This window comes from Nomia melanderi, chromosome 3, assembly GCF_051020985.1.
Source record: "Nomia melanderi isolate GNS246 chromosome 3, iyNomMela1, whole genome shotgun sequence".
Classification (NCBI taxonomy): domain Eukaryota; kingdom Metazoa; phylum Arthropoda; class Insecta; order Hymenoptera; family Halictidae; genus Nomia; species Nomia melanderi.
The window spans coordinates 2,377,571-3,531,003 of record NC_135001.1 but is presented as its reverse complement, the minus strand read 5'-3'; the positions used below and the strand labels follow the sequence as shown (position 1 = coordinate 3,531,003).

General features: G+C 42.1%; 36 protein-coding genes, 1 long non-coding RNA gene and 1 pseudogene across 151 annotated transcripts; 13 read left to right on the top strand and 25 right to left on the bottom strand.

Annotated features, from left to right (window-relative positions):
* Positions 1-131,605: 131,605 nt before the first annotated feature.
* LOC116432475 (uncharacterized) lies at positions 131,606-309,213 on the top strand. The gene is made up of 6 exons (XM_031989469.2): positions 131,606-132,604; positions 211,706-211,914; positions 217,300-217,435; positions 236,257-236,390; positions 290,598-290,850; positions 302,948-309,213. The coding sequence occupies exons 1-6, from the start codon at positions 132,553-132,555 to the stop codon at positions 303,031-303,033; spliced, it is 870 nt and encodes a 289-aa protein (XP_031845329.1). The 5' UTR covers positions 131,606-132,552; the 3' UTR covers positions 303,034-309,213.
* On the bottom strand, positions 144,536-149,113 carry LOC143174370 (uncharacterized). 3 transcript variants are annotated; one of them, XM_076365913.1, is made up of 4 exons: positions 148,987-149,113; positions 147,400-147,695; positions 147,156-147,319; positions 144,536-144,635 (listed from the first exon to the last, which is right to left on the bottom strand). In XM_076365913.1, exons 1-3 carry the CDS (start codon positions 149,008-149,010, stop codon positions 147,301-147,303), a joined length of 339 nt encoding a protein of 112 aa, XP_076222028.1. In that variant the 5' UTR covers positions 149,011-149,113; the 3' UTR covers positions 144,536-144,635; positions 147,156-147,300. The 3 variants fall into 3 exon arrangements, with proteins under 3 accessions (XP_076222028.1, XP_076222026.1, XP_076222027.1); XM_076365911.1 differs by having other exon boundaries at positions 147,404-147,695; XM_076365912.1 differs by lacking the exon at positions 144,536-144,635 and adding an exon at positions 146,805-146,938 and having other exon boundaries at positions 147,404-147,695.
* Positions 309,214-334,225: 25,012 nt separating the features above from the next.
* Positions 334,226-338,474, top strand: Cnb (centriole duplication and spindle assembly protein centrobin). Its single transcript, XM_031988345.2, has 8 exons — positions 334,226-336,106; positions 336,185-336,293; positions 336,373-337,065; positions 337,133-337,359; positions 337,450-337,652; positions 337,736-337,989; positions 338,059-338,217; positions 338,289-338,474. Exons 1-8 carry the CDS (start codon positions 334,578-334,580, stop codon positions 338,376-338,378), a joined length of 3,264 nt encoding a protein of 1,087 aa, XP_031844205.2. The 5' UTR covers positions 334,226-334,577; the 3' UTR covers positions 338,379-338,474.
* Positions 338,475-340,387: 1,913 nt separating this feature from the next.
* Karl (lipocalin/cytosolic fatty acid-binding protein Karl) lies at positions 340,388-346,695 on the top strand. Its single transcript, XM_031987991.2, has 4 exons — positions 340,388-340,662; positions 344,601-344,829; positions 345,398-345,569; positions 345,647-346,695. The coding sequence occupies exons 1-4, from the start codon at positions 340,504-340,506 to the stop codon at positions 345,804-345,806; spliced, it is 720 nt and encodes a 239-aa protein (XP_031843851.1). The 5' UTR covers positions 340,388-340,503; the 3' UTR covers positions 345,807-346,695.
* A 6,206-nt stretch (positions 346,696-352,901) lies between these two features.
* On the bottom strand, positions 352,902-355,552 carry LOC143174339 (uncharacterized). Its single transcript, XM_076365668.1, has 2 exons — positions 355,513-355,552; positions 352,902-354,618 (listed from the first exon to the last, which is right to left on the bottom strand). The coding sequence occupies exons 1-2, from the start codon at positions 355,550-355,552 to the stop codon at positions 354,230-354,232; spliced, it is 429 nt and encodes a 142-aa protein (XP_076221783.1). The 3' UTR covers positions 352,902-354,229.
* On the bottom strand, positions 355,310-357,903 carry LOC143174361 (longitudinals lacking protein). The gene is made up of 2 exons (XM_076365838.1): positions 357,810-357,903; positions 355,310-356,911 (listed from the first exon to the last, which is right to left on the bottom strand). Exon 2 carries the CDS (start codon positions 356,898-356,900, stop codon positions 356,604-356,606), a length of 297 nt encoding a protein of 98 aa, XP_076221953.1. The 5' UTR covers positions 356,901-356,911; positions 357,810-357,903; the 3' UTR covers positions 355,310-356,603.
* Positions 357,904-357,907: 4 nt separating this feature from the next.
* Positions 357,908-359,745, bottom strand: LOC116432021 (longitudinals lacking protein, isoforms F/I/K/T-like). 2 transcript variants are annotated; one of them, XR_012998206.1, is made up of 3 exons: positions 359,621-359,745; positions 358,587-358,977; positions 357,908-358,011 (listed from the first exon to the last, which is right to left on the bottom strand). XR_012998206.1 is itself a non-coding variant. In XM_076365837.1 (2 exons), exon 2 carries the CDS (start codon positions 358,940-358,942, stop codon positions 358,640-358,642), a length of 303 nt encoding a protein of 100 aa, XP_076221952.1. In that variant the 5' UTR covers positions 358,943-358,977; positions 359,621-359,745; the 3' UTR covers positions 358,018-358,639. The 2 variants fall into 2 exon arrangements, 1 of the variants encoding a protein (XP_076221952.1); XM_076365837.1 differs by lacking the exon at positions 357,908-358,011 and having other exon boundaries at positions 358,018-358,977.
* Positions 359,746-361,140: 1,395 nt separating this feature from the next.
* Positions 361,141-362,964, bottom strand: LOC116432028 (uncharacterized). The gene is made up of 2 exons (XM_031988298.2): positions 362,940-362,964; positions 361,141-361,526 (listed from the first exon to the last, which is right to left on the bottom strand). Exons 1-2 carry the CDS (start codon positions 362,962-362,964, stop codon positions 361,141-361,143), a joined length of 411 nt encoding a protein of 136 aa, XP_031844158.1.
* A 543-nt stretch (positions 362,965-363,507) lies between these two features.
* Positions 363,508-365,301, bottom strand: LOC116432033 (longitudinals lacking protein, isoforms F/I/K/T-like). The gene has a single exon (XM_076365491.1). The coding sequence runs from the start codon at positions 365,291-365,293 to the stop codon at positions 364,961-364,963; it is 333 nt and encodes a 110-aa protein (XP_076221606.1). The 5' UTR covers positions 365,294-365,301; the 3' UTR covers positions 363,508-364,960.
* A 17-nt stretch (positions 365,302-365,318) lies between these two features.
* Positions 365,319-367,787, bottom strand: LOC116432243 (uncharacterized). Its single transcript, XM_031988829.2, has 2 exons — positions 367,655-367,787; positions 365,319-367,165 (listed from the first exon to the last, which is right to left on the bottom strand). The coding sequence occupies exons 1-2, from the start codon at positions 367,785-367,787 to the stop codon at positions 366,855-366,857; spliced, it is 444 nt and encodes a 147-aa protein (XP_031844689.1). The 3' UTR covers positions 365,319-366,854.
* Positions 367,788-368,786: 999 nt separating this feature from the next.
* On the bottom strand, positions 368,787-369,160 carry LOC143174312 (zinc finger E-box-binding homeobox 1). The gene has a single exon (XM_076365490.1). It carries the CDS (start codon positions 369,144-369,146, stop codon positions 368,787-368,789), a length of 360 nt encoding a protein of 119 aa, XP_076221605.1. The 5' UTR covers positions 369,147-369,160.
* Positions 369,161-372,694: 3,534 nt separating this feature from the next.
* LOC143174311 (uncharacterized) lies at positions 372,695-374,515 on the bottom strand. Its single transcript, XM_076365489.1, has 2 exons — positions 374,447-374,515; positions 372,695-373,695 (listed from the first exon to the last, which is right to left on the bottom strand). The coding sequence occupies exons 1-2, from the start codon at positions 374,469-374,471 to the stop codon at positions 373,418-373,420; spliced, it is 303 nt and encodes a 100-aa protein (XP_076221604.1). The 5' UTR covers positions 374,472-374,515; the 3' UTR covers positions 372,695-373,417.
* A 5-nt stretch (positions 374,516-374,520) lies between these two features.
* Positions 374,521-376,957, bottom strand: LOC143174310 (uncharacterized). The gene is made up of 3 exons (XM_076365488.1): positions 376,854-376,957; positions 375,465-375,578; positions 374,521-374,723 (listed from the first exon to the last, which is right to left on the bottom strand). Exons 1-3 carry the CDS (start codon positions 376,858-376,860, stop codon positions 374,521-374,523), a joined length of 324 nt encoding a protein of 107 aa, XP_076221603.1. The 5' UTR covers positions 376,861-376,957.
* Positions 376,958-387,189: 10,232 nt separating this feature from the next.
* Positions 387,190-397,367, bottom strand: LOC143174338 (uncharacterized). Its single transcript, XM_076365667.1, has 3 exons — positions 397,312-397,367; positions 396,474-396,535; positions 387,190-395,997 (listed from the first exon to the last, which is right to left on the bottom strand). The coding sequence occupies exons 1-3, from the start codon at positions 397,365-397,367 to the stop codon at positions 395,540-395,542; spliced, it is 576 nt and encodes a 191-aa protein (XP_076221782.1). The 3' UTR covers positions 387,190-395,539.
* Positions 397,368-398,116: 749 nt separating this feature from the next.
* On the bottom strand, positions 398,117-418,019 carry LOC116434054 (uncharacterized). The gene is made up of 3 exons (XM_076365666.1): positions 417,621-418,019; positions 417,149-417,207; positions 398,117-412,269 (listed from the first exon to the last, which is right to left on the bottom strand). The coding sequence occupies exons 1-3, from the start codon at positions 417,935-417,937 to the stop codon at positions 411,947-411,949; spliced, it is 699 nt and encodes a 232-aa protein (XP_076221781.1). The 5' UTR covers positions 417,938-418,019; the 3' UTR covers positions 398,117-411,946.
* LOC143174384 (longitudinals lacking protein-like) lies at positions 412,276-417,617 on the bottom strand. The gene has a single exon (XM_076366117.1). The coding sequence runs from the start codon at positions 416,251-416,253 to the stop codon at positions 415,903-415,905; it is 351 nt and encodes a 116-aa protein (XP_076222232.1). The 5' UTR covers positions 416,254-417,617; the 3' UTR covers positions 412,276-415,902.
* Positions 418,020-418,462: 443 nt separating the features above from the next.
* On the bottom strand, positions 418,463-437,340 carry LOC116434053 (uncharacterized). Its single transcript, XM_076366112.1, has one exon. The coding sequence runs from the start codon at positions 424,861-424,863 to the stop codon at positions 424,381-424,383; it is 483 nt and encodes a 160-aa protein (XP_076222227.1). The 5' UTR covers positions 424,864-437,340; the 3' UTR covers positions 418,463-424,380.
* A 180-nt stretch (positions 437,341-437,520) lies between these two features.
* LOC116434041 (uncharacterized) lies at positions 437,521-440,326 on the bottom strand. 2 transcript variants are annotated; one of them, XR_012998258.1, is made up of 3 exons: positions 440,019-440,326; positions 437,819-439,932; positions 437,521-437,665 (listed from the first exon to the last, which is right to left on the bottom strand). XR_012998258.1 is itself a non-coding variant. In XM_076366111.1 (2 exons), exons 1-2 carry the CDS (start codon positions 440,080-440,082, stop codon positions 439,499-439,501), a joined length of 498 nt encoding a protein of 165 aa, XP_076222226.1. In that variant the 5' UTR covers positions 440,083-440,326; the 3' UTR covers positions 437,585-439,498. The 2 variants fall into 2 exon arrangements, 1 of the variants encoding a protein (XP_076222226.1); XM_076366111.1 differs by having other exon boundaries at positions 437,585-439,932.
* Positions 440,327-440,521: 195 nt separating this feature from the next.
* On the bottom strand, positions 440,522-451,262 carry LOC116434050 (zinc finger protein lsy-27-like). The gene is made up of 4 exons (XM_076366114.1): positions 447,021-451,262; positions 441,624-446,106; positions 440,663-441,537; positions 440,522-440,575 (listed from the first exon to the last, which is right to left on the bottom strand). The coding sequence occupies exon 1, from the start codon at positions 447,494-447,496 to the stop codon at positions 447,077-447,079; it is 420 nt and encodes a 139-aa protein (XP_076222229.1). The 5' UTR covers positions 447,497-451,262; the 3' UTR covers positions 440,522-440,575; positions 440,663-441,537; positions 441,624-446,106; positions 447,021-447,076.
* Positions 451,263-451,336: 74 nt separating this feature from the next.
* Positions 451,337-458,477, bottom strand: LOC116434048 (zinc finger protein 711-like). The gene is made up of 3 exons (XM_076366115.1): positions 457,381-458,477; positions 451,836-457,280; positions 451,337-451,485 (listed from the first exon to the last, which is right to left on the bottom strand). Exons 1-2 carry the CDS (start codon positions 457,448-457,450, stop codon positions 456,976-456,978), a joined length of 375 nt encoding a protein of 124 aa, XP_076222230.1. The 5' UTR covers positions 457,451-458,477; the 3' UTR covers positions 451,337-451,485; positions 451,836-456,975.
* Positions 452,130-454,949, bottom strand: LOC116434049 (zinc finger X-chromosomal protein-like). Its single transcript, XM_031992780.2, has 4 exons — positions 454,733-454,949; positions 453,710-453,930; positions 452,525-452,558; positions 452,130-452,452 (listed from the first exon to the last, which is right to left on the bottom strand). The coding sequence occupies exons 1-4, from the start codon at positions 454,947-454,949 to the stop codon at positions 452,130-452,132; spliced, it is 795 nt and encodes a 264-aa protein (XP_031848640.2).
* A 5,444-nt stretch (positions 458,478-463,921) lies between the features above and the next one.
* Positions 463,922-581,140, bottom strand: LOC116434039 (uncharacterized). 50 transcript variants are annotated; one of them, XM_031992766.1, is made up of 9 exons: positions 580,973-581,140; positions 578,133-578,331; positions 576,970-577,355; positions 576,646-576,883; positions 576,013-576,190; positions 573,568-573,708; positions 516,696-516,801; positions 515,743-515,929; positions 515,050-515,364 (listed from the first exon to the last, which is right to left on the bottom strand). In XM_031992766.1, exons 2-9 carry the CDS (start codon positions 578,304-578,306, stop codon positions 515,065-515,067), a joined length of 1,710 nt encoding a protein of 569 aa, XP_031848626.1. In that variant the 5' UTR covers positions 578,307-578,331; positions 580,973-581,140; the 3' UTR covers positions 515,050-515,064. The 50 variants fall into 50 exon arrangements, 47 of the variants coding, with proteins under 47 accessions (XP_076222189.1, XP_076222224.1, XP_076222206.1 ...); XR_012998255.1 differs by lacking the exons at positions 515,050-515,364; positions 515,743-515,929; positions 516,696-516,801 and adding exons at positions 484,684-484,827; positions 485,135-486,264; XR_012998256.1 differs by lacking the exons at positions 515,050-515,364; positions 515,743-515,929; positions 516,696-516,801 and adding exons at positions 484,701-484,821; positions 485,135-486,264.
* LOC116434046 (zinc finger X-chromosomal protein-like) lies at positions 471,670-474,302 on the bottom strand. Its single transcript, XM_076366118.1, has 2 exons — positions 473,505-474,302; positions 471,670-473,333 (listed from the first exon to the last, which is right to left on the bottom strand). The coding sequence occupies exon 2, from the start codon at positions 473,311-473,313 to the stop codon at positions 473,020-473,022; it is 294 nt and encodes a 97-aa protein (XP_076222233.1). The 5' UTR covers positions 473,314-473,333; positions 473,505-474,302; the 3' UTR covers positions 471,670-473,019.
* LOC143174383 (zinc finger X-chromosomal protein-like) lies at positions 477,169-480,111 on the bottom strand. The gene is made up of 2 exons (XM_076366116.1): positions 480,009-480,111; positions 477,169-479,006 (listed from the first exon to the last, which is right to left on the bottom strand). Exons 1-2 carry the CDS (start codon positions 480,061-480,063, stop codon positions 478,696-478,698), a joined length of 366 nt encoding a protein of 121 aa, XP_076222231.1. The 5' UTR covers positions 480,064-480,111; the 3' UTR covers positions 477,169-478,695.
* Positions 581,141-582,186: 1,046 nt separating the features above from the next.
* Psq (pipsqueak) lies at positions 582,187-614,216 on the top strand. 10 transcript variants are annotated; one of them, XM_076366065.1, is made up of 10 exons: positions 582,187-582,367; positions 582,733-582,836; positions 595,690-595,834; positions 595,933-596,097; positions 609,598-609,861; positions 610,050-610,212; positions 610,573-610,728; positions 611,271-611,609; positions 611,863-612,313; positions 612,744-614,216. In XM_076366065.1, exons 2-10 carry the CDS (start codon positions 582,829-582,831, stop codon positions 612,946-612,948), a joined length of 1,896 nt encoding a protein of 631 aa, XP_076222180.1. In that variant the 5' UTR covers positions 582,187-582,367; positions 582,733-582,828; the 3' UTR covers positions 612,949-614,216. The 10 variants fall into 10 exon arrangements, with proteins under 10 accessions (XP_076222180.1, XP_076222179.1, XP_076222178.1 ...); XM_076366064.1 differs by having other exon boundaries at positions 582,699-582,836; XM_076366063.1 differs by having other exon boundaries at positions 582,187-582,836.
* Positions 583,993-590,059, bottom strand: LOC116434045 (uncharacterized). Its single transcript, XM_076366235.1, is given in 8 exon segments — positions 583,993-584,019; positions 584,371-584,391; positions 584,393-584,428; positions 584,430-584,571; positions 585,882-585,940; positions 586,540-586,712; positions 587,698-587,860; positions 590,030-590,059. Coding segments are annotated over 8 exon segments (651 nt in total).
* Positions 614,217-614,784: 568 nt separating the features above from the next.
* On the top strand, positions 614,785-615,933 carry LOC116430298 (adenosine 5'-monophosphoramidase HINT3). The gene is made up of 5 exons (XM_076366113.1): positions 614,785-614,982; positions 615,044-615,161; positions 615,247-615,440; positions 615,507-615,665; positions 615,792-615,933. The coding sequence occupies exons 1-4, from the start codon at positions 614,908-614,910 to the stop codon at positions 615,543-615,545; spliced, it is 426 nt and encodes a 141-aa protein (XP_076222228.1). The 5' UTR covers positions 614,785-614,907; the 3' UTR covers positions 615,546-615,665; positions 615,792-615,933.
* LOC116430297 (mitochondrial enolase superfamily member 1) lies at positions 615,824-617,802 on the bottom strand. 2 transcript variants are annotated; one of them, XM_031984220.2, is made up of 6 exons: positions 617,523-617,800; positions 617,245-617,347; positions 617,052-617,167; positions 616,829-616,983; positions 616,183-616,766; positions 615,824-616,119 (listed from the first exon to the last, which is right to left on the bottom strand). In XM_031984220.2, exons 1-6 carry the CDS (start codon positions 617,601-617,603, stop codon positions 615,824-615,826), a joined length of 1,335 nt encoding a protein of 444 aa, XP_031840080.2. In that variant the 5' UTR covers positions 617,604-617,800. The 2 variants fall into 2 exon arrangements, with proteins under 2 accessions (XP_031840080.2, XP_076222225.1); XM_076366110.1 differs by having other exon boundaries at positions 615,824-616,766; positions 617,523-617,802.
* Positions 617,803-618,316: 514 nt separating this feature from the next.
* Positions 618,317-621,703, top strand: CstF64 (cleavage stimulation factor subunit 2 CstF64). 3 transcript variants are annotated; one of them, XM_031984205.2, is made up of 9 exons: positions 618,317-618,981; positions 619,064-619,142; positions 619,361-619,932; positions 620,027-620,195; positions 620,268-620,294; positions 620,367-620,464; positions 620,585-620,781; positions 620,917-621,022; positions 621,554-621,703. In XM_031984205.2, exons 1-9 carry the CDS (start codon positions 618,921-618,923, stop codon positions 621,559-621,561), a joined length of 1,317 nt encoding a protein of 438 aa, XP_031840065.1. In that variant the 5' UTR covers positions 618,317-618,920; the 3' UTR covers positions 621,562-621,703. The 3 variants fall into 3 exon arrangements, with proteins under 3 accessions (XP_031840065.1, XP_031840064.1, XP_031840066.1); XM_031984204.2 differs by lacking the exon at positions 621,554-621,703 and having other exon boundaries at positions 618,318-618,981; positions 620,917-621,294; XM_031984206.2 differs by lacking the exons at positions 620,268-620,294; positions 621,554-621,703 and having other exon boundaries at positions 618,323-618,981; positions 620,917-621,294.
* On the bottom strand, positions 621,266-938,132 carry qin (tudor domain-containing protein qin). 16 transcript variants are annotated; one of them, XM_076365496.1, is made up of 28 exons: positions 938,048-938,132; positions 936,911-937,029; positions 933,383-933,652; positions 933,233-933,315; positions 932,816-933,019; positions 932,646-932,726; positions 636,229-636,450; positions 634,943-635,070; positions 629,746-629,894; positions 629,532-629,618; positions 627,568-627,720; positions 627,164-627,443; positions 626,498-626,654; positions 626,305-626,418; positions 626,009-626,111; positions 625,707-625,876; positions 625,181-625,410; positions 624,394-625,027; positions 624,091-624,239; positions 623,647-623,993; positions 623,325-623,500; positions 623,125-623,244; positions 622,916-623,026; positions 622,233-622,745; positions 622,062-622,155; positions 621,770-621,920; positions 621,503-621,662; positions 621,266-621,417 (listed from the first exon to the last, which is right to left on the bottom strand). In XM_076365496.1, the coding sequence occupies exons 3-28, from the start codon at positions 933,543-933,545 to the stop codon at positions 621,271-621,273; spliced, it is 4,926 nt and encodes a 1,641-aa protein (XP_076221611.1). In that variant the 5' UTR covers positions 933,546-933,652; positions 936,911-937,029; positions 938,048-938,132; the 3' UTR covers positions 621,266-621,270. The 16 variants fall into 16 exon arrangements, with proteins under 16 accessions (XP_076221611.1, XP_076221612.1, XP_076221608.1 ...); XM_076365497.1 differs by lacking the exons at positions 936,911-937,029; positions 938,048-938,132 and adding an exon at positions 936,379-936,894; XM_076365493.1 differs by lacking the exons at positions 936,911-937,029; positions 938,048-938,132 and adding an exon at positions 936,336-936,479.
* Positions 638,543-764,229, top strand: LOC116430291 (uncharacterized). The gene is made up of 3 exons (XM_031984207.2): positions 638,543-638,890; positions 744,654-744,875; positions 760,982-764,229. The coding sequence occupies exons 1-3, from the start codon at positions 638,833-638,835 to the stop codon at positions 761,326-761,328; spliced, it is 627 nt and encodes a 208-aa protein (XP_031840067.1). The 5' UTR covers positions 638,543-638,832; the 3' UTR covers positions 761,329-764,229.
* LOC143174313 (uncharacterized) lies at positions 645,366-645,901 on the top strand (annotated as a pseudogene).
* LOC116430289 (facilitated trehalose transporter Tret1-2 homolog) lies at positions 853,733-855,672 on the top strand. Its single transcript, XM_031984203.2, has 2 exons — positions 853,733-853,830; positions 854,141-855,672. The coding sequence occupies exon 2, from the start codon at positions 854,168-854,170 to the stop codon at positions 855,560-855,562; it is 1,395 nt and encodes a 464-aa protein (XP_031840063.1). The 5' UTR covers positions 853,733-853,830; positions 854,141-854,167; the 3' UTR covers positions 855,563-855,672.
* On the top strand, positions 877,870-932,593 carry LOC116430288 (uncharacterized). The gene is made up of 3 exons (XM_031984202.2): positions 877,870-878,150; positions 929,736-931,390; positions 931,534-932,593. The coding sequence occupies exons 1-3, from the start codon at positions 878,096-878,098 to the stop codon at positions 931,858-931,860; spliced, it is 2,037 nt and encodes a 678-aa protein (XP_031840062.1). The 5' UTR covers positions 877,870-878,095; the 3' UTR covers positions 931,861-932,593.
* A 12,564-nt stretch (positions 938,133-950,696) lies between the features above and the next one.
* On the top strand, positions 950,697-1,038,317 carry LOC116430295 (zinc finger and BTB domain-containing protein 8A). 14 transcript variants are annotated; one of them, XM_031984216.2, is made up of 5 exons: positions 953,213-953,326; positions 953,967-954,520; positions 955,878-956,057; positions 959,225-959,348; positions 1,037,976-1,038,317. In XM_031984216.2, the coding sequence occupies exons 1-5, from the start codon at positions 953,215-953,217 to the stop codon at positions 1,038,254-1,038,256; spliced, it is 1,251 nt and encodes a 416-aa protein (XP_031840076.1). In that variant the 5' UTR covers positions 953,213-953,214; the 3' UTR covers positions 1,038,257-1,038,317. The 14 variants fall into 14 exon arrangements, with proteins under 14 accessions (XP_076222506.1, XP_031840076.1, XP_031840078.1 ...); XM_031984218.2 differs by lacking the exon at positions 1,037,976-1,038,317 and adding an exon at positions 1,024,925-1,034,625; XM_076366393.1 differs by lacking the exon at positions 1,037,976-1,038,317 and adding an exon at positions 1,013,994-1,020,468.
* LOC116430296 (uncharacterized) lies at positions 1,034,722-1,036,457 on the bottom strand. The gene is made up of 3 exons (XR_004235683.2): positions 1,035,331-1,036,457; positions 1,034,910-1,035,263; positions 1,034,722-1,034,840 (listed from the first exon to the last, which is right to left on the bottom strand). It is a non-coding gene; the product is annotated as an uncharacterized LOC116430296 (long non-coding RNA).
* A 1,690-nt stretch (positions 1,038,318-1,040,007) lies between the features above and the next one.
* LOC116430300 (methylthioribose-1-phosphate isomerase) lies at positions 1,040,008-1,042,242 on the top strand. 3 transcript variants are annotated; one of them, XM_031984239.2, is made up of 5 exons: positions 1,040,008-1,040,481; positions 1,040,821-1,041,056; positions 1,041,127-1,041,281; positions 1,041,408-1,041,616; positions 1,041,699-1,042,242. In XM_031984239.2, exons 1-5 carry the CDS (start codon positions 1,040,350-1,040,352, stop codon positions 1,041,978-1,041,980), a joined length of 1,014 nt encoding a protein of 337 aa, XP_031840099.1. In that variant the 5' UTR covers positions 1,040,008-1,040,349; the 3' UTR covers positions 1,041,981-1,042,242. The 3 variants fall into 3 exon arrangements, with proteins under 3 accessions (XP_031840099.1, XP_031840098.1, XP_031840100.1); XM_031984238.2 differs by having other exon boundaries at positions 1,040,119-1,040,481; positions 1,041,127-1,041,335; XM_031984240.2 differs by having other exon boundaries at positions 1,040,343-1,040,481; positions 1,040,777-1,041,056; positions 1,041,127-1,041,335.
* A 544-nt stretch (positions 1,042,243-1,042,786) lies between these two features.
* Positions 1,042,787-1,151,809, top strand: tmod (tropomodulin). 20 transcript variants are annotated; one of them, XR_012998303.1, is made up of 12 exons: positions 1,042,788-1,043,502; positions 1,109,882-1,110,034; positions 1,110,145-1,110,312; positions 1,110,401-1,110,527; positions 1,110,614-1,110,834; positions 1,110,915-1,111,069; positions 1,111,150-1,111,246; positions 1,111,329-1,111,476; positions 1,114,198-1,114,277; positions 1,114,371-1,114,456; positions 1,121,340-1,121,395; positions 1,139,901-1,151,809. XR_012998303.1 is itself a non-coding variant. In XM_076366405.1 (11 exons), the coding sequence occupies exons 2-10, from the start codon at positions 1,078,321-1,078,323 to the stop codon at positions 1,112,973-1,112,975; spliced, it is 1,263 nt and encodes a 420-aa protein (XP_076222520.1). In that variant the 5' UTR covers positions 1,077,241-1,077,488; positions 1,078,169-1,078,320; the 3' UTR covers positions 1,112,976-1,112,988; positions 1,121,340-1,122,180. The 20 variants fall into 20 exon arrangements, 15 of the variants coding, with proteins under 15 accessions (XP_076222513.1, XP_076222514.1, XP_076222518.1 ...); XR_012998299.1 differs by lacking the exons at positions 1,114,198-1,114,277; positions 1,114,371-1,114,456 and adding an exon at positions 1,112,887-1,112,988 and having other exon boundaries at positions 1,042,787-1,043,502; XR_012998301.1 differs by lacking the exon at positions 1,139,901-1,151,809 and having other exon boundaries at positions 1,121,340-1,122,180.
* The last annotated feature ends 1,624 nt before the right edge of the window (positions 1,151,810-1,153,433 follow it).

Below are 1,153,433 nucleotides of genomic sequence, written 5' to 3'. Positions count from 1 at the left end.
TCAATAAGGTATACCATGGACACTAGAAATGTGTCAATGTGATCGTTAATTAATCTACGGTATAGCATATCACTTTAATTTTAACCGTAGATTAATGCTTGATTTGATGTGAAGTAACTTATCCTGCAATTAATGTAACCAACTGATGGCGACTAATAATCTATATAATTAAACGTGTCCATCGCACTGATTGAACACCACAGTTTCATTAATCATTAACATTAACACGAATGTTTCTAAAGCATTTATTATAATAATTACCATACTTCGAATACCAGTACATTTACTTTGAAATTGTTGAGCAGTCTATAGAGTTGTTTGTAACTACGAAGTGTACACAAATTTGTTTTCGACGTCGAAGTTTATAAACACACTTGACTGTGCCGCTAACCCGACCTAGTTCGCTGTTCCATTAGAAAATGATGCAAATATAGCTTTCCATAATTCATTTTGATAAATCAAAATGCAGGATTCCCCGTGCTAACTTCGCGCAAACATAATAACATTCTCGTTATCTATTAATTTTTACTAGCCAATTATACCGGGTCCGAATGTTTTTCGTTTAATTATCTCGTCGGTGATGACCTTGCGATACACAATTCTAAAACATCATAAGTAACTGTAAAATTCACACGCCGATGATCTGCGAATGCATACAAATCAGAAGTCAATTGATGAATAATGAATTACCGTTCCTGTTTTCTGTCCAACGTTCCGCGTATTTATTAAAATCCACCGTGGAGCAAAGCACGCCCGCGTAAAGGACGCGAATGCAATAACCACTGTCAATTTAATTTCGAAATGTATTTCTAATTATGACTACATGGCTGACAAGACGGCGAATTTAAGAGGACTTTGTCAAGTAGCCATGCTAATTGGCACGACGGGAGAGTCAGTAGACAACCTACAGCCACAGTGTTAACTCGCACTGTTTAAACTTCCGCTCGCCAGTGGACAACATAGCTTTGTAATCGTTCTCTTGATAGCAGCCATCGATACTTGAATCGGACAAAGCATTCAAATAATTCGTATCGACAATGCAATCACCTTTACCTTATCGTTTGACAGTAAATATGTTCTCAATGCACAACACATAATGATTAAAAAATATAGTAATATTTCTAATGTTGGCGATATATTCGTGATGTCTATAACTAAAAGTACAGACACGTCTTGTAAACCTTACATTTGACCATCCAACCACTTCAGTCAACAATGTCCTATTTAAACTAACCATTAAATTACAATTACAAATATTCACCAAAAACATCATTTGAGAAACATCGTTGGAAACCTTATCGTCAGAATCTTATCAAACACATTCTCCCCACAATTGCCGAGCCAAGAGCATCCATCAACGCAAATTATCCCCATATTCTCCGAAACCAGCGCATTCATCGATCAGACCTACCTCGGACGAATCTCTAAATCAAATGAAATCAAATGAAATCGAAAGACCGACCAGCGAGATCAGGCGAGGAAGCATCGTTTGCCATAGAACAATTATATCCGCTTAATGGCGGCCGACGGCGCCAGGTCTCCATTGACCCCCATCACAATATCCTTTCACGGAACGAGATGTCACGGTGGCTCTCCAGTCACAGCAGGATAGGATGACACACCATACACCGGGAGTTAAAGCTTATGCCAGGTAGTTTCCAGCAGCGATCCGGGCAAATGGACCAGCTTCCATAAACATGAATAGGTCGGGGGTGCTTCTCTCTCTCTCTCTCTCTCTCTCACTTTCTCTCTCTCACTCCCCCCCCCCCCCCTCTCTCCCTCCCTTTCTCTCTCGCTCTCCGAGCTGGAGTACGCCGCTTGCTTTCCGCCGACATTGGAACGGATGTACGGGCCGGCGATGTTGAATTCCGCCGATGGACTCGCCAATACCGGCGACCCGCCCGCTACTCGCCGACCCTCTGGGGTCAAGCCCGTGTCCCACGGACACACATGTAAAAAAGATGATCGTCCACGTCCGCCGAATCGAAACCCGCCACTCTTCGTCTGGATCTATGAATAGGATATTAAGGATTTCTTCCCGCGGCTGATCCGTAAACGGTCGATCGTCGACGTTCATACGTGCGGCTCCGAGGTCTATGCATCCCGTTTTTGTCCCCGGCAGCTACCTGTCCCCCGGGACGCTCCGCCAGCCCTGTCCCCGCCATAATGGTTGGCTCGTTTGTCTCCTGCCCCTCCCGGGCCGCTGTCGCAGCGATGATATCGCCGATCCGCCGTTTCATCAGCGCGATTTAAACGCGGGCCGACGTTGCTCGCAGCATCCAATCGGATGCGCAATAATCGGGCCCGACCGATCGCACTCATGAGATGTTCCAGGCACGTAGGCTACGTCGCACGCGTGATTTCGACCTCTCGAATCCCCGTATCCACCGGCTGATCCGTTCGACCACGCGCGACACATGTTTCACGAAATTTTATTTTGTTATTCGTCCCGGGACCGTCTTGCCATGTGATTTATCACGGGTTGCTTTATTCTGTCGAGAATTTTCTGCAGCATACTCTGCGAGCTGTGCTTTCTCTTTTTTCACGACGCGAGAAGACTTTACGAGGATTCGGTACGCTTCACGTGCATTCGTTTGTGATTTTAATAAGTTGAATGGAGATTCTGAATTGTTGGAATACGATTACGAGAAAAGATTTCATGTTAAACGCGTGGAACTTATTAATTCATTCCAACGCTGTTCATGTTTGATATGGGAAAATAATGTAGGAAACGTACGAAATTCTAATAACAATCAACATGTTAACGATGGGTTGAGTACGGTGTTTGGCATTTGTTTTTAATTGCACCAGCTTCGTAATTCTGCCTTTTTCGTTGATTCCTGGAATTATCGCGGGAAACGATGCAGATAATCTACAATGGGATCAAGTGCGTTTGCATTGTTTATTTGTAATCATAATGCGATCTGGAATCAAACTGCCGATTAAACGCGGAACCCTTTATTTATGCTGGGTAAAAGCCTCCGGTTCTAATTGTTTCCCACCGGTTTAATGAAACTCTCGTTTGCTTGTCACCACCGTGTCGCTTTTATTTTCCGATCCTTTTGTTTTCTTGTAGCGTTGACCCATTGTGCCGGCGAGTTTTGACGAACTGCTATAGTCGCGTTGAATGCCGACATTTTCTCGTCAGCGTAATCCGCTGTATCGTAGTCCCTTTGAGAATTATTTGCCCCCCGACCCGGAAAGAAAAGGTTCTATCGACGCCATTCTCCGCGCGCCGCTCGGACGCAGGCCGCCGAGCCACGTATCCGTGCAGTTTCGTACCTTTAATGTTGAACCGCTTGTTCCCTCGCTGTACAGTTCAATCGGAATCTGACTTGTACAAGCAAATCCGTGACGGCTATTGTTTCATTTTGATGAAACATAATCTCCAGACTGCATTGCGCCCCATCGTTTGCTCGCGAAGTGTTTCCTCCGCCTTTTTAATGACTTCTCGCAGAGCGTTCTATTATACGAGGATATCCTTGTTTACACAATCGAATCAATAACCCTTTTATTGCACGTGATTTCTACGTATCGTACCGTACAATACGTTGAACATCGATCTCGGACGCTAAACAATAGTTATTAATTGCCATTATTTTTATATTATCACTTTAGTGATCGATATAAAATGAGAAAATACGAATGTTACTTTAATCATTACTATAGTGTAAATACGTGGGTATAATTAAGACGAGAATATAGAAACCTAACGAAATAACTAAGTTTATTTACAATAAAACAAGAAATTATATAACGACGCTTAACTCAAAACACGTCTTGTTGCTACAAAGGCCGATACGACACTTTCAACGCAGACACTACAGACATTCGCACTCCAAAATCATTCTCACCCCCTCAATTATTCTTCTCACTCTCAACAATCTCTCAAACACACCCCGTCGAAGTCTAATGGAAAACCTTGGGCCTGCGACACTGCACACGTTTTTCCTCGACCGTTAGTCTTCTAGCATGCTTGGCCCTCAGCTAACACTCATTCTCGTATTCACACTTCTTACAAAATACCTTAAAACTACGCTGAACATTCCAGATAATACACTACTTCTATAATCACGCATTTTCAAATAATGTTTAACAGGTATCGAGGATCGATAATGAGTTAATGTTTAATCATGAAGCGTTCAGAGCCAATATACACACACGTGCGCGCGTTAAAGATAGATTAACGGAAGTCACTCGCGACGCGAACTTGATGAACTAAAATTCCCTAAACGCGTCGCTGGCTCGTTGTCGAAAATTCGGACACACTAACAATTAATTAGTCATTCGGAGGATCGCGCCGCATCCGACGAGCTAATTACTCGCACCTCTTTGCCAGCCACCCTGTCGCGTTGCGGTTCGACATTGATACAGTGCGATAGCTGCCGGAATCTCGTCAGGTGGGCCCGTTTGCGACGGGTCTCTTGGCCGAAAGGCCTATCGATCATACAGCCGCAACGAGTTCCAAGACAACAGGTCCACCCCGTGTCGAATAATTTCGCATTAATTAAGCCCCTCTTGTCTCACAAGCTGCCACGCTGCTGCGCGCTGACAAATAAATCACTCGCCCGGCTGTGCGAATATTTTTGCTGCGGTCATTACACGACGCTGGGCGGCGCGGAATAAATTTCGAGGTAACAAAGAACGAAACGATATTCTCCGCTTAACTACAAAAGCTTCTCCCGTTACGATGTACCGCGTATTTAACGTCTTTTTCATCGTACATTAATTACAACCGATGTATCTCGCACAGTGAAATAACTTGATGGCGAAAAAGTTCAAACGGGAGATTTATTCGGCTCTCGCGTGTCCTGTTAAGGAAAGCCGACGAGATTATTTGAGATTAAATAATGCTTGTTAGAGCGAGATTTAAATGGCCCCGGATGCGACCAATTAATTATAAGAGAATTCGTTTGGACGTACGATTGGTTACGTTCCCTGGAAACATCGCCTACCGAACGCCAGTTCAGCGAACGCGCGTTACGCTATGATTATATTATAAATATTATATCCTTGTCTGATCGTTTGCATTCGCTAAAGGAGAGTTCGTGGTTCTCCAACGCTGACGTTCCTTTTTCACTGCGAAAGCGAGTCGAAACCATATTTTTCAATTCTTTTTCAAATTATACCTACTATCGGCGTATACGGACTCGCTTAAATGATTGAACACTGATCGAATATGTTTACCGTCAGGACGTTAAACAATCTAGTTTCGCAATCATGCCAACACTGTACGTGTATTCCCTACTTGGAAACAAAGTTGGAGACTTCGCGCAGCTTGTATTGGACACCTGTGTATAATAGTCGGTCATGCACTGTCAAGCAGCATGAGAGACTTTAATAACAACTATAATTTACTAACGTACGCTTGAAGTATTACCGATATTATAATAATTAGTTTATACGTCAACATCGAGTGAACCACTGCTTTCAGTGTCAATAATAAATGAAAATGACTAGAAACTTCTGATAACCACGAACACATGACAATTCATTTATCGATATTCTCGTTAACAACTGGGAAACGTTATTCCTCTAATTACTTGAAATTAAAAGTATTCCCTCGTATTGTACGCGGCGAAACCCGCGGATTGTTTACGAGCGCCGGATTTCTCCCAACGTAAAATAACCTAAGCCCCGAGATAATTGATTGCGCCAGACAGTCGCTACTCGAAAAAACATCTGAACAGTTGAAATATTATTCTATGTGGCGCGGTATAAGATAGCCGCATTAACCCCGAAATTAAGAAAATTACCGACCGGTACGGGACAAACTGGCCGGTGTAAATTCCTCAGTGTCCCGGCCGGCCATTTTTTCGCCCCGGGGGACACAAGAGCGAGACAGTAATACGTCCGGCGGAAAATACGTCGGAATAAAAATTACGACTGGCAGCGCTGTTAATATCTTACGATGCGCGGGCCCGCTGCAGAAGATCCGTAATTGCAGCCGCTCGGTGAACTTCTGGTCGATTTATGGCAGCGCGATATTCATGATGCCCGCCAAGTAAATGGAATTCAGTCCTTTCGTGAAATGAAAAATTTTACTTTCAAACGATTCTTTCTGTTCCGCGCTCCGCAAACAGGTTCCCGGCTGCGTCCTATTGCGTTCCGGTTCCGCTTATTAAATTAACATGTACCGCGCGCGCGCCTGGCTGCCGAGCGATCGAACGGTTCCTCGAGATCGACGGGAACAAACGGCGAGACCACGGGAAAGAATGCGACGGCACTTATCGGTGATAGGAGAGATTAAAATCTCACTTTCAGATTTCACTGCGATAAGTTTATTGCTGGGATAAACGAACACTAAAGGGGCTGATAATGTCAAAGGATTCTTACGTGTATAGACACTTTGTTACTTGGATTAAGTGTAGACGATCATTCGTGTGCGATTGATATTAATAGTATTCTTTCCGGAAGACTTATTGCTAATTTATTATTGCCTATGTACGAGTAACGGTGAATTTGATATTTGTGATTATTTAAGAAATTATTATACCATATTGATAATATTTAAATAAATTTTTCTTACTAGTAATGGATTCTTCTAACTTGAGAAACTTAAATCTGACTTCTGGGAATCAAATCGTTAATGTTTGTATAAGAGTATCTCAGTCTATTTACAGCACCTTTTATGCAAAGTAAATCAATCTTAGGAATGATTCGCAAAAATTGTTTCCACTGTGATTGAGGGCAATTGTTAAGGTTTCTCGAAGAGCAGTGAACAGCTTTGTATCTTTGAGAAACCGTGAAAATGGCCGGCAAGCGGTTGTAAATCTTCGATAACTATCGTCGTAACCCGATAACTTACTTCCAAGACTTTTTATTGCTGCCTTTTTTACTGTTCACCCAGGAAGCTTCTCGATTGCTCGTTTTTTTACGGGATCACGGTCATTACAAAGTTAAAATGCACCGTTGACACAACTTATTGCAGACAGGAATATCTGTTACGTCTGATTCAATACGGACCGCCACTACTTGCGGAATACGTGTAAATACACACGTAATGCCACGTTCTTCCCTTGAATATTGTTACGCGATCGTAGTACATTTTACACAAAATTTACATACACGTGCCTTGTCCATAGAAACGGCGAGAAATCTCGGGAAATTTCTTTCCAAGAGCAATGCATCGTACAAATATCAACAGTTCAATGTAATTAATGAATAAATTTTCCAATTCCTCTAGATTTCTGACACTCAGAATCCGTCTCTTATAAATTCTCATACATTGCATATGAATATCTGAATCCTTTCAAGGAATCCGCCCAAAGAGTGCAAATCTTCAATTTCAGACACGTAGAAATATTTCCTTCACAAATTATTCTATACTCGAGCGCAAAATTACACAAATCTCGCTAAACAAAATCGTAAACCATTCAATCCAAGTTTATAGAAAAATCTCATTCTACAATTTCATATAAACTACATCGAAACAACACTAAAAAATTCTATTAATCCACGTGTTACTTAACCCCTTGGCCTATGATTTCCTTCTCAACTCTGATCGATACGGCTACTTTGCCATTAATAATTTATTGGAAAAAGAGAAAAATTCTAGGCACATGTTATGCCTATATTTCCTTTGAAGTATAACATTTGATTACAGATAAATAATATTTACTTTGAATTCGAACGAACTGAGTAATATATATATATATATATATATATATATATTTGTTGAATCATGTTGAAAATTTTCACCACTCGTTGTTGTAGCACAACGGGTTGAATCTCCAACAAAAATCGTAACTGAAGCGAAGAACACTTACCAAATATTCTTCCGCGCCATTCTGCCGAATCTACGCATTGTCAGCTAATCCCGCCATTAAAAATTGCTCCAGAATTCACCGAAGTAAGTGCACCTTGGAGACTACAATTACGCGAATCCAGGCCCTCTTCCAACCGAAACATCGCTCCGCGTATTTCCGCTCCGCGAGGCGGTGGCCTGTGACGGTGCGCGATCCGTTCGCGTGGCGAAGATAAACCGTAATAGTAGACGAAACTACACGGTCCAGCGGGATTTTGCGCTGGCCATAGAAAATCTGTCGATCTTCCCTCCGCGTGGGCAGCATCGGCAGCGGCCGGCCAGAATGAAATATTGATTTTCAATCGGGCATAGTTTAACACTCGGACGATTTCGAATAAAATTGCCAGGCCGGCCTTATTCGCTGCCTCTCCCTATCCCCTATTTCTTCGGCTATCGATGATTCCACGATACGGGGGGCCAAACCGAGCGCTGATAGAAATCGAAACGTTCACCGGCCATCTAGGCTGGGGTGAAGCTTGTTGTCATTCCAGCTGAGACTTTATGGCCGCGGCCAAGAAAAATAGTCGCCGGATTCCGGCGTGTCGTTCAGCCATCCACCTCCCCGGCCTCGCCACGGCTTTCAATCGGCTCTGTATCCACTTTGGAAAAGCGTTAATGAGACCAGGCGCATCGGCGTTGTACCCCTGCCGATCGTCCTCCCGGATAACGACTACTTTAATTGGAAAACTTTCGAGCTGTCCTTGTGCTCTGTACCTTTTTCCCTTCCTCTTACCCTTTCCTCGCCTCTGCCCTTCCCGCCCGCGCCCGTTTACCGTGTTTCTTTCGTCGCGAAATCAAGGGATTTATTTCCGATGATATACGGCACGCTAAACGATTTACCGCCGCCACGGCCCCGCTTGCCCGTCCGTGTACCCTGTCCGGCGGATTGACGTTCTGTAATTAAATTCTATGAATTCTCGCTATCTATCACGGTAACGCTGCGTTTACCATATTTAGATACGTGTTACGTGGAATTGAAAATATGTTTTGAGCGAATTGCGGTTGGTTGCTTGTGTGGCGCAGGCTATTTTGATGGTTCATTAGTGTTGTTGTATTAGGCGGTTCATCTATTGGGCTTCAGTTCGTGATTCTGTGTACGAGGCATTTAAGAATTGACGCGTTTGGTTGCTTTCGTTTTTTAATCTCGCGCAGAAAATCGGTTTTACCGTTCGGGTTGCTGTTTTATTTGATTATGAATCGTGAAATATAGAGGATGCCAAATAATAATGAGTAATCTTCGTTGTAGCAAAAATCTGTATTAAACGTTGACTGCCACGGCGATCACCGGTGACTTGAGTTTCCAAATTGCTTGAAAACTATTGCAATAAAAAAATTGATATTGAATCAAAATATCCAGTAACTCAAGAAGCTAGATAATAGTGTAATATGAGTATTGTAATACCAAAACATGAATAACTGTTCCTAATATTTCCCTCTATTATAAAGGAATAAATCTTACTATAACAAAATGCTCGAAATTCTCGTGTCAACGTGTTAATAGAAGCACGTTGAAGTTTGAAAAAGGTAAAGCGAAAGAGGCTAACATTATTTTTATAATTCAACGAGCTAATAGCTTATTGCCAAAGGTAAAAGTTTCGTTCGCCACTTTCATTAATTAGATGCCGATCGTAAGTGCCCCAGAAATTGTACGTCCTCTGACGTCCGGGGTTGCAACCCTTAAATACAACCCTTTGCGTTGGAGTCACGTCTGTGGGATGTTCAACCATTTACGAGCGAAAATCGCCCGACACGTCTCAAGCACGCGGTCGAGCGGTCATATATTTTACATAGACATTTATGTCTCGCGGCGGCGTAAATGAAATTTCTACGCAAGGAGTTAAACAATTTCCAGAGCGCCCCTGGCCATTGTGTTTACAGACAAAATACAGCTGTCGCGAGAAATAACGTTCGCAATATCCGACGGCTAATATTGTTCCGCGACATCCATCCGATTCTCATTTCTTAAGACACTCTAATCCGAATCGTTTCTTCGAATCTCCTTGTACAATGGGAGACTCCCGTCATGGTACTCCATCGCAGCGCCCCAGTGACGGTTCATCAATCATTCATCTTTGTTTTCGCCGTCTCTATCGAATTTAATTAATCGTCCCAACGACATACGCATTATTCCCGACAGCCGCCGCGTTACAACGTTTTCCAATTTAATGAATCGCTTCTTGAAAATACGGTAAATCAATGGTTTACGAACGCGACACGGTGCCGTTATCGATGCTGGGTCAAATTATATCATAGCGGATACATACCTAAATCTTGTCTCTTGCTTCATTGCACTTTTTTCGTTTTCAACACGATAATCATCCGTGATGCAATTTTTAAGCTGAGAATTGTACTGGCTCATCGTATTGCTCGACGTTAGTTTCTTCAACTTGCTTTTTACTAGAATACGAATTGAATTTCACTATAGTCGTTTAATTATATATCCACGTGTGCCCCGTTGCAAGTCATTGTTTGCCTCTTCTTTACCAATCCCTACACAAAATTATTGACATTGTCAATCAACGATACAAGGTTCATCGATTTCAAACGACTACTGTCAGTTTTCCTAACGCCTGCACACTTGACACGCTTCTGAAACATTCGATTCTAATTTACTGCATTCCCCATTATTATTGTACCGATGATCCACTTCTTACAGTCAAGTGATTCCGCACAGGATGATACGCGACGCTCGTTCGTGCAACGGAAAAGTGTCTCGCGATCATCCAGTCAGATGAACGCGAAGAACGATCGAGCGCGCCCCGCTTTTATCGTTAACAGGTAAAACCGAGTACAAGATCGATATCGATTCTCGGGCGGTCTCGTTGAGTTTCTTTTCATCGGCGAATCAAAGACACGTTCGAGAGCGGAACCTACGGGGCGGAGAGGGTTGGAAAGGAGGGGGGGTGCGAGAGTTCCGACGAGCCTGTGTCGGCGCGGCGCGTGCAGACGCGCGTGCAATTCGTATTTATCACGAAACACGGCAAATATCCGGGGCCTAGGCGTGTAACATTTGCATCTCAAAAAGCCTGGGGCAGCGGGTCTCCCGCGTCGCTGCACATTCGATAGACGGCCTGATGACAGCGCGGTCCGCTTTGTGTCACGGCCCCGCACATACATTAACGCGAAAAGGAGCGGGAAGGTTGTAATTAAAATTACAATCCTTTGTGGCCATTCCCCGCGGTTTTCCGTGGTATCGTTAGCCTGACAAGCCCGGTGTTATTTTCAGAATATAATTCAGTCGGCGTCGCGTACACCGGCCCTTCCCTGAATTATGTATTAGTCTCCATTTGAAGCGTGCAACTTGCCACCGACGACGACGCGGCTCCCGACTGTTAAGCGTCGCGTTTGAATTAACGAGACAAGTAGTAAATGTCGCGCGGATGAACGTCTCAATCGTGCCGACGACGGGTACACGCCTCTTATTGCGGGTTGCCGCGATACGCGCGACTGTGCAACCGCTGAAAGAACATTCGAAGCTATGGGATTCTGGTAGGCTTATAATGGAAAGAATGGGAACGGTATAGGTAAGTGAATAAATGTGTGTTGTTGTTGGGTGAATAATGGAAATATGAGATAATTGGTAGGTAATAGAATTTAAGTTAGTAGGTAAATAATGGAAATATAAAATAATAAGTAAATAACAGAATTGAAGTTAGTAGGTAAATCATAGAATTATAAGTTGGTAGGTAAATAATGGAAATATAAGATAATAGGTAAATAATAGAATTTAAGTTTGGTAAACCATAGAAGTATAAGTTAATAGGCAAACAATAGAAATATAAGTCACTAGACACATACTAGGAATATAAGTTAATAGGTATATAATAAAAAGAAAGCAAACAACAGAAAGCAAGGTACTTCTGCGATGAAGTAAACACTTTCGTAGACTCGAGCAAGGTATTCTCGAAATCGCAGTGAAACCCGAAGGTAAATCATATGAAATAAAATTATTTTTACAACTGCTTATTTTATTTCATAATAAGATATTCAATTACCGCGACAGTGAATCTCTGTCGACAGATCGGCACTCCAGTACTTATACATAATAACGCACAACCGCTATACGAATGCTATTAACCCCTTCAGTCACCATCTGAGTTAACTCAAGAAAATGATAAAATTTATAGTTCAATATTAAATTTGCATACAATGCATCACACCACATGAAACATCGAAATAAAATACTTCCGTCACAAAATCCGGAACGACGTGTCGACACGTCCAGTATTAGGAAAACAGGAATATGATACGCCCTGGCGCAGCAGCTCGACGAAAATGGTCCGTGCAACAACCACGGGCATCGATCGCTATCCTTCTGGAGTATAAACAAGGCAGCGTGATGTATTCGACCATTTATTGATACGTTAGGTGTAATAACGACCGATATGCGTGTGCGTGTGCGTGCGCGTAAATGAGAGAAGCAGCCAGAGCGTATCGGATGCGCGCGCAACGCGCATCACTTTATCGATTTGATATTTGTCCGTGTTTCTCGCCGAAGAGTCAGGCATTTTTCTATTCTTTTTTTTTTTTTTACAAATTGTTGCTTGCGCACATATCGCTGAGACGACGAACAATGCACGAGAAACACGTAACCCGTAATTAGCGGCTCCGATGCGTACTTGAACAGGGGCGGAAAGGAGGCGCACACGCGGGTCTTCGAGTCGAGCGATCGACTCGCGAGGGATTACGAGAGCATCGGCTGGAGGAGGCTGTGGAGACTTCCGACGCATTCCAGAATGTGGTTCTAACTGTTGAGGCGGAATAAAAACTTCGCTTTCGTCGGATATGTTACGTTAGTACTATTTTTACTCTAGGCGTGAAAAGACTTGGTTTAGAAGTTTCATTTAAAATTATTTTCTAGGTTTCATCGTGTTTCCTCTATGGTCTTTTCAATTTTTCTTAGAATGATTGTAGGTTCAATTCAGCGGTATGTGTTTTTATTAGATTATATGAAATTGTTTGATTATACGTATGAAGGAATTTTACACAATGAACCTTTTCAATTTCACTATTTTTATATTAAACTTAAGAACAAAATTTGTAATGAAGTTCTTTTATGCAGGGTACTTTTTATTTCGGAAGTTTAACACGCTGAATGCTATGGGGGTCACCGGTGACCCCTAATAAAATCGAATTACTAAAATTTACTGAATTAAACGATGATTATTTGAAAACATTTCTATATCATAAAAAATGCTAGTGTGGTGACATTCAGCTAGATGAACTTGCAATATTAACAATACAATTCGATCAAACGATTAAATATATTTTTTCCATGGCGAGTTTGCTCTATGAAATCATGCGACGTTCAACGTGTTAAACTTTGAGAAGTGATATGATGTACGCAGTAAGTAGAAATAGAGGGCATTGGTCAGACTCGGGAATCAGTGGTACGTGTATGCTTTAAATGTTCAGATGTGTAGACGTATCAACGTGTATTATGTTTAGTACTACGTGAAACACTTTATTATCTTAGACTTCGGTTTGCTAAGTAACAGAGTAAAGTATTCCATGTCTGACTTTGCAAGTATTTCTCCACTATATTTCGTATAATAATGAGTTTGCGGAGATACCATTGGTGGGAGAATAATGATGTTCCCCTTTCCACGCTAAGTATCCTTCCAGGCTTCTTTAAAACTTTAGTCATTAATACCATGAACATTGTTCCAGTTGAAGATTGATATTCCGCAGATAGCATTTTTTTTAACATCACCGTAGGGTGGAGGTATTGTTAAGAAATGAGGAAGCTATTGAACGTAATCGGAAGCATAATACTTCACGAAGGAACTACGTCATACTTGAATCAAAGTAGAATGCTTTATGAATGAAATCGAAGTACCAATAAAAAATCGTACCAATATATAAAATGGAGATTTAACTAAATAATCTATCATTACAGGTCTTAATTATTCCATTAGCTGCCTCTCTATTTCCATACTCATTCTCTATATCGTCTAAAAAATGAGAGCATCGCATGCAACAGCAACAATTTACGTAAAAAACAGAAGGACAAATAAATTGTCTGACAGAAAGAAAAAAGGATAAAGCGTCTGAATAAATTCGAAGTAAACAAAGCGTGCCTCTGACGTGGCTTTAACCAGGAAAAAAACTACTTCTATTACGCAGCGAGCGTGTATACATATAAATATTGTCAAAAACGTAGCCTTGAATGGAAAAAGTTCATTCCATATTTCTTATTTATTGTCACATACAGAACTCCTGTGCCACATTTTCAACCTCACTCTATAGTTACGACCAATTTAATCCAAGCGGCGCTATACTCATTCGTAATTAAAAGTAAAGCAACCTTTCATACCTGTCTACGGTTATCCTCTCATTTTACGAATGATAATATTCTTATCTCAATGAAAAACGGTTGCCAGAAGTCCACTAGAAATGACCGGTCGCGTATGAAACGAGCATCCACGCGTGATGCTCACTTCAAAGCCATCCACTATTTCCCAAACAAATGAAACACAACACGCCCCAGCATTCTCGGTATCGGTTGTTTACAGAATACTTTATGCGTGTAAATAAATACCAGACGATGGTTAATCGGTGACCGCAAACAACGCTGCTTGACAGGGGGGATCCCGCGCGGTTTCATTGGTTCGTTGTTCCCAATGGTCACGCCATACCAATACGACCGGACGAGAGGAACGCGACAAGATGGCCCGGGCTTTTGTATTTTATTCACGTACCAGAGACGATTTGCTTGGATTCAAACGTGAACGGTGAAAAGACACCGAGAACCGGCACCGGAACACAGTGAATATTTGTAACTTAAACTCTCCATGGCAGAACGGAATCCGATACTTTTACGATTTCGTATCGCGTTATTGGACTAGAGCAACGGTAGAGCTTGCGCGCGCGCGCGCACACGCTCGCGAACATACGTTTCCAGCAGGTTTCAGAAGTGAGTGCTAGGGAAATTTGTATACCATCCCGACGATAGCGGCGAAGCGTTATTTTATTTAGCGGAAAGAAGAAACGGACCGCGGTATCGGGCGGCAGGTGCTCTAGATAAATTTCTCCCACATGCTTGTGAAACTCCCGCGAGCTGCAGGGACTCCGCGCTATTGTTCTTTCGATGCACGGTAACGCTCATAATTATTCGAACGAGCTCACGGGTTCGGAAAATATTGGGCTTGAGGAACAAAACCGTTTCCGTAATACGCTTATACCGTAACCTACGATATAATAGGAGCCTGTAAAAAAGTCATTAACTTATTCTGGATTTGGAAATTGAATTGCAACGCCGAATTATATTCGCTGTTCATGGAAAAGATATAAATGATTACGATCAACCTGTATAATTTTAGGGTATGAGTTTCTAGGAAGAAATTTTTTCATGGTAATTTCAAATGTTTCAAATAATGTTTTCTTTCGCAATTATAGATATCTTAACCTTTTGCACTCGGAAGCTTTTCACTAGAGACATACGGCACTTTCCGATGAAACATTATTTGGAAGGAACTAATGAGAAAACATACGTGAATTAAGAAACAAAGCTATTTTATAGAAATATTTCTCATATCAATGCATTATACAAAACTTAAGATTATATACAACACTTTGTAATTTTGTTATATCAAATCAAATGGCTGAGAGTCGCCTCCCGAGTACAAAGGGTTAAAAGCATTGAATATTCGAATTGATATTGAAAATAAATAGTTTCTTTTGAATATTATAATGAATGTCTGAAGAAATTGTAAATAATGTATTGTTATAATTTTTATAAGAACTACATACTAATCCTGTTCAATGCTTAGTAGTTCTAGTGTTAATGTTTAACAAAGAACACGTTTCTATTCTTATCTCTCTGAAATCACAGTCGTACTTAGAGGAGAAAGTTTATTCGTAGAACAGTAAGGATTCAGAAAAAAGCTTTCAGTTTTTTCCTCTACAAGTTGTTTTCCATTTGCGACAGAACTCGAGATACAACATCGTCCGGTTGCTTGATTCACCCTTTATACCCTATACAAGCACGAGATCGACGAAGGGTAGAGAGGGAAGGGACAAAAGTGCGTCAATCTAGATACTGAGTGGCCAGATATCGAACGCAGAAAATGCTAGGGATGAAAAGTTTTGAGAAAACCGGCAACCGGGTTCTGTTTGCGTTCCAGCTGCTCGCCGGCGCCGCTTTCACGAATATCGCTGAACTTCAGGGGCGATCGGGGCCGAATGCTTGTACGCGTTCCTATCTCGCGAAAAGTAAGCTGCTCGTGTAGTCGACGAATGATTTACGGCGGAACGATAAATTTATTTATTTACGTGTTTATTCACAGGATGATTTATTGAATAAGTGACATCCGCGCAGCGTCGGTTCTGATTTACTCGCGTGGCTAGTAGCGCGAGTTTAGGACGCAAATCGAACAGATGAACTTCGAAGAAATATTTATGAACTGAACATACCTGGGGCATCTGGTATTTGAACTCGGGATACGAGTTTTTTCGAATTTCTGGATGGGAATTCAATCTGTTGGATGGTATTGAAAACTGTTTATGGAATTATATTATAAAACGTTTTCATATTTGTATGATAAAACTGATTAACACTAAAACTACTGAGCAGTTAAATTGACTTTTTGAAATTTCTCTATGGAAACTTCAAAAGTTCATCTATCCAGACTTTAATTAACTTATAATTCAGTTCGTGTATTGCTAAATCTATGTCTTCAATAATTTCTCAGAGAACTATCTGTCATCTTTTTAATAATTGCACGATGAAGAAGTCAGGAATGGGTCATTTTGACGGGTCTGGTAGTTTTAATGTTAAGAAACATTTGACGCGAGTCGGAGGTCAGCACTTTTAATTTTAAAATGATGCTCTCATTGGATTTAGTACTGCGAAGTGAAGAACAATTTTTTTAAACGATTTGGCGACTCATTTTTGTCTACAAAATTAATCAACGATATTTTCGCGGCAGTGCAATCAGAAATTTTTGTGAAAAGCTTGAAACGAACAGCCCCGTTTTTCATTATGTATGCAACAGCGACAAATTAAGTCCGGCAGAAAATATATAACCAATCACTGTGTACGTTAATCACAAACTCTACTTGCAGTTTAAATTTTGAAATCCAGTAAAGTAATTTAACTTTGATCAAGCTTTGCGGCCGTTAAACATTATTTCAACTTTTTACATTAAAAATCCCGATATTGCTATAATTACGTGTATATAAAATAATATCGCGCCGGAAGATGTAATTGCGCGTTGATTTTCCGATAGCACGTTTTTTAATAACAACTGGCGTGTTGAAATTTACATTATAATTGAATGCGTTTGCGCGGTATAACAGTTCCGGCGATGTTTAGAAACAAATTGACAACATTTCTGACCATTAAGCCAACGGCGAGGGTAAAAGTGAAAAAAAAGAACGGGAGGAAATAAAATTTAAAAGCGACGGAGTCGGTTGTTGGTAAAGCATATGACTTAATATTTAATCCATCCAAGACACCTGTCTACCGTAACGAGGACACTTCCCGTCACTTCTGGCATCAGAAAATGAGGTTTCAAGAGGAGAGTGTAATCTTCCGCGACCACAAAGGATATAACCGCAGGATGAGCAGTCAAAACTGAAATCTGTTTCAGAAATATTCACGGCACTTAATTTGCGGTCTCTTTATATTTCATATCCTCAATTTACCTACTTAACTTTCAAATTCTAAAGAAATGAAATATTACAAAGTAATATTATACAAGCGTCACAAATCCCTTCTGCATCATCCTTGAACAAACACATTTCAAATATTAAAATACTCTATTTCTTCCGAAAAATCACACATACAAGAATCAGACTCTTCGAAAAATGATAAAAATCCGCAGATATTATCTTAACCCGTTGTAAAATTACGAATACAGCTTCTCATTGGTTTGTCGTGACGTTACGTTTCGTGAAGTTATAGGTAACATGTTTCTACATGTTCAAAATTTGTGCAGTTCCTATTTGAGAATAAATTGGCATGATAGTAGTACCTTGCCAGATTACTTTTAATGAATATTCTTTTAATCAACCAATTCTGTGAACCATAAGATGTAACATGTCGTTTACTTTAATAAAAATAGAATGCTTCTATCATGCATAATATTTCATGATTGAATTGTATCGGAAAGGTTAAGAGTACATAATTTCAACATATCTGTGCTTCATCCTTTGCAGACATTACAGAGTAAAAGTAAACCTCACAATATCAATAAACATTCATTGCAATAATTACATTAAGGTATCTGATCCTTCTATTCGTTGCAAGCCTCCCCCTACTCTTTATGATTAGAAAACGAGTTAAAGACCACGCCCTCCGCGAAATAGATCGTTCCCATTCGGGATTTTAAAGTACTCTCCGCATTACTCCATATAGAAAGTTAACGTCCTGCCTGTAAAAGGATCAAAACTTAAATGAAGTTAGCGGCGGTATAGAGAATTCTTAGAGTGTGCTGCGGAGAGCAATGGCCAGGGGGTTGGCGCGAGTAGAGTTCCGCCGAAGAGAACCGGTGGTATACTTGTCACCTGCAATTCCTCTTTCCCGGCGTCCTCGGCACTGGGCTGGGCACCCTTTATTTCATCCACCATCCGCCATTGGTGCACTTTAAATAATATTTTGCGAAACAGTCGATCCCGTGGCGCTGGTTCGCGGAGCGTTCCACTCGAACCCGGGCATCCAGTAATTTCATTTCTCCTCCGAGAGAGACCATTAAGATTGTTCCATCTTTCCATACAATTTGTTTTCCTCTTTGCTTTCCGAATGCCGCGATTCTAACGGGAACGAACGAATGGACCGACGGACGGATGGAAACGCAGCGGGATAAAGTAATTCGCGTAACCTCCCAAGGAACTTCAACCACGACGATATGGAAACAATACGAGAAAGGGTTGACAGGGGACGCAAGAGTGGTGAAATTTGCTCGAAGAGGAATCAAAGGGAGCGTGTTCTAATCGGGAAAGTGCTCCAAGGAGATTATCCAGACTTGTTTTCTTTTTCTTCATCGGCGGTTATTAAATTCGCTTATACTATACTTTTTTTATGAAAGAAGATCTCTTGGAGGTAGGGTGTTTCTGACGTTGTCATACAGTCACATAGGCTAGGTAGGTTCTTATCCAATTAGCTACCTTACTACCTAGGTCCTTAGCGAGTTAGCTACCTTGCTACTTAGTAATTTAGCTACCTTGATACCTAGGTCCTTAGAAATTTAGCTATCCTGCTATCTACGCCCTTAGCAATTTAGCTACCTTGCTACCTAGACCCTTAGCAATTTAGCTACCCAGGTCGTTACCAATTTGGGTACCTTGCTACTATTTTGACTGTTTCATCAAATTCACATTTTGTAACTTACACAGGACTATAGAAAAAGGAGAAAGATCCTAATAGATGTGTCGATTTAAATTATGAAAAATTTCATTTTACTTAGTCATAATCTCACTGGAGACGAATTTTTTATAATTAAAACTGCGATTTTTAGGGGGAGGATTACGGAATACTTATTAATTAACCTCTTTATAGTGATTGCTCACACGAGTAATCTTAATTTGTATTGTAGATGATTATCTGAAGAGAACTTCTGCGCCAGAAGAGCAAGAAAGTGACAAAGGAAGTTCAGAAAAGCGAAGAAACGGGGAGAAGGCGCAAGGTGGAACGTGGATCGAGATTTAGAGGTAGGAGAGAGAAAAAGGACAAAGGTATTTTCTTTCAAAGTAACGGTTTGCCAGTGAATTTGAAACAGAAGTGAAAAGACTCACAGTACACCATTATTTTTCCATTATCAGTCGCAAAGCTTCCGACTAAACGTACCCATAGAATTCCTTTCTTTTTCCACTCAACTATAAGCAATAAACTACTTCAATCGAGCGCAGGGAATGGGGTCACAGAGCAGTAAACGTAAAAACGTAATTACATCCAAGAGACATCCTCGAAATTTCGGGCAAAAAAGATCGACGATATTTTAACGAACACAATGTCACGATCCCAGGCAATCAGCCGCAAGTGCTCCATTCCATCGGCTCAAAGATCCCAGCCAGTCCGTTGGTCGGTCGAGCTTGCGCGAAGAATGCTCCCCGATCGAATTTCAATTTACGTTCCGCAGCTTGGTCGAAGGAAGGCCGCGGCGATGCCAAGCGAGCCCGGCCGGAACTTAATAAAAGAACAACCGCAGAAAGATTTCCGTAAAGCACTCGTGACTTTCATAGCACGGTGCACGGTCACCGTGGGAACGATAAGCCAGCCCTCCTTCTTCTTCTTCGCCGATACGGGCCGACGCCGCGCTTCCAGGTCGCCGCTTTACACTGAAACACTTTCTCGTATCCGAGTGTATGACTGCAGACGAGAATCCGATAAAAGTTTCGAGGATTATCCGAACCGAGGATCGCTCTCGCTCGCGCGGCCGCTCGGCTTCAATGGAGAGAGGTTACAGGCGGGTCAGAGTTCCCCGTAATGCGAGCATATTGGCCACGACGCCGGGGAATAATGACGGCACGGGTGAGGACCCCGGGAAAATCTATCGCGGCGTTTTCCCAGAGTTATCGCTATCGGTTACTTCCCAAACCGCGGGTCATCACGGTCCCGGCCACGTCCGGGCCGAGGGAGAAAGTCGCCGCGCGGAAGGTTAAAGCTTGGCTGCTTTGACTGCCGCGCCGGATTCGGCAGATACGATCTTTTTGCGTGGATCTGGAAATTGAGTTTCTCGGTGACGCATCGGACGAAACAGATTTTATTGGATCTATGAACTGTAAGAAGGTCGAGAGACCTTCGATGAGGGATCTTTTCAGTTTCTATTTTAGTCAGAAAATTGTCTCAATTATATAGGATTTCGATGGTTACTAATTCAGCAATGATGAATCAATTCTTCAACTGTTTATCAACCGTTCACTGAGTACAGTAATTAACCCCGTTTTTCGAATATTCTTCAAATTTCATTACTGAAACGTTCAAATGATTGTCACGCGTGTTCTGCTGTGTTTTTCATTCCAATTTCGGCTTGATTACAATTGGAAAAATGACTATGAGCTTTATAGTATTGAAGTTCAAGCGGTCTTTAAAGATCCCGAAAACAGACCGCTTCTGTACAACAGGTATGCGATGACATTCAAAACACCGTGATCAGATTGCGTTTCGTTTCGAATGATACGAGGATACTCGGTGATGCGCCGACGTTGTGTATCGGTTTTAAGAGGTAACGACGAGCGTGTATAATGAGCGCCAGGCAAATTTGCAACATAGGAAATGGGGGGGTTGAAGTGGGTGACGGAGGGGTGTAGGGGCACGGTTATTAGCTGTATAAGTATAGCGACGCGAACACAGTGCCGAATCCTGCGGTAATTACCGTGCACGCGCGGTAATTTAGATCGTTCCCAGAGGGATTTGTGCTGGGAGGGAATACGGACGAAGAAACGAACGACCCGGTAATGCAGTAACTTTGAAAAAACGATTAAGCTCATTGATTTTAACTGAAATTCGATGAACACTTTACGGTCGCTAATGGCGGCGCTCCTGAAATTTCTTATGCGGCTGAGGGGAAATCCGGAGTACGTGGCTTCATCGTTAGGGATGGGAACGCTTACGGACACGTTTCCTTTATTTTTAACGCTAAAGACTTCATTGACTTGTATTTTTCGATTCGCGATTCTTCGCTGTTAGGATCATGTAATAGGCGTGATTTCCGACAGAATAACCGCTGTTATTTTACCTGAATTTCGGGTAAAGCCGAGTCGTGTTCTCGGCTATGTATAATCGCGTCGATAGTTCCAGTGGAAGCGACTATGAAGATGGGATACTGTATATTTCAGTTTATGTGTGAGGCATCAATGGGAAATCCACTGTTACGTGTTTATCGTGTGCATACGTATACACGTCCATTGGTTGGAACCTCCCTGTGGCCGGCGAGAAATAGGAAGCAAGTGACTGAAAATGATTGTATTGCAATTAAAATTGTACTACATATTTATTATCATTACAATTATAAACCATCGAATCGAATAATGTAATCGAAAACAAAAATTATTGCTGGTACTTCTAAACGTATTCAAGAGATCTAAATCTAAACTTAGAATTTAATTTTAAAAACTATTACAATACCACTGTAGTTTAATTTAAAACACTATTTTTAATATTCAAAAATTACATTATTCAACAATGCATTGCGAGATTACAATAAGGTGAAGACTAAGTGTTGGCTGAAGTGAATCGTGTTTATGTTCAAGCGTACTTCACATGTAACGCGCGTTAAAGCGAAACTATAGTATGATACGCGAGTCAGGTTAACACTATGAATGCCATGCGGGTCACCGGTGACCCCTGACTAAATCAAACTATTATAATTCACTCAATTAAACGATGATTTCTTGCAGAAACGTTTATATTATAAATAACGCTATCTCAAGCGATGCCATTCGGCAAGATAAACGCAATAATAATAAAACGATTCAATGAAACGATCTAACATTATATTTCTTCCGTTTTGCGTATTTTCCTACGTGAACTCGCGCAGCATTCAACGTGTTCAACAGTGTACGAAATAATTATTGTAAAAATAATTATTGTAATAAATAACACTTGATTTCCTACAGTAAAACTATAAAGTTGGATATTTAATATTATACTTCGTATAATACATCGATTTGAGAAACATTGACATAAAATAGCTTTATCCGTCAATGTACTTAAATTTCTCGTCGAGTTAGTTTCACAAAATATCGTCTTAATCTCATCAGAAAATGTTGAAACATTTCTGGTGAAAAACTTTCGAGTTCAAAGGATTAACAGCGGCAAGGTCGCGAAAACTGTCGAACGATCGAGCCGAACGCGACGAGAAGACCCGAATGCCGTTGAAATTTACTGCACAGTCCACCGGCAGACTCTGTCAAAGTTACTTTCGTCGTCGGCGCAGAATTGTCCGCGTCCTTCCTGTCGCCCGAATTTCCGCGTTTCAGCTAATCGAATATTTATCAGTAAACGATAGGCGCCACTGCGCGATACGCCCATTAATCCTGTGTATGCGCGTGCCATCGATCTGCGTTCCGCTGACAGTATCCGGACAAAATTTGTTTCAAATGATGTTTAGGGAGGAACACGTGTGGATGATCGGGCTGGATGCCGGATGAACGATGTCCTCTTATTCTCCGGAGGCGCGTCGATCGATTTTCGCCGGGACTATTTTCGAACGCCGCACGAAGAAACAGGCAATAGAAGTCGAAGAAGCAACTTGATAGCTTTTGATCCCCGTCGTCAAAGGGGCAACTTTCCGCGAGAGCAATTCGACGTATTTACAGTGGGAAAGTAGCGCCACGTGGATGCCGTCTCGCTACTTCTCGGCAGCTGCGTCAGGAAATTAAAGGCTTCCGCGGATCGTCGCGAGTCTCGCGCGAAAACGCATAATGCAATACACCTTAAGGCGGTGCGTTATTCCAAACACCGAGTTTAACAAAAGTGTCGCTGTTCAGTTAGATAGTTACAAGGCAATCTTCACTCCGATGGAATTTCGCGGGAATATGAGGCGCGTCGAAGCGGGGTTCTCGTTAAAAATCTATATCGACGAGGACTGTTGAGTCAGTTGAAGTGACTTAAAATATTGAATGATTTCTATTTTTTCGTTTCTTGTCGATAAATTGCATAATCTGCGATACGCCGATACGCATACGGGCACACTGCAATCCGAAGGTCTATCGTGAAATTTTCGCAAATTTCTCTGCTGTTTATCGGAAGGAAAGTAATAGCTTTAGTTTTACGAGCACGCGCGCGTATCGGTGATTTGATTCTTGTTATTTTATTAAATCCTTCGGTAAATTTTCATGGTATCATATTACATAAATTTCACGTTTTCATTGATATTCCTTTGTCATAATAATTGCCGCGTCCGTTGTAATTTGTTCGCGGAACTCGTTACGAAATCTGACAGGATAACCAACGTTAACGCGACAACTTTCCGATAGCACGCGCGTGTCGCTGTTTCAGGGCGCGATTAATTCACTGGTCTGTCGAGAGAGCAATAAACAATCGGGATTAAGGAGAAAGCGTAACGGGGGAGAGGATCGTTTCGACGAAAGAAACGGCAGTAAAGGTCCATCGCGCCGATGAATCGTAGAATCACGGGACAGTAAATCTCTCGCCGCGTTACGATGCGTTTCACGATGCGGAGGAATGCGTGGGCGTTTAGGGCCGCTGTTGTCTGCTTCTTCCCCTAGACGTGGACATCTTTATGTAACATCCGCACTGCTTTCTGTAAATCGCGGCGAACCGAAATACGGTCGACCTCCGAAGAACATCATGCTATCCACAAAACTTGATGCCTAATGAACGAGAGATCGGGACCGTGAAAATGCACTACTTTTTATAATCATGCTGCTCATTGGTGAAATCAGTCAACTCCAACATTGGAACTTTGAAAAGTCCTATTGCTGAAGCGTTTGATCAACTTCTAACGTTTTATATTTAATATACATTTCATTATTATTGGCTGTAGTAACGTGAAATAAGAAACATGTGTTCAGCAATCTTTCGATCTGTATTTTAATCCATATTTTAATTCGCAGATCTATTCATTTCTATAAGTCTCCTGAACCTGCGTTTTCTTCGATCCCCGTCCAGTTTCTTTAAATAGTGATCTGATTCTCGTCGGTTTTATAAAAACTTTATAACCATTCTCGCGTCGCAATTACGGCGCCGGTTGTGTTCGTAAAATTCTAGCAACTTTCTCTTAACGAACGCGTAATTTCCCCTTCCGAAACGGAAACCATCTATTAATGTTTGCAAGGAGATTCTTGTTAAACTTAATTCCTTCATTTCCTTTGAGTTATCAGCTTCCTAGGTGGGAAGTCTGGGAGTGAGGAGGGGAGAGAAAGGAAAGGTGAGGAATCATTACAATCTTCCTTCTGTTGCGAGGCAAACTGTTGGCGCGAATAATTCTGATGTTCTTTCACTTTCCGTTAAGCAATGGACCAGAATTAATTAGTAACAGGCGGTAAGTTGATATAATAAAGATAACCGTACTTTCCTTGCTCGAATTAAATAGCCCGTTAGACTAATAATAATTTACCTTCCAACTCTCAGTCCTGATTCTCCGACGAAAAACTATGATTAAAACCGTATACTATTTCTCTTATAGAATAAACGTAGCTTTTCGCGTAGCTTCAACGCCAACGCCGCTTAAGGAAAAACATGCACAGGGATGCGACTGTTTTTAAGTATAAGAGATAATCAGCGTGAATGTAAAGGACAAATCTAATCGAAAAGACAGAGTAGTTGTCAATGGTTGCCAGTGTCAAGTTGGTGTTAGTATCGAGCGTTGTCATTTCTATCTATCGATTAGCAGTACTAATATTTGTTATAATCTTTCATTGTAAATGCGTCCTTAACGTGTTGACGTAAATGTTGCCACCTAATGCTCGTGAATGTAGGTGCAAGAGACGACAATGGCCATCCTATATTCTTAGTATCACAAATAAAAAACTATAATAATTTTATTCTGAAAGTATAAAATCTTGATCGAACTCCCCAAGAACCAACTAATTAACCCTTTGTACTCGAAATGTGACTCTCGTTTACCGTTTTATTCGACATAACAAAACTACGAAGTGTTATATATAATATTAAGTTTCGTATAATGCATCAATACGTGAAATGTTTCTCTGAAATGTTTCTGTAAAATTTGTTTCTTAATTTACGTATGTTTTCTGATTAGTTCGTTTGAAATAATGTCTACGTCTCATTGAAAAATCTCCAATGTTTCTAGTGAAATACTTCCGAGTGCAAAGGGTTAACAAAAGAATAAAAGAATTACTTTTATTATCCATCGATTCCAAAGTGAGCGTCAACGTGTTAAAACTTCACGAATAGTTGCCCCGTAACACGTTACATTTTCATTTATACCTAATTCGACTAAATCTCTACGACGTTGTTGTCGATCGATGGAAACGTTTAATCGCGGGTTTACGCGACAAAAAGGGGGATGGTTTAAGTGGGCCGGGCCGAGGTGTCAAGGGGAACGTCGCGCTCAAGGAAGCACATACGCAGGAGGAAGCCGAGCCGAGAAGTTCAGTTGTAAGCAGAGCCATTTTTCAAGTTTCCCCGTGGAGAAAGGGACGCGCACACGGGCATGGGCATTTTCGAGTCGCGATCGTGTAGACGTGGCAGTGGATGCGGGGTAGAACGATTGGTAACATCCCCGAGCGAAGAAGACGCATCGAGGCGTGAATGTCGAAATCGATGCGATGTGAATGCTACTGGGCCAGAGGAAAGTTTAAAGAACGCTCTCGACGGAAGAGGCGGCATCGGGGGGTGGTACCGTTCCGCTGAAAGGACGGCCACGAAGACAGACGGTCCTGGAAAACGCGGCGGTAAGAGGAAAGGGATGGAGAGACAAAGTAAATCTTGAGAAGTAAAGAATTCGTATACATCGACAGGGATCCAATAATCGATACCGGAACAAGGCCGAATAAAGGAATCGAATGTAACGAGTCGGACGTAATACAGACCTAACCTGCCGCTTTACTTAACCCTCGAAAAGAAATATTCCATACACTGTCGCACCCTTGTAATCCGAAAACCTTTGTCACTCGACAATCTCCGTGTATTGTGAAATTTCTTTATTCTCTTCCGTTCCGTGACGAAGCCCTCTCTACCAGGAAGATTTCTATCCCTCGGGAACCTCGAGAACTCGTAAAATTTCTTCGTTAGTTTCTGCTGCGCTATAAAAACCTGATGCAAACTTGAAATACAACAATCCTACAACTTATATATAAAAATAAATTTCAACTTGCAGAGACTGTGCTGCTTCTAAATACAAGCTGTAGGATTGTTGTATTTCAAGGTGTATATAAAAGTAAATTTCTAAATACAAGTCGATGTTTTATTACTGGCTATGCGATTATCTTATAAAACCTCTATAAGTCGAATTTTCGTTTGACCTTTTTTTATCGGAGAACTCGGTAAGATGAAAGCACTGAGACTCCAATATCTTTTGTCTGGATTAGTTACGTAATACTTATGTAGAGATGTGTATAATCTACCTAGAAAATTCTCTAGAAATACTTGAAAAAGTTAATGTCACGTTTTTCAATCTTCTCATTTGAAGGTTAATATTGTCCTTAATGTCACTAGTTAAATAACTTTTGTAAATGTAATAGGGAACTTTTGTTCAGAGTATTCGAGAGATTGCGGAGCCCGTTTTTGTAGTGGCACTTCCCTTGAGCAAAATATGTGATATATGTGTAATCACCCTCTCCCCCCGCAGTCGGTGTTCATTTTTATAGCAGCACCGTCGCACCCTTCTCATAAAACGATTGCTGCTTTTTGCCAGAAAAGTTTTGTGTGTGCGAGTAAAGGTTTTCCGTACTCCGAAGAGTTTTTACAAAGTCGAGTATAGGGGGAAGCGGTGTAACTTCCGAGTCGAAGTCGGGTGATTTTTTCTGGATCAGACGCTGTGAGATGGCGTTCCAAAGATATTGCCCTTTTGATCTATCGCCTTCCTTGGTTATTAAATCTTCTCGCCGTTGTGAAATCGTTTTTACCATCAGGATGTGAATTATAATTTTAATAACGTGCTACAACGACTAATTGCACCGACGCACAGTACGCCATTCGCCCGAATGGCCAAAAGTCTGTTTTAAAAATTTTACTTGAACCTAAAAATTGTTGTTTGACATAGCTGAATATACGAAGAACAATGCCCTACAATTTTTTTATCTTTGGAACAATCGAAAATACTGAGCTATCTCGAAAGTGACATTTTTCGACTACGCATTTTACTCTTCAACCCTCTGCACTCGAGAGGTGACCGTCACCATTTGATTTGATATAACAAAATTATAAAGTATTATATATAATATTAAGTTTCGTATAATACATCAATACGTGAAATATTTCTATAAAATAGCTTTGTTTCTTAATTTACGTATGTTTTCTCATTTCGTTTCAAATAGTGTCGTCTATATCTCATCGGAAAGTGTCGAATGTTTCTAGTGAAAAGTTTCCGAGTGCAAAAGGTTAAATTTCTCGCGACACTTTCTATGTTTTGAAAAAGCTGTACAAAGTTTGATGACGCCCAATATATTCAGTGCACATCGAAAACTTTATACGGCATTCGAAATGATTCGGCATCGCGGAGCATCCCGCTATCTTCGATCCAGATTAGTTTTCAGCTTGCCGCGAATATCGCCGTTGATCCACGTCGCGGGCTCGCATTGTGGTGTGCGTGGTGGCTCGTGAGAAGAGCCAGGGAAACGAGGGTGCACCTGCTGGAACCAATGAATTATGGCCATTGCTGATGCATCGTCTGCAGCTTCAAGTGCATCCAACGTGACGAGCGCCGATCATCAAAACGAGTCCTGTCACTGTTTCGTCGATACTCCATTAAGCGTGATATCGTCCAAGTGATATCAGATAATTTCTTGCTGCGCGGAGTAGAGAAATCCGATAATATATGGTGGAGTCCGGTGAACAGCGCATCACAATAGATTAATGCATCAATGTCAACGCGTCGGGTGTCGGTTAACGCAGACGCAGCGCATCTGAAATGGATTCAAGGATTTGACGGGATCTTCTGACAAGAACGCGCCTTTTTTTCCAGTAATACTTGAACTTTTTGCTTCCGCCAATCGAACAAACGATATTTCTACGTGCATCCTTATACAGGTTTTAAGTTACAACAATAGTTTCCTGATGATATATGTTTTTTGCTGTAACGGACACAGGGATGTGCTTCACAATTTGCGACCGTTCCATTCGTTAGGGACCAATGAATAATGTTCACGTGTCAATGCCAATGTTCCATATGGATGAAGAAGAATATGTCACACTTCGTACATCCAGTTTCAGCTTTGCCGTCGAAAGTTGTTGCTCATATACAAGTCAAACGCGAGGTCAATGAGAATCAATTTTTTATTGACTTTCTAATAGATCGCAGTTAGCATTAATATACGAACGCGTTTCCCTTCATAATTTTATTAGTTCATCGTGCTTCGTCGTAATTGCTAAATGTTCCAGGAGCTCGATCGAATAATTCTATCTCACTTCTATCTTCTTTCCACTCTGCGAGTATAAACATTCTCAGAATACAGGGAAAAACTGAATGACACGATCCGATAGAAATGACTATGATCGATTACCTCCTTTACTTCCGATTGTTTGATTCGAGCTCTACGATACCCGCATTCCTCGTTGAATATTAATGAACCACTCGATTGCGAGTCACTTACCAGACAATTAGTCGATCGACGAGAATTTTGAAATGCGCGATTCTCGCAGGACCCGTCGAATGAATAGAAAAGAACAGAAGGAAACGTTACAAACGTCGCGCTCGGGCGGTGACGAGTGATTAAGCAAGTCGTTGACAGGGTATCAATTTTAAAAATATATTAGCGTGCTCGCCGGTGTTTTATTACAAAATATATCGTGGAAAATCGCAGCTGTGTAAATAATTACAATGCACGTATCGAGCAAACAAAAACGTTCCAAAGGGCAATGCTGACGTCGTGTAATACAACGCAGCTGTCAGCCATAGATTTGTTTATAGTTAAAGCGGGGCTCTCGCTTTTGTACACCGGGATATGCATGGGCATGCCAATTTCATACGGCACCAATTTATTTTTACTGCTCAGACACGTATATCCATTAAACGGGCAACGATGTTAAAAGAAAAATGAAAATGAACGGATCGCCGCGACTGTCTACCGTCCACTGTCTCCGCGTTCGCGGATTCCTCGCTAAAATACGGTTGTTTGTTCTGCTTTCGGAAATGTTGCAGTTAGTTACACGCGCATCAATCAAATCTGACCGACTCGTTTATAAAATCCATCGTTCGCGCATAGAACATTTTGCTCGATACAATAATCCTGTGTTCGGGAACGCGGAGCTGCCTTATCTTTGGTTGACAATCGGTGAAAGGAAAATATATTGGACACGATTAGTAAAATTTTTCGAAAATTCACGGTAAGACCAACTTGCCTCAAGTTGATGTTTCATCGAAAATAAACAACTCTGACTTTAAATGTCTTACGGTTTGACTGTCCAGCTGAATTAATAAGTACCCAGCGGCATAAAGTCCAGCTTTAAGCTGTTTATCTTCGAGCGGAACCGCGTGCAAGATAGTATTCAATGATTCGTAACTTCACGCGAATTCAAATGACAAAAGTCTTCGCGGAATCAGATTACCAAGAGTCACGTTCGCGGGAACCATTAAAAATCGTATCGCGTACGTTGATTTATTTATTCGCAGTTTTAATCCGTTACTTAACGCAGCACGGAATATCAGTTCTCGAAAAGTAACATTCATTTTCGGTTGAAAATAATAAATTCGACATCGACGTTCAAGATAATCCACGGACAATACGAGCGTGAATATTTTATTAAATAATAAACGTATATTGCTCTACTCGCCAGAGGATTTCGCGTAAAAAAAAGAACGAGGAGATGTGTGAAATTCGGATGAAATGAAACGCGATACAATTTCTTGATTAAAAAAGTCAAAATTGTTTACAACGTTTCGTCGAACAGGCGGATGAATATTTTATTCCTCGAGGAGGGCGTATCAATCTTCCCCGGTGCGCGTGTAGCATCATTCAGATCAATATTTCAATACTCGAGCTCTTTAATACCGGAGGCTGCAGTCCGAAATCCCGCTGGACCAATTACAAAATCTTCGTGTCATAACAGAACGTTTCGTCATATTCAGTTGAAAACAGCCAACAAAGCAATCATTCTGTTGGCCGAAAAATTCGATTGTCCGCGCCGGCAGTTCCCCAATTAGCGGTGGCTCGGTTTCACCGTAACCGGAATAAAATGATTTGATTAACACACGGCCGCGCGCGGCCGTCCTGAATTCTCGTCGAATACAAGCTCCAATTACGCGTGCATGTATTGCAAAAATATTGGGTCACTCGCCAAGTGCTGTTATCCCCTACGTTGCATTCAAAGAAAACAAATATTAACTGTAGACGTGATCGTACACTAACTAACCAATTTTTCTTCTCGTGAAATAGTAGAATGAATGAAGTATGACCAAAGGAAATGTCTGTCTGCTCTGTTTTTACTTCTCCTTACTTACAATGGTTTTTGCATCTCGTGAAAACTTGTATCAAACAACATTTGACCTTTTCCTATTAAATAGCATTCGTACAAAATCATCGATTAACATTGGAAGAAGTACTTATTACTATTTACCATTCACAAAGATGACAAGAACGCAATGTTTCTATCAAACAATAGAAGAAACTCCAGTCTTTACGAAAGACTTGGATCAATAGAAGCAATTTAAGGAACGCGTCTAGTATTTACGAATGATCTTGCAAAACACTTGTCACGTAGATACACCGAATTAATAGGAATCGATTTGTTGAGATAGAAAGAAACTTTCGTGAAATTAGTCGAGGTAACGTTATATTTTAACGAATTCACGACCCGTTAGTGAAAAGAAGGATCGTAAATTTCGGGTGAGCTTGTGGAAGGTGTTGCTAATCGGCAGCTCAGATCATTGAGTTCCTTGCGTACAATTAGCGAGTTCACTGTGGTTTTGGTTATATCCAGTAGGGAGTTTCTATATTGAGTCATAAAAGACCCTGACGTAAACTGAGATAATGGGTCGACTTGGTCCACTTAAGACAAGGGGGAACTTACGACGCATGTTCATGGGCAAGTACTACGGTGACTCGTAACACTTGCAGCCGAAGGGTTCAAGTACGGTCCAATTTATGTCGGTGCCATATTACCGGCGACGTGTTACTGCCCGGAAGGCCACAATACAAGACGACAAGTCTATAAGCTGTGTCCGAAGTTGCCCGTAACACTTTAAATTACATATGACTCGCCCGCCGTCCCCTAAAGTGTTAAATACCCGGCCGAATGTTACTGCGACAACTTTCCCGCTGGAATATGGCGCGAGTTAATTACTTTATCGATTACACCAGCACACTGGAATCGGTTTGTTTGTTCCGTTTATATTCGTTATAAATCGAATTTGGTTACAATCAGCGCGACGGACAACACCGCGGACCTAAAAACTAGTTCAATATCGGTAACTCTTCCGCTGCGCGGGCATTCGGTTGAATTGCATTGCCGCCATAATATAGTGTAACAAATTTGAGTGCGGAAAATGAAAAATCAAATACGAAACAATATTGCGATGAAATAAAAACGGGCGCTCTTTGGTTCACTCTGCGTTTCCAGTGAAAACTTGAAACCGATACGAACGTGCGAAGTTTGTAATTAAATAATGATAATTTGTGGTAAATGAGATCGCCGGGTTTGTTATTTAATTCAAAACAATATTTACATCGGAACCATTCAACTGCATTTAATGATTAAATTAACAAACTATTTTGTATAAACGTTTGATTGATACATGGTTATTGCATGTATTAATCAAACCTTTATGCAAATTACAATGTTAATTTAATCAGTGTAATTGATAAGGAATTTGTAAATATGTAAGGAACAGGATTTTTTGCAGTGAATTCTTCTTTATGAAAGAATATTCATATCATAATTAAATGTATTTAATTAATTACTTCCCCATATCAATTGCAAACAATTGTAAAAATCTTCTGTGACATGCTGTGCTTTGGCAAGGCAAAATTAGATCCGTTTGGACAGTCAGTGAGTATTATTAAACGCGATCTGTGAAACAATCGAGTCGATCCATGCCAGGGAATAGGTTGTTCTCCTTTTGGCCCGTATCCATTTTACGTCGGTACTCGAAAGAGCACGAGGTTCGATCTCTTAACGTCGCGACTCAAAAGCGGAAACGGATGATTGCTTCCGAAACATTGCACTGTTTTTCAAGTTTCTTTGCTCAAAGCCGAAGATAAAGAAACGCGACAGCTATGACCTATTTTATACAATAATTTCTACCAATAACGTTTCACGAAAGAACTTTCTCTTCGAAAACGAAAAATTGTTGTTTCAAATCACTTACAATGTACGTTTCATTTGTCAGTTAACTTAATAAAATTCATCAGTTAAAGTAATTGGAAGAATTCTTTAAATTCATTCTATAGTATCACCAGGGCCATTGTTATCGAGGATGCAAGAGAATTATATTTTCTTTTCTAAATAAAGAATTCACGGTGGTTGTAAAACCTCTGAAATGCGGCAACATTTTAGCCTCAAATGGTGTCGCCTAGCTTGAATACTCGTACTATGTTCCAGATTTAGCACTCTACAACTATTTTCTCCTCCTTCAGTTCCTTCCTTCTTCGCTGGAGTACCAGGAAGTTTGAAGTTTACAATCTCTCGGGGCAAACCGCGCGTGTATTCAAAACACTTCTATGTGTACAATTTACTTATCAATAAAAAAGCAAACTGCTTAAATAATCCCGCTTTAACACGACGCGTGCGCTGTTCCCACATTTTAATTTAACATCGATCTGTTTCCAGATAATTACCTGAATAACGAAATGTAATGTGAAGTTTGTTTGCGTTATAAACTTTCCGTTATTAAATAATGATTATTATCTTTTTTATTGTCTATTATTCATTCGTACATCGGAACGCTATCGTATCACATAAATCTTCGTGTTTCCAACGATTCGATTTATAAATTTCGAAAGTTTGAAACGCGAGAACGCGAAGTAAACTAAACTCGAGCAAATTATTAGATATATCGTAAAAGGAAGATTTTTGTATAATTGCGGCCCGTTGAAATTATTCTACATTGGAATGAAGTACTTCCCTCAAAGGTTGTGATTGAATAATCTAAATTAATTAGAGGATATTTAATTTTTGCAATATATTGATATCATTGAAACACTGTAGGTCAAAGGTTAATGTATAATCGAGTACATAATTATTATAGAATTAACGCAGTCAATCAAAAGTCGTCGAAATCCATACATTTCGAACATGATATACCAACTTTCGGATTATACATTACATGATCATACTTCGATAAAGTTAATGACACATGCTGTCAATTATTATTGATTGCTATCTATCTCGAAATTTCAGATGATTTCGAAGCGGATGAGTCGCCACGTTTCGACGGGTTTATGCTATTAATTCTCGATATACCGACTTCACCCTCCGGGCGTGGTTTACCATCTAGTAATTTTTCCTTTGTCATCATTTATGCTTGATAGATTTCATTTTCTTTATGGCTAACGTGTTATCGTATCAGTTGCGTGCGAGGAGGAAGACAAATTAGACGTGGAAAATGAAATGGGTTTAACGGTGAAAAAATCATCCAGACAAGATCTTATAAAGCTCTTACAAAAATTACTACAATTTTCACTTGATTAATACACTCTAATAATTCTATTCTCCTAAAATCTTCCAAGGACAATGAAATTTTCATATGAATCCTAAATTCTGACACCTTCGACAATTTTACGCATTAGTTTCATTTTAAAGTCCTAACAAAAAGAAACAGAGAAACCATACTTAACGAAAGTGTACGTTGTTCACCGAAAACGAATAGCTACGTAAACATTCACAATCTTCAATCTGCACTAAAATAAGATAACAAGAACCACTAACCAATTCATATGCATCCACTGCAATTCCGCGGATGAAACTCGAAAATCTACCAAACAGCGGTAAATAAATCAAAGAACACCGAATTAAATTTCCTCTAAACGCAGTTAGCAACGTTACCCCGAAAACCGCGAGATTTTTTTCAACGGAAACAGTCATCCGCGCTCGTAACCGTTTCCGGGGGTAGGAAAAAATGGTCGGTCGAACAGAAACAACAAAGAACGTATCGTCGAACGTTGCCGCGGAGGACTCGCGGGGATAGTTGGTACAAAGCGAGTGTGCCCGCTCTTCCGTTCGGGAGAGCCTCGCGACCGAAAAATTCGCAATACCTTTTGTTCCTAAGTTCCGCGGTCTTGGAAGTTGCCCGGTGTATAGTCGACTCTGCCAAATCTAAAGTAGTTCGAAAACGCAAAGCCGCGCAAAACATACCCGAGCGATTCACTCGGCGGCGGGTTGAAAACTCGGCGTCTACCCTTACGAAAAAGAAGCTGCGGAATGCAGTCGGTCACGGGAGCTTCCAGTTCGCGGCCAGGGCGCAGGAAGCCGACGGTACCGCGGTTTTTGCCCGCGAAACTTCCCTCCGCGAGTCCTCGTTCGCTCGACGGATACGAAGCGTCGCGTCGTCGAATGACAGCTTTCTGTTGTGTCCTTCCAACGTTGATGGTCCCATCCCATCCCCCGGAATCGCTGGAAAATGAATCCGCGTCGCGAAGAATCATCCGGTACCCGGAACGATCGAGTCCACGCCGATGAAAAGTTTCACTCGTCGACTAACATGAGAACTCGCAGAAACGGAACTTCGCTGGGAATTGACAGCGGAACTACCGAGCAGTCACCGTGACCGGGAGTCTTCTTTTGCCGAAAGTTAGGTTATTGAAATTTCTGACTTCCTTAGTTCGCGAATTCATTCGTTTAATAATTGCACCGGAAACCGCTTGTACTTGTAACCAATCGCGAAACGAGGATTTCGATTCATTGGGGAGGTATCATTTGGAACGAGAAAAGATGATTTTAGAATATTTAGGGATTGATTTAATTTAATGTTAGCTCTTCAGCGATTCCAAGCAATTTCAATAGAAAAAACATGTTCACCTATGAACACATGACACCTGCATATGAAAAATGTTATAGATATATTTTATTGCTTTTTCATTGGTTATAGATACAAATATTGTAATATGTTTAATAACGAAACTTCACTGTCTATGCTGACAAATTTTAAACGGCTCCAGAGTGCAAAGGATTAATAGAATGCGTCTCAGCGCTACGTTTTCCGTCCGCAATTCGAAATGCAATATATGACAATCGCATAGATGCAAACATCTTATCCTCATTAAACGAAGAAACAAATATTTCCGTCGTTTCGACGTGCTGACGTAAAATGAACGGTAGTGTCGCGTCGTCGAGGACCCTGTAAACGTCCGGTGCGGTACTAGAGTAATTATACTCGCAAAATTCTCAAACCCGGCGGTCTCGGTACGTTGGGCTTGCTAATTATCCATGTAACGGGAGCATAAATTTCGACATCGTGCCCGATGCAATTCGAAATCCGCGGAACCGCTGGCATGTCCGCCTTCGAAAAATTATTGGACGAAGTAATTGTCGGGCAACGGGGGCTGCGGGTAGTAATTGCTCGGCGCGGAATGGACTGTGGTGCCGCCTTATATCGTGAAAAAACTCGCCCGTTATCCTGTCTACGCCGTGGGGGCGAAAGGGAGCCATTAACCGACAATATTTCGTTGCGACTATTTTCAACGGAGCAGCGACGTGACGTCGCGTCGAGAGTAACGGACGAAGACGCAGGTATTTATGCTCGAGATCGTGCCGTCTGGGAGGTCGTTGAACATTCACCCGGAACAATTACTTCGGGTCGAGTCATCGAGTTAACTGGAATGGCCACTGTCCTCTCCACTTCTCTCTTTCTGCATGGCAGCTTTGATAATTCGCATAACGAGGCACCGGAAAATTTGTCTTTGTCCTTTTAGCCGGCAGACAGGAGACGCTTAAAGGAAGGAACTCGGTGGCCCTTCGACTCGATATCGTGGTTTCAACCCTGTCGAAAGTCGAATCCCTGTCGATTCCGACGCAATATTCTCCTAAGGTTGTCCCAGTCTCATTAGAAACAGATCATGTTTCTCTATACCGTATTTGTCTTGTAAAGATTCATAGCGACTTCTCTTGTTAGCGTTGCTTTTTCGGCGATACTTTTAACACGTTGAATGTCGCACGATTTCATGGAGCAAAGTACACAAAATGAAGAAATATAATATTAAATCATCTTAATCAATTACATCGTGATTATTAGTAGTATTATTTATAATATAGGAATATTTTGAAATAATCATCGTTTAATTGTGTGAACTGTAGTAATTCGATTTGATTGGGGGCCACCGGTGACCCCATGGTACTCAACGTGTTAAACGTGTCCCTTTTACTCTCAATATCCGTTTATTCTAAGAGACGGACTGTAGTTATTCAGTTATCGATACGATCAGAATTTCCGATTATTGATGAAACTCGATTGATTTTGTGTTGAACGCAATATATGATTCGTATTTCAAGAGAGAAAATCTAACGGGAACGTTTCCATGCGCATGCCTCGGAAGTAAATCTAACCATTAAACCGTATGTACTGGAAATAGAAACTTGAGTTTCACCAGTTCCTCGGCGTTGTTATACGTCGTACAGTTGTTTATGCCATACAAACTGAAAATCCGCAGTCCAATAATTATTAAACCCCGGCGCAGAGTTAACCTACTTCGTACACGGCGAATACTTCATGGAACGAGAACTCATTTTCCCCATTTTACGGCTTAGCGATGGCGCAAGGACGCGTATTTGGCGGAAATGTCTCCAGAAGAAGCCTGACCCGCCTCCCGTCTCCCACCCCTAATCATAATAATAATGATAACATTAACGGGACGGACGAAGTGTCGGTGGAAACGGCGTCCACTGATGTTCAGCCATTACTTACACTCGGCATTTTGCCAGTAACAATGAAAAGCGTCTCAGAATAATGTAACTCCCATCCGCGGGAAATGAGGATCCACGGATGTACTACACGCGTATTAATATCGCTGCCGAACGACATCCGAACATCCCTGTGCATAAATAGTCGCCGCGATGAATCCGAATGCACGAACAATGCTGACTTACCATTTGCCACAGAGTCATCAGTCAAACTTTCCACTCGTAAGGACGGAAACTCCATCCTCTCGTGCTAGATATATTCGCCTTCTCTCTTTCTTTTTTGTTTCCACTTCCCGCCGGGGTAAAATGAAAATTTCCATTCGATGAATGCGAATTACTCCCGTATATCACGACTCGCCGGTATACGTTAGCTAAATTGCGAACCGATCGACAGCGGAATCAGAGTTTGTCGATGGACGTTGTAACAGAACGGTCCGAGAAATTTTCTTGGACTTACGACCGCCCAGAAAGTTCCAGTTCGAAATCTTGGTGTTTTATATTAATCGCGGAGCACCGTGTTTTTAATGCGCGAAATTTAATGTGAAACTTAATGGACATTCCGCGATTATGCAATTTCGTTTATGTAAATTGGAAGCTGTCATAGATTGTATTTTATGAGGAAATTGGAAATTTGATTGGAAATATTCTCTATTGATGTTTTCAGCGAGGTAAAATCAAGGTGCGATCGCACGAAAGTTTGTTAAAATTTCTGTACTGTAAAATACATAAATATTCATAGGTTAATCGCTAGATATTCCGTGAAATGTTGCATTATTACGAAAAATCTTGTAAATGTCAACGGAACGTTGCTGGTCTCCGCTTAATTCTCGAACGTTTAACATATCAGCACTTTCCCCGCGCCGACGGGACTTCTGAATTCAAATATTCTAAAAACAATTTCTCACGTGCGATGAATCTAAACTTGAACGACGTGGGAACACTTCGGATAACTTAAAATTCCGTCGTGTTTCCGAAGTTCCAGACCATCTGAATTCATTCCCCTTTTTCGAAGCTTCCGTGCTTCCGCGGCTCTTTTTTAAAGCTCGCGCACGTGCAGTTGATGAAAGTAAAATATTGTTGTTTCGGAAACGATCCCTCTTTACGGTAGTCGGAACAATTGGGTCGCCCGGTTGGCTTTTACGAATCAACGAAACAAGCCAGGATACACGTGCTCTTCTTAGCAAAGTAAATGTCGAGTTCATGCGAGTCAGGGCTTATCGGATTTTAATCTTGACTCATCGAGTTGATAAATTATAAACAAAAATGAATCGTTTAATAATTTTGCCGCGTTCGGTTACTTCGTTCGTTACAGAATTTCGGTTCTATTCGACAACACGGATTCCGGGCTTTCGTAATGTTAGCGATACATCGCGAGTTTGTTAAAGCTAACAACACAATCGCGACTGCAGTGAATAATTTCTACCTATGTTTGCTTCGAATTAAAAGTTTAAAAGGAGAATCATTTGCGCGCGTTCATCAATTGGACGCTTTTGTGTTGCGATAATATACGTTTCAAAGTTCTTGCCATTCATTATGTAGCATTTCTCAATACCCGGCAGGCCGTGCCACTTCATATTTTTTACCGGATTTAATCGTTAATTGCATGCCGCACTCTTTCATCGGCTCCCTTATATAACGCCGGGAATACTGTTCACGCGCGGGGCTATTTGTTATACATTTCTCTCGCCGTTGAACAATACTCGATGTAAAACAGGTTCAACGTTCGTTGCCGTTGTTCTACATTTGTGAAAGCTATTTGAAGGAAATTTCAATTTTATTCGCACGTTATGTATAAGTAACATCTGCAATTATCTTTATAACAAATTAATAACCTTTCTAATAACTTTTGTAACGAATTAACAGCCTTCCTATTAATCTGTATAACATACGAATAATCATTTTATGAATATAATCTACGAATAGTGTCTAATAATATTTAGAATAAATTAATAGTCCTCCTACCAACCGTCATAATTAATGAAGTTTTCTTAATCTCTAAAATGTATGTACAATCATTGTATTAACCCTTTGCACTCGAGAGGCATCTTTCAGTCGCCATTGAATTACACCCAGCGAGACGCTAAACTTAAAAATTCAATATTAAATTTTATACAACCTATCAATCATGTAAAATAGAAATATAATAATCCTACTCCTCAATTTACGCAACATACATCTTTGTATTAGTTGCAAAAACTACCACTGATACTTCCTCAAAAAATTATGAATATTCGAGAGTGCAAACGGTTAATATCTATGTACAAATGGTCCTACCAATAATCTTTAAAATTAATCAACAATTTCCCCGCTGATCTCTAACATACGGGTAACCATTTTATTAATGTTTACATCCTGCAATCTTATTACACAATAGCGCTTATAACTCATATAGCGTTGGCAGCCCTTATTATCTGTACTCCGAGTTGAACCAGCCTAGGCACATCTACTTTAAGTGTTTTCTGAAGACGCGAGCATCGCCGCCGGTGTAATTGGATCTCGGCCGACTTCATAAATGTCGTGAATAATTGGCCGGGCCGTTAGGTTCCTCGCCTTTTCGAAAATCTCGTTAGATGGGTGCCGCAATTTCGTGTTCGGTTGGCAGCGGCGCGTTTCCGGTAAACAGAAAATCCGGGACGCGAGAAATGGGGAATGCGGCGTTCGCTCCTCTTTAAAGATTATCGCGCGCGGATCCGATCGCGGGAGAGAAATTTTATGAGACGGAATAATTTTGCTTATTGCGCCGAAACCGTTCCAGAATCGATTCCGCGGCAGCTCTGAATGGAACAACAAACGCGGGAACGTGTCTATCAATATTAAAACCAGCACGCCGCTGTAACACGTAATTCCTCGCTGATGCTGATTCCAGCATCCCACCGATTTTTTTCAAATTTACCGACAGGGGATTTCGTTCGATTATGGGGAAAAATTGGAAACGATTTCGCGAATAACCGGCAGTAATTTATGCGCTTTTAACAATTTCCCTGTCGCCGGTTATTTCCCCGTTTTTCACAGTGTAATGATTCACGGCCGTGAAGTCGTTTCTTTTTTCAATGTTTCAATGGGAATAGCAATTACGATCGCTAAGTAACTTGATCGGGCAACACCGGCTTAGTCGTTCCTTCTCAGACTCATAGATATTTAAAAGTAAATTAACCTGCTGCGCGATATGAAAGGAACTTTTGAGGAACGATAATGATTTTACGGAATACTGAAATAATTTTAACATTTCTTCCAATGGTATATTCACTTTCTTTTATACCAATTCTCGCGTACAAACAGTTTCAAAGCGTTAATAAGGAAAGAGGAGAAGGTTCATTAAAAAATTCCCAATTTTTGTCACTCGGTTTGTAACATTCAGGAATATCACAAATCGTTACCAAAGGTATTTCCGCAACATTCAAGGCACACAAAAGTATGTGCGAACAGTTTGAATAGCACAAATTTATTCGAGTCGTTAAAAGACAATTCCAAAGGTTATTCTCGAAATGTCATCTTTGAAGCAAAAGACCGACGCGCTAGTGATGCGAAGATACTTTCTTCTGGCGGTGTATAATTACTGGTACAGTATGATGCAGCACCAGCAGCGGCAACTTGAACGAGGACACGCGCTGCGACAGAACTTCCCTGTCTCTTTCACCCCTAAACCGAGGCCGAGGTCGAGACTGTGTCCGCTGAAATTTTGTGTTACGCGAGCGACGTCCATTAATGAAAATCGATTACCCATCAGGGCTGCTGCTTACACCGATGCGCGTCAAAAGCCTGTGTGTACGTATGTATATATCCTAGCCCCATCGGATAGAGCCACCGTGTCGACGACGAATATATGTGCCTGAGCTTATACGCGCTAATCCCCGAGATTCCAAGAGACACATTAGCTTAACGAAAAATAAGTCGGCTACTCGTTCAACGGGGATAGGGGTCTCTTAGGAGGCATTAATCGATTGAAGTGCATAAACTCGTTCAGCAACGCGAGAACGGTAACTAACAAGGGTGCGTACCGAAATCACATCCGCTGGTTTTTATTCAATCTCAGAGAGAAGTGACTCTTATCAAACTATCGGACACCTATCATTTTTTGCCGATTATTATTCATGTTGAAGTGTATGTTCCAAAAAATCTATTCCCTTTCCAAGCTTCAACATCGTGGAAGACAAACGATCACGGATCACCTTGTTTGTTGTTTGTTGACAATTTGAAATCGCTTCAAGCTATATACGTTGCAGTACTAGGAAGGCTTAGATGTTAATTGGTGCAGAAGCATTCACCCGCAATCGATGCATTGCACGTCTAAATAAAGAGCCACCGAGTATGGCCCTCTTCAAACGGTTCAGGAGACGAGTAACATGATTCATGGAACTGTGAGCTTCCATTAGGTGAGAGTGGTGACGGCAACGATGACGAACAGACACGTTCTGGTGCAGTTCCGAAGCATTCTTCCCAGAAGAAGCTATAATTTCATTTCAGGGATTATTTATCGATTGAATCGATCAGGTCGTTAGAAAATTCTGTAACATTACGGGAACCATTAGGATTTATTCATTTTTGAAGCAAGGGACAAGACACGCATTCGAATCTCTGTGATAATATCGATAACACGTAAATCAGTGGAAATTAATAAAAATTTTCTTTCTGCCACTGCCTCGCAGTACAACGAAGGAATGAAATAAAATCCGTTTTAATTAATACACACACGATGCCCGCGATTCGTTGAAGATGTCTCGCCTTTTGTCATCGTTAGGAGCTCATTACTCCTTTATACGCTCGATGGAGGGGGCAGGAAAAAAATGAGGAACAAAGACAGGGTTGAAGAGGCGGCGCGAGATACTCAAGGTTTGAGCCAGGGTGCTGATGTCGGTGCGCGGCCAGATTTATCGGTTTCCTGAATCATGGCGACGTGGCTGTCGGAGGCAGTCTAATTGATTTTTCTGTCGTCCGCTCTCGCTCCGGTTCAGAATTTTATAGCTCGGCGTGAAGGTTTTCGTTCGGCACGCCTTCCCGAAATACTCTGTAACCCTTCCTGGGGCCATCCTCCTCGTTGCCAAAGAAATTTAACCAACCGGCTGCAGACACTCGCTCCGGGTGAAATATCGAAAGTTGCAGTAACGAATCGTTACTTCTCGAGCCTTCAAACGGAATTCCTCTTTCCAGCCGATGAAACGGAGAACAAATGCTTCCTTGGCTGCGGATCGATACCAAACTACGTGCGATTTGTTATTTCGTAGGCGCCTCTTAAACGAGGACTCCGCACGATCCCGTTGTTAGCGCAAAAAGATTTTTGGCGATGATAAACTGTACGGTAAATAACTCTGATATCGATGCGCGTTTCAATGTTTGCGCAAAAATTATCGATCTGTCGAATGTCGGGCGCAATACGTAATACTTTGTTTGAAGAGAGTTAAAGGAATCGTTTTCTAGTGTTCGTAAAATGTTAAAGGCAGTGTGTATTGTTTTAATTGCTCTAATATTCAGGTTATTTCTTGGAGATTGGAGATGGAAACTGAAAAATAATTCTGAAGAGTTTGTGTGCGTAAAAAAGTGAATTGGCAATGTGTGTGACCTACGTTATTAATAAAAGAAAATGTAACAGTGGTAATGGTTTGAACAGATGTAATATCGGTCTGTTCTAACTGGGAATTTTTTCAAAATGAAAATTCCAGTGAGAATTTGGAGAAAATTCTAATGGAAAAAACGTTTTTTCAGTGGAAGTTTCAGTACAAAACGAATGTTTGAAATATACACGACGAGATGAAAAATAAAAAAGACTTGTCGGTTAGAAATTCCAATTTTCAGCAGAGAAATCTCTTTCTCTGTTTTAACAAAGTTAATAACTATATGCAAAGGTACGCAATATTTTTAATAAAACAAATCCTTTTGAATATATTAGAAAATATTTATTTTTAAATGTCAATTTACTGATTCTTTTGTACTATCGTTATTTTCCGAGGAAATACCGTTTCCAGAAAAAATATTGGGTAAGCAGAAGTCATTATGAACGATAATTTTGCACGGTTTCACATTGCTCGGATACATTCGAGAGAACGTGCTCGGATCGCGTGCTATTACACCGAAATTACATATGACAATTCCTGGAATAAAACCTCAACGAGAGCCGTGGGCACACGTGAAACAGAATCCTCGAAACTTTCTGTGATCGCTGTTCGAGCCATGGTTTTATTGAATTGTGAGGGTACATTGCTTTAGCGATTAAAAGATGTAACAATGGTTAAAAATGAAACTGGGTCTTTGAAGTCGGAATCAAAGCTACTCAATATTCTATGAGTACACCCCTTCAATTCAACCTACTTAGACACCTAGTACACGTTGATTGTAGAATTTAGGGTAAAATAATTTATTTAAAAATTTAACCATCAACTTCAATGAATACCGTGTTACAAACAATTAAAATTAAAATTGAGGAAACCACAATGAATTTGTCTATTTTCGTGTAACTTTTTACTATTATGAAAACAAAAACAGACACCTAACTCCATTATCATAGAAAACACGATGTTAGATGATGTAAAATTCTCCACCCATACATTTTTATTTTACTTTAAGAATCAATAAATTAAACAAAAAGTGTAAATAAACCCTTTTATCCCGAAAATTGTGATTTACGTGATATTCTATAATAAATAAAAATCAATATAAATGAATAAAAAATGTCCAAAGTAGATCAGTAAACATTTCAATCCACGTTGAAATCAAATATGGTACATATTTTCTGAAAAGACATTTCATTCTTACCTTTAAATCTTGCCCACAATGTTTTTTACATCAACATGTGATCAATTAAAGAAGTAACGTGTTTTTCGACAAATCCACGTAATCAATGTTTCCATGATTTTCTCCGGAAGGGTATCACTAAATACGTCGAACTCCGAACTTCATTTTGTAAGACTTTGTTTCGAGAGTTTCTTGAGAAAGGGACTAACGTAAACAGAAGGGTGATTAAGCCGATATAACAGAAGTTCGGAAGTTCGGCTCTTAGTTTGGTACGTTCCCTATTTTCTTTCCTTCTATCCGCCAGCTCGTATAAGTTTAAAGAGTCAAGACTATTTGGCGATTAGTAGAACATGTGCTCATTCACTGGAACGTAAGTACCCCTTTGTGAGCATAATGCGCAATAATTGTTTAGTAGAATTTTAAGCATTCATGGCATACCAGACTCGTTAAAACTCTATATTGTAAACAATTACAGAAAGTTTGATGAAATTTTCACTTTATTACGAACACAATAGGATCTCTAACTCTGCGAACGAATTTCTGTTTAATTTCCCTTTAACCCTTTGCGCTCCTATATCGAGCGTGGCTCGACATCAGTTTTATTCAAAGGTGTGCTTCTTTGCCAAGATAATTTTCAAATAGAACTGTCTTTTACAATGCATTTCAAATAAAATATTGCAATAATACAGAGTTATCGAGGAAAGAATGTAAAAAAAATTCTGAGTTCAAAGGGTTAAAGCAGCGGACAAAAACATTTTACAATGTGTTGTAGTTTAACATTTATAAAGAGAATAGGGATGAAACTAAGAATTTTTTATTGGATTCATGTTTATTATTCACTGAAGCTTTTATCTGGGATATAAATTGTTTTCGTATGTCTGGCATCATTTTCTACCTTCATTGATTTTTAAAACATTTAACGATATAAGATTTCCATTCTCATTTTTGTAGTATCCTCATTCCTACATACGAACATTAACCGATTAAATCAATACATGTATATCTTACGACTCAGCCTCTGTGGAATATCATTAAAATTGAAAATTATTAATTAATTTTCAAATCTCATTATTTGAGAGCTTTCTATGAAATTATAATACTGGAACAATGACCGTAGAATGCTTAAAATATCCAATAGCCTACATTCTTCTTAATTAATTACTTTCTAATTAATCTTTCTTAATTAATCTTTCTCTTTATTTTGAATACATTTAAGGTCCAGCAGAATACAATACATTTACTAATTCTCAATTCTTTGTAAGCACCTTTTTTTAATTAAATATTTTCCATTCGAATTAAAATCTACTTAGAAAAATATCCGGACATCTTTCAAACATTTCACGAATGTGCAAATTAAATGCATTTCAATTTGTACTTTGCCTCACTTCAGATGATGAGGCGGAGACTATTTAGTTCTCTGATCAATAGATAGGAAAGACCGTTCGCCCCTCCAATCCATTTGATTAGTATTTGGAAAGGTAACTGAAGTCTTTCTTCCTTACACGCGTTCAAATGTTTCAGTAATAGAACGTTATGTTGAAATTCGAAGAACAACCGAAAGAGCTTACTTTTGCAAGTAGGATAAGAAAATTTTTAAAAACTATTCTAACGCTGGACATTTGAAGCAGCACTTTTCAATTAAAAAAAAGCAATTATTTAATAGATTACATTATTCCTACGTATAATTTAAAATATTCATGTCTTTTTTTCTTAGAATTAACATAAAAGCGTAACAAACATTTAGAATATAGCCATGAAAATATTTTTCAAAGGGGACGAATAAATGAAATTCGAGATTGGAAAATTCATCCTCGCGTTTGGAGTATGAAACATTATATTTCGCAAACGAAGAATTTTAAACACTCGCTTTAACGCGTTCGAATCCACGCTCGTCACGATGACGACATTGTCTCAGATAAAAATCGCTGGTTATTGTGTGCACGATAAAATAATCAAATTTTTAAACGCTCCCGCCGCCGCTTCTGACACAATTTAAACTATCGGATCGGAATTAAGCCTAGGGCACACTATCCATTTTCCGATCATCAATTTCCATATTGCGTAACATGAATATTCAAACAACCGGTATGTGCATTACGTCAAATCTGTGTATACATTTTTGATGTATACAGATACTTCAGCCCCTCGTGACAAAGCGGGGGGCAGCGCCGGCGTGTGTGCTTACAACACTTGCCCCTCTATATTATTCTAAACTGACTGCAGTAGAATCTAAATTAAACAAAGCTCAAAATCATGATTTACTAATTACTGTATACATTTATCCTATAGTGGAGGAACGTGCGTGCTCATTATTATACATATATAATAATGCAATCACTTATTGTGAATATTACTATATATAATTGCATATAGTTAATCAATTACACATAACAATATTAATAATAAGTAATTACATTATTATTATAATTTATAAGAAGAAATGAAAATTTTATATCTCATGCTTCGGGTTTTATTATATTATAATATATTATAAAGTATATTATGAAATAAAATTTTCATTTCTTTTTCTTATAAATTATCATAATAATGTAATTACTTATTATCAATAATATTATATTAAATTTTCTTTTTCGTGTTTGAGGTTTTATTATACTATAATAATGTATTATAAAGTACATTATAAAATGAAATTTTCATTTCTTTCTCTTATAAACTGTAATTGACAGTAATAATAGGGAAATAAATGATGCAACGAAAAGATATTAAAGTTTTTTATAATCAAAACAATAATAACTTCACAAGTTTCGTATCTTCGCACTATTTCCTGAAAAACTAAAGCTACCTTAACATATTGAATGCCATGGGGGTCACTGGTGACCCCCAACTAAATTGAATTACTATAGTTCACCCAATTAAATGACGATCACTTGAAAACATTTCTATATTATAAATAATACTGCCTAATGTGGTGACATTCAGCTAGACGAACCTGCAATAATAACAATGCATTTCAATCAAATGATTTAATATTACATTTTTTGAATTTCGAGTATATTGTACTATGAAATCGTGCGGCATTCAGCGTGTTAAGGTTTGAACAAATGCTGATGTCAAGATGATATCAGTACAATCTGTTTTTATAATTATGAAATTAACTGTTAAGTATGAAACGACGAATAATAACAATGAAATCACGCGTGAACATAAAAATCACGGATGACGCCATTGCTCCCACCATTGTTCCCGATGACGAAACATCTTCCTCTTTCATTTCTTTCCACTTATTCGTCGTCCTTAAAGAGAAACGCGAGCTGTTAACTCTCCCCGCGAACAACCTCTATAAGCCTCAATGTGTACAAATGATCCAGCGTTGTATGTAACTCACAATTCAATTTGTAAGCGGTTCTACGTAATTCACGAAAATTGCGCCGCGTGTTCGACTTTATTCGGCCGGCTGTGTACACCGATACTCGACACGAATGTCCCCGTTATCAGAAACCGCCAGGAATCTATACAGCGAGGATTTTATAATCGTTCGGCATAATCTCATTCATTATGGAACACATTCGCCGCGGATGTTCTTTCGTAACGCGACGCGGCCGGGCCGGGTCGGGCGGAATTCGCGCGGCACGGCGGCACATTTAAATTTAAAATCCGAATTTAAAACCGCAAACAGATAAATATCTATAAACGACTGAATAATAAAAAATACCCTGGAAACCCGGCAGAGCCCGGCCAGCTTTGCGGGTAACGTGAAAAATAAGCAACGCCCCGGCTCCTGAATGCGAAGCGAAGGAAACGTGGGAAGGAGGTGAGGTGTCTCCGACCTCGTTTCGAAATTACTTATTCACTCTAACCAGTCGCGATCCGCGTGGCGGCATAAAAAACACGCATGGAAAAGGACAAGCAGCTTACGGAGAATCTTCGAGCGACGTTAATACTGCACGACTAGCCTTCGGTGCATCCCCACTCGCTCAGATTTCCTCGAACTTGGTGCATACATTGTTGAATCTATAAACTTCGACGAAATGAAACGTAACATTCGTACGGGTGTTTGGAATTTTATAATTGGGCTACGGATATTTATGCGAATTCGAATTCGAGAACATGTTTAGGAATAGGGAATTACGATAGAAAATATTCCTTTGAGCGAATATTACGGAAAGCACTGTGTGGATGTTTTACATGTTTCTTTTCTATCGCGACCATTCAGTTGGATTCCTTAATTTTAAATTTTCAATGAGTGCATGAGGTTTGTTGTGTAGTTTGTTTGTCATAATAATATTGTCATGTATTATTGACATTTCCGTACATTAATGGGAAGTTGAAGAATATTTAATCGCTTACTTGATCAATGAACTTGGTGTATTTGAAAGGTATAGAATGAAATTGGACGAATAAGGTTGTTAGGTTGAAATTTCTATTATACGCACCGTTGCATTTCCAACTTTTCGTGTAAAATATGATTTTGGCATCGTTTACGTGGACTGGTATCAAATAAACGTTCGATTTCTCTGTGAATAATTTCGATATATTAATATTAGAATAAAACGTATACAAAATGTAGCTGAATCAGTTATTATTCAGTTCGTTTGACGCATTCACGTTTAAAATAAATACACGAACATCAGTAGTCTATGTAAAAGCTGTGTCGGAACAATTGATTCGTCCAGGCGGAAAGTAATTTCACGTATAGGTTGTAAATCGAGGAAAAAGATTAAAATTCGTCCGTTTGAAGCTTCGTTTACGAGTAAATTGAGTTCGAATATTCGTTGGGCATCGGTATTTAAAAACAGTATTTTTTGGGGAAACTATTACATGAAAAAATTTGATTTCGTTCTTTTTCCTCGACTTACTTTTGTGTATAGAATATGGGACTGCTCAGTATAACCAATAGAAAGCGGTAACGCAGTGATCCAGTATTTCAGATTTTCCACGCCATACACTACGAAAGTTCTAAAAGCCACATCCGAAGTAATAGATACAGAATTATAAATTAAAACTCTCCTAAATCATAGAGAGCAGTTTAACGCGTTCGCTAGCAGCGCTCATTTCGGTGACGATCTCCTCAATTATATTTTCTTCAAAACACTAAATCGTCTAAACAAAATAGTAGAAAAATGAAACTGAAACGAGCCATTGAGTTCCTGAATATAATATCGTAGTTCATAATTTCTAATAACAATATTTATAGGATCAATGTCATTTCCATTATGTATAATATAGGTTTCCGACCGTCACAAATATGTGACGCTGCTAGCGAACGTGTTAAACAATAATAACAGCAACGACGACGGCGACAACAATAACAGCGATTATTTACCATCAATAACGTTCCTATAAAGAAGCCACTCAAAAGGGAACAAGAACTAAAGGAGTTACTAACTTAAAAAAACAACGTATCAAGAGATATTGAAAAATCTCCATTACTTGATAACGCATTAACAGATTGCACCGATACTGATCAATGGAAGCCATTAGACGCCGATTTCACATTCTAAGACTGTAGGTAACCTAGCTGATCGCGTACCAAGACAATAATACCCACCGAACAAGGAACGGATCTCGATCATTGTCCGATTCAAAGGAAACCACGATGGTTTCGCAGCGTGATTCGGCCGATTCGAGAGAACGCGAGCGATATCCGCGCCGTGTAGAAGCCGCGCGCATGTAGGATGTAAACGTCGCCGTTGAACCGGAAATAACCGATACGGTCGCCGGCGTAAAAGTCATAATTTACGGATCTGCGCGGCGCACCGCTTCGCGAAATGGTGTGTACGCAACGAAAGACGCGCGTTTACCTAGGTAGCCGAGTACCTCGGCCGAACACAACGAGGCTCGATGTTCCCCCGTGCTCCACAACAACAGGCCTGGGAAGTGGCTCCATTTATCGAGGACCGATGGCGGTTGCACTCGTCGCGGGATGATGTCTCTCCAAAGAAAATTGGACGGGGTTGAACGAGCACATTTTCGTCCCGAGTTCCTTCTGTTTTTCATCCTTCCCTCCGTCCGTCCCTTTCAATACACAACCCGGGCGGCCTCGGATCTTCAGCGACGCGCGATTCCTCGTTTCCAAGCTTCCGGCTGTTCACGCTTTCGTTGCCGACTTATCTGGCTGGATGCGTACACGGCGCCGGAGTCTTTCTAGCTGAACAATAAACTGTCGGGGATTAGTGGAGTGAATTGGTATGATAAAAACAGTATGCGGCGAATTGATACCATTATCGTTGAGTATTTACTTGGTTTCCTTGTCACTGTCGATGGAATTATTGGCAACTGGTTACGTTGGCAATGGACGTATTAACACGTTGACTGCCACGAGAATTTCGAACGTTGTAACAATACATATTCTTTCATAACAAATGGTATTAGAAATAATTATTAGTGACTTGGTGTCATAGTACACGCGTTACAATTTTCTAGCTGTTACTAAGTATTTTTATTCGACGTCAGTTTTCATATTGTAATCGTATTTAAGCAATTCTGAAGCTCCGGTCACCGTGGTAGTCAACGTGTTAATGATAAACTTACGAAACCCAAGAATTTGACGAATATCTTAATTTTCGGCTTTCGGAGCTCTAGTTTTCGAGGTCTTTATGGAGGAGCTTGTTTTTAGAAACAATAGAGTGTAGAATGTATATGTCTAGGATAGGTGTAGGTTATATTTAGACGCAGATCATGTAAACCGATTCGTGTTTGTGAACGTAATTTATTTTCCTAGAAACAATGGAACAACGATCGGTCCACTCGGCGCATAGCTATCGTCGTCCACGTGCTCGACCGGTTGTATTGGCAATGAACGTGCCAAAGTTCGTTGTGCGGCCGAAAGACCGTGCCCAATTCCCCGGGACAAATCCGAGCCGGTCGCGAGCGCCACCAGCCAACCGATCGCCGAGTAATGGTTTAATGCTTTCTCGATTTCTCGCGGTCGCCCGCTGGCCCCACCGATCGAGAAAGGTCACGTAACTATCAGCATCGCCGGGCTTGAACTTCTCGGTACAGGTAAATGTAACGGAAAACGCTTTAGCGCCGGAATTGAGCTACCGATATCATAATTCTCAGACAGCCGAGTGGACCGGCTCGCCTTGGGTCGCAGGCGATCGTAACTGATGCTCGTTCCGCTGGAAAAACGGCTTCTAACGGAACAGTTGTACCGACGGCCACTTGTAGCTAGGTAATGTCGTCGAGATTATCGCGTGAAATCCGGAACGAGGCCGCTCGTTGTGCAGAAATTTGTTAACTCCTCGCACTCGACAGCGTTTCGCTAGAAACAATCATTTTCCAATGAGATACGGACTATAATAGAATTATTATTTATTAGTTGCTCAAAAAGAAATGATTATTTCGCGTGGCAATGAGTTATACAAAGTTTAATATTAAGTATATACTGTATAACTTTACTGTGACGAATCAAGTATTCACTGAGAGCAATCTCTCGTGCGCCAAGGGATAACCGTAATCGCGTTGCTAATGAATTGAAATGAGCTCGAAGCTTTCAGGCGATTTCGGAGAAGTAAACGGGCGATTTTCTTCAGTAATAAAGGCTCGCAGTAAAAGGTGGATTTAAGGGAAACGAGAACGCAGGACGAAACTCGGAGTATCATAAATCGTCCACGTTCCATCCTCTCGAAGGTCAGAATGCGACTGCAAAACGTCCTTTTCGTTCTTCGCTTTAGCGAATCATCAGATCCCTCATCCACTTCCGCCTCCATCCCGTCGAGTTATAAAAATACACAAGATACTCCTCCTGAAAGCACGAAGTCGCTGAATATTCACGTAAATATTTCAGGAATGAAAGTGAACCTCTTAACGCTCTTTTTCTCCAAACATACTTCCTTAATGGACTTAAATCGGAAAGGTACATCTCAATCGTGATCCATGGCAATGAATCTCTTCCGTCAGCTCGCTTTCACGCTGCGCGAGCGTAGCTTTATCTTCCGCGGGAAAACAAGGGAATCGCGCGCGATCGAAAGGAGCATTTTTGCTCGTGACACGTGTCATTCCGTTGAAATATGATAAACAGCAAGAGCGTGTAATCGGTGGGACGCCGGGAAACGTTTCTGTCCGATTGATGATTTTTAGAGCGACACCGACGCGCGCGCGCGAGATCCCGTCAGCGAAAAACGCGGAAAAACCAACGGGGAAAAAAATAGAAGGAACAAACAGAAAAACGATTTAATTAACCGGCACGGTAAACGGTCGATCGCATGTGGAAGATAAATAACTGGTATGTAAAATGGAAAGGATCGCGGAGCGATACCGATCCTCCGAAGCGGAAGCGACATGACAAACCCGTTACTGGTAGGTACACTCGTCATGCCGCTTTTGCGGTTCGATTATCCTATCGCTGGTTAACGGAAAGTGATACGTACCAGCGGCTGCTGGATCCTCTAATCCCTCCGAATTTCAAGCGGCCCCCGCGGTTGTCTCGATTTTTTCCGTAACCGCAATTCCCGTGTAACCATTTGATAGTTCTTTCAATGAACGTTTTCAGAGATTTTAACTGGTTAGGTGGACTAACGGAACATCCGCGGTTTCCCGGGATTTTCTCCGTGGGATACAGGATTTCATGTATTCCGCTGGAATAAAGGAATACGTTTCGTCAGAATCGATCGTGAACTGTTCATAGCGTCCGGCGTGAAACGGTGTCAAGTACACAAATGAGACTCACGACTAATGTTTGCAGAGTGGTATTCAACCTTTCGGTTCCTTTTTTTTCACCCGGGCGTTTGTATTATCATTCATGAGTAACGAAGGGACTAATGAAACTGGAAAAGATGGCGGAGTTTAATGAAGCTTAATGTCACGCGGTAAAATTTATTTTTAAACCGCTGTAATTAATGCGAGGAGATATTTCTCCGGGTCTAATACTTGACAATTTTCCGCCGGTGAAACAAAATAAACTGGGAGACCATTGTCAAGGATATTAAACGAGAAATCTGTCAATATGGAAGTAACGTTTGTATTATTACAGGAAAAAATACACGCGAAATGAAATTTGGTAATTAAATTTACAGAGCGGAACATTGTCCAACGCAAATAACGTTGCGCGAATATTTGAACTGCTTTTTTGAAAAATGATATAACGTATCGACATTCATCGTACGTTTCCGATTTCTGTTTTTCCAAAGAATTATTTCCCTGCCATTTATATTGACACCCGAAGATTAATTAGGAACGTAAAATTGCACCAAATCCTCTATTATTAGCGAGCGGCTCGCGCGCGAATATTAATGCAGCATCACGAAACTTTCATTTTTGTCGTTATAAAAATATTCTATGAAAAATTTCGAAAACACCGTTCACGTCTACTTTTGCCCTGGAAAAAATGGAAGATAAATTTTCCAGTTATAAATACATTTGAAATGCTTCAACCATATGAAGGATACCGTATTTCGGATTCAATTGGAGTAAATTCAATCCTGTTAATCCAATGCACAATAGGGAGAACTGGAGAGGTTCGCTAGCAGACTCGCGCTGATCCATAAAACACCCTCTGACAAAATTCATTGTGAATTGTTAACAAGTATCAAAATAAAAATCCACTGAACCCGTTTCATGCTTGTTAACAAATGATGCCACTCGAAGATGTTTCAAACACAATATCACTTGAAATTATTTGACCGCTCGTTACATGGAAATTAACCATTCCGTGGAAAAGGATACGTATATAGGCACAAATTCTCACGCAATTAATCACATTCGACCTCTAGGAAATGAAGAGGCGCGTTGAATTCGCCGTGAAAATTTAATTCCTCCAACAAAACTTTCCAAACGCAATTGATCTATCCGCATTAACGCTTCGCACACTCTATATTCGTTACTTTCCACATCCTTACTTCGAAACATACTTAATTCCTCGTAACAACTGCATAAATATCAATGAAACCATCGTTAAAACCTCCATTTCCCATGAAAAACTTGTTCCAAACACCTCCGAAAAACTGGCAAAGATACCGAAGCAAACCGCATCATTAACGGTAGAAGACGACACTCGGTTCTCATCCCCGGTGCCCTAATTACCGTAATCGACGAAATACCATAAAACAACGATCGACGTTCCAGCGTGGTCGACTCGCAGAGATCCGAAGTTCGCGGAACAACTTGCCAACCGATTCCCTCGGACCCTTCCCGATTATCGTTTCCACCCGCCTCGATAAAGCACAAAAGGGGAAAGGGGAATGGTGGAAGGCTGTCAGGGAAGGGGTTGAACTGTGAGAGAAAGAGGGAGAAACAGAGGGTGAAAAAAAGCCGGTAAGCGGAGTTCCGAGGGGAGACGATGCCGGAACACATCGATAGGTAGTGTGTATATATATATATATATAGAAGGCGGACTTGGGATAATTAGTCGATGTCCGTGCCAGAGGAGGCTCAAGTATGGTAACCCAATAGGTTTTCCCCGGATCCGTGAGTAACCATCGGAGTTGCGAAACAACCATAACAAAAGATGGAATTAATTAGGATGGGAGGATCGTCGGCTTCGATGAAATCCCGCTGGCAATGGTCCAGTAAACAAGTAGGTATTGATTCAGATGGCAAAGGTGGCGGCTCCCAGGGCGGTGAGGGGGGGGGGGGGGGGGTCGACCGAAATGAGGGTAGGGGATGCCTAGTTCGCATTAACCGGCTGTCGTACGTATTTATCCGCTAATTTATATCTTCGGTACATATGTGCCGGTGTTTAAACAACGGTCGCCGCGACGAAAGTTGAACGGGTGAAATACAACGAGGGCCCGATCGCATGTGTCAATTAGTATTCAATTTATGACTGCACGGCAAAAACATTGGACGGTTTCGGCTCTGTTGCCCGCAACGAGCACCCGGGTTTCCGCGTGTGTCCGGCCGTATCTGGTCCTTTTGGTTTGCGTTGCTGCTATCGCGCTCGTTTCATTCGAATGGACCTGGTGCACGGTACACATAGTGTGATTGAATGAAAGGGTTGGCAATTAAAGGTAGAAATTTTTGGTGAGCTACTTAGTCTCTGCCAGTGTTACTTATTTGTAACCGATGTTGCATGGATTGAGGATTCGATTTTTCTTTGGTATATAGGGCAGAGGATGATAGACGAAGTAACAGTTCTGTTAATGGTATGAGCATAAAAAATTGTATCTTTATTGTTGTTATTAATAGGTTTACGGAACCCGTCAATTTGACGGATATCGAATTTTTTAAACATTATTTAGTAATAGTTTAAGTCGATCTTGATTCGTGCAATTATGCGAATACGCATTGCAATACTCTGGTCTTGAAGCTACAATTTTCGCGATTTATATTGTGGAGGTGGAGTGTAGGTGATGCCGAATTAATGAAACACAATCTACACACACACGTTTATGTTCGCGGAAGTATTGAACTGTTATTTATTATTGTTTTACAAAGCGCGGTTGCATGATAGAGTTGTTCGGTGTAGAGCGTCAACGGTTCAGTGTTAGAGCGTTAGAGTTGAATGTTGAATGTTGAATGTCGAATGTCGAATGTCGAATGTCGTTTACCGAATGTTGAATGTCTACTGTCGTATGCCGAATGCTGTTTGTCTACTGTGTCGTTCCTCTGTCTTACCGGAGTTATATACCTTGTCCAAGACAGAGGACTGCGGATGGACAAAGCAATCGGAAAATTCGGCAGGACAAAGTGTTTTCAGCGCGTGGGCTACACTGGAAATACCCGGGCTTGTACGGACGGTTGCTATGTGCGCTGAACGTGTTCGTACAGGCCCTTACAATACAATTGTCCTGTAACGGTAGATATTCTATCGAAGACGTGGTAGCGACGAAATCACTACAATATAAACGAACACGTAGTTCTCTAGGAACAACAGAATAAAGTATAGAATAAATGTCCGTAAATCTAGAGTGAAAATTGTTATTTTTATCGAGCTGTGGGTCTGGTAGATTCATGAGCTATCGCCGTGAAGTGGTAACATGATAATTTGATAAAAATATTGATATCGGGAGATGAATTAGTGTGAAATAGCTGCAGTTAGGAAGTTTTTTACCACGTCAAGGGCCACGAAAATCTTAACCATTTTTCTGTACAGTTATCCTTTTTGGCAAAGAAAAGTAGCAACAATTATTCACTATTTGGTGTTACAATCTTTGAATTACACTATCATCAACTTAATTAAGTTATTAAACATTTTGATTCGACATCGATTATTTTGCATGGTACGATTGTTTTCAAGTAATTCAGAAGCGTCAGTCAGCGGTGACTGACATGGAATTTAACGTGTTAATGTAACATTAAAACTAAAGTATGTACTTGTTTAATTATAAACATTACATAGAGTACACTGTTGACACGTTGAAAGAGGAAAGTTTCTGTTCTTCGAGCGTTACTTCCTCGCGAACAGTTCTTTGCACTTACATCCTTATTACACATAACGACTCGATTCATAGCTTTAATTTAAACCGCGTTAGAGGTGGCTAGACATTGACCCAAAGATCGTCAACGAGCGTCGCGGAAGTCTTCACCGCGCGGCGGAAGAAATTTTCCAGAAAATTTCACCGTAAGCGGCGGGATTATTTAACCGGAGCCGGAACATTTGCCTAAGCTCTGGGACGAGGGTTTCGACTTTCAGTTCCAAAGTCGATTCCCTAAAGATGAATCCGTACACAGGGATAATTCTGCAATTTCAAAGTTCTCCTCCGTAGTACGTGTAAAGGCGCGAGAAGAGGCCGTGATCCGATAAAGTTAAGGAACCGCTTCCCTGTCCCGTTATCGTAAAAAAGTAGAAGTCCCCGCGAATTTTCAACAGAAAACTGCTCACGGATCTCCTTTATTATTCGAAGTTACGAACGCCAAATGAGCGCGGTAAAAAAAAAAGGATTAGAAAGTTTCGATCGACAGATTAACTCACGTAGATGTGAAGAAAAAAAGATAGAAAACCGAATAAGAGAAAATAGTACTACTGTGCGCAGCTGGATGCATTGTACGTAGAATATCGATGGAATTCATTGCATCCCCTATTATCAATTGCTTGTATTGTCGGTGACCTGGCATTGATCGAGTTAGGACGTCGCTACATACCGAAAACAATTAAATTATTCATAAAAATAATTCTGGTACTGCATTCCTAGTTACAATCAAACGAATCGAGAGATCGAATATTTTTGCCTTTCAGTAATATTACTATTGTTACACTCCTGTTTGAGCTTTCAAAACGTCACTCGATCAAATCTATTCAATGAAAAAACGAATCAAAAGAAACTTGACGTCCTTCATATAACAGTTAAAATATCTTTAAGACGATCCTCTCTATCATCGTCACCTGTATTTACGCGAGAAATTCACCTGCGTAAACACCGTTTAAACGCCTCAGCCGTTCACACTCAGCTTCAACGGAAACTGAAGTAATTTACACGTTCCACTTAATTGGGATAGCCTGCACGGAACAAAGCCGGCGAACGCCGCCGATCGAATGTCCCCTCGTTTATTACGCGCGGACACGCTTCAGACGGAACAGATGACCAGCCGGGCCGGCGTCTTTGTAACATGTCGTCCCAGTCGTCGAAAAAGCATACCTACCCGCGACGGCGCCCGGCACTACGGCGGGAGTCCATCTTGCCCGTGGACCAGAACCAACGCCGCTGTCTCTCATAGAGGCGTCTTCTTCCTGCGGACGTTCCAGGGCAGCAGACGCGGACCGTTAGTTAGTTTAAAAGTGTTTCGCGAGTTGGCGGATTCGCTCGCGCCACGCAGTGTTCCCGTTAAATTTCTTCAATGGCTCGAGCCGGGTACACGCAAGCGCCGCGGCCTCCTTCCCGTATTTTCCGAAATTTTCTTCCTTTTAGCGACTTGGACTCCGACCAAACTTTGTCTCCGAACCGGCCTAACTTCCGTCTCGCGGAGACGAATGATCCCGACCTCTTCCCCCTACCACCAAACATCTCCAACAGTCTCTCCTCATCCTCTCATTCCATACCGACTTCCGTCGCCCTTCTGCTTTTTCACCCTTATTCCACTGACCCAACCCCTGTATCCCGATGACTCTCTCCCTCTCTCCCTCTCTCTCTCTCTCTCTCTCTTTCTCAGCCCCCTCCGCGTCGCTCAACGTTTCCTACCAAACCGAGCCGAACTTACTTATAAGTTATGTTTTCGAGTGAACTTTCCTGGCAACGCGGAATTTCGAAACTTCTGATATTCGATAACTCCGCCTTCGCGCGAAGGCCGATCCTCATTTTTCCGTCTTTCAGCGGCCGGCAGCCAGCCGGGGCCAATCTCAGGACCGAGCCACGGTAATTCCGCGGCAGTCGAACGAACCCCGACCGCCAGAGTTCCATCCCGGTCCGCAACACGTTTCCGGTCTTGATTCCTTGGACAAGGAAGTTCGGCCGCTGAATTAGATTTCCGCGAAGCAAAATCCGATCCGCCCGGGATCTCGCGCGCAATTCGACCGCGTCTGCGTTCCACCTCGCGGACAATAGTTCGTCAGAGCTCGATCGCGTAGCCCGCGGATCAACGATACCCGCGCCATCGCGAGCGCGATTTCGACGATTGAGCAATGTTAGTCCGGGGGAACGCCTCCGCTTATTTCGCGAAGAATTTTCCATCAAACCGGCGAACGGGGGGAGGGAGATCGCTGTGGGACGAGGTTCCGCGCCGGTATTTACGATCGGTCGTAAAGTCGAATGGGTATAGGCGTCGTTTGCATACCGACCTATAATACTTGATCCTCGCCACCCTTCTGCCGTGGCCGTTGTACTTCATCGACCTTCCATTTTCGCGGAGTCCCTTCGACTTCCGCTTCCCCCCGCCCGCTATTAGCTATATAACCGTTTCGAAGGCATCCATCGGCGAATTAACTTCCGACTCTTTCGTCGCTGGCAGACAGAGGATTCTGCGAGGGGAGCAGGCTCGATCAACTTTCTTAATCCTTGACGAATCAATGGGGAAAGAAGTCCCGCTGTTACGGCGCGCGGTAAAGCAGCCGGAGTCCCTCTGAATACGATGAATTTCGGACGCTTTACTTGCGGGACTTCCGAAGAGCGTCGCCCGGCAACAGAGAAGATTTCTGGTTGTCTTTGTCCGAATGGGGTAATCGTCTTTGTCCCGGCCGCTCCTCAGCGCCGGGAAGTTGTAATGAAGGACCGTGAATTTTCACCCGACTCGCAAGCGATCCGTCCCTTTGCCTTTCGATTGTTTGCTCGATATTAAGTCCATTGCTGGTCGCTTTGAGTCGCTGGTTAATTATTTATAGATCGGGGGTGTTCGAGGGATGAGAATGAGAAAAACGAAAGTTGCTGTCGAGACATTCTAATGGTATAGGAAAATGCACGTGTCGAATTCAATTGATATTGTGTTATTCATATAGTTTCAACATTACAAATAAGTTTCATTCGCGTATGTTTTACTATTCCGTCAACAAGATCTGAAATAATATTGTCTTTCACACCACGCGAAGAATAAATCTCTGTAATGCGGTATAATCAAGCGAAATATAATAAATCAGGTCGAAGTACCATAGGACAGATTAATTCCAATATATTCACCCGGCGAAACCAAAAATCGGCGCATCTCAATACGTAACGGATTACCGAGTGCCGCCGGAATTAACACTTCGGAATTTATTGCATAACTATAACTCGTAAACCACGATCAACCGGCACTAGATTATTTGTAACGTCAAACACGTTTGGCGTTACAAAACAAAGCTTCGTACACCGTGTAACCGGTCGTCGGGCGCGCGAGTTTGATGTATCGGCCGGTGTGTACTTTGCCTGCCGATTTTATTGGCGGCGCTAATGTGAATAACACTCGAACGGACGCGATACCCCGGGGCACACTCGATACCTTCCCGTTAAAAAGTTTCGGGACACTTGACCTTTGCCGGGGGAAGACCGTATCCACTTGACCGTCCTCCATTCTTTCAGCGTTTCCGCGCTCCTGGGCCGGGGAGCCGCGGCGGAGAGACAGATGAATTACCTTCCCAACTTAACCCGGGTCAAAGGGGCTGGCGACGAGTTCACCAACACTCCGCCGCGAAGCGAAAAATCCACAGTTAGCGCTGTCGAGTCGAAAGGGCGAGACTTCAGGGAAGAATGGCTTGATGGAGACCCCAATTATCCATGTAATCCCAAGCAACGAAACGGTGCGGCAGCCTCAACGGTACCAGCGGCTCCTCTTTTGCAGCACGATAAGACCAAATTAAATATAAGACGTCTGTAGGCTTTCCTTGAGGAACGTCGCTGCGGATTCTTGTCGAATCACCGCCTCTGGTATTCCAGTTTATAGATCTGCTGATCCGCGTATTTACTCTGATTATGTTATTTCCGAGACGAATGGAGATTCATGCACGCCACCCCTTTGGGAAGAGAGTAATTATGATTAGTATGATCAGTAGGCTGCGGATCTTTATGCGAATTCGAATTTTTCAGAATGTATTTGGGAATAAAAATAAGATTACAGGAAACAGTTACTTTCTTTAGAAGATGCTTTACTATACTTTGGGTATTTTATATATTCTCTTGTATTGTGCGCATTCTGTAGAGATTCGCATTTTCCAATTTCCTATAAATTTTATTTTTAATTTTAATCTTTCCCTGCGAAATTCTTTTTCAGGGTTTTTGAAGTTGATTACTAGAGAAACTGGGAACATGTTTTTATTCTAATTTAAGGTAACTTTGAATTTAAATTCATTCCTTTAATTTATTTTATAGGAAAGGTATATCCTCGGTATTGTCTACGATATAGGATTTGTACTTTCAAGTTTGAAGATGCACGCGATAAAACGTCGTGTCGACAGGAATTACGGACTCCCCACCATGGGATTCAATTAAAGAACAGGAATTCTATTGAAACGTTGAAATCACTTTGATGTCTTTCCTCAAAAGAATAGTACCTACGTATTCTAGTACCCCTTCAATCTTTTTCAACCTGCTCAAACGGTTCCAGAGGTACAAACAATTTTAATTATAAAAATATTCAAACAACGTTCATTGAAGTTTTACCTTCCACTGAGATTGATTATCGAGTGACGAAGAAAAATTCTACTCTACGCGATATTTACTTCTGCAACTCTTTATTCTTTGATTCTCCTTCCAATTGTGCTAGTACCACTTTGTCCTTAATGATATATCACAAATAGAAAAGAAAGAAATATCAATTAACTTCTTACAGTAAAATGACAAGTATAGCTCGTCATTAGTTTTTCGTGACATTACGTTTTGTGAAATTACAGGTAACATGATTTTACGTGTTCAAAATTTGTACAGTTCCTAATTGAGAATATATCGGCTTAATAGTTAGTAGTACCTTGCCAGATTACTTTTAATTAATATCCTTTTAATTAAAAAAATGTGTGAATCATAAAATGAAACACATTGTTTTCTCTAATGTAATGCTTCCATCATGCGCAATTTTTCATGATTAAATCGTACTGGAAAGGATTAATAACAAGGCGAAATTAATATTTAATTTGTACTGAAATAAAATTGAATACTTGGAATCTTCACCACAAGTTTGACAAGACATACGACGAGGAATGAAAATAGATATTATATCCATGAAGAGAATACTGCGGGATACAATCTTAAGCGACTCACTTTGTATACAGACGATCATGTTTGTTTGCACGTGCGGAATATTCGGAACAGACGCGGAATCGATTCCCGGGATTTATTGACTGTATGTAACGAAAAGCAACGCGTGCGGTGGTTGCGTGCAGCCGGCCGCGGCGCTCCTTATAATTTTTGTCACGAATCCGAGCCGGTGGATCTGGGTCACCGAACGGATCATTGAAAAAGTTCGGCGGGTACGCTGATGTCGCGTCAGAAAAGCTGGATATTCCCGTTTATATAAAAACGGGTCCGTATCTGTAGAGGTGAGTCAACATCGGGTCGCACAGGGAACGACGCGCCACCGAAATACTCTGTAACTATCGAACGGTTTACGTAATTTTATAAACAGCCCCCATTAAAATTTTCATTTCGCCCCGGCAACTCGGAAGTGGAGCGAGCAAACGTTTTAAAATCCACCAAACGATATTGCGTGGAATTCATGAGGAATTTAAAACGAAAGTTTGCCGGCTTGCATTTGAAAGCCGTATAATAACGGCGAAAAGCGTCTCGAGGAAGAAGCTGTTTACTTTGACAAGACAGAAACATAGTAAAAATAACGCGACACGATCGAAAATTGCCGCTTAAGTAGTCCGCTTCGAGATTCTTTTTAGTCGCTTCGAGATCATTTTGTTTCTATGAAAATTACGAGGGAAAATACTTCGTTTTCCCTTATCCATTTATGTGTATCACGATGAATCGGTGCTTGTACAGGTACAAAGAATTTTTTAAACAATTTTTTAACGAGGATACATTGTGTTATTTTGTAGGGAAAATCGTATGATTTTCATATGTCTAATTGGGAGAGTGTAAACAGCTTTGATGTTAGTCGTGATTATAAAAATTTCTCCCCATTTTTCCGTGAATTCTGTTTCGTTCGGCAGGGTTTGAAAATACACTTAATTACTCATACCGTTTGATCGTCAAAGGAATACATTTAATATTCATTTAAGCATTCGTAAATTTGCACAGATTTCATTAGCAATTTCGACAAAATGAAAGGTTTTGATAGCCTTCCTATTGCAGAAACGATTTTACGACTTCCAATTCGTCGCCGCGTTTCACAAAGTTTAATGGAGAATGTAACTGCGGCGCGAGGAAAATGAAAAGCCGAGCAATTTTCAACGTTTTTAGTACTAACAAAGTTTTAATCTTTAGTTTGTCAGCTTGTAATATAGGACGGAAATGTAAAAACGGTTCGAGCCTGCATTAAAAATGTTCCCGTCCTCGATATAAATTTTCTGAGGGCATTTGCTTATATTTTGCAGTTATCAAAAATTTATTATTAACAATATTAAATACGAATTTCTGGAACTGTGTATCGTATACATTTTCATGTTTAAAAATCTACCATTATGATATTTCAACGACTCACTTTACTTCAATCCATTTGATTAATTTATATAAATATGCTTAACACAAATTTGCTGATTAGATAGCAGCTTAATTATTATATCGATCCACCGAATTCACCGTAACAAATCTGGATACTTATGGGATATCAGCTGAAATGGAGAATTATTGTTGTATACTGTTCTCGTGTTTCAATCCTCAACAACTCGAAACACTATCCAGGTGTGCCACGGAAATCCGGCTGATACTACTGATTACTGATGAAATCAAACATATCAGAGATATTACAGAAATCAGAAAACTCTGATATCCATACAATAATATAATAATATTCGAATACAAAATTAAAAGCTTCATTAGATACTTTTTAGATTTTTACTCTTAACGAAATAATAGAATAAAAGATACTCTGTTTAATTGAAAAATTCAGGGCTTGAAAAGATTAATGTATCAGTTAATTATTCCTGCATCATACCCTGTTTCACACAAAATCCATTACGTTAAAACTTTACCTACTATATATCTATTAACAAGCTCTTAAACCACTTACAATTTCATGTTTAAAAAAGTCCCAATAATTTTCTTTCCTCGACTAACATTTGTTACTGAATACAATCTGCTCAATCAAAATCTCAGTTACCATTGCTATCAATAGTATCCTTAAAAAATCCTTAGCTGATCATCAATTTCCAATAAACACTTTAATAACAACCTTCAGAAGATGCGTTAACACCATCAGTAATTTATGATCAAACAAAATATCTATTTCCCACATTCCATTCCAAAATTCCTCGCGAAACCTCATCGGTGAAAACGCGCTGGTCCAAACCGTGCCATAAATAATTACCACCGTGAAAACAAAAAATTAAACCACGAAAGGGTTGAATGGCGTCGAAAGAAGTCACTAGGAAGCGAGACAAATTTCCCCGTGTGCGCGATACGAAATTACTTTCGTTGTGAACAGGATGGAAGCTGAGGAGGAGGGCATGGTGGGGTTTCGACGTTTGTCTAGTCACAAGTAGGTTTTCCCCGTTGGTCTGTCATCCGGTCCACCGAGAGGATCGTTGCAATTAGAGCGCCGGTCGGCACCGATGGAAATCCGGGTCGCCCTTTTCGAGGTTAGAGAACGGGCAACGTTTCGGTGCCACGGGCGGATAACGATAAAAGAAGGGGGGATGGGGGGGGAACCAACTTGTAGACAATGCGAAACGATTTCCAGCCCCGTGCTGCGGGCTGCTAACCCCGCCACGTGGCTCCAGGAATTCGGTCGTACTGAATTCATTCGGTAAGGAAGGTGGGGCTCGGATGAAAAAGAGGGGAAGAGGTGAACCTCGTGCCGGGACACATGTAGGAGCCATTCTTTTTAACTCCTCGCCGGCCGGAATATAGATATTTTCATCATCGGACGAATTTCAGCGAACTGAAAATGCAGTTCGGGTGGAATAAGGTTAACTCTTCGCGTTCGAAATTTTGTCCCCTATGTTCATTATTTTCAAATCAAATACTGTTTAATTCATTCGTTCCTGGTAGATAGAAATCATATACGGATCAATAGGCAGAACCAGTTTATTTGAATATTCCGTGCGTAATTACCTTATACGAAATACGATATTGAATACTGAATATAATGATTTCGCTGTATCGAAACATTGATCGCCTCCCGAGAGCAACCTGTTAATAACAAAGTTTCCCTCTAATTAAACATTCAAAGAAAAGCTAATTGAATCTGTCTCGATCCCTCAGAAGTATTTTCGAAATAAAAGCGTAAGAGTTCCAATCAACCACCATGATTCCATACCCACGGTGCGAAATCAGAAACAACCACATATCCACGGAAACGAAAATCAGCCACAGAAACTCCGGCATTCCGCGGGAACCGAGCAAACTTCCGTATTTTAATTCCTCGCCACTCCGGCCGCATGAATCCTATTTTATCGATTTCTCGCGACACCCCGGCGTTATGCCTCCTCCCCATCGTGATTTTTATTCACGGCGCCGGTGCTATTTACTTTATTGGTAAATGCGGGTATGTTTCGGCGTCGGTGTTGAAAATTATTCCATATACCACCCGTGGAAACCGTCCATCCATCCGTCCGTCGCGCCGAGTCGCGTCGGTTCGCCCGGCACCGGCGAATTCGGTGTATCCGTATTTGCGGAGCCGCGGAAGGAAAAGGAGAGGGACAGACGTTACGTTCGATGCGAACTCGTCAAAGTGCCAAATCCCCGCGGGTATGACGGCCGAAGGGAAGAGAGGAAGACGGAGGAGCCAGCCGTGTGTGCGCGCCACGGTCCCGTAAATTCGATCAATGGGAACAACGCGACGTCGGTTCGCCGCTTCATCGGCGACGTGATCGAGCCCCGTTTCTCGTTCCCTCTGAACCCGGCATCCCATTTTCTGTCCCGTTTCTTCCCCGCCCGCGGATTGTCTTTCCAACAGCTACCCCTCGCGCGTCGCTGCTACGGTGCCATCAATCTCCCTAGCAGTCGACCTGGGAAACGCTTCCTTTCGCGAGACCGTACCCCGGGCTCATAGAAGCAGTTGAAAACGATGTACCGAGCCATTACCCGTCTATACCAGAGCGACGCCAAGTTCCTAATGTATTCGAAGTCGAAAGTGACCGAACGGAGCGGAGCGGAAGGCACCGAGCAGGAGTTGAAGTCGTATTTAATCACGACGACCGTCATAAACCTTCCAGCCAGCGCTCCGCGCCCCCGTCGCGCCCTCGGAACTCCCGGCGGAAGGCAGACGTTGAACAAATATATGTATATGAAGAGATTAATTCGCGTTAAACGGTGTTAAATTGGCATCGGAATTGCTTTCAACCGGCGAACGTTTCTCGAGTAATATTATGTAATTATCTGGGAAGAATCGGCACGGTTTCAGCGCGGCGAAAGTGAATTCCGGATGAATGTGCCCGTGATCAGCGGAACGGGCCTCGCGGTCGGAATCCGCGCGGTTCGGTTCGATTCGAGTTAGAAGCGGCTTGTGGGTTCGATTGGTTTTTGTTTGGCCTGCACGCGCAGCGAAATCTGAAATATCGGTAATTGCAGTTACGCGGGATATTATGGTTCATGACTGGGATGAACGTTCAGCTTTAACTGATTTCCAAACCAGGTTTATTGGATATATCGAAAAATGAAAGGACCGTGATTACATTATGAAATGTTCGAAACGATTGTTTCTATATCCACTCGGTCGCCACTTGATTCGATACAGAATTCGAAAGTTTCATTGTTTAATACGGAACCTCGTATAACGCGGAATACTGAAATGAAATAGTTCTCTCTTAACTTACACGTGAAGCATTGTTAAAGTAGTTTTAATACATGGCGTATAGAAAATGTTGAATATTTCTAATGGAAAGCTTTCCAGTGCAAAGAATTGGGAAAGTTATCTTTAATATATGAACGGAAGAGTAGCACATAGGTCGATTAAAAGAATCCACGAAAACTCTACTCGTCCGTCCCCTACGTCCAAGTGTTTCGCTGTAAAAGGAAAGGGCAGGGACCGGTTTATAATTCGAGGCGGTCGATTTAGCGAATCGTCCTCCAAATATATTTGGACAACTGGCAACGAGAGACGTATCATCGTTGCTGGCGCGTCGAGAAGACAAAGGAGCCTGCGATGTGGGAGGACAGAAGGTAGAAGAAAGAAGGACGAAATTCGGGACGATCTTCGAATTCTGCTCTCGATTCAGCTCGCAAAGGAAGAGGAGTAGGAACGCTGAAAGTCTGTCGCAGCGAGTCGTGTATCATCAAGTCCAACTCGGTCGATTCACGGTCCTATCACCGAGCTTTTCGTAGCTACGGAAAACACAGGTAGGGAACCCTTTGACCAGTCTTCCTTCTTCGAAAATTACGGACTGCTATTTCCTCGTTCCGAGCTCTGTCTCTCTCCATCGCTCTCATTCTCTTTCTTATTCTTCTCTTTCTTCTTTTCCGTCTCCTTTCACCGCGGTCCAGCTCCACCCTTTTATTATCATTCGTCTTTCTCCCTCGCGGTACGGCACACCGTTGCTCCGTTTCTTTCTGGTGGATTGGCCCCGTTGTTCTTCCAACCAACTCCGATACCTACGCACGAAATGTAATTCTTGAAGGGGAATGGAGAGAAGTGGAGGGAAAAGTGAGTTACGAGCAGCACGGCGTTTATGTGCCTCACTATTGTGTCTGTTCCGCAATTTAAAAATTGAGACCCGCCTTACGACGGGAGTTGACGCTCGCGGACGTTTCATGCGATGTCTGTATGGAATAATCATCGTTTACGATGCTCCTTTGTGCCCGAAATGAGACTCGGCGTGTTTTCGAAAGTCTACGACTCGCATCGAGCGTGAGAAAAGGATTAATTATAATGACGAACTGTTACCTGAATAAAACACTGCTCGTTTCTCAGGTACATCTCGATAAACGTGCATAATACGATATTGAACGTCGAATAATCGTTTCACGTAAAGAATCCTGAAAATTTACTTTCTACGCTTCCCTATACATTTATAAGAATTAGAAAAGTACAATTTCCATTCGCACGGTTCCTTCAAACCTCAAATGCCGTACTGTCTAAAGAAAATCGCCTGCATCGACGAAAGGAGAGCCCGATCATCTCGGAAACGGCTCGCCAATCGCATTTTCGCATTCCGAATGTCGATACCTCGTTAACGGCTGTAGTTGCGCAATGACGATCGTTGCACATGTTAACCATGGCGGAACAAAAGGGGGAAAGAGTCACGGCTTGTCACGTCACGTCCCGTGCCGTGTAATATCTGTTTCGCAGCGCAACAATGGCCGCCGCTTCCGATAAAAAGGTCTCGTCCGCTCGGGTCCTGGCCGAAACGTATTCATTTCTGCTATCGAGCCGGAAGTTTTTAACCGAGCCGAAGGTTTCGGTTTTATTTAAAAGAAGGGACGCGCGTTCGATACGCGGTCGGATAGGCGAAAACTGCAGTTATCGGCATTACGGATGCGACGCGGTCACAAAGCGTCCCGCCTTGCCGCGATTCTTACGCCCGTTTGCGGCCGCCCGTCGCCGGTTCCCGTTTTTTCCCGTTACACCGCAAATGAATTTTCGTTATCAGCCTTCCAGCCAGAGAGGAGCGTGTCTCCCGTTCAAACGGAAAAACGGACGCGTGTGCACGCGAAGGCAGCTCGCCAATATTGGATTTTGATATTTAGAGAGGAACAATGCCCGCGGACGTCTCGAGACGGGAATTTATTAGCTTGGACGTCGGCGCATCAGCCGTCCCCGTGGTGAACGGTTCACAATGCTCCTCGGAAACAATCGACGATTTTAATTACCCCCAAGTGGCTACTCGTACGGTTATAATCGAACGGATGCTATCGATATTTAAATTAAGTCTATCCGCTGCTTTGATGTCGCGCTCTTATTGGTCGAACGACGTATTTATTATTCGAGGCCGCTCGAGCACCAAATATCGAATGGCTACATCGATCATGGAAATCAGCTTGATTGAAGTATCGCATTGATTAGCAATCGCGCGGTTTCTGATGCTCGAGGGCTCCACTTCGCGGGATGTTTATGTATGCCGCCGTGCAAAATGTGTTTTCATTTTATCGAGAGATGTAAGTGTTCGCCGAGTGTATTCATTGGAATGCCGAGTTAAGGTCGCTGGAACAATTGACTCGACGGAGTCTGGCTTGAAAAATGTGACAATTTTTACTGGTTCCCTTGGTACAAGAGAAGAGCAGAACGGTGAGGTCTATGGACTAGAAAGATGGCGGCCAAGAATAGAACGAGCAGGGCACGCGCCGACGCCATTACTTTATCTTGGAAGTATAATGCATTCCATCGTCAGATGAAATGATCCCAACCATCTGCAAGTAAACTTCACGCCTTCAGACATCTGTTTAACAGATTTGTTCGCTTTTACCTGCAGACTGTGGCTCAGAGACTGAACTGCCGATGATTTAGGTTTATGGGGTGGGTAGTCTATCACGGTGAACTCTCAACTGTTTTATATTCGCTTGTCCCTCTGTTCAATTTTTGCTAACCCCTTTGAAGAGATAATCTAGTACACATTATTTATTTTTACAATGTAAGGTGTAAGATACAGTGAGTTTAAAGTGTTGCATACTCTTTAAAATAATGTAATTCTAACAAATGTTTTATTAAATTGTACTGAATAGCAGATGAAATTGTGACATTTCCTCTGTAATAATTAGCAGGTTATTCGTGTTCCGTATACTCGCGGAATCAATTATTTTCGTAAGTCCTCTTAATACAGTGTTTCAAGAAGAAATTTGGTACCGTGCAGGAGTGTCGCTTACCATGAAACTTTCCTAATCGACCAGTTGGATTAGATTAGCCTGAAGATGAAGAAAACTCTCGGGACTTCATAAAAATTTATGTACGGATTAAAAGTAGATGCGACAAACGAACCAACAGATGTTGCCCCAGTATCAAAATTTTGTAAACTTCATATTTCCAAAACTCCAAGGAAATCAACTTGAAATCTTAAATCTTAACTCGTAAACTCTACTCTTCAAAATTATTATTTATCTACTATTACCGATTTTTTTTTTAATAAAAATGTGGTACGTACAGTAATACAATTACATATATCACGATTTCAGTATGTTAATCCACTATTCCTTTACTTCTAAGTAAACCGTGGGTTATACAGAACCTCCAAAGTTCAAACAATATGCCAGAGTCTGTTCGTTTCGCAAACATTTGAATGAAACATGAACTTAATTATCGAAACACCGTGTATATACTTGCAACAAACAAAACTGGCAGCAATAAACATCGTAGAAAAAATAAACCTTACCATGGCATGTTCTTATTTAATTCAATCATCTCGTAGAAACCTTTTGTTGCTCACCTAAATGTTGAGAAGTTGAAACGGTACACCGCGCGAAGTTTGTTTATCTCTACGCACGGTTGAATAAAACATGAACCGACAAATCCGTAAAATCAGCTGGGATTGTACGCACCCCGGAGCGTGCGCGATGCGCTGTTAGAAAGATTGTACGCCGAGGTGAATACATAACTATGAGGATCTCGCCGGTGTATATACGGTTTACCTCACAAGAACATAATACTGGCGTTATCTGCAATACTTGCCACCTAATAAGGTAGAGATTGTGACAACGTGAACGTGTACAATTCTCCAGATCCCCTCAAACCTCGTACTGATCATGGTAAAGACCAGTGATCAAAGCAAACAAACATAACAAAGAAGATTCCAAGTGCGTCGATAAAGAAAATGTTTTGAAATGCAATTGACTAGATGGTGACGATAATAACGATGCACCGCAACGGTTCAAAGAAGCAACGCGATGACGTAACGAAACGATGCGATAACTTAACGAAAGGCTCAAGGGAATAACGCGATGACACAGAACAACGCAATGATTCAACGAAACAACGAGCTGATACGCAAACAACGCAACGATTCAACGAAACAACGCGATGACTCAACGAAAAAACGTGATTTTTCAAGTAGATCAATTTATTCCATTCACGGTTATAACACAATTTCAGAAACACCGTGTACGGAGCAGGTAGCTATACCATCTTCGAGAGGGGTGAAAGTTCACTGTTCAGGCTCGCGGAGCTCACCGGGGCTATTGTCGGAGCAACGAACCGACCAACCGACGGTAAAGACGCCAGGCGCCTACTCGCTGCCTCGATCTCACCAATCATTTGCGCATTCGAGCAGCCACCACGGGAACCCCAGTGGTTCTCCGGCGTTTCGCATGACCGATCTAATTCACCCACTAGCGGGATCCGGCGATATTATTATTTCGAGGCCGTCACCGGAACATCGGATAGACGCTTCGGGGAATGTATTCACGGGCACGGTTTCCTTTCGCGTTGTAACGTCCTCCCGCGCTCAAGGCGAATTTCCAACGTCGCAATTTGCGGTCGGCGGTACATCGAGTTCAGTCTTGTTTAGTGCCACTTCGTTTCGATCGTCTTTCGCAGGTCACTGGTCGCTCGGTGGTCTAAATTTGATTTTATATTTGTACGGATGGTTTCCCGGAAAACGTAGCCAACCGGAGGAACGGTAGGTACGTAATCATCGCATAACTCATGGAAGATGATTTTAGGTGTCGTAAATCTGTATTCTTAGGTAATCTCGGATTATAGGTGATTATACATGTTGAATGAATGTTTTACAATTCAGTTTAATACAAGCTTAAGTGTTTTATATGTGAACAGATTACAGTTAACGTTAAATTAGATGAATTACTGTGATAGGTATTTATCAATCAGTATGTTTTATTCCTGAAGAGTAATGGATATGTTGGTTACTTCGTGAGAATATTTAATGTTACGCATTTCTCATACAAATTAGCGAGATTATCTGTAAATCAATCCTATGGAACTAATATACAAACAATATATCATTACTAATAACGCAGGTTCAATATTGAATACACGCGAATATTATAAAATAATGCGTTTAGTTGTCGGCGTTGCTGGAACAGAATTCTCAAAATTTCAAATTATATTGACACTTTTATAGATAATTAATAATATTACTTACTCGGTATGAGCTAATGAAAATTCAACTAGTCTACATCGCTTTCGGATTCATTTAATTATGCACCGTTAACATATTCAACGTTATTAATAACATTTATTTCAAATATGCCGCTATCAACGAACGAATTTTACAACAAGTATTCTGCGCGAAAGGATTATGAAATTAATGATACGGGTACATTGAAAAACGAATAATACTGTAATAAAGTAATTGGGAACGTGGATTAAAAGCAAATTCAATTATATACAAAAAGAAATACAAGAAATAATTCATGGGCTTTCCGAGTTTTTTGGGAAAATTTATAACGTTAATGGATGCTTTACGTATAGAAAGAATTCGAAATTCTTTGATCACCTGAACACGACAGGCAATCCATTATAATCATTTAGTACCAGGACAAAAATTTCAGTCAACAGCCGAACCTCTTCATGTGAAACTGAAACATCGATTTTACAGCATCAGAGAGGATCTCGAAAAACAGTTTCCGTGTTTAATGAATACCGTTCGCGCATACATGCAAAACGATCAAAATGAATAAATGCACTACCATTCTGTAATAACACACGCAACATGATATGAATTCTTGATTAATTGATACGCACGCAATGGCGGAATTTGCAGATTTGTTCGATAATTCGCAATTCCTTCTTTAAAAATGTTAAAAAGGAAAATTCAATTCTGTGAACAGGAAATTGAAAAAACGAATAGAAATAGGAACAGCAAATGAAGAAAATGAATAGAAACAGGAACAGAAAATTGAGATTCAATTGTTAAGACTGATTGGATTAAGTTATTAATGCTGCGAAGTAAACGTATTAACCGAAGAAAGTCAACGCCGTTTACTCGCGTGAGCCTTTTTCCCGCTGACCGCGCGAACGTTAATGAGAACGCTTGATATTTCCGGGAGAGAAGACGCGCGATTCTTTCCGAGATAGATCTCTTATCAGATTGTTTGAAGATTCTCCGTTTCGAAAGGGGTTGAATAAGCAGGAAAAGTCCCGGCAAATACGTCTTAATACCGCTGCGTGTTCTCATCAGACACCTTAACTCCAGTTTAAACGTTTCCTCGCGGAACGAGGGACGCCGCGAGAGTTCTGGTAGCTCAGCGAGAAATACCGGGACCGTTGTAAAACATAAAAACGTTGAATACGAGGGAAAAGCGAGGCGGAGTGTGAATAATGATCTCCGTTTCTCGCGATCGTTCTCGCTTGAAATTTGAGAGAAAAAACTGCCCCCTCTACTCGCGCGCAGGATGTAAATTCACGGCACGATGACTTTCTTAATTCTTTTAGCAAGCATATGAAACCACGGTCCCTTTTCCTCCTTGTTCAAATTTCTCGTAACTTTAGGTCTTGTCCAGATACAAGAAAATTGTGGAACCACTCGCGAACAACTTACTTGAACTCGGGAACTGTTCGCTGGGGAAATAGTATCGCATTCGCAATAAAGATCATCAGTTGGTCACAAGTAGTTGGTGACTTGCTCGTTCAGTGTTCAATATTATGCCTACTTCAGATTGAAGAGAATTGTTCAAAAGCTACGTACAAGCAGCTACGTGAACTGCTCGGAAACTCGCTGAGGGAGATAGTATCATTCAAAATGAAGATCGTTACTTGGCCACAAGTAGTTGGTGATTCGTTCGTATTGCTCGCAAGGGAACATTTTCAACGCTTACACGCCGATTTTGATGAAACTTGTGTGAGACATAGTTCTCAAGAAAATTGATACGTATTTCTTATCAGCCAACATCGACTTTGAAGAGGTGAAAACCCCTCTTAAAGTTGAGGGTTGAAAATATATTTTTATATCTCTAATACCAGGATAGAAATGAAATTTAAATTGTTCATTTCGAGGCAATTTAAAAAAAGTTTCTTTTCTACTGTATCCTCTAGCTGCAGACATATTGTAAAGAGTATACTTTCTAAGTTCAACTTTAAGGGGTGTTTTCAACCGTTCAAAGTGGATGTTAACCGATAAGAAAAAATACGTGACAAATATTTTCTCGAGAACTGTGTCTCACATAAGTTTCATTAAAATCGATGTGCAGGTTGAAAAGGTTCCCTACATGAACTCCTGAGGAACAGCTCGGCGAGAGAAATAATTTCGGATTCACGCTTAGAGCTCGCTAGTTGGTCACAAGCAGTTATTGGCTTGATCGTTCTATATTCAATATTATAGACACGTCGGGGCGCGTTTCGAGCCCGCGAACAGATCCACTGATGCGCCGCCTCCCGAGCGAACACTGTTTGCTGTTCGCTGATGAATTGTCTGCTCGCTGTTCACAAAACTGTCCGCACTCGCGGCGAACACGTGTAGCGAACTGCTCGCGAGTAGCTACGTGGGACCGGTTTTACAATCCATGCGCGACCGTGAAGTAAATCCATCGCGTCGCGCATAGCAAACGCGGCAAATGAAAACTGGGGCAAGATGACGAATCGCAATCCTTTCATGTCGGGCGTCGGATAACCGGCCAGCGATTTGTCAAAATGATACCTATAAAAGACCGAACGGGATTCCCGGCATTTCCAGAAAACGTGAAACAAGAATCGCCGGAGAATCTCTCGATATCCGCATTCGTCGTTATTTTTCAGCGAATCGCAGGATCCTTGTTCCTTTCGCTGGTATGTAATGGTTTTGGTCATGGTACCACCGAAACGAGGGTCTCTACATATGGAACAGGAACTTTGGAATTTCGAACATTCGTTTTTGATCGCTTGCCTTTTACCCTACCAATACTTCGCGAGCACACAACGAAATTTTCTATATGCGAGCTCAAACTTCGAGAGTAAACACACTGAGAACAGGAAAATATCTTTTCTCCCTGTGTATATGCCAGAAATGTCATTGATTTTCATTAAACTGATCTAAATATTCTCACCACGGGTCACACTCGTTATATTATAACGAGGAGTTAACAAGAATATATATTTGATATATATTTATATAAAGTGTAACACCCTTCGTTATATTCGCAACGAAACTAAACAAACTGCCACTCGTGTCATTGCAACGACCTCTCTTCTCCAGCTTCCCTCGCGTCAATTACCGAACGTCTGTTAAATTATGCTGCAGAATGGAAACCATCCGCTCTTTTTTTCGCCGTAGGAAATGCCGCTTACCGCGCTCCGAGCTCGGGAACTTTTTTAACAGGATCGAGCAATTCGCCCCTCGGCTTCGCTTGAATGACATTCTCGCAAATATCAAGCCCCGTTTTCGCCGGCGTCGTCGCCGGGGATTCCTGAAGGAGCGGGAACGGACTTTATTTTAATAATTGAACGGAATATCCGTCAGCGGGTGGCTAAGTTTCTTAAACTCGGCGGACGTCCTCTCCGTCGCGTCGAAAACGGAATGGGACAATGACAGCCGGCGTCGCGACGCGGCCGTTGATCGATCGTTCATCGATCGTTCATCGATCGGCCCGCCCGTGTAAACGCGGAACCATTTTACGGTGAATAGCGATAAATCTAACGCGAGCGCGATACTCGAAAGGTTGGGCTTCATTGCGGAAGATCAAACATTAAAACTCTGCGCGATTGACTTTAGCAGCGCGATGATCACCGGTTTCTTCCTTCTCGCGCTTGTTTAATAAATCCATTGCGGCAATCGGATCGCGACGCGTTTTGGCTACCACGGAGGATTTTGAGTCGTTACGGAACGAAGTCCACGAGTGCTTCTTCTGTGGACTTAACGTGATCGATGGTATGAGAATGAGATCTTACTCGTGAACGGTGTTTCTCGACCGAAATGACGTGTATGGGTTTAACTGGCGCGATTGGTAGAGGGAAATTATTGGTTTGAATTGATTCTTACAAAATCGTGTAAGTTAAATAATGTTTTTCTTGTGATAATTGAAATGTATAAAGTAAGGTTTTGAATGATTTGTGTACCTAAACGTTGTTACGTTTATAAAGTTTGTAATGTATGGAGCATGATAGTTCGTTGATAGGTTTGAAAATATCAGAATTTTGTAACTGGAAAATGTTTTTAGATGGAAATATTAATTTCATTGATTCGGGAATGTGTTCGAATAAATAATGAGGCGTCATTTTATAGTCACTTTGGTATGCATGATCCGGAAATGAATACTACCTGCAAATACTTACCGTTCGTTTGTATCGTTCGCGTTTGTACGCGCTATAAATTATACAAATGCAACAAAACGTTATCACATTAATGCCCTTTTTAATCCTACGCTCGCTAATTAGCTTATGGGCAAAATGTTAATATATATCTGTGTATACCTTCGCAAATTATTCGTAAATTATTACTTATCGGTCGCAGTAAATTTGCTAAATACGACTATCCGAGATGTAATATGCAGCGCGCGAAAAGAGGCGAGGAAAATTTATACCGAGGAAAATAGAAATTCAGTAAACGTACAAATCGAAATTTGGTTTCACTGAGCATCGGACTATATATTTTAAACGATAGAAACTCTATAATGAATTCCTCTTAAACACAAATCATACGTGAATTATTTGTACGAAAAGTATGATATTCGTAGAATAAAACTACACGTGCTCAATCATTTCTGTAACCAAACGAAACTTTATACATGGCATAGTAATTAAAGTAATATCCACATAATTGGCGCCACAGAATAATTATCTAATTCTCATCAACCACTTAAAACTAGGTCTCAGATCTTCAGTATTAAGAACCAGCTATCTAGTGCAGAATTAATCATCTTGTACCTACCACCTACTAGAAACTACCTCCCTAATGTTTAATGAACTTCCCCACTATGAATATAATGTACACTCACATACACACAAAGGTAGCTGTTAGCAACTAATCTCAATGGTACGCGCAGGTAAGTCTGCGTTTCAATGTACGAGTCCCAAATGAAATCACCATATCTCAGCTCAAAATTTCCATCCCATAAACGCTCTACCGTTCGTCGAGCTGTCGTCGTTTTTTTCCCCCTGGTAACCGACGTTTTAATAATTGCTAGAGGCACGGCTAAGATTACAAGCACTCCGTACCCAGGGAAAATATTTGACCAAAAAATGTTACCTCGGCCGTGGACGGACTCGACAGTTTCGCGAGCCAGGTTGATATATGCATTGCAACTGTAATCATTCGCGACGCTTTCATTCCGCATTTTTAAACAAACGCGACCCCTTGCATCACGTTCCGTGATACTTTGCAAATAAAGTGGATATTTCAAACGCGAATAGTAATGACTGAACAATCGCAATTTTCGGTTGGCAGAATTCGATTCCATTTTAAATGAATTACATTTAAAACTCGGACAGATAAAATTACATACACTTTCGCGCCACGGAATTCGACGGGATTGTTGTCGAACCCGGCCCATTCGTCCTTTGTAATTTCCAACCGGATATCAGGATTTATTGCGATGCCGTATCCCCTCGACAATCCGTTTCAAGTAATCATTTCACGCAAATTGAAACGGTCAATGGAACCGGCGCATCTTTCGCGTTCATTTCCGCTGCCCCTAGCCTCCGCCACTAATTCTGCGCGAAAGCGATTGACACAGGATCAACGGAAACAACACGTAACGAGTGTACCACTTTTCACGAATTCAACGTCCGTCCGCGGAAAAATCACGAATCGTGTGAAACGAGAGGAGTAAACAATATAATTCGAAGCTTCCCCGACTTCTCGTCCACGAAATTGAAACTGGAAGTCTACGCTTTAATATCCAAATGGTCCGAACTCGAAAAAAAACCACTGCAACCTATTGAAAACCGTATCCGTATGTTACGAGTGACCGCGGCTAAAACCGAGGTCCCGGATTTGGGAAAATTTTTTATTTAATCTACTTGAAGTTTCCCCAACTTTCGGTACGTGAAATCGAAGTTGGAACTTTGAACTTTGATATGTAAGTGGGGCAGATTCGAAATAGTCACGAGAACCCGCGAGATTTCTGTTATTTCTCAGATTTCTTTGTTATGACCAGGAATATACGAAAATACTTTATTCAATATAATTGTACTCTGCCAACAGATCTTCGATATTCCAGTACCAACTTACTCGAACCATCAAGAATTTCAAATCACCTCTATCTTCCGCATACCACGTTACGCTTTTCATCTCTACTGAAACATCTCACGGAGGATTTAATCCCGAAAAATACCGGTGCCGAAAACAAAAACCAAGCGAAATTTTTCAATAAAAGCCAAAAATCCGACCGCCGAATTGCGAGTTCAATTTCGATGATCGATCCGCTCCGGATGCCTAAGGATCGGTCGAAAATCATAATTACACCGGGGCCGCTCATATCCGTGCGGTCGCTGGGAAGCTGCATGCAAGCATATCCGTGAACGTGGAGAGCAGGAGGTGGGGGAGGGGCAGGGGTGCAACATATAGGAGTGTGCAAACAATCGTTCGCGCGATGTGCTGCGGGCGAGCAGGTTCGCGACTAACGGTAAATATCGGCATCCGGATCAGCTGCGCCCGAAATTTCCGGGACTTTTAAAACCCTTTCGAAGGGCCGGTTAGCCGCAATGTTTACAATAAACTATCCATGAATAGGGTTGAGCGCTAAGCGGGCGCGCCGCCCGTAATGCCGGTGATCCGCGAAAAACTCTGGTGGGAAGAGCGCGAGCTTTCGAAAATCGTACGCTCGTGCGTGCATCGACGCCAGTCAATGGTCAATGTATGTTCCCCGCATCTGGGGTTGGGGGAGGGGGATAACCGATTCACGGTATAACGTATAATTAACATCCGGCGACGTCATTAAACGAGGTGTGTGTGTGTGTTTTAAACACCGGCCCGGGTGGGTCGCTAACGCGGCACAACCGCTTAATACCTCGTTGTCCCGGCTGGTCTCGTTTTGTCCTCATTGTCCCTTCGCTATCTAAGCCGGCAATTTATGTCCTCGAGCTTTTATTTCTGCCTCCGGAAGCAATTGCGATCCGGTATCCGCTTCCTTTCCACCTTCGCTACGTTTTTGCGCGCTGTGCTCTAACTTCTCGTTAGCGGGCGGACTTCACGTTCAGTAGCTAGATAGAGGGTGGATAGCCGACGGTGGCTGACGGAGCGGGGGACTGGTCGTTTACGGATGTTCTATTTTGAATGTTACTCTTCTTTAGTGCAGGTTATTCGTTTCGAAGGTACGCGAGAATAAAGTTTGTAAACTTTCGTTTGGGACACGCTACGCGAAAGAAAGACGCTTTAGGAGTAGCAAAGTTGTACAGAGTTTTTTATTAAAACAAAGTTACGTGATCCTTCACGTTTGTGCTATAGATTCTAGAGTCTAGACAGAACGCTGAAAGATTCTTCGTCGTTAGACTTCGAATGTCTACACAAATTAAAAGATTAGAAAATATATTTTGACGAATGTAATTACGATAGGAAATGGTTCTTGTTGATAAATGTTATAAGAAACTCTTTTAACGTTATATATCTCTTCGTATGGTATGCATTCTATCTAATACTAAACTTTCAAATGCATACGAATCTATCTATTCATCGTTACAGGTTTGAGCTCTTCCAGCTTATCATATTGTAGAAAAATACGAATAGGTACTAGAAGCGTTATCGTTGTTACAAGGATCGACGCGAAACGACGATGAATCACGGACGAATTTATCGGACGTCGGGCTGCGTTTTCCAAGATTACCGGAAGCTACAGATGGATTGATAAAGCGGGGGTGATCCTCACCAACAGGTCCTGAGCTCGGTCGAACGGCTCACTTCGCGCGGCCGACAGAGAAGCATTATGGCTGCGGATCTGGTTGGCGGCGGTGGATCGCAGCCCGTAATTTCACCCCCTCACGTGCCGGAATTCTGCAGCTTCGATTTGTCATTCCGCGCGACTCGCGGCCCATTTGTCAACCGACGATTCGAGCGACGAGTAGTCGCGCGCCCGTTTTATGCGCCGCGATAACAGCGCGCCGCGGACGCGCTGCCACTGGCCCGACATTACGGGCCCGACTATACGAGTCCGGCCGGTATAATCGGTCTGCGTCCATGTAAAATCGATAAGCTTTCAATTTTGAGACTGGTCAAACGAATTTATAGTCCCGACACCCCTTCTCTCCCTCCCTGCCATCCCAAACAGGGTCGCGCGCTTTGTTACTGATAACGAATTACGCCATCCGCGCGATCAGCATCCACGGACCTCCTTGCGATTCAGTTTCCACCGAGCGATTTCGAAAGGATAATTGCTATTACGATTGACGAATGAAATATGACCTGGGATATTAACCCTTTGCACTCGGGGAATTTTTTTCAGTTACCAACAACTCGAACGCATTTGTTCGGGGAAGAAACGAGTGGCATTTATCTTTAAATGAGATGGTGTATCGTTGGGCATAATTCTGTTTAAATGATACGTAGAGCGAAACTTTAATCTATTGTTAGAATATATTGAATTGTTCGTTTGGGTTCATTGGCTATAGGATGTGCGTAGGGATAATACAAAGGAGTATTTCTAAGTGTAGTAAATACAAATTGAAACAATATATCCCTCAAAATTTAATGCCTTATTGTTGTATCTGTACAAATACACAAATTTATTTTACAATTTTTCCCAAAAGCCTTGTCATAATTGAAACGTCTGCGAACTAAAAGTTCTAAAATCGGTCAATTTGACCCGTTTGATAATTTCAATGTTAATCTTTCAACGTACGCTTACTATAGACCTCTCAAAACTAGCAAACAACTAGTTTCTTTCCTATTACCATTATAATTAACATAATAAAAAATATTAATGCTACAAACCATGCTATTACCGATTAAAAATTATTATACACCCAATAAAATATTGCGCGTTAACATCGATTCAATCTATTATTTCCAAATCACTAACGCCACTCGTGAACCCACCGTCTAACACACTCGGTCTTTAAATACTGAAACGATTTCGCAACAAGTTACCTAACCAGACCACAAATAACTATGCCATGGGCCAGCGGTGTACGGGGTAAAAATATTACAAAGCAGATCGTCTACGTGTGTCCATAAAGAACATTCATACTACGTGAACGTGCAATAAACGTTTAAGATCCATTCACCATCCCCTAAAATACGACACGGCCGGGCCACTCGTAGCTATACCAGCGACTACAGTCTTATAAAGATAGAAGGTGTCTCGCGCGTATCTCTTATAGACCGCGCACCCTCTATATTTAGCCCGCGCGCCGGTGCGCCCGTGTCTCCAGCCAGGAATTCCGGAAAGGGTCGAGCGTATCGGACGCGAACCGTCCCGGACCGTTAACGATACGGTAAAAATAAGACGCGAGACGTCACCCCTTCCAAACCGGTGACGAACAACCCCGACGCGTCCGCCCCCGAGGTTCACGTCGCCGGTAAATTACGGGCCACCTAATTCGCCCTGACGCCGGTGAATCTCTTTCCCCTCGGTCGTCGTCGGGTTAAAGAGTGTGATCCCGAGGAATCAGGGCTGGGCGTCATTGCGGTGAGCCGCGTCTCTTCAAAAGGTGTACGGGGACGGAATAGGAGGCTGCCAGATAGAGCACGGGGGAGAAAGGCGGCGCGGTAGATCCTGGAAGGAGGAACAGCCTGAAAATGTGACCCCCTCGGCTTCCGCTCGGATAGAGTCCCAGAACTCAGCGAGTAAGGCAGGTAGCCGCGAGTAACTTATCGCCTAATAAATTCCAGCCATTAGACTGCGGGAAGTAATGGATGTACCATTTGCACCCTCCAGTACGCTTCGTGGTAGGTAACCCAGGCGAGAAAGGGACACAGCTATGGGGCTGTGGAAGGGGGCAAGGGAGGAGGACCGTTGGTACCAGCTTCCTCTCTCGCCTAGACGAATTCCAGATATCGATTTAAAGTTTGGCGTTACTCGGTTACCGCATACATTTAGGCAAAGACTCGATTAGAGGTAGCAGTAGCTATTCCCCCCTCCCCGCCGTCGCTCGGTCCCACCCTCTGCGCCAGGCGATGGCGGCCCGGCTCGACGCGGCGCGGCGCGGCGCGGCGCGGCGCGTTTATCGCGGCTGCCAGGAGAGAAGGCTGCCGTGCGCTGCTGGAAACGCGGTTACCTGTTATCGCTTTCGCGGTAACACGATTTTCGAATTGAATCGGGAATCGATACGACCACTAAATCAGAAAAGGAATCCGCGAACAATTTTCACGACTATTTTATGTCGCCTTCGAGCGTCCACCATGATAAGGGGATGACGGATAGCCGGGCGGAAGGCGCGCGTCGCTTCGATACACGAGATTCGCCGAATTGGGAATCGGTTCTCGTTTTATGGGGAATTGTGTTGTTCATGAGAGATGTAAGTAGGATATTCGTGTTAATGTGTGGTGTATCGTTTCTGTTGGGTGGGTGAATTGCCTTTGCTGATATTGGAAGCGAGGGTCAAGAGTCTAGATGGATTTAGGATATGTTAACTTATGGTATGAGAAGTCTTGTTGCCATTTTTAGTTGTTCTCGTTCCTTTTGAATGAGATCTTCTATTTTCCAATGGAAAATATTAATTGGAAAGTGCAAGGATTCATCAGTCAAGAAATATGTTGTATAGAAAAGAATTGTATGTCATTGGAAAAATATCCTTAGAAATTCATTGTTGGCTGCAACTGATTTCGCGTCTATGTTTAATAATAATTTCTATGTTTTAAACAGCTAGACCGAAACACCATAACAGGTATCCCGTAGATTGACCCGCGGACGATCCCGATGCTTGTTTACTCGGAGTTCCGTGCGAGAAAGAGGCCTCCTCGGCCTTACGTCGCGAACTTTCGAGAGGGCACTCGAGTGTGTCTTTGCAGTTACACATAACGATCGGGTCGCCATCATCTCTTGGCCACCGTTACTGCATAAGACTCTTCACGGGAAAGTTGTGCAACGTCGAGGAACAGAGGGGAACGGACTGAGATCATTTTAAAGACTGATAAAAGGGAAAACTTTTTGGCTAATGACGCGACCTCTTTCGATGCGAAACGAAGAACCGAAAGTAGACAAGTATATTTCGAGTGGCCGTAGGATTGGCTGATAGTGGGAACCCTTCAAAATATAGAGAACCACTCACCGATTAATTTATTGCGATCCATAGGATTCTTGATATTCTACTTAGATACTTGCACCAATGTTATACAAGCATATTTTGACATGACGCTTTAATAATTTATTTAAGGACATTTTGGAATCACTAGAATTGTACTTGCAATATAATTCTGACGTTATGAATAATTGTAGTAGAAATGTAGAAATGTAGAAATTAATTAATCCATTAAAAATAGGAAAAATGAGAAATTATCTCAAAGGATTAAATGTCTGACGCGATACTGTTGTTACCACTGCCGCTACCAGTTCTATGTACTATCGTTGCTTTCACAGCGATGAAGTCGCAAGAGTAGAAACAATTGATGATTTTTGCCGGAAACAGTTTTATGTACGCACCTCATTATTGCGTAAATATGTACACGACCCAGTATATACATGGATCGATTCAGCCGGAATTAGAGAAAAGAAATGTGTCAAGAGCTGATTATTGGGAAACGTTACGCGGTGAACAACTGACAAATTTTTATTAAGATTGAATCAGTGGAGAAGCTACGAAATGAAATATTTTTACAGAATTGTGTGCGTTTCTTATCTGTTAGCCACCGGCAGAGGTATGCGTAAAATAAAACGCTGCATTTTAAGCTTTTATAAAATATAAATATGCAGCGCAATCGTGCGCTCGTATTATACAGGTAAAAAAAAGAGAATAAAATGACGGAGTTAGCGACACGAAAACAAAATATTGAAATGTTTTTGTCTATTTGCAAAATGCACTCACTGCGCGATTGTTATTCTACGCGGGGCATGCATGTATGTAAATTTATCAAAATAATCGAAAGCTTTCGGTTTCTTTGTTTTGAACATTCGAGCAATATTTTTCGAATATTAATTAACCTTTATGAACAAGTGGGAGTGAATATTTAAGCCTGCATTGTGATGTTATTTTAAGTATACGGTTTGCATTCGAAAAATAAAACTCTGATATTATTGCAAATCTTGGAAGTTGTACGGTAAACACTTTGCATTCACTGCAATGCATACAGCAACCTGTGAAGAATTATTCAAATTGTTCTTTGAAATGAAGTGTTAATGCATTAAATAAATAAATCACTTAAAATTACTCTATATAGAGAGTCAGATACTTTACATACAAAACGTTTTAAACTCCTAAATTCTCTTTCCACTAACCCACCCATCGAAGTCTTAAATACTAGAAAAGAAAAATCTCGTATAAACTCGTTATTGGTATAATTAAATTATGTCTTAGCAGCTTCCAGTTTTAAATACCAATACTCGAAGTCGCCATTACAACGGTACTCAATTGAAAAGTTAACACTACAACTACCGAGAATATATAGTAACTTACTTCCAACTTTTCATAAAAATTAGAATAATACGTTTCTTAAGATTCAATGGATCCCCCAGTCTTGTACCGGTGCAAATACATAAATTGAAAATCTTTCGCCAAAACGTCTTCATAAATTAAATACCTGCAAAATAAAAATTCTGAAGTAGTTCAATTTAACCTGAAATTAAAATAGGAATGACACGGTGGCCCCCAATTATTTAACCAGATAAACGGGCAATGAAGGAGTACGATGAACGAGTATCTGACGAACGGTCTTTCCACGATTACGGGGTGTGCTTCTTTCCGCTCGAATTGTCGCCCCCCTCTAAGGTGCACATAGCGAAACGGTCGAGCAATGGGCCGTTAGAACAATGGTAAGACCGAAAGAGAAGGAAATTTCAAACGATAAGCGTTTCCACGCACAGCGAACCGTTTTACGTTCGTTTCTATGAACTCTGGAGGTTTCACAGTTGCGGACTAACTCTTTGAGAATGATCGCGCCGCCAGCGAAATTTCTTTTAATATTTAAGCGTGCACCGCACCGTGTCGGTCCGATACGTGCTGCTTAATAAACCGAATAGCAGCCACGTCTTTGCCGACAAACAAATTCCTTCATTCCGCCCATAATGATACTCTCTCAACCGGTACTCTCTATTTGGACCCGCTTAACCGAGAAGAAACTTCGGCCATAACTTCGAGTGCGTCGATAATACACAGGGTGGTCTCGCAGCGTCTAGAATATCCTCGTCTTAACGACAGAAAGATGTATCAAATAAAAGTATGATCCAGTTCCGACAGCACTGATCAAAAACTAATCCCAACTTCAATCATTCCTTTAGTCGTTATCCTAAAATATTAAAACTCTAATAAACGTATCATCAATCATTTGCAAACACTGGAGATTATATGAAACTAATATTCACTACTCAAAACATTCTACTACTTTAAACTGTAATCTAGAAAAAACACTTGCAAAGTCCGCCTCCTGCGGTGTCCTGGCAAGAACAACTAGAAATCCGGAAGCACCAAAAACAGTCCAATCAAAGAGCATTATTTATCGAACACAAACACGGAGGCTACCACCGCGGCCCATGTCCGCGCTCCCCCGATGGCTCTTCCGATACGTCACAAATATTAAATTGCCAAAAGTTTCGTCCAAAGGGTGGAATACCCCTAGCCACGGGACACACCCCGTACACACGTGTCCACACGCGTGCACAGATGCTCCTGAACGTGGTGCAGAACTGTTTGCACAGATCAGTGATTCGCGATACGGGATCGAAAATAGTTGGCGATGCTCTAAAAGCCATCCGCTACACACGTAGAGACGTTCAGGTTAGGCTGTCCTCACCATTCGCGCTATATCTTCTCATCGTACGTGCCAATAGGTTACTCTGCCCACCCCTCCATCTCGTCGCGTCCCCTCTCCGCTGGTCTGCTCGCCGTTAACCCGGTCTTTCGGCGCGTTCCACCCGGTATACACGTATATATACACATATATATATATACGGTCATAGGGTACACCACCCCGGTGGATTTTACGATCCGGGTTTTATGGTTATATTTATTGCGTCGGGGTTCTACGGGCTCGTAGAACGTTTTCCCTGGGAGCGATTGCGACGTAAGTAGTCGATAAACCAATTCTCAATGAGCGAGGGAAACTCTTGTACACCACGGTTATGCTTGTACCTTCGCCAGCCTCCGGGTAAACCGTTGCGCATTGTGTGGGTGTATCTTCGCCGCCGTGGCACGGTCGAGCGGCGCTCGCACGGAGGAACCGCAGCGTCGTAGTGGTTGCCGTTGTCGTCGTTGGTCGGTCGGCTGGTCGTTGCAGTGTCGTGCGCGGAGAATAATTGTATCGGGGCATCGGTGACGACAGGTCTCTTAATATCGATCCCGTATGATGCATCACGGCGCGGCCAGAGCCTCGAGCCGCCCTAGCTGAAATCCTGCGTGCGCCCGATCGATTCTCGTCAAGCTGCCGCGCGCTGTGCCCTACCGGTCATTTGTGCTTCCACGAGCGCCCGGCGGCCGAGTTTACACGACCCCCGGGAGTCTTTCAAAAGCACGGCACTGCGCATTCGATTCGCGCCACGGATCTTTCACCGGATACCGGTGTGCGCGTCTCCGTGTTACTCGTGTTTGCGCGCAACTGGGTCATTTGTATGCACGCGTCGCCGTTTGCTTCGTTACGCGGAAACCTCGGCTGTCCTCCGAATACGTCTTCGCCTGGCGTCCCGCGGATATCCGAGTTCGCCGCGAGAACTTCGGCTTCTGCCGCAACCGCCTTCACCGACGCTTTTCGATGGTGTTCGGTGCTTAAACTGTGCGGTCTGCGCGCAGCAAAATGATGCAGGTTGACGGAATCAAGGGAAGATTGGAAAGTTGGTTTCTTGATTACGAGGTTACTTTCTATGCATTCGTTCGGTAAATCAAATGAAATGAAATAGTGAGGATTACTAGAGTCTGAATTTTAGTATTTAGGTTTCGTTGGATTACTTATAGACTGAAAGCAATTTTCTGAATGAAATAGATGGTGAGAATTTGAGATTTTAGACGTAGATGTTTCTTCGTTTCGTTGTATATGTTGGATTCAATATAATTCGGTTTGTTCGATGTGTTGCCGAGGAAGTGAATTTTTAAATCATTCAACAAAAATTTTTTCACTTGAGTTGAGCGACGAATATTTTCAGTTGTAATTAAATGTTGGGGTGGAAGCATGCAGTAGGGCCTTAAGGGATGCACGCCACTCCTATTTGTGCTACCAATGCGTACCTGAGGGAGATGTAACCTTGCAGTTAACACAGCTACTCAGCTAAGCTAGCTTAACGTTGATGGACTAATGGATTAGAATGGTAGTCGCCGAATTTGGTGCGGAAATTGTGAAAATAATTAGCGTTATATACACTTTTATTTGCTCGAGGTAATTTCACTCTGCACAAAGGTAAGTCCCTATTCAGTTGCGCGAGAGTTAATTAAAGCAGACTTCACGCTTTCCGAACGCATTATTATTTTATGCAGCTTTATGCACCCTTTAATAACCTATGTTCAAGAATACTTTAGGTAATTAGTTGTTTATTAAAAGTCTGAAGAATTTCTTGAAGGAATAATTCAGCATGTTCGAAATAGTTCCACGACTACCATCCTTGTATCTTTTACGCTTCAACCGTTCGATATACTACGGATTTGCTGCTTACAACCGCTTGACATCTATTATTACGACATCACGGATAATCAGTAAGGAAATATTTCCTTTGTCGATAATAAATTTATCACACGGTATAGAAAAAATATAAAAAATTGAGGCAAAGACTGTGTTTTTAACGGCCAATCTAAAAAGTCGTATTTATCACTCATTGTTACAAATGTTGTCGTTAATACCAAAATTGAAATTTCAACTAAATAAGTTAGTGATTCTAATATCTTGATTATATTACAATAATGACAGATTGTTTAAAAGATTCGCAGAAATAATAAATACATAAAAATCTGCCGTCGAAGCACGAGCATCCACAAAGTTGAAAATAAACGGGACACGTAAAGCAATCCTGATTTTTTCTTCCTTTCTCTTCATGGACAACGAAGCCCCAGCATTTTTCCTCTCATTCGTTGTCAATTTGTTGTGCTTCCTATAATTTATACTCACAATTATACCGTATTGCGGCATCAACAATACCAGAGATTTCCATAAGTCCCAAACACATTGTTCCATGCACAGTCCAACAATTTCACTATCCCTGCCTATCAAAGGGAAATCCGTTAATACTATCATTGTTACACTCATAATGCTACATACCAAAGAACCAATCACTGTAATGATAACATTGCATTCCTAAAAGTCAGAAAATAAACACCTAAACAATGCACATCACCGATCGTCTTATTTTTTAATGAAATTCTAATCAAATTAGCGACCAGTCAAATGTAATCCAATTACATGGAAACGTATTGAATAATCTGAATGCTCATCCATAATATAATTTCAACAAATCGTTCGGCGCCGTTTATCGAGGACGTTGCATCGAACTCAACCTTAAAGCGGCCGCGATTCCGATCGAGAAATAAGAAAATTGGAGAAAAAAGTGGCGCGGGAAGTTTGAGCACGGGTCTTTGTGGCGAGATCTCGTCGAGACTGTTCCGCTGATACGGTAGTAATTTCGTAGTATCTACGTCCTCCTGTGAACTAGACGCGTGTTCCCGTTGAAAATCAGGGGAAACCACCGGGGATCACCTGTGTGTCCCAGTTTCTATTCTCTCGATGCGGTAAGCTCTCTCCCGAGCTTCGCCGTTGAGAGTTTCTGAAAGCGAAGGCACCTCGGAAGACTCGCCCCTTCGAGCTGGATAAGTGGGTATTAGGAGAGTCGAGGGGTGAACAATAACGCGGATCGGTTAACTTAATAATGGACATTAGAGCGTTATACCGGCTGGGGAGAGGAGTAGTTACAGTTCAGTCTGAAACTTGCTTCTCTTGATGTGGGTGATTTGTTTCCAAGATTTTCTCCAAGCACTTTGAGAAGTCGACTTTGCGCGAGCAACGAAGACGTGCTCCCTCTATCCTCTGTTCTGTCTATCTCCTCCACCTTTCCGCTTTCACGCTACACGGATACTCCCGGCGTGCTGTGGAAATGATCCCGAGTCTCTTTGAATTTAGCTATACCCGATGAAGACTCGAAGACGCGAGTGGCTCTCGATGCTTCATCCGTCACTGGACCAGTCTTCGTAGAATCTACATCAGTATCCCGTCGAATATTTGAATGTTTAAATACTCATTGATCAAATTTATACATTCTGCACGCGTGGATAGAGCGAGTTTAATTTATTCGATTTATCTTTGACTGGATTGATATTAGGAAACACGTGATGTTTGACGTGATTGTAGAATCGAAGTTCGCTCATTATTTCGAACGAATATAATTCTTTATTGGTTACTTTACTCTCGTTTGTTTCTTTTCCAGGTTTCAAAGTTGAATACTTAACATGACAGTTTAGCTAGATTTTATGTTCCGCGTTTCCGGCGAAATGTAAATTTCGCAAAAAAATATTTTTAACGTAGAGCTGCGCTGCGTTCACGATAACGTGTTCACGATAGCAAGCTTCAGAGTCCACTTCTGACAGCCGCGGAGCATTTTTTAAAATACGTTCCATTAGATGCACGCGATGTATTCGAACATGGGTTGTAGATTAAGCCGCTTTGTTCAACAGAAAGAAAATAATTGGTGGTGTCGATACGCCCGCGATAAGGGGAATGTAATTAACGGGACGAAACTATGCCATGATAACAGAATTATTATAGTCACGGGAGAAAATAGTAGGGGTGGTCGGCGAAGAGCTCGGAGACGCAATTAGCTTAATTCAACTTTAATTAATGTAATGCGTGTAGGCTGGGATCGGGTGTCTTAATGAGGCAAGTACGCCTTAAACTCGCCCCCGCGACACGCACGCAACTAACTTCGCTGTACATTTTGTCGCGTGACAGACGGACGTCGTCTTCAGACACCAGCCTGTTTTGCATGACTCTGATAACACTTTTTGCCCATTAACTAGATTAAACATCGGGCGAGATTGCATATACGTTTGTTTCCAAATGTGATCCCCTAGGGCGTGTACCGGTCTACGTGTGCGTAAAAACGTGTTATCTGACACGCCGAGCAGTGTTTATACACTGTGTATTAAACAATGGTGAGGGGTACGAAATCACTAGTCATCTAAAAAGAAGTGCACGTAATAATCGTTATTATGTATAGCAATTATTACTGGAGTGTTTGTTTCACTTGATTGATTTCTACGGCCAGAATAGCAATTAACAATTGCCCCATTGTAATTATTAAATTATTACTATATCGAGTGGAATGATAATAAAATACTCTGTAATTATTACGAAAGAAATAAATGTACCAATATATGCATTTCGTGAAAATAATTGTGAATTACTAATAAGGTAAGCAATCAATGATTATTTGTACTTGACGATAACATCATAGAAAATAATAATACTTTCGCAAATACCGAAGAATTAAAAGGACTGCATTTAGAATAAACGATCCCTCGAGGTAGTGCAACGTCGTGTACCACTTCTTGCAACTTTCATCGAGTTTGCTCCTTTTTATCCTCATAGTTTCACGACTACTTAAAGTGGTAATTGTTATTGGGCCAACCTGTATTTCTCGTCAGAAAGCAATTATAAAAAAACGGGTGCAGGGAAGTATGTCTGCGAGTGCTACGGAAAATAACAGAACGCATTACAACCCGAGTTCAATCACGCGAGTCGTCATTTATCCAGCTATTAGTGTCCAATTGTACATGAAATCTACATCGGTCTTTGGCGGCCTCTATTCTCAGAGTAATCGTTCGTGTTGCACAATGCGCGGTTTCTGCTGTTTATAAACAAATATTTTCCAAATTGCATAAACAAATATTCTTTACAAATAAACGAACAAATAAACTGAATATGATAATCCATGCTTTACCTACATCACGTTTACTCGGTCAAAATATTTTCAGTCTTTGTAACAAACAATTTAGTATAAATTAATATATTAGTTATCGGTGAGTCCGACACAAACCTCCCTATCGTAACAAACTTTCTAAGATGCTGCGATAACGGGAACATCTCTCAAGCTCGAAATTTATTGCCTCGGTTGCGTGTTCCAAATAACGTCTCGTCTTAATCTAGTAAATACATATTACAATACCGGATTAATAATATTGACGCGACTAATCTACCATCTTAATCAGAATTGTGCCCGCGGCAAGAACACGATAAAGCAGCTCATGGCAGAATTTCCACCCGATGCGTTAAGGAGTTAATTAGCCGCAGCACTGCAAACGTGTGCGCCAGCCTTTATCCCTGACTTCAATAACGGTTTTCGGCGTGCATCTTTGTCTTGTAAGAACATAATCTTCGTTAGGCTTGTTATCTACGGGTGTAATCGAGACCCGCTACTATTCCGCTTAATGTAACACTATAATTAACCTAATGAACATGGACGACGCAGCGCGTCCGGATTCGCTTATTGAAATTGTCTTTGAAATCCCTGCATTATACGGAATCACACAGATTCGATGGCATTGTTATGGTGCGCAATCTATACGGCGCGATCTCTTCCAGCAAACTGTGACGTGCACGGAAGCTATCGGAGATCGCGACTAGTACAGCTTGTAATACAAGGGTTACGTGACGGAGGGCGGTATATTATTTACAACATACTTCGCTGCCTGTGTTGTAATAAAATTAACATCAATTCATGGTTTACGCACTTCGCAATTTTCTGCTGAAATAACGGTTTCAAAGTAATTAACGATGCGCCACGGTTTATTATTACATTAGTTCGTAAGTATCAGCTTTGACGGGAGGGATGAACTTTCATTAAAGAAAATGCGATGCTACACGAAACTTCTATACCTTTATAAAATTGATATCTCGCCGATGATTTACATTCAGTGTACTAGAAAGTTGACGTTACTTTTCGATGGAAACGCATCAAATTCTTTCCACCGAATAACAGTTTAAACGACGATGTATGAAACATAAATTGCTACAAAACACAAATCTTCTTTATCCATGTAAGAATGCGAAATACGAAAACCCAGTTTCTATTCCAAAAATGTCCTTATGTATGAAAACCTGATATTACCAGCACTACAGCAACAAGAATTAAAAAGACGCTCGTAACAAACGTGAACCGCAGCGAGCAGTCCCAAAAAGATAACCCAAAAAGAAGTTAAAATATTTTAAGATTAAGCTACACATACCCCGAGAGTGGAAAGCACAAATACAGTAAAACAAACGTGAAACACGTCACAACCAGCTGCACGAGCAATTTGCTCGGAAGAACTTCACGGTTTGAAGCTCGAAGTCAGAAATTTGATTCGTCGCGCGGATCCCGTGAGACGAGTCGATTGTTCGCGGATCCTAGCGCGAGTAACGGCAAGAAAGATTCACTTAGACGCGCCGATCGTTCATTCCTTGCCGTGCAACCGACTAGATACCATAGTATCCCGCGATCGCCCCCTCCCGGGCGCGTGTTGTTGCTCTCGCAAGAAGCGCCAGCAAAAAGACGGCGGCGACGCTTGCCCTCGCGTAGCAGCAATTCCACCGAAACGAAATTCGCGTAAGTCGCCGGTTTCATCCGTTGCTCTCCCGTTGCCCAGTTGGCCGGGGAGGAGGGTGGGATCTCCCAAGAGTATCCCTTCCAGGCGAGTGGCGTTCCGTCCCTCCCGACGCTAGATGTTTGCGGTTTGTTAGAAGGACGTAACAAATAAGGTAATCTTCCGCACATATAGCCGGGGCTTGTTGAGGCCAGGCGCCGCGCTGACTCTAAAACAGCGCCGTTCGTGGGTGGAGAAACTCTTTTTCCTTGTCTCCTTTTCCTTAAACCAGCCCCGCCGCTGCCGCCGCCACCGCCGTCGGGAAACCGTCGGCGAACCGACTCGTCGAGGAGCGCCCGCTGGAAAGGGGGTGGCAAACTCTCGAGGCTGTGTTTACGAGCAGGTACCGCCTGTTCCGCGAACACACGCGCGCTGAATCATCCCCGTAGGTGTCATGAGCGGAGGCAAGAAAACTCCCGCGAGCAAGTGAAGCTCGGTTGCCAGGTAAGGCAGGGACGTGGCTGTGAGGAACGGTCGGGGAGAATCATCAGGTTCACGCACGCAGGCGAACAAGCCGCGCGCTACGTGGTTGGAAAACTGGAAACACGGTTAACGTTTATGTAATATATATATATGTACATATATAATACATATATATGCATGTATGTATGTATGTACACATATATGTTCTCAGTGCATTTCTTCATTAAGGGATTACACGCGGAACCGAGTGTGGACGTGAACGTTCGCGCGAGCAGACGCGGAACGTGCGCGTCGTTAGAGTCGCCCCGAAGAATTTTCAGCCATAGCGCCGCGCGCCCGCCGCGGCTCACCGGTCAAAGCTTAACGCCGTTTTCCTAGCCGGCTGTTCCCAGAACCATCCGCGATTCCTCCGTAGGAGTTTTTGCCGTTCGTTATGTCAGCGGCCTGTATGCGCGCGCGTGTGTGTGTGCGTGCGAGCGCGTGTGTGTGTGCGTGCGTGCGTGTGTGTGTGCAAAGGAATGAACGCGTTAGAATTGCGCCCCGCACAATCACTGTCGCTCTTTGAAAACCCTCGCCCGGAACTCAGGAACACGCTTTGAGCAAGAAGTTCATGGGATTCGCTTCTGATGGAGGCTCTGCTAATGGGGCTGACCCGATCGCTCGAGATCCTACGTGACGGCTGCGCGAAGTTCACAGAACCGATGGAATCGTTTGCCTTTCGATGATACCCAGACGGAAGGATCAAAGGAAGAATTGACTCGGTTTGTTGGGCGCAGTCGTTAAATTTAAAGCTTTCGCGATTCGTTTGTACGATGTCAGACAAAGATGTTCGTTCCAGTAGTGAATTCTCTTCGGTGTGTACCGAAGTGTTGTCTATGTAACGCAGGGAAATATAATTGACGTGTGGAAATTAATTAATCGGAACGGAAATTTGTAACGATGGATTAAACGAATGGTTTGTTTCAGGTTTGTCGAAGGAAGATTATATCATTCGTGCAACGACGAATAAGAGAGTTCATTATTTGTGGACTTGCTTGTTGTGTTCACCAACTAATCAGCGGATTATAAACTTTTACTCATATTAACGTAGAACATTATGGAACGTATGCTAGAGTGAAATGATGATTAAAGCTACTTATACTTGTATTAAATATGATTTCTGGGTGTGTACGATTTCTAAAATGTATACCGGCAGTACAAATAGTGAATTTTGCCGGGCGAATGTTACTAAAGTCAATGCGGCAAATTGTACACGAAGGCACCGGAAATTTTCCATTAATAACGTGAGATCGGTTTATGGCAGATGATTTCATAGACGTTAATTATCCAGAATGTTTCAGTTCTGAATTGGCCAGAAAAGTCTCCCGGCCTAAATGTTCCAGAAAACGCGGGTTGAAACTCGGCAGGGCTTCATACGAAGGCGGAAAACAGTATAATAGAGTTAATGAAATAAACGCAGCAATTTCACGCTAATGGGTACACCTGGAGGAAGATTACATAAGAAAATTCTATAAAAGTCTACCTAACAGAATAATTGAAATTGTCCGGGCGAAAATATCGTTCGTTGCTAACGCAGTTAAAAACTTTCAATACTATCACGTCTCGATATTCCCCATAGAACAAACGTCGACTGAAAATTTTGTAGAAGCTAACCATTGTTTCATTAATTATTGTCATTCGAAGATGTGTATACAGTTGAATATTTCGTAGTCATTTTGTTCAATTAATTATTATTAAATACGCTAAAAACTAGACACTTAGTTAAAGTGCGTTGCTTACTCAAGAGAATAGTCAAATGCTTTCTCTGAATTTCGTGGCAAGTATTTTATAAGGTTACGGACTTAATGTAATTCATTTATACTCAAGATATGACTGAGAATCGACTGAAATGCAGGGAACCATGCTCTCGTTGAGCAAAAAGGGACAATTGCCATCGAGAAGCCAATCTTTCATGGTATCCAATTTTTATGCTATGATCGAGAACACCCTCGCCCCAGTTACATTCGAGTACATACGCTATAAGTTGAATACCGAATGCGCATCACCAAAACGAGTTTAAGAGGACAACTATGCAGTCACAGACCAGCATGCAAAAATATCTCTGCCGTGTTTCAGTTCATCCACTTCTGTCACTGTATCTGAAAAATCAATCCTGAAAAAAATAGAATAATTTGTTCCACTTCACTTCGAAACAAACCATTTACAGCACCTCCACGCTCCATTGTGTCTAGCGCAGCTTTCAGTTGGTCAGGAAGCGCTTGTTGGAAACTACAGATGTGTATAAAAATAATGCCTGTTGCTACATTGAACATTTCCATCAAATATAGAAATATTAGGCTCACGTTAAATACAATTGTAAAGATACGCACAGAGGTATCTTCAATATTACGTAGGTTTCCAACAATAAATATAATGACATTTATATCTAACCACAAAATACTCAGAAGACCTCTTATATCTCATACAATTTGCTCCAGATCTTTTAATATCACTTTCGCGTTTTCTTCCAAACAGAAAATCACCGTCATTCAATTCTTAATAATAAAGCCTTTCCGTTTTATAGAACAACCAAACCATACACCTAAATTTAAAGAAATTAATCATGTCTAATACTCCGTTTCGTGAACTCATAGTCCGTTTATATCCATACATGCCACACAGACGACAGTACCAAACACAGAAAGCCGATTGCATATAATACATTATAAAATATTCCACTAATAAACAGTGCATACGTATGCAGTGGTTAAAATGTATAATATTTATTAATTGTGAAAATCGATCTAAATAAATGACAAGACAAAAAAGGAACTGAATTCAACAGAGATGTTACAGAACATTGAAACTGGGTTTAATACATTTTATGTTTAAAATGAGGAATGTATAAGAAATAGTGCGTTGCATATTTACAATTAATTTAAACGTAATACTGTGATTAGAGAAATTGGCACAGTCCTAACGTGAGGATCATGATGCTGCTTACAGTCAGTAGAAGTCAAAGATATCTACCTGTGATTGGTATTCTGAAAAGTCTAGCACACATCTTTAACGACTATGTGGGCAAATGGTCTATCTAAACACAGAAAGCCGAAAAAATTCGTCGAACGAGGGCGACGGGTTATCTATGCAGGGATTTGCAAGAGATAATCGTGGATCGGAATGCGAACGGGCCAACAATTACCGTGTCACGGTGTCGCGCGTCGCGCAAACGACCGTGGCTCGTTAGGAATCCGCAGTTGGCTTCATCCGTACGTGCGAATTTCCTCGATAAAGTGCGAACCTACTTTATAGCGGAGACACCCCCGAGCTCCCCGGCGTTTCCACGCGACGCCTAACGTGACCCTGCGTGGACCAGGCGCTAAACGAGCTTCAGTTATCATCGTTTACGGCGATGGGACGGCCGAACAGCCGGGGCTGTTGCGGATTTACGCGCGGCCCTCAATCTCGTGCCGCGCGTTCCCGTCAAAATGGCACCCGAGAACGAACCCGGGGCCGAAAAACTACGACAGGATGTGCAAACGTATCGATCAACGCCGTCGGAGGGGGACGGGGGAAAAAATTTTGGAAGGCGAGCGAGAAAGTTAGGGGTAACTAGCGAGCTGGGGCGAGTTTACGGTCCGCCCGGAAAAAAGCCGGGCGTCTTGATCGATTTTCTTCGTATGCAGGCGTCGAACCGAATTCCCGGCTTGTACACCGCGTGTTTAGAAAAACCGAGCGGGAACGGCGAAGCGATACGAAGAAATTTTACTAGAAACCGGGGCGTGCTCGGACATGGTTTATTAGTAGTTCGCGGAACACCCCGCCGAGGTTTGTTACTTTATTATCGGATCGTTTATTAAAATACACTTTTACTTGACTCACCGTTCCTTTTAATATTAACGCGCGAGCTGCATCTTAGCGATGATGGTTCGAGCCCACGGGATGGGCGGTCGGGAAATATAACGGGGAAACTTGATTAAAAATTTTTGTTGTGTATCTGCGTGGAAAAGGTGTTTTGTACCTGTACAGACTACTGTTGGGCAGTGTAGTGCTTTTATTTTAGTTTGAATATTGCACTAGATTCAGTAAGGTAAATTTGTAAGTGCATTTCCAAACGGAACGAACGTTTTTCGTTAACCGAAAGGCCATGATGAAAGAGGTTTTTATATATAAAGAAAAGAGAGCTTGTAGCGCGTGATCTTTCGCTAGGAAAGCGAGATAAATTTTAAACATGCCGGATTCCGATAGGAATACTAAAAAAGAGATTTCGGTTGGGGTTTCGTAAAAGTTTACAGCCTTTTTAAGCCAGCCACGTGAAAGTTAATGATTCCTTAAACTAATTGCCAGTGTAAAAACTTCTTTCCCTCAAAAGTGTCCTGACTACAAAAAATTTCATTGGTCTATCAAAAAGAATAAATCGAAGCTATGTGATTCTTGATGGAATTATAAACTTCGTGTCACATCATCGTCGTAAATCTATGCTATAATCCCTGGCGAGCCAGCCTTTTGTTTAAATTTTTCTAGGTATTCATACGGCCAATAAGAAATTTAAATAGCCATTTTCTTCCCTCGCATTGGAGCTCGTAACGTCATGCCTGGAAAACCTGCGTAAATATTTAAATTCTAATTCAAGGGAAACTATGTTACTTCAAATCGGAGCACACAATCCAATGAACTTTCAAAGAAACCGCATGGAGTATGAACCTAATAATAATAACACAGGTTTCCGGAAGCGATCTCCCGGGAATTTTTGAGAATTCGTTTCTTCTATCCCTCCGACAATGAAAAGTTATGATTGGGCATTCATGCGGCCGCTGACGCGATTTGAAACAACGCGGCGTGGGTTAGGGATTCAATAAATCGGTCTGATTGAACGGTAATCCAACGACACGTCTGTAGGTGTTACTTGGAAGGGAGGCAGGCGCGGATTGATGAAAATTTTTATTGAAATTTCATGTAAGGCTGCATTCGACCCTTCGATCGCGCCCATTGGGAATCTTAATCCAGCTCGTACGAGAAAATTGTATTTCTGGCCACTATACGCGGTGGTTTTGGCTGAATTTCTAAATCCTCATTTCCATGGATGAACACGAGAAAATAAACCTTGAGTTATTCAAGCATTCGCATTTCTAGATGCCCCTTTCGATGTGAGAGTAAATTTAATATCAGTTGATTTATTTACAATACCTCATAAATCAGAGACATTTCCAAACCTCATTTTGTCGCATCTCTTATTAGAATGATAGACCGCAATTTATCTGTACCTGAGATTGGAAGTTATTGGAAAGTATTGGAAATATACAAGTATATTTGATCGTATCGTTACATTACTACTCCTACTATTCCTTCTGATATTTGTTTATAAAAATCTTTCGCGTGGTATAATTCCTTTGCATGGAACGTTTACTATAACATCTAAATTACTTTTAATTAAAAATAGTACGTAACAAACATCCGGTCCGACGCGAAATGAAAGCCGTCATAATCCGACAGGAGAAAACAAGTCAAATGAAAATATTCCTGCTGAAAAGAATTATGATGTGAGAGAAATATTCTATTAAATAGCACGTAGCGTAAATATGAAGTAAGAATGAAAAAATTTCTCAAGTCATTCCCCTGCTTTTCGTGCTTTAATTAAGAACGGTTATGCGTTACAAAGGAAATTTTAATAATCTAGGAACTTCACTATCGTTTCAAGATCGTTCGCGTTACACGATGAATGGCGCATAATGAGGTATTCGCCCAATCAGGCCGGCCAAAAGCCTATTTTAAAGATTTTACCTAAAGTCACAAGTTTTTGCTTGTTTGAGAGAGCTGAATATGTGAGGAACAACGTGCTACAAATTTTTGTATCCTTGGAGCACTCGAAAAGTGCTGAGCTATGCCGAAAGTTAGACAGTTTTCGACTACCATAATCTGCAGTGTCTTAAACGACCTCTTTCTACGGTCATTAAATTAAATACTGCGAAACAAATTTATTTCCTTGGAAATTTATATCACTTTTAACTTCAGCTATTTTTCAATGGAAATAATATGATTCTTTAATTTAGCTGAATAGAAAATTTGCAAAAAGTCAAAAAATTAAACAATTATATTATTTAAGATGTATTATTTGGTATTATACATTATATTATAGTATATCACGTGATATAATATATGACATATAGATATATATTTTTTTATATATTTATATGAAGCTTTATATATAATTTATATTAATAGATTTATTATTATATATCATATGATTACGTATCATTGTATATTATTATACTACATTCTCATATTTTCTTTAAAAAAGTCGATATAAATCTGTAATTTTGGCAGATGATTCCATACGGTGACGACGATGACGAGTGATCGATGCAGTGTCATGAAGAGAAATGTTGGGTAAAATTTGTGAGAAGTCAACGTAAACGAGAGAATACAAGGGATAGGGAAAATAGTGGGTGAACAACACGCGGAAATTTAGAAGATACATTGATAAATACCAAAAATAACTGGAGTCAGGCATCCAGCAACTAAAACTAAGTTGGGGCTATCTGGAAGATCGATCGTAGCTCCCAGTTCTTGAGGAAACTCTTCTGAGGAATCACTGCTATTAATATAAGTTCTAACTGCCCTCTATCAAATTAGCGAGATATTGTTTCTGATAGGGAACGATTTCCGAAATCGACGATCACGCGTTACATTTAATCAAAAAGGTTAACTTTTCTCGTCCGGGTGGTAACGTTTCTTCGAGTTGTGTTCGTGTTCCCTGCAGTTCAATCGAGAAAAATCCAAGTCGCAACTAATCCTTTTCATTTGTTTCAACCTCCAATAAATCAATGTAAATTTCCCTCATCTGAACATGAAAACGGTTTTTATCGATGATCCTCGTTTGTCGGGGGGAGGGGGCGTAGTTTCGAATGAAATGAAATTTTAAACGCTCCCTGCACAAAACGCATCGACATATTATATAATCGAAATAAATCTTTAATGCAAACATGTAATAACAATCAATACAATTTCCCTCTCTGTGTCATTTCCCTTGGCGCAACAATAACACATTTCGTAATCTGATAAACAATTCGTATGAAATATTCAAACTGCACGAGAAATGTGTTCAGCCATAAAGCTGAGCGAGAAATTCTTATACGCATAAAATTATTGCCACGTTTTACATTTAATTATGGGCTGATTGAAGAGGGATCAGAACTAATTAAACCTCGTCCTGATTTACTTTGCACGCCTTCATTAATTTCCTACATATTACCGTTCGCAAGAAGACTGTAGAAAATTGGTTGTTTTCAGCCGTTTCAAGTTACCGTGCGCGTAATTAGTATCTGATAATCGAACCTATCCTGTTTAATATTACAAGTAGAATGAAGCAAAACTTCGTAAAATCATAATTATACAACTTAATTATACTTCCTTATACTATTAAATTCGAGATTCCTTCATGGAACCTAACATTATTCAAAATTTTCGACGGTAAAAATTTTCCTTGCACACTGATCGTCCAATCCAATGCCAATCTACATCCGCTCTCTGTTTATTTTTCGCTCGGCAAGCTGGTAGTTTTCCAAAGGTTCCATTAGACGAGATTTATTATGCCTCTGGTTGCTGTTTTTATTTACCCTCAGTGTGCAATTCCTTCACGCACAAAACGTGTCCGCGCGAGACGCTTAAAGCGCGTCGTTCCGGTCGAAGCGGACTTCCAAAAAGGAGAGTGCCATTTCTTAGTCGCGCGGGAAACGCCGGGGGGGGGGGGGTTAAATTATTTTCCCTCCGGGGTCGACCGCCGCGTTCCGAGGCGACACCCCTCGCAATCCCACCCCTGTCATCCCTTAATGGAAGTAATTAAATTTAACAGGACTTAAAAACGGCGCACTCGACCGCATAGACTTTCCGTGCCCCGGATATTGATTATTCAAAAACAGTTTCGTGGGGAACGTACACAGACTTTAGATTATGTTTCAAATTTCACGCCAGCTACCGTAGAATCCCTGCAGAATATGTATCTACCGAATCAGTGATCCCGATAGCTGTACGTACTTACACACAGCTGGCAAAGACACTTTATCATTACGTAGGTTACACAACTATAAATTCTGTCTATGGGACGTTTCGTTACTGCAAAAATTACTGATACCGTTGTTACAGGGAAAGTAATAAATCAAGATAAAATTGAAATGTTTTTTTCATTTTACATGGGCTTCGTATAAATATTAGTTCCGTTGTGGTATTTGTTGAAACAATTACCTGGGCAGAGTCCAGATTTCGCAGGTGTCAAGATAATAAATGGTCCCTCCTCCTCGAGCCGGGATTCAACGATTGGAACACACTGAGCTGTCTTTACTTTCTTTGGGGGCGCGTTATAATAAAACGAGTCTCGTTAAACCTTTGTTCTTCATCGCTCTCTGTTCAGCAGAAAATTAAGTATTACCATTTTTCTCTTACAACTATACGTTACCTATTTCTTAATCGCATAAAACACGATAAAGTTTAATACCGAATTTATCCCGTTATCGACGCGTACAACGAAAAACTGGTAAACCAAGAGACCGTTGCAGCCCAATAATGAAAATAACGTCATCGCCAAGCCAAGTGAAATTTAATAGAAAATCGGTTTTTTTTCCAGTGGACCAAGTCGAATTTAATTAAAAATCAGTTTTTCCCTGGGATCCACGTGAAAATTTCACTCGCGATACGAACTAAATTCAGAATATTCCGGCTCCCGTGAGAATGTTCACGAAAATGTTCACCGTGGTAGTTACATTTCCGTTGCGCTGGCTGGCCCCCATCATTTTCATACCGGTCGGGATATTTCACGTTTTCACGGTAAGTTCGTAGGAATAGGTTCAAACTCGAGCCAGCCAAAATTTCGTGTCGCTTCAAGTGGAATGATTAATGGATTATCATTGTGTCTAGAAAGACGTTCAACAGGGGGCGAACGTTCTAACGTCGCCGTGAGTATGTTTCAGTTCTAACGCCCCCTTCTGTCTCCCGGAATCGCCGTGAATTACGAGTACCAGGGATTCTTAAAGCTTCTCACGTAATGAGAGTCTCCAGGATATAAGGAACGGAGCGCTTCCAGGTTCGAAATTCATTAACGGTACTACTCCTTGCTTTGCGCTCCCAATCCTACTCTTTCTCTCTTCTGCTCCCGACCTCTGTTTCTCGCTTCCCCTCTCACCTTCAGGACGTTCTTGCCCGAACCTCTCCCACCCACGTCCGCCATCCTTCTCGACGATGATTGTGTGCGAACCGCTACACTTGCGCCGGCCGGGTAATGGTATTTTTATAGGTTTACTTGTTTCTCGCCCGGTAAGTGGACGCAATGATCGACCCCGCTAATTATTTTCAGGGATAATCCGAACGATAGACGTTTTCTTTGCGCCCTCTCGTCGGGAAAATAACCGGGTTGCCGTTTCATGGGCCCATCGATTAATGTTAATCGATGCGGCTGTATCGCCGCCCTCGAATGCCTCCGCCTTATTGTACCTCGAAAAACTGATTTATTTATATTGGAGAACTACTTAGCGCGGAATTGGTTACAGATCTACAAGGGGTTGAAACGAAAATTCATTTGCGAACGCGTTCACCATTTCCGCGGAAATTCATCGAAAATGTGCCGTTTTTATGGAAAATCCTAGTTCTCATTTTTCCGTTTCCTTTTCTCAGTGTTTCATTTATATTTATATCGATTGTTGTTTCGTCAATGAAATCGAATTTTTCGAATTGTCGAAATGTTTAGGTATGGTACCATTGAAGAGAAGGAAGTTAATAGGGAATAGAAAGTAATTAGATCACTTTTTGTAGCCTTTCAGTGCAATGGGTGTCACGGCCGTAGGCTACACGTGACATTAAATAAGGGTAGACACACGGAGAACTTGAGCAATATCGAACAACGGATTCCAACGATTTCGAATATTGCGGTTCTGTTCATTGTACACAGAAGCAAAATGAATCCCGCAGTTTAAGGAGCGTCTGTCCAGAGTTCCGGAAAGAGGGAAAAAATACGCGATATTCGGTTTACATCTCTGTTTTCGTAATTTCGTTTCTGTTTTTCGCTGTAATAAAAGTGGCGAAATAAGGTTGAGGCGAATAATTCGTTGAATGAAAGTTCTACAAGTAATAAAAAGTTTGCAGAACTAGTGTGGAGGTAATTATGAAAAAGTAATTCGGAACGTTGCGTGAAATGATTCTTTTCTATAACAATGTTCTTACTAATGCAGCGGATTCGCCGCGGCAAGTCATTCACTGTGATTAATGACCGGCAATATACGTGCGTTACAGTTTAAAACGCAACACCAAACGCAGGATTACAAAGAGCAGGGAGGTCTGGGTACGCCCGACTCGACTTCATTCCTGGTAACGTAGCAATTCACCGTTCCCGCTTTCATAAAATTTCAAAATTAACACGTTGACTGCTCCGCTGCTGCCATGGGATCTGCGCGAATTTTCGTTAATCCGATGTACCAATCCCGCAGGGCCGGCAGAATATATTAAACTTTTCAAGACCGCTATAACCTCCGTTTGCTATAATTAAAGAAGAAATAGATGTCGTTATTATAAACGATTTAGCGCTCCAACGAAAGAAATATAAAAATGGACTTCCGCTTGTATAACCAATGGTACAAGTAACTCGAACAAAACGTTTATCTGTTTTACGATTACATATCATTAAGTAGCTTACAATTCGAATATTTATACTTCTCTTTTATTATTTTCAAACGTAGAGTTCATTCCCAAGAGATGTCTCCGATAAACAGGGACACTGTATAATCGAACAAAATTGAAAAATTTTCTTCTGCCCCATTAACTTCTAGAAATCGATACGATTATCAGAAGCAATAAAGGTATTCTTCTACTAGATGAAACGAAGCCAAAATAGAATTCTCAGGATTTAATTTAAAAATCCAGCACCTCTCAATAATGAATATAATAATTACCTAAGGTTCTCATCATACTTTTCAAGATAGTGAATGGAGAAACCAACGATTCGCACTTTCATTATTGCTGAAACCTTCCGATTCATCATTCAGGTAGTTATCTATTATGTATTTGCCTGGTAGGCCACCGAGCAAGGGGATACGCAAAATTATCTTCGCGTCGCTCTCAATCTTGGTGATTGCTATATACGAACGCCATGCGAATCCGGTTTATAGGAAATCACGACGTTACTGTATCACGTAATCTAGTGATATTCCGATTCGAATCTCCACCTGTTTCTCTTCACCTCTGACACCTTGCTGCGGAGATCGCTGTATCTTCCGATCGATTGGGAACGCCAGCGATAGTAAATTCTCTATTTAGTAAGTTCTCAACCAATGAATATTCTGTCATGTCAACGTATAATGAAATATACGGGGGTACGTGCCACCCGGCCATCCCCACTTCGACGCCATTATTGTCGGGTGCCGTTCTGTTTCTATCGTGGCTGTCGCTGAATCTCTCCTAATACCAACACGAGATTCCGTAGCCGTTCCATGGGTCTCAATTCACGCAATTATTTGCGGGACAAGGCTTTCGCGCGTACACGGGGCGCGACACGGGAGTCCGTAAAGTACCTATTTACCTCGGCCACGGATTACATTACAACTATTATACCCGATAACGTTCTATTCGGGTCCTTCGACTGTCAGCGCGGATACATTGATTTGCGGACAGAAATATTGGACTGCGACTTGAATACGTTCGAACACGTTTAATATCTTATGTTTTCTATTAATAGTTTCGTGAAGCAGCAAAATAGCAGCGCTGGATTTACGCTGCGGCCCTCAGATTGTATACAGATTCGAGATGTTGTCAGAAGAAATAGGAATGTATAGATTTCTTTAATGTTCTCAAATTCGAATTTTCTTCGAGGAAATGAGGACGGGATTAACTCGGAAAAGAATAGACAGATGGAACGGTGGTAAAAAGTGAGAAATTGATTGGGTGTAAATGACTCGAAGAATATATTAGTTACTATGGTTAGTGAAGGAACCTTTTCCTAGTTGAAATGAATTTGGTATTAAAACGTATTTGCATTTACACCGAAACCTATTTATATCATTATACAATTATTAGGTTGTCTCTGGTACATTAATAGTGTATACGGAACTGTAACGTGGAAGGAAATCTTTTGATATATTTCACTCGAAAAAAGTGGCGGTGTTCGAAGAAGAAAGGAACGAGCGATTCGCGAAACCATAAAGAAAAGTAGATATTACGGTATAAAGGATTCCTATTTTCCTTGCGGTGGTAATAATGGTACTAATAATATCTCTGGTGATGCATTGCAGGGAGAGGATATATGGGAAGACTGGAATCTAAGAAATATGACTCGAACGAATGTAGGTAAGAGATTGAAGAAAGCAAAGATGGACATTATTCCTATGCTTCCCAATTAGCTTTCCGAACACTGAACCTCATCGAAATGAAAATAAATACAAAATTTACAAGTAAAACTAAAACCAAAACATTCAATTCAAAGCATTCAAGTGACATTGACACGAACCTCTAAGTTAAACAAGTACAATAAACTTAACCACCAAAACGGATCGTCGTCCACGAAAAATTTGCCAATCTCCTAAACCTTCCTTAATTACTAAAATTACAACAAAGCCGTGTCCATCGTCGGATACAGGAAGCCCTGATGCCAGTAATTCGACGTAACAAGCGATTTTTATTATATGTGCAACAAAGTGGCGTGAAAACAGCAATTTCAACCTCAATTTCCGCTGCAGTGAGTACCCAAGCCATGCTGAGCCACTCGGTGGCTTCGGTCTCTCCAAAGAGCAGCTTCCAGCTCGGAAACAACAAATTGCTACGTCTAACATAACAAACAGGTTGCGGAGTGGATGTGTCGGCCGCGCAATGCTCCAGGGTGTCGCTCCGGCTGGCACTGGGAAAAAAATTATCACTTGAAAGTAGCGCGACCCTTCGAACGCACACCGTCGCGTTGTCATGCCACGTGATGCCGCGAACGTCCCCGCGCGCAATATGAAACAGGGCATGGCTCGTAGGCAAATCGCGGACTCGTCCATCGTCGCGCTGGTGCCCTCGTTCCACGTCACCGACGGCCATTTGTCGTTCGAGAGGACTTTGAACGAGCGATTCGTTTAACATCGAGTCAACAGCAGATACAACCGGAATCGATCGACCTATAATGGTCGATTGGAATCCAATGCCGCCTATCCCCCGCATTAGTTTTTCTATTTCCCCCCTTTTTTTTCTCTCTTCTTTCTGACGAAGGTTGCACAATCCTATTCCCGCGGGAGGGGGGGTCGTCGCCGTTTTTTTCCGATTTCTACGGGGAAACGCATCAACCCGCGCGAACAATGGGTGTCGTTACACGGATTCCAGCGAAAATCGCAGCGATACTGGCAAGTGGAATCTTGAAGGGAAAGCGTAAGATGTTGTCGAAGTGACCGTGTGATTCCAATTGGCCATTTTGCAGTCGTGCGTCCGCTGATGTGTTCTTGGATTTAGACATTCGAGGGTAGTTTCTTTGCTTTGGTAACATTTTGTTTTTCGAAGAAAGTAATTGGGAATTATAGCGTAGAATGTAATAAATTGGATTGTTTAATTAAATTTAAGTAATTTAAGTAGAGAAATATCCCTTTGAAAATTAGTGGGCATTTCGTTATATCCGACACTATAAGTTTTGATTATCTTTTGTCGAAAGATAAAATGTTATTGACACGAAGAAACCGATCGAAGAATGGCCAGTTTAAATCACACAGTGATTCTGTTCGCATTTTACGCTTTTCCCTTATGATTTCACTTCCCCGCGATGTTCATCCTTCATTTGAATTACTTAACGTATAAGTCCTCTTGGTTTCCTCCTGTGTTATCGTTAGCCTTTATTGTACTCTAAACGAGTCACTTTAATTCGAAGAGATTACCGGGAAAACTTCCGATTTACATATAACTCGAGTAAATCTTATCATCGGCGGAATGGACGGCGATGAAATGGCGCCTCCTTCTTCTCCCGGGGTTCGAGAAGAGGGCGATGAAACTGAGACCCTTTGGCTGAACTTATGAATAACGAGGCAGTCGCTCGTTTCAATAAACGCTTACCTCGTCGCCGGCAGTTTTTTAGTCTCCAAAAAGGCGGGAAACTTTGTTCTCACTGTAAACGCAATAGACCCCGGAAGCAGCCGGCTCCACTTCGCAGTTTCTCGTCAATTGTGCAAGCCATTTTCGACATTAAAAAGACATTACGCGCCTTTTACCTCCTAATTGCGTTTGACGCGAGCGATTCGTCGACTCGCAATTTCGTCTACATCCTCGTTAACATGCAAATTATCGTTCTGTCATCAATTATGTATGTTCGTGCCTGTGTCCGTTCACTCAAAGGGTCTGTCCGGTATAACGGTATTTGCAAGATCCCTGATTACGATCAAATTTCATCCCCACTTCAATTTTATTATAAACCACAGTATAAATTAATTTCTTAAAACTTCAATTTAAGTATCAATATTCAATTCTAAAATACTTACATACCAATTCTTACATACCAATCCAAAGTTCGATAACCACAGATGCATGGAACAACAGTCTTCTCCACGAACGATATATTGAAATGGTTGCACCCAGCGGAGCATCATGACGTTAATCATCCGCCACTTCATGACCCTTAGATTCGCATCGTCGAAGATTAATCGTCGTAACGTTCATCAACCACATCGACGCATCGAATCAACGTTCATCAACCGCATCGCGTCTCGGTATTGCAACACCCGACGGATGATCCGTAAGTTGACAGAAGTCAATAAAAAAGATACCAGCCGAAATGATCCAGTTTCAAGATCCGTCCGCGCTGAATGAATCTACGCTGGAATGCCACGGAACCGACACCCGCTCTTTGTTTCCCGCATGGCAGTGGATACGTAGGTGCTTCCTGCGGAGCAGTTTCCTTTCAGGCAGATACGCGTATCGCGTTTACGCGGCCAGGAACTACGGAGCACAGAAAGGGCTGCTTGAAATAACAACCGGCTACCGGAAGGATATTCGAAACAGTCCCGACTCCAATCACAAACGCGAACGAAGAGAAAACTGGAGGGAAAAATACGCGGACGCGCGTTGCAACCGTAACTGTAAAGTTTCGTGGTAGGCAAATCGCTGGGATGGGCATCGAGTTCCGCGGCAGAAGTGGCCCTTTTTGCGATGCGGGTAATATTTTAGCATGCTATTCCTTCCCCCTTCATAGTTCCCACTAGAAACTTTCTGTCATAGCTCCGCTGCGCTGTGAGGACTTCAACCGTGCTCGAGGTCGCGATCCTCGCTGATAACTGATCCCAGAAAAATGTTAGAATCACTTCTGGTTTAGTTTCTACTATGGAGATCAACTCCTCGTTATGCCGATGCTTCCGGCGCATTCACCGTGGCTGGATACGCGATACTTTCGAGCGGTATTCGGAGAAATGTTGTTTGAGTGACGAGATAAGAATGAGAAATAAAATTGTGGTAATGAAGTCGAGGATAGAATGAGAATTCGCTTGAAGAATTTTTCGTATTACCGAATGAAAATGTTATTCGAGGAAGCGAAGAGGAGTTGTGCGAACAAGTTGTTTGGGTAAATGGATAGGATGATTCGCCGTGAATGCCAAATAATAAAGGCAAATAGTAAATGCAACGGAGTTGGGTAATAATGTTATCTCCGTTGGAAATTCTTCTGGGGCTAATTTCATTTGCTAGTTTACTTACATCAACTACCATTGTTCAGCGTTTGTGGCAAACATTGAGGCAACAGATGCGAGTTTCATGAGAGACGAGGTTTATATCAAAACTGACAAGCAGGCAAATGTATGTTTAAGCGCTGAAGTTCAACACTCGCGTTAACGCGGTTCTAATCTAATGCGAGATGGTTTTCATCAATATCGGATAGTGGAGTGTTATGAATTCGTTCCGTCCAAGAATATTAGGTTTAATGATTGAAGAAAATTATCTAATAGAAATTTTTACTTTAGACGTTTCGGTAACTGGTTTATTGCACGATCAAGTTATTGTTCTGGTATCGTGGATCGTTCTGGTATCCTAAAAGTTGTATAGATTTCGTAGAATTTTAACGTGAAATAACCATTTCATTGAAACGGTATTTTATCCGAAAAACTTTTATTCTCCGTTATAAACTTTTTATGGCAGTTGAAACGAACAACGAAAACATTTTATGGTAGTCCTTATTATAAACTTTACCAAAAATATACAAACTTTTGCGAAACTTTCTTTTGTTTTTAAACTCGGTGTCATCTTATTTTCTTCCATTTTGGTCTCAGTTTTGAAACACATTCATACACACACACACACACATACACACACACGTGTGGCATTACTTCGCTCAAGAACTGCGAGGGAGAGAGAAGACAGAGGCGAGTGACAACAGAGTGCAAAAAAATGAAGATTAAAGTTGATAGCCAGCTATTGTGGTTGAAATACCGGAACTGTGCCAAAAATGTTAGGACATAGAACTTCTGCTCCATTCTTTTTCGTGAAGTGTATTTTTTGTACGTTGCAAGCTTCAGCAGAACAGAATATCCTTTTCAAAATTCAAGATTTGTAGTTGTAACATCGACCAGCACGATCAACTTTACAGAACTTTCATGTAATTCAGAGGTGTCTGTTATATTTTACACCTGGTTGCAATTACTAATTTCATTAAAATTCCTTTGTACTAAGGTTGTAATTATCAGGTATTCCGAAATAATGTATTTCTGTAATATATTTTCGTGTATATTACATTGTTATACAGGAGAGCATAAATTAATTATGCATAGACGTATATAATCCATAAAAATCATTTTAACATGCTATTTATCAAGCTTAAATCTTAAATAATGCAAACACGATTTGTTGGTTTTGATATTTTTCAGGTACAAAACACTGTATGATAGTGTGAACAAATCATTCTACCTTCATCATCTTTGTCTAATAATGAGTAAATACAAGCTTCATATTCAAAAACAAATGTAATGATAGCATTTTTTCATTGCTGGAACGCTTGTCGACGTACATCTCGACATCGTCGATTATTTCAAAATTATTACCAACTTGAAAAACTGATCTACTCGGAAATTCCAAAATCATCTCTCGAATCGCTCCACTGCTATTTACAAATAACTGTCAAACCACATCTTGTCGCAAGCGCAACAAATACGAATTACAAACTACAGACACTATAAATCTAATGACATGAGAAATTTATTCTACACCCGATCGAACAACCGCAATAATCGAAGACGAAGAGAGAACGGTTCGATACACCCGCAAGTGTAACGAAACAATTTGTTATAGACGTGAACGCAGCGCGAGATAAATCGGCGAATCTAAAGTTTACGTTCGATTTGGATCCGCGGCTTTAACGAAAACTTCGATTTCCAGTTTCCCCGGGAAAGCGATCCACGCGATCTGCCGGAAACGTCATCGTCGGACACGGACTTTGCATTGCTTATCCGCGAATTCCTCCGCCGCTGTAGTTCCTAACAAATCGTCGCGCCGATTATACGTTCCGTTCTGGCCTCGTATACTCCCGAAGTTTCGCGCGTGGTTAAATATTTCAACTGGAACCGCTCGAACCGAAAAAAAGAAACGAGGAGGGAACACGCGCACGAAGAAGTTCAAGTAACGTCGGAGTAGAAGGTAACCGAGACGAAGAGGAAAACAAGTGGAAAAAGTTTCAGTGCCGGTCTGATGAACGGGAAATATGTCACGGTCGGAACTTGTCGCGGGTAGTGGAAAATCAATCAACAACGACCGGTGACCCTTGTGTGTGATTTTCTGCCCGGGAATGTGTTCGGCGTACACGGCGTTCCGCTGACTTCCCAATACATTGAAATACGCCATCGATATATCGTCCGTGAGCTCTCTTCCAATATGTGCAGAGTGCCTCGGAACTTACGTTTCAAGCTTGAGCAACTCACACTGCGTACTGGGACGAAGTAAACAATTTTCGAAGTGAATATTTTTCGATTTAGTAATTGTAGTTTTTAATATTAATATATTATATATTAACACTAAAATTATCGAGCAATTTAATTGACCTTTTGAAATTCCTCTATAGAAACTTCAAGAGTGCAGATATTGAAGCTTTAGTTGATTTACAGTTCGTATATTGCTAAATCAATTTCTGTAATAATTTCTCAGAAAAACGTCTGTTATATTTTTAATCATTGCGAGAAGGAATCAGGAATGGCTTATTTTGATCTGTTCTGTAGTTCTAGTGTTAATATATTGTTTAAGTATGTGAATATTTTTCTCTACTAACGTTATCTTGCGTGGCAAGAAATTTTGATTTCACGTTTCTTAATGTATAAAGGTAAAAGAATATTTTAGAAAATATTTCCATTAAAGATGAAATCGTAATTTTCGATTCACCTTATGTATTCGGTGATTCATGAACTTATGAAGGCAGTGCAATCAAGTTCGCTTGTTTAAAATCAATCAGCTTAGAAACTACTCACTCCGTTACTGTGCTTTAATAGATTCATTAATGTTAATCTTAATTTTCTTTAGATTGAGGATCTCCGCCGAGTTCCTTTGTCAGAGGAATAGTAATTCAATGACACTGCTAAACCCGTCGCAGAAGGATGAATTGCGCAGAACTCATTTACTGCAACTCAGGCCGTGGAATAAAAAAAACGTGAATGTTTAACGAATATTTCAAAGGAAAGTAATATTTCCCTCGGCAATTCCCTTCGTGACGCTGGACAATGAAGGCCTCCTACCGCGTCACCCATTTAATTACGAAACCACGCACGAAGTTTAAAAGAACTTCATTTCAAAACGCCGCTCTATGTAATGTTTTCTGCTTAGCAGGGATGAATATTCGCGAATATTCGTGTTCGTGTATCGTTGTTACATTAATACAGATCGCATAGTAAAAATACTGACCGATAATTTTCTCCGTTTACGGGGTTAGATGCATTAATTATTTACGCGCCACTATTACTTTTGTCAACTACTTTTAACTCTGAGATCGAATGATATCGCCTTGGAGCTTTCTCATTCAAAATCGAAAGCTGTAAATGAATAATTTTTTTACTGAACACTGAACGTACCAATTTCTATAATAAAATAAAAGTAATCAAATTAAACGATAAATGTTTCGTAGTGGAGACAGAAACGAAAGGAAAGACGAAAATTGAAAAAATTGATTAACCCGATAATATAGGAATTAATATAAAGTTAGATGAATGAAAGAGAATGCAGAATTTTAAATCATATTTTGACACCTGTCATTCGACTGGTTTTAGTGTTAAATTACTGATTGATCTTTCAATCAAACGAGTGACTTTCCTGTTCTATTAAGCAACAGTTTCAGAAATGAAACTTATTATAGTACTTGCGAGACGTTAACAAATATGTACAGTATCGACGGTCAAAAACCAATTACGTATAAGTTCCGGTAAAGCGAATGTTGTAATAATCACATTTATTCACAATCACGGAACGAAGAAAGCCACGGTCCTCGTGGTCGAAGAACACGCAGCTACAGGACGTACTGCGTGTGTTCTACGGATTCGACAATAAACCAAGTGGGTATTATCTCTTCGTTCCCGTCGCCAACGATAATTATTTGTAACGGGCTTAAACACAAACACGGAGCACACCGCGAAAATAGCATTGCACGGAACAGAACACGTAAATCCGGCCTCGTTCAGAGTTTCCATTACGTTATATTAGTCTGCCGGGCGAAAATAACTTCGGTTAACGCGCCAGTATGGTGCGTTGCGACACAAACAGGGTCTTTATTCCAGCAAAAATCGCGGGAACCTTCACTCGTTTTTGCCAGCAAGTCGGAACGGATTCGCGAAACACGCGTAACCGTGTCCACGGAACTCGGTGAACGCTGTTACGTATGGGTGGACAATTAACTAAATTTGGAACGGTTGCCAATAACGTTCGATTCCGTTCCACGGTGTTCCACAAAGTCGATTTATATTTCAACGCGGAATCCTGAAAGATAGTACTTGGCAGCCAGTGATTCTATTATGTTAAACTTCTATTGATTCATACGCGTGCAACGGAAGAAATTGCGGGGAATATTTGACCAAATATTGAATTTGCTTCTCCAATGGATTCAGAATATGAAGATGAAATGCGGAGTTCCTCGGCCACTTGTCTGCGTTCAACCGAAAACGCCGAATACGAGTTCTTTACGCGAGTTATATTCAATGTCTCGGACGCCGTATTATTCACGAGGTAAATAGTATTTAATTAAAACAGATCACGATCGTACTTGTCGAAAGCGTGCTTTGTTGGCGCATTTGTCGTAATTTATACATGATTTATAGCGGTCTGTTCAAGTTATCAGTTGATCCTTAAAACGACAAACGAATTTACTTCATGATACCGGATAATTGAGGAGGAAGGAAGTGTCTACCTTTGAGAATTCTATCCTGATAGGGACGGCGTTATTCCAATCGATAAAACTTACACAATAAAATTTATACGATCATAACGCGTGACCTTAAATTGCACGCGAAGCTTCATAAAAACGGAATGCGTCCTGGAAGAAAGGAGATTAAGTATTTACCTGGGGAACTGGTTCGCCCTGGAGATTTTAAAGCTCTGCGGGCTATATCGAGCATCCCCAATCTCACCTTGCATAGAGTTTTATGAGGGTAATCGATTTGTGCACGGTTTCCCGCCAAGATCCTTCGTGTACTTTTACGGTGGACGGTTTAACGATGCTGTCTGCTGCACCGCTCATAAACAAGTGACAGTATTATTTATTACATTCTGATCGATGCCGCAAATTTTTCTTACGAATCGCAATTGAGAAGTACACAATAGAACCTCGAGTTTAATTCAATTAGGTAACTAACACTGTAAATAGAGAAACCAGAAAAAAATTTTCGAACATTTTTCATAAAATTCGATCGTGTATATTCAGAGGTGCAGTCTAAGAATTCTAATTATTGAGTTGTAAGTTAATTGAGATTCAGAACAATTTGGATTGCAGAAAATAGTGATTCGGTTGATTGAACACTTATTGTATTATCTATCTTAGTTCGCTATTAATATATTACTCTATTGTTTGAAAGAAATGTAACGAAAAATCGAGTATCATCAGTAGTATATATTATAGATTATATAGTATATTATATTATTTCGGATTAATTTGCAGGAAAATGAAGTAAAACGAAAATCGATATTCGAAGTGTATTCGTAGTAATGAATTCCCAGAGAAAACCGAAAACAGCAGGGTGGATGGAATTCGATTGCGACACAGCACAATATTAGCGTGAATGTGAAAATTCGGTTAGCATTTCTTCCATTGAATTCCCGAGAAGCACGAGCGTCACCAAAGAACGTACTGAAAGCGGCTGGCATTCGAAATTCGATCATTCGGTTGGGCCTTTGCTAAAGTGACTCCCTTTAAACATCGGCAAGCGTCAAATATCATTCGCCAAAGGCCATTTGTGCTATTAAAGGCTGTAAACCACGAATGGGAGAACGCGTCAGTCGTTCCTGACGAACGTAGTCCTACTGCTTGAAAAATGGTCGTCAGTTCTCCTTAAGCGTGCTTGATTAGTTCATACACGTGCTCGCTGAGCATCCACGCTTAAAAACAGATTTAATCAGGACAGATCGCACGTTGCTCATTCGAAAATCAGATAAGACTCTTCGTCAGTAAGAAAGTCGAAAACTATTCAGCACGAATAAAATTAGTAATTATTTAATAAAACGTGTATTTTTCAATATTATTTAATTTCCCTCTTTGACTAGATAGTTTGCCATCCGTTCGTTCGCATTTCAGAAAATAACAATAAAAACAGTTATGATCGTTCTAAATTTAGTGATTAAATGAATAAAGGCGATAGCGGATCATATGAAAATCAATCAAACCGGTTTGTAAATGAATAAACCTATTATTCGAAATCAATGATTAAGGGTTAACACAATGATTGGAAATATGCTGACATTTTGAAGGAATTACGATGGATTCGGAATTTAATAATTAATACGGCAGTTAAATCGAACTGAGTTTAATAAGCTTGGCTAAAAAGTGGTCGCATTTCTAAATGAAGTTTAAAGAAAATCTTCATCAAACTATTGTACATTTTATTCGAAAATTAGTAGACAATAATATAAACGACACAGTGAAAACTAAAAAACCATTTTGGCCAGCCTAATACTTTACACGTTAAGGTATACATCCGTAAATGCATGTAGCATGTAATCAAATTTTCTCTCTGCGCGTGTTCGGGTTCCGCTAAACTGCAGTTCAGTGTAAACTCCCTTGCATTTGAGCATAATACACAAGATTCTATAGCTTCAAAGAAAACGAGAAACAGATACCGTTTCCGTTAAGCGTATGTTAGCAGTTTGTACCAAAGGCACGATAAAATGGAGGGTTCCAGTTCGCCGAGCACCTTTGTATGCCAATTGATTCGATAATCCCAGGCCAGAAAACGGGGAATGATTCCCCGAAGGACTCCGGCGCGCCGACCGTCGCGGCACTGATTTTTCGATCATTTTTTAAACGGCAGCGTTAAACGGGATTTATTGTCCTTCCGTCACTGTCCATTTAGAGGTCCGGCAAAACGGTTCGATCGCGATTTATTACACGGCCGCGCGTTCCGTGATCGCCACTTATCAATTACTCTCAATTGAATCGCAATTGAGACGCAAACGAACGCTTTGTCTCACAGGAATGATAATATTAATCATTTTACAGCGTTGTGAAATTAGTGCATGGAAACTGCATGTACGAATAATGAGGCGCGCGCTACCGGTCGGTACAGCTGTGCCCCATTCTTACATTAACCCGCGTATTATTTCGCAACCATTGCGACCGAATGAATTATTTATTTATTTTAATGACAGCGTAATTTATTTTCATGACGAGTTAATTTGACAGTAATCGCGTTACGCTTCAACATTGTCCCGTTGTCCTCTCTGCATATTAAACAATCCCATGCTTCGCTGTATTCTGTACTCCTCATTTTCAGCTGTATAATACGCTTGCAAATTTAGTAATATCCTCAATGAAACAACGTAATTAAGCTTGAATGGCGTATTATATATTCTTGCATTAATTCCTAGGTAATTGTCCGAGTAACATTTAAGAGACGCGTCGACAGAATTTAAGAGATACATTGATAACGCGTGAACTTGAGTTTCTCTCGAATACGATGTTCATTGAAATTGATTCGTTCCTTAAATTCCGTCGGCGTGTGTAATTACCACGGTCCCAGGCTAACGCGGGAAAGTTATTAAGCATCAGGAGGTTAATTGCATTCAAACTCGGCGGGTCGGTTTTTCCTGACAATGGAAAATCGGCGAGAGTCGTGAGCAAGTTCGGAAGCCCCAGAGCCTTAAAGTCTCCGACTGTTCCGCAAACTTCATTCCGCGTCGCGTGGGACGGAGTATGTGAAATCGTAGAATGCGAGTCACGATATTCCTTCCGGATTCGACGACAGTTCCGTTTGGCATGTCCACTGTTCGATGAACGGGAAGTGAAAGAACTTTCCTGTATGTCTTATCGCATCGCACCTGTCCTGTAAAAGCTTATGAAACTTTAACTCGAAATAAGGACTGCCACACCTGCAGCACTTTCGCACATATTTCAGTAACCAACCCTTAATTACTCTTACGAATCATTTGCTTTAACCAAGCATTAACAACAGTAATTGATAATAGCAAAATAGTTTGCTTTGGTTCGTGGGTAATGAACCACATTGATTTTTAAATTGGTCTAGAAATCTTCATCACGAGTCTCACTTGTCATTGTAAAAGAGGTTAATTCCCAATAACATTCCCTCAAATCATTCGCTTGTACTCTCATTACACATATTATTCTAAATATTACATCACCTTACGTCAATTACAAGTTCAACATATCGAATCTAATCTCTCTTAAACCGATGTACCGCGTAAAACGCGTCGCTTACTCCCTCTGGCGACGCAAACAACTTGAGATCAGAAAATCAGAAACGGTTAGAGCAGCACCTTTGACGTCCGCGCAGGTATCGCGGAATTAACGTTCGTACATGAGCGAATTATTCCACCACTCGGCGTGATCGCATTCACTTAAGTGTCACGTAATTCCTCCGACACCGTACACAGGAATTTTCCGTCTGTATCACTATGTGTACACGTTCCCGCGTGCGCCGGGAACGTTTCCCTTGGAAAACGGAAAATCCGCGTAGTCCCATGAGTTGGCGGGAGAAGCCCGTAAGAGCCCCCGAAGTCGGAGAAACCGTTCCGCAAACTTCGTTCCGCGCCGCGGAGGGGTAGAGAATGCCGCGAAAAGTGTGCAAGATCGGCGAATCCGAGTCACGATATTCCCAACGGAGTCACGCCGGGTCCGGGTTAGGTATGCCTGCCCTTCCGCGATGAGGGAAATGAGGTTTAGGTTGATTCTTTTCGCATTCGGATTCCGACCAGACGCGCGGAGTCGCCACGCCGGATCGCGCGAGCGCGACCGTTACCGTGCAACTTCTGTTTGCCATCGGCTGTGTTATTCGTCTGGCAATGAAAGCCGAAACCGCCGTTGCTTCGAGAAGAATCGCGTTTGCTTGGAGATTCGTGAAACGTTCTTCGGACAAACACTATTTCACTTTTCGAGAGGTTCCGAGCGTTTTGCTGGGGATGAAAGTGTTCCAAGAGAAATGGTAAAAGTACACCTGACCCTCGGTTTACTTGGACTTCTCTTATTTGGTAAATTAGAACATTATTGTTGAAAATAGTTTTTATGAATTTATGAATTTGGTAACATTTGATGAACTGTATTTTTGTCTTCTAAAATGTTACTGTAATTTCTTTTGTTTACCTATGTGACACAAGTATGTACTTCTAAGACTTGTACCAGCTGTTCTCTTCAATTTTTCGTTTTCCGTTCTGCGGGCAGACTCCATTTGCGCGATTTTCATTTGCGTAAAACGAAACCACTTGGAACGGATTCTCGCGTAAATCGAGGCTCAGGTGTATTGTGAAAGGTAAAGGGCATTGGTAAAATAGGAGCCTTACCTGTTGAGTTATTGAAGTTGTTAAATAATTACGAGCTGAATCGGAGGGTATTCGGAACGAGATGAGATGACTCGCTTAGAATATCGTGGAACAGAAGGTTCTTCGGGGTCACATTGAACGTTGCTCTTCAAAACGTTGAGTATTAAAGCCACCGACAGCGGGCAGCTGTAATAAAAGAGGCAACAGCTTTCAGCGCACGATATTTTCTTGATAATTGCGAAAGCTGGCTGATCCGTATTTGATACATTCATTAAAAATTTCAGTAGCATTGTTGAAACTGAAAAATCGGCCGAACAGTTGTTTGATTGGCTCCCCGTGCAACGTGTAGTAATACATCCAATCAGGAATGGATATTTTAAAGAATAGTTCTAGAGGCGAAAATAAAACCGAATCGACGCGCTGACCTACCCCAGGCACGACCATTGGCGGGTCATCATAATTCAGAGAGATTTTTAATCATTAATAACGCGATAACGAGGTCGTAACCGCAATTCCATCACTTTCGATTCTCAGCTTGTTCTAACTAGCACAATCAACCTTTAAAATATCTTCAACCGATATTTTCAGCTAGCTGATCTAAAAGAATTACTACAATGGAATGAACGATAAATAAGAATTGATCATTTTTTATAATAATAGACAACGATACCCTGAAGTTTCATGCGTGAAATGAATATTTCAAGCAATAAATGTTTAAAACTCTCTCTCTCCTTCGTATCTCTTTACCCCGCTATTTATCATCCCGTTTTATAATCCTGTGGAGATTGTCCATGAAAATAAATGCGTGCTTATAAAACACGGTCGCATTTTAATTATACCGAGTAGAACTTTTTCGTCGTGTAATAAATGCGCGGAACGTTCCTTTTGATACAGTCTCGCTCGCAGAACTCTGCCGCCCTATCCTTTCCATACGTACGGCATAAACATTAACGTCGCCGCACGTATTTTGTTTAGGTCAAGCCACGCATGTTACGCAAACACGGCCGCGTAACAGATAAAGGATATTCCATTTAATTTTCTACTTCGCCATTGTATAAACGAAAACCGAAACCGGCCGCTGCGCCATTCTATTGTTCATTGTGCCGATCCGCTTTTTTAATATTTCACTCACGCGTATGTGAAAGAAAGTTCACTCAGCGTATTCACGACCAATTTCCGCTAAATATCCTGAAATCATAGGGAAATAGAATTCAACGGAATTGAAAGCTATTTTCCTCGCAACTATAACCATTGGATAATAAAGCAACGAAACGCATTGAAACGTGAATTTCTCTCCGGCAGGTACTGTTCTCGCTTATATACAGACTGAAACGTCTAATATTATTCTTATGGAAAGCTCTCTGTTGAATTACATTTCGCGTGCAGTTTGAAAAAAGTATTTCGCCTTGAAAATAATCATTCTTTTGTGCTTTTTTTCTGCTATGTTGCACTAGAAAACATACTAAAGTATGAAACGGTTTTATTAACAATTGTTTGTGTATGAAATAGTAAATAGGATTCGCGTTACTGTTCATTCCAGCGAGAAACAATCAACGTTGAAAGTAAAACAAAGCTGAATAATAACAAAAACGGTTTGTTTGCTAAACTGTCCGTGGTAAATATTTTACACTCTGTTGGTCGTTCTTGTTGACCTTAAACTCGTATCCCTACAACAGACCGAAAATATTGACACCGTCCAAATGTTTGCTCATTGAAACACACGTTTACCCTAGCATTTCTTTATACAGTCCTTTTATGATCTTATCTCGCATCATTTTTGTCAGATAATCGCGTAACCAATCATAGTAGTCGCCTATGAGATACGCTCGTCACTAGCGTATTTGGTTTGAACCGGATTCCCGACGAAATTAGCTCGTCTGCGTAACGTGAAGTAACTTTGGATCATATGTAGCATTAATATTAACTCGTACTCGGATATCACAGATTTTGGTTAAGAATGTGTACTCAACATCGTGGATATAACAGAACAAGTTAGATCAACTAACACAGGTGACATAAAAACTGAGAGAGCAACATCTTATTACGCATTAATTTAAATGTACAAGACAAATCGTATGTAAACATAATCATTAACACTAAACGTACTGGCGCTCTGGCTACCGATCATATTTTTGTGAAAGGAATATAGATGACTGTTGATTTAACACGGAAACAATGCACAAAATAACTTTCGGATAATAAGAAAAAGATTATATAGTTTCATTTGTTTTCAATGAGGATGTAAAACTATGGATGCATTATCTAATTCGGAAGTCTGAACATTTGACCGGGCGTGGTACGTTTAGTGTTAATGTATTCAAAGCTACTATTGCATTTCTCCTTACATGAATTTTCAAAGTAGACAACAATTTCCCTTTATCCCTTTCGTTCACAGTTTCGCAAACATTTCCCCTAAAGAAGAATACCGAGTACTCACAATGTTCAGGTTGATCAATCGAAATTCAAAATTTACCTGGTCAACGCTTATGCACAAAAGACAATCCTGAAAATCGCCTTTTTTCTTCACCGTCGTAGCAGTCGTGCCCCTCAACAGAATTCAAAGCCGTACGACGAGAACGCGGACCGGTAAACCATCGGCGTGATCGACAATGGCGACAGAAACTTGTAACCGGGATCGTTTCATCCTCCTTTCGAACGGCTCTAATTGAAAGTCAATTTCTACGGTAACGAGCAGGTCGTGGCGGGGCTCTTTCCGCTTTTTCCTCCCTTCTCCGACTCTCTTTTTCTCCTCTCCCTCTCGTTTTTTTTTTCATTTCGCCTTTTTCATGCCATTGGCCTGCGCCGCGAACTGTTTTCACCGTCGAAAAGAGCACACGGTTTTTTTCACCGCGCGCCTCCTCTTTATCTCCATCGTCGAGTAACCGTTTTTGCAAAAGCGCCGGCGGAGCATCGCGATAACTGGAGAAATTATCCGGGCCCGTGCGAGAGCAAAGCTATCCGAACGGCGTGTTTCAGATTCAACGGTGGATAAAGTGTCCATTCATTCTCGCGAAACCTGCTCCCGGAAAATACACAGAGCCGCGGAACTTGAGGATAGCGGCAGCGGCAGCGGGGGGGGGGGGGGGGGGGGGACGTGGAGCAAAAGGAAAAAAAAGGAAAGGGAGAAAAAGGAGCTGGGAGAAGAGGTACGACAAACATAGCCGCGATCGTCGAATAGCGATCCGTAGTTCCTTATCGGGGTGCGTTTCCTTTCGATATCTCGGGGTGAGGATCTAGCCAGTTCGCGCCACGCTACGCCGTGCCGTGCCAAACGGAACAGGGGAGGCGAAACTGCGACGAATCCGTACCGCGTTTCCTGATTTTTATCGTCGGGCGCAATTTACGAGACAGAAAGAGAAAATGAGAAGGGGAAACGGGTAATTTCTATGGACGTACCTTTCGGACGTCTATACGTAAACGTTGGATAATCAAACCTCCCCTGGCTGCTGTCGGGGCTGAATGTACTTTCGGGACACCTTTCACTGTGCTACAAAAATAGATTTGTCTTTCTGATAGATTCCCTGCGAAAGGAATTTCCTTGGAAATTCGTTGGGTTTCATGGTGTATTTAGCATCGGAGGACTGTGTTTAATTAACGCTAAATTTACCAGACGAGCCTAATTGACCGATTTTAGAATTTTTAATTTGCAAGTATTTTAATTGTAATAAGGCTTTCGCGAAAAATTGTAAAATAAATTTGTGTCTGTACAGATATAATAAGGGACTCATTAAATCTTGAGAAATATATTGTTTTAATTTTTATAAAAAGGAAGTGACTCCTATCGTTCGGTAGCTTAATATTACAGGTGTTCGTTATGGTTTGGAGATTAGAGATTGAATAGGAAAGATTGAAAGAGGATGATGGGAATATTTGTAACCTGTGTATTAAATAATGTAAGTAGTATATGAATTTGGAGTTCTGTTTGGATTTTAGAGCTTCAGTGAAAGTACCATTAACGTTTCAACATTATTAATTATACGGCTATTGAAGATGTCGTGTCATAAAGTAATGGAAAGCATTCGTGGTTTTCCGAACGAGCACTTTAATGAATTAAGGAGCTTCTTCTAGGTCTATAAATATTCGTTTGCATCTGGCAAACCGGAAATAGAATGTCGACGGGGAGGGGTTCAGGCCGTTCGGTATCGTCCACTGAATGAACAGTTGAACCGCTCACTCGGTATAAATCGTTTATACCCTTTTCTCAATTCGATTTCTCATTCCGTCGCCTATGGCATAAGCTGTTCCTTTGAAATATTATCGGCAAACACATATGTATATTCGCTCCGCGATTAGAAGAAAGATATTCCTCAGTAGAGCCTTTATGCGCTGCGCAACGATCAATTGGGCGCATAGTTAATGAGAATGGAAATTCGCGGTGTTTCATCAACTGAATAACTAGCAGTGAGGCGGTAACGCGTGTATATAATATAAACTGCATTGCCCATGCTGACACGCTTGATTGTTATATAGAAAGTATTGTTATAGTTAAATAACTGGTGACGATAATAGCGCTCTTGAAATCGTGAACAGCGATCCTATTAATTTGAGAAGCGAATCAGTGTACGGAATGGAATACTAGTAGCTAATTAATTATTTCTTTAATTCGTTCACGCTCTTTTATTTTCGTGAATGTCATTCGCGAAACATTTAACACTTTCGTACCTAAAAGAACGTTCGGTATTACAGTCGTGACGATACATACTCGATACATTTACACGGATTTGTTTATTATGTTCCCGGATTAATTAAATCACGCAACGCTCGAAAGTTGACCGGGATTGTTCATTAGAATAAGTAATTCCCGTAGTTACGGAATACAACAATTTGCTACAGCAACATTAACTACCTACGTAGAAGTTTCGCAGCTCAACCAAGTTCGTTATCACATTATTTTGGATGCTTGAACAATTAAACGCGTATGTAATTGGATACAGACTAGTTGGTCCAATAGGCACCGTGCCCATCGGGTTTTAACTGCGTTGCCTGAAAAACAGTGTGCACGGATTAAACTGCCACAAAATCCGACGGATAATGCAACGCTGATGGTATGGGTATCTTCACACTTTATTCTCACTATATTTGCGCGTTGAACATCAAGCGAGATGGTCGAAGTAAACTTTTACCAGGCATTATATTATTAATATTTTTATTATGGTATTATTAAAGTTCTGATGATACGCGATACGTCAAAGTTTTAAAGCTAGCCAACGAATACATAACCGGCAGATATGTGCAGGCATATACTGGTTAACGCGCTGCATAGAATGTGCATCTTTGAACGAGTTTATCGGTTCCGCGCCGCGGTAGCTGACGCTGCACAGTGGTCTGGATTGAAGAACGGTGTGACATTGTTATATAACCTTTAAATTATAAGAAATATTCATCTGGAACTCGGAATAAACACAAATTATATTAAATTTGTTATTGTTGCTATTATTATTATTATTATTTTTTTATCTATATGTTATTCTTGTTATTAGGAAGTGTAACCTTTAAGACGTTTAATTTTAAATATTCATTGCAGCTACAATTCTGATTAAATTGTAACAACTTCTTCATTATCGAGATTGATGGACATTTAAAAAGCAATACGTATTTAGTAAACATCAGTGTGAGAAAATCGACTCTTAAGCAAAATGCCACACCTTATTTCAGTTCAGAACACTGTACGCCGTGCTGCCGCCACAGAGTGTCTAGAAAGAGTAAGAGGGCCAACCCCTTGATGCTACCTCGAAACACTCGTTAATCTCTGGCCTAGAAGCAGGGGCGAAGAACGGGAAAGAGAAGCCGTAAGCTCTCGCAAGAAATCCTCGAAGAGACCCTTGTTCCTCCCTTTATATAGAAAAGCAAATAGGTATATCCGTAGTAGTAGACGTACGTGACCAGATAATTTGCCCTTAATCTAACGACCTTCCAAAAACATAACACGCACGCGTAGCATGCACTTAATTTTTAATTCAATTTACGGAAAGGACCCTTTAGCCCCTGGCGGTTTTATGTCGAGGCAGACCTGACGTTTAATTTTATTTCAATGGTCGAGTATTTGACCGGGTTCTATTAGAATTATTCACGACGCAGCATTATTGTGTCGCATACAATATGCAATTCGCAACTGAAAATTGAATGAAATAACGTGGACAGTGTAAAGTATCTGCGAAAAGAGGAAGCGAGATTGACCGGTTCGATTACCTATGATCATATTCGTATTAACATTAACATTGAGAGCACTGTTAATGTTATTCATTTGATAACGTCGAAAATAATATTAACAGTCGAATGTATTTTCATTCGCTGAATTCCGCTCAAGATTTACCTCTGAAATAGAATACACGGAATTGTTTGATGAATTATGTACGGTACAGAAAACAACTCCCAAGGAACAGTTTTGAACGCAGCAGACCATTTATTTCATTCTCAAGACCAGCCTCGCCGACGAGTTCAACGTCGAAACTTGGACCATTTGTTAAAAAATAGCGATACGTAATGTGCTTCCATGATCAGCTAACTATACTCCTCTTCCGTCTCATTATGTTATGTTCCACGCGCATAATCGCGAAGATCGTAATACCAGAAAATATGAAATCAAACTTATCACGTAAAAGGTAAGAAAACCTCATTCCTCCGAATCGCAAGAAAGCATGATTTCTCTTCTGTCTTTTTCCTGACAGATCATACTGCCTTTTTTAATTTTCTTATCAGACAAATCCCTGCTGATCTTCCCTATAAAAAATAATAATATCGATCGTTAAATTGATCGAAGAACGGAAGATCGCAGACCGTTGTAACGGCTGCACACACGAACGCCCGCAAACCTGCGTTCTAATTTGCTCCCAGGTAAACGATGAGGAATAACCGCGGACCGTGGCGCGGGAACTGGGTGAAATATCACTACGCGGCGTAGCGGAAAGTACATATTCACCGGGGACCCACCAATTGTCATCTTCGTAGGCCGCTGGTAACAAGCGAAAGGCTCGTTACAAAAATCGACCGGTGGCTACACGACGCGCGCAGTAAAACAGGGGGGGGGGGGGAGGGGGAACTAGCCCGGGTAGAGGATAATTAGTGCCTTCGCGAAAACAGCCGGGAGGGTGATACTCGGCCAGGAGGTGTTCAACGTCCACAAAACCCTCCACTTTACCTAATTGCGTCCTTAAATCATCAAGCCATTACGCAATTGCCATCTCTCACGGTCTCGAAGATCAATGCTCCCATCTATATAGTGCGGCACGTAAGAAGCGGCAGCAGCTCATAACCGGGATAACGAATCCCATCGTTCTGTAAGTTTACTCGAAATTGTCTCCCGTCTGCCGCCGGTAAACTCATTGTTAGGCGCCTATTGTAAGCGACCAAGTACCCACGTCCATCCCCACCTCTGCTCCACGCCCACCGACGCCCTCCCCGCAACCCCTCTCGTTCGAACGAACTGTGCAAACTTTCGCGTTTCCTTAGAGGAGGTAGACGTAGGGGACACACAATCTTCTCGGACTGTAAACACAGCCACAAGCTGCTGGTTCCGCTCTTGGTAAATAGGTTCTTCAAGCGCATAATATCACCTGGCACGCCGATCGAATTACGCCGCTCTGAAGTGATACCGCCGGAGATCGAGAAGTTCGGTAAATTTCGAAGGTATTGTGTGTATCGGACTAAATAGGAACTTGGAAAATTCTATTGAACCGACGGCAAACATCGTTGGATTGCCGAGGGCAAGAGAATCGAGGATTGTTGACGCCGGCGCGTGACGAGTTGTAATGATAGGGCACTCGTAGCTTTGTAGGGTTTCTTACAATCAACTTGGCGAATTCTTACACGTGATGTAATCGTTTCTTTGCCAGTCTTCGATGGTTTGAAATCTGAGAGAATGAAGATCGTAAATATTTCTGTTCTCTGTTCAAATGTCCAGAAATGAACGAAAAATGAATAATATTCATACTGGTATGTATGGATCTTACCTGGGCGCTGCATTGGTTTCGGGAATCCCGAAGAAGTAAATAATACTTTCATGTTGAAAAGCAAGCATAGATTTCTCGGGGAGTCGTGGAAACGCATTCCAGGCCTTCCATATTTGATAACGTTTCTGTGTCGGAGAATCCGAATGCTTGTATTCCTTTCTTTTCGGGCAACAAATTTTAACGCCGCAACGATAATTTCCCAATCGTATCGTGGCATTGTCCCGTTGACCAGTGCGGTGATCGTATTCGTTTCTGGTTTAATAGATTACTCGCGTTCCGCAGTGGAATAGGGTGAATAGGTGAAACGGGAAGATAGGTGGACGATCCTGGAACTGAGCAGGGCAGAAAGCAAACAAAAAAAAAGGAAATCAGAAGAGGAAATAATGAGATAGAGAGGGAGACAAACGGAGCGAAGAAGGGAGAGAGGTTGGAATAAAGCCGAACGGAGGAAAGAGAAGAGAGGGTCGTTTGAAGCGGTTTTTTCCCGCGTGTACGTAGGTACAGAGCAACACGTCGCTCGTTGTGTGCTGGGAATACCGACCCTTACACGATTAATCACTGCCACGTAGCCCTGCTCCCCTCTCCGCAGAAAGAAACGAGAAAAGCTCGCGAGAAGAGAGAAGGAGCGAAGGAAAAGAGGGAGGAAAGCGGGTGGACTGTATATATTTCGACTCGTACACCACTGACACTTTGGACAGGAGATGCTTTATTGCCAAGCGAGTGCGGTTCAGTCGCATTTTCGTACTGGACTGGCTGGATAAAGCGCAAAGCGTTTACTAAGAAACATGAATTGATGTTGAAGGAAGGACGCGAAGCGATCGAGCCATGCAAAATTTCATGAAAACTGTCGGCATTTTATGGTCTGTTGGAATTCAACGATCTCATGCCGATTTCATTTAGTTCCGTGGACGTTTTTATGTTTTTTTTCCGAGTGTGTTTAATGTTTAACTGCGGCGTAAAATGTTCTTGAATAAATTGTGAACAGAGTGTGTTGAAATAGGAGATACATATCTATTTTAATGCGGGGAATTGAATGCTCTATTGTTCGAAATATTTTTAAAGCGAGCTCTCGCTTAACAGCGTACCAGGATGGGTCATCTATATACGGTAAATATTCGAGCTAATAAAAATAGAATATTCTTTTTATATTAATAAAATTAGATTTATGACTCGCGCTTTTAAATCTGGAAGTTATATCTGCAGTATAAAATGTGCGCGACCCTTGCTGCATTTTGAATAAAAGATGGTGACTAAATCCACGTGGAAATGTGACAGCAGTATGTGTCCTTGTTTTAATCAACAGTCTGTTTTGAAAAATATGAAGCGAAAATAGTAGGACGTGCTTCTACGATATACAGAGATAATCAACGCTGAAATTTTAGCAAACTGGAATCCAGTTTTGGTTAATGTAAATCAGGATTATGCTATTTCGGTTGTATATACTTTATCGTCGCTGTTTTCATATTTTTTATTACTATTTCAACAAGTACTATTTCTGCTTATGACTATTACGGTAAGTTCTTAATGTTTGTCAATCACCACTTGGTAAGAAAAAACATTTTCATTAATATTACAATACATATGTAAAATTCTATTAATTTTTTAATCGTTCCCTTTAATTCAATTGCCAATCTTTGAATTATATGATCGAAATATAAGCAAAGAATATAGAATTGGCAATTTACTTGGAAAGTGTAAGCAGATAAGACGGTAGAGCTACTCCATTCAGTGATTTTAAGCTGCCACTTAACTTTAATAAGGCTTGAGTATCTCCCAATAAATGCTCTTGATTGTATTATGTCAGACGAGTGTAATTAGACGTTGAAGCTCCTGCTAAACCTGTTTTCTTTCTCATGTCTCATTGCTAATGGTAAGAGCATTATAATCGTTTTCGCCACTGACTTCTTACGAACGAGCTGAACAACGCAGCACCTCTATCATGAAATATTTTCGAAAAAACGAAAGTCATTAAGATAGAATTAACTTCAAAGAAGATAAATTACAAATCGTTAACATCTATAATTTACACATAACACAAAATATTTTCATCGTAAACAGAAATCATATTAAAATTATCATTTTGCAAAATATCGAAAAGATATTTTGAAAACATTTAATTTCGCATTCAACTTTTCCCAAGCAGCAGCTTCTTTGCTGTTTCCCTTGCATTCTTTATATTTTCGGATAGTTTTTGTCAAACGACAATTTCGGACGATCGAGCATTCGCGTTTAGAGCACAAAGAATCCGACTGCCGCGTAGTCTAAAATTTTTCTAGCCATTCTTTGATCGGCTGCTTGTTCGGAAAACATCACGACGCTCGCCACGCGAAATTCTTGTCGTTACGAAACGGAAATGAAGTCTCCTCTTTGACGTGGCGTAACGGTGAGAAACAAGACAGGCTTTAAAAGCTTGCCGAAACAATTTTCGGGATGAGGCAGACGACGATAAATCGTAAGCGCTGCACGGCGGAACACCGTAGAAAGAAAACAGTCTTCCGAGCATTTGTTATTCCAGCATCGTACGCCCGGTATATCTATAAAACTGCGTACACATCGAGGGAGAATGCCACTTTGAAAACTGTTGTCGTGTTTTCCGTGGTACCCTGACGTTACAAAGTAATTCGCGTGTGTTCGACGCACACCCGTCGTTTTCTTAGAGCTGTCTAGCAGCGGAATACGCTTTAGTTTTTATATTGTACGCATGACAACGGTATATATATCGAAACTACTAAAATATAACCTGACAAGGTCGTCTAACTTGTTGCCAATTCTCATTTGTACTTTTATTGCACTTCAATTTTCATAATGCATTAAGAAAGTCGAATAATGTAATGAATTTTTCTATCTATGTAGATAGATATTTATCTGTTCTATGTAGAAAATAATTGTTATTAAATTGATTTTTTGCATTAATGAATATAGTCGATGAAATGTTTGTTGCGTTCGTTTGTTTTGCACTGGCATTTCATTTACTGTGAAATACGCGGATTTCTTTGTATTTCATGATCTTTTAAATATAAAATGCGTAACCTTACTTTTCAATTAATTTTCTTTTGTTTTTATATTTTTTTATCCCAGCGTTACTAGCAGTTTTATACCTCTTTCCCCTATGTCACAATATAGGCGGCAGAGCTTCAAAAGACATAACTGAGCAAGCATTCGGTAACGAAATAACAGTAGATATTTTTATTGTAACCGTACAGATGTTGCTGACAGCTCCAATTTGTTGCAATATACGAATTCCGGTTAAAATTCGTTTCAAATGAACGTGTAGAACTATTGATAACCGTGTTATTGTATCCCGGTATGCAACACGGGCATAGAAAAGAAAGAAGAATCCGCTGTTCTCGGTAGTTAGAATTTGGCGTTAACAACGAGATACAGTTTAACGATACTGTTCCAACGGAGGAACGAATCCTACAGCGAGAAAGGCATGGTAAAAGGACGAATGAACATTCGCGTAATGATATTCGCGATAATATTCAGCAAACAGACATTGTACACCGGCGCCTTTTCACAATGAGTGCACTCTTATAAACAGAACAGCGGTTGAGTACGCACGCGAAATGGAAACACGGTTGAAAATTCGATAAAGCGGCGTTAACCCGGTGTATCAAATATTACAACAAATGCGTTAATTAGATACATTTCATTAATACAAATACTTCTCGATAAGTATATAGTTTACGATTTCAGCGTATTTAACATGCAATATTCCCTTTCTCTCACTTCACATGCTACTGGAATTGAAATTATTGATAATATTCTAAAATTTACGAAAAAAAATGTTCCACAATGCAAAGTATTACAAACACAATATTTTTACCAAACAAAAAATCAACAAACATCGTTCTCGATAAATGATTATCATCGAACTTCTTTCGCTGTTCTCACTTTTAATTCATCGCTCGAATAGAACTCCGGCGGACGTTGCTTACACGATATCCAGTATAAAGACTGGACTTATTCCCCTTGTAGTAGGCGAAAAAACGAAACTGAAAAATATGAAGAGAGGACGAAGACGCGAGACAGGAAGGGAGGAAAAAAGGGGGAGCGCGAGACGATAGAAAGAGAAAAATCGGTCCAGTCGGTGAAGTGCGTAACGGTGCGTCGCCCAATATTTCTGCCGAGACGATCTTCCGTAGGTTTTTACGTATCCTCCCTCTTTTTGCTCGGGTCCATTGCTGCTTCCCGATATCCCCCGATACGGGGGCCGCGAGTTTGCGGGCGGGCGCACATAAGTTACGTTTCCGACCGCGTTACGCGGTGTTGGTGACGCATACATTTTTCCTGGCGCCCACGTACGCCGTCGACGGACACGGGTTTCTAGCATCTGGTGCAAAGTGTGCAGCGGGAACGGTACAGTCGGTAACAGCGTAACGTATAGCGGCGTCTGTGATAAAACCGTGAAAGGCAGGGAAGACGGGTAGCCTGCGATAATTCGAACTGCTTTATTTCCTGGCTCTGGTGAAAAGGCGACATCGCTGAAGACTCTATCCGCCGACCGAAACGAGTAACTTTGTTTTCGTCCACTCGGCCCGAGCTGTCCTGTTAAAGCGCAATCACGCGGAATTCCGACAACACTCGGGACACCCCTCAGCGCCATCAGCACCGGAGTCACCGTAAATGAGGATGGAAGGCAGTTTTATATGTACATTCGAGGGGCCACTGCGATACGGATAAACGATACAGCGGTAACGAATGATGTTCCCGTAATATTTCAACGGGTTCTCGCTGCCTTTTGCTCGGCCGGTCGCCGTTCCCTCTTTTTCTTCTAGACACTTCCGGGGTCAAGATTCACGAGACACGAAAAAGGAAGAGGCGAAAAACGAAATAAAGAAAGGCGACAAAGGCTGGGCAAAAGAATGGGTCAGGAAAAGATAAATTGGGATCACGGATGCGTTTTCGTAAAGGCAGTCGCTGCTGACTTGTTCGTGATGTTCTTAACGAACACGTGCATTACGTACGTGTGTAAGTAAATTGTACGCCGGAAGCTCGAGAAACGTGGGAGCACGGAAGAATTTGTAGCCTTGTGAAAGAAATAATGGCTTCCCGGATTAAAAACGTTTTCTTGATTGTTGGAGTTTCCGAGTGACGAACTTCAAACGGTTAGATGAACATTATTTGAACTGTTATAGCGGTGGACAGAATTCATGTAAAATTGCGCGAGGTTCTGGGATGATACTTCGTGAAAATCATGTCAGAGACAAAAAACTGTAGCTGTGCTTTAAAGAAAATCAAATTTTCAAGTAGATTCTATGTGCGAGTTTGTGTTATGTAGAAATTGTGAATTACAATCCAATTCTAATTCGACTACCATTCAAAAGTTTTCTCGTCTAAGCATAGTTGCATCGTCATTGCGTACACATTTGATGTGCAAAGTAATTAGTTCACGTATACTACTCAAGTTAATTTACTTCCTTTGCTGGGTACAATTACGAAATGTGTTCCTTTAACGCATTAATCATGAGAATCGCCATCTTTTTTTCACTCGTGAAAAGTGTTTCACTACTCCCATCTAAACATTCCCATTTTACAGTCTACTGTCACACGACAACTTCATAAATGCAGAAATTCCAAAATTCCAAAATTCCAGAAATGTAGCAGAAAATCGTTATCAAAGTACGTATCGCCACACTCCTAATAATATCCCCACAGCACAGCCAATCCGAAGTGCGCGCCAGTCGGAGAATCGAAGTCACCGTATCCATTTGTTCATTTACTAACACAGAAAACGCCAGCATGCCGATTGCAATTCAGCCGGCGGCCACGATAATCGATATACCGCATATTCCACGGCGAAGGTGGAACTGGCCGGTATCATTACTCATTAGCGGAGGCCATGCAGAGCTCATTATCCCCGAAAAAGATTATCCGCACGACAGTTGGAATCGGGTCGCCGAAAAATCTCGCGGAATGGCATTCAATCGCGGTGTCCGCGGGCGTCGCGCGATGGTTAGTTTATTCGTCGATAAATTTCACGGGCCGTAAATCCCGCGTAAATGTAATCGTCGAGCGGGCGACGACGAGATACAGGTCCCCGTTACTCATCGGTGCTCTTAGATTTCCCGACTGCCGGCGGGGATGCCACCCAGCAACGACCGCCCGCCGCCATCGCGCCGGAACTCCCTGGGAATCGTTGTTGTCCGAGCGCCTTCAAGCGAGAGGTCAGCATATGTTGTTACGCGGTTCGACACCCCGGCGGACAGGTCCCGGGGATGCCGGCTCCGAACAGGAGGATCCGTTGGCCCTGTGACGGGAGATACCGTCGGGCTGCGTGCACAGTATGTTTGCGGTGTACCGCGTACAAACTGGCTGCGCGACAGAGGCCGCGAAGTTCCGGGTGCAAACGCTGGAGAAATATAAGGTCCGCGGTCCTTTGCCACCGGCGGAGGAAGGGACCAGAGACCGAGGCCCGTCAATGGCTCTAATGCGGCTGAATGATGATACGTAACAAACCTTATTCAACAAAAAGTTTCGGTCGGCAAATTGAATCTAGGGGGTCTCGGACTGTGCTTTCCTTCTCCGTTCGTTCCCTCGCGCGTTCTTCGTTCCGCCGCTGAGAAAGGAGGTGTGGAATAAGATCGCGGCTCGGCCCGGTTGATCGTGTGCGTGTTGCGGGGGCGAGTGGCGATGGTCGAGTAACGAGCGCGACGCCAGAACCTCTTCGCCCCTGGAGAGACCGAGACGGACGATCTTTCGGATGGTTCGGGCGAACGGCCGAGTGGAGGGGATGAAAGGGCGGTCTGCGCACGCGCGACTCGCGGCGGAACAGCTTCGCGCGGCGACGCTCAGTCTCGTCTGTCGCAATCCAGTGCAGATATACGTGCAATTATCCTGTCAACAGTGCTTAAAATCTCTTCTGGTGCTCGCTCGTGGCGTTCGCTCCGCACAGCCCGGTGATCGATACAACGGTCCCGGTAAACCGATCGTCGATCGTCACTTTTCAATGAGAGCCGGTCGTACCGAGTCCTCGCGAGTCGAAGGAATTCCGCGCGACGTCCGGGCCACGTGAAACGAAAAATTGAAAGCTGAGTTCCGCGCTCGGCCGTGCTCGCGTGTTCACGGGCAAATTCGAATCGGCGCCCGCGGTCGCTCGACTTGTACGCCGGCAAGAACGATCCAGTCGGCACCGTGCGCTCCGCGGGGAGAGTTTGACGTTTCGTTCCCGGTGCCTGACCCTCTTCCCCTCCAACTCGTCCTTCGGCCCGTCGGTGTGTTGTGACATTTTCATTCGTTCCTGAAAGAAGGATAGTGTCGCGCATCTACGTTTATACCCGATACATACGGCCGCGTGTTTTACGATGATCGTGTCGCGAGATCGATGAGCATCGTTGCTCGGCCGCGCGCCCATCGATGTGCCGCCGAAGATTCCCAACCTGTTCACGCGACTAGCGAGAGGAAGACGCGACGTTCCAGTGCTGTGATATATTGTGTTCCACGGGAGGAAGCACTGTGACCGCGAAAATAATACGGAACAATCGAACACGACATTTCTTTTGTCCGAGATGACTCGCCACCTGTGGCTAAGAGCTGCGTTCACCTTGCTCGCGGTGTCAGGTAAGCTCTGTCGCCTGGAATCGTTGACTCGAGTGTCAGCGACTGCCGCGGAACGATACGCGTGGGCATGTAATTCGCTTCGACGCGTGTGTCAGTGCGAACGCGTGGGAAGAGGTTAATCGACGCCGATAAGTGACAGGATCATTGGACCCCGTCGCGTGCCGGACGAAATATCCGCGAATGTTTCACACTCCATTTTGTTTTCTCTTCCACCACCCTTCTCCGGCCACTTTGTTTTCCTTTAGACGGTTGTCCGGCAGCTGGCCAACAAATCGCGACGCGTGCACACGGATTGCTACGCCGGAATCGGTCAGCTGGTTAAAAAAAAAAGAGAACGCTGGGAAAAAGGAGGACCAGTAGCGAGTAACACGGGGATAAAGTGGCGGAAAAGTGTGTCCCGCGACCGGTCCCCGTCCCCCGCTGTTTGCTCGCGCGACAGCGCGAATCCTTCTTTCATCGTTGCGCCTCGAGCGTGAAACGGAGACAAAGGGACGCGAGCGCGAGGCTCTCTCGCGAGAGCCCCGGCTAAGCAAAGAAATATTCTTCTCCTTCGCAAACCGAGCGTGGAAAAGAGTTACGGCGCGGTACAATGTTGAAAAGCGGCAGGCCGGCTTTGTGCATTTGTTGTGTCGCTCCTTGTCCCAGCTGCTGACTACCCAGCGCGGCCCTAGCGCACCGGAAACCGATGCCAGTTGATTCCGATTGACGGGCTACGTTCGTGGTTAAGTGGATGGAGATGCTACTGGGAGGGTGTTCTCTTCGAGGAATCGAACGTTTCTGAGGAATTTTTTTGTGGTGTGCATTACGCCTCTGGGAATGCATTGGACTCTGCTTTGGGATGTCTTGCGTAGCTACCATTGATAGGGGTAGTTTGTCCTTGGTAGTTTGGGGGAACGGAGTTATTGTATTTCTTGGGAGTTTATGTTCATTAGTATTACAGTATAATGAGTGGAAAAATGATATTTCATTTGTTCTTTAATCTTCTCGGTGAACTTGGGGGTGAGGCAAAATGATATCGCAGGAGATAAGCTTCTGTTGTGAAAATTACAGGTTAATTGAACATCATATCGCAGTGTTTAGAAGGTTGATGGAATTTTGGAAGTATTTCATAAAAAGGACAGTTGCGTTTAATAATGTACAGCAGGCACGAAGATTTTAGTGGATACCAGTTAGTGAAATAGGTGTGCGAGGCAAGCCCACGTACCCTAAGTGTAAAACTCGAGACGCTTCGTAACAATACCTGCTTCCGCTTTGAAACTATCCAGTGTCCCGTAATCAGTTCAACTTACCAATCTGTGATTATTCATCTGCAATAAGAAAAATTATATTGAAACAACTCGTACATTAGTAAATTCTATGGACAGTTCTTTCTACGAAGTTGATACACGTCTTTCATCCTTCTGAAACTTCACCGAAATTGTTTAGCATTACCCCAACACGCGACCGCGTCTACCATTTTCACAATCCGAATCGTTTCGCACACCGCCGGTGTCGAATCTGTACAGATTCCCGATACGCGCGTATCCGCGCATGATCCCAGAAAGTATATTACTTTCGCGCAGGTAACGAGGTTACTCTTTCCTACTCGGCTCCGTGGTACTTCCTCTAATTTAGTGTTCGCCCCGCAAGATCAAATCGTTTGATGTTACCGTGCAAGCAATTCCAACGATGCAGGTAATAATCTTGAAATTGGCAAAGGAAATTGCTGCGTGGCGATGGTTCGGCGAGCAATCAGAATTCTTCGTAAATGCAAATCGATTTCATTTCTCTTTGGAACGGTGTACGCGTAACCGGGTGCTCTTTGTCGTGGCGCGGGTATTGGCTCGGCTGGAAGCCTCCGCCCGTCCTCGCAGCAGTGAAATATCTCACCGACCAGACAGATTCTAACGAGTTTTCCGGTAATTAAGAAGCTATTGCGTCGCACTTATCCCATCACTGGCCCCCGTCGTTCGACGAACGATCCTCTCGCTCGTTTGCTCGCCTCGCTCCGCTATTCCCAGCCTTCGGGCGGAAATTTAAATCGCTGAGGGGACAGAACTCGTCGCTCCTTGCGGCTTGGGTGCCCGAATTCCCTTCTCCAAGCGGCGCCGATCCACGGCTGCTTGATTACGTTCACGAAACTCTCTCCGTTGTTTCGCCTAAGCAAACTCATTTGATTTCAAGCCCGGTTTTTCGACGATTTCCCTGGGTCCGTGTCCCTTGCCTGGAACTCCGAGACTGACGTCACTGAACGACCGAAAGCTGGGCCGAAGCTTTTCACGGTACGGATACCACTGGAGCCGCCGGGATTCCGCGCTCTCTAGAGTTCTCTCTCCTTCTCTCGCTGTAACTCTCTCTCTCTACTACATTGTAAAGACCGGATACTTGACTAAGCTGCAGAGAGTCACTTTTGACTACCCCCGCCGGTCGAGTGTAATCTCCGCGGTTGACTTGCGCGCTGAGCGAGAGAAACGATTTACGACGCATTAACGGGTCTCGGCTTTCCTCTCTCTCTACCCCTGTAAACTTCATGGAGCGGACTTAGCCGAACCGTACGCGTAATGCGCAGCGAGGAACGCCTATCCCTCTTTATCGCCGACGTTGCTCGAAACTTCGCGTCACGCGTGCAACTATCGGGAGCGAACCAGCTACCGGGATCTCAATGATGATCGGAACCGTCGGGCTTCGGGCTTGTGAGAAAACGCCAGCTGGTGGTCTTTAAATCAGAAAAGGGTACGTGATCGTTTATTTCTGTGGTGCATGTGGAGATGGAATTGTAGGATACCCATAGATTTCCGGAGACTTGAAATTATTACCGTCCAAAAGAAACTTTGTTGAGTATGATCGTTGTTATTCTTCTGGTTAGTTGATTGCGTTCGATCTCATCGTGTGATGTTACGGGAGATCGATATCATTATGGAAGTTTGTTAGCTTTAGTCTCTGCAAGGTTTTCATATCGACGAAATGAATGATTTTTTATTGAAACTTCCTTAAGAAACGATTCTTGGGAAGTTGGCGACAGAAATATTCGCGGACATTTTCGATAGCGTCCCCGATCGTAGAAAATATTCCTGAATTATTCGATAAACGGCGTCGACCGTGTTCTATCGTTGGCGTTAATGAAAAGGTGTTGTACGGACGCGAAGTAACCAGAGCTTCTTAAGCTATTATTGATCGAAAGTTGGGTAGTATAACTTTGTTGAACTTCGCCCAGTCATTCGAGTCAACTTTTCAATACTTTGTCGGTGGCGCAGTTTTATAACTGGCAGCAAAAAGCTGTGGCCCCTTTGTTCCACGCGGTGAGCGAAGTTTAAACGAATTCGCGTTGAAAGAGCGTGATCATTGTTATCAGAAAAAAAGGTAACTCTATTACCGTGATACATTATGCGTTTGTTTTAACTGTCAGAACCCGGGACCGTAATTAGAGGTGAACCCCGCCTTTGCGAGTTGCTCTTTGGTAGTGCGCGTCGCGACGACGCGCGTTCTTTTCTTCCGCGGGCATTGTTTACGCATAAATGCGTGCAAAAAACGTGTCGCGCTCTTTTGATGTTTGTTATTCATTCTGCCGTTATTGTTACCAACGAGCGTATTTCCGTGGCTGGTTTATCCTGGCTACCCCGCCGGCGACGAAGTCATTTAGCCTCATAATTATATCACCGCGGATCATACATATTTTATTGTGCCCATACGCGAAATCTCATAGACGAGGAGAACTTTTTCTGAACGCGGCAACATGTAAATGACGTCGAGAAATAACCTGGCTTTTTTCATTTCGATGAGTATAAAGCTGCGCGGCGGTGGCTATAAATCCACGTTCTTCATGTCTTTAATAATATGCCTATTTTTTTTAGAGCCTCGAGGCCCCTTTGATTTTCCTAACACGCTTGAAAATTGCCGGGAACATTCTGGGGACTGGCGAATCAGGAAAAGTCTCGTTGGAAGTTTCGTTATTCGAGAGTTTAATACGAATTAAACGGTTGATGGAGAACTCTTTAGAAATCTGTTATATTATATAGGTATGATTGATACACGAACGCCGCGCAATGCATTAATTGTATTATTCGTTTTTAATTTCTGTGGTAAAAGGCTTCTATAACGCAGAATTGGGATATCACATTTCATTTAGATACAATAGAACGCAATGAATCATGATGCCGCAGAAGCAGAATAGTGATGGCGTGCAAATTGTAACATCAATCGGTCAAACGCGAGTTTAATTTATAAAAACGATCAAATAGGTCATGCCGACCGCTCGATCGAATAAAATATAACGGATCGTCCTTTCACGAGTCAAATCAAATTGACCCACAATCACTGACTTTGGCAGCGGCGTCGTCCAATACCACAAACTGTGAAACAAAACGTACAACGGCGAAGATCAATACCGAAACTGATATTTCGCGAATACCTGCACGAAGGTAATAAAACGCCATCAAAATCAAGCTAACCTGGCATTCCCTGACATCCTACAATAATCTCGAATCAGAAATTTCTAACAGAGACAAATCCTGCTATCATCGGCATTACACACAGCCGACTATGTACATTCTTCAGAGCAAAAGAAGAAGGCTCGTGGAAGAGGAACGGTATCGATGACTGTCAATCCTTGATTGTAAAGGTACAAGTTATCTCGTTAAAGCCGGCAGAATATTCTTCTTCAATAACTAGAAAAGTCTCCTTTGAAAACGCCGGTGGGAAGGGGCGGTCGGGTTCTGTTGAAGATTAAGGGCAGCTTTTTGTAAGGGTAAACGTTCGTTCTAGCCAGCGACTAAACGAGTTGAAACGAATGCCCTCCTCGTGTGTACGAGCATTCGAAAGGATAGAGAGGGCTACGGTGGTGGAGGGGACTCGAAGGACGAAGAAACCAAAGGCAAGAGAACCTGAAAGAGAAGCTGCCGGAGGTGGAGGCCACCGCTAGTGTCTTTCGAGTAGACGGCGTGACTGTCGACCGGAACCCCGGGGGGCTGTAATTTCATCTCGCATTAGCTAGGGAAAGTCCCCGCGGGATACGATGAATGCGTCTCACGGTTCGCGGACTTCTCTCCGGGGCAAGGAAAGAGGAAAAAACAGCCGGGGCTTTTGAATGAACCTCACGGCTTTCTCGGATTTCCATTGCGGCGAAAATGCGCGTCTCTCCGACGAAAAGATACGACGACGACGACGACGACGACGACGACGAGAGGAGAAGCCACTGTACCCAGCTCGCGCTCACGCGCCTCCACCGCCGCCGCGGGGCTTTTGTCAATTTTCGTCGTTATTCCCGCGGGGGTGGCATCCGCCGCGGCGAAGGACGCGCGGGCGGAAGCGGGACAGACGCGGCGACGGTGGTGGGCGGCCGGGGAAGAGAACGAAATAAGATAGACAGGAAAGAAACGTGGAATTGTACCGCAATGAGCCTTCGGAGACTCGTGCCAGTAAACGTCTTGGATCTGTCGAAGATTCGCCGAGGAGACACTTCGTGCTCGCGATCGAATCTTTTTACGGCTGCTCGTCGAGCCGGTAGACGCTGCCGGAACAATTAGATCGACTCGAGATTCTGGACCGTGAGTTACGACGTTTCTGGTTATCGATGGACCGCGACTCGCGTAATTGTTTGGTCAACGTCGCAGCTCGGAATTGGTCAGATTTAGAGGAAATTTAGAGTGTTCAGAGGTAACGGCCGAAGCGTTGGGATTTCGGTAAGATTGGAATTTGGATAAGTGAACTTCCGGGGAGGATGGCAGTTTCGGTTGAATTTCATTTGGGGAACGAAGGGTTTTAATCTTGGAAGCGTACGAATCGTTAATTAGTTGTATCTTTAAACTTGCCGGGTAACTGCACTTCAGTTTTTACAAGCGGAACCGGAGACCTCGGGGCTAATATCCCGTGGAAGTAGTTCCTTTCGCAGGCGGCTTAATAAAATGTATTTCAGAGGTACAATTGCTCTCGATATATTCTACGGGCGTTATATACTTCGGACTTACCCGAAGTCGGTCGATATACTATAATTTTTCGTCTTAGCGGAGTTTAAATGGAAAGGAAAGTCTGGCGAAGTTTTGACAGCGTTGTCAATTTAAAGGACAAGCCTTTTTTAATCATGGAATTCAACTTTCGCGGACGAGTACTACTTTTATCTACAGTCCGCAAGAGTTTGTAAGTCTGCTTCGAGCTCGTGGGACATGAGTGAATTTCTCACTTGCACGTAAAAATTAATAACGACGCAAGGGATCGTGTTCGTGATCACTTATCGTATTAGATTTAATTTACCTACAATGTCGGTAAATTGGAATCAGAGTGCACGCAAAGTTTCGTGGAAGTTTCATTGAAGTTTCATTGAAGTTTCATTGAAGTTTTCGGTTTCCCGCCAATAAATTCAGCGTTTAACGTTAGATCTACGAATACTTATTGTGCACTCTATTGTATTGTCCCTAGAACATTATTGCATAGATCTCGAGAATGACAGTTTCTAATACAAAGATTGACAATAAATATTCGTTTAATTGCATGAATCGAAATCGACGTAAATTGTCACCAAATAGTGTTTACGGAATTTACTATCCATCAAAGCGACGGGTTTCGCGAGTCTAGTGTTGATATGTTTGTTGAATGGAACTCTTTCATTTTGCAGCACATTACGAATTAACAGGAACGCGCTAGAATCTGGAGAAAAAAACGCGTGAAAGTGTTCCGCTTTTGATCCCCGTTCAGAAGCGCACGTGTCAAAGTGTCAGACTGTTCGCGGCTGTTCCGAACGGGAATGCGTGTGCGAACACGCGGCGCGAGCGCAAGTGGCCGCGAGAGGGCCCTAAAGAGAGGGCTGTGAAAACGAAGCGAAAAGGGAGGATCGGCGCCGTAATTTTAGAAACGACCGCGAATGCAAGGAGACGGCGTACGCGGAGGCCGAGGATGGTTTAATAATATACACGCACGTCCAACTGGAGCGAATGCGATAATAAACGATTTGACGTGTATGAGCGCACACGCTGATACGATATGACATTCCTAAGCAACGCTCAGAGGTTATTATCGCTGGAAATTTCTAACAGGAAATCGTATGGACGGTTTCACTGTAACACCTGGATCACTGATTCACTGTTTTCTCGCTCATCTTATTCACGGGATGAATAACGGTCCTGTTTTGAGTATTATAATTCCACCAATCAAGAACCATGCTACTTTCTTTAATCATTTGCATTGAAAAGACGCGCTATGTCGTGACGTTTTTGTTCCAAAATTAACGACATGTGATGCACGTCGATAATCTTATTGGATTACATATTCCAGATTGTTTTGAAATCTACCACTTCGTATAAGATTATTAATAAACAAAATTAATGTACATATCTGTATATAATAACTGAAAACAGTATTCTTCAATGAGTCCCCGAACTCGTCGCCACCGCAAGTGGTTAAGCATTCAACGGTATTCGAACTTGTTGAACGAAAACTTCAACTTGTCAGCAATTTTCCCGACAACCTAGTGCCATGTTCTAAAAATTCCATTTAACGAATTCAACGAGTTACGCTTCTGTTCTTCACCACCAGTTTCATAAAAGAATTCATTCTCTCTTTGAAACAATTCGTCTCGACGCGAGTGAAACATCGACGTTACATACCGCCGATCTAATAACAAACGATCAAATACATTGACTAACCGGTCGAATATATTCGCCGCGGTTGCGGTACGTTCCGCGTGCTCGATACGGCAGCAGTTTTCGGAACTGCAAACGCGAGAATATATTTTGCCCGCGTCAAGACCAGAAGTCCACATTCACCGGCGGTCGGTTATTACCTCGGAATCCGCATTCTCATAGCATTTTACCGCATTACGGGCTCGCCTACGTGTGTAATGTGTGTCCCGGTCGTAAGAACGTACCATACACGAAACTTTAAGTCCACGGTTTATTGCCCCGGCCACGGTCTCGTTCTAAGAACCGGCAGCGACCGCCAGTCCCTCCGCACGTCAGAATAGTTCTGAACTTGGAATCGCAGTTGCCGCAGAAGTATAGCGCGATATTTTTGCGATGTAGCCCGCCGCCGGGCTCGCCTTTTTATTGGGATACTTTACCGAATGCCGGGCCGAACGCGCGTTTCGCGGGCCCCGTCGTCGCGCACGTGCGTTTCCTCGTTAGAACGAGCCGTCGCGACGTCGCTCGTCTCGTGTGTTTGCGCTCTGAAATTTTCCACCGGAGAGACCGCTGACCGGCCACTCGGCGTTTTTTTGTAAGGACTCACGGCGGATGATGGATGAACAAATTTACTGCTGGTATACCGCCGCGTCGTTTCGTGAGCGTACAGCTGAAAGTAATTGGAATCTCATAAATGAATCACGCTTTAATCGAGTGCCGCGTGGTTCGAAGGTTGTACAAGGTTAAGCGAATTTTCTGTCGTTTCGAACATCCGTAGGGCACGTTTATAGCAAATTAAACAATCTTATCATAAACGCATCGAGAACACGTTAAAAATAGAAACATATAAAATTTCAAGTTTTCTAATCATTGGTATATCTAAGGGATGTTTAACTTAGAAATGTGAGGAATCAAATTTTCATAGTTTGTTTATAACAGAATTGTCTGTATGTTACTCTTAGAGAGAAAACACTACGTTTTCCAATCTGACGGAAATCACCAAAGTTTCCTATGTGTAACGAGGGATTATCCATAAAGAGGGTCCGTAAAGAAAAACGTTATCCGAGATCCTTAATAATGTAGTTATCGAAGCACCTACACGTGAAAATCCGTTCTACGGGAACGGCTCGCACGGGTCGTTCACGCTGGATTTACGTCGTCAGTAATGCTCAGTTATCACGCATGCCACGTGAGAGCTCCTTATCGCGTTAGATCCGCGCGATTAAAAATTAGGTTCGTACTCGGAGATCGGTTTTTCGCGGCTCGAAATTTCGTCGAGGGTGGTAAGGGCGTGGCGCCTAATGGAAAGGGGATTAATTAACGCGAGCAGACGGCAAGAAAGGCTTCGGGTGTTCGAACGTCACGGGCGGTTTTCTCCGCGGCGCGCGGCCTTTCTTGCCGAATTATGCGCAGAGTTTCCCATCTAGCGCCGTATCCGGCCTCGAAGAAGCCGTGGGAACGCGATTCCTTCGCGTTGCGGCCCCGACCGCGAAAAGAGAACCAAAGAGACCCCAAACCACAGGTCGGGAAGAGAGGAAGATGAACGGAATTTTGATAACGCCGGTACAGGGCATATGCTTCACCGCAATAACCACGATATTTCCTCTCGTAGTTATCCCCACGGCGAACAAAGAAGAGTTGCGCTTCTTTCGGTTGACGGTGCGTCCATTGTTGCGGAGCGATGTGAAACTATCCGTGAAACGTATGGGAAATTAGCTGGAAGTCTTTTTTCAATTGCTTGTTCCTTTGCGGTGATGTTATCTAATAATTGGCTGCCGTGAATTTATAGCAAGAAATTACAATTTGAACATTCGTTTAATTATTATTCAGTTAAAGTAGTCTAAATGTTCTGTGGCGGTGTATGGATTTACTGTGACATTTTGTAGCTGTGTTTAAGGGATGAGATCGCCTTTGAAAGTTCGGAGTGAATAGGTAAATTAACTCTGGAATTGTTAGGAATTGAAAAAAATTGTTTGTATAAAAATTGAATGGTTCTGGAAGTAGCAAAATGTTGTATAAATGAATTTTAGAAGTTCCAGAATTCCGTAGGTATGACAGTGACAATAGAATTTGTTATGTAATTAAATAATATTTCTTCGTTAGATTTGTGTAGTAATCGCAATGATGTATTAATAGGAGTAAAGTTTTCAAGTGTTATATCGGGAGTCTCGCTCCATAATGAACAGAATTTTCTGTTAAAGTTTGATCTTATCAAGTTCTGTACTCGAACTCGTAACCAATACGCAATCGAAATACACTTCTCGGAGCTCTAACTTGTCTAATTAATTACATCAATTACCTGTAAATGGGAGCATGCAAATTCGAGTCGGAAGAAGGATGGTTAGCGTAGACGTGGTTGTTTGGAGGCACGAGTCCTCGAACACTGTTAAAACTTTGCCAAACGAGCTTTCGAAATATTCGAAGTGCCTTATTTATAAAGTTGTTTCAACAGTGAGAAGAACACTGATTTATCTTTTATTTGGCCGAATAAATAATAAGATTCTACATTCATATTTATTCAGAAACTCGTAGTCTTTAATGATTCAAAACGTTTAGAAAATTCTGTACAAATTTCAATGGTTGACTGAAGTTGCGTCAGTGCTTCCAGAAAATTTTTTTTATTCCAGGAGTATTAACATTGAATTCAAATTCAGACACATTTGAATGAAAAAGTTTCGCCGGCTAAAAACGTTTTCCATAGATAATGAAGTTCGTATGCTCGGATTATACGAAGCACATGAAATTTCCTTGGAACCACAAATAATTCTCTTCGCAGAGGATATTCAAGTCCCGAACTGCGATTAACACGATAATGACAAACTAACTTTCCCCTTAAAAACTCGAAGTCTAGTAACTTTGTCAGGATAACGAAGCGTTCGTCATCAGTTAGAGATCCCTGTTGCTTTATGGTAACGAGAGTCCAATGATAGGAAGATTCCGTGTAATTCCATTTAGGTGTACCAGTGTAACTCTCCACCGTTTTGGTCTTGTCTCTAATTTCGAACGCCACATAAAGGGTTAACCGAACACTAAACGTGTTTATAGGGTCGGAATAGTTATTGTTACGCCAGAAAGTTGTGCCGGGAACTTGTTTAACTGCGTGCAAGTGTTACGGGGGTTTCCGGTTCGAACAAAGAACTGGGGGAAACGTGTCTCCGGGGTACTTCCCGGACAGGCAAATTTCGAGTGAACATTTAAGTTCGAGTTACGCATCTGGTAATGTTCAACGGTATCCGCCGAACAATTATCTGGACCTCGCATAAAGGAACTTGCCTGTTAACGCGTTTTCTTTAACCCTTAGCGCGCGGGCGCGCGAGTTTATGTCGGTTAGCGGTGCTCCGCGGGCCACTGTTTGTTCTCTTAACGTGAAGCGTGTTCTGCTCTTTTATCGCTCAGTAACAAACGAGCCCAAACTTGTACAGCTGGCTGAGAAAGGGGCAGACTCACCAGGAGCACTGGGGTGCCTCGAGGGTTCTTATGAGAATTAGTATCACGAGAGATTTGTGAATGTTCAGACGCTCAAGCGGAAATAAGATGTTTGCGGGATATCTGTTCGTTGGATTCGCTGGGTTGAACATTGGAATTGACATTCAATGCGTAATGAATTAAGTGATCTGATGAGCACACAATTTTATACTACAAACGAAGATATGAATTTTTATTACGCGTGATCTGAATCATGCTTCCTGTTACAAAATATTGTTTGATAATACTTGTAATAATGACAATAATAATAAAATAAGGACGTTTTGCAGCTGTACTACGATCTCGCAAAACTTCATCAAAATCAAAGGAATAAAGTTACTTAATATTGCTAGTTAGAGCGAGCTAGGGTTAGGGATACAGAAATCCTTGTCACGTTGACGGTCATTGTAGTCAAGGATAATGGACATTACCAAATTGCTCACAAACTTTCATAATACGAATAGAACTATCACTCGGAACTTCTTGTTAACACCAGCAAGCATTGATAATGGGAACTGACACAAAGGGTACTCGAAAGAATTACTGAAAACGGACGTGGGGTTCGACGCGTTAAGCTCGATCTTCGACCTATCACCGTGTACTAATCGTAAAAATCGAGAGCCAATTAGAAAGTTCGAATCTGCTCCGCGAACGAGATAAAACTTCTAACAGACGAGAGTTTGTTTCGCGGTAAATCGGTATTTAAATATTCTCGCAGTTAGCGAATCGTACGCCGGGCCAAGCGGAACGCGTTCCCAGCCTGATCCAAGCGGCTAATCCAGATTGCAACAGCTCACCCTCGAACGGGTAATTGATTTTCCGTGCTGGCTCAACACCTGCGATCCATTGAAGTTTTTGCAAGGACCGACCGACCGGCTGGCTGGCTGGCTGGCTGTCTCCGCATCGACCGCGCGCCGGTCCGCGCGAGGCGGCAAGAATTTCTTACCGCGAGCGGGCACCGATTTTCGTCGAAACGCTCCCTGGAAAGCAAAACGGAGGGTTGGCGAGTAATGGGCCGATGAATGGCACGGTCGGAACGACGAGGGCCGGAAAAAAAAGGAAATAATTAAAAAAGAGAGAATACGCGGGAGAGGGGGGAGGGGAAAAAAGAGAACGGCGGAAAGGTATACACGCGAAAGAGTCAACCTCGTTCGCTCGTAAATCGTACCACTCTTCGAGATAGGCTTGCCCCGGAGTGGAATTTGCAGAATTCGCCCTGTGCGCCATGGCGGCGTACATTATATAGTATGCAAATATGCGCGAGATGGGACGGAACGGTTGAATGGAACGGTGGCGGGGCGGGAGGGAAAAAGATGGAAAGAGAGACAGAGGGAACGGTGAGATTACAAGTATGACAACGGACGGCGGAAGGGGTTCGTCGGGAGCCGGAGGTAGGGGTGAAAGTGGAGGAATAGCAAGTGGTGTAAATCCAATTTGCGCAACATCGGGGGTTACAGCATTTCATTCATTAGCCCTTATTAGGCTGCATTATGCAAAAATAAGTCAAGCTGCATAGCCGGCCGAAAATTGGCGAGCAACCCCTTTTCCCGTCCGGAACGCGATCCCGTCGCGTCGCAACGCTTTCCGTGCGCGGATCGACGACAACGTTACCTTCGCACGAACTACTTCGCGAGCCCTATATGGAACTTTTCGCGTGTCTATTATTAACGCGTGGATGATGTTACGATAAGTTTCGCCGGGTCTTTCTTATTTAATCATTGCGAGTGGAAATTCGGAGGAAGGGAAGTTTGTAACAAGATCCGTTCGAAAAATGTACACGGAATGGAAAGAAAATTGATTGACGAGGATCTGCTTAGGAATTGTTTGATTTTGAAATAAGTTTTATTCCTTTGTGGAGATCTCGGAGCAAGTGGTGAATTCTTTTTCAATTTTAGGAAAGTGGAAGTTAAATGTTTTTGATTGGCGAACATTGCTTCGAGCAATGCGTTAGGGTATTTGAAATTTCTGAATTGAGTTAAACATTCAGTATAATTAGTGAGTACAAACAGTTTGGCACGCGGAATATTCGCCTCGGAAACGCGAGGAAATAAAATTGACTTCGCGCGGAATTTGTTGAACAGTTCGTTCGCTTGAGTAGCTGAGTAACGTTTAAGTACGTATAATAGTCACGTTCCGTGTATGTTCGTTAAAATTCATGCGTTCATAAACCAGCTCGCTGATACGGGTATACCGATTGCAAGTTTATTTCTTCCATTACGGGTATTATTAGCTTGAATCCGAATCGAGAGTTCTATTATACATTATTTAACGTTCGCTCCTCTTTGATGAATGTGTAATACGACTTTGCGAAGTCTTTCTTCATTTTATGTCAGTCAGAAATTTATATTACTTCGGGATTCGCGAAGGAGAAGTTTTAAATTTAATGTCGAACGTGACTCACCGAGATTTGAAACTTACTTTCTTCTTTTTCTCGTGTCCCCAGAACGTGTGGGCGCGTTTCAAAGAATATCAGATATTTTTTGCAGATTACGGCGCACGTATATAAAAACGGGGCGGGTTTGTGTGCACGTGGGAAAATTATATGCAATCAGAGGACCGATCGTTCCCCAAGTGGTTAAGAGCGCGACGACGTTGACCTCATTCCACACATACCTAAAATCGCGCTTTGTTTTTCGAGTAGTCGATCCTCGTCGCTGTGAATTGGTCAATTCGGGGAAAGCTGAGCCGACCGTAATTATAGGTGCCAGCGTTTCAGGTAATGCATGTCACGCGCGAATGTCGGAAGAATAAGACTCGCGATTCCTGACTTGATCCCTTAGTAATGTACAGGATATACTCCGAACCGAATTGGCTCAGATGAAAACTGTATTCTTCGGGAAGACACTTGAACTTAGAACTAATTCATCTACAAAACCGTCTTCCCCCGGAGGTATGTTTAGAAGCTGCAGTTTTACGAGTGATGAATATTTAACTCTTCGCACTTGGAAGTCTTCCACTAAAAATATTCGACATTTCCCGGTGAGACGTAGACGACGTTAAAATGAACTAATGAGGAAACATAATAAATTAGGAAACAAAGCTATTTTATATAAATATCTCATATATCAATGCATTATACAAAACTTAGTGTTATATGTAACACTTTGTAATTTTGTTATATCGAATCTAATGGCGATGAAGAGTCACGTGTCGAGTACAAAGGGTTAAGGTTTTTACATCCATTTTTGCCGATTCTTAACTTCAGCTTTAGTAAGGCATTATCGATGCTGTTTGTAAGTTCGAAGAAACTCTTCGCAGTTGACGGAACTTCTTCAAATTTTCGCTGTAAAATATATCTGAGATTTATTTTAATTTTATTCTAAATGCAAATTATAAATCGAGGTGAATTGCTCAGTCTTGAGATTCAGCGTTCCTAGGGTTAAGTCCTCTAAATCTTTCGCGGCGCGCTTTTCTCCGATCAAGTAGAAAACTCGTTCAGAATTACGCCCGGGTAGCTCATTAAAGTTAAGGGTTTAACCCTCCCGCGAGTTGTTATTTACCTGGCCAATGAGTAATGTCATCGACTGTATACTTCCATCACCGGTCTTCGCTGAACTTCATTAACATTTCTTTTTTTTTCTTCTTATCTGTACCTTCCGTGTTTGAACGGTTGCCTGTAAATGCACGCTTTTTGCGGCAAACTCATTACCCGGCAGCCCATAAACTGTAAGAAGTAATTAACGTAAACGTTGCGAAGGAATTCACTCAGTGAACGTGGCTCACTTCGATGAAATCGATGCTTACCTACCTCGCGAGCCTGAAAGTGGACCGCGTTTCAAGCCTTGACGCAGTCGTTCCGCGAATTCGTCCGCGGGAGAAGATGCTGCCTCTATTTCATCAGGCATACGTCGTTTCGCGATATCCAATATGTCGAGGAACAATGCATCTACCGTGTAAACGAATTCGATTTCCACGTAACACGATTTATTTGATTTCAAACGGAAACGATTGAGACGTTTTTCGTTCAACTTTGAAAGAAAATCCCCTCCGTTCTCACCCTCGTTGTTCTTAATAAAGGAATTTATAGATAACAGCAACACCTGAAAGATGAAAATATTGCGCGAAAAAGAATTCTCCCTTGAAGATCGTGCTTCCTAAAACTTTCCCCTCGTTGGTATTTCTCCAAACGCAATAAACTGTCAACAGTAATGTTCCCGATAAACAGATCTCCAACGTAGAAATTTCTCTTGAACTTTCCACTTACTTATTCTTACAGGATCATCTTCCTCCTAGTTGCATTAATTACAATACGCTTCGTATAATTTCCAGCCCTTTCGGTAAATTGTCAGCAATGAAGTACGCGGAGGGAACTTGGGCTTCCGAGCCCAATCAAGTGGAAAATCATTAGACAAGCGGGTTAATGAACTTTCCCGTAATATCGCAAAGCTCGGTACACATTGAAATGAGACACAAAATTGTTGACCAAATTGGAGTCTAGTATCGCCATTATCGGTCACTGGAAGCAGAGCCGTGTTGCGCAAGTATGTCCCGGTGTATTTATAGAAGGGAAACGTGCATCGTTGGAAATAAATTTCTTGGTTCGTTAGACGATGAAACCGAATTTCGGACGGCAAGAAAGCACGAGGCGATTTTTAACCTTTCCAGATGTGGCAGTATGTTCTTCCCCACTCCGCCCTCTTCTCCGCCGCTACCGTCATCCCCCGACACGCCCTGATTACTTATGCTCTTCCGGGCAAACAGCAAGGCGGCAAGTCCAATCGGGAATGATTTAACGTCCCGCGCATAAAAACAGACGGTTTACATAAGTACGTCATTGTCATTCGCGCCGCGGTAGTGGAATCTTTTTAGTGCCCTTCGAACTGCCTCGGATACGAGTGGTCCCTCATTAAGGTTTCTTGTTAATACCGAATGAGATAGTCTTACTGGAATGCTCGTGCATAAGAGAGATGGGCATTTTTGACACGGATCTCTTCAATAGCCGTTGCTTTGGTATATACTCGTTCCGTGAATTTTTATATTTCGATTTGTAGAAGGAAAGAAAAAGGTGCCAGATGAGAGTAATTTATAATGTATGCGTATTAGTGTTTTTAGTGAAGATGGTAGCAAGAATACGCATTGATCGACGAATAAGAAATTTATGGTGGTTTCTTGCGACATAAACGTGAAAATTATTATGCTCGTGAAGTTTTTATTGAAGTGTTACCGATTGCGATATATATAAACGAATTAATCATTCGAAATCGATTGTTTTGTTAGTATAATCCGCGGGAAATGCGAATTATTTGATTCGTGGTATAAACATAAATATGCTTAGTATTTTTATACTATCAACAGTGATTGAAACCTCGCAAATTTGCATTAAATACATACCCGAATTGCAGTAGGAATACACATCCTGGAATGCGCCGATTACTGAATAAATAATCTGTATTTGTTGGGCCCCGACGTGACTTCGGCGCGCAACGCGAGCGACATCTTTGTGGCGCTTTATTTTCTGTTTCAATAACGTTAATACGTGCGACGCAAGCGAATCGGGGATATTGTATCGTTGCGCTTTAACAAATGTTAATACTAAGGCGACGGCATGGCGTGCAACTCGCATTCAAATTGTTACGAAACGAAATACATACGTCTCCCTCGGACGGCGATAGAATTCTCGTCGTGGAAATAACGCAACGATTTTTCACGTGCACCAGGTGACACACGTATTTATTAATTAGCCGCGCTGAAGATTTGACGTACACAACTGATTCGAAAATTTCATTACGGAGATATTATTATAAATCTCCGGACGCGAACGAACGTGTTTGGTGAAACGGTCGAGATGCATATCTTTTAAATTATCTCGTCACTTTTCAATTAACTGGAAATCACGTTCATTTGTTAAAGGTTTCTCGACTTCGCAAAGTTATAAAGAATACCTTCGTTTATTAAAATTGATTAATCAGAAATATCTAACAGTAGTCATCAACTGAAAATTCTATTCTGAAACGAACAATGATAAACAACATACATCAGTATCGTGTAAAACTTCAACCTATAAATTTAGAGTGAAGCGAGAGAAGCAAAGCGTTAGAAGTTGACGTGAAAGAGGATAGATTTTCGTTCAAATTGAAAATGAAAGAAAAGAATATGTTATTCGAGTAATAACGGACGTTCTCTTTCTAAACGAAGAACTTGGTATGAACAACGATCGGTGAACTGTTAAAGGGACGTGTGGCGCAGCTCTAAAACGCTTTTGTACACTCGTGCCTTTTGTTCCCGAGGCCGTGACATATGTTTCGAGCCCTTAAGGCCCTTTTCGAATCACGGCCGTGTAGTGCTAACGGTGGTTGAAGAGAATGCTCACGGCACCGAGTCACAGTCGACGCGGTATTCAAATGCTGAATCTCGAGTAGAGTTTGCTTTATTGTTAGCCCGGCTGAATATTTTATCGGTTTTTGGAGCGGCAGAAACTTTTGCGGTGACGCCGCGCCGCGCCGCTCCCGCCACGAAACGCTTCGACTTGCTTCGTATCCGTTCACAAATCTTTTCGAGTATGCTTAACTAGATAAGCCACAGATTTTTTGCCCACCTCTCCGTGTAAAACTCGAATTACTCATTGTCTGTTTGCTCGGAGAGATCATCCGTCACGATCGCCTTGAACTCGGGCACTCCCGTAGCTTCCCTGTTCTTTCTATTAAGTGTCTCAGGTGAACTGTACATTGAAGCATTTATTCCGTAGCAAGTGTGCGTTTCACTTTGAAGTTATTTCAACTGATTCCCATTGAATTCATTTCAATCGACAATTTCTGCGTTTAATGATGATTAAACTTTACATTTCTGCGTGCAGGTGATTATTGAATGATACGGATTGGAATTTAAATATATTGTACCGTACGTATATACTGCGAATAGATTATTGTGCGCAGTATTTAATCGTTATATTTCACTGGAACGAAATCTTACAGAGCTTCGTCGTTGAGTATAATCAAATTCGAGCAGAGTGCCTTCGAACGTGCACTACGGAGTATATTCGGAACTTTTTTACGATTACTCCGATATGTTTCTATTTCTCAGCTATATGCTCCCGCATTGTATATACATGTGCTGTACATATCCAGACGCCATTTATGCGCATAAACCGTACATAAACGTACGAACTCGATAAGGCTCGAATATTACTGGAGAAGTTTCGAGGTACGTATAAAAATACTTCCGAACTTAGTATTCAGTTGCTATAAGCCTCGATAACAATGAGTCGTTTAGCTTTCAGTGAACATTAAACGAACACATTGGTTTAAATGTAAAACGTTCAGTTGATTAAAATTCACGATTACGTATTAAACCATTGATGAGGGAAATCCATTATGCAACTAAACACAGTGGAATAACGTGAAGAATATAAAAAGGTTTCTCACGTTGGTTCCCTTGAAATGGTTTTGAAACATTCCACTGTAAAGCGGACATAATATTACCCTTCATTGAGGAAACAAACAACATAGGAACCGCGCAATGGAACTAATCATGAAATTCTTATACTGTATTTTTATTTTCTTTTACAGTGACATTTTCTCTGTCGACATTTTTCATCGGGAAAATCAGTTTTTATTAGATGTCAATTTTTGGAAGTTGCCTATGAAATCTGGAAATTATGTAAACATCCAGTCAACTCGTACGATCGGTATTTTCTCTTCATAAAACAAGAAGAGAAATTTGTCGTCGCTCGAGAGATTACTATAAATCAGCTGCCGACCTTGTCTATGGCTTCTAAAAATACCATGAGCACCCTAAGGCCGTTAGGGTGAAGTGCTTAGGCGTACAAGCAGGCCGACATTCTGCCGTGTTTACTCACACCCATAAATACGTCGTCAAGATTTGTGAAAGCAGTGTCGCTTCCTGAAAATTCCGAATTTCATTCCACCCGCTGCTTGTTGACAAAATGGCGGGTGGCTAAGTCTCACTGCTGTACTTCTACGCTGTTAGTTTACGTATCGGATATTCGTCTTGAAATTGATAGGAGAGCAGGTGCTCGCATATCTGCTGTAAATGTTTTATTAGATTGCGCGGGGGATGAAGTTCGTGAGAGAATATCAGATTAACCCTTTACGGTTCACATGTATGCATCATGTAACGGAAGCATCGGAAGATCTCGGTTCAGTCTGGGTAATTCGAAGCATCCTTTATTTTCAATTTCTATATTAAAATATAATTTTCTCTGGAAAATATACAGGAATCGGATTATCTGTAATTTATCAAGTGAATAATGAATTCAGGACAATGGCCAGTTTATCTTGAACAAATGTCCGCCTCTTGACTTTTTTTACATCTGTATTTATGCATAAGAGTTTATTAAAATGATTTGTATTTTATTTGGAGAGTGGATGTGATAATTATGCGTAACATTGTAATTCAATAATTATTCGGTGGAAAGCGTTATTTACAAGTAAACTGTCAGAATTGCGAAATCACCGTGTCGTTCGCGTGTCAGGAAACAGAGCCACGATTAAACATGCAATTTATACGACTTCGCGCGATCCTCTTCCGCATAAAAATGTAACTGATAGAATTGCTGCAGCGCATTTCAATCCTACAGCTAAAGCGGGACGCGCGAGCGTGTGATGTCCGTGAATATTACAATACGACTCGTATTTAATTCTTTTTTCCCATCTTGCCTCGTTCCGTTTGTGATCTCGGGGGCGAGAAACCCGGCCACGAGAATTGCAATTACGGTCCCAACGCTTTGGACCCGACGTATGTACTTCATGTTTGATACGCGTGCACCAGTCACGTACATGTGCGAATGTGCCACAAAGTGGAGTGTTTGCCCTGTCTTTGCTAATGCAATAGGGTAACGTAGTGAACTCTTAGCTGGATAAAACAAACAGTGTCCAAATGAGAACTCCTCGAACATCTTGGTGATACGAAGCCACCGTGGAATGATGCAAAATAACCAGATGTGTACACGTTATTTTGACTGTTGTTATCCAATTTCCCTTGAATAACAGAACCGACTCGCAGTTGTTTCCATTGTACCCAAGTTGCTCGTGACCGGCGAGAATTATTTCGTCTGGCCCCTTTGTGAATATATAACAGCCCTCTGTGCATCCTACTGTGTACGTATTTTCATTTCACATTTTATTTAAAGGAAATTCATTCCTCTATAGGGTAATTAAAGAAACAAGTATACCAGAACTAGATAAAGTATTCTGCATACATATCTACTGTTTACGAACGATATAAAATGTACCATGAACATTTTTATCTCACTTCCAATATATTATCAACCCTTCAAACAATCTCCAACAATTCTTGTCACCTAAACATAGGATCTTAAAATTTCAATCTTCAAGTTACAAATGTAATATTTCCAACTACGAATTCCAATGACCTGTTAATTCCTTGTATAATGACGAGTGAGACTCGTAATGAAGATTTCTAGACTAATTTGGTAACAATCAATGTTGTTCATTACCCACGGATCAAACAACTACTTCACTATTATCAATATTATCTTCAAATGAAATTTCCACTTGAAGTAGAATAGAAAATTTTCTAGCATTTCTACCAAATTGTCGATAGTAAAATATTACAGGAGCTTAGTAGCGAAAATGAATAGTACTTCAAGGAGTTAATAACAAGAATTGACAATGTGGAAGATGAAATGAAATCAAAATTTATATTTCCGTAGAAACGATCGTTGCGCAAACTTCCCACGGAAGAAAGGGAAGAAGCTGCCAAGGCCGATACTCAGATTTCCAGTAATATAGACAGCGTTCGGGTCGGAAGTGATTCCCCCGGACCGTATCCAGGGGCTTTTTGTTGAATCAGACATAACAGCGGTGTCTCCCTTGAGGGTTTCGTCAAGTAACAGTTTTTGCCGCCCGCCGGCATAGAAATCGGGTGGCGGGGGTGGGCCGAGCGGATAGAAGGACGCGACAAATCAAGCACTAATTGCATCTGCATTATACTGCATCCGCCGCTCTGGCTCGAGCAAGCACAACAATTACGGACTTATCGCGGACCGGCGGCTCGGCGCAAGATCGATCAGTGGCAAATACCAAGGCGAAGCTGGGATAGAAGCGGGACGATGCTTTGGGAAGAGGGTGGAATGGTGGCGAGAAGGGGTATCCCCGATGGATTAGCCCGGGTCTCGTAAGGCGTTAGTATGCTTTCAAGCGTAGACAGGCCGTGTTCGAAATTTCGATCGTTCATTAACGAGCCTTTTGCGACCGTTAACGGCTGTCTGCTCATACTAATTACTCTTTCATATTCCGCTGGATACGCTGCGCCGCTTGCTGACGCGAATTTCCAAGTGGCGCGGCGCAGCGCCGGGGCCCGTTCGGAAACCGGACGTGGAAACGCGGGACGTCAACAGACCGACGGCACAGAGCGTCGCGAAACGGATGAATTCACACGAAAAATAGATTGGAAATGTGGAATAACATTTTTCGATACGGCGCGTCGCTTCTGATAGAATCAATTTTAATGATCCGCCCGGACACGTATCGCCGCCCCGACCAGCCTGATCATCTGTTTCTCATCGATCTCGCGAGTGTCGGTTTGTATATTAAATTATCGCGGTAGGCTAATCGCATTGTGTATTGTCGACGCTCGTGAAAGCCAGCGAAATTTTGTCTTGCTTTTTTCCCCCCCTCCCGGGTTTCGTTGTCGATTCCGTGACAACTTCTATACAGCCGAAATTGAATGCTCTGCGCGGGCTCCGTGAATGTGTAGTTGATATAGAGCTTTTCTTTTTAATACCGTTTATACTATAAATGATAGTCGACGAGAGTTTCTTTTTGCGAGATGTTTCAATCTTTTTTGATTCGAAATTTGACTGGCGGGATTTTTTAGCTGGACTTTGGATTTAATTTTAATATCGATAACCGAACCGAATGTTGGGATCTGTGAAATTTGCGAAGATTAAAATTGCAGTTAGTGAGACAAATTATAATTTCAAGGTTTTCTTGGTTTTCGAATTCTCGAATTGTGGAATTTCAATTTCTTTTTCTGTAGTATTATACTTTAAAAGTGAACATGGAAGGAGAACATAGTAGTTTCCACGTGTCTCGAAGGCGGAGAAAATGTTACTCATTGGATCACTTTGATGCCCCTCAGGCTTTCGATAATAACTGTGCCATTGAAATTCGTTCTATAATTGAAAAGTCCCCTATGGTGTTATTATTAGTGAATGCATTCTTTGTCGAGCAACATAAAAGAACGCACAGTCATGGTATTAATTAAACCCGGAGTCCTCTGCTTCATTCTGCACTCTAGATCCAGCAGATAGGGTAATTATACTCTCGCACAAGCGCCTCCAAGTAAAATCTGAACATTTAGTATACAGCTTAAGCGTTGCGCAAAAATGGCTAAAAGAATAGAGATGCATGAAATGAAAAGCACAACAGAATCGCCTGGATAACGTTTCTTATGCTCGTACACGAATCAATTTTACTTATTTCCACGAGCAAAAGAACATTTTCCATGTAAATATCGATTACACAAGTCGCACTGTGCAATTCATATAAATCCAAACGAGACACATTCAAACATGATTCGTTCTCAAAGCTTCCAACTTTGATACATGGACCTGTAGAATACAATGTTCTCAAATCCTTTGGAATTTCGTTATTACAATAATACCAATTGTCGTTTAACATATTGACAATTTCGACAGCTTCCTGAAATACCACGTGTTCCCCCGCAACAAAGGCAGATGGTATTACAATTTTCATCAATGATTTAGTATCACAGCTTCTAAACCGTACTATTATTTCACTGCAAATAAATACATCGATTTCGCATTAGTTTCCCTTTTCTAATCGTATTCAAGCCATTTGAGAGCTCCCGTCATCATCGACCACTGTGGTAGCTTTCAACATGTTAATTGCTAAAACAAATCGCCCCACATAAATTCATTAAACAATTACCATATGAAGTTAGTTTACAAGTTCTCGAATGCATAGGAGCTAACTCCTTCAAGGCGCATCGCAAGAAACTCAAATTTGAACAAATACGGGAGGGAGTTCTATGGTACACTGGGAATTCCACAAGCTGGTCCGGTTAATTAATTGTTTACTCGACCCTTTATTGTTCCCGTAAGCGTATCTCGACGCAGACCGGTCTAGCCGGGTCAGGCGGATACGTTTGGCCTATGAATGCAGATGACTGGCTCTGTGAGTTGTGTACTAGTTCGGCTGAATAATGCTTGAGGGAGCGTAAAAGAGCGTGCGTACGTAACGTACACAAGGGGCCAGCTTACAAAGTGCCCACATGACGGCTATCAAATGACCAACATTTTCACCCACGCCGGCCTGTCCCTCGCCAGGCCGAGTGCCTTGACAATGGACCTGATAAAACGGAGAACCTTGCCGCGCACTTGTATCTCTTCTGCGTCAACACCACGCCCCTTTCATCGGGCTTAATTCGTCCTTACCCGACAGGTTTACCGTCGCCTACTTGACGAGGACGGTTTTATGCGTGCCGCTGATTAAATACTTTGACACCCCCGCCCGTGTACTGCGCGCTATGAAATTCTTAATGTCCTCTTAGCGCGTCGCAAGACTCAGCATTTGAATATCCGCGTAAACACGCGTCGCTGTACGGGGATAATGACTGAGACTATTCCAGCATGTTGAATCTTCGAGCTGGCGTTGCAACGACATATAAAAGTAACTGCCGAAATAAATGTCACTCGTGTATTGAGTACTCAATTTTTTAGGTAAGCGTGTATTAAGCCTTTGCACTCCATAGGCGCCTGTCACTCGTCAATTGATTTGACACAGCAAAATTATGAAGTTTGATATTTAACACGTTGAATGCCGCAGTATTTCATGGAGCAATATATGCAAACTGGAAAGAGTAAAGTATTAATTCGATTGAATTGCATTGTTAGTATTGCACGTTAATCTAGCTGAGTGTCACCGCGTTAGAGAGTATTATGTATAATATAGGAATGTTGAGAGTATTATAAATGAGAGTATTATGTATAATATGAAATTCAAATAATCATCGTTTAATTGAGTAAACTATAGTAATTCGATTTGATTGGAGGTCATCGATGACCCCCATGCCATTCAACTCTGTTAATATTAAACTCTGTACAGTACATAAATATGTGAAATATTGGAAGAAAATAGTCCCTCAATTTATGTGCGATTTCTCAAGTCAGTTTGAACCTCGTTGTCATATCATTAGAAATTGTCGAGTATTTGCAATGAAAAGCTTCTGGAGTGCAGAGGGTTGCTATTACTCGATTTCGTGTCAATAGTTTGATATTTTCAATAGGCACGATTTTCGATGTTCCCCGTTGTTCTACACTTTCATCGATGCAGATGTCAGTTTGAATTGTTCTCAATCCGACCCTCAATACCGCGATTCGGAAACCTTTCAATTATCCTTCCCATATTTTCATTCGGTTCGAAATGTTTTGATTCACGCTGCAACGTTATGCAGTCGCGGCCGCGACATTAAAGGATGCGTTTTGTTTGCCGACTGCAACTGTTTTTTCCCCCGTTTCTCTAACATTTTCGTGTTCGAGGTTCAGCCGACGTGTTTTTGGTTACGCCGCAGCCCAAATTATACCCTCACTTTGCTGGTCACGACTCCTTTGTGCTTCTGTAACTCAAACACGCGCACGGCTTTGATATTATCCTATTCCGCGCGCGGGAGGAAGCCGCCGCAGCGCAAACGCGCGGTAGAAGGTGTCCACGGGAAACCTTTAATCGTTCTACACAAAGCGATGCATATTGGAGTAAACAAGAGAAGACAAATGTACGGGAGATACGTGACCAAAGTTGAATGGCCGACTCATTCCCGTCCATGTATTACTTTGGAGGGAACGTTGGTCGTCGCATGAAACTCGATACTTCAAACAATACGCTGATCAGGCCTTTCGTTACGAAACTCTGATTAGCTACCGAAACTGTGTATTGTTGCGCGTGTCTTCTCCCTCTTTTTTTTCTACAGTCGGAGTTTGATACGTGATTAACCCTTTCGCTACCGTCATTTACGGGAAAAGTCACTATCCACAGTTTGAACCTAAATTTGTTGAAATCTTACGTAACACGACGAATACTTTTCTACGCATCGTGTTAAAATATGGTATAAATGATGTAAATGGTTTACAGTTTGTCATTGTTTTAGGAGAGTCTGTTCTGAATATATAGTATTTGTTAATGAAAAACTTGGTTGCTTTTAACTTTACGTATATTGTTCGTGAAGGTTGCAAATAGTAATTTCTTTATTTTTCTTTTCGTTTAACTAGAAACGAATGATAGTGTTAACGGTATCATGGAATAATGTGTAGAAATGCATTTTTAAATGATAATAATGCCGTTCGGTCAGTGGTAAGAATGAAACGTACTATAGTGAAAACTATCGTCTCGATGTCACGTATTGTCGCGACTTGATACGTTAACTGAACAAAGAAATATCGAAAAATGTGACAAAAGCATAGCGTACGTCGTCTTTCCCGACGAAGGCAGTGGAAGAAATGAACAACAATGGAATAGAACACTGGTGACCAGAACGACGGAATCACCTGATGATTTATTGTACCCTTTTGTGCCAGTAATACCACTTGTATTCTCATTCGAAGTTCCATGACTGGGATTAGGTATTTCATTAGTTTTTCTTACAACGCTGTGACAACAAAACACCATCGTATAATAAATAATAGTAAAATAATTTCCAATTTTTCGTATCCAATATTTTCAGCTTCTTCTGGAAAATAAATGAATATTATGTTTTATCAAATATTGCATTCCTCCATGGAATAGTTTTCATGCAAATAAAAATAGTAATATATTTGAAAGTAAATAACAGTAATTGCATTGAAAAATTCATTAAAAGTTCCTTGTTTATTTCAGTAGTAAATAATACTATCTGAAAGGAGAGAGATACACGTACACGATAAAATATTTTTGTTTAGCACTGTACCTTCACAACACGATACTCCGTGCGTTTGCTTTGCTTTGCTTGCCGTGTATCGTTATGTTTGTTCTCTCGGCGCTCATTAACGTGCCTCGGTCGTTTACAGTATTTCGATGTGTCTGTTATCCATTTCAAGGCGCTGAACGATGCTTTATGTATGGCCATTGTGTTTCAGCTATTGGTTCTGCTATCATAGTATTTACTTGCTAATACATATCTCCCTAGTAAACATGTCGCGTTTCAATAATGGTGTTGTTTGTTCTATGGGCATACTTGTTTACATGTTTTCCAGCGTAATATGTATATTCCAACATGTGTAAAATTTCTAGTTAGTGAAACAACTACGAAACAAAATAATTCAACTTTTTCAATTAAATACAGAAGTGTAGGAAGTAATAAATAGTAACGTTTATTCCATATGTAAAATCGTAATATGTATTATTTATACTAAAATGATATACATTATATTTGTACAATAAAATAAAGTTTTTATGTTAGATACACTGTTCCACGGATAGACGAGCTAGTAACGTTTATTCCATGTGTAAAGTCGTAATATGTATTATTTATACTAAAATGATGTACACTATATTTGTACAATAAAATAAAGTTTTTATGTTAGATACACTGTTCCATGGATAGACGAGCTAGTTCTAAAACCGAGACAGAGACTGATTAACGTGAACGATATAACAGAATATACTGAATTATTGTCAATATACTCGCGATTAGAATTTCGTTTGGCATTTCCGCGTAAATGCGAGCGCGCAAATTACCGGCTAGTCGAAGCAAGGTTTGTTCTTTCGATCCCATTAAGGGCTATTTACGATTACGCAAATGCGGCGTGGTTAATCAGGGAGCAACGATTCGCGCCGGGCTCATTCGAGCAGTTCACGAGCTATGGTATTTTATTGCGTTCCGTTGAGCGTAAAAATTATGAACTTCCGAGTTCCCGTAATTAAACTGTTCCGACAATTTATATAACAAGTTTACAACCGTTACTTCGGTAATTAGATCCCATTCGAATTGCCACTGGTGCAGTTGTATTATTACCCTCGTTATAAAATACGTTTCATATTTCTAGTAGTCATTATCCTGGCTAATTGAATTTTAGAAATCGTTCGACATCAACCCTAATTATATTAATACGCCACCGAGCGCTTCAACCATTAATAATAATACCGCGCGAACATAAATAAAATCATTTTCTTTTCGATCAATAATTCTATTTTATCGGAAGATCGAACGGATTCTTCGATATCGGCGTTCTTTTGTTTAACGAAGTTCTTCATTCGACAGGGGGTAAGATGGTTCCTTACTCACCGCTGGGAACAGAAATTAAAATCGGCCTTAATTGATCACGGTGAAACCAAGCTGAATATACTTCGCGCGGCGAGGGTATAACTACGATAATCGACTCAGTATAAGCCGATTAGTTCGCACACGCAAACCTTGGATGTTCTGGCAGATTATGCGCGCCCGGCAGAAAAAGTTCGGTCCAACACGCCGTAAGAGTATTACGATGTTCTTAGCTATAATAACGGCGGCGTATCAAGAATGGTACACAGATAACGACGATTTCTTTCTCGAGCCCCGTCACTTCCGTTAATTAGCCCGCGCTAAACGACGCTCGTCGCGAACGGAACGAGTATCAAGAACTATCCGCGGCTACCCCGCGATTTAATTTCCTTTCGGATATGAAGCCGGGCCATCCGGTGATGACGGGAACCTAAACAGGCTTGACGCGGGTATCGAGACGATTGCGAAAATGTGTCGCGCTCGGAATTCTTGAAAAATTCGCGGCGACGCTCGGCGTCGCTTGAATATTTCAGTACGGCTGAAAGTTCCATGAAAATCTAAACATTCCGCGGGATTGGAAACCCTTAAGGTGTTCGAGTTTTTCCCGGATGCCTCGGGGTCACGGTTATTATGTACTGAATCGTGTTGCTTTCTGTTCACGATTAAATTTGGCTCTCGGGCATGAACGATGCAGGTTCGCTCTGAGGAAGCGACTTTGTCGATCGTGAAACGTGAATGTCGACCGAATCCCGTGTTATATTAGAAGTAAGAAAGGGAGTTCCTAAGAATTTGGTTTTTCGAGGTAAGGAACAAGTAGATTTCGAATGGGATAATTAAATTCTGATGCGTCAGTATTTGCGTTGACATCGGATATCCAAGTTCGATTTAAGCTCGGAAAGAATTGAGAATGAATGGCTGCTTTCGAGAAACGTTTCGACAAATTGAAGGATTCTGATGTTTTCATGGACGATGAAACGTAACTGTTTTACGAGCTAAGTGGTTAATTCTTCGATCGACTTGAATCAGATAGAGAGGAAGAATTCATGGTGTGATAAGAGAAGTCGTTTCAGGATTTACTCTTTCCATTCGTCGGTACGCGTAGAATCGTTACGAAGAAAGGAGTTCGACTTTTGTAGGAGGAGTAAGTCCTGGTCAACGCACGGGAAATATTCAAACGACAGAAAGTTGATAGAACAGCGATTCTTTTGAAAGATTTCTCGGAGCATTGACCATTTATATGGAAATGGAAATCCCGGGTAGAATGTATAAGATATGTATATCCATCGATATCGTTAGGGAAGAAACGATAAGAGTTTAATCATTGTTCCACGGGGATGCATAGAATACAAAAGAATTTCGTTGTTTGAATTGCTTTGTCCATCCAGGAATGATAATTTTCAGATTGGTTGTACGCGTGTAACGAACCGTGTAAATTATTTAATGGAACGTTTAAATAAGAATAATAATATCTTGTATTTATTAATATTGTGGTTGAGAAGGATTTACATTGAAATGAATAAATATTATTACAACTAATTTACTACGAGCCGCAGTTGATATTACAAGGCAATAGGATAATTCTATTTTATAATATTGTTCGCGTTATAAAGGCAACCAATTATCCGAGCGAGAGATATTAACTGAAAGCTATTTGTCGAAGGGTCGCACATCTGTTAGGGCTGCTGACGCGTGCCAGAGCGTGGTTTCATCACGTGTCAACCGACGAGGGGAAACCAGGCAGTAAAAGTACATGTGGCGAACAGGCACGTCAAACTTCCGTGACAATCTAATAAATGTTACGGATTGCAGATTTCGCTTAACCACTTGATTCATTCATTTGGATTTCTTCCAGATGTCCCTGAAAAATGTTTGTCTCGGACGATCATAAATCAAGTGTAATTCTCAGAAATATGATGTTGCCACTTCAATGATCTCAATGCATCGAATCGTCTCGTTATCCTTGTACACCTTGTGATTAACATTAACACTAACACTACCGAGTAATTAAATTGACTTTTTGAAATTTCTTTATAGAAACTCTAAGAGTGCATCTATCGATACTTAAATTGATATACAATTCAGTTAACGAATTGATAAATCAATATCTTTAATAATTTCTCAGAGGAATATCTGTTATCTTTTTAATAATTATGGAAAGAAGACACCTGGAATGGGTTATTTCGACCTGTCTGGTAGTTTTAATGTTAAAGCATTGCAAAATATTAACGTGTTGTCGACGTTTATGTAGAAACCGATGCCACAAGCAAAGGATAAAGAAATAAATAACAAAATTGCCTGCAGGCATCAGAGAGGCGTCGCATATTCCCAGGTGTTCTGTGAGCGTCGCAAATGGTATCGAATATGTATGACACAACCGTCGGCTGGGAAAGCGGCCTAATCTCATCACGGACACGTTCTTCTTCGACTTATTCCTCCGAGCGTCTGAAATGGAGTTCCCTTTAAGGCCGACTTCCGTCGTCCGTTTAACAAAAACTTCATGCCCCAAGAGGACTCCCAAAATTTTATATAAGACCTGACACTATTCCAGTGTTACGTAAAAGCACTGCTCTCATGAACAGTCGAGAACCAGCCGACACTAAGCTACGCGAAGCAAGATTTTTATTAGAATTGTACTCTTAAAAATACCAATCTACTTAAAATAATCTACTTAAAAATATTTTCTCACAGAAATTGGCGTGTACCATATACGGTACACGTGGCACTAAGCGTGTTATTATATTTATACAACTGCGGTGAGTGTAATGCACAGAAACAAATCCAGAATTTCCCAGTTTTGCAGTCAGCGGTACCCTTTGACTACTAATATATTTATAGACAATTAACAAAGAAACGCCGGTGTCGCGCGGGGACGAAGGCAATCAGTCTCGATCCGAGAGCACACCGGTCCCCATGAAAAGCCTTTTTCATTGGGCTTAGCGGGACGAGCATCCCCCGGGGATCGTCCTGTTACAAGAATACGAGTGAATCCGAACGTCGACGGACAACAACTCCGCCGGCTGTAAGAATATGGCTCTCTGGAAAGGATTCGTCGATCGGCGCGGATACGCCTGGCTTTCCTCGCTTTGTGAAAATACCAGGGGAAAATTCGGGAAACGCTTCCCGCCCCGTTGTCCGACAAATTGCAACCGGCGCGGGAAGCAAATCTAGATACGGGGATTTCCCTTATTGATCCCTTCACGTACGCTAACACGCGATTCCACGGGAATACGCTGTCGGTTTTAATTAATTAAGCGAAAGGAAACTGATTCCGAATTCTCTTCTTCATTTTCTTTTTCTCCTTTTTTCATCTCTTCCTCTTTTCCTCTCCTTCTCTCTGTTTCTCTTTCTCTCTCTTTTTTCTCTCTCTCTCCCTTCTCTCTTCATCTCTTCATCTCTTCCTCCCTTTCTCTCCCCCCCCCCCCTCTCGTCGGTTCCATTACATTTATGTTTGTGCAATCATTATCAGACTACTCGGACCTCGTTCCATCCACGCTCCATTTCCCCCGCTATACATCAGAAACCCGGACTCCGAACCGTCCGGGGAAATGTAAGGAGGTGAATTGAAAGACGGGTGAAAAAGAATTTCACCGCGCTGAAGGATCCACCTTATTGATCACCTTTCACGGTGCAGCGTGCGTTGAAATGGATTACGGGGGAAATAATTATTAGTCGTGATGTTGGAGATGAAATATATTCGGCGCGCGGCTCGCGCGAGCGGAGGAAACGGTGATTTATCGCGAGAAGTAGTAACGGTGAAATCGAACGTGCCGGGTGTTCTTTCACCGGCTCAATTGGGAAGGGTGTGATTCTATATACAGATATATACATACATATATATGTATATATATGTGTAATATAAAAAGAAATAAGTCGAAAGCGCCGAATAAAATATATTGATTCGAGACCTCGTTTTTGGGAAAATCGAGTTTGAACATATTCCGTCGGCAGTTAGTCAAATACCAGCGTTCCCGGTGAATTTTTGGATTGGACACCCGCTGTAAACGAGATTTCAAACGAACAAATTTTATTCTACGTTCGCCACCGAGTTTTTCGTGTAGAATTGCTTCCTCTGCTCGGCCCATATTCAATCCTGCCCACCAAGAACGCGCGTGCCCCGTAAATTGGAGATCATAATTTTATCAAAAACGAGACCTCGCGACTGGAAACATTTCATTCTACATTTTTGGTCTATTATTTCATACGATCTTAACTTCAGTTCGTCGAACTGCAGTGTCACTAAAGTTTCTTCTTATCGTCCTGTTTCCAATATCTTTATGTCGATTTAAATGTAATGACAAAATCCTGAACAGAAGAATTTTCCTTTTCGACGAGTACGCGTCTCGTCTATTTTAGTTTCTTATCTCCTGTTCGAACAAATATAAATTCCGATCGTCCTTTTAATCGGCGGACTATACCTTCGCAAGATGTCGAGCCACTTTCGAACGTGACAAGGAAAAAGCAGCATAAATCACGTCGTAGACATATAAATGGCACACAGGTCCCCTGTTTCTCGATTTTCTGTTTTGTACGCTGAGAGATCGATTTATGTCACTACGTTTCCACGTATGCGTCTCGGGCCTTGCAATTTTTAATAGAACTTTTCAATTTCCTCTCGGACGTGTTACTCAACCCACTCGCTCCCAGCCAGCTATCTTTCAGGGATTCGGTGTTACGTTTCTCGTGCGCAGATTTCGGGAAGCTGGACGATGTAAGAGGCGTACACCGAACTCGTAATATATTCATAAAACCGGCTTGCTTTCTTCCCCATTCGGTATGATTTCCAAGGCAGAGCGGACTTTCGTCCCTGGATAGCAACTTAGCCTTTTTGCTACCCGCCACGTGACAAGTGGTACATGTCTTATTCTAAAAGCTGTCTATACTGCATGATTTATGTCGCGGATTCGTGTTCTACCTTACGCCAACGTAATGTGCGAGACGTTCCCGAGACGCGGAGTGGTTAAAATTAATCCTTTGGCGTACGACTTTTCCTTGTGATTATGGTCGTTAGATTTCTTTTGCTATTAATAATCTGCGAGAACACAAAGAAATCTTTGATAATCTTGTATATATTGTAAGAAATATACGTTTGCTTTGACTATAACATATTGGTAACAGCAAGATGCTCTTTCCTTTCGACTTATATGCAGTATGTAACATTGACTTTTGTTAATCTGAAACGTCGATGAAAGTTAAGAAACTTTTGTTTCACGTGATTTTAAAAAAAATTGTGTTGATAATAATTTCATGGCGTTTGCGATAATGCTTTTAATTAAATTACATTTAGCTTTGAGAAATTATCTGTGCAGGAAGTATCTCTGAATCTTCAAGGCTCCGTCCATCTTAGGTTTCATATTAACAGTGTTCTGTAAACTACAAGTGCATCATAAGTTTCAGCCACCAGGGTATGAAATTAATATTCTATTTGAGCATGCTCTAGAAGTTTACTGAGTCTCTACTGTTAAGTATATAATGGTTGGCTTGTTAGAGATCTATAGTAAGTGATTCATTAAAACAAGTACAGTGCACTTGTTGGATAACTCTGTACATTTCTGATCGAATCTATTCTTCTTTTATCTGACAGAAATGAAGTTTCTGGCGAATGAGAATGTCAACGTTCTAGGTTTAATTTGTTCACTGTTTACTTCTGTGTACACAGAAAGATCTGATAATTAAGAAAAAAGGTAATGTTCTGTCGCTTCGTTGGATAAGAACGTTTCAGTCTTGATAATTCTTTGGTTCCCAAGAAACAGTTACTTCGAAACAATTGCAAACAATTATAGAAAGAATATTTAACATTCTTCTTTTGTAATTTAAACGTTTTGAGGTTTAAACACGGAGTAAAAATGTCATGGAAAACTGTTAATAAGGTAATTCTTTTAGTATAACACACTAATTTCAATTTCATTAAAAAAAACATAGGTATTTATTGAGAGTTCCTTATATTTTTATTATTTATTGATAATATATTGCGTAATAATTTAAGTTTATTTTAATAGAAACAGTAACGCCAGTTAATTATCCCTTGAATTCCGAAAATTTATTAAATAAACGACCGTAGTATGAATTATTAAAGGGAATTGCCAACAAATTCCTTTCGCTGTTACTGCAACGTTTAACCCGTTATTTCGTTGAATTATTGGAATACTTTAAATTGATTTTAAACTCATTTCGCAGCTATTTAGCATACTGCTGTAACCGACGGGCTACATGACGCACCAATTAAACCGCTCCTACCTGAACAGTCGTTTCAATTCACTTCAAAATTGCCTTACATTCAATAACATTCCTCATAGCCAACACTATTTCAAAAATAAATATTTTCTAATAAAAACATAACTATTAAAACCATTAAAACCAATTATTCACGTCTCAAATACCACATTAACCAACATACACTGACAAATAAACTAACACAACAAACCAAAAACACCATCGAAATAATTGTTTAACCCTTTGCACTTAAAAGTTTCTCACTAGAAATAGTTAACATTTTTTAACGAGGCGAAGGCGATATTCTTTGAAACTATCTCGAAGGGAATCACAAGTACATTGAGGAATAAAGATGTCTTATTCCAATATTTCACGTATCGAGGCATTATACAAAGTTCAACATTAAATATCATTTTATAGTTTCACTGCGTCAAATCAACTGAGAGTCACCTCCCGAATGTAAAGGGTTAAATAAAATCTTTCAGTAATGCCCATACCTTGTGTCCGAATGCGCGTGTCCGCACGTTTCCAACGGAACATTTTATTCCTAAATCGAAGATGAAAGTGGTCGTGGACAGGTGCATTTGAATAAATCGACTGGACCCGATGGGGGTGGATCGGTGGGGCTGAGAATATCGTCGAAGTTACTACCGGGAAACCGTTTCGAAAACGGTCGGGTCCGGCGCGGGGACGTAATGTAAAATCGAATGACAGGCACGTATGTCTGTCACAATCTCGGTTGAATTATTTCCGTGTCCGAGTGGAGAGCCACCGCGCATTAAACTCCACCCTTAGCGCATCGGAAATCCGGACGGGCAGAAACGGGTCGTGTCCTCGTCTCCCGCATTTGTCGCGTGGCCCCCAAAGTCGGGCACTGGAATATTTTCAATGGCGATAAACAACCATTCGTCTACCCCCGTCCGCGAGCTCGGTCATCGTTTCTTTCCCTCCCCACGTTTCCCGTTGCGGAGAGATTCCGCTCCCCGTACATCTCCGTCCCCCTTACATCCGGCCGCGGCGCATGCAACGCGAAACGATCTGATGAATATCCGTACCCCGTAAAAACGACTCAACTGCCACAGAGATACATCGCGGTTTCCCCTGAAAGAATATTAAGCGCATCCCGCGGCTTTGGGGCGGTTTTCTGAAATTTTCGATCGATCCGAGCTACGAAGAACCGGCGACCGCGCGGAAAAAACGAACTACGGGCGAACAGATAAATCTTTGGCACCGCGGCGGATGATCCATCGGATCGTCTAGCAGGATAGATACGGAATGACACGCTGCGACGCAGCTTACGGTGTGATTTTGTTGACGACGGATGCCTGAATTGGTACGGTGTCACGCGTACCGTATCGGGTAGAGGAAAATGGCGGACGCTAGGTCGGGCGTCGCGTAGATTAAAACTGCGCGAGCGTCGATTGTATCGGTACCGGAATTCACGGTGACTAATGGCACAATATGCAGTAATGATTCGTTATCGGAGATTTAAATGATCGGTGTTACGCAGTGGCGAGTCAAACCTATGACTAATTTGGGGTAATCGATCGTGTACTTCGTATTTGGCTGCGCGTATTTTGAAGTTGCGAAGTTTTATGGCTGCGTTTCTGTTTATTTTTGCTTTAGATTCTATCAGGTTATTGAATTTGGTCGGTGGTTGATATATTTTCTCTGACTTCCGTACTGAATCTTGAATAATATATGATCTTACAGTCTGGTTACGAACAGATTCGGGTATATATATATACAATTCCTCTGAATTGAGGGTTTCTTCGTTGGAACACCAACGCCACGGCATTCGCTTAAACCTACTTAAACCCGCGTTTCAATTTCGATCTCAAGAACTTACCCTTTCTCCCTTGGACGCATCGGAACGAAGTCACATAACTCGTCTAGCAATCCCAGGGCGCGCAAGCCCTATAGTCGACAGAAACACAATAAACGAGCAGCACCGAGATAGGACTGGATTACGCACGGGTTAAACGATCTGTGAAAAACGGAAACGCAATTCCTCCCGTGGATCTACTTCCGTGAAACGTTTCTGATTACCGGAGGAACAGCGCAGACGTTCGAGCGACGAACTCCTCCAAACGTAGCGCTTCTTGGTTTGATAGGGAGCCATCGTATATTAGCCGAATTCGATTTAACGGATCGTCTCCTCTTCCGTTTTCGGTCGCGGACAAAATCCCCGAAAATCCCCGACGGAAAGTTGAGTTCAACCGAACGTAGGCGACCGGGCGGAAGCAGAGGTAAGGAGGAAGGAAGATGGAGAAAAAAGGGGATTGAAAACATCAACGTTGTGAAAGGAAGAGTACGCGTACTCCTCGGTAAATGGGCAGGTGTATCTTCTTTCCTCTTCTCGCATAATTGCCCTTTCTTTTATTTGTGTGACTGTTGCAGTGTTCAACACTTTTTGGTCATTGATTTCTTTGGAAGGAAGTTTGATTTATTTGTAATGAAAATATGCATCTGAATTGAGTTTTTATATAATTGTTAATTGATGGTTGTTTAACATTGTCGCTTTTATTTCATGTCCTCTTCGACGTGACTACTAAGCTGCGTAAAGGGATATTTACGATTCAATGAAAATTTCTCTATAAATATACATTAACGATGTTCCGTAATCCATTGCACTGTCCAGTCTGCAAAATACACAAAATGGAATCATAAAAACGGTACTGTTTCCATAAATAAGGCACAAGCACATATTCGCAAGAGTTAGTATCAACGCGTGCAGACCCAATCGTCAAAATGTTCGTTTTCCAAGCTTCCTAGGGAATATTTTCTCCAACATGGAAACAGACCGTGTGCATGGGCGTGGCGGTGCGCGACACGTCGCGCGACAAGAGAAATCACCCTTTAACCTTGAGAAGACGTTCTCGACGATTTCACGAATAGAATATTCAAATCTTCGATTATCAATTTTCGTAGATATCTTCTCAAGCATATTTCTATCATGTACGTTAATTGTATTAACACTTCGCGGTGTAATGTCACCGTAACGGTGAATTCAAGCTTCGATATTTAAAATCGAAAGTTCCGAATGAATAATTCAATTATTCAAACATCAAGAGATTGATACGTACTTTTCCTCTTTCCTACAACCGAAGACTTCGACATGCAATTCAATTTTTCACCCAACGAATTTTTAAAAAATCAAGAAAATACTCATCGACAAAGCATCGAATCAAACACGATCAACTGGCAACTTCAGTTAGAAATACACAGTTACAAAGTTAAACGGAGCATTTGAAAATCGGGGTCAAGAAAGACCCATCGCCTTCGGGGAATTAACGGAGCTTACTCGAATGTTCTTTCCCGGCGAAGGATCGAATGCAACACAATCAACTCGCAACTAGAGTTGGAAATACAGTTTAAAAACTGAACGAAGTATTTGAAAATCCGGGTCAAGGAAGACCCAGGCATCGCCTCCGGGGAATTAACGGAGCTGACTCGAAAGTTTTTGCCCGGGGGCTGGAAATTTCCTTGTTTTCCCTTCCCCGATTCCGGGAAATAAACATTGAACCCGTGGTATTTGTTGTCCGTGCTCCGGAGTCGATCGCGAGCCTCGACTGGCGGCGCACCCCTGCCAGTCCTTGCGGATCCAGGAGAAAGGGGCGGCACAGCGACGCAGTTGCACGGCCAACGGCCCGCCTCGCACCGCGATATCTATACCCGGCAATTTAACCGGGACTCCAGGTTTTTTCGCCCTCCGAGACACGGTAGCTCGTGACTCTGTGTATCCGAGTCGAGATAATGGTAGGTCGTCGTAAATAAAGCACTCGTTCGCCGAGAACCCTGCCACTTGGTCACACTTTTAAAGCGGAGGAAGAAGGCTCAGCGTTTGTCTTCTCTGGTTACGTCTTTCTCTCTCCCATCTGACTCGCTCGCCCGTTCTTTCTCCGTGCCGGTATCTCCGGTTGGTTCTCCTTGCCTCCATCTCTGTGGATTTAACCCATTAGACGGAATTATGTTTATTCGGCCGGGTATTTAGGAGACAGATAGCGAAACGGGTGAATTAGCTACAGGCGGAATAAGTTGCTGCATTATTAAGACGACTTAAACGTAACGCGGGTATCCGAGACATTGATAATGCTGGCCAGGAGAATTTTACGCTTACGGTGCTGTCGTTTAGCTTGGCCGGATTGATGGTGATACGTTGACGTGGGGAATGATTTTTTAATGCAGCCGCGTTGAATAAGAAACTGTTTCGTTCAGTGTTTCAGGAGACTCCTTTAGGTAACTTCGAATGTTTTTTTTTAAGTTACCTGGCTGTGGAATTTGTGTGATAGTCGTTTTTTAATAAATACTTTGAAATTTAGCATTAAAATGCAGAATTCGCTGCGTTGTAAATTCGTGGTGTTGTATGAACAGAACCCACTCGCAACGAATTATTAAAGTATTTCTCTACATTTCACGATTTCGGATTAGTTGTATTCATAATCGCATTACTCGCGGGAAAGAATTGTGCGGGTTAATCTGTATGGCATGTTTTCCATCATTCGTCAGTACAAAATAATTTATGCTTGGATAACTGTACACATGAAATGAAAATGAAAAGATATCTCGTAGCATTTACACGTAATAACCCAAAATATTAAAGGCTTGCGAAAGCAGCTTATCACTGCTATTGGAATAGGAAAAGGGGCTTAGGATGAACTCGAATTTCGAAGTTAGCTCGTGTTTCTAGACTTTCAAATTTTCTTTTTTTATACGAGAAAGGAAATACTTTTTGGACAAGTCTTTTGCCTTGTAGCTCGTGTTTAAAAGGAAAAACGGCACGACAGCTTAAAGTAAACTCTTTAGCTCCTTGACTACCATGCTCTGGATTTCTTGGATAACTCGTGCACCAGCCTTGTTCCCATGGGTAGCTTTTAAGTTCCCTCGCCTTTTATACGTCCGTGGCTTCTGTACGAAATCCAGAGGAATCAGCATTTTTTTTAAAACGACGAGGAAGCGGTGTAAGTCTCGAGTATATTGTCCGATCATCCGTTTCCTCGGGCACATCGTGATACTGCGAAATTTCCAACCCTCGCGAATAATATCCATGAAATTCTTTACGACGGACAATCCACCGAAGATTCAACTCCGCGCCATAAATCCTAGATTAATTCCTGGAATCGATATATTTTTCAGTCTCACTTCGCTTAAATGTTAACAGTCACGTAGAACACAATGAAGAAATCGAGAAATTCAGTTCTCAGTTAGCTAAACGCGCATGGAACGTTGAAAATCTTACACGGTCACTGACAAATGACAAAAAACCATTATCCGAATAACGTTTAATTCAATAATGTGCTTATACTCCTCCCCCACGTGTCCTAAAAATTTTTAGAAACAATAGTTTCGTCAGTACAAACGAATTCTAAATTCTCCACAATCACCAAACAATGCCATTCGACATTTGAACAACCGGAACTAGCCACGCCTGTGAATCATTTTCCACGCAGCTGTCTCTATCCGTCGAGTAGTATGCCGATGCAACGCGATCTCGCCAAATTTTTTGTTCCCTCATTAACGCGATCACAATGGAGAGTTCCAACACACGCCGGCGACAGTTGTGACTGTCGGACAAAGGGTCAGGGACGTGGCGCCTCTGTCACAACTTAAACGGCTGTCATCCCTCGGAAAAGAAGGAAAAAAAGAGTCGAAGGGTCCGTGACAATATTGTGGCTGGGGTTCATAGGTCGCCGGGTCCCCAGGTCCTCCCTCACTCTCTCTCTCTCTCTCTCTCTCTCTTTCTCCCGAGTATTTGTTTGACGTGTCTGAGGTTTGTATCTCGAAAGGGTCAAGCACGCGCCCTCGCTCCTTCCCTTTTATCTCCTTGTTCGTTTTCGGCCCCGGTGTGGGTCCATATGGTGCGGGGAATGTATAAATAACGTGGTTCCTTCTATTGTGGGATAAGTAAACCTCGGTGAATGCACGGTGACGGTTAAGAGCGACAAAGAGACGAAAAAGAGAGCGCTTGGAAAAGGAGAAGCGGAGGAGCGAAGAGGGAACGGTGAAAACCGGCTGGAAAGGGGAACCGGCGTGCGGGGAGGGACACAGATGAAAAAGGGGGTGGTCGGGCGAAGAAAAGCACACTTCACGTCGGTATGCTTGACACGCCGGCTGAAATGAGAATGAAAACGTGATACTGCGTGCGGAGAAAATTGGTACGGGCCGCGTGGCGGCAAGCGGGCGACGACGAAGGGCGGATGGGGCGGCAAGTGTTGGCGGAAAAGGGACGATAGCTGGCGGAATGATGATATATCGACTGGATGGAAAAGAAACGGCGCGCGGACGGAAACAGCGGAATGATCACGGGGTGGAAATAGTTTTCAATCGATACCAGCGACAGATGAAACTCTGTCGGGCTGGAACTCGGACGAAAAAAGGTCAATGGAAAAGGGCGCAGGCAAAAACCGGGCGAACTCTTTCATTCCTGAATGTCTTTTCCGATAGTTGTGTAGAGCTTGTTTCCCGCTTTGAGATAGGGAACGGCGGCTGGCACTCGGCCTGCCTGCGCCACGGTCCCGTCTATACTGTGTCTCCCGAAAGAGCTGCGAAGTGCGAGCAGCAGCTGGTCGCGCGTCACTGGTGGGGAGCCAGTGAGCGTCGCGCGTTCATTGCGGCGTTGTCGCGTTGCGAACTGTGGCGAGTGTCTATCCTTTAGATCGTTCATGGCAGTCCTAGCAAGTAGATCTTCTGTTTATCCAAGATATCTTGTGCCTTGTCGTTTCAATGTCTATAGTCTTTATTTATTAACTTCACATAGTTCGTTTTTATTTCATTTCACTTAGGAGGCATCGACATTTTCATAGTTCCCATTTAAATACGAATACACTGATACGCGAAGCATTTTAAATGAGATTTCAACGTAGCAGGATCGTATAAATTCGATTAAACCTTATCCATAACCGTTTCCAATGCCCATACATTTACTTTCATCCCCGGCTGTATAGGAGACAAAGCAAGTTCAGTCGCAGTGATACAAGGGTAAAGACGTCGATCAAGAGGCGGGCAAAGCGGTGTAGATTAGCCGGGCACGCGGCAACACCGCAAACAATGCTGCACTCCTCTGAGGGCTCTTCTGTCGGGGTACAGAGTATAACAAGAAGAAATTTCCGGCATCTCAAAGGGCGGTTTAATTTCTTTACGCTGCGAATGCATTATTACCGACATTGATTGTTTTCAATAACCTCTTTGTCCGGTCGGGTCCCTTCTCCGCCGATGAATATCGATGACAAACGGTGCCTTCCTTTTTCTCTATTCCTGTTTCATTTTGTTTCGCCTTTTTTGCGTCCATCGGGCAGGGTACCGTCTGTGCGCGGCAGATATTTGCATTCTTACAGGAGGAGGACCGGATTCAAAGAGAACGTATGGATATTAGCGGCTGGAAAGGTTATATGAATATGCTGGCCATACCGGGCACAGTAAATCACTGGCAAAACCGTGCCGTAGGGTCGTCTCCGCGGGAGCGCGCGCGCGCGTACGCCTCGCACTTTATCACGGAGCATAACGAAGACACAAACGATCTGCCCGCCAGGAAGAATTAACGTTGACAGGCCCCTCTTCCCGGGCCGAGCACGATTATCTCTGCCAACTCCTTGAGAATCTGGATTATGAATTAATTATCGCCGGGGAATGGTGCGGGCCCCGGTTGGCAAGCCGGACGGTTTTTCGATGACAAACAGGGAATAATCGCAGTAGTTAGCGAGAAGACCAGCGGACGTTCATGTTGGATAAATTGATCGTTCCGGTGTTCGGGCTCGCGGTGCTTCATTAAAAATTTTCGACGCTGCTACGTTCATTAAACAGTAATTTCCAGGCTCTCGTGTTTTAATTGGACGGCCCCGGTATTGTCGTCCTGTTTCGGGTCCAACGTGCGTATCGATTCAACGGTGATTCTCTAGGAACTTTGGAATTACTTCGATTTCCGTTGAGCTGCGGTAACTTGATGGTGTTCTGCACTGCGGATTGTTGAAGACTGTTGATTCTTGCGATCTTTTTATTAATTCGAACTGGTTTTTGTAGCTGCTGCGAGAGGTAACGATTACGTTTGCGCCGGAAACGCGTTCGTACGAATAAAGATAGGTCTGTAGGTATGTTGAATTGAATACTGATGTTATGACATGGAGATATTGTTGGATACGTTTTATATTTGTATATATTTTACTTGTTGATGAGGTATAATCGTAGGTTGGTTATGTGTGTTGTAAAATGTAAGCTACAGTTTTTGATACGGGTGAATTTTATACAGGTTTTAATTATTAATCAGTAATATACAGATATATCGATTTTATCGTGTACGACATACCTCAGTTAATTATTGTTTGACTAATACGTTAATGAAGACGAAATTTTCGTGCATTACCGTAATTAATTATGCAGACTGGGTATAAATAAGATCAACGGAATAACCGGCTGGAAAATTAATATCGGTTGGAGGCAATTAAAATTTGTATACTTCATACAAGAACGTTAAATAATGTCTCTTTCATTCGTATGTTAGTATGTTTTATCGAAAATTTATCGGATTTATTTGATATGTTCCTGTCAGCCTGCCTTTTGCGGAATTCTGAGTATTTTTGATACGATATGATGATTCAGTATTGAGTTAGGATAATTACTAGAGTAGCCGTACCATTTTCAGGATTAAATGGAGTCCACGCCGAGCCGTATAGATTTATACATGACAAGTTTTCATATTTTAATCTGTTATGGAAGTGTTCCAAAACATCTGAAAATTTATACCTCCAACGAAACAAACGCGAATGCTGGTGTCTGTACCGAATCTTCTGAAATATTGAAAATCCCGTTTAATATATTTTATTAAATTCGTTGCAGAACATAAATCCACTCGTTAATACAATGGCTACTGAGCGATTCGTATTCCGAAAATAAAACATCTATAAAATGATTATATCTCGCGGCAAGATCAGCGGCATAAAATCACGATTTAACAGAGAATAAATCTATTTCCTATAGACCAGCTTTTATCTTATAATATCGTATCTCTTCTTTGCTACGATGGGCAATATCATCAAATACCTTTCTATAAGACATTTATTTCTCAAATGCAATTTCCTTAGACTTTAGATTACTCAGTTTCTCTTTACTTCTCTCTGTTCCCAGTAAGAAAAATAGATTGTCTACTTGTTTACTTTTACTTTGCATTTAGTTACTCGACTCGTTATTTCGAAAATAGGTCTGTGGCAAGTGCCGGTGCGTTTAGTGTTAGGCCAGCCTCGTCCTCTCGAAATTATAATGACTGGTGTGCCTCGGTAATGCGATCAGCTGTGCCGTATGACAGAAGCATTTTTCTTGTCGACCAATTGCAGGTCACGTAGATGCTGCAAGGCGAGCCTCTCTCATCCATGTACCTACGTACGTATCGCACGTACATTTTTGGCACGGCGAGAACACCGCCACGGCCTGCTTACGAAGAGACACGTACGCGCCCTACACGTGGGCTACATCTTCTCCGCGACTCAGGCTTGCCTCTTTCAAAAGGGACACTCCGTCTTCCCGGACAAATTTCAGCGTGATTCACGGTGATACCAGAATTAGGGGCATTTTTCATTTCGGGCGTCGACGTTTCACGGAGCCGAGTGCCGGCCGTACGTGTAACTAGAACTTCCTGTTCCGAACTTCTCGGACAATAAAGCTACAACATCCTTTTCCGCCAGATTTCTCCTTCGCGCGTCACGCGTCGCTTATTTGTTCTACCAAGATACACGGATCTATACGTAGTTTCGTACATTCCGCGAGAGTCTTATCAAAATCGAGTTTTTCGAGCAGACCTATTCTACAAACTGACGCAAATGTATAAAGTTACAAGCTGCAAACTTGTACTTCGTGCATTTTTCGGCTAAGTATAACCGTTAAGGGAGCAAAGGTTACTCGAAAATGATTACTTTATTCCCTTTTTTTAAGTGGTAGCGTTTACCGTTCCCTTTCATCCCGCAAGCAGCGGAAATAGTCCGGGATTCGTGCTTCTTTTTCTTTTCTCCCATTTACGCGTGCGCACTGGGTACTCTCAAGTTGGTGTACTGGAATTGTGCATTAGGAGGCTAGGAAAAGCATTAGCAGACAAGAAAAAGTTGGGAGGATACCGTGTTTGCTGCGGCTGATCCTCGACTCGTCAGTTAGGGTATTCTAGATGCTACGAAACTTTTTAAACAAACGGTAATTTGAATATGTTCAACGCAAACGAAATTCTAGTAATTTCATTTCTAACCAATGCTTAATCGAAGCTAAAGAATAATGCCAGAAACCAAGGTAGAACTAAAAACAAACGACCGTGGACGAGAAATAAAAAAAACCAATAAAATGAATGCAAAACCGAGACAATTATTTCCGTAAATTCCAAAGACCGCTCCTATAATCCACGTCGTCAGTTATTATCCCCCCCCCCCATACAACTCCGCAAAACGCCACACGAGCAAGTTCGAAAGACAGGGCTGTATTACTTTTATCTCTCTCTCTCTCTCTCTGCGCACTATATTACATTTAATCTCCACCTCTTCACAGAGAGTGCAGGATCCCCCTGTTCTCTAGGATCTCGCGCAATTGTAATACGTATAATGCAACTACAGGACAAAAATGGTAAAAAAAACCGTGCAGAAAGACCCGACCAGCGTTCTGCTTTATTTCCCTTCGTACCTTGTATTGCATTTTGCCTGCGCTTCTTCGTGAAAGAGGAGAGAAAGAGGGCGCACGCGTGCGGAGATGAACGATTTGAAACGGACAGGACGGGTTGTCGGTGATGACTGTCGAGAGGTGATAAAGTCACGATTCCATCTCGATTTGACGTTCGACAGCGTTGATATTTTTGAGCCGGCGCGAAGGATGCCGAGAGGTTAAATGAATCGCGGCCTGTGTAAATAGGTCGTCAAATGCGCGCGCGCAACCGCGGGGGTCGGGTAACAACCGATTCACGCAATGCAAATGAAAATCTTATGCAGTGGTTGGCGCGCCGGTGAAGTGTGTGCGCACGAAGTCCGGTTTCGAGCGCGCTCGACGCGCTGCCAGGGTATCCTCGATGAAAACGAAGCGGTTGCTTCTGTCCCAACACAGTCCTGTTGACATTGCATTAGCCTCGGAATAATTATTCCCGTATCGATCATCGTGTCGGTTGTAATTGGTTTCGGCGTGACCGGGCCGGCCGGCCGGCCGAACGGACTGTCGGCTACTTAAATTGCCGGGAATCGCTCGTACCCGACGCGACATCCTGCAAATGAACGATTCCGCATTCAGAAGTTCCCCGCCTCGCCTCCGGGAACTTTTTGCGCTTGTCGACAAAACCCTAAAATTCGATTATTCGTATCACGAGAATTGAAGGTTATCAATGTGTTGTTGAATGGTTATGCTATACAGATGGATTTTTATTTCGAAAATAACAGTTTTGTGTAAATTAATTCTGTTTCTCTATTTATATAACGTTGTGATCGAAACGCGAAATATTCATTGTCATTGGAAAAACTTTATAATATCGTCGTAATGTAAAAAAAATACAACCACTATATGTTTAGGTCTATATTTTACAACTTTGTTTGTATCACTCGTTCTTTTAAAGTTGATACTTCAAGTTTAAATTCAAGCTGATAAGTTAATAAAGTACAGATTGCGATGGTGTCTACCGTGGAAATTCACTGGTGACCCCCGAAAACGGAAAATATAAATATAAACGGCGTGACTAAAATTTTAATAAGAAACTTTCATTTTTCGTCGAATCCCTCTGACTTCCAGCTTTCACGTGAAGTTGCGTTTTTAATCGGGAAAGACTGTTTAGCGTGTGTCTGGATAGCTGCGCTGGGTTCTATATGTATTTTTTGTCGAATTTTTTACTACGATTGAATGGGAAATGTAACAACACTCGATAATCCGATTTATCTGTGTAACTATTCTCCTGGCGATGGTAGACGGTTTATGTTTTATAGGAAACGTTTTTTTTGCTATTTTTTAATAAACCATCGGAGGCTCGATTTTATTTAGTTCAAGGTTATTTTTCAATATAATCCGTGTTTGTTCGAAAACGCGTGTACGAGAATGTAAATGAAATGTAGGATTCGATTGGGATTAGATATATTCCGTGTCGGATTCATTTGTTTCGTTTAATTAATAATGCGTCAATATTTATGTAATGTACTAATAGAGGATTCGCAGGTTTCGAAACTGAATGATACATTCGCCTCTATGGGATTAAGATATTTGAATCTGCGAACGGTTTCTACATTGTAATTCTCCGTAACGCTCATATGATCTGTCTCACGAAATTACGTGCTAATTGCCCCGCCTATGCGCGTAACGTTCCAAATCTCTTCAGCAATGCATTACATCAAATCCTGTGTTCAGCGTGTTATCTGTAAACACCGATCATTTCTCATAGTTATCGAAAACGACAGTTTAATTAATACTGTCTGCGCGTTTATGGGGTAATGCGCATCGATTAGTCCCAGCCATTTACCGTCACGTTTTGCCAAAAACAATTGAGTGATCTCGAACTCGTAATACTTTGCAGAGTCCTATTTTTCTATGCTTCTGTAACGTAAAACAGAACATTTACTTTAATATGTCCTTTTTCAATTTCGCCTAAAGAAATGATCCCAAATTCGAAAGTATCAAAGTTACGTTTTAGCAGAGATTTTCTTATAGTAGAAAGATCCTAAATACGAACGTTAACAAAGCAGAAATTTATTTTTAATAATCTACAACCGTATTGGCAAGTATAATAGCAGACGACATGAGAATTTATATAAAAATTCATTTCGCAGACGTATCGGGATTACTTTCGAGGGGAATAACTTCTACCACGTACTACAATGAAGATAATGACGGAGCGGGATGAGTGACAGAAAATCGGATATCCTCCGACGGCACGTCACGTCGGCAGACTGGAAATTCTTCCGTGGAATTCCGAACCCGGATTATTACATCAGCGTCATGACAGTACGCTAGATTCTTTCTCCGGATTTTCAATCTACCCTTCGGTAGACTCAGATTGTGTATCCTCGATCTGGAATTATAATTCAATCTTCCCGCGGGGTTAGCGATCTTCGATTCCACCTCGGAAGTAATTTCAGCTCTCGGCTACGTATGAATTACTATTTTCTAAGTAGATATTCCTTGGAAAAATATATTTGATTACGGTCGCGTTTTTTATCGTTCAATCGCGGGGATTTATTAGATTCCGGTAGTCTGCAATCTATCGTCTAGATACGTTACATCTAGACGTGGGATTCGTTAAATGCACGCAATCAAGACTAGATTTCAATAGAGAACTTTCATTTACGTGAATATTCGACATCACTTGTCTTTATATCATAGTTCTGCAATTAAATATTTCACCATTCAATTTTGAGCGTGTCACTTGTAAAATCAAGTGAAGATCATAATATCATAGATCGTTGGATCGATATCTTGATCTTGGTTCAATCAAAGTTTATATTCGCTTGATAGTTTCTCTCGCAATTGTAAGGGCGGTTTAAATAATGATACAGAATTTCGGTCAGGATGAATACTTTATTTTATAAGACCGACGCGTACATGACTGTCGGAAGTTTCCGTGTTTTGACTCTCTCAATGCTTTTACTCGCCAAAAAAGATGTCTTTTCCCGCTTTTCCGCTCCTTAAGAAGGAAGATCCGCGCCCCACTCCTTTTTAGGGAAAACCAGCGTTGCCGGTTTTCCATGGCCTGATCGTAGTCGCCCCAAGCGCGAGGGGGTGAGCGCGATCGGATCCTTTCCGCTTCTTACCGTCATAAGGGCTCCAAATGCTTGGGCCCCGGTTAATGGCGGTACCTAACCGAACACGGTTCTCGCAGGCTCTTGCACAATCATTAAAAAGTTGAACATTTCGAGATGCTTGCGATGCTCAAGATGGAACAGCCTGTATATTTTCATTGATAAATTAAATCAAAGGTCTCAGAATCGGTATACATCGTTGAAGAATATTAATCGTTTCGAACAGAATAATTAAGATGACACGAATGTATCTGTAACTCGTGACGAACGTTTCTCCTCGTTTTAACGAGGAATCCTCGGGAATCCACGGGAGCCTCATTAAAACCAGGCGAGGCTCAGTCGTCTCCGGTTGGTATTCCGTCTGAGCGTTAAGAATATTTCGATACACAAGATAATGAACTAATAAATTGGGAGTCCCCGCCGTGAAATGGGCAAGTCTGGCAAAGTGTACCTCGGAAACGTGATGTGTTTGCTGTGTACCTTGTAGAGTAGGCCGTTTACCAACGAAGCTGCGTCGTTGCTCTCGCCCCGAGCTGCGCAGCTATATTGCGATTTCGCGTTGTTGGAAATCAACGGTCGAGATGTCGATGACGAATCGGTGATGTCAACGCACCGACATTTTAACGAATCTATGTGATCTGCCACCTTTTCACGGGGTACAATAGGTCCCTCTATAACGCGAGAATGCGTTTCAAAATCAACGCTAAAAAGTCAGAATCAAATAAATATTTTATCAAATATACTAGAAAATAGTATGTGCCTTATTCTAAACTACCAGCAACGTAAAATCTATCCACTCTGTATAGAAAACAACTCACAGTGAAAGGCTAGGTGAAACTACAACCTAACCATGCATCTTCTCAACTTCAGAATTCTCGTGTTCCCCATTCGACGATGCGTTTGCATTCATCCCCAAGCATCTCACTATCACACTTATTTTTCTCGTTGCACAAGATCCCACTACATTTAAACAAAAGTTAAAGTTCACCCAACAACGCGTTTCCTCATTATCCCATCCATCCGTCGCACAATCCTCCCGAAATTCACATCACCAATTATACCCAGCAACGAAACGCGGAACAACCGACAACGATATCCCGGTTCAACAAAATTATACCCGCATCGAGAAAAATCAGGGGAGCTAGGTGATCCTCGAGAAAGCTCGTGACTCGGTAACAGGGACAAATATCAAGAAGTCAGGAGAGAGACCCGGGCGAAAGAAAAGAGGAAACCGGGGAAGAGAAGAAAAAAAAAGGAGGATAACGAGCGCCGAGTGAATGGCCGAATTTCTGCCTAGCCGAAAGAACAACGTCGTCGAAATGGCGTAATTAGGAGGGCGTGGGGGTAGGGGGTTGGCATCGGTGTACCGGAAGCGAGGTCGATTTCGCGGGCGATCCTGAAGCGTCTCCGTTCAAAGTTTCCGAGGTCTCTCAGGCGCTCGCTTGGTAACTACCGATGGGAAGCGGAAGGGAGTGGAACGATCTCCTTCCGTCCTGGTGAATTTATCAGCCGCGGAGACTTCGTTACTCTTGTTATATTGCCCCGCCGGTATAGTTCTCTCTCCGCGCGGAAGAGATACATCGCCCTAATACAAGTTGCCGCGCCCCGTCGCGTCGCGTCGGGTCGCTGAAACTCCGAAAAGAAGCGCGTACGCGCGCGCTACCTCTTGCACCTACGGCGGGAGTGGTTGCTCGGGGGTGAGTTATGAAACGAGAGGCTTTGTTCCGTGGGACCGGCCCCGTCCGCGAAACTTGTACCGCGATTTCTTTCGGGCGGGAACAAAGGGACGTCATCGGTCATACGCAAGCCTTGAAAAATTTCATTCATTTAATTAGCGGCGCTTCGTAATTAAGCGGCGCCCGTTTTTAATCGTCTTGGGGGAGCGTCAGGCGGGCGGCTGAAGAGGATTCCCCGCGGATGGGCTTTATATTAAAACGTCCCTCGCGCCGCGACGTAGCTCCTGTCACGATTTTGAGGGTTCAAGCGGGGCCGCGGCTTTTTCCTCGTTTCTTGCCGGTGTTTAAATCCTTTGCCGTCCGAACGCGCGGATTGCACGTTTCATTTCGCTCCGGTTGATCCTCGCGTTTAATCGCGTCCGCGTTTTACGCTTAATGAAATCGGCCGGGAATTGCTCGCGCGCTGCTTCTTTTAATGTGTGTTTTATGCTTGCGTTGTCGTTCCGGGTATTCGTGTTTCGTTTGAGCAGTCGTACTTTTTGGGAGGTTTCCATTTGCGGAAGTAAGGTGGGATGTTAACGTTTCGAATCGTACCGCGTTTGTTGTGGTTTCTAATTTGAATATTCTGATTAAGTGCAGTTGATGGGTCTTGGAATAACCTGTACAGTCTTTGTTTTGTATATATTTGGAAATATTTCTGTTTTATTTCTTCGTTTGAACTGTATCATTCACTTGCAATGATTTCGTATTTTCCAGTTATTCGCGTATCTGTATTTCTCTCGTTTTACCTGGTAATTTTATGTTTCTTCTGTTGTCGGGTTTGAAACTGCCGTTGCTTTGCACAGTTTTTATATAGACAGGGCGTAAGAAAAAAGCGCGACGCGGGTCCTCGGGATTATCCGAACTCGCGCGGTTTAAACTTTATATTGTATCCATTTATCGGCCGTTTGCGAAGCTGTCACGTCTGTAAACTGTCGTATCCTCGTACACTCTTCGCGATGAACGGTTTAATTGTTCGGCAGCTACGTAAACTCGGGGGTCCATCATTCCCGCGATGCTCTTGGATAAAGCCACTCGGTGTAATCGCCCAGCGAAACTTGGCCTGTAAGGTCGTGAAAGCATCTCGAGGAGGCGGAAACAAAGTTAACAGATTTACATGACGAGCGGCGCGGCGCGGACGGGGGCGCGGCGCGCTAAAACTGAGTCGGCCGCTTACTCGCGGCTCTTACGAATAGAAGGTACTTTGTTTCAGCCCTCGCACTACCACAGAGGCGCACTGAATGTCATACTTTATTTCTTTCACTGATCAATCTGGGAAAAGTTCCGACGAAATTATTCTTAGCATCATGTTCTTCGACGTGTACTTCGTTTCAATGTAATTTCCATGCAATGATTTCTAAACGAGTGCACATTTTATTTCATAGTCGACTAAGTTAGTTCTTGCCGGTAACTTTTCGCTAATTATGGCCCAAGGTGTTCTATGTTTTTCACGTTGAAACTTGCATCGACTTTCCTTAAGTTTTATTGTAATTATTACCGCATTCGATAAGCTCTAAAATTATTATTGATAATTTAGGGATAACTGGCTTGTGGCCAGCTCTTCCTATCATTGCGAAGCAGAATTAGTGATAATTTATTACTGATTATTGCCGCATTTGATAAGCGATAGAATTATTGGCGATAAGTTATTAGCGATACAAAGAGAATTGGTAAAATGCTTGACGATTCGAACGAAATTGAGTGTCGACAGTGCCTCGACACAGGATTGAAAAATACTTTGCGGCACAAGGATAAAACGCAACTGCGAGCCGTTCTGCTCTGGAGCTGTTCCGCCCCCGTATATTATGCCTGACAATATTTGTGAAAGGGGCGACGGTGGAAAAAAGTGTCGCCGCGAAACCGGCGTTACCGGAAGAGTACAAAACGCGGCGCCGGAGAAGCCAGGAAATTCCATTGCTGCAATAGGTCTGAGTCTCTCCTCGCGAACCGGTCTATTGTTCCCTTTTAATCGCGGTATTCAGGCACGCTCGAGGTCCCGGCCGCGGACCACGGCCGGTGTTAAAGATAAAGTTGTCGTGCGGTGATTCATGCACCCGGTCTGATGACTTTTAAAAATAATTCGGACTTTTTTCAACGGAACGGTATAATAGTTTTTGACGTGTCCATTGTTCGCTGGATTATCCATTATTTTGTGAATTGTGTTCCTAAGATAATTAACTTTATACGTCCTTAATGCTCGAGTAGTTTGATAACAATTATTCGAACAATTTCCCTCTATTCTTCCCTATTCATTCAACCAAACAATTCGCGTCCATTTATTCCATCTGTTCATTGAAAAGATTTATTTAAATTTCATATTTCTTCCTTAAAATTCCTATATCAATCTGTAAATTGATGACATTCTGCGATTTAAATTAGCCGCGTGCATCACAAAGAAATGCGCGAGCCTATAAAATGATACCGTCCAGCATGAACGATCGAAACTTTAATAAAGTCTGATCGTTGCCCAGAGCAATTAAACTCCCATTAAACGCAGCAGCTACGAGCCATTCAGTAATCCGTACCAAAGGACAAAGCGAGTGCAGACAATAATAAATAAGATTCCACATCGACAACTGCATCGTTCTTTCGAAGGAATCGATCCTCGAGCAACAGCGACCTGAGCTGAACAGACGAATTCCGTGATTCGTATCGCCGCAGCATTTTTACGTTTTTCTACTAACGTTCTTCCTCTTTTTCTTGCTCTCAATTAGCGGACTACGTTTTTCTCCGACATCTTGCACGTCTTTGCCTAACTGAATTTACTATGATACCGGTCCCCGATCTTTCGTGTCTGCGCGCCATCGAAAATCTGCTTTTCCACCTACCTCCTCCAACCGGTGTTCCGAACAGTGTCGCGTGCTTGCACACCACGTTTACATAACGCGAAGAGTGCACTCTCCCTCTCTCCTCTCCCCCTCCTTCTCTCTCTGCTGTGTGCATGTAGGTACGCAAACGCGTGCACTCCAGTCGGACACGAAGTGGCTGCATCGCGTGCAACGTTCGTCCTCCTTCCATTGGATCGTTATAACCTCCTCACCCCCGGGGAACACGCGAGCTCGTTAATTGCTACATTTTCCCCGCGAAATTACATTATTGCGACAGCTGTCGTGTAACGCTCTCGTGTTTCCCTACACATAATTTTCGGTTCCTGAGGCGTGCCGCGATCCACTGTACCCCGGTCGACCATCCGCGACGAGAATAGACGGCTCTTCCGCTACTTTACCGCCCGATGCGTAATCCCTAATTGCATCAAGCGGCCGCGACGGGTTCTGTCTCCCTTGGTCGAAAGAAACGCATCTCTTTCAGATGATTTCATTTCACTGTTGAAGTACCGCAAAGGAAAGTGACGCGAAAGACTGGGAATGTCGAGCGAACCCAGATATGAGAGATGGTTAGAATATATGTTTGTACATCTTCCTTTTTTCGTATTTAATTCACTGATTGAGTTTTTACAGTGAATTCGTGGTATTGTTCTTTTTATGATGATCTGTGTATATCGATAAAAGGCTTTTGATTTTTTTAATGTTTCGAACGCTATGATAAATAAAATGATTAGTGGGTATTTTTGTGAAAGAGATGTATATATTGTTGTAGGTGATATACTGAACTGCGATAATGTGATTGTATTTTAGATAAAATTTATGGAATAATTGTAACACGTTTATTGATGAAAATATTCGGTTTATCATTAATGTTATATAATATACCTTTAACTTATGTTATTGCGGGAAAATATTTTCACGGATTATTATCTGGAAACCAGGACAGAAAACGTTGCCGTGAAATACTACAAACTTGTATGCTAACGAGTATAATGTGCGTGCAAAGAGAGTGTATAATACATGATAACTAGACTATAGTTCTTTATGTGTTTACGGCATGCGTTAATTTGCGACGTCAAAAGTATTTTTAATAGAGAACGCCGCAAAGAAAGAATGAATTGGATTTTTATACCATTCCAGGGAATCTCCTAGCAGGCAAAGAAAATTTATCCCTTATTCTGATTTTTATAGGATAATTTATGAAAGAACGAATTTGCATGTAGATTCGCAATCTAGTCGCAACGTTGAAAAAACACGAGGTATGAACTTCCAGATGGAACATTGGTGCTTAAAGCACTTTAAAACTTAAAAGGCGCTTTTTTAACACTATTTTTAGCGAACGCAACAAAAGACACTTTTTAAAGTTGTAACTTATAATTATTTTCTGAGTTTAATCATTTATGCTCAATCGACTTTCCGACTTTTCCCATAATGATTATAAAATTAATTACAAGAAAAGTCGAGAAGTCAATCGAGAAAAATGGTGAAACTTGGAAAATAATTATAAGTTAAGATTTGTTAAAAAATGTCTTTTCATGTCTACATGAAAATGTGAATAAACATTCAACTTGAAAAAATTCCTTTTTCCTAATGAAACTCTCTTCCGTACATACCTTTTTATTCGTCGAGAAGTTACTGGAAGACAATAGAACAGAAAAGTTACTAAAAATAACGTTAATTTTCAAACGAAGAATTTCTCTTTTGTCCCACATTCAGATCTCATAGGGTCTGTCAAGTTACGTATTCTCGTGTTCTATGGACGGCTTACTAGACCCGATCACTTCAGCGAGCATAAAAAAGGGAAAAAGGGGAACATTCGGGAGATACATGTGTCGCCACTCCGGACGCGGTTTTATTGTGTCTTCGGTTCAAAAATCGATATAATTGGCCAACTGAGACGACTCGAGGACCTCCCATGAATGTCCTCGTTCCTTATTGATTCCCCTTGGCTCCTCCAGCAAATCTCAAGTTCCCTCGGTAGAACTGTACCTCTGGTACAGCGACACCCTATATGAAGCTATAAATATTTTATTCTTCGGTAAACAACTTAAGAAAAATAACAGGCGTAAAAGAACACTTTGCATGTAGCTCGTCGCTGGTAAATGATGGTTATAAAGGAACTGTAAAATGTGAATAAATAGTCAACTTGAAAAGAATTCCTTTTTCCTAATAAAACTCTCTCTCTCTTTTTATTCGTCGAGAAGTTACTGGAACAGAGCAGTTATCAAAGGGCAATTTCAGTTTATTTACCTCTTTATTAGTTACCAATTAAGAGGAGAACGAGGACAATTTGTTATTGAAGAGACCAACGGTTGGCGTAATTTCACCGTGCAATTGGTAACGTCGCGCGGCGTGATTCTTAGGGGAGCAAAACGCTGGAAAATGTCTTTGGGCAGCGCACTAATGGACAAGTAATTTAACAGTGCATCGTTCGTAATAATATTGTGCATCGGAGCGTTTAGCCGCGCAGCGAGCGGCGCGCGCTAAAACAATGTCATTGGGAATAGTTAATTGCGTAGTAGGTGCACATTATTCGAACGAGTATCCAGCTAAGCGTCACTGCAAAATTACCCAAGACGGGGGATTATTGACTTTGGCGTTGTTGATTACAGTACCGGCGAACTCATTTTATTAAACGTGACACGTGCTGGCGCTCTGTGTCGGTTTGACGGAACTTCACGGATGCATTATAGAATACACTTGTTGCGGACGCTATTCATTGTAATCAGTATATTTTTGTCCGAATATAATCCACTCGATCTCGCAGGATGTACGAATTTCGCTCGTAGTAATTTCACTCTAAAGTCGGGAAGATTAGCGAAAGCAAAAGTGAACCTTTTAACAAGCCCCTTATCAAATTTAATGATCGTTTGCGGTCTTCCGCGCAGTACAAGATGTAACAATTCTCTTGTACTGAAGATTTGCATAGTTTCCATACTTCTGTTAAAGTAATGGAAGAGACTTTAATGGAATTGGGCGTGACCAAATGAAAGAGTTATCGGTAGTAGACTTATTGGAAGAATTTAAATTTTAACACGTTCGTTGTAGGAACGAAGAACTTTTTTTGAAATATATTTAATACTTTTTTAAATTTATTTTTGTTCGTTGACGAGTAACGTCGGATTGCACGTCGGGTTTGTGATGTTCTTTACATTCACTTCGTTCGTTTTTCCCCTCACTTTTCCAGCGAAATCGAGTTACCGTTGTAAAAATAATTTCTTCGCAAATGCTATGCAAGGGTACCAAAGCAAGTTACGTTCAAAGAGACCAAAGGACGTTTCGTTTCATGGTCGTTCTCGTAAAAGTAAACATTCCAATTGTAATGTAATTGTAATTTAAGTTAGAATATTTGAATCCGACATTCTACATTCGCGCGAAGTGTTTATACTCACGACCACGCAAATAAATTAAATTTCGGGATTAATCAATCAGATGGTAAACAGTATAACAGATTCATTAACGCAATTTATCAATGAATCGTAAAATTGCTTACACGGTACATCGAGCAAAGAGACAGAATTTCCTGTTATCTTCGCTTCGTGCTTGAATTTTTACAAAACAAACAAACAAAACAATTTCACTCGAATCCAGAACTCATCCCTGCAACGAATCAAGAAACAGACGCAAGTTACTGATGCATCGAGGAGAACTCAAACAATAGTCCCCCTAAAAAAAAAACGCAAAGAAACAAAATACACCAATATCACACGGTGTACTCTCAATCGAACCGAACCGAGTCGTCGCGCAATGATTGAACACCGTTTTGGGAAATGCAAACAAACGGCCTTGGGGCCGGGGTACAAGGAAGAATCGTCGATTCCGGTGGTTGTTGGAAGTGACTGTCGTCGACCGTCGATCACGGCGCGTGAAAAGAGACAATATCGGTCGAGCGTGTACGGTAACCCGGTTGAATGGTGCAGTTTGATCGAGGAAATTGAAAACAGTTGGAAAAACGTTGGAGAAAGGAGTCATGGAACGACGCGAGAGGGTGCTCTCCTCTCGTTGTCTCCTCAACGGCAATTTATTCGCGGGAGCCATGCCCTACTATTGCATTCACGAGACAGCCAGTTAGGGGATGCATCTTCGAGTGGCATGTACCGATGACAAGTTGGATAACTATCTAGAAACTATAAGGGTGCAGGGATATAAAGGCAAAGGAGGATCGTTCGATCGCTTCAACTCATCCCTTCCAAGTATCATAATACAGTAGAACTACGACTATCCGAACTAATTATGTTTAACACGTCGAACGTCGCACAATTTCATAGAGCAAAATACACAAAATGGAAAAAATATAATATTAAATTATTTGATTGAATTGCGTTACTATTATTGCACCATTCACCTGGCTGAATATCACCACATTAGGTAGCATTATTTATAAGAATATTTTTAAATAACCGTCGTTCAGTTGTGTGAATTACAATAATTTGATTTGGTTGGGGATCACCGGTGACCCCCGGTCAAATTCGATTGCTGCAATTTCTTCAATTAAACGATGATTATTTGAAAACATTTCTATATTGTAAATAATGCTAGTTAATGCGGTGACATTCAGCAAAACAAACCTGGGATAATAACAATGCAATTCAATGAAATAATTTAATATCGTATCTTTCTCATTTCACATATTCTGCACCTTAAAATCGTGCGTCATTCAACATGTTAATCCTTATTCTCCCAAACTTCTATTACCGAACTACATACTTTTCAATAACATATTGACTACGAATAAACATAACTGATCCAAATATTAGTGATACCCAATATTTCCACGTATCAAACATATTCGAATAATCAAGGTATACACCACTAGAGTTTCCACATCCACAGAATCCCCCGAACACGAAATCGTCCTCCACTATTCACTCTCCATCGCCACATTTCGCTTCACCGCATTCTGTTTCGTTTGCGTTCCCCGTTAGCCCGGTCAATAAGAACAATATGTCGAAACCGAGGCGTCACTGTTGCCATAGCTACTGAGCCAAGCATCGCCACTGAAAGATTCCCCTTTCTGCTGTCTAGCTCGCGGGTAGTCGTCCAACTTCTCATCGGTGCATGATAAAAGTCTCCTCCCTCCGGCGTGCGGGCGGTTCGAGCGAGAAACGGAACTCGAGCCGAGTCGAGTCGAGTCGAGTCGAATCGAGTCGAGGGTGAATTGCGCGACTCCGAGCATTATTTTGTTTAACCCGGTCGCCCCATCGTCGCGTCGGCAGCTTCCATCCCCGACGTTTTAATTCGCGAGCGCGCGGCCTTTTAAAGTTTCGAAACCGCGGAAATTGTACTGTCGCACTTCGCGGGGGTAGCGAGGACTTGGGCGCCGGGGCCCGGGATGCTCGGGTAATAAGGGAAATTCGAAACGCGACCGCTCGCTGCGAGTTAACAGGGAGAGCTCGGCCCGGCAATTCCGGCGCGCCGTGTCAGTTTTTCCAACTGCGCGTCCCCCTAGCTCCGGTGAAATAGACCGACAAGGGGGAGCTAATTCTCGTTCCACCGGCCGGCGACTATTCGAGACAAGTCCCCGAGTTGTGTGTAACTGCTCGTAAAGTCTGCCTACGGATCCGTTCCCTAGCTGTCTTCCTTTTTTCACCCTGTAGCCCCGGCGGCTCTTCTTTCTCGGTTGCGTCGAGTACACTCCGCTTTATCGAGTTTCGCGAGCGTACGATGCGCTGGTACATGAATAAATATGCTCCGTTGTTCTTTTCTCCACGGATTCGCTTCGGGATGATGCAGTTTGGGGTACAGTCGCCGACAAGATACGCCGGAGTCGTGTAATCGATCGAGTAAATACGCTTTAACCCCTTGCCTTATAGTTCCTTTCTCCACTGAGATCGATCTGACTACTTTAAATTATTAATAACAAATTTATCGAAAATAAGAGAATATTCCAGTTTCATTCCACGCCAACGTGTGCTTGATGGTGTGATAAACGATAATAGGGGAATGATATGTAATTTGCACTTAAACAGTTACAATAATTTAGCGTTCTCTGTAAAATATGATACAGTGGTCATCATTTAGTACGAAGTCGAACGAGATAAAATTGTATAATTATGATAATTTCGAATGAACCCCTTGCTCTATGATTTTTTTCTGAACTGTGATCGATCTAACTGCCTTGGTATTAATGATTTATTGAAGCTAAGAGAAAATTCCAGTTTTATTCTATGTCAACGTATGCTCTGATGTATATTCATTGATAACAGAGGAATAATATGCAATTTTCCTTCGAACAAATTGAATAATATTTATGTTTGTTAAATTCTATTTGATATCTTCGCCACGAGTCTGACACGATATTGTAAGGCAAGGGGTTAAGAGAAGGAATAAGGGGATCGATGGAAGTGTGATCTCGTTGGAACCGTGATCGAGACTTTTGATGTGGCAGGTCCTGCATTATCTATTGACATCGATTCCGAAGAGTTTAAGTTCCACTTTGAAAGTTTAATTTACGACCTATATCACGCTGACGATTGCACGTGGTTGGTGGGTTAGCGAACCTTGGTCGAGGTTTCTTCGAGCAGCTTTGTAATTCATTGATAGAGTCGAGTGAGATTGAATATTTAGGTGTAACTCTGGCATAGTATTATTTCCGGCGGTATAACAGAGCTGGAGGTTGTAGTGAGGAATTTTATATGGCATACATGAGTCGTTGATTAATAAAGGTAACGTTGGAGAGCTGGTTTTAATTGAGCTTGATATCAGCGATGTTAATTTTGATTATACAAACTTTCACTTCGTAGCTGCTAACGTCGTGCGTGTAAATATTGCGCTTTCTGAATTTACGCTACCTTTATTTTCAGTTTATTCGTTCCGGGGTTATGATGTTTTATTGTCGTCGGTAGATTCTGTGTTTTTCCATTTCTAAATTGGAACTGCAATGTTTCAGTGAGAATGGAAGACATCGCGTGATGAGATTTAAGACAAATTATGCGCCCGTACAACGCGCCAGGTTTTCCAATTAGCTTCTAATTTAAATAATGACGAATTACGGTTAATTAGACAACCTAATATGTATTAATCATCTGGTACGCGTTTCACGTTACTGTACCGCATTGTGTCAATAGTCGGATTGTTTGAAGTGAACACACGCAGAATTCGATAACGCGATAGTGGGGGAGGGTGTAGAATCATCGATAGAAATTGAATAAAACAGGAAAATACCTCATTCCCGACACTGTCACGTTACAATGTATTAAATTTATCATCATAAATTTAATAAAATTATCATCATTCTAAATGATCGTACATCATAACGAATTTATAGGAAGATTGTTAACGTTTTGTTAATGCCATGTGAAATATTATCATTACGTAGTTAACCAACACACGGTGTGCGAATATCATTTCCCGTAAATTAAATTCATAATTCCATGAATTCCATAAATTCTTAATTTCTAGATTACATGAAATAATTCTTGTTTCTTTATATATCAAGTATACCTTCACAATCAACATCGTTGTCGTATAATTGAAAATTTCAAGCAGATTCGAAGTTACGTAACTCGAAGAAATGTAACTGAAAGGACAAACGAACGTTGATTTCATTGGAAATATAAACACTGACGTATTTAAACAATTGATTCTTAATCAATAAATTGACATTCGCTCCTCCGGAGTTGAATCGGACATCGTCGGTCCATTGAAAACGTTGTCCTTAAATTTTAACATACATACCGGTGTCGCATTATTTCATTAATTCGGTCTTGATATCAATTGATCCGAGGAACACAATGAAAGGGGAGTAATCAAACGAACCGTTGCGCATTCTGCCGCGGTGTACGCGGAACGGGAGCTAGAAATGAGTTACGGGGCGATATTATTAATATTCATTTCTTCAGAATATATAGTTCCATCGAAAACATTTATGCGTTCCCTTTCCGGCGCGGACGTTATTTCTGGTAAACGCGTTACGTATCGCGTCATCCAGTGTAACATCGTAACGGCAAATCGTTTTATTGGAAAATGTTGCTGCACCGGCACGGCGCCCCAGCACTCCCGGCTAACCGTGGCATTTTTCGATGGAATTTTACCCGAAATCGGGGAAACAGCGTGCGGGCGAAATTTCACCGGGAAAATTTGATCTCGCGATCCCCTTTATAATTCGGGACGGTAGACCGTAATAAAGAAACACGAACGCCCAGCCGCTCGGAGGCAAGTCAACGATTACAACTCCGAAGTGGAATAAAAGGAAGAACGTCGTCCGCCTACGAGTTCACTCAACCGGTTTCCACTTTAAAACTACGCGAAACTATTGTATTTTCTTATGATCAGCGAACTGGAAGCGTTCGCTTCACCGGTTTTCACCTTTACCATCCACGGCCGCCTATATTGTCTCCTCTGCATAGCAACTGTCTGTCTGCGCGACTGTATATGTTGATCTTTGCGGAAATGTGCTCGCCTTAAACCTATGTAATTCCATTCTAATGCTGAGATGACCCGTTAATAACCTCGCTCTCCTCTCTAGGCGTGTAATGCTGGTGGAAAAAAGGATTTAGAAATTTGAAAGCGGTGTTTGGTAAATGATAAGAAGAAAGTGTTGATAAACGTATAATAGAAAACTAACATAAAATATATAATACTTAATAAAACACGTACAAAAAGGATACGTAAACTCTGTTAATTAGAAGTGAATGATTCATTTGATAGAATGAACTGTGGAAGTAGTAACCTTTAGTTATCGATGATTTTTTAATGATATTTACTTGTGCAATAATAGAGTATATAGAATAATAAAACGTTAACAATCTTCCTATAATTTCGATTATAATGATCATTTATAATGATCATTTTACATAAATGTGATACATTGTAACATGACAGTCTCGGGAGTGAGATGTTTTCCTATTGTATCCAACTTCATTGGATGACTCTACATATCTCTCTATTACTAAATGTAGAAGTAACATTGATTGACCTTTTAACCCTTTGCATTCGACAACTTTTTCATTGGAGATACTCAACATTTTCTAATGAGATGAGATTCAAACTGACTCGACGATAAATTAAGGAGCGACACTATTTTCTTTCAATATTTCACATATTATTGCGTTCCACAAGGTTTAATTCATTAACACTAGGTTTACGGAACACGTCAAATTAACGCATATTGGATTTTAGAAATATTATTTTGTAAATGTTTACGTCGATTTTGATTGATGCGATCACACTGACATGTACCCCAATTACCTAATATCAAAACTCCAGTTTCCACAATCTAAATAAACGAGCATCAATTCTTTTAGAAATAATAGAATGAAGTGTACAATAAATGCCCGTAAACCTAGTGTTAACACTAGAACTACCGAGCACTGAAACTGACTTTTTCAGATTCTTTTATAGAGACTCTAAGGATGCAGCTATTGGGATTTCAATTGACTTACGTTTCAATTTGCGTATCACTAAATCAATTTCTTTAGTAATTTCGCAGAGAAGCATCTGTTACCTCTGTAATCATTGGCAGAATTTAGGAGTCTGTCAATTTGACTCATTTGATAGTTCTAGTGTTAAATATGAAACTTAACAATTTTGCTGCGTCAAATCAATTGGCGACCGAGAAGCGTCTACGGAGTGCAAAGGGTTGATATATCCCAGACCGCAACAAGTATAACAAATGCAAACGAATGCAAACTGTCTTGACATTTTCAGATAACGTAGCGTTTTAAGTATTCATTTTCCAGCCCCTGTGTATTTATCACGAGTTCTTCCCTTCTTTTAGTAAACATTATGCCCGCCCTCGAACCTGCGCCCCTTCCACCGTTACCCGGTATTACGCAAAACAATTTCCGTCAAATTCATTGTTTACAAAATCGCGGAAGCGCGTGCATCAGCCCCCTGCACGAGATAGACGCGTTCCGTGTAGTGGGTCAATCTATACGGGCACATGCACGTGCATCGTGTGTGTTACGCTTTATGGCTAACTCATGAAACAGCGTAACTCAGCAAAACGCGCGACAGCTAGGCAGAATGCATTTCGAGGGGTAGTTGCGCTTGGCAGCGCGGCGGAGGCTCCTGCGACCGCGACCCCCACATTCTTCCTCCTGTGTTCTCGACCATTTATTTCTGTGTTTCTATCTATTTTATTAATCCGCTGTTGCACCTGTTGGTTTTGGACAACTTACCAATCTGTAGCATGTGGAGAAGAAGGTGTCAGTTATCTTAAAGTGGGAATCAATTGCTAACACTAAGTTAGGGAAGCAAAAAAATAACGGTATAGTGCCTGGAGGGTTGGCGGAGTAATATCATAGTCTTGGAGTATCACTGTCATAGTATTATAGTATTATTATCATAGTATCATAATATCACATCATAATGTCATAGTATCGTAATATCATATCATAATATCATATCATAATATCATATGGTATCATAGTGTCATAGTATCATAGTATCTTAGTATCACAGTATCATATAATATCATAGTGTCATAGTGTCATAATATCATAGCATTATAGTATCATTTTGTCAAGTTATTGCTTCTCAATCATCAAAGAATGCTACATCAACCAAACAACAGAACAATGCAAAAATTGTAAGAACAATAATATCCAGTCATCAGCTCATAGTTCGAACGGATATAAGGAAAACTTGTAAAGATTAATTTCAATATGACTTCATAGTTCAAACATTTTTTCAAGGCGAGGGATGTGTAAACTGAAAGCTGAGTTCTGGTGATACTGTCCTCAGGAGTATTTTCCTCTGCTCTTCCCGAGCTTTCTCGTTTGCCCTTTCAACCGAGTTTTTTTCAAAGACGTCTGTATCGAAGGGTCGGCCAGGTATCCGAGCGCGAGCGGTAACTAGAGAGTAACGGGAGCGCCGCAAAGGAACCGGGTAAATTATCGCGCTTCTAATCCCTGGGTACATTTCGCCGCGGAGGTGCCGACCGTGCCACGTGGCGGAATGTTTTTCAAGTTCACCGGAATAAGAACAACTCGCGCCGACGCCGAGGCGTGTACCTCGTGAATTTTCGTGGCCTTCTCGTTGCCACTTAACAAACTAAACGAGCGTAACTACACTGGCAGGACTCCGGTCCCCCCTCCCGTCCCTCTTTCTCGTCCCGTCTCTTTTCTCGTTTTTAAAACGCGAAGAATGGCTTTTCGCCTGTTTGTTGAAACAAAAAACTGACGCTGTTCATGCCGCAGAAATGTACAAACACCCGTAAACTTCGCTAATTATGATATAGTTTCCGCGAGTTGTTTCCCCGCGATTGCGGCCCGTGCAGCGTTACGTTGTCCGTCAACTTAATCGCTGGTTCGTCGAGAATTTCATTGCGCGAGATCTCTTTTCGCGTTCGTTTCTGCAACGGACGCTCGATATGAGGCATAAGGTAGCTCAGTTGTGGTTTTGAGATTGCTATACTTTTCGGAGAAATTGAAAAATAGTTTCATGTCATCGGAATATAATTCTTTGTATGGAGTATTCTTCATTGGGATTACGAACTTTCAGCGTTTTGTTTATTCATTCGTGTAACACTGTACGAGCAAACGATAAGAAAATGTTTCCTAGAGTTTCTAATGGTCGATACTTGTTTAAAATCTTTTTAGTCGTAGAATAAAAGGTTTTGTGCGTATATAAATGTTTGTTAAATTCTATCGCATCACGTTTTGCCCTTTGAAAGACAAATTTATCGTGTCTGACGATCATTGGAAGTTTCTTTTATGATAACTCGAATTATCTAATGAATGATCCTTCGATTCGATATTAAACATTATAAACAAGCACGAAAAAAACATCGTTGAACACTCTTTGGGTATAATCTAAATAACATATGAATTTTAACGGTGATCCGTAGCGGAGCGTAAAATCGTTTATCGGATTTGCTCGGTGCGCGATTAAACTCGTTTCGGGCCTTATACACGGTGAAAGAATTAGCTTAAAAGGGAATGCGTTTAAACGGTTACTAATTGTATCACGGAACGTCATTACTCGTATAATTTACGGCGAGCCGTGTCGCATCCCCGAAAAGGTCCCGTGTGATATGCGCTAATTCCGCTTGTAACGTACAGCGCGAAAAGGTTGCAATTTTGACGTGTGCAATAACATTTCATTGATCAGAATTACGTTGCAGTGCAATGCTTCTTTGTAACGACAAATGCAGTTCTTTTTGTCTCTTTTGTTACCAAATTACATCTATTTAACGTGGACAATTATACGCTTTCATGTACGAATTATTTAAAATCAATAATTTCTGCTTTATGAATAAATAAATAAATGAATAAATAAATGAATAAATAAATAAATAAATAACTACAGCTAAGTTTTAGGCATTTTCCTCTACACTGCACCCAAGTTTTTACAATTCACTATTCTCGTACTAATTTCATTGAATTTCTACATAAAATCTTAAATCCTTTTTTACATCGATTCTTCTTTAAAAAGGTAGAGACTTTATTAATTTGTTCTAATCGGAAGTTTTTTTCGTAGAATGTTTCTTTAAAACGATAACGATGCGAGCGAACGAATCTTTGATAACAAAAAGCACGTGTGTCGTAACTTCCCCGAAATCTTCGAACTTTTGCCCGTAAAACCCTTGATAGGTCTGAAATTCTAGCTCGACTGATGTAATAAGGTTGATTAAGTATCAGCAGGATTCCCGTCGTTCATCAATAATGAAATTGTCCCCGGTTGATGGGTCTCTCGATGTCAAATGTAACCGATGACCCTTTATTAACGTTAACGCAGAGTTTGTCAACGTCGACCTAAGTGGTTTCTTGCTTAATCCCGAAGTTTTCGGGGATAATGCCAAGGGGTGGACACGGTTTCTTTGAGTATCCTTGAAAAGTACCGTAACGGAGTATCGAACGCCAGAGAAAATTGGATACGTGTTGAAGGAGAAGAAATTTTATCCTGCGAACGAATCAAATTATATTTTTTGTCAGCCCTCTCTTCTATGCGATCATTATTTTAATACATCACATCGCGCGTATCTGCGCTAATTTCTCTTTTCTCTAAAAAGGGATATATCAAGAATGTTAATGTTGAAATTAATTTCAAATATTCACACTTTTTTAAATATTAAAATTAATTTAATACCAGTATTAAATTAATATCTTCTTCAATTATCTTTTTTTTTTAAATTAATATCCTCTTCAGTTATCTTTTCTTCTTAAATTAACATCTTTTTCAAATATCTTCTAAATTATCTTTACTGAATTAATGTTTTTTCAACTGAGTTTGTAATTCGCTTGAACGAAGAAACATCGAATCAATTACTGAACGATAAGTCTCAATGTACGAGACTGTTGTGGCTAAACAAGAAGAATTAGGAAAGAAAAGGGAAAAAGGCGAGAAGCTTGTGAAAGTTTAAAATATATATATATATCGGAGAACCTGTTTTGAGCTTCCAATTATCGGAATTGTGTCGATGTGCCGAGGGAAGTTTCAACCGGGGAACTCCTTTTCTCCGCGGTTCAATAAAATTTCTACTTCTTGAAAGGAACACTTCTCTTTGCATTATTGGAGTTTTCGAGAAGTGTCCTTGGATAAAACGAATTTCTGGTCGATCTTCGACAATAATGCTTTCGACCGCCTTTGACAGGTACGAAAATAGAAGTTCCGCCGGAAACAGAGAGAACACGGATTGAAATGAAAGAAAAGCAGATACGGACAACGAAAAAGATACGTGGCCTACACGTAATGCGTCCCCGATTCTTCAACACAATTTTCGGAAGCTGTAACCGGGATTCTGAATTTATGTTTTATCGATGAAATATATCTATTCCCAGCAAAATATAATTACTTGGCAATCTGCCTGAACCCTCGCACCTCATAGTCACACTCGGTAATATCTTCCTTAGGCATCTTCTTTCATATTCATTACTCTCCAGTTTTACAATTCTCATCTCATTCTCATCTTACAATTAACACCAAAATTGAATAAAAACCAATATCACTTCGAACACCTCCCATTCCTCAAATACAATTCACCTTCACTATCTCTAGATTCGCATAAAAAGGAATTCAAAATGTATAACACAAAGTTGCTAAAATCATCGCATACAAATAAAATCCAATGAATTTCAGCAATTCCTCTGCTGAACAGCAAAATGTGTCACAAGAAGAATATTTTTCACGGAGAATCATTCCTCCATCGATTGTCCCCAAAGTTACTCGACCTATAAATCTCGAGCGTCGTAATGCTTAAAAAAGTGAACCATCGAGCTTCTCCTTTGAAATTCCGCTGGAGGAAAAAACGTCGTACGTTCTCCGGGTTACGTACGAGATCACTTGCGCGCCAGATTACCGGGAATGGAAAATTACAATTTTACTTCTCGTTCTCGTTTCACTTCTTCGCACGTCCGCGATTTGCATGTGGACGCTCGCTCTCCGTGGCTCCTTCGAAAGTGGGAAAGAGAAAGGCTCCGAGGAAAGTTCCCCGCGTGGACCAGGCTATCCGAAAGTCGGCAAGGAGGCGTCCATTGTCGACGAAAACATTCGGCGACAACGTTTTCATTAGTCTCGTGTGCCCGATAAAAAGTCACTTCACGCTCTCGCCCTTGCGTCCTCGAGGCGGCTAATTAACGATCGAAACGAGCGCTGTATGGGGTCGTCGACAATGCTCGGCTGCTCTTCGACCAGTTCCAGTACATAGAGAAACCTGCTCGACGAGCACGGTTTACTTTAACACTAAAAGTACCGAGCTACTAGAGTGATTTATTTTCAATTTTCTAGAAAATTAGATCAATACGTTCCTTGAGATTTGAAGGATCTCCTAATCTTATACACTGCCGCTCAAAAGTATCCGGGCACTTGCGAAATATGTATTAACGTTGCATAAATTTTATGTTAGTGCCTAAAATAGTGACTAAAACCGATTTTTTATAAAATTTCTAATTTCTTATTAAATATCTAACGTTTTAAATTAAAAATTACGTCTGTGGAACTTACCAATACTACACTAAAATTAAATACGAGATTCATCGACGTATCCACCGCGGTTAGATATTACCGCTTGCACTAATCTTGGCAATCTTTCTACCAGTTTTCTTCATTGTTTCTGTGGAAATCTCTTTCCACGTTTCTTGCAAACACTTCCATAAGTCCTTTTGCGATGTTGGGCACTTTTCACGCACGTTTCTGTCCAATTCATCCCATAATTTTTGAATGGGATTGAGGTCCGGGGATTGTGGTGGCCATTGCATAATTTTTACTAGTTTTTCTTTCTCTAATGTCTCTAAATAGTTTTTACACAATTTAGCTGTGTGTTTAGGATCATTGTCCTGCATAAATATAAAATTTGATCCTATTAACCTACTACCGGAGGGCACAGCGTGTTCAATTAAAATGTTTAAATATTGTTCCTTGCGTAATATACCGTCTATTTTGACTATATCACCCGCCATATTTTTGCCAAGACAACCCCACACATTAACCGAACTACCCCCATGCTTCACCGTTGGCACTACACAATCGTCTAAGAGTTTTTCGTTGGGTTTTCTGCGAACGAACTGACGTATTTTACTGCCAAAAACTTCGAACTTGGACTCATCCGTCCATAACACGTTTTCCCAATTTGAGATTGTGCAATCTTTGTGTTCTTTTGCCCAATTGTATCGTTTTCTCTTATTTATTGGTCTTAAAAGTGGTGTTTTAACAGCCACACATCCACGGAGACCAACATTCACTAGCCGCCGTTTGACCGTCGCCACGCTGATGGGATCTTGCCTTGTCCTATTAACTTCCGCAGTGATTTCTGATGCAGTAAGACGTCTGTTACGTTTACTTATGGTTTCGATAAATCGGTCTTCGGATTTTGTAGTTTTTTCTGGGCGTCCTGTTCTTTTTTTTGATGAGCAATCTTTACTTGTTGCATACTTTTTAATAGTGTCATGTACTGTTGACTTCGCAATTTTCTGACGCAGTGCAATTTCTCTAACTGTATATCCTTCTTCTGCAAGTGTAAGGATACTGGCACGTTTCAGTATCGATAATTCTCGTTTCGAATTCATATCTTCATGGAAAAGAAGCTACAGACGAACTAAAGCGAAGCTGGCGAGTGCATAGCGTTACTTCCATTCTTATCTCTATCGAAAGAACATAAACATATCATCAACAGTTTACAGACATTTAATACGTATTGAAGAACTCTATGAACTCGTTCTGCGCCATAGAGATGAAACAAAGTGGAACTTGAGACTCTTTTAAGCGTCGAGATCGTTCCATTAGATTTTGTATTTCTGTGCAGGAATTTTATTTTTGCATACTCATTATATAATTTGTACATAAAAATTAATTCTACTATGCTATGATACCTCAAAAAGGTTACAATAATAATTACAATTGATATAACCATTCTAAATACCTTTCGTACAAAGTTAAACTATGTTTTATAGAACAAAAGCAAGTGTCCGGATACTTTTGAGCGGTAGTGTACCTGTAGAAATACACTTTAATTTAAAATCTTTCGCAGAAACGCCTTTAGAATTTACATACTTGTGAAACAGAAATTCTGAAATGGGTCAATTTGATGCGTTCGGTAGTGTTGGTGTTAAAGTCCACTTCGTTTGTGTATAGGGTTGTCTGTGACTCGCACTATCTTTAAATGCACTTGGTAATGTCGTTCGTGAGTTTCTTGGAAATTAAGAAATAAAAGTTAGTACAGATGCTAAAATGAAAGATTTCATGAGCTTCTATCAATTGATTAATATTTTAGTAATTTCTGGATCTCTTAATATTTGAATATTTTAATTTGTTAATGTACATTCAATTAACGGCGTATAGAAATTTCACAGAGAACCCAGGGTAAATTGGAAATTTCAGAGATTCTTGAAGCGCGTATTATTTCTCAAGGATTGCTTTTATTCTGCTTAACCAACGAATAACGAATAAAGTCTGCGATACTTTTAATCGAGGTATTTTGCGTGCTTGCGATGTTTACAGAAGATCGTAATTTGCGGATAACTGAAGTACCCTTGTCGGCAAAATTCAAAATTAAATGAAATAATTGACTTGTTTCGTGGCCGCGACGACCCTATTAACGTGAATAAGGGTTAAACACATTGGCCTCCGTTTAAACGTGTTATCCTTATTGCTTGGGCTCGTGCTATATGCGATAACTAGGGAGAGCGCCTACCGTAGAATTATCTGTTTGAGCTCGGCAAGCGCGGCCATTAAAAAATTCATAGTGTACAGGGCTGCGCAGTTCGTTCGGCGTCTCAATTACTGACTCAGCGTGAAAATTTCCAATATTTCTTCCTGAATTTTCGTTCAATAAACCTCTCACGTCTCTCTTATCATAGTAAACGCAACTGCTTACGAGTAGATATATACCTTACTTAATAAATCCGCAACGACGAGCATAATACAGCGTTATCGTCACGTATTATAATCACGTGTAACAATTAATTGACGTTCAAAAAATCTCGTATTAATGAAAGCTCTCGAATTTACCAACCGCTGTTAGCAATCGGTTTTCTGCAACGTTCCAAATTATTCAGTAAGCACTTATGGAACGAAAATAAAAGGTTTCATGCGTCGGGTAACGTTCACCCGTTAGCCATCAGTTTATAAAGGATCATTATGGAATCGTTCGTACGCGGAGTGTCGATTTTTAATGACCAAAGGTTACAATGCGTCAGGCGTTACAATTTGCAGACTGCGACGCGAACAAAAGTTGGACCCCCCTTTTCAAGAGCGAATCACACGGCGGAAGAACGAATTGTATTTCGTTCCCGTTACAGTTCGGTAATGAAGTCCCTGGGAATGTTTCAAGCGCCGCGGCGCGGGTAATGAAGGGTCCCGCAATTTTTCACGCAGCCAGTTTTAATCGGTCGCCTTGGCCCGTTTAATAGCCGTAAATTGCGACATCGGCGTTAATGGGCCGCGGAGGAGGAGAAAACAGCTCGCTATCGCCACTTATCAGCAGTTCAGATTCAATTGGCACTCGTTCCGCTGGAGAGAATGATATTATTCCCCGATGTAGCGTGTTTCACGTTCCGCGGACGCGATAAAGGGGAATTGCGCTGTATTCGAAGAGAAAAGGAAAAACCGAACGGAACAGAGGACCCGAGCGTGTTTTTTCGCGACGCGAGGCGTCATTAGTGTTCGTTAAAACTTAAACTTCATACGGCCGCCTGCCGCACGCGCGCGCCGTCGCCATCGCTCGCGCCATATTTACGCAGCTTTGTTCAGTATTCGCGCGTTCAACTGATTTTCAGCTGGTGGCTGAGTCGAATTGTATCGCTGCGCGCCGATTTCCGATTTGACAATGAATCCTCCGACGTGGCCGTTCATTTTCAATTGTGGAATGTAAACGAAATGATAGTAAACAACGAGTGGTTGCTTCATTGACAATTTTATTCTGGCTTCCCGTCATTGGTCGGAGATTTGTATAAATTTACAATACTGCATGAAGTTTTTAAGTAACATTTCAGTGTTCTTTAATATGAATATTAGTATTGTTATGTTTGATTCCATGGCTGTCCTTTAGGTAACTGATATAACTACAACTTTTTCCTATAATTTAAATGAAATGCAGAGAGGAGACGGTTGAATGTCCAAAAAAGTGAAAAATTATAAAAATATTCAATCCTTTCCTCTCGAACATTTTGACAAATTCAGTTTTGCACGCGAGCTTCTCTAACCATATCAGCTATATTTACTTTCATACCTTTCCCGTGCTGTACAGTCAGGGAGTAGCTTATCAGACATTTATCGCACGACGGTGCGGACACGAGTATTTTATTATACAAATTTCTTAGGGATTTTCCAACGAGCTCGCTGTTTAATTAAACACTCTTAAAAAGAATGGCAGAAGCTTAACGATCGGAATGGCTGAAGCGCTCTCGCATGTCTGATCCATTCATCAAATGCTATACGTCACGGCCGGAGAGTCACTTTATTTCGTTGAAACCGTAACGTCGAAAACTATTCCTTCTTTCGTTTTAATGACACGCGAAGAATTTAAATAAAATACCACGCCGCGCGCACTGGTTGAAACCGCGAAGGAATTTTCTCAGTGGAAATTCGTTATTCCCGCTGCCTGCGAAAGCTGTAATTGAATTTATTAAACGAGGCAGAAATCATTGTTATCTTTCAAAGTAAAGTTTCACTTTTTCAGAGTTCCCTACGGTTTTTTTCGAGTTTCAGAACACGAATATCGCAAGAAAAAGTGAAATTTTCGCTGTTGAAATTTTCGCCGTTAATTTATGGAATTATTCGATTATATGTGTAATAGCGTGTATAAATATTCATGTATTTATGTACGTACAGCAGCTGAATAATCTCACTTTATAATCCTATCATAAATATATTAAAATTACCCTACACTGTTATACAGTATACAGCACGATTAAATTATACGATGTAACCGCAGTATCGTTGTTAAGCACGTAAACGCATAATAACGAACCGTCGAGGAACAACTGAGAACTAAGAATGGAACAAAAGGGAACATAATGCGCATCAGCCGACAGCAGCGGGAACATATCAACACGCCACGTATAAACGATCCGGCGGTGTGCGTGTATGTTTGTTGCAGCTTCAGGGAAAGCATTAATACAGGGTACATAAACGGCGAAGTAATGGTTGGCCACATTTGGGCAGCGAAAGTCCTGGAAAATACTGTAATTTCGCGGATGCGCGTGTAAAAATGCGCCAGTTCGCTGCCGGCCGAGAATAACGAAAAAAGAGCACTTCCAAATAAAACGAGGAATTTGATAAAATAAAAATTTTTTTACGGACCCGTAGTTGGAAGTTTATCGGCCAGCGCGCTCCCAAATATCCGCGTCCGGACGTCTGACCGTGCCTCGCTGTTTCTACTTTTTCTGCATTGGCGACAGACGCTCATGCAGCGTTACTCCTTTTTCGTCACTTTCATTACCCTTCGACCGACAGTTTTTATCGAACTGCGTGGAAGAATAATGATGATGTACCAGCGTTGAGGTTTATAAACATCCCGACGACTAATAATACTCAGTTGTAGCTAGAAATAGTGGTAAAATAGAATTTCAGTCAGCAGAAATATTCTTCGTGCTAACCTCGCTAATATTTATCACCATTTCTCTATAACTTTATCTATATGTATCATCAAAAGCGGAACACGGTAAAATATTCCGAATACGCATTGCCTACAGCGATATCGTGTAACAGGTTACAAAAACCCCATAGATCATTCTTCATATATTCAGTTGTGAAATTGAAACAATCGATATTGAGAACCGAAACCGATTTCTTTAGAATACAGTATTTCACACGATTTGTTTAGCACAATTTCTAACAAGCCTCGCAAGTGTTCGAACTTTTCTCGTTATCTCTGCTCGTAGGAACTATACAAGGAAGCGCGCCATATGTTTCTAAATACGCCATTGATGCGCGTGGAGGATCATGCAATTTCAGAGGGAATCAGGGATCCGGGTCCTCGGGCCGTTCCGCGTGAAAAATTCGCCCTTCCCGATGCCGCGTGAGCTCGGACCGGAAGTATAAGCGGAGAATTCGGTCGTTCCCAAGGGGACGCGACGCTGTACGGTCGGCTTACTGTCGTTTCACGGGTCTGAACTTTCGACTTTCGGCCGGGCGCGACGCAGTGAATCAACCGGACATAACAAACAGATTCCGCGTCCTCCAGTGACCGTGCGCGCGCCCGAAAAACTCGAAAGTTTTTTGCAGCCGTTGAGAACGCTAGTCGGACAGTACAAGTTAACGAATCCTCCAAGTTATTACGCGAAGTTCGATGATAGGTCCGATACGGAATGGGCGTCAGCGAGGCACGGCGAAACTCTGCAGTGATTTTTCATGGTCCCGTGTGTTTATGTCACACGAAAGAATGCATTAATCAAAGGTATCGCAGTTTCAACTCTGCCGCACTCTTTGGGTTCTTTCTCTTCGAATAATACTTTCATCTTTTTGCGCCGTTTTACTCGTTTACGCTTTGAATCGATACTAAAACTACCGAGCAGTTAAATTGACATGTTGAAATACGTCTATAAAAACTCCAACAGTGCATCTACCGAGACTTCAATTGATTTACCATTCAGTTTGTGCATTGCTAAACCAATTTCTTGAATAATTTCTCAGAGAAATATCTGTTTTTAATAATCGCGAAAAGAAGGAATCAGGAATGGGTCATTTTAATCTGTCTGGTAATTTTAGGGTTAAGTACATGTTTGAGTTCGTGAAAAATAGAGAATCATTGTATACGCATTCTTGTCTTGTCAATAATATGCCGAGTACTTTAAACTTTCGTCCAACTTGTCCTATTATTCCTTCATTTGCGGTGATTCTGTTGGAATATCCACGTGTACCGTTAATTACAAGATTCTTAGACTAGATGGGATAAATACAGTAATAAAATCTACGTCGGAAAGACGTACCTCAAATATATCTCCCGTATTTTCGATAAAGGTGGTCAAATGATTCTGAAGTAGCTAGCGAGCGAGCGAGCGCGCGCGTTTATTTACGACGCCCGGTGCATTTAAACTCGTAAAATATATCGCGGCACCGGAGAACCCGGGAAATATTCTTCTCTGTCGGTTTCCGCGGGGAGAATTTTGCAATTCTGATTATCGTTTGCGGCTCGGCCGCATACCTACCGTTCAATTTACGTAAGCTCCGCTCGCGGCCCCGCCGCGAACTGGAGCGCGCTGTCGTTTTCCCGAAAGAAAAATGAAAATTATAATTGATCGACTTGTTTCGCGGCGGAGCTTCTTGTATTAGACGAAACCTGCAGAAATTGGCGAGTCGGGTCGCATAAATTCGTCATTAGTGCTGAAATAGATTCGGACGATCGTTAATTCGCTGATAATTCAATATTCCGCTAAGCAACTCGCAGCTCACCACCTGAAATCTAAAAACCGCCGACACACAGGGACATCTCTTTTCCTTGTGTCATCCTTCTCAGCTTGTATCGCATTCGCTGAAAGATAATTGTACACCGAATCCTCTTAAGTTTCTAATATCCCGTCCGCCGAGGTTCACAAAGAATATTAGATTTTCGATCGTAGCCCGCAAAGAGTATTAAGTCCGTGCTTTTGACCCGCGAGGAATATTAGGTTTTCTATTCTGGTCCGCGAAGAATGCTAGGTTTCCGGTTCTGGCCCCGAAATAACAAGCTTTCGATTTTGACATCGAAATATCGGGTTTTCGGTTTTACCGCCGGAACGGTAAATTCTCGATTCTGGCCCCGGAATATTAGATTTTCGATTTGAACCGTGAAATATCAAGTTTTCCATTCCGGCCCTGAAATATTAGGTTTTCGATTTCAGTTCCCGACGAGTTCCCATTCCGGCGAATAAAAAACGTTAGGCTTTCAATTCCAGCCTGCGAGAAGACAAAGGTTGTTCGCCGTTAATTTAGCAAATTAAAACTCGAGAACGAAAGGCAGAAGTCAGGGAAACTTATCGAGCGCGCGGGTTTATAAAGGAGACGCGGCTGTTCCGGATTTATGAATCTGTAGCGCGTGAGATGGAAAATGTACCGGACGAGTTTCCAAGGAAAGAATTCATGTTTCTTGTAACGGTGCTCGCGTGACGCACGGATAATACCGACAAGAATCATTTCGGCTGTCTGTATAATTCAAAGTGTGTTAACGCGTTCGCTGTCGGATTCACGTCGACGTTTCTCTTGCTGTCGCGTCGAACGACTTTACATACATCTCTTGGGAAACTTGTTATACCTTCCTTCGTCTTCTATTCTTCGCTCTCTTTTTCCTTATTGCACAATGCGTTCAACGTATGCTGATTAGAGTGCAAAGTGGTCGCAAGTTCAACGAGGAACGCGCGCCGTGCCGGTGTCCCAAAGTAAATCGACATAATGAAATTAATTTCTTTTTACGACGTCCCGTCCCGTCGAGAGATAATTGGGAAAATCAATATTTAAAGAAGGATCGAAAATTTAAGGCGAGAGCGCACGTCGGTTGTCCGCGCGCGTCGAAAACCATTCACGACATAGGGAATTTGAAACACTGCTTCCGAGATGATCGATACAGAGCTCCGGGTTTTAGAGGAATGGAGTATTCATGAGCAGCCTTCGTTGCTAAAGGGAATGACAAAGATGTTTTAAAGTAGAGAAGGCTTCGCGAAACCGTATAAAGAATTCTTAATAGGTGAGATTTTTAAACACGATACCGTCGGTTCATCCAGATTTCCTACGATTATGTAATGAATTTTGATGTCTCGCATAGACGGGTCGAAGGTTAATGTTGCTCAATGGTGTCGTAAAATGCTGATATATTTTATTAATGAATCAGCAATCTAATTCTCCATTGTATATTCTTGTTTCGTGTGAATGAAAATTATGAATTTACATACTACGAGGATGATGACGAAGGATGGGAGCTGCGAATGAATTGAATATTTTATTTGTTACTCAAGTAGACGCTGGACTTACTGAATATTCCTACTATATGCATACATATTTACTTTTACGCGTTGTATTCGATAATATTGACTCTCCACACAGAAGCTGCTTGCGAGCTGGCAGAATGGAAAAACAGTTACGCAGGAAAGAGCCACGAGAGCTTTGCAATTCTGATTGCGGCCTTTCGCCGCTGCGAGCACGGCTTAATTTCCCAGGGAAACGTTTGTAAATGCGCTGTTCACGGAAAGATTTGGCCCGTGTAATTATAGGAAAGCTTGGCCATCAATATCCGTAACCAGCAAAGAATTAAGGCACGCCTTTGATTCTTCAAAACAAGAAGCGTAGGGAACGAATAACTTAATTCGAGATTTAATTAGGAAATCCTGGCGAGAAAACATTTTTCTTCGGCGATGTTTACTTATTTTCCTCTCCGTGGTTTGTTCTCTTTGTTTTACTGGCCACAAAAGTGAAGTTGCACTTTCCTTGAATGTTGAAAGTGTCATCTCAGTGAAAAAAGGAATTAATCGCGAATGCTTTAAGTGACTGTAGATGCATACAGAACTGTCATTAAAGTTTAATTCTGTTTTTATTTATTTATATTTGGCTTAAATTTTCCCGAAACCTGTGCAATGCGTGGCGAGTACGTATCAAGCGTTTCCAGAGACCCAAATAAAATGATTTCATTAATGCAACGTCATGGGGTTTGGTTGTTTCTCTGACGTTAAGAATATTCATCGTAGAGTACAATTAATTTTTTATTTCAGAAATAGAAGATAATGTTCGATTCATTTGCATCGATTTCGCAATAATTACACCATTTCTTGTACGATAGATTTACATCAATCTTTTGCAAAAGAAGACGATAAGCATTACTCCAAAGCACGATACGTTTTCATCGATTACCTACAAAACAAGCGAACCAACAATAATAATTCAAAGAAATATTTCATCAACGATTAGAATTTCATATTTCCTATGTAAAACAGAATCTTTGAGTGTACGATACATCATTGTCGATTCACTGTGAAACGAGGAAATCAAAAATAATGACGCGAACGAACTTATTGACCGAATGAAATCGAATAATATTAAGAAATTCGAATGAATGGAAGTGGCAGCAATATTCTCCGGCCGATTCCGTATTATTTGTGAAAGCATGCTATATTAAGGAATCAAGCGGCGTGTTGGGAAGAAAGTAATTAACTACAAGGCGCCATCGAGCCAGTGCTTTCAGTCATGCTCGTGCTTCAACGGGTAAAACGGGTCGCCTGCGTTAAATGTAGGTATATCGAATAATGCAGCGAGAAACTAGTGGAAGGCGAACGGGAAGATTGAGAACATTGCAATCCTCAAAAGCAGTCCTCAGAAACTTTCAGCATACAGCATGTACCTGCCTACATTTTCCAGAATTCCTTTCAGTTCGAAATGAAAGGGGGGAAAAAGCTCTTCCAACTTCTCGGATCTTGGCCTTTGCGGGGCTAAGAATTTTCGTTTATTTTTTCTCCGCCCCTCTATGACAAACGTCGCTAGACGCTCCCTGCCTTGGGATCGATGAACGTATGAGACTCTGCCGTTAAATTTCTTACAAAGCTGTCAGATACTTACTCCACCCCTTTATACCTCGAATTATCTCATCTTCGTTTTTCCTTGCCTTCGGTTTAGATAGTTCGGGATTTTTTAACCTATGCTTAGGCAAATTTTAAATGCTTTTGATTAATGTTGTAATGTAAAGGAATATAATGGCACCTCGAATTATCTCATCTTCGCTTTTCCTTACTTCGATTTAGACAGTTTGAGATTTTTCAACCTATACTTGAGCAAACTGTAAATATTTTTTATTAATGTTGTAGTATGAAGGAGTATAATGGTACCTCGAATTATCTCAACTTCGTTTTTCTTTGCCTTCGGTTTAGATACTTTGAGATTTTTCAATCTATACTTAGAGAATATGACAAATGTCTTTTAATAATGTTGTAGTGTAAAGAAGTATAATGGTACCTCAAATTAACATATCTTTGTTTTTCCTTGCCTTTGGTTAAAATACTTCAGAATTTTTCAATCTATACTTAGGCAGATTGTAAATGTTTTTCATTAATGTTGCAGTATGAAGCAGAATAATGATACCCCGAATTATATTGGACTGATTATTTTTTTGAAATGTATATATTATTCGAAACTTATGTTGACTTTATTTAATCTTTTATTTAATCTACAATTTTTGAGGCTTCAACGCGCAAAGTTTTATTGTAATACACTACAGAAGTAGAAAATAAACTCTCTAAACATAGGTTCCATAGAAGGTTTAAGAAAATGGATAATATCACAGACATCTTCTGTCTCCCAAGGAAAAGAGCTATAGTTTTATTCAGCTTCTGCAGTCTCCGTACGTAGCACGCGTCTTGGTTTTAGAAAATTTCCATTACTGGAGAAAATCGGGAAAGAGAATCCCCAAGGGTCCTGAGACACAAGGACGTTCAAAAATAATTTCTATACCATCAGCTTTATATTCTGAAGACCTATACTTTTATACTGTTCGCAATTTCCATACCAAACATTTCAAAAAACGTTCCAAAACTGTTTGAATCATTTGAACATATTCTATATAAATAAATGTACACTGAAATTGAAACGAATAATTTGGGGTTAAGTTACAGAAACTTCATACCTTATAAATATGATCGTCCAAGCGTCCACAACATAATTTTAAGAAACACGACATAGTTGAAAAGTATCTCGCCAACCAAATGGCCCAAGCCTACACAAAGAAAAGTGTGCACAAGAAAAGAACTATTTTAACATAAAACAGAGACTATTGACGTAGTCAATAATATCAATAATTGTCAGTGTTCATCAATGGAGTCGCGCATTGTTATTCGCAACAGTCACCCAACAGTAACACTATTTTTGTTATTACTCATTAGCTAAAGTCGCGTATAATTTCCCATGCATCGCACACGTTTACTCTACAACGCATTACATTTACTTTCCCACTCAATCGCATCACTATAGTTACATACTACGTAACTCAGCGAAGTGAAATACTTCTGAAAACTTTCCAGAAATGCGGCTGGTCGTTCTTGAGCAACTTAATATTAATATAAACTCAAGCAGCGTCCAGTGTTTCGAACAGACCGTGCAGTCGCGAGAGTCGTCCCGCTGGAAAATTCACGTACCCCGTGTCCCGGTCAAATAATACGTGCCGGCGGGACATCAGTCCGGTGTTTTACGCGCGCGCCGCGCCGCGGCGGGGTCGGTCGGTCCGTCGGTCCGTCTGTCGGTGGGTCGGCTATCGCCCCACGGAGTTTCGTCCCCATTCGGTGGCTCGGTGACATCCACCTACTTCCGTGTAGCCGGAAGCTAGCACGTAATAAGAGGTCTCATCCTGCAGCGACATCAAGGAGCGGCAAAGCTCGCCCCTGTTTTAATATGAATGGCATATATACTGTTCAATTCCTCCGGGCTTTAATAGTTCGAATCGTCGATAATCCGAGCGAACGGGACGTCAGCAGGAAGTACAAAAAAAAGAGGAAAGAAAGAAAGAAAAGAGGGGGAGAGCGAAAGAAAGAGAGCAGTGGGGTCGAAGGGGTCGAAGGGGTCGAAGGGGTCGAAGGGGTCGAGGGGGAGGAAGGGGGATAAGGTGGGTTATATACATACAAACGTTGATTCGTCGTAGGAGGGACGAACGGTGGGGGTTGAAGAGCGGATTCTAGGAGGGTGGGGGTGGGGATTGGGTGGAGAGATAGAGGACGAGCACGTTGATCGAGGTTATGGCAAAAGGGGCGGGAGAAGAGAGGGCGAGAGGAAAGCGAGAAGAAAAATGTACGTTTGTATAAAGGTGCATGCGCACGTATGTGTGTGTCTGTGTGTATGTGTGTGTTTGCGTGGTCGGTGCTCTCGTGTATGGTTAACTGTGCGAGGGAGAGGGTGAGAGGGAGTGGAAGAGACATAGAGCGGGTTAGGTGGCGGAAGCGAGAGGAATTGTCATTCGGTGGAATTGCAATTTCTCGCTGACGCGTGCTGTGCAACCTCCGGCGCGAGGAGTAAAAGCGGACTAATGATGCACACTAGACTTAATGCTCCGTTCCTGTTCTCATTTCCCACAAAGGTGCGAGCTGCCTGCGGAATGTCAGCCTGGAAATAGTTCCGGAGGCAGTGCAACGTGGTCAGAAGGCGATTCTACGCTGCCATTACGATCTCGAGGAGGCTCCCCTTTACACGCTGAAGTGGTACCGTGGCAAGCACGAGTTCTACCGTTTCACGCCCAGCGAGGTCCCAGCCACCAAAACCTTCGACATCCACGGGGTTAATGTGGACGTGAGTCATCATCCGTTATCTTTTTATTCCACGCCTGGCCGCGGGCTTCGCCGCGGTCGGCTGCGGGTTCACGTTTCGCCGCGAACTCCTTGGGAATATATTCGAATCGACTATATTTTTCTGTTTCCTTTGTGTACTCGTTATTAGTAGCATTGATATCCGTTATCAAAATGCAATCCTTAACGTTCGATACAGAAATATTCCCATGGTAAGTACCGTGAACTAATACTAGTGTTTAAGTAACCCTAATTCCTATAGAGACCCATGCAAACATGTCAATTCATTGTTATCAAGAATCCATCTTCAATATCAGCAAAACTCGTTACGAACGGTACACCATATATCTACACTATTTGCTAATTCCATATATCAGAAACTGAACCGATTAACGTAATTGCAGTACAGTCTGCGTATTAAAACCATTCGCAATCAAAGATCCACAATCAGAATTTCTCAAACAAGAATGTCACCGATAAGTTCACAATTTCAAGCCAAGCATAAATATCACGAGTGAAATGCAATGTCGCTATAATTACAGCTCAGAGTTCAGCTAAATGATAGCGCGACGGATTAAGGAAACTGAATATAGTTCCACCACATAGAAGCAATAAAAACGAAGAACGCAAGAACCGGATAACGGAGAACGCTCCCGCTTGAAAGGGATCCGATCCGCGAATAATCGGGACGCAAGTAGCGGTGGATGTTACACGGCGTTCCTTCCTGGCGCGGCAGATACACGAATTTATCACGTTGCGCGCCGGTGGGATGCTCGTTAACAGCGGCACGGCCCGCCTGTAATCGGCGTAAAACAGTCCGGCTTTTATCATCGCCGGTACACTTCCGTACGCAGTTCCGCGGTACGGTTTCACGCAGTTCCGTGGCGCGGCGGTTTTCCCGGAGATCGATACAACCGCCTCCGTAAACACGCGTTTACGCGACTGAAAACAAATTCGGGCCGGCCTGTTGTTTCGGGGTCCGAGCCGAATGATCCGGGGCAGAACGACGTTGCACACGGCTTTCACGTACAACCGGCACGGTTCGCATACGGGGCCGTTACTCTCGACCCCCCGTTTTCCACTGTTCCCCTCGCCAAGCCACCGGAAAACCGTGCGACGGCAACGCTCCGTGTACCGTGAACGTGACGAATGAAAAAATATTGTTCGCGGGAACCGAAAGAGACACCGAAATTGTTTCGTTTGATACAGCTACCGTGAAATAGAGTTGATTCGGCCACGGCAGAGGCTTTTAAGTCTTCTCGCATTGTTATCTCCATTTGTTTGCGACGCTGACCGAACGCGACGCCGGGCCATTCGAACGGAAACAACTAAATATTTTCGGTGTCCATAGACTCGTGAATTAATATTGTCGATGTGAAGATAACGCGTTCGGGCATAAACGGGATGACAGGTGGAGACACTAAGCGCACGGTAATCGGAACGGTTTGTTGTTAGTCTTTTTTTTTCACGTGGCCGATGATCGATGGTTCTTAACTGAGCGGTTGAATGTTTTTCGAGATTTAGGGGTTGAGGGGAATTGAGCTTTTTAGGAGTGTTTGCGGGGGTGTGCTTAATCTGACTGTGATTGCGGGAGGTGTTTGGAATCGATGATTCTTAGTTGTCGGAGGGTTTAGGAGTTTATTTTTAGCGTGACGCGATTTGGTAATTTGATGATAGTACAGTGAATAAGGTGATGTATAGTTGATAGTATTATGTATATTGATTACGGAAGTATTAACTAGTGCATACACAAATTGGTCAACCACGTGGGAAAGCGTTGTACAGAGACGTTTCATTAGATACTTCATAAACCGAAGCATAATTCAGAGAAAATGGTATTCCTGGGCCACGGTACACGATAACTATACCGACAATAAATTACAGGAACATTTTCTATTCGCATAGTCATCTTATTCGCTTCCATTATTCTTGTACACGCGGACGGGAAGTCCTGCGCCGTTTCATACACCGAACATCCGCGCGACAAACAGGCCATTATTATAAATCACACTTCTTGCACGCAGATTATGCCAGTTTTTGCAATCGCCGCCGTAGTTTGAATGCCCCCCTCCCCTGGCCGTGCGACGCTGACGGAAGGCCGAATGAGATTCGATAGCTAATAGCGACTTAATAAGAACAGGGAAAAAACGGGTGTTCTGTTAATATCCGGTTTTACCGCGGTTCCGGCGAGATTTTTACTCGCTCGGCGACACATAAATTAACGAGGAAAAACTTCGCGGGTCTTCTCGTCCGTCTCGACCTCGTTGAAGGTATCGCCCCGCTCCTCTGCGTCGTCGTTCATCCCTTGCGTTCGCGCAGTATCTTCGCGCACGGTTATTTAACTCTTCCTATCCGATTGTTGGCTAATGAATATAGAAAACTTTGCTGTATAAAATTACGAAGTTTCTACGCTGCACCGTTTTTAAAAGAATTTTCAAATAAAACAATCGAATAATAATTACTTTGCTCAGTTTCGAAACCTTTCGAAAAGGTTAACGCATTAAATGCGGAAGTAAGGAAACACCGCTGGTCTCCAGGGTCGAGTATATTTATTTTCGTTTCTATTCGAGAATGAAAAAATCTTCAACAAACTTAATAAACCATGAAATGCATGCAATTGACAAAACGTAAAGTGGTACTTAATTCGCGCAATCTCTCGGCGAAACGGAGAGTAGGTTAAACATACTAAATAACATAATAAATAATTCACGCGGTGCTCGGTGCGTTAAATCCCGCTAATTACCCGCATTTTGTTTCGCTTGTTCCCGATGAAACAATTCCCGGCGACCTGCCTGTCCCTCGAGGCGCCGCGTTCCAATGGCGGCCATCTTGGTCCCGGTGCGTCGCGTCGTCTAGGTTCTCGCGCTCGCTTCATCGAGCCAATTTACCCGAGTGCCGGGTAATTTCTGATAAGATGACGATTTCCCCGGACGGTGTTCGCCCGACGTTGCCCGGCCGAAAGAAACATTTAGCGAAAAGGGTGTTCTTTTGTTGCGACGTGCCCTGCGTCGATATTAACATTTCCCCGGGCGAGCCCGCGTCCCTGGAAAAACGAACGCAATCATTCTTTTTTCGGGGCGAGCAGCTGCGACCTGGATGTATTTAACGAAAAGAACCACGGTAGAAATTATTCGGCAACAGACATGATCCCGGATAGTCAAAAATATGATACGGGACTGAAATAAATAACTTTCTTGTTGCCACAGTGGACGAGGCTCTTAAATTGACAAGCCTTGTAAGTTAGTTGGAATCGTGGAAGCAAAAAGTATGGATGAAGAAAATTATATTATTTCTAGATCATATCGTATAACATTGTTAGTCTGCGGATTTGTCTGCAAATTCGTATTATTAGAAATATAATTAGAAACACAAGATTATTAGAAAATGGCTTCTCTTAGGAAAAGTTAGGAGATGTACTGCACTTTAGATATTTTGTATACTTCTTTGTGCCGCATTCTGTGCAAATTTGGAACTTCCAAATTTCCTATAAATGAATAATAGGAAAATGCCTTTTCGAGGAATCTCGAATAAGGTTTCAGGATTATTATCAGGTATCAGTATCCAGGATAATCTTGTTTGTGTTTCATTTGTTGTTCGAGTAGAAATTCGCATTTGTAAGTAAGACAAAATTTTCTAGGTTTCTTCGGATCAACTGGAAGAGTTTAAATAAACGACGCGAGCAACCGAACGGGCCGTGTAAAATGCGAGCATGTTTCGTTGTTTGCGAAGACAATGGGAACAAGGCGATTTGTGGGAACCGGTGATATTATGAAAATGGATATCTCGACGCGCAAATTGCGACGGGCGAACTGAATTGTCGGTCAATTCGCGATTCGTTTTGTATAATAAGCTTTTATGCGGCCGCTTCAATTATTCAATACCGAATATGATTCCGGGACACAATAGTTAATAATGATTTGCGCATTAACTGCGAACGAGTATACAATACGTCCGCGTGTCCATTTAATTTCACTATTCATCGGGATATTGCACAAAGAAACATTACAACTAAATTAACATAATCGTGTGAATCTTCTTGTCCCATTTTACAGGCATAGTTTCTATACTAATTACACGCGCAGAGATATTCGACTCGATATCGCTGTTTTGTATTTCGACAGCGGCGGAAGGTAATAGCGCGCGACAAATGTCCCACGGAAATTATTCGGAAACTAGAGGGTCGATGGTGGACTACTTTTTAGAAAGTTCGAGGACATCTGTCAGTACGAGTTTAGAAAAAATTGCTCAAAATTCGAGGTTTGCGCAGACCGGGCGTGATATATAATACGGCATGACCCGCATACTCGACGGAGATATGGAAGATTTCTTACACTGATATGTGCATTTTGAAATTCAGATTGCACATCTGCAGCAATAAAATGTACTCAAGATATTTAAAGTCGTTCCTTTACAGTTCCCCCTATATTTCACTCGTGTCGCGTCTAAGGATTTTCCGTAAAGTTTTCAGCGAAACTCGACTTCCATTAAAAATCCCCTACAATAATCTTCATACCGCAGTCGCATGTTTCATTTCTTTTCTAACAAAACCTCCTCGATAAGATTACGCATACTCCTCCAGAAAACCAATGCCTTTAACTCTTTGCGGGCAAAGATTCTTTGAAATATACAAAACTTTCAACGGGAGAAGCTAAATTATATACTGATTGCTTCAATAATAAAAAAAAAGGAAACTACGTACTGATCTATTGCTGTTCGAGTAATTAAATCATTTATTCGCTATTTAGTCTTCCAAATATGAAAATCTGATCTCGCCGAAATGTCGACATTCATCTGAAAAGGGTTAATTCGAAAACTCCCTATCTAATTCTTACTCAAAACATTTCTCTTTCCAACACTACAATCGACAATTCACAAATCCTTCCGCACGTTTCTCTGTCGCAAACGCATGCACCCGAAAAAAATTCTGTAACCCTAATCTGAGACCTCGAACAGCATTCGGATCAACTGGAAAACACGTTTCCACTTTAAACTCGGTGTCGCACACTTCTAATTCGGAGCATCGAAATCCGCATAACCCGTGACTCCCCCCAAAGCGAACGCAGAAGAGCGAAAGGGTATACGGTGGTAATTCGGACGAAAGAGGAAAAAAAGAAGAAATTGGAACGCGATGAACCGCGGGCGCGCTTAATTTCTCGCAAACAGCCACGAGACTCGTGGATGTATCCGCTGGTTAGCCGCAGCCGTGCGGAATTTAATTCGAATTATAACCGCGCCAGGTAAATCGAGTTATCGTTAATCGACGAGCAGAATTCCTGCGCGGAGTCTACCGGTGCGCGTGGGTTACGGGATATAACCCGGTCCCCGGCGCAGTTGATATCCATTTGCATTCGCTTTACACACCTATCTCGTCAATCCCTGTGTGTTTCAGGTTGCCAACTCGAACAAGAGCCAGGTTACGCTGCTCAACGTCGACTTCGGCCTCTCGGGTACGTTCAGCTGCGAAGTTACGGCGGACGCGCCGACCTTCTCTACGGCCTCCGTCTCGAAAAACCTCACGGTAGTGTGTAAGTACATACTCTGATCTCTCTCTTTGACATTACTGGAGTATCGCGGTGAACCAGCCAATGTACCCAGCATACACGTCCCGTGTCTACCTGTCGTCGTAACTGGTGCTAGGTACACGGGCGATCAAAAGCATGGGGCATCTTGCGGAACCTCGCAATTCGCCGGAAGAAAAATACAAGATATTTTATTAACACTGAAACTACTAGACTTTTTGCAATTATTAAAGAAGAAACAGATGTTTCTGTGAAAGGTTGTTAATAAAATTGGTTTACCAATACGCTAACTGAATTGTGAGTCAATTGCAGTTTCTATAGGGACATTTCGAAGTTTATTTGAGTGCTCGGTAGTTTTAGTGTTAATTTCATGAAATTTCGCGCATTTTATTTTGTATTCTATCGGAAATGGAATTGACGATGGCAGCTATCTATAGATTCGACTGGATAAAAATACAATCGATTAAAAAGAGACGAACGTTAACACTAACCGTACAGAGAACTGTCAAATGACCGAATTTAAAAATTCTGCGTCTTCTTTCGTTCATTTCACTGTATATCAATTCTTACATTCTCCGATTAAACAGTCTTCCAGTTTTTGCCTTTCCTTTTGTTTCTATTTCCAGTAAAACATTGATTATCTAACGTGTTTACCTTCATTTTGTAGCAAGTTATTCGACTGGTTGCACTGGAAAAAACGCTTTTCCGCTTGAGAGATGACTCTCAGTCACCACTAGATTGGATATATCAAAACTATCGTCTTGTATACAATATTATACTATGTATAATGCATCAATATGTGAAATATTCAAATAAAATAGCTCAGTTTCTTAATTTTCTAAGTTTCCTCATTTGTTAGTTTGAAAGAATGTCATTTACCATATCTCATTCGCCATTCAGCATATCTCGCTGAAAAATGTTGTATATTTCTAGGAGAAAACTGCCGAGTGCAAAGGGTTAATAAGAATATTAATAAGAATAATATATACCTCATACATAAAAGATCCCAAGAAAATAGTAAGTGTTCGCCTACTTTTGAGCAGCGGTGTACATAAGTGTACTTGCCAAGCTCCTCTCTCTTTTCCCTTTCCGGTGCACGCAACCGGGTGGCGCGCGTGTGCCGCATCGTAACTCCTCCGCCGTTTCAGCGGGAGTCTTCGGCGAGCTGTAACCAAGTCACACGATGCACTTGAACGGGACGTATTTCCTATCACGTTTGTTGCCATTGTGCGGCTCGAAATCTTTTCGTCGTATTTTGGGTTACATTTTTATTGGACCACCGAGTCCGACGCGCCATCGATTCACGTGCAAAAAATTTCTGTTCTGTCCGTGTTCTCGCCGGTCCTCACGTGCCGCGGAGTACGATACGCTTCGAGGGGTGTTTCATAAGTTTTCTTATCGCGACATTTCGACAGTTCGTTGATGGACGCGCAGCAAATTCGACGACGACCACTGTTTACGTTTAACCCCTTGCCCTGCAATATCATGTCAGACTCATGGTGAAGATTTTAAACAGAATTTAACAAATATCAATATTATTTAATGTGTTTGAAGGAAAATTGCATATTATTCCTCTGTTATCAATGAATATACCTCAGAGCACACGTTGACATAGAATAAAACTGGAATTTTCTCTTAGTTTCAGTAAATCATTAATGCCAAGTTAGATCGATCACAGTTTAGAAAGAAAAATCTTAGGGCAAGGGATTCATTCGAAATTATCGTGATTATACATTCTTATCTCGTTCGATTTCGTACCGAATGATGACCACTGTATCATATTTTACAGAGAACGCTAAATTATTGTAACGTCACACTTTTATTCTGTCTTATTTGTACTCAACGATGACTACTACATTATGTACATCGAGAAAGCGGAACGACCATAATCTCACGGTTTCCCTTCGATTTTGTTTTATTTAGGATCTTATCACTGGAACGTGGAAATCTTTAATCTATTTGCATCACAGCTCGAAATACTACTAACTTTATACATTCGAGACGTTTAACTGACAGTCAGCTGGTATCACCGCGCGTCAATAGCGTTTTTATTTTCAATTTTACTTAGAAATTACGTGTAACAATTAAAACAAAAGATAGTAGTATACATTCATACAGTAAATAAACTTAGTAGTAGACTTTATTATTATGATAATCTTTAAAATGATCAATACGTAGCGAAAAGCGAACTGCGCCGGAATATTCCGCGTCCAGTGATAGGCGACGATCGTCACATGCGAAATTTTCCGCCTACGGATGCAAAAGGGTTAATCGCCAACAGTAAGATACGAGAAGATAAACTAATAAATACACTGTTTATACGTAGAATGACCCAGTACGTAACAGTTGGAGCGTCGAGCGATCAAACGTCGGCAAGCGCCCGGAAAAAGATACGTCTGCGCGCGTACTCGTGCTTCTCGTCGTGATTTGTACAGCCCTCGTCGGCCTTCAATCCACGTGAATTTCAACGGCACAAGTTGCAGCTCGGCGGTGAAAGTTTCTCCTTGTCGACGTCGTTAACTGTCTCGCGTTTGATCCGAGCACGCTGCTCGCTCGAGCCCCCGTGCATCAGCTTCGTTGTCACGAAACGTTTCCATACAGACTGCCAAGCAGACGCGAGCGCGCACACACACGCACACACACGCACACACACACACATGTACATACACGTGCACGTGTACACAACATACATACTGGTACGTTACAGTCATGGAACAGACTTTCGCGTAAATTCGTCGAGTGTTTCTAATTTCCTCGAGTACGTGCCGCAGACATCAAAGGATCGAGTCTAGGGTTAATCAATGCCCGCGGCGCGATCACGGTTATACGTTTACGTGTTTCCCGAATTTATAACGGTGCACGGGTCCGTACAACTTCTACTTTCCTTTTCAGTGGCCACCTGCCATTCGAACGTCTTGCTGCTCGTATTGAAGGGAATTGAACTGTTTGGTGTAATAGCTACTACAACTCGGTTGGTTTGGAAAGAGCACTGTTAACAGTAGAACTACCAAGCAGTCAAACTGACTTCCTTTTATTCTTCTCGAAATTTCATTGGCTTATATTTTAGTTCGTAGATTATCAAAACAGGTTGTTTAGTCATTTCTCTGAGAAAAGCTTGTATCTTCTGCATGATTGTCAAAAGGAAAATTAGAAATAGTTCAGTTTGACCAGTCCGGCAGCTTTAATGTTCAATAATCCACGAAACAAAATTGGTATTTTAATTTTGTGACTATTTTCTAGTCTATCGTCCACAGGCAAAACAGACTCGTGAATTATAACTGTTGAGAAAGGAAATTTTTGGGGGATTAAACTTCTTATTTGATTACTTCATAATGTCTGATCAATAAAAAGAAGATAATTGTAATACTCTCCAAACCAAGCTATTTTATATTTGGAATAAAATGTACGAGGACGAATGAATTCTTTATTTCTTATTAGGTATACAATTCCACTCTACACACTTTCTGTGCTTAAGTAGTGTACCAGAAATATAGACTGGCCGACGTTCTAGCCATTAAAACCGGTGGCCTTTTTAAAGTTTCCCGGGATTAATGAAAGATTCACGGCACAGAGTACCTCGAAACGTTAATTAAACTTTTACATTCGACTGGTTCGTTTAAATGTTGGAATTTTTATGAAGAAAACACTGGAAAGGGAACAGCGAACCGCGTATCGGGCCTCCGTGATTTTGTAAATGGAAGGTAACCTCGTGCAAATTTATTCATTGTAAGGGTTTAGTCGGAATTTCAAATCTGAGAAGTTGATAGACGTGAAAGTTCTCCGAGAATGTTGCATACGTAAATATTTGATCAATGTTTCCTACAAACGAGTACCCGCGGCCGTCGAAAAGCTGAAATTTTAAGGCCGAAAGACGAACGTAGATAGTTTATTTACGACCCCTTCAACAAGTACAGCGTAGATAGCTCTTTCAAGTAAATTTCAATCCGTCAAAGAAATATCAACAGCCAGCTGATCAATATGTATGAAATCGCAGACCGGAATCTACATTTCCCAATGGTTTCTACGGTACCCACGACGCATGGACTTTCATAATGGATGATTAATCTCATTAATGGGTTAACGTAAATTATGTCTATAATAGTCCCATGCATACGAATGTTATTTGTGATATAAAACAAAATAACCCCTCCTATATTTCATGTTTAATTTATGTTCCACCGGTGTACACCGCATTACAGGCTCAGAATTAATTTTTAATCAAAAGTAACAAAATTTTAAATTAAACGTACCACTGCTTCAAAGTTTGATGTTACTCCCGCTGCGTCTTTTTTTTATGGAGAAACAGAGAACTTTTCCTTTGGCGGAGTCGACGTAAGTTCCCGTGGAATCTGCAATTTACTGTGCAGAGTTCCAAGATTGGAACGTGGTCTCCTGTTTACGCGTTTTCCTTTACGCACTCGAAACTCGGTCTTCCAAAGAATTCTTTGTATTCATGCAATTGTCCGCGCCAGTTTGTTTGATAGTTTTCTACCGCGGTTTGCTTGCGGATTGTAGACAACGTATACTGTGAACGAATTCGTTTACATAACGAAATTTGCATCAGTCAGCGGCAAGAATGGAATTTGAAATTGAAGAGAAATTGTGAAATATTGAGTCTTGAAAGTTGATTTTCTTGAATGCCGATTATTATGTAAAAATATTTGACCCTGTATTTTCTACGTCTTTCCATCGTATACCACTGTTATCTAGTTTCTATCGTTAGACTCTGATCGTGTAGAATATTCGATAGTTCGCGAACGTGTATTCTCTTTTCTATCGCGAAAGAAAATTTCAATTAATGAAAAATAACTTTCGCTCGTTCGTTCAGGAGGTTTAATTGGAGGTGCGTACGGAAAATAAATTTTCTATCTTTTTCAATTATCACGGTGTGGTTAAAATAAGAAGCAAATGATAAAGAAAGGAGAAAATATGAAACTAGATATGCGAACGGATAAACAACCCCATGGGAAGCCATTACGACACCACCTAGTAATTACTGGTGTGCAGTATTTACTGGAATTAACTGAAACGTATCTCCATTTATAAATTTTGCAAAAAAAATGTTTCCATAAACTCGGAAAATATACGGGAACACTTACTAATGTTTCACGTCCACTGCTACTGAATTTTATATTTAATCTGAACTGGTTATTTCATTATAAAATTATTCCGTGTTATTATTCGATCATTGTGTTCGTATAAAATATGCTTTCGCGCATTCTATAATATTATTTAGTAGTAAATTTGAGAATAATTGAAACTGTAAAATTTGAAAAATTTATATGAACATTTTTAGATCGATTGTTGCAACAGGAGTTATATATAGCAAAGTATATTCAATAATTTTTCTATTAATCCATTATACGATTCGAATAAATTTCATTTGACGAATTCTCTTTGACAGATGTTTAGTCTAACTTATTCGTATAACGGCTGAGCGGTAGGTACTTCACTGCTACAACCTATCCTTCATAATTGGTCTGTCATTATCTTATTATTCTCATTTATATTCAAGTTTCATGCCAAACTTTCTACCTTTGACAATTTCAGAAACCACGGGGATGATTAATGTGACATCCGGTAAATTGAATGATCCTATTCCGCTGGGTAAAATTGCAGTAAAATGCCTGGTAATTCGTTTAGCGTCTACGAGTCTGGTATTCTCCTTTTTATCATCAAATAGAAGTATGACTACTGTATAAACTAAGCGATAAAAATAGTTATTACATGCAACTGTCATTCACAATGGGAAAATACAATCGCATTTTTATTCCTTTATACAATCGCATTTTAAATCCTTTCGAGCGAATCATTTTCTCAGAGTTTCGTAATCTCAATTTGAGAATATCGTTGCTAGTTACTAGTTTAAACGTTTTTCATTTTCGAAAATAATATTTCTAATCTATAGACAAATCAAGGAAGCGCAGCAGGATTCAAAAAATCTGAGACAATAAATTTTTCGAACTGGAGAACACTGGTATTACAATGCCAGCGAGACGTTGGATTTTTCGAAGGGTACTGTAAGAAGTGCTGCAACAGGTATTAGCGGTGACTGCGAACGCTGTTCTTGGAAATACTTGTTCCTCAAAATAAGGAATGCGCGGTACGGTAATAGAATGTGTAGAAACAGCCAGCGGCTACCCTAGAATTTCCGTAATCTTGCAATTCGTTGGGTCCCAAGAACAGTGGTTCCGTGCAATGCGAGGCTGAAGTAAATTCCGATGACAAGATAACTTTGTGGAAATACAAAAACGGGACGGAATAACAAGGGGTTTCCTCGATACGATTTGTAACGGTTGCGAAATAATTAAAGCGACAGAACAACACGAATCTGTACTGATTTAAATACATGGGAATCAGATCTGATTCAATTTTATAATATCACTGGTAAAAGTATACATTTCATTGCAATATTTTTCAATAACTTCAGATTGAAAACTTTTACGCATTCACACGTACATTGTTCCATTATATGATATTTTATTTAATTATACAAAAACCTCGAAACCAGTATTTATAGAAATTCAGATCTATATACAGATCCATTCATGAAATAGGACAGATGAAAACCGTTCCTCGTTAATGGACGTATTAATGAAATCCCAAAAAGAAGCTTGCATTTATCTGTATGAAACTCTTCGTTGAGCCATATGGCCTTTATTCAACTTCGCTCTAGTATGAAAGCGTGTGGTCCACCTATTAACATTTAACTTCTACCATTTAATTATTTTTAAGCATTAGTTAGTTGGAGCAAAAACATGATTTTTCAATAGAATATATAGAGAAGCATACTGCAGAAGCTTTAGTCGGTCCACCTCTTTCATTCTTTTCTCGTTGTTCCAAATAAAAAAATGTTTTCACGGTAGATTAAGTAAAAAAGCGAACACGTAGAAGCTTCACTCGGTTCACTTCTTCGATGATTTTCAATTATTCCAAATAAAAACACAATTTTACTACAGGCTTAGTATAAAAGCATGCATGTGGAAGCTTTAGTCGGTCCAGCAGTTCAAACACTTTTACAGTTATTTTGAATAAAAGAAATAACTTTGCAATAGATTAAGGAAGAAACTATACACGTAGAAGTTTGAATCACTTTCACGGTTATTTTGAATAGAAGAAATAAGTTTGCAATGAATTAAGTGGAAACAGAATACACGTAGAAGTTTGAATCATTTTTACGATTATTTCGAATAAAAGAAATAAGTTTGCAATAGATTAAGTAAGAAACTATACACGTAGAAGTTTGAATCACTTTCACGATTATTTCGAATAAAAGAAATAACTTTGCAATGGATTAACTGAGAAAATATACACAAAGAAACTTCACTTGGTTCACTTTATTTAGAAATTCGTCGCAGGGTTAGTTCGAGGTACGTTTATGCGACGCGACCGTCACCATTCATCCCCGAGAGCTCGCCTTAAAGAAATAAGAACTCCGGAATTTATGATAATTCTAATGCTACTTCTTGGTCGCTTCCGCGAATAGCCCATGAATTCCAAGTGTATTCCCGGAGAATACGAACGTTACCGCGGAAAATATCTGGCTACACACGCTCGGAATCCTTATTCGCCGCGTTCAACCCCTCCGACACGTGGGACGGCATTTTTATCTCGGATTTCCGGATATTCCGCAAACAATTATGGAAAATTGATTTCACCGGAATCATTCGCCTTCGCGCGGCGCAACCACCGCGTCCAATTCAATCGCTAACGGTTTCCACTTTTTAAAAAATTATTCGCGGTTTACATCGGCACGTTCGCGGAACGGAAAGGGGAAAGTGATATTCAGAGTCCTACTCGAAAGCTGTTTGAACAAAAAATCGGTATGAAACGCATGCGATATGCACTTCCCATAAAATCTTGCTACGTTAACTGTACCCCAACATTTCTCAGACACTATAAAAATTCGTATTTTCGAAAAATTAATTTATAGTTGATTATTCGGTAAACAACCGAAACATCGAAACATCTTGTGTGTTTATACAAAATCGTATACCGGCAGTTTTCTAAAGCAAACTCACTCGGTTCTCGAGGTACCCAAACAATTCCTCTGTAACCTGAACTGCAAAATATTCCGTTGCTTCTGAAAAGTTGCCCTCGGGTTTTAAATTCTTCTAATATCGTGACACCAGCGCATGTACTTGCCTAGATGCATGCGCTGTTGTAAACATCCCTCCCTTAATTTCCGACGTCACCGATATTGCATGCGGCGCGATGAAATATTCCACAGCCGAGATGCAATTTTCGGAACAGCTCGATGTGCTCGAAAAACAAAAATTCCATGGCGAACCGGTTCATATTCGAATACCGGCGATCGAAGTGGGAAGATGGAGATCGATCGGCGCTCGATCGCGAATAATGCGGCGCTCCGTCATGGAAGCATTACAAGTAGCCGAGCGATCCCAGGAATCGGCAAGCAAGCCGGCGAGAAAAAGGGGGAGGGCGACCATCACTTGCGTGCACGCTAAACTTTAATCAATTCTCATAGTTCGAGTTCCGAAGTTTCCACACTTTTCGGGATGGGTTTTCGGGGCACGAAGGGAAGAATGAGGGTTTCCATTAGAATACTTCGGGTCCCGTGTTTTTTCGCCATCGACGAAAACATTCGGCCCCGTGATAAAGCATCGCTGGCTTGTTTAAAATTCTTCTCGCGTTTCGTTCCTTTGTTTACACTCGCCTGTTTCCGCGCGGCTCTTTCATTCGAACGTTCGTCGTTCCTTTCAAACGCGGCGTCGACCGCGAATATCATTCGAAACGATAAATGCGGGATATTCGGGTTACGGAATTAATAGCCTTCCTCGGCGAAATGAACTGGTTATCAGCGGAGTTTCTAATTAGTCTGTTTCAACTAATTCCCCAGACTTTTTCAACGTCACTCTCTCGAACTGCCGTGCGCGAGTTCCCGAGTGTGACGCATTCATAAGCTTGTTCAAACGTTGTATCAACTTATATTTATCATTGAACGCGAGACCCTTGTATGTACGGTTCGGAAAGTTTCGGGCTTTAAATCAGCTTGAAATATGGGTGTTCCTGGTTCAATGTTGTATACGAACCTTCGTTGCTGTTTCTTTTCTCCGTTTTTCGTGTGTGACCGGTAAATCACGCAGGTACGCGGTAATTATGAAATTCATTTCGTTCCTTCGGAAACGCGGCGATGAAAGAATACGCTGAATTGAATGCCCCGTTAAAACCTCTCCCCGCGTAATAACCATTCGAGGCGGACGGGAACGCGATGGTCGTGGCAATTTCGAACGCGGCCTTTCTGTTATTAAAAAATTGCAATATTATTCGATACTGTTTTTGAGGCAGGGTCAATTTGAAACTTTCCATCGGCGACTGTATAATTGATAATTACAACAATGCGACACACCCTCGCCGCAATCGCGCTTTGTCGAGCTCTTTATAATCACATTGTCGAGCCAAGTATATCACGGGACTAATTGGCAGTGGGTAGGCTTTTGTCTGAATCTAGCCGATGGCGCTAGAGGAGGACGGCGGTGTATAAAGCCCGAAGCAAACTGCTAACCAATGAAACGATCGCGGAATTGTGATCGTTACCCTCTATGTAGCTATAGTCACATTTAATGGTACCATGTATTGCAACTGTGAGAAGGCGTAGCTGAACGTAATAAAACCTTCAGCCATCCAGATACAATACCGTGTAACTACGTGTGCTGTAATTGGCGTCTGGGAATAGAAAAGAGTTCTGTACGAAAGAATTGTTTGAAAATACGCGGGCACGATAAAATGTTATTTCCGCGTTAGGTCTGGTTGCTGATGAAATTAACCCATTGTAGTCGAAAATTTTTCACTAGGTGCGTTCAATATCTTTTTATGAGAATATAGACGACATTCTTCGAAACTAAGTAATGAGAAAAGATACGTAAGTTAACCCTTTTTGGAAGCTTTTCGCTAGAAACATTCGACACTTTCCGATGAAACATAGACGACACTATTTAAAACGAACTAATGAGTAAACATACGTAAATTAAGGAACAAAGCTATTTTATAGAAATATTTCACATACTGATGCATTATACAAAACTTAATGTTGGGCGTTCACAGCAGCGTCCTTACTTGGAGCTGATTAAATGAGACCACTTGCTTCTTCGTTAGTGGACTGTATTTTTCGTGTGTACAATTATGTCTGAACACTAAGACGCGCTTGTATGATGTCCATCGTTCGAAACTTTTGAGTTGTCTTTCTCGCTGACGATCTGCGAGTCAGATTGTCAGCTCCGAAATTTAAGAAAACACCCTGATTGGTTATCGCCAAAATTGACAAGTTCCAATCAGGGGCTTTCGAAACGAATTGTCTCCACCGTCGCTGCGCCCTTGGCGCGCCTAGTCTAACGAGGGTGGGGTGCTACCTAAGACATGCAGAGACTATGTTTTTAGCTTGGATACAAATTTCCTCGAGGCAACCCCCAGGTACCGAGTGTCCTTAGGATACCATTTGGTCGCCCTTCAGAAATATGCATTTACAAACCGTCTCTGGCTGCCACATGCGGGTGAAAGGAAAGTTTTGGAATTTGATTTCAAAAGGCCAATGAGTATTGCCGCGTTGTGCCGTTAAAATACTAAACAATAAGAGCCGTTTTTTGCCCCGTGCTGTAAAGAGCTTAAGACTCTGCATGTGTCGACTCTATTAAGCCGTGACGGCTCAACACTTAATATTATATATAACACTTTGTAATTTTGTTATATCAAATTAGATGATAACTGAGAGTCACCTTTCGAATGCAAAAGGCTAATAAAAAAATTATTTTGTTCCTATATTTCACGTATCGATTATATAACATTTCATATTACATATTAGATTGTATAATTCTGTTACATCAAATCAAGTGTCGAGAGTCATCATTCGAAAATGGTCAAAATGTACAATTTATAAGAAACAAATCGTTATGTAGAATTTACTTTTTCCTACGCGGAGGAGAGCTAAAGTATTGTATTTAAAATGTAGTAACGAAAGTGATTGAATTCTCCGTCGGAAAATTCGCACAATGGGTTGATACAGAATAACATTGTCAAGATAATTGCCCACTTCGCGTTTTATCCGGTTGTCGGGTAGCCCGGCGAGGTTTACTTTCGAAAAAGGAGAAAAAGGGAAGCCAATCAATCGAGTTCGAAATCCTCTTCCGCCGCAACGGCCGCGCAATTACAACTTCACATTTCGACGAGATAAAAACAAGCTGATCACGAGTCGACGACCTCGTAATGGATAAACTATACAGTATAATTGCTGGCGGAGGGTTGTTCCGGTGAAGGGACACGTTTCATCCCTCTCTTTACCTCTCTCGGTCTATTTTTCTCGCTTCGCCGGTGTCAATAAAAACGCGCTGTAATTAAACAGCCACCGTAATTAATGCCCCGATAGCTTATCAGCAACGAACGCTACGAGCGAAGTTGAGCGACCGATCGATATCGCTCGAATTCAGTCCGTGCTATCGTATATTTATGCAAATACACTAATCGACAACTGTTTAATCAGATTCAGCCAGGGATTAAAAAAAACTCGTTAATGAGCTAGTTTTTCACGTGATTTCATTATCCGATCAGCGCGCGGCGCGTTCGCCGTCGCTGAAGCAACAAGATCGGAATTGGCTTGAAAGCGCGCAGTGTTTTCAGGGTGGAACAGAGGCGACGCTTGTTCGCGATCCTATTTAATTACATCGATCCTTTCCTAATAATCGTACCCTGATTAATTTGCTCCAGCGTTCCGCGGCCTCTTTTGCTCCTCGATCATTTTATACATAAACAACTTTTACAACCTAATTTCACTGATAAACTTTTACATTCGTTTCTATACGATCATTATCTTCAGTGTATTATACGTAGATCGGTTTCAAACGTTACATAACGTGTCACGAGAAATTGATAGTGCTTCTAATGTTGACTGATTTCTTCTTTTTGCAAATATTAAAAAGATAACAGATGTTTCTCTGAGATATTATTGGAGAAATTGATGTTGCAGCACGCAAACTGAATTGCGAATCAATTAAAGTCTCAACTGCTGCACTCTTTGAGTTTCTATAGAAGAATTTCAAAAAGTCGATGTAACTGCTCGATAGTTTTAGTGTTAAAATATTTCTTCATTCTGCAAGTATTAGAAAGATAACAGATATTTCTCTGAGAAACTATTGTAGTATCGAGAATATTTATTGTAGGATGAATGGTTTGTTGTGCGTGCGTAAGGGCAACCAGGTCGTATTGCGACGGACCGGCGCCGGGATGTTTGGGAAATAGTGTGACTGCGTTTAGACAATTTCGAGTGGCTGAAAGAATGCGAGGAAGAGTGTCTGGAACTGAGCGACTGAACCGTGAGAAAAGCGTGTACGTGACTGCGTGAATTTTGACCATGGACGAAAGATGCGAGTGAGAAGGGTGCAAGGGTGAGAAAGACAGAGCGAATGGGGGTGTGTGATAAAAGCGAGTGGAAATGCGTGCATGGGAACTTTTTGGTGAGCGACAGCGGAGTAGAACATTTTTGGTGCGAGAGTCGTGTGTTGTATTTTTACGTATTGTCCGTATTGTTTCCTTTATCTTATTAAATATGTTGTTGTTTTTCTAATTCTCTTTTTACTAAAGATCCACATTTTCAAATATCATCTAATAGTATAACCACCATATACTATACTATTAGAGAAATTGGTTTATCGATACGCAAACTGAATTGTACATCAATTAAAGCTTCAATAGCTGCACTCTTGGAGTTTCTGTAAAGGAATTTCGAAAAGTCAATTGAATTGCTCGGTCGTTTCAGTGTTAAATGAATATTATTCGAACTGGAAACTCTATGTGTCAAAAACTATAAGTGTCTCTGATACATTTCCAAAATTTCATAGGGACGCGGGGAAAGTATCTCTCGCAACAGCCAGCCATTATCTAAGCAAAAACCGCAACGCGATAGAAATTCGCCGACTGCGAGCACGGAAATTCGGAATTGCTCGTATTTGGATTTGTACGGTTGCATTTCAGGTTTCCCGGATTGCAGCTGGTCCTTGGGTACGCGGGGAGCCCGAGCAATTTTGAAATCGACCTCCGATAAACGGGCTGCAAGATTGATGATCGAATGATACGGGACGCCTGTCGAAATCCCTGTCAGCCATAGGCCATTTAAAACCGCTGGATTCATGGGTCGTTTGTATCGAACAATATTCCGCGCGGCGCAGACGTATCCGTTCGTATAAAACAGTTCGAAAATGACGCAAATTAGCTGAAATGTAACGTGCGCCGCCCCATGACAAAGCGATAATGTCGCGGCGCGCACGAGCCTGCATAAATCGACGCTGGTTCGGCTTCGTCGACGGTGGCCGCACGTGTGGATTTCGACGGAAGAAACGGACACCGGTGCGCCGTTCGAAAGCCATTCTGTAAAATTTATCGGAATGTTTAGCCGATCCGAACGGATTTGTTCAGATTTTTACCGACGGAAATTAATCGTTCGATACTGCCGCTACCTGCGGAGATGCGTCGACAGAATGATATGTAGCGGTCACCGCGTTGATCGATGCATTATCAGCTGAAAAAACTTGGAAATCGCGAGTTTACGTGATAATAATTACAGATTTTCTTTTATCTCTATTTCGAGTTGTATATTTGTCACTGAACAGGATATTTGGAAGGCTATGATTTTTCGAGAAGGAGGTTGGACGCTTTGTGGTATCTTTTGGTATTCTTTTTTCATCTCTGTTTCGAGTATTGTACAATTCTTAGTGAAACAGTAGTGTAATTTAAAGTTGTAATCTTCTGATAATCGGGCTTAAATTGTTTATTGTAATGTGACGAGTTACATCGAAGAACGTTAATCGTTAATAATAGTGATATAATAGACTAATTCATTCATGCTGAAAGAATAGATTTTGATGAAATTGAACGCGTTTTTTTCTGTATCTAGTAGGTATAGTCGTGTAATCAAATGTACACGATTTCCGCGAAAGTCATCATTGGACTCAGAAATAATAACTTTGACACGAGTACTTTAATAGCGGTTCTTGGAGACGAAGATAAAAATTTTTCGTGACACGACGGAAAAGAGCCGTGCCCCATGGTCGACCGGATATGAATTTCATATTTTACGATAACACCCCGGGATGTTCTTGAAGTAAACGAATCTTGGTCTTCCGCAGGTTTCGCATAATTCAAAAATTCCCACTTACTCGCAGATTCTGGGACGCCGTCGTAATGTCAATTTTGATCTCACTGGAAATTTTAACAGCTAAAAATGAATCTTACGTCTTGACCTTTCTGGCTCGAACTTTCATTTCATTCAACTGAAAACGTTCGTAGTCCCTGTCTCAAGATTGAAATTTACATTCTAGACAACGAAAATAAACGCTTCGAATTAATAAATATTCCACTGATATTTTAAAATTGCAATATTTTCAAGCAATCGTGAAAATTTGGCGTATCGTACAGCAATATGAACGACGTAGATGTAATTGATTTCAAATCGACTAAATACATACCGTTTGTAAATTACTTATGAGTTCCGAAAATTCATGAAAATCCTGATATTCTTGTGCCTGTTAAATTCGCCGAATCCGTCTGCTTAGGTGCATTTTGAAATATTAATAAATTCGCGGTATCGCCGAAGCATCAAATTTTCCGGAGAGCGACTCCCCGTACACGAATAGATGCTCTGCAAATTCCTGTTAAGATAAGCGTTCCCGTAACAGCATATATTCTTACTTCACATTATTCTGTCATACACTATTACGCGCCTTAAAAATTTTGGTCGAAATTCTCCCTCGCCGGCGTCTATAAAACACACACGTGTCGAATTGCTCGCGTGTTTTTTACGTCGCCGTTATTTTCGGAGGTTGGAAAAACGCGTTACCGTGGAACCCCGGCTGTCATTCGCTCTTAATGACGGGAATTTGAATTCGAAAGTATCCGCTCGCACTTTTATCGGGACACTTTTCATCTCTGTTCTAGAATTTCAATCAATGCGATGCGTTTCCCCTCCACCGAGGTATTGCCCTGGCGAGCGTTAACATTCGTATATTTTCATAAACGGGCGGGGGAATATAAATAAATCAATCGCGCGACGAGCAAGAGATACACGTCATCGGAAGTAAATGGGAAACGTCAGAAATTTAATCGGTTTTGTAAAACGAGCACGCGTATGACCGCGTCGGACCTTTGTTTGTTTCAGCGAGAGTTGGTCAACATCACGATCCCCGGTTCCATTAGCTTGAATAGAGTAATTGGACACTGTCAATTCGAGAACGTAATTCCCACCGTAAATAGGGACTAACGATTTTGCTTAGAACTCATGGAAATGGACCATTTACAGCATCCGCGTTTTCCTGCGGACATCTAATTGGGATTAAAGGACTCACGGAATAACCGAACGACGGTTACGAAAGAGACTTTCAAAAGAATTCAAACATTCAAACTGGACATCCATTTCTGAACCGCAACTATTCAGTATTAACCGTTCTATTCAAAGAGACAAATTGGAAATCTCGATCTTTGAAAATTAACATTAAAGTCAAAATAACGTTTTCTACATACTCAAATCTTTGAAATTCAAGCATAACCTTCTACAGTATTTCTCACTTTACCTACTCATCGCGCATATACAATAATCAGTTAAAAATTGAACATACCTATCTCCAAACACGTTATCAACACTAGAATCACCCAACTTGACTTCCCTCAGTCTCCTACTTCAGTTCTTTTATTATAACATCAACTGACTTAGTAACTCCTAAGAAACCAGCAAAAGATATCAAGAACCAGTCATTGTAACCCATTCCACTCTAGCTTCAGGTAATTTCACTTTAAAAATAGTTGGCAACAATGGCAAACAATAAATACCATATCCACCCGCTCCATCGCGAAACTATAGGCTAATTATGCGCAAGTACTTCATTTACCAACGTCCACTGTCGGAACACCTCGAAGAACAACCTTCCAGTCATTCCGCAGGTACACATGTACGTGACACGTTCATTTCGCGGGTGGTTGTAACGTCACTTGACCCAAATAAATGGGAATGTTCGATCTTTCAACGCGGGGCCATTGAAATTCTCCGTCCACCCCCACGCAGCCCAGCGCGCCCTCCGCTGGAAAATCGTTCCGCGCGCGAAAATGCGAAAGCTTGTCGACCATTTCCTATAGAAAACGCCACGGGGTAGATAGCAACGTTGGGCGCAATCAAGCCGGGGCGCCATTCATAAACGGAAGACGATAACATAACTGAAATTCGATTAGTCGTTCCACCGTTTCGGCGATCGCCGGTTTATCACCGCCGCGATGCTCCGTTGAGGGGAAAGGGTAAACGGTTATTTCCACCGGTATGTTCCGCGGTAATCGGTTCTAGTTTCGGCGGTGCCTCGTCGAGTAAGTGCGAGAGCCGCGAGGATCTTCGTGTGTCGTGGATATCGGTCGATTGTGAGATTGAACGTTATAATGGCCGTTCTGTTTCTACCGTAACGCGTGAACGCTAGAGGTGCACTACAACCTGATGATCGAGCTCAGCTCGAGTCGGGTTTTCGAAAGAATAGGATTTAACACTGAAACTACCAAGCAGATGAATTGCCTTTTTAAAATTGTTCTGTAGAAACCTCAACAGTGCAATTATTGAGATTGCAGTTGGTTTGCAATTCAGTTTGTGTATTGCTAAATCAGTTTCTTTAGTACTTTTTCGGAGAAGCATCTGTTATCTGTTGAATAATTGGGAAAAATGAAATTAGGAATGGGTCATTTTGACCCATGCGGTCATTTTAGTGTTAATATTGAAACTACCAAACAGATGAATTGCCTTTTTGTAAATCCTCTATAGAAACTCTAAGACTGCAGCTATTGAAGTTTTAACTGTTCTAACCTCTTGCCTTATGATTTATTTCTCAACTGTGATCAATAGAATAACTTTAATAATGTGTTGGAAAAAGAGGAAAATTTTATGCACACTCTATGTCCACCTTTACTCTGAAATATAATAATTGATAATGGAAATATGATGTTTGATTTGCGTTCATAAGGCTCGAGTAATATTCATTTTTGTCAAATTCTGTTTAAAATCTTCATCACGAGTCTTACGCGTTATTGTAAGCCAAAGGGTTAATTCAGTTTGCGTATTGCGAAATCAATTTCTGTTTAAGAATTGTAATTTCTTTAATAAGATATATGATTTTAGAAATGTACAGTCTCGGTAATATTGGTAAAATGTTTCTCGTACAATGATGTTTCACATTTGATATTAGATGTAAAGATTGATTCGGTGCCTTTCGCTTTAACCAATTGCAAATTCACTTCAGATTTTCAGATAAACGTTAATAATACGATATTTGATGTTCGTGAATTAACCGTGACTACGTAAATTGCTACTCGTTATCACTGTGCGAAAGCAGCGTGACGAGGAATATAATTACGTGAACACCTGTCGTGCCTGTTGTGACTCTTTGAGCGATTTCATCCCCTCTTTAAGGAAAATCGGAATGATGGTTGGGAGGATATTATTTTTGAAGTATTTTCTATGGAGACGAAATGGAAAATTTTAAATTAGAAGAGGGAAGGAAAAGTATTCTTTTGAAATGGTAATTTTAATTGCACTTAGGGGTTTCAAATTAAAATTAATTGAAGTTATGAGTCTAGTTGGAAATACCAATACCAAATCTCTTTCCGGTTAGTTTCAAATGATACACGACTATAAAATATCCGTGTTTCCCCAATTTTATCGAATTTACCAAATTGTAAACGCCAATGAAATTATTTCGAAAGGGGTAATCATTTCGTTTTGATTGCAAGAGATCCGATACGGTGGAAGTGGCAACAGGAATCGATGCCGCCATTTACGTTACTCCTCTAATGCGTGCATGGCTTTGGCCGTTAATATTTTGTAACAAATACTTTGACCCAGTTTAGACCATTATTCCAATTGTCCCGAAAGATTTGTCGGCAGCGGCCGAAAGTCCAATATACGTAATGGAAAGTCGAATCGTTGAATGCACGCGGTTGAGCTAAGAACGGCCTCGTTTGTTTTCGATCAATCGGTTTAATATTTCCTCGGCCTTCGATTCCACTCGGAAAACGTTACCAACGGTAACGAATCGTAAATATAGTTTCACTTATTTTTAGCTGAACCCAGCTTTATCATAATATATTAATTAGAAATGCATGACGTGTGCGTTTTAACACGCAAGTCGTCCAAATGAAAAAGAATCATGAAACCCTATGAAAAATCGCATCCGAACAATTTCAACTCGAGTCTTCTCCACTTTCCAGTACACGAAATTAAAGTTCAAAGTCTGCGTTTCAACATGCAAGTAGTCTTGTTTAAAAATAATCACGAATTCTATTGAAAATCACGACCAAACGTCAAGATTGACCGAGGCTGAAAATGAACTACCAAGAATGGAACGATTTTCAACTTGACCAACCGACAGCTTTTCCAACTTTCGACACATGAAATTGTAGCTGGAAGTCTGCGCTTTATCATCCAAATAGCCCTGTTCGAGCAGAATCACGAGAATCTATTGAAAATCGCGACCAATCGGTCGGGACTGTTCTGGTTCCCAAAAACGTCAGGATTCCCGGGTAACTCGACGTGCCCGAGAATTTCAGAATTTTTAAAGTAGTTAGCGGTATTGTAATATTATTAATAATATAATTGATACTGTGGACAACAGTGTAAATTGAACAAGTAGTGTTTTAGTCTTGTTCTCGATGAGGTGTTCGATAAGTTGAGCGAGAATCCTGCGAAATAGGAGAATCTCTATATCGTTTATGTCAGCGGGGTCGTTTCGGGTTGTAACGAGCAGCTGATTCGCTGGTGATCGGTATGGAGAGACATTCACGGAATTATTATGTTGCAGATCTACCCATGGGCGCGCCCACTATCAAATCGGAACGTGAGCGTTACGACCCGGGAGACACTTTGAAAGCAAATTGTAGCCTGCCACCCTCGAAGCCGCCGGCACATCTCTCATTCACCCTGAACAACGTGGCGGTAAGTGAAACCTGTAATCCACGTGTCATTATCGAATCCCTAGTTACACGGAGCCGCAAAATTAATAGCGTAAAAGTGTTAGTATACAATGCTGCGCGCCCCGACGTTGCTCGCTTCGCCTCCACCTCTGTCATTTTCGATAATTTCGAGGAACGTCTGAGCGAGGGGTTGTTTTGCCTCGTAAGGGAAACAGATACGGGAACCCTGTAATTGACAGCGATGCACACGGACGATCTGATAGCGAAGTTTAGAACGTGACTAGTAGCTGTTACGAATAATTAATTATTCCTCGGAATAATCTGTGAAATGTATGTATATCTCCGAGTTTTGTCGTCTGTTAAAAGTATCTTTTATCACGTATGAAAATACAGTGCATCCAATATTGTCAATAGTTTTTACTCTACAATATTCGGAACGAAACAACGCATCCCGTCTGCAGGAAACTCGAAAATTTCGATACTTCAAACGGTGAACGGTTCACTAAAGACGTATAAAGACCGTATTCACGTAACACTAGAACTACTAGATGTATCAAGTTGACCCATTCCTACTTTCTTTCCCAATGATTAAAAACATAAGGAACTGATAACTAAAGAAATTGATTTAGTAATCCTTAAACTGAATGATAAGTCGATTGAAATCTCAGTAGCTATCCTTAGAGTTCTTATAGACAAATAACGAAATGTCGGTTTGACTGCTCGGTAGTTAGTGTTAATCCCGAATTAAAAGATCGTATCGTTCGAAAGCGATTTATCATCGATCGAATAATAATCGCACAGTTCAACTGCCATTCTCGGCCGAATGGCGTTAAACTTTTACAGCTCGCCGAGTCCCATATCTCGCGCAGCGTAAAGTATTCACGCGAACCGCGTTGAACGGGGACGATCCGTAGGAATCCGGACATTCCCGGCATAAAGTGAATTCGAAAAAAGAGTTTCCGCCGTTCACAATATTTACCTCCCTACAAGTGAACGAACTTTCCCCCGCTTTTTGCCAGGATCCGAATCAATTTTCACTGATAACATCGGCTGCTCGCTCTCCCCGTCCGCGTCTATGTACACGCGCATACACGCGCTCGTCTATACATCGGCGAAGTAATTGCACGATATACGAGGGGAACGTGGAAGTTATCGCAGTATGAAAGTTTGAGGAGCCGCTCTATAAAAGTTAAGGAGGTTAAGCAAAGAAGAGAACTTTTCCTCTTGAAAAATCTTTCCGGGCGCGCTGTTCTATGACTCTGTGTATATTAGTCCCGGTGTCTCCTTTCACCAAGGATTTGTTTCTCATAATTTTTGAAGTCCGTTCCATTTGAATAATTATCCGCTCAGAGGATTTCCATCCAACATTTCCGCTCGCCCCGTTCCTCTCTCGTTTGCTCTCATTCTACCGATCCTTTTTCTTCCCGTTCCGCAAGAGAACAGTGATACGCAGAATTTAAATTAAATTAGAGACCCCTGAAAAATGTTCGCCGATTCATTCGCCGGAGCGAAGGCGTAGGCCGGCGACGATGCATTACCTATAATCCCGCGGGATGACGAGCCGGGATCTCATTACCCGATACGGCTAAATACGCGTATTCGCGGAATGAAACGCTCCTCGCACTTGGCGGAATTTTGTTTAACTAACTTCGACCCGTTTAATATTTTCGGCGAGTTCGCCGCCGGCGCACGGATTCTTGCTGAAAATATTTGTCAATCCTGCAAGTTAGAGTACACACGGAACTATCGGGAAACAGATGCCGAACAGAAAAGAGCTACCGCTGAATATGCGCGCGGCGCTCGGAGCGCAGAACGGTGCAGATGATTTCCATGCGGAAAAATCGAAATACGGAGCGACCCTTGTTTCGTTGAATTCTTCGTTTCCGAGGGAATCGTGTTTGTTAGGTAAGCATTATTCGAGGCATATTCTCTCTTCTGTTCGTAAAACGAGGATTGTCTCAGAAACAAATTTTTATTCATACTTCGGATGTATCTCGTTACATAGATTCGCGTGTAGACTCTCGACAATGACAAACTGGTCCTAAGATAACCTAGAACGAGCTGAAATTTCTAAGTTTTCCTCATTTTCCCTTAGAAAATATGGTCACCGTATATACGCTGCGGCATTATATTCTTCGCGCTGAGACACTAACTACTAGAAATATATATCTTCAAGAGAAACTGGTTACTTGAATTTTGGCTTGTGAATGGGTTTGCTATATTTGTATTTTATTCTGGATATACGAGAGTGTAACAATTTTAGAACACAGGAATATACTGTATTCAAAGGTGTCAGAATACTTTTCGTACTGTAAAGAATTTTGTTCCGGAGCAACTCTCATTCGGATATTTTAGAAAGTTAATCCCGTTTTAATCCAGCAACAGAGTCTGAACGTCAGAGAAATGGAAGAGGGCGCGTGGAACGCGTATGGGGTCCGATCTATACGTGTCCCGGAGTGGCGTCTTACTTTTATCATATTGCATTACTTGCTCATAAGCGAGAGTGCAAAAGAAAAACGTGTGCCGGCGTGGTTTGCCATTTCCTCTAACCCGCGCCACGATGAAAAAGCTCTTGGAATGTACGGTTATGGGGGAAAGCCGGCGCTCGGTTCTTTACCAGACGAGCCGGAGAAAATTAGTAGTACGCGTACATGCGGGCAAAGAAGCGCTGTCTTATAGGGACTTACGAAGATGCGGGGGTGGGTGCTTCGGTTTGTTAGTTTCTTACATTTAACGCCGTCTCGGGGATATCCGCCGAATTTCTAGCTAGCATTCCCGCGGCAACAAGAAATAAGTAATTTCGCAAACGACACCTTATCGCGATGAAGCCGCTGCGAGCGAAATACACTCGCTCCTAAAGTGATAATAATTCACGCGTTTCACATTGCACTAACTCGGGAAGTTGTACGAATATTATTTGAAACGACTTTTCTGTGTCAACGTAATTTCCACTTGGCAGGTGTTTTAACCCCTCGTGATAAAATGACGACGACTGCTCGTCGTTGGTTTTTCGTGACGGACTGTACAGTGACGGGCTACGCTCGTTAAATAACTACAGTTACAAGTGTTATGTTTTCATATTTACAACATTTGTGCAGTTTCTGATTGAAAATTAATTAGCATAATAGATAGAGTATCTTGTCAGGTTAGTTTTAATTAACAAAATGTGTGAATCATAAAATGGAACGCGTTGTTTTCTTTATAATGCTTCTATCATAAAAAATTTTTCATGATTATATCGTGCCGGAAAGGATTAATGAAGACGGTGCTACGTCGAGTTCTCAAATTTCGTGCATTCTATGAAATTATACTTTCGAAGATTCTATGCATGCATGAAAATTCGCTGTCTAATGCTCACCTTAAAGTAACATTAATTTGTTACACATTCTGTATTGGATTCTGTCGTAAAAATGTGTCGACGATTTTGAAACAACTTTCTGAATATAAATATAGAGTATCCACTTGGTGGGTACTCGGTCGTAATGAAGTCACTGCGAGCCGAACACACCCCACACGAAAGTGATAATAACTCGCACGTTCACGTTGAATTCACTTGGAAAATCGTGCGAGTGATTTTCGAGTAATTTTTACGTTTAACGTAATTTCCACTGGGTGGTCAGTCGATTGTAATGAACTCGCTGCGAATCAAACGCAATCATTTCGGGATAAAGTTAATTTGCTGCAGATTTTGCATTCGACTGTTTTGTAGAATTGTGTAAATAATTTCGAAATCATTTTTTGCGCGTTAATATGAATAATTTTCACTCAGTGGAAATTCCATCGCAATAAAGTCGCTATCAATACTCGCCTTTGAAGTGATACTATCTTGCTGCAGGGTTTTTGCATTGAATTTACCCGCAAAATCGTGTAGATAATTGTCAGAAAATTTTTTGGAGTATTCACATTATTTTCACTCGGTTTTATACGATACTTAAGTGCAAGCTACCATTTGCAGCAATTACTTTTCCTTCGACCTGTATTCCTTTTTACACGATTACCATCGCGATCTTAATTTTTGAAATTAACAACGCACAACGAAATGTAAATCCTCTCAATATTTCGTCGCGAAAGTATTTACCTGTACATTACGTGAAATTATCATTAGCTCTGGAAACGTAACTTTTAATGACGAAACTTCCAGCCCGTGTAACAAATTAGTACTTCCAGACGTGCCTTCTGTTTTCAGGATTTTACAGTTGTTAACTAGTCTTGCGCGTCGTAAATTGCTAACAATTTGTACGGTATCGGCTACGTTGAAACTGCAGGAAAAATGCCAACGTTAAGAATATAATTTCGAGGGTACATGGGCGTGTCTTCATTAAGTCGTTGGCAACATGAGAATAATTTCATATCTCTTTCTCGCGGGAAAACCGAAGTGTCTAAAATTAGAATTCAGTATCTAGTATAGCAATTAAAGTCTAAATAGATACATTCTCGGAGTTTCTACAGAGAATTTTAAAAAGTGAATCTAATTGCTCGGTACTTCTAGTATTAACCCTTTGAAGAACAGTATCCATGCAATTCAACACGATTTGTAGCATAAATTTTTGCATCAAGAATTGGAAGAAATAATTTAATGAATCGAGCAGTAAAAGAACACATAAACTTCAATTTAATTACTCAGTAGTTTTAGTGTTTACCCTCTGAGGAATAGTATCCAAGCAATTCGAGACGATTTAGAGCACAAATTTTTCCATCAAAAATCGGAAGGAATGATTTAATGATTCGAGCAAAAGAACAGATGAACCTCAATTATACTGGACAGTAGTTTTAGTGTTAAAGTAAGTGTAAAATTCCTAACGAACGAGAGGAACGAAATAACCCGAGTAGCAGCGTTCTACGTGTGTGTTTACGGTTTAATAAAGGTTGCACGTGAGTGATTCAGTGGAGCCATGTTAAATGGCAGCCATCGGCTGCCTTTGATAGACCCTTATCGCCAGGCCGCTGTACAAAATGACAAAATGACGTATTCCTCCTGCGACGGTAAACGCGCGTTTTTACAGAATCGTAAAACGGGATCGGAGTAGGTTCGGTCAGGCCGACGGTAAGAGAAGCAGCCGTCCATAACGTTCCCTATATCAAGATGTTACGAGAGGCCATCCGTGTATGTTTATCAGAAATGAGGAAAGCCATAAGGCAAACACGGCTACCCGTCTCCACGTCAAACATTGACAATAGACGGCAGGTCTTCTCGATTTTTATTCCTCGTTCTCCTTTCGTCCCGGTTCCTCAGCGTTTTCTATATAATACGCTCTTCCTCTGTATACACGGTGTCCCACCGAGTTCAGATATTTTAACACTGAAACTAGAAGACAGGTCAAAATTACCCATTCCCGAATTTTTCTTTTTGCAATGATTAATTCCTTTGCGAACGAATTTCGATATTTTGTCGAGATCAAAATTTCATGGTTGTAATACTACACCTGATCCTCGATTTATGCGAACGAAAATCGAGTAAATAGAGCCTATCGGTACGAGAGAAAACAAAATATTGAAGAGAAATCTGGTATAAGCTTTAGAAACACATATTTATTTCACATAGCTTAACAAAAGAAATATTGATAAATGACATTTTCGAAAACAAAAGTATATTTCATTCGCTGTTACTAAATTCAGATAGCGCGTAAAAACTACCGCGTAAAAAAGAGCCTCGCGTGAAAAGAGTCCGCGTAAATCGAGGGTCAAGTATAAGTTGCAGACAGATGATTTAACTAGTCAAACCGCAAGAAATCGGTACATAGTTTCCTTATTTTCTATTATTTAAGCATTCGACATGTAATTGGACAAAATCTGCAGAAGGTTTTGTATATTTTAAGCAATCTTCGTTCTGAGAGGGTTAAAAAGGTAACAGATGTTTCTCTATGAAATTATTAAAGAAATTGGTTTAGCAATGCGCAAACTGAATTGTAAATCAAGTAAAGTCTCAATAGATGTACTTTTCGAGTTTCTATAGACGAATTTCAGAAAGTTAATTTAATTGCTCTGTAGTTTTATTGTTAACCACTTGAGGAAGAGTATTCAGGCAATTTGACATGATTTGTGGCGTAAGCTTTTGTATCAGAAATTGAAAGGAATTATTTAATTATTTAAGCAAGGGAAGAACAGATGAACTTTTTCTTTCGTAGTATTTCAGACTTACAGATATTAGATAAACGAAGATAATATGAATATCGAGAGTAGTCGAAAAGGAAGAGTAGAATATAAAATATAAACAGTAATTTCGTTTTGATTTGTAATGGATCGATAAAGAAATGGCTTGATTGTGCCATAAATGTCATTCTTACTGTGATCTCCTTAATGAGTGGAGAACAGAGAATAGAATGGTTCAGGAAGTTCCTATTATTTAGTTAAAATTTAATTAAGTTTGCATTGGTATTTTACCCCCCCCCCCCCAGCATTTCTAATTAGACGCGGCAGCTACATGGAGCCTTCTCGTTTCACCGGGACACGTATATTTCTCAATAACGTGAACGAGGATCTGTGTATTGTTCGGGCGAGATTTATTTCGTATTCATACGAAATATTTTGTATTCATACGTGTCATATGGCGCTGTCGAACCGCGACGAACGACATTCCAACGGGCTTTCTCCTTAAGTAGATTATTCCTGACGCATTGTGAACTGCAACACTGAACGGAAATCACGAATATTTTCTAGGACTTCACGTTACAAAGCTTGGTGCGACTATGATTTATCGGTGGCTTGATCCAGCCTGGATTAAACCATAACTTCATCATCGCGATTTAACATCAGAAACTAGTACTCATGAAATTCTAACAACGTTATTCATTGTATCTCACTTCCATACAGATTTATCCCTAACTAAGTACCTATGTTACAATATTCACTATTATACTAATTACTATTTCAACATTATACCCACATATAATATTAATACTACAATAAACCCCAATAACGTGATCTCATAATATACCCATCACTCTTCACATGTCCATAATGAATCGATCACAGTGTTAAAGGATAACCGTAAAGCATTAGCAAAATATTAAATCTAAAACCTCTATCATCAAATGAATAAATATTATCATTATTCCCGTTGTATCATCAATTAAATGAGCAATCAGGAATGCGATAACGATTCCCGATACCAGTAGAATCTAATTGACTTAAGCGTCGAGGTAATCTTTCACGAATCAGTGGCAGAACTCTCGAGAAGAAGGATCGAGGTCGCAGCTGCACCGAAGGGAGGGTAGGTGAAAAGTTTATTGGATTCTAAGTTGCCACCTGAAGATACCGGGGGCCGATGTCCGTGCGCTCTTACGTGTTCTAAGTGCAGCCACCGGCTCTCGCCGTATTTTCTTTCTCTTATTCGCAGGTGAACCCTTTGTTGTTCTTACAGCCTCGTGAGGTATGGCGGGCATTACAAAGTACAAAGGCGACAGCCCCGGGAATTCGCGAGGAAACGACCGCGCCGGTTTTTCCGACCGGGAAATGTTCCCCAGTCCGAGGCATTGAAGAAATTACGAAATTTTAACGGCGCCGCCGAGGGCCGCCCGGCTTGATAAGTAATACCCCGTACGTTATTTTCTTTTGTCGAGCAAATTCACTCGGAGGAGATGAAATCGACTCCTCGGTGGCGCGCCATTTTTCGTTCCCGTTTCATTATTGCCCGGCGATAAGAAACATGAAAGAACGTTAAGGTGAAACATTGCTCCCTTTGTCTGGCCTCGCGTTTCGTGAACTTAGTCGCGCGTTTCGTAATTGGATTCATCTACAGATTCTCCCTAGAGTACGTTGTCAAGGTATTCCGGACAATTTGTATCGAATATTTTAGAATAGAACGAGGGCAGCCGATTGTTCGCGTATGCCGGTGCATTGGAAAATCGGTTTAGAGGATCGAATGAGTTTAGCTAACATGTTCGCTACGTTGTATTTTACATAAAGGAAATTAAACTATTCCTATAAATATTGTTATTTAAAGTTAGAAGCTACGGCATTATATTTAGGAACATAATGTGAAACGTTTCAGTTTCATTTTTTAAAAATTTTGTTTACAAGATTTATTGAGTCCGAATGGAACATTACAATTGCGGAGATCATCACCGAAACGAATGCTGGTAATGAACGTGATAAGCGTACGAATGAAAATTGAAGATATTGTATGAATATTATTGAATTTTGTTATATAATATTTTAGATGATATAGCTTTTCTATTTCTTAGAACGTGGAAATAATGTTTCTTTAGTGATTAATTCGTTATTAAAGAATAAGACATTAGAATCTTTGCGTGTGGATAGTAAAAGGAATGCGACTAATACGATTATTAATGTCGTATGCTTGTAGAACAATAAAAATACCACGAAGGAAGTCGTGTAACACTCGAACAAAGATGGCAATTGCTGGAAGTATGACTCTGAATCGAATTTGACAGGCGGAATTCGTTTTCGCGTTCCACAGACGACTCAGCGACCCACAAACGACACTCGTATTCAGATGAATCGTTCAATCGTATTGTTCTTACGAACCAGTGAAATGGGCCAAGTACTCGGTGGCCAAAACGGTAATATCCTCGAGAACGCGTAATAGAAAGTGATATTAACCCAGATCGCAGTTTGTACTTAGACTTTTCTACTTCTTTCACGGTATATCGATGAAAGCGACAAGATCGACTCGTTTTCTGCTCTCGGGCAGAATGGCGGAATGGAACGGAAACTTTTTTTAGTAACCTATTCACTGTCGAATAAGAAAATTCATTTGACGTTTTTATATTGTCTCGTGTTAGTCTTAAATAACAATATCACACGTTTTTAATCGTAATTTCATTTGGTTTTAATATCATCGTAATATTTTTACCGTCAGAAATATTATTCATAGATAATAACACTTTATATCTCTAACTCTTTGCAAGTTTAAACAGTCCACATATTAATATTAACTTAATATCCATATTATCAAATATTTTATCTTAATACTAAAACTACTGACCAGTCATTTCGACTATTCTCTATTTCATGTATAAATTAGATCGATGCATTTATTGAGTTTTCGATCCATTTATAGTTTAACTTGCTATTAAATCTATTTAATATGATTATTCATTAAACTTATTTAATAACGTCCGAGTAAAGCGTCTATATCTTTTGAACAGATACAAAACAGGAAATACGAAATAAGTCGTTTTCACTCATTAGGCAGTTCCATTGTTACTACCAAAAATAATGTCAACTTTCACAACGCCGTTGCTTTATATCTAGCACGATCGAAGTAACTGCGAAATGCTCGCAGATAAAATATTAATTTACCCTACATCTAGATAGTGTGAACCGTAACTACGTTCCGTAAGTATAACCTCGAAGCACAATAGCTAATGTAGTAATAAGTATAGTAATAGTAGTAATAAGACGAACGTAGCACGTCGTATATAGTACAATAATCACTTTTACGAGGCCCAACCACTGACGCGAGTGGGCCGAGGATATAAAGGCTCCCGTCACTCGTAAAAAGCCTGAGAAGTGTTAACAATAGGCACTTCTGATAATATAATCGCGTATAATTGGCGACGAGCCTCGCATAATTCGAAACACAATTCATTTCGTCGAAATGTTCCACTATTCGTTGTTTCACTCGCTTACCAAATTCAGAACGAAACATGTCACGTAAAATATTAAGTTAGTAAATATTAGGGGCATTAAAAGACGGTTGACCGACTTTCAATTTACCAGAGATACCATGGAGATCGCCAGCGAAGGCAGCAGCGAAGCTAATTAAAAAAATTTCCACCGAGTGTATAGCCACCACTCGTGAACTCCTCAAGATTATTAATTAACGATAATCAGAAGCCGCAGATATAAGAAATAATTTAAACATCAGCACCACAATCCATTCAAAGAAATTATCAACGTTATTTTAGGCGAGCACCGTTTTCCATAAAAGAAACTCCCACGATCCGCTTGTCCCCGCGAAGCAAAACTTCCGCGTGAAGGCGACCTAAATTTTCCAAAAAATTCAACGAACCCTATGTGCACAGAATTCAACGCACGCAGGGATCAGGAAGAACAATGAAATGATCCCTGAATTTTTCACTGGAATGGATTGCTCCGAATATATTTTTCATGTTTGTTTCGAAACAACCGGTTTATTTTTTTTTCTGTTTCGTTATGCCCCCGATTCTTGTTCATTTCGAAATCGGTCAGCGGTATCCGTGATCTGTGCTTTTTTTCCCGTCTCAAATAGACGGGGCGGTGAGAATAAATCATTGATCGGCCCGCAGCGATTCAATTTTTCGCGTCCGACCGCGGTTTGTCATTCCGCGCGGTACACCGGCAAAGCGCAAAATTCGTGACGGACGACGATGCCCGGCGCGTACGTATACAGGTAATTGTACAAAACTATGGGGATAACGAGGAAAATGAACATCCGACGGTGCGCGGGCAACTGCCCGTGTAGAATAATGATTCGATTCGGTCCCCGTCGAATTGGATGAACCCGCAAACACGTGTTTATCACCTGCAGGCACTGTAGCGACGCACGGGCGACGCTAGCAATCGATTGCTGCATCATCACTTCGCTTCTTGGGTTAATTCGATTCGATTTAAATTAATCACGCAATTCCAGTGCAGCGCGCGCGGCGCCTCTCAGATCCACAAATGATCGAGAAACTTCCGTTGATCTTAGGCGATACACCGCTTTAGGGGAAAATAATTATCGAAATGATTCGATTAACACATTCTTCTGTGATTTCCTTCGTAATTACGTACGATGACATGACTACTTACTTCATTGAGAATAATTTTTCAGGGAAAGGAATGGATTTGACACTCGTTCTATGTCTACGTTTACTTTAAAAATTAACGATCCATTAGGGGAAAGTAATATTTAATCCCTTGTTCTATGATTTCTTTCTTAACTCTCATCGATACTACTTTGTCATTAATCATTTATTAGAGAAAAATTCTAGACATATTCTACGCCTATGGTTTTTTCTAAGTATTGATTATAGAAGAATAATATTTACTTTGAATTTGAATGAACTCAAATATTACTGAATTCGTTAAATCGCTAATTTTGTTAAATCGCGTTGAAAATCTTTACCAAGACTCTGACACGTTGTTACAAGACAAGAGGTTAATTTATATTGAGAAAAAGTGAATGACGATCGGATTTGTCAAATTCGGTGTGAACTTTTCATTGCAATATCATTGCTGTCGTTGACGTAATATTTGAGAAATTGGTGTTACAAAGTAGGTTTCGATGAAATCTAGGTTCAGTCTCAGTAGCAGTTTGATTAACTTCATTCATCCGGAGCAACTCTGCGTAATTCAGAATCCTCGGATACAATGTACAAAATATCACTTGCCTACCTTAGAGTGCCAGCGTCGCTATCAGCGACTCTTCATTTTTGATAATGATAAATATCTCTTGAATTTTTCATATTTCCTGTTGTATTTGTCGCTATAAAAAATAAAAAGTCGCTGACAGCTACGCTGGCACTTTCTGAACAAATTTCCAGCGTTGCTCACAGTTGCCACCCAAAGGATTAAGCAATCGCTAAATAAATGGTTGGCAATTGATTTCGAAAAATAACGAATCACGAACAATGAAACAAAAGGGCCGGTTGTATGGAAAATATAGTTTATTCAATCGCCAAGAGTTATGTTACAAAAATCCATTACGGAATCAATAAATGTAAATCGGCAATATCGAAATACCTTGTTTTCGTCGAGCACGCGTCAATCAACGGTACCAAAAATGAAACCTGATCGGATGACTTTTCTGCTGTTTGAATTATAGGATATCCGGCCGGGAAACATTCTGTATGGGAACGATTCGGTGCATTCTTCGAATTGTAACCGCTCTCATTCGACCGCGTCTACGCAACAATTTCATCTGCGGTACGTCAGCGAAATTTGCGCAAAACCGTTCCCCGCGCGGCAACGGCGGCCAGGAGGTTTGCCTTTCAATTGTTTATCGATCAGAACGGATTCACTAGCGGACAGTGTAACCGATCGGCTGCCGGGCCCGTTCGCCGGCAAAAACGGCTGGGAAGAAAGAAGACGCGTCGCGAACGTCGAAATGAATCCCGGTGATTTACGACGCAACCGCGCGCAGGTGAATAGCCGAGATTATAGCCCTCCCGCTCCACTTTCATTCCCCATGGTAAATAGACGGGGTGCCCGAAAAGTGATAACGCAACGGGATTCTCCTCGGATCGTTGGATATTCCTTTATCCCTCGTGTTTCGGACGGTCCGATGATCGCAGGCTCAATCGCGTTCTACGATTCGTTTCACGGAGACGTGTGACTTTTCGAGGACGTCGTGATTGGATGCAGCCGAATTGTCATCTTTATGTTAACACATTGTGTGCCGGCTCAGCAATAATGATAGTCCTACATTAATGTAACATTTTAAATATGTATGACACAAATCCAAAATAAAATTACAAAATCGAATTACTTATTTGCTTTCGTAAATTACAAATTTCGGTTTGATTGATGTTTAAAAATTTGTCCATATAATCACCGACACTGGCGTTCTTAGTAGCTGAAATTTAGCCGGCGTACAATGTGTTAACACGTTGGATGCCGTAGGGTTACTACGTTGGTGTCTCGCGAAAACAATCGGACAAATGCCGGTGACACCACGTTGGTGTCGTATGCAAAGCTATCAAACAAATGCCGGTGACGCCACATTGGTGTCGCGTGCGAAGCTACCAAAATTTTGCGAAAATGGAGAGATAGGATTGAGAACTATTGAAATTAGTAAAACTTTACGTTCGATGATCTCCCAAAAACCTTGAGGAAACATCGGTGATAGGCATCCAAACGAGCCCTACCGGCGCCAAACAAAAGATTCCTGATCACGCACGCGAACGGCATAGTGTTAACACGTTGGATGCCGTGGGGTCACCGGTGATATCCAACCGAAGCGGATTACTATAGTTTACTCAGTTCGACTATGATTATTTGAAAAGATTTATATACTATTAATAATGCTGCCCAATGCAGTGACGTTCAGCTTGAACATGCAATAATAATAATGCAATTCAATGAAATTGATTTAATATTATATTTTTTCGATTTGGGTATTTTGCTCTATGAAATCGTGTGGTAACGTGTTAAGGTGTAGCATACTTTTCGAACGATACTGTTTCAACAGAATAATTTAGAAATTACGATCTATTTTGTAGTCTATAAAATAATTGTCTTATTGCAGTTGTATCGTGATGAAAGCCTTTGGCAATGATTACGAAGAATATGGAAAATCTCTGTGAAAATTAAGTACTCGTAAAGTTTACTTTTTGGTTTATGCGAGTTCGTATAATAAGAATATTATCCAGTTTTAGAACACGTTGCGTAGGGAGAAGTATAATTTAAAGTTACTCATTTCATTAATGAAACCGAAGTAATGAAGTTTCAGTGGACGTCTTCATTGTTGAACGAAGAATGTGAAAAATATCTTATCAGATGGACTTTCACTATAAAACTAATTACTCCCTTAATATCCTTGTACCTCATGAATTCCAGTAAGATTTGAGTTAGTCAACATATCACCTCTAAAATTAATCGTTCAAGCTAGATTATGTCGCTGTAATACTGTTATATTATACGACTATACAATGCTATCGTATCATACCGCTATATCGCTAAATCCCAAGCTCGCAAGGAGGAAACTCAAGCCGATCGCCGTCGTGTCGCAAAAACCCACAAGCTCTGTTAACGAATTAGAGCTCGTTCCGGCAATAAGTACGGGACAATGGGCAGAACAGGCAACAAAAGGGCCGCGTGACGGGTATCGAAATCTTAATCTCGGAAATAGCAAAAAGTCACGTCCGTACCGTAAACCCTTCCGACTCACGGATCCCCAGCACGGAACAATGTTAGCCACGGGCGAGATACAATACGCTGATACACATTTGTATGAGCGGTGACGGTCTGCTGGATGTCGGCTAGGCTTGTGGGTGGGGTGTGTTATCCGAGGAGGACATCTCAAGTTTCAGAGGAGAACAAACGGCACGCCGTGTACGCGTCTACTGACGACCCTACAGAGATTGCGAGACCGTTCTTGAGACTTAATGAATGAGACTCTAGGAAGAAGGAGACGCGAAGTGGAAACACTAGAGCGCCAGAGAAAGAGGGAGAGAAAGATAGAGAAACCTAGAAGAGAAACTGGAAGAGGAAGCGAAACAGGTTAGAGTGGCGGGGGTACGGCGAACAGAGGAACGAGAGAGAAACATGGAGAAAGGGTGAGAGTTGATGAGTTAGTTTGGGTAGGTGGTTAAGGCCAGGTCGTTACCCGATTTCTCCCTTCTTCGTCCGCGCAGCATGGTACAAAGTTCCTCGTGGATTCGATGACACCGCAAAGAGGCGTACGTAACTGGTTGCATTCTGTGCTCCCTGGGAACTCGGAAACAAGGAGACGAAGAAGAAGAAGACGTAAGGGGAGAGGAAACCGAGAGGAAGGGAAAAAATACAAAAGACGAGGAAAGGGAGAAATGGGGGAAAGAAGACGAAGAAACTGCTCCGTCGACCCCGATTTTTCCTGTTAAGGATGCCTCTCCACTCCGTCAGCTTCGCCCATAAAGTCATGACGAGCTCAACGTCGGATTAGCCCCGACACCCTTTTCTCTTCAGCCGGCGTTGCTCTGCAATTTGTATCGCGGAGGCGAAGGAACGAACGGCGGTAGAAGGGTGGCACGCGGTCGCGCACTGTCGGGGTTTTAATCTGCATCGGATTATACCCTCAAAAGACGATGCATTTCATTATGTCGAAGCCACGCGGGAAAGTGGGCCGTTTGTTTGCGCGCAGCTGTTGGGATCGTCTAGACGCGTGTCCCTGTTCACGCTACCCTCTCCAGCCACGCCACCGTTTTTCTCATATTTGCGCAAGGTGAAATGGTTCAGGGGTGCTGCCAAGCAATTAATAGGGTTTCAGCTTCTAGCGGGATGATTTTATAATGTCGCTCGTGGGGGTCCATTTGTACTGTTTCGTGAAATATCGAGGCGAATGAGATTGAGAACGCGTGGGTTTGTTTATTAACGACGCAACGTAGAAAACGGGTTAATTATATTACATTCAATTCCTCGACGAGGATTTTTGGGACATCCGTAACCTCTTTCCGTGGAGAGATTAATTGTGCATGGAAGTCTTAAATACTAGACGAGTAGAAAACCAGTAGAAGTCTCTCGTTACTCGAGTAATGAAATTATTCAGTCGGTGATCTCGATTTTAGATACCGACTATAAAAGGTTGATTACATTGCAGTTCAATTCAGACATCACTACTAGCTAATTCAGCTGTGACCCGACTGTTCTCTTCATTAGCGTTCGCTTCTTAAACGCCTATTGGATGTACTGTCTCAATCGTGAAGGTTGTTTTATATTATATACCCAAAAACAGGACATACATTGAATCGAAATTGTCTTTCACAGTGTAATCGTGATACATTCATCGATAGATACGTAATACACCTACATTGCGTGCTAATAAGTTGAAGCGAAGTTAGCAATCAAGTGTACGGTTAGCTCAACTGGGCAAACTTAGGAATCAAATGAAGTTAGTTTGAGCAAACTTGTTAATCAGGTGAAGTTTGCTTGCGCAAACTTGGCATTTTTCGGGTTCAACGTCGGTCCGTTCAGGGGAGCAATGACTGGATCGTTCCTCGAGATAATAAAGGTTTACACTAGTGACTCCGAGTACACGACAGTGGATCACGACCCTTAACCTATCGAACGGACATCTTGATCGCTCCGGTTTTGCACGGGAGACAACGATCGATCATCCCGGATACACGAGACTGATTCTCTCTGTCTATTCTCTGTTCACTGTCTGCGTGTGTGCGTGTATGTATGTGTATGTATGCGTGCCTCTCTCCCTCTCTGTCTCTCTTTCTCTCTCTGTTCGGGCCGCGTGTATGCGTACACACGTCGGGACACCGAATTTCGACCTGCCTGGGCACAGACAATGTAATCACGTTGTTTGCTAGCCGGTTCTGTCATTCGGACACTGAAGGTGGGCGGACTCCAATCAAGAACCGGCGACCCCTTTGATTCTGTTCTTCAATCCGCTGCTGATGAACTTTCTTCGAATGATAAAAGTTTAGTGTTTTAAACGCGACACAAGCCGGCTGTGGACAAAACACTAAAATTCGACTATTCAGATAACGAGAATTGGAGGTTGCCAATGTGTGGCTAAGTAGTCCCTGCTATACGAAATGCTTTTCATTTAAAAAGTCAACATTTTGCGCGAATAAATTCCGTTTCTCTGTTTACATAACGCCTGAATCGATACGCGAAATGCACGTTGTCATTGAAGAAACTTCATAATATCCGTATAATGTAAACGTTGTTTGTAATATGGACACGCTACCAAATGATCATCGTTTCATTGAGTGAATTACAGTAATTCGATTTGGTTGGGGGTTACCGGTGACCCAGACGGCATTCATCGTATTAATATTTAGTTTAATCAGATAAAATGTTGGTTAATGCCGATGCTGTCGATAGATTCTACGAATACAATCGTGCATGCGTCTACAATCTAATTATCATGCTACACCTTGGTGACAGTTCTGGCAACGAAGATCGGAAATTGTCAGGATTCGCGATAAGATCTATCTGATAAGCGCTGACTATGTGTAGCCAACAACTTGATAGGAAATATAATACGATGCAATCGCGTGACTGATTTATGATTAGGGTATTAATAAACTGTGCTTGTGAATTCTGACTAGTCAACTGTTACAGCTGCCACCCTATAATAGAAATTTCAGATTTCCTTCAAATTTTGCACTTGAAGCAATAAGACAACCAAATCTAACCTTCTTACGAGCGATTATTTAAAAATAACAAAGAAAACAAAGTGCAATCGCTTTTCTGCTGAATATAATGCATGAAACTCGAGTCGTAAAATAGTTACCCATATTTCTAAACTCAAATATAAATATAATTTATTAGCTATTTGTTTCATTGAAAAAAAGAACAGATTAACGCTAGGATTACCAGGTGGGTCATTTTGAGCCATTCCTGATTTCTTCTGTTACAATTACTGAAAAGGTACAAATGCACTTTTGAAAAATCGTTAAAGAAGTTGATTGAAATCTTAATAAATACACAGTTAGAAGTTTTATAAAGAAATTTAGAAAAATTAGTTTAAGTGTTTAGTAGTCCTAGTGTTAATAAAATTTTGGTTGGTGTCTTCATTTTCGAAGGAATGAACACAGCAAGATTAGTTCAACAATGTAAACTAGGAAGTTAGAAAGAGTTAAAGAAACGTTCGTGAAACTGTCAGTGTCAGCGATAGAACGTCAAAGTGAAGCGCATAAGGGGATGTTACAGTTGACGGTACGTTTATCGCGACCTGTCATAATTACATTTCTGCCTCAATAATTTTCGCAACGTAGCTCCGAACTAGCGATCAGTTAACAAGCTACATATTACGGTACAAAGCATTATACTTGCAAATACATTGTCCCCACATTGTTGCGCGCAACTGAATAGCGTCAAAGCGATCTCTGAAATCCCAGCCGCGTGTTTCCGGATTCAGGAGACATCGATAAAAGTCCGAATAAAAAGTGTAACCAGAGAAAGTTGCCCCGAGTACTTTGTTCTTACTTGCATAATATCGTAATCTAACGGTAACGACGCACATACGCGGTGCTCTGACCACATTCTGTTAAAGCTACAAGCTTTTATGTGCATTACGTTTACGAGGAGAAGTCCGCAAGTGTAACACGTAGTTCTCAAGCAGGTGTTACACACCGTTACAATTCTCTGCGCAAACTACAGCGAAATAATTAAAATGCATCCCAGCAGGGTTCGCATTGTTTCCTTATTAAACGACGAATCTTTACTAGGACAGCTAAAAATAATTAACACGTTGACAATGGTCACCCAAAAATACGAGAACGAAATGGGTACGTTTTGCTCTATATACTTCAATTAAAACATGCCCTACTATGTGAAAAAGGAATATTTAAATCTGAAAGAAATGATTTCTTCAAGCAGCTATGCATATTCCACATCTTTCCCTCTACATGATTCAAGACACGATATCTTCCATATACATAGAACCAGTGTCTGTAACACAGAAAATTTCCGATGCTGCGGAACAATAAAAGCGAGGGGCACTCGACACTGTCAAGGAAGCGACTAAAATCGCACCTGAAGATGAGCCGCGCGCAGGGATTGTACAGTAACATAAATTTCATTCCGTACCGATGGCCGACGCACATAATGCTTCAGTATTTAATGATGAATGTAGACAATCAACATCGCATATTTACGTGTATCCTGCACAGAGGCTGGAATATCCCGGCAGCGGCGTGCAACCGTTGTTTTGCAAATCTCTGCAAACCACTGGACGTTTCGCGTAACACAGATATTTGGTGAAAATTATTGCCGTTGGCTGTGAATGTAGAACGGAAATTAGATACCCCGAGCTGCACTGAGCTTGGGATCTACGCAATACGTAACGTTGACATCGTTTACCGTGAAAAGTGGTTGAAAATTGAAATGTCGTAGGGTCCGTTATTAATGGTCGAACGCGTGCAGTTTTGTCAGCTCATCGTTTGGCCCTTCGAACTATGCGCTTTCAATTAAATCGAATGCAACCCGACGCTCTAATGCGTGTTCACTAGTAGGGACTTCCGATTACGCCGAATTGTATGGGACAATTCACTAAGTGAGGTGGACTATACTGTTATTAAAAACATGTGCTTTATTGGCACATTTCATTCTTATTACTTTCTAACCGGTGATCGTTAGAGTCTTCCTTTCTGTCCACTTTGAACCTTTGTTTTACTTTTTACCGGAAATATTTCTCTTCGATGCTAGCTGAATATTCACGCTCATCGATCGATCGATCAGTTCATCATCAATTCAAGACCAATTTCGAATCAATTCTCGTTATCCCGACTGAACATTGTAAATGAAGCAGTTGAAATTCTGAGAAATTGATACCTGTGCGAATACGAGTGCACCCGTACATCATTCAATGACGTCTCTACGCGAGAACATAATTGTTCTCTTCATAAATATGCGGAAGAACATTTCACCGTCATCTTTCTCGAAAAAGAATGATGGACTGTTCGTACGGGGCACCTAATAAAAAAGATTAATAGATGTTTCCGATTCTTTGAGCAGCCGGCACGTGCCAACTTTTAGTCCCCCTACAAAGACCTATAAATTTGGCCTCGCAGTGAACCGGTCCAGTTTCCTCTCTAATACGATACACTATTATTCCCGGAACGGTAGCACGCGGCTCTCAGTCCAATCAATCAATGTGGCAAAGGAAAAACGAAATCCGGGGGAAACGAATGGGCTCAATAAATATCAGTCAAGCGTCGTTCCATGAACCAATATTTACCATCGAACCGTTTAAGGGATAATTTCATCAAACCCGGTGAATACGTGGACCGCCGGCTCTGTCAAAACGCTTCATCGCCTTTCTTTTTAGTCACGGTAATCGATACCGGGCCGCGTTCAAAATACCCATGAAAAATACAAAATCCGCCGGACGGTAATCGATTTCTTCGCGCCGTTGATTAATTCCGGGGACAATTTCATAAAGGCGATTTCAACTCTTGAGCCCGTAATTTCCAGCTGTCGTGTAAACTTGCATAATTACTTATCACAAAGTTACAGCGAATTTCGGAATACGGGAATCCGCGACTGTTCCGTGACAAACACGCTAACTCGGTTAAATGTTACGTCAATCATTATGAATTCATCGCCACGGTAGGATTGTTATTCGATGGAAAATTAGTTGGGGTTCGTATCGTTGGAAAAACGTCGACAGAATAATTACTGCGACAAATCCTCTTCCTCCCCCAGCTTCCAACACGGAAGTTTCTGTTTTTTTTCCCATAAAAGGATCCCATAATGACCCAGCGGAGATTTAGTTATCCGCGGGGTCAAAGTGTGAAAAAACTTTGCTCTCCACATACTTAATCTCGCTGACTTACCTAACTCGGAAACAATGTTTGCGCGTGTGCGCGCTGCATCCGAATTAACTTGGATTGCGTACTGTGTGTGTTTTGGACCGTAACCGAGTTTTCTTGGGCTAAGACGACGCGCTCACTCGGAGCATTCAAATGAGGCTTGCTTCGATTTACATCTCGCTTGAAATAGTTCCGTCAGCTTCATTTTTGACCGCGTTCGTGTATCACAGTAGGACGGTAATTACTTTAACTATTTCAATAAAGGTGAACGGCAATCGCTTCGAGAATAGATACATCGCAAACACCGGATTGCTCAAAATTTTTTAACGGATATTTATAACTATTTAATACATATTTCTGCCTTTCAAATGAAACGATATTTTTACGCGGTTTATTCGTTTAGCCTGTAAAACATCGTACAATACTTTCTTTCTAGACTTCACTTTCTCAACTGTTATATATTCTTTCAAATGACCATTGACCTTCCATATGATACAACACAATCGAACTTCGATAAATTGAATCACAATGAAGGGCAAAGTACCTTCGACACTAAACCTACCGAGCAGTTAAATTGACTTTTTCAAATTCCTCTATAGAAACTTCAAGAGTGCATGTGTCGAGACTTTAATGACGTATGCTTCAATTCGTGTATTGCTAAATCAACTTCTTCAATAATTTCTCAGGCCCGTCTATTAGTTTTAATCAATTAAATATTAAATATTAAGGTCAAAATATTAGCCCACCTAGTTTCCAAGTACAAGACGTCCAATAACCGAAAACTCGATTTCCAGAAGTTCCGTTAGTGCTTCTGCCACTGATCCTGCAAAATTCATCGTATCTATATCCCAAAAATGCGCGTGGAAGTAGCAACCCTCATCCTCAACCTACATACAAGTAACTTCCGACCTGTGAAGTTTCAGCTCCTAAATCCAGATAACATAAATAAACCACGCATTAAACACGAGGCGAATCATTCACAAGTTCTACAGCCTTTTTCCGAATTGCGGCGAATCGCAAGGAACTTCACGAGTTATAGACTTCAGTTCCGTAGAAGCTCAAGTTGTCGACTGTAGCTCAAAGAATATTCAAACTTCGGTTTCCATTCCTTAACGCTAAACCTACGGAGCAGTTAATTTGTCTTTTTGAAATTCATTAGCAACTTCAAGGACGCATCTATCGAGACTTCAATTGATTTACAATTCAATTTGCGTATTGCTAAATCAGTTTCTTGAATAATTTCTCAGAGAAATATGCGTTATATTTTTAATAATTGCAAAAAGAAGAAATCAGGAATGGGTCATTTTGACCCATCTGGTAGGTTTAGTGTTAAATGCAACAAGCTTGCGTTTTATTATTCCAGTTGTCCCATCAAAGCTGGTAATCCTTCTTACCGCGCTATTCGTATGTCGATCGGGGGACATGTCTCCGACGAGGAATTCTTTCCGCGAGCGTAAACAGCCGGTGACAGGGTAACGGCGAGTCTCGGTCACATGGAAAACCTGCTTAGGGCGCGCGTAATCCGACTGATCGAACCCTTTGCGTCACTGTACGCTCTGGCTTCGTAGCTCGGCTTTCTCCCGTGATTAAGCTCCAGTAACCGGGCGGATCGATGGAATCGCAATCACCTGATCTCGTATTCAACATTTGCGATCGGACACACGATCTCGTGCGTCAGCCCACGACCCGTGGCCCCCATCGTTCCCTGTGTGCGAACACCTATCCGTGCCTCTATCCTCTGCCTAGCGCCGCGCGCGAGCGAGCGAGCGCGACGCTGCTAGGTTTAAGCGTGTTGGTAGGTCGGCGTCGGATAGCTATTACAATTTACACGCGGTTATATGTAGCTAAACGAAGCAACGGGCCTGCTAATTGTGGTTAAGTTTAATTCGCGTCGACGTGCGGCCTCGGTTACCGCTACAGAGACAGAATAGAGAAACGGGAAAGAGCGTTTCATTTGACATGTACTTCTACCACCGCCGTCCCTTTCAGCGTAGTTACCTGTATCCTGACGCCCTTCGTGCATCCGGCACTCGTATCCCAACCTGTATACCGGGCGTACCGCCGTTTCACGGGAATTCGCGGCGTTTGTCGCGAATAAGTTTAGACAGATTTCAATCTTCGTATTGTAGTATAACAGTCGACCAATAGTACATCGTTGAATTGATTACCGACGTCGACAGGCGACATATCACGGAATAAAGGGGAAATTATTTAACCCTCTACGGGCCGAATTTTTGTGCATAATTATAACAAAACCTATGCAGTACAAAATTAATAAATATCCACATATGAATACGAATTAACAATATATTCAATAGTTTCGATACTTTCATCAAACGAATATATCTTCCGACTTTCAAATTACAACGACATTAAACTTTCACGCCTGAGCGTATAGAAGCTTAAGTTAACTGATTACTCAGTTTTATTCACCACTTTGAGTGCACAACGAAATAAATCAACAAGATGCCAATATACTGATACGTGACTTCAAAGTTACATAGGCCTTCAAAGGGTTAACCATTTGCGATCGGTGCCGCCATATTGGCGGCATGTTCTTTTTTTAGTAATGTTATTTTATGATCGAGAGATATTGTATTTATTATTCTTCAATCAACGCACATTTTATGTCTTATTATGTAACTCCGATCTATTCTACCGATCATGCCGATCCTATTTTCTTTCCTTTCCTTTCCTTTCATCATCTTTCCACCATTTCTGCCAAACGAAACATTACAATTAAACCAGGAAAGAAACTTATAGGACAGCCTAATAGTATAACTTTTTAGCTACTGTACGCCACTGTAGTGGCTTTCGTGTATATTTTTATCGGTACGCCATTATAGCGGCACAATGCTTTCTATGTCGTCGATAGTTGTGCATATTATAGTCTAATCTAACGTAGTTGCACAGTGGAGAATTCTATCAGTCTCAGGTCGCAGTGATATTACACTTATGGCATGTAAACTACGCCAAACCTTGCCGTACAAAGGTATAGCTTCGCGACTAGTCGCGTCGTATCTAAAAGGTTAATCGAGTTATCATTATTGCGCGTTTGTCTTGTTAAATACTGCACTAGTAGCGTTACATGTAATATAGAAATGTTTCCAAGTAATCATCTTTAAACCGAGAGATTTCTAGCACTCAACGCATCGAGGTAATTCTTTTATTATCAAGCTTCACCGAGAACAATTGATGTCTCCTATGCGTCAACTGTCGTTGTTTAGTTTCAAATATGTTCTAATAAAACATGTAGCTCTAAACAAGAGTAATTTCGTTGATCTCTGCGATTAGTCTCGCTTTAACTATCCGTTTTCTGTTCTATTATCATTCTATTCTATTATCTAACTTCGTCAAACTCTAAGTGAAAACTAACATTTACTCGAAACAAAGTATAAAACACCTCAAACTTACAAACAAGAAAATTAATATTCCAAGCTACTTCACGCATCTTTCGAATCGAAACAATTATAATACTTCAATCCGCGGAGATTCGGCGACCGGACACCCAGTATAAACCACGCAGAGGCGCGCGCGGCTATACATCCGCGCGTTTACCGATACCGCGAGGTTATTGGCCAATAATGTGGAGGAAAATCGGCGCGCGCCCGCAATCACCGTCCCGCTTTTGCTCGCTGGGCTTTACAGTGGCGGCCGACGACGACGACGACGACGACGACTGCTATTATAGACAGCTCGATCGACAGAAATACGAGCGAACGGAACGCGGACGGCCGCTAGACGAAAGGAGAAGAAAGACTCCAGGGACAGTGCCGAGCGCGGTGGCGGACGGGGGATAGCCCACTTACCAAATTGTCGATGGACAAGCACGATCACTCAGCGTCAAATTACCGCAGACTCATAGCACGTGATGGAATGGACGCCCATAGATGCAGATGGATCCCATTGTTTCTCCGGCAAGGTCCTCTAAAACCGGGTGAGACAAGCATTCGGACCTCTCCCTCATCTCGGACATTATCCGCTTCGCTCCCGAAGCAACCGCTCGTCGCAGTCTCCGCGACGATTTTCCCGTGTCCCGCTTCTCCGCTTACAACGTTTCTTTCGCGTGAGATCTTGTACCTTTGTTCGGTCGCTTAAGCTGGTTTCAATCTTTCTTTTCTATCTGTTCTTCTTCTTTTTCTTCGTTGGCGTAGTCTTCTGGGTTGTTACGATTGTGTCTGCCCATTTTTGCTCGAATTCTCGCGTTCTTTCGTTAGAGGATTCTGTTGTTCGGAAACAGGGATTCTACCGCGAGGATCGTGCAATTTGGATGGAGCTGTTATCATGGGATTGTTTTTCAACACTAAAACTAACAGACGGGTCGGAATCGCCTACTCCTGGTTTCTTTCTTTCGCAGTTATTAAAAAGATAACAAATATTTCTCTGAGAAATGGCTAAAGACATTCATTTAGCAATACGCAGACTGTATTGTATCAATTAAAGTCTCGATAGATGCACCCTTAGAGTTTCTATAGGGGAATTTCGGAAAGTCAATTCAACTGCTCGATAGTTTTAATATTGTGTTAATATGCTGGTATTTCTCTCGGAAACATTAATTTATACATTTCCATGAGCTCAGATAATATTTAACCCTTTCCACTCGGAGGGCGACTCAGTCACCATTTGATTTGACACGGTGAAACTATAAAATGTGATATTTAATGTTGAACTTTGTATGATGCCTTGATACGTGAAATGTTGGAATAAAATACCTTTGTTCCTCAACGTACTTGTGATTTCCCTTCGAATTAGTTTCAAGGAATATCGTCTTCGCCTCGTTAAAAAATGTTAAACATTTCTAACGAGAAACTTCCAAGTGCAAAGTGTTAATCCCTCGCTTTACAATATTGTATCATTCTATTACCAAACAAAGGATCCAAAAGATACGCATATCGTTCAATTCATTTCAGTTCAAGTTCAGTATCATCCCTCTATGCAAAATGTCAGTCGTAGAGGAAGTTATACGGTAAGTTATACGGTTAATGTGCTTAATTAATTCGACACAGATGTCGCAGCTCCATCGAGGTAAAACAAATGAAAGAGTTTAAGCCGGCGAAATCACGGGCGGAAAAAGTAAATTCTCCATTCCGTGCGATCTTCGGGAATCGCGCCATGAAAAGTTTTACCTGGTATAAAGGTCCGCCGTCGGGAGCGAAACGCTTTCGCTTTCGTCGACGGAAATAGTGCAGGACGAATTGAAGCCGGGCCCCATACAATCAATTCGAATGGTAAATGAGTTTATCGGGTAGCTTAGTTGTCGGTGGGTACTTCCCGTCCCCGAGCCGAGATGTTGGATCCACAAGGGGTTGCTGGGAGTCAGGGTAATACCGCGTCCGTCGCTCCGGGCGTTACGTCCAATGGAATTGCCTTGCGGCGAAGAAGGGCGGCTCGGGATCCGTGTAACTGCCGAACCTAAAGTAACGTTTCTCTGACGTCATATAAATGATAAATGACGGCCGGTTCGTTAGCGTCGAAGAAACTCTCGCGCACGGCGTCGACATGGGGACTTAAGAATTCCTTGTAGGGCCGGAAAACCAACCCCGCATGATCCTGAGATGCTGCCGAGACGTTAAATAAGAATGTTACGTTACACTCCGCTGGCGCGATTCCTACTAGTGAAGAATGAAAATTGAAGAAGCTACGACGTTGCTGGAGGAATCTTATAGTTAGTGTATATCGAAGGGAAGCTGTAATTTAGCTGTGGAATGATTTAGGCGAAAGGTACTCTGAAGCGTGGTATTGTGTGTTTATATTAATTTATAATTTTTTAACCTTCTTGTATTGTGACTTTTGTCGCAACTCGATAGACTGTTTCAGTGTTCATAGTTGGTTAGAAGGAGAAGAATATTGTACGGTTGTTGTATGTCTGCGGTTACTCTGAAGCACTATGATTGGTAATAGATATGTAATATTAAATTTGAACTGGAAAGGATTAAGTGATATATTTGTTAAATTTTAGTTAAAATATTCGCGACGAGTCTCGCACGATATTTATAGAGCAGGAGATTAATTAGGGCTTCATCTCCTAATAGATATATTTGTGAATATGGTGTACCAAAGAGAAGCAGGATCGTTTTCTTTGAAAGAATAATCACGAGGAAAATGATTATTTCGTCAAATTATTGAATAACTTAACTGCTTATTTGAAAATGATTCTACCAGTTTCATATTAAACGTAGAATTTACTGCAAGTAACGGGTGACACGATAATACCAGTCCCACGTTCCGGCGGAAACGTAATCCGTCAGTCTTTGGCGTCGCCAAGGAACTGCACAGCTGGCGTCCACAGTTTTGAAAATTCTCTGCGACTCAAGCGCTCTTCGTTTCATGCTTTAAGTATCATAATCTGTTAATTCGTCGGCAGGAAAGCGTGAAGGGTGCGTAACTGCAAGCGAAAGAAGCTTCCGGAGGCGACTTGTTTGAGCAGTCAGAGCGCAAATAACGTTCAAATGTACTGGACGCATCGGAACCCGTATAAATAGTGAAATACTGATTAACGTGCGTTCGTATCTATTAAATAATACGACAGAAATAATTGGGATCCACGTAAAAAACACATGCACAGTCAGCTAAATCTCAAATATTAATTTAATTGAAAACTAACAACTGAACACGAATAAACTTCTTCCTATAATTTCAATTAACTTTTTGCGTGGAATAATCCACTTTTACATTTTACCCGTTCGATGATTATCTTACGTACGCGTGTAAAAAAGGAGCTGCATAGAAATGCAAATATTATACAATTATATAGGTATGTGGCGCGCACACGAGTAACGTTCACAATTCGATACGCGAAAACGCATTGCCGCGAGCATGCGGCTACGTATTTGCATTTCCATTCGACGGTCTACGTCGGCTGAATTACGCCTAATAACAATTTTATGCGAGCGAGACATTTAATTGCGCGCAATGAGACGCTGCCGGAGACAATTAATAACAAGAGCCCGGAGGAGTTTTTATATAAACGGAATAAGCGCTCGCCGCTTTAGCATAAAACGTGACTAGATAGTCGGTAATTATCTTACTCTTTAGACCCCATTCGTGTCAACGTGCGTCGGCGAGACACGATTCTTGTGCCGAGCACAGTGCGTGTTAGGCGTACTGTCGAGAGATACCGAGAAAGTATGAATTCCCTGAATGAAATCGTCGTGTTAGTTATTAATAATATAAAACTGAACCAACGTAACTCGAGGAAAAGATCATTTTACCTGCGTAATTATAAAAATATAGTAGAATTTCGTTTCCAGCCCGTATAAATCTGAACCAACATTTTTTTCCAACGCAAATAAACTTACAGTAATGTTTTAAAATATAGCTTTAATGATGTAATTCGTTACTTCGTTATTTTAAATGACAAAGTTACGGAATCTCCTCTAAACAAGAGGAAATGATACTCTACGTGTAGATTTTGTAAAACTTTTATCATTTAATGAACATTCTAGTCGACGTTCCCAGTTCAGCGATTTTTCTTGTTGCCAGTAAACCCAATTACCAAAGAGGGAATAATTTGGCTCTTCCAATTACGCGTCTGCACAGAATATTTCGTTTCATGCTCGTCCAATTAACATATTTTCCTGTTATTAAATCAACTCGTCAAAATACACACGGAATTTTATTTACTACATCTGTTTACTATATCATTGTAGTCAGCTGCTTCTTTTTTCACTTCCGTGGCGTTCGCGAAAACGTTCCTAATAATTCGCGCTTCGTTCCGTCGTTCGCATTAACGTTCAATTATGATCAACGATGGCACAGCGAATTCCTTCTTATTCCGGAAATTGTATTTTAGACGGAATATTCTAAAATCCCTCTGAATCGAGATTTTTGAACGTCGAATTTCGACTATGCGGAATTTTCTTTTCGACCGTGCGTAATTTCCGCATTTTCCGCCGTACTTTATCGCGGCTAGGTAATTCACGGGACAAATTAATTCTCGCGCAGTGTAACGCAATTATTTTAAACACGGTAATATCGGCGTATAGAGGATAATTAAGATCTCTGTTAGTTTCTGCGGTTCAAAATTGTATTATACCAAAACTCTAGACTTGGCTGTCGTTACGACATACTATATAGACGTTACGCTGCTTCCTTCGCCGCATACAAATTGGATAGCAATGTTCACGTCGGCATAATCATAGAGTTTCCATTGCTTTCGTTACGATTTCCTCGCGCGCCGCGTTCCAAAACTTCGCCGCCACAATCGTTACATCCGGCAAAAACCAGTTCCGGTTAACTACCCTCGGATTTTTTGCGGATCGACGGTACAGACGTCCCGGAAAGGGGGAGGATTGCATTTTCGGAAAATCGGGCGGATTATTCTCGTCCGTGGAAAATATTTTCGTGCAATCGTACCACGCTTTCGAGCGGAAACAGGCGGGAAACGAGTTTGAATAATAAACACCAGCTTCGAACATGTAAAAAGCAGGGAATTACATTTTTAAATTGCCTTGAATTAAAATGACTGTTATACCGCTGATTTCTGTGCATTCAAAGATCTCGAATATCTCGGAACAACTGTGGAACAGGAATTTGAATAGAATAGCATTACTACTTCACAATTTTTATAAGCCCAATTAAAACGAAATTATTCTGTTTCACCTTGCACTCGATGTTTCATTTGGAAACTCTATTTTCATGAAACTCTACCATCCAATCTCATTCTACGTTCAGGACTATTGTAACATTTCGAATGATCTCGTCTCCCGTTCTACATTATTGAAATCAGAGCTTTTCGTTCGCTTCTAATTTACTTTCTCTCCGATATATCATTATATCTGAATATTACATTGTTGCCAGTGAAATTATACAATTATAAGATATTACTATTTCACTATTGTACATTTCGAAACAAATCTTTCCTCGAAATATTATCGGGAACTGTTTGTGACGCAGTAATCCGTGTTCTGCATCTCATTAAAACACGCTATACGCGCAGTCGGCCGTCAAACAGGCCACTATAACTCTCATAGAGCATAAATTACTACCATAAATCTAGGTGTTAATGCACGGCAACGCGACTAATTGCGCGAAAGACCGTACACTGTTTGAGATCGTGTTGTGGAATACTCCTGGCGAGGAACCCGAAGGAATCTAACGTCCGTTTGCTATTCAGATAGGTCGAGGCGTTTCCGCTTCTCACACGCACTCGCGTGCCACGAAGCCTTTCAACCGGCGCCGGAGTGTTTGGAATCAACTTAATCCACCGTGAAATATGTCGATACACGTTGAAACAGTATTCGTGGATATAACGCGCGTAATCATTCCTTTCGCAATGTTCGACTGTTTCGTTGCACGTGGATTCGACAGCAATACATTGATTACCGAAAGAATTTTTTCCAATTTTAAATTAACTTTTACTTAACCGTTGTGAGAAGTGCGAGTAAATTTTCAGTGATATTTTGTGTAATTCATTGTGATAGGGAATTGGAACATTTCCTCCACATTTATAGATTCTGAACACAATGCTGAGTGCATATGTTTGGAGAATAAAAATGTTAAATCCCGACGCGATTTGTGACGTTCAGTGATTTGAACAACCGCGGCGATGGTATTTTCAATACTGTATCAGTTTAATGGAACAATAAATTTGTTATATCGAGTGAAGTTCAGCTGGCGTACATTTATCTTCCGTGAGCAAAGAGTTAAATGCATTACAGTGGCTATCGGTTTTTGCAGAAATACATAGCGCGCGGAATTATAACATTCCGAAAAGCTGAATGCTGATTGGCCAGTTAATTCCTATTGAATTACTGTACTCGACCGGGGAAGTCGTAATTCCTGCTCTATAGAATATAATACGCGAAATTTCCAGTAAAAAACGCCTGCATCTAAAACAAACTGAATACGAATGATTCCACTTTTACATAAAGCCGTAAAATATAAGTCGATCTCCGAATACCGAAATCGAACAATACAAAATCCGCCAGTCGAATACGATTCTCTAAATTCATTTCCTAAACGAATTAACCGCACAAAATAAAAAGTAGAGAAAATCAATGAAACAGAATAAATTAACAATTGAACTACCGGACAGGTTAAAATGACCCGTTCCTGATTTCGACTGTTTCAAACATTCAAATGATAATAAATTATTCTCTGAGAAATTATTGAAAAGTCAGTCGAAACCTTAGAAGATGCACTTTTAGTGTTTCCGTGGAAAAATTAGGAAAAGACAATTCGACTGCTTGGTAGCTTTAGTGTTAACCATTTGAGTAGCATTTTCAATTGCCAAAACTCTTTCGAAAATTGCAATTTTACCGGAAAATGTCTATACAAATTTTACTATTTACATCAATGTGCTCAAAAACGTTAACAAGGTAAAATACACTTTTCATCTTTCGGTGGCCGTGTTATTTGCAGACGTTACAAATTTACAACGTCAGCATTAACACCCGAAGCATTAACGACTCTAACCGATCACATTGAATCAGATGAACTCGCATCAGCCGAAAAAGACACCCTAACTTCCAGACTCCACCCACCCCCATTCAAAATCCAAGCTGCGAGTCTTAGCCGTTTCTCTCTCCGTTAATTTCACCCCTCGAGTATCGTCGCGAGGAGGCCAAGGCGTAAGGGGCCTGGGAAATAAAGGTGACAAAGGAACAACGTCTTTATCGGTCGGTATCTATCGCAAACGGAGGACGTCTTATTAAGAGGGAAGTTCGAGATTCTAAAGTTGACCGGGTGACGGAGACGAGAACGAAATACAGAAACACGACGGAGGAGTGAGAGGTCGAAGGGGATGGGACCGGCGAGAATGCGGTTGAGACGAGGAGCCGAAGAAAAGCGGTAGTCTCCGGAGTTTGTTCGCCCCAGAGCATAAAGCGTCACGATGAAACACATCGAGAGGCAGAGATAGAATGTCGCTTAAGCGTTCCCGTGGCCAATGGCCCGGAATGCCTTTTCCGGTATCGGGGCAAACGGCGCGTTACACGTCGACGCCGCCGAGTTACACGTACTCGTAATTTTTCGTCTAGCGCGGAGGGGAATCACAGTGGCGTCGCGCCGCGTCGAGCGGATAACGTGTTTCCTCCTTCCTCGCGGTTGAATAATCGAGTCCCCATTATCACCCGAGTTTTCTGGCCTAGCCGAATCACCGCGACCCATCGATTCGCGAGCTCGTTCCACTCGACGCACAGTGGTCCCAAAACGCCAAAACCTGGCCAAAATAACCAAAAATATGGAAGGGTAGGGGGTTAATGATTTCTACTTGCGCAGTTCCTGGGTTTCGTAAATCAATGTCTTTCGTCATACAATCGTTGCGCAGTGCGTTTTCATTTGAAAAATCAAAATTTCGTGAAAATAAATCCCGTTTCTCTATTTGTATAACATTGCAATCGAAATACAAATTATCCATTGTCATTGAAAAGACTTCAGAATATCCTCATAATGTAAACAGAACTATTACCACCATATGCTTATCTCTATACCTTACAACTTTTATGTGAAGCATTTATTTGTATCACTCATACTTTTAATGTTATTGAGTTTCGTCCAGAAAACGGCCGTTTGGCCGCACTATGAAGAAAATCTCAAAATTCGACTATTCGCATAACGAAAATTGAAGGTTGACAATGTGTTGTTAAGTAGTCCCTGCTATACAAAATAATTTTCATTTGAAAAATCAAAATTTTGTGCAGATCAATTCCGTTTCTCTATTTGTATAACTTTGAAATCGAAACGCAAACTATCCACTGTCATCGAAAAAACTTCATAATATCTGCACATTGTAAACAAAACTATAACCACTATGTGCTTAACTCTATACCTTACAACTTTTGTCTAAAATATTTGTTTGTATCACTCATATTTGTGAAGTTATTGAGTTTCGTCCAGAAAACGGCCGTTTGGCCGCACTGTGCGACGCTCTCGCCGTCGTTGATTTCCGCAGGCAGATCGACGGACACGCCGCTATCGAATAGGGATTTTGTTTGGTCAATTTTCCGCGTTTCGAAGAAGTATCGTGCGCTCTATTCGTTGCCGGGGCGGCCGTGGGTGGAATGTTAGCGAACCGCGGATCTTTTATGCATTTGTGGCAATCGCGAGTTTGGGGAATGTGGAGGTATCCAGCGAAATCGTGTTTCGTGCGTGAAATATAAAGAAACTCTGGGGAAAAGTAATTTAACTGAAATGAGTTTATTCTTTGGAATGGGGAATTTTGTGGATGTATATGTAATTGTTGCGATGAAGATTATTGGAATGTTAAACAGAAATGTTGGGATGCTGTTCATTGAAACTGTGTTGACGTATCGAGTTCAGACAGAAAAGGTACCTTTCGTAATATAGGACACTTAAATTGATAATTGTTTAAGTTTGGTCAAAAGAATCTTCTGTTTATCAAATAACGGGCAACAATTTGAAATGGAAGACTGCCTCGGAAAATAAAGAAGCTTCTCTTTTCAGTAGTTCATTAGGGAATAACCTTAGTGGATAAAATATTTCAAAGTAGTCGAACCCCCAGTTATCTTTCTGAAAACTGCCTTAGACCTTCAAACGATAAATTCCCGGGTATTATGATCGTATGGAGGATCCAGCCATCCCGGTTCCCGCAATCAATTTCATTTTCTGTCTCTGTCGACTGGCCAACGAGAGTGTCGTTCGAAACGATCGGCTCTATAAAGTTTAATCGCCGATATTTCAAACGTATGCATCTGTACGCCCATTTTAGAATTGCCCAGGCACGAATGGCATCCACACGCTCTGCATATACGTAGGTCAAGAGCATGCAGAATATACTAAATGGTCATACGTCTAATTTCATTTTCACGCGGTGAAAAATTGCTGATTAAAAATAGAACTTTCAAGAAATGCAATTTGAATGAAGAAAGTGTGTTCGTACTCGTATACATCCTTAGACGTTTTATATTAACAATTTCTCAGTAAGAGAAACTGTGCTAACAAAAATGTTGTTGTACCGTCGAGCGTGTGACAAAGTGAATAAATTAAGTACCTTTCGTACAACGTTACGATTACATTTACAATGTAAGCTCTAGAAGACGAAACTCTAGAAGAGATGTTTTTCTTACTTACACGAATAACACGTGCAACACAAGTGTCCACCTTTTTGCATGTCGCATTTCCTTTTTATACGCACCCATTATACCGCATCTACCAAAGACGTAGTGAAGGAACTAACAAAGACTGAATAGAGGAGCTGATGAAGACGGAGTGGATGAAAGTTCCCAGGCGCCTAAGCTGACGTATAGCAACACTGATCTAATCAACGAAAGACAGTGGTAGCAGAAATCTGGTGACATTCCACTTTAAAGCGATGTGAATGATCACGCATCGCTGGAACAGTTTCCAATCCGCATATATCAATTTCAAACAAATTATTAAATATCTGACATTAATAATACACTGATAGAAACCAAAAAGAATTCCTTGTGCATCTATACCATCTATCATTCATATACCATTTCAAACTGCAAAAATCGGTAGTATAAAAATAACATTTCATTTGGACTCAAAAGAATTCAGTGTCATGTACTATTTGCAATTACCATTTCAGATCATCCTCGTGAATCTGATTCGACGTTATATAATATTTAATCCTTTGCACTCCGAAAGTACTTCACTAGAAATATTCAACATTTCTTGATAAGATGACATGTTCTGAAAGCAACTTAACGAGAAAATGTACATATATTAACACTAAACCTACCGAACAGTTTAAATTACCCATTCCTGATTTCTTTTTGCAATTATTAAAAAGATAACACATTTCCCTGAGAAGTTATTCAAGAAATTGATTTATCAATATGCAAACGGAATTGTAAATCACTTCAAATCTCGATAGATGCAGCCTTGAAGTTGCCATAGAAGAATTTGAAAAAGTCAATTTAACTGCTCGGTAGGTTCAATGTTAAAATGCACAGATCATTTTACTCAATATTCCAATTAATGCATTATACGAAGCTGAATATGAAATGTCCAATTTTATAATTTCGTATGTGCTGAATCAAGTGGCCACTGAGCGTGGCCATTGGGGTGCGAAAGGTTAAAATCGAAAGAGCATTGTATTTAAAGATTAAGCCATGATAATATCCCGTATCCATATATCGATGTTCCACGGTTCGGTATCCAGCTTTTAAGTGGCTAGTTGAATCGCGGGAGTAAGAGATTCTTTAGTCCCAGGGGTGGAATTTGCGAAAATTGAGGAGCGGGATGAGACGCCGGCGCGGCGTACCACGCCGACGCACGGGGATGGCGAACGGCGTCGATACGAAAATTAATCGAGCACCTGAGAATTGAAAGTAAACTTCTCCCGGTGGGAGTAGATCCTGGATATAGCGGCAGGATACGTTTAATACACGGCCACGATGAGAACGCCTCTGCTCCGGGATGCAATGGCTGCCGGGTTTACGGCGGAGCCGACGGTAATGGATGCGATCGTTTGTCCTGCGACACGACGTGTCCTCGTTTTTGTTGTAATTTTATACGTTTAATGGCCGGCCGAGCAAGACGGGACGAATGCACGGAAAAAATACTCGGCAATTGTTTCCGCGACCGTGATTTATTCATTTCCGAAAAGAATGATTGCCCGCTTTTTCCCCGACAAGCTGCATTGTGAAATAAACTTCAACGTTACTAGGAGGAATGTTCATATCGTATTAGTTTGAGCAACACAGCTCGAAGGGAATTGGATACACTGTCTCGCGTAAAGGCAACGAAGTTTTATTATTTAGCTTCCCGAAAACATTTGACTTTTGTCGTTAGCTTAACCCTAATCGTACTGTGTTTTTATAACGAATCATACCACGATGTGACTCCCAGTCACTTATGAGAGTAAAAGGAATGATTAAAATGTTATTGTTTTTGTTTATAGGGCCTGAATTTTAAAAGTCCTAAAAATCTATTGGAAATACAATATGAAGTAATCAAAAATTTAAGTAAAAAGCTCAAATGAGACTCAAAGTCACATCGTGGTTCGATTAGGGTTAAACGTATTTCTTCGTTTAGTATCAACAACTTCAACGTATTTCAATGGAATTGCTAACGAACTTTATTATTCAATTCGATATCATAGTTAACTGAACTTAATCGTTTGAGGATCAACACTTTTTAAACCTCTAAAGTCTTTCTATAAAATATTCAATTATGCATCAGAGTCTTAAATATTTCGAAAAGAAGCAACCTTGTGCCTCGTTATTCGAGCAATAAAATTATTCAATTGCAACTTTCAATGTCAGACATCAAAGCTCGAAGTAATTACACCGATGTCCAGCTACAAACGGTTAATTTACCGAATACCAACGTATCAACCTCTCCGGCAACCTCCGAAGGGTTAACCCAGTTTCTCTCGTTCGAGTCTTTTTGTATATCCAAGCCGAAGTGTACCGCGGGTATCTAATATTCTATTATCCCGAAGAATGTTAAAGAAAGAAATTCCATTGGGTTCCAAGGCGTCCGAGATTCCGTGAATCACGCGCTCCATTTCGCCGTAACGCGACACATATCGGGCTCATATCAAACGAACCACCCCCATAATAGAAATATAATATTTCATTGTAACGGCAACGCCACCTCGCGCGCGCGTGTTTAAACATTTGTAAGGTTGACTTTATATAGAGCCCGATGGTGGGTTTCAGCCGAGAGTTATCGAGTAAATAGTCCGAATGGGATCTGCCTTGGTAAATATGTCTGCCCGATATGTCACGGCGCCTCGGCGTTACATAGCGTCGTTTATAACACAGGCAAGATGGTTATGGCACGGCGCAGTTATAATAAATAATATGCAGTCTGAGGAATCTCGTTGAGGGGCCGAGCTGGCAAGTAAGAACGACCGTTCCGCTGCATCGACGTGCCTCGTGAGTTTCAAATGGTCTAAATGTAAACATGGAAAAGATGCGAATAGGGGCTGGCCGAGCAAGGGGATGCAGCATATGTCTCATAGCATCGGGGATGTCGCTGGAATTGATTAAACCAGTACGCCCGTTGCATTTACTGGCAGTGATTCAGTAATGCTCTGCACTTTGAGGGACGCGCGTCTTTTCCCCGGACAATCGTTCATTCGATTATCCATAAAGGTATCACGATATTAATAGTGAAACGTGGTAACAAAATTTTCAAGAGAATACGTGGTATCTCTTCCGATTTTTCCTTTAGAATCAGGCACATAAGATTATTTTTATAAATGATTTAGTAAAGAATATCTTTACATGACTATGAAATAGATAGAGAAGTATAATATTGTATTATTATATTTAATAATGAACTTCATTCGGATTTTAAGTCTAACAGCTTATTACTCTTCGTTAAATGATCTTCCAATTTTCTCGAAGCCTACGAATATGCTACATTGTAAATTCAAGTCTCGATTAGATACGGATTTCGTATATACCAAGAAGTAATTTAACTTATCCAGTAGGTTTTTCCGAATAAATTCAATCAATACTTGACATTAGAAAATCGGTCAGCGAAGGTATAAAAATCTCCTCCATCCGAATATGCGCGATACGTCCGCAGACGAATGGCTGGGCTAGCTTGATCCCGGCGCGATAAATGATCCGAACCGTCGCAATCGGTCTGACACGACGTTTTGATACGTCGACGAAAAGACTCGCCGGCCTGAATCATTCATAAGCATTACAAATCGGCCGAAGAGAGAAATGTGGCCTGACGTCGGACGAGTTCGTTTCCTCCGACCTTCACCGGTCACGACGGGTAGGCGGAGGAAAAGATTGCCCGCCATCCTCTTTCCCAAATTCCGACATACTTCTTCCTCGCGGCTGAAATATATCTTGCAACGGGGTAAGCTTCGCAATCACGCGGAAGCCAGTATCTTGATTCGAATAAATCTCCTGTAACTCGGGGATTCCGCGAACGTGGGAAAGGTCTTTTCGTGACAAGTACACACGTAATGGGAAAAGCTTTACTGCGGGGTCTGGATGCGCAGTATATCCCCGCGACGCCGCGCCGCGCCGGCCATGAATTCAAAACAACCCCGTGGATCCTAAGCCACGGATAACGTAATTACGCGGCCGGCTATCTGCGCCACCCGTGATCTTACAATGTCGCGGGACCACGTGCCCGAGAACCGCGATTTCGCGTTCACCAAATTTTATCCAGAATCGTTTAATCCTTGCGTTCGCGACCAAAACGTCCAGTCGAATGTTGGAATCGCGATGTTTCTGCGTGATTTCTTTGTTTTCGAATGTAAAGGTATTCGTGAAATGGATAGTCTAAGAATGATTGTCGTATTTTTAAAACAGAATTACATAGAAGAAACTTTCAAAATAGATTGACAGCTTAAAGGTTGAGAGAAATCTGTTACAGATCGAGTAATTTATCAATATTTCTTTTTTCTTTGGAAAAGTATTAGCTATAAATGTTTATTATTATTTCATAGGTACGAAGATACTGGTTCCTAACAGAAATTGTAAAGAATTTGATTGCAAAAGGTTGATGAGAAATTTCATGGTTTACAGATTGCAATGCAATTTTTATTCGACTCCTTATTCTTGTGCGAAGAGATGGAATCTGTAGATGATGACTCTGTGCATCGAAATAAGACAAGGTGAATAGTATGGGACTCAAGTTTTCGGACTACCCAGTGAAATACTCCTTGTTACTTTAGGAGGCTAGCCTGGTACCGTTTAACACAGTACTTCTAGCGAACTTTTATTCGATTACAAGTTACTGTCTTCATTTATTATTGGGAGCACGCGTAGTCACGTTGACACATTCGATACGAATGGGAACGGTATTTCGCAGGAGCGAATGCCGCAGTCACTTTGGAAACTACAGTATCGTCTTGATAACTGTAGGTATCGCCCTGGGAACAACAGTATTGCTGTGGGAACTACAGTATTACCTTGAAATCTACAGTACCGCCTTGGGAACGACAGCTGAAAGCAGCAATAAAAAATTGAAATTCATTTGCTTCGGGTAACCGGAAATGAATGATGAAATAAGTACTGTTTTCACGCGTACTGAATGTGTTAATTTCAATCGGGGATTAATGACGATTGGTGGTTATAAAAGACAATTCGCAATCGAATCGATTATTAGATTTGAATCAACGTCAGTTACGTGTAATCTGATTACATTTCGCTCACCTCTGACGCGCACCATTTCGTTGCGAGAGGTATGTGCCCACTGTGAACATTTGCTGCGTCGATATGTAGGAATGTTGAAATTGACATCATAAAACTGATGATGGAAAATAATTTCATTCCTGAAGAGGAATAACTAATTACGATATATTTAGCTGCGTGTCCGAAACATGTACCACAATTCTCTGGTATCAGAGGCATTCATTTGCGCGATATGTCGAATCCAATTAATGGTAATTCAATTTATTCGCGCGATGAAAGTTTGCTTGTACAATATCTTTTTATTGAACATTCGCAACAGCGAACTATGCGAGTCGGTTATGTTATTCGTGTATCTGGCGGAGCTGTTCAATTAACTTTATTAAATGCGATATGAGTATCTCTAATATTTCGATTGGAACTGATAAATTTCTTACAATCTCCCATCACTATAGAAAAAATTCTGTTAATTCAGAATATTATACAATATCAGCCAACCAAATGAATTCGTTCTATATTCCTCGAGGAAAATCAAATCTAAAATATAATCAAATTTTCTCTTATTTATTCTGTTTGAAAGGAAATGATCAAGAGAAATCTGTGTTTAATTATCAAAAATTTTTGAATCTGATTAGAACCTTAAATCACAGCTCTCTAATCGATCCACTAATATAAAAGAAAAAGAAAACACGTATTACCGATATTTTCTTACGCCATTCCCGCGTGCGAAAACGTCTTCAAAAGAACGGGAACGTGCTAGATCGGAAAATACTAAACTGGAGTACCACTAAAGTAGTAAAAGCGTAATTGGGTCGAAACAGACCCAAAGAACATGGCGGCGTTAGATGCGGACTGCGCCAGATTCTTTCGGCAGGTTCCTCTTAAATGTGTTTCGACTGACGCCGGTGAATTTCACCGAGCTATGTGTGTGTGTCAGCGTGTGCGTGCGTGTCGGTGTGCACGAATTAGACGCTGCTCCGCTGAATCGAGTGGCGTCCCCGCAAATCGTATACGGGAATCGCTGGTAACCACAAGTTAAATCCCTCCCATTGGCGAAGGTTCTATACTTCGAGTCTTTGAACTTCGCGAGTAAGAGCATTCGGTATTGGTTTCGGCGTCGAGAACTTTGTCATCGAATAAGTAATCAACGTGACCCAGATAATACGGTTCTATTGTGGATTCATTGTAAGTTTCGCGGCGCGATCGCAAATTAACTGCTTTCGAGCGGGATCTAATCTACTTCGAGCCGTTCCGCCGAAAATACAATATTATTCAGCGTGGATTAAACAAAGAACTCTCACTCTAGAATGTATAACCCGTTGCCCTGGAATTTATTTGTCAACTATAATCGGTACGACTAATTTATCATTGAGAATCCATTGAAGAAAAGAACAGGAAGATTCTGGGCATATTAGTACGTTCATATTTTCTTTGGAATGCAATAATTGATAACGGAAGGATAATATTTGATCTAATTTCACGAGAGTTGAATAATATTTATGTTTGTTAAATTCTGCTTGAACTGTTCACCTTCTGACACGTGATTCTAAGGCAAGAGGTTGGTTAATAGGCGAAATGAAATTTTGTAAGATGAAACATTTCTGCGTGATTGGAGCGTCCAGGAAAGGAGAAAATAAATATAGACGGGAAAGGATAAACAAACACGAACGAGAAAATGACTCGTTTTCGATTTATTTGGTTTGAGCAGAATGCCGATGAACAAATTCCGAATATTCATGGGAGTTTCAAGTTTGTGCTGAATTAATCTCCGAAAACTGGGGATAAGCAGAAATTGAATTTCTTTATCAGTCACCCCGTTAGATTGAAAATGAATTAACGTTAGAATACCGGGGATCCCGGCCTGGCTAGAATCATTTCGAACGCGTACGAGTCTCTTCGGTTTATATTGAAAATGTATTGTGTACAACTTCATATATTCTACACAGACACTTCATCGCAACCCTTAATGAGATATGCCTCACATCATTCACAGTTCTATTAAAATTAATGTATTTCATAATCATTTGGTAAAATTCCAACGATAAAAAATACACGTAATTCTATATTAAGCTATCCCCTGTTCCCTGTTATACCCTTGCACGTTTTCTCGCGTTAACGTATTAACGTCTAACCAAGTCTCACGTACAAGAAAAAAAATTCCACCGACATAGAAAACAAATAATCAGAAATTACCATGAAAATGCATCTCCTACAAAAAGTATCTTCTCGCATCGCGCATCCTCAACGAACATTTTCCTCGCACCTTCAACCCCTTACCTTTAAATAAAACCAATTTACAATTAAAACAAGTATCAAATATAAATATTATTCAACTTTCAGTTCAAATCAAATATTATTTCCTACAATCAATTATTAGTCAGTAGAATAATCGTACATACAAAATACCACCGTACTTTTCCCTTTCCCATCAAATTAACTATAAAACTCCAACCAGTGAACCCTCAGTTTACTCCGTTCTCTCGCGCTCTTCCCATTATTCATAGTTATTTAATTACCATAACATCCCTCATCGATAAAATCACAACAACAAAATATAATTTCAAACTATCTATATCAACAAAATCCAATATTACGGGTCCACGTTGATCCAAACGTGGAAGATCGTCCGCGCGGAACCGCGTACACCGCGAGGGTTAATTCCGCATTCGTTCGTTACCGTCGAGCGAAAACGCGGCACGTGAACGCGAAAGAATGTATCCAGTGTCAGAAATGAATAAATAAATGAACAAACAGGCAGCGGCGGTACGCGTTCGGCCGAAACGGGACGGAATTCGCAATAAGTCGCCGAGACATTTCGCCGATGCAACGGCGAACGATCGTGGACATCGAACTTCACCGCTCCCGTGGCCCGTTCCCGTTCCCATTCCCGTGCCGGCGTCACAGTCAGTTTGCCCCGCGCATTTCCAATGCAAATAAGCGGGCGGAGCGCAACGAGAGCGCTGCCGAGAGGCGAAAGAAAGTTGATACGCCGTTGTAAACCACCCCTTGATGCGACGTGTTCGCCATCCCCCAAAAAGATACTTATTTAAATCCCTTAATCTCCCGCGCGCCATCCTTACGCAGCATTCTTCAACGGCGATGGAAGAAGGGGAGGGGGGGATCGAAGGAAAAAGCGAAATCGGAAACGGGAAGCGCCGGGTGTAGCGTTTCTTTGTCGCCTGGTTTTTCCGGGGGCGTTTCGCGCCGGGAACCTCCGGTTGCTCTTTACGGGGGCGCATACATAATTCCTCCGTCGCCCCTTACTCACCGTTCCGCTTTCGTTACGGCCGAACAGAAAAACCGGTGCTCTTCGGTTGAAACGTAATTTAACCTCATCGTCTTTTCTGTTTGGAATTCGGGCTTTGATAGATGATACGTTTCCAGTTCGTCGTTTCGACCTCTCGTCTAGCGCCCCGCCGCGTCGCGTCGTATCCTGGCGAACGAAGTTTTTAGGGGGTGGCTGATAAATGCGGGTGTTATACGGTTCACGTTAATCGACCGGGAAATGTTGTTTTGCGTTCGAGCAGGTTCAGCCTCCGCAGTCAATTTATATTTATGAAGAGGTAGGTGTCGTACGGAAATAGGAATACAGAACGAAAATCTTGGTAATATTTTCGGGTTGTTGACGATTGATGGGGATGAATGGTTTTTTTCAGTATGGTTCTCTGTAATTTGTTACTACTGTTAACGTGTTCGTGTTTAATAGTCAATTCTGCGGGTAATGATGACGTCGTGAACACACGGAAACGATGCGATGAGAATTCGGGATTTTTCGAACACAGCAAGTAATTTGCTCGGAATCAATTTTTGGGAAATTTTTGTCGAAACATCGAATGTACATAGTTGTATTTATATTTTCAATATACAAACATTTATTTTATTAGCTGGATCGACCATCAGTGAATGTATACATCGCGGTGCAATTAAATATATGTTTTTCGGTGCACGATAACTCGGCAAATAACAGCAGCGAATCGGTGTACCGCTACGATATTACGCGCGGTCGCCAGAGGATCGGCGAAATTTGAATATCTGTTCTAGCAGATTTTGAAAATTCAAAGTTTTACGGGCCGTGTTCGGCGTGACCTGTTTCCCATGGACGAAAGAGCGGGGACGTTGATCGTACGTTAATGCGAGTCATTTCATTCCTATGTTTAATTCATGGCCGTGATTTAGGTTCCGCGTTTAATCAATGCGCGTGGCTTAATTTGTGTAATTAATATAACAATACAGGAAAACGTATGATGCTAATCGCGGCCCCGACGTATAGATAAATTATCACGGAAAACTTTATTTTGCCCATTTATTCGAGGGTGAGGTGGCCTGCTCCCGCGTAAAATCGACAAATCGTTTTCGTAATAGCGCTTTACAGCTGACGTTTATAATTCGTCTGTTATTTTCCAGTGCGAGCGAATTAATTACATCCCGGCCAAGAAAATTCTATAACTATGCTATTACGGCTTTGCGCCATTGAAATTAATTGAATCACTTCTGCGTGCGCGCGCGCGAAGAGTAATCACGGAAATTATAGATAAATCTGACTCTATGCGGATGCAATTGCAGTATTGGTTGGAAGAATTCGGTATGCAATATGTTGTATACTGTTTAATTATTATAGTACTACTGTATTATTAATTAGTTATATGACTTTATCATTATTATTAATATTGTTATTATTATTACTATTATCATAAGCATTATTGCCTGAAGCTAAATTAATCATTATTCAAATTTACGTGGACACAGAGAACTATTTGCTTAAAACTAAAAATGTTCCTTAGGACAGTACAACTCACGGTACCCATGAAATTGAATATTGCAACAGTTGAACGGTATTTGCGCACCTGAATTTCTGTACGAGAATTTATATGATACTATAACGGTTCAAACATACTAATATTTGAATGCCTCTGACTGATTCTGAGCGGCTGTTTAACTTCCGCGGAACTCGAGAAAGACTGACTCGAGGTTTGTTTGAAGAACGACTCGAGAGATTGTTTGATACTGTTTGAAGTTGGTCGGCGAACTAACGATGATTCGACACTCTTTCGAAAAAAAAACCAAGAAACTACCGTTTATCATCGAATATTTAGCAAATATTTGAGAATGCTCCGACAAACTCGCGCTTAAAGTAACATACTTATATCGAACCCCAAAAAGCTTATGTCAAATCACAAGATAAATGACCGCACCGATCAAATGAAAGATGAGGAAATCTTACAATTCCCATACTTCGTTAACCTAAATTATCTCGTGTTTCGGCGAAGCTACACTTACAGCAATCCATTCAAAGCAGCGAACCGATTTCAGCAAGTATATACATCGAAACTTGAAATCTACGAGAAGAGAACCGACGCACCGTTAACCACGGGCACAAACGACCACAGCAATCAAATCAAACGGAAGAGAAGCTTTACATTTACGCGTTTTATTAGTCAAAGTTACCGTGCAGGTTTAAGAGCCGCCGACGCGTTAATGAACGATCCGGGCTGAGAAGCATCGCCGAAGAAATATTCGAAGAGAATACTTCGAAGTTTAATTTCGCTGGGGCGCGCGGTCGGCCCGGTCGTATCGCGACAATAAAGTCGAAACGAGGCGGACGAGAAGGAAAAAGGCGAGCGGGGGAAACGGTAGTTTTATGAGAAACGTTCTTAATTGTCCGAGTGTCACGGGTCAGCCTGTGACCGGCGCGGCGCGGCCGGGCAACGCGACGATCGTCGCTGCGAAATCATCGATCAGGACCCTCCGCGCGCGCAAGGGAGGCGCGGCGTCGAAGGGAAACTGCGAACGCTTGCCGCAGACGTTTGGTACCTGTTTCGAATAGCATCCAGCTCGCATTTCGAGATCATATTCGCTATGATTTATTGTATTCGCTTGCGCGACCGTACATAGACGCGCGTCACTTTCCACGGCTGGGATCGGATCGGAGTTTATAGATTATCGATGAACGCGGAACGCGCCGGGAGCGGAGATGAAACTTTCTATGAATGGCCGGCGGAACGATCAGCTGGTGGAGCTGCCTTTCGAAAGTGCTCTCTTCGCAAGCATTGACTGTGCATTTCTCTTTTCGTTTTTTTTCTTTTTTTTTTGATCGTGCTCCTTCTTCCCTGGTTCCGAAAGAGCGAATTCCATCAGATCGATTTGACGGCCAGGCTGTAACTTCGATTCTTCGCGAGGAACTCGCGATAGTCTCTTTGACGGGACGTCTGAGACAAACGAGCTCCTTTTCACCGATGCCTGCTGCGATTTCTGCTTCGCTCTTTCCTTTTTGTAGCTGAGATGTGTAGATGGGGTTAACTGGGTTTAAGCCTTTGCACTCGGGGAGTCTTTTTGGAACTTTACGGAACGAGTGAAGTTTATTTATGTAACGATGTGACGGTTCGTTTAAAATAGTTGGGTCTTTGAGGATGATTGTTTGGTTTATGTGATAGTTAGTAGATAGCTTTGATTTGTTATTGGAAATGAAGTTTTTGTCCTGTTGAATTATTTTTATGATGTTGGATTTTAATTATATTGATTTTTGTGTATTTTATATCATTTAATGTTCTGTACTGTATGGAAGCTGGGAAGGTAATCTTTTTCATGTCAGACACATGGAAATATACATGTTTGCTCTATAAATATTTGATGTCGTGACCTTTAAGTCTCTAAAAGTCCAGAAGAATTTATATCGCGGTACACTAATGAGTTACTTAACCTGTCTAGCCACCGATTTTCAAATTTACCCTTATGCGTCGAGTACATGATTACTTTCGCGTTTGAACGAAAAACGAATTTTCCTCTTACCGTTTAACAGCTTCCCAAATTGACGCGATTAGTGAAATTGTGTCGAATCACCCGCCGCGTTGTTCGGCTCGAATAAATATTTCATTATTTAAATAATACAAAATTCTATGCGAAATACTCTCTCTCGTATTTAACCATACACACTCGAAAACATCCAACACAATGCCATCATTTTCACGAACACTATCAAGAAACTGAAAATTGCAATACACCAAGATCAAACAAAAACGTACATTACCAAAGACATTAAAACGAATCTTCAAAAATTATCAATAACAACGACATAAGAAGTGTTCACAAAATATCAAGCAATCCACTTAACACTGAACAATTCTTCTTTCTCGATGATTAAAAACGTAACAAGCTTCCACGAAAAATCACTAAAGAAATTGATTCCCGTAGTAGTACTCAAACTGAATCACAACTCCATTAAAATCACAATAACTGCACTCTCCCAGTTTCCACAAAAAAGTCGAAGAAACTCAACTTGTCTGGACAATAGTTCTAATGTTGACCCTTTGCACTCCGAATTTCTTTTGCATTTTTCCTCGATAACTCTGTATTATCACAATATTATATTTCAAATACATTTAAAAAGATACATAGTTTGCAGAGAGCAGTGTAAACGATTCTTCTCACTAATAATATCGAAAATAACATAATAATACAATCTATCTTAAAAACATCTCCACAAAGAAGCACACCTATGAATAAAACTGATGTCATGCTCGGCGCAGGAGCGCAAAGGGTTAAAATGATAAAACATCCTTCTAAGAGTAATCTTATCTCCAAAGAGTATTACCAACAAAAAAAGAGAGAATCAAGATCGATAAGATCGAAACGGCTCTACCTTTATCCAATCAGGTGCACAAGCGCGGCCCGCCGCTGTATTTAAGTCGCTTTAATTGAGATTTCGTTGCCGAAACCGTCGGACAAATTGCAGAGGTGCACGAATTTCGAGGCCCCGACGCGGCTGGATCCCGAGCGGAGCGGAGTCCGAACACGTCGGTCGATTCCGCCCGCTGCAAGCAGCCGGTTAACCCTGTAAAGGGGCGAACGGCGGAATCTTATAGGATCGATTCGGTGTTCGAGCATCATCGGGAGCTTTCAGTTTCTTTCTTCTTGCAACGAGGGAGTGCGGTTTCGTTTCTTCTTCTCCCCGTTCCCTCCGCTCCGCGCGCCACCGCCACTAGACAATCTCTGCCTTCTTTTCCCGACCCGGACCGCTCTGGCCCACGCTCATTCCCGATACCACCTATCCCCGGCTCTTTCAAGGGACGTAAGCGCCCTTAAATACCTGCTGAATCTCGACAAGGCTAGAAAATCATGGATGAGAGGAGTCGTTGGAAGAGAAGGACGGCAGGAAAGGTAACTGGAAGATGCCGCGTTTCGATCCGAGCTAACCCCTCCGCATCCCTGCTCTCCAGGTTGATATTCCTTGTTTCACTGTACCATCGATACTATTTGCTCCTTCCATTAGCGATACAGTTTGTTTAACCCTTTGTGCCTCAACGGTGCTCCAGGAGTCTGGTTCCATTGAAATGTTGCAGCAAATCGAATACCAGTACGCGTTTTCGGTGTTTTTCGTTTGTTTTTTTTTTCAATTTAATTTGTCTGTTCGAGTACCGTTGAATGTATTCGCGCTTTGACGATGGCGGGTACTTGCGGGGAGTATCGATGTTTGTGGGAATTGGGATTATACGTGTTAAATGTGAGGATGGAGATGTTAAAAAATTCGGAAAGCGATTAATGTAACGTTGAAATCGCGTCAAATAACGTTTGTACTTTCTATCCTCGTGCTATATATTATTAATACAACGGAAAATATAATTATCCATGAACGAATTAAAGAAATTTTAATTATCAAGGAAAGGAACCAGAAGGTGGTGGAGAATAAACTGAACAAAAATCGAATAAACTGAACAACGCATTGCACTAAAGTACAATTTAACAAAGCGAATTTTCCTTTTAACTGTTTAGAAAGCGTGGCAAGGCTTTTGGTCGGAATACGCGGCTGCAGTGTCAATAATGATAGCAGCTGGAGAATTGTCAGGCCAATGACCCGTCAAATAACGTCGAAACAATGTCACGAGCGGCGTCGCGTCGGTGCACCGGTGCACGGCTGTATTTCATAGCCGCGGTTTGCCGGGGAAACCACTGAAAACACTTCAAAGGTGCCGAAAAGGCTTGACGTTAGCGTGCGAAGTAAACGGTCAAAAGTATCTCGTTTTCGCAGCCGGCAGCCACGCGCATAAATTCGCGGGACAAACTGCCATTGCGGGGGTTTCACATGGCTACGCCCTTAGGTGCAATGCATAGCGCGACTGCAGTACATTTTCAGGTGTAAGCCGGCACAATGCTGCGCGCACATACTGGGCGACCGAAAACTCGGCTATTGTTTATTCTGAGCGCGCGGTTCGTAATACAAATAATTCATTAATATCCGTCGGCCGCATATCATCTGAACATTTCGATGATTCATGATTAATCCTTGGCCGATTTAATAATTAACTTTCGTTCAACTCTTATCGAATTTGCTCCCGGTCGAGCTAATTTTGGATTAACGTTCATCTAATGTGCGTTGTTCATCGTTTTTTTTTTAAATTTATATTCGAAATTCGTGTTCCAATGTCACTCGTTTGTTAGCTATCGATTAATGGAAATTGTTATTTTACTTTAGCAGGGTTTGAAGTATTGTATTGTGTATTCATGTGATTGATATTAAATTGTTGATAGAATAAAATGATATAATTGTGGATCGAATGATTAAATTAATTGATAAATCGTCTGTGTAGTTGATAGCAGACTCACATCATATATTCCATGCTTCCTCAATTTGATAAATCATAGGAAATTTATTAATAGAAATTCTTTATTCTTATGGTCATTACATACAGTTGCACACTGATTAATTTGTAGCATATATATATGAGGACCTACAGTTTACTCACAATTAACAAAGTAAATATACAACGTACGTCTGGCCCTCTGCGTTCCCGCTACGTAAACTTTTCCACTTTAATATTCATGTTATTAAATACACGAGGCGTTTCATAATGCTTGAAATTAGGAGAATCTGCAGCGAAATTAAAACGTGTTACGTAATTACGCGTTTCAGTTTAGTAAACCATAGAATAATTTCAATATAATACATCTCTGCATAACAAATTATTACAATTTACATCGTATTATTATTCATTTGTGTGTAAAATGTGTATTGTAAGATTTCATAACAAAGAAAAACTCGTTCCATTGTAGATTCGACTTGTTCGATACTCCTTAAATTTTAAAAATCTCGCGAAATGCTCAAGCAGCAGGTATTTATTCCATTGAATTTTACATTTCAAACTGTAAAATTCATATTTGATGAAACGGTGAGTTTGCAACTGTTTCGGCGTTCTCGTCAGTTCGGCAGAAACTAGTGTGCAACGTGAGGAAACACAAAGTTGATACTTTGAAATGATTAACGTTGTGTATTGACTTTCGTAACTTCCAGTGCCAAATAGATTGCGCTCGAGTGTAATATTATATTAGTGAAAGAGCACGGGACAAGCAGAAATTTTAGAACGACTAGTACAGATTACACCATTATAAGGTTAGTTCTTAGATGGAAAGAAACATACATTTTAAACGACCATTTCTTTTAGACGACTTTTTAATTAAATCGGTGGTACAACGTGATATATGCAGGTATCACAACATTAATTTAGTTTAAACATTACATCAGCTTAATGCACGTTAGGGTCTGTTTACTCTTAGCAAGAAATTAGCCCTCTGAGATACAGTTTTGGGTTACCTACACCCTGTTCGCAACGCTGAATACAATGTTACGCAAAGTAATGATATCTTTACGCTGAAATAAGTGTGAGTGCGTATTATAGATAATCTTTTAATTAATCTCTTACACCCCTAGTTCACAATATTCAATAGAAAAAAAGTTACGATCCTGCTTCAGAAATACCAAAATTTATGACTAAACATATCTCTGTACTTCTACATCCTCTCATTTGTTTAACATATACCCGAAAAACTTGAACCTCTCATTCGAAAAATCCAATTAACCCCTTCCACTAAAATGAGTCCAGCTCGTTATAACTTTCAATGCCAAAGAGGGCAATAACGGTTTGCTCTCATCTGAAACGGGAAGCGCAGTAGTAGATAATATTTTCCTAGAGATCATCGTGTATGGAAATCATCATACTAAAGGTAAACATTAAATACCCTAAATCTTTCTCTCATCAATCCTTCAGCATTAATACTTCACAAAACTTTCTATTCCCTTAAGAAACCGTTGATAACAACAAAATAAACTTCTACTTAGAAGTATATACAACGAGTAATATTAATTCTCACTAAATTGATTTAGAAACATCCCACAACTCTCACTCGTCCCAAAATAATAAAAAACATTCGCTGCGGTTAGTGTTAACCCTTTGTCCTACAATATCGCGTTAGACTCACGTCGAAGATCTCAAATAGAATTCAGCAAACGTGAATGAATTCCTCCAAATCAAATACTACTTTCCTATCCTCTGTGTCATCGTTCTAGGGTAAACGTAGACAATGATCGTAGAACAGTTTTCTCCTCTAATAAATTATAAACAATAAAGTCGTTCCATCGAATGCGATTTCCACCGATTCTGTTATGGAAATCAATGTTTTGTTATGGTATTGCGTACTTTTTCAATGATGACGTTCTTTTTTTTTAGAAAGTGGGTTTTCGTTTGATAGTTAATTAGGTGGCTTTTTTAAATTGTGAATATGGTAACTTCTACAAAGGGGATTGAAGCATTTAAGAAGATTGAAGGAATTTGGGGTTATCTTTAACCCCTTGCTCTACAATATCGTGTCAAACTCGTAGTGAAGAATTCAAATAAAATTTAACAAACATAAATATTATTCAATTTATTCAACCAATCACTCTTACCAATGATTATACCTTAGATCATAGGTTGTCATAGAATAATACTGACATTTTCTCTTATTTTCAATAAATTATTAATAACGAAGTAGATCGATTACAGTTCAGAAAGAAATCATAGAGGGTAAGAAGCTGTAGAGAGATACTCGTATAATTTTGATAGTTACACTGAATTTTCAAATTTTAACTTGACTTCCTAAAGAATCCCCAACGCAAAGGGGTTAACCGGGACACCCGTTACATGGGTGCCCAAAGTCGCATCCACTCCGGTGGTATAGGTGTGTTTACGTAGGTACACACTATTGCACTTTGTCGTGTTACGTCGTATACTGCATCGTTCGCCGACAATCGCCGTCCCCGAACGAGGAATGCGCGACGCCGGCGTCGTCCTTGTCGCTATCTGGTAATCCCCGCCGCCCGGTTTTCAACGACCTCCATCCCTTTGAGCTTCTCATCGCGCGGCTCTCACGTTTCGGCCGCATCCGGCTGGCTGTGGGGTCGTCAGGGACGGGGGACGCGGCAGCGGCACCTCCGCGCGCACGCTGGCCCCCCCGAAACGCGTTTTCTCGGTTTTCTCTAATTGAACGGTGCGCCGAGGATTTAACCTCTCGCGACGACGTGCCTTGTTTGCCTCCCACCGTGCGACCCGACGCCAGCAGACACTCCGTGCGCGCTCAAATTTCTGCTCCCGACCAGAGTCACTCATGATCCTCGGTCGCGCAACCCCCGCGCAAATTAACAGGGAGATGCGACGAGCGGTTTCCATCGCTGGAAATGAATTCCGGCGAAGTCGCAGGAAAGCTGCGTCCGTTTGTGCTGATAAAAAAGCTTCGAACGCGATGCGTTGAGTCCTGTTTGCTCGGAGGCGGATAGTGGGTCGGTATACTTGATGCGATTTCAACGATTTCTGGGTTTGTGGAAATCAGTGGTTTGGTATGATGCGTACATTTTTAATGATGACTACTTGAATTTTGTAGAAAGTGGGTTTTCGCTTGATAGTTGTGTTAAATATTTATTTGCAAAAATAAACACAACACAGTTTGAAAACTTAGTGTATTTATTAATATGCATTACGGTGATTTACTAAAACTGAAAACGAAACGCTGTTCGATGTTTGAGCGTCTGCTACGAACTGCCGAACGATGCGGAGAGAGAAAAAAAGACGCTCAGCGCGTGCAATAAAAATGGCTGTCCTTTTCAGGAAAAACAACTGACTCCTGCGAGGGAAAGGACTGCACCAACGGATGCTTTCTAGCCATTAAAAATATATTTAATGCTCATTCTCAACAAGTTAATTAGGTGGCTTCTTTTGATTATGATTGTGGTGACTTGTGCAACGCGAGTTCAACCATTTGAGAAGATTGAAGGAATTTAAAGAGACGGGTTGAATCTTTTTGTAATTTTGAGGGTTACTTGAATTTTAAAATTTTAGTTTGAATTCTTTATGTCGTTATTGATCTTCTATCGAGCTTGCAGAATGTAAGTCTGAATTGGTAATTTGATTTACGTTATTTGTAATTTCCCCTGTATTCGCAGTTTGTCGTTCCGGAATTTCATTGCTCATTTTTCGCGGACGCATTTACCTGAAACACACATCTTACCTAATTGGCACTCGCGAGATTATATTATCTTAAGAGCAGTAAATAACCCGCGATAAGAGATCGAGAAGCACCTACCAGTTAACCTGAAGAGCTTTCCAGAGAAGAATAATCACGATCCTTAATTATCATGTCTAACTGCTGAGCATGAGGTTTCCTTATCGTGATGTTGGTTTCTCCAATTTCTTCGAAATTATCTGTGATCGTAATTATCTACGAATACTTCAGCTTTGTTTCTGTTATTTTTATTAGTCTTCGATATGGCAAATTGAATAGATATTACTTTTACAATTCACATCTTTTTTTCATAAGGGAATAATATAAATAATAATAATAATAAAATCGATGAATACACGCGAGAAAGATACTTTTCTTTTCATTAAGGGCGACAAAAGGAAACGATCAATGTTACAATGGAAGATTTACCGTGAATCCGAGTGATAGTAATCTTCCAAGCTTTCACCCCATCAGATTACATTCGAAAATGTATTTCGGCTGCTCGAGGAGCGAAATTTATTTATCGGCCACCCACTGATCCCCCTTCCGAGAGGAAGATAAGCATCGAATCTGCAAAACCATTAATCATTGGATACTTATCCTTATTTTCTTTAGACTTCCTTAATGGTGGGGAGAATTGCATAATTTTTCAACCGTGAACATTTGTGCGCCAGACCTTCCGACCTATCTACGCGCACGCGTTTATTCCGCTTGACATGAATTTGACAAATTATTTAACGCGGCAAATATACGGGTCGACACGGATTTTTCTATGTTTTCAAAGGAACGAGAGTTACATTCATTCTCCTTGTCAAATTAGAGACTCCTCTTAGATTTTGCTCAAGAGTAGAATAATCAGTATGATTTACACACAAACATTTATACAAGATACTTGTTTCTTCGATTCTTTGTAAAACATGTAATGAAATTTATTAAAATATACAATGTTTTTAATTATGTCGTTTATTCTTTCTCTGGTGTAACTTCAAGTGCTATTGTCTAGTAAATTATTGAATTTTTGTAATAAATACGTTTAAATATTATAGGTTTCTTCAAGTATTCTGCAATTTGCATTATTCAGTTTATTTAAGTTACAAATTTACGACTCTGCTACCTCTGTTATAGTCATCCAAATGACAGTTACAAAGAATAGAATGAAACTCAACACGAGCCACGTTTATTCTAAAGGATGACATTTCTAGGCAACGAGACGGGGGCACTCTTTTCAAGGGTTTCGAGGGGATTCTTTCGATTGTCAATGAAATCAAAACTCCCCAATCTAATTTCATGACTCACAGGCTCGTTTCTAGGAAAACTGGTTCAAGCAATTTATGTTAGGTTTCTTTACATTTGTGGGTATTCACGGTAGTTCCGGTTCTTCATTTGTAAACTGAACTTTTCCAATACCTCGGTTCCGGCCTATCTTAATTTATGTAGCATCATTAAGTTCACGAAATTATTTTTAATCCGACATCGTACTGTACTCTATTACGCGTTACTTAAATTTCCGAAAAAAATATTTCTGTAGCAGAATTTCAAATAAAACTGTCAGCATTTTCGGTGGACGAGCAAATTTCGTCTAAAAACGTGTACAAAAAAACAGTTCACAGAAGCATGAAAGCTCGCTAATGGAATAAATCTTTCCTGACAAAGAACACAAAGATGAAAAGTTGACATCGTTGCCTTCCTTTTTCAATATTCTTGAATTTCAAACGAGTGGTTGCATTGTACTAGAAATTAATTCATTTATTCCCACTCATATTTTGATAATACAAATAACTAGTTCCGAAAAGAATAACAACTACTTCAAATTTATTTTATATTCTCATCACTCGAAACACTTATATAACAACACAGAATATAGAACAAAGAAACGTTTAAAAGGATTTCAATATGCTGTTGCTTTATTCGCAACTCATTATGATTCTCAAGAGAACAACCTTAATCCTCGTCGCTTCACGTCGCTGTAACAAATTTTTATTTACCACGAAGATCCTCTATATGTTGATTACATCGTTCCGCCATTCTCAAACCTTTATTCATCAGTTCACGGGGCGCTGCTCCTCACCGTGGGCTCGTCTTATCTTTCAATACACGGTCCACGTCACCGCGCCTCAACCCTTACACGCAATAAATAATTTATAAGCCGGGTAATCGTATCTGGCGACCTAGAAGCCCGGCCCGGGGCTAACGTGGAAAAACTACGGCGGAAGAGAGGGCGCGAGTATCGGGAAAGTCGTTAGTATTTTTCCTCGTCGGAAAGTTTTAAGTAAATCTTAGCCGATCCACTTGCGATTCAGCCGGGCCGTGGTGCTGCTCAACCGAATAACTTACTTTCGACGCCATCACCGGTTCTTAGAACGATAATGATCCATTAAGAAACTCGGAACTCGGTGCATTCCAGCGAATACTACCCCGGGGCTAGCTTAGCGCGGCTTCTCGCGGGATAGAGGGAAGAGGCGAGCTGGGAGCAGAGAGTGGGAGAGAGAACCGGGGAAAAAACGAAAAACGTTAATCGGAAGAACACGGCACCGGAAATGGTGAAGTCTTTCGACTTTTCATCGAACTGGAAGGAGTCGCCTTTGTGCTTAACGGAGGGTGCCGGCGTGCGGTAGCGAAAGACGATAGGAAAGGGATGAAGTAGGGTGAGCGAGACGAAGGGTTCGCTTCCCGATTCCAGATGAACGGATTTCGTTAAAAGCAGATTTACATTTCCTCGGCTGCTTCCTCTCTCTCTCTCTCTCTCTCTCTCTCTCTCTCTCTCTCTCTCTCTCTCTCTCTCTCTATCTCTATCTCTATCTCTATCTCTATTCCTCTGAATCCCTTCTCTTTCCTGCGAACGTCCTCGAACTATTCGTGCACTCAGCTCTCGCGCGACTGAATTCTCGCATCCCCAACCCCCTGGACCGAACTAACCCCCCGGGGTGGTCGGCCCCCTATGCGAGAGACCGCCTGAAATTTCTCGATGAATTCACGCTTGATTTCCTGTAGGTGGATTCCAACACAAAACATCAGCCGCGGCAGTATCCGCCGCAGAAGTGGGATCAGAACGATGGCGGCGGGTCCCCCCACGTCGATCAGCAGGAGGATCTTCAGTGGATCGAGATCAGGTTGAACCTTCAGCCGTCCCATTACTCGAACGGGCAGTTGAGTCTGCGATGCAACGCCCAGATTCCCGGCATATATTCGGCGGTAAACGAGGTGCAGCTCGGACCCGGACTGCGTGAACCCGTGCCAGAGAGAGGTAACAGGAATTTTATGCTGAGCTTGAATAAAGCTGCCGCGTGTATAGAGTGTTTCCGAAATCCCGGTAAATGAAACCAGAAAATAATTTATGATGGGAAGTGAGCGAGGAATGTCGGATAAAATGTTCTTGTTGGAGAACATTCGTTCGACAAATCGGTTAACCGCTTAGAATCAAAAGTAGAGTAACCTGAGTTGATTATGTGTGTAATGGATTATTTAATTCTTCTTGTTTTCAAAGTTGAACGAATTTTACTCGTTCTATATTTTCTACTTGCATAGTTCTTCGTTTGGAAGAATTCTTAGTCGCCATTTTACCACTACTTCGGAAACACTCCGTGTACGCGGCAAATGGGAGGACGTGCATGCGGTTCAAACTTATACCGTATTTAGAGTGTAATGACGCAAGCTCCTAAGGCGAATACTGAATCATTTATGAAAGAAACCGATCGGATTAGAAGGGTTAAGTGTTCAGAGCCAATGGGGTTCTTTCCGTGGTTTTGTTCGGGGATCGTGAGTTCGTAGAGTGGAAAAGAGTGTTTGTGCATCAACGAGCAATAATAACGTGCGCGTGTTGTCTTTATTTAGCGGGATTATTGTCAAACAATCGCGGCATATATTTACGGAGGAAACAATCCTCACGGTGGAATAATTCTCAATGACTCTGGTTATTTCTAGTTTATTTTAGTATCGCATATTTACACCTTCTACAAACTTCCGAGAGAACCACGTGAATCGACATCGTTTCCGGATTTATTCATCGAACAAATTCAACCGCTAAATCAAGATTAATCAATCACCGATCGACGTGTATCTTTCCCCATATAAAAATCACAGAAACCCCTGGATACACAAAAGTATGAGTAACAATACGCGAAAAATCTACAAAACAAAAGCAGAGTAACTAAAATCCCCGGGAACGCATCGTGAGAAATGGAAAAGGGTACCGAACGAGATAGTGGGAAATCCAGCGTTCCATCGATCGCGCTAAAAGCGCTGCTCATCGCATCATTTCGGAATACCCGCGGATATTATCGGTAACCGAAAGGAAAAAGGGCAAGGGAAGCTGAAAAAACGATGGACTCGTGACGTGTATGTGACATAGAAAAATCCGGGGACGAAAACCGCGACGCATCGGCTTCCATAAATCAAAAATTCCAAGTTCTCCGGCCGTTATCGGGGCCGCTTGTATTTGTTGCCCGCGGGCCATCGCCGATATAATTCTGTCCGCATAAATTCGAAAAATTCGTTCGGCGTTTTGTTTCGACACGGTGCGGGCCGCGGTTGCCGACGCACCTGCCTCTACGCCCGGCGAGACCCGGTTGCGGCCAGTTGGTGTACGCTGCGGGTAATACTTGCACGCTTCGGCTGCCTAGCTGGGAATTAGCCGGTCGGTCGCACAGGCTAATAAATTTCGAGAGTTAGGGGTCCCACCCACTCGAATTCGGAAAGGAAGCCTCCGGTGCACGCTGCGCTCGCTTCCTGCACGCGACGTCGACGAGATTTAATTGACCGGCCACGGGTAGAGCCTCGGCCCCTATTACCTTCCGCCAACCGAACCACCACATTGAACCCTCGTGCACCCCTCTCGGCCAGAGGTGTGCGAGAACCCGAAAATATCGGGTCGAGTCGGGCAGAGAAATTTTGTTCGGGATTGAGAGTGGTTCGTGAAGATGCTCGAGATTTCCGAAAATTCTGATTTCGAAACCTGCTTCGATGAGTGCGACTATGCTCTTGAATTTTGGATTCTTTTAGAGGTTTCTGACTAATCATTACATTGTGAGATTTGGCTACGATTAGGAACTTCTGGAGTTCTCAAATATTTTCGATGGTATATGAAGAACTAGGTCAGAAAGGAAGAATGAAATTTGTTTGCTGATACTAAAAATAGTAGACGGGTAAAAATGACCGATTATTGATAACAGATTATTAAAAAGATGACGGATGTTTCGAAAAATTATTGAAAATATTAATTTAGCAAACTAAATTGTACATCAATTTATGTCTCAATAGATGCACTCTTGGAGTTTTTATAGAGTTTCTAAAAGTCGATTTAACTACTCGGTAGTTTTAGCGTTAAGACTTTATTTTCGAAAGAATCCAGTTTGAAGATTTTTGTGGTAGGTGTACTTGAACATGGCTAATTTTCAAGTGGACGAGTGCGTGTAAGAGAGTGGCTACATGAAAAACTAGATTAGAAAGAAATGTTGAACATTGGTTCTTTTTAAATGAAGTCTATAAATGGAAAAATTGCGTATTCTTCCTTTTCGACTGAGATATTCAAGCTGAATCGGCTTGTTTTCGTTAGTAAGGCCACATCGGAAACACTCTGTATACATGAGTATCTCGTTGGAATTTCCGTTGCGACAAACTTGACATCTTATGACGACGCATAGCTGCGTCGCGTGATACGGGTGGCACGGTTAGTTTTCGACGCGAGTAGCAACCGACGAACTACCTGTCGCGTAATTAATAACAGCGGAATAATCCATATCCTTGCGGTGGGAAATTACTAGATTTCACGAAGAATTTCGGAATCCTGGAATATTTGCAATACTAAAGGCGTAGCATTAGGTCGGATTAGACTCACGCGACCTCAACCCACGCTGATTACCCTATTGAATTATTCGGATTATCTGAATTTTTCTGTTCGGTCGAAACTTGTTAGTAATAGTATTATTATCGGATTAATTAGTTGAAATTTGTGATATTTTTGTAATTATGTGATAAGTATACACATACTTATTATTGTTCAATGGATCGTATACTTCTTGACTTTTTTCTTTAAGGTACTGAAACTATGGGTTTGTTTAATTTATAAAGAAATTTATGTTGAATTCAAGTTTGTTGAGAGTTCTATTTCGTTATAAGTATTATACGCGTGCATGGAAATCCGTCGTTTGTATATAAAGAGAAAATAATGATATCAGCTTAATAGGAATACGATTTTCGTAAGATCGATGTAATCGTTCAACTTGATCGAGCGCATAACAATATAATACTCTACTCGAAGGGTAATGAATTATATCGTATCACTGACTAGTTACAGTGCAGCGAACAGCAAATAAGAACCGTGAAATTTCATCAAGTTTTTATCGACGAGCCACATCGCGTGATTAAATTGAATTCTGGCGTGTGAAAGTGGAATATGATGGATAGCGTTCAACGGACAGCTCTTCTCCCCTCATTTTAAAACGCGAAGAATTCACCAACCCCTTATGAGGAAATAATTTCGCACTCCTCATACATTAATATCCGTGACACTAGAATTAGATCGCGTTTCCACGCATTCGTTTAAACTTCTGGAACTGATCCGTCTGAAAGAAATTTATTACATTCCGTACGATTAGTGTCATGAAATGGTGTAATTCGTTTTATGTGTGAATTCATATTTTAAAAGTAGAAATGGCAAATTATGCACAGATACAGTAAGAGATTCAACGTGAACAAATTTCACTTTTTCGGAAACGAACTTTAATAGAGAATACTTGAAAGCTTAAAAATTTGAAAATTTAATAGTTCGAATATTTAAAAATATGAAATTTCTAATATTTGACAATTTTAACATTCAGACATTCGAAAATCCGTCCGATATATCACTGTAGAACACCAACAAGCTCGATTAATAGACTTTCGATGTATAAAACGTTAAACGAATAAATTATTCCTTGCGGTGCTTTGCTGGCATTACTGTTTCACGTGCAATTGCATTAAACTTCCCGAAATAACCCGTCCGTTTCAATTGGAAATGCAGAGACCAATATGGTGTATCTTAGAGAAGCCGGTGTATACCCTCGACTCGCTCCCTCGCCGCGTTTCCCCTGGAGGAGGGAGTAATAGGTCTATCCTCCTCCAAGACGCAATTGACGCCTGAATAGAATTCCGCGGGGTCTTTGTTTTTCCCCCAAGACGCATAGTTCCGACCAATGGCAATCTACACCTCAAATAAGCCATGTGAACATCGTGTCCCAGCCCGCGCGCGGTTCCATTGTCTCAACAACGCCGGGACCCAAACATGTGTTTATACATTCCGGCCGCTTGATACCGACAGAGATCATACCTCTGTCAAGCCTATCGGAACCAGTGGGTCCGTTCAATTGATTGGACATATTATGCACACAGGATGTGTTAGATGTTAACTTTAGTTACGTTTGGATTTGATGTAGCGTGTTATTCGGGTACGGATTCGTTCGATCTATTATGCATGCTAGTAACAGCTTAGTAATTATATGTTGTTGACAGTTTATTGATGTACTACTCGCCGTGTGTATTCTCCGGGATAATTTTGTTTGTGGCTATTATCGCGTTGCGCTATTACCGATGTTCGTGGTTCTTATTCTTGAAATGGTATTTAATCGTATTTTTACATGTAATTTACTTTTAATCTTTGGAAAGTAGATTCGTTTTTTATTTATATTAAAATTAAACCGTTGTAGTTTGAAAAAAAAAAATGGAAATTGATCATTGAACATGGAAAATGCAGATTGTTCGCGAAACACTGTGAAATAGAGAATAAAATTTTGATAATTTTTGAGATTATCGAGCTTTACCTTGCGTGTGCAGCTTTAATCCATTGACTGGTGTACAATTGTGTTGTTCCGGGATAGACAATCAGGTATGCAGCGGTAAACCAGAGTTATTCGGGATAGGCAATCAACTATGCAGTGGTAAACCGAGATATCTCACGTGATACGAAGGGAAAGTACAAATGTGGGTCAATAGTAGGAGAATACCACGTTATTGTGTCTGGTTTAATACTGAAAACCTGGCGCTGTTTGTACGCTGGTGCAGGGAACATTTTAATGGCGGTATGATTTCGCGTGAAGCAAAGAACTCGGGAAAGTTTCAATGAAAGAATGCACGGTGCGTTCTCAAATGAAACAATCAAATTTCATTGCGCTTTGTGCTTCGAAACAGAAAGGACCGAGTTGTACAAACACCGATCTAAAAAGGAATGAAAGCATTGTAAAAGTTGATTACGCGCATTCATTTCCTTTAAAAGAATATTGTGCTCCTTTTATTCGTAGAAAAGATTTATTTTGCATGGATTGCTACATCTCCGCATTTTTAAACAAATTTTAATGTTTCAAGCATTTAAATATTCAAATATCCAGATTTCCTAATTTTCACATTCTTAAATATTTGAATTTTCAAATTATCAAATATCCTAATGTTCAAGTAATCGAATTTCCTCATTTTCAAGCTTTTAAATATCTGAATTTTCAAATTCTCACACATTCAACTATCAGGAAATACTATCAAGACAATATAATTCCAAATAATAGCAGTAATTCCTTGAAGAAACTATTTCACACACAAACGAACAATGCAAACTTAATCTCACTCCCGCCTCATCTTTAGTTATTCTCTCCTCATTTCATTCCCACAGAACTCCAAAAGCCACCGGAAGCAAGCATCCCCTCACAAATTCAACCGAATCAAAATAAGATCACGGTGCAAAGAAGCGTACCGATTTCACTGATCTTCGGCGAATTTCGCCAGGATCGAGCATATTATAGAGGATCCTGTTTCCTTAAAAGTTCACTCCTTCCTTTTCCCTTGGTCACAGAAAAATCGTGCGTGCTCGTAGAAGTTCAACGACGAGCAACAGTGAAATTCTCTTCAGCTTCCGCATCTTCTTTTCCGATAGAATGAAGGGGCTACGTAGGATTTCGGTCTCGTTGAGAAACTTGTTCCGTAGAAAACGTCGAGCGTCAGGGGTTCTCAATCCGCGCGCCGTTACGAAACTTCGGCCCCTCATCCGGTTCGGTCCTCTCTTGACCCCTTTAAAACCCATCCGCCCCGTTCTCGCCGTCTTACTTTCTGTCTTGCCTGCGTGTTCTGACCCTCGGCTGTGCCTCCGTTTCGCGAATCTCTTCGGGATTCCCTGGACGCTGATCTTCACGTCTGTAACGACGAACTAAAAGGGGAATCGTAGCGCTTCGATGTCTTCGGATCTTTTTCCACTGGTCTCCTCGGAGTTCGACGATAAATCGTTAATGTTCTTTAGATCGACGGGAATGTGTACAAATGTCCACTGTCTCGGCCGTGATTCCGTTTTGTACGTGATTTTATCCAATAGCAGAAAGCATTGAGTTCTTCTTCTTCTTTTTGCGTTCCAAGGATTTGTAATAAAACTTTGTAACGCTTTCTCCTTTTCTGGACCGAAGTGGTTGGTTCCTTTAGCGAACAACTTTGGGACCGATTTAATCAATTACAGATTTATTTGAAATTAAAGCAAGCCGAGCATAGGATCAATTCCAAAATTCGAAACAGTAATTTCAATTCTTACAACTATTGCTTGACGAAACTAAAGATCAATGTACTTCATTTTTCCACTTTCAAGTCAAAGACAACAGTTATCAATCGTAGACATTGAGCTGAATCACGAAACGAATAAACCTTTTCTTTATATTTCTTCTTCTCTAACTTATAAGCATGATAGCTGATAAAATATCTTTTATCGATAGCGTACAGTCAAAACAGATTCGTTCATCGACAGGATTTCTTCGCTCCATTTCCGACAGCATCCGCCCAGATCCGTTCGCGTCACAATATTTGAATAGGCACAGACAGATCATTGAAAAGCCATTTCCGCGAGTCGCCTGTTTTTCCTTCATCTCGCCGAGTAATAAGATTAAGCGGTGCCGGAATACTAAAACGTAATAAAATTTTCCACGGTTGGAGAGAGTCTCGCGCGGGGGACCACCATTAAACGGGTCGCCGATAGATTTTCCTCCCTTCGTCCTTTGTTCCTTCGACCGAGGGAAAAGTCAATTTCGTAAAAACAATTCTGTCGACCACGGGCCAGAGAGTAATACGTACGAATCAACGAACCCAGAGGTAGCGGGCTGCGAAAGACTTGGCGTGAACGAAATGAAATTACCACGAGCTGCGAGAACCCGAACGAATTCCTGAAACGTCCGTGCTACAGGTCCGAAACGAAAGTCTGCGACGGGTTTCGAATTAGTGGAAAGCCCCCGCTCTCTTTCGACGTATCAATCCGCCAGATGGTTTCCGACATCTTTTTGCGGAACTACCGCGAACGAACGTAATCGAAACATCAACGAGTTCCCTTAACCCGTACGTTACCAAGCAAAATCTTACGAAATTGAACATTTGCGAAATGTTAAGGTTCCCCGCAGTAACCGCTACTTCTCAACTTTCTCGGATCTTGTAAATTTTAATGGAACTTGATAAAAATCGATCTTCGAATTTCCAACAAAACATGTGTCACTCATCTATAAATAACGTGATGGTTTAAGCTGGATCTAATACAGATCTACACGTTGACTGTCACGTCACACGAATTTGGACACGATTCGTTGTATGATAAAGAGAAAGTTGAGAAATCTTGACTTTTCAGTTTCAATAAATGTATTGTAATAAATGTATATCTTTAAAAATATTTATGAAGGATGTTTTTTGTTAATAAAAATGAAATGAAGCTTAACGAAGGTTAATGAAGCCGAACACTACCATTTAACCGTAACGTTTAACGAGAACCACAAATATGTGTGGTATTTCGTTTGGAATAATTATTGTTACAAACAGATTACACGTAAACGAACTGGGTCCGATAAATTGCAACGCAAAGTGGAAACAGATTGACCGCTGATTGAGTTACAAGAGGGAAATTTATTTCCGATTTTGCACAGATGTAAGCACAAAATGATCCTAACAGTAATTGCAAAAAATCGATGTAACATCGTTAGCAATATTAATGTTCCAGCGCAATCGGAAAACAGAGTGGGAGACAGATAGCGTTCGAATTAAGCATCGCGGGGACACTGGCGCGGAATATCCCGGGAAAGTTGCGAAAACAGAACTCGCGGGTGGAAACAGCATGTAACGTCTATGGGTTTTCAGTAAGAGCTTTTCAGTGGGGCTCAAGTGACCGTGCATTCTGAGAAGTCCATGTAGCTTAAGCTGCGGGGAAATCTGGAGAGTTCTTGATATAAAAACTCTCCAGGCAACTTCATGAGTCTGCATTCTAAAGCTCGCGACACGAGTCCTCCAAAGTTTCGCAGAAACGATTTACATAGAATTTAGAGTAAAGGATGGTGTCATTGTTACACGCTCGTCTGTATATTCGTGTGAGATTACACGTCCACATATGCGCGACGACACGTGTATCGCTCTTCAGAAGTCACGAAATTTCACGAGATACCGAAAGTTGCGGAAAAGCTTAATCCGCTGCCGCTGTACGCGCAACTTCGTGAATTACGCGGAATTAAAGCGGGCGATTTTCAGCGTGGGCTTGAACATAAGTTTTCGCATGGTCGCTGGGACACAATAAAGTTCCAAAAACGTCGATTATCTTATTTCGTATTCGCTTTTCCTTTCGGGGAAGTTCCGCGCGCCGGCGTTCCGGGTAACAATGACGGAGAGCGATGACGGAATTTCAATGGGAACTTCGTAAATCCGCGGAACTTTTCGAAAATACGTAATTTAACGGACGACTGGAGCGGTTAGGCCCGACCTTCCGAGCTACCCGTTGTTCAGGATCCCCGAACTGGCTGAAATTTTGCGATCGTTCCGGCCCGCCGACTGAAAATGCGTTTTCGTAACGATCTTCGCCACTTTTTTTCGAACAGTTCCACGAAAAAATAAGGCAATTGTTCGCATATCGATGAATTTTAATTGCAGTATTATTTAGCGGTGGTCTTTAATACATGCATCGTGAATATTCATAGAAATACATATTTCCGTGGAATATAAATAATGAAACGGGGCCTGAATAAAAAAATTCGTATCGCTTTCAGGAGTTGATCGAATTGTTTCTCGTGTTTTGTGTGCAATTTTCGCGCCTCCGCTGAAGAATGCAGTTCATAATTTAGCGCCGACGTGTATAATATTATTTATTTTCACAGTACGTGGCGTACATGACTGCGAATCGTCTGGCAAATTTGCTAATAACAGTTAAATCCGGCGTTGCAACTCCAAATCATTATTGCGAAAACAACAGCGTCGGTACTTAGTCGATGCAGCATTATTAATTCTAGTATATTGATAGTCAAAATGAATTCCTCTCCGCAATCTTACCCGCATTCGCAACAAACTCAAACTTTGGTCCCAATAAATAAATAATACCCAATAAATCATCCATATAACAAGAAAACACCAATCTACGTAACAATCCGCAATCTACTATCCTCAATTCACCAACGTTCTCCGATGAAAAACAACCTACTAACGAAACGAAAACTAACATCAACGTTAAAACACAACCTACCAAAAAACCAAGCAACACCTCCCGATTTCCCCGAGACGGTCGTATCACTCATCGACAGATCTAATTAACTCGCTTTCACGGCAAGATTAAGCAACGTCGATTTCGCCGTGTCAATCGTGAACGTTTCCTTTAATTGGAATCAATAGAACCAATTCCCCGCGAATTACCGTACCTTCGGCCCGGTTCCCAGCAATAAGACCCCACGGACAGTCGATCTATCACGAAAACATCACGCTAATAGCGGATCCCCGGATGGTACCTCGTTCGGGGGTCGGGGGACGCGTCTCGATTGCCCCGCGGACAGATGGCCGGGACGAGGAGGATTCCTATATACATTTTTCTCAAGTCCATTTCCACGGGACCCGGGATTCCTTCACGCTCGAGCGGCGCTCCGCCGCGCGGAAAGCGATTCCTTCGATATCGGTGTCGTGATCGGTCAACATAATCGGCGCGGACACGCTTCCAATAATCACGGCGGTAAGCGTGCCCGATCAATCAACGGGATGACGTCGTTCACGGATCTTCTGAGGACCCGGTCTGCGGAGACGGTCAGGATATTTCGCTATCTGACTGCGCGTGGCTCTCCCGAATAGCCCGGTGTGTTCCAGCGAGCAGCCGATAAGCGAGTGGCGGTCGGTCTATCTCGTAGTCCTCGGGCAGCGTCGGTCGACCGGTCGACAGAAACTGCCGAGCCCGTTCAGTTTCCTTCGCGGAGTAGCTCACCACGGACCGTACCGAATAATCAGGTATGCAAAGGCCTGATAACGGGTGCCATTCGTCGAGCGATTCGAGACGCTGGATGCATCTGTGCGCAACGCGAGGCAAACACCCATTCCGTCACGCGGCGTGTTTCCCTCGGATAACCCTGGCGTCGCCTTTCAACCCCTTTTCGGGATGCATCCGAGGTTGGCGATATGTAGGAACTTGTGATATCTAGGATAGTGGACGCCGGGAATGTAAAGCAGGATGTAAAGTATTGGAAAGGGTGCAATACGAGTTTGTTTGACGATACAGCGTTGCGAATGGCTTGCACATGGTTGTTCTTTGAGGGGTGGGTTACATTTTCAGATTTTTGGAGATCTCGGAGGTGTTTGGGCTTTGGCTGGATACTTTGATCAACTCGTTCTCAATGAGAATTAATCTTTTCGCGACACTAGTTGTTCTTACATTGTTATTGCTTTTTGATGGGCATTCAGGGAGGGTAGAGAGGTAAATTGGTGATTGGAAGAACTCCTGGGACTTGAACTCTGTGTGTTCATGAGAGATTGATCACTGAACTGCTTGCACTTTGTATTTCGTTCTGCAAATATTTACACTTATACCTAGATTCATTCGTATTAGGAATAATCCAGGTCATGTTACATTCATACGAAAAATTTCGATCTGTTTGAGATCGTCATGTTGAATAATAAGATGACATCGGTGGGAACGGGAATATCAGCTTGTTCCGAAATGATAGAAAATGTTTCACTCACAGCGTTCAATACCTCGACAGTATCTGTGGTTTAGGATTCGAGAACAGTTCGATGAACTCGGTTTTGACAGACTGCCTACGGTAAAGGATTAGCCATGGCAACTTTGACGCGTCATCAAGCCGTGTATCTCGGCGCTGATACGACGACGATACAGTTGAGCCAGAATTCTCTGCATCGATTGCAGCGTCTGTTTGCGTCGGCTGCATACCGGATGCGTGGCTGTTTTCGTGCGCGACGTAGCCTCAGAATCGATAACACGCAGCTTCTGCAATTCGGATTAAAATCTGCCAATTACTACCGGTACGCTGGTATCGAGCAGACGCGCAGTTATTGTCGTATTATCGTGTTGCCGATTCGTGCTACCGCACCGAACTGGATCCTTTTGATGCGGGTAAATCGTACGATAAACGGCGAACTGAAACGCCTAGGACCGCAGGGGAATACCTAACGATGCTGTCAGCGTATTTTTTTATGCGAGATATTTTATTCGATCGCGTTTCGCGCATGATCGACGGAAATAATTCGTAGATGGTATTGAATCGGCTAAGCGATGGTTATATGTGTCAGATCAGCGATGGAATATATTAATGCTGAAATAATGAATGGTGATTTGTATTAAATGGTTCGGTACTGCGATGCGAACGAAATTTTTTGTAGATGACGGATGATTATTAAATAGTGTGCGAAAGTTGAACTGATAGGTCTCGTTGTGGTTGAAAGATAAAGTATTATTGTTCTATAATTCGAATATCCATTGTATTGATATTTTTTTATATTTTGGTTCTCTAGTCCTCTAGTTTTATAGTTTTATAGTTTTATAGTTTTATAGTTTTATAGTTTTATAGTTTTATAGTTTTATAGTTTTATAGTTCTATAGATTTATAGATCTATAGTTCTATAGATCTATATAGTTCTATAGTCCTATATAGTTATATAGTTCTGTAGTCCTATATAGTTATATATTTATAGATCTATATAGTTCTATAGTCCTATATAGTTATATAGTTCTGTAGTCCTATATAGTTATATATTTATAGATCTATATAGTTCTATAGTTCTACAGTTCTACAGTTCTACAGTTCAACAGTTCTACAGTTCAACAGTTCAACTGTTCTACAGTTCTATAGTTCTACAGTTCTACAATTCTACATTTTCTACAGTTCTACAATTTTCTACAGTTCTACAATTCTACAGTTTCTACAATTCTACAGTTCTACAGTTCTTCATCTCCCAATTTTGAATTCCACTGCATCTAAAATCAAGCAACCCCACGATCCTCCATTTGAAAAACAATGATCTCCTTCAAAGCAAATCTCGATCGCCACTAAAACACCGAATCCTTCCATGAAACGCAAAGTAACACATTGCATCCGTTGTCTGTGTTTCAGTGACCTCTGAAAACGGTAGCGAGGCTTCCACGGCCGCCTGTTTGACGATGCTGATGCTGTCAATGCTGCAGCTGCTTCTGAGATAGTCGTGGCACGCCTGAGGTCGCGCGGAAGGGGAGCTCACGGGCGTCGCACGATAAACAGCGCACTAGTCAAAAGCAAGAGGTGACGGGGAGGAGCGCATTACTTGGGCAGAGTACAACGGGTCAGCTGATCTGCCGGCGTGTGAAAGGAAAACCAATAACGATAATTGTTGAAAATCGGCATTCTCGAATATTACGTGTCTTTTAGCGTGCTCGGTTCAGTTTGTTCGCCGACGAACGGTCGCGGACAGCTCCCGCGCACGTTCGTCCCGTGTCCTCGATCACGATCGTTCGCCTGGATCAGGATTCAGGACGTCGGCGCGCGGTTTATTGGATACAATCCGCCTCGGCCAGCGTATTAAACGCTCAGCGTCCCCGATGAACACCCCGCGGACAGGTTTACGGCTCGGAAATACGTACGAACTGCTCGAGACGCGCGGAGGCAATTAGTATCGCGTTCGATTGCTGTCTGTCACAAATGCTCAAGCGATTCCGCGTCTGCAAAGCAACGAACGAAATGGCTGATCGTTACGGGACCGAACCGGGGGAACGGCTTTCTTCGGAGAATGTGTCGGATACGAGATTAACCCTGCGTTTACGATTTCACCCTGCTAAATTCCCAGCGTCGTTATTCCAAAGATTTCGAGAAAACAACTTTACCCCTCTACACACCCTCCTCTTTTCCTGCCTTTAACACTGCCATCGACACTGCCCTTAATTAAAATAACAATCAAAATCATCAAGTCGCGAAAGTGATTCGATAATAATTATATAGACAAGTACACTCTCATGTATTCTACAACGAAAGTCTCCTAGAATCTTGAGCATCCTCTTACGTTCCGACAAATTTCAAACCAGTTACACGTTGAGCAGTTCCAGCGTCCATCATCGAACGTCCCCACGTTAAAGACAGGGTCTGCCCTTCATCCCTGGAGTCCTGCCCCGGGACAAAAGGCTCTCCTTCCATTTTTCCTGTTTCTTTCCCGTTCCAACTGCCAAAACACTAACCAAGGAACTCGAAGTCCACGCAGTCGGGGACCGTTCCACTTCAGCACGCGTCCCTCTCGAGGTCCCGCGGCGGTAAGGAACGGCTATCAAATGTACTGTCACGCGGCCGAAGATGCGTGTCACGGCTCGGCCCGCGTCCCCATTCAGCCATTGTTCGCCTCGCCAGGCCGAAGCAGCCGGGGGGATCGATCCCGGTGTGCGATTTCGACGCGTAGGAGACTAGTCAAGAGACGCGCGCCGGATTTCGAACTTCTCCTCGCCCCTCGTCTCGCGTCCTACGTAGCCGAGGAAAATCGCCCATCGCTTCCAACGTAACGACGCTTTCAACCGTGCGAGAGAGAGGATCCTGGATAGGGTATCCGCGGCGGGAAACGCGAACGCTTTAGGCTGCGGCCACGCTTGGTGCGAACTCGGACGAACCGGAGTGAACCTTTTAAAATTGCGGGTACGTTACGGTTCATGTAATAAATCCGGTTAGTATTGATAATTACCGGGTTAATAGTAATTACGGTAATAAACACCGCAGCATTTGGTTAATGTGATGAATGACATATTATAATTATATTTGTCGGTAAATATGAGTAACTGGTAATGAAGCCTGGTGAACTTCGTGGGAATATATTTTGAAATATTTGGTTATTAGTTATTATTGAAACATATACGTGGATTTTGAAGTTGCTCGATGACACGTGAGCCTTATGAATATTTAAATTTTCCGACGGCTATTCGTTTATTTGTTTATTTATCTTTAGTTAATTCATCGTTGAAATAGTAGGCTGACACCGGATTTGATTAGTTCGATGTGTATTGAAGGTTCGCCAGAATGCCAGTTCGTCCGGACGACCCGTCCAGTGTAACCGCAGCCTTATTCGTCCACGATACGCGAATGATGACCCATTTTTTCGGGAAACGCGCTCGACGCAACACTGGTAGAGGAGCTCGATAAACGAGACACAGGATATTTAGATTTAACGAGGTTTTTATTTTTTAAGAGCGGTTCTACTTAATTTTTAATTGTACCATACGAACGCGAGAGAAAGGCGATTCTTAGTTATATACTTGAGAGACGTTCAGCGTTTTAAACGAACTTCCGGGTTCGATCTCGATCTTGACCTCGAACGAGTTTTTGTTGCAACGTTTTCGTATAGTTTAAGGATCACACATAATATATATATATATATAATATGTACGAGTATGGATATGTATATACGGTGCCTCACACTCGAAATTGTCTGTCTTATAACATTTGCTTTATTATTTTTGATAGCGAGGAATTGTACTCTACAACGGTACGATAGTTTCACGATCAGTGTAAAACAAACGTTTTAGTTGTATCGTTATGCGGTTGGATGTTAGAGATAATCAAAAGTTTTGTAAAATGACGGATTAATGTAATGTGTAACGACGTGTAAGTAAAGTACCTTGTTTATGTTGGATTCTATATGACTATTGTGAGATCAATAAACATTTTCTTGCAATTATCCACGACCTTGTTTATTCTAGACCGAGGAATTTACATTTCAACTTATAACGATCCTTTACTTATCAATAATCAACGATTACACTATATCTGATGTCTACCACGATGTCATTTTAACTTTACATTGTTAAATTCTCACGATACAATTAAAAATCAAAATAAATCGTACAGACAACTGTTTATTCTCTTCGTCGCATCTCGCATTAGCAAATGAAACAACGAGAAAGTGTCAGATAATTTACAGTGTGAGTAACTGTGCATACAGATTTCTCAACGAGTCCTCATTAACAAATTCTTCGTTGACCGCGCGTTCAGAATCATCCGGGAATCCGACACCGCGATCAATCAAACAACAATACCCCGGAAACTTTCGAACACAAGCCGCTCCCATAATTCCGGGTATCGAGATGCGCGAGTAAATCCCCAAACTGCGATTTCAATCCGCCTTTCGACTTACCGAAATCAAAACAAACCAATTCCAGGCCCACTTAGAAAAGTCCACCATTTCGCAAGTTAGACCGATCCTTGCGGAAAACAAGTTTCTTTCATCGCGACAGTGACGGAAACAGAACGAATAATAATCTTCCGTAAACAAGGTTACGGGCAAGCATGACGAGTCGTTAAATCGAAGGAACGAACACGATGCACCCAGTATTAACCCCTCAACGGACATGCCAAAAAGAAATATTTTATCTCCTATTTTTATTTAGAAATCTCGGAAGGATTATACACATATATATATAAATTGAATGATTGTGTTAATATTTTACCTTATGAATTCATTTAAATTCTAGGATATGATTTATTTCCTCCACATAAACAAATAGCTTCTATCGACAAGAATAGAATAATAATAGCCTTATGTTACAGTTAAATTAATATCAGCTTGTCCACAAAGTATCTTTCGTTTCATCAGCACACAATAAATGCACAACATTTTATTGTTTACATTACGTTATAGAATTATTCACCATTCATTAATTCATTATCTTCCTCATCTCGTCCAAAACTTCCACCAGTCCAAATGTTTATAAGCAGAGCGCCAAAGAGACCTACAGAACACCCTAATATTCCACTCGATTTACAGCTAATTAACGCCGTTACACAGAAAACTCGTGCGTAATGGGGTTAACGCTCGCAAACGCGTTCAGCCACGATCGCGACAAGAGAGAAACGTATTTTCCGAGGTGCGGCCGGCGAACACGGAATTCACCGGAATTCCCCAATTTTACAGTATTTCACGAGAGTTCCCCCCGAAGCTTCGGTTCGTCACTAACCCAGATCCGGCTGCAAATATTTCTATGGAACGATACTAAGCAAACAGCACAAGTTAGGAAAAGTCGGCGAACAGCACATTTACTTCGGTGTCTCTTTCCTGTATTTCTCGGGGCGTGTTTCCTCGAATATTTTCCCGCTCGCCGGTTGTATCAATTCTGTCAACAATCGGGGAACCCTCTCCCGCGCCCGAACATTTCGCGAAACACGAAAGTTCGCAGTTAATGCATCCACTTCGAGAACAAGGGTGGAGGATCGATACAGTCGAGGGAAGAGGGATGGAAAGCCCATCGTTCCAGCGGAGCGGAAGAGCACAGGCGCAGCCTTTCCTGTTCACCAACCCCCCTCGGTTCGTCTTTTATTAAAGGGAACCACTGTAAAACCGCCGAAGAATATCGCGCGTCTATAAACCAGCCACGTGCCCTGTGTTTCTTCCGGGATAGAGAAACAGTTCGTATCATTCCGTTCGCGGAGTGGTAGGGGCGGCTTTCCGAGGGGGTTGAGGGGAACGCGGCTGACTCGTCTCTGTTGGCGGAGAGTCGGACGATGCTCCGGCGAAAACTCGCGGGCCATTTACGCGGAGCGTCGACGTAAAACGGGGAACCGGCACAGTTCGCGGCGGGTTTTATTCGCTGAGCAGGTACGCTGTCGACGACCGCACACGCGCGGCGTGTGTCGAGCAGCGAGATGAATCGCCGTCGGCAGCGCGGATATTCTTCGTGGATGGATACATCGGGAAACACCAGCCCTGATAAAGCTTTCGCCGAGATCGATCGACGATGCGCCGTTAATGCTGGAATTACCTGGCAGACCGGAACCACTCGTTTCTCTTCCTTTGGAAACCGTCGAGAGGATGCAATCGCTTTTCCGGGAAATGTTCAACACTCCGCCGCGTTACCTGCATTCGTGCGATACAACTGAATTTGGAAATGAATTTTCTTTGGTAGCGAAGCGAACGGTAGTATGTCTTGGATTTTCAACGTTTGTCCTGTTAGCTTGACAGGCGAACGAGAACTATACGAGTCCCGGGATCTGGATGAACGCGTTGTTATAGTTTCTATGAGAATCCCGGCTAACCGACTCGACTGCACAGTGGTTCCAGCGTTAATGCCTTTCCTGGAGATCGCAATTCTTCCTTTTACACGGACGCATTTTTCTAGCGATTTTTGCGAGTCACGCAGAACCATACAACGACGAAAGCTACTTGCTGCGTAGTGGACCGTACAACGAAAACGAGAGAGGAAAAGGGCACCGTGTTTATTTACCCGTTCCGTCGGTGAAAGTAGCGTTTCCTGTTAACGAAAAGGAAAAGGACCGGGGGAAAAACGAAGTTGGACGGAGAAGAGAGTGGAACTCGTAGGGCGAGAGTCCTCTTTTTTTTTCTTTATTTGTTTCTTCCCCTATTTCTGTTTGTATCGACACAGAAGGGCGAGGGGTTGTGCTCTAATCGCGCTGCGGTACAAGTAAATCCCGGTTTTTTTATTTCGGGCGTGCGATTGTGTGTTCTCGTCCGCCATCGCGTCACCGAGCCCGTAGGAAAATTATAGATGCACATACGACCGTGCGCGGTTTCAGATAGGTCCTACTAGCCGTAGCCCGCAGTGTAGATATTTTTTCATGGGTGGAAGCAAGGAAGGAAGGAGTGAGTGTCCGGGCGAGAATGAATTTTCTGCGAGCGTCGACGCGGCTTTCGTGAAATGTAATTATGAGCACGAGAACTATTATATTACTGATCCGCTGAAAAAATAAACGAGCGTAACGTAGTTGCGAGAACAAACGCTGGGAACGATGTAATTTGTTCTTCTAATACGTTTAAGGTGTTAACCGCGAAATGGCAGAGGACCGACCGGCCCGTGAACGTCAACCGTATCTTGTGTCGTTAGACGAAATTAATCCGCGGTTTCGCCCGAATGCCAAAGACGTGACATATGTTTCTTTCTATTTCCTTTCTCTTTCTATTCTTTCCTTTGATTGTTTATCTCGTTTCTCTCCGAATGTTTGTAACACGTACTTATGCAACCGTAAAGTTGCAATTCACGTAAGTATAAGCGCTAACCGTAATATTAAGCGGAGGAATGGTAATTTCGAAGAACCGACTACTGTAATCAATGTACGGATTAAAGTGGAAAATTAATTTTAAACAAAAAGAAAACAAAAAGGAATGAGGTTGTTAACGGCGTACCCATGATTTATTGAATTCTTGTTGCGTCACTGTGAACGTTTAAGAGTTTATTTTCGAAACTTTTTATATGGAGCATCTGTGCGATGGATCATTTGGAACTACATATTATGTTTGATATTTAAAATTGGAATACTGTAATACATGGTAACTACACTGTTATTGTACATAATATTTTCTTATATTTTACCTTCTGACCTGTGCATTACGCAGATCGTAATAAATCTGGAGATTTATCATTTATTCTGTTTCCGTGGAAATTCTAATCCAGCTTACTTTGATATCTGGCTGAGTGCGATATTAAAATCTTATCCCCGTAGACTTGTCAACGACCGTTTCGATGTACACGTTGGTGCTTCTATTTTCCTAAATTCATTTCTATCCGAAGTTCAACATTTCCTTACTTTTTACGCTTATTAATGATTAATTCATCAGTAACAGGTATTAATTAAAATTTCTTCAACCATCGTAAGTTATCGCGAGTCTTTCAAATCCATGAAGCAGCGTTAAAAATTATCAACAAAACTCTTAACCACTTAACACGTCGATACATACACATTATCGATTACAATATCCCATTACACTGCTTCCGAAATTCATTCCCATCAAAGACACCAACATCCATCATTCCATGCCCAAGCAAACGCCCATAATCACGAAATTTCAAAAGAAACCCGTATTCATAATCTTATCAACTACTTAGCACATTAACGGCGTGCCTAATCCGCATAATTATGAACGCGTGATACAGTAAAACGTCGTTGACGGCTAAAGCAGGCGAAACAACGGTTGAAAAAGTCAAAGAAAACGAGAGAGCAGCGCAAACACGTGACTTCGAAGTTCCACGGAGCGGCGTAGGGTTAAGCCAACTTAATCCCCGTCATTAGACACCGGTTTCACTGGCGTGCCCGACGAATACGAGTCGGCAGACGGTCCACGTAAAACTGATTCCAGAAAAGTCAGTTTACAAGGGGCAGCCGCAAGTAATTCGAGTCAAGATCCCTGCTCGTACAACTCTCCAGGCGCGTCGAAGCTGCCAAAGTCTCGGAAGGAAGTCCGACGTCTGCGAGCTCGAAGTTTGGACGACGAATACCATTCAACTACACCACCTCAGGGATACCGTGTAGTCTCTGAGTATCCTCGGATGATTGTATATCCTCTGCAGTCGCACTCACACCATGGACCGCCACCTGCAAACCTGTACGTGCGGCCTGCGCGACCCGGAATGGTTGCCCCGCCGTGTACACAAACGCGACAAAGGAAACGACCTTTCAGTTAGCTGAAACGTCGACGCCGTAACAATTACCACTGCTTCCCCTGTGTCCTCTCGCCCTCTCTAACCATTTCCAGCACTTATCTTCCGCGTGCTCTAACCCCTCCGCACGTTCCGCACGTCCACCACCGAATCTAGCAGCCGTTGAATCCTTCTGCCTATTTATCCATCTATTTTCCTCGGTTTCGTTTGTCTCCTGTTGTCCCTTTTAGGTGCCTTACCTTCCTCCCTTCAACGTCTCCACCTCTCTCTCCGGCTTTGTTTCGCTGGCTGCCTCTTTGTGCTCACCCTGCAGCTGCGGAGAACAGCACAGGTGCCGGGCACAAGTTGCCGGGCGCGCGAAGCGACTTCGTCCGGGGTGACTGGTTCAAAATAAACTTTGTTTCGGGGCTCCGGTTAATATCCCTCCAGTCGTCAAACACGGTCACGCCGTGCACACAACTGCGCACTCCCACTGTTGAACAGTTTTCTTTGTCTACTGTTGCCTGGGAGTACGTAAACCGCAATGCTTAGAGGCTCTCGTTGTGAACACCCTCAATAACATCGGCTGATACGTTTAGTTTCGTGACGGCGCTGAATTATAACGCAACTCATCGTCGGTACGCTTCGTCGCATCCCCACGTTTTCGAAAGGGGAAATTCGGAGAAACTAGCGAGCCTCGTTTAGATACATATGATGAGGACAACATTTTTATTTAGACGCGACACGCGGTAGGTAATTTCGGGGGAGGTCGTGTTGTACGCCGTTTGATGAGAAGTGAGATGGGGGTGAGATTAGATAGAGTGGTTCTTGCGGATTTGAGGTCTCCTTGAGTCTCGAAGTTTAGTAATATATTAATATTATACTGTTAATATTTAATGAAACGATTATTTTGTTATTGATATTATTATTATCTATTATTAGCGTTATTGGTATTTATCAATAAGCGAAATTAATAACGAAAGTTTAATTACCAAGTCAATCGTCAAGTTAATTTGCGGGTGAATTGTGCAAATTCTAAGGAAAACAGTAGAACAGTAAATAATAGAAAATAATCAAAGGGAATTCATCAAATTCAATACCCTGGCTCGTTAAACTTCCCGACCGAGCCGAAAAATTTCGAAGCGAGGGGAGAAAAAAAAGTAACAGCCCGAAAACGATCGTGTTTTATCAAATTTTTCCGTGCACGGTGCTCATTGAAATATCCGAGGAAAAGTGTGCTCGACTGAAAAAAACACAGACATACACAGCGGCGCTTTTAAATAACGAAAACGAGCGGAAAAACAATCCGACGAAGTTTAAGCGGCCGCGGCAACGGGAGTCACGGTTCCGAAATAAAAATTCGCAAACTATTTAAAAACGCTTTTCTCCCTGCAGACAATGGGAACGAGATAACACGGAACGAATCTCGAGATTCAGTTTTCCCGGGCGAAAACATCAGAAACGCATTCCGAACAAAGTTTTATACGGGCGGGCCGCGGAAGTGTTTCCCGTGTTCAAGGGCGCCTTTCATGGGCATTATTTTTCAGAATGCGGCGCATTAGCCGCAAGAAAGACGACCGGAATTAGGTCGCGCACGATCTTTTGCGCCGGATGCCGATTTAGTGGGACAGAGTAATGGACTCCGGCTACTTTATGCCGCCGCCTTCTCGCCCCTTTGCCCTCTTTACAGCAGCCGATCCACTCGGAAACGACTCCGAAAATACTTCCATCGCGGGCGGCAACGACCAACTCATGGCGAATTGATACCGTCGTAGAGCAAACGTTTGCACGGCTTGTTTGTGCGAGAAAAAAGTCGCGCCAGGCGAGAGCTTCCCTCGATTAAATCACGCGGCGCGCCGCTACCGTATAACCGAGGATCCGTGTGTGCGTTCCGCAAACCCAGCCGATTTAAGAACGAAATGTCGGGGAAAGATTTTTATTTGTCGCCTTTTCAACTTACTGTTACTCCGAAGCTGTTGAGAAATATTTGAGCATCAAAATTCTTGTATGCATCCAATGTTAGTCCGAGTTTTTCTGAACACAACGCGGAACGTTTGAAATCGCATTTTCGAGACTATCAGACACGTCTCCGAACTGGTAATTTTCAAGGTACTTTTCAAATAAGTTTTTTAATTGAAGCTATATTCAAGATTTTCGTTCGTTATAAATTTTCTGGTTTAATTCGGACTCGAGGAAAATCGTTGCTTTTACGTGTATTGAATTCACTTTCACGTAGACTATTAACTTCGCTTTTTACTCGCGCCGTTGCGTACCGAACAACAAATATATGGGAGCACGGCGCAGTATAATGTGTCATTAAATTTCCGTAGAATGCCGGTTCCAAAGCACTGCCTCCGGCATGTACGAACCAACGAGTGAAAGCCGGCCGTATAAATACTGGTGAAAACCGGAAAGGGAGAAGAACGAACGGGGAGGAAGATTTAGACGCTTGAAACACGGAAATGCTAGTTGCAACAGCGAATTTCGAAAATCAATCACCGAGCATTGTTCTCGACTTCCTCGGTGGTATCCAGCGTTTGCTTTTATTCTAACAAACCACCGTAGCGGAATGCCATGAATCGATGGTACGTTCATAATTGCGCAAGATTTCACCTTGTTCCCGTTTATGTACGATAAAGTGCATTGTGTCGTATAGAAATATTTGTCCTTCGTATAATTCGTGAAGCCCGCGAGTCGAATTACATGATTTCCTAGCTGAAATTAAAAATCCAAAAACCGAACGAAAATAAAGATTAAAAATTGTAACGATTCGGAATAATAAATTGCAATCGCAGAGAATCAAATATCTCATATAATCTCACTATAGAAACGTCAAGAACTATCTTCACAGTCTTCTTCTACCCTTAACACTCCAGCCGATTTTACAACCTACGTCACCGCTAAGCCACTTTCGTAATACCTCTACAGAGAACTAACCCTTTGCCTTCGAAAGTTTTTCCCCAGAAATATACAACACTTTTCAATGAGATATGAACGACATTCTTGAAAATTAGCAAATAACAAAACCTACCTAAGTTAAGAAACAAAACTATTTTATTTCAATATCTCACATATCGATACATTATACAGAGCATAATATTATAAGATGATAATTTTGCTATATCAAATCTAGTGGAGTCACTTCTCAAGCGCAGCGGGTTAAAAAACGTTACATTATCACATTTATTAGCTACTTATATTCTCCGTAAACACATGTTGAACGAGTAATAATTGCAATAATATTAGAGGTAGTTTTTCTCAATTTCGTTCATTGAAACAGTTAATAATACAAATACTACCACAGTAGATCCCACAGAATAGACACGGTAAAAAAGAGTTTTCCCCTTCGAATTCGAAGTGACTAATTAACAGCGAAGGGGTGTACGAATTCTAAGGGCGCTCGCGTTCGGGACCGTGCGCGCAGATTAATCCCCAAACGCGACCACAAATATCCGTCGCGGGGCCGCCTATAAATCGGAAGCTCTGATTTCCAGGGGAAGTTTTTCAGATTATTTGCCCGGCGGCCAGTTTCTCGTTCTTTCCGCGATCGTAAATCGTTCGCGTCTCAACGCCGCGCCGCCGGCCGTCTCGCGGCAACGGGCACGTAACCGTGTCCCGATAACAAAATAGCGGAGTCGAACGAGCCAGCCAGTCGACTGCAGGTCTGCCAGCCGCTCGAGTTAAGTACCTGCCTATGGAAATTTAACGCCACACTTTGCCGGTGTTACATTTGTAATTCATCGAGCCGCCGCGTGTTACGGACAGCTCTGAAGTACGCGCCGTATAATAGAATGAATTTATATTGGTTGCGAAGTGTACCGTCCCCCGACCCGCGGCTTTTTTCCATCGCCTTTAGCCGGCTGCCTCACCTTTCCCCTTCAAGCAATTTAATCGCACAAAGAGGTCGAATCACTTCGAGTATTGTTTGAATTTAAATATGCCGCTGGAAACTCTGGGAGACTCCGATGGTTGGGAGGAATTTAAACGGGTCGGGAGTTGAAGACTCGAACGCCTTCCCCGACAACCTCTGAATGCCGAAAGTGTGTTCGAGTTACTTTCCTTTATGAATGGAACGTCGCAACGATTGGACTAGTTCTCTGATGTCGTCAGGCCGGGTACAACAAACGGTTTACGGGCTGGCGGAAAGTGGGCTTGGCGACGATGGTTATTCAACTGAATATTTGCTGAATTTTATATTGAAATTTTCATATATAAAACAAACGATACTAATTACTATTACTATCTATTAATTGGAAATACCGATCACCGTTCATCACTGTTAATCAAACGATCACTTTTCATTAGTATTGACCATTATAACCAGTAAGTGACAATATTGACCAATACTAACCAAAACTGACAATTACTGACTAGTTCTCTTTATAAATGAATTCTCAGATTCATAAAACTTCACGCCCCTGCAACGATATAAACCGAGAACGAAGCTTAATATCTGCCGTATGCGTCAAAGCTGCAAAATAGAATTTCCCAGCGTCACTGTTCGCGAGTCCAACTTTTAAATCCACGAATCCTTTAATTTAGGATCACCGCAAACCCTCTCGTAGGATCTCACGGTTCCGTATCTACCCAGTAATTTAAAGCTTCCACAAACATTTCTCGGATGAATAATACCCACCTTTCCCTCGTGCAATCGAGTCGCAGCTTCTTCTTCTACTCTTCTCTCCTTCGTTTCTTTCAATACCACTATTTTCCTTCTGGCTGTCTTTGTAGCTGCAAACCGCATTGAGTTTACACGCGGACCCGTTTCTTTGCCCGTCGTGCCTCAATACACGAGAACTGCACGTGCGCGTACCGGCCGTGACGTCCAGGACACGCGGAAAGGACCGTAATAGGTCTTCCTCTGGGTCCTCTATGTAAATTTGCACATGCTCGCGGTTACCCGGCGACGGTTCACACGTCCGCACACTTACAACAACCCCTGGCGCGGCAGCGGCGGTGGCTCCATGCATCCACTTCTGCCCCGACGGATTCCGGGGAAAAATATCTTCCAGCCCCTGCGGAAACGCTCGGCCGTCGTCGCCGACTTCAATCGCGCGACATCGAATTTCAGACTTTCCGCGCGGAGAAAGGAACGGTGGTTTTGCGCTCGATCGTCTTTCGCCGCATATCGAATCGGTTTCGGGTGAAATCTCGGCGTGTTCCATCGGGTCGCGCGGATTGGCTACCGAGAAAATTCGATTTCCGCGCGAATCTTGAACCCTTTGCGAACGAGTGCCGTAACGAGACATTCGAGATCGAAAGTTGCAAATGGATTTAGTTACTCGAATTAGTGACTTAAAGAGTGATACCGATACACGGTCTTCTCGTTGTCTAGCATTCAAGAGTTCGACATACAATTGAATCGGTACGACAGGATTCATACGAATAAGGATTTAATGAAATAATTTGCTTGCGCATTTCACGGTCCATTTGTTTATTCAAACGTCGAGCCCGAAATCTCATTATCTTTCGGCAAATGAATCATAGATGCATAAGCGGATAACCTCCTCACAATTACGGAGAAACGAGTATATCTATTACACCCGAACACACATCGGAATATTGACTACTCGTTCGAAGCGATCTGCATTGTTATTTGAATAAATTATTCGAACAATTGCGCGTGAATTATTGAAACAAGTAAGTAAAATAACTCTCCGCGAACAACGGATAATTAAATCGAACGAGTTATTCAGAAAAATACCCGCGAACTGTTTTCTCCGATGAGGTTCATTCCAAAAAGATTCGAACAACGGATTCGATGCCGGAGAATCAGTTTACAGTTTTCACTTTTCTACGTAAGATATAAATCGCAACCGAGTCAGCGCCGCTCCCAGTTCAGCAATCGATTTTATTTTCTATCCGAGGGTATCTCCCAGTCGCCGCAGCGATGATCAGGTTCTCGAAATCACATAAATCGGGCGGGAAGTATTTTTTCGGGTGGGACTCGGCTATCCTTCGATACCGTTCGACTCGATACTCGCACACAAGGGAACGCCGCCGCTACGGACGCCGCTCCAATACATTCCGCAAGGCACGAAGTATTCCCGAAGTCGGTCTTCATCCTCGATTCTGGATCGTAACGATCGTATTCCGACGACGCCGCTGCTGCGAGGGAGAAAGATGGAGGAGACATCGAGATGGCTAGGATATATCGTCGCTACAACGAGCTTCGATCACCTCGAAAGCTTTCCTCAATGGCTCCCGACCGACGCCACGCTCCGCCGTCAAACCGTGATATAAATCGTCGCGTCTCCATCTGCCCAAGGGAAACCTTTACATAGGTACCAGTCGACCCGTAAAATTTCTCACGCTAATCGAAAGCGTGATACCTCTTTGCGGAGCTCCACGGGAACTCGTGTCGACATTTAAAATTCGCGGCACGACGCGAATGGATTTGAAACGAAAGGAAACGTGTCTGCTCGGTTTCGCCGGGGATGTTCTTCTTCGCGCGGATGCGCCGTCGAAATGTTCATCGGAACTGTTCGATGCAAATTTTTCTATATTCGTACGAATAATTCCTCGTGTTCGTTTAGATTGCGCCTGGAAGGTTTCGGTATCGTTGGAAACTCAGTTTGCTGCGCTTTTTGGATGGGAAAGGTGTTACGATTGATTGTTATGCGATGTTTCAACTGAAATCGGTTTAAATTGAATTGAAATAATTTTTATGCGACATCGTAGAATTGAGAGGATCGCGTTTGCTTGAGATATGGATGAAAACTTTGATCGTGTTTTTATCGCGAGCCCGACGAGAGTGTATTAGAAATGATTAAATATTTATGAAAGAATTTCACTGGAATTTCGCGGAATATTTTTTTACGAACTATAAACGCGAGAGATACATCCTATAAAGTTATATGCATAGGGCACACTGTGAACCATAATAAGTGGCAAATATAAAGTTATGGCTGATGGTGATGGCGTGTACGTATCAAAATGATATCAAAGCTGATACTCGTGACATCAGTGTTTAATGGTGATGTTTCGGGGAGAGTAAAACTTTCATTGCTGTTAGAGTTAAAGCAGGATATTTTTTATGTTAGTGTATACAGCAAGGAACGTTTTAAAATAAGTTGATCAGAAAAGCAAGTGACAAAAGAAACGGTAATAATGTATACTTCGTTTCGAAACATAATAAAATTCCCAATATTTTATTCCTCGCTGATAATTGATTTCTCGACTACGCGAGTCACGAAGCGACCTGCACAATGCGTCTCGATTTTTTCGTGGTCGAATGCATTACAGATGGAAGGCGAGAGAGGTGGAAGGGTGAGAAAACCAGATGAGAGAAGAAAAGAGAAACAGAACGGAGAAAAGGTTACCGAGCGCGAGCACTTCTCAATCTTTAATTAGCCATGGATCAAAGGTTCGCTTAATGGAAACCAACGATGTCACCTATGATGAGCGTACTCTAAGAAAAAGAATCAAAAAGCGGTGGCTCGAATTCAGAGGGGATCGTTTGAAGACTTCAGGCCAAGACACGAGCAGACATCTTAAACCACTGATTTAATACAAACATCAATAACCGTCGTATCATCGCTGACATCATAGCGAGTAACCATGATCTTCCTAATTTTCAGATTGTTAACAAATTTCATCGAAGTCTAACAGTATTCGAGAAAAGAACAAATAATGAAAAAGGTCATAAATAAAAGACTGATTCACAACAACTTTCCAATATTTTATCTATTTTACCCAACAATCCAACTTCTCAAAATCGAACTAAAAAATCCAACGAAGAAACACCAGAACCCTAACACTAAAACTACCTCGCAGCTAATTTGACTTTTCGAAATTCCTTTATATAAACCCCAAGAGTACATCTATGGAGACTTCAATAGATTTACAATACAGTTTTCATATCGTTAGATCAATTTCTTTAATAACTTCCCAGAAAAACGTCTATTATCGTCTTAATCCTTTAGCCACTGGTATATATTCACAAATGTATCTGCCTAACACGAAATATAAAAAAAAGAAAAGTTGTGCAAATGCTGATTCATTTCTTATCTATATATGATGATTTACGTACATAAGACATAAACATAAAAACTCTACTTGTTTCATCGACGCAATCTCGATAAAATAAATAAAAGTCAACAAGCGAGCCCCGTTCCCGGCATAATTCATCAAATCGCTTATTGACAACGGACGTATCTCGCGAAAGTTTCGTACCGTCGTCTATTGACGACAGCCGTAGTTAAAGGGTTAATAATTGCAAAAAGAAGACATCAGGAATAGGTGATTTGAAGTCGACCGATAGTTCCAATGTTAATCCCAGTGTAAGGAAAAGAGAGAAAAGAAGAATTACAAAGCTCCTCTAAATATTTGATAAAACCGTGAAAGGGATGACGAAACAGAACCCAGAGAAAATCGTGGCAGAGGGGTTGGGACCATGACCGTGTCAAAGGGAAGACGATCCTAGGATATCTCTATTCCGGGGGACCGGCTGTGGGGCTACTTTAGAAATCGCTGGCGGTTTTATACGAGACGAATTGTTTTTCACTGGCCGTAAAAGAAGCCGTTCGCTCGGCGGACGGTGGCGGGGGAGAGGGTCCGGAGCGTAACGGGAGTTCGTAAGAAGCCGTTCCGACGAGTTAGCCCTTTTCATGGATCAGACTGGTCGGCTCCGTGGACGGAACGGGTATCCTCGTTACTTGTGTACTTCTTTCACGACTGCGGGTACGAACTTTACCACTGAATCAGCCCTCGGCCCCGGAAGATGTTCAATGTTCGGGAATAGAATCGTTGATTCCCCGGGCGAAATTTCGCAGTTGCGAAAATCCCAACGTGGATAAGGTACATAAAGCCTAGCAGCCGCCACCAATACGGCCGTGGTTGAATGAGAATAGAGGATCGATTTCGGAATCGACATGACTCGCCATATTTACGCGCTCGTTTATATCGCCGCGCCGCGGCGAGACTTTGTTCCCTTTGGTAACGCACTTCTGAACCGTGTACGCGTGAATATCGACGATACAACGATCGGCAGTTGACGTTTTACTGTCCGCCAGCATCACGCGGGACATTGTCTTCCTTAGCTCGTTGTTCGAAAGTTATCGGCGATCGTAAACTTGCCGCTGCGTGCCAGATAAGGGACTACGAAGGGAGCTCCAGCGGATTTCGGAGTGCGTGGGAAATTGAAGTGGATCGAACGAATGTTGCAGGAGTTTTCTTTGACCCTGCCGCGTTCCTCGATTTCTTTGTAAGCTGTGTGTAACCCTTCGAACGCCAACATCTGAAATATTGTGCAAAAAATGGCACCGTCGTTCTCCGCGATTCTTTACTTCTTATAACGATAAATATAATCAATAGAGTTTTCGTATTTTCTGTTTTCTCTTTATTTGTTCTTTAGATTATACATTATGATATAACGTTTTCTCATTCTTATTGAAATTACAGATGACACTCAAAGGGTTTAAATATTGTGAAAGAGGTGGGAACGCGTGAACGCGATGCATTTGTTGTAATATTCTCGAATACAAATTATCCTGGTGGAAATGAGAACGATTCAGTTGAGAATGGATCGGACGAGAATGGTGCTAGAGAAATGAAGTGATTGGGTGAATAAGTATTGTTATGTTGAAATGAGAGTTATTATTATATATAGATAGTCATCGTTATTCTTTCGTAGTAAATGGATAAAGTAGAGGGAAGAAACAATTTAAGTAGATTCTGCATGGCGCAGTAAATTTCAATTGCAATTGTTTCTGAAGATGGTTAGCGGAATTCCAGGGGATTTGCGGTTTCAAAGTGCGGGATGCCATATGCGCCAACACTGCACAGTCAGCCTGGTGTCCTCCTATATTTCCGAAACTCTTTCTAGCAAGTACTTCCCATTCCACTCGTGAGTCGTCACCCAGCGCAAGTATTGAAAAAGTTTCACTCCCTCCCTAATAATTCTTGCGTTCTCCCGCCCGTCGACGTTCTCCACCCTTCGCCGACAATAAATCTTGAGTCAGGCAACAACTGACCAGCAACCGATCCAGCGAATAAATATCCTTATTGCTAGTATATTAAACAATTAGGAATTAATATTTAAAACATATTTACGGGCTTCTCTTCTACTTAAAAATCCACGTTTTCAAAAGTTTCTTCGCAAAAACTTCAGCTTCCGTTGTAAAATATGCTTCAGTTAGTTTTTATATACATTTCAATCTCTCTATTTATAATTGTTCTTAACACTAGATTTACAGACGTTTATTCTACATTTTATTCTATTGTTCCTACAAAACTACGCGTTCGTCTATATAAATCGCGAAAATTGTAACTTCAAAACCAGAGTATTGCAATGCGTATTCGCATAATTGCACGAATCAAAATCGACTTAAACTGTTACTAAATAATGTTTAAAAAATTCAATATCCGTCAAATTGACGGGTTCCGTAAATCTAGTGTTGAAGTTGAAGACTCAACTAAGAAATATGTTCCTATAAAACACGGTCATAAGTGTTAAAAGTGTTCCATGGATCGAATCTATAAAAGATTCCTTCGAATCCATAGACTCTTTAACAGCTTTAACCCTTAAAGTGAGCGACGCTGAAAATTTCTGCAAATAACACGGCCTCCAAAAGATGAAGACGTTCATTATACCTTGTAAGTTTTAGCACATTGATATAAATAGTACAATTTTTATAGACTCTTTCCGTAAGCTAAGCATTTCTCGATAAAATTCCATGACAACTTTCGAAAGAACTTTACCAATTACAAATGGCACTCAAAGGGTTAAAAGACAGAACATTTTAGAACAATCCGAGTAAATCCAAATCGCGATCCTGCAAACTCAAGCTTGATCAACTTCAGAAATCAGGGAATCCTTGGCGAGTTCGAACATTCGCAAGTGACGAACTATCGAACACTGGATCCGTGCTACCGTAAAATGACCATTGTACCTACACTTGGATCGGGCCAGTTACCTTCATAGTCAAATAAGACGGCCGTCTATCGCCGGAAGATTGAAAATAATCGGACTAAAGTGATTCCGAGGAATAATAGACTGAATCCCGTCTCCCTTTGCTCGCCGAGTTCTTCGAATACTAGCTGCCCACCAGGAACGAGGACGAGGCGGAGGGGAGAAGAAAGGATCGAAAAATAAGGGGAACAAAGACAAGGAGGAAGACAGGTCGAAGAACGTCGGAATCACATTGTGCAGCATCCGGGTCAACAGTATATACTACTTCGTTATCAGAGAACATAATGGAACGTCGAACAAGTGGAGCCTTGGAGGAAATACTAGAATTTTATTTTTCGCCATTATTCGTCATAAATTATACCCCCCACGTTGGGGGGCGTCCTCTCCGCTCGATCCTGAGACGGTCGGATCCCACAGCTTTTTCCGGGCATTTATTTCTGCGGCACTCGGATCAAGTAGCGCGTCTACGGACAACTAGTTCTTGGTCATTATTAGCGCGGTACATTTCTCGGCGAATTCCGCTGCGGAACTTCAGAACCGTCTTCTCGCATACAGAGCTGTGTTTTCGAGGAAATTGTCTCTAGAAGTTCATCCCCGCACTGAACACTGTTGCCCGGAAAATCTCTGTTGCCTGGTAGCACAGTAAAATATGCGAGGAAGGAATTGTTTAGTCTGAGGAAAGCTAGCAGTAATCTCTGTATAATTTGTTTTGCCAGTGATATTTCTTAGATTCAAACGTTGTTCGTATATTTTGGCGCGTTGATCGGTAAATCAGCGTTCGTTAGAGTCTTATACAGTCGGAATAATATTCTTAATGGAGTGAACGTTGGAAGGTTGAGATTTTTTACAGTGATTACTCTGTTGATTTTTGAGCGTCTTGCAGGTGTAAAAGAGTTTTAGAAAAATTGTCATGGCAAGAAATATATGTGTTATGTAGGATTATATTTGATTTCCTATGATGCGTGGAGCTTTTGTTTCGATGACATTTTTAAAATACCCATATCCAATCATATGACTGTTCTCAAATGCAAATTTCGAACAGGAATATATTCCTTTTATTAGATATCGTAACATGGATAGCAATGTAGCAAGTTTTGAATATTCATAAGCGAAAAATAGTATATCCCTTGAACCGACGTGATATAAACGTACACGTTAATAAATATTCATATTTATTAAATTCAATGTGAAGTCTTCACCGTGAGTCTGATTCGATATTACGAAACAAAAGGCTGATACGGTTTGCAAATATTTTAAGTGGTCCGGTTTTAGGTGGTAAAGGTTTATATTGAAGCGCAATCAATCGAAATTTCAAATTGTACGCTTTACATCTTGCTTAATCAAATTCAACGAGCCGAAACTAAAAACAGTCGAACTTTAATATCGACGTTATTTAGTACCGAAGATTCACATTCGTTTTGAAATTACTGCAGTGATTCGATTATTCCAACGAAAAATTAATTAGTAATACCAGGGAAAGAATTAACTAATAATTAATTATCAATATCTATTAATTAGTAGACAGTTCGGAGAACAATCAACTAAAATAATTAATTCAACCTTACAAGTAGAAGCAATCTTTTATTTAATGCTAGACAGTGCATGCTAAAAAATCACTTCATCTTTCTACTAAACACTAAACGTAATTACTTCACTTTTTACGCACACAAAATCAACTATATTTACTAACAAAAAAGTCTCCAGTAAAAGATACTAATTTTCTCCGTGCACACGATCCAATATATTAACACCAATCCTACCAGACAGGTCAGAATAACCCATTCCTGATTTCTGTTCGCTAATTCTTAAAAAGATAACAGATATTTCTCTGAGAAATTACTCAAGATATTAATTCACCAATACGCAAACTGAATTGTAAATCAATTAAAATCTCAATAAATGCACTCTTGGAGTTTCCATAATAGAATCTTCAAAAAGTCAATTCAACTGCTAGGTAAGTTTAGCGTTAAATGAATATGAACATTCGTTTAATAGCAACTGATCGCTTGCAACTCGCTTAACGGACGATCTCGTGCGAAATCGTTAACGAAGACTAGTCCAGTACCTCGTTCTCTGCGCTAAGTAGTATATCTGGCTCTCAATTATTATTAATACCGGGAATTATTCAGCGAATTTCGTTCTGTCCGCGGAGCCGTCTCTGCCTCCTTTGTTTCCACGGTATTCACGACTTCCGCGCTTATCTTTCTCCCAAGGCGAAGCATGAATTTCCAGCGTGGTGAAAAACGCCTGCAAACGAGGGCGATCGCCGACGAGGGGAGGGGCCCCCTCTCGTTTCGCATAATAACTCCCGGATATATATGGGAACGCGTAAACCGAGAGAGCAGCGGGTCTTCATCGCTCAACCGATGATAAGTGATGCTGACTGATGTTCGCGGTGGCTCCGGAATCGGTTCTCTTTCTTCGTGGCGCCCCGATGCCCTCGCCTCCTCGAACACTCGACCCGTCTTCTAATGCAGCGTACCAGAAAAAAAGACGAGACAAGTCGAGACGAGACGAGACGAGACGAGACCGGAAGTACTAACATGACACCGCCCCGCGATCACGTGTTCCCGTTGAACAGAACGAGGTCACTATCCACACAACCATTTCCACGCTGAGGTTTCGCGATTGTTCGGAAATCATCGTGGAATATATTTGGAGGACCCGGAAGGAGAATCATGTGAGTCGTATTAACGCTAAAACTACCAGACGGGTCAAATTGACCTATTTTAGAATTTTTATATTTATATTATATTTATAATTTATAGTGTGCTATGCATCCATATTGACAGCATTTCTACCGAATTGTTAACCCTTTGTATTTGGGAGGTGACTCTCACTCACCACTTGATTTCATACACTATGAAATTTGATATTTAATATTATACTACGTATAATACATCAATTTGAGAAATATTGAAATATAATAGTTTTGTTCATCCATGTACATGTAATTTCTCTTCGAGTTAATTTCACAAACTATCGTCTTTATCTCAGCATCTAATATTCAAATATTTCTAGTGACAAAATGCCGAGTGTAAAGGGTTAACTTACTTGTGTATTTGTACAAATACGACTCTAGGAAACCCTTTAAATCTCAAGAAACCTATTGTTCTAATTATTTTTTCAAAAATTGGGAATAGATCACTCTATCTGTTCGACAGTTTTAGTGTTAATTCTTTACACGTTCAACCCTTTGACATGTAATTGCTTTCCTAGTTTGTTCTTGATGACTTCGGACTTAATTTTTGTGATACGTCTTGCTGTGTATGAATGTTATTATCCAGAATGTTATCGTTGAAAATTTTTCGAATGAAAATATGTTTGATTTGTTTATTAAGTGTGCGAAGTTTCGATTACAGAGTGACCGGATGTAATTATAAAAATGTGTGTTTCAGTCGTGTTTCCGTGCGTTCGTTTATTAATTTTCTTTCCACTTTTCTACATGTTTGTTTCGTTTGCCGTATTTATGTTTTCAATGTAAATATCAAGTTTTAAAATACAACGGAAGATAAGCAAACACATTTGGCGGCGTTTTAAAAAATAAATACTGTATCATTAAAAAGTGACGTTCGCTCGTGCACGGACGCACAATTGTGCGGCGGATACGCGACAAATTTTACGCGCATTCGCATCGACCCACGTGCGACGGTCGTTCGATTTAAAATTTGATGATACACTTCGCGGAGATTAAAGGATTGTGAAAGTCAATGACAGTTCTCCCAGCTGCAGATTTTATGGAACGCGTGCTGATAAAAGCAAAGGCTGGCTAACGAATACAAAATACAGGGTGTAATATTTCAAGCAAGGTTAGAAAGTAAAGTGCATCTAGTTCGCGATGCAACCAAATTCATGGGGCATGAAAACAACTTTTTCCCTATTGGTCCTTGTTCACGAGAGACGAACGACCATGAACTAAGAAAAATGTATAAATATTAAACAGATATTTCCCAAGCAAATATTCCGGTAGACGAAGCTTCGAAAATACCAGATTCAGATTTAGTAAATTCGGTAAATGCACATTTCATATTTCTATTTTCTATTTGTTTCTATTTTTAAAATATCCTATGCGCAACTTCAAACCACGCTGTACTGAAAAATTCAATATCGAAAAAAAACCTGCAAACATACATACGCGAAGCTTCGAATGTTTATAAAAATTATTTCTCGAAACTGCTGAAAAATTAACAACAACCACCGCAGCGTCAATTACACGGTAGTTCGTTACAATTTTATTTTGCCAAAGCTTGTTGCAACCGTTTTGACCGCGCTATCTAGCAAACTTACTTATCCTTATCGATTGCGTCAAGCATATTCGGTGTCAATGAGTCATTTCGCCTGTGAGAAGCGAGCTAGAACTGGCTCTGTGTAATCGTCGCTTAAGAGAAGCAAGTTGCAAAAAAAATGTAGAAAGGAAACGCATCGTCTCTCGATCAATAATTCGAACGAGTTTCGTACCTTCAACACTGCGCTGCTGATTTTCAAAGCGTAAACGCCGCGTACAAAAGCAACGATCGCGGGTTGCATTTTAAGTATAAATAATTCCGGCCGATGAATAACAGTCCGGCCACTGTTAGAATATTCGATCACGCCGGTGTTCGTACGTGCGGACGGCGCGGAAACCCTGTAATAGGAGTAACGAAATGCAGGTATTAATTGAAATTTTGAAACGTAATAACAATAACCCTGACAGAACACGCTAACGACGTGTATCCCAATTCTACGTAATATCGCCGAGGAACGATAGCACCATTCTCGATTGATAATATATGTACTTTTCATTAGCAATTGAAACGATTCGCAGCGTCAAAATAATTGAAAATATCAATTCGGATTCGCATTGTTTACTATTTCTTTATATTGTCTCTGTTCGGGGAGCGCACAAATCGCTTTTAATGGTTCATACACGTCGAAATCGTACTAGTTATCGATGTAAATGGTATTCGAGGACTGAATGAAATTTTGCTGACTAAATCAAACTTTTCTCCTCGTTGAAATATTATTTACTTAGGGCAAATGGAATTGTTTGCGTCGCGCAAACAATGTTCGTTCGATGATTAACATGTTGAATGTCGCACGATTTCAATAAAATACACAAAATGAAAAGAATATATCGAATTATTTCATTGAATTATTTTATTATTATTACACGTTTATCTTACCGAATATTATCGCATTAGGTAGCATTATTTATAATAGAGAAATGTTTGCAAATAATTATCGTTGAATTGACTATATTATTGTAGTTTGATTTAGTCGGGGGTCAACCGGTAACCCCTATAGCATTCAACGTGTTAATATACGATATGAAATTCGACGCGTGTCTAAAGGTTCTCGGGGGAAAATGCATGTATGCACCCGGCGAAAAAAGAATTCCTGCTGAATAGATACGTACGCGTTGTTGCAGAAATTCCTCTGCATAGTCGCGTGTACGCCGGAATCGATAATAAAGCAGAATAGGAGGAGCACGATCGGTTTCTAAGGATCTCACGCGATTTTCTCGCACTGGCCTCTTTCTCGACGCAATATTGGAATTCAGTTCTGTTTGCCGGCGGCATGTATTCACCGAAGTAATTCGTTTCGCCGCGAATTTACTCGCGGAGTCTCGCGTGTTTCCGTGGCATATGAATTAAATTTCCGAATGCTTCAAGAATGATCGATCTCCCTCGTTGCCGCTTCTACGTACGTCTCGTCAGACAGGCCGCGGAAAGATTTTTCTCGCCTAACAGACCGTACTTTGTCATGTTCTCGCGCTGATGACTTTAAAAAATGGAACATCTTCAAAAAGTAAACGCACTGAATCATACTGCTGATAGAACGCGACAACACAATTATATTCAACGCGAATCATTCGTGATTAGCATTATGTAAGACTTACACGATTATCGTTACGTAAACATTCAAGTTTCCGACCTTTCGATTAAAAATCAAATTAACGATTCTCCCGCGTAAAACACTTTCGTGTACAATAATTATACCTATTGTTGTGATTTCCTAATTTTCACACTAAACCTACCGAGCAGTGACATTGACTTTTTGAAATTCCTCTATAATAACTTTGGGAGTACATCTATCGAAACTTTAATTGATTTACGATTCAGTTTACGCATTGCTAAATCAATTTCTTTAATAATTCCTCAGAAAAATATCTGTTATCTATTTAATACTTGCAAAATGAAGAAATCAGGAATAGCTAATTTTGACCAGTCTAGCAGTTTTAGCGTTTATATACCTCGTAGAAACCGGAATTAAGAGAGATTTACGTTCGTTAAGTTACAAATCGTACAAAGAGATTCCTCGAACTTCGTTGACGTTTTTATCTGACGCTTGAATCTTTAGATTGATTATATTCGCATATATGTAGTCGGCATCCCGGTAATAATCAAAAGACCTTTTAGTTCCGCTGTAGAACAGTTCCCATTTTTCATAGATGTTCTTTCCCTCATCTCCGCGTGATTCGATATTAAATCCTTTCGAAAAAAAAGAGACCACGGGAAACGCATTCGCACTTGCCACCGCAGCCGACAAAGTCATTTTGTTCCGAGGCCGTTAGCGGCGTTGAATAATTAATAACGATCTAAAATATAATGGCGGTGAGAGGCATCGCCTGTTCAACCGGTGTCGCGTGCCCTAATAAAACCGGGATCGTTTTATATCGAAGGTAAGCCCTCGCTTTACCGCGGCGATCGTTAAACGGATTATTTAACGTATATACAGTCATGAATTTACTACGCTTATGCGGCTGCGGTTCCCGTCGGCATAATAGCCGCAACGAACGCGACTCGCCAATTACGGTAATCGATGTTTAACGTTTACTGCCGCGGCAAAACCAAACATCATGTTCGGCTGCCGATCGGCGCGGCCGAAAACTACCGATAAGATAGCAACGCGACGCGCCCGTCAAATTCGCGACAGGAGGAACACGGACTGAACAATTATTATCGACCGAATCATTATACCATTGACGGATTCCGATCCTCCATTTCTTTGACGCGCATCATCTTTTAACACTAGATTTAACACATATTGAATTTTATAAGCATTATTTGGTAAATGTTTGGATCGATTTTTATTAACGCAGTTATGCAAATATGTATCCTAATTGTCTACTATTAAACTTCTAATTTCTAAGATCTAGTTGAACGGATAAGAATTTTTCTAAGAACAATAGAACAAACTGTACAGTAAATGTCAGAAAGTCTAGTGTTAACACTGAAACTACCGAGCGGATAGAGTGATTTATTTCCAATTTTTTATAAAAATTAGGATAATAGGGTTTCCCAGGTTTGTATCTGTACAGATGTATAAGTTTAATTGAAAATCTTTCGTGTAGTAATTATATATAAGTAATGAAATATTTTGATAATTAGAACGATTGAATTGTTTAGGTTCTCTTTTTTTTAGTGTGGATGTATGGCAATTGATCTTTGAAGACGATTCGAAGTAAATCAATAACTCTGAGATGAAACTTCCGACCCGAGGGTAAATGTAGCGACAAATACAAAGATCAATAGTATATTTTGCGTCGGGATGGAACCCATTTCGATTTTACTGTCGGCGGAACGCACGAAGCTATTCATTCGGATTCTATTTGCGATACTACTGGTGAAACACAAATTTCATTTCAACGACGAAATGAATCGCACGTTGATACGTAGCCTGTTCAAACTGGAAACGGTTAGGCGATATTTAAGGGTATTTTGGAACAGTTATCTGGACTGTCAGTCGAACGCGCTTCTTTAAAAAAAAAATCGATCCGTTAAAAACGATAACAACGCGACAGTTAAACTTCATTTAATACTAAAACTACCGATCAATTAGAGTGACTTATTTCCAATTTTTCATAGAAATTAGAACAATACGTTTCTTGTGATTCGAATAGCCTCCTAGTATTGTATCTGTACAAATACACAAATTTAATTAAAAACCTTTCGCAAACACGACTTCAAAATTTAAATACTTACAAAATAAAAATTCTGAAGTGGGTCAATTTGACTCGGTAGTTTTAGTGTTAGAGGAGAAAAATTGATTCTGGGATAGATTGAGCACAATTGGTTGCTATCTGACGTACTGTACGTCACAAAGGTATTAAAAATGAATGAATACAAAATTTAAGGTAACTCCATAATAATTTAACAAATTAAAAGTTCTAACATGATCTTAACCACGCAAAGTTCCGGCTTATTCTACATTCTAAAATGTTCCGAACCGCACGACGCTCTAGTTCCATCCGATATTGAACTTGTTCCGTTCAGTTCTGGATTCTTGTCAGTTCTGTTTCCCGTTTACCCACGAAGGAATTTCAGAAAATGTCAAATCTTTCGCTGCACAAATTTTACAACCCTTAGAATCTTTAAAGATACATGCTCAATATAGACTTTAGAGTGCTCTACAGTAAAAAAAACTAGACACATCTCAAGTAAACAAATTTCTTAAACATAGAACATATTGGTACATCTCTAATTCATATTAAAAACAAATGAATATTAACACTAAAACTACCGAGCAGTTAAATTGAGTTTTTAAAAAGCCTCTATAGAAACTCAAAGACTGCAGAGATTTCAATTAATCTACAATTCAATTCTCTTGGCACTGCAACGATTTTTTTAATAATACCGCAAAAAAAAACATTTATCTCTTTACTAATTGCAAAAATCAGACATCAGGAATGGGTCGTTTTGACCCGTCTAGTAGTTTTAGTGTTAAGATTTTAGAAGAACCGTAAAACTATGAAACTGTAGAAAATTGCGAAAATTGTAAGAACTTACACGAGTTCTGCTCGTCGCGCGCTGTTCAAGGGACCAGCGTGCGCAACGACGGTGAAGATAATAAAAGAGAGAGAAAAAAAGGAATTCAAGGGAAAAGGTTAGGCGTTTCCACGGCTGGATAGGGCTGACGCAGGACGGTACGATATACCGCAAATGCTTCGGGTGGGTGCATCTGAAGAGATCGGATGCCGTCTAAGAACAGGGTAGAAAGGCGTGGAGGAAGCGGGAGCCAAGACGCGAACCAGAGGGAATCGGAAGAGAAACGAAACAGAGAATCGAGGCTCGATGCACTGCGGAGACAGCAGGGCCATCGGTCTTGCCGCGGTTTTCCAAGATCCTCGAGTTTATCTCTCGGAGTTTATCTTCGCGAACGGCAGGGAAGTGATCTAAGTTTCATCCGGTTGGCGGACCGTCAGACTCGGGGCTATTCGGCTCCTGGTTATCTTTCAGTGGTGTCAAGAGCCTTGCCTAACACAGCCCTCGATAACATCCTATTCACGTAGTTGCACGTCGATCTATCGTGCTATCAAGAATGTAGTATCTTGTATCGTGTATAATGGCCACGGAATTTTATCTGAAACTGTTCGGGCGTACCGCGAAAGATTGTCCTTTCGTTAATGACGTAAAGAACATTGATCTAAAATAGAAATGTTAAACGTAGCATACTAGAACTCTGGGATTGGTAATATCGAAACGAAGAGTAATTGTTTTGAGTTTTTTTTTTGGAGGGATGGAAACTGATTTAAAATCTAATTTTTGTCTTTTTAGTAGATTTGTATGGTTTCCAGATGAATAAAATTAATGGGAAATCTTGATAATAATAAGAATGCTTCTCATCCCATTGAAGATATCCTTTTACAGTTTCTCCGAGGGAAGAAAAAGATAACGCGTACGTTTGCCAATACCGGTGAAAGGAATTCATAAGTTTATCTTGCTTGACGTATTCTTGTATACTTCGATTTAAATAAAGCTTTGCACTTTGCGTTTATCTGAACGGTTCAACCGTATTTCTTGATCCAGAACCAATATCGTATCGTACAATACCGGGGATGATAGTAATGCTGACCGTAATATACGTACATCGGATACGATCGTTTTAAAAATGCAAGTTTGCCGTGAACGAACAACCCGGTTTCGCGTTTCGTCCAACTTAACGCATTAATCATGATTCATCTACCTCTCAATACATTCTCCTAAATATGTCGATACCAATATCTGAAAGTCAAAGCGCAGAAAAATCCCTTACCGTGTTACATCATTGAACGCTTCAATATTACCAGCGTTACTTCCTCGGTGAAACACAATGAACAAACATATTTCACAACATATCCGCTGGCAGTTTGAATAAATGTCCAAAAACTCTCTCACTGATCGTTCAGTTCCTCAAAACTGTTCCAACGAAATTTCTCGTCGCGTGAAATTCCACCTCTGAAAGCCTTAGAGGGTTAACGTTATCGAAACGTCCACGCTCTACGTTCTAAGAAGAAATATTTTTCAATAAACACGCTCCGATTACCGACAAGAATGAATCCTCTGTCTGGCGGCAGTGGCGCCGGATATGCAGAATTAAAAACAGAAAAAAAGGAAGAAAGAGTTCCAAAGAGGGGTGAAAAAGGGAAACAAGGAGAAACAACAATGTGCCGTTCTTTATCGCGACGGTGGTCGATCACGGACAATACAAATGGGCACAATACGCATTCAGTTCCAGTGACCGAAAGTAGATCGTACGAGTGGAATCGAGCGTTCGACCGGCAACGGTCGCGGCCAGCGCTAAGGGTTAAATTTGCTTTCTTCGCCGTTGTCCGGCCGCCATCTCCCACCCCAACGCCGATTTGCCTCCGTCGACCCCGTTAAACCGGAGTTATTAGTTATCAGCTAGTTTCCACAACGTTGTCAATGTTCTCTCTCCTCCGGGTCCAGGTTATTGATCGACCGTTCGGAAGATTCCTGGCACCGGGGTCACTTCTGGTAGACTGCTCGTCTAGCAGGAAGCAGAGTGGTAGTTATCCCCAGAAAAGAAGATCGGCCAACGAACTTATTGATTATACTTTCGAACTCGTTCCCATCCTCCCCCGCCTGTTCCGTACATAGGGTCGCACTGCTGACTGTTGCACACCCGGCCACGGAGCAAAAAACTCCTCGAATCGCATGATCCCCGACGAATTTCGTCGTGTCTGCCGGTACCCCCGGGGTCCCCGGGTTTCATCACTTACCGTTTTTCGTTTGTTTGTACAAGTTATTCCGCGTGGAAATACTGAATATTCCGCGGGGAAATCCTGGAGTCGCCGAAGCGACGGATCGGGCTAGGCTTGAAATGATTAAAACCAAACCGTTGGGGAAGAATTACTTATTGAACGATCGTTAAAGGATTTCCAGAGAGGAGCTGGAGTTTGTGCCCGATCTTTATTGCGTTTCACGGTTTCATTAAAAGTCTGAGATGTAATGTTCGTTCGGTTTCGTCGCGAAGATGTTCGGTTTTGTTCTTGAAGATGGAGAGATTAGATTTAGTTGAACGCGTGCGTTGTTACAACGAATATGGCATGCTTTCATGGTCCCACGCGAGGTTTCACGGAAGTATGAAACAATAGGAATTCTATTATTGAATGATTCATACACGGGGCAGCCCCTAATATAGGAAACTCTGAAACCGTATTGAGAAGCAAAAGTTTAGCGCAGTTGATCAGGGACAATCGATCGACCCGTATGCTGTCCTTAGTCACACCAGAACGAAAACTACGATAGCTTTTCGTGCTGAATTCGATTCGTTAATGGACGTCTGGAAATAACGTTGATGAAACGATGGGTGTAGGATAATTAACTAATTAATTATTATAATTTTATTTCATTGCTGAATGGAGTTGGGGAATGTTATTAATAATTTAATGACGCGGCCCCTAACAGGTCTGTTTTGAGTTTTACAGTGTACCTATGAAGCACTTAATCCAATTATAAAACGTAATATTCCGGCATTGCCACTTGACTGCTGGAGGGCGCTTGCAACTCCTGCCTACGAGAAACTGGTTCTTGTATACTTACGTGGAATAATAATGTAACTAATTTGTAAAAAAAATGATTATGTTTACTGCAATTCGAAGTCTGACTCGTGTATATTCTGACAACATTAATTGGAAAGTAATCATCTGCAAACTGCAGCGTATGCGTGACGAGTCTTTTCCGGATTCGGTGATTAAATTTCTGTAGCATGAGCTAAAATCACATTCGTACCGGTCCAATGAATTTCCATGACTATTATTAAATTACAATTCTTATTTGCATCAATTACTAAAAGTGGCTTCTTTTTGCGAGTATACATCGAACATTTTTACGATGTTTTTGGTACAATTGCTTCGAAATGATCACTGTATAATGTGGAAATTTGCAAAGCCATACAAGTAGGAATCATTTTCGGAAGTCATATTTAATTATACTCAAAATGTTTGAAACGTTTCTTATGATAACAGGTGAAATAATTCAAATATTTCAAATAATTCTGAGTCAGAAGTTTTCCGCTCAGACAAGACCCCTTGAAAACGATAGAAAAAAAAAAAAAGAAAAACCTCTAAGGTACTGAAACCGAAAACGTTGCTGCCTTCCAGGACGAATTTATTCTGCAACGAGGGCGTGATTTACACCATTATTACAGACAGAAGATACAAGCTAATGTGATATTCATGCACTGTAAAAGTTTCTGCATAGCTCGCCGTCTTTTCACTTCTCTTTAGTCCCCCCTTGAACGCTCAGATTTTATTCTGCATTCTCATTTTATACCCCCTACCATTTGAGAACGCACATGGCTACAGAACATTTCACTGCGTATTTTATGCAAGTGTATATTATTATACCAATATAGCAAATGTTGCAGCTGCAAGAGGAAAGTTGCATTTGGATTCCGGACGTCTAATAAAACTATAGGTTAGAGACAGCCATCGTTCATTAAATATGAGGACAGGATCCTTTTATTATTATTATTGGGAAATATTGGTATTAAAAAAATCTTGTAAATAATGAAATATGATTACAAACAATGGAAAATAAGTTGAAGGTTATGAATGATTGAAATTCATAAATGATAAACTCAAAAATAGAAAATATATTATTTTTTCTTAGTCTATGAAAACATGTTTACTGTGTTCTTACATTGTTATATAGTTGAAGAACCGCCTGAAGTATCAGTAATTTACATAAACTCTTCACTGATTTTTAACATGTTTGCACTTTTTATTCTCAGCAATATTATCAATGTTAACGGTTCCACAGATCCTGTGAGACTAAACCCACCTTATTCCATGGTTCTGCTTTTATCCTCATGCTAGTGCCATCTAACGCCAGGATTGAATACTTCTGACTCGTGTTAATGACTCGGGGATGCTTCCCTTTAAAGTAACGTTGTTTGGTTAGTTTATTTACAAATTTTTTGAATTACATATACTGTAATGAGATGTGTTAACGAAGGGCCAAAAAAACTCGGCTGGAATAGAGGAATGTTCGCACATCGTTTGTACTATTAAGGTTTATAATCTTTTTTCTGAATATTATTCAATGAAAGTGGTGAACTCCAAACTTCTGTTTACACGGTTTGCTTGTCTCACAAATTTGGGAGAATGTGTAAATACCTTGTAAATACTTGTACATTACTACAGAATTTACAATAGTGAGGTTTGGTTTGTTTTGGTGAGAGGAAATTCTAATGGATGATGAGTGATTCTGATGATACTGATGTTTTACTCCTAATTCCACCTGACCTATTCCTTGTAACATCGTCTTCAGAATCTGACGACAGTTTTGACCGTGAGAAAGTGGACTATAATCGTAAAGGAACCGGAGTGATATCAGAACTTGTGGAACATATGCAGTCGCTTGAAAGCAGAATTATTGCTATTGAATCCAAAGATAACAGCTTAGATGCGACTTTACTGAACAATTCATTGGATTCACAATTTCAAAGTAATACATCTACTAAGCTTAGACAGACGTTACCTAGAACTAAATTCTATGTAAGTCAAAGCTCTAGCTTACAGAGTACACCTGTAAAGCCTCGGCAATCCTTATCTGTTCCTTCAACTCCTAATGGTTACTCATTGTCAAACCATATTAATTTTCATCATGATGACATGAAATCTGGGAATAATATTTCTAAGGTTAATGGTACTAATACTACTAACGCTAATGATCATGACAAGAATAAGCATGATTGTCTAATATCCCATTCTGACTCCTCTGTGGTGGTACCTTTTGTTTCTTGCAGTGTGGGTTTCCCGCATGCTATTGGTATTTCTTCCAAAGGGGAACCTTGCTCGTATTCATTTGATTATTCTAAGAATACAAATAATATGTATAATAAACCTTATGTTAATCCACTGAGTTCAATGCCATCTATTTCAACTTTAATTAGCACAACAGAACAACCAAATTCTTATTCTAAAGCTATCATACAAGAGATGGAGCTATTTGAAGTGGATGAGCTACTCCAGGAAATGGAAGCAACTGAACAAGAATTATCAAAACGTATAAATAGAGCCTCAGTGCATCAATCTTTTAAGGAAGATAATGACACTTCAATGCCTGATCAAAGTAGTGATACATTAAGGAGCAAGGTTCATGATGATACACATAAACAATCCTTTAATCGCAGATTGGAGTTTGCCTTGCAAGATTCCACTCAGTATCATAATGGAAGATCACTTCCATCTCAAAAAAAGAATTCTGATGTATTTCCTGATATATCTCTCCCATATAATGATTCATTCTACATTGATCGAACAAATAAAATGATCTCAGAGTTTAAAGTATGGGAACAAAGTGTTAAAAAACCAATATTAAAGACTGAACAAATAGAAGATATAAATACAATAAAAAATATAAACAATTTTAATAAATCAATATTTAATGCAAATGATGCAAAACGAAAAGAATCTATTGTAGAACAAGTACCTGTTAGTGTAAATGATACAAATAGTGCAGGTACAAATAATACCCTTGCTGTGCATACACGACCTGTGCAAAAAAATTCAGAGTCTTCATTGCATAATGAATTATCACAATATAATACTGCAACATCAACAAGAAGTACAGAATCATATGCACCATGTTTAACAGAGACCTATAGAAGTTCCCAACAGAATGGTAATGTTCAACATACAAAAGAAGTGCATGAAGTACCATTTACTGTACATAGTAAAAATACTGTTAATGCTTCAACTAATACAGATATCTTTCCAAGGTATTTCTGTTATGAAAGTATTATTTTGTATTTATTATCTGACATATAAAGTTATGTACTATTTCACTTACATTACAGGAAATCACAAAGGCTTCTGTCATTATCCGATTTTTGGGATGACACTGGCACTAAATCTCTAGATGAAATGCGTAGAATTAAATTAGAAGAAGAAAAATTTCGGCGTGAGGTATGTAAAAGTTTATATCAACACATGTTATTTTCATTAATTAAGTGATGTTTTCAATAATATAAAAAGTATCCTACAGCATTGTGAACATTTAATTCAAGAGCTTCAAAAACGACTGCTGGAGCAACAAGAAAAAGTTGCAGTAGCTCTTAGAGTAGATAATGAAAAAAATGAATTAATATCACAGTTTCATAATGGATGGTCTAAATTGAAACAACGAATTCACGTTTTAGAAAATGAATACAGTACTTTACAAACAAATCTAAAAAATGTAACAGAGAAGCATCAATTAGAAATTTCGGAGTTTCAATCACAAATTAAACGATATGAAGGAGAACTATCTAAAGCTTTAGATCTTGCAGCTGGTTATAAAGAAAAAAGTGATAATGCGATGAAAGAAAAAGTTGACTTGTTAAAAAGTCATGCTGATGAGTTAGAAAATTATAAATCATTTGTGCAAGCAGCTGAAAATAGGTGTGAACAATTAAAAGTAGACTATGATAAATTATTAGAAAAAAATAAACAAAATGAAGAAACCATAAAAAGTCATCAACAAGACTTAACTAAAGAACGATTAAAAGGTGTGGAAGTTAGAAATGAAATGAATGTTATTCATAAAGCATTAGACACTTGTGAAGCTGAACTTACTGTATTGAGGCAAGAAAAGGAAAATTTACAATTAAAATTAAAAGAAGAAATAAATAGAAATACAATCTTAGATCAAAAAAATGCTGCACTACTTTCATCAATCGATGATGCAAAAAAAGCAGAGGTAATGTATCTATTAGTATTGTTTTATGTTTGTAGGAATATTAATTTACTAACCGCTGTATTTGTAGAAAGTAGCTAAAGATGAAACTAAATCTCTTGCCGAGCAAAAAGAAAAAATTAGATTGGAAATGCAAGAAGTATATCAGAAACAAGTCGATGAAGTTGTAAAAGTTAAATTACAAGAATTCCAAACGCAGCTTGATGCCGCAGAAACAGAATTCCTTGAAGAATTAAAAACCAGACAGCAAGTTATTGCTGAATGCGCGGCAAGGAAAATTAAAGATGTTATTGATAAGTATGTTTGTTTATTTCCTAAATACATTTTTATATTATTTAAGAAAAAGATCAATAGGTTGTTAATAAATAAATGCATTGAATTACTTAGACATCGACTAGAAATAAACTTAGTAGAAGAAAAACATAAAGAAGAGATACGATTGTATGAACTCCAGTTGGCACAAGCTTTACAAAAATCGGCCATATTAGAGGCGCAACTCAATTCTCAACGCGCTACCAAATCTCAGCTTGCTGAACAATTGCATTCTGTGATGCAAAAGCAATGGCAACAGGCGTTACAAATTATATCAGGTACAATTATCAAAGTGACTTATATTATAGTGTAGCATTGCGTTTAAATTAGAGTAATTGCATAACCTCTACATATACTCAAGGTGGAAATATGGAGGATTTAACACCACTTCAAAAAATTCACGCTGAAAAATTGTTCAGGGGCCCAAAAAAATCGGAATCAATGCCAAATTGTTATATGAAACTTTTACAAGAACCAACAAAATTAAAATTACAGACTGTAGATACAAAAATTTTTCATGATCAAAATGAGAGTTTAAGTACAATGACACCGATAGAAGACACTCCATTAAGTAGCAAAGACTCAAAGGATGACCTTCGAAAATATGTCAAAATGGTAAATTAAAGTTTAATTGTATACATCTCTTTGTCATTAAATAACATAAATTTATTTCAATGTTCCTAGATTGTTGATATGCAGAAATCAAGAGAAGAACTGTTGAGAGTCAGAGAAAATATTCAGAGTCCGCCATTAGTTTGTAGGGAAGTGCCTCGGAAACATTACACGAAAAAAGAATTGAGCATAAAGGATGATGAGAGTATTATGTGGCAAGCTACACCTGAAGTGATTATATGTCGTTAATTTCGTCATCAAATTTCAAATTTCTAATAACTTTAATATCTTCATATTTCCAGGCTAGTCAAGATACCACTGAATGTATTTCAATTCCACAAAAAGTTTGCATGAAGGGAGATCAACAAAAGAATAAACCACCATGGAAATGATATATTAGTAGCAGCTCTGAAAATGTTGATTATGGAATTGATGAAGTGGACAATGTTTATACAGTGCATTTATTTAGCCCTAATTAAAATATATATACACACATTTTATACTCTAATAAAATGAATTTTCTAGAAAAATTGAGATATTAAAAACGAATGCTGTTTCCTTCTTCTTTCGCCCTATTTTACATTTTATTTTTAAACTTCTTATCGTTAATTGGTTCATTCAACGGTTACAAAAGGAACAGGATGTCCGATAACGGTGATAACTCCGTCTGTTCTATGTCAGATTAATGTTCAGTAATATACATATGCATCTTTCAGAACGTCTATACACAAATACTCATAATATTTCGTATTTTATATAATGAAAAGAATTTTTTCTATATATATATATATATAAGTATGAAGTGGAATGGAATGTTTTCAGTTTACTAAAACCATACAGAAACTACACCATATAAAGATAGCTTCGCGACAATATAGAATTATCTGTTGTCTAGCAGGTAAGATTAAGTCATCGCATCTCTCAGAAAAATTAGTCATCGCGGTAAGAGTCCTCGAAAGCTTAGGATTATACGATCACGAACAATACCCTTTCAATGGTGCCTTGTGCCCTGAATCATTATAAACTACCAAATTTGAACAGAAAAAAAATATTTCTAAAAAGAAATATAACGGATGGAATGTTTTTCTACGTAAATAATGTTAATGTATAAAATCTGTTTGACTCAATGTTTTCAGGTATTTATGGTGTAGTAACAGATATCATGAATCATGAGAATAATTAGTCATTTCGGACACGTTTTCGTAGGTTGAGGTGGTACGTCGAAGTTATTCAGAGAACTGTTACTGAATTGTATTTCGATAACGTTTCTTGAATAATAATCGTGAAGGAAAAGGAGTAAGACATGTCTCGTTTCACTCTACAGCCGCATACTAATTAAATATATCTCAATTTAAACGGTCGTTGAGACGTATTAAGTAATTAAGAGCTTGATTAATGCCTACACGCTGAATGCATACGAATAATATTTCTATATGTTTATTCGCGACTACAGCACACTGTTGAAACACAGCAGAATATTACTGCTATTGTAATCATGCATTATTGAACAACATAGATTATCAATATAATCGCGTGACTTTGTCAACGATTTATTTAAATACACAAATATTGATTCTCAAACTGCTACCTTCTGAAAACAATTTCTTAAAACCTGGAACATTTAAAATTCCTTATCTATTGTCACCAAAGGGACTCGAACTTTATTTCAAGAAAACAAAGACTGGATCAAACTCAGAAAAAACTAGAAATCTACAAAATTACATCAAATACCGCAACATTTATCGTTTCGTTCCAAAGATCCTATATTATAAATACATAAAATTCCCAGTCCCGTGTATAATTGATCGCAAAGGAACCTATGCAAACGGAAACTTTCTCTGGTCTATCGTTTTACGTAACAATTGCTATGGAAACGTTTCGGTCCGAATATTTTCGTTTCCCTAACTCGCCGTCACGTTAACCGTGTTAAGGAGAGAGAAAAAAACTCGATCGCTGATTCCCCATCAGCCGACAACCCCGATTCATCGACCTTCGATGGTATTCGCCGCGGCGCGTCACTCATTGTAGAGGAAACAAGCCTTGGTTAGTACGGGTCTCTTCGCGTTCGGTTTGCTTTTACCTTGAGCGAAACTCGCGTTCCAGCGTGCACGGGAACTATAAAAAACCGCTAAGATACGAGTGGTACGTACGGGCGAGAGCAAGCGGGACGAAATGCTCTAACAGTCGATGCCCTTCTTTAGCCGTGACAACGATCACGCCTACGATCGGGCACCGATCCTAAGCTAACCCGGCGCCAGTTATGAGGATTCTACGGGGGACGCGCGCGCGGGAACAAGTTGCCGATTGAAAACGAAAGAACAAGCAAGAATGCAAAGGGAGGAACGTGATAGTGGCCACCCCCTCTTCGGCCGTTGCAGATAGTAGTAGTCATGAGCGCGTCCGCTCTTCATTCTGCCCGGTTCCGTGGCCTTTAGTCACCGAGGCGGACCAACCGGGCGAAGAGGCAAGAAGTTCCGCGTGTGCCAAGTGGCTAGAAGCTTGAATGCGGCCAGGAGAATGCGGCCCGGAACGAGATGTTCGAGGCTCTGCACGCTGACAATAGTTCTGCTGCTGGTCGCCTGTATAATAGAAGACACCGGCGGTACTTGGAACAGGCGGGAGGACAAGACCAAATGCCCGAAAGTGAAGGCCATTAGAAATTTTGACATATCCGAGGTACGTACTCGCGGTGTCGTATTATCGTTAGGTCCACGGTAGTGTTCGCCGATCCGTGGAAGCCTAGATTCTGCTAGGTGTGCTTCTTCATTTGTGTGCGCTGTGTCGTGGATACCACAGTTTTCAATCGGGAGAGTGGAGACTTTTATTTTAAGAGTGATCCTTTTCGGAAGCTACATATTGTGTTTCGCAATAGGGACTCGATGAATCTTCGATGAAGGATCTAGAAGCAAGAGTTGTCTAGTTTACGTGGTACATCCGTTTTTCGTGTACCGTGAATCGGTGGTTTTGTTGTGCGAAATTTGCTAACGTGGTTATGAATGTTTAATGAGGAACAGGATTTTTTGGAATGACGCAAGTTCGACATGATTAAGTGTTCGTTGTGTTGATACTGATGGTACGGGAACTATAAATTTGGAGACATAACAAGACATTTTATAATGAATATTGTATTCCTTCTGTGGAAACAGAAAGTTTAAAATGCGAAATGAATTTAACATTGGTAGAGATAATTTAATTGAAATAAATACAGACCACTCTTGATATATTATGTTTATTAATAATTTATATTTAGCGTGTTTCACTGTTTTGGTTAAAAATGAAATATAATATAATATATAATTTATTTTCTATGGAAAAGACGCGAATACTGTTTTTGAATTTCCACTTAATTCGACAGCAACTTATGGCTTACTCGTTAATGTTTTCATATCACAAATGGATGATCACGTTGGACTTCTGATCAATATGCGTACTGAATGTGTAATAATAATTGCGGAGAGCGCAATTGGAGCGCATTCGTTGTTGAATACTCTGGATCGCATATAACTGCGATAACAGAAATTACAATTTCCTCTTCGATATCTGCCAGTTTTCTTTCATATCTTCAATGCAATTTATTTGTATATCCGGTGAAAAATTTACTTCATCAACAACATCCATTGAATAACTTTTTCAAGTATCGATCATCATTAGACGTCATTCATTTCCAATGAAATTACTTTTTCTTATTTGTTTGCTTCTTTCGTTCATTAAAAGAGTCGGGACAAGCCAATGCAGAAAAGAATCCTTTGAAGATAACAATGCTAAATTATATTCCTTGCACTTTAATTACTTTCAAATGCGTATTATGCATCGTCCTGATTTTCCTCTGCACATTAATTATTTTAGATTTTCTCTGATGTCACGATATCATTACTAAAATGATCGTAACACTAACGAAGGGTAACACATTTGCTTATTTAAAATTGACTTCCCCTTTTTATTAACAGCCAGACCAATGCAATTGCGACGTCATCTCAGAGTTCACAAAGGATTATTTTCTTCAAAGTTATAATGTATGCATAGTAGGCAACGAGTTGCATAAAATATCGCGAGCTTTCTTTCAAAGGAAGACTCCAGGCAGCGTATTTTTGGACCTTTATGCGCGTTTAAGAGAAGGCTATTTCAGACACACCTCGTGCATATCAAACTATGTACTTAGTTCCATCGAACACCTTTGTGCTGCCTAACACGTTTATCTCGATGAGTTCGTTTCTTACTTCATTTTGTTGTGAATCTCTAAGAAGTAGATTAGTGCCATTAATTTTTCTGAGAATGTGTGAAAGCTGACAAAGACATGTTCTCCGTAATTAAGGAAAGTCTTAATCAGTATGGCTTCTGTGAATGGAATTACGTATACAATATAAATATCTAATGATTCATGTTCAGTGATCTATGGAATAAAATACTAATCTGACAATGATTACAAATATCTTTATACTTTGCAGCATTCTCAGAGTTTTACAGATTCTTGTGACACTTCTTTAAGGAAATATTTATCTCTCAAGTTTTTGTTATATCTTAAATATTATTCCTTCAAGTTTTTTACTGTATATTCCTATATTTTCAACACGATATTTCGGTAACAATAAATTTTGCATGACAAACGTGAACTGAATTTCTCTAATAATGTTCTTTGTACCAAATTCATGTTCGGTTCTATCTACGATGACCATCGACTGCATTAGACCGTCGTTATTCTTTGGTAATCTCGACCAAGTCGATTCGGATAGGCCATGAAGCGACCCGTTTCCATTGATAACCCAAAAGTAACGATGCGATACGCATTTTTAAGATCGTTTTCGTGCTGTGGAAGATTTAAAGGGTTCAAGACTATTAGGATATTTGATATTCACTGAAAAGAGTTAGCGAACGTTTTATCGATTCAGAGTTCAAAATGAACGCGTTCCATGTGCGATGTGATCTTATGGTAGTAATAATGGCCCCTTTCACTATTATTCATTCTGAAATATTTTGTCTGTCCAGTCTGGAACGTAAATTACAGCATTTAAGTGAAATTAAATTTATATAGGCAACTTAATGTCACAGAGCATTTCGAAGATGAAACTTCCAATTTATTATTAACCGGAACTGACAATAGAAACTATTTATACAATCTCGTCACTTGCAAGAGCGATGGAGTACACTCGCTACACGACATTCTGCTCTATCCAGACGACTAAAAATAACTCGAGTATAGTTCAATTTTGAGGTTATTAGGCCCTTATATGTAACAACTCAATTATTTATAAGATATCAAATAACATAATTTCCTTGCCATTATTGCATAGAATATTCTCATGTTATTATTAATTAAAAAACGAAGTAAATTATAGTCCTGCTCACTGTGCCTCGATAGCTACTGAAAATCTGATTTATTCAGTGACAAACTTAACCGATGAATTTCCTGAAAGTTACATTAGCATATTTAAGTTGAATCATTTATTAATCATTTATTGAGTTTGAATGGCTTTAACATTAGTTAGCATTAAAGTGCTCTATAGTTGTCTTGAAAGAGGTGCTTTATTGTGGATGAAGTCAATGGATGAATACACGATGAAGAGAAGGGACAGTTTTGCATAACATGCTGAGCAAAATGACAGTCTGTGACAACGATTTCGTGACCTACCTCACGCGAACGCCGATGAACTGTTTGTGCTTACACAAGCCGAGGAATACCGAATTTTGCACTCTAGCATGAATCATATCATAAAATGGGTCACCTATCGTTACCAGCTGAAATTCGAGCTATTCGATTCGATACGAACGAAAACTCGATGGATCTCCTTCAAAATTATAATTAAACAGTTAAAGCAGTCTAAATGAATCACTTTGACAATTTTCCTTGAATAATTTTACTAGAACAAGTACAAAATGGTTTTGCTGCAACGAAACTTCAACGAGCGAAAACTTTACGACTCCAATACGCATGTCATACCGTTGAAATGAGTTCCCGTGGCATTAACATTTTAATCATCCTTTGCACGGCTTTCAAACAGAATCATCAAATAATCATTCAGCCATAGCACCGTTAAAATTGTATTAGTTATTTTCATTGGGAATCCCGCGTTCGTTGCTTCGCAGATTGCAATTATTGATATACGTTTGTATACAGTAATGAAGCAAAATATAAATTGATACATTCAAATTGCGCTGATATGATGAAATAGACCAACGAACGTTGTCATAGGAAATGCTACATTTAGGTATGTCTATGGGATAATGACGGTGTTCTGTTTATGGATTGTATACACGTTATCTATTCATTTTTGCTTAAATTTCGTCGGGCAGTAATGACAATAATACTAACAACAATGTAATAAGAAAATAAGTGTGAACGAACATCGATTAAAATGTTACAATGAATTTAGATGCAACGAACTGACCTGCAGTAATCGCGGCTCGAATAAATGTATTACCGCTTTCCCCTATTGATTCTCTCGTTCATTCAAACCCCAGTTATAATTCCTCAGTCGACAGAGAGTCTTATAGATGAATGGTAGATTAATTGTATCGTTCAATGTTCCAACGCGAACGGCAAGAATGCGAGGCGTAGACTCGCTTCCCATTAAGTTCCGTTCGTTGATACATCGATAAATAACATCTATTTCTTACAGTTCCTCGGATCATGGTACATAGTCCAGTATTATGCGAGCTCGGAAGAAGCGCTCGCGTACAGATGCATGCGAGCCGAACTATCAATTTCACCCGAAAATACCGAAGTTACCATGAATTTCACTTACAGTTTCACCGATGATCCGATCAATGAACAACTCATCGGTAACATCACCTGGAAGATTCCTTCTGCCGAGTTACCTGCACATTGGGTGCACGCCGAATTTCCATGTAGGTATTAACATTACCTTCGGTTATTTTACTTGGCAATTAACATCAGTATCACGATGCTGTATAAATTCTTAATAAATGTCCTCGGTAAAAAGGATGATTCTTTAAATTCCGTATATAGGTCCAAAAGATAGATTCCATTTAGATTGTACAAAAATGACTAGATACTGTTTAACACGTGAAACACCATATTAGTCACTGGTGAATGGCGCTTCTGAATGACTAGAAAACGTAGCATACAAGATAATCGATGTGAAATGAAAATGTTTAATGACGTAACTAAGTTGATAATAGTGTGATGCAAACATAATGCCAAGTGAATAATAACTGTTCCGGCTTTTCTTCGCTATAAAAGAAAAATTCTATGGAACGCTTAAGATTTCCGTGGCGCTTAACGAGTTAATACATAATGAAAACTCTTTTTTGAGAAAATGTAATCTTTCCTTAAAGCACATTTACTCTTTATCCGTTTGATTTCTAATAAAAAAATTTGTTTCAATGTGTAAATTTTTTACACAGAATATTCAACAACTTTTCCGAATCTGTACACAGTATCTTCGTTTTACAGATGAAGGAGTGTACAATACTTACGTGCTAGATTCAGATTACAAATCGTGGGCATTGCTTATGCACTGCGCGGAACAGAGCAAAACTCCTCGATATTTATCTAGCTTCATCATGAGCAGGCAGTCGAGCCTCGGAGCTAACGTTATATCCTACCTCCGCGAGAAGTTGCCCAGGTGAGTAACTGAAATACAGCTCGGCTGAGCAGGGTTATTTATACAGGAATTTAATTTATCTTGTTTTCCGTGAGTAGGTACGACATTGATCTGGAGTACATGTTCCCGATGGACCAGCAACAGTGCAACAAAACGAGCACTTCGGAAATGGATTTACTGATGCCACCATCGTTGATGTCCAGAAAACATTTCGCCGAGCGAAAACATCCACTCAGAAAAAAACACCGACGATTCTGAATATGTTTATTCGAGGAGAAGCGATGTTCCATGAATTCAGATGAAAGGTTCCAAGTAATACGCAACGGATTAACACATTGACTGCCACGAGAATTTCGAGCGTTTCGTATAATACTACTCATTCTTTCGTAATAATGGTAAATGGTATTACAATGAATTATTAATTATTTGATACCATACTTCTTAAGTTATACTATTATTTAGTTGCTTGTGTAACTAAATATTTTCATTCGACATCAATTTTTTTATTGTAATTGTTGTTAAGAAATTTTAAAGCTATGGTCATTGGTGACCATCGTGGTGGTCAACGTGTTAAATATTTTTATTATTCTTGATGTTTCGTTAAAATAAAGGGAGGATTTCAATTGTAAAATAAAATATTTGTATAAAAAATTCGTTGGGTTCTACGATGGTGGTTTCTTGGATAAATAGCAATTGATTAAGAACTCGTTGATAAGCTGTTCTACGGATTAATAAAATTATTTATTTGAAATATGTAATAATTGATTGTTAAAAGCCGAGAAATTAGACTATTGGCGATGATACATTGTATTTTCAGTATATTATTTAACCGAATGTATAGGATACATATGACGAATATACCGAATTATGCAGAAAATATTTATAATACTCAAAAGTAATTGTTACATTATAGAGATTATCCAGTACTAGTCTATTTATACGCGAAGTACCCAGAATATTTGATATTGAAATGTATGGCAACGTTATGTTTATAATATCAACTTCGTACACATAGTCACGCTTGTCACTTAAACATGTGATCAATTTAGGTACTTACATATACGCATATATGAGATAAGATGTATGATGTACTTTAAATGGCTGTAAATTTCAAAATGAACGTATAAATAAAAGATTAATTTAATAATACAGAATTGATTTATTCATTTGAATTACTTATTAATTGAATTAATAGCCTATTAATATCGAACTGAGTATCAGCAAATTAATGTTTGCACTATCAATAATTGAGAAATATTTATAACTTATTCAGTTAGAATTTAAATTCACCAGAAATCAGAAAGCAAATAGTGGCGTCATCGAACAGTAATATAAGAAATAATTCATTTTCTGTTATCACTCGGAACGTTATCGGCAGAGTATGAACAAATACAAACACCAACGAAAAAGGGTACCGTTGAGTGTCGGTATTTCAGAACAGTCATTTGTGCATTATATCTAGATGGTGCTGTCATTGCTTCCGGTTTTAGAATTCTACTATTCTCCATCAGTACCATTTGCTCACCAGTTGCGCATTCTACCACGGATGGCGCCACTGATTAAAGTTCATTTCCATTGAATAATTTTTGAAAACCTTAGCTCGGTACTTAATAAATTAATAATAACAAATAATAATTCATAAAAACATTAGTTGCCATTAATTTTCTAAAAATTCATGAAATTGTAATAAAAATCATTCAGAACGTCTTTTACATTTTAAAGTAGATAGAAGAGTAACTAAATGGGAAATTTATTAAGTAACACTATATTAGCTCGAGTATCTTAATTTTAAATCAAACGAAAAGAAACGTTGTTCAACCCTACATATTTATATTACTACTATAACAATGGGAAGCATAGGAGAAATGAATTGACACGGACTATCATATATTAAATACAATGTTTATTGCTTCGCCAAAGTATTCAATATTCCAGAAGTATATTTACGTTCTATGAATAATATTCGAGAGCATACTGACTCTTAAAATATTCGAAATACAATGTTTGCAGCCATTAGCTCTGTATTGTTCCTGATTAACGATGTGCTATCGGGGATAATACAGATTGCCCGGGTCTCACCGCGTGGAGGTTGCTGCTAGTGGAAACCCAAGGAAGATAGATAAGAACACATTGAGCATCGATGGAACATCTGTTTTCTGTTTTATGCAAATTCTTGCGAAGGTACATGTCGTTTGTTAAGTAAACGCAATTTCACTCTTCTCGTACGATAATCTCGTTGCAAGCAGTCGAAACGGACCGCAGGCTCGCATTCTGTCTAGAAAAGATACCTTTCGCTCTATCTCGCGGACTCTATTAACTGTACATAGTTTCGTTCGTGCTACAGACATTAAAGGAACTGTAAAGCCTGACTTACAATAGTTAAGAACTTAATCGACCAACTACTTCAACAACACGCTGCTCTCTATCGTCTCACGCAAGAAATCATCCAATCGTTACTGAAAGATTTCATTAACCTTACAGCTCGCAATATAATAAATACAAATGTCATTCGATCCTTTTGAATTTAAATTAATCCTTTGCACTCAGGAGGTGAATCTCACCATTTGATTCGACGCAGTGAAACTATAAAATCTGATATTTAATGTTGAACTTTGTATAATGCCTCAATACGTGAAATATTGGAATAAAATAGCTTTGTTCCTCAATATATTTGTGATTTTCCTTAGAGTTAACTTCAAAGAATATCGTCTTCGCCTCGTTAAAAAATGTTTACTTCTAGTGAGAATCTTCCGAGTGCAAAAGGTTACACATTCCTTTTCTATTACCATACGTTACTCTTTAAAGTAAACGCAGATATATAATAAATATAATAATCCTTTCTTTTCTGGTAAATTGTTAATGACAAAGAAGTTTTAATGAATGCTGTTATAGAAGAAAAGGAGGGATTCAAATTTCAGATGGAATACTTTCGTGATATGTAACATATTAACGCAGAGAATTTTAGAGGAAATCTTATAGAGTCCGAAACGTTGTAAGTGATTCTCAACGAAAATTTGTCGTGATTTTAAAGTGTCAATTGGATGATGTCTTTAGTCAGATATCTATGTTATTCTAAACGTAAGTTTCGAAACACCATCTAAAGTTTGTTTCGATGATATCGCCAGTCGATGTTATTGTTCAGAAATCTTGAAGGGACGCTTACAGTCGTATAAACTTGTACTTGCGACGAGGACAATCTGAACGGCCATGCGGACGTTCTGTTCTCTTGTCGAAGATCTCCGTTTCACTACGAAACACGTAAACTAGAGTAAAATAGTTTCATCTTTCGTCCACATACATATATTAAGACAAGCGTCTGCGGTAAGATTCATACGAAATATAGTTTCTCGTTAATAGTCCGTTATCTTCTCACAGTTGAAGCACTATCTCTTGATAAGGGATATTTATGTACATGAAAGCATGCTTAACACTGCAGGGACCAGATCATTCCAAATATTTTAAACACTGCACTTTTATTATTTTTTTTCCGGAGCTACTGAAAATTCGACAAGTATGCAAAGTACGAAAGATCCCAACTGCACCGTAGAAGTGCTTCGATAAAGACTAGAATTAAGTACGAGTTCATTAGAATTTATTTAAAGCCTTATCGAACACTTATTAATAAATATTTTTTAAAGTAATTTATAAATACTGTAATCGAATAATAGAATACGTTTATTCTATTCAGAAGTCTATCAGATTTAAAATAAAACGAAGATCTTTTGAAATCATATTAAACATTCTATTCTATTGGTATTTAGACAACCATTTGTGTCATCGATTCTGCAGTCTATTTGTTAAAGTTTCCACTTGCAACGTATTGCTTTCTAGTATTAAACTTTCTTTGAAAAATAGAGTATAGCTTAAAACGATATGGATACTTTCTCTAGGCAGACAGAAACACTGGCCCGTCTAGTGTTAAACGTTACGTATACTCGCGTATATTGCACTATTATCCACGTAGGAAAAGTATGAATTCTTTATTATTGCGTTGACCTCTTGAACGTAAAAACTAGAGCGTATCTTTGGCACAATTAAGAGGTATTTGCAGTTCTGAAACATCTCTTCGTTTGTTAATCTAAGCTACCACCAAGCCGTCGATCCCATTGTGGCTCTCGTTATACAAGGTGTCCCCAAAAAAAACGGCGCAGTTTCGAATCGAACAGCAAAAACAATGTTAAGAGAAGGATTAAACAAACACACGTACGCTATATCCAGTCTACAAACAATATCATTCTTTGCTAGATCTCGAACTAGTGTCTTTTTCTTTGAGGCTACCCTGTATACAGTGATACTTCGAAAAAAGCTCGCCTTCGAGGGATTAACGACAAAATAGGCGTACACGCCGATTTTAGTGTTTCGTAAGAAAGAATTCATTTTTGAATATAAAATCTGTCAACACAGTAACTGATATGGTGGTCACTAATAACTACAGCTTCAACATTGCTTGGAAATGATTACAATAAGAAGATTGATGTCGAATAAAAATATTTAGTAACGTAAGTAATACGTACGTAGTATATTGGATAACAGTGTAAGAATTGTGATACCAAATGGTTAATAATTATTTCTAACGCTATTCATCATTGGTATAAAACAATAAATAATACTATGTAAAACACTAAAAAATCTCGCGACAATCCACGTGTTAACTTCCGATTGGCGATCGTTACTTGAACCGAAGGCGAGCGTTTCTCGGGCCGTCGCTATAATTTAAGCACCAGATTACAAAAAATTGAGACGGATTCGTTTACTGTCACCTGGCCATTTCTGTACACGTGTATCAATTTCCCAGTTGCTACGCATTTGTAAGTATATCTTATATCATCTACGCACAGTGTACAATTACGACTTACACGCTAACAGATAATTCGTTAATACCTCGTTCCTTTGGCACAAACTCGACAACCACACCGATCACAAACATCGAAAATACTTTTAGCGAATCGTGCGCCATCGTCGAATATCCTTGATCGCTTAGCTTTCAGTGCCACACACTTAAGTACGTTCGTTACGTATATACAAGGTGAGCAGAAAAATAATATATTCTCGTGATGAACACCTTCGCGAAGTGGCACCATTCCTTTTTAACACGTTCACTGGCGTATTCGAATTTCAATCTCTGAACTCCGACATGAAAATCTCGTGCAGTGTTATGAGGGATAAATCATTGAGTACCGGTGGACAAGATGTTTTAAACAAATGAGGAAATAAATATTATCTTTATGTATGTTAATTCTGTTTTAACAATATTGCAGACCATTTTGATGAAGTTTGAATAGTGATTGATTTGCCAGTTAACGTGTTAATTTCTATTCTGAATAATCTCGCGTGTGCATCCCATTGGTGGATATTCGTTCGTGCCGGTACTCCCACACATTCTCTAAATGCCCTATATACTTTGTAGTTTCACAGAATTACCCTTCGATTTAAAGATACTCGCGGTTTTCAGCGGTGATTGGAAAAACGTTCGAGAACCACCAGTTCAATTAGTAAAATCATGGAAACATATGTCTATATGTTTCGTAGTAACTTCCAATGGGAACAAAAATAAAAGATATCACATTGCGATAGAACGCAGTGTGCTGTAATATTTTAACGAAATATCAATTTAAAATCTCATAAAATTTCAAACACAAAAGGATCATCCACAACGAAATGACATTAAACAGTTTTTCTAATAATCGTTATATCTCCCCTAATAGTGAAATAAGTACGCACAGTGATATAAAAGTCCACTTATCGATTAACCACGAATATTCACGCGCAATTTCGCAGCGTATATACACAACAAATAAAAAAGAACCAGGACAATAATCATTCCTTCTCCCGAAAAACATGTTAGATATGTAAAACACATCGGGCAACAAAAAATAAATCTTTCCTCCATGTTCAACAAACGTCACTTTCGTTCGTCGCAGAACTGAAATCGATCGCGGGCGAATAAACGTATATAAATAAATAAATACTTCAACGAACTAAATAAATACACGCGTGAATTAACACGTCTACTGCCACGGTGGTCACCAGTGACCAGAACTTCCGAATTGCTTGGAAACAATCACAATGAAAATATTGTTGTCGAGCAAAAATGTTTAGTAACGCAAGCAACTAAATAATAGCATAACAATAGTAGCGCAACTACTGTAAAAAACTGTAACAGCAAATCAATAATTGAGTTGTTTCCAGATTAAAGCGATTAATTCCATTATTCGAATGTTCTCAAATCTCAGCGGCAAAACGATTAACCAACTGTTTACGTATGCAATTACAAACTCCGTTATTGTTCATGTTACAGAGTTAACCATTTTACCGAATGAACAGCACAATTATCTCTGGCACCGTTTATCTCTTTGCTACGAAAGGATAAGTGATATCACGTGGAACGTTCGGAATTCTTATGGCAGTGAACGCGTTAATCAACAAGAGAAACAGCCAACAGAAAAGAATGTTTCAGTGTCGCAGCTCGAACGCGCAGTTCGTGTAAAGATGGATCCTCTGGTGGTCCCGCAAGTGGTGCCGGTGCTTGAACCGTTTTTTGCACCAGGCACACTGAAATCTGGGACCGACGCCGCACTCCAGCCGTAGGTGCCTGGTCAAGTTGCACTTGTGCGAATACGTGCGTCCACACTTCGGGCACAAAAATGGCGGCCCGTCCTCCAGATCCTTCAGCATTTTCCACACTGTAACATCATATCGTGGAGTCAGTAAAAAAAAAAAAATATATATATATATATATACATGTATATATACGTTCGACGGTGAAACAGAAAATTGTTTTTTTAGACGGAATCGGGAGAAGCGTGTATTGGCGGCAACGTAACATTGAAAACGAAAAAAGAAGACGCACGAGGACCTGATCACATCGAGCCATGCTATTGTGAAACGAAGTTCGATTTGATCCTCTGTAATTTCAGCTGGAAAGTCAGATTCGTGCCGCAGGGGTTTTCATTCGCTCGAACTGTCCTCAAAAGACGCCTCTAACATGCAGTTACCAACATCTCCACAAATTCGCTTGCGTTTTGCAAATTCATTCGTTAAATTGGAAATTAATGTATTTATTAAACTAAGCGGTGTATATACATATTTCGTTTCTGGCAGTTTCCATATGAACGCAGTTATGGAACGGGAGTCATTTTATCTAACGTTTCTTGGGTGTTGTATTCCGAATCGTTTGACGATTCAGAATGGAGGTTGATCGGTTTCGTGTGTTATTTTGTAAAATAAAAAATATTTATTTTGAACACTTTACAATAATCATATATCTGTTTATATTTGATACGATTCACGCGCGTCGTGCGTTTCTTCTTTCCTGAATATATATTTTATTAGTATATTCCTCTTGGACTCTGTTTTACTGGCACTACATTCTCTAGAATGTGTGTCACGATACATGTACGTAAGTACGTCGTGGTACTTAGCCACATCGTAAGTCATCACAGCTTTCATTACGCCAATAAGTAAGGTGTATACAAAACGAGAATCGATCGATTTGATCCTTATAAAACTGTTGATTAATGCACTGTTGAATGTAAAGTAGACAGTCCTAATCGGTGAACACGAAGTAACAATGGCAGTGAGTCAGTCTATGCTTACGGTTAACAAAACAATAGACGAGTTTCAGAGACGAGCAGAATTGTTCTCTAACCTACGAACAATGAACGATTGACCGTTGCATTTTCATTCTCGGAAAGTTGGTTGTCTGCATAAAAACTTTGCCCGGCTCTGTAACTCTAGAGATCCTTGTCTTCGGGTCGTAAATAAAAATTTGTGAAACATGTAAAAATAAAATAAGAACCTGTATTGTAAATCTTGGATTAAACTTTCAACACAAACTCAACATGTTTCTGCGCAATAACAAAACTTATACACCGGACTATACATCCGATTCGGTTTAAGAGTAAGAAAACATTGGTTAGACTATGATTTCATAACGATATTAATATAATAATTGTTAATCACGGTATTATTGTACAAAACATTCGAAACACCCGCGGGCAGTAGTCGAGAATACAAATAACTAGACTTATTTAACAAGAAATAAAAGTAACATTCTTTCACCTATCCTACGTATGGTATTGCACATTCTGCGATTCAAGCTTCCATGGAAAGAACCTTCCCAAGAATGAAAAATAAAAAAGGAACAAAAATCAATTGTAACGCTTCGAGACATTTGTTCAATCTCAAACTAACATGACTCAACGCTGTTCACAAGTCATTAAGCATGTAGTTACCTCATACACAAGTAAGTCTAAAATACACAACAAACTCCTCCATTCGAGCTCTCGTATTTCACGAAGCCAGCATCCAAAATTACCGGAGAACGCGCGTGTTTAGCTGACTCGACTGAATATCGGTGGTACAATCGACGCTAAACCATTTCGCATAGGAAACCAAGTAAACGATATAGCAACCAAAAAAGGGAGCACAGCAACAAGAATGAAATCCTTCTGAAAACTTCAAAAGTCGCGATGAAATCTTCAAACTAAAAACCTGCGTAACTACTAAAATCTTTACAGGATTCACGTATCGGTTACCAGATGAACTCGAAACGACCATAAACTTCATCTACTATCTTCCTCCTATGCTCAATAGACAACAAGGATTCCAATTTGTATCCTTCCGCGCCTCTAACACTGTTTTATCCACCGAACATCAGCCATCCATTAAAATTCCTTAACTTAGGACTTCTGATGCGTCCTCATGTGCAAGATCAAATTGTGCTTGTGCTTCGATTTCTTGTGGCACACCGGGCACTCGAATCGTGGCTCGACGCCGCATTCGAACTTGATGTGCCTGTTCAACGAGTGAACTCTTAGATAAGCGTTCCCGCATCGGGGACAAGAGTACCCGGAGGAATCGCGAGTCTCCACGATCGTTTTCTTCTCAGGAGTCTTTTCTGCAATGGCGGACTCCGTTTGGCAGTAGTCCGCGTCCTGATCCTTGTCAGGACTCTCCGGATCCTCGGCTGCCGCGTTTTCCGCCATCTGATTCTTCGCCATCATCCGCAGGTACAGAGTCTGATACTGATAGTACCACTCGATCGGAGCACCTGGCGAGTACTTGCGGTCTAGAAAACAGACAACCAGATCAGTATCGTTCACCGCCGTTCCGCCCGCAAACCAGTTTCCAATGATTCCAGTGATACGATGGTTACACACACACGCACACGCACACACACAGTGTTAGCCGGTCTGGGTTTCGAGGGGAACAGACGTGTATTGTGTGGCGACAACGCGACAAAACTGACACAAAGCACAGGTCGGGCTACACTCAACCGGTTCACAATGAAAGCACATCACATGGATGATTGGAATCACAACCAACAGATCTCCTCCGGGGTTTCAGGCTTCGACCGTCGTAGGTACAGACATTTTCCGCGCGTCTTCGAGGCGAAGAGACGTCTCAAATTGTTAATACTCGTTAGTTCAGGGTTTCTTACGTGTATCAATGCACGGTTTAGGGGATCGACGAGGACGACGTCGTTTTTCGATTTGCAGCCAGTCAAAATAGAGGAGAGAAGTTTAAGTCGTCGTTCTAGGATTAGCAGTTTCTTCAGGAAACTGCGTATGATCATCTTTGTGATGGTACTAGTGATCTTAGAGCGGAGACTCGTTAAACTTTTGTCTTCCATTTTCGGTGATAACGTGGAAGAGAAACGACGTCGGTTTGATATGTTTCTGTCTTGAACATTCGTATATTATACAGTAATCATTTCAATGGTTAATAAACAAATCTTTGTGAACCGTAATTACCACTGTTTTTGAATGTATGCGAATGAGAGATTTGATTGTTCAATGAATGGTAGCTAGCGTGTCCGTGTGAAAAAGAAATTAGACCGTAATTATATGTTTGTATTAACGAGAAATCAGTTTGTATGGCCAAAACCCTCGATCGATGTTAGGTTTTCCATTCTTTCGATGAGCGAATGTTAAATCAGCATAAGACTCGTGGAGTAGGTTACGGAGATGGAATTCTCCCCATGGATCGAACTCGTTTTCCATTGCGACATTCAGTCATTAAACCGACAACTTTTCAGTGAATTCGTTTTATTCCATAAAAAAAATGGAGGACAGTATGTTCGTCGACTCGGATACAATTGTTCGGTGAAGTGCATCGATAACAATGACAGGAATGAAACGTCGCGGATACGATCGACTGCTAAACGGAGAATTGGTGAAAATAGAGTCCACATTCGTTAGAAAATACGATTGATCGTGATTTACAAACTCCCTCCTCGTGATTCAGGTATCGGGGACTTACAATGTACGTAGAAATCGGTTATAAACATTTACATACTCGGCTCGGCGAGCGTACTCGATATTCTCGTTCAAAGTGTCTCGAGATTAACGTTAGTTTTGGCCAGCGTTAATCGTCACGCTTATCCTAACTACGAACAAAATAGCGAACTGAAAGCATCATTCTGGACAAAGAACACTATTGCTCGAAAACTTCGAATCACTTGAAATATTTACAAAAGACGCGACAATATACAATAGATTCGAAGAAAAGCGGGAGAATCCACTTGTACATTCTCGATTGAAAGAATCGAAAGTCACTGCTAGTCGGCCGAGTGATCCAAACTTTTCCAGCCGTAGTGTGTGCTATTAAAAACTAATTAAATTGTTTCATTAATCGTATCTATAGTCGTACAGTCTTATCGCGATTTCGTTAATACGATTAATTCCTTACGGATCAAGGGACCGAGGAACCGCGTCGAGTATTTTAACGGCAGTTCGCTTTTAAGGAACATTGTTTAGCGTTTAAACAAACGTGGAAGATTTCTAAGGCAAAAATGGCACGCACGGGTAATCGTGCGATAACGTAAAACGTCTCTTTACCCAGACTTCTCTTAAAAAGTGATTAAAACGTAACGTTTGTAGATTAACGATGCGTCGGATCGAGTTGAATTTAAACATTTCAACGTAACTTCTAAACTGACCGAAGGTTAAACGTTCTCAAACGCTAACAACGAGCCACGTGCGCCATTTGTTGACCCGGAAAACACGTCTGCCGTTTCGTACGATCGAGAATAAAAAAATTGGTCGAACGTGTTCAACGGATTTTCCGTATCTTATGACGACCCTGATAGTGTTCGTTCAATTTGTACTGATGGTAGAACTTTTTCGGGCACAGTGTGCAACAGAATTTCTTTTCCTTGTTACCACACTCGACCCTCTGGTGCCTGAGCAAACTATCCCGCCATTTGTACCTCTTCCCGCAACCGAAACAAATGTTGATGGCGGCGCTGTCGTTCCGCGAGCTCTTCCCTTCCGATTGCTGCTGCGACTGACTTCCGCTGGACGCAAACTGCTGAAAGCTGGACGATATGGCGTATGGCAGCTGCAACATGGAGAACGCATCTGAAATCGAAAGAAAGAAAGGCAACGTTTAGTGACTATCCCCTAAACTGCTCGGTCGTGTATGCGAAATAGCGACCGCGAGGAATTAGAACGTTGCTGAACGCGAGAAAGAATATCTACGTGTTCCTCTGCCGAATGAAACGCGATTGGATCGATGTAACATGGAAATATCAAGCTTTATTTCTCCGTGGACGTTACAATCAGGTGAACTTGTCTTTATAGAGAACGCTTCTTTGAATCGAAGATGAAACAAGGATAATGACGCGCAAGAAGAAACTATCGAAGAAATTTTATTGGAACGAAAACAAAAGCACGTATCGAAATTAAAGAAATTTATTTCTTTCGATTTTCGTCTCTCTATGTTCAAGGAGGCTGCGCCGTCAACAATCAACATCAACGGAACTTTACTAAATAATAATTAAACAATAGTAAATACATAACTATTCAGATCCTTAGATAACAAAACGGAAAAATCGAACGTCACAAAGTTAATCGATCGTATTAACCGTTGAATATAAAAATTAAAAATGATAAAGAACCCAAACGTAATAAATAACTACGCTGCGGATTCAGTGGAGAACATTATTTAACCCTGTATAGTTCGCTTGTAACTTCTGCAATTCAGTCTTCATAAATAGGAAGGAATCATTTAAATAAAGACTGACCTTCCTTTATAGTAACGTTTAATAGAAGAACAAACCTTTTTAATATCTTAAAATGTTCGTACTATAAAGGGTTAAGGTAATGTCGGTTCAATCCTCAGTTTAATAAACTAGTCCAAACGGTTTACAATAAAGGGAAAAATCCAACACGTTTCAACTGAAAGAAAAGAAAAGGGAGGAGCAAGGTGAATTCGCTTCATTGTTGTTTGTGGTTAAGGTCAAGATGGCGGTCTAACTCGTAGCGACGATTGTATCTTTTCCCACAGAGGATGCACACGTGTCGTTTCTTGTTCTCGCCGCACTCGGTGGACCGGTGTCTTCTCAGATTGCTACTGTATTTGTAAGACTTGCCGCACTCGCACTGATAGACATCCGCTGGTCGAGGAATTAACAAGATATCGCAAGGCGAGACACCATCCGCATTGTACCAGCGATTCCCTGAAAAATGAAGTCTCTTAACTGGTGTGAAACCCTGAGAAACAATCGAGTGATCGCCTGACGAAAACTGCACAGTCAAACTCCGTTGTTAGTCACAATTGATTTATTTCTAACTACACCGGATGATAATAAAATACAAAAACCAACGAGCCGTCCACGTTCATCGACACCGATCCAAAACATTCATCCGTTATGCGTGCGACAGTCCGATAAGTCTCGGCGTTATTGCAATTAATATGTACAACTTCACAACGAACTACGAATATCTATCGCAACACACCTGAATATCATCACCAGCAACTCCAACAATTACAATACTCTCGTGACTGTTCATAAATCATTCGACTATTAATAAAATAAGACAAAGTACATTTTTATTCACGGACAAGAAAGTAAACCGGCTCCGTCTACACATTTGGCGAACATTCCGTCCAACAATTAACTCGCGAATACAAAAGAAATCTCTGAATTATTAACAAATTCATCGACAACAATTACCGAAAGTATCGATACGAAATAGAATTAAAACATCTTGAACACAAATAGAACAAATGTAAGACTCGATAATGTCTCACTTCCAAGATGGCGGACGCTCGCGCGGCCATCGCGAGCACGTGGCGCTTGGCGTTCATACACCGTGGAGAGCGGTTATATGGTTTTTCAGTTCGTAACGATACTTGAACTTCCTGTCGCACATGTGACACGAGAATTTCTTCTCTTTGTTCCCGCAGTCGACCCTCTTGTGCCTCTTCAAGCTGTCCAACCATTTGTATTCCTTCCCGCAGTCGGTACACACGTAATTGGCTTGCTGAACGGGCACCAGTCCGTCCGTTCTATAATTCTGTTCCTCCGAGTCCGTTAATTGTCGCCTATTCCTGAACGATCTACCGCAGAGCTGTTCGGTCCTGCGTCTCGCCTTCTTCTCCAGCATCCACAGCGCGTCGTATTCTCCGGTCTCTTCGACACCTGCAGGAGAAGGAAAAACCGGTAAACAATAATGGACGGCGGAACGGAATCTAGCGACAGAAATTTAGCTAACGAGGCGAAGTGTTCTACGGGAGGGTTTAAAGTGATCAGACACAATCTCCACATGTACTGTCAACTCTCAGCTTCAGATTTAATGAACGTACACGCAGGTACAAATACTTGACAAGTTCATCGACACCGATCGACAACGTTCGTTCGTTATACGCGCGACACTCCGGTAAACTCGGCGTTATTGCAATTAATATGTACGACTTCACAACGAACTACGAATATCCATCGCAACGCACCTAGATCGCCACCAATCCGGAAAATTACAATACCTTCGTGATTGCCCCTAAATCATTCGATTAAATAAATATGAAAAAGTACACTTCTACTCACGGACAAGAAAGTAACCCGCCTCCATTCACACATTTGTCAAACATTTTGTCCAACAATTAACTCGCGAATACAATTGGCTCACTAGTATCCCTGCGTCTTAGATACTTGAACAGAAATCTCCGAATTATTAAACAATTCGTCGACAACGATTCCCAAAAGTATCGACACGAAATACAATTAAACATTATTGAATCCAAATAGAACAATATAAAAGCCAAAAAATCTCACATCCAATATTTACCTAACTCGGACTCGAATTTGTTTGGCACCCAATTGTATTTGAACTTTCAGTCGTATACAAAACATGAACATTCCTTCTGATCTTTCGACCACTCGACTGCGTAATGTCTTTTCAGACTCTCTATCCATTGATACTTGAAAAAGATCTTGGTCTTTTCCTTTCACTTGCTTCCCAGCAGTCGGTCCTTGCTTCATCCGCCTCCTATCATTAGAATTCTCTTCGTCACCTGTAGCAGAAGGAAAAACCTGTGCCTCCTTCTATACTCTGCTACTAGAGGACTGCGAGAACTAAAAGCATTTCTCATTGCTGCTCAGTCCATAGCTATTTGTACATGTACATTCCGTAAACCTCCAATACTCGTTCTTCCCGCGTTTAAAGCAGAGATCTACCAGAAAGACTTATTGAAGATTCCACTGGTAGATCCCGGACGAAACGCTCTCAGCTTCCTCTTCTTTTCAATTCCTTCCTTCTTCAATAACCATTGTTATCACCCTTCGAACTGGTAAATAACAATAGGCGATGAAACGAGTGACAGAAATTTAGCTAACGGGACGAAGAATTCTGCGGGAGGGTTTAAAATGATCAGACACAAGCTCCAGATATAGTATCAACTCTCAGCTTCAGATTTAATGAACGTACACGCAGGTACAATTACTTGACAAGTTCGAGCGAATAGTACAGTCTTGCCGACCGAGGCTGGGACCATTGCGAAGAGTCACGTGATCACTGCGATGATATATTGGTTCTTTTTCCGGATGGATGTAACGAGTTAGAAATTTAACTGAACGGAATAGAACGAATAGATTTGTTTGCGAAATAGTTCTCTGTTTTGATTACTTTTATTGGCTGCGACAGTTAAATGTAATTCGTTCGTTAACGTTCTCGTTTTCAGTTGACTCTTTCTGGCGCTTGCTGATAGGATCCAATCTTGGTCGTCCTAATAATACACTCGCGTAAGATTAATCAAAAGATTGTAATTACTTCCTCGACATTATCTAGTCTTACGGACCCTATACAGATCTATTTCATTCAACATCTCACCTTAAGGATTATCGTTAGACCGAACGTTCCATTGCACGCGCGCGAGCGGCGCAGCATACTCGATTACTTAAGCTACCAAGACGAACGAACTCGGTTTGATTATTTCGCGTGGAATACAAACATCATTGTCACGGTTAAACGGCGCAATTCGGGATTCTGGTAACACCTCAAAAATAGCATTGGGATGACGCGCCGTACGCATTCCATTGGCGAAAGTATCGAGAACTAAGACACGAAGTCACCGTTTCAATTACTTTCTCTCGACTCCTGAACTCTAACTCCGATATTAACCCTTTCATGGCCGTCCGGTGCACTCGGACAAAAGTGAATTTCAAACCAGCTTCCACTACGGACTCTGTGATGTGTCAATAAATAACAAAGAGAAGAAGACAATCGAGCCGCGAAAGGGTAAGAACTTAGCTCGAAACTTCGCGTTTCCGGGGTAAAGAGAAGAGATTCGTCAAAGTGATCAAGGGGATTCAAGAGCTGGTGGTCTCCTTGTCGCCACAGACAAGCCTCTGGTGTCTCCTGAGAGTGTCCAGCCTTTTGTAGCCTTTGCCGCACGCGTTACAGTAGAACTTCTGCCGGTGCAGCCACTCGACCTCCTCTTGCAGCTTCTCCAAAGACGCGTCGCACTTGGTCTGATGCCGTTTCAAGCTGTCCATCCGCGTGTAAGCCCTGCCGCAGCCATCACAACGGAATTGCTGGTGGGACTTAACACTTTTCTGCGCCATGTTGGTTTCGACGGTGGTCAAGATGGAGGAGTCGCAGAGCAGGTAGCTCATGGGCAGCTGTCCGTGGAACGAGACTTCGCAGATGTCATCGTCTTGATCCGCCTTCTCCGCGTTACTCTCCGCGTTCTCGCCTGCAAATACGCGTCAATCTGTTAAAAGGGACAAGGAGGAAGTCCTTCCTTTCGCAGGAAGTGGCATTCGCGCGGAGGCACTGCCGAATAGCGAGAAGCATGCACACTGCAAATGTTACCTCGCGATTGCGTTGCTTTCGGGCAAGGTCGAGAGGCTGTCTAGCTGATTGCTTTTCGGAGGGAGATTTCAACGTTGTTAGTCGGGTCTCACAGATCGATTTTCGCTCGGGTTCTAGCGGAACAAGCGAAGGATCACTCGCAGAGAAAGAGACAGAGAGAGAGAGAGAGAGAGAGAAAGAGAGAGAAAAAGAGAGAGAGAGAGAGAGAGAGAGAAAGAGAGAGAGAGAGAGAGAGAGAGAAAGAGAGAGAGAGAGAGAGGGAGAGAGAGAGAGAAAGAGAGAGAGAGTTATTCGATTTACGAAACGTTCGAATATGTGATTTTATTTAATTCCATTTTGACGATACTCGGTTGAGATACAGTTTCTGTACGTATTTACAAAGCATAAAATTTTTCTTCGCACGGCATTCCCTTGGTCGGCGTTGTTTCTTTGATCAATGCTCCTTTCCACTTTTTGTTGGACTAAGTCCTTACTAAATGTAAACAATCATTGGAACGGTAATTGTCAGAGAAAAGCGGAAAGAAAATTTTTGGTAGAAATTTTGACGATTTCGGTTGAGACACTCGTTTAGAAGTATTTTCGTGTCTTTTAGTAAATGGAACTAACGTGCTTTGATTAGAAGAACGTTGAATAGCTTGTAGGTCAAGAGAATACTGTACGCACGTATACTTTTCAGGGCAGATTTTCTCCTATGAAAACTGATGCCCGTTACAAAGTTGATTCTCGCTACATATACTATAGTTATACGATATCTTCCGCGCGTAATTCGCCCGTACAAAGTTTAAGACTTTTAACGCGAACAAGAAAATTGTACACGAAGAACAACCCTAACTACAGATTAAACAACCGACTGCAAACGTTTATGCACGAAACGTAAACTCGTACGAATCGCTTTGCAAGAACTGATAAAAAAAAGATATTAACCGTAATTCATCAACAGCACACTCATCGGTGCATGCGAGAAGGGCACAAACATTCGCAGCCAAATTAACCAAGAAGACAAAAGAAAAGGAAATAAAAAACGAATAATTCGTAGAACGTAAATAAAGCCCAATGCACATTTGCGATTGTGCAACCATTCACTTCCAGTTACAAACAGTTGCGGATAACAAAAAATCCTGAAGGAAGAATAAGGGGAAGAGAATAACGAAAATTTCGAATAGAAGAAGGAATTCCTTGAAACCGTTTTACGGTACAGAAGAACGTCGGCTATCCGAATACTGGTCAACTCGAGTACCGATTACGAGCATATAAATGAGTCACGTTCGAAGACAATGTAAGTAACAACCTTTACATTCTGGAACATGTATTAATCTCATCGTATGTTCGAGTATCTAATTCTCCTTGCCCGATCATTAGAAGAATCGATTAGGGGAAGAAGTTTCGGATAATCGACGTTCTATTGTATTTACTTATAGTTTAATAGATTTTTCACGAATATTAGGACCCCAAGTGAATATTAGGCTCGCGATAACGGTTCGCGGCAAAGGAAGATGAAAGAGTCATCCCCGTGGCTCACTGCGACATCAGTTGCGGGCTGGATGTCGCGAGCAATGCCGAGTGAGCTGATTTCACGTGGGAAATGAACGTCAACGGCTTGACGAACTTCTTGCCGCAGAAACGGCAGAACAGTCTTTCCCCCTTCACTTTGCAATAATTCTTCTCGTGGCGGCGCAGGCTGTCCAAACGTGAGAAGCTCTTGCCGCATTCCTCGCAGATGACCGTCTTCGTGGACTTCTTTCGTTCCTCCACTTCCGGCGAGTCGTAGCTGCTGGCAACGAACTCGAACAGTGTCTGCGAGGCGTCGTGGTCCGTTTTCAGGTACCAATCGAGCACCTCCGCTTGATTCCCTGCGAAGAACGAACAGCTCGCGTTAACTAATTGCCGGGAATATGGCGGCGCTCGACGAGCGGGTGGGGACATGCAGCGGGAAACAAAATGACGCCGCTCGCGCGCCATTATCGTCTGCTATACGTTATTTCGTAAAAGATGTATCGTTCAATTGTTCTCTTTTTCCGTGCGGAACATCGACGAAGGACGAGATGCTTGTCATGGGTACGTGAATTCATTCGAAGAGATTATTATTCTTTCGTATACGTTTATTGATTTCGATCGGTATTATAAATTACGCAGTCGGGGGACGCTGTTACGTTCGCGGGGCAGGCTGTAACCTTTAAATACGGTTCATCCTGCGCGACACACTACGGTTAATATACGTTGCATGCGGTATAAATAAGTTAAATGGAAAATGGATGGGGAAATATTTCGATTCGATATACTTATTTAGTTAGAGTAGAAAGGAATGACGATTCGAGTATGAAGCGAGTTACGAATGCTTCGAACACAACGGTACGATTAAGCCTAAGAAACTAAAAGCGAAATGATAATGTTCTGGAATGGGTTACGATTCGACTGTCAGGTTCACTTTCCTTCCATTAATATGTCACGAAAGGAAACTATCAAAAATTATCTAATATTGATAATTGTATAATTTGATAATACTGCTGCTGTCTTTAAATGAGTAAAATGTATCATAAAAAAATAAGGGGAAAGGAACCACGACATCATAACAAATGAAGTTTTCATCGAAGTCAAGATGATTCGAGATCATCGTTTCAGGGTAAGCCCGGGATAGTTTGACCACATTCTCATAAAGCTTGAAACTTCTTAAAAGTCAAACTTATTACTTAATTACGAGTTTGCAATTCTCAATGCAAAGTCTACAAAACTATAACGTTTCTTCGTTGTATCGTATTTCGTTTAAATAAAACGAAAGTCAGAAACTCTGCATCTCGCTGAAATAAAAGAAATCAAAGTTTCCTCGTGTTTCAATTGATTAGAAAATATCAAAATAACTATTAAATTATTTGAAGATACCAAAGCCTATCCTCCCTCGTGAATGGACTATCTCGGGCTCGCTACGCATAGTATATACCATATATTATACACCGTCGCGAAGAACGATCAATCGATCCGTTGTGAATCAAATTATAGACAACCCTCGAATAACACGGTCGGAAACTACAACAATCGGATGATTAATTATATAATACGATGCTTCAATTACACGGTGTCTTTCTGTACGAGTCTAATTATAAATCTCGTGCAACATGACTCTGAATAACACTTAACCGGCCGACAACGCATTCAAGTGTTCAGTGTCAACTGGTTTCTCATGATAGTTACGATCTCCCCAAGAAAAGTAAAACTTCTGATACACAGAAAATCTATCCAGCAGTGCATTAGAAATTTCCTTTGAAAGAGTAAACCGGTTAAGTACTGATGGCCAAGTATCCGAGGGTTGACTGCACGTGATTAATTCGCCCAGGTGGCTAGCGGATCTTTCGGCGGCGGGTTCTCGCACTCGCCGCTCGCGTCGTGCTTCGTGTTGTAGTGATTGGTCAGCTCGTATCTTCGATAGAACTCTCTGCGGCATATGCGGCACCGGTGTTTAGGAAGTTTGCCGCACTCGAGCCTCTGGTGTCTGCGCAAATTTGCCATCCACTTGTAGCCCTTGCCGCACTCGCCGCACATGTACTTTTGCATCGCCTGGGAACGGATCCTGGTGACCCGAGGCCTGTACACCACCGGCGGTAGCTGGAAGTCCTTCGTGTCGACAAACTCCAGGTGTCCCATGTTGTTCATCATGGCTGCACCGGCTGGAACGCGACAGAATTCAGTTACTGCGATTGACTGCGCTAGATGATTCGAAGTAGTTCAGAGCATGTGGACAGCTAACTACGAGGAGCGAGAGAAATGTCCTGCAGGAGAAACGTTGCTTTCCGATGCTAGCAGGATACTCACACACGCGGATAAAGGGATTCAAATTCAACGAAATCGTGGAGACTACGGTCGAAGAGATGAGGTGTTCTAGCTACGGTCCTGTGGATTAGCGCACGCTTGGAATGGAACGGTAATTCGAGAGTCCACTGTTGAAGGATATAACGTCCATCAAAGTTTTAGTGATACGATTGCATCAGAGCTGCAGGAATCGATTAATATAAACGCTTTATAAATTGGAAACCGGATCGAGTTGACTGGTTTTAGAAAGATTGTTAAAAATGATTTCCTTTTTATCGGACTTGAGTGGTGATTCTTCTTGTTTATATTAATTTTTTCCGTGTTTTATACATTTCAAGGGAAGATGTAAAAGTGAATGGTATGAAGTATAAGGGTTCTAATCCGAGCTGCACTAATCCGACGAGCACTACAGTTCCAGACTACCAAACCACACCCTTTGCCTTCTACTAAGTGATCGGAGCTCTTCAAACGATCTAACGCAGTGACTCGCACAATGCACAATGGTGTTCATGATCAATAACTTTATTAAATCGCTGAACTTTGGGAAAAATACAATTTGACGGTGTTGGTCGCGCGGCTCGCGTAGGCGAGTTATTGAAAAAAGGATAATTGATGGCGGCGTTACAGAAAAACATAAGGAACCGCGAGAAGATTGCATGACACGAACGATTAACCCCTTCACTGTAACACGTATCGGTTATGATGTAAAAGAAACATCTTTCCATTCTGTATTTTATCCTCGAGGAACATACACCAAGAAGACTAATGTGTTCGTTGTGTATGTCTCCGACAGCCAGCATTTTATACGTCGACGAATCACGTGGAAACCAGAAAGTTCATCTGATTTCATTGTTACATTTTTCGAATACTTTATAAAGATAATAAGTGGTATTTAGTAAAACGCTGTAGTTCTATAGCATGTCATGGAAACGAGTGGCAGTGAACGTATCAAGTGAGCTTAAATAGGAACAACATCTAATTACTCAATAACGGAATCATATAAGATGAATCATGAAGGAGCGGAATACTTAAACATCTCATAATCTCAGCATAGAACCATAAAAGTAATAAATAATAATAATATTCGTTCATATCACTACATTCACTCCATCGAACATCGCAACTATTGTCCTCAATTCGTAATGGAGATATTCAAATATTCTCTCTCTCTCTCTCTCTCTCTCTCTCTCTCTCTCTCTCTCTCTCTCTCTCTCTCTCTCACACAAATCACCCTGCATATAGTAAGAAACAGTCTACTCAAGATCGTGTTCCTGTTTATCAAGCAAAACTCATCAGTCTTGTTTGTCATCGATAATCATTTTATTTCATTATTCTATGATTCGTTCTTTTAATGACCCTGTGTATATAGTGTCATCCGTTCAGGGGTTAATTTCGTAGGGATGATTCTTTAGATCATGTCCGAATGATGAGCCAGCAAGTGCTCTTTGAGCCTGTCGCGTCTGTAGAACTTCCTCGAGCAGAACTGGCACTTGTTTCTCGCCTCCTTGTTGCCGCACTGTAGCAAATGTCGTCGTAAACTGTACATCCAGGTGTATGTCCTGCCGCAGAGGGTGCAGCCGAATAGCTGCTTCTTGTACGGGTCGTTTTCTGCGCCGGGATAATAAAAAGGATCATTGAAGCTGGCATCCTTCAGCAATGCGTCGTCCATTGGCGCGTTGCAATTGTTGATCGTGCTCCACGCGTTCTTCGGCAGTAGACCTGTCGAACGAACACTCTGGTGAATGAACGGAAGCAGATTTCAATGGGAAATACCCGAGGACAATTGTCAATTCGGAAATGAACAACGATCAGACGGTTTATCGACTATTTAACCGGTTGGACTTGAATTCTGTCGATCAGGATTGTCAGTGCGAGTGGCAAGTGTCGGTAGGGAGAGAATACTCGGACGGATGTAATTAATATAATAATGGTCGACGTCAGTTTTATTAAGTTACGTTGATTGGTTCAAAGTCATTTATTTCACAGAGAACACAATCATCGGGAGATTCCTGGTACACGTTTCGCTCTATGGAAAAGGAAGTCTCGTATTTTGTAGAAAAGTATACAAACAATTGGTTGCAAATGCTTCTTAAAAAGTAAAACAATTTTTTTAGTACAATACTCTTCCACGGCGTGGACTACTGTATTCGGACTAAATTAGCAAAGATCTTTTGGGTTTGGAAGATATGAGAACCTTTAGAACTGTACCGTTCAGTGAATTGAAGAGTTTTGAGGTTATCTGCCACTTTGTCTTCGCTAGTTCCGCCATTTTGTCGCTATGAAATGTTGCGCGAAGGTCGCGTACGACTTTCAGCACGAACAGTACAGTTTTGAAGTGCATAGACTTGAAAATGGCATGAATCTTAAATTATACAAGGTGCTTTAGGAAGTAAAGAGGATTAGTCAAGCACTTTTTATTTAAAAATTCTGCAGATTATTATTCCTTCTCAAAATAAAAAAATAATCGAGCAGTTTACATTATCGAAATATATTATCAATGCCTGCCTGAATAAAAACAAAAGTCAACATATAAAAAGAAAAGAAGGTTCCAGATAAAATTAAAAATATTCTCGCATAAAAACAAAAACTATCTACTTCCGAAACACCTTGTACAACCAACGAGCTTCACACTTCATTTAATTCAATATTCATAGGGTTCGAATCCGCAAACGAATATTTCACGAAATGCACTATTTATTCGAAGTCCATCTCTTCTCTTATACTACGCGAAGACGTATTCAAGAGAAGCATCTCCTAAAAATCGCTCCGAGTAGACATGCAGCCTCAAGTCAACTTTTCAACAGTCTATTTTTCAGTCCACTCTCACTTCCAATATGTCTGTCCCCTATAGTGAAGCTCATACAAATCCACTCACAGGTGGATACACAGCTCAAGAGCAACGCTTTGATAGTCTACTCTCAAATAGTCCACTATTGCTTCCAACATCACTATCCTCCAGCATGAATCTTAAACCCCCTGCACACCTTGAAATATATTACAATACAATCTACGACCAATGAGTTTGATTCTCTCTCACATCTCGTACCAAATTCACGTGATACAAAAAATGAAGAAGACTCAAACCCATTGCTTGTAATAAATGCATGCATCGCAACACGCCTCAACGTGTCCAGGAAGCTTAAGAACAACTCACTGCTCCACAGCTGCTGCACCCAGTTTCCATCTTTATTCCCAAAAGGAAATGCCAACTTATGATCTTGACTAGGCACAAACCCCAAAGATCCACTCCCGATGGTGTCACGCACGTGGGCAGGCAGCTTTAGTCGGAACAGCTTCGACAAACAATGAAAGGAAGAGGATCCGCGGATGCTTTTTGACGTTACTCTCGTTCGTCGCCGTGTACGGGCGAGTCCCGGCACTTCTGCATGATGTGCCGCAGCTTCTTCTGGCAGCCAACGATGTGCGAGTTCAAAACGAACCTGTGCTTGAACCTCCGGTCGCAAATGGGGCACACCTCACAAGGGACGACGCCGCACTCGAGCCGCTTGTGCCGGCTCAACGAGGTGGTCGCTTTATACGTTTTGCCGCACCTGTTACACGCGTATTTCGCCTCGTTGTCCTTCTGATCCTTCGCGCGTTGGCTTCTGTTGGTCTTGTACGGTGTCTCCGTGTAACACAACTGGTTCCACAGCGCGTCGCTGTTGTCGCGCGGCTGGTGAATGTCTTGCGAGAGCAGCATCGTTGCCAGAATCCCTGAAACGAGAGGATTTCACCGTTAGACGTCTGCCTCAGACCCGATTTTCGCTGTTCCTCGTGAAAGGAGGAGGATATTCGGTACATTCTCGCCCTTGAACGGAGGATCGAATCGTTTCCTGAAAATATTAGTACTTTTCTGGGGTGTTATGTATGCAGGCTTGTGCTACGTATCCACTTGAGTCACGTTATCGAGAGCAGCCCTTGATACTTTGGAGTTAGGGTATCAGGCGTGAACTTCTTGTGTGTTGAAAGGCAAACGTGTGATATTAATGGAGTACTACGTGAGCTTCTCTGTGAAATTTGTTTAGATAGACAGCCTTGGGGCTTGTTACACAATAAAGTTTGATAATATTATGAATCGGTACTTCATTGTGCAATAGGCTTCAAAACTTTGTACTTAAATAGAATACTCGAGAAAAATTCACTTGGTAGTTCATTAATATTCGAGTAAATATGTGTAAATACTTTTAACAATAGACACCCATCGAAGATTGGTAGGTGTCAGAGAGGTACTTTCAAAAAACAGGAGTTCCGTTCGTGAACATATAATATTTAAGGATGACAGTCTTTGCTGGATACGTAGCACTGAGAGGAAGGGCACGAGTAAACGGAGGATGAAAGGTAGACGAGCAGAAGAAGAGCATACGGGCAAGCGACAGAATAAAATTGTTATTCAAAGTGACAGTTCTAGCGACAGTATGATATCTTGCACTGATGAAATGCCGTCTGATTCTTTCTCGTCGTGGGTTCAGATAGACGATCGTTTCGTGAATGAAAACCTGTCTTTATTGAAAAATGCAAAAACTGTACAACCGAATCTTCCGAATTCCTTCGGTGAACGCACACGTGTCAATTGTATCGACTTTCTTTAGCCTACACGCCGATCTCATTCTTCGAAAGTAAAACTAGCTTTTTGATACCTGTCCCTGAAGATAGCGACTTCGTCGAAATCAAATCGTCATCGAACAATTCTATACACAAACCTAAATAACACGTCTCTGAACTCAGAAGCTTGTTACTATATAAAACCTCGACTCTCATTCGATGAGACAAGAATATTCTTTTATCATTCTTTGAGATTATCACATTCACTGCAGCTTCCATTGAAGCCCTCGTCGCCGGATTGCACTTGAATTGTTTCTTCAGTCTCCAGGTCGAGTTCGAGACCTGATTGAATCGTCAATTCTCTGACTATTCCCGTTTTCTTCTACACGAGGCTAAATGATGCGTCAGTTTGAACCTATGGGTGAACTTCTTGCCGCAGATCGGGCAGCTCTGTCTGGGCTCCACGCCGCACTCTAGCCTCTGGTGCCTCTTCAGCGAGGTCTCCAGCTGATAGCACTTGCCGCACCTGCCGCATCTGTGTATCAACGGCCTCCTCTTGTATCCCAGGTTGTCGATATTCTTCACCGTGAGCCTCGGCACTGGAAGACAAAGAAGAAACAAAATGGGAGTCAGTAAAATGGCGGGACGCTCGTTCCGAATGCGTGACACGCGAAGCGGGCAGCGGGCGATCGCTATGACGATGTAAAAGAGGACATCGATTGCCAACGCGGTAATGTAATGAGGGAGGAATGGCGGCTGCAAAACTGGGGCCAAAATCACGCAAGTTAGCACGTTCAAAGGACAATCTGTTCGTAGAACTTACGAGCGAATCGTAGTTTTCGCAGAATTTCGCTGTTTCGTATTATGTAACGATGCTGCCGAATGATTCTAGACGTCCATCTTGAGGCTCCTTTGCCTGAAATTACAATTGCGAATTAATACTAAGTGATTCGTCGATGACACTTTTGAGCTCGCATTGACGAGGAAACGTACCGACGATAGTTCTCGAAAAACAGTGTAATACATATTTTTCTAATCGACAATCGTTTAACTAAAAGTGTCGACTACAGCTTACAGCATTGATGACTGAAAATAATTTTGCTTACGTCACCTAGGGAACTAATGGGTCCAGGGAAGAGTTGCTCTTTAATTCTGTGATCGCAGAAAAGAAAAGTAAGAAAGAAAACTGTTCGTTTAAATAATATATTCAAAATCTGAATTTTTTTGGCGATTCTCTTGCTAAGCCTGTTGCTAAGTGTTTTACGTGAACTCCGTTCCATGTGAACTACGAGCAGAAATTGGTTTATCAAATGTCGCGTTTCTAATTACAGAGTAAAACTTCGCGAACAATCTGGCGGGTGACCGTTAACAATTCATTCTTTCCTCGTGTGATCCTTGAACCGTGGATCGCAGCGTTACATTTGAATATGGTGCACGCATTTCACGTGGGACTGCCATCGGTGTTTGTGCTTGAACATCCGGCCGCAAATCGGACACGTGAATGTCGGTTCTTTCCCGCATTCCACCCGGATATGATTCTTCAGGGAACCGCGCCAGAGATATCGTTTGCCGCATTGAAAGCAGATCCACACCTTCTGACAGTTCGCTGGAAAAAGAAGAAGCGTTTCACGATGGTTAGGGACACGGTTGCACACTGTTCGCAGCGTTTTATTGTTCATTGTTCATTCTCGCCAGCTGTCGCACTCATACCTGAGTTCGACATCATCTCGAGGTAATCAGACGCTTATGTTTCTCTTACTTAAATCGTTATCATAGAATCTTTATTAGGTTGCTGGTAGCCTTGCGTTACATTTTTGGAAGCCCTACACGTAGAAAACACGTAACAAAATATCTGCTTTCTACAATTACAATCTGCCCGCTAATTATCTATCGTTCCTCAGTCGCTTCTACTAAAATACCCTTCTGTAAAAATATTTCATAGCTCCCCGGTACTCGATTATGATTTACGTAAACAGTTCTATCAGTCTTTTTTGTCTTCGGTGCGTTTCTGCAGCCCGGACAGGCTGCTTCTATTTTGACACTGGTCGTTTTGGTAGTCTTCTAATCGATACATTAATCTTAACGATCACGTACACTTGGACGATGCAAACGAAAATATTCGTATCCCTTGTACACTACAATACGAAGTAAAATAATACTTTAATAAATATGTACTCGGTCGCTATATGGCACTATCTACGAAAGATCTTTGTAAACCGACGCCGAAAGTTTCAAATATTCTCTTCCGAGTGTACGTAATCCCGCAAATACATTATTATACAACGCTCTTCGACGAATATTGTAGTTACCGGTGCAACAAGGTTGTTGCGCTTTGTATCGAATCGAACGGAAAGTTCTTACAAATAGTAGAACGCATGTTCCACACAGTCAACGTAAAAATATGAAAATATTCGTTTCATCGACTTTTCTATATCAGACAAAGCACAGTAACGACACGATTCATTAAGAAGGAATTATGTATAATCGGGGGAATCGGATTACTGAAACTGCCGCGTGTGCAAGTTCGACGCGAGGTGCGACTGCAGTCTGTGTTTGTACTTGAACTGCCTGCCACAAAGTACGCAGGTAAACGCGGGCGCTTTCCCGCAGAGCCGGAGGTGGGTGTACATCGAGGATTTCCGCGAGTAGACCTTGCCGCAGACCCTGCACGGAAAAATGGTTTCCCTGCCGACGTCACCTGAAACACAAATTATCAGTGGTGCGTGGATACTGAATACAACGGCGTTCTATAACGAACGAATCAGTTCATTTAAATCGTCAAGACACGACGATGAGCGGGGGATTTGACATATTAAATACTTTCAACTAAAAGGTAAGTACATGTTCGCGCAAACTAACGCCGAACTTTCGTTCAACAGAAAAAAGCTCGTGAAATTTCTACGCACACTTGTTAACGGAAATCGTGTTCACCCTCTTCGAGTGTTACTCGTAGTTTTTCGCTCAGTAATCGCGCATGCATGTAACAAAAGCCGCATGACAATTAAGGGCGACCGTCTTCCTCGATTCGATCGTTTCAAACGGAATCGACGACAGATCGCGGCGTTTCAAGTGGGAATGGGATATCGAAAAACTTGTTGAACAACACCAGGTCTGCTAAATTTCGAAGTATTTCTATTGTAATTTATTTGTACTCGTATTCTCATTCGTTGCTTAACTATGTGTGTCTAACAGAGACGCAGAATCACGCGAAGATTCATGGTGAATCTTCCCTTTCCTTTATCGAGCACTTCGATAACTTCGAGTTCGCAACTGTTTCACAGTTTCATCTTGTTCAGAACTCGTCGAATTTAATTTTCGAAAAATAAGTCGCGTGTTTCGTGAGTAATAATTTGCTAACGATCGTTAACAAATGTTAAATTAAGGTACGAAGTCCGAGGCTTTGGTTCACAGCTGAAAATCGAAGGAGGATCACAACATGGCCGCGTCTGCGAAGGGTTGTTGCTGCCTGTCGAATTCCTTCGTCGACTCGTCCATTGACTGCCATTGGTCCATGTAATTGTGAATGGACTTCTGGTGTTTTCTGAGATGATGTTTGTGTTTGAACCGTCTGCCGCAGATCTTGCACGGGAATCGCGGCTCAATTCCGCATTCCATCCTCTTGTGCAGGTTCAAGGATTCCTTCCATTTGTATGTTTTGCCGCAGGTGTTGCACAAATAGCTCGGCCGGTACGTGAACACCGGCAACCCTGAAACCAAAAACGGTATCGTCTTCATTAGCTGCGTAAAGAGACTTGTGCTCGATCGAACGAGCACAGGAGCACCTCTCGATCTCTAATTTTTACGTGAATCGTATTGTTGCTCGAGAAGAAACACTTTTTCTCCTTACTTTCCTTGACAATCTCTTTATTTTCGCTTTACCGTCCACAAGTTATCATTAGTATCATTCTCACCACGAAAAATATGTGGAACAGGACTGTTTGGTGACGTTGTTCGATTTAGAAGAGTTTATAGGAACATCGATACGTATAAGAGTGCGCTGCGAGGATGATTCTTGAACACGTTACAAACTTGCGCGGGGTGAACGGTGGTTTTTGAATTTCGTTAGTGTCTCCAAGTGAACTGATGTCTGATTGGTGTACCGACAAGTATCGTTTGGCTGAACGAATCTAAGACCAATAAGGATTTCTTTTTCAATAAGAATCAGGGAACTGTCGATGTGGCGGAACTTTGAAGAGGCATAAGCTCAACGATCTCGGGTTCGATCAGTCAAATTACAGTTCACCATGTTTTCCTAAATTTATAACATATTTCAATAAGAAATTCTACAGTCGATCGAATATGTACTTTGTACTTTCCGATATTCACACTCTTTCGAACTCCAGTATAAAGAGAAACATGATAGTAATTCAATTGTTGATAAATGTCGATATCAACCTTCTAAGCAGTATTAAACTCGAATTATAGCGTTTTTCAATTAATTTTGTTAGTTTCTAGTACTTCTCTTCGTTCTCCGCGATATCATATCAAAGACTAGGAACTGAAGTGACACAGAGAATTGATTTATTGTCTGTTCATTGGGAAAGACTCGACAGATCGCACTGGTGCCGTCTCATCAAGTGCTGCTTCAAGTGGTGCTTGTGCTTGAACCGCCACCCGCAAAACAGGCAGCCGAACTGCGGTTCGATTCCACATTCCAATCGGCGGTGCTGCTGCAACGACTCCCTCCACTTGTACGATTTCCCGCAGCTCTCGCAGACCAACTTCCTATGGAGGCCTAAAAATCAACAACACGACGGATTCTTTATTACGCTGTCATTTCGAGGGGTCCTTCCATCAATATTAATCATGAGTGTTTGCGTCTGGATGGGGGTCTTTTGCATAGAAATGATACATTCATCGTGTAAACTAGTCACCAGCAGGGGAAAGAAAGGCACTGGCAGTTTCGTGTCTTACATAGTCCCACCGAGCACAGCTGATAGCAAAAAGCAGACTCCGTAGAACAGGTTGAAGAAACGAAAACGATCAAGGGAACGTTTCAACGGTCAACTGACTGAGCTTTCGGTTAAAACAGAACAGATTGCGATTAAAAGAAAGTCCCTCCGTGGATACATTTTCATTTATATTATTCTCAATAATATTAAATATTTTCCCTGTAACAGTATTCAAACCAAGAGAAAGATCAAATCAATTGTGTGCAAAAGTTGACCTTTAATTTAGTTGTTCCTATAAATGATTTAGTTGTTACACTTAAGTTTTAGGAAGAAATAAAACAAAACAGGTACAGATGAAATTCTTGTCTTCGTTTTTTGATTTTAAGGCTCGAATTTTCCTTTATTAGTCGGTGCGCACGATTCGATTCTATCAGCTGTGCCCTGTCAATACACTGACATCGTTCGATACTCGTTGACGTCGTGCGTAGGCGGCCAATTGTGAACGTGAAACAGATGCAACTTCAATTGGCCACTGCGGCGGATCTTGTGGTTGCACACGGGACACGCGTATCGTGGCTCTTTACCGCACTCCTCGCGCTTGTGCCGCATCAGTGATGGCTTCCACGTGTACTCTTTCCCGCAGACGTCACAGAAATACCTTCCGCGATAACGCGTGTGATACGCTGATCTCGGGTATCCTGTAAACAGAGAGAAGCGTTAGCGTTACAAGACTACCGGAGGCTATTATCGTCATTTCTCCCGTGCGAATTCGCGGGCAACTCTAATCGTGACACCTCACGCATCCTTAGGTCTAACTCATCCTCTTTATTACCAAAAAGTTTTATCGAATATACATAAATACGGATTCCTTTGAGAAATGTTTACGTTTCTAATGACTGAAGACCGCAGGGAACGCAAGTGTTAAGTCTGCTCGGATCGAGTACAATCGTTAGCTGCTTATTCTAACGGTCGCGACTGTCCACTGCTGTTGAAACGTTCGGCATCGTTCAGAGTTAAACGTAACTTGTGAGAGATAAACAAGAATATGGTACGAAATAAATAAGATAAAGTATGTCATGCTTCGTGCTTCAATATTAGGTTGATGAGAGAACAATGTCGGTTTTGTGGATGTTTCAGCGAATTCATTTGATTCGGTGTTTCCTCTTTTATTTAGTGGATTACGTAACATCCGTTACTTCCTATTATTAACTCTTCCCAATCAACTCCGTAAATAACTATTCGTATTAATTTGTATTCGTATCGTTGTAAACGGTTCAAGTATAGTCCAACTCCGACAAGAGGGCGTGCTACTCACGAGCGATTAAGACCGAGCGGCAACACGACTCTTCCACTCACAATGTTCGGGCCGTCTCGGTCTTCGACGCGTGGTCGACATTGGCCGCGTCGCAGTAACAAAGGACGGAAGCGGGACTGAATGCAACGGAGTGAGATGGAACGATAGAGATCGGAGTCCATAGTGCCGCTGACTTCGTTCTCTATCGTTACATCTCACTTCGTCTTTTGCCATTGCCGCGCGCCAATAATAACCACGCGTAGAAGACCGAGGCGGCGCGAACATTGTAAGTGGAAGAATCGCCTTAATGCTCCGTCCTGGCGCGGGTAGCACGCCATTTTATCGGAGCAGGATAAGTCTTCTTGAACAAACGATTCTAAACCTTCAGACGACAGTGTACATTACAGAATAAAACAATAATCGAGTTACAGCAATAGTTTCCACTCATATGTAAGAATTACAGTATTCCCCCCTTGTAACGTCGCGTAATTGGAGACACTAAGTGGATCAGCACAACGCGACGTTACAAAAGAAACGATGTGTTAGATTAGCGAGATATAAATGACTCTTTTGACTTTATGAAAACGATGGAACATTAAATATCGACAACAGAAATGTGGTAGATTACAATTCAATCATAACGAAGCTAACAATACTTAATAACAAAATTACAAAATACCATTCATTTCTCACTAGCCAGCGACACGGGAACGACAAACGAATAGCTACATCAGTTTCTTGATCAACTACCACTCTGTTAGACTCTACGAGCTACGTTTCGACCCGACACAGGATTGATTTGCTTGATCACTCTTAATTGTTCTTCCCGTTCGTGATGATCCACTTGTGAACAGTGACCAAGTGTTTCTTCAGCATCCATTTGTGCCGGATCTTCGCCCCGCAAACAGGACAGCTATGCTGAGGATCCTTCCCGCACTCCTCTCTCGCGTGTCGGACCAGCGATTGCATCCACCTATACTCCTTCCCACAATTCGAGCAGAAATGCCTCCCAAGCCTCTTGTAATAGTCTGGGCTGAAGTAAACTGAAAGAACAACAAGCTTCTGTAATTACGTCCGGGCGCATGGGACTCTAGCTGGTTGGGTTGCTGTCAAAGCCCCCCGCACAAGCTGAAACAAACGGCGATGCATCGACTCCCAGGTCTCGTAATGCGTGTTGCAACGTACATAGTCTAACATCGGCAAACCAGCAACTAACATCACACGACAAATTGAACCGGTAAACTGACGCTGATGCGGAATTCATGGAAGTTAGTCGACGCACCGCAACATGTGTCAATGTGTGTAGGGGGCTGAAGGATGCAAAAGATGCAAATGCACGGTGAGGGGTGTACGTCAGCCACGCGAGTCGATAACGGTGACTAAAGAGCACTTTTTGTTTGTTTTTTTTCTAGGAATGATTATTTATTAAAGGTTCGAGGCAGTCGAGCTGTTAATACCATTCGTGGGGTTAAAGCGTTCGCTTGGAGGCAAGATATGCATCAATGCGGATGTTTACGCGTCGGTTTTCATTTTATTTTAAAGTAATGACAATATTGACGGACAGATAATCAATTTCCGATGAATTTCTCGCGAATCTGCGTAAACATCCACGATCCACGTATCACGGAATTAATATTAATACATTTAAGAAGTGAATCCCTGGTGTCTGGTTTTCAATAGATCGTGTCCAACTTCTGTTCCGTTTTCGAAATGTACCATTGCGACATTGTCCGGTATTGGACGAGTGGTTCTTTTCACTTGATTTCGCCAAGAATCTCGAGAAGTGACAATGAAACTTATTGCTATAGAAACTTGTTAAAAGCACAGATTAAAATTTTCAAAATAAGCAAGTTCGAAGATTAAGATATGTAGATTTCTGTTTTACAAATCGAAACGAAGCATCTGGAAGCATTCGTGAATAACTGTATGAGAAACTGAACATGATTCTATGATCTTTGGAGACTTCAACACCTGGTGCGGCCTGTCACGTGACCATAAGCGATCACGTGACAGGGCTCGAACAAGTTTGGGTGATACGCCGTCCGCAAAAATTCCTTTTGTATCTCGAATAAACGCTTTAATGAATGATTCTTTACAACGCATTTACATACAGAACGAAAAATGTTGCTGAGAAGCGCTTTATTTACAAAGTTTCACCTTTTTATAAACGCTACTTAAGTAAGAAACAATACAACATTCCGCGGTTACTGACGTATGTACATCGATCGACAACCAATTTCAAACATGTATAACACGTTCAAAAATCGATTTACAGTATTATATATATATATATATATATATATATATATATATATATTCGTAGAAACGTCCAGCGACATAGTACGAAAATTCCAGTCCGTTCGTCGGCGGAACATTTAAAAGTATTTACTTTATGTACAAGAGTATACGTCCAACACTTAACTCAAAGTTCGGATAAGTTCGACTCGTGTGATTCGTCGCGTCCCCCGAATTTTTATAAAAATAATCGAAAGATTGAGTTAAATGTTGTGAAAAACAAATGTTCTCGATTCTAGTCTCGAGTCGATATCAGTCTTATAGACGAATAAGAAGTCTTTGATTCTCGTATCAGTGCTGTTCACAGAGCCGTTACGCCAACGATCGATGTCTATTTCGCTTTCGCTCCGTGTTCAGCCAAAACTCGACGACTACGTTTCCAAAGAAAAAAAGAAAAAAAGAACGAACGCGACACAGCCCGCGCTGCCAAAAATGGCATAAGAAATTATGATTCTCCTCAGGATCGAATACTTCTAACGGAAACATATTCGCTTGATTAAGCATCGGAATAGCAACAAGAACACGAATTTTCGCCGAACGCGGATTATAGACGCGTCTCGCGTTTCATAATCAGACATCGATAAAAGTACAAAACAAAAAATGAGTAGTAACACAGACATCGTTAGTCAAGCTTGCGTCCAGTTAAGTCTGACGCAAGGAAAAGTCTTCCGCACGAATTGTATACGCGCCGGTCTCGGAATGTATTAAAGAAACAAAAAAAAAGTAGAAAGAAAATACGAAACAAGAAGACAGAAAACGAAAGGACCATTGAAAGATCACTACAGAAAACTTTGTATCCGCGCTCGGAAACGCAACGTTACCGTTCGATGGAACCGTTCTCGTCAACGAGAACCAGGAATCTCGGGACGCTTCACAGCAGCTTGTGAACGTTGGTCTCGTGACGCAACAAATAGTCCCTACGCTTGAACTTTCGTCCGCAGAGCGTGCACTTGTGTCTGGGCAGCTTGCCGCAGCCTTCCCGCAAGTGTCTGGTCAGGGAGTCCGTCCACGTGTAACGTTTTCCGCACTTGTAACAGGTGAAAGGCGCGTCGTAATTGACGCGGTTGTGGTCCCTCTTCGAGTCTGGAACAGATCGCAAACAGAACGACAATGAGACCGACGTGAAACCCATCCGAATCGCATCCTTTCTCTCGTCGATGCGATGAGAGGGCGTTCGCCATCGCGTCTTCGCGACCAGGGAGACACTCTTAGAACCGTCCGTCTTCAAGAACTCTCAGGTGCGGAATGCGAAATAAAAGTCCAGGGGAGACGGTGGCAAGGATCGAGCAAAGGAGAAACGTTTTCTGGACGGTTAACATTCTTTTTATTGAAAACATGTTTCGTTATCATTCGCTTTTCGTCGGCTGGTTTCGGTATCGGTTAGTTCGAGATATCATTGATCGTTAAGCGTTCCTGTGTTTCTCTGATATGTGATATCGGAATGGTAATTATTTACAGAAAGAAAAAGCTTAGCGAAACTTGTAAGTGTAGTACCTTCTTGTTATAGGCTCGTTCGTAGGGACCAGTGGCGAAGTTATAGGGAGAGACGGTCCAGTCGAGCTGGAATCGAAGCGAACCACGCGGTCCGAAGTGAGGGATCTGTCCGTAATCCCTTGTCACTCTCCGTATTTGTTTTTATAAAATACATGTACGCAGAATGTCTTGTCTGAATTTTCTCCGCTCGTTGGCCTCCGAATTCGGGTGTCTTGAAAATGTATGCAACTACATAAGTACCGTGGAGTTACTTCGGAAGCAACAGGACAGTCGACTGAGTCGGAGCTGGAGGTGCCAGCGGGCATAAAGAGAACGATGATCCCTTTACGTATTAATACTCGACAGCGTGTGTTATTGTCAATCGGAGTTACAACGGAACGATACGTCAGTCGAATTAACAAAATAATTTGAAATGTAACATCGATAACATTTGGCGGACTTCGGTCGGAGATGACGACACATTTTTGTTTCGTTATCTGAAAAAGTATAACATCGAACATTTTAATTCCAAGGCGAAGTAACATTATATCACTATCCCTACCATTCTCTATACAATATTCCCAGCATACGGGAGATAGTTTAAACGATGCTTCTCTATGAGAATATCAGACGAAAACAAAGTATAAAAAATCTGCAATTACATGTAGAGAACTAACTCACGCGCCATTATCAGGAAACATCTAATCCTCGGTAATACTAGAACCAAGCCGAGATCGCAAATTCGTTACTTTTGATTTTCGTCTTATCCTATTACGGAAAATCGTTCGTTAAATTTTTTCCAGCTTCTGAACAGCTTGTACGTTACTTCCACCAATGAACATGTGATCATCTCCGACTGCAGCTTCCATAATTCCTCTCCATTCTCGATCGATTGATACAATTATTTGTGGATTCTCCTGAAGTGAGACGTCAGCACCTGCTTGTACCGGAACTTCCTACCGCAAACGGAGCACGTGTACTTCGGCTCCATTCCGCATTCGTACTTCAAATGTTTGATGAGCGAATCCCGCCACCGGTACTGTCTGCCGCAGTTCTTGCACTTGGCCAGCTGATGATTGCCACCGCATTCCTCCCGCACGTGTCGATGGTACGACGACTTCCAGATGTAGCTTTTCCCACACATCTTGCACTGGTACACGTTGTAGCTGGTCACTGTGCCTTGTCCCGCGGCGAGTTGCCACCCTGAAACCGTAGTTCCATGGTCAGTTACACTCCGAATGACATTGTACACCTGAACGTCTCGTTCGCGACCGCTAAAGTGGGAAAAGAATCTTTGGATATCTTACAAAGGACAATTCTGCCTATCGTTTTCGGGATACTACCTTTCCGTTACTCTTTCACCGTCAGTAGTTCTCAATAGACCTAGAACACGTGTTGTGGTACAACTCCGAACGAAATTTTTGTCTGGGGAAGCAAGTGTTTGCAGAATAACGGGTGAAAGTTCAATAACCATCGTGCAACGTATAAATACGATAAGAAATGTTTTAGAATAGAAATGTTAGGCAGCATGTTGATAGAATCGCTTCCTCTGCTTTAAAGTGTTATCTCAAATAAATCGCGTTCAACAAAGAAACCACCTGCATCGATAGGAATTAACGCAGCAATTAAGAATTAGGAGATCAGGGCGTGAAAGGTGATAGACTAACGAGACCGCGGAAAATCCGTGTTTATTCTGCTCTGCGTACAACAAGACGCTCGTTGCGGTAATTGAAAAGTAAATACAGATGCTGCGGAGTTTGCTGGGAGAGAAATTCCCGCGGTCCGGTAAGTGTATCGGTATAAGTAAGCATGGAATGCGAGATATCGCGGGCGAAGGACGAAAATCGCGAGAATTTACGAGGCACTGTGTCATGATGTATTCATGAACCGTCCACATGTGTCGCTGGTAGTTCGAGCGTTGTTTGAACGCCTTCTGGCAGTAGCAGCATAAGTGTCCCGGCATTTTGCCGCATTCCTCGCGGAGATGACGGTTCAGCGTGCCTTTGTTCCTGTAGGAGCGGCCGCACTTTACGCACGGATACGGCTTCTGGAAATCCAGTGTGTTCCTGCCAGAGCTTCTCGGGAACCTGATCTGACCTGTAAACAGAATCGGAAGACGATTAATTCGGTGGGCCAGGGAACTGGCATTTGCGGGAATCGTTATGTCTTCGGTAGCGAGATAATACTTCTTCAGAACGTGTTATTAATTGGACGATATATGATAATTCCAAACAAAATCAGTTCGAGCAACTACTGAGATCTCTAGTGGGCAATATGGCAGTGAGAGATATATTTAATGTAAGGAAGCTGCGACTTAAAGTAAATCATTATTACGAGTAGAAAAACAGACAAGAGAAGTTGTCAAAAAAAATGATCGAATCGAAGGTTGCTTAGAGAAACGTTGGTTGAATTAAATTAATTGAAATAGATCTTCAGTGGTTGGATTTGTCGGCAGACGTGATCTTCCTGATGTTGGAGGACACTCGGCGGCGGCCATCTTGAGGGTCGCGCGTGTGAGTTCGAGGGATGTCAGCAACACTGTTCACTTTTTCTGCCCTTGCAATTACAATTTTATTACCGCGTACTTCGATAGTTATAATAAAATTATAATTAAACTACAGTTACGCGTTGCAAAACTAGATTACGTATAACCAAGGCCTCGGCGAACATGTCATTAATATCAACATTACCTCTTTAAGGATAACAATTAGTCAACGCATCACAGAATATCGCTTACAGAATGAAATTTCTTAAACCAATCGTGTATCGTAATTTCTCCTTCCTACCCATTGCCTTATTTATCGAACGTTTATCGTACTTTCTTTCATTATCCCCCTTTTTGTCTTTTTTTCGTCTTTTATTCTTCCTCCCGTTTTTGTCTTTATTTTTAAATCATCACGCAATATCACAATGAAAATAGTTTAGATCCCCCACCCCGTGTCCCGCCCTCCCTACCCCCGTGAAGCCGCGTCGCGCTTCCTTCTCCCCGTTTTCGAACGATTCCCTTGCTAATCACGCAACAAACAAAGAAAAAAAAAAGCTCCAAGTATGGTGAAGACACACATGTTTGTTTTCTAAAGAGTTGATCAGTGAGAAACTTTCGCGAGGTTGCCAAGCCTTATCGCTTATTAATCGCTTAACTATTTAACTAGGTGAGGAACGTCGATAAAAAGTAGCATACTGGACTGTACGTAAATGAAAAACTGGCTAAATACGGCGTGAAGCTATACGTGTACGTAAAGAAAGCGAATAGTGCAATAGTTTGATTCACGCTGTCCGTCAGGCAACCCTCGCTCGTCCCTTCGGCCGACGATCTCTTCGAAGGACGAATATATGGAAGAACACAACCTTGTTTGGAGACAACGGCTGATATTTTGATCACTTTTATCGGAATGTAACTTCTGCTGGTCTACTAAAAAAAACAGCGGCCTCACGTGTGCGAAAATAAAAGTTAGAATACTCGAATGTTAATTTCAAAATAGAAGAATACGTTTAGAATTTTGTTTTCCTCTTCATGTTGGATTTTTCTTCGTAGACTTTCGAGGTCAGATCCATCTTCCTTGAAGTTTGCTAGAAATTTCGTTTACATTGCCCCGTCGATTATCCATAATAAACATTTACAACTTAACAAAAACTTTAACAAGAATCAGTCGATTTTAAAGTTACGTTCTCCCCCAAGGAAGCTTAATAACGATACCAATCTGACGCTGGCCCGTTTAAATCAGTCTGTGAAAATGCGACCTTCGACAAATTTTAATGTGCACCTCGTGTAACGGTTTCCATAAATTTACTTTCTCCTTCGGCGATGTTCGTTAGTCCAACAAGCTTCGGTTATCAACTGACGAACTTAGTTCTCAAGATCCAAGCGTGTAAAATCACTTTTTCAAGTCCGGCGTGTAAAAATATACATCTGATCGACTTATCTCTTAGACTCGAAATTTTGTCATTAGAAATTGCTACTTATCTCGGAAAAGAAAATAAAAACATCTTGCAATTTCTCATCGAAGGAACGTTAGTATCACTTGTATAATTACAGCCTTCCATTAAAGGAAAATATTTTTCAACACGTCAACGAATACGACAACGTATTCGAATTAAAAACAAAATCTTTACAGAAAAACATTCTAACGAGTTACCTAACCTTCATGTTACACGAGGCGTGCGCCCAACGCAAAATGCCGGAACTTTTTCGTCCCGAAGATCAGTCATCAAACACCAAACGCCCAACAAAGTTCAATTTTCACATTTCCCGGCAACGTCACAGCCCGACGACACACCAACGAAACCCTGACAGACGAAAAAGCGAATGAACACCCTAAAATCAACCCCCGCGCACCGGGAACGCTCTCCCGGAAACCATCCTACCACTGCTATATCTACCATAAAAAAAGATCGTAAAAATAAATTCCACGTTACTATACACTTAATAAAATAAATTAAGAAACAATAGTCCTTAAGTATTAACCGTTAACTAAACGCGACCGAGCAAGGCAGCAGTTACACTCGATGTGTGTTTGGACAAGTTGGTGTTCCAACGATCAAACATCCGAGGATACGCATCTAATGCATACATTCTCCACAATTCCTGTAATAACTCCTTTTTACGACGAGCGATCGCTACTATACATTACGCAATCGCACATATAGGCACTGTTGCATCTAAAGTCGATGCGGATCAGACCGAGGTAAGCATCCAACCGAAATTTCACATGCCGCGAACTATGCAAGACAAACAGATGACTAAAAATCATTACTATCTAAGATAGACAACCGTTTAATAAAATATCGAAAATATTCTTCTTCATTTACTGTCAAACAAACAATAATTCTATTCGCGTCGGTCTGCTCTACGTGTCTGACTGTCTCGAATTCTTCAGGACGCCGGTTCCTTCGAGTACGCATTAAGCATAATCTTAGCCTACGATCAAGTGATATCAAAAGTAAACGTTTCACTGGAACACCGTGCGCGGGGGTTGAAACCGGGGATCCCCGGCAACGACGGCCCGATGGATAACGTGAATCAATTTTTAAGTCGCGTGTAGATTCAGAATTTCTTCCACAAGTTGCTGCATTAAGGACGCGATTGGAACGGTGTCTTCCGGTGATGAAGGCTCTTCGTGGTTGTCGGCGGCTGCCTCGCGTGTTCACGGATCGAGGAGGAAGATGCGCCTGTGGATGGTGAAGTTGTGGCGTTTGAAGTTCGCCTTCTGCTTGAACCCCTTGTCGCAGATGCTGCAAATGTACTGGGGCGGTTTGCCGCATTCGTAACGCTGATGCCGGTCCAGGGAGCTTTTCTGGCTGTAGATCTTCCCGCAGTTGCACACGTGCTTCTTCACGTTCACGGAGAGCGTGGGCGACAGCTCGTAGTCCTCCAGGGGGTACCTTTCATCCTTCAGGTGAAACAGGCGCAACCCGTCTGAAAACAGAAATCGTTTGGCACTGTTAAACACCGTCTATCGTCGAGGTGTACACTGTTCACGTAATCACCTGACACGCATTGTCTTCTTTCTTCTTTAACAGGATTTACATTTACGGGATAGGCGTGGATGGTTTCGTTAGATTTACGGTGAATTGGTTCTTTTTTGGAATCTAATGCCCTCGGTAGCAAACCGAGGCGTTTTTGTTTAAATGGTCACTTGAACTTCGCCACATTGAACTGATTTGTAGATAGTCATATGGAAACAGGTTCTCACGTGGAACACGTAGAATGTTCGGGTTGAAGATTTTCTCGTGTGATAAACGATTTACAAGTAGTTCAATGCGGCGAAGTTGGGAGGCTCTTCCCGTATATCGAGTGGGCCGAAACTAGTGGTACACTGGTCGAAGGATTATATGATATTTAAAACAATTTTCTCACTTGGTTATTTCGTTTTTCTTTTTTTTTTTTTTTGAGACAATCGACGTGAACATTGTTTGGCGTGCATACTATAGGCTTCTCTTCTGGCGGATGTATGCATGGCAAGTGATGTATCTAAGTCGATTATCTTCGGCACGAAACATGAAAGTGAAAGAATTTTAATCTAATTTACTCTCAATGGAAAGTAATGGTTTACCCAATTGTACCGTAAGTCCTGATCCATCCTGCATATAGAAGCACATTATACCAGGATACAAAATTATTATTGCAGTTATTTGGAGAACCGAGTTTATATTTAGACAAGTTACAGTTGAAGGAACAACATAATAATCGTATTAATGTAGAAGAATGATTCTATACTATTCTAAATGATTCTATGCACTTGATACTTTATAATGATTACAGTTTGCAGATAATATGTAAAAGAATTTCGAAGAAAACGTAGTGAAACTTTCTCGCGAACTAGATTCGAAAACAAGGAAGGTTTTAATTCGGGAAGAAGGCTTGTTAATATAAATTGGTAACACGAGGTTCTTGCTTTTCAACAATCTCAACAGATCATTCGCATGCTTGGGACATTAATTGCACGCCTCTCGACTTGTCGAGAACATCTATTCTCTCCTTGTAAGTGTGTACTAAAAGACAAAAGAATACAAAAAACAGTCGACAATCTTTTTCGAGATCCTTTCTTTTATTGGATGCAATTCTCTTTCGCGGCGTGTACAGATTGCTCGTTCTCGTGTGCAATTTTGACAGCGTCACTCCGTGCCACGCTCGTTCCTTCATCGTTGGAATCTTGTCGTCGTAGCAGCGTCCACACTGGCAGACGAAGCAATCTGAAAAAGAAAAAACGGAGACGGCGTCAGTACCATGGAAAATTAGTTACTCGCTTGCAACACTTCTCGACAATCCCACAAGCTTCCAGTAAGGTTCACGATACGATCTAGATAACACGCACAAAACAAATTCTTTTAAAACACAAGACGATTAAACAAGCTGTCTCAGAATGAATTAAACGAAAATTGAAAACGTAGGAGAAAAGTAGAAATTTCACGTGAAAAGATCAGTGGAGAATGTAGAATGATTTTTCTTTGTGAAGTCTTGTTTACAGAAAATTAGCGTGTTGAAGACAATCTAAGTACGCGTGCACTGGAGTGCACTCACCGTTGTTCAATAGGATGCATGGGAACTTCCCTCGCTTCACCTCTCGAGCGTCAGCACAAGTGCACTTCCACTCAAAAATCTTCAAATTGAATTTTCTCGAAAACCAAGCTTCTCGCGAAGAAGCTTCATTCGACAGTTTCCACTTGTTTCTGTTAGACAGAGTCAACTTGCTACATTTATCTTCTTCTTTTTGCATAGAGTCGACTCGTTACATCGTGTCGTCGATACTGAAACACCTTGTAGTTTGATGGTTAGAAAAAGAATATTTAAGAAATAACGGTGAGCGACGAAGTTCGAGGAGAAGAGATCGTTGCCGAATAATTAAATTCAATTCTTTATTATTTCGTCGAGTACCCTCGCTAACACAATGGTTATCAGTGATACACTCACAATGGTAATCGTAATTTGAAGTTCGCAGAAAATCATAAATCATAAAGAATATATCGTATATGCAACGCTCGTGTCGGCTGTCGACACTCGCGCGACTCTCGTTGAAATCGCCACCCCCTCCGATCTTTCCGTTAACTGTATACTTGTATATTTTTTCACACGTGGTTTACCTGAACGAACAATAAATATTATGCAATTGTAATTTTTTTGCATTCTGATATTTTTTTCCCCCTTTTTCGTTTTTTCGTTCTCTCCGGTTCACTCTTGTGTTAATAATATTACTCCTCTCATCCGACACCTGTAATCGTTGCCCGCGCCTCGGAGAAGCCCTCCGCAATGGAGAGAGACAAAAAAATGAAACGTCTCGAACGCTTACGTGCTAATTATTATCATCGATCTCTTTGAAAGCAAGAGGTATCCCCGTGTAATCGAGCGTCCGGGTTTCGTCCGTTCCTCATTTTTCTTGCGACGATTCGAAAATCGCCGGGTTTCTACGTCAGACAACGCACATTATAATCGATATTTTTTATTTACATACATGGTACTACGTGGGTGTCGCGCTGCTTCCGTGTGCGCGTTTACGTAGACGCAATATTTACGATTCTTTAATGATCCCCAAAAGTTCGTCGAGAAACAAATGCATGTTTCCCTAGAAATGTCCGTTCACGCTCCGGAGTTTCGCTGAGTTTTAGCATTACAATGAGAATGTCATCCGAAAAATCTAATTCTTTCAAACTGTAACGTTCGAGGAATTGCTTTGACTGTTACTTCTCGTTAAGCCGAGCTTCACTTTGAATTAACAAAAATATCAGAGATAAATGTCACATAAAATGTAACAAAAACCATTCTAGATATTATCGTCCACGCAACCGCGCACAACGAGCCGCATGTCTTACGTATAAAGTGGCTTGAAAATAATTCTATAGGCATCCGATGTGCAGCCGTCCGCAGTCGCGAATGGCGACTCGAGTATTGCATGCTAGCCTCATTTATATTGGCACAAAGGTTGCAAAATTAACGGAAGCGCGCCAAAAAACCGGTTCGGTCGACATTACTCGATGGACCTTTTCGATAACCATTAACGATAAAGAAAATTAGATTAACATTTATACGGTGACGCTTTATTCTTGACGTACAATGCAGAATTACCAGTGAATATAAAGAATAAACACAGTTATTACAACGTAACACTCTCTGTTCGAAAATTCATGATAAAATCGTCCTTGTGCATTGCAAATCGTGGTCTTCCAGCTTCAGTAACATTTTCAATTGCTTAAATTCTCTTCTATGAGATGTGACTGAGCTTTTAATTCAACGTAGCTATATTTCGTTCGAATTTCAATTGTAGATTTATGTCAGGCCTGAAGGTCCATAATCTAGTCATAAGATTCAATGGAATTCTCGTTAAGAATCGTCGCATCGAATGATCTCGACGGAACCATTTCCCAGCATCGTCACAATTTCCTTCAACCCATTCTCCCTCTAATGTAACATCCTACGTCGCGGCCGGAAGTCGACGACGGCCGACTTCCGTTCGCTCTACTCGCCGCCGGGCGGCGTTAAACACCCTTTAATAAATGTATACCTCTCACTTCGTACGAGTACGTTTTGTGTTTCAGTCTTTGCGCATCTGTCTACCCTTCTTTATCCGCGTGCTATAAATCCGGACCATTCGTCGAACCTTTTTAAACGGAAGGAAATCGGCAGACGCGATTATTCGCGTCCCTTCTTTCCCGCGAATGCTCGTCGTCGCTTTTTTCGTTTTCTTCTCTTTTTTTTCTCGTTCGTTTCCCTTTTGTAATCTGTTAGATAACTTTCACACGACGACACACGTGTCGTGATACGAGTACGCGTGTGAAGGTTCGATCAATCGAAATATTTACGAGTTTACACGAAGCTCAGCCTGTACAATCCGAGAATTACGTTTGAATATAACTCCAGGTGTTTTAGCTGTCACTGTATAGAATGTACTGGCTGTTTGCGTAATTATCAAACAAAACCTTTGTTAGCCGCATATTCGTTTATTAATCCTCTTTTACTTCAAAACCTGATATGGAGAAACTATAACAACTCTTTTGAGATGTTGAGATCTTTTGCCTTCAACATTAAATCGACTTATCAAAGCTCAGTACCTCTTTTGTTCCCTTATCTACAACTCGTCTTTTAACAAAAAGAAGTAACACAATAAATGTTTTCTAGCGAAAATAGAAATAAAAGAAACGGCGAGAACTGAAAAACTGAGTAATCGGAAATTATAGGAATTGATATTAATGTTATACGAAAAAAATTCGTTTTATTCACACGTGTGCTTCTTTGCCAAGATATTTTTAAAATAGATTATATTATGTTATTTTCAATATTATTAATAAGAAGAATCGTTTACACTGCCCTCTACAAACTACTATTTTTTAAAATGCATTTCAAACAAAATATCGTAATAATACAGAGTTATCGAGGAAAAAATGCAGAAGAAATTCAGAGTGTAAAGGGTTAATGTCAAATAAATAACCATCAATACGAGTGTCGCGATACGTGTATCGTCGCGCGAAAGTGGCCTTATCATTTATTTCCTCCTCGTTGGAAGACACGTTCTGTTCCCCTTCGCGGTTCTCGCGGAGTCGACCTGAAAAACCGTGGGCGCGTGGCCGTCGACGTCGGACCGATCGAACAACGGTGAAGTTTCTTTCCTTTACCTCGTATGTGTTTTTTCGTGTGTTCGCGTGTGTGTATGAGTGTATACACGTGTCCCTCCTCACTCTCTATCTGTGTGCCTCGTCGGCGACGCTAAAGATCTGCGGTCTAAAAATAATTTTGCGGTTCGAGAAAAACGTATATGAAAAACGCGACATCGATATAACAATAACATTCAGTTCACACTGATAACAGTAGCGACTCGGATCACATTTTAGGCACATGGAGTCGACTCGGTAGTCGCCTTTACAAAAGTGGCATCGAATTCTTTGGCACAAAGAAGCTCGCGAAGAAACGGAAGAGGCTGGCGTCCGGTCCCTATACCGCCATTCGGTCCTAAGTTCGTCGCGGTATGTATATTTTGCTTTTTTTTTCGTTTTTATTAACACGTTGACCGCTGCGCCATTTACAAACCCTGTTCACTATGCGACAGAACTATTATGGAATATTCTGTTTCGCTATAGACACGTTATTAGCCCCTTGTCCTATGATTTCTTTCATAACTATGATCGATACACCTATTTCATCGTTAATAATTTATTAGAAAAAGAAACAATTTTCATGTTACACGTGTACGTTTACTTCAGAGGGTAACGATTGATGATAGAAAGGTAATATTTAATTTATATTTAAAAGCAATAAGTAACATTTAAATCTCTCAATTCCAGTTGAAAATTTTCGTCACGAGTCTGACACGGTATTATAGGTCAAGGGGTTAAACGACCTTTTCAATTCTTTGCGAATATAAAAACATTCGGTAACAACGCCTATTGTACTCCTTGGCGCGTGATCAAATGATTTATTTCTCTCCGGAAAAGATTCTACAAGCTTCTAATACGCCGATATTCGTCATTCGAAAGTTAAGCGTACGGTTCGTTCCCTGTTAATGGAAATCTAAATAAATACAAGCAATATTCAAACATGTAATAACTTAGATGTTTCGATTTAATATTCTTCATAACGAATTCCTTTCTTCCCGGGTCTACAGCTAGGAAAGAAATAAGTTCACTTCACCTTGGCACTATAAATATATAAAACGTTTAGTCGGAAAGCAGAAGAGTTTGGCACTGTGAGAATGTGCAGAGGCACCGGTATGACCGTCAACGTGTTAAAGTAATTCGAGATCAACGAGGACGAGCACGTAGAAGCTGAGAGGTTCACAGTTAGTCCCGAATACCTCGTCGATCCGTTTCCTCGGGGCGATCGAAGTTTTCGTTGAAAAGACTCGCGGAGGTCTGGTCGATCGATCGAAGAACCCGCAATCGCGGCGGGTAACGGATTGACGAGATGATCGTGAATTTCTGACACGAAAGACGGGTAAGTCGAGTGAGAGAATAGTCGAGAGATATCATATCGACGATCGCCGAAGGAAAAAAGCGGCCGACCGTCGTTACCAACAATCTACGTCTAGCTTAGATGCGATCGAACAATTCTCAAGATTTAAAGATCGAAGACTCTTAAAGGTTAAAGGGTTAAGCGAAAGTCTCGCCGGAGTGGTTGGACTCCAAGGTGTGTCCAGGGAGACAGAGCGAGACGGAGAAAAAGAGAGGAAGATAGAGAAACATGGAAAGATCCTTTTTTTTCTGCTTTTTCCCCCATTTTCGTTTCGGTAAAATCGCCTAAGTTCTACAGGTTAAATACGAGATTCAACGCCTCTATGGTATCCGTCGATACGCTTCTTCGCTGGTTCGCGCTTGCTCGGCACGCGGATCGCCGTCGGCGTTCGGGTTTTGACTAGAATTCTGTCACGGAGTAATTCTTTGTCGAGTCTTTGGTCCTTGGTCGAGGATTCTTCTCGAATTCGTTGGATTTCGAAGGAAGCTCGTGTAGAGAAATTTGCCGCGAGGATCGCAATGTGTCTCCTTTTGTCCCCGACGATGAGGAAACATCGCGGGACCAACATTTCTCGTGAAGAATGCATTGATCATTGCGCGCGGAGCCGCAAATTATATTAAACTTTTCTTATCAATCTTATCTTGCTTAATACTTTACGACGTATTAACTATTGTCAAGATTAGTACTTTCGGCTGAACGGAAAACATTGTTTAACCAAATGTTGATTGACAAAATGACCATCGTATGGTAGATAAAAGAATGTAGTCTCTAGTGTAATGCATAATCGGTTATCTATGTTTCTTTTTCATTCGTGAATATAGCGCCCGCGTGCAACAATTCAATAATATAACTTTTGCCACGTGTCCAGCCAATATTCTATTCCCAGGCGAACTAAAAATGGCGTTGCCGAAGATCACCTTCGTTCATCCGTATAAATAGTCAACATTATCACAGTGATCCCTGCGCGACAAACATTTCGAACCCGACAGCTCCGACGAGCCGGCCAAGCTGCTGTGGAAAGACATGTTTCTATTTCAACCGCGCTGTATACGTTTCACAATTTACAATCGCTGTAAAGTTACTATGCAATATGTATATGTCTATGTATATACGTATAATCTATTATATATATTCATATATAATATATATATATATATATATTTTTTTGATTCAAATATACTCTCTATCTTGGGTATTCTATATTAGGTTACTGGCCCACTTAGGCCTTTCTCTAAACTAGACGACTCTACTTCAGACGAAAGGAACCACACCGAAGTCGATCGAACGAACACGAGAACAATCTCTTGTTACACAAATAATCCGCAATGTTCTTCCGGAATTTGCATCGTGTTCTTCATTTTTTCCTCTATTTACACGTTCGAATTCGTTCGATCACTTCGTCGATCCTCAAACTATCCGCAATCTCCGACAAAGGTGACGCAGCATACGTTCCCGTGCGACCGACCGCCGAAATGTTCGTTTCATTAAATCTCGCGCGTCGGAACGCGTTAAAAAGGCAGCTAATAATAACTATATTCAATAAAGATATAAAACGCTGAAAGAATCGAAGAATCGTTGTTAGACCTTGAAACCATTTTACACGAAATCCATATTGCAACATATCTTATAATACAAATTTTGTAATAACAAGAAAGAATTACTAACTGAACACTTCAAAGGAACTAGAAGTAACTAAAAAGCTACTAGAGTTACAACTCTTTAAAATTCTACTTTGGTTATCCTCACTTCAAAGATTCGTGTCAGTAAAATGTCTTACTGGCGACAACGTTTCACTGGCAGTATCAATTTTCAGAATATTAATTTTTTCCAGTTCACCGTACCTTGCCTGTCAACGTTACTTCCGGTCTCAGCGGTGAGCGCGCGGGAGGAATGGCCACGAACGAGGATGCTTGCCTGACTAGATTCTCTGAACGTCACTTAAACTAATACTAGAGAGCTAGAAACCGGGTTGCTACTACTGTCGGAGATTTTTCGTTGCACCGAGAACATAGACTCGTCTCACCATGAGAATCGAGGCGTCCCCCATCTCGATCGTGCCAGGACATCCGGTACGAGTCCAACTAGATCATCGTGGCCCATGAATCGGTTAACAATCTTTCGTACTGTACTCGACCATGATCATCGGGTTGGATCTGATGGAATTCCTGTTGCGAAACGTCTATCTTCCACTTATAATTAGTACAAAAATAATTGGGCGATTTAATTACCTGCCAAAGCCTCGAAGAGATCCCGGAAAAGCGTTGTCTTGCTGTTTGACACCTTCGTGGTTGATAATGGTTAAACAACATTCTTCTAAATGTTCTTCTTCTGTAGAACATCGAGTGTTATTCGGACTGTTCAATTTTGATACAGAAAATGAGAACACTAGACCACAGGTTACTTGAATTTCGATAAAACGAATGTTCAGATAAAAAGTTCGTTTGATAATAAATAACGTTTAAAGATGATCAGTTTCTTACTTTACTATGAACGCAATTACCAACCAGGAAAGCGCGAAAGCAATTAGAATTGGCAATGAAATCATGTATCGATCGGCGGTGTAAAAGATGCTAATAATTCCAACGTTGCGTTTTAATCTTTTCAGCGGTCTGCGTTTCCGGCGTTCTCCCCGAGCCTCCTAAAATATTCAACAATACATTTTACATCATTCCCTCTTTCTTTTTATACATGGTTAAACGGGAACCAACAACGGCATCGTGCCACGGCGGCGCGACGTTTCGAACATTGTACAGGTTCTTGCGCGCCGGAGATTACTCTCTAATCCTCATCGCTGCGTTTTAACGCGTAGATAAAGCGGAGTGGATTCAAACGACTTCGCATGACGGAAATGTATTGTCACATGTGTATGCGGCTGTGTCGAATCGCGTCGATCAGGAACACGCGGCTCTCGCCGCTCCGACAAACAACTGAAACCTCAATAGACGATGAAAAACCAAGAGAAACGAATAATCGTAAAGAAAATCGCGATTAAATTACTGTCAACAGAATCGTAACAATTAACACCTCGAGGAGATCCAAACATGCGTGCCGCGCACCGATTGGAAAGAAATCTCGAAAACTGGCGTTCCCTAACTCGAAACGAGAGAAAGTTGCCTTCCACAGATTAGCGTACGCTCTGTTTACTTCGGTGTTTCATGTTTTTGATAACAAAAGAATGCCTCCTTCACTGTTCACAAAAGTTAAGAGCGTGAGCTAATACATCGAACACTAAAACAATTATGTGACTAATTTTTCCCTTGGTTACGAAGCCCAGATACCCTTTTTTAATCCTCACCTGGTGTGAACACTTTTCCGATGCTTTCAGAGAGCATTCAAAATGATCTTCGTATGTTCTAACGCTTACGCTAACTTAAATCTTTGTATTTGGTATAAAAGGAACCCACGGGTCACCTCTAACAACTCATAAACTCAAGAATTGTAGATTCTCCTTACAGTAAATCATGTCTAATTGTTCACTGTTTAACCCCCTGCTTTATAATAAGAGAGACTAGTAGCGAAAATTTGAAATCGAATTCAATACACATGAGTATTACCCGTTGCACGCTGAGCGAGATTCAATGGACTACCGATAGGATAACTTTATACAGAGTGTTTAAATTAAAATCTTTAAATTTACAGAGTGGAAGTAAAGAAGTTGCGCCGTTGTTCTCGTTCTCAAGTTAATAAGTTAGAATCCAACCAGATTTCTAACCCTTGAAAACTCGAAAGCGACACTGACATCGCAATTTTCTTACCCCCGATCATCATATACACATATACAGGATCAGTCCTTAAACTTTCTCTCGCCTATCACCGAACACCCTGTACAAAACAAATAGCTCAGCCAGTATTCTCATTTCACCTTCCACTTCCAGAAACAACACCAGAAGAATCGAACACCCTTCAACGGATCGTCCGCGAAATTCAAATAAAACTAAACGAAAACCCGCAGTCCGTTAAACTCCTGGGCAAGAAATTCACCACGAAAATCTAAGTGGATCGTTAAAGCAATCATAAGGCAAGGAGATCTGGTACAGCAGTCTGGGGTTAAAGACCCGGGAACAAAAGCGCAACGCGATCTAACGTTTCCCCGATTCCCTGTTCGTTCTGAACCTAGCTCGCCTGTGTCTGGCTCCGGAGGCGGTAGCGATCCTCTTCCTTCAGGCTCTCTGGTTCACGGGCGTGGTGGACTGTGGCGGCTGGGCGGTCACGTGGCGATGGTTGATGTGCGCCTTCAAGTTCCTCTCGTACTTGGAGCTGAACGCGCAATGGGGACAGTTGAACGAGGGCGCCTTGCCGCACTCGTAGAGTAGGTGTCTCTTCAGTATGTACGCGTTCTTGTAGCTCTTCCCACAACGGGAGCAATTGTGCCGGCGGTCGTGGCCGGATCCGCTGATGATCGGCCTATTGTTGTTGTTGTTGTTATTGTTGTTGTTGTTGTTATTGTTGTTGTTATTGTTGTTGCTGCTGCTGCTGCTGCTGTTGCGTCCACCGTGACGAGATGGACAGTGAAGTCTGGCGCGCCGCTGCGGCGTCAGCGGTGCTGGCACCTCGCCGGCGGACGAGCGCGACACGCGCCTGGTTCCGTCCGAGTTCCAGCCGAGGCTCGCGAAGAAACCTGCAAACAATCGGAAACAGAGGTTTCGACCGGGTCGATTAGTGGTTCCACATGCTCTGGCCGCCTTTTCTCTACGCGGTTTCTTTTGTTCGGCTTGTATATATTTTTTTTGTTGTATCTTTTTGTACACGGTTGCTCTTTACAACGGCGCGGGCCATGCGATAAAAAAGAAAAAAAACATTCAAGTTCTCAAGCTTTAGCAACAACGAGCATGTCATCGGGATTCTCGGGATCAACGGGTGGACGATCACGTTCTCAATAAGGGGTTCGAAGGGTTGGCAGGGGCGAGGTTTTGTTATTTGGTGATTCTACTCGAGGAGGATCCCCTCAATGGCCGTCCTACGCCGGAGGAGATCGCTCCCGGGATCGAAGGCTTTGGCGCGGGTGTGATCGTTAATGATGCAATTCTTGCAGACGTGAATTGTCGGTGGAGTTTCATTATTCTCTTTGACGTTCTTTTTGTTTGTTATGTGTACCTCCTGACTTGCGCCCTGCGTGCCTGGCGGTGAGGAGATGATCGCTTTGGGCCGCTGGTGACCTGGAACTTAAAATATTGTTGCGTTAATGACAAGGTTGGAACGCGTTTAACCTTCGTATTAGTTGGATCACTCGACCACTTGATGCTGGAACCTAAGGTGGTTTATTCTTGAGGTCTGATTTTAGAAGATGAAGTAATAATACTTAGTACTCTTTTAGTATTGTTTTTAAAACAATGCTGGACAATGTAATCAAGGTAGAAATAAAATTACAGTGCACAACATTCTCTGTAATAGAACTTCCGTTACTGTCGTACAAAAACGGATGTTCTCACCATCATCGAGAGGCTAAACGACTCTTCCCAAGAAAATCCTCGTCAAACGCAGAAGATCCTCTTCTTTGCGGTGATCTTCTCGGACAATCGAACCGGAACACCTGCGAAAAACGAAGCTGGTCAGTATAAAGAAACGTTGCCGATCATACCAACCGAAGTTCCTTGTGACAGAGCGATCTGCATCCTTCCTGTCTGCCTTAGGTTTCTTCCCAGGCGTCTTCGTCAGTCTCGCGTGTTCCCAGCTGCAATGCCACGAGTAAGAAACAGGGGTAAACGCCGAAGTACAGGAAACACAACGCGGTGTACTTGCCTTTCTAGACTTTATTTTGCTCTAAATCGAATACAAGGCTCTCTACAAATTGACAAAAAAAAAGGAGGGAAACAAGCATTTTGGAATGTTCGAAAAGTCGAAACGATACGTGTACAAAGAAATGAAAAAGGAAGCACAGTGGTAGAAAATAGGAGGCGAACGACCGGCCCGTCGTTTGGGACACGAGCATCACCGTTCGAAGTGTTCTACCAACGCCGCTGTAAGAAATCGAATCTGAATAGGTGCCATCTGACGGCAGCCGAAAAAATGGCAGATGCTGATCGCGCGCGAAGGACAGACCGGTCGTTCCACAAAAAAATTTCACAAGCAAGCGACTTTTCTCGCGCGATACAACGAAGCCAATAAATGGCGACGCATCACTGTGTTCTCCTCGCCATTTTGTTATCCGCGCGTAATGGCGGCTGTTTTCATAACGTGCGACGCCCGTTCTCGCGACCGATATATTGTTTCGTATTCTCGGCGAACGACAACGCGTACATACGGTTGCGTTCACGGCGCTATGTTTTATTTTTCACATGTCTCTTTCTCGCATTTTTTTCTCTTTCTCACCCTCTCTCTCACTCTATCTCTCTTTCTCTCTCTATCTCTATCTCTCTCTCCCTCTTCCTCATTTTTTCTCGCTCTCACTCCCGTTTCCCGTCTCTCTCGGTGTACGTGTACGGTGTATATTACTCTACAGTGTCTGCATGCATGCGTATTGTCGTCGCGAGGATAATAAGAATAAAAGCAAAAACAAATTATCTAGAAAGAAATATCGTTATCATTCGTAGCGTATCATCGTTAATAATTATTGCTCTCTAAATAATATTAATATAAAATGGAGACAAGAGAAAGAAAAATGTAATAATTAATAAATCATCGTTCGTTGGCAAATACATGGCGACAAAGAAGTTTACGATTACAATGTATGGTTTTGCGTTCGAGGCGCTGAGCGGAAGTTGTAGTTGCGTTAGTTTTATTCATTTTTTATCATCATCTTCTTCTTTTTTTCTTCTTCTTCTTCTTCTTCTTCTTCTTCTTCTTCTTCTCCTCCTCCTCCTTCATCTTCATCTTTATCTTCTTCATTAACATCAGCTTCTTCTGTTACGTGCTCTCTGTCCACTCTCGTCCATTTAGACCGTTCACTCATCGTTTCTCTTGTTAATTCAATTTTTCGGTTTTTCGGTTTTTACACTCTCTCTCACCCTTTCAATCTTACGTTATACGAACTTACTCACACATTCGCACTCTTCGTCATTCACTCTTTCTACCTGTTTTGCTTTCTTTCTCTCTATTTCTCTCTGTCTCTCTCTCTATTTCTCTCTGTCTCTCTCTCTCTTTCTCTCTTTCTCACGCTCTCTCGCTCTCTCGCTCTCTCGCTCTCTCGCTCTCTCTCTCTCTCTCTCTCTCTCTCTCTCTCTCTCTCTCTCTCTCTCTCTCTCTCTCTCTCTCTCTCTCTCTCTCTCTCTCTCTCTCTCTCTCTCTCTCTCTCTCTCTCTCTCTCTCTCTCTCTCTCTCTCTCTCTCTCTCTCTCTCTCTCTCTCTCTCTCTCTCTCTCTCTCTCTTTCTTTCTTTCTTTCTTTCTTTCTTTCTTTCTTCTTTCTTTATACAGTCGAGTACTGTGCTTGTACTAATTGTAAGAATATCGTACTTAAGCTCGACCGCGGGAACCCCTTCGAGCCGCTGCGATGAATTTCGTTGGCGCCACTAATACTTTTGTCGCTGGTGAACGGTTCAGCTCGATGGACGTTTGCGCCTAGATCCGTAGGACGCACCGGCGCGAAGGGGCATCGTCGCGGCCGATTTATCTACATGACGCTCGGGAACACGCGGTTGAATCACGACAGGGGAAGAATTACTCGAGAACACGGGGAGAAATCGGAGCAAGCACGTTTCAATTTTTCCTTCGAAGCGAGCGACTCTCGTTCCATCGAAACACGACGAGCAACGATCTTTAAACAACCTGTGTCGCACAGCCTCGCGGCCGATTTATCCGCAGGATGTTCGAAAACACGCTGTCGAGCCGCGACGGAAGAAAAATGGCTCGAAAATACCGGTAATAGTTGAAACGGACGCGTTCGGGATCTCTCCTCGCGCGAGATCGAATAACACCCATCGCCGTCGAGATTGTGACCACCGATCCCGAGGCGACCTGTGTCACGCAGCCTCGCGGCTCAGTAAATTCACTATTTATTTATTACAGATAGTTGTACTGCTTCTATTCAATAAAAACGAACGAACGAAAGAAAATATAAAGGAACCCGAGTATCGGCGCACTCGTCGTTAAAAACAAAAAGAGTATAGGGGAAAAACATAAAGAAACGATGAAAGAGGAAAATGATGAACGGGAACACAAAAATAGGTGTCACAGAGGGGAAAAAGAACAAAAAGTTTGCGAGAAAGAGACGCGCGACGCGCGGTACACATGTTAGTTGTTACACATAAATACGGGGAACCGAAGTGAAACGTGAGAAAAAAAGAAAAAGAAGAGAAAGGAAATGCGTGGGAATCACATTGTGGTTTTGTATCAGGGGTCGAGGATCAAAAGAAAGGAACAAATGTTTGAACGCGTTTAGGGGATGGTGGTTGGGTGTCACTATGTAAAATGTATAATATGGATCGACAACGAAGATGAGTACGTCTTAGCGGATACAGTTATTGGCAGTATAAAGGCGAGTGATCGAGATTTAATTCTGCTTCCTTCGGCGTAAATAAATAATTTCTAAAAAAATATCACTGGTCTCAAGATGTCCGCCGGGTGTTCGCGGCGTTGTCTCGCGCGGCGCCGTTTCCGGTGAATTCGCTCTCGCCTCCTTTCTATTCAAATATTGTACGACTGTTTCTAGCTATTCAGAAGAACTTCGACCGTGCCATTTTTTTTCTTTTCGATAAAGTCACTTTTCCATACATATTATATAAATATATATATGCATGAATTTTTTCACAACGGAACCGCGAAAGCCGAACAATCCACCGGAGCCGCGCGACGGTTTGTCGTCGAGTCCGCGACACCCGGCCAATAATACCGTAAAAATTCGTTCACAGCTGGATGCGGCCAGCGCCTCTTGTTTTTTCATCTTCTTTTCGTTTCATCTATCCTAAAATCTAAGTCGTACTTGAAGGCACTTAACACAAGGCTCTCTCGGTTCAAAAAGCTACTTCTTTCCTTCGGTTAGTCACCCCCCGTTCGTTTTCTTTTTTTCAACTCAATTTCTTCTGTTGTTTTTTTTCGCTTTTCTCGTTTGTTTTTTTCCAAAAAGACGTCTCCTCCCAAATATTCACTCGCGAACGCGAAACGACTGCCTAACGGGTGTAAATAGTAGTGGTTGTCGAGCCAATTTGGTCGAACATCTCCACGTTGATCTGCAACTTTGCCGTTCATATTTTTCGCTTCACCCCCCACACTCTCGTTGTAACGTTCCTCAATCTATCGAAATGACATATTTTTTTCGAACCTCTATGTTTCCCTCTCTCCGCCTATCAATTTCCAGCTGATCGATGGTCGCGAGACCGTGGTCCAAGAAAGCAATCGAGCGCGTAACTCTCGCTGATTACGAAACTTGTGAAAACCGACGCGTTTTCCTACGAACGACTGTCAACACCGTCAACGAATTTTGATAAAAAAAAAAGAAAAATGCATCGCAGTGCCTGACTGCGGTATACTCGCTCGATAATTTCGTAATACGATTATAGTACGATATACCTAGTACGTTTTATTTTTTTGCTTTTTTTTGCGTTTATCTTCGAACGAAAAGGAAATTCGCGTTTCCTTTGCCCGCCGGAACAACAATTGTTCGACTTTATACTTATAATTTACGCGTTCGCGTTTCTTCGTTACTTTTCCTTTTCCTTTCGACCTCGAGCCGATCCACGTTCGATCGGGCTCGGATAACACCGGGTGGTTAACGATTAAAGTACGGATCGTTGTAATACAAAAGAAAGAAGATCTCAACGACAAAGATAAGCCGTTCTCTTTCGCAAGCGGTGGCTAGCGAGACGACCGCAAAGCTTCCGTTTCCTGTCACACAGAACCGTCACGATTGCGACTCGTCCGGCTCGCCTGTTCGCAACTCGTCGCGCGAGTTGATGCAAGTTTTCGACGCTGCCTGTCTATAAGTATCTTTTATATAAATCTTTTATCTTTTCTTTTTTCCCTTTTAAATTCTCTTATGACCTAAATATTCGCCGTTTTTCCTGACACGATCCGCCGAGGAACTCCGATCGTTCTTTTCTTTTTCTTTCTTTTCGTTGGACCACGATCCTCTTACGTTGTTTCTCAATTCTTCGTCCCGTTCCCTAGATTTCCCCACCGAAAATTTCAACGAAATCTTCCTCTACCCTTCGGCGATCATTCGTACTTTATCTGGCGAGCTTTTCGCTTGATCGTTTCGTTTGAAATTCGTTAAAGCGATGTCTACCACGTGAATGTTTTACATTTCTAATAAATATCGTGATATTTATACGTAGCAGGATGAAGTATAATCAGTGGTAATTATTAATTATCCAATAGCACACTTCTTGCTTTGTGTCATTATCTTGTTACTCGAGTTTCATCGTGAAACGATACTGTACAGTACTTTTCACGCATATCTTCCTTTACGCAATGATTGAGCATGCGATAATGCTCCAGTTCTGTTTAGTAGCGTCCGTATTGGTCGCGTGACACAATTGTCACGTCAAAAGATCGAAATAGTACGAGATAATCCATCGATAATTGTCAGAATCAGACACACAGAGGTATTCGCGACACATGAAATATCGACAACATGGAATACGTATCAGCGAACAGCTCTCAGATAAAGCATTAAGCCTCGCATTTCCAAGTTTCTTCTTTTCTTCCGCCCTTCTCGACCCCGCCCTCCCATTCCAGCCCATTCGTTCTTGTTCACTCACATATCCGTGCACACGATTCACATTCGCACTCGCAACAAGAGCAACAGACTCACCGAAATCTCGTAACACGTCCTAAAATTCTGAGAATCAAGGATCGAACTGAGTCGATGTCTAATAGATAAGGCAATTTTTCACTTTCCTCTCCTTCGCCACTATCTCACGGACTATTTCGTTTAGATCCCATGGCTCGGCACTTGGAAAGTCTGTCTACCACAAAATATAGTTTCACCATTCGTTGGACACTTTCCCATCGCGATGCGATAGAGAAATACATCATACAAAAAATAAAGCACTGTACTTTTTAAATTCTCGGATGGCAGGTCTGTCACGCTCCCACACGCATTCTACTTTTCTCTCTCTCTTTCTATTTCTCTCTCTCTCTCTCTCTCTCTCTCTCTCTCTCTCTCTCTCTCTCTCTCTCTCTCTCTCTCTCTCTCTCTCTCTCTCTTTCTCTCTATCTCTCTTTCCTTTTTCGCGAATTACAGCATACTTTTCATCTCCAGCCGACCTATCGCCTCTAAATTATCCGCGACCCCGCAAACACTGCGTCTTCCGTTCGAACAGGTGCCACGAAACAAAGAATAAATCGGCCAACGGAGAAACCACACGAGCCTAAAATTTTATCCTAAAAACACCCCTAACGAATATAATATATATCAAAAAAAGAAAAAGAAAATGGGAAACGATCAATCGTCTCGTATAATAAATTTCGAATTCTAAAACTGCGAAGCAACGTAATAGATATCCCCTTTTTTTTTTTTTTTACTCACTCGCCCATTTTTCGCGAACTTTTTTCTTAATAGCATAAATTTCGAATAATCCTCTGTTATAATAGATACGCGTTCGATTTCCTCTTTTTATGTTCGATAAAATACAAAATGAAAAAAAAATAATAATATAATGACGCTGCCCTAATAAATATAGATTATCCATCGCTGAAACAAAATAGTTTGGAAGTTCTCTTTGCGCGGTGTAGGTCTTCAAATGTCCCAACTCTTTTTAGATTTCGATAAAAGAACATAGACGGTATCGTCAACGAAAGAACATTCAACGCGAGCACGTGGAGCATCTCGTCAGAGACGACCTTTGATTACACCTTAAAATTTAGCGTCTAAATATCACACTATGTACGCGCGTTCCCCTAAACTACCACGAGCAGTGAAAATTACGATCGAGGTTCCCTGCACGAGTCGAACGACGTAGACCCGCCGATTTCATCTTCCTTTTCCGTTTTGTCCATTCCATACGAGAAAAACGCGATAATATCTCATTGCTCGCCATACCGGATTACATCGAATCGCGAGCAAAGATTAAAATGGTAAATAATAAAGAAAAGAAAAAGAAAACACAGACGTGAAAATCACATCGCGATACTGTTCCCTGTAAAACGCCAGAAAATGCCAATTCCCATCCATCGTGCGATAAAACGTGTGTCCAATTTATGCGTGCACGCGACAATATTCCGTTAACCAATGAAATCCGTTAAACGATGACTTATTGAGTAATTTTGACATTCAATAATAAATTTCTTACACTTTACTACTAAGAGTATCGAAATAACAATGCATAATAAAATAATCTCATCAAAAATAAACAATTTCATTCTCCAGAAATTCAATTTCAGTATATCAACAATCTTTTTTTAAATAATCAACTTTTTAGACACATTCTCCTGCAAATTAACCCCTTGCTCTTACATTTCTTTCCTGTTTACGCGCGTGCGGTATCACGAAAGTTATTCCGTTCTTAATTAGTTTTTAGGGTGAATAAAAATTATATATTCGGCACAGGGAGGCATTTTCCACAGATGTCGAATACACGCGCAGAATCGCTTCGTTTTTCAATCGATTCGACTTCGACGTTGCAGAACGAGGGGTTAATAAGTTCTCGATGATTTCAACGAACGAAGAAATAATTGCCCGTGGACACTTAAATTGGACCGCTGTATATAAAAAATATCTCCGAATTCCAACAACCGCGACGAATCGAGCCAGTGGAACGATCTCTTCATCCCGATCGAATCGTATATGAACTCCATGGAAACACAAGAAAAGAGCAAAAGAATAACCGCGACGGTGACGCGCGGGAAATAACAATTGTCTCGCTGTAAAAGGCAAAGAAAATGGCCAAATCGAACGGAAAATCAATTGCCGGCTCAATTTTAAACGCCTCGCCGCCCCTGAAAGCCGTCGTCCCTGTTGCACTTTCGAATTTCATCGATCTCTCCGCGATGGCTTTTATATATGTTTTTTTTTTTAATAATTAATATACATATTTATTTTTCCATATGTTTTCGGTTAGAGTGTTCCCCATCCCAAACCGACACCCAAAGATTACGAGGACTCAATGAATTCCGTCGTTCGATGGCGCGCGGCGCCATCAGATTCCGCCGCGGGCCGCTATATTAAATCGTAAACGTAATAAAAACCTAATTATATAAAAAAAAGAAAAAAACAAAAATATAATAAAAGAATGATTAATTAAGCCCAATTAATAATGCGTAAGACTCGAGTTAGACCTGATTAAAAAAAAAAAGAAAAAATAAGAAAGCCGTAATTAATTAGTACGAAGACGATCCCGTAACAGAGTACTCTCTCGTACTCTTATTGTGTGTGTACATATATCTCTATATGTATGTGTATATATATGTATATATATATATACTATTTTCGCTTACCTATCTTCGAAAAAGATTCTATTCGTTTTCTTTTTGTCTCTTCCCCCTTCCCCGGCCGTGATCTTAATATATTTATATCTCCGTATTTTTTTAATATATATTTCTATATATATATTTATTTATTTATTTAATTATTTATTTATTTATATATACTTTTTTTTAGAAAAAAAGATTTTGAAACTGACGGCGGGCACGAATTTCGTGGTTCACGCGATACATTCGTCGTCTACGCTCCCCTGTAGCTTCTCTACTTATTTATTTTCAAATGTTTTTTTTCTTCTCCGTTAAATTTCGTGTTGCTTGTCCTCCCCTCGCCGCGCGTGCGATTATTCCTGTCGAGTTTCGCCGGTCCCGCGTCTACGGGACCAGCAGAGTTCGTTCGCCCGGCGATCGTAAGAAAACCGTAAGAAAACCGTAAGAAATCGTGTTCGTTTTATTCTTTCTCTCGTTACGTTCCGAAGGCACATTTGTTCCTAAGAAAAAGCGAATTCCGTTCAACCCGTCTCCCGAATTCCACCATCGTCATCGTCGTCGTAGCCGCTGATCGAGAACGACCGATACTGTCCTCGGAAAAAAAAGAAAAGTGTCAAAGCGAGAGCGTGCAAGCCGCCGATACGTGCATGTACATAACTGTCGAACCAAGAGGTGACGACGAGCCGAGCCCGTCCCGCGAAGAACAACGACGGAAAATAAAGCACTGCGAAATATAGAGCAACGAACACGTATCGCGATATTAGTAATGTAACGACTCTTCTGCCGATTGGACTTCGATGGAAATTTTGTTCATCGCAATCCTGCGCCACGCTGTTCGCAGTCCTTTCCTCGAGATCGACGAACGTCTTTTCGCTATCTAGAATATAAACACGTTGAAAAATAATTTCCTCGACGAGCCTTCCGAACGACAAATATTGTTCTCTATGTTAAGGACACTGTGCACCGTTCTCTACCCTAGAAAATCTGTTCGTTGTTATGGTACTGAGCAAACGTTTAGAAACTATCCTCGAGTTTATTACTTTTAACTTTCTCCTAGTATAATGTATACACGTGGAAACACTATTCTTCTCCTAGGTATTACTATATCAATGATTAATCTACTGCTTCTTTTTAATCTAATAGAAATACAGCTAAAACACAAAAATTCCTGGACTTTGTTTTACTGGGACCTGGGACACCGCTAAACCGTCGTGTATTACCGATTACTTTCAAGTAAGTAGCAAATTCGTTGAAAAATAGTGAACTCCCCCTCCCTCGAGTTCAAGGCGAGGTACCTAAACCTTCGCCGCAGCCCACAACAACGGAATTTCTGTGAACAGCACTGACGAACCTGGATCAACGAGGAAAAGACACACAGTTCAGCTTGCCAGAGGTACCTCCGAAAAACTTGGCACAGCAATACGAGCAACGGTTGGTGTACTGATCGAACAAAAATCAGAGAAAGAAACACGAGAACCAGAAGTCTCAATCCTTAGATAGATAGGATCATCGAAACCTGACGAGCGAGCCTCCATGGAAAATGCTAGACCCCGGAAATGGCACGCATGGACCATCGGACGCCTCGCTTTACGATATCCGGAAAATCGTTTCCTCCTTCGCACGGAAGGCAACAATGCCATCGGAGGCTGAGAAAAAAAAAAACTCATTTTTGAATCCGTAAACAACCGAACCTTCCGATTTCCGCGAATACCTGTCGCGTTCGTAAATGCGTCTCGCGTGAAAGGAAAGAAACACCCCCGATTTCCAGCACCCCTTCTTAAAAGTTACTTAAAATAGAAAAATATATATAAACCTCTAAGATTTAAAGAATACGCTTAAAAGAAACCCTAGCGGTACTAGCGTCTGAATTTTTTACAGAATTTCCTGAGTATTTGAAAACGCCTAGAAACCAAGATTAAAGTGATCCATGCGTGCCATCGGACGGTCCTACCCCGGACAAAAAAAAACAACAAAAAGTATTCAGCCGTTGCATGATTGTGAATTGGCGCGCACCACCTGCATCAACGATTTCATCCTCCCCTCCCGCCTCTGTTTCACCCGGCGCCGAACGGCCTAACGTTTTATCACGACTGTTATTATCACACTTATCGTCCCGGATGACGATCCGTCGAAGCCTTCCCTATGTTCAATCCAAAAAAGTCATTTCATTCGCACGTCCCAGTCACTCCTCCCACGTTTTCACTCTTCGCATTCGTTCGTTCTCATTCGGCCTCTCCGCGCCTGTTTCGAGAAAAAAGAAATCCCCGTTTATAGACAGCTCTCCGAAAATCCCTCCGATGTCTGTTAATATCCGTCCGGCTCGGCCGACCACAGATTCTCGTTAACAGAGAACGCTAGGGCGTCCCCTCCGTTATATTTTGCGTTCATTTTTATCATCTTGTTTCACTTACGTACAAAAAAACGTATTATTAAAGAAAAAAGAAGGTGTCGTTAAAACCTACCATCTATCTAATAGTACTTCCTTACATACCTAATAATCTAATAATCTCCGTCAATGGCGGCGGTCGGTTGGTTCGTCGGCATCGAAACTCACACGTGTCGCCGTTTCTGTTCCCCCAAGCGCGAACCTGACACCACACACTTCCTCCCGACCACTCGTTACCAGGCTAAATCCTTCCCCGTTTTGTCGCGACCGCCGCCACGCATCAAGGCCTCGTGAGGCAGTATTATTATCAATTAATATTATTCAGTAACTATGTATCAAGTCGATCCATAAACGTAAATCTTTATCGTAAACGCTATTACTCGCCTACTGTTACTTTATCCCCCTCTTCCTGTCGTCGTCGCTCTAACTCCTATTCTCGAAAGCCGATAATCCATACGCTTCGCAAACCCGCGTCGCTTCTTCTTCTGTTCCATCGTATATTCTCAATGATATATCCAAAACTACGAATTATATTGCGCGATATCTATATCATTTATATAAAAAAAAAATATATAGAAATAGAAGTCACCATCAATCATCATGCGCTCTCTCTTACTCTCTTTCACTCTCTCTCTCTCTTTCGCTCGCGCACGCATACATATTTTCGTTCATTCTGAATCCCTATCACGCTCCTTCGTTTCACTCCCATACAGAACAGTAGCCATTTTGTTCGCTTAGTATACGATAATTAATTGAACCGTCGACGAACGAATTCTCGATCGACCGCTTCTCGCGTACTCGTTGTGAACGGATGATATTGAACGGTGAACGGATCGAAAGAGTATTAGCGTCACTGGCGGATAGAGTAAGTTATTGCACTCGTACGGAGGTGAATCGATCCTGGCCTGCTTTCGATCGTAATACTTTGTCCTCGCTAATCGGCGATCTGATCGCCGACGATTTCTTATTTATCTCCTTTCAACCAGCTTCGGGATAATCGAGACCACTCCGCTTAAAGCGTGTCGCGTCGCTGCTTGCCGGGACTGTTTATCTATTTCGAATTTCTTTTCCTTTCTTTCTTTCAGTTTGTTTTTTTCTTTTTTTTTTTAACGAAGGATTCCTTGGAAGATCCTTCGGAGATCCACGACGATCCTTCGCGGAGTAATGGGTCGGGGGGAAGGGCTACGAGCGGTTTCGATCGAGAACTCGGCCGCGAACGCACGCGTGCGAGCGAGCTAGCGCGCTCCTAACGAGACAGAAAGAAAATTATAATCTACCGCTTCGTTTGCGTCAGACGTTGCGCATACTTACACTGTATAATATGAATTACGAGTAGTTTAGTTTAGTTTAGTTTAGCTTGTCTCATAAATATTGTCTACAGTATGGAAAGTCGGGCGGCCGTGGCGCGCGTATTTGGCGTAGGAATACGGGACCTGGTGCCAGGTACTCGCCGAACACGGGCGTTCAATTGTCGTCTTTCACGGGTGTTTGCTCGGTGTCTCGGTTTACAAGTAGGTATATACTTCGTTAGAGAGTCTCTGTTTGTATCTAGGAAACAACCACTGTCGCGTATAGTCTCCAAATCGCATATATCTGGATCGAGAATTTTGTGTGCTAGATTGAAATCGGAACTTTACTATATCGAGGTTTTGCTTAAACCTTAATAAAGTTTCAATTTCATCAATCGATGGAGATTTCGAGTGAATGGATTTGAAAAAGTAAAATTTCAGTTTCATATTCAGTTCGATAAACAATTCGAATGGTTTGAAGATTGATTTTAAGCTTTGGACATTTGAACGTATCGCCTGTAGTGATTTCGAGGATATCCTTAACGTGAACTGCTTCCATGATCTTGGATACATTGGTATTTTGAGTATTATTTCTGAACAAAATATGTAAATAGTATACCGGTGTACTTGTTCTTTAGGAATATTGAAACGCGATCATTGGGCAATGAAATGAGAACTCTTGGCGTTTGTATTCGGTGCACTACAGGCGAAGGATGAGAAATCAATGGAAATTTCGAAATGACCATTTCAGTTACGCCAATTGAATTTCTACTTTCTATGAGTTTGCAATTCTAGTTTGGTTCTTTGATTTGTCACAGTTTCTTCTATTTCTCTCAGTTTACCTCTATATTCGAACTGCATTCGGTACCAATGGCGAATGCAGGATTATGGGACGAACGACAGAAATATGGCCCAAAGAAATTGCAGCAAAAACAAGCTCGATCGAGAATAATGTATGTAGAGACGACAGCGGAGTGCAGTTGCATAAACTGGAAGAACATTACGCAGAAAATACTTCTATAACAAGGGAGGCAGTGTTGCACGGTGTATTCATTCCATCCGTTGTTTCAATAAAAACATGTTGCAACCATAAAACGAACAGTATAAAAGAAAAAGAAGTAAACAGGTATCAGATAAAAAATACTAATAACAATATTACTTCACGACTAGTACTTATAACTGGAGAAATTAAATGCTAATAGGAGTCTCTAAATACAAATCCATCAACGTGCATTCATGGAATCCATTTTCAACGTTTCTGGCGTGAAATTCAAATTCCTCTAAGCCTGAGACAAAAAGAATCTCGTAATCCAAACATCTGGAACATTATTTTCATAACAACGATAGACAGAATACACACATAAAACACCGTCCCTCACATTAGGAACAACCTGTAGGGTTTTTTAATCGTATAGGGAGGAATAAGTGTGCGTAAACAGTGTCGCCCGTGTTCGGCACAAAAATATTCCGCTGCGAACGTTCCGTCGATCCGGCGGTGCGTGCTTCTAGGATATAATATCGGCAGTGAAGGGTTGTTCAGGGGGGGGTGAGAAATGGGGGAGATAACGGTTTCTTAGGGGTGGGGGCTAAGAATATCATCGTATGAAGAGAAACGCGAGGGATCTTAACTCGAGGACACTTAATTAAAAAGCATTAATTATACGTATTATATAATATAAATATATATACTTAAATGCATCGATATAGGAATCTACTAGGTTCGTGTATCTGGCAGTCTGACGATCACAATGCTATAGGAATACCCCGCGGTATTTAAAAATAGTGTGGTAGTCGTGTACGTATGATTATGTATTTCCTGTTTATACATAAGATGTACGTATATCTGACTCTGTGACGCGCTTACATAGTGGTTAGTCCCTTAGGTGGTTCTTGCGGAAAAAATGGAAAGAAGCATTATTATAATCATAATGCGAGAAGCAAAAGACGCGGGGCTAGCCCGGTGCTTTAATACTGTACCCTCTCTCTGGTTTCGCCGCCCGAAAACAGCGGCAAGGAATATAATAAAATGGCTGCCTTTCGTGACACGAAAAGGCCCGACAAAAGAGACGAAAAAAAACAAACAAATAAAGGAAACGAAAAAAGGACAAGTGAAACAGTTCTGAGAGAGAAGACCAATCGAACCAAAAAGCGTCCGCCGACAAAATGTCGTCGTTCAATCGACCAATTTGGAACGGAGGCGTCTCTCTCGGTACGTGTCGAGTTGAAAGATGTTTCCGTATTGGTATGTATGTATGTCTATGAACTTGTGTATCTTCTTCGTGTATAACGTATCCGTGCAGCGTTGTGTGTACACAACAAGTGTCTCCTAGCAACAGAAAGCACGCTTTCACCGGGTCGAGGAACGTTCCAGTCAGTGACAGTACATGAGAGCAGTGGTTCTCTGGAAAATTGAAAATCGTGTCTATAAACCCCCTCCCCTCCCTCTTCGCGTGCGTTTCATCAGCGTTTCCCCTTTCCTAAGTTTCATGTTTTTTTGATGTCCCCAGTGAGCCACACGCGCACGGCTCGGCCCGTTTAAAAATATGGAACCAGTGTGACCAGAATGGTTGCTATGGAAGAGCTCCGGTTTACCGGACGGTCTTAATCCGACTCGGGGCGGGCCGCGCTAAGAAAAAACGACTCTATCCAGGGATACGTATTCGGTTTCAGGCCTCTAAAAGACACGTTTCACGTTGGAACCGCTCGGCTAGCTTCTCTAAGGATCCGTCGAACACATCGTAGAACAATGAACAAAATAAAATAGAAAAAATACACACACTCAGAGTGGGAAAAAAAAAGATTTACTCGCGCGACCGTCCGTCCCGCGGACGCTGCCACGCGCCATAACCGCGCGCGTCGCCAGGACGCGCTGGTCCGAGCCGCCATATTTGATATTTACTCGGCAAGACAATGAACGAACGCGAGCAGCGTTCGCCGATCGGGCGGCCGGTGATCGGAAGGAACGAAAAATAGTTACGAGAACGACCCACCTAGCTGAGGTTAGGGTCTCGAGTGAACGCGTGATTTCGTTTACCAAAAGACATCGCCCCGAGCGGGAGATCGACGCGTTCCCTCGTTCATACGCGGTACATCTCGTTACGCAAAAAAAAAAATAAAAATAATTAATTACTCAATTACTCAATAATTAATAATAAACCTTAAAAAACGTTAAAAAAATAGAATCCAAAATCGAGTAAGGAGGATTGGCAGTATCGCCCAGGTCTAAACCAGCCCCGTCCCGTCGTCTTCGCGTCTCATCGTCCCGTCGATCGGTTACCGATTTCATCGGTATTGTTTCTTTACCTTCGATGATCGTCTTCGTGAATGTCCCCGTTTATATTACCTCACCTCTTCGTCTTTCTTCACGCGTGTTCAACGTTTCGTTTCCGTCCCGGACTCGGCCTTTCTTCGTCGATCGTTAAGGAACGTCAACCGAGCGCGAAAAACGCCGAACGACGACGCGACGGAATCGCGGGTGAGATCCTCCAACCCCGTTCATTTTTGTTTTTATTTTTGTTCACCGGTCTCTCGCGCCCGGACGACGACGTCGACGGTCCCCTCGAGTCTCTCACGCCATGCATCCACCCACCCCCCATCCCCCGGGCCAATCTTAGACGAGCTCCTGCTTGTAGATCTTCTCTTTGTGCATCCGTTCCATGTGCCGCGCGATGTGCATCTTCTGCTTCGCCCTGTAGACGCAATGGGGACACTGGAACTGTGGCTCCTTGCCGCACTCCCACTTTTGATGGTTCCTCAGGCTGCTCTTCAGCTTGTACACCCTGCCGCACGCCGGACAGTTGAACCCCTCCGGGTTCGAGGAACCGGAGCCGATCCCCTTGCCCAGACCGCCGCCCGACCGCCACATGATCGACGGTACGCTCCATCTCTGCCAGGCCGCCGCCCACTTCAGACCGGTAATGCTCAGGTCCTCGGCTGGAACACAGGATTTCACGGCTTTATTAGTACGCTGTTCGACGACATCAAACTGAGGATCGGACGGTCGTTTTTTTTAATTTTTCTTTTATTTTACTTTTATTTTTAATTTTATTTTACGTTTATTTTACTTTTATTTTATACTCTGTTTTCGTTTGTTTGTTTGTTTTCGTTTGTTCGTTCGTTTTCGATCCTGGGACTGTGATCGTGCGTTTTTTCTCGTTTTTTTTCATTCGTTTCGTTTTCTTTTTTTTTTAGGTAACTTCTTTTTTCTGTTGTACGTTTGCTGTCGGTTTTGGTTTCTGTTTTTTTTTTTGTTTTTGGACACACGGAGACACGGGTCGACAGTACCGATCCCCGGATCTCTCTGTTTTCGTACTCTACAGTAACGGAACTTATGACTTTACGAAGGCTTAGATGCTAAAGGGTTCGTAGCTCTTGATGAGAGTTCTCGTTTAGGCGACTTTCCGGCAGTTCGCGACCGTGCGCGCTCGACGAAGTCGCCTGTGTGGAACGGGCGAGGTATCTTCCGATTTGTAACGAATTGTGATAATCATCGATTTGATTTTCTTTGCGTTTGTTATCGTATCAAAAATATTGGAAAAATGTTTCTCGTTACAAGGGACAGAAGATATCTATCGCGATGGTCCTGAAAAGAGGCGTCTTGCACGGATGCCGAGGAGGAATCGATGTCGCCGTATCGATCTAACAAGGATGCCGATTCCTCCTCGAGACACCGACGCGTTCAAAATGAATTATTTTCAAGGAAGGATAGAGTAATGCACGTTCTTTGTAATCCCTACTGTTTTGAGCCCCAAGCAGCTAGCTATGAATTTCGCATACGAAGAAGGAGCGGTATCTGTGCATGACGAAGGAAACGGGACGCACGATCGACGGACCAATCGTCTCACGAACTAATCGTTAGCGTTGCATTCGTTCTCCTTTCTGTTTCCGACAAATTGTTCCGTCAACTCGAACGATCTGTTTTCTTCGACCGCACAAGCGATAAAAGTCGTGTTTCTATGTACAAGTTTCGAGAAGAGTTAGTGCGCATGCTACTTCCCCTAATGTCGACGAGAGGAAAGAAAAATAAAAAAAAAATATCAGGAGATAGAAAAAAAAATATTCAACAGAGAGAATGCAATCGGAAAGGAACGCAACCGATCCAAATGGATAGCGACCGGCGCGATCGTCGTTCGTCGAGCGACAGCGGTTACAAGCGGAAACTTGTCCTTCGTCAGTGAAAATCTCAGATTTCTCGCAGTTTTCTCTGTTTTCCCAGTCTTCGACTGTACCTGGCGGGGCTCGACGACCGCGAATCGACACCGGGGCGACCATCATACATCCCGCAATCAATGTACAAAGTGTTTTCTGTTCATCGAAGACACGAGACAGACAGAAAAGAGAAAAGTTCAGACAGTGATAGAGGGCAAAATGCTGAAGGCGAAGAATACTCTCGCGAGGTTGTCGAGAAGGATTCTTGTCTCCGTTCGGAAATTTCAAAACAAAAGTAAAAAAAAAAAAAAATTAATTCAACAGAATCGATCGTATGGATCGTCGTGGCGATGTGTAGGTGTGCGTGTGTGTGTGCGCGCGTTTGTGTGTATGTGTGTCGTTGCGTGTAAACCAAAATCGTTGGTTGTTTTCGTCAACGTGGCTGAAATTGGATATATGGTGTTCTGATTAATTGACAGAAAGTGTGTCTCGCTGTCGAACGAACCGGAATACCGAAAAAAAAAATAAAAACTAAAACAGTAAGAGAACAACGTGCGGTTGACGCGATTGGCGCGACGGTAAGATGGATATTGAATTGATTTTGTTTTTCTTTGTTTTTCTTTTTTTTCTTGGGGTTGTTATTCTGGTACAATTCGTCTTCTGACATATTTTATTGAATCAAAAAAAAAAAAGAGAGACGTACGAAACACGATTAGGAGTCGCAGGTATAACGTTAATACTAAGATCGCAGGATTGTAGTTTCGGACATCGATCAGTCTTAACGAGAGCTCGCATCTTTGTGAACCTATTACAAATGCTCCGTTCACGTTCGTCGGGGATAAACCACGCCGGGCATTCGTTCCTACCACGCTAAACTTCGTTTCCGTTAACTTTTAAGGCTAGCCCGTCCAGCTTTTAGAAGAATCGCACTTATTGTCTGGGCGAACGATTTTACACCTACGCTTAAGGCACTTGATTAGAAACGCGTTGTCGAGAGAAACAAAAAGAAAAAAAAAGAGGACGAGAAAGAAGAAACGAACACGGTATGTCGAGTCTTACAATCCGGGGGGGGGGGGGTGAAAAAATAGAAAAAAAACATAGCAGCTTATCTAAGGGTAGACAGATAAAAAAAAATCGCAAACGTAGTATATGAAACTGAAAAACGGTAAATTCGATGTACACGTTAATAAATATCAGTCGATTGCTCTTGAATCCGATTGGGGAGACAAGACTTACGATTAACAGTGACACGACTATTCTAACGAACGAAAATATGACACTCGTCGATCCTACTGAGTCCTCCATTTTTTCGTACGTTCGCCGAACGTACTTGGAATGAGTATTTCGTCTCGCACGATCGTTTTCCATAAATATACGTATGTACATAGTCGAGCAGAAAAGAAAAAAAAATGGTAAAAAAATACGTACGTACAATGAGCCACGGAACGCAATAAAAGAAAAATCGGCACGCTGGGATAACTCGATTTCTTAAATAATTCTACGATAACGTAGACACGTTGATATCAGAGTAATTAAGTTCCCTTCTTACTGCACACGTCTTCGAGATTAACTCTGGCTTCACGGGGTCGCGCGAGATTGCATTAGCGTTCATTAGAAAAATAGATTAAGGTCGGGGTAATCTCGAACTACACGGATTCCGGGAATTCGCTGCAACCCCCCATCCCACATTTGGGGCAACAGACGTTACAATATAATGGCGGTGATCGTTTCGATTATCGACTATCAACTATTGGACCAGTTCAAAATCAGCAGCTCGATTCTCGATCTGAAAATTCGTTGATCGAATTCTAGAGAACGAGATCCCTCGCGAATACGAATGTGACATTTTAATCAACCGGGTGACCTTGAGCGGTTGTCGAAAAAAAATATTTCGATGCAGGCTTCCTAATTTGCTTTGTTCAGTCTTCCAGATTGTGTCGTATTATTACTGAAATCATTGTACGCTTCTGTCTTTCAGAATTGTAACTATAATATAAACAGATTCGATGATCATAAATATTAATCTCTTGCCTTACGATTGTCTTAGCGTCCGCGGTGGGCACAGTTACGTTATCATCGATAATCTACTAAAAAAGAAAACGTTATATTCATCATAATTATAACTGTTAATTTCATAATTACAAACGCTACTTATTCGAAATTTCAGTTATTAATAAACTACAGCTAAAGAGAACTAAAGTAAAGACAATGATCATCAAGATCAAAGCCGTGAACCCTTTACAGTCAAGAAGAAAACTGAAAGAAGATTCGTCGGCTGTGACGAAAGCACAAATCGACCTAAACTCCGAAGATATTTCTTTGAACAACCACCAGACGGGACTCCAGTCGATTAAAATGAAGCATCCTGTACAACCTCGAAGAGATCATAGAAAGAAATTGTTATTCGAACGAGTCCGCTCAGTCGATCTCGAGTTTCGGCGTGTAGGCGAGCAGATAGGACTCCATGTCGCCCATTTTGTCGATGTGCTGGCGACGGATGTGCCTCAACCAGTGGGCTTTCCGCTTGCATCGCTGCGGGCAGAACGGGCACTGAAACTGTGGCTCCTTGCCGCACTCCCAGTGGACGTGTCGCTGCAATGAGTCCTTCCTCATGTAGGATCTTCCGCACCTGCTGCAACCGAACTGTCCAGGAGGCTTCTTCCCGACGTAATTGTACGCCTTCGGTATCTTCAGCTCGGCGAACGGCAGCCCCTGCTCCTGTATCTTCCACGCCTGCACCGGAAGGTCTGCGTTCTCCTCAGTCACCATCTTGTTCTCGCTCGCCTCATCTGGAATCCCGAAAAAAGAACAGCTTTAGGCTTGTCCCTTGGCGAGATCGACGCCTCTGTTGCACTTTCACTGAGCACACACTTGGTTTTATGGGCACGGACGAATTTAATACTTCTCCGGCCCCGCTATTGATACGCTGAACCTACTTACGCCAGACCGATCGACAGAACAAACGCTGATTGTTATGTTCTATCGATTGGACACAAAGATTCAGGCACAATTCGAGTATCACGGTGGGACGGACAAGTTTTAGGTTCGTCGGTGTAGCCGGCGCTGGCATTGATCGCGATTGCCAATCGATGATGCGATTAGAAGAGATTCTAGAGGTTTCAGATTATCATGGATCGGGGAGGATTTTCAATGATTTCGTCCACTTGCGAGTTTCAAGTATCGATCTCTTAGGTGTTAAACGATATTCGTGTACAATCAGAAGCTCACTTCCGCGTTCTTCTTAGTTTTTGTTCTTTTCTTTGTTTGGAAATGTAGAATTCTTTCGAATTAATCGGATATCGTGTGTCCTCTAATTTGCTAGTGGTTTTTGTTGGAACGGAACGTACCTGTTTGGCGAGCACCTGTGACTTACGTCTACGCCTCACAACCGTTAAAGTAAGAAATAGAATAAAAAAAAATGTTTTGGGGGTAAATAAATGAAACACTGGGTCGTATCGCTGGCTTTCCGTCGCTTTTGGAATTTACTCGTCGCCAGCGCGATCGGTCGCTTTATGTAGCGGTACAGTTTACTGTGTTGGAAAGTGTCAACGTTGATCAACCGCGTTCGATTAACGTTTCTCTTCGAGTTTGCTTCACGACGACGTCAAACACTCGAAACGATCCTCTTCGCAAAATTTGCAATTTTCTGTGCATTACGACGTACCTCCACCTGAAAAAGTCAGACACGGATAAACTACTGTTCCAGTACCATCTACCAGCAACCTGTATCAGAATCAAATCAATCATCCGTATCTTCCTCCTGCAAAAACAACACAGAACCTGAAAGAAAGTGACAAAAAACGAAACGCGCGTCCCTTCGAAGACACAAGAAAATACTTGTTCAAAGACTTTAAACGATTTCTGCAACGATATCCTTTAATACCCGAAGACAGTTATACAAGTTACAGTATATGCGTCATGGAAGCATCGGAAAAGTCTTCCCACTAGTGTCTAAAAAGTAGAAAACAGTCTGCCGAGGTGATCGCTTATTTAAAAAAAAGTGTATATAACAAAACCTATATAATTCATGAAACAATCATCTACTATCTATCTTCCGTAGATAAGTGGAGTTTCATCGAACACATGCGAAGATTCAGTCAAACGTCAAACTGTATCACTCAGTTTTCATTGGTCACGTAACAGGGAAAATTTTGTGTAATTTTTTCTGATGCTCCACCAGTTTGTCGCGTCTGTAGAATTTCTTCAGGCAGAGGTCGCAGTGATACTTTGGCTCCTCGAAGTGCAGTTTCATGTGCGCCGCCAAGTTGTACTTGTACTTGAACCATCCCTGGCATATATTGCACTGATATCTCGGCGCTTTGCCGCATTCGACGCGCAAATGTCGCTTCAGACAGGACTTCCGCATGTAGTGCCGACCACAGTTTGGACACTTGTACATCAACTGGCCGCGAGTTGTGAGAACCGGCTCCAAGATGGCACAGTTCTTCGTCATCACCGTCGACGGTGCTCCTGTTTCCTGGATAATCGCGTGCCTCTCTTGCGGGTGCAGCTGTCGCCAGTAACCTGAAACGAAAAGAAACCATGAAGAGGATGTTCCGATCGTTTATAATACGGCTGGCCACGTGTTAGCGTAACTATCTTCCGGATTATTCGAAAATTCGAGGACCTTTCAATTGCACATCGCACTCTTTACAGGGGGCATTCAAAAAGTTCCTGGAAAATGTTTATTAATCGTGAATAAGATACTACATAGTTAATCAGTTTGGTTTGTGTTTTACGAGGTATTAGTGTTTAACTTAAATGGAATATACATTGGGAAATAAAGCGCTGAATTCAGTTTGCTGTCGTTTTATTTACATTTTCTGGGAACTTTTTGAACTCCCCGCGTATTACCTGGTCGCTTCGAGACGATGTATCTCCGTTTCAGGTCGCTGTTGATGAAATTATTAAAATTACGTAGAATCACAGTATTACTTGTTACTTGTTCAGGATGTCAGGTGACGGGAGAATTATTTTGTTCACGGGAAAACGTGTTTGTTTTTTCTTCCGAAGAATCTTTAGTATTTGTACAGATATAAAACGCAGATTCGCATGCAACAAACAAGAAGCGTTTCGGGAAATATAATTTTTATTTTTCGTAACAATAGATATGAATTGTTCGAATGGTTAACTCAAACGGGAAAGACGTAATAAGACACTATTACATGGTAATTCGTAATGGATGCGGAGTTCTTAACTGTATACACGAGACACGCTGCACTGTACAATGGCCACGGGGAAAGTACAGATCCATTAAACGATTCGACGATCGCAGCTTGCCTCGGATCGTTAAATCCTTGTCTATAAAATTCAACTACAGTTCAAACCGTAAGAATAAAAATTGTGACAATAAAAATTCAATTGCGAATTTACAAAGGTTTTATGTCTCGGAAACACAAAGAAACTAAATTGTATCGGAAAATTAGACATTCTTCTATGAAATAAGTCCAAAAGCTCTGCCCATTTCGAGTAACATAACAAACACGACTATTTTTAATACTTCTCTACTCGCTATATAAATATGTATACACATGTTCTCTATTTAGCTCAACCACAACTCAAATGAATAAATTATAAATATAAACGATTGATCTAACACGGAAATTCTAACATGAAATCAGAAATAATTCCCACAATTACATGGGACAGTCGATAAACCTTAAAAATGGTGAATAAAGAATATAGTACCAACAGACACATAGATGATATTAACAAAAAAAATATTAAGAATAATCGTACTGTCCTATCACTGAAAGTCAACAGAACTTTGGTACTTACAAATTCATTCAAGTTCATCTCAGATATAAGCGCAAGTGTAAAGTAACGCGTGAATTTCCCCTTCGGCATTGAAATCTCCACGTTCACGTGAAACGCTTTTCTTATCCCAGCGTTAAAGTCGCCTGAGCACGCGACGAGCGCGCGCAGCGACTTTCCTGTCCCGGCATCGAAGTCTCCGGCGCACAGTGATTCAAACCGTACAATTACAAGGAAAATAGACTAAAGATGAAAGTAAGAGAACAGAAGTATCGGCGAACGTTTCATGCACTATACATATTACTTAAACAAAACCTCTAAATCTCTGGTAATACATTAATCGGCAATAAAATAAATCACGAAGACTCCATATAAGAGCATACATTAGAGAGTTACGAACTTCTTCGATGGAAATTTCGCCCCAGTTCAAGAACCGTTAACCCTATCGATTTGATTTTTCTCACGTTCGATTCGGAATACCTACAGGAATACATAAAAAGATCGTATTGCGATGAATAGAAAAAATAATTCTAGAATTTTTACGCCTTGATACGACAATCACTGGATCACTGTGCGGTTCCGTATCTCGCGTTCACGCGCAACAACTTCCTTCTTCGAGCGTCAACGTCTCCAGCGTCGCCTGTCAGGCAATCCTCTCCTCTCTATCGAACTTGGAGGACTTCACATCTGCCACGTGAACATTATAATGTCTCAGCAAACTGTGCTTGTGCTTGAACTTCGCGTGGCACAGGACACATTCGAACTGCGCCTCCTTGCCGCACTCGAGCCTCTTGTGCCGTTGCAACGATATGATCCTTCGGTACTGTCTGCCGCAGGTGTCGCACGGATACGTCTCGAAGCTGACCGGTAGCCGGTACCAACACGCTGAAAACAGAAATTCTCGGTTAGCAGAATATCCTCGTGAACCAGAATTATTTTCTCATATCCGCCAACGGGTACACGTTTCCTCGTATCGTCCTGACAGCCGTGCTTTCTTTTCTTTTTTTTTTAATCAGTTTGTTTTTCTTCTCTATTCATGATCTTTTCTTTCTGTTCTGTTTTTTCTTTCTTTTCTTTCTCGATTAATGTACTGAGTTATAAAGTGGAGATATGGGATAGAATAGAATGACACGCACGATCTTTTAGAAAATAACCCGCAACAAAGATTGTCTTTTTATTAATAATAATATTAATAATAATAATGTTAATAATAATAATATTAAACGCTAATAATAATCATGATAGATATTCCATAGTTCGCTTGGTAAACCTTTCCAAAAAAAGAGAGTTCGAAGTGTGCTAAATACCGGAACGAGTATTCAATGGGGCGAGGCGAGAGGACGAGGAATGGAAGAAGGGGGCGAAACGACGACGATTTCCGATCTCTCCTTGCCGGAACACGTCTCGTGGATCGTTTCGGGCGTATCGTTTAGAGGCCACGGATGTTCAAAGAAGAAGAGGAAAAAGAAGACAAGGGAGAATTGTGATTCACTTAAATATTAAACGATAATAATGGTTCGGTAACACGAGATTGACAACCAGTGAGGTACCAGGGATTACGGTGTAACGAGTATATCCTACGTTTGCAGGCAGGTCGACGCGAGTATCCGCAAATACTGATATCAAAAATACCGGACGCGTCGGGCCGCAGGAGACAAAAGTCATCCGCGACCGGGTCCCATTCTCTTTCTATATGCATATACAGTTTACTCTCACTCTCTCTCTCTCTCTCTCTCTCTCTCTCTCTCTCTCTCTCTCTCTCTCTCTCTCTCTCTCTCTCTCTCTCTCTCTTTCTTTGTGCGCGTGTAAAATGTTCGTATAAAAATGGAAAAATGACGTTTGCTTCTTAACAAGCTAAGGGAAAAGATGATTCTACGCGGAACGATAAACGAGTCGATCTCAGGAGAATTCTGGAATGTTTTGTTCTTCAAACTTTCAGTTTGATGTGTAGTATCTAAAGAATATTGTTGTAGCATCGAAACTCGATCGTTGAAGATCGACTCTTTTGATCGCTCGGGAGAAGTTCGCAAATTCGTTTAACACTAGAAGCACCGAACGGTACGAGGCATATGAATTATGAAAATAGAGTTCAATGATTTCGGTAAAAATGTCCAAAAGGAGTGTATTTTAGTGATCGGCAGATTATTTTTGCAGGTATTCGTACAGTGAATATCAGTCTTTGAAAAATTGAATATTAAAATAACAGCACACACGAATCTACAAGAATCGCCTGTTGAGTGCATAAAAAGAATGTAAAGTTTGATGAATGGCGTGACTTTTGAAGATAAAAATCGAAACGAGTCCTTGAGATGCCTACTCTTGGCAGTTCTAGTGTTAAATCGGTACAAACTGTGTATAATTGGTCCACGGAAATTTTAATGTCTAGCGTCGATCGTTAAATACGGCCGATCTCGACAGATTCGTGTATTTAATGTGTATCTAATCGGCCACTCGTTACCCTGCGCGATAACGTTACAGAGAATTGCTACAGAATCGGTGCTACTCGTTAAGTATTTCCCGACACTGGGCAACTACGATACGATTGATAACCATACACCATAAATACGATCGCGATTAAACAGATTAAAAAAGGATACGACGGCGCGTTCTAATTGTCCGGCGTTGCTGAGAAATACAAGAGGATCGTCGATTGTTCTCGTTATAAATGCAACAGTATCGAAATTCAGCGTCGATACAAACGGTTGGAAGATCATATAATTATTATTGTCTATGCAGTAAGTCTATAAGGTGCTTCTCAGGTAACCGATTCTCTGGAGATTATTCTGTATAAATCACCAGCGATATACATCTTAGCTTTATTTACGCGTTCTCTTTCCCAGAACAAGGCACTTTTAATTACCCTTATCGATATATTATCGAACCGCGGATCGTTTATGCAAGTTCACGAGTTTTAAACGTTGATTCGTGTAGAAGAGAATCCGATGGAATTGTATTCCTCGCAAAACAAAAATCCTATTATGCCCATAGCAATACGGATAGCATTAACTTCAGTCGATAACTTTATTTCATAAAATTATTCAAGTCGTGTGAGATTATGAACGCATAAAGCTCCGCAGCCAACGATTACGCTTGGAATGATAAGTAATTTCGTGTCTTCACGGTGACCTTTCACCGATGCTTTTTAGTGACGTTTCAAGATCGTGAAACCGACGTAAGATCAAAACGAATAATAATAAAAAAAAGAAGGAATATCTAACGTATAAAAGTACTAGAAAATATAGGGGGAGGGGAACTCTACGATACGGAATTTGCTGAATTGGTAACACGTGATCGTCAATTTCGTTACGACGAGAGTGAAGCGAGCCCGCTCTGATCCGCAGCGTACCCTCAGAAATTTGTTCCTTTGCACTCGCAGTTTAAGTCGATAATAATCCTGAGACTCGAAACGAAAGAAAACAGTGCGTGCGATCGCTTGCGATTCGTTGGAATGTTTGTTCGTGGGTACGATCGTCATAGAAATTGAGCCGTTCGAGCTAGCTCGATTCGAGGATACAATAATATGTTCGTTCGACACATAAAAATGTAAGGTGTGCTTAATAAACCTAACAAACAATTCCTACAGGATTGAAAAGCAAAAACGAAAATAATAATAATAATAATAATAATAATAATAATAATAATAATAATGGGAAATATACCTTTAAATAAAAGTAGACAGATTGAGATTATGTACACGTAGAACCGAAATACCACGATTAACTCTTACACTGAGGTAATAAACTCGAGAAATGGGAGATTATCCTAACCATTCTACGATACTTCGTAAGTAACGACTTTAAATACGCTTACATCTCTAAATCGCGTAAAAGGTGTCCAAACTGAAAGAAAACACGTTTCGACAGTTCGGAGGTAAGTAATGCTCGCGTCGAAGCGTTCTCGTTCTTCCGTTTGTTATATACATCGATTGAGAATCCCGATTTATAGTACAGTCCTACTTATTCGAGGGTTTAACACGTTTCGTGCTGCGTGGGATGGAAATAGAAAGAAAAAAAGAGGAAGGTATCGTTCAACGATCCTTCTTCGTTCGAGTTTTCAACTGAAATCGGGGAAACGCTGGATTCTCTGGAACTTGACTTAAATATTTCCCATTACGGGAATGTCGATTAATGGCTAGAAAGTAAAAGACAAATATATTACATCGATCTTGTCAATACTGCATCAGTTTGAATACAACCTTCCTATTTACATACTCACCGTGAAGAATTTTCGATTCATCGTTTTCAAATATTTTACACGACCATTAAATGATAATCTCGAAACTCTATTAAAGATCTCTATATCACATCATCCTTTTACAGCCAAGAAAACAGAATCACTTCGCAAAACTTCCGGACACCCAGCGTTTCCCGACGCAATTGCACCGACCTAATCGTCCTCTGAAACGTACAGCCTCTTAGAAGTTGGCTAAAACCAAAACCTGCATAAAGCCAACAATAATCGTTCGCTCGCGATGCTCGATTATATAGTTGCTTCACGATAACCCATTCTCCCTGTATAACTGCATGGACAGCATTCTCTTTAAAACCATTTTCTTTGAAAACAAAACGACGTCACTAATATCATTACTAGCTTAACACGAACGCAGCACGATTTCATACAGTAAAATACATAAAATAAAAAAAAAATATAATGTAATATAAAACATAATTGCATTACTATTCCACGTTCATCTAGCCGAATGTCACTGTATTATGTAGCATTATTTATATCATAGAAACATTTTCATATAATCATCGTTTCATCAAGTGACCTATAGTAATTCGATTTGCTCGAGGTTCACCGGTGACCCTCATGACATTCAACGTGTTAAGATTCAAGTTCGTACGCGTACGCACGTCTACTGTATGATCAACGTTTCCCCTTCCGTTTTTCGAACATTATATCATTATATTGATAACAACTACCATAGACAACGAGCGAAACGATTCCATTCACCCTCATACAGTCTCAGCTCATAATCGTCCAACTCTTTAGAGGCCAACTTCTCATACCCTAACACACCAGGCAGCACGGAACACGTTAAGTCAGGAATGCAGAATAATAATTCGTAAAACTTATCGCGTGAATTTCCAGGACGATCGTGCCAACGTCGGAAGTCGGAAGACGCGGGGTAAGCGCGGATTAGGCGCCCTCGTCATAGCCGATTTTCTGATGGTGTCGTTTGTAGTGGACGGTCAGGTTTCCCCTTTGCCTGGCCTTGTACGGGCACTCAGGGCACTGAAAGGCTGGCGGCTTGCCGCCGCACTCGACCATCTCGTGGCGTCGCATCGTGCTCTTCCATCGGTAGCCTTTCCCGCAGAAGCGACACCTGAACTTCCGTTGTTGCTCGTGGGGCACGCCCATGTAGACCACGCTCAGGTCCCTAGGCTGCGGCAGCACCTCGAACGAGTCCGGGAACACGACCTCGCGGGTGGACGCTGTCCGCGGGTTGTTATCCGTCCCGCTGTCATAGCTGTTGCTGTCTCCAGCGTTGCTGCTAACCCGGCGACCCGCGACGACCACGCTTCCGCCTCTGGACCCGGCGCTCGCCGATCCGCGTCCACCCTTCTTCCCCGTCTGATGTTGTTTGTAATCGGACCGCAGCAACGACAGCAACGCAACCATCCCTGCAACAGGTCCCAGCGCCAAGCGAGACGCGAGAGCGAGGCAACAAAGGTTATTTAATAAAAAAAAAGAATGTTAAAGAAACCGTAAAAGAACGTAAGGTGAAACGTAAAATAATTGTTTCTGAGGATCGGATATTTTGGAATGGAGGACGCGGGAAGGAAGGGAGGAGGAGGAGGAAGAGGAGGAGGATGGCGTTTCTCCTTGATCGATGCACGGGTGATGGTTGTTATGCGACTGGCGAGAGAGATCAGTGTGTGATTAAACCCGTAACCAACCCAACACATAAACGTAATTCAGCCAATAGCCCCGAGAGATAGGTGCGCCCAGGGTAAAATTTTGCCGTGGTTTTACGTGAAGAGGCGTGAGGTTCTCCCGGGTTCCGAGGAAAGATGGAAAGACGATCTTCTTGATAAGTAAATGAGAATCGAAAGGGGACGATAAAGGTAAAAATAAGAGAAAAACAAAACACAATTGCAAATTAAAAGTTAAATGAAGAAGAGGAGAGACGATTGTTCTATTTTCAGGTCTTTTCATCTTCCCTGAGCACCGGTCGTAGATGAAAATAAAGATGCCAGTTTCCAACCCTCCAAACAAATTAACCAAAACAGGGATGCTTCGGTGGATGATCGCAGGATGATTCTCGCTTCGTAGACGTTCAGAGAGATGAATGAATGTACAAGTATCGTTATGATCGTAGAAATTCGACTGTATATATTATACACAGGGTAATGGTTTGTATATTTATATATCACTTATTTCTCTTGTTGTTGTGCTTTCGTGTAACTCGCAGTTAATCCCGATCGACAATGACGGATTAGAAGAGTACCGCGTCACGTCAAGCTGCGTTAAGGTCGATTCTATAAACGTAGAAACGGTAAAAATGGTTCGCGATAATGTTACAGACTATCCATCCACTCGGTGAATTCTCTTTGGCAAACGTCTGACAGATCTGTGTTACTCCCTTTTCGCAGACACACACATCGAACGTGAAATTTTTCGGGAACTTCTCGATCTCGAGACTACAATTCGATTTGGGAACGGTTCCTTCGAAATGCTCGCGAAATCCTGAAACAAAAGCGTCGAGTTTAATCTCTTCCGATTAAACTTCCGAAGAAACTTCCGATCCCGATTCACGGGGGTGTTCTCCTGCAGAAGAAACGAACGATTAATCGATCGCAATGGAAATAGTACACAATTTATTTCGATCATTCCAGAATCATGGGGATCGATTATAGCGGGAGAAAGACACGAATACCTCTTTATTCGTATCGATTACAATATCAATGTACACCAACGATTAAAATGTTCAACCATCGTATTATTAACACTTCGAAAGTATTTTCTCAATTTCGTATTGACAGCTCTGGAACAACGGCGACGCCTCGATCAATCAGAAATGAAGAAAACACTTTTGACGATAATCGACGGAATGAACGTTTCACCGACAGTTTAGACACTGTATTCGTTGCTCACTGACAATTGGAATACCCAGAATATACATTTCACGTGATAAAACACAGAATCGTATCTTATTATACCAGCTATAAATTAGAAATTGTTCAGTGTCTCCTTTACTGGAAAAGTACTGTAAAAGTACTTTAATTATCGACGCGTATCTCCGTACAGTACAGCACTGCCCCGTTACAGGTCGCTAATCAGATCTTCGTTTGCGGTATTGATATGATTATTAGTTGCAAGGTTCACTGTCCAGCAAATGAAACTCGAAATGTTGAAATACCCCGTGAACCATTGAAAATACGAAAGTTAAAATTCCTATAAAATTTATTTGGTATGAAACGAGACATTACCTGATCCAAACAGCTCCTTTGTACATGAAATTTTCGAAGGAACATCAAACTCTATTTTTCTCAAACACATTGCAAGCTTACTCGCAATACCGATCACTTTAAAAAATCACTATTATCTTACGAATAAAACATTTAGACAATCTTTCATTTGAAGAAAAATAAGTTTGATCCTCGGAGCCTTCTCCACAATATAATACACGAGAAAAGAACTAGTCTATACAATGTCCCTTTTCAACGACCAATTTTGAAACAATGTTCTATCTTCAATGATTCCCAAGACGCTCCAACATTAGCGTACCTCTACATTCAATAAATTTACATCGACATCGGACAGTGCAGTTCCCGTGGCAGAAATGAGACAAGTAACGAGGCAGCCTGATTCTCCGTATCAGCCTATCAAAGGCCAGATTCACTTAATCGTGACGAGTATTTCGACTTGATCGGCGACAGGGCGTCGCTGCGCGGTTCTATTTGTTTATGTAACATTGTAGCAGCTTGCGGTGCTTGTGGGCGACGTGGGAGTCCAGATTGAACTTCCTCTTCGAGCTGAATCGGCAGTACGGACAGTGGAACTGCGGCAGCATGCCGCATTCGAGCTTCAAGTGGCGGTACAAGGAGGACGCGTTCGAGTAGATCTTGTGGCACTTGACGCACGGGTACATTCGCCGCGGCTTCCCGGTCGTCCTTGCCAAATGATGCAGCCGGAAATCTGCGAAAAATCGTGTGGTCAGCGGCGGTTGTCTGCGACGTCGACGGAACATTTTGTTGTGCGACTTAAAAAACGTTAGATGAGGAGAAGTCGGGGGGAAAGAAAGATGCTTCGGCTGCGTGACTGCGTTATTCGTTATGTGTTGCGTGTCGAGAAAGATTGTGATCGGAAAATACGATAAAGGATCCGGTCGGTCGTGTCATACTCACTCAAATCTCGATTCGATCGAGACGCCGAATCGCGAGAAAAATGAATGGGAATGAGAGACACCGAGAACATCGGGAGGACAGCCTGCAAAAGGGATCTGCAAAGATGTTCATTAACGACGATCCGTGTACCGTGAATACATTTTAGTCTCTTTGTATCAGAATAGAATAACATTTATTTCTATAAAAAGGTATCCTAAATAACAAGAAACGCCGCGAGGATCAATTGTTCACGTTGTAGAGCATTTTGTAGTGAATCTGTCGGATGAACTCGTCGTTGCCGGATGTCAGCAGGATCGGCCAACATTCCGGGCTCTCCCTGACATGTCGGTGAAGGGACTTCCGCCATTTGTACGACTTCGAGCAGGCCAAACAGGTGTTCCATTCTGAAAAAGAAACGCGTTCGTCTTGTCAGTGGTGTTCGGCACAGGGACCACCGTGTTTGTTGAGCGTGTGTTTTTAACTTCTCGCGATCGGACGGTGCACTTTGTGTTCTTTTCTTTTCTCTCAACCTTTTGCCTTATCGCTAAGTCGAGATTCTCCGCGGAATCTTTCTCTTTTTGTGTGTATAGTTTCTCGAGTGCAAAGATGGATGGCACGAAGGTTCCGGAAGACTGGGGAGAGAAGATTCTCGCGAACGAGAATGGAAAAGCGTTTAAATTAATCGAGAAATTCGTTTCTCATCGTATTACCAACCCTTTCTCCAACCAACGTCTACCATTAGTCTATACCAAACTATACGAAACATTTCACTGGACAATATCGAACTAAAAACATTCGTTTCTCGATCTAAATACTCATACGGAAGAGCTATTAATTTTCTCCGCGAGAAAGCTACGGAAATTCTCCGCGAAAGAGCAATCGCTACAGTTCCTCTTACTCTCTCGCAGCGTCCGTCTAATTGAGCTTGGCCAGCTCTCGGACCAACCAACGCAGATTTCTCGCGGAGTCAGCTGCGATAATCATTCTCCGCAATCTTCCAAAGCGCATTAGTTCCCATCTCGAACGCGATCCATGTAACACCGTGAAACTCCCTACAAGAAGTGTCGCGCCCATCCTCCAACAAACGTCCTTGGGAAAGAGCCGCGAGGAACCGTAATACAAACTCCGTAGTGTGACCAACTCCACGTATTAGACCGACCACTCAAGACATATCAGTAGCTTCTTAGTGGTTTTATTTACAAAGACGGTAATTGGGCATGCTTTGCGGAAGAAATGTACACTATTTTACAAAAAGAAGTCACTTTTGGAAAGGGAAGACACAACAGGGGGTTTCTCTTTGTTTTATATCTCCTGAAACCCGTTCCTAGAAACCGACGGTTACCGGTTTTGCGTTGCGGCTACACTGAACGCGTTTTCCAACGAACAAACATTTCAAGACCCTTATGTACACACTTTAAGGCATTCGTATACACGTTTGATTTGACGCGCTTTGAGCTTCGTTAAACTGGTCCTCGTTAAACTCGTCCGAACGCGCAGTCCGGTGTAGTCGCAGGTTTATCCGGTGCAATGGTCGGTTTAATCAGTTTCATCGCGTATCGATCGGCGCGAGTTTCAAACGATGAGACAGTCTCCGTTACATCCTCTTCAACCGTGCTTTTTTCGCATGTGTTTCAGTAAGTTGCAACGCAACTTGGTCCTCTTCGGACAATACGGGCACTGATGCTTCGGCGCCTGGCCGCATTCTTCCCTGATGTGCCTGGTTAACGAGCTGTAATACATGTACACGTTCCCGCAGGCCTTGCACGTGTGCAACTGGCTCCCGGTTAGGCAACCTGCAAAAAGAAATCAGATGGATCGATTAATAGAAATCAGACTCTGATCTGATTTTCGCCGATACCTGGATTCCGTCACGTGATCTGCGCCGACATGTCTTATGTTCCGTCGGGATACGTCACGGGACGTTCAAAGGATTCTTAGAGACTTACTTAAAGGATCTTTCGGCGATCGGAATTACAAAACACGTCCAATGGGCGTATCAAATCGTTCAGAGGAATATTTTCATCGAACATTAACCGTCGGAGAAGAGCAAGGAAAATCTTTTCCTCGGATTTTGTTTCAGCGACGAGAACCATCGGACTAAATACAAGCACAACGCAACTTAATACAATGTTACACGTGTGGGTCCTACACAGACGGAATAATGAACAGAAACAGGCAAAAACGAATAAGGGCCAATGGACAACACCGATTTCCGTTATACAACAATGATTAGCATTCGGTGGAATTCAGGTTTCGAATGGGACACAATTGAACGTGAATCGGATTGCAACTCAGCATCCAGCGCAAAGGGAAATTATTTGAATGATATTCACAAACTGAATCTTCGAAACGATACAATATCTTGACGTAGTGATTCGTAAAACTGGGAAATAAAGAGAAGTCCGTTTCCTCGAAGAGAATTCCAAATAAAATGCAAAAGTAAGAAAGAAAATGCAATGGAATTAGTTGCAACTGCTTCCTGATCGTGCCTGAACGGTCGCCGAACCTTAATTAATTCGTTCGAATGGAATCATTGTTAAATTCGGTGTGCACACACGAACATATTTGTCGGCGTTACACATCACGGCTGCACGGGAACGCATAGCTGCTTCGATTAGTGGAATTTCATAGCGACGAACGTCGTGTGAACGAAAAAACAAAAAAAAAACTCGGAGTTACGATGGGACGAGCGTCAAAACCGCGTTCGTCGCTGTAAAGGAAAGCGGTGAGAGAAGAAAAATTCGGGGATTGCGATTAGTTGGGAATTCCGCCTCTCATGCATGCTCGATTAGCGGTATGCGTTTCATTCCATTCGCCGGAACGCTAAACAGAGAGACGAGAGGAAGACACACACGTCAGCGGTGGGTAACGTTTCTTCGGATCTCACTTTATTTAACGCCGACAACCTCCAAAAAAACACCTGGCTGAAATACATTCTCGGTGACGAGCAACGACAACCGTCCTCAATTCTCGGGCGGACACTGGAAAAATAAAGTTCGATCTGTCATCTGTTCCATCGCTTTATGTACACGTCGAGCACGTTCACACCGATCATCCGCGAAGCGTTCGTATCGAGTCTCTTCCCATCACGTCCAGCGGAAACGAAATCGAATCGATTCACCATGGAAAGAGAAGACCGTAAACGACGCGCGTTTCCCTCGAAAAAAAAACAAACAAAACGCTCCGTTCATCGAGATTCAATCAACAGGCCGACGATTCTTCAATAGAAACAACATGAAAAATGTCGAATGAAATTTTCCTCTGCAAGTCTTCATCTTCGAGATAATCGAGATCTGTTCATCGGACATCCCCCGTGTCCGACCATTTTCGATTCTTTCCACTTGCTACGTGTACTTGTTACCGAACTATCTAGGAACATTCAACTTTCATTTATCAGAAAACGAAGCCTTGTCCAGGAAATTCGATTGCACACATTCGATGCAGTTTCTCGTGAAGTATATATATATATACACATATATACATATATATTTGTCCATCGAACCGATAACGGAGCGCCCCGCGTGATCTACGGTATAAAAAGAGTCGCTGGCAATTCGAATTGATCTGTTGACGCGAGAAAGAGTCTCATTGGTGATCCTGGGTGAGTTAGATCTTCGCCACGCAGCCGTGCTCCTTCTTCAGATGGTTCAGCAGGTTGAACTTCATCGGCATGATACTGTGGCAGAAGGGGCACGTGTACAAGACCCGGCCGCACTCCTCGCGCACATGTCGATTCAGCGCCATTCTCGACCTGTACGTTTTCTTGCACTCGCAGCACACGTGGAAACCTGCAATGTGAGGAAGAAAAGGCGGCTTTGAGTACGGAGCTCCCTCTCGCGGTCACGAACTTATCACGAACAAGAAGCTTTCGCCCCACAAAAGCATCAGCAAAGCATACTATTTGCTCTTTCTCTCTTTCTCTCGCGCGCGCGCTTTCTCTGTCTTTCTCTATCCTCGTGTCTCCGACGACATCCTCGCGCCGGATTCACAGAGAATCCCCCTGTGAATCGTCAGAACCCTTTCTGAAACAGTATAGATACACAAAAACGGGCCGACAGGTCGAAATTCAAATCCCTTCTCCACGGAAATAAACACTGACACATACACGAGTGGAACAATAAGAAAACGTAGACAGGATCGTGGACGCTCGATTTATTCCCGTATATTTTCCTGTTGGATTGGCGACAAGATTCAATTTTAACAGGAAACCGTTTTAAACGTCTTAGAGATACCTCTTCGTATGGCACAAGAAAATTCGATCTATTAGAATCGTTGATCGGTATTCAGATTGCAATCGTTCGTGGATATATATTATCGAAACGACGATCGAATGAAGAAATGCTTTCTCTGTTAACGATTAAAGAGAATTCGACGATGTTTCTCATTTGAGTTTGATCGTACCTTACAATGGGTGTTTGTACTAAGAGATCTTAATTTTAGAGGACTCATTCATGGAACATCTCCATGTATATTCTATTGACCATTTCTTGTTTTTGACAATCTAAGAACGTGCAAATTCAGCCTTCATCGAATGTTCATTCTGGAGCTGCCTGTCCAGTTAGAAATAGATTTCTATGAGCGTCACCATCGAAAATAGAGGAATTTTCTAGTGGCAGTAACTTCTACTTTCGACGATAAAACTCGCGGAAATCCGTCAAGAAGATGAACAGCGTAAAGATAATCTATGATATTGAAAACTTCGGGGACCATTTTTATAAACGTTAGTCCCTACACGATTGAAAACCAAGGGAAAGTGTCTAACAGCTTGATCCCTGAGCGATGCTTCTCTGTTATTTCGCCTCTTCGAAACTTAATACATGGACGTTCCTTTTGGCACCTAATCCGGTTTTAATTCTGAACAAGCTGTGTTTGTCGCGTATATGGCGGACCAAGCTGTCCATAAAGTTCATCACACACGACAAAAAGCGCAACGATAGGACATCTTTCCGCACTCTTGCTGCACGTGTCACATTAAATTCTGTCTCCACTTGAACGTCTTGCCGCAGCTGTTGCAAGGATAGATTTTCCCTGAAACAATGAAAAATTGATCGTTCGTTATTAAAATCGTCATCGATCGATCGAAAATTCGTTGAAATGAACCTCCTGTGCACGTGAAAGAATTGTCGACAAGGCTGTTGTACCTTTATGTCTATTCTTTCTTTCTTTCTCTCTGATTGTTCGAAAATGATCTTCGTCACTGTCGCCCAGAAATGACAGGCCCCTCTGTTTCGTTTTGCAAATGCTTTTGCACTGTTTTCTTTATTTTTGGCATTATGAAAATACATGCATTTTACCAGAGTACTAGGGATTACGTGTTAAGTTTCGACGACGTCTTCCTCCATTCGTCTCTCCTTAAGTCTAAGCGGCAAAATCAGTCGTGCGATTCTAGAAGTGTTCTGATGAATTGATCGGTTTTCGCTCGATACAATTTTTTTCGGGCACTATTATGTTTAACAGACTGCGGTTATTGATTCTGCTATTTTTTGAATACATACATAACTTGTCTAATAAAATATGACCTATCATGCACTTCGATTAATTGGTAACACAATATAAATTCAAAACACTCTACCTTGAAATATCCTTGAGAATAAACGTTAAATTAAATGAAAAAATTGGTTACAATTTAAAGGTACCTGACAGATTGTTCAATTTTCAATAGCTCTGTAATTTAAATGATATAAAGGACATTTTTTATATTTTTCTTTCGTTATTGTAGTGTACAGAATTAATTGGTTACTAATTATTCAAACCTGGAACTGAAAATTGGAAAATGAGTTTCCATTGACCGCAACCGCAGCCTGAATCGAAACCGGTACTTGAATAGTGCCACGAATCGTACCGATCAGCGAATGCGAACATGATGAAAAAATAAAAGCGTTAGAGAACGTAATCGAAGCCTATGGCGTCGCAAGTATCTAATTATAGGTAATGGTTATCGCTAATCAATCAGTCGAGAAACATTTGCGTTCTACGGAACCTACAGAAGTTCGAAGTTCGCTAAACGAAAGAGCAATGTCCGCGGTCAGGCAATTTGAACGTAGGAATTTCTTGCCTGTTGTGAAACCAAGAAGTATACTTAAATCAATCTAACGTTCTACCGTTCGTGAACAACGACGCTTCTAAAGTAGTCTTGTCATTGAAATGTTTCGGAGATTTAAGAAGTTTCAGAATAGTATAGATAACAATAAGACTGAAATAATAATCATGAGAACAACAAGAGGGTAGTGATCAAGTAACAATTTAGATTTCGTTGATTGAAATAAAATGATAAAACATTCTATCTTCACGAATAAATAAAGAAAACTGGTAACGAAACGTAACAGCTCTACATTGTTAGGTACAACAATGATTAGGTGCAACAACCAGCAATACGAAAATAAAAAAAGAATTCAACAGTCCGTTGCTGAAATTCCAAACTGCCGTAGAAGCATCATTCTAACTCACAAATCGAAACGTTCGCTAACTCACGAATCGCGTTGCCGGCCGCGTCCGCAATTAACTGTTCACCTGCTCTATCTAACAGTTGTAAGGCGTTCATCATATTAAAGAAACGTTTATACAAGATACAAATTGCGGTTACTACTATTGATGTTGTCAGATGTAGGCTGTGTCTCTTCTGGAAGAGTTAATCGAACGTCTTGTCAGAATTACAATTGGCTATAAGGATCCAAAGACACTTCGCTACGGTTCCATTCCAAAAGGGCACAGCATACGCATGAAGGCCTCAATTGTAATTGTTGTATAGATGTACCGAACATTTGAGACTACGAAAAGGATCTGGTGAAGCAAAGTCGTGAAACAGAGTAATTACGTTGGAAACCTTACTCACCTAAGCTCGACCAAATTAATAAGGCGCTAGTTCAATATTCTTAACCACTTATTCTACCTACTGTATCGTAATATGAATGAGTCACTTAATGTTGAAGGAACGTAGTGAATTTCTTGTGTCTCTGAATAATGGCCCCATAATTGATATCTTTTCTCCGTAAAAATATCACTGTCACGGCGATAAGTAGCGTATACATTATGTTCTATCTAAAGTTGTGCTGCTGTTACGCGCAGTTTATAGATTATACGTCTCTAATGCTCGGTACCTTGCCTGGCAGATCAGAGTGAATGGTTTTAAGGGAGGTTTAATATGAAGGGGTTGTAAATAAAAATAAATATTCACTTGGTAGAAGAAACCGAGTAATGTCACTAGATTCAAGAACTAAGATAGACAAAATACATTCGCCCTCCGTAAGGTCTCGCTTGAATTCATTCGTCTTCCCTTGCCTACCACTACTTCCCTCCCGAGAAGCTTCGCGAATGCTACTATAATTAGGAATACAAATGATTGTCTGCCATGCTCGCTATAAAGCGATGCTAAGGAGGTAACTCTCTATACCAGCGAAGAATAAAGGCTACAGAATTAAAACTGCGTTTGTATTCCCGTGTTTCCCTTTTCTCTGTTCCTACTGCATCATTTTATTATTCAGACTCTCCACTGAACAGTAGGAAACAAATTTCCTTCTCGCATTCCCAATAACACCAACTATCCAACAGTACAAGGACGTAGACACGAGTGAAACATTCACTAAGCACTAACAAGATAGTCAATTTCACCCATACCTAAATTAGCTGTCGCACATATTTTGTTCACGTTCGTTACCTCTCCAACCATTCACTCTTCTCTGCCAGTCTGTACAGCAATAAAAGGAAAAGCCTCGATCAGAGATTACAGATTATTGTCCAGTTGCAAAAGCGGTTGAGTGTGTCCCGGGGCTACCATTGTCGTAGGCGTAGAGCGAATCGCGGACACCGGCTCTGACGGATCCTCAGTGGTTTCCGGCGCGTTCGATCGTAGTGTTCGCGGCTATTCGACGTTCGCCAGCGTCGAAGCCACGCCCCTCGGGGGTCGGCGCGCGGAGCTAGGCACGAGGATGCACGTCGACGCGTGTGTTAAGGCAACTCGATTGGCGCGCGTTCCCGTGTTCCCGGCGGGATTCTGGTTCACGTGTTCGGCGAGGTGACCTTGAAGTGTTGCTCGGCCTGGTGGGCGTGCAGAATGAACGCCTTGAACGCGGCGAACGGGCAGAGCGGGCACTTGAACTGCGGAGGTTCGCATTTGTGCTTCAGATAGTTGCTCCACATCTTGTAGAACTTGCTGCACATTGTGCAAGTGTAGCCGAGGACCTGGTCGCCCATGTACATCTTCCGGTACGCTGAAAACAGAGGGACCAAGTTAGAGATTCGGCCGAGTGAAGGGGCCTCTGCCGAGAGGAGAAGAACGGGGAGGAGGCTCTCTCGAAGCTTCGCGGCCGATGCTTTTTTTCGCATTAGAAATAGAAAGCTGTGTTTTTCTTAGGTCTGATCGGTGTGGGGTTCCTTGGATTAGGGGATGAAGGTTAGCCGCCAGCTCGCATAGCAATCCTGATAAATTTCGTTTTTATTAGAGAACATGATTATGTACTGTTGTTTCGAGAAGTCTGATGATTGTGGAGGGAAATCTTGTAATTGCGAGGTACTCGCTGATGTAACCGAGGGTTTTTCTCCTGGTTCGCGTTGATCCTTCAACCGCAACAGTCTATTGCGATCCTTCTCACGGTAGTTTGATATCATTTTGGTAGGAGAGAATGGTCTGTCGCTATAAATACTTCTTTTTTTATTTCGATAGGATTATGATACAATCGTCGGGGAAGCTAACAGTCGGTCCGCAAGGTGGAACAATAATCATCGAAAAGAAGCTGTAAATGCTCCGGAAGAATTATCTCGCTCGCTTGTAGGGGATAAAAGGAGCTTTGTAGACGTATTCACAGTAAAAAAAAATTAATACCAGATGCTGTGATTCAGTAACGCAAATCAGTTCGTTTATCACAAGCGTTCAACGCAGTTTGGAAGCGTGTCTCAAACGCTGGCCCAAATGCTACGCAAGTTCTCGTATTTCCGCGTGTCGCAACGAACAAATGGAACATAGTTCGAGGAAAAGATGGATGTTCGAACAATTACGTTCGCCGTTCACTTTTCATCAAGAGAAAAATCGATTTCCTGGATCGTAGCGTTTATACTTATAATTACTATCACTAAAACTCGAAGGTGTTGTATTCTCTTTCGAAGACTCCAAAACCCTTTTCCCCAGTATCATTTCACTGGACTCAACATTGACCGTAATATACACTAGACATGTCACCAGACCAATGCCATTTTGAAAGTTTTCGTTCAATAAACCATAAACCCTTACTCGACCTACATGAAATCTCATCAATTTCCAGTACTCGTTCTTCGCACGAAGAAATATCAAAATATATCGAGTTGGTCGAAGTGTTCTCTTTCAAATACAACGTCTGCATTACAATTAAACTGCGAACATTTATGCATTAACGTAACACGTAGCTCTTCCGAAATTCGTTACAGTTAAAGCTTCGATATGCTTCGAAGAACCTTTATTCTACTTCACACCGGAGAGAACCGTCAACCGAGTACACGAACCTTCCTATAACTCTAATTTATACACGACCTACATACATCTGCACAAACATCCACAGTTCATTCGCGACGTCCGTGTAAAAACATTACGAATAAATAAAATCCCAAAAAATCATAACAGAAGATAATCATAAATCATAAAATAAAATTTAATTAAAGAAAAACAAAAGTTCCATTTCCGAACCTCCTTCGAAGGTACAAGAAAACCGGCGAACCAAAAAAATCCCAATGATTCTCAACAAAATTCTCCCAATTAAAAGGCGAAAGCTTTCTCTATGATTAAGCGAGAATACCACCCCGATAATAGTACCCGCGAGCTATTCATAAATTCCCGACATTGCTGTGATGCCGCCTTTTGTGGTTCTCTATGCACCATTTGTGCGGGGTCTGATATGGGCACGCCTCGCACGCGAGCTTCGGCTTGGCGTTCACGCACTCGAACTTCCGGTGCCGCCACAGCGACCTGTGGACCACGTACGCCTTGCCGCAGTCCGCGCAAACGAAACTCCTTTCCCGGGCGTCGATGGTTCCGCGTTTCTGGTCGTGCGGCTGTGATTGCTCGTTCCCTGCAGCGGCTCTGCCCGCGGGATCGAACACGTAGACGGTCTTGAAAGGCCATAACAACGCTGAAACAACAACATCCGGTTGGTTAATTGGGGGACAGGGACCGATCACGAGAACGAATCACGTTTATTCTTATTCTCTGTTGGACACACACGTGATGTTTCTCAAGACACGAATGAACAAAGTCGGCCGCGGCTGGTTTATTCGGCAATTACCTGCTCCTCCTTAGCGAATCATCGTCGGAAACCACCTGGAAAGATCGTGTAGCACCTCGTTTAACCATTTCAGCAGCAAAAAGCACATCGCTTCTTTGTACATTTGAGAAGAGCGCCAAGATACATCATGTTTTCATTGACATTTCTATGGAATATTTCATTCTTTCGTTGGAAAATCTGTTATATACTTATTCTTCGTTTTCTTGGTTATAAACGATATCCGATATGTAATTGGTACCGTTTAAAAATTTCATCGACTGTGACTTAAGATTATGGGAAATATATGGATTTCTGTCAACCATGAGTTTTAATTAGAATCGTCTGGTGTCGTTGGGTCATAACGTCGCTCCGTTCTCTGCCGATCGAGGTCCAAGGAAACACACGATCGCAATTATCCTATTGAAACGTATCGAATCATTTTATTACATTCTCGGTTTGCGATTTACAAAGCACCTAAACGCGCGGATCAATGGCCGATTAGAATGTCTACAGTGTATACGATTCGAGTACACGCTACGAATTACCTGTTATAAAATACATACAAACGGTCTTGCTCGTCGATTACGGCGCAGTTATTCTATACGGTTAATCGGTTAACCTCAGTTCGGTTCGTTTTATTGATTCTGATTTAATTAATCAGTTTCGTGCGTGTGTGTGTGTGTGTGTGTGTGTGTGTGTGTGTGTGTGTTACAGTGAATCGGGATGAACAATGCTTGCAACGGAAGCCGTCAGGGACTATAATACTGAACCCTTCGCGGAAGCACGGAATTCTGTTTGAGATATAAAATTCATACGCATTTGAATCTCAACGAAATTGGGTTACGAAAACATTCTATATATAATACAATTTTTCCTGGATTTCGTCTCGAACATTCGAGATGCCTGGAAGGATTCCAGGCAGTCGAATACACCGAGACACGTTGAAACTTAACATGTTTTAAATGTTCGACTACTAGAATGCCAGCGTGGCGTATGTACAGTCTATGTATACAATACATGCCTCAGATACTCAGATACTTGGGATTACTCACACAAAATATCAGAATACTCGAAATCTCAAATACCTGAATATCTTCAATATACGGCATTTGTTGTCGTGTTCAGGATTCTCGATTATTCAGTTACACGAACACGAGAGATCCTAAGAGTATGAAATTCACAGTTTCAGTGTATCCGAAATTTAAACGCTCGCGATACCCGAATTTCTAAAAAAAAAAACGTTCCAGTTCGAAGGTACTTGGTGCGTACCTAAGCGTGACTAGTGATCGGGCCGATACCGATATACACTAACAATACTCAAATTAGTTGAGTACGTAGAGGAGAAAGAAACTGGAATAAACACGAAAAAAAAGGAACATCGCCATCTTATTGAAGCAATATAAACGAGTATCTATTATTCCCTTATGACACGCAGAAAGTACGAAATACTTTCACAGAGGCTCAAAGATATTCAACGCAGTTCAATTTCCGACTAACAATTCGATCAAGGCGAATATGATATCTTTCGATTGGATCGAAATAATAATACAGCCCGCATTTCCATCGAAAATTCTGTTCCCCACGTTTTGCTTCTCATTAGCGAAAGGAAGATGTATGAATTCTACTACCATCGAATCGGTATAATTTCGATCACCAGGAACACGGTGTTCAGTCATCATTCCCCGATCAACCAACAACCCTCTACTGTTTCGCCTCGTTCGCATCGGGCGCGCAATGGAACGTCTTCATGTGCCTGCGCACGCAAAACGAGTAATTGCTGCGAAAGTTGCACAAGTCGCATCGGAACTTGAGCACGCCGGTCTCGTGAACGTTTCTGACGTGCCTCTCCATGTTCGCCTTGTAGGTGCTCTTGTACGGGCAGAACGAGCAGGCGAATTGCGAGTTCCTTGGGTTCATCTTGCAGCCGAATTGCACGTGCCTCCTGAGCAGATTCTTCAGTGGGAACACCTTCTTGCAGAAGCCGCACATGTGGCGTTTGTGGACGATCGAGTAACCGGTGGCGATCGACGGAGCCTGGCCGCCGGTGATCTTGAACTTGTCCAGTTCCGGGTGGATTGTGAGCCCGTCCACCGGGTTACTGTAGCTGTCCACGTAGCCGGGTACATTCCACACACCTGGAACAGATCGAGAGAAGAACGGATGAAGCGGAGTTCGCGGATGGGAGGAGCACGTCCGTCCACCGGATGGAACGAAAACCTACTCGCCGGGAGTATCGATCGGAATTCTATCACCACGAAATCGAGCATTGTTCTTCGGAGCAACATGTTTATTGATCGTGAACAACAGAGGGACCTTTTAAAGGTAAGCAACGGAACACAGGCGTGTTTTGGCCTCGTCAAAAGACGGGGTAGCGGCTTCGGAATACTCAACGTGTACACTCGAAGGGAGGGAAAAACGTTTCGTCTGATCAACTTAAGGGTATCTATCGCACTGTCACTGGTTTCTTTCTTTCGTTTCTCGGTCGAGAGGCTTGCTCCTGTCAGTCGGGCCTGTCTTGATCGTCCAGGACGAGCTCGACACAGCGCTAAGCCGGGAACTGCGAGTGCACGTGTCTCATGTGCCTGAACAGTATGTCCTTCCGGCTGGTCCTGTACTCGCAAATCCTGCAGCAGAACATCGGCGGCAGACCGCAGCCGGTGCTCAGGTGCCGCTGCAGGCTCGCCTTCCACGTGTAACCCTTGCCGCAACGCGGGCAGATAAAGATCGGCTTGCCGGACTGGTCCGCCGCGTCGTCCAGCAGATAGCCCAGGTCGCCGCCTAAAAACCAAAAGCGTACAGGTTAGAACGGGGAACTGTCATTTATTGTTTGCGTCCAGCGGGTAGGTCTGAAAGAAAGAAACGCACTGAACGGAGACACGTTCCATCCAGTTGCAGCGACTCGACGGAACTAGATTTCTAAAGTTCGGCGTAGCTGACGCGGATTAGTTCGTTAAAAACAAAACCAGAGGCATTCGGAAGTCGTAGAGTTGTAGATCCATATGGAAGAACGAAGGGAGCATCAGAGGAAAATGGCGACTCGTTCGGTAGATTCGCCGCAACGCTTCGTTACTCGTCGATATTTCGCATCGAAAGGGAATGATGTTCAATTCAATAGACGACTGATGCTATTCTACATAGTAATTGTATTTTATTATCCCAGAGAAGGTGATTGTTGGGCCGAGGAACTACCCTAGAGCTAACCTAAAGATCTGTCGCATCCGATCTCGGCTGCGTGCCGTCATTCTCACGCTTTCTCGTTAACTCGGACACACACTTTACAGAATGTAATAGTTCGTTGGAGGTACAGACAATTTTCACCGAACATTTACTGTCACAGACATCGCCGCCGACTACAACTTACTTACGAAGAGTACGCGTTCGGTCCGTTTAGTGACAGGGAGAGAAGGATAGAGGGATGTTGTTTCTTTTTAATCCAGTTGGGTCGGGAACGATCGAGCGACGTTACTGGGTATCGTTCCTGGACGATCAACAGATCTCCTCGACGGAAACGGGGGCGGTGTGCTCGCGTGCCACGTGGTATCTTAACAGGGTGGGTATCCTGGCTCTGTGCGTGCAAAACGGGCAAGGATAGAGCGGCTCCATTTGACAGAAAAAATTCATGTGCTTCCGCAGGCTGCGCCAGTCGCTGTACTTCTTTGTGCACTTCAGGCAGAGCAGCTCGTCCTTGCAGCGCCGCCACAATTCGCGGGGTAGCTGGTCGCAAAACAGTCGGCGTTTCACTGAAACAGGAGATGCATGTGAGCGATCTTTTCGAAAGGGACGGCAAAGAGAACGAGCAAACAGTTAAGGGAGGGGAACGGGGTACCTTCTAAAATTCGTTTTGATTAAGGTTGCATTTCGATCACGCGTGAAATCTATACCTCCGTTGCTTTCGTCGATGATACTCGATCGTCGAAAGAGAGAAAGAAAGGCAGAGAAAGAAAGAGAGAGAGAAAGAGAGAGGGAATAAAGATTTGAGTATTGTCAACGATTTCAGTTGGTGAACGATTATTGGAGTTCAGTATTATCGACGGATGCAGGGTGAAGATTTTCTCGGTGACCTGAACGCGTGGAGAAGAGGTGACATCGATCTGCAACACTGAAAGAAACGAGTAAATTAAATTAATAGGCATGGAAAGAGATTGCTGAAAGGGATCAACGTGGAACAGTGTCGATGAAAAGCATATAGAAATACGTAAACCGTGTCTATTTATTATTTTTCTTTTCTTTTAAGTAACACCTTACACAACAACAAAAGTTTCAGACGGTATCTTGTCGGTATCGCGGGTTCAGGCGAACGAAAAGAGAAAGCTAAAAAATATTTAATACAGACTTGACTCGCTTCCAAAAGGCAACGCAATGTTTTTACGTTTTGATCATCTCTTGATCGCCGACAATTCGCCTTGTCTCGCTGCGCCACACTCTGGGGTATTTGCCTCCCAAACGCGGTAAAAAACATTTTCTGTGAGAAATCATACGTGTAAGGCTTGTTTAGTAGAATTTCGTGTCATTTTTTATATCGTTGGAAAGAGCAAGGTCTACTCTTTAATATAGAATAATAATTGGCTGCTTGCTATCTGCAATTTTTGGTATTTATACCAAATTCTATTCGTTACGAATAAAAATTGCAGCGTCAACCGCAGTTGCAGATAATAGCATATAATTCTTATCCAGTATTAAATAATAGATCGTTCTCTTTCCAACAATATCAAAAACAACTCCGAATTTCAGCAAATATTAAATTTTAAAAATTCACGACCATCCAAAAAGCACGTGGCACCGCGTGCGACAGTGTGAATAAAAATTGCTGTAACTGCTACGGTTGCGGATGATATCACTTAATTCTTATGAAGTATTAAAGATTACGCCTTCCTATTTCCATTAATAACAAATTCCACTCTGAACTCCGTTAAATGCATCCTAAAATTAAATTATGTACTCGTGCGAATACTGCTTGGCGCATCACGAGCGTCAACGTAGTTGAAAATTGTTGTAACCTCCAGAGATGCAGCATGTAACAGCTAATTTTTGTTTTTTTTTCATTATTAAAGGTTATGCTTTGCCCTTTCCAGTGATACCAAACGAAACACTGAACTCTACAGAACTCGTTTTTGAAATTGAGGGTGAACCAGAAAAATGTTGATGAACGTGTAATTAAAAGAATATTTATGGTACCAACAGTGAAATTTGCTAATGTTCAAATACGTAAGTACATAGTACACTTAATCCTACTTGAAATCGTTTAAGTTGTATTTCAGATTATTTTAAGATTACTTTGGTTCTCAATCTTTTCGAGGTTGTCTTCTTTAAAGCTGCGTAGCTGCGTTAACAATTAAGAAATACGAACAAAGTCACGCCAGATTATGGGCCAAATGTTTAGTTAACTATGTGCACGCTTTTCTTTTTGGTTTTAGGGATATTCATGAAAAGTGGCTTTTTTACCGCAATTGGGAGGCAAATGCCCCATAGTGCACCGGTCGTCGACCGGAAACGAAAAAAAACGAACGAACCCGAATGAAGTCGCAAACGCAAAACGAACGATTCCACAATTTTCCTTTTCTTCGTCTCATTTTATTTTTTTTTATTCTTTCTTTGTTTCATTTTGTTTTTATTCTCCGTCACAGCCCATACAACACTACTGCTCGCCGCGAAATAGTTAACGAGAAAGATCGGTGTCGATTAGATTTGTCGATTACAAAGATTCAACGTCCGGCGAGCGGTCGCCGCCTTATCTTAAAACGGTGCTATTCAGATAAATCATTGTAAAAGTCCTTAAGTGCACCATTGCGATTAGTTTAATCCTAGTTCCTTTATTATTAGTAACGCAGTCTTAAGAAAATAATTCGGCAATTAAAAACAAAATTAGTGAAATAGAGAAGAGAATGAGAAAGGGAAAGAGAAAGAGAAAGAGGAAGAGGAAGAGGAAGAGGAAGAGAAACAGAAAGAGAAAGAGAAAGAGAAAGAGAAAGAGAAAGAGAAAGAGAAAGAGAAAGAGAAAGAGAAAGACAGAGAGGGAGAGAGAGAGAGAGAGAGAGAGAGAGAGAGAGAGAGAGAGAAAGAGAGGAAGGAGAAAAGGAAACGTGATAGAAAATGAGAAGAGAAATAGCTTAAAACATACGGTACCACCGAAGTGTACCAAAATTCGATTGGTACACTTTGAAGATGCAACGCTCGCATCGTACATCGTAATAATTATGCGTACTCGTCCAAGGAAAACGATTAACTAGTTGCGCTAATTACACAGTTACCCCACGCGCATCGATCGCTACGTGAAAACAAAAACAGAAACATGCGTGGCACACGATCATTTAAAGCTTACGTAGTCGTAGTCCCTTCAGTTTCTTAAAACTAGAAAGAAAAGAACTAATAAACAGAAGGGAATACGAAAACTTAAGACGTCAGTTAAAGAATTTATTTCCAGGTATCACATTTTAATGGGAACACGTGTATCGGCATACGTGCACCGATATTTTGGTCACCGAGTTGTTTCAAGATCGTTAAAACACTTTGACGAAAACAAAAGCTTTGTTACTCGAGTAATTAAATAATAAATAACTGAACCAACACAGCGTCGGTACATGATTAATAATAAAATGAACGACGACCTGGAACAAGTCTAATGAAAACTAAAAGAATTTGTCTGACGTGTTCATTGAAATCAAAGGAAATGTTTAATCAGGGAAGATCTACGTAAAAAATCATTTCGATTACAGTCTCGCACTGTATACCTTCGTTAGATCTTTCCGTTGTAAATCACGACGCAACGATACGCCAATGGCTGCGAACGTGACAGATAAATACCTTACTTTCTTAATATGCGAACGAGAAAATAATCATGATCCGTGTTCATTTATTGCACGTGGTACGCATGAAACCATAATAAACGCATCGAGAAAGTAAGGTGACAAGCGCGACTGGTTAAATCGTGTTTTTCGGATCCGCGAGTCGCGTAATTGCGGCCTAACGAAAGAAGCATCGAAATCCGACAGCGAGGAAAGAAACCTAAACATTAATACTTAATAATCAGCCTTTTTTAGCACGGAAACATTATTCCGTGTTTAAACCTTATCGTTTTTTCCGTATTTTTTGTCATCCTCATCTCTTTCCAAAGAACGAGCAACAAAGCGTATTTTCCCCTTGCACTCGGATAGGTCGTACGACGTACGCGCAAGGGATCTAACTATAAGACACTTTTTCTTTCTCAATAAAAGGGCACACAATCGTCGCGAAATTTCGATAATCATCCCCAAAGGACCGTTCTCTTTCTTATATCGTTCAATGTGACAAAAAACGCTCCTTCCGCCGTGCTTCAGTGCCATTTTTATAATCCTTAACATTACAAATATTGTGTGTGTGTGTGTGTGTGTGTGTGTGTGTGTTTGTTTGTGTAAACATTTTTATATATATATTTATATATATATTTTATATATATATATTTATATATATATATTTTATATATATATATATATATATATATTTATATAGATATACATATACATAGATCTTTTGATAGTCAAAAGCTTATCGATTTAAAAGGCCATACCAGCGTTGCGGTCGTAATCAAATACTTGCCCGTTGCAATGAACATGTACCTGCGGTATTGAGACACCTTCCGAACCAAAAAATCATCTTTGATTTACAGCAACATCAAACTTCGTTCAGTCACACCGTTTTCCCTCCCAATTCCCTAGCTCCGCGTTCTTCTACCGTTAATCTATCTGACAGTGTCGTGATTCAAACGTTCCTACCCGCTAGAATTCCCCTTACTAGCTAGACTACGTACTACGAACGTGAATTCATAACACGTAAGTGACACTTGTAACCTCTAGTCGCCGTAGGATTCGCGTTTTAAAAGGATTTTCACGTCTGAGGAACCGTTCTACGAATTTCGTCGAGCGGACAGGCCGCGCACGGGGCCATTTCGACCGTAATAATGGTCGAAAGAAGTGTGACGTGAACGATGATACGTTTGAAACGAAAGTCCCTTATTGCTCTCGAACATTAACGAAAAGCTTAGGATTCATTCGGCTAACTCTGAATCATGGATTATTTAAACTCTGTACATTCGGCTAATGTAAAATGCTTAACTTCGTTATTATTAGAGGAGACCTTACGTGTCTTTAAAAAATATTTTATTAAGTATTTCATACGTATTCAAGTGTACTCGGATTAAGTTCAATTCTTGACTCGCGATTGTAGATGATATAGATAGCAATATCTATGCCGTTGTTACGTGGTAAAATCTTCTTGCATGTGCTCGTTGCACGAGGCGCTTCGTAATTGCGGGTTCGAAAAATATCTTGAGAAATCTGTAATCTCAAAAGAATCACAGTGGATTATTTACCGAAACACACCAACTCCTTTTGAAACATTAAAATCCTCTGAATAAAGGGTACCCGTAAAAATTGCATTTTATCGTTCACTTTGCGGTAATCAATGTGCAGCGAAAGTACCGGGTTGTCGCGGGCAAAATGGCGTACGATTAAGGCGAATATTCCTCGATTGACTCGACGATCCCACCTATAAAATTCTTTTCAAACATAAATATTAAAAATTCCAACTGTTGATTCAACAAACAATATTGTTAACACATTGAAACTTAACCTCAACATATTAGTAGATCGTATTTCCTCCTAGCCTAATGATCTTCTCGTTTCAAACTGCAAAACAAACATAATAAAAATGTCATAACCTCCTCGCATTCAACAATAATATAATCATCTCTAAATATCTTATGAAACTAAGGCCCACCACTCCCCTCAATATCCCCGCATATCAAAAAAAAAAAAAAAAAAAAAGAGAGAGAGAAAGAAAACCCGATAACGAGGACTTTCGCGACGAGTCTTCCGAAATCACCACAGAAACGGAGCCACTCTGTCAACCAAGATCCGCCATGTCAGCCGCAACAACACGTCGACAAAAACAACATCGAGAAATGAACTTAAAAAGAAAATCACCCACTTCCGACCACAATCACAAAAAGAAAAACAATAAAAAAAAAGAAGAAGGAGAAGAAGGAGGATAGAACTTCCCTACGCACAGTAGATAAAGAACTACGAAAACTCGCGGCGAATCGAAAACGTTCGCATTCTGCCCGGCTAGCATGCCCCCGATCGACGTTCTTAGAAACAACCGGTCGCTTAAGAAGAGAAAAAAGCCACAAAGGAAAGAGAAAACAAAAAGAACAAAAATAGAGAAAGAATGGAAGTAAGGAAAGCGTCACCGCATTCCGCGCGTTTCTCGATAACGAACGCCGATCAGCCGCCGCGTGTCTCATCTTCATATTGCGGTGTCGTCGGGGCTCTTCATCTTCATGTGGCGTGGGTCGATCGGCATCGGCTGGTATTGCTGCGGCATCACGGGGCCACCATTGCCGTCGAAGCTCCCGTTGTGGAAGTTCCGCAGATGTCGGATCAAGCTGCAGCGTTGCGTGAACTTCCGGTTGCAAAAGATACAGCAGAACTTCCGTCGGACGCCGCACTCGAATCTGACGTGGCGCACAAGGTTGCCCTCGGTCACGTAGGACCGGGTGCAACGTGGACACTTCCATTTGCCGCTGGTGTTCCGGATCTTCCCGCAGACGGTGCGACGATGGCGGTTCAAGGTGAAGATGTGGGTGTACCCTTTCCCGCAGCTGGAGCACATGTACGGCTTGTCGGTCTCTGGGATCCAGGCCAGCGAGCCTTGAAACAACATCATCGATGAAAACGACGATTGTAACGTCTTTTTAGGAGAGTGTAGATTCGCGAGTTGAAAGGAGCAGGACAGAGTGGACTAAGCGTGGAAAGTGTAATTTCAGAGTCTAGAGTAGTAGACCAGAATATATACCAGCGTGGAACAGCATAGTATTGCGTAAAATAGATTAAGATACATAGTTTAGTTTAATTCTAGTCACTTATAGTCCATTTAAATAAAAATACAAATATTCCAATCCCATATGTGTGTATATATATATACAAAGATATATATATATATATATGTATGTTTAACTATACAATCTCTATACAAGACCGAGGAACTCGAAATGAATATACTTCGTCTATGTCCAATCAAAACAAAACTGTTCACTAGTCTTCAGTGGTGATGAAATCTTGATTAGCTATGAAATCTTCAGGTGCTAGATGGCTGGTGCTCCGCGATGCGAATCTTCCAAGTCGTAATCTTCAAGAGCAGAGAAATCTTCAGGTGGCAATACGATTTTTCCGATGCAACGGATCTTCGAGTGAACACAGGATTGCCAAGAACGTGCGACTGAACCCAATGGAGCCGAAATTTCAATGTCCGCGGTATCCAGCTCGCCGAAACTGTGCTTGAACCCAGCCGGATAGAGAACACTTGAGATCTTGGTGCCGCCATTGTTCGAACACCGGCCAGGCTCGACCACCTAGAAGAACATTAACAGCACAGTCGCGATAGTCAAGAATAAACGAGTGTCACCGTCACGTTGACCCTGGTCCATCGCGTAACTTCTATCGCCCAGGTAGATACACCCCTGAGGCTGACTCGCGGGTGATCCTCGATCGACTCGACGAGATTCTGCTACAAATGGAACTCTGGAAATCATACTTTCTGAAGGATTGAGAACCGTCCGAGAGACGAGTTGAACCGACCTGACGGCGGTGGAGTGTATAGAGCACATTGAGAGTAGCTTACAGTTAGGAAATGTGTTAACGGGGAAGCTAGGGAGACGGTGATCCCAAGACTGAAGAATTAAAGTAACCTGCGTTTGAACAGTGATCTTAAAGTCACCGATGCTCGTTTTGTTTTCAATTAAAAACGAGAAAGGATCGTAGTCGAAATAGTTAGGACACCAGGGTGCTCTATCGTCTATAACATCAAACTAGGCTCCATCCCGTTGACGACGTCGATCTTGTGGATCGCTGTCAAATGTCGCTGTCGGCTCCAGCGGCGCGGCGTCCAACGAGAATTCGCCGAGGCCACCAAATCTAGCAACCAACGAGGCATTTGACACCAGGAACATGGACGTTCTGAGGAAGAAGCAGGAGCTTGCGGAAACGGGACTGCAACGACCCGACAACGCAGTGCAGCGTGGAAACGTGGTGATGTGGCGAGCGCCATCAGGCCCCCGGCGATGGGAAAAATTTTCACGACAGGATAACGCCCAGCGACGAGTCAACGGGGTGCAGCGAAGGGATGATGGACCACAGCAACGACGGAACGACAAGCCCCAGCAATGTGAAGCGCAGGATGCAGCTCCAGGAAAGTGCTGTTATAATTGATATACGTGGCAGCAAACTGTCCGACCAGGAAGATACCAGCAACCGAAGAGAGCTTGGCAGTGCGACGGACGGCATGTACAAAGTACGTGAAGGAGGTATTTGTTTGCGAGCGTGTGGTAAGCGCCTTAATCGGCAGCGAGAACAATGCTCATGAAACCGATAATGTGAAGAGTTCGTTGGCCAAATTTGCATCACCAGTTAACGGTTCTAATGTCGCGATTACGGAACCTTCCAAGAATTTATCGAACAACGTCGATCTCAGCGACCGAGGACAATAGTAGTAAGGAACTAGGGACTATTATCATTCGATTTCTGTGATGCCGCGGTTACTAGGAGGAGTTGCACAAACTTATTGAATGAGACTTCTCTCTTGATGCCGAGCACGCCTGTAAAAACTGAGGAGAGAAAATTGTTAGCGACGTTAAAGTAACTCCAAAGGTAGATAGCTTAGAGGTAATCATCACCCCTTTGGTTGAGAAAGAAGTTGAAGACGTTAAGTCCAATGACTATGTGGACGCTTTTAGTTGTAATTCTTTGTCATCACGTATATTGGTGGGTAAAAGCGAAAATAATAGAATAACGGTAGGCTAGGGAAAGCGCAGCGAGAGGACCCTGGTATTAAAAAAATATCTGAACTATTAGAGTCTGAGGGAGACATACTCCTTGCGCTACCTAAGTCGATGCGGACACAGGTAATTAAAGGTAATTAAACGGACATTTCGCGTCGGAAAAAACCGAGGCCATATTGAAGAGAGATTATTGGTTCCGAAATGTGCGGGAGAAGGTGGACAAAGTGCTACGAAACTGCGTTGATTGTATTTTAGTGGAGAGAAAGCGAGGTAGACCGGAGGGATTTCCATTTTTCATAAGCAACGGTGAAGTGCCGTTAACAACGTTTCACGGCGATCACATAGGGTCTCTCCCAGCAATGGAAAAGAGATACAACAACAGTTTTGCCATTATAAATGCGATTTCAAAATTTGTATGGCTTTATGCCGCGAGAAGTTGTATTTCAACCGAAACGATCAAACTTGAAGAAAGTCAGTTCTTTTTCGAAACCCTTGGCGAATTATACTGGATAGTGACCACTACACAAGTTGTAGTGACACCGAACGGACCCTACGATATCTGAGGCCAGATATACCTACAGGATGGCCGAGGGTGGGGTGCGACACGTAAGGTTGGATACCGCAGGTGTACTCGGACCGCAACGACCAGGTCACTTGCCCTCAGATCGTTCGGGATTAGTATTTAAGACGATTGTAAGGTCTTTTTAGGAGAGTGTAGTTTCGCGAGTTGAAAGGAGCAGGACGGAGTGGACTAAGCGTGGAACAGTGTAGTTTGAGAGTCTAGAGTAGTAGATCAGAATAGACCAGCGTGGAACAGCGTAGTATTGCGTAGAATAGATTAAGATACATAGTTTAATTTAATTCTAGTCACTTATAGTCCACTAGTCTTCACTGGTGATGAGATCTTGATCAGCTACGATATCTTCGGGTGCTAGACGGCCGGTCTTCCGCGATGCGAATCTTCCAAGTCGTAATCTTCACGAGCAGAGGAATCTTCAGGTGGCAATACGATCTTTCTGGCGCCCCGGATCTTCGAGTGAACACAGGATCGCCATGAACATGCGACTGAACCCAATGGAGCCGAAATTTCAATGTCCGCGGTATCCAGCTCGCCGAGACTGTGCTTGAACCCAGCCGGATAGAGGACACTTGAGATCTTGGTGCCGCCATTGGCTCGATTCGAGTTGACAAGCCGAAGGGCCAGGCTCGACCACCTAGAATAACATTAATAGCACAGTCGCGTTAGTCAAGAATGAACGCGTGACACCGTCACGTTGACCCCGGTTCATCGCGTAGCGTCTGTCGCCCAGGTAGATACACCCCTGGGGCTGACTCGCGGATGATCCTCGACCGACTCGACGAGATTCTGCTACAAGTGGAACTCTGGAAATCGGACTATCTGAAGGATTGAAAACCGTCCGAGAGACGAGTTGAACCGACCCTACGGTGAAGGAGCGTATAGAGGGCATTGAGAGTAGCTTACAGTTAGGGAATGTGTTAACGGGGAAGCTAAGCGAAACGGTGACCCGAAGACTGGAGGATTAAAGTAACCTGCGTTTGAGCGGTGAGCTTAAAATCACCGGTGCTCGTTTTGTTTTCAATTAAAAACGAGAAAGGATCGTTGTCTAAGTAGTTAGGAGACGGGGGTGCTCTATCGTCTATAACATCAAACTAGGTTCCATCCCATTGACGACGTCGATCTTGTGGATCGCCGTCAAGTGTCGCTGTAGGCTCGTCTTCTGGGTAAAACTGTAGCTGCAGTAGTAACAAGGAAACTGACGTTTGCCGCCGCACTCCCATTTCATGTGCCTCCTCAGGTTGCACAGCATCGTGTACGCACGGCCGCACTGCTGACAAGTGAACCGTGATCTCGGAAACCCTGTTCAACCGAAAGAAAACAAATCGACTGTCAGTGGGCGTGGAATGTTTCAACCGCATCGGGATGATGCATAAATTAATTACATTCTGATCGAATCATTGTTCTTTCTCTGAGAGCGTGGAAGTCTTAGGACCGACGGTAAACGTGTCTGTCGGCTAGTGTATTGTCCGCGATCTACAGCCACGTCTACTACGCAGATCGGTGAACAAGTATTTGCCAGCCTCGTGGTTCGCTCGAGATCTTCTTCGATTTTGTTTTCAACATTCTTCTTCCAATGGGCGACGAACAGCGAACGCCGCGAGACTGGCAGCGACTTCGACTACGCGAGCTACTCATAAGCAGTGACTTACTTTCACGTGTGACGATTTTGAGTGGTCTTCCGTGGTGACTGAATGATAGATAAGAGGGCTTTCTATCTACGGTTCGTCTATTTTGAATAAAAATGTATGTGTATCGGGGTGGGGAGAGACATTCGTCGGGACTCCATTTTCTTTTTCTTCTGTTACAAACGGTAAAGAAACGAGAACGGACCATGAGACACAAATACACGCGAAGAAATAAATCGACAATCGACGCCGGCTGCGAAAAGATCGTTTATTTGTTTCTACACGACGGGGAACGGGATCAGGGATAAAAATGTTCTCTTAGTTCTCGACATTCGATAGAGGATCGTGGTGTGTTCTAAACCGCGGGATGTATCTTCTCTGAGGCACCAAGATGTTGTGGTATCGAATCAGGTGTTTCTGAAGCGTCGTGTTCTGCGTGTACTTCTTCGGGCAGAGGACGCAGGAGAACCTTCGCTGGCCGCCGCACTCGTATCGGATGTGCCTCGTCAGGTTGTGCTTCAGCGAGTACTTTTTACCGCACGTCAAGCATTGAAACTCCCTATCTTCAGTGACGTCCATTGCCTCTACCAGCGGGATCTTCATGGAAGAGAAATCGGTCACCGCATACCTCTCGCAGAAACCTGAAAAAAGAAACGTTCGTAACCTGGTTAGAAGTATCGAACACTGTTCTCTCTGTCTTCGATTAAACATACTCTGCTCTTTCTTCTTAAGGGGAGGTATTTTTTTCTGTTTGTTTTAAGGAACACACCGTGTAGAAATCTGCTCCTGCGAGAATCTTCTTCTTCGATACTTACCGGGAGAAGTTTCAAATTAACTAGAACCAAGTGATTATAATTAGAACTGCTTGTCGACAGCTATTTCCCACGCAAATGTTCGTGCTTTTTTTCTGGTTTCTTAAAGTGTCTATTGCGTTTTTTAATGGTCTTCTTGGAAATACGTACAATTAATATATATTCTCTATCGTGGTAGACAGAAATAGGTTTCTTCGCGTTTGTACCAGAGATGCGACTAGGCAACTGATAAACGTGATTATTTCTATCGATTCTCGAAGGCTGCCTCTTATGTGGACCTTTCTTTTCTATTCTTGCGTGTGCGACGAAGAGCTGGATGAACTCGATGGTCTGTTTTCGTGGCTAGATTGCGAGAACTGTACAAAGTATCCTCCCGATAGAAGGACTCCAGTTACTTACCTTCGGGAGAACGTCGGCAGAAGTTTCTTTAAAAACATCGATGCAAAAAGATGATTATACACAATGAAATAGTGCAAGCATACACAGATAACAATACATATCACGTGAAGATATTCATGGACGCTGAATAAATATTAATATATATTAAAGCTACCAGCAGTAAGAAAACAAAAACAAGTAAAACAATCCACCAGTCAAATTTATTAAAACTGTCCTCCACGCTTTCTAAGCAAAGGAAGAACATAAAGCATAAATTTCACAATATTTAAAGAAAATATTGGCGAATAAATTGTGCGGTTCCGTGCCTTACCCACGGAAAACATAATTAAAAGGAAACTAGACCTATCTCATCCGGAAAAATACAAATCCTTCCGAGCATCGACGACAACGTTAAGTGCGCAAATACGAGAGAAAGAAACGAGAAGAAAAGGAACATTGTTAAAATCATTCCACCGGCAATCCCTGTTTAAAAATAGAACGACCGAGGAATGTTCAGTTCAGTGAAAATAGTCCTTATGCTTTCTTAGAGAAAACACATTTTGAAAATTAATCCGCAGACAGGTTCCTCCCAATGATCAATACGATCCTCGAGAAAGTTTCAGTGCCTCGATGGAAATCATATTATTCTGTATTGTCGTCAGGTTTCTATGTGTAAGCAGTTCTCATCCACGTTTTCCGCGGCGGAACAAAGATGTTGTGTGCGTTCAGCATGTGCTGCCTGAGCTTCCCGTTTTGCGTGTACCTGGCCGGGCACAAGCTGCACGCGAAGTGCTTGTGTCCGCCGCACTCGAATCGCAAGTGTTTCACCAGATTGTGCCGCATCTGATACGACCTGCCGCACTGGTGGCACGTGAACGCTTCCGTGTTCCTGAAGTAGCCGTTCCTCGAGCCTCGGGCAGCGGCTGACTCTGAAAAATAGAACGAAAAACGGGACATCAGGTGTCTGGGCTCTTTCAGTCGATCATGTACTTAGGTGGCGGAGGTACGCAGCTACGGGTCACCATCACAAAGTTCGTGTTACCATGAGAAACGAGAAAGGATCTGGGAATTGTATTGCACTCTTTATTATTTCGCGACAAACGTTTAACAATGATCATACATCGTGGATACCATCCAGATATCGTCTGAAAGACATTCTCCCCCGGATCGAATCATCGTTTCCGCGCTTCTGGAACCTCTCCATCGTCGTTACTCTATGCTTTTAAACCTAATAAAATTCTCAATAAAGGAATTAGTGAATCAGTGTAAAACGGAGGATTCTGTATCATGATTTTCACAAGCTCGGTAATAATGTTCGCTGGGAAACGAACGCGTCATTTGCATCGATGCACTGAATCCGTCGTGAACGTAAAGTCATAGGGAAACCTCGTTTCCCAGTCAAAAAATGCTTTAGCGTCGAAATAATGAAATAAGAAGGTTCAAAATGAAACAGTAAAAAGAATGTGATGCTCGTTTCACGACATTACCTCGCTATATGCAATCGCTCGGGCCCGCTGAGGAACTTATAACGAGGTTCGTTCGCGTTTCTGTTCCTCTGGCGCAATTAGCGCCGCCTGTTGCCAGGAAACGGAATAACGTAACAGCTTATTCGCGTTAAGGTACAATATAACGGGGGGACACCCTAAAATTGTTCAGGAACTGGAGATGCAAGAGGAACACACAACGTTGTTCAGACGAATTCTTTCTGCTCGTGTTCACGAGAGAAAATACGTTTGGGGACGGAGAATTTCGGCGGCAGATAGGTATTGTGTTTCTGGAGTAAATGCCGGCGAAGGCCGATATTCTGCGTGTATTTCGCCGGGCAGATGTGACACGTGAAGTTCCTCTGGCCGCCGCACTCGAACCTCATGTGAGTGTTCAGGTTCCGCTTCATCTTGTACGTGCGGCCGCACTGAGGACACTTCAGCGGCGTCTCCGGCGACGCCATGTTGTGATTCCTTGTCACTTGACTCCTGTACACGTGGCTCTTCCTGAATCCTGTAAAGAAACGGGATAACTTGTTAGTGAAACGATCGAGATTATTTAGATCCGATGAACCCAAAACACTCTCAAATGATTACGACTGTTTTTGTCTCCCCGGCAATGCCTACGGATAGTACATTCATTACATTACGATTAATACAGTCCACTTAGTCAGTCAGTTTATTGCGTTTAAAGCCTAACACAGTCTATGTAGTACAATAACTTGAATATTACAAGGTGGACAGAAAAACTGAAGCTTATCTTGAAAATTGTCCAGAGTGCCACGTGTAGTATCACTTAAATGGTGATTTATTCATACGATTTGATCGTAGTCTCGGATACTCTGTAAGTTAACAGGTGTACATGTATTGCTTTGTTCTTAAGTCTTATTCTTAAGTCGTACCTCCTTTGGCAATTCGTGGCAGGCCACGTCATGTGATAATAAACAATATTTTGTGGGATGGGGAGGTTTTGGCGAGGACAATAATCTTAATGTATTCTACGCAATACTATACCGTCCCACGCTAGTCTACTCTGCCCTGTTCCTCTCAACTCGCAAAACTACACTCCCTTAAAAAATGTCTTGCAACTGTCTTAAATACTAATCCCGTCAGCACGGGGCATGATTCTGCAGACCGTCATCGACTGGCTGGGAACAATATGATATTGTCTACATATAGAATAGTCTCTAATTATTTGTAGAACATATCCCTAGAGAAATTCATTCATAGTACCTGCCTATAACGATAGTCACTTTGTTTCACGTTTTTACGTAGTCACGCCGCATATTTACTCATTAGTCTCATTCCAAGCTAAATGAAAACAGCTGTACACAAGAGAAGGACAATAAACCATCTATCCAAATAGCTCTCCCATCAAGCCTACGTAAATTAGAATTTGTTGCAACTGAAGCATGTAACAGGCCAAACACATTCACATAGATGACTATGTCAAATGAAACGTCCTCTACACGACGATAACAATGGGCATCGTATCACATTTCTTTATCTGGAATTTTCAACTTATCATAGTGAGCATTAATTATTTTTATAGAAAGCATCATATAAACAGGAAGTGCATTTAAACAGCGAAAATACTCTGATCGAATAATTCAATCCTCTGTTAGCTATTAAAGCCAACTGACGCGACACCGATAGTGCCTGTGCCACAAAAGGGACCCGAAAAATGCGAACTTGCGGTCGCAATCGGGACAAACGTATTTCTTCTTCCTCCCTTTGTCACGACCAGATCGGTCTCCTCCACCGCGGACTGTTTGCCGCACTGGACAGTCTGACACGACAAAGACGCCATCAGCGTGAAATTTCAGTTGCAGTCTACGCAAACGTACTTCCTCGGCATCCATCGGCGAGTCATGTCCACTTTGACCCTCGAAATTGATGGCAGCGCAGGCACCGTCCAGTTCGACGAGCTCTATTCACCTGGAACCAAGAAAACGAAAGGAATACGGATTTAATTCGATCGTTAACCGTTGTTTTCCGCGGTAATATCTAGATGGTCAGCGTCATCTGCGAACGAGAAGCGAACAAAAAACTGCCATCGGCGTAAAATACACAGTATCTTTATTTACAACAGAAACAATCCGGCTCATCTACATCGTTCGATGAACATCTCCCGTATCGGGGAACACACGCGGATTCGTCTTTGGATATAAACAATTCATTGGAACCCTGTTTGATCATTCGTAACGTAACATGGTAGAAATTCTAGAAAGCGATCAATGTTGAAGGTTCCTCGGTGAGGATCCTCAATGTGAAAGCGATAATGAGTGAATCGCAGTAAAGCCTGGGCTAACCACGACAAACCTGAAGCGATTCAGGATCAACTGTGACCGATTCAGAGTGAACTGAAGTCAAGGTCAACCGTAGCGAACCAAAGGCAAACGAAGGTTCACCAAGGTATGTCGAAAGTGACCAGCGAATCACAGTAAATGAAACTTGGATCAAGGTCGTTTAGGAAGCAATTTAGGAATCTTATAAATTCTGAGTGAAGTCGTGATACGATGGGAACATGGTTGCCTGGACCTCCCCGTGCACGTCCAACACCTGTTGGGGGCCGTACTGCGCGTTCTGGTCGAGGAGATGCTGATGCCTGGCCAGGATATGCTTCATCAGACTGTCCTTGTACCTGGTCCGATGTGGGCAGAACGCGCACTTAAACTTTGGGTCGATTCCACATTCGAAGTCGTGGTGCCTCTTCAGGTGGTGTTTATGCTTGTATGTTTTCCCACAGGTAGCGCAGGTATGTTTGAACACCGAGGTGGGCGGGTACTGCTCCACTGAAACAGACAACACAGTATCCTCGTTAGTCGAAAACGGTAATTACCATTTGCGAGTCTCGTTTCCAGTCTACAGATGTCCGCGTTGAACGATTTATACCTTGAAGAGTCGCACGATTAACCCTTTGTACTCGGTGATCTTTTCTAGACGATTTACCAACGTCAAACATGTCCGTTAACGATGCCACTTGTAACAAAATGGTGTATCTTCATTAAGATAAATGATTCTTTCCTTTAAATGAATGTCGTTTGCGAGACTATAATCTCTTGGTCGTTGCGATAAAATAAACTTTTCGTCCGGTTTTATTTACGTTCACGATGTTTTCTCAAAGACGACTGTCGAATGCAAAGGGTTAATGACAGATAGGGGCGCAGGATGAACAAGAAAAAATGAATGTGGGAGACAGCCTTTCGGTACGGAACATGACAGATTTTTATTTATACAACTGGCCATCGACTAGCGAGAAGTACGCTTAACACACTCGTACACTCAATTCCGTTTACTGTACACGATGAAGCAGAAGCAAAGTATCGGCGATGCTTCAGAAATCGATCGCCTACTCTGCGAGTAATCTTCGAGACCCGCGGTCTCGTCCTTTTTCCTCGGGTAAAACAATGATACTCCATTGACGAGTATCTCGTTCTGCGTCTACCGTTCTGATAAAAGTAGCAAGCGAGTTACACCGAGATTGGGGGAGGAGGGTACTAGCGCGATTCTTGACGCTTCAAAGCGATATCAAACGATATATCGATACGTCGACCACTAAAACAACATACACAGTTTTCGTGTTGTTTATTATACGTGCATAAAACTTTTTATTCCTGATCCGACGACAAGTTACTGATGAAAACATTAGGAAATTATGGATACCTCCTTAAAATTAAACGTCTCAATTATTTCTGATGGCACTGCGGAAAGTGATGATGTTCTTAGAAAGCAATAGTTTGATCGATATCAAAACAAGTTGAACGATTTATACCGTAACCTTGAAATAATCTCGAGTGAAACGTAATTTCCCGATTTACGGGGGAAATGTTCGAGACCGTTTCAAAGTCACGATATCACAGTTCGTTGGAATCGTTTTGATAGAATTCACAATGCTAGGTTATAACAACATATTAGTGAGGGATAAATAGCGGTGATTTTCAAATGACATTTACGGTGATCTTAGAAGGACCTTCTTTTCATTCTAGACATGTTTCGGGTCAAGTAGGATACCCTACATATAAATGAAGTAGTACAGCTACATAATATCGTTCTGTAAATATAAATATGGACCCATCAAAAAAGTCTCCTCAAAGCAAGTCAATAGAAATGTCACTTGTTAAGTTAAAATGCAGATAATATCCTTCGACTGCAGCGAAACACCATTTTAACGTCACCTTGACCACAAAGGAACTAGCAAAGAGACATCTAACGATTTAAAAGAAAGAAAATTTCGTTCGCGAGCAAAGAAAATGGCGCCGCTTACTCTGCCGTCGTTTCAACTTTGTCTCTGACGTCGCCATTTCCTTTCCAATCAAACATCTATCGCGGCTAAAGGAATCACTCGTGAAAATCAATTCATCGAAAACATCTCATTTCTAAAAGAATTGGACACCGAACAACTAACTTTTCGATCGCAATGACCAGCAACATCAAGCGCGGCTATCAGCCGAGATGAAAGGTACAGCGGTCCCCCCCGTAACGTCGCGGAATTTGTAAAAAATAAAAAAGAACAAACGAGTCCTCGCACGCCACGAATGTGCTACATAATTTATATCACTCTATCATGCTCTTGCCCACTCTTAGCAAGATCTTACAGAGAACGAATGTCGCGATCCGCGGAACGGAACCCGCAAACAGAACGTTCGCGAGAAAACATTTGAGAAAAACACTATCAAGTATGATAAAGTCAAACAAACCATGCCATTCGTGTATGTACCTATTCACACTAGTATCTCGCTCAGTAAAAAGAAATCACCAGCAAACAATAGCGAAGACGAAACAGCTTTCACTCGTAGCACTAATCCCAAGTGTCCCGCTGTAACCTCTAAATCGCGATCTTACGGGGTTCGAGACCCTAACCGAGAGATCAGGCTGACACGCTCGCGCATGGGTCCATGTAATTCTAACCCAACAATCAATGCCGTATCACCGGTCATCACTGGAATGACAGAATTCACGCCAAAGGGTTTCGGTGCCGCCTGATGGGCGTTGTCCGCGGTGTGAAGCCCTGGCGCGCGTGTTTCATCATGTGCACCTGCAGGTAGGACTTGTAGGTCGCTCTATACGGGCAGAACGCGCACTGGTGCATCGGCTGTTTGCCGCACTCGTTGATCACGTGCCTCCTCAAGTTCTTCATCTGGTGATAGCGGCGGTCGCAGTTGTCGCAGGCGAACCGACCCTGACCTCGGGACCTCCTCCTGTCCTCTGGCACGCTCACGAAGAACCTCATCTTCGCGTATTCTGAAATCAGTAAGAAAACGAAGTGTCCCGGTTAATTCTGTGGCCAACCGAGGTATCGTCGTGCCTCCGGCCGTCCACAATTTTTTCGTGGCCAATGTCAGGGTTGTTTCGTCTAAACTTATCGCGGCAAGGAAGAAAGCTGCTTTATAGGGGATAAAGGTGACTGCCTGGGCTGCGAAAACAAGCAAACCCAGGCTGGAATCGTGGTTCTGTCACATGCACACGCCGTGGATAGCACATTCATCGCGGCGGTCGAATGAACGATGTTCATTCTGTGTACAAGGTGAGAGTATAATTGTCCTGTTGACGTTCAGTCTGGTACATCTGGTACTTGTGAACCAGCTGAGACTGAACGTACTTGTCGACAGTAGAGGTTACCGAATAAGGAATACACGGATGGACTGTTCGATATTCGATATACTCTGCCGCTCTGTCTTGTTGCGATGTTTTCACTGGCATTCCTGAAAACAGCCTTCAGCCATCGATCCAACATATCCTGGTTCCTCGATTCCGAGAACTTGACTGAAATCGATGTTAAAAAAGTTTATATTGCGGTATTGAGTAACGTCCGAAGAATCGTTTTTTGCAAGTTTACATAGCTTGTATAATTAGTGCACAAATCAATTAACGAAGTTGAACATTTGATTGCATCGTCAAGATCTTGAGAACCTCTTAAAAACCGAAGATCAGTTGTTGCAAACATAGAATGTATATGTATATATATTGAACAGGGTTACTCGAAGGATACTGCAAGTTATCGTAAGAACTGCCAGTGCACTTCCTTCGCAAGGGAAAAGTCTGATTCTCAATGTTACGTTTTTGTCACTTTATTGTATAGGTACTATAATAATGTTTCGTGCCCGGTCAGGCTGAAGCTTTAATTATAGTCGACACGTTATAAATGAAAAACGTATTAGCGAGAAATCGCGATCCTGATGGCTGAGTTTGTTCCGTTCACTCGCACTTCCGGTGATTTATTGTCGGTTTCCGCTTTCCGAGGTAAAATGGAGATTGTTTATATATATATATTGATTCGCTGGGTGAACAGGTTCAACGATGGAAGACTTCTATTACTCGTAAGGTCTATGGTCGGGCTTTGGTTTTTGCTAATTATGCGAGCTCGTTTTGTGCGCGATTAATTACGGAAATCAGGTAACCTTATTAATACTTGCGGCAGACCGAGAATCAGAGGTTTTCGACCCGATTCTCGATCGTATGGAAAAAACTTAGGTTCTAGTGCACGTGAGTTTCTTGTCGGCTGCTATGTATACATTTCGTGATCTATGTAATTATCTCTGATCGCTTCTCTGGCGAATTAACTCTCACGGTTACAATACTTTGCGGGTGTACTTACAATACGCATGACGATGGAGGCATTCGTGGCGTTGTGAAATAACCAAGTTCTTTTAAACACAAAAATGCTATACATAGATCTATGTATACCTAGTTATATTCCTCGTCAAATATATTACATTATATTCTTCACCAAAGAATCATAATCACCATTTTCCAAAGCAAACTTACTGGAAACCAGGTTTGTTCTTTGTAAAAGAATACGTAACACGACTATAACAAAAAGTAGAAGCATATACGTTGCATATGCAAAACGAAAATGAATCTATTCAATCTTTTCTCCCAGCAATATTTCTCATTCAAGACGATTAAAATAATTTCGAAGTCAGCGTTCAATTCTTACCCTACCAACGCAAATGATGTTCACAAAGGAAATTCTCTAGATTAATTTCTAAAACAAACCACCGATGTTCGTACAATCTCTGAAGAAACGAAATAAGACGCGGAGAAGCACCTCGAATCCCCCGATCGACCAAGACAATACACAACTACCACCTCTCAAACAGACAGAACAATTAAGAAGACGAAGCTTTTACCATTGCACTTCAAAGATACAAGCTAAACCGATCCCTAAAGACGATGCACTGCGTTACGTTCCGACGTGTTGTAAAAATATATGCTATCGCGTCTGGGACTGTTTCGTAGACTCTCTACGAAGCTCTTTGGAGCGCGAAATGGCGTCGAGACGGTAACCAAACGATTCAAACAAACATCATTGAATGAGACTAGTTCCCAGCATCCATAGACGAGGACACTTTGTTCCCGTTCGGCATCGCGTAGAATTCGCTGAGCAGCTTCATGTGTCTGCCGTTCAGGTGAGTGTTCAGGCTGGACTTGTGTTTAGCCCGGTAAGGGCAGAGCGGACAATGGAACTTGGGCTCAACACCGCACTCGTGCTTCAGGTGTCTGGCCAGGCTGGAATAGTAATTGTACACCTTGCCACAGTTCTTGCACGGATAGGTCACCCTCTGGCAGTTTAGGAACCCTCCCGACGTCCTCCCTTCTGAAAAACACGAAACCCAGAAGAATGGAACATTAGAGACGATCATTGGACCAATGGGACACTTCGGTATCGGGGCTGGGTTTCACTGGCACATCAAAACTTCCGAAGTTTCTAACTTTCATCAACTTTATTTTCAAGTCTCTCTCAGTTTCGCTGACCGAGTCTGGGACGCGCGAGAGGCTACGAGTCAAACTGTCGCGGCAGAGGACACGCAGCGACCAATGGGCTTGGTTACATTACTCTCCGCGCAAGCCTAATAGCGGTCCCAGTCTTGGTTGGCTAACCTGTATTCCAAACATATTTCTCGAAATATTTCCTTCGAAATGATACTTGAAGGGTGGTAACGTTCACAGCGAAGGGATCACGTTAGAATGAGTCTGTCAAAGGCAGTTTGGGATTGCTACTGGGGAACCATGCAGATTTAGAAGAGTTAGCTGGTAGCAAATGTTGATCCTCCTGGGAAATCCTTCTGCTTGCTACTGCTGATTCTCCGCGAATTCTTCAATCGGTTACAATCGAAGCTCTCCTTGTAATGTTAATAATTTTCGAATCGAATGTATTTGTGTTTGTACAGTGTACCAGTGGTGATTTTATTTACAGTCGTCTCGCAGAGACATCGAATGGCGTCGATTTAGTGAATGATTCAAACAATATCACAGAAATGGTTCAGGAGTCTCACGCGGCGCCTGATTTGATTGTTCGATCATGCCTCGAAATCGTTCTGCGAGAATCTGCCCGTTAGAACCGGGATCCCCCGTTTGCTGTAACGATGCAGAACCGATTTTGATATACGGTAGATGTTCGCCGCCTTCCGCAGCGACAGACCGTTAGCTACCGCCTCCACCGCAGTCTTCAGCTCGCGTTTCCCGTACCGCTTTCTAAAAGATATCGACCTCCGTTTCCGACGACAGGGTCCTGCAACACAAGTTGATCGTTATTATCATCGAGAACAATTCTCGCCGATCTCCAATCTGGATAAAAACGAGAAATAGGAAAAGGGACGTTTCTAAGAAACGTTACGAACACTGTCGTCCACAAGTTGCACTGGGGGTCCAACAAAACAGGAAGGAATTTTTCAAAATGCTCGTATATTATTACTGACGATCGATAACACGCAGCAACGAAATCGATTGATAAGAATCTATTCGTTTATCACAGTTTCTTGCGAGAATGACAATCAGTGGTAACAGATCATCGCCTAACATAGATCCATTATGTCTCTGTCATCCGAAGATTGCGGCGTCAATAATTCACTCAACGATCGTTGAGTCGCACTCGAAAGGAATGTTCCACTCAATGTCAATCAACTTCAACCTATGATTCACGTGATTCGCTAAACGTCTGCGTGGATCCTCTTCACGTGACACTTTAGATTCCACTTCCGGTTGGTCCGGTAGCTGCAATAGGGACAGCACTCAGCCTTCCTCTGTCCGCAGAACGCTTTCATGTGCTCGATCAAGTGATGTTTCCAGCGGTACGATTTCGAACACTTGGAACACTTGTGTCTGCCCGCGACGGGATCGCCGGTTTTCGCGAACGTTCCGTCCCGATCCTCGCGTTCACTCATGAAATAACTTCCGCCGTACCTGTCCGGCCGGAACTCTGGATCGAATACCTGATAATCCTCCCAAAGGACCAGTTCACCTGAAACAGAATTCCGACACGTCATTGACCAAATTTGACACTCGCGTCCAACAGCCTCAACACTGCAGAGGATCGTGCAACCGGGCGATAGAAGATTTTTCTAGGGTCCCGTTTATTCGGCTTACATTTTTAGAACGCCCCGAGAAGGCTCCTGGGTGACCGACTGAAAACGGAAAAGGCCACACAGTTTCGACTCTCGTTTTATTCTGGGGATGATCTTCAGGTTTATTTGTACGAATATATACAAAATGCCGAGAGATACCGGACTCGGAACGCCTGCTCTTTCTTTCTTTTTCGTCGAATCTACGGAATTACATTAGATTCGTTAGCTGCAGGAATGAAAGGAATAGTCTAATGTAGAATCTACGTATAAAAAGAAAGATTCTGGAACGCTGTCCCTTTAGACGACAACACTGTAACCTAGATCTGGTTGTTGACAACCTTAATCTACTCGATAGAAAACGATCGGTAATCCTTTTAACTTAACAGTAATCTCTTTTCCTCTCTTGTTCTTCAAGAGAAACTCCGTGCCTCCGTTTCAGTGCATCCTGGTGATGTGTTTCTTCAGGTTCGACTTCTTGTACGTGCGGAACGCGCAGTAAGGACAACACTCTTGCTTGTCTTTGCCGCAGAATATTTTCTGGTGTTCGACCAGGTGTCCCTTCCTCTTGTAGCTCTTCCTGCACCTCAAACAGGTGTACTTGTAGTCTACGGACTGTTCCTCTTGCTTCTCATCCCTAATCGATTGCGCGTTATTCATGTTCTTCCGGTCTTCTTCCTCGTCATCCTCGAAGTCGTCGGTCAAGAATCGACTGCCCTCTTCCTTGATGTCTGTTTCTTCGTGAAACGCGTCTAGCACGCCCAGCGGGTCGTCTGTCACGCCGCTTTCGTAGAATTGTAACGCATCTGAAACAAAGGTAACCAGAAATTAGTTTGGAACCCTCGGCGATCGTTTTCGACTTCCGTCGAAGCGGCCCGAGTAAAACGAGAAACGTGTTGTTGTTTCTTTTTCAAAAAAAAAAAAACCAAAAAAAAACAGAAACAAAAGAAATGAAAAAGGAGGAAAGCTTTTTTCGTTCGATAAATCACGCCGTGGAGAGTCGGATATGTACACAGGTAGTTTTATTTAAAAAGCAATCGACTGCCGAACATCGGTTAGACAGGGACACTTAACCGCTGCGTAGTTATAGCTGCTCAACCTATAGATCTACGGATCTATCGAATCGGATAGATAAGATAGACTAGATCATCATGCATCGTAGACAAGCGACTCGTACATTATTTCGATCTAACATTAATAACAAGTACGACTCCCCGGTTCACGTTCTGTACGACAATACAAAGAATGAGATGAGATGAGCCTGACATTCACTACTTGCTTTTAGCGTTGGCTAGTCTTCGACGTTCCACGGATCAACCGCGACCGAGGATTAATCTATATGCCTAACTCGCTTCGGAACAGTTTTTTAACGCTTTAGCCACCTTGGTTCACAGAATTTCTTCTATATATTTCAAAATTAATTCCTTCGATGATACATCAACAAACTGAATTTTATTGGATACATGAGATGCAAGAAAATGAAGAGAACAATCGTTGTAAAAGATTTTTTCAGCTTCTGCTTCGTCAGGAAAATTGTCTTGATTGTATAAGTAACTGAATGAGCGTCGATTGGTGGCTAACGCGTTAGAAAAATGTTCCCCGTTGGAAATTTGAGCTCGATACACTTTTCCAACGCTTTTCTCAACAATATTGATTACAATAACGTTATTATTTACAGTGTCGTGAATTTATCTACATTTTAAAGGAAGGTACGGGTGACAAACGGATCTCCCGAGTGAAAATCCGATTCTCCCCGCATTAGTATCAACGGAAGAGCCAAGGACGCGCGCTAAACCGTGGAACGTCGGGTTTGAATTGAAACCGTCGCGTCGATCGCGATTTCTTCGATCGCTGCTTGCCACGCGGTTGCGAACGGTTCCGAAGCCAATCGAAATAAAGGATTTCCTTTGAAATTTGAAAGAACAACAGTGATTCGTGGACTTTCCCGCGCTTCCTTGAAACAGAAACGATTTCGCAACGAGCGATTGGCTCGCAAACGTTCCGCGCGTAAAATTATGAACTCCTGTCTTTGTTTCGCTTGCGACGGACAGTTCATGTTCCGATGCCCGCGCGCCGCAAGCCATCGAGCAAGCTTGTTAAACAACTCGTTGAGCCACTGAAGCATCGAATCGACTAACTTTATCTACTTCCTGAAAAAAGAATTCTTCCAAATGGATTAATCTTGAGAAATACTACTACTCTAGAAAAACTTACAAACATCGACACATTCGATTTGAAGAGGAAATATAATACTTATATATTTCTTTACACTTATTTATCTCGTGAATTTTCTTCATTTCAATTATCGAGGTTCTATTTATAGAAAAATACAAACTTCACATTCGAGAGATGTGAAACATTCCCAGTGACCAATGAGATACAACGATTTACATAATTACAGATACAACGAATTTGTGTTAGATTTGAAAAAGAAAACAGTATACAGTTTGATTGCACGTTTCAAAATTGTTTAGACCGACGCTTGAAGGGCTCACGGTGTTGCTCGAGCCGCGGCGAGCGGCGTATTGAGCGTACAATGTCGTAATTATAATATTACGATGTTTAACTGTGATACTTATGTAGTCTCGAACAATTTCTATAGGAAAAGAGACTGCGAACGCATGCTTATCCATACTACAACCACTTCGATATCAAACAGGTAGGAAACCGGCTGCTAGAGTTTACTGCACTACGATTAGTTCTCGTTCGATACGGTGAAAATCGCGATGATAAAACGTGCAAAATGTTACGGGCGCGGTCCGAATAAAAACCAACGCGTCCGGGAACGTAGAAAATAGTCGTCGTTCTAAAAACAACGAATCACCGATCTTAAGGAAAGGACGAAGTTAACCATTGACTCGGGAACATAAGTTAACCCTTAAATGGTATACCCGAGGAGCACAATTGAGCCGTTCATTTATCAAATTGATCGATTCCGCGAAACGAGAGCGCGACAAATTTCATGAAATATCGTGCATCATAGAATACCTATCGAGTGTTGTCAACACTGAAATTTTGGTAACGTATAAAAATTGGAGTCAGTCTCACTTTGACCACCGAATGACTCAATTGTCGTTTCTCTTCTTCTACTCTTCTCTAGAAATTTCAATGTCCACCGTGTTACGAACTAATACGTGAGAAAGAGAGAGGGAAGGAGGAAGAGAGAGAGAGAGAGAGAAAAACAAAAAAAGGAGATGTAAATGAATTCGATATGTAAAAGTACCATTTAACGGTTAATTCACAACACACAGCGTCAGTTATCAAAGTTTTCCTAACGACACACCCCCGCTTCTGTCTCCCTATGATATAAAAAGAATATCCACGCCGCAATACGAGCTCCGAAACTCCGCGACTTACGATCGATCCTCGTTTACATTACAAAAGAAACAGCCTTTAGACTAGATTCGGTTGAATTAAGTATGGTTACGGTTACTCTCACCGTCGTGTCAATCCGCGGCGCGCTTCTCTCCACGCAACACGATACATCCGACTTTACAATGATCGCGCGCCGCTATGCGTTTCAGTCTTCCTACTTCAGCGGCAGAAACACGCGGGAAATCTGTTGCAAAAACAATCGGTGGCGACTTCTTTGGTGAACCTTCCTAAAATTAAAATTCGATATGCGTGAAATCCATACGACGAATAATCATTGAGCCGAATAGATCTCTGAAACTCGCGTTAATTTCTATATTTACACATTTGAATCAGACGGCACCGTCGTGTTCGAGAGGTTACAATACTTCAAAGGGCGAACTAACAGAAACATCGTTCTGGAGATCACATTCGCTGACACTTTTTCTAATAATCGAAAGAAACGCGACTCTGAGATATCCCACGGGAAAGTGACGTGAAGTGTTACTTACACCTATCGCTACGCCCTTCGAAATAATGTCACTATCCAGAAAAATGTCCTCGTGGAAGCAAACATAGAAATAATCAGATACCACCGTCACCTATCCCTGCACGAGAACAAAGAATCACAACGTTCACAAAGAAAGAAATCAATCTCTCATTCATCTCTACCGTTGCGAACCACAAAACCAATCGCGTCCGAATAACGCCCCGCATCTTCAAGCCTGTGAAAGCGGAAGACCCCGTAACGACCACTAATTACACACATCCTCCGCTGTCCCTCGGCAAAGAAATGCTCAAAAATCCTCAAAAATCCTCCGAACCGACAAAATCAGATCCACGAACACCGAGAAGAATCAGGCACCGATCGACCTTCGAAGCGAATTTCGAAGTCCGTCATCGATTCTGTCCGAGCTAGATCCTTCTCCCTCGCGATCTCTCACCGGGTACCCTTGGCACGGGATCAGGAAACGGGATCTCTCCCGGTTTCGGTATAAAAAACATTGTCCGACCAAGCGACACGATGACGATCCGTTTCAGCAAGTAGCTGGCCCGGCGGTCTACTTGATGTTGTGCACGGAGAGCAGGTGCTTGAGGAACGACGCCTCGATCCTCGATCTGTAGGGGCAGTACTGGCAGGAGAAGTGGGTCTCGAACGTGACCATGCCGCAGCCCATCTTCAGGTGTTTCCTCAGATTCGACGCCCACGAGTACATTTGCCCGCAACGGGGGCAAACGTGGAGACGTGGCCTCACGATCGGGAACAAAGGCGCATCTGGAAAGAAATATCGGTTAAGGGACTCGATTGAAGCAAGTTCCAACGATCAGGTGGTCACTTCGATCCACAACGATCGACATGACGTTGTCTCTTTGGCTTTTCTTTTGCTTGTTTTCTCTGTCGCTTTTCTTTATCTCTTTCGATTCTGATGCGATGAGGAGGGAGATACGAAAAGAAAAAAACTGTGGGACTCGCACTGGGAATAGCTTCTAGTACACCGAAGCGCATGCGTTGCCGTTTTACGTGTTTCCTCAGAGGTGCACGACGATCAGGAGACCTCGTCGGACCGTTTCTGCGCTCTTCGAGTTACCCGCCGCTGTTTAATGCCACGGAGCTCCAGAGAATGAATAATGTAAGACAGATTTTCGTTGTAATCGTTCGGAGGATGTTTCTATTATTGAAACTTTTGGTTAATAACGCAATTGTGCCACCACCGTCGCGCTTCAAACTTGATCCTGCAGGCAGTGGCACAGTTTGTGCTTTATCAACTGTAGGTTCAAACGATAAAAACTCTTTTGAATGATGTAGAACGAAAATGCGACTCGCACTGATTAACTTCTGAGCACTGTGTACAGTGTATACCGTTACATCAGTTATGATTTCTCGAATTTCCTGGCGACCATTACTCGAAAAGTGCATCTACTCGGTTCTCGAGCAGCTAGAACACAACGATGCGAAACACACCTGTACTCGTGCACGCGAATACTTACGGATCGAAGTCCCTGGACCTTCTTCCGGTTACTTGGCCTAATTAAGTGTCTGAAAAGATGGCTCGTTACCAGAATTGGACATCACTCGGATAATTATATGATCGGGATAGGACGAAATTCTTGTTATTCGAATATTTCATTCGGACAACCATTGCTCGCAGGGAATTATTTCATCGATCCGTTCGAATAATTCATCCCCGCTTATTCGAACAATCGATTCGAACATTTCGAAATTTCATTACAAATATCGTCAATTTATAGTCCAATTTATTCGAATAACGGTGATCACGATTCCGGGTGAATATGCACTGCGAACATTCGTTTACCACCGAGAATAAGAATTTTATTCGAAAGAAGTACACGAATGCCATTCGTTTGCTGTTCGAATGAAATTTATCCGAACACTGTTGATCACGATGATTCGATAATGGGAAACGTGTTCGAAAACAGGTGAAATACGTTTTATTGCGCACTCGTTCGATCGTACATGTCGAAGGGGCAGGGATCAATGGATAACACAGGCGTTTAATAATCCGACCAAACGATTTGGTGTTTACAGAGCAAGTGTCTCTTCAAGTTCCCTTTGAAGTAGGACTTGTAGTCGCACAACGTGCAGCAGAAACCCGGTGGCTTGCCGCAGGCCATTCTCTGGTGGTGTCTGAGGCTCGTCGGCCAGAAGAACCTTCGCCGGCACCACTCGCAGATGTACCTGCCACCTAAAACAAAATGATTAGTCAGTGGATGGAGGCAGAAGAAAAGTGTCCCATTTCCTGTCGGCTCGTGTCGGTGATCGATCGATCGCGCGCTTCACGCTTTCTTGTTCTAGCAATAATTTCTTTTCGTTACAGGCTTGATGCTCGGTCCAGACGCGTCCTGCTCGATGCGGCAGGTAAGTATCGACGCGTATGTACAACACCTAAACTTTATTTCAGTCTCAAAGAAAAGGAAAGATGGTGTATTCTGATTTATAAAATAGACGGCACGCGAAGTATCGTTAAGGTTGCCTTAAGCGTTGATAATACACTAACGAAGGAAACAAAGATACACGCGTTGTTTCGACACGCCAGTATTTTCGCGTAGATAATATTTGCAGCTTGATCCTTTAGAAGATCGTGAAATAATGTTTCACGTTGGGAAACATCGTTGTCGAAGTACTTACAGAGGTATTCTTTGTTATTCGTATCGTTGCTGGAATCGCGTTGATTCGGAAATTAACGCGTCAATGCATATGTACACATCGCTGTATCATACATGAAATTTCGAAAACTTACGAACAAATCTACAAGACAGTAGAGAAGGTGTCGAGAACTTTTACTTGACACGAATCGTGCGGTGCAATTTGCTCGGATCAAAACAAGACGGACAAACAGGAAGGTATTCACCAAAGACGCGGGAGCAGCGCAACTTCTTCCACACCTATTGATGAAAAACAAACAAAATATACAGAACACTGTCGTAAAAACTGAAATCCATCTAATTACACGGATCACCCCATCCGATTGCCAGCTTTACAGATGAAAACGGAACGGAAGGGAAATGTTCCATAATCAAGGTAATCGAAAAGCGTTTCGTCATTATTGATTATTTTAACAGTAAAAGGGTTGAAGACATTACCGACCTGCAGGATCGACGAGAGCTTCACGAACTCTATAAATTATATTGAAAAATGTACATGTTTAACAATTTCACTAGAAGAAGGTAATGCAACTAATACGTCGACGAAGAGGTTAGCAACGTCCTGGGAACCGGTTATCCAAAGTGAATCCGAAGGATGTGCTTCTGCAAGCTGCTCTTGTACTTCGTCCTGTGGGGACAGTACGGACAGCACTCCTTAGGGTCTTTACCGCACTCGATCTTCAGGTGGTTCTTCATGTTCCTGAGCCAGCGGTAACCTTTGTTGCACCTCGGACACCTGAAGCAGCCAGGTCTCCTATCCAGGCAGCTGCTGGACCTCTGCGGTATCTTCAAGCTATCCGAAGTCAACGGCGGCTTGTGCTGGTTATTCGTTCTCGTGTAATAATGATAACCCGACCAGGGCAAATCTGGAAAAAGAGGAAATATCACATTTTCCGGTTAGAGCGTGAATCTTTGCCACTTTACGGTCACAGGGAATGGAAACGCCCTTCGTAGTTCTGTACAAGGTGATTCGAATCTAACGGCCGGATGCTCGAGATAGGTCACAAATATAAAAAAATGGCGTAGTACACGCGGAGAATTTTAAAATCCATATTTCTTGTGACATTCAGATTTATAATAAAAATATAAATTTCATGTTTCTGATCGGTATAGGCAATTGGAATAATGTATATTCCCACGTTGGATTTTTCATGATTTCGAACGTTGAACATAGAGCAAGATTTTCTATGATAAGCGAAATCAGTTTGTGATTTGAATCGCCTTGTACATCGGCTGTAATCTCGTCAATAATCCACAACGAGTGGAGAACTGAACGTCGAACACAAAGGAGGTACGGATCAAGAATTCAATCAATCACTCGTTGGAATATGTACGTCCAAGTGGTTTACAAACGTTGCTCTTTATTTTCTCGATCAATTTGGCACACGCTTACAGGCTCGCGGGTTACACGTGATTAATGTGATCGCAGGTTGGGCGGGAGCGGGTGATCGGTTTTATTCAATGGGAAAGAAAATTTGGAGCAGCTAGGTCTACCATATTGCGTTACAAGGTTCCGTTTTAAAACATTTCGGGAAATTTCTCTATGCTTCGATATTTCTTCTATTGATTTATAGATCGATGAGGAACAACGGAGGATTACTGTGACGTTAGTAAGTTTGTTCTTTGTTTTCGGTGACCATGGCTGTGAAAGAAAGTGGAAGGGATATCGGTGATTCGACGGAGATCAATAGACTAGTATCAGGGCACCACTTGTGATTGGAAATATACACGGTGTCTCTGAAGGAGGTCACAATGTGATTCTATCAATTACAGAGATAAAAATTGTCTAGTGTCAGTAGAACGTTCAAAGAAATCCTACAGATGCAATTGACTAATGTTAACGACACTTAAATGAAGAGTTTCCACTTAAAGATTCTTTCACCCGATTGCGTGTCTTTAAGTGTACTTGCGTGGTTTATTTAAGACTACGAGTCAAAATAAAAAGATGAAACTTTTGTTAATCATTTTAACGAGGCCGAATTCCTTTTATGCGATCCTCTCATTAAAATCGACTAAAATAAAATAAATCATTGCACTTTAAACGAAAAATAGTATTCGCCTTAAAAAAGATCCACTTGTTCTAAAGAAATCTCGATAATATAAAATACGCAAGAATACAACAAAATCGCATTGTGTTATCATTTATCAAACACATTTATGTTCAGGTTACGTTATCTATAACGTAAACATATTTCGTTCAACGAACTCCTCGAATTCCGAGTGGTACATACGAGAAATCTAGTTCGCTGATGGACGTGTTAATAACGGGGTATGGATTAACATCGAGGCACCACTGCAATTCCAAGTATACAGAACGTCGCCCCAAAAAAGGGGGGTCAGTGTATTTCTATCAACGTCCATGGCGATATACTTTCTCTCTAAGCCACGACGGATCTCCGAAAGTTAATTACAACGAAGGAAATCCCTTGCTTCACGTGCAACGAATTCCTATTAACGTAAATTCCGTATTCGCGTTCGATACGGAGCAAGATACTCTATCTTCGCTCTGAGTTCTGTCCACGTGGAATGAAGCTCCCCTATAAACGGATGGCAATCCACGGAAACGACGTCTCGCAGAAGGAAAGAACCAAAATACTCTTCGTCTAGAAAGCGTTCACATGGCAGAACGAGAGAACGAATTTCGGCCGCGAGTGATTCGGATCTGAGATGCATCCTAAATGCTGCTGGAGAACACGTTCTTTCCCGGGTGATTGGTTCTAATGTGCTGGTAGAGATTCCCTCGCTGCTTGGTCCTGTGAATGCAATACGGACACTTGAACTGCGGCTCCTTGCCGCACTCGTGTCTCGTGTGTCGGACCAAGGTGGCGCGGTGTTGATAGCCTTTGCCGCAGGTCTCGCAACGGTAAGGGAAATCCACGCGTTTCGCCATCCAGAAGCTGGCCAGGTCCTTGATCAACGGCATCATCGGATAGTTGCAATCTCTCTGGTATCCCTTCGGCATCGGCATACACGGGATCGGCGCTAACTCTGCAACGAGAAAGAAAACGAAAAAGGGGTATGTTAGTAGTCGATCAAAAGGATACGAACTCTTCTTATTCGGGGGGTGCTTTTGTTTTTTGTTTTGTTTGGTTGTCAGTGAAGAAACCCAAAAACGATCGGTAAAATTATTCTTTAATCCACGAGACTTTGGGAACGTACACAGGATTCGGTGTCCTTACACGATCTGTGTTGGCTTTGAACGATCAGGAACGTCGGAAGATTAACCCCCGGGAATTACGGTGAATTCGGGGGTGGGAGTGGACTTCTCGAAACCTGAAAAAGTTATATCTTTGTCAGAGTATGGGGAATTTGTTGTGTTCCGAACGTTTATTTGTTAGTGGGTGAAACGTAGGATGGAATGTTTAGTTTGGGAATGATGTCTTTTCGGTCCCCCTTTTGGTTTCAATATTATGCAGCTGTGTCTCGATTGAAAAGATTTTCGAAGGAACTTTTTTAGAGGGAATTCAAGGGACTTTTCCACGGGAGAATTTTTAGAAAAAGAGGGTTATCGTGGTTTTTCTACGTAGACGATTGTCGCGAGTAATGTCTGTTTTTCAGTTCGCAGATGGGATTATTGGAACCTCGTATCTTGTCGATTTGTAATTATCATTCTATTCTGGTAATTCTTTGTAACTCACTCACGGTGAATTTGTGCAAACACGTGGAAGAATAAGAGTTTCCTGTGCTGTCTGCAAACTTTTCGTGATAAAATTACAAAAATCAGCTTACCCTGCGTCCCCGATGGAATTCAACCTCTGACTGGAAAATAAAATCAAGGAAGCCACGTTCTCAAATCTGTTTCAGATCAAATGAAAATATCAACTGTAAACTATAGCTACTGTTAATAATAGAAAACCTTGAACTACAGTGGAACGCTTCAAGCTTCAATCGCAAAACAATAAATACAGAACATCGAATATTCGAAAGAACCTTAAAAATTGAAAATATATTAAAACATCTCAAACATCTCAACGAAACGAACCCCGGGATTCTCAGAGGCCAGGAAACCAACTGTTCTATCATCAGCAACAATAAGGAAACGGGGAGTGTCAGCAGCCAACCAGAAAAATACGGACACTTCGTATTCAAGGGTGGTTTTATTCAGTCAATTAGGTTAAGTTCAAATCGGTCGTTAACGTCCATCTTGAATCACGACTTGGGTCATAAAGATATAATCCTATCCCGACTTCCTTCGATCGTCATGATGGCCAACGTGTTACATTCACGAGAAGGATGCGTTTTATCCAGAGAAAAGAGAGGATTGTAAGAAAATATCGGTAGGTCGAAGACTAGATTAATTCCCGGCCATGTTGTAGACTTCGAGGACCGCGGTGCGTAGCGACGGATGACTGTTCCGAATGTGCCGGTGGATCATTTCAGCGGTGTTAGCGGACGTGTCGCAGTACGGACACATCTTCTTGGGCACGAAGCCGCAGACGGTCTTCATGTGGGCTCGTAGATCGTGCAGCTGGTCAAACTTCATGGTGCACTTCGGGCACAAATTCGACGTGGCCGAGATATCGATGCCTCTCAAGCAATGGTTGCGCCCGGATCTGCAAGCTCTGCGCAGCAATCTCGCCCCGCCACCTGAACGCGGACCTGAAACCCAACAGATCAATTAGAACCTGAATTTCCATTATTCCAGGGAAGACCAACGAACCTGTACAGATTCTAACAAAGCCGGAGAAAGACGTACAATCCACAAAGTTGCGTTTCATACTTAACAATCACGTATCTCGCTACGCAAACAATAGGGGACGGTCGTATTTGTATTTTCGATAACAGTACATTCCAGAGGAGAAAAAGGCGCAACGTTTACTTTCGCAGCGTGAAGATTCGTTACTGCCGATCGTGATTCGTTCGTCAATAAGAAAAATCGGGTCGACAGCCGACCCAGTCATTGGCGATACGGAATCTGAAGGGGGATGATTCAATTAGAACACAAGAGATCATGCGCACGTGTTGTTTTCACAGATTGTTTTCTTCTTTCCTTAGAATTTATTCCGTGTAATATTCTCTTATCCACGTACAATATAATTCCGGTAACAGAACGGGTTAATAGAAAACGAGAGGTTTAAGTAAAATAATCTTCGAATACTCTATAACATCGGTCCCCGACGAGTCTTGATCGGTGAACACGCGAATCCGTGTGTATCTTGTCCATAACACTTGATTCACGCACAGCGAGGCGAATGACACATTGTACGATATTCAACGCACAGAATTCGATTCGTCGCTTTCGGTTACGCGTGTCGACGTTAAACCATGCTGTCCTGTGATAGAGGGCTCTTGTTCTGTTTGCGCTGCCTCCGTTCGTCATTGCTGTAGCCCGTTTTTTGACACGATCTCGGATACACTAACAGTCGTGATTAGACTGGGAAATTTCAGGAGTTTCCACGTGGAAATCTATAAGACTATGAAAAATAAAATTTAACGATATTCAAGATATCCATTTTATTTTTCATTCGTCGGAATTCTTTTAAGAGGAGATTGGATTTCATTGAATCACGATTTCATTGGAGTAGGAATTTTCACAGTCTAACCGTAACAACTGTATTACTCACTGCAGTCACTGACATATTCGCGTTTGGGTGACAAAAGTTGAGTGAATACTTAACGTGACTGTTAGCGTATCTTATATTTCCTTTCTTCATCTGAAGACCATCTGCAGATCACATCTAAATGAAGTATTGTAAGTATTTGTTCTCTTCAAATGTGTGATAAGCACCTGAAAGATGAGAAAAAACTTTCACAATTTACCCTGACAATCCTAAACGTTTCTGTCATTTCTCGCATAGAAGCAAGTTGCAAATAAAATTTGAATCGTATAACCAAACAAATTTCACTTGTAACTGTTTCAATAACAGAGACATTTGCGACTACCAGGATAACTAAAACACCGTAGCAATACCGATCAGCGAGTAGAAGAATAAAAGGTCTTTCCTCAAAAAGCAGACTACAGGAAAAATACTCGAGTAACGACAAGACACAGAGAACGCTGAGAAAAGACGCCGTTTCTCTTGGTTTCTTCAACGGAGGCAGTCGACAAGAGGAATCTTATCCACTAAGAACAAAATTTAAGGATACACGAATATCCAAACGTCGTTTCGAACGGGAGCCGAAACACATAATACCGTCAGGTACTCGCATTCGCAGCCAGAAACTCATTCGGAACCTGATATTCGATTCAAGACATAATTCTTCGTTCGATATCCATGCAAGTTCAGTTGAAAAAATGATCTCCCAAATCGAGTATCGTGTTCCGAATGAGTTTCAGCTTCCGAAATCACTGGCACCGGAGTGAGTTACGTATTTCAGGAGCCGCCTAGTCCGATCTCGAAGCATTAGCTTCAGAAATGTCGGATATCCGCGCACTCGTAAGCCAAGTTCGAACAGCACGGACGTGGACAGCACGCAGAAAACGGCTCTAACAGGAACAGTGATGAGCGCGCAGGTATCTTTGCTCTGTCTTGGATTAATTCAGATCGATCACGTAAACGTTCTGTCCGCGATGGCACTGTCGGATGTGTCTGTACACGTGGCCGCGTTGCTTCATCCTCGCCGCGCAGTACGGGCACTGGACCTTCGGCTCCTGTCCACACTCGAACTTCGTGTGCCTCTTCAGGTGCCACGCGTGGATGTAGCTCTTTGAACACCTGGAGCACGTGTGCCTCTCGATGTCGCGCAGCGCGTTGCTCCGCCGTCTCCTCGAGCTCAACGGCTTCTCTTCCTCGTAGTCGAAGTCCTTCGCCTCTTCCATCACCACCGAGCACAGGTTCTCCAGGTCAGTCTCGATCTTGATCCTCTTGATGTCTAAAACGAAAAAGAGAAAACGAACGGGCAATTAGTCGGGCTATCGAGGGATGCGCGCGAGGCCTCCACGGGCAGTGGATCGCGGGAGACGGATTTTTTCAGAGACACGAGACGTATCTTAGCGCTCGCGTTTCCGTTCGAGTCACCTGCCCGTCGTTGTGACGTTATTTCGTTATGTCTCGCACGCAGCTAAAAGTAGAGCGAAGGCGATGATCGGGATCGAACGTGGTTGCGCTGCCGATGGAATTAGTCTTCGGGGATGTCGCGCATGAAAGTTCAGTGAAAGTCGCGCGAAGGGCTCGCGAACATTGTACGCTGTTAGGTATAGTCTAGTCGTTTCGCTATTGGCGCGTAAGTGGGGCTTGCACGCGCTTCGCTGTCCCATTAGCGGCGCTGTCCCCTCCATTCAGAGTTTCTATCAATCCACTTCATCGAAGTAGTGGTTCTCATCGCGCGAATTAAACGGCGACTCTGAACAATATTCTGAGAGATCGTACATTTTTGATAGATTTTCACGTTTCTGAAGAAACATTTGAAAATGTACGAACATTTCCCGAAGAATGTCCGGGTACTGGATGTATCCATAAAAAAGATACTTGTATTTCCCTCATTAGACTGTACAACATAAAATGACAGATATGAACGACTAATCTCCTCGACTTTTCCACGAAAGAGCAGACGCTCTTAGCAAACTGAAACGAAGGCCACTTTAAAATTCCTATAACTTCCACCTTCACCGTGGACATCTCCAGCAATAACGAAACGCGCGAGCGTTACACCCGACAGCGTACACCGTTTTCTTGAGGAAACGTCGCGAATGGGTGCTCTAGAAACCAGGTAGGATCGTAGGAATGCTTTTATTCGATCACATGTACAATTGACAACAGAACCGTGGCGACCGGCGTCGTTCGAGAAATTATATACAAAAATAATACAGCATGACAACGATCAAGGTGTGGATCAGGCGGTGGGTTCGTTCGACAAGGAGAGGGGAGAGAATAAGATCAGCCCGCAGGAACCATCGCAACGTCACTGGTGGCTGACTCGTGGGTCTACATCAGAGATCCCCATTTTCGACGTGAACTGAATTACACGTATACACATATCTCTGTATACATCTCGCTCGAGATATCTTCTCCGTGATACGTGTCCATTCGACGGTAAAATCATCAGGATCTATTCTCAAGAGTATTTCCCCTAACTTCATACTGCGTTAAGAGTAACAGAGATTCCCAAAATTATCTCAAGTCACTCCAAACGCAATATCAATCAGTGAAAAACACTTTGAAGAATAACTACCGGCGAAAGTACCCCCAAACGGATAACCCAGCTCGAGAAACATTAAAAACATCACGGATCGAGATCCGTGTATTCACCTATTACTTACACGTGTACACGTGTACTCACGTACACCCGAAATCGGGATCTCTAAATTAGATCCTCGTAAGAACGTCCTAACGCAGGATCAAGAGGAAAGGTGAGGGGAACGAGTCGACGACGATCCGAGCGTCGTTCGATCGATCAAGGAGATCGGCGATCAGGGCGAGTCGATTATGTAGATCTGTTGGCCCGTGTGCTTTCTACGTATATGCTCGTTCACGTGGGCCCTCTGTTTGCTGCGGTTCCCGCAGTACGGGCACTTGAACCGCGGCGCGACACCACACTCGTAGCGCAGATGCCGCTTCAAGCTTTTCACCACGGTGTAACCGTTCCCGCATTTCGGGCACAGGTAGTTATTTCGCCTGGCGGTCCGGTGACGCGGCGACACGTAGACCTCGTCCGACTTCTTCATCTCGCGGTAAACCTCCGGCCCGTAATTCTCGTACAGGAAACGGTACGGACGGTCCACTGAAAGCAGACGAATCATACGGTTAGAGAAGGGTGAAATGGTTGAGGGACTGACGGAGGCGTAGCCCCTATCACGGGGGCTGACGGAATTCTTTGGAACGATACTGGCGAATTGGTTCTTGTCCAACTGTGGAATGTACTAGCATTTTGTATTCAGCGAGGATAGACAGGTTCCGGGAACTGGATTACGGTGATGAGTTGTTGAAAATCTGGACTGAAGAGGATCTATAAGGGATCATGCCTTTTCTTCAGGTACAGTTGTCATCTTTATTTCGTTCTGTTACAGACGTCGACGATGCGGAGTTAGATTGACAAGGGATATCTTCTTGGAGATTGTTCCTTGTTATTTTACTTGAAGGGTTGCATTTCATTTTATTCGTCCTTCGTTTGCTCTGTTTTCAGGGTTCGTGTGGATTTGTACATAGTATACGTGTATTTACATTCATGTCGCACACTGTGTAACGAAGATTAATAAACCAAAGTTTAGCGTAGAATAGTAGATATGTCTCTGGTGTCTGCGTTCAGCAGTGAGAATGGAGGATGTCGAAGGAGAATTAGCACGGTTGGCGTCTTTTATTTATTGAACTTCAAGGAATAGTACGAGCAGAGTAGCATGAAATATTATACACGCAGCTGCTTAATCTACGTACTCAGAATGTAAGCTACTAAACCTAAATAAATATTTAAACTATTTATCGTATAATTGCACAAAAGGAATAGAATTAATTTCACCCGGTTAAACACTGAATACAAAATGCTAGTGTATGCGTGCCTCGGTAACAACGAATCCTCGATCGCGCCCGTCGTCAATCTCTAAAAGCTCCGTAGACAAAACGCCGCTAGCTCTTCCGAGGAAGAAGAAACGGAAACTCTAGGAACGGAAGGGCGCGTCTAAAAGATCACAACAAAGAAACAGAAAAGGAACATCAGAATTCGCTAGAGAAACGTCGACAATTAACTAAAAACAATTCCGTCGAACGACAGATCACGTCATCAACGTACCGGAACCTCGTTCATCCGAAAACTTTCGCAAAACCAGGGTCACAGCACGCGGCATATCACGAGAGAAACGGAGAACGTTTATTGCTTCGCAATTCGTGTATACAGTGAAGGATAAAGCGTGTGATCAAGGACCGTGGGGATCGTATTCAGAGAGAGAAATCGTGGACTTTGCACAGAGTGGTCAAGAGAAACACGAAAACGAGCCATAGACGGGATTTCAACGGTCGACTGAAGAACCGTGAAGGAAACGATTAAACTTTCAGATCGATGACGAAGACTTTCTCGTTCGGATGTTTCTTGCGGATGTGACAATAGACCTGGGAGGTCTGCTTGCTCTTTAGCTCGCAGTACGGACACTTGAACCTCGGCTCGTGGCCGCACTCATATTTGTAGTGTCGGTTCCGGTTGCTCTTCAAGGTGAACCCGTGCATACACTTCGGACAATAGAACAGGACTTTTGGCTGCGGCAGCGGCTGCGGGCAAGGTTCCTTCGGAAGGCCCTCGCCGCCAGGTACCACCAGGTTCATCAGCGAGTCCAGTATCTTCAGATCTGAAAGCAGAGATCGTCTCATGAACCACTGTTCCATTAAACGGTCGCCCACCGAAAGCTTCGTCCCTGGAGAGAGGCCCGCCGACAAGCTTCCTTCAGTTTCGCCGTCTTTACATCGCTGTCGTGCTTGTCGCGTGGCCAGGTCGGGTGGAAGGGAAACCACCCACAGACAAGAAAGCACACAAAGAGGCCTGGGTTAATAATCGTTACGTTGCTCTTAGGAGGATGACACACGGGACAGGACGCGGGGATCAATTTGGCTTGGCGACACATGAAGCATGATGAAAGCACGACATTCACCTCGTCCTAGGATCTGTGATGGAGCCCGATCATTCGCTCGTAAGGCAGTACTATAAAAATTATGATCTTGAAGGTATTTTAAGTATACTGGTTCTTGTAATGTGAAATTTCAATTGAAAGATGAATAGGAAATTGTAAAGTGCCGATGTTTATGCTTCGAATGATAAAGTGAAAGTGATGTTAAGTATAGGATACCAAGTTGATTTAAATTTTAGTTCTATTATGATTGTACTCTGAGAAACTGATAAATATAGGTTACATCTGTAACGAGAAACAAATAATTTAAATAGCCCTGCCTTGGAGCAACAGATGCAAGATATCGATGGTTGGTTAATGGCAAAAAAAGAAACAGAAAAATCTCTAGAGGGATCGAGAAAATAAAGACTGACCATTGAAAGAGACCCCCTGATTCAAGCGTAGGTACAGTAGCTAAGGTATTTGAACATCAATTTATTTTGTATCTTACAATTCCACAGCGACGATATACGATCACAAAACATCGTGGAAAGTGGTGGGGTATTGGTGTTCTCGGAATTCAGGGACCGATGGGGTGTTGGTGGGAGGTATGGGGTTGGTTTCTTTGTCGGAGGAGGGGAATAGTAATTTGTTCAGACATCGAACACTATCCTCGCGAACATTCAAGCCGAACACGCCGAACGTAAACTGGATCAGAAGAACGGTTTTCGTTTCAACGACGAACTGCCGCGAAGTATATTGCCTAACGAGCCCGTGCCTAACGGCGGGCGTGCACGCTCACAAACGCACTTAATCGCTATAACATCGTTTAATTATATCACAGCAACAAAAACAGTCGGCCACTAACGTCGAACGTCTAGATGCGAATCAAAAGACAACGGAAACGTCGGAATCAATTCAGAACAAACGGAAAGATTAAGTTAAATTAAATAAAATTAAGCTAGTCTAAATTAAAGTACAATTAAAATAAAATAAAATAAAATAAAACAACTCCGTCGTCGCGACTGCGAAGAGAACGACACTTTGGTTTCTCCTTGTTCATTCATTCCGTCGGTCTCGTTGCTGCAGTTTCTCGGGAGGGAATGGTGGAGCGAGACTGGCCGAGCGATTGGCTCAGTCGCCGCCATCTTTGCCCGGCGGAATGTTCTCACGCAACAACATTTTCCCCTTTACATTCTCGGGTAACGTCGGACCGCGACAGAATTCGTTCGCGGCCTGTACTCGATCGAAGGTAAAGACGAAGAAAAAACAAAACTACTAAGTAACTGAAAAGAAAGTACCGAATGAAAACGGGTAACGTTTGTCCCGACCGCCTGTTCACCCTGTACCTATTTTTTTGCCTCGGAACTCGAGCGTCGAAATTTGGTACCGGTTCAGTCTTGTTTACGCAGCCCGTCGACACGGCGCGCTTTCCGCCTCCCCTTCCGCAGCTCGTTCTTATACAACATACAAATGGAACGCATCGGACGCAAGAAACAACAATTAACATATCTAACGAACACGCATACGCCACTCGAAAATCGTATCGCCGCAACCCCACGGCCGACGAAGCCGTGCGCCGAGCAAATTGGAAGTGCAGAGTCTCGCTAATGTTTTTTTTTTGTTTTGCCATTATGCTTCTTACGATTTTTTTTTGTTGCTTTTTTTCTCTTTTCTTTTTGTTTGCTTATCATTTTTACGAACATCAAGAGGGTGTCGTTTACCGTTTAATTACGTTTTACTCGTTACAAGCTAGATCGTTATTATTTTACGTTCACCTTAGAAAACTGTTACAACTCCGTTACAGGACGCCTAGGAATCGAGACCATGTCGGGTTCGCCTTTTGTTTCACCTTAACCGTTAAAACGCATATCATCAATGGAACTTTTTAAATGCACTTGTACTCAAAAACGCCTGCCACACGTTCGTCTTCTGCCATCCTCTTCTCCCTTCCACGTTTTCCGCCCCTCCCTTCTCATCACTCTTATCACCTCTCCTTTGTTTACACATTACTCGACATGCAAGTACGTAAACGAATTCTTTTGTATCGGTCGCACTACAAGCACGGAATCAATGTTTTTTAACGCACAATTCAACTAATATTAATCGAGCCCATTCGGGCCCGAGAATACGCTTGAGCATCTTTCTTTAATTATCTTCTCCGTTTTTTTTTTACATTTTCTTTCTTTCTTTCTATCTTTCTTTTTTACTCCTTCGACACATTCCGTGAAATTATCCGTTTCCCTAACTTTATAAAACATTTTAAAAATTCTTTTTAACAACGAAAAATATATATATATGTATGTGTGTATATATATATATATGTATGTATGTAAGTATGTATATATACATAAATTATATACTTCTTTGCCTAAACCGAATCAGACCCGTAGAGCCTCATGTGGTTCGGTGAGTTTCACTCGCTTGGCCCGAACACCAGCTTCGCGGTTCGGTTAAAAACCCCCTCGGCTACCCCCATTTCCGGTCGCGGTCACCACATGAGCTTCCGGGTGAGTCCAGCGACTACCCGAGATTCATGGCCAGGGGCGGAGGGCCCGATCACTCGAAGGCTGTTGACCGTTTCGCAGAAAAGCGGTCGATTGTCTTGAACTTGTCTTATAGTTAACCGGGTAACATGCACAATCCTCCCGCCTCCCGCCTTCGCCACGCACCATAGGAATGATTGAAAGATCTCATGCATACGCCGAGTCTCACGAGGCACCCCGTTTCTTATGATTCCTTCGGAATCCACCACGAAAACAGAATATTCCTGAAATGTCCCGTGTAGAAAGGTTCGTCTATAAAGGAAACGAGTTGCATGTTTAGTGTAGTTTTTTGCACTTCGAGAACCTCGTCGATTTAGAAATCCCTGGGATTCTCGTGCTTGTTGGAACAGTGAGAGACGTGTTGTTAGTTAGTGTTAATTAGAGTGTTACAATAATAATCATACCGAGAGGTTTTGTGTGAGTTCACATCTTACGTGGAAGCTAATTATTCCATCGAACACCGTTGTCTAGTAAAAAGAACTTGATTCTACGGAGAAACCAGTTCCCCGACACATCCGACGATCGGACAGAATTCAATGGAACGTGTCATAAAGTAACACAAACTACTTCGGTAATCGACAAAGCACATGCCACGATTTAAGACCACAAACATCCTTGTACTATAGTGCTAAGTTACAATTAATAACAATGAATTAGTAGCTTCAATGCTTTTCACGGCCTGGAATATTGTATTCATAAGTGGCTCTCATCCGAAAGCCACTTATAGAAATATAACAATGAATCAAATGAAGCGAAATCCAGGTTCGAAGAGATCAACTAAACACGATACTGTCGCGTAAAGGTGGAAAAAGCTTCCTCCCCTAGAACTCATTGCCCGATTCACGCTAGTGTCCTACAGAAAGATACCCTCTAGAAAAATCCTCATCTACCACGAGTCTAGGATGCCCCGTCAGACTCAACAGTAATGTATCACGACGGCTCTAAGCGACGTTCTGAAAGTCCCGAACCGCGCCGCTCGTTCAGTTCTCGTACTTGAGGTGCACCACATAAACCCGCTGACCGGTGTGCCTGGTCCTGATGTGGGACATCACGTTGGACGTTTGCTTGCTACGGAATTCGCAATAAGGACACTGGAACCTCGGCGCCTGGCCGCACTCGTACTTGAGGTGCCTGGTCATGTTGCCTTTGACGGTGAAGCAACGGCCGCACTTCGGGCAACCGAACGGTTTCCTGAAGCAATCGGCGAACGAGCCGCCCTTAGCGTAGGCGTTCCTCACCCTGGCCTGCGCGTAGTAATTCGGCAAGGACCTCGGCATCGAGCCACCACCACCGCCGCCGCCGCCGCCGCCGCCGCCTCCACCGCCTCCGCCACCGCCGCCGCCACCGGATTCGCCGCCACCTTGGCTACCGGTCTCCCCCCTACTATTGCCCTCGCTGTCGAACGCCTTGCAAGATTGTAAAACGAAGTTTAGATCCAACTGTGGCGCCGCAGCATAGAAACCTGAAACTTCAAGATCGGCTCGTTAGTCAGTTGAAGGCAGCTGGACGGTTAGAGATGAGTTGTATGAGAGAGAAAGAGAGAGAGAGAGAGAGAGAGAGAGAGAGAGAGAGAGAGAGAGAGAAAGAGAGATTGAGATAAGATGCTGAGATTGAAATTGTGAAATTAAAAAAAATAGAAACTGATCGGAGGTACACGGGACTAACAAAAGGAGTCGGGATATAAGATTGATAGAGATGTTTCGAATCGCTGATTTGTTGGATCGATGATACTGGACAACGCATGCATCGGAAAAGCGTTAAAAAGATGGGGATACCTTTGCTAGATTGCGGATGATCTTCTGGACGAGAACGTCGAACCAGATCGTTCCCCGAGTGTGCTTAGATTTGCCATGAGCTTTATGTCTACGAATATTTATCTACGTTTGAGGACCATCGCCTCTTAATCTACAGTTTAACGATAGATTCTATAGACATAACGAAGAAAATGAAAAACGCATGAGATCGAGAGATCATCGTTGTTGCTACTGCAGTCTTCGGGCGGTGACGTTTAAATCCCAGCGGTGCGTCCGGTTCTCGCGGAAGAACGTAGGGAAATGATCTTTCTTACTTACGTGGTGGATAAGGTAGGTAAAGTGTGTGCACGCGCGCGCGCGTAAGTTAGCGTTGTCACGCGTGAACAAGAGAAAGAGAAAGATTAAACTACGAGTTAGTTTTCTGTTTCTTTTCATTACTTTTTTTCTTTCTTTCCTTATACAAAAAGGAAAAAAAAAGCTGCTCCCGTTGCTGTCGCTCGATCAATGTACAAGTCTCGTGAGCGATTCCACGGCGAGGGTAGATTACATCCTACTGTCTGTCTTTTCCCTGGTTGCTTCGGAGAAGATCTTCAGGGACGAGGGCGCGCGCGCGCACGCGAATGTGTGTATATGTGTGTGTGTGCAGCAAATAGACGATACAGTCCCACAGAAAGCGAGCGTAGTCGAACGTTTCCTTTTTTTTTTTACTATCATTTTTTTTCTTTTTTAATTTTTTTCTTTTTTCGAAGCGAACATCTAAGTTAAATTTTGCAATCGTGGACGCGCGTTTATCTTCGACGTTGAAGGTATTCGGGTTCAGAGCTTCATATCGAAGATGAAGACTTCCTCTTCGGGATGCTTCTTTCGGATGTGGGCGTAGACCGGGGAGGTTTGCTTGCTGCGCAGACCGCAGTACGGGCACTGAAACCTAGGTTCGTGGCCGCACTCATAGTTCACGTGGCGGTCCTTGTTCCTCTTCAAGGTGAACCCACGGCCGCACTTCTGGCACTGGAACGGCTTCTTTTTCTCGCTGGCTTTCAGGCTCCTCCGCTTCACGCTTTTGTTCGATTCCAAACCACGCTTCCCGATCGCCCCCGATCGACCTTTGCAGATCATGCTCTGCCCGACCGGGAGCGGTAGGATGTGGAATCCTGAAACACGGAGACACGTCCACGCTGAACACTCTCGCTCGCTGGCTGTGCTTTGGGTTGATAGTTGACGGAGGCTCTCGCGGAACGTCGAGCGTCAACGACGCCACCGAACGCAGCGTCAATCGGAAAATCGACGATCCCCTCCTGTATCAACGAGGAAATCGCGACGCACGTCGTGCGCGCTGCATTCGGTAGCCGGTTCTCCGCAATCCTCCGAATACGCAACGAAGATCAACGATAAAACACGCTTCGATTCTCTTGCGATCGATTTAAAAAATAGAGGATTCGTGAGATCTTTCTATTCGAATATTCGCAATTCGAATAAAGTGGAAGCGCGGGGTCTACTTATCGGTTCCTCGTGTCGCGCGCCGTTCTCCGGCAGCATTCTGAAGTCTTCGGCTGAAAAAACATTAAACGGTTCGTTAGAGAATGTTTACGATAGTCAGGTGAAACGGCACAAAGTTGGTTCACAAAGGGTGTTAAACAGAGTGGACTGATTTTCGTGTTGTTCACGGGGCTTTATTACGAGAAACGAGTTTAATTCAGTATAGACAACTACAGCCGGAAGAAGCCGTTCAGCTTCCGGTCCCAGAACATCTGCGCGAGCTGCGGATGATGGACCCGCAGGTGGCGGATCATGTGCGCCTTTTGGTAGTTCTTCATTGCACAGTGAGGACACTCGAACCGTGGCGGTTGCCTGCACTGGTTGCGCAGGTGCGACAACATTGACTTCTTCCATTTATAGAGGTTATGACAGCTCGGGCACTCGTACATCCCGTTTCGTCGAATGATCATAAACTCCCGGCCGGAACGACCGTGGAACCGTTCCACCTTGGTCACTTCTTTCGCGTCCCCTGAAACAGAGAAAAAGAGAGATAGATGGTTAATAAGAATCCACGACAGCGCGACACTCTCTTGCCCGGGTTGGACGACATTTTGAACGCCCCTTGGACGCCATCTTGGATGAGCCGAAGATCTCTAAAAGAGACGCGAGAAATCGGACACTTCTGATAAAAGACAGAACGAATTTACGAGGATTCGGGGATCGCGAGGATGTGTAACTCTATCTTCACAGATTCTTTCATTCTCTTTATCTCGCTTTTTCCTTTTGGGTTCGCTTGTTTCGATTACTTACACAGACGTTTATTTAAGACGCGTCGACTGATGCCAAGTGAAAATGTCGGCCGGTGGCGACAGTCTGCAACGATGATTTACAAACTCGGGTTTCACCGGCGATCGTGGAACGTGGCTTTACTGAATAGGTTACGTGGAAGTTAGAGATCACAGGAGGCTTATAGATTAGATTTTATAAATTCGATACAGGAACGTGTAATCCTAAATCTATCGAAGTAGACCCCGGGATCTACCGTAGGTTCTGAAGAGTTAATACTCTGCTTTGGACAGTTCTCCACACTGCGAGTATCGGTTGTTCGCACTGTCACAGATAAACAGAGATTACTAGACTCGATCTCGAACCGCTTGTTAGAACACCAGTTTTGAATCACATTGTAACAGTTAAGAGACTTAATTAGCAGTTCACACAATTGTGACAACAATTGTCACGTTCCTTTGTCAGAAGCGTGTATTATTCTACAATGAGCGCGGTCTGAAAAAGGTAAATCGGGCTGCCCTCGGTGGGAAAGCAAGAAAACCAGCTGATCGTTTAGCATGTCTTTTGATTGTTTATAGAGAGGTAGATGTATTCATTGTATAAGTTTATATTATTAAGGATTAATTATTTTATCTTTGTAAACGATGTTTGGAATAGAGTCGACCAGATTCCCGCCGATTCTAGTTACTTTTCAACCGAAGGAGTTCAACTTATCTCGCCCAACACGAATCATTGCAGAATACCGTGCAACATCCCGCAATTAATCGTGTTGTTACCAAGACTGTAGAACACTTGAAAATTCTACTACCAACCGTAACGAAGTTTACGAAAATAATCAGGACCTATTCTAAACAAATATACAATGAACTTTTCTAACGATAAGTGTACCTAATCAGTAATCACTAGCCAGTCGGATTTTACACACAATCCCCTTACTTCGTATAAACTAACGGATAAAAACAGTAACTTAACGAGAATCCTATTTACCAAAAGATCTATCACTGTAAAAACAGAACACAAAAGCTTCGTTAAATCATACAGATTCTCGACAACTGCAAACTCACAAAATCCGCAGTTTAAAGCTGCGTATCCATTCGCGAAACGTCGAGAGTAACTCTAACGTCTTTATCCACTTGCGTGCGAACTCGTGTGATATTTCGCTATATAATAACCATCACAGAGTTTCTCTGAAATCTCGGAAATTCTATCTTCTAGTCTCTTTCATCGATATATAACAATAACCCGTCAAACCGTCATATAACCATAACTAGACCGCTAGATTCCCAATTCTTGAACTTCAATCTCTTTCCGTTGAAACTACTCGATAACAACATTCAACGATCCCAATACTCTCCAATTAAAACCGTTCGACACACGAATGTCGTATTCCTATAACAGTCCGCAGCCCAGTGATCATCAATCGGTCCAAGTAACAACACCATTGGTTGCGTCGCGTAGTACAGTCGCGTCATCTGTCCGAGTCGCGAACACTTATCTATCTAGAGGTACGATCCTTGGCTCACGGTGTCGGTCCTGTGTTCTTGATGAGTTAGCCGGGCGTTCGTTGCGATATCCACGCAGTAGAGCTCGCGGTTCGGATGGAAGGTGCGTATGTGGGTCCAGACGTGAGTCCGTTGCCGCAGATGATGCTTGCAGTATGGACACTCGAACCTCTGCGGTGTGCCGCACTCGTACTTGTAATGGCGGATCATATGGCTGCGATGCTTGTAGCTGCGAAAACACTTGGGGCAGGGATGTCTGTTCCGGTCCTCGCAGTCGTACGCTCTCTTCAAGCTCCGGTGGAAGCTCCAGCTCTTGGCCGCGTAATCTGAAAAAGAGGAACACCACGAGAGAGTTAGTCGAATGGGCCAGTCCCATTGATCGAAGTCCGCACGATCCTTCGGCGAGGTTCTAACGGGAGGTCGTGTAATCCTGAATCCTTGCGGCGGAAGAATGAAGCGATGAATATTTTTTGACCGTGGTTAGTTTCTACGACGTGGCCGTGACTATAGTCTGATTATCGCAGAGCGGAGGTACAGGACAGCCTTTCTGTTTTTGTTCTTTTTTTTTTTTTTTGTCAGCGCGAGGCAAACGAATGATTACTGTTTTATTCGGATGATGATTGAAACATGTATGTAACATCGGAGGAGGAAGAACTGAGCCGTTTCTATATCGCTAAGGAAGATGTTTATTTTCCATACAGTCGCTACGAATAAAAATGTACAATGTCGAGGAGGAAATCGTTGGACAGCGCAAACCGTCTGGGAAACAAGCTCCCCTAATCAGTCCTGGCGATTTTCGCTTTACGGTGGATTCACACTGCTCGGACAACCCTTGGGAAAATCGAACACTGACGAACAGTTCGACGGGCGATCGGTGGTTATTCGTCGAGCGATCGGTGAACCCGACGATCGCTCGTTCGTAAGTCGATGTTTTCCGAATGGGTTGCCCGTGGAAAATCCATTATTGATAGTTAGGTAAGATTCATTATTACTTATCGATAGAGTGCATAACAGTTTCCCTATAAACGGAACACCGGCGATCAGCTCGACCACTGTGTACTTCAAGACACTCGTCTAATGCTACGTCTCCACACGAAAGACATTAACGAGAGTAACTATCACATTTATGCCCGCTCAAAACTATGTTCCTCGAATCGTAGTCTTGAGAAGAAGCAGCGATCTCGATCTGAAATTTCAAAGGCGAAATATAACGAGATCTTTGGATCAGGGAAATCAAAGTAATGCTACGTTTCCGCGTGAGAGTCATTAACGAGAGTAGCTGCGTTTGTATCTACTCAAAACCGTGTCTCATCGCATCGTCGTCTTCAGAAGAATTAGCAATCTCTCTTTCTTTCTCTCTCTCTCTCTCTGTCTCTCTCTCTCTCTCTGAAATTTCAAAATCAAGATGAAGCTAAGTTTTCTTAAGAAACGTGAAGCTACGTTTCCACGCAAGAGCCATTGACGAGAGAACCTCGCTAAGAGTAGACTCCAGTGCATTCGAGAGTGAAAAGTCCAAAACGCTTCATTCAGCTCTACCCTCGAGAACAGAAAAGACGTCTACCTAAAAATCGCGTTGAAGTTCTTATCCACTAGTAAGCTCCGCTCTCGAGAGTAGAAAGCTGTCAAGCGATTATCCTAAAGTCGACGGTCATCGGTGAGCTCTGTATTCGACAGCGAATAATGCAGCTTTCGGAGATTCTTCGTTGAAGAACTTTCACTTCTGAGCACGCCACTGCAGTCTACATGGTAGCGTTGTAGATTAGTGTGAATCCACCTGCAGACGCAGCACAATTCGAAGCGTAACGCGCGAAACTAATGGCGCTCGGGCGTGGAACGTATCTGTCTGGCCACTATACACAGGATTCTTAACCCTTTGCCGTGTAATTACGAATTAGATTCGCGATGAAGAGTTTCAGATCAATTTCCGATCGAAATGAATATTATTTATCTCAACCTGGACCGACAGTTGAAATGAAGAAAACGATTGTTTACATCCTTGCAAATCGTCAATAGCAGGGATATGTCACCCGAAACGTCGAAACTTCCAGAATTTCAAACACTTTCATTCGAAACTCTCGAAACTCAGATAAGAAAAGGAACAAGATCGAATGAAAAACCCTTGGCCTCGACTTTCGACGGTCGTTATTGGGCGATAACAAAGGACGGAAGCAAGACCGAATTAATACAAGATTCTCTATAGTTCTATAACTTTATAGTCCTATAGTTTCTCTAACGGTTCAAAAGTTACCACAAACGTCACTAAATTTCTCGATCCGGATCGCTATGCGACCCAAGCATCGTGAGTGGAAGAGTCCTTTTTTCCCTGTGCACTTTTAGCTTGAAACACGATGCAGCTTCGTGACTGGCGTATAGTAATTCTATTTTCCATCACATATCTCATTGCACTTTGTTACAATCAACAAAAACCCATCCAAACACGTTCAGTTTGTAGAACACAATGAATACAAACCGACCGCACGAGTTTCGATAGTTTCGGAAGCTTCACCTTAACGGCGAAGCAAGTGAAACGAGTAGTATAAGAAACTTCTGAAGGAGAATTCGTCGGCGAGGGGTTAAGTCGCTCGCGTCGAGAATAGTCGCGGACGTGTTCAGGACTGTTGCGTGTCGAGCGCGTAGACCGGCCTATTGCTGTGATTGCTCTTGATGTGCGAGTACACGTGCGACCTGTGCTTGCCGGTGTACATGCAGTGTGGACACTTGAAACGCGGCGCCTTACCACACTCGTATTTCAAATGCCTGTGCAGCCCCCGGTACCATTTGTACGTCTTCTGGCACTTCGGGCATTCGAAGTTACCTCTGGTCGCGGTGTTCATCGTCGGCATCAGGCCGGCAGCGTTGTAACGTCGCCGTCTCCGTTCCGGTGCCACGGCCGCCACGTACGGCAACGTAGTCAGGGTGAACATCACTGTAAATTACACGGTAGTATTCCAGGTGAGTGACATTCTCATGCCGATACACATGCGTACGAGACTCGACGACACATACAAGAACAATTATTCGCGTTCAATTGGACCTGCTCTCTCGTATTCGCCCGTTTTCACTCGTTCCGGATATCGAGGCGTTCACCAACTAGCCAGTGACTAACTCTACTTTTTCAAGTTGTTAGTGGAACGTTCGAATGGATCTTCACGTGTGTCGATCAAATTTGGCTATCGATTTTTGGAGTCAAGCATTTTGATAAGCGAATGCCTCGATTGTCGACGAATCGTTTTTTCCTTTGGATTTTCCGTTTGGCTGTTAAAAATATGGTCTCGTTCTTTTAGTTTAGGAATATTGCAACCATTTTTGAAGCATGATTTGGAATGATTATGAGAGGTTTGTGAGAAAACGTATTGAGAAGATAGAATAGAATTTGTTTGTACTTTGTTTAGGAGATAATACGTGTGATATTCACGAGCCATCTGATCGTGACTTACCGTTTCTATTTGTTGTGAACACTGAGTGTCGTCGAGACTTTTGAAATATTATCTCAGAAACGAAGTTCTATAGGATAGAATTGTATTCTATGTTTTCAATTCATTCTTTCGTGAGAACCCCTTTATTGGTTGTAACATGATTTTCGAGACACTTACTGCAAGAATTGGAACGAATCGAAGAGATGCGAATGTATAACTTAAGTATTATGGAAAATAGAAGCATGGTTTCAAAAATAATCTGTCTCGAACGACGGTATTTCTATAGAATCTTTTAAACGAATTTTGCATTGAGAATCGCGCACCTTGTCGTATCGAAAAATGTTATTCTGAACTCTTCGAGTATACAATGAAGTCTGAAGATGTTTATAATTCGCGATAAAATGGTTCCAGTCTTCCTACGCGATCATTTCACTAAACCCGAACGATCCATCGACAGAGAGTGATCGGCCCAGCATCGTGCGATCCTAGTCGGGTGAAATCAGGCGAAAATCAAATCCCAAGTCTAAAGAAGTTTGGTGAGAAAGCTGAACACTTGGCAGAACATTTAAAAGCGAGACTATATCGATCCACGCAAAGTGTCATTATTCTGTTGGCTATCCCTTTTTTGTCGGAATTTCGTGTGAGGATCAAGTATCGTTGGACATTTATTGGAACTCAGAATTACAGAAAGCAGAGAGTTGTGTACAGTATCGTAGTCAAGCTCCGACACGATCTACGACGAACATTCTCCGCGATGAATCCTCGCTGCGATTTCCCATCCTGATCCGCCATCAGCATCTGAAATCAAGATAACCAACACGGTTAGTATGAAAAGGGAAAAACACGATCAAGAACAGCATTCACTCCAGGAAAGAAATCTTCAAGCTTTGTCAAAATGCTCCTCCGGTTGTCTAATCCTCCGTCGTCCTTAGCTGGAAGCTCCCGAAATGAACAACACCGGAGAAATTGGAATTCAGAGAGATCTTTATTAACTTTTTTCAACACATTGATCAAGAACACAGTTTCCTGGTTCCTCGGAGACACAACGGTCCCCGGATTAACGAGTTTAGCCACGGAAAGAGCCAGTTCCATGTACAGTCGTCGCCACGACACGAGATCGTCGATTTACCCTTCGACAATAGGTATATCTTCTACGATTTCTAGACCAGAGGTTCTTAACCACTGCATCGCAGCCCGCAGTTGGGTCTTAATTCTATTAGACACTTTTCATCCGACATAACCAAGTGAAGACGCAAATTGGGAATAGTAGCCTCAGAGAATCCAAATGTCTAAACACATTAACACTAGAACTACGCACCAGTCAAATGACTGGTTTCGATTTCTTCGTTTCGCAATGATTAACATCTTGAAAAAATATTCGAAATCATTTCGAAAATAAACAGTTTCATTCGAATTCTATAAGAAATATCGAAAGAAACTGGAAATAATCTATTGTTACTATTTTTATAGAAATCACATATCAATCACATTAACCCTTCGCGGGCGAAGGTTCTTAAAAATATACGAAACCTTCAACAGAAGAAACTAAATGATCTATCAATCGCTTAATCAATAGAATAAAAGGAAACTACGTGCTGATCTCTAGATGTTCGAGTAATTAAATCACTCGTCTACGACTTAGTCTCCCAAATATGAATACTTCATCTCGCCGAAATGTCGACGTTCGTCCGCAAAGGGTTAAATACTCGGTAGTCCTAGTGTTAAAAACCGTATCGATCACAAAGTCTCGAGTCCTGAAATTACATTTCTATCAATTCGTTTGCCCTGCCACTTAAAACGCGTTCAACGCTAACCGATTTCACGATCTCGTTGTATCTCGACGACGACCGTATTACTGCGTTGAATCTAGGGACCATTGTTGACGAAAGATGGTCGAGCTGTTCGGAGTTCAATAGAGTCGCTTGAAGCAGAGAACCTCGCCAGGATGGTACTTCCTGATGTGGGCGTAAATGTTCTGGGTGAACTTGGATGGCTTGTCGCAGTACGGGCACTGGTATTTCGGCGCCATGCCGCACTCGTGCCGCAGGTGCCGTGTCATGTTTTTCTTTAACGTGAAGCCGCGGTTGCAGCGTGGGCAGTAGTGACTCTTGTTCACCGAGTACACTTTCCTGCGCTGCCTGGGAACCGTCTGGCAATAACCTGAAAGATCGAAGGGAACCCGTTAGCGCGCCAAGCAACTGCAACGCCGGATCGTACTTCGAAGCTCTTTTTCCTTGTCCGGAAGTAGTGTGTGCACGTGCATCGTTCCGCGTCTTCGTGAACATCGAACGAGAAAAAAAAAGAACGAAATGTCCTCGTAGTGAAGGAAGAATCAGCTGAGACGCGTCGCCGATTCTTCCCCTCCGAGTTCGTGTATACATACAAAATGGCCGCCGACGCGCTCCGTAAAGTTGCGAGCCCGCCGGCGAGATATGGCAACGTTCCTCCAAATTCTCTGCTCCCCTTTTCTTCACACACATTGCCGACCGATGTTCGAAAAGGAGCCGCTAAGATACTTTTATTTAACGTCGACATACAATTTATGGGGATTACGAAGGTTTGGATTTGAACGGGGAAACCTTCGGTTGATGATGAAAATAAAGTGCCTAGATGAAAGGACACGAATGTATTTTAATGTCTGTCGATGGAAAAATATTCTTACAGAGAATGTGTTTGTTTTCCTAACGAAGAAAGGATGGTTCTCGGTGAATCTGTGAAGTTTATCGTACATTAAGAAAATACTAAACACTCAAGTACATATTCCCACTTTCATGTTTCCCGTGCGAGATTGCATTCTTCGAGACGTCTCCGATTTCCGTGGTCGGCGACGTGTCACCGATCGAAAGACGAACAGTCGACAAGAATCAATCCGATTGAGTCGCGAACGGTGAACCTCGATCGCGGAGATGCTGGAAAAGTTGGGATCTTGTCGCCGAATGAAGAATACGGTCGGAAACTAGCACAGAAAGACACATATATTTCGTTCTCCTAATCAATCATACGTCAATGAACATTGTTGGAAAGCACAACGGGAGAACGAGCTCGTTACATTCACGGTAATATCGAATGTCCATTCCTCGCCTTCTTCTACGGGGGCTACAACAAAGGGGATCGAGACACAAGGGTGTAAACAGTCTTTCGGTTTCGTACGCTTGCGCTACACACACATACACGCTGTCGTAGAGAAGGACACAGACTTTGGTAATTATACAGGAAAGGCTAGCAACGATTTCAATCAGCATTCAATACGTTGGAGGCACGATTTGAAGTGGCTTCTCCCTATAGACGTTACCACTGTTAGCCTGAGAAATATTCGCTAGAATTTTAACACGTTTCTCATAGTTCACATCAGATTTATAATTTCATACAATTTCCAGCAATCAGAAACTATTATGAAATATGTTCGCATTAAAATTACAATATCAGCATTATGTAGATTATTCCATAAACTGCCACCGGAAGCCACGCTCACTTTTCGAATAACAAAAATACTCTCGAATATCTAGCGAACTACCAAGAAAGGGTAACGCGTGCAAGAAGAAGTTCTCCAAAAACATATTTCCAACAATATATTCAATTCCATTGAAACCATTGGGTGCTTTCTCCGTATAATCGCCCATACTTTCATCGCGAACGACCGTGGCAACAGTCTCACGTGGTCCGTCGCGGATTAATCGGCACGAATAGCTTGATCGCGTGCGCCTTGTAGCCGACGTGGCGCGACCTGACGTGTCTGTAAATGTTCGAGGAACACGAGGCTCTCATCTCGCAGTAGGGGCACTGGTAACGGTGACCCTGGCCGCAGAAGTATCGCAGGTGCCTGGTGATCGTTGTCTTCTGGGTGAACCGGCAGCCGCAGTTAAGACACTCGAACCTCTTCCGCTCATTCGGATAATATTTGTACCTGTTCAAAAGGTTTTTCATGTCCGTCGTGTAATGGAGGAAGTCCACGTTGTCCCATTTCTCGCCGTGCTCCTGGCAGTCACCTGAAAACAATCAACACACGGCGTGGTTAATCGGTGGCGCAAACGACCGCGTTCGGTCGGGCAGTGCAACGGTCGCAGGACGTTTCTCGAGAAACATGTCACGTTCTTTTCTCTGTTTTCGGTTCTTTTTTCTATTGCGTTTTCAGTCCGTGGATTTTCGTTTTCTTTTGTTTCTTTTCTTTTCTTTTCTTTTCTTTTTTTTCTTTGGAATGATCGAAAACGTTCCACAGAAACGGGACGGCAAGGGACTCACGAGCGGGATGGATCACACATAAACACGCGGGGATTAGTACGGAGAACGGGGACCGTGATCAAAACAGCGGGGATTGAAGTCTTCAGCGAACGTTTAATCGTTTCTCTTTTTCTTTTAATGGCATTACATAGTGGCGAGTTTCTCTCACGAGTACAGTTTCTTCCTCGTTCGATTCGCCTAGAGACCTCCGAGGCCCCGCGACCAATGACTAGAGACACAGAGAAGTTAGCACAAGTGACGGGGATTTCTGTTAAATGCACCTTGCTGTTTCTTAATGGGCGGAGAAGGTTTCTCCGATATACAGGACTTTCGATTGAGCGATTGTTCTTTCGTTAGGGTGCGAGATTATCTCTGTTCTCGATTCCGTCGAGCAAGGTGCATTTAACGAAGCCTCCCCGAACATCCTATTCGAACTGTTCCTAACAGAGAAACACCGGAAGAGGAAATACACTCTTTTCTATGTTTACAGCTCAAATTGTGGACATTGGAAGAGTCGCTAACAATAAATGATGTTAGAAACCAACAGTCTAAACTCCTTACATCGACGAAAGTTTCCATGAAATTAGAAACCTGGATAAAACGAACCCTAACCAAACGAGTCTTTTCATCCAGATTCATAAACCGGCACCGTCAATATAAAAATCCCAAGAAACGACTCGATTCAAACCTGAATCGTGTGCTTTCCAACGATCGCACAATTTGATTCACAAACATACAAAAAAGAGATCCATTTTCCCCGCCGGTCTCCTCTGAAGGACAATCCCATCGAAGAAAATCCTATCGAAGAGTCGCAAGGAGGAACAAGTCGATCGATTCAGCAGAGTTTATTATAATAGACTTCCTTTCCCTTGTGATAGCGGCTGATATGGTACTTCACGTTCGACGTGTACGTGTAACACTTGCTGCAATAGGGACACTGTATGCCTTTTATGCCGCACAAATGGCGGACGTGGTAGTTGAGGTCTTTGCGGCGTTTGAACGTCTTGCCGCACTGGGCGCAGTCCAGGCTACTCGCGAAGCGGATCTTCCGCTTCGGCTCGCAGCACGCGCGTCTCGCGTGGAAAAGCAGGTCCCGGTACTTCTCGAAGCAAGTGCCGCACTGCGGACACCTGTTCACCTTCATGTCGGTCCACTCTGAAAATGAAAATAAAGGTTCTCTATGTAGCAAGGATTGCGTTCGGCAGACACGAGACATCCCGGCGTCGATCTGTCTCTGAACCGCTTAAGAAAAGTACAGTTGTCATGACGATACAGCGAGGTCGTAAATGAAACTTGCGATTAAAGTTTGAATTACGCGTCATCTCGTCCGAATGAAGTCGTTGTCAAACGATGTTGGCCGAATTGTGGTCTAAAGGTAGGGAGCAAAGGTGTCGGTCGCAATCCTGAGTTCTCTACGGTCGCATTTCTGTCAACCAACTGATTTTATTACTTGAAACAGGTTCGTTTCAACGACCGACTGATTTTACGACCTCTCTGTATCTTGGCGACGACTATAAAACGATGGGGAATCACGGACTGTGTTCACTTGGCGGGCAAGGCGCGGCGAACGTGTTGAATTTCATCTGTCACCGGGGATAAGTCTCCTGTTCTATCCATTTAGAAAGAGGATGTAGTGATTGCTGAGAAATTTGGGAAGTTTCTTAGTTGGAACTTGGATTTTCATTAATCCCACTGTATTGGTTAGTGACTCCAATGTGGTTAACGCGGGAATTTAATCATGAAACATGCTCTCGGCTGAACCAAACAATGTTCGTTTGATTCTACTGAGTGCATAGTTTGAAAATTAAATTCTGTACACATGAATACCACGTGGATTAATGCACAGCAGTAATTTAAACCTTGAATGATCGAACAATGCTGCCAAGAGAATACAGAACTGAAGGAGTACCGAGCTTCTCTTCGAGATTGTACGATTCTGCGAGCGCGTTTCAGGATTAAACTCCGCGCGTGCACCAACGTGATGTTCGTAATAGATTCTTCTAACAAGAAGAACTTCGACAGGCCGACAACTACGAGCTCGCTGTACCTTGTCCACCAATTGTTCCTACAAGCATTAACAACGTTACACCCAAATAAAAATACACCAATGAGGAGAGCTGAGAGACCACGGAGAGACTTGGTTACAGAGGGTAAAATAACGGTGACCAGGTAATCGGATGCGTGGTTGCGGCACAGTTTTATCATTTATTCTTTACACATTTCTAGCTTTCCGGGAACATTTCCTAGTGAACAGGGCTTCCGGCGTTGTCCACGTTTTACGATACACGTGGACAGCCGCCGCGCGTATTTCAGGGTTAATGGGTTTCCAGGGATTCATGAATGAAATTGTTAATCTCAGAGAGTGGACTCCATGCGTTTGTGTTATGTTTCGTATTAACAGACAAACGGGAAGAGAATAATTACCCAAAGTTTTCGGTTTGTCGCCTGTGCAAAATGAACGTTTCGACTAGTCGGATTAATGATTTTCCGATGCTGGCCAATCTTGCAATCTTCAATGCATGAATCCGTGTACCCGGGATCACTGCTCGCCGTTTCTCGGAGCAGATTTACAGGAAGTTCGTTTAAACCGACGATACAAAGGACAACTACAATTGTCAATTCGTTTCCAGTTAAATGATATGCTAATCTCGCACGCTTTAAAAACACTTTCACTATTCGCGTAAAGATTTTCTAGCTGAGCGTGTGATCGATCTCCCGCTATCAACATCCGTTTCAATGGCAATTGAAACGGCACGAACTATCGGAACTGAAATAGTCCAAAATAAAAATAAACAAGCACAAGGGAACACCTGAAACGAGTCGTTAATCATTCGGCTTGTCTCGGACTAAAGTCTAAAGAATTCACGAGACCGTCATGAATCATCGAAGGGGAACAATCCAACAAATGTCCGTAATACTGTTCAGAACATTTTGTTCACGCCGACCGGCATCTTTGGATGCCACCGCCTAATGTGCCTGTAAACGTTCGAGGATGAGTTGTCCTTCTTATGGCAATAGGGACACGCGTATCTAGGGATCTGGCCGCACTTGTGCCTAATCAGGTCCCACATCCTTCGGAATCCTGCGTTGCACTTTGGACAGATGTAACTCGAGACCGCGACCTGCGTCCACTCCACTCGGCGTATATCTGAAAACAATCAGGACCCGTTAGTCCTGCGCCGGCCGATTCCTCCGGATCGCCGACGGCAGCTAAGAAAAAAAAAAATAGCGGCGACGCCGCTGGGAAGCGCGATTCGTGCGCGTGTGTGTGTATGCGTGTGACTGACTAAATTCATTTCTATTTAGGTCGTATACTCGCGGCCGGGACCGATGCAAAACAAAAAAAAAAGAGGATATTTCATGTATCTGGTTGGATCACTGTATGTCTAACGATCAAGGGAAGTAACGTGAACTGTTGGCGTGAGAACGAGAGCATCTTCACGGTGTCCGTGGTCTTTTCTTTATTCAGAATGCGCCTTCAGTATTATAGCTTATCCTTACAGTTTGGCATAGACTTTGTATAATCGGCGAGTCTTGCTCGATGCGCAGTACACAGCGCTCCACGGATTAGCGATAGTTGATAGGGCTCGATGGTGGATACTAATCCGGGGAATCTACGATTAGTGATTCCATTGCTTGAAAACGTTTCGAAGATAAACATTACAATTGACTGTTCAAACACGTTGCCTCGTTTCACGTGTTTCGCTGAAAATATTCACTGGCCAAAGACATCGAATCAAAGTTGTTTTCTTTTAACAGAATTTTGTATGTACAGTTTATTTTTTTGTAATTTACTAATCGATAATAATCGCTTGATAGAATTCTTCGACAAAGAGGATTAACTCGTTCTTGAATAACTCGGTCGTATTATAAACTTTAAGATTTTAGGCACAATAAAGTGATAATGATGCATTGCATAAACAATAGAGTTGTAGCCACCTGGACAGTGAACGAGAAAGGAGAACCAAGAAGAAGAATTAATAAATCCGTGGAACGCAGTGGAACCTCGTGGCATCGGCGACAACAGATAGAGGACGTCGAAGCAGTTTCCACTAGCGAGACATCGGGAAAACTGTTTCCTCTCGCCGTTCGCTTTTCCGGCTGAGACGTTCCGCGACTTTAATGAGGTAAGCGTTTGCGTTCTGTTGCAGTTTTATTGCTCGTGTGCGATCTTTACACCAGCTGGCGAAGCACTGTTCTTTTCCCTACAGTAGGAACTGACAACTCGAGGAATTAATCGATTCGCGTAACGTCTAGGGATGCGCACCATCTAAAATACTCTAATCGTCGGTAGCTTACGTGCTAGGTTACTCCGTATAAGTATTGGATTGGAAGTAATGTTCACAGTAAGTCCTCGCAGGTACTAGTCGAAAATGCGATTCGTCGAGCGATTCTCGGGGGAAATATTGGGATCCGCAACTCACAAATCCGCACAAGACACTAACTTTCGAATAGCGTTTGAACTTGAGCGGCGAGTGTCCTTGAAGGGGAAAGATCTAGTCGATCTTCCTGTATAAATAATAAATCAAATTATTATTCAGACGAAACTGTCAGAGTCGCGGTTCGCTGTGAAAATAAGTGGAAAGTAGAAAAGAAAATCTGCAAGCACGAAACTTCGTTTTCTTCGGAGAAATCAAATTCGAAGAACGGTCGGGTAAATTCTTAATATTAACGAATATCCTGCAGATCAATATTTTTCATTATCTGCAGCAATGTTCGGAAGATACTTCGTGTCTCGTTTATCCGTCTAAACTATCAGTCTTTGTTATAAAAATGGTACGCGCACGCTGAACGAATATGAGTATGTAATTACAAGGGAACGCAAGTAACATTCATTGGTTTTAACTGTTAAGTAGGTGAGTGAAATCTTTTAACGTTAATACTCGGGTGGGATGTGTCACGATACCTCATAGTAACGAAACATTCGTGGACGTAAGAAATCCTCGTTATACACCTACCCCCTGATTCACACGGAAGATCAGTTCCTCGGAATACCGTGTGAATCGAAACCGTAGATTTTTCTATGTAAAACCGTGCGAATCGAGAACAAACTAAAATGTGCATAATTTGGTCAGTTACATATTTAATTATGTACCTTCATTATGCATTATTATGCATTACCTTTATTACAAGGTAAAATATAAGTAAAATATCATCCAAAACGTAAAAATATCAGTTCATTCGTGAAATGACGAATATATGAAGCCGCAAGTATATCTATAAAAAATTCAACTAAAAGCTGAACGACGAAGCCTTCTTTAAGTAAATTATGAAAATGCTAGAAAATCTGTAATTGTTTTGTTAACCAGTAAATATAACGTTTTAAAAAATTCCGATTAGAAAAAGCACAATGGTACACGTCTTTCTGCTACTAAAGATTTAATGAGCTAATTCACATGAATGGTTCTTGTGTGCACACAAAAAGGGGAATTGCCCATTTTAGATTGAATTCCAGTGTTATTAATCGTATCAAATAAAAAATTTACTACAGAAATATGTGTTTCTGTAAAATACTGTAAAAATTACGTGTAAATCGAGGGATAGGTGTAATTAAGGCCCATGGGGGGGGGGGGGCCTAGAAACTTCCTAAATATAGATAAACTTGAGGAATTTTTTTGATAATAACTATCAAGTGAAAATGTCCGATTTTTGTCTGGATGTATAACTATAACCTCTGCTTTATATTTATATTTGTTTTAAGCCAAAATGTTACAAAATGGCGCAGTTATTCGCTAACTTCGGAACCCCTTTCCGTAAAGCATCCATTGCTGGCCGACTCGATTGCAAACAATTGAAACATCAGAGGACAAAATATTTTTGTTTAAAACTTATAAACAAAAATATATTATCTGAAATGTACGAATTTTCCGAAATTTTAATTACTATAAAAATGCCGGTCATCTTTAGCGCAAAAACCTGTTTTCACCCACAAGAAATTAGCTTAAAACGTTTATAAAAAATGTAATAATTAAAATATCGAAAAATAGGTACGTTGCATTTTAGATAATATATTTTCATTCGTAAGTCCACGAAAACTGTTGTTCCCCGCGAATAGTTCTAAATACAAACAACACAATCGAATTCAGTTTCCTGAAAGCAATCTCCCGTGCAGAAAACGATTGTTCCACCTTCGAAAATTTATTTCCACAAGAAGAACCCTTCCACCGTTCCTCGTCGACACACACCACGAATCACTGCTGAACGAAAGGGAAAAAATGTCTCCAGGTAAGTCCACCGTTCGAAAACGAGAAACCAGAAGCACAGAGCAGGAATGTCGATCGAAAGTCCGTTTCTAATTCCTGTGGACGATCACGGGCATCCCGTTGTGACGCATCCTAATGTGCTTGTAAATGTTCGACGAGCACTTGTCCCTCTTGTTGCAATAAGGACACTTGAACCTAGGCTCCTTGCCGCAGTCGTACTTCATGTGCGTCTTCAGCGTCTTCTTGTAGGTGTAGCCCGCGTTACACCTGGGACAATGATAGGACATCTTCCCGGGCTGCCACATCGGTCCGTCTTCGGGTTTCACGTCGTCCAACCGGCTGACCTTGTACTCCATGTTGCCCCTCAGAATGTTCATCATGCCGCTGTCGTAGAACATCGGCCGACCTACAAACAGGAAAATATGGATCACGGTTAGCTGAATAACGGCTGCAACAATCGAGTCCGGACGAAGGTGGTACAGAAGAGAAACGTGGAGAACGAGACACCGCTCGAAATGAAAGTCGAAGGAAAGCAAGCGAGAAGAGTGGCCGGGACCTTTTCGCTCCAGGTCCAAAGTGCGTGCCCTGTGAAAGTGGAGAACACGGAGTGTCGCCGAGAAGACGGGTCGGGATCAATGAGAGCAATTGTTCTGACAGGACAAAGGAAGACATCTATTTCTCGTGTATCTTGTGTACAATTGCTCACACTCATGTAACTTGCTCAGAATTCATCGGAGTTCACGTGAATAAAGGTGGACGCGCCGAAAAGCTTGAATCGCGGCATCGAACAGGATCAGATTCCGCCACGGCACAGCTCCTCCGTGTTCAGTAGAGCTTGAACGCCTGGATTCTGTTACCCTTGTGGTAGGTCCTGATGTGCCTGTACGTGTTCGACGACTTCCGGTCCCGTTTCCCGCAGTACGGACACTGAAACCGTGGCTCCTTGCCGCACTCGTACCTGAAATGCGTCAGCATGTTCGCCTTCTTGCTGAACGAGCTGTAGCACCGCGGGCACAGGTACCTTTGAATAGAGCCGCCCGGCTTGCTCCACGAACTGTCAGCCGGCTCTGCAACAGAAGAAGCAAATCACGGCCCGGGTCAGTAAATGCGTCCACCGATTTCGGGTATGGTCGCGACACGCTTTCGTCGGGTCGTAGGATGAAAAAGGGACACGGGTACAACCTCCAAATCCAGGATTGATCGCGCGTGCGAGTCGCGTTCTTTGGCGGGAGAGACGGTGTCTTCTTGGAATAATCAACACGCTTCTAATAATAAAATAAAATGGGTCGTTTTATTGTGTCTTCTCAGGGAACGACTGGTTACAAAAATTGTCAACGATGTACAAAATCTGGTCATTGGTTGTTTCTTTTGGGGAGGGAGTTCACTGCGGGAGACTTTGCAGCGTAAGTTTATATGTACGAGGTGACTGAGAATTAGCGTCGCAAAATTCGAGGATATACCATAATCGTGTTTTCGAATAAACAACGGTGAACGTGGCTCTTGGAATGAATTACTTGGATGTTACGAGTATAGCTACCGTAGATCGACCCTGCACTTGTCATTAATTAAATCGATGAAGTCGGGAACTGCATACAAAATACTTTCTCGAGTTTTCTTAGGAATAAACGATTATTTACATATAAATTAAACGATTCCGTAACCTCTTCACCTATTCGTTTCTGTTAATCGAAACATACGAAAGCGCATTAAGGCAATTGAAAAACCCGTAGTTACAATTGCTCGTTAGGACTTCTGAAACATACAAGACACCCTGAAAATCCAACGATGCTAATTTTCAATTATCCTGTACACTCGTTGTACAGTTCACGGTGAACCGTTCAATCCTTTGGCAAACAATTCTCGATCAACGGATCGAGGTATTTTGGAAAACACGTGAATTCGAACACGTTGTTCGGTATACTTGATTATTAAAGCTTCATTTGGCTCTCCACCTTCCTCTTGGTAATTAAGATAGCGTCCCGCGGCCGCGATCGGCCCTAGTACATTCGCTGGGGCTTAAAGCACGGCATCTGCTTGTGAACACGTCGCACGTGTTTGTAGACGTTCGAGCTGTACTTGGAACCGTAATTGCAGTACGGGCACTGGAATCGGGTCTCGTTCGGGTCGCAATGCGTTCGGTAGTGGCGCAACATGAGGGCGTTCGTCAGGAAGCAGTTCGTGCAACGAGGACAGTGGTACCAACCGTCTCCTCCGTTCGCTACCGGCCTACCTGGAAGCACCGATTTGATATCAGAATTCGAATTTCGCGACAATTCAAACTTGACTCCCTTAGCGACCGAGACTTTCGTTATATGCACTGTTCATTCTGTTCTCTTTTTTTTTCTAATTGATAACGATCCTCGCTCGGACGGTAATATTATTGAAATGTCACCTTTCCCTAAGAAATATGAACACACCTTCCACATTCCCCAGTATTTGACGAATTATTTACAAAGAGCGCTGAAATGTCAATTCATATGAAAATTTGAAATCGATAAGAAAATACAAATTAAACGTATGCTCCATGTTTCTTACACCGTTAAGTACAAAAGTTCATAATTGTTCTGAATAAGAAACGGCTCCTTTTAAGAGGCATGGTGGCAATTAAGAAGGATCTACAGGAAGAGGACATAGTTGAGTTGAAAATATTTATTACGTGCCGCGAGAGTGGATTCTATGAGAAATAAATTAGAGTGCGTGAAATTTTTTAGAATAGAAGCTGGGTGAATCGAAGTAGTTCAGGTGAACATTCGTGGCATGCTTGGGATGCCTGTCGTCTAGAGCCTCCTCGGTAGATTTCACTCGGTAGAAGAGTATTCGCGCCGAAGGTTTCACGATAAACGACGTGAATACTGCTAGAAACGTGAAAAACTTGAGAAATGTCACTGCATGTACACATCCACCACCTGAAAATTGATAATACTTGATCAATAAGATGAATCGTGGATTCCAATCTTTTCTCTCGACAGGAGAAACAGTCGATTTGTACGGCGATCAGCGATGCCGATCAACGAAACGAAATGAAAACGTGACTTAAGTACAGATTAAACTCCGAAAACAATATTCCGAATATTCGGAAAAGGAAATGAAAGTCGCCGGAACCTTTCACGGAATAACAGAATAAATTGTTGTGAAACTTATTCAAAAAAAAAGCTTCGTTATCTGTCTCTTTCTTTTTCTTGTTTATCAACCTGCTTGAAATTATACACGGTTCATACATCAGTTTCGCAGTCCCTTTGGTACGAGGAATCGAATATTCCCGGGATGAAATTTACACGCAACCGCGGGCAGTATAATTTAAGGCCGATCACTGATTCGCGCGTGCGCAAAATTCCGTAATATCGTTTCCGCGGCGCGCCGCAAGAATGGTACCTACAGGAGAAAATTTTTGTGCGCATCACGGACGCTGGATGCTGCAGTCGTTCAAGCTCGTTCGATGTCTCGTTCTTACGACAATGGCGGTAAGACTACTAATAATATTATTCGCGGTTATAGATCGTTTATTAATTCTTCCTCGAATATCCATGGCCTCGTTGCCTTCGTCGCCTTTGACGATCAAAATACTGTAATGGCGTTTCGGTTGCGCGATTCAATTGGAACGATGTCCCTTACGCGAAGGATTGCTTGAATAATCTTCGAATTGTTTATTATTTTGGCAACAGCCTCCTCAATTATAATATTTTCAATCTAATAAATCTCCTAAACGAAATACTAAAGAAATGAAACTGAAACGAGTCATTAAGTTCTTAAATATAATGCAGTTTATAATTTCTAATAACATTATCTATAGAATTAATTTCATTTCCATTATGTAAAATATAAAATTATAAGAATTGCGAACATTAGAAGAGTAGATTTGGAATTTTAAATTATCCAAGCAGATAAAGCTGTTTGAGTATCATTAATTAGTTTCTTAGAACGTAATTGTAAATTTCTAACTTAAGTTAGAATATGTTTATACGTTTCACCGTATAAAATCGTTCCAGTTGGACCGCCAATTGCAAAACACCTCGCGAACTATAAAGTATGCAACGCATATCGTTTGGTTCGTCGCGTCTGCCGTTTCCTAATCGCTACGATCGGAACATCGATTTCGTTGGGCCCCGGCAAATCGGGCTATGGCATCGTTCAATGTGGTTTGGTTCGTCCCTGTTTCGAAATCGTCGGACAACAATCGGGGGAAGACTCGTTATTTTATTTGTACACGCTCGAATAAAGTATGCCTCTCAGAAGTATACTAACCGTCAGCAACCTGGAACTCCACAGTTGCAAGAAAAATCGCCTCTCACAATGCTGAATTGAATAATTACAGTGACATTTTGGTTTTAACAGATCCTCCGAGCAATATATTGTTAGCTGATTAACGTAACGAAGCACACAAGCGAAGCGAAATGCGACGAAGTGAGATGTAACGATACCAAATGACGATATCAGACATGTTCGATAATAACATTTCATATCGGCAGTGTTCTCTTGTATAAGGAATTTTTCAAGTAGATTAGGCGAAGCGAACAGACGATTCCTCTTGCCCTCGTGCAGCTTTAGCTCATAGAAGGTCTGTCAGCTTCCGAGAAGCATACTTGACGCGTCACGACTTACAATGCTCGTTTCCGCGTGGTCGGGGGGCGGGTCCGCCGTAAAAATAATAAATATCCAGGGTACGATCGGTAACGTTCGTTATTAAGCTCTCGTTTGCGGCGATCGATCCGGAAATGTCGACGGAGATCGATGCAACGATCGCATCGGAGATCTCCATCGAAGTCAGTACTACAATCGACGCTATATCTTTCAGGCGAATGAAAGGTTCCACTTAAAATCACTCTCGAGATCGGCTCTAGTCCGCGATCATAATAATCAGCACCGATCAAGTGAATACCGCTCTACAGCTACAAACGTCTCTAAGCGTTTCCTCGACCGTTAGACGATCGTCGCAAGAATCTCAACCAATCTCGGCGATCGCCCATGAAACACCTTCGATGGATCGTTCAATCGACGATCGAGTTATGCCAAAATAACCGCCGAACGGTTGTTGACCGAAGAATCGCCGATCGATCGAAGAATCGACGAAGAAGCCTGTGCCTTGGCTGAAGCTCGCGTTGACTCCCGGTTCCACTAGTCCGTGGTCGTTCAGTAAAGCTTGACGAACCTGAGCTCCATGTCGCGGTGTTTCGCGCGGATGTGCCTGTACACGGCTTGGGTATACTTGCTACGCATGTCGCAGTGCGGACACTTGAATCGCGGCAGATCGACGCACTCGAGCCTGTAGTGGCGGCTCATACCGCCGGACGTGTGAAACGTGCGGGCACACTTCGGGCACGGGAACCCCCGCCGGTTCAGGGTTGTCTGGAGCTTGAGCATGTGGCGAGAGTTACGCACGACGCCGTGGTACTTGCCCAGGACGATCGGCCTGAACTCTGCAACCAGAAAAAGAGACGAAGGCACGCCGTTAGAGCGGAACAATTTAGGAAAGCAGCTCCTCTGAAAATTCCCCTTGGATTCAGTGGGGGATATAAAGCGACGCTGCGTTCCCACTTGAGAGACACTATCGGTATCGGTTAGACTGACTTAAGAATCGATTACTGTGCATCTCATTTTCGACGGTTTGTTAAGCATAGAGGATTGTTTATTAATTATCCCGCGCGAGGGAGTTCATAGAGATACAAGTCTCAAGTGGATACGTAGCATGAAATTGGATAGTTACTCGACGAGCTGGTCTACTTGCAAGATCGTTCAAAGACGCGGTGAGTACTGTGTTCCTAAGGATTTACCTACTCGTGGTTTAATATTTATTGCTTGAAATAGATGTAAATGAAATTGGTTATTCGAAGAATGTTACTTTAGAATTTCAATATAATAATTTAAGTCTTTTGAGAAATATCATCTTTTAGGTATATATATATATCGTTCAACCAATAGAGTTTTACGCTGTTAATATTTTCTCATTCTTAATATGCTTCAGATAAATGTGTTATAGTATTATAATATGTTTTTCCGAATTTCAAATATAGATTATATTCAGGTATATATTATAATTTCAATTCAAAAGTCCACGATAACTTAGTCGGTTCACAGTTTTCCAATCCGCGAGTAGGCGAACATTTACGAACAACGGTACATTTCTCTGCGGACAAGTCCGCAGAGCCAGTAACTTCGGTTTAAGCATAATAGGGGATCAGTGAGATTTATGTTTCTCTCGCAAATAACAATTACCCGCCGCCCACTTCTTCTTTATTAACACGATTTACATTAGCCGATCCTGGTGGTCTCGCTCCGCCTCCCGTTGTTAGCCCGCCGCGATGGAAGCCTGTTGTTCTCTGTCTAATAAACACGTGGGGCAACTTGACAAGGGCACTGACAACGCGACTGACAACTTATAGTGTGGAACCATCGTTGATTTGCCCGAGAAAATCTCGTCGTTAGCATATCTGGCAACTGTATCCGTTCTCATGGCTGTTCGGCGCGGCCGCCATTTTGTCGCGCGTTCGAACTACTATGCATTCGGATCAATATGTGGCGACTGATTCCAGTGAACACCTCACGCGTTGCCTGAAACAGAAAGCACGATAACAAATTAACGATATCGATTCGACAATATTTATTTTTAAGCAACATTACACCCACATGTGTTGGAATTTAATTTATACAAAATCTATAATACATCGTTTGTTAGATACGTTTACCTGCTGGTCAAGGTATTATTTGATTATAAGCATTTCCCTGTAGACGTAAATGAAAATGAAGAATACGATAATTTAAAGGAACTTAGAAAACACAAGAATTTATTTCAGTAAATCGTTCTCCTGAGCGGAAAATCTACGTTTTGAGGGTAAGTTTCATTGAAAATAAATCAACGACTGGAACCAACGCTACAATTCAACGAATAATACAAAAAACAATAAATCAAATACGATCACGAATCAAAGAAAAATTCATTTCCACATCCATAAAATCTCGAAACCTGCAAACTCCTTCCAGAACTAGAAAAAAAAATACAAAAAATCTACGCGTCGAACGAAGAACAATATTTAACCCTTAAAAGTAATTTAATATTCTCTTATAATCAAGAGTTTTTCCCGGTAGGCGTAAAACATTTCACAAATACAACAAAGAAATATATCAACTTTTTCATTGTTTAACTATTTGTCATATGAATCCATTGAATACTACCAGTCGTTTATGTGCATTTTTTTATGGTCTTTCAAGGGTTAATAGAGGAAATTCGTCTTGACTACGAGCCAAAATTAATTTCCCGGGCATGTTTATAGGTCTTGGTGACGTATTTGCTCCGTCTCCCGCAATAAAATCAGGCATAACGTGGTTCGATGAGAAACCACTCCTGCCGAACATGTCTCACCAAGGACTGCTTGTAACTGAACAGTCGTAGACGTAGACCTGACAGACAAACCTCCTGCCTGCACAGTGCGCCGGTCACCTGAAACGAGATAGGCCAGAGCAATTGGTTAATTCGTTAATTCCTCAAGCAATTCAGACGGACCTCTTCGATTCGCAGTCTAGCTGAAACGACAGAGGAGAGATTGAACGAGGAGAGGATTCTGGTTGACGGTCACCTTTATTCTGATTCCTTTCTTGCACAACGACATACGAGAATTACCATCTAACACAGTCTTTCTTCGTGTTTCCAATGATCAAGACGATATCGACGAACACACGGATCCGTGGGTCATCGTGTAATTGTCACTTGGAGATATGTTACAGGACGAACCAGTGAAATTGGGAAAATTTGCGAGTAGTTTCTTTTTACTGGGTCTAATTTCTCGTTTTCATGAACACCTACGAATTCTGTCATTAGCAGTCTATGGAGTTTTATTCGAATTCATAGTTTTACAGTTGACTCGGATAAAATGATATTGAAGGAAACGTTTATTCATAAAATGAGGTAGTATTCGAATTTACGACTGTTCGACGAACTTCCGAACGCTGTAAAATACATAACAGTCTGCGACCACGTAGTTCATATTAAGAGCCGTTCCGCTCTCCCGGCGAATGATATTTTTAAAAAATAAAATGGCACTATATGACACATACATCACCTCTTAAACTAACATACCGTCAATACGTTATAAAATTAAATAATCAATAGAATGGCACTATCCCGATCGCGATCCACAGTTTCTCTTAACGCTCGTACTCACTCTACCTTAATAAATAAATAATATTACCAAATGACCGAACAAGAAAAAAATGTTCCAAACATTTTCCACGATCCTGGAGTAAAAGTCAAACGAGAATACTAACGTCCACCCATCGCGGAGGCGAAATTGTCTAAATAACAGAGCCGTTACTTAACTCGCAGTAATCACATCACAGTAATCATGATCATTCGCCGTAACCCAGTTATATATCATTATATAACACCAACCGCATATGAAATGGCATTATCTTCTCCAGTACAAAGACGAAAACATTCTTACGCATCGAACAGGAAAAAACCATCAAAGATCCACCGAACGTTTTCGAGGTACTTTCGGGACGCGCAAAAGCGCGTCGGCGTGTGCGTACAATTAGAAGAAAAGGTCCAACGAATGTTCTCCTATCCGGTGACTGACTTGGAAACCGTTTCAGTACAGCTTGACCAGCGTGACCACTTTCTTCGGGTGCATACACCTGATATGCTGATAAATGTTCGATGTCTTCTTGCTGCACAGCGGGCAGTAAGGACACTTGTATCGCGGCGCCTTGCCGCATTCGTATCTAAAGTGACCCAGCATAGTGTCTCGCCTGCCGTAGCCGTTGTTACAGTTAGGACAGTGAAATTTCCCGGTGTTCGCATTGTATAGGGTGTCCCGTATCTTCGCGAACTTCCTCGGGCGCGACGCGCCGTCATCGCCGGGCCTGCCACCTACAAAACATCGCACCAGGGTCAGGATCGTCAGCCAGCGACCGTTGGCCAAACAAAACTGTTGATTGTGTTTTCTTTCTTTCTTTCTTTCTTTCTTTCTTTCTTTCTTTTTTGTTTCTGTCTTTGTCTCTGTCTCTTTGTTCTAGTCCGTTCGTTTAGTTCGTCTGTCGCTTTTCAATGCCGGGATGCGAAACGAAGGCACAGAGGGACGTATTCATGCAGAGAGGGGAAGGGGATGAACATAGAGACCTGAGAACACAAAAAATGGCCGTCGATACGTTGCAAGGATGAATGGGAGGATGGAGGCAGCTGTTTAACCCTTCTCGAACGAGGATTTTTTAAACTGTTGAAACTCTTTCGCGTAGGAAGTTAGAGTAAACTCTTGAGAAAAGAAATATATAGATCGATCTGTTAATGTTGGTCTTCAAAGGGTTAAGGTTTGGAGCTGCCTCGATAAGAGCACGTTACACGAATGACGAACTCTTACGGGATAGGAGGTTATAGAACTCTTGAGATGGTAGCTGCTGGTAGCTCTTTGGTATTAGTATGTGTGGAAGATAGTACTGACGATGTTTGTGAGCTGAACATTATTTGTTAATAAAATTGAATTGGTGGAACTGACGAGCTCCTGTAGGCGGTAGATTGTGATTAGTAAACGAATACAGTTTTCGATCGATGTCGAGAACATCGAGTCGGACCAACAAAAGCATTCAACTGCCTAGGAACGATTTTATTCGTTGAAATACTGGCCGCGCCAAATTTACATGACTATCGCGCCTTCATTTGCCTATCTACGCCCAGTGTTTAGTTACACTGAATATTATGTACAATGCGTCGAGGTAAACACGTCGCGGTTCAACACTCGTCAAGATTGAACGAGAAACGAGAATTCCGTGCGGAATTCGGAAAGGCGTTCATTTAAAAAATTCATTTGTTCAATTAACGAGCTTCTTAGCCGCTGTACAATCTTCGGAAACGGACAGAACCTTCGTCTCTTATTCGATAACAGAGTTGTTCAACTGCAACGCGTTCGTCGACGATTTAACAACGTTTTCTTTCCCCATTTCAATGTTACTGACCACGTAACAACACATACACTGAATGTTCCATTCGTGAACAGTTGTTTTATAATACACCTTTTATTGCCTACGAAAACTCCTCCGCAAAGTATGTACACGAGGATGAAATCAATCTATTTTTTTATTTATATCCAATCTCGACGATGGATAAAGTTCACCGAACCTCTCGTTTCACCAAGAATCGAACCTTTTCTCGAGGTTTCGCTAAATGTTAAGTAAACCGCGCTATTACAGGCGATTCCCTTCGATAAAATTCGTATGGACGTTGGACACCGGATCGCGTGACCTGCGACACACTTCAAACCTCCGAAGACGCTGGTGCGGGCGATCCAAAGTTGCGTATACGTTCCATGAAATACCACGAACTTCCACGAAAAGATGTGAATATTGTTATGAACACAAATTCACTTCATTTAAGCTTCACCCACGAATTAAAAATAAATTCACAAAAGTTTTTATTTTCCTACAAATCAGCAGTGCACTAATAGTCATAGGTGATCACAGGCATTCAAAATTAACGACTCAAAAAGAAAACATAATTTCCATTTAAGACAAGAAAATTAATTACTCGTTTTCCAACACTAATTCAGTTCCTAGCTTAAACCATTGAGATACAGTTGCAGACAACAGTATAAGGCGCCTATCTTTTTAGTAGATTGTTGCATTTTATTATAAATACTAAGCGTCTAAAAATTCTCAGTTGTTCTTAAAATTTTCTATCTACGAACAATCTAGATTCTTTCAAAGCAAACAGTGTTTGAGAGAATGAGCATGAAACTTTCAATGCTGCTTTGCTGCGAATATTGGTTTAAAACTTATCTATGAAAAACGTATTTATGTTAATACAAGTAACATTCATTTTTCAAAAAGTTAATATCTTGTTTCTTTTTTCTTACGTAATAATACTAAAATTTCTCTCTTCAACTTGTAGATTATTGGCCTCGACCATGTCTTTCATTTAAATTCAGTAATTACGATTTTAAATGTAATATATTAAATATTTCTATTATTTCGCAATTTAAATTACTGCTGTATTTGAATGTTCGTCTTAAACTAATGTCCATAGCAAACACAACATCGAAGGTTTCGCGATCAACATTTCAAGGACTGTTCATGTTTTATGGAACTCTAACTCGTTCGTACATATAATACGAATGTATAATACTAACAAAATCCGATAATCTACTGAAAAGATAGTCGCCTTAAACTTCTATCCGCTACTGTACATGCATTTAGATTCGTAACGAATACTCAAAAACAGTAATCATTAAGAACACTATTATCTTGTCTACATCCAAACAAAACGCTATCTAACCATGTCGAACAGAAGCAAAAAGTTGCTAAAAAACTGATCATACAGATCTCAGTATCCCCTAACGTTTCTTCATGTCCGTGCAGATTCACCATCATCCCTTCGCGTCAGTTGCAACCGTTCGCGAACTGTAAACGCAGCTTTAGTGCCAGCACGTAGCGACGAACCGCTTGTCAGACACGAGCGATCGGAGGACGCTTCTAGAGTCGGAGTCCGAATAATGTGCAGACGTAACGTGTCGATGGTGTGCTCGGCAATAGAGTGGCCCTAGAACAACGTGTTGCAGACGACAGGCTTCGATGGGTGCTTGTGCCGTATGTGGTCCTGGATGTTGAATTTCTTCCTGCTCAGCTTGCCGCAGTAAGGACACTCAAACCGCGGCGGTTTGCCGCAGTCGTACTTGAAGTGGGCGGTCACCGCGCTCTTCGTTGAGTAACTCTTCCGGCAACGGGGACAAGGGAACCGGGCATTACCTTTCCGTGAACTTCGTTCCGGGTACTTGTCTTCGAGCCACGGCAACGGCAACATTTGCAGAAACGCTGAAAAAGAAACGGTAGACCGTGGTTAGATCGAGAGATCCTGTTCCATTAAGTCTCTTCGGGGTCTCGTAAAGCCTCTGCTCTGAAAGTGAATAGTTTCTCTTTGCGTATCGTTGAATTTCAATTGGATTATCGTTGATTAGACGAGGATTTCGTTTCACCGGGGATCGGAATTGGCGAGGTTTCGTGACAGGACACTTTGTATAAGAAACATCAAGAATGACGGGCCGGCTTGGAGAGATTGTGCTTGCACAGGCTGACACACTCGCGGTGGCACAATACTTTGATACAAAGAGTTAAGAAGACAAACAAACAAAGCGGTTACAGGCATCGTCAAAGCTGTGTACTGAGACAAAATGTAACAGCGGTCCGTTCGCGTGTGACTAACGTCGCTAGGACCGTCAACTTATGAGAAATGGTTGGCGTTCGCTCCCACGACGAGCACACTTTTCACCTGAAAAATCAATTCAGAACGTTAATTGAATCCGTTTCACTGGGAAATTTAATGTTTCCCTCGGGTTGCAATATACTGTTCGATGGCATCGCCGCGCGATTTTGCTTCAAGGAGTGGAATAAGAGAAAGCACATCGTTGCGTGAATGAGTAATCGGTTTTATTTGAAAGAAAGAGAAACGAAAGTAGAAAAGAAAGGCTTATTGTTGATCGTAATGAAGCACCACGATTTCCAGCTTCAGCCCGGGATGCTTGCCGCGTATGTGCTTGTAAACGTTGTTCGACTGTTTGCTCCTCATCCCGCAGTAAGGACACTGAAACCTCGGTGGGCTGCCGCACTCGAACTTGCAGTGGCGTAACATGTGATGCAAGTGTTGGTAACTCCGTCCGCACTTCGGGCAAGTGTACCTGACGCATCGTTAACGCTGTTAACTAAATCGGGCCGGTGGGCTATTGTTAACACATTCACCGCCATGACGGTCACCGAGCTTTCCAGTCATGTAATGAATGTGTTAATGCGCTCGCGCGGTACACGCGGCTAAGCGATCGCACGTTTTTAGGTAAACGATCGTGTTCGACGAGTTAGTCAGTATTCATACTGAATTCTGTATTTGCGCGTGTGTATGTGTGTGTGTGTGTGTGTGTATGAGTGCATATGCGCGTGCGTGCGTTCGTGTGTGTGTGCGCGTGTATTATGGAGGAAATGCGTTGTTAAACAAATTAATAGTTTTATTCGACAGGCTTGAGAAATGAAATGATTATTTATATGAACATATCACGGTGAACCTTATTGAAGCATGGCAAACAGAAGTAAGGGTTGCCATGGCAATCTTGGCAGAACGTTACGACCTTTTTCGTACGATTTTTTGCAAATTCTCGACCAAATTTCTTCACGTTCTCTTCGTAGCATTTTTTGCATTGCCGTCTCGTGTGCCGAGCGTTTCCGTCTTTGCTTCGCAATTCGTGACGTACTCTACGCAAAGATACACAACATGGTCATTCTCGCTTCGATAGTGAAGGTACGACGTCGTTTTAAGTTTTCTCAGGGCCCGAAGAATCGACAGGCGGGTTTCATTTGCAACCGGTTTTCCCGATATTCGATTATACGTTCACACCGCGGCGACGGTCACCGGTGGGCGACAGTCAATTTAACAGTTTAATACAAATATGTGCTTAGTCGTTTCTTTTTTTTCCCTTTTCTTTTGTCTTTTTTCTTTTATATCAAACAATCCAATTGGCGTGAACGGAAAGTCAGGTAAATTATTCTTGGCGGTGAATGTGTTAACCACTTCTCGATTAACTTTCCTTCGAGAAAATTCGAGATTAATTACGATTGCGGATTCCTCGAACTATTGACGAACTTAATGTTCGATTGTTTCCGTGTGATTAAACACAGAGTATTTTATTATATTTTACAATTTTGCGAAATAAAGTATGCGCCATTTAACATTAGATTTATGGACGTTTATTCTAGACTTTAGTTCAATGTTCCTGGGAGAACATCGTATTAGAATTTTTAAAACAAGTAAGTAGGATACATAAACTTCTATAAAATAATACTCGTGAAATTCAATATCCATTATACTGAAGGGTTCCGTAAATCTAACGCTGAATGTGATAATAATTAATAATAAAAACGATCAGTGATCAAGGACAGTTTAATCGAGAAATGGTTAACGTTTTCGGTAAAATTTCGAAAGTGAAAACCACGAAATCGTGTCGACGAATCGACGACTAACCTGTCGCTGTTCCCTTGACTCGATCCGGATTGACGCTGACAAAATGGCGGCGCCTGCGGCTGGCGTGGAAATGGTAACCCAGTTAACGGCGAATAGTATACGAGGCCTGAAATCAAAATTAGAATATCGTGAAGATGCTTTTCGACGAGTGGAGTGTGATCGATGATAGAAGGATAGGGCGAATCCAGTTATTCGAATACCGGTTATAGGAAAATTTAACATTTTCGGATTCGTCCTTCGAATGGCACGTTCGGGGATGAATAGATGTACTGCCTCGATTAAACATCTTTTATTATACAGTTTCCTCTGATCAGGCTTACAGGCATTCATTAAAATTGATCTTCGACTTGAACAAACGTTACTCGAACGAATTCCGATAGGTCAGTGCTGTCCAAAGTAAACTATGGAACCAGGAAAATTCATTTTGCCTTGATGTAGATGATTAATTTATGCGTTTCACATATTCAGAGGAACGAAGTGACACGTTGAATGAAATATAAAAAGATTTTCAGTTCACTTTTTATAAAATGCTACTGATCACACCTGGAAATATCGAAAACAATAAATATAATTTATGAGAAATGTACGTATTTACATAAATATCCGCGATTTAGCCGTTGTGGAATGCCATCTGCAAGGAGCGTTCGATTTGGAAGCACTCTGCACTCGAAAATGCATGCGTATATCGAAATACGGAGTCAGAGATGGAAGCTCGGTGAATCACGATTCAGACAGCACTGACAAGGGAAAGACGCCAATCATTTTGTCCGGATTTTCAATGGTTTTTGTAAGAAAACAGCATAGTTTCATAATGTCAATATGTAAAACTTTAAGTACTGACACTAGATAACCGTGAACATACCAAAACTGATATTTACATACGTTACAGATAAAATACAAATATATAAACCATTGTAACCAACATCGCAATGAGAACCTGCAACAGCTACGTCTCGTTTATCGAAATATTCCCCACTCATCGGTAAAAAAAATCCGCAAGTCAACAGGGTAATCTACAAAAACCCATGAAAATCGAAGTCAAGCAATTGATGTCCTTCCCCTGCGACGCCTCGTATAATATGGACCCCTTCAGACCTAAATAACATTCAATCGGCTAAAAATATGTTCACATTATTTCCTTTATTTCACAGTCGAAGCCGAAGTTCACGTGGAACTCAATCGAGAAACATATAAGTTAGCACCATCGATAAAACGATCTTCCAATATCACGTTTGAAGTTCAATTGAACGATCAAATCTCGTTTGATCGGTTTTCAAAATGGTTCAAGTTCATTATAATATACATCAGGCTTGAAGGGGTCAATCCAGCCAGTCTCGACAATTAATTCTTCCTCGCGTAGAACTGTCGATTTGTGGCCACGTCGACGAGGAAGACTCGCATCCCCCGATGCTTGGTCCTGATGTGCCTGTACACGTTCGAGATCTCTTTCGAGTGCATCTCGCAGTACGGGCACTTGAACCTTGGCCCTTGGCCACAGCCATACCGCACGTGCCTGCGCAAGTTCGTCTCCCTGGTGAACCCGCTCGGACAGTTCGGGCAGCAGTACTTCTTCGATTTGTTGCGCCAAGCCGCGTAGCCCCAACACGCTGAAACAGAAAATGCAGCGAGATACTTGCGCAGAGTCCAGCAGGTACCGGCAACGAGACACAAAAGTTTGCCGACGACATTTCTTTTCGTGCAACTACTACGCATACCTAGAGTCCTTCATCCTCGACGACCGCCTAACGAGATTAGGCTAACGAACATCGTAATTCGCTACAACGCAGGATAAATAAGCTGTTCAATGTAGGCGAAATGATTATAATGACTTTCGTTTCAAGTTAAATGCCGAAGCGCTGCAATTGTAGTTTAGTTTTCGCAACTCAGATCGATTTCTTTTATTCCTCTACGGAGTTCATCATTTCCAAGCGAATAGCTTAGACATTTCGACTACTTGCTGGGTCCATTCTTGATCTCAATTACATTCGGTAATCCTTTATGCTAGGAAAACATAGATCGATTTAATACCAATATTTTACACGTATATTACAAACAAGTTGTAGAAAAGCTTCGGCTTTCGTTTCAATTCAACAACTTCGATCCAACTCGATTCGCAAACTTCGAATATGAACAATGTCCTTAACATCACACGATGGTTTGAACTAGAATGATACTTCGTATCTCGCTGGCTACACCGATTCATTAACATAAATCTCACTCTCATCACTCGCAGTCAAATCATTTTAACATAATCGAAAATCAACAAGAAAATATCAGAAATACAAAATACTTCTCCCAATCCATCATAAAGAAACCAACAAAAATACAATACCAGAAGTGTTAAACATTTTCGTTGATTCATTATTTAATGAAAACAAAACATCATTTTTCCCCGTAAATCTCATCCCGCGCAGAGTTAAAGTCAAGTTTCACCTCCAAAGAACAATCCAATCGTTTACCACTGTCGTATCGGTTTGTCCACTACTTCTACCTTTCCGAGACGAACGGAGACCATCGGTCATTGAGGCACAGAACATCTCGAGTCTTGATTTTAAGTATCCTTTTAGTCGCAGCACCGATTCGCTATCCAGCTTCTGTACAAAACCGCGGCGGGACATCGGGTTCAGAACATCAGTTTGATGTCCTGCGTGCTCGGCGTGTCTTTCGGGAAGTAGGTCCTCTGGTTCTCCATGTCGATTGCAAACACGTCGTGGTACTCGTGCAGCCGTTTCACGTGCTTGTACGTGTCGGACGGATACCGGGATTTATAGGGGCAATAGGGACACTTGTAGCGGGGCTCCTTCCCGTTGCAGGCGCTGACTACGTGCCGTTTCAGGTGGACTTTCGTCGAGTAATTGTTCGGACAGTTCAAACACTGATACGGTTTCGCGTTCCACGGGCAGTAGTAGTACCACTCGCAGTAGTATCCTGGAACAGAATCGGAACAACGATCGTGGTTTCGTTCATGAGTGGGTTCACCTGTTGGTGCACGGTTCTAAATCGTTAACTACTCCGGCGCCGTTTAGACGACTCTCTTCGGGACGGAAAGCCGACGGCGAGTAACGTGTTCGTTCGTTCAGACACGTTCGAACTACTGAATTGAAATTGAATTGAAAGTCTGCGAAATCGCGCGACGAATAGGATTCAACTCTAACACCCACACATGGACTTCATGAATCGAGGATTGAAAATGATTTGTCTGAACGTTGGTTTTAGAATCGGTATGAGTGTTCATGTCAATCGACTATAATTAACCTGTTAATGGACGAGCTGAACTGTGGAAGATTCCTTACGTTTCTTTCGAATTATAATGAATCTGATTCGAAACCGATTGTATTAACAGGTTAATTACCAAGGACCAGATAATACAATAAACTTCTTGGACATTCGAAGATGTCTGGGGATAGAGACCATTATTTATTACAACTCCATATTCTTCGACTCCTAAGTGTATCATCATTCCAAACAGTTACACCCAAGTGGCAACGTTGCCAACACATTTCGCAGTAGAATATTCCCACAGGTGCATACGCTTTACTCGAGAAGGAACGACGCGTTGATTAAAAGAAACAGACATTCACGGGCGATCATTTAGTGTTGCTGGTCAGAATACGCATCGAGTCGCACCGTACGTCAATGACGAACACGCAGCGATCAGCGTGTTTCCTGTGGATGTACGAGTAAATGTCTTTTTGCTACGATGCTCCTGCTTGTACTCGTACTTCTAAAGCCGTTCGAACAGTTCATTGAACGTCTTTCTGCTGCTACGCGCAATCATTCCTTTGCTTTTCAGGTGGACGACCAGCCGACGACCTAGAACGAGAAAAAAAATCGGCGTTAAGGCAGATGAAACGGACGCTGTGTAGGACGTGTCTCTCTTCTTCTTTTCTTGCTGGAGAATCCGTCGCGACTGAACCCTTGCGAACGAGGATCTTTTACAATTGTGGGAAGAGCTTTCAGACATTCGAAGGATCGAGTTGTACAGCAGAGTTTTTAATACTAGAAAAGAAGAGAACTGTAGAGAATAATCTCTCGTTATTCGAATGATCAAGTTATCGAGATGCAGCCCGCGATTTTAAGTGTCCAAGCTTGAAGTCGTCATTACGGCAACCTCAATTCATTCAAATAAAAAGGATTAACCCATGTGCAATCGTTCCAATACGAATGGAATAGTGGTTCTACTCGAACAACGATCCCATGTGTCGATTACACGACCGGATGAGTTAGTACCTGTGCACAGTGCACCCCGGAAACCCCGAAGAACCCCATAGGACAGGCAAGGACGCGATGTTACATGCGAAGCGACACTCGTCCACATTGGCCGAATGGAAATCGGATTGTCATCGTTTGGACACCCGGTGCATCGAGCTTGTGGATCTCAGTTAGGTTAGCATTCGGTATTTCTGTATGTTCTCGATAGGAGACGCTAATCAGCGTTTTTCAGAGACACAGGGTGACCGGAGATGTTAATATTAAATACAAATACAAATAATAATCAATGTAATTATATGAAAATTGCTGCTTCACTGTTATACTTAAAGAAATGATTTTGTTTAATAATTGTTCTGGAAAATATATGGTCTGTTTTCGTAGAAAAGGATGAGAGTGGGTGAAAAGAGATTTGTTGATGGAATATGTATCTGTTTGCAGTCTCGAGCTGTTATGAATATAAACATTAGTCGAACGAGATCTTTTGTGAGTACATAGAAGATTTTCGTCTACGCTGCGTTGTCTCCTGTATAGAGGATGACTTACCTAATTCGACAAGCCCATACAGCCCGTGAAATATTGATGATTTTAGAGAACAGTTTGTACAATAAAAGTTAAATGATTTCAAGGGGAATGTTGCATATACAGGTTCTTTCCGTTTTTCTTTTGTTAGATTTTCGCATGGCGAATCTGTATACCCATTCCGAGTATTTCATTGGGATCTTGGTGTATTTGTGAGGAACTAGCAGGGTATCAAACGCGTAGTAAGTAGGTGAAAAGGAATGAAGGATCCCAAATTGATGTTTATTAAGAATTCTACAGTAGAAGTGAGTGAAGTGAGTAAAATGCAGGTTTCTGGAACTTCTATCACAAATGTCTCAATAAAAATCAATTGCTGGCCTCCCAGTCTCAACTTCCTCAAATACACTGGATAATCGGAAGGACATTCAGAAATTTAAAGGCAGATAGTATTCACCGAGGAAAAAAGGCATGCCGTTAGATACAAAAAAGTATTAGAAAAGCTATAAACAATTTTTCATTCGTTATATCTTCTTTTCAGAATTACATAACATCTTTCATGCCCATGGGACTTCCTGTTTCATGTAAAACAGAACGTAATCAAGAATTATTTAAGGACGTAATGAAAGAAGAAACGAATCTGTACAGTATGTTTCTTAAGAGCGTGATCGTGGAATTTATGTAAAAATAAATTCTCTTTTGAAAAAATGTTTAATACTAATACCCTCTCACATGACAGTGTCCCCAGTCTCCTATTATCTAGTATTCCTGGAGATCATCTAGGCCAAAAAGATCAGAGAATATGAGTGCAGTATTCGGATGTTTATATTAATATATAATGTATCAAATGTCTCAAATATCGCAACGACGCTCTTAAAAAACGTGTCATAAAGAATTTCCTGTAACCACAAAAATAAGAAAGGACGAGACAGTCGATTTTATTGTCAAAATCGAAATCGTTCGTGTTACTGAATATATTCACGTTTGAATTCGAGCAAAAACCGTCTGCCCTTAAAATTCTCGACTCTTTCCCGTGTCACCCAGCATATAGGCAACACGCGGTTAAAAAGAGTAACGAATAAAAGATTCGAAACACGTGGAAAACGCTTCGCCTAGAAAAAAAGAACAGTCACAACATCCAGAGACCACTGGAATCAGGTAACTTCCACTTGGAATCAGGTAACTTCCACATTTCTCATTCGCGGAACAGCTTACAAACGAAAATCGTCGGATTAAATCATCCAGACTTCAACGAAACGTAATTCGACTACACATCGCCACTAACGATTGATACTCGACTTCCATTCGATTGCAACACGCTTCCCGTTACGACTAATCGAGACTCACCTTAAATACTCCATTTTTGATAGTAAATCAATGACAATTAAAGATTACAAAATATAATTTATAATCGAATCAACCTATTACTTAAACCATCGTCAGTGATACACGATCAGATCACATTTCGCTGAATTCTGGTGTGATCGGAGCGAATGAAATCGTCTTCTCTCGAATGGAACTCAGTTGAAATTTGTTTACGACGATCGTCGATCAACGAACTTATCGCACGCACTCCCACGATTGAAATATATCGATCACGTAGACGTCTTGGTCCTGATGCCTCACTTTGATGTGCTTCCGTATGTCCGCCTTCACCTTGCACACGTAATCGCAATAAGGACACTTGAATCTCGGCTTCTTGCCACACTGGTAACGCAGATGGCTGGTCAGGTTCCTCTTCCACGCGAACAGGCTCTGGCAATTCGGGTTCGGGCAGGCGTACTTGTTCGGTTTCATTAACCAGTTTGTCCGCCGGTGGCACAGGCTCGTCACCAACCCTTTCATACCTGAAAAAGAACGGGTTGTTCGCGATCAGTCGTCCTGGTTACTACCCGCCGCTATCCGACTACTTAATTATCGTGCGCAGAATCGAGAAGGTTTATCGTTAATGACATGTATATTTCTGTTCTCGTTCGATCGAGTTGTATCTGATAGCGGTAGACATCTCTACAAGACAGACTGAGGATCGAGAAACCCTGTGATCGGCTGTTCCACGAGACTTTTCGTCGTTTTTTCAAGCAAGAAATTTGGCGAAGTTGAGCGCTAGATTACAAAAACGTTCTCTACCGAACAACAGGAATGGAGGATTAAAATTAAACAGAAATCTTAACCATTTGATCATATTATATTTTACGTCAAATCAATTCCTTTTATTTTAAGCTTCATTTCAACGTTGATTTTTTTTTTTATCTGCGACACCCACACAGTGTCTAATAGCAAAATCAATTGTTAGTATATGCTGGGAAATAATAGGATCGAATGGAAACAAGAATACTAGATTCCCCAACGCACATTCTCCGTAAATCAATACCTTCCCTCCTGCTTCTAATTCCCACGCAAACCTCTCAATTGCAACCTCTGTCACCTGCAATCAAATCAGAAACAACAGAAACTGAAAACAGCCTGGGACGTGTTCCAGGGATCCTCTTCGAGATTCGGTCCTCAATCGTGAACGTTCGACAAACGACGAGTGCACAGTAAAAACGGCGACTTGCTCGCCAGTGGAACACCGTGTATTTCTGGGTGAAAAGCGTTCTTTATTCGTTTCCAAAAAATACAAGTTATCGAGATCAGGAGAGAAAGAGATCGACGACGTAGAGCGCGGAGCCGGGGTGCTTCCTGAGGATGTGCTTGTTCACGTCGCCCTTTACCTTGCACCGGTACTCGCAGTAGGGGCACTTGAACCTCGGCTGGAGGCCGCACTCGTATCTAAGGTGCCTGTTCAGGTTCCCTTTCCAACTGAACGACTTCGCGCAGTTCGGGTTTGGGCAGACGTACACGTTCTCCTGCGGTCTCCTCGTCGGCATCCCAACCTTGCTAAACGGCCACCGTTTCTGATAGCAGCCTGGAACAGACCAAACGGACCAAGATTTTCTCGTGACGATCGTACCACCACCATCGTCATCGCGATACTTTACGCGAGGATCTTGGCTCTCCCCCCACTTTCTCTCTCTCTCTCTCTTTCTCTCTCTCTCTGTCTGGAGTGAGGGCAAAAAGTAAACACCATTGAAGAGAAAGCCTAATGTGTGTACTTTGGGTCTGACAAACTATAGCCTTTATTTCCGTCGACGTTATTTTACATCCTACGGTACTCCACGGAGGAAATACAAAAATGTTCAAGGTGAGATTGTCTCTCGAGGCACGTTTGGAATATTTTCTGGCTGTTTCAGGCTTTCATTGTATGCTGGTGATATCGTAGGCGACGCAAATTGATTCTTTGAAACAGTGAAAATGATAAAAGAAGGGATTTACAGGTAGTAATGAAGAAACATTCGCCTTTAATCCAGTTTCATTCTCAGTTCCTTTTCTTCGTTCACTGAGCTAGGGTAATATGAAACTAAATTATCATTGCATGATACGTAATATCAGTCACCTTGTATAATATAGTTTTCTACAGACAGCCAGATTACGAAAGCCTGGGACAGCCTGTATCCTTAAAAATAGAGAAAATAGCATATCAAAGGTGGGAAATTCTAAATCCCGTCGAAACACGAAACTCGTGGACGATGAACGAGCCGATCGGCTTGATCACCGGGTGCTTGACTACTAAAAACGTAGATGCTGCAATCCTTGTGCACGCGTTTGATGTGCCGGAACACGTTCGCTTTCCATTTCCCGCGGTAATCACAGTACGGGCATTTAAACTTCGGTTCTTTGCCGCACTCGTTCCTCAAGTGTCTCTTCAGGGTGCACTGCCAGACGAAAACGCTGGGGCAATTCGGACACGGGAACTTCTTGTGCGCGACGTTGTTGTAGCGGCGCCCGCGCAGCTGCTTGTACCGAACGTTCATCAAGAACAGAGGATCTGAAAGCAGAAACGTGGTTCGTGGTAGGTATATTTGCTCGAGCAACCGGCGGATCGCGGCGACGACGTTGTAGAAGTCGCGAGCAAGAATGACACCCGGCTGGGAAGCGTGACACGGTACAATGGCTGGTTTTCAAGCAGTTCACGGGCGATTCCGGGTGAATTATGTAGCGTGGAGGTGGTATCTAGCACCGCAAGACGTGCACACGAGTCCCGGAGAGAATCTTTGTTAGTCTGAATGCGAGGACAAGGCTGAGATGGCGGGTGTTAGGCGTCCCTTCGGAGAGTACGCTCGCCTGTACTCCGAAGACGATTAATCATCGACTGGAGGAACGTTTTCGAACAGCATTTATTGCACATTTCAGATCATCGTATAATTTGGAGGAAGCTCGCGATGATACATTGCTGACCGGCATACCCGTTCATTTCGCAATATGGATGGATTCATTTATTGAATCTTCCCTCGGTACCTAATGAAGGATCATCAGATGAGATTGAATGGAAGAAACTTCGACGATCAAATGGTTCCGAAGGTGCTTCGAATAAAAGACAATCGAGTCAATACGGATCAAGTTTTTCGAGTGCCAGCCAGGATCCAGGTTGGACACCGCGAAGAACACGAGTCAGCTAAGTGTAACGTGAGGAGGGCCAACCGTGAAGGTTCACTTGGGTCTATTGACGCAGTGTCTGACGACGTCCATCGCGAACACCTCGCGCTTCTTGTGTGCGGTGCGGACGTGTCTGTAGACGTTGCTGCGTAGCTTGCACCGGTACCAACAGTAAGGACACTTGAACCGGGGGTTCTGCCCGCAGGCGTACAACAGGTGTCTGCTGAGGCTGTTCTTCCTCTTGAAGGTGCGATCGCATGTCGGGCAGGGGTGGCGGCCAGCGCTGGATTGCCGGGATCGGTGAGTCGGATCTCCTGCAAACGACAGAACACATTGTCCATGGTTAGTAGAGTCTACTAAGATTGCCTCGAGCAACGCAAAATGATCGAAGAACGTGCAACCAGATGTTTTCTATTCGGACTCGTCGACTATCCTGGAGAACGGTGCCTAGAATGGTAATCTGGATTCGATAGATGGCAATCTAGATCCAGTGCACAAGAAATCGACAGAATAAGAGATAAATCGTTCATGAAGCTCTTTCAACGATCGATACACACTTAATGATCCAACTTTAATTATAGATACTCCATGATACCTGATCCATTTTATTCAACTTTTGTCGAGTACAAATACAAGTTCCCTTTTACCTACGCGAAGCCAATTGGAATGCCTCGATGCTTGGCTTTTCTGCGTCTGCGGGCGGTCGAGGTCTTCCTCAATCGATAGTTGCAGTGCCTCGCGTGTCTTTTCAAACTATAATTGTGATAAACGAGCTATCGTAATTGTTCGAGCAGGGGAATCTCTTCGGAGACACGCTAGGAACGACGGATGGGTCTGCGGAGCGTGAATTGATGCCTGAAAAAGAAGAAAAACGGTACGGTCATACAGTGGAGGGACCAAACGATACCCTCTTCTTCCGTTTCCTGAAATGTGAAACTTGAAGAAAGTATCTTCTTGAAGAAGAGTGTCTTCCTCAAACCTGATCGACAATGTTTCGAGTTTATCTTAGTTACACTACATATCTCAAACTTTTGTCATCTTAACAAATTCAGGATGAACAATGGAAGGCGTTAACGTTCAACTTCCTTGTGGACAACTAGAAGTCTGATTCTACGAACGAGAAAACAAATGCTGAGGTTAGCGAGATTGATAAACAATGATGAAATGGGGATTCGTGGTTTGGCTTTTATTGATGCTTCTATGGTGTACAGTGGCGCGGCGTTAGTTTAAACTAGTGTCGATGCAGTAGACGTCGCAGCCTTTATGTTTCCTGCGCACATGCTTGTAAACGTCGGACGTGTAGTGCGAATAGTATTCGCACTCGGGGCATTTGAAGCGACGATTACGTCGGCACTTGTACCGCAGGTGCTTCATCAGCGTGCCATAATGAGCGAACGACTTCCCGCACGAGTTCGTACAGCTATAGTCCCCGGGGATTTCGTCTGTCCACTGTTGAACTGTCCTATGTGCATGAAGGGGTCGTGAGGATTTGATGTCTGGAAAAGAAGAAAAATGGTATGGTCAAACAGCGAAGCGACCAGCTGATCCCTTCTTCTGCCATTCTCCGAAGTTTGGAACTTCAAGAAACTGTCTACATCAACATCCTGCTTTTCTTTTGAAAGAAGAGTGCCTTCTTCAAAATGAATCAGCAGTGCTTCGAGTTCATCTTAGCTAGTACTAGATATCTCAAACTCTTGTCATCCGTTTTAACAAATTCAGGATGAACGATGAGAGACGTTAATCTTTAACTTCCTCGAGGACAACTGGAAGTCTGGTTATTCAAATTGGAAAGATAATAAGATCAGCGAGATTAGTAAAGGATGACGAGACGAGGATTCGTGGTTTGGCTTTTATTGATGCTTCCATGATGTACAGCGGAGCGGCGTTAGTTTATACCGGTGTCTATGCAACAGACGTCGTAGCCCTCGTGCTTCCTACGCACGTGCCTGTAAACGTCAGACGTGTAGTGTGAACAGTACTCGCACACGGGACACTTGAAGCGACGGTTACGTCGGCACTTGTACCGCAGGTGCTTCATCAGCGAGCCGTAATGAGCGAACGATCTTCCGCATGAATTCGTACAGGTATGGTGCCCGGCGTTCGTGTCTGTCCACTGTCGAATTATCCTAGGTTCACGAACGGTTCGCGAGGGTTCCACTTCTGGAAAAGAAGATGAACGTTCTGAACGTAAGAACGTTGTTCGGCGATGCGACGCCGAAGATTAGATGTTCTAAATGAGTTAGAAAGCCGGACTGAGTCGAAATTAGAGGATCAATTCAGGGTGAGAGGGACAATCTGACAGGGGAGAGTGAACGAAGAATCGATTTCTTTATTCGCAGTCTTCTGAACGAGTATATACAATTCAAGAGTCGACTGTGACATCTGACATCGATTTACTCGTAGAAAATTAATAAAACATTTCGGGAGAACAGTTACAATCGAAACTTTTCCTAGAATGAGACGTGCCAGAGGTCACGCCAACGCTTACGATAGAACTTGTACTAATAAGAAGACACAGCTCAGTTAAGCTCTATCTACTTTACATCTATGATGGAGGAACAAATTTTCTACTTCTCTGTGTAGAGGATTACAGCTTGTCTTACGGAAGAAAAGACCCAAGCTGTTCTGATGATAACAGTTGCTATTTATCAATTATAATAACCATTACAAATACTAATACATATAGGACGTCTTCTTTAAGAAAACAAACAGTAATCTTTTATATGAAGAAGATAATAACCCGTTCCCGAGTATACACAAAGAGGGTACCAGTAGATGTCCATCTTCTTTAACAACTCCATGCCAACAGCATAATTAACAGGAGTGTCGTGGACAACTATCATCGATGTACCTCTTCGAAAAACAGATTATAATTCCATGGACGTGAAACAAATATCCATTACGTAGCCTCGTAAGTTCGGCAAGCTTAACATCGCGCGATTCAATCGGTCTCTCGAAAGGTTAGGCTGTGCTTCTGTCGGGTGGCCTTGAGGATGTCGATCGCATACACCTCGCAGTCCTTGTGTCGTCTTCGAACGTGTTCGTAGACGTTGGCTGACTTCTTGCACCGATAGTCGCAGTGCGGGCACTTGAACCGCGGCTCCTGGCCGCACTCGTAGGTCAAGTGTCTGTTCAGCGAGTACTTCTGGCTGTAAGCACAGGTGCAATTTGGACACGGGAACTTCTTCGTCCTAAAGCTATTGTCTAAGCTACGGAGTGGCGACTGGGGCCAGAGTTTGCCGATCGCCGGGACGTGGCTGCCTCCGATACCGATGTTGAACCCGAACACGGTGAACGGGACCGTATCTGGAACGAAACGGGGTTTGGCTGATTTGTCGGTTCACAGTTGCCTTTGGCGGCGCTTGACAACGATCTACGTGGCTGAGTTAGCGAGACCAGCTGGTCCTCCAAAGGACCACGGATTTAGCTACTTCGCTAAAGGTGCGGATAGACTAGCAAGAAACTTGCGACACTTTTTACGAGAGACTGAGTGAGATTACTATTGCAAGATAATTAAACTTGCTACAAGTTTCAGATGTATACAGGCAATATGAGAGTTAGTATCAGAACAAAATGTCGAAAGTTTTTTGTTAGAGCATCTGCATCTTTGGGGTACGTTTACAGCGGAGCTGAGATGCTCGATCGGAGCGACAAGAGCGAAGCAGAAAAATGCAAGCTTTTGTTTCGCAATGGAAGCGTATATTGAACTTAGCGATACGGTTAATAATAAAGTAGTTTCAATTTTTCCTCAGTCTCACATATCATAGCACACGTTCGTCTTCGTGAAAGTTTAAAAGACTGAAACCACGCGAGTATCGCAGCTCCACTGTAAACGAAACATAGGGAGATGTTTTATCGCTGCTGTAGTCGACGCTCGGTTAGCTACTGCCTTAGCTACTTTGTAAACGTACCCTTAAACTATGATTAAATTGGATACACATTCGACCAAACTAGCGTTCCGACGAACTTGATGTTTCAAAGCAATCGAATATGCATAAGAATTCCTGAGAATGTATGCATAGCGATCTTCAGCGATGTCAGGACGCCATTTGGTAGAAGATGTATGGAATATAATCACAGCTTTAGACAGATAAAATGGGTGAACATAACAGGGAGACAGAGGAATGGGCCAAAGTTCATAGGGCTACCTAAACGTTATTGGGTGAACCTACGTCGGGTATAAAAATTTGTACTGTTTACTCAAGACACGTTTAATAATAAAATATCATCTGAATTACATGTTTCTGTACAAAGTACGGAATCTAAGGTCGACTTACGATCGTTACAGATTACGGTAACTACCTATATCGCGGTTATAGTCTTTCAACGACGAATTCACTAAATATTTTGTAGTTTCGAGGAACAGCGATGCCTCTCTAGTAGACAACTGTTTAATACTAATACTTTCTTACGCTACACTTGACAGACACAAGCCGGAGGAAAATGGAGTTAGAAAAGATCTAACATCAAGAGGAAGACTCACGAACACTTAGAGTTTTTATTGACTTAAGTGACTACACTTTCGAGAAACGGGGTGGTTTCGGTAGCCTAGTAGAGAAGCACAGCTGCACTTTTCCATCGTTTCTGTGAACGCAATTTTCAGACACCACAGAATTCAGAGTCTATATTCTCAACTCCATAGGGATGACGCGCAGGGTGAAACGTGGTGATTCGAGACAGAAAGCAACGTGACTCGAAAACACGTAACACAATCTTTTCCTGTAATAATGTCTTCAGAAAAATCAATTTGGAAAGATTGCATGATATGTATCAGTGTTACAATACACAAAAAGGTGACCACGGCGCAATACAATAATCAAATAAAAAAGTATTGCAACATGCCACAACATTATTAAGAAGATAGAAAAGAAAGCGCCTTAAGTCTGTTCAATAATTTACTTAAAACTAGGAGAAAACTTCTCAATCAATAGCATGCTACTTCGCATGACTAACCATAGTTAATTATAATCCAACAATCAACTACCTAGAATCAAATTTTAATGCACACGTCCAATTTTTACTTCCACACCACTGATCCATCCTGTAATATTCAGAGCCCAAATTTCACAAAGATCCTCCTCCTCGCCTAGGATACCCATTGCTGCTGGCTTTCCTGTTTGCCCCTCACGTCCAGGACGAACACTCTCTGGCCGGGGTGCATCCTGCGCACGTGGGACCGCACGTTCGACGAGTGCCGGGTGCGGTACGAGCAGTACGGACAGTTGAACCTAGGCAACTGTCCGCACTGGAACTTGAGGTGATTGTACAGATTGTTCTTACGCGTGAAAACGTTACCGCACTTGTGGCAAGGGTAACTCCTCCTCGGCTCGTCGTGGCCAGGATCGAACTGGCAACGGTGCTCCGATTGGCAGCACGACGACGAGTGCATAGCGTGCGGCTGCTGCTGGTGACCTGCAAACAGAAAGGTCGACGAAATAACTCCTCGTGCTGCCGACCCAATTCGGGATCCGCGAGAAATTCAAACGGGAAACTTACAAAACTGGCAACGACCAGCTCCGCCCGTCATTTTGGATTGAATTGAGAGCCGAAACGGAAGCTCCGGGTACTGATCGCGGAGACGCAGGTTAGCTGGATACGAGAGACATTCTCCAGAGTACGGGGCGAGGAAGGCGAACGCGGGAGAAGCGAGACATAACGCGAGGCTGTGCCGTTTTGCGAGGGAGTGTGACGCGTTTCTCTTTCATTCCTTACAGACTAAAAGCACTTTGTCGTGTGACTGAGTGAGTTTGGCATACATTAGTCCGTTAGACGATCAGTGACCACGACGGAGGTTGGCGAGAGAGCTCGAGGAATTTGATCGGGAAGTGTGTCGTCGTGGAATCGAACTGATTCGAGTGATGCAAGTCTCTCGGAGATCGATAGTGTTTCTAAGTGTACATCGCTATTATGTGATATATCATATAATATTATTATAATTATATTAACTTTACCTATTTATTAATATTATTATAATATTATATTATATTATATTATATTATATCATATTATATTTCATTATATTATATTATATTGTATTATATTATATTATATTATATTATACTATACTATAGATAATATTTCTTTGCTTAGGATCAGACTTGTCTTCCGAAAGACTCGCGGCGCTCGTCTCGTTTTCGGGACTCTGCGATTCTTCCCCTTTCTTTATGTCCACCGCGTAGACGGCGTGTCCAGGATGGATCCTGCGAACGTGGGCGCGCACGTTCGACGGATGCCTCGTCCTGTACACGCAGTAAGGACAATTGAACCGCGGTGACTGGCCGCACTCGAACTTCAAATGATACTGGAGGTTGTATTTCCGGCTAAACACGCTGCGGCAGTTCCCGCACGGGAATTTCTGCAGCTGCTGTCCCTTCATCCGCGGAAACGACCTCCTCTGCGGGTACAGCGAATAGACGTTCTTCATCTTGGGATAATGCGCCAGTAGGTACGTCTCTGAAAAAAGCACAAGTTCGTTCGTTCATTCGCCGCGTCGTTTTATTGCGGAACGGGAGGACAAAGGTTGCCGGGCGAAAATTCATAGTACTTCAAATAACTCTATGGTAGAATGTTTCGAGTAAATTGTTCGCACCCGAAGGTTCGTGTATCTGTTTTTCAAAGGTCTCGGTAAATAATATTGTCAGATTTGCGAAAACTTCTTGATCCGCGGAAAAATTTATCGTGCGGTTGAAAATATATTTTCCGTAAAGATTATAAGAAACATCTGTGCTTTACTGTTCAATAATATCTTAAAGCAACATCTCGTTGTAATTAGCAACAAGTTCTTAATCCAATTATCAATGACTAAAATCGTTCAACAATGTCGTTACCCGAAACACTGTTAGATCAAGGAACGACAAGAGTCATTAATCAAAATCACCGAGGAACTCGAAATATTCTTCTTTCGAATTATCGATACACGAATCTCCCATCTCTACATGCAAATCACGTGAAAAGGTCGGAGTAAGGGAACTAACGGAGACAGAATGGGGAAAGCTTGCGAACTAACTTCGGACTGACCTACAGTAATATCAAGTATTTCACTTCTGCGTCTGATCATTTCCGTCGCTAGAAAAGGATGGCGCGGGACGAGCACTCGATTGACATGCACACAAAAACTGATTCAAAGGATTGATTCGGGAATAGATCTTCGTTTTATTGATGGATCTTTCTCAGTCTATTTCCGCGGAACAGATACATGGTTGCGTGAATGTTGGTCTACGTTCATCAGGTCGATGACGTAGACCTCCTTGTCGGGATGCTTCCGGCGCACATGGGCCCTGACGTTCGACGTGTGCTTAGTCCTGTAAGGGCAATACGGACAGTTGAATCGCGGCGACTGTCCGCAAGCGTACTTCAAATGGTGTTGAAGATTGTAGCGCCAGTTGAACGATCTGCCGCACTTCGGGCAGATATGCTTCAGGGATGTCTGGGGGAGAGCCGCGGTATGGACCGCACCGTTCCAACCGCAACGGTCGACGTAATACGGTAGCTTCTCTGGAAAATGCAGACGATCTTACGGTTAATTCACTCGGTTCGTGTCTTTGTCGGTCGTTTAGTTCCGAACTGGTTCGCTTTTTTTCTTTGTTTTACGTTAAAGACTAAATCTCGGCGATCGCGTTCCCTTTTTCTCTCGTCAGCGGGACAGGTCGCGTTTATTAAAGGTAACGTCGATTGGTAACAGTGTGGTACGTGCAGTTACGTTGTTCTGTTTATTTGAAGATCTCCGTTTACAAGTAGTCATTTCGATTATAATCTACATACAATCCTATCAGCGTCAAGGGGGTTCGTTATATGAAAATACAAAATGGGGAACGACGCGAACGAATTGTTTTCGGTAGAGGAAGAAGACGCTGTGTCACGTCGCAAGGGATCTTACGCTAAACTCGTTTATTCGTCTACGTTCGATGGCAGTCTCGTTACAAAATTCTCGGGAAACGATTCGTCGCTTCAACAAACGAAAAACACCATCTCGCGTCGTTCGCGAGCGCTTCGCTGGGACTAGAGTAGCTAACAGAAACTAGTATGTTCGCGGTTACAGGAAAACGTGTTGCTCTCGCGAATCTTTCGGAATACTGTTACATGTATTGCACGGATACACTAAATTAATCATTAAGTCGTTCAACTGTTCGTCCTTCTTCCATCTTCTTGAGAGTGGTCCCTTGGAGGATGGTCGTTTTCTTAGAATGAAAACCGAACGTCCTGCTTGACCAGCCCGAAATCTTCAGTCTTGCTATTGTCGAGCACTTTGCAGACATCGATGGCGTACACGCTGTTGCCGGGATGCTTCCTGCGCACGTGGGCCCTCACGTTGGATACGTGACGAGTCCTGTGCGGACAGTAGGGGCAGCTAAACCGCGGCAACTGGCCGCATTCGAACTTGGAGTGATAATAGAGGTTGTTCTTATGACTGAAGACGCTGGGACAAGATGGACACGGAAACTTCCGTTTCTCGCTGCCCCCGGGGATCACCGACTTCCGGTAGCTCCGACGCTTTTGGATGGCGAGCGGCAGAACAGGCGTGAAATCATCTACCATAGGAAATTCTGAAACAGAAACAAGAGAGGGCGTCGTCAAACATCGAAACGGAGAGGATCGTTTCAACTTGATCGATCCTAGTACATTCTTTTGTCATTGTTCTGGTTGCTTTAAGAGTTTCCCCGCGGCATGCTTTACATTTAGTTACATGGACGGACAAACAAACGTAAACATAATGGAGACTGTGGAGTAGGGGGTCGCATTTCGTTTTTGTCGTTGAATAATTGTAATTCAGTGAGCACGTGGATTGAACTTCGTATATTTATAAAGCAGATTCGCCCGATCTCGTTCATTAAGTACAGGGTTCAATCTTCGTACATTCGACGAAAAATGCCGAGACCTTCAATTTCATAACGCCTATGGTATTAAGTCTTCGAGGTAACCACGATTAGTTCAGCTAGGAATCGAACAACATTTCGATAAGTCGCTATCGATCTGTGTGACGCGGGAACAATGATTAACGATACTGTACAGGAAACTGCTTTTTTTCTCAATCTCTTCTGTTTCTTGTTTATTTTGCTTTAAGAATAGATTCAGTTCGTTCGGATCCGTCGAAACACGCGAGAACGAGGATCGAGTACGATTCTTGAGGAACGGAGTCGCTGTTTGGCACTGCAATCTTCGATGGTCGTACTTCGGAAACGCTCACAACTGGCTGCTTCCGTTATGACCGCCGTCGACGGAGCGAGATTCGAGGGAGGGACTTTGAACGCCTGGAAAAGAAAAAAAAGGCGTTCAAGTTGCACGCGATGAACACGTCGAGAAATTGAACGTCGGGGAAGATTGTTGTAATCGTACAATATTGTATTTCCAGTGATGATGATGATGGTAGTCATGAGATACATATACGTACACCACCTCCACTCAAAAGTTTCAGATAGAACAAAATGAAGTAACACTTTATTGCATTGTATTATCTCCCTTTTGTATCATCAAATCAGTTTTGAATTCATGGACTTCGAAAGATTTGCCGAGATTTATACAAATTTATCATACTTTTGAGCAGCAATGTGTACAATAAACGTCAGACATTTCGAGTGACTTAGATTAATTAAGTTTTCAACTTGCTGCTCCGAACGTGAACGGTTCATTCGTAATGTACGATTCGAGCAGTCTTCCCTCGAGAAATGTCAGTCTCGGGGACCCTAACCTTGACCTATTCTAAATTCGGGTCACTTAACTCACTGTAACCCGCATTAGCTAAGTAATCTTTTAATAATCTAAAATCTCACAATGCGTTCTCGGCAAATTATTCTTGATAGTGTGTATAGAACAAAAAGATGTATTATCATCAAAACACAAATCTACTAGTAAATTTCCCACACATCATTCTTCTAACATTACCTCAGTTACAACCATTAAAACGTCACGCGTACCGCTGCTAGCTTAATTCAAAATTAAACTAGACTAACGAAAAATTAACTAGCTCAGTATCTAGTACGGGCTACCGTGAATTACAGTGATCCTCCTACGAAACTTCAGGTGTTTCGAAGGTTAGAATCCTCTAGCATTCGATCTCTACCGTTCTTCCTGTTGACTTCAGCAACTCTTCGAGGGACAGTGAGTTACGTGGACGATGCCTCCGCGTCCCATCGCGCCATCGCAGCAGGAATCTTCCGGGTCGCAGTCTTGCAGCGCAGAGCGCATCTTCAGGGTAGGAGAACGCGGTCGCGCCCGTGATTCGCGTGGTCGGTTTTCAAACGTTCTGCATCAGCTGACAGAGATCGACGGTGTACACCTCTCTTCCGGGATGGCACTTGCGCACGTGTCGCCGCGCGTTCGAGATGTGTCGCGCGCGATAGGTGCAGTACGGACAGTTGAACCGCGGCTTCTGACCGCACTCGAACTTCTGATGATAGGTCAGACCGCCCTTCCGGCTGAACACACTGGAGCAGTTCGAACAAGGGAACTTCCGAGCGATTGTTCTCGAGGTATCTGTGGGGGGGACCATAGGGACGGCGGAGGTCCCATGTTGGAGAACGTAATTCTGGGAGGAGGGCACGCCTGCGTAGACGCAGTAATTCAAGCCTGGAACAGAATCAAACACACGACACCCATGTCAGAGGCTTTCGTACACCCTGCGTATCCCGAGTAAAAAGACAGGCTAGAGAGATTATTAAGAATTCTGAAGCTGACGGACTGAGTAAACCCGTCCGGGGTTGCAAACCTTCTTCGAGGCTGTCGATCGTTCCAGGGGTAGAATATGTGTCCGCGTATCGGAGAGTTAGGGGGTGCACGCGTGAGTGATCAACGAGTTCCGGTGGACTGTGAGGGATGTATATTATCTTCCGAGTAGGATGAAATAAAGGTAAAAGCTCACTGACGACATTGACAGCTGGATTTTTTTGCTTTATTGAACCAACACGTGCGAGGGCCACATTCGCGCGGGAACAGGCCGTTCGGTGCGCGTGCGTGGGATCCGAGCTTTCTCGTTCATGGGTCTAAAGCTGATCTAGTTCGGCCGTGTTTGGAGGGATCGCGGGGACACGGGACAGTGGCTCTGTGGCCGGCCGTTCAAAATGCCTGCGTGATCTTCGCGGTGGTGTGATCTTCGACGTTCGATGTGGACCCGTAACTGTTTCGTGACACGTCGATCACGCTGACTTTGTAGCCGTAATGTTTCCTGCGCACGTGCGCCCGTATGTTCGACGACTTCTTCGAAGCGTAATCGCAGTACGGGCAGCCGAACCTCGGCAGCTGGCCGCACTCGAACTTCAGGTGCGAGTAGAGATTGTTCTTCCGGTTGAAGCTGCTCGGACACTTCGGACAGGGGAACCTACCCCCGTTGCGGTCCTGCAGCTCTGGGCCACGCGGCACCGCGGCGCACGGTATCTTGAAGCCGCCCAGGTGTTGCAGATCTGCAAGAAAATGGTGGTAACTCGTCAGAGTCCGCCATCTCGCTACGAACAATGCGTTCCAGCTAGCTGTGATTCGCGGTACTCTCTTGCTAGATGTATAGAATGCGTAATAAAAACCAATCGTAGACAGGAAATTGAATCGATGAACGCGAGGCAAAAGGGAATCGAAATTTCGATGAAAGTATTCTCGTCGAATGTTTTAATCTTCCATCTCAAGCGACTGTTCAGTGTTATTTGCAGTTTTATTTCCTTGTCACAGAATATTCTACATCGATGAATATTACATTTAATTTAATCTTTAATTCTACGTTATACGTGACTGATATTAAGTGTTTCTCGTTAGGCCGCAACGAGTACCATATAGTAAGAGAGTACTGCCTGATTTGATACGTGAAAGAGATAGAGCATCTATTAACAATCTATGAACCAATATGGGAGCTGGGGTCACAGGGATGAAACTGACAACGCTATTAGGAACATATTCATGTTGGTAGTTTAAAAAGGATCAAAGTTTTATTTAGTCTCTGTACAAACGTATGTGGAAATTCGCCTTCAGAATTGTCCAATCGCTGGCCCCCATATCGCTTGCTACCCCTCCGTTTATTATACAATATGCTCGCTAAGAATTCACAAGCTATCCATTGTTCTTACTATTTAGTTTCACTGCTCCTTTTTTCGGCGCGCCCGTTTTCCAGAAATGAAAATGAACTCTTAACTTCGGTAAAAACGAGAAACTTAATGACAAGAGATCTTCTCGTCATCGAAACGACGAATTCAGAGACCCTTTGATTCTGGTTAGCACTGACGTGAATTGTTCCGAATCCAGGTCCGTGGATCCTTTGAACGTCTAAATCGCCGTCAAGGAGAAACTGCTCGTCGACACAGATCTCGACAGACTTCTCGCTGAATGGAACGACCCCGCGTCGAGGGCTGTTAACAGTGGCTAGCGTTCAGATCGATCACGTGGACGATGGATCCAAAGTGGATGCAACGCACGTGCGCCCGTACGTTCGACGTTTTCTTCGACCTGTACTCGCAGTAAGGACACTTAAACCTGGGCAACTGGCCGCACTCGTACTTCAGGTGTTTCTGCAGGTTGTTCTTCCGGTTGAACACGCTGCTGCAATTCGGACACGGGAACTTGACGTTCTGTACGAGTTGATACGCGAAGCCGGCGGACCCGTCCCGTTCGCCAACAAGACGGTCGAAGGGGAACGGCTGGTCTGGAAGCAAAAGAAACGATTGCAAAAGAGCTATCACAAGTCTCCCCGTCCTTAAAAAAAAAGAAAGAAAGAAAACCGATATCGAAACCAACTCGAATGACTCGCAAAGAAACGACACAAGTATGATGATGGGTCTCTGCACGCTCGAGTCCGTTCTCTTTGGAAGAAAATAAAACAGAAATCTTTAAAAAAATCGTGTTTATTTCAATGTTGGTTGGGATGGTCCTCTTAAACGTCAACGGATCGAAACATCAGTGGGTCGTACACATGTTGTCGTTAACCTGTATATTATAGACTATATATTATAGCTTCGGTTCGCGTTTCAGATCGATACACCACACTGTTTCGCCGAAATGCCTTCGGCGCACGTGTTTGTATACGTTCGATATCAATCTCGTACAGTACGTGCAATACGGGCATTGGTATCTCGGCGGTTGGCCGCATTGGTAGATCAAATGTTCCCTGAGGCCTTTCTTTTTGGTGAAAGAGCCCGGGCAATTCGGACATGGAAACATTCGACCGTTGAATTCCTTCATGTCCGCAACGATCCACCTGGAAGCTGAAAGCATAAAGATCGTTGTTACGCGAGCTAATAGTCCTGCCGATCAGACTAACGCGCGTTCGGAAGCGTCGATAGTTAGAGTTAAGTGTTAGAGAATTAGTCGAGAACCGAGGGGCACACGGGGCAACGAGACATGCAGATTTTCTTTCGTGAAACATCTTTATTCGTAAGACCATGTATACTGGATTTGAGAAAGAACAGAAATGGATGCAATACTTTTTACTGATATCCACAAATACATTCACGGAATAAACGACTACGCACCGCACATCCTTTCCTTTAGAAAACAAACTTTTTATTGCAATTTCTACTTCCGTGTAAGTACACGCGACTTCCTTTTAGCTATACTCCGCGTAGTTCTTTGTTCTTTCTTCCGTTTGAACGTTTCTAATCAATTTCGTCCTCGTGATTCTTCAACCTAAATTAAGCCAGCGGTCGTGTTAATTGAAGTTCAATACGAATTTTTGTTCCCTCGCGCATCGAAACTTGGGGCTCAAAATTATTGCATACCTTGCACCAAATATATACCTATGTTATTTTCTACACTTGCAAATACACAACTGCTTATTCCTGGGATCGTAAGGGTTCCTTTCTGTAATGATACTTTGGACCTTTCGCAGATTTTGCACATTTGCTTCACACCAAAAAGAGCAGCAAGTTCGGGGCACAGTATTACAGATTGAAAAAAAACTATTGCCATTGCTAAACCTCTTCGTTCCTTTCTTTTTAGAGCTATCATTTTCCGGTGTAGCTCTTGGTTTCTCTAGGCCGTATTTTATGCCATTTGTGTTCTCATTTATAAGTGTACTTTACTTTAGATCCTGTCTTTCCACTTCATTTTGCTCTTCATCTTCAGATCCTTCGGATCAGCAGTCTTTTCCTTTTTCTTTGCACTGTCATATATCTTTCTTAAATACTTCATGAGTAGACGGAGCTCTTTCTTCTTCAATTCTGTAAGTTCTACGCCCAGTTTCGCCTCGATCTATAGCTTGATTTTGCTAACAAACTTATGGCGAGGTCAGTATCCTTAAGGATAGCGGTGAACATATTCGAAGGCGATAGTTCGAGTGCACCTCTAACCAATTTGGTACCTGAAAACGGAAAATGATATGTTAGAAGAATGTCTTCCAATCGTGACGTTTTATTTGTCGTTGAAATGAAGTTTAGTATGCGACAAGTATGATGGTACCACTGTTTCACGAGTGATTAAAGAAAGGTTTGAATATTTTAAGGAGTGAATACGTGCAGTTAGCAGTTCCAGAGTAGCGATGAAAATGAGCTGCGAACCAAATACAGGAAGTACCGTGTCAACGACAAAATAAAACTAAACCAAAACAATTTTATAACTGGCGAATCGGGAAACAGTCGATCGATGTTGCATAGTTCGATCAATAAGGAAGCATGATTCGCGGAAGAAAATTCATCACGCGATCGTTCGTCGGAAAGACCTGGCATTGATAAAACCCTGTAAAATCGATGTCGTTTATTGAATAAAACAGAAATTGAAGAGTCACTTTATCACAATTCAACTGAATCCGTACGTCTGGAATAACTTCTTTGCCAAACAGAAATTCAGTTCACGAAACAGAAACTAGAGAAGATTACACGCACGTTCAAACGTCGAACAGGTACTTTGGCACTACACTTCATACACATTCGGAAAGTGGAATTAATCGCCCAGGAGTGTGAATACGTATGGCAGTCGAAGCGTTAACACGTTGACTGAAATGACGGCGACAGTCCTCCCATATTCTTAGTAAATAGATGTATAAAGTTCTGAAAAGCAAATGACGACTACAGCCGTCCAGCTTTATTCTGGAAAGTTTGTTGAAAAATAAAGCCATTGGACTCTGCGAGCATGAGATCTTCACTGAAACGACCAAACCGTGACAGATTTGAATAGGAAAAAGGTTTGATTCAAAGGTCGCGCACGTGTTAACAACTGCTCGGCGATGTGTCAAGTATCGTTCGGTCACGAAGCGGCAGAGAACTGCGATTAAAAACGTCTGCGTGACCGGCACCGTTCAGATAAACGCTTAAATCGGCCGATTCGTCAATCGATAGATGTCCTGCACGTAGACCACGCTGCCCTCGTGTTTCCGCCGGATGTGTTTCTGTATGTTAGACGTCTTCTTCGAGATCAGGTCGCAGTAGGGGCACTTGAACCGTGGTGGTTGCCCGCACTCGTATCTCAGGTGTGTGAGCAGGCTCCGTTTCTGCCTGAAAACACTCGTGCAATTGCTGCAAGGATACTTGCTGGTACTGTTCGGTACGAAAGTCCTGTAAAGTCTGTTGCGCTGGCCCACGGTCAGCAACAGCCTGGACGCAGCGAATCGTTTCACACCTGCAAACATCAAATGGACGGTCAATAGGGGAAGATCGAGCGAAAAGGAGAACGTGGAACATTTCATGGCACTTAAAAGACCGCTCGTATGATTTCTCGTTTTTACTTTCATTGGACGAGGGGTCGCTAAATATTCTTCACATGACAAAGCAATTTTGATACTTATTTTTGAAAGTATTAACGGCAAATTCGATGAGGTAGCGAATGCTTTTATTCGTTTCACTTTAGGTTCAAAAGAAGGATTATTGTTTAATACTGTGCGGTTATTTAAGCGAATGAAACGGACCCAGATGCTTCGTGCGACACTTTCTTTCCATTCCGCGGAGGGAACGTCTCCCGTCACGAGAGAGAACTCGAATCCGCTCGAACGATCGTTTCAAGTCATGCGAAGTAAAAGCGAACGCAAAACAATACGTGAGAAGGGAACTTGTTGGGAGGCGGCGAGCTGCGTCGAAATGCCTTTATTCGGGCCATTCGTGGGTAACACGTGGTCTGACAAGATAAACCGATCTCTGAATCGATTACAAAAATCCCTCGGCTAGCTTTTTTATACAATGATAGGTGGTATCTCGTCGTTCGAAGTGAGGAATGCCAGTCACCCTGATTTTAATGGAACCTGCGGTTCCGCAGGAGAGACCGAAATTAAGGATACGTATGTTTCCATTAATAAAGATTCGAGCTTACGAAAACTAACACCCACGCTGAAACTCGTGTCTTCGATAAAAAGAACCACGTATTCAGTATTTAAGTCTGTACTACGAACGTAAAAGGTTTCATGAAAATCGAGGGCGATTAGGCGACGATCCTCGTAAGTCATGCACGCTCTAATGGTACCTCCATCGGATAGTAAGTTGCTAAACAAACTTAAGATATGTATCGCTCGCGTTGACCATTTTCTTCTCTCTCTTTCTCGTCTTCTTCAATGGTCGAAAATAATTTTATCAGTTTTAGTCCCTAAAACAGTTAGAAAAACTGAGAAAGGTATCCGCAACTGTCACAAACGTACCGATTCTGGTTTATACAGTTTACATTTCGGTCCTTCAGATCCGATATCATATCGATTCTATATTCTACAATCATTCACAAGTCTATATTGATTACAATCATCTTCTACGTGCGGGATCGACGTAACATCGATTTCGTAGAACCGAAACCGAAACCGATAGAAATCAAAACCAATACGCCCACAACATTTACAGATATCCTTAGTTCTTATCACTGCTTCAATTCGAACCGCTGCGTAACAGTTAAAATGAGTCGTTCAATCAGTCCCCGTTCCCCGGGTAGTTCTCGATTCTAACAGCGACCCCTCGACAGCTGTTTATACAAGTCGATGATCTGCAGCTTCTCATCCTTATGCATCCTCCGCACATGGACGTACATGTTCGACGAGAATTTCGCCTTCTTGTTGCAGTACGGGCACTGGTAACGCGGCTCCTTGCCGCACTGGAAGTGGCAATGGGTTTTCATGTCGGAGAGCCTGGTGTAACCGCTGTTGCACCTGGGGCAATAGAACTTTTTCCTGGGCGTTGGGTTTTGCACGTGCACGCTGTCCGGCCAGAGCGCTCTCATCTCGGATAGCATCGGCTCCTGCCGGCACGCGGCGCCGTGCTCCATGTACGCATATGCATCCTCCTTCATCTCGTCCTCGCTCCTCGCCGTTCGGTACGGTTCCCGCCGCAATGGACCGCCAATGTCCTGCCGATAGTGTATCCGGCCGTACATCGTATCTAGAAAAAGAATCGAATTTTTTATGGTAGTTAGTGTCAGCAGACCGTGACCGGCGGACTATTGTCATCCATGCTTCGATCATCTAACGACGAAGAGAGCTACTTCGGGACCGCTATCGCCGCCGGACGGGACTGGGTTAGGTCTGGAGATTTTTGTGTCTGAAACCGACCGCTTCGAGGGTCTAACACTTTGTCAGTGGTCTACCTAAGCGGTACAATGAGTTTAGATGTCGGTGGTTTGTGAATGGTAAGGAGTAGTTGTATTTGTTACCCCGGATGCTTGGCACTTCAGGTCCTATCGTGGACTAAAGAAGTCAAGAGTCTTGTCTTCGAGATATAGTTTTTATTGGTAAGCTGTAGGTGTCCAGGAATATCGGAACGATACAGAAGATATTATATGGTACCCTTCTGCATCATTTCCGATCGACTGAAGTCATTCGTACACTTTCACCGCCACTAGCATACGGATAGAATCATTGCTGGCGTTTGAACAGCTCACGCGCACAGTTGACGTTCTACGAATAGAGTAGTTAATATTTGGATAATGGGGCGCTTTTAATGAATATTAATGTTAACGTGTCACATGAATATTCTAGGAACTCGGTGATGTTGGGTTTATAATGAGCATTTGATCGTTTAATCGGTCGCAGCTGACAGTGATTATCGAGTTCGTTGTGGTCGCGTTGTCGTGTTTGGGGTTTGATCGTTTCATAAAACAGTCTGCGTCTAACAAAATTCTCGGTTGATAATTGATGATATATTTTCACTCGAATTAACTTGAATATTCACATTATTTCATTAACACACGTTTACTTATCTTAATAAATGCTACATATATTCTTAGAATTATAAGATAATACGGATAACTAATTACCGTTACTATTGTTTAGTACATTTGTTAAAAACTTTGTTAAATACTAGTAATGAATCACGTCAGGAAGATGGTCGGAAATTGACAGTGAATTTCTTCGAGCGGATCACGGCATCCTAAAAAATGTTCGAGAAGGATTCTATGCAAAAACTAGAACTGGTAAACTATTGGAAATGTCTGTTAAAAGTAGAACAAATTATTGGTATACAAAATACGTGTATTATGTTTTCACGTTCCTGTACGATGTTGCACAGTCAACGCTACAATCTCTGAGCGTTAACATGTATGAAGGTAAAAAAATACGAAATAATATAAAATACAAAATGAATCGGTAGAAAAATAATCGTAAGATCGTATTGTGTAAATAAATAATCGCAGTAATGCAAAATACTGAACGAAACTGGCAAAAGTTAATAATACTTCTTATGGTATTTGGTAACGACTTCAAAATCCATCAGTATGACTTTTTTAATGAAACAGTCGGTAACGAAATAATTAGATATGAAGATGCGGGGGTCACTTTTAAAATCATCCACAAGAATTCGTTGAAACCAAGCTTGCTCAATACCAGTATGAATCAAAGACAGTTATTCTTAGAAGTAATAAACCCACTAATACTAATTACATAATTTCACGTATAACAAAAGAAATTTCGTGACTATTTCGTTTAAATAGTTTTAAACTTTATACTATTATATAAAAAATTATATTTTCCCATGATTTAAGTATGCCAATTAGACCAAACCCTTAAAGACATAAAAAGGAAACTTAAGACAATATTTTTAAAATAATATTAAAAAATAGTAAAACATTCCCACAGTACATCGATTTTATCGATTTATCGAAAAAAATATTTCAATAGCATATCCGCAACATAATGGCAAAACAATACAAATCTCCAGGTTCTTCCTCGATAAGAAAGAATACCGATATTATTCCCATCAATATATCCCTAACTCATCTAGAAATTTCCATTCCGCTCCAATTACCAATTAACACTTTGCCTTGCTAAATCTAGTCCGGCTAAGAATTTAACAAACACAAACCTCATTTTTCAACCTTAAATTAATTATTATTTTTCCATCATCAACTGAGATGCTTTAAAACAAACGAACAGAATGAACGTAGAATTTCCTTTCTTTCCCTACTGAATCATAAACAATGAAATGGCTGTATCGAGTGCAAGTGAACTTCTACCGAAAAGAAAATCAGAAAAACCGCAGTAACACCGAACGCATCATCGATAATTTAAAAAGCGACCCGCGAAGAACCGCGAAATAGATTTATTCGTTGTCGTCCGAGCTCGAGGAGATCATCTGCGAGTGGACGAACATGGCCGGATAATTGTCCTTGTGACCTCTGCGCTGCTGGTAGGCCATTTTCTCTTTGCAGCGAACAATATGCCGCGCGATCGCGGTTGATCCGGATAACTTCGTGTTGCAGATATGGCAGGTGATCGATTTCTGACAAACGTGCCTTTCATGGTAGCTCAACGCTTTCCTTTTGCCGAAGCGGCACCCGCAAACCTTGCAGACATATGGTCGAGACATATCCTGCATGTTGCACGTTGCCGCTGGATTTTTTAAACAATTGTTTTTCACGTGTACAGCTAGGACGTTCCCTTTTCTGAACTCTTTGTTGCAATACTTGCAGATGTGATATTGCTTGTACTGGTTCGTATTCTTTATGTCCATCCACTCGCTGCAAGTTGAGGAGCCGCTGTCAGACTTGCTGCTGTTTGATCTGCGCCTCCTCTTGCGCTGATCATCAACTCGCCTGTCCCCTGTCCGCTTGTCCACCACTTGTCTATTCTCCACTCGCTTGTCGACCACATGGTGGTCCGCCATTTCTCTTTTGACCATTCGTTTGTCCTTTACGTGAATGTCCGCCATTCTTCTCTTGACCATTTGCTTGTTGACTACTTGAATGTCCGCCATTTTCCTGTTCTCCACATGGGTGTTCACTATTCGCTCGTCCAGCTCCGGGGTTGAAGTTCTCAGGTGGCGTGGCACGATCACTGGGCTCGTCTCCTTCAAGAACGTCGATCGAACCCCCGAGCCTGAGGTTCGGGCACACGAAACGGTCACCCGTTTCCTCGCCACTCCTGGAACAACAGAAAATTAGTTTTTGCCATTAGCGATGCACCGTAAACGCAGCGGGATTGGAAGATGGTTACGAAACGGAGACATAGATGAAGAGCGCACGGAAAACCCAGGGCAACCCATTGTAGTCGTTTCAAATTCATGCAAGAACGGCGAAAGGAGAAGACGCAGGGACTTGGTATTAGTGATTCTCGTTTTATTATCGATGAATATGTTAATACACATCGGTGGAATGAACGCTTCGTGATGACGGAGTTTGATGATCCCTTGATTGGTTCTCTTTTCCCGTGGGGTACGTTTCGATGGGCGTCCGAGAGTATCGCTGGGTTGGAATCTGAAAATACCAAGCACCGCATCAGAGAACGAACTGAATGGAATCATTGGTTGAGGGATGGTAAAGGTTAATGAAGATCGAGTCGTGTTAGGAATCTTTGTTATATTTGGCTGGAATCTCACGAAAGAATCGAAGTTACTTGGTCCGTGGTTCTTAATCGTGAACGCGAAACGAGTTACGATTTCGAATCTATCGAACAGTTAAACGACTGACAATTGAAATACACTGCACAGTGACACTTCTTCCTTGGAGAAACAGGGAAGAGGATGTCGCGCTCCAGAATAACCTTCAAACTTCGCAAAGAAAACATAAGGTTATATTCCATTCTAAAACGTAACACTGAAGCTGGTATAGCCTTGTTGGCGTTAACTGATAATCTTCCATTGAAAACTTAAACAGAACAAACTATTTTACAATATAAAAATCACAACATATTCTATCACATTTGTAGCTTCCCGTTGAAATCCGCAAGCCTATTATCCTTCAGTTTCAAATCTTCTTAAACCGCATTTCTAAACGATCTCGGAACATCTCAGATAAGGGCAAACTAATCGAAACAAAGAGCAATAAATTCTTTAGACTATGAATAATCTCTCAATTACATCTTATTATCAATAATGTATTCGACCTAAGTATCCATACGCCCAGCCCACAGACAGATCCTTCCTCTCTTGACTCTTTACACGGCCAACATGGCTGTCGCTTCCGTACTCTCCGAATGTACAAGGGGCATTCAAAGAGTTCCCAGAAAATCGTCATTTTCCGTAAATAGAATACCATATATTTACAATTAACTGATACGTTCGTGAACTCGTTGAGATTTCTTTTATGGAGTACTAATATTTAACTTAAATGAAACATACGTTAGAAAAAAAGCGCCTAATTCAATTCGTTGTCTTCTCATTCACATTTTTCGAGAACTTTTCGAAAGCCCCGCGTATCTTACGTGCGCGCCGATATCGTACTAGCGGGTCTGAAAGCTACAAGGGGGCCGTTGCCGGTGTTTCCTCAGGCTGCTGCTGTGGAGGAACGTTTTCCCGCAAACGGGACACTTCTGCGTCCTACCGCAGTCGTGCCTCACGTGGAAGATCAGGTGAGACTGTTTCGAGTAACAGGCACCGCACTGACCGCAGGAGTACGGTCTGCTCTTTTGCAACTGGTGGCAGGTCGACCTGGGGTTCCAATAGCAGAAGCTCTTCTGGTGGCTCCTCAAGTGGCCGGACAGGGTGAAACCCTTGCCACAGTATTTGCAATTGTACTTTCTTTTCGTGTCGTCCGCTAGTTGCTCTGCAACATTATTAACCAGCAATATATCAGTCGCGCTCCAACCCGGCGGTAAAGGAACGGTTACGGAGCTGACCGCCCGGTATTTTCACGCGGATTACTCGGTAAAGCGCGCGAACGCTTGATACCCGGAACTTTGTTCTTAAACAAGAAATAGGGGACGAGGATACAGGTGTCCCACGGAGCATCTAAACGGCCCGATAGCGACGAACGATCCACACTTTCGATCAATGATTAACCCCTTGCCTTATAACGTCAAGCAGGATACGTGACGAAGCGTTGAAACTGAATCTAACAAATCTAAGTATTGCTTTTTTCTTTCAAGTCGGGGGTAGATATTATGTTTCTCCTGGGAACAGTTCGTCTTTATAGGAAACAGGCTTACAATGATCGTAGAATTCTGTCTTGCCTAGTTAATTACCACGTATAATGCAGCTTCAAAGAGGATAGTTGCAGAAGAAATCATAAGGCGAAGGGTTAAACGGTTTCGTGCATTAGGTCAGCATCGAGGATTTTGCGTGAGCGGGTTAAGAACGGGAAAAGACAGCGTCCAATAGTACCTTTATTTCTATACATTCAGACCTGGCTGTCTGTCTTACGCCCTATGAAATACAATTGCAGCGATACGCGCGATTCAGCACGACGGTGAGCAGAGTAGAAAAGAAACGAAAGAGAATGAAAATGAAGGAAAGAAAGCGCGCGACAGAGATTTCTTGATGGATTAACACTTTGAGTACCGCGTTGTGCCTCATTTACTCGAACTTTACAAAATACGAATTTACTCATTTATATTTTTCTTGTACACGCATTGAATGCAATAATAAAACCTCGATTTTTCAACTCACGGAATACACAGTACTCCACAAAATTAAAGAATCACTATATTGTAATAACAAAATCGTGGACCTGTGAACTTCTGCAACTTCGTAATAAGAACTCGCACAACATTCTATCTGGGTTCATAACAAAGTGTGAAACTTCTACTTTCACCTCCCACAACCCATTTTTTGCTACAATGTTTTTGTCATATATAACGGGTGAAGAACTGAACATACTTTCTCATTGCCCAAATGTTGCGCTTGGCACTCAAAGTGTTAAGCGGGAGACGTAGCGACAATATGGCGGCCACCATGTTCGTTCCGTACGACCAGTCTTCCTCGTTCGATGGATCGGATCGAACGGTTCTCTTTACTCGTTCTCGACCAGACAGCATTGAACCTTGTGTTTGCGCAAGCTGCTGCTGTGCAAGAACGTTTTCCCGCACCAGTCGCATTTCTGCGTTTTCCCGCAGTCGAACCGTATATGCGACTTCAGAGACGACTGTTTACTGTAACTGGCCCCGCATAGGATGCAGATGTACGGCCTCGACGCCTTCGTCTTGTAAAACATCGAACACGGGTTAAAGTAGCAATAATTATTACGATGCTTGCTCAGAAACCTCAAATGCGTGAACGGCTTGCGACAAAACTCGCACACGTACTTCCGTTTTGACGGGTCCGGGCCCGGGTAATCGATCACCGACCCTGAAACACCGGATCAAGAACAACGAATTAAAAACAGAGGCACATGACAGCGCGGCTCTCGATTTAGCATTCCTCTGTGTTGAACTAATCTAGGCGTGTAGGTATTTGGAGGCTATCTTTCTCAAACAGGCGACAGTCGAACTTGATTTTGTTTCTTTACCAAGGAAAGAAAGTAGATTTCTTTGGAGTTGCAATGTTTGCGGAATAAGAACATTGGGAAGAGGATGCACAGATTTATTGAAATTTATTAAAAAATCATGGAGAAGGTCCGGGCTAGAATATTGTAAAAAGTCTTTTATTCGGTGTGTACAAAAGCTACAAGATTATAGAAGATAACGTGGATTATGTATAACGCCGTTGGATATTATCGATCTGGTCGGTAACAAAAACGCGGAGAAAAGCTGAACGTAAAAGAACACGGGGTCGTTGTCGCGATTCTGTGCGTTAACGATAAATACATACTTAAATGCATTTGCGTTGGCAATTAAATTCATCGACAAGGATCACTTATCTTAAGAACGGTGAAAAAAGAGCCTACTGGATAACAATTCTCATGGTTATCATACATATGTAACATACTCTTATAGTTCTCACAGCTTCATAAACTTCAACAGTCTAAATGCTGAACATACACATACTTTCCACAAGGAAAATCGTCATATGTGTACAAAATAACGTAAAGCTTGTACAGGAAGAGTCTCGAGAAACAGGATACCCGAACATCTTTATTAGAAAAGAAAACAGTATCAATTCCGATAATAAAAATTTAACAGTTCCTAATCAGCCTATCGATGATCATACTTCGAATCTCAGAACCCATGTTTCCTAAGTCCAAGATCACTCCAATATCATACTGCAGTACGTCGTTAGTTTTATTCCCACATCAGGTATAACCCCACTAAGTTCAAAGTACATAGTGACATTAAAAGAAAACATTGATGACCTTCAAAAAACCTTGAGAAAAAAGCTCCAAACAACAAATTCAAGAACGTTTAATTTCCTAAAACCTTCCTTCTACCTCCCATCCTAACAAAGACAATCAAGGATCCTACTTCTCACAACTCATCCGGCACATAACATTCTATACCTACACCTGCTCGCAGACTTCACATTCACCGTGTAGGGTATCGTCAACCTCTAACCGAAGTCACATCGCAGTCTTACTTTTCATTGTTCCCCGCATCCTCCGTGTATCCTGCAGGGCATGTTTCAATCGATTATTTGTAAGGTCAATCCACGAACCGACGAAAATTACGATTGTGATTCCGTTCACCGATAAGCGAAGATATTTAGCCCGTATGACCAACCGACAAGAGGACGAGAGCGCAGGAGTAAGGGGTTTTAAAAATCCATGGGGTCCAAAACGATTTCATTCTTCATGGACGAGTCGATCTTCAAGGACGCGGCGAGATCGTTGCTTTTAGCGGTCAGTTTGTCGACTATCCGCCGGAACGGGCAGTAACGGGTCTTGTGATTGTAGAGGCTGGTCCGGTGCAGGAAAGTTTTACCGCAGTGCGTGCATCTCTGCAGCTTGCCACACTCGTGGCGCACGTGCCACATCAGGTCGTTGTGCCGCGAGTAATTCGCCCCGCAGACGTTGCACGCGAACCGGCCAACCTTACCGGTCTTATACAACTGTGACTCCGGGTTCAGATAGCACCGGTAGTTCCAGTGGGCCTGCAAAAAGCTGGCACTGATGAAACTCTTCCCGCAACACTTGCAGCTGTAGCTACGCGTCCCGTCCTGCGACTCCGCCACTGCCGAATCACCTCCCTGCTCGCTCTCTGCAACATGATCGAACCATCTATCAATGCTGCGCCGTGATACCCTCTATCTTACTCGCCCCTCCGATATTTGGGCCTATCAGAACCCGACATCCTGCCGTTCTCAGTGTTCAGGCGTTTGGGTATGAAAAGATTCTGAGTTGTACTTTGGAAAGATTCTGTTTACATGAAATTTGTTAGAATTATTACTTAGGAATGTTATTATAGGTTATTTTATGGGAGAGTTATGATGTTGGCTACAGTGTTAGCCAGATAGGGTAGTTTATGAAAGGTGAGCGTGGTTCATACCCGAAAATGTTAACAGTGAGATGTTTATTGCTGAGGATTTCTCACCACTAAACCGTATTGATAAATGAAATGCTGAGGTAGGACGTGGAGTATGATTAAAATATTTTTATTTGATGGTAACAAATTCGTTCATAAGTGATGTTTATAATTATTCGAACTACGGTGGATACTGTGATCAATAAGATCTTTAAAAACGAAATGATATTTTCTTTGGAACTGATAAACCACAGTACGACGATTCACAATGATAATTGCTCACACGAGATCCAGTCGTGGTGACAAACACAAGAAATGCAAAAACCGGTAGTTCAAAATCTATAATGCAGTTCGTCCGGTATTCGATAATACTATAAATGACAAGAACATAAAGAGTCGACGATTGCGAGACTTCAAAACCCAGCGGTACCTGGAATGAGTGTCCAATCACAGATTCCGTTTCTATATTATAGATACTAGAACTTAAATGAGTATAGTTAATTACATGGTTAATGACGATAATATTTAAGCTCCTTTCGAAAGGTTCCTTGAAAATAAATGCAGGCTAGATATCACGAGGAAAGTGGAAAACATGGTGTTCTCCAGGTTTACAACGCAAACATTTCTTTCTATGGCGGCAGAAGCTCGCCCGGTATGTGTAGAATTTGCCGCAACCCGGACACGTGTACACCTTGCCGCAGTCATTCGCTTTGTGTGACTTCAACGTGCGGTAGCAAACGAACCGTTTGCCGCAAGAGGTGCACGTGTAATAATTAATCGGCTCGCTATCTTGGGAACTCGGAAATTTGAACACGTCCGACGGGACAAACTTTTCTTCCGCGTAATTCGTCTCCATCTCCTTCTTAAAACGTTTGCCTGAAACAAAAGCGAAACAGACATTCCTTTAAGTTCCATTCGAACGATGCGCCGCCCGAAGACAAAGCCACTCGATTCTCGTGGAATTCTCTCTTTTCAGAGACCTCGATTGAGTGTATTCAGATTGAATTCGTTGATCTACGAGCAGTAAAAAAATATTTTCAATAGTACAAACTTTGCTGTATACTCTTCAGTTGCCTCTTTAAGGGTAGCTTTTCAACGATTTCTTGTAAAATCTGACTCTACGACATTAATCGCGTGACACGTTTACACGGATTGTCTCTTCCACGTTCATCATCAATTTTATACAACCTCACATTAGCATATACGATTCTACCATTCATCGATAACAAATAAATCAATATGAATATCAAATGCTTTTATCCGATCGCGCGTAAGGATCACTTTAATCGGCACATATATATTCATACCTTGACCAGTGCACCTATAAAAATTTCCATAAAAGAAGCGATTACATTAATTACCTCAATTGCATATGTATTATACTCCGGGGTCCGAAGATTGTATATTATCATCATGGTAACCAACAAAAAAAATCACGACTACCTTATTAGCAAGATTACATGTGAACAGGCTCTCTCTTTCCCTGATAATTGACGATACAGCGATACAGGAAAACGATGGGTAAAAAGGACATTCATTCAAATCAGTGATATATTTATTGGTTCACCGATCGTTCAGGAAAGTATATTGCATCATGAATGATACAGTGGGTATCTATATGATAAGTTAGTTAATAAATGCGGCACGCACAATCGTCCACCATTATTCGTCTATTTGAGTCGATTACAAGAAATGATAACTAAAAAAGCGATACATCGTATATATTGTTCTTTATATTCTAAACATTAATAGAAAATTCTTTAAAAATCTATTCTATCGTCACTGTAAACAATTTCAACATTATATTGCAATCGTAATAATACGATACGTAACACCAGTAAAATATCGATATCGTTCGAATACTTATGAACGGTACACTTAATAACTATGATCTATAAAGCATATGAACATCATGGTTAACATTAACCCTTTGGCTACGGCGGAATATTGCGTCAACGCGTATTTCTAAGGAAGTGTATTGAAACCATCAAAACACTGGATTAAACTGGATTAAACCAATCTAAAATAATCACATTTCTATGATATGTGACTAACGTAAGATGTAATTGTCGAATTAAAATTCACTTACGTCAGACCTAAGCGAGCTTTGCTGCAGGTATAACAAATAACATTTCACGGACGCCAACAGTACACCGAAACTAAATGTTTCAAACGCCTTTTGGGCGCCAATAGTAGCTAGCGGGTTAAGGAGTTAAAAATTGCACGAAAGGAACGATCGAATCGAACGATGAAAATTATACATCTACATCTTCGAGCACGGTTAGCTCCATATCCTTGTGCTTGCGTTGTATGTGCTTGTAAATACTCGGCTTGTATTTGCTCCTGAGATCGCAGTGAGGGCAGCGAAACCTCATCTCGCAGCCGCACACATGCTGCATGTGGGCTCTCAGCGTCTGCTTGCTCTTGTACTCCTTCAAGCACTTTGGGCAAATGTAATTCACAGGCGCGACCTTGGTCGCAGTACGCCTCCCATTGATCTTGCTCAACGAGTGACTTTCCTCGATTCGAAACGCCGGATCCAGAAAGCATCCGATGGTCAGGTGACGCTTCAGGTGGCCTCGTGTCGTGTAAGGAGAATCGCAGAAGTGACATCTGAAGACGGAATCGCCCCACTGCTGGTCCCGAGGCGCTGTAACACACAAGCGACCACTTGATGTACCAGAACATGTGATACCTTGGCTACCCTTCTCACTGAAACTGTCTACGTCAATACTCTGTCCTAGAAATCGATTTGGAGAAGGTAAAGTGCAGATCGAGAAGACATACTTATCTTTTATCTTAATCCTGGGAGGAACGAATTAAGCTGTTCTCTATGTTTACTCCTAGGCCACTAGAACTTGATGTACATATACAGATTTATATGGTAGATCTTCAGCGATGCTTTAGAAAGCGAATCGATTCTTCGGTTAAACGACTACGGATACCTGTGATTACGCTAATTTGATATCAATTCATGAAAGTACATTTCGGACTCGAAGAAATGAAGCTCTAGTTTACTTTCCGATTGCTAGAAGCTTGATAATTGATACTAAGGGAAATTAAATTTTCTTAGTCCTGTTTGGAATCTTACCTTGATGAAACAGCGATTGCCTACTGCCCCTTTTTAATCCTTTAGCGGTGTTTGACACGCATACTCGTCACGAAAGAATAAAGAATTCTTGTTTAACGACGAGTATACTCGACATGTGAGGAGATCTATTAACTTCCGCTGTAAACATTTAAATTTTTGTAAAACGCAGGATATGTTTCTTTTGTTAGAACAAATGAATCAACTGGAGAATAGCTTTATCTGTTGTGTAAGAAAATACTGTCAAATTAGACGGAAATGAAATAACGTCGCAGTAGCTCGTGTCATTTCTCGTGGAAGCTGCGTGAACTGCGTCTTATACCTTGGCGAAACGAATTCGTAGTTCTGTTGAAATGATTGACAGTGGAATTTCATTTTAAAACTGTTTATTTGCAGGTGTAACTGAAGATAAACGAGGAAGAATATACTCGTCGAACATCATTGACGAATTAAGCAGGTTGTGGTCTTCGTGTTCAGCTCCTTTGGTTTCCAAACTGCAAGTGGCAATAAAGATGGAGGACACAAGCAGAAAGATTTCTTTAAAGATTCTTTTTATTTACATTCGATAAATATTTTCAGTGTCGAATGAGCAACGGTTGCTTACACAGTTTTATTGCTCAACGATAACGATATACCTTTGGTCTCATCGTTGTGTAAAATCGACATATCGAATTGACCTCTCTTACATAGAAATATATATCTCTCTTTTATGCGCATCGTATCGCGACTAAAAAAATAACATTCTGTAACTTGCGATAAAGATTGCCGATCGGCCTCGTACGTATTTTAATAGAGCTATTCGAAAAATATTCGCCCCCATCCGATGGGTTCGCGAAATTTCGCGGTCACGCGGGTAGCAAGTGAATATAGAAAGTGTCCCGCAGTCCGTAGCATAGTATAGAAGACGTAAAAATGATTTGTTTCTTTTCTTTTCTTGTCTCCGATCACGTTCTACTTTGGAAGAACTTGTAACTTGGTAAATGGATCACAGCTTGCGAGACAGTCTAATACGTATATACAATTGTCACACGCACACACCATCGTTGCGCACACGCACGATCGTTGAATTGTACAGAATAACTTATATAATATATTATATTGCGTTAAACTACAAAAATAGGAATATTATTCATTTGGCATTCGTGATCAAATTATTTGGCAGTTCGTATGTACACGCGAGACATACGCCAATTCCCTTATCCATTAACACGAATAGATACACAGGCCTTCTTCGAGGGTACAAATTTAGCGAACGAAACCCATATCTCCTTAAATGCAACGTGCAGAATATGCGTTAGGAACGATCGCCGCTGTACCGCCAACAACGATTCGAATTCGTCAGGCAACGTTTTCGAAGCGACGCGTTAACCGAAAGGAGAAATGTTTTTGGCACCTCTTTTCGTATATACAATCGATCGAATGATAGATATAACAGAAAAAAAGAGAAAGAAAAACGAAAAAGTGTCACACGAAATATAGCAACTCCACGATTCGCGTTCGTTCGACACAGAAACTCGTTCCCGAGTAATAATAATAATGATAATGATAATGATGATGATGTTGTTAATAATAATAATAATAATAATAATAATAATAATAATAATAATAATAATAATAATAATAATAATAATAATAATAATATAGTAAACAACTGACGCGTTTGTACGTACGATTTTAAATCCTATATCGAAGATTCCCTTTGGTATTCCTTTGGATAACAACAGCTAAGAAGGAAACAATAGTCACGGGAGTATTACATACAACAATTAAAAAGGAAGAAGTAATCTTCGGGGTGAAGGAAAAAACAACTATCTAATGATTAAAAAAAAAAAGAAAGAAAGAAAAATAGGAAAGATAACAATAATCTAAACAAATGCTTACCTCGTAAGCCGTGACTTTAGACCTCTACACCAGTTACATCATCTACTTGCAAGGGCCCACATGATACGATACAAATAAGTTAATTCAACTCTTCCTTTCCGACAGAAACGGACATTCTGCCTCGAAGGGTTGGCCCGTTAACCCTTTCAGCTTTAAGGCACACGACGAATGCTTGATAATTAAAATTAATCAATGACAATAGATACCAATAGAAACTCAAGAAGTAAGACACTAGCTTGTGGTTGAACACGAAATGCAATTCTTGAGGAGAAACATCGTGATGGGTAAATTGTTATAAATACTTCTTATAAAACAGTAGCAAAAGACATGCAATCTTGTAAAGAAATAACAAATAATATATCTCCAAAGTGGTTTATATACAAGTAACAAGATTCTGTTAAACCCTTGCCTCGCGATTCATTTCGCGACCAAAGTCTGAGACTAAGATTTACTTCATCGTCATCGATTTCCCAGCCGAAAAATAAATCCTATATTATAGAGAAAAAGCCAATCCTACCAATTGCAACATAACACTTCTCCCCAAAATACAAGTCAAGAGACATTCACATTTTTAAAATCAAATTTCCAAGCTCCTCCGCATTTGACTCTACAAGGCAACAAAGTTAAAGATGTCTAAAAGTATTTTCAACTTTCCACACCTCTACAATAAAAAAGCAAATAAACGAAATTCACAAGTGTTCCGAAATATCCCCAATACTCCAACTAATATTTTAAGTCCATCCAAACAATTTGTTCCGGATAAAATTGCATTTTCTATCAGACCCTAAGCTACTGTCCGTCCGAAGACAACCCTCTAATGTGCAGTCCACGACGAACGAATTCTCCGGGTAGGGCTGAAAGGGTTAAGAAAAACATGAGAAACAGAAAAGTGCCCGGCGAAAGGACCGCCGAAGAGGCTTCTTGAACATCGAGACCGGCGAACATCCCTCGGCCGGACGCGTTCGCGAACGGCGGAAGCTATTTAGCGATCGATGCGCCGTGAATATTGAGGATGTGCTGCTTTAGGTGATCCGGCCGGCAGAAACACTTCCCGCAGAGGGTGCAGGCGAACGTGTACCTGGACCCGAGTTCCCCGCACTCGTACCTGGAGTGTCGCGTCAGAGAGGACCGTGATCTATATCCGCGTCCGCACATGACACACCGAAATCTCAGCTCGCTGGCAGAGACACCCTCCATCATGGGGCTCGCTGTAAGCATACAGGGAGGCTTTTTACATATGGGTTCTCCTGGGTTCGCCCCGATATCCCTCTCTCTTTTAACCAATTTCACCCAGTCGACCGCGCGTGGCCTCTTATCGTTCCATTTTCCCGAAACTTTTCTCTCTATATTTTTCTATTTTCCCCTAGCAATTGCACGCACACTACCCCGTGTTTGCTGTTTCTCACACTTTCACTCGCACTCTTTCTCTCGACGATAATTCATTAACCCTTTGTGGACGAATGTCGTTTCATCAGACTTTCGTATCTGGAATAGAAACTTGTAAACAGAAGAAGTTGATTATTGGAGTAAGAAGAGACTAGATATTCCCTTTTCTTTGGTTTTTCTGTAGAGTTCGACAATTTGAGACGTTCACTGTTCAAAGTGATTAACTCCACTTTGTTAATTCATTCGGAATTTAATGGTGAAATACTTAAACGGATCGTCACGTATATATTGCAGTTGGAGTTTTGTAGCTTATATTCTGTGGAGTTGAACAGTTTGACAGGTGAATGGCTCGTATAATCGAATTCTTGATGGAGGATCTGAATATTCTCGAGAATCCTCGTCCGCAAAGGGTTAAGTGGTACAGGACAGTACAATTTCGAAGCGGGTTTCGGTTTCTCGACAACGACGAAAAAGGGAAAGCTCGAGCCAAGCGTGTGGACGATATACGGTCAAGGCTTAAGCTCGCTCGGGAAAAAGACTGCGCTCGATGAACGTTTCCGTGCTTCGAATAAGTGATATACACTTTGTCTGAAGTAATCTTGTGAAATGACAATTTAGTTACTTGAGAACAGACTTTAGTGAGCTGAAACTCAGACTAACTTTTAAAGGAATAGAACGAAATTGATTTTCCAAGATATTGTTCTGTATGATCTGAAGATTTGTTAATTACTTTGGTTTATAAAAAGGGTAATATTGAGGCTTGCAGAGAATTTGACTCACGCTTGTGAATAAAATTTGGGAAAGAGAACAACAGAAGGCTTACAAAACATCCGCGCAGTCTTCTTCATTCTGAGCCATTGTTATTTACATGCTGCTCCAAAAATGAATTGCTTTTTATTAGTTTCCTCCATTTTTACACCCGTGTGATACTTTATTAATTCAACCCAACGTAAAAAATGCCTCCTTGTATAGTTTCACCCAGCACATGAAACATGAATGTCGAAAATTCGTAAACGAGAGTTAAACACGCGTCTCTGAAAAAGAACTCTATATGCTTCACCCAAACGATAAAAGGAAAACGAACGCCCGAACATTATATTCGTTTCTTTTTTAATTTCAACTCGATCGAACTTGGTTACGCATTACAATTAATGATTCAAGCTTAAATTCGTGGCAAACCATGAGCCAGCATGCAGTACAATGTCAGACGTGTTTGCGTGTCGACGGTCGGTGCATCATCAAAACTATATTTCGTTCCAATGATCCGCTAAATGAAACTACCAGCTCTCGATTCGGTGAGACTTCGTCGCATATACGAGCGTCATGGTTCATAAACAGAATTAGTACACAGAAATTGAAGCTGGTATCGCGTAGTACAATGGAGATAAAAACTAAAATTCCAACAGGACTCGTGGACTGAATAAAAGTGTATGATCGGAAATTAAATAGACAACAAAACTATACAATTATGTACATCAGTGATTTTGTTATTATTTTCCTTTTAGAGTATAATTATGAAATTAAAAACGGATTACCTGGATCTTCGATCTCTTTCCGAACCAGTTTCAAAAGAGAACAACGTGAATCGCAAGAACAATGGAGAAACTCGTTAGAACGGGGACTAAGAGTAATTTTGAAAAATTAATCGAGCTCGCGAAAATGAGAGATGGTTGTTCGTATACGATGGGAACAAACGTTATCCTCTAATCGAAAATTAAACGATCATAGAAAGGAAAAGGATGAAAAGAATAGATTCGCGACTTTGTTTTTGATAGTGATAAAACGAACGTGCCTGGACAGTTATGATCTACGATGTCCGGTTGCTCCTTGGACGATCCAAGCGCAGGTCCTGTGCTGTGATCTTCGTGTAGTTGCGGTTCGGAGACGCTAAAAACCAAACCCGCAGCTTTTCCAACCCTTCCAAGGCGACGTGACCTAAGAAAACCGCTTCGATATTTGTGACTGCGCTTCGTCAGGACAATGCTGCGCTAATTAGAATTTGCCTCAAGTGATTTAATAATAGCGATCGATTTAACTAAATACCAACGGAACGCGTGAGGAAATACAAGATCATCGCGCAGTTACAGAAACATCGATTTGCACGAATAAAACGTTTATATGTACAGAATTTTCATGTCGGGTCTACGTTCGGTAGATACTTAAGCTCGAAAGCTTTTATATTTTGAAACGAAAGTGAGACATACGGAACGGAAAATTGACTAATAACGGCGACGACTGATTGCAAAGAACACTGAATATCGAAGTCGTGATTTTCAGAAGCGTGTCTGTACGCCAATCAACGTTTATTCTGAATCATGGAACGTTAAAGAAATTTGCAAACACGATGATCGGTTTCTTGCGAGACAATTGTTCCTGATGTGCGATTGTGCCTGAAATGCGGGATATTGGAAGGGGTTCGTAGAATGATAAAAGACAAGGTTTTTTTGATAAAATTCGATTTATTGTTCTTCTTCGTATGCTCCACTCCAATGGACGACAGCTGGAACGTTCGACCGAGGCGACAACTTCCATCAACGACCAATCCATATACGTTCGAGCGTAAAGAATTCGAGAAACCGATTTGAAATCTCTTTGTTAGGGCTATTGCGAAGTAATTAGGGGAGTTTATCGACACGTACACGATATACCTCCAAATTTTTTCAGGAAAACGACTTGATTATACCTCTTTCACGAGTAAACACAAGTGCATCGGACATTCTGATGAGAATGACTCCCACGGCTCGCGGGTAAGCGCATTTGAAAGAGAATATTTCCTTAATTACACGAAGTAAATTAAACCGGAGAATGAACAGTTACTTTTCAAATGAATGTTACCCGCGATCCGGTAAATGCCTCGGAGAACCCTTAATAAAAGAAACTGAAGTGAGTGAACATTTACTGGAACACATGCCTGGTTGTCTTTTTGCAACAAACGATCGTTTATTTCTTAACAATGCTTTGAACCGTAACTCTCTTATAGGATTGTTTTACAAACAGTCAACGATTTTTGCGCCGATTATTCTCGAGAGAAATTACGTGTAGCTTGGTACAATTTTGAATTTTGGACTTATACAATGCTCATTTCACGCGTGATGCTAAGATTCGAATACAAAAAATAATGAGGAAAAAAAAGACAATTTTGAAACATTCTCATTCGTGAAACCTCTACAGAAAGATATTCGCTGTTCGTCGAACTACAGAATTCGCATTTTGACTTCGACGCATTTCAAATTTACCGCCTAAATGTTCGATGCTCCGCATGCTCCGACAAGATGGCCGCGCGACCGGCGACGCAAGCCAATATGTATTCTACCTTCGCTCGACCGAAACCGTGTACAATTCAATACTGATTTAACCGCGTTACATGCCCCAACAAAATCGCGAAAGGGAAAAACAACCGACTGTAATAAAAGACAAGCTCTCGTACGCTACTTTCTAACTTTCTAAGCTCCGAGGACTCTACTTTTCCCGTGGAACCCGTAATAATCGCAATAAAAGTTTCCCCTGAGATGTGCCCGTATCTCTAAAAATGTTTAATACACGGTGGACGAGCGAAGGAATAAATATTCATGAGAATCGATCAACAAATTCCACATTTTAATTAGAAAAATGGAACACGCGGTAACTTGGCGTCGCGGCGCGGTTTTCTCTCCTTTTCCGGTCAGCGGCTCTCGCGGTACGAAGTAGGGGCAAGTACACGAGGACAAAGAGAGAAAGAGAGAAATACGCGGCTACGGAGTATCGATCACTCCTGCGTACACCGGCTCTCTCTCGAGTGTCCTGAGAGCTGCAGCTGCGACCTGGAAAACCTTTCTCGGATGTAAGGCGCCAAGTGATGACCGGTCAGCTTCTGGTGCCTCCTCATGATGTCCAGCCGTTTGAAACGCCGGCAGCATGTCCTGCAGACGAACTGCTTCTCTACTCCGCACTCATACCTCTGGTGTCTCGCCAAAGTGTACCGGACGGCGTAATGCCGGCCGCATCGCGAGCAACAATAGCCAAGAATCGATTCTGAAACACCGTGGCCCTCACCACAATCACGCGCTAACACTCGTACTGGCCTGGGAATTATAGAGGATATGGGGATAGGCTTTACGCCTGTGCTGACATAGAAAGAGGATAGAACATCTGTCTGTCCCTGTTTTTCTTTCGTCTTGTTTTGCGTGTCCTGTCAGGAAGTTTTGGAAAAAAGCTAGGCGTTGGCCGCTCCGATAATGATCGCTGCGCAGCAAACATTACTGGAGGGACAACGATTGCAGCGGGTTTGAATGTTGGAGATGATTTTTGGAGAGAAGAGGGGAAAGAGGTCAGGTTTTCCTTGCTATCTTAATAGCCGCCGAGAAAAATCCATATCTCTTGTCTACAATGCGCTCAGACGAAGAGCTTATCGGACAACATTGCCGCGGAACCTCTGGAAGAGCTTCTCCATTCTACTCGCGGTTGTAGTACCGTACTTAGCGCGGTTCGCATACGATATTGTCCATGAATAGAGTGATCAAGATTCAAGATGACTGCAATCTTTCTGCGAAACCCGCAACGAGAAATTGCGTCAAACGAAAGGTTGAGGATTTTAGAGGATCCTAGAAAATTTCACAATGGATCTATGTTAAGAGACTAAATCCATTGAGAAGTTTTCAGTAATCCTCAGTGCATCCATGGATAATATCGTACATTTAAAGAACTATGATTATCTATGAATTTGATATTCGAGAATCATAGGAATGAAGCTCTCTATACTAGTATCGTCATCATCCTCATGAGAGATCGTGGTCGATGAAGGAACAATCCTCGGTCTTCCATCACCCGGCGCCATAGAGTAAGGAAGATGCGAATTGAACAAACATCGATCTCGCAATTTCCATTTCTCCATTTTTCGGGAAGAATTAAGTTGAACACCTGCTTCGAAAACCATCGACATCGTTTCATTCATTCGGAGTCACATTCACACCGTTTTCTCGAGAATCCCGTCACCGTTGAAAGAGAATCACCACGTTGGACTGAAATTTTGCTTGACCATGGCCGAACAGAAGAAACGAAACCACAGAGCGTGGGTCTTAACGTCCTTTTACGAATACGTAGATCGCTTTCCCGCGATACGATCGCAGTGTTCGTGAGATACTTGGTCGTACGAGAAAACCGATGCAATAAGAGGCAACGGGGGGATGCATCGGTGATCGAAAGAAAACCAAAAAACGAAGGGGGAAGAACGAAAACTAAAGTACTGGGAAACAAATAATGTCCTACACCTTGGGTCGGGGACGTAAAAACGACGTGTGGAATACTCTTGTTAAATAAAGAATAATGTTGAACCAGTATCACAGAAAACGAAAAATACATGTTTAAACAGTGTATCAAGAAAAATCTTATAAATACAAAAAATTCCAGATAAAAATGATTGTTTCTTCTTGCTTGAAGTCTTAAGGCACAAGGACTTCGATTTTTAATAAGAATTTGGACGATTCAGTAAATCGTACCAACAAATGTGGAATATCTGCGAACAATCATTTTTATTTTATTTCTATATTAAGTATTAAACAATTCAAGGCATCTCGCGTGCCGATACAACACGCAAGATAATATACTTACGCTCAAAACCTTTTTACCTGTTACCATTTTTTAATGCGTCACAATAGAAACGAACACCACACCAACTATTCTTCGTGCACTGAATATCATTCTTCGAAAACTCAAAACGAAGTATTCGAGAATGTCACTTGTTTCAAGTTTCTTCTTTCCTTCAGATTGAAGCGTAGCTTTGCTTGAGAATTTATAAGAACTTTGTGCTCTCAAAGACGAAAACGTCAAAAAGACGTATCGCGCTCAATTACCAGCAGCGACAAGCAGAAAGTGTGTTAGAACATTTGAGAAGAAACGAATTCGTTCTCGAAATGTAACAATGTAAACTTATCACGAGAACTAATAACGAAAGAGACATAACATTGCTTAATTTTTATAAAAATTGAATTTTTATCAAAGATTGTTAGAATCACTGAAAATGAAATCGATTACAGAATGCATTCTGTAGTTAAGAACTTAAAATTATAAGACATACGCGTATGGACAGTGCTTACAAGGACAATAAACATGTCCCAAAATGCCACTGACAGTATAATCGGTCAACACATTAGTCAACAGTAACAAACAAATAATTGATGATGTAAAAATGCAAAATAGAAGAATTTCAAAAATGGGTCCTGCAATTATCAGATACAACAATAAAAGTCTTAATACATAGGGGAAAAAATTGTAAAATAGTATCACATGAGCAATAAATACGTCTTAATCTAAATTTTAACCTAATAATAGAAAGATTTACCAATACTGTACCATTTCGACATTATCATCGCATTAATAACACGATGAATCCCACGTCGTATCTTCGTAACTCTTCTCGTTCAAATGCAACGCTCGAAGTCCGAAAAATAGGAGCATCGATTGCAATTTTTTCGTTCAGGTCCGAAATTATAATTGAAAGGTATCAAATTCGATATCTTTCATGCAATTCAAACCATACAAACCATTATTCATTACTGCCATTCGTTCAATTTATCATGAGTAACAACTAAAAAATTCGAAAGAGAAAGTTGACATCGAAACTTCGAAAAATTCGAAATATCGTTCAATTTTCTTCGGATTTGTTCACCCAGATTCATTTTGAACGAAAAAGAATGTAAGCAGAAACGAACTACAAGGTCTTCCGTCTTCGTTATTCACGGATCCTGTCTTCTTTCTTCTTTCTTCCGCGATTGTCAAAAATGGTCATCACACTCATCGATAATATCGGTATAAAGGGAACAAAGAACGGCTTCAAAAGGCAGGCTCGAAATATGAATAAACCCGCGTTAAATCGCACAGATCTTTGTTCGCAGGTACCGATAATTACACAAAGCTCGCGATCACGGTTCGCTCGACATTTAAACGATTCCTCGAGGATAATTTCTAAGACACGAAGAACAAGTCACGAAACAACTTGTCTCCTCGTGACAAGATACCGCGTCTCGGAATTTCTTAAACGGGAGCGAAGATAAACGAACAGGCGAAGTCAACAGTTTAATCGGCTTTGGAAAAAATCCAAAGAAAGTGTGCCTTACGTAACTGAAAAATATTGAAGTGGTGACGCAACACGAATACTCGCTCAAACGAACGAAAATCCAAATACATCCGAATCACATCTCAATTCCCATTCGCCCGATGTAACAGTCGAATCTTAATCGATTGCAAAGAGAAGCGTCGTTTTACTATCGATTCGAGGGTCACATAAGCCTCTTACCATGGACTATATTGTCCACTCGGCACGAGACATCGACAAGCTTCGTTTGCAACGATCTCGATAGAAGATCTCTATTCACGCGCGTGCATCCGAATACCATGTATACCAATTAACCATATACAATGGAAAAAAAAAGTTCAGAAAAGTACAAATGACAGGAAATTGCGAAATATCACGAATCGTTAAACGACACGTGTTCACGTAAGGTCAACGGTACGTTGTTAATTTTACCTTCTTACCAGTTTTACCGTTATTACCAATTCATTTTACCATATTACCATTTTACCATTTTACCTTTACCTCTTTACCATACCACCATCTTCGTCCAGGGATTTCCCGATCTCTTCTTCCAACGTCTCTTCTATCATTCAGTCATCTTTCAACGGCGAACGGGTCTAAACGAACCGAGCCAAAACGGCCGATTCGTCTGGACTAAAAAGGTTCACCGTAAAACACGAAGATCGATCTCGACGCGGGAAATTCGAAAGAAAAGAAAGTATAAACCGTGACCGTTCGAAAAATTCGATGGAAAACGCGCGTACTCGCAGCAAAACGGCTGACGAGAACGAGAAATGACTACCGCGTTGTTCCGGTCAACGCACAAAAATGGCGCGCTGCTCGGTGTTCTCTCTTCTCTCTTCTCTTATGGCCATGGAACTCGAGCCGGAACAGCGACCACGATCGGGAAATCGCTCGATCGCGATCCTCCGGGCTCGTCGTCCGAATTCGTTCGTTATTCTTCTTCAGACTCTTCATGAATCGTGGCCTAAACACTTGGAAGGTGAAAACGGTGTGACAAAAAAAAGAATACGTACAGAAACTTTCGTGAAGATATGAACATGGCATGGTACAAACAACGAGAATCGAAATGCGGAAATAGTACAATACCATGAGCAAAATATTAACAATAAATGTTATGTTATCTTCATACGCAATGGTAGAAATATAGACGATCATGGTACATATATAAATATGTCGAAATATATCGATGTAGAAAAGAAGTGTGATAAAAATAGGTGCGTGTGTCTCTCTCGGTATATATATGTATACAAAAACGTATATACATATATGCCATAAATCCATTTATACATACACACATGTGTGCATGTGGCACGTATAAATTATTCACTTCTCTACCATTCGTCTTTTTCTTTTCATTTTCGTTTTTTGGAAGAAAAAACAATTATGAAAAACAAAAACACGCACTCGTTCCACGGAATTCCGTCGATATACGTATACCCGGTGTACAGGCGTGTACCGGATGCTCACCCGCGTGCGCACCGTATACAAGCCCGCACGAGTACACGTACGGGACACGTGTGAAACAGCGTCGTATACATGTATATATAAGATCGGGTTAATCAAATATTTGATGTTTATATGCGTTACGAACAAAGAAGCGAGTTATGTACACATGGGTTAGTTTAAAAAAAAAATATATATATATAAATATTTGGAACGTGTGCAAGCGCGTACGCCTCGTACTCGTAAGGAGAAGAAGAGAATATATATAACGTATTTAATTCATGAATTGAATTGTTGATCTATATATATATATATTAGAAACAAAAGTGGAATAGGTAAATCATGTATGTAAAAATACGTGTCTTCGCAGAACGAGCACCATCACCATATGTGTATGTAATATGTATGTATATGTATGTTTATATATGATATATACATATATATGATATATATATATACACACACACACACACACACATATCAATGTAAATATATATATATATGCGTGTATAAATGGTGTGTGAAAGACTACCCTATAAAGATAATGAAGAAAACACGTTGACTGTTTTCTCTCAGGCAGAACACGCAAAAAGAAGGGTAGTAGTGGTAGTAGAAGTAGTAATAGTAGTAATAGTAGTAATAGTAGTAGTAGTAGTAGTAGTAAATAGTAAGTAGTATTTGTTGTTCAATCCGCGAGTTACCGTGACGAGAACGCACCGCGCTCGCTCACCTCCGCAGAGTTAAAGAGTCGTAAAATTACACTACCGAAGGAAGCGTGGCATGCAAGACGAATTACGCAAAAAATGGCACAACGCAATGGATTAAAAACTATCGAGTGTACGCATACACGGATGGACAAAGAAAAAGTATGTTGATATATCACACATTGTATTATATATATATTGATATGTATATATATATATATATATATATATATATATATATATATATATTGATATGTATATATATATATATACACATAAACTCTATATATATAGATATATAGATTGATTAGATTTTTGTCTTCTGTTTTTTGGCACACGTAGAAAAGGTTTCACCAGCGCGCGTGACACACGAGTGTTAACGTTCGCATTGATTTGCGAGTGGCCGATGTGTGTCATGCGCGCCGCGACTACCAGAAATTGATACACGTGTTTTTTTTGTCTCGACAGGTAGCACACATTTCTATCTTGGTGAACACCTCAACCCAACGAACAAATTTGATAAGGACACCATTGGAAGAGGGTGAAGGGACCGTGAATTGGCGAGAGACTCGAAACAAGAGAGAATACACGAATAATTCGAGAAACTGCAAAAAGAAAATGTTATTAACATGACCAAACCCAAAATTTTTTGTCCAATGATATTGGTAACCGGGTGGTTCGCGGACGTACGACCAACCGCCGCGCTGGACTGTCAGGCACGATAGAAGCATCCGTTTCGAGAGTACATGGGCCGTGTGTGAAGGCAGAGGAAAATGAACAGGTAAAAATACAGGCATACAGAATGAGAATGTGTAATAATTCCGGAGCGTTTCCGCCGTGCAACGAAAGATCGCGGCATACCCTCATGAGACCTTACTCGTAAAAAATGTGTATCGAGAAAGAAAATAAAAATAAGTAAACAGAGGAAGAAACTCGCTGGCAGCGCGGAGGTTGGCTTTACGTCGTGATTCTCTTTGTCTCTGTCTCTACCATTCCCTTTTCCGTCTCACCCTCCACCGCGTGTATATGTGTGTATGCAAATGGATCACTCAAAGGGAACTTTTCAACACTTCTCTCTCAACAAAAAAAACACGTACACGACTACAATGGGTGGTTCCTTTCTTTTTTTTTCCTTTTTGATTTTCTATTTTTTTCTTTCTTTTTTGTTGCCATTAAGGATACGAGGGTTGCCCTCCGGCTGTGTTGGGGTGGTAGAGACGAACGCGGGGCCACCGAGGATGCCCGAAGGACAGAGGTTACTGCAGGCTGTGTTCTCGAAGCCGAACCGGAAGCCCTCCGGGTAACCGTCGACGGCCGGCGGCCGCCTTTACCTTTTCCACCGGTTCGTATTCTTTTGTTTTTCCACAACGACATTTAACAGGAGAGAATCCTCTACGTACTGCAAATAACGTGGCGCAACGCCGGCTTTAGTTTCTCGATTACCCACCGGGACGGAACGCGGATTTCTTTCCCGGTTCTCACGGGAAAATGCATTATGTGCGCGAGGTTGGAGAAACCCGTGGAGAGCGCGGGATTCGAGAAAACCTAGGATAAAAACGGACTCGCGGTTTTTCCTTCGTATTACGAGAGAGCGTACAGGTATAATGAATTTGCAAGGAGACGGGCTGCGTGCTATTCTGATCTCGACTTTTTTTTCTGTCGGAACCCGTAAATAAATAAATTGAAAAAAAAAGGTAAGGTAGATTCGTCGACATGTTTCGTGCTGCAATGGATTTGGCTTTCCTACGATTTACCGGTTTGCGCCGTCGTCGCGAAGTTTTTCCGTGAAAAACTTATAATTCTGTGAAATTGAGAGTTTATCTAACTGAAAATCATGGAATCTCTCTGGCTGAAGCGAGAGGATTGGTAAACAATTATAACACCGTACACGATTTTCTGATTAACACAGTATTATATAAGAGGTTGAGATATCATAGTAGAAGCTTGGCTTGCAAATGTTAGTACTTTCACGATGTTATTTTCCGATCTATGTACCAAACAGTACTACGTTCCTGTAGTTTGTCACGGCGTCCTACTTCTAATAACTTCCGCCTTTCTTTTAGATTTCGAGTTGAAAAGATCTGAACCATTCGTCCGTGCGAAAGATGGATTTCAATTTCGGATGATTCTGTTCCATTACTTTCTTCTCTTGGGCAACGATGAATACGCGTAATACATTTGTCTGATCTTTTAATCGTGAATCTCATTTCTAAACAGCTTCGTCCGGCGCAAACCAGAATCGACATCAAATTCGGCGATCGATCAACGACCCGAGGCGGCACAAAACGTGTCGAAACGTACACCAACCAGAGTTGTATAGTAAGAATTCACGTACCGCGTGAAAGAAAACATTCTCCTCTTGTCCAAAATTTTCAATGAAACCGCTCGAACAATCGATTCAAGGTAACAAGTCTCTGACGGTGAAAACAACGACCATCCCCATCAATGCGAGCACTTGGTACAAATGTTCCACTATGTTCCTGATCTCGGGGAACTTCCCGTCTCGCTTCCTGCTTTCGAGAAGAGCTTCTTTCCTTGCTCACAATAATGCACAAATAATTCATGTCTGCAGTGTATACGGCACAGAAAAGGAAACGCAAAAGAAATGGAAACTTGACACGATACCGTAACATAACGCGACGATAGCGAGGATCATTACGAAATCTCGAGTGTGACAGGACTAGCATTGACAGAGAGGTCGCTCCTCTCTCTCCGATATTACCTTATATCTCCCGCGTTGGATCACCCGTTTTCGGGCGATCGTTGGTCCTAAAAATCTCTCTATTCTCAAAAAGAAAAAAGAAACGAAACACCGTTTGCGATTTAACTTTCCCCCGCCCCTATCCTAAATTCTTTTCAAAAACGTCCCTACAAAGGTCTCTCTAGGCGTTCTCTTTCCTCAGTCTCCATCCCTCTCTGTTCCTCATGTTTCCTACACACGCACTCCATTTGTTTTCACAAATGAGCGCCGAAAGCTATCGCACCGTTTCTATCGAAGTTTCGCGGCTCAGGTTGCATCTGCCAACGACAGCTGCTTGGTTACGCTAGCAGATGCACCGGATCCGAGAAGGCGACAGCTGTTGCTCGCCACCTCTCTCCTCCCTTTTTCTCGTTTCGTCCTCTTTCCTCGTACCGAGAAGCTTTGTTCGCTAAACTATCCTCTGCGAGACGCTCGATTATTCTAATTAACCGCGCCTAATGAGATCGAAGCGATCGCGGTGTCGCGTTGAAAATCGTCGCGCGGTTGATACTTCGTATCGAGCGAGTTCAACGACCCAACGATTATAGACGTTATTGTACAGCGCGAATAACTGGGTCGACGGTTTCGAAATCGTCGCCTCACCTGCAAACGAACACGCGGATGACCTTAACAGCAGGTCTACGGGTCGGACGTATCGTTCTTTGACAACGGTGCCTGATGAACCATTCTTGGACGCGTTTCTCCGTGGAACGTCGCGTAAAAGCATCGGAGAGCACGGGCCCATCTCTCTCTCTACCGTCGCAATTATACTTCTGTCGGGACGCTCTATCGAGCTCAAGGCCGACGAGTTTCCGTGGGAACGGACTCGCAACCGAATCGCTCGCTCGTGCGAGAGAGAGAAGACACAAACGGACACAGAAGAATAACACACAAGTATACACGCGCGCGCGCGCGCGCGGGTCCGCCGATAACCTCTGGTGTCGTAGCAACGATGGAAATAATCTACTTCGGAAATTCTAATACACGATTCCGACCAACAACGTTTTCTCCGCGTCTCGCGCGACTAGGCGTAATCGTGTCGCGATATGAATTATGCAAAGCCGCTTGCGTCTTGCATCTTCCCCTTTGATTCTATTTCTCTTTTACCTCGCTATTCTTTCGCGTTCGTACTCGTGAATAGTACTTTTCCTGTTTTCTCTCTGTTTCTGTAAAATCGATACGATACGATACGATACGATACGATACGATACGATACGATACGATGACGCGTTTCATCCGAGCGATCCGATCAATACGCAAGCGCACGTGTGCGTCGTCGCGATCCAATTTCTCGAAAGAACGGCATCCAAAGTGGAAGGAAAAACTAGGACGCGACAGCCGGTCGCAGCCGGTCGGCTCGCCCGCTCGCTCTCGTTCGCCACGCTGACTCGCGCCGTTATATCCTTTTCTCAAGCTCTCGCGTTACTCCGACTTAAATTTCTCATAGCAACAGCGCGATCGTAATGTGCCCCGGCGCTTCTGAACGCTTCTAGACACTTCCCGCGGCTTCCAGGCTCTAACGTTCGACTTATACACTCAATTATGCGCTTCCGTAACCCTTTGCACTCGGTAAATACTCTGAGAATGAAGACGAACGAAATTTTATTCAGTATTCAAAGGATAATGTACAAATGACGATCGAAAGTTTAAAATTTCTGTTTCTCTTTTTGTTTCGGAAGATTACTTTTTCTTTTAATACTGCTCGTACATATGGTAACGCTCGAAGCAATTGATCCTGCACAAGGCAACACCACAGTACTCGCACATAAAACATGTATCCTTGCGTTTCCCGTGCGCCTTACAGACTCGACACGGTCTCTGCGGGTATCGTTTGCCGCCATAAATTTGAATTTTTTTTAGCCTGTGCTGCATGAAGTTCATGGACAGCCTTTGTGGTGGATCCGCACGGAGCACACGTCTCGTAGCACCTAATTGTTCAACGGATTCATTTGCGTCTGGTTCATTATTACGAATCACGGGTTTGTATTTTTCGTAGTGTTCCCCGAATCAATCAATTCTAACCGACAAATCATACTATGCGTATTTCTGAGACTCAATCTAAGTGCAAAGGGTTAACGTCCCGATTCAATCAAAAGCAAACTCGAATACTGCTGGGAAGAGAGGACACCATCGAGAGACCTGACCCTATCGACGAATCGTCTGTGACACTGTTCCGTAATTCGAGCAATTCTCTACTAAACCATTGCAACAATTGCTTCCCGTCATTCCCGATAAACGAAAATTAACACGCAAAACTACGAGATGCGTCCGAAGTGTCGCGACAAAATCTCGAACGTTTACTTTTCGTTCTTTCACGTACGGATCTCTAATTCGAATCGGCATTAGCGTGGCTCTCTCCGTTTCTCGTATATACGATATCTTTCTCTCGCTCTCGCTCTCTCTCTCCATCTGTTATAATTCCGAAGTATTTGTCAATGAGACGACGCGGAATAAAAGATAAAAAGAAAAAGGATACTATTCTTCGATAAGCAGGTAAATAGTCTATGGGAGCCGCGATTTAAACAACGCGTGAGATGCATGTCTGTCTCGTGTTTCCTTTGGTTGGCGGTCGTCGTCGACGGCGGAGCAACTCGTCCGTCCGCGCGGTCGACTTTTTCCTTGCAGAGGAGAGAGAGGTCGCGATATCGCGTCCCGAGGCCAACGATAAAGACCAGCCACGATGGAGCACAGACGGGGAGGAAAAACGCGAGAGTGTGACCGATATCTTCGGGCGACAACGGGCGACGATAACGAGATAACGGGTGGGGAAAACGCGACAACGAGAAACTCGGAGAGCGAAAAAAAGGAGGGGGGCAGCCAATTTCGCGCTAGCGCGGGTTCCTCGTGGTCTGAGTCTTTCTTTCGTCGACCTCGCGGCCCGGTACCGCGGATACAAACAGAAAACGGAAAAAAAAGTTAAAGAGGAAAACGTGTAAAGAATAAATAAGGAACTCAGATGAACGGAAAAACTACATGCCCTATGTATAATATATATATATACATATATGTATATGTATATATTCATAGAATATGTGAAAAGCTCTTTCAGAGACCGTGCTACTCTTGAACGTACCGGCATCTAGGTTGAACCACGTTATTCGACAGTGAAAGAAAAAAAAATTTAAGTCCTGTCGCGCCTGCGCAATGGGCACTTCTCACTTCACGGCTTGCAAGAGATATGATATTCCCTTTACGTTTCAATGCTTTTTTTATCTGCTAGGAAAACCGATTACAGAAATGTGTCATTGTGATTAAGAAGCCGCTTTTTTCTCTTTTTGTTTCCGTTCCTCGGACGTATAGTGCCTTATTTAGCCGTTTGAAATCCGTATTTCTGCTTCTTAATACGACAACATTCCACGTATGTCAGACTTCTTTTTGTATAGCTTTTCGAGAACGAAATTTTTTTTAGTAACACTTCACCAACCTCCTGCGAATTAGAACGTTAGAATTTTGGTTATATTGAATTGCATTAACGTCTACGTCCATTTGATAACAAAATGAATGTGTAATAAATGGCACACAATGTAGTCTACTTTATAAAATAGATGAGCATAACTTATGTTGCCCTCGAGGCGTTTTACTGGATCAGATCAAGTAATCTTCATGATTTGTCTATTTCAGCCGTCCCACTTGTGGACTTAGAAACCCTGGATCAATGGGCTACTTCGATTGAAAGTGATCAAATGTTTCCATTATCAGGATTCACTTTATGGGAATAGAAGTTCTCAAAACGTATGCTGATCAAGGCGTCTACTCTTTAAAATTTCGTTTTTCTTTCCTTGAGGCACGTTGAAAGACATTTACAAGCTCGCAGTGGGCGGGTAAAGTGTTAAGAGTGTCTCGGATGTCTTGCGTGCGTTCGCTCAGGTGAGCCGGAATAAATGTCGAGTGCCTATTGTTACGGCGTGCAGGAACTGATGAAGAATGGTGTGGGTGAGCCTACCTTGAGAGTCGCGGTGGGCCTGGGCGGCCTCCTGGGCTGCCAGGAAAACTTCGTCTGTCGGTCCTGTAGCTCCTGCCACCGAGCCCACGACACCTCCCGCGTTATTTCGATCCCTAATAACGTGCCACGCGCTCATACCTGCTAATGAAACAAAAAAAACAAACCGTACTCGTAACACCTTTCTGTGCCGGGACCAAGAGAACAAGGATAACTAAGAAAACACGGATAAACAAATCCGGCCGCGCAACAGACATGGATCGAAGCAGTGAATCCAAAAAAGTCATTATATTCGTTTTGGAATAAGGGTTGATAAATACTTTATTCGCAATTAAAATCCTCATCGGTAACGGATGAACAAAAATACCTTTCGTGTCCTCGGACAATTCGAACGGAGAAGTAGTGAAATACAGGGTGTTATCGTCGCGATCGGAAGTGTTACATTTATCATTGTTCTTGTTACTGGTTCTTCTCATTTTTTTGTTTTTTTCAATTTTTTTTTGCTTACAGAAACGACGAGACCTGACATTATTATAATAAGGTACACAGTCCTTCGATTCAACCCCGTAGGTTATTCTTCGTGGTGGAATATTTTTTTTTCTTTTTGGCAGATAAACACGGAACATCCTTACATTCCTATTTGTTTTCGCAGCCGTACATACACGGATCGTTTACACGCATACAAACATACGTCGAACACTTTTACATGCCATGAATGCATCGCCTAAATTCGATCGGTCCTACTGGTTAAACACTTAGAACGGAGAGATTAATACTGATAAGTTGTCACTTTTGTACACCGCTGTGAATCATGAAACGTTTGTGAACTCCGCCGCGGTCGCGGAGAAGTTCGATGCGAATGGTGAACGACACGGCTTGTCCGGAGAGCACGAGTAATACAGACGGGACACCTGTGTAGAGCGTATCACTCTTTCAGCCGTACACAGAATGCAAGCACATATAGACTCCATGTATTCAACGAGGACTTACTTATAAATATACTTTACGCCGCTAAGTTTGCGGCGCTAAGCTTCGAGAACTGAACTTCGAACCCTGTTTACATCGGAACGCGCAGTACAAAAAACTGCCCATTAGAAAACGAGAGAAAAAAACAGAAGAAAGGAAATCATTAAAAAATTCCGATAGAACTCAGGTTCGACAGAACCTGCGATAAAGCTGTTGCTAAGGTACGCTTCACGCCAAAGTTGCTTACCAATTTCCAACGATTGGCGCAAAACTATCGCGGAATCAGAAAAGAATAAATGCTATCAGCGATCATCATTGATCGTGATACCCGTATTAAATGTAAATTAATTGGGAAAAATCGCTCACCACTCGACGGGGAAACTAGCGAAACGTTTAAGTACGCAAGTTTGAAAAAGAGAAACGATACAGCTGAACAGAAGTTGTTTTTCTCTTTGCACGTTCATTTTGGTTTCGTTAAATTGATTAATGGGCATTTTCTCGCCGGCGGGTCTCGAAACACTGAACATCGTTTGCGCAAACTACTTTCAGGAGAGCGTGCACACACTAAGCCTGCCTAGGCTGGATCAGGTTACTAGGCTGTTGTCTCCATCTCCTCCTGCTGACGTTCAACTTTTTCAAATAGAACTGCAGGGTCGAGCGATTAATGCCATACATCTCTGATGCCTGTGTGGTGCTAACCCCCTGCTGCAATATTGCCTCCAGGGACATTTTAACCGAGTCTAAACTATACTTTCTGCCATGTTTGTTCTCCAGCGATTTAAGCAACGCGCCTACGTCAGCGTCTGGGCGTGGCCGCCTCGTATTCGGCCCTTTTTTACATTCGAGGAAATGGGACGCCCAGACGGCACCACCGCCACCACCACCCCAATTCCCTCTCGACCGAGACCGCGCTCCCGCCCCCCCACCTGCAACGAGGAAACCCAAACTAGTGTCGGCCGATCATCGCACGACCCGTTTTAACACTTAATAAACAAATAAACGATCACGTGATTAAGCTACTTCGGTTCTATCATGACAACGAGAGTGAGTCCCTTTCCTTGTTCTTTCTGTTCATTTAAAAAAAAAATTTCTATTTGTTTTTCCTATTAAATTGATTATCAATGAACATGAAAAATTTGAACCTACGCGAGAAAAAAGCACGATCTCCTCATTGTGGGTAGAATATGCCAGGGTAGAGAGATCTCTGCTTCGATCCAAAGATTTCGTTTTTGGATGGAAGTACTGTCGCTACTGCGCCATCTCGTATCCGTCATAGAATTTGTTCATAGGTTACCGTGTATATATATATATATATTTTTTCTTTTTCTTTTGTACGTACAAATTCTCATGTCTTGGGCAAGCTTGAATTTATGAAATTTAAGCGGTCACCGGACGCTCGAACCGCGAATGTTACCCTGTATTCCGCTACTTTACGAAACGACGGATTACCGTTACCAAAGAAACAGAGATGTGCAAACTTACCAGGCTGTTGGGAGGGGTCGTGGGACGGTCCTGCTCTGTTATTATCGCCATCCATTTCATTCAGGTCATTCATATCGTCATCGAGCGTCAGGTCTTCGACGCTCTCCTCCGGATCTTCGAGATATTCAGACTTTGGCTCGATGAGACTATCATTTGGCTCGGGCTTCTCAAGTGGCAGCTGCGGGGAAATGAAATTATTAACTCGTAAATTCTTCGACTAACGTATGTTCAGTAACGCGCAAGAAAACGCGTTGAACAAGAAGGCATTGTATCGCACCGTTTCCACTCTATGAGATCAAACGAATTACCAATCAGACAGAAGGATAAAGTACGAAGATCGTTACTCTACCAACGAGCGAAAGAAACAGAGCAACGAAGAAGCAACAGTCTCCATTATGCGTTGGCTCGAGAGTAAAGGATTCGATGGTAACCATTAGACTCCGGATGTTTATGCGTTTATGACTCATAAAACCTTTCAGGAGATAATAAAATACAAAGTTCCATGGAATTTAATATCGCCTTGTATTACTGAAGTACCAGTATAATAATTACGAAAAATAATGCGCTCTTTGGCTCAGCTTTCATGAAATTCGCAGAAACATCCGAGAGCCGGTGATCGTCAAGATCATTTACCTGTAGCATTTCGTCCGCGGGTTTCGTCAGCTGCGTCATTAAGGCTGACCTGCCGAGCGAGTCTGTGGGGTCTGCGTGCGTCTTCTCGTCTGCGACCGGGGCGATACCAAGTGCAGGAATACCCATTTGTTGGGGCACATCACTCGAATTTGACTCGTGGTTCTCAACAGAATTATCTTCACCGATACTTCTTCTAGATCTTTTCTTTTTCCTCGATATTGGACTTTGAGAGCCCTCTCTGTAACGAAATATCGTAGTTGAATATTCGCGTATGTTCTTCAACTAACTGAATACTTTAATGCTCTGTGAAACATTTTCTCTTACCTCGAGGAGAGACCCTTAGGTACTTGGGGACTGGCCGAGTCTTCAGGCAGGTCCCCGAGGGAACCTTGTGCCATACTCTGCCTAGGAACTTTATTTTTTTCTATTGTGAGCCCGGAAGACGCGTGTGGAATGTCTAACGACGGGGCCGTTGCTTGTGGAACGACCTTTTGTTGCCTACAGTCCGTCTTACAGATACCACCCGTTTTACTCTCCGATAAACCTTTTATTTGTAGAGACTCGGCGGCATTGACGAGTGCTGCCAATTGGTCTCGGGAGATAGTAACTTCTCCCCTGTACATGTAGTCCATCATCGCTTTTAATTCTTTAAACTTAACATCTTTGAGTATGAAGACTGGGTGTTTGTCATAATGCTGGCTGAGGAGGCCCTATAATGAAAACATGTGTGTGTAATTATCAAGCACAACATCCGAAATTTTCTAAGTATTATTATCGTTTAAAATCATCAAAGTTTAGATTCGAAAGATCTGCAAAGTCTTTTCCAGTAGCAGTACACTAAATGAAAATACTGAATGAAATATTTAAAAAAAAAAATTGAATAGTCGAATCATTCCCAGTAGGCTGAGCGAAGTCAACGATACGAAACAATATTACTAAATTCAATTCCATAGGCAAATTCATGAGGCAGTGGCTGCCTCCGCAAACACCCCCACCCACAACAGGGTAAAATCCCAGGGCAAGTGCCCTGGAAATCAGCCATCTTGCTTTCTCTGTATTGATCACGAGGAACCAGGAGGGGGTTTGGGCTTTCATTCCCCCCTGCCTCTCGGGCTTCAGCCCAGGCAACGTTCAACAAGGGCAGCCATCTTGTTTCAATTTCAGGTCCCCCCTTTTCCCCCAGTTTCAATTCCAGTACTTCGAATCCCCGACAACGCTTAGCCAATGGAATGTAAAAAAAAGCGAACAAATTCCCACAAAAATGAATTCATTCAACTCTACAAAACATATTTCACTTTTTATGCTTTTTCTATATACCGATCACTGAACCCACTGGAAACTTTTAAATTTACTAAACGAATCATTTTCGCCGGACTTGAACTGTTCCAACCTTAATCCCGAGGTTATCTTGATGTGTCAATGTACTGTCAAAATGACAAGCGTAGACTACTGTCGCGATTATCAGATAATAAAAAAAGTGGAGTTACCTCAAAATAGGGACTGCACGCGGAGAGAACTACTTTATGGGCCTTTAAGTATTTCCCCTCCGCCGCCAAGGTGCAGTCGACCAGCGTCCCGCTTTCGAGAAGTGTGTCGAAATTTTGAATTAGTGTGCTTTGGTGGTTGTTCCACCTCAAACAGAACTGCTGGTCGTCTTCCATTTTGTCTGGCTTCGTTCCCTCGTTTCTGAATCAATCAGAAAAAAAGATACCTGTGGCGATGAGCAGAGCGTAACAAGACCCCCGCGCGGCTGTCGTTCAATATCGACCGTGCCTAATGCTATCTAACTATCCCGCGGCCTGTTAACGCGTACATCGAGGCGGATAATTCGAGATTGCACCACAGAACTTGACGAATTTTCTCCGGTTCGGCGATCGATAACGCAACCGCCGCGAAAGCTCCGCAAGGAAGCACCGAAGCTTCCAAAATGGCCGTACGATGCAAGCGCGTCGGTCGATTCGGTCTTCTGGCCTTTTCCTTTGTGCGTGTCCTCATAACGGTAATGGACGATTTGGTGGGGATGATGCAGGAGGACGCGCAAGCACCACGCATGCGCAGCTGCGCCCGAGCTGCGCGCTCAACTTGCGCACTAGCTCGAGATCCTGGAATTCAGGGGCGTCTGCTGGATTCTCCGGTTCCCTAACCGCGGAACCGAACCACAAGAATTTTCTCGCGACAGGAATCACGTACGCGTGCGATTGAAAAATATTTCGAATCGGTGAAATGGGAATTAATATCGAAATGCCGAAGAATGTATAATAATAAAAAAAATGCATTCACCGTATATTGCCGTTACGAATCAATACGAGTTGAATCGGTGAACATCGCTTTAATTATAAAGCGTCTGAATTGATTAAAGAATTACGCCGGTTGAACTAGAATTGCAAATTTGTTAGCAGCCTCACGCATTAGCTTATTCTATGAGTATAATGCAGCGCGTTACATGGAGAAAAAAGAGCGAAGCGTTTCAAATAATAGTTCGCGGCGGGAAGAGCGCCCGGAAAATTATACCGAATTTATTGAAGAGGGCGAAGTATTGTAATATAAGTTTACGTCATCGAAGTTTACATCATTAACGCGCAATAAAATGGAAAATCAATTACTGGTCTTTCACATGCGCAACGCGTAAGTTTCAATCTCGGGTGGGGGAGGAACGATAATACAAGTATAAGTGTGGTAAAGATTAATACGAAATAAAACGAGGAGCATTCACTGCTTACACACGATTGCATAATCTATTTATATTGTTATCTTGTATTGAATGTTACGTCAGATGGCGCCGAGCAACGTGTGCGCGAAACAAAAACAAGTTAGCGACAGATAATTTTTCCAATCGCATCTACCGACCGGCGAAAAAGAACGATGCACTTTCCTCGCACCGCCCCCGGAAACCACGAGAGAGAGGAGACGTGGATCGCAATATGGCCGTCCGCGAGGTCGCGCCCGGACAAAATGGCGATAGAAGAAAAGCTCGCAAGGAAAAGTATATCGATCGCGAAATCGTATAATTAACGATATTGTAATTCACCGTTAAAGTATCGTCTGGACAAACACACGAAAATCGCAAACGCTTACTTTATCGGGAAATTTCATTAACGCGCTCGACGAAAGCCAAGATGGTGTTTTCTCAAAAATATATACGAGAGAGGATCCGCCCGCGCCATGTCGCCCACCTTAAGATTTTCCGGAATTTTCTTAAGAATTCCGACGCGAGGTCACAGTTTCTACGTGTGAACTAGTCTACGTGTTGCAGCACTTACCTAATATGGGGTATAAAACAATCTAATATCACAGCAACGGGATCGATGAAAAGTGAAAAACTGCGTAAGCGTCCAAGCTCGGCGTGCGCCTTGAGCGCTGCCCTTTTCAACAATGGCGTAGCGCAACGCTTGCTGGCTTGCCCGTACACCGACCGTCAGAGAGCGCAGGCTTCCCCGGAAGAGGGCACGAGAGAAGAAAAAACGAAGGAAACTATCGAGCATGCGCTCTACTCCCGAAAGCTAGGATCATCTCGCCGTGATTGGAAATTGCAACTAGAGGACGCTAACAAACAAAATGCGAACTTTCCTATTTCCCTCGGACATGATATATGTTGTTACCAAAATTTTCATTGGTAATTTAACCTCTCACGAGAGCAGTAATTACGAGATTATATACTTTGCGCTCAAAATATACCGTAATCGTGTCATAAATAAAAAAAAAGCAGTGTTAAGCTTTTATTGTATGGCAAACACGTAGAAAATACCTAAATGCTAAAATATACATAAGTTCCTTTAATACCGTGAAACAGCAAAGTGCTTTAAATATAATTACGAAAAAATGAATTAAATGATATATCACTTCGATGCACGTACACAATGTGGGAGGCGTGTTATGAACAAACACTTCAACTGTTTCGTAAAAAATTCAATTAGATCAATGTCTATATGAAAATGTACATAAGTCAAAAAAAAGTACGAAGCGTCTTCAACGTCATTAACCGGCCCTGGACCGAACCTGGCACGCGTACGTAATGGCCGACTCTACGGACTTGGCCAAAGCAAAATGGCGAAAACTCCCCAAAATAAGCTCGGAAAACGCGGGCAACTTTATTGCGAAAGGCCACTAATTCATTCGAATAACGCGATTCTTGCACGAATTGGAGTATTGTTTAAGTTATATGATCTCGTAAGATCACGCTTATAAGATGACAAAACCGCATCATCACCGTTGGCATAACGAGGCGACCTGATTTTCCACCGAGTTTTCGCGACTGCAAAAAAACTACCTGAACTAAAGCTTAACACCTAATATATCAACTTAATGTGTATAAACGTGTAGTACTTACCTATATTGGCACAGTCTAAATATCACAAGAGGAAAACTTGGAAAAACTACACCGTCCCGTCCTCAGCGTGCACTATCCGAGCGCCGTGGCTTCTTTTTACACAATGGCCGTGGTGCTACGCGTTAACGATCGACCCGCTCTGCGAGGGGATAACCGGGATGTACGGAAACAGTGTGCCCCTTGAGGGGAGACGCGGCGCAGAAAATTAAAATCGCCCTTCTGCGCATCGAGGTACGAATAGTGGGGCAAAGAGAACGGCCGTCTAGTGCAGGGTCGTCGAGAGACTTTCAGAACCTAGTGACTATTTTTGCGCGGCACACTGATAAGTATACAAATGTCCGACAAAAAGCAATATTTAGTATCTTTTATCATACAATCGATTTATAAAATAATAATGAACGTACAAATCACTTTTACGTATTGAAAATCTATGAACCAAACATGGAGGTTCTTCGGTCATATCATGCTATACATAATTCAAACTTCAATGAAAATCGATATCCTCTACAATTTTGATAAACCTTATACGAGAAGACTATCAAAAAGCCTTTACTTTTAGGTTAGATTTATTTTATGGCAAGAGGTTGGCAAGCTGTAAATAATCTGGGTAAAGTATCATCTCAAGAAGTAAACAGTAAATAGTAAATTTGATAATCATTTTTGTGAACGTTGAAAGTAAAATACATCTCATGTACTTTAATACATTTCTAATATACATAATACGTTGTTTCAAAGATGCTAAAAACAATGAGATTTTTTATTACCTGTGTTAATTGTGGATCCATGGAGCAATAACCTAAACATATACTCGTCGTATATTCATAGTCCATAACAAAATAAATTAACGTTATCAAATATTATTGTCCCTATTGGCATACCACTACTTCTTTTCTTAATACTACGAAGAAATATATTATAGTATATATTTACAAAATCAAAATACCTAATCTTGTATATGAAGTCACAGAATTAATAGTATTTTATTCGTAAAAATTTCTTTTCCCAAATAAAATATCATTTTACCTAACCTCTACCGTATAGAACATTCGAATGGTATTTCAATGACATTTTCATTACATTTTACCAAACTTTGTCAGTAAAACGATAAAAGTTGATACAATCCTGATTTTTGCCGGTCTAACATCACGGCAATTCGTGGAGAGGTAGGGATTCCTGGCGAACGGTGGTGGGGATGAAGGCAGATTTCCGTTGAGGGGCGCGTTTACGCGTAGCGCAGCCGTAGCGACAGGCGGGAGAGGCGAAAGGCGGCGCGGGAGAAGTGGAAAGCCGGGAAGAGAGAGCCGACGAAGGGAAGAATCGGGGTCCACAACAAAATCGCTTAATCGCTTTGCGCCACCGTCCGCAACGGAACACGGGCCGTCCGCCGCCATCACGGTGCCCCCTAGTGTGCATTTATGTCTTTCTCTTTCTCCTTCTCCTTCCCCTTGTCCGTCTCTCTCCGTGATTCGCTACGCCACTTCGTGCCGCGACGTTTTCACGGGCGAACCGAGAGAGTGACAGCTGCCAGTCGTCAGCGCGGTACGTGCTTTACGCGACGACTGACAATTGTCCCCGTGTGTCATCGCGTGAATACGCGTTCCGTGTGAGGATCGTTCGTGAGAAGGCGTCCGTCTCGTTTGGTTCTCCCGTGCGTGCTCCTCTCTGTACACACAAAACACGTAGACACACAACACACGTACACTAAACACTACATACATACGTACAGATACACACACAGAGTAAAGTGTCATAAACTGCAGCAAAAGTGAGTGTCTACCGTGGGCCTTGGCACAGAGTTGCCAAGAATCGGTTGAACATTTGCTCCGGCGGTGATTTCATTCGAGCGTCAAGTTGTCATGGTAAGGTAAGTGTCGACGATTATTTCCTTGTGTTTTCGTTGATACATCGGAACAACGACATCCGCGAACGCTTTGACGATAAGTTCCGCTATTCCCGAATGTTTTTTCTTCTGTGACCCCTCGGTTTCGACGGTAAAGCAGAAAACTATCCACGTCTAAACCACGGTCGTCGCTCGCGCGTGTTATTGTCTCGTCGCGGAGATCCTAGGCGTTCGCAAGTCGCCGCGTACGATCGTGAACGACAGATTTACTCGGTACGTTGTCTAAAATAAAGTGTCAGTCTCCCCCTGAACCTCCCCGACAACAATTTAACGGTCGCCGATCGAACGGAAATCAACGTCGATCGTGATCGCTCGGGCGAGTGACATTCCGCGTCGCGCGTATCACGCGTGCCCGCACGTATTGTTTTGACTTTCGACTGTTCGCCCGTGTATCTCGGCACAGCTGGTCAAGCCCGCGTGTGCGTACTCGCGTAGGTGTGCGTGACAATGATCTACGACGTTTAACGACCCGTCCGTACGGGAGGCGACCGACGAATTAAAACAACGTCCCTCCACACGCGCGCCTCGTGGCACCTCCATGAGGATTTGGAACACTTGCCGCGTGCACGTTCGAAACGCTGTCGCCGATTACGGTAGGTCACGTGCACGATAACTGTCCAATAATCAACGATTACGTATGCGCAGGAAACACTTATTTAATGTTTGCGCCGCGTATTATACAGCCAAACACAATGGAAAACACGGCCAGTGTCTCGTTCTCGCGTTCAGGTTCCCTCGACTTACGAATTATAATACTCGCCGCAAATACGTTTCAATGTATACACGTATAGCTCGTGAATCGTTACAACGAGTCGATATTCTTGCGGAAGTTTTCCCCTAATTTTTCGTTTTATCATTGAAACGGTTCGTTTCCTTTTAGAAAAACTACGATATCTTGCGTAGATCGGTTATCTCACATCCGTCAACTTGCGCGCGCACGGGTGTTCGGAATGATAAAAATTCGTCTGAAATTTAAGGGCAACCCATATTCCGGAGTTGCTCAATATTGAAAGATGGAAATTAACCCGGGAGGATAATGTGCGCTTAGGAAAAAAATGATTTCTCTAAAACAAAGTAAAAATTAAGTAAACACGGTTGCAAAGGGGAGGCGATAGTTTTGTTAATCGATGTTGTTCAGCTTTCTTATCTGTACAAGGATTTAATCTTACAGAACACTTAATTTTTCGAAACATAATTAACCCGTTACAGGAAGGGTCACCTGCTCGATGAGCGCGAAAGGAACGTGTTGCGCGAGTGCTTAAGCGAAGCGAGGTTCGGTTTAATTGATTATTTAAAGGATTTTTCCTGTATTCAAGGGTGGCGAGAGAAAAAGGATAAGGGTCGAGCCTCGGCATCCCCGCGTGTAGAGCAGAAAGGACGAAAGTTTACGACGTTATTTATAAACGATATAGAATTACCGAGCGTAAATGTATGTTATTCGTTAAGGAACATCGATGTACGAGTATTATTAAAGGACTGACATGCACGTACCGTGCACCTGAGATTTTCTCCGGGATCGCGGCAGCCGAGCAACGTTTACCTATACATTGTGCTCGGCGGTGCCGATGATAAAGAGAAATGCTGCCTAGAAAGCAGGTCTTGACTGAATCTAGGCCACCCTGATGGCGCGTACACATTCTCCACAATTTTACTGTTCCTTCTCTCGGCCTTGCCGCATTCGTAACCATCGGGCGAACTGCTGCACCTTTTCTCTTCTCTTCTCTAGCTTCTCCCTCTCTTTACCGCGCTCTCTATCCCTTCCATCGTACCTTCGTTTCTCTTTCTCCCCCTCTCTTTTTCTCCCCTCCTCCTTCTTTCTCTCTCTTTTTCGCTCTCTTCCTATTTTTTCTTTGTTAGAATGACTCAAGGATCGTGTTCCGGAGGACGACCAGCCGTAAGAGAGATAAAAACGCTTGAATCATCCTTAAGTCTCGATAACGTTATCGAGCCTGCCCGTGAAAATTCTTCCTCATTCTCGGCCAATAACTTATAGGGAACGTCGAAGTCAGCGAATAGCGGCGAGTGTTATGGGGAAACATCGGTGGAAATGATAAGAGGGACGCGAGGGCGAATAGGTAGGCAGAAAAGAAGTTTCATCGGTAGCTCGAGGACAATGTCGATGACGGCATCCGCGGCCGATCCGTAAGGGATTAATGGGGAACGGTAGCGTTTTAATTGTAATCCCATCGCGCGACGTGCGTTATATATCCTTAAAAGAAAAACCGCGAGATGCGATCGACGATTTTCTCGAGAGCCGGGAGCGGAATCGCGTGTGTATGACTGACAGTGGGGCGATCGAGAGCGACCTAGAAAGGTTTCAAAAGACATTTTCCCGTTCACCCACGTATAAAGCTGCCCTCTCGCCGCAAAAGCATAGAGCCACATAACGTGAAACCTCGTATAGTAATTGAGGTGGCAGAAGAGAGGACGGAGGAAGGAAGGAAGGGAGGAGTGAGTGAAGGAGGTAGGGAAGGGGGGCTGGCAGGGAGAAAGGAATAGAAAAAGTCGCGTACAAGTGCTAAGAACAGAGACGGAGACAGAGGGAATGAAAGGTAATGGACGCAAAGGAAGACAGAAAAGAAAGAGAACGCGGGTGAATGTATATTTCTCTAGATAGGCTATACTGCCTCTCACGTATATGTATATATATATGTATATACATATATATATACATATGAGTGTGCGCGCGTGTGTATATATATACATATATACGTGTGCTCGAGGAAGGGTGAGAGAGATGGAGGACTGATGGAGGGAGAGGAAGAGAAAGAAAGAGGGAGAGATACAGGGAGAGCGCGCGCGAGCTCGAATGTCCTCGCGCGGCGGTGTACGTGCACGTAACTCGGGAACGCGCGCGCATAGGAACAACGGAAAGTACGGAGCATAATACGGAGAAAACGCTGGTAAAAGGAAAGAGGCCTCTCTGCCTGCCTTTCCAATCGAATCGAACGCCCCTCTCGCCTTTGTCATTTTCTCTTTGTCCTCGTTTTGGGCTCGTCGTTCTCTTACCGAGTTCTTCCTCCTCTTTTTTCCTCTCTTTTCCTTTCGATTTGTCTCTCTCTTTCTCTTTTCTTCTGTTTCTTTCTCCTTCTCTTACTCACTCATTCTCTCTCCCTATCTTGCTGCCTTTTTCCTTCATCCTCCTCTTCTTCTGTCCGTCCCTCTTGTATACTCTTTTTCGGGTTTCTATCTTCCCCCGATGCCCCGCGGTCTCTGACTCACGCAGATACGGCCAGAAGTGCTCTCGGACTTCTCCTCTTTCCTTCAGCTCCGTTCTCCATCCTTCCTCCGCGTTTCCCCTTTCCCCTTCGTCTTCCGCGACCGCCAGCGAACATGTTTCTCGCGCACCGTGAAAAGCAAAAGATCGAGACGAGCAAAACGAACGGTGAAGCGGTCGAAGACGAAGAAGAAGAAGAAGAAGAAGAAGAAGAGGTAGGAGGGACGAGTGGTACACAAACGTAGATGGAGGGAGGGAAAAAGAACACAGGGAACGGACGGACGAGAAATACAACGGAAGAAGAGTGGAAGGAGACAAGGCAAAGAAATTTCTCTTGCTTCTTCAGTCGACCTCCACCTCCTCCTCCACCGCCTCCTTCTCCGTTCCCGGTGCGCGTTCCTCCCCTTCGCCCTCTGACTTCCCCCGTGGCATCCTGTCTACCACCCTAACCTCGCTTCTTTCTTTCTTGCGTTTCGATCTGCCTCTGCCCACCTTTTCCTTCTCCTTTTCTGCCTCCTTCCCGTGTTCCCCTTCCTCGACCGTCTCTCCTTCGTCACCTCCACCCCCGTCTCCGCCTCCGCCTCTACCACCTCTTCCTTCTTCTCCACCGCCTCCTCCGCCAGCTCGTTCATCGTCGTAGCCGTTACCCGACGTCGTAGTCGTCGTCGTTGTCGTCGTTGTCGTTGTAGCAGCGTAGTCGCCGTCGTTGTCGTCGTCGTCGTCGTCGTCGTCGTCGTCGTCGTCGTCGTCTCTTGCTTCGCCTTCGTCCCTTCCCTCCAGCCCCGTTCCCCCCGTTACCTCCCTCATGTCGCTCTTTTCCGCTGGCAACCCTCTTGCCTTTCTCTCCCTACTCTCTTTCCTCGCCGTTCCTCCTCGTCCCGCTCCGCACATCCTGTTTCTTTAATACGACCAAGAAGAGAGGGGAAAAAGGAAAGAGAAGGACAGAGTCGCGCGCGCCCGGTGAAGCAGATGGAAAAAGAGAGAGGGGAACCCCGGTGTTGGTCGATTTTCTCGTACTTTTTTCCTCTCTTTGGCTCGCTCGCTCGCGTAAAAAACCTTCCACATTTGAATCGATTGTAATTCCCGCGGATCACGGTCTCTCGCGCTCTCCGCGCGAAACCTATACGCGCTCGTCGAATCTAGAGCGAGCCATGATACAATGAAAGTGTAAATATTTCCATCTCGTTTTCCTTTTTTTTCTTCCCCTCCCGTCCTTTTCACTTTGTTTGTTTAAACGACGCGAGAGGAAAACGATTTTTGAGCTCGGCCCAGCATCCAGCCACCTGGTAAAAGGAGAAAGGTGTTTCTTAGATAGGCAAAAAAGCAGTTAAACGGCGTGTCGTGTGTGCCGACGTTAAATCCACGTTAGAATCTGTAATTAACATCGTGACAGTATGTTGTTACCCGCTGATTTATCTTCTCCGTTGGACGTCAAGCCTCGTCGCTAAATATACATTCGCGTTAACGGGAATAAAAAGGAATAGAAGAAAAAAGAAAAGGAACTGAAGAATCCCCCAGCGATCGCGAAATTAACGATCGAAACAATTGGAACGTATCATCGGCGGGCACAACATGTGGCTCGATCGTTAATCGCGCTCGAAGATCGACCAAGTAGAGTCCATTCCGCGTCTGACTCATCCGTTTTCCGTCTTTCCTCCTTCTCCTCCTTTCTTCTCCTCCTCCCTTTCTTTCTATCCATCAGCCAGGCTTCGTCCGTTCTTGGTCTCCCTCGCCCCCGTCGTTCATTATGCCCCTCTCCGTCGCTGGCCGTCTCAAAAAAGCAGTTTCGTCTCCTCTTCTTTCTCCCGTCAGCCTTTTCCTCGCTCTCTCTCTCTCTCTCTCTCTCTCTCTCTCTCTCTCTCTCTCTCTCTCTCTCTCTCTCTCTCTCTCTCTCTCTCTCTCTCTCTCTCTCTCTCCTTCTCTCTCTCCTCCCCCTTAGATTCTCGCTCGTATTCCCCTTATCTCCGGAGTTTCTCATTGTCTGAAAGGGCCATCTGTCCCCTGGCTTTTTCATCCTCCGCTTTCATCCCTCCGTTGTACACGAACACACAAAGAGACTCTCTTATCCGGTGTTCGCCACCCTCTCTCTTCACCCTTTCTCCGGCTCCCTTCTTCGCCGTGGCTTGCTTCCGTTCGGTCGACTACTCCTGCGCATCCTCCTCGTTGCTCCTTTCTCCTTCCACGAAACTTCGTCCGGGCCTCCTTCCACCAACCCCAGCAAACCCGTAACTACTACCGCGCCCGACTATTACGTACAGGGGATAGGACAACGGGATATAACCGATTCGAATTCGAAAATTCCGCGAACGCTGCCTGGTTCACTCTGAACTTTTACTGTGCCTGGCAATCAAGTCGCAATTTACGCGAACCTCGCGGTAGAAAAGGTGCACGTGCCAGAGGAACTTCAGGTCCCGCCGTTTAAAGGTATCGAGGCCATTTTTGTCGATGATCCTGTAACCGAATGAGAACAATGGGAAAGAAGAAAAAAAACATTACACTCCCCCGGTACTACACGGGGAAAAAATGTCCCTCCAGGCGAGCCACGTGCGACCTTGGGCAAGTCCACGTCACCCTCTTACGTTGCACCCTCCTGAAGGGACGCAACCCCGATCACATGGATCTCGGGGGTGGTTTTCAACCCTCGTTTATCCTTGCTCCATAAGAATAGAGTACAGTATAGTATAGTCGGTTGCCAGGATGGTAGACGATCTAACGTGTTACGAGTTTCTAGCGAATGTTCTGCCGAGTTCGATGCGAACACGTTCTTCGCTCGAATTTAATGCACTCACCGCCGTACGATTTTCATATTATACGAGGCACATAATGGTGAAATGTTGGATGTAACTATTGAACTGAGGAAACAGAACATGTTTGTTACATGAACCGTAAATATTGTACGATTTGTCAATTTTCAAGGAAACATTTTCAATGAAATCATAATCTTACTTACATTCTCCGAAGCATCAAAGGGATCTATTTAAAAACCGAATTTGTACAATAGATCATTTATATGGTTCAAGAAAATACATAAAAAAAAACATCTCGGAAAATGCGATGCCGTAGAGATGGATATTCATTTTATAAATATTAGACAACTCTTTTTCTCCTTTCCGGTAAAGTTTACCTAGTTTCAATTGCTTCAACATGTAAACGCAGAAAAGCAGACTAACAATGCCCTGTTGTCCTCTTCGCGTGACACTTACGGGTACACAGAATTATCAGGATACTACTACGATCAAAAGATGAACACGTACTGTCACCAATTTTACATTGCCAAGCGAAGTTGCATTTAATAGATTCATTAGCCTTGCACGTTCTCTCCAGCGAACCATCTCGCGGTCCTCGATCCTGGGTCTTTCCGTGAGTTTGGAAACGGCGATCAATAACAGGACTATCGAAAGGCAGCATCTACCACTGATATAGACCGTGTCTTTCCTTTCTCCTTTCTTGCGTCTCTCCACGTGTCGATTCCTGGCCGCTCTCCTCGCCGGTTCCAGTGAAATTGGCGTTTCCGGGTCCGTCCGCCTTTCCTCCCCTCCCCAGCTTGTATCGACGGGGCTCGTTTCTTTCTCCTCTCCTTTCCTTCCTTTCGAAAACGGCTGGACGCCGGGTTCGAGGGAAATGGCGGGAGGTAAAGGTGGTAGGAAGAACGGAGCCGAGAGCTCTCCCGGCTTCTACGCGAGAGACCACGCTTCTCGAAGTGGTAGGGCGAAGGGGAACAGGTGAGAGGCCGAGAGAGCCCGGTTCTCTCGGAAAGGTGAACGGAGAGAAACGAAGAAACGAAGGGCATTTGGAATGCGGTACTGTTATGCCTTACGGTACAGACAGGACGGAAATTAGGACTGCTCCGACTTGTTGACCACTGCTCGTTACTCTCTTCTTTCGTACCACGACTTTTCTTTTTATTTCTCTCTCTCTCATCCTCTTTGAGGATCGATACCTCTTCTGCTGGTTCTTCTTCGATATTCATGTCTTTCTCGTGGACAAATCGAAAGGACAATGTACCGAAGCTTTTCTTACGACCTCTGATCCCGTCACAGTTCAAAATTCGATCCTCGTGGGCGGGCACGTTCGTGTCCCGTTCCGCATCGATCTCCTTACCATTTCGCTCCGTGGAACGAGCCTCTTCGCCGCTCGATCCCTTCAGGGTTGTCTGTCGCTTTTTCTCTTTCTCTATCTCCCTTCCTCTCGCTCCCTTCACTCTCTTCCCATCTATCTCTCTTTTTCTCCCTTTCTTGGTGAGTGGCGTTATCGATTGCTCGAGCTCTCGCGGGATACGAAAAACGCCGGGAACGCCGTCGAGCGCGTAGATCGATGTCGACGTTGTTTTCGATGACGAAACTCCACGGGTACCGAGGAATCAATGCGAAAGCATCATTGAGACGTTCGCCGGTGAAAGACGGGACCGGTAACTCCGCGGACGCGAATCGAACCGAGCTTCGCGCTGTATTGTTCCTCTTCTGTCTCCGCGTTCCTCTCTCCTGTCTCTCGAAGCCACACTTTGTTTAATGCAACTCGTTGCCGGGTACGGTCCCTCCGCGTCCCCGGTAAAAATAGACGCCGCGTTCTCGCCGAGACATTGCGATGTAATCCGATCGGAACACGGATACACTCGCCGATAATTGCAATCGAACATCGATAGTATCAGTCGAAGGGAAAACGAACGACGAACCGACTTGCCGTTTCGCGCGTGCCACTTTTCGACTTTGCGACTCGTCGACCCCCTTACCGTCTCGTTACTGTACCGAACGTTTCCCGTCTTAACTAGAATATTGAAAAGTAGTCGTTACTGCTCTCGAATGTCTCGCTAAATCTTTCAATGTTCGCGACATTCGTCGGGAATCCACGACAAATTCCTTTTTTATCAGTGTTGTTTTGCTCCGTTCGCAAATTCTGATATCAGCAACTATGTAAACTGACGTAAATTTAAATACTTATGTAAATTGCCATCAATGCATTTAATTAACGACTTCCTGCATAATACCAAGTCAGACGCATAGCAAAAGGCAACACTATTTTAGTATTTAACTTGTGCACATTGACCTTTTATAGTAAGAATGTACTTGAGATAAGTGCATACATCGTTTTGCTACTGACAAATCATCAACAACCAACGAGAAGGCGGGGATTTATAAATATACATTAAGTCCCATTGACACATCTCGCATCTGAATTTCGAAACTCAGAACTGAAATTTGTAAGAAAAATTTTCCGAAAATAAGCTGTCGCTGTCATTTACGCGCAAACAATGAAACGCCTTGGTCGGGCGCGTAGGGGGTTGAAACGTCCACGGTGGGTCGCGATCAACGCGCGACGTAGGAACGGACCCGAACTCGGCCGTGTAGATTATACTTTCTTGCGGCGCGGAGGCGAATTCATCGTCTTGGTCTCCTTCGAAAGGAGTCGGAGTTACGACGATACGAAGGCAAAGGTCGCAGCTCCGGGTATGGTTTATGCAAAGTCTGCCAGTAGCAATGCAAATTTTATTAGTCCCACGTTTTATCATCCGCATCTATGCGACGGAAGGGGGCGCGGAGACAGGGGCAGAGTGGGAGGGGAGGAGAAAAATAGAGGAAGATAAAAGAAAAAGGGAACATGGAAGCGAAGCGGAGAAAACTGTTCTGGAAGATTTCAGAGTGTTCCCTGGAAACGGAGTCCTGGATGGAAGCTGTCGGGCGCGGGTACGAGAAAGAGGGAGAGCGAACGGACGGGTGGCGTTAAGGGGAGGGGGAAGGAGAAGTCGTTTCCGCTTACGTTTTCCCGGAGAAAGAGCTGGTTGGTCGTCTCGAGGACGGTACGACGAAAGGAAAAAGTCCGGGAAGAGCCGAGGAAGAACGTCGATAACGTTGGAAAAACGTAAAACGCGCGCCGTCCGTCCAGGAGGAGAAGGAAACGCCGCGCGCGTAGTATAGGGAGAGGAAAGAGAGGAGCAAGAGAGAGGGTGAGCCGTGCTTCCCATCGAGCGAGAGAACGGTATGCCCGAAGAGGAGAGGAGAGGAGAGGAGAGGAGAGGAGAGGAGAGGAGAGGAGAGGAGAGGAGAGGAGAGGAGAGGAGAGGAGAGGAGAGTACAGTACAGTACAGTACATACAGCGCAGGAAGAAAGAGAGAGAGAGAGAAAAACAGAGTGTATGTACGATAGAGGAACAGAGAGGAAAGAGGAGGACGAGAGGGCCGTAGAGAGAAGAGTGAGGAGAGTGAGGAGAGCGGAGAGAGGAGAGAGAGGAGAGGAGAAAAAGAGAGAAGGGTGGCGGAGACCGTGGAAGAAAAGGGGCCACGAGAAAATAGCGTCTTCGCTGTGGGGAGGGAACGAGGGAACGAGGGAACGAGTAAATGGAGCCAACGCGCGGTGAGAAAGAGGGAACGAGAGATGGCGGAGGGTCGAGAAAGAAACGATGAAACGACCGAGGGACAAGGAGGGCGAGAGAAAAGAAAAGAGGGAGACGGGACGAGAACGTTACGGGGGTAGAAGAAGAGAGGGGGAGTGAGAGAGCGCGCGACGAGGAGAGCAACCACGGCACCGCTCTGTTCGCTCGCTCGCTCGCTCATCTACTCCACGAATGGCAGAGAGACAGACGGGGAAAAAGAAAGAGGATGGGATTCGAGGGAGGCGAGGTGAAATTGGACACAAAAAGCTCGAAGAAAAATTGAGATGAATCGTGGAAGGGAAGACCGACGGGGGGGATGGCAAAAGGGGGGCAGGAAGGGAGGATTCTCTGAAAGGGAGAGACCAACGCAGTGTCCTTCTTCGAGGCCGCGAAAGAAAGCGCGAACGCGCGCGCTTTCGAGGGATGAGCGTCGTGTACGCGACGAGTACACGAGTCCGGGATACACGAGATATACATTTTCTCGGTTGATTTTTCGCCAGTGAACTGAACTGAACCGAGCCCGATCGTTTACCGACAAGCCGCCGCCGCCTCTCCGTCCATTACACGCGATTGCTTTCCTTTTCACGAAAATCAACTTTCGACGACGACCGGACGAGCGGTTTCTCGAACCTGTAAGTGAAACATTCAACTTGGCTGTCGCCGCTACACCTGAGCTACTATCCGCGCCGTTTCGTGCCTCGTATTTTCGCGTAACGCGGTTGTCGTTAACGACGCGCTCGTTTATCCTGCTTCGCACCGGTTATCTATCGCCGTTTCCTCCTGCGATTGAACGCGCGTTTCGCGTTTTTATGTTGAGTACATAAACGCCGGGAACGGCGGGTCATTCGAATTCGTTTCTCGGTTGGAGAACGGTCGACCCGAACCAATACCACCGAGGCTTCCCCGTTCGATTCGCGGAGCTTCCGTGCGCGTACCGTTTCGTCGAAGCGCTAGCTAGTCGAGCCTCGCGTAAAGCCCCGCGCCGATGTGAGTGAAAGTACCGAGAAAATAGTTAAAGGATGCCTATATAACTCAAGAGAAACCGCGTAGAACCGTGGAGATCGGGTGTACACGCGCGAAAGATCGACCGTCGAGAAAGCGTATCGATCGATTCGATCGGGTCCGCGATAGCGGGTAGGCAAGAGAATCGATCGCGCCGCGCCGCGCCGCGCCGGTTCGTATAGGTTCGGTTCGATTCGCGTTTCATTCGCGCTCGAGATCGCGGCCCACTCTGATGTATCGACAGCGTTGTTTTCGCGGCTCGGCTCGCGTCGCGCTCTGTCTCTCCCTTGAAACGTAACGCATCGTTTCAGTCTACGCGCTCTTTCTCTCTATCCTCTCGATCATTATTCTCGAGCGAACCTTCCGAGAGTCGGCATTGTTCTGTGGATACGTCGAGTGGAAGAAAGCTCGAGCGTAGCCACCGATATCTCTCGTTAACGAATCGAATTTCCCGGTTTCCATCGTACAAACCGAGAAGAGAACGCACTCTCTTCTCCTTGTTTGTTACCGGGGACGCGGAGGACTCGAGTTGATCGATTATCATCGATTCGTCGCCATTCCCTGGCCGTTATCGCGCATTTATCAGTTCGTGTCGAAGCACGGCGGTACCCGGCTAACCCAATTTCCTGATATCGATGCACGTACTTGCGACGTGTGTATCGTATCGAATGGGCGTTCGACACCGTACGAGCGTGTGCGCGCGGGGCCGCGCGTGCTCGTGTGAAACGCGGCTGTAGCGAATAGCTGGCAAAAACCGACAGGTAAGCGCGCCAGGTGCGCTCTCGCCCGTTCGCTCGCGCTATCTGCGCGATAGATACAAACCTTTGGACGAAAGCGACTCGCCGATAATGCACGGCCGGCGATTGCTCGTGTAACGCGAACTGGCCGTTTACATCGGTAAACGATCGCTAATCGATCGCGACGGATCCGTGTACATGCGAATACGAGGCGATACGGATTGGCCTGTCGCGGTTCGCTGTTGATTCTATTTGCGTCGACGCGCGGATCGGCTGACGACCCGTCGCGGCGCGTCGATCGGTGGCTCTGTGTGTACCAGCGAAATGGTACCCTAGAAGAGAGATCCGGTAGCCGAGAAACACAAAGGAATCCGGTGCGAAGCGGCGAACGAGCGGAACGAAGACGAGACGAGGCGAGAGACGAAAGAGCTTAAAGTTTTCACGTTATCGGCGCACGTCTAAGCAACTGATAAAAGTCCGTGTTCCTACGGATAGATAACGGTCGGAATGGCCCGTATAAAGAGTCACATAGATAGAGGCAGATAAAGCACGGTCCACAGAACAGGTGAATGTTGCGAGAAGCAGACCAACGCCCGAACTTCTTCGTTTACTTTTGTGGTGTCAATTCGCGCTGATACGCGTAACACGCGTCGCTCTATCCATCTTCGCCTGCACGTCGAACCGCCGCAAAAATTAATGACGACCAGTCACGAATAATACGTCCCGATCGTCATCGTTCGTTCTTCCTACCTCGTTTTCTTCTTTCCGAGCCGGTTCGAACGTTCGTTGCCTCGAGATCGCGCGCGCTCGCTCGCACCTTGTTGCGAAACTCGAGGGAAGTTGGTGTCGGTCGTCGATCATTATTAACGTTTGTCGGCTTCGCTCGAAACCACGAGGAAAGTGTTCTTTTTCCATTTATTTCTCTGCTTTCGATACTCTTCCGGAAGAGACCGATATTGTGCTACATCCAGTTTGTTTCCGTGAACCATCCTTTTCCTTCCCCTTCTCCACCACCCTGTATTTTATTACCGATTTTCTTGTCTATCGACCGCCTTGTCCGTCACCGATCGCCTCTATCGACTTTCCTTCTATCACCGGTTTCGGCCACGCACCTTATCTCGGCCTCGCCTCCTCTGCTTCCTTCGTAAGAACGTCACCCGATATCTTCCTCCAACCGTGACGGAAAAGAAAAGCTAAAGAATATTTCATGGAGACAGATCGTTATTGGGGCGTGCACTACAGGTACTATCCCGCTTTGCGGATCGATCTTGAAGGCGGAAGGGCACTGAGGAACGATGTGTTCTTGTGTGTGCCTGTGCGTGTACGTGGCTCTCTGCATGCGTGCCTGCGTGTGTGCTAAGGGTGGGTGGGATGTGGGACGAAAGTCTTCGATGACTTTTCGACAGATGTCGGCAGCGCGACTCGGAGACACAGAACAAGAAAGATAGAAGGGAAAACGGGACGTAACCGAACCGATCTGGTGTTTTTGTTGCAGCGGCGGCATGGCCGGGCAGCACTACTGCCTGCGCTGGAACAACTACCAGTCAAACATGACGTCCGTTTTCCACCAACTTCTGCAGACCGAAGCGTTCGTCGACGTTACGCTGGCCTGCAACGAAGCTTCCCTGAAAGCGCACAAGGTAAGCCGAACAAACAGTTTCGTATTTTAGCGTTGATACCCTATCTTCTCCCCTCATAGTTCCAAAGCTAGCACTGATGCTTCCTTTCGTTTGCGCAGGTGGTACTATCGGCGTGCAGTTCCTATTTCCAGAAGCTTCTGCTTTCGAATCCCTGCAAGCACCCGACCATCATCATGCCGCAGGACGTCTGTTTCAACGATCTCAAGTTCATTATAGAGTTCGTCTACAGGGGTGAGATCGACGTCTCACAAGCAGAATTACAGGTAAGAGGAGTTTCCATTTGACGCGATAAAAATTTCGCGAAACATTGCTCGTTTTGCGCACGATGTTCAAACGGGACTGAATGGAATTCCGAGACCGTTCCCGAAATTCAAATTGTAAGATGGTCTGAAGTCAATCGATACACTATGTTTCGTATTCGTCGGAGGAGCAAGATAACTTGGTCGTCTTTAAAATACATTCACGAAGTGAAATGAATAGTCGCAATAGTAACGATGCGATCCAGACTTTCTCCTCGTCGCGCGTCATTTTGCGATCGCTGGCCGATCTTGTCGAATCGCTTTTACCGACGGTGGAACTTCCCCGTTCACCGGGTTACGTGTTTTCCTACGTATCCGTCGGAAGTTAACCCTTTCTTCCTTCCGTTCTTACCCATTTACAGTTGCCTGTTTGACCATTTAAAGTTCTCCTCCTTTCTGCTTTACCGATCGACGAACCTTTCGTCGATACTACAGATTCACAGTACGTTTGAGATGGCGCCATAGATTTTCACATGCACACGCCGAGGAATCACCGGTTTGCCCCGACGATGCGCGATGCTCCCTTTCCTCCTTCATGCTCTCCTTCCTCGTTCTCGATTCTTGCCGGCACTCGCTATAAATAACGGTGCACTCGCGACTGAAGGAATCGTTCGCGTTTCAAATGTCCACTTTCCCTTTCACGCACTTTAATTTTCAATCGAGATACCATCGACTCTACGAAAGTTCCCTGTCAATGGTCTTCAACCGTCTACGCGCACGCTCGAGCTCTTAAATTCATTTTTAGAAGAACGAAAAATGTAAAATCGTTCTGGTGTTTAATTGAGGTTGCAGTGGTAATAGTTCTTTTTTCGTTCAAAATGAAATATGGTCTTGTTTTAAAAAAGAATGAGACCGTGTTTGGAGCTGGTAATTAATTTTTTGGGGAAGATTGTGGAACGATACGGCGTAACGTTAGTTTTTTGGAGCACTTGGAATACATTAGTATGCGCGTGCACCGTTGCACTTTTCCGACGTGGCTTGGCCGGCTATTTGAATCGTATAACGTCGGACGACGAACCTGCACAGTGTACCGTGTTTTGAGTACGAGCCAAATTTAAGCCTACTATTAATTGTATCGGGAAATTCTACAACGTGGCCGAAAACACGTGAAGAACCGTTCCCCACTTTAAAATGAACACCTAGACATTGTTTTCCTTTTTTTTGAAAGTTATACCAAAGAAATTTTATACCATGATACGATTACAGTGAGAGTAGAAAATCGTTAAACCGTTGGATAGTTTTTAGTCGGTCGCAAACAGTCATCGCCAGCTCCGCGTTTCTTTTAATTAATTACGAACCAAAGCCGATCGGTCCCGTCCGCTGTTAATGGCGGCGCAGACAGAACTCGTTTAAAAGAATTCAAGCTGGAGCCCATGCATGTTTTGCTAAATCATGAATGGACAGTACCATTATTATGCTTTCCACTTTCGCGAGATCAATAAGACAGTCTTCAACCCCGTCTCGTTAGATTCCATTGTCCAGTAATCAAGCTACTACTACTACGTACTGTACCCGTGCAGTGGCACTCAACCATTATCGCCATGCCTATCGATTCCGATACATTTGCCAAAGCTCGGAAGTTCATGTCACTCTGTTTTATATCAAACATAGCGCACTTTACCTTCAACGACCGACGATCCTCGTGATTAACGTGAAACCTGGCTTAAAGATCGTCAAATTATTCAAAAACAAATTTCCATCTTCCTACTTTAAAAGTAATCCCGCTTTAATTCTCTGTTATCAGAAACAAAAAAAAATCCAAGGTGATTTACTCGCGATTCGATCGAGCTGACCGAATATTCATCACGTAGGCTGCGTCATCGTGTTTCGACCCTTACCGCGCGAAAATATGCCGTCGAGAACCGCCTCGCGAACGACGCTTCGAGTTTCGTTATTTTGCCATTTTTTACCTCCCTTTTGCCCCGCTCCGTGAAGCAAAACGTGTTGGCACGCAACGATGCTCACGCCCCTGATTGGTGTTCTTCGTTCAGAGTTTCGTATCTCGCTGCCAGGCGTTCGCCTCGGACATAATTCAGAGCCAGCCGGGAGAGCAAGCCCGCGCGCGGCGATTTCTTTCGAACAGAAATCTTTCTAATTTTCTCGGGCGGGCCGTGATTCGCCATTTTTCCCGGCCGTGCGTGACGGTGATTCGAGCCCGTTTTCGATCGGCGGAACGGAAATGACCTGCTAGAACAGATGAAACGACCGGCAACGGACGTTAATGTTCGAGAGAGGCATCTTACGTTTCATTTTCGGAGAAAAGCCTATAGATACGTGGCCTGACACGCGCGGTCCTTCGACTCGCTGTCCTTGACACGAGAGTTAAGGCGACGTCGTACGGAGAAAACACATATCGCTCATGTGCATCAAACTGCAGACACTTACGTGTACGGCCCCGGGTATATTCACGGTCATAGCCGTTCGTCGCCGCGTGTCGCTGGGACGTCGACGGCTCCAGAGACTCTTCTTCGGATCCGTTGGTTGAAGAACACTTTTCGGTCCAGTCCAACGAACGATCGGACTGGGTTCCGTTGATTTTAATTAACGGCCGAACCACGATGAAGAGATGTAGTGGAGAATGAAGAATGCAGTCCTTTATCAGTCGTACAGCCGGGGATAAGGATAGTATTCTCTACTGACCTCGTTCTCGATCGGTATCTCCTTTCATCGGGTGGTCCGACCGAGAAAGAAAAAGCGCGAGAGGGAGAGGGTGAGGGGGGGGGGGATGCGGTACCTATAGGGGATTGAGAAAACGAGACGGGCGACCGAAAGCACTGTAGACTTGTGTATCGGTCATATCGAGAGGTTTCGCGTAATTCTAGCGAAATTCGATCGCGCACGGCAAAATCGGCGAACGGAGACCGGCCACGTCAGTAACACACGTGGAACGGTGCGTTAGCATCGATAGGGCTGATTTACACTGCAATTTAATTCACCCAACCCCCAGTTACCTGTAGTACCTGCCGCATATTGGCAGTACAACGCCAACGCGAGAGATAATCGATACAAGTGGTTGTGACTGCCGCGAGACAGTTCGCCTCCGCGTTTTAACTAGAGATCGAATCAATAACGCCGACTGCAAATGGCTTTCTAAATAACGATTAAACAACAATTAATCGGATCCCGGTCAATGTCATCCCGCGCGACGCGTGCGGAATCGTTTCTCTCCCGGTAATAGGGAATTAACAATTCCGCTGGAATCGATCCGCGTCGTTCTCGCGTTACCCCCTTGCCGGACGGATTTCACGAATTTTAATGCATCGCGGATGCGGATTTTGAAACGTAGACGAATAGTATCCGACCCGGTGACGCGGAACGGGGAATAAACGAAATAGAAACGTCGCGACGAATCGTCCGACGGAGCCGCTGATCCCGAATGGTTCGAAGCGGCAGGAAACGGGGAACGATCTCGAAGGATCTGACGAATTAGAAAGGACTCTGTCGACGGGAGAGCCACTCGGACATTTTTTTCTCTTTTTTCTTGAGGTACCGGAATACACAACGAGGGATCGAAAATTCGAAACGTTGCTTCCGCGACTGTACCGCGCCGGCCAGGAAGTCATCCTTGCGCCGCGTATTGAAATACGTATATATCAGAAAAATCTTTTCAGCTCTGAAATGGTCGTTCCGACACCGCGGAGCGAATTTTTTAATGGGGAAGCGGCACCAGCCCTGTTTCGCCCGCACTTCGCACAAATTGGGTTTCATGTAAATTTTGAAGAAACCCTATATTATTAGAATAATTCTACCCACCTCAGCTACCTCGACTTCCGCTTCTTCCCCACGTGACCGGATTTTAATGACCGCCCGGCTTGAATGTACCTTGTTAACAGAAACATATTCGGAGCCCGAGCAAAATCGGAAACCGACTTCGCGATATCGATTTAGATGCAAAAGAATTCGATTACGAGCGCGGTGGAAGGAGGACATCTCGACGAACAGTGGGAAGTGGAGGAAGAGGCGGGACATATAAAATGGTGGGTGATTACGGCAAAATTTTGTTTCATAATGCCGTTCCCCGTTGGCAGCTTTCTTCCGTTTCAAAGCCGGCTCGAGCCTAATAACTTTCCTCTATCTTGCGAGCGTCGCAGGCCGAGAGGGTTGGCGGAACCGGTGTCAGCCGAAGAAAGTAAGCAGCGTTCTTTGGGTCTTGCGATAGCATTCGTGGCCGTGGACTCTTTATTCCCTTCGATAGATGCGAAACGGAGAGGCGACAACGGGAAGGTAGAAAGAGAAAGGCAAATACAAAGAAAGAGAGGAAGACGGAGAAGAAGGGACAGAGAGGAACGGGAAAAATGAAAAAAGAAAACGATAAAGAAGAGGAAGAAGGAAGGATAGAAGCGACGAAGTCGAACGCGGAGAAACAAGAGAATTCGCGCTTCCTCCGTCGACTGTACCCGCGGTTTCTGCAGTGGCGTGCATGCGTGCGCACGGTTGCACTGGTCGGCCCACGTGTATGACTGTGTGCGTGCAGCGGACGGTGTGGCCGCGTGTATACGCGCGTAGAGAGACGACTGGAGCCGCAGATTCCCTTTGTCCGGCGCGCGCGCGCAAACTCTGTAATTCGCGACTCGACTCCAGAGTCTCTTCTTTCTTCCTGAAGCGGACGAGCGACCGAGTGAGCGAGTCGAGAGTGCACGCCTCCCTCTTTCGCTTTCTTCCAACGTTTTCCCGTCTTTTTCTCTTTCAAGACGGTTCCTTCCCGCCGTTCCCCTCCGACTCCCGAAACTTCAACCGTGCCCTCTTCTCTCGCGGCGCGGCGCGTCGCGTCGCGTCGCGTCGCGTCGCGTCGCATCGCATCGCGTCGCATCGCATCGCTTCGCGTCTCGGCTCGGCTCGGCTCGGCTCGGCTCGGCTCGGCTCGACTCGGCTCGGCTCGGCTCGGCTCGGCCCGACTTGGCTCGGCCAGGCGCGACGTCTCGGCTCCTTCGTACGAGATGCGAGAGAAAAGTTACCCCGAGTTCGAGCCGTGTCCAGCCGACTCGGATCGAGAGAGCCGGACCGACGCAGGGCCGGCCCTTACGGACCCTCCGAGTAACCGCGGGCCCCGTTAACGCATGACGGAAGTGGGGGTAATTCGATCTTCTCCGCGTGTCCGCCGACACTTCTTAACATGGCGGTTATTAAACTATCGTGCTAGATTTACCGGCGCTACCAACGCGACACTGCTGCGATCCCTGATTGCGTATCGCAGGCGGTTCTCCTTAATTAAACGTGCCACGATTTCGTGAATATTAACCGAGCTGGCGAATTGATCTTTGACGTTGATATTTCTTTACACTTCGTGAAATATCACTCTTTCAAACTGAAACTGTTCTCGAATGCGGATCGGAGTGGGAGGACTTTAATCCTACCGTGCAAAGTGTACACGCAGTAGATAATTGAAAAATGAAGGATCGTTTGGATTCTATTATGGTTCATGAAAAGCTCGTCGAGTTCCTCGGTGGCAAAGTTCCTCCGTTTAACGGACGGCCATTGACCAAAGTGACGGTAAATCGTTCAACGATGAAAGAACAAATTCTCCGATAGTTTGTGGGCGATGCATGGAAACCAGGATCCTAACTTTAGGGATACACCACTGCGATGATCGCCCGCTATCTTTCTCTTTCTCGCGTATGCACGCACATGTATACATATATATGTGGTATGCATGAATATATATATATGTGTATACATACATGCACGCATAGGTGCGCATGTAAACATTACACATATACATAAAGTATGTGCACGTGTCATATTTATACATATATATAGTCTCGATCGGCACGTTCACGCGAGCACATAACGTTGCCTTTGTCGCGCCGACGTCGGATCGCCTCTGTCCTTTCCCATTCTGCTGCGAACCTTGCATCCGTCTTCGTCACACCGTGGCCGAACGCCGCGCCGGTTCTCGCTCCCGCCTCCTCTCCCGTCGGCGGGCTTCTCTGTTCCGTCTCGTTCGTTTCCGCGCAGACCGTATTTCTGTTTTCGTCCGGCCCACGGTGGAAGTCTTCCTTCCTCCCGCGGGAAACCGAACGCTCGCGCTCGGTCTCCGTCGCGCTCCCGCAGGAGACGGGCCTCTCGCGTTTCTCCCGAGTACACGGCACCGCAGACTTGCGCCTCCGTCCCCTCTACCGCGGGCTCCTCCCCCGTCCCGCGGCTCTCTTGGTGTGCTCGCCCCCTCACCCCACCTATTCCACCCCCATGTCGGCACGCCACACCGCGCCACGCCGCACCGCTCTGTGCATCGCGTTCTCCGTCACCCCTCCACCGAATGGACTCTCTCGTCCCCTGCCGCGCCTCCGCCGCGCCGCCCGTCGGTCCCTCGGCCGCCCGGCCGCCCCTCGAGCCGCCAACCATGCCGCTTCCCACCGACGGCCGACCGACCGTCCTGCCACCCGCCGGTTTTCAACCCCTTGCCCCGCTGTCAGGGACTGGTCAGGTGCGCTGGCTCGCTCGCTCGCTCCATGCGAACGCTCAATCGTTCTCTGTCCACCATCGAGCACGCATCCCCCGCGAGTCTGTTCCTCGTCGTACCCGCTCGAGCACTGGCTGAGTCCGTCCTTGTTCGTCGCGTCGGCGAATTTCGCGACGTCCTCCGCCTCCACCTCTTTCTCCTCCTCCGCTACCACCACCTCCTCCACCTCCTCGTCGTCCTCCACCTCCTCCTCCTCATCCTCCTCCTCCTCCTCCACCTCCTCCTCCTCCTCCTCCTCCTCTTCCTCCTCCTCCTCCTCTTCCTCCTCTGGCTCTGGCTCTGGCTCTGGCACTGCCTCCTCCTGCTCTCCGCCGCGTCCTCTTCATCTCCTCGCTCCTCCGAATGCCGTGCGCCCTCAGCACGGAGCGCCGAATGCCATTTCACTTTCGTTGGGCTTCGCCGCGTAGGAGATCGGGCCCTGCCAGGAATTATCCTCTCGTTCTACGTGGTCGTAACCTCCTCGTACACGGTTTCGTCTGGCTTTTTCACGACGTCGACTCTACTAACGCCGCCGACACCAGCTCGTTTTCTCGTCGTGACTTCTGTGCCTCTTCTTCTTCTCCTCCTCCTCCTTCTTCTTTCTCTTCCTTCACCACCACCTCCTCTTCCTCCTCCTCGTCCTCCTCCTCCTCTTCTACTTCCTTCCTCTCTTCTTCTTTTTCTTCTTCTTCTTCTTCTTCCTCTTCTTCCTGTTCTTCCTCTTCTCCTTCTGTTGCTTCTTGTTCTTCCTCTTCTCCTTCTGTTGCTTCTTGTTCTTCCTCTTCTCCTTCTGTTGCTTCTTGTTCTTCCTCTTCTCCTTCTGTTGCTTCTTGTTCTTCCTGTCCCTTTTCTTTCTCTTCCTTTTCCTTATCCTCCTCCTGTTCCTCTCCTTCTTCCTGCGTCTCTTCCACGTTTTTTCGCCGCCACGTATCCTTCGCCCGCCTTTTCGTTTCACCCTCTACGCCCTCTTCACTCTCTTCCTCCAGCTTGTCTTCCTTCCTGTCCGCTTCTGCCCCCGCGACCGTATCTTCGCGTTGTTTCCCTTTCTCCTCCTTTTCCGTTGCTTCTCGGCACGTTTCCCTTTTTTCCCCGTACGTCTTCTCCGCTCTCTCGACGAGGGACCGCTCGCCCACGGACCACCGCAGCCAGGTGAGTGATAAACGATAACGAAACTTTGTTCGCGCCACAGACGGGACCGAGAACTAGTGCGTTGTCTGTCTTGCTTACGAGTCGCGTCGCGTTATTGCACTGGCCATTGCTCCGATGGACTTCTTTCAACCGACTGCCGGCAGGGGAGAGAGAGAGAAAGAAAGAAAGAAAGAGAGGTGGACGAAGAGAAAGAACCTAGTGATCGAGCAGCAGAGAGAGAGAGAGAGAGAGAGAGAGGGAGAGAGAGAAAGAGAAAGAGAGAAAGAAAGAGATAGCGAGAGGGAATCAACGAACGACAGAGGCAAAAGTTTCGCATGGATAGACGGCTCTGGATGTGCCACCCGCCGAACCAAACGTCCGACGACCGTGTCTCTCGTGCACGTGATAGCCTCCACCGCCGCCGCCGTCACCGCCGCCGCCGTCGCCGCCGCCGCCGTCGTCGTCGTATTTCCAAGATATTTTCGTGTGCGCTGGGAACCGTTTCGCGTCGGATAATCCCGCTTTCGCGGTCTCTCCTTCCTCGATCACATCGCCGCCGAACGGAGTCCCGTTGTTGGCTAGCCGGCTGCGATATTCGGCGACGCGTCGCGATCGTGTGCAAAAGTGTTTTTTTCTCATGAATGGAACACCAAATCGCCCGGCACGCGGCCCACGACGATACGCGTTGCCCGGGCACGTTCGCGAAGTGTTTACAAAGTACGCGACATGCTCGAATAGATTCCGGCTACCGCGGAGCCGAACGAATCGAACCGAATCAAACGGGCGCGGGTTCGCGATACACGCGAGGCGTCGATCGGACGCGTGCACAGTGCGTCGAACACGTTGAATAAATCATGGAACCCGTGTAAACGTCGGCTGCATCGACCCGTGACCGGTTGGATACGTTTGTTCTTCTTTTCTCGTTTGTCCGTTTCCCGCGAAGTTTTTTCTGAGTCGAATTAGTGCTACCGTCGAGGATTCTGTTTAGTTGGGCGAGTACGTATTTGTGAGTCGCGTTTAACGTCACACCGACGCAGCGGATGAGGAATAGCGATGCCCATACGTTTCGCGATCGGCCAGCATGTCCAAATCGGAAGTCGTTTGTCCACGAGACAGGCGGAATGCTTGCGGGGGTTCGGCCCGTCGTGCACGAGAATCCTTTGGAACGCCTGCGAAACTGCGCCGTCCGCATTATCAGGCTTCTCCGTTTCACATTCGTAAACATTGCCATCACGCACGTCTTATCTCACCGGTTTAGAGACCATGCCGTTAGATAATCGGGCCAGCCTTTCAACGATCGCGATCGGAAACACGTTCGACGGGCAACGGGACTGCGGCCTTATGGCGTTAAATTATATGCGAACGCTCGTAACCGTGTTATCTAAAGCTAACGATCAAATTTTTTCTGTTCATACCTCAACAGTGACGGACATTGTTTATCGCAGATTTAAATGCGAGAAGGGCTGGGATACGCTCGCGAAATGAAACTCACGCGACGCGAAAATGCCCCGTAGAGGCGTACGTTACGCGAGGTTGTGCCATTTTGATGGAAGAAGCAACGAAAATATTGGCAACTCTCAGCATCCGACGTATTCTGCATTTGCTCGAGAAGCACGTGGTGGTCGCGCTTCCATTCAGAAAGGAGGTTATGTAGCGTGGAGAAGAAGAGAGGAAGGTTATGCTCGTGACGCCCGTTACATTATCAATTCCGTTATGGCGCCGTATTCGTAATAGTGGAGACCCTACGACCATCTTCGGGGATTCCCCTGTGCGTTCTCCTCTCCGCTTTCCTCATCGTTTCTCTCTTTCACATCCACACCTCTCCCTCCTTCCTTCTCTTTCTCTTTCACGATCTGTCTCTCTCTCCCCCCCCCCCCCCTCTCTTTCGGTTCAATCCATTCTTCCTCCCTCTTGCTCTCTTGTTCCTGTGGCACACCGGGTCTCTTCCTACCGGTATGTCTGTATAATGTACCTTTATACCTGTCTCCTGGAACGGTCTTACGGAGACCAACCAACTAACCCCCAGCCACCCTATCGCGTCCTTCCTGTTCCGAGTGGAAACGATTCCGCGGTCGATCTTTTTGCGGATTTACACCTGTTGGACTTCTCGTTCTATCGCCCCCTTATTTCTTCCTGCGAAAGAACTCCACCCCACGTCGCGTTCCGCCTCGACGCGAAGATCTTTCAGCGATTCACCGCCCTCCGCCCGCTCGTGCGACCTCCCTCCCCTCACCACCCTCGTGTTCGCTCTTTTATGCTTTTTCCCGCCTTCCAGGACACGCGGCTCCGACTCCGTCGCCCCTGTGTTTGATTCCCACGGGTGGAATTCTTGCAACTTTTCCTCGACGGTTTCCCGAGCCGAACGCTTTTCGAGTGAAATCTAAATCGATGACGATTCCTATCGCTCGCCGCCACCGGGACACGGTTTCTAACGGTTTCCCGTCATCGGGCTGACCGTGGTTTTTCTCGTGGTCTTCCATCGGTCACCCACCGACTTTCCGGGAACGTTCACAAGTTACGCCGTGCCCATTCGCCCGTTGCGAAGGCACAGATCGGAAGTAACTAACAGGGGTAGAAATTTTTTCTCCCTCTCTTTCTGTCTCTCGTCTCGCGTCAATTAGTCTGGGATAATTGGTCGGGCGATGCCCTTGAACCCTAAGTATTGATTGGTGAGGTTGGATTCTGCCGGTGGCTTTCCCTCTTGCCTCCGAACCGATGGCACCACCCCTATGCATCCACCGCCGAACCAACCAACTACCCACCCGCTCCCTCTAACCCCTGCACCCGGCTCCCGCACTACCCTACCAACCCATTGCCTAGCGTCCGTGGTTCTCCAAGTCCCGTCGTCATCGTTGTCGTCGACGACGTCTTTAAACCACTGCCCGTCTTGGCGCATCCTTTCCGCCCGACGATGTTTCGTTTAATTGAACCATGACGAGTTGTTACCCCGGAAAAAGTATCATATCTTTCATCGTTTCCCGTTTATTCGAGACAACAAGTGTCTGTCTACGTTTGCGTAGATCGGATTCGCCAAATGCGTTTGTTAAACATTGATTACGCGACGCGTCACGAGCACTCATCAAAATTGACCAATCGCGGTCGTGAGGAAGTTACGAGGCAGACGGTCGCCACTGCGGAAAAACTTTTCGCCCGGAGACCGCCCCCGCGACCGACTCCTCGAGCTCGTCGCAATCGCGGTTTGCAAAATCTGCAACATAAAAAAAAACCGTCGGGCGGTAAAAAGAGAAGAGATAAAAAAAAGCACGTACAGAAAGGAATCGCGGTAGCGAAGTATCGTCGAGAGTCCTAATTACTCGAGCCCCGGGTTCGTCGCGCCATCGCCGCCGCTGCTGCTGCCGCTGTCGCCGTAGCATGCACGTCCGACAGGGAAGTTCGATCACCCTGCCAGCGACCAATACTACGAAACTCACGGATTGTCGAGCCCCGAAGATTCGCGGACATTTCGACGCGGTTATACGTATCCGTTCGCAAGCGGCTCGGGGGTGAGAGGAGGCGTGTGAAGGATAGAGAGTCGGAGAGGGTGGATGTCGGCGAGAGAGATGAGCGGAGAGCAACAGAGAGAGGCCGGGACGTGTGCGTGGAAACGGTTGGAAGTCATCGGTGTCGGTGCCGTCGCGAGTGCCGTAGAGAGAATCAGGGGTTGGGGGTGGTCGATACGGCCCTGGGGCCGCGACAGCCGCGTCGGAGGCCTCCCCATTCTTCCTGCGGGCGTTTTTGCCTCTGCCTCTCTCTCTCTCTCTCTCCCTCTCTCTCTTTCTCTCTTTCTTTCTCTCTCTCTCTCTCTCTCTCTCTCTCTCTCTCTCTCTCTCTCTCTCTCTCTCTCCCTTCCTCTTTCGTTCGAGTTCTCCTCGTCTGTCCCTAGGCTGCTCACTCAATCGCTAGCTCAGTCAGATTCTCTCTCTCTTCCTTTTGCCTACCCTCTCTCTCTGCCTCTCTTTCCCTCTCTGTTTCTGTCGTCCGGACTCTCTTCTTCTCCAACCATGCCGCTGTGAACCTAGTCCTACCCACTAACCACCCAGTTTTCCACCCACGCTCCGCTTTCCAGCCGCCACCGACACCCCCGACGCAGGCTGCCTAAACCCCCACCTGAACCTCTGCTTCCATCGCCTAACTCTTCCTCTGCTACCTCACCCCCTCCCTTCAAGCCGCGTCGTTGCCGCCGCCACCACCGCCACAGCCGCCGCCACCACCGCCGCTCTCATACCGCCTGTCCCCTTGCCGACCCCGCCTAATCGCACCACCCCTGCCTTGATTAAAGAACAGAGAGCCTCAACTTCAACGCGGACCTCGCTCTCGTTCATTCGCCTCCCCCACCCTTTCCTCTTCCATCCGCTTCCCTCCTCGCGCCCCGTCCCTCATTTCTCTTTTCCATTCCTTTTTCTATCGTTTCTATTTTTTTCACCGACTCCGTCCATCCACTCTCTCTCCTCCCTCTGTTTTCTATTTCCCTCCTTTTTTCTGTCTCTCTTTCTCCCCCGCCGCTCCCTGCTTCTGTTTCCGTTGTTTTCTTGCCGAAGATTGTTTGCGTTACTTCGGTGACTGGCTCGCGTCTTCCTCGCCGGGGTGCGTTCGTACGTCAAAACTGTTTCCGGAAGCAGGAAGGATCCTTTGTCGCCACGTGGTCGCGCGTCCCGAAAATTTCTTCTCGCGTTCCGCGTCACGCGGAAGTCGACGTCTTTTTTCAAGACGTCGACTTCAATCCCCGTCCCGAGCGCCGTTCTCCTTCCGGTCTTCCTCTTTCTTCTCTTCGCCGCGTTCTTTGGTTTTCCTCCCGCGCTCCTTTTCCTCCGCTTCTTCGTCTTCTTCTTCTTAACGGCCGGTGTGTGTTTCCCTCGTGCACCGGTTTCAAGGTTAAGATCACCGAAAGAGGGTGTGGGTGGGGATAGGGCCGGGATGAATGTCGGTAAACGCAGGGCGGACGACATCGCCGTGCGGCTCCGACGCGGGTCGACGCACTTACCGGCGATGAATCGCTGTACGGCCGAAACTGGATCGTGGAAACTGATTTTAGACCGAGCCGCCACGGCCAGACGGCCGCCTGCGAGATGAAACTGTATCCATGCCGGGAACGGAGCGCAAGGATGAGGTTTTACCGGGAATATGCAAATCTGCCCGGCCTCTGGCCACCGACCGGCTCTTCTCCCGGTCCCTTCTTCTTCTTTATTCCTCTCAGAAAGCGGTTTACCGAAATGGGTTATCCCATATTTGGCCTTGCACAAGCGCTGGCCCGTCCGTTCGCGCTTCGCGCCATTGAATCGTAGCAATTTCCGGAAATATTTTGATGCGACGTTTCCTCTTTGTCTCTCTCGTTACACGCTCTCCCTCGATACAAGCCCGGACGCTGCTCCCCGTTACGCGACAAGGTAGTCGCGCATAAAGAGACGGGCATCCGCCGAACCTGGATTCCGAGAACAGAAATGTAGACCATCCTCGTTATGTGTTTCATAGCGGACCCGGTTGGGGATCATAAACCTGGGTTTCCGTAGTAAGGAACGTTCTATCAACATGCCACATGTCACGCAGAATTTTCTATATAAGTGTCATCCACTTTTATGTCAATGTCCCTCATTCAGATTTATCGAAAATGCTTATATAAATTCATCCTAGTATGAAACATACGACTCGACACTGCGCATTGAACGTTGGTAGAACTTTTGTACCGCGTTTTAGGTCCCCTGAAGTTATCAGTTCTGTAATGGATAAAGTATTCGAATGAGTATCCCACTTACCATTTCCTTAATTAGTGGTGAACGATCGTATGCGAACATTACGGAACAGGATACACCATATCGAATAATCACCCATAAAGTTTTCTTTGGAGGAGTGTATGTTGTCGAAGAAGGGAAGTTTATGGAGCATCGATGATTTTGTTACAGTCATTGTTGAAAACGGCCGATCAGCTGAAAATCAAGGGTCTCTGCGAGGTGCCGGAGAGCAGGGACGGTCCGCCATCGGTAAGCTTGAGCTCGCCGCCACGTGAACCTGGCACACCCAGGATAAACTTCAGCAAGCTAAAGAGACACCATCCACGGTACAAACGAGCAAGAACCACGTTCGAGCCTCGTGCGACGGACTCGAGGCACTACGACAGGTATAAAGAGGAGGAATCGAACGAGAATTACAATCCAGAGAACAAAGAGGTAAGTTTTATTACAGTGTACGGTTGTGACGGCTGTTTACGAGGGAGAGAAAAAAAGCGGGACCGCGGGGGGTGGGCGGGCGGGGGTGGGAACGGGATGCAAAGGGAAGAGCATGAGAACGTGACAGCCGTCCAACGAACTACCATCTCGTCACGGTCGTCGCTAAATTCGTACCGGATATTCCGCAGAATCACAGAGACTGGCAGGCCGAAGATGAAGATTGCACGGAGGGCACAACAGCAACAGTAGTTTTGGAAACGTGCCAGCGGACCAATAATAACAACAATAACAATAACAACAACAACAATAATAATAACAACAGCGGTAACGGTACAAACAACAATAACAACGGTAAGTAGGTGTGTTGGGACTTACGCCCCACACCTGAACCCTCGCGTAGTTGATATACAGGCTAAAGAATCATCAGCCGATGTGTTAAACAGATTTCTATCTATGTTTTCATTATATTTATGAGCCGTATAAATTGAAAATTAGAAACTAAAACAGGTCTCTCTTATGTTTGAATATTTATGTACTCGTGAAAATCTTTTATTCCGAATGGAATCTGAATTTATTTTATAACATAGCTGGAGGATGATAAAAGGAATTTCTTTTCTTGCTTAACCGAGTGTGTGCGGTGGTTTCAAGGTGTGGGGCGATTCTCCACCCCAAGAAACAACGGGACAGACTCTTTTCACTTGTAATTAAAAGGTGACATGTTTTGTCATACAGGGCTCGGACACTATGGACACCATCCGGATCCTGGGGAAGTCGACCTGCCCCCAGAGACCCAACCCACACCACCCAGTGCCACATTAGTTGGCACTACCATCACCCACTTAAGAGATCCGGATCATCATTCTACAGGTGCAATATCTTTCCGAACTTAATTGATAATTGCAATTATCAGCGCTCATTTAATGCTACCCTGAGCAGATGTACTATGAATGCGTTTTATTCGTTGACAATTACATATCTTTATTTTAAGTAATATATATAAATATGTATATAATAAATAGGATCATCGTATTGTCCGGTTTTAGCGTATAGGAAAGCTAATTCGAAAGATGCAATATTAATTTCTGGCCAAGTACCGTTTGCTAGGGGTAGTATTACACGTTCAATCATGACGGTGGTGAATCGTTAGGGGAAGTAAAAGCACAGCCATTCGTTAGATGGGGAGGGAATCAAAATAATTGGTCTAATCAGGCTTAACTAGTCGCGATTAGATTTGCGTTGCTCGGTTCGTAACAGCCCACGCAACCTCATTTAGTGCACGCATCTAGCTTTGCCTTCGTCGCTGCTTCTTTTGCGAAATTCAGGTGGTCAGTGAACGAACGGAACCACGATCGTCTTCGATCATTCGCGGTCCAAATGGAACTGAAAGCGTCAATCGTTTGTGCTTGCAGAGATTCAGAATTGTGACAGTGTGAAGATAAAGTTCGAAACGTTGCACACGATGGACTCGTCGGACACGATCGACATCGATAGTCACATGTCGGATCGGGCAAGCGTCAGTTCGAAGAACGCAGCGGATAGCGACAACATGATGATGATCACGCCGGAGCTGCTCGGTTTAATGCCCTCTGGAAGTTCGGTTCACTCGGATTCCGGCGAGAACAATTCGAGGGGCCATTCCGGACAGTCGAGCTCCCATCATCACGGTTCGAAATCATGGACTCAGGAAGACATGGATGCCGCATTGGAAGCATTAAGGAACCACGACATGAGTCTGACAAAAGCCTCCGGTAATTGATCAACAACTGATACCTATGTAACTGGTCATCACAGTTTTTGACTTTTTCTTCGAAAGTTTCATGTAAGATGTTTCTAAAAAGATTGCATGTTCGCCAAGAGAAACGATATTTTGTTTCTCGGAAAAAAAATAATAGAAGCATTACGCAGGAAACGTCGCGAACTTTCTCGATGACCTAATACATACGTATGCATCTGAATAATACATACGTTACATTTGAATAACTCTTGTTTCAATCGTTTCAGCAACCTTCGGCATACCGTCGACGACGTTATGGCAAAGAGCGCATCGGTTGGGCATAGACACGCCAAAAAAGGATGGACCAACAAAGTCGTGGAGCGACGAGAGTCTGAACAACGCCCTTGAAGCGCTAAGAACTGGCACGATCTCGGCGAACAAGGCTTCGAAAGCGTTCGGCATACCTTCCAGCACGTTGTACAAAATCGCGAGGAGAGAAGGTATTAGATTAGCTGCGCCTTTCAACGCCAGTCCTACCACTTGGTCGCCCGCCGACCTGGATCGAGCTTTGGAAGCTATCAGGTCCGGTCAGACGTCCGTGCAGAGAGCATCCACTGAATTCGGTATACCGACAGGAACCTTGTACGGTAGATGTAAGAGGGAAGGAATCGAATTGAGCAGGAGTAATCCTACGCCATGGAGCGAGGATGCTATGACCGAAGCCCTCGAAGCTGTCAGGTAAAATGTTTCCTTGCGCGATACTCCAATTTTCCATATGTTTGATATTAATGAAACTGCTTGAATGAAAATGATACAAAAGCAATGAGAGAGAATCGATTGTGAATAACCTAAAGTGTTTGAGATGCTTTCATAGCACTGTTATCTTTTTTTAACATGAAAAGACGTTAAGAGCTGAATTAAGACGTAGTAGCAAAACAACTGAATGATTTATGATCGCTAAACTATTTCCCAGTTTCTTCAATTTGTTCAAATCATTTATGAAAGAAGAGAATTTCTATTTTCTTCGGATTCTCGATAGTTGACCACGTAATGTGAATTTGCGTATAGATTGGTTGCGCCAAAGTTCAATGACCAGGCCATGGAAATATTCAAAATACGCATAGATTTTGTAGACCAATGAAGAACACATTTCGTTTCCGTGTTTTAGATTGGGTCATATGAGTATCAATCAGGCAGCCATTCACTATAATCTACCCTATTCGTCGTTGTACGGTCGTTTCAAGAGGGGGAAATACGAAGAACCAGCAGTCGGTGATCTATCGCAAGACGGGAGCAGTCCACATTTCCATCAGAGTCCGAATCAGAATCATTCGTCCGCCGTTCCGGATCAAATGCCTTACCAAGGCAGCTGAAACTTACCCCTCTATTAGAGCGTTAAGTTAACTTAATCATTGAAATCGTCTGCCGTCTGTTCGATCGGATTCATTTGAGAGAACAAGAAAAGGAAGCGAAAAACACGTGAAACCATGCAAGGCCACCGACCAAACTTGTCACAGAACGATTGGCTGAAGACTTTTACGAGTACACGTAACGGGGTGGATTTTGTCACACCCGCAGACGATGGGCGGCGATGGGAACAGGAGTGGGACACGCAGTATTAATGGTGGATTACCGTTAAGAGAATATTATGTAAATTGTACGATTTTTAATGTCAAACTGAAAACCGTAGACTAATTCTAATTTATAAGAATTATTTATAAAGAACACTTGTACAGTCGGGGGAAAATCCCGGTAAACCTACTTTTAGCGTGTAAGTCGCCCGCGGGCCGATCAGCGAGGATATAAAATATTCTACGAATGGATATGTTTTCACTAATTTAAATAACGGAAAGCAACCGGGACCGGTTAACTTAATTCGTGTTGCGCATTCATCGACACACGTTCTCTGTTCTTTCATTTCTTCCGCATGTTTTCGTTGATTCGTTCGTTTTTGAAACGCAGCTTCGTTCTTCTAATCTCGACACGACCGAGATTCGTGTATCCTTGATGGAACGTGAACGGTGCTTTTGATATATAAATAAAGGATTTATACATTCGTGAAACGTTTAGGTAAGATTGAGAAAAAGAAGTATAGACGTACACGTTCACACTCGTACACTGTAAACATCGGTACATACACAGATACACGTACGCACATATACGCGCATGTATATTTACAAAATTAAAATACGTAAAGATGAAAACGACGCTCGATAAACGTCCCTGAAAAAAAATGTAAGGTAATCGTGTATCTACCTTATATTGATTCGTGAAACTGGAAACACCGAAATCGTTTTTAAGTTGAATCACGATGAGGAATTTGGGTTCGAAGCTCTTCTTAAAATTCCATTGAAGCAATACTAAGCTTTTCTTGATTCTCGAGCTGATTTGGAAAGATATAACAATGATGCGGAAATGTAAATTTAGAAAGGGTACTTGAAAAATGAGCGTTCGTTCTTGTGTCGTAATTTCGTTCCGTTGTTTGTTGCATACCTTGAATAGATCGCACAACGTTGCATTTCTGTTTTCTTCTTCTTTTTTTTTTTTTTTAGAAAGGACTGAGTAGGATATGTTAAATATATAGAAAAAATGAAACTCCGTTTGAAAAACGTGAACAAGAAAATAGAAAGATAAAGCAGGACTTTAGTGATTTTTATCGTTTCTTGGAAACAGAGAAAGTATTTCTCTGTTGTCTCAACTGCCACCTGTAAAAATATGTTAAATGTATTATTAATTTATCATGCTCACTACTATATAAAAAAATATATGAAAAAGAATATATATACATATACCACCTATAAATATATGTACAGTTTATATATTTTAAATTAAAAAGTAATGCAATTTAAAAATCAGGCTTGTTTAATTACCACATCTCCCAGATTTAATTTAAATGGTTATTATTGACTTGAAATAAATAATGTTACTTGTAATAATATTTCATTATCGTTTATTTAGTTTCATTCAATCTTTGATACTAATGCTTTACACCTTGCGTTTTAGTAGATAGTACCAATTGATAAATATAATATTTAGCGTTTAATACGCATTGATTTTAATAATTGCAAACATTCATTGCTTGTTTTTTCCAATGAATTAATTTCTTTCATGCGTTGTATAGATTTCAATGCTTACTAAGAAAATAAAACGCTTGACTGACAAACTACGCGATAAAAAAAATCGTTCGAATCATTTTGAATCGCCCTCTGTATATATATTCCTGTCAACTATTTGAGTAATCAAGTTTCAATAAAATTCCAAAGTCCAGAGTGAACGACGTTGACAAAGTCAGTATCCCCGTCGGATGACAACATAACTGCTACATCAACTCCATGGAGACTCATTTGGAAAATTGTATCTTTTGTAAAATTATAGAAGATAAAGCACCGAGTGAAAAAATTTATGAGGTATGAAGGAATTAACCTCATCTGTCATAACGTAAGAAACCGTAAAACAATTGTTTTACAGGATGATGATGTAACATGCATCAAGGATATTAATCCAGCTTCGACTCACCATTATTTAATACTACCAAATAAGCATATACGTAACGCAAAAGCGCTTACAATCAATGATGCAGAACTTTGTAAGTCTTAGAAGGTTATAATTTTTTTTTTCATTTATTGAGGTATGGTTGTGATATATTTTATATTAATTAATGCATATTTCAGATGAAAAAATGGTCTCTACCGTGGACAAGATATTAGAAAAACAAGGACTTGATTCTGCATCTACTCGTACAGGATTCCATTGGCCACCGTTTAATACAGTGGACCATCTGCATTTACATGTTATTTCTCCAATAGAAGATATGAGTCTTCTCAGAAAGTTCATGTTCAAAGCTGACTCCTATTGGTTTGTCAGTGTACGTATATAATATATTAAATTTATACTAATCCATTTTATTAATATTAATTATTCTACTTTGTAGACTGATTATGTGAGATCACAACTGCAATCATGTAGTTAATGGACAATTGATATCATAATTTATTGTTGCCAATGGAACCTCTTTAAAAGACACTTTAAAGTGATTAAATAATTAGAACATTTATTATTCGAGGAAAGAAAACTTTCAATAGATGTACATGTAAGCCACACATAATTCTTAATATTCTTATAAATAATTCTCCTGTGTGCTGTGGTTTAATAGATTTTTATATTTATTGTTCCTTTTTTTGCAAAATATATATTGATACCAATGTAACAATTGTAGGATCAATATAAATCAGTACATCATGGTATTGGCTATGATGTTTTTTGGAAAAGTCCCTTTTCATACATATGCTTCCACTGCTTTCCATCAGGATGGACATAATTTTCTAAACAGTCATCTGTCAGTTTAGTAGAATATCCTGGAGACATGGGTGGCATATAACAAGCATTTTGAATCCTCACAGGCTGTTCAAAATGTTCGTGCTGTTGATCAACATACTCTATCACACGTTCTTTGGTGGTTCCAGTGAGAGAAACAAAGTCCCACATTTGAAGGTGTTGAACCATTTCACAGAGTCCTATTCCTCCAGCATGTGGACACACAGGGACTAGAATAAAAATATTATTAGAATGCCTCCTCCAGTGCCCAATAGTGTCTCCTCCTAACTTACCTCCTAATTTTTTGGACATGAAATAAACGGACAATATCTCATTAATTCCTCCAATTCTAGCCGAGTCAATCTGACAATAATTAATTGCTTTAGCTTGCAAAAGTTGTTTGAACATAACGCGGTTGGCGCACATTTCACCGGTAGCAACGCCGATACCGAATGGCCGTAGCGCCTCGGCGATCTTCGCGTGACCCAAGATATCATCCGGCGATGTTGGTTCCTCGATCCAAAGTGGCTTAAACTCTTTTAGCTCTTTCATCCATTCTATCGACTGATCGACATCCCAAACTTGATTTGCATCCACCATCAATTTATTTTCATATCCAATCATTTCGCGTATCAGGCGACATCTTCTGATATCGTCCTTCAAATTCTGACCAACTTTTGCTTTGAAGGATGTGAAGTTCAGATCCAGAAACTTCTTGCAGAGAGTCTTCACTTTTTCGTCGCTGTAACCGAGCCATCCCACTTGCGTGGTGTACGCTGGATAACCGTTTTTTATTAAAAATTCCTCTCGCTCCTTTTTCCCCTCTTCGCTGGCTCTGAGCATTTCTATGGCTTCCTCTTTGGTAACGACATCAGTGCTATACAATAAAATATAAATAGTTATTATTAATTTTTTCCAATTTAATAGTAGTTTACTTACATGTATCTGAAATCGATCGTTGAAACTAATTGTTCAGGAGTTAAGTCCACCAAGAGTTTCCAGACTGGTCTCTTCTCTAATCGAGCCCACAGGTCCCACAACGCGTTTATTATAGCTGCTGTGGCAAGATGAGTGACGCCTTTTTCTGGTCCCAACTATATCTCACAATAATTTGTTATATCTTATGTGATACGTTTATCAGTTATAAGTAAGTGATATTTACCCATCTTAATTGCGTCTCGCTAGTTAATTTCCTCCAAAACGATCCAAAGTTAGAGAAAATGTCAACAGTATTCTGTCCCTTTACCAAGTAGGACATTGATTTGCATGCTTGAGTAACTGAGAATATATTTAGAAATAATCTTAATTATTGAAATAATAACACATGTAAAGAAAAAATTATTTATTAAATGTACCGATTTCTGTCCCTCTACCCAGAGTGAATGTTAATCCATATCCCTCGATCCCTTTGTTGGTCTTTATCGTAACGTAAGCGCAAGAATAGTCGGGATCTGTGTGCTGTAGATTAACATATATCAATCAGAATAAAACTTTTCATTCAAATCATTATTTCAATTTAATTTGCAATTTTATTTAAAGTTTTTAAATTATATAGTTGAAAATTTGGGCTTTGTATTGTGGAGAATATTTGATAATTCATAATAATATTGATTATTAAATATGGTTTGCTTACCATAGCATCGCTACCATCTGCTAACAGAGATGTTGGGAACCTTACGTCTTTTACATCGACGTCTGTAATTAAAGTTGCCATGTTCTATCAGAAAAACTTGGTATAATTTCTGATGAATGTCCTTATATCTAATTCAAACGGACAGTTTAATAAAGAATGATACATGAAACGTCGTATGTGCCTATTTAAGCCTGAAAATATCAACTGTGCTCCTTATATCATATTACATAAACATTCGAGTACGTGTTATCTTGTTAACACTATAAACTCAACACGATGTAGATAAAATGAAACATTAGATAAGAGTCTCATTTTCATAAAACTGAACTTATGTAAATAGGATTTTTTTACTCTCTTTTGTTATTTTGATTTCTTCTGTGAATCATTAGCATAGCAACTGCGAGGCTGACAATGTGTGAAATAGTTAGTATTGTATTTACAAAATTAAGTATTTAATACGTTAATTCTCTTCTATTTTTGAGCAGAGTAAAATTTAATTATTTTCGCAATGCTTTTCTGCTGTTCATCTAACATATTTGTTATCTTTGTTAGTACTGTACAATTCGTTACATTTATCATTACATAGCATATAGCTATCTAGCGATTAAATGATAATAATTGATTAAAAGAAATCAGTAAAATTGGAAAAATATGAATTATGAATAAACACTGAATCTGATTGTTTTAGTTTATATTTTTCAGTTACATTTTTCTTGTCAAAAAATCATCAGATTTTAGTTTTTGAACCTGTATGTTAACTTAAAGAGTAAGATAAGTGTATTAAATGCGATGAAATATTGTTTCCTGTTGAATTAAATCATTCATTAAAGATCATGAAGTTTGCATGATGTAGGTAAATACATGGTGTAGTTAATTATTATGGAAAAACTGAAAACTCTGCTTAATTGAAGATACATGTACGGTTTTGTGAAATTATTTCCAAAAATCTCTTTTATTGTTATTCCATAAGAATACCGTTGAATATTTTATTAACATTTATATTTTTTGAAACTTGGCGCTGAATAAACATTTTAATGCCATCTACTAATGAGCACCATAAACATCCATGATCAGACACAGACTTTACGGATAATAGGTGTTTGTATTGGTAGCATCTTTTGCAAGAGCAGACTTTATATTTATAAATTGTCAAATAATTTTTCAAACTTTTCAAATAATAAAAAAGAACACGCTTTTAATTTTTACTATTTCTACTTTATACCTCGTCTGTGACTACGTTAAGATCTATGAATATGCAAAGTGAGATAGTAAGTTATAGAATATTTTGATTCCGTGGGAACCAATGTGAATTGGACTTTGTTTGATTTTCCTGTGACGGGAAGAATAGTGGGTGTATTCAAGCTTCGAAGAATAAACAAAAGCGAATAAATTGCAAAAATGAGTAATTCAACTATTTCTGATCAATCGCTCATGGATAAGTCTATGCGAAGTGTTTTCGGTAAGAAATATCGTTATTAAATTATTTTTTATTAATAAATAATGATTTATAACCTTCAAATGCATCTAATTTGTTTTAATAGTTGGGAATATCCCGTACGAAGCCACGGAAGAAAATTTGAAAGATATTTTCAGTGAGGTTGGGCCTGTTCTTTCCTTTAAGTAAGTCTCTTTTGTATTTCTGTATTACTTTTCATTGAAACTATTCTTTCTTTAACTGTCATGTCTAATACAATCATTTATAGACAATCATTTATAAATACACAACATTTTTGTATTAAAAATACGATATCTTCATTAATTTTTATTTGTATTTATTTCTTTTCTATTTAAACTTTAATTTGGACTTGATTTAAATGATCATGAATCACTTCATACAGATTAGTTTTTGACCGAGAAACGGGTAAGCCTAAAGGATATGGCTTTTGCGAATATAAAGACCAAGAAACAGCACTTAGTGCTATGAGAAATTTGAATGGATATGAAATCGGTGGAAGAACATTACGTGTTGATAATGCTTGTACAGAAAAAAGTCGGATGGAAATGCAAAGTCTTTTGCAAGGACAAAATACTGAAAATCCATATGGGGAAGCAGTACAGGCTGACAAAGCTCCAGAAGCCATAAGTAAAGCTGTTGCATCTCTGCCACCGGAACAAATGTTTGAACTTATGAAACAAATGAAACTCTGTGTTCAAAACAATCCAAATGAGGCACGTCAAATGCTACTTCAGAATCCTCAGTTGGCATATGCCTTATTACAAGCACAGGTAGTAATGAGAATAGTGGATCCTCACACAGCAGTTAATATGTTACATAAAGCAAATCCAATTCCAAGTGTACTAACACCTACTGATAAACCAGCTGTACACCCTATTGTACCAAGAATAGAAGAACCATGGGCTCCTTCACGACCAGCACCAGTTACAAATCCTCCAGCACCAATCTTTGCTGGTAAGAATAGATATTTAAATAAGAACAAATATTGTATAAAATACTATTTAAAAGATTAGTACCTAGTTTAGACATATTTGTTTCATCTTTATAGGACAAGATGTTGATTTACGTACATTAGATCGACAAATGGATCCACGTTTAGCTAGAATGGATCAAGATCTAAGAGGACCACAAGTACCACCAACACCTGTTAGTGCACCTCCACCAGTATCTGCTAATACTGATCCTAGGGGACTGGCTACATTTAATATAGCAGATAAGTAAGTACAATTTTCATTTGTTAAAAAATCAGTAGATAACGTTATAATTAAAAAGTATACTGTATTTTACAGCGCTCTTCCTGTTGAAGGAGTTGAGAGGTTTCATGATTACTTCAGATAATTTTAAAGTTCTGTAATTTAGATGTCTGTAAAATTTTATATTTTTTTCAGTTTTTGCCGTGATCCAAGAACGGATAGATTTGGTAGAGATCCAAGAGATCCTAGGGATCCAAGAATGCCAATTGATCCTAGAATTACAAAAGCGAATCGTAAGTTTTTAAATTAACATATGAGGATATTTGTATATAAGAAATTGTGCCCTTCACTTTATAAAGAAACACTAAAAAAATTGGACAACAAACTTTACAATTTAATTTCTAATATTTCAGCACCAGTACCAGTCGCTCCACCGGTAGTACCAAGACCCGTTGCTGCACCTACTGTTCAGTCTTCAAATGTTGTTGCAACAAATACTGCTGTTCCTGCTACTTCACTTACGACTGCCACTACTTCAGCAACTTCAAGACTCATGGCGGGAATGCCATCAACAGGAAATATACCCAGTGGGGCATCAGATCAGGAGAAGGTATATATTAAGACATTAAACATACGTATAATATATTATTTGAATTTTTATTTATACAAATTGTAAAAAATATTACGTAGTCATATCTATATAATGTAAGAAAGAACATGAAAATAATGAACAATTATATTACAGGCTGCTTTGATAATGCAAGTACTGCAGTTATCTGATGAACAAATAGCTATGCTACCACCTGAACAAAGACAAAGTATTTTGGTACTTAAAGAGCAAATTGCTAAAAGTACGCAACGTTAATATATTAATCTTTACATTTTCTATAAATTTTTTAAATTTCTCTAAAAAAAATTGTAAAATTATAATATATAAGTTTAAGCTTCTGCAGATAATAAATTTTTTAAAATAATTATTTCTTTGAATCAATGACGAACATTTAGTAATATAACAATGATAAACATAAATACATATAATTGCACATCGGAGTCTAATATTTTCATACTGATGTATCGTTATAAACGTTACGAAAATAAACTATTTGCTGATATTTTTAAAGAATGCGATTTGTTCGTTGTTTGTTTTAATCTTAAATAAGCCATCTTCGATGAGTGAACTATATAAAAGTTTTTTAAGATTTGTGTCTTCATATAGCTCGAGACTTGTATATTCTTTATCAATTTCCTAAAACAACCAGATTTAACATTTCAACCTTCTTAAATATATGTAATAATGAAGACAATAGTTATTATACTGCATGTTTATTTACCTTAATTGTACCTACAACAGGTTTACTATACATTTTATGTATTTCGGTTAGAAGTTTAGTTTCATCTGCGGAGGGAACAACGTCTACATTCCATAATCTGCACTTCATTGCTAAAGCTGGAACGTCTGCCCATTCTTTTTTTAGAGTATATAACTCACAACTTTTATGTAAATAAAAGGAGCAAAATTAATAATATACGGCTTTTATTTTATTTAAATTAATATTAATTATCAAATCAAAATTTAAAATACAATAAGTACAACTTACTTTTGAGCATTAACTGTTCTGTATTCGTCATTGCCATAATCAACATACAATAATTTAATTTCGATATCATTTGTATCTTCAATAGTATCACTTTCTATTATTAAACATCTGTACCACAGATCATCATTAAATTTTGCACAGCAAGGTGTGTCTATAAATAAAGTTACATTTTCTTTAACTTATAAATATACAAATTGTACATACTACATTTTGAATAATTATATATTTATTTAAATAAAATTGTATAAATATTGCGGTTAGTTTCATGGAATTGTTAACAAATAATACTCACTTAGTGTAATATCTGTAAGTACTGGTTGCTTGGGAGCATTTTCTTGTAAATCTTCCATAAGAAGTTTATATTGGGCATAGTATGCACTCAAAACCTAAAAAGGAAAGAATATCAAATGTACTGTACCTGTTCTAGAGGAAATGAAACAAGCAACAGAATTTTGATACATACTACTGAGTGTGCATTTTCTTTCAACCGAGCATAAAATTCAGTAGCAGAAATGTTACAGCATAGTTCTATTTCAATGTACTGTAAATCTTTTGGGATATTGACTAGTTTATAAACCACTGAAAGATTTTCTTCCGAAACAACGTTAGGCGTAGAAGAAACTATATTACTTTTTACAATACACCATGACAAATTTTCAACGTCAGTTGTAGCAATGCTACCACTTTCATTCAGTGCATTATCTTGTATCAATGGAGAATATCCACTGATTAGTTTATCTTTTATCTTTTCTTCTGTTTCTAGCGTTACTTCATTTATTTCTTCCATTCTGTCAATTGAGTATAGTAAGTCTGAATTTTCAATTATTACGTCTGCTGTATCCGTGAAGGATGATTCTTTTTCTGATATATTCATTTCACTATCAGGTTTAATATTCATACCCCAATCGTTGATGAGAAATGTAATTAAGTCACTCTTGTTTCGACAGTATTTGTTTGGAAATATTGTTACAGAAATCTGAAAGTATGTATGTACAAAAAAAAGTGGATTAGAAAAAATGTATAAATTTATAGAATTAAATAAAAATATGTAATAATAATTACAATAAGCTATGGAAATCTTATTCTATTTAATTATAGAAATCCAAATCTTGCTTCTGAAAGAATATTTTTTTATTATATACTCACAATGTAAACGTTATTGGTTTTATCTAAGATAGACACTTCACATTTTTTATCTATAAGGAGACAATGTATTTTGTCCAAATCTTCTACCATCCATTTTCCATGTTCATCTCCCTATCAAGAAAATTTGAAACACGTAAGAAATTTACACGAGTAAATTTTTAAAAAGATATTCTACGTTGAAGAATAAATTGAATGAGTAAAAGTTTTACCGGATTTAGTCCATAAATTAAACATTTGCTGCATTGTATAGGAATATTCTCCAAAATCACTTTTTTCTTTAAAGTACCAATAGAACATACCTCAACATTACCATAATCCACAAATTCCACCTGTAACATAAAAGTTTTATAGTACCATGGAAGTTTACATAAAAGTTATTATATATTTGAGTTGATAAACAAATGTTTACTTCAACTATGTCATTTTCCAAGATCTTCAACACTTTTCCTCGGTACCATTTTTTATTTGCGTGATACTGAGCAATGCACATGTTCCCTGCAGCCCATACTGTATCACATGCTTCTATTTCAGAATTTTTGTAGAATTTTTGCAATTTTGTTTCTATATCAAGCAATATTTTTTCATCTGCAAATAGTATATATAAGAGTATATATAATGTGTTGAAGTTATAACTTCCTTAAAATTCCTTTATATAATTGTATAAGCAGTAATTGCAATGATGCACGCCATGTATACTCTACACTTGCTATTAAATCATAAAATTTACATACTCTGCTCTACAGAATGCAGATATAAGTAACCGTTATGGTCCAGATTTGTAGGTAGAGCAATAAATGTCTCGTTCAATATGTCCTCTGCTGGTAACCATGCATTTAAACTTGGTAGCGATGGTATATTGTAAAGTATTTCTTCCGAACTGTACTCTTGACTGTCGGAATCCGAGTATCGTAAGAATGTTTTAACATCTGTTTTATCGCTTGTACTAGAGTGAGAATCGTTTTCGTCATTTATTTTAAACCACTTCACGTTTGATTCGCTTTTCGACAATCTTTCTAATTTTTTCATCAATTGTGATTTTAATTCAATCGCCAAGATTTTATCACGTTTTTTAGCATATCTAAATATGTAAAGAAACATTAAAATAAGCTTAAATTCTCAAACAAATAAGCAAAAGTAAATAATTGCTCTAAGGATCTTTGTTGAATATTACATACCCTTTTATAGGTAAGGCAACACCTTTTTCAACTAACATTCTATTCACCGAATTAATTTCAATCCTTGTAGGAGATAAAGGTCCGTCTATTTTACTTTCTTTTATCCAGAGTTCTACCGGTATCGCAGAATCTTGTATGTCATCATTCTCCTGCAAAATAAGATAAGTTGATCAACATAAGAATATAAGAATATACTTTTGCGACTAAATATAATTTACAATATCTATAGCAATATTTCAGAGTATATATGTACACTAATATTTAGTTAAAAGTAAACATTATTATGCAATGTAAAATACTTACAAGCTTCGTTACGTAAAATTTACAGTTTTCGTTCTTTGTAATTTCACATAATTCCTGACAGGACAATGACGGCCATTTCCTTGATCCTCCACAAGGTAATATACCGGCTAATTTGATTTTGAAAACATAAGTTGGTATTTTTAAGAATGGCGGATACAAGGATTGTAAGTCATTTATCGTGACTATTTCCTCGTTTCCCATATCATATAAAAATACAAGTACTCGATCCTTGGACTTTATTTCAACGACACTACCCCTATAATACATATTGTTTTTTGCTAAAAATACTGCACAAACAGCACCTTCATTCCAACAGTCGCGTTTCGCGGAGCGATATTTGCTGTAAAATTCTTGCATCTGATCCATCATTTGTTTTATATCTGTTGGTTCATACATGGCATCAGACACATAAATACAATTAGGGGAATGAACCTGGTGTATTAGAACTTGTACTTTAAAAGGGTCTTCCTTTTCTTTCAACACCCCACTGTTTTTCATGCTTGCATTCATTAGACTCATCGCATCAAATGGTTCTGAATATTCTTCACAATGTTTTTCTATTATTTCTTCTTCTTTTTCTATTGGTTTCTCCACGTTCTTGGAATCTCTTTTCTGTTTGTATTTTCTTTTCATACTTAATTAAAAAAAAAAATACATTTAAATGTACCAAATTTTTTATTTTGCTAAATTTTAGATAATTGATAATATTATAAGTGTATAAAATGGATAGTATTTTCCTGTAGTATGGGGTTTAAAATATATATGATTCATAATTTAGGATATTTACCTTTGTCTTGCATCTATTGCGAAACCATTTGTTATTAATAAATTGGAAATACTGCTTTCATCAAGAGTATACATAAGTACACTATATGTATCTCCGATCTTGTCGAAGGTCATAATTTTACAACGCATTGGTTCTCCAAGGTGTTTCTCTAAGAATTTAGTTACCTCTGGACCCCACTGAGCAGTACTGTTATTAATCGGCTTAATGTTTTTTAATGAGACTTTGATTGCCTGTTTTGAAAAAAACAATACTGGCATTTAGATGCAATAGTAGGTAAATAAACACGTTATAGTAGGTACTTGTAAGTGAAAGTTCATAATAAAAATAGGAAAGAGGAAAAAATAGAGGGAAAAGTTGAAATCTGAAGCATATGGTAATAATTAACAATATTTTTGGGAAAAGAGACATAACTCCTATGACTGGTTGAAAATGAAGGAAAAATGAAGGAAAAATGAAGAACAGTAGAATATAATAAAAAATATTAATTTTCAGTCTGGTACATAATAATTATCTAAGAACACCTTACCTGTGTTTTGCAGCTCATGAAATTCTTAGAAAGTGCTCTGACAGAATCATAATTTAGTGTCAGTGTATATCCTAAGTCAACATAAAAAACCCTTACTGTATTTTCTGTAACTTCGTTTATTATACCTCTGTGCCAGAGTCCATCAGCACCGCGTGCCACACACGGTAAATCTGTGGACAAATTAACGTAAATATTCTCAATTTTTTAATTTTATAGGATAAGATATGCGGAGCCGTTCGTCAGGTTGAATCAGATTCATAATTATAGACTTATTTTATAACCTTTGAATCGTAAAGTATTACCTTTATGAATCGCAGGAATGGATTCAGTGAGAGATATATTTTGTTCATAAGTTTCCGTCATTTCACGAACCATTTTAATAAAGTGTGATCTGCATGCGTGCACCTGTTTCATATAAATTATTATTTAGATACATCTATCAAATACTTTCATTGTTTTTTAAATCACTATAAATTTTTAAATATTCAGAAATTTCTGTTACTGAGTGTTATTTAAATCGTTTAGACAATAGTAGTCCATTTTATACGATTTATAGTTGCGTTAAAAAAACAATTTTTAACAAATATAACCACCTTACCTTTTTAACGTATATGCACTTAGGTGAGTCAATGTATAAAATATCAACGTTCGTATAGGTTTCCATCGACAATTCTTCCTTGACATATGTCTTGGTAGAATAAGGGTTCATCCTCTGCAAGTAAAAAATTTAGTAATGTATTGTACCGTGTAAAATCAAAACCACAATAATTATAAGCAATGTGCACTTTTACCAGAAGTTTATTTCGTGAAATACAAGTTGCGTACTTCATATACGTTAATGAGTCTTTTATGGGTATTAACCCTGCATCTTTGGAGGACACCGCACAGAGGTCAACGTAATATGTGTCTCCCGTTATTGTCATGATGCACATTGAAACCATCGAGTTCCTGTTAGAATAAACCATTTGTCTGACAGAAACTGATCATTTTAATATGGAAATTCTAAAAGCAACTTTTCGAGGAATTAATCCTTTGCACTCGGAAGATTTTTACCAAAAATACGTGAACATTTCCCGATAAGATAAAGACGATATTTTGTGAAACTAACTCGAAGAGAAATCACACTTGCATGGAGGAACAAAGTTATTTTATTTCAATATTTCTCAAATTGATGCGTTGTATAAGGTACAATATTAAATATCAAATTTTATAGTTTTACAGCGTGAAATCAGGTGGTGAGTGAGAGTCACTTCTCGACTGCAAAGGGTTAACAACTCAGTAAATACCTACAAATCTCTATATTACTTCTGGAATGAGGAAAGCGAAGAGTCATTGTAATATTAATAATTTAGTTCTTTACACAGTTTCAACAGAAGTAGTTAACAAGTTAAAAAGTAAATGAAAATTGTCATTCTCAGTTGTTTAATATTCCTCATCAGTCACAGATCACTACTTACGTGTATACGAGTTTCTTAAATGCTTCAATAGCATCGGGATGCCATTGACCACCGTTCGGAACAATCTCAAATAATGAGCACCTCAGTGCCATTACATTGAACATCGCAAACTGTGGTATAATGTTCCTCATTCTTGACAACGGCACGTTGTCTTCTTCCATTCCGTAATCAATAAAGTACACCGTATATTTCTCATCACCGCTGTGATCCGTCTTTTTATTAATAACGCGTCCACGGTACCAAGACCGTTCCTTAGCAGACTGCACAATGTACAGGGCATCTAAAAAAAACAATTGAAATAATTACCAAAATCATTTGACAATGAACAGACCGAACTTCTACTGTGTTTTTACACAAATACACATATATAACAGGAAAATACAACAAACGAGAGGTTTCCATACTTATCGTCACTGCCGTGGGTATAATCCCCGATGTATTGGCTAGCAAAGATAGCCCCTTTTTGAGTTCTGCTATTTTATTTTGATTTTGTACCAGCTGGACGTAGAAGCAAGATGGATTAACAACGTGCGTAACGCGGACCATCTCTGAAGACCCTAAGAATTAGAAAATTCCTGATCAGTTACAACTTATGTACGTAAACGTAAATTGATTCTTTACCTATTTTGTAATTACTATGCTGAATTATTCTAATGAAAATAACTACGTTTATACGTTTCCAATATACGCAGTCGTATAATGCGAGAAATACCTTCCGAAGGAAGAGGACTTGTCTTTTATGTGATTAATTTAAAAGATAAGACGGTCGAACTTGGTTTTTTTTTTTAAATGGAACAACGCAGTATAAGTTAAACCATTCCTTTGTGTGCTTTTTATTGTATTGTTATGGTGCATATAACTCGTTGATATCAGGAGCGTGTCTTTATCGGGCATTGAAGTCTCCGGAAATATTTTTTTTGCCACTTACATTATGCTCACATGATCGAACCGGTAAGGATCAATTGAACATGTCGTCATTACAACAGATCTTAGAGATTCTACGATTCGTAATGACTTATAAAAATCTCATCCAAAAGATTCTCAACGTTTTTGAAATACTGTTGGTGCAAAAGATATATTGACAGTATGAATGTATAGTTTTCCCTACAGACCATCAAAATATCAGACATTTCGCTGGCGCAGCGTGGAAATTAACATCTTCAACGCGTATCCAATTTTGTTTAACACTAGAAATACCGTATTGGTCAAAATGACTGGTTTCAGTTTCTTTGTTTCGCGATTATTGATATCTTAAGAGCACTGAATATTCGAAATGATTTTGAAAATATATAGTTTCACTTGAATACTGTAATGAATGTTTGAAGACAACGGGAATAATCCATTGTTACAAGTTTTATAGGGATTAGATGTCGTATTAAATGCTCGGTAATTCTAGTGTTAATTATCCGTTTAGACGACGTATAGTACAATATTCGCCTAATCAGACCGATCGAAAGTACATTTTAAAACTTTTAATTAAACCGAACAATTTTTGCTATTTCAGATAGCTGAATATGCGAAGAACAATGTCCTACAATCTTTTATTATCCTTCGAGTACTCATTTAAAAACATTTAAATGACGAAAGACTGGGAATTTAATTGAGGAAGTTCTTTTTTTGAGAAAGTAATATTTTGTAACGTCTGCAAGAAAAGCTGTATCTTTGTTTAAAACGATTCAATATAATTCACTTAAGAAATGTGACCGTATCTGTTGATGTTATATGAATTGTTAAATATTATTTTTTAAATTTGATACTATTCGTTTGCAATGACCGACTAAATGAAGAATTTAATTCATTTTACATGTTTTACACGTATAACATCCTACAGTAAATCGCGTGGCAGTGCAATTATCGGTAAGCATTACGTCCAGTATTCGAGATGGTAATATCTATCATCGTCAGGTGGCTCCACCATACAGTTTTCTAACTCCAGGCAACTTTTTTTTGCTTACTGTTATTACAGAGACATTGAATGCATGTAAATATTACATTGCGTGATATGTATAATTAACTAAAAGTTACGAATATTTTAACATTTTTATTGAGCAAATTATGAAGCCAGGAAGTGATTATTTATTTCATTCTTCAAGTTGAATACGAACATTTGTTCCATGTTTTAATTAAAATCATTTTTATACTAATATTCTTTTGGCAATATTTCTTTGATACCTTTCTGGAGCATTCAATAAATATCGATGAGCATTTAATTATTGGAAAACATATTTTCCTTTTATTAATACATAACATCGTAATTGGTTGAAGCCACGAAATGTCTAATTAAGAATGATATTTCTAACAGCAGTCACTTTATATAGAAAATTCCAAGAGACCGCTTATAAAATAGAAATAAATGTTTCTTACGTACCGGCAGCAGGATAATCATCAGTCTGTCGTGATGGAAGGGTAACAACCGATGTCGATTTCATTCCCGCGAACGATCTGTCTTTGTGCTCTAGGCAAAGTAACGTTCAACGAAAATTAATATTTCATCTTTGCAAATTGACTAGCTAGTTTTCCGCGGTTATAAAACGCCGATACTGCGCCGGGTTAGTAATCGCTGGGAAGAAAATTAATTTTACTTGGAATGCTGAATTCCTCCGTGAGCGGTTCCATTTCGTAATCGTCCGGTAACAATTCCGTCCGTTGCAAACTGAAACTCGACGTTCTCGGTATTTGTATAGTGCAATGCTTCTGCAAGGCCTCGATGATGCTTTCGTCGATATCGAATCTGTAAACAATTTTCGTGTTCCATGGTGAAAATCTTCCGACAAATCGTTCGTCTCGAAAAACGTTTTTTTTTTATTCATTTCATGACAGATTTGTAAATGACTGATAATTAATGGAATATTTTATATAGAAAATGTAACTAAAATGAGTATACTAAATGAACAAAATGACAATTGAAATAGATGTACACAATGTATTCTCAGGCGACGCGAAATTATTTTTCCTTAACCCCTTGCCTTACGATTTAATTTTGTAAGTGCATTTGTTAGAACTACTTATCGTTAATAATGCACTAGTAAAAGAAAGCATTCCATGCTCTTTCTGTGTTTAGATTTAGTATAAACCATACAAATTACTAACAAGAACAATGTTTCATTTGAACTTAACACAACTCAATGATATTTATGTTTGTTAAACCATATTAGAAATCTTCGCCTCGAGTTTGACACGATATTATAAGCCAAGGGATTAATACGTTGCATGCTGCACGATTTTATAGAGCAAACTACACAAAATGGAAAGAATATAATATTAAATCATTAGTTAGCATTATCTATAATATAGAAATGTTTTCAAATAATCGTATTTAATTGAGTGAACTATAATAATTCGATTTGGCATTCAACGTGTTAAACACTTTTCAAGTTTACTCTATCGCTTAAGAGAAATAACATTCGTTTAAATCGACCGATATGACGTTGGAGTCTAACTCGTGTTACAAGAAAAGGCTCGATCGATTTTACGGGATACGAATCTGAGAACCGAGTAAATTAAAATCGCCTGAGACTGGTTTCTTTCGAAAAGATGAGCAACTCAAATTTATGTCACATCTACGGTCACTTGGAACTTTTCTAACGAACTCGTTTTTCGTGCATTTGCTCGCCAAGATGTCGGACACCGAGGTTTCCTTGCAATTATATATCCTCGTGTCATAAATCCTGTGTCACGCACACTAACGGAGTCCTTGTCTCGCTATACGATTACATATAGCACCCTCCAGTAAAATACTTCATCGTTCACGATAATCGATGTCCAGAGGGAAAAAAGAATAAAAAAATGTCACGAAATGCATGTTGTTTCATGCCTCATATGTACCATTATTATTCAATCAGGCTGTTGGTTGAAAGTTTTAAAAAGAATGTTATAGTTCGCCATTTGATTGAACGCAGGAAAATTATGAAACGAAAAATTCAATATAACATGTTGAATAAGGTATTAACACATGGAACACAGAAATAAAACAATTCTGCCGCAAGATTGACACAAGACGTTTCTTCGTGTAAGTTGCAAATAATACTGTTAACATTTCGTCAGAAAATAATGAATGTTTGTAATGAGAAATATTGTCGAGTGCAAAGGGTTAAAGATTACCCTCTTTACTAAAAAAGACAATGTTACTATTCATCCGATAAATGATCAGACACGTTCGAGCGATAGCGTGCATCGTTTACTTTGATATTCCATTAAACATGAATGTTCGGCAGATCTTAAACGATGTTCACTGTATCGTGAATTGCAGTTGGTCCTTAAAGTCTACGGAGTTTCTCCGATAATTCAGGAAAATATGGTGGCCGGAGTTGCGAAGTTCTGGTTGCCGACACGGAGTGACCTGCGCGCGAAATTCACCGAGGCGGTTGTTTACCGGTTAATCACTTTTAATCCATCTTTCAGCTGCCGCCGAAACAATAAAATTCCGGATGGAATACCTATGTACTTACATAGACGCGGCGCTCGAGCGGAAACTCGCATCGCGAGCGGAACTTCCGAAGTCAAACTCGAAACGTAAATGGCACGTAAATGGGGCATTAACCGAACGAGAATTGAATGTAAGTGAAATTTAGTCGGAAACGGAATAACCAGTTCAAGATGGAAACGCGGATGCAGCGAGATGCGTTTCCGAGACACGTTTCTCGTGTACCGGCTCCATTCAGCTACATTCACCGTCGAACACCATTCGCATTTTTTCGCGTCAAGTTCCGGTGTGATCGAAACAACTTTACAGCCGTTTGTAGATTTTCTCGAAAAAGTTCACCGTGTCAACAATTTTCGCTGGAGATTATTTATCGAAGCGCGCGACGATCGAATTACCGGCTATTTCGAGAATGTTAATGTATATTTCATCTTTTTCACAATGATACTCGCAACGTATCAGATGGAACTTCCGCATTTTTTAACGCTTAACCGTTTTTAACGGGTCTCCCCAAAACCCCGGTCGAAGAATACCAAATTGCGCGATCGTGGTTCTTTCGTTTCTCAGAAACTGCATGACGTGTTTCTAGTTTCACATATAAGATTCTAAATAATGCGATCGTTCTGTTTTTCCATTTCTAAGCAGGCAATAAAACAAATCAAAATATGTAGAAGAAATACGAATAAATAAACTTCATTTGATTCTACGAACCGATAGATTGCCATTTGTAAGCATTCCGAAGAACCGCGATCGTTCTGTTTCCCATTCAAACGCTTAAACTGTCACTACACCCACGACAAACACAAATCTTTGATTAATACATTTTCTTTACCCTTCTGATTAACGTGAATTTTTAAACAACTCGTCTCCGACGAATTATACGTGTTCGCGAAGCTTGCTAAGAATGTTCACTAATGTCACGTTCTTCCTGCATACGATGAACTACACTGTTGCACGTTGTTAACGACTCGAAACATATATGTCCCTTTCGAATATTGCAACTTCGTGCCGTCTAAGTCGAAGGACCACCCAATGAATTGGGCCTAAAAAATCACTGATGACTTTGATCGGCTCCTTAGTGCCCCGAACTGTCTCTACCAGGGGTTTGTCTAATTCTGGCTTGTCTCCCAAATCCTACCTTGCTCAATCCTCCCTCTTAGTGTACGAAAAAGGTGGGGCTTCAGGTATGGTTTTCCCATGTTTACCTAACTACGACGGCCACTGCCGTATCAGTGGAAAATAGACAATAGCTGATTACTAAAATGAACCCTTATGAGCCGCATACTAGCTGCAGACCTGCTAAACTACCGAACGGAAAATTAACGGTTTATAAATGACTACGAATATTTCACCATATCGTAAAGTTGCCCCCTTGTTATCCTAACACTCGTTACACCCGTGTTTCCCAACGTAGGAAGCAATTTGATTTTTAAGGGGGGCAATTTGAAATTTGAAATATCACATCACATATTTTACAGTATTTAAGGACGTAAATAAAATAGCAAAAATATTATAATAAATATTGAAAATATATTATAATATAACATTAAAAATTATATATATGTTATATAGAGGAACATAAGAATTTCAGAAAGGCTTAGGTGGGTATGGTACGAAGAAGGTTGGGAAACACTGCATTATACCTTCACGATCTGCCGTTACACAACTCTCAACGAAAAAGAAAAATTCCATTTTTCAATGAACAAAGCGGAAGAAATTATTTTCGATAGCCCGAGTCGTCGATACTGTTCGAAGCTTGTAAATAATTAAAAAATCAGGACGTCGAAGATGGAAAATGGTGAATTATACTCATCCAGTTCGGAATGAATAATGTTAAATAGAAAATCTAACGAGATAAATCTCGTTTCGCGTCTCGGGGATGTTGCCCTGTAAAGAGTGAATAAATCGAGCCCGCGGAGGACGCGTCGCGGATTAAAATGCGATCTATTAAGCATCAATGTAGAACCTCGTCCGTTTTGATTCAGTGGAACGCGACACTTGTGTCCGCGGTTTGGAAAAAAGGGGTAAAAGGAGGAAAATAAATTTCGAGGCCGCTTTATAACGCAACCGTAGCACATTTCACTTTAATTAATTACTCTTACACCCTTCCCCCGGTCTCTCTCGGCCCACCTCGCTCATTCACTTTTCGTTTGGACATCTGTAAGCTGCTTACGGATATAAATGACAGAGGATTTGTCTGACTCTGTACCATCGTCGGTGCCGAGGAAAATAAATTGTTCAATACGTACTGGAGATTTTGATTTATCAAAAGCTTTAGTTTTTACTGCGCCGAAAAACGCGTGCACCCAGTGCACCGAGCCTTTTAGGAGAATGTCATTTTGCTTTTGTTTCCCTTTTTTTTTTATTTTTTTTACTGGTCCGTTGGTTAAATGATGATCGTGAACCGACGGAGATTAGAACATTAACTATCCCGTTTCACGTGTCTAAAATACAATAACGTTTTCAGTGTTTGGTAATTGTGCAATATAAAAGATGTTGAAGGCAATTCTTAACCAAACACTTCGTTCGAATTAATTAACACTAGAACTACTGAGCACTTAAACCATCTTTTGACAATTTCTTTGTAAAAGCTATAAGCATGGATTTATTAATACTAGAACCACCGAGCACTTGAATCGTCTTTTGACAATTTCTTTGTAAAAGCTACAAGCGTGCGTTTACTAAGATTTCAATTGAGATGTATTTCAGTTTTGCTATTACTGGGTTAGTTTCGTTAATAATGTTTCGTAGAAGTATCTGTACCTTTTCAGTGATTATAAGAGAAGAAATCAGAAATAAATCATTTTGATCCATCATAATTCTAGTGTTAAGATTTCAATTGGTTTTTATTTCAGTTCAGGTATTACTCAATCAGTTTCTTTAATCATTTTCTACAGAAGTATCTGTAACCTTTGCAGTCATTCTAAAAGAAGGAATTAGGAGTTGCTCATTTTCACCCAGCTGATAGTTCTATCGTTAACAATCGGTTTACCGGACGAATTTCGAACTTCGAGGGAAATTACAGAAACCGTTTACATTCTTCTTCTGCCACTTGAGCAGAAAATCATATATCGTACATCATTCTGTATAATTATGTCGTCTTTCAAGTTGTTTTCCGAAGAAAACGCATGATTTATTTTTACGAGTCAGATTGACCTGTGTCAGTAGAGATAGGTATATCAAAATGTCAGTGAACCTAGTGTTAATGTGCCATAGAAAATTGTAAGTGCCTGCCCACACTTCATGGTAATCACTGAATGTAATAAGATTTTGTTAAACTGTTGTTCGCCGTACGTTGACGCGCGAAATTATGAAAATTTGATCGTCGTTTCCCCGAAAACAAAAGGATTGTCGCTTACCTTATTTCCATGTCCTCCGGCTCGGAATTTATTAACAAATGGCAGGGAATGTCGCACAGCTTTCGCAGCTTTTTAATCACCTGTTGAAGATCTATTTTGTCCAAATTTTCGTCTACAGAGCCAATTACCTGTTAAATCAGATTTCCAATTGTTATCAAAGGACGATGTAGTTTTTAAAAGGACAAGACAAAGAATGAAAATAATAATAACAATAACAATAATAACAACGATAATAATAATAATAAATTATAATGAAATTCAAATTATACTTTTCCTTTGATCGTCTCAGTAGTTGAGCAGATCTGTCACAAAAGATTCGGCGATTTAAGTGGCCGTGTAGATCATATTATAACGAACGTTTAAATTTTAATCATTGACAATCGAGACGCGAAAACTCTGTTAAAATTAGCCGTCAAGGGAAGACTTTCCCGCGTCGCGTCAGCTCGTTTCAATGACTGTTGGCTGTTCATAATAATTTCATTATGAAAATTTGTACCTCCCCTGTCATGTACACCCACTGTAGCTCACAGGGGAAGATTTTAAATCTGGAACGTTTTATGACACGCGGGAAATTGGCAATGTCATCTAATTTCGCTCGAATTACCTTCGTCACTTAAATTTGATTTATGGAAGATTTTTACGTCTCCGGGATATATTTAAAACGATTATGCAATTCGTCGAAGCACATCGTAAAGCTTTGTTATATCGACTGTATCTTGATTATTTTGTTTCTCGATATGTTTAACCCTTTGCACAGAGGTTTTCTACTGGAAATACTCAATATTTTCTAATGAGATACAGATAACATTTTCTGATATTGAATCAGCGAGAAATCGCACATACATTGAGGACGAAAACTATTTTCTTTCAATACTTCAAATATCGATGAATTATATAAAATTTAATATTAAATGTCAAACTTTACAATTTTGCTGTATCAAATTAATTGGCGACTGAGGCGCCTCTAGAGTGCGAAGGGTTAGAATAGATATTACAATTCGATACGATTGAAGAATGAATATTAGAATTTGATACAATTAAAACAGCTACTCATCTCCTTAAAAAGAAAATACAATTTTATCGAACGGTCTATAGAATATACTAATTCAGTAATTAGTTAACAACGAATTGAATTGAATTCACAAAATAATTGTAGATTCTTGTAGTTTCATTGTCTATCTTCTTCTTCATTTAGCACAAAGTAGTAATCTAGAGTAATTAAACTCTAGACTCGTTAAATGTTCGCAGAATTAGACGAACAACGATCGAATTCACATTGTACTTACGGTAAGCGCGGTTTGCAAACGACTCTCCAATTCTTTGAGCTGCTCAGAAATGTCGTCTATGTTTTTGTTCCATGAATCGCGATGCTGGTGCAGCTCATCGATGATTTTTCTTTCCATATTCTGAAGAGTCCCATGAAGAAACGCGAAATGCTGCGTGATCGCCGTTTCGACGCTGTGGGCATTCTCCACGTTCTCCGGGCTCGTAATTACCGTTTTCAGTTTCTGCAACACAAACAGGGAAATCTCTTCATGAGAACCGAATAAACAAAATGAAGAAATGCAATTTAATTAATACGTTGAACGCCGCACGATTTCATAGAGGAAAATACACTGAGAAAAATATAATGTTAAATCATTTAATTGAATTGTATTATTACTATTCCACGTTCATCTAGCTGAATGTCACCGTATTAGGTAGCATTATTTATAATATAGAAATGTTTTCATATAAACATCGTTTAATTGAATGAACTATACTAATTCGATTTGGTCGGGGTCACCGGTGACTCCCATGGCATTCAACGTGTTAATTAAAAACTTTTCGAAAAATACTAATACCCATTCTAAATTTTAATCAGAGACCCTTGTCTCGTTATTTATATAATCCGAATTTTACAGGCATTTACATGTAGACTTCTGTTTCACTGTAAACCGTAGATTTTATTTTCCCACTTATCTTGTACACAGATCAGCCAAAACCTGAATAATAACTGCGCAACTCTAGGTCGCATAAAAGTATCACGCCGGTCGAGGAACAACTCGGTCGACAAGTCGCGTATCGGTTAGAATATTGCATTATTCAGCCCGTTCGATCGTGAGTCACACAAAACGTGTATATGCAAGTTCACGCGGTGATTTTTCAAGTTTCATATTGCCACCAGCGGAAAGCTGTAGAAAGTGTTTTTTGAGAGAGTTATTAAAAACGTCAGGAGAAGTCTCTTTACTGATGGAGTAGGTCTTTATATCTTGTTACCAATTATTATATCAAGATAAAATATTGATGTAAGAACAACGAGTAAGAATCAATGTGTAAAGAATGGCTGTTTGATGTGTAATAAATCAGCATGACTAAAAAGTTCGTCTTTTATACTCGCCTGCTTGTTCACATTGGAAGAAATTCATTATCTCGCAAAAGGATTCAACCTTATCCCTAGATTGATGGTTTTTTATCAAAACAATGATCGTATCTGTTACTTATGTAGTCTAGTTTATTACATTGTCATGTAGTGTAATTTATTCACGACTTTTTGCATCGTTAATTTCGAAAAGACGTGCCAAAGTTGTTTCTTTTTGTAATTTTGGTACGATGATGTTGACGATGAAAAATATTATTGGAAACCGTATAGTTCAGTGAGTTATGGTTAATTTAGATACCCGTCGATGACGCGAAGACTGATAAAATGGAAATAGAGGGGTAAGAATTTAAATCGCGAGGATATCCGTTGCGCTGGGATCCACCCTGATATTGGGATGGACTGCGGAAGTATGACGTTTTATCGAATCTTTTGGCTTGTTCATGGTTCAGTGACTGTGATCTAGTCAAACCGAGGGTTCGCCGAATTCCGTGTACCGGCATATTCGAGATGTCTGGTGGTCAGCCAGAATTTGTTAACATACCAGCAGCCGTGACGTTTGAACTTCCCGGTGAGTTCATTGCAAGGAATGAAAGTTGCCTACAAAACTGTTTGCATGATTAAATTTCTCTGGATCACTGAACACGGAGCCTACGCTGTGCCAATTAAAATTGGTTAAATAAACATTGAACTGTAAAGTATCTAATGTTGCGAAGTTCATAATTTTATTGAACACAATCTGAGCATTACGAAGTACTTTATAAAGTAAACCAAGAAACTACAGTACTCCTAGAATGATCTAATTTTCGAAAATGGTATTAAAAATACCTTACAAGGTAAAACAAGAAACGACGATGTGTACTCCTAGGTCTCCAAAAAACGACAATACTCCTAGAATAGCCTAACATTGTTTTCGACGTAGAAAAAGTTCAAGGTACAATACTCCTAGGGTAATCTAATTTCCAAAACGTTACCAAAAGAACGTCTTCGAAAGTTAAGAAACGACAATATTCCTAGAACAGCCTAACACTGTTTCCAGCACAGTAAAACGTTCAAGGTATCCATCAGCCGCGAGATATCGTCGCAGGCGTCTTCGTGGACTAGAAGGTCGATCGGTTACGGCTTTCCATTGGAAAGAGGATTCCCCGTGAAGGGAGATACTCATTCCGTGAAGGGAGAGCGGCGGCGGCGAAGATCGGGAACGGCAGGGAGCAAACGAACAGAGCAGAGGTGGGCTCGGAGCCGATGCTTGACATCGCGGTGCGGACCAACGACCGAACGAAACGCGCCTTTCCTCAGTCTTTCACGTCCCGAGGACCGGTTACCATCGCCTGCTCTCTGCGTGTCGCCGTTCAGTGTTCCTCGGCTCGTTCCGTTCCCCGCTTTTGCGTTAACGACACCGCCACGTTACCGGTGCCCGAGGATGAGGTTCGTCCGTCAGTGTCCGCGGTCCCTGGTGTAGCCTTCGATCTCAGCAAGTGCCATTCGCGGGGGAGGAACAGGCGGAACGGACCAGGAGACCAAGAGGACCATGCGGTCCCCAGGTATCCTCAGCCTGATGGCCTGCTTCGCGTTTCTCTTATTCGTCGGTGAGTTTCTCGAATTAGACGATGCGGATGCTTAGGGGTTCTAGGCTATTGTGTCCGAAGTATGCTGATCGTTTCGAGTTTTTGTCGTGTTACCTTTAACACCAGAACTACCGAGCAGTAAGATTGATTATTCTTTGCAACTGATTATACTGACTGTTCAATTTCCTTACATAGTTTGTATTTATCTAAGTCAATTCATCGAATAATTTCTTAGGGAGTCGTCTGTGCCTTTTTCATAATTGCGAAAGAAGTGAGACGAATTAGGTCATTTTCACCTATCCGGTGGTTCTAGTGTTAAGTGAGGACGTTATCAATGTCAGTCTATACTATAGGATGCTTACGTAAGGTTTGGAGGTAGTTGTATGACGTAGGGTTTGTGTAGAGTATGGAGTTTCAGTGACTCTTCTGATGGGACTTTTTTAGTTGCTTGAGATTCGAGGTGTTTCGGTTAGGCAAGGCTTAGTCAGTACTTTTGGATCACGTTCGACTGAAGTTCAGTTTAGAGTCTTACGTGTTTAGATTGGAATTTAGGAGGATTTGATTGAACTTGATCTTTCATTTCAGTATTCAAGGAAAGAATTTTAATGGAAAGGTTTAATGGTTTCTTATGCAGAATGGAATCTAGGTTAGTTTGATGCATGCTGAGTGAGTTTGAAGGTTGATTTGCTGATTGTAGATACATCACGTATTATTGGAGATAGGAATCGTTGGCGATGTAAAGCTTCAACCGTTTTTTTTACAGATGGTTTGGTTTTAATAAATGTCAAATTGACTAACAGAAGCAACAGGCTTTTTAAATTTCTGCATGATTTTATCATCCGTTACTGTATCATTATTCGATTATTATTGATTATGGATGTCAGCTATTTTAATTGTAATCAAGACTTGTACACGGTCTCTTCACTGATTTCAAGTATCGAGTAAAATCATTAACAACATCGCGATTTAAACCTCCTCACATGTGCAACATTATTGCGACGTGAACAAGAACTTCTAGAATATGTAACAAACGATTACATTTAAACGTGTGAAGTGTTCAAGTGCAAGGAAAAATGAAAATAGTCAACCAGTGGCTACCGAAAGTTCCTATACAGCAGTGATTCAAGTGTAAGATAAAAAAATATCCGAATAAAATAGTCGAAGAATTTTAGTATCACGAACTATAGTGACAAACGTGTTAATCTGTCACGCAGTGAGTTTTGTGTTTCTACACCAAGTATCGCGTGTCGCTATTAATCATCCGTGATCGACGTTCTGCTTTCACGTTAGGGATGAAAATTTGGGAATCGTCCACGAAACTTCAACTCGGCTTCGCGATTCCCAGACCAGAAACCGAGCGAAACGTTTACGGTTTACCAGTGCCTGAACACAACATCAAAGATCACATTACATAAACTACACTATTAACCAACGGTATAAGTTCTCGTATTCAACAGCGAAGACAGGAAGTATTGTGCAACAGTTTAATGAAACCCATACGCCAAATTGAAACACAAATAATTTGTACACGAGACTTTTACAATGTTACTGTATCGTAATCAAATAAACAGATGTCTTTTCGAATCGACAACGAGCCTCGCAACGAGAATCTACGATGTGTTCTTAGCACTAAAACTAAGCAGTTACATTAACTTTTCGAAATTCCTTTATAGAAAGTCCAAGAGTGTATCTATCGATATTACAATAGCTTTACAATTCAGTTTTCGTACTCCTAAATCGATTTCTTGAATAATTTCCCAGAGAAACATCCGTTATCTGTTTAAAATGTGCAAAAAGACATCAGGAATGGTTAATTTCGACTCGTCTAGTAGTTTTAGTGTTAATATTAACAGTTACACTATCATTTTCATTTGCAATCGCGTGTAGGTCACCACTAGAACTACTAAATACATCAAATTTACGCATACCTAAATTCTTCTTCCACAATTATTATAATACCAACACTTCTCTGTGAAATCACTAAAGAAACTGATTTAGCAATACGCAAATTGAATCACGAGTCAATTGAAATCTCGACAGAAAACATCTGTTCTCCTTTTAATCATTGCGAAAAGAAGAAATCAGGAATGGTTCGTTTTGATGCGTCTGGTAGTTTCAGTGTTAATTAGACGAACAATTGACAAATTCCCTCTAGTACCAAACATCAGCAACGAAATCGACAGGCGGGAGTTCTACGGCGAGAAAAACGCGAGGAAAAATCGCGACGATTTTCGCCGGATAAGATTTCATTCGCCTCGACTCGCTGGATGGACTGAAATTGCGCGTCCCGGAGTTGCGCTTCGAGAAAGGAAAGTACCGCGAAATATTAGTGATGCAAGCCATTGTCTCTCGGGGCCCGGCATTCTGATTACCTTTTCCTTCGCGAGTCAAGAGTACATAGGCCTATTTTCAGAACGAACGATATATAACAAATTCTCACGAACGCGGCGGAGACCTAATATGGACACCTAATACCGTACTTTCTCTGCCGAACGCCACCGCTATACGTGCCGGCGAGACCTCAATTAATTCCACGATAACAATTATTACGATCGCATTACCGTTACCCAGACGCGTAAACCGCGCGAAATCAATTATTCCAGCCCTCTATCTTCTCCCGGCGTGTAACGAGCCACGAGAATTTGAATAAATCATCGTTCGAAATACACCGGGTTCCAGTTATACGCTCGCTGGATCAACCGATTAAGACGATATAGACCTCGTTAGTTGCGGAGATACGGTTAATCATCGTTTTCTTGCCTCGCGTCACGCCGGCAGACCGACATTAAACATTGAATCTTTGTAATCAGTGTTCTTAATAAATACTTAGCACTCTAACGTCTCACGAAGAATTCTTCAAAAGACTTCACGTAGTTATTCCGAGTGAAAATTGAATACTGTTATTCTTTTATCAATCCTTATGATTCAAAGTAAAAAATATAAAACAAAATATTCTTTATCACTGGCAAATTATCATTACCAAAGTAAATTCAACAGTTACGAAATACACCACACGTTTCCTTTTAAATCGTATATATATATATATATATATGTAAATGGCCCGGACATTTTATATAATGTCCATGATTAGGTCTTGATTAGATCTTGGTTTCAGTGCAGAACTATCGTTCTGTAATTCTAAGTGCCAAAGTTCATTGTCTTGCTCCAATGATCCTTACTTTTCGGCCCTTTTCGGCTTCGAATCTTTCGGCCCTATCAGTTGTTTCCGCCGAACGCATATGTGAGTTCCTCGGCCAAACTGATGTGATTTCCGCCGAACGTATATACGCGAGTAGTTAATAAGAGTTAACAGAAATGATGCGGAAAAAACGAGTCCGATTAGTTTCCCGGCGCGTACAAGCGTCGCGTCGCGTTCCAGGATAAGAGAGCAGCAACGTCCCCTCCCGACCCCGGTCTGATACTTATCACCGTGGCGTTGGTGCACGTCCTCGTCCATCCGGAACGTCTTTCACAGAGAGAGAGAGCCCGGTGGTGCAATCTTGTTTACTCTGTTAAATCAGCCGCAGAGAATCCACTTTAACGTCTTCGCAGTGCACAGCGTTAATTATACTGCGTAAACAGTCAAAGGGAGGCCCCGAAGGAGGTGGAACGAGTGGAAGTCGCTGCCGGAAGACCTTGCCACGGTTGTAGCCGCACGAAAATTAAGTTCATCCTCGCCGGGAGTTGGAGCCGCGTCGAACAAGGTCTCGCGAGATCGGGATCGATACCCCGTGGTTTCATCGTCTCTCTTTCTCTCCCTATCCTCTATTCCTCGCCATCTTTCTCGACTGCTCACCAGGCTACCAGCGGATTTAATTAGCGGGATCGATCGAGGTCCGCGGATTAAATTTTCGGATCGAACTTCGGAATTTCTTCGTGATCGAAGCTGTCCTTGTCCTCTGACGGACTAGTTCTTACGTTTACAGTGCGATTTAAGCTGGCTACGCTGCCGTCTGTGCTTTCACCCTCGGGATGACTTGATGACGTTCTATTGATTACGATAGAAACGTTTCTATAGGTGTTTTCATTAGTTTCTTTTTTTGTTGAATGTTAATCCTCCTCGGCAACGTGGAATTCGAGTGAATACGTTGCAAAATATTCATCGCTCCGACATGCACTTGCGAAAAGTGTAAATTACAAGAGTGTACTTATTAAGATTTCGATAGTTATCCGAGATTCCTCGCGGGAGTATTTTTGCATTTCTAAATACTGAATAAAAAATTTCTAATGGGCTGTTATGATCCACCTCGTGGCTATAGCATCGGTTTGAGGTGTAATTATATGGATTTGTGCTCTGATAATCGTGAAAATACCGTCTACGTTTAATATACGATTTTCGAACGAAAGGCAGTGAATGAAATGAAGGTAATAATAAAAGAATACGAAAGTTCGAGAAGAAATTCAACCCTTTGCACTCGAAAGGGTTTCATTGAAAATATTCTATATTTTTCAATGAGGTATCGACGATATTCCTTGAAACTAAGTAATGAGAAGATATATAAATTAAGAAACAAAGGTATTATATTCTAATACTTTGTGCATTGATGCATTATACAAAGCTGAACATTATAGATTTTTATAGAATTTTGCTTTGTCAAATTGAGTGGTGACTGCGAGTCACCTCTCGAGCGGAAAGGGTTGTGAAAGCGCAGCTGCTGACTGCGACTTAAGCCACACCCCGCGTCTTTAATTAATCCCGATTGATCTGATTTTTCTATATTTATTTCCGTTACTTTCGCCGCGGTGGTACGCGAAGGTTTAATTATTATTGCTATTATTGTTCGCCAAACTGTCGCGTCGCGGTTCCCGCCTCATTAATTCCGTCGGTGTAAACGCCGGGGCTTCATCGTGGAAACGCGTGTCGTCCGCTTTGTGAAACGCACCGCTGTTATTACGAGTCCATTCGCCTCGCGCCTAGTGAATAGCGATGAGACCAGTCGATTGCTTGATGGGAATATGATCACGTAACCGAATGTTTTTCGATGACTCCGGATTACGTGAGCCATTGTGGACAGTATGTGCACGATGAACGTTTCTTGTTTTTCAATTTTTTCCCTGCGTTTTTCCTGCAGTGCGCCGGGAAACCGAGGATAACGAGTGTAATTATTAGAATGAAGACGCTACGCAGAAATCGTAACCATTTCACTCGAAGCGTTTTGAGTTAATCGTTTACTTCTGTAATAACTAATATTGCTCCCTTTTATTGCCGTTAGGATGAAACATATTCAACACTAAAACTATGGAGCAGTTATAGTGACTTCTTAAAATTTCTCTATAGAATCTTCGAGATTGCTATCGAGACTTTAATTGATTTATAATTTGGTTTACGTATTGCCGGATCAATTTCTTGAATAATTTCTCAGAGAAACATCTGTTATCTTTTTAATAAATGCGAAATGAAGAAACTAGGAATGGGGCATTTTTACTTGTTTGGTAAGTTTAGTGTTAAACGTGGATTTCATTGGAAATTATTATATTAGTTATAGGAAACACACTGAATATTTTGAAATGATTGTAGAATTCCGGAGGATAAATGAATCAATGAATCAGTTTGGGGTAAAAAAAACATGTGGAGTGAATTATAATGGACGCTTGAAAAAAATTTCACTCGAAAGGATTATTGACAGGGTATGAAAAATTCTTCGGCGGTAACGTATATTGAGGGGAAAAAATTTAATTGATAGAATATAAATCCGCGAAAGTGTCAGCGGAATGGAATTTATATAAATCGTCGTTCGAAATGGTATTATTCAGGGCGTTATCCAGTTCGAACACTCGGTTACGTAATCAGTATCTCGGGCGGAAGTATTTTTCGTGTATCCAATGGCATCCATCATCATTATGCGCAACTTCTATGACTCAACGAATCTCTTTCCCGTGATAAATTGACAGAGCGATGTTTGGGAAACATTATGCCCAAAAGTTCTCCAGTTTTAATGCTGTTTTCAAGTGAAGGCGTTAAAATGACCTCGAATAATCTGTTTATAATATAAATTACCCAATAAGACTGTAAACCGACGTTATAGATGAAGCTATATCGATCAGCTGGGTATATAGACCAATACTATTCAACACGAGCTCCAACAAACCTATCTTTAAGGGGGCAAATACCTTTAGAACCTTAAAAAATCGCAATATTTTTTTTTTCTATAGGATGTTAGTATAACATCTTAAGAGTGTGGTGCCAAAGTTTTAAAGCGAAATTCGGAGCCCTTCTGATGCTATCGGGACTCATAGGCGGTAGCCCACCGCAGATATATATTCACGCGCTCGAAGCGGAGGACCCGCCTTTCATAATTCCCTCCTTTCAATCATTGTAAACATGTTACTTTACATTGTTTGCGTTATACAAGAAAAATTATCATACAGCCGGCTTCGAAATATTAAAAAAACAAGAAACCTCCGTGGAAAAGGCAAGCTGACTGATGCGCTTATCAGGAAACTCACCGCATACCATGGCTTAGCCATACGAAGAAATATTCATAGCGTGGAAAATATGAAGAAAGCTATAATGGCCTCGTATTATCACTTATGCTCCACCAAAGAAAATCCAAGGCACGAATACTGCCCGGTAGGAAATAACAGCTGGTGCAAGTGGCAGAAAGCTCTAGCTACAAGAGCAAATTTGGACCTTATAGAACATCCTGCACCACTGCATCCAGACGTGCAGAAGCACATCCTACCAATTTACGAAGATTTATCTGAAGAGAATCTACTTGAGAGGTGCTTGGGCGGACATACTCAGAACAATAACGAGAGTTTTAACTCAACTGTTTGGCGCTTCGCTCCAAATCACCTGCACTCAGGAATAAAAATTATTGAAATTGCAGCATATTTGGCAATACTGTAATTGGAAAACAAGCAAAAACATACGCCGACAAAATCAACGGACAGAGAGTAATTCGACAGGAGCGACGCACCTCATTAACTACCAAAGAGGCTCAAAAAGCAAGAAGAGAGTAACGTATGGAGGAAAATCAGCTCTATGAGGAAACAGAAGGAATATTGTATGGCGCAGGAATCGCAGACTAGCTGCTAAGTCATTGAAATTATTGAGTTATCACTTATCGAAACTTTGAACGTGTTTATCTCAAAACTACATTTTCGAAATCGGTGGAATCAATAACTCAAAAACTACTCAATCAATCTTGCTGAAATTTTGCACCCATGTCTGTAACAATATTGTCTTCTATATGAACCTAGAGATATGAAATAAATTGTAAATAAAAGTATCTTTTTATAGCAAAATATAGCGAAAATTTCATGTAAAATTCAAAGTTTCTGTTTAAAAGCGTGCCATTTTTTCAATTTTCAATATTTTTCACTTTCTTTAGGTTCATCTACAAACTGTAAATGTTAGTTACTGAAATATATCTTGCTGGTTTGTTTCAAATCAATGTAGCCAATGCCAGAGCTTACGCCATTTAATAAGTCGCACCACAACCTTCCCGAAAAACAGGGACATAACTCCGCCATTTTTAAATATTTTGAAAAACAAAAAATACATTGTAATAGAGAAAGAATATAATAAATGATAACCAAAGCTTAAAAAATGTAAAACAATCCTTTCCTTTACAAAAAAATTCATAAAGATCAGCTCGTTTTCATCCGTCTAAAGGTATTTCCCCCCTTAAGGAGACAAAGATCTGCATCTATCGTAAAACCTAAATATTTCGAGATCAACAATTCAATCACTATAAACATAGTTCAGCTTCGAATAACTCTAATCCTAAGCTTCAAAGTCGTCTTCCATCTAACTCACAAGTCACAAAACTGGATAGTGCAGGTCTCACGTTAGTCAAGCCAACTATAGGTTTAACCTTTCACGATCGGTATATTTTTCTGGTGACAGTACCAAGTAGTCGAAGTAAATATATATGTTGTCAAAGTTGTTTTTCTATAGGTGGTTTAAAATAAATATATGGATAATAAAAATTTGTTGGACTTAATGCTTTGTTGAATACAAATTCTGTATAGAATAATAAATACAATACCAAAAAAAGAACATGTCGCCACTGTGGCGGCACCGATCGCAAAGGGTTAAAAGTGAATACGAGCAAGGGGACTCTTCCACTCACGACGCTCGGTACTCGGCGTGCACCAGTAGTAACCATGCGTCGAAAGACGAGCGCTGTGAATGGAAGAATTCCCTTGCGTCTCTTCACTTTTAAATCTAAAGTCGGCTTGTCTAACATGAGACCAGCATTACCATTCGTTGCAGCGAACCTGGCGCTCTCGTCTGAGTGGTCAGATTCGAAGGCGCACGCCTGATTGGCTGAGGCGCTCACGCGCACCAATCAGATCGCGCGGAGAGCCGTCTCTGGACTCGCGATTGGATGTCTCAAAGCGACTGTCTCCGCCCCTATGACGTCACGAGTGCCAAGTTCCCAGCAACTGACGGTACCTATCGTACACCAACAGCGCCTCACACCACTTCCATTTCATCCCCTTCCTATCAATCCGAAATGCAACCCTGATAAACAAAAATTAGCAGATTACTTACCGAACGAGTCAATCATCGAGAAACCAAAAACAAAGAAACAAGACAGGAAAAAGAAAGACAAGTAGAGAAAAGAATTCCAACTGCCATCTTTGTTTCGGTAAGCAAAGGTTCGCGACGCAAATGAGAAATCTACGTTTAGTTTTGCTCACTTCTAACGCAAAGTTAATTGCAATAGAAGATTGTTAATTGCAGGAGAGGACGACTTGACTCCCAGGATGTACGACAGAAGAATGTTTAAAGAAAGACTTTAATAATATGCAATTACAATTTGATGTTTCTCGGATACTGACTAGATGAGATTTGATGCTGTATTTAGGGGAAATTCGAGCGGGGGTGTGCTGCTTACTCCATTAAGTAAGACAGTAAGCCTTCCCGAACGAAGTGCCGCGCGCGGCCAGCGCAGCGAGTATACGAAAGGAAGATAAAACGCGGCGATGACGCGCGCGGATGGTTCGCGGAGGTTCGCAACCGGCTGCGCGTCGTCCGGCGTAAAGAGAGCGAGGCTGAGAGAGCCGATCCTTGAATGAAAATTATTTCTCGATCTAGACCGAGCAAATGGTTCGAAGTGGAATGCCTTTCGAATCGTTGATCGACACGAACCGTCGTGGATGGCGGCGATGCTAGCGAACGGTCTGGCTCACGGAGGGAAGAAAGGGGAAGGAGGGAGGGCAGAAAATATCCTCGTTTGTTCTCAGCTTCTGTTGCACGCGGGGCGGGAGGGCAACGCGTGACTCTGAAAACCCGATAAAGCCTAAGACGCGGCACTCTCGCGGAGAGCCGTCACTCAAGCAACGCTTGTCCAATTTGCATTTCGAATGCGGCTCCGGCTCGGAAGATAAATACTTAGTAGTATCCGGCGTTTGCTCGAGCGAGAACGGCTCCACAGGACCGTTTTATGCCGGGTAACTTGCTCGCCCGTCATCATTTCCATGCCGTTACTTTTCCTACGTACACGCCGATCCGTTTTTCGTGATTTCCCTCCGCCCGAATCGTGCTTGACCGTAATCGTCCGATGGTTTCCGATGTCTGATCATCGACGGACATCGTCGGAGGGAAAGGAACGTTAACGGTAACTTTGTTGAGTCGATAAGGGGGCTGAGGAACCAGAGGGTCGGGTTGATGGTGTAAGGACACGAATAGGGGATTCGGATTGGTAGTTTTTAGTAATGGAACGATAAGGAATGGAGGGAATTGGATCACGTTGGAACAGAGTTAGAGAAAGTTTCAAAGCTGTACAAAGTGCTACGGGTCAAAAGCGACCCGACGTTACTATAAAGGTAATACTGATATATATTCCTTTGTAGAATACAATCATTTATCATCGCTTTCGCGTTCAGTCGCTACACCGCATTAGTACCGAGGATATCTCGAAGAGCAACCTTACTTCTCCAAAAAGGAGATCCAAAGCAATTATTCGTGAACCCGATACCCACAATCGTGAACAACGAAAAACAAGACTCGCCACGCTAAAGCAGAGACCGCGAAGGAGTGTGAAATTTGACCCAATTGCCTACGCGCGCGGATACTTTTGCTCCATTTCACTTTCCACTCCTAATCTTATTTCACTTTCGTCCGCGAGACGCAACATCTGTTCACGAACGACTCCGGTTTCACCGAAATAGCCTGGGATAATCGAGTTCGCCGCGAGGTCCGCGGTCCGGCGCCGCGAATTCAATTAGAGCGCGATGATCGTCGATAATGAACCGCGCGTTGAGATTTCTATCCGGGCACCGGGCGCAAAAACCGCGGCCGAAAGAAATACCCGCGCATTCGGCAATTACAGACTGGAAGAATGGCGGTTGCCCGACGCGACGCGGTCGGGCGGCCATTTATTTCTCGCCGACTGATTAATTGTGGCATTCCATCGGCACTTTGAGCTCTGGCACAACGGCTGGCTTCTAGCTTTCCTTCCACGGGCCCCGCGTGATCGGAACGCGCGGGATCGCGATCGATCGGTTACAGGAGAGGGGCTCGAGTAAAAGACACCGCGCGGCCGTGTAACGATTTCTTCATTAAATTTAATGATGTCGCAGGATCGAGACACTCGCGCGCGGTTAGCGGTTCGAATAATTTTGCCCTGCTCGAATCATGCTCGTTTCATACGCCTCGTTATGGATTTATATGCGTGTAAGTGTCGTCGGGGCCGTACGCACGAGAATTCGAGATATAATTAGAAGCTATATGAGGCGTGTAAAAGGCGTGGATATGTAACGCTGGAAGACAAGCCTTTCTGCTAATGATGTCGAGGGGAAAATACGGTAAACACTGTTTTCATACACGCTTTTTTTCCCTCCGCCGGCCGCTGCGCCGCCCGTTTGTGTCACTTCGGTAAAATGAAGCGAGAAAGAAACCCTTGCCTCCTTACCGCCTTTTTCCTCCATCGTTCTAGCGCCAACGCTGCACGCGACCGTGAGGTTTTCATTAGGTTTAATTAGGAGATGTAAAACGGACCGCCCGACGTCGGTCGCTGGAGTTTATGGGTTCGGGAAGTTTAAAGAAACGGGTCGGTCGTATCTGGCATAATTAATATTATGTAAATGTTCGGTTGTGGTCACTTTCCACGCGGAATGCGCGTCCGATGTTTGTTTTCCTTGCTCACGTTCGCTGACTATGCGCGACATTGTATTATTATTCGATTTCCCCGACGTTTCGCAGAGGAACTGGAGGTTCTTCGTGAAGCGCGCCAAGGCGCCATTTTGTTTTCGCGCGTCAATAGCCTCGAGCACGCGGAACGTCGTTTGGAAAGATGTGTGGTGCGCGAGGATGAATTTTCTGTTAATTATTATTTAAAATTATTCAAACGTATTGAATAATTCATGTGAATGCTTGTGAGATGTTTCAGCGCGTTTTTCGTAAATGATTAACATTATATTAAGTTGATAGAGATATTAAATTGATGGGTATGAAAGAGCAGAGAATTGAAGTTTTATGTGTTTAAATGGTTTATTTAATTAATCAGTGATCATACGTCTAAGAGAAGTAAATTTTCGCAAACGTGTCGCTTTTCTTGAAAATTATAGTTCGTATGCCACCAACCGTTCAGTTTCGTTTCATTCCCACAATTCTACGTTACCGGATCACTATTACTTGTTAGCAGTGCGTATTACGATTTAGCAATCGTATGTGTAATTCTGTTATTGCCGATCAGTTTATGCTGATCTTACAAATCGTTTACATTTCTACACTCGGGAATTACAGCAAGAAATGAACTGGTTTCTTCGCTCCAAACGAGATAACAGTATAACAATATCCTGAAGTTTGAACGGAAACGGATAAATACGAGCAATCACGAGGGCCGCGAGCCATAAATTACAAAAAAGAGGAAAGTAACAATTTTAACAACCACCCATTTTAGTAATAGCGTTCGGCTCTTATGCTCGCCGAGTCACATTTCTGGGAACATGTTTAGATACGTTTAAATTCAATTCAAAGCAGCGTCACATAGATTGTTGACTCAGAGACTGTGAAAATTCGTTTGCATTTGGTATTACGTGACATTCGAAGAGTTTTCCAGCATCTGAAATAAAAATGCAAACGAAGAAAAATATGTGAATAAAAGAATTCAGCATAGAAAAGTCCGAGATTATTAATTCTTCTGCATAATATTTTTATTCGTCACATCCCCGTTGAGATCTTCAGAACGGTAGATACTGGATCACCCTGTATCACTTATCGTTGGGGAATATTCGATAAGGGCCATTATCAGCATGTTATACGCCGGGCACGATTCCATCGATTTTCTCAAACAACAGCGATAACAAGCAACACCAACAATTAGGACAACGCTAATGTTATTTCTCCCATTTGGTTCTAATGGGCTTGCCACTATGTAGATTATTTTGATATTATTTGTCCACGATATGTCGAGACAACATATAACAAAAATACGTTAATCACTAATTCATATGAATTATTTTATAGAAACTAAAATATATAACAACTCTATATATGAACTACAAAATAAAATGTAAACATTTCAAAAATTGTTTTCATTATTTCTAGGTACCTAAAATAATATTTCATTAACTGTTATTGCTATTGAAAATTCGATTAACCTTCGTTCGATTTAAACTTCAAGTAATTTTTAATACGTTCGCGGACAGTACAAATTTTAATGAGCCACAAAAATAATAAAAATGCAAATGCCGGTCTTCGAGAGTTAAAGTGCATAATAATTTCAAAAAGTTAAGGCTATGTAGAATTAAATTCATGACAATGTGACTTATAAATTTCAATGTTATAGCATTTATGTCATTTTGTATCACAATATAGCATATAGCTATAGCATTCACGACCGCGAACGTGTTAATACGACCTTCCAGCAACTCCAATTCCGTTTTGCTATGAGCAACCAGCTACTTCAAGAGTATTTACAATAGTGCGAGCACCTCTATGAAAGATTGAAGATCTTGCTTTGTCATTCAAGAAAACGCGTATACATTTTAAAGTTATGTTTTATTAAACACAGAATTATCAACTTATCTTACACTGTCACCGCAGTGATAATGAAGTGCAAAGGATTAAAAAACCCTCTACTTTTAGTTACTAATAATCGATATTTTCTTCGATAATTATCTAACTACTGGTAGACAATATTTCTGAAAATTCCACGAAATCTCCAGCAGAATTCAAACATGTCCGAAGCTTCCCCACAACTGAACGACTCGATATCCCATTTCGACATCAACGGGAAGGATCTCGTGTCCATTTCGTTTTCCGATTAGTTATTGTTTTCTTTCGGTGCCTTTTTGCGCGGCGTGTCGTCGCGGGGACCGGAAAACCTGAGCGAAGGCAGGGAAGCCGGAGGAAATCGTGATCGCGGACGGTTTCCGTCGTTAACGACGAAACAAAAGCAACCGATTGTTTCTTTCGTGCGAAATTCCGAGGAGAATATTTCGCTCGGCCAAATATATATACAGGGTGTTCCAGGCTATCGGGGAAACCCTTTGGCAGTGGATTCTTGACACGAAAATAGTAAAGAAGAAAACCGTATAAACATATGTTCTAGTTTAGATTGTTTTCAGGTTATAGCTAGCTTTATGTTGGTGTAATAATTGAATCAATTCCATTTATCTATCTATTAGCACTATTCCATCCATCACTTGCACGAAACCTGGCACTCGTGACGTCATAGGGGCGGAGGCAGTCGCTTCGAGGAATTCAATCGCGAATCCGGAAACTATTCTCCCCACTCTTTGTCACGTGACCCGATTAGTGTGCGCGAGCGTCTCAGCCAATGATATACTAAAACCGAACATTCGTGTGGCGAAGGCGTACGTCTTCGAATCTGACCACTCAGACGAAAGTGCCAGGTTCCCTGCAGCGGACGGTACAATCCACATTCAAGAGGTCTCGCGGTGGATTAGGCTGTAGCGGTAGAGCTTCTCCGCCAACAGACGACTAACACGCAGTACTAGACCTTTCCCGCTGCTAGTTCCTTTCCCAAAAATTGTATATAAATCAATATGTTAAGCGTTACGAAAATCTTGACCGTCTTTCCATAGAGTTATTTTTTTGCAGCAAAGGAAAGTAGAGACAATTATGCACTATTTCGCGTTACAATCCTTGCACTTCACTGTTATCAACTTAGTTACGTTATTCAATATTTTCATTCAACATCGGTTATCCTGCATGTTACGATTGCTTTCAAGTAATTCAGAAGCGTCGGTCATCGGTGACTGACATGGTGCTTAACGTGTTAAACCTACTTCCACTCGTCTCAGTGTCTAAGGCGCGCGGCTACCAGAATGCCTTACTAACGAGTCGACTAGTAGACTCCGAACGAAACGCCTCGCTCTCTTTCCTAATCTTATCTAGCCTTACATTCTCCTAGGCTCATCCTAGACCGCTTCAAGACGGACACCCTGTACATTCTCAGGATGCGTGGTGTTTCATTCGGGGAAAGTCGACTCGTCTAATCTTTTTACGATAGCGGCTGACCTTTATACGCGCGTTCGTTATCGAGCAGCGACCGCGGAACGGAAATTCTGACAGACCGGAAACGGGCTTGCCGCGACCCGTCTTCCGCGGGACGGACTCGTCGTTATTCCGGCGGCTCCCTCTTATCCTCCGCGAGCAAGAACGTGGGAGAAGCAACGAAATTCCAGCGAACTGATCTCATGCACGAAGATTTATTAACCCTTTGCACTCCGCAAGTATTATACTGGAAATAATCAACATCTAATGAGATACAGATGGCATTTTCCGGAATTAATTTGACGAGAGGTCGCACATACATCAAAAGTTTCCTTTATACTTCAGAAGCGTTTCACTGGAAATAGGGTGAATCGTATCGGTTCAGATTTGACAGCGAAAAACTAATAGTTAAAATTGAGAATAATGAATAGTCAATAATAGTAAATGATGATAGCAAATAATGAATGATCAATATCAGTAAAAAAAATTGTGGAAACTGAGGAACCTTCGTTTTATAAGCGAAAAATTGAAAAGTGAGAAATATACGAATTCCGAATTTCTATAATGACGTAACAAATGTGGTCGATATTCTTACTTTTTCCCGACTCGCCTCGGTTTACCCAACATATCTTCTAACAAGATACAGAGATACATTTCTTGAAATTAACTTGACGAGAGATCGCACATACATCGAGGAACAAAAGTATTTTATTTCGATATTCCACATATTGATGCATTATACAAAGTTTAATAGTAAATATCAAACTTCACAATTTTGCTGTGTCGAATCAATTGGCGACTGAGCGGCGCCTCTGGAGTGCAAAGGGTTAACAGAGATCGATATCAGTAGCGATCCCGTTGCACAGGGATCGAGGTTACGCCGCGTTACACGTGAAACACGTGCCGAGAGTGGAATTGCGATGTTTCCTGTGAGATACGGTTGTCAGATTCTTAAGTGATGGCAGGTAAATTTGTCTTATTTTGTTTTGTCATTGAAAAGATAGAGGAAATATTGACGATTGGTCTTTCTACGATTATTTAGGAATATTTGGGAATACTTAAGTATATTTAGGAATGTTTAGAAGTAACTAGTGTTCGAGTGCAAGATGATTCTGGATGAAAAGGTAGATTGAAAACGTAGAACGAATTTTATTTGAGTTATTAAAGGATTTGCACAGATTGTTACGATAATTACGCCTGACATTCGAGTGCAATTTGTGCGAAGACGGAACGAGCTACGAGAAAATTCTGTTATACGTTTCTGAATTCATTTCTCGGGTAGAATGATATCTTTTCAACCTGTACCATCGAGTAATACGATGTTTTGTACGAAAAGGTTCTGCAGTAAAACATGAAAGTATATAAATATGAAATACTTGATTATTTTAATACTCGTACGCTTAGAAGATAATAGACCTTGATAAATCGGGCACCGAATCAGGTTACTTTTCTAAATCTTGTTAATTTTCCACTTACTAGACCGTGAATCGTAGATCATCGTTTTCTACATTCTCCTGGTTATTATCACATCCATTCTCCCGATGAAAACCGTAGGAAGGAGAGAAACTTCCCTCGCATTGCATCAATAACCATTCTTCAATTTTCTAAAAATTGCGGATGGCATACAATGTCTAATTCAAATATATCATTCTTCATTTGTATAGACCCTATCCATAGGTAACAGAACTTTTTGTGTAGATGTACAAGCGAATTCTCTCGGTCAATTAAGAATTTTCATCGAACAAACACGAATTCTGTTGCTTCTATTGTATAAGATAGAAAGAGGTTATGAGAGCAATCGCATAATGAATCTTCATTTTCCAGGTGTCCATCAGGAAAACTGCTTCGAGTGTGCGACTAATTATAACCATTACGTTAGCGACCAATAAATACCCGAGTACCGATTCTGAAACTCTCTTCCACGTAAATTTTGTTCCATCTTCATGAAAGCTTCATTAACGCGTTGAACGCCGCACGATTTTACCGAGCAGAATACGCAAAATGGAAAAGATACAATATTAAATTATTCGATAGAATCCCGTTATTATTACTGCGCACTCATCTTGCTCATTGTTGCCGCATTAGGTAGCATTGTTTGTAATATACAAACGTATTCAAATAATCGCCGTTTAACACGTTGACTGCCACGTGACTGTTGAGCCTTTTATGTGGTATAACTCATTTTTGTTATAAGAAAGGTGATTGAATTATTATTAATGAATTGTTAATGATTTTATATTATAGTTTGTACGTTACAATGTTATTTAAGTACTTGTGTAATGAAATATTTTGATTTAATCTATTTTCTTGTTGTAATTATTTTCAAGGAATTCGGAAGTTCTGATCACCGGTGATCACCATGGCGGTCAATACGTTAATTGAATGATTATAGTAATTCGATTTGGTTGGGGGTCACCGGTGACCCCACGCCATTCAACGTATTAAATTCCTTTGGATCTATTGAACACTGTCACGTCGATCTTCGCTTCAAAAACAAAGAATTCGCGCATGAACATTGCAAACATGCAAACATTTCCGTTATAATAAGGGCACAGCCTCAATTGTCCCAAGCAAATTCCAACCTAACCTATTCCCACGTTTAACTGAAATCCCAGAATTCCAGAGAATTCCCCGAAATTTCTCAGAAATCCCGCAAGCAGTTGCCGCAAGGGCCGCAAGAGCCCTGCAGGCTCGATCGTTCGAGGATGAAAATTAAACAGGGAATGGAGCCGCGGCTCGGCGGTGCTCGTATACACGGCGTCAATTTATTTTTATATTGCGGAATTTATTTCGGACGTTACCTGGCCGTCCAGCGTCCCGGGCAAATAAATCTGCTAGATGCGAGCGACGCGTGACTCGTCGCCGTTCGAAGCCCTGCCACGATAAATTCCATTTCGACGTGGCGCGCGGGCAAACCAACGGTGACAATAATGCATAGGCGCATAATCCGCGACTCCTACGCGCCGCGTGAATGCACCGATCCGGCCGGACTGGTGTACGCTTGTACAACACGTATCGTGCGAACGGACACCGGTGGCCGCCGCCGTCGCCGCCGCCGCCGCGAGTCGCACGCGGACACGCAATTCCGCGAGCCGTATCCTACATATAGAATGGTCCTTTTTCCACGGCCGTTCCGCGCGTCATTTTTCGTTCGATGCTTTCACTTTTTTTTCTCTTTTCTCTTTGCCCCTTGCTCTCCCTTTTTATTCTCTACCGCGTGTCCTCTCTTTCCTTCTCTCGGTTCTCCTCTCTTCTATTTTTTTCTCTCGATCTCCCTCTCTCTCTCTCTCGCCTTTCCTCTATGTTCTTCTCTATTCTCCTCTTCTTCTCTCTCTTTTCTATTCTTTCGTTTCGTTTCTCTTTCTCCCTTTCTCTCTTTCACTCTCTGTTTCTCTGTCTCTTGCTTTCCTCTATTTTCTTCTCTGTTCCCTTTTACTCACTCTGTTCCTATCACTCGATTTCTCTCTCTTTTCTGCTCTTTCAATTCCGTCTCTCTTTCTCTACCTCTCTCTCTCGCTTGCTATTTTTATCACTTCTGTTTCCGGTACCAATGGTTCGACGGACCCGCTGAAACGAGGAATTGTTTATTTTAAAACGAACGCGACGAACGACCGGCAAATTCCCGCCGGAGTTACAGTTTTCTTTGGATTATTTATTTATGGACCGATGTTCGCGCCTGTCCTGGCGGATCACGGGAAATCCGCGAACTGTTTTAACGTATGGTTTTCGTTGATTTCTTTGTGTGGCATATAGGTTTTGAGATTACGTTCGCCTGGGAATACATTTTTCGTTCTTTTTTCTCTTCCCTCGGCAGAATCTATGCGTACACGGTGTTGCGGAGTTTCACGTCGAGTGTAATTAGATCAGCAGCAGGTTAAATGATGACAGAATAACATCGCGATTTGACTTTATGCGGGTACATTGGATTTTATTGCTGACGTAGCTCTAATTACTCTAATTACTCGCTATTTGTTGGTCGTACGGTAATAATACGCGTGTAACGTGTTACATAAATAATGATAGCATGGTTTCTGAAATCTTCGACGCTCTACTAGACACTTTTTATCCCTTGCGATAATTATGCGCGCGCAGTGCACGTTTCAGTGGAGTCATTCCGCTCTTCTTTGAGCATAAATGCGTTACGCTCGGCAATATGTTGCGCGTTAATAATTTATTTTTGCGAGGATAATACCGGATCCGATGCGACCAGGAGCAAACGTATTAATTAACCAACTGTAACGGCCACTGCGAGATCCCGTTTCAAAGTAAAATTATGCATTTAACCGGGGCTATATTATAGAAAGTTTAATTTCAACGAGCATTATCCGCCGTTCGAAAAATCGTTTTTCTATTTTTTTCGCATGGTTTTCAACGGTCCGCGAGTAGTTGTGCTTTCAACCGCTTAACCGCCGTATTTTCTCGGTAACCATCGTTATTCGTGAACTTGAAATCAAGCATTAGTCTCATTTATATTCATTCATAAACGTAAAATTCATGCGATTCCATTTCTAGCAACAAAAACTTTTCGTTTTACAGAACTACCGTACTCTTAAACTAAACACTGTACCGACACTTTAACCACCGGTCATACCTTCGCGAAATATAGGTAATTACTGATTTAATACTACAATGCGCAAAGTAACTTTTTGATAATGAGAGAAAAATGTATTTTCATTTGTTCTCAACGAAAATGGGAAACTATAGGTGCATTGTGTTATTTGGGAATCATTGGCAATTTCATCAGTCGTGGTACGTTTGATGTTAAAGGAATTAATAAGGTTTAATATTATTATTATTATATTGCTCATCGTGAATTCGTCGTGCTTGTATATGTTGCGAGCTCGACAGATAAGGTTCGCGTTCTTTAATTCGCAGGCAAGAGGAATTTAAACGGTCGGACTGGATATCAAAAATATGGTGTTACTCATATGCAAGTTGTCCTTGCAATAAACATATTTCACCGGCGCCGTTCGTGTCGGGTCGCGTATAGGAATCGATCGAACGCGGAGAATATTCACGACAATTATGACCAATAATTAATCTTCAATTACCACTGGCAATGCTCCTTTTAATTACCGCTGACAATAATTCATACGGAATTCATAATTGCCGTTTTTCAATCTATAAACACATCTATTGTCGCACGACGCGGGCTGGCCAAACAGACCGGAAGCAGTCTTAGGATTATTCATGAACCGTTTCGGTAATGATATTCATCCGGTTTTATAAATATTCTATTCGGTCCTTTATCAAATGATTTCTCGTCCGTCAATAAATTCAAATGTCTCTTTCCTCGTGAGGATTTTCTTTGGCCACAAATATAAAAGCGGAAGTAGCTAAATAGATTAAATTTCATTTCACCTGTTACAGAATTTCCACGGAATTGTCAATCATAATAAAATAATTTTCAAATAAAACAATTAAGTGAAGTCTTACACGCCGATAATTCAGCGGCAAAATAATCGTTAACGTTGAATCGAATGAAAGTACACAACGAAAGTAGTTCAAACATGAGTGTACTTATAGAATTTTGACAGAAATATCAGTAGTTACGAAAGAATGTTTAAATGACACGGTTATAGGAGCGAAACGTTCGATATAGGATCGTTGGAGGTTAAACGCAGTCAACAATTCAGTGACAAAACCGCTGGTAATGTCGAATCAATTAACCGAGAACCGTCTGAGAATAACTTTCGATCGAACGGGCCAATTACTCGAACAATCAGATTAGATTAATTTTATTCAAATTCTGGCGTGCACGCGCGCCTCGTACGCGCGGAAACCTACGTCACGCCGCGTATTTTTCCTTTCACCGAGCAGCGCGTGTCTGCGCTGAATGGAGGCGGGAATTCTAACGACGTGAAAATTCGTTCATCCGTGGCGAGTAGGTGAGACCTGGAAACTCGCCGCGGCGCAGCGGAAGGTTGCGCTTCTCGTTACTGCTATCTGCGTAAATAGTCTAGCTAAGCACTATGGAATGCTAATCTTACGATTCCACCCTTTATCCTTTCGCTTTGGTAATCCGATCGAGATCCTCCGGTTCTACAGGATCGAACGGGGGAAAGATGTTCGTTACAGATAAAGGAACCGAACAGAGTTGCAGATCGGATTTCCTTACTATTGGGTCACCCTGTAAATAACGCGGTTTTCTTTGTATTCCTTTTATTCTTTACGATTAGGATAACAAAACTGTTTTTAGTTTGAAATATATTCGACTTCATTATCTAGAATGTTCTCGTTTACAATGCTCCTAGAGAATTAATTTTTTGGTGACGAAAAATATAGTTCATGCAATGAGAAAAATTGCATTGTTTTAAAGACTTTAGTTATTCCCTTTGTTGATTATTTAGATTTTTCTTATCAGTGAAGATTCATATTTCAATTACGAACTTGTTTCATTAATTTCTGATTAATTGTCTGGTTAATAGAATCGATGGTACTTGAGAGCTTCAGATTTTATTTGTAGGTAGTTTGAGACTGTTTGAGACAGTTTAAATACTTTATTCAAGACGTTCAAGACTTGAATCTTATTTGTTGCAATACACAATTTATTTCAATAATTCTGCAGTCAAGTCACACTGTTTGAGACTGTTTGAACCATTCTAGATGATTCGTTTTTTCAATAATTCACACGCATGTGATCGAAATCATTGTGCAGAAACTGACAGCTTCTAAGAAAATTCTACCCCGTGATATAAAAATAAAGAATACATTGATTTTTGTCCGAGATTATGAGATACGGTGATTGAATGTTCTATCCACTAGATGTAGGCGAGTCTCGCTCAACTGAAACGACGCTAACCGATCTTCCCGCAAAGAGATCACCAACTAAGATAGTTTCGGTATGCGTTTCTTATATGGTCGTTGACTAGCCAGCTCCAGTTACAAGAATTCCGCTGACAAGTTGCTTGTAAAAGCTCGCGATCTGACGTGTTCCGACTGAAATGCCCAGGAACGAGACCTCGATACCCAGTTCCCCAGCATCTCTATCAGATCGCGTCGCCTTTACATTTCTCCGTCCACAGTTTCGTCTTTACTGCAAATTGCTTCCGTTCTCCGATTTGCCGCTACCGTTTTGACGAAAGTATTAGTACAACGTCAGCAACTTTCAATCTAGCCGATAAGCACATCGATAATCCAAACACCGGAGAACAAACAGGATCCCCTAGCCAACCTAACAATATCAAAACTTCGTAATCCCTTCTGAAAATGCAAAATTTCCCTCAAGAAAATTCCCAGCGAAACTGCAGTATATTCCACAAAAAACTTCCACCGAAACTACACAGTCTTCCCTAAGAAAATTTCCAGCGAACCCGAAGACCGTTTCTCAACGAAATTTCGAACGAAAGTTGCAGAAAATTCCTCAAGAAAATTTCAACGGTAAAACTGTAGTTTTCCAAGAAAACGCCGAGCGAAGCTGGAGAACGTTTCTCAGCCAAATTTTGAACGAAATTGCGGGATATTCCCCAAGAAAATTTCACACAGAGAATTCCAGCTATAGAACCTTCCTCAAGAAAGTTTCCAGTAACAGCACAGACATTCTGCATAATAAAATACCGTGCCAAATCTCGAGATTCTTTTTCATTTTCTTTTTACCAGGCTCCCCGCGCGAAAAAAGACTGGAAGACAGATATTTTCCTTTACGAGACGGCCCGTGAAAGAAGGCCGAGCCGAAAGTTTCACGGAGACGTGGCTACTTTCGGCAACTGGAAATCCTTCTTGGCTTGTCCATCGATTTGGGCTTACGATCGCGTAACCTTGACTCGACACGCGGCCAAACGGTTTCACTGATAGCCTTGCGGGCCAGCTTTTCCGTCGAGTGTATCGGAAATTTGCATCGGAAAACACTTGCTTTCCCGGGGCCGCCCACGGAAATCCGTTTCTCTTCTACTTACGGCGCGCAACGAGTGCCTGGCCGAGTAACAGTATCGGGGAAACGGGAAACACCAATAACGAATAACTTCTTCGAGCCACCGGGCTTGAATTCTGTTTCGGTTTCGGGGGGAAAGCTTTCCGCCTGTATTCATCCATTATTCCTTTGACGAGAGAAAGGACCAGGCCCGCTATTAGCCGCAAAGTCCTTTTTCCAACCCGTTCCCGGGCGAAATTGTTTAACGACACGGAACCTCTTCAACGATTTACAATTTTACTCGACCGTGGGTACCTGATTGTCGGACAACATTCATTCGATCTGCTTCACCATTTCTGTGGGACTCGTTCTCTGTCCCGGTTCTGAACGGGATTTTGTTTTATTGAGAAATAGAATGAGAGTGAGATGGACGATTGTCTTCGTTACATTAGTTTGCTTCTGTGGATTGTAACGCGTTGAGAATTTTGAGAGTTTCGTGGAGCGTTAATGGCATTTGAAGTGATTACCAATGATTTGGTACCATATTTCTTATTTTGGATTAGTCTTTGTATTGTAATCGTTTCCAAGTAATTTGGAATTAACATGTTAACTGTTTGCACTTCTATGTTGAGTGTGACTCATTATATTATGTTATTTTCAATATTATTAGTAAAAAGGATTGTTTACACTGCTCTCTATGAACTATTTTTCAAAATGCATTTGAAATCAAACATTACAATTATACAAAGAGAATAATCCAGAAAGATACAAAAGAAATTCGGAGCGCAAAGAGTTAATACCTAAGTCAATATTCGACAGGAGATACAAATAAATCGCGCATTAGATTTTCAACTTGTCGAATGTTAAACTCGCCAAAATTCTAACTGCTTCGAAGCTTTCGCTATCTTATTCGAGTTACGACTACACGATCTTTTTATACAAGTTTGAAAGGTGGTTCTCCGGGTGGCACATGGAACTAAGCATTATCTCAACTAAGAAACATTAGGTTAGAAGACTCCCCAGTTTTTCTTTCGTTAAGAAGATCGTTCCAACGAATTTCGAGGGGAATTTAACGAGCGCTGATTCAGCAATCGGCAAGAGCAGAGCTCCGCGTTCGTGCGATGTTTCTTTTCATTCGTAAGAATTTCTCAAACAACCTGTCAAAGATTTCCACACGTGTTCCGAAAGGCTCAGCCCGTTACGCGGAACAACAATATGAATGGGAATATAAAAAGTGATCGGCCGCGTGCACGCGTGTCTGATTTCAATGGTTCTCCCTGGGCGGAAACACGCGCGCGAAAAGGCAGAGCCGCATTCTTTTTCCAGCGAAGCCAACGGCTCGCTCTCAGTAGTCATTGTTCATTGTTCGACGATGTACGTACACGTTGCGATAATCTACGCAACTTCCCTTTCAAGGATTTTTACCTTGTCGGCTCGTAACCGTTCCAAGCGCCGAAAGGTGTTCACTTTCATTAAACGGCGAGCTCGATGCGCGTCAACGATGTCTCGATGACTGTAATCACTGTCTCACGTGCACTGCTTTTGTGCAGAGTTATTACAGACCCTTGCAATTTTACGCATTGATCGTGGGAATAATGTGCAACGCAATAAACTACAGAAGTTAAAAAGTAAAAGAGTTTTGTACGGTTGAAGACATTCCTCGCAGTCGAGTGAGAGTGAAATTATATAGGAAGATGATCGAAGAACGCTTGTTTCTTCTTTCTTCGAATTTGTTCACACTAAAACTACTAGACGGGTTAAATTGCTTGTTCCTGATGTCTTCTTTTTGCTATTATTAAGAAGATAACGGATGTTTCTCTGAGAAATTGCTTAAGACATTGAGTTACGAGTACGAAAACTGAATTGTAAATCAATTTGAGTCTCAATAGATGCACTCTTGGAGGTTCTATATGGGAATCTCAAAAAGTCAATCTAACCGCTTGGTAGTTTTAGTGTTAGTACACGTTTGAATGAATGGATAGGTTCTCGGTAGTTCAGTAATAGTCAACTTGATAAATTCATCGATTTATCAGGGAAATATAAAAATTACTGGAAGATTTTCTCTTTTAATCAGTGAACTCTGATTAGCGGGCTATTCGTAACACCTTTGAAAATACAGCAAAGTTGTACTAAATAATACTATTAATATAATACTAATAATACTATCAACTTCTTAACGAAATAATAAGACATAATCCCTATATCACACGTATCTTCGACAAATCGATCTTCAAACCAGTGAACACGAAAAAATTTTTCTTTCATTCATCGCACGAAGTGATCCATTCTTCGAAGGACCACGTTGAAACAGTCTCATCGCGAATTTTGCACAGCGTTTCGTCTCGGAACCCAGTCGCGGGGCAAACGCAGCGTGAGAGTCGGCGAGAACAAGAATTATCGCCGGCCGCGGAGAAAAATGCGCCGCGATGACAATCGTAAAACACTTCCATTCATGAAATAATGCTCGTTTATAGAACGGTTGCGCAACGTTCCGGCGACTGATCCCGCGACAGTCTCGTTTCACGTGTCCGCGGTAAATGGTAAATTAAGAAGCGAATCGTCTCAAAGAAATTCAGTTAGCTCGGACGGCCGCGAGCGAAGATTGAAATACAATCCCGGCGGGTTCATTTAGTTCGGGGCCTAGTAATTCGCAATCTGCCTTTCGCCTGTTAGACCGCCACTCCGAGATAAACTTTCAATGAGGGAAAACGCCTAGCCGCAACTCCGTTCTACAGGGTGTCCCCGGAAACTCGATTACCTCGAAGATACCATTGATCTGCGCTTCTATTGCTTCATTTGCCGCTTCCATTCAATGACGAGCGCGCGCGGCCGAAGATTTACCTGGAAACCGGTGTACACGCGGTATACACTGAAAAAATATTGGACAGCTGGCGTATTGGTCACCCCGTATAAGATCTTAGTTGCGTTTCTGGTCAGTTGTGTTCTGAAAAATTAGCTGCTGCGTTATGTAAAGTCGTGTTGCACGGAAGCAAGATCACTGGCGCGATAAAGCACAGTTGGCGTTCGTGAACTAATAAAACTACCTTAGTTTGTTTCTTATTGTTACAAGATATACGGGATGAAAGGAAAGCTTCGATGGTGTTTCGTAGACGATACGTTTGTACTTGGGAGATTGATTTCGCAGTTAATTCCGGATTCACTGATCCGTTTCATTGTGGACACCCGCAATGTGCGACAGGCGCGTGACGCGGTATCTTGCGTTTCATGAGTTGCAATACGTGAAAATTTATAATTGACATGTGGTTCGAAAGTACGGGCGATTTAAAAATACCCCTTGAAACGGTACGCCTAACATGGCGATGATTTTTAACTGTTACACCGGAAGCAACTAAAAATAGTTGGTTAATGGGCGTAGGTAGCCGCGAAATATGGAATTGTGAGATTTATCGGTTAAATTTGTTAGAAATGTGCCGAATATTTTCTGGAGAACTGAAACATATAATCCTTTTCCGTGTATGTTTTACCATTTTTTTATTCTTTTGTATTATATTCACTTTTTCTGACACATCTGATCCACTTTTTATTTGTCCGTTTACAGTTCTCCTCGAACAAACAGAATTCATTGGAGAGAGACTCGGCTTATCTCGCCGACAGTTACATGTTTACCGTTGAACTTTTTAATCTTGGAACTTAAGCTACAATTAATTACCGCTGTTATTAAATCGCGCTAAGACCATGGCTTATTCTCATTAAATACCTAAAGCCGGAACGTCGAAGCTTTTAACAACATCCTCCGGGTCTTTGATGCTCGCGATACGATTAAAAGTGTGCTTTCAGCACGCATTCCTCTTTCATTGAACGCAACACTGGCTAATGAACCCTTTGCAGTCTTCAGGAAAAAGCTTTGTCGCGACGTTACTATGCGTTACGTTCTTGCGCGTGACTTCTATTAATTGCCTCTACGCAACTTTTTCTTTACGAACATTCTCCCTGGCTAAACATCGAGAACCGGAATTCCTGAAGAATTTCTTCCCATTATCCTTACTATCTATCGATCTAGTTATCTCTGCACTCTAATTCAATTTATCAAAATACTTGTTCGATTAAAAATGAAAATTCCTTGAATCCTTTTAAAGTTTTATCCTCTCACGTCTCAAACATTCACCGTAAATATATAAAATCCTGTAAACGAATACCGATACTTTTTACAGTATATATTAAATACCAACAATGCAATACTCGATAGTGAATTAGGTTTGATTAGATTCGACTGAGATGATACTTCGCATCAATAGAAATATTCCATACACCTCACTGACTCATTAAAAGACGAACATTTTCATTTTCACCATTTTCTTTGCCCATACCACGAACATCTGTTTCACTCGTTCGTCATAAAGACAATATTATCATCGTTCCACATACATAAACTGAATATAGACTCCTGTGGTTCAGTTCTGAATAGACAAATTCTCGTGGCCGAAATGGCGGCGGGCGAAAAATAACATGTCCTGACAGTTCACGTGTTTCGAAAGGAGCCGGGGCGGAGACGTCGTTAACCAGACCGGGAGGCGGATGTCTTCGTGCAAACAATAATTTCATCCGAAATCACATTACGCGTACTGTGTATTATGTCAGAACTTTCGTGAGATTTCGTCACGGCGCGGCGGAAAGTTGCGAGCCCGGGGCCCGGGCTGAGATATTCATCCCAACGTAACGAAGTTTCAAAGATGGCGAACGACCCGTGCCCACCCCCGCGGAACAGATACGCGGGATCGATTTTAAATTACGCTCATTACGGATCTCCGGTCTCGTTGTTTCGTCTGTAGACCGGCGGGATGTACCGATGATTACTCGATCGACGAGCCAGACGAAATTATTTCGTTTCTAAAAGCTGGAGAACGGACATTTCCGGTTCTCGCTGGGAACAGAATAATTTTACCGGACGCGAAATGAAGATGACGATGGACGTTAACCCTTTGCACTCGGAAGTTTCTCAATGAAAACATTTAACATTTTTTGACGAGACAAAGAAGATATTCTTAAAAATTCTTTTATAGAAACCCCTTTAGCTCTGTACTTTTAAACAAACCCTTTAACTCTGTTCTTCTTGTAATTATTTTCAAGCAATTGGGAAGTTCCGGTTATCGGTGACCATCATGGCGGTCTTATAACAACGTGTCAGACTTGCGGTGAAAATTTTACACGTTTAGATTTTATATATTTAAGACTAATACTCCGGATGCGTCAAAATGACCCACTCTTGGTTTCGTCTTTTTGCAATTATTAAAAAGATAACATATGTTTCTCTGAGAAATTATTCAAGAAATTGATGTAGCAATACGCAAACTGAATTGTAAATCAATTAAAGTCTCAATAGATGTACTCTTGGAGTTTCTATAGAGAAATTTCAAGAAGTCAATTTAACTGCTCGGTAGTTTTAATGTTAACAGGCATGAATATTGCTCAATTCTGTTGAATTCAAATTAGACAATATTCTTGTGTTGTCAATAATCTTACTTTATAAAAAACATGGACAGAATGTGACTAGAATTCTTCTCTTTTTTCAGTAAATTATTAATGGGATCGGAAGCTTTCAATTGCGCGTGCAAGATCGTATTTTTATTTACTGTCATTTTTCTTCTATCATAAGGCTCCAATCATTGCGATTGTCGCGATCGTTGATAAAAAGATCTAATTATTGTATTAGAGTGTACGGACTCCTGTGTAGTGGAATTTAAATGGCTAACGCTGCGGTGGCTATCATGGCGGAAGCTTATACTTCAAGAGGAAAACTCGACTTTCTAATTAAAGTATTAAACTCTTAAACTTCTTTTATTCGTTTTATTAAGACCCTCACTTTGAAGAAAGAACGAAATCGATTATCTTCATCTCAATATTCTTCTCTTCGCAGTCATCTTAAAAAAAGTGTACAGAACAGAGTGATTACCTAATAAACTATCATTCGTTTATCTTCAATATCCTTCTATCTCCAGCGATTTGAATTTAATATATAATAGCTGGATTAATAATCTGTTCGCAAATTGACACTCTCGAAATTAACCCTTTGCACTCCGAATTTCCTTTGCATTTTTTCCTCGATAACTCTATATTATTAAGACATTTTGTTCGAAATGCACTTGAAAAAATACTTAATTTGTAGAGAGCAGTGTGAACGATTCTTCTTACCACTAACATTGAAAACACCATAATAATATAATCAATTTTAAAAATATCTTGACAAAGAATCACCTGTGAATAAAACTGATGTCCAGTCACACTCGACATAGGAGCGCAAAGGGTTAGTACGAGAAAAATTTGCAAGTGCGTTTCGAATTCAAACGAAAGAACAAATTCTCAATGCAAAGTGAAGAATTCACCATCGTCAATAACCATAGCCGACGACGTTAATCTATTAATCTCTCTCAGTCCATACTTAACAACGTTCGACGGACAGGAAACTTTTCCATCGTCCCAACAATTTCTCCCTGCAAAGACTTAAACTGGAATTCCTCTAATCAGCGAATCATTCTTCTATCATATTAGAACATAGAACAATATTGAAACTTCAAGTGCGCAACGCTCGATTATTTTTGTTTAGCAAGCTCCTTAGCTCCATGTAAATTTCTGCCTGCCAAATCAAAGGTGCGCCCTCCCGCCGGCATAGTTTAAGTCGCTAACTCCTCAAAGGCTACAATTTTTTCCTTAATTGGAAAACTTTTTTAGTAGTTCTTGCTCCAATTCGCTACATGCCTCTTCGCCCTGTTACTAGAGATCGATGCTCGGGACCATTTTCTTTGAGACAAAAGGTTCCGTGCGCGAAACTTGTTCTTCTGCTTCAATCTCCTTCGGGAGAGTGAAAAAAAAGAAGTCCAATATGGCTCCGCACCGCCGCGTGGAACTTCATTGCGACATAATTACGGGACGAACCACCGGCAAGAATACAAGGTGCGGCAGTTCATCGGGCGGACATCTTGGAAATTGATTCTATTCTTCACTAACGAACTGACTGATAGATATACACCTGACCCTCGATTTACGCGGACCTTCTTCACGCGAGCCTCTTTTTAAATTGGAAGATTGTAAATTGGAACACTATTTACGCGGTAGTTTTTACGCGCGATCTGAATTTAGTAACAGCGAATAAAATATACTTTTGTTTCCTAAAATGTCATGATTGTTATTTTTTTTGTTGAGCTATGTGAAATAGATATGTATTTCTAAAACTTATACCAGCTTTTCTCTTCAATATTTTGTTTTCTCCTGTACCGACAGGCTCTACGCGTTTTCGTTCGCGTAAATCGAGAGTCAGGTGCATTTGTTAGTCCTTCGCAGAAAGACTCATTTAACGTTTAACCCATTTGGGAGACTTTTATTTCAGAATTTTTGTATATAATCACGGAACATAGACATGCCTATATGTATTAGTTGAATATAAAAATTGAAAGAAAGACAATTGAGAAAATAATTTCTAATACATCACATCTAACTTGTAAATGGTTCCAAAGTTTTTTTTTACTGTTTTCACGTGTAAAATTCATTTTCAAGAGGTCTCTTCGACGAATTGAGACACCCTGTATTCGAGGAAAAATGGTTACCAAGAGTTGTTCAGGTAGCACGCGTGTCTGCGGAATTTCTTGCGGAAACCGCCGGGACTTCGAACAATTCTTCGCGCGCACGTCCTAGCCGAAGAATAATCTTGTTGATCTCTTTCTGAAATTTGTCAGTCACCGCGACTATTAAATTGCAGGTACATCAAGAAATTGCCAACGGGAAATCAGATCTCGGATGTTATTGTATCTGTTGCCCGCTCGTGCAAATGAAACGGATGAAATTGATGGGATTGTTTTTTGAAACAGTCTATATCTATTTGAAATATCTATTTGAAATATACATATGTCATGTTTCGTTTGACGATTTCTCTTTCGATTAGATTCGCAAGAGTTTACGTTAGATTGTTTTTTATGGTTTACAATTTGGCAAACTTTATTTGTACGCGCCCGTTAAATTTGTGTTATTTTTAATATGCGCTTCGAGCGATAACTTGATACGAATATTTCGGGTTGGTGCGAATGATTTTAGTAGTTAATTTGAAAATCACTTTAATACGTTGACTGCCACGTCACCGATAGCCGGAGCTTCTAAATTATTTGGCAATAATTATAATTTGTCAGGTAACCGATGTCGAATGAAAGTATTTCATAGCGTAAGTTACTAGATAACCGAAAGTTTTTCGCTAGAAATATTCAACACTCTTTGATAAAATATAGACGATGCTTGTTGCGACTAATGTAAATAATTTAATCGATAAATTAAAGGACAAAACTATTTTACTTTGATATTTCAGATAGTGACGCGTTATACAAAGTTTAGTGTTAAACATCAAACTATATAATTTTACTGTATCGAACCAAGTGGTGACTGAGAGTCACCTCCCGAGTGCAAAGGGTTAATAACGAAAATTTTTAGGATACAGTGTACTTGTCAAGCGACTGTTTTGTGTTCTGATAGGAAGTTGAAATTTGACTGACTACGTGTTCAGGTTGATGAGAGGTACGATGAGGAGGTCGCTTATCGACCTAACGGTCATATGCCATAAAGATTAAAATAAAGCAGTTGCAGAATGCAGTAGTTCGGGTATTTTTACATTTAGGAAATCTCTCCTTGCCTTATACCTGCTGTTTTCGATCTTTTCTATAGTGTATACAGAAATTACGTACATCTATGTTGTTACGACTTAACACCATTTAATGTTTTATTTTATGCGTCTCTTCTGTTTACATCGTACGTTCGTTAATAAACTCACTGAAGATAATGAAGACGTTGCGACTATTATTGCAGGAATTACTTTGGAAGACGTAGATTTCTTGTCTACTGAATCTCTACCGTGTAGCGAGAAACTGAATGCATTATCCATTTGCCTTTTGTTTGTAAAATATATCACACCGTCACGAGCTATTTGTAATGCAAACTATACCGTGACTTAACGATAAACAACAGATTATGTTACTCACGAATTAGCATTCAATCGTAGCTTCTGTGTACCTTTTCACGGGATTTAAGTAACTCGCTGGGTACTGTCTTACCTGAAACAAAAAGGTAGGTGTCGTTAACGTGAAATGATCGCGCAAGAGAACTGACTTTGAAATTCTGTTGATTTTATACGCCATTGTGTTGCAAATAGTGAAATCAATTTTCTCCAGAACGGAACCATGAACGAACCGATTGTTGACTTCTGATCCATTACGTAGAAATCAATTAACATTTAGCGAGAACAAAAACATCTAAAAGTCTCAAATTCACAAAAAAAATCCTTAAATGCATAATTTTCCTCGTGAATCTATTTCGTCAACGGTACTTTACAGAAATCACCTATTACCACTAACAACGCGAATCGATCAGCACTAAAAACAAAGTGCGACAAAAACTATTCACAAAACTAACATATTACCCAAAACTCTCGAAAACCCATTTCACCAAAATACCACCGCAACACACGAGAACCCATAGCACCCAAAAACAAGAAGCAGATACCGAACGTTCATATATGCTCAACCTATACTATAAAAAAGTACAATATCATTGAATAACCCCCTAAAAAGCAAAAGAATCGCAAGATCCTTGGAACCTTGCATCGCCGCAATATCCCCGCGAGCGCGCAGGGAAAAGCGTAGAAATAAAAAGAAAGAGCCGGGCAAGAAATCATGGTAGACGGGGGTAAACGCGAGGTAAACAGTCCACGTCGGCTGCGTGCACGGCGTGGCCCGAGCCGGCAAGTTATTCCCGGTTTGAACGCGATCGGAACAATCGCGAGCGGGTAGAGCAGATAAGCGCGGATCGACCGATAGAAAAGAAGTACGAAAATTATTTCACCGGGCGAAGGTGTTTGCACGGTTCCCGGTGTGTCGTGCAGGAAGAAACGTCGAATTTAAAAGGCTCCCGTGCGGCACGTGACCGGTCAGACAGTGCCGGCGTTAACGTTATTCCGTGTGGAACGCACGGCCGGCCCAACTCGTTTTCTGCTTGCCCCAGCTGTTCGTTTTTATCGTCACCGATGCATCGTCCTTTATGCTGTAGCTCGCCGCAAACCTAGCGGACCTTGCTTAAGACCAAAGTCACGTGCCGGCGATACAGACAAGTGTGTATTGCACGGGCGAACAACCAAAACTGATGATCGACGAGCGAACCAACCACCCGCGCCAACCCTCCGCCACACAGCCGACGTTCGTATCTCTTAACTTCGTTCGGAATATTACGGTAAATAGAAAGCTCGTTGGTTCTACGTTTTTCTAATCGAATCTAATCGAATCTAATTTCCCGATAGTTTTTCGGACGCTGATGCTTACCGAAGGAGATAAACTCATTTATGGCCGTGCCAGGGGGTGCTGGATAATAGACACCCGCGAGGAACCCCGGGAAATTTCAATTCTTCCGCGGTTCAATTATACCTTTCGCGGGGATGAATTGATACCGGTGATCTCCGGATAGTTTCCGAGGAGATCGATTTCGCGGTCGTGTATGGCCGATGAGCGTTACGCGTGGATTCTTGGGGATTTAGTGCTGCCTGGTTAGGGGATGGAGTTTCCGTTCGATGGTTCCGAGACTTTGTTGTTGGCGGAATATGAGACTTCCAGGTTTAGATGGTCGATGTGATTAGGAAGTATTTTACTTCGGTTCATCCTTTGGGTTAGAACCTCTTTCGGAACTCCGACGGGATTATTTTATTGTTCGTAAGTTAGGAGAAGGAATTCCACGCTCTATGTCTACGTTTACCAGAAGGTATTATAATTGATAATAGGAAAATAGTATTTGATCCTGGGAGAATTCAGCGATGTTTATGCTTGTTAAATTATATTTGAAATGTTTGCTACCAGTTTGATACTGTGATGGCAAGGGGTTAACACGTTGAATTCCGTGGGGGTCACCGGTGGCCCCTAACTGAAACAGATTACTATAGTTTACTGAGTTAAACTATGATTATTTGAAAAGATTCATATATTGTAAATAATGCTGCTCATTGCGGTGATAATCAGCTAGATGATTTGGGTAGTTTGTTCTATGAAATCGTGCAGCATTCGATGTATTAATGTTCTTGTGTTGCTGCAGTCTTTTAAGTCTCTTCAGAGTATTGTTCCTTCTTGTTCTTTTTCAGTTTGAGAAAGAAGAAATGATGAATAGGAGAAGCTTTCTTCGTGAAAAGTTCATATCAGAATTGTGTGATTTTATTCAGTTTTGGAGCAATAACGAAGGAAAACCGATGTGAAGGGTATTAGAAGGCGCGCGTATTACCGCTAAATACGCGAAATTTGTTAATGCGGCTTTTGATATAATACAGTGTCACACTTTTCGGAATTCGTTTCCAGGTTTAATTATCGGGCCCGCGGGGAAAAAGGCTTCAATAGGAAATATTTTATCATCCTTTGCTCTCTTCGGTCTCCCTTTGGGAATATTCAAATATCCCCTCGTAAATCCTGTCGCAATATCAAATCTGTATAGAAGACGTTAATGCTGTTTGATAACTTTTGTCGAGCGCCGGGGTATTATCGTAAACTGCATTTAGCGACGTTTGAAAATTATTTTCATATGGATTTCGTAGTAAATTGCAGTAAATGAAATGTGCGCGGTATGAAAGGTGCTTTCAGGGAATCTCGGTGAACTATTTAACTCGCTTTATTCAAAATTGGTGGTTAATGACATTTGACAGCGCCGCGACAAATTCACCCCCCGTAAATGCTCGCAAACGAACGGGGTTATTGTCGTGTAAAAATCGCGCGTAATGTTTCCGTCGGCGCTGTGAACCGTTCGTGAAAGGTTGAAACGTTGTATGATCGATCTTATCTTTTTAAACAAAAAAAAAAGAAAAAACGGAAAAAGAATAATTTACAACGGTTCGTATGCTTTTAATTAAATCGAATTTCAGAAATGCAGAGTATAAGAGGAGAATCGAAGATTCTGCTCGCGATAAAGGCATCGATCCCGGGAGTCCTACCGTTTCAACTTTAATCAAAGGAAACGGTTATCGATTAACATAAAGCGTTTTAATTAGTCAGTCCTAATTGATCAATTAAGTAACACCTGTCGGAGCGGAGTCGTTCGAAAGAAGTTCGTATAACTACCAGCTGTAAATTAACGTGTCCCCGTTAATGCCGGCAATTCAGTTCAATCTGTCGAACTTTTTGATTATTCGCCGGAATGTCGAAGAACTCTAAAAACTGGAATTTCACGCGCATATTCGCGAACCTTATGCTTCCTCGATATTCCCCCCTCCCGCCGTTTAATCCGGCTGGTTTATGCCCGTCGCACGCTTTAAACATTTTCGACCGAATGGCATATCAAGATATTAGACGGGGAATAATTCATCAAAATATTCAACGGAGACTTACAAGATATAAATGTATCAATGACAAAAAAGGTATTCGATATAATCCATTTTTTCTTTAATCCAATAATAATCCATTCGTGTCACAGATCTAATTATAATCGCGCTTACATTTTACTTTCATCGTTTTTTAACACTTCGCGCTCGGAAGTTTTTCACTAGAAATATTTGAACATTTTCTGACGAGATAATATTATATTTATATAGACAATATAATGTTATTATTAACATTTGAGAAGTATTCTCTAATTGATGCATTATACGTAGTATAATATTAACCCTAATCGTACCACGTGTTTTTATAACGAATGATACCACGGATGTGACTCTCAGTCACTTATGAGAATAAAAGGAACGATTAAAATGTTATTGTTTTCGTTTATAGGGCCCAAATTTTAGAAGCCCAAAAAAACTTTTGAAAATGCAATATGAAATAATAAAAAAATTTAACTGAAAAGTTCAAATGTGACTCAAAGTTACATCGTGGTCCGAGTGCAAGGAGTTAATAGAAATATACGTGTATGTACCAGAAACTAATTCGACGAATGTCTACGATTCCCAAGGAAACACGTGAAAACCTCACATAACACGTTTTAATCGAAAATGTACGTTAGCAAAAATATCAATGATATTTTTAACGAAATTATCGTTTTTTCGTTGCCAGAGATACAACCCCCCCCCCCCTCCCCCCCCACCGGGGACGTCGAATGCGTTAAAACGCACATAAAATCGCGAAAGTTGCGGTTTATTCGCCGCTTTCAAAAATTTTCGAGCCGGTTGGTATAATGCAGCCTAAAATAAACATAAGTTTAGCCGCGGCTGATCATAAACGTATTTTATTCGCACACGCATTCTGTTTCACGAAGATGAATGCGTGGACCGGGCGGAACGGCCGCGGACGATTTTCAGTAGAAGTGGGTTTCGAATTGTTACTCGTAAAATTTTATTCAAACGGATCGCGCCGCGAATTTCTCGGCTTATCGGGGGAGAAAGAGGGAAAAAGCGTTTCGTTCCGCGATACGCGCGCTGCAATGGGAACTGACAAGTAACCACTCTGTTCAAAAAGTTCGTAGAATTATATCAACAAAATTCGGTGTTTCAATTTCCTTTCAAACCTGTGGCGTTCCGTTCAAAGCAGTCCCCTTGCTTAAAATTCCCATTGCTCAAAGCAATGCTGAACATGTTTCGAAATTCTATTCGGGACCGTCGTCTTTTCCCGTTTTACGGTGTTATTCAAAAAACATCGTATGGGATTACAAGTGAATATCAAAGATTTCACGAAAGATTTACGTATTAACCCCTTGGAATACGATTTACTTTCGTTACTAAGCTCGTGTGATATTTTACTATCGACAATTTGGAAGAAATGAAAGAAAATTTTTCATTCTACAAGTGGAAATTTCATCTGAAGATACATAGATAATAGTGGAATAGTCGTCTGTTGTTAAATTAGTCTAGGAACCTTCATCGCGAGTCTCACTCGTCATTGTACGGCAAAGGGTTAATTCATTATTATCTCGAAAAGATCGGTATTTTTCGAAAACATGAGAAACTGAGACGTAAAGATTAGTATAGTAACAATTATATTGTTTCTACTATTACTACTACAATAAACTACTATCACTGTTTTTATAATACACTACTATAGAAATAAAACAGATACACAGTTAATATTTTTCCTATAAAAATATCTGTTTGACAAAAATATTATTTTATGGATTTAGAAATAACACTATAGTAGTAATAGTAACGTTGTCCAGCTGAGAAGAATCAGATAAATGAATAAAAGAAATAAACAGAAGAATATAAAGTGAAATAAACAATAAACACAAATCGTTCCACGAACTTTTTGAATATGGGTGTATAACGATTGCGAGTATGGTCGAATGAGCGAACCGACCCTTAGCTACCGGTGGAATTGTAATTTCGCGGCCCGGAAGTTCGATGCTAGCTACTTACAAGTTAGGGGTGTGCGCGTTATAGGTGCACAATGCTCCCTCGTGCTCGCGGAGTTCGTGATACGAAGGGTATTATCGTACGACACCCCGAACTCGATAATTGGCTGCTAACAACGCAATGTATTAGTTTCTGTCTTTAGGCGCTTATACGTACAAATTCTGATAACGAACGTTAATTCAATTCCCAGTTATAGTTGGTGTATCGGGACCCGGGCGGAACCGGAGATACTCGCCGACGAAAAGTTCCGACTTCGAAATAAGGATCGGTAGCGGGGAACTTGATCGATCGCTGTGCGAACGGTTTAACCCTTGGACAACCAGAATATTCACGATTATTGAACATTTAAACATTGAAACTTGTTACTGATATTTTTATTTCGCGTTAGGAATGAAATTAAAGTTTTATCTGATCTGGAAATGAAATGAAATCGAACAATCTTTTTCTTTTAGAGATTTGGTCGGGAAAAAAGCTGGAAGTGTTTAGGATTGAAGAATCGATTAAGGTCTAGATAAAAAATATAAAATTTTATATATATTCCATTATAATGCGATGCATTGTGAAATGTTTGTTCAATTTTGCGTGCTTCGGGGACTATTATTTTTAACACGCCCTTTCAGAGTTGCTGTCAATTAGCTTTCATTTAGATTAATCTTCGAACTGATGCATTCATTAAAAGTTACGTCAACATGTAAGTAAGATTGATCTATGAGAGTGAGAATATAATGGAGGGCTAAATTGAAAAAGGGCAGGGACAGTGCAAGGGAAAACGGATCGCCCATGATTAGACATAATATACGAAATATTCTCGATTTTATTCCTTCTTTCTGTATTTGTAACAATTAAATCAGTTTGTATCCATTTAGAAATATTCAAAATTAGTTTATTTGTAACAGAAGATTCAATATCTGAATTTACATGCAATTTCTTATAATTGCAAAATACTTAATAACTATCTAATTAACAGAATTATAAAATATAATATTAATATTAACCGAATTTAATGAATTCAATTATTTACAATTATCCTAATTCTTTGTTCCCAACAATCAATGATTACGATTGTTTAGGTTCTATGGTACTCTTCAAATAATCTCATCGTCTTTTTAAATGAAGTTTACAGAAAAATTTCACTTCGTTAAGTAAACTTCATTCAACTACACGTTGCATATATTATTTGGAAACATTTATGTCTTTCAGTGTACTGGTTAATAACATTCATTTGAACATTACAATATAAACCTCACATTAAAAAGTAGAACGACAAGACTTTTTAGATAAACCTAATACATTCTTTTGGTTGCAAAAGTTCAAGAGTAAAAGGAGGATAGAATTGCATCATCACGATGAGCGAAACACGTCAAAAATAAATCCTTGAGAATCATCGGACGATGCTCAAGCACGTCCACCATGATGGACACTGATTAATCCGAACACCATCCGATCTAAGGTGTATCGTGAGCGATGCTTAACCCTTCTTTTCTTTCAGAGCAAGATCGATCGTTGTGAAATCTCGCCAGGAGGTAGATTCGGAGATTTAGAAGAGTAATGGGATTACGTAATTACGTGACAGGATATTCGGCGATCGGCTTTCCAAAGCCAATGTAATATGTATAGGAGCAATTAACGAGTTACTGTTAAAACTGTGTCAACATGCGATCAATTATGGCCAGGATTCATAAAAATTGGGTTAAGGTAAAGAAATGAGTTGCGGTTATATGACCGATCACTCGTATATCTTTCATTTTCTTTAAATTTTGAAAGAATTGATGTTTGATGCATGTCAAGATATTCCGAAGACTCTGAGTTGCAGTAACATAATTGAAAAATAAATTGATTGATCGTACTTAAGGTTTTCATTTTAAAGTTAGAGAAAAACAAATGAAGAATGTCAGGATGTGCATTTCGAAGGTTCTGAGTTTCAGTAACGCAATTGGAAAATAAGAGGTAATTCGTTGAAATATCAGTACACTCGCAGATTAAAAATAGCCATTGAAAGCAATAATTGAGGTATCCGCGAGTAATTACTGATTAAAAATACATGTCGATTATACGTATATTTCATTTTAATATGCATAAACCCAATAGAAATTTGCAAACAATTAAAGCAGCGCGAATAACAATGAATTAATAATTACACGCGCGGTACAGTATACAGTAAATTAATGATACGCATTTAAAATTCAGAAGACATGCCTTTTCCGGCATTGTCACCGATTTCCCCGGTGGAAGGGCTTGAGTAATCAGCATACAGTGCGCAATTATAAATTACGTAATATCCAATCACACGTGACTATAATCCAGACAATACCGAACACTCAAATTACATGACGCGAACATTAAAGAACCGTCTCATTACTATTTGATTAAATCAATTGCAAGATAAAACGTATTCCTCAACTCGTGGAACGATAACACGCTACAACCTTGGGACCAACAAGTTTCAAATCCAATAAAAACCATTGCTTTAAGAAAAATTAAAAAAGTCTCATTAATCTCATCAATCGCAACAGAAAAACAAGTCAACAATATTTATTACAAACACACTTAATCCGTTAATTTCTTTGAAGTCCATTTAATTGTTAAATATTTCTGTTGGTTCCCGAGACCGATATCGATAGTTAACCCTTCGCACTCCGAGCACATTTCCTTTTCGATAATTTTCTATTGTTTTAAGTGTTTCCTTTGAAATGTATTTCGAAGGAAATTAGTTAGTTGATAGGAAGCATGCCTATTCTTTCCATTAACATTATTGAAAATTCTATAATAATATAATTCTATAATAATATAAGATGTCGAGTCATATTTGACATAGGAGTGCAATATTAACCCTTTGCACTCGAGAGGCAACTCCCAGTCGCCACGTGATTTGATACAAAATTATAAACTTTGTTATTTACCGTCAACCTTTATACACTGCATTAATACATAAAATATTGGCAGAAAATAGTTTTGTTCCCTAATTTACATGTGAGTTCTCAATAAATTAATTTGGAAAAATCTTCTGTATATCTAATGAGGAAGTATCGAATATTTCGAGTGAAAAACTTCCGAGTGCAAAGGGTTGAGGGTTAACAAGATTTTCAGCGAGAATTTCAACCCCATCGCGAATAAATCCGCAAGAATTGATATTCCTATGAAGATTCGCGGTTGAAATAACAACGGTATCGATCCTCTATCAGCCAGGATACGCGCATCCGCGGGATCCATCATCCTTTGACGTCCACTCGTTCGGCAAAAAGATTCGAGCAAAATGAATGTAACGAACAAGCCTCCGGATAACGTCAGAGAGAGGCTTGCGTATGGCGGTGTCTCGTCTGGTGGCCACGATTATTCAGTATAATCGTATTATTCGAGATAACACGGCTTTCCGCAGTCCCCGACACAATCCGTGGCTTCGGATTCGAACGTACGAGTACGCGTAGCCCGAGGATGCTTGCCGTCACTTACCTCCTCAAGGGAATGTAAACAGGCGAGAGCGGTTGGAATCGAGACCCCTGCCTGTTCTCTGTCGGAAACGACTGCGGCCTTCGAATCGTCCGATATTTGGAACGATGCCCCGGTGACGGCATCGCGCCTGATTTCTTCTTTCCCTTTCTTTTTCGGGCATCAATCACGAATTTTGTGTAAAATAAATCAATAAATTTCGTTCACTCGCCTCAGTGAAAGTTAAGACTTTCCACGGGATTTACACAGTCTATTCTTCAGTATAAAATAAAAAAACCAAGAGACATTTATATTTCACTTACTTCAGTAACCTTGAATTTTAGAGAAAAAATTTTTGCATAGAATCAATGTTAAACCCAAAGAATTATCAAGAAGTAAAATTTCAGGAAAATCAGCGCGATAAAAACGCCTGTTAACACTGGAATTACCAGATCGGTCAAAATGACCCATTCCCGATTTCTTCTTTTAGAATTATTGAAAACACAAATACTTGTTTCAGAAATGATTGAAACTGATTTAGTAAGAACTAAACTGATATATAAGCCAACTGATATCTTAACTCCTTGCCTTATGATTTATTTCGTAACTATGATCGAACTACTTCGTCGTTAATAATTTATTAGGACAAAAAAAGAATTTCATGCTTAATCTACGTCTACGTTTACTCCAAAGGTTAACGATTGATATTAGAAAAGTAATGTTTTATTTATATTAGAAACGATAAATAACACTTGGATTTCCGAAATTCAGTTTAAGATTTTCATCGCGAGTCTGACACGATATTGTAGGTTAAGGGGTTAATAACTACACACTTATGGTTCTTACGAAGAAATTTTCAAAAGTCAGTTTAAGTACTCGGTAGTTCTAGCGTTAATATCCTGGACTATTGACTTTATAGTAACATAATGCTATTAGTTACCGTTCATGTTTGAATATTAGTTTGTACTGGTAATATCAATAGTATTATTGTATTAGGTATACAATAGAGTAATATCGTTATTAGTTCTTTAGAATATACGTACCGACTGCAATATAATCCGAATTTATTCTCTTACACTGGTACTATACTATAAATTTTAATATTCCATTACCAAACATTTTCCTAATTACACTAGTACTAAGACATTCCGTTAATATTATTATTACCAATATTTTACCAGGCACTTTTCATAATTCACAATAAGAAAAATTTTCCCCGAACACTTCAACCAACGCGCTACTGATAAACAGCCCTATCTCTATTTCCTAACGAAATCTAAAAATAAATTTCGCTAACTTCCGTAGTCTAAGCGCAACTTAAATCGTAGAAACAGTATCTCAGTTCAGGATAATCGGTAAAATTTCGACTAAGTAACACTTAATTTAAAAGAGATTCGATTCGCGAGCCCGGGATCTAACCTTCTTTGTGACCATTGGGATGCAAGGGGAAAAGAGAAAGAGACAGAGAGGGGGAAAAAAAGAAAGAAAAAGACCGAGAAGAACTGCGGAGGTGTTGGAGAATCGAGAGAGTGCATGAAGTGAGTCGCGGCAACTTTAAATTAAAAGTCCGCCGGGACGTTTATTTGAGTTCTGCCGTAAAAGTTGATTTATCGCGGCCCGTCGCCGGTAATATTAATTTCGCGGAGTTCGCGCGGGCGCTCGTTACACGTACTTCACTTTTATAGGATTAATAAGAACATCATCCGCGGCAACTAGCTGCAAGAGCTTAATTGGATCAACTGGCGAACGGAATCACAGTAGAGGGTGTCGGCGGTAAACGGCCGGCCCGGAAAACAATTTAAGCAAAACACCGTGAATAATTCTGATGCCGCGGAAAGGAATGAAAAGAGCCGGACGATGCACGTCCGACCTCGATACGCATTCACGGATATTAATCCGGTTTGCGTTTAACACGTTCGCCGTCCTAGCTAATCCACGCTTAAATTTATACAGAAAAATGATCGGTTATTTAGAAGTACGCCGAGGTTCACAGAAAACAAAATGTCCACCGTGGATCTCGTAGAAACCCGAGAGTTACGCGTGTGTTACATTGACACGTTAACACGTTCGCTACCAGCCTCACATATTTGTGACGGCTGTAATTTTACATTTTACATAATGAAAATGAAATTAATTCTATAGATATTGTTATTAGAAATTATAAACTACGACAGTATATTTAGGAACTCAATGACTCGTTTTGGATTCATTTTTCTAATATTTTTGTTTAGAAGATTTATTGAAATGTGGAAAATATTATAATTGAGGAGATCGTCACCGAAATAATTGGTAGCGAACGTGTTAAATGCCATTGGGAATGCCTTGTAATATAAATACTTGTAAATGATGTTTCTGACGTGGGTCAAGTTGGCCTGTTCGGTAGTTTTAATGTTAATATAGTACAGTTGTTGAGGATAATTGCAATAATATTTCTTTCATTAAAGAGAATAATTTAGGAATTCACGTATTTAATGGTGTTGGTTTTGCATCCATGATTGAGAGTATTGAAATTTTTATTTGTTAAGTGGCGTGGATAAATCTTTATCCGATACGTTTATTAGATGATTGTTCGAGGCAGAGTTTAGTTGGAATTTCATTCGGCTAAATACTTGATTAAACAATGCACGGCTCTGGCCATGGGACAGTGAACGTGTTAAGGTTGTTTTCGTTAAATTCGATTAAAACCTGGAGCGCTACGTTGGTCAGTAGTGCTCGACAGCAAAATTTCTGTTCGGTCCGTGTTAATTACCGGCGACCGAGGTATCAAAAGTACGGAACTGTAATTTACACCTATTACCGTTCGAAGTTACGAATATAACCCATCGCGCTTTCACAAAGTTATCAGCACCACACTCGTGACCGTCACTGCATCTTTCAATCCCTGATAAAACGAATTGCAGTTTCCCCGAAACGCCACCCGGAAATCCCAAACTCCTGTTCATTCAATGCATCCTTACCAAAATTAAATTTCTATATTCATACACGCTATCGTTCAAAAATATCCTATATCCACTAGAAATATCAAGAACCAACAAAAAACCAAAGAAATTCTAGGAATCAGTCAATTAACGCTATTTATACCAAACATCAAAAGACACTTTTTGAAATTTCAACTTGAACTTATTTCCTCAGTTTACCCTCTTCTCCTCAATAGAATTTCACACATTTTCTATAGTTAATTGCATAATCACTACGAAACAAGTCGAACATTCAATTGAGAATATACTGACCTCGGAAGACAATCGAAAGTTAAAATCTCACAATTTCTCTTTCGACACTTTCGCTAGAAACAGTGTCAAGCTTCAAATACTTCCTTCCTATTACATCATATACACTTTATCTATCTCCAAAGTCTCATCAAAATTTCCTCCACACTAACCCAATCCTCTGAAACGTGAACAATCGCCGAAAAGCTCATCAACCGTCAAGGATTAATAACTTCCCCGAAGGAACTCCGGAGACAATGGGAAAAAAGGAACAGGGAAGTAAAAAGTCGCGGAGTCAAATAGCAACGCCATGCAATTAAGGGTTAAACGTTCGGTGCAACGACCGCGACAAAGGAAAGGGAAGAGGGGCGTGGAGTCGCGGCACTTTCCGTCAGAAGGATTCTTCTTCGTTTCACTGGGGACCGGGGCGTCGCGGGGGGTGAACGCGAAACGCCGTCGCCGAGGATCGACAATATCGCCGGGGCGCATAGAGAATGCAACACCTATATAACGCGGGAATATTTCCTGGCGGGCGTAGTTCATTTTTCGCTCGTAGTTCGGTTTTCGCTCGACACGCCGCGAAAGTTCGTTTCGCGGCCTGCACCCTCCCCCCTCCATCCCCTTTCGCCACGCTGCCACGGCTAAACCCCCTCGCGCCGAGCCCCTCCGCGAAATACGTTGAAAATTTGTTTGCGCACACGCGTTTCTAGCCAATTGGACGCTCTGGATATGCCAACGAGATACGCTGTTACGTGGGTACAGTCAACTACCGGGGGATAGAAATGGAGTTTGATACGAGATTGGAATTTCGACGCGGGGAACGATATTTCGTAACTTGAGAAACAATTACACGCACGCGGCCGCCGCCCGTCAATTATCCGCGCTCGCGTGCGCGCTCGCGCTCCTGCAGGAGGATTTCCTTTCCCGTTTTTATTTTCTACCGGGCCCGATCGTTTGATCTTGAACGAGCGTAATTAAGTCCGTCGGCCCGCTTTTCGTAGCGGATACATTGTTACGATGATATGCGCACGCGCGTTTAATTGTGAATCGTTGATAAGGGAGACAGCGGAGGTTCGAAGCAGGGGGACTGGCTGGTCGGCCCGTGATTAATGAAAAAAGATAGCATTGTTGCGCGAGGCTGGAGTGGAAGTTACGAGGCAAGAAGTTGTGTTTGGGTTACGTTTTGGTATACGAGGTTCGTTAAATTTTCGAAGAATGGGGAGATATGGAGAACTTCTTGGACGATGAAATATAGAGTTGGAGTATTAGTGTACTGTCGCGTAGATTTATGAGTTCGATATCTGTATGATTAGTAAATTGTAAAACTTATTGACTCGAATGAGGTTAATAGAATATGAAATGTATATTTCACAGTGCGAGAAAGGAGCAATTTCAAAGGCCAGGTATCTTTCATCAAAGCGCGGGACATTCGGTGTTAGATTGTCACGGGGGCGGCGACTCGTATTCAAAGAGGAGCTACTTATTAATAGCCGCAGAGGTGAATTACGGTGGGAACACACGCGTGAGGACAAAGAAAGATTTATCGCCGCGTTTCGACCTTTTTGTCCGAGTAAGAAACGCGCGGGTGTCGTCGAATGCAAATTAACAAAAATCCTATTCACGCGACGTGTTACAATGCCGTTCGATACCGGCCGCGGGGAGGGATGAAAGAGAGTGACGGCCCGTTGACAAGGGGAGGGCTGGATTTTAAATACAATCGACACTCGATACATTATTAGAGGCGTCGGTTAGCGTATCGGTGAATGCCGGGACACCGCGGCGCGTCCGCCGCGCGGAAAAATCGCGTTCCGATGAACAAAACCGTCCCATTTCGACTAGTAAACGCAAAATGTCATTGTGCGCCGCGTCGATACAGGATCAGACCGTAAAAAAAAAAACAATAATAAACGCTCCTGGGGACGGTGGATTACCTTCCAGCGATGCAGCTAGACACAGGTTTTTAGCTGTCGTTGATCGGCACCGGTGTATCGGGTTGATTGAAAGTTTCGCGATATCGGGTCCTCGTTCCATTATTGCCCGAGCCTTACCTCGGCTGCTGCTTTTCGCCGCGTTGCGTGCGTCGTTTGATGAAAAGTGGATTTTCATGGTGTTTGATATCGTTTCCGGCGGATCTCGCGGGGACACGCGCGATGTAAAATGGTTTTTCGATCGGCACACCGAGAGTCTTTTTATCGAGGAATTCGTAAAGAATGGAATTACTAATATAATATATTTTTATACGTGATGATATAACCAGTTTTAACCAGTGCCATTGTTCTGGGGCGATTATTTTTGGATCAAGAGTCTAAGGAGAATCGTAGTCTTTCTTCTGTTTTTATTGGGAAATTGTTCCATGAATAATATTCCGCTTTATTTCGGTCAGAGTAGTGAGATAATAGAGAACAGAATGGATAAAGATTGTATATTTTTGTCGGAGAATTTTCGTATTCAAGTTTGACAGGGAATATAAGAAATAAAGATTCGCTTTTGAATATTCTCTTGCGAAAGAGACTTTAAAGCTCGTGGAAAAATCTTCCAAGGAAAGATAGATTCTTCTTCGCTAAAACAAAGCAGGAACGAACTGCGTACGATTAATAGTTTTCGAGATAAAAGCAACTGTGGAAACTTTTAAGCGCCGAGGCATAAAATTTCGCGGATAAACGACGAAATCTTCTTTATCAGGCCACCGAGAAGGTCGCAGTTTCTCTAGAGGAGAGGTAGAGATGCGACGGTGTGCGTTACAATCTGACAACGTCGCACGAAGTACACGCGAGGATTTCTTTCGTGATGCAGAGTGTAGTCGTAGTCATCCTGAGAATTCAACGGCAACGGGAAATCATATTCTCATGCTCGTTAAAAGTGTAGAAGTTAGTTATAATTTTCATCCAAATATGTAAGAAAGTTTCCACTGCCGATTATTCAAAATCAAAATAAATAGAAGTTGCCGTTAAAAACAACACCTTGCAAAGATTTTTGTCGGACTCCCTAGATTATTTTCAAGTATCAAGTTCGAAATATAATACTGACTCGGCAACTAACTATCAAATACAACAAATATAAACACACTAATTCCTGTAACACATTAATCTTTTGCACTCACAATTCTTCTTTCTCTATTTACTCGAATAAAGAAAATTAACAAAAGGATTTAAACAACGCGAATCCATGAATATTCTCTTAGCTTTTTCGAAAGGAAATTTTAGGTTCTTCAAAGTTCTCTGTAGAATGAACTATTAAAGTGTTAACCCCTTACGGTAAAATGACGAGTACAGCTCGTCACTGGTTTTTCGTGGCAAATTGTACAGTAACGAGCTACGCTCGTCATACGACTAAAGTTAACATGTTTCTACGAGTAAAATTTGTGCAGTTCCTAAGAGAATAAATTAACATAATAGTCAGTAGTACTTCTTTGCCAGAATACTTTTAATTAATATTCTTTCAATCAATAAAATGTATGAACCATAAAATGGAATACGTTTTCTATAAAAATCAAATACCTCCATCATGCACAATTTTTCATGATTAAATCACACCCGAAGGGGTTAAAGATATTCGAAGTGTAAAGGGTTAACATATCAAGACATCAAACTAATAACATTATCATAAGGAACCATTACAAAATACCCATTTCCGATATAACCCTGCCATACCTGTCAAACGAATATCGTAGCGAGCATCTCCGTTAAAACGGGTCGCAGGTAGAGGATACATAAAATACTTAATGTCCAACGGGTGTACGTACACGTATAAATCTGTGCATACGTCCTCATACATATACACACGCATACATATATACATATATACATATAGATAAGAAGAGAAAACGATTCCCTGATTCCTGCACTTAATTTGTCCCAATTTCTGAAGGCAGTAAACCGTGTACCGCGAGAGCCAGCGACAAAGAGAAACAGACAGAGACAGTGAAGGTGAGAGAGAAAGAGAGCGAGAGGGGATGGGGCTGGAACGATTCCTAGGGAGAATCGGTGCCGCCGTTGGCAGCACTGCTCGCGTCGCGTCACTATGAACGGAAGGCCATAAAGCGAAGCTTTCCATCGACAAGTTCGGACGAGGCCAGGGGCGTACGGGTTTCTCTCGCTTGGGCACCGACGCTTCTCTCCTCTCCAACCTAACTCCCCTGCCGCTCACGGACGTCGAACTCCGTACGTAGGTGTGTGCCGAAGGTTTTATAGTATTAACTGAAATTGCAAGAGTCCTCCTTCCCACTCCCTCTCCTTCGCCTCTTCCGCACCTCCCGCCGCCACCACCGTAAACTACAGAGCTTTAGTAGGTACGGGGCCGCGATGTACCTATAGGGTGGCCCCGCAGAAAACTACCCTCTTCCCGGGGACTTTTCCAACTTTATGACTCCGCCTCGACCCTCTGACGTCTGTAATCGCGTCGGGTTAATATTCTTGGATCCCGGTCGACCGTTCACTTCCGTCGACGAGAACTCTGGGGAACTTAAAACCCCGGGAACACTTCCTCATCGTCATTTTGTAGACAATCGACCCTTACCGATTCGAGGAAAGATTTTCACCGGTGAACCGATTCCCGGCCACGGCTGTGGAACTTGTCTTTTCAATCGTTCGTTGATGTTTGGGAAATTGATCGATCGAAGATGTTTTGTTATTGTCGCGTCGAAGAATTTGAATGGATTTGTAATTTGATTGAACATTAATTTGTAGGGGAGCGTTCGTTTTACTATATTTGCGGGGTTTTAACACGACGAAGTTGTCGGAGGAAGAAGAATGGGAATAATGGGTTTTGAGTGCGATATTGAAGGGTTAAATTTGATTCGATAACCGTTTGTATAATACATCGTCGACGACTGAAAGTTCCTGCATTTATTCTAATTGTTGCTTACCTAATTTGTGGGAAATTATTATACATTTTATTTAGATGAAATAGGCACTGTTCTTCATTTTTATACGACAATTACAGAATTTACCTTTTGTACGAATCGATTCAAAGGATACTTCTGCTGGATGAATGAAATATTACTTTTGTTGAATTTGTTGAGTCGCCTAACGTCCATGTTGAATGATAAAGGATTTCCATTGTATGGAATAAACCATTGACAGAATTTCTGCGATGAATGCGCCGCCGAAGGTTTAAAAATCTAGTTCGACCCCCTCCGACCCCGGCGAGAACGTTTAATCGCGGGAGATTCTTAGAAACAAAAGGAGAATTGGAAAAGCTGTCTATTATAACGTAAGTGCAGAGTACAGTGAGGAAAGTCAATATACGGGATTAAATGGAATCGTTACCCCACCTTTCGCCTTTCGGGCGTTCATTTGCATTTTTCGGTCGGAGGTAACGATACCCGTAGCGATCGAACCATAAATCCCGAAAGGAAGCCATGATTCCTGCTGGTAGTAAAAATCGCGACCGAATGGAAACCTGCGCGTGGACGTAAAAAATTTATTTGAAGATAATGTAGCTAGATTAAGGAGAAAAGGTGTACCGCGGATACGTCGGGTATTAATCTATAAATCATGCCTTTTATGCTGAAGATGTTCGATTCGGCTTGAGCATCTTAAAATATACATGTTGCCTTTCACGACGACCGGAAACGTCTGACACGCGCGTTCTTTATTAACCCGAAGAAAAAAGATTCTTTCAGAAATATATAGCGAAGTATAGAAGTGTCTATTTCTTCAAGTATATTCTGCTATCCTTACGGAATTTATTAAACGGTGAAATGGGAAGTCATATGCGGATATATAGATTTTTCAATTTAACTTTCTTCTCTTTCTCTGGCAACGCAGCTGCAGTATGAAATTGCGATTTCTTTTTCTTTTTTTAATTTCTTTTTTAATTGTGTAAGTACTTTGTTTGATAGTTAATAAAGTTACACCTTATGTACAAGATGTATCGAGACATGTCAGAGTTGTATAACCAGATCATACAATGATAACGACGATTGACATGTAACTGATAATGCAATAAGAAGTTGATTTCTACATAGTCGATTATAACCCATTGTTATTACCGCAATTACGCGTATAGCTCTCTACGAATCAACGATTGCTGAAAGTAGGTCGCACATAAGGCGACCATTACATTTCAATTGCCTTATTGTTGCATAATGCGATCACATTTCACCCAACTTTTCTCATTTCTTATCATCGTTGTTTGCATATAACGGTGTGCCTTCTCAATTCTTCAATTCCATTATGTTTATTAAAATCCTACTGCAAATTTTATTCTTTTAATAACACACTTAAATAAATAATACAAACCTTCCTCCTCTTTCCACCCACAATCTGCTCCCAATCAAACTTCAGACTCACGTTTCCAATATTCCCAAACCATTCACACCCCTCCCACGATCGCAATACTCCAAAAACAATCCGGAAATATGAAATTCCCACTTCAACTTTTATCCAGCCAATCCTCAGCCCTCAGCACTGATCCATTCCCACAATCCGAGTGGACCTTCGTCCCCGACACGCCAAGACCTCCAAAAAGCAACGCAGAAAGGATTCCACAAAATCACACCTCCCGAGACAATCATCCACGCCGATAACACGTCTTGGAACCGTTCGAGCCTCGCTCTAAAAAGGAGCCATTTATTTCGAAAGAAGTCCATCTCGTCTCGCATCATTCCGCGCCGATCGTCTAGAACAGCGCGAACCCGGCCAGGCCATCGGTGCGACGGAGAGGAGACCGGAGGGTGCGCGGCCCCAGTTTCGAAAAGAACCGGTGCGCGAGCGTAGCGTAGCGCCGGTGAATATATCCACTCGATAGTTTCTAAAATCACCCTGTACATTTAGTTGTATCTGGGCGAGCGATTGAATGCGAATGGGCCAGCCGGAACGTGAGTATCCCTGACGTCGGCGAGCAGCCGGGCTTTTTCCAGTGACGAGAGGGATCAGGGGGACGCGCGACAGTAAAATCGAAATTGTCAGAGCTGCCGCTTTAGTTTTAGAGCCCTGGGTTACTGCCGTCGGCCCGACCCCTCTGCACCTCCCGCAGCCACCCTCTCACAGCCCAGCAACCCCGGAACCGACCCCCGGCCGTCTCCTTCGTCGACCGGTTCCGCAACGCGGTCCGTACCCTCCACACCCAGGCCAGCCAGCCAGCCAGCCAGCCACCCCCCCCCCCCCCCCCACGGCTGTCCTCCTTTCAAGCGTGCTTTCGTACCCGCCCTTTTCTTCTGCTTCGCGAGTAATAAGTACCATCCTCTACGCGGACTTATAGAATTCAATCAGGGAATTTCAACGTTGGCGGATGGAGTAGTACCGCGCCGGTTCACCAGGGGATAGGGGGCGCGGGCGTGTGGGAGCGAGTCGGCTACCGGGGATCGATCGATCCTACCCCGTTCATTTAATTTTTACAACTTTTGATAGCGCTGTAGCTGCACCGTCTCTCCGCGCTTTATAACCGGGGGCTTTATCGTCCGCCGAGAAATTTCAATGCGCCCCGGGAATCTTAAAACGATCTCCAGGTTAATCTATTCTCAATGGAGGACCCCCCGCGTAATAAGAGAAAGAGTAACGAGTCCGAGAACGTGCAAGGAACGGGAGGGGGTGGCCGGACGAGTTTCTACGCGATGCGCGACTGTCGCGCGGACGGGTTTACGGTGGTCCTGGGATTGAACCGACGGGGTGGACCCGACAAGGACGACGACGGTTCGTCATCGACGCGACGCGGCGCGACACGCTGGGGCCCGATGATTGTTAGTGTTGCTGGTGCGACTGGCGAACGGAGTCTCTCGTGCGCGAGGTTTATGCGTGGCCGAACCGACTGGGGACTTTGTAGGTTTAATTCCAATGTTGCGACTTCGTTATGGGAACGCAGGCTCTTTCGGATCGCTCCGCGAGTTCACTGTCAACCGAGTTTTATGGGTTTGTCGGAACTTTGGAACGTTTCCACGAATCGTCGGGTTTAGTGTTGGGTTTTCATTATATTTTTTCCTTTTTATTTGGAAAAGAGGGATTGAAGTTTTGGGGATGTGATAGGTTTGATGAACGTTTCTTGAATGTGATCGAATGAATTCTGTTTATGGTAGTGTGAAGTAATTGTTTTAGAATCGTACTGGGGGGATCGTTTCTGTAGGCTGAAGAGAATGATAAAAGTTCACGGATAGAGGTTAAATTTTTGAGAACTTTCGAGCGTATTAAGGGATCTGTTCGAAAAAGAATCCGCGGCCGAAGCGAGGATTCTCGTTTGACGGTTCTAAAACAAATACTCGGCGAGTTTGACAAACGTAACAGTAATCATAGTTTTACTCGGTACTACACGAACTTCACGGAATGAAACGCGATCGCTAGAGGCGACCGAAATTAAACTGAATTTCAAAGTACACACCGATCCACGGATTAATGCGTATCCTTTGACCCGGATTAGCGCACAAAAACTCCGCCGCCGCTATTCCATATCGCTGTGCTCTGCAACCCTTCATCCGTGCGCGCCGTAACCCTTTACAGTTCATTTTGTAAGGTATATCCAGTTCCGACAAACCCAAATATTCTCAATTTTTAATAGGTAACGTCGAAATTCATTTCATAACATCAAGAGAAATAAATTATTCTTGTCAATAACCTTAATCATCGATTTACACTTAATTCCTAAAAAAACAATTTTTTATTTAACTCTCAACGCTCGATAATCCTTCAAATAATAATAACCTTACCCATTTTAATCGAAAGATGACTCATCACTTGATGTCATACAGTAGAACTACAAAATTTGATATTTAATATTATGCCTTGTATAATCCATTAATTTGAGAAACATTGGAATAAAATATCTTTGTTCCTCAATGCACGTGTGATTTCTCTTCGAGTTAGTTTCACAAAGTGTGTATCTCATCAGAAAATCTTGAAACATTTCTAGTGAAAAATTCCCGAGTGCAAAGGGTTAATGTTGTTTTATTTAAACCGTAGTAAGTATAATACACAGAAATGAAAGAAATTCTACATTTCTATATAGAGGAGTCTCTCGACCGTTAAGGGTTCATTTTCTTCAGCCCCCGATTAACCATGTTCGACAGAAAACCAATTCAGTTCAGGTTTCAGGAATTTCGTCGTGTACAGAGTTAAAGAGGTTTGATTAAAAGAATTTTTAATAAAAATCCCCGGTTCCGCGATTAGTGTCCACAAGCGGTCCCAATTTGCGCTCGGTCCGTGCATCTGCCTGCCACCGAACTTAATCCCATCCCGGGGATCCTTTATCGCGGAAGTTGTGTCGCGACACGGAAATTCGTGTAACGTTAAACCGTGACTCCGGAAATGTGAAAATTCAATTCGGACCGGCACGCGGAAGAACTTCGAGGACAAGCTGCGACTAATTGCGACGAGAGCACCCCTCCCCGGGGAAAATTGAAACCCTTCCGGCGTGGTGCGGTATCGACAGGTTTTGCAAGTTTTTTCGAAGTTCCTATTAGGACACTTTTGTCTCCTGCACCCGGGAACTTCGCTTCGTAATATAGCGTCTAATATTTCCGCAGGTATGCGAGCTCTACTAATTAAGTTAAATTGTTACCAACGTGTCCGCCTCCCGTCTCTCGGAAAGGACATTTTAATTACGTCCACATGTTCATAATTAAATTGTTTGAAGCTACCATATAATTCGCAGTCGGTTAATTAATAGACAAAAAGGACTGCAGTTTACATAACCGCGAAGTCGCTTAAATGATTGGTATTTGCTTTGGAAGGTTTAGGGATCTAAACTTTATGAAGATCTTAAATAAAAACGATTAAGTTTAATCTAACTCCCCTTCGGTTCTTCACAATCTGCAGGTGAGAGAACTAAAATAATTAAAAACGTCCAGAGCTATGCTTAATGAAGCTTTTTAAACATCTGAAAAATGTATGTTCATGATTCTTCAGGGATTGAATAGCTTCCGAAATCTTCGATCGAATTAGAAGGATCGAATTTGGCACGAACATATGACCGACTAACTAGTCGAACTATTACTATCGGAACACGCGAGTTATATTTAACAGAGTAAGAGAGTCGAATTATTTATAAGGTGACTCAACGTGTAAAACGATCGCGGCCTACGAATCGTTCCAGATTATTTTGGGGGACAGGGATTGCGATTCCGGAACAGCCGAATGTCCGTGAATCGAATGTAAATACAAATGGCACCGGCGCGTCATGATACACCGTCGATCTGAATTACGAAGTATTCGGCAACGGGGTCAATGTCGTGCGAGTGTTTTCTCGTTCTTCGGGGCCGGTGAGCCGAGCGGGGGCGGCCATTGTGCAACTCGAACGGTGCGGCGTGTAATGCGGCCCGTATAATAGAAGCCAGCTGGCCGGAGACAAATACGAGCTCGAGCCAGTGACCCATACTTGGCCGTGTCGGGTCGGGTCGGACTTGATGGAGCTCGATAAATCCGTGTTTTTCACGGTTTTCCGCGTGCCGCCGCCACTTTGTTCTCCGAATCCTGTTTTATTTAACAGCTCGATGATCTTATGTGTTCCATTAAAGCCGAAACCGGTAGATACGAAAGGACGCAACGAGCGCGTCGCGATTTGCCCGATTGTACAAAGTGATCCGGCACTTGAACCGGCTGCGGACGTTCGTGAAGAATTGTGCTTTTACACGATGCTTCGTTGAAATTATGGTTAGACGAATTTAACGAACGTTTTCCCTTCCGCGCGAAAAGTTGATATTATTGGTTATGCTTTATAAATGTAATTTTGAGAAAGGTTATTATTATTGTTATTATTATTACTAATATTATTGTGAATAGTGTTGTTATTAGTATTATTATTGTTGTTATTATTATTACTATTACCAGTACAGATCAGTATTGTCACGATTATTATTATTACTATGACTATTACAAATGAGTACTGTTACTATTATTATTATTGTTGTTGTTGTTATTATTATTATTATTATTATTACTATCATTATTGTTACCATCATTCATATTACGATAGCTGTTGATATTGGTATTGCCATTGTTGTTGCTGGCTGTTACTGGTATCACTACCTTTTCATAGGCAAATCTAGAGAAAGTAAAGTTATGAACAGATTTAATTACTGAAGTAACAAAGAAAAGGTATTAACTTCGTATTTTATGGTTTTATAAACATTTTTATGAACTACGAATACATAAAGACCTGCACTGCAGTTTATTAACTTAACGCCAATAACCGGGCACAGTTGTTAAAGAAAATGATTCGGAATTTCTTATCAAAACTGTTGAGAATGCACTCCTTGAGATTTCGTGCGACGCGTATTAGGCACACGGAACAGATGTAGGACAACCAAGATGGGATTGTAAGACAAGAAATGTAAAATTAGTCATTCCGACAGGTATGGTAGTACTATTACTAATATACTACGTCATGAATTTTAATAAACGTATCGTTAAAAAATAGAATTAGAATATTTATCATTCGACGACGGATTTTCATTTGATGTCGAGCCGTTTCGGAATTTTCGGAATATTTTTACAATACATCTATGAATATTTCACATTGGAAGTTTGGACAATACTCTGATTAGGAAAATATTTAATCCACGATTTTTCTCATTTTCTCAGAATCAAGTTGTTCCAGTTAAATACCGAAGTAATTTTATAATTTCTTCGAACACATCTAAGAATATTTCAAATTGAATGTTCCGACGATACTCTGATCAGAAAAATATTTAATCGACGATTTTTCTAATTTTCTCAAAGTCAAGGTCTTCCAGTTAAATACCGAAATAATTTTTCAGTTTCTCCGAACATATTTAAGAATATTTCAAATTGAAAGTTCGGATAATACTCTCATCAGAAAAGTATTGAATCGACGATGTTTCTCTCTTCTCAGGGTCAAGTTCTTTCAGTGAAATACCGAAATAATTTTTCAATTTCTTTTTTTCGTGATGAATGCTGCACGATATTTCCTCGGTATGAGATCATGGAAACGAATAAACGTAATGAACCACACGTGAGGCGATCAATTAACGAGATATATCTAGAAGTGGGTGTATCCGCGCAGAAAACACTCGGCTCCGCGTTATGGCTCGTTCGACACTCTCTTCGATGTTATGGGAACGATAGAATGTATATCGTACATCAGCCTCGAACTTTCACTTTCGCATGTGCGACTGACAACGCGACACACACATACGCGCAGGCCATTCACGCACACCTACTTACGCGATCTCCGAGAGTCGTGGGTCAAACGTGCTATCAGATTTTGTTCGATCTGTATGCACGTACTTACGATAAACTTCAGATCCTCCGACTTTCTACGTACAAATTGAATTTATGCCAGTCATTGTGGCACTTCTATTAAGTTAGTGTTCATGAAACCTCCGCTTTCTGAATGAACCTGTAACCATGTGCAGTTTTCACCAAACGTTACACGTTTCAAATAATTTCCATATTATCAGAAAGGTTCACAAAATATTAACAAGATGCCTGCACAGAGCTTCTAAATCGTTTGAAAACAATTGAAAAAAAAGGAAAAGAAATATTTTTAGATGAAAACATGTAGTAACTGAATAATATTGAAGTATAACTAATGATACCTAATTATTGATCATTCATTGTAATACCATTCATTGAGCAAGTACTATTATACACAATGCTGAAAATTCTCGTGGCGCTCAACGTGTTAAGAAGATTCGTATCATTAAGGATATTTTTACATTCTTTTTAAGATAGATATTTAATTATTTTTAATTTACCAAAGATTTCATTTTTCTAAAGCATCGGAAATATTCTTAACACATTCGCAGATGTGATTGCTATAGTATTCATTTTCATTGCGATGCAAAATGAGATGAATGCTGTAACATCGAAATTTATAAGCCACATTGTCATTAATTTCATTCTATATAGCCTTAACGTTTTGAAATTATTATGCACTTTAACCCTCGGAGTACGGCATTTGCATTTTTTCTATTTTTCCGGCTCATTCAAATTTTTACTCTCCGCGAACGTGTTAATATTTATGAGTAGCTTAGTATGGAGGCTCAGTTGGTTTAGTATTAACCCTTTTCGAACAAATATCGACATTTCGGCGAGATGAAATTTTCGTGTTTGGAAGACTAAGTCGCAGACAAATGATGTAGTTATTGAAACAGCAAGAGGTCAGCACGTAGTTTCCTTTTTTTATATTAATTAAACAAGTGATGTATAATTTGACTTTATCTGCTGAAGGGTTTGTATACTTTAAAGCATCTTCGTCCGCGAAGGGTTAATTGCTACGCGAAGACGATTAATTTCCAAAGCTTTAATCTCTGAACCATTCGATCCTCGAATCGTCGAACGAGCCGAGAATCCGTTCCTATTTAGAACAAGCCTATCTAATCGAGTAAGAATGCACCGAAGAACGAGGGAAAGTTAATTCGCGCGGATTAAACGGAACAAATGAACCGTATCACTTCGTCGAGTCACGTAAGTCGTGCACACGAGGCCTCTCATCCCAGATATTACTTTCGCAGCAGCTATGAGACGTCTGTGGTTACCCCCGCCGCTTCGTGAGCATGTATATTTTTCTATCGCCATCTTGTCGCGACCCACGTCCTCGAACCATCCCGGCGCAACCACCAATTGCAAACGTAAATTGAAAACTGACGAGTCGAAAGGTTAAGGTCGGCTCAACCATTAAATGATCTTTAATTCAAACTTCGGCAAACCGAATTACATTCCTTTAAAACCATAATCTCCGAGTCTCACAGGCGGCTTTGAATCGGTGGCAGTGGCATAGAAAATATAGCGTATACAAATGATCCGATTCACTTAAAACTTGGCAGACATTCTCGAGCATATGTCCCTTTATAGACTGCATGAAATTTTCCTCTTCGAATGTAGCTTCCTTATCCTTATTATTTATTTGTTCTAGTTTCCATATTGGCCACAATATTTATAAATTCCTTATATCCGAGAATTATGACCGTCACGATGGCGAGTCTTCTTTTAAGGAATATAAATAGAACCTCCGTAACTTCGCACGGAATCATTATTCGCGGGTAAAATAATTCCCGTGTGTTCCAATAAGATTAGTAAACCGATTAACAAAGTTTGAATTCGGCGTGTTTATTGGCGCCGTTTAAAATAATTTTGGAAGACGATATCACTGCTCGGAGAAGGAGGGAAACCTCTTAAATCTGGCTGTTGGCACGATCGCCAATTGAAACTACGATTCTGTAACTTGGACTCGGGGAACTCTTGGGCACTCCGCTGTCCACTTTCCATGAAATAGTACAGCGAAAGGCGGACGCATAAATCGGGGGAACGAATATATCAGTTGAAGGTAACCTCTGGAAAGATACAGGAAACTGGGAGGACCAAACGAGATAAAACAAGACGCATAGAGCCGGAGGAGAGACGACTGAATCTGGCCCTTGAATCTTGAATCTACCCGCTTTGTATCTGCACGGACTTTACTTCTAAAGTTTCTAACTTTTAAACTTCGATGAAATCTTCGTTCTACCTTATTTCGCCGTTTAGGAGACGCTGCGATTACAGGAATGTTTGTAGACTAATTATTCTCATTATGTTTTTGTCACAGATATGATAGTAAATGAGTATGATTAACGATTTTAAAATTAATAATAAACTAAGGATGTCTGTTAATGTATAATCATATAAATAAGACCTTCACCAATATCTACTGTAGTTTCTCAAAGCTTAAATCATTACCAGTTTTGACTTCCTCTTTGGATCTCTATTGTTCTTAAGATTTATACTTCATCTTTGCTTTATAGGAGAAAGACCTAACCAATAATATTATAATATCAACATTCGAATAAATCTACAGATTTCGGTTGCCAACGGAAGGGTACTTTTACTTATATTCTCAATAGTTTACAGTAATACAAGAAATTTCTCTATAGCAACTTCAAGAGTGCACATATCAATTTCTTTAACAATTTCTTAGAGAAACATCCGTTATCTTTTTAATAATATCAAAAAGAAGAAATCAGGAATAGCTCATTTTGACTCGTCTGCTAGATTTAGTGTTAATCATTTCACTTGAATAAACTATATCTTCTATTTTCATATAAATGTATGAGTTCTAACAATTCTCCACATCCTACATATATTTACTTCCACAAATATATCTTCCATCAATCATCAACGACACCTGACACAACAATTCTAAAAAAAAGACCGGACCATCCCCGACCGACTTCGCCTAATTTACAAATCAAAGGCGTCAAAGACAAATTGATTCGAACGGTCGCAAGATCTATGAAACCGCGATCCAACGAAGAACACCATTAGCTAATCGTTGGCTAAAGCCGGCGGGGTTGAAGAAGGAGTGCAAAAAGCGGACGTTGGCAGGAAGAATGGCACGAAGACACGGGGCAAGGCGGGGCTTGTCGCTAATCGGATTTTCCCGGCCGTGATTTCCAAATTCGCCGGAATGAATTACTGATAAACTTATACGCCGGTCGGACGCCAAAGAGGCTTAACCTAGACAAATTCAAGAATGGAGCAACAGGTTACAGAGCCGCTTCTCCGGAGAGAGAAACCGCCCATCCCCGCAAACACATGCACACGCGTACACACCTAGATACACGCCTCTACTCGCCTCGCCTCGCCTGGAGCTGCTGGTTGTTTTCGCCCGGCGACGACGTCGGTGTCGCCGTCGCCGTCGCCGTCGTCGTCGACGTCGTCATCGTCCTCCTTCACGTCCCTCCATATTTGTTTTGTTCGACCGTGCCGCCTGGCTAGACCTTCGTCCCTGGGAGACTGGCATAATGGAAATAGAGGGAAAGGATAGAACGTCTATACACACTGTATTTTCACGTTTACACACACGGGATGCAGAAACTGTTCTGGTGTCTGTGCGCTACCATTCGTATATGCAAATTCCTTAACATAATTCGTTAATTACTCGCGTCTGTTCGACATTGTAAGTGTACTCTTGTGTAAAGTCCAACCCACGTTGACGTAATTTAGACATTTTTCTGGCGCGTCTGTTCTACCGTTTCTTTTTTTCTGTAAATTCTTCAACGTAATTGATTACTCGCGTTTGTTCGACGCTGTATGTGCTTGTGCGTAAAGAATACCCGATGTAGACGTAATTTGGACATTTTTTTAGTGCGTCTGTGCTACCGTTTTTTGGGTAGATTCTTTAATGTTAGTTGTTGATTACTTTTGTCTGCTTACTGGTATCAATGTATTATTACGTAGGATATTATTGATGTTGAGGTGATGTAGATCTGATGATAGAATTTCGTTGATGTTCCCATGTTACCATTTTTGTGTGTGTATCATTCAATACAATTTGTTAACTATTTGTGTTCTTTTAACGCTGTTAACTGTATACTTGTGTGAAATGCAATCAATGCTTGTCTAATGTAGACTTAACAGAAGCGTTGCCTTAATTAACTTCTGCTATTGTGTATATGCAAATTTTTCGATTCATTTTTTTAATTATACGTATTTGTTCATCGATGTAAGGATAGTTTTATGTAATATACGATCAATATTGACCTAACACAGATACCGGTAAGTTTCTGTTACCAATGGAATAGGCAAGATTAGAAACAACGTCGGTATTACAATCGGTCCTTGCTTAAGTTTTAAAAATTGTACGGTCGGGCCAGAAATCAGATTCGACAAATATACAGTCGGTCGATTAAAAGTTAAATTAACTGTTACAATAAATACGATTAAGGTATTTCAGTTACCCGAATCAGTTGCGGTAGGCGAAGAGGTATGTACACTTCCCGTTATTTATGAGGCTGAACGCGTCATCGTTTAATTGCGAACGAATTCGTGCACGTAGAAAATTTATGTAATTCAATAGCATGGTTTATGAATCAGACCGATACAGCAATCACCCATAAACGATCCGATACAGTCGTTCCTCACCGTTCCAAGCATTCTGTTCTATATATTATTTCAGATAATTGTTTCATTAAAACTCGTGCAAATAATTACCTTGAGCGAAAGCAAATACCGGCAGTGTTCGGCGGGCTCGGCACGGAACGGAGTAAAAAAAGAAAACACGTTGCAATACCGTTGCACCCTTCCCCGGAAAATCGATGGAAAGTTCACTTGACGCTGCCTTTGCTATGCGCAAAAGGTATTAAGGTTTCCGATTTTTTCACATTTTTTTAGCTCGCGTGTTTTGCAACCTGTATCTCGTCACTGGAATCACCCTTTCTTATTTTAAGCATTAAATATCGATTATTAATTAAAAACAAGATCATTAGAAAACCCCATATAACATATACCACGAATAAAACACAAACACCTATTTTCATCGTTGAAAAATAACATTCTCAAATTCACAGTCTTCCTTCCGTGCGCATTAATCTCCCTTATCACAGAATTGTATTTACTTCTTCTGTATAAAGGCAAAATCGTCGATAATTTTCGCTGTTGAACAATCGAGTCACTTTTCGATAGTGTGCACACAGATACAGAATTCTGGCGCAATCGTAGGAATTGAATCAGACCGCGCGGTTTAGAATAAATCGCAAGAGAAAGGGGTTAATTACACCCCCGTTGGAACATTCGAATCCCAATTCTTCAAAGAAGCGCCGGCTTAATGCGCGTCGTCGCCGACGCCCCGTCTCCGGAATGCCGGCTCGCGGCATCCTCAATTTCTATTAGTCCCCGCAGAAATTTCGAGCGTGTCCCGACGAAACGCGAGCATCGTCCTCGAATTATTTAGCGAAGATAACCGTGTTCGGGACGCTCGCCGGGCCGGGCACAGCATGGAACGCCTGCAATCACCTCGGGAACGGTTTCCTCCGCGGCGCCACGCGATTAATCATCGGGAATTAAGGCGCGGGATTGCCGGAATTGCAGAAAACGGCAGAAAGCAATACCTAACGCGCGCCCCGCCGTGAAATTGCTCGCAACGAAATCGTTCCGTTCTTCCATTGTTTCCAAGTTTTGCATCTTCAAATCGCGGGCAAGATCAATTTGCGAGCTGTCCGTCTTGTCTTCGGTTAGGCGTCGGCTGACTTCAACCCTTTGCGATCGAAATGTTCGCGGTTTCCTTTATTCGGGAAGTTTCATCGGTGTTATTCAATTCAAACTGTATTTGTGCATGGTATTAGTATAATATTAGAATTGATTATAGAAGGAACAGCAAAGATTTAGTCCGTTTCAGAGGTAGTCACGAAATAATCTTCCCGATCCCTCCGATTCTTCGTCATTCGAGTAGCAACGCGATATCTACGATCGAGCAATTGCAGCCTTACAAAGGGGAATAGATGTAATGAAGCTGTGAAACCAATATTGATACTCTTGATTATTAGCGGAATACATCGTTTGAACGATCTAGATGTAACCAGTCCCCGGAATTAACGCTAGAACTATCGTCAAATTGACTTCGTTTTATCTTTTTGGAGATGTAAGTGTATTTATTGAGATCTTCATTGGCTTATATTGCACTTCGTGCATTACGGAATCAGGTTATTTAATCACTTTCCCCTGTTAGCTTTAGCGTTAAGAATAAAAATTAGATCAATAGAAATAAATAAGAAACAATTCCTCTGCGAAGTGAATAATAATCACACTTCTCCAATTCATTGGAAAACCTTCAAGAGTCTAACCCGACGTAACGAGGCAACGATAAAAGCCAGACCAGGTCTAAATAACCCTGATTAACCGATCAGAGCCGAGAAAACTATTCGACTCCCCCGCGAGCAGATAGTTTTTGCAGCAGGATCGATTGCGAAACAATCACACGCGAGCCCCGCGAAGAAATTTCATTAAGCCACGGGAATAACGCGACACAGCCTCGCCAACAAAGGCGACGCACGCCCGTCATGGAATTTCGCAACAGTAAAACGACAGGTCCTGTTATACGACCTACGCCCGTCTCTTTTCGTTCAGTGGCTTTCAAACGTCGCCCCGTAGCTCGGTTTCTCTTTCTCTCGTTCGCTCTCTTCCCAGTCGGTTCCCTTTCTTCGCCGAAGAAAGGTGCAGAGGAGTCGAAGAATTATGACCGAACGTTTCCCCGTCGCCTGACGCTCGACGCCATAGAAGATTCCTGAGACGATTGTAACTCCCGTGTCGGGAGTTTCGCTCGCTCCTCCTCCAAGAATTGTTTAGCGGGTACATACTTGCGAGACCGACTATACTCCGTGGTCCGCGAGGGACCGAGTTCTTTTTTAATTGTAGATCTCGTGAGGGATTCATTATAATACGTGTTTCAGCGTACCGTATAATAACAGGATAATGCAACGAGGAGCGACATTCGTATGCAGGAGTTTAAATATTCTTATCGGGGATTGAATATGATTGATGTTAAAATTGAATAGTTGAAGTAATTGCTATATAAAAGTGTTACGTTTGGTTCCAAGTTATGAGAACTGAAAGGATATGCATAATTGTTATCGGTTCTGACTTATATCTATTTGGGTATCGATTCTTATTCGTATTGTATCGGTTTCATAAGTATTATTTTCGATTTTCTGTCGTTTATCGTTTGGTTCTACAGTGCAGTAATAACGATAAATGTTACAGAACTGAGAATTACAGTTGCAGAACGTAAAATCGATACACAAACCCTTTGATCCTCGATTTTCCAGCTAGATTCTTTCGCGAGGCACGTCGTCTTGCGTGTATATATTATAATATTCCCACGATCGTTACTATCGTAATAAATACGATTTTACTGTCGGGAACTGGAAGAAAAATATTGAAATGCAGCCTCGAACGGTTTCTAAGGCGATAATTAAACGAAAAGTCGCTACGTTCAGAAAATATTCTGTAATAAGACAGTCCTGAATTAAATGTAGATTTAATAATTGAAAAGTGATCTCAAGGACTCAATATATATAGTCTTCAATATAGCGGAGTGTTCTTTTTTTCTAAGTACAGTGTTATTTTGCGATCGAGAGATATTGTATTTATTATTCTTTACAGAATTTATATTCTACAAAGCACATTACACTTCAAAAAATTTGTAATATTCATATATTTATTATAAACCACCTATAGAAAAATAACTTCGAAAATACATATATTTAGTTGGTACTGTCGCCAGAAAAATGTGTCGATCGTAAAGGGTTAAATTACATTCGTACTAATTCGCTGTTCGATGATCAAGGTCGAAAGAAATGGCCTCCACGAGTGACAACAATTAAAAATGAAAGAAGGATCGAGTAATCGTTCCTCTGATACGTATCAGAAGAAACATTCAATCGAGATTAATCGGAACTATCCCGGTAATAATCGAGGATACGACGCAACGGAGGTGCACAGGTGCAGGAACGGGATGTAAAGCTACCCCGGGCAAGGGCGATCGATTATTTAGCTAATGATTAGCCCGTATTGTAACTTCCTCAGTCCATTAAGGAGTGTCAAACGTGGACAGTAAAGAATTTTATTGGTAATACGAACACCAGCAAACCGAGAGCTTATTTGTCTTTATCGATTTCGCCCGACGTGAGTTATTATGGCACCGTCGGAGCCATCTTCTCCGCCGAACTCGTTCCCGAACGAAAATTGTTCTGACGTGTTTCCTATACATTTTGTACACCTTATACCCGCTGTTGCGTCTACCGTTGTCCGTTCGGAAATATTGGTAATTTTAAGGTTCCCTGGACGTTTCTTTCTTTGGCCCTGGACGGGGAAAACGTTGCTCGTCGTGCGTGTTTGTAGCGAGAGATTCTTATTTACTACATCTAGTAATAAATAATATGTTATTTAGTTTCTTAGAAACCACAAACCTAGATCGTTTCGACTAATTCAAATTTAATATCACATTATCGAACGAAACTTCTCAAAGAATGGGCGAAGAAGTGACTTTTGAATGAAATTAATCCTCTATACAGATAGAAAATAAGCTTCACCTTTGGATATTCTGAAATATATGTAATTATGCCATTGTTCAAACTTTATAAACACGTTGACCTCGATGGTCACCGATTATCGGCCGTCCAAATTACTGGAAAACAATTACAAGAAAACTGATGTCAAATGAAAATGTTTAGTAATAATATATTAGTAATAATCAGTTGATGAGTAACTAAGTAATAGTATAACTTAAGAACTATGACACCAAACCATTAACAACTAATTCCAATGTCATTTGTCTTTGTTATGACAATAAGTAATGTTACACGAATCCTTCTAAATTCTCGTGACGATCAGCACGTTAATACAACAAGTAACCGAGTCTCAAGAACTTTGAAAAATGTTGATCTTACAGTTTGAATAATCACAGTGAAGCATTGAATCCATTTTTAACGAGGTGTCGAGCGCGATCGATTGCACGCCGGGTGTCCAAAAAGTGGCAGGTAGGAAGGCAGTTCGCCAGGGTTTCTGTTCCGGCACTTCTATCGCTAGATAGACACTCCGGATAAGAGAGGAATTTAATTGAGAGCCATTGTTTCCGCGCTCGCTCTTCCTCGTTTTGCTGGAAGGCCTCGTATTAACAACCGGTCGGAATTAACTATCATTACGTCACCGGTGGTGTTCGAGGACCGAGCGGCGGAACGCGCACGATAAAGTGTTTAAAATTCTTCCCTCGAGTCTCCTCTTCTCGTCTCTTGCACGGCTATATCATACCGCTTGTACACACTTTTCACCCGGGGCTAATTAATTCATTCGAGATTGATCGATCCTTGCACGTGTTTGTTTCAGTAATGAATTCACTCGAGTGGAATTCCTTTCGGAATTCCCTTCGCGAGCGAATCGTGGAACTCATTTGTAGATTATACTGCACTCTATCGTCTATTAATATTCCTCCATTACTATCTGCAATAAAATATTGAAAATATTCCACAGCAAATTAAGTAAACATCCATTAACTTCGAGAAACATTCACTTCAATTACGTAATTCATTATTCAATAGTAATCGATAGTTTAGTAGCATTCTTAAATATCATTAATACCATCAGTCTGCTTCTTCGAATGAATGCAATTGAAACAAAAAATTATAAATAATGTTTATTCATGCATCATTGCATAATGTTTACTGCTGAAAACGTTTAGAAATATAAATTTCCCAATACGTACACCGCGTTTCCTCCTGATTCGGTGAATACCGTTTATCTGTCAAACTTCCGAATCCTTTTTCGTGTCAGCCAGCGCGCAATAAATCCGTATAAAGTTACTCCGATAATCGGCTTTCCCCTTTCTCTGCAACGAAAATCTCGAATCGAAGCCGGGAAAGCGAGCCGGATCGCGGGAAACCCGTAATTTCCATCGGGAGCCGCGATAAACAATCGCTGTAAATGATTCAACGCAATGTATCAGCGGCGGCGGCGGGACACCGGATCGCGGACCGAACAGCGACGTGACACGCATCGCGTGCAACGTTCCCGGGTTGCATCGACTGGTTTCTCGCGTTAGAGCCATATTTATACTTTCCCGGCCGGGGGAAAGATTCCTCATGGGAAGCGACGCGGTGAGGTCCGGGCCGACTGTCGGAACACGCCGACGCTGAGAGGCTTTAAGGTTGTCGCCTACTCAACGCTTTATCTACTGGAAGCTTGTCGATAGGCTTCTCGATGATTATCCCCCATTATACTCCAATTATTTTTCACCTTTCTTTTATATTATACCCCAATTCAGCTGTATGGAAAAGGAGTTCCATTACTTTCTTTTGTATGACGATTTGCAGAGAAATTACACAGTTAGACAGTTAGATAGGATGACTTATTGGCAAGATAATTGCTGCAGTTGTTAGAAAGTCCATTAAGAAATCCTTCATTAACCCTAATCGGACCACCATGTGACTTTGAGTCACATTTGAACTTAAATTTTTTTATTATTTCATATCGCATTTTCAATAGTTTTTTGGGGCTTTTAAAATATTTTAATCATTCCTTTTATTCTCATAAATGATTGAGAGTCACACCGTGGTATGATTCGTTATAAAAACACGTGGTACGATTAGAGTTAATTATAGATCTTTGGATTACTGAATAACATTGACACACCAAGTGTTAGCAGCGCAGCATTAGTTATAATCAGTTACACGTGTGTTGATATCGTTTATCGGATGATCAAGCGAAATGGCGTGTCGGATTTTTACTCTAGTAGTGTCTTACTCTAGTCTAGTGTCAGTTGCTGGGAACCTGGCATTCGTGACGATATAGGGGCGGAAACAGTCGCTCCGAGAAATCCAATTGCGAGTCCGGAAACTGTTCTCCCCACTCTTTATCGCGCGACTCAGCCAATCATTTACTAGAACCGGAAATTCGTGTCAGAGAGGCATACGCTTCCGAATCTAACTACTCAGAGGAGAGTGCCAGGTTCGCTGCAACGTATGGTACATCGGGATAGATAAGGGAACTGTATCCTCGTCTCTTATTGTTTGAATATTCAAATTATTTGTTTGCGATCGTGTATCGCAAATATGGAAGTTTGATGTCGCTGGGATGACGACGTAAGTTCTACAAGGGTTAATGCTGTACTGCTCGACCAAGATGAAAATAATAGAAGAAAGCAGATTTTGTGTATTAGGATATTAATCATTAAACAATATTAACCCTTTGCACTCGAGAGGTGACTCTGTCGCTATGTGACTTGATATAAAAAATTTACAAAGTGTTATATATAATATTACATTTTGTATAATGCATCAATATGTGAAATATTTATATGAAATAATTTTCTTTCTTATTTTATGTATGTTTTCTCATTATGTGTCGAATATTTCTATTGAAAAGCTTCCGAGTGCAAAGGATTAAGTTACTCTTCTGGATTCTGTATGGGACGTTACCTACTACTGATCACATTGACACGCGGTCGTCGTTTAAACGGCAAAACATTCTCGTCGAGAGTCTCGCTGCTGTCAAGGCGATACGAAGGAGTGTCGATGCTGCGCTGTTAGGCCGCCGGATGCAGACGAACGACTTTTTGTCGGCGTTGCAACTTTCTGTTGTATCGCGTCATTGCAATTTCACGCCGATAACGTTGCATCAACACACGCTGACGAAAAAGACAGCAAAAACGACGAAAGTCGCAACGTTGAAAAAAAATCGGTGGTCTGCATACAAATTTGGACTACATATAATAATGTAAATAGGTCTGAGGTCATACGTGTGCACTGCTACAAACACGGTGACTACAGTCATCACCGATGATCGTAACTTACAAATTGTTTGAGCATAACGTTCACACAGACAAGAATGCAGACGTTAAACACAAATATTTAATGATAAAAGTAATTAGATACTATTCTAATGCAAAAGTTATGATACCAAATCCTTAACGCTAGGGTGAACAAAAACTTAACACGATCGCGTAATCTTCCCAAAAATTGTGCCAATAAATTCCTCTTAGTTTCTTCAAACATCCATTACAGTATTCTTAGTGAGACTATTTATTTTCAAAACCATTCCGAATGCTCACTTTCAACGTGTCGACGACTGAGAACTGAAACCAGTAGCTCTGACTGGATCAGTAGTTCCGATGTTAACAATTCATTCTAACACGATTTGTCTTCGTTACGAAGGAACAAGTAATATTATACAAAACGCTCGAAATTGCTGTGACAGTCAGCCCGTTAAGTGGTCGACAGCCTTTATCCTGCGATAAGTGACACGCGGATTTCTCCTGCGAGCCTCTCTCGATCCCGTGTACCGGGCCCAGCCTCGGAAACGTCTTTCACGGCACGGTTTACGACTGTCAGCGAATGTTTTTCCCCCGTCGCCGACAATTAAAGCTAACTACCGCGATTAACCCTTCGCCCCGTAACCGAACGGAGCTATAGCCGCCGCCGACGACGTTCGTTTCTCTAATTTTTTCGCTTTTTCTCTCTTTTTCGTTTCTCTGTTCCGGACGTCGAAGGAGCTCGCCGTTTATGGGCCTCGCGAAGCCGAATTGAATCGATCCATGGGAACGAGGTTGCGGATGGGGAAAAATGCGTACCTGGTGTTGCAGCATTCTGGATTTTTGAATCTAAGAAAAACTGTGTTTCGAATCTACGCGTGTTTAGTCTGATGGGCTTTAGATATAGTCAGCCGAGAATTGGATATTGATCGGAAATTTTGAGAGTAGTGTATAGTATGTTTCGTTGGACCTTTAACCCCTTGCACTCCAAGAGTTTCTTAGCAAAAATACCCAACATGCTTTGTAATGAAATATAGTCGATATTTCCTGAAACTACTTAGTGAACAATTGTGCGTAAATTAAAGAAAGGCTGTTTTATTTTAATATTTCACTATTAATGTATCATACGAAAGTTAACAATAAATACTTCATGATTTTGCTGTACCAAATCGTGTGGCGACTGAGAGGCACCTATGGAGTGCAAAGGGTTAAAGGCAAGAAAAGTGGTTCGCTTGACATAACACACATTTCCAGAGAATTCTCGTTAAAAAGTGATCTACCTTGAAAGATCTTTCTCTAAATGAAATAATAGAAGAAATGATCTATCGGTTTAAATTACTCGAATGTGTATAATTACGAATTCGAGTATTCCGGGAGAATCTCAACATTAAACCTACGAGTCAAAATGACCCATTCCTTCTTGCAATTATTAGAAAGATAACAGCTGTTTCTCAGAGCAATTATTCAAGAAACTGATTCAGCAACGTGCAAACTGAATTGTAAATCAATTAAAGTCTCAACAGATGCACTCTCTGAGTTCCCATAGACGAATTTTCAAAAGTCAATTTAACTGCTCGGTAGTTTTCGTGTGAAACACATTGAAAGAATATTATCAACGCAATGGTGAGGTCTTTATCAAGACCGAGACACCGGAAATTCCCTGTCGTTTAGATATTTTGCTCGCTGGAAGTGAATTAATACGTCGCTGAACACCGAGTACGTTCCATTCCTCGCCGAATATGTCCAGGTACCGTCAAAGTGATACGAAATGCGATAAAACATGTATCGGGGTTGGGCGGCCGTCCGAGCACGTCGCTGTTGGTGCAACGGAACCCTTATATGCACTGGAATTGCAAGGATGTGCTAACAAATCCTGAGCAAACGAGTCGGTGGGATGCGTTCCCAAGTAATACGAGTGTTATTAAACGTCTACGTGGTCCACCGTGGATACACGTGGCCGGTTCCACGGGAATGAATGCCAATAATAAGCTGCTTCTCTCTATTTGCCGCGCCGGGGAATCTCCGTTATACGAATATTCTATTATACGAACGGCAGGCCACACATTAACTCTTTGCGCTATAGTTTCTTTCAAAACAGGAGAATTATTTTATTATTTACAACTAGGAAAAGAAAGAGATTTGACACTCATTCTATTTGTACGTTTTTTTCTGCAGCGCTACGATTGACAATAGAAGAGTGTTTCATTTGAAGAAAGAATTGGTCAACTATTTATTAAAGTCTGTTTAAAATCTTCAAAATATGATACTTTAAAAGATTGATGAAGATGTAACGGTGTTTTAGTGTGAAATGATTCTTCGAGCGATCAGTGAAAAAGTATATTTAAAATTTGATTGCCGAATAAAAATTTGCGAACGATGGAATGCGTATGGATTGTTATTCTTTTCTAGGCTTTTATGGTTAGCTAAGCTAAGTTCGACGATTGCCCGCCGAGATAAATGATCGTTTTTAACTTCTCATTTGTAAAAGTATTACAGTAATTGCCTTAATATCGTTTTGCTGAGAGATTCTAACGATGAGAGATCGCCCGCAAAATTACGATAAGTGATGACCTCGGAAAAAGAGGGAACGAATTTACGCGGAAAGAAGGATCTATATCACGGTAACAAAGATGGATTCAGATTTGAATATTTAAGTTCTCTAATATCCCCACCGTTCCAGTGACATATTTTTATTAAAGTTTAGACGACTTTTCTTTCGGAATTTCAACAATTTCGCGAGGATAAAATTCTAACAGGAACTTTTAAGGCAGCGGAATTGATGTAATTTCGATAATACTTTTCCATTTTGCCAGTATTCTCAACGTAAATGAACAAGTGAAGAAAGACTTGTGTAAATAGAGGTTTACGACAGAACAGAATGTCCCAGGTTTTCAGAAATTAATCGACGTTCTTGATCAAATAATTTAATCAGGACTACGCCGAGGCTACAGTCCATGGACGCGTATTAGCGAATGATAGTAGCGATAATTATGTGGCCGGGCTTAATCACTCGCGCGATTGTTGCGGCTGATGATCTTTTTGTTTCCTCCGGCATTTTAATTGACTCGATAGATCGATTATCCCGGCGATCCTGTAAGAGTACGGTGAAACATATTGCTCAAGTAAATTATCATGTGAATTATAAAACACAACTATCCACTCATTCCACAGAATTACATTTTCATTCTATTCTTCTCGAAATTCGAATGTATTGTATTATACGAACACACCGAAACGTAATGCTGCGATAATGAACTTGTCACTGCAATAATCTATGATACCATGCATACGAATCCTATTATATCCACAAAACCAAAAATGAAATATTAACGTCGATATTATAAATAATACTACCTAACGCAGCGACATTCAGCAATATAAACATGCAACAACAACTCTATTCAATCGAATAATTCAATATTATATCTTTTTCCATTTCGTGGATTTTGCTCTGTGAAGTCGCGCGGCATTCAATCTATGCACACTGTCTCGTTAAACCCTTGTCCTACAACAACGAGTGAGACTCGCGGTGAAGATTTTCAAAATGATTCAACAAATATATATATATTACTCAGTTCATTCGAATTCAAAGTAAATATTACATCTCTGTAATCAACTATTACACTTAAAAGGAAATATAGGCATAACGTATGCTTAGAATTTTTCTCTTTTTCCAATAAATTATTAATGACAAAGTAGTAATGACGCAGTTTTCGAGTGCAAAGGATTAATCACATTTCCATCGGAGTATTTTTGCGCGATTACAAGCTCTGTGGCCGATGCACAGAAGGCGCAAATAGATCCGACGCCAATCGGAGAATAACTAACTAACCAGCCAACCACCCGCGTCCTGCACCTAGTTAATTGCGCACTCTTTCACTTAGTCTGGTCTCGTTCATAATTAGGCAGTCCCCGTGTTTCGACACACGGGTCTTTGACCTCATTAACTATTACAAGGGGCCCCCGAGGCACGATTCAATTTCGCAATTTCTGCCCTGTACGTTTCGACCGCGCGGGACTTGTCTCCTGCCCTTTTCCCTCCTTTTCCTGTTCCTTTAATCGCGTTAATGGCACACCCTTTGTACGTGGCCCATGCATACGGCTTGTGTATCTTGAGTCTACAGAAACTTTTTAAAGGCATATTTCCCTCCGAAGCCGGCGGTGCTCGTGTAAATGTTACATGGAACGTCTTCAAATTTGTAAGGATTTTAATTTGACCGACGCGGCTGCATCAGCATTCCATAATTAATCGATCTTTGACAATTCTGAACCGGAAGCTGATCTTAATCGAACCTTCTCGAACATTCTTTTACATTTCAGGCTTTGGCAACTTCCCTTTTCAATACTTCCTCTTCGAGCTTGCTTCCGAGTGTCGATGCGGTACGTCGTGATCATCAGTTATCTTCACTCTGTACATACTTGTCATCTTCACACTATGTTCATACTTGCTCATCTTCACGCCTTCCTTCTTACAAATTGGAGAACTTGATAGTTTAAAGTCGAAAATTTCCTGGTGAAACAAGTGTTGGAAATGTAGATCTCCAAATCAGAGTAACACTCGAATTTCAATAAAATTCCTTTCAAATATGAACCTTGAACAGTTACGAATAAAACCTGAAGAACCTAGATACAATGCGAAACAGGTTATCGTCAACCGACGAATTCTATCAGAATTCATACAAGTACTCCCTCTTGTATTGATCTAACACTCCACCACCAGCATCTCTGGTCGCTAAACGAAAGAAGCTAGAGTGAGTCTACCTTGACAAATAACCTACGAGAAACAGCGCGTCGATCTCCAAGCCCCTAGAACCTCCGGAACAGAAGGAGCTAACAGTTTCACGATGGTAATAACTGTCAGGCTCGCGTGGCCGTGTAACGTTTGCGTATTCCAAAGGAGAACGAACCGAACGGCAGCTAACGGAAGTCCTGTAAAGTTACACTGATCCTTCGGCAGGGGGAGGGGTGCAGCGTGGGGCTGGCAAACGAAGTCACCAGGGTGTCTTTCCCCTACAGGTGACTCGTGATTCTCATGCCACGTAGCACAGGGCCAATTTTTTCTACGTGTTCCCCGGCGCACGTGTGCTCCTCCAACGTGACTGTTTTGCTTACGTCGCGGCGGCGATTGTGTGTGTGACCGGCGTCTCCTTTCCCGCGTCTGAATTCGAACCCGCGCCCTGAGACGGCGGAGAATTTTATTCCGGGATCAAAGCTATGCGCGATTATGCGTCCCCAGGATTTTTACGGGCGACCGTGGAATATAAATGCGGACTTACGCCCGGCAAACGCCGCGGAATTACAGCAAAAGGGAGACGCGATTATACGATCGGCCGGCTGAACCGCGACTCGGTTATTTCGAGACGAATCAATCGGTGGCCGCGTTTCATCGGCGAGGGAAGGCACGATTTACGTAAACTGGCCGGTTACGTGACTAGCCGCTAGCTTTTATACTCGCTTTGCGGTGAACTTTGATTCGCGTCCGTGGCAGGGATGAGTATGGCTGGTAACGAGTTCTTCGTTGTAACGAGCACACGTGAGAGTCGGAAATTCGGTTAGACGATCGCGGATATCGAATGAATTCAATTTTATCGGGATACGTAAGATGTAAGAGGATCGGAAGAATGATTGGAGAAAGTTTCTATGATTTCTGTGGATTCCTTTTCATTAAGCGAGGGAATTCCTTCTGAAGTAAAGAATTCAAGTTTCCATCGAAAAGACAGTAAGTAACATTCGGGAAGTGATATTTTAAAAATGACAATTTATCTTAGGAAAATTGACAACAACAATAATAATGTACATAATAAAATATGATAATATTACAAATTAAACTGGACACTCGTGAATATTCTTTCTCAAGTGAATTATCATTCGTTCGTAGAAGCCTGGAGAATGAAAATAATTACTTCGAACGGTCAACCGCAGGAATATTTTAACGGTTTATTAAAACGGCAAAACTGAGGAACTAGAAAGGGCCCGGGCAAGCGAGACCACGGGGCAGAAAATGAATTTCCAGACGGGCCAGGAGAACGTGGAAACGCGGTATCGAAATGAAACGCAGCTCGCGTCGTGAAATTTTTGCGCCGTCGGGCACCGTCGCCGCGTTTCTTTTCCCCCTCGTAAAAACACCGTATAACGTGGTTTAAAGACAAACGCGCATCGTAACAGAATCGCATTTAACCAGTCGGTTGCTTTCCTTTTTACGCGTGGAGACGGCATAACGGATGTTAGGAGAGGAGCGTAATACCAGGGACGCTGTATCGCGAACGTGTCCCAAGGCGATGGCGAGCGGGCGAGCGCGCACCTCTCGTTCTATCAAAATCTCCAGCGAGATACCCGCCATTTCTTCCCGATGTACATCGCGCGCCTGGATGCTTCGAGGTTTCTCCGAGGTGAAACACGAGAAAAAAGAAGGGACAGAGATCGCGCGACTGTTCCTTGGATATCGCGTAGAGCGGAACCGGCTAACTATCTAAAAAAGAAACTGAAAAAGGAAATAAATCGAGAATGTGGAGCAACATTGTTTCCTACGAAGCTCTATTTTTCGGAAATCAATTTTGAATATTCATGAGACGCGCGAGCGGATTTTTTCCCTTTTTTCCCGTTCTTCTTTTTTTTTTTAAAACATCGGTCCGCGGATTTTTGTTATATACACCGGCTACCCGTGTCGCATATGAAATCGTACGGTTTTTCGATCTATATTCGCGGGCACGTGACACTGAGCTCCGAACGGATTGTTCCGGGTTTCAAGAATGCACCGGGGTATTCAATAGTTTTGTTACACACGATTTTTGCTTTTGATCATTTATTTCATACTGATGTTAAGATAAACACATTTCATTGGAATTCTAGAGTCTCGTCTTCGGTTTCATTCAATGTAACTCAGTCGCGACGAATCGTTCCGTGTTCGTCTACCAATTGAAGCTGTCCTCGCGCAGAAATATTAATCCCAAACCAGCGAGATCGACTCTAAACGCAAGACGCAGCCAATAAACGAGACCACAGTCGCGAAAGGATAGAAAGATCCCGAAAAGCAGCCGGAGAATTAGCCGCGTTAGCACAGGGAAGGCTCGAATCATCCCCTAAGAACCAATATCCGTAAACATCCCCGCTCAGCTCATCGCGCGCCGTCCACAAATTCCTCGGGAGCCCGTTGCCGATGAAGTTTCCGTGGAGCATGAAACAGCCAACACACAACCGAGTCGAAGAGCTAGGGGAGCGGAACACGAGGTTGGAAGGGAAACAGAAGAGAAGAAGAAGAAGAAGAAGAAGAAGAGGAAGAGTGAAGCGGAGTGAACGGTATCAGCGAACGTTAGGTACAATTAAAGAAGCAGGAGGCGAGCTCATTTCCCGCGTGGAGTCGGTGTCCGGGGCTGAGGCTCGCCGTTTAGTACCGGCCGATCCCTACGAACGCCAAAGAGGGGGTCATGAAATCTTTTACACCGATTTCTTCGGCCCCTATTATCCCCGATAGAACCGGCGAACGTACGCCAGCGGAAAATTGAACCGTGTTCACGGCGTATAAGCCGCGCGAGTGGGAGAAAGAGCGCAGGACTCTGGCAGGACCAGGACCACTTGGCGTGTTCCTTTGTCCAGCGAGGTTTTCCTGTGTATACGTGGCGGGTCGTTCCCCGGACTTCCGGTATATCGTGCGTTCACGTGGCCCTCCGTCGACAGAAGAAATTCGCTGGTTTCGATTTCGCGGTAACGACGAGCTCGATTACTCTCGAGAGCCCCGCGCGCTGCCGCTATCCGTCGGGGTTAGCGGTAGGGGTTAGGGGATGGTTCCCGGCCGGGGTGAAGAGGGGGTGGAATGGTGTTGCGCCCGGAGACCGGCATCGTGCGAGGAAGGAGCTGCATAATTCGGTAGACGATATTAGATCTCATTGTTAGCGGATTCGATAGACACGTATAGAGGCGTGATGCTTGCACTCCCGCACACGGATCCGGCGGACGAGGTATATACTGGGTGTCCCGCGCAGCTGTCGCCACTGTTCGCCGGACCTGGTTTGTGTAACACTACGCGGAGGCGTTTTCCAGCTGACTTTTATTATACGTGACCGGAATTTTTTCGGTGTTTTTTGGAGATTGGGTTTCTTTGGGTATCGGATGCTGCTGGGCGGAGAGATCAATGGAATGATTGTTGGCTCGATTCGCCGTGGTAATTCGATGGTTGAATAAGGAAATTGGGGATGGATTTTTTGCTGTTTGGAATTTGCATTCTGAAGCGAGCCGCTGGTATCTGGGAGATAGAATTGGAGGTAGAGGTGGCAAGTTTCTGTTTTGAATTTGTAATATTTTGATGAAGCTGTTTCTTATGGAAATCAATCAACTTTATTACTTGAACAATCTTATATCTTCAATGATAAATATACGTCCATATATCATCTCCAACTGATTCACAAAACCAATGTAATACCCTAAAATAAAATCCCTCCAACTATAAACACGACTAGCGAGAAAACCAGTTCAAGTCCAACACTACAAAAATTCTCAAGAATTATTTGTCGCCTGTGAAAGTTCGGAACACCCACCAGCTAGTTATTAAACGGAGTCTTCGACGTCGACGCGAAGCGAACGTTATAAATAGAAGCCTAGTAAAGTTCTCTTAACGAAGTTACCGAAACGCCCAGTATACATGTAAGCGAGATGGCTGCGAAACAATCGGAACAGGAATAGCAGGGAAGCAGGAAGGAAGGAAGGAAGGAAGGAAGGAAGGAAGGAAGGAAGGAAGGATGGGGGAAGGTGAGAAAAGGAAGAGGGTCCTCCAGAGGTGGAAATGACATTTGTATGCATTGCGGCCCGTATTACAGTACAGCCAACTCGATCCAACACCTTCTCCACCTCCATCCCGGCTTCCCATGAGTTACTCCGTGATTACTGTTTTCCTATGCCACGCCGTGTTGCCTCGGTTACTCCCAAAGGGAGCCGAAACGTCGGCGTCGGCGTCGTCGTCGTCGTCATCCTCGAAAGAGCCGGCGAACATGAGACTGACCTAATGGGAATGAGAATCGACGACCTCCACCCGCGCCCCGCAGATTATCGGCGACCCCACGTCACTCGTTCATCCGATTCGTCGTGAATCGTACGCGCTTCCAGTTGGAATACTTCGTTCCGGCCGAAAGGCAACGATGATTTTATTACGATCTAAGTAAATGGATGATTGCGTAGAGGGTTCCTCGGAGTCTTTCTGCTAACTCGCGATAAGGAGAGAAGAGTTATGGAGATGGATTTTGTATGTTAACGTGGCAATTGGAATTTTCATTGTATTAATTGGAGTAGTGGATTTGATTAAACTATATTCGTTGCGAAACGCGGAAGCACGAGGATGCTGGGATATTCTTGTGGAATGTTTTGTGTTACGTTTGAGAAATAATTCTTGTTGCCGTTCAGTTGTATCTAAAATTTATGGAAAATTCTAAATTAGATGGAAGTTTACCGATAGCTAAGAAATTTCATATTTATTTGATAAGTCGTGCTAGGAAATGATCGTTTTATGTCTGATCGATTATTAGGAATGAGACAAATGACAATCTGATTTTCTTAATCTATTCAGATTTCAACTGACAATCGATCCCCCTTTTCTCCGTGTACAAAGAGTCACAGGAAAATCTAGTCACACGAAAATCCCATGAATTTCAATTCAAGGTTCGTTCCTTTCCGTATCGTGCAGCAAAGCATGCTGCGAATGGTATAACCGTTCACAGTCCAGTGGCTCGTATCAACGACAAAATAATTTTCAAGCAAACCTTTAAGCGCTACCCGTAAATCCCAATTAAATTGCTCTCCTCCCCTCGGACGAATCGGGTCTCCAGAAACCAGCACCACCCTCATGAAAATTCATCAGAAAACAATAAACGAGACAATTTTCAAAGCGTTTACCCGAAGGAGAAGCAAATCAACCCTTAAAACCAGTCAGAATCACAATTGATTTCTTCCGTATAAACAAAAAGTTTTTGCTATAAGGAATCTAACACTAATAATCTTACATTGACAGTCAAATGAGAATAAGTCTAACACTTCGCTCAAACTTAATGAATCACATTGTATTCCAAGATAATTTGTTAAACTGAAAATTTTGTTAAAATTTGTAAACCTTCAATGATGTCATCAACATCTGTTTCCTTCAATTCCTCCAAATACTTTTTCCCAAATCTGATCTCCGCTAATACTCCAAATTATCCGATATTCTCCATAAACACCTTTAATTCTATAAACCAGAAAACCGTAACTAACACGTTAAGCATCCTAGTCGCTAAATCCCGACGCTCCCGAATTACTTAGAAACAACCATACATGCAAGATAACCGACATCGAATCAGAATATTTAACACAGTAACAAAGCTGCTAATAGTATAATGCAAGAACAGCAACGTCAAATAATTAATCAATCCTGCTCTACTTTGTTACAAAAGAATAACTCCACACAAAAACGCTCAAACTCTTCACGGCGCTTAACGCGTTAAATAACGAAACGAGGGAAAAAACTGTATCATCCGCTGGAAGCAGTATCCGTCTTGTGCGCCGACGTTGTTCGTAAAGGGTTGAACACTTTTCGTTCGAAGAAAAGGGAGAAAAGGGAGAAGAAGCGGGACGAAAACGAAGGGAAAAAGGAAATAATAATCGAGAGGCTTTTAAATAGTACGTTTCCAAGCGTGGAATGCTTTTGACGGTCGTCCGGCTTGCGTGGAGGATGGATTGGGGGTGAAAACGGGATCGAGCCGGTCAAAGCGAAGCGTTTCCTGACACTCGGCTGCCGGGTTACAAAGCGCCGCGTCGGGGCGGTGCGTCGTCCCGTGTCTGTGCCCACTCTATCCTGCACGCGGGGAGTTACGTAACGCGCGGAGAGACGTATGTACGTTTACGTAAGCTCGAATCGCGGCCACAGTTTCTGTCTATAAACCGGCTCATCCATCTTTCGCGCGTCCACCGACCTGTAAATCGGCCGAGAGAGCGGGTCTTAACGGTCGACCAGCCGCGGGACACCGCTTTTCCCAGAGGTTTTCGGAGAAATTGCGATGATCGTTAGCGGATCTAGAAAGAGGGGGATTGAACGAGGGGACAGAGACGCGGAGGGCGGCGAGCTGGGAATTGCTCGGAGGCCGGGAGTCGTTCTCGAACGATTGCGTCCCGGCCAGATACGCTAAGAAATGTCTACGATCGACGGGGAAAATATTGTTGGAATCCAACCGGGGCGGAAGCGAGATTTGTAATTCCGGCGGGCCGTCTGAAGGTTGGCCTGTCCAAAAGATGGGGTGAATGTAATTAACCCTAATCGTACCACGTGTTTTTAGAACGAATCATACCATGATGTGACTCTCAGTCAGTTATGAGAATAAAAGAAATGATTGAAATGTTATTGTTTTTGTTTATAGGGCCGAAATTTTAAAAGTCCAAAGAAACTTTTGTAAATGCAATATGAAATAATCAAAAAATGTAAGTAAAAATTTTAAATGTAACTCAAAGTCACATCGTGATTCGATTAGGGTTAAAAATGGTAGATGATTCAGGGGTGACCGAGATCATCGAATGTGCTAATCGCTCTTTTTAGCTCGTGGATGTTTCGTGTGTATTACGTTGGTCAGTACAGATAGTACCTTTGATCTCGATCTAATGTTAATACTTTATAATACGGTGTAAGAAATATACTTCACATTTGTCTGTTAATACTCTACCGTGGAAACTAATTACCATAAACTCTTAAAACCTTATGATCACATAAATCATACGTTTGATATTATAAAATCGTACATACAACCGAACGAAACTTGTAATCGTTAACCTTTTGCACTTGAGGGGCGACACTCAGTCATCACTTGATTTGTAGAACTATAAAATCTGATATTTAATGAACTTTGTATAATGCCTTGATACGTGAAATATTGTAATAAAATAGCTTTGTTCAATATACTTGTGATTTCTTTTCAAGGTAGTTTCAAGGAATATAGTCTTCGTCTTGTAAAAAAATGTTAGACATTCCTACTGAGAAACTTCCGAGTGCAAAGGGTTAATATAGAAAATCCTAATGGTGGTTAGTAATTTTTTTAGGTACGAAGGAATTGGCTTCAGAAGCGATAACATCGCATCAGTCTTTGTTCGCGCGGTAGTAAATCGCGGTCGACGGTTAAAGTTAAAAAGCTTGGCCGTATTTAAAACGGGCGAAAAGGTGAGCGCAGAAGAAATTTTTTAATTCGCACAAAGGGTCGGGTGTAATTAATGACCGGGACTGCGCCGCAACGATTTATACGCGCTTGTATGACAGCCGAGCAGTCGGGCCGTTTAAAAAGCCTGCGAAAAAGCGCGGCCAAGCTCCCTCCCGCTTGTCCACTTGTATTTTTTGTTTACAGTTTTTATTTTTATCGATGCTTCGTTTCGAAACTCTGCCCCCTCTCAACCTCCGTCCTACCCTTCTCGCCGAACGATTTCTATACATCATGCTCGCTCGCGGGGGATGCTCGGGGGTGGACATTGTTTAACACTATTGTTTGTTTCGATATCGTATTTCGCGCCGCGCGGCCATAAAAGCGAACGCCCGGCGCTGGCTGCGCGCGGAACGGAGCGTAATTCGCGAAAAAACATTACAAAATACCCGTGCAAATATCGTCGCAAAGCTCTTTTACGGCGCGGCTCGTGTCGACACGTGAAAAATATGATTAGCAGAAACGAATGGACGCGAGCGCACGCCAAAGACACAATCATAATTCCCGGATCAAATGAAATCGTACCGAAATGGACGCAACTTTAATTCTTCCCCGCGTTTTGTTCCTCCTTTTTCACCCCGGGATGTTCTTTTTTCACGCGCAGTCCGCGAACTGCGAATTTGTAACGTTCAGCGAACGTTTCGATTGCGTTTCACTCTGGAGTGACTCGTAAATCGCGGAAGGGAGTGTTAGAATTTTTGTTTCGTTTGGATTAGAAATATTCTTAGGGACTCAACTGGGACTAATGCATAGGGGTTTCGATTGTGTAGAGGTATTGAGCTCACACGCAAATGGAATTTCGTTAGATTTCGGCTGTCGATATAATGAAATCAAATCGAAAAAGGAGAAGCTGATTGTACATGATTTAACTAAATGTAATTTTATAACGTAACTCTCATCTTCAGACTGTAACTTTACTTCAAAGTGTATAGAAGATTTTTCTTTGATATGTACAAACACGGAGCATTGGCACATGAAAAGTAGAAGCAGTTGAACCAAATGTAATTCGACAAAGTAACCCTCATCTTCAAACTTGAACTTCAGTTAAAAGTGTCTAGCAGGTTTTCCTTCGAATCTAACGCACATCCCCAAAGAATCCAGCGATACCTGTAGAATGATCATTCGACCGAATCTCATCGTCATTTACAAACACGGATCATCGATACATGTAAAGAATAATCAACAGATAAGCGGGCAAACCGTGGCACGAAGGGTCCGCGGTGCGAGCCGAATATCCGAAACTCGATTTTCTCGGGGACAAAGCTGCCAAGCGGAGCGGCGCGGCGCGGCGTGGCGAAACTTTATTCCGCGTTTTCGATTCACTTCTGCGCGCGCGGGATCACCAATTACTCCGGCCGGTACCACTAATTGCGGGATACGCAACGCGCGCGCGGCGGTGTCGGTAATCAATTTTTAAAATTAATTTCACCAATACACAGTTACACCGACTGTTTGACAAAAATGGGAAAAAATAACCGGGGGTAGAAACGTGCGCCGCCCCTCGATCGTCGGCACACTCGCTCGCACGCTCGTCCAGTCGAATATCGGCCGTCGAAAAAATTCAATTTTCTATTTACCGTATCGATAGGCGGGCACGTTTTTCATTTAACGTTCGGGGCCGTTTTATGCAACGGTTAACTAAAGTGTATGACTTTCATAAAACGAAATTCTTTTTTTCTCGCTCGCGGTTTAAACGCGCTCCGCCGGATCGACGGGGCAGGAGAGAGGGATAGATAGAGATAGAGAGAACGGGAGAGACGCGCGAAGAGACCGTGGAAAGAGAGAAAAAGAAAGGTAGCGGGGGGTCGAGGGGTTGATACTCGTGAATGGGACGCGATGCTCGGTCTGTTCTGTAACTTTTTCAGAGACGCGGGAAAAATACTCTGCCGTCCGGTTCCGCGGGCATTGTTAACGCCGGCACAATTTGACAAGCAATTTTGCGGTTAAATACAGATTTGTAGTAACATTTAAAACCGCGGGCGCCGGATTCTATGCGCCTTTGTCGGCGGTTTTCAATGAAACCGAATACGCACACATTTTCCTCCCCCGATCCTCTCAACGTTTCTCTTTCTAACCCTCGCGCGCCGGCCTCGTGCAGGCATACACGTTTTCCCTGTCTTTGTGCCTCTCGTTCTCTCTTCCGCGGGATCCTCACAATGCGGAAATAAATTTTCGCTCGGCGAATGGGGCTCCTACTTATGGCTAGCGGGGAGGGAGGGCTCGTGTCAAGTTATACAAGCCGCGAGGCAAAATTCCAAATTATTTCTTTTGTTCCTCCGGGCAGCAATTGGCCTTTTATTGGCTCTCCAGTATTACGCGTTTTCACTCGAATCTGTTATTAATTTCCGCGCAACGCATAAAATGTCCTTATAATTTTAACGTCACTGAAATTCCGATGGAAATGATACGGGATTATAATGGCATTGTGCCCGGACTCCGGAGACTTATCAATATTCATGCGTGCGTGCACAGAAGTTACCGTACCGGTATCGTGTACCCGGTGATCGCCGGCAATTTGATCTTCGCGGAGCTGTTTCCGGTTCCAGCCGGATTGATATTCGACTGCCAGCGAACGCTTGGATAAAGAATACGGGGGATTTGTCGCGGTTAGCGACAGTCAGGTAGATTCGAGCGGAGATTTGTGTAAAATGGAGTTGTCTGAATTGTAAGTCTAATTGAATGCTTGTTTTGAAATAGATAGAGACCGATTAACACGTTCGCTACCAGCGTTTATTTCGATCAGGAAATAATTGTATTCTATAATTGTACTCTTCAATTGTATTTTATTCAATCCAATGAATCTTCCAAACAAAATATCGAGAAAATGAAACTAGACAAGTTATTTAGTTCCTAAATATAATGTTGTACTTTATAACTTTAAATAACAATATCTATAACATTAATTTCATTTGCTTTATGTAAAAAATAAGATTGCGCCCGTCACACGTATGTGACGCTGGTAGCGAACGTATTAATTAAGCTTTTGCATTTTAGAAACGTCTCTTAGCCACCAATCGACTTGACACAGCAAAATGGTAAAGTTTAATATCAAATATTAAACTTTCTATAACACACCAATATATGAAATTTTAAAAGAAAAACTAGTAATGCTCCTCAACGTGTAACTTCTTGTCAATTTCCAGTGACAAACTTCTAAAGTGCAAAGGTTTAATTTAAACATTATTTCGCTGAAACTGCCTTGGAACCTCAGTGATTCCAATCCAAAAATATCAGTAACAGCTTCATTCGGTCCACCTAATAGTTACGGTCTCAAATGCACGAGGCCTGTCAAAACGTGTATACGCTCGTGTCTGTTCTCGAGTTATTATTTCTACTTCTCCTATTACTACTAACGCATACACGTCGCAGAAACTTTTCAACTCAATTATCCTGTCTCCGGGTAACCAGTCTTACTTTCAACTTATCCTCACATAGATATTCTTCCAGGAAAAACATCGCTTCGTCTCCAATACTCGCAACGATAAAACCAAGAATCGATTTACAACCAGCCGAATGGTCAAAACACAACAAAAACTATCAGCCGCAATCAACAAACGCACCTCTCCCAAACATACAAAGCAAACATTCGCTTTCCAATGCCATTTTCCCTCGAAAACACAAGCAAATGAAAAAAAGTGAAACCCAAAGGCTTCAGTCTCAGCCACCAGTTCAAGGTAGTTCTTAAGCACACCTTCCTGCTCGCGCAAGAATAGCAGAGCGCGCAATATCGCTCGCCGAAATTAACTGTATCTTTCCAATTGTCGTTCCTCCGCGTCGCGATCCGGCCGGGTTAGCGTTCCGCCATAAAATAAACACGCTATCGTCCTTCAAACGCGACGAGACAGAATAAGGAAAGAAGAGGAACGTCGGTTTCCCCTGCCGCGCGACCCCACCGCGAATCAGTGTACGAAAATGATCGCTGACGATGAAAGTGTAGAGCGTCGCTTTGAGTCGCGGGGCAAAATAACGGAGTACCCAGGTGGATCTGCCTTTCCGCGGCTGGAGAGATTGAAATATCGCGGGCTGCGGGTTGAAAAAGTACACGCCGCTACGCCACGCTACGATGCGAGGATAGAGACCTTCGCTCGCTTCCCTTCCGGGGATCGTATAAACTCGCATGAATTCGGCCCGCGTTTATTCGTCCCAGCGACGGGCCATTTCTTCGAGTGCGCGCTCCCGTGTAAGGAGAGTTCTAGGATCAAACCGCTTCCCTTGGCGCAATCCGTAAACCCACCCCTTTTTCACCGTTGCTCCGCTTTGTGGCCGAGGAAGAGGAAGAATATCGACGGAAACCCGCGCCGAGGATGTTGGAGGGTTCACCGAGCCCTATCGCGGTCTTACCGGCTGGCCGAAAAATGATATCGGCGAGGAATTTCGTGAAACGTTGAATAAATCTATTTGGTTTTTCGAAACTTTTTCTTTAGTCTCTGTTTCCTCGAGTGAACGCAGGTTCAAGGATTCCTTCAAGTATTTTAGAATATGATTTATTTAATTACCGGGCGGGTCTAAACGAGCCGTGATTTCCTCTTGTTGAAATGATTGAAAAGACGTTTTTCGGAGAACTTATTAAAGACTTTATTTGGCAATATGGAAACTGAATTGTAGATCGATTGAAGTCTCAATATGTTATTGGAGTTTGGAGTTTCTATAGAGGAATTTCAAGAAATCTGTTTAATTGGTAGCTTTAAGGTTCCTTTCAATTTTATATTTCTTTCGCTTTCAATTGACGTATACTGTTCTTAGTTTTTGACAAATCGCGTATCCTTGTCAAGAGAAGGATAGGAGTATTATAAGACATTTTATAATATATATTTCACAATAATTCTCTAACGATCCGTATAATCAACACGCAAACATTCGAACTTGTTATCTGCGAAGAAAAGAAGAAACAGAGGAATTATTAAAATCATGTCTTTCTACGAATCCGACACGGTCTACCAAACTCGCTGCTAATTGCTTACTAGCCCGAGTTCGATAAAGTTCGCGGGAATGTTCCGTGCGGTTTATAGATTTTCGCGAAAAGTAGACTCCATCGCAGAAGCGGTAAATATGCATTGCAGTCGATTATCGCGGGAGAATTCTATAAATTCCGCGCGGCCGTCTCTATTTCGCTAATACAGCGGCCAACAAGTACGCAACCGGATAAAGGACACCGCGAAATTAGACTGGAGTCGGGCTCAATGGAATCCTTTGCATGCATTAATGCACTCCTGTGCAAGCAGAATGTGGGAATACGCTGGAAATGAGAATACACATCGCAATCATTGCGGCTACATTTGATTCCATGCTGTGCATATACACACACGGATGCCGGGCGGCTTCTCCCTCCCCACGGTTCGCCGAAGACCGAGCCGAGCGGATGGGGAAGGTGCACGTGCGTGCACTTTGCGGCCGCCCACACGCACATCCTGATCCTGCGACTCCATGTCGAAACGACGAGTCAATAATCCGCCGTTTACCTGTTGCGTAAACCCTTGCCTAATTGCCTCTGAAACAACTACTCGACGTTTCGTTCCGAGACCACTTGTCGCCATTCACGGTTCTTCGAACCTTGACACCAGCTTTTGCCCTGTTGTTTTCTGTTCATTTCGGACTATCATATGGTGGTAAAGGACTGTACGAATAAAAATTCTTACGTGGATTGGTAACTTTAGGTGATTCTTTGAAAGATAGATTGATATTGATGGCTTTCTGTAATAGCTAGTTTACTGTGTTCGTAGGATGTATGTTGCGAAAACACTTGCCGAATTGCCTCTGGAGCAACCTCTTAGTGTTTAATTTCGAGACCTCTTGTCGCTATTCATGGTTCTTTGTACCTTGTACCAGATCTTTTTCGTTATTTTCTGTTCACTTGGAATTTTTGGACGGGGATCATACGTTTTTTGTACTTCAACGTTACTGTACGACAGTAAAGAACTATAGGAGACAATGGATTTTATGCGAATCTATGATTTTATTAATATTTCTATGTAAGAAAGATCAGCTCGAAAATTCTCTGACTATTTTATTATGCCACGTTTTCAGAGTCGTACAAAAAGAAGATTGCCAGTTTACTTTGTTTTAGAACATTTCATGGCAGACCTTGAATTCAGTAAGCAATTAGCAAGCTCACTCACAATCTCATTCACCGACACGACAAACAGTCCTAACGTAATCTAAGATGAACGAACTACAACTGCGTTTCACAACATATTTTCACAATATCCAATCAAGAAGCAGTAAAAAGAAACTCGTACGCGACCGTTGTCGTTTTAATTCCGTCCATAAAACGTTCAATTTACATAGAGATCCGCCGCTTAAAAATGAATTTCGAAACACGGAATTCTTTCTTTGATCTTTCTTTGAAAACGAAGAGCAGTTTTACCAAAGCCGAGCGAAATGTAATCTGATCGCAAATAAAGACTAGTGATTAACCTGCAACTTTTATTCGAGTACAGGTTACAGGTTACACAGTAATCGCCGCAATTACAATCGTAAATCAGCAACGATTAAAGGTTACAACAGCTAATTCGTAATCTACGCAACCGTTGCATTTACTATCACAACTACTATTACCACTGCAATTACTTATCACTAGACTGATAACCGTATGTATCTATGAAAAATTAGGGCGTGCAAAATTCCCCAGAATGCACACGACGCGAGAAACCATACAAAACCCATTAACACGTCCGCTACCGGCGTCATATATTTGAGACGACCGTAATCCTATGTTTTACATAATGAAAATGAAATTAATCCTATAGATATTGTTATTAGAAATTATAAACAACGACATCATATTTGGGAACTCAACGATTCGTTTCAGTTCCATTTTCGATTGTTACCAAAATAACTGGTAGCGAATGTGTTAAGCGTACCGCTTCTTACAATACTTCCCCCAGGAAAACCATTTCCTACTATAATTCCGAATAATATTTTTGAAGATTAAAATTAATAGAAAGATCGCTAGACCATTTATCCCATCACAACTGCATCTCCAAATCTAACTCATTCCACCAACGTACAATCCATATATCTCCCCTAACAGTACCTACAGGACGATTCCCCGCAAAAAATAAAGTCTCCCATCGGCTAGGCCCTGACACCGTCGCGACACCAAACGGACGACCTAAACGGCACCATCTTTTCTTGGCGTCGCGACATTGGGATCCAGCGAATCGGCGGCTTTCCTTTTTGGCCCCTATCCAGCAGGACCAGCTCGTAAAGAACGTGCCGGTTCGTAAAATATCGAAGAATCGGTGTAGTACCCGTGGAACCATGGATGGTAGCCATCATCGGCGGGGAAGCCGAGAGGACCAGGGATATGGCTGGATAGAGGAAAGATGAAAGATGAAAGGCGAAGTGGTCCAAGATTAAAAGGTCCGCGGAATCGACGAGAGGTTGTGAGGCAGAGTCAAACGGATACCTGCCGGAGGAGGCGGGGACTCGTATTTGCCAGCAAATAGAACGAGTTCCGAGTAAAAAGCTTTTCTCGCTCGTTTCGCATGAAATTTCATTCGCTGCGGCTCCCGGGGGGGGGGGGGCAAGAAAAAGGTTGTCACGCGTACCGTTTTCCCGTTGCAACCGCGGCGCGTTGTAAAACCGGCGCAAGAACTTCCGTTTCCCCACGGTGCGACGGGCTGACACCTTGGCTAGCGCGGGCCGCTTTCCCGAACGGAAACAGTCGCTACACGTATACGGTAGGTAGCGAGGCGACCCGAGCATCGCGAGTGGAACAGTCCCCTTGCCCCTGTGCACTTTGAAAGCTAAGGTCGTCGGAGTCAATGTGAGAGCTGCACGGTATGTAGCTCGCTACGAGCCGCCCACGCATATTATTGTCAGCCATCGTCTGTCACGAATATTGCGCATTATGCCAGTTAAGTCGCCTAGTTCTGGCTCCGGGATATAAAGCGAGGATACGGACCTGGTTTTGTCACGTACCGCGCGCCGCTGAATAATGACAGCCAGCTCAGATGTGACGAGAATCCACGTGATTGCGTGGCTCCTGGGTCTTACTAGGGTTATCGCGCGAAATGAATCGGAGGTCGTCGACGATTTCTGTTTAGATTTTTGGCGTTGCTTGTAGCTAGAATATTTAGATCTCGGTGTAGACGGTTATTGGGTTGTACTGTGGATTTTAGGTCCTGAGTGTTGCTCAGTGATTCTTGTTTGTTGAAAGCTTTGTAGTTCTTTTGTGAGAGATATTCTTTGACACTTCGACTGCCACGTAGACGCTCGTCAAAACTCCCATGCAATCGAAACAGTTTTTTAAATAAACTAGATACTAAAGAGTTAAAATTCTTCGTAACGATTACTATCTTCCTTATATCTGATACATCCAATAAAACTTCGTTCGATACGTCACCAAGAAAATGAATGTTCAAGATTACGTTAAAAGTGGCGTCACCCGTACTTGTGTAATTTATAGCATTGTTATCCTTAACATTGTTAAGTAAAAGGTTCCTTTTTATTCTAGCGTAGCGACAGTTGGCATCCTTATTGGACTCTGAATTTTAGGAATTGTTCTTACTTCTAACGTATCATTCGCAGGAAAACTGTTTCCTATTGTACTGTATTCGAGAACAAAGCCTAGACACATGCTTCGGAATGACGAAAATCACGCAGAATCACCGGGAACAGTGCCGCAAACTAGCCACTTCAGTGGAGAGAATGTCAGGGACTAGATTACCAAGGATTTCCTCGGAATTGTCTGGGTAACTCGATCGGTAAACGGTCGGAGCGTTCTGTAACAGCCATTAGGGTCCCGGCAGCACTCGGGACGGTCGGACGGCGTACCCAGCGCACATTTTAAAGTCACCCTCTGTACTTGTACATCACCTTTCTAAAGCGTGGCCCGCATGCTAATCGCGTGGCACCTTCGAGGCGGCCGGTGCCCGGGTGAGAGTGAAAACGGAGAGTGAACCTTGAGGCAGCTCGAAAATGAAAATCAATGGGCGAGCGCGCGTCGTGCACCGTGATCGCCATGATTAACACGTTCCCGTCACACGTGGTGGTAAAGTGTGAGGCAACGATTGCCACGTGCTTTCACGATGACTCGTTGTCCCGAGTGATGGCTCGCACATTGTTCGCCGCATGAAAGACACCTCTTTTCATCGTTGCATTGATTAATCCGTGAATCCACGATTTTTCCCTCTTGTAGTAGTTGTCACTGCGTTCCCTTTTTATTTCGAAATAGTTCGTGGTCAAGTAACGCTCGTAATGAAGACTAGCAATGGGAAGAACGTTCGGCGAACCAAATAATTACGAAATATTGAAAAAAGTATATCAATTCCGACGCCTGGAATATCGAAAAGGAATTGTTTACTAAATTTATAGATTCTATATAGTGAAAGTTGAAGAATTCAGAATTTAATTCGCTGTTAGCGAAGAGAATTTGCTAAAAGAAACCTACGAGTGTGTAGACTAAAACTGACATCCTGTCTTCGAAGCTTCCGCGAAAAGGGTTGAAGCAGAATTATCGGACATTGTGGGGAGCGAACCAAAGCGGAGGTTATCAGAAAACGGAAATATCGGAAGGGGAAGGGTCCTAGGCGAAGGAAAGCTTTGTACGATCTGCCGGCGATATGACTCGTCACTGTCAATGTAAATCAACCAGCCGCTACCAACCCCCAACACGCCGGGACTCTTTATTTCGTTCATTTTCGCCAGACGTGGATGCAGCACAAGCTTTTTTTCCCAAACACTACCTTATTGATTTCTACGTCAAATGGCTTATTCTCATTTCGCGTCCACCCGCGCACCGCCGCGGCGTGCTCTTTCTCTCTTTCAGCGCGCGTAGACTCCGGTCCATTTCCATGGAAACCACAAATGAACTGCTCGCGGTATAACTGCCGAGCGCGGTGTGCATTCTCATTTTCATCAAAATTCGCGCCAGCTACTAGTCTTTCAGACGTCACAGTTCGACTCTGCGACGATTCGCTCGTCTTCGCGCGCAGGATGCTCTGTCTCTCGCCGGGGAATTCCAGTTCAAAGGGAGACGGGTTTATTGGACAATCGAATGTTGAACTATTACGCTGTAAAAGTGTCGTGATAAGATGTTTTCTTCGTTATTGTTGCAATGATGTGACAGAGAGTAGTGACTTCTTTGAATCTGTTGAAGAATGTTTATAAAATTTCATGTTGCTTTTTTCTAACGCGTAGAGTACCGGTGACGTGTGTTTGAGTCATATTTAAATAGTGATGTATTTGTATGAAAGGAATTTCTTCTTTTATACTGTTCACAGTATTTAGTTATATTTGTTGAATTTTTTAGTTCGACGGCAGATTCTATGCGATAAATAAATCGAATCAATCGGAAGTTACTAATACAATTACTTCACTTTTACGTCGATGCGAAGAAGATTCTCCTTTTATTCTCGTCCTCGTAAAATCGTTTATGGAAATGGTACTTTGCATGTATATTCACGATCCAATAATTAACAGTAATGAGTCTTCATTTATGGAATTTTTTTTTCTCGATGTAATTCTTGTAGTCGCTGAGCGAAGTCGGGAATGTAATCAGCGAAGATCGATAAATTACGACGACCGCCGCCTTTTGTTAATACATTCGAAATTCCGTCTGAGTGAAATTCGAGTTTCCAACGTTCTCGATTCTCACCGGTAATTCCAGGAAATATACTGTCAGGTTCGCGGACATTCGTGAAATTTCTGTAAGCGATCGAGAAAAATGGCAGACTGACGGGTCCCATTAGAAATGGACAGAATTCAGTTCGCACGTTTTACTCTTTAAAGTAATGGAACCGTTTGCTAAAATTCCGTATTAATGCTGACACGTTCGCACCGGCCTGGCCGATTGTAATTACACTCTAATTCGTTGAAAAATTCATATGCGCGTAATTAAAGTCGTTCAACGTTTACAGGGATAATCGATCGGAACACCTCCGCGAACGATTATCACAAAGAAATACTCATTTTAATAATTCCACGGACTTAGAATCCCATTTTTATCCGTTCCAAATAATTAAACGCGGGAACGAATTTTTGTTTTGTTCGTTATGTACATGGGAAATTATAATTGCTAGCAGAGGCAATGGCGTTTAGAAAAAGCGAGATAACGAAGGTAACTCGTTCGTTAAGTGAAAGAAAAAGAGGAGGATTATAAAATCGTAGAAAAATAAGAATGGCTGATGGTGGAAACGTCGATGACCGAAGATTTCCGTTGATCATGCTACTTTCGGAAGAAAAATTGCTTTCGGCGGCCACGCCGCTTCTATTTACTGCCGGGTGTTTGGTCAGACGAGCAGGAATTTGTTCGAAACAACATTTTTTCCCCCGAGAAACGTTCGCGGTGACAGGCCGAATAGCCGGCGAGTGTGAAATTCGAGGTAGACGCGGTCTCCCCGTTCGGAAGTCACGATTGAATCGTGGTCGCGCGCAATGAACTCGAGTAAACGGCGCACCGATAAAGGACACGGAACCCGGAGCGAACGGAAAGAATCTAACTTTGAACGCATTCGGTCGAAATTCGGGTCTGTTAGGAGTTTCATAAATTGTAAAGGGGCACTAGAAGTGTACCCGACGCTTGTCGCAGTTCAACTTTTAAGTTCCGGCGGATTTGTTGCGCGGATATCGGAGATTTTCGGGAATTCCTTCCTTTCCGTCCGGTAAAAGAATTGCACGATGCTTTGAAGAAAATTTGAAAGAGGTACTAGTCGTAGGAGGCACGTCGGAAGTAAATGTTTTTCTATTAATTCTACTTACATACTGATTCTTTTATATCATACTTTTTGCCTGTGGTTTTTAATTAGGTACGAGCGTGGTGATTGCAACTCTTACCTGTAACAAAGAAAAATATATATTGTAGTAAATTATTCACGATTGCGAGAGTAATATAGAATATTTGTATCAGCTTTTAATGTATAGCAGGAGAACGTTGTATATTACTAGCTGAGCAGGATAAAACCAGTAATCAAACAAATTCTGGATTATTTTAATCCAAAATGTATAGCTGTCTCAATGAAATATTAACTTTACAAACACTTATATGCCTGCAACATTCGCTCCTGCTTAACATCAAAATTTCTCCAAATGACTCTCCGAATCGAACAACAAAACTATCGATCACGATACTTCCCCATCCCTAAAGCACAAACACATGAATCCTTGGACAGGCGCGTGCATAATCATCGTGGATCGCGGATAAGTACGAATTAGCAAGATCGTATTTATACATGAACGTTCGCGAGTCGTGGTGAGTTTCCCACGGAAAATACGCTCGACAGGGGGTGGTAGAGGACACACACGTTGACTTTCCCATTTTTACCTTTTTCCCGGTGGCCTCTTGCACCCCCAAAGCGTCTCCCCACCATCGTCTACGGCTGGAGCCTGCCTATCGCTCTTTTTCCACCTCTAACCCCTTTTCAACCCCTTCTTGCCCCCTAAACCCCAAACGCGTATGACCGACTCGCTAGCTAGCGTGCTCGCTCGCTCCTACTGGTGCACAACGAATTTTCATGCGGTGCCGCGATATTAAAGTTCCGTTTCCTTGGGATATTTGCGCGTCGCGAAACGCAGGAAATAGTTGCGCGACTCTTTTTCTTTCGTACACCTTTTTGCTCGTTTCCGCGGGTAACATCGAGCGGGCAAGAAGAACGACGACGCGGCCGTGGGACTACCATCCGTTTCTCTCAACCTCCTCTCTCTCTCTCTCTCTCCCTCACGATTTCTTTTTCGTTCTCTTTCTCTCCCTCGACTTTTTCTTCCTTTTCCCCTTCTATTTCATTCATCGTTTCTTTCCACTTTACTTATTTTGTCCTTCTTCCCTTCCCTTCCATTACTTCTCTGCATTTCTTTTCTTCTCCGACTCTTCCTCTTCATTTCTATCTCCTCCTTTCCCCTTTTCTTCCTTTTTCTCCGCAGCTTCTTCTTTCTTTCTCTGTTTCACCCTTTTCTTCCTTTTCCTCAGCAACTTCCTCTTTCTTTCTCTATTCCATCCTTTTCTCTCGCAAATCCCTCCTTCTTTCTTTATTCCACCCTTTTCCTCCCTTCATAATAATTTACACTTTCCTTCTCCATCTCTCCCCTTGCCGTTCTACTTCCCTCTAGTTCTCACTTTTTCTCTCCCCTTTCTCTCGCTTCTGATTGCCAAGCTCTCCGTCCCGCTTTCTTTATGATGTTCCGCGAAATATGCACGTACGCGGAGGACCGAGGCGCGCGACCGGCGGATGTCGTTTAACCGGGCACGGTTCGCGGCTTAATTTCACCGAGAATAATGGAGAACGCGTGTGTAAATAGGCGGTGCAAAGAAGTATCATTTCGCGAGGCAATTGAGAGAGATGTGGGGAGGAAGGGGAGAGAGAGGAGAACGCGAGAGGAAGAGAGAGATAGGACAAGGTGCGCGGGACACGAGCTAAAAAATTGGCTGCTCAGGCCACGGCCGGTGCCGTGCGCCGGGTTTTTATTTACACCGGTGCACGGAAGGAGCCGTGAACTCTTGTTTTATAACGGGACGCCCGGTGCCGTCGCGTTTTCCTGCGGAATTCGTGACAGGGAAAACACCGGCGACAGAAAGGAGGGCGGGCGAACTGTGTACTCCGTGCTCCGTGCTCAGTTTCTTAGCATGTTTAACCCTGGAACGGCGGGTGACTATGAACAGGGGACGCTGGAGTTTTTGTTTGCCGCGAATAGGGCTGAATTATCCGGTTGTTTTGAAGTGTCTTATTCTGGGATGAGTGTTTTTGGAATATGTCGGGCGTTAATAGAATTAATAGAATTATTAGAATTGCTGTGTAACAGATGGAGTCATCGTCTTTGGAGTATTTAAGTGTAACTTCGGGTAATTGATAGATTCGCGTTCGTGGATTATCCGCGAAACTCCAACTACGACGGAAATTGTGATAGATTAGAAAATTCAGGATGTAGTTAACCTTTAACCCTTTGCGCTCCTATGTCGAGCGTGACTTGACATTAGTTTTATTCACAGATGTGATTCTTTGTGAAGATATTTTATAAAGAGATTGTATTATTATGTCATTTTCAGTATTATTACTTACAAGAATCGTTCGTTATTTTTTAAGATGCATTTCAAATGAAGAATCGTAATAATACAGAGTTATCGAGGAAGAAATGCAAAAGAAATTCGGAGTGCAAAAGGTTGGAAGTATTTCGAGTTGACTTATCGTGAGAAAGTACCGTAATATAGATAACAAGCGGAAAAAAATTTACAGAAGTGACCTAGTACAATACTTAACGTGTTAGTTGTTAATATTACAACAATAACAGTGCTAAACCTAAGGGTTAGATCATGCGATGCAAGATCTAAGTAAAAACAATTCCAATCGAAGAGGATTGAAGAATTACGACCACTAGTAATTTCCAAGCATTTCTCTAATTATTTAGAAAATTATTTCTTCTTAAATTATTTCTCAGCGAAACATCTATTTCTTTAATAGTTACAAAAAGAAGACATCAGGAATAGATCATTCTAACTCGTCTGCTAGTTTTAATATTCAAACTCCGGGAAACCGTTACAAACGCGTCGCAATTAACAGTCTCGTCCAACTGGTTGAAACAAATCACCGGGAAATTACCGGACAAAAGGCGATTCGAAATACACGAACGCTCGCTGCGAAGACAGACCCAAAGAAAACCCTCGAGCGACCGCCGCGTAAAGTACACGCACCGTTTTCCTTTTTCCTTCCCCCTCCACGATTTTTTTTTCCTCGGCAGAACTGACGGTTCTCCGCCGGCCCTGGGAGTCGACTTTTAAATAGGACGATTAATCTCGCGGAACGTAATATACCGCGGTTACGAAGAATGAAAATATTGTAATAGCCGGCCCGTGTATAATGAGCGGGAGCCACAGGAACGTGCCTACTGCGTTATTCACGACACATTCGTACGAGAACGAGGCCGCAGGTACTGCGAGGGTTGGGTTAATATCGAGAACCGGCCCCCAGTATTTTGTCTCGATTAACAGAACCGAATTTCGAATTCATTAACGTCACGGATCCCAGACCTCGCCTGTTATTACGACCGAACGGTAAATTAAGTGATGTGTATAAGCTTAATCGAAGGTTACGCGTCAGCTTTAGAGGGCCGGCGAGGGGTGGACAAGAGAATTTCGCGGTGAACCCGGTCATTTCCGGTTTGACGGACCATTGGGGTTGATCCCGCCTTTGTGGAAATAACTCAGGAGCAATTGTTCCGTGTATCTTTCGCCTCGAAACTAACGAGAATGCGTGAAGGTGGATTTATATTATGCGATTCGATATAGAATTGTTACTTTGGTTCACGGTGTAGAAAACATGTGTTTATATTATTTGTTCGAACATGAGGAACTGGGAGTATATAAAAATTTCGAATGGATCTGTTAATATTATTTATAACGAAGGTGTCAACAAACAGCTTTTGAAATTTCAATTTAATTTTCTTTCCTGTTTTTAATCATATTTCTTCTATTGAATTTTCGATATTTCCTATGGTTGATTTTATCATCGTTATTGGTAAGGTCGAAAAATCAATTGAGAATATACGACTAAACTTGGAAAACAATTTTACGGGTAGAGTTTTAGAAGACTTTGACACCTTCGGTAGGAATAATGTTAAGCAACGTGTAAACGTTAATATGTTTTACTAACTTCCAAAGATGTTGTGCAAATCAATGTTTCCAACAACTTTTTCTTGTGACAAACATGACAGACTCTAAGTTTCCTACTCAAATGCAACATTTTCAATTATTTCCAGTGGTATACTGAATCTTCATAGAAGACCTATCTAACTATTCTCCCACTATCTGTTTATTTTCATAAATATACTTCTCTTCGTGTCAACAACATTTACGATGTAAAAGTTCCTTTAAAGAACGTAGTCCACTTCTCTCCGACTTACTCTATCAGTAAAAGGTTGCAAATTATCGCATCAAATCTTATCGATCAGTGTTCCCGACACAATCGCAACAACTTGTCTGACAGCTTGTGTAATGTTCCGTTCGAACTGTGACCCGACCGAGCGCATTATACACACCTATCTTAATCCTAGATCGACAAGCTATAATCAACCGGTAAGCACTTGTCCCGCAGACGTAAACAGACAAGACAGTTATTCCGACAAGATCGGCGGTCTGGGGTTAATGAAGAATAATTCGATTGAGAGGAATTTCAGCCGCTCGATTTTAATTACGATCTTCTTACCGCGGAGAATTTCATCGCAGAAGATGGGAAGAGGAAGGCCGACAATGAGATTGCCCGTCTCGGGATACGGCCTCCCTAGTATTCGCCAGTTATCGCTCATCGTTCTCCCCGCTTATTTTTCTCCGGGAATTTCGTCACGTTTTATTTATACTCTGGCCGGAACTACCTACGCTCGAGGAATCCGCGAATCCTTTATTACGACACCTTCGGTCCGATCTGCAGCACCGCACAAACGCGAACGTTCGCGTGCGAATCGCCACGCGTAAAATTTGGGAATCTCCAGTAAGTAGCGGCTATTCGTCGTTATCGCTCATCTTGCCTCGCGATGCCTCTGTTCCGGGAGTACCAGACGTGAGATCGAAAAACCGAATAGCGCGCTGGGGTTTCGGCTGGTCGTTCTTTACCCTGGACGCGTGGAGTGATTCGGAAGACGCGGAGAAAAGAGTTATCGAGGAATGTAGTTATCTTTTGCTCTATGTTTGGACTGCGAGGATGGTTTGATTAATATCCTAGAAGTGTTAAATGTATTGAGAAGTAGATGATCATCAAAGAATATGTTTTGTTCTCTATGGATTAAGTACTGGTTTTCATTAAGAAGTAATGAAGAGTACGTGGCACGTTTTCGTGCAACCTTGACTAAAACATAGAAGTGATTACATTTCGAAAGTTGTGAAACATTTTCTAGTTTTAAACTAGGAAAATGTATTATTGTGAAAATCATTCGTACAATAAGAAACGTATTTAAAAATTGATTGAACTTAAGAAGATAGTATTCTAAGTTCTGTCTGTTCAATGTCCGTTATTAATACGTTGCCTGTCACGGTGATTACCGGTGACCGGAGCTTCCAAATGACTTGGAAACAATTATAATTCACAAGAATGGCGTCGAGTCGAAATATTCAATAGTAAATAACTAGATAACAGTGTAACGTAAGAATTGTAGTAGCGAATAATTAATAACTAATCTTTGCTACAAAGGAATAAGTGATACATTAAACACTGCTATCTTTCCTGGCGGTCAACATGTTAATACATTCTACAAGCCCCAGACGAAAAGATCCCATCCTAACTTCAACGTCTGCGTAAACAACAATCCTCTCCCGATTTCGCCAATCACGTCACATCTCGAGTCGAACGCGATCGGGGGGAAAAGAATCACCGAATAATCTAGATTCCAAGCCGCAATCCTCGCCTCTCCGGCTGACCAATTACGTTTTAACAACCCTAACCGCAGAGGCGCCCGCGCCCAGAATCCCCATCAGCCCATAAACCGTGCCCGACCCTAACTCGCTCGACCGCCCTGGGTCCCGTGGTTCGCACACGCAGGATCTCCAGAAAAATCCCGCGGACGAAGCTATTTCCGAAATTGCATGCCCCCTGCCAGCGAACAAGCCATGCGAGGGAACCTACACACCACCCCTCCGTCTCTAGCTTGCTTTCTATTCTTAACCGTTCCCGACTAACGCGTGCACAACGGCTTTTGTTTCTCGAAGAGCCGCGGCGGCAACGTGGAAGTCCGGTCCGGTAGGAGATGGTCGACGCGTTTCAGCCCGTTTCCGAATCCCCCCACGACCATCGCGCGATTTCACCTTTGAACCTTCAGTGGACGGGACCGGGAGCCGGCCGGAACGGGGTGGGGGCGTAGATCCCGAGCAACTGCTACGAGAAACCTCAGAAAGCGCAACGTTTGTGCGAACTGCGAGAGAATGGAAAGGAATCCTCGACAGCCCGGCCCGGTACGGATCGATTAATTATTTAACGAAGCTCTCGGCACTCTGTGCCGCCCCACCCTTCCACAGCGACCACCCTGCGCCGGCAACCCCCCGTCGGTCTCCCTCGACCATCGCGCGCGCTGTTTAGCCCCGAAGCAACGTCCGTTCGTTCCGTCTGTATTTCCATCCGTTGCACATCCTTCCACCTCCAGCTGCTTCCTCCGGTAACCGGCCACCATCACCACCCACCCCCGCTGCCCCTCTACGCGTCTCATCCTCTCGCTCCACGTTTCTCGTCCCGATTCTCACCCACTACCCGCTCGATCTCTCGCTCTCGTTCTCTCTCTCTCTCTCTCTCTCTCTCTCTCTCTCTCTCTCTCTCTCTCGCTGCCACTGGCCGCGCGGCGCGTACCCTCCTGCTATTCCCGCCTGAAATTTCATCGTGAACGGGAGGATTCGTAACCTGGGATTCGCGGGGAGGGCGGAGGGAAGGGGGCCGAGGGCGGTCTCGTTGCAGCCGGGATACCCCCGCGTAATTAGTTTGCCTTTGATGAGAAAATTCGCGGGTCTACGTGCGAGAGCGGCCGCGCACGCACGCAGTCACGCACGCAGGCCGGGGATACGCAACCGATTTCGAACGGGGATGACCCGTCGATCGCGGCACAACGGGGTTGCCGGGGTCGGCCGGCTCGCGCGGGATACTTTGGAGAAAGAACTTGCTGCGGAAGGTGTTCCCGGAATTTCTTTGACGGTTTTTAGGGGGGTTTTTTAGCTGGAGGTCTGCCGGAGCTGAGCCTTGTGTTTCGGTTTGCAGTTAACGGATTCTGTAGGAATGTTTGTACAATTTGTTTTTTCTGTGTGTGCAGAGTAGCGTGATTGTTGTAGGAAGATGTGTATTAGAGGAAATGTCTATACTCATTGGACGGAACATCTTGTTTTTATTTCTGACTTGTGCTAGGATAAAATATACGATTGAATACTCTCTAAGAGAACTCCGAACGAATATTTCAAGTTCCCCGCATCTCGGGTTAACACGTTCACGTCACGTATGTGTGACGTTGTTGATTACCGTGGCTATGATGGTATTAACATATATAGCACACCCTATTGTCGCTTTCGCGATACCAGAATATCAGACATATATGATATTCTCGTGAAATGCTTCTTTTGTTTTATCCATTATGTTTGAAATATGTAAAAATTATGCGAATAACTTATATAAATCAAGCAAGGCACGGTCCAGAGTAAGAGTGTTTCAAATTTGACCGTGCTTAATTCGTTTACCAATAAACACGATCGTTTCCCATCAAATCATCTGGTTCAATAAAATTCAAACTACACATTGGTAAGAATCCGAGGAACGTTCACCCAGGAAACGCGTCGATTTCCAGCGTGCCCGGCTAATCGCGAACAAGCTGACGCTCGCTCGCGAAGACACACCGAGGAAAAGAAACTAAAGACTGCTCGAAGGAAAAAAGAAAGCGGACGAGATGCTAATCCGCTGAAATAAAGAGGCCACTCAGCCCCCGCGAAGCGTCTTCCGACGGTGTGGCTGCGAATCTTTCTATTTCGTTCCCAGCGCCTTACTTTTTCTGCAAAATTGGATCCGCCCTTTACAAACTCTTCGTCAGATTATCGTCGTTCGCCGGTTCTCCTTCATTTCACTCGGCGTGATTATTTCCCTGGATTTTCCACGTTTCCCTCTGTTGTCCCGCGCTTTTCCGTCCCCGTTCGCCGCCCACCCTCCCGAAACCTCACCCCCCCGATGCCAGACGAAACGAACTTGCTCGTACGCTCGAAGAATTTCCTCCCGAACGGCTCCTCTCCTCGATCTTTCGAGTCTCGTTTCCGAGGAGACGTCTTTTAGCGGAGTCAGCTTCGAATTTTAGCCCGGCGAAGCTGCGCCGCGCCGCGCCGCGCCACGTCGCTCCTCTCGTACGCTGCCCGATCTACCGTTATACAATAAGCGTTTTAACCCGAGAGCACCCCGCCAGGAAAGGAGAGAAGTTCGGATGGAGCGCGTTGTTTGGGGATACTGGAACCAATCCTCGGCAACGTCCTCGCCTTTCGTGTCCGTGCGGGCTGTCCGGCTTTGACGCGTGTATAGACTTGTTATGAGACATAGGACGTTTATGCAAATAAGTATCTTTGGAGGACGGCGAAGTAACGAGGGTACGATGGAGAAAATTTGTCTCGTTATCATCGGCTCTTAAGCAGATATTTTTAATGCTTTGGTGTGTAGGGATTACTGTTCTTTTCTTCGCGTGAATATGTTGGAAAGTGGATGCGATGGGTTGATAGAAATTTGGTTTGTAAGTTTTGAAAGTTTATCGTTTGTTTCAAGCGTACATAGTGTTTTGTGTATACTGATTAAGGAACTGATGCATACAAGAGTATTTACAATTCGTTATTGTCACGTTTGTTAAAACAATGTTGACATTAGGGGTTATAACGGAAAGCAATGAAGAAGTAAAAATGAGATTATGCATAGACGGCAAGATGTTAACCTTTTGCACTCTAACGACCACTCTCAATGGACATTTAATGTAATAGACACAGAATCATGAAATTTAATATTTAACATTAAGCTTCGCATAATGCGTCGATATGTGAAATATTGAAACAAAAAGAACTTTACTGCTTCATCTGTCTATGATTTCCCGTTAAATTGCTTTCAGAAAATATCGTCTCTCATCAGACAATGTTGAATATTCCGAATGAAACGCTGTTAACCTTTGCGCTCCGAATTTCCTTCGCATTTTTTCCCGATAACTCTATCATTGTAATGTTCGATTTGAAATGCATTTTGAAAAATAGTTTGTTGGAAGCAGTGTAATCAAACCATTTTACTAATAATATCGAAAATAACATAATAATATAATATATTCAAAAAATATCTCGACAAAGAAGCACACCTGTGAATAAAACTGCTGTTGAGTCACATTCGACATAGGAGCGCAAAGGGTTAATGAAGCTAAAGGTATAAGAAGCTCCGGTACATAGTTTTGGAAGGAATCATGGGATAAAGGGATGAAACAGATATGTACATACACACGAGCCGAGAAAAGTAGAAAACAAAAATATGCGCACAGCTTCCACTCGCGGTGAATGTGTTAAGCCAATCGCGCCCGATAGGTATGCGACGCGACAAGCTGTTTTGATTCGTGCGCAGAAACGATGCACGGTTTTTCGCCCACATCCCATTCGTGTTCGATTTATCCGTACGGTATCCTCTGCCGGGCTGGGCTGGGCCGGACTGGGCAATATCGTCGCGCTTCGCCTCCCAAATTTCATAAAACACGCGCGAGTAAGTAGAGACGCAAAATCAAATAATACTTGCTGTATTAAATGCCACGAACAAACAGGTGTAATTATTCGGCAGCCAGGCGAATACCAAATAATTATCAATGATTCGTTGCATTCCCACCGGCGAAAGTATCGCGCTAACCCCGGACACCGGAACTAAATTAACGCGGTTCAGTACAGCAATGAAACGAGTGCTGCGGATCGATCGCTGCTCCCTAGAGAATCACCGATTTTTTTTTCAATATTCGATCACCCCAAAAGATTCATTTCGATTTGTCGAGAGAGACACTGCGATCTCTCTTTCCAAGGAAAATAAAATTGTTAAATTGTTCCGTGGACCTCTATAATATTTTGCATTTATCTATTTACAATAAGATATTATGATCCATAGTGTATATAATAGAGCTATAATATTATTTATATCATAACTTTCGTTTGAATGTTACGTTACCATAACACAAGAGAGGAATACTTCTGAAAAAGAGGGTAGGAGCTTGTCCTGATTTAGAGGCGAGCCAACCTTGCTTATGTTTTGTGTTCTATCGAGTCACGATAGCGAGTCCAAGTGAGAAAAACGTGGTAGAGGTTTTAATTTGATGACGAGGATTAGGATAATTCTACTGTTCTTCTCGGTTGTTGGGATTTCAGGAAACTTGAGAAAGGGAGAATTTGCTAGTAGAGAGGGGGAAAGATTTGAGCCTCACCCCTTTTCACTTCGGACGTTTTTCATGGAAATACTCAATATTTTCTAATGAGATACAGATGACATTTTCTGAGAACTAGTGTCTTTCAATATTTCACATATTGATGCATTATACCAAGTTTAATATTAAATATCAAACTTTCCAATTTTGCTATGTCAGATCAATTGGCTGAGAGGTGTCTCTGGAGTGCAAAGGATTAATGATTCTCGTTGGGGGTTGGAGTGACTAAAAATCTAAACGTCGGACTGCTGTGTTTACACTTTCAGATGTACAAGGTGTTCGCAGAGTAGTTAGGTTTACAAGTACACGCAGTCGTAACGCTAACGGAGAAATTCGGTATACATAATGTTTTTAGATATAGCTGATAAACGCGTTTTCAAATGGACACGCGGTATGGTCACGATAGAAACATTGAAAATAAAATTAACAAAAGTGATAATAATAGAAATAATCGTGATAACCAACAATGATAGTAACAAATTAAGCTGTAACATCGAAGTTCAAATGAATATATCCCCAAAACACGATTCTAATCTTCACAAAATTGATTTGAAAAATATATCTAGTTGTTCATGAGAAAAGGACGAGCAATTGATTCGAACTTAATAAAACGCGAGGGAAAAAGAGAAACGGGAAATAAATCGATTATTCAATTTTTCCACTCAGGATGGATACGAGTTCCCTCCTTCAACGTCCGCGTCGGTCGACCTCGAGACTGTCTATAACCGCGCTGTTAATCAACTATCGGCGATTTACGAATCCGCGAGCACCAGCGGATATTTTCATCGGGTTCCTAATTATCATGATATTCGATGGAAGGAACAACATCGCGGGGGCGCGGCGCATTCCACGTGGCCGCTCGAAAAATTGGGCAATTTACGAATCATCGTTCTCGGACGGCAACCCAATTTCAACCGGGTAATTAAACGATCGTTAATTAACAAAGGAAACGCGGAACAGCAGCCAGGCTTACGTTGGGAATACTTCGGAAAACGGGAATGAAACGCGTGTTTTTGACTAATTTTCGGGAACGCCAGACCACCGCGCCCGCCGCTGGAACGATCCTTTTCTCTCGCTTTCTCTCTCTCTCTCTCTTTTTCCCCCCTTTTTTATACCGTCGGTATATCGATCGGCTGTCATGTGGCGCGCAAACAGTAACGAAACGTGGGATAATTGAATTTTGAATTCGAGATGGTTCCTTGAATTACTGCGACCAGGCGAACTCGCGAGTTCAAATTTGTTCTCCGGCCACAAATATTCAAATGCAAAGAAACAATCCTCTGTTGTTTCATTTTTAAACCGTCCGCTGGATCTTCTCATTCATTTTTCTTTTCATTCACTAGGCAAATCGATCTCTCGAATCGTTTCGATTGTTAAATCGAGGTTAGTTCAAGTCGCTGAATACTTCAAAGGAATGGATTGATACGTTGAAAGAAATATGTAACGTTCCTTTGAAAGAAAATGTATATTAGTAGAGTAAGATATATTTGAAAATAATCGAAGAACTATTTCATTATAAACTGTAGTAAAGTATAGCTTTAATTCGAGAAAATTGAAAATAAACCTTTTCCATGCAATTTGCTTGTTTTTTTTTTTATTTTTCTGTATACGCTAACTTTTTAGAGAGTTCCTCGTTCGTAAAATAGATAAAAATGAATACTGCGAGGTTTGTAGAAATCGAATAGTTAAAAATTGATACGTTTGAAAAATTTCCCTCGATTCGTCGAGCCGACTTGCGTTTTCACGATCGACTTCGAGAAACACTTGGAGGTACAGGTGCTCGTCAGTATTCCGAATATTTTCGGTATATTAATGGTGGTTGAGCGCATAAACTCATTTAGTTTCGCGAGGAATTCGGGCTCTAGTGTATTGTTTGCGAGCATTGTCGTGTACGTGTTACTTCGGTAGGAAAGGTGGATACGATCCCCGCGTTCATCCCATTTGATACCGGTGCGTCCGTGACGCGGAAGCTAATTAACGGCTCATCGACCAGCCGAACTTTATGCGTCTAAACGCAGTGGATTAATTCGTATATGGACAACACGACCGTACACGGACTTACAAATTCCGATGAATGGCCAATGACAGGATGCTACGTATTCGGAGAATTGATTATAATCCCGGACTTCCGGCGAAATCGACGTTGAATTTTTGCTATGTACGATTCGAGTGTTTCCAGCCGAGATACCCGCGAATTATACGGTTCTCCTTTCGAAGATGGAATATTATTCTCCTTTGATAGACAGCCTCGTGCACACTATTTAACTTACGTTTCTCGTTATATCTTCTATCGTAGGAACACAGCAAATAATTTTCAGATTACGAATAATAAAATCTAGACAGGTAAATTTTCATTTTAATTCTCATTTTTCGAGAGCTTTTTACTGAAAGTAACAATATTTATTAATCAACGTATCATGTATAATAATATCGAAGCTTAGGGAAGAAAGTAATATTCAAAGCGGAAAGTGAACTAATCGAATGTTCTAATTCAAGATCGCTTTGTGCCAAAAGAGGCAGCAGAAAAGTAACACAAACTATCGGACAGTTTAAAGTGACTCACTTCAGAATTCTTAATCTGCGAGTATTTAAATTATGAAGGCGTTTTTGCAAACGATTTTCAAATAAATTTGCGTATTTGTGTAGATGCAAGACTAGGAGACCCTTCGAAGCTCATGAGTATTCTTCTAATTTTCACGAGTACTTGGAAATAAGTTATTCCAACTGCTTTTCTGCAAATTCTACATTTTCTTTTATCCATTTAATTGCGTATCAATTCCTATATCATCCGATTTGGTTTCTCAATTTTCATTCTTCCTTTTGTTTCTGTTTCCACCGAACAATATTTATCTAACTGTTGATCTCTATTTCGTAGCCAGTTATTTGACTAGTCACGGTAGGAAAAGTGCCGGTATGGTTAGCGTTAACTAACGGACCTCTGCAAGACAAGGAAACCGTAATCAGACAGCCATTTGAAATTGAACAAGGCTTCAATCGAGTCCATTGATCCCCGATAAATCCATTGGGCTACCTAGGAATAATTTTAAAGTTCCGCGTGGCTAGGTCGATCGACAACGGCCACGTTCAGTACGATCAAACACACGGACCGCGTTCTCCGCTCGCGCGATTACAGGCTAGCAATGTACACGGGTAACCCTAACGATTTCGGAATTTTGAATATTTCAGGGGGCGTGGGTGGGCGGAACGCAATCATCGGCTGTCCGACAGAGGAAATGTTTAACGACAACGGGTATACAAAGCTGAAATTAATTAGCTGCAGACTTCCAAACCTGTTAGCTTCGATAAAGTACTGGCCGGCCTCGAAATCGGTGCGATGGCGGGCCGTGTATACGAATCCACCGTGAATAACGCAACAGCTACGATCCTGCGGTTCCCGTAATCGCGGCGACGCGGCCGCAAAACTTCGACCCCTTCCGCCGCCGCGTTCCCTCTTTCTCTTTCTATTGTCCGAGCGTGTGTCTCGCGAAACTTTCCTCGACCCCACCCCCACTCGACTGAACAGGGGCCAACTTTCGTGGTCGATCGAGACTGGGTCAAGTCGCGACTGCTTCCAGTTCTCCCGATGAAAATGTTCGTGCTAATGGCAACGCTGACGTTACAAGCGTGACACTTCTGTCTACAACTTCCTTGTTTTTCGGGGCTCTTGTTTTGTAACTTGGAACGGGGCTGTTGGGTCATCCCGGGAGTGCTGTTGGATTTTTGATGCATTGTTCAGGAGATCCTCTATGTTTCGAATAATGAAGGAAAATTGTGATGTTGGTTTCTATATCTGCTGTCGCAACTGTTAGCATGCTCCTTGGAAAATAGTGTACATTTCGAAAATTTGTAGGACGTAATACGAATCAAGGGATCAAAGAAAAGAGACTACAAACATACTCGAAGCATTGTTCAGGGAGTCCTCTATGTTTCGAATAAGGAAAGAAATTCAGGGAATTCTCTACGTTTCGAATAATGAAATAAGATTCTGATGTTGATATCAATATCCACTCTCGCAACTGTTAGTATGTTCCTTGGAAAATAGCGTAGATTTCGGAAGTTTATAGAACGTAATGTGAATCAAGGGATCGAAGAAAAGAGGCTACAAAATATTCTCAAACTACAAAAAGAAAATTCGTTATTCACCAATCACCCATCTAATCACCGCCCCAAATCCCCCACAATCTTCCAAACTCCCAAAGCTCCATCGAACCGTTCAGTGTCAAACCTCGCGCGAACCTCAACCACAATTACCAATTCCAACGCCGAAACCCACCGACTCCCTGCAAAAAGTCAAATACAAAAGCAACGGAAGCCAGCGAAACCCTCATTGCAAATCCAGCCGCTGATCGGTCGACGTTAACGCTAAACGCCTGGGCACCCCGAGATCGACTAGCAGCGGCAGTAGTCGAGGGTCGCGCGGTGCGGATTACTCGCGACTGAAATTTATCCGGCGCGCGACGAGCCTCGACGGAGCTGGCTCCGGGTGAAAGGACATACACGCGGCGCTTAGAAACTCTTCGAAAAACATGTCGGTGGTGGGATGTTAGGGGGGATCGATTCACGTCTTAAATGGCATCGGTCGTGTTTCAGAGGGCGTGCGGGACACCGGAGGTGGGGATCACGGAGGCGGCAAGGTGTCGAAGAGAGCGAAACCCCTGAACCCGGAGGAGGATGGCCGCGACAACGACGACGACTACTACTACGAGGACGTGGATGAAAGAAACAATCCGACGAACGAGGCACCGGCCGTGCCGCCCGGATTCCTCAGCCCCTCTGTACGGGAGTACCTCGATCTCGGTAAATCGATACCCGGTACGTAAACAAGATCATCTCGCGGAAAGTTGCCCCTTTGCGAAGCTGTTGCTCTCGCCACCCCTTCGCTCCCTGCCTCTGTCTCGTTCCCTCAGCCAGTCTCGCTCTCTCTGTTTCCTTCTACGAACTCCGCACCACCTGGTGGGACCACCCTCTTCATCCTCTCCGCCTAGCCGGTCCTGGAATTTCCTCTTTTCAGCTGTCCCTCGACTACTAGCTTTTCCTCTAACGCGAGCGAGCGTTCCTTCGATGCCGGTTCTCTTGGATTCCTTTTACTGATTCTGCTTCTTGATTGTTTTCACCAGTTGTTCTTGTTGTTTTCGTTGTTTTCGTTTTCGTTGTTCCCGGTTTTGTTCCGTTTTCGGAGTTTTCGAGTGTGCCCGAGGCGGGGGGAATCGATCAGAGATTGATGCTGGGATCGAGTTTTTCGTCCGAGTAACGGGAACGTGGTGTTGCGTGGATGGTGGAGATTTCGGGGTGGAGAAATTATCGCGGAGAGCGGGATTTGTGGATTTAGATTGGGTTTAGGTGGGCGTGGGTGGATGAAATATTGTTCTTTGAAGTATTTGAGGTGTTTTTGGGCTACGTTTGTTGGGTAAGGTGATTGCTGGGGTATTAAGTTTAAATTCTAGTAATTTCAATTAATTTATGTTTGTTGGGACTTGTGTAGGGGGCTTGTAGCGGTACATTTGGAATGCGGATGAGTTGCAGTGAATTTTAGTAAATGTTGCATTTTGCGGGATTCGTAACGCACAGAAATTTATAGATTAATTACTAAGTTTCAATATCATAACCAGACGTGGTTTCATTAACACGTTGAATGCCATGGGGTCATCGGTGACCCCAAACCAAATCGAATTACTATAGTTCCCCCGATTAAACGATGATTATTTGAAAACATGTCTGTATTATAAACAATGCTATCTTTTGCGGTGACTATATATTAATATTATATAGTAATATTATATTTTTTCCATTTTGTGGACTTTAATCTATGAAATCGTGCGGCACTTAATCGATGAATTATCATCGAGTTCACACATTTATGGCACTGTTCGAACGTAATCGCGATTTTTAAATAATGATTACAACTTATCAGTTGGATTTGAGAATCTATTACGGTAGTAATCACATCGAACGTACTACATTGTTCGAACGTATGTGCTGCGAGAGGGTTAATACAGATCTTGCGGCAATTTTATGGACGCTGGTTTAGCACTTAATGCTCTAAGCACCATTTCGTCGCTATAACAGAATAATACTTTCAATGAAACATTTATTCACTCGGGGAACGCTTTATTCGCTTTTAAACGATAATATGTTTCGGACTATAAAACGGCAGTGTAGATTGAGCATGATATTCTCGCAACGATATGCACAAACTTATATGTTAGAATGTTAGCATAATTCGAAGCTCGAATAAACAATCACAATCTCGACACGTTCCACTAGGTAAAACGAAAAAAAGGTCTTTATACTTCCATCGTCACGATAACACGTACATCTTTAATTTTCAAAAATATTCACAATACAAATTACTATTAGAACACGAATCTCTTAAAAGTACAATCTAAAGCGTGATTGCAAAATAATTTCTCTTTCATAAACCGTATTGCATATGCGGGATAATCAATTGCAACGGAAAATATAGAAATATATAATTCACGGCGAAAGGGGTTGAACGAGAATAGTTTCACGAGTCAGCAGCAGTTATTTCCGAAAGATAAATACAGTTTCGAAGGAGTTAATGAAATTGGAAGGCAAATCGGGTCGCAGAGAAGATGATATACGCCCTTAAGCGAAATTTCCAGACTTCCGGTGGTCGTAATAAAAACAATCTCGGTTGAGGGCGGGGAGTGGGGAGTGAGCGGCGGCACGGGGGACGAGAAAATACACGGTCGTACCTCGACAAGCAATAATTGTCTATGTATCTACTGTCTTGTCTTTCGTTTCCCGGTCCCCGCAATTACATAAAGCGCTCGTTTAAACCCGGGGAACTTGTCGAAGGATCTAGCTCGTTCGTACTTGGCCGTATAAAAAACGAGGAGAGACAGAAAGAGACGAATTTAAACAAGCTGTTCCCCGTGAACGACCAATCTACACGGTTTTACTTGCTACCTCGAGGCTCCCTAGCGATCTTTTTGCTTATGCTGTAAGAAATACACGGCGAGCTGAGCGAAAGAATCGTCGAAGTCGCTCGGATCCTCGTGGTCGCGCGACATTCGAGAATGGGATGTTACTAATTATATTTGGCACGCATTTTTAAAGAATTTAACAAGTCTGACATTAACGGGAATAAAAGCATGTTTGAAAAATGAGCAGACGTTATATATAATAGCAGAAATTGTACGTTGAATTCGTTTTCACTTGCGTGAAATATTGAGAAACCAATGGAAAATCGAGTATAGTCGTAATGTGCTCATAAGTGGTAGCAGTAAGTAATCAACAGCTGAAGTGTAGGCACTTTAACATTAAATTTACGAAACCAGTCGATTTGACGGATATTGAATCTTTAAAATATTATTCAGTGACAAGTCGATTTTGATTCGTGCAATTGTGGGAATACGCATTGCAATACTCTGGTTTTGAAGCTACAATTTCCACGATATATATAGATAATCGCGTGGTTTTCCAAGAACAGTAGAATACAGTGTAGAGTAAACGTCCGTAAATCTAGTGTTAAACACAGATTTCACTTCATCTTTAAAATACACTTACGATTATATGTTGTCCTACAAATCTAACCACAATGAACTCTCCGTTTCAATAGAAAGTATCAGTCAGCAATTAACTGCAATTACTTCAAGCAAACGAAAACAAATCTATAAATGCATCAAAATAAATAAATGCATCAACAACTTCTTCCACGTTACTCGCCCAGCCAATTACCAAGCATCAGTCCCCTAAATCTCACTACTGCGTTCATGGGTACTCATAGGCTACTCCATCATTGATCATCACAATATATTTTTTCACCCGGAGTCGCCAGAGGTGAAATCGAATTACGTGGCGGCTGGATTGCTAAAATATCACGCGGCGCGCCTCAGACAGTGTCTGCGGAGGCCTCGATGCAAAACGCGTGGCGCGGGCGGATGATCGCGTTAACCCCGTTTCCCGGCGTTATCTCCGCAACCATACTTTAAAGTCGCCGCGTATCAGCGCCTCGCCAGAAGAAAACACCGAACGCGCCTGCTTCCGCTTAATAACATTTAATTTACCGCGCGGAAGTCTTCTGAATGGCCATTAGACGCGTACTCGCGTAAATCAGAGCTCTGGCTGCTTCCTGTTCATCTACGTGTACAGGGGTTGGAAAAACTCATGGAGACACTGCATATTGTTTGTTTGTCGTGTAACAACGAGGGAGACTCGCTAGGAAGATGACTAGATCGATTTAACACTAGGTCTACGGGCATTTACTGTACAGTTTATACTATTGTTCCTGGAAAACATTGATGTTTGTTTGTTTAGGTTTTGAAGATCGGAACATTGATAATAGATAATTGGGATACATATCCGTGTAATTGCATCGAAATCGGCGTAAATGTTTAGAATATAATATTTATCAAATTCAATATGCGTCAAATTGACGTTCCGTAACCTAGTGTTAATAAGAATTTACAGAGTAACAACATTTCAACATTGTAGACGTTGAATGTTTTTCAACAGTTTGAGGATGAATGTCATACTGGACAGCATTAGGTTTGCGTATATAGAATCGAATGTTGCAACCCTCACTTTCTATTTTCTAATGGCTTTTCCTAATACTTTCATTTTCTGACATTTTTAGTTTCCAATATTTTCGACTTTCTAGTACATTACTCTAAATTTCTTGTTTCCCAATATTTTCAATTTTCTAATATTTTATTCTAAATTTCTTATTTCCCAATATTCATGAATCCGATCGTTACTTTAGCTTTCTAAAGGACATCGAACACTTATAAAAATCCCATCGTGCGTAAAGGGTTAACCGGATATTACTGCATTCTTTATGCAGAAACTTCGCAGGCGTTCAGCTTCACGGTAACTAATCTCAATTACACAATACACGACTTACAAGCAATGTTACCATTATTTTGTCCAACCCCTGCATGTACAAAGCGCCCCGTCACGGACGCGCAAGGGGTTGGTTTCACGGGGAAGAGAAAGAGGTGGCAGCCGACCCTTCGCAGACTACATTATAGGAATTTTCCGGCCGGGAACCTTGCCGGCTGCGCGGGTATTTCACGATCGATCGATTATCGAGGGACGACGCCGAGGAGCAGCACACCACGGCTGCTAGCCGCACAAAGGGCGGCAAGAAAAAAATCTCGGGGCCCTGCGTTAGGTCAGGTCAGTGAAACACTTTCAAAGAACCTAACTGGGAAGGCAGACTAGCGTGACTTCTACTTAACGGGACACGACTAAATATTAATAACGTGATCGATCAATGTCTTCCATTCTTTTTTTTTTTTTTATCTTCTTCCGTTCTATTCCTATTTTTCTGGGGAATATTCGGGCGTGTGTGTTATTGTGTGTGCACAGAATTGTGCATCGCATCGTTTGATGTTTTTTGTAATGCTATTGATTCGATATAAATTATTTGATGAGCGAATAAACTGGCTTTTGTTTCCTCTTCGTATCATGTCGAATCTATTATCATGGTTCTTTTAGAGTTGTATCTATTCTTCTCTCTTCGTTTAATGCTTCTATTTGAACGATCGTTGGTACGGTAGAGAAACAGTGCGTAGAATTTTTGAAAAATTATTGACACGTATCGTTTCGATATTACAGAATTATTGAATTAGGTATTTGTTTACGATTAATATATTAAACATCGATACGTTTGAAATTTCGAATAACGAATGAATAATCATTCCAATAAGTTCTTCTTCGACTGATTCTATGTACATTAGCATCGAACACCATTTCATTCGTTACTACGATCCTTTATCCATTATTCGAATAAAATTTTGCCCAACACCGTGGCGAATTAGCTTTTACTGTAGTATTATCTATCGATGTAGACACGTTGATGGGATCATATAATCGATAATTCCAAAGAAAATGCAGGGAAATGAATCCCTTACAGGTAGAAAAGCCAAGCGATCTTTTTAAATATATCGTATCTTGATCGAAGAAATTTATTAAAATGTCAGGACGCAATTTGCGAGGCTCGTCACGTCCTTGATCTTAACGTTACAACAATTCCCAACGTCAGCAGGTGCAAGCGGGGTGCCTTGAAATCGTGCAGCTCATAGAACCACAATAATTGTACTATCATGTGAAATATCAATGGAAAGGATAGGTTCTATGGGCTCAGCGTGACTATACTGCAGAAGATTATGCAAATGATCGTTTTCAGAGGCGAAAGATCTCTCGAAGCAATTCGATTTCACTAATGCGTTTCGGAACCAACAACTTTCTCGCCATTGTTGCATGTTCCAGGAAGTTCTTTTCAGCTGTATTTCTTATAAGATTCGAATATTATTAATAATTTAACTAATACATCCTAAAACTCCTTATGGTAAATTTTTATCGAGACATTTATATAAAAAAACTGCAATCAAATAAAATTCCACTTCTTGTGTAAGTGATTTCAATAAATAAAATGGAATATAATTTCTAAATTTTTTATTCTGTCATGTGCTCAAGATTTGTTAAGTATAATAGGATAAATAAAAAAATATATTAAAGAAATTCTCAAACATACGATCACTTCGAATACATCTTTCGCTCAACCCTTTGCAGTCGAAAGTTTTTCACTAGATATAATCAACATTTCCCAATGAGACATAGACGAGATTCTTTAAAACTAAGTAACGAGAAAGTATACATTAATTAACACATTGTATACTGGCAACGAGCAATCTCGTTTGTATATAAAGACATAGCTATGTAACTTTCCCAATTATCACAGCATTTAAAAAAATATTGAATTTCATTAGAACTGATTATCTATTTAAAAGTTCTCACTGAAAATCGCCATCCGTAGAATTCAGTTTTGTGAAAATTACCCGGTACAATGTGTTAATAAGAAAGTTATTTTCTTTCAATATCTCACACATCGATACATTATTCAAAATTTAATATTGCATATAAGGTTTTATAATTTTATCCTCGTCACTTCTCGAGTGCACAGGGTTAAACGTCAAAGTCGACGAAAACATTTAGCAAATAACGCTTATAGAATTTAATACACGCGAAACTGGAGCGTTCCGTAAACGCAGCGTTAATCCTTCGTAACTATTTTTCTCGTTCGCGATCCGATTAACGTTGTCCCAAGACGGATCCCAGCGTTCCGAACCGTTCCAGTCGACCGACCGCCGAGCCCCGGCGTTATGTCGATTATCGATCACGAATTCTGGGACAATGAAAGCGTTTACAGTGGCGGTAGCCCACCGCAAATCGGCGGACCGTTCCACGAACGCGTAACATCTACCGCGCCGGCTTCGAGATGTTTCGTAATTTCTAATCCCGGATTAGCCGGTGAATCGAGAGCTTTGCTGGTTTTGCGCGCTGCACAGCGAAAGTCGGCAGCAGAGTTCTTTTTTTTCATTATTGAACACACGGGAATTTGTTCGATTAAAAAATAGTTTCATTCCAACCTCAAGTTCTGAAGGTATTATTCGGTCAAAAAAATCCCAACGATGTATGAATGCAGGTAAAATATTCTTTGATTGTGAATATTTGTGCTGATATTGTATGCTGTTTTCGTACATTGTTCTACGAGCGATAAAATGGAAAGCATTATTTTTGACATACAGTCTTTCGAAATGAAGGATATATTATTAATATATAGATTTAAGTATTTCATAATTGACTTGATTGTTTGCATATACGCGCAACAATCTATTAATTTTTATTAATATAGATTAGAGGACAAAGACTTGGACTTTTAATTATAATACTTGAGAACAGCAGCGTTTTGGTTAAAGGTTTTGCTCAATCCTATCGATCTAAACCTAATACCCAGCACTGTTGGCCTAAGTCCATAAGTAGGTAAAGCCTGATAATAGTTATCGAATAGATACAGTAACAGAGCATCTTTATAGAATTCAACGTGGCAATCCTCTGACCTCGTTCATAGGCTAATTTCAACATTAGATTGCTGCTCTAATCCTATTCAAACAGAGAGAAAATTACATTGTTCCAAACAATACAACCATTTCAAACAGTTTCCAGCTTCAAAACAGTTCAAGGAAGTTATTACTCTATCTTCGACTTGTCAAAATCTTCACTAGAAACACTACTTTCCTAATTAACTCCTCTGTCCCACGATTTTTTCGCATGATTCTAATTTTACACGAGGATCCGCAGTCTGTAGCCAGCAGATCATCAAACCAAACATATTTATTCAAGGTCCAAGCTCTCCCGTGCAATTGTTCCCGCGCCGAAGTTATTAAAAGCGTGGGTCGCAGGAGACCCGACAACGGTTAGCCGCGCGCGAGGGTCTCATCAAGGTCCACGCGAGAGAGTTGGATCGAGATGGGGTGAGCGACGGTGCGAAAACCTGGGGGTTGCACCGAATCAATATGGCAGAGCGTGGGCTTGTCTCAGTGACTTAACGATTCTCTCAATTTCTTGAAGGGTCTCGACGGAACCGACCTACCCCCACGTTCAGCCATCCCTCACCCCCGCACCCCGCCCATCGCCTAACTTATCCTTCCCCGTGGTACTCTTGGATAAGATAATGAAATACTCCGAGCCAGGGATGCGACCTCTGCACCATGAAACCCGTGGTCTGGATACTGGCACAAAGTATTTCGGGTCTGCGGGATCTGCAAGGTGGGAGGGTTGGAAAGAGAAAGAGAGCAAGAGAAAGAGGCAGAGAGTAGAAGAAAAGCTACGGACGAAGAGAGAAGAATTGCTGGGAAAGACTTCGTTCTTCTTCCCTAGAGAGATGGAGAGAGGAAGGCTTACTGGAGAGGAAGAAAGGAATGCAGACTTCACTTTGCAATTTGAAGAAGAAAGAAGTCGAAGAGGGAACGAGCAAGATCACGGAAAAGAGCAGCTGAGGAAGAGGTAAGGGTTGCGAGACTTCATTTTCCAGTTCGCAAAAGAAGGAGATAGAAAGAGGGGGGGGGGGAAGTAAACGACAGATCGAGAGTCTAGCAAGAAGAAGGAAAGTACACCGAGAAAGAAGTAGAAAGAGAAACAGAGGAAAGAGGAGATGCAAAGAGAGAGACAGAGGTTGCGGAAGAGCAGACTTCATTCTCCTTTGCCTTCCGTCCACTTCCTTCCTCCGATCGCGTTCTCCTTCCGAAATTCCGACGACCCGGATCCCGGCCGACCCGCGGGGGTCTCGTTTTCGTGCGTCTCACGATGCACGAGTGGCACGGGGGTTGGATGACGCTGCGAGCGCCACCGAATCCGATGAAGACGAATGAAACGCGCGATAGAGGGTGGCGAAAGGAGGAAGAGGGGCGGAGGAGGCGGAGGAGGAGGGTCGTGAGAGCGGGCGACAGGGTTGGAGGGTCGAGGGGCGGAGGGAAACCTCGTCCCATTCGCCTGACTGACTTTATGACGATGGCTGCCACGGGGAAACATAAAAGAGAGAAAGGTAGAGGGTGGAGAGACAGTTCTTCCTGACGCGCACCCAGCCCGTTCGTCCTTCATTTGCCAAACAACGGGATCGCTTCTATCCGACAGGAACGAGACGATCGCGGATCGGCTGACAACCGTGCCGCGCCGGTCCCTATTCCGGTGCTATCGAAAATTTATTCCCTCGCGGTTCCAGAGGACAAGGGTGCATGCGCAAGTGGCGTCGGTTGGTTTTTATGAAACTCGGATAAATAATAGCACCCGTAAAGATACTTAACGGGTATCCTTTATTTTCTACATCGACGATCGGCTTGAAAAGAATTGATAGAATCATGGGAGACATAGCGAGAAACGCGTTTAAATTGTTTTTAACTAATCTGGGAGAATGTTACAAATTATTATGTTCCTTTGAATCCGAAATTTACTTGTGCTAGTATATAGATATGCAGTTACCCTATTTTCTGGTAGATTCAAATATTTTCGCTAGTGTCCACGGTCATTCTGGCAAATCATTCCGTAGCTTGATCAACGTTTTCCTAAATAATCCTCGGGATACTCTGTAATGTTCTAAAGGAAGGGACATCATCTATTTTCGACGCAAGCGATAATGCAGTGGCAGCGTAGAAATAAGATAAGGAGACGTTTAATTCGCGCTAACTATCTAATCTACTTTTCATTCGAATTTACGAACGGCCCGGGCCCTTAGAGGAAAATAACTCGTGCGGTTTAAACGGGCGCTGTATCGCGTTATTTTACATTACAAGGCGCCCCCTCTCCCCCTCCCCCAACCACTTTCATTATACGGCATTTGCTATTCAAATGGTTGCGGTCCGTTCAAGGGAGCGGTTTCTTAATAAGTGCGACGTCCTTTGTGCTCGCCGCGGCAATTTTCAAAAGGATCTAAGTTTCCCCGTGCGCCGCCGCCATGCCACCGGGCCTGGCCATTTTTTACTACGGTATATTCCGTGGCCTGGCGGCGAACCAAAAGTCTTTGGCAAACGTTATGGCGATTACATTTTCCATTTCTTTACTTCCGGTTCGATTTCCCGGGCGATTTTCTGAAATCCCATCTCCGGTGCCGGGCAACCTTGGCCCCTGGCGGATCACAACGAAGATCAGCAGAAAACCTGCTCGAATTAAGATGGCACTTGTTATTTCGGGAATTGATCCGGCCCGCGTCGCTTCCCTTGGATACCAACGAAAATATAACACGAACTTCGGACCCGGAATACCGCTATCGGTTCTGTTGTGTACGGGATCACATCTACCGATAAGTTGTTCACTGTATTCTTTCGTTATGGGACGTTTCATTTTTCACTAGACAGCACTGTCTTCATTTTTCATTTGGTAAGAAACGGTGTAACACGGTTGGTTCATGCATTTAAACGCTTAGATACTAATAGCCTCTTTTCCAGTAGAAATCAAACGTCATACAAATTTAACAGTTGAATATCGAACATATAATTTTCTCTGCAGCAATTATAGAATCACAAAGAATTTAATTTCAAGTTCGAAATATCTCTGAAAATTCGAAAGATTCAACAAAACCCCCATTCAATAATCCAATCAGCAAACCTCAATTAAAAAACAATCTTTATACAGACTTCTCGTCGAGATGCAACGGTAAAAGCAGCGAAAACGCTTAAAAACCCATGATCCCGGAATCTCGTTTCTCCGCAACGGAACAATGTCCATCGAGCCAACAATCGGCAGGTGCGAGCGCGTCGAGAGACCCGGAAAGAACGAAATAATTAGACCAACCCATCACCGGGTGTGGTATCTCGGTTAAGGGATGAAAAGAGGATGGCGATAGATACGTTCCGCGGCGTCGACGCGGAACATGGAGAAGTTATAATTACCTGGACGATACGGTGCGAGTCGGGAGGGATCGCGAGAACGGCGTGCCAGAAAGAGAGGGAAGACGAAAGACGGATAGATGGGGATGGAGAAGGTGCGACAAAGGCGGAGGAAGCGATTGAAAAGGGTGGGCCAGGCGCGAGGAAGACGGGGATGGCACGGGGGACGTTTATTCCGTGCGGGTACACGGAATCTCTTCCTGCGACAAAACAGGTCGGACAAGCCGGCGGAAGGTGCGAATTTCGTATGGATGTCACTACGATACGGACGAGTTTGCGACCACGGTGGAAAGTGCACGTTCCGTCTCTATAGAGAACCTCCCTCTCTCCAGCGCGCGCGCGTTCACCTCTTTCATTTCTCTCCCCCTTGAACCGTCCGTCCCTCTTTCACCCATGCACCCTATGCCGCGGCTGTTCCGGTGTCGCGTCACCCGTTAGCTCCGTCTCTGTTCACGGGGTAACAACAAGCGTATCCCCGGCCGGGTGAGATCCACGCGATCTGCCACGTGAAACTATGCTGCTCGTCGAATGAGATTCGAATAGCTATGGGGCAGAAACGACGAGCTACGAGGAGAATGGTAACGCGCCCGGCAGAGATGACAGAATGGGTTGCACGGAGCAAGGAGGGGACGGGGTGGACACCAGGGTTTCACAAGGGCACAATATTGATGCAAAGTTGTTTGGACCGTCGACTCGGAGGGAGAAAAGCTCCTATCGGTTGGTTATAATTCCGTAAGGAGCTTTGCCGTCGGGGAGCTCGCGTGGCGGACACCGCGATCGGGATAGTTGCTCGGTGAATTTCGTGCATCTTTGGATTTTATTATTTTTTTTTGGGAACTGGCGTGACGGGGATTTCGGAAGTTTCGCGGAGGGAGCCTTTGTGATTTTGTTGGTTTTCAGTGGGTGTGAATATATACTTAACTCTTTGCAAGATAAGTTGGTGACTTCGTTCTTGATAAGATAACTTGGAAACATATACGCGCATTTTCTAATGACAAAGCACCATTGTAGATACTCTTGGAGGAGATGACTGCTCGTAGCAAAAATGAATCGGAGCTGAAAGGTGATATTAAAAATTGCTCGGTGTGCGAAGGGTTAAAAATATTAGTATACTGTGTTGCTTGAAGCGTCTTGAAGAATCGACGGAGATTAAGGTTAATAGTCGAGAACGATATAACTTTGATCAACACTTCATCTGCTGATAAGTGAATCATTTGCTATCGAGACACTTCGATTAACTCGTTCCGTGCCACGGAAATTTCGATTATATTTTGCTGATGAATTGTATTGAATTTACATAAAATATTAACTTATATTCAAGTCTTTCATTTTCATATATTTTGATATTCTTTTATGTTCTCGCTGCTTTATGACGCATATTATCACCCGTGGCCATGTGTTCCTAAAAATATTTTTAAAAACCGAAGCTATACGAGATATCAAAATGTCTAAACTCACCAGACACATTCATCAGATTCGATTCATAACATCATTTTTTAATATTGCCTTCTCAATATTCGATACATAGCAGTGCACGACAATCGTCATGACCATTAAAAGACCATTGAGCAGACGTAAACGTCGAAACGGGTCCATTGGATACCGGTCTTTCAAGGGTTAAAGAAACCATTAGAAACGAAAGGAGTCGGCGAGCTCGTCGATGCGCTCGAACGATTGGCGTTCCATTATAATAAGGAAGTCGCGAGTCGATGAAATCCTTCGGCGTATATTCGTTAATGGATGGCTCGGGTGAACGGGGGACATTATTGGTAGACGCATTACACCCGGGACTCGCGCGTGTGTGTGCGTCGACGGCTAAGAAGTTGCGGCAAGGAGCTTTCCCTTCGCGTGTATCAAATGAAAGGGTAAAAAAGACGGAAGAAAAGGAACGCGAGGAAAGAAAGGAAAGAACGAAGAAGATGAAGAAGAAGACGAAGAAGAAGGAAACAGCTCACGTATTTGCATTCGAGTTCATAATTGTCCGCGACGATAGGAGACGAGCGGCAGCGGGCCGTTCAAAGAAGTAAAGGTATCTATTATTGCTGGGACTCGTTAGGAGGAATTTGCTCCGGGTGGGAGAGAGTGGGAGCAGGGCAGACAAAGCCGAAGACAGGGGGAAGAAGTTGGAGAATACGCTTTGACTTTCGCATACGCGCGGGGCTTGTTTATATCAGACCGGGAACTCGAGAATGCTGGAGCTATTTGTTTCTTTCTCGCGAACAATGGGAGCTTGATAAATCCGGTTGTTAGTGAGTTTGTAATCGTGCTCGACAATCGACCGAGAGTATCGTGTATTGTTAATAAAGGTAGGTTCCCGCGAGAATATAGATTCTTTTCGAAATTCAATATGAAAGTTAGCACGTAATGATCGAAAGATCAGTGTAGATAACCTGTACTATCGTAACATTGTTTTGTCTAGATCAAGGCAAATACACGAGAGCTAAATTCCTTAATTAACACTAAAACTACCGAGCAGTTGAATTAACTTCTTCAAATTCTACTATAGAAACTTCAACGGTGCGTCTATTGAGACTAATTGCTTTGAAATTCACTTTGCGCATCGATTTCTCTAATAACTTCTCACAGAAACACCTGTTATCTTTGTAATAATAGCAAAAAGGATCGATCAGGGTTATTTTAACCTCTTTGGTAGTTTTAGTGTTAACCTCGATCATTAATCGATCATTCATCTCGCGAAACGGAAATATTCCACTATCTTTCTCGTTCGTTTATCCTAGCATACGGAACTGTCTACTCAGATAGAGTATCCACACGGAAACGCTCCGTACAAAGAATAAAGTTAAAATTCTGGTGCGGTACTCAGCACCGGGAACAAATATCTTGAAAAGACACATCGCAGTGAACCGAAGAAAGAAAAAACGACGGGGGAGATAAATAAGGAAAAAAAGACAGGACAAAATGGTTCGAAGGAGAACCTCGCTGGAAGAGGCGACCGAGCTCGGCTCGCAGCGTTCCTATAAAAGTGCAAGGAAGGAATGTCTTCGTTGAGAATGCCGTCGTTCGTCTAATTTCGTAGCACGGTCGGACGGTTCGAAATGAAATTTCGCACGCAACCGAAGCGGATGACGAGCAGTCTTGCAAAATACGGGAACATTTTTACGACGGAACAAAGTTTCCAGTCGTGCCGGGGAACTCTTTACGCTCGTATTTACGGGCAAGCCGTCGTAAATCCGCGGCGCCAACACGTTGCGCCCCACCCACGACCCCTCTCGGACCATCCCCCCTCTCCGCGGCAACCCCTTCGTCTGATTAACCCTTTGCTAAGCGGGAGAGACATATAATTACCAACTTAGACGCGATAACGCAATCGTTAAGTATAAATCGGCCGAAACTTGGACGACCGTCTTCTTTCACTTGCACGCGTTACTTCCGGTTGCATTGTTTTTGGAGTAGTCCCTTTCCTTTTGGGAAGCTTCCTTGGGCATGGACTTTGATTTCTATCGAGTAAGAAAAGGATAATGTGCGTTCGAAGAGTTCGATTATTAATTTCCTTGTAATATCAGGTTGGGTTTGTGAAGATTTTTAATTTGAAGGTATTAGTACGTGCTTGCTGTAATATTTAAAACATTGTAAGGCAAGAAATGGAGATTTTATTGTGGTTTAAGTTGATTTTGTGTTTGTGTTGTTTATTTCAGATAGACTGAGGAATGCAATGGGTTCTGTAATTAATGATGCAGTCGGAAATGATTGTATCTCCAGGAACAGTTTGGAAAGATGAAATTAAGCTTTTATGGGAAGTTTTTACCGTATTTCGAATGAAACAATGCCGATTCAAGTCGTTAAACGATACTTCAACATAATGAAGATAATTTCCACGTGTAGCCTTGTTCAAATTGCACTATATATCGATCAGTTTATACGCCGATTACCCAGTAACTTTACTCCGAAGGCTGCCCTCGAGTCTGTCGAAAGAATTTTGCGAAGGCAATCCGGCGTGTTCGACAAAAATAAGCGAACGTCCTCGACATAGTCGCGTCCAACAGCAGTTTGTACTTTCTTCAAACAAACTGCAGGATTTTCCTTCGGGCATAAGTAACATCGTTTACTCGAGAACAAGTTTCTTAATTCTCGTCCAGATTTTTATTACAGGAAATTTACCTTTCAAGAACCATGCCTTGATCTTCGAGAAAAGATCAACCATTTATTACAACAAACACGAACATTCAACTTCGATATTTATAGTTTCCACTGAAAAATTAATCAAGACATCTATCTCTGCTGTTTCTCAGTTTCCAGAATAACAAAAATTCTCCGGAACGACTTGAAAAGACACGAATATTCACATTCATCGAGTAAAAATTCTATTTGCTTCTCAAATGTTTAATTCCTACAAAAAATCTACTCTTATAACGAATATATCATTTCCTCGTTTCCTCGACGAATTATTCGTAATAAAGTAACTATTGCCAGCTTAGTCAGAGAAAAATTAATGAAACAAGAAGTCCAATGAACACCGGTAGACAGGGGAAATCGACTGCCTCCAAGAGAACGGTTCGATGGAACTTTTCCTCGGTCGAACTCCAAGTTCCAGAGCGAGATGGTTAGTGATTATTCAGGTGAGCGGGAGCTCAGGATCCGAGTTTCGCGCTGAAATCTCATTAAACGACATAACAGGATACAGGACGATTCCGGTGATAGTTGCCGAAGACAAGGAGAGTATCCTCATGATCATCCCTAGGCTAGGGACCGATCCGCTTCTAGCTGTATGATTTCCATGAGCGGATAGACTGAAACGTGAGCAAAGCTCCGTCCACAGACTGCTCTGGTTTGATGTATCCTCGATTAATCGGTGGAAATGCTAAGGGGCGAGATGCACCGTGCGTGCTCAACTCGCCTGACACCTGTATTACCTGTACAAAGCAGGCGCCCCACCAGGTATCGACGTTCGTCACTGGCTGCCAACTCTATAACCGTGTCCCCCGTGCTTAAACATCACGGGGAGCTAGGTGTTCATAGACTGATTGGTCATTACCACGGTTATTACAATAATCGAAGTGAATCATTTCAAGTTCCAGGATTATTAAATTAAGAGGTTCCCCGAGATTTACTCGGTTGATGACACGTTTGATGCTGATACATTCAATAGCGATAGATTCAATTTTCCTTCGGCAACATAGAAGCGATCCACCCTATTCGATAAATTCAATATTCGTCCCTTAGGACATCAGAGATTTCTATCATTCCGCCGATGAGTAATATAATTAAAGATTAATCTACTCGGAACTAGAGCGCCATTTTCGTTGCTTCGGGTTACCTACGCTCAACATTAACACGTTAAATGCCGCACAGTTTCATACAGCAAAATACACGAAGTGGAGAAAGTATAATATTACATCATTTGCTTGAGTTGCGTTATTATTATTTTATTATCCAGCTGAATATCACCACGCGGGGTAACATTGTTTATAATATAAAAATATTTTCAAATAGTCATCGAATTATAGTAATTCGATTTGGTTGAGGGTCATCCGTGACCCCCGTGGCATTCAACGTGTTGAACACTGAAGCTTGAGTCGAAAACCTTGAAGAATTTATCATTTGATTGTCACAAGTCTCTAAATGCAGCTTCAACATGAAACAAAAGAATCAGTATAACACCCAATCAATTACCAAATTCCCTCGTTACCTCGAAGACCCTCGAAACCGTTCGAAATCCAACAACATTTCTTACGAGAGCAGCAATCAAGAAATCCTCTCTAAAATTTGCAGGTCGACCAGGCACAGACTACCCAGTGCTGGGCAAGGTGCCGTACACGAACTTCTACTGCGACGAGCAGCCGTACCCCGGTTTCTTCGCGGACGTGGAGACTAGGTGTCAGGCGTGGCACTACTGCGACATAGACGGCCGCCAGGCGACGTTCCTCTGCCCGAACGGCACGCAGTTCAGTCAGGCAGTGTTTGTCTGCGACTGGTGGTTCAACGTGCGGTGCGAACTGAGCCCGAAGCTGTACGCGATCAACAGCCGACTATACGGCAGGCCAACGGAGAGTCCAACCCGGCCGCACCGTCTGATCACGAAGGAGCTGCTGGAGAACATCTTCGCCAGACGGAAATGACCTAGCACCGAGGATCCCTACCACCAGAGCGAATCCACTTGATAAGCTTCCAGAAAACACCGTGGACAATCCAGCTCCCCGAAACGGAACCAAGATTGCAGGCGTCTAACCAGGGGATCTAGGGTAAACCGAAGAAAACGCGCTGATCCGGTTAATAATAAAAGTACCGAGTTCCCCGTCGATCGCCGTTTAAATCCGTGATCGGTAGATCTGGCTGGGTAGGTGCGCCAAGAAGCCTGGAAGAGGGGAAGGGAATTAATCACGCGAGACCGGTCGAAGGATGATCGTTCGGGGAGCTAGGAATGGATGAAGAGGGCCGGAATAAATGTTTCACTGCACGGAAGAATGGAAATGGAAAGGAGAGAAAGGCGCGGGCAATTGCGGCGTTGGTAAAAGAAGAGCCGACGCGGGCGCGCGGGAGGAGAACATCCGTCTACAATCTTGGCTCCCTTCGAGGTGGCTTGACGCGGGAAACGGCGCTGCACCCTCGCCGCACGGTTCTTAATCGTTGATGAGATCGCATTCGGGACGAGAAGAAGCCGGAGTTTCCCTTACCTCCTCGGCGCCGGTTTCTCGCTCCGTTCCGCGTGAAAATAAAGACCGCCCGAGGTTGTCAGTCCTTACGGGCGGAAGTGGCACCGGTTACCTACCTAACGCCGACCGGCGTTATACCTTGACGGGCGCACCTGCAGCGGAATCAAAGAACCGTTTCCGATCGATCGCCGGGATCGAAGCGCTGCCGGGGATCGGCTGCATCGTAAACAGACGGGAATGTCATTATTAACGTGGCCGGCGAGGATCAAGCACGGGAAGAACAATGTTTTCGTTCGACGGAGCTGAGGACTTGGCGCGACGCGTCTTAGGCTGTGTGTCCACAAGAGAGATGCTATCGAGAGAACCTTTGTGATACGGGGACTTACCGGAGTGCTTACTATACGTTCGCCTGAGTTGTTTGAGTTGTTAGAACTGTGGATTTTGTGCTTCCTTTTTTAGACTCGAGAGTTTGATGTCTTGTGCTGCGTGTCCACTTGGGAGATACTGTCGAGAGATGTGGTCGGGATACATGGGAGTCATTTTCGAAGATGCTTGATACGTTGAGTTTTCAGTTTATAGAAGAGTAGCTTCTGTTTTCTCTGATCTGATGGTGAATTAGATAGGTCTTATGCTGCTTGTCCACTTGAGAGCTACTATCGAGAGAAGTGTTTACGGTGTGCTGTTGCATAAGAGGAATTTTTGGGAATGTTCGGGATGTTTTGTTTCTATTCTAGAGGAAATTGGGAATTGATTTTGGGCTTCGTTTACACTTCACAGTTGAAAACAGGTTTTATGCCGCGTGTCCACTTAAGAGCCACTATCGAAGATCACTCTTCTAATGTGTCTATATGAGAGAAACATCGAAAGTGTCTCTTGTGCTTCGTTTCCACTTGACAGCGACTGGGGAATAGCTCTTATACTACGCGTCTACTTGAGAGTAACTATAAAGTAGCTCTCATGTTAGACGTTTACATGTGTGTGACTCAAGAATAGCTTCTATGTTATGTAGTTACATGAGGGCGACTCTACAGTGGCTCTTGAAATGCTCGTTCACGTGAGACGCGCATTCGAGTGTGACTCTTATGTTGCGTGTCCACTTGAGAATTAACTCGCAAAACAGTAATCATTGTAAAGAACTAGTTGATTCGGGAATTATTCTTAGGTCTACGGCAAGCTCTACTTTTGAGAGTAAGCTCCAAGTTACGTGGCATTTTATCTATTTCTTGTGACAATTATATATATATATTGCTAGGTAATTTGTCCGGGTTGTTTTAAAGGGTAGTACTTTCAAGTCAATATGCAGCATTAGATTCGATCTGACTCGCTATTAAGCTGACTCGTTCGGAAACTGATCGCGTCGAGTGAATAACGTAACGATCGCTGGTGAGAACTGTGAGTTTGTTCGTGTTTTAGAGAAATTTCAGTGAACCCATGTGTTGTTTGACGTTGCTGTTCGTGCGAAAGAGGAATGATCTAGTATATAATAAATGTTCCGATTGTTGTACATGAATGCTTCTTGACGATTCATAGAAATCTTAATGGAAGAGAGTGTTCTCTGATGACTATACTGCTTGTCCTAATCATTTGACTATTTGTGTGCTTCTAAGACGACGTTACTTGTTTCATAAGTAAAAGAAAACATTCCTGACACTACGCTAAAATTAAATATTTCCCCTCCGGTGACAACATTGTTGGCTAACATTAACTTACAACGTTTGGACCGGACGTGCTCCCTCATCTGAATATAATACATCGTTGTAAAATGGATAAAATATACGTACTACAGATTAAGCTTTCGCGAATTTAGGATTAAAGTTATTTGATGCGAGGCTTGCGTGATGAAAACAAAGAGAATGTCATACAATCTACCTGTGAAAAAATCATGAAAAAAGAACGAACACTTATTTGATTTTCTAAGTATAAAAATTATCATTTGGGTTTCCTGTTCTATCGAAAAAATAAATATATAAGATGGTCAACTTGCTAACCTATTCTGGAAACTGTATCGTACCGACACGGCAGTTTGTAGAATAATTCTATTTGTATTTCGTTAGGCTAACATTGGTAACAAAATAAACGAAATAATTTCTGTTGTAACCCTATCAAACTCATCATTATCACTCATACTTACAAGAACTAAATACAAAGAATAACCAATTAAAGAATCACGTAGTATTTAATTAACATTATAAATCCAAGAAACTTCTACAAAATATTGAAAATACTTTCTCAATGTTATAAATACCGTAGATATATACAAAAATCGCAAAGACGAAATATTAAAAACGATCTTTGTTTCACAAACACTTAAAACTAAAACTACTGAACAGTTAGATTGATTGACTTTCCGAGATCACCCTATAGAAACACCAAGAGTGAATCCATTGAGACTTTAATTGATTTAAAATTCATTCCGTATTGTTAAATCAATTTCTTTAATTATTTCTCAGAGAAGTATTCGTTATCTTTTTAATAATTGCAAAAAGAAGAAATTAGGAATGGGTCGTTTTGACCAGTCTGGTAGGTTTAGTGTTAATTACCACGAATTACATTAAAGGTATCACATTCTTGTGCCATCAAGGAAACCAAGAATTCACGTAATATCGTTCTCCCGGCAAGAAAAGAAAGTAATGTAAACGATGAACCGGCCGTTGACGCTTCTCAATAAGCAGCCGGGGAGAAGTATCAGTGTCTAAAACAGTATCACAAATTCAGTGCACTCTATAGCGGTCCTCGTTTAACACTCGATCCAAAGGACTTCATTTCGTTACCGTTCGCTTTACCAGCGGCACACCGATCAGGATGCATGCAACCATTTGATCAGCTTATGTCTTACAATCGCTCGGGCATTGCGTAATTGCTTCGCGCACGCCCGAAGGCCTGACGCTTCAGTTAGCAACGAACCAATTGACGATCGGTCATACGTGCAACAATTGCGATTACACGTGGAACGATCGCGATTATACGCGCAATAATGAAACCGGGGAAATTGTTGTGCCGCGGCAAACAAATCGACAAACCGTGAGTGCGCGCGCGCTCGCATACGCTGCCCCCACCAGCGCGCCGAAAATTGTATTATAAACAGGAAACGGGGAACCGGTCGAAATGAGATGACTTAACAATGACTCACGAATTTCAGACAGAAGAACATTTCTGTTTAATTACTGATAGATGCGACGCCGATTCGGATAGATGGATTGTCAAGTTGTTACTTTTATTCGGAAGATATTCTCGCGTAAAGATACGTCGAGTGTAACCCCCTTTTCGGTACAACTTAATTATGAAAAATTATGCACGATGGAAGTATTTTATTTTTATTACAGAAAACGTGTTGCATTTCATGATTCACGCATTTTGTTGTTTAAAAGAATATTAATTGGAAGTATATTGGCAAGGTACTACTATTATGCTAATTTATTCTTACTTAGAAACTGTACAAATTTTGTACAAGTAAAAACATGTTACCTGTAACTTAACGAAAAACCAATGGCGAGCTTAACTTGCCTTGCAATAACGTGAAGATTTTAAACAGACTTTGAGAAATAGATATTGCTCAATTTTTGTGAATGCAGATTGAATATTATTCTTCTGTTATCAACTATTATAGTTTGGGCAAACGTAGACATGTAATATATCCAAAATTTGTATCTTCCTTCAGTAAATTATTAATAACAAAGTAACACTAGAACACTAGTGTTTCACATAAGTGATTAACACTAGAATTACCAAGTCAAGTTGACTATATCAAAATTTTTCTATAGAAACCCCAAGAGTGCATATATCGAGATTTCGATCACTCAAAGCTTGGTTTGCGTGTTGTTAAAACAATTTCTTTAAAAATTTCTTAAAAAAGGATCTATTGTTTGTTCAATAATTATAAAAGAAAAATTTAGGAATATATCATTTTAACCTATCTGGTAGTTCTAGTGTTAAAATAGAGAGATTTCCTCGTGGAATATTCATTAGAAATAGATTTGATATTTCAATTTTCTGAAAGAAGTCACATTAGAAACGTAAGCTAATTGTTCTCCTAACTGTTAAATTTACATTCAAATTATAGCAATGTTCAATTGTCTATCATATTTCCAGGGAGCAAGGTGAATGAAAATTACTATAGTCCTTGATTTCCAACGCAGGCGCATCAATTTCGAAAAGTCCGTCCGCGTATGAGCATTCCCGGAATGTAAATACCACGTTTCGGTCACAGACACAACAAGTAACAGCGTCGCCGGGGAAGAATCGATGAAAAGAGAAATTGGTCACGCGACGATCGCTTTCAAGCGACAGCCAGAGCACACAATATACGGCGATCGAACGGCACGCCATTACTAATTGCCGACAAACCTGTCGTTGTCGTATTTCGTTTGGCTCGTCGCGCGTGTACAATTGTATTAGCGGATATCGATTCTTGAAAGCATTGACTTTTGCCGAACGCTATTTCAGTATCCATTTTTATGGTAAAATCGTTCGCGCCCATCCCGCCGTGAATCAGGACCCAGTTTTTGATGACTGCGCGTGCATCATCGCACCTTTTTCTCCCTCGATTTTTCGCTGGCCATAACAACAACATTAAAACAGCTGAAACGCGGCAACGAAAAGTATCAACTAAAATTCTCACCTTAGAAATATCTCCTAAAAAAACTAGAAATTGTTTTACAATGGATTCGTAGAAACGAAAAAATGTTTCGCGGACAGAACAATTTTAAAAGGACGGAATCGAATGTGAATTTCGGAAAAAAATCCCCGGGGAACCTTGCAGTTTTTGTGTTTCGAGAGAACAGTAATCCTTACAGTCGACGCGGATAACGCGGGCAGGATTTTGTTCATCGATTAACGTGTCAGTTTATAAATTTTCGACAACTGACGTGAAATAAATGTGCCCCGGAACGGCGTGCCGCGGCCACGGAAAATTCCGAGGGATGAACTCGCGAGTCGCGCGGGGGCCATCAGCGAAATTCGAATTTAATACAATGAACAGGATGGCGTGCGGCGAATCAAAGTGAATTAGTTTCAAAAGCTCCGGACGGGATGTAACTTTAATAAGAGACGACGCCGCCCTTTAGCCGCGGCAATCCGCTAATGAGGGGGCCGGTTAAACGAAGAAAATCGTTGAATAATTAAAGGTTGTTTTTGTTGAGGATCGCCCGGGCTCGCGTTACCCCGAAAAACGGCCGGCTCCTGGTTCCATTAAGCTCCCGTGAAATCTGTCTCCTTCGAGACGCGAGAAATTCATTTTCCACAGCTTAACCCATTCGAGACGAATTTCGTACGAGATGTGTAATGGTGTATATAATCAAAAAGGCCTAATCATGAATTCCTGTTATCAATTAGTTAGTGAAAAACTAGCTCACTGTATTAATTACTAGTAGAAGTGAGTAAAATTAAAAATTTGTAATCGTATCAAGCTAAGATTCCAAAAGGATTAATCAAGAGATCGCTCGGATTGCAAAGAATGAACAATAATGTTGTCAACAACGTGTTACTATTTAAATTGTGCATGTTTTGTGTTGTTTGATCAATTTTGAAGCGGAGTTGCTTGCAATCGAAGACTACCGCGTGATACTTGTGAAAAAATCACTTAGCAATGCATTACCTTCCAAACGGATTAATTTCTTTCGTTAATTATTCAATTTTGCAATCGAAGATTTAAAATAAAATTTTCTTCTACTCCCCGCTATGGAGGAAACGAAAAAAGAAAAGGAAGATAAGGGGGCGAGTAACGAACGAACAAATAAAATTGCAAGCTTACGCTTTAATTGTCCTTAATTCAAAGGACTGTGCTAACTAGAGGCCCGCGGAAATTAATAATAAAATATTCCCGCCGGTATATAATTCAGTCATGCGCGTGATGCAATTAGTTCTAAAACTCTTTCGAGGCTGAGTGCTGTAATTATCCGGCGGCGTGCATAAAATTCTGATTAACTTCGCGACCGGTTTGTATCAAAAAATAGTATCGAAGTAACTTTCCGGATAGGGAGAGACTCGTTATGCCGCGGCACAATAAAAATTTAATACGGAGGACGGACGCGCGCGTTTTTCGACGGCGTGCGCGCGCTCGCGCGCTTGTGTGCCCGCGACAGAAACGTATGGAAATGAATTTTCAATTAGGAAAAGAGGCAAGTATGGGGGAAATTAACACTAGAACTACCAAGCATTTAATACATTGCGCACTGGTAACGAGAAATCCCGTTTTTATATGAAGACACTTAGCTGTGCAACTTTGCTAATTATCACAGCATTGAAACAAATATTAAATTTCATTCGAATTGATTTTCTATTTAAAATATATTATATAACAATATAATAGTTTTCTGACAATTAGGCGGTACGAAATGTGTTAATATAATTAACATGTGATTTCTATACAAACTGTAACAATAGATTGTTCTCGGTTCCTTCAAACACAAAATATAGTGAAACTATTTCTTTTCAAGATCATATCGAATATTCAGTGCCTTTACGATCTCAATAACAGCGAAACAGAAATGGGAACCGGTCATCTTGACTGATACGGTAATTTCACTATTAAATTATGCGTGGGGGATTGTTATTCATTGAAATTCGAAGACTTGCAAACGTCTTTTGTAGTCGGTGACGACAATTTCTTGGATAATAATATTTTGATAGGTGAAATGTGGATCCGCGAAATGTTAGAATAGTTCAGTGGATAATTCAATACTGTGAAGACAATATGTGTGAAGAATATTTGCATCGAATAGGAATTACTAAAATTGTTGATGATAAATTTCTCCGAATCTTTTTAATTGATTTGATTTATCATCAAGTTTGTAGCGAAATTCCCATGAAAAATTTGAAGAATCAAGGTAAAAATGAAGCATCCGCGATGCAAGACAAAAGTGTGCAACGAACGTTCGTGATAAAAGAGGACATTATTCTACGGCGACATAATAGAACTCGAAGGGACGGTAGTTACATGAATTATCGCGTTGGTGCCTGAGTTACATTAAATCTTTGCGGAATAATATTTTTATATTATTCACGCACGAATATTCATGACGTTACCGTAACACAGAGGATTTTATGCGCGCGTGAACAATTCACGTCTACGCAGAATGCAGTCAAATAAAAAGGTTCAATCCTTTGCCATTCTGGAAGTACCATTTTACGCACTTTCGCTCTTGCGGTTATAAAAAAGTCTTTTAATAGGTAGATATTTCAACTTGCGATGTTCAAACGACCCATGGTATCTACAATAAAGACAGCAATATAAAAATCAGAAATAAATTATTCAAGATATAAATCATCCGATGTAACAACAACAAATAAATCATTCGAGATACAAAGTAAGATTAAGATCAAGATGTAAACACATCCACATTCCACATTCCTTTCTTTCGCAATCATTAAAAAGGTAAAAGATATTTCTTTATGAAATCATTCAAGAAATTAATTTAGCAATTCGCAAGCTGAATTACAAATCAATTAATCCTTTGCATTCCAACAGTGTTTCACTAGAAAAACTCAACGTTTTCTAACGAAACAAGCATTTTCTGAAACTTGAAAAATCGCACATAAATTCAGAAATAATACTTCAAATAATATTTCAATGTTTCATGTATTAATGCATTATAGACAGTATAATATTAACACATTGCATGCGGGTATATTTCGCTGCGAACTTACGCGTGTAGCGGGCGTTTTTCGTTAATTTCGCGGAAGTTCGGATTCAGTAAAATTGCAATCAATCGATAACTATTTCGTTTTTCTCAACGAACCTTTTTTTATTTTACACTTAAATGTATACTCTATGATTATCTTTTTAAAACAAATGCAAATCGTTGCCTAGCAACACAAACACCATACACACAATGCCCATCGTATTTATACCCGCTCTCCAGCGCAAATCTACTAAATACATATAATACTTTTACGTGACCCGCGCTCCGGTGACAGATTGCATAAAACATAAAAGTACATTTCCTGCAAGCAATGTGTTAAATATCAAATTTTCTACTGCTATGTCAAATCAATTAACAACTGAGAGGGGCGTTTGGAAACGGTTAAAGCCTCGATAGATGTCTTCAAGTTGCTGTAGAGAGATTTCAAAAAGTCACTTGAATTGCTCGGTAGGATTAGCGTTAAGCGAGTCGAGATTTGAAAGGTTTCTTCGAATCGCGTGACACAGGATCAGGTGAAACGGGGATCCCCGTGTCTGGCCCCAGGTGCGTGGACCAGCGATGGAATCGTCAGGGCAAGCTTATGTTCTAGGTGGAATCGGTATAATGCATCCAGGCACAAGGAAATCGTTTATCCAAAACGGTCATAAAACCGGGAGGCTAGAAGTAGGAACACACGGGGAACGATTGCGACAACCGGCGGGGATGTGGATCGGCGAAACGGCCGGCCGAACGAACCAGGTAGGAGCCGCAGCGAGAGGGTTGCTCTAAGAATCCATCAACGAAACTGGTAATCAGCTGGAGCTCGCACGGAACCACTTTCAGGGATCCAATCTCGTCTAGCATTTTTACCCTCGCCCCTTATGCCCCTCTTATTCCGTTCTTTTCCACGGATTCCGCGCCCCTCGCGTACGCCTGTACCGACTTGCGGCGTTGTTGCGACGCGGATTCACGATCATCGGTCTCCGCTTAGGTCACTAATCAACGTCGACTGCCGGCTAATTCACCCTCAGCGGGGAATCTCGTGAAATATCTAGGACTTGATTCATCCCTTTCATTTCTAGGTGATAGACATCGCGTAGAGGTTTGATATTTTGCGAGGTTTCTCGATCTATCGATACATTTCTCGCATTTCTCCGTAAATTTTGCTCGATCGTTAGGAATCGTTTAGAACTTGAGTTAGTTACCATCTTTGATTTAGAAATGTGTTCACTGTTTTTGTGTCGAAGAGGATGAAACTTAGGTTAGAAGTATGAGATTAGATGAATTAAGCATCTAATTGTGAACTTACAACGAAGATAATGATAACACCTGTCGCGTATAAAGAAAATATTAATATTCACACAAACGTTTGTTCGCAATGTAAAGTACCCGTAACGAAGATTAATTGTGTTGAATACTTTCTTTTAGTTATTCGGTAAGTCACTGTCAGGACTCCAGGAAGCCCCGGTCGTTTCCGCAGTCGCGATCTTTAATTGTCCCGCGATAAATTCAGTTTTCTATACGCTTCAGGAGATATTTACGTTCGCGTCCCCGCGACAACGCACTTCCTCCTCGTTGTCCCGCGACAAGGATGCGTGTACAGTCGCGCTTCCGATATCCCGTGAACGATGGATAAGCGCGTTCGACGCCGGCAACGGAGGAAAAGTTTCCTTCGAAACTTTAAGTGGCTGATTAAAAGTTTTAGAAAGGGGAGCATGTATCGCGCACGGGCTGCAGCGCGCCATGGAGACATCATCCTTGATAATACCGTTCACAGATGGGCAACGTTGAATTCCAATTATAGATGGTGGCTCAAGATGGGACGCGGAAAATTATAATCGAGTATAATACTTATAATGACTGTATAGTAATATACTACTAACGCAGCAAATTGAATTGTTCCGAGCCCAACGAGAGACTACTTAATTTCCTACAATTACCTCGAGATTAACTTTGAACAGTCGATTCGCTTTGCGCGTACAATATTATCTGCCGAACTATCCTCTATTCCATCGATTATTCCGAATTCGACTAATCCAGAAATACCGAAACATTTCGTTCGAATTAGTAATCACTCGTGAAACCTGCGAATCAACAGAGACAAGCAGAGAACAGAAAAGGAATGGTAATCCTCACGCAGTCCCTCAATCTCCGCAGCGGGCGATCTATATAAGACGCGGAGGAACAGAATTAAAGAGCAATCTTGTAGCCCGACCTCCCGGACACTTTTCTGAAAACCGTCAACGTAAAGAACAGGGGGATAAAAAGCGGGAGTTGATAGCGATCCCGAGGCGGAGCGGTTCTTTTTTCCCGCGCGGCGGCGGAGCGTAAAGACTAAAATTGTGGAAAGCGGGACCGTCAAAAATGCGGGATGGGTTCGGTCGGTGTCCGGGCGGCCGGGAGATGCAGTGGGCGCCTTTAATTGCAGGACTCGCGGCACTTTTAAAGCCGGATGCAAATGGCCCATAAAACTCGCCGGCTCGGAGGCTGGCTCATTTACGAGCGCGGAAAGTTTTTAGGTTTCGTCGGGGCTGCCAGTGCTACGCGCGGGACTCGAACGAGAGGGCCTGTTTTATCGGTCTACGAGTTCGAAAGTAATTCTCGTAGTTGGCGGTGAGACCGACAGGCTGCGATGCGAGGTTAACTTTCGCGAAGAGAGCGAGCGGACCGCGCGTCCCGGCAGTCTAGGACCGCGTCGTGCCCCGGCTTTCTTACCGATCGTGTGGGAGCCGAGGTTTCTTCTCTAGCCTCGGCTCGTGGATCAATTCCCCCCCTCAACGCGTAAATCCTAGCGAAATTCTGTCCCCCGTAGATCCTGGCTGGGTTTAATTTTCTGATTCGATGAAATTAAGTTTCCGGAGGGTCCGGGATCAGTGGAGTTTATTCCTTGGTCTTCGGGGATGATGGGCTTTTCAGTGGGATATGTAGCGAAGGACATTTGCTAGGGGTAGGTTCTTGAATGAGGTTCGAAGAGATTGTATGGCTGCGTTTTTGGATTTGAGGTGGTTTCTGGTAGTTTGAGTGGGGATCTGAATGGTTTGTAGTGATTTCAGTAGGAATTTGAATGGTGTACAGTAGTTTGAAAATCGAGTAATATGATATTTTAAGAGTGAGAAACGTGTGATAAAAATTGAAGTCCAGTCATTTCGAATTCATCGTTCAAACAGTTCGAATCTTTCCGGCTCTGGTTTAGACACGTTTACCATAGATGGGCGCACGTGGCACTCGCGTGAAATATTATGCCCAGGTTTCAATCCCTGTCTGCGCCACTGGAGCCGCTCTGGCAATACGCAGCCATCAACTATTCGGGTCGGTCGTAAGTAGACTGCGGGTCCCTGTGCCAATTCCCATTTTCATAGACTATTTTGCAAGAAACAGCAACTATGAAGAACAACTTCCATTGATCGATAAACCTGTGAATACGATTATCGGCGTCCGACGCTGGAAATACTCCAACGATAAAATAACATTTGCGAGCGTAGCGATCGACAATTCTAATTACCACTGAACACAGCATTAACATTATTCAAAAATAAACATACGAAAATCACAATCTCATATCCAACAAATTCGCAGAATCATGGGAGACTACAAATCTGCGTAAAACCAACCTAAGAACCGCGTGTCGAGCGAACCTATAGTCGATGCAAAACCAAAAAGAAAAAGCAGGAAAACGGAAATGAAAATAACAGAAAATTCCAAAAAAAGAACCTTTCGAAAAGAGGGAAGAAAAGAAAGTAACTCACGAAAAAGCGTCGATAATTTGAGGGATGCTCGATAAATTTGGTCGCCATCGCGCAAGAAAGAGTCCACGCAAACTACGGAAAAAGAGAGAGAAACCAAGAGAGATAGGTAGAGAGAAAGAGAGAGAGAGAGCTCGAAATAATCCCACGGCGTTATTTTATCCGTGGCTAGGGTGCAGTCGATGCACAAAGTTTTCATAAACGTTGCTCGTGGCCACCAGCAACGCTTCCTCCCTCTCTCCCGCTCTCTTTCACATCCCACCGGTCCACCCTCTTCCATCCCTCTCGCCCCTCCATCGTCCGACCGTCCGGGTTCTTTCTCTCTGTCGCTCGTGGTACAGGGGTACTCGCAACATGCAGCAGACAACGGTTAATCAATGGGCTTCAAGCGCAGGCTCGCATCCCGGGATCTTTCCTGATGGACAGCGGGAACAGCACCAGTAACAACGCGCCGGGTTCGCTGCTGGTGCCTGGCCCCGGGAGCGACGAGGACCGAGAGAACGATCCGCCGCGATGAGGAGGAGGCGGAGGATGGAGGTGGAGGTCGGAGGAGGGCGCCAGAGGGATAGCGAAACGGGGAGGGGTTGAAACGGACCGAGTGATAGAGCCTCGCCGGACGAGAAGAAGAGGGGCTGGTGGGGGCGACCCAGCCGAGGGAGGAGGCGGAGGAGGAGGAGGAGGAAGAGGCGGAGGTGGAGGAGGAGAACAGAGTGCCGCGGGCACGTAAAACTAGCGAACAATTTAAACTCCCCCTTTCAAGTCGTGACTTTGTTTATGCGAACGAAAATAATTCGCTGGCGAACCCCCCTACCCAGCTGCTTCTCCCTATCTGCCCGTACAGCCTCGATCTGACCTGGTCAACTGCGACGCCACGGGGGGAGGGGGGAGGAGGAGGAGGCGGAGAGAATAAATGGATACCGTTGGCCGGAGGAGCTACGATCGCCGCGGTCCTGCTCTGTAACCCGCGCGGACCGTGCCCCTCTGGGCTGTAACGTCGCGGAAGAGTTTGATGGATTCGATAGGAGCCGCAAGCTAGCGGACGAGGAATGATAATGGCTGATCGATGGTCGGTTTTAACGCTGTTCACTATTTTGGGAATTCTTTTCTTTGGAACGCTGGCATTCTTGGGATCGAGACGAATCGATGTCTTTTGGGTGAGGTCTTCGATAAGGTTTTCCTTGTTTTTTCGCTGGGAATCGATGAATTTGGGTCTGACCCATTCCGAAATTTGATTGTTAAGGTAGTTAACAGGGGTGTTGGGAGTAATTTGGTGATGATGAATGTTATTGTGTGTATGATTATGGTTTGACAACGGTACTTTTGAGAATGTTTAATAAACTCGTTCGGTTGGAATGCCGCTCGGAACGATTGTTGTGAATAATGAGAAGAAAAATTGTTAAAAGTATTTTCTAACTTTTGTCTCTGTATCCTACGGACAACGAGTGAAGGAGTAATAGAAGAGCGGGTCTAGAAGATCCTTAATGTTGGCAAACTTTTGAGAGGAACCTTATTAAAACCTCGCACTCCGGGCGAAGGCACTGTCTACTGTTTTAAAATAGCTGAACCGATCAGTCCAGTTTACTTTGTTTTAAAATTGTTGCCTCGTCAGCTTAACATCGGGGACGGGCGGCGATGTTTTAAAGGATTTTCGTCAAGAGGGCGGACTCGGAGGATTATTGTTTAGTCTACGGTACGACGGGTTACAGGCTATCAGAGTGGGAAACCGGGATGCGAAATATGTGCCACGGACTCTCGAATCGCGGGGAAAAGGACAGAAATGGAACCCTTGTACAGGACACGTCCACGATGTTCAAGAATGGCTAAATATTAATTGCAAATAACTCATATCCGTTTACAATCTCCCGCATTCAACAAATAATTCACTTTTAATTACTTAGGAATTCACTGCCGATTTATACTGTATTTTTCACTTAACCTCGTCCAACTTCCATTACGTCTTGTCCGACTCATTCTACCCCCATACCGCCGTCGAAGTTCCAATTATACAGCATTCAATGTTTGCAGATTTATAAAACTCTACAAAACCCACACACTAACAACAATAATACACATTTCTATATTTATCGTCCATACTACCGCACTCTTTCAAAGACCAAAGTACTTGTTGGAATGGTTGATTAAATAATGAAACAGTATATATTTTACAGTGTAACTTTATCATAACGGCTTTAAAAAACACGTCTAGCTTTTTCAAGTTCTCGAATGCGAATGACACGGAACAGCCAAAAGTAAGTTGGGGTCCCCTTTCCTTCACAAGACCATTTATGGCTTCGCCTGGTGAAAAGTCTCTCGACTTTGCGTAACGAAATCCAGACACATCTGTTTGCATTTCTATCTTTGTTTAGACTAGAAGATATATGAACGTTGGGCATTTTTGCTTTCGCTAGCTCAGCATTAGTAACGATTCAACAGTACCAAAATGAAATTACTCACAAAACCCCCCTGAAAACCCACAAACTTCCAAATAAAATTCCTCAAACCATCGTTACAATTAATAAAAGAAAACATCCCAGGGATCAACAAGAATCCTCGAAAGAAATAAGAGAATTCCCTTTCACAATCGATTGCGCGTTAAGATCGGCCAAAAACGCATTCCCGGATGATCGACGAGATTCCCGGCCGCAACGACACAGGTATCGAGGAACGCGGTTGCCAGTGGAACGGCGTAAGCAATCGTACGCGCGAGGGGAGTGAGAAAAACACGGCGCGGGCATGATAGGGACACGAGGAGAGCAGCACCGCCCGGAGCAGCTACGATATTTTTTCTCCTATTTTTCCTCCCCCGCCTGTTTTTTTCACCCCGGAACCCCGACCTCGGTCCTCGCGGATCCTTTTTTTTTCACCCATTTCGTTCGGTTTTTTAATTCGTCCGATATTTCCTGGTCGTTCGCATGTTAATTTTCGGCGACCAATGACGCGGCAGGCCCGCGGGCCACAGACGTCGATGATATTTCGCGGCCACCGACGCACCGAGTGCCCGGTAAAATTCTCGATCGGCCGAATACGCGTGTTCAACAGTCCCCCCTCGCGCTCCTCTCCACTCCTCTCATCGTCGTTTCTCCCTTCCACCGCCAATCCGACCCCCTATCGCCATCGATGCCCATTTCGTTCCTCGTTCTACCCCCACACCCTTCTTGTCCCTGCGCTTCGGCTGTTTACCTCCCCATTTCGCAGCCACGTTATAACTTATCAACGAAATGTTATTGAATCGCTCGCAGCGACCGTCGAGAATCGACGGCGGACGATTATTTTTTTTTGTTTCTACGAGGCGGCGGACACGAAGATGCAACTCAGTTTTTGGAGAGACTGGAATTCGGATTTTGCTACGGTGAGAGGCGCAGGTGTCTGTGACTCGTTTCGACGTTTGGATGACTGGTTGTTTGATATGCTGCCATATGTAGATACTTTGTGTTGTACACGAGAGTGTTTGTCGGAACACGCTGTGTGTATTGTTTACTGTTTTGATTGGTTGCGTGTGACTGTATCGATGAGCGAATTAGCGAAGAAAATTAGATAAAAAAAAGGTGGGAGCTGGAGTTAATTCTTTGCGGTCGAATGTCGATGGAATGGTGATTGCTTTGATATCAGACATCGAAAAGTGCTAATGGATTATTTAATGATTCGAGTAATAGGAGTTTGTTGTTTTATTATGTTTCGGCGTTTAAGATTTCGATGCATAATTTAATTTTTATGAACAGTTTTTGGAGGTTTGGAAGGTTATTAATCGTTTATTTAGAAAAGTTAGTAAAAGATCATTTAAAAGATTCATTTGATAAAAATATTAACGTAGTAAGTGTATGCCATTTCAGATTGCAAAAACACAATGCCGGTTATTGAAGTGTTAATTAATTGGCTGACATCACAATGTATGTTGTATTACTAATAACTACTAATTCTTAATGTGCATTTAGTCCTTTGTCTCATTTTGAGATTGTCACCTTGATTAAATTCCAATTAAATTCATCAGTGTTATTTTGTTGCTGATAATTTGCCAGCAAGAAGTATTTTCTTCCGATCAATACAAATTACAGGTTATTTCCTCCGATCAAAATAAGATTCCAGTGACCCCCGCAAACCGACACGGAATGAAAATGTATTCATTCGATTTGGGCGTTTCATTGAATTCCAACCGAAGTAAATCGAATGAATTTCATTCAATATTTCACTGCACGAAATTTTCGATAATCGTGCACGCAATAATTGCGTAAAATCCACAGTTATTCGATCCGTGCAATTAAAGAGATACCGAAACAATAAAATTCAGTGTAAAAACGTACATTACACCGCTTCGTTGTTTCAAAGTGACTCGCGAATCATCGGAAAATCTGCGGATCGTTGAAACAGGAACCGGTCAATGCAACTGCCGCGGCAATTAAAATTTCAATTTCGTAATCAAGAAGAAACGAATAAAATCCTTTGGCGAACTCGGCTCTTTGACGCAATGGAACGTTCGTAAACAAAAAAGGGGTAATTAAAACGAGAGAAAAAATGATCGAACATAGAAAGTCGCCGATAAATCTGTCTCGGCCGCTCATTAAGAATGATCAATAGAAAACTAACGGCCGGTAAGCTCTAGGAATCTCGCCCAATAAAGAGTTAAAGCAAGAACTAATCGCCGGTACAATGGTTGCGGCAATTAAGTAAGAGCAAGGTGAACAGGTTTCCGCGGACAAACCCGAAGATCTTTTCCCGGCAAGCGAGATCGATCGTCCGGGGACTCGCCTTTTGCGAATACGCGTGTGAAAGTTGCAACGGAGAGAAGCCTCCAAGAGAAAACAAAAATGACCCCCATTCCCGAGACCAGTTCACGTGTTTTCTCGAGCATTCGGGACAGCCTCTTCGCCGGCTCTGTGAAATCAGAGAAACTGCGGGCAGCTTCTGACTTCGACGCGATCTCGAACATTCGCTCGGAACGTGCCGATCGATCTTCGCAAGAAAAAAAAACGACAGGTAATTCCTACTTTTCGGGTAGACGTCACGCGAGCGTTACCGGTGACTAATAAAATTCCTTTCGATTAGTAAGAAACAAACGACTGGTCATTATTCATCGTCGCTTCTGTGGAGAGCTGTGATTTTTGAAACACCGTAGCTATTATAGCTAAAATTTATTTTCATTCGGGGACGTTTAATTTGAGATTACATTACGATGAAATAGAGGATGATGCCAGTGATATTAACGAAATTATTGAATAATGATATCTTTGCTTGATCTGCGGATTTTTAATGAATAGTGTAGGAATAGAAAAGGGAGAATGGTAATTGATGAGGATGAAGTATCTGTGAATGTTGCAATGGGAACGAATTTCTTATAGAATCTCATTTCACATAAAAATGGACTGAATGTTAGTTATATAATGGATACGTGAGTACGCGTGTATAATGAATATAAAAATGAGACTGGATTGACAGTCGACTGGAATAGCAATCGCTACGGTAGAAGGCAGTTTTTGTAATGCGCTCGTCCTGAATACGGAGATTTCGACGCCCGAGCGGCCGCCGGAAGTGGATCTCCGTTACCAGGCATTGCAGTCCCCTTTATCTCTGTCAGTGACTCGATGCCTGCAGGCTTGAAACGTATTAAGCTTAATCGAAACGTTCATCAAAGGATTCGCCAGAATGTTACGAGCTCATGTATAAGCCGAAGTGTTTAAAACAGTCGCAATTAATACCTACGCCATTGACGTTAAAATAATGAATTAAGGAACACCGTTTAACGGTTCTACTAAATGTTAATTAAACCGCCTTGCTAACATTCAGCTTCTAAACATGAAAGTTACACAATAAATCAGTTTGCTATGATACTTTAATCTGTTAAAAAACGGTTAGAAATGGGTATAATTCTCTTTTAATATAACAGACAATTTCCGTTACCCTTTATAAAGAGAAACACAAGAATTCAAATGAAAACAGGTTCGAAATGCTCCAACGCAAACGTCACTTCCATCCTATCAAAGGCCAAACAAGTATCAAAGGCCTAATCTAATCAATAAAACATATCGAACAACAAAAAATCACTGTGCCAATAACATCCTTTAATCCCGTAATTAATCTAATATAACTAAATCAATCCTCTACTTCCGAGAAGAATTCCGAAACCTCCAACGATCAATACCGAAGAAGAATCGCAATTCAATCCGAACCCGTCGAACCAAGAAAAAACAAAGGAATAAACAAAATAAAGCAAATAAACGAGGCAAACAGTGGAACGTAATAGACAACGTGAAAATCTGACGAAGCGCGCAGAACCGTTCACTCGCTGGAATAAGGGATCTCCGGCATCAGCGACTTTTATCGGGAACCTTCGAGCGTCGGATATATTTCCAGTACCTCGATCGAGAGTCCTCGTAGAAAGCGAATGTAGCTGGATACAAATGAGCAAGATTACAAGAAGGATCACGTTTTCGGCGCGAGCGGGCGCGCTGTCAGCGGCCGGGAAGATTCATCGGTGAAAAGGATAGGAAACGGCCTCGCGCGGAAGAGGTGAATCTTCCGCGGCGCGGCCGGAGAGAGAAAGCCTGTTGCTCGAGCTTGACATTGGCCGACATAGGCGTTCAGCCTGTTCTTTTCTGGCACAAATTCGTCGTCCGCGTCCCCGGCCGTCGCCGGGAGAGGAGAATCGATGCCCGCTTCCGTCGCGGTGAAAGTAACGGAGGAACTTCGGCGCGGACCGATTCTTGTCCGTTGTATTTCGCGTTTTTGCAATTCAAAACGATCCTGCCTGGCGTTGCCTTAATTTATGCATTCCCCGGGGAATGTTTACGATCGCGTTACGGTCCCCGCGCGAGAATCAAAGACAACTCGGCGTGATCTATGGAGCCGTTCAGCGCGCGCGCCGCCGAAATGAAAGATAGCAATGGCGTCCGGCGTACCGGCGGCCGCTAAATCGCCGCGTTTATCCATTTAAACGAATGCTTCTGTTTGCAATTTCGATTTCTGTTTCACGCTCGGCTAATTAACACTTCGACCATGATTAATCCTGTTTCAATTATCTAAGTTGCACGCGCACGGTTTATTATGGTCGTTCGTTGCTCGGCGAGATTATCGGTTTCGCAGTTTCTTTGGATTTATTGGGGAACTTTAATAGGCAAGCGGGACTCTATGAATTCGCGCTCGAGCGAATCGATCGGCAGTTGTTTTCAATGTAACAACACGTTTAAGAGGCGGAGATTCTTTGGGATTGAAATGGCACGGGCGTGTTTGGAGCCGTGGCGGATGAAAGCGGTGGCTAGTGAACAGATGTATCGGACAAGTTTCGCGGAGCAACGCACGTCTGCAGGTGAAAATTCAATTATATTCTTTCGATGAAAAAGTTAGCCACGAGAAAAATTCATTTTATTGTTGCCACTGTTCTCTGTTGAACATAGTACTGTCAAACCTTTAATTTATACTATTACTTTCTAACTACCTTATACGTGTATGTGTAGCGTAGCAAAACCGTGTAATCGAGATGTAAATAAAATGTAATGGAAATTGCGAGATTCTCTCGGTGCCCGTGCTTTCTCAGCGAGAAAAATTGCTGAACCAATGAATCAACATCGGAACAATTCTCGACGGTGACGCTGTCCTTTCCACAGAAGCGTTCTTTCGCAGCGAATCGGGGAATCGGTTCGTCCGGGTCGCCCGCGCCGGTGCAACCAGCGCACGCACGGGGACACGCGCTCGAGAAAATTACATTTCGAGCTTGTTATCCGCATTGTCCCGCAGAACTGCGTGACATTACAGACTGCCGGGCAAAATTACGTTCTCGTTGAAAAATTGCACTCCATCGCGGGGACGCTTGTCTCCCATCCGGCACACGTATTTCCTAAATTATACGACTGACAATCCCGCTCCCTTTTACTGAACCGTTCCTTTTCGCGGCATTAAAGTCGTTCGGCGAAGAGTAATGCAATTCCGCAACACGCGGTAATTTGACTTGTAGAATCGTTACCGGCACACACGTATGCTCGACCCGCCCCGCCGATCGGGACTATAATTTAAAGCGTGGAATTTCTGATTATCATTCGTGCGGTTTAATTGCCTTCCTGGGTAATTTGATTTACACTAACGCTCAAATATATAATACTGATAATGATGATAACGGGGAATACTCCATAGCGGAAAGTCTAAAGGATAACAGCTTGTGCAAACATGGATTTCGATGGATTGGAAAAATTGGAATTAGAGTAACTCACATATCCTGTCGAAACCTTTCCATCGGTTAAGAATATTCAAAATCTTATATCATTCAATTTTATACAGATCTTCAGGTGCTGTTTCAGCTTTTTGCGGACGAAGATTTTTTGAAATATACAAAACCTTCAGCGGATGAAGCTAAATTATATATCGGTTGCTCAATTAATTCACAAAAATGAAACTACGCACTGATCTCTCGCTGTTTAAGTAATTACATCATTTATGACTCGGCGTTTGAAATATGAACATCTCGAAATGCCCACTTTCGTCTGTAAAGGGTTAATAACATACTCCACGAAATTCAAAATTTCACAGTTTCATCTACCAATCGCCAAAGCGTCAAATACAGAACAGAATCTTTTCCCTTTTCGTCATTCCTCAGTTCACCAATCCCCAATATTTTCTAGTTCAACTTAACAAATTCCCAATATCCCATCAAATTCGAAAAAGAAACGAAATTCATTCGAACACCCTCAACTCGATCTACCTTACCAAGAAACCCAAATCCCCTAGCCCAACGATCTATCAGGCGCGATCCCTTAGAAAGGTACTCGGCGAACCTACCCAGAAGCTCGAAAATCGATAGAACGGTAACCGACGCAACAATCGACGCGCTGCATCGACGCTGGTCGCTTATTTTGACGCGCAGCTGCTCAAGAAAGGAGAGAGAGAGAAAGAGAGAGAGAGAGAGGGGGAGAGAGAAACGCGGGGAAACTGTTATCTAGGCTAGAGTGGACGGTGTTTGAAGGGGGTGTGCTTGGCGAGAGAGAAGAGGGCGCGGCGTAGGAGGGCCGGCGGAACGAGAGAAACGAGCCGGGTATAGAAAACGGGGATGCCGGGGCGAAGAGACAGCAATGCGATTGAATATCCTTTGGCAAGCAGGCGAGCAGGTATGCAGCGATCCAGAACGGGGCGCTCCTCTCCTCTGTCTGCCTTTGGTCCGCGCGGGCAGGATACAAACGCGGCAAATCGCGCGCGAGCAGCCGCACGCACGCACGCTCGCTCGCGACTGGCCACCGCCCGATCCCGTTTCCATGAAGCGTGGACGCTCCAGCACACGCGGCAGTTACTAAACGCGGCTGCTCGCCGATCGCTTCTCTCTCTCTCTCTCTCTCTCTCTCTCTTTCTCTCTGTGTGTGTGTGCACGTGGACGATTCGGCGGGGGTGAGAAGCGGCCGGGAAAGGGGGTTGGGGAACGGTGTGTCGAACCGTTGGGGCTCGGACGCCGGTAACATCCGATGAAATCAGAGGAACACGTGTTCCCCGGGCAAGCGGCTCTCGGATGTGTTCGCAGCCGTTTGAATGCGATTAAGCCAGTGGAGCAGCGCCAGTAACCACCAACCGGCGATTACTTTCGCCTCTGTTCCCCCGTCCTTTAATTTTCATCTTCCAGTCGCACCTCTTTTCCCTCGTTTCGCTGTTTCCTCTTTTTCGCGACTCGTCTTCTTGCATTGTCCCTTGTCAGAGGTTTCCCGTGTACTTGGAGGATGTTGTTTTGCGCGTACTCGATGTATTATGGATTGTTACGGTACGTTGATGTCTTTCGTTTGGTTGGTGTGTGATTTTCGTATGAGAATGGATTTTGGTTTGTTTCAGAGTTTCGGTCGTTCGATGTGATGTAGCGGAAGCATCAATGAGATGCGTGGATTTTATTGGGGCACATGTATGGAGGATACATGGCTAGGATGATTAGTAGTAAATGTTTTTACTAGTACACGCAAATCAGGGTATCATGGTACTTATGAATGATAGCGTACAAGGAACTGTTACATAATTTTGCAATTAATGTAAGAAAGTGGACGAAATTTATGTAGATTTATGGTTGAAAATAAAACGCGTTATACGATCCGGGTAGAATATATTGGACAGTTTTAGAATATCTTTTAATGTGTACTTAATTTTATGGGTAAATCGTAATAGTCGATCGTTAACTTTCTCGTATCTTATCGATTACAATCTTGATCGTATCTAGATATATCGCGACGTTTTAACTAGGTTCAATAGTCGAAGGGAAATTTACCTTCCGTGTGCAGAATATCTATGAAATTCCTTCGCAACGAAATTAGCATTTCAAAGGAGGAACGTTTTTTTTGGAATTTTCTAGAGTCAAGCGGAAAGTTCCGCCGTATAAAGGTTTATGTTCGAAGAATGTCGGTTATATATACGATTTGACGGTGCAATTATTATCTGGTACGAATTATCATAAGTTCATAACGGATTGTTATCCTAGAATAATGAAGACGATCCATCAAGTAACTATATAATTGAAAACATGAGACAATATATCTGTGACGTCTGCACCCGAGCACTGCTAAGTCCGTATGTCTGACCTTAATCAGACACTTCTACTTACGATATTATACACAGAATATAACAAATATTTTAGTACAGCAATGAAAAATATAATAATAGCATCCAATCGTAAAGTTTAAGGAAAATAAAATGATTAAAGCTGAACATTCGTCTGTGTTAATTCATTACATATCATTAGTACTTACAATATTCACAATTAACACTTCAACTAAATTCCTAAAACTTGTTTTCCGAACTATAACGAATATATATATATATATATAAAATCTGTAAATCTACAAATGATATATTCTACTTTTCATGTGCATTTCCCAAGAAGAATTTCTCTAATTTTAATTATCATTATAGAATATGTTTTAACGTGCACAAAGGATCTCTCTAAAAATATTATATTATTCTCTTTCGATTAACATTCTTTAAAAATTTCTATGATCTCAATTATCATTATTGAACACGTGTTCCAACAAAGCAAAGATCTTCCTAAAATCTTTACACGAACAAATAATATATTATTCTCTTTCGATTAACATTCTTTAAAAATGATTATAATCTCAATTATTATTATACAACACGTGTCCCAACGAACATCAGGCAGCTTCACATTACAAAATCTTTACACGAACGAATTTCATTTCCACTTTCAGCTAGTATTTCCCGAAAAGAACCAGTCCAATCTCGATTACATCAGGATCACTATTATAGAACGCGTGTTTAAGCGGACACCAGGGTTTCGCGTCGAAATACCGAGGGAACGATGAACGGAAACACAAGATTTTCCATGGAATAGTATCCCGTATCGCAACCGAATCAGTGGGGAACAAGCTAAACACGTTGGCTCTGCGCGGCAGAGCGCGAGAGAGGGAAAAAGGGGCAGAAAAGTTTCGACGCGCGGGCTTTTGTCGAGAAACACGAGCTTCGTATTATCGGCGAACGTGGCGCGCACGTGAAACGCTAGAAAACAAATCCCATTGTAATTCCGACGATTTTTTCTACACTCCATATGACACTCGATACGCGACCGACTCGCGCACGTCCGTCTCGCTCTCGTCCGCCGGCGTGCCGATGAAAAGCAAATCCATTTTCAGCCAAATTACACGCGCCTCTCTCGTTTATGTATCCGCGACACCCGACAGATATCATTTCGCCTAGCCGCGCACCCCTTTCTCTTTCCCTGGCTCCTCTCCTTTCACTATTAACTCACCGCAATGTTTTTCCTCAATTTTAATCACGCTCCGCAATCGACTCGGGAAATCTTGCATTCTTTTGATACGCGTTTTGCCTCGGGAAGATAAAGAAGTTCGTTTCTCGAATATATCATAAGATAACATAAGTGACTTGAATGTTGAAAACTGCTATCGAAAAATTAATTAATATTAAAATTATTTTTCTAATTTACAATGGAAGGTTCGGAGAGGCAACGTTGCAAGAAAATGTTTGACTAAAACACTTTACATCCCTTAAGTTTCTGATAACGTAACTTCTATCGTTACTTACTGTCACAGTTAGAAAGACTCACGAATATTTGCAGTATCTAGGGAAAGAAAATAAGATTTTAAAAAAGCATATTAAGAAACTACGAAGACATGTGTGTTATTCGAGAGTCAACCCTTATTTATCATGTTCTCAAACTTACTGAAAGAAGCATTCATAACAAAATTCCGTGATTTCAATCCAATTTCCAATAGAATAATTAAAATTCCTTAAAAAAGAAAAGGGAACAAGACAAAACTGTTCATCCCTGGCCTTATCAAAAAGCTCCGAAAACATTGAAACCCACTCGATCTCGTCGAAGCCGAGCGTCGTCCGTTCGTTCCCGGCGACGTCGAGCGTTTCCCAGCGGTTTCGTAACGCAAAAACGTCGCGGCGTTGGAATCTGATTAACGCGTTCGAAATCGCACTCTATCCAGGAGAATTGCCAGCCCGTTGTGGCTTTGACAGGCCGCATACAACGCGCGTTTTCCTCGAAAAAGTCGGGGCTAATTCCCTGCGTTTTCCTCTAATCGGCGAAACCGCGGCGCGCATCGTCAACTTGCGCGCCAGCGCGCGCGACTACACATACGCGCGTTTTTGTCGCCCGTTTTTCCCCTGTTTTCCTCTCCCTTTTCCATCCTGCCCGTATCCCTCCGGCTGTCCCTCTTCCTCTTTCTCCCTGTTCCTCTCGGCACCCGCTTTCATCCTTTATTTTTTTTCACCGGTCGTTTCATGTGCACACGCCGGACAATCGGAACACGAACGGGGGAATTAATATTTCGCGTCGCAGCCGGAGGTATCTGTATCGTTTTCAGGTTGGCCCGTTGGCGCGGAAAATCCCGATGAAACGCGCCTTTTCGGCGGGCTTTACTCGTCCGCGCCCAATGTAACGAAATAATGCCCGGGCTGATCAACTTTGCGCGAGCCGGCCGCTGTTTACCGCCAGCCCGATTTCAAAGTGGCCCGGAAATCCTACGGTGAACCTGCGCGAAGCCGATTGTTACGAATTTCGAATCGATTTAATCAGTTCGACCATTCGCTGCTAGAGAAATTGGGGACGTCTTGCCCCGGGTGCCAATATGTAAGGTTTACTTTGATAGTTAACACTTTGCGGACGAAGATTCTTGAAAGCATACAAACACTGCTGTAGATTCTGCGAAATTACACATCGAATGCCAAAATACTATAGAATAAGAAAACTATGTACTGATCCCCTACTATTTGAGTCATTAAATCATTTTTTTGCAACTTAGTACTACAAACATGATAGTTTCATCTTGACAAAGCGTCGACATTCGTCCTCAAAGGGTTAACCCTTTGCACACAAGAGGTGACTCTCAAATACTACTTGATTTGACGTAGTAGAACTGTAGAATGATATTTAACCCCTTGCCCTATGATATATTTCTCGATTATGACCAATACAACTACGTTATCGTTAATAGTTTGTTAGGAAAAGAAAGAATTTTCATTCTTGCTCTATGTTCATGTTTACTCCAAAGGTTAACGATTGATATTAGAAAAGTGATATTTAATTTATATTTAAAGAGAATGAATAACATTTGGACTTCTCAAATTCAGTTGAATATTTGATCGCGAGTCTGACACGATATTGTAGGTCAACGGGTTAATGTTAAACTTTGTATAATGCCTCGATACGTGAAATATTGGAATAAAATAGCTCTGTTCGTTAATGTACTTGTGATTTCTCTTCTAGTTAGATTCAAAGGCACATCGTCTTCGTAACAAAATGTTAAATATTTCTAGTGAGAAACATCCGAGTGCAAAGAACTGATACGAAGTTTGTTGTTTTCTTTCGAAAATATGTCCTATAATTATCGACCATTCGCCGTCATTGTCACTGCTTCGTACGGATGTACAGTTATTTCTTCGAGAGTAACAGTTAACACAAACTTACAGTCGAGATGTTTGTTTGAAAATTGGCAACGATGTTTTATGTTCAGACACGACGAAAGTAACGTCGATTTTTATATTACACTGTAAGATACGTTTTACCGTTATTCCGAAAATGTCAGTAAAATAGGTAAAACGGACATTCTTTGAACTCCTTGCCAAGGGGTTAAAATTCACGTACAGTGAAACTCGCGTTTATTGTTTGGCTTCGGTGTCTGCTGTAAACTGTTATGTGAAAGTTAATCTACTTATTTCATGTTTCTTCGAGTTCTTTGATTTGAGTATAAGACTGCGGGACTTATGTAAGTTCTGTAAGAAGATTCCCAGCGCTTCAAGTACCTCGAGAAGCGAGTTAATGGCTTTATAAGTATCTCGGAGACGTGTGATAGTTTTCTTACTGCAGAGACTTACGTTCTTAGGGAAACTGAAACCGTCTTGTTATATTAACTTCGTGATTAACAATAAAGATTGATTGAAAACACTTTTCAAAGCAGTTCACTCTAACGTTCGTCTAGAATAAAATTGAAAATCCAAAGAATACCAGAAGAAATTAAACAAACCAACCTAAGCATCTTCCTCAGAAATATCCTTCCAAAAAGGACAATGTAAAAAATATCTAAACTAGCAGAGAAGTACTGAAATATTCCAACACCGATCCTTCTCCCAATTCCCTTTCCGCAGGAAAGGAAAAGAATATTTCTTAAATCGATCACTGTTCACGGAATTGTCGAGGCGACATCTCGTAAATACTATTTCCACTGTCGAATCCTCCTTTATCCTCCGTAGACGACACTTCCGTCCGGCTTACCGATATGGCGTCGCTCCTGTCAATGATTTCGACAATTATTTTCCGGGAGATTAACAAGTGATCGAAGATTGATGCGGTCGCGCTTGAAACGCGCTCGACACAGTCGCTCACCGCGTTCCATGGCGGCGCATAGCCGGACGGCACCGCGGACGAGCCCATAAATTACGACGATATACACGATTGAAAATTATAGTGCGCTGGGGCGAGAACATCACGGAACTTTTTCAACTGTGTGCCGCGCAGAGAAGAGCCGGCGGCGGAGGGGCGTTGGACGGCCGGGCGTACCATTTCTCTCGGCGTTGTAGCTGGTAGGGGCTATACGTAGCCGGTTTTCAATTGCGCGAATCGCGTGCCGAATGAAGCGACGCGCCGGGGCAAAAAGAGATTAAAAAGAAGATATGGCGCGCTACGTCAAACTCGGCAATCCTGGCCTGCTTCCCTATGCACGATGTACGTCCGCCGAACAATAAAAAACGTTGCACCGCCGCTGGTCCACTCCCCCCTCGTTTTTTGATGACGCCAAGTCGAGAGGAATGGGCGCGCCGGATAAATAATTCGCCTTCGAGATCCCGCGAGCGTATTTTTCAAAAATTCACGGCGAAGTGGATGGACATTATGGAGATGGATGGCGGATAATGTTATAGTAAGGATGAAATGTTCGGGTAGAATTACTTTTGTTCCGGAGAATGTATTTGTTATAAATTCGCGGTGAATTCGGTGGGTATTATGACGGTGGATAGGGGATAACGATGTAGCACGGATTGAATTGTTCGAAAGAAGTTGGGTTTGTTGTGGAGAAATATTTATGGGTATCGGACAATTTGATAGGAAGAATGAAATGTTCGGGAGAAATTAATTTTGTTGTGGAGAATATATTTTTTTAAGAATTCACGATGAATTTGACGGATATTACGGCGATGTATAGCAAATAATGATGTTATAGATTGAGTGTTTAAAAGAAAATGTTTTTTTTTTTTGTAAAGAAACATTTATGTACACCGGATAATGTTATAGTAAAGGTGAAATGTTCGGGAGGAATTACTTTTGTTCTGAAGAATATACTTGTTGAGAATTCACGATGAATTCGGTGAACATTGGGAAGATGGATAATAATATAGTGAAGGTGAAATGTTCACAAAAATAATTTGTTCCGAAGAATGCATTTTTTAAGAGTTCATGGTGAATTTGGAGGATACTCCAAAGATGGACAGAACTTATGATAATGGTCTAGTAAAGGTAAAATGTCACGAAGAAATTCTCTGCTTTTAAAGTACGAACGCTGAACGTATCGAATTTAAGTGGAGATTTAAAAATCACGATTATCTCGTAGGTCGCTATTATATTCGGGGATTGTGTATACTTAATGACCACCATTTCTTACGGCTTAGCGCTCGTGTGCTGTTAGCTTAATTATTCATAGAGCATTTTGCGAAATTCGGGTGTAGAATGAAATAGAACACTTGAAACGGATAAAGCACAAATCCTTTAACTTATAATACAACTTAAAATATCATTTCTCTGCTCACTGTGAAATAGTTAATAACAAATAACATTCAAACAATCACATATATTTTGCATTCAACACATTCTCTGTAACTGCTTCTATTTAATTCTAATTAAATTCCATAAACATTCTTTTCACATGAAAATACGAATGCCGATGGATACAGTAACAGATTCGTGACGATTTCAAACTGAATCCGACAAATCCAAACATTACTTTTCTTTGAGTTACAGATTAAATATTATTTTCCAATGTTAAAGAATTAAAGGAAGATTCAACATTAAAACTACCGGACGGGTCAAAATCACTCCTAATTCCCCTTTTGCAATTACTAAAAAGATAACATACGTTCCTCTGAGAAATCATTCAAGAAATTGATTCACCATAAATCAATTAAAGTCTCAACAGCGCTCTACGAGTTTCTATAAATTCCAAAATGTCCATTTAACTGCCCAGTAGTTTCAATATCAGAAAAACGCATACACGTTCTAAAAGTTATGTTTTATTAAAAACGTAGTTAACTTATCTTACAACGCCCCCGCGTCGGCGACAACGCTGGGCAAAGGGTTAATTATCCATTCACGCGAGAACGACGGAAACCGAATAGAACCTGAAAGCACCGAAAAGCGGCATAAAGTTTACTCTTGCCCGATAGCATGCCGCGGATCACAGTAAAACGGTTGAACGGTTCGCGTGAATAAGTAAACAAGTAAGCCGCGGCCACGGGACGTTATCCGGCCGGAAATAAAAATTATTTACAAGTCGTTTAATTCCCTTTGTCGCGGCCGATGGGGGTGTTGAGTTCGGCGCGCTCACTCGCTCGCGCGGTGTTTTCGCAATCTCGTTCGGCCGGGATTTACGAAGGTGCCTAAGGAAAGTGTAAGCCGATGGCCGGTGAACAGCAGCACGTACCCACGGGAAAGATTCCTGGCTGCAATACACGGGTGATCTTTCGTGTCGGATCGTCTACACGTTCCGCCCGTGTACACGGCCTCGGTGTACGTGCTCAACCGGGAGCCCCAATGAAATCCTATTATCACGAAAGAGACACGGGGCCCGACCGCCAACCCTTCGCGCGTCCACGATTAAAACAGTATTAAGCTAACGTTGAGAATAATAACGTTAACCGCAGGCGAGCCCGACGATTCTCTCGTCCTTTTTTTTCCTGCTCTTTACTTTTCATTCTTCGTTCCTTTCTTCCGATGCTTTTAATTAGAACGGTTCAACGCCCTTCTTCCCGGCTCAAAGCGGTTTACGCCGTTAATTGGCCGCCGCAACTTTCCCGCGCTCTGATTAGAAATACATTCGGACGTGTTTAATTGCCCGGAGATTTCCTTCGGTACCTACGCGTCCGTAATGATCATGATTCGTTTACTGTGATCTTGAGGCTTGTGTTAGTAGGTCGCGGGAGGTTGATTTCTGGTTTTGATACTGACTTTTCGGAAGTTTTGTTAAGAAAGTTATAGGTAAAAGCGTTTCGTTGATAGTAATTTTTAGGAAAAGAGCTGCAGTGATTGAATATATCTACCGATTTATTTATAGCCACTTTCGACATTGGTAGAATATAATATATTTCAATGGTTACGGGTTAAGGGTTCTTTGTACTGCAGGATTTCCTAATGTTCAGTAAGGAATATGTTTCCTCTGAAGCCTGCTCGTGTTCGCGATATTGCTTCTCGCTTCTCTACAATATGTATTTCCAGTCGAAGGGTGCACGATTAAAAAAATTTCCTTTCTCCCGCGGTTTCCCCATCCTTTCCAGGGTTTGCAATGTATGTCGCAAACAGGATTTACGAGCAGTCGGTTGATCCAATATTAACGAAAAATATGACACCTACCGGATGAAGGCTAGATCGATACGTAATGCACGCGAGTGTAAACCGTGGAAAAACAATGGAAAAACCGCGCGCCGCGATAAGCTGGCAGTGTTTAAAGTTTATTGCACGTGTCAGCGACATTGACAAATAATAACTCAAAAGGACCATACGCGGAATCAAATAACTGGACCCGCACGCGCGCCTGCAGCGTTTTATAACAGCACCGGCCACGGTTAACAGAATTTTTTTTTCCCTACGTTGTTATTATAAAACACAGTTTTTCCGTCTATTGATTACGATATCGCACGAGCGCCGCGTCACTTCGGCCCCCTCCGGTTCAGAAAAGCAATACTAAAAGAGAGTAACACACTTGAATACAAAAGCTACGTTACAAATTGGAACCGATTCAATAAATGTAATAATAAATTCCACGAGAAAACATGAATCAAGCGAAAGAACAATAATGAAAATCACATACGTACCGTGATTTTCGATATTAATACAAATATCAGTGATAAATCGAAATAATAAATTCGCGCGGAGTTGTTCGATATATTGATTAACTCGCAAGAATACGTTGAACTGCACATTTCCCACTTAACAGTAAAACTACCGAGCAGTTGGAGCGACTTCTAACCTGTTATACAAATTTTATACGTACCTTATTATTATCTCTACAAATACACAAATTTATCTGATAATTTTCGCCGAAAGTCTCGTCATAATTTAAATACAAACTAAACATTCCAAAATGCGTCAATTCGACTCATACCGTACATCCAGTGTTAATTCGCAATAGCTACATCAACCACGGCCAATTAAAATAGTTTCCAAAGAAAATTCCGCGAGCCAAACAATGATCACCCTTCCGTTAAAGCGTCGCCAGAAAATTGTAATGAACAAAGGAGCGAAGCGACGACGCAACGAGCGCGGCCGCAAAGAAGGACGTTTAACGGTGACATTTAAGTCGAAGCGAGAACTTTTTTTTTTTATCCCAACCGGCTCGTCCCTCCTACACGAGAAGTTCACCCTCCGCGATACCGCGACTCGTATAAATAATGTGTCCCGGCTTCAATGGGTAATTAGATTAAGGCAGAAGTTCTTCGACCCGTTGTTCTTTCATACGAGCGCGCGCGGGCGCGCTCGAGGCCGCGTCATCATTCAGCCGCCATTGACGCAAATTGTCGGGCGGATGGCACGTTAGTGTTGGCCGGGGAACTCAGTCGCGCGTGAGTTTAAGCTGGAGTCTGAAGTTTAAGCCTTCCCGATGAAATATTCAGACGGAATTATCACGGGAGGCAGCTTCCGGTGTATCGGGGCCGCTGGTCGACCGAAGAATATTAATGCGAGCGCGATGAAAAAAACGGGATCAATTGTCTCGGGTGAAGAGGTCGAAGTTCAACGTTCTTATTTTAATTCTTTTGGACCGGGCGCGCGAGCTGAAAGATATATATTTTGCGACGAATGTTATTATAACAGCTTCAATGGGGGTTACTAACAACAAGAAAATTCATTTTTCCTGCGTTATTCGTGGACATACGGGTGGCTAACTTTGTTCTTCGCAGGGACGCCGCAGGAAAATATTTAATTATTAAAAACGAGTTAACCCCGCTGTCTCGGTTAATGTAAAAATGAATTGAAGCCGGCGCACGCCGCATTTTTCCCAAGACGGCTAGCGGACTCTTTATCTGACCCGCCCTTGCATTAAGAGATTGCTGACCATCCCCTTGGCAGATAACGTTCGCGGTTTATTCCGTGCCTTATAGGCTACGGATTTTCTGTGTTTACGGTGCGCGCGTGTGTCATTGTTTGATTAACGGTACAGTGAAAGTAATGCGAGTAATGGGGATTTTTGTATACTTTAATATCGAAGATATTCGTTTGTTAAATTGTATAATATAATGTTATTCTTAATATTGTATGTACGGTTTACACTGTTTCGAAGGACTCGAATTCGAGCAATTCTCAAGTAAAAAATACGATATTGTGACAAAGATTGGCATGAAAATTGACGTGAACACTGATTTTGTGATTGTGGCGAATTATATCCTGTGCTGTAGGAACTACTTAATGAATTAGTAATGTAGCTATTACAGACGGTTTCTCAATGTCTTGAAAAATGTCCAGGTGTACTGGTACCAACGTGAAGACGGTGTAAGCAATGCAGACACGTTATGTAATAACACAGTGTCGACGATTTACAAGTTTATAATGGGCGAAGTCGGCCTGTCTCGAGAAATGGAACGTCTGTCTAAGTTTGTGAAACGGTGCTGTTGTCTCCGAAGGGTGACAGGTTACTAATTAGAGAGTTTCGTGTCAGCGTAAGTGAATTCTGAAGGGATTTTGGTCGAAAACAGGAACGCTTCTACTTTTGGCGCACTGGAGCGATGACTCTCGAAGGAATCCTTCAGCAATCAGAAATCCTACTCGTTGTTCTAGCTTGAAACACCACGAAGTCTTTCAACAAACTCATATTCGATGTTTGTAACCTTCACAAGCAATGTTTTGCTTAAACTAAACTTCATGTTCAATTTTATTCGAACGTGAAATCAATTTCTGCCAAATCAGTCAAATATTCGATTAAATTTTCAATGAAAATGAAATCCATTTTATTTGATTCAAATATTCCACTGAAAAGATCGAATGGATTTTTCTCAAATTTATCTCACGCGTAAATCGATTTTTTCTATGATATATAATTTATCCTTATCCTTTGCGCGCGGTGAAAACGGTGAAATAATAAGCTTTACAGTTACTTAGCTCTATTACGAACTATGCGACGCGGTTTCTAATGTCAAGATGAACGGAAACCGAAAAGCTGTCAATAATTCTCCACTATTCGCGTGTGGCTGGCCTTTAAAATTGACTTGGTAGTTCCGAAAGCTGTGGCGTCGGAGTTTCCAGGTATAAGTTGAGACGTCCCTTCATCTCGAAAATGAAGTGATGGACAGTTAATTAGAGACTTTACCATCGAGTCAGGGCCGGAATTCCTACGGGACTCCACCGCCGGGAGCGACCAACTTACTATTATCGTCGGACGAGCCGAGCACGAGTCACACTCTTTTTAAACATTCCCCGGGTTTTGTTCTTTTCTTTTTTCGGTAAACAAAGTTTCCCGTTGGTCTTGACAACTCCCCGACAACCATGAAATTCGCTGAACGAAGTATAATACTTCTAGCCGACAGCCATTTTTACCTTATTCCCCCGTTTCGAATGAAATCACTTGAATATTCAGTTATTAAAGATCTAGTTCCATTCAAGTTTTAATCTCTTAACCTATGATTTCTTTCATAACCGCGCCCGCAATAATTACTTTCAGATTAACACGTTTGCTACCAGCGCTTATGTCATTGACAGTCTCCTCAATCATATTTTCTTCAATGAAATAAATCTTCTAAACAAAATATAATAGGAAAATGAAATTGGAGCGAGTCATTGAGTTCCTAAACATAATGTTGTAGTTTATAATTTCTAATAATATCTATAGGAAACGAAGGAGAATTTCACATTAATCTATATCTACGGTTAGTTCGAAGTGTGACAATTGATAGAATTATAATATTTCGTTTGAATTCAAGATAATCAAGATTCAATTACAGCCTTTCTTTAATCTATATACAATATCTCATTAAATCAGCCTCAAGAAATGTTGACTATATCTTATCAGAAAATATATTGGACATTTCCAGTACAACACTCTTGAAGTGCAAAGGGTTAATCAACACAACTTGAAAATGTACACACGTTTGTTTCAATGACAAATCAGGGTCTTCAATCTTCCAGGGACGCGCTCGTGCCATTTTAAATACTCCTGGAGCAGCTGGTAGCTCATACTAAAACGATTCGGAGTTGAAAGATCATATTAACCTCTCGTTGGTAACGAATTCAGAGATTTGATAAAGTCTTGCGCGAAGAATATTGTTTTCCCCTATTTTACACAGATATGTACACTAATGTTGTTTAATAATCATTTCCTATAAAGTGATACATATCGAAAACAATCTAGTATGAGAGATAGTCCAGGCCCGTTGACAAGTTTATGACTAAGGGGACCACCATGACCTGGGTCACGTACGCCCTCGAATGAAGAGCTCTCCTTTTTGGAAAGCAGTTGAGGAAGGGCAGTTAGTCGCCGTTCCTCGTTAGAGCCACATCGCATAATAAATATATTTAACCTGACTACGGACTTAGTTTTTATTTTAGTAGCCCTACGACATAATCGTCAATTTTAGAACGAAACCATCTCGATGTGCGTGACATGTCTTCCCAGTGCAAAACGTTAAACATTGCTCAGAGCGTAAAGGGTTAAAATACGTAATTCATGTGACACGTACAAGCTTGAATTTTCCAGGAATCTTCGCTAGCAGCCGCCCTTTAAGCAGACCCGGCAACTTCGCGAACGTTTCTCGCGGAGGAGATTATACACGAACGGTTAGCAGGGTACCTGGAGTACCTGGGAGTTCACGAGAGGAACGACTTAGCTCGTGAACCAATCAGCTAAGAGAGCATTCGTGTCGAAATCTGCATAACTAGGGTCCACCGAGAATACGCTCTGTGTCCGGGCTCTGCAATCTCCGCGGATTAAACGCAAGTTCTTAGCGCGGTCCATCAGTTGAACGGCCGCCTGCCGGCGATACGAAAGGGAACTGGAAAACTGGCGGAACCGTTCGGGAACTTGGAACCGGACTGCTCGAAGCCGGGGCTAAAAGCGAGAGACAAGCGCAACAAGTATATCGGGTCCGCTTCTGACAACCTTCCGCCGATGCGTTTCCGTTTGGCCCCTCTCTATCACTGCAATCTCTTTCGTGATTGCTCTTGCCGGAAACGCTCCGCCGTTAATCATTCGCCGCGAGAAAAACGAACTCTCCGTACATTGTAAACCTACGATAAATCCGACAACAGAAATCGAGAGAAGAATGTCGACTTAACCTTTGCGCTCCTATGTCGAGCGTGACTCGGCATTGGCTTTATTCATAGCTGTGCTTCTTTGTGAAGATATTTTTCAGAGAGATTAGATTATTATGTTATTCAATGCAATACATCTTGCCAATAAAATATCAGAAAAATGAAATTGAAACGAGTCATTGAGTTTCTAAATATAATGTCGTAGTTTAAAATTTCTAATAATATCTATAGGATTAATTTAAGATCTATGGGAAACAAAGGAGAATTTCACATTAATCTATACCTATGGTTAGTTAGGAGTGTAACAATTGATAACAGAAACATATTTCGTTTGAATTCAAGAGAATTAAGATTCAACAAGGGTGGATATATTTAATTAATAGGATTAATTTTGTTTTCATTATGTAAAATATAGAATCACTGCCGTCAGAAATATGTGACGGTAGCGAACATGTTAAATGGTTGATATATAATTTATCTTCATTTGCCAAAGGTTGTGTACATTTCAAAGAATCTTCGTGCGCGAAGGGTTAATCCGTTCCATCGTGTTTCCATCGTCCTTCGTAAAGGTTCACGCGTACGCGGATTCTTCGGAGAGCTAAGCCCCCGGGTAGACACTCGTATAATCGCGCGTGAACAACGCGACGGGCATCGCGGCCAAAGAGAAATAGCGTTCCGCCGGAAATTTTTGCCCTCCCTCCGTCAACCTGACGAAATGATACGCGTTCCGCGCGCCGGCGAACGTGTTTTCCGAAGTGGCCTCGCGACGCGAGAACGAGCGCGTCGCGAATATAAAATAAAACGCTGAAACGGGCGAACAGCACGGCGAGAGAGGGACGAGCAAATTTAGGCGAGACACCGATGCGAAATGGAGCGTCGTATGTGCAGGGTGTGGCGGTGTGTCTTGCAACGGCCACAAGAGGGCTTTCTCTTCGATTCTAGTCTTGCTAAACGCGTTCCCAGTGTCTTCGGAGCAATTTTATAATCGGTGAAATGCACCGAAATGTATTATAAACGTGAACGCTTTGCGAGAAAGTAGGTTGACCAATGCGATGTAAGTAATATCCTCCGAGAGATTCGTTTGTTAATTTTAGAAAATATTTCTTGGTAGAGATACACCGCGGGTAATGGGGTTAAATGTATTATAAACACGTTCTGGAGCGTTCGCGAGAAAACAGTGCAATGTGTATTGAAACTGTAGGAATAATAGAAAGATACCGTGTTTTAGTGTTATCTCATTTTACATAATGCATACTAAATATTGAAGAAGAGTTATTAATCTGAGTGGTATTCTAAAATTCATTTTTAAATGTTTGATTTCACTCCCACGCGGTGATTCGAACTCACGGAGCACCTTTTGCTCTTTAGATCAGTGGAATAAGGAAACCGGAAACTCCCCACGAGTTGTAATATAGTTTATACAGGGTGTTTCCGGAGCATGTGGGAAGAATAGCAAAGGGTGGATTCAAAATGACATAAAAATAGCTGAAAGGGTTCGTGCGTAGTTATATTTCGGTATTTCCTATTAACTTATTTTTTTAATATTACAACGATTTTTTCAGTTTATAATATTCAATAAGGATAAGAATATATGTTAGCGATGGCAGGGCTAAGTATTCGATAGCACAACTAAGGCAGAACGTTCGGCAAAGTTGGAAGAATAATTCTCGTGATAAATCCTGGCTTGTAAGTTTATATTTCTTGGGAAAAAAGAAGAGAGAACAGAAAAAGGAATTTGAACTCCGAGGAAGTTTTATGGGAGCTCGTCTTACAGTCAAAGTGTTAATGACATTACTCTCAGCGTCTTGGTTCCCCTGACAACGAAGACGGAGCGAGGGAAGCTGTATTTACTTACGAGTAAAGACGCTGCTGCTGCACTTTCGACAAGATAAATAATGTGTCATACGTGCGTAAATTGGTCTGTTTAACAGCTGAAATGTTACAGTAATAAAAATACGCTACTTCATTTCGAGATATCGCGGATAATATCGGAACATTGAGAAATACGAGCTGAAAGGGAAGCTCTTCGCTGATATTATTCCCATCCCTTTAAATTACAGTGACAGAAAAAAGTATTCTACCCTCCTAGTTCTATCCGTTCAAATTATTTCTAATATAATACTGAATATAGACTGGTCAAACAGAATTTAGCTTTGTAGCATATCTTTGAAACAAATTGTCACGTTGAGAAGATTTATTATTGACGGACAAAGATGATTATTTGAAATTATTTCTAATGTAACACTGAACATAGACTGATCAAAAAGAATTTGGTTTTGTATCATATCTTTGAAACAAATTGTCAAGTTAAAAACGTTACTATTGACGAACAAAGAAAATCATATCAAATTATTTCTAATGTAACACTGAATATAGAGTGGTTAAAAAAATTTAGCTCTGTAGCATACCTTTGACACAAATTGTCGAGTTGAGAACATCATTACTGACGGACAAAGGAAATATTTATATAAACAGTCATTTCCCTGACTGTATACTGTTACACAAATTACAAACTGGTGCATTGTTCGAAAAAGTTTGAATTTCGCATGATTTGATATGTGCGCGTAAAATAGAATCTTTGCGGATTAAGTTTCGTTCTCTGGAAAATCGGTTTAATCCATTCAATAAGAAAATTCGGTTTTCACGGACACGGGGAATTGGGAAGCGCAGAAATTTTCCCCGGAATCGAGCAGCGCCCGTGTTTTTTCCCTTTTTCTGGTCAATTTTTTTATGAAATGATACAGATATCGACAGGAACCGATTTTTGGAAGTGAGCTAGAGGTAGCGCGTATTTACGCCACCGCAAAAAACGAGAAACGTTGAAACCGGAGGAAAGAGAAAGAGAGAGAAAAACAGAGGAAGACAGAGACGGCGAACAGAGGCCCAGAGGGCAGGTCCGCTGAACGGTCCGGTGGATTTACTAATTAAAAATGGATATTAAAAGACTCGGGGCACGGCGGAAGGTTTGAAACGGGACGCTTTACAAAAATTGTCAACGCAAAACGTTATACTGACGATAACACACACTTCTCCGAATCCTGTTTCCGATTTCATAACAATATAAACGTACATAAAAAAAAAACAGAACCTATTAATCATTGAATTTAATAAATTACAACCTAAAGTCTCAAAAATCAGCAAATAATCCTACGAATCTCCACTAACGAATCCTCCCATGCCAACGTAAATAGATTACTTCGTTAACCGCAAACTTCATTTATTTCTTTTGAATCGGAACTGACACAATCATTATTCACTATGGATACTTCACTGAAACAAGAGAACAGTATTCTAATTCCACTGTGATCGTGAATACACTGTCCCAAAGCGAACAACAAAGTAGCAAAGTATAAGAAACACCGTAGAACAATATTTCCAAAAGACACTCGTCGAAGGTGTTCCACATCGATCTCAATTATGATTGCCAGCAGCAAAGCAAACGCGTTCCAGTCGTCGAAAAATTGAATTCAGAACCGTCACGGTGGTCTCTTGCCCCCATAAAACGAATCAGCGCCGCGCCGCGGCAACCTTATCGGGGTCAAGCTCGTTACGCCGACCCGAAGGGAAATCCAATTACCCGGCGCCGGACCTGCCCCGCTGCCGACCCGAGCCAATGCCGATTCATTTTTTCCGCGCGCGTTAGGCCCAGACCTAATCGGGGAGTTAATTACCAAACGGTACGGCGCACGCGGCCCGCGGAAAGTTCGCCGGCCGATGATAAAACAGCGCGAATCGATGGGTCGTGCCCACAGTAAGGCCGCCATTATTGGTCGTGCCGGTGCAGATCCATTGTTTATCGTGCATTTAGCGGATAAACAGCGAATCGAAGCAAATACGCGCGATCGGCGAGGGATGGGTGGTGGCGGTGGCTATGGAGCGGAGGGTGGGAGAGGAACAGACACGTCGAGAAGAGGAAACAAAGGGGTTGGCGGGGAATACCGAGAGAGACGAAAACCGAGAGCCAGAGAGAGAGAGAGAGAGAGAGAGAAAGTGGGAGAGAGTGGGAGATAGAGACAGAAGAAGGGGCAAGCAGACCACGGGTATTGCCACGTCACGAAATCGTGGTGTATAGTAAATGCCATGCATGTTTAATCAGTCAGAATTATGGCTCGTCATGTACCAATTTTAACGGATCATCCGTTGCTATGCGATCGCTCCTGCAACACCCCTTCCGCAGCCCAACGGCCCCAGGTTTTTTCGACGTCAGCCGCCGCTGGATAGCCCGGCTGGTTCGCGAGCGAAAAACCGTCAAGTTATGGGAGGATTCGCGTTGTTAAACTGGCTTGGATAGTAAAAACAATGTTGATCGTAAAAAAAAGATGGGGGCTTGGTCCTCTGGAGCTGTTTTAATTTGACGAGGTCGTTGTCGGGTAATTGGGAGAGAGGTGTGATCGGCAGGAGAAGAGGGGCGTCGAGGTCTTGCGACGTAAGAATTGATCGGTACGCTGCTGATCCTTCGAGACTGAGGATTTGATGATTGTGACGCGTATATAGGGTATCGTAGAAATCCAAGTGCTAGTTTGTTATTGATTTTTCGTGTAGATTGCTGCTGATATTTTGCGAATTGCTGCTAAATGGTCCATGGAAGCGCGTTCTGTCGAATATTCCAGTGATCATGAGATTCCCGGAGTTTGGTTTTAGTTCTGTTGCACAGAGTGTAAAACACGACGGTTGACTCGGTTTTCTATATTTCGTTGGAGAACTGTTTTCGGAAAACCGGCGATCCACGCGGTTCAACGACGATAAGAAAAAGCAGTAAATTCCGGCGTTTCCAGCGTCGCAGATTCGAAGCTGATAATAGGAGTAATTGTTAGAACGTTGCGCGAGATGGCTGCGCGGAATGTTGGAGAAAAAACCTGCAAGAACGGGACTAGCGGCGGCGGAATAATGCGAGGAGTTGCGAAATTACTTTCTTCGGGACGCGGAAATGCTGCGTTTGTTTTTCGTGTCTTTAATTAGCCGCCGGATTAATAATTAATGGGGCAAAGATTAAAAGGCCGAGCTTGGCGAACTGCAGCCGAATTCGCGAATTAATAAGTCCGAGGGAAAACATGGCCGGCTCCCGACGAATATCGGCTTGAACGCCGATCCGGAACCATCGCCGAACCCCACGGCGAACGTTCCAACCCTCTCATCCAACTCCACTGAAAACCGAGTATATTTTGTAACTGTAATTAAGATTTAACGATAATTCCGAGAAGGACAAGCCGCGTTTCTGAATCCCGTAAAGGATTAGTGCTCCTTGAAAGTTCCCGGCAACACACTCCTGTGTTTCCACGTCGGCAAACTTCGAGCTAGTTTCATGCACGATACTTGGACTAATTAGCGGTCGGACGTCCGCGATCTTCGCCGGTTCTCGGCACGGGTCAGTAAGGATCGCAAGAAAATGAAGTTGGAGAACTAAATTGATAATGGGAACTCGTCGCGGAGATGTTTTTCTCTTGTTAAGGAGATAATTATGCCGGCTCGATCGATGTTTCATGAATACAAAATGACTAATCTGAACATTTCGGGACACCTGCGAGTATCTCTTTGTCACTCGAGGCTTTGTGATTTATTAATTATTATCGAGTCCTGTAACTTTAAGAGTCATTAGTTCTGTACGTAGGTTAGCACTGAGATTAACACTGAAACTACCAGAGTCAAAATGACCTATTCCTGATTCCTTCCTCTTGCAATTGTTAATAACTTGAATGACATGGGGTCATCGATGACCTCCAATCAAATCGAATTAATAGAGGTCACTCAATTAACACTTTGACTGGCAAGTAAGCACTCATCAGAACTCCTATACAATCGAAACAGATTTCTTAATAAACCAGAAACTAAAGAGTCTAGCTTCCTTATATCTCGTACAACCAATAAAACATAGTGCGTTTGATACATCACCAAGAAAATAAATGATCAAGGTTACGTTCAAAATTGTTCGTATAATACGGTTTCACCTTATTCGGGTGACATGGCAGTCAAACTGTTAAACGACGATTATTTGAAAATATTTCTATATTATAAATAATGCTACTTCTTAATGTGGTGACATTCAGCTAAGTGAACGCGCAATAATAATAATAATAATAATAATACAATACAATCAAATGACTTAATATTATATTTTTCCATTCTGTGTATTTTGCTCTATGAAATCGTGCGGCATTCGATAGAGCTTTCGATAAAGTTTCGATAGATGCACTCTTGGAGTTTCTACAGACAAATTTCAAAAAGTCAATTTAATTGCTGGGTAGCTTTAATGTTAAAAAAATGAGGAAAAGTGTGAAGATAAGGGAAGCTTTACTTTCAGATTCCATTCTAAAGGAACTATATTTTTTTGCTTAATATACACTACCGAGTTCCATATAAAACTGCCCTAGTGAAGAATCGACGAAAGCAGCCAATCAAAATGTTTTTTAAACATTTCCGGGACCGACCGACGCGCTTAATGTCAGCCGGAACGAAATGAATTATTCGAAACCAAAAAATCCGCACGGAATTATTCCGGCGTATTTTTGGATTTTTGCGAGACAGATTTCGGGATCGAGGGGATATACGCGCGAACTCGACACGGTATATTTCGATTGTTCGATTGTCGGTGGCTGTGTCGAATTACCAGCCAAGCAAATCCGCTTTAGCAACTCGCTGTAATTATTGATGTTCTCCATTAGATATGATCCCATCAGCACCCGAGAGGACAAAGAAAAAACTTTGCTAGTGTTCGCGCGTGTAAAAGCGGATTTAATCCGTTAATTCGAGCTATGTACACTCTTAACAACTATTTTTAATCGAGTAAACCTCTCTTTGCAGTCCAAAAATACTTCATTAGAAATATTCAACGTTTTCTGATGAGATACAGACGTGTTACGAAAACAACTCAACGAGACAATGGACATAGATTAATCTTTTGCACTCGGAAGTTTTTCACTAGAAATATTTCAACATTTTCTGATGATATAAAGACGACATTCTTTGAAACTATCTCGAAGAGATTGACAGACAAAGCTATTTTACTTCAATATTTCTGAAATTGATGCGTTATACGAGGTATAATATTACATATCAAATTTCATCGTTTTACCACATGAACTCAGGTGGTGCCTCTCGAGAGTGCAAAGGATTAAGAAGCACAGTTTTATTCAATATTCAATTTTATAGTTTTGTATACGCTAAATCTAGTGGCTACTGAGAATAGCCATTGTCGTGCAAAAGGTTAAACACAAGAAAAGTAAAGGACCTTTCACCTTTCACCACAACCGGGTTCAGATCTAAATAGTTCAGCAAACGAGAACCGGGAAGATCGAATCGGTAATTAACGCTTCGAACTTGAAGCATTGTTCCGATTCTACGGATCGATTCTACATCGATAAATGAACATTCCGGATACAAAGGAAAACTGACCCACCAAGATGAACCCGCACTTTGGACATCGATCAGCCCGCCATAAAAATGTGTACACGTGTGCGAGTCGACAAAAATTCAAATACGACGCGGCGAATTGAAATTTAAATTTCAAATTTAAATGGAAAAATATTCTACGGAATATATTTGGAACGGCGCGACATAAGTTCTATGTTAAAAGTGTGCGTGTCCGACGCCGATGAACTCGCCGCGTGTAATTTAACGGGAACTGATGGAACCGGGTCGACAAGAACGAAATCGAAAAGGACTATTTCATACTTCGCGTTCATACCGGCGGGATACGACACCGTACCGGACACGAAATGCCCCGAAAAATTATCATATTTCGCCACGGGCAGCCGGCTCGCCGCGTCTCAAAGAACAAGCCACTTCCCCCGCAAACAATGTTCAATATCGGCGAATAGGGAGAATATGTTTTACGAATACGAGCTCGAACTCCGGGGGAAACTTGGAAATATTGGAATCGAAGAGGAGAAGAATCGCAATCTTCTTTCGGGACGTTTAAGCGTCGACACGTCTGGCCGGGAAGGGGACAGTTCGAGAGAAGGAACGGCGAAAGCGAGGAAAAAGGCTTGAAACTTTCCCAAACCTCGACGAATTTTACAAGCGACTTCGTTAATCCGGTCCCGGGAACTTCAACCATAGACGATTCACTGAAAGAAATACTTTCCCGACCGGACGAACGGAAAAAAGCCCTGGTAGAATTTAGAAATTATTCACGCCTTGACGAGGGAGAAGTTACTCGCAAATAATCGACCCGTGAACCTTCGGATGAATATTTATAGGGGATGCATAGTATTTTATAATAACTAAGGATTTGTTTCTCTTTTGGCCGGCCTTTACGATTTAACGATCTTTATCGGATCGTTTTAAATGAATTTCTAAAGCGAACCGATCGTGCTTCTTTACTTTCGATTAAGTTAATCTTCTGGTGCTTTGTGTAGGAATTTTTCATTTTATGCTTTATTGGTTAAAGATTAACCGTTGGGAGTATTTGAATCGCGCAACGGAAAACGTGTTAGTTACATTTGATTGTAATTGGACTTACTGCTGGATTTCACGGCGTGCTCGTTTCCGCGAACGCGTTACGTACCTGAAACAAAAGGGAAATACTGTCAAACGAATGGGAACGCATCGATATTTGCAAATGAACTTAAACGATTAAAGACGGAAAAATAAACGAAAATGTTTATTCAGGTTCAAACGTGATTATCCGAGTGTGGATTGCACGCGTTTATACTTGCAGCGAGTGAGTGTAACGCGATAAAATAAAAGCTTCGGCGAATAAATCTTATTTTATCGTTTACGTAGTAATACCGTTTACCGCGCTAATAAGTTTTCATTTAATTCTTGTTTCCATAGATTACTTTGCCATTAACAATACCAACTTGTATGAACAGCCGCAATCAAGTAATTACAAAGGAAAATTCATTGATGTATTAATGAACAAATTGCACATGGAAAAATGCTAACCAGCAGTCGCTTTAATTTACGCGTTTATAGAATACTGACTGTTTTGTACAATATTAACAGAACCCATTATCAAAATAAAGTAACACAGTTCGCAATCTAATAAATGTATTATTCTTAATAAGCTAACGCGTAATTATACACAGAAAAATTGTTTACAGAACTATGACCATTTACCAGAAATAAATACATTATAAACGAATAATCTATTCTGATAAAATTTAATTGAACTGCTCGATAGTTTTAGTATTAATCAACGAGATATACCTCGAAGAACAATTGTAATTGTTAACCTTTCGCGGATGCATATCGACATTTCAGCGAAATGAAATTTTTGTATTTGGAAGACTAAGTCGCGAACAAATGATTTAATTAGCTAAATAGCAAGAAATCGACATGTACTTTCCTTTCATTCTATTATTTAAGCAACCGATATATAATTTAGCTTCATCTGCTGAAGATTTTGTATATTTCAAAGAATCCTCGTCTGCAAAGGGTTAACAAGTATTATCACGTTCCGTGCCGGACCGTTTTTTTAAGACTTTCACACGTTTACAATTAAATAAAATTGAATATACGCAGTATGCATGATATTAAGATGCCTGTATTTGACTCCACAATAAATTTTTAAAAAGTTCTTCGTTTTTCAATGAGAATTCATTTTCGGTGTGAACGGAAAATTCAATTCCTCACGGAATGTGTTAACTCTTACATAGTCGTTCGTTTTCAATTGCGCACGAAAATCAAGAATTTCCAAATGAAATTCGACCGTTAAAGGGTTAAGCATTGCCATTACAAGCATTATTAAATGATCAGTCGGGCTGGCGTTCCGCCAGGTAACTATTACCGCGACGAGGAGCTGGCTGAGACAGCCGCGTCGGAAATTCGCGGGCAAGATTTTCCCCGGGGCGCGTCACCTTGGAATCGCTCACACAAAACGGCGAAACATAAAATATTTCACGGTGTCTAAATGACTTCAGCGCCCGGCGCTGCGAATTCCTCGCTCGCGACGGGCACCGGGGAGAATGCTGCTCCATTGAACTGAAGAGAACTCGGCCGGCTGAAAGCGCGCGAAAAGGAACGGGGAGAAGTGCCCCTGTCCCGTGCGCAATTACCTCTCGCAATTACGCAAACTCGTCCTAAAATGGCACACACCTCGAATACAATAGAAATAGTTTAATACCTTCGTAACGCGTCGCGGAACGCCCCGTCTTAGATGAGCGTATCCTCCTTTCTTGATTATCGACGCGTCGCGCAGTTCTCTGAACAAAACTCGGTAACTTCAAAAGTATAAGTGATAGAAAAGAATGCTTCGAATAAAAGTTGTCAGGTATAGAGCTAAATATATGGTGGTTATGTTTTTGGTTACGTTATGGGGATATTAAAAAGTTTCTTTGATGACAATATATACTTTGTGTTTCGATTACAATGTTGTAGGAGTAGAGACACGGATGTTTTTGCACGAAATTTTGATTTTTCAAATGAAAATCATTTTGTATGGTAAAGATTACTTAGGGACACATTGGTAATCTTTAGGTTTAGTTGTCTGAATGGTTGAATTTTTGGATTTTGTCTATGGTGCGGCCAAACGACCGTTTTCTCGGCACAACTCGATAATTTCAAAAGTACGAGTGATACGAGTATATGCTGTAGGCAAAAGTTGTAAGGTGTAGAGCTGAACATATGGTGGTTATATTGTTGTTCACGGTTACGTTCAGTAAGTTTTTGTGAAGTTGAAATTTAGACTTGTGGTAATTTGTGAACAGACCTTCGTTTTTGATTATAAGCTCGTGCCCAGACGAACAGACTTCTTTGAAATTCAAATTTTGACTTGTGATAACTTCTGAGTAGACCTTCCTTTTCAATTATGAACTCGTCCTCAGACGAACAGACTTCTTTGAAATTGAAATTTGTAGATTCTTGTGACACTAAATAAGATTTTGAAAAGTTCAAGGTCAAACGCGACTAAACTCTAAGCAAAAAAAAATACGAAGAAGAATATTGAAATGTATATAACCTCCGTAAAGTTTTTTAAATTCAGAATTATAGAAGTCATTCGAGAAGAAAAAAACCTTCACTCCAATATGGATGATGTAGGCAACATTAATGAGTAAGACATCAATTAAGTAATGTAATTAGTATTAAAAATTCGCTTTGAAAATATGTTGATACAATTTTATGGGATGAATGAATAATAAATCGCAGTTGCGTGGACCGCAGAAATTTTAATGGACGGACAGGTTCGCGCGAGTTTTTGATAATCTTAACGACTTTACATTTTCGGTGTCCCATAATAATAAGCCGTCCGTTAGCGGAAGCCAGCAAAAAGAAACTCGTGTAAAACCGAAACGAAGACACGATATACATAACGCGGAACGGTCAACGGCGGGGCCACGTATCGTTGCATCGCGCGAGGTTACGCAAGCGCGAAGAATTTAAATGGGAACACAGCGGCGTTCACTTCTCAATTTGTAAATTGAAACAAATGACTGTAACGTTTCACCTCACTGACAGGCGCGATTAATATTATAAAAAAAAAAAAAAAAAAGAAAGAGGCAAGATTTATTCCGTTGCGCGAACCCGCAAATTTAAAAGTCAACGATAATTAATTTTTCGCAAGCATTATATGCATAATACATCACCTTCTCTATTACCACGTTTTTACGTTACATCGAAAATAAAAAGCGTGGGTTTTTTTCAGATGCGCTATCGGACGTTTCAAATTAAATTTCGTAATTTAAGAAATGAAATATAATATCCTTTGAAAAGGTTGTCTTAAACGTTTCGTGAATTATGCATATTGATACGGATTTTTTTAAATTATATGGAACAGTGGGAAATATTTCTTGTGCTCGATGTATGGTGCAAAGTTCAAAGAACATTTCAACTTGCGAAACAACATGAACAATGCAATGACAGCCCTACAGTTTCAGATCCTTCTAAGGAACGACTTTAATTAAACGTTCGAAACTTCGCCTGGCAGACCTTAAAACGTTATGAATCTCCTAGCTGAAACTCTTCTAATATTGAATAATCCGGAAAGCATCGAATGCCTTGCGTGAATTTCGCTCCTACAGCGTGGTTCACAGAAACCAACCAAAGTTTTCATGGACTTCATAAAATCGCTTGCCTTTAAATTTGAATTTTTAAGGCACGAACGTGCTTAACAGTGAATCACGAAAATTATAACCTCCAAGATGATCAGAATTAATTAAGTTCCAGTCCAAAGGCATTAAATATTCTACCCAGTTTTAGAGTAATATACAAGAACATCCAACACGGTTTTCGTATCAAATCAGCGAGAAAACGAAAATTCGGACTGGACAAAATTCTAGAATGGTAAAACGAAGAAATTTACGCAAGTTCTCACCGATGAAACGGAGGTATGCCAATCAATTATCGCCGAACTGGACGGAAAACAGGATGAATTCTGGATTAGGTAATCAGGTGTATATCATCGGCAGTAAATTATAGCGTTAAATATGAAACAGTATTTCATTCTTACGGAAAGAGAGAGATAAATTTCAATGTACACCTGAGAATTTCACGTAGCAAACGCGCAGTGTTACATATTATCCGTTTGCGGTGGTTAATCCTCGTTGCTCAACAAACAGAAACGACAAACACGGGAAAAAGTTGCCCCGCCCCGTAATCTCATCGATTTCTTAATCCTTCGGTGGCAAGTGTCCGTGCAAAAAGTTGCTTGACACGCTACCATTGCGTTTTATTATAGATTCCTTTGTAATTACGTTTACCGGAACGACCGTGCTGTTGCTAAATCTTCGGTATGACTGATTACAGTGGACTCGAACGACGATTGCCGGTGAAAAATAGCGCCCAGGGCGACAAACAGTTCCGCGAAATTTGCGAACACTGTCTTTTCACGTAACGTTTCAATTAATTACTCGCATTCTCTTGCTTTGTACGGTAGATTATTTACAACGATTATTATGTACCGGTATTCAGTAAACATGAAGCGTAATGAATGATAATCAATAACGAATGTTATCGAATATTTGCACATATTCTAGTAGTCTGCTAAAGGAAATTACTCTTGACTCCTTGCGACAAAAATATTCACGTTTTATTATAATTGACCTGTTAAACATGTAATCTCTCGCTCATAAATGTTTAAACGCACATAAATAATCGGAAACGATAACCATCTCAAGCAATTTACTCCACAGTGACTACAGTCGTAACTTAAACCACATTCCCACTTACATTAAAACGCGACTTCGTTTTAGAACCACTGTATAATTAAGGAGGAGATCTAATGATCAATCAACCATGACACACACAAAATCAAATCCATTGAAGCAAAATTAGAAAGCCATTCCTATTCGGTATCTCCTAAAACTCGACCATTCCTATCGATATCCTCTACTCTGAATGCTCCTTGCCGAAAAACCTTTTTCAATTAATCAAGCAACATAAAGATAACGACAATACTCATCATTCGAAATTAGCAAATTAAACGAAACCAGAAAAACTTCTCCAGTAACTCCCGAAACCAGCCTATTCCTATCAAAATTCTCCCCTCCAACTGATCCCAGCAAAAAATCCTCTCTCAATTAATCAAACATAACACAAAAATGATGGCAATACTCATCATTCTAAATTTACGAACTAAACAAAGCCAGACAAAGTTTCCCCGGTAACTCCTAAACCTCGCGCATTCCTATTAAAATCCTCTCCCCGAATGATCCTCCCCGAAGATTCTCTCTCCCGAAAGGAACAAACACGTTCCCGTCTTATTCCCCCGGAAACTATTAATATAGTCCTCTAACGAGTGCCAGACGCGTTCGGTTACGTTCCGTTTGTCGCCGGCAGCGAGTTCCGGGCTCCCATTCTCCGGTGACAAGGAAAAACTTCCGCTTTGTCATCGGATCATTCGGACGCTAACAGTCGGAGACGAAGGTGAGACGAGATAGACCAGACCGGCTCTGTCGAGTGGCTGGGCTGGCTGCGATCGACTCGAAGACGGAACTTTTAATTGGTTCGCGCGCCGTGCCGCGCCGCGCAGCGAGGCGGCTGCCGATGCGTGGATAACGAGCGTCGCGCGTTTTTACGCGGTGCCCGAGGGACAGCCGCGCGTTCCTCACGGCTGACTAAATAGACGCCACGTTCCTCCGCGCATGACGCGCTCCTTCGCGGCCACCACCTTCGCTTTCGCATCCTACTTTCGAATCCGCGCGATGGAACTTCACGCGAAAAACTGACTCCTTGCTTCTTCCGCGTTAGCTGCCGTTGCGTACGGTGTATCTTTCGTGTAATTGGATCTGGTCACGGGTGTCTTACACAACGAATTGCGTTGATACGCGGACTCGACGGGTTGCCTTTTTGCTGGAATTCAGCTGGGACTTGTGGAGATTTAGAATGATTGATTTGGACCTACTTGGACTGGTTTGTACCGTTTTAACCCCCTGTCCTACAACGACTGAGATTCGTCGTGAAGATTTTCAACATGATTCAATAAATACATGTATATTACTCAGTTCATTTGAATTCAGAGTAAATATTATTCCTCTGTAATTAACCATTATACTTAAAAGGAAATATAGGCGTAATATATGCTTAGAATTTTTCTCTTTTTCTAATAAATTATTAATAGCAAAGTAGCCATATCGATCAGAGTTGAGAAAGATATCATAGGCTCAAGGGTTAAGTTGGAGTTCAATGAGAAGTTTCATGGTTTTTCTGTCCGTACCAAATTTTCATTGTGATTTTAATTTATTAAAGGGCGAGTGTAGGAATTGGAGATTGACTATTGAAGCTTTTCTTTCAGCTGAAGAATGGAACAAATCGAGTTGAACATTCCGTCATGCTCGTTAATTTGTTGTCTTCGAATGGTAAGAATGTTAGATGCTTGTTACGGTGAAGTATAATTGCAGATGAAAATTGATTGCCACTTCCACACGAAAATAAAAGAAAGATCATATAAATAAAGACATTAAAAATTTCGCGCAATCCCACGGAGTTATTCTCAACGTCGATTAAGTACCAATTAAGATCGCGTTACTTTTCAGGGAATGCATTCGAGGAAACGAATTACGCTGGAATTCGTGGTTCCATCATAGGAAATACTCGGCGTATCGAGATGCAAATTGCGGGCACGAATAATATGATCGCAAACAAGGCGCGTTACGCAAACGCGTGCAATTAATTTAGCCGGCACAGACAGCGCTACCGTCTCCGTGCCGAAAAGTGGAACAATTTCCACCGGGAGATTATTTGGTTAGATATCCGATTGCAATTAAGTCCGCGAAACGTGTAACGGGAAACCGAAGCTTTTCCATTCCGCGCGCGTTTCGGTTTTACCGGCCGCAATAAACGTTTCGAGTTTTACATAATTGCAGGTTCGCGCAGCCCGAGCGCGCGCCCGTGCCGTTTAAACTGCGCCGCTGTAAGTGACTGGTATATTCAACTTGAATGTAAATCTCCTAATAAACGCAGCAATTGTGCGGTAATTATAATCACTCCGCGGCGAACGATCGCGCGTATCCCCGGCTGAAGTTTCGAAAAACGAGAAATGATGTTCGTTAACGCGTTTACGTCGCATTTCAATGAATCCAACGAGCGACACGGAATAAAACGATGTAACGTATCTGTTTGAACCGAAAGCAGCTCGCGATTACTCTCGATCCGCGCGTGAATTATTTCCATCGAATGTTTGTGTAGTAGTTTATGACTTGTAAATAGGCAGCAATAAAGATCCGTCGATGTTATCGATATAAAATCGAACGATCTGTTCTTGTAATATTTGCCTTATTGTGCTTCGCGGACGGGAGTGCGCTGTAAATGGATTAAAACTACGCTCCGCTAATAATAAGTAAATGTTTGTATAATCGGACATGTTGCGGCGCTCGAAAGTAAAATAGTATTATCGAGTTTACTGCGCTATAACTGTTAGAAAATGGAGAAAATGGACTCGGTGAGAGGGTAGAATGATAGACGAGCCAGACAAATTGCTATTATAAAACGGAACTAAACGCAACTTTATTACCGCAGTTGGGAGTCAATGCTAGTAACGGTGTTTCTTATATTAATCAAGGAAACGCGATTAATAACCACCAGATCGCGTATCCTTGGAAACACTGAACTTCAAAATTAATCCAACACAATCTACGTACCGCTCGCAAACCAAACGTTCAAATCACAATCAAATCTAATCCATTACGTTAAAATCTTTAAAAATAAACCTTCACTCGCATCTCAATTCAACCAAAAATTCCATCCGACAAACATTTGCCAATAGAAACTATAACATTCCAAGCAATCGCAAACGAGAGATCGCACACAGCAGAAATCCCCCGCAACGGAGTAAAAATTAATTTCCACGCTGAAGACTTTCCCGATAGGAGCAACAAGGCTTAGACGATGTAAATCTTCATTAAACCGTTCATCTCGTTATACGGCGCGCTCGCGCGTTATCCGCGGTAGCTACTTATCGCTATCGAGAAAATAGCGTATTACTCGCCGCAATACCTAATAATTACAGGCCGTCCGAAAGTAAATCATCATTAACGCTCGCAGAGAGGGCACACAACGAGCGAGCGGCGTATTAACGAACAAGGAACAAGGCGATTTCGCGCGCTCCTCCACAGACACGAGACAACACAGACGTTCGGCGAGCTGAGTTTCCCGTTATAAAACGCGGAACGCTTCCCGCACGTCGAAATTTATGTAAACTAATTTCCCGCGAAGAATTCGGACGGGGAACGTTTATCGGGGCCTCGAACCGGCGAATCTGAAACCGTGCAGCCGAGGTTCTCGTACCAACACGCCCGGCCCCCGAAACAGAGAGAATTCCAGCGCCGAGTGGAAATTCGGGGTTTGTTCGCGGGCAGAGAGGCGCGGTTATCCCTGCTGCCAAGAGGATGCAAAGAACACATTCGGTGTTACTGACAGCCCGCCGGCAATTTGCTCGGTCGAACTGTTCCGCGCAGGGCCGCCCCGCGTGTCGATGGTAAGGGAGAAGGTGAGGCTGTTTAGTTCAATCAGCATCCCGGCAACTTACCTGCGCGCTTAAACGGTCCGACGTTCCTTTCCCACGAGCTAGAACCAACGCGAGTTCTGCTCGCGGTGCGCGCGGGCCAGCAACGACAGGTTAATTAATCCTCCCGCAAACGGGAACCGAGCCATTTTTTATCCCCACTTCACCGCTTCGACGATTTCCCGGCGTTTACGACGCGTGGCGCACAGCTGTCGGAGATTTGAAGCGTTCGCTACGGGATTATGTTTTTCCCTGCTCTTGCTGCAACTGGGCTAACGAAGTTTTCTGGGACGATTGTTGTAACGCTGCGAATTACTTGGCTGAGGAATAACTCGGGGCTGGGAGTAAATGGAATGGCTGGTTATGTTGAGGGATAGATGTATCGAATAGGTTGTTGCTAGGAAAAGATATTTGTGTTGCCGTTGATTGAGATGTCTGAATGATCTTGTTTTTACACTGAGGTGGGAATATTAGCTGCGGGACACTGTGCGCGAATATCTCAGCGTGTTAAGCTGATGGGACGTAAGTGATCATTTAATTATATTAAGCTCGCTGCCCTAACTACGCTGATGAAGTACACGGAACTTCCACAACTATTAGGCAGTAGACTTCCTTAAGCAGCAAAGTGGAATTAACTGCAGCGAGTAGCATCATCTTCACCTGTGTACGGGAACTGCTCGAATTTCTAACACTCGGCGAACATGAATTCTGAGTGGTACAGATTTAGAAACAAGGACAAGAATGGACTTTTCAAGGACTCTGATTCTCGAGTACGTTGTTTGGTATGTTATCTTTGTTTCCAAGGAAATTTCGTAAGAGTAAAATATTAAGAACATGAGATAAATACTTCAATCTACAAAATTTTGCGGGTAAGTTCGTTGTGCTGCGTAAATAGCATGAGCGTCGATCAGATATCATCGATTGTTCGACGATCATTGGCAGCTCCTCGAAAGCGATTGTGAAGCGGGAACACGCCGCGTGTGCTTTTGTTTTTAAGGGAAAGTAACACATTACCCGCCGGCCCCGCGATAATGCGAGATTTTCAGACTATCGTTTAATTGCTAGTCCTACATTAATGTAACGTTTTAGATATGTATAACACAAATCCAAAGTAAAATTACAAAATCAAATTCCTCATTCTTTTTCGTAAGTCACATTTTTCGGCTTGGCTGATACTTAAAAGTATCAATATAATCACCAATGCTCGCGTTTCTAGTAGCTGAAATTCAGCCGGCGTACAATGTGTTATCATCGTAGAGCACACATATTATATATCAAACTTGTTTTAATTAAACGATTACCAAAAAATCTTTAGAATGTCTCCATTTCTACACCCCGAGACCCTATACCTTATACAGTTCAAATTCTACAGGTTTCCAAAACAGACCAAGAAGAAACGAAGAAACCACAAGTGATAGGCATTCCCCTGTAACTCCGCGAAACCTAAAACTCAAACCGTAGATCCCCTAAAAGGTAGCAAACGAAGTAAGAAAGGCGATCCGCATCTATGCCGATGAAATTCCCGCCGCGACGGCTTATCAAAGCGATACCGATCGACGTTCCCGATTATTTCTTCGTCCGCGTCAGAAAGAAGCTCCGCTGTCCGCTGTGTGCGTCTGTCTGACTAACCGGTAACCGAGAAGGATACCAATACATTTCGACCGGGCGCTAATTTACTTATACGTTATAGGATACGGGGCGGCGGACGCGTCTAATCAACGGGTACTTCATCCCTGCGGTGAACGAAGTTTATCCGGGCGGAGCAAGATGCCAGACAACAGCCTTAAGGAACACACCATTCGCAGCGCCGAGTCGGGACCTAATTTAATCGGCGCGATGCGAACTGGCCGATCTCCGCAAGCCGCGCCGCTCCCCGGCTTCTGTCTAGAGACGTGTAACCGTAGGAAACTGTACCGAGCCGAATTCCTCTTACTCCTTTTACTCGAACCCGATTATCCGCGGAGGCACTCGGGAACCGCGCGTGGCTGCGAGATATATACATTTCGAATTCAGCTCGACAGACACGACGCCGCGCACGTAAACGTTGCGGGATTTATCGAACACGACGCACCCTCGGAAAGAAATACTTTATCCTGGAAGGTCTGCGGTGAATATTTGCCTGGCAACGGTGAGTCAACCTGTTCACAGGGATTTCTAGGGATTCCAAGGAGTATCTCTACACTTGCTTCTCGCGGAGATGAATGTTATCGGTAGATAATCGTAGTTTTTAGGAGGATTGTAGGATAATATAGAAAAATGTTTAGGATATAATAGCTTCAAAAGTATGAGTACAAACGAATGCTTCACACAGAACTTGTAAGGTACAGAGCTGAACATATTTATATTTTTCTTACATTATGGGGACATTATGAAATTTTTTTAGTGACGATATTTCGCGTGTCGATTACAACATAATATAGAACAATGTTTAGGATAGAAAACCCCAAAAGTATGAGTGATGCAAACGAATGCCTCAAACAGAAGTTGTAAGGTACAGAGCTGAACATATTTATATTTTTGTTATATTATGGGAATATTATGAAGTTTTATCAATGACAATATTTCACGTTTCGATTACAACATTATATAAATAGAGAAACGGAATTGATTTGCACAGAAGTTTGATTTTTGAAATAAAAATCATTCTGCATAGCAGAAACTTAGCAACACATTGGTAACCGTCAATTCTAGTTATCTAAACATTCAAATTTTGGTGTTTGTCCACACTGCGCGTCCGCGGATAATATTCCGATTCAGGTTTCAAGCCGCGTTATGACTAATAAAATACCAGCGTGCACCGTGTCCGTCGGCGTGCGATCGTGCACGCATGACGTAACGCTTGATCCGGTTCCTGTTCCATCGGCCAGGATCCCACATGGCCGGCGAGATTACGTAGCTTTTCCATTCACCGTGGACACCGCGCACGTAACCGGCAAGACCGACGCGGCAGAGCGCGCGCGCTCGATGGACGCGAAACCGATCGTGGAAAGTGACGATGCCGGTGCTTGCCCCATTTACAGGTCTCGCCTGGAATCAGCCGGCGTGCACGAGCGGCCGATTAAGTTGGTTCGCGGCGCAAATGGATCGGGGATCGGAGAAAGGATCTGCGGGTTGCCCAGGAAAAGGGATCGTTGGTCAAGAGTAACGAAATAACTGACTACTCCGTTTCTTTACCGGAACGAAAGGAACCTACCGGCAGGAACTTTGCTCGAGGAATCGGGAGAAGTGTCCGTGAAAGTACTTAAGCGGTTCAGAGAGATAGAGGTGTACTGGGAACAGAATTACATGCGATACAGATACTCCCATAAAATTTGGGTAAAGGAAAGAACGCTGGGAAGAAGCACTCGAATTCTTCGTGTGTAGATTTTGTAATAAATTCAACGTGGATAGTCTATGGAAAGCGTCGATTAATGAGGATATTATTTTATAAACGAAGAAGCTTGATAGTAGGCGTACGATTAACGTAGAATTTTTTTTTATTAAGCGAACGAGGCTTGATCGATTTCAGGAAGAAGTTAACACGTTGACTGCCACGAGAATCTCGAGGGTATTGTTATAGTAAGATTTATTCCCTTATAATAGAGGAAAATAGTATTAAAAATGATTATTAATGTTTTGGTATTACGCTCATATTACACTACTATCTAGCTTTTCGTGTTACTAAATATTTTGATTCAATATCAATTTTCTTGTAATTGTTTTCAAGCAATTTGGAAGGCCCGTTCACCGGTCACCACCGTGGCAGTCAATGTATTAATGATGTTCGATACAGGATGAACTCCGAATTCGGGTTCCAGGAGTTCAGGCCCGTAAAGGGTTAACTCCTCGCAACAACCAAAGAGTACTCACGGGTTCCGATCAGCGAAACATTGGAAGGTGAACGGCGAATCGAGGAAAAACACGGATGGAAGTAATTTCCGACAGAGGAAATGCGACCAGGCTCGGCCCACGGTCGCGTGGCGCGGCCGGTTTCGCGAGAACGAATTTTCGAAACAATTAGCCGGAAAAAAAGAAACGTGGGATAAAGGGAGATGGAGAAACAGAAAAACAGGGAAAGAAAAGCAAAAGGGGGAAGAGAGAAAATTAATTAACAGCCGTTTTAAAGCAAACGGAACTAATTATGGTGGGGCGGCGAGCTGCGCATTTTAAACGAACCCCGGCAGATTATAGCCCCTATAGTTTTCCATAATTCATTACGACCAGGCTCGCGCGGGCCCGCGAAAACAAACACGCCGTGGGATTTTTCGTATCGGCAACCGGGGACGTATCCGCCATTTTCCCTGGATACGTGACTTTCGAAAAATCGGTGGACGCGGTGCCCGTTGCCAACTAGCCCGCCTCTCTCACTCTCTCTTTCATCCTCTCTCTGCCTCTCTCTCGTGGCCGCGAAATTTCGGCGCGACGCAGCGCACGCCATTCAAATTTTAATACACTTTTCGCCCCGCTAAAACGACTCCATCGCTTCAATTACGTCGTGCTCAAGGGAGAAATCATGTCGTTTTTGCGAGGCCGCGTAATACATTTCCGCGCGGAGCGCAAAGGCATCATCCGGGGTGCAGTAATATTTGCATAAATCGCGGCCTTTCGTCGTTCGCCGCTTTCGACCGCGATTAATCGAGCTCGGAAAGAGAACGATCGGTCGAAAGAGAGCGCGTACGCTCGCGGAACGGGTCATGGGAAAGAGGGAGGGCGGGGAGGAGGGGAAAAAACGAACGAAATACGGCGGAGGCATCCGCGGCGCATTTATCAGCCGTGATTATGAGCGGCGATTTAATAAGCGAATTCATCTACACAGAGGCGCGCTGGGACATTAACGTAATTGCGCGAATAATGACGGGCATCCCGTTGAAAATTCGTCACCGGAACGGAAAAATGGCGGCGCGGTGTTCCGGCCGGCGAGCGAGCGCGTGCCGCGAACGGGAAACTACGCGGGCCGGACTGATCTATCCGATGATTGCTAGGCGACCGAGCTAGGCGACCCAATTTTCTTGGCCACCGGTCAATTACGGAGCGGTCCCGCGGCCGAAGGGCGCAGACGCGGATCAAACGAAGGGACGGACGTGAGAGAAACACTGGGGAACGTGTACTCGTTTAGGCGGACCTGTGTGTAGACGTGATCTGGAAAAGTGAATTGATACGGGATGAAAGGGGAAGGGGGACGGGACGGAAAATGGAATAGAAAATGTGTGAAAGAAACGGGCCGCGGGAAGATGATCATGAATATAGACTGGCGGAAAAGATTCTTCGGGTACCACTGGCGCGGAGCTTTTGATCGAAATCGGGAACGTGATCGCTGCAGGGAGTGCTTGTACACGTTGGGAGAGGGGGGGTTGCGCTTTGTTTGGAGCTGATGGTGTTTAACACGTCGAATGTCGTGCGATTTATAGCAAAGTACACAAGATGGAAGAATATGATTGTAAATCGTTTGATTGAATTATATTATTCTTATGAGGTGTTGATTTAGCTGAACAGCGCATTAGGTGGCATTAGTTATAATATGGAAATGTCTTTAAATAATTATCGTTCAATTAAGTGAACTATAGTAACTTTTGGGAAGAGAATGCTCTTGTAAAGATGAAGCGATCGGGGAGGGCGAACGTATATTTTGGAAGTTTCGACGAGTTAGTAGTATAGTTTATAGAATCGTAAGGTAGATTATTTTGTATGAACTTTGTTTGTAGAAATGGAAAATGGAAAAAGTGGATTATATTGAATTTTATAGAGAAATTCGTATACTCTTTGCTCTACGATTGTTTCTCTTACTAGTTTAACAAGGATTACGTCATAATTAAGCATTTCCCAGAACAAAAGGAAGTCATATATTCCCAAATCTACTATAAAGGTTAAATATTCATAAGCGGAAGGTAATATTTCATTTCAACTTACGCGTATATGAACCGAGTAATATCTCGTTTCGTTAGGTTCATTGCAAAGTGTTCACTAAGGAGCCGACTTCTTGTGATAAACCAAGGGTCCGGTGTCTAAAGAATAACCTATTAACACGACATAACTGTGCGCTAAACATTTCCTTACAGGACCGTAAATAATAAACACGTTTAATTGAGCCACGCGATTATAAAGCTGCCGTGTACATATTTACTTTTCACTAACTTAGTTTCTTTATTTTATATTTGAATATACAGACTTGAGCGCTCAAAGCGTAGACCGAGCTTTTAAAGTTTCAAAATTGAACCCTGAATCTTCAAAAACTCAAACCCCTAAGGGTGAGTCTTAAAGCTTCAAAACGCAATCTTAAACTCTGAGTCTTGAAGATTCAGGGTTCTATAAAGCTGTGATTTCTGACGCTTCGAGGCTCACCTTTGAGTTTGAAGGCTTAGAGTTCTATGAAGCTTGAGTCTTGAAAGCTTAGAGTTTTATAAAGCTTGAGTCTTGAAGGCGTAGAGTTCTACAAAGCTTCAGGCTTGAAGGATTAGAGTTCTACGGAGCACAAGTCTTGAAAGCTTAGAGTTCTATGAAGCACGAGTCTTGAAAGCTTAGAGTTCTATGAAGCTAGAATGCTTAGAGTTTCACAAAGCTTAAAACTTGAAGGTTTAGAGTTCTATAAAGCTTGAATCTTGAAGGTTTAGAGTTCATTAAAGCTTGCGCCTAGAAGCTTTACAGTTCCACAAAGCTCGAATTATTAACAGCACTAACTTTAACACGTCGAGCTGATCAAAGTTCTAGTTCATTCGACTATCCATCAAGCATAATCGCAGCCTAAACTTCAACGAAGAACGGAGCAAGTGGACACAGAGAATTCAGCTTCACAGCGGACGCGCAAGGGTTTGCATAAGCACGAAAGGTGGGGAGACGATGCGTGTGCCACAGAGATCGAGCCCCGACACGGTACGGATCAAAAGCGCAATCAAATAGAACGCTGCTCTATTAAAAGTCGAATGAAACGTAGAGGGGGAGGGGGTGGAGGCAGGGTTATGATCGCGGGTTTTAATCGGCGCACAAATGACGCAGGTATGTGCGAACCTGGTCCGCGGCCGGCCGACCGCGCGGAATCCCGAATTCTATATGCACTTCTGTAAACTTATCGACCACGGTATTCGCGTCGCGTTTGTCGGCGGGACAGCTGCACTTTTACGCGGCGCCGGAAACTGGCACGAATGAAAATACAGTTGCGCGGAAAATCGCGGATAAACTTCGCTGTCGCGGATTCGCGCGATTTTATAGGGACCGCGTCTTCCTCCGGCCATTTTTCTCTCTTTTTATTACAGCGAAGCTCAGCCAGCCATCACGAGTAGATACTCTTACCTACCGTTGCTCTTAACAATGCTGCATGAAAACGCTCGGAACGAGCGTACCCTTCTGTCGATATTCGCGGTGCATTTATTCTATACGTCGGTCGCGAATCTTGTCATTCGCGAATTCGTACACGCGAAATCTTCTTTTTCCTTCGTGGTCTTGTGTGATTTCAGTGTCGATATTAGTCGAATTTGAAGAGAAGGTTTGGAACTATTAAGGATTCTTCGAATGATCGTTGCATTGGTGTTTTGAGGGTCGAAGTGCATCGAATGGCGTTTTTATTAGATTAATTGACATATTCCGGCAACGAGAAAGATACGATAAGAGAGGAAGATCTGGATTCGGATTGAAATGAACCTGTGATTGAGAATGATCTTTAAGAAAAATACATTCCGGATATAATTACCGGGACGTTGGATAGAACAGATTTCCAAGAGAAAGACAGATAATTCCACCGAGACCGAAGTCTCAAAACGTCGCAACCAGGATGCACATCGCACGTTTGAGATTAGGAGTAAGAAGATTCGATTCAAAGAAGACTCGCGCGAAGGCGGTCGGATCGCATTAGAGTAACACGCGAATAACGCGAGATCAGACGGGGCTGTACCCGAGCCGTCTCTTTGATGTCACGAATGCACGGCGCGTTATGAAATCCTCCCCTCTCCTTGCTCCAAAACAGAATGCATCGAAAATAAAGCGTGTGTTCACCTTGACGGAATTTCCTCGAACGAATAGATGATCGTCGAATTTCCCCAGTCCCTCGACAATGTTTTCAGCTCTGGCTTATTAATGCTCAGACTGATCAACGTCTTTAACCCCCTGCCGCGCGAGTAAGACTCGCGACGAGGATTCTCGGTTTAATTGAATAAAAATCAAAATTGTACAAATTACTAAGCTCGCACTTTGACTGTCTCCGATAACTTATGCAATCAATGTAAATTCAGATGTAACAGATTTCACGTAAATTGTTAAGAAGCAGATATGTAAAGGACTGTGGGTATAGATGGTCGAAAGCAACTCGTCATCCCCGATAATATTCGGATTTTGACCCGGAGCGTCATATCGCCCCCGATGTTCCCCGGGCCAGCTCTCCACGTCACCGCGGACCAACCTCACGCGTCACCCCAGGGCCAGCTTGCCGTTTCCTCCGAGTGAGCTTCAGCCCTGAGTCACCACCTCTACCACCGTTTGTAAATCACTATAAGAATGGACCCAGGGTCAATTTCTGTCTCTCTCTTTTACGCTAAAATTGGCGGCGTTGACTTGTTTGGAAATAACGATGATTATGTGTGGAAACGCCGAGTGCCTGGAAATGCGCGAAGGAGGAGTGTTCGAGACCGAGCGACTGGGGCCGTGAAAATGAAGCGTGTACGTGACCACGTGAATTTTGATTATGGACGAAAGGTTAGGGTGCGAGTGAGAGAGGTGCGAGTGAGAATGGTGTAAATGTAAAGATTCCGTCAGTTCGTGAGATTGCTGAAGTGCCGGTACTCCGAGGGTTACCGGTAAAAAGAGTCCGACGAGCACGGCCGCGAAGAAAATTGTCCGACAAGGGGTTAACTCGACAGGCGATGCGCGTATCGAATGGTAAATGGCATCGACAGCCGGATGTCTGGCGCAAAAAAACCGTGACTGACGAAGAAGTCGATGATTAAGGGACTCCCTTTCAGCTTATTAATCGGGTCTCACGCATGGGATAGCGCAACGTCTCCCCGGCTCCGCGATTCGCCCGTGCAATTTACAAGGGGGACGGGGGAGAACGCACGAGTGCTCGATAATCGATTACGCGAGCAAAAGAACTGTCCGGCGGAAATTGACGGATGAACGCAGAGGATGTAATATCTTCTCTCGTCGTACACGACGCGCCTCTGTGAAAAACAGGCCGGGATGGATGAGGGAGGCACGGAGGAAGACGGGGGTAGGAAGGGGAGAGCTGCAGAAGAGAGGACGAGATTTTTTGATAAAGTTATCGGGGAATGTTTAAATTAAATCCGACCAACCGAGAGTGCTTTCGATTCGACGTGGCCAAAACGACCGAAAGATTTCAATTGGTAGGTAACATGCAGGATGAAATTTTCTCTCGCCTGCGGACCCTTTCGCGGGACCATGGACGCCATGGGGCGCAGATGTCGACCGGATTACAAAATGGACTTCCCACGGACCAGACGTGGGTTTCCCGATTAAAAAACACGGGATTCTCGCGCGAGCGGAATCCTACGCGTGATTTTTTTATGAGATGTTTCCGGTAAAAGATCATTTTTTTTCGTCGCGGACACTGCGTGGTTCGCGGCGATGCCTCGGTTTGATTAGGTACGAGAAGTATTGATTACTCGGAGAGCACCGGATGGGTTGGATTGTAAAGAGTGACGAGAAGTGATTTTTATTCGATGTTTTTTCGTGATAGGCATCATTCTTTTGGGGGATGCTGCGTGATTTTCGGTGTTCGCTGCGGTACTTCACTCTGATTAGGCAGGAAAAGTATTAATTACTCGGAAGCTGTCGGCTGGTTGGATCGTAAAGAGTGACGAGAAGTGATTTTTATAGGTAAAGTAGACTCCAGCGTGATCTATAATCTTCCGTCGACGGCCGAACGACGTTTAATGGGAAACGAGGCGGCCAAAGCTCCGCAGTATATTTTTCAGACATCGCGATGATGCGATCAAAATCGCAGATTAAGGCAATTTCGTTTCATTTAACCCGAAAGGAGAGATTTAAGAGCACTGATCTAAACGTGATGTTATAATCCCAGTTTTTAACGGGAGCGATTGGATGGCTGTTCAGGGTTTGTAATAAAATTATTTGAAATTTCAGAAATTGAATTTCTCGGACATACCCGTTACAGTGAAACAAACTAGATTCATCATTAAATAAAGGTACAATGGATTATAATCTGTTCTAATTAACATCTAAGCAAATTTTCATGCAAACATAGATTTCTTATTTTCATAAAAACTTATTAAGAGTCAAAATCGTTTTCATTGTCCAATATTTCAAACCAATTGATATGTTTGACAATATATTAATTACCACGCTTCCAAACGAATGCAAGTTTGCATTTAAATACAAGTTTCCTTCATTCCTGGTAGATCAATACAATAAAAATCGTGATATGAACTTAATCAACATAGCTGCGAAAGACATTGTGCAGCGCACGATAAATATTTCCATTCTGAGTTTCTTATTTACAGCGTAACGATTCCGAACCGTTCATTCACGGTATAACAGATACAGAAGCTGATTCAAATTTCAATGGAATTGTTTATTCCACTGCATTTTGCGGACTCGACAGTAGTAAGTGATGAAAACACCGATATAGAGGATGCTCGGGAATATTTTTCCCGATGGTTTCAGATACCGTGCAGCTGATTACCGTTTAGCAGCGCTGTAAAGCCGTACATGCAAGTATTCACACGTGCAGGATATTGGATACCGTAATACGAGCGGAACACGAGCTATCCTGCAAAGTTAACCGCAATAATCACGCGGCATTATATCCGACCTAACGTGTAACAGCCACGTACACAATGTTCGGCGAAATTGTTCACCGTTGTTCGAATCGCCCGGAGAATATCAGGGTTCCATTTAATCGGCCCTCTAAATCGACTAACACCGTGTCGGTTGTTTCTATCGTGTTTTTGCTCGTTGTCGCTGACACTCTAATTGAATTCTTTAGAAATTCGAAACGTTTCGATCGCACCCTCCCTCGTAATCCAATCAAGTGCACACTTGCGAGCGTGTTTACATGAACTGTTCGAAATCCTAATGGCCATTAAACCTGTAACCCGTTCTTTTATCATTGCTTCCGAAGTATCGGATCGGGTTGTAAATTATTTCCTATTTTTCTGTTTTTTTTTCGTTCATATGTACATCGATCGACGCCGTACTATTTATTTATAAGTAATCTACGAGCTATTCTAAATCCAAGATAATAATATAAATTACGACTAAAAGTAAATGTAGTAAACTGTTACTGCTTCTTCACTTCTGCAAACTAATATAAGACATTACAAGTTATAAGTTATCTAAAGTATGAATCTTTATAATCATCGACAAGAATATCTGTAATTCTGTGAATTCTATTCTCTATGTAGAATCGAACAAACTCGAAGTGTAAAAATGTCTCCATGCTTCGCTATTCGCACGCCGCTATACCCGTGCGTCGACCTACTAACGAGGCATTATTTCGCGAACGATAATGAAGGAAAAATCCAAACAAGAGCTTGTGATCAATCAACTAAGTGTTGACTCCCAAGGGATAGTTGCAAGTATCATGATTTACGAGGTTCCGGTAGCTAATTACATTGTCCTTAATGTCCGTCCATCATCGGGAACACTCGAGTCCCCGGATTCGTCCGCGGAGCACCGATGTAATCTCGTTTTTCGAAAGTAACGAGCTATGCCGTTCAACATTTTTTAATCAAACTCTGGCTTTCGAGAAGTATAAGCCAACGGTATAAAATATTTAAAGCGCTGCGTGGCGCGACGTTACCCGGTAATCTAGCGTCCCCTAATTATACAGCTCGTTTACAGACAACGCGCCGTCCAATATTCACGCGCCGGCCTCCGAGAATTGTGTCATCAAATCAACGAATACAAATCCACCGCGCGACTAGACGATCAATAATTAATAAGTCCGCCGTTACAACGTTTCGAGTCGGCCGTTCTCACTTGAACCGCGGACTCGTTCGATAACGCCACAACGTTTGAGGTCTGTGAGAACTCGAAAATGCAGAAAAACTCAATGATCGACAATCGTGCTCCAGATATCATTATAGTAATAAGATATTATGTGATTATTCTTTGTACGGCATACTCTGTTCTTTGTAATTTTAGAAATCTAAAGAATCTGAAATTTTCGGAAACTCGATCCTGATTATGACAGACTACCTCCATCGAACGAGTAAATTCGAGATTAATGTCCAATCCTGGCGCAACAGGATTTGCAGGCTGTTGCTGGCAAAGGTTCGCGAGACTATTTAATGGCAGGTCGCTTATACGGACTTCAGGAGTAATTTGCATGGATTGATAAAAATGCATTCGATTGGACGCTCCGCTGCGTTCCAAAGAAGACAGGAACGTTAGTCAAGTTTATTGAACGTTTCGCCGAGCGTTCAACAAGTTTTAGGAGATCGAGACTGCTGTAATTACATAAGGCTCGCAGTCTATTTACTTTTATGCTTCGATCAGGAACGATCGTACGTAACGTTGGCGTGACCGGTGTCGACGATTGACTGTGACTTTCGTTTTTGCAGCTGGAACTCGATGAAATATGTGAAGTCAGACATGAATTGTGTATTATTCGTGTACAAGTAGATTAAAAGTAGGAAGTACAGTTTCTTCGTGCAACTCTTCGCTTCGAATGGAATTTATTGTGTAACAATGACGAGTGAATTACATTTTGGCACGAAATGTTTATGTAATTTTATGTTTCTCAAGTGATTCGCACAGACAGCTATTACATAGAAACTTTTTATTCCTGAAAGATCCTCGTTCCAAGCATAAAACAATCAGGCAGAGAAAAAACTAATAACGTCGTATCACGGTCACTGTCATTCGCAAGTAGAAGCAATCAACACTAGCCAGACACCTTAGCAAACACCACACAGAAGCAAAATATACATTCAGTATTACGATCGTATTACACGTATCACTACATATCTCCTATGCAGTCTTAATAAACTTATCATCAAGCTACAGTGGCAGCATTGTAATGAACTCAAACGTAAACCATTTAACACGTTCACTACCAGCGTCACATATTTGTGATGATATTTTATATAATGAAAATGAAATGTAGCCTATAGATATTGTTATTAGAAATAATAAACTAGGACATTATATTTAGGAACCCAATGACTCGCTTCAGTTTCATTTTTCGAATATTTTCTTAAGATTTATCGGATTGAAGAAAATATAATTGAGAAGACCGCCACCGAAATAAGCGCTGGTAGCGAACGTGTTAATTGCTAGCCCAGCCTGGTTGGCAATAATATAATACCACTTGAAACGTGAACTTTGCATTGCCGTTTTATTACTATTTTACAGTTTAAGGAACCGTAGACTCTGCTTCCGGTTGAAATCCATGGGAATACATTCATAAATTAAAGATTTTGGCAAACGCGCTTCACTGATTTTTCACCGGATTTGTCAGCCGCGTACAAATGGCGTGTTGCATTGGCGAAGGAAGTGCGAGAACGGAAAAGGTATTCGAGTTGGAAAGGATAGGGCCCGATAGAGGAGCCGCGAGCGGGTAACCGAGCGGCAAGTTTCAACGCAGTCGTCCCTTTTTCCTGACGCGAACGGCAGTAAAGTTGGCTCAACTAGAACGAGCTAAATTACACCGATCTTTTATTGCGGCACGTTTATACGTCGGGCGCGGCGGAGCTGTATCGTTACCGGAAAACTCCTGGGGCGGAACCGTGGCCATATTCCAGCTCGTTCGAAGTACAGATACGCCGGGGATTGTAAACAAAAATACGATCCTGCTCACCTGCACACGCCACCCGTCTCCGATATATACGGTGTTCTATAACACCGAACCGCTCGAACGTCTTGCCACCTGTCGCCGTTTACATCAATCCATTTTCCCACCAGTAATCCCGTTTCGACGCGCATTTGCAGTGGGATTGAGAAACCTTCCGTTCATACGTGCAACAACGTTTGATAATTGTAGGTTAGGTTGAGATTTATTAGACAACTCGTGGAAGAAGCAATTTTGAATAATATACTGACGTATGGAGAGACTGAGGATAGACACAATGATCATGTAGAATTTTCTGGGCACATTTAGCTCTTTGCGGACGGAGATTCTATAATATATACGAAACCTTCAGTAGATGAAGCTGAATTACTTATCAATTGCTTAATTAATGTAAAAAAAGGAAACTACGTACTTATCTTTTACTGTTCGAGTGATCAAATCATTTGTTTGGGACCGTAGAAGGTTAATACCAAAGTAATTTTACGCTAGGTTCACGGACATTTGGTGAAAATTCTGTTGTTCCCGAGGAAATTAGTACTTGTAGCAATCAAAATCTACATCAGTATTTACCAAGCATTTATAATATTCAATACTTCAAACTGACACGTCTCATGGACCTAGTGTCAATCCACTAACAACGAATAAACAACCACAACGATATACAATTACGAATCTCCTCCGATCTTCCCATCCCCAAAAACCAGCCGAAAATCCCCAATTCCTCCAACAAAAGCCGAAAGCACACATGAATATAAAACTTATAGAAGACCACATCTACCCAGAATTTCGTTTCATTCCGCGGAATCCCCGGCAGCGTAAGGTGGCAGGGGCAGAGGTGTTCCCGTTGGAACGATGCGGCTCCGTATACACCGTTATTATCCAGTTCAGCATGCGAAACAGCCGTAGACGTCATTCGAAGTCACGCAGTTAACTGAACGTCTAAAGAAGCATCGCCGTCATCGTCATCGCAGGTAGCCTGGCGCAGCGTAACTCGTAAAGATAACGAGTGCTCGCCGGACAAGGGGCCGTGAGCGGTGTATTCTGAAGCGCATGGCTGCCGGGACAGCCGGCGCGATTCAGCCGCGTGTTTACACGAGCTTTTCTCACTGTTCTGAACCGGCGAAGACGGTCTTTACAGCGTCGCGCGGCACATATTAAAAGCAGCTCGTGCATAACCGGCCCGTGGTGGCGCGCCGTGCGGACCCGCGATGTTTCCCCGGGCAGGGACGTTGGCGAGGAGACGGGGAGTAGGAGGGATACACGCCGCGGTACGAACAGGGGATGCGTTTTAGACGGAACAGCCGGGGCGACCGCCTCCGCCATTAACTTTGATGCGCTTATAAAACGCAGTAGGTTTGAGCTACGCAGACACCCGGCCGTGGAATGCACGTATCGCGTGCGTCGGTGTCCGCCTGCACATGCAAGTTTGCGCGCGCGTGTAGTATAGAGTTTCCAAATTTAATAGCTCTGTGTGTCGAGCAGGATGCAGGAATGAGGAATGGGCGCACACACGGCAAGTATAGAAAAGGGGGTGGTCGAGGCTGGAGCGAAAGGGAGGGTTGGCTCTCAACCATAAATACGGCAGCTGGTTGATTATATGGAGCCCCATGTCAAATCGACTGCCCGCCCCGCGCATTTCCACCACTTTCCGCAGTCAGGCCAACCTAGCCATCCCTCGCCCCCCGACGCGATTCACCCTCGAACGTGGTTACGTTTTATCCTCGTTTCCATCTCGTCCACGTTGCCCGATGCATCCTCTTGCCGGATAGAGGATGCATCTGCGGGATACGCGTATCTCTCGCTCGTCTCTCTTCTCGTCGTTCTTCCGCTCCGGTTTATTCCAATTCTCTTTCTGGCTTCGGACGCCGCGCTACCTAGCATACCTTCTTCCCACCCTCGCGAACGATCCTGGCCGGAAGAGCGTGCACGCGGACCGCTGGTTCATCTTGGGATCAGCTGGCCGACGGAATGGACACCGGAGTGACGTGACTGGATTTAATTTGCTTACCGACTCGGCGAATCGCCAGGGACACGGTCCCGGCGACTGCTTTTCGGATAGGGAGAGGCCATGATGGAGGATGTTCAGCGATTAGGGTATGCGTATCGACGATGAGGACTGGATTTTCCTTGTGCTGATTGGGTTTTGCTGGGAAATACTCGTTGGCTTTCTTCGAGCGAAATGGATTTGAGAATGTGTTATTCGAAATGGTAACTTGTTGAAGTTATTGGAGAATAAGTAGCAGTGTTTTCTCGGTGTGAACTAGCGAGGTACATGGACTGTGAGATTTTTAGATTAGAATATGAAGGTTTCTATATGAAGTTAAGGTGATTGAATCATTTGAAAACATAGAGCAGCGCTTGGAACGTCGAAGTTCTGCCAACTTATTCCCTTAAGTTTCTTTCCGTTTGGTGGCTAATATTAAACCGCAGTTCGTCCCCGACTCTGAAGATATTGAAATCCGTTTACTCGCGACTCCGAAGACGATTTCGATCCACTTAGAACTTGATCATCCTTTTCCACGGGGTGCGAGTTTGTAAGTCACTCGGTTTTTAACTTGATTTCGACACAAAGAACGGATTAACGGGCGGAGCGTCCGAGTCTCCCTTTAAATGGTATTTATACCGCAAGCTGGCAAGAAATTAACTGTAAGCTTCCGTGCGAAATGCGCGGCAGATTGAGCGTGAAGCAGATACCCGATGACGTTACGTGATATCACTCTTGATTTTCTATTCTTAGTTCGTTACGCGTGTGTCACGCGTTCGTTTTCCTCGTTTTTTCAGTCATTCCTCGCGCGAGTGTTCCCCCTATTTTCTCGGCGCACAGAATGCTAGAATGACGCGAGCTTAGAAACAATTTAATCGCTTTCCAAGGCGCGCTGCGAGCTATTATTAAAGTCGCATTTCAAAGGACCATTTCGTCGACGTTGACAAGTTGATTTACATCGGGAACTACGGGGTTAAATGCTCTTATTACAGTTAATCGTAGGCAATGACGGTAACGTCTCGTGGCACTGCCAGGCCGTGTATATAATCGGGACAGACGGCCGCGGACGGTGTTTTTGGAGCGCGCTCGTACGTTCGGGGCGTGCCGTTAATCGATTATGCGCAATTATTTACAATATCCTGCAAATTCAATATTAATCAAAGGGCCAACGACTGTCATTTCGTATTCCCGTTAATCGTAAATTCAACGATCCCCCGGTAACCCTACATTATCATCCACTGAAAATTTCATAGCCTCGCCTATGACGATAGGATTACTCTTCAGAGCATTTCCCACGTTAATGCCGCGTATAAATGAATGAAAATAACAATTTCATACTTCGCCGGCCGGGTTTGCCCGGAAATTTTCGCTAAAATTTGTCCACCGAATATTTATTCGTTTTTGCGTTTTACTCGCTGCAGACGAGACGCGTATCGCTCTTTTATCAAGAAAATACGGGCGTTTGTTTTTCGTTGCCAGAAAGTGCAATACTCTGCCACCTTTTCATGCACTTGTCAGTGTAGAGTACTACATTTTTCTTTTAGAAAGGAGTAACTTTCTGTCTAAACAACAGCACAATACTTCGAAAGTCGAAGTGGAAGCAAGGACAAAGCATTGTACACGAAGAAAGAAACGAAAAACGTAAAATAACATTTTCTCGAGCGAGAATTCCTGAATGTTTCTCAAATCATTCGACTTACGAGTTCCTCGAATATACAGCTATTCGGTAACGACCCGCTGGCGTGTCTGTTCATAGTTCGCCACTTCTAGTTCCTGTAAAGACAAACAACCCATCTGCGAACATCCAAGGTCGATTATATCATAAAAGAGGAATCGCACAAACAAATACCACCATACATTATCAAGCCACTATCCCCCGTAAATGTACAGTATCCAATTAAAACATAGCATCAGCACACGCGAAACAGTTGAAAGACATGTTGTCACGAGATGTGAGAAATCTCCCTATTCGATCAGCGATGTGTTAGATACTAAACTATAAAAACTAACCTTTACACACGCCTAGAAAATACTACATCAATATGTCAAAAGCAGCAAAACCTCAGATCCATCTTTTATAGCGCTCCATACAAAAACTGAAAGAACCAAAAAGAAAAACGAGTGAAGAACGTACGAAACAAAAAGAACTGCGGCTAACGTAAGAAACATCGATGATGAAGCACGCATCAGAACGCATCGCGCGAACCGTGAAAAAGACTGACACTCATCGAGACATGTCTCGAGACAAGTCTCGAGAGAAGTCTCGCGGGAGCCTTGAGATAACCGCGCGTGTCAGCCAATCATCGTGCTCAGCTTGCGAAGCGTCGCGTCTGCTGCCCCGTTTTACCGGATAGACGGTAGGCGCAAAAACGGCCGGAAAATATGGGAATCGAGGGAACAATAGGGAAACGCGCGAGGAAAGGGGTTACAACGGATGAAGCCCGAAGTGACAGGGTACGCGAGTGGTAAACGATGCGCTCGCAGCCACTTGTAGCGCACGGAACGGGCACGTGTACGGGTGCAGTAGTCGCGTGTTGCATTCTATAGCGAGAAATGGGGTGAAGAGCGCGATTACACGAATCGCGGCTGTGTAGAGGCCGAAAGCGGGCTGGGCTTGCCAAGCAACAGTGTGTTTCCCTCCCTCTCGACCCTCTAACTGTCTCTCTCTTTCTCGCTCTTCACTTCTCCGCCGCGGGTCTATATCTCTCTGCCCGGTCGTTCCCATTCACGTGTCCCTCCCCACGACATTTTTTTCCTTATTCAAACGCTCGAAAACCGCCGGGACCGGGGACGCCGAGCCGAAGACAATTTATTGGCCACCCGATAACAGGTGCCGACCCGGACACGATCCGCGCCTGCAATTTCACTGAATTATGGGATAGGCTCGCGCGGAACGAAAGTGGCACGCGAAAATCAATGCTAACCCTTTGTAGGAGATCGACGCTGGCTGGGGATCGTGGCGACGATGGATGATAGCGATGGCGGATGATCGAGTATTGTTCGTGATAATGATCGTCTACGGAGGTTAGGCAACGAGGGATTGCGAAGGATATTTGGAGGAGTGGATCTGTATAATTGATTATAGATTGTGAAATTGATTTTTTCGTTGGGATGGAGATTTGGGGTGAAAGTATCATGTTTGGGTAGATTAGAAGTAGCATGTAGATTGCAATGTTAGCGCAGATATTGGAATTTGATGTTCTATGGGAAGTAAAAATATGTAGGGTATGCCTCGTTGGAAATTTTGTTAGATTTGAAATTAAATAAGAGATTGCTTACTAATCTGTTTTATACAGTGAATTTAATTATACATGAAAAGTTAGTATTCAGTAAATGAAAGTATTGCCAAAAGATTTTAACAATGTTTCCTTGCGTTCATGAGATTGTAATGAATTTATGAATAATAATAGGCTAGTAATGAAATCGTTGTTAGTTGTTAATGATTGTTTCGAAAAGACGAATTGAACGAAACAGCCAGGCAAGGCACGTTGCACGCTCCTCCAGATAAAGTTCCGCAGACTTCGAGGAACTATTCGCATATTTCGAAAGTATCAAGCTGCTTGTATCAATAGAGCGCTCTATCAGACGGTAACATGACACTTATTGCATCGCGGGGAGCGGCGTTTACACACGCTCGCGGGACACCAGCTCGACGAACAAGAGGATGAAAACTGTTCAGCTCGAGAAGCCACGCGAAACAATGCGACTATTAAACGAAGTTGATTTATACCCGATGATCACCTTCCTCGCCGTGTCAGCGAGGAAACTCGGCCGGGGAACCGTGACTCCTTCACGTCTCGTTAAATCAGGATCAATTTCCGCCGAAAGGACCGTCCAAAATCCAAAGAAAGAACGTTATTCCCGATCGGATTTCCATTAATCCGAAACTCTCTTCCGTAAACTGTAATTCATCAGAATTTTCCGGCGTGATAATCGAAACGGAATCCACATAGAAGTAAATGAAACGAACAGCGTCGCGCGAAAGAAAAACAAAGAAAGCGTTAAACGATTAATAATCACGCAAGAGAAAAGAGGGGGGAGGGGAGAGGATCGCAGCGGATCACGGAACAACGCGTCACGTAATACGAGATTAATAAAGCGAAACGAAATTGCACACGCAACTGCATACACGTTCATCAAGATTAATAGCGATTCTCCTTTCCCACATTCGAGTGGTAGCATTTAATATTCGCGGACCAGATTCGTACAGCAGTAATTACCCCCTTTAACCTAGAGAATACACAATTCTCATTCCTACCCGAAGGAAAAAGAAAACGTTGAAAGTCCACGGAATCTAGACTCGACTGGACAATCTCAATTTCTAAAATCATTTAAATCGTTCCATCCATTTCTCCACATCCGAGCGGAATCTCAGAGATGAGAGTTAATCGCCTCGATTCGTTCTGAAGAGAAGCGAACAATGCAATTTGGATTTGTAGTACATTTTCTATCGGCATCGGCGGATTTTTCATTGAAATATTTATGCGCGTCGGCCGAGTCAACCGGGATGAACTTCGCACTTTCTAAATCCGAGTGATTTTCTCTTTGTCCAAGAAACCCGACGTCAACAATGCAACAGAAAGTTGCTCTCGCGAGTGATCTCCGTTCAGGTTGCAGTTGTCGGTAAGCTTTTCTTGAATTTATTGCCGTGACATATTCACTTGCTCCGCGGCGCGCTGCTGTGACCTTCTCTAACAACCATCACGAACCCCACCTTTCTCACGGCTGGCATCGCAAAAGGGACTTACGTGGGATTAGATCGAATCCTAATCGCCCGAGACTCCGGGCGTGCATCTAGCAAACGGCGACGCGTACACCTCTCAGACGAGCGCTAATTAAACTAACGAACTTAGCAGAATAGAATTCCCGTTTTGCGCGTCTACCGTCTCGGTTCTGTAATTATTTTCTCCCGATTATGCTGGCCCGGTTGGCATATGGGCTTTTACAGCAACTCAATTTACAACTTCGATCGTTTAACCCCCCGCGGAACGCGGGACTGTAAGTGCGGCGGGCACGAGCGACGCTCCTTCGCATCGGGAAACGAATTTTATGTGAAATGTGTAGGACGACTATGTTGGGATAGATGTTTCGCGATGGCTTTTGTTTATCGATGTCTTGTGATTCGTGGAGGTTTGGTCAGAATTTGTTTGTATTTCTTGATTTGCGAAACTTCGGTTGGAATTTGTCTGTTCGTATCTTTTCATTTGCGAAACTTTGGTTGGAATTTCGCTGTTCGTGTTTTCATTCGTGAAATTTCGATTGGAATTTAGGTATCGTTTTCGTAACATTCTACGCTAATCATTTTAGAAATTGGTTAATGTCTTGAAGGCTGATTTTATTTTTTGAATAGCGATATATGTATTCTTTGTATTCTCTGAAATAATCAATATTCATTATAGTGATTGCTTTTTCAGTATGCGAATTAGAGGGTGAGTAAAAGTCAGGGAAATGTGGGACTGTGCAGACCACAATCGGACGACAATTACATCAATTTAAAAGAACATGTTTGCTCTGTCACTCGATCAATTAACTTTTATAACAGACCAATACTCGTATATTACATTTCCCTTCCTTTTCATGAGAACGGATAAGAACACGTACAACTATCCCGGCTAATGGCAATTAATATAACTAACGTACTTTTTCTATGTTTGCCATGGGAACAATGCGTTAAAATTCGTTACTAACTCTTTACACCCCATTCGCTCTGCTGCGGAGACAATTTGCATTACAGATCTCATAGGATGAATTTCAAATTGTCAAATCTTCTTTTACTTTTAACTCGAATAAGACAAATTAATAAAAGAAATTAAACAATGCGAATCTATGAATATTTGTAATTATTCTTTTTTGAAAAGAAATTTTAGGTCCTCAAATGCTCCGCTATAGAAATAAATTTCAGGTATTGAAAAGGTTTGGAGTGTAAAGGGATTTTATCGGTATTATTCTATCGTCGAACGATGTCGTTCATTGAGACACACTTCAGATGTCAATGCTTGAAACGTCCGGGTTTCCTACCTCGCCAATAATTTCCCAATCTACACAGTTGCTTTATTTTCCATTTCTCATCTGTTTTTCTGAAGAGCATACAAATTACTCGAACGGTCACCGCATCTCCCTTTCCGCATCGAGTTATAGAAAACTTTCACCTTACTTTGCCACATCTGGCCAATGCTTTCAAAGAAACACAAGACTTTCAAATTGCTCCACACCTGCGGAACGATGTCACGATAAACCTTATCTGCTCGGAGACACTCGAAACATCGAGACCCTTGTTTGACTACTTTTAACACTGAAACCACCGAATAATTAAAAGTAAGTAATTAGTTGGAAATTAAAATTAACCATTAAGACTAAAATGACCCATTCCTGATGATTTCTTTACGTAATTGAGAAACTCTTAAAGAAATTGATTTATCAATACGAAAACTGATGCACTCCATAGATGCACTCTAGAAGTTCCTATACAGAAGCTTCAAAAAGTTAATTTCACTGCTCGGTAGTTTCTGTGTTAATCGGTTTCCGTATTCTCGCAATTATTCTGCTAAGAAAATAATATTTCGAAATTTAAAACATGAACAGTCCATGAAACTTCAAAAAGAAATATATTCTCCATTCGGTTTTTAAAATAATCCTCGTTCGGATTAACAGTTCCTCGACAAACCAACCTTTTGCAAGGAGAATTACGCGATCCAGAAGATACAAGGATTCGCGACCCTCGTCAGCGCGTATAGAAATTCGGTGGTGAGATACGTGTGAAAGCAGGTATCATAATTTCGCGAGATAAATGTGGTGCACGGTCCATGTGGAAGTGTCCGATATAAAGAGAACAAGAGGAATAACACGCACAAGCACGCGTGCATTCCGGTTCCTTTCACTCGAGGCAATAATTTAAATAAAAAGCGCAGAGACCTCTTTTTTTTACACGCCAACGGGCAATCGCGTTCGCGAGAGGGCCGCTTTATGGGATTGCGTTGTTAGAATTCTATTCGTTGTATATCTGTGACCAGTTTTGCCATTCGCTAATTACGATTTAACCCTTTGCCACTCTTTGTCTCTCCTCCTGTCCGTCCCTCTTTTCCGTCGCCCCACCCCCCTTCTATCACGGCTCGGCCGCCAGGCCACTCGCAAAGCTGAAATTTACAATTCCGTTAATGCAACGTATTAAATCGGAATCAATTATTCGAGTGATTTTATATTATATTTGGTTGCGGTGTTCTTTTCCGCGATATTATGTCCGTTGCACCCGGCCGATTCCGAACGGACGTCGAAAAATATTCTGATAATATTCCGCGGCGATCTCCACCGTCGGGGCTCTCATTGTTTCCAATTATAACGAATTAACATTTTTAATTAAAGCTTCTTATCACAATGACGGGCAGCGTATCCGCTCGCGCATCGCGACCCTCGCCGCCACGGAATTTCGCTGAACATTCGTACCTGGCGCACGTATTTTACAGCGCATTATCTTCATTATGGAATTCAGCTTTTAACGAAACAGATTCGGTGCACGAGTAGCGGTAAAGTCATAATTCTGAAGTGACGGAATTCAGTGGCAGGCGGCGCGAGCCACTCATTGGCCGCAAAACAGAAAGTAGAGAAAAATGACGCGACACTGAACATTGATTTCTCAAATTTCCCTTTAAATGGAAAAGCATTTTGCTCTATTACTACTAGTTTTAATCTAACCGCGTGAACTGTATAAAATATTCTAATCTTCAAATACTATTTGCCACTATGATATCTTTGTTATCTCATGCTGCTAAACCCAACTGTTAAGTACTCCGATTGTCACGAGCACCTTTGAGTATATGCTGAGTTTTTCGAAGGACCACCCAATGTTGGGACTGAATGATTGATTGACTGATAGCTAAGCTGATTCTCAACTGAGTCTGATTGAAGCTGAGCTGATTCTCAACTGCTTCTGACTCTGAACTGAACTGGTACTGATTTTGACTGAACTGATTCTGAACTGATACTTATACTGACTGTCAAACTGATGTGTCAAACTGATGTTTCTTCTGACTGTTTGAAGGGTTTTTATACCGATCCTGGGCCTACTCCCTCCCTCTCGATATACGAAGGTGGGCCTCATGGGCGGTTTTTCTATCCCTTCCTACGCAGGGTACCTACCCCTGTCTCATCCCCTTCCAGTCCGCCTGTAGCGCGGGTTTCCTGGAGCGGGAGCGACGGAGTTGGTCGCTATGCTGAACGAATGTTTGGCAACGCTAGGGAAATTCCATTAGGTCAAAATCCTTGAGGACACTTTTTCTAAAATTCTAACAGACCCTCTGGAATACAACTTTACGATACCTGGACTGAAGTGAAAAAACTAGACAATGGTTGATTTCTACGCTGAACCCTTATGTGTCGCATATTGGCTGCAGGCCGGCCTGCTAAAGTACCGGACGGAAAGCTGATGGTCACGAACGTCTCTAAGAATAATTCCCGTGTCGTAAAATTGTCCCCTTGTTGTCCTAACACCAACAGTAGTTCCTGTTACAACAATTCGTAAAATTTCGATAAAATTCTAAAACATTTACTCGAAACATATAATAAAACTACATAACAGAACGAACCTTCGATCTATGTAGCAAACAGAAAACTGTCCGAACGCAACGCGCATCGGCGAAGATATTAAACCAGAAAATCAATTATTCAAAACTGAGGCTACCAGCTGCACGACAGAATCCGCCTGTAAATTATCGAGCCGGCAATTATCAAGATCCCGCTGCACGTGCACAGCACTTACCACTGTATACCCAGCAGCGCGTTTCGCAGCGGAATAGCGCGCCACGGTCGCAGCTAAAGGATTAATACCGCCTCCCGCGTCACCCCGTTTAAAGAGAGGAACGCAGAGGTAGGAGGAGGCGAGAAACAGAAAATCCCAAGATAATGTGAGCCCGTGGAAACGGGAGCAAAGCTGAAACCCGCCGTGAAAGACAGAGTTCGAGTGATCGACGTCGAAGTAAGATCGGATCTTTCAGGGTGGGAAAAGAGATCGTCAGCGAGGACAGGAAGGGGCGAGAGAGGGTCGTAGGAAGAGAGGGCCTGCCGGGCGGGAGCGAGAGGGCCAATCAAACCGTCATTTGTAATCAATTAAAAGCCAATAAACCCGGTGCTGATTGGACTGCCAGGCACCGAGAGCACGCCGCGAAAACCGGGACAATAATAGCAGGTCATTAACAGCGGCATAGGGTTTATTTCTATGGGAACGCGTCGCAGCCGGTGCGCCAGCGGCTGTTGACGCCTGGGATTCTGCAATGCAATCGCTCGGTCGGGAACTTGTGAGTTCTCCGTGACCCTCCGCGAAAAGGATCGCGGCGCGCCCCCGATCGCACCTCCGCGCGTCACCACCAACCCCCCCCTTTTTTTATCCGCCGCCAACAACCGTCAACACCGCCGCCCCCTTCTCGCCCGGCACAGCCTAGACGTGTAATGGCGCTTTGTAGAGTTTCGAGAGCCGTTGACCTCGTCTCGACTCCTCGAGGAATCGTGAGCACCCTCGGGATCGATTGAAAATTACGCGCGCCGCGCGTAAAATCGAGGGAACTTCCCCGGCTCGCGGAGGGTGGAAACCCCGCGGGATGGTGTGAGCCGGAGAAAAAACCGGCGGGAAGGGAATCCACAGGAGGGAGAGGGTTGGAAGAGGATGAAAAAAGAGAAGAGAGAGAAAGAGGGAGAGAGAGAGAGAGAGAGAGAGCGACGGCAAGGGTGTTTGGATTTCAATTACGCAGGCCGGAAAACTGACGCGCGCGGTTCTCGTTAATGCAACCGAGCGCCTGCACCGATGCACTTCTTCCTTTTTCTTCCGCGGAAACAAGCCGGCGCGTGCGTCGCGGATTCGAGATCTCCGGCCGAAAATAAATTTACGCGCTCTCTAGCCGGTAATTGCAGGGAAGCAATTTGATCGAGCGATTTCTCGCTCGACGTCGTCGCCCTTCTGTGCGACTCGGGGCGTACTCGATCCAGTGAACGGCCTTTTCGATCCGCGATCCAACGATCGAAGGGTGCCTATGCAGAGTTTCAGGCGTGTCGGATAATTCCGAGCCGTTTCGCTTTATTGAGCTCTCTTCTCGCGTTTGCACGTTTTACCGTTGGCACTTTGGTTTTTGAATGGCCGGATTGAATGTTTTTGATCGAGCGTGTTTACGAGCTCTCCTTTTGATACTAACTCGAAGCTGACGTATGTAATTCTATTGTGGGAAATTCAGGAGAATTTTTTGCTCGATAACGAGGCAAAAGGGAAGCAGGGTGTGAGAGCGTGATATGGAGGGTTATTAAGTGAAATTGATAGTGCGTTGGAAATGTTCCACAATGCGGCAGAATTAAATATATCGTAATGGCGGGAGACTCGAATTTTTTAACGCAAATTTTATGTTCGCACGCAGCGTCGAATGGTGCAGGTATAAATAAATTGGAAATCCTTCGAAAATATTACAGCCGCGGGAAATGTTTCCAATGAATAACTGAAAAAATCGTAACCATGAATCACCCGTAGATATCGTGAATCAAGTTATTCCCATAGAATACTACGCAGACATATAAATGTTTTTTCGAGGAATACTTTCAAAATTCCTCCAGCCGAAAAACATGCCTGTATCGCGAACGATCAAGTTATTCATCACCCATCAACGAACTCCACGCGAACTAACCGGAATCCTTTACCCGCGTTATGCAATATTGAAATATGAAACCATTAAAATTACAATATAATTTTCATCGAACAAATGGCGCGCAACGTCAGTTAAATCGACCGTTTGCCAATATTGATAGTAGAGATAAATGGTATATCGGAATTTGCGACGCTCAAATTTCTGCATTGTATTACAGGCGCCGCTAATAATATAATTCAAATCGAAGATCTGCAATATTCAAAACCAAACAAACTCAGCCCCCAAAAATTAGACAAACCTGAACGTACCGAAAACATCCGAAATTCCAGAATTACCTTCAATTCCCTCCAACCTTCAACCGATTCTCGATCTCGCCGAAAGCAACCCCCGGAAGAATTCCGAAAAATTCTCAAAATTCTCTCTCCAGTTTGAAAACCGCTCCTGAAGCAGTGTGGGCGTCATCGGTTATCGATTCCGAAATATCAATAACGCACACCTTCGATTCTCCGTGCCTCTTTCCCACCCCTCTTCGGCGGTGACCATTCTCGTCCTTCGTGTTTCTCTGTTCGGCCGCGTAGCGCACGCGGAGAGAGCTATCTCTCCCGCGAGCGAGAATGAACAGCCGCCATTTCGCGGCGGCACCGCCGCCGCCGGGGATTGAAGCGTGTGCGTGCCGCTGGGGTTGCCGAGGGTGCGACAGAGACGCTGCCGCGGCGCGGAGGACGCGGCGGGGTGGTTTCGGCGGCGGTTGGAAGCGGACGAGGCGGACGAAGAGGGCGGAGAAGCGGAGGAGCACGAGATACCGGGGATTTAAACGCCAAATTCAGAACTCCGCCACCCTTCTCGCTTCCTTCCCGCATCCTTCTTTATCGCCGCCTTTATCTGTTCCACTGCATTTCGCCCTCCGACACCGTCCCTCTCCGTCCCGCGGGCACCAGCGGGAGCCTCGCTCACCCCGGCAGCCGGGAGTTTTACGTCACTCGATATATGCACGCGAGTTTATGCCGGAGAGCCGGTAATTCCGGCAGTTTCACGTGAACCAAGCAATACCAGAAGGGAGAAAGGGTGAAACGTTGCCGGGTGGTTGGTACGAGACTGATGGAACGTGCACGGGCGAGAGGGGGTGTGTTCTCTGTGCGTTCTATCCAGGATGAAAGAGAATGACGGGGAGAGGCGAGGTGGGACCGCGGTACGTGTTCACGGGTGAAAAAGAGACGGAGCAGAACGGAGAGAGATGTATCCACCTTAGGAATTTCAGAAGCGTCACTCGCGAGAGCGTAACTCCGTGGCCGTTTCGAAGGAAATTTAAGTTTCATGGGGATCGAGGCGAGCGGGGCTCGCGCCAGAGCGCTTCTGTGTAAACGGTCGTTCGTATGCGCCAGAAACGAGCAGACGGATGTACACGCGATACAGGTGCGCTCCACGAGCTGCCACCGAGCGGCTCTTTCTCTCTCGGTTTCCGTCTTCGGCTGGATGTAGAACGCTGTCCCGGTGAGCGCGGGTCGAGGAGCGGCGGAACGCGTTTCAGCGCGGAGCCCCGGTGTGCAGCGGTTATTAAAAATGAGTATCGTCTGGTAGCCCGAGCCCCGCAAAAATTGCGTCTGTTCCTATTTGAATAATGTCCCGGTGAGCGTGAGAGGTGTCTCTCCGCGGCGACAAGCTCAAGAAAATAACTGAACGGACGGGGCCGCGGGGGAGCGAACGGTGCCCGATGAACGCGAACAGAGGGAAACCCGGCTGCCGTGTTACGAAGTCGGAACAGTCAGCGTTTCCGCGATTAAGCGGCGGGACAAGTCCACCGGGACGCGGTACTTTCTTCAATTTGGAATGAGCAAATGACCTTTTAGCTTTCTTTTTGTTCGTTGTTCTTCGGTGTCAGTCGGGACGAAAATTTACGAATTGCTTTCGGGCGAGCGCGTTGTTTTAGAGTACGCGACGCAACCCTCGCGTGAATAGTTTAGGGGTTGGAGCGACTGATTTCGCTGTTCGAGTGATTTCAAAGATTAACGGTAAGGTATTCGATTGGTTCGAATTTATCTACATTTCGCTTGGTAGAATCACTCGATTCAATGTCAATAGGTAGGTTAATGCACGTTACACTTCCAACAATTCCGACATTTGATCGCGAGCGACTGAATCCACATAAAAATCACCGGCGAGTTAGAAAGCACAATTCTTACGCCATTAAATTTTATTAACTCGGGCAACGCACCGCAAACGCTCACGCAATTTCCCGTTTACAAAGGTCAATTCGCGGCGGCCGGAATATTATACCAGAAACAAGGGAAACCGACGAAAACGAGGAAAAAAGGGAGGCTACGCATTTGGATTCCAGAACGATGGAACGCGCAGCGGCCGCACCATAAGCAAAGGGGATGAAGATTAACGCAAATAGCGCATTCGTTTAAACGAATGCGTCGAAGGGTTTCCGTGCCTCGGGATTAATGAACGAATAAAAGTTGCCGCGCGCGGCAACACGGTTTTCCCCCAAAAAACGCGGAACTTTTAACGCAGAACGGGATACCGTTTCAAGCAGTTATCCGCGGAGTGATTACAGGGCGGGGCGGGGGCCGGAAGGGGAGGACAGAAACACGTGGAGCGGTGCGCGCGGTTGCGAGCGGCGAAGCAAAAACGAACCAAAATAAAAAAAAAATACGAAATTACAAAAAAAAGAGGAGGGGGAGAAAGAGCGAGCGAGACATAGAGACAGAGAGAGGGAGAGAAAAGAAAGAAAGCAACAAACGACCGACACACGTACGGCTGCGGGAACTGGCTCGCTAATAAAACTTTCAATTGCATTTCCACCGCGGAACAAGATAATTTCCATATAAGCTCCGTGAGCGAAACGCGCCCCTATCATCCAGCAGCGTCCGGGTCCCGCTCGTTACACGCTCAGGACGAAGACGAGCCGAACGCGTGCGGGGTGGCAAGAAAGAAAAAAATCGAGCGGAAGAAAGGCGAACAGCCTCTGAATAGGTTCCCCGTCGCAGTGACGAGTCGTAACGGAACTTTTAATTACATTTGTCCCGCGGAGATGACGCGTCCCCCGCGCCAGCACCTTTTTGTCCCCCGGAAACCCTTCCTTGTTCCTTTCCGCTTCTCCTCGTTGGTTCCCTCTTCTTCTCACTCCAGCCCTGTGTTCCGTGTACCTCGGCCACTCGATCCTCAATTACACCGGGGCCACGCGTGCTCGTTTGAGGAGCAGCGACAACCTAGAATGCTGCCGCGCCGATGAAATTGCCTTCTTCTTGCAGCCCCTCCTTTGAACGGCATCTTTCCACGGCCAAGGATTCAATGAGGGACATATCCGGTTTTATCTTCGCCTCCACTGAGACGATCGTTCATTCATGGAACGGGGTGGCGGAGAAAGCGGCGAACGTCTCTTGATTAGGTGTGGTGGTGGTGACGCTAATTGCTGATCTTTGTTCGGACATGGACTCCCGGGGAGCATTGTTCCAGTCTTTGTTACTGGATTACTGAGATTGATGGAGATACTATGTTTCGTGGAATGGTGTAACATCTGTGTAAGATGTTTTGATGCTCACAAGATTGTTTGGTGAATAATTGGATCAATTTTGGGGAATTAATGGGAAGTTTGAAGTGTTGAGCATTGTTAGGGGATATGCGATTGATGGATTGATCAATGAAAATGGTCAATTCTTATTTTTATATGTGTATAATATTCAGTAATTACTTGTTTTCTATATTTAGAGTCTAATTGTTCCCTCCGGAATTGTGGAAGTATTTGTTTTAAATACAGTTCCGAAAGTCTGTTCACCGAAGTAACGCGTTCAATAAAAACGGAACGGAACGATCTGAGCAGAAAATAAATAAACGATTCAGCGGATTCTGCCTTTTTGGTTGCAGATTTTATCTCCACTATCAATAGATTTTCTCCCCTTAAGCCAACACCTCGAATGGTTGTCCCATAAAGAGCAGATGAGCAGCAATGAGCGGACAATGGCGGAAGGTAAAGCCGGCCGCAGAGGGACACTGGTTCGCTCGCGGTCTCGTTATTACGTTTCGCGGTCGTCCGTGTCGAATCGCTACGGATAACGTTGACAAAACATCGATGCAACGCACCAACTAGCGCCCGGACCGCGCAAATTGTTTTTGTCAACGAGATCGGTCTTTAAACGGTGGCGAAACGCGTTTGAGCGCTAGTTAATTCTTTCCGCTCGGAAGTGTATAACAACTTGAAAAACTGGTTTTCCCGGAATTATTTTCGCGGGATAAACACGCCATTAAATGCTTCTATTTTTTTTAACGCGTATACGTTTACATGAATGAGAACAATCCGCGGGTAAATATAATTAAACAGAAATTAATTAAATACAAAGTAGACCCTTTTGAGTCGGTTGATTGTACACAAGATCTTGTTACTTTTGTCTTTGTAATTTTTGAAATATAAAAATTATTATTCGTTAATAATAACATTATTATTGGTAACTAATAAATATCTATTCCATCAATTTCCTTTTCGACGTTGCGTTCAAAATACTGCTGATATTATTTTGTTTCAATAGTTCATTTTCAAAATATGAAATCACTGAGCTAGTCCTTCAACGAAGTTATATTTTAAAGATTGTTTAAACCAGAGGAAAGTTTACGAAAGATATTTTTGATACGAGGTTTGGCATAGCATAGATTTCATCCCCTATCTCTATAATAAGCTTCTATTATTACGCGCTGTTAGAATAATTTCCCATTTCTCTTTTCTGTAATGGAGGACGCTCGTAAACTGTACAACCACGTCGCGATAAAGTATGGACACTTTATGGTTTATACGGGGCTAAAATATACAAGTAACTGTGCTTCTGCACTTTCATATCGAATAATAAACGTCAGCCGGTAAAACCATCGACCACGTAATAAGACGTAACCAACCCCGACCGGATACGAAATAACGAACCTTAAAAACCGAGACACGACCGTAAATAAGTTGTCCTTGTTCCTTTTACGGTGAACTTTTATATTAAACGCAGCCGTCGATGAACAATTAACTAAATATTAGTTGGGATCCGAAGGTCGATTATTAAACCGTGCACCTGTAATCGAAATTTTGCCAGCGAATCAAGTCCAACAAAACAATATTCGCGATGTTGTTTCAACGCGAATAAATGGAACACTTAATCATATGTTAAATTAATTCTGTGACTGCAAAAATGTTTATCTTAGAAATGATAGGAATGTCGTTCATAAACTATTTTTACTCGAACAATATTTATCATCTTTCAACGCATGGGAAGTTCAAGGCGCAGTTAAACTTCTAAACCAGCCAAGCTTAAAAGATTAATTTTCTTGACCGAGTAATGTCATAGTAACCCAACATCATCTCGAGAACAAAGTGAAAACAAGACGATGGATCGGAAACAGCTGCCAAAAAATGGCTACCGGAAACATTCCTGGCAAGCGTTTACAGAGAAGCATATCACGTAACAAAGAAACTCCAAGGAGTCTCATAACCCGTCATATCCACATGTTGACTGTCACAGCAGTTTTGAATATTTTACGTGTTATTCATTCTTTCGCAATAAAAATAAGTGATGTTAAAGTAATTTTTAATAACTTTGTATTACACCACTTACGTCACACTACTATATAGTTACTTAAGTCAATTTTTATTCGACATTAATCGTTTCACCGTAATTATTTCCAAGACATTTGGAAGTGGCAACCATTGGTAACGACCACAACAGTCAACGTATTGAACGATGTCAGATTGGACCATATAAATTATCGTTCACAAATTTAACATACTTTCAAGAGATCGTTCTTGCCATTACACCTGCCACAACTAACTAATAACGCGAATTACCTATAAATGAATGAAAACTTAAGTGCTGTCTTTGAAACACCGTGTCAAAATACATTCAATCAGCAGTATCCAAAGCGTTCGAGCAGAAAGTGCAATATTCTAATCTCTAGAACCACCGTTAAACAACCAGTATCCATCCGTTCCATAAAATCAGTTGGCAAAAGTCGAGGCGCGTTACGAAAGGAAGGAGCGCGTGACTTGAGCGCCATAATCCCACGGTTAAAACGGAGAACGCGATAAAAGACAGCGCGCTCGTGGAGAAACGACAATCGTTCCGTGGGCATTCGTTTCGTAACGAGATCAACGTCGATGCCGACAAACAAATAAATAAACATGCTCCGGGGCGAGACGAGGCCGAATCGCTTAATTCGCCGAGAAAACCCCGCGCGTGACTATTAATTATGCAGAGTTCCGCGGGACTAATTCGGCTCGACTAGAAGGGTGCACCGCTCACTAAAAGCGGGCGGCCGTTTTTCCGCGCAAGGTCGTATGAAGATTACAACGACGGGGCGAGAGAATAACGGCTCGTCGGATGCAAAATAGCCAGGCTTCCACGCTATGCACCTGTAATTTAGACTTTACGACCGCCATAACCGAGACTGTCTCTGCTTTTGGCAATGTGTCCCGGCACCGACCGAGCGCCAGCACCTCCGCCCGCACTCCACCACCCCCCGATCCGCCCTCTCAACCCCTTGCCGCTTTAGTTATCGTCCTCGGTATACGTTTCTATTTGCGCGCAGCTGATTTTATTGTTGAAGCGGAGAGATAGTCTCTCTCTCTCTCTCTCTCTCTCTTTCTCTCTGCCTCTCTGTCTTTATCTTTGTCACTCCCTCTCCCTCACCCTTGATGTCTTTCCCTCTCTTTCGTTTTGTCCCTCCCTCTCTCTCCTTCTGTCTCTTTCTCTCTGCTTCCGCTCGCGAACACTAGAAAACGCTCGCGCCGCGGTAAGGATCGAGTTTCGCAAACCCCGGATCACCAACGCGGCGAGCGAAAAAGCACGGAACACGCGGCGAACCAACGGCTCGCAAGATGGCTCGAACGAGAGGAAGAGAGGCAGCTAGGTTGGAGATGTGTAACAGTGAAAGGAAGCAAACTGGCTACTTGCCCGTCCACTACTTTGCGTATGCCGCTGTCAAATTGAAAATTCTGGGCTATGGTTTCGCGAGATTCTGATGGATATTGATCATCGGACTGTTCTGTAGTTCCTTTTTTTAAATACGGGTAATGGGATTTTGACGAAGATGAACTCGAGTTTAATACGCTTCGTATAATAAAGTTGGTCGTTGATTTAACCATTTCCTCTTTGATTCTTGATTACGTTAATTGGTATTTGAACATGTGAATTTAGGTAAATCTACAGTATAACGATTTGCTTGGGAATTATGATTCCGAAGTATATTCGGGGGAAATATTGTAGGAGGAGGATTGAAGAGAAAATACAATCTTCTAAGAGCCACTTAGAAACTTTTTAAGAGCTAAAGGATAATCCATATAAATGAACTTCATGGGAATAGATGTTAGTTCCTCTGGACTAACCTGATGAATAGACTGCGCTGCTGCTTGGCCGAAATAAAATTTCTTCGGTGCAATCTGCGCGAACTGGCTGGTTGAACAAAGATGTAGTCTCTCAAGGATGATTTTAATATATGTGAACGTCAACGTCCCGGGGATTATTTACGTTTAATTATTTGCTGAGCCCTTAATCATCCATTCGCGGAGCAATTCGTTCGCAGGGGCACGTGATTAAAGTTTCAAGAGAGTATCCCTATAAATTTGTAAAACACCGAAAAAGAAACATCGCCGAGGGAACTGCTTTAAATAAAGCAGCGATAAATCGCGCTCGGGGGTTTAAAAAGATTAATAAACGAGCGTTAAACATTCATCGGTCGAGTTTCCTTTTAGGAAGGCTCCGCTCGCGCTTCTCTCCTCATCGCATATTCAGCGCAAAATCAGCCAAGTCGGTACCCGAACTGAAGTTCGACCGCGGAAAGTAACATGCGCTGCAGGATATTCGTAAATAAATGGGCGGGAAAGGCGACGGCCACTAAAATTTTGATCGAACCAAACCGCCCTCGCCTCTGTCGAAGCGGAGCCCAAGAGGATTTCGCTAATCCTAAGATGCGTCATAAACGGATTTGCGTTGCGCCAAGCGGAATCGGAAAATGAAGTTTCCTTGCCGTTCGAATAGCCACGAGAGGAACGCTCTCGTCTCCGCCGGCACTGGCTAAAGGTGCATTTACACTCTCCTAATCTAGCTCCGACGGGCACCGTGATTTTCCTCGATCTCCTAAACTCACTCGGAAACCGATTTACTCGATAGACACAAAAAACGCGTTTCACATTCTCGAATCAATAGTGAATTAGACGACTAAGTAAACAACGTCTTCTACCTCTGCCGATTCATAGTAAGATAAGACAAAATAGGTGACCACCAATCGAATCAACTTACTTTAGATCGCACAATAAAACGATGATTATTCGAAAACATTTCTATATTATAAATAACGCTATCTAATGAGGTGACATTCAGCTAGATGGACGTGCAATCATACTAATGCAATTCAATCGAATGACCTAATATTTGAATTTTCCATTTTCTGTATTCTCCCTATGATTTCTTTCCCAATTGCGCTTGACAGAGATGTCTTATTGTTCATAATTCAGTAGAAAGAGAGATGAATTCTATATTTATTCTATGTCTACGTTTACTCAGAAGCATTGCAATTAATAATAGAAAAATAATATTCAGTTCAGACTTTGAAGAATTAAGTGACACTTATATTTTTTAAATTCTTCCCAAAATCTTCACAAGTCTGACATACTGTAGGCCAAGGAGTCAACATCAGAAGCCCAGCGCTCCCCTAAATCGCCAGAAACAAAGACAAAAAAAACAAAAGCAATGTACCTAGAAGAGACGAAGGTGCATCGAAAATACTTCCATCTGTTCGCTAAAAGTACATTAAAATATATGATTAACTAAGAAACTTATAGCACTTATAGCACGCTGAATACAATGAAGATCGGCGATGACTCCTCCGTTAATCAGTGGCGCCAAGGGATTCATCAGTGAATCCCTCCATTGAAAGCTACCGGTGGCCATCCTCTCCGTAATTTTCTGCTCTCCTCGAAGTATAACGACCGGTTATTCCCGAGGTAACAGGGCCCCTTTCGATCGCAGAGACGCGCGGCCGCCTTTCCCGTCGAACGCGCCAATATTCAGGTACACCGAATTAAATTCACGTTGCACGTGCACAGAGCTACGGTTGGATGGCCATTAGCCATCAGCGAATTATCCGGCAGCGACGAGCGGATTTTCTCGCGTTGGCGGCGCGTGATGCGCGCCACACGAAATATTCGGCCGAAAATCTTGCTGAAATTTACATGAATCCTCCCCGGGGCTGAAAGCGCATCCGTACCGCTATCATAATCGGCTACACTTTGAATCTACCCTCACCCCGCCTCATTCAGCCGGCCGCCGAACTTCTTTATTCCGTAAGCGGACAGTCCCTCCGGTTCTTAATTGGAAGGAACGTTAACCGCGTGGCCGGCTTAACGTCCTAATCTCCGACCGGTTGGACAAAAACCCTCGTTTTCGACCATCCGCTAATTTTATTTCTCGTCCGTTTCCACACGGAAAATGAATTTTTTTCTTTCGGCGCGCTCGTTTCAGGATCTTAAACTGCACTCTGCAATTGCGCGCCGCCTATTAGCCCCTTCGAGATTAGGGCCCCTTTTTTAAGACCAAGCTGAGACTGGATATCATCAGTTTCATCGGTACTGTTCATTTCTTTTAATCTTCACGATCTTGGTTATGGGTTAGTCTTCCTTAACATAAAAACTAGGGAGTAGTTAGATAGAGATTTTGAAATTTGCCTATAGAAACTCCAAGAGTGCATCTATTGGAACTTTAATTGACAATTCAGATCGCGCGTTGCTAAAGCAATTTCTTGAATAATTTCTCAGAGAAATGTCTGTTATCTTTTTAATAATTGCAGAAAGAAGGAATCAGGGTGATTTTGACCTGTCTGGTAGTTTCAGTGTTAAACAAAAATTACAGGGTTACAAGTTCTAATTTTTGTTGGTAACTACTAATATTACTACTGGTACGACTACTACTACTACTACTACTACTACTATTAGTCTTCTTGGCTAGGTAGTCTATTATGCGCCTGGTGTTCACTCGTCTCGAATGGGTGAACCGTGACCGGCGGACAGTCTCCGCAAACGACGGACACAGTGTACGCTCGGACGAAATTCGGAATTTCGATCGTGTCTCCGGGCAAGGTTTCCGATTCGACTTCTTTGTCACTTTTATTGTTTGTTCGGCGAGGTTACTTTTTTACGGTTATCGGGTGCGTCGGGTGAGGATCCGTATACTTAATTTAGGAAATCTTTTCAGGGAATCCCGATTGTTCTTCTTGTTGTCGAGTAATACGCGGGGAACGCGATATTTTCGGGGACGCTCGTGTCCTATTTCCCGATTGCTGGCTCGCGAATCTTCACGTAAAACGCGGACGCGTTCGTTGCCGATTTTTTATTGTCCGTAGTTTTTTCGGAATTTTCCAGCGTTCTCAGCTGGAACGTCGCGTAGTAAAATTCCAGATTGTTCCCAACTAAACATCGAGGTCGGCGAAATATTGGGAACGTAGCCGGCGCTTAACCAAAACACATCAGCCGATTATTAGGAACGTCTGAATTATCCATCAACTGATTTCATGAAAATTCCCCGGGAATCCCGTCGCGATAATATCCGAGAGCGGCGGCCGGGCCCGAACAAAACTCATATTCGCAGAAAGGCAGTGTTTTTAACGAGTAAAATACGCGATCGATCGGCGCACACGGATAATCAGATTATCCTGACATCAATGTGTAATATTCGAACGTATGGGAGTAATGAACGCTAAACGAGAGGTGAAGGGAGAAAGATATGTGAACAGGTGGGAAACGAATTCTCGATCAACTTTGAGCGTTCCATTAAACGGTATCTATCGACGTTATTAACCATCAATATTTGCGAATAGTTGATGTGAAATACGAGCGCCTCCCCGTCGAATGCAACGCGAGGCGATCATTTCCTTTGGCTCGTCGAAAATTTCAATGTTACCCGGCTCGATATGTTGCTTGAAAAAAACAACGTTTATTCGTGGGATCTCGATATCAAGAAATTCGTCGAGAGAAAATTATCTAACAATTAACACCGTGTCCTTAAAATAAATTAACGTTCATACACCTCGCACCGAAGGAATAACACAAACATTTCATACCAAACTTTTTGTTCCTCCTGAATATTGCACTGTAGAAAAAAATAAGACCATCCTCTAATAATTTCGTTTGAAATTACCTACACTCTTTCTCAAAATTACCCAATAAACTCCGTCGTTATACACTTTCGTTTTATTTCAATGGCGTTTCAGAAAATCTTTTTTCGAGCCACAGGGAAGCGTAAATTAGAAACCGGAATATTTGAAATCGCTTCCTACAGAATATCCATCTATCATTCACCGGAAACGTCGACGAAATTATTATCGAGCGTCAGATTGAAATGTACCGCGTTAGAAAATTATATACCCAGTAGGAAATGTTCCATTGATCAGTAGCCAGGTTCTCGGAGAATCGTCGGTGATTCTGCATCGTGTTCGAAACGATCGTCTTCGCAGATAGCGGCCATCACCGCGCCTAAACGTTCGCAATCCAGTCCAGATACCAAGGATACCGTCGGTATTCGTCGAGTACGCGGATGCGGCGCCGTGTTCCTGTATCCGATCGACCGTTTCTTCCTTCAAGAAAGTGAAAGGATGCCGAGACCCGATTCGGCGTGCCTTCTCGTGAAAGCAAAGCACGGACCGGGAGGTGGGGAGCTCCGAGTGTCAGCGTTTCGGTTGCATCCGAAGACACTCGGGCATTCACTGTCATTCACCGTCGCTTGTGATTTTATCTGAGACCTGTCCGTTAACGCGTTTGTTGTTACGAGAATTTGGATCGTTTTATGTAATGCTATTTACTCTTTCCCTAGCGAAGAAGAAGGCAATTAGAAATAATTATAGATATTTTGATGCTGTATTTATTACGTTGGATTATTCTCTCGTTACTTGGCATTGTTAAATATTTTTCGTATCGATTTTCTTATTGTTGTAATTTGATGTTGCAGTTATTATACTACATTACTAATTATTCGCGTTATTTAGTAGTTATGACACTGGAATTACCGAACATTTAATACAATTAATATGTAATCGTTGTAAAAGTGTGGTTATAGATTATTTGAAGTTTCTTTAGATATTCATTATAGTATTCAAGTGAAACTATTTATTTTCGAGATTATTTTCAATGTTGAGTGCTCGTAAGATATCGATAATTGCGAAACAGAATAATCGAAGCCAGTCATTCTAACTGGTAGTTCTAGTGTTAATGATTTGATGTTACAGTTGTTGTTTTATTATCGGATTCTTTCTATCATTGAATATTTTTATTTGACATTGATATTTTTATTGCAATTGTTTTCAAGTAATTCGATAGCTCAAGTCGTGAGTGACCTTAATATCGGTCAACGAGTTAACACATTTTTGCTACCAGGAGAAGGTCTTATTTGTAGGAGCGTGTTAAGCTAGTCGACATGAACACTAAAACAGATGCTACATGCTTTTTATATGAAGCCTGTCGATTTAGGCGCTAAGGAGTCACTTGACGTTGGATTCAATAAAAATGTTACGAAGCAACCGATCAAATGTACTTTTGATACGCAGAACAAAAACTGGTTGACACGTTTCGAATTAAAGAGACTTCTTTTACTCCTCGAAGATTTTTTTTACTCAATAAGCGAGAATGACGAGCACATTGGACGGTTGTATACTTCTTCATCTTTAATTCACTTCTAGTTTCCTTATTTATGTATCGAGGAGTTCCAGCAGTAAATTCTATCACGAAATCAGCAGGTATGTTAAGTGAATAATATATGCAATTAGGGATTTTATTGAATTTTTATTGCTTTTCGTTTCACCGTGTTTTATATTCACGCATTAAACATGTTAATCACATTTTTAAGTCTCCTATTTATATATCATCACTGCCACTTCCTTTATTGGTAAAACCACGGAACTATTCAGTGAATATCTAAGAATTTTAAGAAGAATTATGTTTCCGCCAAAGAAACTTGAAAATTTCGAGCTATTTAAATTCTACTACCATCCTCTCTCTTTAGTTTGCATTCTAAGTTTACTAATAATCATACATTCCATTTCGATGACTTCCAATACGAATTTCTAACTTTTAATAATTAACCAGTAACAACAGTTTAGATAAGAAACCACAGTAGAACTTTGATTACAGAAACTCAGTGAAACCAAGACGATTCGAATAATTAAATAATTTGGATAATGGAACTGTACATAGTAGAACCTTAGCTATCCCAACTAATTAGGACCAAAACGGTTCGAATAATCAGATAGCCCAGATAATCCAACAATAAAATCATTAATCTAATCTACCAGAAGCAAATGAAAATCGATACATCACTGATTCGGCTTGTCGAGAGCTGACACGACCATAGTTCCGATAATCCAGCGTCCACTGTATAAAAATTCCGACTCATTCACACGCTGCTGGTCAAAAGTTTCGAACCAGTACATCAGTTAAAAAAACCTACAATTTTTTTAATTAATTCCCACCTAACGATACACATTATTCAAATATAAAAATTGAAAAAAATAATAAATTTTAATCTTTTTTCAAGAGTTCTGAATTATTTAATTACTTACATGCTCTTTTCAGAACTTGCATATTCTAATTCTTAAGCAAAAGAAAGCAAAACAGTTGCATCACAAACACAGCTATTGTTAATATTTAAAATATGCGTTAAAAAAAAATAACTGTGATTTCCCGATGTTGAAAGTTAATTTAAGGAAAGTACTATTACCTCTAAAAATTCTTTAAAAAATTGTACTGCAAATAGTAGTTATTTTATCTCTAGAGGTTTATTTTTTAATCAAGATAAATCTTTTTCTGTGGTAAAAGTAATAACGAACTAATTGAACACTCGATCAATGTATTTTATACATACTTAACACATTAAATGTTTCCCCCAATATTATATTATTGTCTTAAATTCATTATACTGTAATTTTAAGATATCTATGATCTTCTAATAAGGTACTCTGCTATATCTAATTTGATGAGTGGACCTTTTAGATAACAGTAGTAAATTACGTACTTATCAAATATATACGATAGTTTCCTTTTAGTGTATGGAATTCTTACTTATTCTGTTTAATATGTATATATACATCTTTTACACACGTATACGAATATATTATCTCATATATTGTTAAGCACACTTTATTACTATTGTACGAATGTAACGTCTGGAACAAATTATTCGGGTTGGCTAATGTAGAGGCAATGTGTGCGTTCCGTAATTTATGATGAAGATTAACAGCCGGACAACGCATAGTTACCACAAATAAATCAAGATTAATATTTATTCAGCCATATCGTTGATAAGAAATATATACTTGTCCAGATAGTGACTACATTTCGTAGTCATTTCGCAGTATTACATTTCTTAAAATACAACTGGACTTAAGAGACGGACATATGTTTTGGGATATCAAGAATTGATTTGCATTTCCTTATCATAATAACGTGACATAATACGGTACGTAATATCAATAATAAAATTCACATCGAATAATAAATCATTTATAACATTAATAGACATTTATAACTTATACACAATGAGTTAAAAGAGTATTCATAAAGCATGATACTCGTTATTAGATAGAATATATGTATGAATCTGGTTTCTGAAATTTCGATATTAAAAGCGATTTTAATTTACTGTTCTTTTAATCAATATTAAACCATATTAAACAATTGCCGTTGAAACCAATTATTGACTTGAAATAAGATTTGTTTTCTAAAGGCAGCCATGTTTACAACTAAATCTAAAATGTAAATACTTTCAGGTTCCATAGCGAAATAATTTCAACAACATGAAAGACAAAATCCTCGGAATTTCGGAGGCTGGTCTGGTTGGGAAGCGTTTTCAGCCGGCTAAAAGGTCACCTCAGTATATCGCCAGTTTGTCAGCAACTTTGGGAGCCTTAGCAGCGGGAATGGTCTTAGCATGGACTTCTTCGGCTGGTACTGATGGAAAGAATTTACAATACCTACACGGCTTTGAAATTTCTGTAGATCAGTTTTCATGGCTTAGCTCGCTAACCATGCTCGGTGCTGGAGCAATGTGTCTACCAATTGGATTTATTATTGATTTAATAGGAAGAAAGAGTGCAATGTTGTTGATGGTGGTTCCCTTCACCGTAGGTTGGCTACTTATAATTTTCGCCAAATCTGTACTTATGTTTTATCTTGGAAGATTCATCACTGGTGCCGCATCCGGTGCATTCTGCATAGCTGCACCAATATACACGGCAGAAATATCTGAAAGTGCAATTCGTGGAAGTGTTGGAACTTACTTTCAATTGCTTCTTTCGGTCGGTATCTCATTATCGTATACACTTGGATACTTTGTAAACATATTTACATTGTCTGTTATATCTGCCATCGTACCATTAATCTTTTTCACGGTTTTCATGTTCATGCCTGAATCACCGATATATTATTTGCAAAAAAACAACGTGAATGGTGCTAGAAAAAGTTACATTAAATTATATGGTGCTCAATACGATATTGAAGGAGAATTAGAAAGACAAAGGAATATTATAGAAGAAACACGAAGGAATAAAGTTTTCTTTTCGACCATGATCAAATCTAAAATAACTTTAAAGGGTTTCGTAATTGCTTATGGTCTGATGTTTTTTCAACAGTTCAGTGGCGTGAATACTATCGTGTTTTATGCTACTCAAATCTTTGCTGCAGGTGACATTAGTATTCCAGCTGGCGCCTGTACTATTATTCTCGCTGTAATTCAAATACTAATGTGTTTAATAAGTAGTTTAGTTGTAGATCGCGTGGGTAGAAGAGCATTACTATTATCATCAATAATATTTTTGTGCTTAACAACTTGTGCTCTTGGATTTTACTATCATTATTATTCGGGTATTCAAGTAGATGCTATTCCAGTTGCGTGGCTGCCTTTAGTATGTGTATGTTTATTTAGTATTATGTTTTCTCTGGGTTTCGGTCCTGTTCCTTGGTTGATGTTAGGTGAAATTTTTGCACCAAACGTGAAAGGTGCAGCTGCGAGTAGTGCTGGCTTTTTAAGTTGGGCATTGGCCTTCCTTGTAACTAAATTGTATGGTCTAATAAATATCGGTGTTTCATTTTGGATGTTTTCTGGAATATCTGCAATTGGAATCATCTTTGTATACGTAATAGTTCCTGAGACCAAAGGTAAACGTTTGGAAGATGTTCTGAAAGATTTATAATTTCTGGACATTGACAATTATCTGTTAAAAATATTTTCCTATAAGACCAATTCGTAAATATACAACTATTTCGTAATATGTATAGCTAACTTGTATTTAATTGCATAGAAGATCCCTCGCACAAAATATAATATATTATAAATTATAATAAACATTGTATGTAAGAATTATAACAATTATATACTATAATTATATGGATATAATTTATCCATATAATTCTAATAAATAGAAATAAAATGACTTTCGACACTAGTACATTCGAATTATAATTAACTTATATTTTCTATAATAATCATTCATTTAGACTTTCATTACTTTGTTTTTCATTGCTTTCATTACTGAACTTTCCTATAAAAATAATTCTTATCAATGATACAGCTTCGCAAATAACCAAAACGACTATACTCCAATACTCTGTTATTCGTTTATTTATTTAACATTTAAATCGATATCCCAGAGTCCCACTGGCATGCCTAAAATTCTCGTATCATCGGTAACATGGAGCGCGACAACGGAATACCACATGGACACATCAATTATAATTGTTTGTGCGAGATAATTGAACTAGCCATCTCCCCCGGAATTAACCTAAATAATTTCTAACCTGCCTCATCGAGCATGCAAACGGCCCGAAAGTTTTGAGCCGGAGTGTACGCCGGACGGGACAAAAAATCCGTAACAAGATCGTTATCGCGGAAGTTCCGAGCGCGGATCGTTTTCTGAACCGCGGATGGGCGAAAGCCGTGCCCCGCGCGATGATATTACTTTCCAACGAATCGGGACAATGGAGCTAATTTATTCGCACGCACACGCGGGATAGGAGCACACGCCGGGGGAGGGCGACGCGTTGTGCACGTGCAGCTGCAACTAAATAGCCCCTGTTCCCGTCGCAAATAAGATCTTCCCGTATAAAGCATATTCAAACGAGGAAGACATAATTCGAGCAGCCTCGCCGGGGGCGACGAACGAGACATTCACCTAACGAATGCCAGCTCTTACTTTTCTATAGGCCTTCCTTCCTTCTCCCCGACCTAATCTGAAAGCTCGAGCAATCACCTGAGGCGAGTAAACACGCGGAATCGAAACGGTGCGTGAACGCTAACCTCGTTTCGCGATCGTGGTCAAGCTTTATAACGAACCGACTGGTTTTTCGCCTGGATGTTCGATGAATCTTTTCTTTTAAGGTTACTGTATAGGCAGATGCTTTGGGGGATTATTAACAGTAAAATTATCGGACGGGTAATTGACTCATTTTAGAATGTTTATTGTGCAAGTACTTTAATCGTGAAGGCGTTTGTATGAAAGATTTTCAAATACATTGTGTATATGTACAGATACAAGACTAGGAAATCCATCGAATCTTAAAAAATGTATTGTTCTAATTTTTATAAAATATTGAAAATAAATCACTCTAATTTTCTCGGTATTGTTAGTGTTAAAGAAGCTGTTTCAGTAATGTCTAAATTGAGATCTTGATAAATGCACGCTTATAGCTTCTATGGCGAAATCTAGAAAAATGTAAGTGCTCGGTAATTCTGGTGTTTAAATATGTAGAACTCGATCGTATATATTTCAGGTTGCTACCTGAGAGTTTCAATTTAACCAAGACATTGAATAATCTAAGTAGAGTATTATTGTACTAGAAAATGCTTGATTTCTTAAAAATATTCACAGTTTGTAGAAGATTCTATAGTTCCCCTCGAATGGTTGAGTGAAATAGAAGAATCCATTAGCTGTACATAAATAACGACTCAACGTATATTGCATGTAATTCGAGAGCGCTACAGAAAAATTAATGCAAGGTTCTTAGCGCGAAATACTATTCAAAGTGCTTAAAGTCGAATTGGACCGCTTAATTCCCGACCGGTGTAAGCTCAATTCATTAATTCCTGAGAACGAGAGGTTTCTCGGTTCGTGTTATTATAATAAATTCACACTAAATAACACCGTAACTCAGGAATAATTTCCCGCCGTTTAATTATTTACTAAAAGATTTACCGCAATTCATTTTGAACATTTTCCACGAAAACTATAATCCTCGGCACAAACCAACTAACCAAGGGTATTACGAAAATTTCTCCACAATTTCTACCGTGAAATAAAACACCATTTTCCATTCGCGTTCCAATGCCACAAAGTTTCCACGAGAACATTCGTTCGTGCTAACTTCCAGCAAAAAACAAACACATCATTGTACACCATCTTTCACCCCATTTCCCTATTAAATATTTAATATCATATTCCAACTAGCATTAAAAGGTATCGCACAAAGATAAGAAACGACGTCACTTATAGGATGATATAATATAAAAGCCAGTAGCCGAATACTCTGCAGATCCCGCGGCGAAATGATATTCAAGGTACTCGAATGGCGACACCGTCGAATATTATTTTTTTACGGTTGCCGCGCAGCAAAAAATCGGATCAATCATCGTCAGGTGGTCCGGGGCGCAATCTGGCTGGAGCCGAGATTGCTGGAAATCCCGGGGAAAACCTTAATAAGAAGAGGAGCCGTAAGTATTGTATGGAAAGGGGATCCCCGAAAAGCAAACCGTGGGATCGCGCGGAAGTATGAAAGCTCGGCCTGTCCCGTCCCGGCCAAACCGGCTGGCCGCCGTCTTGTATCGCGTCGAAGTAATTCCGCGATGAATAGGAAATACCGGTGTTCCGGGCTTCCTTCGCGCGTACGGCGGCAATGGAAACGTCTCGATACGATTTCTCGGTTAGCGGTGCGGACCGGAACACCGTCCGGCCGGTACTCTATAACTTAACGCGGGGTTTCCCCGCGGCGGAAAGAAACCTTAATAGACTCCGCCCGCGTGTGCCGGTGAAATTGGGAAAATCGTTGCACTTTCGTCGACGCTGCAACTGAAACGAACATCGACGACGCTATTCCTGCTCGATATCGGGCGGCCGTTTTGTTATGTAAACTGTGAAAGACGTTCGATCGGCGCCATTACGATTGGCAATAAGAAGTTGGTTCCTATCGGCGTTCAGTTTTCATTATTTTTCCGAACGGCTCATTTATGGTACTTTATTGCTCCGACGGTTTGGAAGTCGTTTGTTTTATATAAGGATGAACGGTCGATTTGATGAGAGGATTGTGGGTATTTATTTATTGAGGTTTTTACTAGATACAGTCAATTGTTTTTTGAAGGAATGATAAGGATGTCTTGAGACACACTTATAATCATTTGAGCGCGAGTCTTTGAGAAAGCTCGAAAAATGGCGAGCGGTTCCTGCGTTTCAATTCGGAAACTGAATTATGTGTTCCTGGTTTTGCACGAAAGAATGTAAATACGTTTCGTTTTTTCATTTCCAAGCTGGCAATGACAGAAATGGAAATAAATAATTAGAAGGAAGATGGATAAATAAGTTTAATTTGATTCTGCGAACTGATAGGCTGACACTTTCAGGCAGTGTAAGCTGTTTTGTTTTAATAGTTCATGTATTGTTGTATTGTTGTATTGTTGTATTGTATAAAATGTAATATTGAATATCAGATTGTGTAATTTTGCTGTAACAAGTTAAGTGACGATTGAGATTGCTTGTAGAGTGCAACGGGTTAAAATTCATACTTCGATCTATATGTATGTGATCTTTTGGGAACACTGAGCATCCTTTAGTTTTTGGTTTATTTAATTTGCATATATTTCGTACATACAAAAAAGACGTGCCGATGGATCAACTTCCACGTAGTCATCGAATTATATTAACACTCTATAATTTGTTCCAGGAGTGTGCCAATAAGAATGCAACGCAAAGTGCCAGTCAACTACTGATTTCATTGTGTTAAAAAAACTGAAGTATTCTATATTAAAACCGCTTACGAAGCACATTCCTTGAGATCTACTAACCGAACGCGAACAAATTCTTCATTCGAATAAGAAGCATCAAACGAAGTAAACACAAACACGAACTAACCATTTCTCAGTTAGTAAACTCAATAATTCCAATCGTAAAAGTGAACTGCATCAACTGATTAATCCTACTACAGTTCTTCACTTCCCACGAATTAAAAATACTATTTAAAAAAAAAGGATCGCACGGTTTAATAACAATTTCCTTATATTATTGCCAAACATAAAACTCGCCTCAACAAAGCGATAACTCCACGAAATAGAAAATAGAAAATAACAACGAAATGACGCTAGGAAAATGCAGACAAGATTGAGCCAAAACAGTCAACCGGAGGTAACACTAAAACAACCCAACAGTTCAATTGTCCTTGCAAAATTCCTCTATAGGAACCTCAAGAACACACCTATCGAGACTTTAATTGATTTATAATTTAGTTTGCACAAAAATCAACTTCTTTAACAATTTCCCAGAGAAACATCCGTCATCTTTCTAATAATTTCAAAATGAGGAAACACGCAGTGCCTCATTTCGACCCACCTGGTAGTTTCAGTGTCAACTCTTTGCTCGACAATATTTTTCATTACAGACACTCATTACTTTCTGACGAAATATTAACAATATTATTTGCAACTTACATACAGGAACATCTTGCATAAATTATGGGACAGAATTGTTTTATTTCTATTTTGTGTATTAATACCCCATTCAATATTTTATCCTGAATATTTCATTTTATAAATTATCTGCGTTTAATCAAACGGCAACTGAGAGTCGCCTCTCGAATGCAAAGGTTAACTCAGAAGTTCAGCCAACCAACCTGCGTACCTTTGGTAAAGCCTGTACAGCCGAAACGAGAATAAAATTCGGCCACTTTCACCCTTAAATTCCAATTATACGGCCAGTTTTCAAGGCCATAATGTCGTCAGTGGCCGAGCGCAGGCACATCGGCGACCGAATTCCACAGCTTTCTATCCACGATACCGTTCCGCGCGGATACGGTGTTCAGCCGGAACTCTCACGACGTCCGGATGCTCCTCGTGTGCATCTTCGGGACGTTCTCGTCGAACAATGGAACGGGACATCGTTTTCGAATGGAGGAAGAGAGAGGAAGACTGTATTTTCGCAGGACCGACTGAATAGTGCCAGAAGTGACGGCAATCGAATTGTTCGCGACGGAGAGAGGACTTTCGTCGCGATCTGCGCGACCAACCGCGTCGGAAGACCTTATTAAATTCGTTACGTAAAAATAACGCCGCGATAGACGAAAGGTAAACCCCATTGTTCCGCGTCGTGCGTCTATTTTCATTTTACCGAGTCAGCATGACTAGACGCGTCCCGATACTCGACGGTATCGATTCGACGAAGAGATCACGGGATGCTGATCGGCTTTTTATTGCGAGCGAAACGGCACGGCGCGCCGATCATGAAACCGCGGATGTCTATGCAAATGTAAATCTCTGGAGGATAATTTATCGAGACTGTTATTCGATTGAAATTTATTCGACGCGTTTTAGCCTGCTGCTTCCTTCGATTATCTTTAGACGCGTCGAATCGGCCGTCGGGCGATCTTACACGGAATATCCTTAAATTCAGGACAACGCGTTAGAAAAGGATGAAGCTTTTTTTCGGAAGAAGGATTGAATATTCAGACACTTCGCAAAATTAACCTCTTTGTGGAAGAGGATTTTTTCAAATATTCAGAACATTCAACGGGGGAAGGTGAATTATGTATTGAAATCATACACTAAAGAGAGAACATCGATCTGTTGCTCGAATAATCAAATTATATGTCGTTAACTTTGTATCTCGGATATGAAAGTCTGAAGACCGCACAATACCATTCGTCAAAGGATTGAACCCGATTTATCTGTGATGTCACATTTTAATCGGTCAACTGTACTTAATTGATCGTAGGTCGCAACGGCGATATACCAATTATCTCCAATAATTCTATGTGAATTGAAAAAATGAAGATTATATTTGTTAAAAGTGGAAACAGCGAACAATGGACAGACAGAAGGCAATGGCATTTATACGTAGAAAGACGATCGAGTTTCTGTTTGCGAATACGATTGAACAATGTTCCGAATTTAAAGAAATATATCTGCTGCATCGTCGAAAGGGTCCCCCCCCCCCGCGTTGGAAATAGGTTGAAAACAAATTGTAAGCCTCGCTCGCGTATTTCCTTCGATTTCGTAGTTGGCCATTGTGTATCAAACGTGGACGCATGAAATCCGCAGCCTAATCGGCTGCACCATCAATCGTCTAGGCTCATCAATCTTTCGTATAGATCAAAGGATCGGATGCGTTCGAGAGCGCTCGAAATCGCAGATACGGTGCCGCGGTAATTTATTTTACACGGATTCCTTCAACGCGTATGAAAATTCATTATGCTATTAGTCGGTAATCGGCTTTCGGAATTCCATGCTTTGATCCGATTATGTAGCGATTATACAGTTTTTCGAGCCGTGGCCTCAACGCGGCGAAAGAGAAAAATTTATCCCGGCCAGGGATGGGAGGGAAAAAAACCGTCCAGGAATCAGCCGTTTCCTTCGCGTTATCAATATTATAACAGTATCATTTCTCGCGTTACGCCGCCGTTCGTTGAACATTCCGTGCGCCGGGCTTAGGATCCTATTAAACTTATTTTCCGCCGAGGGTCGTGACCCGGAAGAAAGAGAATTGAATTCGTAAAAATAAATGCAAATACGAAGCGGAGAAATTAAGGTTATTCACTAAGTCGATCGTTATATTGGATCATCCTGTAAATGACGCGTCTTTATTATACTTCTTTTAGTTTTAAGAATTATGAACACAAGATTTTTTAATGTAATTGTAGTGTGTAGACGGAGAATCTATAGGTGACGAGAATTTATTTTTCATTCAGAAACGATTCGATCTTAATTGTTTTAAATAAATGAACAAGTATCGCATAATTTACAGGATTACTGACTATTTCAAGGAATTTGAAGGGTCTCTTAATTTGCGATATTTTTAGATATTGGATGGATCAATTAGATATATTGCTGTGGATTCACGTGTAGAATAGGTTTATAATGTTTGAATAGTGATTTAAACATATGGAATATGTACTTTGTATTTATTAATGTACACAATGGTTCGTGTATCTGATAGAAAGAAATGTAAAAAGATATTAATATTAATAGACTCTCAAACGAAATGTCGACAGTATCCACGACTATTACACACGCTTCATCGTATTACTTTTGGAATTCACTTAACCCGCGAGAATGTTCATACAGGCATGATTGACAAAATAATCCCTGTTTAATTTATTCCAATGGACACAATTAGCCACGCATTTTTACAATAAACGTCCGTTTCAATTAATTCTAGAATATTAATAATGCGAGAGATATATACATGCGGTAACCTGCTTAATATTCGAGTGATGCAATAAATGTTTCCAGCACCGGTGTATATCGACGTCAATAATTCCCTCGTATTTCCATAATGGCCAACAAAAATGATATATTTGTATAAGATATTAATATCCTTCATTTTATGGAATATTTACAATACTCCGGTTAAATTTTCCATCGAGAAGCTCTGTTGTTCGTTCAGCGAACGTATGTACCGTTTGTTCCAGGGATTGGAACGGCTCCAAAAATAGCTACTCCCAAGTACTGTATGTTGGTACTAATTGAAAACAATTATGAGATCCGACAAAATGTCCATAATTATTATAGATGTATTGCTTCCATGACATCTTTCAGTTCTGTATCGATCCTACTGTTCTCTTTCCTATATACTCTCATTTATTATTATTGATCTATTCAATTCCTTTTCATTCCGGTATTTACTAAAACTGTCACATTATTGTACTCGAAAGATAATAATTGTAAAAACAAACTAAAATCAGTTCCGTGGAAATCAAAACTACTAACGCAGCATAACCGATAAATCTATAATAATTACAAATGTTCCTTGCATTCCGTAAGAATTTCAATAATCAAAACCGATATCATAACTGTTTTCAATCTTTAATTCATTCTCCAGACGTTAGAATCCGTTTCATTAGCTTTACTCGCGTTCAGCGAAATTCATCGTTGCGACCAAATTCAAGAGGCGTTCGCGATTTCTTACGTCGAGCAGGCTTTGTTGGGTCCGGACTCTTCCCACGTGTAATCCAGAACCTCGGAGAAGGATTGCGTAAAAAGCTTAATCCCTTTTGTTGCGTTACAGTTTTACTTTTCTTTCCGACTCGGATTTTCCACGATCTGACACGGGGAGAGGAGGACACCGTCACGCGAAACAGACTCACCGGAACCAAGAGGAAGACTCTTTAATAAGCACCCTCTCCTCGGAAAGACGGTTGAAGGTTTAATAATTTGCGGTTAACCGCGGGTTAAATTGTTCGCCGCAAACAATGCCCGTATGAATAAATAATTGCAGAATAATCGGGGTAATACATGTCACAATGGCAGCTTTATTCTCACGTTCGTTACGTGTGCTCGATACTATCGTGCGGACACAGAACCGGCTCTATTGTTGTGTCGTTTTAATAAAGAAATACACGTTTTGCTCTTATTTAGTGAAATTTAAGTACGCTTTAATACGCTCTTCTGTGAAGGTGTTCTGAAAACTTGTTGCGTATCTGCGAATTCATCCTTGGAGAATTGTTGCGGAGAACGTTGAAGATGCGAGGACTGATTTCAAATATGAAACTAATATTACTTTGAATATTCAATGAAGTTTCGTATCATTAGCGTATCTATACACTGTTAGACAAGACTGTCTATGAATAGTGCGGTCAATATTACCATACTATTGTACTGTTATCATTGTAATTATTATTACTGTTATTTACTACATATATTACTATGATTTTATATTAAGATCTGTGTATATGCTTCTATATTGTAATTATCTGAATATAAAAGAAAATAAATTTGGAAAAGATTCAATACGTTTCATTCTTAAAATATTATTACTGTTATTTACTATATTACTATGATTTTATATTAAGACCTACATATATACTTATACAAATTATTTGAATATAAGAAGAAATAAATTTGGAAATAATGCAATACCTGTCATTCGGTTATTTCATACAAATCAGTTGACGAACCAATTAATATCCCAAAGATGATCCTCAAAATGAATAGAACAAGCGACGTAAACACCGTTCGGTGCACCGTTAATGGATCCGCGGTAAGATTACGAAGACGCGAGGCGTGCAATTAGCGGGAAAAAATTAGTTAATAACTAACGACAGTTTGGAAACATTAACGCTCGACGAAATCGTGCCGTGAGAGATCTCTCGTTCTTCTCCCTGGCGGGAGACGTCTCGCGCGAACTTGTTTCATGAGAAAAGTTTCGAATTCCGCGTGGCAGTCTTCAGTAATTTGTCTCCACTCACTGAATACTTAATAATATATCCGCGCCTGCAATTCGAGAGACTTTGATTTCGGGAATGTATAGAAACTCCCGGGCAAAGAGTCGTGAGGCAGAGAATGGCGACAGAACTCGTTCCACGGAGACGGGATCAACGGCTGCGTTCGAATAACCTTGCTCGGAGGTACGCCGCGGGAACGCGCGGGATGCTCCAGAAATTTATATAGATTGCACGGGCAAAAATTCGGGAAATTATCTGTGGAATGCGAAACAAGAAAATCGAACATCGGTTCGAGTACGCTATAAAGAATATTTTTTTTTGTTCGGGGCGAGAGCGCTGGAACCGGTAACGCAAAGCGATTACACGAACTTCATAATTTCAAGCACGACAAGAATTATAAATATTCTCCAATTCACATCAACGTAATACACCAGTCTTCTATAAAGAGTAACTTCATACGCGAAAGATGTGAAAAATATACATTCTCTCGTCAACCATTGTCACGCAGATACTTTCTTCGAACTTCTCCCCTATCGTTCTTCCTCCCATTTTCCAAATCACCAATAGCGACAAAGGTTAAAGATCACTAACAACAACAACAACTCTTCTCTTCTTCCTCAAGAAATTCATTCAAGGTACCCTAAAATCCAAGGACGCAGAAAAGAATCATTCGCCGCGAATCATAAGTGTCTTTTTCACGTCTGCTGAACTTTACGCGGATTTTCGATCCGCACCGGAAACAAAGCACAGAGAAGAGCCAATTCTAGTTTCAGAATTTTGTCTGGTCCTTTTACGAGAAGAACGCTTGGAGCGAACTGTATACGGTTCTCGATCCACCGTTCAAAACGAAAGTTCACCGTTAATGTAAGATGTCGCGACACAATGAGCATTCGTCGACGGAGCCCTTCAACGGTTCTAGGTCGACCGTGATATTCACTCTCTCCCTCGGCCTTTCTCTCTCTCTCTCCCTCTCCGCGGTTAACATTTCGAAACGGAAGAGACAAAGAGCTCGAACTCGAACAATGAGACCTGATATCGCTCGATTCAACCGCGCCTCCCCTGTAACCGTGCGCGTATTTTCCTTTTTTTTCTCCCTGTCTCGTCTCCACTTTTTTTTTTCTATCCGAGGAACGTCACATTGCCGTGCATTCCGGGCCACGTTTCAGCTCTAGTTCCGCGCGGACGATTTTCTAGAAGACCGGCCGATTATTGTGTAAAACCGTAGGGAAGCTACCGGCTCGATTCTATTTCTGTTACGGAGTTTCTAATCGCGCTCAACCGCTTCCCTATTTTCTTGTGCAATTAGAAATTTCTGTTAATCGGCAAGGCGGCGGCAACTACTTCGGAGTATTACACGCGCGAATTTCACAAAGGCCTCGCAGCGGAATCGCCGGAATAATTGATAAAGTTATCCTGTTGTGAATGGGGAACGCGGAGCAGTCCGCGCGCCGCGAGTCCCTTTTTCGCGGAAATTCGGGCGAGCCTTGTCGCTGCTCCTAGCATCTTATTATCATCAACTTCAGCTACGGATAGAAACATTTACGGGACTCGCGTACAAATGAAATATAAAAGAACAGAGATTTTATTCTCGACAGGATAATCATTTTTGAGATACTTCTAGATCTTTTTCCACTGTTTAATCGATTTCTGAGAAACGATTGTTAGAGCTTCCAAATTATGGACATAAAGTGAGTCAAATTATACCTTTCGAAATAACGGGCCAGGAGAAATAGAGCCTTAGGCTAAATCCAGCTTATAGTCTGTTCTCGTGAAACTTGGTACTTAAGACTAGAACTACGATAAGTCGAAATTATCCATTCGAGAATTTTTTTAGAAGACTTTTTTAGAGACTTTTTTAAAGAATTATTAGGAAGATAACAGATACTTTTCTGAGAAATTATTATCATTAAACCTATCAGGTAAGTCAAAATGACTCATTCCTGATTTCTTCTTGTTGCAGTTATTAAAAAGGTAACAGATGTTCCTCTAAGGAATTATTCAAGTAATTGATTTAGCAATACGCAAAGTGAATTGTAAATCAATTAAAGTCTCGGTAGATGGACCTTTGAAGTTGCTGTAGAGGAATTTCAAAAAGTCAATTTAACTGCTCGGTAGTGTTAAAGAAATTGTTTTGGTAATAGGTAAACTGAATTATAAGTCATCGAAGTCTGGATGGAAGCACTCTTAGAGTGTCTATAGAGAACTTTTAGAAGAATCATCTTGACTCGGTAGTTGTAGTATAAAAATTGTTTTTATTTTCGTTAATACTATTTCAACGCTATGTTGAAACGATACTCGAAACAAGTTTAGGAAATTCGTTTGGGAAATAGGTTGAATTCTTCAAGGTATTTGCCTGTCTGTAATCAACATGCAAATACTGCTCCATAGACCACGAGCCATTTTCAGTTCAGACCCGCTGCAATGGAAGGGTCCAAGTACCAATGAACGAATTCCTTTGTTCGCAAGATCTTCCCGCCCTAACCTCTCGAATTTCCACTGAGCTCTGCAAATTATACTTCTAATTGGCGTTAACGATTCGCACCAGGGTAAACCACTTTTTAATCTCATAAAAAAAGGGGAGCTATTTCACACGACGATGTCCGAAGGTACACATAACATCGAAACCTAATTTACATAGAGGAAAAACAAGTAAAATCGTTAAAAGCGGCACTTAAGACGACCGTGCAAAGGATACGAGTTTTTTCTTTCATTCGTTTTGTAATGTAAATGTTACGAAAGTATCGTCTTTCAGTTATTATTGACTAACATTTTATTCTAAAGACATGCAAATACAATCTGCAGAGAACAGAATGTAATATAAAAGAACAAAGTAGAATCATCGACAATAAAACAAATTCTTCAAGAATAAAGATCATTGGCCTGAACGTGATTCTGAATTTAACACTATTTTCCTTAATAATACACAAAACATTTTCATTTTCCTTTTTCAAGAAGATTCAAGAAGACGAAAAGAACAGTCTCTATGAAAAATATCAACATTCCAGTTTGCTTCGTCAAAAACAAACTTCCTCTGATCAATTATCCAATTCAACAAGCTCTGATTAACGACCAACGCGTCAAAACACGTAAAGCCGCCGAAAGCGCGCAGAAAAAAAAGGCTGCGTCGCAAAGAGCTAACGCCAGCCACGAAAACCCAGTTTCCCGGGAATGCCAGACGCACAAAAACCAGCGTCTGCGAAATCTGTGTCAACGATTTCCATGTAACGCGTGGGATAATACGCGACGGCGCGGCGGAGCACTAAAAAACGAGCGCGGGGTACCGGGATTCAACGCTCCGCGGGATGTAGCGCGCGGTCGAGTGGACGTAGCTCGCGAACTCGACGTTACATTAACGCGACGGGAGAGGAATCTCGCGGACCAGTCCCCGTTGGGTATCGACTTGCACCGTAGAACGGAAATTAGCCGGCAAATGGGAGCGCGCGGCCGGCGACACGCGAAAAAAAAAGCTTTCCGTGTTTCGCGGCCGACAATTACTGCCCCGGCCGCTGATGTGTTCGTTATCGTTGCTATTTTTTCGACGGGGAACGGCCAAGAGGGGGCAGGGGGCACGCGGATATCCCCCAGATTAAACCCGAACGAGAATTTCCATTCGTAATGGAACCGGGCGGGAGAAAAACCTGGAGCACGGCCGCGCGGACCACGTCGACGACTATTTACGTTACGCTGTACGGATTATTTATTCGACGCGGACCCCTATGAATTATAGAAATATCAGCGCACCTACTGTCCGCCCGGCCGCGCAACGCAAACGCGACACGCGTCCCCATTGCCGGTCATACGCCACCCGGTTAAGTTTAATCGTTCACGGGGCAGTATAAGATACTCGGACAACAGCCTCTGCAGCGGTACGTGGCTCGCAGCGTTGGTAGGAAATAGCATTGACCGCTTACAGATGTTTAGGTATAGGCAATTAAGCCTACCCTAAACTCTGTAAGTCGGCGAAAATATTTTACACTTTTTACACGTGCGTAGCTGAATAGGCTACCCTACCATAAACGCTGCCAACCATGTCCCGTTGAGGGTTCTTCGGCCACACGGTCAGCGCGGCTCGGAAAAGGTTTCCGAATTAGAAATTCACAATTTTTCCCCTGCCAAAAAAATCGAGGCGACGTTGGAGAAGGGAATTAGCTCCACCCTCGAAGTTTCCAAGGCGTAACGCCTTTCCGAAGACGAAGATAAATAAAGCGGAAAGGCGCGAGGAAGCACATTACCGTTCTGCCTCTGAACACGCGCCTACGTAAATAAATAACTCGTAAACATATTTGTCGCGAGTATTTAATAACACATTACATCCCGACAGCCTCCCACGTTTTTTCCACGCCGACTAAGCACCGCCAGGTGATTCCCCCGTGTTTCACCTGGGGTTGCTCGCAGTCGTGCCGCTGGTACTTGAAAGTTTCGGAATAATAACGTTTGAAATTTTTGGAGAATCTAGCTTTTGGTTTTAGTTGTTGGGCAGTTTACGTTTGGACTGTAAGGAATTCTTGAGAAAGGAAAGCGTTTTGCGTGATCTGAAGTAGTTTGGTATGTTTAAATCGAACGGACGGCGATTGTGGTTTTATTAAACATTCGGAATTTTGAAAAGATGAATATTTCTGTTGGAAAAAGATGACTAAGGTTTCTGTATCGTCTAGGGAATCCGAGGGTTTTGAGTTACACTCTATACTCAAATGTCGCGCGAGAACATTTAATTGACATTCCGAGTATTTACCTTGCTCAATCGTCGAAAACGTCGAAAAGTTGGGTCACGCTGGTATTTAATTGAAATGACCGCTGTAACTGGTCCAACTGATTGCTTGTCATTTTATTCGCGCTGGTCATCAATCCCTGTTTGGCACAGTTCGCGTCGTAGGTCACCGGTGACCGGCGCAGTCCGATCAGAAAATTCGCTGTCACGCGTCGACGGCTGGAAGTGGCGTCGAATGTGTTAAGTAATGTTTGGTATTTTTCGATAATTCGCCAGTGGAAATGTTCATCTCGCAGCGGCCTTCGTTGTTAGGCAACGAACCGGCCGGTCGGAGCAGGACTTGTTTTTAAACGTAATCGGTGAAATTCGAATATGAACGCGGCCGCGGGTAATCGGAGCCTAACCATTACAATTTCGATTTAATTGTGACCGGAGGTCGACGATCAGAATCCAAGCTGTACATCCTCCGGATTTTATGCCGGATTTGAATGCTGGAATTCGGATTTCAGATCTCCCGGAATTTTAATCTGAAATAACTGAACCGTGCAATTTGCACACTTGTAAAACGCGCACGTACCAAATGCAATGAAACAAAAGCTCCGATTAATGTGCTTTTTATGTTATATTTCGTTAAACGAAACTTTCGCGAGCTACGTTCTTCGACGCTATCGTTCGCAAAATGTTGGAAATTGGAGAATCCTGTCGCGAAGATCGTTTCACCCTGTTCATTAAACTGATTCTGTGAGATAAAGCAACGAAAATATCAACGCGAGGATTACCGAGTCCCGAAGCGCATCGGAATTGTGAGAATCACGAATGCTTCAATGGGAATAGAAAAATGGATAAGTTAACGAACCCGCGATATTAATTGCATCTATTAAAACTTAGGTATCGCTGTATTGTTAATACTCGCCGGAGCGGAAAAGTACGCGCACTCGTGTCTGGTTAATTATTTCTTATAATCACAGTGCAAATTTATTGATGCCCGCATAATTATTGTACCGTATAGACAAATAGACTAATAATTTATACATTCCCGTTTATTGCATTTGTCGAGCACGTTAAATTTGCTCCGTTAATTAATTGGAGCGCGGGGAGGGGCGGCAGGAATAAAATTTGCAACAACACCGAGCACGATAATTCGAATTCAGACCGAGGGCAACGGGCGGCGGGGTATAAGTGTTACACATACTTGCGATTGCCGAAAACGTTATCGCCGATCGAAATTAAATCGAAGATAGCCCCGTTATTGCGCTTATTATATAGATTATTCCGGCGCGCAACGCCGCTATAAGTAATCGCTCACGCCCGCTAACTGAAACCGATTACGAATTCACGTAATTCTCACTTTGTAATTCTCGCTCGATTCATTATACATTCTCATTCCGTTGCGCGAAATTATCTACCAGTCATTTCGTTTCAGCAGAATAACGATCGCCGAAACCCATCGCGTTCTCTATTTTCCCCCCCGTTTTTTTCCTTCCCCCTTGCGGTCGACGCGTTCCGCGGAATTAGTCGAAATAATTAGAGGCGTGTTCGTTGCCGGAACTCGTTATCAAAGAATACGATTAACTTCGCCGAGTGATTTAATGTTAACTTTATAATGTAAGTAGTGGACGTCGTTACAAATAATTTCATTTTGTCTCTCCTTCTCTGTTTCACTCGTCGATCAATGGGAATGGAAGTTTCCATGTTTTCCGATATTTCCACTTAACCCTTTGCGCTCGACAGGTGACTCTCAGTCACTACTAGATTTGACATAGAAAAATTATAGTATTATATGGAATATTATGCTTTGTATAATGCATCGATATGTGAAATATTCAGATAAAACAGCTGTTTCTTCATTTATATACGTTTTCTCATTAGTCAGTTTCAAAGAATGTAGTTTATGTCTTATTGGAAGATGTTGAATATATCTAGTGTAAAACTTTCGACCACAAAGAGTTAATTTCCCTGTATTTCCTTCTATTTTCTATATTTTTCGTTCGGAGATTATCGATTGACTATTCACAAAACTGATTTGATTGTAAGTTTCTCATTCCCGTTTTTGAAAATCATAACTTTAACCTCTTGCGTTGGAAATTCATTCAGAGATTTGTCAAAGTGTCGCGCACACAATTTTGGTTTATCTATTTTACGCAGATACGTAGACTGATCTTGTTTCTTAATCATTTTGTATAGAGCGGTACATTTCGAAACAATCTAGCACGAGTAATGCAACAGGACTATCGATGTGTACAAGACGTCATTGGTAATATTGGAATAAAAATGTCGCTCGTGGCTCGTCTTTGCAGCGCAATGGGTTAATCGTATAATTTTCATCAGACGTCGGTCAATATACAAGGAGAGACATGGAAACCACAACGAAACGCGGAGGGTTAATAAATGGGTGAAGAAGTTTATTGTATCTAACGAATTCGTTTCACGGGTAACACGTGGAATCTGACATACGTCCGAATAATGAAAGAAAGTAATTCCGAGCAACTGCGTGACGTCCGTACGTGACAGCATTAGCATACAAAAAGTTTTGATTAGCATCCCCGCTTTACAGCGTGCAACCGTTTGCGTTATCAAATTTCTATCTGGACACGGAAACGCCGGGAGAAATGGTAGCGGGCAAATACAAACAATAAACGTTATCCTTTTATTAGCTGCGATACTGCGACAGCGAAATTATGTTACCCCGTTCAGAAGAAAAAGACGAAAGCTTTATCGAAAGCATTACATTTTAGTCTACCATATTGTTCGGATCCCTTTCATCTGAATCGCATTGTCATTTTCTTACCAACGAGGCACTTAACCCTTTGCAGTCGAGAGACGACACTCTGTCCCCATTCGATTCGGCACAACAAAACTACAAATTCAACGTTAAATTTTGAATAACGTACGAAACACAGAAATATAATTGTTCTTTCTAATTAACTAATACAAGATTCTGTTTTGTGTTGGACATGTTGGAATTATCGATATTTCAGAGAAAATTATAAATGCTCTTTCCAATTTGTATTTCTTCGAGAATACTGTTGTATTCGAGAAAAGTGTAAAAAAGTCATTGCTACCGTATCCGTTCCTATTTTTTCGTTATAATATTTCAAACGTATGAATAAATCAAGAACCGCGGCATGGTTTAGAAAAAAAAATACGACCGCGTGAAATTGTTTTGTTTATTGCTTATGGACCGCGCGTTAATGTAAATTCGCGGTTTAATGGAGAACTCCGTGAAATTGTGGTTGTCCAGTGGTGGGTTGGTTTAGAAAAAAAAAAAAAAAAAATGAAAAACTGTCGAGCCTGCTCTGTTATTTTTTGATGAGGCACGATTTAGAGCGACGCGTCGATCGAATTCAATATTTCAAACAAATTGTGCCGCGAAACGATGAAAAAGCAAACAAGCTATAAAGTACGTTCATTTGAAATCCCGCTTCGCGGCACTTCCCGCCGCGCTAATGCACAGATAAGTAAATAAATGAGCGAGGCAACGAAAAGAAGTGAAAAGAAAGAAAAAAGATAAAAAAGATAAAAAGGGAGAAAGGGAGGGAGGAAGAGAGAGAAAGAGAAAGAGAGAAAGAGAGAGAGGTACGGAAAAAAGGAAAAAGAAAAAAGAAAGGAGAGACGGTTGAAGGGTACAACCGGTTTTAATTAAAAAGCGTGTAATTAATCATAATTATGCTAGTAGTTCTCTTTTCGGTCGGCGATGACGTTCAGCAAGACGTGACTCAATGGGTAAACGAATTAACGCCAACGACGAGAATAAAGATGATGAGCTGTCGCTGGCAAATGGCAGCCGTGCGGACCCCACTCGAGCCCGTTTGTTTGCGGATTAAACGTTAACTTAATATTACGTGTTAAATTAACGAAGTCAAACGGTTCAGCCTTCTAAATTTTTCATCGCCAGTGCACCTCCTGCTGTGACCGGACACGGAAACGTGGAAATATGGTTCGCAGAATTTCTTAGCGCGTTAACAGAGTCGCGGAGTCCTTCGTTCCTTTTTGTTCGACGAGTCTTCTAGGCTTTACTCGATAGAAAAATGGCACGACTCTGGGTTTCTCGAAACGCGGCGATCAATTACGTTAATAATGGGACAACGAATCTATGTAAATTATCGAAAGCGGTCGGATCGCTTTCGAATCCGACGTGTTTCGAAAACTCGTGACAGTTGTGAGTTACTGTACTCGTTTTAACGCCGGGACGCGCGTCCGTGTAACGAAATGGCCCTTTCACGGTAACAACTTGTTTCAGTAGCTACTTCTGTACACGACGTTTTAACACTGGTAGTACGAGCTTAAACTGGTCAATAGAAATCGTCTACAGAAACTGGTGGGTTTTAACACTGTCACGAATGGGAATGCGTACGGCGGTGTTTCCAATTTGAAATTAGCTGCTGGTGGTGCGGCGCCATGTGTTCAGCTATTTTGTGTTAGAAGGTAATGGCACAGCGCTACATCTTTATGGCGACGTTGTAGTCGAAAATATATTTATGTAATTGCAGAGAGAATGACGCTGAACAAGTTGTTCAACTGGTTTTATGTATCGATGATATCAAGGTAAAACAGCGAAATTTTAGCGTTGCTTAGAATATGGAGTAATGTATGCTCGTCGTGAAAACGTCGATAAAGAACCTTTTGAAAATGAATGTTTGATAAAGCATGAAGCGCTGATATCGAAAAAATATTGAGAAAATTTTGAACAACTCACTTCAAAGGCGTTGCAAAGTTCTTACAGATTTTCGTGATTTATGAAACTGGTACATACCTGGAAAGAAAAGGACAGCTTTGGTTAGAACAGTTCGGAAAAATTCAAAATGTACATTATTGCATATACACTTGTCTTAAATTCAATCGAATAAACAGTTCAATAAACGCCAAATGTATTCTAAGTTTGTAAAATCTTAGATATTCTAATAATGTTTGTGGTGCATTTCAGTTCGTATACATTCAGCTATATAGACTTATATTTCTGTAAGCATATGCAGTCTAGTTTTTCAAGTCGACAAGAACAGAAAGTAACATGTAATATAAAGTAAGTTATATCAAAATATAATGTACATTACTTATGATTATAGGAGACAAAGTAATTCTCCAGCGAATAAAATAAATCTCCATGTGCCTAATGAGATAATCGAGCTCGTGTATCACATATATGGAAAAAATGTAACTTTCGATCCGACTTAAAGTCGGAACAGAAACAAGATCTCGTTGAACTTATGCAACGTTTGAAAGTTATTACCAGTAGAAAAATTACGTCACGAAAAGGAAACAACAAAGGAAGTGCATTAGATAGGCTTCAGTAGAGCCGCGAGCAGTTGCCAGTGTTCGATTCCATTTCTCGCGGGTATTCCGACGGATTTCTTTGCACCTTACTAACATTTTATACCGTTGCAAGATTTTACAAACATCGAAATCTGAACGATTCCAATTAAAACGAATAATTTAAACGTTACACGCGAACACATTACTGTAACGAAATAAAAAGAACGAGGAATTTGTATTTCAGCATTTTAATCTCGCTGAAGGAAAAAACTTAAAAGAACCTGAACCGAGAAACAAAGGAAAAAAAATCGTGGGAACACGTACGAAGTTTTGCATGGAGCTTTAAAGAGACGGGGCAGGTCGTCATAAGAATTCTGGGCATGATCAGAAATGGGAAAGGTTTCTCCGAGGGAGGAGAATTTTACCGAAAAATGCACGAAAGATCCTGAACTGTAACACGATCCGCAAATTTACGAACCAAACTGCCCTGACCGAGAAGTAGGTCACCGGGTACCTGACTAAAGATCCTTGTGACTCATGTATGCCGGAGAATGCAGAACGATGTGGGAGCCACGATTAAACGATCATTTCTTAAAATGGCAGCCTTCGAATTGAAAACGAACACCAATGAAACATCGGAAATTCAGAAATTTCTTTTAAGTCCTCTTAACGCTTTAAAGTTCGATAGGTTACCCAGGTCTGACCTAGATCTAACCTAAAATTAATGAACTACTGAATGATTAATTCGGATGAAGAGCAAAGAGCGTTTTATGTTTAAATAATAATATGATATTAATACACGTAGCTATATTCCATACTTTGATCTATTTATTGTTATTTTATATAATATCTTGCTATATTCATTCGAAACCTGTAAACACCGTCGCCAAACATCAAACAAGTTCATTTTAATCCCTTGTCTTATAATGACGTGTCAAACTTGAAGATTTTCAACGGAATTTAATAAGCACGAATATCATTCGATTCTTATGAATCCAAATCAGATATTCTTCTCTTATCAATTATTGTACTTTAGAGCTAACGTGGAAATATATGCCCAGCATTTTCCTCTTTATTCGATAAATCGTTAACACTAAAACTACCGAGCAGTTGAGCAAAAGACTATGAAATTTCTTTATAAAAATTCCAAGAGTGCATCTATTAAAACTTTAAATGATTGAAAATTCAGTTTGCGTATTACTAAATCAATTTCCTGAGTAATTTCTCAGAGAAACATCCGTCATCTTTTTAATAATTGCAAAAGCAGCAAATCAGAAATTGATCATAGCTAAGAAACAAATCGTCAGGCAAAAGGTTAGAAACGTTCTCCAATGAAACCAATGAATCCGAATTTGAGTCGAGTTTCCTCAAGGAAGTGCGTTGACTCCGAAACCTTCCGATATAAAATATCCGCCAACAAGATTTTACCGGAGTGTAAAAAGCGTCGCTACGATCGCCGAAAAAATTTTTACGACTTCGCTATATCTTGTCCACGGGCAGTAACTATAAATTCTGTTGAACTTCCTGGAAACGACCTCGGAGACAGATGTCAAGGGGACAAGGGACGATGGAAACGCGAAGCGAGTCCCAGCACGCTGTAAACATATATTCCCCGACGTGTATTTAAGACGATGCTTTTCATCGCCGTGAAAAATTTTTCCTAAAGCACCTAAGATTACTTGCAATACCCCGATCATTGTACTAGTAGTCAAAGCCTATTATAAAATGTCTCGAATAGCTACCTAATCGTAAAATAGAATCGATATACAAGCCAGTACGTAACCAATGGCACGAGAAGTGTAACTAACGGCACAGGAAGAAAATAGGAAAGTATAGAATCGTTTCCCGTGACAATTTTTTAGAGAATTGTTACAATTATCGTTATTTTTCAAGTTGACAGTTTGATACTTTGGTTTCAGAATGAAATTTCTCGGAAACTCTGTTTGTGCAATCGTATCTGGATCACATACTGTACAAGAATTGCGCAATAGATATTGTAAATGAAAATTAGGACATTGAAATCAAGTATAATTCTCTTTGTCGGTAAAGAGTCAATCATAGAATCATGAAACGATCAAGGTAGCTAGCTTGAAAGCTAGTATAAACATTATTACAAAGCATCATTCTCAATTTCTGAATCAGAACAGAATCAGACCGTAGTCCGTCGGCGTTTCACTTTATTACTAACGAATAACCATCAACAATCATTCAGCATTAATTTCAGTACTCGGCCAAAATAGCCGGACGAAAACAGGTAATTCTCAATACGCAGTAAATGTGCCAAGGTTGAAGAACCGAATCCAGCCTCAAACTCTTTGTAAAACTCCCGAAGAACGTGTTGCAGCGGTGATTGTTCCGAAGTAACTGCATTTCACTTCTGCATTTGGGTTCAGCGTTTCTTTTACAACCAACAAATAACAGTTACAGAACCGACCCATCTAACAATTACGACTTTATTTCAAGTCTTCACAACTGTCTCAAGAACCGGAACCGATAGCCGTTTCCAGCCCCGACATACGATACCACAATTAGGTCGCCTGTGGACAAAACCCGAAAATTCGAGAATTCGCATAACGAGAATCGAAGATTACCAATGTGCTAAATAGCTTCTGCAATACAAAATAATTTACATTCCACCTTTTCTGTATCACTCATACGTTTTTAAGTTATCAAATTTAGTCCAGAAAACGGCCGCCTGTGGACAAAACCCTCAATCTCGACTGTTCGCACAACGAAAGTTAAAGGTACCAATGTGTAGCTAAATAGTTCCTCCTATAGAAAATGATTTTCATTCCAGTTTTTCTGTATCACTCATAAGTTTTTAGGTTATCCAATCTTGCCGAGAAAACGGTCGTTCGACCGCACTATGCACCGCAAGTAAAACCTCCACGTAGTCTTGACCGCAGCGTGTATCGAGCCTAAAAGGACGACGGAGCATGGGAGCGATCTGCTCGGAGGCGGTCACGGGTCTGAGAGCTCGGTCGGATGTAAGAGCGCGCCGGCCTCCACCCGCCGCCGCTTCCTTTCCTTCTTCCCACCACGGCGAAGGGAGCCGTCGCCGCCGCCGGTAGCGAAGTGTGGTGTGCCACGGGCAAACCGTGGCAAAAGCAAAAGTCGACACGAACGTGTGCACGGTGCCCGTTCCTGGTCCAAGCGTTGGGAATACTAGCGGCGGCGTGCCATCGGAAACCGCCAGTTTCCGCGTGGACTTCGGCACGTCGAGTACGCCGATCGGCCGATGTGCGTTGCCCTCTTCGGCCGTCTCTCTCTCGCGGTTCTCCACGATCGTCCCTCGTCCCCATAACCGCCGGTTGCTCGGTGGACAGCGCGCGCCGCCGAGGATTGCGGGAAAATGCGGTCACCGAGTGTACCCGTGTGCTTCGTTTACGTTCTGCTGAGTGTTCTCGGTGAGTAACCAACGGTGCACTAAGCATCTCGACGTTCCTTCGTGCCCGAAACGCGGCAACCCGATAGCTGGACCCAGTGACTCGGTTAGTGTACTCTGGAACGGCGGAGTCCCGATCAACCGGATCGATGAACGGGACCAGAAGTCGATGTATCGGCAGGTAGTAATAGCAAAGGACGATCTCGAATTACGGGGATCGTTAATGCGTTGAGCGCACAGCCGATTTTCTTTTGCTTTTCGTCCAGGCGACAGAGAACGGTAATCCCGAGATAATTATATAATGTAAATTCAGGCTATGAGAAGGTCACTGCCGCTTTTACACACCGACGTCGCTCAAACGAAAAGTTTACTGTCAATCCCCAGGAACTGACATCGCGCTCAACGTGTTAACATTCACGAACAGTGAATTTAGAGGTACTTCGAATTAGAACTAGGCGAACGAAGATTGAACGAATTTCCGTAAATAAGGGGTGTGAAACGGATGACGAAAGGTTTGGAGAAAAATAATTGGTAGATCACTCAAGTCGCATAAGTGCCAAATTTCAGTTTGAGATGCATTATAGAGTCTATACAGGATGAACAAGGTGTCGGATGATAGTGGCTGCGGATAACCGCAAGCTGGTTCATCGGGGTCCTTCTGCTACTTATATAGCATGCTTGATTTCAAAAGTCTCCGGTAGTAAATCGGGGATCGATCCCTCTTTCCCGGTGTATTGATATTGGTTCATTATCTTAATGGAGACATTCTCGTTTACGAAGAGCAAAAACAGGGAGGCTGGCCCGCGAATCAGCGGAAGATGAGAAAGAGAGGCGGAACAGGTGTAAAGCGATCGGAGAACGCGTGGCAAATGCGGAAGGCAACGGTTGAAACGGCGTGAAGCGAGTCCCAGGACGGTGTAAACACGTATTCCCCGACACGTGCCTACCATGGTCCCGCGGGAATCGATACGGACTGGTTAAGTGCGACCACTGTTTCCGTATGAAAGTACGGAGTGCGGTGAAAATTGTGGCGCCGCCGGATGGTTTCGCGCTTGAAATCGCGGGAAAAATGGGAAACGAGGTATTCTCGTGGCACGGCTGGCGGTTTTTCCGTCCTTTTTTTTCCACTCTACTCTCCAGTTTTTTGTAATTCCGTTCTCTCTTTTTCATTTGTCGTGTTTTTTTTCTAGTTTTCCTTTTGTAAAAGAAATTATGGCGAGCTACATGAGTTGCGTGTTCGCTTAATTCGTGGCTTATTGTTGGTTTTAAGTTTGATATGGGCCCGTGCATTCGGTACACATCGCGGCGGGCAAATAACGCGATAAAATGGCAGGAAATTTTTGCTCCTCGGTAGCTGTTGATTTTACTTGGTACACAGTTTTTTGTTGATTGTTGTTGCCCAACACCAAGGGATACGGGCATATGAAATTCTAACCTTCGTTTGATGAGTTTTCGAAAGGTTCCTGAAGAGCTTCGCGCGTTTTTCTCTTTCGAGTGATTTTGAAAACAAGAGACATATAAACGTATTTCTCGGGGAAAATAAAGATGTACTCTTGAAATCAGTTTTCTAACTTCGAGCACGCATGGAATGCTTCATATTTCACAAGAATGAAAAAATGAATAGTATCGAGATTAGTCATCGATTTCTAACGATTTCGAAGGTCGCGTAAACCCGAGAACAAACGTTCTCCGTTTCGTAAGTGACCGGCAAACGCCGTAACGCATCAGCAATGTAGAACGAGAGCGAATAGTTATTTAGAAATTATGTAAATCACCGGGGCAATGTAACACTTATTATTTCCTTACATTGTAACGAACGCGTAAACCGTGGTGTACGTTGCGAAGAAACACGAATCCTAGCTAGTCCACCGTAACGACCAATTAAGGAAACATTTCAAAACATCGAATTCCCCACTAAACCACAATCTAATCAGTTTATCCGGTTCAGTCGCTTAGACAACCGTAATTACGCTCATCCTACAAAATGAAAAGTATACCTGTTTCCAACTGCCCGACAACCTTCGACAACTTCCTACATAGACCAATCGGATTTGTTCGCCTTGAAGGAACAAATAAAAGTTATATGTTTAAATAAAAATTGCCGAAGAACAATCCACTGGAACATCCAGCGTTTAGAGACCGATTAAACTAACCGAGTCCAACGACGCGTAATTCTACGAACCATTCCGCGAATTCCACCATAGAAAAGCAATCTAACCGCGAACGAAGCGGCAGAAGTGAGTTCGACGTTTTCCGAATTCGTTGTTTACTCTTTTTTCCACGGGTCGTCCATGTATCTGTTCCCATTAGAGAATAATCCGACAACAAGCCGAGCGCGGCCACGTTTCTGGTCAGCGTCGTGCTCGTGCCCGCCGCGGAGGATGTCGTCGTCGTAGCCGGCGCCGAACACCAAGGGAAATCAAGCGTTCTCCGGTTTTATTTGCATAAAATGATGGGACTGGCCGCGTCACGTTCGAACCGTCGCGGCCCGTTCACGCTGATTTTCCCCTCGAATTTCATTACGCGGCCGGCCCCACAGGTGCCCGCGCCGACTCCGCGGGAACAAGGCGCGTCTCCGATCATTAAGCCCGCAAGTAGATGCAAATTAAAGGACGCCGGGGCCAGCGGACATTTTTCCCATGGAATTTTCCGGCCGCGCGCGGCCCGCCGGATTTCGAAACGCGAGAACCGATCTCGGCGCGATGGCGACTCCGCTCGACGTCCGAATACGAATCACTCCCTCGACTCGCCTCGTCGACGCTTGCGTCATCTTCTGCTTTCGGTTATCGATCCCCGATCGGGAATCTCGATTCGCCGTGTGGGTCGGTCGCACGCTCCGCGACAGCGTCAGGTGATGCCGAAATTCTGTCGCTCGCCGGACGAACGTTGATTATTGCGGATTCACGAAATCACCCCCTGCGCGAGGTAGAAGCGGTAGTCTTTGTTCCATTGTAGCTTCCGGAGCTTCCGCAGACGTCCGATCGAAGGTGGAACAAATAATTATGTACCCATCGTGTACGAGAATCTTCGAGAAATGAATTTGAAATGCGAAGATGTCAGCGATCTCCTAGAAAAACGCAGCGATAAAGTGCTGTTAGGAACGAATAGAAACGTTGAATTTGAGAAGAATTATCATCGAAGAAGACTGGGGCTAGCAGACCATCCCGTCGTCGCGAAAAACGAACTATCATCGACTAATGATATATGCGGCAACACTGTATAGAAAAGCAGTAGAGAAATCCACCGCTGAATTCGATAAAATACGATAACGTCCGGGCCCGTGAATTATTTCGCGTTTCGTTACAACGATTCACACGCATGTAGTCTTGCCGCGGCAGATAAAAGGAGACAGATAAACCGTATCCGACAAAAATTTATTCGAAACGCGTCCAACTATTCGGGAGGGTCACGGGGTACGCCCCAGCAGCGAATTAATGTCGACGAATGTTCCCGCGGCAACACGCGCGGGAATTTACGGGAAAAACTCAGGCTCTCGGAAAACATGTGCATAGCCATTAAACCGTGCGGCGCATCGCGGCTGGCTCGCGGAAAATTCTTACGGTCGTCTGAGTACTAAACGCTGACAAAGGTCTTCGAAAAGCTCTATTTGCCTCCCTCCGTCGCTTCCGTCTTCTCCCCTCCGCCGTTCCCCCCGTAGCGTCGCTCACCCCCGCGACCGGCCACGTTTCGCACCCCTATTTCCCGTAGAAACGGTTTTCTCCCTCCCTGGTGATCGTGAAAACGCCGCGCGCGACGATGTTTCGTCGTGTTACGTGCTGTCCCCGCTCGTTTTTCTCCTTACAACGAATCAGTTTCTGCAGACGAGGCACCCGTAAAACGTAACGACGTTAATTCCGCGGCTCGTACACCTTACGGGCCACGGGACACTTTTCTGTGTACGAAATGTTTCGATCCCACGGCGCGCCGATCGCAGACCCGGCGACGGAATCGTTTATCGAGCCAACCGTCTGGTTCACGATTCCTCCCGTTTTCCAACGGTATAACAGTAACTATGCACCAGTGAGCGATTTTTTTCGGATGACGATGATGATTGAAACAATGTGAAGTAGGATGGATATGTTCTTCGGCTTTCATCGTCGATTTTTTTCTTTTAAACTGAGCTGAACAAAGTTCTAATACTTTTCATTCTTGAAAAATTGACAAGTGGCTTGTTAGGTTTCTGATCTCTGATTTAATCGTGAACTGATAGAGTGATAAAATTATTAATTGGTAAATGACATTCCATGTAATGCTGATCGTTGTTTGTTCCCGGTGATTGTGAGGTTATTCGAAGAACGGTATTGACAAATATTCTTTGATCCGCTTATGTTAACTTACCATAACGCTATTGGAAAATATTGCGAACAGGCTGATGAATACACAGTTTATCCCACGAAGAAACTACCGGCAACCGCGAACAGCTTCACGAATAGGATTACGGACATCGAACCACCCAATTCAATCCGCAATGAAGACCGCCGATCAATGGCGGTGCCCGTTCGAACGGCGTGTTCAGGGTTGGTATACAAATAACAAGAGCGGCGCGCTGGCGTTCGACAAATATGTCGAAATAAGCAACGAATGCAGCGCATTACTTGAGTGTCGTTATTATCGGCGGCGATCATTGTCGACGCGGGCCGTTTGAAACGCGTCGAAAATGAATCATCTTCATTGTCCGCGACGGCTGCCGGGACATGGCGGAACAGAAACTGACGCGTAATAGGAAAGACACAGCCGAATGATGGGACGGTATTGATTCGCCGCGAATTATATTTCCACCGATAACAATCACGCCACTCGCCGCGTTCGATATAAAACAGATGCTCATCTTCCTGTTTTTCGCGGACGCCCCTGAAAACCGACTGTGATTGCTATTTCTGGGTGGATGGAAATTCACGCAACACCCTCGCGATTAGAACACACCTTCACCTACAAATTTCCACTGTTACGTTATAATCGGTTCAGTCTGACAAACTGTTAAGCTTGGATTATTCTGCTCGACACGAATTCGAGGAAAGGAATATTTTAATTCTAAAACTACCAAGCAGTTAGAGCGACTTATTTTGAATCTTTTATATGAATTAGAACAATGTATTTCTTAACACTTAACGGACCAATGCTTTTTCGTCTATTTTTCTCCAGTCTCAGGAATTTTTGAAGAAATTATATAAACTTGCAAGCATGCCTTAACCCTTTGCACTCGAAAGGTGTAAAATTATAAAATTTGATATTTAATATTATAGTCTGTGTAATGTATCAATCTGAAAAATACTGAAATAAAATAGCTTTGTTCCTCAATGCACGTATGATTTCTCTACGAGTTAGTTTCACAAAATATCGTCTTTACCTCATCAGAAAATGCTCAAATATTTCTATTGAGAAACATCCGAGTGCAAAGGGTTAAATTATTGTTGGTTTATTAAATTAGTAGCATTATTAATACAATTTTGAGAAATCACTTATTTTCATTTCTAGTATTTGTCACTGTTATTAAGATTCGAAGAGCCTCCTCTGCATCTATGCAGATACACAAATTTAATTCAAAACCTTTCGGAGGAACATAATTGAAATACTTGCGCAATAAACGTTCTGAAGTGGGTCAATTTGACCTGTCCAGTAGTTGTGGTGTTGAGACATAAAAAATTGATTAATTTGTTATATATCATAGGTATCGAAGCACTCGGATGAGCGACATTTTTACAAAACGCTCGTGTTACTTTTCCATTGTCAAGCTACGGCGTGTTGACATCAGGAAAACTACTTCCCCTTATGACACAACTGTGTTTACCTCGCTATATCGGTACCCCCGAGTGTACTTTGCGCGACGACCTTCGGCGGGGTCGCTACACGCCGTGTACATGGTTGTAACGCCGCCTCTTATCAGCGTTTTATCTAAGCCACGTTTCCGGCCATGTATCTGCTGGCTTTCGCGCGTGGCCGATCAATCGATTCCTACTCCAGCGAAATGTATTCTTCACTCCGACCAGCGCCGGCTCGCTATTCCGAGATTTTTACGCTGAAACGCTCCACTTCGGACGCAATTAGTCGACCGATCGCCCAGAACTCGCGCGAGCCACGATTTCCGGATCGATAAAGTTTGGGGCTGAACGTTTGCTTTGTTGCCTCCCGTTTCGCTCGATCGAACGATCTCCCGGCTCAAACACGGAGTCGAGGTTTCGATTTTAAAAGGAATCCCCGATTTCCCAGAAATCGAGAACAATTTGTTGCGCAAGCGGTTTTCATCTGCGACGAGAAAGACTCTGTTAAGAGAAATTCTTATGAATCCTGTCGCACCTACATCGGTGGAAAAACCATGTTCGCTAGGACACGTGATAATCTCGGAAATATAAAACACTGTTACAAGCATCTCTTTCAACAGCCATGAAAGAGAAAGCTTAATTAAAGGAAATATCCGCAAGGAGACCTCGCAAAGACAGAATTCCGTTACAAGAATTTCTTTCAACCCCCATGTAAAGAGAAGCTTAATTAAAGAAAATATTCACAGGGACACGGTGTAAACAAAATTTCGTCGCGACAATCTCTTTCAATCCTTCACAGAGAATAGACGAATTTAAAAAGAAATACTCTTTTAACCAAAAGCCACTAATCTCTCGTTGAAGTAACTATTTATGTCTACAGAATAGTTGAATATAGTTCAGTAATCTAGGAACTACCACCGGGAATATTCAACACATTCTAAAGAGATACAGTCGATGTTTTCTGAAACCTGACGATTATTCACGCATAAATTACTAAACTATTTTATTCCACTAGTTCACACAGCTTATTAATTTTATCACTGTACAAAGTTCCACGTCAAATATAAAACTTGATCATTTTCCCGTTTCAAATCAAGCGATGACCGAGCGTCACCTCTCGAGGGCAAAGTGCGGAATCCTGCGGAAAGACAAAGTTCCTCGCGCAGACGGTTCAACGTTATAACACTGGGGCGTCCCTTTGTCCTATCGCAAACGTCTCGAACCTAGGAGGGATGCAGCCGGTTTACAGAGGCACCGGGCAAGGATTGTTTGTTCGATTGAAACGAGGAGCGCCGTCATTGAACAGCTATTCCGGCCGTGTATCCCCGTGTCACCCTCGTGATCGTGACGCTCACGCAATTCACGATGCATACGGTGCGGTGCCGTGGACGCCGGCTATGGGTATATCAACCGGTGTACTACCTGATCACCATAAAAATTTATACGCCATCGTTCGCGACCGTAAATTGTATTATCGAATGCATACCGTCGGCTCATCGTTCCCTCCGTTCCTCTCAACACCTGCCAACCCCTTCTGTTTTCTCCAGCTCTCTCTCTCTCTCTCTCTCTCTCTCCTTCTCTCTTTCCCTCTCTTTCCCTCCCGCTACCGCAGTGCGTCCAACCCTTCCACAGAGAGAAGAGCACCCCTGACTCTTGAATTTTACCAGGCTTACGGCAGACTCTCATAAAAGGTCCGCCGACGGACCGGAGGAGAGTTGCAAGAGAGATGCACCCCCGGGAAAAATGTCGGCAATAAAGCGTCCTTTTTCGCATTGTGCACACTAAGACGATAAATTACGGGCAAATCGACAGAACTGCCGCGCACCACCGGTAACAAGGAGAACGGGCGCCGTTACGCCTCTGTGTAATGAACTTTGCTTTATGTACCGAGGATCCTTATTGCGTCCCGGACCGCCTTCAATGTTTCAGCACCGGGGGATGCCGTGTCCTGATCGTTTTACGAATCGGTGGTTCCTCCGGCTTCGATCATTCCTCGAGCAGTGAGACTTGAAAGAATATTGCGCTCGTTGGGATTGGGAAAAAATCAGAACGAGTCGAGCCTATGGGACTCCACTGTTTCTATTTCCCGCGGAGGATAGTTTCTGGAGTCTGCTTAGATGATAGACATTTAGTGAATGATATCATTGAATAAGATTCAAGTGTGTATTTATGCTTGATCACTGACAGACGATTAATCGTTTCTGATGTTCGAAGTGTCCGCTGACCGTAGTTGAATAAACGTTGGTATAAAGTCGCTTAGGGGATCGCTCGATTATCGTTAACAAATTGCAAGTTCGCGTTCGTTCGGATCCCAGCAAGTATCTCGTAAAGCGGAACTCGACGGAGAGAGGATTATTAGAATCGTTCGCAACGAATTCAGCCGATTCGATTCCGGTGCTTGACAAGTTAAGCAGAAAAGATACGGGCGGCCCGTGGCCAATCCGTTCGCGCGCGACCGGTCAAGCCTGGCCATGCAGAGACGTTCCAAAGGAACGAGCATTCGACAAAAGTTATTTCTGGAAATCACTTTGTCGGTGCTTTTGAACCGAACGTCATACTAATAGCCACGGTCCGTATCGCTGAAAGGGAAAAATTCTCCGCGGACCGATGCCGGATGGAAACAGACATTTTCCGCGGATATTTGTGCGATACCCGGCGCGCGCTTTTTCACTACAGAGCTCCGTTCACCTTTCGCCTCTATTTTTACCCCCCTCCGCGTTTAGTATTTTATCGCCAAACGTTGCCGCGAGCTGTTTCCTTTTTGCTATCGATATCTCTTCCAGCCCGGACGAAATTAACGACGGTATAAACGACACCACTTTGAACCGAGCGTTTCGATCACCGTTCGTTCGTTCGTTCGTTCGTTCGTTCGTTGGTTCGTTCGTTCGTTCGCTAGTTCACTCGCTCGCACGGATCGATCGATCATCAGCCCCCGACCTTCGGGCTAAAGTAAGTAGTTAATCGATTTCTCTGTCGCAACGTCGTCCCGCGGAAGAAAGAAACACGCGACCCTGAGCTCTCTCCGGTGTTTTTACGCTTTATGCTTGCCAAATAACCGTGCGTTGCAATATGTCGCTCAAAGAGAATTTTTATCGAAGGTTGGCTACGTTTTATTGCGACCGCCCTCCTCAGTTTTTATAACCGTTAACGTTCATTCGATCGTTCGATACTCGGATTTCCATTGTAATCCGTGGGAAGTTTGGATTTTTTACGCCGCCGACATTGCAGCGCGCTGCGTCACTCGAACGTACCCGATCGCGAGCGTTTATGCAAATGCGCGTTGTCCGCTCAGATTTTTTTCGAATAGCAGAACATGAAGAATGCCTCGCACTCTTTGTATTCAATTGGACAAAACATTTGGAACCGCGTTACTCTTCTTGTCGCGTAGTCGTCTACGTTCCAAGGAATCGGTATCTTTTTTTTCAACGGCGCCTCGTTTACATGGGAAACCTGGCGCGAAAGAACTCTCTGTTTGGAGAAACCCGTAGATGGGAACGAAGATTACCCTAATGCAGGCGAGTACACTTTCTCCATTAATCTCGATAAACCGACGAGACGTCACTGGAAAAACGTTACTCGAAATTGACGAGGTGTACGCGATGCTTCGGTGATTCTCGTCGCCGTATGGCACGGCCACGCGAGAACCTGGCGGCGAGGAATTACTGGAGCAGTACGCCGATCCTGAGGTTGCTACAACGTCGAGTGAAAGTTAAGGAAAAAAAAGGGGAAAGAGAGGTAAGAAGGGAAGGATGAATGGAGGGCGGATCAATTAGCGTCCACCGCGTACGCGTGACAAGACATCCGAACGTCGAGCCTTGGGCAAGGAAAACCACTGTGCAGTGGGTGCTAACAACGAAAGAGCTGACTCGGTTACTGGAAAAATGCCAAGAACGAGTGTTCCCACTCTTTATTCGACCACTGCAAGAGAAGGCCGCGACGTAGAAAACAAGTCGTGAAGCAGAATGCGCGTGTTTCGAGCGCAAGAAGATTAAAATGCAGAGGAACGCTCCGTATGGAACGGTCCGAGCCGCTTTTCCTATTACAGAAACGGCTTATGAAATCATTCCAATACAGTCTAAGTTTAATCGCTTGGGATCTTGGAAACTCTACGGACTTCTAAGACTGTTCGATGGCAGTGATGTTAAGTTGGTAAGTGTTTTGACTCGATAAGGTTGGATCTTGGTTAGGTCTCGAAAGTTCTTCGCTGGATACATTGAACATTTTGTGACGAGAGATTTCATTTGACGATTATTTGAAACTGACTAACGAGAAGACATGCATAAATTAAGAAACAAAGTTATTTTACATCGATTTTTCACGTATTAATGTGTAATACAAAGGTTGATATCGAATATAAGAATTTATAATTTATATTGAATCAAGTGACTGAGAATAGCCTCTTGAGTCCAAATTTAGTTAATATATACTGAAACCAAGGATCTCCATTCTAGAACCAACCTCTGCGGCTAACTTTTAAATTCGAAATTTACCAGGGAGATATTTTCAGCTATTCAAAGCAATGATTACTAACGTAGACCCCGGAATGAAAGAGCATTCCGTATAATGGAACAAAAGACAATACATCATGATTCTACGATAGAACGGTCCCAACATCTGGTCGCCGAATGATCAACCGCGAGTGCAAACGGCGGAAAACAGCATTCCGCGGAACGGACAAGCGTCAAATTCCGATTTCACTGTGAAATAGCATGTACGGGCGCATTACTATAAAACAGAGAAATCCGTTCTGGCGATTAGAAAATTTAGATCGCGCGAAAAACGCGCGCGCCGGCACGGCCCGGTATCACTGTTTTCGATGGCCAATAACATTTATAACGTCATATCCCGACGAAAGAGGCACTCTTAAAACGTCCAAATAAATTAAATCCGAAATTTATGGTATTATTTGCATTTATGTATGTGTATATATGTTCTTTCCGCGCGCGCGACCATCCCGCCCCGCCCTGCTCCGCGGCCGTGGATATTTAAACGCGGAATCAACATGCGTCGCGGTGCATCGTCGCTTTTTTACGCGTGCGGATAAAAAGTGACAGGTGACAGTAAAACACGGGCACAAATTTTCGTTCCTCGTTTTTTTTTCTCTCTGTACCTCACATATATGTATCTACATATACATATACATATATACGGATATATATATTTGTATCTTTTTTTCCGTTCTATATAGTTTTTTACTTTTTTTTTCGACGAGCATCACCGAGTAATTGTAACAAATGTTATGAGCGACGTCCATCGTCTGCGCGGCTCGCAATAAACGAACCGTTTCGCTGAATATAGATCGATACTTGAGAGAGTCAAAGAGAATGCGTGGCGTCTGGTTTCATGCAATGATTTTCATCCCCCGATTAGGTGCATTCGAGGCACGATCTTCGCGCGAAATGATTGATACCGACGATTGTTCATAAACGGCATCATTTTCCTCGTTTCCGTTTCATCGTTGTGTGCAAAACCCCTGTCTTTCTCTTATTAATATTCATTTCTATTCTACGGACAGCTAGTCTCACAGTTCTCCTCGCGCAGTGAAAACGCATTGGCGCACCGACATTGTATTCGAGACGCAATACTTTACCAGACGTTTCATTTTCTAAGTGGTACGTTATGAACACATTAGTAACGTGGAAAATAAATATTTGCGAAGTACATATGTACCGCGGGTAAGGGTGCGAATTATCTCGCGATCTATGGAGTTTCGAATTATCTCGGTTCGCAACGTTAATAAATAGAAAGAAATTATAGGCAAACTGCTATGCACTCGACGAAGGAGGGACGGTGGTTTTTATATTACTGATGCGATCGTAGTGGTTGCCGACGGTAAATTTAAATTTTTATATTGCACACGGGTGCGTGAAAGAATAACGTTAATGGGGTATTTGGAAAAAATGGAATAATGAATTTGGAAATGCCGAGTGGAAACGCGCGAGATCGATGCTTTTTGCGGAAAACCACGAAGGGAGAGAACTAGTTCGTTACATGTACAGTGGCATTAATCAAGCTGACCTTGCGTAGACAGCACTAATTAGTAATTACCAGCCCGTTCGGTTGAGGAACGCTTACCTCGCGCGGAACAGACGAATAATAAAAAAAAAAAAAAAAATAAAAGAAAGAAACAAAAATCGGGAGCCGCTTATTACAGGAAATAACGCTGACGCTGTGTAAACTTCACCGTGAAACATTCTTTGTCCATTCACGGATTTTATACGCGTTTGGAAAGCCAAACATTCGAGAAATTCAGATTCAATGTGGGAAGAACATCGTCGCGCAATTTACCTGATTATACAGACATGTAATTAAAAAGTCATAGAAAATGCTCGGTCCACCCGATTTTAATAAATTTCACGTCATTTTAAAGAGCTCATTACCAGAAGCGAAATAAATAATTCTACTCAAAGAGTGATTTTTTTCCATCAAAATAATTTTCGGTCCCCCTTTGATCTTTCCGGAGTTAATGACGCTGCTACGAACAATGTGCGCGCCACGTAAATTTAAAAGCGGAGCAATAAATATTTCCAATAATACGGCGGAAATATTTCAACGGGAATGAACAGCGGATGCGTTGACCCTTTAATCTCAGTCCTGAAGGTATATTAGAACATCACTATCATCGACGCACAGCTGCAAATCGAATATCAAACAAACGATACGACAACGTTCGTATTATTCAAACAATTTTCAAAATTCTATAACGAACACGGTAAAACATTAAAATATCAAGCGACACATAAAATCAAAAACCGCGAACGCATAATTCAATCGTTCAAGTAATTGGACATCGGTATACGATTCTCTTCTCTAACATTTAACACTAAAACTACCGAGCAATCAAATTGTCTTTTCGAAATTTATCTATACAAACTCTAAGAGCGTGTCTATCGAGACTTTAGTTGATTTACAATTCAGTTTGCGTATTGTTAGATCAATGTCTCTAATAATTTCTCAGACAAACATCTATCTTTTCAATAATTACAAAGAAAAAAACCAAGCATGCGTCATTTTGTCTCTTCTAGTAGTTCTGGTGTCAAAACCTTGACGCATAATTCGGTAATTTAAAAAACAAACTCATCCGAGATTCAAAAAATTTGGAAACTCTTTCTGAAAATTGATGAAACACACAAGAAAACTACGTCGGAACACGTAGGATCAATGTCGTCGTTCAGTCGCGCGCAACGACAAGAATTCGTGGAACATTCGAAAACTTAGTCATAATCTCTGATCGCCAATCGAGGAAAGAGTCAGCGCGAGCGATGAACCTCTCCTCGCCGTGTTGTAAGTGGGACAACAGTCGATTAGATAGACAGCGGGCCGTATGTGGGACAAACGGAACGGGAAGGGCGTCGATTTCGGACGATTTCGTTGAAAATTCCGGGGAAGGGACGCACACGGCTAGGTCGGACATTCGAGTGGAAGGAAGTAGGAGCGCGCAGGATTACACAGTCGACCGATAATTAATCGACGTATGGATAAACGACAGAACGATTAGTAGGACATGCGCAGTGAAGGTTCTCGCTGTCTGCCTGTCGTGAGCGCAACAATGTTCCGGAATTCCGACTATACTCGCCGGGATTAAGTACTGACCGATTGGGATAGCAGCCAGATGATAGTACCGCCTCGATTTCGGCTCTTCCGACCCGATAATATTTGGACGGTCGATGCTCCGGTGTGTTTGCAGTTGCATTTTCGACTCTTTCTTCCCATATTCATCAAAATCATGATTCCTTTCGTCCCGTATTTTTTTCGTCGCTCTTTCTATACCGCTCTTCATTTTTATTTCCGTTTGTTTCCCCGTTCCCACGATCGCGAACGGAAAAGTTTGCCTTCAAATAACGCGGAAAAAATTCCGGTTCCGCCGAAACACGCTTTCGAAAACGTTTCGCTCGGGCCTACCGTTCTTGGAGCCCGTCTACCCATTAAACGCGACGGCGGCGAACCGAATAAATCAATTGGTCTTCGGTTGCTGTTTTAATAGAATTTTGATTGGCGCATCCGGGGACGAAGTCGCGCGGAGATGCGGGCGGAGGAGTCGAAAGCATTCGTTTCGTCTCGTTGCGGTAGCTGTTTGTAATAATATGAGTTCCGCAACGATGGAGGAGGAACGAGTTGTTATTGGTATCGATTTGCAGTCACTGTTTCTGTTTGTTTGTGCTGACTTACATTTCGTCTGGGAACAATGGATGCCCGCCCTGCGAACATGTCGAGGCGTTTTATAAACGTTGAAGTCAACGTGCAACGTAAAATAGTAAAAGGATTCGAATGACTCGGTGAGCTTTGTATGCATTTATTGCTAATGCGTCTGATTAAACCATGATAATATTAGGTATTAAGTATACTATTATCCTTGATTTAACTTTCATACAATAAACGTGTTTCTGTCCTATTTCGGAAGCAAAAAATCAACATATATTATTAATAAACGGAAATTAGGGAAAAACGGAAAATAAGAAAAGGAAATCTTGATACGTTCTTCCGACAGAAATTCATTCCGTTCACGTGCTTCGTATACGCACTATTGAGCAAATCATCCGAGAACGAGTACTATGTTTTGATATCTTTAATTAGCTTTCACGTTGTGTTAGCCAATTAAGGATAACGGCCCGGCTTCCAGACTGCGAACGATTACATCTGTTGTTTTTATCTGTTGAATTACTATAATCTCGAGCGACCCCACCATTCACCGTGCTTTCTATAACGTAACCGCCCGTATCGTTTTTCATTCAAATCAATTCGTCGTGAATTTTTTCTTGCTCGTAATTCCACTGCTATTGCCGCAGCAATGGAATCTTAATTGAATAAGAAGTGAAGAAAATCGATCGAACAGACATATCGCAATTGTTGCTTACGACTTTATGCATCTAAATTGGTTAATAGTCTCCATGTGTTATAATAAGAATATTTCTGAACTTTCTGTTAATCTACTACGATAACTCCGAAAAATCGGCTATGATATACAAATGTTCATATCTATCGAAGATGTACCTACACCAAAAACACGCAAACGCTTATAATAAAAGGTTAACAAACAAGAAGTTCGCGTTTTGCAAATAAGAAAGTAGAAATTACAAATGTAATTTGTAACAAAACTGGACTGAATTTTTATTTCGATCCGATTCGTCCCGCGATTCTTCGCTAAGCGAGTTCTTACTGTGCTGGCGATAAAAATTTCTACTAGAAACTTCCGGTTTGAAATTGAAGAGCATTAACAGTTCGAGGCAAGTGCATGATCACAATGACCACGCGGGAATAATAGTCGGCCGACAATGGAATGCAAGATCGAGCGGTCAATGAAACGTTCGCGGACCGGTTCTACCGTTACGCGACTACAAATGACACTGACGTTTTTCTCGCGCGGGTACGTCCTCCGTTTCCTGTTACGGGTTGCTCAGTCCCTGTGACTTTTACCGACTACGTCAACACCGGCGAGAACCGAACGCAACATTTACACAGCCAGTGACAACATAAACGGATCGATTATTGCTGCCCGTGTTTTCTTTTGGCGGCAATTCGCGAGAAGTGATATTATCCTTGTGCAGTCAGACGCAGCTCAAACAGGAGAAAATGATGCTGTCCCATAAATCTGTTTGTTTAGGGGAAACAATTATTCAACGAGAAACTTTCCAAGACTCGCGTAACGAATTATCATAATAAAATGCACTGGTATTATTCAACTTCCTGAACCACGCGAGGCTAATGGATTTTTTATGATACGCGAGTTTCATCGGAATGCAAATTCATATTACAGGAGTGTAACTTGAAAAGTGGATTAATAGAATTGCTTTCTTTTATTGAACTTCGTTAAGTTACACGTAGAGCGAAAATTTTGAGGAACTTTTATGGAAGCATTCGAGTTATCGAGTTTCGCACACCCGCTTGTGCTGGAAGTGCATAAAAAGCGCGTTCTATTGGTTAAACTTAAAAAGCGATCAAGCTTCCCGCCCGATATATAGACTAGTTGAAAATGTACGCGACTTTGCAACAGTCTCGAGGCAAACTTGCACTGTAATATGTTCTAGCTTTCCATAGGAATGTAGACTATATAAATACTTGAAGTAAATATATATATCGTAAGTATAAATATAGTAAGAAGTAACATAGTAAGGAGTAAATATAAATATATTTTCAAGAAATTGCCGTGACTATTAGAGAAAATGAAGGTGGAAATGTTTTATAATTTAATCCCTGTTCCGACTCTACTGTTGAGATTTACATCGAAGTTGAATTAAGTCCCGAACCAATGAAACTCGGAACGGATTTCGAAAGGACGGCTTAGCGGATCGATATTCGTAGATACAAGACGGAATGGTTGAAAGTTGATCATCGAACTGCAAGATCATCGAATATTCGGGCCTTGTTAAAACTTTCTCGTAATTGGGATTTGTGCTACGGATGCCTGGAACTTGCAAATTTTTTTTTAAGTACTTCGCTGGGGAAATGTTAATGACCGAGACTTCAGAAGCGGATTTATGTCGAGCAAACTTTTAAGCCGTATCGATATTGCATTATAAATGTCTTCCGACGGACTCCCGGATTTTATAAGGATGATTCAGATTTAATTTCCATGACTGCTGTTATCGTCTTGTATCAATGTGTGGAAGAATATTCGCAACTGCGAGGTATCGATGGGAAGGAACATTGTAATGATACGTTCTGCGAGTCTCAGGATACAGAATGATTATAGATTAGAGTAACCTCTACCACTTTGACCGACCAGTACAATAGAAATTATCGGATGCTTTTCCTGTGATTACTATCTAGACGCTTTCTAGAATGATAATCAAGAGAAACTCATCGGCACTCGCCTGCTGTCATTTTATTAACTGCCAATGTGGTGAACAGTCTATTGATTCACGACGCATGAAAGGTGGCGATAAAGAAACTGTCAGCTTGAAAGGCTTTGAAACACAAAGATTGTATGTAACGCAGAGAAATTATATGTATAATTTCTGTAACTTTTAGTGGACTATATCAAGCTCGTAACTGTTAAGTTACAATATACCAAAATGAAATGAAATGTCGCATATTATAAAAACATGCTTTTACAATTTATAGAATGGAGAAATTTGCCTTGGCTTATTAAGATTCTAAAAATCAGAACAGAAGTCAAGGCTCGCTGTAGAAATCGGAAGTACAAACAGCGAGTCATGGTCAGACGCGTTAGCCAACTTCTATTTCAGCGTCTCAGATCCGATAAGTCTGGAAAACCCATTTTCTGGAAAACGATGGATGGCAAAAAGTAATTTATCGTGCACGCTCTACTTCTTAGCGAAAAGCTACGTAGCACTAGTATTTTCTCGTAGAAATTCTTTCATAATGCCTAACGCCACTTGATACGCGCACTGTCTGCAAACCTACGTTTACACACTTCCACAATCAGTATCTACAAAATCAATAATTCGAACCATTCCATAAACCTCAAATAAAAGACTCACTTCCTTAACTCCTAATTAGTAATATTAAATACAAACAGAATATTCTTCCTATCTCGAGAACTTTAGCCAAAGAACACTTAACAACCTCAATTGCGAAATAAACCTGAAACCAAAGCGCCAAAAACTGAACATCTTTATATCAACCTATAATCACCATTTTGAAAAACAATTATACCACAACAATATCTAAACATTCGTTCATCATCTATCAATATCCATTTTAAATAACAATTATAACACGATAATATATCAACAGTAATCTTCTTATTCTTCTCTTTAAATATAAAACTGTAAAAGAACTTTTATCCTAACATGTCTACCGTATATAAAGACGCACTCTGTGTCAAAGGGGTCAGGCTACCAAGAAACAAAGCCCCGATTTCTGAAACGATCCCGAACGAATCACTGCCTTCCCGCAGATGGAATACTTAATAAACGCACGGTTTCGGCAACGTCGCCGTCGACAGCACGAAAAACGGCCAGGCGTCTAGTCAGTTCTTCATCAGAGCGTCGCTGCATCGTCCTTTGACATGCACACTCTTTGTACGCAGCAAACCGTTTCTGCTTCTTAGATTCCCCACGGCGGTCTGGCGGAGGGTGGCGGGTTCGCAGGGGGCGGAGGATGAACGAAATTAAAGTTTACTACGGTTTCAATATAATCTCCCGGCATGCACGAATATACATCCACACACATAATATACGCTGTATGCATGCATACGCGGTCGTATACACAGAGGACAGGACAGACAGACAGACGTACACACACGCGTGTATCCATTTGCAGACTAGCTGCGCGGATGATGATTCCTGGGTGGCCGGTCTCTGCGTGAATCGGGTGAGTAGCGAGGGCCAGCTAGGTTCAGCAAGGCATAATATTTCGGATGAAGGATATCGCGTGTCATAAAGCGGCGGTGTACTCATCAAACGAGGAGGCGGAGGAGGAGGAGGAGGATGGCCAACGGTAGCCCGGCTTGCGCTCGTGAAACGGACGAGAAACAAAGGAGGGACGTGGCCGTCGACGTCGACGTCGACGTCGACGTAGACACCGCGGCGTCGGCGGAGTGCCCGCGGGATACGGATGGGAAAAGACGGCGAAAGAATGAGGGAGAGGGCGGAAGATGAAGAGGCCGGGAGATCAGAGGCGGAAAAGGAGGGATCCTGCCGGGACGAATTCATAACTTTGTAGCGTAGGAAATTTTACCGCTGCTCGTAAAAGAGCCGCGCTTATACGGTCTGGCCAATCGACGCCGGGGCAAATCGACGCGGAAAAACGCGGCCCGCTTCCCGCGTCGTTGCCGATATGCAGCGGCGTATTCGCGCCGCTTATAGAAAAGGCGGAACCCATCGGGGTCTCAAAACCGCCGATCATCGGACGAGACGGAGAAAGAAGGAATGGAAGGATGTGGCAGGATGTGGTAGGATGCGCGGCGGGGGAGGAGATCGCTACTGTTTCGCTTGCCCGTTCACCGTTACGGCCAATCATCCAGCCGCGCTGCGATGATAAACCGTGGCAAAACAATTTTCGTCGGTGCGTTTCCTCGCCGGGTGAACACGTCCGGCTCCCTACGTCATGATTGCACGGAAAGCGTTCGGAAGAATGCTTGGACATTAGAGTAAGGAGTAGGTTTTACCTCCGACCCTCGTCACAGTGAGGTTACTCGGTGTTGTTTGGAGATTCTGGGGAATACGTGGGTAACTTCGTTTGAATGATAGCGGGAAACGAACGTTCGTTTTGATTTTGGATTTGTGTGTGATGTCGGGGTTTTTGTTTGCTGTGAAGATCTATTGACGCGTTAGATTACATTGTTCATGATTTACTGAGGAATATTGTACGCGGATGTTGAGCTTCGCGCGGATGATCGAGTATGCTGATATCCGTTTCTATGTCTCTGGTAACAATTTTTTATGTCCTCGTGAAAGTATCAGGTGCCTATTCTAGATTCCCACAGTGCAAGCACATTTTTGCTGTGTACAGGTTTCGAGTATTTCAAGCATTCGGCAGCCGTAAATACTTTCGATCACTTAGGCGAGGATTAATCGTTCGTTTTTAAGACTATTAAATAACGCGCGGCGAATAAAGTTTCTATATTATTGCGGAATCATTGAGAATTACTGCGGGAACGAAAAACTATTTACGAGCGTTACTTCTAGCAATTTCATTCCCTCTAGTCGATTGGCCGGCAAATAAACGCCTACCGTTAAGGAACAGAGTATCGGTGTCTTGGCAACATTGAATATAAATGGCCACCGGTTCCCTGTTTAGAGATCGTTACAGGGACTTCTCGTATATCAGTGAATTACTATAATTTCCAACGCGGGGATGGACTTTTACGGCCATTTGTCGGTCGAACGGGGCACATGGTGCCCGCCTTTTATGAGCCCGACAAATATGTTTATCGTGAACGAGACGATTCTCTCTGCATGCTATGATTTTATCGGCAGCTCGTCGCGAAAAAACCCGTACCTGTTGATACGTGTCATAAATCATGTTCGGGCCGAAGGACCTTACTTTCCCGTTTATTGGAAAAAAATTACTGGACAGAAGCGAAACCGCGGAAATATTGTTACATTAAACGGTAAAGAGTATTGCGATGCTCAACACCAGCTGGCTTTGTATTCTTGGTTTGCATAGTTCCCACCTTATGGTTTGTCGGAACAATCATTTTAAACACCGAAGATTAACCTATAATCGTTAGTTGTCGAGACAGATTTGCAGTTTCGAAATCTGTTCAACGTTCACTTTATAAAATTCAATCGACACGTTGCTTAAATCGACAGAATGCCTAATGATATAGAAACAAAAGTTCGGTATCGATTATAATTTTACGATTACTCTATCCTACAGTGTTACCAAAACAACGATTCACAACGACATCCAGCTAAATGTCCGACAAACAGTTTGATTAGGAACATCTAACGCAGAGTGCGATTCGAATAATGAAAAAAAAGAGCATTCAACACTCTCGACCTAATTCCGCGCGATAGATCGCTGAAGCGGCCGATTATACCAGGCCAGCTCTCGCCGATTCCCAAAAGAACTTCAATATTTCCCGCGCCTCGCTAAATGGACCGGGTCCCGAACCGCTCTATTCCGAAAAACCGCAATTTTTTCCCCTCGATTTCCAGGGGCGGGGGAAATCCTCCCGGGTCCCACGGTCGGATCTAAATCCATTAGCCGGACACTTTAAACAGCGAGTAAATACTCTTTCATCCATACATTCGCTTTCTATCGAAGGGATTAGCGAGGATTGACCCCCCACCCTTCGCAAAACGCAGAACAGAGACGCGAGCGGCTCGACGAGCGCGTTGAAAACCGGCGCGCCCCGGCCGAGGGGTGGGAAAGGTTAAACGAAAATAATCAGAAACCGATCGAAATTACTTTACATGTACTCGCTGCTCCCCTCGGCTGCCCGGTTACATTAGTTCGGCCTCGGCTAGGTCACGGATGCGGAACCGGTGTCTTTTAGGGGAACAGAGACATACCTATAGAGAGGAAGAGAGAGAGAGGAAGAGAGAGACAGCCCGATCCAACTTCAATTGGAATATCGAACGAAATGACAGCGCAAAGGATGCGAGCTGATGGCGCGGAGGTATGTGCAGCGTGCGCGGCGCGGCAGTGCGTAAGTGGACGCGGATAAACGGAAACCAAACGTTGAGTTCGGTTAATGTCCTGCGGACAGCCGGGCAGATGAGGTTGCCCTGACGTTGATAGGTTCCAGGGTGGGAGTAGAATAGAGGACAGCCAGACGGTAGAACGCGAAGGGAAAGAGCGAGAGAGCGAGAGAGGTGGGGAAAGGGGACGCGCAGCGAGCCTGAGCGAGACAGAAGGGGTTGACGCGCGCACAGAGAGAGGACCGAGCAAGGATGGCTTTACAGGCGAGGGACTGTAAAGTGGTAACCACAGAGCACGGTGAGGGAGCCATCGGGAACAGATTGCAACTCCCTCCTCTCTGCTTCTATCCGCGTTCCAGTGTATCTCTCTCTCTCTCCCTCGTTCTTTCTTCTTCCTCCCTCCATCTTCACCTCTTTGTCACTCTGTCCCTCTACCCCTGCTCTTCGTCTCTGTTCCACCGGCGTTTAGATGCATCTGGCTCTGTCCCACCATTGTTTCTCTTTCTTCGCCTAACAGGCCGTTATCTCGCTCCGGCGAACGGCTCACCCAATCGGCGGACGTGTATGTACCCTGACACCACCGCCTGTCGCATCCTCGTTCACTGTGCACGTCCCTGCTTACCTCGCGGGCACAAAATACCTGACAGCCCTATTGCCAGTCCCATTAACAGGTGTTAGAGCGCGCAATTAACTCGAAATCCTGAAGCCGCTCTCGACCCAGGATTGATCGCTGTCAGCGGCTCGTCTTTCTTTGGAAAATAAACCGCCGACGGAGTGCTCGGGTTTTAAGGGCGAGGAGACGCGAGGTGATTCGGAAGCTGGAGGGATTGCTGGGGTTTACGTCTGCGTCGCGGTGGATTCGATCGTGAATTAGTTTCTGTATTTTTGCGAGAGGGTCGAGGGTAATTCGCGTGACAGAGGAAACGTCGGTTTTGTGTTTGGAATTTCGAGGCTCGTCTTTTTTAGAGTTATGTAGGTGATCGTTTTGGTTAAGTTCCTTCGTTCGTTGTTTTTTAGTTTTGGTTTGTACAAGTTTCCACGATGATTTAGTCGAATTCGATGGAGTCTCTCGGGTGATGAAATTTTCGCTGGGAGAATGATTGACGATGCGAGCTATCAGTTTTTCAAGAATTGCTGCAGCGTGTGCGGTGAGTGCTCAGGCGCTGTATTGATTTTAGCTTTCACACTTGTAACCGAGGAATACTCAAGACTCTAATTAGAACTTGGAAAACTTGAAGTATCTTTCTGTCGTCGAATAGTGACTGGCGCATCATAAACCAACGTAAACGTCAAACTTTGGATCGCGATGGTGAGAATCGCGGAGTCGTTTTCAGAATATCCTAGACAGACTCCTCGAGCGCAACTGTCCGAAAATTATAATTAACATTCCGAAGCTGCGATTTTCCCCGTTCGACGCTCCGCGGAAGTTCGCGGATCCGTTTCACGATGAGATTACTTTTTCAGACACCGATATGGGATTCGAACACGGGGCATCGGATTCTCATATTCTGAACATCATTTCACTCTGGATACATCGTCGCTAGTCGTTACTTGCTTTACGAGCTGCTCCCGAGCTACGAATTTTTTATTCGGCTACCCCATCAGCTTGTCTGCGCCAGCTGACCGTTATAGCGAACGAAACATGAAATGTTTAAGGAAAAGGTATCCCGAAAAATTTCAAAGCGTACCTGCGACGAGTGTTTATAGCCGGTTTTAGAACGGAATGGTAACTAACGCGCATCTTCTTCCTTGTATGGAATAAACCTGGAACCCATCACTCCTCCGATCGAAATCTTACTCGTTCCTAGCAACTACCTCGGCGAATTTACAACGTTCACTTGTAAATAATTTAATAACACCCGACGAATAAAAGTAAAATTACGGTAAATTCCAACTTCTAAGCAACCAGGTTCCACGAAATCTTGAATATTAGCCCAATAAAGAAACTTCTAACATTCCCAACTTAAGACAACTTCCGGTTTACGCCTCAAGGAACGAAGTATAAATATTGGATTCTATGCTAAATTTCTAGACTCGGGGAACTAAACTTAAATAGCACCCGACAAGCAAAAAAAAAAAGAAAGAAAAGAACCGCCGAAGATTATCCGAAGTAGCCGACCACAATTTTAAACTATAAAACAAAACAGCTCGATACTTGGCTCGAAACTTAGCCAAGCGCTAAGACCGCAGAACTTGCGCCGTCCGCGGGAATCAATATCCAACAAGCGGCGGGACGAATCCGCGGAACAATTTACGAATATCCCGTCGTTCCCACGGCAAGGAAGAGAGGAGGTAATCAGGAATACGTATCGCGGGGCGGTACGATGTGCGTGGAAAATTCGTTACGCATAGTTGTATATTATTAAGAGAAATTCTCAGCATAGAATACGGCATCGGCCGGCAATATGATCGCGCGAGGCCAGCCCGGTATAAAACGGCCAGGCAAACTTCTCGGACCGATCGGCCGCCGGATTCCGCGGATTCTCAAAGTAGTTTCTTTTCCGAATGCGATAACCGGGAACCACAGAGGCCGTTGCTTCCTGCTCGGCCTTGGAAACGACGGCCGAGGTGCCGCGGAAGGAAGCGGCGTCGACGGAATTGTACAGAAGGTACGATTAATCAGGATAGCTGGAGCTGAGCGTTTGACTGAGCCGCTATCGACGACGGAACAGAGAGTACGCGTCATGCACGACCGGGTATACCGCCCCTCGACCGGCTCCGTTTAATCAAATCCACGGATTCGTGGGGCGCCGGAAACAACGATCGAGGAGAGAGACCGGAGAATCATCGGGACCCGGCGATGGTAGTCAAGATAGGTGCGTTTGCCTCGTAAAATCTCGCGCCGGTGTTACCGCGCGAGCGGACGAAAGCGCGCGGCACGGTTCACAGGACCGCCTCGCGAGTCGCAGCTCGCACGGCTGGATTGGGAAGGCAACAGAGAGACGAAATCCTATTTCGCGGCACTCGGCCATGCTTTTTAAACGATGTCACCTTTCCTCCGTTCTCCTCTTCTTCCTCTTCAGCATTGTCGGCCGGCCGCCGTGCCCGCGCGACCCGCCGCAACGTGCCACGCCGATACCAATACGCATCCGCGATGATTCTTCGATCGGACGGTCGAAGTGCATTCCGGACGGGCTACGCATTTCGAAGCCGTCGCACGTATACGCCGGACCCCGGCAATCCGAAGTGTCCCGAGGAACGAGTGGAAAATCAAAGAGGCTGCCCGGGAAACGGGGGAAGAAGGAACGGAAGCGGGAAAGACAAACACTCCCCGGGCACCGAGGACCTCGATAATGAAGGAGTATTTGAATGGAACTCATTACAGAATGACGGGGCTGAACGGTCCTTTGATCTTCGACGGGGACGGCGTGAATAATTTATGGATACACAGTTTAGGCGACGGTTTTAACGCGATAAGTCTACACACGGTTTTCCGGTGCGTTGTTCTTCGTTTACTGGTCCAGCTATTGTTGCTTGTTTTTTGCTCTGCGACGAGATCAGGGAAAACTTGCCGATACATGGATTGGAAATAATATTGTCGGCGAAGAAGGTTTGGTGATTACGTGTACACGACTGGTTCTTTGGTTTTCACGAGGAAGTATGAATTCAGGTTTGTACTTCAGGCGGGAGTTAGAATGCATCGTTTGTGGATGCTGTTTTTTCAAGTTTACAGGGAGTTATGCCCGAAATGAAATTCGTTTCTTAATGAAACAAGATCCATTAAAATTCCTCCGGCTTCAGAATTCCGGATTTAATGCTGCCAGTAAGAGAAAACCTCGTGAAGAATCTCGACTGGAAATATCATTCCGAAGTGCATAGACTCTAGAAATTCAAGGCATCGCGTATAAATCTAACATTTATCCTTCGTCCCTTGATATAACAAACACGAAATAATCGTGATTTCGTTCGTGCTGGTCTAAATGCCGAAATAAATCTCTATGTAAATGCCTGGTAGCGAACCTTAGCCCAAGGAAAGCCTCAAAAGTTCAAGGAGAAGGTTGTAAAAAATCAGTGTAAATAAAAGTAGATACACTGAAGCCAGTTCATCGCATAAACTAAGGTTTCCTCTATTCCAAGACAACATATAATAAAATACGGAACAAGAATCAGGAGGATCGAAGAAGTTTCCGCGATGGAAGCGAAGGACACGGGGCCTGCATGACGAATATACCGGGCTGGATGGATCAGCTTGGCCCGAGTACATAAAGGCTGCGGTACATAGAGCTAAAATACATACACGTACATACGTATGTACGGATTGCAACGGCAATTAAGTTTTACGACCCTGCATCCAGGGAGAGACGCCTGTTTCGAACGCGTTGAGTGCCGCTCGTAAAACCGGCTAGGGATAACTGCAGCGCACCCTGTTTATCCCTTTCCCGGCGAGCTGCAGGTAGACGAGAAACGGGCTGAGTATCGAATATGAACGGTCGTGTACACGCGGCAAATCGCTGATAGAAGATTGATTAAAACAGCGGCCGATCCTCCGGCAACGTGCAACGAATTCGTTAGCAGCCGGTTAGGTTTATTACGGCGAATTATTCGCTACTTTTAACCGTGCCGCGATATGTTGCCGCTTTATCGTCGGACATTTTATACCGACACCCTCGTAACCTGCTACAAATCGGTACGCGGCGAATCCTTGTGTCAACGTATCGTATATACGGAAATGTAAAAGGAAATTACGAAATATTTTTTATTCGAGACTCTGTTTTCGAGATAGATCGGCTTTAAACGTTTATTTCATACGCCTACGTTTGTGCTTGCGATAGATTTCTAGTTTTTCTATGTTGGCGAGATTTTGCGATTTTATTCGGTGAATTATGGTAGCAAATTGTGTAAGGTTGACGCATAGATTACTTCTCGGTAGAAAGTGAACGGAAATGTTCGGTATAGCTGTTACGATTATATAGTTTATGCTAATCTAGAACTGCGTTGAAGTAACTGGAATCATCGGAATTCAAAGAAGTGTGTCGGATTACTTGTGGATTTGATTACTATGTAAATGGAAGTGGATGCCCGTTAAAGTTTAACAAATTTTTTGATGCTACCCAATTGTAGATAATTGGGACCGCCGTAAATGCATAAGGTGCGCGATTCAATTATAAAGAGGAATTCACGTTATTCTAGAGAAAAGTCGTTAGGGAGTTGTCTGTGTAATTTTCCGGGTTCGTTAATTATAGTTCTTCAGCTGAGTCATTAAACTAATTATCTAATTTCTGGTTGCCATTTAGATGGATTATTGCTCTCAGTATTGATTTAATTGTTAGTTCATCACAGATTTCACTGCTTCGAACGTATCATGATACATTTACTACTGTCTTGGGCATGATGGATTGTAACGCTATGCCACTTTAATAATACGACTTTCAACTGCCGTGCCCCTCGATTCGATGCCGAGCAATAAGCAGAAATAGTCAACGATAAACAGATGTTAGCAAATCTTTGTACAATATTTTTGAAAAGTATCAACCTACTGAATAATGTAAAACTTGTGTCAGTAATTGATAATATCGGAATCAATTATCTGCGGATGTTTCTCTATCATTTTTCTACCACATATTACAAAGACGAGAATCAAATGGGTACCTACTTCTTCAATCGATAATTTGAGGAAGCTAAAAATAAAGTAAAATTGTTATGAAACTTTCGACCAAGTTTTCGTTCTGTTACGCTTCTCACGCTTACACGAGTTGTAAACAGGGGTTGAAAAAGTTCCGAAAATAACTATCAATGTTTGTTGCACAGAATATCTTGTAACCAATAGCTTAAGTAGGAGTACGATAATTTTAGAAATTATTCTTTGGAATTCTAATAAAATCTCAACGCGCGACGAACAATAAGGAAGTTTGCATTTATTCGTAAAATATGCGGTTCGGTACACTGACAGAATATAGAAAGCACAAAGAACGAATACATGTAAAAGCGATAGAGAACGTGTATCATAACAGGTTTCAACCCCGGGCTATAAACACATAAAATCCGTAGCAGTACATTGATGACCCTCAGCGAGGGGAATGCAGAAAGTACGATAATACGGTTGAATTCAATAATTTCACATATTATTGTACCGGTACGTGTTCCGCATGGCGAAGACTGCTATCGAACAAACTGAAATACACACTCTGCTAATCACGTTCAACTTGTTGTACACCATAGTTATAGTTTGCTCGAAAGTTTATTCGGTTATACTAAACTACTGGAAACCAACCAGGCGCATCAATCTTTCCACCTCGGACTGGAAGTCGAGTCATTACTTCGACGAAGCTCGTACGATTCGTGTAAATTCCGAGAGAATAAACGAAATTCTCCGGCTCTTCTTGTCCTCCGTATTTTTAATGTTTTAAATACTCCATGTCTTGCTCTGTCGTGAATTCAGAATATTTACTCCTCTGCACTCGAGAGACGACTCTCAATAATCACTACAATTCTCAAGTTTGATATTAACACCGCAACTACCGAGCAGTTAATTTGACTTTCTGAAATTTGTATGTAGAAATTTCAAGAGTGCATCTATTGAGGCTTCAATTGATTTAGTTTGCGCATCGTTAAATCAATTTTTGGATAATTTCTCAGATAAACATCTGCTATCTTTTTAATAGTTGCAAACAGAAGACATCAGAAATGGGTCATTTTGCCCTGTCTGGTAGTTTTAGTGTTAAATATTAAGCTTCGTATAATGCATCAATAAATGAAACACTGAAATCAAATAACTTTGTTTCTCAATTGCGATTTACATCTAAAATCTAATATTCAAGTTACATCTAAAAAATACCACCTGTACCACCGCAGAGAATGTAGAATATTTCTATTGAAAAACTTCCGATTGCAAAGAGTTAAAATTATCGATTAAAATAGAATAGCTTTTTCCAGCGTTTCCCGGGGAAACTTAACTATTCCCGTATCTTTCATAATATCCACATCGAGCCTTTGAAGTTTCATTCACAAGAATCTCGCGATTAAAAAAATATCGGAATAATTCGAATTAATATCACGATGTTCCAATGTGTTCGTATAATCGAAAATGAAGCTACGAGACGAAAGCAGCTCGAAAAACAGACACTTGAACGTGAACTTGAAAATAATTCGAGGCCCGACCAGTCGGCTGTGTTTCGCGTCCGAAGTGATTCTAATATTAATTCTTGGCAATTGACGATCGAATTGAACGGCTGCGCGTATTCACCGGAAGTATACGTCATTTCACATCGCGCCGCGATCGTGACACACAGGATGGATCGACGGACGCATTATTATATTTCAAACGCACTAGAATCCATCGACGACATTTGATTGACGACGGGACATATTGAAGTACGCGCTCCACCATCGAAATCCCTCTCGACGGCTTCGAAAAGCGAGGTAATGGGGAGCGCGCGAGCGCTGGCTAAAGAGGAAAAACCTGTTTATAATAATACGCAAACAATTAAACTTTCCTTCGGATCGGAGGGGATCGGCGGAACGAAAAAAAGCAAAATCTGTATACGGGAACGACTTCGGGCGATCTATTTAAAATTTCACGAGAGATACATGGGAAGAGAATATTTCGTCGAGCCGGCGGGGCAGAATTAAAAAAGTTTTAATATGGTTTTTGATGCCCGACATCCGCGAATGGCCCCGACGTTTCATTCGTCCCGGATAAAATCATCGGATTCCATATAAAATATTTACCGATGAGCAGCCCGTTATTTTCATGAAAAGACGACAAAAGGGTCGACAGTCCTTTCGACGCGTTCGCCCTACCGCGCCGAATTGTTTTTCCTTCTTTTGTCCCCGCCGACGATATTTGCCATCGCGAGCCGTCGGATTGCACAAATACATAGAATAAATAATACGGATTGAGAGCAGACATGAGCGTTTATTAATCCCCACGATGCTCGATACGTGGTGAGCGACGAACGACGTAACGATAATTCGGGGCATTCAGAAAAATTGCGTGGCCGCTGCGTTAAATTGAAAAGGGCTGTATGAACGTTAATGAGCCCGCGTTAAATGCACAAGGACTCGTGGGAGAATATAAAATTCTGTTATTCGCATTCTGTAATTCTGTATCGCGTATTTTGCGAAATGAATTTCATTAAGCTTTTATTACTCGCCGAGAAGATATTCCGGTCGAGATTGTTCATTAAAAAAAGAATTATCAATAAATGACGTCTGTGAAATGTTAAATATTAAAGCGCAGTGTAGAATGCATTCGACTCGTATCGTTAGTTATGGAAGTCTATAAAACTACAACTGTCAGGGTTGGGAGAAATATAATCTGATTGCACATTAATAACGACCACTAAAACGTGTCAGTTAATTCAATTTAGTTACGTGTCTGTTACAATTATTAACTACTATTCTCTTACCTTAATTACATTTGGCAATCATAAACAGAAAGGCGTAGACAACGGACTTTATGTATTCACTGCGTGCGAGAATACACAAAACGTATTGAACAAGTAACTCGATAGAAGTATAATGAATTTTTAACCCCATGTGTAACCAAACAGAATCTCCCGTTAGAAATACAAGTCAATTTCTCATTCGCAAAGGAAGCTGGGATAAAGTAACATCCGGTCAACGTTACCCAGCGTCAATCCTAATTAAAGTTAAAGGAACAATCTTCCCCGGATCTATTCAAATCTCGAACGGATCTGGTTGGAAAGAAACTGTTGAATTCGGTAAATATCGTTCATTGGCGCGACAAATGGATGGCCTAAGCAAACGGTAACCGGAGTAGAAGGCTCCTCGAATAAAGTGGTTGTTCCCGGGTTTGCTGACCTACCCCTGGAATCGGGGCGAGCGAGCGAGTACCACGAACGGCGAGGGTGATAGCGGGTAGGGACGAAGAGAACGACGAAAGTAGTGATAGCGGAAGGAGGGGGAAGAAGAAGCAGAAGAAGAAAGGGAAAAAAATGTAAAACAAAGTGTGAGAACGCGTGTTCGATTGCCATGAGAGAGTCTTCCACTGCTCCTCGTTCCCCCTCGAGCAATTATGCATAATAGGGGTAGCAGCTGGCCCGTAGCCACGTCTACCTGTTGCACGAGAGCCGAATCGCTCGTCGGCGCGAAACTACGGTGCCGTTCAAGAGGCCGTTTCCCGAGGGTGGAGGTAGGTCATTGTGAAAGAAAGAGACCACGCGTCGGTTTAGGGTCGGATTTTCGGCGTCCCGGGCCGGGAAACGTGGAATCGTGTCAGAGGGTCAGTCTTCAACAGCTTCTCACCTCGTATCCGTCGGCTTACCATGCCACTCGTATTGGATATCGATATAAGGCCATCCCCAGCATATCTAGTCGACGACGCGTCGCGCCGCCCGGCTCAATCGGTGAAGTAAGACGCGGATCTAACGCTGATCCGTGAAATCCGCTTCGAACTCTTCTTAACGGTGATTTCTTTGAGAAACGCGAATCGGTTTCTATATTCGAGCGCGTTTAGTTATTGTTAGAAGAAATTAGTAACTCCTTGGTAGTCCAATCAATGAAACGAGAACGAAACGGACCAACGATTGCACGGTCTGCTTCAAACTTTACGGAAAGAGTTTGTCTATCAACATAGAATCGGTATCATTCTTCGCTTACTTTACTCAGTGATTCTTAATAAAGAAAATGTTATCTGCTTTACTTATTATTTTCTAGAATTTGCTTACCCTTGGCAAAATTCTGAAAATATTGCGTAAAGATGACAAAATATGGTACGTCGATCTAAATAAGAATACATGAAGTATTGACAGATCAATTGAGCCATGAAAGATTAATCATGTTATAAGTGAAGGCTGCGAAACTTTCACTGTTCCGGTGTATCCGCGCTGCGTAGTGGCCAGGTTAACGCCTAGGAACGTCATTAATAATTCCGAACAGAACGGAACTCGTAAAAAGCCCGACTGCTAGATCGCGGCGTCAGCGAACGGTCGGGTGTGTACCGTGGACCCCGAGTAAACTTTCGCAATTAGCAGTGCCATTGATTACCTTGTACAATTATATTAAAACGGTACACGGTAACAATTAATTATACCGGGGCGGGCTTTGTATTATGATTTTCCTATACAACCGGCTCGAGCCAGCGAAACGGGGTAACCCCCGCGTGTCTACGAATCAGGGGACACAAAAGGCCGCCCGGCGTTAAAGCTTCCACTCAAAATTTCTATTTTCCCTTCCTACGCGGGCTCGCAGGCGGCGGACAATGCCGCGCGGTTACCGATTCAATTTCTAACCGCAATAACCGCCCAGAGAGATCATTTGCAGATAAAACTTTAATGACCGGTGACTGCCATTTGATCGCCAATTATGTAAATGTCGAAACCCGACTCTTACAACAAGAACATTCGAATACTTCCTGTGGTCGTGAAACATGTATACGCACACCTTGAAACTTTTACAATTGTTCGAAGATTTCCTAAGTGCACTTTCCATTGCACTTCCTATCTTATCTTACCAACTACTCTATACTTTCAAGAATTGATATATATATAATAAATCTCCAACTGGCAAACGACCGGTAAACAAAAGAAAACTCTTCAATATTCTCGATTCCCTTTCTAGATACAGTTACCACTCGAAAATCCCATTTCAAAAATTCCATCGTCCACAATTAACCCTAGTTAAACCCTACTAGTTAAACTTCCGAGTTCCTCGAGAAGTAGGTTCCCCAGATTACCAGGCAGTCCGTCAATTTTTATTCCGCTTCGCCAGTACAGCGTCTTATCCTTTTCCTGCGTGGTTGCGGAGGGGTTCGGACTCTCCTCGAGATTTTCCTTCAGCCGCGCTGGGAACATTGAAAGGCCTCGGTCGGAGGTGCGACGAATGTTTGCATAGACGCGAGGGCGGTACAGGGATCGATGGAGATACGTACACACTCCGCGACATCGTCGCGCGCCCCATTCGAACCGGGAGAAGTTAACTTCTCGTTCTGGAAAATTTCAATTATTCGCATCGTCTGATCTCTGGCGCCGCGCGCCCCTCATTCCTCTTTCCCGTCCCAGTTGACCGCTTTTCTTCCCTCACCACCCTCCACGCCGAGCCACCGTCTTTCCGCCTTTTTTCATCTTCTGCTCCTTTCATACCTGTCTATTTGTCCCGGCAGCTGTACTCTCTTTCTTTCTGCCCTCTATCTCGACGGGAAATACATTTCCGGCTGTTTATAAGGAGCGACTCTGCAGCACCGGCGCAAGTTTCGCTAATTTTGATACTCCTCGTTACGCGACCCACCCTCCGCACATCCACGCCCCGACCCGGCCGACGTTAATTCGAATGGACTGCAATGATCTTTCGTCAGCGTCTTCTTTCCGGCTTTATTTATGCCCGGCGGAATTCCGCGCGAGGCAAAGACCGTTGGCAACGTTTAGGGCGGGGTATTCTGCCGCGATACGTCCCGTTTATAGAACGAGACGTTTCAATCTGCGTACTTGGAGATTTGGTGTTCGTAGAGAACGCGGTAAACGTATGTAGCTATGCATGATGGATTTTAATGCGTTGAGAGAAGTATTGTGATCGATTTCTTCTTGTGTAGTTTCTATTTTGTTAGGGAAAATCCTTTATAATTACGGAACACGTCTTTTAGCCTGTTTGTCTATGCAACAGAGGAATTGGGATTAAAGTAGAATTACGTTGAAAGCTTACTATATTGCAGAATAAATGAGAATAGTTCAATAGTCGGATTTAAGTACTGTGTTACAATGAAATCAAATACCATGTGTGATTTTATAATAGGAGAAACGTTACACGTACGGAGTTTATCGCGTTGCTAGAACGTAGATTGTAGGAATTGAGGAATGTTTTATGCGTGAACGGCCCGAGTGTAGTTTAGAATACTCCCGAGAGTAAAGACGTTGACTTGTCTAAGACGACTTTGACGGTCCCGTTAAAAGATACAGCGCGCACGTGTATTCACGATGTTGCATGCGCTCTTCGGGAGCATTGTTTCCTTCAGGTACGTGACTCTCGTGTCTTCGGCGTGCACGCAGCAGCCCCATTCATCTCAGAATGAATAGACGCGCCGTGCCTCCGCCATCGAGAATTTTATAACAACTTTTCGTTATTCTGCGCGAGTTAACGCGAATATAAGGAAACGAAATGCACTTCTTCCATTGATGGTAGCAGCCTCATTCACGCCATCATTACCTTGTTAGCTTGGAATCGAGTAAGAAAGGCAACGCAACGATCCTGAGAACTGTACACCGGAGAGCAAGTGCGTTTGTACGTACATACATACATTGCGCCTTTCGAAACTGTAAATGATCTCGTACAGCCAGTGAAACAGAAGGGAACTGAGGGAATATTAACGAAGAAATCATTAATCAATAACGAACGGCTTTCACGAGACGCGCGATATCGTGGAACGAAGCCAACGCGGGGGAAAGTAGTCGGTGCGACGAGAATCGGTAGAGCGTTCGTCTTTGTCGAGAAAAAAATGACTTACGGGAATTTATTGGAAATACTAGTATTATAAATTGTTTGACGTTAACGCGGAAGATCCTTCCATATACTAGCGCGGAGAACAGAGAATACACCTATCATGGAAATCGATTACTATCAACTTGTCTGATTCGTATTTAATCCATGTAATGCACTCCTTCCGCAGTTGAAACTCTTCGTTTTCTCTCGAGATTTAATCTCGACGAATCTTCTAGTTCCATTGTACATGTACGATTATCTTTTGCCTCTTCTTCCCGAGTTACCTTGACCACTAATTGCTACTTTCTACCGACGATGTTCCTTTGAAGATTCTTCATCACTGATTGTCATAATTGGACCACGGTCATTATCGTAATACAACCGCCGGCTATAACAAGCAGCTAGAGTTATTCGTAGAAATCATTTCATTCCAGTAGAAAATACAAATTTCTCCAATTCGAAAAACCTGTATTCCACGGTTCAAAACATCTACATTCGCTAGCAACGCCTAGCCCACGTCTACACCCACTTAACCCTAAAAATGATGATCGCCAATCGAACACAGCACGCGCAACAAAATCCCCCCGAAAACGCGATGACGATACGTCCGATATTAATTACCCCCGTCCCGCGTCCGAGCGTTATATCACCGGCATAAGAAGAATCGACAGAAGCGAGCGAAGACAGCGCGCGCTCCGGGCAAAGGAGTCCGACTCCGTTTCACCAGGCGTAACGTAATTACGGAGCTAGCCATCGGAATGGAAATTTCGCGATGAACTGCCACGACACTGGACCGAAAACGTTCCGAACGACAAAGAGGCTAGCCAGCCAGCCAGCCGGCTATACCGCGTGACTCCTGGCCTCCGCTATCCGTCGCGAAAATAATAACGATATCATCAGCCGACTGAAACAACAGACGGAGTAAAGAGTAACGAGCAGAGACACGGTCCGCGCGGGCCGGTGCTCAGAGGGAAGGTTCGCCGGAAGGCGTTAATTAGCGGCTCCTCGCAGGAATGTGGATACCATTAATTGGCGCGACGAACGAAGTTGGGCGTTTAGAAACCACAGCCAGGTGGCAGCGGCTCGTAATACACAACCCGTCGGGCGAGTTGATGGAAAACGGTGACGACGCGCCGAGGAGGATTCGCATTCACTGGCGTCAACGCATTTGCATAATGCACTGACGCAGTGTGCGTGAAGACGCCACCGTTAACCCGAAACTCGCGGAGTCCGAGCAGGCTCGCTGCGGAAACTTTCTCTGTCAAGCCTTATCCACCTGTGCATATGTGCACCGCGACCCAAACATTCAGTTTAATGTTTTCGTCTTGGGTATTATACGTATTACCGCATTCGGCTTTCCGTCTTGTACAATGCAATGCTCGTGGGCGTTGATATTTTTCCGAGTCTTTCGAAGTGTTTGGCGGGTAAGAGAGAGGGATTACGTTTGATCGTTTTGCGCTAGTGATTTGGATCGTTTGCTCGGGGTAACGGAACAATGCGGATTGTAAGTGAAATTAGTGCGGTTCGTGATCAGAGTGTTTGATTATCCACAGTGAAGGGCCGATCAGTTTGAACTGCTTCGAATATAGTAAGGTGTGGTGGGATGAATACTATATGAACAGAAACGGGCGGGTGATTAGTTTACAAGTAAAAGTAAGTCGAAGAAAAGAGAATTAGATTTAAGTGTATTTAGATCCCTTCTATTATCTTGGTGTCCACTACTTGAGGCTCGACGTACGATTGTTGGTATCTGCGAAGGGGCTAACTAACCAACAGTGGACGTCAACTTTTAAAAGTCAATATTCTTCGCCCACGTACAAGTATATTTCCGTTTCCTAGAAGTCACTACGCATTGCGCACACTTTGTAAAAGGATAAGCCAGGCTAATGGGAAAAGCCGCTTTCGAAACTTTTACTTCGCGTTGACAAATACGAGGAAGATTTTTGTCAACTACCTGTCTGTCCAGCTTCTGGCAGAAATGTCTAATGAATAATGTCACGAGTCTGAAATAAGCCTGAATCTCTAAGGTAATATTAGATCGGTTAAATCTTCGAACGTCTCGCCTCTCAAGTAACAAAGAAATATGACTGATTCCGGATACCAGTTTAAAAATGAATTTCACGCCTGATCAAGCGATTATTACGAGAACTACATTCATCCCTTGAACGAGACTCGGAAACTGGAAACTGTTCGCGTAGAACAACAAGAAAACCCACGGGAATCGATATGAGAAAGAAAGTGAGCGACGAAGATTGCATAACGTAGCAATTGCGACGGATTTCACGCGAGACATCGATCGGTGGACAAGCTCGAAAATCTAGCTCGTTCGAAAGTAAAACGACGCGGCTGGACATCGTAAAATCACCGAACCAAGACCGAACTAACTGGCCGGTCGCTTTCTCCGGCGCGTGTGTTACGTCTATAAATAATAAACCAACAGGTATTTCGACTTTCTCGGGGCGAAGAAAAATCACCCGGCGGATGGTGACACGCGTGAAAAATCCTGGATCGATCTGTTGCCACGCGAAATGAGCCGAAACGGTATCGGTGAACGGCGCAAGTACGCTGGTTGTCAATTGCCCCACTAATTGGGAGACGAAAAACCGTGTCCCGTTCGTTTCTTATTCAACGGAGCCCGCTGGAACGGCGAAACGGCATTCGACGGAGCACCTCGGTCGACGACGACGACCGCGCGCAACTTTGTTCGACTCCATCAAGTCAAAATTCACTTTGTTCACGTCGTTTAAATTCCATTTGAGTTCCCCATCTTATTGTCGGCAAGACTCGCGCCGGTTTGCCCTGGTCCCCGGTTTGAATCTCATTCATCGCATTGTCCCCCGGACAATTATGCGTTACGACCCCGAGCGCGCGCGGTAATAGGCTTCCGCGATCGCGCGCCAATCCGGTAAATTCTTCCGGAATTACCCGCCGCCGGAATAACAACGTGCCGGCGGAACGTACGTACAGCGCGAAAAGAAAGTATAATCCGATTAATTGGATCCCCCGCGAAGAAAAGTGCTTTTAAGTAGACGTTAAGTCACGGCCCGAAGCGAATCTGGCGCGTGATCGTCGAGATTAAGCTACGCGATCGCGCACGCAATTGTGGAATGCTAATGCTTAATCTTGCATTTAGAATCATTCCGTTGAATGATAATGAATTTTTCATCGTTCGAAGATATTCTAATTATATATCCCAGAAACTGAACTTGTTTCCTTTCGCGAAGTAAGTTAAAGATGTGAACTAAGGTTTCGATAGCGACTAATTCTGTTCTATTAACATTGAACAGGACGTAACTTATGTATCCATTAATAACTTTCCCTTTCTACAGATACTTCCTACATATATCGATGGAATTTTACAACGTTAATTATCTCGATATCTTAAGCAACCATCATTCCACATTCTCGAGTGATTTGAATCGCTTAGGACGATCGTAGGATAACACTTCACCACTGGTTACAGAACACCCCTCGCAGAGTGCCAGCTCGAAGGCTGTTGATGGATTACTTCGTGCCGGAGACAATTAATTACCGCGTGTATCGATAATACGCGCGCACGCACATAAAATCGAAGAGAGTAACGCGAATCATTCGAGCAATCTTCAATTAACGCGGTCTGGGACCCGGGAGAACGGGGACGCGAGGGGGGCCGAGGAGGGCAAGGAGGGCTGGGGCGTTTCATTTTTGCTCGGCTGGCTGCACCCCCTATTAGGCGTGTTCCTCTTTCCATTTCCCTGATCTACGGTGGCTGGTACCCTTTTGCGCGCGAGTCAATTCACCGGCGCAGAAACAAGCTGCACAAATATAAGAGGAGGTTTTCGATTTCTAAGAGTGCACGCGGCCGATGCGATCATTAGCACAAAGCGCGCGGCACCGGGCAGACATGCAAATTGCACGAACGGGAGGCCAATTATGAGGCTCGGCCTTTGACAGTTTATAATGCAATTAGAAAATGCTTCCTCTCCCTTGACGACAATGTTCTTCGTTGCCTTCCTCCGGTGGTTGCCTTTTCTTCCGTTTCCGCGCTGCCGTTTTATGGCGAAAAACAAATGTCCGCTTTCACGATCCTCGAAGACTTCTCCTTTCGGGTAGGCACACAAAGCTCCGCTTTCCATTCTTGCGGACCGCTTATTGTTTGTGCTACTCTCTACCTTTCTTACGAATAAGTAATACTCTTTTTGCGACCTTTCCACTTTTCCCCCCTTTCCCCGTTTCTCTTTTACTTGTTTGCACAATCGCGGAAGAATTTCGAAGGAGACATTCGAGAGCGGTCGCATTCTCAATATCCGGCGCCCGCGCCCGCGCCCGCGCGCGACAGCCCGTGGATCTTAGCCGACGATCCTTTGACACGGAAATATGGCGCGGATAAACGGTGTAATCAACCATGAAAATTGCCCTGAATAAATTTTTCCCGGGGCAGATCCCTCCCGTCGAATTAAATAATTCACCGTAATTCAACGATGCACCGCCGCCGCCGCCGCCCGAATGTTACTGTCATCCATTTCATCCCTTAGACGTTTCCTCGTATCTCCGTTTTCTTCAATTTCTCGTAACTAACGATGCAATTTGTATGCAGTATTTAGCTGTTTCTTATCATCTAAATTCCCGTCGTGTAATATCGCTGTGCGTTCAACTGTATACCGTCGATGTAAAAAATGTGACTTCCAACACCATTAACGCCTCATTATCCGAACCACATTTCAAAAGCAACGACTTTCCACACGCGACGAGTATACTAATCACACACAGCCAACCGGTTAACAAAGACTCAACTGCCTCCGCGAAGAGGATCACCGACTCAAAAGACATTCATCCAGCAACCAACCACCAACACGACACCCGCCAGAATCATTCCACGAAACACGCGAAGCAAATCTCTCGTAACTAAAAAAGGAACCCGGTTACCACGTAACCCGCGGGACCGATCCGCAGACCGTAGCCCGGAACACGGTCCGGCTTTCTTCAAACGAATTCCCGTAACGGGGCAAGTTCCCTATAATTCGGAAACCGCCTCCCCCGGCCCGATAACCGCGATGCAACGCAAAGCCCTTAGGAACAACCGCGAAAGCAAGGAAAGACAATTTCCGTCTGGTCCTAACTCGAGCATGACGGGTAAGAACAGCTAGTTAGCAATGTTGCAGTTTGTTACGGAGGATGTTCGCGGGTGCCGGTGGGTCGGACGCGCGCGCGAGGCCACCCCGCAGAGCGGGCCGAGCTTCTCCGCAATACGGAATAACAGAAGCCGAACCACCCTCATCCTCTCGTACATCCGCCCACCCAGCAGCTTCCCGTTCAACCCGCTTCAACCCTGCTGAAGTCTGGTTCGGCCGCTCGAAACTCGATAGGCAAGTGACCATGGGGAATCGACTAAGTTAGTTCGCGGGATAAGCGCGCGGTGTGCGCACACAGGCGCTGGCGATGCTGGCCGAGCGTAGGTTCGCGAGAAACGGTCGTCTTCGCCCGGTGGATCCCTGTACCTAACGTTTGCAGCCGTGGCTGGGACCGCCGCCCCATGCAGGTGTGACGTCCGCGCGCACGCATCGATTATTAATTCGTAGCCGTGAGTAGATTGCGCCTTCCACGCCCGTTTCCTCTCTATCGTTATCGGGTCCTAGGGGTGGTGAGCTCGCTCTGCCGCGATCTCTCGATCTCTCTTACTTGCACGCCGCTGCTCTTTCGATGCTGCTCTCTCTCTCTCTCTCTCTCTCTCTTTTTCTCTCTCTCCTTCTCTGTTCGCTCGAAATCCCCGGCCGGGTATTACGCTAAGCACATTAGTCGTCGCCTCTCTGTCGCGATTACGCGAAACTTCGTTCCTCCAGCGCGCGCGACGCTTGTACGTACCGGTTCTGGCTGACGTGCAGCGAAGATAAAGGCCGCCTCGCTGGTGCATGGGACGCTTCGTCGGTGAAAAGCCGAATTAGATCGACGGGCGGGGAGGGGACAGTGGCAGCTACGCGAAAACACGAGCATTCTTCGACCGCGAGACACCTCGCCGTTCGCCCGACCGACGTTCCTCTCGTTACTTATTTCGCGCTTACCGACGCTACAGTTACCGCCCGCGCTCCCGCGGCTCGTTACGATGAATCGCGGCAGACAGGCTGAGGATCTGGGACTCTACGCCGGGGCTTCCCCGCGGATCCGTGTAGATAACACACGATAAGCGCCGCGTTCTGTTGTATTAATTGAATCCCTTTGTACCGGGGCATCCCTTAAGTAAGGAGACGAGCTTAACCCCTGTTAGGGCGCGATATATTGTGCGGTATCTAAGGTACGACGGAGGTGGTTGCTGCCTGCGGTTTCGATTGGGATAATTGTAGCTTTGAGGGATTGTTCAGAGTATGTCTTTACAAACATTCGATGGAACGATCGACGAAATATGTAACGATGTTGAAGGCGAGGATCGTTCAGATATCGTTCTAAGATACGAGGTAACTGGAAAGCGTGACTAAGGAAGTAAATAATTGAACCGAAAACTGAAGGAACTACCAAAACCAGAGTAACTCCGATAAGAAATAAGTAACAACTACATTAATTTAACTTCAGTAATCTGAACTACTTTGAAGTGTGAAGATTCACAAACCAATTCATCCAGTCCCCTCTCGAATGTATGAAACAACGAATATTGCCCCTGATCGTCGACCAGATATAAGCTTCAATAGTAAACCACTCGTCCCTGAATCATCCCCGAAAAATCTAAGTCCGCGTAGACACCGGACGTTTCGTTATCGCGGTTGTCGCAGGGGAAATCAACGCCCCTTTTACGAAACGCCGAGAGTAACGTTACTCGAGTGCACCAGTTCGTCCCGTTCCAGCGCATTACCATGTAAAACTCCGACTGTTGTCGAGAACTCTCCCGGAACAGGGAGCAGGGGCGAGAATACTTTCGTTATTTGTAACTGGATACACTGTATCTCGCTGGGAGAGTCGCACGAACTTCAACTTCCGGCGCGGGCGCGTCTGGATGCCGCGAACTGGTCGCGAAGATCGTAACGAGAGAGGACAGACCCCGTCCTCCGCGTTTGTAATTTCAAAGCCCGAAGACAGCATCCGCGCCCCCAGCCAGCCCACCCCGTCGTCGAGCCCGGCTGGGAACTGCTCGTTCGCGTGTAAGAAGTTTCCCGTGAAATGTCGCCAGCTACCGATACAGCGTAGCGAGCGTCGTATTCGCGAAACATGCACGCGACGAGACGGCGAGGATCTCCTTTCTTTGCGAGGGAGGACTGCGCAACGGCGTCGAGTCGAGTGAACGCGACTTGATTATCAAAGACACGGGAAACGGAACACCGAACGCAAGTAAACCGTCATCCCCCTCCCCAGCACGAGCGGAATTCTTAGCTGATTATTGTCCGCCATTATAAGTGTTCCCGCCGGTAGATGTCGTAATTAGACTGTGGATTTTATGGATTTAAACAGCCTCGGAATACGGAGAATTTGATTCATTTTAATCGCCCAACTTCTCGTACAACTCGTTCCTCGCGCGTACGTGGTTGAAGGATTTCGAAACAATTTCTACGTTTGTTCCGTCGGAGTGATGGTAAGGCCGGAAGAGATGGCCTACTCTTTTTGAAGAATTATCATATTGTAAATATCATTGGTATTTAACAGAAAGGAATGTATTTATGAAAGGAAAGGTGTTAATTTGAACGAGATCGAACAAATTTCGCCTGGATGTAGCTTATTAAGGAATTCTTGTGAGTATGTGAGAAATAAAATGTTTCTTAATTTCGATTGAAAAACGCTGAATATCGTATAACCGACGAACGCATGAGCGCGCGTTCAGCTTTGAATATGCCAGGAAAGTTTACCACAAATATTTAAAACGCCGGATAAAATGGTACGAGAAAAATGGCATCGGAACGTTTACATACCACCGACCATGACAAAGTATTCGGACTGTCCACTTTTCATAAATGATTAAATAAAAGTGATATCAAACGTGCGACCCGACTACGATTTACAATAGGATAAGGTAAATTGATTTAATATCAATTTACGAAACGTTCGATGAAATTGCGTATCGAATAATATCATCGGTGGGACAAATTCGCGCGACCATAAATATTTTCAGAAGGAGGGACGCACACCGCGTCCGGGCAACGAGGGGAGCAAACGCACAAAGTGCAGTTATCGCAAGATTTTAATACCCAATTATCAAAGCGTTTCATCGCTAATTTTATATTACCTCTGTTCCAGCGGGCCAATAAGATCGGGCGCATAGGATCGATTTAAATTTGCGGAATACCTGGACCGAATAGTTGAAATTATTCGACCAAATGAACGAGTCGGCTGAAAATTCAAATAATAGCGGAGCATCCGCGGGATCCGAGCAACCGGAGCCTACGAATCGTTGACTTTTCTAGCGAAACGGGACCACGGGCAACGAAATAAATCAATTTCGTATTAAAGGCTGCCAATCGAACGCGACGCGTACCGGTCCTTTCGCTGTTTGCCTAATGGCGAAAGAAAAAGGAAGCGCGAATGCAAAAACCAATTTCCACCGAGGCAATCGTTCCTGTAATTTATAGCCGAAATCGTCCTCAACGAAACGAAGGAGAAAGCGAATTAATTAACGGCAGCTTAAATCACTGTAAAGAAAGCCGAGTCTCGTAAAACACCTCCTATCGATCAAGCATCGCGGAACCGTGAATGCAATCCAGTTATCATCCAATCAATTAATTCTCAAGCTGATACGTTGTACAGGGCATGCAAAAAATAGAGGTATCGAATTCACACGATCCGTCACGTGTTGTAGAGATTGAAAAATATATGAAAGTGATTTGTTCGAAAGCTGTAGCTGTTGAATGATTCGATCATTTCTTTTGGAGAATCAGGGACCGTGGAACGATTACAATACAACTGGAAATAGAATTTTATCGAACCGACGAAGACAAATTTTTAGCGTCTTCAAGTAAAAGAGGAGTTCAAAAACCTGTGTATTAAATGCAGCTCACGTCTGAATATTATTAAATAAATTTTATTTGACCATTTTCAACGATTCGAAAACTGTATCGAATATCACGTGGAAATGTTATTTCAACACTACCATCCTGTTCACTCGTCAGTCAACAAAATGAGCGCAAATCGAGGTTCATTAAATCTGTAAAATTTCATGTGCATTACACCACGCGTGATCGAATCCTTTTAAACAACCCCCTACACGTCGACACTTGAACATTCGCACGTTTTCCGGCGAACCAGCGGAACGCGAGTGATTATTGGCCGCGATCTCGACGGGAAGCTTTATTGGAGCACCTATTTAGCCGGTATCCACATGATCTGATTTAACCTGGCTAATTGGCCAATCCCCAACACGTGAAAATATACATAGACATGGAAAACACGCAACCAGGTACTCTAATTTTTTTGACAAGCGATTCTTAGTCGCCACTTGATTTGACGTATCGAAACTATAGAAAGTCTAATACTTGATATTAAATTCTGCGCAACGAAACGATATATAATTAAAACCAATCCCTTAATTATAATAATTATAATAATAATTTCTCTTCGCATCGCTTGTGAAAAATATTATCAATGTCATCAAAGAACCTTCATATTCCTATTGTCCATCGAGAAATCCTTCCAACGAAAAGATTTAACCTTCCAAACATTTCTCGCGTTAATGCATCATATAAAATTCAATATTAAATACTAAACTTCATAATTGTATAGCTTCAACCTAAATGGCAACTCAGCTTTCCTAGTGCAAAGGTTTAGTCGATCGACAATTGTTTTAAGGAACGAACAGTCTTCGGTCGATCAAGATCCGATCGTCCGATTTTTAAAACAACCTTCCGCGGAAGCTTCGCCGATTAACACGAGCAACAGTAGCCGCGCATAATACCCGGAACACACCGAAGGAACAGAGGGTACAACAGGCACGCTGGCGCACGCACACATGCTCACACTATTAAACGCGTGGGTCCTCTATGTTGTATTAATTTTCGTTTGCCGGCCTTTCGTTGCTTAATCGAGACTGTATTGTTCGGCGGCACAATCGTGTGGAATCAATCGATCGAGCGAAATTCCGTATTCCCCTCGAGGATAGTGCACGGTTCAAAGAATGGCCGCTAGAGCACCCGGTTGGTTACAAGTGCGGGGAATCTGCGGCCCGGAATTCGTACGGGCCCACGCGCGCCGCTATTAACGAACCTCGTCTGAGAGCAGTCGCCGCGTTGCGACACAAGAATTGTCGTCACTCGTGCTTTCTTCTCGCGCTTTTCAAACGCGCCCGTACGCCGGCTCACCGTCTCTCCCTTTCTCCTCTTCGTTCCGAATGAAACACTGCTCGCCCCGTTATTACGGACCGAAAAAATTGGATTTGTTCGACACGTTACGGTTCCTTGCTATTCATCGTTAAACGTACGCTTCACGTTTGAAGAGAAAGGAAAGGTCTCGCGTTATTAAACTTCGAGAAAAAGGTACTTATACCGTTACCTTTCTATTGTAACGGGATCGACGACGTAACTGTAGGGAGCAATGGATAGGATTCGAAGGGGTTTCATTGGCTAATAAATTCCATTGGTCTTTCGTTTACATTCGTCAGTGTCGGTATTTATTTCAATAGACTTTATGTCATCTTCTGACCAAACAAGGTATTTGTAGATTAAGGTACAATGATATTTGTTTGATAATGGTTAATTATAATTACGGCACTAATGAGATCACAGGGAGTTAGGTAGCTTCGAGACGCTCGGTGCGGAAGTATTAAAAAAATTAGACCGTTATAATTAAGAACGTAATGGGCTGAAGGAAGGCGGGACTTAGCTGCCAGCTAAGTCTCGGCAGCGTCTCCGAGCGCAACGATAGGGGTCGGTAATGTACAGAAATCTCATAGAAACTTACACATGGGTTGCTTCTTGTGCCGTCTAATTTCTCAGCTTTGTATCCCCTTCAGGGTCCAGTTTCAGTTACAAGCTGCAAAACAGTACCGTAGGAACACCCGACGAACAGTCGTAGCGTATCCGGCGTCGACGGATCTTCCGACAACCCGAATCAGCGGCCGGAGCACTCCCACACAGCCGTCGACCCCACGAGACCCAAATACGACGATACCTCGGAACCCGGCCGGCGGAACGAGTGTCGTTACGCGGCTCGTTTTCCGGCTTTAATTAAATGACGTGCAAAACGCGGGCGGTACAGAGTCGCTTTTCTGGGCTTCCGGAGCGGCCGTACTCAGACGGGTCAACCGTAAACCAGAAATGCGTACTACCAGCCGCCCACGTATTAATATACTATGGCAGTTTCCCTGCCGGTACGTTTTTCCTCGGCCCCCAAGGGAAAATTGCGAAATTTTCAAACACGATTCGTCTTCGTTCGCCGGGCTCCAATTACCCTTCGTACATTTCGTTTTACCTTTACACACCGCGACGAGCTCTCCACGCTTTCGCGATCTCCTGAACTTGACCCAGTGTTTTTCGACCAGTGCTAAGTGGAGTGTGATCAGTGAATAGGGTGAGAAGTTTGAGTCAGACGAATCCTTTGTTCGCGAAATCGATGGATGAGGTGTAATTGGGCTGTTGTTTAGGTATTTATGGCGTGATGAAATATGATAAACTATATGTTTTTCGTTTACTGGGTCTATTAGTATAGAAAATGAAATTTTATCCTAAATTCTGTTTTCATAGATTTCTGTATGAATATATGAAGAATAAACGTCTGGTCTAGTAATGATCCTTGGATGGGAGACACATGTAGCAGTGAGTAGCGAGTTCCATGGTTTTTACGTTTCCGAAACGTCCGTGGAAAACAAAGGACGTACAAGTAGCGGAAAGAAAGTACTTGGAGCTAATCCAAGAGAACGTAAATCGTAACTAAACTGAGGATTTTATGTATGCGCGGTGCATAACATTTAAGAGACGCTTCAAGAAATAAAAAATTCTCCCAACTCAACATACGTGTACGCTTTAAAGAAAAATACAGATCAAATAACGACAAATTAGATCAACAGATAAATACCTAGAATAAAAATCAACTCAGCCTTGCGAACACACGTTCAATTAAGATTCTATAATATATTCCCACCGACTAAATATGAAATACAAGGAACACCGCAATATCAATTTCAATTCAATGTACACCTATCTAACTTCTCTAAAATAAGTAGCCCCGCATATATAATTAACAATACTCGGGCGATATACTGAAAGTGTAACGAACTCTCGCATTAAAAGTTAATGTTCCATGATAATCAACTTTTTCCTCCATATCGCCGCTCGCGGCTTCAATCTCGTTAACACGCCGAATTCGATTATTACTTACACATAATTCCTAGCGACGAACTCGAACGATGTAAACGGCACGAAGCGCGGGGCGCGCAAGGGTGTAGAAAAACGTGTCGGAAAAATGACGGAACAACAACGATCAATTAGCAACGATGTCAACGCGGAGCGCAACGCATTCCTGAAACGATCATCATTAAAACCTCATTTACCCTAGGTGATCGCATTACCCCGCGGCCGTTCGCCGCCTTTTTCGATACCGAAATCGGGAATTTTAAATGGACGAGTGGGGCTTTTATAACGCGCGATGATAATGCGTATTCTCTCATCTTGATGGGCGATGCGTGGCCGCGGCGGCACGAAGGAAATGGCCGCGCGCGCTCGCGGCAACGTGTACGCACGTAACGAAGGTAATTATATGCACGCGACGCGAAAGCGAAAGGGTCGTTACACGGCCGCGCGGCGCGGCGCGCCGCGGCGGGGAGCACAATTTACAATCTGACCCCTTTCAAGTTTTTGCCGGACACGTTACACTCCTCCACGCGCATCGCGTGCGGAACGATCCGCGATACACTTGAATCGTTACAAGTGGCACTGTTCAACACCGTTTTCATTGATATTCGATACAATCGCGCCGTATTTTACCAATTTTGCCGCGCAGAGATAGAATTGCCGCTACAAACATTGGGAAAATATCAATACTTTTATGGGATGATAAAACATCGAATTCGGCTGATACCGGTGGTACAAAAATTGAAGGAGAATAGATAAATTTGGAGGAGGAATATAATTCGGGATAAAAAAAAATTCGGCGCGGCGAGGGAAACAGGGAAACAGTTCGAACGTGCGGTTTGCCTGTAGGAATAATACAAATCGAGTGATTAGTGTAATACAGTAGAAGCGATTATTAATTTTAACGCGTCCGCGCTGAACGTCTTTCTATATATGGTGTTTTACGTTAGTGAACACTTTGAGCACGAATTACATTAGTTTTACCGGTGTGAACGTGTTAATACGTCTATATTATTTTCAACGAAGCTATAATAATTCGATTAAATTGACACGTGGGGCTGCTCCATAAAAAAAAAAACAGAAATTTTCTATCGGCAGCTTTGTATTCCCGAAAAGACAAATTCGCGAATTGCCGGGTTCAATCAACACGTATCAACGGCGAAGTGGGAAAATAGATTTTGAAACCGGAAACGAATGATTCCGATTCGCGGGAACTTTGATTAGTTTTCGCACGGTCGAAGGGACTGGGACGGATCGGTTGACAGCCAAGGCAGAGAGGAGAGCTTCGGAATTCTGTGTGCGTTCTACTCCGTAGTTGTCTCGCAATGAAACTCCCCGTCAGTCATGCTTCCAAGTCACGTGCGTTCGAAATAACGTAATCCGGGAGACCAATAGCCGCCAATTAATATTCCGTATCGAGATACCGATGAATCGGCACGACATTCTGCCGGACACACCGAGTTTTCGTTGTCGCGCCGCTACAATATGTTGCACAACGCAGAAATCCAATTTGCCACACGTATTACGCGTTGATAGAAAGAAAACAGCTGAAAGGAACGCGAGTCTAATTGGTCAGAGGCCGATTGGAAGGAGGCATGCCTCTTCTCGCACGCGCTTCCAGCACTAATCTGGTGTCCGTCAATACAATCGCACGGTAATTAATCAATACCGCAAACAAAACAGCGAAAGACCTCACTTGCCCCTGTGCCCTCAATCAATACATAGTATGTACATCGTTAGAGGAACAGAAGAGAAATAGATAGCAATCAATCCTCCGGTGAATCAAAGATATCGCTTGGTGATCAGTAATTGTTACAGTCAATGAGTGTTTCTTTGCTCCCGATTGGTAGAAAGTTTTTTTCGGCCAGTTAACAAACTTAGTGCTCGGTCCGGTTAAAATAATCGTGTGTTCTAAACCAGTTTTGATCGTTGAAATATCAAAAGATTCAGTATTCGTTGATCTCTAGTTTATATCATTTATATTGTCAGTCGACCAAACCGAAACAGGCCTCGCGAATAGAGCAAGTCGGTGTTGACGAATCGGGGGATACAAACAAAACATGATCGCAGCGGGCGCAACTATTCGAAGAATGCGGACGGAATTCGATCCAGTCTAAATGAACGTCTTCATTGATACTGTTCATCGCAACAACATTGCAGTTCGCGAAATTCAACGCTTCTTCTTTGATTCGAAGAAGCCAATTACTGGACTCTAGGACGGCAAAATGGTGAGAAGCATTGGACAATTAAAATCCACCGAAGTTTCATGTTGTATCGTGATCTAAAAGGTATCTGTTACGAAGCAAGGGAGAAGCATTAGGCGTGAGATATGCGACAGAATGAAATTTATTCGATCGGTGGCGCCGATAGAAAACAATCGTTACAATCGTAATTCATATCTCCCTCTCCCTCGGCACAAAGGGGGACTGGACAATTGATATCAAGGCCGGCGCAGGTAACGCCGATATTCGGAACCGCGTGGGAGTAAAATTACTGCGACCGTCGGTTTATTTATTGTACGCCACCGGTTGACGGAGGACCTGGCCGGGAAAGCGATACGCGGCCACCGAAATAGAGCCGTTTCTCATTTCCTGCGACGAAGAAGAGGAGTTCTTTCGTTTAAGTGAAAAATTACGATGAAATTGAATTAAAAATGGTGCGCGTCCTCCGGGTGAAAGACACACCTCGGAATACAATTCATGGCCAATTTAAATACAACGCGAGCCGACAGAGGCGTGGGCAGACATTGCGACAACCGAAGCAACTGGGCGTTGAAAAAGTTGTCGCGAGACAAGCGATCCGAAGATACGAATAACTTGATGAATATAAATTTCAAATAAGCGATAATTGAGCAATCGAGATTCCATCGTGATTTATAGATTCTCCGATCGTTCCTGTATCAAAAAATTGGAACTTTACAACCGCCGCCTTACACACTTAAACGCATTACTAGGAGAAACTACAGCCCAAGGGATCAATTAACATTATTAAATTCCTTCGCGTGCGACCTGCTATCAACGAAACAATCCTCTCCTGTTCCGCTCGAAAAGAATTCTCCGCCGGCTCGATATCAAAGACGCGAGCCTGAATTTTGTACCCGAATATCTCGAAAATTCCCGATTGCGAGGGTTCCAGCCAGTCTCCAAACACACCGAGCGTATCGGTGATTAATATTTCATCTGCAGTTCAAACAGTCCGGTAACACGCGATTGGGTTCGAAAAATCGTTGTGGAACGTTAATGGCGTAACAGAGAGCGGCCGTGGTCAAAAGAGCGTCCGCGGATTGAGGCGAGCACGGCGAGGAGAATCAAGGAAATTATCGCTCGCGCGCGCTAAACGTTTTTTCCCGAAAAATAAGGGAACTAAAGTTTTCCCTGGCAGCAAGAACGGTGTCGCGTGCTTGATGTGGCGAGCTGAGGTGTCTAAATACCGCCTCGACTCGCCGCGGCGCCGCGCCGGAATCGAATTCGCGCCCGGGAAGGGATGAGGGAAAACGAGCGGAGCGGAGACACGAGAGCTCGAGTCCAGTTAGAGAGCCCCGAAGGATCGTGTACATCTTTATGCAGATACAGGCTCTCTCTACCAAACCGACCCTCTCCTCTCGCCGCAGCCGTGCCGACTCGGCTCCGGCGCTTTGTAAATTTTCAGGGCGAGCGCCTCTTAGGGGCCGCGCTCGCGCCCGCGCGCTCGCGCGAGAGCGCGGCACACGCGCTTTGCGGATTTTTCAATCACGTTCCGTACTGACAGGATTAATAAAGCGGCCCGACGCTACACGAAGAGTTTCCAGACTCATTTCATGCAGAATCGAATTGGATTTCCAGGTCGGGGACGGTGGTGTGTATCTCTGGCACGGCGTGTACGCGCGCGAGAGAGAGAAACGCGACCCGGCCGCCGCGCCGCGTGCTCGTCCCTTTGATGTGCCACGCTCGAATACCCGTCGAGCTTTTCTCTCGGTGATACCGGTTCCCCGCACTTTGTTACATCACCACTAAATAATCGGTTTATAAAAATTCATGGCGGATCTAGCGAGCCTCGCGCCGGTTTATATCCCACACGTTTCACGTTTCTCATCCTCCCCGTTCCTCTGTCGCTCGTTGATCAAGCCGATAACGAGCCGAAAGGGTTGCGAAAGGAAAGGACACCTTTCCGGAGGACACTCCGAATTCTGATCGTTCTTTCGCATCCGTCGTTCGCGACGCGACGCTAAGAAGGCTTTTGGTGTAATGGTGAACAACGATGGAAGTGAGGGAAGAGTTATTAACAGTTAACCTGACCCACGTTTCACGCGGAAACTTACGCCTGCCTGAGGCGGTTTTAGCGCTATGCCAAGTGTCGCGCTGATGAAACACTTACGCGTGTTAGTGGAGAATTTCTGGGTATACCGGGTGCCCTGCGTAAAATAGGGTGATCTGAATAGTTTTAAAAGAGTATCGTGATCCGAAGTTCTTCTTAACAGTTTCTTTTCTTAATGGTTTTTAGATTGATGATATAACCGACCAAAGAGGTTTTCCTTTATTATTGCAACTTGAGACGGAATGAAGTAAGTTGAAGGGTGTGGTGTACGTATAATGAACTTACACCTGCCGTATATGTATAGCAGTAAATTAAACGGTTTCGACACGCTCTGCTCGATTCTCGCTCGGACTAAGCTGTTTAAGGGATGAAACCTTTCCATCCAATTACAAATGCGGGAATTAAGCATGTGAACCAGTTTAACTTTATTAAACCTCGCTCAGTTCTCGAATTATTGCCATTCTGTGAAAAGATTCCAATGCAACGTGCTCTCGCAAAGCCGTAAATCGTCAAAATAATTCGAATCTGAACAAAATAAATAATAAAAGTCCACGAATGTATTCAACGGTTGTCAACGTATCACTTACGATTAGGACAGATTAATAAAAGAAACAAAATTGTTCTTTCGTAGAATGAAATCAAGCACGCGATTTCCCAAGAATTCTCTCACAGTAACAAAAACCATCGAATAAATAACACTTCGAATCGGACGAAGGGAAAGGTTCGTCGCGAAACAGCATCATTCGCTAAGCGACCCATAATTAGCGAATCGATCGAAGGGAATTGAATAAAACTGACTGGCGTCACAGGAAGATTGAGCCGTCCTGTACGATCGGGGAAGACGAGAATAAGAGAAGGTGAGGGACGGTGAAATAGAAAGAGTGAGAAGGAGAGACAGAGAAAGAGAGAAAGTTAGTCGACGAGCGGTACGCGTAGGGTTGAGGGTTGAAGCCGGAGGGTAGAGCCGGAGGATTGGTACGTTTTTAGTGGTTGCAGCACTCGAACGTGCCAGGGCGAATATATCCTGCACGAGTGCACGCGTACACGCGCGCGACACGACAGGCCGGTGTGTACACGTGCACGGGCGCACACAACCGTACAGTGTGCTTTTATTCTTGCTATCACGGTGCACGTGCAAAAGCGCTGGACGGCTCTCCGAATATTTTCCTTCTAATTTAATTTCACCGGCCGGGAGTGCAGCGCACGCATTACTTCGCACGTATCCGGCAAGAGGGAGCAGATTGAGATCGAGATGGGGGAAGAAGCGCCACCGGTATAACGATGTACGCCGGTGATTTTTTAAAAGGCCGATTAAGAAACGTATCTCGAGCGGTTATAAGGAAACTCCGCGCGGCGGTTTGATTTTTATCTTTTCCCCTCGGGCACCGGCCGACCACGAGATGTCCCCGTAATATCTCGACGTATCCCGTTGATTACGGGCAACCCCTCCCGTACGCCAGCCGACCGCGCGCGACACTCGAAAACACTTGAATTCAGAGGAACTCGCGGCAGGTGCATTTATCAAATGACCGATCTCTCGCGCTGCCACCCCCGACGACGCCGCTTCCGACGTACTTTACAGCTGGGACGAATTTTATGCAGATCGTATCCTGGGACGTCAGGCGTCACCCTGACACTGACGCGCCGATCTAAATAGAGATTAATCGATTCGTAATACGCGGGATTGATGAAAGTTTCATTCGCCCACTTTATATTATTCGATCCGCGTTCTGAATATTTCAGCGTCGCTTTTATCTGATTTCGGCGATGAGAGAAAAATAACGGCATCAAATATTCGACTGACCCTTTTGGAATGCTCATCGCGACGCATTCCACTTTGTCAATCGTGGATTTCTGTAGCTCTACTGAACGTATCGCAATTGCTTTTGTGTTGCAGTATTATCTCTGAGAACGTGCGCAACGTCCTCGACAAACTCAACCACAACGCAAGCGGAAGAGGAGGATGAGGAATCCTTGCCGCAGATAACGCTGGACGAGTTCAAAGAAAGATACAGAAGACTGATACCCTACATGACTTACTATGTCGCGAACAACTACGTGAACGGGCAAACACCGTTGCCGCAAAAGGTTGCGAATGAGTATCAAAGCAGTGCCTTGCTGAGGAAAGAACCGCAATTCTTCGTCAGGTTAAACAACGCGGCCAGAAAGGGGAATATTCATCGTTTGAATCCTCAAAGTACTGACAGGAAATTCATTCCCTCGGTGCAGTATGATCCTCACCGTGTGGGAAGTGACAATGATTACTTCGCTCCTGTTAGGTACAGCGCTAAAGTTGGCCACGATGATTATTCGGTTCAATATCAAGGATACCAACATCAGAAAACAGCGTACCTCGACGTCACAGCTACACCGAGCCAGATCTCACGCAAGGAGCACAGGTACTATCCAAACGTGAGACCATTACGACCTTACGCGACAAACGGTCGAGACCACTTGCCCAGAAAACAACTGGCTAAGCCAGTGCCCGGCAACGTTCGAGACGACTACCCGCTAGATTATAACGGCAGGCCAACTGTAAATGGAGTTCATTATCCTGCGAAGGAGTTCCAAGGACATCGACCATCCCCGCCGCACGCGTACTCCACCGTGGCGTCCCCCGAGCCTGTCCAAGGCAAGCAACCCCTGCCGAGCCCCCAATTAATTCGAAATCCGAATGTAAACCTGGATCAGATAGTCGAAAGTTTGCACCTAAGCGAACGCTTACCCGAGGTGCTGAACAGAGACAACATCGATAACAGTTTAAGGACACTGGCGGAGATACTCAACATCCTCCATAATAAGAAGAAAGGGGAATACCCGCTGGTACAACAAGCTCCATTGACACCGCTGATAAAAGCACCGCCGAGATTACCACAAAAAGTACAGAGTGTCAAAGCAAGACCGCAGACGAGACCGAAAGTGATCACCGAAACGCGATTCCAAGTCACACCGAACCCACTGTACCTGACCGACGATCCGGAGCGTTACAAACTGACGTACGAGGACGAAATAGATCCTGAGCCACCGGCCCAGTCGGGCTACTTAGAGGACAACCTAAGTAACCAGAAACTCGAGCCGAACTTCATGAGAGACCATCTAAACAACCACAAGCCTGAGCCAACTTATGTCGGGAATAGTCTAAATAATAAGCTGCTAGAGTATTACATCCCGGTGGTTCAAGATATTCCGGAGAAGAACAAAGACGTGTTCCTGCCGACTATCAGGCCCCATGTGAATCATCACCAGTACCCCGGCGACGGTTCCACCGAAAATTCTTACGAGATCACGGAGGATTTCAACGACGACGTGTTGCAGCAGGGTCGATACCCTTCGACGCCAGCGACCACGGAAAGTCCGGCTTATAGTTATACGGAGCCTAATAAAATTTCAACCCCAAAACAGAATGTCCCGCAGACGTCGGTAAAGTACGGCGCCACGCAGGGAAAAGCTAACGTTGATTATCCAGCTTATTCAAGCATACCGCTAACCAACTTCAGCTGCAAGGAACAAAGGTACAAAGGATTCTTCGGGGATCCGGAAACCGGATGTCAGGTACGATTAAAAATATTACATTAGTAATATTTCGGATAGATTAATTATATGAAGCTTTTATAGATAGCGCACGTTCATTCGCGGAGTACTAGAGACTTCAGTGTTATTTTTAAGAAGTTAACAATTATTTTTAATAATTGCAGGTGTGGCACTATTGCGACCTCAACGGTGGTAAATCGTCATTTTTATGTCCGAATGGTACTATATTCAGTCAAGTGGCCCTAACATGCGACTGGTGGTTTAACGTGAAGTGCGAGACGACCACTCAATTATACGTGCTAAACGAACGGCTTTATAAGTACATCTTGCCGGTAATGCCAAAGTTTCCAGAGGACTTCACCGGGCCGGAAGTAGATCGGTATTTGGAACTAAAATTCAAGGAGATGGAGGCGAAGCTGAAGGAGAAGTTGAAGAAGGAGGAAAAGGAGAAGCTCAAAGATAAACCAGAAATGGAGAAGGAAGAAGAATGATGAATACTTAGTTTATAGTTAAATTATTGTAATTTTAGCGATCTAAGCTCAGCGCGTAAAGGACCAATCCTTGTTGCCATTATTTATTCTAAATAGCAACAATCTTTAAGTCGCATGCCATGCATTGTCGAATGCGGGCGGATTTTGTGAAACTTGAAAATGTGCAATATGTATATTATAGGTTTTTGTGCGTGATTTATGTTTAGCGTACGTTAGGGGAAATTTTCGATACGAGATCTCTATGTTAATGAAATCAAATTATCCTGTTCCACTAAGATATGAAGACAATCATGACATCAAAATTAATTATTCAAGCACACGATAAGCAGTTAGGAAAGCCAAAACATGTACGAAATAACTGAATAATGTCAATAAGTATTTTCTTTCCCTCTAGTCATATTTCTACTGCGTGATTATTTATAACAGGATATGCTCTATTATTTTATAGAAAATTTTTGCATTTGTATATGTATCATACGGATTGATGTTAATTATATTTTTCGTTAAGGGTATCACATGCACAGTATGCTGTTCTGAATGACAACGAACATAATAATAAATTAATTCGACACTTTCCCACTTTTGAGGGAACAATATGTAACTATTAGAAGTATGTATTAGAATGTAACAACGTTTCAATTTTCTATTTGTACTTAATAGTTGTTACAAGTATTGAACTTATTTATTTATCATTTTGTAATATATGATAGGTAATATTCTTCTGTATATGCAATAAAATGATAGACTTTCTTCCAATAAACGCATACGTTGAAGTTGAGACTTACCTTTTGCGCCTGATGAATCCTCTGCAACCTCTGAGCGACACACGTGCACATCTCATGGAAATCGATGAGGAAGTCCGTATTCTGGGAAAAAGATAAAGATACCTTTTTTATTTTCTATATATAAGGTAGTCGGAAAAGATATTTGTTTGAATTCTATTAAATATACAAACCTTGTTAACTAATGACACATAATTGTGTTTCTTATGTAATCTCAACATACAATGAGAGCATCCAGCTATCTCACAATTTTCACAATAATACCCCAATGGTTCTTTGCATCGTTCTGAACATGTATTTTGAACAATAAGAGCATCTTCATTGTTACTGTTAGATAAAATAATTTTGGAATGTCCTTGCAATGCTCGTCCATGGATCTGACAAAAGAAACAGCAGATATGGTTTCACTTACCAATGCTTTTTATTATATATACCTTAGTAAATTTTTTGACATAATAAAAATTCATGTGAAATATAATATTTTTTATTACATATTACAACAATAATAAACTGCATCGCATCTTCAAAAGAATTTGTGGAAATATAAGGAAAAATATAAACAAAATATATATACATATATTTATATATACCTTGGTATAACAACTTAAACAATAAAGAGCATTGCACTGGGGACATTTTATTGATGCCTGAACTCCACATTCATAACATAATCCTGAAAATAAAGTTGATTTATTTTCAGGAAGGTTTAATATTTTCTTTCATCTTTCGAAAATACAAACCTTGTATACATTGTTGTTTCACTCTAGAACTAATTGGCTTAAAGAAACATATGTCTGAGTCATCAGTACCCACTGGTCGATTGTGGGATACGATCATTAGTCCCAATGCATACATGTTTAAAGGTAACAAAGCAGTCTGATCATTATTGTACTTAGAAGTCATATTACATACAAAACAAGGTTTGTTATAGGCAGTCTTTGCACATTTATCGCATATGACATGTCCGCATTGCAATAATAAAGGAATTAGCCCCCGTAAAGGTACAAATTCTGAAACAAACAAATTTAAGAACTTTTTTTAAAGGAAATAATATATTGAACCATAAATTAACGAATGTCATATAGAAGAAATATATTCTCTGAGAATTTCAAATTAAATAGTGTTCTAACCTCTACAATACTTGCATTTGCGTTCTTAATATGTATTGAGACTGTAAATCGACATTGAACCTAACTTAGTTTCACTATAAAGATATTTGTAAACATAGTGGGATAGAATGTAAACAGAAATAGCAACTAATTTCTAAAACTAACAGTTCAATGCTATGAAATTACAAAGTAATATTTTGTATAGCATTAGTATATATGTTTCTCGTGTAAGTAAAAAAAATGTAGAAAAGCCGGTACACGTGTGGCTCGAAAGAATCAACAATTACCTCGAAGAAAAAACTGGTGTCTGCACTGAATACAGTACACGTTTCGCAATTTCGTCGAAGGAAAACTATAATTGCTAGGTTGTTTATTATCATTCCGTGCTATAAACATTTTGTTAAACGAATCTTTTCTACTCATTTAGTTAGAACACGCACTATTGCAAGTCGAAACACTGTTTAAACTTTACACGCCGCAACAGACCGTGCAGAAACTCAAGCGTCACACATTTGAATTGTAGCCCAGTGCCGACACAAACTATCTGTGAACCCATGCGTTTTAATCTCTAATGATTCGGGTGAAATATTTGTCATTATAATTGACAGATATATAATCAAATATTTTCTTCATACAATAATTATATGGTATATGTGTTTTACTCACTAAATACGAGACAAAAGAAAGATTCACTTATTACAAATATGTAAATAAAGTTCCCATGAGCAGAACTTTCAAAGTACGTTGCAAGTCACGTGACTACCGGATTTGTATGAATATTAGAGTTAGTTAAAATCTTACCGTATATTGCATTGCAGCAAATTCTTGAATAAAAGTAAGTTAAAAAATATGAACATATTAACAAATTTAATAGACGGTTGTATTTTTAAATGTTATTGAAGGTTGCATTTTGCAAAAGAAATTTAACATCAGTTTGCATGATCAATTTATCTCGGAGCTTGGTTAAAAATTAAAGAATCATTATGCGCGTTATGTACCAGAGCATAACTAATTCAAATAGGCAGTCACATTACGTTTCATGTCATAAACGTATTAATAATAAAAGGGTACCACTCTATCGTTGCTTACACCCGTCATACAGTGTTATTACCATTATAGAAGATATAAATTAAATCTATATTTCGCAGAGTACCTCAATAATGATTATTACAATTACTTCAATTATGAGAATGTAATTCTACTACTGATTGTTCTATCTAAAATTTAACAAATTATCTGCTGCACTAACCCAAACAGAAGATAATAATAAAATACGCTTTAGAATCTAAAACACGATATAAATTATATTGCGTAACGAATATTACATATTTTTATCACGTAATTAAAAAAATAAGAAGTCTTCGTAACTTTGCACAGTTGAAGATCGACATACGCCGGTTAGTTATGTATCTGATCGGTAGTTCCCAGCACAAAACCGGTGCGAATCTAGTCACGTGATTAGAAGCGTCTCGCGATCCTCAAGACAGATGCCGCCGTGATCTCGAGAACTGTACAATTTGGCAAAAACATAAAAAGGCAGGTGGATAAGCGAAGTTATGTTGGATCCATTGGATTCTAGGCGCGGTCGCGACCGAAGGTCCGTTATGATCCCACCCAGCGCGATCGCTTCAGCGAGCAAGAGACTCGTGAACCTCGATCGCCATGTTCTGAATAGATACAAAAGACCTGTATAATATTTTAAATAGATAACCACAGACGCTTGAAAATTATCAAATACAGATGATAAAATACACTATTTTTAACAGTCTCGTTTACAATACCAAATATTTTTTTAACATTCCAAGATATGCTCCGTACAAAGTACAATAGTATCAAAGTGCAAATCTCGAAGATATTTTTCAGTCCCACTTCTCCACAGCATCTTTGCGGGATTGGTACGTTCAAGACAAACATCTCTAGAAATATTCATCTCTAAGTAACTACAGATAGAAAGTCTGCGGCCCAGTGTCTGTTCTGAATATCTGTACAGGAAACACGTCCCGTCATGTTGCATTTTAAATGTTCCTTCCCCAGACCTTCTGTTTCGCTGACTTCGTATTAAAAATAAGGCAACCGAACAAGTGGATAGCAACTGACAACCTCTCCTTTAACTTTCCTTCGTACAGAATATTTCAAAACACTATTTCTAAACCTAGTCATTTCCGAACCCAACTGATTAATTCTCAAAATACAGTTTCCCAAACAATGTTCCTCGCTCGAAATATTCTATCCCAGCAGAACACCTCTGCAAAGATCTCGAAATAATTGCCGCTCAATGATTTGCTCCAAACAAAATTGCCGGAGATCGAGACAGCGATAATTCGCGTTTTCATCTTTTACGTAATCGTCACGATCGCGCGGCTCGCACAGGTCGTTGGATAGGTGAGGCAAGGAGAAGGAGGAAGCGAGATATCGGATTTAGGCCGCCGCTCGAAACAACAGTATCTACAGCGAAGCGGTCTCTGGACTCGGCAAGCCGAGCGAAAGAGCTGTAGCAAGGTCTAGGCTGGCTGGCATTCAAGGTCGCGTGCACAGCGCAAAAGCCCCGGATCTATCCCCGCCCCAGATTTCTAGCGCCCTTTACCTCACTACCTCGCTCCTTCCTCCTCGCACTCTTGCATTCGCACATTTCACCGGCTCCGGGCCTCTCCTTCGCTCCTTCTCCGTCCTTCTCTCGGTCACTCCGCGATTTTCTCGCTCCTCCCCGCAGCTCCCGATATCACGCTTTGCCCGTTCCATTCCCCACCACAAGTCGTCCTCTTCCCGCCAAGCCTAGCTCTTCGGTCTCCTCTCGCACCTCCCCTCTTCCTCCTTTGCCCTTTCCGCATGCAACATCGATTTACCCATAAAAATTCCCCGCACTCAACTCTATCACTTGGCTAGTACTTCCTGCCGGGCTTGGGTATCTCTCCGGTTCGGGATTCACCGTTGTAATATGCAACAAAAGTATGATCGATCCGCTGGATAATTCAACATTCGCATGCCTCGCGTTGCTTGAAATCGCTTATTTACATGCCCGGTGCACGTGTGCTCGTATATACGTGTATCACGTACGTATATAGAAGGCAACATTCTGCGTGAGTACCTACACGCGCGCGCAAACTCGCTAGGAGTTGGATGTCGGGCCGAACCGAACAGAGAAAATAAAGACGTACCTACCTTGCGTAAACTAAGAAGCAAGATACTCCGTCGGCTCGTTGGGGACGAGTCGTACGAGTATTTCCTGCTTTGGCTCGCGAACACGGATCGGGAAAACAATCGGCGAAGCTGGCAAACGGCTGAAAATGGAATTTACACGAGAGATAATGCTGCAAGTGTCGCGTTTAGCGATGGGATTGAGCGAGCGCACACTCCCAAATCAGCTTCTACGATAACTGCGCGCGATCTGTTTAGAATCAAGTAAGTCCTGCTGAGGGAAATTGTACCTGGATACTGATAACTGTGCGATCTCTGAGATTCGATAAAGGAAAAAAGGCTAGCGGTGTGTTCGAAGGAGGGAGATAGAGACTCGGAATCGTTAAAGGATAATCTTAAGCACCGACGAACGGCGAACAACAACATTTGTTGAAGTTCGTATTAGGATACAAATAAATGACCAAGCCTTTACACAACCTTGTCACGAATGAAGAACGCTTTCGCAGATTAGAGATCATTTAATAATCGAATTATGGACTTCACGCGTTTACGATGGATGTAAATGGAATAAATAAAACATAACGATACATCTCAACATGCTTTTCATTTTCAGTTGAATCAAACCATAAATACAGGGACTGCATCCTTCATTTACATTTCACGTTTGAAAGCTGGTCCATAAAGTTTAGAATTTCCCCGAATTTCCATGATCTATTCGCAAATACCAATTTGTATTCCGCAAATGTAATACGGCTGCGAATAAAAAAACAGGAATAGCTCGGAAACCGAGAGTATAAGTGAATTATTATTTCCGGTCGAGCGGGCATATCATTTTCATTCGAAGTTACCGGAAACAGTTCAAGGTGTTCGGTCTAGTGCGTTATTGTCCAAGGAATTCGAGAAAAATTCTTAAAATTCTTGGCGCATACCCGACATTACTCAAAGTGTGTTTGATCCCATCGCTATATAGTCACAATATCCTGACTCGGTTCTAAATTCAATTCCGCTGACCCAGTTTAGGTCCTACGTGACACGATGGAGATTCGGAGGCTGTTCTCAGTTTCCCTACGCCCGCCATCCCGTTTACATCGCAAGGGATACGAAATGCGTCGTCTCGCGGCACGCGAAATGCGTCCTGTAATACGTGGAAATGCGCGTTACCGTGATAAAAATTCGGGCTGCGGCGAGGTTTCGTAGGGAACTAATATCGAAGCCGAGCGAGAGGAGAATTTCTTGTCGCAGGAATTGTCGCCACTCCCACAAAAAGCGCGAGGGATAGAGGGAAAGAGGGAGAAAGAGAGAGGGTGGCAAAGAGAGAGAGAGAGAGTGCGAGAGAGAGAGAGAGAGAGAGAGAGAGAGAGAGAGAGAGAGAGAGAGAGAGAGGGACAAACGGGGCAGCGAGAAAGAGATCACTGAATAATTTTGAAGCAGTGAACGGACGAAAAGCCATCGATTGAAATTTTCATCAAGCTTTCGCACGCGCATGTTCGCTCAATTATTTATTCACGGAATAACGAACGGACAAGCAGACGTCTGGCTGGCCAGCAAACGAGCCAACATAGTGCGGTTTCACGGTAGAAAAAAGCGACGTCTAAAACGGACTTAGCTCGCGCGTAGCGTTTCCGCACGCGTCGCCGATAAAATTTTCATCCGATCCGGCGCCGTTCCTTAATGTTCTGCCAGGAAAAATGAAATCGAATGTAACTGCCAACGTATTTGGTTCCTACGAGACTTCTTTTCTTCTTTTTTCCATTTTTGAGAAAAAAAGACGAACTACCCGGTCGTGTCTCGGCATTATTACGTATCCGTCGTCCACATAAACGCGGGCCGTGGTTCATAGCGGATTTCAGGTGACATACAGCCGGTTGTGTTTTAATATTACGGTATTCACGTTCTCGTAGTTGTGTATGTGCGGCCCGCTTTAAATTCATTTCACGAAGTGCAGCGGCCTGTTTGAAAAAGGGCGACTGGCGCGTGGTATCGTTCCCGGGTGGTTCCAGCAGCGGCAGGTCGCGTTACACAAATGCACAGAATTACAATATCAGATTTCATTTTCCCGTCATAGGAGATCTCTCGCGGAGGAAGAGCCCGGGAGAACGGTCCCGAGTGAAACTCGCCGTGCGGTGAACGGTTCTGCCCGATCACCGCTCCTCTTGTCCTCTATTCGGACCGAGACGGCTGCGTGTATCCTGCCTCACAAACGAGGAAGACACCTCCACTATCTAGGACGTTAGTTGCATCTTTTAAACGCGAGAGGCTGAATACCCTTCGCGCGATAATGCATTATCGAAGATACAAAGAGGAATCAGAAATACGACGTTTTCGTCGAATCCATTAGGCGAAGTTAAAGTACGGCTGACGGAGTTACTAAAAATAAACCAGTGAAGTTGTCTGGAGCTGCGCACTGCCTCTTCTCTATTTTCCTATTGCGCGACCTTCCTATTGTCCGTCTACCATTTGACGACTAGTTTTGTATCGCATTTTTCATACTAAGTTTCTGTTCATTACGGTTACACGTGACCAGTCGAAACTAAAAAAACACATAGTGAGTTCTGTTCAATTATCAAGTGGTAGGATAATATCGTCGCCTTACGGTAACTGCATTTCCTATGGTTCATCCTTTGAAGACCAGTGGCTTAGCATTGATGGCAATTCGTTGGGCGAGATTAAAGAGTTGCAAGATTATTCGACTTTGCGGGAGATTAACGCACCCGTAAACATGTGCACTTCCGACTGCCAGGGAGGTATCTGCATTCGACGGAACGAAGAGCAATAGTAAAAAACGGGGTGGGCGACTGCTGGCCGAGGCGGCTGAATTCCACAGGAATTTTCGAGCCTTCCCCAACGGGTAATAACGAGGATTCGGCCTCGTTTATCACCACTTGTAGCTCTATCCCAACCCTGACCATTCGAACCTCTTTCTCCGGCCCGTGTTTGCAAAAGGAAGAAAGCAGACCGACTATTTCGCTTTCAAGCCAGCTGCTCGACCGGCTCGCGACGCGTGGCCCCTTTCAGCCCCTTATTTCCAGACCGTTTTCAGTATCATCGCCTCCACCACCCTCGTCAACACCTCTGTCTCTCTCATTCCAGCTCTGTCCCGCTCGCCGCACACTTCCAAGGGATCCGCGACCAGGGACACTGACAAACGCACGCCTGCCAGCCAAATGCTCTCCTACAGGTGCATGTAACCTTTGTATTTCGTTACGTGAGGCGAATCCCTATGCAGCGTCAGACCCGAGGCGTCTTCACATGTTCCTATTCTACTTCTGCCTGACCGACACAGCTGATTTCCCTTCCACGCCGACGGTGAGGGGCTTTAACTCTCTCAGGCGAACGCTCATTCCGTGGAAAGTCAATGAACCGACGAAACGGAATTCTTAATAGATTTACGCGAGTAAGAGATTTCTGTGTTTTCAGCTCTGGCGTCAGAAACGATTATTCTTACAAATCGGAACACCAATGTGAAGTGGTTAATGTAATTTATTTAAAATGCTCAATTTAAGAATATCGTTAATATTCCAGTGGAAGGATATAGTTAATAGTTTAGGAAACTTTTTAGAACGTTCATCTTTCTTTTTGAAAAAATATATCTCTCCAAGCAGCACACAAAATTTCACAGAGTGGCCCATGAACGCTTACTCAACATCAGGGTTAGTTTCCCTCCGCGGCTTTTCATCAGTCTTCAACACCGTAAGATACACTCAAACGATAGAAGCGAAGTTTGCCGAGATATCTAACGTATTAATTAACTGTTACGTATTAATCTTCGTCGACTTATCGAAACGGGTAACGAACGTTGTCGACGCTGGAGCAGAGCGTAGGCGGCGTCGGCGGCGGCGGCTGCAGCAGCCTGCAGCAGCAATAGTAGGGGCAGCGGAAGAGCACGTAGTATTAAACTTTTAATATTCACGGGATCTCTTTTTAAAGTAAAACGGGTACACCTAAGTCGACTGCAGCGCACGAACGAAGCGATGATGGATTAGCAACGAGATCGAAGGCGTAGTAACGGAAAGAGGAAAATTAACAACTTCTCTTTTCTCCGATCGTCAATTTTATTGCGACTTCTTGCTTTCGCCTGGCCAAGATTCACCGTGGCTCCTTGATTGCCGGGAATCTACTCCCAAAGACCGGGCTACGCCGAGATGCACACCGAAGAAGATGACGAGAAGTGAGAGTGGTCGATAGCTCTGCGACTCTCTCGCCGGTATTCCACCCTCTCATTCCCCGGTTCGTCGCTCGGTCCTCTTTCGCCCCTCCCCCCACCACCACCCAGTCAGCAACCCAACCCCGCGAAATCACTTCAGTTTTCATGCGAACGACGACGGCCTGCGCTTCGTTTTCTTCGCAGTTTAACGCAGCATCTATACGAGTTCATAGCGATACCTGTTCCGATGCGACCGTATGGCTACATTGTCGAGCAGCAACAATGCCGACGACTTGCTTTCCTTCCTCCGCATCTACATTCTCGTACTGTTCAGTTTATTTCCTGCCCCACCCCCTCTTCTTCGTTCCTCCACCCTTGCCGACGCGAAGAAACGAGGTACATCCTTTGAGCGGCGCTCCGCTCACAGACAAGAAAATCTTCCAATTATGACGAACCATTTACGCGACAGCTAACGTCGGTGTAATGCTTATTAGATTGTTAGTTATTAGTCGCCGTGGAGATTCCACGCCATTGCGTTCGCAATTCGATGAGGCGAGCCGTGGACGCTTCGCGCGGAACTGTTTTATCGTAAACTTCATTTTAATCGTGCATCGTTGTTTCGTTGGCAAGTTGCTCGGGAGGCAGAGAGTTTTAATATTGAGACGGTATAAAGGACGGGTAACGTATTTATCGATTTTTGATTCGGTTTGTTCATTCGCGACTTGTTTATTCGCGCCTTTAATATCTACCTTTTCAGTGTCTACTTGGTCTTTGAACCGACCCGCTTTAAGGTATTAATATTTTAGTTATTTTAGCTCCGCTTCGGTGAATCCAGTAACTTATGGGGACTGAACGTTTTTTACCATTAACGGTACTTTACTAGAATTCTGCCACTGTTTTCTGGTCATTTTTCGTATAAACAATTATTTCGACGTACCGCTATCAGTTTATCATTCAGTAACTGTAACGCTATTTCTTGTTTACGAGTAAAACTGTGAAATACTGTGTTTAATATCAATTTATACGATTAAAATTGCAATTTGATTTAAATGTAAATTTACTGTCGTATTGAGAACATATTTGTATGTATTATAAAAAAAGGACACGGGAAAAAATATTTTTTGATAAATATTTGCAAAGAACACATGCATTTTGCAGAAAACAACGGGGAAGTAATGTTTACATTAGCTGTTTCTATGGAAACTGTGTTCGCTGTTGAAATATATCTCGAGGCTGCTATAAAGGTCTGTTACAACGAGTCCCAAGGGGTGAACCGCTTTAACGATACATAAGTTGCACCTAACCTCGAAAATTCCAGTGGAAGACTTCATACTACTGCCAGACGCTAGGAATAATTAATCTAAAGATACAAAGCACTGAGAATATCTTGGAAACATTCAAAATACGAATTGCTCCGTTAGTGTTGTCCCAGAATATTATCAACCGTCACTAAATAAATACTTTAGACTGTTATAAAATGTGATTCGTTGTATACTTTCGTTTTTAATCATTTTAACGTTTTACAGAGAAGAAAATTGTAATGTGTAAAGGACGTTTGTTAAACTGTTGAATATAACAATACTTCACCGCGTTGAATTTCAACCGACGTTTCACGGTTTCGCGTATTTATGTATTATATGGGGAATTTCCAACCCTTAGAGTGGTGCCGAATAACAGGTTCCACGCGGAACGGTTTAATTTATTTGTAATCGACAATCGGTTCCATTGATGTCAAAAGGAAAGCGTTCATGTAACAAGCTGTACCATTTGAAAAATGGAAAGTGAACAGCAAGAGGCTTCAAACCAGCGCGAAACTGAATGGTTTCGCGCTGCTGTATTCCTGGTGTGCCGCGAGAGCAATGTTTGTCTGTGCGGGTACGAGTCGAGCAATCAGCGAATGTTTGCAGGCCCTTCCCAAATTCATTAGCGCGCGCTTTTCGTGCCGAGCTGAGTGAAAACATTTCGCATTTCGATAGCCGCGGCAACGAACAGCCACGGCTCGACGATCGCCCGTCGATATCGCGTTGCGCCTCCGCCTCGCGAAGAAGCTCGCACGACCTCACAAGGAGCACGTTACCCGAAAATTGATTCACTTTTCTCGAACCCTTTAAAAACCTTAAACATCGTCTTTGGGTACCCTTGACACCTAAAACGTTCCGCGGACAAATGTGATTTGAATCGAATCTTGTCGAAGTCATCAATCCACCGACGACCCTTCTAGAGACAGAGGAGCGAACGAAAAAAGAATTATACGATGAACGGACCTGTGCCACTACGAAGAACGTTCAATTGCTCCTCGGCTACTTGACTGAACTCGTAATTTTTTAAACGGAATTTTCCACGGCGATCGCGTTATATCACGATCCCCCGGACGATTTATCGCGGGATCGCAATTTAGTGTCGTACGAGCTGTTAGCAAACCGACGGCTACAAATTGATGCCCTCTGGGCCCAGTGTCGGTAAATTAATAGAGCCAGCGTTAGGTTCAATCGATGATACGCAATAAATTGATGAAATCGTTATTGTACAGTCTAGTATTATTTAATCAGCGATGCACACTTCATTCAAGCACGGTTTTCTGAATAACTGTGTATAACTAGATGCTCGAATAACACGCCGGCCACGCTGGTCCATTGTTCATCGACGCCGATGATACACCAGTAGAACGCTTCATGCCACCGCGCCTCGTTAATGACACCGACAGCGCCCCGGTATAACGCGACGCCCGGGAGACTGACGGTCGTCTACGTCTTCATTTTCTTGTTTTTCACCCCCTCCAACCACGCCGCCCCCTTCGCACCACCCCGCTCCAACGTTGCCGGTACACGTTTTTTTCCGTTCCTTGATCGACGCCGGGACTTTGCGTCCGTTGGACCGCCAGCGAACCATGAAGTTGCCAGCAGGTTGCATCGCGGAATCACGCGACAATCGCTAAAAGGAAAAAGACGGCGCGCGCGGATAGGGCGCAAAAAAACGAGGGAAACTATAGTGGACTGCGGACAAAACGTCGCGCCGTGGTGGCTCGCGTTTCGTGAGGTCTACCCCCGCGCGCGCTCACTTCCGCTTTCGGCCCCGCGACTCGCCCTCTCGGCCACAGAGGCGAGCTTCCATCCTTCTTCGTAGGAGGAGCAGTTCCATCTGTTCTTGACCTCCTGCTTCCGCGTGCACACACCTCGCTTCTTGTTTCAGCGTTACACATGCTTACGGACTGTTAAACTCCTAAGTCTGCACTTGACGGCTAATAGCGAGCAATTATTCGAACGCGGCCGTGAGGAAAGCGCGCGGCAGCTTTATTAAAACTCAACTACCCGACGGATCAAACGAAAAATTTTCACCTGAACGTCGGAGAGCGTCACTACCGCCGCCGCCGCCGCCGCATTCCCGGCCGAATAGCCGCGTCTTTCCATCCCCCGGTCCCAGCTTCTCTTTCTTCCGAGCGTTTTTATTTCACCCGGCTCGTTGTAATACAGCCAGTTAGCGGTTCCGTTCCGAATGCGTCTTAAATAAGACGTCCCAGAGACCTCGCGGCGGCGGTTTTACCGGAGGATTTAGAAGAGCCACGAATCCTCTCGGAGCCGGAGTAAATACTTTATTTCAGTCTTTAAAGTCTCCTGTCTTTCACGTTGGACGGGAATCCACAATACGATCTTTTCAATCTGATAAGCGACGCTGTCCTCGCAGACGGTGGACCTAAGCGGCACTCGTCAATCCATTCTTCCTGTGGACGTGAACGATCGCCGAGTCTTAAAGAAACCCGGTCCCGATGTAACCGGGGTTTAATAGGGCAGCCCGTACACAAGCTCTCCGCGGATGAAAAGGCGGTGAAGTTTCCCTCGTTCGGGCCCGAAGCTTGAATGCAAATTAAAACGGACACTGGAGGAATACGTTCCGCCAAACGAAGGGAGATAACGCGAACATTCCCTTTTCCGGTCACGGAATTCTACAGTCGCTAATGCCTCCTGTTAAATCTTGTCCCCGTTACACGGCCCTCGTAACGCAGAGCCTTCTTCTGGAAACAAGGTGACCCGAAAAGATTATTCTCGTGACGCGGCGACGTTGTCCAACGGTAATTCCGAACTTGAGCCGCGCAAGCGGGCGTCGCAACGTTACAACTTTTAATGCCGGCCGGCACCGTGGCTCTGGGAGCTGTTTGCAACCGAGCCGGTCTTATCGGAGCCGGCACGTGAGATCGCGCGCGATACACGGCCGCCTCCGCAGCGATTTAAAATCGATACGCGAGAGGCCGAGCCGCGTTGTTCCGTGAACGGCGAACACGGGAGCGGCGGGACGCGCGACCGACGACAAAATCGAATATTAATGAGGCTTCAACGCCTCCGCCGCCCCTAACGTTGATACCGGTGTAACGACAGACGAGAGCCGGCCGGCTATTAGCAGTTAGTTACCCTTCGCGTGCCGCCGCTCGCTACCGTAGGACCTTGATCTAGGACACGGTGTTCTTGCCAACGTGCACTCACACAGGAAACGTTATACGCGGGAGGGAAAATGACTGCGGGACCACCAAAGGAGCCACGATTCGACGGAGAACCCCGTATCTGCGCCACAGTAAGTTTCTTAGTTGTTCTCTCTCCTTCTCTCTCTCCCTCCCACTCAACCCCTCCCTCCCTCACTCACTCACACTCTCTCTCTCACTCTCTCTCTCTCTCTCTCTCTCTCTCTCTCTCTCTCTCTCTCTCTCTCGCGCTCTCTCTCTCTCTCTCTCTCTCTCTCTCTCTCTCTCGCGCTCTCTCTCTCTCTCTCTCTCTCTCTCTCTCTCTCTCTCGCTCTCTCTCTCTCTCTCTTTCCCTCTCTGTTTTTTCATCTGTGAGACAGACGAAGCGTCGAAGGTCGGGTGCAATTACCGGAGCGGTCGACCGCGGGAAATACCGAATTACCGAGCTTCGATAACCGATGCGGACAATGGACTGGCTATATAACACTCGGTGAACATTTTGATCGTGGATCGTTGGCCCGGCTAGAGGCGGCATCGGATCCGTTGGATCGGTCCCGCCAGTTACATCCGGATCGGACGGCTACTTCTCGATGGCCAGGAGGATGCGAGAATGGGGTGGACGAGGATCGAACGATAATATCGGCTGCGCTTCGTTCGGCCACGAGCGTGCGAGGAACTCGAGAACGAAAACCGCAGCCGAACCTCGGCGACGTTCTCAGTGGTCAACTTCGAACACAGATAGGACAGCGGTCCGGTAGGGTAGCGAGAGCCTGCGGACGAAGATGAACGGAATACGCGCAGGCGGAATGGGGATAAATAGACGGGCTGAGAGTGGGACGGAGCGAATGGAACGGGGGCAAGAGCGAGATGAGACGGGCCGGCAATACCGTGGCGGCGAACGGGGGTGGGAAAGGTGCGCGGCGGAGAGAGACTGCGATAGATTGGTACAGGTGGACGGACGGAGAGGGAGATACGTGGCAGGTGCAGGAGAGGATTCGCGTACGGGCGGGTGAGTTGTGCGTACCAATCGCGGGTTCAGGGTACGTCCGCAGGCACGCAGGAGGAGGCGAAAACCGGGCACAGCCCCAGGAGCGGAGGGTTCTGGCAAACGGGGCAAAACCGCCCACGCTGCTTCCCGGGAACCGGCGCGCGTCTGCTCTCGCGCTGCAGCGAGTGCAACACACCGAGTACCGCGCGCGAAAACGGGCTTCAACGCGACTCGGTTGGGTGGTGGCCCGCTGTTCACTCGTCGGAAAGAAAAAGCGAGACAAGAAATCGGTGGGAGCGCGAGAGGGAGGCACACAGGGCGCGAGAGGGCGTTCGACGGAGAAACAGGGAGGGAGAGAGACTGTGGGAGAGGGATGCGTGAACGAGGAAGGGTGAAACGGAAGAGGAAGAGCATAGAGGAGAACGAAGGAGGGTGGCAGGTAGGCTTGGAAGGGGACGGGTGAGGTGGCGGAGGTTGGGCGACGGGGGTGGCGGCCGATTCTCGGGTTGGTGGTAGTGGTGGCGAAGGCTGAAGGGGTGAGCGAGGCGGCGGCGGCGGTGGCGGCGGCGGCGGCGGCGGCGGCGGCGGCGAACATAAAATCCGTCGCACATGCCTGGTGCATTCATTAGGGGGGATGTGCCCGTGCAGCGTACACGTCGACCTGCATCCACACCACCCTCTCTCTCTATCGGTGCCACCCCTAGCCTCAGTCGCGCTCCGCGGCCAACTTGGTACACACGCCACTTTGTTGTTCCTCCCTCTCGGAGTTTCGTTCGCGTTCATACGCCATCGACGTCGCGCCGCGAGATAATCGGTGCAACGATATACGCATCATTCGCAGACACGATCTGCCATTGATTTTCCGATCCCGTTAAGACGGAAAAACGCGGACGTTCGATCGGTTCGACCAGGAAACATCTGTGCGCCCGTTTTCCATGCCGTTCTCGCCTTGTCGCTCCGCGGTTCGACGCGTCCGATGACAAGGTTCGAGAGAGCTTGAGAAAACCTAAACTCGGGTGAACACGGTTTCGACGAGTGCGTTCGTTCCTTTTTTTTTTGCCTCTCTCTCTCGGCCATCTCTCTCCGTGTGCGCGAATGTACTGTCTATGAAGCTGACAGAGATCGCAGTTTCGTCGTGAACCGAGAAGAGAACCGGAAAAGGATCTCGCGGGGAAGAGGAGCTCGTCCGGAGAGGATCATCTTCGGAAGATCACCACGGAAGATCTTCCGAAGGAGGATCGAAGGGATCCTCCACTGATCTGCGTCGCCGGCTACGGGAGGCCGACAGGATTTCATGTTCACGAATTTCAGTAAACCAGGTAACGATGCGCCAAACCCGCATACACGGAGCCGGCGTGTCGATTTTCAGATTTTGTTTCGAGAAACGACTTCTTTGCGCGAGCATTCTTTACGAAAAGTGTTTGATCGCGTACGCGTTCCGATCCGAGCGCTCGGCCTTCCTGGCGACACGCGACTCGCCTCCGCGAGGGGTGGAGAGCGGATACGCGCCTATTCCGCGGCCCGCGAACAGCCTACCAGAACGGGACTCATCGATCGCGAGATCTAGAGGTATGCGTCGCGTGTTCCTCCCTCCGTCGATTTCGCTGCGAACGGATAAGGACGAGACGATGGCGGCCGATCGACCAAGCGATTCGCCCACCGTCCAAATTCCACGCAACATGTTTTTTTCTGTTTCCAGCGATCGAACCGCGATTAGTTTCGCCATCGATTTATCGGCGAAACATGATTCCCCCGATATCCGCTTTTAACGTTACCCGATAATCGACTTGGAAAATAAAGGTTGCGGCTCGCGATCGATACAAGAAAATATGTAAAATTTAGGGGGTCGCGAGAGGACGGAAGGGAGTTAGGGGGGGGGGGCGGGAGGGACACTGGTGAATCCGTTGGTAAATTCCGTAACTGATCGTGGAATCGGATAGTTTAATGGATTTCAATAATGTGCTCTGTAAACTAGACTGCATTTATTGGTTTAGCGTCCAATTGAAACATAAACTGGCGCGGCACGGACAAAAACACGCGGCCGGCGCAATTGTCAATTTTCGGGAACGTATAGCAGCAAGTAACGTGTAATTTGCGTAATTCCGATTCCCGTTAGTTACGCGATAGATTGCACAGGCGATTAAGATTTTGACAACGTTTCGATTGCAACGACAAACGTAACTTAATGGAACAAACGAATCGTAACGTTCAGTTAGAGGAAAACGTGTACAGCTGTATGTACATAATGTAGAAATTAATGGAAAAGACTGACATTTGTTCAATTAAATTTAAAACACTGTAGTTTGTAATGTACGTGTGTAACATAAAGTAGCTGGCATTAATAGACTCTCAAAATCGAATGTGATATTAACTGTACGAAATAAAATAACTCCGAAATGCTTACTTGACGTAGATTAGAGACTAACGGGAAATTAAGTTTTATCTGGCAAATTGTACGAACACGCGGAACAAACAAACGTCACGGTTTTGTTACGCACTTCAATTCCGGCCTCATAATTAGCGCAATTGCGTCGTGAACAATTATGCAAAACAGAGAAAATTCATAATTTCGTTTTCACAGAACATTCGGAATTAGCATGTGCCACGCGATTCGTATCAAACGTAATCGCGTTCGTACGGCAACAAAGCAAATGCCCGTTTTCTCCTCGAAAGAGACAGGCTTCCCGGTGCGCGTAGCAGAGTTTCGTTTGTTCGGGTCCGACCGAACCGATCCTCGATTCCGGAGAAACGAAAGAAAAAAACCGGGACGAGCTTCCGCGAGGGTTGACCGCGCAACATTTCATATGGAAATGGAAAACAATTAAACGAGCCGAGAATTTCGGAGATAAAAGTTCGGATGAAGCGGACCATTCTTTATTAGAATTTCCCCAGGATTGTTTGCCCGATATTTCGCCGGGCAAACGTTCTTCCCTATGCAAATCCAAACTACCATAACTTCTTACATAGTGCACAGCGGTGGACAAATAATGCAATAACGGTAAATCAAGATTAATTTTTAATCTACCGCGACGAGAGGGGTAGGTCGGGAGACAGGGTGGGCGGTGATTCATAATTTATCGCGAGCGCATAGTTGGCTCGGCATTTCGAGTCACGCCTAGATTAAAGCTAAAAAAAATGATCGCGCCGGTGAAAATATTTCGCTATACAACCGACCGAACCATTATCGTTCATTTCTTGTCGCTTTAGGTGTCATGCCACGCTCCTATTCAGCGAGTTTGGGAGGAGGCTCGGGCGTAAATCGGCATCGAGCGACGCGTTCACGCTCGATCGTTCCAGGAGAAAGATGGCCGGTGGATGAAAAGCACAATCCTACGCGTCTCTTTCTCCGTAGTAAGCTCTCAGATTCGCTGAAACGGTGTGTATCAATCGAGCTTTTCGATCGCTGAAAATAAAAAGAAAAAAGAAACAAAAAAAGAAGAAAAAAAAGAAAGGAAAAAAGACAGAAAGAAAGAAAGAGAAGCGTTTATCCATGGAGGGAGAAAAATTCGTTGCCGTGCAAAAATCGTGAGCCGCAGATTTCCATCCGTTACGTATCGTACCCGCACGTATGGGACGCGTAAGTGCGTCAATACGAGACCGTTCTTCCTCAAGGAACTTCCTCGCTGCGTTTGAAGATCAAACGCAGAAAGTATGCTCTTTCTCCCCCTAAAGTGCACGGTCGTATTGTCGCTGGGAAAATGCATGGTCGAGCGCCGTTGCAGCGCGCATCTCTTATCGAGACAGTATTTCATACGGATTTTTCTTACCTCTACATTAAATTTCGCCAAACGAACCCACCGATATTTTGGGTTCGCTCAAGAGAAACAAGCGCGTACACTCGTACACTGTACGTGTCTTTTGCGTATGGGTCGTTTGCATTCTACGAAAACTTTGGTCCAAATGATCGGGACCATAATTCGCGTCGATACCGATATTATTTCTACCGCGGCAATAACGGGAAAAGTTCTTGTCGTTTCAACGACCAAAGAAACGAAAGAGAAAAGAGACGAAAATCGGTTGACGAGTCGCGGAAACATCGTCGCGAATCGATCCGTGCGCGCGCACTAGCGCGCGGGCATGCGCGGTGCAAACGATCGCGCGAACTGCGTGGCACCGCTGCACTTCCGGTGTGCACCGCGCGAAGATCGTCCCTGAAGATCTGCCGGCCGCACGGAAGAGACAGAGAAACGATTTTCTCGGCGCGCCTCGTCGCGCGCGGCTTCTGCACGCGCCAGGCGAAAGAGACGGCGATGTATCGGGCCACGATACGTCGCGATGCCAGGCTTCGACGTGTTTTCCTCGTGGAACAGTCAAGGCCACCGCGAGATAATTATGCAGATAACGGTGATGCTCGCCGGTAACCCAGCTGCGCGGAGGATCTACAGGTCCGTTCCTTTTGCCAACGATAAGCTTACACATGCTTTTTTCTCTTCTGTGTCTGTCCTTAGCACTGATCTTTGATCTTTTATATTCGAGAGTCGCATTTTTCGACTATCCACTCGCTCCGTAATAATCGCCTTGCCCGGGCAGACCACTGACACGTTCACCCGTTGCCAGTCTAGAAAAGTTATTAGGAAGCGCCAATCTTGTCGAACAGTAGGAGGAACTTGTCCGAGAAACCGGTTCGCACAATTCGTTGCGTAATCATTTATTTGATCGGGGAATGCCGTCGATAGCGACCGACGAACAAGTTTCTTTGGTTTATTTTTTGTTTTCGTTATTATTAACTGACAGGCTCATCTTTGATCGCGCAAAATCGAAGTTGTCGAGAGGTTCGAAGGTCTCGGGTGAGCTAGCCCATCACGCGCTTTCGGCAATTACTCACCGGTAGGATTGGTGAATCCGATCTGGTACCGTCGGTCGGGATTATTCGTTTTTCTCCCACCATAGTACGTAATAGTTTCTACTTCATAGTACCTAGCATACTGCCTGTTAATTTCGCCGGAATCGCGCAGAATAGGGAACAGAAAACAAGAAAAATTTTCTGGAAGTAGACTCGCGTCCGAAACACGACAGATCGGACGCGAATTGCCCTTAAAGGGCAATCTTGGGTCCGACGCAATCTGTTCAGTCGTCCGCGTAAATCGCATCTCTGAGAAACGGGTCCTGAAATGATACGCTTTTCACGATGTCCGTTACTATTTACCGGGACGTCGATCGCAACGCACGAACGAAAAACTTTCTCCGACGAATGGAAAGTTTTAAATGTTCCCAGTTAATTTGTCATTAAAAATAATCGGCGAACGCCGAACGCCGGGCCCCCGATACGTGTCCCGGACGGACGTTTTATATCCTCAGAAACACGCTCGAGATAAATCCAATTATGCCCATTGCGTTGCCCGTTTAATACACCGAATTCCTATTTACCAACACGCCCCTGTATCTTCGCCGGGGACAAGCACGCGAATTGTAATTTTGCGCAGTGCCAATCAAAGTACGGATTAAATCTGTTAATGGTCAGGCAAAGCTTGTAAATCCATATTCGAAAACCGATTAAGGAGATTTTCCAATTTTCCCGCTACCTATTGATTTCGTATGGTTAACACGATTATCGTCCGGCCCGCGGACGACCGAAATTAATATCAGAAAGCTCGCGATTTGCGTGAATTACCGTTTATTGCAGTCAAATGAAGCCGAACGACCCCTTTGCACTCGATGATTTTCCGGGAAACGTAATCCCCTCTCGTATTACGCGGCGAGTACACGCGCGCGCGTTCCACCGAAAAAAAAAAAATAAAAGGAAACACGGAAAGGAAGGCATTCACGACTCATTAAAGCGGGCCGCGATTAAAGTGTACTTTCGAACGGGCTTTTTTTCCACGGTTCCTTCTTTTTCGCAGCGCCTAAACTGCGACTGACTTAAAACTTTCTTTGCCGCGGCGGCTTTGAATTCCACACAATCTAGGATAATAGAACGGATGATAGACAAGCGTGAAACTTTTCCACGGATGCGGCAATTTGTTGCATTTTACGAAGCGTCGAATTTCCAGCCTGGTTTCATTTGTTTAAAGCATTATTACACTGGTTCTTCGCTCGGTCGGTGAAACGTATTTACGAATACGTTTTATCTTCAATTTACAAGGGCGATAATTTTGTGTTCGTTCTCGCGATTGTATGGAAATCTTTTATGTCCATCGGTGAACTTTAGAACTAAACACGAAGGTTCTTGTCTATTTATAGGTACTACAGAAATTTTATAGTACTCGTATATCTATGAAGTTATCGGAATTTCAATAGATGATATAAGACAAGGACATTTGTCTTTAAATTCTTGCAGGAAGTAATTAAATTAGATAATTTATTTATGTATTTCTATATATATTATTGCCGTGATATATAATTATCACATTCTTTTAGATAAGCCATGTACAATCTTAATAGGTTATGTATCTCATGTAAATTATTTGTTCATATTTTAATAATATTTAGTAACATTATTCTAATGACTAACTGTCCGTTTCTATAAAATTCGTTGTTATTTCTCTTATTACGATTATATTCGATTTCGAAAAGGTGAATACACAGCAAAGGTTATGTTTGTAGATATATAAACATTGGAAATGACAATTTTTTCGTACATTGTCAAGTTTCGTATACTAAATGCATTTGTAATTACATCGATCTAAAAATTTCTTTAATTTCGACTGAGAAAAACGATTAGTTTAAACGAAAATATTGGAAGCAATCGTGCCGCGTGTCTAGCCGCGTTTGAATTCGAGCGCCCTTCGCGCCATTCCCCACGGCAGATGCACGAAGGTCAAAAGTATTTTAAAAATAAGGCCGTAGGCATTGGCAGATTGGTATGGCAGTGGACGTTAAGGGTCGGGTGGCGTTGTAATGGCAAAAAGTTTGCGAAAGGTGAGTAATCGTCAACACGATAAACAAACCCGGGTCGTTAGTGTATACGGTGCGTTAGTTAGCTGGCGCTGGGTTTAGGTAAATAAAGCCGCGTGTGGAGCGTGTTTGAATGGTTAGAAATCGAGCATCAACAAATCGAGTTTTCGCGAGAAGGCTCGTGGCTAGACGAGTCCGACCGACAATGGCGCCCAAGCCTCGCGAATATTGACATTGCCGAAAACATTATCTTCGAATATTGGATATTATCGTATCTGTGAGTGACACGTACTGCGTCGCAATTAATATTCTAACCTTCTTTTCGTTTTCGCCACGTTCGTCGACGTGAAATTGTAAACGGAGTAGTTCGTCGTTTGCCGAGGTTATGCGAAAAAAATGTTTTCGGCACGTATAGTAGCGACGCGTGAACCCTGAAGGGTTTTACAGTTATACTGCAATGTGGCACATTTGCAGAAGCACGGAGGAAGTTGTGTGGGTCTAGAGTTGCGATATAATCTCCGAGGAGATATCGTCAAGTCGATATAGGAGAGTGTGCGTGGAGAAGGCGTGTGAGTTAACGTTTTAAGGGTTAGGGAGTCATTCTGTAGTCAGGGTGATCAAAGTCTCTAGTGTGGACAGTTCAGGGCAGCTAGTTTGGTTGTAGGGTCGGGATTGGAGATAGACAAGATGGACCAACAGTATTGTCTACGGTGGAACAATCATCCAGCCAACCTCACAGACGTTCTCAGCTCGTTGCTTGCCAGAGAGGCACTCTGCGACGTAACCCTGGCGTGTGTTGGAGACACTTTCAAGGCACACCAGACGATACTCTCTGCATGCAGTCCGTATTTCGAGAGCATTTTCCTTCAGAATACCCATCCCCATCCAATTATATTCCTGAAGGATGTCAATGACACGGAAATGAAGGCGTTGCTGCACTTTATGTATAAGGGAGAAGTTAACGTTAGTCAGCATCTACTACCGATGTTCCTTAAAACAGCCGAGGCATTACAGATTAGAGGCCTCACTGATAATAGTGTAAATAACAAGGCAGAAGAGAAAAGTCCATCGCCAGAACCAGAAACGCAAACTGGTGTTAGGCATACTGACTCGCCTAACCTTCAGCCTCTTCCTGAAAAGAGGAAAAGAAAGGCTTCGGGCAGCTATGATGTTTCCCTTAGTGGTCCACCCAGTGAACGGTTCATGTCCGATTCTCAGGTATGTAATTTTGTAATCGTAACATTGTATTTCTCATACTTTCGTTCCTCAATCACCAGCATATTTTTTGTTTTTATTTTTGTATCTTTTGACTTTTTGTTTTATATATTGTAGAAGTAAAAAATTTTGAAGCAAAAGATCTTTGCAGCAAAATGTTTTGGAGTAAAAAGTTTTGGAGTACAAAATTTTATAGTATAAAGTTTTGGAGCAAAAACTATTGGAATAAAAAATTTATTAGTAAAAAATTTTGGAGTAAAGTGTAATTATATATGGTAGTATTAAAATTTATTATGCTCGAAACTTTTACATTGTTTTGTAGTACTAAATTATTCTATTTCTGTTTACATGTACTTTTTATGTATCATTCTCTTAGTGTTACAAGTTCCTTTCGTTTTAGATATAGATTTTATTTCTTTCTTTCTGATATAAACTGTTGTAAAACCTTTTTAAGATATAATGCAATGAAGTCACATTAATTCTATTCTGTTTTGCTATTTTATAAAATGTTATGTTTTGTAAATATTCAGTTTATTTATGACACTTGTATTCAGTAAATTACATATTCTAATGTAATTAGTTGTTATATAATATATTAATGCGTTTTATATTTTCCAATTAATGTTAGTATTTTCTTTTAAAGTATACTGAGTCAATGTTGTAATCTTATTTATTTTAATTTCTATTCCCGATTGTTTATGCAGAGAGTTATATTATATCTTCAGTACATAGAAATATCGATAGTAATGTTAATTTGAATTAGTTTTGTTGTTTTCCGATTAATATTTTGAAAGCATATGCTCCTGCGTACTCGCCCGCGTGCCCTTGTGCATGCGTGCGTGCGAGCGTACACGCACATACTTACGTAGCCACATGTACATGCCATGAACTTTTTTTGCGCGTAGCGTCTAAAATTTAGAGATAATGATTGTACTTTGTTATCAATACACTATATATGTGCTTGTCATTGCACAGCTTTCCAAATACCTTCTCGCGACCTTGAGAAATCAAGCAAAAGCTAATCTGCGTTTTAAGACGCGAATCAAGTATTACGGTATCTTACTTATTATCGCGAATTTTCCCTTAAGCTTTGATAGTACAAAAAATTCTGCTACACCATTTCTCAATTTCCTGAAGGCTTTCCCAATAATAATAAAAATTGATAATACGAAATGATACATAATTTTATTTAATATAAAAAGTTGGAACATAGACAAATTTTATGACATCATTTGTAAGTTTATATAAATGAAATTTGAATCTAAATGAGATATTTAGGTACACAAATACACAAATACATAAATACAGAGATGGCTTTAGTACATTTAAAATCCATATCCTTTTTGTTTGTTGTTTACAGGCATCTTCACAATGTAGTTACAAATCAAGTCCTCCTGTGATTCCAAAGTTAAATAATGCCTTGGGAGGTGAAATGGAAGATGGTGGCCGACCTATGTCTCCTTCATCACAGCCGCAACCATCTATCAAGCAAGAGTTAGATCATCACTTACCAGACTTTCATGACAACATCTCCCTCCCAGTGAGTGATTTCTCATATGTACTATTTTATATCATGGTAAAAATGTGGTTATATCTTGCATGTTGATTACATAATTTGTAGCATGTATATGGTAGAAAATAATTTATTATCGTGTGTTTTTATCATGAGTGTGTTTGTCTTGCATTAAAGTGTTATATTTTAGTTTCAATTTTAGACACATTTAGTTCAGTTACTTTGTCAGTAAAAATTCTCATTTCAAATAAGTAGTTTTTTTTTTAGAAACATTTATTAGGAAAGTAGTTTTGATGTAGTTTTTAGTCTAGTAACAGCATTACTTCTTCTTCCTTTTTTAATTAATTTCTTTTATTATGTGTCATTTGATTTCAGCAGGTTACTTTTGCTGTAATTTTTTTGTTATTTTTCTGAAGAGATATTTTTTCATGTGTAGCTCTCAAGCTATTCGTGAAGTTGTGCGACAGATCAAATATAATATACCAAAGATATAGTTTCGTTACTGTTCCTGTAATTAATGATTTATTATTGCTATCCTACAACTACTCAGTCAAAACAGTCATGGGAAGGAAGGGATGTTTAAATACAGACGCAAAAAAGGAAAATTGTCTTCTCATATGCTAAAAAGCAAAATCAAAGATGTGTTGATTAAACACATATCCTTTCCTTCTCTGTTGACAGACTAGTGTGGAGTGGGAGGTTCAGAGAGATGGGAAGAGTGACGAAACTATGGATAATATGCCCCAAAATCAACCAGAAACTGCTGTTATACAAGTTTCTCGTGAAAGCACTATCATGGCTGGCGGTTCTCTGTCTATCAATGTATCAGGAACTACATCCGAATATTATGGGAATTCTCATAAAACTTTGCAAAATCAATCCGTGTCTCACAAATCATATTCGCACAAAAACAGTAACACGAACTCATTATTAAATCTATTGTCAGACAGTACAAATGTTAAGAATACCCAAAAAGATATTAACGTACATAGAATAGCAACAGGCAATCAACATCAGGGAATGTCAGTGATACAGTCAACTCTGTGCAATATTTCACAACGTACTATTCCTCAAAGTAGAAAAGCAGGTAGATTCAAAGTTAGTTGGTTAGATATGTATTCGTGGCTTCAGTACGATGAGATATCCAATCTGATGTATTGTAAATACTGCAGGAAGTGGAGTGATACAATTCCTGAGATACGTACTTCATTTGCAGCTGGAAATGGCAATTTTAGACTTGAAATAGTAAATCATCATGACAAATGTAAGGCGCATAATATGTGTGTTGCTAAGGAAAGTGAGGCAAAAGGAAGTTACACTTGCTTTATGGAAACCTGTTGATTCTATATTGTAATTGCATCTTTATCAAAAATTGTGATCAGTTTTGCTCAAATGAGATTCAACCGAATTTTGATTAACAAAAAAATGTTTTTATTACAGTTCCATTTGCTATAGAAATATGTACACACATTTTTTAAACAGTCAATTATTATAATCTATTTCTATGCACGTTTCGTATGTTTCCAATTATGTCAAAACGCATAAGTAATGCCTTGAACGCATTACTGTCGTTTCTTTAAAATATGGATGTGTTTCATTTGCATTTTGCTGATAATATGCTTGTGTCACAGTAGTTTAACAAGTTTTGCAAATGTTCTTGTTATTTCTATGTTATATTCATTGTCATTTTTACAATTGCGCTCAAAGTATTTGACCTCAAAATAATATTAAAACGTAAATTTCAATAAGGAGATCTATTCTTTCGATCATTCATCTTTCAGTGACTATATGGACTAGTTAATTTAATCAGTGTGTTTTTTCTTCATATTTTTATAAGCACATTTTCTATTAGTCGAGTGCAAATACGTTATATGATCTTGACCGTTTTTTTCTTAGCGAAATAAGGATAATTTTATATCAGAACATTTCGTTTAATTTTATTGCAATATTTTATAATGTAGAAATATGGGCGCAGCTTTTTTGCAATGCGTAACAATGCAAAGACTACAATTAAGTTTCTGTTTAAAATATTAGATATTTTGATGCAAATTATAAATTGAAGACGTTTTATGAATAAATGAACGTCTAACATTGTTTACTGTACTTTAAAAATTACTTTGTAAAATCACGTGAGTGGCCATATGAAAATATAAACACTTTTTAAACTGCAGGTTTATGTGGTTAATAGATTTTAAAAGCAAACGTTTTATGTGTATACAATTCAAAATTGATATACGTACTGTTTTGAACAATATATTTTTATGTAGTAATATTTATAAAGTATTGCGAGATTGTAAATCCCAAAATACAGTTAGAAAGAAAAGAATTGCCAAAGCATGTGCATTTTTGAAGTGATATGCTTCTGTGATGGATATTCCTGCGTCGAATTTTAAGGGAAACTAAATATTTTTACTAGATATCATACTGTTGTTATCTCGGAATATATTTACTTAGAAATTCGATGAAACTTATAAACAGTCGATCCAGCAACTATTTTTCTCGATCAGTTGTTACAACTAAGGTTAAAATTGTATATAGCGAATAAAAGACGACTATTACAAATTCCGTTTTATTATTTCCATGTGATTGAGATTCAATCATTTTATTTTAAAAAGTTTTTCCTATTTATTTCGTCGCTTCCGCTGTTTCTTACTAACGTCCTGACAAAAGCCATTCGTTTTCTTGTACAAATTACGTTTCAACCTTCGATGAATTATTTAAGATACCTCGCCATTTTACATAATTCTTTCTGCAATTAGTTTCGAACTGAATATCATAAATTTCCATACCAAAGGAACATAATATTCACTCGACAATTTTGATAAAAGGAACAACATTACACGATAAGGTACAAGCAAATAAAAAATGAAGTAGAAATATATTGGTCCGCGTGAATCTGTCGATCCTCGAACAATACGAACGTACGTTCACAAAAATATATCATTTACATTCATACATCCTTAATTGAAACGAATAACAGAAAAACGAAGGATCCAGATTTCACGTTGAACCCTACAAATTGCAGTACCAATTAACAATTCCTCGAACCAAGGAGAAACGGTGTATCGAAGCGTAACACAAATTACTAAAGAAAACACCGGACAAGTTCTTTTTTTCGCGACAAATGATAGTAAACATTCGCAATTGTAAATAATCGTGTCCAGTGTTATTCATGAGGATCGTGTTCTGTGCAGGGCCACCCGGTCGGACTGCTAGCAGAGGAAGGAGGAGCCACGACGGGCGCGCTTAGCGACGGCGTGTCAGGAATTGAATCGTCTGAACACCATAATCCCCCAGAAATGCTCGACGGACTCGATGGTAAGACCTCCAAACATCTGTCATTGCAATCAAAATTCCATTTAGATCTGACGTACTTCCCTTCGCCCGTCGATGCGTCGTTCGAGTTCCACGCGAGTTCAGGGGGTGTAGTTGGGGGCGGCGGTGGTTGATCGAGGGTGTGCGGGAGGGGGCGGGGGCGGGGGCGCAACAAGTAACACGTGGGCTTTCTATATTTCGTCAATTGATGTATGTGTTGTGTGTGTGTGCGAGCACACCGCGGGTCAACAGGTGCGAGAGCGCACGCCGGATTTAACAAAATTCGATGAGAAATCGGGATCGCGCAGTCGGGGCGCGGTAGCATTGTTCCGCGGCGCGGGGGAAATACGTGACGTCTAAAGAAATCGAGGGAGATGTGCATGCACGTTTGCAAGGATTTTTGCGCGTCGAGTCGTACATAGGCGTACGAAGCGAGCATCCCTCTATTTCCGAGTCTGGCAAGCGTAGTGAGTGGTAACTCTTTTTTAGAACACGAACAAACTTTTCTTGTTGGATGTAAATTTATCCTTGTATATTTTGTATGTATATACGTGTACGCGGCGCGCGTGCCCCTATGTACATACGGGTATACCACACAGTTTATATATACATTATTATTCCTTGGTGTTGTGGTGATGGTATCGTGCATTTGCTATGTCACTGTTCAGTAGTTTTTACAATTCTCCGTTGGGTGTGTTCGTGGGAACATAGGAGTATCCTGAACGAAACGATTCACGAAAGAAACTGTCGAAAGAGAAAAAATAAACAATGACAGTGCCGGGTTAGATAGTGTCGAGACACGTTGTTGTTGTGGTTTCGGGCGAAAAAAAAGTAAAGTAAAGTAAAGTATAGAAAAGAAAAAAAAGAAAAGAAAAGAAAAGAAAACGAAAAAGAAAAAGAGAAAGAAAATGGTATCGGCAAAGTGGATGAGTACTTTTGTTGGTATCAGCAAATGGACCGTACTCGTGTTTGTCTGGAACTTTTTGAGATGGTGTGTGGCCGGTGATTGCGTACGTGGTCCCGTATGTGTTGCGTTATTTCATTTTTCTTTTTTCTATTTGTTTTCTGCTACCTTCTCTACATATACATATACATATCGGTGGATTTGTTTATGCGTGGCCAGGATAACGGAACCATGAACCGTGCGTGTGCGTGCGTACGTTAGAACGAACGAATGCCATTGCCTCTTGTTGCGCGTGTGAGAACAACATGTGTATATACGTGTGCTACGTGATTCTAATTTTACGTAAATATTATTTAGAAAATCGACCGTGTATACATGTACACATGTATGTATACGATACATATGTATATATATGTACGATATACGCATATGTATATGTCTCTCTGTCTCTGTGTATGTATATATGTATACATATATATATACATACATATATGTATGTATGTATGTATATGTATATACATATATTATCACTGCGGCGTGATTCTCTATGCATGCCTTTACACACTGTTTTCTCTGTCCTCTTACAAATTACCTTTTTGCCACGTCTCTTACATCACCGTACCTGGGCGATCTTAATCTTACATTCTCACGTGTCTCTCTTGCGCTGTTTACTTTAACCCGTACACGTTTACCAGTAAACGGAGGCATTAGCAACGAATATACAGTGTCGCCGCGAAACCGTTTTCGTTATGCAACCGATTCATGAGTAGTCGTCGTCGTCGTGTCGTAGTCGTCTCGCGGTTCAGTAACGAAAACAAGAAAGAAAAAGGGAAGAGAGGAAACTAGAAAAGGATGAAAAATATGAAAAAAGTAAAAGGGAAAAATTGTTCGCCCGCAACACGAGATCGTTTCTGCTGAGGGCGAACTACATCCCGGCTCTAACTCTTGAGGGCGAATCTCTTCATCAGGGCGAACAGCTTGGAGTATCCTTTGGCGCCGGGAAAAATCGAATTTTCTTGTTAGACTGGACGCGGGTCCGTCTCGACCCTTTTCACGTTTGAATCTGTCGTTGTTGGGCCGCTCGATCTCGTTAATTATAAAATCCTCGTTGTCCTCGTGATCGCTGGCGATCAGCAAACCAGTCGCCGATGAAGGATGATCAGTCTGTTTTGCACAGATCCTGTCGCATGTTCGTTTTCTCACGTATAGCTCGCGCGACGGCTTGGTCGTACGAGTTCTATCTCCACGTCGATCGAAGAGACTGTGTGGCAGAAATTCGTTTTCTTTTCTTTTCCTTTCTTTCGTGTCTCTTTTCTTATCTTATCTTTTCTTTTCTTTTCTTTTCGTGTCTCTCTTCTTTTCTTCCCGTCTCTTTTCTTTCTCTGTTTCGTTTGGCAGCAATCCAATTCATGAATTCTGATTGCGGAAGTTTTGTCGTCAGCGGTTCTCCTCGCCATCTTTTCTCTTACGTCGATCTTTTCACTGTGAACCCTGTTACGTCTCCCTCTTCGTTTGTTCTATTTCTTTCGAGTACGTATACATCACCTTTTCCGTGTTCTTTTCTCTTTTAGTGAAAAAGTGGAGAATCCCTTGTTTCTTCCTCTTTCCCTTTTCTTCTTTCGTTTTCGATGATCTCTGTTCCTCTTTTAGTTGTGTGACGACGTGTTATGCTAGCTTTGAGTCATTCTTTTTTTTTTCCTCTCCTTTTTGATTATTATACTCTCTTGACAATGATTAAGAACCGTAGGTTTGCGCTTTTTTGGTTCGTTTACGTGACATGACATTGATCGTTTGGTACGAGTAGGTATCTATAGAGATTATGTACGTATTATATACATATGTATATTATATACATATATATATATATATTTCTACGCGTACTGCTGCGTTTTACAAGTGTGGTGTTTCTCGATTTATATTGCTCCGTAAATATCCTCCGTAAATACTGTTGATTGAAGAATGTAACTATTAATCGAGAGAATCCCCTCTTTTCTCTTCAACTCTTTGACTTGAACTAGTAGAAGTGTGAATTGAATATATCGTTATTATCTATGAGAGGTGTTTATTACACGTTTTTTTTTTGTTTCCTATTTTTGTTCTTTTTTGATTTTCCTCCTTTATTTATTACTTATCTGTTTTTATATATATACATATATATATATATATATATATATATATTATCTTTATCATGAATTCTAGTAGAGATTGTCGGTAATCGCTGATGACCTAACCAACAATTATTGAAATCGGGATCTTGTAATTCCAGGAACAGCGGGAACTTGCAAAAAAGAGAAGGATATAAGTAAAGACAGTCAGAATAAGTTAGAACAGCCGAACGCTCTCGGCGCGGAGTGTTGTAAGCTCTGCGGGAAGAGCGTGGCCAACATTAAAAAGCACATGAAATCGCATTTCCCCGATAAATATCAGTGCCAAATCTGCATGATATCGTTAACGAGGTCCGACAATCTGAAAAGGCATATTAAGTTGAAGCACGGAATACGAGAGGGATCATTGATATCGCCGTTCATGCGTCTAGAGCACAAGCACTTTTTAGCGAAATCGGAACCGGCTTACCTCACCTAGACAATTTTTGCCCGTGGCCGAATCTGAGACTCGCGCGCAAATGTTCGATCGTTTCGTTCGGCTCTGTTCGGTACGGTGTAGAGAATGCGCAGAGGGGACGCGTACATGTCGAACAAAACTAAACAAACAAACAAAAAAAAATATATATATATATACAACAAAACACATCACACGAGCGAGCAATGGACGTCGAGAAACCGAGAAAAACAGGAATATTCGAAAAAGGGACGAGAGAACAGAAATGAAAACGATGAGAATACGAAAGTAAACGAGAGAGGGGAAGCCCAACCGAAATAACAATCGGCGAGGCTCGCTCGTTCTTGGCGCGCACCGCGGAAAACGCGCGGGTGCGCGCGATTAGTATTAATCAACTCTTTCGTCGAGAGACCGTTTGTAACTCGGCATTCGTTAGTTTAAGCGACCGGGGCTCGCCCGCTCCCAGCGCTAATTTTAATCGTATCCAACCCCCGTTTAAATTATTCTCTTTTAACGGAAACCCAATTATTTATTGTCGTGCGTCTAGTTTCTAGTTACTTAAGTTTTTTCCTTGATTCAATTTTTTCTTAAATTTAACTTAATTAAGCATTCCGGCGGCTGGCGTCCCGCCTCGAAACGCGGGAACCGGCGCCGATCGTTCGTCGTAGATTCGGTATTGCTTATAGAGATCTCACGTGTTCGAAGTAATTTATAATCGAGAGTACAAAGGAAGGAAAAGGAGACGACAACATCTGTGAGTCTGGTATATATCTATACATATATATCGTGTTCGTGTATTATACTATACTACCTCCAGTAGATATCGCCAGATAGCGTACAATTCGGACAGTGTCCTGTTCGTTCGACGATTCTCCCTTCTCTCCTGAGAGCAGGCGAAATTGTTTATTCGCGGCGGCCACCGGAAATGACTGGATCTCGTACTAACACGATGACCCCATAGCGCTCGCGGAAAAGTCTCCGCGGGAGATTTTCTGAGCCGGTGTGCCGCGGCGCGGCGCATGGGACTGAATTTCACCGCGCGCCGTTCATTTCCGCCGCGATATTTCGCCGGCAAGAAACCTCGAGATATTGCCTTTGATTAGATTTGCATAAGAGAAAGAGATAGTTCGGGGCGAGAGCGCGGCGCGATCCGTTTTTCGAGCTCGAAGATGATGATTCCTGGGGAAGCGAGCTCTTTCTCTTCCTCGCACGCGAAATTGTTCGCCGTTAATATTCGGTTGTAGCGCAACGAATATCCGTTCCTTTCCTCGTGGAAAATAGCTGCGGCCGTGGATTTTTCGTCGGCGGGGCGACTTGGTTGGGGGAAAATATTCATCGTTCCACGTTGATCTCGCGGAACACGATCTTGCATTAATTATCTTTTCGGAAAACCTAGTTGGGCTGGGTCCTTGCGGGGAACGGAGGAAATCCGCGGGCGCTAGTGCCCGTGCTTTCAGCGGGTAATTATTCAAGAGAATATTTTAAGTATTCATAGTGTACAAATAACTCTCGATCTCTCCCTCTCTTGAGTTCGATGTATTCTAAAAAGGCTTTTTATATTCCCGCCCGAACGTGATCTCTTTTCTACGCTTACCGGGAAATAGTTCTGTTTGTTCGAAGCTTTTCTGCGTTTCTTGATGTGAACGGTACGGGATGCTTTCTTTTTCAATCAAAGATTCGATCGCCGATATTATAGTTTCATTATTTTTACCTTTTCCGGACATGGCTACTTGGTTTCTCGATCGACGAACCAACGCTCGAACGCTGAATATTTTGTCGAACGGATTTTCATTCGCGAGAAGTTTAATGCGTATTTATTTTTGGTGCGTGTATAAATTGTTTCATTTAAATTGAAGGTGTTAGTTGGTTTCGTTGCTGTTGGAAGTGAGAACGGAATTTTAGAATATGCATCTGATAAGGGTGAAAGGATTTTTGCGAGGTTATTTTGAATGTCACTGTAAGGTCATCATTGTTCCTTTGCATATTGATATCTATTCCTTGTAATATGACGTTCATCTACTATCGAGTCGATAACGAGACGATTTTAACGACCTATAACATCATGACCTTAGAATGACCCGGATCAATGAAATATTACTCAATTCTCGACTAAAATGAATTGACATTCACATTCGTTCCTGAATTTTCATTAGTTTCTGACTGACATGGATTTAGCATCGATAGACCGAATTTCTTGTTTCGTACGTTGTCGCAAATCATTGAAGCGACATTCGAAACGACCTTGGGTTTCCTTTCATCATTGTCGTATGCATATCCTGAAGCCACTTACTTTTCCTTGTTTTCAACAACAGCGGAAACAATTTGGCTCAATTTACGCGAGATATTTCATGAATCATTCGTTAGTGATTATCCCGTCTAAAAATATCCGTTAGGAACGTGATCTTCGCGCGTTGCAATCGAATATGAACGACTCTCGCCGCGACTCGCTAGAATATCTCGTCCAGTTCCATGCCCGATGTCTGCTACTGCCAATGTAATAATCCGTGAAACGCCAGTCTTGTTCCATAGATGGAGGAGATCAGTATTAAGTGACTATTTATACTCATATTTATAGATCCTATATTATATAATTTTATAATATTTATATCGTAGGTTGTGAAAGACGTCGAAGACTGAGTATTAAAAAGAAAAAAAGATAAAAGAAATAGAAACTAACGAAAAGAACAAGAAGTAAGAATGAATAAAAGAGAAATAATAGAAATAAGAGAAATAAGGATAGAAAGAAAGAAAGAAAGAAAGAGTGAACCGATTTCTCGCGCGGGCCTGCGTGGCTCCGATAAAATAGTCAATGATGAACTAGTCTCTGAGGCCCGAAGGCTGTTGCAAAGAACAGACTTTTCATAGAGGGGTTTTGTTTAATGGTGCCTTTCCTTTTTAAGTACAATACTCGACTATACAATAATCGATATTTCGATGGTATATAACATATACATATATATATATATTTATCTATATAGAATATAATATAATAAATAACAATGTGCCCGTGTAATATGTAACACCGCCGTGATGAACAACGGTCCCTTTCTTTCCACCGGCAACGCGCGCACGACCGTCGACTGGTAATCGATCATCGATCATCCCGACAACACCCGAGCGCATTTCTGTCGCCTACCGCGTGTGTTGCAGCCGACCATTTTTGCGCAGCGTGCGAGAAAAGGTGTGTCCCGATCGAAACTGATGAAAATTCAACGGATATAAAGGAACGAAAAGTGACAAGAAGAATGCGTGAACATTCGTACAGACTCGCGTAACGCGTGTACGGACGAAAACGCGATAGGCTGATAATATTAGTAACAATAATAACAACAACAACAATGATAACGAGGGTGGCACGGGGGCGACGACAAGAGAAGGGAGGAATAGACGGAACGGAGCCGTGGCGGCAACCGAGTATACCGTCGACGGCCGTTTTTCACACACGACTTTTCTCTATTTGCAGATACGACACTTTTAACTCCTCAGGGCATTGAGTGCGCGCCGATTACGTGCATCGAGAAAGTTAATCTATCGGATTTTTTCGAGAAGATGCCGTACACGTACACTAGCAAATGCAAACTGTGCGGTCGGGTCGTGTCCAATCAAAAGAATCATTACTTGACCCACAATCCAGGGAATTACGTGTGCCCACTGTGCGGGTGCCGGCGAACTCGGCTGGATAACCTGAAGGGTCACATAAAACAGAAACACCCCGAAATACAGATACTTCAACGGTCGAACAATGGCACTGTGCAAACATGATCGTACACGTACCCATGCGTTTCTTTCTCCGTTCGGGTTTCCTCCCCGCGGAATGTCCGAAATCCTCGAGAATTCGGGACATTCGAATCAAACCGGGGATGCTTATCACCTCGGACAACTCGTTTGCTTCTGTTCACTCCCCTCGACCATGTTCATTGTACAAAACGTGCGTTTCTTGTGTCGACAAACATCCTGCTTCAGTTCCACGATTCGCGTGTGTCTCCAGCGTGCCGCGAATAGAAGCAAGAATATCGAGCACTTCGTTCATTTCAGCGAACAGATAACGCCTCTAAACTCCCGAAGATTACCTTTCGAACATTCCGCGTAAACATCGTTTCAGGCGGTCGGTGGTCGTATCTTCTATTCGTATGTTTCGCGTTGTCGTCAGTTTTTTCTCGTTCGAACGGGCTCTCGACACGATAATGTTATTGGCCGCGACTGGAAAAACGAGGGTGAAAAATACGGGAAGTGGCGGGGAACGAAATTTCTCGTTCGGAACGGGAACGCTAGTCACGCCGCGCGGTCGAAACGCGCAGCTTTACGACGGGACGATCCACGGTATCGGCTCGGGAGCGTTGCGTACTTATCAAACCGGCCGAAAACGCGGTGAAATTTGCAACGGTCCGATCCGTCCGGCCGTGTGTCGCTCGCAGCATTGTTGCACCGCTCAAGTTCTCGTGTCGCGACGGATAAGCGGATTTCGCGATTGACGAGCGTGCAGGAGTCGACGCGTTGGCATGTTGGCCGATTAAACCAAGATCAATCGGAAAACTAGAAACAGCTCGTAACTCGTCCCTTATACCCGCTGATCGGTTCTGATGGAAAAGTCGTTCACCCTGCGACCAAACTGGGAACAGTTTCCGCAACATAGTTTCCTTCTTTTAGAATTACTTTTTTACCCGCTTCATTATAGGCACGTTATTACCCCCACCGTATTGTTCGCTAACAGTAGGCGTGTTCGTGTGGGATGGGTTAAGGAGCACGAACCAATGAAACGATAACAGAATCGCGCTTCAACGTTCGCCATACTCGCGATGTTGGTTCAGAGTAATGTTACTATAATAAGGTAACTGTATTCTTGTTCTTAGTATATTCTAGGAAATTTGAATTAATCATTTATACCATTTTGAGAACTTAGTTTCATTAGTCACTCGATCAGCTAGGAACTAAACGTTATCAAATTACATATGCTTTTCGAATAATACTTCGATAAATGCTTCACATGGCAACTAGTTTTTACTTGATACAAGAAAGTCAATTTGCTTTTTACAATAATACGCTAGAGCAATCGCACTAACGGCACTACTAGAGGTAAGGGTCGCTTTCGCATCTCCGAATTGAATTTCCGATCGAGAGAACTGCATTTTGCATAATTCAATAACCAATAATCTACAAGTCACCAAAACATCGTAGTAATCGAATTTCTGGGTGTAGGAAATTGTTCCTTTGTCAGTGACATCTGTACTGCAACATTATTCAACAAGTCGGACTTTGGATGAGTCAATCTACTTCTTCCGAGCGCGGGTCTACGTTTTCTCACGTATTAATCATTGACCACACGCCAGTATGAATTCCGTAAATTTCTCGCGACATTCGCCCAAAAGTGTCCCATTCCCCGAACCCAGAGGCGTCGTCAAACCAGACATGTTGTCACATCCCGCCAGCAAGAAGCTACTTCGTGCCACCCCGAGACTCCTGTCTACGTTCGAACTCGGTGGATACCGGTGTGTGTGTGCGGGTCCTGTGCATTTAGAGGAGCAACGGTACGACGAAGCCAAATGGAAATTAGTATAACGAGACTTTCTCCGGTCTCAGTCAAAGGGCGTCTCACGGTTAACGATAAAAAGCGTTTCGTCGTTTTGCGTCGGTCCGTGACGATACGGGCCATCGGTCCGGTCGCCGTTGCATTTAATTACATCGCGCTCCCTTCATTAGCGTAATTATTCTTTTTGCGCGCAATTTTACGAGCCCCCTCCCCCAAACCAATCGATCTCTCGCGGGAACAGTTGTGTTGCTCCTTTGTCTTTCTTCTGCGTTCGGTTCGACGGTTAGGCTGGAGTTTGCAGTTTAAGGAACTTCTTCGTTTCGTCTTATTGAGACGGTCCGATTGGACTGTCGTGGTCTAATAGCGTTTTCGTAGAGATTCACGTTTTTAGAGTTTCAAATAGCTTGAACCAATATACATTAATCGGATTGCTTTTCTCATTTACTAGAAGTTAGAATTGAAATATGTTTACGGGACTTTTAACGCTTTATCTTCGCAATTGAAATCGCTATTTCCATTAAAAGGTTAACTGAACGATCAACCCGTTATTCGATATCCTTTCATATATCTTACATTGCCTAATTTCCAAAAACTCTTAGCATTCGCTAATCCGCGCGAAATCAGTACTATCAAAGCTTGGATTGATTTCTGATTGTGATAATGTATACACTTTCTCCTCGCGCGTGTACACAAGGGAACGGTTATCTTATCGCGTTCTTGCTTCGGTGTCCGCAAACGAAGTTTGGAGTGGTTTTTGTTCGCTGCTTCACCGCAAGATATTAACGTCAATAAAAAAGTAATATTCAACTCGTAAAACCGTTAGTACACAGAAAGTGAAATGATAAGAACCGTAAAATATCTTTCGTTCCCGCTGCAATGAATCTTCCGAATGATTTCCTCCCTGCAGTTTCCAAAATCGAATCCACGAAATCTACATTATACGTGACGCGGTCCCTGATCAGCGCACCGGATCATCTGTACTAAAGGTTCATAGAAATAGAATCCGGACACAGCACATAACACCGGCATTCCGCCCTGTTTTATTACCAATTCCGTTTGCAGCGATCGATCATTCGCAGAAATAATTAATTTCGTTTAACTCATCCCGCCGTGTAAATAGGAAGTCCCTTTCAATATCATCATGCCGAGTCGCGCACGAATCGGACAGTTTTAACCAATAAAGTCCCGCGTCGGACGAGGCGGTCCGCCGAAACTGATCGCCGCACGACGCAAATTCATAACACTCATCCAGCCTCTTATGTACCCTCCGCGCAACCCCCGGAACGGTTTTCCGTCGGTCGATTCCTTATTCTGGGATCGCCATCCATTTTCATCTCGGCCGGTTTTTCGCTCGACTGTCCTCTCTCCTTCGATACCATTACTTCCACCTGGGGAGGTCGGCTCTTTGGTCCTGCCGCGGATCCGGTGGCCGCGCGGAGCAGAGCCTTGCATCGATCTCGAACAAAGCGGCTTCGAGGACGAAACACCGTATTATAGCTGTCGACGGTTCGCGGGGCTATCGGTTGTTTAATATTCCCAGGTGGATGGGATGGGGTGGGAGATGGTACGGTATCTGAAGATGGTCAGGGGGTAGAGCCAAGAGGACGCCGGAGATGGAGTGGGAGAGAATCCGTTCGTAGAGCGAAAGGGGTGATGTAGTAGACCAAGAAACTCTGCCCCGGATGGGGAAGAGGGACGGCAGGTCCTCTTCGCGATAAGCTCCTTAAAGGCATATCTTCTCGCCCTTATTACAGGGTTGTGCTTCACGGATGAACGGTTGAAGTAGGAGTCGACGGTGGTGCTCAATAAGAGGATCACAGCGGGTAGAGGTGGTGCAGCGGTACCCATTGCAAAGAGTTTCGTTTTCTCGAGCACGCGACAAGAGGCTTTCGCCTTTCGCTACCGTGTTCCCGCTTTAAACTCCGCTAGCTTAGCCAATGGAGGAGAAGAGCCCCCCGGATTGTTTCCTCGAGTTCCCTCGAAAACTAAACCGTCCTGTGTGCCCGTCGGACGAATAGCTTCGTCAGAACTTGCGGCTCAATTCTGTCGAGTACACGGACCCCACCTCGCCAGCGTTTCTTCGCGCGATTCGCATCGAAAATGGTCGGCCGAGAAGGCTTCCCTTGAACACTTCCGAACCGGATCATTCGGGGACGAGTCTCTTTCCACCTTTGTCTGTCTCTGTCTCTCCGGCTCCGTTGAATTTCATCGCCCAACTCGGCGAGCACTCGCTTTCGGTTGTAACGCGCTCGTGTGCGCGACAGTTGGTCGAAACGCTTGTTTTTTGAAGCATTAACAACACTCCGAACAAGCCGCCCCCCGGTCTAGTTCGCGTGCGCGAGCCCTCGACGTACCCTCGCGGAAATTATTCTCCGCGACCGCGGCCCCGCGCGCACGCGAGAATTTTTCACGGTGCGGAGAACCACTCGGAACTCTTGTGCGTGTTCCCCCGGCGACTCGGCCGCGGAATGATCTTTATTAAAACGCCGAGTATCGCGGGAATCGTTAGGGGTGGCTCGCGGCGTTAGGGACGCGTTGTTCGGTTGTTGCGTTCGAAGTGCGGTCTCCAGGGTCTGTAATTCTTTTGGGACTTTATACGATTAATGGAAATAATTTGCACACTGGTAGCGGAGGAATTTCATTCTACTTTGACGCGGGTTTCTTGTTTCTCCTATTTATATTTCACGTGAACTTTTCGATATATTTAGAGAGATCTGTGGTGTGACATTTAAAGTTAACGGAGTGATGTTAGAGTACTGACATTGTAATTTTTATGTTAGAATATAGCGATGGTCCTTGAATTAGAGAGATAAAAGTCAACTCGTATCTAAGTAATGTAAAATTCATTTTTGGCAAAATTTGTATAATAAAAATTGAAGAGAAACGAGAACAAAGTCGGCACTTCATATGCATCAACTTTTCACACGCAGAAATGAAAGAAATTGTGTAGAATTATTTCGATATAAATATTTAATAATAGTTAACACAGGTGCTCATTTTATCGTGAGTTACCGTGAGAAGGATTATCATCGGAACGTTAATTAAAAAAAGAAATTCAGCCAGATTCAACGGCAGGTTTAACGTGGCTAAACCTGTGCTTGTTTCATTCCGGTTTCTGGCCACGTCCCCTTGTCCTCGATCATAATTTAATCAGACTTAATACAGTATTTAGCGACTGCTAATCTCTTTAGAATTCCGCCGCGTCATTTGAATCCCGAATTATTCAAATGGCTGGGCATTACTTGCGCGCTTGGGGCATTTGGGCTGTAACGTTTGTGCAAACTGAATGTTTGCGCACTAGAACGTTTGGATAATATGAAATTCAGATTTAAACGTTGAATTCAAACCTCTTGAGGTACAAATGTCTTCTTTCCGCCGAGTCCTGATATATCATAAACATTTTTCAACGGATGATTCTCTGTAAATGTACAATTCCTTTTTATACGATTTCTGCTTGGAAATTGGAAACCATCAAAAATAATATTTATTCTAATCGATGCTATACAATATTTCTACAAATATTTTTATTGAGAACTTCGCAGCTTTACATTTATTCACATTTTTAGAACTCTTTTCGATTTCGAACAGCACTCAGATATAAGACAATTTATTCTTCGCTTATTTAAACGAAAATTCATGTTCGTCGGATGCACGGTGTACCCAGAAGAAAAGTTCCGCGGCAATTTTCCGAAGGATTGTTATTTCCTAGCAGTTTCGTACGAACAAATTTTTCTTCGTACCCTCCATTTATGTATCTCTTTACGGAGAATCATTCTTATCTCCCACGGAACTTCAGAGTTTCGAAACTTCTGGTAGCTCGTTTCTCTTATTCTGGCTGGTTACACGATCGATTGACTCTAGTTATTGGTTCCTATATAAAGTTCCTTTGATCGCAGCGAAATGATACGTTACGCGAGGGCAGCATTCGAAAGTACCACAGGAATTTATAGATTCCGTGTGTGCGACGGTGAAATTCTATTTAGCATATCACCATTTGTTACCTCTTCGGTGCGAGTAGGGAACGGAACTGCGGGAGAATATTTCAGGGCTATTAAACCGTGACGAATTACCTAAAAAGCAGTTAACCGGTCAGGTATTATATATTCAGATCCGTGTTCCTTTTCGCTTCAGACGATTTGCTACCTTCTGTATCGGACTTCTAAATTGATTACGTAGTCGAACATATATACTTCAACCCTTTCAAACTCCAAGAAACGTAATAATCATCCCTTTGCTTCAAAATAAGAATAACGAATCATTTAAACCGCGTTCCGCGGCAGTAATTTCATTTCCAAAACGGATCGCCACTATTTCTTCGCAACAAGCCAATTCATTTTCGATTTTCCCAATCGAGTGACTGCATCGATAACCGATGGTAGTAATTACATCTCTTTGTAATTCCTCGAAGGCTAATAATCGCTTCAGTCTGTCGATACGGTAACGTGATGGTCCGTCGAATTCTTCAAATCCCGGTTCCCAATTGATGGGAAACAGCGGAATACGTTTTCACCCCTACACGGTGGACCGCGCCACCCTCGGATCTAATACGCTGTTCGGCCGTTACGTCGAAAAGTTCGCTGGCCCGCGTCATCGTAACGTATCACCTGGCTGCAAAACGAGGGGAAAACATCCGGGGGTTGGCTCCCTCGCGTCGCCGGAGAGAATCGTTGCTCTCCGAGAGGGAAAACTGGCGTCCCGAAACTGTTTCCGTGACAGTTGCTCGGTTGTTCCGTTGAATCCTCGCACACGAGCTCACACGCACACGCGCACACATCCATACGCGCGCGCACCACACTGGCTAGCCCGTGTACACCGGGAAGCCGAGTGCACCGACGGGGGTAGAGATACACAAGAGAAGAGAGGCCGTGGAGTTACAGTACTCCCCGACCTTCTTTATCCCAGTTTCTCCATCCCTCTTCGCATTCCCTCCTGTTCCTCCCTCTCTCTCCTTTATTCTCGCCCTCTCTTGCCCCTTTCACACTGTTCCTAATTCTACCGAGCAGTTGTGCAGAGAGAAATATAACGCGGTGATCGATGTCGGTGTATGCAAATGGTTGGGTTTCACGTTGCAGAGATCGTTTCGTTGTTAAATCCTTGAAAAGGGTCCCTCCGTCCTTTTCAGTTTCCCTCGCACGCTAATCAACTTCCACCCTACTTTCCTCTTTCACTCGTGTCTTTCCTTTTTCTGTCCCTCTCCTGTTTCTACCCTATCTGTCTGTTCTCTCTGTCTCTCTTTCTCTCTCTCTCTCTCTCTCTCTCTCTCTCTCGCTCGCTCGCTGTCTCGCTCTCTCTCTGTTACAGTGTTGGCCAGTGGTGGTTCTCACTGAAGAGAGAGGGGGTTGGCCCGCAAGGTCAGGCAGCAGCCAGCAGACTTCCAGCTGCCCTGCTGGATGCCTCCGCCCTTGCAACCTTCCGAGCCGTGGAATGCTCGTGCAGGGGAGACGGGCGGCGGTGCCCGGTGGCAGCGGTGCTGGTCGCGTACTCTGCCGGTGTCGGTGGTGTTCGTGGCATTGGTGGTGGTGGTGGTGGTGGCGGTTGGCCGGTGGTGGTGGCGGCGATGATGACGATGTGTGAGAGCCACCGGCCCGATACGTTTGTCCGGATACCCGGGGACGGTTGTCGTTCGCAACTGGTACAGCTGCCTCCATTATGGCCAGTCGGTCAGCAACCGATGGCACCGCACAAGATCGCGGAACTGCCACTGTGCTTCTACTGCGACTGACTGTTCCCCGCCCAAAACTTCAAGGTCCTTCTCGGTAACTGATGTTGACCTAGCCCCGTTAGGGCCTATTCACCCACGGTGACGCACGGAAACTGGTGACCCGTTCTTCACACTACCCCACGCATTTCTTCTCTTTGAAATTGTAGCTGCCCATTGTGGATCGCGGACGGAGCGTGCTTGATAATACTTCGTTTATTATCGTTCGCTTTAGTGTACAACTTGGAGCAGAGATCTTTTAAATCTTTTGTATTGTAATACTGTCTAGGCGTTGCAGATCGTGTATATATTTTTATGTGAATGAAAAACGAAAGGAAGAATTTTAACTACAGATGAAATTTAAGAAAATTTGCATTGATTTTAATTCTGAGAGTTAGAAAAGAGCTTCGTTAGCTTATATGTTAGATTTCTAACGCGATTCAATCTGTTTATTCTTCAGTGAAATGATCGATCGCTGCTTCGTGTATAATGTCGGAGTTTCGAGGACCATGATTGACAAGCACGCATCACCGTCCATGAGCCACTTGAGATATGAAAAATATATAATCTTGCTCAGGATGTCAGTCGCTAGTTCACGTGTCGAACGCGAAGAAGATTTCTAGTTTCTCGCATTGCTCGTGAAAGATTCAGTTTCGAAGACAGCAGCTTTCGATTCGCTCGAGTTAGGTATTGCCGCTATCTCGATTTTAACAGCATCGCTCGGGACTCTTTCTATTTTCGTGTATGACTTGCTCTGCTGACGTTCACGGCGTATAAATACGTTAGAAAGCATTACGGGAAAGCAGCTTCGTCGATCACAACGATCTCTCGTTCCTGGGGAAGTATAATTATAACGCTTGCAAGTAATCGGATTCACGTAACCGCGAGCTACACTTCCTGAGAAAAGTGAACTTGAGACCTCTTCTTAATCTATCAGTGCCTGTTTCTTTTTTATTCAACCGTCGAGCACAAACATGCCACGGAAAATATTCATCGTGTCACTTCGCAACTGTATCAATGACACAATAAAATAACGCTCAATCCTTAGTAAAAAGTCACATATTTAAATTCAAATATCACAAATATGAAAAAAGGTGCAAGTGACAACATGTTTGACGTTCAGATTACTAAATACGTTCAATATTTCTTTTTCTGAAGGGAAGAATCGTATAATTTTAGTTCGTGATCAAAGAATGAATACCGAGTTCTCAATAATAGACCATACAATATTATTTCCCTATAACGAATAGTGGAATAAAAATATGTGTTTAATTTCCGACTGTCCCAATAAATCTGTCCAATACGTGTTTACCTAAAAAAACATAAAAGTAAAAATGGTTAGCGTTCATGGCTACCCTTTTCCTTTTATCGCCTGAAGTTCGTCTCATTCCGTCGAAGCACGAGTGATTCCGAGAGTCGTATATCCGTTCACGTCATCAGAGGCGATTTCTGCTTTCCACACTCGTTGAACAAATCCAACGAAAGTCGCGATGGACCCCCTTGCCAAACTTGGAACGATTCCGGGTTGGTCATTCCGTGGGCGGTGCCAGCTTTGTGCTTCCAGCTTGCTCGTGACTCTTTTCGAAAATGTTCTTCTTCCCGATCGATCCGGCGGAACGCCCGTCTGGAAGGGTTACACGTGTACCCGGTACATGATAGTTGTCGGTGTAGCGGAATACTCGGGCTCGATTTAGAAGGCACTTTTGTCTAGATCATTTATCCGATTAAACGCTGTTATCGTTTCGATCGACCCTACGCGGAGAAGATGGCCCCTAATCTTAGAATCTTGTACACGGCGACCTGATTCGTAGCTAGAATTATTAAAGCAAGTTGGTACATAGGGAATTGTCACGCACATTTTCTGGAAAATTTGCGCACACGTTTGTCCTTTATCGTGCTACGTAGGTATACTCTTTATTCTTTGCAGGGCAGAGTTTAACAAACGAAAGCGATTCAGAAGTAATTTCCATAGGTAAAATACATTGGTTGAAATTTGTAAAATTCGCGATGGTGCTATCCAATTTTCGAGTTCCTGTCTGATCCGTCGTAGGAAGATGGCTGCTTCGTATTCATTGCGCGACCGAGTATTGGGGAACGCGGAGGGCGAGGTTTTCGAAGGTCCGCGTTATGATCCAGCGGAAATTATTAAAAATTTCGCATTCCTTCGTCTAGACGAGAATTAATCTACATAACGCTGCCCGAGTATGATAGGGCAATCTGATACGAAATATCGGCGAAAATTAAGAGCCAGAACCGAACACTGCGTACGCTATCAATTTCGAGGGCGGATCGATTCGGCACAATCCACCGCAAATGCTTTTAAAGCTGCGGACAGATAATAAGTTCCCGGGTTCTCTTTACTCACTTACGTAAAGTGCTACTTACTTAACTGCATTGAGAGATAAAGCATTCCGGCTGCGATGCGGTCAAAATTAAGAAGAACAATTCACGAGAAGCTACTGAGGGATACTAAAATCATCGTAACTAGTCTTCGCGTTGTTACGTATGCGACGAGCTTCGAAAACATTCCTTATTCCTCCACAAAAATGATTGCTACAGGATGATGAAGCAAAAATTGTAGCATTACTATATTCAAACTAATCAATAAACTTCTAAACTTGCGTAGCTACGAGGAAAATCAATGTTCCCGATAAAAAGAACAAAACCACCCTGAAGCTGGGTTACGAAAGAGTCGTAATCCCAAGTTAAGCAAGGGCGTGCCGGAGGTTTGTAAGCTTCGCGGAGATGCCATTCGGTTTTCGAGTTCCATCCGCCGTGAAACGTTCGAATCGATTTCGAGGCACAATTAAGCCGCGTGTCGCCCGTACGAGACGTTGATTCGCGTTGTTCTCCCCTTTGCGTTTGGACGTCTTCAGCCAGAAACGCTCGAGCCTCAAGACCCTTGCTCGTTCGACTGAAGCGCAGCGGAACGATCCGCGCGTCTTGGAAAGTTGCGTCGAACATCCGTGACAAACACTCGATAGGATCGATCGGCGTGAACGACTTTTCCATTCTGCGAGGACCGTACCTCGGGTCGTCGGGAACTGGGACCGTAGAATCCGCGGTTCGCGGCGGAATTTCCCAGCCTTTCCCCGAACGGAGGGAAAAGCTGTAACGTGCCATACCCCAGTGTCTGTCCAACAGTCGATCAGTCAGTCTAGAGTCTAGATCCTAACAACGCAGAGCAACATTTAACACTGAACGTACCACGGCCGGTCGAACGACCGGTTTTCGAATTTCACGAAAAATCCTGCATTCTCGTTGCGACCATTTAACTGCATATCAGTTCTTTATATTGTCCTATTAATCAGTCTTGGAATTTCTGTCTTTTCTTTGGTTTCCGTTTTCACTAAGAAATATTAATCGTTTAATTTGTCTAACTTTGCAACCAATCAGTCGACCGGTTATGTTAAGAATAGGTGTGTCTAAAGTACCGGTACGTTTAGTGTTAAATCGACCTAATAGCCCGCAAGTACTACCGGAGAAAGATTAACCGCTTCGCGATTGTCGGCTAACTAACGGAGGAACACACGCTGACGCGTACAGAAGACACACAGCACACGCACAGTGACACGCCATTCGTTTTTCTTTTTTTTTTCCTTTTTGTTTTTGGAGAACGAGGAGGAGGAGGAGGAGGAGGAGGAGGAGGACGAAGAAAGAAAAGTGTCGAAATGTGTACCTAGCAATTAGAATTCCTATGATAGCATATAATATATAAAAATTAGGTATTTAAGCGAATACGAAGAACCGGAAATATATAGATATATTTATATATATTTATATATACATTGTAATATTTTTGTACTTGGACAGATTTGTGAAATAAACAATGATGATGCAATCCAATCCACCGTGGAACCACGGGCGTGTGTATAGATATAATATATATATGTACATATACATGCATATATATATATATAATGTTTTATCGTTCGCCGCGGATCACGCCTCGCTCGATACCGGCGTTACAACACCTCGGGAGAGTTTAGTAGTGTAGCCCGGCTATTTTTGGGAAGGGGTTGCGGCCGGCTGTGTTTGACAAAGAGACACACACTCACATGCACGTACATCCATATATATGTACACGCGAAAACATCCATACACACACATACACACGCGCGCGCACACACATATACATACACACAAAATAGAAAGAAGAGGAAAAAAAAGAAAAGACAAAAAATATATATGTGGAAAAAAAGAGATGATAAAATAGAGGGGGATGTGCTGCTTCGTTCGTGGTCGATGCGCTTCGACGCGCCGCTGATGCACGCGAGAGTTGTTCTTTCGGCCGACCGGCGAGCGAACCGGTCAAGCAGTGACGTTTTTTGCCCGGGGGAAAAAGCTATGTTTTTCTTTGGAAACAGAGGAGATTCTCGTTTTACGATCCCGACCGTATTCTTCACGGAAAAGCTGCTTCTCCCTTCCGTTTTCAATGTCTCTGTGAATCTTACTCCATTCTCTCTCCCTCTTTCTCTCTCTCTCTCTTCCTTTCTCTTTTACCATTTTTGAACCTCGCTCTGCCTATTTTTCTTCTTCCACCTAATTTTCTTACTGTCTTAAGCCCACGCTCATTATTTCCGTGTATCCTCTCTCTCCGTCTGTCTGCCTCTACTTCTCGTTCTATCTCTCTCTCTATCTTTCTCTCTTTCCCACTATCTCCATCTGTCTTTCTCTCTATCTCTCCCAGACTTTCTTCCCTGCATACCTGAGAACGGCTATGTATTCTGCCTTTATCGTTCACACGAGAGAGGAACACGCAATGTATCCGTAACAGCAACTCACGCTAACTTAACACATCACCGCCGGCGAATCTAACAAATTTAACCGCAGTTCATTCCACACTAACCCGAAAGGTACTCTCATGGTGGTAAATTTTGTATATGCGGGGGTAACGGGTGATTTAGCCGGAGAGAAAGAGAGAGTGAGAGGGAGAGAAAGAGAGAGAATGAGTGAGTGAAAGCGCGCGCGCGCGCACGCGTTTCTTTGTGGAGAAAGACCCTTTGAAATTGTGGAATAAGGTTTCCCCTTGTGCGGCCGCGGCTTCCTTTTCGGGCTGATTGATTTCGGAATGCTGTCAGACCGCGCGTACCCTTAATTCCGAAAGCAAGATACGTTGTTCCGCGTTTCGTTTCGTTAAACGTGGGAACGGTTTCGCGGAAATAGTTGGATTCGGATCACCGAACGACGATGAACCGGGCCGTTATTAAATCTTTTTTACATGTACTTTATTAGATTCAGAATAAAAAGTTCTCGGGCGGAGAGTGTGGAAAAAAAATTATACCCTTTGCGGAGGAGTGATAACGCAGAGACCATTTTTAATTTCACTTTAGGACCTGCACTTTTGCTTGAGGTCACTTCACGCACAGTTCTGTAAAAGTTTAAAAGCCAAAGTTGTGTTCGTACACTTCGCGTTTGAAATTTTTTACTTCAAGAGTTATATCACAATTTTTATTTTATCCTTTTACGTGACGCAAACAGTTAATTTCGTAAGCTCGAATCACAAGTAAAACCTGCGTAACGAGGAGTGTCTTGATTCAAATTTGGTGTAGATCTCGCGAAACGAAGCGAACGATCCACGGATAGCAACGGGCATTCGTTTCTACGAATTCCATTCGATCTATATCTCGAAGGTCCACGAAATTCTCGAATTAATTGTATCGATCCAATGAAACGAGCCATTTCTCCTGAAAATCTATTGCTTCCGCTACGATGCGCTCGAAACGGCTTTCCTAAAAGATGTTTAAAAAAAGAGGAAACCGGAGGGAACAGAAGCGATCGGCCATCGGCGTTCAGCGGAGGAAAAGTTTCCTCTAAAACGAAGCCCTGCACGAAAAACCGTTATTCCACATTCATTATTTATTTTTCCACGGGGAATCGTCTTTTTGCCGTGACGCTGCACTTGTACTTATACATACATAAATGTGTAAAGGGGTAGGAGGAGGAGGAAGGGGTTGTACAAAGTTCTCTCTCGCAACGAGGGACGCGAGATCGTCGACGGCTCGACGCTTAAACTGTATTCCGCTGGCAGACTGCTCCCGGTACCTTTGAAGATTCCTCGAAATAAAAACGTACGGAACTCGCCGGAAATCAGATTTTATTGAAAATCGAACCAGCTGCGGAACGTCAAAAGTTTTAACGTCTTTGAACCCCCCCAGCCTCGTCCAACCCCTTTCGCCCAACCTTTTTTCACCCTCCGCTCCACCTCTTTCCACTCTTCTCGCCGTTCCAACTCTCTCCGATCCCCGTCGCCGCCCCGGCCACTTTTCCCTTAGCCCTTCCCCTTTTCCCGCTCATCGATCCGGAATTTAACGAAATGACCTTTCACCTTATCCCGTGAAACATCCAGCACCATAGCATATCACGCGAATATTTTTTTTTCTTTTTTTTTTTCTTTAAATTGTACGTTAATCGGGAACAGACGGTTGCGTGAATGCAGTTGATCGATACGTCGACTGGTTTTATCACGTGTAGATATATATATGTATATTCGACACACGTACTTACACGAGCGCGCGCGCGCGCAGCCCCCGATACTGGGTGTACGAAAAGCTTCGATGCACGAAACTTTTTGACACGGTAAGTAGGTGGAAAATGTTCATCGGAACCCATGTGTATGATGGATGTTTTATTAAAGAGTTACACGAGCTAGAATTTGTTCACACCAGCGCCAACTGTTCACGGTTTCGTTGAGAATCGAATACGAGGGATGGATTTGTGTATTTGTACAGTTTCTGCCGAGAGATTTTTGTTTATATTACTTTGTATTATATTAAGCTTGTGTGGAAGAACAGTTTGAATTGGAAGCAAATGTAAATTTGGAGATTCAGTTTGTGGATTGGGATTAGGTTCGAGGACCAGGAGATCGTAGCTCGTATGGCATGGGGAGAAATGAGTGGAGCGATCAATGAGTTTGTACTCACTACACATTTGTCATTGATATGTATTTGACTACGAAATTTTGTCAGACGTTTTTCGAAAATAATACTCATTTTCAACTTCCTTTGTCAAATTCATTGATTTACGAGTAATACTAAGTCGTCAGTAACATTTCTCTTTCTCAGTGTCTCTTACAGGTGCATAGAAAACCTGCAATTTCATTTGAACTTTTCAAGTATTTCATTTTTTTTTTAGATGAACATAGAAGGTTAGCCAAAATTTTGTTAACGGTACCATTGGAATTCGACGAAGCGAATAATTGGCGGACAAGATATAAAGAATTCGTGAAATTCTTGTCGGTATCGGTAAGGACTTTTTCGCGTTCTAAGACGAACCTCTTCGAGGTGATTTGTAACGGGAAGTTCTCGAAGTTGACCTAAGGTCGTGAGAAATGTTTCTCCCTGAATTGGTTTTCCATTAGTCTCGCTTGAAAAATCAGTGTCTTTAAAATTTAATACTCCGCACGAACCAAGTACCTTACTTAACCGAGCACGGTGTGGTTAAATCCTGCCCCATCAATGATACCGGTCTTCTCAGTACTTACTAATTGTATGTACTAGGTTACGATTCTCGAAAGACGGACTATAATTCGTTATACCTTATCTGCCAACCGTAATTTAACATTGATCGATAGACCACTCACTTTCATATATATATCAATTCTTCTAAACCCATTTCCAACAACTGCAATCCAATAATTCCTTTCTTCTATTATATAACTATTACCGACAGAAACATGGAAAATTATTTCAAACCTCAGTCAGAATATTCTATCGTGTTTCATATATTTAAAAATACGCTCGCTACGAATTCGTAAAATCCGCAGTCTATCGATCAATTACCCTTCGAAACTTTTAGAACCTCTTTAACAGAACTTTGGCTAATTCCGTATTTCAATTCGAATACTTCCGGACATGGGTTCACATGAGCTTTCTGCATCTACTCGGTTACCTCGTTAACGCCTCGCGAGAATGGCTCGAACCATTCCGATAATTCCGTTGTACACACACTGACACCTCGTGTGCGGAATATTCGCGCGCATACACGGACACACGCTTTGGGTACTCTTAAAATGGCGCTTCTAACGCTTATTGAGCGCGAATCGAGGAAGCTGGAACCCCTATATCGGTGAAAATAAAAAGATCCTCGTTCCCGTTATCGACACCGGCACACGCACCTTGAACTACATGCATCCACGCAACACGAACCGTTTAAAGCTCGGAGAGAACATCAATCTATGTCCCTCGGTTGATATTTCCGTCTCTCTCCTTCTCTCTCCAACTTTGTCTTACACACACTCTCTCTCTCTCTCTCTCTCTCTCTCTCTCTCTCTCTCTCTCTCTATTTCTTTTTCTTCCTCTCTTTCTCTCTTGGGCTTTTCTCTCTCTCTCTCTCTCTCTCTCTCTTGAGCTTCTCTCTCTCTCTGTTTATTTCTCGCTGGTTTTCTTAATATTTCCGCGAGATGCCGATTTTTTATAGATCATAGAACACCTCGAATGAAGTTTCCTTCTCGCTCGCGACTAGCGATGGATACAAGTCTTATATCTACACGCGAGTAGACATTAATTCAGTGGCTGCGACCTTTCGTTGGCCACGCGTAGCACTCTGGAAAATAGTGTTTCGTTCCATGACTGTGCGAGTCCTTGGTACGTCTTTTAAGGTTTCTGCAATTCGCATACATTTTTCGAATCAAATTTACTTTCCTGTTTAGTAATATTTCATTGAATTCTTCGTGTTGTTTGAAACTGTGATTATCGAACTACTTGCTCCGTTGCTGGACGAATAACAAAGATTCTATTATTAACTTAGTGAATTCAGAGTTCCAGGAGTGCTACGATTTAATATCGAAACCTACAAAAATTTGCCAATTTCTCTTTCGAACACAGTCCGAGCACATTCACGATTTCTATAAATTCAGTCTGGCAAGTTATTCCGCGGAAATCGGGATCAAAGAAAAGTCGAGTTTTATTCACTGCCGTGTGACATTATAAATTAAAGCTCTCCACGTGTTTTCATTTATTACAAGCGTAAAACTTTTGCGAAACTTCGTGATCAGAATAACATCAAAGGACACGATTTCCTATAGAATCTAGCGGACATCAAAGAAAACCCGGTGAAAATTTAAATATTGTATATCTTGTGGTGTTCCGCACGTCCATGGCTGACAATGGAACTGATCCCATCAGGTTTCGATGCTACTCGCAGATACGCTTGATTCCATCGTCACGCGTTGCGTCGGCGTGCCAATCGATGAATAATTGCTCCCTTCCCACGCGGCCGCTAAGTAAAAGCTGCAGTGGTTCATTCGAGGCTGTTTTCAGGCAAATATTTTCTCTCGGTGTTTCGCTCGGTGATGGAGGAGGAGAAAAAGCGCTAAATGGAAACGAATGAGCGCGGCAGCGCTCTCTCGACGCGTCGCCTTGTCTGGGGTGGTTTGGGAATCGGGCGACGTTATTAACCAGCTCGATCGGATAATCGATGCGTGCGGGAGCCGTGAGCGTATCGCTTAGAGAGTACTCCGTTACGTGCTAGGCTAATCCGGTTCTTATTCATTTACTATATCAACCTTGCCCCATCCCTCGCCTCCCGACCCCTTTGTTTCCGTGCACTGTTCTCCACAAGTCACTCGACACTATTGTTCCGAGTCAAAGGAAAGTCGCGATGGTATCAGTTGTTATCTACCGGGCAGAGGATTTTTTTCATGTTCTCGATTCGGATTCCGCAATGTAACATTTGGTTAACCCTTACATTCGTTGGGCTGCCATCTGAATACGTGTATATTGGTTGTTTTATTGTGTTTTAACAAAAATTACAGCTGCCTTGGAAACAAACCCCTTTTTTGAATAAAAAGAATTATAAAACATAGATGTAGATGTTTTTGTGTTGTTTTTCTATTGCTCCTTCACATGCCCTATTTCGGAATGTTCTTTTATTTTCGGGAAGATCGCGCATTAGATGTGGATTAGATTTCCTAGGATTTTGGAGAACGTTCAAAGCTAGATTCGTACGCCGTCGTACAGTAGTGGACGAACAGTTGTTATATAATCTGTTGTACACGTTACGATTAAACTATGTAGTATACGTTAATTGCATATCAGTTAAAAAGGAAGTTATTTAAAGACGCGCTAAACTTGTTTTCGACCATTTTGTTGTTTGTCTCGGTATTGCGCAACGTCGCGCATTTCTAGATAAGAATAGGAAGAGAGAGAGGGAGGGAGAAATGAAACTTGTTTGCGAAGTACAATTCGGCGTGCAGTCTCATGAACTTAATTTTATAATGTAGGTAATTCCGTCGTATACGATTATTGCGCGTGTTCGGTGATTTGTGGACGTGTGCATATTCGGGGAGTTACTCCAGCTACATTTTTCCAGAGAACTTTTCTAATTAACGATCGGTGGATATTGTTTCTTTATATCGGGTGTATTTCACTGCAAAACATTTCTTCCATCCGTTCACCATTAATTCTTAACACAACCGTAACAAAGTCCCTATTCATCTTTTTTGGTGAGCTCGCTTTGCCTACGCACCGAACATGTAACAGACCTTCGTACACTTGCCGCTCGTTATGCATTCGTCATTATTCTTTCCCCTTTATTTTTCAATTTCTCTGTTAACTGCACTGGTTTGAAGTTTGATCTACCTGTACTAGAGACACGGCGTAAAAGTAAATGTGTGTTGCACTTGATCCCGATGTACAGAGTGTCCCTCTTTCTACTCGTAATAACACGTTATTGTTATTCCGCATTAATCCCCTCTCTATTTTTCTTCTCCTTTTCATTTCGCGTGCCGACCGAAAGGGAACGGAATCAGGGAAAAGACGCGTCGCGGTTTAACGCTCGCGAAATGCATTGATAAATCGCGTCGACACGCGGATGACAGTCGTTAGCGGCTGTTGCTTGCACGATAACCCGGGGAATCGAGCGCGGATTCGTCTCGAAGCAGATTGCCAGAGCAATTTATTAAGCGTAATGGAGTGTTCTCTAAGGAGCGCGACGCTCGGATCAAACGAAATTCCGAGCAAATCGTGATAGATCGACCGAGAGTCCGTGTAAAATACCGACGTTGACCGAGGAGAGGCTAACACCGCGTTTTCCCTTCTTTCTTCTTCTCCGTTTTCTGCTGTTTCGTCTGTCTTTTTGCTCGTTTTTTCGTTTCTCCTTTGAATATCGGAAACGTTTGCTCTTTAGATAAACGCAGAAGGAATCGCGAGTTCAACGATACCTTCACGCGCGAGATAACTCTCGTCTTGAACATTTCATCGAAACAACGATAACGACAACGATAATTGGAAAGCTAAACGTATATTCGGAAATTAGCGATGCACAGCTGCAATTAGCGATGGGATCATTGTTTTCTACAGGTTGTTCACACATTCATGACGTCGAGTATCGGAGACTCAATGATAATAGCAAACTTGTGTTATATTTCGATACTGTTATTGCAATCCATTAAAATGTCGATCCAAATTCGCATTCCGTTTCGCAGTTCTGTCTAAAGCAAACTAACGATCGAAGATAAATCCGCCTAGAATCTTTCTTACAATCTTCTCGAGAAGTACAGTCAGATTTTTCGGTGAAGAAAGAAGGGAAACAAATTTCGTATTGCATTCTTAACGTTTCACGGAAAACTATCGTTCCGCGTGCAAACACCCGATAATCCGGACAAAAGGGGAACGAAACGTCGTCGTGTCGATCGTCTCGCTCGATGTGCAGAAACACTAAACGCAATTACGCCGGCACATAATTAATTCGATCCTCCAATTATCCCGATAATTATCCACCGCAGAATCGTTCAGGCGTGCGAGTGAAATTCAATCCCGTCGCTAATGCCAATTACAAAACTGGAACGGTCCGCGAGCCGCGCGGGGACGCGGTGACGTTGCCCGTCGGAAGTTCCTTCGTTTCCGGTCTTAGCCGTCTTCTTGGTCAAGCTCTCGGCGGTTTGTAAATCTCGGTGGGGACGCTTCTCTCTTTTTCTCAGCTCGCAGCCGTTCCTCCCCGCGAATCTCGTTGCGACGCTGTTGCGATTTCGATCGATCCGGTCGACCCTGTCTCCGGGACTACGACCTATGGCGCGGGTCGAAGGTGAGGGGGTGTGGGAAGCTGGGTCGTGGGTCTGATTGCGAGTACTGTTGGGAGATGACTCGATGTCCTTCGCTGAGCGTTTCGTTTGACAGTTTTGATTGGTTACTGCGTCAATGGTAAATTAGTATAGAAAATGAGTCGAGTCGAGACGAGAGACTGACCAATCAGACTCGTATTCCTCAGCCTAGCCATCAAGCTATCTCCCAGCGGTAGATAGAGGAAACGGGTCGTCGGAGGACGACACAGAGAAACGGTTTCGAGGTAGAGGAAAGGTGAGGCGGCGCTTGGCGTGTGTAAATACGCGGCGATCGAGGATCGCAGGATCCGTTGTTCGTGTAAAAATCGGGGAGAAGGTAAACCGGAGGGTCGTAGGAAACAGTTTAGCGGGGGAACGTCGAGGAGAGGAGCGCGTCTCTCTCCCGTTTCCCGGTGAAGGAGTGACCGAGCGGTCCGGTGGAGGAGGCGGTTGGAGGTGGCTAGCGAAACGGGGGCGTGAAACGAGAAAGTAAAAAAAAAAACAGTAAAAAAGCACGAATGAAAAACATATGTAACCGGAAAAAATGTATAAACGAAAAGTATATATATACATATATATATATATATATATAAAACACAGTACAGTAACGGAACGGAAAAAGGCACGCAAAGAATCGAAGAGAGAGAGAGAGAACTGAGACTGAGAGAACGAGAGGGAGAGAGTAGATGAGGAAAGGAATTAAGAGAGAGAGAGAAAGAAGCGATCGAGCCGCCGTCGACACAGACTGGGCCGCGGGCGGCTCGTCGTCTCGTAGGTCGTGTCGGGAGGCCAACAGTTTGAAAGTGACTTGTCTTGTGTTGATGTTGCAGGTTCAAAAGCCTGGCACATGCGGCTGACCTTTGACCGGGTGCCAGGCGGCTGCAACCTTCACAGGTGCAAGCTGTGCGGCAAGGTCGTGACGCACATCAGGAACCACTACCACGTCCACTTCCCCGGCAGGTTTGAGTGTCCTCTCTGTCGTGCCACGTACACACGTAGCGACAACCTGCGCACGCACTTTAAATTCAAACACCCCGAGGCAAGAAAGATCGATCTAAACGATTTCATGACCGGCACACTGGCGCTCTCCACGATGACTAACGATACCATGAACACGCTGTCCTAAGAACGCGCGAGAGTAACCGAGATACCGTACATATATATACTATATATACATACACATATATAAAAGGGGAATAGTTTATATATGTATACGTATATAAGGAACAAAAAATAAGCACGCGTCTTGTATATATCTGATACATAAGCGATATACGTGTATGTATATATACGTATGTATGTATATGCACGCGTGCACGCGTACATCGGCGCACACGTGTACCCGCGCACGCGTATGTATGTATGTATGTATGTATCTGTATATGTATATGTATACACATACATGAATTATATTTACACCTAACGCGTAACGCGCGCCCTTATAGCAAGAAAACCGGAAAAAAAGCAACAACGGATGATGTATATTGTATATACATATATATGTATACATATGCAAACAATTTCTATGTGTATATATACAATACGATATATAATATATATATGTATATATATACATATATGTGTATATATAATATACGGTACAGACGCAAGGGAGAGTGAACAAAAAAAAAAACACGAAGAAAATAACAAAAATATAACGAGAGCGCGGGTGGCTGCGCCGGCCAGGGGGGTATTGTCGCAAAGTTGTTTCGATCCACACACGATACGGCCCTGGTGTCACGGCCAACGTTCAATTTCGAAGGGCCGGTCTCTCTCGGCTGGTTTTCTTTCTCGAACACCAAATCTTTTATAGGTTTTACGCTTAAGGGAATATATCGATCACCGATTCTCTCCTACCGCGGGGATTGGGATTACACGGGGCAGGGAGGGGGGTTGGGGGCACGGGTGGAGGATAGGATTCGCAGGAGCACGAGGAGGAGCACATTTTTTTGTGGCGTGTACGATTGTTTAGCGTGTGCGAGGCGAGTTTCTATATTATTTTTTTTTCCTTTTTTTTTATTCTTTGGAGTGGGCTTTGTCGTTGCACGCGTGTGTGTGTGCGCGCGCTCTCGCGCGCGATACGGAGGGGTGACGCGAAGGAATTCTGATGTCCAATGTAAAGAAGGAAAAGGATTACCTTTTACGGAGCGGATTCAAAAACGGAGTTCGATTTGTCTCTGTGACGCGACTCGGAGCGGTTTTGTTTTTTTCTTTTTCCGTTTTTTTTTCTTTTTTTTTTGGTCTGAAAGTTAACGTGGTGTAGATTGTCGTTGACGATAAAACGATAATGATGACGATAATGATAATGATGATGATGATGGTGACGTTGATGATGATAACGACGACGACGAGGATGATGATGATGGTGAACGAAAGAAATAAGGCATGAATGAAAAGCACGACCGACGATGCGACGACGAAAAGTTCCTTCTCTCGATACAGCCGGCGCGAGGTTGGTTGTTTGTTGTTGTTGTTGTTTGTTTCTCTCGCTGACGATCGGCGCATCCGCGAGCGAGCGCGGAGTCGAGACGAATCGAAAGTTTTTTTGGGCGCGGGTCGCTTTTCTCGGCTTTCACGCTGCGCGGGAAACGCGCGCTCGCGTGGCCCCGATCGGCAGGGCGCGTGTGCGCACACGCGAATTCCCCGACGAAAGGAAGGAAGGAAGGCAGGAAGGAAGGAAGGATGGATGGAAGGAAGAATAAGACGAACGAAAGACACGCGCGTAAACGATACACGCGTGGTTCGTAGAGAAAGTGGAGCGAAGAAGAAATGTGTACCGCTGAACGCCGGCTACCGCGCCGTGGCTGGAAAGGAAGCTGGGCATCGAACATTGTCCAAAGACCGGGCAGCTTTATTTTTTTCGCGGTGAAGCGCTGCGCCGATCGACGATATCGAATAAACCGTGTGTTAGAACTATCGAGCGTTTTTTAAGCGTCGGGAGAGAGTTCACGATTTCGTGCGTATTAATTAATTCAAACGGGGAAAAGCAAGAAAAAAAAAAATACGAGGTGATTCTAATATGCGATTACAATGACACATTTCGCGTCTACGTACATATACGAACGCAACGTGACGGCAGGTAACGGCGAGCAGGACGTTGGGGAGTGAAACTTCGCGTTTTAACGCGCGCGTGTGTGTGTGTATGTGTAGGCAGACGCGGGTGTAAATTTATTCAAGTGGGAGCAAACGTGGTGCCAATTTCCTCCCGTAGTTGCTGCACCGCCCGAACGCGACCTTCAGGGTCCACGGATGCTGAACTGGCGGCCGTGTCGGGCGGCCAGGAGATGAATTAATAATTAATAATCGATTAGTTAATTAACTATTAATTAAAGTAACGCGGTTTTACTGGAAGTAATTCGTTCTTCGATTACGCAGGGTGAGTCGTGTATAGTTGTTGAAAGAGTTTATAGTTGGACTTCATATTAGAGTGTAATCGTGTGTCTCGATTCGGCGTCCGGGATATACCGCTGGCCAATAGGAGGATGTCACGCTAGGGGGTTTGAGGGTCGTCCTGGTTTCGCGAGACTTTTTCTTTTTTTTTCTTTTCGAGCTCTGAACGGGGGTTGGGGGTGTGCGAGAGGGTTCAGGTGGCTGGAAGTGCGTGTAAGGCACATTTCATTTCCGCCACCGGTGGAAACACGCAGGACGCGATGTACGCGGGAGAGGATACAGAGCAATGTTTGGGGCGGTTGGGAAAGAGAGGGCGATGATGAACATAGGACACTCCGGTCACACGTTACACGCATACATATACACACGTAAAGGTTAAGCAGGGAGCATGTATAGGGGATGGGGAAGGAGAGTAACACATACACGTAACGGTTTCGCACGGGTACACGATTACGGGGAACACGCAGCAGCGACGCGACACCCTCGCGTATCCTCAGGAACGTCGAAGGTGTACGGCCACACGCAATATTTAATCGACTAACAACGAAAAAAAACGTCTTTTTTAGTGTTACGCATCGTTTCTAAAGCATTTTTCCGTTCTCTTCGGATGTAGGTAGAGATTTCGTGGTAGAGAAGAACGAGAGCGGCTCCGCGAACGAAGGTCCGTTCGCGGTTCTAATATGAGCTCGGAACTATAAAACGCGTTATTTGTTATAACTCGAACACCTAAAGTTTATGAATGATATTTACGATTCTACGAGTACTGTACACCGTCACACGCGCGGCATCATACGACACGAACACGGAACACACGCGTACACGGACACGCTTTACACGGAGGTACGGCGGAGACGGAGATTACACACACGTAGGGAACACGTACAACCGCGGATAGTGCGCGATATGCAGCAGATGATTAGTGGAAATCACACGAGACATTCCACGAATTCGGGACTTAAGTGCATAGGCGGACACACAGAGAACACACGATAAGGATTTTTAACTGCATCGGATTGCTTTGTAGTACTATACATAATTATATTATTATATTACGCTATTACGTTATTAATTACGTTATTATTAATCTACCGTTTGTAGTAACCGAGCAATGGTTGAATGATATAGTTAACGTTAAATAATTGTCGGTTTTTATTGAAGGAGGGCTGGTTGCGATATTTTTCACCGCATCGTTACACGTTGATATTTAATTGGTTGGGGTGCAATCTGTTTGTTCTTTCTTTCTTCTTTGTTTGTTTTCTCTTTTTTTTTATGTGAAAGAATTTATATATGTGTATATATATTTAACGATACATATATATATATAAATTATACACACTTATATTTACTAGTTTACACGTATGTTAATGGTAAACGTTCGCGAAACGAACTCGAACACACAGGTCGAAGGTCGGGGAATTCTCTGCGTTCGTACGGTTTCGTTCGCGTACCTCTAATTTTAGCATAGAAACGGCTAAACAATTTTTACTGTTATTTGTCTTTGTTCCCTTTGTTCCCTCTGTTATACTAGACTCGCACAAATCTAATCATCGCGGACTTCCAAACACGTGTTACTTCGTTCTGGCTCTGTTATTATCTCGAAGAGGTTCGTTTATCAGGATTCTGTGTACAGAACAAATAGAACAGACAGAGGAACGCTTAAGGAACATTTGCCCAAAGTAAATTATACGAAAATCCAGCGTGGATAGCAACAAATCATTTGATTCGAATATCACACGCTTCAATGCGAAGTTATAATATTCATCGGTTTCTCGATTACAATCGCACGACACCGTGGTAATTCGAGTGCGAGGTCCGCAGAGGGTTTCTTCGGCCGATTACGTTATACGCATACATACACGCAAACACGAACATGAATACACTGATGGACATAAGTATGGTACGTTACTGACGCGAACCAAGCCTGTAACTTAAAAAAGAACAAAGGCAGGGGGAAATGTCCACTCGTGGCGCTCGGCCCGATAATAATGGCGGAATTAGTTTCGGCATGTCGTTGGTGGAGCGTGCGATCGGGTTCCCTTGCCCTTCTTCATTTTTGAGTCACAAGTCGAGTTGGCTCACGTCAGTAACGCATTGTGCAGTCCGCCTCTCGCGGTAGCTTCTCGTTCCTAAGTTTAAAAGTGCAGAGGAGCCAAGGGAGTCTTCCATTCAGGACGTTCAGGTCTCGGCGCGCGCCAATGATAACCATGCGTCGAAAGCCGAGCGTCGTGAGTGGAAGAGTCCCCTTGTCCCTCTGCACTTTTAAATCTATGGACGAGAAGCTAACGAGGAAGACGTATAGTACAGGCATGCACGCCACGCATATACGTGTACACGAGGTACAGGTAGACGCGGGAAAAATCTGTGGCCGCGTGCATGCATGCAGACGACGGACGGACGAACGCAGATTGTACGTGTGTTTTCGAACTAGAAAAGCGTGGGCCGACAGAGCCGAGTACTGCCACGGTACTCGCTTGTACTCGGTCCGTGGTTACGCGTCGACACAAAAATAAAACGTCGGGTCCGTTAGCTATTCAAAGAGCCAAACCGCTATTATTGTGATCAAATGATATTACCGTCGATCTTCTCTCTTTTTGTAAGGAAAAGGGGCACTTTGCATAGTTAAGGCTATTTACCGAACACGTATATACCTATAATTTAATATTAATGATTACTACTAAATAATAATAACGATAATATATACGATAATAATATATACATAACCAGAATATTAATATATTACGCAGATGATTAAGTATATTAATTAATATATTGGATAATTTATTTTATTTTGTTTTACCGTTTTAATGATTTTATATATATGTTATTCGCTGTTTATGTATTACCACGCAGAACACCCATATTACACGTGACACGAACGCCAGCGTACAACACGCGCATACCAGACACACACGTACACACCAGAAATAAACAGAAACACCTTACATATATATACATATATATTATATTTACAGTAACGCAGTATACGCAGAGTTTATTATTTATTAATCGACGGGGCGGGGAAAAATTTCGTCTGGGTGCACTGTGCAGGGCCTACCTTCGATCTTTTTGTTTCTTGTTGTCTCCTCGTTCGCTTTCGCACCGGCTTCTCACGTTGCCGCGTGGCGCCAACGGACCGAGACCTCTAAGTGCTCCCGATTGCATTCTTATTACTCTTTTTTTTTGTTTTTTACTCTTTCTTTTTTTTTTTGTTTAATTTTCGTTTCCGTTTTTCTTTTTCTTTTTTACGTCACACCAAATATATATATGTATACATACACGCTAGCCGAGTGTTCCGAGCGCTTGTTGATGCGGACGTGTTTCGAAAGCGAGCCGAGAGTCGTCGAGCTGGAATCGAAATTTTTCAACGCCTTCCAATCCTCCGTCCTGGATCAATCATTACGTCGGCGTTGATCGGTTTCGTCAGTTTTTGGGGTGCTCCCGTCACGTCGGATGCGGTTTATTCCTAGCGAACGCTGCTACCGCGGACGCCATCTTCGCGCGCCGCCTAGATTACGCTTCACCGGTTCCGAATCCGGTTTCATGCGACTCGCGCGAAGATAGGATTGTAAGATAAACGTTTCAGTGCTAAACACGAGGGATTCTTTACTCGTCGTGAATGTTTTCACCGGAAATTTCGTTTATCACCGGTTTTATGATCGTCTTAATTGAAGGACGCCATCTTTGTCGACCGCTAAGGTTACCATCCACTCGTCCGAATTCGGCATTTTATAGTTTCCTCGATAAATACAACGATAAGTGCAACATTCTAGGGAAGCGTCCGTGCTCTCTTAGAGGTTTTGAGACGCCAAGTTTCGTTTAATTATTCAGAATTTTAAACTTTACGGGCACCATCTGTGCCGACTATACGAATTCCGTCCGGAACATAGCTAGTGTTCTAGGAAACGAGCCTGACATCGTTAAGGTCTGGCCGAATAATCGAAAGAAAACAGCGACGCGGCGTCTTGTCGCAGAATTTTAATTGACTTTCTGATTCGGTATATTGTTTATATGAAAATTGCGTTAGTTGTTGAAGGATACAACCTTGCATTTATCGTAAATTGGGAGGAATGTTACTCGTTCAATTATATAGGAAATAAAGTTAATGTTAATATCCGAGCATTGAGGAATAATTAAAGAAGAAACGCAAGTATTAACTTCAAACATTTTATTATATCATGATCATGATTTACTTGCACTTGCATTGAACATCAAGTTTCTTCGAGATCATCTTCAGCCTGAGAATATAACTTACTCGGGGTTAGATTAGTATATTTAAAAGCTAGATACTTAAAAATGGAATTCAAGGATGTTCAGCAATCCTTTTAGAATCCTCTAACCTGGGAGACATCAATCGTGTTCCCAGCCATTGCTGTCTTGGGTGTGTCATCTTTAACCATCAGAGACAATATACGGGCTTCCACTAGTTGTATCATGGCGCTCCCCAGGGAGGCAAAGTAAGCTGGGTTGTTACAACCCACTCCCTCTTTGAACATCCTCACTTCTCCAGTAAATCCAAGGATGATAGTTTGATCTTCTCTGCTCTGACTTTCCTTTAAACGATTGATTTATTATGATTCATTGCGAACAGACTGCGGATGTGCAGGCTAAATGAAATTAACCTTAGAAGTGTATTAGCTCTTGTTAAACTTCGTGTATCACAATTCCTTTGAAAATCTATAAATAACCACAGTTTTATAAATGTGATAATATTACATTGATGTAATTAAAGGATGAACAATACGGACAGAAAGGTTACAGGATAGATAATATTAATAGTAACTGTTTTAAGCTAGACAAATTATAATGATCTTCTAGTGTTACTTTTATCTCTAGAATCTTCTATTTCTTCTCATTGCACAGTTTCATTGAATTCATGTTCTATATAGTCGAATGTCTAACATTCTTTTTAATTTCCGTTACTAGAGGCAAGGTTATATTGTTGAACAGCAAATATAGTAACGAATAATTTTTATATGGATGATCTATCTGGGAGACGAGTATTCATTAATCGAGTCGCCTAAATTAAGAATTTAACTACTATTCAGAGCAAGCAAAAATTCGGCTGGAACAATCTCAGCACGCTTTGATGGTCGATATTTGGAATTTTATAGTTTCTGCGATATGCATGACGATTAGGTCTTTCCAGCGAATAAAGTAAAGAATTCTCTGGTTGCCAAGAATTTTTGCATCACCGAATTTAATTCTCTTGCTACTTCGTAACTATTTTATAAGACGGACAACCGTTCTTGTCGGTCACTTCGGTTAAGCTTTAACAGCTCCAATTTAGAATTTCATAATATCTGTAATGGATGAGAATGAGATCAAATTTCTGAAGGCTGCGTTTAATTACTCCAAGTTTTATAACTTCCTTAACAGACCGGAAGTTAAGATAAAATTTTAACAAGCAGAATACCGTCTATCTCCCGAGAAACTTTCTCGACCGTTAGATGTTATATGTAGATTTTTATAGTTTCTCTACTATACTCGGAGGAAATCTGCATATGTACGGTGATAATCAAGAACAACCAATTAATTCCACTAGAAAAAAAACGAAAAATCATTTAGGTCAGTTAACAATTAGTTCCCTTAAGAAAATTAGAGTTTTCTGTAGCGGCACAGTGAACGCGAAGAATATCCTCTAAATTCATCTTCCATTATTTTAACTTTACCATTGAATTAACAGCAGTTACCCTGAAGATCACGAAACACCACTCTGTTCTTAAAAAAATATTTTATACATGACGAAAAACATTAGACTAACGTTTAGACAATCGGTTAGATATTTGTAAATACTTGAAGCCCTGTTAAAAGAACGATTAAATCGTGAAACATTAGTTACCGTAAAAGTGATGATTCGACTGCGGATTTTTATGCATTTATATCGAACCATTAGCTTTCTCTTCGCTTGACAAAACCGTTCCGTGACACAGCAATTTTCTCTGCAACTATCATTCCCACCAGTTGTCCCTTAAAAACGACTATCTGCATTTACAGTTCACAAAAGTTCCCAACCACAGATTCAAACATGATATTAGAATACCCGGTATCGGAAAACCGGAACAACGTTCTTCCTTATCTAAATCGAAACAATCGCCAGCGCGAAGTAGAATTTCCCGGAGCCCGATCCTCCCGGAATCTCGTAATCCGCGTAAATATCCGCAGTCTGGCGACGATTCGCCGCGTCTCCGAGCTCCGGAGAATTAATAACTTGGTCTCGCACGTTTGGCGAGAGTAATGCAGATGGATGCTGCTAAGTGGACGTGTCCCATATACGTTCCGACATGCGAGAGCCGCGTGTCCGACCCGCTACAAGGACAGCAGAGATTCCCCCTGTTCCCAAAGTCGATACTCGCGGCACCACCGTTACGTCCTGAACTTTCCAGGACGTGCCGCGCGAAATGGCACTCGTCCATAGTTGGGTTACAGTTACGCGTAATTGTCGCCCGCGAGTTTTACACGGAACGACTTTTGCCTTCCGTTAGGAAGCCCTTAGAGCCACCGCGGGGCTGCACCTACGCGAAATTGTACGACGAGGCGCGGAATTATGTCCTAAGTATAGGCAACAACCGGTTGCCGGGTTCTCCGCGAGACTCCCGATTACGGATTGTCGGTGATTTCCCACTGATTTCGGTGTTCCGAAGTTCTACTTCGGATGGAAACAGAAAGTGCTTTTAAGGCTGGAAACTTTGAATTACTAAGGACCTTACGATGTTGGGGCCTTTTCGGTCTAGAATTCCCATTTTCTCGGCGATTGCTTGATTCGTTTGAATAACTGATATTTAGTAGAATGTAATTGCAGACTCGATGAAGATTGATCAAAGCAGCACCGGAGTTCTTTCAGATATTGTTTACCAAGGATGTCGATTGATCGTTATTTGAAATCCAACGTTGCACCACATTAACGATTTCCGCGTTCGCACAGTATGCGTATATTCGTACTTTATTACGGATTAGCTCTCCTTTCAGGTAATATTTGATTCTTATCAGTTGGTGTTGGCGATGTGGGATTCGATTAACTCGGGCCGGCTACATCGAAGTTTCGCGCCGCCAGGAAAATTACATTACATCGCGGCGGTGACAATTACTCTCGGCGTGTCCGAGCTGGCCGTGACGAAGTTTCCGTGTGTCCGCGACGGCGCGTGATTTTTATCGTGTTCCGCGATTGTGCGACCGGATTCGTATCGCGGTCCCGTTTACGCGCAAATTCATGGTTATCATTTAATCGCGGCTACCTGCTGCTGATCTTCCCACAGGAATCGAATAAACAATCCGCAATCGAACTTTTCCCGTTCCTGTAACAGGGCTGCGGATTTTATGCATTCGTTGGCAACGAGATTGTCTGGAACACAGCACTTCAACGAATTTAAGAAAGTTTGATGAGGACTTTAATTGGCCCGTAATATCAAGTCAGACTGCTAATTCAAATACATATTCCCAACGATCTTAACGAACGCAAATGTAATCGATGAGACAGTTATATTGTTTTCAAGAAACAAGTACACCACACAAGTTTTCAAAACGAACAAACCGAAGAGCTGATGGCTGAATCAGAACATCTAACCTTGTTCCATCACTCAAACTCAACATTAAATTCTGTTTCCAACAAAATAGTAAATTCGCAGTCCTAGCTCAAGAACACCATCGGAAGCCTCGAAACTTGCACGAAATAAAACAAACAATCCTCGAGTGGAACACGGAACAGTCCTCGAAAACCTCGCCGGTCACAGATGCTCGTCGAAGATAAACGGTATCGCGTCTCCGTCGGTCATGGCAGCGCGTCGGCGGTTCGTGACGCGGCATTCGTCGCGGGCCGACGGGCGTTTTATTACAAGAATCGCATCGACGCGATATATAATTAGCCCCCGCGGCTCGCGCGCGTCGGCCGGCCGCGTATCGATCCCTGCGTCACCACTCCACGTCGTCGTTCCCTTTTTGAGCGCAGCCCGCTAATACGTCTGGACGTGTTCGCCGAGTTCTCGAGCACCGGCCGCCAATTTCCGGAATTGTCCACGCACAAGTCCGTTGGAAACGGTCGGGACGGTTAATCGCCAACAGCCGCGATGCGACGCGACGCGACGCGTCGTTGTCGGACACGGAGAGAGAACGACGTGTGGCGTCTGCCACCGCACCCTGTCCCGCGGATAGACGTCAGTCCATCGCGACGCGTGCCTTCTCATCGAACAATCCTATCGATCGAGGTCGCCGTCATCGTCGCCGACGCGAATCGTCCGACCATCGATCCGCTCGCTCTCTACGAACAGAGAGGATTCCCGGCGACGAGATTCGGCGGAGACGACGATGACGACGACGACGGTTCGCCGGAACGCGCGACGGGTTACACGCTACTCTGGTCGACTTTGCCGGTGCTCGGAGTGAAACGGGATTATTACCAGCCATCTAGACAAGCACCGTCAACCAGCACAGCCTTTGCAGCTCACACGGGCCAAGCAATCGCTCCGCGCCAGGCACCGTCGTTGTTACCCTGCTTCGCTAGTACGATCTTCTATCTTCTTCTCTTCTTCGCCCGCTACGCGACGGAGGACGAAAAATGGCGCGGATCACGCGGAAACTTATGTGTCTCGCCAATAGGGAGGTTGAAAGGGACTCGTGTACCGTCATCAATGACGCCATTCCTCTAGCCAGGAATAGTTTCTGGACGGTTGAGTCTTCAGGACTCAAAATTTGTGACGTTGGATTATTATTGATAAATATTGAACTTTTGTGTTACTTCTGTTTTAAATTGGCATATCACCGTCTTAGGGATGTACAGTTTTATTAGCGTAAAGCTTTGTTTAACGCGTAGGACATTTCGGGTTCTAGAGAAAGCATTTCACATGCGTCGATCGAACCCGCAATCGAAATCTCCGTTCGTCCGCCGAGTGTCGGAAGCACAATGAAATTGCCATAGTGTCGAAACCCCTTTTCAACGGGATGAAAACCGCATGAACGATCATTTGACAATCCATTCATTTAATTCTCTCTAATCCTATCGTTTTTGATCTGTCATTTAATCGAGCACACCTCGGTGGTTATCAGTTTCAGGTAAAAGGTTTAAATGATAAAAGCTTCTCTATTTCTTCATCTCCAATGTCTGAAGAAAACTGAAAGTTGCAAGCATCCGAACGGTTTTGAAAGTCTTTTTCCTGAAAGAAACAAGCACGGTTGCCGCGTGCAACGCCTCGGATGGGTGTCACAAGTCGTGGACATTTTTCCTGTGTTAGCCAACCGCCCCTCCCATCGCAGACTATTCCCCGCAGTCCTTTCACCCCCGTCCGACGTTTACTTTCTACTCCGTTTTTCCCGGTCTGCATGCATTTATCTCGCCCCTGAACCGCGTTTCGCTCTCTGCGGCCGCGAGAAGAGCGATCGCGAGCCGACGGAAAATTGTCCGCGACCCGTGACAAACTTCCGCGGTACAGTGTGCGTGCATTGTGCTCGAGTTTCATGGACTTCCGTGCGGGGCCGCGACACGTTCCACAGTAAAAATCGTGTCAGGCGGAGTTGAATTTCTTGCGAATCGCGATTAAATCGTTCCGGTTAATCAGCCTGATTTCACGGGGCAAGTCTGGTCGGCACGAGTGCTTCTCTTTGGATCGATTAGCGTTAGGGTCGATATGACGAGATGTCGATTACTCTTACGGAAATTCTGTTTTACAGCTGTTTCCTCTTTTTTCTTCGTAACTGTGTCTTTCAGAAAATTCATCAGATATTTCTTTGTTTAACGTAGATTTATGGACATAGTTCATAGAATTATACAAACATGTTTGATTTGGTTGGAGTAAATTTATTGGGAGATAATAATTAAATAACTGAGACGAATTTCATACAAGTAATTATTTAAACTGTTAACAGATGTTATTCGGTAACCTGGACACTTTGTCGCTTAAAAAATTTCGCTGTTTTTATATGGTAAAACCATTTCGATGTCTAATTGAATCTTTCACGAAACTGACAAGTTTAATAACGATACATACATGAATTTATACATTTTAAATTAGATTTACGCGAGCTCTAAAAACTTGCACCACGATGGCAACATTCGTTAGATTAATAAACCTGAGCTCTGCCGGGCAATCGACATTTTCCCCTTACGACCTATTAATGCGCCCATTAAATATCGTATTTGCACAGAACCAGTTTAATTTGCATTTAACCCCTTGCCTTACAACTTCCAGCAATTGCGCTGATCAGAGCTGCTTTACCCAGAACGGTTCGCAATAAAACTGAGTTCCAGGTTCGTTGTAACTTCACGTTTACCCCAAGAATCCTATACTAATATCAAGAAAGAACACCGGAGATGTTTGAGGAACAGTATCCAACAAATCCCGTTCGAAATCTTTACGAGTCTGAATCGTTCTACAATGAAACAGGGGATTAAGTGATCCATGAAATTTACGAGCTTAGCGACGTTAGATTTATAGATCTGTAGACTTGGAGAGAAACTTATTCCATCTCCCAAAGTCTCGCACTGTGATGACAGCATTTGTTAGTTAAAGTAACTGGGAGCCCGGCAACCGATCGATATTAGCTTCTCATAGTTCAGTAATGAACCCATTAAGGGGAGTTTATCAGGCTAAAAAGTGTCTAACGACGGGTGCACCCCTCGCGTGGAGTCTCAAGTGTACCCACACAGGCGTGCGCAAATATTTCCGGAGGTATTCGCGTGAATCGACGTATAGGGGCTCTCGTTACGCCGTCAGTATTCGATCGGTATGCGAATCACTCGAGGCGCGTCGCGTATTTCGAGCCGACGGGACGAAAAACGTGGTGGGGAGGGGAAAATGACGCGAGGAGCACCCTGGAAGCCTGCGAAGGGATCCCCCGGCGTTGATCTAAACGAGACCAAGCCATCGATTTATCGATCGGGACAGTTCCACTTTGCATACGCAATCTAATCGAATGAACTTTCCATTAGCGAGTACGCGAGGAAGGCAAATGGACCTGTAACTTACATTAATCCGGACCCGACGCCCTTACATCTACCGTGTTCCGAACCAATCGCGGTTTAATTTGCATCAATCTTAATCCATGATCCACCGCGCGCTTCTAATTAAAATTGATTTTCATCCGGTCGTTTCAACGGTTCCCGCGTGTCTTTGGCGAGACGGATTTTTCTTTGGGAAACGTACGCGAATGAACGTACACAAATGTTACTTAGTATCGTTGATGGAAGAATGCAATTATTTAATATTCAATTTGAAAATTGAGTTGCTGGGAAACTGATGTTGGTTCTTGCAGATACACGAGTGAGTTCACGCATATATTCGTTGACGAATGTTGATAACATTTGTCGTTCTTTAGAAAATAGCATATTCGCGCAGGGTAATTGCTCAATTGGACTTTTTTAATATTTACCGTAACCTGTGCACTACCCTGTACTCTATAAATAATGGAACGTCCGATATATTCTTTAAGTTCCTTCTCAAAGTTCCTCTTCGAATCGAAGTTTCCTCGATAGCTACTCAGGCATTGAATCCTCTGCTGAATAGTTCACAATTTAGGAGGATCCGTTCAAATTAATATTAACGTTACACTCTGCTACTCTCAAATCGAATTTCAGTCGGCCATTAATAAAAAATTCATTTTATCTCAGCTCAATGGAAAATCGACATCACGTTCCTTCCAACTCGAAGTAGCCAAATGCAACAGAATACAAGAACAAACTTGATCCTCCGGATACGATTACTAAGATTCCGTGGATCCTATCGGCCTCAACAGTCAATCTTCTATTCCTTTCGGAACGTCAATTCGCTTGATCCGTTACGCTTGACGAACTTCCGCGGTCATGGAAAATATCAACCCCTTTCACAATACCCCACCGGAACCTGCCCGGAAACGTAGAACACAGATGTAGCTAAGCGTGCCGGAAACTTTCGAGTGGCTGCTAGCATCCGGCAGTGTTCCCTAACTTGATCCGAGTTTTATCTACCCCCTGACCCGGAGTCTGTAACTTACACGGAGTCGAGTTTGTGCCTCCCTTAGATCAAGCCAGCGTATCGGCGATCCTCTAACCTCTGACGTAGCCTAATCCTGACCTAATTCTAGACCCTCGTCGATCATAATCCAGCCGCAATCCAGACTGGCAGTCTCCCGGCGGACAAAAAGACCCGTGAATCTGCCGGCGTTGAATTCGCGTCCCATTAGCCACGAACGAACAACCTCGGGGGCGTCTTTTAATTCCAAGGCGAGTATCGGGTAAAAAGCGATTCAGCGAGTCCCCGACTTGTTCTTGCAAACATATCGCTCGACGAGAGAGCGTTGCCCGTTTGCCCGGCCGCGTTGTTCCGGAACTGTAGCTTCGTTGCCTGGCGTCGGGATCCTCGAGTGCAGCCGGTTTTTTGTTCCCCCGGGGGTTCGAGGTTTAATTTTGTAATGGGCTTTCACCTTAATAAATACAACCCCGTTGAAAAACCGTTTCGCCGTCTTAAGCGACGTCGGGTCCCCGTGTCAAACGTCATCTCCCGGTGTCTCGGCAGCGTCGCGAGGGGGCGGGATGAAGAGGAAACGGCAACAGCAGCGAAAGGAAACGAAAAACCGTGTGCCCGCGCTACCGGGGGTAAAATGTGTCGCGTTACAGTCACGCGTTCCGTACTCTTGTCCCCCTTCTCGCCGGCCGTTGTCGAACGGAAAGAAACAGCTAATAACGGTCTCAAAGAGACGGGCGCGCGCGCGCAGCCAGTCGCTGGAAAGTTCATTCGTTCGAATACGCCTCCGACCGGGTTCGGAGGGGTGGGCGCGAAGAATTTCCGCGACGACGGCTTCCGGCTCGCGAGAATCGCGCCGGTTCTTCTCCGTGTCCGCGGGAACCGGGGCTTCTTTTTCTCTACACACCCGCGATTCTTGGCGTTCGTCGTCCAAAAGTATCCGACCGGATGAAATCTCCCGAGAAGAGATAAGAAAAAAGGAGTGTAAGCTGAAACGTACATGTACACGGACGGACGGACTGACTGACGGGCAAGCAGAAAAACAGGGACGCAAACGCACACGAACACAGATATATATATATATACACACACAGACACTTGCACACATATCTGTACAGCGGTATGAACGCGCGATAAGGGGACGGCACACGACGGAGCACGTGTATCGACTAGTCGAATGGGTGAGAGTGAGAGAGAGAGAATGAGAGAGTGAGATTCCGACGTAAAGAATTTGATGAAAGAGAAAAATACTCGGCACACGCCCACCCACCCACATATACAGACACATATACACACACACACACGGCATGCACACGTTAATACGGGGACACAGGCTGTATACCGGAAACACACAAGAGTACACGTACACGGAATCCACGAAATATCGGGGAAGTTGACCTGGCCAAACACCGGCGTGTCGCGTCGCACGTCGAGTGGCCCGGTCGCCTGGCTGTTATATCGAAAATCGTTTTATTAATTAAACGGAAATCTCTAAACTATTGTACTATTATTACTATGACTACACTACTACTATTATTGCTACCGCTACTATAATTACTACTATTACTATTACTACCACTACTACTATCGCTACTATTACAACTACTACTACCTACTACTACTACTACCACTACTACTACTACCACTACTACTACTACTACTACTACTACTACTACTACTACTACAACTACTACTACAACTACTACTACTACTGCTACTACTACTACTACTACTACTACTACTACTACTACTACTACTACTACTACTACTACTACTACTACTACTATTACTACACTACTACTGCTATTACTACTACTATTACTACTACTACTACTATTACTATTACTACAATTACTACTACTACTACGATATAGGTATTTATATATTTACAGTTGCGTGGTGTGGAGTGGAACATTGTGATATAATAGATTGGTGCTAACACCTTATTGAAATTGAAGATGAATTTAATGAAACGATGACGACGGGGATGAGAAAGAGGAGAAAGAGATTAAGAGAGGGAGAGGGGGGAGAGAGAGAGAGAGAGAGAGAGAGGGAGAGAGAGAGAGAGAGAGAGAGAGAGAGAGAGAGAGAGAGAGAGAGAGAGAGAGAGTGCGTGAGAGAGTGTGAAAGGAGGAGAGAGAGAATGAAGGGGTGGAGGGGAAAAAGAAACAAAGAAACGAGATGAAACACATGATGAAATCGTGCAATATTGCGATAGTAAAGAAATGCGGGCACGCGGACGCTGTCGCTCGGTGGTGTAAAGTTAAGTTTTCGGCCGCGTGGCGTTGCCACCACGGCAGGGGATATTATGGGAGCGAAGCACAAAACGAACGACAAAGTTCAAGAGAAAAGAGAAGGACGAGATAGGGGAACGCGTAAATAAAGAATGGGGGATGGAGAACGCGAGGGGAAGTAATGAAAATTGAAAGAAAAAAACTGAAATCAAGTTTCCGTTCACTTTTCCAAGTCGTCGCGTCACACGATACGCAACATCGGCCAACGATTTCACACACGATGTCCAGCTATTTCTAATAAGTATCGCGAAGGGGAACGGGACGACGACGATGACCGGTCCCGCGGGCCGTCTCTGGAATCGAGGACTCTTTGTCTCCCGTCTTCCTGCCTTTTTCTCTTTTTTTTTCCATCCACCCCCGCTCCGCCGCGCCCCAAAACGCGCGCGTGCTCGCGAGATTCTTTGTTACGTAGTCGCGTGACATCGCTTCGTTCATTTTTGTTAAAGGTCCTTATCGATTCGGCGGTGTTCGTGCGGCGCGCCGGTTAAAAGGCGTTCGGGAGTATCAGTAGATTCGAGACGCGATTAAATTAATTGCCCCTAAACAGTACCAGATGAAATTTGAATTTTAAATCGGGCCGCATGCGGAAAACGCGCGGTCTCTGTAGAAATTGATAGTTGTAATTAGGCGTAAGGGACGCGGAGCGGAATGCTAGTTACTCGGAGGGCCAAGGGGTGGGGTTAGTTTAAGGGGTTCGTTGAATCATTTTTCGAACGGTTCTAAATAGCTAGATTATTGAAATGTTCGATGAGCAATAGTAGTTAATAATTTATTGTTTCGTTGATCGGTAATCGGGAGGTTTTGATGTACTTATCGACGCACGTGGAAGTCTTTCATTGATAGGCGTGACGATAGGTCGAGGGTTGTTCGCGTTAGGTCGCGGTAGCGAAGGGAAAGTGTCCTCGAGTGTTCCGTTAATGTCGCCGGCGGATTGCTTGGACGTATTCGCCACGGTCTTGAAGAGTCTTCAAACTTGCCGCGAAAGAAACTAGGAGGAGCTGTTTCATCGCGCAAGGCGGCGGTGCAATTGAACGTAAGCAATTCCGTTTGAAGGCAAGCCCAACGGAAGTGTGATCTAAAGTTTCTTCTCGAAAAGCTTCATTAGTCCGCGAGAGAATTCGTCTTGCTCCTGTTGAGGCGTTTGCTTCATTCTTTGTCCGGCGAGTTAGTATTCTTAGCGGGGTGTATAAAAATAGAAAGTATCGCGTTGATTAAAAATTAAGTGCGTTGAAAAGTTTGTTGCACTTTATCGATCAGAATTTTTATAGAACTCGTGTTTCAAGGAAACCGGAACTTCGTCTGAAACTTAATACCAATATCCTCTTCGAGTAGCGCGGCGTGTAAATCTTGTTTCACATTTTTCTATAGAAAATCAGACCAGTATCCGAGAAGTTCATCGTCGATTCTTTGCGGAATTATTTGATCAAATTAGGGACCAATACAGTTTCCTATCAATCTCCAGCAGTTCCAGAAGTCTCTTTCGCTACTGTTCTTTCGGAGCACCCCTACAGCTCGATCAAAGTTAATCGATCCCACGGGTTCACTCGTCGCAGCGAACACTTCTGCTTCGCCCTATATAGAAATCTGGTCGATCCACGGGAAACGGATTCAACGATTTATCGAATTAGAAGACCGAAATACTCTTCGGTGGGGGTGGACTGCTCCGTGCGACCTCGAGCGATCGTCGCATTCAAGATCGGACTGTAGGGGCGGGAAGTGTGATCGTTCGCCTCGAAATTAGCTTGTGGACGCCGCAACGATAATGTATCTGGCGGCTCGATCTAGTTCGTCGAAGTAGCCATGAGACACGGAAGTTCGACGAAAAAAGGGGGGCGAGCAAGTTGGGGTGGAAACGTGTATAGAAACAGAAAGAGGAAGAGAGAGAAAGAGAAGGGGTAGGAAGGTTGGGAGCAAGAGGGAGAGAGAGAGAAAGAAAAGGAGAGAATGAGAGGGTGAGTGAGAAAGTGAGAGAGAGAGAGAGAGAGAGAGAGAGAGAGAGAGAGAGAGAGAGAGAGAGAGAGAGAGAGAGAGAGAGAGAGAGAGAGAGAGAGAGAGAGAGAGAGAGAGAGAGAGAGAGAGAGAGAGAGAGAGAGAGAGAGAGAGAGAGAGAGAGAGAGAGAGAGAGAGAGAGAGAGAGAGAGAGAGAGAGAGAGAGAGAGAGAGAGAGAGAGAGAGAGAGAGAGAGAGAGAGAGAGAGAGAGAGAGAGAGAGAGAGAGAGAGAGAGAGAGTGCGAGAGCAAGGCAGAGAGAAAGAGAGTGCGAGAGCAAGGCAGAGAGAAAGAGAGGAAGAAAGAAGAAAAGAAAGAAAGAGAGAGAGAGTGAGAGAGAGAGAGAGTCGAGTAAGAGAAATGCGACGAGAAGAAAAGAAACTATGGCTGTGCAAGTGAACATTATGAGTGTAGTTACATAGGTGTAGGTGTTACCTAGGGACTAGGCTTAGCTGATCATAGGATAAGGAGCACGTATAGGGCGTTTCGTTTTCATCCTTCGTCGAGCGACAGCGTCCCGGCCCGCCATTGTACATTACCGAACTAAATAAAAACAAAAAAAAGTACTATTATTAATATCTCTTTATATATTAATATATACAAAGTAACGGATATAATTATGGATATATATGTATATACACACACGGTATATGTATATATCTATCTTCGTATGAATATAAATATGAATATAAATATAAATATAAATATAAATATATAAATAAAATAAATATATATATATACATTTTGTTATTTTTCTCGGGGGATGAATATAAATATGAAGCAAAAGAAAAAAAATAATACTGTAATAATTGTAAATCCGCGCGCCGTGCCCCGGCGGATGTCGTATGGAAAGATGTCCTCCGGGGCGTGGGCGCCCATACTACTGAGCGTGTTCTACTCATCATTTGAAAATGAAAGGGATGAAAAAGAGGAATAAGAAGGACGATTAGGAATAGCGTGAAATGAGTTCAGATGAAAGTGTTTTGCGCGCGCGTGTATGTGTGTGTGTGTGAGTGGAAGCGAAATGGAAGAAGATAGGTAGAATGAAAAGGACTGAAAGTTATGATCCTTGCGGGGCACGTGTAAATATACGGGGGAGTAGGGGAATGGGGATGAAAAAGTGAAACAAAGAGCCTCAATGAAATTCGTGTAAAATATGGCAGGGGAATATGGCACACTATAAAAACGAACGAAAAGAGACGAGTGAATCGTTAAAACGTTGCGTTTTCGAGTGTGCAACAGTCGGGCGAGAATGAGGAATCGAGAAAATGACAGTGACAGCGATCGGGAGAGAGGATTCGAGTGCGTGTTAAAATAAAAAAAGAACCGAACCAACGCGATACGTCCTTCCAACCTCCCGACCCTCGCAACAACCGCCTCTCCCTGAAAGCTCCCGAAAGAGGCGAAGGAAAACAAAAAGAAAACGCAGAATGACTGAGGATCAATCTGGTTCCCTTTTCAGTTCCATTTTCCGCTTTTATTACCGTCCAATGAAGCTCCGATGATGAAGCACCGGTCTCGCTTCTGTCTCTCCCTTTTCTTCCATATCTTCGTTCGACTTGTTAATCGACTCTCTTGATGCTATGCAGTCGCAAGGGGGAGGGAGAGGGAAACATTTTGGAGACGCATACAATGATAATTCACGATCGAGTTAGGACTAGGTTACGCTGAACGCGTACTCTAACGAACCAGCGTTTCGACGGACGAACATTTGAAGATCATTATATGTGCACTAGTGTTGTCAAAATGACTCCTCACCTTTAGAATCTATAGCCCGAGGACTTAAGCTTTGCGTTTTAAAAGCTGAAGTGTCGATTCTTCGAGTACGGTTTGAACATTGCAGACCCTTGAATCTAAGATCGACCTTTCAAAGTTCAGTCTTGAAGCTTCAAAGATACAATCTGTAAGGTCAAACCTTGAAACTTTGAAGACTCGAGCTTTCTACAACAGTATACACTCAGAGATTCGTATGCATATTTAATTATCTTGACGTATCGAGTTCGTCGGAACTACAATTCGTTCGAACACGCATTGAGTGTAGCCACTGCTTCATGCAGATGGTATAGAGAGAAAAAGAGGGAGAGAGAGAGAGGGAGAAGAGAGAGAGAGAGAGAGAGAGAGAGAGAGAGAGAGAGAGAGAGAGGGAGAGAGTGTGTGTGAGTGAGAGAGAAAGTGAGAGTGAGTCTGAGAATGAACGAAAGTGGGCGAGGAAGAGAGAGAATGAGTGTGAGAATGAACGAAAGTGGGCGAGGAAGAGAGAGAGCGAGTGTGTTTTTAGGGTGTACCAACAGCGAAACGGGGAAACATGGCACACATCTCGCGGAAGACAGTTTAAAGCTTCGGGCGAGCCTTCCGTTGCTACATCGTCGGCCGGACGACGTCGACGAGGATGTCGATGACGGCCGCGATCGACGGGAATCCCGTTCTTGTCGCTCGACGCCTCGCGATCGTCCTCGTCGGCGTCGGACATTGCGGCGATCGGAGAAGCGACGGTACGAAACAGCCGACGCCGGTCGCCGCGACGGCCGTGCTAATGAACACATAGTTTCCCGTCGTTCTCTTATCCGGGACGAGAATCATTGTATTTACAGTCCACACACCCTTCTTCTATTTTTTCGTTTCATTTTTGGAGGAGCTCCGATAAGCTTAGGAATCCAAACGAGGATAACATACGAGAAGGTGAAACACATTTTGTGAAAACGTACAATAGGCGCACTTTACCGGCGAGAATAGAAAGGAGAGGAAAGAAGTGAGGGAAAATAAAGAAACAGAAACGAAATGGTAGCGAAACGGAACGAAAACATAATACCGTTGACCATGCAGGTACAAGGACTAACGATCATTATAGGGCGTAATCGATTTTATTACGAGAAATTATTCTTACTACTTCTTATTGTTACTACGATTATATTCTTATTCTTATGGTTATTCTAACATGCAAGTGTTATGTTACGATTGCAATTATTATATACACCTTTAATTATAGTGTAGATAATATATGGATGATGAGGATAAAGAAACAAACAAACAAACAAAACAAAAAAAAATAATGGAGAATTAATCACATGTGCATTTAATGTATTTCATACTAATTTTTTGATTAAACATAATTGTGTGTTAACCGAGCCGTCTATCTTTCTTTTTTCTTCTTCTTCCAGATCATTGATGTTGTCCCCTTCGGACGTTTGTGTTCGCGCGGTGCTCCGGCCTGTCGCTCTTTCGTTAATTATTACTGTGGATTATTAATTATTAGACTATGGATATTTATACACGATGATATGGATTCCTAAACATTTCGAAAATCGATAATGATTTTCTTTTATCTCTAACTTAACAGCATTCATTATCGAAGATACATCTCTCTTTCCTATTTCATTCGTAATTTACAGAAACGGGGATTTGTATAAAGATCCAGTCTACCAATGATCTTCGAGAAAGCAATTCCTGTGTCAGTGAAAGAGCTACGGGACACCGTGCGGAAGCAAATGCGTCGTTAAGGGGTGTCTATGCGTGTAAACGCGGCGACGGGCGTGAGTCAGCACGAGAACATTGTAATTTTTCACCTTGTTTCGTGTTTGTTTAGGGAACAATGGAATTTTGACAGCGTGTGTCATCTCATCCGACCATTCCCGTTTCAGATCCCCGAGTCGATTGTCAATTTCAGATCGTGCGTTGCCGATACTCCCGTTAACCTGCCGATACTTCCGGCTGCTGTCGCCGGATCCGGCGGTCAGACGTATCGCTGACAGGAAAACGAAAATCACTGCACGTTCGAACGTCCAATAATTCGTCCGCCTAGGACTCTCGTCTTCTTTCACTTTTCACGTGTAACGAATCTGTTGCGGCTGCGTCGGACTACGATTGTTCACGCGAACTCGCGTCCCGACGAGAAATCGCGATCAACGGAATCGATGTTCCAACGATCTCGGAATGTTTTCAAGTAAATGTTTGTTGCTGTTTGTTAAAGGTTCTTCGTTAATCAATTGCGTGAATGCGTGACAGCCACGGTCTAATGATCGGTAAACTGCGGATCTTTGTTCGTCGAGAGTTCAAGGATGTTCGATAAGGTTCCTGTTTTATCGAATGTCGGATAGAGCGAAATAACGTTCTATTTAATTCTGGTCTATATGAATTGGCGAAATCCTATATTTGCATAAAGGTCCGCAGTCTAGTGATCAGTTCCTCTTTGTCGGGCACGTGCACGGAAAAGAATAAAGGAGTAGATCGATAAGAATAAAGGAAATAGAGCACATACGTGAGTGATTCATTGTACTCTACTAAGCGCGCAGATACCATTTTCTATGCGGTGAATTTGTATTCATGCTATGGTTTTTAAAATGTACTGTTTTGAATAATACCGGAGTATCTTCCTCGTCTTTATTATTGGATTTTTAATACATCTCTGAATCATGATTTCTTTTCTTCTTTGGTTAGACATACACACACGCATACATACACACGCACACACGCGCGCGCGTTTCCTTTGTTCCGTTTCTGTGGCGCACAGGGTGAACGATTTTTGGTACAATTCGGAAAGAATTGATTGCGAACCGAGAAATACGTCAAAATGATAGAATAACTGTATTTCGTTCTTGAGAAGAGCTACTTTTAAGAGTTATTGTATAACGAACCGATTAATCTGTCTACGCTTCCTTTTTTAATAAATTGTTAATTATACTTGTCGGTGGAGAATATGTTTGTGTTTGCTATTATAAAAAATAAAGGGTATCAAAGGTATCAGAATGAATTCTATCGGACAAAGTTCCAATGAAATGCGAGTAACGTTTGAAAGTTATTTTTCTTGAAAACGAGCTTGCATAAAGATAATATTTACTCTACCATTTTGATTTATCTTAAGGCGAGGGATCAACCCTTACCCGGTTGCATCATAAATTTTATCTCGTTCCATATATTTCCTTGGCTCTTCTGAATTTATATTCTATAGGGCGTGCAAGGAATAGCTATTACGGACATTTTTTCATATGAATATTACTTTCATGGATTTATTGTTCTCATTAGAAATGTTTGTTCTCCAAAAAATACCTGATAAATGCTAGTTTCAACCCCTTTAAATCCAATTACTACAGGATCTCAGATCACAGATTTAAAACGCTATATATGAATTACTAAATGAATCGACTACTATCAACGTGTCACCTGTTAACTACTTGTTTTCCGAAGCTATCCAAAATCATTTATTAATTTCAATCGAAAACCAACACATTAACTTAACACGTGGAGAACACAGACAAACACAAACGACGAATTGACTCGTTCCTCCGATTACCAGGTTAAACAGCAAAGCAAGCATCCCCAAACAAAAACCCCGAGAAACACAGCAATCGATACAACCTAATTCATTCAGTCTCCCATCACACCTCACAAGAAACCAACACGACTACTCACTTGTCTCTACCGTACACGCCGTACGCTGGAACAAAGATCACAAGCTCGATTGTGTTTCGCGTGGCTTTGCAATCGTCGACTCATGCGTCGAGGGAGGCCGGGTCTCGTGCATCGAACAAGGAGTCCGGGGGAGAACAGTTTCATCGGAGTCTGCTCCCTTCATCTCCGTCGAGCGTCAACGTCACGCGACGAAGCGTCTACGTTAATCCTTCGACCTGCGCCAGTAAGTTGCTACCCGGAGTGATCGAGGAGCCGAAAGACGCCCAGTTCCCGAAGAGTTCGTGCAACCAGTACTGAAATTCCTTTCCGAGAAGACGATAGCTCAAGCTAAGACATCTTGCTTCACGGTTCAGACATCAGGTTTTTCTGGATGCAACAGTCACGACGTCCGCAGCGGAATCAACATGCCACGATCATCTACTCCAGGGTTAGCAGATTTGACACTTTCACGTCTTGAAAGATCATCTTTCGGGAGTAAACCGTAACCAATAAGAAAGTTCTCCCAATATTTCGTCATCGTTCCAACTCAGTACCAATTCTTCTCTGACTCTTATCTTTGAGGAAGGTGCAACAACGACGAAACATTTGGAGAACTCTCCTGGATGCATCAGAATCTCAGAACCCCAAATAACTATATTTCATGGATATCTAACTGGTGGCTAGCCAGCCACTGTAGCTTTCCCCTTTTTCGTCTATTTGACCAGGAGAACTCTATCTCTACTACATATCTCCGAAAAGGAGTCTCGCAGGACGTCACGAGGGATCTTCCATGTGCTTTGTTTACTCTTACCGTCGCGCGGTCGAATGAGTATGTGCGACTGTTTCAGCAAACAGCACGCTAGAACCGAAAATGCGAGAATGGGCGAGCCCCTTCCGCCGTGACCAATCAGATCCGCATTCCTTCTATGGGACATGTCACCAGCGACTTAGTAATCTTCCTTCTCCTTCAGTTGCTGGCAGAATGCTACTACAAGCAGGCTAGTCAACGTTGCAGGGTCATATGTGTAGAAGTCAGATATTTGTATCGAACACTACCAAAGCTGTTTATAATAGGAGGATCGGTTAATCATGGGACTTGTGCTGCTACCGGTGCAGAAATAGTAATGGACTGACTGATCGAGAGTCAATCATAGGGGGAGAGGCAGTTAGACACCTCTGATAGACTTGACGCGAGCGGATCACCGTTCGCGTGCAACGTGTGCATACACAGTGCAGATAGCTAACTCTGCCGGAGTTGGAGGAACCATATCTGGGGTAGGAAGGAATAAACGCGATCTAGGTGGGGAAGGTCCTTGTGGTGCTTAGGTTGAGTAGCGCTGGTCTAGTATATACTTCAGTGCTTCCACCAGTGGATCCTTTTATACGGGGTGGTCTACTCGTTTCTCGACGGGGTAATTCCGTCGGGGAGTATGTTGATTAAATTATTTTCAAGAGAGCGATCCATTGTGCGCTGAGTTTCATTATGTTTTATCGTTTCTGGATTTCTGTTGACTCTTTTATGCGGGACGAGCTACGAGTCGCTCTGGGTTAACAGAATAATTTAACTGATTCAATTCGAAAGAAATTGTTTCAAATTGAATGAAACTTTGAACTCTTCTCAACAATGCAACTGGCGAGGGTTGCGTTAAGGAGAAGGAATGCACCTGTGATTGGAGAATAAAATGGGAATAGAAATAAAATGATCGTGTTTAATATTTAGCTTCATTGACGTCTGCTTGCTTCTATATATTGTCAGTGAACAATATATAAATTTTTACACTCTTATTGGATTATTATATTTCGACATCACTCTCACCGTGTCATATTCCGCTTACACCAAATGCACGTATGTGAACCGGTAACCATAAGCACAAAGTAGGGGTAGTTATGGTCGTGCAATAAGGAAACCAAACGTCGCAAAGTGGGGGAGGCACTCAGAGCTCTTAACCAGTGCAGTTCATGAATAGAAGGGCCCTCGGCACGACTCCTTCCCTCTTTACGTGCCCTATTACGGTCTCCAGGGTCCGTCTGAATGTAAACTCAGGCATGAGCCGGTGTAACGCAACTTTTTCCGTGGGTGTGTCGTACAGGTTTTCCACGATTAACCACGAATCATTGGAGTCTGTCGCATTGCTGTTCGTTGCGTTCAAGTAATCGATCTCTGTAATCACCAGTGAGAGAAGGGTTAACAAGTCACTGTCATGATATACCGTTTGGCATTTATTAGGGTGGGAAAAAAGCTGTTAATTAGATTCCGTATACAAGTATCTTTAATAACGAAACGAATAAATTAGCCCAATCTCGTGAATTCTAGTTAGATTCTGTTCTAGCATCCCCTAACTGGATTTCATCGATAAATAGGGTCTTCATTTCACAACTACCAACTGATTTGCCAAACATTCTTCTCGCCACATCACGATCCCAGTTTACAGAGCCAACAGTAGGGTTATCTTCCACAAAAGAATCGACTAAACTCCACAGACAAGACTTGCCCGATTCGAATAGAAGTTTCAAAAAAGATCGTCGACTTCCGTCGCAGAGTTGTAAGATTCGAAGTTCATTTGATCCCGGCAAAACAGCACGAAACATTCCCGCGTGACCGTTCGTCGCCGAGTCATCCTTGCCTGTAGGACTCCTCTTCGAATCCTCCTCGATCCAGATGGCCTTACACGCACACGCGCACGCCGGAGCGAAAACGACCGTTTCACGGAATTAGCGGGCGTGGGAGTCGCGGGTCGAGCGAAAACCGAACCCCGAAAAATCGAGATAAAAAACCAACAAAAAAAAAATGCGGTGGAACAAAAACAGAGGGGAACTGAGGAAAAAAGAGGATAGAAGGAGAAAAGACAGCCAGAAATAGAGAGATGACGCTGCGCCAGTCGCGACGGGTTTGCGCGTTGTTTCGTGGCTTGCTGACCCTGTGGTTTCTGTTGTTGCAGAGCTGAAAAATTGGCGGATATCGCAAATATTTGAGAGACAGAGTAACAGCGACGAGAGGAGGCGGTGCTCGTTGTGCGGTAAGGTCGTGACGAACGTGCGCAATCACTATTACGTGCATTTCCCGGGAAAGTACGCCTGCCGGCTCTGTCCCGCGGTTTACACGCGCAGCGATACCCTGCTCATGCACACGCGTACCAAGCACGCGCACGCGCAATAGCAGCACGCGCGAGGAGAGCCGCGGATCTAGCGCGGCGATCCCTTCCAATCGATCAGAGCCCTTCGGCCCGCGTCCCCGAGTAGATCGACGGACGCGGCTCGTCCGGAATCTCGCGTTTTCCCTCGAGGATTCGCGGAGACGCCACTGTTTTCTTTTAAGCTGATCATCCCACGGTATAACCCCCCAATTTCACGCCATTGGACTCGTTGAAACTCGACATTTCGCTGCGGGTCCACTGTTTCCCTCGATTGAAATCTCTTCGGGAATTTGTCTGGAACGATTGTAACGTGTTCATGTTTGCATCGATATAGGCTAAGGACGTCGAAACTATCATCGTCATCTGTGATTAATCCTCCAAGATTATTCTGTAGCTTTCAGGTCCTTGGATTTGCAAGATAGAGGATATTTGTGAAGCTCGTATCGTTCTTTCGGTTGATAGTCTTTGCAGATCTCCGTTTTGTCTCGTACCAGGAAGATCCCGCGGATTTTGGTCTGGTAGTATTATGTATATTAAATATCTTTTGGAATAATCGTATAGATCTTCTCGGAACGACTGCCGTCAAGAATTTTTATGAAGCTGTCTTGAGCTTGCCTTAACTGATCGTTAGTAGGCTGCGCATATTTATGCAAATAGAAGTTTTCATGGATCGCCCGCGGAAATTGGAATCTAATAAATATTTCGTTCCTCCATTAAAGGTTCAGACGGAGCCTTAATAAAATAAAAAACTCGTTAAACTGTATGAAACTTTATATTGCCTTGAATTTTAGATTATAGTGTCCGTCGTAAATGCAGGAAATCCACGGTCTAATCATTATCATTTAGGAGAGTCGTCTGGTTTACGGTCCTCGGATCTATAGAGATCCAGAATTTTTGCGGGACGCGAAATTGCTAGAAATTTTTGCTAATATCTCTTTACGAATGATTGTCCTGCGGTCTCTTTAAAAACCCCAACGGCTTCTTCGTTCACGAGTGCGTCGGAATTTCGTAATTGCTTTTGTAGCGTCGGTATTCGTCGTTGGACGTTTTAGTGACAGTTTCTCCGGATCATCCAATTCTCTGTCCTTTCCATGAAACTTAAAGCGAATAACGAAGGGATACAAATCTAGGAACAGCGATATCTGGGTCGCACAGTGAAATTTATTCCCGATCGACCTTGCCACCGAAGGTTACCGTCATACCTATGATCTCTGTGAGAAAGTTCGCACATTTTTCCCATTCATTCCTCGCGATGTTGCAACATGAATAAATAATGCGACCGATTTAGAACAGACAGACGACTCTTTGCCACGTCGTTAGGTTCATCCGGTCTATTTAGATGGAAATTATTATTCGATTAATGAATCATACTTGGAGATTTCGACCTCATCCCAGTCATTGTAAAACGATTGAGACGGACAGGTATATCAGCCTTACACCAAAAAAGAACTGGAGCTAAATAATTATTAAAAATCATAGAATTTCATTCTGAATACTTGAAGGAACATCTAACGTTCCAACATTTTCCACGACTTCTCAAGCTGTTTTCAGAGGAAAAAAAAGGATTTTATGAGATACCTCGCACAGTGATACTAGTGTCTCCCTCTTCCGCAAACAGAGGATCATCCGAGCAATCATTATGCAACAACACGCCCGGTTCTAGTGTACGATCAAGATTTATAATGTCTAAGCAAACCGTTCGAGCACTCTCAGCACGTGTCTGTCTCGCGAAGGAACGTGAAAGGTGGAACGAAGACAAAGGAAGGTGTGAAGAGGAATGGAAGGGTCATCCAGCACAATGGAGCCTTAAACGCGGGAACATTCGGTGTTACGATAGGCGATTTGTTTGAACACACCGACGGTTAGGCGTGGAACAAGATGAAAACAGGGATTTTAAGATGAAAGACCTCTGGTGGCTAGCACAGGAGGTATATTTCATTGATTTTCCATCTTGCACGGTTAAGTGTTCTTCTTTGCGCCCATTTCCCCGTTCATCGCACGTCGCGTTCGTTACAAATTGAACATTATTCCTCAAAACTCTACTATCGAACAACACAACAGACATATCGTAATACCATTTCCAAACTATCCCAAACGATCTTATCGAACCCCCGAAATCACGAAAATCCACATTTCGTTTGAATCCAACCATCTCCTCAGATCTTCGTACGAAACAAATTCTCCATCTTTTCTCTTCGAGTTTAAACACTCATTTCTCTCCCCGATGACGCATAAAGAATTCCCCTGAGAAAGGAGTATTAATCTCCTTTTACTCCCCCGCTTCTTAAAATTTATACGTCTCGCAACCTAATCTCTCGTTTGCGCCTCGAGCTTCGGCGCGAGATAGTATCGCATCACGCGAGCCTTAAAAAATGAAAACAGGAAAAAGGAAAATGCTCGTTCCCATGAAAATTTTCAACGCGAAAAATTATCGCCGCGGAATCTCTCGTCTCTCGTTTGGAAGGTGTGGGCGCTAAAAACTATAAGACGCGTCGAAGCATCGTTCGCGATGAACGTATCGCGTACAGTTGCTCGGAGACCTTTCGATTTTGCAAGCGTTCAGATCGAAGCTCCGAATCGCCGACTGGTCCCCAGTCACCGCAGTCTTACCGCGATATTAATCCGGGTCGCAGTGTTCCATCTGACTTGCCACCGCCCCGACCGACGCCTTTCCGACACCGTAAACGTGCCAGCAGAAAATTTGATGGCCACACTTAAACGTTTTACGCCGTCTTAAAGTTGAGAGAATTCTAGCGGGTGCGGAGATTTCCTATTCCCGTGCACATGGCGTGCCGACGGACCGTCTCAAACGAAATTCGACGGCTGCCGCACGATCCCCGTCGATCTTCGCTGCCGGGAACTGAAACTGGAAATATATCCGCCATCTTTCAAAGCAGTAAATCGCGAACGAAACCCGCGAACGGAATTTTTGAAAAATCTTATCGGGAACACGTGACACTTTTTCGAACGCTGTCACCGGCGGCCTGTAAAATCGAGTTTTATATTTAAAGTATAGAAAGTAGAGTACGTTCATCGAAGCTCCAATTCTTCCGTGTTTTAATTTTTAATATAAAATTGATAGAATCAGTTTTTCCAATAGTCTCTTACAGAAACATTAGTACCTTTTCAATGGCCGTAAGAATGCGATTCGAAACGTTTTGATACATCTAGTAGTTCTAACGTTGATCGGTCGACCGCGAAACACGACATTGTTTATTGATAATCCGACATTTTAGTGTTAACCATCAGATTCAATTGTTTACCTTGCAGAATAAAATGTATTTTCATTCGTAGAATTAGATTAGATAACACTGATCGCGATATGGGAGTTAATATCTATTTAAACATATCACTAGTCTTCGGATATTGAAGAGCAACTCGTCGAAGGTAATATTTCGACACGTAAGGATCCATGCACGTGTAAATATCAGCTGGATATTTTTCGAAAGAAAAACGCGAAGGAAGCGTTATTCACCGTGATCCGAGCAGTAGAACAAGTTGACTTCTGATTACCGCCGCAGCTCGTAATTATGAAGCTATCATTAGAGCTCCCAGTGGCTCTTTTAAACAAATCCTCCATCGTTACAAAAATCACGATGAATACGCGGGATTGGGGAATGAAAATAGGAAAGAACGGTTCTTCCAGAAATTGCCGGGGAAATGGGAAAAAAAACGGTCCGTCTTTTTTTTTTATGTGGGAACGCGGCGATCGACTATGAATCCCTCAATGCTCGTCGCTTCCTATTCGGCTACCATGGATCTTCGCCTGCTTCGTTAATGGTAACGACCGTGTGATTCGGCTGAGCAAATATTGGTCTCTCCGCTTTCCACGTTTCACCTTCTTCCGGCCGTTTTGCGAACAAATCGTTTCTGCTTCCGACGGAGACTGTTGAATGCCTACAGGATGTTCCAGAAAGGGACGCCCGAAGGAAGTGACGCCGTAGTTTCGTCCCCGCGGATCCCTGGGAAACTTCCCGGGGACATTTCAACTCCTTTAGGGCCAGTTTTGATTCACGTTCGAAGTTACCAATTCGGAGATAATTGTTCCTAGCTTTTTGCTCTAAGTTATGGGGACATTTTTCACTTAGAAACTTTCGAGTTTCTGCTTTTATTTCACTATCTTAATACTTTGCATAACGCTGACAGATCTCAGACTTATCTCTATTTGAAACTCTTTAATAATTCTATTCGATTTCGATCATGAATATAGATTCTTTCTCGATTTCAACGTGGTATACCGATTTTAACCCATTCGAGACGAATTACACTATTTATAATATAGTACCTTGCCGAAACGGTTAATTACACGTGCGTGTAATGATCATGGAATGATCAGTAACAGTAGCGATATACTGGCACTGGTAGTCAAAATTCAAGGTGTGCTGAAATGAAAATTTGTATTGATTTCAAGTTGAGACTTTAAAAGTCTAACCTACAATCAAGATCGTTGAGATTGCGAGAAATGAATAGTGGATGATTTTGATTCTTGGCTTCCGAGGACCGTATTCCAGAAAGATCCTTGCCTTGAATAGGTTAATTTCTAATTTTACCGTGAATTCGATGCATTTCTTCATTTTTTTGTCTAACGACGAGACAATTGCTCTTCATCTATTCGATCAAGTCAGCGTATTACTTACAATTAAGTTCCTTATACGTTCCACGGTATTCAAAACTTTCGTGCTGTTCGCCTTTAATATTTTCCACCCACTCCCATCCCGTTATATAACCTCTGATGCCGCTCATAAATCTTCGCCCATTATCAACGTTTCCATTACGGTCGTTTAAAAGTAGCGTCACTCGTTTGAAATCCAGAGTTGCGAGAATGGGCGCGCGCGTTTCATCCAGATTTTAAAATTGCAGAATGTCCGACACTGCCAGTGCATCCTGTGCAAACATTACTAACGGGCAACCGAATTTCTAATAGGATGCTGAAATATCCCGTGAAAAACCTGACTCTCCCAGACTATTTCTTTTTTTGTCGGCTTTTCCCTTTAGACTTTACAGCATCTGCAATTAGTAAGCGATTCCTTGGCAGCGAACAATATTTCACTGAGAAAATTAATTAATTTGGTAGAAATTACCGGACCAGTAGGTTAACTACATTTTTTATAACTCTTTTTCAAGGAAACTGTTAAATATCGATTCGAATATTAGCTGTGGAGTTCACGTGAATTTAAAGTTCCACTTAAAATAAGACAGAGGCAATGGCGGTTTCAACGCGCGCAACATTTACGAATTCGATCTTCTATTTTTAATAGTTCAACCTTCCCGGACTTCAGATATGAATAGTTTAAATGGAAACAGTGGCGATTCGACAACCCCAAAGACGGTCCAAAAAAGTTACAAGGTTTATCGTAGTTTTTCTACTGCTCGTACCTTCGAGGCTCGTTAATTTCGAAAAAAAATTGTGGGCCTGTTCGTCACAGTGAAAACGTATTCCGTGAATTTTCTAATCCACCCTTAGGTCTAAGCGAAATTACGAATTGTTCACGAAAGTCGCAGAGACTTCGATGTAAATTTTATATATGTATATACGTAAGCCTGTAAATATATGGAAATGTGGTTACACAATAAACAACTTCCATCGAGGAACATGAAACGAGTTCGAACTTTCGTTTCCAAAGTTAGAAACTATTATGAGCTCTTGTTAGCGCAGCAGGTGAAGGATAGCCCAACAGAGCCTTGGTTTACATACCGTGTATATTGTACTTTACACGATACGGTGTATACGAATGTGTGAATTTTCGCGAGTATCTGCGTTCTTCGGCGAGAACGTTATGTTCTTCGAACAAGAAGGAAACGTCGGTTGGCTGTATTGTCCGAAGTTCCTCTGTAACAATCGTCTGGCAGTTTCGACAAAAATTAGTTACAGTACGTACTGATGAATCTTATTGAAGACTTCATGTATTACACGATCTTAAGTAACTTAGTTTTTATCAGAAGCCTAACGACAAATATATTTACTTATCTTGAAAATAAGTTTCATTTGAATACTATAATGAATGTCTGAAGAAACTGCAGATAATCTATTGTTAGAATTTTGATAGGGATTACATATCGATCGTATTAAATGCTTGATAGTTCCAGTGTTAATTTCCAGGTTAGGTCGGAGACATCATAAAGGTGTCGGTAAACGTTACCAAATTTATCAAAAATCTTATAATCTTCTGAGTTGTCAGATGAAAATTGAATCGAGCATTTTATATCACGAGCCTTTCGTCGAATTGTAGAGGCATTGATGGGATTTCATCTGTAATTTAGACCAGTAATATTGTACAATATATTCCTTCTAGGTTTCTTACTAATCATTAAATAAGTAAATTAGCAGAAGATTCTTGAAAGCGATGGTACAAATTGTTTCTTTCATAGCTGCAGCACTGCATTACTTATTTCCTTGAGCCCAGACCTTTTCATCAAGCCAAGAACTTCTCGCATTAGCTGATTCACTAAATGCAGTAACCACTGTCACTCGCCCGTATCTCACGTCGACTGGTTAATTATCATCCTAGAGTTTCCACAGCATCAATCTCACTTTTCTATCGGAACGGAAGTTTATATAATACCACTATACTTATTCTTTATCTCTCCAGCACCACGCTCAGCCCAATTTAGTTAACTTAACCTACTCGCCTCATTAGCGTATGCACGTGTTCGATTTACACAATCATTATCATTAGAGCGCATATATTCCGCTTAAATCACATTCGGATTGCCAGCAAATAATACTGAGTCATTATAATTATTATTACATCATTTTTCGTAATCCATACATCAATTCACCTTCATCATTCGCAAATGAAACATTAAGTTTCTTCAAGATATCCCGAATACACACTTCTCCCACAACCTCTGAACAAAACAACAAAACACTCGCCACGATCTATAAGAAAAATATCCAAAATATAATCACTGCACGATTCAACATCACCGAGACCCACCTGAAATCTCAGCGATCCAGATCCTGGAAACATACTTCCGAAACTTTCGTCCCCCAAAATCAAACATAATCCTCTCTTCAACCGGGACGAATCCCAAGCTCGAATGTAGAGGATAAAAAGCATCGATTCTCATTCGAACGATTTTCATCGGAATCGATCATAGAGCCAGCGGGGTGGCGTCGCCTCGTAGGTGTATATACACGGGCCTCCCAGCGAGAAAGTAATTTCGCTCGGTGTGTATCAGGAACGTTAAGGGATGAGGGGGCGGCTCTCAGCGATCAGTCTCAAATAGGATTACTCGTGGCGCACTGCTCGATAGATGGTGTGTAAACTTCTGTGTACACGATGTCGATAACCAGCCGGCATAACCGTGACGGCATAGTTGTGTTCTCTCCTCGCGCCTTGCTGGATTATCAGAAGCGAGGCTGCCATGCCGTCGCGCCGCGGCGCACACCCCCGGCTAGAGTGAAATATTCAGGCGACGTTGATACTCGGCGCACCCGTGGCCCGAAGTCCTCGTTAAGAGGCGTTCGCGGTTTACTCCGGGCAAACTTGGATTTTTGCGCAATCCCCTGCCGCGCGAGATTGCCTGGTTACCAGGGACTAGCGCGACTTAGCGCGCGTTATCCGAGCCGCTGCACCAGCGAACGATGGAATCTTATTGTTTAGTAAGACCCATCGTGTACGGGATTGGGGGCTCAATTCTCGCGCGTTGTTCTACCGAAACAGAGATTTCAAGACTGGGACTGTCCAGTAGTCGAATTTACCGCGGTTTCTTTTGGGCATTACGAGGGTGCGTTTATTGGGTGAACGATGGAATTCTTTTGTTTAGTAAGATCCATCGTGTAGGGGTTGGGTGCTCAATCCACGCTCGTGGTTATACTGGAATAGGTGTTTTACGGTTAAGGTCTACTGATCGAATTTACTGCGGTTTCCTTTATAATTCTTTTGTTTGGTAAGATCTATATCGACTGCTTGGCAGAGTTCACCGTTCTTTCTAACACATTGCGTACAGCACTCTGTTACTTCAACCGCTTGCAAGACTCGCACTATTTTTAGCGTCCAGAGACGGGGTAGAATTTATATATCCACTTTTGTAATTCGGATTTCTGAAATGTTTCTAATATTACTATACATTTTTTATGCATGTGTTTATTATATAGGATTGTTTATATTTCAATTATTATTTATTATATAAATTAAATTAAATAAATATGCGAAAAACAAACAAGACATCTCGTATTCGTACGCAATGTGTTAAATAGGTTATTTTAGTATTAAGGAATTTGAAATAGGTCATTCTGACCCATCTGGTTGTCCTGGTTAATTACTCCGAGATTCATCTGTTCCAGAGAAACAGAATTTTTGTGTTGGTGTAATCGAAGGTGACGAGTGAAGTTAGGTCTTAAGAGGGGTTGAAAAAAGATACGAACTCGCATCGTCGATTCACAGTTGCCGAATTTAATACCTTAATGTCTGGTAATGGTTTGTGATGATAACTACAAGGAGGGGCACTAGGAAATAGATCAACAGTGCGGTTAGCCTAGAGTCTTACGAACTATCCTACATTTTCGATTGTCGAAGCACTTCGGTAGACTAACTCGCAGGAAACTTTAACAGTAAATATATCGTAAACCGTTGGCCGCATGCGGCTGAAACAAATACCATTTGCTTGCGTATTTCAAGTTGTACGAATGGGTGAGACCTCATTATAAAGCCACCTAGGGACCTCTACTTGTTCGAATGTCTACCATGTAGGGACAAAGACTTCACCCGTTGGACAGAGGATTTACAGTGACGTCGAGTCGCGGGATGTTGATCGAAATCAATCCACTTAATTGTCTACTATACAGGACTTTTATTTTACAGGTGCTCTATGCTACTCCAACTCTAAATATTAGATTTATCATCTTTAACGTTTTACTTAGCTGCTCCAGCAATGTATATGAGTTATTCTGCAATTTAATACGTTACACTCAAGTGAAACTCAAATTCGTTAGTCATAGGATATTCTACACAAAACTGCGTTCACATTAATTACATCAATCATCTGACAATTCTAGTCTCCAGATTACAATGTTCTTTACCATTTCCAAAGTCCTTTAACAGACAACACAGTTCGACAGCATTCGAACACGCAACAAATCATTCACATAACGAGTAAATGAATTTATTCGAACATTTCTTTCATCTGATTTTAATGGATTGTTTCAATACATTTCCACGATTGTACACACGTAGACGAAGCTCGTCTCGAGTGACGTAACCAGAGAAACAAGTAAGTATTGTTGAATCGAGTGTCGAAAAGATACGAACACTCGTGTCCGCGAGTGTTTCACTGACACAATAACAACGTGCGATCGATCCTTAAGGGTTTCGCGGCATCGATCGCCGGTTAACGCAATCATAACTTCGCTGCGTCCTCGGTAGAAGGATTAGAGGCATCGTGGCGAAGTTCGTTCGCAAGTAATCCCCCCGATAATATCGGCAAAACGTTCGAGTATTTTTCTCGCTGGCTGCGTCCACGTCGGCGTCGCCTAGAAAACGTGAGTATCTCCTGGAGCTGTTTCCCTGTGAAGCTTCTGTATATCGTGAGAGGTGTGAGAGGGATGAGGGATTCGCGCGCGTGTGAATGAAAGTCTGAGAGTCCCTTTATTTGTCGCTTCGAAACGCACACCTGCCCACCCTCCCCGCACAGGAAATAAAAATATCCACGATCCCGTCCTCTCCTGCAGCAGAACCAATGAAAGCCACATACAAGATCAATTTGTACGCTATCGTCAGCGTTTGTGTCTCGTTGAAAATTGCCGAGGAGGAAACTGTAACAGTCCATCGTCTTTTCAACGCCCGACGGTAATCGCTCAAGCAACTATCGATAACTTCCGGCCAGTCTAGAGTGGATGAAGAACTTCCGGAGTCAAAAAGGTCTCATCAGTCTTCCTTAAAGGAACACTGACGAGGCAAGTAAGCTGCATCGATAGCACTGTCCAACAAATTTTCACGTTTCCCCTTTTTCCAAAGTGTTCCGAATCATGTTAGCGCTCCAAACTTCGTACCGCGGAACCTGAAAATCGTTTTTCCTCAGTCTTTTTTTTCAAGAGACTCATATGCGACACCGATTTTTTCATTTTGAAGATTTTGCTCGCGTTAACTGTAAAAACTGCACGTTTCCATGATATTAAGGACATTACTCGGTGGACATTGGGGATCGAAATCCCTGTTGGACAGTGTTCTTTTCTCAATAAGAACAGACGCTGAACACGCGTACGCACATTACGAGCCGCACACGCACACACAAAAACTGGAATGAGAAGAATGAGACAGATGCGAGCATGGTCGTAGGAAATCGGGGACGAAGCGAGTTAAAGATCGATCGTTGTTCGATGAAAGGTGGATCCAGTATGATAATCTAGGTTCGACTGGATCACTCGCATTGCTGATCACAAGACGACTATGAACTACAAATTAATACTCTCGTCTAATATAAAAAACTATTAATTCCCCGTGAAAAGTATAGAAAAGTTCACTTTTCCAAACTTAAAGGAAACTAATACACCTCGATTAGACGTCAATATTAATTTTTAGCTCACAGTTCCTCACAAAATATCAGTTCAACGCAGAATTCAATCGAATCCAAGAATCAATCCTCTGATCTACCTGTTAGAACAACGTTCAACCTTCAAAAAGCGAGGTCCTCGCGTTCCTACGTCCACGCAGTGGAAACGAAAGAGGGAGGAAAAGTGGTCGCGTCCCGCAAGGGAAGAGACGTAGTCGCATGAAGGCGTGTTGGGTTTGCAGGTACGATGCCGAGCGTGCCAGTCGGTCTGTCTTATCACGAGATGTTCGCCGTGTCGCTTGGCTCGCCGGCCCTGTGGAGATGCCGGGCCTGCGGCAAACAGGTGACCAACCGTTGGCACCACTTCCACATACACACCGCCCAAAGGTCCCTCTGCCCCTATTGCCCGGCCACCTACAGCAGGATCGACACCCTACGCTCGCACATACGCACCAAGCACAGGGAGATAGTGTTCGCCAAAGGGTCCTTGTAGAGGACGCTGATTGCCCCGCGAAGGAAGCGGCCGCCGGCGCTTCCGCCGCCCCGTCTCTTCGACGACAGGCCCATCGCGCCTTTCTTCGGATTCGGACTGCCCTGACCAAGCCTAGACCCACGGCAGCGACCGTCCGCTCGCTGACATCCCATAGTCTAGGGGACGAGTCCGCGATGGCCGACGAACCTTCCCTCCGCTACCCCTAGATTCATTCCCTTTTCACCTTTCTTGGACGCTCGCTCGAGAGCGACGGCTGGACACTGCTCATCGAAGAAGCTTCCGAAGGAGGATTCGAGGGTCCAGGGTCCCGAAGCGTTCGAGCTGTCCTCGAAGCGGCGCTTGAGAGTTTTCAGAGGAACTGGAGATCTTTCGGGATCAATAGGGGAATGAATTAATCCTTTGGTTTCTCGCTGGTCTTTCTGGGACCGTGATTCAAAATTCAAGTGTCTTTTTCTTGGATTTGGCAGTAGAGTCGGGACTCGTTTGTTTCAGAGATTTTGTGAATATTGATTTGATGGTATGAATTGCTAACGAGGAGGAGTTCCTTGGAGTAGTTGATTCTGTGATGTCACGTTTACTTTATGATTCGAGATTTTCCTATCAAAATCTTTTACAATTTGGAGCCACCGAAAGCGTACAGGAGTGTTCCCTGAGTGAACTGTCAACTGTTGGGATGGAGTCTCAGACCTTATGAAATTTTATGGACAAATGGTAACTTGTATATATTCGATATAAGCAAAATTTGACTGGTGCTGTATATTTTAGTCGGCTTGAATGCTTGATCACGAAGTATCCGAATTTTATAATGTAAAGAATGAAGACTGCGGTATGTGAGACTTCACCTCAGTAGTTTAGAGTTAACGCATTGACTGCCATAGTGCTCGGTGACCGGTATCATCGAATAAAATGTTTCGATAACATGACTAAGTAAATAACAGTCTACGGTGAATAGTAAATTCTCAAAGAATGAGTAATTCTCACTAATGATATTCGTTTCTGCTACGATCCAAATAAAATGATCCATACAAGTAATTACAAGTAATTTCCAATGAAATTTAAGAATTATTAAATTGTTAAATTATTAAATTATTAAATTATTAAATTCACCAAGATCGTTACGAAGAAAATCGCGTTTCCTATAATCCGAATGATGTTACATACAAATCTGAATCGCAAGAACCGTAAAATTCACGTGGCAGTTAACGCGTCGACAGACTCCGACGCTTCGAGACCCGCTGAAAAGCAGACGTCCCGTTTCCAACGTCCACTGATACTCGCGGCCATGTTATCCCGCAAAAAAGAAGGATCGTCCGGCTCGTTTGAAACCATCGTTCCCGCGGACAAATCGTTCTCGCGAGGCGGATCGGCTCGCACTGGGACAGTCGCCAATAATTAATCACGGAAGACACGGTTCGCGGGGTGAATCCACAACGAACGGCCTGTTCTAGGTATCGCGTGAGTGTGTTCAGTCTTTCTGAACGATCTCTCCGATCATCGTGCTCGTGTATACAAGGACTAAAGGGGAGGTAGGATACTACCGAGCAAGATGAGAAACAAAAGGAAGAAAATTGGAGAAGAAGAAGAAGAAGAAGAAGAAGAAGAAGAAGAAGAAGAAGAAAGGAAAGAAAGCGTAAGTGCAGACGCAACGCAGCAAGGAAGGAGTCAGAATTTTGCGAGGACAATCGAGATCGAATAGTAAAACGTTTCGACTCCAGTCTCCTCGGACACGGTGCGGTGTGAACTTTCGTTTCTTGGCTGGTATATCGATTGGGTACCTCTCCGCGTGTAAACGATCGTACAAATAATCGGTGGACACCGAAAACACTCGCTAGGGTTCGTGTAAATAGTATCGAAGTATCGTAGATCAGGCTCGCATGGACGCGAACGTAAATGGATTCGGTTTAATCCGCGTCCCGCCGCCTGCTCGACAGTTTGTCCCCGGTTTCTCCGCCGTCTTCGGCATCCCCGAAATCCGCGAAACGATCGGATGACAGGCGGGACGGGGACGCGAGCTGCTAACGCGGCGTAGAATGTCCGGTGAGCTTCGAGAAGCAAAAAAAGTAAGCAAATTCAAGAAAAAGAAATGGAGCGAAAAATGAGGAAAAATGAAAACGGTCTAATTCTTACGCAATGGAAGGCTGAAACGCGCGCTGTGATCATCGAACACCGAAAACTCAAAGGGTACTACGAATTATAATCGCGGTCGTAATCGCTGTTACGTGTATCTTAATGTTGTTCGTTTCGTTTAAGGCCAGCTAGGCTCGGTTCTAACATCGACCCGGAATGATAGAAGCGAGACACGTTTCTCGGGTGTTTAATCGTCGACAGTATTTCGTACGTGTACGATGTCCATAGTTAAAAGGAAACGCAAACAGAGCTGTACAGAACACACGTCGAGGCGGCACGAGGTGTCGAACGGGGCAGCCACGGAACCTTCATTTGCTCGTCGCTTCTCGTTCAACGTCGAAGAGTTTTCGGCCGGACACGGCGGCGGACAACGGTGATCTTGACGATCTTGACGAGGAACGACGACGGCTGGATCCTCGGCCGACACCTGGCTCCCCTCCGAATATATATGTAATTACATTTCTCTTTGGACCAATACTCTTCGTCTACTAAACGGTAATAATCATTGTCGAGGCTCGTAAAGTACCTAACAAAACCTCTTGTCAGTATAAGATTCTTCGAGCGTGTGGTTCCTAAGTTATCTCGTAACGGGTCGAGCGAAAGGCTCGCGTCAAGTCAGCGTGGAACTTATGTGATACCGTAGGGCCGATAAATTAAGGTTAATTTACGCGTTTGCGTGTGACGATTGCGGGCGGTGCGGAATGCGTTTTCCGCGCAGACGGAGGCGTTCGTTGACGACGTTTTTGGGACGGGAGCCACGCGTTTGATCGCGGACTCCGCGATCCGTTTTACTCTCGTTTTGGAATGGGTTTCTTTTCCTCTAAGGGAACCCCTTCACGGCGACCGGTACAAAGAAATTCCGATGTATTTCCGATCGCTTTTAGTAAGCTATTTTCCATGGACAATTATTCGACTCTCGCGTTTTGTTCGTACAGCCCCATTCATGCTGTGTCTGTCCGATCATATTCCAATTTGAATTGAATTTTCCACGTGCCACGATCTCCAACTGAATTGTTACGTATGACAGGTTACGTAGATTTTATTTGGACACTTTTAAGTATAATACTTTGCCATGAAATTTGTTAGATTATTGTCTAGTAATTAAGTATAAGTTTCTCGATATCTTAACTTTCCTTTAACTCGACGTACAAATTTGATGAAAGACAGACAACTGCTTTCCGAAAGTTTTAGAAAATTCTTTCACCGATACGTGCACCGGTCAGCGAACAATGAACAACTCGCTGTATTCAGAATATTCCCGAGAATTCGCTGCAATACACAAGGACTTTAGCCGGACTGCGACTTTTGATTGGTAGAATGCGAAGATGCACTCTAAATTCGTGCATTCGCGCGAATGCACAAGAAAAAGGTTCTTTAGGTAGAAAAAGAAAGTGCTCGGTCAATGGTATCTCCTGCCTGTGACCGACAATACTGTCTACAGTGTGGCAACTGTGTTGAACACTATTTCTGTCGGCTTGTACGAAACATAGAATTCCAGGTTCTTGCCAAATAGTATAATATACATATAATTATCGACTATGGCTACATCTGGAGAATTATCAAGTCAATTTCATTTCCATCTTCGCACACTCAGCTCCCGAAGAACCTTCAAACAGCGCAATAAAAATTCTCCTAGAATTCAATTCCTTTACGTCCGCATTTTCAAACATTCGAACCGTTCAACTATCCAGCTAAATTCTAAAACCATTCACCTCATAGAAACTCATAAATAAAACCACTTTTATCCGAATAGTCGCAAACCTATGCAGCTATCGCACAAACGAAACAGAAGCGTTGCCTATTTAACTCACAATTCGACCATGCAACCCACGTGCAACCCACGTGCAACCCACGTGCTTCCCGTCACACTTCTTACTCAACAACGATCTTCGAAACAACAGATACGAATAATTGTAACAATTACAATAGAATATCCTAACGTTTCACGACGTACCGTAAAAAGAACACAACTGGTAAACGATTCATGTATCCGCAGACTTCAGTCTCACCGAACACGCCGATCCTAGTCCGAGCGACTGGTAGCCGCGTCGGTCACCGGCGACCGGCGGAATCGTCGACGCGTCGAAATTACAAGAACAACAGCGTTTTCTCTGTTCGCGTCTAGCGACGGAAATATTCGAAAGTTACGGCGGGTGGCTCCCGGACGTAAAATTCCAGGATTTCGCGCTCGACTCAAACAGTTCCCTTGGTCCGACGTAACCGGGTTCCAGCTGATCGAGACCGTTCAGTCTCTGAGTGGCGAGGTGGCGGCGGCGCGCGCTGTAAATAGAAGGCCGCGATCGAAGTGGTGTCGTCCCGGTGACGATAATGGAACTTTGACGTTTGCTCGATCAAAGCTGGACACACACGTGTTCACCCGTCGTCGGACGTCTGCACACGACCAAAATGGAACTAGGTATATAACATGCATATGATACACGCATTACCTATACGCATAAATAATATAAATATGGAATTTATAATATAGATATATTACCTGTGACGCGTATACGTGTACACGTGTATACGTATAGCGAGGAGGGCTAAGGGGGAGAACGAGGACCGAGTTTCTATAAATATATGTGTGTACATATATATGTAAACATTCACGTGACGGTGGTCTGGTGCGCGCGGCGGGAATCGCAACTTCGTGCAAGACTGTTTGACTTCCTGGCTGTATCGACTGCTCCTCAATCGATACGCCAAGCCGGCAAGGTGTCGAGAAGCAAATACGCTCCTCGGCTCTGCCCGCGACTGTTTCGTCCGGCTACGGCTTTACCCGGAAATTCGAGGGGTGACAAGTTTCCGTTTGTTCTGCTACGCAAACTGCTGGAACCATCAGCTGCTTTCGATGTGCAGGCAGGGCTGAGTCCGAACGAGTGTCGGCCGCGTTTATTCAATCGCGCCCCCGTTGTTCCCGAAAATGCGGAAGAACCTCTCGAGGACCGTCTGCGCGACGAGCGAACCTCTCGCGCTTGTCGCCGACGATGATTTTATTCTCAGATTACGGAGGCCCTCGTCGATTCGTCTTCGTTGCGTGTACATGCTAAGCAGAGATTTTTTCGTTATAAATCGATTTTGTAATAGTTTATTCTACGAGAAATTCCTGTGCGACGAATGTTCGATGTCGCGGGGAAACGTCTCCCCTTGTAGATCATTTGGAATTAATACGTATAATGATTCTTCGCTTCGATATGAAATTCTGCGTTTTCAATAGAGAATTATCGTTGAGAATTATTATTGTTCTTTTTCTCTAGTGAATTGTAATCGAGGATTCCGTTGTTTAGCAGTGGGACTTTGTTCGTACAAATATTCTTTTCAGTATAATACTCATGGGCGCGTTATTTGAATTTCGCGGTTGAAAGACGCGACCGGAATTTCTTTTTATTTTTCAACATTAATAGAGAATGTTCGAGGTATAGATGATATTGTGATTGTACGTAAAGAGCTCCCCTATTACGCGCACTCCGATGAGAGGTAGAACACGGACGGCATAGGAAGAAGATGGAAAGTTTTCAGGGGGCCTTTAAATCTATCAGAATGTTAAGCGGCGAGAAGTTTCGCGCTGCGCCGAGCGTTGCGTATGATGCATTGCTGCTATTGTGCCGGTGGATTTATTAACTTACAATTTACCGGATCCCTGGACGCTTCGCATCAAAGGCGTTCTTACGTTCCAAACTGGGGAGCGCGGAATTAAATGAAGTTCTTCTGCCCTCGTCGAATGGGCGAATTTATTGCGTTAGCCTCAGCGCGGGCCATCTCTTCGGTTCATTTTGCGGTAATGCACGGCGAGACAGTGGTTCTCACGTGGCTGCAGATTTTTCCTGGCGAAATTCTGCAACGGTGGCCATTTATTCCGATATTTCCTCGCCGGCCCGATCAATTATACAGCTCGCGATAGAATGAATTCGGAAACAAATCAAATCATCCCTTTCAGCCTCGTTCAATCAATTGAACTCATGAAATTGAAAATGTACTTTAAACTCTCGAACAAAAACGCGAATTGTTAAGCACAATGCTCTTTTTTTTAGATCATTTTTCTACAGCGATATGTTGTTGCTTCATCTTTTTATATTATTTTTTACAACTTATAGATTCATTTATTACTTTAGATGTGATCTTATAACTAGAACGGTTTTTGATCGATCTTGGAATTTTGATACCACTTTACGATTTTCTAGTATACTTTTAAACAATCATGACTTATAAGCCTGTATTATTCCCGTGGTCTTTCGTACGCTTTTTTAGTTTATATCGAAGCTTTGCACACGGAAAACTTCCTTCTCCCCCCGAGCGACGTGATTAAATACTTCATTAAGTTATAATGGAGATGAATTAGGTCGGTCGATAATCTTACACCGATCATTCTTTCGAATTAATTCTCCAGACGCATTACAGATATTTTGAATGAATAAAGAAACGTTCAATGGTTCATTGATTGAATAACGAATTTTAATAATACGCTTGTCAATACATCGTTTTTTATAAGAAACTTCATAATACTGGATCCGTCGAGATTGAATTTCTCCCCACGACGCGCGATTTACTTTTAATAGATCCCGATGTTAATAAGTACCTCCGAATACTCATGGAAAGCGTTTCACATTTTTCGTTCTCCTCGAACGACGAACGAGGCGCGTTTATTTTACGTATTCGAGCGAATCAAATTTTTCCGCGGATAAGTGGCTGCACGGTAGAAAACGGTGAGCCTGTAGCGAGCTGTAGCCCCGCTGGAGAGGTCTATCAGCGGCGACACGCCCGAAATTTCGGTTTTTGATTCCCGTTAGATTTCCATCAACGCGCACAGCCTTGCACATGACGGATGCTTTCAGAAATTCCTCGAGTCGGTATTTGTAACACATTATAAACGTTTTCATCGATGTCGATGGCTCTCGCGTTTCGGCAGCCGCGAAAATATTTTTACGCGCGCACGGTAACGCTTTTCGCTCGCTATTCCCCGCGAAAAATACACATTTTTGTTTGCCGAACCACCGGAAAAATACGTAACTTAAGCGCGATTTATAACATTACAATACAGCGTGTTTGTCAGGCATCAGATGAAATTTCAAGAAAAATATCTTACGGAGGCTACAGTTCGCTTTCTTTCCTCTTCGCCCGCGGGCGATCGTGCAGGCGACTTCTCTCCGAGAAATACAATTATTTAATAGTACATACATCAGTTTATGTATCGTTATTTATTACTTTTCTCGCCGGATAAATTTCGACATTTGTGTTTCGACGAGAATCAATATTTTTGTACGTAAATTTAATCTTCTGTTCTCATGTTTCGCGAATTTGCACACGGTCTGTGAACGAGAAGCAAGACTGGACACTGAGTTTAAACGAAAACTGTAATCACCGATGCAAATACACGTATCATTACTTTTGGAAATATACTCTCGATTGACAATGATATCGATCAAATCCAATCTGAATTGTAACTGTGTTACATTTCGCCACGTGAAGATATTGACTCATTCGCAATGCAGTCCCCTAAACTTCCGAAGCGATCGCCAGAGCAACGAAACAATGAAGCCAATAATGCAACTTTCGACGACAGAGAGTGAAAAGAAAGTGAAAACGTTCCTACGGGGTCGAAGGGATCGCAAAGTTCGGTTCCCCGCACCAGCCCGCCGTCGCCCGACCGAATTATTGCCCTCGATACCAAATGTTCCTTAAGTTGTTTCGCAAAATCGTTTCTATACATAGTAATCGTGAATGGCAAAGTGCGAAAACGATTGGAGAATCGTTGCACATTGCGACGAAGCGTGAGAGAGTGAGTGTGAGAGTGAGATTGGAATTTAAAAGAGAGGAAAAGCAAGAAAAATAATGTGATAACGTGGTCGGAGAGCACGAGTCGGCTCTGTCTATTTCGCAGATAAGATTTCGTGGCTGGTCGGTGTCGTTCGTGATAACGCGCCGTTTCTCGATTGATCACGTTCGTGTATAGTTCGTGTAGAATCGACTGGTCACTCAAGGTCAGCGGGAGGAGCATTCTGTCCCGCCTTTTCCAAAAGCAATTCGAAAACAGTCGTAGGAGTTGGTCCACTTTTACCGTTCTTCCTTCCTCCCACTCCTGTTTCTTCAATGACGATTTAAGTTCAGTGGGAGAAGTTACTCCCACCATACCCTCTGGCCACTCCCCGTTCTCCACTTTTTCCGTTCCACTTAGTACAGGCTCAAACTTTATTCATCTGTTACTCAAATTATCCCTATTGCGTGTTTGTTATCAAGACAATTAAGAGGCCAAACATAACGCCATATACTATACATCGAACGTGAGATTCTTTACATCCTCCGATATTATTGTTATTCTTTCTTTGTTAATAATGGCGTACGTGAGGAATCTGAACCGTGTGACAGGCCAATAGTAGATAACAATGTTCCCACAGCTAACTTCAAGTCAAGTGGAGATGCTTCAATTACTGCAAGGCTTAGCCACGCCTCTCACCGCCCATCGACGCTTACCACGCCCCTAGAATGGGCGTGGAATCGAGATAGGCGTTTCTACTCGACTAACAGTGGGAGAAACGACCTTGAGCTGCCAATCGAATTCGATTCGACTATAGCCCCGAACCCCAAAGATGCAGAACCGACGCGTTCTCGTCGCGACAGCCAAAGGCCGGATACTTTGCACACAATCTATATAATTGTATAAACATCGGTATCAAAAGTGTCAATATCTCGTGTTTCTCGATGGTACTTAAGGTTAATTCGCAGCCCACTCGGGTAGCCAACTGTTTGTTAATAGTACTTCCGTAAGATCCGGGGATTCGAAGCTGGAACAACGACGACTCCTGTTCGCGAAACTGCTCCGACGAATCGCCTGCGTCCCGAATGGGAATTGTGGATTGCATTAACGTTGATCGCTATCGCAATACGGACATTAAAATAAGATATGTGAATAATGATTTTTCCTGTGGAAATTCGTCGAGAATGAAAGTATCTTGTACCAAGCTCCAGTTTTCAGCGATACGATTGAGTGGCTAGCTCTAGCCAGTTACATTCTTAATGAATCAATATCAAAATTCGATATAGAATTCAAATAATCAATGTCTGCTTTTTAAGGAAATAATTGTCCTGGAAATTGCTGCCTGGTAGCACGAGAAACGTGTCGATCATTCTCGGTTTCTCTTTCACAGAACTACTCCCGGTTAGAATAATCGTCGCGTTCTTCCGGTTCCTCGGTGCTGTTTCGCGAGGGGCGTTTTTAAAAGAAGAATTTTTAACCGCGATTCCTGTCACCGACAGTTCCGATCCCTGGGCAAGATCGTACATTTCACGTGGCACGTTCCTTCTTCGTTTGGCCCGACCTGCGACTCGAGCCGAAATCTTTTTTGTACATATAGCCCGCGTTCCGCGGCCGTGGGGCCCGGAGAAAGATGAAAGATCGGGGAAACGCTCTATCTGGTCGCAAGTCCCGGGCCGACCTTGCGTATAAACCGATTGCTCGTTTATATGCGATGTATTTTTATGAACAGTATTGAAAGTGCTGCTAAGCTGTACAGTCGTCATATGGTGAATGTATTATGATGTACCTATAATGTACATAGATATATTTAATTAAAGTAAATATGAATTTGTGTAAATTCTTCGTTGTCACTTACCCACTGCGTCGAAACCGCTTGCCGTCTTTAACACTATTCCTACCGAGGCTGTCAAAAGACACCTTCTGAAGTTTTCACTTCAAATTATTTTCTCAATTTAATAATTTGTCCTCGATTGAATTTTAGACATTTCCTGTAGTTCATTTTATAACCGTTATTGGAAAAGCCGAAAAGTCAATTCAGAATGTACGACTAAACTCGGAAAATAATTTTAAGATAACGTTTCAGATGGTGCCATTCGACATCTTCGGTAAAAATAGTGTTAACACTAACTGTACCGGGAACCTGTCAAATCACCGGATTTCAAATTCTGCGTTTTCTTTAGTTTATTTAATTTTCCTTTTGTTTCTGTTTCTGCTAAGAAAAGTTTATCGTCTAATTTGTTCATCTCTATTTTGTAGCCAGTTGTTTGACTACTTACGGTAGGAAAAGTGCCGGTATAGTTAGTGTTAAATCGTGTTCGTGTCGAAATATTGATTTCCCATTTTTCTCGAACGATTCTTGTTTTGTGTGTTGGATTCCCGATTCGCGAGTGATTGTGACTCGACAAAACGAATACTAATTTTCCGTTCGATTAATTTAATAATATCGGTGGTGTTTTCTATGAAAAATGTTTTTATTCGCATTTCTCATATACATTTGATAAATCGAAAATGTTCCAAGTTATATTTGTAATTTCTTTTTTGAGCGATATATTTTATATGTATAATATTCCCACAGTGACACGACACTTCGAATTTCAGCTGTTTCTTTCAATAATTTCATTCTAATGTGTTACGAGCTACATCCAGTTTCCTCATTATCTTATCAGCGATTCTATGATGGTTCAAAGATCATGTGAGGCGTGTGCAAACTGTTCTAATTCAAGAATTTAGTACAGCGAATGCTCCAAACAAACATGCAAATACGGGTTTGCTCTTGATGAGCTATCTAACGTTACACTTGCACTTTAGCTGCACATTTTAGTCGGCCGTTAAAAACGTGCACGGTTGTTTAAAGTTTCACGTGAACAAATTAATTTCCTGCGATCAATTCAGTTGAAGTATTAAGATATCGCACATGACGGAACAAATATTCACAGATCGTACACGATCAACATTACTTCGATTAGTTAAATTTAATTAAAATCTGATAAGAGAAACTGAAAGACAGAAACGTCGTTGTGAAATCGACGCAGACAACCGGGAATATTCTTGAACACCGTTACGTTCGCACGGTTCCAACAAACAAACGTATGTCCGCAGATCTTTACGACGGTAGCCGTTGAAAAGGCATTTCACGCGTCGCCGACATTCAACTTCGGTACACCGAGCGCGAACTTATTTGTCATGCTTTAAAGAAACATGACGACAAGTTACTTAGTCCGCCAGCGAATGGAACGAACCTCGATCGCGAATAGTAATCGACACGTGAATGTAATAATACGCGGCGTACTGTAACATCCGCGAGCACAAAATAGCTGCCGAGGCGGACGTTTCTACAACTTCGAATTACTTTTCCATTATAATGACGGCCGTGTCGTAACGCCGGTGAACTTCTCGCACCACGTGCCGGTTTATCCGATAAAGAATTTGTTTTCCTTCCAGCAGGCAACTTACTTACTCTACAGGTCGCGTCAAAATACTTGTACACCGCAGACACGTATGAAATGGTTCCGCTAACGTGTTTTCACTATCGAAAGATGCTCCCAAAGAAAACTTAAATTCACTTGAAAAACTCGTATATTTACAGACTCTTTTATCACCGTGTATACGTCTGCATGATCTAATATAAGTACGATCTACGTGTATCAGAGTTGATGACTGGAAATTCTAATTCGAGATTTATAGCTTTAAAATTCTATTGAACTCGCATCATAAAGGGTGATTGTAATTTGTTCAACTTCTATTATCGTTAATTGTTATCAAATTTTCGGTTACAAAAAATAGTTAGAATGGCGATACGTTAATTTCCGTTTATTTCCAAATGAAATTAATTTCATAGATATTGTTATTTAAAGTTACGAGCTACGGCATTATATTTAGGAACTCAATAACTCGTTATAGTTTCATTTCTTCGATATTTCGTTCATAGAGTTATTGGATTGAATAAAATATCACAATTGAGGAGGTCCTCGGCGAAATGAACGCTGGCAGAACGTGTTAAAGTAACTTCAAACTGTCGAACGGTAATGTATTCGTTTCCAAAATCGATCTCGCGGAGCATCAAACGTTATAACCGTCATTCTTTATTTCGGAATGAACCGCCCTATAGAGGCAACGACGTCTAGACGTTCCTCGAACGATGTCGGTTCATAAGTCTGCGCACATTCTTCCGGCACTGTTCCCATGAAACGAAAGACGAAAGGATCGTGAAAACGGTCGAAATTCGTCCGTCGGAATTACACTTTCAGCGCGGAATGTGCTGCTCCGCGCGCGTGAACAGGTGAGACCATCTGTGAAGCGCAGACTATTTTGAAATGCAAAGGTTTTTTTTAAAAACACAGCAAGTAAATGGGGTAGTTTGCACTATGCCGACGGTATTCGGTCACGAGTGAACCGAACGGCTGAACGTACCTCGCCTCCGTCGCGAATCATATAAAGGATCAAAGCGACGAATTGCATCGGAAATGCGGCCGATTCCTTTGCGGCGAACCGTGTCTGATTTAAGTTCCGCGACTTTATGCCCGCGCGCCGCACCATGTAAGACGAATCCGCGATCGGAACGGACGCTTTTTTTCTGTGAGGCTCCCTGCGGAATCTAAGGCACAATGTGCTTATTCAAAATCTCTAGTATTAACCGCCAATTCATCGCCACTTTGATTCTATCGGTTGTTTTAGCTAAAATCGAGTTCTGATCGGACTGATTGTTAACTGTTGCGTATTATTCGAGTTGTTGCGTTAATATTTAATGAAGTTGGATCGGAGTTGACATCCAATTAGAGGAAACTTGTCCCTAATGTTGATCGTAAATCTTTCGAGATTCGAGATACGAAATAACGACGTGTTTCTATAACAGATAAATGAAAATCTAAAATTCCTTTAACACATTCGCGACGTAAGCTGTATTTACTGTCTATCCCCACAGGCGAGAAAGTGATTGATGGACTGTTGAAGGATGATAAGGAAGAGAGTGCTGGAGGAATGGGCACGTCGAAGCAGAGAGTAGAATCACGTCATTCTTTGAAAAAGTACGAGGGTTCTGCAAGGGAATCCAGAAAACGGTGCTCGCCGTGTTACCAAGAGATTCGCTCGACATATGGACCAGACCGAGCACGCGCGAAAGCGAAAAGAGTGCGGACATACTGTAACGATTGCAGTGGCCTTCCTGCGATGTGCCTTGATTGTTTCAACAAAATTCACAAATAAACCTTCGTGCAACGCCTTACATAGTTCTGAGTAGCTCTTCTGTTCGCTTTTGTTTCATTTTATAATACGAACAATAAATGCTCAGTTATTAGGATTCGTCGTGAAATATTTCTACCATGAGTGATTCACTAATTTTCTATAGAACGGACAATATTCTGAAAAGAAATATTCTTGGACACAACTTTTCGGATATCCCGTAGATATTTTCGTTTCGTCATCGTCGTTTGGAACTTGCCAGAACAGTTAAAAGAAGATTAGTGTAATGCGAGGAGTCATAGCCCGTCCCTAACTTTCAAATTTCTGTATGTACCTGCACCACCGAGGAATTGCTAATCGTTCATGTGACCAGTTTCTCGTTTATGACGTTCGGAAGAATAGGCTATGGCTTCTCGTAAAGTAATTTAACACGAACTGAAGTGTTCCGCTTCCGTGCGAGTACCGTTATTAGCTGCCAGACCGTTCACGGAGGAACACGGCTAATCGCGCGGACAAGTCCTTTAAAATTTCGTCAACGGAGAAACTCTTAATCCTGGAAAGTGCAGCGAGAAAACAATCAACAGCCAGCAACAAGGCTCCATAAAATCAACGATCATTTCTTAGGCAAACAGCGTTCATTTTATCCTCTGCTTACTCATTCTCAGTGATTAAGTTCCCTGGACACTCAAGAATATTGAGGAGCAAAAATTGTTCACAACATTTGGAGTTTACAGCGTAAATTGAGTCTAATCAGGCAAAATACATGACGTCTATCATGACGTCGCGAATGTCTTAAGCCAGATTGTTCATATTTGAAAACAACAGTAACGCGTTGATAGTTTATATTCGAGATCTTACGTATATACGGTATAGCCAATATTTTGCACAAGCTTTCACGAAAAACGCGTTTATGTTGTGTAATTCCGTAGTTGGAACGTAACAATCGAATGTAGACGATTATAAGACAGAAATGCAGGCAACTTTAACACTAGAACTACTGCAATAGTTAGAATGACTGGTTTCCGTTTTTGTTTCGCAATCATTGATATCTATTGTTACAATTTTTATAGGTTTTGCATATCAATCGTATTAAACGCTCGGTAGTCCTAGTGTTAAGTAAAAAAAGTTCATAGATAAAGGTCGTTAATAACGTTTAAAATCGACGCTGCGTTACTTAACACTAGAACTACCAGATTTATTTCTTTTTATACAATTACTGAAAAGGAACAGCTACTATATTATATTCGACGATCACCCCTTGCCTTACAATGACGTGCGAGACTCGTGGTGAACATTTTGAATAAAATTCAACAGGCACAAAATTATCTAGATTCGCTTGAATTAAAATTAAATATTATTCTTCTGTCATTAATTATTATATTGCAGAGCAAATGTAGACATAGAACATACATAGGATTTTTCTTTTTTTTTTCGATGAATTATTTGACAAAGTTGTTGCGTCGATCACAATTGAAAAATAAATCATAAAGCAAGGGGTTAATAAATACACAGTTATAAGTTTTACAAAGAAATTTAGAAAAATCAGCTTAAGCTTGGTAGTTCTAGTGTTAAACCGTTAAATTCAGAAGATTGATGTCACTCGGTCCGTTATCGTTGCCGAAAGAAGCGCCCGCCGGAAGTTCCATTCTAATATCGCAGAATGCTTAAAGGAAAATTCGTAGATAATAGCCAAAATATTCCAGGCCTCCGTTGCTCATTATCAGGGATTCCCTAAATTTCATGAAAATTCCGAACCGGTCGGGGATTTTTTGTCGCGCCGTCCGGCGTGTCGCGAAATATTCGAACGATTCGCGCAACGGGATTTCCGGTCGTACGAAGAAGCCATGGTGCGCGCGAGACCCGTCAGATGGCGGTGGGAACAGCTAATTCATACATGCTACACGCAGCCTACGTCCGTCACGTGATATCGGTGCGATACGGCGTTACGATAGGTTTCGAGTCACGGCCGTATGAAGTGCACGTGAGCTTCAAATGAACGGGCTGCCGTTTCATTCAGAAACTACCAAGCCGCGGTTCTATTAGCCGCGTCTCGAATCTGCCTGTATCTCTTCGCATTGCTACCGCACACGTCACGCAGTCGACACTGACGGTACAAAATGACGCTGCAAGCGATCAAATGGGAAAACGGCAAGCTGGAAATTCTTGATCAGATACTGTTGCCGGCTATCTCCCGATACATCCCCGTCAAAGGCGTGGAGGATGGCTGGAAAGTCATCAATAAGATGCAGGTACGTTTTCCAAAGAAAGTACGATTGCTGAGGTCATTCTTTTATTTCCTATCAGTTGTAAATTATTTTTGGGAGTGGTTTAAGTAAAGTTTAACTGAGATGATGTTCTGTAATTTGAGAGAATTGATCCTTTTACTGAGATGTAGATCATTGCCTCAAAGTGACAGTTTAGAGTAGATAAATTGCAGCAAAGGATATTGTGATTTAAAGTGATTCGCGTGAACAGAATCTTAATTGAAGGAGTTAATTGATTTAAATTGCTCTAAACTGCTAAAGAATCGCTTAATGCTTTCAGAATGAGTTGTATTAGTTGTGGCTTATTCAACTGGGATTGTCTAGGTTCGAGGTGCACCGGCTATAGCTATCGTAGGCTGTTTAAGTCTTGCCAGTGAACTAATGAAAGAAGATCCGGTAGACAAAAAGAGTCTTCGACAGGATGTCGAGGGTAAATTAAATTATTTGGTATCGGCGCGTCCAACGGCAGTTAACATGAAGATTGCGGCGGATGAATTAATTCAGTTGGCCAATAGGCTTAGTAAAGATCAAAATGTTACAAAATCGGAAATGAAGGAAAGGTATGAGATTTCGGTTTGAAACTTACAGATTGATTTATGATTGATGTTACTGATACTCTTGTTCTCATAGGTTTCTCAAGGCCATAGAAGCTATGCTGGAAAAGGATATCGAGGACAATAAAGCTATTGGAGATTTCGGAGCACAAGAAATTTTGAAGCATACATCTGGGGATAATTCGGTCAGGATTCTGACGCATTGTAATACTGGCAGCCTTGCGACAGCAGGTTATGGCACAGCTTTAGGTGTTATTAGATCTCTACATAAGAAAAATAGTCTTGGTAACGTTTGCATGTCCTTAGTTCTTAATCACGGTGCAAAATCCAGTTATATAGTGTCAATTACACTTACAGAACACGCATATTGCACTGAAACTAGGCCATACAATCAAGGAGCAAGGTTGACTGCGTACGAATTGGTGTATGAAAAAGTTCCTGCTACCTTGATTTGCGACGATATGGTTGCGGCGCTGATGAAATCCAGAAATATATCCGCCGTTGTAGTTGGCGCGGATAGGGTAGCCGCTAATGGGGATACAGCCAATAAAATAGGAACTTATCAGGTATTATATATGATGATTATGATCATTAACATTTATGAAACATTCATTTCGATACTAATGAATTTGTTCCCGATATTTTCAGATCGCCATAGTCGCTAAGTACCACAATGTTCCTTTCTATGTAGCGGCTCCACGGACTTCCATAGACTTCAGTATTCCCAGTGGCGACCATATTGTCATCGAAGAGAGGCCAGACAGAGAAATGACTCACGTAAACAACCAACGAATCGCCGCACCTGGAATTCAGTGTTGGAATCCAGCGTTCGACGTAACTCCAGCTAGTCTGATCAAAGGCATTATCACCGAAGTTGGAGTCTTTAGACCCGAGGACCTGGCGCGGTTAAAGAACTATGAGAACTCATAAAATGTCAGCTGACACGGACAATAAGAGCTTTTCCATGCATTCGTAACGGATTAATTGGTGATTCCAGTGTTAAAAATTGTTGGCAAGCCTTGTTTATTTAAAACTTAGTGTTACAATAAAATTGTTGGCATGTTACGCTTATTTAAAACGTTAAGTCTACTAAAGAAGCGCAGCAAGATGTACCAAGGACATACGTGTTTGCGTTTAAAAATGCCTTATTAACTTTGCTGTGATTTTTAAAAATATATTTATAGTGATAAAACGACTGAACAATAATCTCGCTGTTATCGCGATCATCAGAAAACAAAACAATCCGGCGGACTCTCGAAACCACTCGTCACTGCGATTTAAATTGATCCGCGTGTCATCAGATGGCGATGCGAGCACAAAATTCAAAGCGACCACTGTACATTCCCGTTCTTTGATCTTAATCATCCGATGCGCAAACAATTTAATTTTATCACGAAATGGATTGTTTATTGTGATTGTAAATACACTCGAAAACACGCGATTAAATTTACGTATGACTCACAGAATTCCTTTCACTGAGAACGAAGCTGGCTCTTTTACCATTAATGGCAATCCGAGTTCTACCATTTCAACAAATCCACGACACCTTTCCTGATAAACGTACTTGCAAAAATACATGTCACGACCGCCTCAAGACGATTCCCCGTTAATGAAATACGACTGAAGCCATGAACGCCGGCTGAACAGTCATCGTAATCGCCCTTGCTGTGATCGATGCGTCTCGAAGTGTCAGTTGTGGGGATTCCCGACGCGTCCCTTGTCTTCTCGCAGACGCAACCGCACCCGCGAGCGAGCAGTCCGATTACCCGGCGCGTCACCACCAACAGCTTTCGATCCACGGAACGGTAGCTAAAATCTCGGTGGCAGATTTATCGCGGCGGCGAACGACGGGATCGACAACTCGCCGGGTCCTGACGTCGCGCGGCGTGTGTTCCATCGGGAAAACTTGAGGGAATCTATTTTCGCCGTTGAAAGGCGCGCGGGAACACGTTCGCGGTGGGTTTCTCGAACCGCGGTGCTTTAGTACGGCCAGCCTCTCCGCTTCGTGCAGAACTTCGTCAATCCCGGAATAGTTTCGGCGGTCGCTCGTTCGAAGTTTTTCCGCGCGACCAACTCGCGACCGTTCGCTACTCCGGCGAGGATCCGCTTGGTGCAAAAGAACGCGAGGATTCGCGTGCGTAGACCCGCTGCGGTACCCACACGACCCGTTCTAACGTCCCCTAGGCTTGTCTCGTGGTTACCTATTACCTCGGACGGTTACGTACCCGGTGCTCGATCGTTCACCCTGGAAACTGACACGGAGAACGCGAGGATGGACGCGACAAACGTCCTCGACAGCGACGCGATGGGCGACGAGGACCTCGTGCACAGCAACAACAACAAGAACACCGGCGACAACAACGAGGATGACGAGGCGCCCACCGTCGAGGAAACTTACGAGGTCACCACCACGAAACGCAAGACCGTGCGGACCAGCTATAAGATCCAAGAAGTAAGTGACGACACGTTTAATTGGCACGTGCGATTACCGTAACTGTAGGGCTTGTCGCCTGGCGCCCCGACGTGGGCGTTTTATTGGTGAGAAACGCCTCGCGCTCTGTCCAGACCTCTTAAATGTCGATTACTGGCCCGTGTGTCTCAGGATTCTAGTCGTCCGGGTTCTCTATCCGCGGCCGTCGTCTGGTTGTCCTTTATATTATCGGCTACGATCGCTGTTAGCTTGTCCGGATGCATTAAAGAGACGCATGGGCGATTTCTTCGCGATTTATCGAGAGGTTCCGGTGTACGCGCGGCTCGCGCTCGCCAGAAATAAACACAGAATTTTGTTCGGCGGCGGCGCGAGATTTCTCTCGCGTTCATTCTGATGTTCAGTCAAGGATAAGCGGACTTATTTCGATCGCCGACTTCGGTGGGATTTACCAACTTTATTTGGCGCGTCGCTGTATTCGGTCTGGACCGGACCGGGCGTTATGCCCGGTTTCCACGAACAGTGAATAAACGCGATTGTAAACAATATTCCACTGTTCCTCTTCGTTCCTCTTGATTTCCTCTTAATCCTCTACCTTTCGGAGTACTGCGGTTTCTTACGAGATTCTTCGTTGGATTTCATTTAATCGTTATATGATTTAATAATCGTGATGAACATATTTGTGCTCGTTTTATGCGTTCTTTCTTTCGGACGATAGTGTAATTCGAGACGTAAAGGGTTAGTGTTAATGAATCGTTGGGATAAACGCCTGTAATCGACATTTAATTCGCGGATATTGTTCGTTTATTCTCTTGAAGGAAGGACTACGGAGCACGCATAAGTTCCATCTTTTTATTGTTGTAAGCGTTAAAATCGTGGCAATATTATCGGAAACGCGTCACTAAGTACCGTTAGCGAAGAAAGTCGGGAGAGTGCGGAATAAAACGCAATGAATGGACTGCGGATAGTTATATCGGAGCTCGCGTTTTTTCTCGGCTAATGAACAAGGACGAAAATTAAATAAAATTACAGTGTCTCCATTAAGGGGCCTGCAGAGTTGAAAATGAAATGAGATCTCTGGTAAAAACGTTTTAAAGTCTTCGTTCTGTTTTCGTCTGTATCGGTAATCGATTACCAAAGGGGTTCAAAAGGGTGAATATTCCGTTAGTCGTGTTCATCGGAATATTTCACGTTCCGTCGACGGATAATACGTTGGAACGTCGAGAAATGAAATCAGTCGTAGTCGAAAATAATTTGCGTTTCTATGTGCGTTCGAATTGGTGCTCGATGAATTTCTTTCGCCGTTACATAATGGAGAGGGACCGAAAATATTATCGAACGCCGGCGCGCGAAGAAGCCAGTGGCTGAAATTGTGCTTCGAAACGGAAGTTCCCTTCCTATGGTTTCTTAATTCTGAACACCGGTTTACTCGTCGAGCATCGGATTGATTTTTCTGCGTCCCGCGATTCGTTGGGGTGCAACGGTTCCGATGCGAAAACAACGCGACCAGTGGCAAAACGCGTCGGATCTTTGTCGTAACTTGATAATGGGATGAAAATAAACTACATTAGTCGCGCAAATGGCTGCGATAAACTGCACGTGTTGGTCGTAACTAAAGTAAACCGGACACTGTTATCGATGAAGCGAATTTTTTTGTTCGACTTTCATGGGAACGATGAAAGAAGCTTTCATCTACTCGTGTAGATGCTCCTCAAAAACATGGTCATATATCACTCGATTCTTGGGATTTCGTGAAAATGACGGAGGAAGATTCGAAGAGGTGGCAGATGTTACTGATCGAAGACACCGAATTTTTTAAAAGGCCAAGGCTCGAACTGTTCCCGAAATATCTGTGCCAAAATAAAATCATTCTTTGTAGTTTCCTCTCTAACATTATAACATTTAACGTTCCTCTATTCGTCTCGTCTTACTTCAAGCATATATTTCATCCCATTCTTATCAATCTCAACTTGAAATTTCGAAAATTTCGAAATATCAATCAATTTCTTCGTTGAAAAGATTCAATGTTAAATCAAACTGTCACACGCGATAAATCTTAAAACGTAACGAAACGAGAAATCATTTCCTTCTATCAGAAACGTGAATTAATCGAGAAGATTCATCGAGTCTAACTTAGTTTCGTTTTTTCCTCGATTTGCCCAGAAACAATTGAAAACCTGAACCAGAGGAACACGCGTAAACGCGGCGTACCGTTGCGTTGTTCGATCTTTCGCATCGCATTAGCGGTAACTGCGTCCGAGGATCGAAGACAAAGAGAGGTTCTGATGCGAAATGAAGTCGACACGACAAAGCGACGCGCTACAACGCGGAATAAGAAAGATTAGCCGGGGCGGCGCATTAATGCGAAATGAGGGACAACAGGAGCGATTTACTCAGATTCTACGTCATTGTCGGTTAGACGGTTTTAGATCTGGCAACGAACTCGCTTTGAACAGAGAACGTAAATTCGTCTGATGAACGCCCGGTGAACACCGCTCGCGATTGGGACTTCCGATTAACAATAATCGCGTTTATACTTGCCGGTTCATCTGTGCCACTCAGTTGATCCCCGTTGAATTTTCAATCACAGCGTGTCTTTCCTGCGAACGCATTCGTTTAAAACGCTTCGTTTAAGATTAACCCCTTGCCCTATGATTTCTTTCTAAGCTGAGACCGATCTGACTGTTTTGTTATTCATAACTTATCGAAAATCAGAGAAAATTCCTGTCTTTCTATGTCAACGTCTGCTCTAAAGCATAATCACTGGTAACAGGAATAGTATGTAATTTGCATTCGAATGGATTGAAGAATATTTATATTTGTTAAATTCTATTAGAAACTTGTATGAGTTCGTCACGATATTGCAAGGGCTTACGTCCGATTTCCTTACTCGAGTCGATAGTAACAAAGGAAAATTCTTTTATTAAACTCTACGTACGGAAGATAATATATGATCTACTTTTTAAGTAAAAAGGTCTAATCTCTCCGAAATCGTCAATTCACGGAAAATTCAATGATCAATTCAATCGATCAGTTCATGGAAAATTCAATTCCCAAAGTACCAGCGTCTCTTAGTACTTGCCAGGGGATTCTCAGTTATCAATGAACGTCAACCTTTGCCCTACGATTTATTTCACAACTCCGCTGTTCAATCTTCAACGATTTACTAGGAAGATAGAAAAATTCTTCCTTCCTCCTATATCTCTGCATCTCCTCCAACGATTAACAATAAACAATAGAGAAATATTTTGATGGTTACATTTAATCCAAAATTTTCGTCACTTACTCACAATTCAGAACCGCTGTAACCTTCTCATCAAGGGAACACTTAGAACTATACTCGGAAGGAGGCTAAAAAGCAAGCACCTTAAAGACCTTCCAAGCGAGAAATAACAAAAATAACAACCCACATGATAACTTCACCGCGATACATAAATCTGCCAAATATCCAAGCGGACAAATTGTAAAGGACAGCTGTAAATAAGAAAAAATAAACTTACACACTTATGTATCATAAGGCAAGATCTTAATACTAACCGTATCGGAAATCGGTCAAACGACCGGATCTAAAATTCTGCGTTTCCTTTAGCTCACTTAATTTTATATCAATTCCTATACTATCCGATTAACCCTTTTGCCTATGATTTCTTTCTCAACTATGATCGATACGGCTACTTTGTCATTAATAATTTATTGGAAAAAGAGAAAAATTCTAGGCATATTTTACGCCTATATTTCCTTTTAAGTATGATAGTTGATTACAGAGGAATAATATTTATTTTGAATTCGAATGAACTGAGTAATACATATATTTGTTGAATCATATTGAAAATCTTCACCACGGGTCACACTCGTAGTTGTAGGACAAGGGGTTAATTGGTTTTTCAATGTTCATCCTTCCTTTTGTTTTTGTTCTCGCTACAAAACATTAATCATCTAACTTTTTCATCTTTATATTACAACCAGTTAATTGACTGATTACGGAAAAGTGCCGGTGCGATTAGTGTTAGAGCGACTTCCTTCAATCGTCCACGAAGGATGAAGCTTCCCCGTAGATCCTGACAGAAGGGAACCGAGAGTAGCACGTGGGTGCCGCGTACGTTTCCTGAGCGTAAATATTTGTTTAATTAAAGGCCGCCGCGCCGGTGTGGTTGGGCACGCACTAACCGGAATCGCCCGAAGATTTCAATAATAACTCGCGTCGGATCGGTAGGTCGGCAAGCGGATAATTTCAGCCGCTTGTCGAGCGGACGTTCCATGTAGACGTGTCGAAGATAGACATAGTTTTGGCCGTCTTGAAGCATTAATTCTGAAACACGTGCGGCCCCAGGCTGGCCTGCGCGCGGAGCTGCGCTCGAAGCCACGGATAATCCGAGTAAATCATTCCCATCGTTATTATCATTGTCGTGCGGCGAGGGGCAGACGTTGAATTATCACCCGCATAAATTTCTCCGGTTCCTCGCCGATCCGTCTGCTAAGCGTGAGCCCCGGAATTAATGGAGAAAGAAAGAAAATTAGCTCCGGTTCGGGTGTTGCTTCCCCGTTAATCCCGGCCCCTTGCTTCAAGCAGTTATCGTCTTCCGAAGCGGACCTTCGCGAGCAGCGTGTTTCGTTGATGGTAATGGATCTAGGTATTTCGTAAAATATTTAGTTTGTTAGTAAAATACGATTCAGAGGAGATTAATGGAAGATCGTTGGTCGTCGAGTTTGGTAGTCTAGGAAATAATAATAGTTCACGCAAAATAATACACACACACACACACACACTAAATTAAATTTTAAAAGGAAATGGCACACATACGCGTTATTAAGAACTACTGGTCGTCACGCTCGCACAACCCGACTTCAATATTTTAATACGCGACTCGTCAAAATACACAATGCCCCGAAATTCAAGCACACCCCCTATTTATACAATCGCATAGTTTCATCTCATTTACACACCTTCCAGAACATTCTTCTGTTACCATGCATTAATTTCATGTATACTTGGAATATTCTAGATTCATTAGAATGAATATCATTAGCGACGAGAAATTAATCATTTAAAAAATCAGTATATCTAGAATATTCCAAACACGCATAACCACATGCATAATCTCCGTTCATCTATTTCCACACATGTTCATCATCCATTCGTACATTCATTCCCACAATAGAATACGAGTGTTATGATGACTTTCTAATTTTCCTATAGAAAATCCAATATTGTGTCTGTTGAGATTTCAATCGATTTATAATTTAGTTCGCGTATGTTTAAATCAATTTCGATACTCATTTCCCTAAGAAGCATCTGTTCCTTCAATAGCTGCAGAAGAATGATCTAGGAATGGGTCGATTCCACCCATTCGATAGGTCTTAGTGTTAAACGAACAACTGGAAGACGTGTTAATTAGGAATAAAATGTGACGGTGTAAGTTATGCTTATCTTCGTTCCCCGTCTTATTTGTCTCTATTTCGTAATGCTCCTTTGACCTCTCGCCGGCAAGAGGAACACTGTATTAGTTGGATTGCAAAGTTTTAGCAGCCATGTAAACAGTAGGTAATCACGGAGATACAGTCTGTTTATGGTCAGACATTTCGTGAGATTACCATGAGTGCACACTGCACCGTGCTTTGTTCCAGAAATTCTTCTAAGGGTATATTACTCGAAATAATAGAAACGCTGGGAATGGGATACGTACTAAGTAAGAGGAACTCGTAGAATTTCGAAATATTCTATCAACGGCATTTATTTGTAAACGCGACGCGTCATAAAAATATGAAATTAATGTTCACAAATTAACAACGTATATCGTATTACCACTGTTCTAAAAAATATTACAGAAAATCGAGCGGATTTCGATCTTCCGATCGGAGAACTATCGCAAACATTGTAGACGGTGTGTATCGCGATCGATCAGCCTGAGATAGCAAACACAGGATGTTTGAATAGGCTCTAATAGATATTTTTATTATTATTAGTATGCCATAAACCCTTCCGCACATAAACTATAAATCCGAAACCAGAACTGGCTAACGTTCCCACGCAGAAAGTCGCTAACGGACACAATTTCCGCGACTCCGACGCAAATGTCTTTAATCTCCGCGCTCTCGCCGATGTTTATCGCTCGTTCGACACTTTCTCCATTATCGCGTTTCATTGTCGTTGCAACAATTCGCCCATTCGGTCGCGCAACGAATTGCGATTCACCAAATTACCGAAAGTACGCGGCCGGGAACGAAAACATCCGCCTATCCAGTTGATGAAACGTTGCGCTCGCGGCTGACAGTGTATATCGCAGTCGATCAGCCTAAAACAGCAAACAAGGGGATGGTTGAATGGGCTCGCAGCGATCTCTAATGGCGAATCGGAACGAGAGACGCAATCGAGGGATTCCGGATGGATTTTTATAGTTTATACGGCGCTCCGGCGGCCCGGGGGCAGGCGCGAAGGGGATAATCGCGGCGACAATTATAAAGAACAAACGTGCGACTGTCTGAAGCTCGGAAGCGGAGGTGGCGCAATCTGCGAATGGAATCGGGCGCGAACGAGGTCGGATAATCGTCCCTTTGTCGCGCAAATGAAACGGCTTAAGTCGAGTAAACGCGGCTGTTGTCTAAGCGACGATTACGTTCGGTGCGGCACGCGAAAGAGCTTCCGCTCGCAACCCGACGCGCTGCGACGTTCGCCCCTGCTCCCAATCCGCGGCTTAACCCTCGTGTCGATCATTAACATTTTTTGCATCAACCCTTATTCCTTTGCACTCGTATACGGAATGTGACAAAGCGTGTCAGAATATAAATAAGCTTGTATTTATTTTTATGGGGAAGAATTAAAGTCATTCACAATGGAGAATTTAACGTTTCATGTTTATTATCTTATCCTCGTATGGGCCGAATTTTTTTTCGTGACTATAACCAAATCTATGCAGTATGAAATTAATAAATATCCACATATTCAATAATTTCATTCGACAAATATATTTTGTAATTTTCAAGTTACAATGACGTTGAACTTTCACGCATGAGCGTATACAAGTTCAAGTTAACTGATTACTTAATTTTATTGTCTTTGCCGTGCAAAATGAAATAAATCAACAAGATGCTAATATATTGATATGTGACTTCAAAGTTACATGGGTATATCGAGGGTTATTATTCTAATAATATTTCATTTTACAATCTTTCAAAGTGTGATACTTTTTCAAACAATGTCCAACGTTCTACAACAAATGTGTATTATCTCCAACATGATATACGAGTGCGAACGGTTAACCCTCTAACAGGGCGAGTTTCTGATTTTTCAGTAGGAAATCGTGGGTTTTATTTCTTACGTTGATGCGTCTTAAGAATTAGATAAAAACTAATTAACGGGACAGATGGCAACTAACAGTAGCTTGATAGAATACTCTCGGGAGATGTTCAAATTCGGTTAAGCGGAAATATTTTATAAAATATTTAGACAGAACTATTTTGTTTCGATGTTTCGTGTTAACACGTTACAGGTTTAATATTGAATTCAAAATTTTATAATTTTGCTGAATCATTTTTAATTAATTTTATATCAATTCCTATATTATCCGATTATACAGTAGGAAAAGTGCCGGTATGGTTAGCGTTAAAATAAACAAATATTTAGGAAACAATATTCACTCATAAGAAACCCTCTAGGTCACGTATGTTTTTTGGCAGATATACCTACCGTTGGACAGGTATAAGTAAGTATACTACCCTCGAAAGCAGCGGGTCGCTTCGAATCGAGACACTCTCATTCCGATAAATCGTTCCTCATTCCCGTTGCTGCATGCTCCATGGATTCGGTAGATCGAAAGCCTGCTGCTGACGCACTTTTAAAATAGCTCCGAGGTCGGGAGCAAGCTTCGATCGGACTCCGCTCCGTGGATTTCTATCGATGATCGAGCGGATATCTCTCGAACACCTCTCATCCGACTCGATCACTTTTATTTATTCATTTATATATACTAGAGGATCCCTTTGTATTCAGATTACATTTGCGCCGGGATCAATGGCGAATAGCATGCAAAACGTATAGAAGTGTATTGAGCCATCCACTAAATATTTTCTACAATCCAGACTCCCGAGGAATTTACATTTTTATAGTTGAGAACAGCGGAAGCACGGAGAAACACCGTTTCATTTCGTGTTTTCCTTCGAAGACCCCAGTAGCCTGCGAATAAGAGAAAGTGACTTTTCGTGATAGTTTTGTCCGAGTCTTTGCTAATGATTTCGATGAGTTACGAGTGTGTAAACATGTGTAGGCGACTTTGATAAGGAAATTCTGAAGCTTAATACTATTTCTATCGAAGGTGTCAAAAGACAGCTTTCGAGATTTTAACTTACAGTTATTTTTTCAGTTTAATCATTTTTTTGATTGAAGTTTCGACGTTTCTTATAGATCATTTGGTAATCGTTATTGGAAAAGTCTGAAAGTCAATTTAGAATCTAAAATTGGAAAATATTTTCAAGCAAACATTTCAAAACGTGTCCTCCGACACCTTCGGTAGAAATAGTGTTAAGTTCTTCACGAGGTCGTCTGCAAGGTGCATTCATTTGTTTGAAATCGAAGCAGGAAAGGTGGCCTGTCATCGCACACCATGATTCACCGCCACTCTATTTCCACCCGCTATTATTTCATCGCTATTTTGTCCACATCGTTCATTGGTTCCTTTTCCCGAACTAAAATCGGCGACAGTAACATTTCAGTAACCGGAAAAGCAATCGCACGCAAAGTGATAAATCATCGCCGGCAACATCGACGACAAATTACCGTGATGGTGCCGTGATAAATCAATGCCAAAACGAGTATTAACTTTGTCATCCCTGTAGTTGTCCCCCGCGTTAACCCTCTTGCACATCAACGATTATTATGTGCACATTTTATTCTCATAAAGAAACACTTGCGTTTAGCGCATCCGTAGAGGAGAAATAAGAAACTTCCATTGGCACCATTACAACTTTCGAATACGAGTCCGACGCGGAACAAAATGGCGACGCAGCGGCAGAATCTTCCGAGTTCTACAACATTACAAAAACGAACACTTTCTGAACGAGAATCTTTCAAACTTCCAAGAATTCTTTCCATAAAAAAGCTGAATCATACATCGAAGTCATAAATACTGGAAGAACATTAATCTTCCTTCATTTCAATAATGAACTTTAATTAAAATAACCGAATTAAATTAAAATATCGAAATCACCGTTACATCATTCAATCTCAAATAGGTTAGACGACTCAATAGAGAGTTTATTCCCTTCAGCGTTCAGCGAGATGATTATTAATTAACGTTAATTCAGAATTGAGATGAAGTATTTCGATTCCCATTGGTCGGTAGCCGAGCAGAGTCGATTTATAAGGTGTCGCGGCCAGTGTACACGAAAACGAACGTTGTAAAGTGTATTTTTGTCAGTGACACGTGACCAAGGAACTTTGCAAACCGTTGATTTAGAAGACGAATGGGAAAGGGAGGGGAAAAATTATACTGGCGCTGGATGTCCGCGCATCCGGAGAACTCCTCGCGGTTAGCATCACCTCGTAAATCCAGCGTGTTTTACCTTAAGGCGAGATTAATAACCAGCTAGCATCGTATTTGCATTTAAACGCGGGGCTAATGCGCATCAACTAAATTGCAGAGTATTTTGTACCGAGCACCGCGTGCCCGTATAAATTTCGTCGAACGTTCTTCGCCGGCCGCATGGATTACACGCCATCCGCAGAACAACGTTCCGCCACAGTGTCCCCATGATACACGTCAACATTTAAACCTTCATTTTCATTAGACTGCTACTTTCTCTAGATTTTCAGCTGATGAAAATGTGTCGAACGTAACCGGTTAGAGATCTCGATGTTTTCTTTCGAACAGAACTTCAAGTTATCATTGGATTACTAACGTTAGAGAGTGAATACGTATTAATAGAACGTATTTCTCGATTTTCTTTCGAAATGATGTTATTTTCACGTTGGAATCTGGTGACTTCACTGAGTGCATCAATGAATGGCTGACTATTTTCTACCGCATTCATTATAATGCTCCGGACTATATTGGATATTTCAAAATCTGTGTTTATTAAACTGCGAGCGAAGCGTAGCGGACTTTCTGTTGCCAAAAGACATTGTATGAAGATGCATGATACTCTGTCACCTCGCCGTAAACAATTTTATCCAAATGATAACAGGAAACAAATTTACTGAAATTCCGACGACATTAAGACCGTAATATCTTTAAGAACGCGAACAGTTCAGTTGTAAGCTGTTTCATAGAGAATAACCATTTTTCTCTGTCGTATTATGTTCTTACCTGTGTAATTATAAAAATTGCTATTTCACTTCTGAATCCCCGACAAAAATTCACCTGCGTGCAAGTCGGGCCAGGGAAAAACGGGTTCCGAACATGTTGAGGCAGCTAGGGGTGAAAGGAATCACTGAAATTGCTCTGTCTTACTCCGGAGAATAATTCAACAGCTGTCAACCGGCCAAGTAACTGAAAATTACGATGATTAATTGGACGTCAGTAGCACGGGGAGTAATTTGCGCGACGAATTTTCCGAACTAGGAAAGAGCCATCGAGTTTACGCGTCGGCGTCCTGCGACCGCTCCTCCCCCCGGCCGTCCCGTGCCATCCCTTCTTTCTTCGATTAATCGCATCGACGACCACTTTTAAACTTCTCCTCTCCCTAGTTTCGTTCGCCACTTAACGCGATTTCAAACTTTTTTGCGCCCTGTAGTCAACCAGTGCAAACGAAACCGTCACAATTCCAATTCCATCACTGCATTGATGGATTGTCCTTGTTTCGAATTTTTCAATAAACTTCATCCAGAAATCACAGGAAACTTTCTGTCCACGTGAAATGGAAAATTTCGTTTAGAAATTCGAGTTTTCTCACAATTTACCAATTAAATTGAATTCATTTCCATCGTGTATAGATTATAGGTATAGTAGTAATAATTGAACTCTTTAACTGCAGATTGGAATTCCAACTGAAACTCATTGGAATTCCAACTCTTAACTCTGTTACATCTCGTAGAAATATTATTCCTCTGCACTCGAGAGGCGAGGCTCAGACACCACTTGGTTAATACGGCGAAGCTAGAAACTCTTATACACAGAAAGCTTTGTGCAATCCATCGATACGCAGAAGATCAAACTAAAATAATCGTTTCTTAATTTATCTACGTTTTCTCATTAGTTCCAACGGACGTCCATATCTCACCAGGAAACGTTGAACATGTCTAGCGAAGAACTTCCGAGTGCAAAGAGTTATAAATACAAAATTCCGTTCGTGGAACACGTCATTGAACGAATTAATTTTCAAATCTATACCAAGGAACGTTACCTAAAACGATGAAAGTGTTAAGATTAACCCCTCGCACTCGAAGTCATAGAGTCATACAGTAAAATACATAGAATGGAGAAAATATAATATTAACCCTTTGCACTCGGAAGTTTCCTGCTAGAAATATTTAACCCTTTGCACTTTCGCCACTTGATTTCATACAGTAAAACTATAAAATTTAATATTATATTCCATATCAATTTGAGAAATATTGAAACAAAATAGCTTTGTTCCTCAATCCATATGATTCCTCGTCGAGTTAGTTCCACAAAATATCGTCTTCATCTCATTAGAAAATGTTCAAATATTTCTACTGAAAAACTTCCGAGTGCAAAGGGTTAAGAAATTCGGAGAGCAACGTTTATTTTAAATGCAGAATTTCAAGCAACAATCCATTACTTTAGCTCTACGATTTAATAAGAATGAAAGAAGTAGAGTCAGTCGCTTTGACCCGTCGTGAACCAGTCCGAGGGCACGGACTCCAATTTGTTGAATCGGAGAACGGTTCGACAAGACACCTCGCATCGTTCGGATGCTGAGGGGGCTGGTACGCGGGGAGCATGGATGTCGTACGACGCCGGTGTAGAAAGAACGGTGTGCAATTAGAATACGCGTCTCGTGGATCGCGAAATTCTTGGCACGAGCGGCGAGCCTCGACAAAAATCTCGACCCGCGTTTAGGCCGGCCGACCTTGTGCCTCGTGGACCGCAAGATGACGACACCGCAGCCACTGTAATTCACACCTTCGATAAAATTCTAAGCACTCGTAATATCTTCTGGCACCGAGCGACAGCCCGGCTGTAATACGATTCAAGAGTTCACGGCTGGATCGAATCGTTCCCTTTGACGATTAACGGTCTCCCGATCATTAGAATAAACGGCGGGCTTCAGCATCCGGCGACGCAACGGCGTATGATTTTCCCTCGCGGTTCACCATGGAGAAATTATACTCTCGCCTCGGATACAAGTTTCTTTTCTATTGTTCGACAAACGTTTTCGACGTGGAATCCAGGAATTTGTGAAAGCGTCTGAAGGAATCGTTTCACGGGGACACTGTTTTAATGGCAGAAACTGTTTTAACGTTAGAAAGCAATTTATGATTTAGCGGGGAATGTCGATGGAGCTTTGTTGATGTAGCATATGTTACGTTTGAATGTTAGTACTTTATCTTTAATTTAGAAATTGAGTGAACGATGAAATTGAGATTATCGGTGAACGTGACGTTCCGAATGATGTTACTTAACGACGGTCGATTGATTGTAGCAAGGGAATCGGATTATCCGAGAAAATATGCATAATGGCTGTATTCCGGCCGCTCTTCGCTCGGAATGATTCGTGACAGCGTCACCGATGCTGTCATGACCTTGTGAGCTGCTATCCGCGATGGCGTCATCGCGCGCGATTAATGTTTCCGCCAAAATCGCCGGCCCGGACTTCGTTGGCCTCGTTACGTGCACGAGCGGACATCGATCCCCTAATGGTCGCGATTTACACAGCCATGATTATTTCAAGGCTCCTCGAAACTACAAACTGGGAACTCCTGTAATCTCCGTCCTTGTAGCCTTGCGATGTTTGATACAAACAATATAATTTATTCAACATAGACGTCATGCAGCCTCTGATACGTATGTACATAGGCGAGCGTCGATCAAAACTATGAAACCAAGTAACGCGATTAATAACAATATTTTTTCGGAAAACAGGATTTCGGATAATACACGAGTACACAGCGATAATCGTGAAATATATCACGAAGAATAATGTGTATGTACACAAATTTATCACAGATCCTTTGGGAATTAATGTGTAATTATTTATCAACCACTAATTAGTGGAGACGAATTAAGCCATTAAGTAAATACATGCGTATGCAACGATGGCGGTACAATTACATACGATTATACGAACGACGCGGTTGATTGCGTGATACGTTATTGAAAGGTCTTTTTTAATATTTCTGAAAGATTTAAACCTGTTCCGCGAGTTTCACCGCTTCGCGAACCAATTTCACGGGGTATATCCGGAGGTACATTTAACTTCGGTAGATAATATTAAATTGAAACATTTGTAAGAAAATTACTATTAGCTCCCTGCCTACGCTCTCAATTCCCCTTGTAACCGAACCCGCTCTAAAAAGTTGCGATCGAAATCGAGTTAGACCAAGTTAGGTCCCGCTGAAAGATCTTCCTAGCACTCAATAAAAGAACAATTTAGAACTCGCTGGCACTCGGCAAAAGAACAATATAGAACTCGTTAGCGCTTGATAAAAGAACAATTCAGCGACAGCAGCCGACCAAAAGAACGATACACAATTCGCCGCTAAGCCTGCGAAAGAACGAGTTAAAAATGGCCGTTCCATTCCTTCCGGTTAATTTCGTTCCGGTAATTTCTTTTTATCGGATAACGATCACATATTATCATACGGCACAGAACGCTGTGAAATTCCCGGTGAATTCGAACGTATGGCTAATTATATGCGCACGCGAAAATAAATAGAAGATACGGCAGACATTTTCTTTACGGCTATGTGGGAGTTAAATAAAAAAAAATTCAACAAATGTTTGTACATATACAACTTCATTATCGTTTGATTTTATTAGCGGTTACTTTTACTGAAACTGCCGCCTCTAATTAACCTTTCTCCACAGAAAATTCTACGGAAATTGGTAAAACAACAGGAAAAGAAGCATCCGGCGATGCGCAAACACGCCGCGCCGCGGTTTCGAATCGGTTTTTCCTAAAAGCGCAGTTTCACGCGAAAAACTTGTGTTCCGCGTGTTCAATTTGTTTTAACACATGGGATCGTTTGCACAATGAATTGCGGTCCGTCGTATATATTTCCGGCAAACAGATTTTTATTCGTTTCCCACACCGGCCGCGTACACGCAGCTACATACACGTGGTGCGACTTCGAGCAGCTGTAAACCGTGTATTCTAAAAATGTTTCGGTCCGATCATTAGCGAAACGATGGAACGGGAACGCGGTTAGAAAATTCCAGGCTGTCGCGGCCAACGTCAATATTTGAATTCACCGGAGCTTCCGCGAGTAAACTGACATTTACCCTACATTGTAGCTTGGAGATCGGAAGAACCGCGAACGTTTTCGGTGAAATCCGTATTTAGACCTCCGTCGCGTTGGAAATTCGGTGACTCGAGGCGTTCTCACAGGGCAAAGTGATCAGCTCCGCTCTTTCGACTTTTCCAAATGTTAGTATCGAAACATTCAACCCTTTGCAGTCGGAAATATCCTTTTCCACTGGAAATATTCAATATCTCGCGATAAGACGTGGCCGATTTCCTTTGAAATTAATTTGAATAAAGATCATACAATCAAGGAACAAATCTATTTAAAGGGTTCAATTCTTGCTGCGTTATTTGGATCATTTGGTACACATGTTCCTATATCTTTTTAATAATATTCTATATATATAGATGAATTAACAATTAATCAAATTGTTCCACTTTTTATTCTGTAAAATTGATCACTTTGAAAACCGCTGTTTCATCCCAACGAAATATAAAGGAAAGAAATAAGAGTTTTCTTATTATAGAAAGAAAATTGAGTTTTCTCAATTTTCGGTATCTAATTGAAGTTAATTTCGTGATCCCATTTCTGTACATACTTGTAATGAAAATATTCATGGTTGATTCGTTACTTTCTGTTCGTCATTCGAATGCGTAGATAACGAAATTCCGTTGTATCGAACGAGATTTCATTTTTCCATGGTTCCATGGTCTACGATCGTTTGTTAAGTGTGGATGGTCGTTATTTAAGGGAAATGTTCATTAATCGTCGATTCCAGGATCTGTTCTGTCGGGCGTCGGTAAATAAGCACGAGCCGAGGATTTATTGAAACATTTCTGTCGGCTGGTTGGGAACTCACCACATCGTGGTGGTCTAACTACATAGTTACCAAATTTTAGAATATATATATATATACATAATCTATATAGTTATAGTTATATTTGAAAGTGGACCAGTTATATGGGATCGGCCGCTTAATTTACCGCATCTGTGCATTCCACGTCACTTCTATACGGTTTTGACAACAATAGGAAGCTTTATATTATTGTGTACATTCGTGCAGTCCGTATTTTGTACAAATGTTTGCTGTTCCCGATACAGTGACGACGTGTTTGCCGTTTGCCGAATGAACGCGTAGCGAGTACGCACGCGTAACGCTAAGGTCTCGGTTAAAAACAACGTTGCATTGTACTTCGCTACTTTCCCCGTTAGCAAACTATCGTTTTTCGTTTTATAAACCGACTATATATCTCCCGTCGAATAAAATAATTTACGGAGATTATTCAGAACGGGACCAGTGTAAAAAACGAAGTGGGACAGGCCTAATCTAGGCCAGAAATCAGGTAATAATTGGTAAAGCAAATTACATCGCATATTTCATTACTATCACATGCAAATGAACACAGAGGACCAGTTAATTCTTCTATCTTGACTGGCACGTTAAAGCGCATTCGATAAATTACAATATTTCCCGATTCGCTTGGATTAAAAACACCTCTGGCAAGTTAATGGATTTCAGTCACGAGCCAAGTCGTAAGGGAACGGTTAATCCCTTACCGTATAATGACAATTAAGGTTCGCGATGAAAATTCTTAATTTAATTCATTAAACATCCATATTATTTCTTATACATGAGTCGATATACGACTATTTTGTTATTATTAATGATCTATCTTTGAAGTGTACTTAAACTTATCGTATACAAAATATCTTTGTTTATCGTTAAAAATATCCCCTCGCGTGCTTGAGAATTGTTGACGGTAGAATGAGTGAAACGAGTATGGTCTCGAGGAAAATCATAATGCGACGGTTAAATCCGATCGCCACCGTGCCGCAGCTGGGATCGGGGAAAGACGTTGCCAAAGAAGAGTCGAGGCACACGGTGGCCACTCTCGCCCCGTGCAACCAGGGGAATTCCAATTCCGGCTGCAACAGGTCTAAATAGTAGTGGCGGCCGCTTAACTTCGTTGGCGAGTATAAATAAGTCTGCCAGCTAGTAATGACGTGGGATTACGGCGGTGCAGACGCTGCTATCGACGTCAGACCAACGACGCGCGATTATGTATGGATGGAACTATAAACGTAGCCTCGAAATATCTCTCGAAACCGTTCGGACCTGAGTGTCGGGACATCTAGCGATTGCGATTGGTTTTATGCATCCCCGTCGGCAACTGATGATAGTCCAAACGATATTTCCCGATGAAAGATCATCCGGATTTAAATAAAGGAATGGTAGCTTTCCGAGAAAGATGGAGACTGTTGACTGAAAATGCTGCAGGGATATTCTTCGATCTTCCTAGGCTTATGGTTATTAACAGGTTGACTGCCACGGCGGTCACCGGTGACCGGAGTTTCGAAATTGCTTGAGAACAATTACAATAAGAAAATTGATATTGGATCAAAATATTTAGTAACACGAGAAGCTAGACAATAGTGTAATACCATAACAATAATAATTATTTCTAATACTATTAGCCTTTGTTATAAAGTAATAAATCTTACTACAACGAAACGGTCGAAATTCTCCTGGCAGACAACGCGTCAATCCATCGAATAGTTGCAGTTTTCAATTTTAAATTGACTTTCTGATCTTAGTCGATTTGTAATTCAGTTCACATAATACTAAATCAATATCCAGCAAGAAAATATGGTTAATTTTATAACTGATAAAATATTGATTGACAATGTAGTAATTCTTCCAATGAACCGAATTACATCGAAAATACATTATAATATGACAATCGAGTATAAAAGTCTCAAATCGCTCGTTTATCTTTTAAAAAACCAGAAATCATCAATGTTGTTGTTTCGTGGAATACTCCAATTTTCAGAAGGATATCTAAGAAAAGAATGAGAAATTTGTTTATTTCGTAACGCGGTATTTCTGAAGTTAATTTCGTCTTCGGAATCATATTGTTCGCGGTTGTGCCACTAATATCGCGAAACAATGTATATTAGCGGAAAGTGATTCGATATTTGATCGCCGCCCAACCGAAAGCGGTTCCCCGCGGTCGTTAAAGTAAATTGTAAGCGCGGATTGCGATAACGGAGAAGAAATGGAGGCGGATCGGGCAAAATGGGGGTGGTCTTCGCTCAGGGGCAGAGCGGTTCTGAATGAAACGCACCGCTTGACAAGCCAAGTAACGTCGGTGTGTACGTCGTAACTTGTGATGTGTATGTTCGAAAAAGAAGCAAGATCAAACGCGGAAGCGCGGTATCGTTAAATGAAGCACGAGTCGGTGGAAACACGTATATTTTATCTCGGGAACACACTGTTACTCACCGACGTACACGTTCAATAGCCTAGTACCGCTTGCACGAGTTCCTATTTTTATCAACAAATTAACGAAAACAAGAATTATTAGTTATTCCACTTAGCGACCCAATATTCCTTCGTCGAGAATAATACCTCGAACAAACTGTTGTATATACAGGACGGCTTGTATATTAATTCAATCATCGTGTCCGCTCGGTGAGAGCTTCCGGCACGTCAAAAACAGAACAAAGTCTACTTAGAAGATATTTCAATTCTTAGCTTGTTCGAATCGAAACTTTACTTACTTCGTTCCGACGTAATTTATCGTCGCGTGGGCTACTTTACGGTTGAAATTGATATTTACACAGAGGAAACGTGCAAAATGTAATAGTTGCCAGTAGTCTATCGATAAAACAGGTTACCGAAGCTGCATTTTACATTCGAGACGTCGGGTAATTAGAATTCCTGAATTTCTTCGGGACAATAAAATTGATATACGTCAGGTGCGAACGGATTGAAGCGTATTATCGGCGTCTGGGAAGTGTGGTGGATTATTTATTGATAAATCCTGGGGAAAAGAATATTGGCAACGAGCGGGTTAATCGGGAGCCAAGGTGGCAACGTCGGCGCGCGTCTGCAGGAAATTCGGCGACTCGCTTCGTTGATCAAGAACCGAGATCGCGTGGAATTACACCGAGCCGGGATCCGGGGACAATTTTGTCGGGGACATTCGTGACGGGAGAACAGCGGGCGCGAAGCTTCCGTTTTGGTTTCTGGTCGATGCCTCTGGCGTCTCAATTAGCGGACGGTTTCTCCGCCGCTGGATGCGCGGTCATGCTCGACGCAGCTAGGCCGATCTGCGGCCGATTCTCGAAATAGACCCGCTCCGTTGTCCGTCCTTGCTTTTCCGATGATCCTTTCTCCGATTTTCTGTCGCCGAATGGACCATTTTCCTTCGAGCATCCGTGAATCTCTTCTCTAAGCGAACATCTTTTGCTCGTCGATGAATTTCACTTTGCACCGTTCCTCTAATATGGCTGCTGTGAAAAGCTTGAGTTTTTAGACACTGTTTTGAATTAATTGGGATTAGAACTGGTACGTTGGACGTCTAGCTGGTTACGATAATGACGATTTACGTCAAATTTGACGGATATTGAGGTTTTTTAAACGTTAGCAGCTGTTTAAGTTGATTTTGATTCGTACGATTATATATGTGAATGCAGACTGTAGTACTCTAATTTTGAAGCTATAATTTTCGCGATGTATATAAATAAAGACGTAGTTTCTTAGGACTAATAGAATAAAGTGTAGAATGAACGTTCGTAAATCTAACGTTAAACATTTTTGTTCAACATTGCTTCTTGATCATTTCGACTTTGCATCGATCGTTTAACATATGCATTGTCACGAGAATCTTCAGTTTTCGTGTGTCACTTATTCTTCCACAGACATATTATCTAATTACTTTACGTTATTAAACTTTTGTATTCAACATCGATCACCTTATATATTACAATTCTTTCGCATTTGATTCACTACTGTATTTGTTTTACTAAAGTCTGCATTATCGCTGGATGTATCAGTTTTGAAACATTTTTATGGATTTGTTGCACTGAAGAGGATCTTTTAAGACGCTTTACACAGTTTAAACGACTATTAGAGTTCAGACTTTTTGTTTGCCTCATATAAGGACATACCAAATAAATATTTGGTGTATCTAAATCCGGTAAATTTGATTGTTTTGTAAACGTTGTCCTCATATTATCGCAATCGTATATTCTATTTGACAATGGTGTCGATCTCTTATCAAATTGTGTTATCACAGAATAAAACTAAAGACGCACATTCAAGTGGACTCAGGAAAAAATAATTCGTGACCGAAAGGGTTAAACCCTAGTGTCTCAAGGGGCGAGTGGTACCCATAGGTTAAAAACTTTAAATACAGGAAAACATGCCTTTTTCCCCTATTTTTCTCTATTTAATACTTCCAGCTCGTGAGGGCTCCACAAGCCTACATTTCAGGTGTCTTACGGCAAAGCTCCGAACTGTGGCAATCTAGATCCGACCTTAGATATCAAGTACATAAAATATAGAGCGTTACCTTATTTAAACCTCGTAAGACTTTCCAAAGATATCGACGCGGCTGATCGATATAGAATCACTTCTGACCCACATTAAAATTACATTATAGACACCTATTCTAAACGAGCTTTCTTATACAAAATTTTATTTAATAACATTAACACGAGAACTACCAGGTGGGTCAAAATGAAGTTCCTAATTTCTTCTTTTAGAATGACTGCAAAGGTACAGATGCTTCTTTAAGAAATGATTCAAGAAGTTGATTTAGTAGTACCTAAACTGAAGTATAAACCAATTGAAATATTAATCAATTCAGCTTTTAGCCCTTTGCGCTCTGTAGGCTCCAATATTGCACCAGTTATAATATTAAAAATTTTAATGAATCTTAAACAAACTACCCTAAGATTATTCAATTTCCCGCACATCCAAAGGTTGAACTGAGAAGGGAAATAAAAGGTCTAAGAAATGTTATAACATTGTTCACTTTTTCTAGGAGTACTATAAAAATTGCTCAGATTCACTGATAGATTACAAAACCATCTGGAGTGCTAATAGTTGAAATGAAATGTTCGAAAGACGATTTCACCCTTTGCTCTCCGAATTTCTTAAGCATTTTCTAAATAACTCTGTATTACTGTAATGTTTGACTTGAAACCCTTTGAAAAATAGTCCATAGAAATCAGTGTAAACAATCCTTTTTACTAATAATATTGAAAATAACATAATCTAATATATTTGAAAAGTATCTCGACAAATAAGAAATAATAATTATTCCGTGCTTACCATTTAAATTAAGTATCTAACGAGTGCTATGTTATAAGGATCAATTGTGATCCAGTGTCAATTGGATTAAATTTACTCGAAGTAGTCACAAATAATTGAATTATCATCGATTGATCGTTCAGTCCACTGGATTCGTCTATTGCACATGGTAAATTGATCGTGTACTCCTAAACTTAGCCCGAGCCTTTAAGATTCCCGCTCGAAATCGGGACGGAAATACGATAGTAAATGGTAGCAGTGATCGCGGTACTCGTTGTGGAAAATCCTTGGTCAGTTTTAATGGGATTCAGGCGCCAATATATCGTGTAATGAATCGCTGTCAGCTGGTCTACCGTCGGACTACTGCCATCTAATACTCGTCATGACCGCAGTGTCATTGTTCTTGTAGATTTCAAAGACATTTTCGTAGCTTCCTTACAGACGCGCGCATGGTAAATTCTATTTTACTATCGAAAATTTGTCGTAATTCCAATCTTTTTCAGTGGAATGAAAGTATTCAGAGCGCAGAATACATTCGAGTCGACCACAGATAAACGGGACACGCTACGCTCATATTAGTTTCGAAATTATTATGTACATTAAGAAGAGGAATATTCATTTTGAACTTGACATCCGTGATATCTCCCGTTGAATATGCGCATTTCTCTTGACACCGATTATTCTCGATTGACAGCGCGTTGTTAGTCATGCTGTACGCGTAGAATATTTAACTTGCCATTTTGAATTGTAGATAGTGTACTTATACCTCACATTCTTTCGTAACTCGCTCCGTATCCATATCCAAGGTTTCAACATTATTTCTATCGAAAATGTCAAAAGACACCTTTCGAAAATTTTACTGAAAATTATTTCTACCGAGGGTGTCAAACGGTACCTTTTGAAGCTTGAACTTAAAATTATTTTCTTGGTTTAATAATTTGTCCTCAATTGAATTCTGGACATTTCCTGTAGTTAATTTTATAATCGTTATTGGAAAAGTCAATTCAGAATATACGACTAAACTCGGAAACGACTACAGAATCATCTATAAGAAACGTCTAACATTCAATCGAGGAACAATGATTAACCCTTTGTACTCGAAAAGTGACTCTCAGTCACCATACGATTTGATATACCAAAATCATAAAGTCTTACATATAACATTAAGCTTCTTATGATCCATAAATATGTGAAATGTTGAAATAATAACTTTGTTTCTTAACTTATGTATATTCCCTCATTCAATTCATTTTAAAGGATGTCATCTATAACTCATTGGAAATTGTTTCACTAGAAATATTCAAGACTTCCGAGTGTAAACGGTTAAACTGAAGAAACAATTATAAGTTAAAATTCCAAAAGGTATCCTTTGATACCTTCACTAGAAATATTATAAAGTTACTCCATGTATGTTCCAGTTTTCATGTTCTATGATCTATAATCCGAATTCTGAGTTCTATGTTCTAGATATTCGCTCTAACCGCATTTCATCATTCGCCGCGCGTAGCTTCGTTAAGGGATGGCGACCGAATAAATTGTCTGTTATTTCCACGCCAATTTTTCTTATCTCCTCGCGCGACGAATGTTACCATTTTTTTTCCTCGTCTGGTTTCATCATGGAATAAAGATCCTTTTTTGGCGAGGTCACCCGCGCTCGCTCGTAAAACGGCCAAACGAGCTTAGCGGGTACTTGCATCTCGCAGATAAGATTTACGTTCTCCTTTGAAGGTTTTCCCTTCTTCGTGACGAAAACGCACGGACGTCTCGGTGACGCTTCTGTGGCTTGATTTACGCCCGAGGAATTCGCAATCTTTCGTCTCCTCGGGTATACTCGACGCGACAGTGGCTATCGCGGGAAATACTCCATTATAGAGTATTTTTCAGTAAATCCAGTTTTAAGTAGGTCCATGTGTAACGTTGAAGTATTTCAATAGTTCATTGTAAACTTGTCTTTCGAAAACAGTGGTTGAAAAATGCAGACTTTCAAACGCCATTGTCTTCGGGTCGTTATCTGATGTATTGCGGATTACTTCGAACGACCTCGGTTTTTCTAATATATAGTTTCACTAATAATACGTTCGTATATACAGTGGCGTTCAAAAGTTCTAGATCGTTTTTGGAATTTTTCTTCGGTAGGATGTGTTTAAAGGATTTTAATTAATATAATAAACAAGGACATGCTTATATCGATGAATATTCAAAAGAAACTACTATTTTATCTTCGTAGCTATGTTCAAAAGTTCATTGTTATTATTTATTATTTATTTCTACGGAAATATGTATGGAGAATAGATGGTGTTGATGTTTTCAGTATTCTTCCACGAAATATGTCCTTTATATGTCATATTAGCGAAAAGTCCTTAAAGTCTTGTCTAAGAGAAACTACAGAAACGATTGAGAACTTTTGAACGCTACTGTATATACAAACGTATGATTATTAGTGAAACTATATATTAGAAAAACCGAGGTCTTCGAAAGTAATCCAAATTATCCCGAGAACTGGAAGTTTCGAGAGTCTTAAAAATTTCAGCAATAAATTTGCGATAAGCTTTATGAATATTTGGGACATCTGACATAATCTTCGTTCTCGTGCCAACGAGAGCATCGGTGAAATGAAAAATTCATTCCCAGGTACATTTACAGGTACTACGATAAATAAAATATTTTGAGTGGAAAAGACTTCGCATAAATTACGCGGTCAGTGGTTTGAATCCCGTGTTTACAAGTGTTTTCATTTATCTGGAGTTAGAGAATGCTAGCCTCATGAAATTCAAATGTTACTGGTGTCCTTAGGTACTTCCGCCATTTACCGCTGAAGCTATCCTGCGTTTCCACGACCTTAAGTCACATACGTTACAAGAAACCATTCATCCACTGTGTAAAGCCTTGGTCTCTTCACACTTGTATAATAAAAATTTCAACAATCCACTTTTCCTCAAACATATCTTAACTCTTTGCATTCGGCAGTTTTCCATTAGAAATATTTTAACATTTTCTGATGAGAGAAAGACGATATTTTGTGAAATTAACTCGAAGAGGAATCACAAGTGCATTGAGGAACAAAGCTATTTTATTTCAGTATTTCTCAAATTGATGCGTTATACAAGGTATAATATTAACCCTTTGCGGACGAATGTCGACATTCCGGCGAGATCAGATGTTCATATTTGGAAAACTAAGTCGCGAACAAATGATTTAATTAGTGAAACAGCAAGAGATTAGCACGTAGTTTCCTACTTTCCGATTAATTAAGTAATCGATATATAATTTAACTTCATCTGTCGAAGGTTTTGTACATTTCAAAGAACCTTCGTCCGCAAAGGGTTAAATATCCAATTTTATAGTATTACTGTATGAAATCAAGTAGTGAGTGATAGTTACCTCTCGAATCTAAACAGTTAAATATTTCTAGTGAGAAACTTTCGAGTGCAAAGGGTTAATATACTATTGTCTCCATTCTACGTATTTTACTCTATGAAATCGTTCGGCATTCGTGTTAACTATTAATGATGATGACCGCAAAGTATACATAGTATAATATTAAATATCAAATTTTATAGTTTTACTGAATGAAATCAAGTGTGGAAGTCACCTCTCGAGTGCAAAGAATTAATTTTTAACAATTCAGACTTTCAACCAAAAACATCAGAAGGTCTGTTTATACCATATCTCTCGATGTTTGCAACGTGTCTAATTTTTTCCAGAATATTCGCTCGTGATCAAATCGGAAAAATAAAACTGGAGCACGTAATTTGGTATTTCTGTGTTACGATCGTCCTGCTCGTGGCCGGGGGTGGAAACTTGGTACAAAACGTTTTCTCTTGGTTACTTATCGAATGGCCTATCGCAAGTTCAATTTGGTTTAAGGACGCCTTTGGCCCCCCGTATCTGGTCATGCTCTTTTCTCGATACCGACGAAAATGCTTTCGTAAAATAACCTCGCGACAGAAATAACGCGTTCCCGATAAAAAGACTCTTTGTCACGTTATATAATAACGCGCACGTGTTCGCGGACCCTGACAGACGACAGGAGTCGCTTAAACAAACAACTGTCTCGCGGACGGAAAATGCGCTGCCCCCGCGAATTTTCATTAACATTAAAACAACCAGACGGAGAGAAACGTCGATCTAATCGTCATTCTCTTGGCAGTGTCCGTTCAAGAGGATTACTTTCGATTGTTCCACTAAAACGAGAATCTGTTAACCCTTTGCAGACGAAAAATCTTTGAAATGTACAAAACCTTGAAGAGATAAAGATAAATTACATATCAATTGCTTAAGATAAGAGATGTTTCTTCGAGAAATTATTAAAGAAATTGAGTTAGCAATACGAAAAATGAATTGTGAATCAATTAGAGTCTCAGACTTGGAGAAGTCAGTTCAACTGCTCGGTAATTTTAGTGTTAAAGATCTTCACTTCGTAACAAGAGGATTTATCTATATCTTTTTCTTTAAAACTGCCAAGCAATTAAATTGACTGTTGACATTTCTCCGTGGAAACTTTTGATTTACAATTCAATTTGCGTATCGCTAAATCCAATTCTTTAATCATTTCTCAGAGAAACATCTGTCATCTCTTTAATATTTGCAAACAGAAGAAACCGGGAATGGGTCATTTTGATCTGTCTGGTAGTTTTAGTGTTAGGATCTGTATTTCAAAAGTATTAGATTTGTACGTTCAGGTTGTATGTTTTAATAATATTTAAAAAATGGGGCTCGATCGAGGAAAGTTCGCGGTTGAGACTGAAAATACTAAGTCTTTTGATATAATGGGAACGAAAACAATTTATTGACCGTGATACCTCTGACGTAAGGGCTACCAACATCATGCTGGTGGAAGGGTACGTAAAAATATCATCGTACTCGAAACAGCGGTGCCGATGGAAAGTTTCCTCCGCTATCTGACGACCTGTGAAGATGAAAAAAGCAGTTCGAGTTTTTATGAAAGATATCGTTACGAGATTCTTGATATTTTCTGGAATCATAATTTTGTCCGGTCTTCGTACAGAACCACTATAATGTACACGAGAGATGCAATAAATTAGCAACCGAGAAACACAGGAAGACGTCGAGTGGTAGCTAGAAAAAGCGATTTAGAAAAACCTGATGTACCGGTCTTCATAAATTTGGTTAAATTTACGGTTCACTTCAATTTCCAATTAAACGTCGAGCAGAAATAAACTGTACGTGACGAAATCTCGTTCAGCGTAACGATCGGAACGAGGATAATGTAATATTCGACGCTGATAATGATAAACAATCGAAATATTTCATCCAGGCCTGAGTCTTTGAACCATAATCCATCAGATTTGCCAAATTACAGGCAGACGTGTTTTGGCAACACGACGGAACACGAGAAAATGAAAATATTTGCGACACGTCCAGCACATTTGCAATATAGACGAACTAATGGCGCCAGTTTATACTTGCTGCACAAACTCTTCTTCTTTCTATTCTACGTCTTTTGTGAATTTTGAGAGATATCTTTCAAAGTAACAATTATCGCGAGCATTTCGAATAGTCAATAATAAACGAACGCGACCGCAGCCGAATGGTTAAATAACAAAAACGCACGCATGTTCTCGGTCGCAGTTCCGTTGTCGTTTATTCGGCGAGTAATTAATTCTAGTCTCTAATTAGCCCCGCATTCTCTGGATTATTTTGGGTTCTCGGGATCGGAACTTTATCGTGCGCGATTGTCAGAAACGTTTTTGATAGCCTGTTCCTGGAACAGGAACACATTGTACGCCTGTTAAATTTCAGCTGCTAGAACCGTGAGCAGCGGTGAATATAGTTAAATATTTTTCAACATCAATCAAAGCGAGATTTGTAACTTACGAAAAAGAATAAGGAATTCAATTTTATAATTTTACTTTCCAGTTGTGTTATACATATCTGAAACGTTACATTAATGTAGGGCTAGCAATTAAACGATAGACTAAAAATCAGAAGACAGAAAATAAATAAAATAAAATAAATAGAAGACAGAAAACTGAATTGTGCGGATGACAATTTTCGAGATCATTTTATATCACTATGTATTGGGAAACTCTAATATCATATTGCTATGTAATATGTTATAAATAGATAATCAATTCCAATGAAATTGAATATCTTTTTAAATGCTGCGGTAATTAGTAAAGTTAGATAGCTTTCATATAAAAATGGGATTTCTCGTTGCCAGTATGTAATATGTTCACCCTTTGCGCTCCTATGTCGAGCGTGACATCAGTTTTCTTCGTAGCTTTGATTCTTTGTCAAGATATTTTTCAAATAGTTTATATTATTGTTATTTTCGATATTATTAGAAGATATATTAAGAAGAATCGTTTACACTACTCTCTACGAACTACCTATGTTTTCAAATGCATTTCAAATCAAATATCGTAATAATACAGAGTTTTCCAGGAAAAAATACAAAAAAAATTCGGAGTGCAATGTGTCAATACAGTTCACTCCGTGAATACAGTCTTTTCACAATAGTTTCTTTTATTTGCTGATTATTTCACACTTCGCTCCACGATATACATAACCCACAGGTATTTCCCGTTGCAAACTGCTCCTCTCTAAATTCGAGGTAACTCAAAGTTTTCTTCAATATTTTACAATATTACCGGCGCCAGTTTACGTATACCCGTAACGTTACGTTTACGTTCCATTCATTCTCGAGGCGATCAAAATATTCAACGTTCACGGCTCGCGATTCTCTTTCAGCGTTCCTCGAGCGCACTCCGAAGTTCGTGCAAACATTGAAACACAGAGGCGACTGGAAGTTAATAACGGTGGCAGCCAAATTTCAAATTCGTTCTCAATACTCGTTCCACTGAAAAAATAACCGCGTGGGCGGTTAAGATAAGACGAATTTAATAAAGCCAGCGCCCACCGTAACCTCATATCGTACTTCCACCGTCCGTACCGTTTTTAATAAAAAAGGAGAAAGAGTTCACCGTGAAACTACTTACCTGGAAGCTTTACGAAAATTTCAAGCTCGCAGTTTTTTCGAAGTTTCCTGGAAACTTCGGTCTTTCGAAGTTCAACCGGGGATTAAGAAAATTTTGAAATAACATAGCTCTGCGATTCGATGAAATGTTTGATATTTAGCGAATTCGAGAAATAACGGATGTAGAGGACGACCAAATTGTTCTCGATCGGTCATTGTTGCCGAAAAGCTCTCAGGTAGAGAGCTTTTTCGTCGGAACCACTGGTAAAACGGAGAAGAGAGCATTCTTTCTGATGCTCGTCTCCATCTGGCGGCTCGCTCGGAAAAGCTCCGGACCCGAGAAGCTTTCAAGTTCCCGCGAAAGCTTTCAGCCGGTGTTGCCATCTGGCTGAGCAGCGACTGAACGGGATTACGTTTATAAATAATCTGTTTCGCGGGTGGTTACTGGCCGTTACCGCCGTTTTACATCGGGGATCCGTCGTCGCGACGAATTCGCCGCCGGATGTGCTGCTCGCCGGATCAAATATGGCGCTTGGATGATCTCCGATCTTCGATGATTTATTTTGACGTGAACTTTAGTCGAATGAAATCGTTTCACAATTACCAAATTAACGTTCCGGGATATGCTTAAAATATTACTTGACGCTAGAGCTGCGAATTCTTCGGTCGCAGTTATCAAACAGACGACAACGGTTTCCTTGAGATATTATCAAAGGAATTGATTTAGTACTAGAACTACCCGATGGATTAAAATAATTCATTCCTGATTTTTTCTACAGTTATTGAAAAAGTACAGATGCGTCTGTGAGAAATCGTTAAAGAAGCTGATTTAGTAATACTTACATTGAAATATAAGTCAATTGAGATTTTAATAAATATGGATATGAAATGTAGAAAAGTCAGCTAAGTCCTTGGTAGTTAGTGTTAATGTCGAAATTGAGTTGCTTATCGATCGAAGTTTTGATAAACATGTTAGATTTCTCATAGAAAAATCACAAGTTGAATTAACGAATAGACAGTTCTAATGTCAACCTAACGAATTACTTTTCAGTCCAAATATTCTCATCGCCGAAACCCAGATTACAGGGATTCACACGATACTCCGTTTTCTCCGTGTAAGATTAAGTAATTAGTATGTATAGCTCTCGCGGAAACACGCGGTACACGTAGCGACGGACGCAGTATGTAAGTACGTATATACACGCTACACTAAATTTGAACAGAACCGCATAAACGGCAAGCCGCAACGAAAACGATCTATTTAAACCCGACCATGCCTTTATACTCTCGTTTTCCGTATTATTTAAATACCCATTACCAGACATGCGTCTCTAAATTCCAAATAAACGTCTCGGTTTGGCACCGCTCGCACGGTGTTAAGGCTGTTAGTCCAATATTTAAGTACATTTTAACAAAATGACACAACCAGTGGGTTCCGTGGTTTCCTAAAAATAGCGGCTCGTAAACGCCACTACGAGGATGATCGTTCTAATTGTCTTTCGACGTCGCTGGACGGTAGACGGCCGGCCCCCGAAAGAAAGAACAAATTCGCGGAAGAGCGATCAAAAGCGGCGAACAAATAAGAACATAGTTTTTAGCTGTTCGATGAGACCGTTAACAGTTTTACGATTATTTGTGTTGCCGGGCCGAGCTGCTGCTGCTCGAGGGTAATACTCTCAACCGGCCGCTTCTCTCGGGAAAATGATGGTCGCAGCGAGGACGGTCGAATGAACAGTCGAAGACACATCCGAAACAGCGGCGGCTTCCAGTTGACAGCACTGTCCACGAGTATCCTTTATCCACCTCCACCGTCTTGTCGTCTACTCCTCCTTCTTCGCCAGCCATCATCGTTGAATTATTAGATCGGTTATAGAGGTCCGTGAAACTGTACTCCAGATCAGTTGCCAAGGGGATTCAGGAAAGGGGGATCGCGTCCGGCGAGGTGATAACTATCTGTCTTGCTAGACCATGCCTCTGCGTGTTCCTTTTGGACACTATCGTTTCCGGAATACCTAGAGCGCTGTACACAGCGCCAAGCTCCTCAAAAGAGATTAAGATCGAAGAAGATTCGCTTTCGCAATCCGTTCTGCGCAGCTACAGAGCCGTGAGACCGGCTCGGGTTGGGCATTATTCGTGGCTCTGGATCAGAGACGGACAACTGGTTTCGAAATTAACCCTTTCATAACGGATCAGTGATTATGATGGATCGACGAACGCGTTGACGGAGGCAAGATGAATGCTTTGGTTTTTGGCAGTGATCTGGTTTCCCTAGACTCAGCCAATGATCGTTAGAACGCCGTTGTAGGTATGTACCAGATGCTACTCCAGAGGAAATTGTCTTCGATCGATTCCATTGGACAACTGTCGAGGAATTTGCTGGTTTTCTATGGAGTAAGGGTACACTGACATGGAGATATAATAGGTCGATAGATTTGTGTATTTTATATTGTAGTGCAATGTGATTGTCATAAGGTTTAGTTGATAATAGCATCATTCATTTCATCTTTGAACTCCTAAGATATATTTCTCAGATTTACCAGCTAATGAGTTTCTTCCAATTTATGTCCGGCTTTACAAACATTATAGCATAGACAGTGTACAGCGTTTATACATTCACTGAGAAAGGATGAAAGTGAGTGGTAAGCCAATGAACGTGCGCAGAGCAAACCAGAAGGAATGTCGTCGGGAAGATCAGAAACGTGTAAAGGTATAAAGCGTGCGAAAGCGTAACACGAACCGCGAGGCAGTAAAGAAATAAAGTGCGTATAAAGCCGTGCAGAGAGTACTATAATACGGTAATTTGTGCGAGACGCGGATAAAAATGTTGCGGGACAGCGAGGCCGGGTCGAGGCGGGCCAGTGCAGAGAGTAACTCGACTAACCCATAAGAAGGAAGCCCGAGAAACGGCTAAGGAAATAGAGAACCGACGAAGAGGAAATTCAGCGGAGCGAGTGAGGTTGGAATCATTGAGTCAGAAAATAGATGAAAGACGAAACAGCATTTTCAGCGGGGGAGCCATGATAGAAGGAGGATGGAGAGGATAGACGCTGGACGTCTGCGCTCGCGGAAGAAACAAGATGCCATAAATCGGAAGAAAATTTCCAATTTCAATACCGCAAACTTCTTTATCGGACACTACTGACCCCCTTGATCCTCGTTCCGCCTGTAACTTTATTTTCGGGAACCTAATTGGAAGAAACTAAATTTTCTTTGTTGTAGATTTTTCATTTGTTTCAGGCAAGTTTATCTTTGGAAACTTAATTGAAAGAAACTAAATTTCATTTATTGCAGTGTTTAATTAGCTTCAGTGAAGTTTGCTTTTCTAAAGCTGATTAAACATAGTAAAATTATATTCATTATAATTTTTATAATCTGTTATATAACGCGTTACCACGTACTTTCTCAAGATTAATTCACAAATTGTGCTCCGACTGAAAATATTATAGTTCAATTAAATTAGAAAGTATCTTCGAACAATAATTAATCAGTGATTAAAAACGATTTACTTACTATTGAATAATTAAAATTACACTACGCTTCTTAATCCTGTCCGTCCACAATTGTCCGAGACGGAAATCATGACGGCGCCGCAGTGTTCAAAATGGAACGCGTTACAGTCTCCTCTGGAGGCAGCACTTTATCGCGTGCTTCCAACTCTCGAATAATTCTCTCAATATAAAGGAACAAGAGGAACGAATAATTTATCCCCTAAAATAGTGCCAAATTGAATTCCACGGAAGAGGGACGTGTGCGTCGAGTGTTAAACGAGGTTGGCTCGTAACGCTAGAACCGGTATCGCGATGACATCGATGCATTAATACCTTATTAATCGCCGGTTTGTTAACCGGACAACGACACCGTTTCTAAAACCGTGATCCCACGGTAATTATTCCGGGATTTATGTAGAAGGCAATTGTCACTACGCGCGCTGTCTTCCTTTTTGTATATACCTTACTGCAACGTCACGAACGGTGTTCAAATATTCCGCGGGATAAATCTTTTGTCATAAAATTCGGAAGATTAATGGGGACCGGGGTTGAACTTGTATCTTGAACGTCGCTCGCGCTTAAATCTCGTCTATTCGCATCGAATTTTTAACCTCTTTTACCCCGCGGCGACGATTCTATCACGTGTTTTTCACGGAACACGTTCTTCTTGGAAGCACACTGAAATAAAAACTACTAAAAAATAATCTTCTCCCACGGGGATCGACAATATTTCATGGTGAAAACAAGGACGTCCATCTCGTTTATTTAGAACGTCCATACTCGATGCGTGTACGTTTATTTTTACGTTTCTGTACTCTATTATTACACCTGGATCTACAAGCTTTTGTTCGGAGGCACGTGTTAAGCGATTCCGCGAGAAAAAGAGCATCGAGATCGTCGACTGTAACCAATGATGTAACAAATCTTCAGTTATTATGTGTTACAGTTATTTCTTATCAGAAAATCGACGTAATCACTGAGTTACTTAGGTATATCTACAAATATATTTCATCGCAATGTTCGTTAAGACTTGCATAATCTTCACCGCCAATTAAGCTAAAATACAAATCAAATCCCTCGAAATAATAACACTAATCCCTTAACATTGAATGCCATGGTTACCGGTGACCCCTAACCAAATCGAATTACTATACTTCAATTAAACGACCATTATTAGACACATTCTCTGTATTATAAATAATGCTATCTGATGTGGTGACATTCAGCTAGATGAACTTTATTATTTATTTTCAAAAAATGTTCCCCCGACCTTACAAAGTTACTATATTCTTCCATTTTCTGTACTTTGCTCTATAAAATCGTGCTTTATAAAATTCAACGTGTTAATACTACCGTAAACACGCAATTTCCTACAAGAATCCCCGTTCAGCCCTTTCAAACATCCCTACAGAACACGCATACGTAAGTATCCGCGGTCTAAACGCGGACGTACAGAACTCGCGGAGAATTTCGAAAGGGTAATTACCGGGACAGTCGCGTTACGCGATTAGCGAAGAAGTTACGTGAATTTCCGCGAAGATTAACTGCTCGAGAAGGAAAAGTTTTCGTCAGTTATTGCACGTCCCATGTGTTTTTTCCGCCGCGAGGCGCATAAAATCGGCGTAAATTCATCGACCCCGGGTGGCCGGTCGTAAAATCAGAAATTTCTTACGAGCCCATTCATGCCGCTGTAGCTGTCAACGAGCCAGTACCGCGGGAATTCGATTTACGAACGCGTGCACCGTCGATATTTGATTTATTTCCTGTGCCGCGCGCAGCGAAATGCGAGACCGCGGCGCTGCCATTATTCCTCGGTCGACGCGCGTCACGCTTTTCTTCGCGCGACCCGGCCGGTTGTTTCGTTTTTCCGGGTTCGTCCATCACATCCCCGCCGGTCCGCGCAGCACCCCCGCGTAATCAAGGCCCTTTTGTTTCCCTTAAGCCCGAGCCGGGCGGCGCCAGCGAAATTTGACGAGTTATACCCGGAGATAACCATCCAGCCGATGCCACCGATAAATCTCGATCGAAATTTATCTCGGGACCGTCCGCGAAACCGGTATTATATCGCCATTCACCGTAAATCGAGACCATTTATCTGTTGCCAACACCTTGCGCGAATAATTCCCTCGTGAGGTAGCGTGTCCTTGGCACTACCCTGGAAATCCGATCTACTTTGCAAGCTTCGATCGTTCTGTTACGATCAGAATCTCCGGTATATTTGAATATAATATTAATTACTGCTTTGAACAGGAAGGTGAAGGTTACTCGATAAGTTTCATGTTTCACGTTGCATTTTTACCAATCACTTTATATAAAATAGCTTTGTTTCTTAATATACGTATGTCTTCTCATTACTTCATTTCAAATAGTGTCGTCTATGTTTTATTGCACATTGTCAAATATTTCTAGTGAAAAGAAAAAAAAATGTCTCTCTCTCTCTCTCTCTCTCTCTCTCCCTCTCTCTAAACTGTTTCACTTACAATGTTACATCTATCTCGTTGCAAATACCTCGTATCAAAATTAATAACCACACGTATTATTTCCATCACATTAACGAACGCAAAGAACTACCTTTCATCAATGAACGCGTAACACAAACAAATAAAACAACTATCATCTCCAACAAGGGAAACCGTTCGGCTCGCGTCAGAACATTGGCTCCATGATGGCATCCAAACGGCGCAAAATATTTTAACAAACCGGGGACTTCTCGGACTTCCGGTGCGTCGCGTCGGAAACGGCGCTCGCCTGGCGATCCCTTGACATTGCACATACCGTAGATCTATCCGCGACGAGTTACGCGCGGTTCTTTTCGTAGCGCGAGCGTCGCCGCGGCGGGCGTCGCCGTCATCGTCGTGGTCGTCGTCGTCGCGGTGGCCGTCGTCGTCCTAATTATACGTGTTTCTCCGTATTTCTGGAATTAGACTGCGGATGGGGCGCGGAGCGGCCGACTCGCCGCGATGCCTGAACGCGTGCTTACCAAGCTCAGTCGCGCGAGATCCACCTCGAATCGCGGTTTCATCCTCCAACGAAGCAGCAACGCAGCTTTCCGCGACGTGGGCACGCACCGCGATCCTCGCGTTCCGCGGCACCCGGGTGTCGTCCGATGGGGCGAGCACATAGGTACCGTTCACCAACGAGTTACTAGCTGATCCTCCGGCTCCGCGATATCGGGCAACCGTTTCCGGAGAACGTTTCGAATAGTTTCCGCACGCTGCGGGTGTCCCGGAGAACGTTTCCTCGCCGATTTCGCGGTGAAAGCATCAGCAATATCGTTCCCGAAGATTCGTCGCAGTCTAGGAAGTTCTCGGAGTATCCGTGTTAGCTGTTTTTTGCTAAGCTCGGTACGAGTCTATCGTTCATCGTTGTTTTCTCAAGGAATCGCTTGTATTACGTACGTGAAATATTCCGATGAAAATGGTACGTTAGAAGATTTAAGGCGTGAAGGGTTAATGAATCAGTATGTATCGGGGAATCGGTTAAAACGACGCAATCCAGTGGTAATGAATGTTATAGAGTGTCCAGGATTATTTAAAATAAATTAATTGTATGGTTACTCCGAGAACTTCCGCGGAATCTTCCGATACTCCCCAATGATCGGTTAACGGCGCCGTTATCAACTTCCCATTTAAGAATCCGTTACTAATATTTCTATCGGCCGGAGGAAGGTATTCGATAGCGAAACTTGGATTTATACGGCGAACTGGAAGGCTCCGAGTGCTTCAGAAGAATATTTGAAAGCCGAAGTCTGAAAAGTTCCCCTATTACGCGGTTACGTTAATGCTCTGCCCATCGGCGCCCAGAACGATCAAGGATTATCGTTTAAGGAGCAAGACCGTTCGAGTGTGTATCGTAGCTCAGGGAAGGGATTACGTTGTTCCACGGTACCTCAGCCGCGAGATCCAGTGAAATTTTAATAGTGGGTTTAATTCTGAGAGACCCCGTGCGAGTCATCATGGCGACCACGCAAGTTTTCCAGGACTGGGACTCGCCCCTGAGTTCCATGACCAGGACAAGTACCACGCGTAAAACTACCACCACCACCACCACACGGCGCGAGGTAAGATGAAGCAGCAGGATATGTATTGTTGAAAGAAATATTTGAAAAATTTGGAATGGTTCTCTGGTATTTTCTGGATCCCAGTTGTTCAGGATAATAGTAGGGTGACTATTTTCACATTAGAGGTTGATTTATTTTGTAGCAAGAAATGTACTATTGGGGTAAATATTTGGGAAATTTGCTACGAATCTTTGGTACTTTCTATATCCTAGTTGTTCAGGATAATAGTAGACTCTTTCTCCATTAGGAGTTGATTTATTTCGTAGCATAAAATGTACTATTGGGGTAAATATTTGGGAAATTTGGCATGGATATTTGGTATTTTCTAAATCCTAGTTGTTTAGGATAATAGTGGGTTAACTATTTTTCTATTAGGGGTTGATTTATGTCGTAGCAGGATATGTATTGTTAAGAGAAATATTTGAAAACTTTGGAATGGATTTCTGGTGTTTCCTAGATCCTAGTTGTTCAGGATAATGGTAGACTGACTATTTTCCTATTAGGAGTTCATTCATTCCCATAAATTGCGAGGACAGATTGAAACCTGATCAATTCTCGTTTTAGAGTGCATCGCGGTTGAGTTCGCTGTAGTAGTATCAAATTTTATGAAAGATTTGAATTATTACTGGCAATAAATACTGGGTAGAACTACAGATAGGAGTTTATTTGACAGTGGTTCCATAACTCATAATTTATTGGTCAGAACATTCCAGTTTGGAATCAGGATTGCAGTTAGCTGATTCACATGTGTCAAATTGGTGACAATTATTTCCGAGAAGCACTAGTGCATATTCTACAAAGTAAGGTCTGCAGCTGAGTAATCCGTTCCCGTGCACAGGAAACCATGAAAACGTGAAATTATTTGAGTGCTTTATGCGAATCCAAACAACGCACACTTCGATCGAAGAATAATATTCCGTCTCGCGATAAATTCGTTCCCGCCTCTTCCGTGCGAGCAACGCGAAAACAAAAGTTTCCTGAGGAATGGATAGCTTCTAATCGGATTACGTAACGCCTCGTCTTGATCTCATCAAATAAATCAAACCTAGACCGGCTCTAAAACAAAAAGGTTCGTCTAATATTGAAAACAGCGCATATTTCTCCGTTCCTTCGGGCGGAACGCGAATAACTGAAAACATCTTGCGGCTGTTTCGATTTCGCGCAATTCGCGCGAGAAATGGTTCTTACGTTAGACGTTCCAGTGAAGAAGATAACAATCCGCATCGCACAGTTGTAGTTATCGCTAGAGCAGCGTCAAGTGTACACCATTTTATTCGGATAACGGATGAAAGATAAGAATAACGAATCGAATACAAACAGAACACAAACTTATTGCTTAGTGTGCGTATTTTAGCTTTACAGAAACGTAAAATCGATAGTCATTGAGAACTATTTAAACTTGCTTTCAAATAAACTGTTCGAACGAGTACGAAACATTCGAATAACAAGAATTCAGTGAACAGTTCGAAATAAACACCTACGCGAAATTAATCCAACGACGTCCAAGCTTACATTCGACGTTGACCGAATATCAGCGTTAATCTATTGATACAGTGACCATATTTTCTAGGTGGAAATAAAGGACAAACCTGAAAATGTTGGGGCTTTGTTCCAACACGTGTCTAAACAAGTTACCGACTGACAGGAGTCTGCGCGTTACGAAATTCTCTTACGTGGCATACCAAAATGAAATTTACAATGTTCTCGTGGCATCAGCCTGATTCGATTGTATCGGAACAAATTCTAGGCAACAACAAGAACTCAAGATCTCTCTTTTGCAGAAAGATATACGAACTTCGCGTGAAAGATCGTATATTGATACAGTATTAAACACTCATGTTCTAAATTGAAAAAAGAAAGAATTTCTTAATATCGTAACATTAAAGAATTAAAGAATTAAATTCAAGTTTCAAAGAGAATCGAATCTTCCGTTAAATCTGTGAAAGAAGCGAGATGTTGTTTGGATGGAGCATCTTTTAATATGTAAGAAGTATGGCCACTGTATCCGTGAATCAAAAATGTCGTGGGCGGACGTTGAAGATAAAGGCCGAAAAGACAATTACGCGTCGACGCGTAGAGACGGACCAGGCGGAATCGAGGGAAACCGTGAATAATCCCGCGGCAATAATTTGCGTAACGCAGCCACGCATTTGGATACAGCGTTCTCCGAGAAGTTTCCTGCGTTTATAGGAGCGTTGCCAGGACCCAAGGCCGATATGCCTCTCCGACTAAAACCGTGATAAACACCCGTGAAAATCGCGAACACGCCTCGCGATGAGTAATCCCGGCTGCTGGCTGCTTGTTTCTTTGTGTACCCTCTTCGCCGCGTATCGTGCGCTTTACTGAAAAACCAACGATCTGTTCTGCTAGCGATGGGATCGAGTGCATTAAGCATGTCTGCAGGTTACATTCACTGTGGAGCCAATGGAGTCCATCCAGGATGTTTATAGATAAATACACCTTTAACACTAAAACTAGCATATGGCTTATTCTTGATGTCCTCTTTTTGTAATTATTAAAGTGGTGATAGATGTTTCTTGGAGGAATTATTAAAGAAATTGATTTGGCAATACGCAAACTGAATTGTGAATCAATGCAAGTCTCGATAGATACATCCTTGTTGCTATAAAGGAATTTCAAACAGTTAATGTAACTGCTTGGTAGATTTAGTGTTAAAAGATTTATTCCATTAGCAATGATTACGAAGGTAATAGATGTTTCTTGGAGGAATTATTAAAGAAATTGATGTAGCGATACGCAAACTGAATTGGAAATCAATTAAAGTCTATATAGATAGATAGATGAACTTTTGGAGTTTTCATAGAAGAATTTCGAAAAGTCAGTTTAACTGCTCGATAGTTTTAGTGTTAAAAATCGTTCAATACAATTTTAATGTGTCTATTAATCCTCGATCACCGATGTCATTAAAACAACTGTATCTATGTCGGACAGGGGGAAATCATTTCTGGTTAGACGACGAAGAAATAAAAATTCTTTAATATCAGTGGTAAAAGATATAAAAGAATTTATCAATTTCTCTTTTGTAAATAAGTAACAAGAAATATAAAGTGGATCTTTATCGATACGATTCATCTTGTAATCCGATTCATCTTCGTCTGCTCTAATTGTGTGTCTACGGAACAATAGTCTGTTGAATGTGGTTTAATGACCCACGGTTAATTCGCATTAGAATTATCAATTATTTCTGCTCTAGCACAAAGGATTACGTTATGATCGTTTCATAATTCTGTCGGTTTATCGCGCAAACAATACGTTTGATCTCTATTCCTCGTTCCCAGATCGACGGACGACCAATATGGAAGGTGTTCGACGAAAACGAATTATTTCAGATTCCGACTGTAGATTGTTGTTGTAACAGTAACAAATCGCAGGAACGGTTTTGATCGCTCGCTCGCGAGATTTATGACGGGATTAATGCAGGAAAGTGTCGTAACCTTCCCTTTTTTCACTTTCTTCCTGGCGATCGTCTGGACAATATCTGTCGTGCGGATCGGGCGTGACTCAGAGGAACAGGCGTGTTGGCATGATCGAAACGGATATTTATCAATCTTTTTCTCCACGCCCCTTCTATATTTGAAATTTTGTTTTGAAAGCTGTTTGCCGGAAGCTAACTCCGAATGGTCAGTGTTGCGTATTAAAATGAAACGAATGATGCGTTCAATGTCACTTGATACATATCCGATTGAAATCTTTCTACCGTTTCGACATCCATCAATGGACAACTGTGTCCGATCGTATCGGATCGAATATAAATGTAAATTTATTTCGGCGTCTTATTAAAATGATATTTTTCGCTCTCGGCAGGTTTATAGATAGACACTTATAGTCAGATTTATAGATAGATACTTATAGGTGGATTTATAGACAGATACTTATAGGAGGGTTTATAGATAGATACATATAGATAGATTTACATAGATGCTTCTGGACAGATTTATTAATAGGTAATTATAGATAAATGTGTCCGAGGAATTGATTCGATTTTATTAATATTATTACTGCTTTATTGTAGTTATTAGCACGGTTAGTATGTCTCTCTACACGGTTACCTATTCTCGAGATTATTGACGCACGTGAACACATATTGATCCCGATGATGAACTGCTTAAGCCTGGTCTCGATCGTGACGGAGTGCAGCGTTGTTTAGTCTAGACTTCCGAAGTTTTGCGTCGCTTCCACGGCAGAATGCCATTCGTGTCTTACCCTTAATCCTGTGATGCAACGCCAGGAATTTTTGGAAGAAAGTTCGACCCGGCTTAGTTATTATTTATATCACGCTTCAAATATTGTTCGGATTTTGCACGACATATTTCCCTAGCATCGCGTTTCTTCTGTATATTTAAATTCTATCAATAATTTACATATATTGTGTAGGTAATAATTGTTAAATATAAGTTAATTGATAAACTATAAATTGTACTTGCTCGGCAGATCATGTATGTTCAGTTTATTGTTAAACTAGATTTTTCGTTAGTAATATTTGAATATAATAAACAATTTCTTTTGAACAGTTGTGTATTATTTTTATAAATTCTATCGTCAGAAATCTCTGACGACAACGCGAATGTTGTCTTTTCTTGAGAAATATGTCACGCGTTACTCGATTCATAGAGTTTATAAGTTTTCTTATAGAAATTTTCCAGTTTCTCTAAGGCAAATTTGTATTTCGTTCAACGAATAATTCTTTCCGATGTTTTGTATTGTTTTTACCGTATTGCCACCGCAGTTTCTGGGTGCTGGGAGTATTTCGACTCTGAATTTTCGTTTCGTACTATTCTTAGCGTGTCTCAAAGGTTCAACGACCCTTTGGATACTAATCCTTGAAAGGGGACATTGACCTCTTGGACCCTGATGCTGCTCGAGTCTGCACTCTTTTATTTGTTTTTCAAACGTAACTCGGCACGAAATCGATACGTATTATTTCAGAATAGCTAGCTTTTAAATTCTCCGCTTCCTAATCTTTAACACTTTTTAATCTTTAAAAAGTAAGAACAACTGAAACGCGAGAGTTCGTATAAAAAGTAAAATGCAAACACTCGATAATGAATTGTTTAATTAAAAACTAAATACCGACACGATACACAAAGCAGTAATTTCTATTAGAAAACACAAAGTATAAGATTATAATCAGGAAATTAAATTTTATCGCATATGGTGATTTAAAGTTGAAAGTAATTTTATGTAGACCTTTCTACAGCTGCCACAGGTGACAACGAGTCACAAAGCCGAGCGTTAATTTTCGAGTGACTGCAATGGCGGCAGTTTTAATAACAACATTAAAGGTCAATTTAAGTATTTAGTACGCGGTATTAACACTAAACTTACCAGACGGATCAAAATGATTCCTGATTTCTTCTTTTTGCAATTATTGAAAAGATACCAAATATTTCTCTGAGAAATTATTCAAGAAATTCATATGGCAATACGCAAACTGAATTGTGAATCAATCAATATCAATATAGAGAAATTTCAAAAAGTCAATTTAATTGCTTCGTAGGTGTAGTGTTAAAACGAGGATGTTCGTCTGATGGTTTGAAATGCATTTGATGGCGACCACGGCTGATAACTGCGATTCCGTAGTAGGTTCTCGCGAAGATGAAGACAGGAAGCGGTAGCCGGAGAGTTCCCACGGATTGCGGAAGGTTATCGTAGGTCTCTACGGATGGTTTACGATTTCGAAATGAGCGATATAGCGTATTAAGCTCGCGGACGGCCTTTGCTATTTCCATCGGCGGAGCCTTCGAGCAGGCTCCTATTTAAAATAAGCAACTTTACGGTGCATCCGCGGCTCGCGCTGCAGGCCTTCACTCTTGTGTCACTCTTCTATTTCCAGAGGCCTCGCGCGTCTTTCGCCGTCGCGATGCTTCCTCTCGAATTGGCGTTTTACGTCTCGTGACCCTTCTGTCAGGATCAGCACATTTTCGATTAGACTCCATCGCTTGCAGGTTAAGTGCTGAAAGAATATTGGAGCTACGTTCTTCTAGGTCTGCCTCGCTGATGATCATTGGTTGCAACTAGGAGCCATTAGTGAAACAATTCGCCTAAGTTAGTTCCTATTGGCAAGAGAACCTTCAAGATCTTTTCATCTGGCATTCGTCTAGACTATTATGTTCCTAGTAGTTTCCCGTTTGAAATTGTCCACCTAAATTTGAAGTCGATTTCTTTCCACAAACTTGTCTGTTTGTTAACTCGGTTAACACTAAAACTACACAGTAGTTAAATTGACTTTTCGAACATCCTCTATAGAAACTTCAAGAGTGCATCTATCGAGACTTTGATTGATTCACAATTCAGTTTGCGTATCGCCAAATCAATTTCTTTAATAATTCCTTAGAGAAACATCTGTTATCTTTTTAGTAATTGTAAAGAAAGGACATCAGAAATGAGTGATTTTAATCCATCTGGTAGTTTTAGTGTTAATCATAGCGAGTGTTGGTGACCACAGAATGACGGAGTTAGGAGAGCTGCACGGTAAACCAGGGAAATCCGCGGGAAGATTTCCGTCGTCAACTGTGTAACCCCAAACCCAAAGTAAATAAGATGCTCATTCAACAGACACCGTTATTCCGTTGTGTTTCTGTCTATTGTGTCGAGGACCGGCGTACTCGCTAGTAACTCACGGATGTTTATACGGATGTAGACTGTCGAGGACAAATTGGTAACGATTGGAATCGATAAAATATTCTGCCAAGCATCTTGGTTTACTCTGACGACAATGAACGTCTTACGAAACTTTCGACAATTTTCTATACTGAATTTTCGAGAATCCAAACACTATAAATACGCAAAGTCAGCAGTCTATACTCACTGAAAATGCTTTCGAAGCTTCTCTTAGCACAAAGAGCATATGCTAAAATGACACGAGAGGAACTGCTGCTGAATCCACCTGGTCCATCGTCTTTCCGGACGTGCATAGTCAGAACAGTCTGTAACGTTCAATAGTTGGCAATGAATGAAGTACTTTATACTTTTACGACCATTACAATAAAGAGTAATGATCTTCGGGAAATTAATCGAGAGGGCCGGGAACTACTGTAGAATCTAGAGGATACATTATATGAGAATATTCTATCTTTTTCGATCGAAGCAATCTGAACACTTAACAGAATTACCGACCACTAGGACCATCTTTTTATAATTTCTTTATAAAAGCTATATACGTGAATTTCTTAAGATTTCGATTGGCTTATATTTCAGTTTAGGTACTAAATTAGTTCCTTTAATTATTGCTTAAAGAGGTGTCTGTTTGCAATAATTATAAAAGAAGAAATTAGGAATTGGTCATTTTGACTGACCTGGTAGTTCTAGTGTTAAAAATCATCAGTATTAGATTATAATATAAGAGATAGAAGCTATACAGTATTAAACACAGTATAATATCTAAATATGAAGACATCTATGCAATTATACACACCACTTATCTGAGTGTAGACAACTACTACTGATCTATCCCAAAACTGAAAAATCAACCGTACAGTGTACCCAACGAAACGATCACAGCATCCCCAACGATATCCACCTCCTGTTGGATCACGTGCTCCTCATCCGCCTGCAGTTGCTCTTTTACGGCTGTTCACGGTCGAAAAGTCAGCCGGTTAACGGATGAAGACCAAAAGACTTGCAGCCGGCAACGTCGGTTACCGTCGGAGGAGTCTTCGGCGTCGCCATAAAAGAGCTCGTCGTGCACCATTAAGTTTCCTCGGAAAGGCTGCTCTCCAAGATTCATAGTTATGGGAATAATTGCGGGTTATGATGCATCGTTCCCGCTCAACGATGCATCATCTACGAGAATGATAAACGGGGACCGGACCGTCATCGGTGCCTAGGGCCGTCCGCGATCCTCGCGGTGTTACAATAAAGTCCGTGTCGGGGAATTCTGGAAATAGAAAGGGGGAGCCGCGGCGCGCGTACGCGATTTACGGTTGAGCCGCGGGCTGGATCAAGGGCGGAATTCGATGAAAACCGCGCAGTGGCGGCGGTTTTCTGGTTACGCCGTTGAATTTATACTTCTTGGCAGTGTCCTGCGCGTGAAAAATGAAGACGGTTCCGCGTCGCGATAGAAACTACGGCTTAATAGACGCGACCGTGAGCCCGCCGCGCGTCTGGACGAAATAAATTGTTCCCGGTTGCACTCTAGCATTCACCTTCCCCCGATCGGAATGGCATTTCGCGGATTCCAAATTAGTGCAGAGATGGTATTATTAGGTGGGCGAATATTGTTAGCCCTCGCTAGAACACCGACGCCAGTTGTTTGATGGACAACGCCACTATTTCTCGAGCGAACACGTTATTTATTTGCTACGCGCGTCACTGATCTCACGGTACGACAGCTGAACTATTTAAATTCGGTCCATCTTTCTGTCCGTTTGATAGATGAAAATTGTCGTTGTTTATCGAGGGAGGTTAATGACTGATGTCCTTAACGTTGGGCTGGTCCAAAGCAATTTCAGTTGGAAACGATCGTCGCGACCGTTTATACGCTGTGATTCAGCCGATGATTCAGGGAAGCGTTAGATGTTGTATGCTTTTTTCATTTCGATTGTTTTCCGTGTACTATTTGTTATTTTCTATCGATCGTTTAAAGGTATGACGTAAGCTTATTAGTAAGTTTCCTGCACTGACAACGACGGATGTTCCTTGTCATTCGTCCCGCAAAGAATTTTGGCAGCGCGGACTATAAATTTTCGGGATGCACGGGTTTGTATCTTGACTATTCGACAAAATCAATCTTCTCGACTGTACATTGGAATGAATGACACCTGACATTCGCGCAAATCGCCGTTTGAAAATACGAAGGTTATTTTTCCCTCGATACCGCAGAGGAATAAGAACGTGTGGTTACGGTTCGAGCGTGTTCGTAATTTAAGTTCGTAAAATTCCACTGCGTCGTGATAAATTGTTCTCGGCGAATGAGACGAGGGTCGCAAGCTTTTACTTTAAAAACGTTCGGCCGGAATTAATTGAACGGACGATCCTGTCGCGTAAACCATCGGCAATTTCGGTTTAACGATTTCCGATTTAGAGTCCTCATTGGCACTGGAAAAGGGAGTCGAAACACGAAGCCCCGATGGAGAATTGCGGCGCCGGCTGCAAGGAGGATTAATAGACGCTCACGTCTCGTAAATAATTCGAGCGGCCGGACCTCGCGCTTCGCCAAAATCCACGCGTTTAAATTATTCCCCGATCTTAACTGAAATTCGTGCGATAAACAACGTGTAAGGGCCGTGCCAATGCGTAGTGTTCCGTTCTATTATATTCCTAGTGCTCTGTGTGGGAAGCAGAAGCAACTGGACGAGGACGAAAAACACGATGAAATTATTATCTCCGGCATTTAATTTCTTTTTGTCACGATCCCCGCGCGAAACGAAAATAGTCGCCGTTCCGTCTGCGGCAATTTCGTAAACAATGATATATTAAGCGTACAATAATTCTGCAGTAATTTTTAGATTCTACGGCTCCTGTTGCGTACATTCATTTACTCCTTGAAGAAGCTCGATCAAATAATAGCGCCTTGAAACTGCTCGAGCATGAGATTATCTACCCTCTAAACGATTAATGGTCGTGCAGTATATAAAATTACACCAGTATCTATACTATACAAACTCAAACAAGAATAACGAAGCGAATAACATAAATATTTCAATCTTTTCAGCTTTTCTCGTCTCCCGTAAATTCCTAAATAAACTCACCCCAATTCTCATACATTTAGTTATCACATTTCCTTAACCTTCAAGCAGTGAAGTTCTCCGCTTTGATTTCGATCTGAACGTCGCACCGACTTCTCGAGGGGCAACAACGGAGACGTCTCCTCTTATTTACCTCGAGCGATTTTTCTTGAAAAACACGACTAAGAAGCATGTGCGCATACTTTCGTTCCCGGCGATGCTGCGAGCGCGTCAGAACGCGCGACATCTGGCACGGGCTGGGCCCGACCGAAAATACCGTCAGAGAAATGAAGGAAAAAAGCTCAGTTACGCAATAGAAACTTTTACGTACTGCGCAGCCGTTCGGGCCGAACCGACGCGACGTCCAGGAAGTAAAGCGACGTATATTTCCGCGTGGATGGTCGCGCGTTTTTCATTGCGACCGGAACGGGGCTGGCTCTTCTTGCCATGACAAATTGTCGACGCTAGAAACTCATTAATTCGACATGAGTACAAAGTTTAGGCCTTTTGGCGTGCTCCGGCACCTGGCACGATTTCTTTGGCTCCCGATGTCGAGCGCGCTATCCCCCACCACGCACCCCATGTAATCACGCTGATGATTAAAATCCCATTACCAGCCTCCAGAGCTCCTTTCTCTTCGTCCCGGTGAAGATCTCGAGCAACTTCCGTCTACCCGAACAATCTTCCCGCCTTCTAACCGGGTTTTTATTGAATTGCCAGCGTATCGCTTGCCAGATACCCTATACTTACGTATTTCGTTCGCCGCCCTATACACCCATCGATACGTTTGCCCAAGTTCTTTTTCACCTGGGGAACCGTTAATGAACGATTCATTACTCTGTCTATAGATATGTTTGACATATCGCCTGACTGACCTCATTATTTCTTTCATTTTACATTTGTTTCGTGTAAACCACATTTTCTAACAATATTTCTAATGTAAGAGACGTTGTATACAGTTTCGCGATATCCACGTTAAGCTTGCCGTACAGATAGTGTTACGGAAAATTCTGGTGTAGCTAGAAGATTAAGTAAAATCGGTCTCGTCGTAATTGTCAGGGTACCAGTGAGATTCGATACAAAGAATAAACGTGTACTCGAATGTTGATGCAACGGAGAATTCGTTTGCCAAGACGAGATTAATGCGTTATTCCACTCGAATCGGCTCTCGATTCCCTTCTCGAAGCAGGAGACGCGAAGGAGCGCTGATTTTTCGAGGGAATAAAGCAAAAGACTGTGTTCCATTGCTCCGAACACAGCAAACAACAGTGTAGCGGGTAGCAGCGCTAGATAAAAGAATTATAACAACGAAATCGCCTTTCGCATCGCGTAGTCCGCACTCGAAACGTGTAATCCTCTCAGGTAGTTCTCTCATCGCGAAGGAAAATGTAAGAGTCGAGAGGCGAGGGGATGTCCGATGAAGGATCCTCGCGCTCGGAATAAAATCGGCCGGGTTTCGACGCGATATTTCGCGCAAGGAATCTTTTCTCCTCGGGCAATGGTCCTCTCTCCGTATTTTTAACGCGGGAATCGTCGAAAACGTGGCTCCTTACGTCCAACGGTCCGCCGGCAGCTGGCTCGCTTTATTTTTTCATCGGTGCTACCGTCAATATTATTGGCTCGAAGGACCTCCGCTTATCCGCGGGATTTCGCGAACGCGGCAATTGGGTCGAAATAATTCCGTTCGTCGATGCACGTTCCTGCACTCCTCCTGCACCCTGGCTTTACCGTTTTTCAAGGAATGCCGGATCGCGCTGGAATTCCGGCTGCAAGTATTTTAGAATTTCGTTGCGAGAAATTCAATTCAAAGTGTATCCCGTATCCTCGGGTGCATAGTTGAATAAGCTTTCCTTTTCTTTTTAACTAATACTTTGTATATTTTCGTTAAAGCTTCGTTGTTAAAACGCTGGTTGTTTCGTTTGGATTATTCGCAATTTCGAGAGTGTACATAAACTGTTATCACAGGTTGTAGTCAGTTTATAAAGGAAGCAGGTGTTGAGAGAAGGGTAAGGGATTGTTTCTCGCGACGTTCGGAATTCAAGCTGAATCAGGGGATGAATTAATCCCCGTCGGTAAAATGCGCGCGCGAAGCGACGCGTGTGGCTTTTCAAGTTCGTCGCGACAGAGGTCCTCACCGGGGATGGGGTCTTTGATCTTTACGGCGCGAAAAGAAACGCTGGACGAGCGCGCCGCCGCCCGTTTATAAAAATACATCCACGAACAGAGCTGCTATATTTCGACTCGTCCAATCGATTCACGGGCGTATTTTCAGATGTTAGACGACCTTGGGCGATGAGAATACACTGTATTTCCCTACTCGTACGAATGTCACTCGTTTCGTGGCGCGAGGAAAAAGAATTTATAGCGGCCCTCTCTCGCGAAATCCTCTTTTACAGCTCTTTTCGCGGTCGCGTGGGAGAATAAGAGAGAATTGAATCGATTTATTTTCGTTCTACCGGGAATTGATAAACATTCATTATTTTTAGCGTTTAGTCTGCGTGAAACTAGCAATAAGGTAAATTGAATATATTCCGTGATCAGAATTCGGGCAATCAAAATGTGCCTTTTTACCATTATTCCCCTGTTTGCGATAAATAGTGAGATTTCATTTGTAGAATAATATTTACATATGTAAAGTTGCGAAATCTACCACTTCACGTGCAACGGTTGAAGATTACGAGAGTCCCGAATCGGTTACCATGCTCTACAGCCGCAAACGTTCACGACTTCAAAGTAAAGATGGCTGTCGGCCTCCTTACCAGTTAAAATAAAGCCTTCCGATACAATTAGAACTGCAACGGGCGACAACGTGAACCGAATGCACTGGGTGCGAACGTTCTATCGTTGATCTGGGTTGAGTGGCACGTAAATAATCCCGCGTGTCAATTTAAACTTAAATTTAGCGCCCGCAAATCTCGACGCAGAACCCCTGCGCACGCGGTTCGACCGCGGAAATGTTTCGAGCGTGTTCCGTGCCAGTGGATGGATCTGTCGAACGTTCGAACATATTTTTGCGTGCGAATTTTCGTAGAACGGCACTGCGGACCGTGAAATCGCTGAGATGTAAACACAAATACAAAACGGAATTTTACAGTTTTTAAAATCCTGCCAATATCTTGATGCAATATCGGGGATAAGACCGAGACTAAACAAAGTTGCCTTCAATCTTTATTTGAATAATGCATAATCGACGGTGCTCGACGATTTCGAACGATTCTGCATGTTAAAGCTTTTATGTAACGGGTGCTAAATCTACTGCGTGCATTAGCCACCGCTTTCCATTTATTTACATCTCGAAACTTAATCCGAGGCTTGTAATGATGGGAAAGAAATGTTCGATGAATATTAAATTTGTTCTGTTTGAGTTCGTTATTATTCTTATACCTTTCAAGTGTAACCCTTCGAAAAAGATGTATCGCTTACAATTTTAACGCTAAAACTAAGAAAAGGTCTCCTAATCTTGTATCTGTGCAGATACACCGATTTCATTGATAAGTTTTCGCAAAAACGCTTTCATAATTTAAATACTATTAAAATAGAAATTTTGAGATGAGTGACTTTGGTTCCTCCGGTAGTTTTAGTGTTAAGAAAGTTAGTTTAAGCTCAACCACCGTCACGCGAGGCTGACATTTCGACGTGTCTGTAAAAATGCCTGTCCTCGTATCAATACAAATCTAATGTAAAGTTTTATTAAATATAAATCACTTATTAGTTATTCTTAAGAACGATTTTGTTCAACGCCCAAGTTACCATCCCAGACAATATTAACACATTGCATATTGGTAACGGAGAAATCTCGTTTTCATATAAAAATTAATTAACACGTTGAATGCACAATTTCACGCAGCAAAACACGCAAAATGAACAAAATATGATATTAAGATATCTCATTGAATCGTTTCATTATTATTGCACGTTTATCTTGCTGAAGTCACCGCATTAGGTGACATTATTTGTAATATAAAAATATTCGCAAATAATCACCGTTTAAATCACTGAACTATAGTAATTCGATTTCATCGGTGGTCACCGGTGATCCACATGGCATTCAACGTGTTAATAATGCCACCAACCGCAAAGGATAGGAAGAGAAAAATGGTAATATTAGCATACACCCGGAGGAATGAAAGAAAATACAAGTGGCGAGGCAACACGAAGATTCCGGCCTTGCGAGCCCAGGGCCAAAGATCGACAAAGAGACACGCGAGGCGTGTTCCCGCGTGGCTGCCCACAAAGCGCGCCGTGACGCATGTGGAATTTTATTTTCCAAGTCCCTTTGTGAGTCGAATTCATCGCGACGCGTAAACGATACCTGGAAGTAGTTTGTCCTGGCTCGCGATAGTGGTGACAAACTTCCGGCCGTGAATAAGCGATCGAAGAGAAAACGAGCCATTGTCGGGAACGATCGGGCTGCGATCGACGGGAATATTTTTTTCTTCTCCGATCAACGCAATATATGCCATTTCGGGAACGTTTATTTATTATCGCAGCGTACGATGAAAACAATGGAATGTCGAAAGGATACAGAATTATACAACTTTCCATTGTCGAGATTCCGTACAAAAGATTTGAATCATACATTCGCTGAAATTTCTTCTTTTTTTTAGAAAACACTGCAATTGAAACTGAAAAATTCCCCTTTTCTATGCTCATCCTGTAGTATAGAATTAAGCGAAATTTTCCTTTGGCAAGCAGTCATTACTAGCAGCACTCATCCGTAATACTGATAATATTCAAAGATGACATCATTGTGATATAATGTTCGACGTAATGTTAGGTAACTTTCTTCTTGAAAAGTTTCATGTTAGTATATAGATTTTTTACGAATACTCTTCGTTTATTAATAATACGGTGATGGTAGTGTATTTTAATTTTAGTTTTTTGTTTCTTTAATTGGTTAAGAATGTGTAGCTAATGGACCGTGATAAATGATAAATGCTTTCGTCTGACCGTGGGGTTTAAATGTACCCTCGATGCTCGAGGGGCAGTCAGAACGCGAAAAATCGATGGAATTTTCAACGGGTCGCGGATATATAATTATACAGAGAAACCTGAATGCCGAAGAATCGTTCGTGTAAATATCTAACGGAAGTTGCGGAACCAAAAATCCGTGGAATCCGCGCAATTCGGACCACCAATACCGCACGAATGGAATTTCGCGATCCGGTTGCCCGTTCAATTCTGCTCATTATTCCGCGACTGCCACTGTTTCGCGATGTTTCATCCTATTAACCATTAAACACAATATCATTACACAGTATTAAATACTTCCCCGCCCGGAATGTCTATTAAATGTGAGACTATATGATTAGCAGAACTACGAACAGCTTTGTTCCCATTTCCCGTAGGTTTCAACGCGGATTTGTTTGAACAATCAATTCCAATTTAAAAAGATCATTCTTCGCGTTTCAGATTTTCCTAGCGTGTTCAAGATGGCGCAGGCTGCGTTAAATCGCCGGCGTTCATTATGTTAATAGGACCGTCGTCGGATGTTACTGCATACGAATTAAAATTAATGGGAGAAATTGTATAAAAGATTAAAAGTGAAATCAGATATCGTAGAGAGCGAACAAAAGTAGGTGAACGCATTCATTTCTTGATAGAAACATCCGTTTTGCACAGTTTATAGGAAAAGTGAAGTATAAATACACTGATTATTAGAGAAATTATTAGAAATTGTAAACGCGACGGGAAGTGTTGTATGTTTTGTAATGGAAAGTGCGGCCACAGGCGTGTCAAAAGGACGCTTAGAACACAACCTAATAATACCACCGGTTACTTAACAATTAGCGTCACAATAAACAGCGCGTCTAAACATCATATGTTCGCACAGGGAAGCGTAACTAAAACTTTTTTACTGCAATTCAATCTAATTATATTCTTATTGGTCATAACAAAAATCCTATTATGTCCTCGTATTTTTCGATTTCACGGAAATTAGGTGAAACGTTGGATAAGATTTGATACATTATTAATATTCAAAGAATAGTACCTTTTAATTCAATATTTCCAATGACATCAACAGAACCTTGAATTCGCATAAAGATCCGCAGTGTATTGATTAACACGTTCGCGGGCGTGAATGCTACAGCATTAATTTTCATTGTGCTGCAAACTGATATGAATGCTATAACATTAAAATTTATAAGCCACATTGTCATGAATTCAATTCTATATAGCCTCAACTCTTTGAAATGATTGTGCACTTTAACCCTCGGAGTACTGCATTTGCATTTTTCCTATTTTTGCGGCTCATTACAATTCGTACTGTCCGCGAACGTGTCAAGTATAACAAAAATCCTATCGCTTCCTCGTATTCTTTCGATTTCACGGAAATCAGGTGAAACGTTGCTTGAGATTCGGCGCATCGTTAACCGGCACGGCGTCCACCTGCCTGCGTGCACGTAAACGCACACAGTAATCGATTTGTGGGTTAACGGCGTGTCACTGTCGCAGTATTTTCACATTCCACGCTACTTAACATTGAGCATACGGGCACGAACGGCCGGGCGTACCGGCCGTGAGAAGCCCCGCTCCGCATTCTGTCGCCGAATCTATCTCGGAACGCATTTCAGATGCATTCGACACGCTTCTACGCGTGCCTCTCTCTCCTTGCGGACGAAATTAATAGACCCTGAGAACGCATCGGGCCGGGCATATCTAATATCGTCGACAGACCGAATGACGGGGACATATTCCCGTCACGCGAATCATTCGTTCATCCATCACGCTTCGATGACAGTGACTGTTCCGCGCGCGGTACAATTGCTTCCTGCCTCGTTCAGTTTTATTTTTTTCTCTGTCCCCATCTCTCTGTCCCGTTGCGACGCCGATTGAATAAATTCATTGTTGACACGGGGAAAATAAACCCTTTATTGTCAGGTGAGTCAGATGGAGTTTGATTAGCGACCGTAATTGTCGAGCCGCGGGTTACTTGCGTTTCACCTTTATGCCGTTTATAGTGTACCCTTTGTCGAGCGTCGTGTCACGATTCTCTCTTCTATTCAATAGCTTAAAGGGGGAGGAAAAGGAAATCGGATATTCGTTTTGTTGTTTCGAAAATATAGTTTCATATATTCTTTTGAAGTCAGTGTTAACTTGATCAGTGAACTATAGGCAATTACTCGGACGGAGGAATATAATCCTTTCGACATCCGATTTGAAAAATTTATGTCTTGATATTCAGATGCAGAGAAACTACAGTAATCACGCATCCGTCGCGTAATGACATTTATTTTCATCGTTTCGTAATTGATGTTCCTACAGTATTTCTGCGCGTACAAAGGGAAACTGAAAGTCTAAACCGAGACTACATAGTAAAGTAAATATCACTGTCCCCGTGGTCACGTAACAAAACGACTTTCGCGATCGTGCTTCACTTCGTTGCGAATTTAGTCACGCTGCTGGTTAGACAAAGAATTGGATTAAAATTCGCAAAACGGTATTGAACTTGATCTCGCCGGCCGGTATAAATTTTATGCCTGGGAACCGCTGCACGCTTCTGCTCGGCCTGATCACGATCGCCGGACCAGTTTGCCACCCACACGTGGGAAACTAACTCGAAAAGGTCAGTGTTGTGTGTATACCATCCCCTCTTTCCCTCCGTCCTTTGCCGCTCGGCAGTTTCGTTACGACGTATTGTTGTTTGCATTGCAACGAGGAGCATGCAATTAATTAACCGGCTACCCGAAGCCGAACTAGTTCGTCGCGCAAAGAAAGAATCACGAACGCCGAAAAAGTAACGAAAGCCCGATAAAAACTGCACCCGATATGATTCGACCGAGAAATGCAGATTGATGAAGAAAGTGTGCTGCTATCGTAAAATAAAGTAGTGGTCTCTTTGTGTTTGCTCGTTTGAAGACTCTGTTCAAACAAAAGGCGTGTAGGAGAGCACTGACCGTACAATGCAAACTCATTCTACTTCGAATTGTCACTTGGTAGTGAACTGATGGGAATTCTTGTTTTTAAGGAGCAGTTGGTAACAATAGAAAATAGATAAAAGATTCTTCAAGCAATAAGTATTTTTGGTGTGTTCGAATTTTCATTTGTTAGTGAACTTTTGGGAATTCTTGTTTTTAAAGATCAATTGGTAAGAATAGGAAATAGATGAATGATTCTTCAAGCAATAAGTATTTTTGATTTATAAGTATGTTCTACTGAAAAATGCGAAATAGTTTTCATTAAATATTTATTAGTAGACTAGTTGCCATGTTCATACTTTCTCATTCATATTAAAAATGAACTCTCAATTCATTGAAACTTTCTGGGATTGTTTATTAAGTTTTATTAGATCTTTTACGAATGATATTAATTATATTGTAACAACTGTAAACGTGGATGTTACAATTAGAGGTAGGAATGTTTCACTCGAATATTTGAATAACTCTCGCACCATGCTGGTTTTCTTTACCTGCACGTGTCCGTGAAAGCAATATTGGTAGTTATCGGTGTAATGACGTAAATCGGCGACTAAATAACCGTGCGATGGCATTTAAAGTGACATTTCAGCGCGTGTGTCATTATTCACATGCAACGAGTTACGTTCCAGGCCGAGTTTATCAATGACTAAATATAATACATCTAAAAATACGCTGCGATAGTAACAGGTTGGTCGTGCATTCAAGAATTCTTCGTTCTACGGGAACAACGCACGGAGGAATTTTATAATAACACTTTCCTCTCTCGCGTTCAATGCATTCCACGATCTTTTACTTTAATCTTACTATCTCGATTCCCACGACTCAGAATGTTTCGGTATCGTGCATTTCGCCTCATTAAATTATACGATTCTATTCATACTGAAAGAATAGCAGCACTTACCACGTCGTAAAAAATCTTTTTTCCTAAAATTACATCAATTATACCTTTTATAACGTGCCCCTAATTATTCCCCATCCGAAGGGATCAGATGAACAACAATCGAAAGGTGCTTACACGATAGCGTCACATTAAACATTTATGGGCTCGCGTTTGATATGTTAATTGTGCATTAACATATGATAGCGCGAATGAATTATGTAAACCCATTTCCGATTACGAGTGTAGTTACAGTGATAATTTCAAGCCAGCCGAAATGACAATTAGCCGATGGCTCAGACCACGATTCGGTGATTCAATTTCTTACTTCGCGAAGTGAAATCTACTCGCACTCGATGGCTCGGTATGGTAAAACGTTTCACATGCGTGCACCGTACGATAACGTTGCTCGCCGATGTAAACCGTAATAAACCGAGTAGATTTTCAAAGTCGATCTTTTCAAGGAGGAAGTCTCAGATGAAACATTTGTATTCTATATTTTCGACTTACTTTTTGACATAGAATCAATTCCTATTCGGTTGTACTACCAGTTACAGGACAGCCTGTATAGGAATGACGCAAGGGTGTAACTTTAAAGTAACAACATTCTCAGCAATTGTTTCAGACCGACAAACAAATCGTTGCTCCTCGGGACCGAGTGATATCATCTCGCAGACTCGAGAAGTGACATCATCGCACCTACGTGCTCTCGCAGATAGGTAGAAATGCCGCGGAAATCTCAAGATCTTTTGCAAACCCATCCCAACCGTGTCCCTTGGCCACATCATTTCTGCTGTTGGCGAGTCGCGGCATTCTTGCGATCGATTATCTAGCGTCCAGACTTGTTTTCCATGTTGCTTGTTTATCGTACGTCAGCCGGTATCCTCGGTTCAATACAAATTTTTGCATCGCGAAGATAAATACACCAAGAATCGATGAGAGTGATTGCTAGACATCAGGTTTACGCGTTTACAACGTTGTCGACCTTTAAAACTTGGGAAATAAACGAGTCTCAACATGGAAATAAAGTAAAATTGCACGGAGGGAAATGTTCGAGAGAGTTTCATGAGATTTATAAGAATATTACAGGATTTCTAATGAGATAAAGAGAAAGTCTATCGATCGCGAGCTTCGCAAATTAATCTATGAATTTTCGTTACGAGATTAATGATTTTGCTAACGATCGCCATCGCGCGAAACACATTGAATCGAATTGCTACCCCGGATATTTCGATTAATACCGTGGGCCAGTCGATCGTTTTTACGTCGCCGTGTCAAGTGCAATGGTCGTAAAACACGCAACTTATTGTTATCCATTGTCGAACCGATATACGCTTGTTAATATAATAGCAACACTGATCAAACTGTCAAGTCGATACGCAAAAGTTTATCGATCGGCCGGGTCATTTCTCTCGAAATGAATTATTCATAGGCGCGCAGAAGAGATTCACACCTCCGAACGATCGACTTTAAAGTTAAACGATCTCAGGAGAACGCGCAGAAAGATCGCGTAGAAAGCATCGCAATTATAAATAAACGATGCGATGAGAGCATGCAAACTAAATGGTAAGAGGGTTTAATCACGCCTAGAAACGCGATTCCCGATGAATGCTATCATTTTTGTTTCAACACCGTAGCAAGAGTGTACCGCGGTTTCTAGCGACGCTGAAGTCGGCGGGTTTACAACATTCGTAGCGACACTATGTCATTCATGCAAATTGACGTGAACCGAGTTAAATCGAGTCGAAAAGCGGACGTCCTTAATTACCGCGGACTGTGTAGCAATTACGGCTGCGTATTTTTTCTCTCTCTCTCTCTCTCCTCTTTTCTCTCTCTTTATTCCATGGCACGAGTGAAAACGCTGAAAAAGCCTGGCGCGCACGCCGTCTATGGAAACTGCTCTGGGCAAACAGTGAAAGTCGTTGAACGCAATCGCCGGTTGTTTGTAGACTTTGCTAGCTAACCCGCCGCACAATACCACTACTACTCGTGTTGCCGTCCTCTCATCGAGCTTCCAGCATAAAAGTCAGTTGTTTAGTTGCGCTCCAGCTCCAGAGGCCTCGTCTTGGTCCGCGTGCCACTCCCTCGGTATCTTCCTCGAACCTCGAATTCCGACGGCATTCGTCTATACCGGCGTTCGATACCAATTAAAAACTCGAAGAGCTTCCTAGCGGAGAACTTGACGTTGACGCTCGATATTTCCGAACTTCCTTCGTGTAAGTAAGCGTTTTTGTTTATTGGACGCCACTTTTGCGCCGCCGAAACCGTGGACGATGACGTTTGACGTTTCGATAGTAATCAAGTTTCCTGGTGTAGACGTGAAGACTTCGTTCGTTGTATTTATGGGGATAATCAAAATCGCGTGTGATTGTGGTTTATGAAGATTTGACGAATGCGCATGGATTTCGTCGAGTTTGACAAGATCTTAGTCATGATGAGTGCAGAGATTTACTGTAGATCGATTTACTTGCGAGTCGGAGGATTTTAGATGCATAGCTTCTTGGAGTTATAACTATTCATGACTAGGGACGGATACGGAAATTTCAAGGCAGTAGGAATACTACTGTTCTGAAAATAGTGTTCGTGTTTCAGAAATTAGGCACAGCTACGGACGAGCGTACCAGCTAAAAAAATCTTGAGGATTATTTTGAAACTTGCGACCAGTTTTTCGGGGATATTCATACGTTTTCCGGACTCTGAAAGACAAACTGAAAGCGGAAAGTGCGTGAAGTGCCTAGAACCATCCAATGTCCCGTCTGAAAAGACTTTAATGGCTTTTTCAAAAGGCTCTAATGGCTTCTCCTCTACCCGCGACACTTTCACACTTTTCCCGCGTTATATTCATAATTCATCATTCATGAAAATACGACATAAACGAATGAACTAGCATACAGAACTCGCACACTCTATAATTGAAGATTTGCTATCGCTCTATTCCCTGCCGAAAATATCAATTTTCACGCGAACAGTCTCGAATAACCAAAAGCACGCATTCATCGGAGAGAATGACACATTTCGATCATCGCAGCTGACAAGTGATTTCAATCTTTAACGTATCGCATCGCACGCATTAGCGCCAAAATGATTACATTTTACCACGTTTATTCTAATTCGAACTCCTTGGAACGTCCTCTGATAACCAACCGATTCGCCGAAACGTGTTCGTAAATGTCCAATTACGCGAACGACAAGAAAAAAAGACAAAAGGAATTCGCTTCTATTCACACGGAATCACCGGTTCCCGGCCGAAGCAGAATTTCAGCGCAGCAACAGTGGCTTTATCACGGCAAACCACGCAGAGCGTTTCGAATACCGGGCTCCGGGTGTCCCGCCTAAAACAGCTGGGCGGTTTCCACAGGGCCATTCTTCTCAATTACATATCCGTCCGCCGGATCGTTCATTACGCGGCGGGGAAATAATACAACGTCGCGCAATCTGTCGCGATAATTGGTCGACGTCCGCGCGCATTGACCGGCTTGCGGTCATTAAAGAAAACTGTTGTTAATTAACGACGTCCCAATATTTGGTCGGCACACGATGGCTCGTTTCCGCGGCCGGGCGTTATTGTAGGGAGCGACATGACATAATACACTGGCGGTAACCGGCGAAACGGCCACGTCAATTAATTGTACAAACGCGGCCCGCCCTCTCGATCGAGAATCGATCAAACGCGTACGAGCCCGAAAGTTCGAGCCCCCCGTTCTGCGAGACGGCTCGTTTTCGCGGATTTAATTCCCGCCGTTTCCCGAAGGCCCATTACTATTATCGAAACGCCACGGCGAAGGAACGTGTTCCGCGTTCTACGCTGCGCCTCGATACGCACCGCGTCGCGCTACGCTCGTCGATCGTTGATAAAACGTACCAGGCGATATTTATAAGTCACGCACGGTCACCGGAAGATCGTATCGGGGAACGCTGACCTACGACAAACGGCGTGGCCGCGAATGGACAACGATGCGGTGAAGAATACCGGTGACTTGATTTGATGATGCTTGTCGTTAACCCTTTGTCGTATGATTTCGTGACTGTACTCGTTGGAGGTACTTTATAAGTAATTATTAGGTAGAAGAAGAAGGAAGTTTGTATTCATTGATAGCCTACAATTCTTCGAGTTAGCTCAACCAGTCGTCTATTAAATAAAGGACATGAGGATACCAAAGGATTACTTGGGCTAGAGATACATTGTCAGTAATTATTAGCTAAACAAAGAGGGAAATTTGTATTCATTGGTAGCCTACGATTTTTCTTGTAGCTAACCCTTATCAATTCTTCGAGGTATCTCAACCAGTCGTCTACTAGATAAAGGACATGAGGATACCAAAGGATCACTTAACCTAGATATAGTTTATCAGTAATTATTAGCTAAAAGAAGAAAGAAACTTGTATTCATTGCTAGCCTACGACTTTTCTCGTAGTTAACCCTTATCAATTCTTCGAGTTATCTGAACCAGTCATCTATTAAACGAAAGACACCGTGGTACCAAAGGATTATTAGACACGCGCGATCAATGAAAAGAACAGTGATGCTTCAGACGTCGTTGGTTCAAGGCGAAACCGTTACACGATTTTAATAAGGCTTAACGAGTCTCCTCGCGACCGTTATGATCCTCGGATCGCTCGGAATAGTTATAATTGGAGTTCAAGCGCGAGACCGAGCCATCGGAAAGTGGAAGAAAGTTGAGGAACCATTTCCCTGGCAGCCGATCGTCCCCCGAGCTGAAAAGTTGACACGATGACCCAGATCACGGAACCTGGGATCCATACACTTTCACGATTGCGGGACCTTCGCGTCCGCCGAGGCCAAATCGGTTCAATAGCTGCGCGACGGAGCGGCTGGCAGGTCGCCAATAAGGATCTGTTTATACACAAATCGACGCCCGGGACGCATCGATCGCGGGACCATCCGGAAAGGATACATTATCACGGCGAAATTCTTGGACATAGAGTAAAATGCACTTGGGCCACCCGCGCTCCCGTTCAAACTCGATACAATGTTGAACAATTCGTTTGGCGAAAATAGTCCGACATAAATCTACTTCCGTTGATTTATCGCAACTACACCGCCTGTCCGCTGACTCCTTTATTGAGCAAGTTTACAAGTGTTCTGGCGAAAATCGAGACCAGACTAGACACAACTTAGCCACGCAGGGAATTGTTTCGGTGACTTAGCAGGTGCGAGGAATTTCGAGTAATACTCGCGTTTTGTAAATCTTTGATATTTATTATTCTAGACTCCGATTTGTAAGGGTAAAGGTGGACATGGTTCTGTTTCCTGTATTAGAGATTGTAAATTTGGAACTGAGGTTGTTGTTAAATGTCAATCAGACTTGCTGGCTTTTATATTATCTTAGACTCCGATTTTTAAGGGTAAAGGTCGACATGGTTTCGTTTCCGGTATTAGAGATTATAAATTTGGAAATGAGATTCTAAATGTGAATAAGACTTGCCGGCTTTTACGTAATTTTGTATTCTTATAGCCAAGAATGTGTTGTTGAGATAAAGTAAAATCGTATTTCTTGCGCTGGCAATTTCATAAGAAAAAATTAAAGTTCATCTTTATGCTTACGCTTAATTTCACTGGTAGTTAAGTATATTTATTAGTTACAAATGCTAATGGATCCGCGGTTTAATTACGTGACGACACAAGTCGTAAGACACTTTGGTGAACGTATAACGCCATCCTACGCGAAGTCTTATCGACTGATCACCGTGCATTTCAGTTTTCTTGTGTATTTGTTGCGGAAGATACCGAACCGTAGTCGTAAATTTGAAATATTGCTTCAGATAGAGAAATGAAAATGTAGCATGCAGAGCAACCTTATAAAATGTAACGAAACTGGCTCTGCAAGTTCTAGTATTTTTGCCAGGAAAAAGGTGTATCTGATCTACATGTAAATGTCATATTATCTTAAACAGGAAACGAAAAAGAATAGGACCGGACGTAAAAAATGATACTTTCACGTTTCAACCAAAACCCGTTTTGAATGCGTTGCACGTTGAAAATGTCCTTAATACGATAGTTTAATTATTAATTATGCTCCCAGCACGCGACATACATCTAATAACGACCAATTAGTTCTCAAATTAACGTTAATTAGGAGGGGATCAGACCTATTTTTGAAAAAAAAATACGACGTTTAAGGCGAATCCTTGATAATTAACCGCGATGTAAAAAACCTCGCGAACGTTTGGACATCTGGCTTCGTTTGCGAAATAACGGTCGTAAAAGTCTCTATGGCGTGACGACTGCAACAACGGTTTCTGTTGCAGGATGAGTTATTCTCAGATATCTGACTTTACGGCTACCGTTATTTCATCAAGCATTGGATAGTACAGAATTAATTAACAGTTACTGGAAAAGTTACAGAAATTTTCATAAATCTACCATAGGAAGAATGAAGACTTGTTAAGTCAATTATTCCGTAGCGATAGCTCTTAACTGATGATATGATATGATTATTTCTTTTCCAAAGAATTTTAACTTACTTCATACATTTCAACGCTTCTTACTTTCTATTTTGTAACCTCTGCTTCGATGGCACTGTCTTCTACCCGCAGGTAGACGCATTTGAAACGAATACTACATATATCTCCATTTGTCAATAGAATTTGTGGTTGCAGTGTGATTATGGTTGCGGTTACTTTGCACGAATATACTATTCCGTGCCCCATGGAAGCTATATCTGCCACGTGTACATTTTTGCGCTACGGTGCGCTATAGAATTTTCAGATTGCTTCACCGGAGGAAGATCAGAAATTACGAAATAGTTTTTAAAGACTTCATTACGAAGGAACTAAATGCGTACACCTTTACATCTCTTTTATATTCACCGCGATCGACACATAAAAATGATTACATTCACTTCTATTTCATCTTACAATGCTCCAGCAATTTTAAACTTCTAAACGGTCCGAGGTTGAAATGCATGTACCGGCTAGCTTCTCGTGATCTTCACGAGTTGAAAATGTCGTGTGTGAGTATTTCGATTCGCTTCACTCGGTTATGGGAGAAAGACACCGATGGAATCGAGTTTCCAATTTCCAGACGTTGAAACCGGAGTAGATTTGGCCTAGTTGCAATCAATACGCGAGGAAAAAGTACGATGATCGGACATTGCAGCGTGGAACATGCAAACGAGCCTGCGTGCACAAAGTAACGGAATGACCATTATGCGAAATCTTTATTGTCAACATCACCGTTACTCGAACCTAGTTCCACTTGTGAAACAACTGTAACCAGGATTATTAAAGATGTCTGGAGAAATTAACGTCTGCGGTGATATGTCACAATTATATTCAAAATCGTGGAAGACGCGACCGCCTACGGATTATTAAGTAACCCACGTTTACAATAACTTCATAAGATCTAAGAAAATTCCATTCCGTTGACCAAGAATTCACCGATTCCAGCAACAGTAAATTAAGCTGAAATTATGTTGTAATCGGGAATAGTGTCATTAGCGCAGTGCAATGCCAACTACACGTCACCAAGTTTCTCCTTCAGTTGAATCTCTAATATAATCATCGTACCTTGTACCTTACGATTAACAGAAGGATTTTACGCAAGTTTTCAATTTCACATTAAATTCTCTTGAAACAGATTAATACCATGTTATATTACCTCTGCAATTAATGTTAATATCTCGATAGAATTCTTTAATTAATTGCACGCTTACTCGAATTTTAATTACTCGTATTACATATGATCGTCAGATCCGTGTTTAATTATGAGAGAATTGAAAATACCATTAAGGTGTTCAAGATAACATCTGCATGAAATGTTTCTACAAAATGAGTATTTGTCAGCGCACATAATCTATGATTGCGATCTTGACGCTTGATCTCTCACGTTCATTTAGAAAATGAATTTTTCCACAGTCAGGTAAGCAAGTCATCCAGCCTTGATATGTGAAATTGACTTGCAGATAGTATTACGCGTGGGTGACAAATGATCGCATCAGGTGATCTCTCCCAAGGATACCGCTGATCTCCAATAAGACGCCTAAATAACGCACGAGAGGATCTCCGCTGAATAACGAGTAGAAATCAGCTCTTACCTCATCCATGTTTATCTGAAAGTGCAAGAACTGCTGCACCTTCTCTAGCTTTGGAATCCTCGAGAGTTCAGGTTTCGTAACTACCTGTCTGACCATAGAAGGTCTTTGGCTCGATTCCCCTTGGTTCGTTTATCGACTTACTCTTCGATAAGTTCAGTTAATTAAGTGTACCTGTCCGAGATACGTCCCTCGTGCTTTACACAACCTTGCATCCGAAGTTTTCCGAGTTTGCAGGACGATGATTTTATGGAAATTTTCTTTGATGATTTAACCCTTCGAGTGCCATGGGAAGACAAAGATGAATAATTATAAAGAAAAATTTATACTACGATCAATTTTCATCTAAAGTACATAACATTTTGACACAATACTAAAACATGTTATACTTCCTTTATTATTAATAAAATCAAAAGGAATCTTTACGCAATGAATATCTCTTTGGCACTCAAAGGGTTAATAGATGTATAGGAAGATTAATATGTAATGCAAACTTTTTGATTCGTCACACGAGAAAATTTATTCTTCCGTATCGATAATGTTTTGTAGACGTTTGTAAACGACGGTCGAACTCGTCGCAGTGAATAGGCGTCGGAGTGCTCTCTGTCAGCAACCAGACAAGAAAAACCTCGGATTTCTGAGAGACAATGTTTTACTGGTAATATTTCATTCGTGATTGGCCACGTTGAAATAAATAGTGTTGTCTGGGAGGCTCAAAAATGAATGAGCCCCAAAAATACAGAGCTTTTCTGGTTTAGAGGTCTTTTTTTGTTGGCTGAAGCAAGCCCCGACTGTTTGGTCGACGATTGTCGATGAGACTGCATGACTGCAGCTTTAATAAAAGAATGATAGAGTAGGACATGCATTTTCGTAAATGTGTCCTAAATTTAGCTTAACTAAAGTTTCTTCAAAACACAATGATTCAATATCAACTAATTACTTGAACAATTATTACAGTTCATACTCAACGTTCTACTCTTTTAAAATTGAATTCCTTAATCCTTAAACTTTACTTACAATCAGTTGTTATTATTCAAAGATTTCATTATTTTTACTTTCTTAAACGAGAATCTTGTCCAATTAATACGCAATCTTCCTTTATATCTACGATTAATCATTTTTCATGTAATCACGAACAAAAATAGCAGCATTATATATTTTCAGTCTCTAAAGCAAGTAAGGATAATTTTCAATTGCGACGCTGGTTCAAAATATATTTGCCGGTATCCGCTCTCGGCTCTTTCTTTTCGACTTCCTTTATGCACGACACAAATTCCGCTCCGTCTGACTGAAACGTCGGCTTTGTATGACTCTTAGGCGCGCTTTTGAGGAAATACGCGCCCCTAATTGCGCACACGGCCCATTAGCGCGCCTCTAACGCAGGATAGATCGCGTCGATTGACGTGCTTTTCCTTCGGAGATTTAATTACCGATACTTAAACCGGCCTAATTTCGAGACATTGCACTCGTGGGAAAAGTAGTTTGCCAGACAGGGTGCGCTGGTTTCGAAATGCGTTTCGTCGACGAGTCTAAGCAAATCGGCTGTCTCGACGACAGGACGTTAAGGGAAACGCCCGAATCTTCCATTAAATAAGTCTCGAAGAAGATCTACGCACACTAGCAATTCGCTTGTCTACACGGATTTTTTTAGGGACTTGAAAGGATAATTCGTGAGAGATTAAAGGGAACCTAAAACCTGTTCGATCAAATAATTCAATTAGCCCGACACGCGCGTTCGAGGAACAAATTACTATCTCGGAGAGACAAGGAGTTTCTGTCACGGCGAACAAAATGTTCGAGAGGATCGCAATACAGCTTCGCGGACGGGAGCGTCAAGGGGGCCGGCGTTGTTTCCGTTATTATTAGAAACAGTGACAGCCGTAGCATTCAAATCTCGTGCAGGACAGATCAACTTTTCCTCCGCCGCGTGACTATTCACCAAGCGGCGAACGCGGCGAGCCTGTTAAATGCCGTGAAGTTATTGCCAGAACGATACGTCTCGACGGGAAACAACTTCGCCTTTTTTTCATGGCCGTGAAAGTAAGACGCGCGATTTTCATTCAGCTAGGCAGGAACAAACTCGCGCCGGAGATGTAGAAACTAATTAGAAGACAGATTTCTCACGAGCTTGGCTATTTGGAGCACTGAAAGTTCCATTGTCGAGCACCCGCCCGGGAATCCGATAGATCTAGTTCGTTATATCGCCACCTAATTATCGTTAGGAATAGTAAACAATGCGCCCATTTAAGTTAGGACTATCCACGGTGAGAAGACTCGCATTGCATCATGTAGGAAGTAAAAATTGTACTTTCATCGATACCGTGCATCGTTTTCGGCGATTGCATAAGCTTCCTAACTCGTAAAGAAATGTACGGAATCGTGCACACGTTACTTTCAGATATTAAACGTAGATTTTATTAGATGATATTGTATCTAGTTAATCAGTTTTGGCAGACGCTGTAACGTAATTGTAAAGATCTTCGCATTCCTGGATGCGGGTCTTGAAATAGTTCAAATTCCGTTGATTTGTAACCCAGCTTTCGTTGAATGCCAAATTTATCGAAGAACTGTATACATTCTGCTACTATCAATAATAGACCCACGTTTTTGACGAATTCAAAACTTAATTAAAAACCTAGTTCCTGTTATATTCATATACCTAACTACAATTCATCAATTTCAAACTTTCACGTACATCCATCAATACAATAGAATACCCTTAAACAATCCCTAGTACACCTACCAATACATTAATCATTCCTATCAATGAGACTCCCCAGAAACAATTCCAAAGAGGCATAAATGACGCGAGGAAAGTAGCATACGTTATCGAAAATGGCGCCGCTTCCGGTTCGCCATACTTTCACCCGAAGTGACATCTCGCGAGAGCCTGATATCCTCCCGTTCCTAATCTCGCACGTTCAACGTTTAAACGAGCGTCCTTGCGTTTAAAATGTAACGGTCCTCGGACGCGTTTCAGATGCGACCATTCACGGGCCACGCGATCAAACAAAAAGACATGGGTGCGTTCGTCGGTGGAACGGTGAGAGATTAAGCTGCCGTATTCCTGAGCGCACAGGGGTGTAATCGTTATTAATGCGGGCCTAGGTCACGGGCGACGGATCGTCTTTGGTGGCGGCTAGTTAGTTCATGAGAAGGCCAGTGGCCGCGCTCGCGCTCACTATAAATAATCATGGCGCGGGGATGTCCAAGTATAGACCGTTGGGAGTTTGCCAGCCTGCGAGGAGGCCTCAGCTATTTTTGTGCCTGTCGCCGCTACGAGCGCTACAACGCGCGATAGACACTCTCTAATCAAAACTGCACGACCGAGGAACGACAGAGATGGTCGCTGTCTTTTCCGGCGACGGGGATCGGACCTGTGCGACCATCCCCACCATCCTCCATTGCAGATTCGCCCGCCTACGCTTACGAGCCACGCTGATTGCCGGTCTTGCACGTGACCTTGAGAAAAATTGATTTATCGAGTTAATTATCGCTGTAAAGGTTCACGGCAGATTCAGTTCTTTCGGTAGACCCATTTCCGCTGGCAACACTTGTCGATTACTTGATCATGATCTTTGCGCTTTTGGGAACCTGATATTTAGCGTCGTCTCGAATTTCGAAATTGCAACGTCTAATCCCCCCTGTCAGAGTGAACGATTTTATTAGTATGTTTTATAGAAGATTGATATTGAACGTAATAATAGGTGATTTCTGTTTGTTTATGTTAAATAGAAAATTGATTTACTGTTTTTAAAACATGAGATAATTCATTGACTTATATGGGTCTGTTTTGAAACGACCGCCATGAATGTTATATCAACGTCAATACCTGCGCGACGCCAGACGCGCAGAAACTTTCTCCATAAGCTAGCTTCTGGTATAGTTCATTCATGCGAACACCTTGCGAAGTTGATGTCAAATAGAATAAATGATGATTGAATGAAAACCACCGTTTCAGTTTGAATTTTTGTATAATAGTTTACTAGAGATTTTTTTCTGGTTGAAAATATCCTATGGTAAATTCCTGCTTAGAAGTTTCGTTTAAAAACAGTAGGGGCTATTCGGAGCAAACAAGCCATTGGGTAGATTATTTGTTCGAATATGGTATAAGCGTCAAAGGGCGCTGCCGCAATCAGCCGCAATCGGTGAACTGGTCAGTGAAGTGTGCGTCTGTCGTGAGAAGTGGGTGAGGTATTTGATTACGAGCGATTCACCTAATTTCGCATTGGAAATTATCACCGGTACTTACATTTATTGAAGGCAATTCGTTTAAAGTAATTTGGAATTTTGTTTGGGTTGCGATATCCCATAATCAGGCGCGAATCTTAGGATTAGCGTGGGTTGTCTATTTGGCAGATGAGTTGTCAATGAAAATCAATTCGGAATTATCTGGGGCAAAGGGCATCAGCCGCGTTGGACAGTTGCCGAATTTAAATGCAAGTTGTCGATTTGCTGATCGTTCGATCAGAAACACTGCCTCCGTATACTCTTGGACATAGCAATGAACGTTTACGTTAACGAAATATCTTGTCATTGATATCGTTGCATTCGACAACACATAACTCGTTCCCGGTTTCTTTCCTTTGCGATCGTTATCGGATACCACTGTCTTTGCAACTTTCAGTTCTAATTGTTGAGTGAACCTCGCGCGCGTCCGTTCCGGTGAATCAGAGGAGAGTGAAATTAGTTGTTAATCATATTGTAGAAATTTTATACTGCTATTCGATTAATCGAAGAATTAAATATATTGTATAGTGTTGGTTTAGAATGTAAATGTGTTAGATGATTAACATAGACTAGTTTAAAGAGAGAATCGTTGATTGCTATTAGTTGTGCGCTGAATCTATTAACATTACAATTAATAAAATGTCACGAAGATACTCAGTAGTTGATCAAGAACCATGGGAAACTTTCCAGACGTCCGCATCAACCAAAACTACCACCATGACAACCGCAGCGAAATTATACGGCAAAGATTTGAGTGAATACGATGATGTGGATGTGGATGACTTATTGGCACAGCTTACTCCAGAAGAAATTAATATATTGGCTAAGGAGGTGGATCCTGATGTAAGCAAATTGTTATTCGTTTATTTTTGATGTAATGTGCACATATAGGTATATTTATATGTTTATAAAATTATTTTAGTATTTAATAGTTTTTGGTGTTACCTTTGTAGGACAGTTTTATGCCACCTTCTCAACGTTGTAGTTACGAATGTGATAAGAGTCCAACAGGTCCTCTCAATCGAAAGAAACTTATTGAACACATTAATAAGCAAGCTCTGGAGACACCAGATATACCAGAATTAAAGCCTTATGTACCTGGTGTAATAAGAGGCAAAAAGGTTAGTATTATTTAATCTAAAATAGCTAACAATGTATACAAATTTTGTAATACCGTTATATGTATATATTTCTATTACTTTTTTATAGTGGATCCCACCTCCTCAAGAGACTATAAAAGAAAAAGAAGCAGACGAACAAATTGCTATTGATCTTGGAGAAGAATATGAGCAAGCATTATCTAATGCTACTCAAGAAGAAATTATTGATCTTGCTGGTAATGCTATTAAAAATATGTGGAAGTATAATATTTTCATTACAATATGGATTTGTATATGTTATATATTTTTATATTGTGCATAGCTATCCTCGGATTCCATTCCATGATGAATCAAGACCAGTATCATGCCTCCTTATTAAATTCTGGTCAGCCTGTTGGTTTAGGTTGGGATGGAGTTACAAAAGCTAGTCAACCAAAACCTTACCCAATGGAACCACCTAACGATACAGACGTTGATGCTACAATCAAACAAGTTCGAGAAGATGATGCATCATTGATTGATTTAAATTGGAATAATATTAAAGTGAGTACATGTACCTACAAACACTTTCAGGTATGTAGAATGTTTAACATTTTACTTAATGCTAATTTGTTGTTCTGTAGAATATATCCGACGAAAAGTTTATTCAACTGTTTGAAGGATTGGAGATGAATACACATCTCGAATCTTTAAGTTTAACAAACGTGGGAGTCACTGATAAGACTGCACAAAGGTTGGCAGAAGCCTTAGAGAAAAATTCTACACTCAGAGTACTCAAGTTAGTATGATGCTGTTTATAAGCTTTATTATCAACAAAAACAGAGCAAATTATTTCATATTAAAATTCTATTTTTTCAGCGTGGAAACAAACTTTATAAGCCCGTCTGTGATAGTGAGGCTCATTAAGGGACTCCTTAAAACAAAATCAATAGAAGAATTTCGATGTTCCAATCAGGTAAAACAAATAAAATTACTATTCATGTCTGAAGATGTATTATTTACTTTAATGTTCATGTTCCTGTATTTTAAATGTCTAGAGGTCACAAGTGTTGGGAAATAAAATTGAAATGGAAATTACACAGTTGGTAGAACAGAATCCAACATTGCTTCGACTTGGTCTTCATTTGGAATTCAATGATGCTAGACATCGTGTGGCTGCTCACCTGCAACGCAACATTGATAGGAGTGAGTACAAATATTACATTTGTAAAACGAGTTACTTATTTAATAATATTTTATACATAAGTAATGATATTTATATTACCGGAAACGTAAATGAAAAGGTTATGTTTCGTGAATTTGTATACCGTGTAGTATACAGATTAACATTCAAGATAAATCAATTCTTTTTCGTTTAATTAGTATCTAGCAATAGGTTATCAAGCTTCGCCCAGTTATCATTGATATAACTTTCCGATTACATCAGAGATAACCATATTTATTGTACTATTTCTTTCAGATATACTGTTCCTGAAACATTCTCGATATATTATATTTTATTTCATATGTTTAAAGCAGAACAAATCTTTACAGGTTATTTATTATATTTATCCAGACATATGTTATTACACTCCAAGTTTAGCAACTCTACACTCTAAAGAGACATATTACTGTTTTCATTCATACAATTTAGAAATTAAAATCTTTAATTTTTCGTTTAGATGGAAGCAATTGTATGGGAGACCATGGAGATCATTTGATGAAATGCTTCTAACACTTCCGACTCTGCTTCGTAGTCTTACATAGCACTTTATTAGCTCATCATCATTCATCCATTCATCCTGCTAAATTCATTTATTATTTTTTTAGCTAGTGGCATAGAGGTAATTATGAGCCCCCCTTAGAGTGCACTCATACAATGTCTTTATTACCTGCATCATGTTTTTAATATTTCCGAAATCTGACCGATACCCTGCCCTTCATTTCTGACGCTTTCCAATTAATTACTATAGTTAGCCCAAGTATCTTATTATCACAACATTTTTATCACTGAAGATACTGTACCTAGAATATTAATTAGCGAACATAGTATATTATTAGTCTGTTTTCAATTTTCAGCTAAGTACAAAACCAAAGGTTAAAGTACATAAACATTTGATTCGGTATGAGTCTGTTTACATCATGTTCCAGTTCCATTTTTGCTTCTAGCTTATTTAACATTCAAAATAAACAGTAGCTTGTAACTCATGCTTTTATGTATTGTCGCTTCTTTAATAAAATAAGACATGATTAATATCTGGATTACTATATCAGATGAAGCATTCGACACTTCATTGGCTTCACTAAAGCTATATATGACACTTGTACAAAGGAATTTTCTATTCTATGGAAAACACTATTCCGAATTATTCTAGGTCATCATCTTCCTTTGTAATGATTTCGTAGCATGATCCAGCATATTATCCCCTTCCAATGCAAGTATTTAATTTTTCTTTTCCCCCATTTATACACACAGGTTACAGTAATTTATAAACACTTAATAAATTAGGTATTAAATCATAAAAATTTAATCCTAAAATTTGGTTTCTTCCCTTTCATGTTATTAAACTCTTTGCTGAATATCGAAAATTTTAATTATGTATTTATTTTTGTTAGTTTTACGTGTGGCACGCGCTAAGGTAGAGAGCGGTACACCCTCAAAAAATTTCATAATCCCCGTAGGCAACTTAAAAGACAGAACGTAACGCAGATAATGCAGTGAGTAAATATATATATTTAAAAAATTTCAATTTCGATACATTTTTGAGAATTTGCCCTTGATGCCTGTTTTATTTGGTCTATATACCAAGGTTCGTGATGGTCCCGAATGTCTATGAATGTCGAGTCGGAATAGTACCTGTTAAATTGTGTAGAAAAATACTTTCCGTCTGTTTATGATAGTTTTAGTTCGTGTAAATTTTGTACACAGAAATGATCCTGGTTTGACAATATTTGAGTTTGTCTTTGAAATTGCCCTGATTATTGGAAGAATGTTCATCCTCTGTATCAAGAACTGAGCATGCTGTTAATAGTATCACTATTATGGAGATAAAAGTCAGTGTTGAGAGTAATTGCATTGATAAGTATGAAATAATCAACACTCACTTTATGATTGATAAACGTAATGACACCTAGGGTGCAGCTGTCTTTGCAGATTTCATTGAATCTGTATGAGAAATAGTTTTAATACTAACATACCAAGGGTACTACAATATTGATTGTCTTAGTTATTTATTATAGTTACGTTCATGTTACTCTGATTCTGATAGTATTATTCGAATCAGATAAAATGTGATCCTAGTTCCGACTATAACACTATTATTACCTGTAGCAACAAACTATCTAAAATGATTTATATACATTATTCATTAACATTCCAACATCCTTTGCACGATCATATATTCAATTGCTCGCATCATGCTGTTTCCCATTACATACTCTTCTGTAGTATTTCCTCTAAAATATTAATGCATGGTATGCTGTAAATGAGAAAGGGGCGATTGGTTTAAGTCAATTATTGGATACCAGTTGACAGGACACATATCTTGGTTTACAATTTCCCATATAAACATGTTTCAAATATTCCAGATTATCTGTCAAATTATCCTTTAGAAAAAGTAGATGTGTATTACATGAAACTAGAAAGATTATAGTAATCTCTTCAAAGAATCATGATGGCGTGCCACGTCTACCTTCGCTATAAGAGGGAATTTCGAAACGACAGTTCCATTAACTTTATTGACATACTTTATTGTCACGTTTATCGAGGATAATCATTTGAGAGCAGTTTCACGGTTTCGTTTCGATTTTCCCATAGTCAGAAAACATTTACTATTTAATGTACACCACTGTACCACCCACCGATGAGAGACTCATCGAGTCAGAGCTGCGGATTATACTTACGACACCTCTATTCTTTCCCAACAGTACGGAAAGACCTAACGCTGCGGCTACAGTTCCGATTCTTTAACATGAACCACAGGAAACCTGCCTTGATTCAATGAAAGGTAGCTACACGTTCAGTGTTGGTTCCATCAGCGGAATGAACTGCGTGTTACTTATATATGTGGAACAAGTCATAATGGTTATTATTTTTGCAGCTTCACTAATTTCGCTTTGCAATAGGCAGCATATTCTGGTGTCCGAAAAAAATGTACACTGGAGCGAAAACGAATAGCATTTTCAGGTGACTAAATTTTAGAGTGGTTTGGGAATTTTCGATCTTGAGCAAGGAGAATGATCCACGAGCTTTTCTAGCGAGTCCAAGCAGCTCAATTACCTTCGGAATATCAAAGTTGGATCGATTATGATTCTTTCATTCATAAAACAGTCTATTTTAGTTAGAACTGGTCAATATTTAATAGTCACTATTACACTTCCAATTTAGAAACAGAAGAAATTCTTCTAAATTGTATAACAGTCTCTGTACATTGATTACAATTTTAATAGCCTTACGTTAATTTTCTTTCTGTAATTAAAAAGCTATAAACCATGAAACAGGTAGTAATTCGATTCCAGATCTGATCAAAGAACTATCACACCCTTATTTCTTCAATCTAAATACTCTATCTAATAATTTTCCCTTCTCAAACACTGAATATTCTTAAAATTACCACACTAGTGTAATAAGTATTACTCTGCTACAACATATCAGATGCACTTTTAGATAGTATATTGGACACTAAAATCTTTATTCAAGATCCTAGGGTATTATTCAACCATCGATCCACTTTTGATATTCCTGAAGACGAAGCTCTGTTAAAAGTTTTACGACTTCATCGGGGAAAACGGTCGTCCTCGGCAACTTGGTGAACACCAGCCTCTTTTTGTTTCGTCCTCGTGTTTTATTGATTTACGTTTAGCGTCTCGTTGGGAACGGATCGCATCCAGCGCACGCAGTCTGTGACGGGGCCCGAAAACAGAGTTTTGCGCTTGATCTGACACGTCGTTAACCGGGAATAGTGTTCGCGTACGAGCTTTAACTCCGGCCGACGGGTTCGCTGCAGGGTTTAGGTACATCCTATCAAACCCGATGAAGTCGTGACGCGTTAATTTCCACGCAAAGCGAACAGAGCTTCTGGAGCTTTGCGTGACGTCCTCTCGACGTTAAATGTCGAGCAGCGAGCAGTTTAACACGTGCCGACGTACGTAGTGATGGGATCAAGCGTATCGCGACTAGTATCTCCCGACCTGATGAAACGTGTAGCGTGATTAAGGTAACTGGAATGGGTTATAGCTCCTTTCTCAGCACACTGTCGGCCAGGATTTTATCCGTACAACGAGCTGCTAATGAGAAGAATTATTTAATCTAGCTCAAGAATATCAGGCCAGTCCGACGTACAATTTTGAACGATCAAATTGATAGAAGTCTATCTGTAACGGAATCGGAAACGTAAAAATAACGTAAATCGAAGTAGAAATAATTATACATAAGGCGTTACTGTTAGATAAAAATTTTAGTGCTTGAAAAGGAAAATTGCGTAAAATTCTATATAAATATTTTTTATTGTAGTTTATTCTTCTCGATTACAGCTAGTAGGTATGATTACTTTACGAGTCGCTATCTTTTCTTAGTAACATATTTTATTTTATTGAGGAGATAGTAGAAAATGTTTAACTGTGTTTCTATAACTAAGTTCAATTATATACATTAAATTAGTAAAGTAAACACGACTAGGTTTTAATACACTGATTACTCGGCGTAAAGCCGATCGATGTTTGCGAACATAGTTTCAGATTGATCCCATCATTATGGTAGTGCGGTTTAAACTTACTGACACCCGGCACAGGGTAAATCACGTTGAAACTGTTCCGTTGGATCAACCGTGGCCTGCTACCGATAAACTTTTTCTCCCGTGCACACGGGCACAACTCAATTAGCCGGTCGTTTGTGGAAAAAGTTGGTAGCCAGATTGCCGCTTCACAGTTCAGATTAGCTGTTTACATAGGAGAACGGAAGTAATTTCTTTTTGTCACGCGAGAAACTTCGGCGCGAAACGGGACACGGTTTCCATTTTTAATATTTTTTTTCGTTTCTTCCTTTTTTATTTTTTGTTACTCTTTTACGTCGTCGACCCCTTGCGCTTGTGTCCCATCGTTGTGTTTTAATATCATAAAAGTATTTCTATTTTACTTCGCCGTGCGCTTATCATTTCACGCTACAACAATTTTACAGTTTAAGAGAGATGCAATTAAAATTTGCCATTTTACCAACAAAGGTTCATGAATTCTTGATATTCATATATTATTCGTTAATACGGCTCGTGATATATTTAAGGTTTCTGTGTATTCGAGGTACAATTTCAATGTAAATATCCTGAAACGTTTGATCATTTTTGCACTCATCAAAGTTATCCACGCATGGAAATGAAACGCTTAATCTAAACGTTTTACGTTAAATCGCGTGACGAGACGACGTTACGAAATTTAAGTGTTTAAACGTTGCCTCCATTCCGATGTCGCGTCAATGATCAAAACGTGCTTTACATTTTACGGCGAATATTACTGCGCGACTTCAAACGCGCAAGGGGTCGTTCACCGGTTCGCGAATCTCCAATGAGCAATTTTTCTCATTGAATGTTTACAAAAATCCAGGCTAAACGTCAGCCGCAAATTTGATCAATTTAATTGGCTATTGGTTCGGAACGCGTAGATTAAACCTTTCCGCTCGCTGTAAATAAAATAATCGAAAACATCCGCGACTCTTTTCAGTAAAATCGAGCTTATAAGGTCAAATGGTTCAGTGACGTCGAATGTTGCTTGTCACTCAACGAACATTTGCCCGGGAATCGGTGAATATTCACCTTAATTTCTGCACCTTAAAATTGCATCGCCGATTCCAGTAGAATCTCGATAGAAGACGTTATAGATCAGAAACAACGTAAGTTTACGGCTTTCGGTAAATTTGAGACATTGATCGAATCTAATTTACATCTTAATTACTTTTTCTTAATTTTTGAACATCGATGAAAAGTGATTTTCATAAGAATTCTTTTTTATTCTCATCAGGAAATTGATGAAAAAAGTGGTTTTCATCTTAATTGGTTTCTTATCTTTTTCGAAAATTGATAAGAAGTGATTTACGCAGTTTTTGATCCCGTCGATTGAATTTCCCTAGCGAATTGTTTCTGGAGCAAGGCTCGTTGGGTGAAATTTGATCGAATGATTTTCACGATGGACCGAGTTTAACGCTTCAAGCGTCGCGTGAACGTCGGATGCAGCTTCCGGCCGCATTCGATGCTCGCGTCGACGAAATTCTCGCTGCAGAGTGGCCAAGTTTTGTCACCGGCGTGTTGTCCTGTGTTCGAAAGATGGCTGCGCCCCGACAGGCTTCAATGTAACACCTATCTATTGTTTCAGTGTCCCATGTGTGACGTGTATCGACCTTATCTGCGACTAATCAATTTTTTCAACGAACAAGTTTTTGTAGATACCTGTTGAATTAACTCTGTGATGATACTCGGATTAACAGTTGACGTTAGATTGCGGATATTCACGCGAATACACTGTTTTGTACATCGATGTGCAAATGTTTGAAGTAAAATAAAATTTCTTCTATTTGCTGAACATTCTATTGCCGAAATAATATTTTGGGAATTCTCGTGTTTCGTGAATACATAAAATCCGCAGTCTACACGTTACGCGTAATGTCTTGTGATGTTTCAGTTTTGTTTTTCTTCTACTAATTGAATGATTTATAGAATTAAAATACACACCGGAGCTTCTTTCTTTCTGCATGAGACAATAAGAGTGTGTGAAATGCACGAGATGAGGTCTCGCCCCCGTTCCCATTCGGGGTAATGAGGCTTCGTGAGATTTTTAATGACGATTCGAAGGAAGCTCCATTCAAGGGTTGAATAGAAACCGAAAGATTATGCGTTTTCTTATCAGAGAAATGATTGAAGGGAACGTATGGTTAAATTTATCGTTCGAGGAGAAGAAAGAACATTTTTCATAAGATAATTTTATCCATTAAACTAAACCAATCAGCAAACCAAAGGATTAAACACAGGTGATTCCATCGCAGTCGGAAGTTTATTAACAAATGTAACTAGGAAACAGTGGATTTACATTTAAGCGTTGGCCATTAAACATTCACAGTAGTCTGATACTTAATCCAATGATATATGTTATTATCTATAGCAGTAATTTCCAAAATACCGATAGCCTCTATAGTCCACTCGGATCTACAACAGTTTCATATTTACGAACATTTCACGTTGAGCTTTTAATACAAATAGAATCAATTTTCCCGACTATTTTCAATGTAAATCACTTGCGTTGCAAATTAATTCAGAAATTTGGCAAAGTCTCTCAAAGAATTTTGCTTTCACCTATTTTACGCAGATGTGTACAGCAATTTCGTTTATTTATCATTTTGTATAGAATGAATGTCGTTAATATACAAGCCACGTTTGAAATCGAAGTACAATCACATGTTTCAACATAAAGCTCCCATTTCTCATTAGAAACTTTCGATGACATTCTCAACCCTTAATTCAAAAGAAACTTCCTAATTTATCAAGAATAGTTCAAATAGCGAGATAATTATTATCCGATACTTCATTTCATAGCATCGCACACGTAAAATCTCGATGGAAATTCTTCTCCGAGCGATAAACACGCGCCACATTGTTCCCAGGGCAAATATGCATTGTTTAAAAATCGAGCACGCGGGATCTTTCGGTTCAGAATCTGCGTTCATTCGCTCGATCAGAAATGTTGCATAGAGAAGAATTGCAAATATTTTCCGTTTTTCTCGGCGCGGCCGGTCCGAATAGAAGTCAAACGACCTCGACCCGTTTGCACGATCCTGACGAAAGTTGTTTAATTCGTGGCAGAGTCGATGATGGATGTGTACGGATTCCGCGGTACCTGGGGGAAAAACCAGCCACAATTTTCGCGAATAGAAAGCCCGATTTCGACCGAATGAAAGACAATTAAAAAGCAACGATCACGCACGTTCGCTCGATTCTCTCTCTCCCCTCCCTCCCTCTCTCTCTCTCTCTCTCTCTCTCTCTCTCTCTCTCTCTCTCTCTCTCTCTCTCTCTCTCTCTCTCTCTCTCTCTCTCTCTCTCTCTCTCTCTCTCTCTCTCTCTCTCTCTCTCTTTCTCTCTCTCTCTCTCTCTCTCTCCCTCTCTCTCTCTCTCGCTTTCTCTCTCTTTCTCTCTCTCTCTCTCTCTCTCTTTCTCTGTTTCGCGATCCATGGCGATATATTTTATGTCGTTCCTCGGTTATTTCTGGCCGGTGTGAAAATTGCAATTTTCCGTGGCCGGATTACGTTTCGAGCCCGGGGAACCGCGCGTCGCTTTGAAAATTTTGCCCTTTTAATCGAGTAACGACGCGCACTCTTTGTCCGTCGGGAACGATAATTGATTCCGAGAGCATCGTTTTCGACGGAGGTACAAAGTAGATGTGTCCTAATCGGATTTCGTACTCCCGCTACAGTGGTTTATTCAAAGTTCGCTTTGTTGTCCTGTTTCTTAACCCTTTCGGTGCCGCTGTCTTCCACGGATATGGTTCTATTAAACGGCCAGTTAAAACGCGAATGTACATTTTATCGAGGCGTAGGTAAAGCATAGGATATAATAATCTACCGCATTATATATGTTTAGATTTGAAAAATTGTTTAATAGTTTAATAGAAAAAATATCACTGACTATAGTCACCGCTAGTGTCAAAAGTGTTAAAGGAGCTCCTTAAATCACAATTTTACAAAGGAACTGTGAGCTGCGAGAATTATTCGATATCTTCGTTTATTGATTTCGGTGGGAAATCATTGATCGTTATCGATCGGAATTCGAGGTAATTTTAATGTACCTTTTGGTTTAAAGAATTGCTGTCATTGGCTGTAGTAGTTGTAGTCTGTTTTTATATCGCTCGAGTGACTTGTACAATGTTTCATTCGATCGTTTGATGGAATAATAAACGGTTTAATCTGTTTCTGAAATTCGGTTAGCTTCACGGCAGGAGTGAAAGGGATGAAAACTGCCGGAGGATGTAAAAGTATAATTGGACGTTGAATAATTTCTTTGGCTACTCAGCAGAACACCTGTTGATATATTCAACAACGCGTGGCTTTCTTTTCCCAGGACGCGATTGTTTGCGGCGTTTAATCAATGTCGAAGCTCTCGGAAAGTCTGATTACCAGGCTGTTATTAATTGCGAAACAATCGCGCGAATGAATATTTCCTAATTCGAACGGAATTGGTTGTTGAGCAATTTCGATGAATCCGTGCAATGAGTTCCGTCGATTTAAGAACGACTAAAACATTCACCTTTTTGAAGCAGAATAGTGCAGCAATTATCTGCGCATAAAAAGTGATACACGTTTAAACAGAATAACCTTTTTCATCGTTTTGATTCTTTTTTTTTCGTGCCGAGAACATATTCTCGTTGCAACATGGTCGAGCGTGTGGAGAATATATATGACAATAGGGGTTGAAAGCTATAATAACATGTCCAAATTCAGTTCACCTTTTTATAGAACACTTTTTAAAAAACCGTTATACCGCATAACGTTGCAAAAATTGAAATTGATGCTCGTAAAGATTGTGTTCATCATTATTGAACATTCTTCTACGAGCTTTCGTTTTCTTAGAAAATTATCTTCGTAACAGTCGATGCCAAAATTTCAAACTTACCATAATCTTCTGTCATTTAAAAATTTTAAATAGATTTTTCTATGATAGCATTTTCACTTTACAATAATGACAGTATACTCATAAGCAGTTGCAAATTAAATCTTAATAGTAAGAGGTCCAACGAAAAAATTCTACTTCACAATTGTAATTAAATTACTCATCGAGTCGTCAAACAAAATTACAGAACACCCTTGTATACTTTCGAGTTCTAAGCGCTTTCAATCCCTGACTGATAATGATAAAAAAAAACAAAAAAAAAAACAAAAGAAGTGTGCAGTGCTAATTCGCCGATTGCATACTCTTTGCCGGCATGTAACTGTTCGGCAAAGCACGTCCTCTCTCTTTCCCTTTCTCCGACTCATTTTTTTTCCTTTATTTTCTATAACTGAACGCATATGATGACAGTGTTTCGGGTGTCTGTTGCAGTACGGCAGTCCCGGCTTGGGGTGGCGACATCTTAACGCGAAGTGGCGTTCGCCTAGGTATTATTTGTACATATATTATATATTTATTTACCATATGTTATACGTATACATATACATATATATATAATATAATATAAGAATATAAAAGAAACCAGTATATAAAAGGAAAAAAGTTGAAAAAAAGCAAACGGAATCAAGAACAAGCGAAAAATAAGTAAAGAACAAATGGATTATCACGCATCGTTCACGGCGTTCTCGCAATGCACCGGGTGATTATCGATTAGTGACCTCGATAGCTCAAGCAGAATCGACGAAAAAAAACGGTGTTTTTGTCAAAGGACGCTTCTTCATTCTATTTCTCTCTCTCTCTCTCTCTCTCTCTCTCTCTCTCTCTCTCTCTCTCTCTCTCTCTCTCTCTCTCTCTCTCTCTCTCTCTCTTTCTCTATCTTTCTCCACTTTTTTCATTTTATGTATTAATTATATGCCTATTGTCAGATATATGTCAGAATAAACGTTGTCGTTCTCCGGCGTTCTCGTTTCAATTCCAGAATTCTGTATTGCGTATATATATACATATTATATATATATATATATACACTACACACACTGTAGCTTGTAACACATTTCGGAATATACGTTACACATATTGTATCTCGTCGAGAGCGCTTGCCTGTCGATCCCGGGGATTTAAGATCGAGTTTCCAAACGCTTTGTCGCGTCGATCCTCCCGTCCTCCTGCTCGAGGACGACGAATACGACCGTGCTGTACATACTGTTCGTTCTGCATGAGTATCTGTACTTTAGCGCAAATTGAACCGCAAATAAACCGCTCTGGCACTCTACCACCCTTTGTTCACATACACACGGAACCCTCCCACCACCCCTAAGACCATGTGTACATAATCTTTTGTTTTTTTTTTTACCCGATCATTCTTTTCAGAGATCAGCGACTCCACGTTTGACCCTTAAACTATGGCTCTCCTTGTTTTCCATTGTGAATTCTTTATCGCAACGGCAATGCTGATCGATCCATCGTCTTGTCATTTCTCAGTATACAGAGTGTTCGATAATTATTTGGAGAAATTTCTTTGAATGTCCGTTGAAAACACTTGAACGACCGAGATCTCTCTTTTTTATTCTCTGCCAGCGAGGAACATGGCGTTCGAACATTCCGGGAGGAAATTATTCTGGGTTTATGTTTTCGAGATGTTGTTGACGGTTGCTGATGAATTCAGCGAGTAGTTTTAATTACCCTTTTTATTGTCAAGGGGGAAAGTTTTTAGTAGGCTGGTTTTGACGCGATTAGAACGTGAATAGAGGGTATTTAAGAAAATGTTGGTTTTACGTGAATTATAATAGCATGATCATTATTCTTGAAGGAATGTTAGGAGAATGTTATGCGGTCTTTTAAGTGTTAATTACGGAACGATGGAGATGTGTTATTATAAATCAGAATTATGGATAATTGAAAGTTGTTTTAAAGTTATTCGAAGCATTTTCTTGATTGTAAATGATATTGAGAATCATTGCAGAACGGTGTACAGTATTCTCATTGTGTAATTGCCTTTTGTAATACTTGTTACACTACCTATTGTATTATTGTGTCAGTATGGAGTAGCTAATCTGTTGACTAATAAGTAGAACCATCATTGAATGATGACTATTATTCTCTGTAATCACGTTGATATTCGCTGGCACTGTGATTACCAGAGGAGAATACTGTATTTCGCTGGAAACAAATTAATTTGGAAGTTTACTTAAATGTAATATCTCCTCGAATTGCTAAGAGGACTTTCGCATAACTTGTTTTATTAAGACAATCGAGTTTAATTTTTGTGAGTGCGATTATACATTGTTTCGTTCGAAAGTTTATCCAAATAATTCGAAGACATTTTGTATACAGCATGAGACAAGATTTTGCGGTAAACAAGGAAGCATGTAATATTCACAATCATAAATAATATTCTTTCTCTCTTAGAGATATCATTACTATAGTTGTACTTTTCATTTATTAATGGAAACTGGATGATTCGAAATTTACCTACGTATTCCTTTAATTATCATGTAAGACAATGTTATTAAGTTAAAGCGATACGAAGTTCACAGTTGCATAATTACGTTCAAGCGAAATGTAAGTATTCCGTTAACATTTTTATCTGTTTAACTGTGACCGAATTGAAGGACCCCTTGTCTTTTTAAGTTTTGCGAGACAGGAAATTAATATTTCATCAAACAATTCGAATCAATAATCTCAATAGGAAGAGAACATTTGTTACATGCGTAAGCTTGCACTCACACTCTCGGCTTGCATTTACTAAACAATACTCGAATCGACGTTAGAAGTCGCATTTCGTTCATCGAAGATAATGTATTAAATATTCATGCCGCCACATATTAATCATTCGTGTGTAAGCAATAAAGTATCACATTTATCAATCGATTAACCCCGATACTCATGAATTATAACTGAACTCCGAATTTAATACGATTGCAGCAAACATTCACATGCAAGACACGCTAGAATAAAACACTTCACGAAAGTCAATGGGGATTCTTATTTTACTCTTAATGTAAAAATATATTTATTACAGATTTACAGTCTTATGATTTAACTGTTCTATCTTCATTCTCGTACATGGTCCACCTCCATTTAGAATAAACCGGATCATTTGATCGTCAAACTTGATCATTCCCAATTGAAAGAATAACTATCTTACTTTTCATTGCAGAATTCAATTTACGAGCATCACATGTTCGACAGATATTTATTTAGTTTCTAATCGTTCCGTATGTAAGCCGAAGCTAATAGAATATAAGTCAACGTTCACTTACCCTAAACATTATGTCAATCTTAATAAATCACGCCACATTAAGTTCACTTTCGAAATCCTTATTTTTTCGGTCAGTTTAATGAACTTTTTATCATCGTGCAAAGTCCATTACGTTGTTCGAATAATCGAATAAGGGGCTGCACATTTATGCTCATTCCGGTTTAAGGGTTGAATATGATTCGCTGGCTCAGAATGGTAATTGTTAGTGCTCGGTGAAACTTCGCCGGGCGATAACAACGAAAATATTTTCCGGGCGTAACGACGCGTATATCACGCCGTCCGGTAACCCTTTTTATCGGCGTGCGTGCTCCCAAGTTGCCCGGTTGATTCCGAGATTGCACCGTGGAACGAGTAGTTAACTACATGCAGCTTGTATCGCGCCGGTGCCACGTGTTACTTCATATAATAGCACGCTTAAACCTATCCACCGTGACTTTTTTAAAGCTCCGCACTGATACACGGTCCGCGGGTAATCGAAGAGCTTACACCGTGCCGCACCTAGTAATGGGCTCCGTTTCTCCCTATATTTCCCCAAGTATTCCAGCAATTTACTTGTACAACCCATTCGAGACGATTCCGATAGTACTGTAATTCTCGGAACACTTACATACTGTTTTCGAAGATTTGAGAGATATCGTTTCCATTACGAAATCTAATCGAGTTTATAAAGTAGTTGAATTTTCATCCGACAGGCGCGTTTCAACCTGGACGTTTTTCTGTCCTCTGCAAATATTCTAAATCTTGTTTCCCTGTATTTGAGTAATTGAAATTGTGAATTAAATTCTATTAAGATTGAAGAAATATTGTTATGTGTTGTTTAATTTGCGACATTGAATTAGAATGTTGAAGAGATATTGTTCCCATTGCGAAATCTAGTCGAGTTTATAAAGTAGTTGAATATTCATTCGACGAGTGTGTTTCAATCTGGAAATTTCTCTATACTTTCTAAATATTCTAAACCGCGTTTCCTTTAACTTTGAAATTAATTGAAATTTTGAACTATATTGTATTAAGATGAAAACAAGTATCATTGCTTAGACAAGCACTTCTCATTTATAAAATTTTTCTATACTCTTCAAATCCTTTAAACGATGTCTCTTTGAATTTCAAGATTCATTGAAATCGCGAATAAAATTCTATCACAACTGAACAGATATTGCCGTTACCTATTGTCTAATTTGCGATATTAGATTAGAATGATATTAGATTACATATTCTCAATGATATAATGTAATTTCATATGGCTGTTTGGTTTCTTCGGAATTGTTTGCGGATATTTGTGCTGTTTCATTATCTTTTTTGATTACTTTGCCCAACTATGACGCAACCGTGCCATTTGCTCGGCAGCTTTACACTCTCGAGATTTATTGAAACAATTATCTCGCTCAGACCTCGCGAAACTTTTAAGAGGCCCTAATTTCGGCTAACACTCGAAGATAGCTGGGCTAGGAGCTTCCGAAACTTTCCTCGTAAGTTTGAACAGACCCGAAGCGTCTCGAGCCCATCACTAACTATTCCCGAGCGATTTATTGCTCCGAAATTTCTTGGGGAACAGAAGACTCGGGCTATTCGTTTAAATTCATGCGAATTCTTTGATCTCAAGCGGCCAGAACTTGGGAGCACGGTTTTCCATAACGACGATAACTTAATTCTCGGGCATGATTTACATTTTATCACCCACAAACAACGATTTTTGTGTTGCGTTGCACGAGTATTTTTTTCCGCCGCAGTACTCACGCTCTTTTTCGAATGTATTTTTATGTATTTGAAGTAGCTAGAACTCGACCTTCTTTTTTTCTCCCTTTAACGCGCACGTCTTTTTTTTAATTGCACACTATGACAATATTTCACGCACTTGCGATTGAGCGTATTTATTAATGTAGACGTTATTTTGTACAAGTAGAACACTGATGGTATTATGTAAGTGTTTAACATGTATTGGAAACATCTTGATTTTTATTCCTTTGATGTAAGTAGTATTAACGAGTAAAACCACACACAATTTGATATCGATGTCCACTAATCAATGGTGATTAATGTAAATAAAATATTGAAGACCGAACGAACGATCCGATGACACGGTGTTAATCAAATGCTAGACACTTGATACTTTGTACGTTAGAATATTCTCGAACCAGTAGAATCGAGGAAGAAATTATAATTAAATACTTATAATATTAATTAATATACTATTAACATGATAATGATGATAATAATAATAATGAAAATATAAATAAATATCGATAATTCTAATTAATATAATAATACGGTAATGATAGTACCAATAATAAAAACACGAGTAAATATCGATAATACTAATTAATATAATAATACTACGGTAATGATAGTAAAAATAATGAAAGTATAATTAATATCGATAATATCAATTAAAGTAATAATATTATGATGGTGATGTTAATGATAATTGAATTCATTAAATTTCGCTCAACTTCTCGTTTACTAATCGGTTTCAACTATTTCGCAAGCCGAATTGCACGAAGATTTCGATTCGGGGACAGGGCGAGCGAAAGAACCAGAGGGCTCGGAAGAATAATAATAATGGGTTTGGCAAACTATTTGTCCGGTGCTTGGACTCTCTGTTCTTTCCTTTGCAAATGAACCCATTTGTATTCAGTCGTACGGCCAATTCGTCCGTCCTCGATAGCCCTGCTCGAGTTCTCATTAAATTTTAGAATGCGAAACGTCGCTTGTACGTAAATTATTTTCAATACGGTCGGCCGATTATGTACCACTTCTCAACGGAGGAGTTCGTTGACCGCTAATTAAAATCTACCACTTTGATCCCGTCGGAAGATCTTTTTTACGGAGATTTAGCTTTTTATCTAGTACCCGATTCGTTCGACCATTTTTCTCGAATCAACTACTTACCTACTTCGAATGAATACGTTTCCGGTTAAAAATATTTGATCACGGTGATCTTTCCGGAAAAGAAAATAAGACACGTGTAACAATAAAGCTACCGGACAGGTGAAAATGATCCATTCCCGATTTTTTCTTTCGCAATTATTGAAAAGACAACAGATGTTTCTCTGAGAAATTATTAAAGAAACTGATGTAACAATACACGAACTGAATTGCAGATCATTTAAAGTCTTAATAGATGTACCCCTGGAGTTTCTACAGAGAAATTTCGAAAAGTTATTTAACTGCTCAGTAATTTTAGCGTTAACATAATATTTTATACTCTTCAAAGTATCAGTTCTTATCAAATCGCATATATTAACTTTAATTTCTAATTGAAATTTTAATATTTTCCATTAAACAAGAACAGATGACCGCACATCGTTATTAAATTTTCATTAGTACCAGAATCAAAGTAACTGATATTATGATCTATTTTGATAAATAGAATCGGATAAGAATCAATTACAATACTTCGATAAATTGTCGCGAAGTTCCCTGAGAACTTCCCGATAGACTCGATTGTTGACGCGTTTCCCGTTTCACGTGTACGGGAGGAAGTAATTGGGCCTGGAAAGTTCTAAGTATATTCGTGCTCGATGCTCCGTGTACTACTTTGTCACGTGAAATCGTCGGGTAAATCGCGGGGCTAACGAAAACGCGGATGGAGGACTCGCGATACAAATTCGAGCCAATTTAATCGGCAATTGAAGCTTCAATTACTTTTTCTGCCGAGCTGCGTACAGCCGAGTTTTTCCTTCGTCGGGATTCTCGTTTTGCCTCTCGATTATCCCTGCTCCGTTCTCTTTTTTCCCTCCCCCTGTTCCCGCCGTTTGTTAGACATTGCCGACCGTGTCTCTTCATCTATTTTAGATTTTACGCTATCATCGATAGCTCGCTCTCGTTCCGCTTCGCAGATCGCGAGCGAATTTTTCACTGGATATTAAAGTCCGTTCGTTGTATCACGGTGAGCATTTACGTCGACCGGAAAGCATTTCTGGCATTGCGATACCGTGGACTTCCCCCTTTTTCCGGTTCATTTGAATTCCGCGTGGCTCGTTGTCATATCGATTAAATCGTTCTTCGAACGACGGAATCGGATTGCGTCGGTATGAATTACACTGCGTCCTCGCGTGAATTATTTTAAACGACGTAATTAATGAAAGGTCCCGGGTTAATCCTCGGGATTGAAATTCGCGATCGCATAGCGTCTTATTGTTGAGTGAACACAATCGTTCACAGTTGTTTAAGCACACTGTATATGCAGTTTCGCGGTAAATAATTCCCTTTTTACCTGGGAATTCATTATCCCTTTCGATATGTATTTCATATGGTTCTACTGAATGGCCAGTTGAAATGCGAACGCACATTTTATCGAGGAGTAGGTAAAGGTTGGGACATAATAATCCAATGCATTATAAATACTTTGATTTTATAAATTATTTAATAGTTCCATTCCCTGTGATAAATTTGAGAACAAGGATACACGTGAACCTAGATCACAAAATTTACAACAATAACAGGTTATTCACAAAAATATTATCTAGATTATAGATTCGAAGAAGTACACCTCATTACCCACTCATTACCCAAAGCACGCTACAGCGCGAGAGGCGAACTGCAACAACCACAAAGTTCAAATTAAAAAAACCAGATAAAACTACCCTCAAATCAATTTGAAACCTCTAAATCCAGTGTTGCCAGCAAAAGTCTCGAACACAAAATCCTTTTATCCTGCAAACGACTCACACATAACCTATACAATTTTTTAACTCAATTACACTGCAAGCAACCAGAAACCACTAAGCAGATCAAAATTCCGCAGAGTTCACCTTCAAATACTATCTCGCGTGACCGCGTGATCAATCCCCTAAACATGGTCCGCATAAGAGTTCCCGGAAGCCTTTGATTCCTGCACACGCCGGCCGCGCAAAGAAACACACACGGGGAGCAATATAATTCCGGCGTGCGTTGGTGCCGGGCTGAAACTATTCGGTAGAACGTAGAGACAATCATAGGGGACCGCGATTCTATTACATTTCCGGCGCAGTTTCATTCCGCGGGGCTGTGTAACAGGCGTCGGCCCCGTTTCGCACCAGCCAACCAAGCCAACCAGCCAGCCAACAGCCAGCCAGCCAGCCAGCCAGCCAGCCAGCAAGCCAAGCCAGCCAGCACTGATAATTAATTCCCCGTAAAATAGGGACGCGGCTTCTCGTCGGTTGAGGGTGCGTTCCCCGTGTGTATATCGCGGCGAAAGCCGTAATACGGGGTTATTAACGATCCCGGGGGCGGCGCGGAACGCTCACGTGTTACGTAACCTGGCCGGCACGGCAGCGCCGCGGATCTGATAGCGACGTGGCTTCACTTACGTGACGACGGCTCTCCGTTTACGTAAACCGGACCGATCGACCGCAGTCGATCGTTTTTTGGCACGCCGCGTCGCCGTCGACGTCGCCGACGCTGGAATCGGGATTCTGTTACGCGGCGATTGTGCAATCACGCTCGAAGCTCCGGGCAATCTTCGCTGACCGCGTTTCGCGGACTCCTTTATGACACTGCGGCTAGATTCTCAGGGCGAGACCTGACCTACAGTAATGTTTCTCTATGGTTTTCGGACGACGAGGTTCTCTTCGCTTTTTTCTGGGGAGGAGGTTAGATCTTCGTGGGAGGCTGTGGTTTGTAGTGTAATGTGATTTTCGATCGGATTTCAGGGATTGGTTTCTTGGTTTTTTCTGTGTAGCGATTTGGATCTTCTGATGATCTGTTTTCAGTTATTTTGGATATTTGCAAGAAGTTTGTTTTCTTTGTTTGTTCTTGTGGAGGAGTTATTTGGATGGTTTTGAGAGGTTGTTTTGTGGTAGGTGCAATGTAAGTTTGGATACTTGGAGTGTTTTTTGGGGAATTTTCTATTGTGATATTGTTGGATAGGAATTGTAGTGCGGCGTGTTTATTCGAGTTTCTTTCTGACAAATTGGAAATTGTGATTGTCAGAAATGTGCAACGTTGCTGGCGAACATGTTTACGAATTTCCACCGGAATTACAAATTGAAGTTGCGAAATTGGATGGCCTTTAATTAAACTTTAATTGGTTTAAACTTACATGTAAATTGGATTGCCCTTCATTATTGTCATTAATCGAGGTATAAATCACAATAATTACATTTATAATTAAATATCATGAACGTTAATCATTCGGGTTCGCGGGTCAGCGTGTAACAGGGATAGGTGCTCCCGTTTCAGAGTGCGGGTTCTCTCGCTGTTGAAAATTCGTGGCCATTATTTCCGTTAACAGGATCAAATGATGTGTTTAATACTTTTTGTTGAACGCTGAAGTATGCATAATTATTCCCTGTAATTACGTGTCGCTGGAATATTCTAATTACCCACAGTATGGGCACGTACCGGTTTAGTTTCCGTTTGCTCCATATATCCTGTAATATATTTATTAGCCGATTTAATGACGAGAGCTTGTTTTATTAAAAAAAGACAATCCTACCATTATATTTTACCTTGCGTTCTATAAATTTTAAAGATTACTTATATCAACATATTACTCACTAGAACATCGCATTTATTTCTGCAAATTAACACGTTGATTGTCACGATAAAATACTTAGTAACACAAATAGCTAAATGATAGTGTAGCACGTATATTACGATACCAAGTCATTGATAATAATTTCTAATACGATTCACCGTTGTTATGAAAGAATACGTATTCTTACATAAAACATTCGACATTCGGGTTCTACCATTATGGTTCACTGTAAGTAGAAACAGCTAACAACGGTCAGCCACGTTAACATTCTTATCGAACGCTTCTTTCTCGCATTCCCTTACTTCCAACGTTACGACGAACAATTCAAGACCAAAGTCAAACGGTAAAGCATAAAACTTCGAAACATAAAACACAATTCAATTCCACTCCTAAGGTCGTCCTCAATTTCAGCCGAGAAGATTCGCACCGAGTTCACGGAACGCGCACGTGAAAGATCGTACATTTAGTATCCGACTCGAATGGCCGTCGTTGTCTTCTTCAGATGATTTACCTGTACGATGTGGGAGGAAAAAATCGTATTGCCGGACCGTGATTCAAGTCAGGCTCCTTTGTTTGCCGGGCGACTGCCTTGTCGATTGAGCCATTCAGCCCGGCGATCGATTCTTCCCCGCGAAACCTAATATTCAGAAAACGCTGTCGCTTTCATACCGCTATTTATCTTGGACGAGGATCTTGCTGTGACACGAGGCTTTCTCCGCGCAGCCTATCAATTTAGGAGAAATGGGGATCGATCTCGGAGGATCTCGGAGGATCAATTCGTATGCGGACCGTCGCCCGATACATTTGTTCATGCGATGACGATCACGATCGTTCCCCCGGGAATCTTTGCAAATCTGCGTTGCACAGGAGAAATAAGAAATATGCATGCGTCCGCTAGAGATATCCGTTGTCTCGCCCGAATATTTTTAGGTTATTCCTGCGGCCCGTAATAAATAAATTGCAGATGCTTCCGATGTAGATTTGCGAATCTAATTTATCAAAATTGGTATCTAGATTACGGTGAATCCTTTCGATGTGTTTCAAAAGATTCCCAGAAATATTGTTTCAGAGGATCGGGATTGCGCGCGTGCAGAGAATTTGTTAATTTTATGCCGCACACTATCCTGTGAAAATATATAGAGGTCCCCTCGCAATAGCTATTTCTTGCAAATTTATTGTTTTCCGCATAGTTCGGAACGCTTATGGGGCATCGACCGAACTCCTTATCCTTCACAAGCTAGGTTAAGTTTGATCATCGACATACTGGCCTCAATTACTTTACTCGGCAACTTATTCCTCTATCGAGAGCTCACTCTCCGCCACAGAAATGTCGGCTGAAACTTTGAGTTAACGTTTTAATTAGAACAGAATATACATAGTTCCGAAACATCCATTCAATCTTCAGAATCACTTCTATCGCGACATTAAAACGCTTCAATCAATCACCAATGAAACTCTTAAAAAATTCCAATATTCAAGAATAATCTCTCAGACACCGCTAATTCCACAAAATCCCTTCGATACCCAGACATTCTTACAAAATTCCTACCGACAACCGAACCGTCGACGCAAAATTATCAACACCGAAGTCCCAGTTACATCGACATCGATTTTCCCCGATAAAATGGCGGCAAGAGGAGGATCCGCAGTGACCTGTCCGTCCGTTCGTCGAGTCGGAATCCCGAGCGTTATCGAAATCGCGGGGCCGGCGAAGAACAATTTGCCCCGACGACAACTTGCGAATTGAAATCGACGGGCGAGAGGGACGTGCGGGTCGCCGAAAAACGAGCAAGTCGCGCACGGGCATCGCCGGGATGACTGTGCCCTTATGACGCAATAGAAACGGGGAAAGGAAACTTCGGAATCACGGGCCCGGGGCTTTTCACACTCGATTGACGCGTCACTGGGTTTCATCTTCCCCGGGCCAAGGGTTGGCTTCCAGCCGTTTTCCTCCCAGTTATTTTCTCTTCATCCGCTTCCACCGTCCCTCGTTCTCCCCTCCCCGACGAGCTAGCCCGACGTTCGTTCCCGTCGATGCAACAACCTTTTAAGAATATCCCCGCGGCCGACCGGTTTTCCGCGACGACTCGGTGCCCCGTCCCGCCGGAATTTAATGTCCCGTGAAACGAGGCTTTCCCCTTGTCTTTCCCGCTTCCGGACCCGCAACTCGTTCGTCATCGTCCCGCGTACTCTCCGCCTCGCGCGAAACGACGCCAGGGATTTAGCGACAAACGGCCGGCTAATAGAATGTCCTTTCGCCGAGCGGATTGCGGTTTTTTGGCGGTGGCTGACCGCTGACCGCTGTCGCGCGAACAAATAGTCGGGTACGCTGGTGGTTCTGGATGGTTTCCTGGGATTCCGGTTTTTTCCACCGCAAGTCGGGAAAGTTCGTTAGCTTCTCGTCTTATGGCCTCTTTCGGTCAATGTTTAGACGAATGGCCGATCGGTGGGAGTTGTGTCTTCGTTTCAATTGCTCTTTCCCATCTGGCTGAATTCTCAAAATTGATAAAAATATTGATATTATCAGTAAGTGAATTAATTTTCAACTATATGGAAATGTTTTCTAATTACTAAACCATTTAATGAATCACATACTTGATACACGCTGTCTAATGTAACGTTAATACTAGATTTACGGAACGAGTCAATTTGATTCAATTTTGTAAGCATTATTTAGTAAATGCTTACAAAAGTCGACTTTTATTGACGTAGTTATTGAAATATGTATCCTAATCGTCTACTCTTAAACCTCTAATTTCTAAGATCTAAATGAACGGATAACAATTTTTCTAAAAACAATAACGAACTGTACAGTAAATGTCAGTGCATCTAGTGTTAAAATGTGAGCCATTAATGGTACACACCGTCTAATATATCTCACTGTACAAAGTTAAATCTTGGATGTCACGGGGTAATCAATAAAATTTGGTATTCCGCGAAGAATGCTTACGACACGGAAAGTCAGTAGCAACGGTCAATCTTTAGTCAGACGTTTCAATTCTCCCTCTTCCTCTACGACTTCGAACGCAAAGTTTCATTGTTTAAAGTATGAACGACTCTTCTTCGTATAAGAATAATCAGATCCACACCGATTGTATCTACTTCAATGTAACTCAAAATGGTCTATTCAATTTCTTTATAAAACACTCGAACCTCGTAAACAACACAGATCCTGCTTTCATTACGCACGTGACTTTTCATTACACGAGATTCCTATTTACTAGCATAATGAAACGTATCGACTTCCTAAATCTGTCACATCGTGGACACTTCATTCCCTCTGAGCGTTACATAAAACAGTTATCGGAGAGAACCGCGTTATTCGGGCCGGACGATCGAATATTCTCGCGCAACTAGATTCGAACGTAGTTTGAAACGCGAAACGGCCGCCAGTATAAAAGGGAAGTACACTTTCGGAGTGATCTTCTTCAGAGGATAATCGCGTTGTCGTTTAACTAGACAGTAAAGCGTGGACATCGATGGAACTAACTGTTCCCGATCGTGAACGACCGGCATTAAAACGTAATAAATTGAAGCAAATGAGGTTTGGCCGGCTGGCTCGAGTGTCATTTCGGCCGGCGATCGATACTCGAAATACTTTTTGACCGTCGCCGCTCCGCGCGGCGCCAGTTCTGATCGCGAAACTTGCCGTAGCCGCGTTTCATTTATCTCCCGCTGGCAGACGCAGCCGTTCCTATTCCGCAAAAAAATTACGGCGCGCCGATAAATCTGATTTTCGCCGAAAGTTTTTTCTACGATCGCCGTTCGCAATTTCCCGTGATTTGTAGGGAAAAAATCGTCCCACGGTTTTATCGACTCGTGATCGCCGACTTCCGCTTCTTCGATGGATACAAACACAAGTCCGTTGAATTAGACTTGACAAGTGTAGTCGTTTATTTTCACAGATAACACTGGTAACGAAAAATCTCTTTTTTATGTTAAAACTCTTAACCGTGCAACTTTGCTGATTACTACGGTATTTAAGAAAATATGAAGTTTGAATCGAATTGATTATCTATTTGAAATATGTTACAGAACAATATGATGTCTGAGTTCTTGTATGTGTAGTGATATAAATTGATCTCACTGAAAATTGCCATCAGGGCAATTACTTTCTGAAAATTAGCCGGTACCCAATGTGTTCATTTCTTAATTTAACACGTTTGCGACCGTAATTTTTTAAAATCTATATCCGCGAGGCTCTGTTCAAATGTCTGCTAATGTAAAAAATATGTGACGATGCTACGTTATCGATACTTAGCTACAGATTGTGAAATGTAGGATTAAATCGGTATTCTTCTAAAAACTGTAAATCGACATACGGTTTTTTTTTTAAATATTATAAATGGCCTGGAGAGACGTTAAAAGTGTGTAAGTATTCAATTAAAGAATTTAGGACGAGGTAGTATTACGTTACCTAGCCTCGAATGCATCAATTGTCTTAATTGATCACTTCGAAATTTCATGTATTTTCAGCAGGGAAGAATGATTTTTGATATTTTATGGACGCAGATACATCTGTTAATTTGGTCGAGTGAAATCCCGAACGATTGACGGATGTAATAATATTTAATGATGGATGATAGTGATCAGGTAGAAATAAAAAAAATGAGTGATCGTGATTTTGATGGCGTTTCATTCCGATTTCCTTATCGAAGCAAGTTTTCGCGCGTGATTCACTGAAGTGTCGGAATATCGCGGAATGAAACGGGCATCGCAAAAATGATCCGGTGAATTCGACGCGTCGTGAGTTACGGTTCGACGTGAAACGTAGAAATTTAATGTATTCATAATCGTCGGATAACGAACAATTTATTCATGAAATATGTCAGTTCCGTTAGCATGGTTATGAAATCATAACGTTTGTAAAAGCAATACGTCGGTCCTCCGTACAAATATCAGGTGTCATTTCCGTATGAATAATTCGGCCTGCGCTCGTTTGGCTTTCAGCCACTTATGACAGAAAAATTAACAAATTATCGATTAAATCACCGGCGAAACTTTATCGCTTGCCCCGACGAGTTCATCGTAATTTTCTTCGCGCGTTTATTTACTATTGATTGTTTCCGTTTAGATCAATGACCGTGTATACCATAAATTCAATTTGCTTCTTTATACAACTATTCATACATCACACATTATTTATCGATCTTGTAGCATTAACTCTTTGCGAATTGATAAAATATAATGAAATTAATAACGTACCGTTATTCTTTACTGCGTGTTTTCAGAATGCTCCACTTGTTGTGGTCCACATTTTCATATAAAACAAGATATTTCACAACAGAAGAATAATATAAACATAAAAAGGAAAACGCGAGAGAAGAAATAAAAATGGATCATCGCCGTTAACGAAACCCGAACGAATTTGTTCGCTGAAACCGTACACCAATTTGCCCATTACCGAGAATTCGTAATCGCGTTTCGCAAAATTTACTGTTCGGAGCAGCGCGATAAATCTCGTAAAACTCGTTTGATCTTTATCTAATATTTCCCGCGGGATGTTAATTAGCCTATGGAGGTCCGAATGCATAAACGGCCGGCCGTTTCCGTCCTGTTTACGTTTTAAACAATATTCGGCCGTAATAACGTCGCCGCTTTTCAACGGAATCGATTCGCTGCGGGCCTGGGAACACCTCTTTGCTTATCGGGATTGGCGAAAACGATGATGACACGTTAAAAATGCTCGCGCCAACCTCCACGCTCTAGATAGTAATTTCCGGGAAAGTCGTAACTTATTTGCCTGGCCTCGGCGCCGGGGAGCCGATTTCCAAGCAGCTGGGGCGAAAATACGTTTAAAATATCTGAGAGGGTTACGCGAAGATTTAGGGGTGCGACTGGGCTGCAGAATAACACCAGAATGCAGCGTGTACGAGTTTACATAATATTGCTTAAATACGGGGATCCCTTTCACCGAGGAAATCAGTTAAAAACGGTATTGGTTACCCTTTCAAATAGTTATGCTATCAATCATCAGACTCGCAGAACGTACAAGTGGAACGCGAAGATCAGCTCGAAACTCACGGAAGAACGAGCTGTTGCAATATTCAATGTTACCAGGAAATCAACAAATCTGATACTGTCCATTTACTTCGATGCTTCAATTACTTTTAGAGGGACTATTCTTGTGATTAATAGTATGTTAACATTGTTCCTATAAAAATCGATCGTCGATTTGAACCTTAGAAATGGTTTTAAGAATAGCAATTACGTTTTAAAAATACACAATTAACCGTTTGAATCACAAGCGCGATTCTCTGTTACACTGCCTAAAAAATAATTCTTAAACAATTGTATTAATCGTTATATAAATTTTTCTGTTAATACCTTCGGAGAGGAATTATTAACCGTCTGAGTGGCAAGCGGCGCAATGGCGCTTCGTTACACTGTCTAAAAGTGCCAGTCTATCGACTCGTAGAATCAAATTAAGATTATTTATTTCCTTTCCTTCTAATTATTAATTTTTATTCTTGTTATTATCCGCCTAAGACTGAAAACATGTAACGATCGAGCTATTTAAAATTTTTTTTGTATAAATAGAAAAGCGTCATTCAGTTTTTGAATTGAAACGAAAGATGGGCGACGCTTGGCATTTTTCGATTAAGTTTTTGTAAAAACCGGCAGGACTTAAACGGTTAAAAAAGAAATCGACATAAACGTTTACAATGAATAATACTATAAATAATATTTATAACATTCAGTACATATGAAATTAACGCGACACGCGAACCCAGTGTTAGAGACGTTCATCTACAAATGGCCAGATATCCTCCAGACGAATCATTTCCTGAAACTCGTCTGTACAGTTACCGCTTCAAACTGAAGCGTACAAAAATATTTTTCCGCTGCCAGCGTCTGGAAGCGCCAGACGCGATGAAATAAGCGTGCGTGCCGCCGCTCACCAGGCATCCCTTCGACGCCACGTTAATTGCTCGAGCTTTGCGAGGCGAGCTGGGGCGGAATAAAAGAGAATACCGCGTACACGTCTCTTGGTTCATCCCTTCGGAGGATTCTTACGAGACACGTAGTGTCCGCCGACGATTTTTCCCCCGTGTCCTTTTTCCTGTGTTTCCTTTTTCGCCGATCCGTTCCACTTTAACGCCACGGCAGCCCCTTTGATCTCGTCCACCACCGCGAATCCATTTATATCGTCGCGATCCGACGATCGAGGGAGCAAACCGGCGGCGTCGTGCTATCTCCGCTCGAATATAAATAATTCATCGCGCGCCGCGCTCGCCTCTGCTTGTAATTCGGATCCCGGCGGGGATTTGTAATTAGGATTTCGAGAGATTCTCGTGATTTCGATACACGCTTGCCGCTTCCCGCGGAAAAACGTCGCGCGGCTTTGTTGGTCGAGTTACAGGAACGAATTCGACGGTTCGATGTATTTTCTGGACAGAATTCATTGATCGGTTAACACTAAACCTACCGGACGTGTCAAAATGGACTGTTTCTGATTTATTCGTTTTGCAATTGTTAAAAAGGTGACTGATGTTTCTCTGAGAAATTATTAAAGGAATTGATTTAGGAATAGACAAATTGAATTGTGAATCGATAGTCTTGATGCACCTTTGAAGTTTCTGTAGAGGATTTTCGAAAAGTCAATTTAACTGCTCAGTTTTAGTGTCAACGGTGTTGTTCGAGCATTTACGACCGTAATAGTTGTTCGGTTTAGTATTGAGGATCATAAAGATTAATACTCCTTATCAAGTTTTGCATAGTATAATTAGACGTGAAACGAATATTAAAATAGAGTATGTGTATGAGATAAAGTATGTGAATTTTATGACGCCAGTTACAGGGAAAGATAGATGGAAAATGAAATTTAGAGGTATAAGTACTTTTTTTTGGGTCGAACTTACGATACGCTTTTTCATTAAAATTTATTTGCTCTTTATCTAATTATGAAATGTTACGTATACAGGAATATCTGAGATAAGTATTTTCACTATTTACGTAAACGAGTTTACCAACTAGCGTACTCTTAAGAGTCTCCTCCAAAATCGGGGAAGCGTTTTTATGGAATAAGCAAGACGTCGAGTATTCATCTTCGGCATATGAACGCAACGAAGCGATTTCTTTGGGGCGAAACTGTGGAAAACGTGTATTCGTAAAGCGAACGCTTACGTTTAGATGAGAAATGGTTTCCTTGATCAACTATGGTATTCCGTTCCTCTCTCGAGTATAGATTTGATGCATTTATAATACACATGATTAAAACCGAATATAAACAGAGGTTTAATAAAATTGAATGAAGTTCCCGGTATATTTGAAGCCATATGGAATTACTGGAATAAATAAAATTTTGTTTAATTATGCCCACCCAACTTCAAACGTTTGCATTTATATTTGTATGAAATTAATCCGTTGGTAGTGAATAACCATTGATCGAAGCGACGCGTTATGTGAACACTCCTACTTGAATAATCGCGTCCCATCGTGTTAAGACATTTAAATAATATTTGCACGGTGGGCAATGCAACGCGAACGTGTTTTAACGAGTGATACCTTCATGCAGATCACAGATCGATTATCCTGTCGGCAGCGCCGTCGCCAATAGACTATTAAACTAAACACTGCCATACTTTCTTGCACGCAACGCTGTTACACATCTCGCTGACATGAATATTTTATAATCGAGTGACACATCGCGATGCTAATCGAATTGGAATAGCTGTTGTAATTGTAACGTTCTTTGTTCCCTCGTACGGTGCGCCTGATAATAGAGTAATTAAGTACACCTGGTAACGTATAACAAAATAATTCAATACAAACAGTCACGTAAGGAACAAGTAAATCTCTCCTATTGTTACGAATAGTTTCAAGCTAAAGAAGTAAAGAAAGCTTGCTCTAACATCACCTACACTGATATCGTATTATCCGCTTTTATTCGGTCGAATTGGATCAGCCAAAAAAGAAGTCAGTTAAAAAAATCGTATAATATTTAAAACGAGTAGAGAAATAATTACAGAAAAACTCCTGTTAATAAAGAAACTGAACGTTTTTTAAAATAACTACAGAAATAATAACTGATAAACAGGTCGATAAGAAAAACTGAAAATTTCTTAAATTAACCAGAAAAACGATAATAAATGAAAAATATTCTCGGTAAGAAGAGACTTGAACGTTTCCTAAAATAATCACAGAACACGGTGACAACTTAAACGCGACGTGTCCGTGGTGTCATCCGATCGTTCGGCTCGGCGCAACGACCATTGCCATTGTGACGTGTTTTCACGCAGTGCCATCGACCTGCGGCTTTTTTCCACAGGTCGCCTAAAACGCACGGGGCGTGCCGCCCGCAACCTGACCATCGGCTGGGGCCTGCATCGATGATCACCATCAACGGCATCGATTACCACGACCCACGACCACGACTGCGACTACGACGATCCGGTTGAATCTTCTCGCTGCAGATGTTTCGCTTGAACGGTACACGGTAAAGCCTGCCCGCTCGCCGTCAGGAAGTAAAAAATGTCCAAGAAAGAAATCGTCGGGAACGGACGAGCATAAACACCGACGGAAAGTACGCGACGGAGGGGCGCGATTCTCGGGAAAATAAAAAGGAAACGAGGACACTTCGAACCAGTTCGAATGTATCACTGAATATTGGATCGTGTTAAAATTCAAACGAAACGGAAGATTCATGTAAATTGAAACTTTGGAAATTCTTCGAGGTCTTCGAATACTTCACACTTTCGTAGTATTATCTCGTTCGTAGTAATCCCAAGAACGAGAACCGATCGCGTGGTATCCCTGTTCTTGCGCCGGAGGTGAAATCAGTAGTCGTCGCGACAGCGCTGCATTCTTGTTGATCCAGCGATGTAACGATTAACAATCGCTGATAAACAGGAACGAAACGAGCAACGGTTACTGAAAGCGATTCGTCGCGGAATAATGCACGTGCGCGCGATTGAAATTGTATTGCCAGGCCGGAACGGGAAACATTTGCCGCGCCGGTGCGCTAGAAAGTCTGAAATATTCAACGAAGAAAAGTGTCTAATATTCTGAAAGCTTGAAGCGCGCAGAGAACCTCCGGGGTCTTTCGAAAGTTTGCAACCCCGTAATATTCAAATATTGCGAGACGGATAACTTTCCTGTGTTTTGTCGCTAAACTGCGGATATACCACGTTCACGGTGTACTTCTATGTCGAAAAATAAAATTACTTCAATCCCAGTGATACTCGATGTTAGCACGTTGCATACTGGTAACGAGAAATCTCGTTTTATATAAAAACACTTAGCTATATAACTTTACTAATTGCCACAGCAAGAAATATTAAATTTGATTAGAACCAATTCTCCATTTAAACTGTATTACATAACAATATGATATTCGAGTCTTTTTATAGATAGTGATATAAGTTGATCCACTGAAAATCACTATTTTCACTATTCAATTTCCTAATTAGCCGGTACGCAATGCGTTAATATTAATTGACTTTCAATCCGACAAACCGACAAAGAAATTCGACGGTTCCATCTCTGATTCGCAGATTTTAGTCCACAAAGTCTTCGAATTGCGCCGATATCCGCAGTTTAATCGTCTCACGGATCAACGGATCCCATTCGAATGAAATTGCCGCCCTTTCTGAATCGATGAATCATATGTTCGTTAAATAATCCTGAATCTCGCGTCGGGGATAATCGAAAATTACCTTCCCACCGGGAATCGATCGCCGTCGATTATTTTTCACCATGTTCCCTCGGTTCCGCGGTTTCGGTTTCGAAAACAGCCTAGCCGTTCCGCCGTCGCTTCCGGTCTCCCTTCCCAGGGCATTCATACCGGCCGGAAGTATCTCGTTTTCCCAACCGGATGCCGCGGAACCCGCTGAATCGCACCTGACCACTTCCTGGCTGCGCGACCAGTGGCCTCGCGTCCTGCAGGTCAGCGAGCTCAACCCTTAACCTCTTGCGCTGCAAAGGAATTCAGAGATTCGCTGAAGTCTTGCGAGAAGAATTTTGTTCTTATCTATTCTACGCTGATATGTACACTAATCTCGTCTGTTACCTTAAAATCGTCTATTAACATTGAACGAGTCAATTTGATTCATATTGAATTTTATAAACATTATTTGGTAAATGTTTGGGTGGATCTCGATTGATGCAGTTGTATAATTATGTGCCCTAATTATCTACATTAAAATCTCTAATTTCCAAGATCTAAATGAACGAGTATCTTTCTGAAAATGATAGAGCAAACTGTATAGTAAATTTCCGTAAAGCTAGTGTTCACAGTTTTCTATAGAATGATACATTTGAACTCTTTGTACTCGGACGTCTTTCGCTAGAAATATTCAATAGATTCAAATGAATTATAGACAACGTCCTTCGAAACGAAATGAATGAGGGAATATACGTAGGTTAACACATTGTACGCCGGCTAAATTTCAGCTACTGGAAACGCGAACGTCGGTGATTATATTAATATATTTTGAAACATCAATCAAACCGAAACTTCTAGCTTACGAAGAAGAATAAGGAATTCGATCTTGTAATTTTACTTTGGATTTATGGTATACATATCTAAAATGTTACATTGATGTGGGACTACCAATTAAACGAATAAAAACTCGCATTATCACGGAGCCGGCGCGCAATGTGTTAAGAAATAAAGTTATTATCTCAATATTTCGCATATTTAGGGATTACAAGGAGCTTAATATTATTTGTAAGATTTTATGATTTTGGTATATCGAATCGAGTGCAAAGAGTAAAAACAATCTAGTATGTTTAACGCAACAAGACTATCGATGTCTAGAAAACATCGTTGACAACGTTGGAGCAAAAACATCCCGGCATACGTGGCACGTCTTTCCAGCGCAAAAGGTTAAAGGACCACAAAGAAAACTAACGTGAAAGACTGATAGTGTCTAACGGACTCCTTAAATAAAAAATGCTTAAGAACAAAGTGTTTATATAATTTATTATTTTCTCTTGGTTACACTCATTAGTTTAGTCTACACATTAAAGTCTGTTCGATCTTTCATTCGTTCTAACTATTTGAATTTCAATGATAATTTGAATTTAAGAATATTATAGAAAACTTGTTATCAGTCTACGTGTTCATATGTTTTTTAACAACGTTTTAAATATATAGATAAGTTGAGGAATAAAGTGGGGTGATTATATAGTAGGTCTTTTAAAGCTCCATGCATTAAACAGTTTTAATGACCGGTAAAAAATTTTTGACAGACGTAAATGTGAAAACGAGTCCATTAGACTTTGTGGTCTTTTTAAAGGGTTAAACGCCGCCCTAAGATTCCTCATCTTTTATTTTCTTTCCTATTCTCACTTGTCTCGCCCCGAATTTCGTTCGACCTAGATCCACCGGCAAATCGCGTGCCACTTTTTATTCCAGCTGGAAAAGATTCGGTGGGTAAGATTGACCTCGTTTACCTCGCACTGGTTTTCAATCATTTTGTTCCACTTTAGAAATTAGTTGCCTTTGGACTGAGAGCAACTGTAAGTTTCACAGTTATACGATGATTATTCAGTAATTTTTTAATGGTATGAAGATGATCTTTTCGTCATTCTACTTGATGGAAACGGTGGGGCGTACTTTTGAATGCTTTAATTATCATTTTGTAAGTATTTATACAGAGCATATGACGTTGAATTCGCATATATTTTTTAAATGTTTTAATGACACGGTAAAAGGGATTCTTTCAGCTTTAGTTTACGAATGTAGGTTCTTAGAAGGCAAACATCAAGTTCCGTTAATTATTAGAAATATTCAAAGTATTTCACTTTTAATATCGAAACGTGTACAATTAATGTATCGATGTATATCGTGAATTTTCATCCGATTTTATATTGCGGTAGTCGACGAAGCTTTCCTTCAGTTCATTTCTTTCATCAAGTTTCTTGAGTATTCCAAATATTTCACTTTTAATATTGAAACGTGTACAATTAATGTTTCCATGTATATCGTGAATTTTCATTTGATTATATTTTTGCAGTAGTCGTCGATGAAAATTTCCCAGTCGAGAATCGAAAATTTTCAGCGGGCGTCATTACGGGTACCGAGTAAAGCGCTCTCTCTAATTTCTCAACACTTGTTTTATGCAAAACGAAGGGGAGGGGGGATCGATACGTTCACCGTAAAATCAGTTTCCGAGATAGTTTCCTCCGCACGAGGGGACGTCGACGTTCACGATTGATTTACGTCATTCAAGCGCAAACGAATCGCTCTCGTTCGCTGGATGCGATTATTTTCCTCGTTAATCGCGTTTCTATCGCTTCGGCTCGACGTTAAAAAATGCTTGTCTCTTGGAAACGGGGGAAGATTTAAGGGACTTTCGGTCTTGAATCACGTCTTCATCTGAAATCAATGTATTTCGGTCGTAACGCGCATCGCTGCAAAACTACGTCGATCGCGAACGGATTTCAAATATCTATTCACATTCAACATTTAAAAAAGGATACACTGAAAATCTGAAAAAAAGAATTCTCGTATAAAACATTCATCTTCACAATAAATTCGCAATCTACATTTCATACTACAACTAAAAACATCAAATTTCAAATCGCTGTTCACGCTCAACAGCAAAAGAAGAATATTAAAAACCTGAAACAAAGGAATTCTCACATGAAACATCTATTTCCACTTCGTTTTAATTAATTTCTATATAGTATGTTAACTCTTTGCGGAACTTTGCGAACAGCAAGAGACTAGCACGTAGTTTCTTCCTTTCTATTATTTAACACTAAAACTACCGAGCAATTAAATTGACTTCTCGAAATTCCTCTATAGAAACTTCAAAAGTACATCTATTGAAACTTTAATTAACTCATCATTCAGTTTGCGTATTGCTACGTCATTCTTCAATAGTTCCTCAGAGAAACATCTGACAATTACCTTAATACTTCCAAAGAAAAGAAATCAAGAATAGATCATTTACTCGTTCGGTAGTTTTACTATCAAACAACTGACATACACAATTCAGCCTCATCCAATGAAAATTTTACAAAATCCCAAAGAATTTTCGTCCGCAAAGTGTTGATAATCAATGTCACAAATCGTCATTTCATGTCACTTGTCACCGTGCAAGCTAACCAATGCACACACAAGGCAACGCTTTATTTCCTTGACAAGTTCCACGGAACCAGTAGGAACATATCGTTCCAAGCGTCGAACAGTTCGAGGGCAGGAAGAATGTCTTTCTCGATGAACTTCTATGTCTGCCCCGCCCACTGTCATCGAACCACGTGACACGGGTATTACGGTGTCACGGGTGGGACTGGTTTAAACGAATCTTTCGGCGACAATAACCGCTCTGAGCCTCGTTCAGATACCCCCTGAAATATTATTTTTACCCGGCGTCGCCGTGGGCGGCCATTCAAGGAACGGCTGACCAGGAGTCTTTCGCGCGGTCGCAAGTCGCATATTGTCTGTAACCAAGGGAGTGTGTTGTTAGCGGATGGGGCCGGGCGAACGGGGTACGGGGGAGGACGGGGAAAGAATGTGGGTGATATAGACCGAATCGTTTCTGTCGCCTTTGTCGCTCGGTGGCGATCATCTCCGCACTAAAGACACTGTGATAGCTAGTGATGGCGGCGAACAGCGTATTGAAACCCGATGGCACAAGGTTTCCACATTTTTACTGGGAAAGCATCAAAGAACTTGAAATCGGGCCAGTAATTTATGTTGTAAGATATATTACATTTCACTGTGGATTCCTTCATATTTTTACTCGTTTCGAGTTCGTTTCGTCTGAGAATATCCTTGGTTTTATTGTACCGGCATCGACGAGCTTGAAATTGGGGTAGTAATTTGTAGAATAAGACATGTTGTGTTTCACTGTGAATTTTTTGATGTTTTGACTCGTTTTGAGATAACTTCCTCCGAGTATCTTTGGTTTTACTGCATCGACGAGCTCGAAATTGGGGTATTAATTTATGAAATAAGACATATTATGTGTCACTGTGGAATCTCCGAAGTTTTTACACGTTCTAAGTGAATTTCATCTAAAAGTAAGTCCTTATTTTTAATTGTACATTATATTAGTGAGATTTGCTGAATTTTTGTATTTTTTATTCGTAACAATAATCCTCGGTAGAAACAATGACGTATTACTGGTATGTGATTAAATGACAGTTTATAATACGCGTCACCCTGTATAATTGAATGCGACGCCAACAGGTTATGCGCATCACAGTTAAATTACCTGCAGATTAATTTCTTTCTCGGTCGGTAAACTTTGATACAATTACATTCGCGGAGTACTCAAATGGAAATTGCCTGATCAATAGGCGAGGGTTGAAATAATTTTATCGTAAAAGGATATACAGCTCGAGCAGTGTATTTACAAACGGAAATGCGTGAAATTTCATTGGGTGCCTCGCTGCAGCCGCATACCCGTTAAAAGCGGGAAGCGTGGAAAGTGATTGAGATTGTGCGAGCGAGATATGAATATCATCGTGCCATCCTATGTGAAGCACCTGATGTACGATCTGCCGCGGCAAGCTTTCCACGTGCTCATATTCCGTTTTGCCGTGTACGTACTCGGTCGCGCGCAAAGATCCGTTGGAAAAGGAAATTATCTTCGGCCAGGAATACAGCTGGCAGTCGTGATTCTTTCGTTCACTGCTGATTATTTCTTGAAATATTCGTGTAAATTTCATCTCGTATCGTTCGAAGCACTTAAGAAATATAAGCAATTGTTCCTAAGGAGACTAAAAGAATTTAAGAAATTAGAGAAACTTACGAAATTAACACGTTGAATGCTATGGGGGTCACCAGTGAATTCAATTAAACGACGATTATTTGGAAACATTTCTGTATTATATATAATTCTACCTAATGTGATGACTGAATAATAATAATCTAACTTGAATAGTAATCCAATTCAATCAAATGATTTAATTATATATTTTTTCCGTTTTGTGTATTTCTCTATAGAATCGTATGGTATTCAACGTGTTAATAAGGAAATCAAAGAGATTAAAGAAATTCAAGAAATTTAAAAAATTGAAAGAATTAGAGAAATCGAAGAGAGTAAAAAACTTAAAAAAGGTTAACATGTTATTTCAATAGAATTGTGCTGATTCGCTTGATGAGTCAATAAATCATCAGCGTTCTGCAGCACATTACTCGAGTATTCAATAAAAGAAATTTCGTTCCCCTGGAATTTCAGTGGAAACGAAAGAATTAGGTTAATGGACTGGACTAATTTATCCGGATTCAATTCTTATTTTAATAATCGCCTTCCACCATCAGTGCTGGCGATATAGCGTGGTCGATGGCTTCGAGGGTACAAGAAATCCACTTTATTACACTATGATATTAATGTACTACGAGACATGCTCTAATGATAGGTAAGCGTGATGCGCTCGGAGGAAAGTTGGACTCGAGAAAGACAGCTGGAGTTCCACGTAAATCAGCCGTGTGCCTGATCGAACTTTGATTACGTTGTCGTAGTGTATATGTCAATGTGTAGACGTTGGATAACGAGTATATGTTCTGTGTATGATGAATAGTTTGTATGTGTAGCTTTAGATGTATATGAATTTCATGGAATCTTGTATCGTAACAGTAAGCTCTTGATCGGAGATCAAGCGAAGGCAAAATTTATAATTTATTCTTCGTAAGATAATTAAAAATTGTATTCAGTTTTTAATATAAGTAAAGGGATATCTATTATTCGCAAGTTTGAGACGAAATTTGTAATAAGATTAAGCTAATAAGGATTTATTTGACTTCATTCATGAAAAGATCAGAGACTTATCTCTGTTCACTAGTAGATTTTGCAGTAATGGATCAGACATGGATAAATGAAAAATGAGAGTCTACAGTTATTCTTGATGAAATGATAATTAAATACTGCTTAACATTTGTGATTCTGTCGAATTCAATTTAAAAGAATAATATTTCGTGTTTATTAGTGGAGAACACCGAGCGTACCTCACACAATCAGCCCTAGTCGGATCTGGGTCAGACCTAACTCTCAGGCCACTAATCATGGCGAACCAATATTTGAATACCATTATTTTCTGCGGAAGGTACAAATGCTCGATTCCCAAGAAAATTATTGGGTTAAGACGAATCAACATCCTGGCAGCATGGTTTACTTGCACACAGATTCCGATGTAGTCAGTATTTGTATTTTATGTCTTCTGTTCTACTTACGGTTAAAGGGCCTATTGAACGAAATGTTTGTAATCTATGATACATTAGTTATTTTCACTTAGCCTCGAGTTCATTTAACAGGCTGACTGTCACGAGAATTTCGAACGTTTTGTGTAACAATACAGACTCTTTCATAACAACGACAAATGGTATTAGAAGTAATTATTAATGACTTTGTATCACAGTACATGTATTACACTATTATCTAGCTATTTATGTTGCTAAGTATTTTCATTCGACATCAGTTTTCTTATTGTAAATGTATTTAACCCTTTACACTCGAAAGGCGACTCAGTCGCCATTTGCCTCGACATAAGAGAATTATAAAGTTTAATATTCAATATCAAAGTTCATATGATGTAATTACAAATAAAATATTGAAACAGAATAATTCTATCTATCTATATATATGCACACACTGCAGCTCATGGAAGCATGGACACTTGAGAATTAAAAGAAAAAGTAAATACAAAAATTTCTTAATACAAACTAATTTTATTTTTAGTCAGTTACTTAATGGATAAACATAAAATTAACGAATAATACATAAATAATGAAATAACATTCAAACAGAAACGAATTATGTACCTTTAAAGTTAAATTTTCTTTTCATCAAAAAATCCTCCTTTGGCACGTATTACAGCTTTAGTCAATCGGGGCATTCGTTGTATTAATTTTTTATTTTTTCATCTGGTATATTCCTCCATGCCTCTTATAACATCGTCCAGAGTTGGGTTTTTGAAGTTGGGACACTTTTTTCTAATGTTTCTATCCAGCTCGTCCCACAGTAGTTCAATAGGGTTAAGGTCTGGGCTTTGAGGTGTCCAGCCTCACCAACCATTTATTTACAAATTTTTTTCTTTTCTTGGTCCACGATATAACTTTTGCAAAGGCGAGACGTGTGTTTAGGGTCGCGTTGTCTTGCATAATAACGAAAGACCGACTGATTAATCTTAAGCCTGATGGTATTGCATTATCGATTAATATCTTTTTATAATCTTCTTTTTTCGTAATCCCATCAATTTTTATTAAATCGCCTATACCACCAAATGAAAAACATCCCCACACTAAAACGGAACCACCTCCGTGTTTTATTGTGGGTACAACACAGTCTGGGAGCATTTTTTCTGCCTTGGAACGCCATACAAAAACCCTTCGCTTTTGGCCAAAGCTTCAAATTTGGATTCGTCAGTCCAGAACACATTTTTCCATTGATCTTCTGTCCAATCACGATGGTCCTTTGTCCATTGAAGTCGTTTCAACCGATTTCCACATCGTATCAATGGTTTCCTTTATCGCTATGCGACCATGAAGATCAGCCTCCTGAAGACGGCGTTTAACTGTACTAACGGAAATCGGTTTCTCACGACCCTGATTGAAATCCGCAGTAATTTTAGGAGCCGTCATTTTTCTATTTCGCTTACTCATAAGCATAATCTGTCTGTCGTCAGCGTTAGAAGTTGATCTAGAAGGACCAGGCAGAATACGGTCTTGGAGACTCTCAGTGTCTTTATAGCGACGAACAGTCAGATGGGCAGTTGATTTACAAATTTTCAATTTTTCACCAATGTTACGAACTGAATATCCTTCTCGATGAAGTGTAACGATGGCCGAACGTGTTTGCACACTTAGGGGTTTCCCACAAACCATTTTGTTTATTAAAACAGTTTTAAGGGGCGTTTTACAAAAACTTTTACGGAACGTTTTAACTTACGAGAGTCTAATACTAGAGTGAAATATTTAATACGGATTTCTTGCAATGTAAACAGTCCTTCTACTACTATGTACAGTGCGAAGTGTCAAGTAAACAAATAGCGAAGGACGAACGGCCTCCAAATAATAACGAAGACGCAAACTATTTTCTTTCGGTTGGATTCGAACGTAAGATAAGGAGAGAAAAAAGTTTTTTTTGGAATAAATATACATATGTAGATGAAAATGGGATACTAGCAACATATTATATGATAAATAGATAGAGAGATGGCGATATAAACATATTTTATACAAATCATAAATAATTATGTATCAAAAAAACTTTTTAACGAAGTGTCCATACTTCCATGAGTGGTGCATATATATATATATATATATATATATATATATATATATATATATATATATATATATTGTTTATATCTATGTTAGTCATAAAAGGTACCATTAATGTTTCATTAGAAAATGACGAATATATCCAGAAAATTTTCGAGTGCAAATCAATTTTTAAACTCAGGTCACCGGTGATTATGGCAGTCAGCGTGTTAATCGAGAAAGAAAAGTCCACAGAATATTATGTATTTTTCTCATTCGCGAGCTGTCGACGTATCATTTCGTAACAGATGAAAGGCACGCTTCGAATAAACAAATTAAGAGAGAAGACGATTTAATAATTTCCCTTGTATCAACGTCTACAACTTCACGAGCACCTGTACCAATACGACCGCTTAGTACTGGACGTATAATCGTCGCGTGAAAAAGCTGTCATCGCTAGCAAATCACCTGTCCGAGATCGTTGAATGATATCCGAGCCCAGACAGGTTGCTTCTCGATTTCAATTTGACCAAACTTTTATCCGTGCACTTGTGACATGATCGAGGAAATTCATTCTCTCACGATACCGTCATTCTCGATCATTCCTCGCAATAATATTCATTAAGGCACCAACGATACATTTCTCTAATTAACCCCTTGCCATACAATACCGAGTCGGACTCGTGAGAAAATTCTTAAAAAGAAGTTAGCAAAATTAAATGTCATTCAATTATTTTCAGTTCAGAATGAATTCTCGTGTTTTATTATTAATTGTTATGTTCTGAAGTGAAGGTGGATATAAATGAATTCAGACTTCTTTGTTTTTTAATAAATTATCAGTGACAAAGTTATCCTACCTAGCACAGTTATGAAAGAAATCTTAGGACAAGGGGTTAACACTTTCACACTAGGTTTACGGAACCCCATAGCTTGACGTATGTGGAATTTTATAAACATTATTTGACAAATCGTTTATGATCATTTTATCAATATTTGAACCTATGATTTTCAACATCTACATAAACGAACATCAATTTTTGAACAATAAAACATGTACAATAAATGTCCGTAAACTTATTGTTAATGTTCGCTCAATTCTGTGAGATCCAATTAGATTAGGTGTAAAATAAATGATCCACTGTTTTGATGAATTAATATTCCTTATCAAAGAAGCCATCAACAGTGCTCTCATGTTTCCATTCTGAAGACAAAAAGAAGCAGATTTTGTCTACGGTACTAATCAACCAGAAGAATAGTGGATTATTTATTAGTACACCTAGTACACACTCTAACATTGGAAGCCGATGATCAAATCATTTTATTACTATATAAGCCTACTATTAATGAAACAGACAACGGTTCCTAATTGTTACATTCAAGAAAGCGTACTAGCAGTATGCCAGCTTTACCTATTTATTTGAAATTCATAGACGCGATGTCTTCAGTTCGTAGGTATCTAAAGCTTGAACACTAAAAGCTGCAATATTATATTATCAATATTTCAAACATGCAAAAAACAGTACACCACACAGATTTTTCGTAATTGAAAATGAGAAAGTATGCGTCACCGGCTTCTAAGCGTTGGAAATCAAAAGACAGCGTTACATTGATTCATGGATAAAACCGATCAACCCACGAGATCGCTTTGCACGTACATATTGTCTTCATTGTCGTTACCGATACTTCGTCACTTGTCACGTGTGGGGTGAACCTGAATGTGAGAGAACGAAACAGTTGTTCACGAGAGAAGAATGAAGTCGAGCGAATGGCGCGTGTCTCTAGCGCGAGAGATGTACAGAACGTCTAACGAGCGAGACTAATTATTATCGATCGAAACGACAGTAAACGATTGTAATTAATTCGTGAAGCTTTCGCGCCGAATTTCTCGGTCCACGCGTTTTTCTTGTAATCGTATCCGCACCGAAACACAATTACGTGCAAGCCACGCTCACCAATCGGAAACCTTGCTGCCTAGCCTTATCTTGTAACGAGAAGTTCAAATAAACTGTTAAAAAACACAACACAGCGTCCAACGTCTTTTGTTCTTCCACCTTGACGTTTTCACGTGCTTTCATCTTGCTTTGTTCCTTAGTCGGGAAGAGTTGCCCTGATAGCACGTGCGCCTTGCGCATATTACATTCCGCGCCGCCGGTTAACCAGTCTCTTCGTGCGTATTTGCATCTGCTCGCAGCAGGTAATACATCCACGACGTTGAAGATTTTCTTGAAATGTCGAGGCTCGCTTTGATCTCCGTTTAATTAAAGAAGAAACTTTTAATTAAAACACAGAACCTGTATCTTGCACGAGTTTCCGCAAATAGCAATTTCCTATTCACATCTTACGGAAATTTCATCATTTCAAACAGAAGAATGGGAAACACAATGGCGGGAGGATTGAATATTCGGCTCGCGACGGAACGAAACGTCTCGACACTAATGAAGCTGTTCGTAGTCCCGAGATTAGTGAGGCTTTAATTGACAAATTGAATTTCATTCGATACGTTTCAGCCATCTTGCAAACACCGTCTATTACCATGTACAAACACAGAGCAAATTGGGAATACAATACTTGAAGAGGAACCGTAAGATCAGTTTTATGTGGTCAAGGATCTATGGTAAGTACTTACGTCTATGTCTTTACTTTCAATTAAATTCTCAAGCTTTCAAATTCCCAAATTCTCAAACATTCTAATTCTCAAACATTCAAATTCTTGAATGCCCAAAAATTTAAATTCTCAAACTCCCATATTCTCAAACTTTTAAATTCTCAATTTATCGAGATCTCAAATAATTCTCAATAAAATCATCACATTTCTATTGCAATATGACTAACACGCAGCGCATTCTATATTCTACCGCAAACTTGTAGGTTTCATGCAAGTTGTTTCAATACCAGGAGAATATTAAAACAAAAAACCGAAGAACCCCGCGACGCGAACGTCCCGTAGTTCGAGAAGTTCACGAGATTCAATTCGATACGCCGAGACGGGCCCCTGAATGCAGTCGTTTGGAGGCACGCATTCAGCGAATGGCGCGTCTTATCAGCCGACAAAGCGTCCTAATCCGCATGCCGATTTCCGGGCCGGCGGTTCCGGCCTCGTCGCGTCGAATATATCCGACTTAACGATCGCGGATTATTGAATGCAAATTGATTCTCGGCGAGTTGGCGAATCGCGTTCGGCCGTCTGCCGAATTTCGCTGTGCCGGCCGCGATTCACAGCTGCATACAAGATTGCACAGGTGGTTCTCGGCCATCTCGTCTTCGGAATTTACCCGGAAACGCTCGGCCCCGTTCATTTTCCCGCGAGCGAGCTGCACAGATCAAGAGAGCTTTCGTTGTTTCGAAACTAGACCATGCGAGAGCCAAAAAATATGAAACCGGGAATTTTTTCGGGTTTTAAAAATTTTGGAAGTGATCAAAATTGAAATATATAATAAAAATAACGAAATGACATTTTGTTATATTTTATTCTATCCATTATTAGCGTTTTTTACTCAAACTCACAAGCCAAATTGGGACTTTTTTGGGTTTAGGCCGTGTGATAAGTGATAAAAGTTAAAATGTCTAACAAACATAATGAAATAATATTTTATTATATTTTATTTCATCCGTTATTAGCGTTTTTTACTCAAACTTACAAGCTTA

What these genes read in the sequence shown, in the direction of transcription:
- LOC116432475 (XM_031989469.2), top strand. Translation starts at nt 132,553, where the DNA reads ATGACTCGCCACCTGTGGCTAAGAGCTGCGTTCACCTTGCTCGCGGTG. An exon ending in CACCTTGCTCGCGGTGTCAG is followed by an intron (nt 132,605 to 211,705) that starts GTAAGCTCTGTC and finishes TTTCCCACAAAG; the next exon opens with GTGCGAGCTGCCTGCGGAAT. An exon ending in TCACCCTGAACAACGTGGCG is followed by an intron (nt 236,391 to 290,597) that starts GTAAGTGAAACC and finishes GATTTCCTGTAG; the next exon opens with GTGGATTCCAACACAAAACA.
- LOC143174370 (XM_076365911.1), bottom strand. Translation starts at nt 149,010, where the DNA reads ATGTGTATTCCTACTGCAATTCGG. An exon ending in GTATTCCTACTGCAATTCGG is followed by an intron (nt 147,696 to 148,986) that starts GTATGTATTTAA and finishes TTCATCTTTCAG; the next exon opens with GTGTTGCTGTTATCTATAAA. An exon ending in TCCACTTTCAGGCTCGCGAG is followed by an intron (nt 147,320 to 147,403) that starts GTAGGTAAGCAT and finishes TACTTCTTACAG; the next exon opens with TTTATGGGCTGCCGGGTAAT.
- Cnb (XM_031988345.2), top strand. Translation starts at nt 334,578, where the DNA reads ATGATGAGTGATTCTGATGATACTGATGTTTTACTCCTAATTCCACCT. An exon ending in AAGAAAAATTTCGGCGTGAG is followed by an intron (nt 336,294 to 336,372) that starts GTATGTAAAAGT and finishes AGTATCCTACAG; the next exon opens with CATTGTGAACATTTAATTCA. An exon ending in TTCGAAAATATGTCAAAATG is followed by an intron (nt 337,990 to 338,058) that starts GTAAATTAAAGT and finishes CAATGTTCCTAG; the next exon opens with ATTGTTGATATGCAGAAATC.
- Karl (XM_031987991.2), top strand. Translation starts at nt 340,504, where the DNA reads ATGCGGCCCGGAACGAGATGTTCGAGGCTCTGCACGCTGACAATAGTT. An exon ending in GAAATTTTGACATATCCGAG is followed by an intron (nt 340,663 to 344,600) that starts GTACGTACTCGC and finishes TATTTCTTACAG; the next exon opens with TTCCTCGGATCATGGTACAT. An exon ending in GGTGCACGCCGAATTTCCAT is followed by an intron (nt 344,830 to 345,397) that starts GTAGGTATTAAC and finishes TTCGTTTTACAG; the next exon opens with ATGAAGGAGTGTACAATACT.
- LOC143174339 (XM_076365668.1), bottom strand. Translation starts at nt 355,552, where the DNA reads ATGGAAAACGAGTTCGATCCATGGGGAGAATTCCATCTCC. An exon ending in ATGGGGAGAATTCCATCTCC is followed by an intron (nt 354,619 to 355,512) that starts GTAACCTACTCC and finishes TCTGTTTTCTAG; the next exon opens with ACCGCAAGTACTCGCCAGGT.
- LOC143174361 (XM_076365838.1), bottom strand. Translation starts at nt 356,900, where the DNA reads ATGTTGCAGCTGCCATACGCCATATCGTCCAGCTTTCAGCAGTTTGCG.
- LOC116432021 (XM_076365837.1), bottom strand. Translation starts at nt 358,942, where the DNA reads ATGCTGGAGAAGAAGGCGAGACGCAGGACCGAACAGCTCTGCGGTAGA.
- LOC116432028 (XM_031988298.2), bottom strand. Translation starts at nt 362,964, where the DNA reads ATGAGATTAATACATGTTCCAGAAT. An exon ending in ATTAATACATGTTCCAGAAT is followed by an intron (nt 361,527 to 362,939) that starts GTAAAGGTTGTT and finishes GCGTATTTGCAG; the next exon opens with GCGAGAACGCGGAGAGTAAC.
- LOC116432033 (XM_076365491.1), bottom strand. Translation starts at nt 365,293, where the DNA reads ATGATGAACAACATGGGACACCTGGAGTTTGTCGACACGAAGGACTTC.
- LOC116432243 (XM_031988829.2), bottom strand. Translation starts at nt 367,787, where the DNA reads ATGCACTTCAAAACTGTACTGTTCGTGCTGAAAGTCGTACGCGACCTT. An exon ending in ACTCTTCAATTCACTGAACG is followed by an intron (nt 367,166 to 367,654) that starts GTACAGTTCTAA and finishes TTCGTTCGACAG; the next exon opens with GTCTACTGCCGAAGAACGCG.
- LOC143174312 (XM_076365490.1), bottom strand. Translation starts at nt 369,146, where the DNA reads ATGCTGCTCTCGCAAGACATTCACCAGCCGCGCGACAACAGCGACGCG.
- LOC143174311 (XM_076365489.1), bottom strand. Translation starts at nt 374,471, where the DNA reads ATGATATCGCGGAGAACGAAGAGAA. An exon ending in ATCGCGGAGAACGAAGAGAA is followed by an intron (nt 373,696 to 374,446) that starts GTACTAGAAACT and finishes TTTTGGTTTCAG; the next exon opens with GGTTGCCGGTGTTCACGTAC.
- LOC143174310 (XM_076365488.1), bottom strand. An exon ending in GCACAAGCGCGAGGAGTGCG is followed by an intron (nt 374,724 to 375,464) that starts GTAAAGAGCCAC and finishes GTTGATTTTTAG; the next exon opens with GCCTCCATAGGAAGTTGGTC.
- LOC143174338 (XM_076365667.1), bottom strand. Translation starts at nt 397,367, where the DNA reads ATGGCACCTATTCAGATTCGATTTCTTACAGCGGCGTTGGTAGAACAC. An exon ending in TTGGTAGAACACTTCGAACG is followed by an intron (nt 396,536 to 397,311) that starts GTGATGCTCGTG and finishes TTTAAGTTCCAG; the next exon opens with GTCACCAGCGGCCCAAAGCG. An exon ending in CGCAGGGCGCAAGTCAGGAG is followed by an intron (nt 395,998 to 396,473) that starts GTACACATAACA and finishes GATTGTTTGCAG; the next exon opens with GTTTCTTCGCGAGCCTCGGC.
- LOC143174384 (XM_076366117.1), bottom strand. Translation starts at nt 416,253, where the DNA reads ATGGTGACTGAGGAGAACGCAGACCTTCCGGTGCAGGCGTGGAAGATA.
- LOC116434054 (XM_076365666.1), bottom strand. Translation starts at nt 417,937, where the DNA reads ATGACGAAGAACTGTGCCATCTTGGAGCCGGTTCTCACAACTCGCGGC. An exon ending in CACAAAATTTTCCCTGTTAC is followed by an intron (nt 417,208 to 417,620) that starts GTGACCAATGAA and finishes ATTCTGATACAG; the next exon opens with GTTGCTGGTAGATGGTACTG. An exon ending in TCTGACTTTTTCAGGTGGAG is followed by an intron (nt 412,270 to 417,148) that starts GTACGTCGTAAT and finishes CCTGTGTTCCAG; the next exon opens with CCGAGGACCTGAGCATTACC.
- LOC116434053 (XM_076366112.1), bottom strand. Translation starts at nt 424,863, where the DNA reads ATGGTTGCGTTGCTGTCGTTGCTGCGGTCCGATTACAAACAACATCAG.
- LOC116434041 (XM_076366111.1), bottom strand. Translation starts at nt 440,082, where the DNA reads ATGTTGCTCCGAAGAACAATGCTCGATTTCGTGGTGATAGAATTCCGA. An exon ending in CCGATCGATACTCCCGGCGA is followed by an intron (nt 439,933 to 440,018) that starts GTAGGTTTTCGT and finishes GATCTGTTCCAG; the next exon opens with GTGTGTGGAATGTACCCGGC.
- LOC116434050 (XM_076366114.1), bottom strand. Translation starts at nt 447,496, where the DNA reads ATGATGTTGTTTCAAGGCTCGCTGGCCTGGATCCCAGAGACCGACAAG.
- LOC116434049 (XM_031992780.2), bottom strand. Translation starts at nt 454,949, where the DNA reads ATGGCGTCGCCGGAGACGCCGCTGAAGTGTCCTCAGTGCGGCCGCACG. An exon ending in TGAACGCACACAACATCTTT is followed by an intron (nt 452,559 to 453,709) that starts GTTCCGCCGCGG and finishes TAAAACAAACAG; the next exon opens with AAAAAAATACCTCCCCTTAA. An exon ending in CCTTAAGAAGAAAGAGCAGA is followed by an intron (nt 452,453 to 452,524) that starts GTATGTTTAATC and finishes TTCTTTTTTCAG; the next exon opens with GTTTCTGCGAGAGGTATGCG.
- LOC116434048 (XM_076366115.1), bottom strand. Translation starts at nt 457,450, where the DNA reads ATGTTTGACGTTGGTAAATCGTCTAGAAAAGATCACCGAGTACAAAGG. An exon ending in TAATCGTGCGACTCTTCAAG is followed by an intron (nt 457,281 to 457,380) that starts GTATAAATCGTT and finishes TGTCTGTTTCAG; the next exon opens with TGGAGCAGTACCCGCCCACC.
- LOC116434046 (XM_076366118.1), bottom strand. Translation starts at nt 473,313, where the DNA reads ATGCCGATGCCGAAGGGATACCAGAGAGATTGCAACTATCCGATGATG.
- LOC143174383 (XM_076366116.1), bottom strand. Translation starts at nt 480,063, where the DNA reads ATGCCGCGTGCTGTGACCCTGGTTTTGCGAAAGTTTTCGGATGAACGA. An exon ending in TTCGGATGAACGAGGTTCCG is followed by an intron (nt 479,007 to 480,008) that starts GTACGTTGATGA and finishes GTCTGCTTTCAG; the next exon opens with TGGACCGTCCGTACCGTTTC.
- LOC116434039 (XM_031992761.2), bottom strand. Translation starts at nt 578,306, where the DNA reads ATGGAAGACGACCAGCAGTTCTGTTTGAGGTGGAACAACCACCAAAGC. An exon ending in CGTGCAGTCCCTATTTTGAG is followed by an intron (nt 577,356 to 578,132) that starts GTAACTCCACTT and finishes TTTTCATTATAG; the next exon opens with GGCCTCCTCAGCCAGCATTA. An exon ending in CCTAAGGGTCTCTCCTCGAG is followed by an intron (nt 576,884 to 576,969) that starts GTAAGAGAAAAT and finishes ATTTCGTTACAG; the next exon opens with AGAGGGCTCTCAAAGTCCAA.
- Psq (XM_076366061.1), top strand. Translation starts at nt 602,936, where the DNA reads ATGCCGTGCGCCCTCAGCACGGAGCGCCGAATGCCATTTCACTTTCGT. An exon ending in GAGTCTGACAAAAGCCTCCG is followed by an intron (nt 611,610 to 611,862) that starts GTAATTGATCAA and finishes CAATCGTTTCAG; the next exon opens with CAACCTTCGGCATACCGTCG. An exon ending in GAAGCCCTCGAAGCTGTCAG is followed by an intron (nt 612,314 to 612,743) that starts GTAAAATGTTTC and finishes TCCGTGTTTTAG; the next exon opens with ATTGGGTCATATGAGTATCA.
- LOC116430298 (XM_076366113.1), top strand. Translation starts at nt 614,908, where the DNA reads ATGGAGACTCATTTGGAAAATTGTATCTTTTGTAAAATTATAGAAGAT. An exon ending in CGAGTGAAAAAATTTATGAG is followed by an intron (nt 614,983 to 615,043) that starts GTATGAAGGAAT and finishes ATTGTTTTACAG; the next exon opens with GATGATGATGTAACATGCAT. An exon ending in AATCAATGATGCAGAACTTT is followed by an intron (nt 615,162 to 615,246) that starts GTAAGTCTTAGA and finishes TGCATATTTCAG; the next exon opens with ATGAAAAAATGGTCTCTACC.
- LOC116430297 (XM_076366110.1), bottom strand. Translation starts at nt 617,603, where the DNA reads ATGGCAACTTTAATTACAGACGTCGATGTAAAAGACGTAAGGTTCCCA. An exon ending in CAGATGGTAGCGATGCTATG is followed by an intron (nt 617,348 to 617,522) that starts GTAAGCAAACCA and finishes GTTAATCTACAG; the next exon opens with CACACAGATCCCGACTATTC. An exon ending in GGGTAGAGGGACAGAAATCG is followed by an intron (nt 617,168 to 617,244) that starts GTACATTTAATA and finishes ATATATTCTCAG; the next exon opens with TTACTCAAGCATGCAAATCA.
- CstF64 (XM_031984204.2), top strand. Translation starts at nt 618,921, where the DNA reads ATGAGTAATTCAACTATTTCTGATCAATCGCTCATGGATAAGTCTATG. An exon ending in TCCAGCACCAATCTTTGCTG is followed by an intron (nt 619,933 to 620,026) that starts GTAAGAATAGAT and finishes TCATCTTTATAG; the next exon opens with GACAAGATGTTGATTTACGT. An exon ending in CCTGTTGAAGGAGTTGAGAG is followed by an intron (nt 620,295 to 620,366) that starts GTTTCATGATTA and finishes TATTTTTTTCAG; the next exon opens with TTTTTGCCGTGATCCAAGAA.
- LOC116430291 (XM_031984207.2), top strand. Translation starts at nt 638,833, where the DNA reads ATGCGGTCCCCAGGTATCCTCAGCCTGATGGCCTGCTTCGCGTTTCTC. An exon ending in CGCGTTTCTCTTATTCGTCG is followed by an intron (nt 638,891 to 744,653) that starts GTGAGTTTCTCG and finishes GTCGTGTTTCAG; the next exon opens with AGGGCGTGCGGGACACCGGA. An exon ending in TCTCGGTAAATCGATACCCG is followed by an intron (nt 744,876 to 760,981) that starts GTACGTAAACAA and finishes TAAAATTTGCAG; the next exon opens with GTCGACCAGGCACAGACTAC.
- LOC116430289 (XM_031984203.2), top strand. Translation starts at nt 854,168, where the DNA reads ATGAAAGACAAAATCCTCGGAATTTCGGAGGCTGGTCTGGTTGGGAAG.
- LOC116430288 (XM_031984202.2), top strand. Translation starts at nt 878,096, where the DNA reads ATGCGGTCACCGAGTGTACCCGTGTGCTTCGTTTACGTTCTGCTGAGT. An exon ending in CGTTCTGCTGAGTGTTCTCG is followed by an intron (nt 878,151 to 929,735) that starts GTGAGTAACCAA and finishes TTTGTGTTGCAG; the next exon opens with TATTATCTCTGAGAACGTGC. An exon ending in ATCCGGAAACCGGATGTCAG is followed by an intron (nt 931,391 to 931,533) that starts GTACGATTAAAA and finishes TAATAATTGCAG; the next exon opens with GTGTGGCACTATTGCGACCT.
- qin (XM_076365492.1), bottom strand. Translation starts at nt 934,174, where the DNA reads ATGAGTAGAAAAGATTCGTTTAACAAAATGTTTATAGCACGGAATGAT. An exon ending in ATGTGTCATTAGTTAACAAG is followed by an intron (nt 932,727 to 932,815) that starts GTTTGTATATTT and finishes TCTTTTTCCCAG; the next exon opens with AATACGGACTTCCTCATCGA. An exon ending in TCTGCATTCTGTAGAGCAGA is followed by an intron (nt 623,501 to 623,646) that starts GTATGTAAATTT and finishes TACTATTTGCAG; the next exon opens with ATGAAAAAATATTGCTTGAT.
- LOC116430295 (XM_076366390.1), top strand. Translation starts at nt 953,215, where the DNA reads ATGCACGAAGGTCAAAAGTATTTTAAAAATAAGGCCGTAGGCATTGGC. An exon ending in GGTTCATGTCCGATTCTCAG is followed by an intron (nt 954,521 to 955,877) that starts GTATGTAATTTT and finishes TGTTGTTTACAG; the next exon opens with GCATCTTCACAATGTAGTTA. An exon ending in ATGACAACATCTCCCTCCCA is followed by an intron (nt 956,058 to 956,711) that starts GTGAGTGATTTC and finishes CTCTGTTGACAG; the next exon opens with ACTAGTGTGGAGTGGGAGGT.
- LOC116430300 (XM_031984238.2), top strand. Translation starts at nt 1,040,350, where the DNA reads ATGACGCTGCAAGCGATCAAATGGGAAAACGGCAAGCTGGAAATTCTT. An exon ending in ACATAAGAAAAATAGTCTTG is followed by an intron (nt 1,041,336 to 1,041,407) that starts GTAACGTTTGCA and finishes TTACACTTACAG; the next exon opens with AACACGCATATTGCACTGAA. An exon ending in ATAAAATAGGAACTTATCAG is followed by an intron (nt 1,041,617 to 1,041,698) that starts GTATTATATATG and finishes CGATATTTTCAG; the next exon opens with ATCGCCATAGTCGCTAAGTA.
- tmod (XM_076366398.1), top strand. Translation starts at nt 1,043,323, where the DNA reads ATGGACGCGACAAACGTCCTCGACAGCGACGCGATGGGCGACGAGGAC. An exon ending in CTAAGGAGGTGGATCCTGAT is followed by an intron (nt 1,110,035 to 1,110,144) that starts GTAAGCAAATTG and finishes TTACCTTTGTAG; the next exon opens with GACAGTTTTATGCCACCTTC. An exon ending in AGAAATTATTGATCTTGCTG is followed by an intron (nt 1,110,528 to 1,110,613) that starts GTAATGCTATTA and finishes TATTGTGCATAG; the next exon opens with CTATCCTCGGATTCCATTCC.